Genomic DNA, 1153433 nt, shown 5'->3' on the forward strand with positions numbered 1-1153433 from the left:
CGTATTTCATAATGGATGTAAGTCAGAATTTTTTTTTCCCTGTGCATGGAGTACCAAAGTCTGTGCCTTGCACTTAACTCTCACACATGTGCCAACTAAATTCCAATACATGAACCCACTGCTCGTGCACCAATCGAAGCCTCACGCATGCGCACAGGAATCAATTTGGCTGTGCCCAGCTGATGGAACCCAGGGAGCTGACCAAAAAGTAAGTACGCACATTTTGGCTCTTACTTGCCTGTATCCTTGTTATAGTTTGTCAAATACAACATAAACTGCACACATTTTATATTTTTTAAGAGTACCTGTAATTCAGGAAACACTCTCAACAAAAGTAATGGGAAAGCAAAAAAAAAGCCCTGTTTCAAGATAATAGTTTCTTAAATAAAAACAAAATCTCATTTAAAAAAATATTCATAGGTTTAAATGAGTTATTCTGAAATTAATGTTGAAAACATATTCCTGATATTTATTGGGGGGCAAAAAACCATTAATGATATTATTTTCATTTCATTTGATATATTCTGAGTAAACAAGGTAGATACAACATACAACAGAGTAAAAATTCAATCCATTCCATAATAAATACTGTTCATGGTGATTGTTCCATCTCCATAATATTGGAAATGATGGCTCCCTGGATAAGATCAAAGCTTTCATCATTTTTTGTCATTTTCTTCCGATGGTTCTGGTTCCTGTTAAATGGTTTGTTTTTTTTCCAACATAATTCTGAAACATATATCTCTACATTGATTATGATAGATTAAATTTAACAAAAAATCAGATACCCACTTATTAATAAGAAATTCACTTCCCTATGTCAATCAAGATAAGGACCCCCACCCCCACCTAATTTAACTTTTATTTTAAGAATTGAAAAAAAAATGGTAGAATTGCCAGAACTATTGCAATGGCAGTGCTGGCAGTATTGTGGGCCCACAGAGAGCAGGGACCGAAGTCACCATGGACATCTGCGTGGTCTAACTGCCCAGTCTGTCTGCTGTTGGCTCAGTACAGCTCTGGTTTATTTTAAGATCCTGTGACGTGGTTCAGGCCCCAAGATGCGGGTGCATCAGCCATGAGGGGTTGCAGTCTCTGAGGAAGCCGTTGACTGGCATAGGGCACCAGAAAACTAGGAGACCACCCCCATTTGAGAGGGAGATGAGTGAGGGGCTCTGATACCGAGGAAAACACAAACGGCAGGCTGTTGGTGACTCGATGCGAGGAACTAACACTGGCTGCGAGCTACTGGCAATTCTGGTCAAGGAACTCACACCAGGTTGCAGACTGCTGGAGACTGGCTCTAAACAGGCTGAAGAGGTACCAGGTATTGTAACCGAGATGCGAGAGGGTGCTGAGGATGCTGGAGGCTTCCTGATCATGTGGGAGCTTTGGATCTGGAAATTGGGTGAATTTGTGTAATATCATATTTTTTGTTTTATTACATTTTAACAAAATACTCTTGAATCTTGAATTTCTCTCTCTCTCACTTGGAACCATCCCTAAGCTTCACTCTAGTTTTTGAGCTGTGCGTGACACTGGAGGACTAATTGTGAACTGTATGCTTGTGAAGGGTGGGGGCTATTTGTGACATGCACCCTGAAGAGACTATCATGTCTCATCCATTAAATTGTGTAAATAGTACTTAACTTGTTAATTGATGTGCCAAACCTGTACATTGGGAGAGGAATGGCAGGTACTGTTTGTTTTAGCTCTCAATACATGTATGGTTTAGTTAATCTGCATACTAGTGAGATCGGATTGCTTGTGGGAATCCAGAAACACAGGGCCAGTTTGTCTTTATGTGGGAGTACATCTTTTGCCACCTTCCCGAGGGGTACATACATAACTCCACAAGGTGCCATGATCCAATAGCCAGGGAATTACAGGGATACAGCTGAACTCAAGTATCTCTCTGTCACATTGACAATGTGCTGCTGCAGTGACTCTTGGATGCAGGCCCTAGATGTAGTGGTCACATCCCTCCAGCCACACGGATGCCTCATTAATCATGAGAAGATACAGATCGTCACTCTTTTGGGGATCTCCCTTGGACTGAATACCACTCATTTCCAGGAACAGGATGGTTTGGCTGGGGCACTCTATCTCCTCAGGGCTAATGAACTATCCCATGACCAGAGAATGTCCTGTTTGCACCTCTAACTATTGAACCCACTATCACTTCCTCTTTCCTTTTCCCCCTTCTGAGCCATAGGGCCAAGCTCAGTGCCAGAGACCCAGTCACTGTGGCTTTGTCCTAGTAGGTTGTGCCACCTCCCCCACCCCCCCCCCCACAACAGTATTCAAAGCAGTATACTTATTATTGATGGGATATCCACAGGGATACCCTGCACCACTTGCCTGGTTGCTTTTGCTTTCCCACTCCTGACAGTCACCAGGCTGCCTGGCCCCTGCAGCTTCAGTGATACTGCCTCCCTGTCACTCTTATCTATTGTTACCTCTTCTCTTGTCCCCTTGTACCTCTTCTTAAACAGTTCCACTCTCGCACACTCTAACTCCAACTCCCATTCATCGGGAAATAATCTTATCTGCACCATACTCACCTTCTTAAACTGTTCCGCTTTTGTGGATTGTCTCTCCAAATCCCGTTCACTGAATTTAACAATAATTCAAGACCCAATTTCAATTCAAGTAATTAAATAAAGCTGGAATAAAATATTACCTCAATTATGCTGTCTTTGAAATGACTGGATTGATGTTTAAGATTGACTGAATGAGAGCTTATTGTCTTGTACATAAATAAGTACAATGTACCAGGTGTACAAATGGATTTTTATTGTAAAACCTCTGTTATCCGACAGTGATTGGTAGATGCTGGACATGCAAATTTCTGTTTGCTTGAGATTCACTTGTTCAATGCCTAACACACCAGCATTTAGAATAAGTAGTGTAAAGGACAAAGGCAGTATAAACCAGAAAGTAATTTGAAAAGAGAATCAGCATTGTAGTTCTTAATTATGTAAAGTTCACTTTAATGATCTAATTCCTGTAATTTACAAAATTTAAATTTAAATTCGAAGCTCGTTCACTGATGCTGTAACAGCGTTGCACTGTCGTTATACTTAATAATATACTAACAAAGATATACTAATAAAGACTCTTACTAAGCAGGGATAAGGAGACGCTTTGGGAGAGTTGCCCCAGCGGGAAGTGGTATAGGCTGGCTCTTCATCCTGGGCGCCATCATGTTATTTAAACATAACTTTATTCAAACAGCGGCTGTAGGCAGGACATGACTAAGATGCTCAGCTTGCTGAACGTTTGCTCTCACCTTCACCAAGGTTTTGTCTGTTTCTTCGGAGAACATTTACTTTTAGAATTTTAAACTTTTATTTATTTTTTAAATTTTTTCTTATCATTTTAATTTAAAAAAAAATTATCTCTTCGATATTTTTTGGTGAATGCTTGGGGTTGCCAGTTACTTGAATTTTGGATAGCGGGGATTTTCCTGAATGTGTACTGAGACGCTGCCGCAAAACAATGAATTTTGTGACATGTTCATGACAATAAATTCTGATTCTGAATATTCTTAGTTAAAATTACATTTTACCATAGGACAGAAAAAGAGAAAATAAATAAAAATAAATATTCATAATTCTAGTTAGTGCAAAAATAAGTGATATACCAATATTGCGGACAGATCATTTGTTCCTGCAGTGGCTTTCCAACTCCTATAGATTTTGGACCAGGTTTCTATAACTTCTACATGAAGGTAACTGTGAGAAGAGATTGTGAACAGGCAGATGGCAATCTTTCGTGATGTTGGCTGCCGCCTTGAGTCAATATATCTTACGCAGATTTCTTCAAGGGATGGGAGATCAGTGCCCATGATGGATCTGTCTAGAAAAATCCACCTGAGGAGGAAATTTGCTGTCCTTACCTGGTCTGGATGATTAATGTGGTTAACAATCCAAAACAACCTTACAAATATTCATTTCCAGAGGAAATGAGGCATAGGTAAGACCTGGTGTAATGACTAACAAAACCCATTTATTTTGAAAGGATTAAAAATATGCCTGGCAACCTTTGAGAGAAGTGGTTCTCACTAAATGACTAAAATAAGGGATTTTTTTTTTCTCTCTTAGTGAAATGTGGAGTTGCTGAATTGTTGGTCTCTCCTTGTGATTTTCAACACCAACTGCCAGAAATTAGATTGCATCTGTGCTATAAAATTTCCAGAATAGAAAATGAATCTTACTCTCTCAAATCAGGAGAATCTCCTCTGCTGAGGTCTAGCTTTCATTAAAATTGTTCCTTATAGAAGCATGCAGGATGGAAATAGAGCCTTCAGCCCATCAAGTTCTTGTCAACCACCCAGTTAAGCTAACCCCATTTTATTCTTGACAGTCCTGACAACTCCCTCAAATCTTATCATTGGGTTTGCAAGTTGCCTTGACTTCATACACATTTAAAATTTTAAATTTAGACCTGCTGCACAATAACAGCTCCTTCTGTCCCACGATCCTGAGCCGCCCAATTATCCCCCTGTATGTTTTTTGAAGAACGGAAGGAAACCAGAGCACCCAAAGGAAACCCATGTAGACATGGATGTACAAACTTCTTACAGACGTTGCTGGATTTGAACCCTGTTCGCTGGCACTGTAGCAGCGTTGTGCTACACGCTGCCCATCATCCTTGTGGATACAATTATGGTGGATGAATGGATTATTGTGCCTTCAATACTATGTTAGTGCGTAGGCTGCATTACATGAACAATTGCATATGTCATCCTTCGCCCGATAAGCTTTATGAATTAAAAGGTGAAGAGCAACCACAGGAAATTACAACCAATGACTGGAAATGCTATGGGTGGAGATTTTATGTCAAGTAGACATTCCTCAATAGAATTTAGTGCCTCAGCTTAACTGATCAGCAGAATTTCCTCTGTACTTTAATGAAGACAGCCTTACAGAGCTATATTGTGCCATGCACATCACCTATCATTGGGCTGTAAATGACATTTCTGCTTGAGACTACAAAGTATGGGCATAAACATGTATGTCTTTTGCAGTTGTTTATGAGGCAAGCTCTGGGTATGCTTTCAAAATTTGTTGCCATTTTAATTTCTTTTCAATGTATGAGTGAACGGAAGGGAATCAACTGTAGGCTTCACCAGGAGTATAGGCTATTTTCAAGCTGCATCAGGTTAAGGCCCCAGATGATTTTTCACCTGAGATTTCATCCATTGCTTCAACATGCATGTTACCAACAATAAATAGGAGTTCCTCTGGTGCCTTGCACTATTCATGAGGTCTTTAACTAGAGCAACTCTTTAATCCATTTCTCTATCACTTAAAATTGAATGTTAGGGCAGCTGCCTGTGTAGAACAGGGATTGTGTGATCACAAGGGTAAGGACTGCTGTAATGAGCCAGATCACAATTATTGTGGAAAATGAATGAAAGTTTGACACAACCAGGCTGAGATGATAATTTTAATCTAAAGCAGAGGATGCCCTACCTGGATTGATCTGAAGGGATCCTTCAGTGTAGCTCTCCCTTAATATGTCATTGCATGCACCAATTTCCTTCTATGAATTTTTCATTTCTCACTGCATTTTTTTTTCATGCAGATCATAGAGCTTGTTATTATCCATTTTATGAAAATGATCAATTTTAGTTGGCATGAGGTAACATGCAGTTTGATACATTTTTCACAATCTTCAATGCCCCAGATACAATGTATCCAATGAAGTAATGCAGGGTACAAGGTGTCATCATACTCTTTAAGTTAGAAATCTGTCTGATGGTGTTGGTTGAGGAGTAAATGTTTGCCAGGAAACATAACTTGAGATAATTGTAAAGGCCCAAGAGGTCAGCTGGGATTTGGTTTTATATCTAATTCAATGGACAAAGCCCCCAACTTTCCCATTGTACTGCAAAAGAGTGTCAGTCTAAATTAGAGGCTCTGAAGGATAACTTGTCCCCAAGACATTTTCACTTAGAGACATAAGTGCTGCTAAGATAGATATATAGTGATATTTACCTATTGCTGGCTTTTGACCCAAATCAACAAGCACTTATCAAACAGAATAGAGACTACACTGTCTTTAAGGTTAACGTGATAGGTAGCAGGCTGACAAATAATGGATCTTCTTGCAAAACTGTAAACTTTACAAATGTGCATCGTGTTGTCAGGTACAGTTAGAGTTAATCTGTATTATTTATTTGTAGGCTGACATTACTGGAATTAATATTCTAAAAACTGCATATTCAGCAGTGTGAAAAAATGCTGTTAAATTTATTTTCTTTGTGTATGTATTTGGTTAGATATGTCCTACTCTACCAATTACTCAGTGACCCTACAGCTTCTGCCTGAGAACATTGTTCATTAGCCTTTCCTCATAGTAATTTATTTTGAAGATGACATATATAACCTTTAATCCATCCATTGTTAGCACTTCTTAAAGCAAAACCCTTTATTGTGAGGTTCTTGTGATCAACACCTGGAACAGTCTTTCTAATATTAATGCATGGCTTGATATGTGCTGGGATTGAGTAAAAGGTGTATTGGGATTGCATCTGATTGGTCATGAACAGTGACTTACCATATCAATAATTTTGAGATATCTCAGATTTTCATCAATAAACTGCTACCATCACAGAGTTCCTCCAGCTACACCCCCCCCCCCCCCCCCACCATGTATACTGGCTTCATCTTTGCCTGCAACAATATTGTTGTGCCCCTTCAGTTATACACAGTGATAATCATCTCTGAATTTCCATTTTTATCCATAAATATTTCATCTCATGGCAGCCAGTTGGTGCTGGATTTTTTTTTACATTATTCAAAAATTAAAATTTCAACAAATATGAAAGAAGAAAATCTTTTCCTTTAGTTTTTGAAATATATGGTGGTATCTGTCAATAAATGAGTACTGCTTTTTGATAACTTGATAGAACCCTGAACTTAAATTTTGTCTCAAGATACGGTATTACATTTGAAAACTAGTCCTGAAGAATCAGCCATGTGCATTAACCTCCATATTCAGGTAAGAACATATGTCGAAAGGCACCAACACTTAAACATTTCTTCAGCTCCATGATGTTGGTTAAAAACCTATAAAACCAGTGAAGCATTTTACAGCTTGATTGTAATCTTCTAACACAGACAGAGTCTCCTCAGGCACACAAAATAACTTGACACAGATACGTACAGCTGACACAGTGTGACACAGAATGGAGATACATTTATTCCTACACAGTCAAATAATAGTGGGCAAAATTTGATTCGGACTAATTTAATTTTCCATTGGTTCGCTGACTAAATTCAAGGATGCAATTTTATATAAAAAAAGAAACATATTTTGTCACATTTTTTGTGGAAGCATTGCGTGATTACAGTCTCAATTTACATTGATATTATAGGTCTGCGTGTTCCTATCCTGTAACATAATTTGAACTGCTCTTCCATGACGTTCACTGTTAACAATCTTATTGCAGATGAGAGGGAAGATTATATCATTATGGGAACATTTTTTTCTTTCTCAAGTGCTATTCGTTGCATATCACTTGACATTTATCCTGAGCTGAGTTGTCCATTATTTAAAACAGGGGGAATAATATCTATTCTTCCCCCCCCCCCCTTTTATTTGTCCACCACAAGCAAATAAAACAGGTGCTGAATCTTTATCATTTATTGCTGTTATTGCCAAACTGTGAAATTATCATTCAGAAAGCCTTATCTGAAAATGATGTGATTCTGTGGCCACACTAAGCTCTTCGATATCCTTTTTTATGCTTAAAAAATGGAGGTGTGCCTGAATGTATGAAAATGTAATGCAAATAAGCCTTCACCCCTGTGGTACTTGAACTGTTTTCTCTTTGATAACCCAATTATTGTCTCAAGAGCTGTGTCAATTGCTCAAGCGATCTCTTCTTGAACAAATCACTCCTGTAACCTCGAGCACTTTATATTTGATTCTGCCATTTTTTGACAGTTCAAAGCGATGAGAGCCATTCTCACAAGGATGGGGATTGATTTTGTGTTCTCGCTTATCATGCTAATTCCTCTAAAATCAGTCTTTTCAACCCCTGCGTGATTTCTGCTGTTTCCAAAGGCTGTGCTCTGCGCAGAATCAGATTTTCTCTGTTGTTACACCACTCTCAACTGCCCACTGCCTTAATGATTTCGCCTCGTGCAATCTCATTATAAAGTGCGCCCCTTTCTTTACCCACTGGTGTAACTAAAGCTATGAAGATGGCCACAAAAATGAATTAGTCAACTATAATAATATGAGAGTGAACTTGCTGATCAATATTTTTGAGGCCAATGGCACATGTTATCATTGATTACAATAGAAATGCTTTGAGCTGGAGTGAGGAAATTTATTTTCAATCACTTATTTCTAAAGGGATACATTGATACATTTTTGCAGTCTTTGAAATTTTACCAGCTTAAACCTGCTCATAAACTGATCAAAATATTTTACCCTTCCAGAAAAAAAAATAGATGGGTGAGAAGGAAGAACAAGATACTTATACCAATGAGAAACATTGATAAATCAAGAGGGGGCAATTCAGGACCCCAAATAATCCTTCAAAATGAAGCAACACTTCACCTGTGAATCTATCGGGGTGATTTATTGCCTCCAGTGCTCCTGATGTGTCCTCTTGTATGTCAGGAAGATGGTGTTCAGATTGGAAGACTGCTTCAATGAGCTCCTCAGCTCTACCCACATCTCCTAGAAGGATCTCCTAGTGACCAACCATTACAATTCCACATCTCATTACCACACAGACACGTCTGTCTATATTCTCATGTACTGCCAGTTTGAGGACATGTAAATTTGAAGATCAACACCTTATATTACGACTTGACAGTTTCCAACAAAATGCCATCAATATTGACCTTGAATACTCAGTAATCTTCCCTCTTTCTCAACCCCACCCCCTGCTTTCCCTCATCCCCCCACATCTCCTTTCATTTCTGTCTCTTTCCTCTTCCTTTCATTCACATCTTTCTGTCTTCCATTTCCTATCCTCTCCCCTTCTTTCTTCATATCAGAGAGTGGATTTCTCAGCCCTCTGCCCCTACCACTTCCTCGCTCCTTTCTTCCCCTCTCACCAGTATTCACCGATTACCTGTAAGCCTGTGCTCCTTCCCCATTTTGCTCCTCACCCATCTTCATATTTGGACATTTGCCCCATCTTCAGCATCCACATTGAAGGGCTCAGAGCTGAAACATCAACTACCTATGGCTTTCCATGGATGCTGCATGACCTGCTGAGTTCCTCCAGCAGTTTGTGTATTGATCCACTTTTCTAGCCTTTTCTGCAGTGATCGATGGAATTTGTTGTATCACCTCAATTTGTTATTTCACCTTCCTTCCGCTTACCCATAATTTTTTCACATTTTTTGTTGAATATAGAATCAATTGCTAATTATTTCTCAATCACTTCAGAGGAATAACATCACAGATGCCGGTCCTTGTTGTGCGAGTGCCATCATGCGTCAATAACATAATGTTTACTGACAGTTACTGTCAACATGCAAACTGTAAAAAAAAAAGGTAATAGGGAGAATCCTGGGAATTATAGACTGGTGAGTCTGAGATCAGTGGTGTGCAAATTAATGGCGAGAATTCTTAAGGATAGAATCTATGAGCATTTATAAAAGTACACTCTACTGAAGGATAGTCAGCATGGTTCTGTGAAGAGAAGATCATGCCTCATGAATCTAATGGAGGTTTTTGAGGAGGTAACAAAATAATTTGATGAGGGTAGGGTGGTAGATGTGTTCTACATGGATTTTAGCAATGCATTCATTTATCAAGGTCCCCAACAAGAGGCTCATCCAGAAAGTCATGAGCCATAGGATCATTATGACCCTCATTGGCCGTGTGGATTAAAAAATGACTTGTAGGAAGAAAGCAGAGAGTAGGAGTGGAAGGAAAGTATTCTGCCTGGAGGTCAGTGACAAGTGGAGTGCTTCAGTGATCAGTTCTGAGACCCCTGTTCTTTGTGATTTTATAAATGACCTGGATGAAGAGGTGAAAAGACAGGTCAGAAAGTTTGTGGATGACACAGAGGTTGGAAGAGTTGTGGATGGAGCTGAAGGTTGTCAAAGGTTAAAAAAGGATATGGACAGGATGCAGAGTTGGGTAGAAAAGTGGCAGATGGATTTCAATCAGATGGATAAGTGTGAGGTGATACATTATTCAAACTCCTGCTGTAGGTATGGCATGACCCGAATGCTCCTTTGTCTGAACGTTTGCTCCCAATAGGTCATGCATCATAATTTTAAACTTTTATTTAAAACTTCATGAATTCTTATTTATTTTTAAATTGTTCTATTTATTTATTTATTGCTAGTTGTTTGAGTTTCCTGGTGATTGAGTGATGGATAATGGGGATTTTACTGTCTATAATTTCATGAGAGGCTTCGATAGGGCGGACAGCCAACAACATTTTCGTGGGGTGACAATAGCAACGACCAGGGAATATCCGTTTAAGATGAGTGGAGGAAAATTTAGGGGAGACATCAGAAGTAAGTAAGATTGGTGAATGCATTGCCTGAGACGATGGTGGAGATTGATATAAATGGAGGGTATGAGTGTGACATAGGAAAAAAAGCAGTTCACTGCCAGAGCTGCTGTTGGTGCAGGCATGGTTAACCACTGCGTTAAATGTACTGCTCATTTTGTATGAGTCTTTCCTCTCATGTTAGTGACTCACCTTGCAATTTAGACTCATAAGGGATGGAATTTGTTGGGAACTGTCAGAAAATATGTAGATGTATGGACTTGAATTTCTTAGTCAAGAATGATCTGGGTTCTGAATCAATTTATGAAAAATACAAATATTTTTAAATATTTTAATTACTTGAATTGATTTGCATGTTGACAAAGTATTAGTGTTTTCCTATTCAAGATTAAAATATTTGTGTAATTTTATTAATAATTATATATAATTTTAATAATGTTAAATGCATTTAGAAATATTCAATTTTTTGACACATGGCTAAATTAGCAGGAGTGAATTGACTGGTGATTCAGGTCTTTCCAGAAGTTTCATGGGCAGGGTTTCAAGTTCAAGTTTATTATTAACTGACTGTATATATATAACCCCCTCCCCCTCCCCCCCCCCCCCACACACAATCATTTATATATGCAAATATTTTAGGATGATTAACTCAATTACAGAATACTATTCATCAACCTTGTAACCTGCAGAAAGAAACTACTTCCCAACCTGGCAGTCCTAAGTTTGATGCTCCTGTACTTCCTTCTTGATGGCAGTGAGTCAAAAATGCTTTGTGGTGGATGGAAAGGGTCCTCATAATTCTTTAAGCCTCATTTAAGCAACAGTCCCAGTAAATATCACCAGTTGAGAAAAGGAGAACCCAGTGATCTTCTCGGCCATTTTGATGATCCTCTATTGACTTTGTAGCTACCAGACCACGCAATAATGCAGCTAGATGGACACTATTAATTGTGGTCCTGGAAAATGTGGTCAAAATATGGACCTGTAGCTTTGCCCTCCTCTGCGTCCTCAGGAAGTGGAGGTGTGCTGCTGCTCATCCCTGACCAATAAGGAGGTGCTGAATGTCGGGAATAGTTGTAACGTTGACCATTTCACTCTATCTGCATTATTTACATTGGATGTATTGATGGGAATATTGTCGTCAGTGGTGAGTGGTTTTAAATTGAGATCACGATGCTTATTTGAAGTACAAAGGATGGAGCAAGAATAATCAAATGATTTGTTTAAGTAAACAAATAGTAACAATTACAACTACACAACAAAGTAAAATAGAGACAAATATGGCTACTTTTGTGCAAAATCATCAGGAATCATAATTAGGTCATCCTTTATATCCACACAAAGGAACTTTGTGCTTTCTACTCTCACAATTCTTATGTAATGGATTGTGGTTAACCTTCATCCTGAAGTCCAAAATCAGTCCTACACTATGTCTTCTTTTTCAAATGCACATGATGAGATTTGCAGGGCGAAAAGCTTGGAGCATTTGCACTTCATTGAAGGTTAAGTATACCCATTTAAGCTCTCCTCATCCCAATACTAGAGGAACTCAGCAGGTCTTGCAGCATCCATATGTGGTAAAGATATATAACTGGCATTTCAGTCCTGAGCCCTTCTTCGAGGTATATCTTTACCTCCTATAGATGCTGAGACCTGCTGCATTTCTCCAGTATTTCGGTGTTCTTACTACAATTACAGCATCTGCAGACTTTCGTGTTTCACTCCATTGTTTACTGGGCCCAAGTACAGTTGCATAGACAGTTAAAAGGATGACATTTGAAGTTGAACCAGTTGTATCCAAAAGCAATAAAGGGAAGATATTAGGAGTTGCATTCAGTCACATGTTCTCTCTCAAAGTATTATTGTTCTTTAAGCTTATAAATTTGACATCCTAAACTCAATCTGAATGTCCTGAATCCTAGAGATTAGATCATGGCTCCCAAACATTGCATTATATTTATGCTGATCATACTTCTTCTTTCTCAGGAAGAAGTCCAAATCCTCAGATCTGCTAACACTTATAAAAAAATGTTTTTGTTTTCAAGTCAAGGACATGAGGAATGGAATATAGTGTATACACTGTACTTGGTTTTATAAGTCTTTAATTCAGATGATCAAAAACACAAGTCACTCCAGGATGCACCAATGTGAATCTCTTTCAAAATTTTGGCTAGACAGTGACAGTGAAACTTTTGATATGAATGAACAGATATAATGTACAAATTAAAAAAAAAAGTTTTTGTAACAAAGTCAAGAAAATGACATGAGATGTCAGAAGTAACTGATTAAATTATGTTTTAGCTATGTTTGATCTCTGAGAGAGTTAATACACTAAGAACCATTGAAACACACACTTTATATGTGTTTCAGAGGATGTTTCCATAGTAACAATTTAAAGTTACCAAAATAATTCATAAATTATGGTCAATTATTGATTTTGTTTACAGCTTGCAAGTTTGGAATCTCAAGTCAACCACAGAAAACTGGCATCCAATGTAAACATGTGTTAGAAACAACTTCCTGATGACTGCACAAAAAGAGCCATAATTCATCTATACTTTACATTGTTGCATTGTTTTAATTGTTACCATTTGTTCACTTAAATAAATCAGTTGGTTACTCTTGTTCTATCTTTTTACAAATAAGCATTGTAATTTCCTTTTAAAACAATTTAGAACTAAAGTTTAATTAAATGAATTTATTACACAAAGGCAGTAGAAAAATTCAGTAGGTCACACAGCACCAATGGAAAAAAGGCAATCATTGTTTCGGGCCTGAGCTCTTCATCAGGAATCTCAACCCTAGCATCTGTAGATTTTCTTGTTTAACTTAAATGAGTTTGAACAGGTTTGCAGCTGTTGTGAGCCTAGCACCAAAACATTATTTGGTGTAAGGTTGCATAGCAGTGGTTCCCAACAGGTGGGCCATAGCGTATTTCCGTGTGGGCCATAGAGACTTCCCAACCCACTGAGGACAGGACGGGTCTGAGGTCATGTCTTGGTCCTCCGAGACGACCGAGACAATGCACTGAGGTCAGTGAGGTCATCTGGCTATCTCTCAATATAAGCGGCCTGGTGCTCAGCACCCAGTCACAATTCCTATTAGACTGCCTCACAAGACAGATTCAGGCTGATTCAGAAGTGTGTTTTTCCTGTCTTCTTACTGTGTGTTGATCTTCCCTTCAGTTAAGACTCAAGAGGCTCCTCTAAAATTGGATATAATTATTTTTGCAAAAATTTTCATCAAAGATTTACCCTGGATGGGATTGCGTGACTTTAGGATGTGTTACAAGTTTACTTGGCTATTCCGAGAAAATTAATAACCTTTAACATTCAAGGTAACATCCTGACACCATAGAAATAAATCAAACATAAACTAACTGTCCCTGTTAGTATGGTAATTATTCCAAACTCTTGTATGAGATCAATCTGTAAAAGTCATTGCTGTTCCCTGTGTGTTATGTTGGCAAGCTGTTGGTTCAAAAACCCTTCCATCTCCACTTCAGGATGTTTTTGATCAAGTTATCAAAATTGTGAACTATGTGAAAGGTGGGGCTTTGAACTCTCTGCTGTTCTAACAATTGTGCAAAGATATGGATTCAGAGCATCTGAACTTACTTTACTTCACTAAAGTGCCACAGAACCAAGGATGTGGAAACTGGTGAAGAAACTTCAGGAACAAGGGTCACATTAAAATGGCTTGACCTTTGATTTTGATTAGGAGTTTTCATGTTCAGTGCATGCTTGCAGTGTTTTTTGTTCCTTAAAATGTTAACTATACTACTTCAAATTAGATAAATATGTTTTTCTTACCGAGCATATTTGGACGAAAATATTGCTTAGTTATCGCCACTAGTGGGCCAAGAGATGTTAAGCTGGAAACCAGGTGGGCCTTAAATCGAAAAAGGTTGAGAACCACTGGTGTAGAGTATGGCATTCAGAACTGAGATAAGGAGAACCTGTGGATTCTACCACGGAAGGCAGTACCTGTATAAATAGAGCCAATTAATATATAAATATTATATACAAGCACTGGCATAAAAAGATGTCAAGGGTATGCTGAGAGACCAAGATTGTGATATTGAAGAAGGTGAAAATGACATACTCTGCTCATAATTTCTGTCTCTATGGCAGCAATCAGTAACAGAAACCACTCACAATGGCTGGTGCAGAGATTACTTGATGCATTGGTGCATGAAAAAATTGCATAGAAACATAAAATATCTCAAGGTAAAAGCAGGTGAATGTATTCAATTTTTTTGTTTTGCCAGTAATAGATCTGGTTCAAAGTGATCTTATAAAACTCACATTGAAAGTGTAGATTTTGTATTGATTAGGTGCTGTGGATGGATGTTTGAGTGATTAACATTAGTTCCAGTTATGGAGACATTTATATTATGTTTAATTTATGATAAAAATCTCTTGGTGCCTGCCACATTGACCACCGCCAGTGGGATGATAACGCCTCAAACCGTGCATCTTGGCGCCTCACAGTTTGGCGGGCAGCAACCTCCTTTGAAGAAGACCGCAGAGCCCACCTCGCTGACAAAAGGCAAAGGAGGAAAAACCCAACACCCAACCCCAACCCACCAATTTTCCCCTGCAGCCGCTGCAACCGTGTCTGCCTGTCCCGCATCGGACTTGTCAGCCACAAACGAGCCTGCAGCTGACGTGGACTTTTACCCCCTCCATAAATCTTCGTCCGCGAAGCCAAGCCAAAGAAGAATTTATGATGTACCACTACCTCAGTAACTTTATTACAAGTTATTGCGTGAACTCAGATTTTGATCTTAATATTTTGTAAGAAAAGGCACTGCGCCAATATATGCAGAAACTCGTCAAATTGTTGAAACAGTCATACAAAAATGGGAGAATTGACCTATGGCTTTGTTCTAATGTGATTTTCACAGATGGATGCATTAGGCAATTGTTGTATCTTAACAACTAAAAGGTATGTTTTGTCTTTTAGCCATCATATTTTCTTCAAGCCTTCTGAGTATTGATCAATCCATACACAGCTCTTACATAAAGGCCCATGAAAATGTCATCTCCAAAGATCATAACAGCAAAGCAAAATAATTCCCGCTCCAAACACTATGAATCCTGCTAGCTTCGAGGAGAACATTGAAGGACAATGTACATTCAACGACATAAATGATAAGTATTTAATATCAGAAAAAACGTCTATAGGAATAGTTTTCAATGTATTCCTCTTTCTTCTGCAATATCCTTCTGAGCCCCACAGCCCTCAGCTTCAATTTCTGAGGCTGACATGAACAGAACTTTCAGATGGATGAACCTTTCCAAATTCAGGCCAGAATGTGTACCTGGCTGTGTCCTTAAAACCTGTGTCAACCAACTAGTTGGAATATTTACAGACATCTTCATTCTCTTGCTAAACTGGTCAGAGGTCTCCATCTGCTTCAAAAGGACACCCATTGACCCAAAAGAACTGCAAGGTGACGTACCTCAAGAATTTTTGGTGGGTGGCACTGACAATTGTCGTGATGAAGTGTTTGGAGAGATTGATAATGGAATAAGTTCCTGTCTTAGGAAGGACCTGGACCTGCTTCAATTCACCTATTGTCATAGCAGGTTAATAGCAGATGCAATCTCACCAGCCCTCTACTCTACATTAAATCACCTAGACCATGGGAACATCAACGTAGGGTGTTATTCATTGAATACAGCTCAGTGTTCAACACCATGATACCAACAAAATGTATGACAAATCTAAGGGATCTGGAATTCTACTCAACCCTCTGCAACTGGATCCTTGCCAGCCTTAATCAGTGTGGTTTGGCAACATCATCTCTTCTTTGCTGGCCATCAACACAGGACACTCAAAGCTGCATATTTAGCCCCCTACTTCACTCCTTGTGCACTCATGATGGCAGAGCCAAGTTCAGCTGCAACAGGAAATACCTGTTCATTTGCAGCAAGTAAAAATTTTGGTGCAGATGTACTGTACATTGTACAATGTAATGACAATAAACTCATTATCATCCTTATAATATATTGATAGAATAAAATATAGGTCAGACAAAAATATTCTTTTAATGAATTCAGGAAATACTGACCATATTATTAATATTGATTTTAATACAAAATAGAAGTCAGATAATCAGTATAAGAAAGATCTGATTGGGATGCTTACAAGAAAAGTAATTTTAAAAAGAGCCACAATGGAGGAATGAGCAAGGACACGTTCAATTAATGGAATCCACTTGGAGCCACATAATTGTTAGGTTAATTGATTACTGTAAATTATCCCTCGTTTATGTGGCTGGTAGGAGAATCAAAGGGCATAAGTGGATAGGTGTGAAAGAATATTTACAGGAATTCTGTGAAGTGGATGGGATTGATCTCAGAGCTGGCCTTCTCAAAGGCTAAATGGTCCCTTTTTATGTTGCACAGAATCTTGAGAAACATCAGTATGAAATGCATCTCAAGTGTCTTTATTGATGTATATACAAATGACTACATTCTTTGAAATGGTTCCTACCACAGTTGTAATGACTTCTTAAATGTTTAAACAAATGAAGGAGATATCACAAACTCAGTTACAGTTGAGATGGGAAGGTCCTTTCAATTTCAGGGCAGGGAACATTAGCCCCATGGCAAATTTGGGCAAAAAGAAAGCAGTCACTAGTCAAAGTAAAGGTAAAGGTTCCATTATTGTCACGTAATACTACATTTAGAATGTAACATGCGTGAAATTCTTTAACTTTGTCGACAGTAATGAAGACAGGAGTCACCACTTTATTCAGTACCCTTTAAGGAAGTGAGGCTCCAACAAAGAACAAACGCGCGACTCCTGGTTTACAAAACCAGTGTTCTAACCACTGAGTTATCAGAGCCTATCAGAGTGGTAGCAGGAGTGGACATTGAGTCCAATGAGCGAGACAGAACAAATAAGTGGTAGCTGGAGTGGAAAAATAGTCCATTGCGAGAGGCAGAACAATGGCAAGATCTTGGATGGTGGACATTCTTAAAGGTGAAAATTCACCACCATTCAATGTGACCAATTAATTTTGAAACTCAGTGCTGTATTCCTATTGTTTCTGCATATCCTTTGGAGCTAAACACTGTAGAGTAATCAAAGGGCAATCTCACTCCTGACAATGATGAAGATAAGGTGAGATCCATTTTAATAGAAATAACCAAATTGGTTGGACACCTGAAATGTGAGACAGGATGGGTTCATCAGGAAAAAAAAATATCCCAAACTAAATCTTTCACTTGATCTTATTGCAATATCATCTGCTCACATTACCACCATCTTAAAGAAAATAAGACCATTGTACACATATGTAAACATAGGTCTCGTTGAGCTTTTAAGATGTTATTGGCTATCTTTGGAGTTGGTGTAGTCCATATGTTAATGCTTTGGCTCTTCATTGCTCCTGCTGTTAGTACTCTCACAGAGTGGGCTTAACATTGTTCCAGATGTGAAGCAACTCACACAGCATTATTAGAATTTAATTGGGGTAAACATGAGACCAGTGAGAATTTTTCTGTATTTGGATTACCCATAACACTTTGCCCTTTCCTCCATTTACATGAACTTGTGTGATCCTGGTTGGAATCCTCTCTTTGTCATATTACATGGTAGAGCCTGCTGGCTCTCACCTGGGTCATCTAGAGGGAATTCCAAGCTCATCTAAATAGGTGAGAGGTACAAAATGGAGTGGCTACTGTGTGAATGGACCAGACTCGAGGCTTTGGGCACAAGAGTGCAGGAGCTGAGATAAGAATAACCCACTCGAGGAACAAAGTGGGTTCAGCAAGAAGTCACAGGTAGGGCAGGGCTTTCTTGTTTCTTTTTTGCTGTTACATAGATAGCGGGAATGGTAGCCAGGACAGGGACAGGCTCCTCTTGCAGAAAGTCGATAGTCAGGGAAGGTAACAGTAACCCTGACAACTTCATCTACGAGAAGTGCGTCCAGCTGCAATACCTTACAAATTATGTCAGAGATTGGAGCTGGAGTTGGATAAATTCCAGATCATATGGGAGGCTGAGGGGATGATAGACACAAGTTACAGGGACTCAATCACAGCTAGGAGGCAGGAAGAAGGTAGCTGGGTGACAGTAAGGGGAGGAAAAGTAAACAAGCATTCAGTACAGGGTACCCCATGTGGCCGTGCCCCTCAATAACATGTATATCATTTTGTAATCTGTTGTGAGGATGACCTATCAGGGAGATGTCATAGCCATTAGGTCTCTTGCATGGAGTGTGGCCTTGTGACTAAAAGAGGAGGAGAACAAATGAGCTGTAGTGATAGGGGATTCCATATTTATGGAAACAGATAAATGGTTCTGTGGAAGAGATCAAGAATCCTGAAGATATGTCCCCTGTTTCCTCCCCCCCCTCCCCTCCCAGGTGCCAGGGTCCAGGATATCTCAGATGGAGTTCACGACATTCACACGAGGGATGATCAGCAGCTAGATGTGTGGTCCATGTAGGGATCAATGACATGGGTGATGAAGTCCTGCAAAGAGAGTTAAGGGGGTTTGGTGCAAAGTGATCTCAGGATTGCTAACCATGCATGTACCAGTGGGGTTACAAATAGGAGGGATAATGCGGCTTAACCTGTGGTTAAAGAAATGGTGCAGGAGGGAGGGCGTCAGATTTCTGGATCATTGGCCTCTGTTCCAGGGAAAGTGGGATGGTTTGCATCAGAACTGGAGAGGTCTATTATGCTTGCAGGTAAGCTTACTAGTACTGCTCTGGGAGGTTTAGAATACAGACAGTCCTGAGGTTACAAATGAGTTCCTTTACCTGGATCAGTCCATAAGCAAAATTACAAGTTGTTTGTAACCCAGACATTTGTAACCTGTGTCTGCCTGTAGTTTGGTAGGAGGATGGGAATCAGAATGAGAGGCAGATACAATATGTAATGGGTTTGTGAGGAAATGTAGTCAGTTGGAGGGTTTGAACTGTGTTTATTTCAATGCAAGAAGAATTAAGAATAAGGGAGCTGAACTTATACCATGGATCTGTAGATGGAATAACAATCTTGTGGCTGTTACAGACTTGGATGATGCAAGGACAGAATTAGTTGATGCAGGTACCAGGACTTAGATGTTTTTACAGAAGATGATGGGAGATAAAATAGGGTGGGGATTGGGGGTGAGTAGTAGCATTACTAATCGCAGCTGCAGAACGGAGGACATTGTGGAAGGATTGTCAACTGAGTCAGTGTGGGTGCAAGTCAGAAATAGGAAGGGAGCAATCACTGTATTGGGAAATAGCAGAGGCTCTGGCGGTAATTTTCCAAATGTCATTAGACATGGGGATAGTGCCGGAGGATTGGCACATTGCGCATGTGGTTCCGTTATTTAAAAAGGGTTCAAGGAGGAAGCCTGGCAACTATCGGCCTGTAAGTTTGACGTCTGTGGTAGGAAAATTAATGGAGAAAATTCTTAGAGATAGTACTTATAAACATCTGGATAGACAGGGTCTGATCAGGAGCACTCAACATGGATTTGTGGGAGGAAATCTGATTGAATTTTTTAAAGAGGTGACTAGGAATGTGGATGAGGGTAGCGCAGTGGATGTTGTATATATGGACTTCAGTAAGGCCTTCGATAGGTACCACATGGAAGGTTAGTTAAGAAGGTGCAGTCTTTAGGTATAAATTTTGAGATAGTCAAATGGATTGAACATTGGCTGAAAGGGAGAGGCCAGAGAGTGGTAGTGGATAATTATCTGTCAGGTTGGAGGCCGGTGACCAGTGGTGTGCCTCAAGGATCTGTATTGGGCCCATTGTTGTTCGTTATATACATTAATGATCGAGATGATGGGGTGGTAAATTGGATTAGTAAATATGCAGACGATACTAAGATAGGTGGAATAGTGGATAATGAAGAAGGTTTTCAAGGATTGCAGAGGGATTTGGGCTGCTTAGAAAAGTGGGCTGAAAAATGGCAGATGGAATTTAATGCTGATAAGTGTGAGGTGCTTCATTTTGGTAAGAAGAATCAGAACAGGACATACGTGGTAAATGGGAGAGCATTGATGAATACAGAAGAGCAGAAAGATTTAGGTACATCATTCCCTGAAGGTAGAAACTCATGTGAATAGGGTGGTGAAGAAGGCTTTTAGTATGCTGGCCTTTATCAATCATTGCATGGAATATAGGAGTTGGGAGGTGATGTTGAGACTGTATAAGACGTTGGTGCGGCCTAATTTGGAGTTCTGTGTGCAGTTCTGGTCACCTAATTATAGGAAGGATATAAACAGAGTGGAGAGAGTGCAGAGAAGGTTTACCAGAATGTTACCTGGGTTTAAGCATCTAGAGTATAGGGAGAGATTGGACAGATTAGGTCTTTATTCTTTGGAGCGTAGAAGGTTGAGAGGGGATTTGATAGAAGTATTTAAGATTATGAAAGGGATAGACAGAGTGGATGTGGATAGACTATTTCCGTTAAGAGGAGGAAAGTTTAAAACAAGAGGACATGAGTTAAGAATTAAGGGGCAGAGGTTTAGAGGTAACATGAGGGGGAACTTCTTTACTCAGAGAGTGGTAGCTTCCGGGAGAAATAGTGGCGGTGGAGTCAATTGTATTATTTAAGAAAAGGTTGGACAGGTATATGGATGAGAACAAGATGGAGGGTTATGGGCATTGTGCAGGGAGGTGGGACTAGAGTAGGGTGTTTGGTTCGGTGCAGACTAGAAGGGCCTAATGGCCTGTTTCCGTGCTGTAAATTGTTATGTTATGTTACGTTAGTCTATAGCCCCCAAATAGAGACTGAAGAGCAGATAAATGGGCAGATTTTGGAATGGTACAGAAATAACTGGGTGGTGGGAGATTTCAACTCCCCAAATATTGACTAGCACCTCTTTACTACAAGAGGGATAAATGGGGCAGAATTTGTCAGGCATGTCCAAGAAGGATCCCTCACACAGTATGTGGACAAGCTGAGTGGAGGAGAGGCCATAGTGAATCTAGTATTGGGTAACAAACCTGGTCAGGCTACAGATCTCTCAGTGGTAGAGGATTTTCGTGAAAGCGATCAAAACACCCTGTCCTTTAGAAATAGTTATGGACAAGGATAGGGTCAGACCAAATGGTGGTATTTCATTGTGGAAGGGCTAATTAGGATGAGATTAGGCAGAAAATAGGGAGAATAAACTTGGAATAAATGTTGTTGGGAACAGCACAGAGTAATGTGGAGGAGGTTTAGGGACTACTTTTGCAGGATTCTGTATAGGTTTGTTCTATGGAAACAGAGTAAAGGTAGAATAAGGGAACTGTGGTTGACAAAAGAGATAAAACAGCTAGTTAAGAGGAGGAGGGAAACATACAAAGGTTTTATGAAGCAAAATATAGGAAGCACTCAAGAGAATTATATAGTAACCAGGAAGGAACTTAAGAAAGGAGATCTAGAACATGGCATGAGAAGCCCTTGGCAAGTAGGATTATGGTAAACCCAAAAGAGTTTGATGCATGCATGAAGAACAGAAGGATAATGAGAGTGAAGGTCGGGCCACTTAATAATAAAGGAAGCAACATGTGCCTGGAGGCTGAGGAGCAGGTTGCAGAAACTCACTGGAGCGGTACTCTGGCACCTCATGGGGCCACTCCAGAACCTCATGGGCCCACTCAGGGGCTGCTCTGGGACCTCATGGCTCCAGGCACACCACACTCCCGAGTGCTATTCTGGACATAAAAGGTTTCTGTTTCTTCCATGAATGGTCATCCTCCTTTCTCATCCTACCGTTCACTCTCAATTATACAAGGCCAGGTCTTGTGAGACCTCCTTGTCACCATTTTTGGTAAGCACCAATACCTAAAAAATGAGCACTGCACCCCTGCCAAGGAGGTAGGGGAAGTCCTCAATGAATAGTTTGCTTCTGTGTTCACCAAGGAGAGGAAATTTGGTTAATGTGAGGTCAGCATAGAACAAGTTGCCTACTGGAAAACATAGAGTTTTCAGAAAAAGGAAATGCTGGATTTTCTTAAAATATTTTGATTAATAATGCGAACTAACAACATATACCCCATGTTACTACATGAAGCAATGGAAGAGATTGCTAGTGCTTTGGAAATGATCTTTGCATCCTCATTGGCCAAAGGAGAGGTACCAGAGGATTGGAGAAGGATAAATGTGGCCCTCTTGCTTAAAAAGGTTCATAGAATCCTGGAACTTACAGACTGGTGAGTCTTACATCAGCGGTGGGCATACTCTTGGAGAGGATTCATAAGGACAAGATTTATGAGCATTTAGAGTTGAGTTATAGTCTTCTTAGGGATAGTTATCATGGCTTTGGTTATGTCTCCCTAACCTAATTGATATTTTGAGGAAGTGACAAAAAGAAATTGATGAAGTTACAGTAGTAGATGTGGTCTATTTGGATTTTAATAAGGCATTTGACAAAGTCCCCCATAGTAAACTTATTCAGAAAGCCATGAGGCATGGGATCCATGGAAACTTGGCATGGTGGATTCAAAATTGGCTTGCCTGCAGAAAGCAGAGTGTTAGTAGTAGATGAAACATTTTCTGCTTCAAGGTCAGTGACCTGTGGAGTTCTGCAGGGATCTATTCTGGGATCCCTGTGCTTTGTAATTTTTATAAATGACCTGAATGAAGAAGTGGAGGGATGGTCAGTACATTTTCAGATGACATGAAGATTGAAGGTGTGGTAGATCATGAAGAAGTTGTAATGGGTTTGCAATAGGATATAGTCAGGATTCAGAATTGGGTGGAAATGTGGCAGATGGCGTTCAATCCAAATAAGTGTGAAATGAATTTTGAAAGGTGAGTCTTGAAGGCTTTGTGCATGGTTAATGGAAAGATTCATAACAATATGGAAGAACAGAGAGACCATGGAGTTCAAATCCATAGATCTCTCAAGGTTGCCACATTGGTTGAACAAGTAGTTAAGAAGGCATTCATGAATTGGGAGATTGAGTTGAAGAGTCATGAGGTAATGTTGCAGTTCTATAAAATGTTGGTTAGATCACACTTGTAATATTGTGTTCAGTTCTGGTTGCCTCATTACAGAAAGTTATATAAGGTATGGAGAGGGTGCGGAGGTGATTTACCATGATTTTGCCTGGATTAGATAACATGTCTTATGTGGCAAGGTTAACAGAGCTGGGGCTTTTCTCTTTTGAGTAAAGAAGAATGAGAGGTGGCTTATAGGAAGTCAACAAGATAATGAGAGGCATTGATAGGATAGACAGCCAGCATTTTTGACTTGGGGAGCGAGTAGAAAACTACAGAGGACATCAGTAGAAGGTGAAAAGGGCAAAGTTTACAGTTTTTTACACAGTAAGTAGCAGCTGCCTCGAATGCATTGTCAGGGTGGTGGTGGAGGCTAGAGCAACAAGGACAATTAAAAGGCTCAGACTGGCACACAGATGCAAGAAAGATAGAGGGTTATGAGTGTACAGTAGGGAAGCTTTAGTTGGTTGAGTAGGTTGGCACATCATCAGAGCCTATCAGGGATGGATTAAGGCCAACTGATGCCCTAAGCACAGCCCAACAATGGTTCCCCCTTGACCCTTCCATTGTCTAATTGACAAGACTTTAAGACTCAATAAGTACTGAATGTGAAATAATAAATTATAAGTTCAGTTTTATTCCATGCCAAACCCAACAACTCTATTAAATATGACCTGTATATCTATCTATCTATCTACATATATTTGCATCCATTTATGCATGACACAAAAAGGGGGCCCCACAATAATTGAAAAATAACATATATAGGTTGTCAAAGATTTTGCATGTCCTCTTCAGACCATAGGCCCTTTCAAGCTGCCATGTCAAATGGGGTTAACTGATCAATTAGCCCAGCTTGTGCCCCACTCATGCGGCAGCTTGAAAGGCTCCGACCTGGTCAGTGTGGTCCAAATCCAATTGGGTCCCTGACCTACCTCAGAGATAGTCAGGAAAACCAGTCAAACTTACCCAGGTCGCATCCACCGGTGGATTGAAAACAAAAATGGCCGACCCGGTTGTTCCGGGTATGTGCGTGCTTCACCAGGCTGCAGCTACTGAAATGCGCAGTGGTTACATCCTGCTGCTTCTCCAATGACTACAGCATTCGCCAGACAGCGATGGTCACAACTGTTGCTATACTGCAGCACCAGCAGAGTTGATTAGCCAGCATCTGAAGATCGTTCCTGTTCCCATTCACCATTTGGACTTCGATTTGTCACTTCCGGTAGTACTTCTGGTAAGTGCATGGCATGTCATTCAACATGTCATCAAGGGGGCGGGATCCCCCTTAAATCACCGTGTTGGTTTTACCCAGGTGCTGCATCTTAAAAGTGCCTAATGATCCTGGTAGATCACATTGATGTGGGGGGTGGGGGGGGGGTGTGGTGGGATGGAGACTTCAGTGATCCTTGCAAACCTCAGACATTTTCATATTGCTTTATATATATATATATAAAACCCCTCAAATGCTTCCTATAATTATAATGTGTTAATGGAAGTTTAAGTACAAGTATTATATTTGACCAAAAGTCTTTGCTCATTAGAACTTGTGTTTAAGGATATTTCAACAATGCACTCGAGACTAAAATATTTTGACTATTCCCCAGGTGCATAATTTAATTCAAATATAAGGTCTTATTTTTGTCAGACCAACACAGAAGCACATTAAGATTTTGTGGAGACTGAGAAGTCGCCCCAGAGTTGAATTAGCTAGCTGTGCGTAAAATTAACCCTCACAGAACAAAACAAAAACTCAATATTTTTACTAGTTCATTGTTTGAAAGATTAATAATCTAGGCACCAATTTAGATTCAAGTAATATTATAGAACAGGTTATCAATTTCAATGAAATCAATGCAAAAAAAAAGGTTACGATTGAAATTGGTCAATGTCACTTGTGCAAAAATGGGCTAATTACAATTGGCAGCCTGTTAGACCCAGCGGCTGACTTTCTGTTAATAAAATTGATTGTGGTGTAAAATAGGTTGCCAATTTTCCATCTGCCCACTATGCAAGGATGATATTGACCACTGATGCCTTTCAAATAGGTTATCAAATGCTTTTATAGCTGTAGAAATCCCAATTGTGTTTATGATCTGGCATGCAATTTTATTCTATTGCTATTGCAGGTAAGATCCTCACTGATCAAATGATCAAAGTAAACTTATCCTACTCAGTGTCTTTATAAATATATCTTTCTTCTTTGTTTTGAAGGATACACTGCTGTAGATAAATTTCTGTCCATTCAATTTAGAGTTAGAGTCAAATAATCATAGAACTATATAGTATGGAAGCATATTGCCAACCAAGTTGCCTGTTAGCGTTCATCTCATTTTCCTGCACTTAGCCCATACCCCTCTAAACTATGTACTGGTTTAAATGTCTTTTAAATGCTGTAATTGTAACCCTCTTTACTTTTTCCTCTGGTAGCTCTTTCCATGTGGGAACCAAACATTCATGTTACCCTTTACTTCTTTTAAAATTTTTCCCATTCATCTTCAGTTTATGACCTTTAGATTTAGACATCCCGACCTAGGAAGAAGACATAAGAAATATGCCCCTCATGATTTTATATTCCTCTATAAGTATACCCTCTGCATCATACACTCCAGGGAAAAATGTTTAGTCTCTTATAACTCATGAACCCCAGTCTTTGTCATTCTTTTCTCTATCCTTTCCAACTTAATGTCATCCTTCCTATAGTTTGATGACCAGAACTGCACGCAATATTTCAAGTGTGGTTTCACCAATGACAATTCCCCAAGTTTAATCTTCTCCATTACTGCCATGATGTCCTCCATTATATCCTCCAAGGCAAAGCATAACATCATTAATGGCTATGTATGATAAAATGCTTTGAGAGGTTGGTCATGTCCACCATTAAATTGTACCTAAATTGTATCCTTGACTTCCTCATTGGAAGAACACAGACAGTACGAATCGGTAACAACTTTTCCTCCTCACTGATGATCAACTCAGGCACACCTGAAGGATACATTAGCCACTGCTCTACTCTCTCTACACCCATGACTGTGTGGCTAGGCATAATTTCAAATATCATCTGTAAACTTGCCGATTACACCATGGTCAGTGGCAGAATTGCAGACAGCAATGAGGAAGCATACGGAGTGATATATATAAGCTAGCTGAATGGTATCACAACAACAAATTTGCTCTCAATGATTGCAAAACTATGAAACTGATTGTGGAAGGCAAAACCAGGAGAATCAATGCAGAAAGGAGAAACCAAGAGAACACAAACCAATACTCACTGACGGGTCAGCCATGGAAAGGATTAAGAACTTCAAATTGCTGCGTGTCAATATCTCAGAAGATCTATCCTGGGACCTTCATATCGATGCAATCATGAAGAAGTCTTCACAGCAGCAATATATTGTTAAGAGTTTGAGGTAATTTTTTTATGTCTTGAAAATTTCTACAGGTGTACCGCAGAGAGCATTCTGACATGTGGCCCAGGACAGATAAAGGCTACAGATTTGTGAACTTGGCTGGTGTCTTCATGGGCATTGTTCTTCTCTCCATTAAGGACATCTACAAAAGCTGGTGTCTCAAGTAAACAGCTTCTATCATCAAAGACCCTAACCACCCAGTCGATGCCCTCTTTTCACAATTACCATCAGGAAGAAAAACACCCTAAGGTACAGAAACTGCTTCCCCTCCGCCATCAGATTTCTGAATGGATAATGAATCCTGGACACATCTCCGCTTTTTCTTTTCTTTTGCACTATTTTTTTTTAAACAATTTTTGCACCTCTAATTCTGCCGCAAAACAATGAATTTCATGACGCATATTCAGGACAATAAATTCTGATTTTAAATGAAAAATGCAATCTCCTTCCCTATCACACCTTTAGGATCTATATGCCAGAACACTGAGCTGCCAAACCTGTTTTCTCCCCAACCATATTTTTCTGATAGCTATAATATTGCATGCTCAGAGTCCATCTGTCTTACAATTCAGACTTCTGCTAAAGTAACTTTTATCTTTTAATATACACATAAATGGTTAATGCTAGATTGAGATTTGACTTTTTTAAACAAAATTAAAAAGCTTTTAATGAAACAATTTAAATTATCTATGGTCATGGATTCATAGTCATTCAGCCTTGAGGAGGCCCCTCAAGAACTTGCCCATGCCAACCAAAATGTCCCACCTCACTCATCCTACTTCACAAGTTCACAAGTTAAAGGAGCAGAAGCAGGCCATTAGGTCCATCAAGTCTGTTCCGTGACTCTTCACTAAGTTGAACTATGCTCACAACTGGTTCTAATTTCCCACCTTTTCCCCATAGCCCTTACTAATGAGATACTCATCCATTTCCTGTTTAAATACTCCCAGTGATCTGGCCTCCACTGCTTTGTGCAGCAATGAGTTCCACAGATCTATGACCCTCTGACAAAAGAAGCTTTTCCTTCTCTCTGTTTAATAACTTCTAATTTTAAGACTATGACCCCTTGTCCTCGATTCACCCATCAAGGGAAACATCTTATCTGCATTCACTCTGTCAAAACCTTCCAATATTTGAAATGTTTCTATGAGATCCCCCCTCATTCTCCTATACCCCAACAAATACAACCCAAGAGCTGTCAAATGCTCCCATATGCCAGCCCCTGCATACTAGGAATTATCCTAGTAAATCTTCTCTGCACCCTCTCCAACAACATCACATATTTTCTAAGATAGGGGGCCCAAAACTGTACACAGTACTCTAAACGGGGTCTCACCAGTTCCCCATAGAGTCTCACTAATATCTCTCTACTCTTATACATTATACCTCTTGAAATGAATGCTAGCATAGCATTCACCTTCTTCACTACCCATCCCACCTGGGCATTAACTTTTAGATTACTCTGCACAAGGACGCCCAGGTCTCTCTGCACCTCTGAGGATTGAATTTTACCCCCGTCCAAATAGTTCTCTGCCTGTTTATTTCCACTGCCAAAATGTAGAACCGAACATTTCTTAACATTGTACTTCATCTGCAATATTTTTGCCCAGTCCTATATCCCTCTGCAATTTCTTCAACAGTTCCTGCTCCGCCACCTATCTTAGTGTCACAATTTGGCCACAAAACCATTCATTCCACAATCTAAATCGTTGATGTAAATTGTAAACAGCAGCGGCCCCAAGACTGACCCCTGCGGAACATCGCTTGTTATAGACAGCCATTCTGAACAGGATCCCTTAATTTTAACCCTTTGTTTCTGCCTCTCAGCCAATTTTCTATCCACTCTAATAGTATCCCTGTAATTCCATAGACCCTCATTTATCAGCCTAATGTGCGGCACCTTGTCGAAAGGCTTTTGAAAATCCAAATATATAACATCTACAGCCTTCCCTATCTCTATCCTACCTGAGATTTCTTCATAAACTCTAATAGGTTAGTCAGGCATGATCTACCCTTTAAAAAAACCATGTTGACTAGGACCATTCCTGTCATTCATTGCCAGGTATTTTTCATAACTACCTGCCTGTGTTTGGCTCATCCCTCTAAACCTACCCTATTTATGTATCTGACTCATTTTTTTCTTAAACATTGCAATAGCACTTGTCTCAATCACCTCCTCTGGTAGCCCATTTCATACATTTACCTCCCTCTGTGTAAAATATTATGTGAAGTGCTGTTGTAATCTTAAAAAAATGGTACTAATTAAAATGTAATCTCTAAACTGTGAGGCAAAACTTCAGTTTGGATAAAATAATTGATTGAAGGATGGAAAAATAACAGGTTGTGGCGGCGCACCACTCAGGGTGAACCGATCCTGCTTGTAAATCCACGTGGCAGGGCAGCCCTGGGTAGATGGAGCCATCGGGGATTTCTTCCTCAGTCAAAACTACCGCATGGCACGCACTCCAAGGCAATGTGGTGATGTCATTATGTACGTCCACCCTCTATCCTGAAAGGCCTGCAGGAGTTCATGGGGATCGTGAACTTTCACCATCGGTTTATCCCCAGGGCCGCTCGCAACATGCGCCCTTTGTTTGTGCTCATGGCCACCAAAAAAAAAACCCTGGCCTGGCCGGAAGAGACAGACAATGTGTTTGTGGCAACAAAGGAGGCCCTGGCCAGTGCAACGCTGCTGGTACATCCACGACTGGAGGCACACACGGCACTCTCCGTGGACACCTCAGTTACAGCAGTGGGGGGGTGGGGGAGGGATCCTGGAACAGTGGCTTCATGGACAATGGTGCCCACTGGCCTCTTTCAGCAAACAGCTGTGCCCACCAGAGCTCAAATACACCACCTTCGACCGGGAGCTTTTTGTACTGTACCTGGTCTTCCGCCACTTTTGCTACTTTCTGGAGGGCAGGCCATTCACAGTTTTCACGGATCACAACCCCCTCACCCAGGCATTGGCAATGGCCATGGATCCGTGGTCTGCCAGACAATAGCGCCACCTCTCGTGCGTGTCAGAGTTCACTACCGACATCAGGGACAGGGCCGGCAAGGACAATGTGGTGACGGACACACTCTCACGTCCAGCCATCAACACTTTTGCCCCGGCCTGGACTGCACTCAACTGGCTCAAGCCCAGAGAAATGATGCGGAGACACAAGCCCTGCGGACTGCCATCTCAGGCCTCGAACTCAAAGATGTCCAAGTGCCCAGCAGCCCGGACATGCTGTTCTGCGATGTTTCGACAGGTACGCCGCGTCCGGTAATCCTGTGAGAGTCTTCAGCATGATCCACGACCTCGCTCACCCGGTGGTGAAGATGGTCGTGGAGCAGTTCATATAGCACGGGTTAAGGAAAAAAGTGGTGGATCTGGCCAAGAACTCACTCAGGTGCCAGACCTCCAAAGTCCACCAACATATGCAGGCCCCCATCCAATACTTCGACTTGGCAGCTTGCAGTTTCCAGCACATCCACGTCAATGTCATTGGACCCTTGCCAGTATCCAGGGAGACACGTTACTTTTTCACGGTAGTGGACCATGCTACGAGATGGCCCAAGGCTATCCTGATCAAGGAAGCCTCTGCAGAGACTTGCGGCAGGGCTCTGGTCAGCCAGTAGATCGCCCAGTTCGGAGCCCTGACACACATAACCAGTGACGGGGCACATAGTTCATGTACGCCCTGTGGATGCAGATGGCGAAACTCCTGGGGGTCAAGCTCCACCACACTACAGCGTACCACCCGCAGTTCAACGGGCTGATGGAATGGTTCCACAGGCACCTGAAGGCGTCACTCATGGCCAGACTCACCGGCCCCGACTGGGTGGATGAACTACCCTGGGTCCTCCTCGGGATCAGGACTACACCCAAGAGCTTCGTAGGCGGAGATGGTATATGGCACACTGCTCTCCCTGCCTGGTGAGTTCTTTGGCCCTGAACCCGACACCGCAACCATGGACGCAAATTTGCTGGCAGACCTCTTCAGGAGACTAACCTCCCTGGCTCGCCCACCTCCATCCCGCCATGGCACCTGGCCAATCCGCCTCCTCAAGGAGCTCGACTCTGCCCAATTTGTTTTTGTGCAGAGGGGACCACAGGGGGCACTGTTGCAGTGCCCGTATGAGGGGCCATACAAGGTCTTGCACTGAACCTTCACCCTGGACGTTGGGGGGGGGGGGAGGGGAGGGAGGAACTTATCTGGACATCACAGCCAGTGCAGAAGGCCAGGCCCAAGCGGCAGGATGCATAGCCAGTTCTGGGGGGAGGGGGTTGTGTGGCAGTGCACTCGCTCAGGGTGAACCGGCGCACTTGTAATGCCACGTGGCAGGGCAGCCCTGGGAAAATGGCGCCGTCAGGGTTTACTTCCTCAGTCAAAACTCCCATGCAGCATGGGCCCCAGGAAACGTGGTGACATCATCACGTACATGGTGACCAAACCAATGCTGCCTTTAAAGGGGCTTGTGCCAGATTCAAATAAAACAGTCGTTAATGACCCTCAACGTGGTGGCTGTGCTTCTTACACTGCTCACACCGCCACAAGGTATTATTTAATGTTGAGATGGGGGAGATATGTTACAGGATGCTCCAGGTTATTGCATGGCCAAAATCAATATTTGGATAAAGAAACTAAATGGATATTAATCATATTTATAAATACCCCCAGCCTTTGTTGGGCAGAGAAATAGAAGACAGTCTATTTACAAACAAGGGAGACATTCAAATTCTCAAGAAGTCACAAGATTAATTCCCCATGTCAAACATGTGAAATTCAAGGAATGACCGGAGAGACTTTAATGCTTCAGTCCTGAAATTATGTGCCTTAGCCATGAATATAAAGAGTTATACTGTTTAGCATTATATTTTAATACAGAAAGTAAACAAAGCCTCATTTATTCAATTATGGGATGTGAGTTTTGAGGGCACTGATGTCATGAAATATGCTGGAGATAAAGACACAGAAATCACTTTTGGAATAGTTAGATGCAGAAGTTGGGGAAGTATAAAGTTGTGACGGATGGGTGGATGAATTAAAGTGGGGCAAATGGTCTTCCTCAATAATAAGGATCCAGTGAACACAAGGGTGGAAATACACTAGGGCAAGATTTCTGGAACATCCCAGAAAGTGTCTCAGAACAGAACATCAAGGTACTTCTAAACGTGGCTCCAGTCTCCCATTAAAACATAATCTGAATTAATTAGAAGCAATTTAATTTTGTAAAATGTACTGACGATACCCTGCACATTTTTTCATGAAACAATCTCCAGATGTGTCTTCCACTACTTGATCCTCGTGTCCACCATCATCATCATTTAAAATTATCTTTTCATGAGATCATCCTTTTATACAAAATCTGGTAGTGAACCCTTCAGTACCTTTTCCCAACTGACACCCCTGAATCTTAGATGAGGCATAATTTCTGGTCTATTTAGTTGTTGCAAACTTTGTCTCTTTTTTGCCTCTGATGGAACTATAAAAGATTCTAACATGTGACAGCAATAAGAATTCTAAATCCTTTGGAAAAAAAAAACAGCACCTATTCCACTTTGCTCTCTAATTGCTTTCTTAACTACATCAGATGCTTATTCCCTGAGTATTTTTTTGTGAACTAAGATGTGATTTTCATTCCACGTAGGAGAAAATTCAAAATTCGGGCCTTGGGGGTCCTCGTGCAGGATACCCTAAATTTTAGCCACCAGGTTGGATCGGCAGTAAAGAAAGCAAATGCAATGGTAGCATTCATTTCAAGAGGAATAGTGTATAAGAATAAGGAGGTGTTGATGAGGCTCGATGGAGCACTGGTGAGACCTTATTGAGAGTATTGTGTGCAGTTTTGGGCCCCTTATCTTAAAAGGGATGTACTGATATTAGAGAGAGTTCAGAGAAGATTTATGAGGATGATTCCTAGAAAGCAATGGCTAGCATATGAGGACCATTTTATCGGCGCTTGGACTATATTCATTGTAGTATAGAAGAATGAGAGGGGATCTCATAGAAACAATTTGAATGCTGAGAGGATTGAACAGAGTAGATATGAATAAGATTTTTTTCCTTGGTGGACAAAAGGGCTCAGTCTTTGAATGGAAGAGTATCCATTTAAAACAGAGATGAGGAGAAATTTCTTTAGCCAGAGGGTTGTGGATTTGTGGAATTCGGTGCCATATACAACTGTGGAGGCCTGATAATTGGATGAGTTTAAGGAGGAGATTGATAGATATCTAATTAGTCAGGGAATCGAGGGATATGGGGGAAAAGGCTGGAAATTGGAACTAGATTTGAGAATAGTTTGGCTCATGCTGGAGTTGCAGAGCAGACTCAATTGGCCGAATGGCCTACTTCTGTTCCTTTACCTTGTGATCTTGTGATGTACTTTCAGATTCCTCCATAATGTGGCCCACCTGGCTCCCTCATAGCTCAATAATTACCAAACACCTTTGACCACCTTCAAATTATTATTTTAATTATATGCTGTCCTCCTCTATGAAACTTCACTCACCTTAAAAGCTGTGTCTTATGTTTTTCATTGTCCTATCTTCACTAATCTACAGGATCCAGAGATGGAAGTTAAAATGCTGATTTTTGTAACGTTGGTTAATGCTTGATTTCATTTAAAACAACCAGGATGGGATAACTTGCATCAATCTTTGTTTAATATTCCATCTAAAACGGAGTACACTTAACTGCGTATTAGTCCCACCCTTGAATGGGACTATCTGTTTATTTCTTCTGGTCACATAGCATAATATTAGGCAAAGTTGAAAAACATATTTTAATTAGAAATCAGGTTTGACAAACTATTTGTTTTTAAGATTACTTACAAGATCATGGGTAACAAGTGGATGTGTACATTTGAAATGAAAGGTCTTTGATTTTATAACAAATAAATGGTTGTGCAACAAAGTTAGAGCATGAGATAAGGGATTGTGTGTTGAGGACCAGGAAACAAATGAGAAAGAGAATAAGAGTAAATTGTTCTGCTTTAGGTTGAGAATGTATGGTTTTTCAGGGTTCCCCATGGATTAATATTAAACCTCAGCAGTTCATTACATGATTCAGAAAAGAGATCCATGTGAAATATTTTCAACAGAAGAAGAAAAACAGTTAATGTTTCAAACCATAGATTCTTTGTTCTGATGAAGGGTCTTCTAACTGAAATGTTAACTCTATTTCTATTTCTGCGCATGCACTTTAATGTGGTGATCTTTCCAATATTTTCTGTCATATACAGGGCCAGTGCTAGGAATTCCGGGGCCCAATTATAAAATCGATATGATGGAAAATAAAATGATAGAAAAGGCCTCTATTCTAAAAAAAAGTCAAAATTGATGTTTTATATTTTGTGTAGTATTAGCCAAAAAGCATTAAATGCTTGATTTACTAAATATTGAAAGACAATATGAAAATTTTAATTTTTTAATACAAGTTAAGACAATTACAGACCAACTGTTTATGCAGGTCTTTTAGAAACAGACTTTTCTGGCTTTTTTATTTGCAAAATCTTTCAAAATAATTTCAAAGTCAATGGTTTTAGTAATGTCATTTTCTATCTTTCTTTGGCTTGGCTTCGCGGACGAAGATTTATGGAGGGGGTAAAAAGTCCACGTCAGCTGCAGGCTCGTTTGTGGCTGACAAGTCCGATGCGGGACAGGCAGACACGATTGCAGCGGTTGCAAGGGAAAATTGGTTGGTTGGGGTTGGGTGTTGGGTTTTTCCTCCTTTGCCTTTTGTCAGTGAGGTGGGCTCTGCGGTCTTCTTCAAAGGAGGTTGCTGCCCGCCTAACTGTGAGGCGCCAAGATGCACGGTTTGAGGCGTTATCAGCCCACTGGCGGTGGTCAATGTGGCAGGCACCAAGAGATTTCTTTAGGCAGTCCTTGTACCTTTTCTTTGGTGCACCTCTGTCACGGTGGCCAGTGGAGAGCTCGCCATATAACACGATCTTGGGAAGGCGATGGTCCTCCATTCTGGAGACGTGACCCATCCAGCGCAGCTGGATCTTCAGCAGCGTGGACTCGATGCTGTCGACCTCTGCCATCTCGAGTACTTCGACGTTAGGGGTGTAAGCGCTCCAATGGATGTTGAGGATGGAGCGGAGACAACGCTGGTGGAAGCGTTCTACGAGCCGTAGGTGGTGCCGGTAGAGGACCCATGATTCGGAGCCGAACAGGAGTGTGGGTATGACAACAGCTCTGTATACGCTTATCTTTGTGAGGTTTTTCAGTTGGTTGTTTTTCCAGACTCTTTTGTGTAGTCTTCCAAAGGCGCTATTTGCCTTGGCGAGTCTGTTGTCTATCTCATTGTCGATCCTTGCATCTGATGAAATGGTGCAGCCGAGATAGGTAAACTGGTTGACCGTTTTGAGTTTTGTGTGCCCGATGGAGATGTGGGGGGGCTGGTAGTCATGGTGGGGAGCTGGCTGATGGAGGACCTCAGTTTTCTTCAGGCTGACTTCCAGGCCAAACATTTTGGCAGTTTCCGCAAAGCAGGACGTCAAGCGCTGAAGAGCTGGCTCTGAATGGGCAACTAAAGCGGCATCATCTGCAAAGAGTAGTTCACGGACAAGTTTCTCTTGTGTCTTGGTGTGAGCTTGCAGGCGCCTCAGATTGAAGAGACTGCCATCCGTGCGGTACCGGATGTAAACAGCGTCTTCATTGTTGGGGTCTTTCATGGCTTGGTTCAGCATCATGCTGAAGAAGATTGAAAAGAGGGTTGGTGCGAGAACACAGCCTTGCTTCACGCCATTGTTAATGGAGAAGGGTTCAGAGAGCTCATTGCTGTATCTGACCCGACCTTGTTGGTTTTCGTGCAGTTGGATAATCATGTTGAGGAACTTTGGGGGACATCCGACACTGTGAGCAGGAAAGGGCTTTGGCAAATACTAGAGCGCATTTTCTAAACATCGCATCGCCAAATTGTTTAGTCTCTCTTGTGAAATTGTTGACCGTAAGTATGTTTTAATCAGTTTTAGTTTTGAAAAACTTCTTTCGCCCGATGCGGCTGTTACGGGCATTGTTAAATAAATCCTCAAAGCAATAAAAACATTAGGAAATGCTGTGAATCAATTGTTTACTACCTGGTATTCAAACAGAGCTTGAAGCCTAACGACACTGAAGCGAAGAAAAGTTTTCAGAGGTTCAAGTTCTTTGGCCAACAGGTAACAACCCACGTCTTTATTTGTTTCAGTAACTACCCCTCCATCAGTGCTCTGTTTTAATATGGTGTCAGTTAAAGCTGCTTCAAGGCCTGCAGTGTGTTTCCTTATTTCCGCCTTTTGTAAGCTCTGAAAGTTATTTAAAAATCCAAATAATTTTACATGGCTTTTAAGCTGCTAAAATCTAGACTCTAAAGATTGAATAGCTTTGCCTAGCACTAAGCTGAAGCACTGAACTCTGTATGCTTCTTTTGGATAATCTAAAGCTTGATCTTTTGCCTCACATGAAAACATTCTCTTCCTTCTATGTAGTTTATTTTCTTGAAATTGTCTAAACTCCAATGGTAATTCAACTGCTTCAGCCAATTCATTTGTGCCTATTCTTTTCTTTGGCTTGGCTTTGCGGACGAAGATTTATGGAGGGGTAAATGTCCACGTCAGCTGCAGGCTCGTTTGTGATTGACAAGTCCGAAGCGGGACAGGCAGACACGGTTGCAGCGGTTGCAGGGGAAAATTTGTTGGTAGGGGTTGGGTGTTGGGTTTTTCCTCCTTTGTCTTTTGTCAGTGAGGTGGGCTCTGCGGTCTTCTTCAAAGGAGGTTGCTGCCCGCCGAACTGTGAGGCGCCAAGATGCACGGTTTGAGGCGATATCAGCCCACTGGCGGTAGTCAATGTGGCAGGCACCAAGAGATTTCTTTAGGCAGTCCTTGTATTTCTTCTTTGGTGCACCTCTGACACGATGGCCAGTGGAGAGCTCGCCATATAACACGATCTTGGGAAGGCTATGGTCCTCCATTCTGGAGATGTGACCTACCCAGCGCAGTTGGATCTTCAATAGCGTGGATTCGATGCTGTCGGCCTCTGCCATCTCGAGTACTTCGATGTTAAGGATGAAGTCGCTCCAATGAATGTTGAGGATGGAGCGGAGACAACGCTGGTGGAAGCGTTCTAGGAGCCGTAGGTGATGCCGGTAGAGGACCCATGATTCGGAGCCGAACAGGAGTGTGGGTATGACAATGGCTCTGTATACGCTTATCTTTGTGAGGTTTTTCAGTTGATTGTTTTTCCAGACTCTTTTGTGTAGTCTTCCAAAGGTGCTATTTGCCTTGGCGAGTCTGTTGTCTATCTTGTTGTCGATCCTTGCATCTGATGAAATGGTGCAGCCGAGAAAGGTAAACTGGTTGACCGTTTTGAGTTTTGTGTGCCTGAAGGAGATGTGGGGGGGCTGGTAGTCAGGGTGGGGAGCTGGCTGATGGAGGACCTCAGTTTTCTTCAGGCTGACTTCTAGGCCAGACATTTTGGCACTTTCCGCAAAACAGGACGTCAAGCGCTGAAGTGCTGGCTCTGAATGGGCAACTAAAGTGGCATCGTCTGCAAAGAGTAGTTCATGGACAAGTTGCTCTTGTGTCTTGGTGTGAGCTTGCAGGCGCCTCAGATTGAAGAGACTGCCATCCGTGCGGTACCGGATGTAAACAGCGTCTTCATTGTTGAGGTCTGTCATGGCTTGGTTCAGCATCATGCTGAAGAAGATTGAAAAGAGGGTTGGTGCGAGAATGCAACCTTGCTTCACGCCATTGTTAATGGAGAAGGGTTCAGAGAGCTCATTGGTGTATCTGACCCGACCTTATTGGTTTTCGTGCAGTTGGATAACCATGTTGAGGAACTTTGGGGGGCATCCGAGGCACTCTAATATTTGCCAAAGCCCTTTCCTGCTCATGGTGTTGAAGGCTTTGGTGAGGTCAACAAAGGTGATGTAGAGTCCTTTGTTTTGTTCTCTGCACTTTTCTTGGAGCTGTCTGAGGTCTTTGCGCCTATTAGGACATCATTAAAACCGCCGTCTCTATAAATTCTTAGCCATGATAATAGTTTTTCAAATGACTCCATGCCTTCATCAATGTCCTTTGTTTCACCTTCTAGTTCCTTGCTTACATAGTTAACTTTAAAAAGTACTTCATGCCAAAATATCAAAGAAACTAAAAATTTGTAGTCTTTTAGCTGGTTTGCTAAAGATTCAGCTTCTGCTTTTACCTTGGGTTCATTTGTTATCTCTGATATTTTCACAAGTGCATCATATACTTCTCCAACCTGATAACGAACAGCTTTAACACTATCAATCCGACACTCCCACCTTGTGTTGCACAAGGGTTTCACTGATAACCCAGGTACATGTTGTTAAAAACTGCCCACCTCTTAGTTGATGCTGAGAACAATATGTAGATCCTTTGCAAGATCCAAAAAAATGTTATAACATCTGGACAACACTTGGCTACATCTCTGAGTAAAAGGTTATAATTGTGACATCCACAGGGTACAAAGAAAGCTCTTGAATTATCCTTCAACAGTCATGATTGTAATCCAGATGTGTGACCTTTCATGTTGCTACCGTTGTCATAGTCTTGGCCTCGGATATCTTTCACCTCTAAATTTAATTCCTTCAGTGTGTTTAATAATGTTTTATATAAATCTTCTCCTGTGCTACTTTCAACCTGCATAATGTTCATAAACACCTGAAGGAACCAAATTATCATTAGACACATACCTGATCGTTAGAGACATTTGCTCTTGGTGACTCATATCAGGTGTGCAGTCTAAAATTATGGCGTAGTACCTAGCTGCTTTTACATGTTTCAGTATCTCATTCAAAACAGCTGTAGCCATAATGTCTAGTAGTTCATACTGAGTATCTTTTCCTAAATAGTGATTATGAATTTCATGGGTTTTGACTTTTTGCAAATGTTCTTCAAGAACAGGGTCAAACTTTCCAAACAGCTGAACAAGACCTAAAAAGTTTCCATTGTGTACATTCTCATTACCAACTTTTTTCTCTGTTCCGCTAAATACTAGATTTCTCTCAGCAAGAAACTGCGCTATTGCTACTAGCCTTTTGATAACTTGCTGCCAGTGCTTTGCATGTTCATTGATGATTATTTCAAGTTCTTTGTCAATTGTCCGTCCACTACAAAGTCTTTGGTGTAACTCCCAGAAACTACATGTGGCTTCCAAATGGTTTTTAGAATTTTCATGCTCACACAACCTTGTATGAAGTTTAGACCAGTTGTTGAATCCACTTGTTGATAATGCACTGGTTGTGTTCATACTAAAAAGTTTACAATAAAACCTATAAATTTTATCAGCAGACAGAGCATATAATCCAAGGTCTTTAAAAACGCTCCCTATTTGGAAGTTTCTTCTTACAGTGAAACTTTGAAAAACACAATCCCTTTTCATTTTGAGGAAAGTTGTTCACTGGAATAGGAGGACCTTTCATTGTTAATAATCTCTTACATTTTGATTTATATATGTTGGCCAGTTGGCTGGGTCATCATAAATGTTAATTACAACTGTACTCATGGATGATCCATCATTGCGTGATGTTTGGGTTTGGTCTTTATCGGCTATAAGTAGACTTTCTGCTTTGGCACTGTCTTGGGGTGTACTGAGATCATCTTCAATTTGATTCAGAGCTGCGTCATCCTTTTCTAACTTGTTATCAATTTCATCATTGTATTAATCAACTGTAATTGCACTCAAGGCTGTATTGTCATTTTTTGAATTGTTTTTGTTTTCTTCATCCTCAATACATGGGCAGTTCAAAGATGGAGTGTCAAGGAATTTTATGATAGCACCTCTATGTTTTTCATTTTCAGCTACCTTAGCCTTGGCCAGTGCTCATTTCTGGTTGCCGCTTAAATACTTACGCCCTTTGTCTCTATCTCTGCTTGTGTTTGCCATGTAAAATGACATACAAATTTTAAGCTGCTAATTCTCTGGGCTATATTTTTAAGGTAAAATAAGTATATTTTAAAATGTTTAAACTTAATAATACACAAAAAAACTTGATGTTAGCAATTTGTTATAAAATTGAACTCAACATCCCTGATAACATGTCTACATTGTTCCAACAGTGGAACAATGTCATCATCATCGTTAGTACAACGTACAAAACCAATAGATTTGGAACAGGTGTAGCTTAGCTTGACCATGCTGAAATTGTCTGAATCTATTCAAGACAAGGATTTTCAGGTTTTCAGATATTATGAGAACAGAAACTAAGCCACATCCTATTGACTAGGGAAAACAGGAACAAGGGGCTGAAAGACCCATTCCTTCTTCTATGTTATGTTCTGGGTGCTTATCAAATCAAGTTTATTGTCATCAAGTATAATGCAACGAAACAACGTTCTCTGATCTTGGGTGCAAAACATACAGACACACAACTAGACATAACACACATACAAACTTACCGAACCTATACATCCTGTACCTAGCTCACACTTTATTTTCATGATGGAGTCCAGCTCTCATTGTTTTAATAGACAAAGGCATCTCCAATACTATAGGTTTTAAAGAACCATTGTCTCTGGAACTGGATAATTGTTTCCGGAACTAATCTGTTCTACATTATTTTCCTTCAGATAAATGGAAGTAGAAATATATGAGAATGCTTGAATTATAAGATTTAATAAAAGTTAGTTCTGAGTTGTGATTAATTATTACAGTCTTCAGATGCATAATGATCAATCTGTTTCCTCACCGAACTCGTGGGTTCCCACAAATTGCAGTTGGTAGTCAGCAGTGAAGTCACCAACTGCTCACAATCATCTCCTGAAAACAATTAGTGTCATTTATAAGTAAGTGGAAAATTTTCACTTTGAAGTTTTATTAAATTAATTAATTACATTGATGAGCTGCTTAATGAGTGTCTATTTATGGCCAGAAATAATTTGTTGGTCGGAACTTTCCATTTATCACTGTTCATGCTGAATTTATTGCAGTTTCTTACCCGTAAAGTATTATCTACTCTCTGTATCAATGGAGTATTCATCTAGAATATTGTTTCCAGAGCATTGTAGTGGAATGAAAGTACTTCAGCTTATATGTCCAGTAATTTGTAGGTATTGTAAATGAAAATAAGTTTCAGAAATTTTAACTAACCTTGTTGATAAGTTCAAAGCTTACAAGTGAGGATTTACACTTCAGCACAGACAAGTAATTATGTATCGTAGCCTGTGATTTATTTATTTTTGTCCATTAAGTTAAATTACTTTGTTCAGGCTTTGAACATATCTGATTATACACTCATGGGTTGTGTCAAGAGTGTGTAAGCAGCACATTTCATTTAATGATGATTGGGAAACAATCAATGGTTAATTCCATTTGACTAATGGTGCCCGAACTGCCTACATTTTGCTCATACCTTGATGAAGGGCTCAGAATCTTTATCTTTGCTTTATAAAGTACACTGTTTGACCTGCTAAGTTTCCCCAGATTTGTGTTTTTACTTTAACAGTCAGCAGACTTTCATGTTTTACATCTGATTCTCTGGAGCTTGTTTATTACCCAAGCTAGAAGTAAAACTGACCACTTGGATGCCTTCAATTTGCACCTGTGATTTTGACTTCAAAAAAAAGAATAAAGACAGGTAACATTGTCCATGTACCTCTACTCTGTCAGTTTGGCATGATCGCCAATATTCGGTCCCCTTCTTTAAATAGCAGCTGCTATTTTGTTTCTCAACCATTTTGTCTGATGTTTGTTTTCTTTCAGGTACTCAAGTTCTCATCAACCTTTGTTCTAGGTTCATTCCTGGCACTAGATTTGGTGGAAGGAGAAGAACACTAATGTGTGAATCAGATGACATAAAGGTACATGACAGTGCTGGTATTTGCATTGCTGTAGAAAGAAGCAATCAAACTTCATTTTGGCATGTGAGAATTTCTCTCATTTAATGTTCTCATTAAAGCCATGCATAAGTAGTTCTTTACTTCCACTACTGTTCTATATATCTAACTGCTATCCTAATGAGAACATTATGGAAACGTATGAATAAACTGCACGTAAATTCTAGTTTTCTTGGAGGATTTATCTACCCATTTGCTTTAATTGCACTTTGATCATCTTCCTACCTAAGTTGAGAAGGCATACTACAATATAATTTTCAACCACATGATATGTAGATGTGACATTTATTAATTTTCTACTGAACAGAGTGATCAAAAGACCTGGCAATAAGATGTTTCACCAATATATTGAAGGACTTTATTGGAATGACCAGTGTGTCATTGAAACATTGTTTCCAGAGGTCATGCTAAACCATGAACTATTGTGAGACAAAGGAGATAGCCATGTGATTCTGCATTCCCCTTGAGGAGCAGCAATTGCAGACAATATCCCCTGGCAGATTTTAGCCAATTGATTGGACAGCCATGTTTACCAAGCTCCATTTCTCTGACATCTGATGCCCTTAAGCATTAGTCTTCACTGGAAATGACAGATTGCACCTAATAACCATTTTACAATGGCATTTTCATTTGCAATCTAAAATTTTATAATTTGGACCTTACATTACATTTAATTCATGAACATACAAGTGACTGCAGATGCTAGAATCTGCAGCTAATAAAAAAAAATTGTTGGAGAATTTCGTGGCTCATTATGACACTAATATGCTGTATTGCCAGGGCCTGGCTCAAAACAGAACTTCTTATGCAATACATTCAATGAAAATTTCAATGAATATCTCTGAAATTAAATCACAATTTCCAGGCATACATGTTTCCCTCGGCCTTATCCAAGTAGCTGCTTAAAATAGAATGGTATTAGAATTGCCATGTTTATATCTGAATCAGTGACCTTCTATTCTTTCTGACCTATGAAGTTTCTATGTTGAATCCCACAGTTTGACATACGAAAGTGATTTTGTCAGGCTGTTGTCTTGTACACTTTGGCTGAAATCAAAACCCACAGGATTTAAAATGTACTAAGTTTCATAACGGTTTATACATTTGATATCATCCACAAAGATTGCTGTCATTTTATGTTGATTGCAATTCTGACTATGAGTTAAAGAAGATATTCTCAGAATCATTTTCCAAAGCACAGTTATCCAGCACATTTGCAATTTCAACAATGATGTATGGTCTTTGCAGTTCTGTCAAGATCAGTGGAGTTTTTTTTTTGAACTTCTGACAGCTTTAATTTTACAGCAGCCTATTTCTTAACATCTTTGGTTGGGTCACAGTCAATTAAAGTACAGCCTGGGCATTCATAGAGTACTCTTGTGAACTGCTTACATTAAAAAAAACTGTTATTGTAGTTCGTATTCCGATTGTAACCTCTGTGAACTCACTAATTACTTACTCCTTCCTGCCACTTTTTTGATAGCGTGCATGTTTTGATACATTTTAAGGACTGCAATTTTGACTGGCAGATGATCAATGCAAAGCTTGAGACTTTAAAAATTAAGGTAAGACAGTGCAATGAATTCAAAGGAACAGATTAACAAATTATAATGAAGTTAATAATGTCAATTCAAGGCAAAGAGTTGTCAAATCCACTTTAGATAATCAATGCCATCTCTCTGTCAGAATAGAGTATATTCATATTATTTAAGATCTGCTGAGACCCCTTTAAATAATCACTTTTTCTATTTAAAGCTAACAAGAAGATAATATTTATGGAGCTTCCAAGGAAGAACATATCCTGAATCCCAACCACCTTTCCTTTTGGTGAAATTTCAACAGCTTCCTGTACCTTGGTCAAATATTCAGTTATGACTTTTACATCAATGAGTAGATTTATTTTTCTGGTATCTGATTCAGTTTTTTTTTTGCTCTCCTTCTGTTCACATGTATTCAGAGTTATTTTCATATTTCCTTTCACACATTTTGACTCATTTTTTAACAGCCTCTCTGATCTCTGAAGTCATTCTGATTTTTAAGTTATGTACTCTTTTTACACTCTATTTTATCCTCTGTTATATTGGTCATTCATGGAGCTTTAAGATCCCTCTCCTTTTCCTGTACCTGAAACATTTCAACCTTAAAGTCCCCATTTATTCAATTATTGCTTTGTCTTTGTTGTTTTTTTTAAATAATCTGTTCTCATCACATTGAAAATGGGCTTCCTCATACACTGGCTCCATTTTGAACTGGGTTATATTCAGGCAAAGCCTGAGTATATTTTATTTGCTGTTTCCTAAATATTCTCCCACAGATATGTGCTCCACTTGGCCTGGCTATTTAAAAAAAACAACTTAAAGTTCAAGTTCAAGTCAAGTTTATTGTCATCTGATTGTACAAGTACAACCTGACGAAACAGTGTTCTCCCAACATGCAACCAGACATAACACACATACAAACAAACAATACATATGCAGCCAAGTATTTAATCTATACAAATAAATAAATAAACATTGTTTCATGAAAATGAGAATCTTGGATGGTCAGTACGAGCAGTTTCTTTGGTTGTTCAGTACTCTCACTGCCCGTGGGAAGAAGCTGTTTCTCAGCCTGGTGGTGCTGGCTCTGATACACCTGTATCTCTTCCCCGACGCAAGCAGTTGAAAGATGCTGTGGGCAGACTGGATTTTGCATGCCCTCCAGACAATGATCCCAGTAGATCACATCGATTGGTGGGGGGGTGGTGGTGTGCAAGGGTGACTCCAGTGATCCTCTGTGCCACTCTTACAGTCCTGTGTATTGACCTCTGATCCAATTCTCTACACTTGTCCAGGATGCTCTTGATAGAGCTCCAAAAGAAGGTTGACCTTCTTTTGTTTTGCCCAAAAAATAAATCATGAACTTGAGTGATTGGAAGAAGCAAACCTGCTGACAGGATTTTAGAAGTCTCTGGTAAGTATTTGGATTGCACAGGCAGAGAGAGCTATGGGCCAGGTGCTAGAAAGTGGGATGGACTCTAATACTCTATGATTTCTGCATATCTCTATAATTTTTCCAGCCAGTTTGCTCCTCAGTATTGTTTCCAGTACTTGACAGCCTATAAAATAGACCTTATGGTACAATCATACTTTATTATATCTTAACTCTAAATGGATTTATACAGAGACCTTTTGTGAACTGCCTGTAAAACTAAGTTGTTCACTGTATCTCTGTATACACAACAATAAACAATTCAACAAAACTCAATTTGATAGATTCTCTCCTTGATCGTTCTGGGACATCCTTCATCTCCAGCATAGCAATGTTTGTCATCATTGCTACCATTCTCCATCCCTCCTTCTCTTCTCTATCTTTCCTGAAGAGTTTGAATCCAGGAAGGAATAGAACACATTCCATTTTTAAGGCAGATCTCTGTTACTGCTATGCCGTGATACAATGACTCACTGTTCCTGTCATTTGCCAATCTTGTTTTAATATGATTCTCACCTTTATATGCATGCCCTGTAAGCCTGTCTTACACTTCTAAACTCTCTTAGTCTAGCCTGATTTTAAATTGTACTTTTTCTTGTTTTCATGTTATTTTCTCCCCCAAATCTCCTTGTACTTTTTTTTCCTCCCTTTTGTTTGGTTGTTTGGTATGTCTCGTTGTATGTCTATGTATTTTGCACCGTTGACTGGAGAACACTGTATCATTAGGTTGTACTTGTACAATTGGATGACAATAAACTTGACTTATTTTGATTTTTTTAAAAATTTTTCACACTATGAACCATATCAATCAAAATACATACAAACATTTCCCTCTTAAATATACACAGTGGCATTTTCTACTCTTTATTTCCTCCCTACCTTCCCTCCCCCCTTCCCACCCCTCCTCCAAACCCATTAAACGTTCAACATATACAATACAATAAAACCATTAAACAATGTCTTCACACAATGAAAATAAAGAAGAAAATTGTGTCATCTACATTTACAAACTGGATCAGGTCATTTAGTCTTCTTATTATTTTATAATTTTAGGGGGTGGAGGTCTGTGGTAGGCCCTCTCTGTTGTATTCCATGTACAGTTCCCAAATTTGTTCAAATAATGTGACTTTATTTTTTAAATTATATGTTATTTTTTTCCAATGGAATACATTTATTCATTTCCATGTACCAATGCTGTACTCTCAGGCTCTCTTCTGATTTCCAAGTTGACGTTATACATTTTTTTGCTACAGCTAAGGCTATCATAATAAATCTTTTATCCACTTCATCCAGTTTGAGGCCTAATTCTTTACTTATATTACTTAGAAGAAAGATCTCTGGATTTTTTCGTATGTTGCTTTTTGTGATTTTATTTAATACCTGATTTAGGTCTTCCCAAAACTTTTTCACTTTCTCACATGCCCAAATTGCATGTACTGTTATTCCTGTTTCCTTCTTACAGTGAAAACATCTATCTGATAATCTTGGATCCCATTTATTTAACTTTTGGGATGTGATATATAACCTGTGTAACCAATTATATTGTATCATGCGTAAGCTCATGTTTATTATATTCTTCATAGTTCCAGAGCATAACATGTCCCATATTTCATTTTTTATCTTTATGTTTAAATATTTTTTCCCACTTTTGTTTGGGTTTCTAGCTTATTTCATCATTTTCCTTCTCTTGCAGCTTGATGTACATGTTTGTTATAAATCTTTTTATTATCGTTGTTTCTGTAATCAGATATTCAAAGCTTCTTCCTTCTGGTAATCTCAGTCTGTTTCCCAATTTATCCTTTAAGTAGGCTTTCAGTTGATGTTATGCAAACATTATACCATGAGTTATTCCATATTTGTACTTGATTTGTTCAAATGTTAATAAATTATTTCCCAAAAAACTATTTTCTATTCTTTTAATTCCTTTTCTCTCCCATTCTCTAAAGTAAAGGTTATCTATTGTGAAAGGGATTAGTTGATTTTGTGTCAATAATAATTTTGGTAGTTGGTAATTTGTTTTTTTTTTCCTTTATACTTGAATCTTCTTCCATATGCTGAGTAAATGATGCAGTTCTGGTGAACTTTTATATTGCACCAGTTTTTCATCCCACTTATAAAGTATATGTTCTGGTACCTTCTCCCCTATTTTATCTAGCTCTATCTTAGTCCAATCTGGTTTCTCCCTTATCTGATGAAAATCTGATAGATACCTTTATTGTCCTGCTCTATAATAATTTTTAAAGTTTGGTAACTGCAAACCACCTTGTTTGTACCACTCTGCTAACTTATCTAACGCTATCCTCGGTTTCCCCCTGTTTCCATATGAATTTCCTTATTATTCTCTTTAGTTCATTGAAGAATTTCTCTGTTAAGGGAATTGGTAATGATTGAAATAGGTACTGTATCCTTGGGAAGACATTCATTTTAATAGAGTTTACCCTCCCTATCAATGTTAGTGGCAATACTTTCCAATGTTCTAAGTCATCCTGTAATTTCTTCATTAATGGCTGATAATTTAATTTGTATAGGTGGCCTAAATTATTACCTAATCTAATACCTAGGTATTGGATTGCTTGTGTTTGCCATTTAAATAGTGATTCTTTTTTAAATTCTGTGTAATCCGCATTATTCATTGGTATCACTTCACTTTTATTTGCGTTGATCTTATACTCCGATATTTCTCCATATTCCTTCAATTTCTTATGTAGTTCTATCATTGATATTTCTGGTTCTGTTAAGTATACTATGATGTCATCTGCAAATAAACTGATTTTATACTCCTCCTTTATTTTTATCCATTTAATTTTATTTTCTGTTCTTATCAGTTCTTCCAATGGTTCTATTGCTAAAGTGAACAGTGAGGGAGATAGTGGACATCCCTGCCTAGTTGACCTACTTAATTTAAATTGGTTCGATACATATCCATTTACTGTCACCTTCGCCAATGGTCCCTTATATAATGCTTTAATCCAGTTAATATATTTTTCAGGTAGGTTGAACCTCTGTAATACTTTGAATAAATAGTTCCATTCTACCCTGTCAAAGACTTTTTCTGCATCTAAAGCAACAGCCACTGTTGGTAGCTTATTTCCTTGAAATGCATGGATTAAATTAATGAACTTACAAACATTATCCACTGTTCATATTTTCTTAATAAATCCAGTTTGATCTTGTTTTACTATTTTTCGTACACAGTCGGCCAATCTGTTTGCTAATAGTTTTGCTATTATGTTATAATCTGAAGTAGAGATATTGGTCTATATGATGCTGGTGTTAGTGGATCCTTCCCTATCTTTGGTATTACTGTAATTATTGCTGTTTTACATGAATCTGGCAAGTTTTGTGTTTCTTCTATCTGGTTCATTACTTCCAGGAGACGAGGAATTAATAAGTCTTTAAATGTTTTCTAGAATTCTATTGGGAGTCCATTCTCTCCAGGTGTTTTATTGTTCTGCAGCTTTTTTAAAAATATATCCTGTATTTCCTCTATTTCAAATGGTTTTATCAACTTGTTTTGCTCCTCTTCTTGCAATTTTAGTAGTTCAATTTTAGCTAAAAACTCATCTATTTTGTCTTCTTTCCTCTCATTCCCAGTTTGGTATAATTGTTCATAGAATTGCTTAAAGTTTTCATTAATCTCTGTTGGGTTATATGTAATTTGTTTATACTTTTTACTTGATGCCAATACATTCCTTTTAGCTTGTTCTCTTTTAAGTTGCCAGACTAATATTTTGTGTGTTTTTTCACCTTGCTCGTAATACCTTTGCTTTATTTTCATTATGTTCTTCTTCACCTTATAAGTTTGTAATGTTTCATATTTTATTTTTTTGTCCGCCAATTCTCTTTTTATTGTTGTATCTTCCCATGTTGCTAGTTCTTTTTCTGTACTTACTATTTCCCTTTCCAACTGTTCTATTTCCCGATTGTAGTCCTTTTTAATCTTAGTTACATAACTTATTATCTGCCCTCTAATGAAGGCTTTCATTGCATCCCATAATATAAATGTGTCTTTCACTGATTCTGTATTTATTTCAAAGTACATTTTAATTTGGCGTTTAATAAATTCTCTAAATTCCTGTCTTTTAAGTAGCAAGGAGTTTAATCTCCATCTATATGTTCGTGGTGGGATGTCCTCCAGTTCTATTGCTAATAACAGGGGTGAATGATCAGATAACAATCTACCTTTATATTCCATTTTCCTAACTCTCCCTTGAATATAGGCCGACAACTCAAAAACAAATCAATCCTTGAGTATGTTTTATGTCTACTCAAATAATATGAGTATTCCTTCTCCCTTGGGTGCTGCCTCCTCCATATATCCATAAGTTTCATTTCCTGCATTGATTTAACCATAAATTTGGCACCTTATTCTTTTTGCTGGTCTTTTTTCCAGTTTTACCCAACTTTGGGTCCAAATTAAGGTTAAAATCCCTTCCTATCAATATATTCCGCCACATATCTAACAATCTTCAAAAAAAATCTTGCATAAACTTTTGATCCTCTTCATTAGGTGCATATATATTGATCAAATTGCAGAATTCTGAATATATCTGACACTTTATCGTTACATACTCCCTGCTGGATCTATTATTTCCTCCTCTATTTCGATTGGTACATTTTTATTGATTAATATAGCTACACCTCTGGTTTTGGAATTATATGATGCTGCTGTTACGTGCCCCACCCAGTCTCTCCTTAATTTATTATTTTCCACTTCAGTTAGATGCATTTCCTGCACATAAGCTCTATCTATTTTTTTTTTCTTTTTTCAGTAAATTTAATAGCCTCTTCCTTTTAATTTGGTTATGTATTCCATTAATATTTATAGTCATATAGTTCAACATAGCCATCTCATACTCCATTTACACCTCATTTCCGCTTCCTCACCACAACCTTCCCCCTTTTACCCATTTTCATCTCTCAGTTTTCACTTTTTGAACTCTATGTATGACAACACTTCTAAAACATACAATACTTCAACAACTCCCACATCTAAAATTCCCTTAACCCCAAGTGTCCCCCCCCACTCTCTGATTTGCCCCTTGTCCCTTGCTGGGCAACCACAACTTCCCTCTCCATTTGGATTGCGAACCTGCTCACAAGTGTCAACTGATTTCGCAGTGACTGTTATTCTTACCCACCCAACCTCCTCCAGAAAAGACTTTTATCTTCACATTTAACAAAGCTCACCCTCTTCTTTTTTCCCCTCCTTTTTTCTCCCCCTTACTTCCCTTTTCTTTCCCTTCTTTAATTCTTACTTATACATTATTTTTACATCTTTATATGTAGTTTGTTGTCATTCTTTGTTCTTGTTACATCTCTTCATCTCTTTTTCTGTCCTGCAGCCATTCTACAAAATCTCGTGCTTTCTCCGGATCTGAGAACTGTCTGTTTTGCTCCCACGGGATAAATATTTTAAGCACAGCTGGATATCTTAACATAAATTTATAGCCTTTTTTCCATAGGATCGATTTTGCTGTGTTAAACTCCTTCCTCTTCTTTAGGAGTTCAAAACTTATGTCTGGGTAAAAAAATATTTTTTGACCTTTGTACTCCAATGGTTTTTTGTCTTCTCTAATTTTATTCCTTGCCCTCTCCATTATATTTTCACTTGTCGTGTATCTCAGAAATTTACTAAAATAGATCTTGGTTTTTGTTGTGGCTGTGGTTTCGGGGCTAGTGTTCTGTGTGCTCTTTCTATTTCCAGTCCTTCCTGTATTTCTGGCATTCCCAGGACCTTTGGGATCCATTCTTTTATAAATTCTTTCATATTTTTGCCTTTCTCATCTTCCTTTAGGCCCACTATCTTTAAGCTGTTTCGCCTACTATAGTTTTCCATTATATCCATCTTCTGAGCTAACAACTCCTGTGACTCTTTAACTTTTTTGTCACTGTCTTCCAATTTTCTTCTTAAATCATTCACTTCCATTTCTACAGCCATTTCTCGTTCTTTCACATTTTCTTATCTTTTCCCTATTTCTATCATAGCCAGCTCTATTCTACTCACTTTTTCTTCTGTACTTTTCATTTCATTAAAATCTAATGTCAACCATTCTTTTAATGCTTTCATTTGTTCTTGAAAATTTTAAAAAATCTATATTCTGTCCATCTATTTTACCTTCTATTCCTCTGTGCAGAGCTTGGTCTTCTTCTTTTGTGTCTGCACCTGTGTTTATGTCTTCTACTTCTCTTCCTTGTATCTGAGTCTCTTCTGGCTTTCTTGTTGAGCTGCTTGCCTCAGTTTGCTGGGTGTTTTTTTGCATAGCTTCTTGTTGTTGATCCTCTTCTTCTGGGCTAGTTATCTGTTGGGCCTCCTGTTGCTGTTTTTCTTTCCTATCACTCCCTTTCCTGTCGCTTTCCCCCTTCTTCCAGCTGAGAGCCCTGCTGTCAGGCATCTCTCAGCTCGTCACGCTGTGTAAATTCACTCCTCAGCTGGGCCCCCTTCCGTCGGTGTTTTCTTGTTCCTTAGTGTGCGCAACTGCGCACACGCGAGGAGTTGCGTGTGCGCAGATGCACACTTTTGTTTGGCTCAGAGAGCCATTTTTGCAGTCCAGCAGTCAGGAGGTCGCGACTCTGTGGGGTTGCCACCAACTTCAGGGAGCGGGCTCCTCTCTCCACAGTGGTTCCCTGCCTCTTCATACAGGTAAGGGCTTTTCCTTTCTCTTCCAGTGTCTTTTCTTTTTTTCTCATTGTTTTTTCTTTTCCCTTCTTGGGTGCCATTTTCTTTCTTTTCTCCACACCTTTATTTTTTATTTGTTGTATTTTATGTTTCTTGAACTTTGTGTTTTCTTCACTTTATTTCTTCTTTTCTGGAGAGGGCTGGTATCCTCCTACTGGCCACTACTCCATCACATGACCCCTTTATTTGGATTTATCTTGTAGTAATTTACATCTAATATTATATTCATGCTAACAGCTGTGTGATCCATCTAGAACAAATGTTCAAAAATAGCATAGTTGTGTCACCAGCAGGCAAATGATTAACATATTCAAAGATACTCCTTCAATAGCTACTTGTCCCTGACATGAGAAACATTTAGTTTGTGTCCTCTGCGATGGTGGGGAGTAAAGTGGAATGCATGTATTGTTGGGTTGCCTGCTGATTATGTGAATCCATTCATATTTTTGAGGTGTCAGATTTTAGTGTAAACCACTTAAAACAAAGTTGTTCTTTAACAGCATTTCCTTATATCAATAAACATTTACCTTTTCTTTCTGCAAATTGTCAGTAAGGGTTGGGCAAGCACCAATGGCAAAAGTTAGAAGTGTATTTCAAAATGCTGATGTTAAATTGGTAGCATTGTGAAACTCTTCACTTTCTTTATCTCCTGTATTATCTGAAGTGAAATACTTTGATAATTTCAACCTTCTCTTTTACATGAACAAACTAGGGCATGATCACCTACTCTGCTATTGATGACCATTTTGTCTATTATGCAATTATGCAGATCAAGATTACTCCAATGCTTTGACATTTTTATTAGGAACTAATGGGCAGCATGGTTGACAAATCGGTTAGTGCAACGTCTTTATATCGCCAGCATTCGGAACTGGAGTTCAAATCCCATGCTGTCTGTAAGGAGTGTTTACATTCTCCCCGTGTCTGCATGAGTTTTTCTCGGGGGCTCTGGTCTCCTCTCAACATTTGGAATGTACTGGATCTTGTAAGTTAATTGGGCGGCTCAGAATCTGGGCCAAAGTAGCCTGTTACTGTGCTGTATGTCTAAATTTGCATGGTATCTCAAATACAAGCTGTTTCCAAGGTAATAGTCATCTTCAAATATCATAGTTATATTGAGTTCCTCGGAATGTTATTCTGTTTAGGTCAGTCATCTACTGCTAGAATTCTCAACCCATGTATTAACAAACAGAATTTGTTGTGTTAAAACAAGTGGAGATTGGTCAATGGAAATATTTTATTTCCCTTTATGAACCTTCTCGATGATAAACAAACACTCTATGTAGATTAAGGGATTCCAGAACCAAACTGAATATTTACTGTCAGTAAAAAGGGTTCATTTTGAACATAATTTATCTTTCAGTTCATTTTGTGTTAATTCCAGCTTGGTTTCAAAATTTCACAATCAACCAAGCAGCACTCTTTGACTGATTCAGAGACAAGATCATTAATTAGGTGGAATAGAATGGAAATAAATTCTGAAACAAAATAATTTGGAAGTTATAATGAACAAAATTGGCAGCACTTTGATGGTTGACTTTGCCAAAGAGCTTTCAAAGTTTCTGCAGAATGAATGGTGTAATTTTAAAGCAAATTTTATTAGAAGCAAAGCAAAATTTCACATTGTCAGTTCAGTTTTACCTGGATAGCAAATGCTAAAAATTCACTTCAATTTCTAGTGATGATACCAAGATTTAACATCAGGACATAATAAAAGAGGGACAGGTGTAAATCACAAAATAGTGTAGATATCGTGGTCGAAATAAAAACACAAAATGCTGGAGAAGCTCAGCAGGTCAAACAGTCTCCTTTTATGAAGGAAAGACAAAGATAATTAAGGTTTCAGGCTCGAGCTCTTCATCAAAGTATGGAAAAATTCCAGCAAGTATCCGAATAAAAGAGTAAGGGGGGAAGTGGATGGCAAGGCAGGAGATGATAGTCGGAGAATGGAGGGAGGGGACAGCAATAATGAGGAGAAGGAGGAATGGTAGGGTTATGTGGGTGAAAGAACTGGAAGGACAAGTAAAAGGAGGGAGGGGGAGAAAAGGCAAGCAACTTTAATGGAAAGCATTAATGTTCATGCCATGTGGCTGGAGGGTGTCCATATGGAAAATAAGGTGTTGATCTGCGGGTGATCAGGGTGTGACAGTACATAAGGTCATGGACAGACACGTGACTTGGAGTGTGACTTGAAATTGAAGTGGAGGTCGTTGTGGTTGCGAATGGAATGGAGGTGCTGAGCGAAGCGATCTCCCAGATTGTGACAGGTCTCTCTGATGTAGAGAATGCCACAAAGGGTGCACCGGATGCAGTAAGTAAGTCCTCTGGATGTACAAATGAAGTGTTGCTTCATGTGAAAGGTCTGTTTGGGGCCCCAGACTGTAGTGAGGGAGGAAGTGTGGATGCAAATGTGGCAACTCCTGCAGGTACAGGGGAAGGTGCCAGGGGTGCAATTGGTGGGGAGGGAGAGGAGGAGAGAGAAAAATTGTGTCTGGTGCGGGATGCTGTAGCAAGTGCTGGAAATTCTGGCAGATGAGGTGTTGGATGCAGAGGCTGGTGGGGTGCTAGGTGAGGATGAGGGGTATTCTATGTTTGTTGCTTCTGGGGGTAGAGGGGGCCAGGGCAGATGAGTAGGAAATGGAGAAAATTTGGGTAAGGACTGAGTTGTTAATAGTGGAGAGGAAGCCACATTTGTGGAAGGTGGCAGACATTTCAGAAGCTCTGGACTGGAAGATCTCATCTTGGGAACAGATGTGGCAGAGATGGAGACATTGAGAGAAGGGGATGGAATCCTTGCAGGAAGCAGGGTGTGAGGACGTGTAGTCCAGGTAGTTGAGGGAATTGGAGGGTTTGTAGTATATGTCAGTGGAAAGCTTATCTCCCAAGATGGAGACAAAGAGATCAAGGAAGGAGAGAGCGTTATCGAAGATGAACCAGGTGAGTTTGAGATTGGGGTGGAAGTTGGATGCGAAGTGGATATCGCAGGTGGATGAGGCAGCCCTGATGTAGTCATCTATATACCAGAGGAAGCATTGGGTTGTCTTGCCTGTGTGGGCTGGCAGCATGGATTGCTCCACAAAGCCTACAAACAGGGTACCCACAGCTTTTCCTTTGATTTGAAGGAAGTGGGCTCAGTTGAAAGAGAAGTTATTTAGCATGAGGATAAGTTCTGCCAGGTGGAAGAGGGTGGTGGTAAAGGGTGACTGGTCAGATCTTTGGACCAGGAAGAACCAAAGTGCACTCAGACCTTCTGTGTGGGGGATAGAGGTATAAAGGGATTGGAAAGCCATCGAGAAGATGAGGTGGTCCTGTTTGGGGAATCTGAAGTCATTGAAGAGATGGAGGCCATGTGAAGTGCCATGGCTGTAAGTGGGAAGGGATTTGATCAGGGAGAAAGGATAAAGTCAAGGTAGGATGGAACAGAAAAAAACAATGGGTCTACTCAGATGGTGCGGTTTGTGTATCTTGGGTATATCTTGAGTAGGAGGTGTAGGTGTGGGAGAGAATAAGGTTGGTAGCCATTGAGGAGAGGTGACCAGAGGAGATAAGGTTGGAGATAATTTTGGAGACAGTGGATTGATGGATGGTGGTGGGGTCCTGTGGAAGGGGTTGGTAGGAGGAGGTGTCTGAGAGCTGTCAACTAGCCTTCGCAAGATAGAGAGACAGGAGTAGGAGTAGGTCATGCAGCCACCCCACCACTCCTCCCATTCTGCTCTGTCATTCAGAGTGATCCTGCATGATCTGCCATGGTCTCTCCTCAGTTCTTCATAGACTCCAATTCCTTGGTCATTCAAAAATGTATCTACTTCCTACTTAAATATCCAAAATGATCAAATCTCCTCATTATGCTTGGGGAGAAAGTTCCAGAGAACCCCATCATATAATACAATCAAATTGTCTGTAATGTTTAAGATTGCAAATGATTAGTTTGACATGACTCCTTGTTACCATTCAATGATATTCTTAACTGTTTGAATAAAATATATGTAGATAATAACAAACAAAAGTGAATGATTGTGAAGTTCTATTATAGAATTGTAACTGGATAATACTGTTATTGTACGTGGTAATCACAGTTCATTTTATATCATATCATCTTCTCACTTTACTGATAAAATCATTAAGGCAATGTACTGCTGACTAAGCAGAGTACAGTGGTTATCTTCTACACTGTAAAAAGGAAATTGCCGTGCACCTGTGACTTCCTTCATTTCAAAAGAATTTATGCGATGCAGTAGGCAGTGGCAAAGTTGATAAGTATCTGAGGTTTTCAAGGCATCTCTTCCCAATAGCTGTTAATATAATATCATTATTGCTCAAGAATTCAACTGACTATATTGAAAATTATTAAGTTTCAGAGCAGTTCTGACTAGTTCTGAATTGTTTTATGTTACTCCAGAAATTTAGATTTTTCAAAACAATTTCAGCAAATCAGTGGAAAATATCGTTGGGAGCTCTCTTCCTACCTTGAAGAGCATCTACAACTCTCGGTGCAGGTAAAACTCAATAAACATTGTGAAGGATATCAGCCAGTGAAGTAGGATGGTCTGGGAGGACATGCTAATAACTTACACTACCTTATCGGCAACATCTTATGAGTTGGATGAAATTAATGAAGAGATGATATGGGAATAAAACACAAAAACAGGATGTCTTATTTATACCTGAATACGGGACTTGAGGCAGATTCATCTTCCCTATTACCAAGATCTGTTTTGTTAATCATTAACTTTGGGATCCCTTGTTAAGGGTCTTAAATTGAAGTGCAACATTGAGATTGAATTGCAAGAAATTTTTGTTTTGCCAAAAGCACAATTCAGAGAAAGACCACATTCATGTCCTTTTAGCCCATGTTTCAAGTGATGAAATGTTCTGAAGTTTTTCTACCAATTAAGATGTTGGTGTTGATTTTTGTCACTGTATCAAGTAGACAAATAAAGCATTTCCTTGATTGCTACAGTGGTCCATTCACCTCTCTATATTTATGAAAGAGTACTTGCTTTTTTTTGGAGGAAGCTGTTCCAGGGAAATGCATGCAGAATGAGGTAGTCATAGATTTCCCCATTGGTGCAATGCATTTACATTGTGTGATGTTGTTTTCAATTAAAATATTATGGTTTTCCATATTTATTACATTTGGTGTAGTTTGCAATCCAAAAGCTGTGAAGGTAATGTAACTGCTGGCTACTGAACATGGCAGTGTTGCAGCAAATTAGTTGTTGAAATCAATCACGTGGCCTTGGAGTAACATCCCTTTAAGAACCAACTTTGCGGTTGTGAAGTCGACAAGGAAGAGAGGCCATTCTTCTTTTCTGTTTGGCAATCTTGGAATTAACTGCATATACAATCCTGGCAGCAATTTTCAAAACATTCTTCACTCTTCCATCTGATTTTTACCAAATGCATTTTATTTTGGTCGGATAAATCTATCAAGGAAATTTCTTTAAGATGCTTTTAAATTGTCTGAGCTAAAGAGGGTTAAATTAAGTTTCAAACCATATAAAAATTATTCTGTACCTTTTACACGGTAGGCTGGTTAAAAGGATCAAATCAAACTAAAGAGTGTCATGTTAATAAGGTTTATCATATCACTATGAATCTTAAATCATGTTCAGCAATGCCTGTTTTAATTGCATTAAACTAACAATATGTTCTTTCCACTAATTAGGCCCTTTAGGAATGTCTACATTAAAGTATCTTTAATTTTCCTATGTACTGCTCATAAAAAAATCACAGATTCTCCCTATATACTCACATGATTCAACCAAAAGCTTTTGAAAATATGCAAAACTGTTTAGGAGTTATTAATTTATGAGATTTCAGTTCATATGAAGTCAGAGAAGATTAGTCTGTATCTACTGAGATTGCAAAGCTCTAAAGTGTCAGAATTGATGTGCCTTTTTGTCATTGTCAGGTGCTATAGCTTAGCTCCTGTGCGAGAGATTTTCAGAACACAAGCTGAAATAGATATTTGAGCAAAATACGAATAGAGCAACAGATTGGGGAGAGGTTTACAAGACTGCAGAACAATATTGTGTATTTCAAATATACAGTAGGTTCAAGTTATTTATAATGCTATCTGAACCTTGAGCTTGTGTTTCTTGATATAATTTCTTCATATTCAGCCTTGTTCTTTTTATATTTTAACATTTATATTTAATATATAAAAAGTTGAACAATATGATTATACAATGTGAAATACATTTAAAATATAGGAAAAAAGATTTTAAATATGAACATAATTCAAAAGACCAACACATATTGGTAAAAAGAATTTTTAAAAACCCAAAAGAAAAAAAAATAAAGAAAAGAAAGAAAATTTAAGTTAAAATTTCTTTCCAAATGAATTATAAAGTTCTTTTTTTTTTAAAAAGATATCCAATTATCTTTCCTTCTTTTCCCATTCTGTAAAAAAAATAAGTTGTGTTGTTCATGGTTGAGCAAAGCCATCCAATTTTTTAAAAAAAGGAAAAAAAACCCTGAACTAACTAAAAGAAGGAAAGAAAAAAGAACCCTGTAGCTCAAAAGCCCGACCACTAAGCAAAGTTAGGAAATGATACGTGCAAATCAAATGACATCAACCTGGAATTCGACAGCACAGCACCAAAGCACATTGACTACCCTAACTCTTTAGATTATGATAATAGTCTATAAATGGGCCCCACGTCTTTTGAAAGTTAATGTTTGAATATTTAATAGCATTTTTAATTTTGCTCTTGTTTTTTTAATATATATTGCCCTCATTTATATTTAATAGATGATGCAAACTCTCAAAGATACAGCAGTATTCAAAAAGGATTGAGATCCCAATGGACTGAGTGTTCATTGAAATCTTTAAGACATAAAAAAGCATAAGAAATTACACCAATGACCAGTGAAAGTGCAGTAGCAGAAAATACACGTACAGCTAGAAATATCCATGGAAAGAATTTAAAGAGCCTCTCAAGTCACCTTTATTTATCTTTCATACCATGCTGACGAGATAACATTTCTCCAGGACCACAGAGTATATTTACATAAATATAAGTTAGAATAGAAGTTAAACACATTTAGATATTAAAATATTAAGATGTATACAGTAACAGTCCTTGGTAGATTATCCACATATGTTCTGGGAATTCAGGATGGCTTGGGGGGAGAAACTGTTGGCCAATGTGGACGTAAGGGTCCAAGGGATATGGTACCCCCCCTACTAGATGGCAGAAGGGAGAACATGAGGGGTGTGAGATATCCTTCACAATGTTTATTGAGTTTTACCTGCACCGAGAGTTGTAGATGCTCTTCAAGGTAGGAAGAGAGCTCCCAACGATATTTTCCACTGATTTCATTATTCTCTGCAGATCCGAGGAGGTGCAGCTTCCAAACCAGGTGGTGATGCAGTTGCATAGAATACTCTCAATACATCCCCTGTAGAATGTAATGAGGATGGAGGGTGGGAGATGAACTTTCCTCAGCCTTCACAGGAAGTAGAGGTACTACTGGGCTTTCTTAGCTTTGGAGCTGGTTTTAAGAGACCAGGTGAGATTCTCCGCCAAATTCACTCCAAGAAACTTTATACTCTTGATGACCTCAACAGTAGAGCTGTCAATGTTCAGCGGAGCATGGTTCCCCCAGGTGACAAGAGATGACAACCATCTTTTTAAAAAAATATTCAGATACAGGTAGTTGGCTCTGCACCAGTCTGTTAGCGACTGAACCTCATCTCTGTATGCTGACTCCTCATTCTTACTAAGAAGGTCCACCATGGTTGTGTCATCAGAGAACATGATGATGTGATTTGAGCTGTATTTAGCTGCAGGATTAACAGAGTAAACAACAATGGACTAAGCATGCAACCCTGGGGGGCTCCTGTGCTCAGTGTGATGGTCTTGGAGGTGATGTTACTGATCCGGACTGCCTGAGGTCTCCCCAACAGGAAGTCAAGAATCCAATTGCAGAGGGAGGTGTTAAGGCCCAGCAGGCTCGACCTCCTTATCAGGTACTGAGGTATGGTTGTGTTGAATGCTGAACTGAAGTCAATAAACAGTATTTGAACAAACAAGTCTTTATTTTCCAGGTAGGTGAGGGATAGATGGAGGGTAATAGCAATGTCATCATCTATATAGCAGTTGGATCTGTATGCAAACTGTAGGGGGTCCAGTGACAGGGGTAGTAGGAGCTTGATGTGCCCCATGATGAGCCTCTTGAAGCACTTCATGACGATGGATGTGAGTGCCACAGGGCGATAGTCATTTAGGCAGGATACAGGTGATTTCTTTGGCCCAGGGACAATGGTGGCAGCTTTGAAGAGCATAGGGACTACAGTGCTTCTCAAGGAGATGTGAATGATGTCAGTGAGAATATCTGCTAGCTGAGTCACACTTCTCCCAAGCACTCTGATGGGAATGTTATCTAGTCCAACAGCTTTTCATGGGTTGACCTTGTCTAACTTTCTCTTCACATTGGCCACTCCAAGACACAGCACCTGATCATTTGGAGGAGAGGGGGTCTTCTTTGCCGCCACATCATTTTTTTTTTGCCTCAAAATGCATGTAGAAGTTATTCAGTGCATTTGGGAAGGAGGCACCACCAGCATAGAATGATGATGTAGTCTTGTGGTTGGTCATATCTTGGATACCCTTCTAGATGCGTCATGTGTACTTGCTGTCCACGAAGTGACTATGAACTTATTATATCAAAAATCTTGATTTTATACTGTTTGGACCTGAAACCCATGATTGTTTCTGCTTTGTCTTGTCATTTTGGCAGCATTCTGATAGATTTTGTTTTGTTCCAAATGAGCCTCAACTGGACTTTGGACAAAATGTGGAAGAGCCACAATTGAACAAAAATTTGCCCATCATATACTGGATGGGTGTAGAAGATAACTCACACCTTGAAGCAGGCCTGATGTTTGGTTTCGTGGTTTCAGCCATAACTGCCCATTATGTAGGCGTTGTCCTTCTGTAACTGAAGCTCCAAAGTAAGAGTGAGAATCAAGTTACTTTGGTAATAGAAGATCGAGATGAAGTTCTGTGTAGTGATTCATGGGTTCTGAAGACAGTGGAATCTGAATGTTATTAGAAGTTACATATTCAAACTATACTATTTTCAATATTTTTATGACCCACAACTATACTTATAAATAAAATCAACACAACATTATGTAACTGTACAGGGTACTGGCGAGCCTGCACCTAGAGCAGTGTGTGCAATTCTGGTTTCCTTAATTGAGAAAGGATATACTGGCTTTAGAGGTGAAAAGAAAAGACAATATTAAGGCAGAAAAGTTCAACTGGTAGCTGAGACTAGAAGTTAGGGTCAATATTCAGGGGAATAGATTGGTTGGTGTAACGGTTGGAGCAATGCTTTTACAGGACCAGTGATCAGGATCGGGTTTTGAATTCTGCACTATCTGTGAGGAGTTTGTAAGTTCTCCCTGTGTCTGTGTGGGTTTTCCCTGGGGGCTCAGGTTTCCTCCCACTGTTCAAAATGTACCGCGAATGTGGTTTAATTGGGTGTTGATTGGGTGACATGGACTCATGGGCCAAAATGGCCTGTTATTGTGCTGTATGTCTAAATTTTTTTTTAATGGATAGAGATGAGAAGAAAGTGCTTTTCCTAGAGAGACTGAATCATGGAATTCTAATTCCAAGGAAACGTTAGAGGCTGCCTTGTTAAATACATTTAAGGCATAGATAGATTTTTGGATTGAAGGGGAATTAAAGATTATGGGGAAAAGGCAGATAAGTGGATCTAATTCCATTGTCAGATCACCTCTGATCTTATTAATTGGTGGAAGAGACTTGACTGGCCAGATGGCCTAGACCGGCTCCTATTTTTGTGTTCTTATATAAGCATTTTCCTTTCTGAGGTACAAAAATATTTTTAATTGTGAAAGTAATTTATTTCTATTTTCTGTTTTGCACTAACTTGAGAGTTTTTCTATAAATGGAATATTTTGTATTAAATATGTCATTATTAACAATAAGTAAATCTGGAATCATATCAACACAAATTTTCCCCATGTGGATTTTGACTTTGTGGTATTATTCTTCATAATCTTTGCACAGTAATTTTCAATCTGAAGGTCTCCTCCCTGAAACATTTGTTCTCTGTTTTCTGGTTAGAGCAAAGGTATTTTATTTTGTTCTCCAAAGATGGGAAAGGAAATTCTGCCAGGTGTTCATTTCCTTGAATTGGTCAGTGAAAGATGTTCAAAGGGAAGTTGTGTGATTGTTATTTCTGCAACTGTATATCATGATAAGTTGTTTTACCTTGTTTGGAAAGGTGGAATTATGAAATAACTTCAAAACTAAACTGCAGAAATGACAGAGGAAATTGTCAAGCTTTAGATTAAACGTTTGCTGAGGTAATAAAAATAATAATTTAAGTACAAATGGGATGTTTTTTTTTGCAAAAAGTAACATTTTTGAAACAGGATATTACTATTTGTCACATTCATGTGGTTAACATAACAAGCTTGGAGGGAAACGTTAACTCTGCATCTTAGATTCCCTAAGGTTTTTACAGCTGGTTATATTTGGGTTTGTTTTGATTGATGTGGATTGTTACAGAAGCATTAAGTCATATAGCATGGAAACAGGCCCTTTGGCCAAACTTACCCACACTGACCAAAATGTCCCATCCACACTTAACCTGCTTGCCAGTACCTGGCCCATATCCTGCTAAACCTATCCATGTAACCATCTTCTCAGGCAGCCCATTTCATACACTTATCATTCTTTGTGTAAAATAGTTATACCTCAGGTTCCTGTCAAATTTCTCTTTCCCCCTCACATGAAACCTGTCTCCTGCTTATCCATTCCCCTACTTTGGGCAAAAAAAAACCTCTTCACGTTCACCCAAACCAATCCTCTCATGATGGTTGTTCTAATTTAGTTACATTGCACACGTGGAATATGAAGTAGAGGGACAAGAGAAATCAAAGGAGATTTTTGGTCATTTTTTCAGCAAGGAATTGATATGATTGCATTATATTTGACAAAAAGCAGAGGTAATGAATGTCCCATCATTTAGCTGAACTATAAATATAATATAAGTATATCCCAAAGCAGAAAAGAAGGGAATAAAACATCTTTCCCTTCAAAAGAATACAGAAGAAATGAAATCAAATTAGTTAACACATTGTGCAAGTAGCTTAAGCTTATTTAATTTTATTTTTTTAAATTTCAAAACAGATAACCTACTGAAAAAATGGCAAAGCATGTTCAGCAAAACCAGTTATGTGGCTGTACAATTTTGTTTTACAATTCAAGCATGCAAAATTGTTGTGGGAAAGTTCATGGATTTTCAGAAGCCAAAGTCAATTTTATTTACGATTATTACATAAAGTCAAAGATCACTTAAAACAAATAAAATATATTTTGGCCACTTAAGAACATATATTTTGGTGAAAAATCTCTGTTCCTATTGGGTGTTGATTCAATTTCAACAGTCACATATAGTATAATATTGAAGTCCAGAGTACACCAATCCTTCATTTACTTGGAACTCCTCTGTTTTGAATTGTACAATAAAAACTTATCAGAATACGAATGTTTTCTCCCACTAACTTGTTTGTACATTCAATGCTGAAAAGCAATTTAGAAATAGACCTGAAATTTCTTAAAATGCCGTCGTCGTGATTGTAGTAAGACCACAGGCATGCTGGAAGAACTCAGTAGGTCTTGCAGTGTCCATAGGAGATAAGCTCCATTCAGACCCAATATGTCGGTTATATATCTTTACCTCCTATGGACACTGCGAGATCTGCTGAGTTCCTGCAGCATTTCTGTGGTATTTCATTAACCCTGTGCTCACAGTTTCACAAATAAACAATACACTGAAAATGGTTTAACCATACATTTTGTTTATATAGCATAATAGCAGGACATTTTTTTTCTCTTCAACTTCTGATGCTTTTTTAAAAAAATCCAAGGTAAAGCAGTAATTTTAATCCAAGGTAAAGGCCGTAATTTCTGAACCTAAATAATGCTCTCTCCCTTCTGTATCCATTGATCACACTGGACAATGAAGACATTGCTTCCTGAACACTTTGGGGGTATTTTATGGATACATTGCTTCCTGAACACTTTGGGGGTATTTTATGGGTACATTGCTTCCTGAACACTTTGGGGGTATTTTATGGGTACATTGCTTCCTGAACACTTTGGGGGCATTTTATGGGTTTTGGGCTGCTGATCACAAAAATCACCTTAAGATTTTCCAAACATGTACCTTTTTTAAGACATTCCTTATTTTTGTAATTTCCTGTCATATTTTAAGTTTATTTCAAGCATACAAATCCATGAAGTGCCACATGTAATTGAAAATTAATTTTCTGAATTTGCACTTGGACTTCGTCCCTGCTGTTCTTGGTGCCAAATATGGTGACAAGTTTTATCAGAACATTGCAACCATGAAAAAGCAGTATCAGGGCAATTGGAATCCATCAATGCTGGCCAACTATTGTTGGACTCTGACAGGAAAGGCATCAGGCGCTGAGTACAAATGAAAGTAAGTGGCAAAATATTTTTAGATCAGATGAACTAACACAATGTCACAGCATTATTATTCAACTAAACATGCTAAATTCAATAAAAGTTAATTTATTTTCCACGTGATACAGAAAATCTGAAATTATCGTTGAGCTCAGCTTGAGCTTTATCAGTCTATCATAATTCCCTTTTTTTTTTCAGGAAGCAAACACTTTGAAAAAAAAGGTTGTCCACTATTATTATCAAGTCTACTTAATGACTTCTGTGCTCCTATTGCTTGGGTGACCAGAATTCAAAAATGGATCTAATTCAGGAAGATGGAGAGCAATGAGCTTAAAACTTGCTGATATTGCCACAACTTCCAAGATTTGTTTGATTTCTTTAATAGCATTTTCGTTACATGATTGGGAGGTAGTTCTGCTCTTTGGGTAATACAGGCTCAGAGAAATAATCTTATGTGCTTAATCATTAAGAATACAAAATAACACAACATTTTAGCAATATCTCAACACAGTCTCAATATATTCTCTCTATGAGGGAGGGAGCAAGCAGTTGAGGATTGTTCATTGAGATTATTTGTCAGTGACTACTGTGTGTCAACAGCTTGGAGACTTAAATAGAAGTCAACAACTGATGTTTGCTTTAATTTACTGTGTCCTGTAGAGGAAATGCCTAGCTCTACATTCAGTATCTCACTGTATCCAAAATGTAGATCAAATCTGTTTACGGCTGCCTCAAGCCGTAAGCTTATGGGAAACTTGGCCTTGACAGCTGTAAATTCCTGCCAGCAATGCCCTTTGATTTGTGCAAAGCTCATTGAGCTTTTTGTTAACTCAACCAATAATCAGTTGGAGGTGATTCTTGCATGAGAACTGGATGTTAAGGCAACACTTAGTTCACACCTACTGGAAGTGGTTTCTGATGAGAACATTGGCACGGGTTATACTTCAGATCTGCCTGGCTCACATCCCTGAGTCCACCAACCATGTGAGATCAGTGTTACCAGTTCAAAGCCAAATCGATAGGTAGGTAGAAGCTTCTCACCTCAGTGAGAGGATAAAGAAAGCCAGACATAAAGCTGAATAAAATAAACTGTCTGGCAGGAGACAAACTTCCTAATGGCTGAATGTGTGAGTCAATGGATGTGAAAAGGGAACCTGGCAAGGGCATAAAACAAAATAGCACTTAGAGAAATCCAATCTTTAAGAAAAAATTTGAAAACTTGTCAGGCTAGATCCATTGGTTAGTGTAAGGCTATGTACTCATAAATTATTGAATGAACCAGTGATAAAAGCTGAATTTTTATCTTTGGGTTAAAAATCTTGGATGATTAATGAGCAAGTAACTACAGTACATTAATTAGAAATGAGAAAATCAAATATGGACAATTTAGATCATCATTTCCACCCATTCTCTTATCAATCTCAGGAGTATATTGGATTCATAAAACCATGTTGTGACACAAGGTCTTTCAGTGCATCGTCCAGAATTTGCCATCTGCATCTTGTCTACCCTTGGAAGTGACCCAGCAAGCCATATAGTTCAAGGGAAAGTAAGTTTGCCAGTAAATACTGATTTGATCAACAGCATCCAAGTCCATATAAAGATTTGAAAACACACACTCTGTATTAGACCGTGGGCTTTGTTTTCATGAAGTTGTTCTCCTAAGGAAGTTGTGCAATGATTGTTTGATGTAATGCTCAGAAGGGTGGGGAAGTGGGAGAAACTAGAAGCAAGAGTTCAGAACCCGTAACCCAAGCAAAGGTGGAGAATTAGATGAGAGTCCAGAGAAAAATTAAAAAGCTGAGGCTTGAATTTTGGTGCCATGGTGGGAGGAGAATGTAGGGACAATTTCAGTCTTTCAACTTATTTTGTCCTTTTCACTATTCAATCAGAGCTTATCCATTTGAGAGTCCATCAAGTATGTATGCTATCATTATTCCTTACATTAAAATATATCAAGCTTAATTAATTGAACTAACCATTTTCCCACAGTTCTTCATGCTTTGCACATGAAGTGACGTCCCTTAACTTCTGAAATTTTACGATTGTGCTATGAAATATTCTCCAGACCATTCCTTTAAAAATATAATTTTAAAACATCCTTTGATTTACCATATTTTAATATTAAAATTGTTATATTTTTGTTGTATTCGATCATTGATTATATTAAAATACAATTCTGGGTTTGACAGCAACTTGGTTAACAAATATCAGTAGAATATTTTAGATTTTAGAAAAGTGAAGGCTCCTTTGTTGAATATGTTGTACTTAAAAAGGTCAAATTTATATGCCCTTCAATCAATAACTTAAAATAATAGTCTGGACCCAGGGAATATTTATCCATATGGATTCATATAAAATGAAACAGTGAGGGAGAAAACAAAAAAATGAGTAATGACAGAGGTGTAACTTTATGTAAACAACAGAACCACAACTTAACTAAATATTCACAAGTATCCAATCTTCTGAGATCATCATTAGCCAATGGAGGCAAGGCCTGCTCACATCATGCAGGGGTTGAAGATGTCAACGTGCTCAGAAAGTATCAGGTCGATGATTTGGTTCTGGTATATCATGTTCACTGCCATATTTGCTGTTTCCCTTTCAGGCCACATAAGAGTTGGTCCAAATACGATGCCTAAACTCTGAGATGACATCCGATTCACCAATGCTTTTGCTATTATCCTGGAATTTAAAGAAAGAAAGAAAAAGACATCAGTGATTGAACCATTGATTTGTTAGAACTGTGTTCCAATGATTGGTTGAAGATGGGCTCAAGAAAGTGAAACATTACAATTATAGAGGATAGAATCCTAGTCTTTTTGAAGCTCATATTAGGATTTTGATCAAGAACAACATGATTAAAACCAAAATAAATTCCTCTGCACGCTTCACGAATCACGAGGGCATCTCAAGAATATTCTTCAACCTCAGTCAAACACTATCTTTCTTAATCTCAGTTTAGTAAGAGTAGGTACTTGCAGGGTGAAATTTGTTCTCTAAACTTGCAATTTAGCAGTCAAAGAACTTACATTTCAGAGCAGAGTTTAACCTCATTACACATTAAACAGCTTAGAATAGAATATAAATTTCTCCTTTCTACCTTGCTTAGCAAATTCAACAATGTATGGACACGGAGAAGGCCCTTGAAAGACTGGAGTGGGAGTTCTTATTCAAAGTACTAGAGAGATTTGGATTGGGACAATCATTTATTAATTTGGTAAGGAGGCTCTATCCTAAACCCCGAGCTAAAATTATTACAAATGGGCAAATGTCTCCAGTGTTCATGTTGGGTAGATCCAGTAGGCAGGGCTGCCCACTGTCCCCAGTGTTGTTTATACTAGCTATTGAACTGCTGGCAGAGCCATCTGACAGGATTCAGTAAAAGTGGGCCAGGAGGAGCATAAAATAAATTTGTTAGCATATTTGACAGACCTGGGTGGTGGGGTGTGGAGTGTTATTGACCAGGCTGAGGACCACACTAGAAGATTATGGCAAGATCTCTGGGTATAAGTTAAATCTGGATAAGAGTAAATCATGCCTTTGACAAAAGGGGATTACAGACAATACCCACAAAGGAGCCCATTTAAAAGGCCTCGAGAAGATTAAATATTTGGGGATAAAATTATATAAGGATCTACGCAATTTATATAAATGCAATTATTTCCCTTTACTCTGGAAGATTTAGGAAAACCTTGGGAGATGGAGAACTCTGCCCATAACTTTGGTGGGCAGAGTTAATTGCATCAAAATGAAGGTGATGGCAAAACAACAAAATCTATTTCAGTCCTGGCCCATTTTGTTGTCCTAGGGCTTCTTTAAGATGCTCGGAGGTGTCAGAAAGTTCTTGTGGAATGGTAAAGTGGCTATAATTTCCATGGAAAAGTTGTCTTGGGATTTTAATTTAGGAAGTCTGACAACTGCCGGATTAAAAAAAATATATTATTGGGCGGCCCAGTCAAGGTTTATGGCCTCACTCTTTGAGAGAGGTGGTACCCCTTCGTCGGCACAAATGGAACTATACATGGTAGGAGAAAGGATAGCAGGAAAGCTTATATATAAATGGGACACTAAATTGATATCAAAGAAAATATAACCCTATATTAAAACACGCAATTCAGACGTGGCAAAAAAAAAATACAATATATCAGAATAAAGGTGTGAAAATCTCTTAAAGTGCCTTTGACCCAAAACAAATTAACACCCATGACTCTGGATAATAAGATCCTGGACACCAGGTATATTGAGGATTGTTATGAGCAAGGGCAGCTTATGTCATTTGAACAGCTAAAGAATAAATATGATTTGTCTAATAAAGCTTTCTTCTGTTATCTTCAACTAAGATCTTTCTTAAGGGATAAGTTGGGACCATCTATGGCCCTGCCTGTGTGAAGTGACATGGAAATTCTAATTTGAAAGGGGACTATGCATAAGTTCATCTCTATGATGTATCTCCTATTCCAAAGTGAGGGCACGAAGCTGCGCTTACACAGGTTGAGGGAAAGGTGGGAGATGGACTTGGGCACAATAATCCACAAGTGGTGCTGGACAGAACTGTGTCTGGACAACATGAGAGCAATTATTAATGCCATGTACAGATTGCTGCCATACAATTTCCTGCATCACTATACCTCACTCCACAAAATTGACATAAATATGAATCAGAAATTTTGTAAGTATGCTTTAAGTGTGGTGTGGAGAGTGGAACCTTTATCCATTCAACCTGGCCATGTACAAAATTATGATCCTTCTGGGAGGACCTTAGGGATATTTTGAAAAAAGTTAAAAGGGGATTTTCCACAGGATCGAGAATTATACCTCTGGGTAACATTATGGACATCACTTTTAAGCTGTCCAAATACTAAATTCAGTTTGTGAAGGTTGCCTTGTCGATAGCCAGGAATTGTATAATGGTCATATGGATGTCTGACTCCCAACTAAATATTACATGATGGAATATGGAAATACAGAGTTGTATTCCCCTGGAGAAAAATCACATACAATTTAAGGAGGAAATATGGCACATTTGTTAGGGTGTGGCAACCCTATCTTCAACACATTGATAAACAAACAAAATTATACCCTTTCTGAATAAAGGAAATCCAACAATCTGTGCCAGTAGTGAAATGAATGAGATCAATGAGGTGGGTTATGGCGCAGGTGATGTGCTTCTATACTTTGTTCCTTTTTTTTCATTTTAGCTTTTTTAAAAAAATTCTTAAGTTCCCTTAAGAGTTTGCGACTTTACAGATATTTGGTTCTATGTATTTGTTTAATTTATATCATCCTTTCTTTGTTGTATTAGGGTATAAGAGGGAGGGGAGAGGGATAGGGGTAAAATAGACTATGTTATTTACTATTGCTGAAAGAGATTGTGTTCTTTGTTTGGATTTATATGAGTCTCTGAAAATCAAAAATAAAATATTTTAAAAATGTATGGATAAATATAATTCATTTTGCAATCAGATGATATCCCAATATGAGTAAATATTGTTGGTCAAAAGTATAATTTACTGTATCAACTCATATGCTTAATTTCTTGAGACAGAATTACTGCCTATTAATAAGAAAAACAATTATTTGTTGACTTTAAAGAACCCAGTTGCAACATTAATCCTTAGATATATAGTTGTCTCCGAAAGAAGACTTTTCTTGTATGTTCCTTTTTGTAGTAGAAGCCAACTTCTTATAAACCTTTTCATTGTATGTTACATGCTTTGCAAAGTCCTGAAGCAATGCGAATATATGAAGTACATTTTTGTTATGTTCTTTTTAAGGCTTTTGTCAGAATTTAGAAAATGGCGGCTGATCCACTGTAACAGTAACACTGCCACTGGTGCAGACCCACGGGGAGTGAGGAGTGGAGATACAGTGCTCACGTGGGGTCCAACTGCCCAGTCAACTGGTGTCAGCTCCGCACAGGCTTTGAACAGTCCATTAAAGGAGCTGACAGTAGTTTAATTTAAAATCCCGTTACTGTGGAGTCTGAATCCAAGATGGTGGTGCATATGATTGGCAGAAGCCATGAGAGGTTTCAGACTCCAGGAGAGCACAGGGTACCAGAAAACAGAAAGACCATCCTGTATCTGAGAAGGAGAAGCAGAGGAGATGACCACGGCGGCAGACCAGTGAGGATACTCTGTGGCTGAAAGACTCACGTATGCGATGGGATGCTGGTGACTTGAGGTGAGAAAACCATGGAGGCTGTGGGTTGCTGGAGACTGCTTTCAGGAGGCTTGCATTAAGCTGCGGAATGCTGGAGATTGCCTCAAAACTGGCTGAAGGGGTACCAGGTATTGGAACCGGGATGCGAGGGTGTGCCAAAGACAATGTAGGTTTCCTGATTGTGTCGGAGGTTCGGATCTGGAGCTTGGGTTGCAAATGGTTTGGACTGGACACTGTGTGGCTGCAGAAGTGCTGAAGACTCTCAGTGACTCTGGGGGCTCTCTTTTGCTTCTGTTTCTTTGACTTTAAGAGGAACTTCAGGCAATTTCTGCCGATACAAAATCTGTCTGCCTCACACCAGGAAAAAGCAATTTCATGTAATATGACACTGTTTTACTACAATGACAAGAAATTGAATCTTGAATTTACATCCAAATCCCAGTTCAGGGAGAAAATTAACTAACTTCACCTGAGGATTGGACCCCACTTTACATTTTACTCTATTGTAAAATACTATGCCCAAGGCAGATAGTAGAGCTGTGGATCCAGTCAGGAAATTACTTTTGCAGATCAGCTGATGTCTCTCCATTCCATCTTTAATGTTTTCCTACCCTGTCCTAACCAGCAATATCTCCTGCAATCTATACTAGGATATAAAGACTTTTAACAATGTCCTAGACTTGAAATGGGTGTTATTCACAGACAGAATCTCTGCCTTTCAGCTTATTGAACTCTCGAGGGAGTTCTGTTCTTTTAAAATGGATCTTTTTCTCTCTCACTGGTGAAACATCAGCTGTCAACAGCATTTCTTATTCATAAACAGGATTTTTTTGCAAATTCACACTACTCCTTGGTGCATCATGTGGTGGCCTCCAATCTATGACAAAAAATTAGATGCAGGAATAAATTGACAAAATTGCTCTTTTGACTCAATGGATTATTTTCAGGCCAGTGACAATTTAATTCTTAAAGGCTATCATTTATTGTCCACCCTAAGTGCCCCCTGCACCAAAAAGTTTGCTAAGTCAGGAATTACATACACATGAATCCAGATAATTAGAGTGGGTAAGGATTCAAACTGCAATCATGTTTCTCGTGTAAGTAAATTCTTATGTTCCATATCTAGCACTGGATGTGAAAATTATAAGTCAACAGGTTGTACATTGTGGAAATGTTCTCAGGTGCGTCTATTTCAAAGCAAAGAGTATTGTAGCAAAGGCAGATGAGATTATGACATTGTGGCTATTAGTGAAACTTGGTTGCAGGAGGGGCAGGACTGGCAGCTGAATATTCTGGGCTTCCATTGCTTTAGACATGATAGAACGGAGGAATGAAAGGGAGAGGAGTGGTATTGCTTGTCAGGGAAAATATCACAGCTGTGCTCAAGCAGGACAAACCAGAGGGCTCGTGTACTGAGGCTAAATGGGTGGATCTGAGGATCAGAAAAGGTATGACCACTCTCATGAGGTTGTATTATATACTGCTTAATAGTCAACAAGAATTGGAGGAGCAAATCTGTAGAGAGATAGCAGACAGCTGCAGGAAACATACGATTGTAATAGTAGGAGATTTAACATTCTACGTATTGACTGGGACTCCTATACTCTAAAAGTGGTGGCTTGAAGTTTGTCAAGTGTGTTCAGGAAAGTTTTCTAAATGAATATATAGAGATACCATCTGGAGAGAGTGCAATACTGGATCACCTATTGGGGAATGAGACAAGACAGGTGGCAGAAGTGGGTCCAGTGACCCTGATGCCATTAGATTTGTTAATTATGGAGAAGGATAAGTCTGGGCCTCGGATTGAGATTCTAAATTTGAGAAAGGTCAATTTTGAGGAAATGAGTAAGTATCTAGAATGCGTGGATTGGGATAAATTGTGTTTGAGCAAGGATGTGCAACCTCAAAGGTGAAATTTTGAGAGTATGGAGTTTGTATATTTCTGTCAGGATCAAAGGCAAGGTTAGCAGGCAATAGGGAACCTTGGTTTTAGAGGGATATTGGGGATTTGGTTCAGAAGAAGAGAGAGGTGTATAGCTGGTATAGGCAACATAGAATATTTGAGGTACTTGGTGTATATAAAAAATGCAAGGAAACCCTCAAGAAAGAAATCAGGAAGGCTAAATGAAGACATGAGGTTGCTTTGGCAGATAATGTGAAGGAAAATCCTAAGGGTTTCTACAGGTATATTAAAGATAGTAATGAACTAATTGGTCCCCTTGAAGATCAGAGTGGTAGGCTTTGTATGGAGCCAAAAGAGATGGGGGAGATCTTAATATATTTTTCATCAGTATTCACTCAGGAAATGGGTGCAGAGTGGTGGGAAGTAAGGAAAACAAGCAGTGAGGTCATGGACCCTATACAGATTAAAGAGGAGGAAGTGCCTACTGCTTTAAAGCAAATAAGGATAGATAAATCCCCAGGGCTTGACAAGATATTCCCTTGGACCTGGAGAGAGGCTAGTGTGGAAATTGCAGAAGCTCTGGTAAAATTATTTAAAATGTCCTTAGCCACTGGTGTGGTGTCAGAGGATTGGAGGGTAGCTCACGTTGTTTTGTTATTTAAAATAAAACAGCTCCCTAAGTAACTGTGGAAATTATAGGCCAGTGAGCCTGACCTCAGTAGTAGCTAAATTATTGGAAGGTGTTCTAAGAGATTGGATATACAATTATTTGGATAGACAGAAACTGATTAGGAATAGGCCTTGTGCATGGTAGGTCGTGTTTAGCCAATCTTTTTGAACTTTTCAAGGTGGTTACCAGGGAAGTTGATGAAAGAAAGGCTTCAGATATTGACTAAATGGACTTTAATAAGGCCATTGACAAAGTCCTATGGGAGGTTAGTCAGGAAGGTTCAGACGCTAGGTATTCATGGTGAATAAGTAAGCTGGATTTGACAATGGCTGGATGGAAGAAGCCAAAGAGTAGAGATGGATGATTGCTTCTCAAATTGGAGGTGTGTGACTAGTGTGTGCCTCAGGGATAGGTGCTTGAACAATTGTTATTTGTCATTTATATCAATGATCTGAATGATAATTTGGTAAATTGGATCGGCATGTTTGCTGATGACACTAAGATTGGAGGCGTTGTGGACAGCAAATAATCTTTTCAAAGCTTGCAGAAGGATTTGGACCAGCTGGAAAAGTGGGCTGAAAAATAGCAGATGGAATTTAATACAGACAAGAGGAAGGTGTTGCATTTTGCAAGGACAAACTAAGAAAGGACACACACAGTAAATGGTAGAGCACTAAGGAGAAAAGAGGGATCTGGAAATACAGATACATACAAAAATTCCCTGAAAATGGCATCACAAAAAGAGCTTTTAGCATATTGGCCTTCATAAATCAAAGTATTGAGTATAGGAGTTAGGATGTTATGTTAAATTTGTATAAGACATTGATGAAGCCAAATTTGGAGTATTGGGTGCAGTTTTGGTCACCTAATTACGGGAAAGATATCAATAAGATAGAAAGAATGCAGAGAAGATTTACTCGGATCTTACAGGGAAGGGTTAAACAGGTTAGGACTTTATTCCCTGGTGTGTAAAAGAATGAGGATATATTTGGTGGAAATAATGAGGGGATAGACAAAGTGAATGTAGATAGTTTTTTTTTCCATTGAGGGTAAGTGAGATACAAACCAGAGAACATGGGTTAAGAGTGAAAGGGGAAAAGGTTAAGAGAATCATGAGGGGGTGTGTAGAACGAGCTGCCAAATGAAGTGGTAAACAAGGGCTCAAATTCAATATTTAAGACGAATTTGGACAGGTACATGGATGGTAAATGTATAGAGGGTATGGACAGGCTGCAGGTCAGTGAGACTTGGCAAAAAATAATGGTATGGCACAGATTAGAAGGGCCAAAGGTGCCTGTTTCTGTGCTGTTACGAGTCCAAAGGACCCCAAAACCCAGCAGCAATAGACATTCACAAAGAAAAGTGGTTTTGAAAACAAAAGTTAATTTTAATCAACTTTAAACAAGAAAACAGAATCAAACTTTAACTTATCTCTATACTTAACTAACCCAAATTAACCCCCTTCTAATTCTAAACGCATGTGTATGTAATGTGTGTGTAAATTAGAGTAAGGTTCTTTGGTTCACATTTCAATCTCACTTCTCCTTCTTCCAAGTTCTCTAGATGCAGGCAATTCTTATACTGTGCACAGAATTTAACATGTATAAAGTTCACCAGGCTTTGGTGCTGGAAAAGCAAATGTTTACCGCTCAGGAAGTTTCTTGTAAAGTTTGCAGAGAGAGATTTGTTGTTCCAGGATTTCCACAACTGAGGTATCACCATTATTCACCTCAATGTCTCACTGATGAAACTTGCCTCATTAGGGTTTTCCAGATGGTAACCTCTTTATTCAGGCTACCACAGAGCACCTTTCTGTTCCTCTTATTCCAAGAGAAACATCAGACAGATAGCACTTCCAGCCATTCACTGCTCTAGAACTTTCTGTTTCCAACCAGCTCTTCCTGGCTTGTTTCAGCGATGACTGTTCAGTCTCTTTTCAGTGTCACACATACTAGCTGAGAGAGCTTGTTAACTTCTCTCTCTCTCCAACTTCCAACTGCCAGGAAGCCTATATGACTCTTTCACTTGGAACACCCCCACCTTCTCCAGCAACCAAAATCCTCACAAAATTATAATCCATTACAGTATTGTAATGTTCTATGGTTCCATGGATGGTACCATTAAGATTCTGGACATTAATTTTATGATTAGGAGGTAACTGTACACCAGAACATGAGGAAGACACCAATATTTTAATATATGGTCAGGTAATATGAGGATTTTGGTAATCATAATGTATTTATTGTTATAGACATGTGGAATGTACCCACATTTCTGCTGTATCTAAACAGATGGACCAGCTACAATAGTCTATGTTAAATGATCCTGTTATGGAACATACAGTATGACATAAAACAGTGCAGCACACTACAGGCCCTTTGGCCCTCGATGTGCTGGCGTATGTAAACCTACTCAATAAACCCAACCTTGTGTTTCTCATGCTCTTAATTTTATTTTTCCTGCATCCATGTGCCTGTCTAAGAGTCTTTTACATGCCCTTACTGCAACAGCCTCCACAAACACCCCTGTCAATGCAGTTCCATTCTCTGTGTGGAAAACTTACCCCCGACAATTCTCTGAAACTTTAACCTCCTCTCTTTGCATAGGCATCCTTTCGTGTTTGCTACTATCACCCTGGTAAAAAAGGTGTGGCTGTTCACTGTATCTTTTCTTCTCATAACCTTGTAAACTTCTATTAAGTCACTTCTTATCCTCCTTTGCTCCAAAGAGAAAAGTCCTAGATCTACTAACGTTGCTTCAGAGAACACGTGCTCTAATTGAGGAAACATCCTGGTAAATTTCTTCTGAACCCTCTCCATTGTTTTTACATCCTTCTATAATGAGGCAACCAGAACTGAACACAATATTACAAGTGTCGTCCAAATGGAGTTTTATAGAGCTGCAATATTACCTCACGAATCCTGAACTCAATCCCCTGACTAATAAAGGCCAGCAACCCAAACGCCTTCTTATCTACCTGATCAGCCTACATGACAACATTGAAAGATCTATGGATTTGAACCAAAAGGTCCCTCTGTTCTTCCACACTTTTAAGAATCCTGACATTAACCATGAACTCTGCCTTCAGGTTTAATCTTCCAAAATGTATCATGTCACACTTATCTGGATTGAAATCTGTCTGCCACTTTTCCACCCAACAACCATGCATCTTGTCTATATCTTATTGTAACATGACAACTTTCTATACTATCTACCTTCATCTTTTCTGTTATCTGAAAACAGACTGACCCATCACACTACTTCTTCATCCAAGTCATTTCTAAAACTCACAAAGATCAGGAGTCCTAGAAAAGGCAGAATACATTCCATCTTGTACTATCTTTCTGCTTTCTGAAGGCAAGTCAATTTTGAATCCACACTGCCAAAGTTCAACGGATCCCATGCCTCATGACCTTGTCAAATACCTTACCAAAATCCATATACCCCACAACTACTGGTCTAATTTCATCAATTTCACTTGCTATTTTTTCAGCAAACACAATTGGGATTGTGAGGCATGACCTACCCCTCACAAAGCCATGCTGACTATCCCTAAGAAGACTATACTTCTCTAAATGCTCTTAAATCCTGTCCACCAAGGATCCTCTCCAAGAGTTTCCCCACCACTGACATATGAGTCACCTGTCTATAATTCCCAGGAAACCATATTTCCCATTCTTCAATCCTTTATCACCTTCCCGGTAGCCAGGGAAGATGCAAAGGTCACTGCCAATGTTCCAGCAATTTCTTCACTCGCTTACTGTGATAACCTGGGGTATATCCTAGAAATACTTCCTCTTTCTTAGCATAGTGTCCTCACATTGACCTTGGCACCACTCTGGTTTACCTTAATCTAACTTGCTAAGGCCTTTCAAGCCCCCTTCTAACTCTTTTAAGTCCTTTATTAAATTCCTTCCAGGCTACCATATAATTCTCATGAACCCTTACTGTCTTTTACTTCCTAAAACCTGTATGCTTCCTATTTTGGCATAGCAGTTAGTGCAACACCTTTACAACATCAGCAATTAGGACAGGGGTCTGAATCTCACGCTGTTTGTAAGGAGTTCTCCTTGTGCCTGCATGGGTTTTCCGCGGGGGGGGTCCGGTTTTCATCCACCATTTGAAACGTACTGGGGGTGTAGGTTAATTGGGTGTAAATTGGGAGGAATGGATTTGTGGCCTGAAATGGCCTGTTACCGTGCTACATGTCTAAATTAAAAAAAAAATGACTAGCTCTCTCACCTTTTTTTTAATCAATCATAGTTTCCTTATCTTACCATGTTTTCCCTGTCTCAATGAGATAAACCTATCCAGATCTCCATGAAAGAGGTCCCTAAACATCCTCCATATTATTTCTGTGTGTTTCCCTGAATACATTTGTTCTCAATTTACTCTCCACAGTTCCTGCCTAATCCCATCGTAATTAGCCCTTCTCCAATTAAACATTTTAGCATTTGGTCTACACTTTTCCCTGTCCACAGCTATGCTAAAGGACAGGAAGTTGTGGTCACTTTCAGCAACATTCTCTACCACCTGACTAGCTTCATTACTGTGGTGAATCTCTGCCAAGCTGCTTGTCTCCCCTCTGATGAGTCTTGCTGTACTAACATTGGCTGTGCATGAACTCTACTGTTAAGGACACTCCCCTTCGGTATAACTGTATATGTATCTATTGTCATTCATTATTGTACCATAAGTTTCTGCTAATAAAAGCCATGATTATTGTTCGACCACATTGTCTTTGTCTCCTTCATCAACTGGCCCTTCAATTTTATCAGCAGAAATGGATGCAGCACTCAAGCCAGAGCGGCTGATAATCGACCAGTTTGCCCCGAGGGTTTTCACCCACTGGATTGTTTGTTTCGATTACTACATGGCTCAAAACAACGTGGTAGATGAGGCGATACAGTGGGGCCACCTGAACTCTCTGCTGGGTGAGGTCCCTTTCGCCGCTACGCAAGGAGCTACCACTCTGGCTGTAGCCCGGGAACGTCTGACTGATTACTATGCAGTGCCACGGAATGTGGTGCTTGCTCGACACCAGTTGCTGACTAGACATCAGAAACCTGGGGAAAGTGATGCTGCCCATGCACTGACTCTCGACCCACTGGCAAATGAATGTGATTCAGGGCAATCAATGTGCAACAACACTACAATGCCTTGAAGCTGGATGCTTTAGTCAATGGGATTGACTCCAGTTACATCCGACAGAGGCTGCTGGAGACGGAGCCCTTAACCTACAACTGGGCAGTCACTCTAGCCAAAACACTGAGGAGTGAAATGCGGTCCAGCAAAATGCTAGAAATTGAAAAGGAAACATCCAGGAGAGCTGGAACACTGAAGGAAAGAAAAAGGCAAACTCCTGAAAAAATGCTACTTCTGTGATAAGAGCTGGCACCCCAGACAGAAGTGCTTGACTCGATTTGCTACCTGCAGCTATTGTGGGAAACTCGGCCACTTTGATAAAGCGTGTAAGGCGAAAAGTACTCCCACTGATAAGAAGAAGAAGAGAAGCACCAAGAAAATGCATCCTGGAGCTGCAGGAATGGAAGACAACTGTGAAAAGGGGAAATCTTCAGACGAGCAGGCTGAATCGACTTCAAGTGACGGCTATCCCCTGTGATAGCTCAATTGACTCCAAAGGTTGGTGGATGTTATGGACTGGGACGGTTGACTATGAAGGGGAGGTGAATGGTGAGACTCTTGATTGTTTAATAGACTCTGGGACTCCTGATAGCTACATCCACAAAAGAGTTGCCAGAGCCTTAAATTTGGGGAGATATCCAGCGAACCGAAAGATATCGATGGCTTGTAGTGAACTTAAAAGAAATGTACAGGACAAGTGTAAAGTTACTTTAAATTTGCAGGGACATTGTCTGGCTGATGTGTGGCTCTCTATTGTGCCAGAGCTCTGCGCCCCTGTGGTACTGGGATTAGATATTCAATCTCAAATGAACAGTGTAGTGTTAAATTTCGGTGGGCCACTACCCACACTTACCATCCCCCATGCTAGTTACTGCGGTCTGTCCTCATTAAAGATCAAAGCTACCTCCCTTTTCAGTGATTTATCCCCTGAGTGTCAGCTGATTGCCACTAAGAGCCGTTCTTACAGCAAGGAGGATCGTGAGTTTATCAAAGCTGAGACCCAGAGATTGTTTAAAGAGGGAGTAATTGAACCCAGTAAGAGTCCGTGGCGAGCCCAGGTGGTAGTTGTGAAAAATTACACTAAGAAATGACTGGCTATTGACTACAGCCAGACAATCAACCATTACACTAACCTGGATGCCTACCCCCTGCCATGCATCAATGAAATGATTAATCAGATAGTGCAATACAAAGTGTACTCTACTATCGACCTCAAAGCAGCTTACCACCAAATCCCCATTAAAAAAAAGGAACGACCCTATACAGCATTTGAGGCTGATGGGGGCGCTTATACCAGTTTAAAAGGGTACCTTTTGGAGTCACTAATGGTGTGAAAGTGTTTCAGAGGGAAATGAATAAGATTGTTAGGACGTACGAGTTACAGGGTACATTTCCCTATCTGGATAATGTCACTATCTGTGGGAAAACATAGGCTGAGCATGACAACAACTTAAAGAAATTTTTAGCAACAGCTAAAGAATTTAACCTTACATTTAACGAGGGCAAATGTCTGTTCAACGCAACAGAGCTACCCATTCTGGGCTACATTGTCCGCAAGGGTGAAATCCGCCCCGACCTGGAAAGAATGGCCCCCTTAAGAAGTTACCACCCCCAAACTCAGCAAAAGCCCTTAAAAGGTGTATGGGAATCTTTTCCTACTACTGCAAATGGGTTTGGGATTATGCCACGAAGGTACGGCCTCTATTTGACACTAAATCTTTTCCTCTCTCTTCAATAGCCTTGAAGGTTTTTGAGAGAATTAAAGCTGATATTGCCAAAGCTGCACTCTCGTCCATTGACGAGGATGTCCCATTCCAAGTGGAAACTGATGCCTTGGATTGTGCCTTGGCAGGAACCCTTAATCAAAAGGGCAGACCTGTGGCATTCTTCTCCCGCACATTACGCGGACCTGAACTTAAACATCCTGCCATTGAAAAAGAAGCCCAGGCTATTATTGAAGCTGTTCGCTACTGGAGACACTTTCTAGCCGGCAGAAAAATTACTCTTGTCACTGATCAGAAATCTGTAATCTACATGTTCAGAACTAAATACAAAAGTAAAATCAAGAATGATAAGGTGGCACGCTGGCGAATAGAACTCTCAACTTATAATTATGAGATCCAGTACAGACTGGGCAGGTTAAATGATCCCTCTGACGCATTGTCACGATCTGCTGCTGGTGCTCAGCTGGAGGGGCTAAAAGAGATCCATACCAGTCTGTGCCACCCAGGAGTCACAGGATTCTTCCACTACATAAGGGCTAATAACCTTCCTTACTCTCTGGAAGAAATCAGGAAACTGACTAAAAGCTGTCCTGTTTGCACAGAATGCAAACCACAATACTTCAAAGCTCCAGAGGCCACTCTCATTAAGCCAACCCAACTTTTTGAGAGGATTAGCTTTAATTTTAAAGGGCCGTTACCTTCCAACAACAAAAATGTATATTTCCTTACTGTAATTGACAAATATTCCAGGTTTCTCTTTGCAAAACCTTGCCCTGACGTCTCGTCAGCATCTGTCATTAAGTCACTTGACAGAATTTTCAGCATTTTTGGTTTTCCCAATTACATTCATACCGATAGAGGCTCAGCAGTCATGAGTGCTGAACTGCGGTGAGCCCTGCTACGAAAGGGGATTGACACCAGCCATACCATGAGCTACAACCCGCAGGGCAATGGGCAGGTTGAAAGGGCTAATGCTACAGTCTGGAAGACTGTTAATCTTGCTTTAAAAACACATGGTTACCCTGTTACCAGGTGGCAGGAGGTGCTGCCTGAGGCATTACATTCTATTCGGTCTTTATTGTATACTGCAACAAATCAAACACCTCATGAACGTATGTTTGCCTTTCCTAGGAAATCAAGAACTGTGATGGACTGGCCATCCTGTTTATCTGAGCCTGGAACCATGCTGCTGAAGAGCCATGCTCGGGCACGTAAAACAGACGCCCTAGTCCAACCAGTTCAGTTACTGCATACTAACCCCAACTATGCTCATGTTAAATTCCCAGATGGGAGTACTGACACTGTACCCCTAAGAGATTTAGCCTCGCCTGGTTTACCCCTTCCTCACATCCCTACTCAAAGTGAGCCTGAGAGGTTGGACTCAGCCCCCCTAGCCTGTGACCCCTAGTAAGCTTTCAGATGGCCATGCTGATGCTCCACTGCCTCATGCTGGTGATTCTGGAGTGGGTCCAGAAGCCAGTCCTTCCCACACTACAGACCCAGGACCTGTACCAGTTCCCAAGGTTGCAAAGGTGCCACCTGTTTTGAGATGAAGCACCAGAATTCGTAAACAACCTGGTAGGCTGACATATTCATATCTCAAGGCCATAGATGGTATCCATGCATTGCTTGCTTCAGTCTTTCCTAGCAGCTGTCCTTTTGATTTTAACCCTTCTTCTGCCGGGGGGAGTCGGTGGTGAATGTCAGCCAAGCTGCCTGTCTCCCCTCTGGCGAGCCTTGCTGTACTAACATTGGCTGTGCCTTCCCAAGATCGTGTTATATGGCAAGCTCTCCACTGGCCACCGTGACAGAGGTGCACCAAAGAAGAGGTACAAGGACTGCCTAAAGAAATCTCTTGGTGCCTGCCACATTGACCACCGCCAGTGGGCTGATATCACCTCAAATCGTGCATCTTGGTGCCTCACAGTTCGGCGGGCAGCAACCTCCTTTGAAGAAGACTGCAGAGCTCACCTTACTGACAAAAGACAAAGGAGGAAAAACCCAACACCCAACCCCAACCAACCAATTTTCCCTTGCAACCGCTGCAACCGTGTCTGCCTGTTCCGCATCGAATTTGTCAGCCACAAATGAGTCTGCAGCTGACACGGACATTTACCCCTCCATAAATCTTCGTCCATGAAGCCAAGCCAAAGATCTCTACTGTTAAGGACACTCCCCTTTGATATAACTGTATATGCATCTATTGTCTTTCATTATTGTACCATGAGTTTCTGCTAATAAAAGCCATGATTATTGTATGACCACATCGTTTTTGTCTACTTCATCAACTGGCACTTCAATTACCTAGTACTAGATCCAGTATGGCATCACCTCTAGTAGGCTTGTCTTCATACTGTGTCACAAATCCTTCTTGGACACACCTGACAAATTCTACCCTGTCTGTCCCTCTTGCAGAAATGAGGTGCCAGTCAATATTAGGGAAGTTGATGTCTACCATAGCAACAACACTGTTATTTCTGCACCATTCCAAAATATGTCTACTTATCTGTTAGTCAGTATCCTGAGGGCTATTTGGGGACCTACAGACTGCTCTATACAGCAGGGTTGGTGCCAGATGCCAGATGAGTGTTAGAGGGAGCGTTGCTTGTCAGGAAAAATATTACAGCGGTGCTGACGCAAGATATATTGGAGGGGACATCAAGGGAGGCTGTAAGGGTGGAATTAAAAAATGGAAAAGGAATAAGTTACATTTATAGGGGTGTATTATAGACCACCTAGTGAGGAGTGAGAAATAGAAGAGCAAATGTGTAAGAAAATAGCAGAGATTTGTAATAAGTACAGGGTTGTGTTAGTAGGGGATTTTAATTTTCCTACTATAGATTGGGAAACACATTCTGTGAAGGGGTTAGATGGATTAGAATTTGTAAAATGTGTGCAGGATAGCTTTTTGAAGCAATATGTTGAGGTACCCACTAGGGGCAGTGTTGGATCTACTGTTGGGGAATGAGATAGGGCAGGTGACTGAGGTGTATGTTGGGGAGCACTTCGGATCCAGCGTTCATGGTACCATTAGTTTCAATATAATTATGGAAAGGGATACGTCTGGTCCGATTATTAAGGTTTTTGAGTGTGGGAAAGCCAGATTTGATGAAATTAGAAAGTATTTGCAAGGAGTGATTTGGGCTGAATTTTTTTTATGGGAAGGAGGTAGAGGAAAATTGGAGGTCATTTAAAGGTGAGATTTTGAGGGTGCAGAATCTTTATGTTCCTGTTTGAATAAAAGGCAGGGCCAAAAGTTCGAGAGAGCCATGGGTTTCAAGGGAGATCATAAAGTTGGTTCGAGATAAAAGGGAGGCCTACATTAAATACAAGAAGCAAGGTATGGATGAGATGCTTGGAAAATACATAGATTGTAAAAAGAAGCTTAAGAAAGAAATTAGGATAGCAAAAAGAAGGTACGAAGTGGCTATAGAGAGCAGGGTGAAAGTAAATTCGAAGGGTTTTTACAAATATGTGAATAACAAAAGGAGAGTGAAGGATAAAATTGGATAATTAGAGAATCAGAGTGGACAAATGTATGTGGAGCTGAATGAGATGGGGGAGATATTAAATGAGTTCTTCTCGTTGGTATTCACTAGGGAAAAGAATATGGAATCGTGCAGGATATGTGAGGCAAAAGAGGTAATTATGTGATTAGGAAATAGGGGATATTGGAACTTTTGAGGCATATAAAGGTGGATAAATCTCTGGGTCCCAATGGGATTTTCCCCAGGACCTTGAGGGAAGTCAGGGAGGAAATAGCAGAGGCTCTGGCAATGATTTTTTCAACAGTCATTGGAGGGAGATATGGTGCCGCGGGATTGGGGTGTTGCAAATGTCACAAATGTCACAAATGTTTCCTCTGTTTAAAAAGTGCTCCAGGTGTAGGCCTAGGAATTATCAGCCAGTAAGTTTGACGCCAGTGGTTGGTAAACTAATGGAAAGTATTCTTAGAGATAATATGTGTAAGTACCTAGAAGTGCAGGGACTGATCAGGGACACGCAACATAGGTTTGAGAGGGGATGGTCAGGTTTGGCAAATCTTGTTGAATTTTTTGAGGAGGTGACTAGGAAAGTCAATGAGGGCAGAGCAGTAGATGTAGTCTATATGGATTTCAGTAAGGCCTTCGATAAGTTTCCACGTGGAAGGTTGGTAAGGAAGGTTCAGGCGCTAGGTATTAATGTTGAGATAGTCAGATGGGTTCAACAGTGGCTAGAAGATAGATGCCAGAGAGTCATGATGGATAACTGTCTGTTAGGATGGAGGCTGGTGACGAACGGTGTGCCTTAGGGATTAGTGTTGGGTCCCTTGTTGTTTGTCATTTACATTAATGATTTGGATGATGGAGTGGTAAATTGGGTTAGTAAATATGCGGACGATACAAAAATAGGGGGAGTTGTGGGTAGCGAAGATGATTTTTGGGGACTGCAGAAAGATTTCGAGTGCTTAGAAGAGTGGGTTGAAAAATGGAAGATGGAGTTTATATTGATAAGTGTGAAGTGCTTAATTTTGGGAAGAATAATCAAAACAGGACATATGCAGTGAAGGGGAGAGCATTGAGGAATGCAGAGGAACAGAGATATCTTGGAAATGTTTCACCATTCTTCTAAAGTAGATTCTCATGTAGATAGGGTGGTAAAGAAGGCTTTTGGTATGCTGCCCTTTATAATTCAAATCATAGAATATAGGAGTTGGGAAATGATGTTGAGACTATTTAAGGCATTGGTGAGGCCAAATTTAAAATACTGTGTGCAGTTCTGGCACCCAAATTATATGAAAGATATCAATAAGGTAGAAAGGGTGCAGAGAAGATTTACTAAAATGTTGCCTGGATTGCAGTATCTAGAATACAAAGAAAGATTGAGTTGACTGGGTCTTTATTCATTGGAGCATAGAAGGCTAAGCAGGGATTTGATAGAGGTATTTAAAATTATGAGGGGGCGAGACAGAGTAGAAATGTATAGGCGCTGCCCCTTGAGGGTAGGTGAGATTGGAACAAGGTCTCATAAGTTAAGGGTTAGGGAGCAAAAGTTTAGTAGTAAACTTTTTAACTCACAGATTGTGGCTGAGTGGAATGACCTTCCAGAAGAGGTGGTTGAAGCAGGGTCAATTTTGTAATTTAACTGACAAAAGGCAAAGGAGGAAAAACCCAACACCCAACCCCAACCAACCAATTTTCCCCTGCAGCCGCTGCAACCGTGTCTGCCTGTCCCGCATCGGACTTGTCAGCCACAAACGAGCCTGCAGCTGACGTGGACTTTTTACCCCCTCCATAAATCTTCGTCCGCGAAGCCAAGCCAAAGAAGAATATGGACAGGGAGCTGGTAGGTGGAACTAATGGAGTTCTCTTAAATCGGTGCGGCCAAGATGGCCTGTTTCCATACTGTAATTGTTATATGGTTATATATTAGGGTAACTGGGGGTGGGGGGGGGGTGCACAGTGAAGTTTGATGCACACTAATGATGCAGGCCTGGTGTGTTTGATGGTGAGCGATGGCCACAAGTGTATGGGAAGCACTACACCGCAGTTGAAGGGGTGGGGGGAGGGGGGGCAATGCCCGCAAATGTCTCCCTTTGGCACTGACCCTGTATTCAATACATTGATCGCTCCCTTTCTATTTCTGACTTCCATCCACACTGACTCAGTGGACAATCCCTCCATAATGTTCTCCTTTCTGCAGCTGTGAGAAATGCAACTCCCTCTCCCCTTTTTACTCCTCATCCTATTCCTTTTAAAGTATTGAAACCTGCATCAGCCACTCCAGTCTTTACGTCAGCCAAGTTTCTGTAATGGCACAACATTGTAAGTCCATATACTGATCAATACTCTAAGTTCATCTCTCTTATTCCTAATATTTCCATTCAAAACATATTTAAAACAAACCAATTGACTACATTTATGCTCCCTCCACTGCTTGTCCTTCTTCACAATCTCACTGTACATTGCATCAACCTTTCCACCATCGGCTTTATCCTTTGCCCTCTCATTGCCCTGTCATACAAATTTAAACCCCCAACCCCCCAGGAGCAGGACTACCAAATCTTCCTTCCATCAAGGATATTAGTCACCCTCCAATTCCAATGCAACTGTCCTGCTGGTACAGAAGAAATAATACGTTTAAAGAAAATATAGAAAAGTGAATATTTATAATTATAGGTAGTTCAATCAAAAGGTGAAATTTCAATTATGCATCCAGGTTTTATGTAATCACAGATTGGTTTACAGATGGTCCCTGATTTATGATAGTCTGATTTATGATTTTTTAATATTACGATGGTTGAATCTGTACTGTATTTTGAATTTTGGCTAGGCTGGGCTATGATGTTCAGTTTCTCCTCACAGCCCTGAATCAGTTCCCACTCTGATCCCACTGCACTGCCCCTCTCTCTCGACAGCTTGCTATCAGACCCTACACTGATCCCACTGCCCCACTCTCTCCTGACAGCCCTGTGTTGGTCCCCACACTGATTCCACTGCCCCATTGTCTCCTGACAAGCCCGTGTCAGTCCCCAGACTGATTTCACTGCTCTTTCTTGACACAATTTTTTTTTTGGACTTATGCTAGGAGTGCCGGAATGCAACCCCATTATAAATTGAAGACTACCTTTATTGTTAAAGAAGTAAGGGCTGGTTGAAATTTCAAAGTTTGAATTTATTGTTACAGTATATACATGACATCACATATATGCCTGCAATTCTGAGATTCGAGACATTGATAGCTGTTAGATAAAAACCATTTAACTTAGAGCTGCTGGACCAGACTTTTGTACCTTCTTCTTGAACGTAATAGCGAGAAGAAGTTGTGACCAGGGTTCCTTAATATAATTTATTTAATGAATTTACTGAGTCAGTCAAATAAACAGTCACATCATCTGCAAATAAACTAATTTTATGTTCGTTAGCTGCGATTTTTATACCCTTGATGTCCTGATCTGATCAAATAAGTTCAGCGAGTGGTTCAATCACTAATACAAACAATGCTGGTGACAACGGACAATCTTGCCGTGTTGATCTTGTCATTTTAATATAATCAGATCTACTACCATTGCTTTTGGATCTACATAAAGTGCTTTTACCCAATTTATAAAGGTTTATCCAAGACCAAATTTAGTCAAAGTTTTAAAAAGAAAATCTCACTCTCCCCTATCAAATGCTTTTTTCTGCATCAAGAGTCACTGCAACACTTAATCATCTTGGCGTTGCATTAGATGAATTAAGCTAATTAATCTAGTTATATTATCGGTTAATTTTCTTTTTTTAACAAATCCTGTTTGATCATTATTAATCAATTTCGGCAAAATGTTTTAACCACTGTTCTTATAGACAATATTCAGTATATGATGAGGCATTAATGGGTCTTTACGTTTTGTTGGATTCACTCTTATGATTGCTGTTTTAAAAGGGTTCCTTAATGTTGACTGCCTTCTTGAAGATGCTTTAAAGGATGGGAGGTTAGGGTCTGTGATGGAGCTGGATATATTTGCTGCTTTTTGTAGCCTTTTTCAATTCTGGGCATTCAAATGACCAAATCAGACCATGATACAAACAGTCAGTAAAATTTCTACAATACACAAGTAGAAGCTTCATAGAATATTTGATGACATTCTGAATCTTCTCAGATTCCTTGGAAAGTAGAGGTGTTGGTGTGCCTTCTCTACATTTTCCCCAATGTGCTGGCTCCAGGGCATGTGTGCCGAGATGTGAACTCTCAGGAACTCTGCAGGTATTAACCTCCTCCACAGCTGTCCCTTCAATAAACAGAGGTGCTCGCCCCTTCGGCCTCCCTTTCCCAAAATCCACAATGAACACCTTGGTCTTTTGATGTTTCAAGCTAAATTGTTATTCTGGTACCACCGAATCAGATTCTTGATGCCCATCGTATATTATAACTCATCATTTCCTATTATGCAGTTAATAATAGTGGTGTCTTCAGCAAATTTATAGATTGCATTGGAGCTGATCTTAGTTATGTAATCATGAGTACAGTGGGAATAGAGCAGGGGACTAAGCACACAATCACAAGATAAAGGATTAGAAGAAGGTCATTTGACGCATCAAGTCTGCTCCACAACTCCCCCCTGAGCTAAACTGTTCTCACGTCGAGTTCCAAATTCTGGCCTTTTTCCCATATCCCTTGATATATTCACCTGATCATTGAAGTCAATGAACAACAACGTGACACAAGTGTTCTTGGGATCCATTGGAGTGGATCGGCATCAAGGTGTTGCAGGTTGGCTCAAATTTAAACTTTCTCAATCTTTGGTGTTCCTTTTTAAATTATTTTCATAGCCTCTAATGGGAATCTTAATCCGATTCTTTATGATAATGCATTACTTTTTATTCCGACCGGCAGATTTTTTTTTCTATATTGCAATGCAACTTAGGAATGGTTTGGGATTTAGATTAGTTAATTATATAGGGTTTTTTCTCTTCCTTTTTTGTTTACTTTTTTCAATTTACCTATGAATACTACTGTGGCATAAGAAAAATATTTTATTTTTCTCTGACATTGTGTTTGTATGCTCTATTATAGTTTGCATTCGTTTTTTGCATCATTCATTTATGTATATATGTACTATTATATAAAATTCAATAAAGATGTTGAAAAAGAAAGGAATAGCAGGTTGAATTCGGTATTTAAAAAAAAACTTAATTTGAACCCACATTTGTCCCTGAGGTGACACTGCTAATATCCGAGCCAAGTGGTCAATTTTAAGTGTCATAAAGTACAGTATGTCTCCTGCAATCATGGAATTTATAAAGACACGTCTTTGGCAACTATCAACAATGGCTCAAACTCTCTTAAAATAAAATTTGCCTTAGGAAAATTGCTTTCTTCCTGAAGCAAACTCAGGCAGTGTTATAAGAGACTTAACACCTCAATCAGAAGTCCTTTGCAGGTTTTCTTCCTATAACATGCAGCTCTGAGAAAGTAACAATTATATTGGGTATTTGTGCCTCAATTGGCACTTGATTCTATTTTTGTCTTTCCTTAAAACTGAAATAATACAATAAATCTATTCCAAATAATGTTTACAGGCAATATAAAAGTAAATAAATAAAAATTCAACAATGTAACTGATCAGTCTGTCTATACATCACACTTCATCTAATGTCCGCATTTGAGAATGCTATCAGAAAGCATCACTATATGTTTTACCATATTAAAATTGCTGTATACATGCGAGTTGTTGTTGTATCAGGTAAATAGCTGTGCAGCAATCATGCTCTGTTTAGCATGGTGATAAGCTGCTCTGATCAGAGCAAATTCAGCTTAAGTTAATTTTAGTCAAAGAACCTGACAACGGCATTCTTTCTTTTATTGACTACTACATCTTCTGAATCTCAGGCTCTTTGTCAATTTCTTCAGAAACGGAGTCTTTTTCAGTGTGACAGAAACATCTCCATGTGAGCTGGAATTATGGGACAGACAGGGGAAAATAAAAGAAAATAGCTTCTCTAAGAATCTCTGCATTTGTGCACATCAAACAGGCTGAGGTTATTAGTCCTTATTATGCATATTAAGTAAGCCCATTAATTACAACACGAGGGAAATGTTCACTGCTAAGTGAATGCCTCCTGATGGGTAGTGATACTTGGAACTTTCAGATGTGGCCCCATCTGGCATTGTATGAACCAGCCTGAGCAAATGAAAGATCACAAAAACTGGCTAGACACTCCTTTATTTAAATGACTTCCCATTTTACAAAGCTGAGTCTGTAATATCAGAAAAAAACGTTGTTTGTTAAGTTGGATGTCCTTACACCTGACTTGGCTTTGTGTGTAAAAATGCTCTTGGGCACCAAAAGACAGTTAAAATAATGTTAATTAATGAGTGAACAATCTCAGGTTAGCTCCTGGTGGGTTTCAGTGTGTGGCACAAAGCTGCTGATATTTCAGTACTAATTGGCACTAAATTGGCAGCCTCTCTGAAAGAGGCCTCAAGGATGATTCATACAAATACCATATTAAAAAACATGGAAAGCAAGTTGGAAAGTCCCTGCAAATGGTCAAAGAACACCAAACTTATACAGCCTACCCTTCTGCATACTTTCTGCATTGAACCAGTATATTAATTATTTAGGTGGCACCTCTTCCTTCTGAATATGAGATTTGTGATTTAATCATGAAAGCCATTCAAGCTCCAGAATGGTAGAAACTACTTAAGATTATTGTTAGATATTAATTATTTTCATGATCAGAAGTAAAACACAAAAGTCAGTAGACACTGTGATTGAAGTAAAAACGCAATGCTGGAGAAACTCAGCAGGTTAATCCATGTATTTTATCTTCTTCTTTGGCTTGGCTTCGTGGACGAAGATTTATGGAGGGGGTAAATGTCCACGTCAGCTGCAGGCTCGTTTGTGGCTGACAAGTCCGATGTGGGACAGGCAGACACGGTTGCAGCGGTTGCAGGGGAAAATTGGTGGGTTGGGGTTGGGTGTTGGGTTTTTCCTCCTTTGCCTTTGGTCAGCAAAGATAAAGATACATAACCAACATTTTGAGCTTGAGCCCTTCATCAAGGTATGATCAACCTGCTTCTTTGTAGACATTTGCTGCCAGTTGCTTTGGTAAGATTAGATCAATGTAAACACTTCAGATGCATATACATGCTGCAGTGATTATTCTGGAACATGAAGGAATGCCAATGCCCAAAATAATTCCAGGCTCTCTCCATCAGTGCTCTTCCATAACTTGTTACATGTTGTTGGACAATGCACTATATTAGATTCTATTGTTGTATTATGTTGAGTGCAGACACAAAATATTTAAAAAAATACATTTTTCAATTCTCTTGCATTTTAATGAACAATAAACTTACCTTTTTCCCCCTATGGTTAACTGTATTTTGATTTCAACAGTTCTATGCAAAGAAATTAATTCCCAGTCAGTAATGTTAAATAATCCTTATACCGTAAAGTGTATTAAACTCTGTCTCTGAGGGAACTGAATTTTGAAGGTGCAGTACAAATTACAGTTGCAGCTACACAGCGCATTGAGCACCAATAGATAGAAGTGAATTAGGACTTCCTGCTGGCAATTGATGGAGTAGCAGCTTGTTATCGTTGCTCCTGACTCTTTTATAAGTCTTCCATTTACTAACGTCCTTATGCTAAAATAACCATATCAAAGCATATGCTTCTTGTTTCTTTATTCATTACTCTTTTAAAGATGACTACAAGAAGTGCTAAAGGTGGAAAGAGAGAAGAAACTCCCTGATCTATGGAGAATATCACTTGTTTGTTGGAACAACACAGAAAGTCTATCCTCCTAAAATTGATGATCTGTGATTTTTTTGAACATTTGTTTTCTTTTTTTGCCTGATTTGAGTTTATATTCCCTTGTGCTGGGAGGAGACTTTAATTGCTGGCTTGACCCTATCTTAGACTGCTTCTCCTTCAACCCAATTGTTCTGAACAAATCAGCCTTAATTATTCGTTTTATCAAATTAAAATGTGATATTTTAGATGTTTGGCTTTTTTTTGCATCCAAAGGACATGGAATATTGTTTTTTTTTTCCTCATGTCCCTCATATGTATTCATGGATTCATTATTTTTTTATTGATAGTTAAATAGTTCTATTAACTCAATGTTGTGAATACAAGATGATAAAAAATTCTGATCATGCTCACATGTTATTTTCATTACATTTTCCTGGTATACCTCAAATTAATAGATATCGGCATTTTAATTAAACCCTATTATCTGATAAAGACTGTTTGAAAATTTTAGAAGAGCAAACTATTTTTTTTTCTGTTGAAACTAACATTTCTGACAAATCTTCTGGTCTGATTTGCATACTGTAAATGTTAAGAAAAAGGCTAATAAGAAAAACAATAAATTAGCTGACAAATTAAAACAATTAGATTAATAATATTCTTTTGCTCCAAACCTTGATTTATATAAGAAGGGTGTTGATCGTAAATCTAAATTTGATCTTCTTTTGACATATCCAATCAAAAGTCAACTCTTAAAATGTAAGAGTTAATTTTATATACACAGAGACAAATCTGGAAAACTTTTGGCCAATTACTTAAAAGGGTTTGCTGCTAAATGAAAAATTAAAGAGATTCAAAAAGTATTGCTAATATCACTATTGACCATATGGAAATAAAATTCTATTTTATTATCATATATATGGAAGAATAAATGTTTTTTTTTAAATAAAACCCACCTTCAAAAATCTAAAAGAATTGGAGGTTTGGCTTTACCTAATTTCAGATAGATTTAGAAAATTTTAATTCTAAATTTTATACTTCTGAATTTCCTAATGACAGTAGTTTAATGAAGAGCTTTTTAGATCAGTCAGTTGATTATTCCTATGTCATATACAAAAAATAAAAAGCAGTTAGATGATCCTATATCAAGAGGAGTTAGCGAAGGTAATTTTTTTCAGTATAATCCATGAAAGCACCCGGCCCTGATGGATTTGCTGGGGAGCTTTTCAAGGCATTTTCTCATGAATTCCACCTCACTATACTCTGACCTTTCTTACTCTTTTAAATTTGGCAAATTTCTAATGTCATTTTATGACACTTCAATCTCTCTAATTACAAAATAGAACAAAGACCTGTGCCTCCTGTAGGCCAATTTCTTTATTAAATGTAGAAGATATTATTTTACCTAAAATTTTAGTCCACAAATTAGAGGATATTTCATTTCAGAAGACCAGACGGGTTTTACTAAAAATAGTTACTCACACTTTAATATCCATTGGTTTTTGAATATTATGTATTCACATTCCACTGCGGTCCAGAAATGTGTTATTTCTTTAGATGTAGAGAAAGCTTTTGACTGGTTTGAGTGGACATATTTGTTTGAGATCTTACAAATTATTTAACTTTGGATTTAGTTTCATCACATGGATTAAGCTTTTATATTTATCTCTGTCAGCATCTATTCTTACCAATTTTCAACAATCTAAACCTTTTAATCTTCATCATGGTACTAGACAAGGCTGTCGTCTTAGTCCTTTACTCTTTGATTTGGCTTTGGAGCCTTTAGCTATTGCATTTCAAAAATCTGAGTGCATTTCAGGAATCTGTAGAAAGGAGACTGTTCATAAAGTCTCTCTTTATGCAGACGATCTTCTGCTTTTCTTTTCCAACCCTGAAATATCTATTCCTCCATTGTTATACTTCCTTTCTCAATTTAGTCTATTTCAGCCTACAAATTAAATCTTCATAAAAGTGAGCTTTTTCCTTTAAATACCTTGGCATCTACTTATACTGATCTTCCTTTTAAATTTATAAGAAATCAATTCACTTAACTTGGCTTTATAATGACAAAAACTAAACATCTATTTAAAGAAAATTTTCTTATTTTACTAAAACTGATGAAGCAGTCATTATCAAAATTGTCACCATTTATTTGTCTTTAATTGGATGGATTAATTCTATTAACATGAATATTTTACCTAAATTTTATCTTTTTTATGCAATATCAACCTTAAGTATTTTTTTGATTCACTTGATTCTATTTTATTATCATATATATGTGGAAGAATAAATGTATTTTTTTTAAAATAAAACCCACCTTCAAAAATCTAAAAGAATTGGAGGTTTGGCTTTACCTAATTTCAGATTTTACTATTGGGCAGTTAACATACATAATATTATGTTTTGGATTGCCCAACAATGAAGTTAAAATTGGCAAGAATGTTTACCATTACTGCACTTCTTGGATATATACTACCTTTTTCTTTAATTAAGTTAAATAAATTCAGTATAGTAAAGATTCCATTATTGTCACATAATACTACATTACAATATAACATACATGAAATTCTTTAACTTTGGCTACTGTAAAGAAGACAAAGAACCACCATTTTGTCCCTCACAGAGGAACCCCCAGCGAGGAATGAACTCACGATCCCTGGTTTACAGGACTAGAGTTCTAACCACTGAGCTATCAGTTCTTCAGTGAGAATTTGGTTACAATTCAGATAATATTTTGGTTTAAGCGGTTTTTCTCTTTCCAGTCCTATTTTATACAATTATTCAATTTTCTAAAAATGATTTAACTTTTTATGACTAACGTAGAATAGGTATTACAACTTTTAAAGATTTATTTATTGACGATAGTCTTACTTCATTTGAACAATTGGCAAGCAAATTTGCTTTACCTAAATTTCATTTTTTTAAGGTTTTTTCAGATTAGAAAGTTTCCTCACTCTCATTTATCTGAGTCTGCCAATGCTCCAGATCTGAATATTATTTTGATAACATTTTTAAATTACAACCTTCACAGAATGTTTTAATATTTATTATTTATATGTTGATGAAATTGCATCAAGTTCCTTTAGATAAATTTTTTAAAAAAGCATGGGAACAGGGCTTACTTTTTTTTTAATATCTGAAGAGAGTTGGGATTTTATCCTTAAATTATGTGCTCACAGGTCCAAAGATAAACTTTCTTGTATCTACCCGAATACGAGTCCTCATTGTGACATCTGTCACAATGAGGATGCTACATTAATTCATATGTTTTGGTCTTGTTTGAGCCTTAGAAGATACTGGATGGAGATTTTTTAGATTTTATTAATAATTCTTGACTTAAACCTAGAGCCTAATCCTTTAGTTGCTCTTTTCGGCACTATTGGAGAGAATGGCATGATTAAATGCCAACTAAACATCAAATAATATCTTTTACTTAGGTGGAAAGATGCTGCTCTGCTCACTCAGTGGTTATGTGAAATTATTCCTTGGCCTAATTTAGAGAAAATCTGATGCTCTGTAACTGACATGAAAATTAATTCTCTAAATATGTGGGGACCATTTGTGAACTATTTTCCAAACTTCTAGAACAATAAACAATTAGGATGATATTTTAATGTTGTTTTCTCATTCTTTCATCTTCTGTAGCAGGGTAATAATATTTTCACCATACAACTCCAATCTAGGTAATGGGGATAGATATTATATATTATTATAAAATATTTCATATCATCCCTTCATTTAGTGCTTAGAAATGATTAGTGATATGGGTGGAGTGCTGATTATAATACCGTTGTATAAAATGTTGTGTTACTTTCTTTATTTATTATGCATATTCCATATACATCATGTGTTTAAATGTTTTATTATTATTATAAAATCAATAACAAAGATTGAAAAGGGAAAAGGAAAGGACTGAATTTTCTAGTAACTATTACCAGAGGCCAGAATCCATCGACACAGACATTTTGATGGACTGAGAGCACATCTTCCAAATGGTTTATGATTTGAATGGCTTAGAGAGTTTTATGCACAATATTTAAGTCAGTCATGTTAGCTCGTCAGTCTCTTTGAATGAAAAGAATGGGTTGGTCAAATATCTACATTGCCTGACTTTTTTATGCCCTGCTTGAATTATGAGAAGCTTTCATGCTGTTATCCTAGCAATGATCATGGGTTCATTTTCTGCTGGACTATTATCACTCTCGCATTTGAGGGACAGTGCATTGGAATAGGAAGAAATGGGTCAGGCCCTAAGTAAAACATTGACCAAGACGTATCCTTTTTTAAAAAAAAGAATCAATAAGATTATGCATTAGTTGAGGACATTGACACAAACATTTATAATAAAAAAAATAATAAAGAAAACACATTAGCTATTTCCAGTTATAAACAAGGCTTAAGTGGACCAGATGTGCTTTTTAAAGAATAGAATAACAAGCTGTTGTTAGCTGCACAAAATGTTCCATGTGGCATTTATTGGCAAATGATAATGAAAACAAGACTTCAGAACTCTGAAAACAATAAAACAAAACTTGAATCAAACACAAAGGATGAAGAATCTAAAGAATTGGTTTAGAAGGTGTTTCAGTAAGAGGAAAGGGGAGCCAGAGTTGAGCATGAAAATGTACTGCCTAAATGCTGAACACTTTATTACTTACCCCCTGAGGCAATATTGAGTCATGGTAGTGTTACTAGTTACAATCAGTCTTCAATGCATCGATATAGTGGTTAATGGACATTGTCACTGAGGAGAAAGTTTGTTTATTTGCACTACTGTATCTCCTTTCAATACTTAGATGTACCTTTCCTACATTTGTAAACCTGTGCTTTGCTGTTTTCTACAGAAGGGTAATTAATGCCAGGACAATCCTTCTCTCAATAAAACCAAGGATCTTATTGAGGAGGGCCCATGGACAATGCATTTGTCTTTATTCATGGAAAGGCAGTGGAAAGGTTTAGTACCGTATAAGTTCCTTGGAGTTTACACATTGGAGGATCTTGCCTGGGCCAGCACATTGAGGCAATTATGAAAAAGTAGACCAATGCCTCTATTTTCGAGGACATTTGAGGAAATTTGGCATATTGTTGAATATTGCAGGTGAACTGTGGAAAATATACCAACTGATTGCTTCATAGTTTTGTTCAGAAACTTGAGTGCCCAGGAATGCAGAGACTGTAGAAAATGGCAAATTCAGCCAAGTCCATCATGGGCACTGACCTTCTGTCCATTGTGTAGTGAACTGGGAATTCACAATGCTCCTTCCCCTGACTCCACCCCCTGCATATCCCAATATAAACCCTGGAGTCCATCAAAACCCCAGTTCAGTCCACAGACCATCTGTGCCATTCTTATTGAATAAAAGCATGTTGTACTCTCCCTGGTCTTGAGTGCTCTCTGCCGCGCTACAATTTTAGTCAATAAAAAATGGAATAGAAGCGCTGTTGAAGCCCGTGATGCTCTTCATTGACCCTCTGTCCCTAGAGTCCCTGGAAAAGTTCACATACTGACTGGAGTGCTTCCAAATATACCTGTTGGCCATGCAAGAGGTCTACTCAATGGATGAGCTCAAGAGGTTGGTGCTCCTCTCTCGTGTTGGACCTAAAGGATTCCCAATCATCAGGGACTGTACGACATATGCAGCGGCTGTTGAGAATGTGAAGGCCCACTACATGAGGCTGAAAAATGTCATCCTATTGAGGCATCAACTCTTGCAATGGAAGCAACGGTCTGGTGAGTCCATTGAGGACTTTGTCCTCATCCTACGAGCACTCGCGAAGAACTGTGGGTATGAGGATGGCACGGGCTGAGAATGGGAGGATGAGTAGATCTAGGATCCTCTGGTCACTGGGGTGTAGTTCAAATACATTCGGCAGTAGTAGCTGAAGAAAGGCATGGCGCTGCCGGACAATGTAATATTGGGCAAGTCGCTGGAGATGGCCCAACAAGGCAGCAGCACCCTTCATGGGGACCTGGACCCTGGAGTGACACCACACATTACATCGGTTCTGATGAGGGTGGCCTCAGGTGGTAAGGAATGCTTCTTCTGTGGTCAGCAACAACACCCAAGAACTTGATGTCCAGCTAAAGAATCCATCTGCTCTGCTTGTGGTAAGAAGGGCCACCGGCTGAAAGTCTGCAGGGTAAGGGGAAGTGCTGAGAGGTCCAACACATGCGTGGCCTCTGAAGGGTTAACTGAGGCGAGCCCGAAACCTAAACACCTAGCCTCATGGTGCCAGTATTGTATGCCATGGCCTTCCTTCAGGGCCTTATGGTGAGAACAGAGATGTGGGAAACCCCAGCGGCCATCCTGCCGCGTTTTGAAACTGGCTCCACCTTCATCCAACGAGGAGGGAGTACGGCCATATTGCTGCACCACATGGTCTCCACCATCTTGCTGGCATTTAAATTCTGTGCCATCTACAATGGTGGAATGGTGGCCCCCGTCATCTTGCCTGCACAAGGATCTGAATGGGGGGAATGACTCCAGCGAGGGGAACGACGGCATCTCTGGAGTCTTGGCAGCGATGGTGCTGGACCAGGATATACCACACCAACTGAACAATTCCACGACAATGGTGTGGGTTAACGGGCATAAACTGAAATGCTTAATTGACTCTGGCTGGACTGAGAGCTTCATAGATACAAAGACAGTCCAAAATCTCAATCTCAAAGTGTATCCCATTAATTATCATATTTATTTAGCATCCCATATGCAGTGTGTAAATATTCAAGAACATTGTATGGTTCATTTATCTTTACAGGAGGGGGAATTATGTAAGTTCAAACTGTATGTACTTAAGAATTTATGTGCTCCAGTTTTGATGGGTCTTGACTTCTTGTGTCTCTTTAAAAATATGACCCTGGAGTATTCTGGTCCTATCACTCCCATTACGGTTCGGAACAGAAGGTCTCAAAATTCTGATGCCATTTGCTGTCTCTCCACACTGATCCATCTCCACTGTTCCCCAATCTGAGCACCGATTGCAGACCAATTGCTACAAAAAGCAGACACTACAGTGCAGAGGGCCAGGCCTTCATCAAGGCTGAGACATGATTGCTTGATGAGAACATTATCGAGCACAGTACCAGCCCATGCAGAGCACAGGTGGTTGTTGTAAAAGGGGAAGAAAAGTCCAGGCTAAAAATTGTCTATAGCCAAATGATTAGTCAATTCACACTCCTGGACATATACCCCATTCCTCGCATTTCAGACATGGTGAATAAAATTGTGCAGTACAAGGTCTATTCGACCATTGACCTTAAAGCTGCTTACCACCAGTTGCCAATCCATTCAGAGGATCATCCCTACACTGCTTTTGAGGCTAATGGGAGTTCCAGAGGGTCCCATTTGGTATAACAAATGGGGTCTCAATCTTCCAGAGACAGATGGACCAAATGGTAGATGAATTTAATTTGAAGACCACCTTCCCATACCATTTGTGGCCACACTCTGGAGGACCATGATGCCAACCTCCAGAACTTTCTCCATGCAGCTAAAGCCCGGAACCTCACTTACAAAACCAGTAAGTGCGTGTTCAGGGCTAGCAGCCTAGCCATCTGTGTGGTGGAGAATGGCATTTTTGGTCCCGACCCCGACAGGATGCGCCCCCTGTTGGAACTCTCAATCTCAAGAACCATGAAAGCTTTGAGGAGGTGCCTGGGCTGCTTCTCATATTTTGCCGAATGGGTCCTTCAACATGCCAGCAAGTTCTATCCCCTCATAAAGACCACTCCTTTTCCACTGACAGCTGAAGCTCCAACAGGTTTCAACTACGCCAGAGACCACATTGTAAAGGCCACCATGCATGAGGTGGAAGAAAATGTACCTTTCCAGGTGGAAAGCTACGCTTCAGATGTAGCACTGGCTGCAACCTTTAATCAGGTGGGTTGACCTGTTGCATTTTTTTTCCAGAACCCTACAAGACCACAAGCTTTGGTATCCATCAGTGAAAAAAAGAGACACAAACCATTGTAGAGGCCATCAGGCATTGGAGGGTAGGAAATTCCTACCTGATGGGCAGGAAATTCATCCACCTTATGCACCAGTGATTGGTGGCTTTCATGTTCAACAACACAAAATGAGGCAAAATTAAAAATGACAAAATTACTAGGTGGAGGATTGTACTGTCCACCTCATCTACAAACTACGACATAGTCTACCGACCTGGTTCCCTTGATGAGCCTCCAGATGCCGTGTCCAGAGGAAGCTGTGCCTCTGCACACACTGGCCAGTTGCGGTCACTGCACAGTGAGCTCTGCTATCCAGGCATCACTTCCATGGCTCATTTTGTCAAGGCACGCAATTTACCCTACTCGATTGAGGATGTCAGGGAAATGACCATGTCATGCCAGACTGCACGGAGTGCAAGCCACACTTCTACCATCCCAGAAAGGCATACCTGATAAAGGTATCCAGGTCTATTATATTTGTTGTTCTAAAATATTTATACGGCTACAGCAAGTAAGAATGCATCTGTACATTATATTTATGTGCATGACAATAAATTCTCATCTCACCTTATGGAATAAAGAGTTCTGAAAGTAACTACAATTGCCTAATGCACTTTTCATTGCCACAGTAAATGGGAAGATATAGAATAAAAGGGAATATTTTATTCTATCAACACAAGTTATCTATTTGGCTGCCCCTCAGTAATCCAGCATCAACCTCCATTTATACTGTTGCTTATGAGAAAGATAATGAGAGGAAAGAAAGAGAATGTTAAAAAATAAGGGTACATACATTCACTCGAAGCTAATCATACTAATTTTATTATTTATTTTAACAAGAATACAACATCTCACCAATTCACAACATTCCTAAAAGCAACATGTTTAAAGACTTAACCTTATTGACCTCAACTGATATTTATTTGATATGGTTTGCAAACATGTTACATCTGTGGTGCAACTTGGGAGCTGACGATTTAATCTGATTCTGAGCTGTCATCACCTATTCATATTTTATCAAAAAATGTCTCAGTGAGAAAAAATACTAAATTTCTGTACAAACTTTGGAGTCAGGTCAGGAAAGAAATATGTGAAAATGTACCCTGATCCTGATGTGATGTAGCAGGAATTAGGTTGACAAGACAATGGGTCAAGTGAGGCAGGCGGAGGCCCCGGTCCGGGCAGAAAGTAGGAGGCGGCGGCCCCGGTCCGGGCACAGGGAAAGCAGCGGCGGCCCTGGCCCCAGTCCGGGCAGAGGGTAGGCGGCGGCGGCCCCGATCCGGGCAAGAGCTAAGGGGAGGTGGCAGCCCCGGCCTCGGTCGAGTGAGGCAGGCGGAGGCCCCGGTCCGGGCAGAAAGAAGGAGGCGGCAGCCCCAGTCCGGGCACAGAGAAAGCAGTGACGGCCCCGGCCCCGGTCCGGGCAGAGGGTAGGCAGCGGCGGCCCCGATCCGGGCAAGAGCTAAGGGGAGGCGGCGGCCCCGGCCTCGGTCGAGTGAAGCAGGCGGAGGCCCCGGTCCGGGCAGAAAGTAGGAGGCGGCGGCCCCAGTCCGGGCACAGGGAAAGCAATGGCGGCCTCGGCCCCAGTCCGGACAGTATGGTCTGACCTAGGAGGGGAGGCAGGCCCCTCCAGCCCGGGTAAGAAACCTGTATAGGAGAAGGCCACTCCAATATAACACCTACGACCCAAGGACCTCACTGCCATGTCCCAGCTTGCTTGGCCACGGCACACGAACCATGGGTGTAAAGGGTGGGGCCAGTACTGCGCGCACTGCACTCCACCTAAAAGCTCCTTTGCGCAGGCCCAAGGACAGGTCCACGTCCTCCCCCTCCACATCCTCCCCCTCCACGTCCTCCCCCTCCACGTCCTCCCCCTCCACGTCCTCCCCTCAAAAGATGCTCACAAACTCAAGCTAGCATGCTGGAACATCAGAACCATGCTAGACAAGGCTGACAGCCACCGACCTGAACGTCGGTCTGCCCTCATTGCACATGAACTCCTCAGACTTGACATCGACATAGCCGCTCTCAATGAAGTCCGCCTTGCAGATGTAGGCAGCCTCCAAGAATGCAGCGTGGGCTACACACTCTACTGGTCTGGCAAGCCTATGGATGAACGACGCCGATCTTGTGTAGGCTTCATGGTCAAGAACTCCATTGCCTCCAAACTCAAAAACCTCCTGACAGGCCACTCAGACCAGATCATGTCCATGCGACTCCCCCTTCAAAACAAGCGTCGCATCACCCTCATCAGTGTCTATGCTCCAACCCTCCAGGCGGAACCAGCAGAAAAGGACAAGTTCTACACTGACCTGCGCAACCTCATTCAACGCACCCCTACAGCCGACAAGGTTGTCATCCTTGGCGACTTCAACGCTCGCGTCGGCAAAGACTCAGAAACCTGGCCAGGAATCCTGGGCAAGCATGGTGTCGGCAAGTGTAACGACAATGGGCGCCTCCTGTTGGAGCTCTGCACAGAACAGCGGCTTGTCATTACAAACACCCTTTTTCAGCAGAGGGACAGCCTGAAGACTACCTGGATGCATCCCCGATCCAAACACTGGCACCTCCTGGACTACGTCCTGGTGCGAGAAATAGACAAACGAGATGTGCTCCACACCAGGGTCATGCCCAGCGCGGAATGCCACACTGACCACCGGCTGGTTCGCTGCATGCTCAACCTTCACTTCAAGGCAAAGCCCAGGAACAGTAAAGCCCCCAGAAAGAGGTTCAATGTTGGAAACCTGCAGTCAGACGAAGTGAGAGGAAACTTCCAGGCAAACCTCAAAGCCTTCTTCCAGTTTCTTTCCCCCATATCTATGATGAAAATTCCATTGGTAGCAACTGGGCTACTCTTTTCTAGTTTTAATTGGTCATGTCCATAAGCTGTAATTGTTGTGTGCAGGATCTTTGACTTTAAATTTATTGCTAAGTTCTCACCCAATCTCTGGACAGAAGAATTTTCTTGTGAAAGATATTGGCTTGTAGTTGAAAGTTGGTAGCCTGACTGAGTTTGATTTCCTCCTCGAAAAATAAATTATCAATCAGGCTGAATTTTTTTTTTTCATTGAGGTCATGCTATAGCCAGCATGAATAGTGATGCTGAGGTAATTCTACTGCCAAACTGGCTTAGTGAAAACAAGACTTAATCTCATCACTTGTATAAATGACTAGTTTATGGATTGAATATAATTATTGTTCACTCATTGTATTTTTTTTCTTTAGATAAAGGACCCTCTTCAGTTGAGAGATGAGTTAATGCAGTTTCATGCATCTTCTATACAATCTCAGTTTTTGGACTAAATTGACTTTGCTTCACCATAGACTGTTTCCTACAATAGTTCAATGACTGATATTGCATTGTCAATTACTACACTGAAATGTCCATCCCTCAACGTTGAGTAGGCAGTGTTGAGCAACCTTCTTAACTGTTGCAGTCCTTCATTGGAAAGGGATCTCATAGTGTTTTGGGGCAGAAAAAAAAATCAATTTTCTGAGAAAAAAAAATCTTCTTTTGATTGAACATATTATGCTAATCTCTGGTTCAATTATATGTAATCTTCAACACGTGTGGCTAATAACCTTAAAAAGAGGAAATTGCGACAGTAGAGAGGCAATGCTAACAACTTGGCTTTGCCACAGTATAACTTTGAAGGGTGTAGTAATGTATTGTTTGGCATCGTACAAAGAAATGGAATCCAACTGGATATTTGATAAATATTAAACAGCATGTTTTAATCACTAGCAGTCCTTTAGAGCTAAAACAGATAAATGAGAAATAAACTTACTGGTGCTTCAGTATCTATTTAAATAAAAATGTAACTGAAATAAAACTTGCACAAATCAATTGGATTACATTACTGGCATGCTTGTAACATTGGAATGAGACAGATATACAAGGCAGAAACAAAATAATTTGTCAAAGATAAAATATGTGGGGTGTTCTGTAATGAACTGTATATGAATTCCAAAAAATACATGTCAAATTAAACACAAACAGGATGTTGCTTCTTAAAAATTATGGCTTAATAGCACTAAGAAAAAAAAATCATCTTTACAGAGGAAGGCTTTGTACACCCATTAGTCTTTTGGCAACAGACAGAAAAGTAATATAAATTTAATAACATAAAAGAAGGAGAAAGGAAATGCCAAAGCTATTCCTTGTCAAGCACAACTGGAAAGAGCAGTGATCCATCAATTTAAGATTATTAGAGAGACAATCTGTAATCCTAGGCTAAAGATGATGGAACATACAAGCCCAGACTATGGTTCCCACTGTGTAATATTTTCCAAAGACCAGTTGAAAGAGTGTTGCAATTTCAAAGAAGCCATTACATATATGTCATGTGGTAACTTTTTTTTTTAGCAAATCAAAACCTTGCTACTAGATTAAAGGCTGCTTCTTTTAGATATACTTGATAATTTGGTGAGTTGGGTATGTTGCTTATATTAATGTACAGGTTAGACAAAAATGCAGAAGATTCCCACAAAATCCCATGACTGCAAGCTCTGTTTGAACATCACTCTATGCCCATCTTGTGTACCTTCTAATCTGTTGCAAAAGTCTTGCAATTATTTTTTTTTAAATTGAAGATCAAACAAGAACATATATTTATGTAATGGGTTTTGGCTAATTGGAGGAAATAGTGGGAATGTAAACATCTGCTTGCATTGTGTCCTGATATACTGTATAACCAACAATATATTTGTCAGGAAAAACAATTAAATAGATGTAATTGGTAGGTATTATATGTACAGTAAGGCAGAACAAGAAATAAATTATTGAATAGCAGATAATTTGGGTTTTTTTAATGACATTGGTTGGGAGATGTAAGTCTATTTAGGACTTGGAGATGATTCTTTCATATTGTTTTCATAAAGATACTTAATTTCTCAAAATTAAAATAGTAGATAATTCATCAATATACACTATTTCTAGTGCAGGTGAATGATAAAGAGTCAAAGGAAAATTTATGACTGTGTGAGAAAGCATAAAGTAAAAGGCTAGAGAGAAATGGATTTATTAGATTGGTAGAAGGCAACATGGACTGATGAGATGAATGGACCCTCTATGTGATGTGTTACATACAATATCCATGTCAGTCATGACTAAACATTTCATCCAGTTGATATCAACTTCCCAGGATGCTAGCACTCTGTAGTACAAACTTAAGATTGTGTGCTTAAGTTCTGGACAGAAATGACAGCATTTATAAAACTTCTTCTATACCTTTGGTATATACCAAAATACTCAATTGGTAGCTAAGTGGTTTGAAAGTTTAATTTGCATTGTGTTTTAGGAAATGCAAAAACCAATTTACAGACAGATCCCACAAAGAGTAAAGTGATAATAACCATGTAAACTTTGAAGACGTTGATTACAAGATAAATATTATCTTATGAAGAAGGGATAACTTCTCTGATTTTGACTGTAACAACGCCACGTGATTCGATTCCCTCATCGCACCATGAAATAATCAGTCTTTGTCATTTTCCAATGATTATAGAATGCTTACATAAAAAAAATGAAATATATCCTCCTCATTAAGACTCCCAGGATTTTATATTATCCAATTATGTTGCTGCTCTTTCTTCCAAACTTCAATGATACCAACCTAGCCTGCTCAAAGTTTTCTTATAAGAAACTTACTAATCTCAGGAAACAGTCCAGTAAATTTTCTCTAATCTACTTCCAAAACAGTTAAATAAGGAGACCAAATTCTGTGTACAATATTCCAACTGTGTCTCACTAATGATCCACATCACCCAGCACACACTCTGTTTTCACTGCTGTCATCAGGAATAAGGTATAGGTGTCACAAGACTTGCACCGCTAAGTTCAGGAACACCATCAGACTCCTTGACAACAAACTCAATCATGGACTCATTTAAGTACTCATACTTATGTACTTTATTGAGTTTTTAAAATTCTCTCTGTATTGCAGTCAGTTTGTTTTCATTTGTAATTTGTTTACAGTTCTTTATTTGTTTACATGTATACACTGTGTACAGTCTTTTTTTGCATTAACACAGGAAAAAAAGAAACTCAGGGCTCTATGTGAAGTCATGTATATACTCTGACAACAAATCTGAAATCTAGTTTTAACCCAAGCATTGAAACATTGTAAAACTCCCTTACACATGGGAATACTCATTCACTGTGAACCTCTTTTCTCCCCACTACTAACTTTGCATAATTGTTTCTACAAATTCTTTTTCGCCCATGGCCTTCAATTTTGCAAACAATCCTGCAATGTATTATTCCAAGAAAACCCTGATTTGTGAAAAAAATTCCACTTATATACTCATTGCATTGCCTCCATCCACTTTCTGTATTATCATAGTAAAAAAAAACAGTCAAGTTAATCTTACATGATTAGCAATTAACAAACCTGCACTCCCATTCTTTCATTAGTTTGTAATTTCTTGAGTGGTTCATCATTTCCCTCCAGAATATTGTTTCTATTCTCAGTTACATGTGCCATTGTACAACAAGCATAAGATTATAAGAAGTAGGAGCAGAAGTGGGCCATCTGGACCATTGAAGCTGCTTAACCACTGAATGAGATCATGGCTGATATGGCCATGGACTCAACTTTATTTATCCTCCTGTTCCCATAACCCTTAATTCTCTAATTTTTCAAAACTTTATCTCTCTGTGTCTTGAATACCTAATGCACCCGCAATCTAACATTTTATGATTCATGCACAAACACTTCCAGATCTCTTTGGACAATAGCATACTGCAACTTTTCACTACTTAAATAACAGTTTAATTGGCCATTTTTTTTTCTTTCCAACGTTGTTAACATAACACTTACAGACATTGTGAATAATTTATATTTCCAATGTAACCTCAACTATCTTCATCTCTAACTCAGCAGGTCAAAGAGTATCCATGGGTAGAAATGGTCAGTCAACACTTTGGGTTGGGATACTTTATTGAGACCCTTTATGCAAGATTCCAGCATCTTCAGTTTTTATATGTTTTCTAATCATCAACATGATACTTTCCACATAAATACATCTCTAATTTCTGGTATAATTTCTTGAAAAACCCAAAACCCTTACCAAATCTTGACATTCTTATTAAAATGAATTGTACACATTCAGAAATCAAGATCCAACCCCTGTTTTTAAATTTGTGCCAATAAGGCAAGTGTCCTATACATTGCTTTAACAGTCTGATCAATGTCTGCTGCCATGTGTAGCCTTTATTTTTGCATCAGATTGCTACAGTACTATCTAGAATCTACCTATGATGAGAAAAAAAAATGGAGGACTAAAATAGGTCTGTAAATCCTCAGATTTACCTTTTACATCTCTTAATTTCCCTCACGTTGATTGCTTCAGAAGCTTCTCAAGAGTATTCTTTAATCCACCTTCATGCCGACTATGAACAAATAATGCTAGCTTTTCACTTCTGTGGTCAGTTGTCAGAGTGGTTTAAAATATCTCATTGACTGTGATATAAAGATATGAGGGACACCTAAAGTCTTCAAGTTGATATTTGTCATCTTAACTGCATTTATGATGCAGCAGTAACTTTGTAAAACAGGAACAATTAATGCAATTCTCCAGTAATTCATGTAAGTAAATGTGCCAGGTATTGTATAGTGACATGTATCAAGATGTAATTTCATTTGGATTCTAAATCCATTCTGATGATAATTTCACTCAAGGCTGGGGTAATATTTAAAAATTTTAATTTTTTAAAAAATACTTCACCATGAACCATATTAATAAAAATATATACAAATATTCATCATTAAAATATAGTGACATTTTCATTTCCCCCACTTCCTCCCACCCTCCCCACCTCCTAAATTCCAGTGAGATTTTTTTTTTACAGATACTCCTCAACTTATGTCCATGTTCTGTTCTCGCCAAATGGTCGTATCTTGAAATGGATGTACATCAGAATTGCACTGAATCTGTGTTATAGTTTGTCAAATACAACATGGCAGCCACCAAGGCAAGCTCTTGTGAGAAGTTGGCTACCACTGCCGAACTCTCACAGGAGGCATTATTTTCCATAGCTAGACCCGATTTTTACCTGTAAACACATAATTTTTATTTAAAAAACCCACATAGGTGGTAAGTCAGGAAAAACCTGAACATTTACTCTGCATTATTATAAAACATTTGCCAGCTTGTTGATCTTAGCCATTCCAGTCATTGATTCCTGTTGTGACCATATTCCTACTTCATCTTAAGCATTTCCTGGCAAGCTGATGTTGACCTGAAGAGCTTGATGCTGTTAGTTCATCATTACCAACCATCCCCTCATCATTCAATGGAGATCAACTTCCCAGAATAACGGTGTAGCAGGAGATGAGGCACTCATTCTCTTTCTGAATGGAGGAAAACGATAATAGCACAATGCAATGTCTTCATGCTAAGTTTTCAGTCCCAGCACGTTTCCTTGCTGAATGATGAGATAAATGTTTGATATTTCATTACTCTATCCAGTTATTCACAAAACCATAGATTGTATGATTTTTGAAAAGTATACTTTTTGGAAACGCAATTTTCTATAAGCAATGAGTAACTGCCAATCAAGGGACAATCACAATGGTTATTTATTACTTTTAAAATTTCTAAAGAAACAGAAATTGAAGTGTTAAAAAGTCAATTTCTCCATCAGCAAAATGTAATAAGTGATAAAATGAGGCAGTTCTAATTTATTGAAAAAGAACTCACATAGAGTGCTGTTTTTCAATTGTATGACTAATTTATCGCAAATTAACAAATGCTACATCATAAGATCTCAGACTATCAGATATTTGATATAATAAATGGCGCATAATAGCTGAGAGTTACTTCTAACGCTTTGCAAAATTTATTCTTCAGTAATATCTGACAGTCCATCTTGGCTCCACACTGCCATTTTTATACAGACTTATTTCCTGTCTCCTCTTTCAATATTATTAAAATTTCCATTTGCCTTTTACATTTTGGAGTGTGCGCCTTGATGTCTATGTAACAGGGTTAATCCCAAATCAAGGTCTTAATTAACCTTAGATCTGAAAAAAAGATTAAGTTATTTAATGTAATGCTTGCAAAATTAAAATATTAGTTTAAGTAAAATAAACTGTATCATCTTTGACAGTAATTCTATTTAATCTCATAATAAAGCTTATAAAATATTGGAGTATAAGTAAACAAAACATACTAGTTATGAAAAAAAACAAGTTAAGAAATTTTCATAGTTTTGATTCTTGTTGAAAAAAAAATATATTTTAAATTAGTGAGTTATACTTTGCTGATTCAGATGGAACAAAATTAAAAGTTCCTAATTTCCTTAGAACCTGGGTGGAATAAAATGATCGAGAGAAATCAGACAACTGGACAAGACCCAGAAATCCCAGGTATCAGTTATAGTCCTTTTTCAGTCAAACCCTCGGGATCAATGATAGGATGAATGATGACTTAATTCCAATCCAATTTTGTATCATAGAATCATACAGTATGGAAACATGCCCTTCAGCCCAACTTGTCTGTGCCAACCAAGGTTCTTTCCCCTCATGGCCCCCAAAGTGACTGATAAGGCCAACTATTCATTTTATTCTACCTGAATCAACAAAATATAACATAACATGTTATATAAAATATTATGTTATGTTATAACATAAAATACAACATATAGGAATGACAGGCTCAACTTAAATGGAGCAAGAGGTAGCCAACAGGGTAGGCAGATGAATACATTGTGGCCAAGTTTGTGGATGATATGAAGATTTGTGGACAAATGGGTAATGGTGAGGAAACAGGGAGTCTGAAGCAGGGTTATTTTCTAAATGAGACAAAAATTCAGAAAGCAGAGGTTCAAAGAGATTTGATAAGTCCTGGTGCAGGATTCCCTAAACTTAACTTGCAGGTTGAGTCAGTAGTAAGAAGGACAAATGCAATGTTAGGATTCATTTTGGGATGTTTAGCATATAAAAAGCAAAGATATAATGCTAAGGCATTGGTCACATTTGGTGCGTCATGAGCAGTTTGCAAGGAATAATGTGTTGGTGCTGGAGAGGGTCTACAAGAGGTTTACAAAAAATGATCCCAGGGATGAGGAGCACTTGATGGCTCTGGGCCTGTACTCGATGAGGGGGTATCTCATTGAAACCACTTGAATATTAAAAGGATTGGAGAGAATGGAAGAGGAGACTGTGGGATGCTAGAGAGGAAATTACAGATGCTCTGGATGAGATTTGAGTTATCATTAAGTACAGATGATGTGTTGGAAGACTGGAGGGTGGGAAATGTTGTGCCTCTATTCAACAAGGCCTGCAGAGAAAGGCCTGGGTAATAGTTTAGTGAACTGAGCATCATTGGTTAGTAACTTATGAGACACTATTTTGAGGAAGAAGAAATACATGTTCAAGTGCTGATTATGAATAATAAGCATGGTTTTGTAAGAAGCGGGAAATGACTTACAAATCTGATTGAGTTTTTTGAAGATGTAACCAAGAAAGTTACAAGGGAGAGCTGTCGATTTTGTAAATATAGATTTCAGCGAAGTATATAAAAAGGTTCCTCTTTTACTATTTTCTTCTTTCCTCTTTTTTATATATTATTAGAGTTTTTTTTAAAAAGTTTATACTATTTAGAATATGAATTATGGATATGATTTACAATCTATGTTAGTGATATACAGAATACTTTATTTAGTTTATGTAACTATCCATATTATCTTATTGAATTATACCCTTTTTGTTTGTAAAAGTTCTTTATTAAAATCACTAAACATATTTCTTAAAAAAATGTTCCACATGGTAGACCGATCTGGAAAGTTAGATCACATGGGATTTGATGGCCGAATGGATGCCACTAAATCATCTGGTATTGTGGATTAGTGAAGACAGTTGCTAAAAATGAAATAGGATCTCAATTGATATGGGCATCTGGGCAGAGAAATGGTTGATGGAATTTAAGACAGTGAAATGTGAGGTGTTGCATTTTGGGAAATCAGACATGCATAGGACCCACACAGTGAATGAAAGGGATCTGGGGTGTTATAGAGCAGAGGAATATAAGACTACATATTGTATACATAGGACCTAGAAAATGGAATAGGGTGCTCAAAAATGCTTTTGGCATATTCGACATCAGTCAGAAAACAGAGGAGGCCATGTTGCAGTTGTATAAGATCTTGGTGAGGCCACATCTGATATATTGTCTTCAGTTTTGGTCACTGTGCTACAGGAAATATGTTCTCAAGCTCAAGAGGGCCTAAGTAAAATTTATGGGGATGTTGCCAGAACTGAGGAGGTTGAGCTATCGCAACAGGTTGAAAAGGTTAGGGCATTATTCCTTGGAGTGCAGGAGAATGAAGGCAGATGCCATAAAGGTGTATAAATCTGAGATGAATAGATAAGAAAAATTCACAAGAGTTATTGACAAAAGAAGGAGATTCATTAATGGGGGGGGGGGGAGGTTTATAGGAACCTGAAGGGTAACATTTTTTTTACACAGAGGATAGTGAATGTTTGAAACAAGTTGCCAGAGCAGGTAGTTGAGGCAGGTACAATTGCAATGTTTAAGAAACACTTGGATGAACACATGGATAGGATAGATTTAGAGGGACATGGGCTAAGCACAGGCAGCGGGACTCACGTCATGTGGGACATTTTGGTTGTCATGGGCAAGTTGAGCTGCAGCGTCTGTTTCCATGCTGTTATGACTGTGATTCCATGTTTATGACTCCATGTTTCCGGTAGTGGGAGAGCCTAGGATCAGAGGAAGAAGCCTCAGGCTGTCCCTTTTGAGCAGAGATGAGAAGAAATTTTTTTTTTCAGATTAAGGTTGATGAATCTATGGAATTTGTTGTAATAGATGGCTGTCGAAGCCATCATTGGGCATATTTATATTTGGGCATATTTAAGTTTATTGATTAGTAAGGGTGTCAAAGATTATGGGAAGAAGGCTGGAGAATGGGGTTGAGAGGAAAACATATTAACCATGATTTGAATTGGGGAGTAAAATATATGGGCCAAATGGCCTTAATGTGCTCTGATGTCCTATGTTCCTTCTGTTTTACACAAGTCTTCTGTATGGTTTTCAATTCCATTTGGGATGCTATTTCTCTATTTTAATGGGTCACATACTCGGAATTCCCAAGAGTCAGTTGGATATTGCATTTCTTCCATGGAGATGTTGAACACATTCTTGAATCTTTTCTTCTTTCCCTCTGGTAATCTCTTTCCATGAAGAGCTTAGAATGGAGACCCTGTTTTAGGAGTCTGGTGCAGTGAATGCAAATGATGTAGCTGACAGAACATAAGGCATGAGTTTCAGTGCAAGGGATGTTTGCCTAAGGGAAGTTACTGTTGCCGGTCCACTTATCTTACCAGTGAATTTGGAGAATTCTGTGGAAGCACTATTAGTGGTTTCAAAGAAGTGCCTTGAGGCATCTGTGATAGGAAGTCCAGGTCTCACTAGCACATAAAAGAGTAAGGATCATTGCTGTTGAATGTCTCTGTACTAACATGAGGTTGTAGACTCAAAATATTAACTTACCCCTTTTGGCATCAGCATGGTCTTTGTCAATTGAGAAAGGTGTGTCTCTGAAGATTAAGACTTCTAATTTATTATCTACCAGTCCTGTATGTTCATCAAAGTTTCTATGTAATCTTAAATGATTGTTTATTTATTCTTATTGCGGAGTATAAAGTTTGAATCAAGGAAGAATACATAATTAATTGACTACACTTTATTTTGTTGCTGTATTGATAGGTTGATTTTTTTTTCCCTGCCACATATAAATGCTTCATCTTTTTCTGATATATATTTTTCACCCTTCAATTTCATTCAGGACATAGAAGTTGCAATTGTGGTGATACACCACTAGCCTACTGCAGGGGGAAACCTGTGCACCTGCAGAAGAGCACTGGAGGTCAAGGCAACACCTGGCCAGCTGTCAATCAGCCGACCTGATTGGACCAAGCCCCACCCGGTCAGCTGCCTCCAGGATATAATCTAGATCCGGACCCTCGAGGTCAGTCTCAGTGCCAGCACAGCCTGTCTCACATCCAGGTCTGTGGATGTTTATGTGGAATAAAGCCTGTTGAACAGACTTTGTTTTGTGTCTGCTTTTCTACTCGATAGCGCATCATGCTAGCTACTGACTGTAAAACTGATCTCTGTCTCCCTCTTTTCTCTCTCTCTCTCTCTCTCTCTCTCTCTCTTTGAGAGAAGGCCTGTTTGACTCTCTCTGCTTGCAAAACCACATGATCCTCCTAGATTTCCTGGAACCAACACACCAATGGCATCGTGAAGAAAGCCTCTACTTTCTCAGGAGTTTGCGGAGGAGCTAGTGGAGTTGTTCAAGTGAACCGGTATGGACTTGAAGGGCCGACATGGCCTGTTTCCGTGCTGTAAACGGTTATATGGTTATATACATATACTCAATTGAATTTGCGAACAGAGAATTGATTATTTTCTCATATTCTACTAATTTTCAAACATCCTTCATTAGTAATGTGGTAAATTATAAAATAATGGTCCACCAATATTATACCATCATTAGCATCTTCTCTCAGATTCCAACACTGGCAACCTTTGTCTTCTTATCAGACACTCCACCCTGCATGACTATCTACGTCTGTCTGATCCCTTTGTTCTTCTTGCCTCTCTCTCCCTTTCTCTGGCATCTGCCACTATCCATCATTCCACATCTTCCTGGTTGACCTATCCCATATGGGGGCCCTTCCTCATTTCATGTAGCTGGTCCTCTTGTGTCAGTCCTGATGATATTTTGGATCGAAATATTGACCTTTTTTCTTCTTTCACTGATGCTTCTTGAATCTTTGAGTTTCTCCAGCATATTGTGTTTTGCTTCAGATTCCAGTATCTGCAGTCTTCTGTGAGTATCCAGTTCTGCTTTTTGCCAAGATCAAGTCGAGGTTTGTAAAACATTGCATAACCAACATAACAACAGCAAAGTTTACAGTCATGAACTTAAGCCAAAAATGAACAAACAATGAAACTAGCTGCCTATGTCCCATCTGTACTTTATTTTAAACACGTTCAAAAATTACATTTGTGGTCAATATCTTTTAACTTTGAGTGCTGTTCATATCAGCACACGATTTTATGCTCATTTATATAAAATAATGTGTACTGATAATATCAAAATCAGAACATTTTAAGCATGTGCTCTATTCAAATGTTTTCCTGTCAGTCTTACTTCATTTTGTGTTTTTATTTTTGTCCCTTCATTAGCATATGCAAAAGTGTGAATGCATTGAAAATGCAATGGAACCCTTCTTTATGTATTCATTTGCATTCATTTGCTTTTGAATTAATCACACCTTTTGCTTATCTTGATTATATTTGGTTTGCTTTGCCCTCTTTTTTGCATCATTCATCATTCTGTCTTCATTTTACAAAATGGTTGACAATTTCATTTAGTATTGCTGACAACATTTTACAAGCTTAGAACCTGCTGTCATCCATGAGGTGGTCTGCTGAACATGTAATGACAATATTTCACAGTTCTTGCCAGGTGGAAGTGCCAGTGTCAGTGTCTGCAAATCAATGCATCATATGTATTGCATTGTACATATGCTTACGATATAATTTGAACCTTGACGTCCTGTGTTTCCATACACTATGTTGAATTAGCTGGTCATAACTTCACATGGCATATTTGTGCTATTACTTCTGGCATCACAGACTCCTTTGGAAACTGAACTCTCTGCATGCACTGATTCTCTGCCAAAACCAGATGTGCTGTTGTCTGCTGGTAGCAGAAGGGACGGGGATATTGATGAAAAGGTAGAGAAAACCTCTGGCACAGCCTGACACTCATTGAACCCCAATAGGTCAATTTCCTACAAATATTTCCATTGGGAAATGGTTCGGTGGCACAATCAAAACTAAAGAATGAAAAATTAAGTAGCCAAAACAATCAGAAGAGATTTCAGAAAAGTTAAGTGTAGCTTCATTTTTCAGGTAGGAGTTCTATCCAGAGATGCACATGTGGTACTAATTCCACAGAGATCTGGTAGATGGAGCATTGCCAGATGTTCCTTTTGTTACAGCTCATAACCATTCCTAGAAACCTCAGGGACATCAAAATGTCTATTCTGTTTCCATCAGAATACTACTGATTTCAGAACAGATTATAGATGGGAACAGGTGCATGAAATTTTGCAAGCTAGTTTAAAATTTCAAGCAAAAATTACATACCCTGTATATTCTGTTTCGGCAATCTTAGGCATCGATTAAAAATGTATAACTCATGATGGGCCCTGTCCAATTAATTGGCAACACCCCCAGAAATATCACCATCTTTGAAGTTTTTATTTTGTAAGACTGCAAAGAACCTTTAAAATATATTCTACCAAAAGGTGTGTTTCAGATGCATTTTAAAATCTGCCTTGGAATTGCTATCAATTGTAGAGGGTCCTGATAGCTCAGTGGTTAGAGCACTGGTCTTGTAAACCAAGGGTAGCAAGCTCATCCCTCACTGGGGCCTCATTTCTGTGAGGGGGGCTGGACAAAGTGGTGACTCTTCTTCCTCCTTACAGTGGATAAAGTCAAATAATCTCATGCATATTACATTCTAAATGTAGTATACCTTTAACTCACATTCGCAACAAAGCAAGTGGTTGAATATTGTCGAACAATAAGATCCACAGACGCTGAGGTCAAGTGCAATACACAAATGTGCTGGAGAATCTCAGCAGGTCATACAACATCCATGGGAAATAAAAAGTAACTGATGTTCCTTGAAGGACCAAGGGTCATTGGTTACTTTTTACTTCCTGTGGATGCTGCAAGATTTGCTGCATTCTTCCAGTATATTTACATATTGCAGTGTCGTCCATTTCTAGGATTCATTTTTACTTTCCTTTAAATCACACATGTCAAACTCTGGCCCGCGGGCCAAATTTGGCCCGTGATATAATTATATTTGGCCCGCAAGGTCATTTCAAAAATGTACTAAAGGTGGCCCGCACTGCAGCGAGAGCCGATGCTGTTTTTTGGTAATGTCACCCCCACCATCCTCCCCCTTCATTGCACATCCTTCCCCATTGTAACATGAGAAATTGTAACACGAGAAGTCTGTCAATGTCATCAGCCGGCAAGCCAGTTGGAAGGCTCCCCGCACAACCAGTCACTTCTCCCACCTGTCAAGCGGTGCGGCGGATGGGCGAGTGCCTGTGATTTCCTGTCAGCGCGACGGGCATGGCAGGCTGTGCACGGCCCCCGGGCAGCGCGAGCCCCGCGCGACTGGCACCGGACGGCCCTTCCACAGCGCGAGCGCACTTCTCCCGGTCGCCACGGCCTTCAGCGCTTGCACACGCGCGGACCCCAGGGATGGCTGGTCGGCCCTGCACGTGAAGAGAGAGATGGTGGCTGTCCGCAAAGGCTGATTGGCAGCGCACTGGGCCTGAGTGGGTGGGTAAGCAGGGGTGTGCAGAGGGTGTAGGTGAGGAGTAATGGGCAGGGGAAGTTATGGTGGTGCGAGGGGCAGTTAGAGGGAGGGATGAGTAGAAGGAGGGGTGGATAGGGAAGAGGTAAAAGGGGAGGGGCAGGGCGAGTAGGGGAGGGGTGATTAGAGGGTGAGAGACAGGTAGAGGGAGGAACAGGTTGAGGGGAGAGGCAGTAGAGGGGCGTGTATAGGATGGGGTGGGTAGAGGCAGAGCGAGTGGAGTGAGGGGTGAGTAGAGGTTGGGTAAAGGACTGGTCAGGTAGAGGGATGGTGGGTCGAGGGTGAATAGAGGCCTAGAGCCTGAGGAGTGAGTAGGAAATGCTGAGTCCTGATGCAGGCCAAAATGGACACAGCCTGTGAATGCTGACTTCATCTCCACAGGGACCAAATAGGTTTCCCTCAGGTCAAGCAAAGGGTGAACTTGAGCTACCTACTCCTGACCTGTAACATTATCCTCCTAAAGTTATATCCTAAAGTTTAACATTACATATGTTGAAAGAAGAGAAAACATGCAGATGTTGTTGAAAATTTTCAATAAATATTTAGTTTGGCCCTCGATTTAGTCCAAGTTTTTAATTTTGGCCCTCCGTGAATTTGAGTTTGACACCCCTGCTTTAAATCATTCACTGTGGTGGATTTGGTATTTTTAAATATATATTATTAAAATTTTCTGTTTTCAATCATAAACAAACTAAACAATATTTTTAATGTATAGCAGTCCGTGAAACAAATTTTGACTATCAATAATCAAAGGTTTTTCTGAAGAAAGTTGGGGAAAATACCTACCCAATATTAGTGCTATTTTACACATGGGTCAATGATTGCAATTCAGGGTGTAAAATTTACACTGTTACACTGAAAGACTCACTAACATGTTGAAGACTCATGGCTAAGACACACTGTTCAACGTTTAAACAGATTAAAGATGACGACTCAATAATTCTCATACTAAGTTGTTAACAGCCTTAAATGAGAATTCACTGAGGATGCTGACACAAGCACAGTTATACAGATATAAAACAATTTTGTTTGGCATGAACAGTACGGTCATAAGTAATATTCAGTGTAACTTTGAACTTTAGAATGGGGTCTGAGGAAAATTTACTTCAGGGAAACTATGGCCCAAATCTGAAGCAAACTTCTCATTCTGACATTAAAATGTCAGTAATTTGATGCTTCAGGAGATGATTTTAACATCCCTTTTGCCTTGCCAAAGCAGGACATAAAACCATTTGCACTTGTGACATGAGTTTGAATCTGCTTCAATGCTGGGGAACAGGGGTGATTACTTGATTCAGAGAGGCCACGTGTCTAACTTGGCTGATCAGTGCACCATTTTGGACCCTAATGACATCTTAAGAGCCAACTGGACAGGAAGAACAAACGATGGACAAGTATACTGGTTGACTAGAAAGTGGGACACAGAAAACTAAGTGCAAAGCTTACCATTGTGAAATTTGTGTCAACTTGAGACTTGACCTTCATGGAAGGTTTAGCATCTCAATTTGATTCACCACTACATAAAAAAGGATCTGAATGGAAATTACATACGATGATCAATATGGACATGATTGGATGGAGGAACTGACTTTGTGCTGGATGACTCTGACTGAACTAACTTGTTGCCACCTATAAAACTAACCTCAACACCTCTGAAAACTGAAAAGTTGGCCACTATATTCACTGCTGGACATTTATGGAGTAGCCAACAGTGAGAATCATCTGCACGGCCACCAGTGAAATGTTAACTTCATGGCATGAAATCAAACAATTCTTCCCCCCCCCCCCACCAATCCAGTTACAGCCTTCGACTTTTACATTCTACTCCATTGAAATGATACCACAAATAGACCATCTAAGCATAATAAGTGGTGCCAAATTGTGCCCTTTAGCATCTTATGCACTCACAAGCCTCAATAATGAGATATTGCTCCCAGCTAATGCCAGCAAAAGCTGATATTTAAATGTTGTTATCATCTTTCAATTGGAATCACATGAAACAACTGGTAATTTTTGCATGTTGACTATATCACCGACTTGAGTTATGTAAACCTGAAATTTTGTTGACGTGATGAAAAATCCCTTGATTTTGGTGGATTATTACGAAGCAACAATATAGCAATGTGCCAAACCCTACCCTCATCTTGACTAAATGGTACACATGACATAACACAAAACCTTTGATGCTCTTCTGTGCTCTATCTGTGCACATTTGCTCTTTAAGTTTAGTCAGCAGAGCTTTAACTCTATCTTTAAATTGATCAGATTTAGAATACAATTATTTCACAACTCTTTCTAATCCAAAATCAAGAATTAAATGACTAGCAACACACTGGATAAATATAATTGGATATAGAACCTAACACATTAAGATATTAATAAGCAAGTTAAAAAGTCAAGAAGTTCAATATGAATCAACTTAATTTGGTCAAATTATCTTTATGGAACAAAAACAGGACTTGATGAAGATATAAAATGACTCCCTTTCTTAAACATAATATATCATCTTGTGAAAATTAATAACTACATTGTCCTCATCCACCTGCACATTTTCACCAGCTAGAAAGTCTGTGTACTTTCAACAAGAGCATTTTTTGTTACAGTAATTGAAAAGAAAGGATCTAGATATTAACATGGAAAATAAAGTTTTTCTGCATACAATATGGACAAGAATCAGTTTTAATGTGGTTATATATGGGCAATCAATTTATTAGTGCCAGTGTTTTTAGTTACAATGAGTTCCACTCATCTTTTTTTTATTTAATTAAAGTTTGCCTCAGAATCTGTCATCTGATGATCAAGTACCGCCCATTCTATTTGCTGAGGGAGTTCACCGCCATCAGCCTGTTAGCATCAGTGAGGGGCTGAGCACTGTGATGCCTTCCCGATAATTGAAGGGGACTTCAACCAGGCCAACCTGAACAAGTGTCTAATGAGCTACCACCAGCATGTTACCTGTGAGGCCAGAGGAGACAACACGCTTGACCACTGCTGCACCACCATGAAGAGCGCCTACTGCGCCATTCCACAATCGCACTTGGGCAAGTCTGATCACCTGGCCCTACTTATACTCCAGGTGCACAAGCAAAGACTGAAGTCAACAGCATCATCGGCGAAAATAGTGGAAGTATGGGCGAGTGACATGGTAGAGTGCTTGCAAGACTGTTTCAGATCTGTGGACTGCACCATATTCAAGGACTCAGACCTGAATGAATATGCAATGGCTGTCACTGATTTCATTAAGACCTGTGTGGATGAATGTGTGCCCACACTCACATACCAGGAGTTCCCCATCTGAAGCCATAGACGAATCAGAATATTTGCAACTTGCTGAGGATGAGATTGAGGGCATTTAAACCTGATGATCCAGATTTCTGCATAAAGTCCAGGTATAACCTGTGGAAGACTATGTCAGCAACAAAAAGGCAATTCCAAGGGAAACTAGAGACAAAATCAGATACTTGCCAGCTTTGGCAGAGATTTCAGGCCATTAGATCATATGAAGTGAGGACAAGCACCATAAAAGGCATGCTACCCAATGGACTGAACACCATTTATGCACACTTTGAGAAGGAGAATTCAAAGGTGCCAAGAACAATCCCTGCAGAGGCTGACAATCCTGTGATAAGCCTTCGAGGCTGACATTGGAAAATTATTCAAGAGGGTGAACCCTTGCAAGGAGTCAGGCCCTGATGGCATACCCAGCAAAGTACTGAAAATCTGTGCCAACCAACCGGTGAGTTCACGGACATTTTCAATCTCCTCCCCACTAATAATGAACACAGCTGCACCTCATGTTTAGCCAACTGCTCTACTCACTCTACACCCGTGACTGTGTGCCTAGGCACAATTCAAATGCCATCATATAGTTACAGGTGACCGTGAACTTTGCAAACAAGATGCAGCAATGTACTCTCCAGAAATAAATAAAGTTGTGACCTTGAACAACCCCAGCATCTTTTGCATTGAGACAAACAACTGTAAGTGTTTTTTTTAGGCAGTATATAATGTATTTTCATAATTGTTTTGTCAACTGCAATGCAATATGTCACTTAAGTTCAAAACTTATAATGATGGATTGTTTCATATATGGAAGATCCATAATGGAAGCTGAAAAGCTCAACCAGCATGCCTGATCATTTATGCTTCATTTATTAAGTATGATTCTAAATATTAGTTAAAAATAATTTTAAAATCTTATTGTAGTTTTCTTAAATCAATCTAACTATTGGTAATTGAAAATGAATTGAATTTTCTAATAATTTTGGAAATAACTTCTGCATATTGTATATTACCTGAATGTGCACTTGTTAGAGAAGTCTCTGATCTAAGCAAGAAAGGCATTTCAAATGCAGAGGAAAGCACCAAAGCCTTGTGAACTTTTTACAAATCAGTTAACCGGTGCGGACTCGAAAGGCCGACATGGCCTGTTTTCGCTCCATAAATGGTTATCTACAAATTTTCCAATGACACCATATTCATCAGCAGAATCAACAATGAGGAAGTGTACAGGTGGGAGATAGATCAGCTTGGTGAGTAGCTTCACAACAACAACCTTGAATGCAATGTTAGAAACACTAACAAGCTGATTATGGGCTTTAGTATTTAGAGGTGGTTTGGGAGGAATTGTTAGAGCAGCTTGCACACACACATTTTAAAGCACAGAATATTTGGAGGACTTTTGCAGAGAGCTTTTTGCAAGAGGCAACAAAGTATCAACAATTGCTTCCCTGGGAGAGCATGTGATCTTTGCAGGCAGAGGAGAACTGTTTTGATTTCAGAGAGAGAGGGTGTGAAACAGTGAGAGGAATCACAGAAATTATTTCCAGAAGGACAAAACTGGCCAACTTTGGAAGGTTGTGTGGTCAAAGAAGAAGACTTACGGTGTGAAAGGTTACCTGAAAGAAAGAGAACCCTGAAGGGGGCAAGTTTAATCAGCAAGACTGATTGAGGAGGAATCAGTTGCGGATATCCTGGAAAAGGAATCTCTCTCTGAAAACCAGCAAGAACCCTCCTGAGTGGTAACCATTTGCCTGTTAAGCACCAAAAACTGTGAACTTTGTTAATGCTAACTTCTGTGCACAGTTCAAGTATTGCCTGCAACCAGTGAGAATGGATTGTGATTCAAAGAACTTTTCTAATCTTAAATTTTTCTAATCTTAAATATTCATTACACACACCTGCACTTAGTATTAGAGGGGGGATTAAGTAGTTAGGTGAAGTAAGTAGGTTAAGTAATAAGTTAAAGTTTAATTCTGTTTTCTTGTTCAAATATAATTAAAACTACTTATGTTTAAGTAACCCTGTGTGGTAGTGCATATCTATTGCTGCTGGGTTTTGGAGTCCTCTGGACTCCATAACAGTGGGAAATCAGGAGAACACAAACCAATACTTATCAAGGGGTCAGCAGTAGAGAGGGTCAAGAACTTCAAATTCCTGGATGCCAACATCTCTGAAGATCTGTCCTTGGGCCACCATGCTGATGCAATCATGAAGAAAGCTCACCAGCAGCTGTAATTTGTGAGGTGTTTGAGGAGACTTGGTAATGCCTCCAAAAACGTTTGAAAATTTCTACAGATGTGTCATGGAGGGCCTTCTGCCTAGTTGCATCATTTATGTTATGAAGAGCCTCCAATATGCCAGCATTGGTCATTCACACTGGAATGACCAAAACCTGCAATTTTCCATATCAGTCTGCCTTTTTATGCAGCATATCAACATTCTGCAAACAAAATGGGCAGGATGTATAACTCAACAGTGACTGCCTCTAATGCCATGTATAACATGCCATATTTGACAGAATGTTAGTCCCACTTGTTTTTCCCAAAAAAATGGCTCAAATATATTCCCTTGGTTTTATATGCCAGGTTGAAATTAGGGTGATAATGATGAATAACACTGACAGTAACGCAGCTGGTCTCCACACTGGTCATTGTTGCATTGAGAAAGTGTCAGGTCTGTGAGAGACGAGCCTGGAAATACAGGTTTGCAATCAAACATTACTTTTATTAACACACAACAATTAATAGAAGATCATGGGGAAATTGTAGCGAAAGCTGAAGCACACACATGCACAATTAATTGAAAAGCATGGGAAAATTGTAGGGTGAATAAAGTATATACGTAAACAAGTTATGAAAGAGCATGAGAAAAACATACACAATCTAATAAGACATACATGTATATGTATAAAAGAGCCTCGGAAAAAATGCGCACAATTTAATAAAATATGTGCACAATTTATAAAAGAGCATGGGTAAATCTACTGCAAGTATTGATTGAAGGAAGTGGATTTCAAAATGTTTCTTTCCACTCACATACTACGTTAAGTAATTCCTTACTAATCACCGCTAGCTATTGTTGGGCACTGGTGGCAGGCTGTTGGTGGGGGAGCGGGATAGTGGGCTTTTGACTGTTCAAACTGAGGCCAAACCCACAGACCAATTGTTCACAATCTGGTAGACCTAGTGTCAATCTAGGATTAGGGTTGGGTTAGGTTTAGGGTTCAAGTTAGTTTGTCAATATTTGGGCAGCAGGATTATCACCACTCCTATGTTCACTGACCTCCTCAGAGGTTTTGTGTCAGTCTAAACTGCCACTTTTGGTTGGCCCATGCTTTTGTTACCCTGTGCCTGTTTCTCGCTCTTAGTGGGATTAGTGCCTTATTTCCTTTCTGGTACTTGTACATTTTGTTATGTCTTGGGTTAAGTTTATTGTCTACATAGTGGATGGCCTTATATTCACAGCTTAGGTTAAAGTTAGGTCTGGGATTTGGGATCTGGTTAGATGTTAGGATCAAGTTAGGGTTAAAGTTAGGGCTATAGTTGGGGTTAGGGTTAGGTGTGGGGTTTCAGGTCAGGGTTAGTGTTACTGTTGGGGTTAAGGATAGGACTCAGGTTAGGTTTAGGCTTAGTGGCCCACTGCAACAGAGAGCAGGCAGGTGACTGCTGGGATAGAAGGGGATAGCAGCCCATGGGAGAGAGCAGGCAGCGGACTGCTGGGACAGAGTGGGACAGTGGGGCACGGGAAAGAGCAGGCAGCGCTATGAAAATTATGGTACACAATATACTTAGAAAATGATGGTACACAATACACATTATGACCCGAGTATGTCCCGGAATGCCTGCAGTGCAGTTTTCACTGCAGGTGGTTTGGGAAATTTACTCAGGGCCTAGGTGAAGAAAAGACAGGACTGGAATGGAGTTCCCATTCTGGTTTTGTATTTTTTTTACACAGCACACGTTCTGGATAAAAAGGAAATAATATCTTGGAAGTAATTGGCTGTGTAAAAGGCCTAACTGTCTCATATGGAGGTGCCAATGCACAGGACAGGGAAAAAAATACTCAAAAGTTGTGAACTCAGTCAGCCTCATTTTGGGCACCAGTCATCACTCCATCAAGGACATCGACAAGAGGTGGTGTCTTAAAAAAAATGAGCCTCTGTCATTAAGGAACCCCACTACCTCGGCCATGCCCTCTTTACACTGCTACCATCAGGAAAAAGGAACAAGAGCCAGTAGACAAGCACTCAGCGGCACAAGGTCAGCTTCCTCCCCTCTTTCATCTGATTTCTGAATGGATCACAATCACTTCCTCACTTTTTCCTATTTCATTTATTTATTTTTGAAATGTAATTTATAGCAATATTTGCATTGTAATGCTGGCGCAAAACAAATAATTTTTTTTACGTCATCTGATTCTGAGAATTCCCAGCTAGGTGCCAGAGGCTGCAGACGTTTACTTTTTGACCTGCTCACCACTGTCAGAATAGGTTTCATCAAGAACACTTGGCTGCAGGCTTCATCACAGCGTTGGGATAACTATGGCCCAGTGAATTCCAGTGGTGAAATGAGGAAAAACTGAAGAGTATTTCATTTAATGTGCATTAAGAACCTTGGTAACAAAAAAAAATGTCAGTGAACAACAATGGGAAACTCTCTAATACCTGCAATCATTCCAGGCACAAAGAAAGATTGTTGGAGGTCAACAATCTCAGGCTACTTCATCCATGATTTGAAATGGGATTATGCGCTGGCGATTGAGAGAAGTTTACTTTATACTTTGTGAGGTGTTTGAGGAGATTCGGTATATCACAGAAGATTCTCGGAAAGTTCTACAAGTGTATTGTGGAGAGCATCCTGGCTGATTTCATCACTGTCTGGTACAGAGGTGCCAACATTCAGGCCAAGAAAAAAAAACTCCAGAGGGTTGCTAACTTAGCCAGCGACATCACTGGCACCAGTCTTCATCAAGGACATCTACAAGAGGCAGTGGCTTAAGAAAACAGCCTCTATCCTCCATCTAGGGCATGCCATCTTCATTCTGCTACCACAGAGAAAAAGGTACAGGACCCTAAAGTCAAGCCAAGTCGACCTTTATTTATCATTCACACCATGCTCACACAATAAAGATGAGATAGCATTTATCCAAAACCACAGTGCATATTTACATAAATATAAATTAGAATAGAAGTTAAACACATTACAATATTAAAATATTAAGATGTATACAGTTACAGTCCACAGAACCCTCTGCACAGATGTTCTGAGAGTCAGGAGTCTGATGCCTTGGGGGAAAAGGCTTTTGTCCAAACTGGACATAAGGACCTGAGTGCTGCAATACCTCTACCAGATGGTAGAAGGGAGGCCAGTTTACATGAGGGGTGTGTGGAGTCCTTCAAAATGTTTATTGCCTTTTGCCTTCATCGTGTGTTATAGGTATCTTTCATGGAAGGAAGATAGCTCCTAATGATCTGTTCTGCTGACTTCACTATCCTCTGCAAGGTCTTGCAGATGGAAGAGATACAGCTTCCAAACTAGGCGGTGATGCAATTGCACAAGATACTCTTAACACATCCTCTGTAGAATGTAGTCAGGATGGAGGGTGGGAGATGATCTTTCTTCAGCCTTCACAGGGAGTAGAGGTGTTGCTGGGCTTTTTGATGATGGAGCTTGAATTAAGGGACAAGCTGAGGTCCTCTGCCAAATGCACTCCAAGGAAATTGATACTCTTAATGACCTCAATGTTGGAGCCATCAATGTTCAGTGGATCATGGTTCCCCCCAGGCCCTCCTGTAGTTGACAACCATCTCTTGTTTTTTTTTTAATGTTCAAATACAGGTTGTTGGCTCTGCATCAGTCCGTTAGCAACTTCACCTCATCTCTGTTCGCTGACTCGACATTCTTACTGATCAGGCCGACCACAGTTTGAGCTGTGTTTAGCTGCACAGTTGTGGGTCAGCCGAGTGAACAGCAATGGACTCAGCACAGAGCCCTGGTGCGGGAGGGGGTCACCATGCTCAGTGTGATGGTCTTGGAGGTGCTGTTACTGATCCGGACTGCCTGAGGTGTCCCCGACAGGAAGTCGAGAGTCCAGTTGCAGGGTGAGGTGTTTAGACCCAGCAAGCTCAAGTTCCTTATCAGGTACTGTGGTACGATTGTGTTGAATGCTGAACTGGTCAATAAACAGCATTCAAACAACATCAGCTTCTTTCAAGATGCCATCAGATTCCTAAACAAACAACAAGCCAAAGACACTGCCTTATTTTGAGTTTTCATGCACTATTTTTATTATTGTTGTAAGATGGTTTATATGAATATTTGCATTGTGTTGCTACCGCAAGACGATGAATGTTGTGACTTGTTCACGAGAATAAATTCTGATTCTGATTTCCATTGGCAATCACTCAGCGAATGAAACACTCTATGGTTGTATCCACCATGGGCTGATTTATTTCTTCCCAAATGCACACAGCAATGCGCAGCTCCATCCGGAAATGTTACATACTTACCTTTGATACTTAGTGACATTACTATCAAGAATTCTCAACATCTGTGAGTCGCGGTGGATCTGATGCAAAGATCTGAGCAACGGTGTTGCCCTTTGTGATAAGTCACATGAATACCCAGGCTGCAAGAGTAGCTCCAAAGATGGGTATCTGGTCAGTGAGTCAAATGAACCACTGAGTTCACTTTGACTGACAGTTTTATCTGGTGGATGGACCATCTATATATGGTATATGTTTATGGATGGGTTTTCCAAATGGTTTTTGAGAACTAGAATGAAGCATACAAACTTTCTATCTGTACTTCAGGATACGTGATCATACTTCTTTGGACATTTATGAACAGAATAAATTGAACACATGATCCCATGTGGTTAAATCTCAATGATGTTTTGATGTATGGCCCACATCAAAAATTATGGAACAATCATGATTTTTACAAAATAAGAAATGAACTCTAATTGAAATAACACTTTCAAAGATGCACTAGAATGAGAGATATTGGTACTTTCATCAAGTTATTTTGGGAATCTGAGGAGTGATGGCATGGACATTATTTATTGTCAATTTATAATGGCCCTTGATAAAGGGATGGCCAGCCTCCTTGGAACACCGCAATCCTTTTCGTGAATATACTCAGGCAATACTTTTGGGAGAAAGTTTTAGGATTTAGACTCACCAATTATGAAATTATAGAAATACATTTCCAAGTTAGCATGGGAGGAGAATGTACAATTAATGTCATCCCCAGCCCATGAACTTTTTTGCCCTTTTTCAATGTAGTGATCACCGTTTTTGAAGTATTCTCAGAGAAAGCTCAGGAAGTAATCCAGTGGATTATTAAGATGATAAACTCTGCAGATTCTGTACACCACAGATAAAAAAAATTAGATGTTTAACTTAGTGGAAAGGATAATGAAAAAACAGCTGCTTTGTCTTGGATGGTGGCAAGTTCATTGGGTATTGGAGTTCCACTCATCTAAGCATGTGGAGAGTAATCCAGCACATTGTTGATTTGTTCTTTGTGGATGGCAGAAAAAAAAATGATGTATCAGCTAGTGGTTTTGGTGATTTTCTTTTCCTCTGCTCTTTGATGTCCCAAGGACTGGATGGTTCCACCATGGTGTTTAAAAGATAATTGGACTGCTCACCAATGCCAACTGCTTCTTACTGTATTTTCATTGTGAATTGAGTGCCTTGCCATCAGAGGCAGGAGAAGTGTCACAAACTATAACATAAGAGTTTGCTGCATGTGCTATTTTGAACATGTGGGTGGAAGTCCAGTGGTTAGTTGAATCATGCTGTTTATATGAGTCTGATCTGAATCATGTTGACTCCCACACAGATAAAGAACAGCAGTATAAAATTCTTACTTTGCAGGAAAAGCAGTGCAATCATATTTGCATTATCCACTTGAAGACTTTTGATGTGGACCAACTGTAAATTCTGCACAAGACTCAATTAGTAGCTGCATTCTACACAGCATCATATTTATCTGTCCATAGATGACATGTGAATCTAATGGATGCTCTTTACATTGAGATTTATTGGTGAATGAAGATAATACATTATGTCAGTGGTTCTCGACCTTTTTCTTTCCACTCATATACAACTTTAATATTCCCTATGCCATAGGTGCTCTATTAGTAAGGGATTGCTTAGGGTGGTATGTGGGTGGAAAGAAAAAGTTTGAAAACCACTGTTGTAATCGTACATAATTGACTTGTTATGTGCATGGTTTCATAACACCAAAGAAAATGGGCAAATGACAATTTTTCTCAAGCAAAATATTTCTGTAACATTTGGGTCTAGAGCAGTGATTCTCAACCTTCCCTTTCCACTCACATATCACCTTAAGCAATCCCTTACTAATCACAGAGCACCGATGGCAGAGGGAATATTTAAAGTGGTATGTGAGTGGAAAGAAAAAGGTTGAGAACCACTGCATTATATACTACTTTACATTTATGAAGAATTTCATTCTAATTAAGCTGAATTTATAATTTCCCAATCTAATTTTTGCACATTAAATATTTGTGATTTGAGTCCATTTTTTTTCTGAAAGCCCAACATTTCCCAATCTATCTTTTTAAAATTATTTTGCTTTTCTAGACCTGCCACTAAAGTGGATAGTTTTATATTTTACTTTTCATGCACCACCTGGCATCTTTTGACATCAGATTATATTGCTTTATAGACTCCCTTTATGCTCCTCCATAATCTTCCATAAATCTTCGTCCGTGAAGCCAAGCCAAAGAAAGAAAGAAGATGCTCCTCTCTGCTTACTCTATTCTCCCAAACCTCGAGCCTTGTATCATTGAAAAACTTAAATCTATTACACCAAGTTTCCTCAGCAATGAAATTAATATAGATTGCAAATTTCTGAGTTTGAAGCCCTGATGTTTGCATTTCCCATCTTGGAAATGTCCTATAATCTCCTATTTTCTATTCAATTATTCACCATTCTATGAGCTGAGCCTTGTATGGCAATCCATTGTGATATTTTATCAATGTTTTCTGAAAATCCAAATATTTTACATCCACCAGTTCTCCCTTATCACCAACAAACAAAACTCACAGGATAATGTTTCCATTTTTACAAAATATTGGTGCTTCTCTGTAATCATGTAATGATTTTATACATGCACCTCATGATAAATTTTGGTTCATATGTAAAATGTATTTGACAATAAACTCATAATCATTATTAAATTCCAACAGCCTTTCTCTTCCAGATATCAGATTGAGAGTATAATAACTTTTATCCTCTCTGATCTTTTGAAAAAGTGTTTTATTGGAAGGCTTCCAAACCAAGGTAGCCAGTCAAAGCTCTAGGAGATTCTGAAAGGTCAAAGGCAATGCCTCTACATTCAGGCAGTAAAAATGGTTCTGATGGAGAGTTATTATTGTTTTGTTGTCTGTAAAAGTTACTTATATTTTATTCACATTATGGTATTACTTTTTATGAAATTTTGCATCTACTTTCAATATCCTTTTTGTATTCAGAGGATATGACCACATAATGCTATATATTGAAGAAATCTAATTATCAGCTGGATTCTACACATCATAGTCTTGTAGTCCAATAAATATTAGGTCAAACACAGGACCTGAGGTAACAGCAAGTGTACACTTTTAGTCCGAATGAGATATTTTGGATGTCACATCTGACATTAAGTGTACCTAGCCAATTTGGCAGTAGCCAGGCACAAATGAGTCAGGATAAGGGGCCCCATCCCAAAACTTTGACTATTTCAATCCATGACTGCGACCTGTCCCCAGCGGCATATTGTTTCTTGAGACTTCAGCATATACAGTTTTTGTGTATCTCTTTTTGACAAGTGAGTCAAGACCAGATGCAAGTTGTTAAGAAGGTTAATTTGACATTCGGCTCTTGATTACACAGAATAAAGTTTATAATCAGAAACCAATTAAAATCTGCTTATGAATAATAATAATGATAAATGGTGCCACATTATTTTACATTTTCTGGTTAGCCCTTTGGTTCGAACTTATTCTGTGATTGAGGGGAGTCAGATTTACATTTCCAACCTCACTTCTGAAATGTAGTGAGAACAGACGGAGAATGACTTTTTTACTCTTCTATTATTATTTTAAATAGAAGAGAGAAATTGGTCTAATTTCTGAAAATTGGTCTAACTGAGTTAAAAAAACCATTAAATAAGTCAAATCAATCTGGTGGTTTTGATGCGATGTAATCAACAACAACTGTGCTTGATTGAGATGTATACTATATCTCAATTGTAATATGCATAGATTAACTTGCAATGGGACATTGTATGAGCAGATTGCCAGTGAGAGCCCATTTATTTTCAATGTCTTGATAAAAATAGTTGGTGCTCTTGAAAAAAAAACAGAGTTTGTTGTCAAGGTATATATAAAAACGTTGGGAATTTATGGAGTTTACCCTTGCAAAATTGAAGGAACAGCAATATCTGGCAAGTTAGAATTGTTTGCGACCTGAAGGCCAATTTGGAAGTGAGCATGTTCACATATACACAAGATCTCTTTTTATGTAGTACAAAGTTTTTACTGTAACCATGTGACAGTAATGCTGGAATGAGTGGATATGTATTCAAATGCATTGTGATGAAAAACTTGATAGCTGTCCCTGTGCAGACTGATAGAAAGTGTTCCATCATTGCTTAGATTGATTGAAGATAATGGAGCGCCTTAGCTGACTGAGTTAGCATTGCAGTACTCAGCATCTCTGTTGCTTTAGTAGCCTTGATAGGCAATTGATTAATTTGAGTTTCTAACTAAAGATAAATAAGAATTAACTATCAAAGAATGTAGTTACACTATCTATTGCTGGGAGTGATCATTGTCTTTTACAAAAATATTCACGAGATGATAAGGCCATGACACTTCCTCCTGAATTCTGTTGAAGACCCATCTAAATTATGTTTTTGCTATAATGAGATTGTAAATGATGCACAGGGACTTTAACACTAATGCTGCCCCATTAACTATGTTAACAATGTCCTCATTTGTTGATGGAGATTTATACTTGGAAAAATCTCGGGAACCAATATACCTTTCTTTATAAAAAAAAACATAATTGTCAGTCAAAAATGGCATGTAATATCTTATTGGAAATTAAAATTTGAAATGCAGGGCAATGAATTAAAAGAAAAGAATGAGATGATGATAAATTTATGCAGTCTGGTAGTTGGCACTAGCTGGAGTATCTTGTGTGGTCCAATGAACTGCCAATGTCATTCTTCATTAGGTGCCAAGAAAGGAGGCATTAATGGGTTGCATTGCAGCTTCATTTATTTTCGGCAGTTCTTAATTATACATCAGGGGTAGATTTACAAGTACATGCTGATGACACACACCCTCACCTGCTGGCAGCACAAATCAGAAACTGAGCAATTCACAGACCACCATTTTCCAACCAATGGTCGGAAAGTCATTCAGATTTTTTAATTTGCACTGCTCGTGGGCCAAGTTTCTCACTGGTGGCCTGGAGTTATAAAGTTACGCCTATTATTGACACATAGTGTTACAGGTCACGTAGCTGAGCAGAGCAAATAAAACTGACAATACTTAACATTTTGATAATTACTATGATTCAGAACACAAAAGCATTGTGGAAGTGTTGCTAGTCTTTCCTTTAGAGAGTGCAATTAAATTCAACTAGAAAGCAATCTAACAAGCTGTCAGCTTTGGCTCAATGGTAGCAGTTTTGCCTCTGAGTCATGAGGCTGTGTTTTAAGCCTCTACTCCAGAGAACTGAGCATGTAATACTGGCTGACAGTTTAGTGGAGTTAATGAGGAAGTGCTGCACCATCTTTCGGATTCATTTTTAAATCAAGACACTGTCTACCATCTCTCAATTGGATGAAAAAGTTCCCACGTTACAATTCAAATCAGAGCAAAAAGGCTATCCAGGGCATTATTTACCTCTCAACCAATATTACAAAGTAAACAGAATATTGGGTAATTGAACTTATAATCATTTGTGGGAACATCCTGTGTACAAAGTCAACTGCTATATTCTCCAAGGTACAAAATTCATTACAAAAAAAGATTGGTTGTGAAATGTTTTGGAACATTCAGAAGTTGTGAAAGATGTACAGTATTAACAACCACTCCTTGCTCTTTTATATTGAAATACAAACACAAGGAGTTTTGATTTCCCTTTCAATGTTTTCCAGTTGTGGAAGTGTTCTGACTGATTTGACAAAATTGAAACTGGTTTGAATGTCCAGTATCCTTATGATTTCACCTATTTTAATAGTAAGATGTAGTTTTTCAAAAACCCACCAATCCACAAAAGGAAGGCACTTTGACATGTATTAAAAACACAACTGTTACAATTAACATCAATGAACTCTGACCTGCTCTCGAGATCCTAGCAGAATAAATCACATTGTACAGACTAATTGATTCCATGCATCAGAAGCAATTGTAGGTGGAAACCAGAAAGCAGGATGTTTATTAATGAAGGTTCATTAATCAAGATTGACAATTGTTCAGAAAGACAAACATAGAAGCAATAATGTGATTCAAAATAGATATCAAGTATTACAGGGGCTAATACAAGTGAAAATAATGGACCAATCAAGGACACTTGAAATGGTGTGGAAGCCTACACAAACAGGCACAATCCAATATGTTAACAAGCAGTACTGAAGATTCTGTGAGTAATTCATTACTATCTAATTTGAACCATAATACAACAGGATATAGCAGTTGGTTACTTTGCTTTCTTGCCCTCAGGCACGTCTCATTAGGGTCATAAGTACACATCTATGTTGAAGGTCAGTAGATAGATTTGAGATCATTTTGACACAGGATTTTTTTTCCATAGAAGATCTCCTTCACCCTCTTCACTGCCTCCAGCATCTCCTGATGATCTGAATACTATGAACACTGAACAATGGACAATGCAAACTTGTAAGCACATATTTAGTGCTCAGTGAATATTTACTTAATATAGGTACATTTACAAAATCTACACAGGTGACAGGAACAACAAAGTTTTCGGATGTTACCTTTTGCCTCAAACAAATTAAATATCAGGGTTGTTCAGGGGCCATTCAATGACATTGTCTCATTTGCCACATCACATGAAATAAACTGGCATGGTCATATATATTTACACTGAAAAAGAATTAGTTCATTTTTAATTGTGCAATCTCTCAAATGGCTTTGATTATACTACAGTAACAAGGTTCTTCATTAATATTAATGCTAATATTGAAGATTTGAAACAATTCTTCATAAAACATTAAAATAATTAAAAGATTTCCATGAATGTAGGTTAAAATATTTCTATGAAGTGGAATGTTATTTGATAATTCTTGAAGTAAAATGAATGTCCCTGGAGTTCTTTCTAAATTCGGTCTTTCTCTTCTCATGAACATGAGAGTTGGTCCTATTTTGACCAGAAATAGGAAACAAACATTTCACATTTTTACAGATGCTTTTAATTTGGGAGTGGTTTTCAATACAATTTAGATCAGCAGTATCCATGCACACAATCCAGAGTCACATAATTTCATGCTTTTCCAGGATAAAGTTAAACCACATCATTAGGTATGGGTGTGACATCCACAATGCTGGAAGCACTCCCAAAAAAAAGTATCCCAGAGGCAGTTGGGGCAGACATCCGTCTGTCCTTATAAAGCCAAAGTTGTTATAAATATTTTCTGCTTTTAGATAGTCTACTTTTATCTTAAAGGTAATGTGAAACCAGAAGGTTGAGAGAAAATTAAACTCAACGATGACCAGTGCCAGAGCCAGTCAGCAGTAAAGATAATGGCTGAAATAGATAAACAATGATTATCAGCTGCTCTGTTGATTTGGAGCTTATGGTATTTTATGGTGAGTGGAGGTTTTAACTTTTCATTGATGTCATTGTATTTCATGTTCACTTATTTTGAGTTCATATTGGGTTCATTCCAATATTGCATTCTGCAATCAATTGCTTAATGCGTAAAGAAAACATTTAAATATGCCATGATTTTTTTCAGTCAGAACAATCAAATTATTAATGAAAAACATAACTGATATTACATTTTGAACTTGAAATGGTTCCATTACTTCATATTCATCAACTGATTTTTTTCTTGTATCTTCAGATTGTTTGCTACAACCAGAATGAAAGTTCCCTATAACCAATAGCATTGTCTGTTACAATAATATAAAGATTGTCTGTACTAGAACTCAATTTTTATTCTTCAGATAATCATGTGATTGGGGAAAAGTGAGTGATGACAATGGGGATGAGTGTCATCTGGTTACATCAGTAGATTTGTTGTCTTAAAATTCCAACAAGTCCAAGATTGAAACTTTCATGGATAGTGTCTCTGCTACAATAGAATAATTAGGAACCAAAGTTTGACATTGTCATGGTCAATTTTAGGAGATCTCTGATTAAGACCTTTTTTTAGTCATTTGTTTTCAAAATACGGGGAACATAACTCACAGAAAGTGGTAGATGACACAATCTTAAAAGAAAAGTAATGATGCCAAGCTAATAATTGGATATTGATGTAGCCCTGCAGTCAATGCGTCAGCTGCTCAGTTAACCAGATTTTCACCCAAAACAGGATGGATGATTTGGAAATGACATAAATCAAAATAAACAAATGGCTCTTTTGTACTGTGACTCCAAGATAACTAATTTAACTACATAGCTACTCAATAAGGAAGATTGGGGAACAGTGGAATATGCAACTTGAATCCAAACCAGGACTCTTGAAGATGGATGAAAATTGGCTTCATGAACATAATTTGCTCTTGTGCCTTCACAAATCATTTTCTAGTTGGAAGATCTATTCTAGGTCAATCAATTCAGCTCCTTGTTAAATTCCAGTAATTAAAAAAAAAGTTACAAGAGGGTAGAAGCTGATTCTGGCCATTAAAACTTGGGCTGCCCAATTACAAACTACCAATCCTGTACTTTTTTAGACGATGGTGGGAAACCAGAGCACTTGAAGAAAACCCATGCCAATCATGAACAAACTCCTTGTAGACAGCAGCAATTTCAAACCTGGGTTGCAGATGCTCAAAAGGTATTGTGCTTAATCGCTCCATTAACCTTGCTGCCCAAGTGGATCACTGTGCCTAATGGTGAGGTCATAGTGACCATGATGTTGGTGGAGTAAGGAAAGCAGAGGAAGAGTTTTTTTTTAAAAAAAAGCATACATTTAGAGGGTGGAGGGTGTATGGAATGAACTGTCAGAGGAAGTGTTAGAGGTGGGTCAAATCTCACTTAAAAAAATATTTTTATTGATTTTAATAAACAACTTATACAAACAAAAAAGATGCAATTCAATAAGATGGTATGGACAGTTACATAAACTATGTAAGATATTCTGTATATCATTAACAAACATAAATTGTAAATCATATCCATAATTCATATTCAAAATAGTATATACCTTTTTTACAAAAAACAACCTCCAATAATACAAAAAAAAGAAAATAGTAGAGGAGAAAAATCTCAAACCCCTTACCTAACCACATTGCCAGATGCTATATATGAATAGTATTAAAAGAAAATGAAGGTTAAAAAAATAATTTAAGGAATGTGGAAAAGATACAAGTCAGATAATTTAATTGCATTGGAGTAAAATTATAAAGTAAGATAGTGAGTCATGAATGATCCCCATAACTTCTGTAATCTTATATTTAAATTATTAATTGAATAACAAATCTTTTCCATACTCAAACATGACATGATTTCACCCAACCACTGATCATGAGTAGGTGAGGCAGCATCCTTCCATTTAAGTAAAATTGCACACCTCACCCAAAGAGAGGGAATAGAAACGGTGTGACTGAACCAAAAATAAAGAAGAATCATTCCCTCACATTGTGCCAGAGGCCCACCAAAGGATTCAGTGTCAAATCTATATTGAAAATTTTTTTTTATAAATCAAGGAAAACCTCTCTCCTGTATTAGTATTAAAATTCTAACTTTTAATAAACAATCAGACAGGTTCTCAGATAGAAAAGGTTTCATGGGATACATGTCAAATGCAAGAAAATGGGATTACTTAGCCAGTGTGAATGGAAAAAAGACCTGTTCTTGTGCTGTATAACTCAATAAATCAATGGAATGGATGCTCTTGGCTGCCACAGGGCTGTTAAGTTGAGTGTGTATCCTTGTTTTTTCAAACTAATGAATTCTTCAACAAAATGTCTATTTTATCTTTGGCCGCAATTAGAATTTTAAGGTGAAATTGTATGCAGTGTGCATACTCTGGAGATTAAAAAAAACATCCCAAACATTTCAGTTTACCTATTTGTGCTCCATCTTTAGAAAGGTTCCACTTACAGTTACTTAAATGGAGTGATATTTTGTTTTCAGGTTGTCTGATCATTTGACAACTTTGATGGGCCAAATTTTGTAATTGCAGTGATGTTGTCAGTATTCATTGTTATTGTAGATTCTGACACCAATACAAACTTCTGGAATACATAAATGTAGATTTAAAGATGGAAATCCCAAGGATGTTATAGTTTAATCTCTGCAATATTACTGATTTGCAACTCTTCACAGCACAACCTCCCAACAGCAATGCACTTCTAAGAAATTGTAGGTAACAACATGTATTTATTTATTTGTAAATATGAATACTTGTCCTGCATATGTATTGTTTGTCTATATGTGTATTATGTCTGTCTGTGTGTCTCCATGTTTTGCACCAAGGACCGGAAAGCCCTATTTTGTCAGGTTGTACTTATGCAATCAGATGATAATAAACTTGACTTGAGGTAAGCACAAACAGTTTTCACTGTAAAAATGATGCAATGCTATACATTTATACATGATGTAAGTGCCATCTCACAGGCTCTACACAAATCTCTGGAACACCTGGACAGCAAAGATGCATTCATTAGGATGCTCTTTATTGACTACAGTTCAGCATTTAACATCATCATCCCCTCAAAACTGATCAGCAAAGTCCAAGAGCTGGGACTCTACACTCCAGCAATTGGATCTTCGATTTCCTCACTTCCAGACCACAATCAGTGAGGGTTGTTAAGAATATCTCCTCCACAATCTCCATCAGTACCAGAGCATTCTTAGTCCCCTGCTCTACTTGCTTTATACCTATGACTGAATGGCTTGGTACAATAATAACGCCATCTATAAATTTACTGAAGATACCATGGTAGTGGGTTGTATAAAAAAAGGCCATGAGTCAGCATATAGGAGGGACTCTGGAAACTTGACTAAATGGTGCATCAACAACAATCTCACACTCAATGTCACAAAAACCAAGGAACTGATTGTTAACTTCAGGAAGGGAAAACTAGAGGTATATGATCCACTGATAATTGGGGGAATCAGAGGAGGAGAGGGTGAGCAAATTTAAATTCTTGGGAGTCACCATCTTAGAGGATTTTTCTTTGACCCAACACACTAATAGGAATATGAAGAAAGCACGTTAGCACTTCTACTTCCTCAGAAATTTGCGGAGGTCTGGTATGACACCGGAAACCCTGGAAATTTTCTACAGATGTCTGGTAGAATATGTGCTCCATCATGATCTGGTATGGGAACACCAATACCCCTGAGGGCAAAGACCTCCATAAGGTAGTGGACACAGCCCATAAAATCACAGGCAAAACTCTCCCCACTATCGAGAATATCCATAGGAAATACTGCTATTGCTGAGCTGCAACAATCATCAATGATTGACACTACCCAGCACACACACTCTATTCTTGCTTCTGCCATCAGGAAAGAGGAATAGGTGCCACAAGCCTCACACCACCAAATTTAGAAACAGCTGCTACCCCTCCAGTATCATATCATACTCCTCAACAAATAATTCAATCAGGGACTCATTTGAGGATGCTTACTTGTGCATTTTATTGATTTAAAAAAAAATTCTTTCTGTATTGCACAGTCAGTTTGTTTACATTTGTTATTTGTTTACAGTTCTTTATTTGTTTATATGAGTACGTTGGGGACAGTTTTATTTTGCACTACCATTAGTGGTAATTCTGTCTCGCCTGCAGGAAAAAGAATCTCAGGGTTGTATGTGATGTCATGTAGGTACTCTGATAATAAACCTGAAATTATATTTTTGTGCCATGTTAATCCATAATTAAAGCAGCAAACTATCTGGCACTAAATATCTGGCTTTATGCATCTGGTCTATAATTTTCCTGTAATATATATATATATATATATATATATATATTTTATTTTTTCTTTGGCTTGGCTTCGCGGACGAAGATTTATGGAGGGGGTAAAAGTCCACGTCAGCATCAGGCTCGTTTTTGGCTGACAAGTCCGATGCGGGACAGGCAGACACGGTTGCAGCGGCTGCAGGGGAAAATTGGTTGGTTGGGGTTGGGTGTTGGGTTTTTCCTCCTTTGCCTTTTGTCAGTGAGGTGGGCTCTGCGGTCTTCTTCAAAGGAGGTTGCTGCCCGCCAAACTGTGAGGCGCCAAGATGCACGGTTTGAGGCGATATCAGCCCACTGGCGGTGGTCAATGTGGCAGGCACCAAGAGATTTCTTTAGGCAGTCCTTGTACCTTTTCTTTGGTGCACCTCTGTCACGGTGGCCAGTGGAGAGCTCGCCATATAACACGATCTTGGGAAGGCGATGGTCCTCCATTCTGGAGACGTGACCCACCCAGCGCAGCTGGATCTTCAGCAGCGTGGACTCGATGCTGTCGACCTCTGCCATCTCGAGTACTTCGACGTTAGGGATGAAAGCGCTCCAATGGATGTTGAGGATGGAGCGGAGACAACGCTGGTGGAACCGTTCTAGGAGCCGTAGGTGATGCCGGTAGAGGACCCATGATTCGGAGCCGAACAGGAGTGTGGGTATGACAACAGTTCTGTATACGCTTATCTCTGTGAGGTTTTTCAGTTGGTTGTTTTTCCAGACTCATTTGTGTAGTCTTCCAAAGGCGCTATTTGCCTTGGCGAGTCTGTTGTCTATCTCATTGTCGATCCTTGCATCTGATGAAATGGTGCAGCCGAGATAGGTAACTGGTTGACCGTTTTGAGTTTTGTGTATATATATATATATAATATATAATGGATTTGAACGTCATTTTTTTTTCATTGTTTAAAATAAATATCACTAGAGTCTTCATCACCCCTCCTCCCCCACCATCGACATGATCTTCCGGGATCCTTGTCTGAAGACGGTGCACTAAATAATTGAGGACCCATTCCACCCTGCACATAGCATCTTTCAGCTTCTCCCATCTCAAAAGGCACAGAAGTATAAGAGCCAGCCTCACCAGGCTGAGGAAAAGTGTCTTCCCACAGGCAGTGAGAATGATGAATGATAAAGGGAACTGCTCACACTAAAAATCCCAAAGACTCTCATATTCACAAGACAACATTTAGTTATTGATTTGTATATATGAATACTCGGCCTACATGTCTGTCTGCATGTGTGTTATGGTTGGTTGTGTGATTGCTTGGTTTGCACCATCGAACAGTGAAAGTTACTTCATTGGGTTGTACTTGTGCAATCAGATGACCATAGAACACTACAGCACAGAAGACAAGGCATTCAGCCCTTCTAGTCTGTGCCAAAACATCATTCCGGTAGTTCTACTGACCTTCACCCATGCTGTAACCCTTTTCATCCATGTATCCAATTTATTCTTAAAATTTAAGAGTGAGCCCGCATTTACCACATCAGAGGGCAGCTCATTCCACACTCCTGACACCCTCTGAGTGAAGATTTTCCTCCTAATGTTCCCCTTAAAGCCATATCCTCTCCTCTCATATTTTTGTCTCCTAATTTAAGTGGAAAGAGCTTACTTGGATTTAATCTGGCTAAACCCCTCATAATTTTTAAAACCCTCCATCAAATCTTTCCTCATTCATCTACATTCGTAGGAAAAAAGTTTTAACCTGTTTAACCTTTCACTATAACTCAATTCTGAAGACCTGGCTACATCCTAGTAAATCTTCTCTGGACTTTTTCAATCTTACTGATATCCTTCCTGTAGTTTGGCAACCAGAACTAATTACAATACTCCAAATTGGGCCTCATCAATGTCTTATACAACCTCAGCATTGCATCCCAACTCCTGTACTCAATACTTTGATTTATGAAGGCCACAATGCTGAAAGCTTTCTTTACAACCCTGTCTACCTGTGACACCACTTTTAGAGAATTATGTATTTGTATTCCCAGATCCCTTTGTTTCTCTGCACTCCTCAGTGCCCTACCATTTACTGTGTATGTCCTACCTTAGTGTGTCCTTCCAAAATGCAACACCTCACACTTGTCTGCATTAATTTCCATCTGCCATTTTCTGGCCCATTTTTCCAGTTGGTCCAGATCTTTATGCAAGATTTGAAAGCCTTCCTCACTGTCCACAACACCTCCATTCTTAGTGTCATCAGTAAACATGCTGATCCAATTTCTAACGTTATCATCCAGATCATTGATATAGACAACAAGCAACAATTGTCCCAGCACCAATCCCTGAGATACTCCACTAATCACAACTGTCCAGCCCAAGAAACAATCATCTCTACCACTCTCTGGCTTCTCCCATTCAGCCAATTTTTAAATCCAGTTTACAACCACTTCATGTATACCTAGTGTCTGAACCTTCTGAATTAACCTTGCATGTGCGACCTTGTCAAAGGCCTTACTAAATTCCACAGCCTTTCTTTCATCTCCTTTCTTGGTAACCTCCACAAAAAAACTCTATACATTTTGTTAAACATGACCTACCATGCACAAAGCCCTCGGCTGTCCAAATATCCGATCTGTCAGAACACCCTACAATAATTTACCTCCTACTGATGCCAGGTTTACTGGCCTGTAATTACCTAATTTAATTTTGGAGCCTTTTTTAAATAAAGGGACAACACGAGCTACCCTTCAAACCTCCAGCACTTCACTCATAGCTAAGGACATTTTAAATATTTCTGCAATTTCTACACTGGTCTCCCTCAAAGTCCAAGGGAATATCATGTCAGGCCCGAGGTAATTTATCTACCTTTTTTCACTGTCAGGGAGCAAGCACCTCCTTCTTTTTAATCTCAATATGTTCCATGCCACTACTGCTTGTTTCCTTTCCTTCTCATGAGGCTCCACACATAGACAATCACTCAGATCTTCTAGGGAACCAATTTTGTCCCTTACTATCCTTTTATTCTTAACATACTTGTAAAATCGGTTCTGGTTAACCCTCACATTATCTGTCAAAGTAATCTCATAACCTCTTTTTTTTGCCTTCCTGATTTCCTTCTTAAGTATATTCTTACATTTTCTATACTCTTCTGGTACCTCATTTGCTCCTTGTTGCCTATACCTGCTATTCACCTCTCTCTTCTTCTTAACCAGATTGCCATAAACTTGACTTGATGCTATTTCACCATTTGTTTAGCAAAATTAAAAACTAAATAAAAAATGTAATTTTCCTTCCTGATTTCTGGACTGTTAGCATTATTTAATTTCAGTGGTTGCTTAGTCACATTGATGTCATAGTTTTTGGATGCCGAGGATCCTTTTGAACTAATCTCTGTCATCAACTAGTCTGTAGAAAGAGGAATTTCATGTCATGGAACTGGAAAAGTCACTGTGGAAAATTTCATTCAATATTAGCAATTGTATATCTTCCTTCATCAATGACTGCAAAATCCATTTGTTAAAAAAAAATTGGACCAATTCCCTCTTCATGGACTCATTTATACAAACTACTTTTGATGAGGAGTCTGTTAATTTTGGGCTTTAGCATCTCAGCCATCAACTAAAATAAAAAGACCAGTACCTATTACTATAAACATGCTGAATACTTGCACCTATCTGGATTTAGAATCTATCAAGTAGCACAAGTTGCTGGAGTTGAGTTTTCAGGAAACATTGAAATAATTTTACAGACTTTTCCTTTCCCCTGACTACTATTTCCTTATTTCTTAATGGTATTTCAACACGTTCACTTCCCTTATTCTCTTGACCTCGTTCTCCACTCCTCCCACCTGCCCCCACACTCCCCTCCCCCCACAAGAAGCTTGTTTTGAGGGTTTTACTGAGGAAATGAATCAATCCTCAGCTCCCTTGCTTCAGGCATGCAATGGTAATAGAGTTAATTCATTACACATGAAGGAGGGACTGAGTAATTCTACAAAAAAACTGAGCATTGTATGCTGGTTAGATGATAAAAAAAATGAGTGACAATTACGGTAATGTAAAAGAGCAGATGGGAAAGGTAAATGATGAGTTGTCTATTTTGATGTTTTGCATAGAAGATAGATCTAAATCTTTACCTATCTGGTATCTCAATTATAACCCTGAAGATCTCTAACATTGTTTTTCATATGCTAAAGGATTATGGAAGGAAATGGTTGTGAAAATGATGACGATGTTTAAATGCTTTTGACCTTCAAGACCATTTAACCTGTACTCTCCCCACCTACTGACCAATTGTGTCAAGCAGCTTATCTGAGAATAAATAATACAAGTCCTGATATTGCTAGGTACACTGCTTGATAAGATCAGCTTGATAGTTTTCCAGATTATCAGGAAATACTATTAAATGCATAACAAGTATATCTTTGGCTTGGCTTCGCGGACGAAGATTTATGGAGGGGGTAAAAAGTCCACGTCAGCTGCAGGCTCGTTTGTGGCTGACAAGTCCGATGCGGGACAGGCAGACACGATTGCAGCGGTTGCAAGGGAAAATTGGTTGGTTGGGGTTGGGTGTTGGGTTTTTCCTCCTTTGCCTTTTGTCAGTGAGGTGGGCTCTGCGGTCTTCTTCAAAGGAGGTTGCTGCCCGCCAAACTGTGAGGCGCCAAGATGCACGGTTTAAGGCGTTATCAGCCCACTGGCGGTGGTCAATGTGGCAGGCACCAAGAGATTTCTTTAGGCAGTCCTTGTACCTTTTCTTTGGTGCACCTCTGTCACGGTGGCCAGTGGAGAGCTCGCCATATAACACGATCTTGGGAAGGCGATGGTCCTCCATTCTGGAGACGTGACCCATCCAGCGCAGCTGGATCTTCAGCAGCGTGGACTCGATGCTGTCGACCTCTGCCATCTCGAGTACTTCGATGTTAGGGGTGTAAGCGCTCCAATGGATGTTGAGGATGGAGCGGAGACAACGCTGGTGGAAGCGTTCTAGGAGCTGTAGGTGGTGCCGGTAGAGGACCCATGATTCGGAGCCGAACAGGAGTGTGGGTATGACAACGGCTCTGTATACGCTTATCTTTGTGAGGTTTTTCAGTTGGTTGTTGCCGCTTTAGTTGCCCATTCAGAGCCAGCTCTTCAGCGCTTGACGTCCTGCTTTGCGGAAACTGCCAAAATGTTTGGCCTGGAAGTCAGCCTGAAGAAAACTGAGGTCCTCCATCAGCCAGCTCCCCACCATGACTACCAGCCCCCCCACATCTCCATCGGGCACACAAAACTCAAAACGGTCAACCAGTTTACCTATCTCGGCTGCACCATTTCATCAGATGCAAGGATCGACAATGAGATAGACAACAGACTCGCCAAGGCAAATAGCGCCTTTGGAAGACTACACAAAAGAACAAGTATATACACTATCTGCTAATGCATTTTTCAGTCAAGGCCCTATACAATTTCCATGCAGTTATTTGTTTTTTATATTATGGGGTAGTTTAGACAATCTCAAAATTTGTACTGCTCAGCATTTTTTAAATTTCGGTTTAATGTGTGTGAAAATAATCCATTCATTGGTTAACTTTTGATTGACCAAATTGTGCAAAGTATCATGGTTCATTTTAAGCTAATCAAATTAATTTTCATTTATTGATAAGTTCATATTTTATAAGTCTTAATCTATGAATAAAAAAAAATCAGTGCCTGCAAATTTTCTCATCTTAATTTTATGCTTAGAATGGTAATGACCAATGTAAATTTGAAATAATGGCAAGTTGACTCCTGTGGAAATGCAACAGTGGTAGGTTGGGAGAATATTTAGATAGAATTTATCAAAATAATATTAAACTAATATGAAAATAGGAATGCATTAATCCAAATTATCTATCTAAATTTGTCTGGACTATTCACATCGTCACTCTAAACTTACTTCATCTCACAGCTGTACTTGGTCTTTATTAGCTCCCCATGGGTGGGAAAGTAACATTTTGAGAATCCTGTGTTTATGTGCAGTAATGCCATCAGGTTTTTCCATTATAAGTTCCTGTGTTGGTTAAAAATGGAAATTGCCCTCTGTGCAATTTCACAGCTGATAGGAAGTATAGTTAGGTACATCTTTTCCAATCTATCAGGAAATCAGGTAAAGTGATAGATGCTGGGAATTTGAAATATTACCAGAGAATTGTGGAACTACTCAGAAACTGAAGCCATATCTATGAAGAAAGAAGCTAAGTAAGTGGAGTAGAACTTTCATTGCCCTGTCTAAACCTGCAGCAATCTGCTTCTTCCAACCTGGTCCTCAATGCATTTCATTGCTGGAAAACTTTCTCCCTGATTATTGGCTTTGGATTGTGGAGCACAGAGACACAGGGCCTGTCTCTGTCCAAGAAGAAGACTGCACTCATGGAATAACTTTTACATTCTGTTTACATAGGCCCCACAAACTGTTGAACTGCTGAATGAGTGCATTTTACAGACAAAAAGAAACATAATATTAGACAATTAAGATTTTGATTCCAGAAAACTTTTGAGTGTATTGTATGGATTTTGGGCAGCTGATGATAGAAATAGCCTTAACAATTTCCTAATGCATATTGTTTTTTTATATATAACCTATTTTTGTGATATCCTGTCATATTTTAAGTCTACTTCAAGCATACAAATTTGACGTGGAACATGTCATTGAAATATCATTTTCTGCATTCAAACATGTACTTCCCTGATGAACTTGGTGTAGTTAGTGGTGAACATGGTGAAAGGTTTCACCAGCATATTATGACCATGCAAAAGTAGTATCAGGGCAATTGGAATCCATCAATCCTGGCTGAATATTGTTGGATACTGACACAAGAGGCATCAGATACTGAGTGCAAATGAAAATCAGTGGAAAAACATTTTTAGGTCAGTTGAATTAACACTTTGTAAGCATCGTTATGCAATTAAGCCTACTAAATTCAATAAAAGTTCATGTAATGTTTCTCCACCTTCCAATGTGACAAAGAAAATCTGAAAATATCTTTATGTTCAACTTGAAGTTGTCTATTATAATCCCCAATTTATTTTCAAGAAGCAAATGTTTTGAAAAAATATATTGTCCAATGTAATTACTTAATTAATGTTAAAAATAGTCTCACTTTTTGTTAAGCCTTTAAACCTGGTGCACACTCAGCGGCTAGGTTTTCCTGTCTTTTTAAAAAAAAAAATATTTTCAGGATACAGACATCAAAATTGAGGCTGGTGCCCTTTCTTAAACTATTGCTCTCCTTTCAGAGAAGGCACTTCCAAACATCTAGATTGCACACAAAACAAGCCTTTTCACTGTAACTATAAAATCCGACCAACTTTAACTTGATATAAACCCAATGATTATGAAGGTAGAAGTTGCAAGTTTGGAAAATGATGTTGGAATAACCCAGGAGTGTAACTGTCATGTATTTTAGGAATGGTACAGAATGTAATGGTGGAATGCAGAGGGCAGCTGGTGAGATGGCAGTAAGTGGATAGCCTGTCTGGGATGGTGTAGATATTCTTGTTGGAGATGTGCTCATACAGGGAAATGGAGAAATTCATCATGCTCCTGACTTGTGTTTCATAGTGTCAAGAAAGTGAATCATTTACCACAGGATTCCTGGACTCTGACCTGTTCTTGTTGCCACCATATTTATGTGATTGGTTCAGATGAGCTTCTGGCCAGTGGTGACCACAGGTATTGATGGTAGAGTGATCAATGTTGGTAATGGTAATGCCAATAAATGTCAGGGATAGTGGTTATATTTTCCTTTTTGAGAAGGTCATTCCCCAGCCCTTTCCTGTAATAAATATTACATGTCATTGATTAGCCCATGTTTAGATATTGTTTGTGACTATGAATGCAGGCACGGGACTGCTTCATTTATTGAAGAATTGTGTATGGCAATTAACATTGTGTAATCATTAGTGAACATCTTCAATTGTGACTTTACAATGCAAGGAAAGTCATTTCTGAATATGGTTAGGCCAAAGGCACTGCATTTATGAATGCCTGCAGTGATATCCTGGTGTTGGAATGATTGACCTCTGTCTGACAACCAAACTCATCTTTCATTATGAGTTATGAGTCAACCACAGGAGATTTTTTCCTTTTATGTCCAAAGACCAAGGTGTTCTGATGGCACATGCAGTCAAATGCTTCCTTGATGTTAAGGATAATAACTCTCACTTCACCTCCATTATTCAGCTCTTTGGTTCAAGTTTTGAGCAAGGCTGTGATGATAGCCCTGCTGTTCTGGCAGGATTCAAATGGTATAAGTCAGTGGGCTATTGGAGAGTAAGATCTTCTTGACAACACTCTCCATGAATTGAGAAAACATTGGAAATCAATGAGTAACCCAGAGTGTAACACCATGTTCTTCATATACTGGAGGAACTCAGCAGGTCTTGCAGCATCCACAGGAGGTAAAGATATATAAGTGATGGTTCAGGCCTGAGCCCTTCAAGTGAAAAAAAAACATGTAAGCACCAGAATTAAGAGGCTGGGGAGAAGGAAAGAGTGGGGGAAAATCACAGGACAACAGTCTAAATGTGATAATTGGGCATGGATGGGAGGACAGGAGAGAACAGGTTGATCAGGGGAGGGGTTGAATGCAGAGGTGCAGGCAAGGATACAGAGGAAACAGGATAGAGAAAGAGCTAGTGGAAAGGAGAAACAGGGATCGATGAGGAGGAGAGAAAATTGAAACTGGAGAAATCGATATTAATGCCATCCGGTTAGAGGATACCCAGGCAGAATACCAGGTGCTGTTTCTCCAATTTGTAGTGCATAAGATCACAGACAGGCATATTGACATGGGAATGGAACAGGGAATTGAAATGAGTTGTTGCTAGAAAATTTCTGCAATTTCACTGGACAGAGCTGAGGTCCTATCCCAGTCTGTGCCCAGTCTCTCCGATGTAGAGGAGACCACAGCAGGAATTCTGGATGCAGTGGATGACTCCTGCAGATTCACAAGTGAAATGAAGCTTCATTTGGAAGGACCTTTTGGGGACGCCATGTTTGGGGAATCCAGCGGCAGCTTTTCCACAACTTGTTACAACACATTAAAATATAGGAAGACCCTATTCACTGTTGCAAGTATCTGGTTGGACGAATCAGCCCAGTATTACAGATTGATGATCAATCAGTAACAACATAAGAAATAGAAGCAAATGTAGGCAATTTGGCCATTCGAGCCTGTTCCGCCATTTAATGAGATCATGGGTGATAGGCTCCTCTCTACCTACTTGCCATTTTCTAATATCACTTAATTCTACCCTGTAAAAATCTATTCGACTGTGTCTTAAATATATTTATTGAGGTAGCCTCCCCTGCTTCAATGGACAGTGATTTCCACAGATTCAGCACCCCTGAGAAAAGCTGTTCTTCCTCATCTCCATCCTAAATCTACTACCTGGATCTCGAAGCAATATCTCCTAGTTCTAGTCTCCCCCACCAATGGTAACAACTTACCCACCTCTATCTTATCTATGCCTTTCATAATTTTTATACACTTCTATGATTCCCTCTCATTCTTCTAAATTTAAGTGATTAGAAACTGGTGTCTGATCTGCTGAATAATTTGAGTATTTTTTTGTTTTGATTTTAGACTTTATAACTTGAGAGAAAGTTATTTATATTTCAAATAAGGATAGATTGTACTTGTTCAAAATGAGGACTGAATCTTAATATAATCACAATAGTTTGATAATCCTTGATCTCTAATACTTCCCCATCTGAAAGGTAACCCTGTTCTTGACTCCTTTGGGATAATTTAAAGTTCAAATTTATCATCAATGTTCATCAATGACAAAACATACAACCTTTTGCCTGCAGGCCAGACTTATTTTCTAATTACTGTAATTTCACTCATAACACATAAAACGTGCATCTTGGCGCCTCACAGTTTGGCGGGCAGCAACCTCCTTTGAAGAAGACCGCAGAGCCCACCTCACTGACAAAAGGCAAAGGAGGAAAAACCCAACACCCAACCCCAACCCACCAATTTTCCCCTGCAACCGCTGCAATCGTGTCTGCCTGTCCCGCATCGGACTTGTCAGCCACAAACGAGCCTGCAGCTGACGTGGACTTTTTACCCCCTCCATAAATCTTCGTCCGCGAAGCCAAGCCAAAGAAAACATAAAACGTGCAGAAAAACATAAATTGTGTAACAAAAATTTATGTATAACCCACACACACACCCACCCACCCACCCACCCACCGTGCAGGTATGGTATTCTAAATTCTGACTGACAAAAGCAATTTTCTTTTAAATGGGACATTAGACAAAGCACATACCAGTATCTGCCACAGTTAACACCCAATCAACTTCCCCAAGCGGTGTAAATCACCCATTATATAGATGATATCCTGCTGTAAACACATGAACAAGCTTTGGAGAGGAATCAATTAAATAGACAGGATAGGCTTCAGTGTGAAACAGGATTTTAATTCTAATGTTGTCTCAAATCAGAGGCACGTGATATGTTAATCTCCTCCCTCAGGGATAGGTCTGAGCAGTTAACATTGATAAGGTGCAGTGCCCAAGCCAAAATGTCCTGTTTAAAGGAATTCAGTACAAAGAGATATTCCCAAAATCAAAATTTCCCACACCCACTATAAATTGCGCATGTTCTTTCAATGCCACTATTATATTCCCACGGCCGCTATAAATTGCTGGTTCAACTTTCCCACGTCTGCTATTCATTGTGCGCATTTTTTCAACATGTAAAAATATTCCTGTATAGCATGCACACGCATATAATGCACCAGGGGTTGCCTGGTTTGTAAAATGCGCATATAATGCACACATTATATGCGTAAAAATACAGTACTGATAACTATAAACTGTGAATGACATGGAAATTTGGTGTAAATCATAAAATAGTGAATTGGCAGTATAAATTTAAATTATGTCTTCATATCTAATACTATATCAATAACATTTGATCTAAACTTCATTTCACTTGCTTTTCTTCTGCCATTTTCATTTTCTCTGCTTTTTACCTTAGGATGTTTACATTATTGATGGCAGCAAAGTGAACATAAAGCATGTCAGGACAACAAACACTCGGGTTTAATTGACCACCACTCTAACTTGATATTCAGAAATATTTCTCATGATCTGCTGGTCCCATACGTCACCCTCAGAACACTCAGTCCAATTGCACCAATCCTGTTGCTGCTTCAGTTGACCTGCATTTATCTGGTATCTATGCCTCAAAAGAACATGTCAGAAATTTTACTTATCACTTTATCACATCTGCTGCCATCTCTGCAGATTCTAACAATTTCCTGCAGCTTCAAATACAATTCAGCTGGTTGCCATTTCTGTTCTAATCAGGTGTGGCTCATTTGGGCAGCCTGTTGTTTTTATCTAGCCCTGCTCATTTGTGTGATTTGAATGCTGTTCCAGGCAGATATTAGAATCCACAGTCTCCCCCAAATGGCTAATGAAACACCAACTCTCCTCAAAACCTATGTAACATACAAAAGATAACTATTTAGCAAAATTATTTGTAGATTTATTGAAGGAGTAGATCGAAGTTTAAGAATCAATTTGGCCCATACTTTCAACCAAGATAACCAAATAGCAAACAAGATGGAAGCAAGACCAAATGAGAAAAATGCCCAATGCTGGGTCATTCTACAAAGTAATGTTATGTCATATTATTGTAAGATGGTTGCTTTTCAAAGTTTTACTGATATGTTATCATTCTCATTTTTTACTTATTGGTTAATATAATTAATTTATGGCATAATTTCTTATCAAAATAGTGAAGTCGTCAGAAAGAAGAAAAAAAAACCTCAAATGAAACAAAAATGCTTTCCCTGTGAAAATTCACCACAACTGCTGAATGTTAATAAGATCCTGACAAGTTATTGCATTTGGAATGTATGTCTGAGATGTTAATGTAATAATGCATTTTTTTTTTGTGAACAGTTCCACTGGTCAATGCCATATGTTGAATCTACAACTATAACAGCACAGCTGAATCCAGATCTTCTCAGCAGTAACAATCAGCTAAGTATGGGATGGGCAATGTAAGGTTGCCAATTTGAAAATATGGGCTAATATTCCAGGTTTATAACTGTTGTAAATTATTGTTTTTCATAAGGAATGAAAATTGAAGAAATATCTTGCAGAAGCCTGGAAGATTTAGAGCTTCATCTTTCTTTTTGTGGAGTATTTTGACAACATTAATCTTGTTTTTGGCTGAATAAGACACAAAAATTGGACCTGCTCTATATCATCATATCTTGGAGCATAATACATTAAAACCCCATTGTATCCAGAATTCAGACAGCAGGCAAAAAAAAACTGAGGAAAATAAATACAAAAAAAAATAATAGGAAAAAAATATTTGTTTAAAATTGTAAAACTAAATGTTCTCTGAAGTAACTTTTGGTGAAAATGGGAGAAAACTGCTACTAGCAGTTGTTCTAATAAAGTGCAAAACAGCAATGGTGTCACCCAGGATGAAGAGCTAGTTGATGCTGCTCGCCATTGGTGTGACTCCCTTAAAATGTCTCCTTATCCCTGCTTAGTAAGAGTTGTTCCGATCAGAGACTTTATCAGTAAATTAGGTGGGAGGGGTTAATTATTTATCATGTCATTGTTGCTCTTTCAGGCAGCTCCATGGAGTGGAAAGAACCTGCAGATACAGTGAAGGTTATATGTTTTTAAAGAATGTGACTGAAAATAGAGTAAAATGTTTTATAGCTTATATATTAATGCAAGTGCAGTATAGTATTTTTATATTTTGTCTTTTAAACTGTTTATTCTTAATGCAGGTGTATTAGTTAGGCATTGTAAGTCTCAAACAACCTGAAAATATACTTATCTGGCATCTACCAATTCCTTAGGTCCCAGATACCAGGAGTTTTACTGTACAAAGATGCCACAGAGTCATATCTGTCAGGATGGAGGCTGGTGACAAGCAGTGTGCCTCAGGGATCGATGTAGGGTCCTTTGTTGTTTGTCATTTACATGAATGATTTGGATGATGGAGGGGTAAATTGGGTTAGTAAATAAGCAAATGATACAAAAATGGTGGAATTGTGGATAGTGAGGATGGTTTTCAGAGACTGCAGAAGGATTTGGATGGTTTAGAAGAGTGAGCTGAAAAATGGCAGATGAAGTTTAATAGCGATAAGTGTGAGGCGCTTCATTTTGGGAGGAATAATCAAAACAGGACATATGCAGGCAAGGGGAGAGGAACAGGGAATAATGGTTCATTGTTCTTTAAAAGTGGATTCTCATGTGGATAGAGTGGTAAAGAAGGCTTTTGGTATGCTGGCCTTTATAAATCAAAGCATAGAATATAGGAGCTGGGAGGTGATGTTGAGACTATTCAAGGCATTAGTGAGGCCAAATTTGGGATATTGTGTGCAGTTCTGTGCCCCAAATTATAGGAAGGATATCAATAAAGTAGAGAGGGTGCAGAGAAGATTTACTAAAATGTTTCCTGGATTGCAGTATCTAGAATACAAAGAAAGAATGAGTAGGTTGGGTTTTTATTCATTGGAGCGTAGAAGTTGAGGGGGGGGGGGTTTTGATAGATTTATATAAAATTATGAGGGGGCTAGATAGAGTAGATGTGAATAGGCTCTTCCCCAAGGGTAGGTAAGATTGAAATGAGAGATTATGAGGGTTAAGGGGCAAAAAGTTTAGAAGTAACATGAGAGGGAACTTTATCACTCAGAGAATGGTGGCTGAGTGGAATGACCCTCTGGAAGAAGTGGTTGAAGCAAGGTCAATTTTATCATTTAAGGAAAATGATGTGAGGGTTATGGGCAGAGTGCAGGTAAGTGGACTAGAGGATATCACTTAAATCGGAACCGACTAGAGGGGCTGAGATGGCCTGTTTCCGAACTGTAATTGTTATATATGGGTATAAGAAGAGCAGAAAAGGCCCTCTAGAATTCATGAGCAATTTTTATCCTGTTTATTTTACTCTGTGCACAGTGCTCTGGCCACACACCTTGCTTGTGGTTCAGACCTCTGCATCTATTGTAGAATCTAGATGAACAAGTGGGCTGGTTGCTGGACGATCAGGCTTTCTGCTCAGCAGATACTAGATATTGGAGTTTCACCAGGCCACCAAAAATAATTTATCTCCAATGCTTTTTGTGTGACTATGCCTCACCAAATTTGGTTATTGCCTTACAGTAGAGAGGTTCGATAATTTTCTCATGCTTTAAATGTGAAAGTTCCATATCAATGATTTATTTTCCTTTCTTGTAAGATACCATATACATATATTAAAAATTGTTGTCTGATTGCCTTTTTGTAAACTGGCAGCTGCATTAGTTTCAGGAACTGGAGTCCAGAATCCCTCTGGCAGCAGCAATATAATTCCACAGGAGTTATTAACCTCTCCCACAAAATGCATTTTGAAGGAATGCATTTAACATATTGCCAAATAATAAATATCAGCTGAAAACTTCCTCCTGTGGTTTTTATAAGTGATAAAATACCTTGATTTTACCCTTCTTGTAAATGGAATAAAATATTTAAGGAATCTTGCATGTTAAAATAAATAATAAATGAAGAAACATATTTTTGTGCTTACTTTTGTAAATGCTGAATGAGAACTCTCAAGGTATCGTGGTTGGGCTTGGGAAATTTCTTCACCAGTCTTGCAACAGACTGAACACGTTGACTGTAATTCTGATTTTCTGTTGGATGAAAATGACCACAGTGAGTACACTAGTTGAACATTATTATCTTTCCTCAGCTGGTTGGTTCCCTTTGACACATTTATTACATTTTGATACATTTGTGGCAGTGACAGCTGAGTAAAGAGGGAAGCTGAATACATTTTGAGTTCTTTTAACTAAACAATTGTCACTTAATACAAGAGTTTCATGATAGTAATGGAAGGCAGGCACGACCCAGATTGCCATCTGAGTTTTCTACAGTTCTGCTTCTGAATCTTCAAAATCAAAACAGGAAATCTTTTGTAATATATCAACATAAAAGAAAATTCTAAAATGAGGAAGTTTTGAGTTTATGGTCAGTAGATATAATTAATTTTAATTGGTTTATCAGATGCAAGATACAATAACGTGTTAACCTGTTAATCATAGCTCTGAAATTTAAAGAGTTGAAATTGTTCTCAAGTGTTATTGTACATTGACCTAACACACCAGCAACATGTTTTACTAATTTGAAGAGGCTAAATTGAATATTTTATGCTGGAATTAAAAAAAAATATAGATACAGCTGATCTAAATTGATCAGATAGTCCTGGAATTTCCTGGAATGTTTTTGCCATTATTAAGCTGCAAGAACATCGCAGCACATTTTTGTTTGATAGAGGACATTTGCATGGTTTATCCCTGCTTTACATTACAAGTAATGGAGTTTGGATCACAGAAACTGGTTGTTTGAACTCTCACATCCATACAGAACCTTTTGCTCTAATCTGATTTGCCCATGTTAGGTCCATTTGCTTCCATGTCTTGCTTATTTAAGACTGTACAACTATATCTTAAACTGTGATTTAATCTGATTCGACCACCTATGTTGGCAATGAGTTCCTGATAACAACCAATCTCTTCCCTTCTTCTCACATTAAACTCATGCCCTCTTGTTTTTGCTACCCTGACCATGGGGACAAAAATTTCACAACTCTTACAATTCTATATACTTCTATCAAGCTATTCTCAACATCTTTTCCTCCAGGAAAACAAATGCAGCCAATTGAATCTTGTCCCTTAACTAAGGTCCTACAATCTAGGCAATATCATGATGAATCTCTTCTGCATTCTCTTCAGCATAGCTACACTCTAGGCAGCACATTTAGTACCAGCAATCTGGGTTCAAAACCATAGGTGTCCTCCCACCCTCCAAAAAGAAGCAGGGTTAGAAGGTTAACCGGGTAGCATAAGTTTCAATGACCAGAATCAGCTTCTATTGTGTTGTAAATAAATAAATAAATTGTGAGTTTGAATTTTGATCTTGCAGCAAACAGAACCACAAAAAACTGCAGTCTGATGAGTGTTTTGCAAATTTGCAGCAAAATATCTCAATTTTTATTTTCTATTTCCATATTCCTCTTCCCTACATTATCTTCCTGTGTTATACTTTCAGGAGTCTATCGATTTTAAACCTCAAAGTGCATCTGTTCATCAGCATCCCTTCATGTCCTTTAATTTGTTGTACATATCCTTCCCCCATGTACTTTCCCAAAATGCATCACTTGCAGCTAACAAAGATTAAAACATTTCTTTCAGTGTCAAAGGGATTACCCACTTGCCTGTATAAAAGTCCATTCTTTCCTGAGTTCTCCCTTAATTCCTGATATGTTAATAGAATATCTTGGGATTCCCTTGAATCTCACTTGCCAAGATTATTTCATTTTGCCCTCCTAATTTCTTTCATAAATTCTTTCTCACTCACTCTGTGTTCCTCAAGAGCTTCCCACACTCTCAGTTTTCTGAATGTTTCCTTTACATTTTTCTTGATTAAACTTTTAATAAACTCCGTCTTCCAGGATTCCCCAATCTAATCATCTTTGCCTTTCACTCTAATCAGAACATGCTGACCCTGAACTCTTCTAAACCATTTAAGAAAAAGACAGTCCCATCAAAGTCCTTTCTATGCCACTGAAATGACCAAAAATTTCCTCTAAAATTTGCACTATTTGCAATTTTATGACTGCCAAATCCTTTACACTGATTTAGAAAATTTATCTCATCACCACAAAAATGACCATCTCAACCATGCTAGCAGGATTTACATAATTTATGGAATAATGCTGATTTTAAAACCAAATGGTTCAACGTAACTGCACCAGACATGACCTAGAGATGCTAGTGAAAAGTGAGTAATTGTTTAGCAGCAGTTTAACTATTCATTATATGTTTTAATAATTTGCATCATGGGATGGAAGGTCAAGTATCTTAGTGGGAAGATAATTCAAAGATAGATATATTTCATGCAGCATTGGTGAAAACATTAAAATATAAAGGTGAGATCAGAAATAGTAGATAATTTGTTTTTTTTTCCTTTCTATGTGAATCTTCTTCCATATGTTGAGTAAATGGTGCAGGACTGGTGAACTTCTATATTGCACCAGTTTTTCATTCCACTTATGAAGTATATGTTCTGATACCTTCTCCCGTATTTTATCTAGCTCTATCTTGGTCCAATCTGGTTTTTCCCTTGTTTGATAAAAATCTGATAGATACCTTAATTGTGCTGCTCTATAATAATTTTTAAAGTTTGGTAGCTGCAAACCACCTTGTTTGAACCACTCTGTTAATTTATCTAGTGCTATCCTCGGTTTCCCCCCTTTCCCTAAGAATTTCCTTATTATTCTCTTTAGTTCATTGAAGAATTTTACCAACTAACAAAATTATTATTGACGCAAAATCAACTAATCCCTTTCACAATAGATGACCTTTCCTTTAGAGAAAGGGAGAGAAAAGGAATTAAAAGAATAGAAAATTGTTTTTTGGGAAATAATTTATTAACATTTGAACAAATGAAGTACAAATATGGAATAATTTGTACAATGTTTGCAAACCACCAACTAAAAATCTACATAAAGGACAAATTGGGAAAGAGACTGAGATTACCAGAAGGAAGCAGCTTTGAATATGTGATTACAGAAACAACGATAATAAAAAGATTTATAACAAACATGTACATCAAGCTGCAAGAGAAGGAAAATGATGAAATAAGCTAGAAACACAAACAAAAGTGGGAAAAAGATTTAAACATAAAATAAAAAAATGAGATATGGGAAAAGTTATGCTCTGGAACTATGAAAAATATAATAAACACGAGGTTACGCATGATACAATAGAGTTGATTACACAGGCTATATATTATGCCCCAAAAGCTAAATAAATGGTACCCAACAGTATCAGATAGATGTTTTCGCTGTAGAAGGAAACGGGAACAACAGTACATGCAATTTGAGCATGTGAGAAAGTGAAAAAGTTTTGGGAAGATCTAAATCAGGTATTAAATAAAATCACAAAAAGCAACATACCAAAAAATCCAGAGATCGTTCTTCGAAGTAATATAAGAAGTAAAGAATTAGGCCTCAAACTGGATGAAGCGCAAAAAAAGATTTATTATGATAGCCTTAGCTGTAGCAAAAAAATGTATAATGTCAACTTGGAAATCAGAAGAGAGCCTGGGAGTACAGCAATGGTACATAGAAATGAATAAATGTATTCCATTGGAACAAATAACATAATTAAAAAAAATAGACACATTATTTGAACAAATTTGGGAACCGTACATGGAACACAACAGAGAGGGCCTACCACGGACCTCCACCCCCCTAAAATGATAAAATGAAAAAAAGACAAAATGACCTGATCCAGTGTGTAAATGTAGATGACACAATTTTCTTGTTTATTTTCATTGTGTGATGACATTGTTTATTGTATTGCATATGTTGAACATTTAATGGGTTTGGAGGGGGTAGTGGGAAGGAGGGAGGAAAGGTAGAGGGGGAAAAAAGAGGAGAAAATGCCACTGTGTATATTTAAGAGGGAAATGTTTGTATGTATATTGATTGATATGGTTCATAGTGTGAAAAAAATAGTAGATAATAGGGCTTAGTGGCTTTATAATAATAGGTGGCTAAAGAGATGGTTTAGGAGGAAGTGAGTCAGATTTTTGGAATCTGGCCTCCCAGGGAAGATGGGACTTGTACTGACAGGATGGTTTGCATCTGAACTGGGGAGGGAGGGGGTTTAATATCCTTGCAAGAATGTTTGTTCATGTTGCTCTACAGGGTTCAGACTAGAATTACAGGGGAGTGGGAACCAGAGCGTCAGAGCAGATAGTAGAATGAGGGGTATGGAAAGAGATATTGTGAAAGAGAAGATACAAGTAAAAAAAAAAGTTAGCATTGCAGACATAATGTTCTGAGTTCTGTCCTTTTAAACGCATCGAGCTTGGAATTCTGACATTGAGACCATTAGTGAGACTTAGTTGCAAGGAAGGCCAGGATTAGCTGCTCAACGTTCCAGGGTACCATTTATTTAGATTTGAGAGAGAGGGAGGGATGGAAGGGGGAAGGGTGACGTTGCTTGTCAGGGAAAATGGCACCATGGTGCTCAGATAAGACTAACTAGAGGGTGCATGTACTGAGGCTATATGGATGGAACTGAGGAATGAGAGAAGGATGACCATATTAATGGGATCATATTATAGAGCACTCAATAGTCAGTGCGAATTGGAGGAGCAAAGTTGTGAGAGATCACAGATAGTCACAAGAAACGAGATTAATCATTTTAGATGATTTTAACTTTCTACACATTGAATGGGACTCTCATACAGTAAAAGGGCTAGATCGATTAGAGGTTGTCAAATGTGATCAGGATATTTTCCTTAAAGAAACTTGATAGGCTGCAGATACTATGATTGTTTGAATTCTAAGACATTCTGATATTTCAGTGAAGAAGGGCTTAAGCCAGAAATGTTGCAATATATCTTTGTCTCCTATAGATGCTGAATAGACCAGCTGAGTTCCTCCAGCAAATTGATGTCTTTACTAGGATATTTTCCTTAATCAATATATGTCCCCACAAGAAATACTAGATCCCCTATTAGCGAATGAGCCAGGGAAGGTGATGAAAGTGCTTGTTAGGGAATACTTAGTATCCAGTGATCATACTGAAATTAGATTCAAAATAATCTTGGGAAGGTATAGATCTGGTCCTTTCATTGAGCTTCTAAATTGGAGAAGGCCAATTTTAATGGCATTAGAAAGTATTTGGAAAATGTGGATTGGAACAGGTCTTTGAGAGCATTAATTTATACAGGAATGTGCAAATTCAAAGGCAAGACTAACAGGTATAAGGAACTTTGGTTTTCAAGAGGCATTGGTTAAGAAGAAGAGAGGTGCACAGCAGGTATAGGCAGAAAAGAACAACGAGATACTTGAGGAGTATTAGCAATGCAAGAAAAACACTTAAGAAGGGTATCCGGAGAGATACAAGAGGCACAAGGTTGCTCTGGCAGACAAGGTGAAGGAAAGTCCTAAGTGTTTCCACAGACCTAATAAGAGCAAAGGATAGCAAGAGACAAAATTGGTTCTCTTGAAGATCAGAGTGGTCATCCATGCATGGAGCAAAAAAAAATTGTGGGAGGTCTTAAATAGATTTTACATCTGTTTTACTTGGGGAAAAAGGCACAAAGTCTATGGAAGTGAGTCAAAACAGCAGTGGGGTCATAGACTTTATACAGAACACAGAAGAGGAGGCTCTTGGTATCTTGAGACAAACATGATATTTTCTCAGACCTTGAGGGAAGCAAATACAGAAATTGTAGGAGCCTAGACAGAGGTATTTAAAACAACTTTAGGTGAGGTACTGGAGGATTGGAAGAAAGCTAATGCTGTTCTGTTGTGTACATAGAAGATAGAATATTATAGCACAGTATACATCCTTCAGCCCATGAAATTGTGCCAACCTACATAAACCAACTCAACATGAAAAATTCTAAGAATAATCTCAGAAATTCTAGGCCAGTGAGTCTAACATCAGCAGTGGGTAATTTGTTGGAAAATATCCTAATGGATCAGACATTCAAGTACTTGAATAAATGGCCTATGGAATTTAATGTAGACAAGTGTGAAGTGTTGCATGTTGGGAAGAGGAGCTACAGTGAGACTTACGAAACATTAATGAGCAAATGGGTAAAATTTGAAGTGAAGGGAATCAACTGAAAAAAAATCTAAATAGTGAAAAACTAGAAGCAGTGAATGCTGAAATAGAGGGTAATGGAAATGTGGAATAAACTGCATGGAGAAGTGATGGAGGTGGGTTTAATTTTAACATTTAAAATCTATTTAGACAGGGAAATGTCACAAAGGGGTCTTGCAAATTTCTACAGGAATAGCATTGTGACTGGTTTGATTACTGTCTGGTATGAGATCCCAATGGACAGGACAGGAAAAATCTACAGATGGTTGTAAATGCTGCCAGCACCATCATGGGCATCTCAGTTTTTTTTTCCATTAAGGACATCTATCTCAGAAAAGACCCTCACCACTCAGGCCAGGCACATTTCTCAATGTTATCCTCAGGAAAGAGGTACAGGACCTTGAAGACACACACTTTAACATTACAAAAAACAGCTTCTTCCCTTCTCCCCACCATCATCAGATTTCTGTACAAACAGCGAACCTAAGCACACTACAGCACTTTTTCCCTTTTTTTTTGCACTAATTATTGACTTTTTAAAAATGTTTATTTACGGGATTGTAAGTTATAGCAATTTTGCACCTGTAATGCACAATACTACTGTGGCAAAAGAACAAATGCTGTGACACATGTTCATGACAATAAACTGATTCTGACATGAGTAGTAAAAGTTTAGAGAATATACTCCAAATGCAAGCAGCTTGGACTAACTTATGTAGAAAAACTCGAGGGCACAGATAAGTTAGGATGAAGGGCTTGCTTCCATGCTGTAAATCTCCATGTCTTGATTGGCAAATAGTTAAATATTATGGATAGTTTAATGGAAAAGATGAGTAGAAAATAAATATTTGAGACAAACTGGATATAGCATTTATGCTACATCCAAGGAAAGTCCTCATACACTGGACAATGAAGATTTTGCTTCCTAAACACGTTTGGATATATATTTTATGGATTTTGGGCTGTTGACCATACTGTTTTTTAGATATAACCTATTTTTGTGATTTCCTGTCACATGTTAAGCCTACTTCAAGCATACAAAACCATGAAGTGCCACATGTCATTGAAAATTTATTTTCTTCATTCACTCTTGGACTTCTTTTCTGCTGATCTTGGTGGAGTCAATGATGAACATGGTGAAAGGTTTCACCAAGACAGTGCGACCATGGAAAAGTGATATCAGATCAACTGGAATCCATCAATTCTGGCCGACTATTATTGGATACTGACATGAGAGACATCAGATGCTGAGTACAAATGAAAATCAGCGACAAAACATTTTTAGGTCAGTTAAACTAATGCGATGTGTCAGCATCGTTATGTGATTAAACATGCTAAATTCAATAAAAATTCATTTAATGTTTCTCCAAATTCCTGTGTGATATAGAAAATCTGAAATTATCTTTATGTTCAGCTTCAACTTGTCTATGATCATCTCCAATTTTGTTTCAGGCAGCAAACCTTTTGGGGAAAAAAAATGGTTGTCCAGTGTTATCCTACATTTGGGCAATTGTTAGCAACTTTACACACCATACCAAGTAGAAGATGCAATATGGTTCTGAATAGAGTTCATGAAATATTTCCTGAAATGATTTAGAGACTCCAAGGGTTAAAGCACCAGGGAGAGATTGCACAAACTGGTGTTACCTTTAGCAGCAATGCTGAAGATTGTGTGGAAATTAGTACAGAGGATGAAAATGTACTTCATTTTTAGGAGGAAATTGCGAGAAGTTGAATTGAAATTGATGCTAAGCTTTCAGAAGTGAAGCATCTTGACAAAGCCAGGGAGGTAAAAATTTGGAATTCCCTTTGGTAAATTGAAATCTTTGGAATAGTTTAACTTTTTTTTTATTAGGGACACACAAAAAAAGTTTTAAATGGAGATAAATTACTGATTAACAATTGATGGTTGAACAAATGAGAGGTGCTAAATGGCCTACTTAGTTCCAATAATTGCAGTGACATTTTCAAAGCATGACTGCAATTTGGTTCATTCAACTATTTTTTTGTTACCAAGACCAATGTTATATTTAACCAAAAGCAAATAGTTTCAGGCAAAACGAAAAAAAAATCTCACAGCCCATGAAAAGGCAGATACGTTAGGATGTGCATAATTAATTGAATCCAGTTCAATTTTGCTCACCCTTTGTTTAAGGAGCTAATTATTTGATTTAAAAAAAAATGAAAAAGACAATATTTGCAAAAGAAATTATTAATTTAATTTTGCCAAGATAGTTTTTTCATCTGCCTTTTTTTTTCAACACATATTTGCTGACAGTGAAAGCTCTAGTTGACTCCCAAACTCTTGTAAGAAAACAAGAAACAGGATCAGGTATAAAACACCTGGCCTGTCAAGCCTGTTCTGCCATTTAATAGCTTATCTGGCTGTGGACTGAGCTCTACTTACCCTCCTAAACCTAATTCTATTAATGAGGTGGCCATTATTGTTTCTTGGGCAGATAATTCCTCAGATTTACTACTCTTTGGGAGAAGCAGGTCTTCATCATCTCTGCCTTTGCTCTCCCGATTTTTGAAACTATGTCCCTTTGTTCTGGTCTCAACTATCAATGGAAACAACCTCCCTGCTTCCATTCTATTGGTTGCTTTCTTAATTGTATTTATTTCTATAAGATTCTCTGAGTAACATATAAACCTTTGGTGAAGATGGGAGCAAATGTTCATCCAGTGGAGTGCCTTGGTCATAGCAGCTGTTTGAATAAAGATGTGTGAAACTGCAATGGCATCACCCAGGAAAAAGAGCTGGTTGATGGCATTCCCTGTTGGGATGACTCTCTTAAAATGTCCCCTATCCCTGCTTAGTAAGAGTTGACCCGATCAGAGGCTTTATCTGTAAACTTGGGAAGATGAGGTTAATTATCTATAATGTTATTGTTCTTGTTTCCGGAAGCTCTATGGAAGGGGAGGCAGATGCAGTAGATGGTTAAATATTTTCAAAGAATAAAGTAAAATGTTTTAAGGATTCATGCAATTGAAGTTTGTTCAGTGTAATCACAAAATAATATTTTTTGACTTTTTCTTAGTTATTGTATTATTTAGGCATTGTAAAAGTAAATTTCAAGCAACCGGAAAATGCATGCATCTGGCATTTACAAATCCTCATAGTTGCTGCACTTCACTTGCAGAAAACTAGTTTAAAATCTCATTTTGGTGCTGATACCTTCTGCCACAAGGTTCCAGCTTAGTTTTTAAGTTTCTTTAGGAAGCTAAAATGGAAATATACAGGAAATAAAGTGAATTTCTTTCATCTCCGAACCCACACATTAATTATTACAATTATCTTTGGCTCATTTCTATTGTGAAGGTTTAATTGGGATAATATTAACATAATCAACATAATGTTTCCTTCATAAACAGTCAATGTTTTTAGCCACTTGCATGATATCTCAAATGTGATATTTTTTGTGCATTTTGTACTCCTTTATTTCATAAATGGTGTCCATGTTTTGAATGAATTGAAGAACGTTTCTCTGACCTTTCCAAAGGACTACATGAAGTCAACAGTATACATCGGCAAGGAAGTCAGAGCTTAAACATAGGAGGGGTTGGAGGTAAGTGGGGAGAAAAGAAGAATTTATGCTTCATTTTGCAGTAAGTTCAGTTTATCCTGGCTGTCTATAATGCAGTTACCTGTTATGCACTGATATTTATCAAAATTATTAAACCACATAGATCATTCACAGAAAAGGTACTTTATCTTTATAAAAGATTCTATATTCTATCAGTATGAATTATAGTTTACAGCTAGGTAGAAAATTGTGCTTTCCAGATACCTTTTTTTGTTATAAATCACCCGGTCACAACCCTCTGTTCTTTCCCACAAACCTGCTGAGACTAGTTTTTCTGATACCATTTTCATGCTTCCTGGAAAACTTTTAACTACTTCAGCTAATAGTAAATAGACTATTATTTTTAAAGATGTTACCTCAGCAGCTCACCACTAAATATAATGAAGTGTTTGTTTTGGAGGGGAAGAATAATTTGGGCTTCCTATTCAATACTGACAAGAAGGAAACTTTCAGTGTAAAGATATATCCTTTCCTTCAACCACAATTCTTTTTTCCCCTTTTTTTAAAAAATAAACTCCTTTGAAGTCAGTAACAAATTAAGAAGAGCATCACATTTTAATTTATTGAATCTTAAATCTCAGTGATTTTTTTTTTTCTCTTGGGCTAGGTCAGTGACCAGGCTATCCATGTCAATCTAAGCACAAAACAAAGACATGAATAAAAGTGATAATGTAATATTAGCTGAAATACTCAGGTCATGAGAGTTTTTTTTTAAGGATAAAGAAGCTCTTTATCGACCACATTTTGGCATTTCATGCTATCATCCCCTCAAAACTGATCATCAAACTCCAAGACCTGGGACGCAACATACCAATGGTGTAATTAGATCATGGACTTCCTCACCTCCAGACCACAATCAGATAGCATTGGTAAAAGCATCTCCTCCACAATCTCCATCTGATTCCGAACACCACAGGGCTGTGCTCTTAGCCTCCCGCTCTACTTATTAGGACTGTCCAACAATAATACCATCTACAAATTTGCCGATAATACCACAGTAGTGGGGTTGTATTAAATAAAAGGCAATGAGTCAGCATGCAGGAGAGAGATTGAACACTTGGCTGAATGGTGCACCAACAACCTCCTTGCACCCAATGTCACATAAACAAGGAGCTGATAGTTGATTTCTGGGAGGGAAAGCCAGAGGTATACAATCCAGTGATCATTGGGGGATCAAAGGTAGAGAGGGTGAGCAAATTTAAGTTCTTAGGAGTCACTCTCTTGGAGGATCTTTCCAGGATCCAACACACTGATGATATCATGAAGAAAACATGTCAGAACCTTTACTTCCTCAGGAGTTTTTGGAGGTTTGGTGGAATTTATGCTGTCTGGCTGCATCACGGTCTGATATGGGGGCACCAATATCCCTGAGTATAAAGCCCTCTAAAAGGTAATGGACACAGCCCAGGACATCACAGGCAAAACCCTCCCCATTTTTGAGAACATCTACAGGGAAGGCTACCATCAGAGAACAGCAGCAATCATTCAGGAACAGCTGCTACACCTCTACCATCAGACTCCTCAACAACAAACTCAATCAGGGACTCATTTAAAGAGTGGATTCTTACTTGTGCACTTTATTGATTTTTGAAATTCTCTATTGCACAGTTTTTTGGCATCTGTTATGTTTACAGTTCTTAATTTGTTTACATGTATACGCTGTGTATAGTTTTTTGGATCACCAGTAAGTGGAAATTCTGCTTCGCCTGCAGAAGAAAAAGAATCTCAAGGTTATATGTACTCTGACAATAAATCTGAAATCTAATCTGAAATCTATAGTTTCTTCTAAAATATGCAGTACTTTCAAGGAAAATTCATAGCATCTTCCTAAAATGATCTAAACACCTTTCTACAACTTCTTTGCCTGCCATTATTACAGATCAGATGATGTTTTTGTGGCTTAATCCCAAAACCTGCACCTTTAAAGGAATCTTAAAAAAGACACCAGTGTATCCATTTAATTTTCTGTGGTGTGATGTTCTTTACCAAACCTGAGCGATTCTGTCGTCAGCAATCTACATCATTCCACTCATTGTGAGGTAACTAAATGGGACACAAGTTAAACCCAAAAATATAAAGGAATAAGGTTACTCAGTCTTACATGTTTGCTTTTAAGTAATCAACCTGTAAAACATAAACATGTTCTGACAACATTTTTTTGTGACTTCATGTTTCTTGGAGCAAGAAATTTCCCTTTCTCATTGGAATTATAGGAACTAATTATTTGTCTAATTACTCAAAAACTACATTTCAGCAATTGGTCTTTCAATTAACATATTGTATGTCCATTTATAACAGTTAGACTCTGTAATATTAATAAAATTAATAATCCCTGTTACATATCATCCCAATGTTGTTGTCAGCACGTTGAGTGCTCCAGGGCATTAAAATTGTATGTTCTTTAACTTATTAAGAGCAACAGCATTGTAATTTTAAAAGTTATATTGTGGCATCAAAATCGTTGGAATGCATCAATGCTCATCAATCCACATGGGTGTTGTTCTCCTTCATAGGAATTAAGACTTGTGTCCACCCAATCCAAAGCAGCATTCAAATGGTTGAATGGCATTCAGTGATTGAAATGGTAAACTGGAATATCCTGACATTGGATTTACTTGTACAGCATTGTGTTATGCTATTTGTTGTATATGGTAGAAAGAGCTTATATGGCTTGTATATGGCTTCTTTCACAAACCTCGTGATACTGAAAATTGCATTAGATCAATGAACTAGCTTGAAACACTCACAGCTTCACATTTTTGAATAATCGGGAATGATGAAGTTAAATTGCGCAAAACAAAGTTCTATGAACATCAATGTGAGAGAGATCAGGAAATCAATATTATGAGGATTTGGATGAGTGACCAATATTATTTCAGTTATACCATGGAATCTCAGAAGTGCTCTAACATTCCATCATTCCAGATAATCATCTGCATTCTTATTTTCTTTATTTTTTTCATATTTTACATTTCTCCTCATTTTTATCCTGTTACAGGCCAAGTTCTGATAAGCATAATTATGTTTCTCTCCCTTTCTATAAATGTTGCTTGACACATTGCATATTTGCAACATTTTCTGTTTTGTTTGATGAGAAGAAAGGAATTAGGTTTAACAAGTCTGGAAAAAAAAATCTTTTGCAATATTTCCTGGAATTGCATTGCACCATTAGCCTGGATGGTGTGAGTAAGTCCCTAGAGTGAGACTTGAACCTGTGGCCTCTTGACTCAGAGGCAAGAGAACGACTACTGAGCCAAGGTCAATACTTTAGTATAGTGTACATGCAGGATTGCACATGGTTTTGAGGGTGATTAATAACAATTACATTTTTAAAAATAATGATTTCACTTATGGAATGATCTGGTTAATTATAGCTCTCAGATCTGTTATTGCAGGCTCTAGGTTAAATGACTCATGAGGATACCATTGTTCACAGGATGAATGTGATGTTCATGTGCTTGTAATTGTGAATTAGTATTTGACAGGCATTACTCCAGACAATGTAAAGTCAAATGCAGTCAGCGCTGGTTTTTTGGCTTTTCATAGTGGCTTTAAATGAGATGATTCTGATAGCATATTTCTGCAGAATGTATTTTGCTTTTTCTGTTGATAAATTAGATGTCTTTATCCATCGCTCTTATGTGCAATTTGCACGTAAAATCCATTTTGTTCACATTTAATTGTGTTTATCATTTCTAGGTGAGTATTGACCAAGAGGAATTTGACTCAGGCACATCTAGATATAATTCATCCAAGATCATTAGATATTTATCCTGGATTAGACACTCATCCAAAGGTGTCATCTAGTTTGTGACGGAAATTTCTACACCTAGTGTGGGAAATTGACTGTCAAAGGTGCCTCCTGTAGCTTGTATCTTTATATATAGTAAGGAGCAAGCTAAGTCCAGCAAAGATAACATGTATTAAAGGATTTAAACAGGGAAGTCTGCAGATGCTGGGATTGTAATGCAATCAATACAAAAAAAAATGCTGCAGAAACTCAGCAGGTCACTTAAGAGCTACTGGGAGGAAAGGGTAACCAGTGTTTCAGGCTTGAGCCCTTTGTCTAAGAATAAGCAGGAGGAGGTGCACAGGCTAAACGGTAAGAGATCATAGGTAGATATAGGTGGGAGAGTATCTAAGAGAAAAAAATGTGACTCAATATCTCTTGATATTTTATTTGTTTTTCTGTGGTTCTCTATTCATGAGTTATCATTGACAATGATTGCAGCATCTCTATATTATACATCTCAGTGCCAGATGTTGCGATGAGTCCGCACGTTACAGCAGCTGTGTGGATTGCCACACTCTTCCCACTATTATTATCAACTCCCTGTACTATAGCCACCTTGGAGAGTGTTCTCAAGAGTCACTCATTTCTAGTAGTCAGTGCAGAAAAAAATCTCTCCATGTAATCGAGGGATGACAGAGACATAATGCATACTATTGGTCTAAAGGTATTATACTTAAATGCAAGGAGCATTAGAAACAAGGTGGATGGGGCGTGGCAAGATGGCGTAAGGAACAGATGTGCTTTCCAGTCCTCTCCTGACTCTGATTTATTGTTTTGTTTCTAAGTGCCCGTTAAAATTCTTTAAAAAGTTTAAAAATAGTAAGAGATGTTGGATTAATGCCTAATGGTACATTTGTTTTAAAAAAAAGTGAAAGAAAACACCAACAGATTGTTAAAAAATTACATTTCCCGAAATTATCTGAGCCTACCTGTTTACAAGAAGCCAGGACTCAGCGTGGAATGGATCCAGGAGAAGAAGTGCAGGATTCGGCATTGTACTGGTAGGGCTCTCTAAAGATGGCACTCGGCAGCCTTTAGAACAAAGGGCTGGCCGGGTGCGTATATTTCAAACAACAACCGCTGTGAGCGCTGTCACCGAGACTTTGACAGCTGAATCAGCTGGGGCGCCGCCAGCTGGAGAGTTAAAGAGCCAACCTCCGATTGATATAGCGGTGGCGCTGCGAAATGCACCACCAGTCATGACATTTTTCCCAGGTATGGATATAATGGAGGCTTTTGATGACAGATGGCTTAAGGATAAGGATAACCCTGACTATCAGCCTCCGGATATTGCTGAGGGGGCTGTGGCAGGAGTTTCTACATGGAGCCATACTGCAAGAAAGGCTGCTAAACCAAGGGAAGGGACAAAAGACCCTTCGGTTTCTCAGAAACAGCAGGATCCTACTATGTCTGAATCTACTTTTGCTGATATGATTGTTAAGAATCTTGAATTTAAGATATATTCTTCAATGAAACAGCTAGGTAACTCTATGACCACGTCTATTCTAAGCTTAATGAATTGGTGAATATCAATACTCAACAGATGGCTGACTATGGAGCATTTAAACTTCAAACCACTGAAAGACTTGATATGTGTGATCAAGGTTTAGTTGATGTACAAGACCAACTGCAAGATGTAAACAAAACAATTGAAACATTGGAGATTCAGAATAAAAATCTAGCAAAAAAAGTTGATTATTTGGAGAACCAATCTAGACGGAACAATGTAAAAATTGTTGGTTTGCCAGAAGATATAGAAGGGCCAGATCCAAGAAAATTCTTTACCGAATGGATTCCATGAGTGTTAGGGCAAGATAAGTTCCCTGAAGGTTTAATATTGGAACGTGCTCACAGAGCTTTAAGAAGGAAACTTTTTTCAGGACAAAATCCGAGACCTGTTCTGGTCCATTGTTTAAATTGTTGTGATAGAGAGACAATTTTACGTGTGGCTATTAGAAACGCTCAGCAAAATAGATCTCCTTTGATGGTCCAGAATAATCGTGTTTTTTTTAAAATCCGGATCTGAGTCAAGAAATTATGTTTCAACGACGTGAATTTAATTTTGTGAAAGAGTTGTTGTGGAAAAAAGGATACAAGGCAACTTTTAGGTACCCTGCGGTATTGAAGATTTTTCAGGATGGATATCAGCCAAAGTTTTTTGATAATCCTAAAGAAACTATGGACTTTGGTCAATCTTTACCGATCATGCAATTTCAAGAATGACGTAGTCCTCCTCGGTCTCCAAAGAAAGTGGAGATACAAGATGGGAATCAGATTCCAAGAAGAAATGGAAACAATGGTGGTCGAAGTGATAAAATTGATTTAAAAAAAACATCTTTTTTAAAATTTTTTTTGGAAGATCTTAGTCATTGATGATAGTTTAATATGAAATGGGAGTTGGCAGAGGGAACTGGGTGGGCACTATTTTCCAGAAGTCGTCAGCTATGTGTGAGTTATCTCACACCCAGTATTTTGTGGGAGTTACCGCATTGTGCGGTTTAAACAGGAAGATAGTAGTAACCTCCTGCCTGTTTTTTTTTCTTAATTTTTGGGTTAAGGAGTGAAGTTTTTTTATTACTTTTTTTAAAATAAATATTTTTTTTTCTTTTTTTTTGTTTTGATTGTAGTTTTAAGAGGGAATAAGAGGAAGGGTTTTATTTTTTGGGGGGGTTTCTTTTCTTTTTTTTCTTTCTTTTTTTTTCTTTTTTTTCTTGTGTTGAGTTGCTGTAAGGAATGTCTAAATTGAAGTTTGCTTCTTTTCATATCCAGGGTTTAAATAATCCCATTAAGCGTAAGAAAGTACTTGCTTACTTAAAAAAAATTAAAAGTTGATGTGGATTTTTTACAGGAAACTCATTTGAAACTCAAACGTGTATGGGTTGGACAAGTTTTTTTATTCTTCATTTAATTCAAAAGCAAAAGGAGTGGCAATTTTGGTGCACAAGAATTTACCATTTCAGTTACAAAATGAAGAGAAAAATGGTGGAAGATTATTAAAATTGAACTGTACAATTTTTAATGAAGCTTGGACTTTGCTTGATGTTTATGCTTCGAATGTTGAGGATACAGCTTTTGTTGTCGATATGTCTTTATTACTTGGATAATCAAATTCTAATGTGATGATTAGGGGAGATTTGAATGTGGTATTGGAGCCTTTATTGGACAAGTATCCAAATCGAAGATGGCAGTTCAAGTAACTAATATGATGTCAGATTTGAATTTAGTTGATATTTGGCGAAGATTTAATCCTACAGAGAAAGATTTTTCTTTTTATTCGTCACGACATAATTCTTTTTCTAGAATTGATTATTTTTTAATTTCAACACATTTGCAGGATAAGGTGACATCTGTGGATTATAAGGCAAGACTGGTTTCGGACCACTCATTATTATTATTAGAATATCAGAGTTCACAGGATGTTCAGAGAGCTCCAAGATGGAGATTCAACACTATGTTACTGCAAAAACCGGAATTTATTAGTTATTTAAAACAACAAATTGAGGTTTTTATTAGTAATAATTGTAATTCTGTTTCTAGTCATTCTGTTTTATGGGATGCAATGAAAGCTTTTTTACGAGGTCAAATTATTAGTCATGCTTCTAAAGTAAAGAAAGAGAGAATTGAAGAGATTGAAGATTTAGAGAAAAAGATAACTGTTATTGAAAAAGAATTTCAAAAAAATGCTACTGAAACGCAAAAGAATCAGTTAACTAATTTAAAATTTAAATATAATGAATTACAAACTTATCGGTTTGAATGTTTAATGAACCGAACTAAACATAAATTTTATGAATGGTGTGAGAAAGCTCATAAAGTTCTGTCATGGCAGTTAAAAAAGGAACAATTATCTAGAATTATACCAGTAATTAGAAAGAAATCGGGTATTACTTTTAGTCAAAAGGAAATTAATGAGGAAATTTGTAATTTTTATTAAAAATTATATACTTCGGAATGTAAAGATGTAACTGAAGATGCTATAGATACTTTTTTGAAAAATATTAAATTGCCACAATTGAATCAAGAAGATAGACAGGAGTTAGATAAATCCTTTACAGAAAAGGAAACAGAAACGGCGATAAGAGATATGCCAAATGGAAAGGCACCTGGTGAAGATGGGTTTTCTATAGAGTTTTATAAAACTTTTTACGCTGATATATTTCCTATTTAAAAGGATGTTTGACAACAAATTTATCACACTTTTCGATTACCCGAGTCTTGTTCCAATGCAATAATTACACTTATACCAAAAAAAGATAAAGATCCTTTACAGGTTTCTTCTTATAGACCAATATCGCTGTTAAATGTAGATTATAAAATTGTAGCAAAAGCTATGGCTAATCGATTAGCTCAATATTTGCCTAAAATAATACATTGTGATCAAACGGGATTTATAAAAAATAGATATGCATCAGATAATATTTTGCGTTTAATAACTTTGATAAATAAATCTAAATCTCAGATGAATTATCCAATTGTGGTTTCGCTGGATGCAGAAAAGGCTTTTGATAGAGTGGAATGGAAGTTTTTGTTTAAAGTACTTGAGAAATTTTGTTTTGGTTCTTCATTTATTGGATTTATAAAGGCTTTATATAATAGTCCGAAGGCCAGAATTGCTGTCAATGGGCAGATTTCAGAATCTTTTAATTTAACAAGGTCTACTCGACAAGGGTGCCCATTGTCACCTGCTTCATTTGCTATAGTTATTGAGCCTTTGGCACAATTAATACATCAAAATGAAAATGTTAAAGGCATGAGAGTTTTGAATGAGGAATATAAGATTAATCTATTTGCTGATGATGTTTTATTATATTTGGTGGATCCAGGTATTTCTTTACCAACAATTCAAGGATGTTTAGAAATTTATGGTCAATTATCTGATTATAAAGTAAATTGGACCAAAAGTGAAATTTTAACAATTTGTAAAAATGATTATTCAATGTATAAAAGTATTACAAATTTGAAGTTGACCACACGAATTAAATATTTAGGAATTAATGTTAATACGGAATTTCAAGATTTATATTCAATTAATTATCTTCCTTTAATGAAAAGGATTAAATTAGATTTGATTAGGTGGAAGGATTTGCCTTTGGGTTTATTAGGGAGGATTAATACTATAAAAATGAATATTTTTCCTCGAATACAATATTTGTTTCAATCAATTCCTTATTTTTTAAATAAAAGTTTTTTTAAGGATCTATATAAAGCAATTAGAGACTTTTTATGGAAGGGAAAATTTCCGAGGGTAGCGATGAGAAAGCTGATGTGGGATTTTCAATTTGGAGGTTTAAGATTACCGAATTTTCAACATTATTATGAAGCAGCTCAATTTAAATTTCTTAGTGCATTAATGAATATGGATGACCCGCCCAGTTGGGCAAATATAGAAATAGTGGTTATTTCAGAAAAAAATTCTCATGTGTTTTTGTTTCGATGGAATAAAAAATTATTACGAACTTATGATGTCCCAATATTGAAGCATTTATTAAATTTATGGACAAGTAAACTTAATAAATTGGGGCTCAAAAATAAATGGTCTGGACGATTGCCATTATATAACAATCAACTTGTTCCTTTTACAGTCTCCAATATCACTTTGAAACAGTGGGAAAGGAAGGGAATAAAAAAATTATCCGATTGTTTTTCTGAGGTATGTTTTTGTTCTTTTGATGAATTACAAAGGAAACTCTGTATTTGTGTATTATCAATTAAGATCTTTTGTAAAACAGATATGTGGTCGACATATGATTTTATTGCCTGATTCTAATTTTGAGGAATATGTACTTTCAATAGCACAAAAGGGATATATATCTGATTTGTATTGTATTTTACAAGAAATTGATAGTAAAAAAGATTGGGATAAGGATAAATTGAAATGGGAAAAAGATTTAGGTTTTATAATAGCTGAAGAAGCCTGGATGGAAATTTGTCAGAATAGTATTAGGAAATTGGTTAATGCTAGATTAGCGATGATTAATTACAATTTTATACATCAGTTATATTTAACACTGGAGAAACTAAAAAAGTTTGGTCTTAGTAAGTCAGATTGCTGTTTTCGTTGTGACCAGACGGCTAATACTTTTTCGCATACTATTTGGCTTTGTGATCGATTGCAACAGTTTTGGAAGGGTATTCAATCTATATTTAATAGTTTATATAATATTTGTCTTGTATTAGATCCTGGTATATTTTTATTAGAGAATATGCAATTATTAATTGATTTGGACCTACAAGATTATCAGATTTCTTTTATCTATTTAGCTTTAGCTGTGGCCAAGAAATGTCTAGCTCTTACTTGGAAAGATAGAAATATATTAACTTTAGATAGGTGGTATTTGGAGATGAAGTTCTGTTTGACGATGGAAAGGATATCTTTTTCAATTCAGGATAGGATGTCTTTTTATAGGTTGAAATGGACTCCGTTTGCTAAATATATGCATTTAAGTTTGATTTAAATATGTTTTTAAGTTTGATATTTTAGTATTGATAATTTTTTTAATGTTAGTATATTTATTTGTTATGTTTTATCTTTTTTTGTGTAAGGGTTTTTTTAATATAATATTGTTCATTTTATTAACTCTTCACTCTTTCACTCTTTATTTTGGGGGGGGGTTAGACTAACTTTAAGCTAGGTCATTAATGTTGTGTACTAATTTGGGGGAGGGTTTAGTTTATTTAGTCTGCCGATGTAGTATTGTAATTTTTATTATCTTATGTTTAATCTTTTTACTGTAACTTTCTATTTTATTCATGTTATAAAATCTTAAATAAAGTTTAAAAAAAAAAGAAACAAGGTGGATGATCTTGCAGTACAGTTATACATTGGAGGGTATGATGCTGTGGCCATTACTGAGTGGCTAAAGGATGGGTGTTATTGGGATCTGAACATCCAAGGATACACAGTGTATCGCAGGTAGGCAGAGGGGGTGGCATGGCCCTGCTGGTAAACAACAACATTAAATCAGTGGAAAGAAGGGGCATAGGATCAGAAGAGGTAGAATCTTTATGGGTTGAGATAAAAGGACCCTAATGGCAGTTATATAGAGGCCTCCAAACAGCAGCCAGGATGTCAACTACAAAGTAAAACAGAAAATACAGAAGGCATGTCAGAAGGACCACATTACAATAATCTTGGAGGATTTTAACATGAAAGTAGATTGGGAGATCCAGGTCTGTATGGAATCCCAGGAGGGAGAGTATGGGGAATGCCTACAGGATGGCTTTTTGGAACAGCTTGTTGATGAAGCCACCAGGATATCAGCTATTTTGGATTGGGTGCTATCAAATTAACTAGAGATGATTAGAGAGCTTAAGGTAAAGAGTCCCTTTGGAGGCAGTGATCAGAATATTAATGAATTCACTGTGAAATTTGAGAAGAAAAGGTTAAAGTCTGATGTGTCGATATTTCAGTTGCATGAGAGAGGATCTGGCCAAAATCGAATGGAAAAGTGCACAATTAGGGAAGACAGCAGATCAGCAATGGCTGGAGTTTCTGAAAAAATGAGGAAAGTGCAGGACAGGAACACATATCAAAACAAAAGAAAATTGTGAAATAAAAAAAATGAGACAATTATGGCTGACAAGTGAAGTTAAAGCCAAAATAAAAGCAAAAGAGTGGGTGGACAAGGAAGCAAAAAATTAGTGGGAAGACATTGGACTGGGAAACCTTTAAATACTTAGAGAAGGCAACTAAGAAGGTGATAAGAAAGGAAAAGAAAATTTATGAAACTAGGTTAGCAAGTAATATCAAGGAGGATTCTGAAAGGTTTTTTTAAGTATATAAAGAGCAAAAGAGAGATAAGTGTAGCCATAGGACCATTATAAAATGAGATGAGAGATTGCAATGGGAGACAAGGAGATGGCAGAGGAACTGAATGAATATTTTGGATCAGTCTTCATGGAAGAAGACATTAGTAGCTTACCTGACTCTCAAGGGTCACTGGGAAATGAAGTGAGTGCTGTCACGATCACAGGAGAGAAGGTACTTGGGAAGCTATATGGTCTAAGGCAGTGGTTCTCAACCTTTTTCTTTCCACTCACATACCTCTTTAAATAATCCCTATGGCATCAGTGCTCTGTGATTAGTAATGGATTGCTTAAGGTGGTATGTGGGTGGAAAGGGAAAGGTTGAGAATCACTGCTCTAAACCCAATTATTACTGAAATATTTTGCTAGAGAAAAATTGTCATTAGCCCATTTCTTTTGGAGTAATGAAACCATGCACATAATGAGTCAATTAAGTACGATTAAAACAAAGGTTTTCAAACTTTTTCTTTTCACCCACAAACCACCTTAAACAATCCCTTACTGATCACATAGCATCTATGGCATAGGGAATACTTAAAGTTGTATGTGAATGGAAAGAAAAAGGTTGAGACTACTGGTCTAAAGGTATAATGCATCCTAGAGTTGTGAAGGAATTTACTGCAGAGATTGTTGAGGCATTCGTATTGATCTTTCAGGAATCAATGGATTCCGCATGGACTGCAGAACTTTAAATGTCACTCTGCTGTTTAAGAGGGAAGGAGGCAGCAGAAAGGAAACTATATATCAATTAGTCTGATGTTGGTGATTGGGAAGATGTTGGAATCAATTGTGAAAGATGAGGTTACAGAGAACCCAGAGGAGCATCACAAGATAAGACCAAGTTAGTATGGTTTCCTTAAAGGAAAATCATGCCTGACAAACCTACTACAATTTTTTTGAGGAGTTAACAAACAGGGGAGGAGCTGTGGATGTTATGCATTTGGACTTTTAAAAGACCTTTGACAAGGTGTCACGTATAAAGCTGCTTTAACAAGTTGACAGCATGTGAAAATACAGGAACCATGGATAGAGCATTGGTTAATAGGCAGGAAACAGAGAGTGGGAATAACGGGATTCTATTCAGGTTGGTTGCCGGTTACTAGTGGTGTTCTGCAAGGGTCAGTGTTGGGGCCACCTCTTTTTATATTGTATGTAAATGATGTGGATAATGTGTCTAAATTTGCAGATGACACCAAATAGATGGTAGAGCTGGTGGTGCTGAGGACATGGAAAGGCTGTAAAGAGACAGATAGATTAGGGTAATGGGCAAAGAGATGACAGGTGAAATACTATGTTGTGAAGTGTACAGCCATACACTTTGGTGCAAGAAATAAATGAGAAGACTATTGTTTAGATGTGGAGAAAATTCAAAAATTGGAGGTGCAAAGTGATAGTCTAAAGGTTTATCTCCAGGTTGAGTCAGCAATGAAAAAAGCAAATGCAATGTTGGCTTTCATTTCTACACAAGAGCAGGGATGTAACGATGAGATTCTATAGGGCATTGGTAAGAACTCACTTGGGGTACTGTGTATAGTTTTGGGCACCTTATTTGAGAAAGGATGTGCTAGCATTCGAGAAGGTTCAGAGAAGATTTACTAGAATTATACCAGGAATGAAAGGGTTAGCATATGAGGAACAATTGCCAGCTCTGAGATAATGAATTCCAAGAACTTAAATTTTCTCACCCTCACCACCTCTAGTCCTCCAGTGATCACTGGATCACATGAGCAAGAACCTCATGGAGATATTTTGAATGCTGAAAGGCTTGGACAGAGTAGATGTGACCAAGTTGTTTCCCATAGTAGTGGAATCCAGAATAAGAGCCCACAATTTCAAGATAAAAGGGTGTCAATTCAAAACAGAAATGCAGAGAAATTTCTTCAGCAAGAGGGTTGTGAGTCTATGGAACTTGCTGCACAGGTGGCAGTGGAAGCAAGGTCATGGGGTATATGTAAGACAGAAATTGACAGGTAATTGATTAGTCAGGGCATCAAGGGTTACAGGGAGAAGGCAGGAGAGTGAGGTTAAGTGATAAGGAGAGCCCATGATTAACTGGCAGAGCTGACCTAATGAACCGATCGGCCTACATCTGCTCTTCTATCTTGTGATCTTGTGCAATCACCATCAAGAATCTAGCAGGTTATGTTTTACAATAAGATTAGCCTGCTGTAAACTGACACAGAACAGGTAAGATGGAAGAGAGAGCAGGTTATCTATGATGTAGAAAGAGGTCATTCAGCTATCAGGTCTAACAAAGCAATCCTATCAATCCCATTACTGCGACTTGCTCACAGCATTACTGTTGTGCAACTGTGTCACCCTTCATTCACTAGATTTTAAAATTTAACAAAAATATGAGAACAGCACAATAACAGCCTTTCTGGCTCATGAGCCCTGTGCCACCCTAATACCTCAATTAACCTACAACCCCTATATGTTTTGAAGAGTGGAAGGAAACCAAGATTGAAAACTTGGCTGAATGGTGCACCAACACCAACCATACACTCAATGTCACCAAACCAAGGGGCTAATTATTGACTTCAGGAAGGGAAAACCAGAGGCATGTGATCCAGTGATCACTGGAGGACTAGAGGTGGTGAGGGTGAGAAAATTTAAGTTCTTGGAATTCATTATCTCAGAGGATCTTTCCTGGACCTCAACACACTAATGGCATTGTGAAGAAAGCACGTCAGCACTTCTACTTCCTCAGGAGTTTGCAAAAGTTTAGTATGACATCAGAAACCCTGGCAAATTTCTACAGATGTGTGGTGGAAAGAATACTGGCCAGTTGCATCATGGTCTGTTACGGTGACACCAATATCTTTGGGAGTAAAGACCTCCAAAAGGTAGTGGACACAGCCCAGGACATTACAGGCAAAACCTTCCCCACCATTAAGAACATCTCTGGGGAACACTGCCATTGGAGAGCAGCAGCAATCATCAAAGATCCACATCACCCAACATGCTCTGTTCTCACTGCTATCTGTCCACCAGTAGGCTGCACAACAACAAATACAATCAGGGACTCATTTAAGGACTCTTGCTTGTGCACTTTGTTGAATTTTTAAAATTTTCTATATTGCACAGTTTGTTTACATCTTTTATTTGTTTACAGTTCTTTATTTGTTTACATATATATGCTGTGTACAGTTTCTTTTTGCACTACCTATAAGTGGTAATTCTGCCTCACCTGCTGGATAAAGAATCTCTGGGCTATATGTGATGTCATGCATGTACTCTGAGAAGAAATCTGAAACACACATAGACACAAGGAGAACAGGCACATTCATTACAGGCTGTGTCAGTTTTGAACCTGGGTCGCTGTCACTGGAATAACCACTTGTGTTCGTTTGTGAACTTTTAATCTCTTTGTAGCTCTAGACCATGTTTATGTAATGCTGCAAATCTGACCTCACAGTGACCTACATGAATTTAATTACCTCCCTGTTGTTTTAATCTTACCATGTTCTGTTCAGCCTTATCATAATCAGTACATGACATCATTGTCTGTAGAAAACAGATGGTAATATTAGAATTTATTAGGAATTAGTAAAGTATACATTGGCATTTTGATGTTTGAAGTACATGCAATAGAAATACATATTGGACATGGACATATTGGACATGGACACAAGAGGAGAGGAAGAATCAAATACAAACAAAAAGATTCAGAGATATTGGCCATAGAATTAAGCATGCAAACAAATCTGAGAAGCACATACAAAGGACATATTTTAAAAGTGTGCTTTCAGAATTAAACCCCACAAACTACCTCAATGAATTTTTTTGGAAAATTTTATTTAAAAGTTTCCCATACATGTAATAATATCTAATCACAAAATATAACAATCAAATTTTAATATCCATTACATGATGATATAATCCCCAACCACCCAACCCCTGCCTCACTAAACTAACCCCAAAAGAAAAAAATGTAATAGTACAAAAACATATGAAAAGAAAAGTTAGGGACTAGAATAGAAATATGGTTGCCACAAGCACCCCTTACCACACAAAATTAATCATTTATAGCTTACAATATTTCAAGGAAGTTAACAAATTTCAAGGCTCAAGGAAAAATGTCTATATATTAATTCCCTATTGTCTTAAGTACTGGTGCCAAATTTCCAAAAATACATCATATTTATTCCTCTTCTCCCTTGAGGGTAGGTGAGGGGTCATGAGTTAAGGGTTAGAGGCCAAAATTTTAGAAGTAAAATGAGAGGGTGCTTCTTCATTCAGAGTGTGGTGACTGAGTGGAATGACCTTCCAGAAGAGGTGGTTGCAGCAAGGACAATTTTGTCATTTAAGAAAACATTGGATAGATGCATGGATGTGAGGGGATTGGAGGGTTATGGGCAGGTAAGTGGGACTAGAGGAGATTACTTAAATCAGTACAGACTATAGGGGCAAAGATGGCCTGTTTCCATACTGTAATTGGAATACGGTTATATATTTGTGCATCCTAAAGTTCAATACCCAACAGGTATCTGATTTCCATGTCTCTGCTGTACATTTTCTTTCTACTGCTAAAACAATCTTTTTTTATTTTTTTCAGAAAATATACATAGTAACATTTTAAATATACAATATATTAAACTTTTTTCTCACAAACACGACAAACAAAAACAGTCCATTCTCTCCTCCCCTCATACATACAGATCCATTCACCATCAGAGCTTACATATATTTTAAATATATAGAGTAGAAATGGGGAAACTACATTTTTGTATGTATAATAGTTACTTTTATACCTTTTTTGTTCCTTTTTATTACTGTATCTGGGCCCCAATGTGCTCCAGGCATGGCTGAAAGTGTCATGTTTATTCTTTACGTTATATGTGAGTCTTTTCCATAGGTATACAGCTGTTCCTTTCCGCAGTCCATTGTGATATGAGGGGAATTGAAGTTCCAAGTGATTGTGATACATTTTTTTGCGACTGCCAGTTCTATTTTTATAAATGAGATTTGATATTCAGACAATTTATTGCTTATTTCCATGAAATTACCTAATATATATAGCTCTGGGTTACCCATCCAAACCATTTGTTCAGTTTCACTAATTTCATGTAGGGTCACTGTTGGTCCCTATTTTTCTCTTCAGAATGATCTAAGCTGGAGAAAATAGAAGGTCCCATTGGCCACTCCGTAATTGTGTTTTAATTGTTCAAAGGACATAAGGGTTCCTTCTGTGTAACGGTCCTTAATATATCTTATACTTTTGTCATACCATGAATTTAATATTATATTGCCTATGCTCATAGGCAGCAACACATTTTTACACAATGGTGTTTTTATTGATATCCCTACTTTTGTTTCCTATACATTTATTAATCACGTTCTAATCATAAGTATTAAAATGGGGCTATCCATCTTTTTCTTTCATGATTTAACACTCAATTTTTTTCTTTCCTCCCCTCTCCTCCATTGAGTACATTCCCATTTGAACCCAAGACAAAGGTGGGGGGAGGGGGGTTGTCTTCACTGAAGAAGGCTGCAAGAAATTTAACCTGTGAAGCTAGGTAATATTTTTCGAAGTCTGGAAGTCCAAATGCTCCCAGCCCGTCGTCCCACATCAATTTTTCCAAAGGAATTCTTGGTACCTTATTATTCCATAGCAACTATCTAATATGGTTGTTCACTAGCTTAAAAAAAGTTTTTAGGTAATGAAGTAGGCAGCGATTGAAGAGGTATTGCAGTCTTGGCATCACTTTCATTTTGATGCAGTTAACCCTTCCCACCAAAGTAATCGGTAAGCCTCTCCATTTCTGTAGGTCTCCTTCTATCTTCCCAAAAGGAGGAACATAATTTAGTTTGTACAGATTTTGCCTGTTATTGTCAGTTGCTATTTCAAGATATTTTATTCCATCCATCTTCTATTTAAATTTACTTCCTTTTTGGTATCATTCATATTCATAATTTGTTAATACCATTATCTCACTTTTATCCATATTTATTTTATAGCCTGATATTCTTCCATATTTTTCTAGTGTTACTTGTAATTTTTCCAAATATTTAGTCGGTTCTGATAGGTACAATCGCACATCCATGGCGAATAGACAGATTTTGCATTCTTCTTCCCTACTTTGAAGCCCTTTATATCTGGATCCCTTCTTATTATCTCTGCCAGCAGTTCAATTGGTAATTAAAAAAAAACACTGGGGACAGGGGACATCCCTGTCTGCTCACTGCTAAAGCAATTTTTTGTTAGATAGATAGTTTCCGTTTAATTCTTATCAAGAAGTTATTTCCATCTTTTTCTTTCATGATTTGACACTCCATTTTTATCTTTTCTCCCCTCTCCTCCATTGAGTACATTCCCATTTGAACCCAAGACAGAGGTGGTGGGGGGGGGGGGGGGGGTCAGACAATTTTGGCAGACAATATCATGAACCACAGTGGAATACTTTAACAGTTAATATTGCTTTCCATATTTGTATGAGATCACAGATAATGTTGACCAAGGCACCAGGAAAACATCCTTGACAGTCCTTTTGTTGAACTTTAGTTTCTTAATCCTTCCAATTTTAGTTCATGTGTTTGAAACTATTTTGCCTGTGGACTCGTAATTCCAACATTCTCTTGATCAGCTTTTCTACCATCAATAAACCTGAGCTCTTTTAGCTATAGCCTAACACATGCAGGTTCCTGTTGGCCATCATTCGGTCTTCATTGACCTTGAAGTACTTACTATGCAGTGATTACTTTGATTAAGAAGCTGGAGTTTATTTCAGGCACTTTTGAGGTCAAATATAAGGGGAATATACATTGTTAATGACAAGAGTCTTAAAAGCATCTTCAGACTATCTCATTTAACTCAACCTTCAAAGCATCACTGTCCAGAGAAATCTGTAGGTTGTGGTCGATAGATCATTGAAAGTGCCTACACAGTTGATAGGGATGTAAAGAAGACATATGATGTGCTTGCCTTCATTGGGCAGGGCATTGAGTTTTAAAGTAAGGAAGTCATTTTTCAGCTATACAGAACTTTGGTTAGGCTGTATCATGTGCAATTCTGGTCGCCCATTACAGAAAAGATGTGAAGGGTTTGAAAAGGGTACAGAAGTGATTAACCAGGATTGCACCTGGATGAGAGTGTATGAGCTTTGGGGGAGAGGTTGGACAAACTTGGGTTATTTTCTCTGAAGTGTTGGAGGTGGATGGGAAATCTGATAGGTTTATAAAATGATAAGAGGCATTGGTAGGGTAGACAATTGGTATCTTTTTTCCCCAGTCTAAAAAAAAACACATACTAGAGGACATTTGTTAAGGTGGGGGGGTGGGGAAGAGGAGGAGTGTGGTGGAAGTTTAAGGGAGAGGAGAAGGGCAAATATTTTACTCAGAGAGTAGTCACCACATAATAAGCTGTCAGGCGCATTGTGTGTGTGTGTGTGTGTGTGTGTGTGTGTGTGTGTGTGTGTGTGTGTGTGTGTGTGTGTGTGTGTGTGTGTGTGTGTGTGTGTGTGTGCGCAATTTAACTCGGGCATCACATTTGGTGCAGACATGGACTGAAGGGCCTGTTCCAGTGCTGTGTGCTGTTCTATGCTAAGATGTGTAGGAATGTCAGATTTAGAGGAGTTGATATACATTTGAACATTTGTAGAAAATGGATAGAATCAAATTCACAATGGGTTATTAAAAATAAAGCTAAAAAAAATTGTGCATAAAATCTGAAGTAAAAACCAAAAAATACTCAACAGGCCAGATAGCTTCAGTGAAGGGAGAAACAGAGATAACATTTCAGATCAATGACCTTTTATTAAAATTAGTTTTGATGGAAGGTAAATGGCCTGAAACAATAACTCTGTTTCAGTTGCATGAGAAGCTTCATATTTCTTGAATTGCCTTGACAGACAGAAAAAGAAAGCCATTGAATCTATGCCGGCTCTTACAGCAATTCTATCAATCTCATTCAATTACTTATTTTCCTGTAACCTCTTCTCTCTCACAAGCTTGTTAACACCATATTCACTTGAACTAAGGGCAATTTATAGTTACCAATTCTCCCAACAACCACCTTTGGTGGGTGGAAGGAAAACAGAGAACCTTGGTAAACTGATGCTGTCACAGAGAGAAGATTCAAAGGCCACCTAACACCCCCAAGGCCACAGTCAGACCTGGTCAGTAAGGCAGTTATACTTGTTACAGCTCTACAGTGGTGTACCCAATATTTATTCCACCTTCTGCTTTGCTTCTGTTACAGTACATATGATGCTTTAAAAAAAAAGTTTACATGGAAATTACAGAGCCAACTGTACTTTAAAAGAATGTCAATGGATATAAGTCATAGTGTTTGAGTCATATAGAACATACTCTTCTGTTCAACGTCCTTGCTGACCATTCTTGGCTTGTCCTGTTTGCTTTCACTTGGTTTGTATTCTTCCTAGCCTTCCTATTCATATATCAATCAAAATATTTTAATTGTATCTGCTTCTATAACTTCCTCTGACAGTTCATTCCAAACATGAACTACTCTCTGAGTGAAAAAGTTGCCCCTTAGGTCTTTCCTCTCCAGCCTTAAACCTATGACCTAGTTCTACATTCTTCTACCATGGAAAATAAACTGTACACACTTATCTCATCTTTGACCCTCTTGATTTAATAAACCACCACAAAAACAACCCTTGGTTGCTAGGCGATAACAGTTTGGAAAACCTGTCTCCTTAAGAGAAATTATTTTGTTGTTGGAATTTTATTTTTTGATGGAATTGAATATCAGCCAGGGCATATACCATATGGCTTATCTGTTAGTTACCAGCCAAGTAGAATTTCCTTTGCTCTGTCTTCCAGTAATCCACATAGATCAGATATATCCCCTGTGATGCTTCATTGGAGACTGGGCATATGTTTTTATCATTAAACTAATAGGAAGCACCCATCACTAGACTGGATGGCAACTTTATCACTAGATTGGCAGAGCTAGGATCATTTTAATGCTATAAATCATACACAAGGTTTATTATCAGATTGCCATAAATAAAACACAGCCTCGATCTTCCTTTACATGTGTGGTCTCTTTGCAATTCAATTCAGCAGTTGTATTGTCATTAAGCTCTGGAAGGAGTCATACCAAATTTATTTAAATAATATAAAGGAATTAAAATGGACTTGGTCTTTCTCATTGAGGGAGGGTTGATGACTGTGGCTTACTGATTACCCAAACTTAAAATTATGGATGCTTGTCACGGTTAATACAAGGATCCAGTGTACACATTTCCCTTCTGCTCTACAGGGGAAGCCCACAGATAAATCAGGAATCCTGGAAAAATAATCAGCCTCTTCTGCTGCCTCATGGGACAGTTAAGCCTTGGCACAGACATCACTGTGGCTAATCTAAATATGATTGGGATTTTATACTGTTATCAAACCATCACTTCTGAATCTCAGTGAGGCCCTTGCCTGGGTGATGGTTATTCACTGGATATATAAAATGTTCCCATTTAAATTGCCCAAGGAATGCTGGGAACAGAGTTCCACTGGATGATATGCTGGAGAAATAGACAAATGCTATTTTATTTATAAAATGACTAATGGATGTATTTTTTTAAACTTTATTTAAGATTTTATAACATGAATAAAATAGAAAGTTACAGTAAAAAGATTAAACGCAAGATAATAAAAATTACAGTACTACAACGGCAGACTAAATAAACTACCCCCCCAATAATTAGTACACAACATTAATGACCTAGCTTAAAATTAGTCTAACCCCCCCCAAGATAAAGAATGAAAGAGTGAAGAGTTAATAAAATGAACAATATTATATAAAAAAAGGCCCACTTACACAAAAAAACATAACAAATAAAGATACTAACATCAAAAAAAGTTATCAATACTAAAATATCAGACTTAAAAACATATTTAAATCAAACTTAAATGCATATATTTAGCAAACGGAGTCCACTTCAACCTATAAAAAGACATCCTGTCCTGAATTGAAAAAGATATCCTTTCCATAGTCAAACAGAACTTCATCTCCAAATACCACCTATCTAAAGTTAATATATTTCTATCTTTCCAAGTAAGAGCTATACATTTCTTGGCCACAGCTAAAGGAAATCTGATAATCCTGTAAGCCTAGATCAATTAATGATTGCATATTCCCTAATAAAAATATACCAGGATCTAATACAAGACAAATATTATATCAACTATTAAATATAGATTGAATACCCTTCCAAAACTGTTGCAATCGATCACAAAACCAGACAGTGTGCAAAAAAGTATTAGCCATCTGGTCACAGCGAAAACAGCAATCCGACTTACTAAGGCCAAACTTTTTTAGTTTCTCCGGTGTTAAATATAATTGATGTATAAAATTATAATTAATCATCGCTAATCTAGCAATAATGGATGTATTCTTGAACTAGTCTAATTAAAGCCAATTACATAGTGATTCTACTCATGATGTGGATTTCAGGCCAGTTTACATAATGTTTATTTCATAGCTTGAGAATTTCTAGTAAATTACCAGAGGCTCTGACCAATTGTGCCTTTCAGGTCAAAAAGTGCATGAAACTGATGAGGAAAGAACTAGTACCTCTGTCAACATCACACACATAAAGGCTGTAGTTAATGCATGGTGAATAGGCTTTATTTGATCGACGCCTTCCATGTGCACAACAAACACATTGAGAGCTTGCAATATTAGCAAGTCTCCACTTCTAATAAATCAAAGCATAGAATATAGTAGCTGAGAGGTGATGTTGAGACTGTTCAAGGCATTAGTGAAGATGAATTTGGAATATTGTGTGCATTTCTGGTCCTCAAATTATAGGAAGGATGTCAATAAGGTGGAGATGGTGCAGAAAAGATTTAATAAAATGTTGTCTGGATTGCAGTATCTAGAATACAAAGAAAGATTGAGTAGAATGAGACTTTATTCATTAAAGCATAGTAGGTGGAGGGGGGATTTGATAGAGGTATATAAAATTATGATAGACAGAGTAGATGTGAATAGGTTTTTTTCCCCCTTGAGGGTAGGTGAGATTGGAATGAGGGGTCATAAGTTAAAGGTTAGGGGGAAAATGTTTAGAAGTGACATGAGGGGAAACTTCATTCAGAGTGTGGTTGCTAAGTGGAATGACCTTCCGGAAGAGATGGTTGCAGCAGGGTCAATTTTGTCATTTAAAAGAAGGTTGGATGAGTGCATGGATGTGAGGGGGTTGGAGGGTTATGGACAGGGAGCGGGTAAGTGGAACTAGTGGAGTTCTCTTAAATCGGTGCGGACTATATGGGCTGAGATGGCCTGTTTCCGTACTGTAATTGTTATATGGTTATATAAGATTGGAACCTTATTATTAAGTGTGTTTTATTGCACATAGTGCTTGCTACCAAAATCAAAATGACAGTGGTCTCTCAATATTAGTCTTAATAGTACATAACAATTGTACATCACACAGAAGAGTATTTGTCTCCCAGGAAGATGGTCCAATAACTTAATTTTAACGGTCTCCCATTCCATCAAAATTTGATTAGTAATGCAGTGTCAAGTTGACTCCTGAATCAGAATCAGAATTTATTGTTATGAACATGCCACAAAATTGATTGTTTTGTGGCAGCATCACTGTGCAAATATTTATATAATCTACATTACAAAATAAATAAAAATAGAGGAAGAAAAAGAAAAGAGAGTAAGGTAGTATCCATGTTTCATTTTTCATTCAAAAATCTGATTGAAGGGGGAAAAAGCTATCCTTATGCCCATCTTCATGGTCCTGTACCTTTTTCCCTAAAAAGTAGAGTGAAGAGGGCATAGCCTTCATGGTGATGGGGGTCCTTAAGGATAGATTCTGCTTTTTTTAAAGACACAGCCTCTTGTAGATGTCCTTGAGGGAGTGAAGGCAAGATGGCGCTGGCTGAGTTAATAACCATTTGGAGATTTTTTTTGTGCTGATTATTGGAACTTTTTGTTTACTTTTTATCCCAACTTAAAATTATGGAGCATTGGCATCTCTATAACAGGCAATGATGCAAGTCTCAAGATAGCTCTGCTGAATTTCACCCATTTTCAATCATTTTGCACTAATATCTTGCACCTCACTGTCTGGTGGCTTTGTATCTGGATTAATTATCTATATTCTCACAGTACAATGGTAACATGTGACATGGTAAGCAAAAAGCCAAATACTTCATGAGAAAATCATCCTTCAATTATGTGCATGTACATATCTAAGACATTCAGGATTGGACAACAGTCTCTTTAACAATTGAAAAGTAGGTCTGCAATTTAAAGAAAAGTATGATTTTTAATTTGGATTTTATGGCATTTCCTTTGATCCATTTTCAAATCCAAAAGTCAAATGCTAACAACTGGAAGTAATAATAACTTGGTTTCTATCACTGAACACCATGGTTGCCAAGCTATTTTCCCACTTCTGAGGAATGATTCTCTGTACGATTGCAACATCCAAATTCCAGAGCAAAAATACTCAACAATGAATCTTAGAAAATGTTATCAAGGATCTGCATTCATCATATGGTTTTCTTCTTGTTGAAAGTTAAATTAATCTAGTCCTTTGGAAGGATGGTTAGTTACTCCAGATAGAATTAAGCAAGAGGCTCTCAGTTGACTATCACCTATTTTCTGCAAACAGATGGCAAACAAGTTAGCTCATTTCTTCAGTATCTTTAATAATCAGAAAATCATATTCTAAGTCATGTGTCAAAGACCTTTATTAGTGGTCAGAAAATTAGACAGCTAACAGGTCCCTCTGTGATGACCAAATAGAAATAGGAGGGGAATGGAGGAGGGGTGGGGTTCTGGCTGTTGACGGTGATGAGGAGAAATTAATCTTTCAAACAATCAATGATATCCTACTGGATGCCAATCAAAATGAAACTCAGGTTTTCATTGCACTGCCTCAAAAGGTTGAACCAAACCTTCTGCTTCATTACTACAGAGACAAAGGTCATTTCACGCCAGAGTGAAGATAAAGACACAATGTTATTCTGAAGACATTTGGTACTGAAAAGGCCTTATCTGACCATCATACTTTGCTAAATTGTCAACGTGAACTCAGTTTTGGAAGGCATTCTACTGGCTTATCAATGATGTCTAAGGTCATGCCAATAGGTCTTAGCATATAATTGATCATAAAAATATGAGCATAAGTGATAGACTGGAAAACAATAATGATCTCTTTATTAATAACTCCATATTTACAAATTACAAAATAAAATTCCTTGAATTTAGAAGTGAGATGTTTCCATCCAGGCATTAATATTAGTGCAAAATTATTATTCATTTTGGCACAGTTAGTGTAGTATTTAGCACAATGCTATTACAGTGCCAGTGACTCGGCTTCAAATCCGCCACCGTCTGTAAGGATTTTTACATTCTCCCTGTGACCACGTAGGTTTCCTCCGGCCACTCTGATTTTCTCCCACAATCTAAAAAATGTTCGGGGTTTGTTGGTTAATTGGTGTATTTGGATGACATAGGCTTGTGGGACACAATGGCCAGTTACCATGTTCTAACTCTACATTTTTTTTTAAATTAAAAACTGGATTGTTATATATGGTTGCTACAAGATAATTTCTCTCCCAAATTATAAAAGATGTATGGATATTACTATAGGTGAGAATTATCATTAAAACATTGAAATGTTGTGCAGTCAAGAGGAAAGAGAATGTGTCTGAAAAATAACATACTACCATTATCTTAAATAAAAAATATTTTACTAGATTATGGATACTAGATTATAGATCTATTAGATCTATTTATCTAATAGATAGTCTAAGCTCGAAAATAACAAACCAGAAACGTTAATATGAAGTGCACAATTTATTTCACAAACTATTGAGCTTGTCATAATCCCATTATTCACCATTTTGTGACTCATGACCTTACTGAGGACTGAAGGACATAGAAAATTTTGTCTGCTGGTCTGTTTTACCATATTTTCTGTTATGAGGAATCAATGATATTCTCAATCATACAATTGTTTAAAAACAATCAAGGCAGCACGATTAGTTCATTGTTCATCTTCTTAAGTTACACAAAAAAAAAATCAGTGATCTGTTCATAATGGTAGCGACTTTCTAATTGGTGGTTTTCAGTTTGATATCAGAAAAGGGCACACATACATACCAAAAAATCCAGAGATCTTTCTTCTAAGTAATATAAGAAGCAAAGAACTTGGCCTCGATTTGGATGAAGCACAGAAAAGATTTATTATGAAAGCCTTAGCTGTAGCAAAAAAATGTATAATGTCAACCTGGAAATCAGAAGATAGCCTGAGAATACAGCAATGGTACATAGAAATGAATAAATGTATTCCATTGGAAAAATAACATATAATTTAAGAAATAACATCACAGTATTCAAACAAATTTAGGAACAGTACATGGAACACAACAGAGAAGTCCTACCGCGGACCTCCACCATCTAAAATGACAGAATGAGAAAAAGACGAAATGAACTGACCCAGTGTGCTAAAGTAAATGACACAATTTTCTTGTTTATTTTCATTGTGTGATGACATTGTTTAATGGGTTTAATGTATCATATATGCTGAATGTTTAATGGGTGGGGAGGGGAGTGGGAAGGAGGGAGGGAAGGGAGGGGGAAAAAGGGGAGAAAATGACACTGGGTATATTCAAGAGCGAAATGTTTATTTGTATTTTGGTCATAGTGTGAAAAATAAAAAAAAATAAAAAAGAAAAGGGCACACATATAGAACATGATTCTTTCTCATTCCTGAGTATGTATTCTTTGTAAATTGTTAAATGAGTCTTTGGCTTGGCTTCGCGGACGAAGATTTATGGAGGGGGTAAAAAGTCCACGTCAGCTGCAGGCTCGTTTGTGGCTGACCAGTCCGATGCGGGACAGGCAGACACGATTGCAGCGGTTGCAAGGGAAAATTGGTTGGTTGGGGTTGGGTGTTGGGTTTTTCCTCCTTTGCCTTTTGTCAGTGAGGTAGGCTCTGCGGTCTTCTTCAAAGGAGGCTGCTGCCCGCCAAACTGTGAGGCGCCAAGATGCACGGTTTGAGGCGTTATCAGCCCACTGGCGGTGGTCAATGTGGCAGGCACCAAGAGATTTCTTTAGGCAGTCCTTGTACCTTTTCTTTGGTGCACCTCTGTCACGGTGGCCAGTGGAGAGCTCGCCATATAATACGATCTTGGGAAGGCGATGGTCCTCCATTCTGGAGACGTGACCCATCCAGCGCAGCTGGATCTTCAGCAGCGTGGACTCGATGCTGTCGACCTCTGCCATCTCGAGTACCTCGACGTTAGGGGTGTGAGCGCTCCAATGGATGTTGAGGATGGAGCGGAGACAACGCTGGTGGAAGCGTTCTAGGAGCCGTAGGTGGTGCCGGTAGAGGACCCATGATTCGGAGCCGAACAGGAGTGTGGGTATGACAACGGCTCTGTATACGCTTATCTTTGTGAGGTTTTTCAGTTGGTTGTTTTTCCAGTAACATGGGAGCCACAAATGCCAAAATAGGCACAAAGCATGTATGAAAAATAAAGAGTTATGGATGTGAGGCAAGGATTAGATTGTTGTAGAGTAGGTTTAAATTTGACAACATAACTTTGTGCACTGAAGGGCCTGTACAGTGCTGTAATGTTCTATGCTATCAAGACATTTTTAGATAATTTTTGACCAAATGTGGTAAGGAATGAAAACTTTGGTTTTTTTGGGTGCTGTATCTGACAGAGTTAATGTACGCAGTTTTTTTAATATACTAATGGCATATGGGGATGACTGGGATGTATATCCTTTAATATGCATTCCATATTGATGGTGAGTCAATTTCTTGACTTGTTAGCATCTTTATACATTCACAGCCCTGAGAGAAACAGAGTTGTAAGATTTTATATTGTCAATGATGGTCAAGGGAGCAAGGAAATTTAATTCTGGCAAGTGAGATGTTGAATTTTAGTTCATTAAACAGTAGGATTTTAATGGTGAATGCTATTACCCTTGCAATACAGATGAAAGTAGCATCTCAGGTGGCTGAAGGAAGTGCTTGGCATGCTTAGCTTCATTGGGCAGGGTATTGTAGTATGAAGTGTGAAGGGGCATGTGGTCTCTCCAACTGGAACCTGGTGGAAGTGTGGAGGGTCACGTGACCTCTCTGTCTGAAACCTGGTGGGAGTGTGGATTGTGGAGGGTCATGTTCTCCCTCATTCTCACCCTCTCCCCCTCCCTCTCCCTCTCCTGCTCCTTCAAACCATCCCATCCAAGATCCCAAGCTGTGGTCAATGCTGGAAATCAGGTTTATATGTATGTACTTGTTAGTTTGACTATTGCTGAGCTCCAGGCAGTAGGCAGTAATGGAGGGCCAAATGTGATGGGCCTGTCCTGAATCCCAAGCAGGGGCTACACTGGAGACTGGGTTTATATGAATGTATTTGTTTATTTGGTGTGTGGTATACATTGGCTGTGGGTGGCGGATGCTAAAGAAGTTAAAACATAATTTCTCACTCTACTGTGCCTGGGGTGGTGGGGGCTGAACACGTTAAACCCTTGTTTCTTACTATAACATGCCTGTGTGCTGTGTTTGTCAGTCCGCCAGTGCACGCCCTTCCTGTGAATTCCCCTGTATCAAAATAAAGACCACTGTTTGTTCATAACATGCGCCTAGCCTTTGAATCTATTCTGAACAAAACAGAATTTGAATACAAAAGTTGGGACCTTATGAAGGGCTGAGTCAGAGGGTATTCATTATCCAGAATAGGCTCCCAGTGGAAATTATAGAAGCAGGCAGAATTTTGGTATTCAAAATACACTTGGGCAGATTTAAAGATAAGAAAGGCTTCAAGAATATAGATCAAATGCAAGGAAATGGGACTAGCCCAGAATATCATCTTGGTTGGTTTGGACAAGTTGGGCTGAAGGGCTTGTTTGTGTCTGGATGATGTCATAATTGTAATCAGTTTTGCATTGGGGTGTATTCCCTCATGATTCTAACTTGTTAATGATGAAAAGGCTTTGAGTTGGAAGATAAAGCAGTGCTAAAGTTACATTTTAGGCCTTTTTTAGCCCTTTTTTCTTAACCTAAAAGAAGTTAAAGTCAAACTGACAAGTAAGTGAAGCTACAAAGAAACAGTGATGAACAATCTTCATATTACACACTTAAGAGTTTTCAGCATTGTGTGGAAAGTGAAATGTGATCAAATTATAATTGTGAATATTTCACGTGCTTTGTTGGGATGATGTCATTGAGCTATTTGTGGCACATATGCACAGGATTTCAAAACATCTTCAAAAACACAGAAGGCTATGCCTGTATTCCAGTATGTCAAAGGGAACTTACAATACTCACAGAATGTACTTGAAAATATACTGGAACAAAATAGACTCAGTTCCAATGGGAAAACTGAACAAACAGTAAATTTGTTTTTAAAGTATTGGTCTCACCCTGGTACTCGGTCCCAAACAGTACTGTGAGGCACTTTGCAATTCTGATGGCTCAGGATTTGTACCCACAACATGCACTGAGTTCAAAACCCTTACATGTGCTAAGATTATACTCCTGGCTTAATGCTTAAATCTGGATTGCAGAAGTTACTCTTTGGATTCATTTGAAGAAATAAACTCTGATGGGTGTCACTGCTGGGTACTGGCAGGAAGAATTTTGCTGCTATACTTAACCATCTGGATGCATGCTGTTGTATATTTTAAATTTAATGGCATCTACCTTTCAAGTATAAAGTTACTGACTTCCATGTGACCAAGATAATATTTGTATGTGTGCACAGAGTACACCAGGCCCACATTAACCTGAACCTAATGCCGAACCTTGGTAGATTATTCAGTAGCAGAACTCTTTTTGCCTTTTGAAGGGCACAACTACTTTTTTTCCACACACCCTGAGCTGGATTCGAACCCAGGTCTTAGTCAACTACGCCACCTAGCTAATTATTTTTATTTACTGCGACATGCCACAACAATAGCAAAAAAAACTAGTAGGAGGAAAGAATTTAAATATTAAATTATTCAAACAGAGTACTAAGGTATTTATAGGGTGCATTATTAATTGAATAACTGAATGCTGTGTCTAAAATTGAGACCATTGTCATGTTTTGTAAAATGATAGTCGTCAATTTGTTTCTTTGCCAGCATTTACTAAAGCTCTCTTGTCAGCTGTTTAATACAGAATCATTAGTAGAAGCCTGACAGAGGCCAACATCAGCACATCAAACTCTAGGTGCCAGTGTAATAACAGAATGACCGATAAAGTACAATTTTTCCATATTTGGTGTGGCCAATCATGTGATGCATAAAGTCTAAATGGCTTATTGAATGTTGTAGCACGGTTCCATCCCATTGGCTGCAGTAGGGGTGCATGCAGATGGATGACAGTGACAAGGGGGAGAAGTGCTTTTGCTTATCCGTGCGTTAAGATGCCATCCAGAGGCTCTGTGCTGCCGACACTTCATTAGAATGCCAAGATAATGGCAAACTACCACTCAGAGTGACACCCCATTTCCTGCTTACTGATCTCTCCCACCTCGGCAGATGTCAACAATCCCACACAGCCCTCGATGTTCAAACATTTTGACTTCAGATTCTACTGCCCTTCTGACTTGAAAAATGTTACAAAATTGCAGGCTGAGAGGAAATTGTTCCACATTTCCTGACAAATCGAGTTAAACGGACATTAAGCGACCCTTAAGAAAACAAATGGTTTTCTTTATCACAGGTGGATACTGATGGTTTAATGGGTTTGCGCTGATTGTATCATTGCTAATGGTTTGACAGGAAGTATTAGAATTTTTTATAAAAAAAAGTCTGGCAGTGCACGCCTTGCTAACACAGACCTGTCAAGCGCACTCTGTCCCTTTTGTGCAGGGAAGCAGATGTTTCTAAGTATACTATAGACTGGCATTAGATCGAGTGGCAGATGCCTGTGAGAGTGCCAGGTTTTTTAGATTTTATGAAATGAGCATGTGGTGTTCTGGGCAGGGACTCCTCTGTTCAAACTTTGCAGATTCTCAAAAGGCATTTTTATTTCCTGATTCAAATATCCAATTTTCATTGTAAACACTCTATTACACCTATGCATTCACCTAAGGTATTTATGGCAAGCATGGTTATGTGTCCACACACCCCTCCATTTCACTCATTATGACTTCAATCCACTCCCTTCCTGCCTTCGTTTCTAATCATTGCAACAGCCATGACATTTCTGTGAGGTTTGACAAGTTCCAGATGATTTTAAATAATACTTCATTTTGATTTGTTTTATAATCTGACAAGTTTTAGTTTAATGAAAGGAAAATGGCTTCATATTCTGAGTAACTATTACCAGAGCTTTGCTGAAATCTAGAAAGTTTAATTAAAATATTTAAATCATTTCAGAATATATTCCATCAATGTTTGTACTGGACCAAATTGCCAATCCAAACTAGGCCCATTTTTCTGCATAATGTTTTGTGTAAAAAAGGCAAATACTTGACACAAATCTTTATCAAAATATTATAGATTAATTGGGAGACATACCTTTATCACAATTGTTGCATTAATTAAACTAGAAAAAAAAATCTAACAGCATGCAATGAAATTGTGATGAAATGAAAACAGTATCAATGGCAGTTAGTGAATATTTTATTGACTAGTTTTCAGGATTTATTGACAATTCCCCATCATCATGTTGACTAAAGCAGTGATGAAACCATCACCTGCTGCCAAACCAAACAGTTCAGTGAACTAGTTGTTAAAATAACCAAACTGACAAAAATGACAGAAAATTTCCTGCTGCTGTCTTAAAGCAATTGGAGTGATTAATTGCAGCTAATAACATCCAGATTTCTGGTCAGCAACAATGCATCAGAATTTATCGTTGACCTAGAAAGAAAATGACTGACAAAGTGCTAAGGTGGTCGCGGAAAGCAGATTCCCTCCTTTCCAGCATAGCATCATGTCTGAGGTCATTAAACAGAGATGTTTGCTGATACCAACAGTGATGTAATCAAAATGGCTGAAAGGCTGATTTGATTTATAAAATCATACACAAAGGAAATCAGGAAGTAAAAAAAAACAATAATTTTGATAGCATATTAAGTGCGAAGCCAAGCCAAAGAAGAAAGAAGAAAATGAAATTAAGATTGTGCCACACAAGATGTCAACAGTTGCTAAAATATCATAGACCATAAAATTTAATACATTATCTTCAAAACTATTGTCTGGAAAATCACTCTTGGTCATTGGTGGTAAATGCATTATTTATGGTGTCAATGTTTTGTACGCTTTTCACTGAAATTATTTTAGGAGACAACCTTCCAATGTTACATCTTAGAATATTTAGCACTGCCATCTGAGATTAATTTTTAAACCACAGAATTTTCATATCTTATTTTGATAGAACATCACACTGATGCAAACCTTAGTTTTTGAAGGCCAAAGATGTTATTCTGCAGCATTTAAATCTCAACACACTATTAAAAATAGTCACACCCATTTTACTGATAGCACTGAGAATACTGTTTAAACAGATATGGCATGGTAACAGGTCATTTCAGCCCATCACATCCCTGGTACGTTTCAAATGGTGGGAGGAAGCCAGATCCACGAGGGAAAACCCATACAGACACGGAGAGAATATACAAATTCTTTACAGTGTGGGATTTGAACCCTAGTCCTGGTTGGTGCTATAAAGGTGTTGCGCTAACTGTTACGTCAGGTATAACTTGCAAATACTTGAAGGTCTTGTAAAATTTCTGACTTTGTGTTGATTGCTTCAAGGAAGACCATAACAAAAACAAAGTGATATGGGGAACAACATTTGGATTTCCATGTTTAACTATGTAGATGCCAGACATTGCTATCAAGTTAACAGTGTAATAATGAGGAATACTGATGGCTTTGCAGCTTTTACAAATACAAAATCCAGCCATCGTCGTGTCAACCACATTAAAAAGATTGCATCATTTCTGCAGATGCCTGGCTCTCAATTGTCAGCAGAACCAGGGAAATAGCAGTCTTTTTGCGTCAAATCAATTCTCATTTCATACAACATACAGTGAAATATAGACAACACTGTAATAAGCTGCTCAGCAGCTAAGAGTAATTCCTTAGTACAATATTAAGCCTCTTCTCAAAAGTAAATAAGTAATCCAATAAAAGCCTCTTTGATTTGAAGTTAACAGCCAAAATGTTTCGCATATTTTCTGAAATCCTATATAGTATGCTCTCTTACTGGAATTTAATCAGTTTGATAACTCTGTTCAAAACAAATATCATTTCAATAAATGCACATCATTACATCTTCATCTGAAACAATTCCTGCATTACTATTTTACTCTTTTAATTTTTACTCCCTTTTTCTAAGGTTTGTTCCCATACCAATTATGTTTGGAATCTATTGTTTTCTTTATTTCATTTGGCCCCCAGCATACATTTTTGGAGGTAAAGGCAAATTATTAAAAATAAATTGCCTAATGTTTTGAGCCACATGAGAATACAGACATGAAGTACCAACATGAATTTTCATCACATCTTTTAACACACAAAATCTCTGCCTCCAGACTTAAAGATACATCCATTGGTCGCATTGCATTTGATGATTAAACTGACCCAGTTTCACTAAAGGTATGAGTACATTCATTTTGTCTTTGTTTCAATTAACTGATTTTGAAATAATCTTGTGTTTACTCTGTTTTTGAGTGTATTTCATCATATTTACACAAGATCCGTCATTCTTTTCTCATCTGATCATCTTTCCCATATGCATGGTCATCTACAAATTACTGCTTAAATCACCTGACTTTTGTCTGCCATTTTGATCAAAGCATAACCCATTTAAAACAAGCGAGTAAGAATCTTGCATAAATAATATTTTGGAATGACATTACAATCAGATATATTTCCATGGTGTTTCAGTAACTCCCAGTTTCAACAAGAGCAATGAGGAAAGTTTTGGTTCTTGAAAATAAACTGCATAAAAGCTACAAAATGTCATGGTGTAAGTGTTGAATAGCTTGGAGGGATAAATTCAAGAGGGTTGTTGTTAGCATGCATTGACATCAAAGTTGAAGTGTGTCAGTTTTTTTTAACTGTCACTAGCTTGAATCAGCTTCAGTTGTCTCTACTCATCATATATGTATCAGAATTTTCTTATTATATTTAGACTTTTTGTAACAGCTGCCTAATATTCTGAGACTGAAAGGTTTTCAACAATGATTACATATTAAAGACCCTACAAGGTCAATGTATACACTTTGCATATTGTTTAATGGTTCATCATTATGAATTGAAGCATTATATATATCAGAAAGTTCATAACATAACATAACAATTACAGCACGGAAACAGGCCATTAGGCCCTTCTAGTCCGCACCGAACCAAACACCCCTTTCTAATCCCACCTCCCTGCACAATGCCCATAACCCTCCATCTTCTTCTCATCCATATACCTGTCCAACCTTTTCTTAAATAATACAATTGACTCCGCCGCCACTATTTCTCCCGGAAGATCATTCCACACAGCAACCACTCTCTGAGTAAAGAAGTTCCCCCTCATGTTCCCTCTAAACCTCTGCCCCTTAATTCTTAACTCATATCCTCTTGTTTTAAACTTTCCTCCTCTTAACGGAAATAGTCTATTCACATCCATTCTGTCTATCCCTTTCATAATCTTAAATACTTCTATCAAATCCCCTCTCAACCTTCTACGCTCCAAAGAATAAAGACCCAATCTGTCCAATCTCTCCCCATACTCCAGATGCTTAAACCCAGGCAACATTCTGGTAAACCTTCTCTGCACTCTCTCCACTCTGTTTATATCCTTCCTATAATTAGGCGACCAGAACTGCACACAGAACTCCAAATTAGGCCGCACCAACGTCTTATACAATCTCAACATCACCTCCCAACTCCTATATTCCATGCAATGATTGATAAAGGCCAGCATACTAAAAGCCTTCTTCACCACCCTATTCACGTGAGTTTCTACCTTCAGGGAGCGATGTACCGTCACTCCTAAATCTTTCTGCTCTTCTGTATTCCTCAATGCTCTCCCATTTACCACATATGTCCTATTCTGATTCTTCTTACCAAAATGAAGCACCTCACACTTATCAGCATTTAATTCCATCTGCCATTTTTCAGCCCACTTTTCTAAGCAGCCCAAATCCCTCTGCAATCCTTGAAAACCTTCTTCATTATCCACTATTCCACCTATCTTAGTATCGTCTGCATATTTACTAATCCAATTCACCACCCCATCATCTAGATCATTAATGTATATAACGAACAACAATGGGCCCAATACAGATCCTTGAGGCACACCACTGGTCACCGGCCTCCAACCTGACAGACAATTATCCACTACCACTCTCTGGCCTCTCCCTTTCAGCCAATGTTCAATCCATTTGACTATCTCAAAATTTATACCTAAAGACTGCACCTTCCTAACGAACCTTCCATGTGGTACCTTATCGAAGGCCTTACTGAAGTCCATATAGACAACATCCACTGCGCTACCCTCATCCACATTCCTAGTCACCTCTTCAAAAAATTCAATCAGATTGGTCAAACATGACCTTCCTCCCACAAATCCATGTTGAGTGCTCCTGATCAGACCCTGTCTATCCAGATGTTTATAAGTACTATCTCTAAGAATTTTCTCCATTAATTTACCTACCACAGACGTCAAACTTACAGGCCGATAGTTGCCAGGCTTCCTCCTTGAACCCTTTTTAAATAACGGAACCACATGCGCAATGCGCCAATCCTCCGGCACTATCCCCATATCTAATGACATTTGAAAAATTACCGCCAGAGCCTCTGCTATTTCCTCCTTCACTTCTCTCAATGTCCTGGGGAAGATCCCGTCTGGTCCCGGAGACTTATCCACCTTTATATTCTTCAAAAGCCTTAAAACTACACCTTTTGTAATCTCTATATTCCCCATATTTACCCAATTTGCTTTTTTTATCCCACATCTCCCAATATCCTTCTCCTTAGTGAATACCGAAGAAAAGAAACTGTTCAATATCTCCCCCATTTCTCTAGGTTCCACACACAGTTTTCCACTCTGATTTTCTAAGGGACCAATTTTGTCTCTAGCTTTCCTCTTACCATTAACATATTTGTAGAACTCTTTTGGATTAGTTTTCACCCTGCTTGCCATAGTTTTCTCGTACCTTCTTTTAGCTTTCCTAATTCCTCTCTTAAGATTCCTCTTACATTCAATGTAACTTTCAAACATCTCCTTAACTCCATGCTTCTTATATCTAATGTACGCCTCCCTTTTTCTTCGAACCAAGTTTTCAATATTCCTTGAAAACCACGGCTCTCTCAAACCTTTTGCCCCTCCTTTTAACCTAACAGGAACATAAAGCTTTTGCACTCTCAAAATCTGATCTTTAAAAGACTTCCATCTCTCTACTACATCCTGCCCATAAAACAAATTGTCCCAATGCACACCCTGCAAGTCCTTTCGCATCTCCTCAAATCTAGCTTTTCCCCAATCAAAAACCTCAATCCTTGGCCCTGATTTCTCTCTTTCCATAATGACATTGAAGCTGATGGCATTATGATCACTGGACCCGAAGTGCTCGCCAACACTAACCTCCGTCACTTGACCCATCCCATTTGCCAACAGTAGATCTAACACTGCTCCTTCTCTGGTCGGCACCTCTACATATTGTTGTAAAAAACTATCTTGCGCACATTTCACAAACTCTAACCCATCCATTCCTTTCACAGAATGTGTTTCCCAATCTATATGTGGAAAATTAAAATCTCCCATAATTACAACCCTGTGCTTATCACAAATATCTACTATCTCCCTACAGATTTGCTCCTCTAGGTCTCGGTCCCCTCCGGGTGGTCTATAATACACCCCTACAAGTGTAACCTCTCCTTTCCTACTCCTCAGTTCCACCCAAATAGCCTCCGTGGATGTGCCCTCTAATCTATCCTTCCTAGGCACTGCTGTAATATTTTCCCTGACAAGCAATGCAACCCCACCTCCTCTTGCCCCTCTGACTCTATCACACCTAAAACAACGAAACCCAGGGATATTCAGTTGCCAATCACATCCCTCCTGCAACCATGTCTCACTAATCGCTACCACATCATACTTCCAAGTATCAATCCACACCTTCAGCTCATCCACCTTTTTTACAATACTCCTGGCATTAAAATATATGAATTTCAGGGATTTCCCATTTTTTAATCCCTGTTTTCCCTCATTTTTAAGAACAACATTATTTACTTTTCCTGCCAATTGCCCTTCATCTTCTTCCAGAGCATTTCTCTTCTCTATCACCTGCCCATCCATATTCAAATACTTACTACAAACTTTCATTGTTTGCATTCTAACCTTCTCCTTACTGCTCTGTACTATTTTGTTCCCTCCCCCCAACCATTCTAGTTTAAAGGATCCTGAGTAGCCCTAGCAAATACCTCTGCCAGGATTCTGGTCCCCCTGGGATTTAAGTGTAACCCATCCTTACTGTACAGGTCACATCTCCCCCAAAAAAGGTCCCAGTTATCCAGAAACTTAAAACCCTGCCCCTTACTCCACCCCTTCAGCCACGTGTTAATCCTTCACCTCATTCTATTTCTATTCACACTGTCACATGGCACAGGGAGTAATCCAGAGATTACCCCCTTTGCGGTCCTTCTTTTTAACTCCCTACCTAACTGCATGTACTCACTTTTTAGGACCTCTTCTCTAATTCTCCCTATGTCATTGGTACCTACATGTACGGTATAGAATGATTATTCAAGAGATGAGAAAAAATGAGGTCTGCTGAAAAATATGTACCTTGGACAACACATATAAAAGCCAATAGCTGCATAATTTTAAAATATAAATGCAAGTCAATATCTTGAGATTTTCCCTCCCGCCCCATTAGATTCCTGTAAACACATTTCCAGTCTGTACACCCAGAAAACATTCAAATGAGACCCAAGTCATGTCTTGAAGAAAGAATAATAAGATATTTGGAGATAAACACTGAACATTCAGAGAAACAAGGTCAGATGACATAAATACTCCAAAAAGTCTAACTTTTAATTAATGACCATTTTCAAGAAAAATATCATCAAATTTGCCTCCCTGGTACCAGGATCCGGGATGTAACTTCTCGTGTCCAAGACATCCTAAGTAGGAAGGGAAATGAACCAGAGGTTGTGGTACATATTGATACCAATGACATAGGGAGGAAGAGTGAAGTGGTCCTAAAAAAAAAATGAATATAAAGAGTTAGGTAGGGAGCTAAAAAGGACCGCAAAGGGGGTAAACTCTGCATTACTTCTTGTGCCACGCGATAGTGAGGGCAAGAATAGGATCAGGTGAAGGATGAATGTGTGGCTGAAGGGGTGGTGTAAGGGGCAGGGATTGGAGTTGTTGGATCACTGGGATTTTTCTTGGGGGAGGTGGGACCTATACTGATTGGGCAAGTGGCATCTGAATCCCAGAGGGACCAGGATCCAGGCGGGGGCATTTGCTAGAGCTACTCAGGAGGCTTTAAACTCTGGTTGGGGGAAGGAGTCCATATAAAGGAAAACAGCAAAGAGAAGGTTTGTCTGCAAATAGAGAAGGCTTGTAGACAAAGTATGGGGGTAGATAGATAGGTGATTGAGAAGGAGAAGGATCAGTGCCATAATGGAGAGTGGATGATGGTAATAAATAATAATTATCCGTAAAGATGGGTACAAGCAGAGGGTAAGATGTGGGAAATCTCTGAAATGCATTTACTTTAATGCTGGGTGCGTTGTAAGGAAGGCTGAAGGTGTGGATAGACACTTGGCAGAATGATGTGGTGGCAATTAGTGAGACATGGTTGCAGGAGGGTCGTGACTGGCAGCTAAATATTCCGGGATTTTGCTGCTTAAGGTGTGATAGAATTGGAGGGGTGGGGGGGGGGGTGGTGGCATTGCTTGTCAGGAAAAATATTACAGTGGTTCTGATGTGAGATAGTTTGGAGGGGTCGTCAAAGATGGAATTAAAAAATGGAAAAGGAGGAGTTACAATTATAGGGGAGTATTATAGTCCACCTAGTGGGGAGTGAGAAATAGAGGATCAAATGTATAAGGAAAAAGCAGAGATTTGTAATAATAGTGGTATTAGTGGGAGATTTTAATGTTCCTAATGTAGATTAGGAAACACATTCTGTGATGGGGTTGGATGGCTCAGAATATATAAAATGAGTGCAGTATAGTTTTTTTCAGCAATACGTTGAGGTATCCACTAGAGAAGGGGCAGTGTTGGATCTACTGTTCTGGAATGAGTAGTGACTGAAGTGTGTGTTTGGGAACACTTCGGATCCAGTGATCATGGTACTATTAGTTTCAATATAATTATGGAAAGGGATAAGTCTGGTCCAAAGATTAATGTTTTTGTGTGGGGGTAAGTCAGATTTGAAGATATGAGAAGGCATTTGCAAGGAGTGGTTTGGGCTGATTGTTTTATGGGAAGGAGGTAGATTAGAATTGGAGTTCATTTAAAGGTGAGATTTTGAGGGTTCAGAATTTTTATGTTCCCGTAAGGAAAAAAAGCAGAGCCAAAATTTCAAGACAGCCATGGTTTTAAAAGGATATTAAAAAGTTGGTTCAAAATAAAAGGGAGGCCAACATTAAATATAAGAAATAATGTATGCTTGGAAAACACATGGATTGTAAAAAAAAAGAAAGAAATTAGGAAAACAAAAGGAAGGTACGAGGTGGATAAAGCGAACAGGGTGAAAGTAAATTCAAAGGGTTTTTACAAACATGTGAATAGCAAAAAGAGGGTGAAGGATAAATTTGGTCCATTAGAGAATCAGAATGGACAATGTGTGTGGAGTTGAATGAGATGGGGGAAATATTAAATGAGTTCTTCTCATCAGTATTTACTAGGGAAAAGAATATGGAATCGTGTAGGATAAGTGAGACAAAAGGGGTAATTATGGAAAACAGGGATTAGGAAAGAGGGGGTGTTGGAAATTTTGAGGCATATAAAGGTGAATAAATCTCTGGGTCCCGCTGGGATTTTCCCCAGGACCTTGAGGGAAGTCAGGGAGGAAATAGCAGAGGCTCTAGCAATGATTTTTCAACAGTCACTGGAGGGAGATATGGTGCCGCGGGATTGGCGTGTTGCAAATGCGGTTCCTCTGTTTAAAAAGGACTCCAGGTAATAGGCCCAGCAATTATTGGCCAGTAAGTTTGACATCAGTGGTTGGTAAACTAATGGAAAGTACTCTAGAGATAATATATAAGTATGTAGAAAGGCAGGGAGAGATCAGGGACACCCAACATAGGTTTGAGAGGTGATGGTCAGGTTTGACAAATCTTGTTGAATATTTTGAGGAGGTGACTAGGAAGATCGATGAAGGTAGAACAATAGATGTATTCTATATGGATTTCAGCAAGGCCTTCGATAAGTTTCCACATGGAAGGTTAGTAAGGAAGGTTTAGGCGCTAGGTATTAAATGGGTTCAACAGTGTCTAGAAGGTAGATGCCAGAGAGTCATGGTGGATAAGTGTCTGTTAGGGTGGAGGCCGGTGATGAGCAGTGTTCCTTAGGGATCGGTGTTGGGTCCCTTGTTGTTTGTCATTTACATTAAATGATGTGGATGATGGAGGGGTAAATTGGGTTAGTAAATATGTGGACTATATAAAAATACAGGGCGTTGTGGATAGTGAAGATGGTTTTCAGAGACTGCAGAAAGATTTGAACTGTTTAGAAGAGTGGGCTGAAAGATGGCAGATGGAGTTTAATAGCGATAAGTGTGAGGCTCTTCATTTTGGGAAGAATAATCCAAACAGGACATATTCAGTGAAGGGGATGGCATTGAGGAATGCAAAGGAACAGAGAGATCTTGGAATAACAGTTCATCATTCTTTGAAAGTGGAATCTCATGTGCATTGACTGGTAAAGATAACATTTGGTATGGTGGTCTTTATAAATCAAAGCATAGACTATAGAAGCTGGGAAGTGATGTTGAGACTATGGAAGGCATTGGTGAGACCGAATTTGGAATATTGTGTGCAGTTCTATTCCCCAAATTATAGGAAGGATATCAATAAGGTAGAGAGGGTGCAGAGAAAATTTACTAAAATGTTGTCTGGATTGCAGTATCTAGAATACAAAGAAAGAATGAGTACACTGGGTCTTTATTCATTGGAGCGTAGAAGGTTGAGGGGGGATTTGTTAGGGGTATTTAAAATTATGAGGGGGATAAATAGAGTATATGTGAATAGGCTCTTCCCCTTGAGAGTAGGTGAGATTGGAATGAGGGGTCATAAGTTAAGGATTAGGTGCAAAAGTTTAGATGTAACATGAAAGGGAGCTTCTTCACTCAGAGAGTGGTGGCTGAGTGGAATGACTTTCTGGAAGAGGTGGTTGCAGCAAGGTCAATTTTGTCATTTAAGAAAAAGTTGGATGTGCATGGATGTAAGGGGATTGCAGGGTTATGGGCAGGGAGCAGGTAAGAGGGACTAGAGGAGATCACTTAAATCAATACGGACTAGAGGGGTCGAGATGACCTGTTTTCATAATGTAATTGGAATATGGTTGTAAGTTCAAGTCTCCTTTATTGCCAGGTATGGAATACCTAAAGGGCACACCCACCAATAAGGGAAAAAGAAGCAAAAGAGAGTCATTTCAGAGACACCGAATGCCTATTGATTCATTAACTGCAGCCACACAGCCCCCTGTTCATTCCAGCGGTGAAGGCAAGCTCCAATATGATTAGGAAGCTGTCAGCACACCTGGTTCTCATGGGTCTCCAACAGCTTGCAGCCTAGTTCAAGTCCTTCGGCCCATGTCACTTGCTGTGGTAACCTCCATTTAAGGGTCATCTCCCAGGTTTCTGCTTTTGAACAGATGGAAGGAGGGAGGGGAGGATGTTCTCCTGTTCTGGTGCTCTGCATACTTATAATCCTTTGGTGTGCTGCCAACCATGGTACCCACCATCTTGGGCATGGACCTCAATGAATTTGGGAATTTAAAAAAGAAACATTGCTGACCCCTTCTACACACTGTTCAAAACCTGTATGGGGCCATCAGCATAACAGATGGGCAATGAGACACCATGGACTAGCACTGTTTTACACCAACTGGAGTACTGGCATTACAGCACCTCCCATATTTTTGAACCTCTACCATTGTCCGCAAAATAGCCACAATCACAAACGTGACCTCAGACTTCAGAAACAATTGATAAAAAAATTAAATAAATATTAATTGGTTGATGCAAAATAGCCACAATCACAAACGTGACCTCAGACTTCAGAAACAATTGATAAAAAAAAAATTAATTGGTTGATGCACCTGAATTTGCGATGCATTTTCAACTTTCCAACAAGATGTATCATTATGGTTTGGCTACTGTGCGTAACTGAATTTAAATATGTAATTGAATTAGATGATAAATGCACGAAGCACATTGACAGTTGTGGTTAGTTGTCAATAGGGTCCTCATAAACATTTTAAATTCCAGATGTCTTCTAGAGTTCCTTTAATGCATTACCCACCAAAGATTGGGACACATACCATCTCCTATCCCACAAAAGACCTGCTGAGAAATTAGCATAGCAGTTAGTCCAATGCTCTTACAGTGCCAGTGACCTGGGTTCTAATCCAGCACAGTCTGTAAGAAGTGTATACGTTCTCCCAGTGTCTATGTGGGTTTCCTCCAGGTGCTCCGGTTTCCTCCCACCCTTCAAAACTTTACAGGGATTGTTTGATAATTGGTGTATTTGAGAGGGGGTGGCACTAGTTCATAGGCCATAAGGGCCTGCTATCGTGCTGTACATCTAAATTTATAAATTTAAATTCTTCAAAGTACTAATGGAGCACTGGTGATTGACACAGAACTCAGAAACTCCACAGCTGGGGAGGAGAAAAAGACCTGTAGGTTGAAGTTTCAGTTGATAAACTGAAGGCTGGAAAATGCATGTGTGGCATTCAGGCTGAGACACTTAAAAAGATGAGAAGGAGGATGCCAATCAAAGTTGAATTAAATACAGAACAATCAGATGTCGTGCTGAGTTTCTGAGTGCTGGAGCATCAGGCTTTGGGCAGAAAGCAAGATACAATGGTGGCTCAAGCAGATACAGGATATCTCAGCAGCAAAGAAGTAAATCCTTGGTCCTTCATTACATTTATGGGGAGAATGAGAATGTCCGAAATTGAAAATAATATTCTGGATTGTAACTGTGCTTCTCGAAAGAAGGCACACACATGTAGTTTAGTCAGGTTAAGCTCTGAGTTTTATTAGGGCTCAGGCCCGACTTTTACATTTGTACTGTTCCCGTTGTGGCCCTCCCTTGGCTGATGTCACAACATGCATAACAAAAGTGGGTTTCCCCGCACGTGTGTACTTTCCTGCTTCACAATACCCTTCTTCACCGTGCTCTGTCCCTGTCTGTTGGCTGCACAGCAAGGCCAGTGCCATTTTGGGTTGCTAGCCTTTAAGCTGCCCCTGCACCAGCCAATTCACTTGTTGGGGCCAGTGCCGCTGCGTAGGCTGCTGGTCTTTGGTTGTGCTTACCGCCCAAAGCACCGGCTTGATCGAGGCAGGGGCGGGCCGCCACAGGATCCTGCTATTTAGACTGGTTACACACAGAAAACTAACCCCGCTTTGATTATAAGCTACCACTTTGAAATATTAATTTTGCTTCTCTCTCTGTTGATGTTGCCAGGCCTACTGTGCATCTTCAGAACTTATTTCAAATTTATCTTTACCTTCATTTAATCCATTGTGTTTTGACTCCTGGTGGCTGAAGCAATTTGACAAAAAAAAATTAAAAATGAAGTGAAAAGGAGCTTAATTCAAATTTAATTTTTGTTGGTCCTCTTAGCTGCAGAATAGCAAGTGAGATACTTACTAGCATCACTTTGCAAAAATACTTTTTTTAAATCTCAGTTCATGAGCTTAGAAAAGTCTGTTCTTTGCCATGAAAAACAGAGTAAAAATAGGAAGTACAATTTAAAATTTAATCATTTATATGAAAATAAAAGTGATACTACAGAAGTGAACAACTCCAGAAAGTGAAGGATGATTCGTTTTGCCTCAGGTGGATAGAATCTGACAGCAGTAACTTTATTTAATTGGACAATATTCAAATTAATTTTAAGGGTAACTGACCTTTCTATTTGCCTATGAGAAGGGGATGACCTTTAAATAGACAGAGGGTTGTAAATGCAGATTCAGGCGTGAGATTTCTGTTTTTCTGTGCCAGTGAAAATAAAATGTGATACTATTTCTCTTCATTTTTTTATTTACTACTTGTTTGGAATTAAGCAAAACAAGAGCTAATAAATTTAATAACTGAAGTTAATGAAAACTTTGTAGATGCTGTCTTATATTTAATGACAATCTTATGATATTTGTCTTGACAAGCTAACGGTGAAGTACCTAACCTTTCTTGAATGAGAATGAGAAAACCTAAACATGTATTCGAGAATTATGGTTCAAAATGAATCAAGTTCTGAAGAAAGAACAGAAAACTGCTTGATGGAAGCTCATCACCCAGAAGAAAGTCGAAGTTATAATGAGAGATAAATGATTCTGGTATTGAATGTAAAGTTACAATTAAATTATACCATAGTGACATTCCAGGGGATAAAACATGATAAAATATATATACATCTTTATTGCAGAAATATTGATTGAGAAAAGGACAATTTGAAAGCAATTTCAGTTTTAAATACTTACTAATTATTTGCCAATGTATTTGAAACCATTTTTGCTCCCAAAGTTGTTCAATGTTCATGACTTATTTTTTTTTCAGCATGGCACATTTTTGATGGATGTGCATTGGGCATTTGGGTACAAGATACAAGTGTGTTTGCAAAACACTCTGCTGAAGTTTTTTGCCTCAGACGTTACTTCAGACAATGCTGTTTTGTTTTGCAAACCAAATAATAAGGTTCAACATTATTGCTAAATTTGGATATTATTTCTAATTTCAAATCGATGTATGCCTTTAAATTAATGAAGAAGCATACCAACATACATATTGATGTGATATTAATTTACTTATATTATTGGATATTCTTTGAACAACAAGCAAAAACTTTGATGTCTAGCACATTCTGATCATTAACTTGATTTTCTGCATTATGAAAGTGCAAAAATATTTCATTGACCTTGAAGTTCTCTGACACCCTGGTGTCTTGAAGGGCACTGTTCAATGCAAAAAACAAAATCCTTTCTTCTTTTCTCCTCACAGGTAACTTTTCTGCTTGCTAACTTTTCATCATTTTGGTTTTCCTTTCAGTGTTGATTGCGCTCCCAAGGTAACATGAGAGAAACAGCTCAATTCTCAGAGTTCAGCAACTAATCACATTTAATGACTAATATTATGAAAAACTAGGCATGTGATGAAGGGTTAAAAAAAATACTGAGTTGAGTCATTGGCATTGCATAAAATGGCAAAAAAAAGTTTGGCAGATTCCTTTTGACTGCTTCTATTTCTCTCATTCTATGTTCTTAAACAAGAGCCGCAAATAGAAACTCTTGAGGCTTTCAGAGGAAGTGAGCAATCTTTGATTCAACTGGGAGTGGAGGAGATGAAGTTGACATTGAGTGGAAGGAAAATGAAACAATTCATGCAAGATCAGAGCATAGTATAGAAGGCATGCATGCAATTACACTCTTGCTTTGCAAATCTTGCAATTTACATCTTGAAAAATGTTAACAATTGTTAATACTTAAACAAATCCACCTAACTATTCAGAGTTATTCAGGCACTACCTCAAACAAAGTACAATTAAAATTGACAAAAATAGCAAAAAAAAAGGCAGCTTAATGTCGAATAATAACAGCTGATGATGACAGCTGTTCAGTTTGTCAATGAATTTGTTCAGCTTGCTGGCAGAATGTGCGAATCAGGGATGCAGTTCATAATAACGTATGTTTATATAGCAGGCATTTGATATTAAATGGAACCCTCAGAAAATGATAAGAAACATTGAAAGCCAGGAATAACTGGAAACTTCAAAGGATGTTTATGCACCTACCAACTTTAGTTCCCCATTTCCTCCAGCAGTGACAGCCGGGCTCGTCGCTGCCTGCTGCTAGATTAGGGTGCAGCTGTTGTGCCTACTGGCTGAATCCCACATGGGCATTAAGAGCTACTGTACTGGCAACACCTCCCATGAAGCACTTCTGTTGTGGTCTTTGCAAGTGAAATTTCATGTCAAAACCTGCAGCTTCCTACTGCAGGTCTTCTTCACTAACAAAGTGTAAACATAATCTATGCAAAATATTGGCTTTTTTTTTTAAAATGGAAGATGTATTCTAATTCACTTGTACTAATTTGTACACTACTGTTGCAGACATTGGATACCTTGCAATGATTGGATAATTCACTGGTGCTCAAAATCTAGAGTACATTTGTGAATTGGTTTAAGTTTGCTACTTTGAGTGTTATTGGACTTAATCTGCTCAGGTTTTGAAATTTAACATTGCATGCATTGTCAAGGAAAGTGCCATGGTTCAATATATTACACTCAAGCCACACCTTCTGCCAGATGATAATGATTGATACTTAAGATTCAACCCTTTTAATAGTAATAAAAATTGTGTACCAATAAGACATTTTCCTTGAAGAGAATTTGGTGAGAAATGCACATTTTGCTTTAATTTGAAAATCTATAAGAATCCATGTGATTGGTTTTGTTTTAAAGCCATAAAGAATAAATACATTATTTTTGCCTATTTATGCCCTGTTAAATTATGGAGGAAGCCAGCTACAAAATAAAATGTAAATGTAGATGAGTGTTGATATCATTATCCTTCTTCCACAATTTATTTTCTCCATGATATCTTTCGAATGTTGCAACCTCTTAATGATTTGCTCTAATAAATATATCCACAATGTCAAATTGGTGATAGGGTATTCAGGCATTTTAAGATTTCAGAAAAACTTGGTGTTTTGTCATTTAACTTCAATTTTACTTGTGGATTTGAATTCTTGAAATTTATAACATTTTGTGTTGATGTAACCAAATTGAAAGATGTATTGTTTCTTTCTCAGATGATAAATTGGCTTTCTAGACATATAGAGATAATAATATTGCAGATTTATCATTAAATCAAACAAAGATGTTTTTCTCCACTTCCTCAGATTTATTGATCAGCCAAAAACCACGAGGAAAACTTTTTAGTTTCCATATTTAACATGCAGGCATTAAACTAATTACTTTTCAAAGCAATCTTTTTGGCTTGATGTCCTTCCAAAATCAGAATGCGATTACAAGCACAGAGAGGCCATTTGGTCCAACAAGTCCTGCAGAACTGTTCGCAAACCTATATATTAAGAATATCCTGACTAGAAGAAGAAATGCATATCACAAGATCACAAAATAATAGGAGCAGAAATGGACCTACAGGTCCATTGAGTCTACTCTGTCATTCTAATCATGAGTGGATCCACCCTCCCACACAGCCCCACTCCCCAGCTTTCTCTCTGTAACCCTGGATGCCCGTAATAATTAAACACCTGTCAATCTCTGTCTCAAGTATACCCAACAACCTCTCTTCCATAGCCACCTTTGACAACAAGCTCCACAGACTCATGACCCTCTGGACTAAATAAATTTTTCCACATCTTGGTTTTAAATTGACACCCTTTCACCTGACATTATGTCCTCTTGTCCTAGAATCCACTACCATGAGAAAGGGTACCATATCCCCTACCACATACAAGGGGATTCTTTTTGCTTTATGCTTGAAGACAAAGGACTGCAGATGCTGGAATCTGGAGCAAAACCAAGATGCAGGAGGGACTCAACAGGTCAGGCAGCAGCTGTAAAGGCAAAAGGATGATCAATGTTTCATGTTGAGCTCCTGCATGTGGACCCTGCATACTTGCTTTAGATGTGTTTAATTAATTTAAAAAATATCAGCTGATTTATAATGAGAAATGATTTAAATTTAGTACAATTCAGGATTGGAGCTATGACCTGGTCCACATTGAGCAACTCTTGATGGCTGTTTATGTATTTTCTCAATATAATTATTAGAATTATTTGGAAGAGGAGAAACTGTTCAGTTGTGAATTTACATTCAGTACTAATAAGCCAATTGCAGAACTTTTCCCTTTAGAATAGGTTGAATCCAAATTGACAGGATGACATCAACCATCAGTAATGACATCACAAAAATCTATTGCCACAGGATCTTTAAAATTATATTTTGGCATCGCTGCAGTTTCAAATCTGAGCTATAAACACATTTTTCTGTAATATGGTACAGCTTTAAAGCAGATCCATTAATAAAATTGACTGAGTTTGATCAGACAGCAATTTCAACCTATTTTTCAACACATGGCTCATTCCAGTTCAGAGTGACATAAAACAACCCTACCCATCTACCCAAGAGGTTCGTATACTCTCCAGGCACATAGCCATGTTCTGCCCTCATAAACTTGTGTGTGCAGTGGGACTTGCTGAACATGCTCTAGGGCTGGATGACATCTCCCTTCAGTGTGCCAACATCAGTCCCTCAGCACTATGTAGACTACAGTGAGCTGACTAAAGACTGCATGCTGTGGATGATTTAATACACACAAACATCAAAGTGCTTTCCTTGGTAATTATATTTTTTTCTTACAAAGTTAGTGCCAGCCATTTTATGAACAATTAGACGAGCAAAAATTACTGGCATAGTTTAAAAAAAAACGTGGATAGGGGTGTGTTAAGCAGATACACTACTCCAAACTTTTATTTGACATTTTATTTGGCTTTGAAAAATGACCAGCATTAGATTATAACATAATTTGTCTTGTCTTTATTACTAGCACAAAGGACACCATTCATTAATTATTCTGCTGTTGCAGCTTAACACTGCTTGGAAAGGTCTCTCTTTGGACAGATGGCTGGAAAGATGTTATTTATATCAATCAGTTCAAAATGCTCAACAAGGATTACTGTATCTGTGACTGCAAGGATCTATTTTCTTTTACCTCATATACCCTATACCTCTTGCCCATTGCATGAAAGTTATGCTCAATAGAAGAATAAGCATTGATGACATGATATATAAAAAAAACAAGAATAGCTAAGCAGTTTTGATTTAAATTCTTTTTATTCCAATGTGAAAGCAAATACTTTAGGCACATTCTATTTACTGCAGCTATTTTTGGTTAGCCATTAAAATAATTCAGCACACTCAGTGAAAATATTAATTATGAACCTTTCTAAAATAATATTTTAATTATTATAACTTACCTAGTAAATAAGTTGCTGACTTCATTAACTATAAGGTATATTAAATTTATATAAAAAAAATAAATTTAGACTTACAGACCCTTTCGGTCCACAAACCCGTGCCTCCCAATTATACCCAATTGGCCTACAACCCCTGGTACCTTTTAGACCCTGACAAGAAATTTTACCTCAAGTAATTTAAAGATATCCTGAATGTTGACAAAGACAATAGTATTATTGTTTATGGCTACTGTTCACACCCAATAGTTATTGGTGTTCTATGGAAAAAATGCTTTGTTCTTTCAAAAATATTTTCTTGATTATAATATTTAAAATGTAATTTCACCTCCACCCACTATACTCTCCCTCCACCCTCTATCCCCTCTCCCCATACACTACTCCCTCCCTCCACCATCTCCAATATTTATGCAACTAAACTTTCATATCACTTGAAAACCTTCAGTCTACCATACTTTATATCATTTGTTGTATTTCATTGGAACAAAATGTAACTCAGAATATTAGAACCCTGAAAGGAATGGCAATGCAATTTTCTGTTAACAATATGTAATAAAGTTATTCATTTTCTTTCATGGAGTTGAACAGGAAAACCTTGCCATTAGGAACATCATTAATCCTCTAAGAGCAAATAACTCAAATTGAACAACTCCTCATTATCTTTCAAATAAAATATGTAGCCATGGAAATCCGAATAGGTGTAAGCTCTAGCAGTCTTTCTGTGGTACATGTGGAACAGTTTTATTCCAGTTCTTCCCTCATCTTTCCAGTACATTTATGACTTTATTGCTGCTACTGTCCACTTGTGCACACACTCAAATGTTTCATCAAATATGCTGCCAGTTTCCAACTCTCCTCCATCTCTGAATTTTCCTTTCTCAGCTTCTTTATCTCTTCAGGATATGTTGGCGAGCAGTATCTATTTCAAGCTCACAGACTGTCACAGCTATCATGGTTACATATATTCTGCTTCCTGCAAGAATTTCATTCTCCCAGGTTCTGTGTCTCAGTACTAGCGACAATATACAGTATTTCAAAATACATCTGAGATGCCTCCTTGTCCCCTTATTTATAGTTTTCCCTATCTACTACATATGCTCTGCTTTCCCCCACTTTTGTATTGACTCCCTCTTCAGCCCCCAGAGCAAGCAAATGATTTCCATTGTCCTCTACTTTTTTCCAAAAGGTTTCACATCTAAAGTGTCATCTGTCATTTCCATCACCTTTGATGTAATACCATTACCATCAGTATTGGCAGTCTCTATTCTTTGCTCAGTTTTTGAAGGGATTGTTCCCTCTGTACTTCCCTTGTTTACTACTTCATTATCACAGCACATCTAAAAACATAAAAAAACCCAGAAATCTATAGCACAGTACGTCTTTTGCCCCAGTGTGGTGCCAGCCTAATAACCTACTCTACCAACTGCCTAGAATTTCTCCACTGCAAACCACCTCCCCCATTTTTCTCAGTTCAATGTACCTATTTAATTGTCTCTTTAAAAAAATCCTATTGTCCCTGCCTCCACCACCATTGTTGGCAGCGTATTCCATGAATACACCACTCTCTAAATAAGAACGTACCTCTTTTATCTCATGTATTACTTCCAAGTATCTTAGAACTATGGCTCATCATGTTATCAACTTCATCCCTGGGAAATAACCTCTGGCCATCCACATGATCAATGTCTCTCCTCATCTTGTTCACCTCTATCAGGTCACCCCTCATCCTTTTTTTTCCCCAGAGAAAATACCAAAATCCCTCAACTTATTGTCATAAAGCATGCTCTCCAATCCAGAAAACACCTTTATAAATCTCCACTGCACCTTCTCTACAGCATCCACATCTTACCTGTAATGAGGTGACCAGAACTGAACACAATATTGCAAGTTGAGTTATAGAGCTGTAACATTACCTCATGGTTCTTGAACATGATCCCAGTTAATGAAGGCCAACACATCATATGCATTTTCAACAAAACTATCAACCTGTTCTCATAGTACTCACCCATGCAACACCCATGCAACATCCATTCATTTATGTCTGCCCTTCATTCAGTTCAGAGATCCAAATGCTCCTTCCAGATAAAACCAAGATTCACATGGTTTGTCAAGTTTAATATACTGTATTCTTTACTCATAATGTAGTTATACATTGCAGACTCCAAATACAGATTGGGTGGTCCTTGCAAGAAATCCATCCATAGACTTCTAGCTTTGCAATATTTCTGTTTAGCCAACTTCCACTATTACGACTATTTCAATGATTCACAGCTGAAGTTAGAGGAATAGGATTGCATCTCATCTTCTGACGAGGCATGTACAGCTCTAAGGACTTCCTACTGAATTGAAGATAACCAATTTGTAAAAGGACCGACTCACTCTGATGAAAGCTAATCAACCAGCGCCATTAACCCACTTTGCTCTCTCCACAGATGGTACCTAGCATGCTGAGGACTTCCAACATTTTCTTTTCCTCCAGATTTATAACTATAGCTGCTCTTTTTTAACCTCTATCCTCAAATTTCTTTTATCTTTTTTAATGTGCATCTTCTCCAAAGTGATCAACAACAATGTATAAACCTTCATCACCCTCTCTCAGCCAATATCATGCTTTGGTGTTTCTCAGTTTTATATGTTTTCCCAAAACACAGACATACCTTTTAACCTCTGCAACCTTCTCTTTCTCCACAGTTTAAACAGGTTTGATTTGTAACTTTTCCTGCTTCTTATGAAAGATCATTGACCTTACGTCTTAACTCTTTCTCTCTCCGCAGATCTTGCACAACTTATTACACATGTCCAGCATTTTCTGTTTTTATGGCAAATAACCTTGCAGGTTCCGATCAAGATTTTAGCCAACATCCTTTTCCTTTTAGTTGAGGGAAAATAAAGTCTTTGTGGATCCAAGTTGTAATTTATTAATCATAAAAGAGCCCTTGATGAGATATAGAAATGAGATACATTTTGCATTTCAAAGATTTAAGCTGACAACTTAGTTGCATGCAAATGAGGCTGAGATTTGTAAAAATATTTGAAAAGAAATTATTCTTGAATATACTTATGACAATAATGCAGCATGTAGATAAGTGTAACACACTGCACAAAAAGGCATTCATTTTTCCAAAGTGTTGAAATTAGCTTCATTCTGCTATTGTGAATCAATGTTCATCTACCAGAAAGCTGAATATGCAAGTGCAAAGACTGTGTAATAAATTTGTTAATTACATACTTAAGTAGTACATCTCTGTTGTTTTCCCAGTACGTTTTCAAAAATAAGGTTGTTAATACAACTTTTGATTATTTATATTTAACTCAATGTATTTTCAGTCATTTTTTTTTAGTTCAACACATTCAAGAGCTATTTGCTTGCAAAATCAGACATCCTACAAGACATATATTTTATGATTGTAGTCATCACATTCACATTTGTCGAATGCAAATAAGACCAATCTAAGTGCTTTTAAACTGCAATTTAAATGAAGTATGTGACCGACTCCATCAAAATCTGTTTAAGGCTGCCATGGTTGACATATCAGTGGGGTCAGAAACATGATCCCCAAAGGTCACCTCTCTAAATTGATTTACAACCTTTCAAGCTTTTCTTACTCGATGGCACTAATGTTTATAAAATGTATTTGGTAACTGTGGACAATTTTATGCCACTTTAAGAGGAAATTCTTTAATGCTATTTTACTTGTTATGTTCATTTTAGATCAAACACCATGTTCTTCACCAGTGGCAAACTTATTTACTTAAAATATGAATTTCAGCTTATGTGAACAGACAACAAATTGAAAACTACGTAAAACTGTTCTTGAACAGTACATGGATACATAAATCTAGATAATTGCCAGTTTTATGAAAGGCATGGATAATATATTGGTCATAGATTTTAAATGATTATTTCAATCAAATATATTGACAAAACATTAGTTGGTAGTTTTGGTCAAATATCTGAAGAACTACATACCTCACCTGTGCATTATACTGCCACAATAAACAGATTTTGCTCTGATATCACATTGTAATAATAATTAAAGAAAAACTGGGGGGAAAAAAAACAACAATACAGTCTTTGCTCAGCTGGTTGCCATGAAAATTCAACTTATTTACACATTTTCAAATTAACTGTTTTCTTCAGTCTCTTTTCCTTTTCAACAGCTTTTTTTTCCTCTCTCCTAGAATGGCACCTGGCTGGTGTATCAAATTCACAACTCTCCCTTCAATTAAAATGCTTCATGATCTTTATACTTAGAATTCGAAGTCAGAATCGTTAAGATTAGACAGTTTGAATTTTCATGCTGCTCATTGCATGTTTTAAAGATGAATAACATTTATTCACTCATTAGTTTTATGCAAACTAAGATGAACATGAAAGAAAAAATGTAATAAATTATGGATAGGTTGTTAAAAATCTCTCTATTCACGTTACAGTATTCCTGTTTAGAAATAGCATATTCACTTACTTTCAACAATTTTGCATGTCTAATGATCTTTTGAAAATCATTGCCAAAATAACAATTTTGTGTAATATTAATTGATTTGTGTGGTATTGTTTATAGGTACACAATTTCTTATGATGAAATAAATAGAGGATTAATTGGTACATTGTATATGGAACAATTGCATACGCCAAGGGTGGCATGGTGGGCGTGGCAATTAGCACAACACCTTGACAGCAGCAATGATTGGGATTGGTCCGGGGTTCAAATCCTCGTGTCCACATGGGTTTTCTCCCACTGTTCAAAATGTACCAGGGATGTAGGGTAATTGGATGTAAATTGGGTGGCACAGACTTATGGGCAGAAGTGGCCTGTTACTGTGCCATATGCCAAAATGAATTTGATTGATTTATTTTAAAAAAAAATGCAGTTATACAGTGATATGTCATGATGCTTAGAGGTCGTAATAACCTACAAGGATACAGGCAATGGGTCCACAAAACTATAAATTGATTTATGAACAGTTTAGTCATTTATCACACAATAGCACGGTGATCACTTTTACATATTTTTTTTCAATGAAACAGTCTTTGGAGTGCAATCCTAATGCTTGGAACTGCGCTGATCAACATGACTTTGCACTTCCAATTTCTTTGGAAGTTCAGATATGCCTCATTCCTGAATCTGTTTACTCTGAGTAAGAATATAGTTTGGGGGAAACAGGAAATGACAATTATAATACTTTTAAAAATGAATATATAAATGTGGATTTCTCATGAGCTTGTGGTGCAAACAGGTTTTTTTTTTGGTTACCATCATTAGTTTCAGCAAGAGCCATGATTAATGGATCAAACAATACAGAGATTGTGATTCAGTTATTTGACCCCAGTAGATAGAAGGAAAAATCATAATGAATGCAACTGCTGGAGCCATGTTTAAAATATCATCGTTTCTGATACAGTAGGTCTATGTCTAGGGGACATTCTAAATTGAATGTATTTCCAGTTATTCTAGCTAAAATATGATAAAAGTGAATGGTTCCATCTAAGTTCTGTTGTGTCATCATTATCAGTTGAATAACTGGCCTTTCATGAATCAGGTGACAGAATGGAATAATCAAATTCTCCAAGGATTTAATGTTTGATGTTTTAAATATTGTTTTCTCAACTTCCTTATCTCTTTTCGGTGTTGCATGTTGCACATGTTTGAAGAGCCAGGCCAGCAGAAGATGTCTGATTAACTGTTCAATGCATTAGGATACGACTTAGACATTGCATAAAGAAGGTGCTTTACAGCACATGGACGTTACTATTTTTTTATGGAAAGCATGATTGAGGACAATAAAATAGATATTGAAGTCTACATGATAGTCTGCAAAAATGAATTATGCTTCAGGTGAAAAGTATATAGGTAATAACAAATTTTATCAGAATAGCACAAACGCCATTCATCAGGGAACAGCTGTTTGCAATTTAAGTGGCATATTTTTATAAGTTAATATTCCTAATGGAGAGATAATGTGTTACACTTTCATTGAAATAAAGTAAATAGGAGGATACTGAATGAAAAAAAAACCCTAATACAAACACAGTCTACCACACTCATGATATTGCATTTTCTATAACTTGAAAAGCCCTGGACCTCTCCTTCCATGTTAAAATTTCACAATATTTTCACGTAAATCTCAGTAAATGTTTCTTGTGGGTGCAAAAGCACTTTGTGATAACTACTGGAGTAGAATTTCAATTTCATGAAAAACTTTGTTGCATTAAATGTAACTGCAGATTTTGGTAGAACCATAGAACATTACAGCATAGAAAGCAGGCCATTTGGCCCTTCTAGTCAGTGCTGAACTATTTTTTCTGCCTGTCCCACTGACCTTCACTCTGTCCATAGCCCTCCAAATCCTTATGGCATATCTGGACTTTAGTAAGGTGTTTGATAAAGTTCCACACAGAAGACTAGCATATAAACTTAAAGAGCATGGTATAGGAGGTACGGTATTAAGGTTGATAAAGAATTGGTTGAGGGACAGGAAGCAAAGAGTAGGAATAATTTTTTTTTCCAAAATGGCAGCCAGTGACTAGTGGGGTACTGCAGGGCTCAGTGCTGGGGCCATAGTTGTTTACGATATATATCAATGACTTAGATGTGGGAATAGATAGCAGTATCTTGAAATTTGTAGATGATACGAAGTTGGGTGACAGGGTTAGCTGTGTGGAGGATGTTAGGAGAGTGCAGGGTGATTTGGACAAGTTAGGCGAGTGGGCCAGGACATGGCAGATGCAATATAATGTGGATAAATGTGAGGTTATCTACTTTACAGGTAAGAACAGGAAAGAGGATTATTATCTATATGGTATCAGTTTAGGAAAAGGGGAGATGCAGCGAGACTTAGGTGTTGCTGTTCATCAATCAATGAAAGTGGGCATGCAAGTGCAGCAGACGGTGAGGAGGGCGAATGGTATGTTGGCATTCATACCGAGAGGATTTGAGTACAGGAGTGCAGAGATCCTGCTACAGCTGTACAGGGCCTTGGTGAGACCACACCTGGAGTACTGCATGTAGTTTTGGTCACCTTATCTGAGGAAGGACATCCTTGCCTTGGAGGGGGTGCAGAGAAGGTTCACTAGGCTGATACCAGGGATGGAGGGGCTTGTATATGAAGAAAGGTTGGATAGACTAGGCTTGTGTTCTCTGGAAACATAAAATTCTTAAGGGTTTAGACAGACTAGATGCAGGAAGGTTGTTTCCAGTGCTGGGAAAAACCAGAACCAGGGGCCATAGTTTAAGGATAAGTTTTTTAGGACTGAGATGAGGAAAAATTTCTTCTCTCAGAGAGTGGTAAATGTGTGGAATTCTTTGCCACAGGAAGTAGTTGAGGCCAGTTCCCTGTCGATATTTAAGTGTAGGTTAAATTTGGCCCTTGTGACCAAGGGGATTAGGGGGTATGGGGAGAAGTCAGGAACTGGATACTGATCAGCCATTATCATAATGAATGGCAGTGTAGGCTTGAAGGACCAAATGGCCTACACCTATTTTCTATGTTTCTGTTTTTATGTTTCTATCCATGTACCTATCCATTTTTTTCTTAAATCTTAAAATTGAGCTTGCATTCACCAATTTAGCAGGCAGCTCATTCCATGCTCACACTATTCTCTGTGTGAAGATGTTTCCCCCGTTGATCTCCCTAAAATTTTCCACTTTCACCTTAACCTATGTCTTCTGGATCTCACCTAACCTCAGTGGAAAAAGCCTAGTTGCATTTACTTTGTCTCTACTGCTCATAATTTTATACACCTTTACCAAATCTCCCCTCATTCTTCTACAGACCAGGGAATAATCTTGCCCTATCACTCAGTTCCTGAAGTCCCAGAAGCATTCCAGTAAATCTTCTGTGCACTTTTTCTATCTTATTGGTATCTTGCCTGTGGTTAAGTGATCAAAACTGCACACAATACTCCAAGTTTGGCCTCACCAAAGTCTTATACATCTTTAGCATAATATCCCAGCTCCTGCACTCAATACTTTGATTTATAAAGGCCAATATGCCAAAAGCTCTCTTTACAACCATAATCACCTGTGGTACCATTTTCAGGGAATTATGTACCTGTATTGCCAGATCCCTCTTTTGTACAACACTCTCAGTACTCTACCATTTACCCTGCACATCTTATCTTGCTTTGTCCTTCCAAAATGCCAACTTCACACTTGACTACATTAAATTCCATGTGCCATTTTTCAGCCCTTTTTTGCAGCTGGTCCAGATCTTTCTGCAAACCTTGAAAGCCTTCCTTGCTGTCAACAATGCCTCCAATCTTAGTGTTATCAGCAAACTTGCTGATCCAATTTACTACATTATAATCCAGATCATTGATAAAGATGAAAAACCATAATGCTCCCAGCACTGATCCTTAAGGCATACCAGTAGTCACGGGCCTCCAATCTGAGAAGCAATCATCCACTACCACTCTTTTGCTTCTCCTGTATAGCTAATGTCAAATCCAGTTTACTTCCTAACCATGAATACTGAGCATCTGAACCTTCCTGACTAAACTGCCATGTGGGCCATTGTCAAAGGCTTTTCTAAAGTCCACATTAACAACATTCAAAGCCTTTATTTCATTAACTTTCTTGTTAACCTCCTTGAAAAATTCAACAAGATTTGTGAAACGTGACCTACCATGCGAAAAGCCACGTTGACGATCCCTAATCAGTCCCTGGCTATCCATATACTTGTATATCCAATCTCTCGAACACCTTCCAATAACTAACCTACTACAGAAATCAGGCTCACCAGCCTATACTTTCCTGGGTTACTTTGGAAGCCCTTTAAAAAAAAAATCAAAAAAAATCAATGGAACAACATGAGTTACCCTCCAATCCTCCAACACCGCATTTTAAATATTCTGCCAGGGTCCCTGCAATTTTGATACTGCCTCCCTCATGGTCCAAGGGAATACCTCGTCAGGAACTGGGGATTTATCCATCCTTATTTTCTTTAACGCAGCAATCACCTCCTCCTCTTTAATCTGTATAGGTTCCATGACCTCACTACTCATTTTTCTTACTTTCTTAGACCTTGTGCCAGTTTCTTGAGTAAATACTGATACAAAAAAAAAGATCTCCCCCATCCCTTCTGGCTCCATACAGAGCTGACTGCTCTGATGTTACTTTCATTTTGCTCTCAATTTATCTGTAGGATTTTCTTTCACATTATCTGCCAAAGCAACCTCATGTCTTCTTTTAGACTTCCTTATTACCTTCTTTCCCACTTAATATTTTTTCTTGTACTTTTATACTCAAGTACCTCATTTGCTCCTTGTTGTCTATACCTGCTATGCACCTCTCTCTTCTTAAGCAGATCACCAATATCCCTTGAAAACCATCCCATTGAAAATGATTACTGTGTTTCATATGACGACGAAAACATTGTAAATCAGAATGAAATGAAAGGTATGGTATTACTCCAGCACTTCTAAAGTTCAGTGCTATAATTTGGAAACATCCTCAGCAATTAATAATCTCTGTGATTTCAACTTTTCCTTTCAGTGCTTTCCTCTCCCACTCTTCATAAACCCCTCTCTCCATATTCATGGTCAACTACTTGAGCATTATTTTTTTACTACATGTTTTAAACATTTGTTTACCTTTGTGTCCCCAAGCTCTAACAAAGCAGTCTGTAACTACCTCCTGCCACTCCTATGCTACGTTACTTTTACATTCCAACAGCAATTCTTATTGCCTCTGTTAATCATAATTGCATTAATAACAGAATATTGGAGAAACTCAGCTGGTGAAACAGTGTACTTTATGCAGGAAAAATAAAGATATATAACCAATGTTTTGGGCTTCATCAAGGTATGATAAAAAAGTTAGTAGTTGGCCAAACAAAATGGAGTTGGGGTGGGGAAAGGGCACGATCCCAATGGCAGGAGGTAATAGGTGGATAAGTGATTGAGGGCACACCAGCAAGCAGGGGAAGGAAGGATGGCTCTGTGAATGGAGATGGAAGGGTGTGAAGAGCTAGAGGAAGGAAGACAAAGGGAAGACAGAGAGTAGGTTCGTAGAAACCAGAATAGTCGCTGTTAATACCATCCTTTTTTTATTTTAAGGATAATTACATTCCCAGTTGACTAAACTTTAGTCTTCTTGATTGCCCTTAAAATGTAGAAAGCTTTATTTTTTGAACCACTCACTCCTTTGATTCCCAAATACCAAGATAAATTTTTCCTTTTTATTATCCCTGACACACCCTCCATCTGAGCTCATTTATAATAAGACCAGATGATATTCCCAAATTTTACTTTTCTATTCTCAAAAAATCTACTATTTAAGGTTAATTCTGGGAAGAACAGTAAACTCCAACAACCTTACTGTACAACAATTAGCTTCCTTAAAGCACCTTGTACTTTCCTCCTATTGCAAGTGCAAGGAAATCACCTCACACAAAGATTCATACTATTCAGTTTTCACTTTCTTTCTTTAGTGTTCATGAACAAATCTTCCTGCCTGTCCATTTTCAAGCACTCTTTCCCTTTCACCTAGCTTTTGAATCCCCATCTCTATTTGCTTCACAACTTTTCAATAAGACTCATTATCTACTGGAGGACTGAAGTTGTGTCTTTATTTAAAAAAAAAAGGCTGCAAAGAAAATTCAGGAAACTACAGACCTGTGAGCTTAACATTAAGGATTGGCAGGTTACTGGAGAGATGGGATCTACATATAGTTGTAAAGGAAGGCCTGATTTGGGATAGACAGCATAGAAATCATACCTCATGAATTTGATTAAATAATTTGTAGAGATGTCCAAGATGATCAATGATGGCAGAGTGGAAGACGTCTTCTTTGAATTTAGGAAGGCCTTTGACAAAGTCCTGCATAGTATGATGGTTCACAAGTTCAGATCTCATGGGATTCAGTGCTGGCAGGATAATTGACTTGTATCTTGAATGTCAGGGTTCAGAAAGGCATTGTAGAGCATAGCGACAGAGTACAGGTACATAATTCCATTGAAATGATGACACAGCAACACAAGGTGATGAAATACTTTCCTTCGTCAGTCAGGGCAATGAGAACATGAGCATTGGCAAGAGGTGCAGTTCTGGTCACCCAGTGATAGGAAAGATATCATTAAGCAGGAAAGTGTACAAAAAAGATTTATTTGAATGTTACCAAGACTGGTAAATTTGAATTACAAGGAGAAGCTAGATAGGCTGAAACTTTTCTCTCTGGAGTGTTGGAGGCTAATGATGGTGGGGGAAGGAGTGGGGTGGGGTGGGGAGGACCTTATAGAGGTTTATAAAATCTCGCATAGCATAGATACATTAAATAGCTATTTTCAGTCTTACCCCCCCCCCCCCCAAGGGTAGGGAAATCTAAAATTAGAGGGCATAGATGTATGAGAAGGGAAAGATTTAAAAGGGATCTGTTAGACTAGTGTCCAATTAGTAATCTGTAAATTGATTTTACTATTCACTTTTAAATGACACAGTTCCTACATTTAAGTAGGAACAAAAACATCTACAATACATCACTGTTCAAGTTAGTTAAATTTTCTGAAAGTGAAACACACTCAGTGGATTTAAAAATTGATTATGGTGTTTTCTCATTTTCATAATCTATATGCATACACAACCAAGGTAGATTTCTGGTCTCAATTTTTGACTAGTTAGATTGTAATCAAATTTAGACACAAGTTGTGTCTAAGTTCAGTCAATACAAATTATTTACCTTGTACCCAAAGTAATGTCAGTAAAAGTCCAAATATTTGTTATTAAAGCTTATGTTTATCGGATTGAAAATATTCTCGATAGCCGGTCAATTTTCTTGTCATTTCATGCTCCAAGGCTGTTGACCCATAATCCATCTCCCATTAGCCTCAGCTCATACAAAATCCAATACTTATATCACATGGCCATTATGGACAAAGTAGCTACATGGGCCTGTTTCTGCACAGGGCATTTCTATGATTTCACACGGTAGAAGAGCTGCTTGTAATCTCAACCCAATTCTTGTTGATCTGTATTGATGTCAGGTGCTTTCGTGCCTCAAATTTTATTTTGTTCTTGTGTTCAAATTCCTCCACAAGTTCAACTCAATCTGAATCCTTATCAAATGCTACAGTTTCAAAAGTTCTTATTTTAATTCTGCTGTAGCATAACTTCAGCTTTCTTGGTCTCCAATTTTAGAACATTCTTCTAAATCATTCTATGTTTCAAAGTTCACTTCCATTCCCAAGTCTGATTTAACATCTCTTCAGTTAATAAAGTTCAGTGTGATTGACATAATTTCTACCCAATCCTTTATATTTTAGCAATCAAAACTTATTTTGGTTTCTTCTGCCTTTTCCTTCAAACACTCCCAGCAGTGCTGTTCTTTTGAATGTTGATTGCTCTCCCTGATATGGTGAGACCACTAACACTAAGATGAGGCATGACAGACTCTCAAAAACAATCCTTACAGTCTTCTCTTTGATTTGGTATTTGGCCCACATTTTATTTTCTGTTTTGGTTCAATGCTTGCTTTCCTTCCTTATGCAAACTGTATGTTAAGTGCCTTGTGTTATTTTTCAACATGACCATGTCATATGTTAATGTTGCTGTTTAAGGTCACACTTGGAGAATTCTGAAGGCAAATAGTTATATTTTAATATCAACACCATAAATAGTCTCTGTGGACAAAAAAAAGTTGATAGGATTGAATATAACAAAGCTATGATGTAGCAGTTCCATAATAGTTTCCACCACACACAGGTTAGAAACTTGCCCACATCTGATTTGCTTTAACAAACTTTTGAAAATGTTACAACTACCATTCAGGACCTTCAAGGCATGATTGACAAATAAGTTATTTTACGCATGATCTGGAACAATCTGAACAAAGGATTGAAGCACCACTTTTAATTTTAAAATTTTCAGCTAATCTTTAGACACTTTCAAACATCCATTTCATTTTGGGAAATTTTCAGCATTTTGATGGCACATCTGCTATCTGATAAATGCTGATCTGGAATGGGGGTTGGGGGAGCGAGGACATTTTGGTGCTGGCATTTTTCCGCCAGCAGGTCAATTCATTGCTCTGGGGTGCTGCACTGTCTGAAAACTGCTTATCTCATTCCAGGACCAGCTCGGGTATGGAAGATGACGCCAATGCTGTTGCATCACACAACCTGCCTCTCCTGGTACAGGAATATCACCCTTCTGTGTGAAATTGCACCCTGTCCCAGAATTTTGCCAACTTTGCTTGGTTCGGTGGGAACAGCCAGGTCAAGCTTGAAGCTGGGATATTGCCGAGTCCTCCTCACGGCAATATTGTGTCATTTCTATGTGAAAATGTCTTTTGATTTTTCTAAATGCCCGTTCATTGATACTTTTGACAATATAAAATAGAAGAGTAGAGAAAACAATTTAAGTACTGCTTCCTCCTCTGCTTTGTGGTAGTCAGATCTGAACTAGCTGGAACAACAATGAATGGAATTAAACCAGATCTGTTACAAAATATTCTGGCTGTTTCCATCACAACTTCCAACAAGAACGAGCTGTGCTACTCCTTCTTAATTTCACTAGGTAAGGGTTAAGAAAATGAGCCTTGTCTTCCATAAGATACTGTTCCAGGTTTGCAGGTCAGAATTCACATGTTATAATTTATGGAAAAACAGATTCATTGATGAAAGCTTTGCTCCATGATGTTTCCTTTATGGGTATATCTTTTAGCAATGCTCATAAAAACTCAATTCATCAACATGAATTGTTGACTTTATTGCATGATGTCATTAACAACAAGCTCACAATAGGGTGAATTTGTCACATAGGCAGGTGGTTTGAGATCTCTCAGTGATACCGAATGATATAAATTCTAGTTTTTCTGTAAATTTATGCCAAGTTTCAGGCAGTAAACACAGCTGCCTTGATTCACTTCCAGAATAACAGCTTGGAAAGACATGGAGGAGTTCTCTAAATCCACCTGAGGACCCAGCCTATAAACAAAATAATGGCAACTCGCTGATGGCTAGATAATTTGGTGGACTAAGATACTGGTCAAAGACAGAGTTCTGCCCTTAGAAATAATTCATGGTTTGAAGCCAAGTACAGGATAAATGACAAAATATGTTTTTGCTCACAGTGATTGGTGACTGTAAATAAAATTCATTTTGGCAATTGAGGTACATCAACATAAAATACTGTCAGTTTTGCAATGCCAAATCAGCATTAAACATCTGGAGAATTTTAAAAAAAGTGGGACAAATTCTGCTTTTTATATATTCAAGCTCTAAATAATCCAGCATTGCCATCAAAAAAATGAATGGAAATACCCTTCTATCCAAGACACTCAATGTGATCATTTTGTAAAATAAAATGACAAAGCTACAGAGCTGCAGAAATACAATTTTAATTGATCAGTTAACATCCTTAATGGCTTGCCCCTCTATTGCAAGGGAAACAGCAACAATTATGAAATGAATCTTTGGGTCTAGCTTTCTGCATTGTTCTAAATGCTTTACTGTGTAAGCAGTTTTTTATCTTAAGGGCTTAACATTACTTGGAACTAAATTAAAACTGGTGCTCCCCTATTAATGATAGTCTGACATGATTTTTCAAAGTTACAATGGTTCAAATCCATTTTTTCAATTTTGAATTCCAATATGTTCCTGTACTTGCGATATGCAGTATGCTACTCTCTCGCGATGCTGAACAATGGCAGCATTGCACAAAAGTATCGTACAGCATACTCCCTTGCAATGCTGATTTCACCACACTCACAGAGTCTGTAGCGATCATGCAAATAAGTGAAATTGATGAACCTGTTGCTTTAGCATCCCCACCATCCAGCAATTAATTTTAGTTCAATGCTTCAAACATTCTTCATGCCCAGTGTGCTTTCAACTGAAAATGTTAATGTTTTTTTTTCCAGTGTGGAATTAAGGTATTCAAAATTTAATTATAAAAGATGGTAGGTGTGCTATTCTTTTTCGACTTATGGTATTTGAGACTTATGATGGGTTTGTCAGAATGTAACCCCATTGTAAGTTGAGGAGCACTAGTTTAGTTCTTTCATTGACCATCTTGACAGCTCTAAAAAAAGTTCAATGGCAAGCATGTTAAATAAGTATATTCTATACAAATTAATAGCTACTCTACATATCTGTTCCAAGGAAATACTAAATGGTGAAAGAAATAACTGCAGTGCATGGAAAATATAAGAAATGATTAAAATGCAGAGTTAACATTTGTTAAGCAACCGTACAAGGAAAACCAATTAAAATGTGGTATCCACAAACTGTGATACATTCATAAACTGTGAATTCAAAAGATAATTTTCACCTGGGTTGAAATACATTTACTTAATTAAAGAAAGTAAGTCAAATAAAATATCTCCATAAAGTTACTTCCATCAAGAGATTCTTTTGACTGCAGCAACAAATATATTATGCAATAGTTATTTAACCCTTCAAGGCTTATTTGAATACAATTGTCCAAAAGGTTTAATTTTGTGCTGCACCTTGCTTAACACCTTTGTATAAAGTTCCAATGTGCAACATTTTATCTGTGTATTGTAATCACAATATAAAGACAGCTATTACATAAAACAAGACAACCCAACATGTTGTACATTTATCAAAAGGGAATTGAAACCTTGGATTTTCCTTCTTTTTGACTCATTTATAAAAGGAAAATACTGCAATCGATGTTTTTAGTTGAGATTTCTCCAACACAGAATCATTTACTAAGTCCTTTTCATATGGAGTATATAGGAAATACACATCTATAGTAATCATGATAAATATAATGTCATTGGAAGATGCAAGCCTCTCTGAAACAGTGATGCACTGTCTCAAATTTTCTCTCGGGAACTATAGATGATACAATACTTGTTAAATATACACATTTAATGAACATGTTTCAATTTTATACAAGCTTAATTTTAAATGCAGAAAGATAAATTATGAATTGTTTCTTTAAAATGAAGAAATATTCTTATATTTGTATTGATAATAAATTCTTGTGTTTCCACATAATTGGCCCCAATAAAACATTTTTTTTATTTTAATGATACCAGACCATGTTTTAATATTCCATACATATGAATTATTTTATAGTTTTGTTTGTGAAAGATAATTATTTTGTATTATCCAATAATGGCAGTCTCAGGGCAATGACTTGCACAGAAAAGTGAATCTTCATGGCTCAACTTAAAATCAGAAGAAATCTTAACCAGTATGCCATAGGATTAAATGCATAATCAGGTAAATAAATCAAGTATGGCTATAGTGAAACACTAGTGTTGAATATTTTTTCCTAAATTTGGACATACAGCACGGTACAGGCCGTTTCAGCCCACGCCACCCAAATATACCCAATTGATCTGCAACTCCAGTATAGTTTTGAACATTGGGAGGAAACCAAAGCACCCAGAGGAAACCCATGCAGACATGGTGAGAATGTACAAACTCCTTACAGTGTGGGATTTGAACCCTGGTCCTAGTCATTGGTGCTGTTTCAACATTGTGCTAATTGCTATGGTAACCATACTCCCTCTTCCTGTTTATTTCCCATAGAAAAATAGAAAGAATGGAAATTGGAAAATCACAGGACCATATTTCCTGAAAAAAGAAACATCTAGCAGAAACAAAATGCCAGAATAGTTCATTGTAATTTTCATTTTTGATTTGAACAGAGTACACATCATTATGTTTTCAATACTTCATCTAATTTAGGTGTTGAAGTGGAACAGAATCATGCAGTTATTTCAATAATTCTACACACATTGACTACATCTTTCATGAAAATTGATGCAGCTTTTGATAAAGAACTTTGATTGCTATACTGGTTCAATGAAAGTTCTGCCTAGTCAGCCTACTATATTAGGAAGGTCATGTCACTCACATTCCAGATACCAGACTCCCAAAACAGAAAAGAAACCCTTACAGACTTTGCCAGATTTGAACACCGAATGCTGGCATTGTAACAATGCCGCGGTTAAAGAATTTTGAAAAATCTGGACCTGGTCTATTGTAAAATTGAAATAATTCTAGGGCTAGATTCTGATGAAATGCACTGGGAGGAATGGTAGATATACTAAACAGAGGCAGTTTCATTGCATAGACAATAGACAATAGGAGCTGGAGTAGGCCCTTCGGCCCATTGAGCCAGCACCGCCATTTTACAGATCATGACTGATCACTACTATCAGTACCCCTTTCCAGCCTTATCCCCATAACCCTCAACTCCTTTGCCCACTAGAGTCTTATCTAACTCTCTTTTGAACATAATCAGCGAATCTGCCTCTACCACCCTCTGTGGCAGAGCATTCCACAGATTCACACTTCTCTGGGTAAAAAAATGTTTTCTCATCTCCGTTCTAAAGGGCCTACCCTGTATTCTTAAACTATGCCCTCTAGTCCTCGTCTCCCCCATCATTGGGAACAAGTAATCAGACTTCACCTTGTCTATCCCCCTGATAATTTTGTATACATCAATCATGTCCCCCCTCATCCTTCTAAACTCCATCGGATACAAGTCCAGTTTTTCTAGCCTTTCAGCATATGTCAACCCCGCCATCCCTGGAACTAACCTTGTAAATCTGCGCTGCACACCCTCTATAGCTAGTATGTCCTTCCTCAAAATTTGAGACCAGAACTGGACGCAATACTCCAGGTGAGGTCTCACCAGGGCCCTGTACAACTGCAGAAGGGCGTCTCTGTTCCTATACTCCAATCCCCTCTTTATGAAAGCCATCATGCCATTTGCCTTCTTCACAGCTCTCTGAACCTGCATGTTAGCCTTCAGTGACCGGTGAACTAGTACACCCAGATCCATTTGCACCTCCCCCCCAACCTGTCCAAGACCCTCTGCATTTTCGTGACATCCTCCTCACACCCCACACCGCCACCCAGTTTACTGTCATCTGCAAATTTGCTCATGTTATTAATAATCCCCTCATCCAAATCATTTACATAAATTACAAACAACTGAAGACCCAATACCGATCCCTGCGGCACTCCACTCGTCACATCCTGACATCCTGAAAAAGACCCGCTTACTCCATTGCATAGTCTGGCAATGGCCAAGATATTTAACCAGGAGAGGGTAATTGACCAAACACAAAATTCCACTATTTAAGACAAAAATCTTCTTTCTTAGAAGCCACAATTGAACTGGCATCTTTGGATGAGAATGGTGGAAAGCAGTTTAATAGTTTGAGACTGCTTAGTGTGTAATTTGTATAATTATTTAGGATTCTTATTTCCACTATTGCAAAGAAGGATGAAAAGCGATTGATTCCAAATGACCAATGCCCGGGAAATTAATGAAATACAAAACAATTTCAGCCCAACACCAGGCAAAAAACAGCTTTCTTTGCCTATGTAAGATGTATGTATATTATGGCAGCAAATCCAGGAGCCAATTTTCTTTTATCAAATTCAAACCATACTGATACTGTTTCAGATGACAAATTTATTGTCAGAGAACATGGATTACATCACATACAACCCTGAGATTCATTTTTCTTTGGGCGAGGCAGAATTATAACTTATTTGTAGTGCAAAAAAAAACAACTGTACATAGCATAAACAAATACTGTAACAGATAATGAATGTAAACAAAATGACAGAGCTATGCAGAGAGAATTAAAAAAAAACAATAAAGTGCATAAGTAAGACTCCTCAAATGAGTCCCTGATAGGAGTCTAATGGTGGAGGCAGAGCAGCTGTTCCTGAACCTGGTGGTACAAGTCCTGTGGCATCTATACTTCTTTCGTGATGACAGCAGTCACACAATTTATGTTGGGTGATGTGGATCCTTGATGATTGCTGCTGTTCTCCAAACGGCATTGTTCCCTATAGATGTTCTGGATAGTGGGGAGGATTTTTCCTGTGATGTCCTGGGCCGTGTCTTCTACCTTTTGAAGAGCTTTACACTCAGAGGCATTGGTGTACCCATATCAGACTGTGAAGCAGCAGGTCAGCACACTTTCCCCCACACATCTCTAAAAATATGCCAGGGATTCTGGTGTCATACCAAACCTTTACAAACTCCTCAGGAAGTAGAGGCACTGACGTTTTTTCTTCACCATGCCATTAGTGTTTTAGGTCCAGGAAAGATCCCCAAGAACTTAAATTTGGTCACCCTTTCCACTGTTGATTCCCCAATGATCACTAGATTGAACACTTCCTGCTTTCCCTTCCTGAACTCAACAGTCAGTTACTTGGTTTTGGTGACATTGAGTGTGAGGTTGTTGGTGGTGCACCATTCAGCCAAGTTTTCAATATCCCTCTGTGCTGACTCATCACCTTTATACAAGAATTTGTATCATCGGTAAATTTGTAGATAGTATTTGAAATCTTTGAGATCAGGCCTTAATTCTATCTCTGCTGTCAATCAACAATACCTTGACAAAGGGCTCAGGCCCAAATCATTGATGACCCTTTCCTTCCTATGGATACTACCTGACCTGTTGAGTTTCTCCAGCACATTTGTGTATCACACTTGCCATACTACAATGCTGTTTAAACTTATCGAGGAAATGATCTTGTTGTTTCACTTGTTGTCTATGTTACTTGCAGCATATCAAAATGTCATACTTTAAGTGGAAGATACTTTACATAATTACTAAGAATTGATGAGTGAGGTGTCAGTGAGAGAATTGCATTCAGTTCTGAATTCTAGAAGGTTGGTTTTTGAGGGTCTGAAGAAGATTTACCAAATTAATACTAGCACGCATGAGGAAGCATTTGGTTTTGAAGGGCCAAGCAAGAAAGACTGAGAGGTTTAAGTGAACAGTTCTAACTTATGAGGGTTCAGTGGTATTATGAAACTTCTGGACCTCTACATGGAGGTGAAAACATTGATTCAACATCATTTGAGGTGAGAAGCAGTTGCAAGCTGTTAAAAAATGTTTTTTTTGACAATGGGTTATTGGGGATGGTGAAAGCAGTTTCAATGCTAACCTTCATAAAAGAATTTCATGAAGAGGACAGACGCAGGGATGTGAGGTCAGGACAGACGCAGGGATGTGAGGTCAGGACAGACGCAGGGATGTGAGGTCAGGACAGACGCAGGGATGTGAGGTCAGGACAGACGCAGGGATGTGAGGTCAGGACAGACGCAGGGATGTGAGGTCAGGACAGACGCAGGGATGTGAGGTCAGGACAGACGCAGGGATGTGAGGTCAGGTCTTGGAGAGGCAGTATTAATGTGTCAATGCAGATATTTAGGTATCAATGCAGATTCTTCGTTCAATGTACAATCCTGCTGGAAAACCTTAATAGGCCACACAGCATCCATAGGAAGCAAAGGGTAACCAATATTTTGGGTCTGGATCTTTCGTCATGTATGTGTCAGGAACCTTATTGCACTGGACCCCAGCATCTGCAGACATTCTAATTTAATCAGATTCTTTAAGACTTGGTTGATAAGATGTGATTTTTCTGTCATTTTATTGTTGTAAACTGAAAGTTGAATGATCTGAACACTGGACAGATATTAGGAATCTGACATTTTGTTTGGTCCCCTTTAAGATGAGTGCCTGCTTTGCCTTCAGAAACTCCACTACAAACTCCCATCAACTCTTGCCAATTCCAAGCTTGCTACTCCAGCTGACCTCCTGCCCCAACACAGAGATCTTCTACTCTACCTACTCTCATCTGCAGACTCCATACTGTAGCTGTCAAATGCACACCTGATCCTGATTACCAATCCACACATTATGACACTCCCGCCTCCAAGCCAACTAATCTGTTTGGAACATATTTCCTATTATTTAACCTATTCTGCTGCCAAACACTCTCAGACTTTACAATTCTCCTGATTAGTCTTATCCTTTGAAAAATCAATCCCAGCTAATGCTTTCAACTACTGCTCTTTATTTAAACATCTTATTTCTCACCAATCTCCAGAAGTTGACCATTGCCTCAATTGGTCTACCAATTAGCAGAATCAGAATTTATTGTCATGAAGTTTAGTGTTTTGTGACAGCATCATAGAGTAAACATTCATATTATAAACATTTTATGACATTATTATTAAAAAAAGTAATAAAATAATAGTACACAAAAGGCAGTGTCTATGGTTCATTGATTATTCAGGAATCTGATGGCAGCAGGGAAGAAGCTGTCCTTGTGCCATTGAGAGCTTGTCTTTAGGCTCCTGTACTTCTTCACAATGGTAGCAGTGTGATGAGGGCATGGCCTCGTGGGGGTCTTTGAGGATAGAGATTTTATTTTAAATATAAAGACATTGCCTCATGTAGATGTCCTCAATGGAATAAAGTGTGGTGCCTGTGATGTTGCAGGTCAAGTTAACAACCCTCTGAAGTTTATTCTTGTATTGAGAGTTGGTGCCTCCATACCAGGCAGCAATGCAACCAGCCAGAATGCTTTCCACGATACACCTGTAGAAGTTTACGAGAGTCTTCAGTGACAAACGCAACTGACTCAGACACCTCACAAAATATAGCCGTGCAAGCCTTCTTTGTGATTGCATCAATGTAAAGGCTCCACATCCTTGGAGATGTTAACAGCCAGAAATTGGAAGTTCTTGAGCCTCTCCACTACTGAGCCTTTTATGAGGACTGGGTCGTGTTCCCGACTTCCTCCTGAAGTCCACAAGCATATCCTTGGTTTTGCTAACATTGAGCACAAGGTTATTGTCGTTACACCATTCAATGAGCTCAAAACACCAATCTTCTTTCTCAACTTTGGCTTCTTTGCTCAACATTTCTGAAGGGTCTAATGTACCCGATTACCTGTGTACTCGGCATTGATTAAATACACAAAGAGTTTCTTTGATCACCTATCTTTAGTAACGCAGCATAAGGACTTGAATTAGTATCAACAGTAGGCCATTCAGCATTCAAACCAATTTATCCATTTAGAAAACTCATCACTGATGTAATCATCACCTCAGCTCTGTATTCTCATTTAACCAGAGTAATTTTTCGCTCACTTCCTTTTCACCTTTCCACCTCCATCCTATAAATATTTGCAGTTTCAAAGTCTCTTGAACTTTAAAAAAAAAGACATCCTTTATATTTGATTGAAATGGATGACCCATTCTTTTTAAATCAGAGATGCCTATTTCTAGACTCTCCCTCAAGGGAACATACTTTCCACATCCATCTTGTCATGACCACTGAGGATCTGGTATGTTTCAATCAAGCACCCCCTCCAAATCTTCTGAACTCCATAGGATAGATTCTTTATTTTTTTTTTTTTTTTCAAATGACAATCTATGCTTTTCAGTTATTAATCCAAAAAAACCTTCAATTAACTACTTCAAACACTTAAAATCCTTTCTTAAATTCGGAGACCAATACTTTACACAATACTTCTGTCTTAATTTCACCTGTGTCCTTTAACTGAAACAAATCCTCCTTATTTTTACATTCAAATCCCTCAGCCATAAACAAAAATGTTACATTGCAGACCAACAGCAATAGAAATTCACCAAGAGACTGTTATTGCTTTTCGTTTAAAACAACATATTAATAATTACTAATAATAGAACACATTCATTAAATTAACCCCAATTGTGTGTGTGTGTGTACAATTCTGGGAAATCATTCCCAAAGTTCAATCTTAAAAATACTGTGTTGAAATTCAAATTTTTAAACTGATGCCCAGAAGTAATCACAAAGGAGGTGGGAAAGACGGAGTGACTGGACTGCTGAAAACTCACAAATCCTTGTCAAGTTTCTTCTGAGCAATATCCTTTTGGATGAATGGTTGTCACAACTCCCCTTTTCCTTGCGTAGGAGAAATCAAATGAGTGAAATTCATGATGCTTCCAACGTCCTGGGATAGGTCAGGTGAAATGACCATTACTTTAGTTATGACACAATGCATCAATTCTTCTGCTTTCAAAACCGAGATACAGATCAAGCAAAGTGACCTTTCCTTTATTCATGGTGATTCAATAATTCCCCTGATAAGGAGAATCAGCCGAATTGTCCATTTCACCAAGAGCCATTCCACCACTGTGTTTATCAGATGGCTGCTGGTCAAATAATGAAATCCTGTTTCTTAAACTGTTCCACTCTCATGACTCTCTTACCACCTATTTTCCTGGATAAACAACCGTTTTTCCTTCTCTTCCTCCAGAGTTTATAGTCAGCACTTCATGGTGCCATCCATTCTCATCACAACTGTGAATGGCTGCAGCCTGTATTAACCCTTAAAGTGACAGTCACACTAAATGAAATGTGATTGTATAATAATATCTTTCTGTTAGCTTTCCAAATTAGCTTTTGTGGCTGCAGATGCATCTTTTGTGAATCATACTGATTTACTGGTGCATATCAGTGGTCTGCAATTTTTCAACATCAAGGAAGTCGGCTTCTTTTTTTAGTTTTCTGATTGAATTATTAATTTTAATTTTCTCACATTCAAACTTTAAAGTTCATACATGACATCCTGTGGACCAAGCAGAATTTCTACTCATCTGCAACTGTAAGCTGTACTCAAGAAAAATGTATACACAAGATAAAAATGTGAACAAAGAAAGAAATATAAGCAAACTCCATTCACTAATTCTTTGTTTTCACTATATTTTTTTGTAGTCTTTGTTTGTCCTCAATAGCTTCCTTATGCCTTCTTTCTCCTAGCTGTTCATTTGCTGCTGAATCTATGATCAAAACTTATGTGGGCTTGCTCAACAAATTCCAAGTATTCAATCTTTTAACTTTTAGCATAACATATATTTATCTTCAATATATAAATACAATATTCATAGTATTCAATAACTTGACTGACCAAAACAGAAAATAAAACATGCTTAGAGCTGTGACAAGTGTTGTTTTCCTTCACAAAGCTAACCAAGTGAAAACTTTAATAAATATTAAGCAATGTTCTACTACTTGATAACCCCCTTCCCCAGTCTGGGTCCATTGTTTCCATCTCTCCTTTACTTGCTCCCATTGTCAATTTTCTCTCAACCATTCACTCCCTGACTCCACCATGCTCTCCAGCCTTACCTGTCTCTCCACCTTGCTCATCTTTATTCATGCAATGCTCCATCATCTTTTCTCCTCTCCCTTGCCCTTTCCCACCCAGATTTCTGTTTACTATTTCCTCTTGCCACTTTGGTTGTGAGAAAGGGTCCTAACCTAAAATGTTAACTGACCACTTCACTTCATGGTATGCATTGCTGACTACCAAAGTCTTCAGGGGAACTTTGGAGCACAGGACTCCTTTGCTCTCATTTGAGAGTTGAGGTTGCTTCTCATCAGCAAAACACCCTGTACATCAGAGAAGTTGATGGAAAACCAAGGCATAGCAATTATGGATAGCAGAATCAGACCAGCCTAATCTGAGCTAATATTGGGGTCCTTTACTGAGGGCCAAATAAATTAACGTGCCTTATAAATTAAAAATAAAAAGGATACATTTATTCTATTTTGATTTGTGGAGTCTAAGACTCAATGACAATGACTTAACTTCAGCTCATTACAATTGTATATTTTATCTCTTTTCAAACCATGTGTTCAGACATAATTCTTTCAAAGAGCCGAAAGGAAAAATATTTGAATAAACAAAACAAAAATTGCCATTCTTGGTTTGAACAAGCAAGACAATTTGAACATGAGAATCTCACCGAGTAACTGAAAAACGAGAAGTGGTGAGTGTAATAATTAAATTGATATTTATCAGTATTCTGAAACTTCTCGAAGAAATCAGCTTATTGACGTCAGGATAAATTGGCTGCACGTTTACGTGGAACAGCTTGGAAACTTCAGTGTAAAAACAATACATAAAATACAATAGTTTACTAACAAAATAAACTGCTGTCATGAATATTAAAAAAAAAGCTCGGAATAAACAAAACTACATTTAGGACACTGATTTATGGGTTCCATTCTGTTTGGAAATTTTAAAAATATATATATTAACCTCATCCTGTTAAGTGGCAGAGTGCAGAATAGCAAATTGCTCCTTTAGTGCTCTGAGGGTTAAATTAAAATTGTATTGCACTTACTTATGGCGTCTACAAATTGATCAAAAAAGCCGAATGGAAAAAGTGGCTCAGGCAGCTCTCTGAAAAACATCTTTAGTGCTCCGGTGACAACGTGAATGTCCTCCCACTGGCTGTCATCCAAATTCAGCTTCTCTTCTGGGAAAACATGAAGAGAAATGGAACAACTGGTTTTAATGAAACAATTACAAGACACTAATTATTATGTTAATGTTTGCCTACTGTTATCAGCAACTGTTAACAGCCTCCTGCACCTAGAGGTTTAGAGCTGTGTACTATTCCACAGAAGTGCATATTCAGTTCAATACCATCTGCAGGAATGCAGTGTGCACTCTCTCTTTCTCACCCTCCTATACATGTACACACACATACAAACAAAAGGACATAAAGGCTCATGCTCATGACTGAAGATGTCAGATGCACTTATACCCATAATGCTTTTGCTGAAAAATTAACAGGGCAACTGAACATCATTCAGAGCTATTAGCATTCAAGGCTAAAAGGGGCTGTGAAGTGGTAGCAACTGCTGGCTGAGCTGAACTCATGGGACCGGCCTGCAGGCCTTGCAGAGCCAACATGAGACATATGCTAAACATGGCAATTGAAAATGAGCTATTACTTTACATGTGTCAACCCTGCCACGTACAAGGGAATTAAAGATAAGTCCCTGTCTTTGCTCAAATTCAGTGCTAGTTGGTAATGTATGGAGTTGCTTAATGATGGTTCCTTTCCAATAAAAACCCCCTGCTTCAGCAATATGTACTTAAATAATAATGGAACAGGTATGAAATTTTGTCCCAGCACTTAAATAACAAGATTGGTGTTAATGTAAAGGTTAATGTAAATGATTCCAAATACCTGCATGCAGGTTTTTATATCCAGGAAATAGAAAACACAGTATATAAATGTAAAGAAATTTCTGTCTGGCTGTATTTAAAATTGCCATTTAAAGTTGTTTCAAATGATACATATTGACACAAAATTGCATTATCCAGATTGTCTTGTGAGTTAAATCTCAAACAAAATAAATTGTGTTGAAGGTGAAAGTATGTCCAGAAATACAATGGCATAATGCAATATTTCTCCCATGATTTACAATTGAAGTTTTTTATCCCCCCCCCCCAGCATGAAACATAATGATTATTTGTAGGTTGTTTTGAGTCATTTGGAAAATTTGAGGGTGGCACTTGGTTGTGTGATTCACCTTCATGATGCTCACAGGACTTCTTTATGGGGGGGGGGGGGTGGTTAGAAAATAGCATAATTCCCTATGTAGTGTAGGGGAATGTACCACCTGCTTCCGAGCATGCTAGAGATTGGGTACTCCTGAAACAATATAGTCAAACTAGCATGGCACCAGACTAGAATGCTTGCCAGATTAGATAATCTTTGGGTAGCTGCCATTCCCTGCAATATACAACTCTTTCCCACCAACCATTGCAATCTCTGGTCAAGTAGTAGATTGACCAAGCAGTAGCCTGTCCCCCACCCATCCCTGCCCCAACCCCCACCCATCCCTGCCCCAACCCCCACCCATCCCTGCCCCAACCCTCACCCATCCCTGCCCCAACCCCCACCCATCGATGTGATCTCCCAGGATTGTTGTCTGAAGAGGGCACATAAAATCACTGAGGACCCCACTGGTTCTTGCTGCTGACAGATGATTGGTCCTCCAGGTGTAATCGATTGTTAGATCTGCTCACAGGCAATACTGATGCGTTATTGGTCTGAGCAGGTCACGTGATCGGGCCCTCTATCGAAAAGCCACACATGGAGCCTGTTTGTCCTTTTTTTTGTTGCTGCCTCAAGACCAGCACTGAAGTTCAGGCTGTAGGCCATGGAGGGCTGATTGCAATAGCCCATTCCAGATCCTGTGCTGTGGTTGATGCTGGAAATCAGGTTCATTTTACATACTTGTGAGTTGTAATTAATTCATTGTTGTGCTGTGCCTGTGGGTGGATGGGTATTGTGTGTTTAACCCTTGCATTCCTAATCAGGAGTTCAGAATATTTGGCAATGATTTACTTGCATTCATTGTGTAGTAATTTGTTTGCTATTCTGGTTGGTCTGTGTGTATGTGTATGCTCTATTGTGAATTCTTCTGTCTGTAAATAAAGCCCACTGTTCGTTGATAACATGTGTCCAGTCTTGATTCTCTCTGAACCTGTCAAACCTATTCTTGATCACAACATCTTGAAACTGTAAACTTTCAATAGCCCTAATTTGACAAGTTGAATGTTGATACTGGCCTAAATTCTTAATCTCCATAGCTTCCCTTCAAATAAATAGCAAAAACAAAAATGACATCTCAGTTAAATTATGCAAGACTTGAAACTCAGACTTGAAACACCAACTGCCTTTTGCTTTTCATGGATGCTGTATGAACAGCTGAGCTTCTCCAGCACCTTTATGTTTTGCCACGGACACTGGCATCTACAGATTTCTTGCTTATGTCTATATCCCGATCAACCCTTTCAATCAATTCTGGTCTGATTTGGACCACCTCTTTCACTGAATGCAAGACAAATTTCTTCTACTTCACACAACTTGTCCATTTCTTGACCATCCTTTAAACAATTCTGGTCAGTTCAACTTTCAGGAAGTCTAACCTCTTCTTTCCTTCACAAACATATGGCTAATTTCCCATTCCTTCTTCCATTTCCACCAGTGAGAATATAAGTTTAAAATGTTGACTGGAAGAGAGAAGATAGCTGCAATCTTTTCTTTCCATTTTCCAATTCCACAAGGTTTGAGCTGATAAGGCCCTCCTTATTTTGCAAGGTACTAAAAGGCTATTAACCATTGGATAAGAGTCACAACCCTGATTAACAAATCCCAAGAGAATTCTAAGAAGCGTGTACTTATATGGAGCAGTCGTTCAAAAGTTCTGGAAACCTAGGAGTTCAGACGGTTTTAATATATGACTTGTAAGCCATGAGGCTTACTCTCTTGGATTAGTCTAGCTACTTGTGGCAATGTTTCTTGCTGTAATGGAATTCTTAGGCTTTGAAAATTGATTAAAAGTTTTGTTTTGCAGCTGTATTCATTTGTTATCAAGCAATCTCCAGTTCACTTTAACACCATAGGATAGATACATTTGGGCCTGTAGTTGGCAACTCTCTGAGCCCGTGGAATTAAGCTGTTAGCTGAGGGACAATGAGTGATATGATCATTGGTTGTTGTTATTGCATGATAAAATAATAAAATGGTGCTGAGATTTCCAGGTGAAAAGACCAGATTTGTAATTTTCTTGGAGCAATCTTATTGGGTTACTGTATAATTTGCTGATACGACATCTGCTTTTTCTGTGGACCAAGGCTCAAGCATTCAATTGAAGCAGTAGGCCCTTTCAAACTGCCAGGCAAAATGGGGTTAACCAGGCAATTTGCCTGGTTAGTGCCCAGTTATGCGGCAGTTAGAAAGGGTCCAACTCAGTCAACATTATCAGAATCCATCTGGGTCCCTGACCTACTTCAGAGGTAGTCAGGAAACCCAGTTAAACTTGCCTAAGTTGCATCTACAGGTGATTTGAACAGGAAAATGGTCGACTGACATTCTGGTGATGTCAGTGCTGACGTGAATGGGTCACCAGGCAGACAGCTTTTGATCATCTGGCAGTACTGCCAGTGACACGTCATTGTGGGGGCTAGATCACTCTTAAATCGCCAGATTGGTGATTTAATGAGTCAATCTGCCTCCAACTTGAAAGATGCTTACAGAACCTTTGGCCCAGTAATTGCCCAAGGTCAAGGTGGACTAACCAGATACTGCAATTTAAAAAGGGCTAGTTATTTATTTGTACCCCTTCCAATTCAGAAAACTGTATTCAATACTCTCAAAGTGGTCTTTTCTGCAGCAAGAAAACCAATCTGCAGATGCTGGGGTCAAGTGAAATACACTAATGAGCTAGAGAAACTCAACAGTTCACACTGTATCCACAGGAAGTAAAAGGTAACCATTATTACACTTTATTCAGATGACTGTTGCATGACCTACTGAGTTTCTTCAGCACAACTGAGCTTTGCATATGAGTACCTGCTTTGCAAATCTCTCCCAGAGACATCCATTTCCTGTCACCTGAATTATACATCTCAATCTAACTTTTTTTTTGTCAACTCCAGTGAAGCTGGAGGAACTGCAATTCATCTTTTTGGGCACATCATGGTCTTCCAGACACAACTAATTCAACAATTTCAGGTAATTAGCCATTTCAGCCTTGTCTCTTACATTTCCAGCATTGAATTTGGTAAAGAGAGCACAAAAATATAGGGAGAATTTTGGCATGGATCCCATGAGCTGAGATAAATGTGAGATCAAGTTTTTCCACTGAGAAAATCAGATGACTTTGAATATAGATTATACATGAGACAAGTACAATTTCATTGTGTGCAGTTTAAGAAATGCACAAAGGCTTATGGAATTGTATTAAAAATTGTAAATAACAAATTTTATTTCTTCCAAATATACATTTGAATCAAGAATTTGTGTGCATTTATTTCCTTTTGAGGATATTAAATTGCACTGGGGCTGATATTTTGGGGGGAAAAAAGAACGTTATATGAATGAAAGATGTTCAATGTGTTTACATTTCCTGAAATATTGCACAAATACATCTTCATCGTATGCGTTATAAGAGCTGGAAAATATCAGTTTCTCTAATATAAAGGCATGAACATATTAATGGTATGCATTTGTTAATTATTTTTCTAAGGCCTCAACTGATAATTTTTAATTAGATTTTATTAATTATATTTTTCTTCAAAATACAACATATTAATTTTTTACAGTTTGAAAACGTGCTTGTTTATAAACCTGAATGTCTCCATTTTGGATCCTTATAAAATCTTAAGTGATATGTGTAGGTTTGAATCCAATTTGCACTCTCTAAATGTGCTACTATTTAAAAACATCAAAGTTCTTTTGTTAAATTTTGTAAGAAATTGTGAACATTATAGGTTACATTCCTTGGCATATACTAAAGTAAAATTCACCAAAATAAATATAGCATGCAGTGGTATTTTGTTGTCATATTGACATCCTATAAAGAACTAAGTTGGAAAACTGCTCTATTTGAATACATCCTTGTTTAAGTTTAGCTTTTAATCATTGAACTAAGCCATTCACACGCTGTCCTCATCCAGATCCCCATCTGTTTGATTGAAAACACTTCAGGAGTATCCCTTTATTACATTACATGGTTTTAATTTCAATTGACTATATCCTAGTGGGTCTGTTCAGAGCAGTCAATGCTAAACAATGACATCAAGAGCCTAAGGCCTAATGTGGCGTACATTCACTTTAAAGAACAGTGGTTTTCAGTTTGTTGAAGTCTGTCAACTACTTTGAGATGTTTATTCTCACCATGGTGTCACACCCCCTACATGTCGCTTTTGATACAAACTGTTTCATTTTCTCTTTGGTCAAATCAAATGTTACCCCTTAGTCCCATTACCCATTCACTTACCATACTGCCTTTTTTCCCCCAAATTAGTTGATCTCTTTCCGTAACACATGTTCCTTCTTGCTGTTTTTTAAAAAAAATCTTAAATGAGCTACATTTTAATTGTTATACTAGCTTTGTGATCCTGACATAGTAAATTCTATTTTGTCATTCTGTATTTTCCTTCTTATGAGGTTAATACTTTTGAACCATAAAGCTTTGCAATTTACTTTAAAACTAAGATTGGTGAAAAGATTGTCATTTGAAACATAATTGCTTTCACACTCCACATAAGTTTCTCAAATTAATCTTGTCACTGCCAGTGGATATTCTGACTCAATATGTGCACACTGATTGAAAAATATAGGTACAACATTTTTCGGAAGCTCCTCCTACTGTTGTTACATGCTAACATCTGCTATTTAATTTTAAAGTACGTCGTTTATGCCAACGAAAAAATAGGTTTAGAGTATGTAAACACAAGTCTTTAAACAAAGCACCATTGTATTAAAAACTGGTTTATCCCGGAGCAAAGCCATTTTGCACAGATTCCTGGGTTTCTGAGAGCCCTTAGAGAAAAGTAAAAGATTTTGGTGGGACCCTTATTCTGCCTTGCACATTTACTTCCCCATTTTAAAAAAAATCCCCAAATTACATCAACAGGAGGGCAATATGGAAGAAAAAAAATGCATCAGCAATGAGATTTTCAACTCGTATGAAAAATAATAGTTATTGTTAACTCAAAGACCTGAAAGTATGCTGTTTAAAGGGACAGCACTTCTTAAGCACACTGAGATGTGGCTTCCTTGGGCCTCAAATATTACCTTGATTATGGAGGTCAAGGTCACTCTTAACTTTCTAACTTCTGGATCATTCAAGATTTCAGTTGAGAATCTCTGCCATATCCCTTACACTTTGTTATTGACTGCTGTGTTAGGGAAGTTATCTGTACGCTGGGAGACTGTTTACTTTTCCCTCCCCCCACAGGAATTAGCAGAATGGACATGGTCATTTATCAACGTACTTCCTGAAAGTGCAAGGATCCAGAGACTGCCAGCCATCAGCAGAAGTATTTGGTTATAACCAAACAAAACAAAACAAAAAAAAAATGCCTTTTGTCAGCCATATTTTTCTGTCTCTCTCCATTTTCCACAGAACCTTTGCAACACATTTTCACCCCCCTCTCCCTTAATTGGAACATTTAGTTATTGAGTGGAAACACTCCCATGTTGTTAGAAGAGTACTGTTTTCATTGAGGTCTCTCTCTTCAATTTAGGAGCTGGCTCCAAAGATCACATCTGCAGAGCTACCTGCTAATGACAACGTGTAATGCATCATAGGGAATTCTACAATAAACCAGCAATGCCAGTTTTTGCATGATGTTACATAGGGTAAATGAGCAAAGCCATCTTGTGAGGCTTCTAATTGCAATTCTTCTTCTTTATGCGACTTTCTCAAACAGCATGAAATTGGTGCAAGATATTAGTTAAATATCCTAAAATATGCTTGAAGCAACTTCTAGCACCTAATCTTTATATGGATGCCTTGAGAAAGGATAATGTCTTCTTAATTACTAAGATTACTAACACTTTACAATACATTTTCTTTTACTGCACAGACTTTATGAAGATGAATTACTATCACTACAGATAAGATAGAAATTCACCCTGGATTAGTAAGGCTAAATCTACACCACCCCCAAAGTCTATTCCATTGAGTTCTGATTGATTATAGATTACAGCACACTGGTATGACCATAAACTGTGCTTAATGTTTCAGTACAAAGATGAATTTTTAGATGTCTGTCTTCAGAGGATTAATCATCTAATTAGCAAATTCACGTGAATAAAATAAATAATTTCACTTCTAAATTGTTGTTATCTTGGTTACACAATGACAAACAACATCATGAAGATTGCAAGTTATTATTCTGTGAAGATTTGATTAGTATTTCTTTAAAGTAGTTTACAAGACACATTGTCTGTTAATTGCTTCATACTTTTGATTATGTGGCACATTCATGGCAGAACCATATGTCCATTAAAATGAAGAAAGATAAAAACTGCAAATGCTGGAATTCTTGAGCAAACAATGAACTGCTGGAGGATCAGACAGCACCCAAGGTTGGAAATAGCACAGATGTTGCGTGGCCCACCAAGTTCCTCTGGTAGCTCATTGTTTGTTCATTCAGGTGACTGTGAAGTGAAGGTTCAGTCACCCCAGTGCCAGACTTAATTTTTTAATTTAGACAAATGGCATGATAACAGGCCCATGAACCTGTGCATCCTAAATACACCAATTAACCAACAAACCCTGTACATTTGTTTTTTTAATGGTGCGAGGAAATTGGAGCACCCAGAGGAAACTCAGACAAACATGGGAAGAATGTATAAACACCTTATAGACAGTGCCAGATTCAAACCCAGATCACTAGTACTGTAATAGCAGCACAGTAACCGCTATGGTCATTGTGCCATACTTACACTTTTGTTGTCAGCCCAATGAAACTCTACATTAATAACTACTAGAAATTTTCAAGCCCTCTTCGTGTACAGTAAACCCCCTGTTATCCAGAATTCAAGCAACTGGCAGCCTCAACAAATGGCCAAAAATCAAACAAACAAACAAAAAAAAATAGAGAAAAATAAATAGGTAAAAAATCACGCTTTGCCAATAGTTCACCCATCCACGCAACCTGCAACCTCAAGCAACTGGGACATTTTCTTGTCTGGCATCTACCAATCTCCCATAGGTGCTGGACACCAGGGATTTTACTGGTTCATATCTGGTTCATTTTTAGAGATCAACCAAAGATTTAACTGGACTCATCCAGCCATATTGCATGTCTCAGGAGTCAGATTTTTGTCAGGTAAACATGATCAGTGCAATAGCTGCAAAAAAATTAGACATGACTCCCACCAAATATCAGGTTGTCCACAGTCCAATTAATTTTATATTTACAACTCCCAAACCAATTGTTCTTAGCGAGGACATCATTGAAAAAGTTGTGCCTCGACTGTAGTATATACAGTCTGTGATTCCTCATGTAAAATCAGTTATCAAACACTATGTTACAGTTAAAAGAATAAGTCCCCAAAGTGAACAGCTTCCTTGAGTTAAATATTTTACAAAAGTTCCCTCTTTGTTTCATGTGTGCTGCTTCAGATCATTTCAAGTTTACTTCAACTTTAGGCAGATCAATTACCAAATGTTTTAGTTAACCCTCTCCAAGAGAAGGTGGTACAAGTTTAATATTCTTTGGTTCTTCCAAAATAAAAATAAAAATGTTAAGGAAACCTTTAACCAAAGTTTAAAATTAATAATGCTTTTGAATTAAAGTTAGGCCTTTCATCTGCTACAAAAAAAAAATATGATACCTCTATATTATGAGTAAAATCTTCAATTAATAATCCAGGTTTTTTGATGTGTTTGGTCTCAAAGATAAAACTTGGATTTGTAACATTTTTAAAAATAATCTTTCTTGACCTTCTACCTTATGCATCAAACATAAAAAGAAGTGCTTAGCTGTTTGCCCATTGATCACAATGACGACAGCCACTAAATAGATAAAGTATTTTATAGGTAGTTCTCAGAGTAAAGTATTTGTATCCTTTGGATAAATTTTGTCTCCCTTGTCAATATCCTTAAATTGCAACATCTGCTGAATAGTGTAGCATGTGCAGATTTTCACAGTAGTCATTTGTGGCTTAATATTTCCCAATGACGACAAGCATTTCCTAATATTTAATTCTTTATTGGTTTTACAAGGATAAATTCATTATGGAAACAAAGCAGACAATCAGATAGATAGATGGAGGCCATTCAGCAGCAAGTCATTATTCTATATTTTTAGTTGAGCTTTTCAATTAATCACACTCTCATTTGTTTTCCCGATAACTCTGTGCGGCTTCGTCCTGCAAATTCTGAGATTAACCCTTATGGTGAAATAGGTGCTAAGTAGTAAACATGAGGAGTAAGATGGGTACAATCCTGCTTCTTTAATTATGGATGATCACGATGATTTCTGAAATCTCACATCATGGTTTATTCTTTCATGTACCATTAATTTACACTGATCATTGTACCAATGCACAAGATAACTGGATGCAGCTCCTGGCACTGACAAACCAGAACAACTCTAATATTTTAATTTCAGCCGTTAAAAATATGGGAGTTTGCCACAGGCTTATTTAAAATTAGACTGACATACTTTTTAAGATACAAGATTCTGATCATCAAAATAAATATTGACTTGGGAGCTGGGTTCATTGTTTTATTAAAATATTTGTATCCGAGTTTGGAAACTTAAGATCAAGGGAACTGTGCAGAATATCAGAGTAGACCACCATAACCCTCCTCTCCTGCAACTTGCATGATTTTAAACAACATCAAACCTATTTTTGTTTACCAATAACTGTGTCTTTCTTCAGAGACTGATCTATAAATTGAGTTTTAACCATTATAGACAATAAGTATTTGCTTCTCACAGGCCTGTTAAAAATACATGATGCCTTTGCTCTTTTCCATTGTCCTTTGAATTTTTTTTTGTGCAACACCATTGACAATAGAAAGCACAGTAATCAAAAGAATAAAATAATCATTCTATTCAATATCAGGGAACCAGCAAATCAATTAGTAAGCGATTATAATCCTGACTATTTGAATACAGATTACAATAATGTTGGCATCTCGAGTTACTGTTGCTTTGTATAATTCATCATTTTTCATGATCAACAAAAAAGATGTCAAGCATAGGGCAAATTGCCCAATTCAGAATGATCCTGTAGCAACAGGTTTTTAAAAGAGGGATGTTACCATACTGATCACTGTGAAAAAAGTGTAGCTATCATTCAGTGACTAAATGGAAATCTAGCTCATGACCTACTGTATCTCAGCTTTCCAGTGCATTACCTCAAGCAGTAAATGAAATGAACAGACTTTTGTGCTATCAGATAGCAAAACAAGAATCTATTTTGCTGCATGGATAATGGAAATAGCACGACTTAGGCCTTTCATGTTAATTTAGCATTGCATGAAATTCAGCGCCACAGGTCTGAGGTCAAGCATCATTCATCATTAGCTAAAGTGGCATTTTCTCCACTTCATAAAGCAGCTGCTCAGAAGAAAAAGGTATTCTTTAACAGTACAAGGCAAGCAATACAATTCGTTCTCTATGAGGAATGAAGCACAAAAAAATAGGTGCCCCAGTGTTAGAATTCTAGTGTGTGTAAATTTGGTGATGTCAGCTGCCATAACCCAGAGAATCACAAGACCATTGCATTCCTCAGCTCATAAAATGAGTGGATAAGTCATATCCCTTCTGGTTGTAAATGAATTACTGCTTGACTGAAAGCAGGTTTTTGTGTTCCTTAATCATGATTTATGTTGGCCTGTTATCTTGTTTGTTGCAACTTTCCAGTACACCAACGATCAACAAGAGCACCACTTATTCACATGGTAACCTCAAGGCAACAGAGAAACTAAATCAGACAATTTCCCTGGAATAAATAGGGGGGAAAAAAAGTTTTGTCGAAGAAGTACTGCTGAGCTTACAAGTGGATGCTTCAGAGGCAAGTTTAACATTATTTTAAAGGAACAAATAGTTTGTTAAATGCATTGTACAAACAGACATGATCGAGGCATTTAAAAACTGGTGTGTGAATTGTGCGGTTAAAATGAAATTAGTGCCTATTTACTGCTTGGCACAATGTGATAACCTATGATGAAACATTTCTGAACCCATACATGAAAGAAAAAGGTGAATAATAGAATATACTGTGTTAAAATGAGAGTACCATTTTATGTCACCTCAACTTCACACAAAATGCCATATAATCTAGTTATTAATATCTTTTTAACCTTTTAGAAGTCCAACATTAATGCTTTATCAATTTCATAGCTACAAAATAGTTGGTTCTGATAAATGTGCAAACCTTTTGTCAAGAAATAATACTGTAATGCTGCTTTTATTCAAGGGTATAGCTAATGTGGTAAAGGGGAAACGTTAGCATTATTTTTTAAATTGAATTAACAACATAACCATGAAAAAGCATTTGTCATTCATTCAAAGGAAACGATAAGAAAGTACAAAATAAAATGAGGCTGAACTATGAGCACTGAAATTATGTGGTGCAACATTAACATCTTAACACACTTGTTATGTTCATTCACCATTGTTTTAAAAGAAGATACCACATAAATTATTCTTGATTTCATTATTTAAAATAGAGTAAAGAATAAACCATGCTTTGTAAATTAAACATTTGTGTAATGACATGATATAACATTAATTCCAGGGAAGGAATGTCATATAATGCATATTTGTTTCTGAAAAAGATTAATGAGCAATTTAACAAATTTTTATTAAATAGGCATTTCAAAAATGCAGTGGATTGTGGGGGATATATAATGGTTTGAAGGCCCAGGACATAGTGCAGGGTTTAACCTGGGGCTGAACATCACATGACTGTGTCAATAACAATGGCAATATTTTAACTGTGTGGAATTATTGTGCAGTTCTGATTTTTGTCACCAGTTCAGTAGAATAAAATTTATTGATCGAAAGGAGGGCACAAAAATATTTTTACCGGCCATACACTTGCTGCATTTGTTGAGTTATGAACTGGCATGCATGCCACACCATCTGTCTGTCTTTGACTAGTGAATTGAGCTTAATAATTCAGAAGGGATAATGGTGTACAACATCAACAACTTTCTCTTGTATCATACCATGAACATAACAAAGGCCAAGTACTTCAAGAGTGAAGCACCAGATAGAGAGAAAAACGATTGATGCTAAGGAACATAATGAAATATTTGGATAATTTCTCAGAGATGCACGGTCAAAGTAACAAGTTTTAAGGATAAAAAGAAAAGTTCAAACAAAACAAAAAGATATACAGAGGTAATTTTAGGGGATCCTGGCAAATAAAGACAATGATAGGTACTTACACTTGGAGAGGTTCTGGATCAGAGAATTGGAAAAATCATAGATTTTCTGGAAGGTTTTTACAGAAAAATAAAAAAATTAAACAAGAAAATCTACAGATGCTGGGGTTGAGGGCTGGAAAAATTTAGCAGCATCTAGAGGAAGTAAAATCAGAGGCGTCAGGTAACTCTGGCCTATGGGTGAATGGCGCCGGGGTAGGAACCAGAATGGAAGGTGTCCCTTTACCTTTTACTTCCCATGGATGCTGTGTGATGCGCGCTGAGTCTCTCCACCATATTTATGTATTGGTTAAAAAAAAAGATGTGAGACAGTGGAGGGATTTACCATCAGGAAAGAAGTAGAGGTGCCATAAGACTCACACCACCAGCTTCAGGAACAGCTGCTATCCCTCCATCATCAGACTCCTCAACAACAAACTTAACCAGGAACTAATTTAAGGACTCTTAATTGTGCACTTTACTGAAAAAAAGAATCTCAGTGTTACATGTGGTCATTTATATACTCTGACAATAAATCTGGAATCTGAAACTGAATTTTGAGCTATGCATGTCAGTAAGAGGAGAAGATAGGATGTGAGTCTAAGGATGTAGCAAGCCTTCAATTTTTCAAAGACTGAAAAAAAAAGAAGGGAATGCATTTGAGGTAAATTGAAATGTACGAGTGCTTCAGCAGAAATGGAATCAAGTGGTACTATAAAGGTGCGAAATTATGGTCTTTGCGTAATGATGAAGACACAAATACATTCTGAATAATTTGTGGAAAGGCAAGCCACCCAAGGACTAGTTGAGAAATTGGATGTTTTTCGAGCCTGTAATCCTATACCTTTCATAGTCACCTTTCAAATGTTATATTTGTACCTGCCTCCACCACCTTAATTGGTAGCTTCTTCCATAAGTATTATCACCCTTTACATGGAAAGACTTGCACCTCAGATTGCTTTTAAGTTGTTTTCCTCTTAACTTAACCTGTACTCTATTATTCTATAATCCCCTTCCCTGGGAAAATAATTGGCATCATCAAGGCTGGCACAGTTACTGTTGTGGTTAGCACAACATTATTGCAGGACCAGGAAGCTGGGTTCAAATTTGGCCCTGGATTTAGGGTTTTTGTGCATCTCCTCATGGTGTCGTGGGTTTCATCTGAGTGCTCCGGTTTCCTCCCACATCCCAAAGACATATCGGCTTAGTTGGTTAATTGGTATATGGGTATATTTGGGTGGCATGGGCTCAATGGGCTGGAAGGTAAAAAAAAAAATTCAATCTGTGGCCTACTTAACTTTACAAACTTCTACATGACCACCACTCAGCCTTTTAATTTCCAGTCTGAATAAATCCAATCTATCCTTGTAACTACAGCCCTCCATTCTAGACAACATCCTGATGAACATTTTCCACATTCTCTCTAGTTACAAAACCTTTTCAGCTGAGTGCTGATCAGAACTGTACACAGCATGCTAAGTATGGTCTAATCAATGTTCTGTGCAGCTGTAACATAACAGGTTTACTCTTCACTCATGCCACTCCAAGCATACCAAATGTATATTCACAACCCTATTCACCTGTCACTGCTTTGAAGGAACTATGGACTTCTACCCCAAGGTCTTTCTAATCATTAAAATTACTGGTCCCTGCCATTTATTCCATATTTCTGACCAGAATTTGACTTCCCAAAGTGCTTTAGTGGGTCAAATTCCATCTACCACAGCTCTATCCAAATTTCTTGCTGATGAATCTCTCACTGTATCCTTATATAACCTTTTCTCTCCACGACTTCACCAATTTCCATGTCATTTGAAACCTACTAATTATTTCACCTACACTCTCATCAAAGCCATTTATACACAGTATATTACAATCAGCTAAGGGTTCAGTATCAATCCCTGAGGTACATTATTTGTTAACAACTTTCAGTCTCAGAGAAACCTCTGTCTCTTGCCACCAAGCTAATTTTGGATCCTGTTTCCCAGCTTTACCCATCCTCTAATCTTTTGGTACCTCTCCCAAGAAGTGCAAAATCTCCATCAGAAACCCTGCCATTTCCTCTCTTGCTTCCCTTAACATCCTTGGATAGATCCTATTTGGCTCTTTGGATTTATTCACTGTTTTGCACGAAAAGTTCTGAAATGTCTTCCTTCTTGATGAAGACATGCTCTAAAATATCAGTGAACACTTCTCTAAATTCTCCAGCCTTTATATCCTCCCTGGTGAACACTGATGAGGAGTATTGGATCTTTCTCACATCTCTTACAGTCTCATCTCAGGCCTAAATTGCCCACCATTTATTCCCAGCATTTGTCTCTTGGTTCTCAACTCTCCAGGCTATGGAGATAGCCATGTTTCATTCATTTCAGATAATTTTCCTGAACTTTGTATGTCGCAATGAAATTGTATCTTACGATTTAACTTCCATTGAATGCAGGTCATCTTTACTCATTCTCATATCATTTCATCCCACGAATCAATCATAAGTATCTATGCTATGGTGTCATAAAGTAATCTTTCCTAATCATGAGACCAAACCAGCAGAATAAAAAAAAACTTTAGATGTGATGTCACCAGAGTCCTACACATTTTAATTTGGTCTCCTTCTTCTTGTATTCCAATTATGAATCTTGGGGATATACAGCAGCTCTGATGAAGTTTCATTGAACTGAATTACTAATTTTCTCTCTCTTCACAGACAATGCTTGACTTGCAAAGCATCCCCAGCAATTCCTGTTTCATTTTGAATTTCCATCATCCACAGTTCTTTATTTTCCTTCATCAATGTTTGTGGTACCTTAAGTGTCCAACTGCATGATCTTATTGAGCAGCATGTGCACAGAAACACAATCCCCAGCAGGAAAAAAAACGAATCTGATTTGTATGTGATATCATATATCTGACAATAAATCTGAAATCTGAATCCGAAAAAGATTCTCTTTTAAGTCAATCATCAAGTGACTTAGAACTATATCATAACCCCTCCATTGTTATCAATTTAAATCTCTGGTTCCTTTTATCTAATAGTACACTGTGAGGATCACCTTCACCAAAACAACAAATATACAAAAATATTATTTCTCATGGGAGATTAGAGATCGGCAATAAATATTTGCCTTTCCAGTGATACCCATATTCTGCATTTGAATTAAAAAATATCTCTCAACATCTATAAAGTTTTGCTAAAGCCAATTACATTTCCATTCATCCAAGCTGAACTTAACCCTAGATTTTCTAAATAGTGTCATACATGCATCAATGCCAAATCAGGTAAAGCTAGAGGATTACTTTTGATGTTAAAGTAACACGACTCCAGACAGAAAAGGCTACTCATTCCCTGTCACTCCTCCAGCATGCTTGGGTTCAAAGATAGATGGGAGGGAGGTAGGGGGGTGGGGTGGTTGGTTTTAATGTCTTTCAACCTGAGCATTAATTTTCCTTTCTTATACATAAAATTAAAAGGCCAAGCAAGCACCCTCAAACTCTCCTGCAGTCAACAAAGATACAAAGAAGGAAGGAAGGAAAGTCAAATCACAATACAGAAGGCATTAGTGCCAGAGCAGCAGGACATCTTCCTAATTTGACTTTCCCTACAGGTGGTACGCAGCTGCATCAGAGCAGGTTATTTCACTGCCGGTCACTTGTGCTGTAACAAAGTGTTGCCTGTGCTCGACAGAATATATTTAGTGATGCACAACGAGTTAGGACTATAATAAGAAAAGCATTTTTTGGCATTGCCTGAGGAGACTCCCTATGCTGGCTATGGACAGTAATGCTCTTGTTTCAGTGTCTGCCGACAGAGATAAAGGCTGACAGGAAATGCTGGTACACATGACCCATTGGAACCGTTATTTTTTACTTGCTCATGGCTGGCTGACAGACAATTCTTATCTCATTGAAAATGAATAAAGTAACTGAGGATCTGAAATTGAAGCAGCTTGCAGGAGCCACTGAAGTTAAAAAGAAACCTTTATTTAAAAAAATGCTTTTATTTTAGAGAAGCATCTTTCCAGGCAATGCAAGCTCATTGCTAAGATGAACATGAAGCCATCAAACATTGGATAAATTTCACATAATTCCACTGAATTAGATCAATCTGTTCAGAAGTAGAATTAAATTTGATGCAGTCTCCCTTGATCACAAGGTTTCCTCACTAGGTATATGCTCAAAGGTTTTGGGAGATTTGGTCTCTAATAAAGTAAAAGGCAATCGCTGCTCTAGTATTGTGCCCATTTAATAAACAGGCAACTAATATATTATTGCCTCTTCTTACTTTCACAAAATTCTGTTTACTGGAAGCTTCACAGCTAATTCCACAGTCCTGGAGAAATTTGTTAGAATGTTTTTTAATCTGAAGTTTTAATAAGGACTATAATAGAGAGGGCTACTATTTATAAATTTTGCTGATTAATCTCTCTGATGGGTTTAATTGAATCTTATCCAATTCCACTATTCACTTTAATAAGGAGATTTAGATAGTCCAACAGAAAATTACCAGTAAGAAAAACTTCTAATGTATTGGGCAGACGGGCATTCTCTGTCAAAACAAGAAACCACAGCCATGATAAGAGTCTTCAGACCTCTACATGCAATGCGAACAGCAGAGAAAGAAATTATCTATGGTGAAAAAGAATACAAGAAAATTTCCCATACTTTAATGACTAAAATAAAAATTATGTTCAGATTTAGCGGGCAATGTCCACAGACCTGAGAGTAAAAGATCATTAACAATACATCTTGCAGAGCATTGGGAAGATGTTGCACATTGAACCCTCAAATAATCAGATCTACAAATCTTAAAGTTGAATCTAGTTGGCAGAGGTGAAAGTTCAAAATTGTCACTTCCATGTTGCATGTGTTTTTACCAAATACAAACACCAGCCCGAGCCATTATAGTTCAGCATTCTCATAGGCCATGAAGTGGGAATCAAAATGTTGAAATCATACTTCAGCAATACCCAATGAAAACATGCCAATCTTAAATCAAGATCTGTCGAAGCATAATTTTGTTGATACATCATTAGCCTGGGGCAGACTGTCCACTGCAACCAGGATGATGGCAGTTATCTCCCTTGAGGTAGAATGGGTGACACTTGATCAAATTTGGAATTCTGTGTGCAGTTTTGGTCACCAAATTATAGGAAGGATAGAAACAAAATAGAGAGAGTGCAGAGAAGGTTCACAAGAATGTTGACAGGATGTCAAGGTTTGAGTTACAGAGAAAGGTTGGGCAGCCTGGGGTTTTTTTCTATGGAGCGTAGAAGATTGAGGGGGGATTTGATGGAGGTGTTCAAGATTTTAAAAGATAAGAGAGAGTCAACGTGGATAGACTTTTTCAATTAAGAGTGGGGGATATTCAAACCAGAGGCCATGGTTTGAGATTGAAGGGTGAAAATTATAAGGGTAACATGAGGGGAAATTTCTTCACGCAAAGGGTGGTTGGGATGTGGAATAAGCTTCCGGCGGAGGTGGTTGAAACAGGGACGTTATTTACATTTAAGGAAAGACTGAATAATTACATGGAGGGGAGAGGATTGGAGGGGTATGGACCAGGTGCTGGTCAGTGGGACTAGGAGGGTGGGGATTTGTTCCTGCATGGACTAGTAGGTCCAAATTGGCCTGTTCTGTGTTGTATATGGTTATATTCCCTTAAGAGAATGAGGAGAGAATTGATTTCCTAGATTTATTTTACACATCAGTACTTTTTTGATACATTGTAGAGTGGTTATCAAACACTGAAATAAGTTTCACTGACTTGAGGAGAACTTCATGCAGAGCCAGTTATTTATTTTCAGATAGTGGGTTAAATATTAACTTATTCTGAAACTATATGAGAATGGGTCATGTGGCAACAATATGTTTATAGAATGAGCTGCCTCTGAGGTATTTGAATGGATAGTGTTTCTTTACCTTGAATCAAAAAACAAATACATAATTTACTTTATAATTACCAATAAATGGAGACCACCTTTATGGCTTTTCAGTCCAATTTGATTTTCCATGTTATTGAGGCAGCATGGAAAGGTGTTTGATCAAATTTAGCCTAAAATTAAAACAAGGTCTTCCTAATCCCACCATCAAGTTAGCAAAACATCTAAGACACTTGTGTATTAATAAAAGAATTAACACTATGTAGCATAGGAAGGTCTGGGTAGATGATGAGTAACTTGGTCAACATGGAGATTTAGAGAGGATCATGAAGAAGGAATAGAGCCATCCAGACTTGAGAGTGTTGGGATCTCAAGACTTGAGCACCAAAATAACCAAGAACAGGAATAATGCCTAAAACATATGGAGTTCGAAGGTTAATTAGTGCATTCAGGTGGCATGAGCTTGGGGCCAGAGGACCTGTTACTGTGCTATATTTAAAAAAATTATATTTTAATAAATTATGTTTTTAAAAATTAAAATGGAGATTTGGAATTAAATATGGAAAGAAGAAGGTTCAAACCTTTGGCAGGTTTTAAAATAAGGGAGAAAATTTTAAAGAAGTAAAACATGAAAGTTTGCAGACACTGTGATCGAAATAAAAACACAATGCTGTAGAAACTTAGCAGATCAAACAGTGTACTTTAAATAGCAAAGATAAAAAATAAATTACCAATGTTTTGGGTTAAAGGCACTCATCAATGTATGAACAAAATGTTGGCAAAAATCAGAATTCGCTTAACTGAGAATCAATGTAGGTTTGTCTGCACTATGAAGAATGAGCGAGGCTTGCTTCTGATGTATTTTCTGCCTGTGATGCACTTGACTGCATGGTCAGAGAAATGCTTTAACCAAAATCTCTTGTAATGCTCAGGTGAATAATCTCAGCTTCTCTCAACTTTTGAAATTTCAACCAGTAGAGGAAAAAAAAATCAAACTGCTCGCTCTCTGTCATAGATCCTGCAAACAAACATCATTTGCTTTCAATAAATGCACTGAGCCACTAGACCAAATTTTCAGTTAACCATATGAATTTCTTCACAACCTGCTGGTGCTCTCCACTGACATTATCTATCAATTATATATCAGCTATGTTCAGCATCCCGTTGGTGACACATTTTAGATCTTGTAGAACATTTTTGTTCAAACTCCAAAGTAGTCTTTGAACATTTGCAGCTGTGATTTTTTTTTAAGTCTACTTCACATTCCCAAATGCAATCACCTCACTTGAAGAGATCCAACTAAACACCGAACAGAGCTCAGTTCAATCAACCTTCAATTCAATTTTAAAGATTATGCTGAATGGAAGAAAGTGGAATTAAATAATTATGGTTATGGTTTTGAAAGCTGTTGCAAATAATAAGAAGCTCTAACTTAGGTTTTCCAAGATGATGATATTCTGAAAGAATTTCAAAGTGTGGAAACATTTTAAAGACAATTGTAAAAACTATTTTAAACTATTGTAAAAAAAAGAATCATTCTGGTACAGTGGAAAAGGTGCTTTACAACATGAAATTTTATAAAACTGACCTGCTCATTTGGACATATGTTTGTTTTCTATCTCAAAGACTTAAATCTCAGCTTTAGAGCATGAAAAAATGAAAGCATGCTAAAAATCCACACATTGACATTACACAACTTGATTTTATCATCTGAAGATTTGGCTAAATACTGATGTGAATCATGAAATACTTTCTGTAACATAAAAATCTTTGAAATTTTTGAGAAAAAAATGTTCTATTTCTGGGAAAACTACAAATATGTATTATTTTCATGTTGTTTTGTGCAGACCTAACTTTCCAAATAGTTAAAGACTTTCTGACTATTGGTAGAAAAAGAATTCTTTTCCTCATCCATTACCATTCATAGAGATTGTAAGGCCTCTAAATTTATTAGTTTGGACTATTTTAAAACCTTTTTAAGAGATAGAAGGGCAGGTCATCATGTATAGAATGGGACTTGGTGAACAATGTTGCTCTAGAAAGGAAACAATGGTGGTAAAGATGAAAACATAAGGCGCACCAAAAAATTATGTTACCAAAGCTAAAGAAAGTGTCAAGTAGAAGCAGTTCTAAAGTCTTAGTGGACCTTCCATTCAAGAAATCACTGTGAATACCAAATGTTTTTCTTTACCAGGATAATAAAAAAAACTGCCACAATGGGGAAAAAATATTGAAATTGATTTTAAAATGTAATTAGTCGTTTTCAGATTTGCATTTACTACAGTAGGCTACCCATGGACCACAAACAGATCTGTCCGCTCTACTGAAACATCCCTTTGTATTTCTTGCACTCAATGTAACTGTGAATATATATTTATCTATCCTTTATATTTATCATCTGTTTCTGTACTGGGGTAATTTCATGTTTATTATTGTAGTTGGACTTTCTGTTCCTGTTTGGCTGCAGCAAATAAGAATTTTAGTGAATTTGTGTCAAGTGTATGACAATAAACATTATCATTATTACAATTTTACCAGACTTCTGCTTGAATTGTCTCCTTATTCTGATGCCATCTTATCTCATGCCCTGCCATCCTAGTCAACTCAAAAAACAATTCTGATAAATTACGTTTTGACAATAAATGAAAGGTTTGGATCTAATGTTGTCTTTCAAAGGGGAAGCCCCCACTTCTTGCCTTTTTGATCATTAAAAAAAAACGTAATTGTTTATCCATGATTATTCACATGCAAAGGGGAGTCACCCTTCATGTAAAGATGAAAAAATAAGTCTAATAACTAATCGTAACCATGAATCATACTCAATTTAATGGAAAAAAGAATAAAGGATGAAGAGAGCAGAGTAGAAGTGTGCAATGAAAGGCTCTGTCAAACTTATGAACCTTTGTGGTTTAGGTTTTACAATGTTAAGTAAAATTATTATATCTGTTGCTATTGAAGTAATATCTTTTATTAATATTTCAATGGATTTTTTTCATCATGATCATGGCAAAAGGTCCCCTGAGTAAGAAATGTTTTAGTTGTAATGGTAAGAGATATTTGCAAGTCCTTCAGTATAGGCAATGTGCTACCAACTAGATTATCAACTATTGGGCTGAAATGCTCTGGAGCATGTGTAATTATTTTCATTTGAAGTTACAATAACTTTCCAGAAGCTGGAAAAGAGGTTGCCAGCGATATTAAAGAAGCATTTGGATTTGGACTCCCACTGTTTGCGGCATTGACCCTCATCAAGGACCCTCACCACTCTGGACATTCCCTCTTTTCACTGCTACTGAAGTTTGGAGATGAATACCCAATGGCACAAAATCAGCTTCTTCCCCTCTGCCATCAGGTTTCCGAATGAACAATGAACCACAGACATGACCACATTTTTTTCTCTTCTTTTGTACTAATTGATTTAAAAAAAACCCATTATTTATAGCAATTTTTGCACTTCTAATACTGCTGCAAAACAACTAATTTCACGAGACTTGATCCATGACAATAAATTTTGATACTGATTCATTTGTTTGCACTACCTCGTTAGACTTGATGAATCCCAGGATCACATATTGTTCTGCAGAAGGTTGTTCTATCACCTCCATTTGATAATTACTTGGCTGTGGACATACTGGCAAGCAAATTCATCACTGATATTGGGACAAGAATTGTCCCAGTCCTTGTGACAATAACGTACAAGTACACTGATCCATTCTTTTTCCAAAAATGCAAATAACAATTTCATTGTACGAGACATGGACTCCCTGAAGGACGCAAATCACTTCTTCTTTTATTCATAATTTATATCTGCAATTCCAAGAATCATCTTTGCTCCCCTTATTCAACTTCTCAGTAAAATTGATAATTTTATTCCATTGTAGTGATTAGAACCCAAGATAGGACCTGGCCAATGAAAGCCATTCATCATTAGCTAGAGCACTGAAACTTCTCCACACTTTGCTGTGATTGAAGCCTGCCAGGGAAGAGTCTCAGCTAAAAACACCACAGATGCTCAGAATGAAAGATCAGCGGGATGTCTGCTACAAAAGAGATGCCATCAGTGTCCTTATTACTGGTGTTTTCAAAGTAAAACATTATAATATCCAATGCGTACTACTGTATTGGCAAAACTGTCATTGAAGTCAATAACTCATTACTATATTGTAAATTACATGAGTAATTGATCTGGCTGCTAGGGTCTCCCAAACATCTCATAAAGGCTCAGGGTCGGTGTCAACGGGTGGGGTGGGGCATTCATGGGGCCATGGCCACTGAAAAAAACAGTGGCCCCCGCGGTTATCTTAATGCCCCTTGATTAGGTTTGTTCTGATACGGACTCTGTAACATGCTTCAATATTGCATCATTATGAATTCACTCCTCTTTCAGACACTGACAAATAGTATGTTCACATCACACAACTTTTTAAAGTAGGAATCCATGATATTCAACATTATTTCTCTAGTGTATTTCTCTTAAAGAATCAGCTCACATGAGAGAAACAGTAAACACTCAAGATGGTATCTAACTGAACACACAATACGAATGTAACTCCTTTTATGATGTAACGTATGCATGCGCATTCCCATAACATTAGTCCCCCTCAAAAAAGTGCTTATTTGTAAATATAAAGTTTGAACTAAATCTGTTAACATATGTAGACACTACAGAGAACTTAAGCATGACTTCAACTAATAATTGAAACTAGAGATACCATGTAATCTAACTTTAAAATGCATTAACTGGTAATATAAAGTCTTTAAGTCATTGCACATTGTCTTTGAGATGTACTGGTGGGTGTCTTTCTCTCTTGGACCTTTTTGGGGATGAAGAACATCAAACAGGAGTTTGACCTTTTGACCTTTCTGAAGCAGATAACCTCCTCACTGGCTGGCACTACTGTCTATGTGCTTGGCCAGCATCTTGACCCTGTTCAACCATCAATGATAATGCCTCTGTAACCAGTACCAGGGCTATCCAAGGGGCAGCATAGTTGGGTTGTGCCAAAAGCAGAACGTCAGGTGGATTGTCTGAAATCAGAATGGAAATGTGGTCCTCGATTGCTCTTATCTGGTCAATATGTCATTTCCATATCTTGTCACCCACTAGAAACAAATATGAACATGGACTTAGTTTCTTGAGAAGCCTGCCTCTAATCCATTTTTTAAATTCTCCCTGTAATCTCTTACTAATACTTGTTCTCTGGCCTTTTGCTTTCTGGTATAGAATTTGTACCTCTTTGCTGAAAGCGTTAAATGTAATTGTCAAGTTATGCAGTTGTCCCTGGTTGATAGCTGTGGCTTCCACAGTCCAATTAATCTTCCCTTAAGTCTGTTCGGTCACAGGCAGAGGTAAACATGATAATGCATCAGCATGGATGACCATTCTGGACTGCCGGACAATGCTTTAGATCATAATCATACACCGCTAGTTCCATCATCCATCTTTGAATTCTTGCCTCCGCTAACACAGGAATGCCTTTCCTGGGGTCTAAGATCAAACTCACTAGTTTATTGTCTGTCACTAAGGTGAACTTCCTACAATGTAAGTATTGGTGGAATCTCTTGAGACTAAATATTATGACCAATCCTTCCTTCTCTAGTTATGCATAGTTTCATTCTCAGGCCATTAGAGAGTGGGAAGCATATGCAACTGGTTGTTCTTTTTTGGTAACTTGTGGTAATACTGGATCTAAACCAACATGTGAAGCATCAATAGCCAGGTCACTTCCTTGTCTGGGTTGTAGTAAATGAGAACATTATCCCTTGAAGTCAGCAGTTTCTTCAAGCTATTAAAAGCTTTGTTGGTTTCAGCATTCCAACACCATTTCTGGTTGAGTGGGTTGCAAAGATTTGACATGTTAGGGATGTGCTTTTGATAGTGGTTAACCAAACCTAAGGATGATTACAACTCAGTTCGGTTCGATGGGCAAGATGCACTCCGAATGGCTTCTGTGCCAGCTGTATCCATCCTGACTCCTTCACGGTTCATTGTAAATCTCAAATACATTACTGAGGGCACCTAAATAAACAGTCTTGATGCAGTCAGACTTTAGCATGCTCTAACATGGATATGACCTTTTCCAGGTTTGTAAGATGCTCCGCGTCATCATGATGATGTCATCGAGGTAACATCCTGTAGAGCTCATCGAAAGAATCAAAGACTTGTTGATCCAAACCAAGGCTTTTATTAGCAAAAGACAGGAGCTCTTCACAGGTGGCCGACCAGTCCGGAATGATCCCACCTGGCTAGGGACACAACCCTTTAAGGCCCAGACAGTAGGCGTGGCTAAGCTCTCAGCCAATCGCTGTAAGCACAGTCTAGATACTGTAACTATATACACTATATACATTGGTGATAGATCTGTACTATCACACATCCAACATGACAGCTTGAAATATCGCTGGAGCTGATGATATTCTAGACAGCATCCTGCTATAAGTGAACAATCCCTGGTGAGTGTTGATAGCAACATACTTCCTCGATTTGGGACCCAATTTGACATTTGATTCTCTTGTGATAAGTCTAATTTTGTGAACTTACTCCCACCATTCATAATTTAAAATAATTCCTCTGCTCTCAGAATTGGATGTCCAAGGACTTGCAGGGCTTGGTTAACTGTGACCTTATAATCACCACAAATTTGTATTTCTCCACTGGGTTTTCTGACCAGTACAATAAGTGCTGCCCAGTCACTGTACTGAAGTTTCTTGATTATTCCTTCACTTTCTAATCTGTTGAGTTCAGTCTCGATTCCCTTTTTGATAGCAAAAAAGTACTGCCTTTGGCTGAAAGAACTTAGGTTTTGCTTCTGGTTTCAATTCCAATTTGACTAGTTCTCCCAGATTTTTTTTCCCCATGTTCTTCCCAAACATTATCTGGTACTTTTGAAGCACCTGTTGCAGCTTTTATTTATTTATTTTTTAATTGTCAACAGTTTGTACATTCTTCACTGCACCATTTGCCTTCCAATCAATTTGGATGTGTACCAAGCAATCCCTTCCAAGCAAGTTGGGTCCTTTTGTATCTAAAATGTAGAGAGGTAATCCTTTCTTTGTCTGTCCACTTCACATTTCCTGAGCACTTTAACTTTCTCACCTGTAACCATTTTTAACACAATGTTGGACTGTTTCATTTCAAGTTTGGGCAGTAGCTTTTCGTTCAGATCTTTAGGCATTAATGATGTGGATGGGTTCATTGTTAATTTTATTATGAACAAGAAAGACTGTTGTAGAGAAACCAATAGGCTTTTATTCACTTGAGAACTTAGCATATCCTTACTGTTTGGTTATCCTGCACTGATTAACATGGGGTTGTGAAGCAGTCATCTTTTTATAGGATCCTGTGAGGAGTGCCACAGGTACAACCAGCCAATGGGTGTGCTTGATCAGGTAACTATACATAACAGTGGTTTACCAGAGATAGAAGTTCAAGAAATGTAACCTTGCTCAGGGAAATTAGAGATAGAGAATGGATGTTGACCTGTCAGTGATCCTCATGGCCTACGATCCCCAGTTGAGCATGTCCAATATGCTAACTAAGCTTCCATTTCTAAATGAGCAAATAGAATAGGATACATAATTAATGGGAATCAAGATGGAGCTCTCATGAAGTACTGGACCTCATAACAGTTGGAATATTGCCCTAGCATATGAATTTTGGCAGGATTAGAATTTATGCATAAACAAACTTGCCACATCCATGCCCCTTCTTCTGAAAGTGGATTGAGATTCATTAGATGTTGTGCTAAGCCCAAGTCTAGAGACTGTAAAAAAAGGCCTTTGCTCTCCAAAAATATATAATCTACAGTGTCTGAAGGCACTGCAGCACCAGGCAGTAAGGTTCACCCTTGCTTGATCTGGAACCAGTCACTGTCAGCATTAATTGTCAGAAAATCCATTCCAGAGATTTCCAGAACAAAAGAACAACCGAGTCTGTTGGAGCATTAAAAAAATAGTCAAAGAATGATTAAAAAATATAAAGTCAAAGATGTTTCATTACGCATTTCTATCTGTTACAAAAAAGCCTACAAATCCTTTCAATTCAGTTTCAAACATTAAATCCATCAGCAGACGTGCAGTAAAATAAATTTTCCAGATACATTCATAAACAAAAATCTTATTTCCATAATTCATACAGCTGGCTGACATTTATTGTCACATCAGGTGCAACGGGGACATTTCAAGAACATTAACATGTACAGCGTCATTTGTCAACAAAGCAACAATGTAAGCAAATCGTTCCGCACTCACACAGATTTACAGTGTGCGCTGCCAATTGCTAATTATGGTGTGTAGCTTATTTGCTGCAGCCTATTCTACTGAATTATGATAAAGATAGGATCCCAGTCTGCGGTAGGAGAATGATGCTCAACCTGAAAGCTAAACTGACACGAAGTCTAGCAAATACATTTGTCTGGTAACAAACGAAGGAGATGGCCTTAACAGAGAGTTGAATATCCAGAACTCCACATGTAACACTTTCTTTCTCCCCTCCTGGCACCTTTCATTTGGAAACAAATAGTATCCATCAGTTGTCACAGCTTTATTTTTGAAAGAGTAACTGCAAAACTATTAAAACTTCCACTGGGAGCAGGGAGAATAAACAAATGATAAAGTGATGGACTCAATTGCAGCTGTGCCATTATTGTAAAAATGGGAATTAGTTCTACAGCAGAATAACTATATCTTGCACAAAAGACCTACTCTGACAGTTAACATATGAACTCAGTTTTACTGATAACAAGATTATAGAAAACAATTATATTTATATGTTAATAAATGCCATTTTCACAGAGACAGTTTGGTAGCAGCAGCTTCATTTGTTTTTTCTGCCACGCTGGGTATGTTGTAAATTAGCATCCTTTGACTAATTTTGTTACCTTTATAAATGGCTATTCTATTCTCATTCACCCGAAGAAGCAATGAGCTTTAAAGCAATGAAAATAAAGCCCCAGAAGGGATGATGACTAGCCCATGATTTTCTGGGGAAACACTGGTCAGCTGTTGTGCATAGAACAAAATGTTCTATACTTCTATCCCTTTGCACTTCAATGCCAAAATATGGAAGTACGTTGTTTCAAGGTTCAAGGTTGTTTATATTGTCACATAATAATATATTAAAATATAATCTATACGATATACATCGTCACGAGCATTGCCTGGCACCTCTAACTATAAGAGAAAGATAAGCAAAAATAGGTTGGAGTTGTGATATAGACATGTCCTATCCTCCACTCTGCCTGAGACTTACTATTTTGTTCAGCAGTATTCTAAAATAACCTGAGCAAAGGGACCCCTATATTTCATTAGGGTTCTCTGCTCCCTGTCCAACATGCAATGCCCTCCATAAAATTTGGGACAAAGACACTTTTTTCATTTAATTGCCCCTGTGCTCCACAATTTTAAATGTGTAATCAAACAATTCTCTTGTGATTAAAGTGCACATTCCAGATTTTATTCAAAGTTATGTTTACATTTTGGTTTGACCGTGTAGAAATTACAGCACTTTTTATACATAGTTCCCTCAATTCAGGACACCATTATGTTTGGGACATTTGGTTTCACAGGTGTTTGTGATTACCTAAGCGTATTTACTTGCATCATAGGGGTGGGCGTAAGAGAGCTTGGATTGCTTCTACACTTCTGATCACCTTTGGAGTCTATAGTTGCCACTTCAACACAAGGACTAGAGTTTGCCATGAAAGTCAAAAAAAAAAACAATTAAGAGCTTTAAAAACAAGAATGAAACAGTAACATATATTGCCCAAACCTTAGGATGACCAAAATCAACAGCGTGGAGCATCATTAAGAAAAAAGAGCAAACTGGTGAGCTCTGTAATCGCAAAGGGACTGGTCTTCCAAGGAAGATCTCCACTGCTGATGACACAAAAATACTCATTGTAATGAAGAAAAAATGTGTGTCCAGCATTGTCAGAAACACTCTTCAGGAGATAGATGTGGATATGTAAATAACGACTGTCAGCAGAAGATTTTATAAACAGAAATACAGAGACTACACTGAAAGATGCAAACTATAGCAAAGATGGTTTGCTTTGGATGTTGGGCACTTCCTTTACGCCTCCACACTTTGCTCTTGCCATCACTCTGATACAGCTTTATCTTGGACATTTTCCAGAATTTTGCAGGCTCTTTTAAATACTTCTTGGTAAACTGTAATCTGGTTATCCTTTCCATGGCTAACTAGTGGCTCGCTCTTTCTTATAAAAAGTGCAGTAATTTTTATATCGTCAAACCAAAATGTATACCAATAACCTTGAATAAAATCTGGAATGTGCACTTTAATTACACGTGAATATTTGATAACACATTTAAAACTGTGGAGTACAGGGGCAAATAAATGAAAAAAAAATGTATTTCTCCCAAACATTATGAAGAACACTGAGAATGATGCATCTGTTATCAACTTGAAAAAGCTTGCTGATCATTCACCAAAAAGTTCAGTAAAGGTTATTCACTTGTTTTCTAAACTGTATTTCAATCAATTTAATTTGTTGGGCTTTGGAAGCGAATTTATCATTTACATTTTTTTTTCTCTTGTTGGCTTCTAAATATCTCTGAATAACAGAGAGTTGCATAAGCAGTGGAAAGGTCATTGAGTTGTCATTCTGTGACAAGAGTGCCCTGAGCAATACATTCAAATCCGAGTCATACTCATGGTTCATGACCCTCACAGAATGAATCTCGTGGCAGGGCCTTGAGATCATCAGGTCTCTGTGACTGCAAAATGTTAGTGCAACCCAAAATTAGCTTAGAGGTGTGGGAAGGGGGAAGTGGTGGGGGAGATCAGGAAGAGTGTGCTGGGATCAATGTGATTTGTCCCCAGAGATTCCAAGAAAGTTGTTTTCCTGGATATTTTAAGAAATTGAGATTAAAATGGATTTTTATTTTAAACTGAGTTGATTTCATTTTGTTGAATAATGATCTTTTGTTTGAAATTCTGCTTTCTAAGAGAAAATTGATTTGTAACAATTCCCAACTTACAACTTCCCTGACCTTTCTTGATGAATACATTCTGGAACACGTTAATGAAGTTAACTGAGTACATATATTGAAAAGCATATCTCAGAGAAATAACATATATGTCTATGAAGACGAATGCCCTAGCATGTCAGTTGATAACCTAGCGAAGCTTAGCTTGAAATACTCTTTCCCCAAAATGGCAAAGCATCAAAGGGGGGAGTAATAGTACAGCTGATCTCAGACAATTGGAGGTCATGGTGCACAGCCGGCAGCCCTGAGTTAATTTAATTTAATTTAATTTAGTCAAACAGCATGGTAACAGGCCATTTCAGCCCATGTTGCCCAATTACAACCAATTGACCTACAACCCTTGGTACATTTTGAACGGTGGGAGGAAACTGGGGCACCTAGAGGAAATCCACGCAGTCATGCGGTGAACATACAAACCCCTTACAGACAGTGCAGGATTCAAACTCCAGTCCTGATCACTACTACTGTAACTGCATGGCACCAACCGCTTTGCTAGCCATGCCAGTTATACCACCATATGCAACTGATACTAAGATTAGTGGCACGGTTCGACACAAATGTGATGGAGATCTTTGCCTTTGTACAGTTATGAGGAATAATACTATATTTCAGGTTGCTAATATAGCATTCATCATGTATGAGTCAAAATTACCTCTAATGGCTTCCAGAATAAGACGGCCATCTTGCTTCTTTTGTGTACAAAGTAAAGGTACATCTGATACAGCTACTTGTTAAACTCTGTGCCTTAGTAGTTGTCATGTGGATTTGTCACACTTTAATTTTTTTTTGCATTTGAAAGAGCAAGTTGTTCAAAGGAATTACTGTTGTTAAAAACTAAATAAATAAACTATACAATTATGTCAGGTAATGGAGGTTTCCTCTGGATGGAGGTCAGTGGGTTGCATTGCACTGGGTCTATCCACCGTTTGGACTCAAGGTGCATCACGTTCGCTTGCCCAGATTTATCTCTTCCAGATGCATTGTGCCAAAGGAGCTGACGCAGTGCACCTCCATGAGGTGGGCTCATGAGTTTGAGGCTGCAAGAGGTTGTCCTCAGGTCCTCCCTGGGTGCTTCCAAGTTATTTTTGAACTCTCTGATAGACGATAAACCTAGGTAATTGGATTTAATTCATTGAAACAAAAAAAAAATTAAAACATTAATTAAAACATCTTAAACACTTCTAATTGAGATGTTAAACCATTTCAGGTGAATAGATTCATTAAAATAATGGGTAGAGGAATTTCACACAATATGTTTATGTGCAAATATTATTCCAAAATCTGTAGTTGGATGTAAACTCTTCAAGTAATGTGACAGCACCTAGTCACCTTTCAATGTAACATTTGTGATAAATTTATTTCAAGTCAGTGGTTGGTTGATTTAGCAATTTTCATTCATTGGTGCAAATTAAGGATGTGAATTCATAGCAATTTGTTACTTTATTATTATACTAATCAAACGAACAAACATAATTTACAGAGCAGTAATATACAATTACCATCTCACCAGTTAGCTGCTGGAGAGGATTAACTCAATGACAGGCTGAAAACCCCTTCACTCAGGCTGCTTCCACTTTAAGTTATACCATAACATCTGCTTTCTAGTGGAGTTATATTATCACAAATACAGTGAATACTCCATAGTTCCTAAAGCAGTTTCACGCATAAATTCCTATATATCTATCAGATACGTGCAGGATGGCTTTCCTCCATCTTTTAAACTGATTTTTTAAAAAGATCTAACATTGTCCTGTATTCAAACCAAATATGAAAATTAAAAAAAAAAAATAGTAGATGTACAAAACTCAAGTGACATCTTTGGAAAGAAAAGCAGATAATTCCTCACAAGACCTGAAATGTTAATTCAGTTTCTCTTGCCATCAATGCTGTCTGACCTGCTGAACATTCTGGTACACTGTCTTGACCATGTTCCATTATTTTAAACCAAAACTAATTTTAAGTATGTGAGTATAACCAGAATTCCATAATTGTTCCTGAGAATTTATTGGTCAACCACCTTCCTAGACCACTACAACCCATCTGGTAAATGTTCTTCTACATTGTTGGACTGACAATGAAGAAAGAGTGATAAATTTCCAAGTCCAAGATAATGTTTGAGTTGGAAGTCATCTTTCATTTGGCATTATTTCCATGCATTTGCTGACCTTGTCTTTCTATGTAGTTTAGCTCATCTGATAGCCAATTGAGAATCATTGATTTTGACAAGAGATGATATTCATCCAATACAAACAGCTCAGTGACATTTCAAAAACTCCAGTGCACACACTTTAACAGCAACAGAGATGATTCATATTTTTATCTACAATTATAAGCAGACCTGCTGAAATTTCTGACTGAAAAGTCTGGAAAGTTAATTGAACAGTAACTAAATTAAAGGATTTCTTTCAGGTCTTTTCACCTCCATCTGGCACTCTTCATGTGGGAAATTGTATGAAATAGTCCATAGATTACAATGACACAAGCTCAAATGCTTTGCAGGTGAGACACATATTTGATTTACTATGAAACAAAACATCAGTTTCAATCTTCAGATTGCCCAGACTAACATTCAGGCTTGGAGCAATTCAGAAAGCAAAAGGTAAGATTATGTGAAACATTTTTAATGATTTCTGATCATGACTGTAATTTCCTCATGGTCATGAATGAAAAGTTCACACAGGCCACAAGGAAGAAGTTAGAAATCTGCTTCGATCATTGATGATGAGAGCAAAACTCATAAGGACTCGAGACAAGTCACCTTTATTTGTCGTTCATACCATGGTCCCACAGTAAAGGCGGGATAGCATTTCTCCAAGACTACGGAGCATATTTACATAAATATAGGATGGAATATAAATTCAACACATTTAAAATATTAAGACATATATTAACATTCCACCATACCCAATCCCCAAATGTTCTGGGAGTTCAGGGATCTGATGGCTTGGGGGGAAAAGCTCTTGCCTAATCTGGATGTCCAGGCCCAAGTACTACAGTACCTCCTACCAGATGGCAGAAGGGAGAACAGTTTACATGAGGGTGTCTGTGGATTCCTTCACAATGTTTATTGACTTTCATATGCATTGTCCTTCATGGTAGGAAGAGAGCCCCCAGTGATATCATCCATTGATTTCATTATCCTCTGCAGGGTCTTCCAGTCCAAGGAGGTGCAGCTTCCAAACTAGACAGTGATGCAGTTGCACAGGTGCTCTCAATACATCCTCTGTAGAATGTAGTGAGGATAGAGGGTGGGAAATGAACTTTCCTAAGCCTTCGCAGGAAGTAAAGGCACTGCTGGGCTTTATTGCTATGGAGCTTGTGTTAACGGTCTATGTGAAGTGCACTCAAAGAAACGATACCTTGACGACCTCAACAGTGGAGCCATTGGTGGTCAGCAGAGCATGGGGAGTGGGGGGGGGGGGAAATCAACAACCATCTTTGTTTTTGATGTTCAGGTACAGGTTGTTGGCTCTGCATCAGTCCATTAGCCAACTTGTATTTCATCCCTGTTCGCTGATTCATCATTTTTACTGATCAGGCCCACCACAGTTGTGTTGTCAGTGGACTTGATCATGTGGTTCGAGGTTTGTTGAGGAACACATTCGTAGCTCAGCAGAGTGAACAGCATACAGCCCTGGAGCATGCTCAATGTGATGGTCTTGGAGATGCTGTTACCAATCCGGACTGCCAATCCAATTGTAAAGGGAGGTGTTTAGACCCACCAGGCTCAACTTCCTTATCTGGTACTGTGGTATCAGATCCTAACAAGCAGATGCAGAACAAAACCTGGAAAATGCAGAAAATCAGGCAAGTGATCCAGAGAAACTGCAAAATTATATTGGGATGAACAAATAAAGACCAGGAGGCCAATGATGCCAAACAATGGAGTAGATGGAGGTGGAACATGAATGTAATTCAGAAAAATGGTCATGAATTACAGATGATGAAGTTCAGAAAAAGTTATGCATTCACTTATGCAGTTTTTGATATTAGCAGTTAACAAGAATGTCTGCAATGGCAGGGTCAAGTGCAATGCACAAAAGTGCAGGTGAAACTTGGAAGATTACTCATCATCCATAGGAAGTTATTAGGGTCAGGAAAAAAAAAATGTTTTGGTGTCTAAATACACAAAATATGCAAGATTTCCAACAAAAAAAAAAATCAGGACATACTATGCATGCGAGTTTGGATTTTCATTTTCACTGTTACGTATCAAAACAATTTGTTCCAAGTGAAACAGGCAATACAAACTGACAGTCTAACAACAGCTAAAGCAGAAATATAGTTAAAAATACACCAAAAATGTTGATAATAATTAAAATAAATAAAAAGTAAACTAAAGGAACTTGTATATGTTTTAAAAGTGAATTGAAATTCTCAATTGGTAACATGGAGGCAAAAGCTCTTTTCCTTGATTAGTTATGAGCCCATAAGGTATAAGTTGTGGAATTTGATTTCCATCACTATTATTTTCATTTGATTGTATGTTTAACAGGAAGTTCTTGAAAGATCAAATTGACAGAGGATCATGTTAAATTTTAAAGATGTGTTTCATATAAATTACTCTTATTATCAAAAAATCTTATTATCACTTCCAAGTTCCTCTCTGACTAATACACCTCCTAGATTGAAAAAAAAATTGCAAATTCTTCATGTCATTATGACAAATCCTGACCACTTGGGTTACAAGCTCAGTTTCACTTCATAAGCTACAGAAATTCCAAAAGATAACTGCAATATTCATTCATGAAACTAGAAACCTAGATCAAGCCAACCTCTAACTGCCTCACGAACAATTTGGCAATAAGTAATTAAATGAATACAGGTAGATAATACAGCAGTTATACATTCTTTAATCAATTTGGCAAATATTTTTAGGACACTGGTATCCTTTCTGTACTCCAAGACTTGGGCTCAGTACCCCACAGTGCAATTAGATCTTGCATTTCCTCATATCCAGACCAAAATCAGTGAGAATTGGTAAGAACATTTCCTCTACAGTCTCCATTAGTACCAGAGCACCACAGGGCTGCATTCTTAGCCCCCTGCTCTCCTTGCTATACCCCATGATTGTGTGGCTTGGTATGACAACAACACCATCTATAAATTCACTGACAATACCATGGTCATGGGTTGCATAAAAAGGGGTGATGAATAAGCATATAGGAGGGAGATTGAAAACTTGGCTGAATAGAGCACCAACAACAATCTCACACTCAATATCACCAAAACCAAGAAGTTGATTGTTGACTTCAGGAAGGGAAAACCAGAGGGCTATGATCATGGGGGAATCAGAGGTAAAAAGAGTGAGAAAATTTAAGTTCCTAGGAGTCATGATCTTGGATGATCCTTCCTAGACCCAACACACTAATGGCATCATGAAGAAAGCATGTTGATGCCTCTACTTCCTCAGGGGTTTGATATAACATCAGAATCCCTGGGAAATTTCTACAAATGGGTGGTGGAAAGTGTCTCGACTTGATGCATAAAGGTCTGAGAAAGTTAGTGGACGAATGCCAGGATATCACAGGCAAAATGCTCCCGACCATCAAGAACATCTACAGGGATCATTGCTGTCAGAGAGCAGCAGTAATCATCAAGGGTTTCACATCACCCAACACATGCCCTATTCTAGCTCCTACCATCAGGAAAGAGGTATGGTTGCCACAAGACTTGCACCAGCAGGTTCAGGAACAGCTACTATCTCTCCACCATCAGAATCCTCAACAACAAACTCAATCTTGGACTAATTTAAGGACTCTTATTTTGCACATTATTTATTTTTTTCTCTCTGCATTACACTGTTTGTTTACATTTCTTTATTTGTTTCTATGTGTATGTTGAGTACAGTTTTTTTTTGCACCACCGATAAGTGTTAACTCTCCATCAGCTGCAGGAAAAATAATGCTAGGATTGTACGTGATATCATGTATGTACTCTGGCAATATATCTGAACTTTGAACTCTTCTATTTCTACAAACATCCATTCTCCATCCCATGATACCATCTGAAGCAATTGTAGATGCTATAACATCTGCCCTTTTATCTCTTCCCTTCTAGGGACCTGAACACTCTTTGCAGATGAAGCAGTGATACTTCTTGATGGTTAGTGTTTTGCATTCTGTGCTTATGATCTAGATTCCTGTAAAATACAGAAACAAAATGTAAATTGAATGACCACTTTGTGGAAGACTTCTGGAAAGGAGCATAAATGTCAATGTGAACAAGTTCAAATCAATTGTCTAATTTTGCACTACTAAAAAGATGTCATCTTCTGTAATATGCTCAGCAGCAAAGAGTCACACCACAGAGATAAAATGGAGTATTAAATGCCTTTGAAAAGTCAACCTGAAGCACTTGAGAATATTCAAATCCCTCGTCAATACACTGATACAAGAGTTACATTCAACTGTGCACTCATTAAGTAATATTGTGATCAGTTCTGACCATCTCATTATAGGAAGTATGTGGAAGCTATGCAGAGAGCGTAAAGGAGACTTATCAGGAAGACGTCTGGATTGGAGAAAGTGGAGCAAAGAAGGATGCGAGGTGACTCAATAGAGGTCTTCAAGATTATGAGAGGCATAAATAGGTGGATAGCAAACTCCTTTTCTCTGGGACAAGAGTAGCAAACACCAGAGGATACCTGTTCAACGCAAGGACAGGATAGTTTATACATAGAGTAGTGGCCCCTTGGAATGCATTGTCAGAGGTGGTGGTGGAGGCTAGTACAAAAGGGGCTTTTAAAAGACTCTTAGCCAGGCGCATGGATACAAGAAAAATAGAGAATTATTGGTGTGAGGTAGGGAACGTTTAGTTTGCTGAGTTGGTTTATATTGGTTGGCATAACATTATGGGCTGAAGGCCCTGTACCGTACTGTAATGTTCTATGTTCTAATTATAGAATTACTTTAAAAACACAGCATGAAAACTTAAGCCTCAACTGCCTCAATTCCTCTACTCCCTTTCTTTACTTTTGACTTTCTTACTTAAAGGTAAGAGCTACCTGTGGCAACAAAACCTACATTTTTATTTTTCTCTGGGTTATTTCTGAATTCAGTATTTGATTTCTCTCTTCTCATTTATGCATTTAGTTGTGTAATCTTTTCCAAAAATGGAAGCACTCTTTCAACATCTACACTATTGAATTTCTTCATATTCAGAAGACCTATTTTGGGTCACTCCTCAATCTCCTCATCAAGAGAAAAATAATTTATACTTTTCTTTCAGATTGAAATTCTTGTTAAAGCATCCTTATATTAGGCTTCGTATACAGCATGCGCGAATCTGAGGGCCAGACACAAAACCTCATATTTTTCAGACATTTTTTTTTCATCTCATCACTGCCCATTTCTTTCCACTTAACCATTTTAATATTTGTTGGCATCCTTTTAATCACTCTGGCTGTTGGCCCTGCATTATATACAAGAGCTTGCATGGAGGAGAGAAATTATGCAAATCCCCAGTATTGGGGTAAATGATTATTTAAATGCAGTCATGAAAAACACTAGCAACACATTGTTTAATCCCAGTTTGGGCAGGAATGATAAATTTACAGGCTATTGCTGTGTAACAATGTTCAGCAGTGTGCAACCATGTGAATTTAAGTCAATTGGTTATGCCAATTGGTTTTAAAAACATGATTCATTTGGAGCTGAAATGAGGTGTAGTGACAGTATATGTACAACTGATTGCCAAATAAAATTCAGTAACTGAATAACTTTACATCTGAAATAAGAATTAATAGCTGTGGATATTATAAAGTCATTGACTAACCATCAATAGGAGTACATGAAAAATTGCCAATAAATTTAAATCACACCACAGAAAAATCATATAGATCAACTACTCAAGGATGATGAACAATGGAATGGGTTTTTCTGGAGTATGCTGGCAGTTGCACATGTGTTTCAAAACTGTTCAAATAATGAAACGATACCAACTGAGGTATTGAATTACTTGACACTATTTTCTCTGCTTAAGGGGATCCAAATATAAATTGGCAAGTGCCAATTAAACCAACAGTGATTTTTGTCATACTAGAACCTGTCCTAAAAACTTCAGTGGGTACTTTTGGACAGATCTTACCCATACACTTATCACGTGATCAGCATATGTCAAAGACTTAATTGTCTGATATCTGATAGTTTTTCAGGATCCTCCATTAATTGACTGTGGGTCATCATTCTGAAAATAGTCTTGTTGTATATATGTTACACAGAAAGACTTATTTAATGTAATTCATTCTGCATATTTATGTTTTCATTCCTAATCTCACATGGAACCAATTACTTAGTCCCTTAATTCTGCCAGAGGCCGTGGAAGATAGTTTCCTCCTCTTCCCTATACCCAATGACATGTCTTCCACCACTGAATAAAGACCACTGTTGATAAGCCAATAGCGACTACACACACCACTAAAAATTCAAAAGCCCTTGTCTTGAATATCTGTTTTGGAACTACTGGAATGGTAAGATTATTGAGCTTTTCTAACATAAAAGTGTTGATGTTAGTAAATGTAATGGTCCTGCTGGTTACGAGTGAAATATGCAGATGACTTATTTTTTTAAGTAAGAAATTCATTTAACGACCAAACCTATGACTATAACAGATATAATGGTAAAACAGTAGAGAACAACGTAACAAGTAATATATTATTTAGAATATCTGGATAACATTACAGAAATTGAGAATGCCTTCCCTTTATATCATCTACTTTGAGGGAGAATTTAGGAGTTAAAATTTCATGTGGTTTGAAAGAATATTCTGGTTAATTATAAGTAGGTGTCAACTTATCAAAACAATTAACTTAAATTAATGCTAATATTTAGAATTTTAGCTGAACAATTGAACATACTGGAATCTATAAATGATCTCATTTATTATTATTTAATTAATTCGTACTTCTCACATCTTTGCATTAATATTGGTGTAAAATATTCCACCAAAGGAAAATTAAAGAAATGAATTTTAGCCTACTACAGTCTTTAGTTTGAACGATGGTGTCATTATCAGTTAAATTAACAATACTTTTATATGTGTATTCACTTATCAGTGTAATTAAATCCCTGTTAAACACACCACATGGGTTGCAATAGTGCTTAAGAGACTTGTTGACTTTCTGTTACTCCCCCCCCAAAAAAAACAATTAATTGAGTTAAAATATTTTATTCAGTAAATTATTTAATCAATTTTAAATTGTTATTTAAATGAATAATTAAACATTGTGTAATTAACTTTTTGTAACAATGCAATTGGTTCCCACTTAATTAATCTACTATTTTCACAATAAATGAGATGAGATTTGATAGACTCATTTGCAACATCTTCATCTTGCTGCTTTGCTGTAATCATTTATTTGCAGTTTTGAAATTTAGTTTCAGTAGGACTATTCCAATGTCATCTACAAGTTTGCCAATTATACCACAGTTGTCGGCAGAATTAGAAATGGCAATGAGGAAGCGTACAGGAGGGGGACAGATCAGCTCAATGAATGGTGTAACAACAATAATCTTGCACTCAATATCAGCAAAACCGAAAAGATGATTGTGGACTTCAGGAGGAAGTCAGGGGAAAATTACCGAAGACTTGTCAAGAACTTCAAATTCCTGGGTGTTAACATCTCCTAGGATGTGTCCTGGAGCCTCTATGTTGGTGCAATTACAAAGAAGGCATGCCAATGGCAATATTTTGTGAGGTGTCTGGGACAATTCGGTATCCCACCAGAGACTCTTGTAAACTTCTACAGTGGAGAGCATACTGGCTGGTTGTATCACTGCCTGGTATGGAGGCACCAACTCTCAAGACAAGAATAAAATCCAAAAGGTTGTTAACTCGGCCTGCAACATCACAGGCACCAGACCACTCCATCCAGGACATCTACATGAGATGATGTCTTTAAAAAAGCAACCGCTATTCTCAAAGACCCCCACCACCCAGCCCTTGCCCTCTTCACTCTGCTACCATTGGGGAAAAAGATACAGGAGCCAAAAGACAAGCACTCAACAGCACAAGGGCAGCTTCTTCCCTGCTGCCATCGGATTCCTGAATAATCAATGAACCATAGAGATGGCCTTATTTTTTGTACACTATTAATTTTATTTTTTTAAAAGTAATGTTGTAAGATGGTTATAATATGAATGTTTACATTATGACGCTGCCACAAAACACTGAATTTCATGACAATAAATTCTGATTCTACTTCAATAATTTCTGAATTCCAATTGATCTAAATGAGGGAAAAAAGTGTATTTTTTTAAGTTAACTTTTTCTTGCACTGAAAATAACTTCTAATTTATTAAAACCAATTAAAGACATGCCACTTTCACTTCATGGCATACTAGAGCTGCTCTCAAAGATCTGTACATTTCTCACTCTGTGATCTGAACTTGCCTATTTCAGAAAAGGGAATGGCAATAATATTTATTTATTTGCTGTCCTTTTTTTTGAGGGGCATCAACTCAAACATCTGCCCATTTGATCTCTGAAAGTTTGTGTTTTGGTCTTGTGGTATAATAGTATCTGCATTCAAGTCATTCAATTATTTACTGGGGACATGAGGACATGTTTAATGGTGCTTCTTTATATGTAGCTGCTATTCACAACCGTTAATCACAAAATTAAGTTTCCATTTACATTTTGGGTGAATATGACTGAAAATTAAACTGAAATTTTATGCTTTTTAAAATTTCCTAGTTATTATTTTTGATTTAATTGGGTGTGATTAGAATTTAGTTATTCAAGTCATCTTGTCACTTTCATTTGTGAACTAATTAGTCACTGTATAGTATTAACTTGATTAGCTTGAACATTTACTTCCACATTCTACAATCAGTTGCTGTTAATGTTATCTTTGCATTAACCCATTAGTCATTTTTCTTTCCAATTCATCAGCATTGACATTTAAGTTTTCTGAGTAAGTTCAGTTTTCTATCAGTGACTGATTCAAAGACAGAACATTCTTACACATACAAGTCTTTGATGTGTTCTGAACCTCCTATCTCAGTGATATGGCAGATAGCAATAACTTCATGTAAATGCTGTTCCAGATTCATTTTGGCAAAATCAGCAATTGTAATTCATGCTTAGGTGCTATTGCTTAAAACCCAAGAACAATCATCAGCCTGTAATTCTATAATAAGTCTTCTGCCACACGATGGTTCACTCACTATTCAGAAGGTACAACGTGGAGAATTTTGATATTCATTCTCCAGCATATTTCTACCATTTTATTCAAAAGTTTGTACAGAACTTTGGTGGATATTGGTTAAAGGAAGTATTAATAATTTTTAGATCCATAGTAGCACTTCACACTTTTTCATGAGTAGATCGTTTCACTGATCTTTAATCTCTTTCGGACCAAGCAGGCAGAACTTCAATTTAAAGTTATGAAAATAAAATGCACAGTTGTAGGTGTGGAGAAGAAGGACATGCACACCCAAGCCTTGAAGTCAAGACTGGCTTATTGCACTGGCTGTCGTGTTTATATGGGCTCCAGGCGCTGACGTTGGGGCACTGCCTATTTTTTTGGAGCACTGGCCTGGTATTGGCCGGCATTCCCACATAGTTCATTGTCTTCCCAACGTGTGGGACGTTACCTGGGTCCAAAGCTGGTGTCACCCCCAGGCCCAAAGCTGGTGTCGCCCCCAGGTCCACACGGTCGCCACATTTGTTGGCCATTTTGTGAGCCGGTCCACATCTCTGTGCGTGGGCTGCTACATGACCACCCCCGCAGAACTGGAGATCAGGCTGTTGTCCACTGATTTGGGCAGTCTGCCCCTGTGTCGCAGTCCAGGTATGCCAGCTTCAGGCAGTCAATGGTAAATGTCTCCTCCTTACCACCGACATCGAGTACAAAAGTGGAGCCGTTGTCCCTATGGGGTCACTTGTAGATTCAACCTGTGTATGCCCTTAGCATGAACATGGATTGACAAGTTCCTGAGGATGTTATGTTTGGGCTGGCTGTTATGTTTTTAGGTTGTTGTGGGTGTCGAGGCCTGTGGGGGGGGGGCAGGACGCTTACCTTGGCACTAATGTTGACCAGGAAATGCCTGCCCAACAAGGAGTCCCAAATGTAAAGGAGGCTATTGCATCGGCCATCCACTGCAGCCATGAATGACGGTTGGCCAGTGCGTTTCTTGGAAAGTGGGCGGCATCGATGGGCCTTTGCATCCTGTCACTGATAGAAGCAGAACTGTCCCAGGGTATTAACCTGCCTCTCTGCTGGTCTTGGTTTTGGAGTCAGCTGTTTGTTGGGCTTGCTGATGTAGTCTAGGACAATACTGGTATCCCTGTTCACTCTCCAGGGCATGTCTACCTGGGTTGCAAACCTCCAGGGGTCACTGAAGTCTTCATCTGTGAGCAAGAGTCAGATATCCTTGGGTATCTGCAACAGAAAGATTTGTTCCAAGAGCAGACAAAGCTTGTGGCCCTCAGTCAAAGCGAGGATCTCACTCATTAGGGTCGACAGGGCCCTGACCCCAATCTGTCCATGAGCAGCAATTGGACAGTGTGTTCACACTAGGAGACCCCAAAAGTGCAGGTTAGCAGCACTTGGAGGGCCACATGTTTGCATTGTTCCAGAGGCTGCTGTAGGAAGTCTACGATCCTTGCCACTGTATCTTGATCGAGTGTGCCCATGATGTAGAAATAATGGCTGTTGACGGTGGCGATGTGTCAAAAGCCGGAACTGAGCCTCGGCCTGCTCAAACCACACATGGCTGTGACACTCAAAATATTGGGAAACTGAGTGAAACCACATAGAGAGTCGCCAGCTCTGCCTGGTCCGTCATCTTCAGGTCCTGTCGGGGTCACCAATGCAGCGCTTGCACTACATGGACTAGGAGAAGAACAACTCACATACCAAAACCTTGAAGTCGAGAGGTTTATTGCACTGGTTGTTGCGTTTAAATGGGCCCCAGTCACTGACATCAGGGTACAGTGTCATCGGAGCACCAGCTGAGATTGGCCACAGTTCACTGTTTTCCCTCACTGCGGGAGGTCACCTGGGACGACAGACGGTGTCACTTCCAGGTCTGCTCGATTGCCACATTCGTCGGCCATTTTGTGGGCTGGTCCATGTCTCCTTGTGTGGGCCGCTAAATTGTTTCATTTTTAACTTGAATTTTTACTTAAATTTCAGTGTGGGCATTTACATTGCACAGAAATCTGCAATCTTTCCTTGTCACAGCAAGATCACTTAACAATTCAAAAAAGTTCTACAAATTTATAAAGATGTAAGATGCAGGCCATTCCAATAACTATTTTGATGCAATGTAGTGTATTTATGATGGTAGATTATAAGTAAGTATTTGTCTTTATGCCTGGAATAAGAGAGATAATAATTTTTGGCTTCTTTGAAATTATTTAGTTTTGTTTTGGTCATGTTTTGTTGCTAACAGCAGCTGCTGCAGTGAACACAGACAAAAAGAATGTGGGAATTTATCCTTACCAAGGAGGATTGTAACATGACCACTCCAAGATTTTCAAGAAATTATTAAAACATTTAATTAACCCAAAACAATTGAGTTAATTTTACAATAACTCTTTCTGAGAGTAGGTTAGAGAATCCTTTGTTTTTGGAATGTCCAAATCCCAATGAGTTGTTTTGCCTTATTAGAGGCAGATAAAAATTTTGCACCTCAGAATATTGACATCTTAACCTCAAATTTTGCACATCAGAATATTGGTATCTGAACCTCAATTAAACGTGCTTTCTCCTAATTCCAACAGTTTCTCACTGATGTTGTAGGTTAGAAGATACACAGAAAAATTCTAGCAGAATTGTATTCATCTTTCTATAAAATGAAACAAAGTGCCATATAAATTACTACATTCAAAGTAAATAATAAATGGAATAAACAAAGATTCCATTTCAGACAATTTTATATCAGTTTAATTCTCCACTGGATTAATTCTGAAATTGTTTTTTTTAATTAAATTCATAAATATTTTCATGTAGTAAAATGCTCCCCTTAAAAATATCATATACATTTGATCTTGTACATTGTGGGCTGTTGACTACACAAAATGAAATTATTTTGAGTATGGTGTAATTCGACTTATGTAGTTCAGACAGTCATTAAAATATTAGCAAGGGAGAGAAAAATATAAATTATAAATATAAATTAAGTATATACCTTTCTTTAACCTGCCCAGCTGTCCAATTCCCAGCATGCCAGCATACACAATTTTTTTTTGTGACATACACTCTTGAGGACTGCAATTATGAGGTAATTCAACCCCATTGTTCCACACATGAAGTGTTTCTGTATTTCGGACTATGAAAACAGATGATGAAATAATTGACGCACCATGCTGCACATCAGGAAACATATTAGCATTCAAAGTAAACACTTTAAAAGGACATAATCGTTCCAGTATATATATTTTAAGAATTGGCTTGCCTGTCAGAGGTGAATTAGATAGTCTGGTTGGAACCAGTCACACATAAAGACAGTTTAAGATTATTTCCTTTGCTGTTGAAATATTACCTACTGATTAGTTTAACAAACAATGGGATTTGTAGTGTGTTCTGGAGATTGTCTTGCAAAGCTTCATGTAAACATAATTTGAAAGGTGCAGCATTCTCACATCCATTGAAGCTTTTAGAATGGATCTGTCAGAAAGGAAACATGCAATTCCATTTCAGTGGATGGCTGTGTCTGAAGATCTCTGGGACCGAGTCAGGAAAGGGACAGGATATCTGGCAAATGCAATGCAGCGGTAAACAAAGAGCAGTCTTTGAAGATTATTTGCCCTAGTGTATAATGAGGTGAAGAAGGTCATGGTTTCCCAATCCTCCTCTATCCTGGCTTCATTTGGGACATCTGTACAGGTAAGTGGAATGTATTTTGAGTTGTACCTACCATTATGCATGCATCCTTGACATTGCAACAAATCAGGGCACATATTTAATTTGGGAAATGGAAGGAAGTGAAGCCTTCAATAACAGTGGTTTTGTAGATCCCTGACACATAATGTGAGATTTACCTATCTGAAAATAGAACGCCTCTTGTCATTCACTCATTAAAACCATATCCTAGCCATTTGTTTCCATCTGTCACTAATGCATTTTGGATGTGTGATAAAATTCATATGAATTTGGCATGAAACTGAATGCAAGGAGAGAAAAATGGAATTCTAAGTAAGCATAACATAATAATTTAATGCCACTTTTCTCAGACAGTGTTGTATATTTACCGACATGACAATTTATGTTCACTCTTTGAGGAAAAAGAACTGAGTTTAATTTTAATTCCACAATTTTACAACATAATCCACACAGGCTTTTCAATCAGTTTGTTTCTATGAAGAGACAGTACACCCAGATTCCATCTGTTGAGGTGAATGTAAAAGGTTTTTCAGTCCTGATAATAATAATCCTTCAAGCAACAGATTAACAAAATTTATCTGATTTGTTGTTTGTGCAACCTTGCAGCAAACCAACTATTCGATGCAGTTGCCTGCAGATCAACATGCATACACTTCAAAAGTAATTATTTGGCAATGAAATGGGACATCCTGATGATTTGAAAGCCACTTGATGAATTAAGTTCCTTCACTATAGTCTATTCAAATTTAGTATGAATTAAAGGCCTATTTCATGCCATTTCACTCAGTGGGAAATTTGGGCTTTAATGAAAATTCAGAGCAAAGGCTAGATGCTTTTCAAACACACAATATGAAAACAATGTTCAGTATCAGCTGGAAGAGAGTGAGCAACAATGAAAAATGAAGGATGTTCTGTGAATTTAAAAAAAATAAAAGCAGCAGCAAAATGGAGAGACCACTTGTGTCCTCTGAATGAACATTCTCCAGAATATAGGAATGGGTCTTAATTTAAAAAAAAAGTGAATTAATTAAATATAACTGAAAGCATCCATACTCTTGATGTTTGAATATTATCACATGGCTTCAATTTTTGCAACACATCCCTTTTTAAAAATTTTACGTTTTTTTCCAACTAGTACCATACATTAATAAGAATGTTTGTAAGTGAGTCATTATGAGTGAAACATGAAAAAGTCAAGGAAAAGAATCTGCTCCATGTGCACTGCACAACTTGATCTAACCCTTTCAGTAAAGTGCTCTCGTGAGCAGGCCAAATTATTTTTATTGAGTTAAAAACATAAATGCAAGAGATATTCTTAATGAATTTAACCTGAATGTCTCCTATTTTGATTGGGAATATCTGTACCATAGCACCTTTTGTACAATGACATTGTGATGAAAATAATTCATCAATTAATTTCCATTTTCACACAAAATAGAGAAATCGGAGTTGAAAGATTTCATTTAAATGACAACTTAGAAAAGTTGGTTCTAAGACCAGCATCAGTAATGAGGCATTGTAAAACAAAATATGATTGGGTGGTTTGATGAAATGTAAAGTTTGAACTGTTTCTAGTGTCTGGACAGCTGGTAACCAAAACACACAGAATTGAGATAATTGGTAAAATAACAAAAGAGAAGATTTTTAAAAAATTATAGCTGTATTGTTATAATTTGAAAGCATGGAACATCGAAATTTAATAGCTTATTGTTAATTAGCACACTAACTCCCAATGTTATCTAGACCACACTCCTTGCACACTATCTCTTGTTAAGGAGATATAGGAGTATCAGAGCCAGCACCACTTGGCTGAGGTACAGTTTCTTCCCATGGGGAGTGAGAAAGCTGAATGACTAAAGGAACTGCTCACACTAACCATGTGATATTCTCATATTCATGAAACAATATTTATTTATTTGTATGTATGAATACTTGTCCTGCACAAGTACTGTTTATCTGAATGTGTGTTATGTCTGGTTGTGTGTCTGCATGTTTTGCACTGAAAACTGGAGAGCACTGTTTTGTCAAGATGTACTGGTGCAATAAGATGACAACAAACTTGTCTTGACTTGACCATTTGTCTCAGTTTTTCTATATAACTGTATCTGTTCCCGAGATGAGATTTTCCATTCCAGGTCATTTCAAATGTGCTAATTATTTTGGGAAATGTGGGCTTCCCCTCCCATATGGTTGATGGACCCTTCACCCACAACTCCCCTATTTCCCAATTTCTGCACTCACTCACCTCCACCTATTCAGAACAAAAATAGATTTCCATTAGTATCTCCACATCCAACTTTCTTTCTTTATAATTTCCACCAGCTACATCATGACCTCACCACCAACCATCCCCCCCTCTTCTACTTTCTATAGTGGCCATTCTCTCCATAGCTCCCTCATTCCTCCCCACCCATCCTTGATTGTACCTTGGCACTTTCCCCTAATTGCTTTTGGAAGTGGAATACCTATCCCCACATATTTTTTATTACCTCTATCCAGGGAGATGAAGAGACTGCTTTGACAAGTGCCAGAATTCAGTCCATAACAGCCATCTTAAGCTCATTATTTTAACTTTCCTCCTCATTCCTATACTGACTTGTCTGTCCTTGATCTTCCCCACTGCCAGTGTGAGGCCAAACACAAATTAGAGGAACAGCATCTCATACTGCCTCCATTAACATTGAATTCCCTAATTTCAGGTGACCCTCTTTTCACTCACCCAAGTCTTGTCACACATTTCCTTCTTTCCAACTACCCACTAAACCTCCCTTCCACTCATCATCATATCTCAAAATCTGCAGTTGTTTTCTGTTTCCACATCACCTGATAGCATTGGTCGCTATCTTCACCCTTCCCTCCCAAGAGTTTCCATCTGCCCATCAACCCCTGAACACCTGTATCTAAAAGTCCATAACACATAATAGCTGAAATAGGCTATTCAACTCATTGGGTCTGCCCACTATTAAATCAGCCCCACTCCTCAACCTTTAATGCATTGGCTAACTCTGCCTTAAATAATCCCAATGACTTGGCCTCCACAACCGCCTGTGGCAACAAATTCCAGTTTCACTACCCTCTGGCTAAATAAATTTCTCAGCATCTCTGTTGTGTGGATGCCCTTCAATCCTTACATTGTGTCCTCTTGTCCTATACTCTCCCAGCATGGGAACCAATCTTTCTAGATCTATTCTGTACATGCCTTTGAACATTTGAAATGTTTCAATGAGATCTCTCATTCTCCTAACTTCCAAAGAATAAATTCCAAGAGCCATCATCCTTCCTCATATGATAGCCCTTTTATTCCTGTAATCATCCTTGTGAACATCCTCCGAACACTAACATCAGTGCATTGTTTCTTAAATGTGGAGCTGAAAATTGCTCACAATACTTCATGATGTCTCACAAGTGCTTTATAAAACCTCAACATCACATCCCAACTCTGATTTTCTATTCCTCTTGAAATGAATGCCAGCATTGCATTTGCCACCAACTCAACCTGCAAGTTTACCTTCAGTGTGTAATGGATCTGGGTTAATATTAATCCTTAGTTTAATGTTAAAACTATATTTTGTCTAGATAACTTTAATAAGATAGTTGTGGGTGGTCAGGGAAACAAAGACAACACATTAGCATTTTAAACACACAATGTTCTTTGCAGCTGGTCGCTGGCTTCAGCATTAGCAAGTGTATTTGCATTTTAAACACCATTGACCAGAGAATCCGTTTGAAAGCAGAATGGCTGCAGATTGTAGTTGAAGAGAAGAGATGAAAGATTTTTTATGGTGGTGCTTGAAATAAATGGAATAAGAAGTATACAAGAAACCATTTTGTTAATAAATTCCAGACAGCCTGGAACCAGGAGAGAACCATTAAACAAAGTTAATGACTTTGATTCTATGAATAAGTGGGCAGTGATATTTTTAACAAACCAGTGTGAAAAGACATTATAAACTTCAAAGACAAAAATGATGTCACATACCATGTGATGAGAGATTTGACTGAAATATATTATTTAAATAGGAGACAAAGAGTTCAGTTTAAGGAAATTCACCATCTTGTTAAGATGCAGGTCTGAATAGCAGCTATATATCCTACCGAGTGGGAAAAAGCTGCTTATGTTACTCCTGAAATAGGGAAACATGGAGTAAGTGGCTTTGAAATACCCACTTCTGACTGTCTCTTTAAGATAAAGAGGGCATTTTCAACTTTTGGAACACAGATTCCAAAAACCTTCATACAAGAGAAGTAAACCGACTCTTAGCTAATTTAAGAAGAGTTTGTAAAATCACTCATATGAAGGAAAATATTTCTGAAGGACAACTCATCAAAAGAATTGTGAGTTTAAAGAGACCTGAAAATATGATGTTTAAAAATGATAAAAACAAAATAATTATTTCTGAACTGAAAATTTAAGACCATCAAGCAAGTCCAAAATTATGCTGAAGTTTTAAAATTTACTTTTCAGAGTTTGGGACCTTAACACACACACACACACACACACACACACACACACACACACACACACACACACACACACACACACACACACACACTTACATTCACACATTAGAGGTCTATTAGTCTGATATCAGTAGTTGGAAAGTTATTGGAGTCTATCCACAAGGATGAGGTTATGAAATAACTTGAGGTGCATGGCAGTGATAGGGCCAAGCCAGTATAGTTTCATGAAGGGAAGATCCTGCTTGACCAAGCTAATGGAAACTTTTGAGGAAATCTGAAGTAGGATGGACATGGATGTTGTGTATTTGGATTTTCTAAAGGCTTTCCATAAGGTGCCGCATAAGAGGCTTCTTATTAAGATTAGAGCCCATGGAATTACAGGAAAGATATTAGATTAGGTGGAGCACTAGCTGATAGGCAAAGCAAAGGGTAGGAATAAAGGCATCCTGTTCAGGTTGGTTGCCGGTTACTAGTGGCATTCTGCAGGGGTTGTTGTTGGTGCTTCTTCTTTTACAATGTATATTGATGATTTAGATTATGCAGTGAATAGTTTTGTTACACAGTTTGTAGATGACACAAAAATAGGTGATGGAGTAGGAAGTGTTGAAGAAGCCAAAAGGTTGCAGAGAGATTTGGACAGCTTAGGAGAGTGGGCAAAGAAATGGCAGATGAGATAAAATGTTGAGAAATGTATGGTTGTATATTTTGGAGGAGGAAATAAATGGGCAAATTATTATTTGGATAGGGATAAAATTTAGAATTCGGAAGTGCAAAAGGGATTTGGGGGTCCTCGTGCAGGATAACTCAAAGGTTAACCATCAGGTTGGATTGGCAGTAAAGAAAGTGAATGCTATGTTGGCATTTGTTTCAAGAGGAATAGAGTATAAGAGTAAAGAGGTGTTGATGAGGCTCTGTGGAGCACTGTTGAGACCTCAATTAGAGTAATGTGTGCAGTTTTGGGCTCCTTATCTTAGAAAGGATATAATAATTTTGGAGAGAATACAGAGAAGATTTACCAGGATGATTCCTGGAATGCAAGAGCTAACATATGAGGAACACTTATCAGCTCTTGCACTCTATTCATTGGAGAAAAGAAGAATGAGAGGGGATCACATAGAAACATTTCAAATGATGAAAGGATTGGAGAGAGCAGATATGAAAAAAAAAATGTTTCCCTTGCTGGGTGAATCGAGGACAAGAAGGCACAGTCTTAGAATTAGAAAGTATCCATTTTAAAACAGAGATGAGGAAGAATTACTTTAGCCAGAGGATCATGGATTTATGGAATTCATTGCCACATACAGCTATGGAGGGTGCATCATTGGGGTAGTTTAAGGGGGAGATGATAGGTAGATAATTTGTCAAGGTATCAAGGGATATGGTGAAAAGGCTGGAAGTTGGAACTAGATATGAGAACAGTTTAGCTCAGGGTGGATTTGTGGTGCAGAACCAATGGGCTGAATGGCCTACTTCTGTTCCTTTTTCTTGTGATCTTGTCATCTGGTGAAATGTCATGTTATTAAAGTTTAATGAAAACTATTATTTTGAATTTACCATTGTTTAGTGTATTTTGCTAACAATGTCTCTTTTGTCCCCACCAAAATTGATAGGGTTATTAGTTCATGACAAATATATCCTGCATAAGGACTCCCAAGTTCCTTTCCACTGGGGAATTTTCACTTTTCTCCCCCATTTAGAAAATGGTCTGCCCACTATTGTCTTCTATCAAAGTGCATGACTAAATACTTTTGAATACAGGTTGTCATTGACTTCCATCCTATGCGAGTTACTTCCACCCACATATACAACCAATTAAAAAAAATATATTAAAACTGCTTTATGAGTACATATATTGTATTAAAATTACTATATACAGTGGTCCCCTCTCCCAGCAGAAGTCCCGATATCACCGCTCCCCACGGAATTCCTAAAATTCCCGCTTCCGATGGCAGCCCGATGCCAGAGCCCAATGACTATTATATACTATAAATTAATATGGGGATTGGGGAGTATGTTTATTGAAAGTACTGTACTATACCTATGTTTAAATTCTTCATTAAAGAGTCATTTGTTAAAAATCTTAAATTTTTTTTATGGTGTTGCTCAATCGTGTGAGGTGGGCACACGGTCCCAATTATAGTTGTAAGTTGGTGACCATCTCTATTGTCTTCTCTGCCCATTCTTCTCATCTGTCTAAATCCATCTGCATCCACCTCTTTCCTCAAAACTATCTCTCACCCACTTCGCTTCATATTATTAGCAAACCTGGCCACAAAGCCATTCATTCAATCATCTAAATCCACCAATTAATTTCCAATTCTTCCTCACTCCTCCCCCTTACCTCATTACACTGATATCTCCCCTTTACATTCTCAGTTCTAATACAGGATCTGACCTCAAAATGTAGACAGCCATTCTCAACCTTTTTTTGGCTATGGCCCCCTTAGGACTCTGTTCAAAGTTTATGGCCCCCCTTCCCTGTGAAGCAGTCAAATTGTGTTGGTTTCGTCCACACTTATTTCCTACTGACTACATAATAAACACAGGAAAAAAATTATGATTTCAGTCTGTGCCCCCCCCTCCAAATGTGCTGTGGCCTCCATTGTGAATGGCTGATGCTGACCATCGCTTTGCCTTCAAAGATGCCGCCTGATCCATTGAGATCCTCCATAGACTCGTTTCTGCTTTAGATTCTTGCATCTGCTGTCTCTTGTGTCTCCTTTAATAGTTCATCCAGGAAAACAGCCATTGCAAACTTGATGGAGCAAACACCATTATTTTATGCATTTTGGTTCAATGAAATATTCCTAACCCCTTTGCAGGAAGAGTACAGAGAACTCATATTTATAACATTCACTGGTATTATTGAAAATAAACATACAAACCAAGGAAAGGTATTTTGGGCAAACAATTGAATGTTGACAGAAGATGGAGCATTATGGAGGTTCAGCAAAGGAGAAAGGAGACAAAAGGAATGACTCATGTTGGAATAGTTGGCATGCAGAAAACAGCCAGTAAGTACAACTAGTATGTGATGCACCATGATTTGTTTTAGTAATTCTCATGGAACCGACATATTCATGCAAGTGGAACTGCCCCTCCCCCACCCCATTCCCCATGGAAGCCAGATGGCTGAGTGTATACTGAATGATATTTTCTACAGGTTCAAAAAACAAAATACAACACTGAGTATCCATGGCAGTAGTCTAATTAATTTTAATGAAGAAATAGTGATACTTAAGTCAACTTTCTCACTGAAACCTCTCAAAAGAAAAAAAAGCAGGAGATGCGACAAAGCAATGATTTGCAATGAATTATACCATTGCCTTCCGCTGAAGGATAGTGGAGATGGATTCAAAAGTAACTCTCAACTTGAAAATGTAAAATAAATGCAGAGAACATTTTTGCAGGACTATGGGAAAGTACATAGATAATAGATCTTTGGATATAGTTGGATCTTTTTTTTTCCAAAAAAATGCAGCAAAAACTTGGAAACGTACAAAAGAATGCAGGTGCTAGAATCCAAAGTTAAACACAATCAGATGGAGGAACTCAGTGGAAAAAGTAGCATCAGTGGGAGAAAAAAAAAGTGGATGTCAAAACCCTTCATAAAGAGAAAAGTATAATGGCTGCAGGTTCAATTTTGGGCTGTTCTGTTTTGTTATTTCACACTTATATAAGCATGAATTTCACTTGGTTAATCAGAAGACCACATAGATTGAGCTAAAAAAAAGAAACATTTAAATTCCAAATGATGGCACACAAACTGATAGATGAAGCTGAATTATATTTAAAAATTAAGTCAGGAAGATCAGTGCTATTTTTTTCCTGATGCATTGACTACTTTGATTCTTTTTTTTTCTGTGCAAAGATGTTTATCTTTATTAACAGTGTCAGTTATCTTGCACCAGACATAATTATAGAAAAGATAGAATGACAAATCCTTACATTATAAATCAAGGCTTCTAAAATGCCTCTATTCTGCAGATCGAGCAGCAAAATTAAACAGAGTTATACTGTTTACAATCAAATGCACTTCACTTGGGAATAGTTTGTTGAATGAAATCGGGATATTTGATTTGGACTCAGGCTACTTGCTTCAAGAATTCTCAGAGGCTCAAATATATTGTTGGTGCATGTGCATGACATTTTCAACGTGAACAACTGAAGGATTTGAAAAATAAACAAAATATTCTGAAGATCACTTTGTTCACATAGTCTGAACAGCAATTGCTAGGAATCTACATTATGAAGTAGACAGCCAATGTTAAAAAGACTCAATCTGCACACAGTCCTTCGCCTCAACATTAATACAAAACTTATATTCCCAGGCAGTAATAAAATATTTTTTTAAAGTTTGAAACAATTTCAAGACAATTTATAATGATTAAATTCAACATATTCTTTGCAGCTGGAGAAATGTCAAATCCACAAGCTATTGCATTTCAATTTAGACAGGTTGATGAGAATAAAGTTGCACGTATACATTAGGCACCACTCACCATGGTCCACTACAAATCGTAATTTCTGTATCGTAGCCAGATTGCCGCTCACTCTGTAAATGCCATCAGCATCCAAACCTGACAAAACAAACATTAATCTGTGATTAAATTAAAATTGTACAATATTTTCCCTCCATGCTCCTTGAACTTATGGCCTTATTAAAGCAATTATGTCTGCCCAAACTTGGTAACTGTCAGTGCACATACATTTATGGCTGTTTGGTCATCTGTAAATGCATATCTCACAGTCTGTTTATACTAAATCAGTTTCATACTGTTAATTTTATCTTACTAAAGTCTTTGGGTTATAAAGAATAGGTCCATAATTAAGCACCACAATGATAAACTCAAACTTTATTTAAAGCAGGACCTTTTAAAATAAAAACTACATTAATAAAGATTCTTTCAGATTCCACATGTCACATGGATGGCACAGACTTCCAATATTCTTCTATCCCCAGATGCCCATGATGGTGGATGCTAGAACTTCAAGTTTCACTCAGAACCCTGAGGGTCCTGACCTAAACTATTGACTGACTGTTTCCTCCATGGATGCTACCTGAATCTGCTGAGTCCCTTAGCTTCTCTTTATTCACTCAGGATTCCAGCATTTGCAGTTTTTGTATCTTTTGCTGAATTTGCTCTCACTCTGTAAGTAGTAAAAATTCTAACTTAATTTTGTAGGTTTTTGTGGACATCTGAGTATATCAGATCTCTTTAGTCAAATCAAGTCGTTTTTTTTTGTTATCTGATTGTACAAGCGCAACCCAACAAAACAGCGCTCGTCAGTCCTCAGAGCAAAACATGCAGATACGTGACCAGAAGTTACACATACAGACAAATAATACATATGCAGGACAAACATTATATTTTTAAAAATAAATAAATAAACACACATTGTTTTGTATAAATGAGAGTCTTGGGTGGTTAGTATGAGCAGATCCTTTAATTTGGTTAAATAAGCTAAAAAAAAATAATGTTTTTTTATACCTTTTATAACATTATACACATATGCATCAGAATGTTATCTAGCAGCAACGTCTGCTGATGTTGTCAAACATGAAGAGAGAGCTAATTCATTGATCTGACTGTATGGTACAGCTAGCAGTTATGACTGAAAATAAAGTTCAAAGAAGAATTTTTTTCAATGCAAAATTCTAATTTTTCTAAAGACTTAGAAGAGATTTCCTGAAATTGAAACCAGAAAGTATGGAGTTTGGAAATAATCTGGGTGATTTTGTTGAACTGGAAATGGTCTGTAGTCATTCCCAAGCTTTTGTCTATACTGTAGTGGCTTTTCTCTTCTCAGCAGAAGTGTCTGTGGTTCTCCCTATTTCTAATAATCCATCTGAAATTACAGTCACAGCATGAAGATTGGAATGCCTGTTCCCACACCACCTTTAATGTACTCGATTATTGCATCTTAAATGTTTGAATCAATCTAACATTACTGACATTTGATCAAGGAATTTATAGAATAAACATTAAAATGAAAACTTGAAGTTCCCATTATCATTGATTAGATAAAGATCTATAATTTAGAATCATCCGATTCTTGTGGATTCAGTTGGAGTAATTAATTACAATCACAAAGCAGGTAATTGTTATCTCTTCATTGGCAATGCTCCAATGAAAAGAATCTGTTATGGGTCCAAACTACAGTCTATCTGATGAAATGTCACTCTAATCATTTTGTACAATGAAGCAGCAGATTGAAAGTACTCGTTTTAATGACAGATTGCTAACTTCATTTTATTCTGGAAAAAATGGTCCAATGTTTTGCACATGATTTTGTTTGGAACGAAGAGGTGGCAAAGAGCTTTCTTGATTGAAACAATTTGGTGTAGAGTCTTAGGTGTAAAAAAGCGTGGGGCCTAAGAGATGACTACACATGCATATCTTGGATCCAAGAATAGTATTTTCCAAGAAGATCTATTGCATAAGAATGTTGGAAAGTCCATTGATCCCAAGTAAGAGTATCAAATCCTGGTGCCAGCCAGCAGTAAAATTAAAAACATATATGCAAGCATCTGTATTAAATGCAAGGAATGAGCACTTTTGATTCCAGATATTTTTATCATTAACTTTGAAACCAGAAAGACACCAAAACATTTAATCAGTTGAAATAAGATCAAAGTACAACTTAATAAAGATGAATTCAAAGAGCAGTAATAATAATCAGACTTTATTTTACGAAACAGACTCATTTTTGGTTCTTTGTTTTGATTTTTGCTGTCCTCAGTTTCTGTTTCCTCAACACGCTGAGACTTTGAGTTCACAGGTCATTTTATTACTACTGTATATTCATTTCACAAATCATACTCAGGAAAGCATTAATTATTTAACACCTTGACTTTAGAATGTAGGTCTATGTTGATTAGTGAGTTAAATGAAGATCTTAAGTGACATAATTTTTTGATATTAGTGCATAAATCTGGAAATTGTGGGCAGCACATGCTGTAAAATTTTTTGAAGTGAAAATGTTGATTTCCTATCAGTGTGGTGAAAGGCAGTTTGTTCACTGCAACAAAAACATTTCTAAAATGTCTCAACAGCCAATTTCTCATTTGATGAATGCAGATTAATAGCCATCCAAAGACTTGCACTGTAGTTTGTGTGTATCCGGATATATCCGGACATAATCAAACCTGCTGCTGCTGAAGAGAGAGCAGATTGGATGCCTCTCCAAATAAGGAGGGAAAATGGGTGGGAATATTGGCAGAAAATTCATCCCTGGGCTGCTATATTATGTCTCCTTACTGCTAATACTGGATTAGTTATGTTTATTGCTAACAATGAATTCAACTTGCCTGCCCATTCAATTACACTAAGTTTGGGAGGATCCAAAGAATCAACTTAAACCAGTGGAAATCTTTGGCTTGGCTTTGCGGACGAAGATTTATGGAGGGGGTAAATGTCCACGTCAGCTGCAGGCTCGTTTGTTGCTGACAAGTCCAATGCGGGACAGGCAGACACGGTTGCAGCGGTTGCAGGGGAAAATTGGTTGGTTGGGGTTGGGTGTTGGGTTTTTCCTATACAATCATATCCACAAGTGTTTCACAAGCTTAATATGATATTAGAACATTTAAAAGTCACGAGAAATCTTTTGTTTCACTAAGTATGCCTCCTGTCTATAAGCTCCATGACAGAAATACTTTGCTGCTTGGAAAGATCTGTCAAACATATAGATAATGGCTTTTGGTTGCCACTGTGCATGTGAAGACTTTGGAAAGCATTCAGACAGTACATAATGATCATGTTTTCAATGTAGCCCTACTGTGTAAGACACATAAATAGTACACAGAGCACAGACAGCATAGGTACAGGCCTTTAGTCCATCATGTCTGTGCTGACCATTAACATAATTGAAACTGCACATCTGCCTGCATGATGTCTATGTTTCTCGATTCTATGACATTTTTATGTGCTTATCCAATTGCATCTCAAATGTTGCTATTCACGCTACTTTCACAATCTCTCCTGGCAGTGTGTTTCAAGCACATACTACACCTTGTGGAAAAAAATTGTCATAAATCTCTTTGAAGCAAGTTGTCATAATGGTCAACAGAGACAGGATTAACCCTATATCTGTGCTGTTTTCTGTGTACTACCAATATTTATGTGTTTTGCACACTATAATGTCCCTCAGCCATTGATGCTGCAGAGTATTCAATACAAAATTTTCCAAATTCTCCTTATAGGTAGTACTTTCCATTTTAGGGAATATCCTCATGAACCTCTTCTTCAACCTTTCCAAAATTGCCACATCCTTCCTTAGATGCCGTTACTGGAACTGTATATGTTCAATGAGGTAAAACAACATGACACCAAAGAAAGCTCCATCCCCTCACTCTCTCCCCCCCCCCCACCCCCCCATCCCAAGGAATAAGCATCAGCTGAGCTGAGGAAGATCCTATCCATGGTGAACCCACACAAAGCAGCAGCACTAGATAACATACCTCGCTGGGTGTTGAATCAGACCAGCTGATTGAGGTCCCAATGGACTTCTTCAATATCCCACTCCAGCACTTCACTTTTTCCCACAGGATTCAAGGCAGCCACCATTATCCTGGAGCCTAAGAGAGCGACAGTGACTAAATGACTACTGTCTGGTGGCACTGGCCTTCACAATCATGAAGTGCTTTGAGTGACTGGTAATCAAAGCACAGTTAGCAATGCCAGTTTACCTATCACCCAACTGATCTGTAGATGATGCAATAGCCCTGACCATTCAATCTGTTCTGAAACACTGAGAGAACGAGGGCTCATATGTCAGCTGTTATCCACTGACTTCAGCTCAGAATTCAACACAATCATACCTCAGAGACTGGTGGATAAACTACCCTTGATAGGACTCGGTACCTCTCTCTGCAACTGGATCCTGGACTTGTTGATTGATAGATCTCTGTCTGTCTGGGTTGGCAGCAAAAACTTAAGCCCAATCACACTGAGCGTTGGCGCACCTCAGGGCATGTGCTCAGCTCCTTACTGCTTACGCTGTTAACTCACGACAGTCCTGCCAAGTTCAGCTCCAACAGAATCAACAAGTTTGCAGATGACGCAATGGTTGTTGGCCTCATCAACAACAATGATGAGTCGGCTTACAGAGAGGAGGTTGATAGGCTTATGCAGTGGTGCAAGAGCAACAACTTGAGTGTCATCATGGCCAAGACAAATGAGATGATTGTGGACTTCAGGAGGATGAAGAACAACTCCCCACTATATATCAATGGCACCATCATAGAGAGGATGGGAAGCACAATGTTCCTTGGCATCCATTTAAAGGACAACCTATCCTGCGCCCACAACTCCTCATTAGTTAGGAAGGCTAACCCTCAACCTCCTTTGGAGGTTGAGGAGGACAAAATGACCAGCATCATCCTTACAGCGCTATACAAGAACAGAATATAGTGTCCTGGCTGGTTGCATTATAACATGGAATGGTAGCTGCAAAGCATTAGATTGGAGTTCAGTATGGAAGGATAGATAAACTTCTGAGAAGATCACTGAGGTGTTTCTTCGATGGACAATATCTACAGAGGGCTCGGAGAAACATCAAGGACCCTTACTCTCCAGTCTGCACTAACTTTGAGACACTACCTTCAAGGAAGAGGTGCAGAGCATATAAATCAGGACTGTCAGGCTGGGAAACAGCTTCTTCCACCAGGCTATGAGAATGTTGAACAATTCGAGAAAGCCATGAATTATATATATCGATTTTGGATCACTATGTGGAGAGATTGCACAAATTTGTGTTTTCTCTGGACTGTGGGAACAGGGACAACCTGATAGAGATGTATAAAATAATGAGACATTGATCAGGTGGATAGTGAGAATCTTTTCCCACAGGCACATGCCCTGAGGTGTGCCAATACTCAGTGTGATTGGGCTTGAGATTTTGCTGCTAACCCAGACAGACAGATATTCCCACAGAATCTTTTTAAACACTAGAGGACATGTGATTAAGGTGAGGGTAGAGGCAGTTTAAGGGAGATGTGCAAGGGAAACAGTTTACACAGAGAGTGGTACGTGCCTGGAATGGACTGTCAGGAATGGTGGTGGAAGCAGGTGCAACAGTAACATTTAAAAGGCTTATCAGATAGACACGGGAATATGAAAGGGTGATGGGATATCAAGTGCAAGCAATAGAGAATTTTAGTTTGATTTGGACATTTGTACAGATTTGTGGGACAATGGGCCTGCTCCTGTGCCGAACATGTACTTGTCCAAAAAAAATTTTGCCCGAGTCCAACACTTTATATTGAGGTATAGTACTGACCATGTAGTGCTTTTAGACATAATGTAGTCATTTCCATCAGTGTACAAATAGATACTCTTCTTTTATCACCAACAAAATGCTGCTTTTAAGCATTATTTCAAGTAAACTGATGATCAACTCTTTCCTTATGCAGTTCTTGTCATAATTTCTTTGGACAGGACTTTTTTTTAAATGATGAGGTTTATCCTATATGGAGTGCTATTTTTATCTACTCTATTTTTCAAATGAATGTTGGATAATGTTAGCATTAGCAGTTAGTGCCATGCTATTGCAGCCCCAGCATCCCTGGCTCGAATATGCCGCTGTCTGTAAGGAATTTGAGCATTCTCCCCGTTATCATGCGCACTTGTCTGGGTGCTCCAGTTTTCTCCCACATTCCAAAAGTGCACAAATTAGTAGGCTAATAGGTCACATGGGTGTAATTGGGTGGCACGGGCTCATGGACCAGAAGGGCCTGATAATGTGCTGCATCTCTAAGTCTCTGAAAAAAAAATCTATCAATCTGCTAATTAAGATTTCAACTGGTCAGGTATGACCTGAACACAGCTGTTCTTAAAATGATGGATAAATATTTAATATATTTTCAATGGTTTAATATTTACTTTTAAAAGGAAGCAACTAAAATGATTATTATCTTGAGCCTGCGTTTTTATTGAATACTATAACAGTGTGGAAAATTTAGCTGTGTTTTCTGGAAAATATACAGAACAAGGTTTGGGAGTTGCAGAACTTACATTTTTCACATAGTTCAATACTTTCTAAGAAGTTTTGACTTAGTCCCTGCACTATTGCTGTTACAGCAAATTACTTAAGGCAAGAAAGCAATAGAATCAGTGGAAGTGAAGACAGCAATGCATCTTTGCAAACAAGCAATGAATTTAAGATTGAAACTGATAGTTTGAAGATAAAAACAGGTCATTTGTTTAATTTCTCATTTGTTGAATTAGATTGGTTCGTACATCTGGGTTCCAGTATATTGAGTCTCATAATAGTTGTAGAAGCTGTGTGGTATGTCCGCATTTTGGACCCTTTTATAGGTAGTGCATGTAGCTCAGGTCTATGTGACTAATGACCCATGCAAATTAGAGAGAAGAGTGAAGTCTTTTCACATTGGATCAATCATTTTAAATCTTATGTGGATTCGATGTAATACTCATATGAAAAGAGCTCATGGTAACAGACACCATTGAATGAATCATCGTTACTTCACATTTAGAACTGTAAACTTTCCTTTTATAGTGGAATTGAATAGCATTCCATTATAGTAAATAAGCAAAGAGTAATGATCATTATGTGAAGGCTAAATTTATGGTTTTAGTTATCATAAGGCTAATCTAACTTGTGATGTATGAACCAATCTAATTCAACAATAAGAAATTCCTGGAATCAATTTGATATTCTCCCTATAATGTGTATTATTTCAGATTGGATCTTGCTGGTTTAGTCCATTCTCAAATGAAAACCAAAATTGCTGGAAGAACTCAGCCAGTCAACCAGCATTTAATCAAAGAGAAACCATTTAATATTATGGGTTGGAAAAGGTAAATCTGAGCAGGCAAAGACCATTGGAGCTGAGTCCAAGGCATATACTTGTTCTCACACAATCAGGTTCATTGTGTGGAGTTAATAGAGGAAGGTTAACTGTATGCCATGTTTAATCTCACAGTGACTTAAGTCAGATATTCCATCCCATAGCACATTAATTAACTCAAAGGTATTTAAAATAAAAGTTAAACTTCAAAGAATTTTAATATTTGAGAGTTTCAGACGTTTAATCGCCAATAGTGATAAGACAGAAAATTGTATGGGACCTGATAAATATTTCTCTTACCTTGAGTAGAAGATTAGAATTTTGTCTTTAGAAAAAAATTGCACAGCTGTCTATTTTAGACCACTGCAAAAGTTGCACTTCAATTGTCAATTTTAAAATATGCAGTTAGTATGTTCTTCAATGGTTTAATGTGACTGGTGCTTGCTCATACAATTTAAGAATGTTATCTTGCATACCAAGCAAAGTCCTTTAGAAACACCACATTTTCATGTGATGAAGAAATGCTTTTGAAAAATTATCTTCTAATTTTGTTGAGTTGAATCAAGGCTCTGCTAATTTGTAAAGTCATGGGCACTAATCTTGTTTGCAATATGTGAAATTGTTTTTAACATTTGAAATATAATTATCCATTTATTTTTTTAAGGCAGAAAATTAATCACACTTAAATTATTGTAGCTACTTAAGCCAACTGTTCTAAACCTTTTCCTATTTGTTATAGAGTTTTATATGTGTGCAATACAGTAATAGGACCTTTATCTCACATTATCAAATTGATCGTTTTTCCCATTTATACCAATCCCAGTTTCCTTACACTTTAGGTACCTGGCTAAATGCATCTTAAAACCAGTCATTGTATCAAACCTCCAAGAGTTTTTTTTTCTGGCAGCAAGTTCTAGATATCAGCTATTCTACAACCACTGAATAAGACTTCCCACTCAAATCCACTTTAAAACTCCTTCTTAACTTAAGCATATGTTCTTTTGTATTTGATATCCCTATTACAGTAAAAAAAAATCTGACTGTTTATCCTATATATGCCTCTTGTAATTTTATACACTTCTATCAGGTCACCTCTTGACCTCCTTTGTTCCAGAAATAAAACAAAACAAACCTATTCTATCTCATCTCTCCTTATAATTTATGTTCTACAATTCAGGCAACATCTTAGTGAATTTCCTCTCCACTCCATTGCAACTATATCTTTCCTAAGGTTTGGTGACCAGAATGGCAAATTGTACTTCAAAATTAGTGTGTCCACTATTTGCAAAATTACACCCAAACATCTCATCTTTTATATTCCATGCCCCAACATATGAGAACAAGGATGATTTATGCCAGGTGTAGGAAATTATGGAATCAGACCCCAAGGTTCAGCTGTTTATCAACATTCCTTAATGCCCTCTCATTTACTGCATATGTCCTACCTCTATTCAATTTCCAAAATTGCATAATTTCACCTGCCGATGCTCCACCCAATTTTCTACCTGATCGATGTCCTGCTGTAGCCATTGATAATCTGACAGTATCCACAACACCACAACCACTCAGGTCAACTGCACACTTATGAATCATACCTCCTACATTCAAATCCAAAACATTAACATATATATGACACAGAACAAGTTCCCCTATGATACACCACTGGTCACACACTTCCAATCAGAAAAGCAACATTCCAACTTTATCCTCTACCTCCTTTTGCAAAGCCAATTTGGGACCTACAAGTACTCATTTTCTGGCTACTCTCTTGTACTTAGATGGCCTAAACTTCATTTTATTGTGTTTCCTTTAGATAAAGCACTTCCTTTTGAGCACAAAATAGTTGCAATAGTCGTAATAAATTGAAGGTAATGCGTCAGAAATAGTAAAAAAAAATTACATAAGTAGCTAGACAGAATAGAAATTTTAATTTTGACCAGAGGAGCTACAACTCAATTCCACGTGTTTCCTTTGTGAATTATTTTCAAAATATCATTCACTTTAATGTTTTAAAATATTGAGCAACTATCTGAAATACAAAAATAAAGCATTGCACAGTTTAATTATCCAAGTTTTTATAAACTGTGGGAGACTAACATTTTTTTTTTCATCTGTAACAAGTATGAATTTTAAAGCATTTCCCAATGAAAATTTTCCACAAACATTTGCAAGTGTCAGAAGTTAAATATATTTTGTTTAATTGGTAACAGAGACCAAAATGATATAAAGAGTTTGCAATATATTTGTATCTCATGAGAGATTTTTAAGCACCATTCTGGATGTACATGGATCAGAAACACGATTCTAAATTCAAACTGAGTATGAGTTGAAGGATTATTCAGTTATGATCCTTTGTTTGTATTGTGTCCAGGATCAAGATGCAAGCTTGCTTTTGATATTTGAAGAGACATATATTGATCAGCTGAGTAGTCCTTTGTGACTGAAGCAAAATTAGGTTTGATGCTTGTGTCTTTTAACCCAGTAATTTTACAAAGTAGACTAGAAAAGTCTGAGAAAAGTCTATTGGGTAAAAATCTTGTACCTAGTGGGATTTGTAGTTAATGAGTGCACCCTGACTCTGGTCAGTAACTGAGACAAAACATAATATTGGTTTGAAGTGTTCCACTGTGTTGTTTGTCACAGCTTAACAGGACCAGCAATCGATAGGAGTAAAGAGTCCAGCTCTTGCATCGGGCACTTTTAGTAATGCAATCAATCACTCTAACCATTTAAATTTTAATTCCCCTTGAGGCCCTTAAACAATGCTACACACATGCATTCCTTTTACTCAGCAATGCCAAATTGGCAAACAAAAAAGCCTCACACTCATATTGCTTATTAGTCCAGGACATTCATGGTGGGAAAATGTTAGAAAGACTATTTTGCTTGTTTGAAAGGCTTCACAAGATGTTTACCTGTGTTTATATCATGACCAAAGAAAGGATAAAGGTAGATACTGATTCTCCAATATTGCCTTGAAGTTCAACTCAAATTATCTTGAGACAAAGAGAAAACTTAGCTTTTATGTACATTGAATTTGAGAGCTTGTTTTAGTAATGCTTGATAACCATTCACAAAAAGACGCCATTTGATAGGATGGAGCTGATGGAGGGAAATAATAATTTGAAATAAGGTGTTTGGAACACAATTCTAATAGGGTTGGTGATACTACATGGAGATCCAGTAGAATAAGTTATCATGTTTTCATTTTACTTCAACAATTTTGGTATTTAACACCCAGCACACCCATAATCTTCTTCAAAACTGCAAGATCCTTCAGTTAGTGCTTAGATATATCAATAATTCATTTTTAATTAAATATGACTGATTGGTTCAATTTCTGAACAACTAATTACATGATTTTAACCATTTAAACCATTGATGGTCAATCTCCATAAAGTTCAAATGACTTTAGACAATATAAAGTGAGGCTATTCTGTTTAAATCAGTGTGTTGGGGAATCTAACAACTTAATTTAATAAAAGATAGTAAATCAGTTTGTGTTTTTAACAAACATCTTAAATTAAATTTGTTTCTGAAAGGATCTGACAGTGAAGGAAAGATAACAGCTCTATAATATTGCAGAAAGTTTCTCAACTTGAGGAATTAAGTAAAAGAATGTTTCATTTCATTCCAATTAGGTTGTTGGATCTTTTGTGAAATGAATCAGAATATTCTAAGTGGAGATAATGTGATAAAACCTCCATATCATCCAAATGGATTTAGTGAGCCTATGTGGCATCCATCTGTGAAAGGGAATTAAGATATAAGAGCCATATAATCTCTGAACTCAACTGCAAACAGTGGAGGCCAAAAACACACAATCTTCCAAGATTTCTTTTTGATTACATATTTTCCAAAATATATAATTTTCTACTCTTTTGTGTTAAATTATGTTGATTAAATTTTTGTGAACGTCCTCCCAAAATGTTAAAATTTCCAAGATCTCCAATTTTCATCCCATCAACATAGACAGATTCAATTTATATCAATGCTTATTTGAAGACTCTGTTTGTAATAGTTGAGGCAGAGTCAATTCTTTCATTTAAGAGGAGGCTGGATATTTACATGGTTAAGAGGGGGTTGGAGGGTTATGGGCGGAGAATAGGCGGAAGGAGCTAGCGGAGTTGTTTGAGTAAACTGGCATGGACTTGTAGGGCCGAGATGGCCTGTTTCCATGCCATAAACTGTTATGTGGTTATGTGGTTAATGGATTAATTACAATATTATAAAACACTAAAAGAGATATGAAATGGGACAAAAATTTGTCACCGACTTCAATGGCATGACTTTGAGAATTGGAGTTCATATTTGTATACATTACTACATTGAAGGCTTATGCTTATGCACAGAATAGAAGTTGAATTTCTACCCAGTTTGCTTTTCCATTTATGGGTCATTATTCATCTGACTGATTTGATAATATGATCAATGAGTATACAGAATAAATTTGATTTATAATGAAAAAAATAGAGAAAATCTGTTTATTTGAATATTCATTATGTTTGTTGTGGAGAACTCATCATGACTTTTCCTGTTGCCACAGAGGCCTTAATATCAATTTCAAACAATAATAACCAATGTCAATATTTTTTGGTCCCTTATTTATGCTGCTGATGTTATTATGAAGACTGTCTCACTGAATTCACTGAACCAAATAATATGGAGGTTTAAAATCAACATATACAAACGAAGAGCCCTAATGATATTCCATATCTACATTTCTGAAATGGTGACTGAGACTTTGCTGAGCATTGTATGAATCAATATCCATTGAAAAGATAATTGACAACTACCTGGACTCATCAATTCTAATTCCTAACTGAACACTTACGATTCACAAAAATATTTTTAAATGTTTCATTGAGACCTATTATTATGATATATTCTATACAATACTGATGAATATTCTTTTAGCCATGTCCATATTCTTGATTAACCCACTATCTTGAAAATGATAAAATTCAACACAAAGTGGATAATTTGGGATCATGGTTTTTTTAAAAACTAATATGTCCTGACAGTGCTCTTCTTAGACCAGTATAAACATTGCTTGCTGCTTTAGTCCCATGTATCACATCCCCCAATCTCCTCCACTTCCAAGTCTGCGGCCATCAACAACCTGACCACACATCACAGCTATGAAAAAGAGAAACTGATATATTTAGCATTTTAACAAGGCCTCAACAATGCCAATCACTATCTGCAGGCCACATTTGAATGACATTGTTCAAACAGATGTGATGTCAAGCTAGACTCCAATTTGGTGATGTGCTGACAAGAAGAGTCATCGTTTTCTAACCCATTTCATACCAGAAAACATTGCAAGCTGAATCCTTCCCTTTAAATTGTCAGGAAATTTAAAGCTGTTAAAATTAATGTGACTGCAGCAGATGATGTCTTTAAAGATTCAATATTATTTTTTGTCATGTAATAAAACAAAAAATGTGTTATTACACAAGATTTCCTTCAATCTACCGTAAGGTAGATAAAGATTTGTTATCAGCAGAAATTGCCCAATGTCCTTTACAGGCAGAGAAAGAGAATCAAAAGAGAGTCCCCCCTAGAGTCACTGAATATCCATGGCTTTGCCTCGAATGATCCCACAGTCTCCACAGCCACACAGCCTTCAGTCCAAACCACCATTTATCTGAGCTCCAAATGCATAGATCTGACACAATCAGGAAGCCTCCAGCACCCTTGGCACCATCTCACATCTTGGTTCCAATATCTGGTACCCCTTCAGCCTGTCTTGATCCAGTCTCCAGCAGTTTGCAGCCGAGCATGAGTCCTTTGACCACAGTCGCAAGCAGCCCCCAACCTGCATGGGTTCCTTGCCTTCACTCACCAACAGCCAGCAGTCTCTTTGTTCTTCAGCCACAGAGCCACTCACTGGTCTGCTGCTGTGATCACTGCCCTGTAGGGTCAGCTTCTCCCCATTTTAAATGAATATATATGTATAATATTCTCAGTCATCCATTTTTGATTTAGGTGGCTTATGTAAATACGATCAATGTATTATTAAAATATGATAGAATTCTAAAGAAAACAATGGTCATCTCTGTTGGTTCCTTTAGCCCTTCACCCCTTTACCAGCAGACAGCGTCAATAAAAATCCTTTATTTTTGTTGATGAAATGTTGTCAACAAGTGATGATCCTCAAGGTTGGTCGTTTTGCAAGAGACAAGCAATACATTTGACAAAATACTATAAAAGTCATTATGGATAACTCTCTTTCTTACCTTTTAATAATGTGATGATTATAGAAATAAAGAAGATAAGTTTGTGAAGAAGATAATTGCTGATTTCTGTTAACCCCAAGTAAATATTCCTCAACTAGTTCTGTAACTTTTTTAAATTAATTCAATCCCACTTCAATTTTTTCTAGAATTTCCACATTTTTTTTAGAACTTGTTCTATTTTTGTCAAAATAGCTCATGTCAAACAAGACTAGATGACTCTCGAAAAGTGTCTACTTATCCCTGCCTAGTAAAAGTCACAATGGTTAAACTCTTTATCTGTAAACTTGATTTGTTACATATCTATAATGTTATTGTTCATCTTCTGGGTCTGGTCCATGGAGGGGGAGGAACCCGCATGTGCAGCGATTGTTATATGTTTTCAAAGAATGTGACAAAATAAAGCAAAAAGCTTTAGGGTTTATATATTTGTGCAAGTGAAGTTTTTTTGGAAAATTTTATTTAAAGGTTATTCAAAGCATAAAACATAAAAAAATTAACAACTACAAAAAAAACCCTTACCCCCCCCCCCCACTTCCCACCTAAACTATCCCATCCCACCTACCCACCTTGGAGATATAAAAAAAATTGGGTGTTTATTGGTTACTGCTTGGTATGCCAACTCTTTGCATCTCATTTATTTAACATCCAAAGCCATATATTCCAAATATAAACTCCACATCTTAACAAAAAAAAAATATTTTGCAAATTATGTTAACTTTTCCAAATACAAACATGATTGCAATTCATTTTGGCATCTTTGTATATTCAATTCCACATAATTTTTCCACATAATAGCTATACATTTTTTGCTATACCTAACCCTAATCGTATAAATGTTAATTGTGGTTTATCCATCCGCAACCCTGTCATTCTTCTTTCTTTGGCTTGGCTTCGCGGACGAAGATTTATGGAGGGGGTAAAAAGTCCACGTCAGCTGCAGGCTCGTTTGTGGCTGACAAGTCCGATGCGGGACAGGCAGACACGATTGCAGCGGTTGCAGGGGAAAATTGGTGGGTTGGGGTTGGGTGTTGGGTTTTTCCTCCTCTGCCTTTTGTCAGTGAGGTAGGCTCTGCGGTCTTCTTCAAAGGAGGTTGCTGCCCGCCAAACTGTGAGGCGCCAAGATGCACGGTTTGAGGCGATATCAGCCCACTGGCGGTGGTCAATGTGGCAGGCACCAAGAGATTTCTTTAGGCAGTCCTTGTACCTTTTCTTTGGTGCACCTCTGTCACGGTGGCCAGTGGAGAGCTCGCCATTTAACACGATCTTGGGAAGGCGATGGTCCTCCATTCTGGAGACGTGACCCATCCAGCGCAGCTGGATCTTCAGCAGCGTGGACTCGATGCTGTCGACCTCTGCCATCTCGAGTACTTCGACGTTAGGGATGTAAGCGCTCCAATGGATGTTGAGGATGGAGCGGAGACAACGCTGGTGGAAGCGTTCTAGGAGCCGTAGGTGGTGCCGGTAGAGGACCCATGATTCGGAGCCGAACAGGAGTGTGGGTATGACAACGGCTCTGTATACGCTTATCTTTGTGAGGTTTTTCAGTTGGTTGTTTTTCCAGACTCTTTTGTGTAGTCTTCCAAAGGCGCTATTTGCCTTGGCGAGTCTGTTGTCTATCTCATTGTCGATCCTTGCATCTGATGAAATGGTGCAGCCGAGATAGGTAAACTGGTTGACCGTTTTGAGTTTTGTGTGCCCGATGGAGATGTGGGGGGGCTGGTAATCATGGTGGGGAGCTGGCTGATGGAGGACCTCAGTTTTCTTCAGGCTGACTTCCAGGCCAAACATTTTGGCAGTTTCCGCAAAGCAGGACGTCAAGCGCTGAAGAGCTGGCTCTGAATGGGCAACTAAAGCGGCATCGTTACAGGCTTAGTTGCCTGTCATTAATGTATTCATATAACCCAATAAACACATCAACAGGTCCAGTTGAAAATCCATTCTAAATAAATCTCTTAAAAGCTTTATAACTTTTTCCCAAAAAGTTTTGACTTTTCTACATACCCAAACAGAATGCAAAAAAGTACCTGTCTGTTCCCCACATCTAGAACACAAATCTGATGAACTAAATCCATATTTCTTTAACTTTTCAGGAATTAAATACAAATGATGTAAAAAAATTATAATCAACCATACTGTATCTCTCATTAAGTAATTTGATAACACTAATCAACACTCATATTTGACCATTCTTCCCAAGGCAAAGAAATAGCCAAGTCTTTCTCCCATTTACCTTGCATTTTACATACATAAACCTTTTCCATCTTTTCTTGCAATAACATATACATTTCCAAAATAAACCCCTTCTTTCCTTTATCATCAATTAACATCTTAAACTTTGTTTGACCTGGTAACGCCAATTCTCGTCCAAAGTTTTCTGATAATAAATCTCGAACCTGATAATAATCAAAAAAAATTTAATGAAATACCAAACTTCTGTCAAATCTATTAATATAAACTTGCCTGCTTCAAAACAGTCCTCCACCAATTTTACATCTTTCTTTTCTCAATCTTTCATATAAGGATTATTTAAAGAAAAATTAATTATTTTATTCTGATATAATGGTGATTTAGCTGAAATTTTACATTTAGATCCTATAATCTGATCTCACTTATACCAAATATCCATTAAATGTCTCAATACTGGCAATTTATACTTTTCCAATAAAAAAGGATTCCATTTATAAATAAATTGGTGTATTTTATTTTCAAAAATCTGATCCAGTTCAATCTTTGCCCACATTGGCGGTTGGTCAATATCAAACAACCTAATAATAAATTTTAGTTGTGCCGCCTCATAATAATTTCGAAAGTATCGTAATTGAAGTCCACCTAATTCATATCTCCATGTTAAATTTTGCCTAGGGACTCTTGACAATTTACCTTTCCATAAAAACCAACAAATTACTTTATTTAATTCCTTAAAAAATATATTCGATACTGCACTTGGAATGGACTGAAAAAGATACTGTATATGAGGATATATTTTCATTTTAATGCAATTAACTTGTCCAATCAACATTAATGGCAAATCTTTCCATCTATGTAAATCAATTTTAATCTTAGTTAACAACAGTATATAATTTAAACTATATAATTTTTGATATTCTTTATCCAGTATGACTCCAAATATTTAATTTTATTAGACCATCTAAATTTATTGAATTGTCTCCAATCTGTATATTGATATTGATAATATCTAACTTTTGTCCCAATTGATTTTATAACCTGAAATCATCCCATATCGATTCAACAAAGTTTGTAACAGTTCAAAAGTATCCTTAGGATGAGATAAATATATCAACACATCATCTGCAAACAGATTAATTTTATACTCTTGTTCACCTATTGTAATTCCCTTAATATTAAAATCTTGTCTATCGCTTGACCCAAAGGTTCTATTACTAGAGCAAATAAAGCTGGTGATGTAGACAAATTAAATGCTGATGAAATCTGTCCATTTGTCATCACCCTAGCAGAAGGATTAGTATATAAATGGGGGCAGGGGCACGGTGAGATGGTGTAGAAACAAAGACGTGGGGATTCACCTCTCCCTGACTGGACTAATTAATTAATGCCCAAATTTTAAAGAATGTAAAAATTTTAAAAGTGTGTCGGATAGAAATTTAATAGTTGAAGTTACAAGAAATGAAGAAAGAGAAAGGCCAAAAGTCAAAAACGTTGATCTTTAAAGTGGTTGAATAAAGTGAAGAAACTGGGCCAACCACGCAGAAGCAGTACCAGGATCAATTTACCATGGATCCAAAGCCTTAGAGGATGTTTCCGGGGAAATCTGAAGAAAGGTTGACCTCTCCGAAGCAGGGATCAGCGCAAGATGGCGCTGACGCATTTGCCCTGGAATTGGGCCCAGGACGTCCGCAGGCACAACGTGGATTGCATGGCTGAGGGTGGTGAGGTGTGCGGGGCTGCATCTGGGCACAAGTGAAGGAGTGTGATTGGCAGCATGCTGGTGCATGAAACAATGTAAAAATAGTTGGACATCCAGAAGATATTGAAGGACCGGACCCCGAAATTTTTTCATAGATTCTAGAAATACTGGGGATTGAATAATTTTCAGATGGTTTAGAATTGGATAGAGCTCATCGAGCATTAAGAAGGAAACCTTTTTCTGGCGCAACCTCCAAGAGTGGTTTTAATTAGTGGTTAAGATGTCAGGATTGGGAGACGATTTTACGTCCTGTGGTACAGAAAGCTGGTAGAAAAGTTTTCTTTTATGCAGATCTAAGTCAGGAGGTTATACAGAGACATAAGGAGTTTAATCCGGCTAAGGCAGTGTTGTGGAAGAAGGGTTATAAATTTGCATTTAGATATCCAGCAGTTTTAAAAGTGTTTTATGGGCAATATCAATTTCAATTTTTTGAGAAAACTCAAGATGCACTAACTTTTGCTAATTCTTTGCCAGATTGTAAGCTGAATCATGATTTGTCAATGAAATCTCCAATGAATATAGTCAAGACTAAGAATGGGAATGGGAATGGGATGAAAATGTTGGAAAGGCACAACTGGTTGAAGTGGTGGAAGATACTCAAGCTTAATCTGGACAATAAGATGATTAACTGTATTTCTTTAGAAGGTCTGGTTGGGGGGGGGGGGGTAGATGACTGCTGAATTCAAAATCATCTGCTGCTGGTTGTATTGACCACATCTGGTCAAACGAGGGGGTACTGCTTTCCAATTTTTTTGGGGGGGTTTGTGTATTTTAAGTTTTGTTTTTGTGTATTGTTAAGTTTGTTTTATATTTATAGATTTAGTAAGGGGATATTTTTAAGGAGCTTTTAATTAGTGTAAAAGTTACCTGTATTGGGTGCCACTCTATATATGAATAACCTAAATTTTGTGGCATTTAACGTTAAAGGGCTTAATCATCCGATAAAACAGAAATGAATACTGGATTATATTAAAAAAATGAAGGTGGATATTATGTTTTTACAGGAAACTCGTTTGAATTCTTTTTATTCTAAAGCCAGAGGGGTAGCAATTTTGATACATTAAAAAAAGGGCATCCTTTATTTTGGATTATTTTTCTGTTAATGTTGGTAGTGTTGAAGGTTAATTGTAAAATATTTACAGAAACTTGGACTTTGATGAATGTTTATGCACCAAATGTTGATGATGTAGAATTTGTTACAGATGCATTTTTGAATTTAAATCAATCAAATGAGAATATTTTGGTAGCAGGGGATTTTAATTGTTGTTTGGATCCATTGTTGGATAAATCTCCAAAAACTGTGAAGAAAACTAAAATGGCTAAAAGAATAACTGAATTGACGAGAGATTTAAATTTGGTGGAAATATGGAGATGGTTGAATCCAATTGAAAAAGATTTTCCTTTTTACTCTGCTCGACATAATTTGTTTTCTAGGATTGATTTATTTTTGGTATCAGCACAACTGCAAGGTAGATTTGTTCATGCTGAGTACAAGAGTAGAATACTGTGTGATCATTCGTTACTGTTAGTTTCATGTGTTGGCTCTGAGGTGGTAGAAACTATTTATAATTCGAGATTCAATGAAATGTTGTTAAAAAACTGATTTTGTTAAGTATATAACAGATCAAATAGTTTTTCATGTACAAACAAATGAGGGCTCAGTACAGAGCGAATTTATTTTATGGGATGCTTTAAAGGCATACTTAAGGTGTCAGATCATTAGTTATACAGCAAGAGTGATAAAAGCAGTACTTGATAGAGAGTCAAAATTTGGAAAAAGAAATAGCAGTGTTGGAGAATAAATTTCAGAAGAATTCAACTGAGGATAATGAGGTACAATTATCTAAATTAAAAATTTGCTATAATATTTTGCAAACTTATAATTATGAAAGAATGATTCAGCGATCGACTCAACATTATTATGAATTAGGAGATAGAGCTCATAAGGTTTTAGCTTGGCAGTTGAAAACTGAGCAAGTATCTAGAACAATTAACACAATTAGGATAAAAATCAGAGATAACATATAAACCACAGGAAATTAATGAGGATTGTTTTACATTTTATCAAAATTTATATACATCTGAGAGTACTCAAGATATGGATCAGATTGAGTATTTTCTATCTAATTTAAATTTACAATTTTTAAATGAAATATATATTAGGGACTTAGATAGTCCATTTACTGGTTTGGAATTTAAATAAGTACTGCAATCTATGCCTTGTGGGAAATCTCCTGGAGAGGATGGATTTACAATGGAGTTTTATAAAGAATTTCATGATTTGTTATTTCCTGTATATACAGATGTGTTGAAACAAGCGATGGAAACAGGTTCCTTCCCAGAGTCTTCTTCATGGCATTAATAAAAATAGGGATCCATTAAAAGTGGCTTCATATAGGCAAATATCTTTATTAAATGTGGATTATAAGATTGTGGCAAAGGTATTAGCTAATAGATTGGCTAATTTCTTACCAAAATTAGTACATGTGGATTTATTAAAGATAGATATTAAGCTGATAATGTTACTAAATTGATTACAATAATTAATGCTTCAAGACTACAGATTAATAACCAATGATATTAGATTTAGATATGGAAAAAGCTTTTGATCATTGAGTGGAATTTTTTGTTTAAGGTGCTATAAAGATTTAAATTTGGACCACTTTTCATTATTTGGGTACAAGTGAAGTTTATTCAGTGTAAGTACAGTATATTTGCTATATAAAGTACACTGTTTGACTTGCTGAGTTTCTCCGACAATGTGTTTTTATTAAGAACAGTATAGTATTTTGTGTTTTAAACTGTTTATTCTTAATGCAGGTGTATTAGTTAGACATTGTAAGAGTAGGTCTCAAGCAACTGTAAAATACATTTATCTGGCATCTATTAATACCCATAAGTGCTGTATACCAGGTGTTTTACTGTATTGAGAATCTACAACACATTCAGACACTCTTTTAAAACTTTGTCTGCCAATTGAGTCAGCTTCTTAAACTGATGAGCATTCTTGAATTGCAGCTCTAATTTCCTCAAATTGAATACTTGGCTAAATGTTTTGGTTATTTTTTTACTTTGATTTTGGTTTATACTCTTGTTAGGGAGATTGAACAGGCCTATATTTGGTTTTGATATCAGAGTCTTTAACAAAGATTGAAACAAGGTATTTAAGCACCTTGCTTTGCAAGTGTCCACCCTTCAACACTATCATTTTGTTTTTATCGACACATTAATATTTTTAAACCAACTTTTTTTTTGCATTAAGAAATATTCATTAGATTTATTTTTGGGATAATTATTGTTCTGGGTACAGAAATCAAGCCTCCAAAGGATGAGATATCTGGATTCAGGAATCAGTTTCAAAATTCCAGGTCAGATTATCTGGATTATGATGAGATGATATTTAAAATTCACCTCCATGAGGTAGTGAACTTTTAAATTCTCCACTCATAAAAAGTTGTGGAGTCCAGCATGTCACAGGCAAAACTGTCCATTCATCGAGAAAATCTACATGGAATGCTGCTGTTGGAGAGCAGCAGCAATTATCAAAGATTCACACCACTCAGCACATGTTCTGTTCTCACTGTTGCCATCAGGAAAGAGATATAGGTACCACAAGAATTGTATGCCCAGGTTCAGGAACACTTGCTACCCCTCCATCATCAGACTCCTTCAACCACAAACTTAATTAGAAACCGCTTTACAGAGTCTTACTTTGCACATTATTTATTACTGATATTTTTTTTAACCAGTGTTGCACAGTCAGTTTGTTTAGAGTTCGCTTTTGTGTATGCATCTTTAATTGAGTACATTGTTTTGCATGACATTCTGTCTGGCCAAAATGAAAAAGAATCTCAGGCTTGTATATAATGCATGAACTCACTTTGAGTCTCACTTACTGAGTACTGTATCGTCAAGGCACTTGTTGAATCATTTCTCAGACAGTGCAGTCTGTAGAAAGAGCTGATGGAAAAAAGTGCTGGAGAATAACTGCAATGTTCAAAAATACATTTAGGCAGGTACATGGATAGAAAAGGCTGAAAGGGAAATGAGAAATACAGAGAACTGGGACATACAGAGAACTGGGACATACAGAGAACTAGGAAATATTTGATTTCTAATAATATTAATATTTCTAAGGTTCGAATCACAGTGGGTCAATTGGGTGCGACTTGGCAACTTGGGCTTGTGGGCCAAAATGTTTTGTTATCATGCAGTATGTCTAAAATTAAAATGTAAACAATAAAGCAGATGGACATAAAACTTGAATTTAGAATTAGCTAGTTAAGATGACCTTGATCTCTTATATCCTAATCTATATGTAATATCTAATCAACTACATGAACCCAGAAACAAAGCGTTGGTAGGAACTATTGCCGGTTGTTCCAAATTGGAACTTCAAATCTATCAATCTTTCTCTGTTTATACACAATAATTCAGGATCACTTCATTAACTTTTATTACATTTCCAGATTAGTTAGTTTCCTCCCATGCAGTCTCCCTTTGAAATCTGTCTACAAATAAGCATGAACACACAACTTTTCTTTTATTGAGCTAAGACTCCAATCCAGAAATTATTATTTGCCATATTAAGATGCAAGTGTGGACCAAGTTGGTTTTGTGTTTTATTTTATAGGAGTTTTATTTATTTTATAAGAAGCTGTTGAGGTTTTGCACATTTAAAAATGAATCTGTGACTCTGATCCTACATGAATTTATTTTTGCCAATTTGTTTGCAATTTCACAACACCTGATGGATTATTTTGCGCATAAAAAAATCTTTTTTTTTGCCAGAGTATAAACTTCAAAATTAATTTATTTTGTGAACGTGACTAACGTCAGCTGGAATGTGTAAAACTGTGTTGAAATCTGAAAGGAGAGGATAGGTCTTTGTGCAGGGAGGTAACCTTTAATGCCTGATATCCTGATAAAGAGGAGCCATTTATCCAGTGGAAGTTAAATTTTAAAACATTAGTCAATTCCTCACCACTACCCACACAACCATCCCTTCATCTATACCACAAATCCTGAATCTTGCTGAAAAACCTCATAAAATTGAAAGGAATTTCCCTGTGTTGTTGTAGATTTGAGCAATAAACCTTTTTCAAAGTAATTAATATTGTGTTAATTGGATTTTTTTTAAAAAAGAGACAAAAGCATTTAGTAAAACTAGGTTTGACATTTATAAGTACAGAGGAGATTTTACAATCTTTACTACCAGAGGCCATATTTGCCATATTAAGATGCAAGTGTGGACCAAGTTGGTTTTGTGTTTTATTTTATTTTATAGTTTATAACATTAACTTTTTAGGATAAGTTTAAGGCTCCATGATGCCAGAAAAATAAAACCTGACTCCCAACCGTATTAGAGATTCTGTGATGCTCTCTCCTTAGTTTCCTTATAGTTCTGAAGATCACAGTTACGGATCCAAAACTCCAATGCTTGAATGCCTGACTCTTTCTGAATAGGCCTAAAAAAATCATTGTTAAAAATAAAGTCAGCACATTCTGGGGTTGAGTGCACAACACAAATGTGCTTTGCAAAACTTTGGGTCTTAAACGTTGGTTACCCTTTACTTCCTGTCATTGCTGCATGACCAGCTGAGTTTCTCCAGCACATATTGTGAAGTCATAGGATTGACTCAAACCCAGCACATAAACAGACCCTTTGGTTTATTCAATCCACATTTATGCTGACCATCATGACTACCACTTTTCTCACTTATCTAGATCAGTTTCATGCCCCACAATGACCTGCTCATCCATGTACCTGTCCAGATTTCTTTTAAATGTTCCTGTTACTGACTTGGACACCTCCTCTGGCAGTTCAATCTGGATACTAACTACTCTCTGTATGGAAAACAAATGCTCTGCAGATCCCCTTTAAACCTCCCTTTCCTCACCAAACCCTGACTCCCTAATTGTAGACACACTTTCCATACATTGACTATCTACTCTAGCTATGCCTCTCATGACTTTATATACCTCTTCAGTTCCATCACTCAACATCATTTATTGCAGGGAAAATAGACCAAGTCAGTCTAATCTCTTCTGATAGCTCAAGCCTTCCAGTCCAGGCAACATTCTTGTGAATATTTTCTTCACCCTCTCCAGCGTAATTGTTTCCTTTCAATAGTGTGGTGACCAGATTCACCTGGAGCCACTTTACCAATATTTTGCATGATGGTTGAAAATTTCTTGTCATTCATTTCCCACCCTATCCCACAATCATAGATTCCCTTACTGATTAAATCCCTTTCTTTATTAGCTTTTCACTGTCCACTACTTTCTAGGGTAAAATTTCCAAATACTCCAAGTGTAGTATTCTTTCCTTATCTCATTCAGAATATAAATGACTCTTTAATTCAGAGATTGAACTTTGGGCATATATATTTTCTGAAATCAGGGTACAAAACAGTCCAGGGCACTTCACTAATATGGTGTGGTAAGATACCCTTACATTTATACTCCAATCTCTTGTTATAAAAGCCTATTAGCCTTCCTGATTACCTTCTGCAGGTGTACCAGCATTCTGTGTTTCATGTGCAAGGACCCCTAAATCCCCTGGGCTGCAGATTTCTGCAATAATTCAAAACTGAACACTTCATATTTTCTCATATTATATTCTTTCTGAAAACTTCTTTCCACTCACTTAACCTGTCAATTCTCTTACACTAGACAACAAAGATTTTTCTTCCTGGACACTTTTGGATGTATAATATAGATTTCAAACTGTTGATTATTAAAATCACCTTAAAATGTTTCTATCACATGCTATTTTTAGATATAACCTATTTTTTTGTGATTTTTCTGTTATGTTTTAAGTCTAATTTAAGCATCCAAAACCATAAAGTGCAAAATGTCATTGAAAATTTACTTTCTGCATTCACACTTGGACTTCTTCCCTGCTGATCTTGGTGCAGTCAGTGTCAAACATGGTGAAAAGTTTCACCAAGATATTGCAACCATGGAAAAGCAGTATCAGGTCAACTGGAATAAATCAGTGCTGGCTGACAATTGTTGAACACAAGAGGCATCCAATGCTGAGTACAAACAAAAATCAGTGGCAAAACAGTTTTAGGTCAGTTGAACTATTGTAATGTGTTCATATAACTATGCGATTAAACATGCTAAATTTAATAAAAGTTAATTTAATGTTTCTCTTTCCTACATGATCCAGCAAATCTGAAATTGTGTTCAGTTTTAAGTTGTTTATCATAATCCCTATTTTTTTTAAGGAAGCCAACTTTTGGAAGAAAATTGTTATCCAATGTTATTTGTATTCCATTCACAACTTAGATTCATTTTCTTATATTTCTTCTCAGCAGACCCCAACCAAATGGGATTAATATTGACTTCTCCGATTTATATTAACTCTAGTCTCTCTCTTTCCCTCATACCTGTTTCCCTTCATCCAGCTCCCTATCCCCTTCCTTTTCCAATCAGAGAGGTAACCTTTTTAGGCCTCTGCCATTCACTACCCAGTTTCTACCTTCCCACCTGTGAGTCTGTGGCCCTCCACTTACCCCACCCCTACCTTTTCATTCAGGCATGTGCCTGATTTTCAACATTATTAATAAAGGGATCAGGTCCAAAATATCAATTGACTTTTACTTCCTATGTGTGCTGAACACTTTTGTGTTCTTCATCTTTTCTGTTGTATCATCCACATATTTGGCCACATTACATACTCTTCCTTCCTCTAAATCATTAATATGTGGTCCCAGCACTGATCTCAGCTTTACAACCTGAAAATAATTCCTTTATCCTTTCTTACTGTTGCATAAGGCAATCTTCAATCCTCATTACTACCACCAACACAATGAGTTATCATCTTACAAAGTAATATTTTGAATAAGACATTGTTAATTGCCTTTTGAAAATGAATGCATTTCATCTACTGGCTCCCCTTAAACCTATCTAATATGTATCTCCTAAATGAATAATAAATGTTGCTAGTAACTTATCAACTGTGCTCTGATACTAGATTTCTTGTGGAATTACATAATTCATTTCCAATCAGAATGCTGATTGCTGACCTTGTGTCAGGTTAGACTGAGATCTGACACAGATTCTTCAGCCAGAAATGTTAGTTTTGTTTCTCTTCCCACAGATGTGGCCCGATCTGCTGAACATTTCTAGCATTTTCTGTTTCTGTTTTAGAACCAACGCAGGTTTGTTAACTCTATTCATTTGGAAGGGGATAAATTACTGTGAGATGGATAAGTTTCAGATAATTTACACCTGTTTCAATTGTTGAGTTAATTTAAATGTCTTACACATTATTTCAACATAAACTTTTAAATTATGCATATGTTTTAATAATAGGTTCAACATTTAATTGTTTTTGAAAATTTGTAGATGTCAAAGATGTTGACAGAAATTAAAAATCTTTGTTGCAGATACAGGTGTCAAAATTTTGCAGCATATTTTTGATAAGAATGGCTGGTAATGCATTTGAGTCTCTTAATGGGAAAGCCCTCACTGAGCAGATCAGAATCAGCTTTGTTCTGGCAATTAATGGTGTTGGTGGATGCACTTTCAAGTAAGTGTGATTTAGTGTCTATATGTTGTAAGTGTGAGAAGCTATGCACTCTCAGGAAATTCCAATGGTAAAAAAATGATTAAACTACTATGCCAGTGTAATTTGATCAGTTAATAATGGATACCATACTTAGTAATATTTAATTATGGCAGTAAATCCATGAAAATGCAGTCAATTGATTATTGTTCAAGGCATCTTTCTCACAATTAGCTCAAGCTTTAAAAGGATGTCCTGTTACAGGTTGGAGTGACTGTTTATAGAAACTATCAGAAAAAAATCATTCCTGCCTCTTTACAGCTGCTCATTCTTAGAAAGGTCTAAATAACTGGGAATGAATATTTGCAGCTGTGTTGCAATATTTTTTCTGGCATAATTCACTTAGAATCAGAATTTATTTTCATGAACATGTCATGAAATTTGTTGTTTTGTGGCAGTATCACAGTGCAAGCATTTATAGAAAACACCTTATAAATTAAATAAAAAATAGTGCATAAGAAAGAGAGTAAGGCAGAGTCTGTGGTTCATTGTTCATTCATGAATCACTTATAAATTAATGCCATTTTTAATTATTATTGTTTTTATTGCTTTTAGTTTTGCCAAAAGGAGTGTTTATAAAAAAACTTGTATCAAAAAATAAATGTATATCAGAATGTTAAATACCCATCTCATGTATGTGATGAATTCACCATTTTATCATATTTCATCATGTTTTCAGGAAAGGAAACAGACTTTCATGATGGAATGTGGGAAATTATTGTGAAACCATGTCCAACTCACAAATCTGGGCTGTAATTCCTTAGCGACATCTGAATGCTGAACTTTATATTTCAACTTAAGCTTTCTGTTAGATGATCATACTTAAAATCTTTCCCATCTATCATTGGCATTGGTAATTCACATCGGACAAGAGGAGCAAACCATTCAGTGATACACTTACAAATGCTTTTCAAATCACAAGAGATAAATTTCCTGTGAAAAACAGCAATTCTGTTCAGCAGAGGGAAGTTTTCCCACATGATAGCACTTCCTGTCATCTGTGCACCATGAGTTAACATCTATTTTTAGCACTTGTAGTTCTGCTTCCAGTTACCACAGTGAGTATTTCAGTGCCAAAAACAATCCAAATTTAACAATTTTATTGCAAGAATATTCATTCCAGTTGTATTGATCAAAAAGAGTGGAAATAGAAAAAGCTGGGATGGAGATTTTTTTTAAAATTTGTTTTTGTTGTAAAACCTCCTTCTTTGATTATGGGGTTTGGTCACCTGTCCCAATATATCCTTCAATGTTAGCTTTGAAGATAAATTTGAAGGTGGTGGCCAAGATAGGCATGAAACCTCAACTTTGAACTGTGTGGCTTGCTTGATTCTGAACCTATGAAACATCTTGGGACATTTTTTTGCTAAAGTTGCTTTATTAGTGGAAGTTATTATAAGCGACCACAACTAGCTTGAAGATCTCATATGGGTGCAATGTACAGAGAGCTTGCTTAATGGTATAACTTAGTTCAAAAGTTATTCCTCTAAAAGGAATGCTTCACCCAGTGGTACACCACATAACTCTTGAAGAGTTTTATGAGAGTTGATATCGAAAGAAGTTTTTATGTATTCTTTATTTTGGAAAAAAAATATTTACTAAGATGTTTCACAACTTTCACTTATTCTATAGGTTATTGTAAATGTTTTTTTCTTCTCAATGTTTTCAATCAAAGACATTTAGACAGGTATATGGATTGGAAAGGTTTAGAGGGATATAGGACAAATGCAAGCAAATAGGAAGAGCTCAGGTAGACAACTTTGTTGGCATAAATAAGTTGGACTGAAGGTCCTTATTCCATGTTGTATAACTCTATAACTGGCTGGAAAACAGGATCTGTAAGCTGGATAATGGTGAGAACGTGCAATAGAAGTTTTTGTCTTTATGGCCTTTGTACGTTGGCATGTGTCTATCTCACTTGAATTAGTTTACTTGCAGTCATTTCTGTCAAATATTCCTTTCTTTTAATTTGGCAATTGGTAATAATCCACCAATATCAGAATAATGCAGAATGATCCCATAATCACAATGCAAAATAATTGTGTCACTTTAACTGAAAAGGTTGAAGATACCCTAAAAGAAATGTTGATGAGATTTGAGTGGCCACTTAAAACCACTTGGATATTGTAATGCACACAGTTCTAACCATACTGCAGCCTTAAATGTTCATCAGAAGGCAGGGTCCTAGATCTGAAAAAATTAATACTTTCCACAGATTCAGATTGATTTGCTTCATGTTTTCAGCATTTTGTTTTTATTGCAGGTTCCCAGCAACTGCAATCTTAATTTTAATTTTAATTTTAATTTGGTTTTCTGCACAAAGGGGACAAAATGCTCATTGGCAATAGTTGAGAACTGTTCATGAAGATTCAGATTGAGCTTTATTTATTTGAGTGGAACCCAACAGTCATATTAATCATGAGTTAAATACTAAAGTCTGCAGACACAGTGATTGAATTAAAAACACATTGCTGGAGAAACTCAGCAGGTAAAACAGTGTACTTAATTGAGCAAAATTAAAGATGCTTGAGCCGTCCATCAAAGTAAACCATATTAATTATGCTCAGCTACTAGATGAAATTAACTGAATCAAGATCTATGGCTAGAGATTGCCCAAGTAAGTTGGTACCCTTCCAGAAAATTTTGACCCTCGGTTGGAAGCTACATTCATTTAGTCCCTTCTGAATCATCCACTATTCTCAACACCAGTCCCACCAATATGTCAATACACCAAGGCTTATTCTTTGGTGAGCTCTCCACTGGCCACTGAGACAGAGGTGCACCAAAGAAGAGGTACAAGGACTGCCTAAAGAAATCTCTTGGTGCCTGCCACATTGACCACTGCCAGTGGGTTGATATCGCCTCAAACAGTGCATCTTGGCGCCTCACAGTTCGGCGGGCAGCAACCTCCTTTGAAGAAGACCACAGAGCCCACCTCACTGACAAAAGACAAAGGAGGAAAAACCCAACACCCAACCCCAACCAACCCATTTTCCCTTGCAACCGCTGCAACCGTGTCTGCCTGTCCCGCATCGGACTTGTCAGCCACAAACGAGCCTGCAGCTGACGCGGACTTTTACCCCTCCATAAGTCTTCGTTCATGAAGCCAAGCCAAAGAAAGAAAGAAGATTCTTTGGTCTTCTCTGACAACTCCCATTGTATGATCCTTTGCTTATGCTATTTCAAGTGAGATAGACACATGTCACATGAAATCATTTTACTGGCTATCTGATTGGAAGTAGCTGATGGGTGTTAAATTGCCCTTCCCTTCAGCTGTTAAGGTCAGTTAGGTATATTGACCATTCAGCCTCTGATTTAAAAAAAAACAAAAGTGGTTGTCGACTTCAAGAGGGTCCTGGGGGACCATGCTCCACTGATCATTGATGGCTCCACCATTGAGGTCACCAAGAATACGAAGTGTCTTGGACTGCACTTGGGGGAGAACCTCACATGGTCCCTTAATACAAGCTCCAAAGCCAAGAAAGACCAGCAGTGCCTCAACTTTCCGTGAAGGCTGAGGAAAATTCATCTCCTACCCTCCATCCTTACTACGTTCTACAGAGGACATCCTGTGAAGCTGCATCACCACCTAGATTGAAAGCTGCACCTCAGACCGCAAGACCCTGCAATGGATAGTGAAATCAGTGGAAAATATTATTGGGAGCTCTCTTTCTGCCATGAAGGACATTTACAAACTTGATGCTGGTGAAAGACAATAAACATTGTGAAGGACTCCTCACACCCCTCAAATAAACTGTTCTTCCTTCTGCCATCTGGCAGGAGGTATTGCAGCACTCAGGCCCTTAAGTCCAGATTGGGCAACAGCTTCCCCCCCCAAGACATTAGACTCCTAAACTCCCAGAACATTCGGGAGTAGAGTTTATGGCCTTTAACTGTTTATGTCTTAATATTTTAACGTGTTTAACTTTTATACTCACTTATATTTTATGTAAATAATCTTCACGGACCTGGAGAAATGCTCTCGTCTTTACCATGCAAGCATGATATAAATGACAAATAAAGGTGATTTGACTTGATTTGGCTTGACTTGAATGCCTGATTTTCATCCTGAATTAAAACTGAGATTTTAAAATAATTGTTTGATTTAAAAAAAACTTCCTCAGAATAAATCTGAAAGCTATAATGCCATGTGAATGTTTTGTGTTTGATGCAGAATGACCCCATTTTATAAAATTTTATAATTTTATTTAAAAAAAAATATTATTTTATATATAATATATACATCATGGATAATAGATCACAGGAAACCACAAACCATGTATGTGCCACAACACTTTCTTTGTAATATAAATATATGCATTTATCCTTGAAAGAGTGGGAATAAATGAGCTGAAAAAAAATTCATCAGTTCTTGGAAAAACAGGTTAATGGACAGGAAATTGTGCGACACAAAATTCGGAACTGCTGATCCAAAAGCCACTTTACAAAACAGCAATGACTTGTACTTAAATGCAGAAAACATTCAAGAGTATCCATGGACAATTTGACTGCCCTCAGCTGATTAACAGCATGATATGCAGGTCACTGATCCAGAGAGATACCCATGCAAATTGTCTACCAGAGATGGAAATTACATCATGTATGTAAATACACATTGGGCTCCAGGGCATCAGCTAATCTCTCAATCTATTTCAGTATGAAATGAAAAAAAGCATGTTCAAGTTTGCCAATTGGTCTAAGGGAACATGCACTCTACGCAAAATATGATTTATTTATTTTTCCCAGCATTCTAACTCTGTTTGTTCAATGCAAAAGAATAAAATATACAAAATGAAACAAACAGAAGAGAATAATTGGAATCATCTGGGCTAATTGTGAAATTCAATTCATCGGTGACAAAAAATGTAATTGTTATAACTAATAAACATTTCCAAAGCCACAGGAGAAGTCAGGACCCAACGGTGATAATTAATGATCATCTTAGTGGTTTCTTAACTGTTTGGGACATGAATCAGTAGGAGAAGAATCAAAGTGAAAGTCATATGATGGAAAAGTGTTTGTTACAAAGGTCAGATCTTTGCCTGGCAAACTCTATGAAAAAGCCTGGGAAAATGCTGATCACACATACAGCCAACATGTTTAAAGCCAATAACCTCCCCATTTCTTTAAACACACATCTTAAAGTACCACTGGATACTGTCAAACAAAGACAGCAAAAGCACAACAGCTGCTGGGCAAATGGAGTTGGGAGATAGTACTTTGTCTATGATAGAATAATGGTTAACACAATGGAGTTTCCTGCCAAGGGCTAAATTAAAGATGGGTTGTTTTCTGAGTCCTGATGTGGCTTGCTTGGATCAATCACAAACATGAACTCTTCTGCATATCCTTATGACCAAAGCTCCTCAAAAGGAGGCATGAAAAATAATTAGGCGATTATTTACTGTTCAGTGAAATGTTCTATTTTTTCAAACATATGGAAATGGGTTGCTGATGTACAAACTATCACTACAGTTCTGGCTGTTAACTTACTTTGAGTGAAATGTACTTCCCAACAAAGTCAGCTGATGTTATTTCTTTGTCAACTTTAAGAACAAAAACATAACAGATATTGATGATGCTATTTTCAATACAAACCTGATGCAACAAGTATTTGTGTTTTCCTGTATTTTTCCCATTTTTTGGCTGGCTGATTGTAAATATTTTTAACTCATGGAGTATGGTTGTGTAAAATATAATAACTGAAGTTGAACAGTGACAATTTGACTTAACAAATTAAGTGAATGAGATACAGGCAGGAATTATCAATGTGAAAAAATGACAGAAATCATGTATTTCTTGGATACATTCTACATTATACTGTATTTTATTTCCAGCAGAACTCCACTTTCAATTGGTGTTGATATATTGTTTCAGGCATAGTCTCATGCTAAGGGGGTGGCTAATTAGGACTGAGATGAGAACTATTTCTTTACACAGATGGTTGTAAATCTTCAGAATTCTCTATCTTCCAGGGCTGTGGATGACTGAGTTACTGAATGCAATTCAGTTTGATATTGATTGTGATTTTGGACACAAAGGAAATCAGTAGATATGTTGATCAGGCAGAGATGGATGTGTTATAGAAACAGCCAGCTAGAAGGGTGTACAGCTCACCCTTAGTTTTACAGCTAATGATTTTGAAGTCTTGTGCGGTATGTGTATATCTAAATAAAGACACAGAAAAAAACAAACTACCCACTTAATTGCTTTTAAAAATGGAGCATACAATAGCAATAGTCCAATCAAGATCAATTATATTCATGCTTGGATCAAGATTTCAGTATGAAGAAAATAAGATTCCTGCAACTTCAAGACTGTATCTCATTGTTTCTTTTTATTTCCAAATATGTCTTCTGGAAAGGAAATGACACTTCACAATTCCATCTCTTATGGGCAAAATTCAAATCAAATCTAAAAAAAAAACAGGGGAGAAACCACTTTCTGACCTGTAAGTATGCATAGGAAGAATAAAGACTGTTTCACAGAATTATAAGAGACAGGTTTAAGATAAAGAAAATACAATAGAATTGGAGCTGCAGCAATCGGATTGTAATGTGTGTAATTTTTGTGTTATAAAATCATGACGGTTCAGACCAAACTTTAGCAACATAAAAGAAAGTTGCAGCTATGATTACCCATAATCACCGATACATATGAGAGCAGATTCCTTGTGCTGTTTCCAGAAAGAGTTAGATATTTGCATGTATGATTAATATTTAAGTAGATGGGATGTTCATCTGCATAGAGGGAAACAAGCTCCTTCAGGTGCTTATTGAAATGAGTTGTTTTGCGATAAAGTTACAATTACAGGTAAAGTGTGAAGCTATTTAATGTTTCTCTTTGGCTTGGCTTCGCAGACGAAGTTTTATGGAGGGGGTAAAAGTCCACGTCAGCTGCAGGCTCGTTTGTGGCTGACAAGTCCGATGCGGGACAGGCAGACACGGTTGCAGCGGCTGCAGGGGAAAATTGGTGGGTTGGGGTTGGGTGTTGGGTTTTTCCTCCTTTGCCTTTTGTCAGTGAGGTGGGCTCTGCGGTCTTCTTCAAAGGAGGTTGCTGCCCGCCGAACTGTGAGGTGCCAAGATGCACGGTTTGAGGCGATATCAGCCCACTGGCGGTGGTCAATGTGGCAGGCACCAAGAGATTTCTTTAGGCAGTCCTTGTACCTTTTCTTTGGTGCACCTCTGTCACGGTGGCCAGTGGAGAGCTCGCCATATAACACGATCTTGGGAAGGCGATGGACCTCCATTCTGGAGACGTGACCCACCCAGCGCAGCTGGATCTTCAGCAGCGTGGACTCGATGCTGTCGATCTCTGCCATCTCGAGTCCTTCGACGTTAGGGATGAAAGCGCTCCAATGGATGTTGAGGATGGAGCGGAGACAAATGTCATAAAAACAAACTGCTGGAGCAACTCAACAGGTCAGGCACCATATAATGAGGGAAATGGACCGTCAATGTTTCAGACTGAGAACCTCCATCAGGATTGAGAACAGAGAACAACAAAACCCAGTATAATGAGGAAAAGGGGATGGGTAATACAAGGGCCAGGAAGGGATAGGTGGACTGAGGAAGGGTTAAGGATGATGGGCAGATTGAGTCAGATTGGGAAGGGGAAGGAGTGGAATTCAGGGACTGAGCATGATGGGTGATCATTTGAAGTAGAAAAGGCAAATGATGCAATGTGGTTGATTGGATGGCAAGAGTGGAATGCGAATGTAGATATAGCAGCAGGTGGGTGACAAACAGGAACACAAAGACCACCAAATTATCAATGTATTTACATTCTACTCTGGCTAAGTAGTTAGGAATCCCATGTCTGATTCACCAGGCCCTGGGTCAAGTCCCACTTCAGAGACTTAAAGGTAGAAATAGAGCCTCAAGCTCCATCACAGTGTTGAGGGATGGTGTTAATGTTTGGATAGGTTTCTCAAATCATGATTTCAATTGCATCATTTAGAAATAGAACAGAGGAATTGTCATTAATGCATGAGCCAATATTTTTTAACACTAAAAAATGATTAAAATAAATTATTTGGTAATTCATTACTATTTACAGGAGTTTGTTGTGTGTAATTTGGCCTCATTTGTTGCTTTTCAAGAATATTTGATAAGATACGATTGGCTTAGTGCTGATTTGAAAGGGTCTGGAAGGACTCAATAAAAACACAAGACTTTCACAATTACTAATTTTATAAATTGTATCTTCTATTCTTTAACAGGTGCTCATATTTTACAACAATGATATGTTTTATTACATTTAATGTTGAAGTGCTTATTTTTGTGCTGGTGACATTACATTGTATCAGATAATCCCTCCCCAAGCATCTGCATTTTACGTAAGTCAGTCTTCTAATAACAAAAGCCAGTGAGGTACAATCTGGTTAAATGTTGTTTGGCTGTTTCCTCAGGCTGGAGTTGCAACTAGGGAACATGGGAAAGGTTCAGTCATTTGGATTGAGATATGAAGAAACCTATGTACTGAGAAGATTGCAAATCATTAAATCTACCTCAGTGAATGTTCAGTTCATGAAGTTGTTCAAGGCTGAGAGACATAGATTTTTGGGTAAGGGAATCTGAGGAAATAATGATCAGACAGGAAAGTGGACTTGAGACATAGGATTAGCATTGATCTTATTGAATACTGGAGCAAGCTTGAGGATGTACTTATACTTCTATTACTTAAATCTGATATCATTATATTTGCTTGTCTCCCTGTTCAGATGAGTGCTCCATATTCAAAATGTTAATTTTCCTCTTTTCAAGTGCTGCTGGTTGCATTGTAGGTTTGTAAAATTTACTGGTTTTTATTTCAAAGGACAGATTGAATTGGATGATACAAGGCAAACTATTTTTCCTTTCTCTATTCCATGTGTAAAGCAAATGAACTACAAACAGTGGCCAATGAAGTCATGCAATTCAATTAGTGTCCAATTTATTGCATTTATTATTTAACAATAATTAATCTGAAACATTTGTACTCTTACAAGAATAAAAGCAAATTAAGGTAGAAATGAGTGCTTTTGACCATTTAAAATGTAGCTGAGCCAGCGATCTGTGCTAAAGTGTGCAATTACCATTAATTGTTTCTACTTACATATAACATTCATTTTCAAGTGGCAAACTAAGCTAACTTATGCAATTAATTTTTTTGAAAATGTCATTTTATTTATTAATGTGCAGTTAATTAAAATTAGAGAAAGTCCCAGCAAATTACAATCTAATGTACATCCCATGTAGATTGGTAATGAATGGTAATATTGCTGTAATATTAATAAAATGGCAAGAGTAGGTCCCCACAGGTTTTTATGAAGATGTCTCCAACTCGAAAAGAAGTCTTGAATACTAGCTAACCCCATTTTTTTCCCAGCAACTACTCTCCATGTCTGAAACAAGCTAATTCACTACCTGTATTAGCTCATCACCTGACAATATATTTCTAGAAGGGGTTACCGAATAAAGGTGAGGAATGTGAATTTCCTCCTGATTCTTCAGTTTACAATGAAGAAGAATAAATCAATTAAAGAAAAAAAAATATAAACTATGATTCTTCAAAAATCCCACATTTGATTAGAATGAATTCTAACCCATACAGGTGTTGAAAAGATAATATAATACCATGGGAAATGGAGGCAGAACAAGGTCAAATTGTCTCAAGCACCCATCAATAATTCAATAAGGTATTTTACCTCCACCTAATTAAATTTACTTCTCCAAATTCTGTGATGATATTTTTATTTGTAAATCTATTGCTTTCTTCACAGCATTCTTAGGTAGATACTTGTAAAGTTTTGAGGCAATGTCTAACCCCCATATTCTGATTTTTAGCTCTAGACACACCAGCTGAGAGAACAACATCCCTGCTTTACATGACCAAGCCCAACAAGATCCTAATTACAGTCCTGCCAATAAAATACCTATCATATGGTAATCTCTGAAGCTTACCTATCTCTGCCTCAAGGAACATGCTGGTGCACAATAACCATTATAAACCCACAGACTCACATTGCTATGTTCCTCACATTCGGTCTCTTGTAAGTATTTCATTTAACTCCGTTAGTTCCTCCACTTCTGCCTAATCTGCTCAGATGATGAGTTTCCATTTTACCAGGAAATAAAATGGTAGTGTGGACAGGGAGTCATGCAGGGAAGTCCCTTCAGATTGCAAAAAGTGGAGGATTATGCCTTATGGCGGAATTTCATTGAAGGGGGCAGAAATTGTGAAATGTGATCCATTAGGTGCAAAGGTTGGTGGGGTGGAAGGAGAGACATGGAGAGTTTTATTCTAACAAACAGTGAGAAGGTGGAGGTGCTCAGCAGATTAAGCAGTTTTCATGGAAAGGAATGGACAGTAATCATTTTAGGCAGGGTCACTTTTGTCAGGATGCCTTGGCAAATAGTAGAATTACATCAGCAACTCTGACATCAACTTACTATAATTCTCTATTTGTTCCATCTTTCCCTCTCCAATTCTCTCTGCAACTTAAAATCCATTTTTTTTCCATATTCTCCATGTCCTGTTAGAGTGTTAACTCTATTTGCCATTCCACAGATGTTGTCTGATCTATTGAATGCGAAGAGCATTTTCTACTTTTATAACTAGAGTATAATATTGGTGACTACAGGACTAAGACAGCCCTAAATCATATACCATACAGCAGGAAAATAGACACTTCAGCCCATCGAAAATCCATGTTGACCATTGAATTCCTATCTGTACCAATCCCATTTACCAGTATGAATCCATAACCTTGGAGGCTATTGTGTCCACTAATTATTTGTTAAATGTTGCAAGTCTTTTTACCTCTCTTTATCTCCACCAACACTTCAGGTAATGTGTTCCAGATTCCAACATGTTTCTTGGTGAAAAATCTTCCTCTATCCCTTTAAAACCTCTGAACAGTGTATTGAAGCTGTAGGATTAACCATGATTATATTAAGGGGCTTTCTCCTGCTCCTTTTTTCGATGCATTTTATGTGATTCCCCTCTAAGTGTATACCTTCTAATTTAGGCATCTTATGACATTAGTAAACACTCAGGCTTGACACTGTCACCCCTTCAATTCTATTGCTAATGCTGGAACTAGCTTGTAATATTCCCAAAACTGAAGCAATCTTTCCCAATATTTATACTTTCTAGGATTCAACTGGCAGTGACTGGAGGTTCCACGATATGTTTAAAGGTTTCCAGTGTTTAATCCAACAAAAATAACCTGTAATCTTCCCTGTTCAGAACATCTTAAAATATTGCTCTTCTCAGACATTTCATGCTAATATTACAAGCCCACACTCCTCCCTCCAATTTCAGGGCAGCCCTAAAAAGTCAAGTTTTGGATAAGACCTCTTTGCATCACACCCATGTCCTTACAAACATTTTTTCACTACCCTGAAAAAATAGATAACTTGTGAAGGAGGACATGGAATGATATGGCTGATATTGTGGTTTTAATCATTAGACATTTCACCAAAAATAAGATTTCAATGCTTCTCTGATTAATGTCTATTGGCTACTTATGTCACTGGTCAAATAGAGCATTGTGTAAAATATTTATCAGTGATGGTACAACATAAAGAGAATTGCAAAGTAGATTAAGGTATCATAGAGTATTAAAATACAGAACTAGACATATCAATCATAATCTCTATGTTGGTTACCAATTACCCTTCAACAATAGTCCCTTTTTCAAGCACACATGGCCTTCTTCGCTGTGACATTTGTAGCGTGCTCATTACTGCAAAGTGTGGAAAGAATGACACACACCCAAGAAGTCCAAGTCGAAAACTGATTAATTGCACTGGCTGCTCTGCTTATATTTTCTCCCTGCTGCTGACAACAAGAGTGACGACACAGCAGCGCCAGCCTCAGATTGATCAGCATTTCCACTGTTGCTCATTGTTTCCCGCCATGCAGATTGTCACCTGGGATGAAGGTCGTTGGCTCCAGTGGATTCTGCACAGTTGCCACATTTGTCAGCCATTTTGTGTACCAGGTTGCATCCCAATTAGCAGGCCACGATTCCCATCGCCCCGCAGACCAGTAATTGGAGCACTGTTCACCACTTTCTATGGTCTATCTCTGCGTCACGGGGGCTGAGTGGAGACCAGTTGACTAATGTCCAGATGTGGTAGCTTGAGATGGTTGATAATGATAGTTCATTTCTTACCGCTGATATCCAGCACACATGTCAACCTGTTTTGTCAGATTACTTTGTATGGCCACTCGTATGGCCATTGCAGAGGTGTCCAGTGTGCCCTCTGAATGAACAAAAATGTACTCACTGGTCTCTAAATTTTTGGAGAGAGAGTTCTCAGCCTGGTTGTGCAGCAGAGGCCATGGAGGGGTTAGAGGTTCTCCTGGAAATATGCACCGCACCAAAAGAAACAGCCATTGGTGATACGGGGGGGAATTCTTGGCCACCACCAGGGACCTAGAGGACTGGTTGGACTCATTGACAAAGCTGAGGGAAAGACTAGGTACTCTAACCCCCTCCACAGTCTCCATGTGTCTGAACTTTGGACATCTGGCAGAGGGTGCAAGTCTTGGCTCACTGACTGACCTGTTTTCGGAGGCTGTGCCAGACAAACCTACTGGCCACCATTTTGACAGAAGTTCTGATGGCTAGGTGTGCCAAGTTGTGCACCACATTGAAGGTCTTTCATCTCCATGCTGCCAGCACAATGGGGCGGTGTTTGCTGGTAGAGACATCGCAGAGGAACTTCTGGTTATCAGGGCCAATGTTGACATGCTCCAGCCTGAGCCTGCTGGAAACTGCTGTCCTGTATGCCAGGATCTCAGGGTCTTCCTGCTTTGCCGTGGCTAGGGCTGAATAGTCTATTCCCTGGGACAAGACCTGGATGGACACAATCGCGGGCAGGGCGGTGCATTGGCCACCACACTGGTTTTACCTGCAAAGTGTTGAATGTCTATGGTGAATTCAGAAACACATGTGAGGTATCATTGCTGCCTGGCTGACCATGGGTCTGACACTTAATGGAAGGCAAAGGTTAATGGTTTATGGTCCGTGAAGACCCTGAATTGTCTGGCTTCCCAAAAATACTGTAAGTGCCTGACTTCCAAACAAAGGAGCTGCATTTATGTTCAAGAGGCTGGAGGTGCCTGCTAAAGAAGGCCAGAGGCTGCCATTGCCCTTCGATGAATTTCTCCAGTATGCCTCCTACCACTGTGCTGGAGGCATTTACCATGATAGAAGTTGGTGCTTCTGGCCTGCGGTGTACCAGAAGGGTAGCGTTGACCAGTGCATCCTTGTCTTTTTGGAATACCTCTGAGGCCTCATTGTCCCAGGTAATGTCTTTATCTTTCCCTGCCATGAGTGTGAAAAGGGGGGCGAATGATTTGGGCCACTGCAGGTATGAACTGGTGATAAAAATTAATCCAACAGGAAAATTCTTGCAATACCTTCATTATGTGGGGCTTGGCCAAGCGGCAAACAGCCTCTATCTTTTCAGGCAGGGGATTTGCTCTGTGCCTGTTGATTTGATGTCGCAAGAAGTCGATCATTTCCAGGCTGAACTGGCACTTAGCAGGGTTTATAATTAGTCCAAATTCCTGCAGTTGGGTGCACAGTTGCCTTAGATGGGCTGCGTGCTCTGTGTAATTGTGGGTGGCGATGAGAATATCATCCAAATGAACACGAGTGTGATATCCAGGCCCATCTGATCCATCTGTCTCTGGAAGGTCTGAGCTCCGAAGGGAATTCTCAGAAACTTGAAAAGTCCAAAAGGGATTATGATGGCAGTTTTTGGGATGTCATTAGGATGGACTGGGTTAGCCCCTGATGAGGTCGACCTTTAAAAAGCCCAAGCCCCTTGTAAATTAGCGCTAAAGTCTTGGCTATGGGGCACAGGATATCTGGCTGGTGTGACTGCCTCATTGATGTGGTGATAGTCACCACATAGCCTTCACCCTCCTGCTGCCTTTGGTACCATGTCCCAGTGGCTGTTGGAATGCCGCATTATCCCCAGCTCTTCCATTAAAAAAAAAACTCTTCTTTGGTGAGGGTGATCTTCTCGGGGAGAAGGCGATGCACCCTGGTGTTGAGCGGGGAGCCATCGGTGAGAATGTGGTGCCTTACCCTGTTCTTCGGTTCAGCAGAGGAAAACTGTGGCTCCACGATAGAAGGGAACTTGGCTAGGATCTGTGTAAATGCATTGCTAGACAAAGCAATGGAGTCGAGGTGGGGGGTAGATAGCTTGCCTTTTCCCAATCATCGCCCTTTAAAGTCCACCAGCAGGAAATGGGCTCACAAGATGTCTGCTCCCAGGAACAATTGTGCCACTGGCAGGAGGCTGTCACATTGGCCAACCACCACAGCCATTAACGATTGTTGTCCATGGTGTTTCCCTGAAACACGCATGATGGGCGGTATCAATGGGTCCCTGAACCCCATCGTTGGTGATAGTAACAGTACTGTTGGGTAGGGGGCTCCACTTGCCCCTCCGCTTCCTGTGGTCTTGTTGCCGGCAGTGTCCGGGGCCTTGTGACCTGCTACACTGAGGTGCCATTTTCTTTCTTCGCTCTCCAGAGTATGTCCACCCGGACTGCAACTTTCCTGGGGTCACTTTAGTTCTCATTGGCAAGCAAGAGTTGGATATCCTTGGGCACCTGCTCCAGGAAAATCTGCTCGAAGAACAGGCAAGGCCTGTGTCCCTCAGCAAGGGTGTGCATCTCACTCCTGAGGGTGGATGGGGCCCTATCCCCAGTCTGACCATATGCAACACTGAGGCAGCACCCTCATGCCATGAGATCCCAAAAGTGTGGATTAATAGCTCCTTGAGGTTATTGTATTTCCCTTGCTTCAGAGGCTGCCACAGGAAATTGATGACCCATGCTGCCATGTCCTGGTCGAGCGAGCTCACCACGTAGTAGTAACGTATGTCATCAGCGGTAATCTGCTGGAGGTGGAACTGGGCCTCAGCCTGTTTGAACCACATGTGTGGCTGTGACACCCAGAACATTGACAGCTTCAACAAAACCATGTGAAGAGCTACTTGGTCCATCATCTTCAGGTCCAACTGGTGGTTTGACCTGCTGCGGTCACCAACGCATGCTACCAAAAATTGTGGAAAGAAATACACATACCCAAGAAGTCGAAGACCGATTATTGCACTGGCTGTTCTGCTTATATTTTCTCACCACTGCTGACGATAGAAGTGATGTTGGATTGGTCAGCATTCCCACTGTGGCTTGTTGATTCTCTTTATGTGGGTTGTCACATGGGACAAAGTTCATTGGCCCCCGCAGGGTCTGCACGGTCGCTGTGTTCATTGGCCATCTTGTGTACTGGGTCACGTCACAGTTAACAGGCTGTACATATTTCAAGTGTTTGCCTAAATACTTAATACATTTATGAATTTGTAAGCAGTTTTGATCTAGTATTCATCCATCCTTTGCAAAATAATCCACCTCAACCCTCTTTAGCTAACAGCTCTGGTAAGGAGGAACGTTTCTTTCCATCTACTCTATCTAAACCCCTCATAATTTCCTATACCTCATAAATGCTACCCTCAACTTTCTGCACTCTAAGTAAAACACACCCAGCTTGGCCAAATTCTCCACGTGGCTGAAACATTCTATATTTGGCAAGATCCTGATAAATCACATCATTTTTATTGTTCAGTGACCAAAACTACAGAGAGAAGTCCAGCTGTGGCCTAACTAGTGTTTTACCCAATGGCACAAGATTTGCCCCCTTTCCTTTCATGTTATTTTTATCTGGACATTTTCATGGGAATATTCCAAATCACCCATTTCTTCCATTATGAAATATAAAGAGAGCACTGACAAGACAAATTAGAACACAAAATTGTTTTATTAACTGCCCTAGTTTAGAGAGAATGCTGTTGGAAGTAAAATAAGATGAACTTTTTACAACGAGAACTCTTTTAAATTCCAGTTCATTGACCCTTTTGGGAAAACATTAGGAAATGCTTTAAATGTCAAGTTTAATTTGGACCTTTCTGGGAGGATCAGTACATAGTATGAGTTCCAGAAAATGTAGGGTCATTTATAACACAGCATAAAGTGACCCAGATGATTCAATACTCACACTACAATTTTTTAATCTGAACTTTTAACTCATGGAAAAAGTAAATGATATAAACATGCATTTTAATTTTTTTCTTCAGATGATCAACAAAATGTTGATTTAAAAAAAAAAATCACCATTACATTGAATATCTCATGTAATTAATTCCAGGTGCAAAATTCCACTGGAGACAAAACTTATCCTACAGATAGTGAATATTTTAAAATCTTAACAATACAGTAAAAATGTTACAGATTGTAATTCACTTAGACCATAAATGATCTCACTTTCCTATGAAATGCTACTACAGGAAATCTAAATGGAAACTGGTTTAAATTAAAGATTATTAATGCTACAAAATTAAGCCAAAACCAAAATTCATATTTAATATTCATCTTTCTGGGGAAGATAGAGAGAGGGTGTGAGATTGGAACAAAAATAAATACTGATTGTTCTTTTCTGGATTCACAAAATAATCTGTTTGTTAAATGTTATAAATATGCCGAGTTCAGAATATCTGAGCTCAAAAGTAAAATTCATTTAATATTAAAGCAATTAGTGTGAAATTATTGAAGTGGCCATGTTTTGGGTCCATGTATGATAATTCTGAAAACAGTTTGAAAAACCTGTTTTTCTGAGGTTGTTTCTGTGATTCTTCAGTATAAGGGTATTAAAGGTTACGGAGAGAAGGCGGGGACGGGGTACTGAACTTTAAGATCAGCCATGATCTCGTTGAATGGCGGAGCAGGCTCGAAGGGCCGAATGACCTACTCCTGCTCCTATCTTCTATGTTTCTATTAAAGGTTACGGAGAGAAGGCGGGGACGGGGTACTGAACTTTAAGATCAGCCATGATCTCGTTGAATGGCGGAGCAGGCTCGAAGGGTCGAATGACCTACTCCTGCTCCTATCTTCTATGTTTCTATTAAAGGTTACGGAGAGAAGGCGGGGACGGGGTACTGAACTTTAAGATCAGCCATGATCTCGTTGAATGGCGGAGCAGGCTCGAAGGGTCGAATGACCTACTCCTGCTCCTATCTTCTATGTTTCTATTAAAGGTTACGGAGAGAAGGCGGGGACGGGGTACTGAACTTTAAGATCAGCCATGATCTCGTTGAATGGCGGAGCAGGCTCGAAGGGCCGAATGACCTACTCCTGCTCCTATCTTCTATGTTTCTATTAAAGGTTACGGAGAGAAGGCGGGGACGGGGTACTGAACTTTAAGATCAGCCATGATCTCGTTGAATGGCGGAGCAGGCTCGAAGGGTCGAATGACCTAATCCTGCTCCTATCTTCTATGTTTCTATTAAAGGTTACGGAGAGAAGGCGGGGACGGGGTACTGAACTTTAAGATCAGCCATGATCTCGTTGAATGGCGGAGCAGGCTCGAAGGGTCGAATGACCTACTCCTGCTCCTATCTTCTATGTTTCTATTAAAGGCTACGGAGAGAAGGCGGGGACGGGGTACTGAACTTTAAGATCAGCCATGATCTCGTTGAATGGCGGAGCAGGCTCGAAGGGCCGAATGACCTACTCCTGCTCCTATCTTCTATGTTTCTATTAAAGGCTACGGAGAGAAGGCGGGGACGGGGTACTGAACTTTAAGATCAGCCATGATCTCGTTGAATGGCGGAGCAGGCTCGAAGGGCCGAATGACCTACTCCTGCTCCTATCTTCTATGTTTCTATGATTCCTTACACTACAGCAAATTTGACCTTGTCTGTTCATTGAAAGTAAAAACAAAATTGGATATTTCCCTTCTCTACTTGAGCAGTGGTGATACAGATATTTGGAAACAGTATTCTACTCTTATCATTGTAAAAAAAAAACTTGCGAGGTTTACAACTTTATATAGGTTTATAAAAATAATATTTGTGCATCTTGGCGCCTCACAGTTCGGCGGGCAGCAATCTCCTTGGAAGAAGACCGTAGAGCCCACCTCACTATCAAAAGACAAAGGAGGAAAAACCCAACACCCAACCACAACCCACCAATTTTCGCTTGCAACCGCTGCAACCGTGTCTGCCTGTCCCGCATCGGACTTGTCAGCCACAAACGAGCCTGCAGCTGACGTGGACATTACCCCTCCATAAATCTTTGTCCGTCAAGCCAAGCCAAAGAAGAAGACGGAAGATTTGTTTAAGTCATTAAAGAAAACAAGCAAGTATAATTTGCCACTAAGAATGTGGATACCTTACTGCTTTATGAAATTTATCAGAATATTGATTGAACATGGTTGCTGCTTTTAACTTCTTTCATTTTTATTTTTTATTCTTTTCATTACAATGCCTCAGCATAAGAGAAGTATTCTTTGGTGAATGTCAATTCCAAATGCTTACTTAATTTCATAGGGCTGTTAGCAATGATCTAAAGTTAAACTCAACTTATTTCTAAGACCATTAAGAAACAAAGATACCTTTTTGGCTTTTTTGTAAATTCATCCTATTCAGATGTATTGTATTTAATGCCTTCCAAAGCAAACTTTGTGCATTGGTATGAGAAAAAAAAACCCTTTTGTCTCAATTTTTTTTAAAGCTTTTTCCCATGAAAATTATGTTTATCGGGTCAATTTCAATTTGCAGAAAAAAGATGCTTCCGCAGTAACAAATATTTTCCTGTTGAAGGATTGCAGTTAAAAACAAATGGCCTCTACATCCTGGTGCTGCAAAGGAAGTTTGAGAATGCATACATTTTTGAAATGGACCAAAAAACTCCATTCATAACTTCTGATTCATGCTCAAGTTTTTCCAGACTTGGTGAGAATACCAGATCCGTGACATTCTCATTATAATTTCATAAAGCCAGTGCAAGGAACTGAAAATGAAGCATTTGTAATTGCATACAGAGATGAGCCTTTTGAATTCTGACCCAAAAGTGTTTTGATAAATGCCCCACTGAGCTTTTGAGAGCCAGAGTAGAGTTAGTTCCAAAAAGTCACAATGGTCAAAGGGCCCTACACATGATTAAGAACTTGATATATTAAAGATATTTCCAGTCCTTACTGTGGCAAATGTTCTCCCTGAGCCACAAAAATTCATAGTGCAAATGGTAGTGCTTACAAAAGATGGTCAAGACCAGACAGAACATTAAAGCATAAATTCAAAGTATATTAAAGTATAAATTCACAGTAATAATAAAACCGAGAAATGCAAGAAATACTCAGCAGGTCAGATCACACTTTGGGGAAGACAATCAGAGGCACTGTTTCAGATAGAAGACTCTTCTTCACAAATGGGAAGGAGACAAAGAGAACATGTTATGATGCAATGTGATTGGGGGAGTGCAACATCTCTGAAACCAAGTGGACTGTGGGCATAAGCACCAAACAAATTTACCGGGTCAATGAATGAATGGGAGGATTTGCAAAATGGGAACATAGACCAAAGCATATAGGTGTGCAAAACTAAAAAAAAAACAGGAAGATGTTCCCCCAGGTCACTCTGGGCAGATTTTCCACTTTCTAAGGGAAAAAAAAAATAAGAAAAGGTCAAAGCAAACAAGATGAGGAAATGAGCCAAATTAAATATCAAGTTCAGAAGGATACACCATGCCTGGAAGGAATATCCTCAATTGGGCCATATTGTTACATTTATTGAGAGCTCAGACTGATGAGACAAAGAGGGAGTGGGATGGAGATTAAAGAGGTGAGGAATAGGATCGCTCCTGAGTACAGTACACAGATGGTATGCAAAGCAGTCACCCAATCTGGATTTGGTATATCCAGTGGAAAAGAGATCACATTGTGAATGCCAAATGCAATCTACAATAAATTGGTGTGCCAATGACCTGTGTTTAAAGCTGGGTCAGGTCAGATCAGATCATTCACACTATACCAAGAAAATCTGGTTCACTGCCACCTTTTACGTAGGAACCTGGCATCCTAGTGCAGAAGGAAGTGGGACTTGTAGCATTACAGCTTCAACATCCTGGGAAGGTGGGTAAGCCTTTTACACAGGAACTGATGTGAAATGCATCAGATCTGATACTACCTACCTCGGCAGGTAAGTACCGGGATAAAAATGGCACCCATGCCATGTTGGTCATGTTCACACAGGTAAGTGAAATGGTAAAAAAGGTGATTAAATACCAGCTTTCAGGGGCAGTGTGAAAGCACCTATGCCTTCATCTGGAAAGGTTATTTTAGTTCATGGATTGTGAGCAGGGAAGAGGTGAGTGAACAGACAAGTGTTGTTAAGCTTCCAATTGCAAGGGTAAGTGCCATATTGAAGGGGTGGGGGTGGGGGAGGAATCAGGGGAGGTGTAGTGGTGAGGAGGTGGATGTTGAGCAGGGAACCCGACACCAAGAAGTCTCATAGGGAATTCCCCCATCTAATGCAGAAGGAGGAAGAGTGAAAAGTGATGGAGATGTCTCTGGTGATGAAATCTCTTTGAAGGTGCTAAAAGCAAAGGCTAATGAGGTGGAATGCAAGAACAGGGGAACACTTGATCTTATTCTGCCTGCGAGGAGAGGAGGTGAACAGAGGAACAGGGAAACAGATGATCTATGGTCAAGAACTTTGTTAACAATGGTAAGTAGGAAGCCTCAGCTCTGGAAGAAGATGACATTTCAGTGGTGCCTGGACAAAAAATCTCATCATGGATAAAAATGTTTGTTGAATTACTCTCAAACGTATGTGTGCTAAATGCATAAGATTCTATGCCTGAGTTTACATATTATACTCCTGCTGAGTGTGGCACAATTCTAAGAGTATTACCCTGGTAAATATATCCTCAGATGTTCAAAAATATCACAGAAAACAGGCACTTCATCCTAAAACATCCATTCCCTCCATTGTCCTTGTAAATGTGTTCTGTAATGTGTCCTCTTAAAGATTAATTCAATTCTGATCTGTTTTAAAAAGTGCAAAGTCAAAATATATCCCTTAATTTTAGTCTTTACAATTCTTTACTAAACTGGTCCATTTCTCTATCTTTGAAAACTGTCTTAAATATGTCTTTTGAACCAAGTTTTGATTCTCTCCTTCGCTTTTGGATGGTGGCCTTTTTATTTTGTTTATTTTCATCCTTTACTTAGCCCCACAGTAAAATTAAGTGAGAAGATTTGTACATCAAGATAATGTACAAATTGCAAAGCCATTGTTATTTTGTTAACTAATGCCTCATGTTTATTTATGAAGCAGAGGACTGTAGATGAGCAAACCATCCACCTGGTATCACATCATCTGCAAGTGTCTGTATAATAAAATAAACGTGTTGTGCATTTCACAGCATCCACAATATCAAAAGGAAATAATCGATGAACTAACTGGTCTTCAGATTCTTAGCACACATTAAAAGTCTTCACAGCCAAGGAATTATTATTGAAGTGCTGTTATGAAAGTAAATGCAGTAGCAAGGTCCTTAAAAGATCAAATGAATCAAGTGACAATTTAATCTGCTTTTCGTCATGAATACAGGATATGAGAATGCACTGGTTTTGATGGATGGTGAGAACCTATCGAGGTGGTGGTGCTGCTTCTGCTGCTCTAAATGAAGTGCTGTCGCTGATACAGACTAAGAGGAGTGGAGATGCATCTTTCAGTGCTTCTTAATAGGATCCTACTGCCTGGCTGTTCCGCTCAATGGTCCCATGCAAGTTTAAACTACCTGTAGACCAGGGCCTGGTAGCAGTTAAGACCCACAGAGGTTAATGAGCAAAATGGCAGCACCTCCCGTGGGTAGCCAAGACTACGTGATGCAGGCTTCATAGAACCAGCAAATCAGCAGGAGAACACCCGTTGTGAGAAGGAAAAGTCTGCAAGAGCAGCAGACCAGTGTGGGAGCTTCAGGACTGAAGACCTCACATTAGGTCATGGGTTGTGGCAACAGGCTTCTGGGAAGCAAGTATGAGAACTGGGAATTGTGAAGGTGCCAATAGAAAGCAGAACCCCCTGGAGCTTCGAGGGTTCTGAACCAGTGGGTGAGGAAAGTGACTTCAATACCTCAAACCTGGGTTCACTGCTGGACCGGACAGTGCACCTACAGAGATTATGGGAGTGTAGGAGGTGGTGGCATCAGAGGAGGTGGCAGGATCATGGACACTTGTTTCTGAAAGGACTCTCTTTTGTTTATTTTTTGTCTTCATAGTGGTGCAAGATTAATGGTGTCTTTTTGTGTGCCTTTACTGGACACAATAGACAATAGACAATAGACAATAGGAGCTGGAGTAGGCCCTTCAGCCCGTCGAGCCAGCACCACCATTTTACAGATCATGGCTGATCACTACCATCAGTACCCCTTTCCAGCCTTATCCCCATAAAAACAAATTTTGTATATTTTGTGTGAATGACAATTAAAAAAATATTGATTTTTTAAAAATCAATTCCTTAGGATTGCTCTCATCCTCACAGTCTTGTTTTCATATCTCATTTGAAAGATTTCATATTGACAATGAAACATAGTGGGCCAATTTTAATTAGCACCAGGATTCTTGGTGCCACCAGCATTTACTGAAAGTCAGATGGTAAAAATAGCATTTACCTTTGACGATGTCATTAGAAAGCAACTCTGCACTTGAAATATAACTTCACTCCTTTCCATTGGATGTCTTAACTCTTTCTCCGCCTTCACAGTTGTTGCCCGATTTTTAAAAAAATCAATTTAGTTCACGTGTTAGTCTGCAAAGTGTTTTCAAATCATAGAGTGAAGCTGGTCTAACCCAAAAGTGCGTACTGACATATCATCAAACCGATAATGAAAAACTAAATTATATTGTTCACGTTTTATTTTTCACTCAGTCCCAAGCCTAGGCAGCATGGTTAGCCTAGCGGTTAGCACAAGGCAGTTACAGTGCCAGCTACTGGGACCAGGGTTTAAATCCCACACTCTCTGTAAGGAGTTTGTACATTCTCCTTGTCTACTTGGGGTTCATCCGGCTACTCTGGTTTTCTCCCGCCGTTCAAAATGTACCAGGGGTTGTAGGTCGATTGGGTGTAATTGGGTAGCATGGGCTTGTGGGTGAAAGGGCCTTTTTTATTTAATTTCCATGTGATATTTGGGATAAATTAAAGGACTGTAAGTCTCCTATGACCTATCATCTCTGATGTTTTTCTTGTTAATATGGATATTGTTCTGACTATACTGAATCTTCCAAATTGGTGTCTACTAGAACAGGAAAAGACACAAGGAGTAGATATGCGAGTGGGCCATAAAACTCTTCAGGCTTACCCCATTATTCCATGTCATGGTTAATGCTGCAGTTCAAGTTCTTTTTTCCTATCCGATCCCCATATATTCTGGTCCTTGGATGTTAGATCAATAGAGTAAATGCAAGCTAACTTTTTCCACTGAGGTTAGGTGAGATAAACGCTAGAGGACATGGGTTAAGGGTGAAAAGGGAAAGATTTAAAGGGAACATTAGGGGGATCTTCTTCATGCAGGGAGTGGCATGGTTAGCATAGAGGTAAGCACAATGCTCTGACGGTGCCAGTGACCAGTGTTTGAATCCAGCGCTGTTTGCAAGGTGTTTGTATGTACTCCCTGTGTCTTCATGGACTCCCTCCAGGTGCTCCAGTTTCTTCCCACCAGTTAAAATGAACCAGTGGTGTTGGTAAATTAGGTGTAATTGGGCAGCTTAGGCCTGTGTGCCTGTTACCATGCTGTATGTCTAAATTTAAAAAAAAATAGAGAGTGGTGGGAGTTTGGAACAAATTATCAGCTAAATTGGTACATTCAGGCTTATTTTTTACAATTAAGACAAATGTGAATAGATACATAGATGGAAGAAGTATAGAGGGATATAATCTGGGTGCAGGTCATTTGGACGAGGCAGAAATATATTTCAACAGACTAGAAGAGCTGAAGGGCTTTTTTTGTGCTGTTTGTTCTATTGTTCTAGTTTAAAATATATATTACATCTGAGTACTCTCTGCCTTCTGAAAGAACAGAATTACAAAAGAAAATTGTGAAGAAGTTTCAAAAGTTAATTATTGGTAGTTTTTCAAATTTGAAATTGGGCTTGGAGTTGTCTAGAGCTGAAACAGATTTATTTGAGGCACAGTAAAGTTTGGATAATTTGAGAGGGAAAATGGACCTAAAGGAGTTTCTGACCTTTATCTTTTATGAGCTCAATAAATAATTAGTAAGGGAATCATTTGGCTCTCTTAAACTCCCATGAATGGCTTCCTCACAACACTATCTACAGGTTTAATTCATGTAGAATCTTGTGTACCACTTTCAGATTGTAGTACACTATAGGATGAGTAGATAATGCAATACTGTTAATGTACACGATTCTTTGTAGTCAGCACATTTCCCTGAATGGTGATTCACAAAAAAAAATTGTCTATAAACAGTTTACAGCTACTTCCAAGGATATGTGCAAGAATAAATCTTCCATATCCTGGCTTTGCTATTCCTATCATCTAATGTGAATCTCTGATTCACCTCAGAAAATTATTATGCACGTAATATTTTATTTCCGTCTCATGAACTGATTCAGAAGCAGCGCTGAGCAGTGGTACTCACCGTGCCATTTGCTGACATAAAGTGATTGTGATGAAGTACAGTTGCCAGATTGAACCATTGGAAAATTATTAACAGAGCTTGGTTAAAACTTTTAATGAAATATTTTGAAGATATTGTTATTGACAAGTTAGAATTCACAGGCAGATGAGCAAAAGGATAGTGCCAGAAAAGCTAATGCCCATCTCCCAATCATCCAGCAGCCCAGTGGGATTTAGTGAGTTAAAGTGTTGTTGAACATTTAAATGGTGCCTGGTCTTTGTCTATTGTGGACAAATGTTTATACTTCATATAAACTGTCATCATATCATTGCTCGCTCCCTATCATTCACTTTGGAAAAGGTCCTGAATCTTAGTACAGCAAAAAGGATTTAAGTGACTAGAACAGATTGCGGAGAAATGAATCAAAGCTTCTCCTAAATAGTATTTTCTATATCACAAGTAACCTTATGCTTTATGTTTTTTTGATAGTGGTATCAATGACGATCCTGTTGAAAGTTGCAAACAAACATTCATAAATTGACACCCACCTCTTTTTTCGACAGCCTCAATGCAGATTTTCACAAATTTTGGAACTGTGGTTCCTTCACGCTTGCACAGTATATCTATGTGGCAGCCAAATACTTGATCTATGATATAATTACAAAAAAAAAACTTGAATTGATCAAGAGACAATAGCATTAATAATGAGGCTGAATCTTCGTTTCTGATTTTCTCACTATGTTGCTGCCTTCCCTTGCATTAGTTTTTCAATTGTCATTCTGAATGAGCTGAAATGCTACCACTAAATCAATAGATATTAATAAATATTTGAGCATGCAGTGCAATTACTGCCAATGTACTGAACAATGTAACTAAGTAGTAGCTGATTCCATGAAACTATTACTTCTTAGCTAGTTGGTGTCCTTTTCAATTTGTTTTTTCTTTCTATCATTATTATTGCTTCTTCAATTATGAAACCTCTTTCAAATGCTTGAACCTTTCAATAAGTTGCACATTATTAGTGAAAAATTAACAAATGATGTTAGTGGTGTTTCAAAAAAACATTAAGACAATAGATTCTTGCTTAATCTGCACTGATTTATATGGCGAGAAATTATACAACATGAAGTAAATTTAAATTATATTATTCTGAAAATATAAAACAATAATTCTAACCACAGCAACTATCAAGGATGAAGCTGTACTATCAAATACCAGAATAGTGAATGAACTTAAAAATACCAATCAAATAGTCTTGTGACTATGTCTGGAGAAGTTAAAGCTGAGAAGATTAATTTTAAAACCTGGGTTGAATTCACAGTAGGTGATGTAGGGTTTTAAAATAAACAAACCAGCCTGAGCTTCAGCAAATAATTACTATTTTCATTCATTTGATACTTAAATACATCGTTGATCATTATAAGCTGCAGATGCTAGAATTCTGAAATTAAAAAAAAGTATTGGAAAAACTTAGTGGTTCAGGCAATATCACCAAAAATATGTTACAAGATGGATGTGCCTCTGATCTGAAACTTAAACTTTGTTTCTCTTTCCACCGATGCTGTTTGACCTGCTGAGTGTTTCCCACATTTTTTATTTTAAAAAACGTTGCTATTTATCAAGATTTCAATTGCAATTAGGGCTCTTTTTCAAGCAAGCCATATCTAATCCCTAATTAACTTCTTGCTGTTGTTAACCCTCATGACTTGGAGCATTCTCTTTTTGCACGTACAATGCAAATCAGAATTATTGGTGTTAAATGTGAATTGATAACAGCACAACTAGGTGAGTGGGACATTCAGAACTGAAATGAACAAGGAAGCGGTTTGGAAATTTTATGTGTCTCACAATGTTTATGAGAGCTGGGTGATACTCCATGAACTCTCTTGTTTTCTTTCCAGTTTCTCCATACATACCATACACAATTCAGTGGGAAATCCATATGAGCTCAGCAGCATCTCATACACACTTGGAAGCTATTTCTGTGATTTCCATGCCTCCTTAAGGGTTCAATGAATAGTAAACATGCAGAAACTGGCCTGACTAGGAGATGCAAGGTCTGCTTCAGATGTCAAAAGAGACATCCCAGGGCAGGCCATGTGCATTTCTGTCTGTTGCAGCAAACTAGCTTCAAATAGGGCAACTATAGATTAAAATCTTACATCTTGTGGTGATCTCCCACTGGACACATCCAACTTGTCCTATCCCAAATGTGAGACTGATCCCATGCCTGAACCCTACTAGACCACAGCAAAACATCCAGCATCCAATCACAATTGCACAACTCCAAGCTCAAACGTCAATGATTTGATTCCCCACTCAGACTGAGGCTTATGCTGATCATGCACATGATGCCTCTCTTCTGCAAACCCTCCTAAATATTGTTTGTGAACCAGAGTGATAATCTGCTCATGCTCCTTCATCATGATGCAGCTCGTGGATTATCTATCAAATGTCAATTTTGTAGCATATGACCATTGGGCCTCATGTTAAATAGTTTTGTAGTGGCATGGCAGCAAACAAAATCATATACATTGCTCCACCCCAATCTATTTAGAGGGCATTGCTTTTCTAGGCATTTAGAGCTCCATACCCAATCACTTTGAAAAACTGTGAAAGAACAAAGATTGAGAAAAAAAAAGAAAGACAATGCTCCTTTGATGTGGTGGAAAATCTACTCCTCTAATACCATAGCCTCACAAACTTCACATTTCAAAAATGTAATTGACACTATACTGGGATGTCACTTCAATTAAATGAACAATGGAGTGAACCAAATTGGGATGTTAGTGTTGAATTTATTTCTACACTGCACCTAAAGTTGATATACCATTTTATATGAGATCATGGTGCATCTCATTTACATTATTACCACTTTTGGAATAAATTATTTCCCACATAGATTCACAGTTATACTCTATAGAACCAGGCACTGCCAAGCACAGTATTTAACTAAGTTCATCCTATTTACCAATACCCATATCCTCTTGAACCTTTCCTGTCCACGTAATTGTATAAATGTTCCAAATGTTGAAATTGTACCTGCCTCTACCACCTCCTCAGGTAGCTCATTCCATATTGAGATCACCCTCTGTCTGTAAAACTTAGCTCTTAGATCCCCCTGTCATCGTATATTTCCATTTTCTTGGGGAGCAACAGGATGTACATCAATAGGATTATATTGAGACTATTAAACCACATGGAGTGCATTAGAAACAATAGCTAAAGTGACCCAAGAAACTGTAAACTCATGTAACATAAAACCCTAATGTTGTGCATGGAAAGAAAAACTGCATGTAAGTGGGGCAGAAATTGAATTAGACAGCATTGTATATTCAACAGAGTAATTGTTTGAAATTTGATTTAGACTACTGAATACTTTATTATGAACATTTATAATCAATAAGTACATTGGACTTCCAACACAACACAATTAAAATAAACACTGGTCAAATATGTATTTAGTTTTAGTTCAATAGGAGCAGCACTCTGTAGTTACAAATTGTTTTCTCGTGATGGAATACATTACAATTTTCAGTCCATCTCATTGATCAGATCTTTCTCTGATCAGCAACCTCTGCAAGCTCACTGATTGCCTTTCTCAGTTTCGCCTGGAGTTGTTCTCTTGTAGCAGCCTTCCTCTTGGAATTTGTTCATTGAGTCCCAGTAAGAACAGGCCACCCCAGGTTTATTGCATTAGAGTTGCCATAAAAAATCTCACCCAGAACCATTCAGAAACTACATTTAGTGCATGTAGAAAATACTGGGGAGCAATAACAAACAAATGGATTTAAGTAGCTATCAACTCTTTTCATTAAAATGAGTTGTGTCACTAAATCAGTACTTGGATAACCTTAAAGTTCAAAGGGGTAGATTTCACAGCTTGATTTCTTGAAAATGTACAAACATTTCTGTTCACCTAATGGCATGAGTAAACTACCAGCCTTTAATAGGCACATCAGAATGTTTTGTTTTCAAAATACAGGTTATTCAAATTAATCCTGTATCAGTGTGGTGAGCTGCTTTAATTACTACACTGAAAACATACAACCAGCTATGGCCAGCAGAGTGGTGGTGTTTCGAATGGAAGTTAAACTGCCTGAGACTAGAGATTCTGATGGTATTCTTCTTGGACTGCAAAACACAGAGGAGATTTGATAGAGACATGATTTTCATGCTGGTTACAGGGAAATTTCTCCTACCAGTGCCCTAAATATTTGCCGTATTTACGGCACAGAAACTGATCATCTGACCCACTTTGTGTCAGCGCTTGTGCCCCACACAGGGTTCCTTCAACATTGATATATCTTATCCCTTCAGAACTCCTTTCTATTTCATTGCTCTGATAGAATTATCCAGTTACCATTTAAGATCATTCTACTATTGTTCTCAGCCAATCTTTAATTGTGTGTCATCACACTGTCACAGTAATCAAGGATCTCCTGGATCAACCCAACAGTACCCTTTCATGACTTTAAAGATCTGTTTTTAATTTTTTTTCCCACCATCTGACACATCTTCTCCTTCCTTCTATGCTTTTCACAGAACTACTCCCTTCAAAATTCCTTCATTTCTTTTCACGAATCACTCCCTCAGTAACTACACCTGTGACCATAAGAAATACTACACAGATGACATTAACATCTACGTCTGATTTTTGCTAAACATCTCTCCCAAGTCTCTCACTTTCCCTATCTCTCTGTTTTCTTTGGTCCAGATTCTCAACCCCTTCCCCGACCTCTCCTATCAGAGAGCTACCCCAATCATTTCTCAGCTTTTTTTTCTTACTCTTCCACCTGCATCCATCTATGACTTCTTAGCTATAAGCCTGTACTCCTGCCCTTGGCCCTTCCTCCCTCCTCCCCCACCTTTTTATTCAGGTGACTGCCTGCTTTTGCTTCTACCTTAATGAAGGGCCCAAGCCTGAAACATTAGTTACCCTTTAGTTCCTATGGATGCTGTGTGACCTGCTGAGTTTCTCCAGCACATTTATATATTAAACTGGACCCTAGCTTCTGCAGATTTTCTTGTTTAACCCTTTTTTTTTCTCACAATGTAATTATGATCATGATGGGTACATTTTAATGTACCTAAGCATTATCTCGTTTAATGCACCTCGTTTGTTTCATGCTCTTATTCTGTTAGTTTTTTTTCAGATTAGGTGTAGTGACTTCGATCAATAAAATAGTTACTTGGAGGCTAAGTGAGGCATTTGTCTGTGACATGTATCTGAATGAAGCCCAAATTAATTTTCTTAAACTGTCTTTATTAACACAAAAGGGCTAATGTCTGAAGTAACATTCAATATCAATAGCAAAAAAACTACTGTAGAAGAAACTAACGTTCTAACGAAATAACATTTAATCATAACATGTAATGTTCCATGTAACATTCCTGCAATGTTCTAAGGTCTGTGTAACGTTCATGTCATGTAATGGTCGACAGAAATTATCGACATCTAACTCACTCTCCTTGGATCACCCAACTGATGATGTATGCTAGTGAACATGATTTTCAATGCGTGCAAACTTCCCCGCATACTCATTGCAGAACGGTCTGGCCCTGGCTCCAAACACCCGCTGCCGGCACTGAGCCAAGCACACATGCATCAACCCAGTCCGTGGCACATGCACACTGGTGGATGTGCTGGCCCCGCTGAAGCCGCTGCCACCAGGGCTGAGCCAACCATGCATGTGCTGCCACGTTCCTTTGGGTCCATAAACGGTGCTGGCCTTTGTGCATGCGACCAATGGGAAGAGCCTGCCTATGGAATCTGGGACACCGCTGATGCCCGCGACCACAAGAAAAAAGTATTTGGCTCTTACGCCAGCCCCTAATTTTTATACTGAGATGTAATGTCTCTAATAATAATAACATAATGATACAATTAATTATAAATAACAATTAACAACATAACATTTGAGCATTATGCAGGTCTTTTTTCTTCATTTGTAATAAGGCCAGAGGTTATTAGCACATAGCTTTGAAAAGAATGATCTTTACAACCACTCTGCAGTCAGTGTAGTGGAGAAAGTAAAAAAAACCCACAAAAACAAAGTAGGTCAGTTTGTACTTATAAAAGTTCTTCCACCTTCTGTAGACTCCTTGTGTTAAAATGTTGCCCAGGAGACCTCTGATCTTCCTCAGACAGAATAGACACAGCTTTCCTTTCAAATTTAACATGAGGTAAGTCTACAGCATGTTGTTTGGCTTTCTTCCTTTTTTTAGCATTCTACTTCTCGTAGTAAGAATTTATACTTTTAGAAAGAGATTTTGAAGATTTATCTGATCCTTTGGATTTTAATAAGTCCCTTTAACCTTCCCAACAACAGATTTGCTCATCCTTGTCTTTATTTTCCATAGTTGATCATTTCTTTTTTTTCTTTGGCTTGGCTTCGCGGACGAAGATTTATGGAGGGGGTAAAAAGTCCACGTCAGCTGCAGGCTCGTTTGTGGCTGACCAGTCCGATGCGGGACAGGCAGACACGATTGCAGCGGTTGCAAGGGAAAATTGGTTGGTTGGGGTTGGGTGTTGGGTTTTTCCTCCTTTGCCTTTTGTCAGTGAGGTGGGCTCTGCGGTCTTCTTCAAAGGAGGCTGCTGCCCGCCAAACTGTGAGGCGCCAAGATGCACGGTTTGAGGCGTTATCAGCCCACTGGTGGTGGTCAATGTGGCAGGCACCAAGAGATTTCTTTAGGCAGTCCTTGTACCTTTTCTTTGGTGCACCTCTGTCACGGTGGCCAGTGGAGAGCTCGCCATATAATACGATCTTGGGAAGGCGATGGTCCTCCATTCTGGAGACGTGACCCATCCAGCGCAGCTGGATCTTCAGCAGCGTGGACTCGATGCTGTCGACCTCTGCCATCTCGAGTACCTCGACGTTAGGGGTGTGAGCGCTCCAATGGATGTTGAGGATGGAGCGGAGACAACGCTGGTGGAAGCGTTCTAGGAGCCGTAGGTGGTGCCGGTAGAGGACCCATGATTCGGAGCCGAACAGGAGTGTGGGTATGACAACGGCTCTGTATACGCTTATCTTTGTGAGGTTTTTCAGTTGGTTGTTTTTCCAGACTCTTTTGTGTAGTCTTCCAAAGGCGCTATTTGCCTTGGCGAGTCTGTTGTCTATCTCATTGTCGATCCTTGCATCTGATGAAATGGTGCAGCCGAGATAGGTAAACTGGTTGACCGTTTTGAGTTTTGTGTGCCCGATGGAGATGTGGGGGGGCTGGTAGTCATGGTGGGGAGCTGGCTGATGGAGGACCTCAGTTTTATTCAGGCTGACTTCCAGGCCAAACATTTTGGCAGTTTCCGCAAAGCAGGACGTCAAGCGCTGAAGAGCTGGCTCTGAATGGGCAACTAAAGCGGCATCATCTGCAAAGAGTAGTTCACGGACAAGTTTCTCTTGTGTCTTGGTGTGAGCTTGCAGGCGCCTCAGATTGAAGAGACTGCCATCCGTGCGGTACCGGATGTAAACAGCGTCTTCATTGTTGGGGTCTTTCATGGCTTGGTTCAGCATCATGCTGAAGAAGATTGAAAAGAGGGTTGGTGCGAGAACACAGCCTTGCTTCACGCCATTGTTAATGGAGAAGGGTTCAGAGAGCTCATTGCTGTATCTGACCCGACCTTGTTGGTTTTCGTGCAGTTGGATAATCATGTTGATCATAGATAAGATTCAAATGACATTAGTTCTTCAAACTCATCAACCGCCACAGCATTTGTAAAATCCTTCTGAAAAGAAGCAGACTGATTCCACTTATGGCTCCTTCAGATCTCTTTAACTAGAACTGCAGCTTTTTCAACCATTCTGGCTTTTATTGCTTTTTTCCTGCAATTCCACATCCAATTTTGCAACTTCCAATTCAGTCTCATTTTCAAACTATTTATTTTGAAGCCTTTTATTAGATTCTTTCTCTTCATTCAATTATTTTGATAGGAAAGTAATTCTCTCATCATCTTCTGAAAAGTTACCAACTTGATCTGGAGTTAAAGCAACATGTGATACATTGGTACTTCTGATTTCTGCCCTGCTGTAGTAACCTCGAAGTGTTTGAATTTCTCCATCTTCTTTGTCAAATTGCTGAAATGCAATGCTCTTTTTTTTCTGTGTCATTATTGGTTGGGCCTTCAAGTTAATTTCTTGATTGTTTTCTGTAGTCAACTGTCTTGTGTTATTAACTAATGACATGTTCTCTTTCAACATCTTGTTCTCCGAAGGCAGTTGCACCAGTTTTGCAATCATTTGTTTTAGTCCTGCTTCAGATTCTCAGGGGTATTCATCAGTAGTATTTGTAGTATTTTCTAATACTTCATTTCCATCTATTGTTGATGAAAACAATTCCTTCAATATTGATTTAGATGCCTTTGATTTATTTTCACATTGTTCTGTTTTCTTTTCTTCAGAAGTGAATTTCTTATTTACAGTCTTTTGCTGTTCTCATAACTCATCAAATTTCACAAATGGAATCCTGTTGACACTTGTTGCTAACTGTTCTTGAGCAATATCATTCTTTCTTTCTAATCAATGGTCCATTGATCATCCATCCAAGCACAGTTTTAATAGTGAAATGCCCATTTCCCACACTCGGTATTACTTCTATGCGTTCCAGAGCCTTTGTACATCCAAGCCAATTAGCATCTCCACCTCAGAGCTATTTTCTGGTATATAAACCTACCTCAAAAACGATTACTGATCCATAGTCCTCTGAGTGTATAAGTCTAGAAGATCACAAAAATTGTCACTGTGTATTCCAGCAACCTCTAACTCTGAAACCATATTAGTTTCATCTACCCTTCTTTGTCCCTGCATTTCTAATAGAATCTTTTTTTTTCCTTCAAGATTAAGTCTTTTCTTAAGCCCCACAGGGCAAATGACGCAGTGCTACCTGGGTCAAGAAATGTATGGGTACGTACCACTGCATTTCCATTCTTGGTCTTAACTTGTACAGGCACTATTGAGAGTTTGCAGTTATCCTTTCCAGCCTCAGTAAGACCAAGGCTGTAACACTGTTTTCTGCTGCTTCTTTTGTTTCTGTTTCCTCATTTTCCAGTTCTTTGTCCCTTTGGCGAATATGCAGTATTCTAGGATGGTTCAAATTGCATCTGTTACAACTAAGTTGCTTCTTGCAATTTTGATTGATGTGCTCTTTGCACATACAGTCCAAAGATACTCTGCTTTCCTTTAAGAAAGCGATCTTCTCATTATGTTCTTTCTTTTCCAATTGTGAACACATTTCCAAAGCATGTCCACCTTCACACAACAAACAGATATTCTCAGCAGGCAAAATCTCCTTTTCTTTAGCTACTTTATCTTTTCTTTATTTCCAATTGACACAGTAGTGGCAAAGGTACTCCTTTACAATTTCAGACTAGGCTGTGACTTGGACTTCTTTATGTCTTCGATCATTGTTGGGGTGTCTTTGATATTTCCAAATACTGGAACAGTTGTGATCCTCTTATGCATTCAAGGAACTCCACAATATCCTCAGTGGTAGCATCCTTTCTATTTTTGTCTGATGTTTACAAACTCCTGTTCTCCACAAATCCTTCAGCATTTAAGGCAATTTTCAAGTGATGATTAACATATTAGAAAGTTAATTAAGCTCACTCATGCAGTCAATATCTTCCATGGCATTACAACATCCTCTTAAAAAGAGGGTGTATGCATGTAAAGCTTTTGTATCCTCTGATTTTATTGATGACCGTGAAAGAACCTTATCCATTTAAGCCATTGAAATTTTATGCTCATTGCCAAAATGATCTTGTAGCAATGCCTTTGCTTTAGTGAATCCGCTTTCTAGATCCATATACAGGCAACTCCTCACAAGTTCCTTTGGCTGTCCTCCAGTGTAGTGTTCCAGGTAATAAAGACGACCTTTGGCATTTTTATTTTTACTTTCGATATTATGTTCAAAAGATTTAATGAATGCTTGATACAGAAGTGGATCTCTCAGATTAAAAAAAAACAAATCTCCTTCTTAGGTAACAAATACAGACCTTGTTGCTGTACCAATAAAGTGGCAATTTCATTTTGTTTTGCCATGATTGACAATAAATTGCTTTGTTCACCATGGCTTAAAGCCAGTACAGTAGTTGAAAATGTCACATGTCCTTGTTCACCCTGATTTTTATTTCCTGATGGAAGCAAATAAAATTGTAGCTGGATAGATTGAAGTCCTCCCACATCTCTGTCCGCTGGGTTTATTATTGGAGTTTGAGATTTGGCACCACTGTGCCATAACCTGGTTGTTCAAGTCCATTCACATCTCGTAACTGTGGCACTGGCTCAGCCTTGGTATTAAATATTTTCTTTTTCTGTTGTCCTTCCTCAAATTATGACCCCAAAATGTTAGATGCTTTAGATAATTTAACTGAGCACCAGATATCTCTGAGTTTTCTAGTATCTTTGACGAGGACTCATTAACAGCTATATTTTTTTCTCAGTTCCAGTTATTCCTTTTGCCTCCTTAGCTGCTCCCATTTCAGCTTCTCTTCTCTTCGCACATGCTCCTCTTTTCTTCATCTCATTCCTCGAAGGCATATTTATCCTTAAGTTTTTATTATTCTGCTTCAAGAGTGGCCATTTCAGCCTGAACTTTTACATGTGTGGATTTAGTACTTGAAACACTGGAACTTGCTCTAGAACTCCACTTGTTTCTCCTGCTACCAGTACTTAACACACTATCACCTGGTCATATATCATCCTCTTTTTCAGAGGTTGCCTTAATATCTGACTTCTTTTCAAATTCGAATCATACATCATCCTCTTCCCTGACATTTTGTGACATATCTTTATCCATTTCCATACCATTGAGTCTAGAATCTGCTGACGTCATCTGCAGTGGTTTTGTGGACTTTACTCTCATCAACCAAAGCTACCTCTTCTTCTTTAATTCTTCTTCAGTCTAGTGCTGAGAGCACTTTTGTCACCTTTTTCATCTAGCCCCTGTTGATGCAGTTCTTTCATAAAATCTTCCTTCTTCTAGGTTTTGATACATTGTGTATTAGCACAGATTCCTAAAGCAGCAGAGGATATTTTGCCTTTATTCATCTTGATGTCGACAGCACAAAAACACAAGCCAACAGTACTGTTATCAGTAAGTAAATCTCCACCGCAACATCCGTAATTTACATCACTAATTTACAAGAAATGGCTTTTCTAACATGTCAACAAAATCTTCTTCTAACATATTAGAAGTTTCAAACTCTTTTTCTGGCCACTACTCAGGCCAAAGGATATGGATTATAAACTGCAAAGCAACTCCACATTTCGAAGATGGCCACCACATTTCTTATTTGTTTAGCTTCCACTCTCCATGCTCACTCCTATATAACTGCATCACTGTCTGGTTCAGGAACTGTACCATCTCAGACACGTCCCTGCAGCGGATAGTAAAGACTGCTAAGGGGATTATTGGGGTCTCTCTCCCTGCCATGATGTACATTTATACCAGCTGTTGTTGGTGGAAAGCCATAAACATTGTGTAGGATTCCACACACCCCTCCCACAATCTGTTCTTCCTTCTGCCATCCGGGAAGAGGTACCAAAGTGTTTGGGCCATCATAACCAGATTACAAGACTGCTTTTTCCCCTAAGCTGTGAGGCTTCTGAATTCCATGGACACAGGGCTAGCATGTGTAACATGACATTTAATAAGTGACATGTTATTATGATATGTAATTAATAAACATGATTCTAAGGTAATTTACCTATGTAAATCACCAGCTCCATGGACTGTACACTGTAAGGTTTATATGCAACTTGACTTGAATTTCCCCTTACAGCAGTCTGAATGTTCCAAGAGAACATCCTTGTCAACTAAATCTAGTGATTTTAATCAATAAAATAGTTGCTTGGAGGCTAAGTGAGGTGTTTGTCTATGACGCATATCCGAATGAATCAGTAATGAAGCCCAAATGAATTTTCTGTAACAGTCTTTATTAACAAACAAAAAAGGGCCAACATCAGTAGTAACATTTAATATCAATAGCAAAATAAACTACTGTAGAAGAAAGTAACATTCTAATGAAATAGTGATTACCCATAACATGTAAAGTTCCTGTAATGTTCTAATGTCCGTGTGACATTCAAGTATCATAACAGTCGACAGAAATTATCGATGCATAACTATTGAACTGCCTTTTCAACATGCTTAAAAACTCCAGCACATGCTCATTGCAGAATGTACTGGCCCTGACTCCAACCACTCACTGCTGGTACCAATTCATAACATCCTTAGAATCATGTTTATCAACACAGTTCATGGCACATTCGCACTGATGGACATGCAGGCCCCGGCTGAAGCCCCCCGCCACTGAGGCTGAGCCAACCACTCATGCATTGCTATGCTCCTTTGGCACTGTAATCAGCACAAGCCTTCATGCATGAAGCCAATGGGCAGAGGCTTACCTATGGACTCCAGGACACCGCCGATGCCCATGGTCACAACAGGTAAGAAACAAGCCTTTGGCTCTTACATTAGGAATTTCACATTTAGCAAGCAATTTTTCCATTTAAGAACAATAACTTTTTTTTGTAACATGGATGACTCCATTTTCCACAATAGTATTTTATTTACTATTTTATCTTAGGAATTTTCACTCAACATGCAGTCAAAACAAATACTAATCAAAAAGAAAATACATCAATATCCAAAATAATACAAATATCTATCCACATGTTGATATTAAAGAAAGTGAGAAAAAGAGTCAACATGTGATTCAATTATTATAAAGAAAGAAAAATTTGAATACTACAAAAATACAAATTCATTGTCCATGTTGAACTAAATAGAGAGAAAAAAGAAAACAAGAGGAACCCTCCTATCCCCATGAAACAAGAAGAAAGAAGAAGAAAAAGTAAGAAAATTTAAAAAATAAGAAAAAGAAAAGATTGGCTTTACCTAAGATATACCCCACTCCCATCAAGGGACAAATAACCTGACTTATCTACGATCCTCAGTGCTGTGAGCTCTGAGGGGAAGAGACAGGAGAGGGAATAGCTATCTTAAGTATCAATTCCATATTCTTAAAAAATACATCACACCTGTTTCTGATGTTATAGGTGTTCTTCAGGGGAACACAATTATGTATTTTTATCTTCCAATGGCTAAACCAAGTTGGGAATCAGATTTCCAAGTAACCACTATGCATTTCCAGGCCACTGCTAAAGTAAGCTTAATGAATTTTAATTGAAATTTTGACAGGTTTATTTTAGGTTTCACGACTTCTAAATTCCCCAATAAAAAAAAAATTCTGGTGTTTGAGGGTATCGAATTCCAGTAATATTTTATTTCCCCAGGTGATTACCCAAATCTTCCCAGAAAGGCTTCACCTTAGGGGATGACCGTGTTGAATGCAAGAAAGTACCTATTTTTGAAAACCTTAGTTTGATATTTCCGATTTCAATTTATGTAACTTTTGTGGAATTTGGGAATAGTTGATGCAAGAAGTTATATTGCACCACCCGATACCTTACATTAATTGTGTTAATAACACTGTGCCGACATAAGTCAGACCGCCAAAATGGATCAATTTCTATACCCAAATCTGATTCCCACATTTGCCTGAAATAAAGAAAACTTTTTTGAAACTTTTTTTGTGCTAGGCCCAATTTGGACCTAATTTGTCCGTTAAATAAGATCTTAACTGAAGGTAGCAGAGAAAAAGATGCATTTAAAACTCCATGTTTATTCTTAATTTGCTCAAATATCATAACAATCCTCAATCCACTTGACCCCTCACTGGAACCAAGTGTCCAGGATTTTATTATCAATCGTAATGGAATTAGCATATTTTGAGCCAGGGGTGTTTTAGATGAAAGACGCCACTGGTCCCCAATTTGACCATTAATTTTTATTCTATATTGTAATGATATGCTTTAATAGTGGGCTTCCTTAAGGCAAGATAATAATTTAGAATTCCAATTATATACAAGGTTTCCCGTTATCATCTCACCAACCTTATACAACTCCAATTTTACCCAAGAAGACTCATCTCCTCCGTCAAAGAGGGAGGTGACAAACTTCAATTGGGTTGCCCAAAATATTTATGTTTAATTAATTTTCTTGCAATATCTACATGCTTACAGCAAAGCAGATATTATGATCGAGAAGAGTAGCTCTGATTTCTGAATGAGCAAACTTCAGAAATACCTCACTAATAACAAAACATAGCAGAGGCTGAAGAATTGCACTTCAACAAAATCTGAAAATTATGGGAAGGCTCAGTAGCTCAGGCAACAATAATAGAGAGAAAAAAAAGTTAATGCTTCCGGATGTAAACATTCCAACTCCTGCTGATTCTGATGATAGGTCATCAGTCTGAAATATTAACTCTACCTTTCTCTCTACAGAAAAAGCCAGATGCTGAATATTTCTTGAATTTTCACTCTTTATTTCAAAGTAGATTTTCTGATGTTAAAGAATGAGATGTTATGCTAATCCAACATTGTTTATGTCGATCATTAAGCAATTCTTTAAGAAGTCACGAGGTGTTACAGAGACACGACAAAAATAATTATCCTGGATTTTCAAATTAAGTTCTTTTATTAAATCCAGTGCCATAAACTTACAATCAATGATTAAAATTCTGGTGAGACTGTACATCTGCTTATGGAAACCGCTTCATTGAAATTTGTCATTTTAATTTACTTTTGAAGTACTTGATTCAAGACATCAGTTTAGGTGCCAATTCATAACATCCTTCTGTGTTTAATTTGCCTAATGTTAATTACACTATTTAGAAAGTTGGGCAAGAAAAACTTACAGTATTAAGTTTATCAACTTCTGATGAAACAGTAATAATTATAGAATTTGAAGACATTATTCTAAGTAGCATATGAAAACTATGAAATGGTCATATCTACAAATCAACCAGTGAATTCAACAATCGTGCTCGGTAAGAATCTAAATTTGAAGAAAGCAGATAGTTTCCAAATACTCAGCTATAAAGTTAACAACTTCTCATATTTGGAGTTATTCCTTCATATCTTTCTCAAGTACATTGTTTACTGCTCAAGAGTATTGAATAAAGCAATGTCATTGAGAAAGACAGCATGGAAACAAAAGCTTCAACCTCCTGAGTCTGCACAAACCACCAACTTACACTAAACACACATTAATTCAGTGACTTTATTCTTCCTACATTCTCAACATTTTTCCCCACATTTTACTGTTCACTAAATAACTGAGGGCAATTTACAATGGGAAATTAACTCACAGACCCGCATGTCTTTGGGATGTGGGAGAAAACCAGAGCATCCAGAGAAATCCCATATAGCCACAGGGAGAAAGTGAAAGCTCCAAATATGAAATCGGCTTGAAAGCTAGAAACATCATTTCTGGGGAATCTTTTTTTAAATTTTTCATACTATGAACCATAATGACCAAAATACACATAAACATTTCCCTCTTGAATATACTCAATGTCATTTTCTCCCCTTTTCCCCCCTCCCTTCTTCCCACCCCCCCTCCCACTAAACGTTCAACATATACGATACATTAAACAATGTCATCACACAATGAAAATAAACAAGAAAATTGTGTCATCTACTCTTACACACTGGGTCAGTTCATTTCGTCTTCTTATCATTCTGTCATTTTAGGTGGTGGAGGTCCGTGGTAGGACTTCTCTGTTGTGTTCCATGTACGGTACCGGGATTCTTGATCAGCTTTCTTTCCGATATACATTTCTGCTTCCTTAACATCTATATCGGTCATGACAACTGTACATTATCTCTCAACAATTAAAAAAAAAATCAATGCTGTTGAAGATGACTACACTTTCTTGCTGTAGCTTCCATTTGTTTATCAACAGTTTTAGAAAGAAAACTGTTAGAACTTCAGGTACACTTAGAAAAAGATTTAGCACATTTGATGAAATCTCGGTTTTGTAAGAGAAAATATAAACATTCAGAGCACTTCTGTAATGTTTCTGTCCTTAATTTTTTTTTAAGAAGGGCTGAATAATAACACAGAAATCACATTTTATTTTTGAATCCCCAGGACCACTTTTGGAGTAAAACACAAAAGTCTGCAGATGCTGTGACTGTAGTGAAAACACAAAGAAATGCTAGAGGAACTCAGCTGGTCTCACAGCATCCATAGGAGGCAAGATATATGACTCAAGCGTCCCCAAGTGACTCCTCATCATGAAAGGAAGACCAAAGTGCTCTGCCCCTGGCTTCAGACAGACCCAAAGTGTGCTGAGCCTTCAAATCTACTGAAATTTAAAATGATGGATGTGATACTCAGCTGAAGATTTGAAGAGAGACCTCATCTTTAATGAATTTGATGAAATTTGAATTTTAACTGTAATGATTCCATGGACAGCAAAAATATCAATAATTCCACTTTCAAGTTGGTGACCTGCAAATTTCAACACTTTCCCAATACCCGTTCTCAGTTTTTTCCTGGCTAATGAACGACTCCGCCTTGCGACCCACAATGGGCAGCCTATAGAGTAGCAGGTCTCTAAGCTGCACACCTTATTGAGTCTAATCTTACCCCAGATATTTTTGGGCACTTTGCACTTCAGGTTAATCTTCCTGAGATCTATTATTACCCATATCCTCCAAAACATGATTTAACTTGCCCTGATCCTCAATTAACTGCGCACAAGAAAGAAGGCAAGGTGTCTGCTTTGGGGACTTCAGTTGCTAGCCTCTTTTATGCCTTAACAGACCTCAGCTTGTCTTATATTTCAGCAAACAACACTCAGATTTGGGGTCTCATTTTGGGCGTTAGTGGTCATTGCAGAGAGTAAAGATTGATAATGTGAGGCATGTGAACCATTTATTCAAGACAGTATCTAGAACATGTTGAATTATTTTGCAAGCTGGAGAGCAGTTAGTTCCATGGCACATCCTCAACAGGGTGACAAAGTTACAAAACAACTATTTTTCTTCATGGCCCATTGTATCAGAAGGCAAATTTCTCTGGGTTCAAAGAATAGCGGGTCTGGACACAGGCTGAATGCAGAAATGATCTTTATTGAAATACACATAAGGGGGTCACAACAGGGATAATACATAAGTATTCTCAATCACACAATACAGTGCAACCAGTCACATTGGACTTAACACTACCAATGCCAGTAACTGCTTACACTCTCACATGCAGAGTACAACCCAGTCGCATCAGACTTAATGCTACTGATACTTTCAACTGTTTATATAGACTTATCACAACCAAGGGCTACAATATGCTACCGCACTTCTTTGTTTAATGTGGCCATGGTTCAAATTCTATCTGCAAATACAACAGTATATCACAGGCCCAATCCCCATGGAGTGTGCACCTTACCAGCGCCTCCTCCACCTTTTCCCACAGCAGGGTTCATCTCAGGGATGAAGAACAAATGAGGAAAAGGTACTGTACAGTTAGTACAGTAAGGTGGAGGGTCCAGCTCTTGCATTCACAGAGAGGCCATGACAACCTCCAAAATCCACCAGGTTCCAGACAGATAGGTTACATGACCCTCCGCAATCCACACTGCACCCATGTTTTATGTGCTGAAGGAATCTTCTTTTTTGGCTTGGCTTCGCAGACGAAGATTTATGGAGGGGGTAAAAGTCCACGTCAGCTGCAGGCTCGATTGTGGCTGACAAGTCCAATGCGGGACAGGCAGACACGGTTGCAGCGGTTGCAGGGGAAAATTGGTTGGTTGGGGTTGGGTGTTGGGTTTTTCCTCCTTTGTCTTTTGGCAGTGAGGTGGGCTCTGCGGTCTTCTTCAAAGGAGGTTGCTGCCCGCCGAACTGTGAGGCGCCAAGATGCACGGTTTGAGGCGATATCAGCCCACTGGCGGTGGTCAATGTGGCAGGCACCAAGAGATTTCTTTAGGTAGTCCTTGTACCTCTTCTTTGGTGCACCTCTGTCACGGTGGCCAGTGGAGAGCTCGCCATATAACACGATCTTGGGAAGGCGATGGTCCTCCATTCTGGAGACGTGACCCACCCAGCGCAGCTGGATCTTCAGCAGCGTGGACTCGATGCTGTCGGCCTCTGCCATCTCGAGTACTTCGACGTTAGGGATGAAGTCGCTCCAATGAATTTTGAGGATGGAGCGGAGACAACGCTGGTGGAAGTGTTCTAGGAGCCGTAGGTGATGCCGGTAGAGGACCCATGATTCGGAGCTGAACAGGTGTGTGGGTATGACAACGGCTCTGTATACGCTAATCTTTGTGAGGTTTTTCAGTTGGTCATTTTTCCAGACTCTTTTGTGTAGTCTTCCAAAGGCGCTAAATAATATGGTGCAATATTTGAAAAATAATGATGCTCAGTTTACAAAATTTCACAGTAGTGAAATCAACTAGGTTCATTCATTTTCAAAGGATGGGCTGGTGTAGATCTCAAAAATCAGAAATAATTCCTTTTGAATTTAAATAACTGAGCTGTCTATAAAACACACATTTAAATAAATAAACATTTATATTTGAAGTGAATGATTTGGCTCCCTCCTTTGGACAATTTTATTACAGATGATTTAATACAGCAAGTATGAAAAACTCAGCCTTCACGTAACTCTGAAGATTCGTTTAAATTTGTTTACGTACCGATACCCCACACTAATATTAAGGAAAAGTGCCTCTATATAAAAACCATACACTCTTGCGCTGCATCCAAAGATGAGTTAATCCTGTAATGTTGACGAGGTTTGCAGCTAGGTGCTTGAGGTTCTGCAAGTGATTCTGATTTCCATATTGTTCGCTAACTCCCAATTAAATATTGTACATCAAAAACCATTTTAACTTGAGAAGATGATAATCGCAAAAGAAAAATCTTGACTGCATAATATTTATACATCCATGAAAAGGAGGAAGTTCACTCTCCAAAAATTTGCTGCAACAATTCTGCCCTCCTTGTTCCTGAAAAACATTCTTCTATTCCTAGTATATACTGAGAGTTCCATCCTCAGTGGAAAAATAGGATCCTCTCACACCCTCAAAATGGACCCTTTTAGAGGAGCTGGTGCAAGTTAATTTTCATTTGCACTTCTGAGCTTGAGATGTTTCTATGAATGCATCAGTGTTGAACTTTAAATACTGTTGAATTAGTGTATTTAAAGTCTTAGGAATACTTTGTTAAGTTACCCTTTGCTCGATTTTGTTATATTTTGGACATGTCCTTGTAGCTAACTTTTCAAAGGTAGAATTCGAACCTGTTTATTTTGTACTGAATAAATCCAGTTTCTCAAGTTTATTGTTTGCAAGTCCCTGGATCTTCTATGAAATCTCTGCTTAAAGAGTGAGCAAAAAGAAAATTGTGCTATATTATTCAGTGACCGACTAATTGGTTTCCATATAGGTTTGTACTGATTGAAACTTCTCTTAGACTTGTTTTAAAAGAAAATGTTGAAACTATAAACAATAAAATTAAAAGAAACTTTCAGAATGATATACGATGCTGTAACACTCTGTCATATTGTATGAGGCAACAGCCTGCCCCATATTGATTCATTTAAGTAGTCAGATAGCCACCATTTCAAGCACCATGGACCATAACTAATATTTTCTGCTTTTTAAGAAGTGAATAAAGTTACTTCCTAACACTGTCATTGCCACAATTAATTTCACTAATGCAAAGTAATGTACCTTTAACAGAAAAAATCATTTTGTCAGCAATAATCTTGATATGATCAATCCTAATGTCAATGCAGTTCTTTTTTCTTCATTGCATTTACTTTATACCCACATAAAATTAGAAATTACATTAAGACATAATGTAATATTTGGTTACTGATGCTCAGAACATTGTGTTTTAATGAAAATTTCACATTCTCTGAGCAAAATTAAAGAGAATCTCCATTAAGCAGTCTTTGAGTTGAATCAGAATTAGAACAAGTGGGAGATGAACATGATGCTTTGTTGAATGTGAATCAGGATCATAATAAATATGTTAAGTAAGGAAGTTCTACCTTTTATGGAATTTTAAGGACCACTCTAATTGAGCAATAATAAATGTGATAATGGTATAGCATACTATAATGGTCATTATACATTTTAGCAAGCCATGGTTATTTTGGCAGGATATGAAGCTGATACCTCAAAATGACCTTGATTAGCTAAAATTAATCATTGCTCCACATTTCATCGACTGCTTTAATGATCCGAAAGTGAGGGGAAAAGTATTTGAAATTGATATGTCTATTCTGTTCTGATGTCCTTTGACTTTCCACTTGAACAATCTGTTTATGATAGCTTTCATGCACACAAATTTAAATAGTATCCCATCCTTAAAAAAAAAAATCAATAGCTTATTCACAAAAACAAAATTCTTTGGCATATATTCTGAATAATGTATTTATGTGTTCCAAAGCAATTATACTCATTTTATTTTCACACCACTGTGGAGAAAAAAATGGTTTTTTTTTAAGTGCAATCTTGATCTAGTTTTTCATTTTTAGCTAAACTGTGTGTCTACTTATCAGGTTCTTATTCTTAAGTCTCATTATATGCTGAAATATCAATAACTAACATGTTAACATGAAAATAATGTTTACAGTATTTTAATATCACTTAAAGCCAGTTTAATAGAGTTAATGGTGGTACCATTTTCTGTTTATATTTTAAAGTAATTGCAGTTTCCTGCCAGTATTTACATTGACATACTAATTAATCATAACTTATTTCAAGAAGTTCTGAACCATTGGACATTTGAACAATTGGCTTTAACACACATGGTCCCACAAACAGTTAATGAAATAAAAGACCAGTTAAAGTGGTGATGTGAAAGGATAAATGTAATTTAGAATTTAGGAACTTGAGACTTCAAATAGTTTCATGGGATTTTTATATACTCTTCAATGGAGAGACAAGGCTTCACTCTTTACATCACATCCAAAAGACAACAATTGTAACAATGTAATACTGATTCAGTAACAACAGAGGCGTCATGCTTGGTCATGTGTTCAAGTGGCATAAAGGCTTAGCTGCACAATCTCCCAACTTAGATATAAAATTAATGTTAATTTAGCCAAGCTAACATATTAAACATTAAGCAATTGTGTTGACTTGCAATCACAAGAGTAAATGAAAGACTTTGGGAAAGGACTTGAACATATTGTTCAAACTTTTTTCTGGATATGCGTCTTATTGCTATTTTAATAAATGTTTGGACAATTTCAATTATTCTGTTTAACTATTCATGCATGTCATGAGGGCACAATGCAGTAAATATTTGATACAACATCTCCATCCTTTTCACCAGGGCACCCTGCAGCTTTCTCAAACTCCAGGTAATCCTATATTTCTCCACTCCACTTCCCGTCCAATTACTTTTAATATTACCCTTTACTCCAGCTGCTCGGTACCATTTATTGCCTTCCTTGGAGCATAAAGAGACTTTTGGCATTCACCTGCATGCTATTGAAATGAAAGTTAATCTTGAATTGTAGATAACTTTTGCAGAATAATATGTATTTTTTAACTTTTTCATGAACTGTGGTAACCAGATGCAGGAATCTTGAGTGATCATTTTGCCTTATGTAATGGAGGGTAACTCAACAGCCAAGACAGTGGTGCTGGTATTTTGATTTATGATTTAAATTTGTAGTTCAAGAAGCTAACTGAAATAATATTAACTCATGGAATTTGTTTAAAATGGCACCAATATCCAAAATCATAACTGCTGATAGTTTGCGAGACAGAGGACAGCAATAAAGCATCAATGCGAAAATAGACATGTTGAAATACACAAGTATGTACATTTCAAAATGTGGAACTGACTATGATACCATATTCTACTTCTGTGGTATCATAACAGAACTGACTAGTTGGGCCTCAGCTTCTCAGTACTGAGGCAGTTGAAAATGGGTGCATAAAGTCACTGAATACGAGGACCATTGTTTTGGCTCAGAGACAGTGAACAGAGTGTCTGGTAAGCATCAGGGATGACTCAGTGCTCTCTATTGTCTGATCATAAGATGGTTAATCTACCTCTATATACATTATTGGCTACTGTTTGGGTGTATGTGAAATGTATGTAGGTAATTATTAATTTTGTCTGCAGTCAGAATGGGATGAACTGAAAAGCAGGTGTAATTTTGTTACTTTGTTCTGTGAAGAAGTTGTCTAAAACATAAATGCACACAATGACTGTCTCCTTATCACTGATGAACAGTAAGATTTGGATACGTATGACAGTCTTGAGTGATCGTTAAATCATTAAATTTCTATGAACAGACCAATCCATGTTTTTTTTAGGAAAAATCAGTAAAAAAGGGGAATGCAGACATACATTTCTCAGTGATTTGGCCTGATAAATATCTCCATTAAAAAAAAAATATATATTCCTAATGCCTGCAGTATTTTATTTTTAGATTATTGTTCAATTCAATGCTGTTTCTAAAATGTAAATTAAAATTTTAAATTAATATATGCACCACAGTAACAGGCTATTTCGGTCCACAAACCCATGCTGTGCAATTACCCCCATTTAACATACAATCCCCGGTACATTTCGAATGGTGGGAGGAAACTGGAGCTCCCAAAGGAAACACACAGACATGGGTGAGAACGTATCAACTCCTTGCATCAGTGCAGGATTTGAACCTTGGACCAAATCGATGTTGGTTTGACAGCGTTGTGCTAAATGCTTCACTAACCATGCCACCCCTCTCTTCCAGAATTGCTCTGCTCTTCTTTCCAATCTGTTTTGTCACTTTTATATTCATTGGTTTCTGTTTCCCTTCTTGAAAGGCATTGACTAAAAATTGTGGTGCCACAGGTAGATCCCATTCATAGGCAAATATCTTAGATGATTCACAACTAAAATGTCATCTTTCAGATTTCACATTAATCCATGATGAAATATATCTTCAAGGCATTCAAAGATTCTTGATCACTGTTCTTCTTGGATGCTGAATGTTCATCTCTCCATCCTCTGTACTGATTTATTTGTTCTCATGGCTGCTGTGTTCTGGATGCCCACTTTAATCTTTCCAGATCCAATATCAAGAATTGCAAATTTCAACTCTTGAATCGAATTTCACATTCCACTGGTCCTCACCTTTTTCCTTAGTTTTACCATGTTTCATTCTACCTTTGGTCATTCACCTCTCAGGTCTTGAGCCATCAGTCATTATCTGAGGACTTTGTTTCATTCTCTTGTATCCACAATACAAGTATCTGCCATCGTGAAGCTGAGCTTTTTACTTAACTCCCTTGTCTTTCAGACCATTTATTCAGCCATATCCTCCTTCTGATCTTTTGCCCCTTCAAGATTCTTTACATTACAATGTATAACATTCAAAATCTAATTTTCCCTATTATGGTTTCTCCTTCTGATCTTGCCAATTCTACTTATCCAAGAACTTAAGAACAGGAGTAGACCATCTGGCTTATTGAGCCTCCACCACTTTTCAATAAGATCATGGTTGATCTAGCCATGGATTCAGCTCCATTTATCTGCTTGTTCCCTATAAACCTTATATCCCCAATTACTTAAATATATATCTGTTCTTAAATACATTTAATGAGGCAACTTCCATTGCTTGATTCGGCTGAAAACTGCACAATTGCCCTACTCTCCAGGAGAAAAAGTTTACTCTCATCTCTGTCCTAAATCGACTCCCCTCAAATCTTAAGGCTAGGTCTCTTAATCCTGGTATCACCTGTCGGTTGAAACAACCCCCACCCACCCCAGTGCTTTCTTAAATATTCCTTCCGTAATTTTTTTCAATAAGATCTAATAATCCATTAATGATCAATATCTAAAATTGCCATCAAACCTGCCAACTTGGGTGATGCTGCTGTTCTGAAAACTGATCTTGACCTGGCAGTGCCCAAAGATCATATATTTGCCATCTATTCATGCCCCTCACTGAACAATGATTTCAACTACCATAAATTGAAGGAGCAAAACCTAATTTTCCATCTGGGCACTCTCCAACCAGATTGAATTAACATCAACTTCTCCAATTCTCCCTCTCTTCCCCATCCCTTTGTTTTATTTCCTCCAGCTCTCTACCCCATTCCCTCAACATTCACAGATCAATCCCCCTCCCCCATTTGCTGGTGTGCCCTCCTTTGCTTAGCTACTTATTATCTCCTACTTTTAGGACAGTGATTCTTCCCCCCTGCCCCCCCCACCATTTTGTTCAGCACCTAACTACATTTTGCTTATACCTTGATAAAGGGCTCAAGCCCGAAACTTTATTCATGTATCTTTATCTTTGCCATATAAAATACATTATTTGACCGGCTGAGTTTCTCTAGCATTGCATTTTTACAAGATAGATACTGATCTTGGTTCCCCTGAAGATCTTCCTTATAAATCACGAGACATTATTTGATTGATTGTGTTCATTACTCAAAATGTGGTCTTCTCTACTTTGGGTAAAAAGATACAGATTTGTGACAATTTGTCCTCTTCTGTTCCATCCTCTCTGAAAGCTTTAAACTTCCTCTTATCTTTCATTCCACATCTAATCTTGTACCTCTGTTTGTCTTCTTGCATTGATCGTACAAAGCTTGCATTGAAAACTTTTTGCATTCAAAATAATGAATTCCAGTGATTTCATATAATCAGTTGTTTCCACATTTTATCTCACATTTCTAGCTTGTTTCTATTCTCCCATTTACATCTTCTGTTACTTTACTGCTTCACTCCTTGCAGCCACCTGTCTCGATCAATCTCTCATAGTCTTCAACTCTTAATCCAAACATCAGCTCTCCTATCTGGTCTCTGCCACTCCTTTCTCCAAATTTTCCTTGCAACATAAAAATAATTTTATCTATTTTTCATTTTAGATAGAAATCATCAGCCTGAAATATTACGTTCATTTATAAACAGATGCTTCCTACCCTGCTGAGAATTTTCATTTCCATTTTTTTTCATATGTCCAAGCATCTGAACATTTTTCCTTTTGGATAAACTTGTCATTCATTCATTTTTTAAAAACTTAATTTCAAATAGCTTTTTAAATTATAAAATCAATATTCATTTTTTTAAATTCAGAAATAGAACATAGATTGTTACAACACAGTACAGGCCCTTCAGCCTAGAAGTTGTGCTGACCCTATATACATACCAAAAAAAACAGTCCCTTCCTCATAGCCCTCTATTTTTCTTTCATCCATGTGCCTGTCTAAGAGTTTTTTTTAAATGCCCCTATTGTTCCAAGCTCCACCACCACTACTGACACAATTTATGCAGCTACTCCCTTTAGTTTAAAAAAAAATCAACTTGAAAGTAGATTTGGAAGAAAAAAGCTTCCACACTCTAAAATTGATCTGCTAATGGGAGGATTCACAACTCAGTCCAAAACTATCTTCATGCAGCAGCTTCACAAACATTTTAAGCAGGTGTTGTTCATGGTAATCAGTGGTGTTAAAAATTCTCCAAATGTCCCAAATTTGGAGAGATTGAGTCTTTTGTTATCTCCACTGCTTTTAAGCACCAGTTTAAATTATTTTAAGCAGCACAAAGGGAAGGTTGAAATGGCCATTGCCACAGTTTTTAAATGTCCGTCAAACTCAGACGTTTCAAGACTGAGGTTATTGAACCAGCTGCGAAACCAACTGGTCATCGTCAACTTGGCTATCCCTCAAGGTCGAGGTTGATGCTGTTAATGGAAAGTTCGGAGTTGCTTGCCTTTATTGAAGCAGCATCAGCATCTGAAGGTAATGTTATATTCACATTAAAATCAGGCATTTTAAATATGATGATTTTTTGCAAGTTAATATTTGCTTCTAAATGATTGTTATTACAATGAGATTTATCTGATTTCATTTTCCCATATAAAGCTAGTTCAAAATCCCTTTTGAATGAAGCAAATTATATGGAAATGGATGATATCGCAAGGAACAGGAGAAAAAAGATCCACTGATACTTGAATCATTATTCAGCTTAATTGTTCAGCTCACAACTCAATTAAAAACCATTGTTATGAAGTGTTTGTTGATCATGTATAGAATAAATGTTGGTTTCAAGTGGCTAAATTAATATCAAGCTTCTGGCTCACACAGATCTTTGACCATACATTTCCACACGTAATACAATACAATGGTAATGGTAATGCACAAAAAGGATTATGAATTCGACAATAGTTTGAATCGTCTCTCTACTGTATCCCTTAATAACTTATTTAATTGAGACACTTCAATGAATACTATAACTTACAGGTTGAAGGAAGTATAACACTTGGACATATTTAAAGGAAGTTTTTAATTTTTTTTAAAAATAGACATACAGCATGGTAACAGGTCCTTATGGCCCACGAGCCCGTGCCGGCCAGTTAGAGCCAAGTGACTTGTAACGTTATATTTTGAACAGTGGGAGGATCACAGGAGCAGCCAGAGGAAACCACACAGACACAGGGAGAATGTACAAACTACTTACAGACAGCGCAGGATTTTAACCCAAGTTCTGACCACTGCTGCTGCAATAGCATTGTGTTAACCACTTTGCTAATCATGTCATTCCATTGTGTAGCCATCTTATTTTGCCCCCACTGTGCTTTATACCACTTGGCTTTGCAGCTGAACCATCGTTTCAAACAATTTGAAGTACTTTTGATTGTTTTCTTTGATCTTATTTAAGACAACAATCACATGGCATAGGAGATAGATTTTTCTTGTACTTTGAATTGGTGGTGAATGTTACCTTTAGCTATGTGTTAATTTAATTTTCTCTTTGCCACTTTGGGATGAATTGAAGCTGTGAAAGGCACTACATAAATGCCAGTTACTTGGAAGCATCAGTCAAGCAAGCCTGTATTGGCTCTAAATATGGGATGGCCTGTTCACAAGCTTATTAGTATCCAGCCTCACCAACATCAAACAGTTCTGTCAAAAATGATCAAACTTATTCCGCTTATTAGAGAGTCCTTTTTTGTGTCAGTCACTACCATTTTTTTACATTCACAAGATTATGACTTCTTTTCAACTGTGGCCAAGCTGCTCAGTCCCAAAAACAAGCACATTTCTGTTGAGATTTTTTTTTGCACTGGAATTGCTTCTAAATTAATGTGACTTTGAGTGCTGCTTGATCCATTCCTGTCATTATATCCTTGATGTGCTTCCAAATTGTTATTTACTTTAAATTCATGATGTAAATTCAGAGTGATTTCCGGTTCTCTTTATTCTGCTTTGAATAGTTGTGCCACAGAACTGCACATTTTATATGAATAATTATTGCTTGGAGCACCCATTGCATTTAAATTTAAATTTAAAATTTAAAATTTAAATTTAAACATTCAGCATGGTAACAGGCCATTTCAGCCCATGAGTCCATGTCGCCCAATTACACCCAATTAACCTACACCCCCAGTATGTTTCAAATGGTGGGAGGAAACTGGAACCCCCAGGGAAAACCCACGCAGACACGTAGAACGTACAAACTCCTTACGGACAACGTGGGGTTAGAACCCCAGTCCTGATCACTGGCACTGTAAAGGCGTTGTGCTAATTGCTATGCCAACCGTGCCACCCTGTGAGTGATTTCTGTGGTATTTTCATCTGGAAAGATCCCCTTGAGGACAGTTACGTGATGGTCAAGGTCATTGAGGCACATACCTATATGGCATCCCATTGAAATAACATTCAATAAAGCATGAATATTTTCAGCAAATTATGAAAGATAATTATTACTGTTGAATTGGTAAGACAGATGTTGACAAAACTCAAGAATCTTTTAGTTAAAGAAAATATGTCAAATATTAATGTCAGCATTAAAATAGTGTTTTCCTCAAATAAAACATAATAGATATTCAATACAATCAATTGCAAAAAGCAATTTGATTAAATTATAAAATGTTATTTCTTGAGGGAGAAAAAGATTATGAATCTTTTCAAACAACTTCCATTGAATAACTTAAATATTTGAATAAGTCAATGAACAGTAAATATGACTACAACATCAAAAAAGTAATAGAATTTCAACTCATCTTTATATTTCATTGTTCATAACAGAATAAATGAGCTATAATCAAAAAAAAGATGGAAACTGGACTAGAGGCATAAATGTGAGTGATTTATTTTATAATTAACCCCTTTGCAAACTGAATGGAACACTTCTGAACTTAATTGCTCAGCCCTTAGGAAAGATGCTTAGTTTTCAAATGTATTCATTCAAGAATTATTTTTTGTGCAATGGTATTTTAGATTGGGCAATTGTAATTTATTTTGTTACATTTATGGGAGCACATCAACAAGTATACATATCGAAATCAATGCAAACATGTTCTCTTTTCCTCATTAACTGGTAGAAATGATGCATGTATGCAGCAATATGATCACCTTGTTTCAGTAAGAACATTGCTGGTTGAATTCCAGGTCAAGGAATCCAACCTTTCACCAAAACATGCCAATAATCAAGTAGCTACCTCAGTTCAATGTAGTATTGTTTAATGTACACTGCTTGTTTACATGAATAAACATCCTGATCAATTCGCATCCACATTCTGCACCACTTCATTCTTCAATATTAGGACAGAGATAGAAACAAGCATGCTGCTCAGAAGGTAGGTGTGATTCAACCATTCAATTATAGAATGGTTAGAACACAGTATGATGCCTTTCAGCCCATCATATTTATTTGGTCTCTCTTCTGACCAAACTCTAGTTCCATCAACTTGTTCCTTCTCCATGGTCTTGCAAATATTTATTCACCATATATTGTCATAGCTACAAAATGGGCTAGTTCCATTTGTCTGCAATTGGTTCATTCCTTCTAAATTCTTCCTGTCTGTATATATGCCCAAATATGTTTTGAACATTGCATTGAGGTCCACTGCTATGGTTTGTTCTGACAGTTTGTTCCAGATATGAATTATCTTCTGAGTGAAAAACTTAACTTTCAGGCCCCTCTTAAATCCCACCACTTCCACCTTAAACCTGAGCCTTTTGGTTGCAGAATTGTCTACTCTGGGTGGGGGTGGGGGAAATATGAAGCATTTATGATTTTACTGTATATACCCATATCTGATAATATTTATCCATCTCCCATTGAAGGCCATCAGAGAAACAGTCTCCACCAGATTCACATGCTGAACAAAAAAAAATCTCACTATCCAGACCCCTCATCATTTTATATACTTTATCAAATATTCCCATCTCTAAAGCAAACAGACCTAACTAATTCATCCTTGTAATTGTAATTCCTCATCTTAGAACAATCCTCTTGAATGCCTTCAAATCTTCCTTACAATATAGCTACAAGAATTGAAAACGTTACTCCAGTTGCAGCCAGACTAGTGTTTTATAAGGTTCAATATGATTTCCCTGTTTTTATTCTCCATACCAGATAATATCTGGAACTATGGATGTCTAAGTTCAAGGTTCTGAACATTATCCTGCTTCTTTCAAAGATGTGCATGCTCACAACTAGATCCCTTTGATTCTGTACTCCATTATATTGCATCAACTTGATTTGTGACAATTATCAGAAGCTTTCTTTAAGTCCATGTGCACCATATTCACCACATTACCCTTATCAACTCTTTCTATTACCGCAGCCAAAAATTAATTCAAGTTCATGACACATAATTTGTCTTCAATAATCTGTGCTAGATTGATCAATCAGTTTTCTTCCAGATGTTTCTTAATTCTGTCCCAGATTAAGGTTGCTAAACACTCACCCACCACCAAGGTTAAACTGACTGGCCTATAGCTGGTCAGTCTTGCTCTTCTTTTTCTAAAAAAGCTCTGTTAGATCACAGTCAATGCCCACATATTTCCTCGAGTAATTTCTCTTATCCATCTGTTAATGATTATCTACTTATTTTATGTTAAGGCAATTTTTTAATACCTTTGTGTTAGCAATTTTAACACATCCAGAGTCTAAGCTATCTCTTCCTTTACTTTTCTTTTAAAAAATTTTTTTTGTTGATTTTAATAAAGAACTTATACAAACAAATAGGGTACAATTCAATATGAAATGGACATTTACACAAGCTAAATGAGATATACTGTATATCACTTACATAAATTGTAAATCATATCCATAATTCATATTCTAAATCGTATATACATTTTAGAAAAAAAATGATAATGCAAAAGTAAAGAAAGGAACAAAGAAAATAATAAAAGAGAAAAATCAATACCCTTAACTGCACTACCAGATATCATATATGATTGTGTATTATAAGAAAATCATAATAAAAAAATATATAATATAAAAAATGTGGAAAATATGCAAGTCAGCCAATTTACTTACATTGCAGTAAAATTATAAAGTAAGATATTGAGTCATAAATGACTCCCATAACTTCTGGAAACCTATATCTGAATGATTAATTGAATACACCCTTTCCATATTCAAATAGGACATGATGTCACACAACCACTGTTCATGGTGGGGAAGCATCCTTCCATTTCAGTAAAATTGCACACCTCATCAATCGAGAAGCAAAATAAATATTGCAACTCTGAGCAAAGAGTTGAAGAAGAATCATTCCCTCTCTTTGTACCAAACAGGCCCACCAAAGGATTTGGTGTTAAATCTACATTGAATTTTTTTTGGATAGAGTATGGAAAACCATTCTCCAGTGTTTTCCTAGATGAGGATAAGTCCAAAACATATGAATTAATGACACATTTCCACTCTTACACCCATCATGTTGTTACTTTTAAATTGGGAGCATCCTCTTATTTATCTTTAAGGCATGTCAAATACTCATTTGGTACCTTAACAGTGCTTTTGGCATAAATGTGACAGTTCCCCTTTACCATTCCTCACTTTGCTATTTGTATGGTGATATTTTGGATTCCAATTTATATTGGCAGCTTATCAACTCAAGTTTTTGTTTGTTCATCAACCCTTTAAGCCAATATCTGCCCATTTTGCATAACAACTCTTTCCTATTTTAATGACTTCCACTGCAGACAATAACAGAGGAGATTCTGAGAGAGTAAAACCAGAAATTGGGATCAATCACCAATCAGTTGTGAATAGTGATATTTGCCTGGATCCAAATTTATACCAGATGCCACCTTCCTGGTCTTACATTCAGAACAAGGAACAACAAAGACACCAACATCAGCCCTTGCAAGAGAAGCCACGCTTCACTTGTGAACCTGCAGAAGTTATCTACTGCTTCTGGTGCTCTTGTTGTGGTCTTCTATACATCAGAGAGACTGGATACAGACTGGGAAACTGCTTTATTGAATGAGGAAAGGTGTGGATGCAAATAGAGCACATCCTGCGCTTAAATCAGGGAAGATATGTCTTATGATGGGTTTATGTAATAAGTGGTAGTAAAGATGGAAGAGGATATGTTGGATGAGCAGACTTGTGAGTGGTATGGTATAGTAGGACAAGGGAAATCCTGTCCTTGTTGATTGTGGGGGCAGAGGGGGACAAGGCAAGTATGCAGTTAATGGAGGTTATGCAGGTGATGATTGAGTTGATAGAGTAGAAGCCAGGTGGTATGGAAGTTATCATCCTGTGACCATTGATAACTCTTGCTACCTTGGAAAAGCAGCCAACATATTAAAAGACTTAGCCCATCCTGGCCCCCTCTTCCCATCATGAAATAGATTTACAAATATGAAATAATGCACCACCAGACTCAAGGATAGCTTCCTTCCTGCTAAATATTAGGTGTATTTGTTACATTTGGTCACATAACAGACATTACATAGGTTTCAATATATCCAATATGCATCTATAAGAGCAGCTATTCTCAAGAGAAGCAATATAATCCTCCTCGGGGCCACAGCACATTTAAGGGGGGGGGGCATTGATTGAAATCCCAAATTGATGTTTATTTTAAGTAGTTGGTAGGAGATAAGTATGGAACAAACCAACTAAACATGACAGCCTCATAGAAAAGGGTATCCATAAACTTTGGACCATAGCCAAAAAAAAAGACTGAGAATGACTACATTAAAGCAACCTCCTCAAGGGATTATTTAAAAAAAAATGGAAGGATATTTTCTAGGTATGCTTGCTGGTATTCAGTTCTACATCAAAACAAGGAAGCTTATATTGTTTATTGCTTGTTCGATCAGGAAATACTTGCACCATTTGCCACAAGCAAGTGTGACTATGCATTGAAAGCCAATTGGTTGAGGAAGATGCTAAGGTTTGCCAATGCTACAAAATGTGGTCCATCAAATGTGCCATTCTTGATCATTTATGAAATTGTCTCTTGCTTGTGAAAATTCTAATCACTTTCTTAAAGCGCTTTGTTCACTGATATAACTTAAAACCATACAATATCAAAGCAAAAATAATAGTTTTTTGTGCCTTCATGTTACTGAGCCACTGCAATACTGGCAGTGCCATGTAATTAATGGGTTTACTGTTTTTAAGTTTTTGATTATGTGTTCTCGTTGACATTATTAAATACTATTTAATTGCAGAAATACTTTTCATGTCCAATTCTGGAAGCATTAGACAATGTACTTAATCCAATCTCACCTCAAATAATTGACTGCAGAATCTGACTAACAATCTGATTAGGTGTCAGAATTTTAAGATCAATATTAGTTGTCCGAAGGTTAGAATACTACAGCAAAGAAATCAAGCATACCAGGTAATGAAGAATTAAAAGAAAAATATTGTAATGACACCAAAAGTGTGTAAAATAAATAAAAAGTCAGAAATATGAATATTAACAATCAGTTTAAATTCGGAGACTGTATTGGACAGAATGTGGAAAGACAGGAAGAGAGCACTGGAGGGGGTTGGGAGGAGAGTTAAACAGAAAAGGAGTTGGTAAATAAGAGATGGCAAACAGTTGGTAGGTGTGATCTGAAATTGGAAAATTCAATGCTCATTCTGTTTTGTTTAAGGCTGTCCAAGTTTAATATGATGTGTTGTTCCTTGAGTTTATGTTTTCGCTCATCATGAAGATGGTTGAGGCCAAGGACTGACATGTGGGAATGGTGAGGGGAATTCAAATGGCTTAGAGTTCTAGCTTGGACCTCCAGACATATCGTGGGTGTTTGGTGAGACTGTCATCCAATCTAAGCTTGGTCTACCTATTGGTGGAGGACACACGTAGTGCATAGTATACAGTAGATTGCATTGGATGAGGTGCATGCAAGTATATGCATCATTTGTAAGATCTGTTCATAAACTTGGATGGAGGTGAGGGGGTAGAAACAAGGACTATTATTGCAATTTCTGCCATTACAGCTGAATGCCTAAAGGGGTGGAATGAATGGGGAGGGAAGAATGGACAAATGGGTCATGGAACAACTGGTCAGGCCTCCAGCACCAGATATGCCATTGGATTTTCAAGGGCCATCTGTAGTCTCTTCTGCCTCATGGAAAGTACTTTAGAGATAAAGGAATGCACAGAGACTTTAGCTGATGTCAGATCGGACATTAGCAAATGGAAATTTTAACCACATATGCCAAGAGGGCATTGATATGTAATTTTGCATGACTTGTGCTATAAACATGTCGCACACATGCATTTCATTACAATTTGGAATAGAAATATCACAAGTATTATTCAAAATATGTGGACTATTTTTGAATTTTATCCCTAATGTTTCACTGTCAGGTTCAACTTTGAGACAGTTTGGATGCAAAACCTTTACAATAACAATGTCTTGTTTTGGTTCTACTGTTCTTGGATGATGTTTCTTCCATATCATTTGAACGGGTAATTATCATAATGTTTGCAAAGCTCAAAATTATGATTATGAAATAGCTATGCCATATCAGCAGCGATTTTTAAAACCATGTATATAACTTGGGCTATATCAATGAAAGTTCACCTGTAAAGTCAAAAGTGACATATCAAAATCAATAGTTCATTCACTTTTCATGATTGGACATGATTCCTATCGTCATTTCTTTCTTTTCTCCTGCATTTGCTCTTGTGTGGATTAATCAGATGCCTGCTTTCACTTCCTTTTCTCGGATTCTCTAATGTTCTGAGCCCCATTGAATTATGAAACAAAATAATTCAGTGACTTGTTACAATCCAGATATAACATTGTTAAATCCTTCTGATTATTTTTTAATTTGTAATTAATGTATTTAAATGTAATAACATGTCTGTTAAACTGAGAATTTACAAATGAGTGATGCAATGGTTCTAGGACATTCACTTATTGTTTTCGGGTACATTAACCAATATCCAATTCCACACACACAGGTGAAAGCTAACACCTGACCTTTTACCTTTCCTTTTCAATGTCCAGGGCTCAGAAACATCTTGAGGTAGATCAGCAATTGACTTCTTCTGTTTCAGTGTACTGCTTTCAATGCTGACAATTGTGTCTCCTTCACTTTGGGTAACCAAATGAAAATTTCATGATTGTTTTATAGAACCTTTCCATTCTACATCCAAGGGTGATACTCAGTTCTCCATTCATTCCCACAGCCTTTGGTCTCCTACACTCTTTCAATGAAGATCGCCAACAACATTTTCTGTACAAATACGACACAGTCTTCCAGATATAACAATAAATTCAACAATTTCAGATAATTAGCCATTTCAGTCATGCATTTCATATTTTCAGCATTCGGATCTTTTCTCTTCCCTCTTCATTATTTCAGATGGTTTTCTTTCCCTCCTAAGTATACATCCCCAGCTATATCTTTTGTTGTTCACCAAACATTATCACCCTCTTTCAGCCAACTCTACAACTCAATTTCTCTCCTATTCATCCTTTTAAAAGATGTTCCACTTAGTTCTTTATGCTTGCTCTCTTTCTCTGCAAACTTATTATTCTTTTCCAACTTCTGATGAAAGCTTATCAATGCAAAATGCTATTTTTTTTTTGCTAAATAAAGATGCAGTGTAATTTGATAATTTATTTTACAAAATTCACCCTGAAATTTCAGAATGAAAACAAAATCACCAATTCAAATATTGCTCAAATGTTGAAAGTCTGAATTGAAAGTCTTGCTCCAAGTTGTCTAGTTTTTGGTTCATCTTCAAGAAGCTACAAAACTGTTGAATCTCTAACAAGATATCAGCAAACCATTATTCCTTATAACTCAGTGCAATATCAGTAAGTCAAGTGTAACATAGAATTTCCCAGAACTCTAATGCAAAGCTAAATTGCCATGGTTACCACCATCTTTAATTTTTTGCAACAGTGAATTTACCTCCATTTAAAGTATGACTAAGTACCATTCTAAGAAAAAAAAATGTCAAATGGTTCATGGTCTTTCAGCCAATCACAATTAAGAATCAATTATTAATATAATAATGTCATTCAGCTATAGCTATGATCAATTTAATATCCATTAAAACATTATATCCCATTAAAAAAACCCAAAAGTGAAAGCTCCTAAAGCAGAAGAAACTTGATTGAAAAGTTCTAGGGTAGCACTATGCTGATGAATCATTTAAACAACCACAGCTGTTTAATATTTTTATGGTATATTAATCATGAAACCTATATTATGGTCCAGCTTGGACTCTTAAAAAACCTGCATGATCATGGCATTTTTCTGCTGATGCAACACTTTTTCCAATTTATGTTATAAGAACAGCTGACGTTTTGCAACATAAATGCTCTAACCTTGTTAAATCACTTAACTAAGAAACTGGCAAAAAGAGAACAAAAATGGTGCCAAAAACATCTAAGCTTCCAGATATAAAAATGCAACAATAAAATTGCAAATTGATTAATAACCAGTTTTAATTGTTAACTGGCCTCATACAAAAGTGATAGCTTTGTCTTCTAACCCATTAGTTTTGGAGTGAATCATGGCTGTAGAAGCAATAAAAGATGCTTAAAATATTTTTGATTCACTTAGAAACATTAATAATTTGACATCAGAGACAATTGTTCCGTGGCATTTCTTTCATTTAGTTTGAATGCACCAATGTGTATTTTGTCAAAGAGGTGAGGACACGAATACATCTCCTTCTAAAGCACGCCTATCTAAAAATCCAAATTCAGCACACAATTTTGATCAAATCATTGTAAAGTGCAATGTGAAATTGCCTGAAAGTTATAAGCAGAAACACCCACAGGTTTGCATTTAAGCATTGATAAGTATACTTCTCCAGCAGCAATTTTATGAATAATTCACTCATGCAATGGAATGTTCTGGCTGTGATGAAAATCTCAGGTTTCAAAGGGATACATAGGTTGTCAGATGGAGTAATGGAAATTTGGTGGATGAGTTCCTTTCTTTTCACAGCAGTGAGAGATGCTGTTTTGCTCTCCCGTCTCCCCGCTTGCAAAAGATACTCTTCCAAGCCTGTTGACTCCTTCCAAATGACCAAACACAGTAATTATTTCTTAAATTAAGGCTTGGAAGTTATACTACCATGATGATGAATCCCAAAATGATCATGGCTCTAGGCAAAAGATTTCAATTGTAAAATCAACTTCCAAAATAATGTGGAAACTTTTATGGAGTTCTAGCAGACAAAATATTAATCAGCTATTTAACAAGCCTCATGCTGGATTCAACTCATCACCAAAATGGCATCTAAACGACCGTTTCCACATCAGACACCGTCTTGAGCATTGCTAAAGAACACAGATCTTTCAAAACATGCATTTATAAAATAAAAGTAACCATATAAAGCCTTTTGGCAAGGTAAGAATTGATGAGAGGTGTTATATAGTCTTATATCTTAATTGTGATTGAATCTGCACTCTTGCTTTTAATAACATATGGTTATGTTCAGCATCCTTTTGCTTATATAGTTACATTTCCTTATGGTGAATTGATTTCAGGCATTGACAGTTATCGATTTATGATTGACTGATAGAGTATGTATTTCAGATGAAAATAATCCAGATCCTTTTATTTCTCTCCTCAGAGACAAACCAAACCATTTACTGTTCCATTGAGCCACATGGCCAGCAACAAGGCATGCACTAACTTGAGCTTCAGCTATCTTTATGATTTAATGTTCATCCTCAACATTGACTATATCCAGTAATCCAAGGGACAAACAAATGACAATGTATGCCTATGTCAGATGTACCCCAAGTAAATTGACTGATAATTTCAACTTCATGCCTCATGGATTGTTTTGTATGGGTCAGAATCTATTTGTAAAATTTTCTTGATGCCATCACAAAATTGTACTATAAATATTCTTGTACACAGTCACACTTATAGCTCATTAACTTTAATTTTGATAAGTTTTTTTTAAATGGTCCCTGTTTTCTGCAGCACAACACGGTTATCTGATGCATTCAGATATGCATCATTATTTTAATATATTCCTGGACTCCAAGTCAAATATGTCAAATTGTTGATGAGGATTTCTCTCAAGGACCCCTGCACAAGTTCATTTTTAATGAATGTTGCTTAATGCTTTACAAGAGCATAATTACAGCATCAACATTCCCTGTATTGGCTCTGGGGTTCCATTATAAGATATATGCTGCATTTACAGAAATCACCTGTGCTAAATGGTTCATGCCTGCAATAAATTACTAATAGAACTAACAGCAGCAGGTTCTGGGATCACTCGATAATTTCCAATTAGGCTGGGGTCTATTCATAATGGTTAAAGAATTAGTTCATAATCAGCAGTATGACCATAATATCCATACATTGCAAAAATAGTTTAAGTTTGAATAAACAATGAAATATGAATGTTTTACCATTTTCTCATTGTAAATTATGACGATCCTATCCTGTAACAAAACATAAAACTCTGAAGTGAAATTGGCCACAACATATCAGAATTTGATTTTCTTCTCCATCTTTCCAATAATTTGAGGCTGATATCTAAAGTGTCATTTGCATAACAATAAATGATAATATTTCCATGGCATTGGTGTCATTTATATAGAACATTCTTAACCTAAAATCCAAATTTACATTTTGGTTGTGAACAAAGTAAACCTGCTGTGACTATTTTACACTCACATTTTAGATGTTATCAATGATTGAAAAATTATTGTTTAAAATATTATCAATAAAACGTTATAAAAAAAGATTAAAACAAGTTCAATTATACTTTTTTTGTGTGTGGACAAATCATGTAGCAAAAAACCAAAAGGTTGAGATTACATAGTGTTTTATTATTAAAACTAAACCTAATGCCCCAAGAGGAAAAAAAATCTACACCAAATGGACAAGAAAAAAAGAGATTTTATGCCATTTCTCTGTAAGGCAGAGTCAATAAAATGATATCTTCTGATAAAATGTATACATTCATAGAAAGTGATGCTATAAAATCTAAAGTGGGCTGTGAAAGAATTCAGATTTGCAGATAGATAATTATTTTGATTTTAACAATTATTTTTCTTGTCTTAAAATATACTACCTTATTCTTTGTGTATTCACTCAGCTTGATATTCATCTCTAATTGGTAAATTCAACCACACTATGCCTGTGCTTCTTATTGCCTTCCTGAACTTTAGTTTGATTGAATTCAATGAAACTGAATTTTGGAAGCAGAGTGCATTTAGCATTATTGACTAGGGTTAAGTTTCTAGGCAAATATGTCCATCTTCTCTTTTAACACGTATGACTGTACAAAGTTCCCAGTCAAGCTTATACATTTATTGATTCAACATGGACAGTGAATTCACATTTTTGTAGTATTATTGTAATTTTTCTTTCTTTATAATAATTGAATCACATGTTGACTCATTTTTCTCATCATCTTTAATATCGACCTGCAGATCAGTATTTGCATCATTTTGTTAATATTATGGATATTGAGGTTTTACTTTTTTATTATTCTTCATTTTAGCTGCATGTTGTTTGAAAATTCTCAAAATAAAATATTTAATAAAAAAAGGTTATGATGATTCTTGGTATTTTTGGTCAAAAAGTAACATGAAAGAAAAATAAAATTGAGCATAACATCAAATTTTGAAGTGAAAAGATTTTAAGACATGTCACCCCTTAAGTGTAATTATAAGAATACTAGGTCCTGGGAAGGAGGGAGGTGAATTACATTAATAGAAAGCAAAAAGTGAAGGGTGCTGCTTCCAACAAGGATTTTTATTTGTAAAAAAAAATTACAGAGACTTAAAATTAATTAACAAAGTCCCTTTTTTCTGAAATCTCACAACTTTGATTCAAGCTTCAGCAATAGTCAAGAATTCCAAAGATTCATCACACTCTGTGAGAAGCAATTTATGCACACCATGATTTTAAATGACTTGCTGTGATTGTGTAACTATCTCCCCTCATTCAAGACTAGCCCTCTTCATGAAAACATTTTGATATTCATCTTGTCAAGCCCATTTAAGATATTACATGTTTCAACCAGATAACTCCTCATTCATCTGGACTCCAAAAACTACAGGCCCAACCTGCTAAAGTGTTCTTGATAGGACAATCCTCTCATCCCAGGGATTATTCTGCTGTGTCTCATATGGACTGCCTCCATTATTACTATATTATTTGTAGGTAAGCAGACCAAAACTGGCCTCAACAACACTGTGCTATGTAATTAAACTTGCATATTTCTCAGCTCTAACTCCTTTATGATATACAACATTCAGGTATGAAGGAAATAAATTGTTTGCACTTGCATACATTTTTTAATGATGTCATGGCATCCTGATTAATTTACCATAATGAGTGTAGATTTGAAGTGTATCCACCATCATAATGCAGTAGTTAATTTGAACAGAGATGAGATGAATGCTTCCTTCTCCATTGTATGCAATAAACATTCATTTTGGCAAGCAATGTATGTTATGTTCCACCTCTCCAGTTTGATCCCATTGACTTCAATGGAACCACAGTTCAGAGGTGAAACACATATTTAGTATGAGAAATCAAACAGTAGAAGTCAAAAATTACAATGCCAGAACTCAAGACCACCCAAGAATCTGGACTTCTCAACAATTCTCAGCTGAAATACGGACCACCCAGAATCTAGACTTATAGACCACTCTTGCCTTTTGTGTGCATACGTGTGTGCATGCATGCATTGCAAATAAGCACCTCAGATGTACTGCATGAAATATCATAAAATCCAAAAATTTAAATGCACCCAATCCGTGAGCACTCCAAATCTTAGGACTTTCACTGTAGATGAATTTTTGTCTCAATACATTTTACAGCAAAATCTTATGTATCCAGAATTCAAGCAACCAGCAGCCTCAAGCAACTTGCAAAACAATTAGAGGAAAATAAATTAAAAAAAAGAATAAAATAATAGGTAAATGTACACAAGTTTAAAATTGTAAAAGTAAATGTTCTCTGAAGCAACACAAACATTTGGTGAAAATGGGAGCAAATATTCATCTAGCAGAGTGCCTTGGTCATGCTTTGCTCATAGCAGCTGTTTGAATAAAGTTGTATGGAACAGCAATGACGTCGGCCAGGATGAAGAGCTAGTTGATGCTGTTCGCCGTTGTGGTGACTTTCTTAAAGTGTCTCCTTATTCCTGCTTAGTAGGAGTCACCCCATTCAGAGGCTTTATCTGTAAACTTAGGGGAGGTGGGTTAATTATCTATAATGTTTTTGTCATCTTTTGCAAGGCTCCGTACCTGCAAATACAGCAATAGTTATATGTTTTCAAAGAATGTGAGTGAAAATTAAGTAAAATGTTTATGGTTTATAAATTCATGCAAGTGAAGTTTGTTCTGTGTCAGTATAGTATTTTTGTCTTTTGTCTTTTAAACTGTTTATTTTTAATGCAGGTGTATTAGTTAGGCATTTTAAGAACAAGTCTCAAGTAACCAGAAAATACACTTATCCGGGATCTACCAATCCCCATAGGTTCTGCATACCGGGGTAATAACATTTATGGAGTGATAAATAATGGCATAGATAATGAGCAAACTTCCTTGATTTTTTTCCAGTAGTGCCATTGGAGCTGTGGATATGGTAACTTAACAGCCCATTCAAAGAGTGGCACTTTGACTAGTTTGTACTTCAATACAGAATTGATGTGTCAGCATGGATGATATGTTTAAGTCTCCATTATTGAATTTTAACTAGTCACCTTCAACTCGATGCTGTGGATGCATTAATGAAGCTTGAATGAGAACGTAAAACTAAAAATGAGATGCTTTCCGTAATGGTCTAGGTGATCCATTTAGCAAGAGTGAAGCTGATAAGATGACAAATTTTACTAAATTTTCTTTGCAGCCTTTGTGACAGCAGTATCCCTTCTGACTGAGGAATCACCAGAGAACAGTTTCACTTTAAGTTGATCACTCAATGGCAACAGGCTATTAGATTAATGATATCAGAAACTGAAGCTCAGCCAGGCCCCTCACATTATTTTTTAACTTATTATATCAATTAGTGGTACAGTTCATTTTATGAGAGTGTAGCACTGTAATTTAGGCGATAAAACTCAAGATGAAGATTAAAGATTTTAAAGTTTTAGTAGGATTGGTTGTCATTTAAGTATATTGTTAGCTGATGGTTTCTCTTTCAAAATCTGCTCTGCAAAAAGGTGAATTGCAGACCTTCCATAAATTTGCCAGTGATCTCATAATGTGTACAAAGTGCAAAACTTCATCTATAATCCTTCAAATGTATAACTGCACAGTCGGGTTATTGAGATTTCATATTAGAAACTAATATATATTTTATTTGTTCTGATTGAATAGATAGACCAGATACATGTTAAACAATCTCAATGTGTTTTTATTTGAGAAATTGTAGTCCATAGTAATGGACTCCACTAAAGTGAAAATGGCAGAAAATAACTGTTTTTAAAAAATTCTAGATTATGCAAGAGTTATTGATATTCTTTGTCTTGTAGTTTTAGAGAATTCACTGGATTCCTTATTTTTCTTTTATGAATTTAGTCATTGCACATCTCCAACAAATTTTATAATGCAGTATATGCTAAGTTTTGATTATAAACAGCAAGGATACAGTAAAGAGATTCTCACAGTAAAGAGTATTTGCTGTGAGAGAAATTGTAAAGAATTATTCTTGTTTCCTTCAATAATGTGCAGAAATATATATTAAAAGTCTTGATGGAAAGGGAGAGATTGCAGATGGTGAAAGAGGAAAAGCCCACACAATCTCCACATGCCAAAGAAAATCACACTCACAAAATAATTCATTCAACATGGCCACATTACATATTAACATGTTATAACTTATATGACCAATTAGTGTTTCCAATTAATACACAATCTCAGTTTTATTAAATATTCCCTTATTTTACTGGAGGATAGAATGCTGTTTCAAGGCAATGGGTTTTTTTACTCTCCATTCGTACGAGCTTAATCTGTTTGTCTGCCCAGCTGTTATCAATTTAAACCCAATGAAACTCCCACACTGAGTCCATTTAAGCAGTCAATTGTAATATATCATGAAATGCACAGTTATTCCGAATTGGCTAAAAAAGTAAATTTCATACTTAAGAACTAACAGTAGGCTCCATCAACCTAGTAAATCATACATCAAGCAGAGGCAGTTAGTCAATATTTGAGTATGGAATATCAACAGGCATTTTAAGGAAATAATCCTCCAGCAGTTTATTTTGTGGCTGTTATTCATTAGGGGAGGATGAGATGATTGATATGCCTATAGCTTTAATACAAAACCATGGACCAAGTAAACTAAATCATCTCAGATTTTACGCTAATATATCTTACCGTGCAGAGATGCTATCTGACCTGTCACTAATAGCTGTACATAAATGTCACCTGACATCATTCACAAGCTACTGCAGGCCAGATTGGCAACAGATTGCTTTTACTGCAATGGTATTTATAACCAGATTTCTGAAGATGGAGTTCTCACATTGGTGGACCTACAGAGGCTCATATTTAAATCTATTGCCTATATTTGTACTTACGAAATAAAGCATTCAGATTATTTAAGGTTCAGAATCATAAGATATTTTGTTGTCTAACTTATTTGCATCAGTTCCACTTTTATATTAGTGTCAGATTGAAGAGATGATTGAGGCAGTTGATTTTGAATTCATAAAATTGACCTCAAAGTGTCAGGTATGTCATTTAGCTAAAAGTAATTTGAAAGAAATTTTTGAAAAAATACTAAAAAAAATTCTCACCTGTGTTGATTGTCAAAAATGGAGTCACATTTTATTCTTTAACATTGTCTCAATTTACTTAACGTGGTCTGAATATACTTTATTGCATTGTACTTTGACACACTGCATAAAATGATACAATATTAACAAATAAATCATTGCAGAAACACAGCTGGTGTTTATTTCAGGATTATGGCTGGTCTGAATACTGACTTCAGCAATTTTGGACTATACCTCATCAGCTACTTTTTTCTCTATTTTTAACACTTCATTGCATTCCATTTTAGATCTGTTCTCTCTCTTTATTTGCATCTTCCCAATTTATTGATCGTATATTACATAAACACTGTTCCTCACTATCAGAATAAAATGATGTTGATTTGGTTATAATACAAATTCTCTTTTAAGGTTCAATGCTTGGATTGTAGTTGATTACATCTATTAACCAACAGTCAATTGCATGGCTAAATTTTCATTTCCTTGTTTTGTTTCGGTATTTGAAAAGATTTGTGAACTTTTCAGTTTGCTGATTCTGATATTCTCTACTCCAAATCCAAATACATCCTTTGTTTTTGCATCTGTGAATCCTGGGTTGTTCCAAATATGTGTTTTGTTTCCATTTCAGGTACAAAAAAAAAATGCAATTCCTGCCATGTTAAAGCTCCATGGAAATGTTGCCATAGCTAATATGGAAAGCTAGAAAAATATGATCTATTGTCTTATAAATCATCTTGGAGAGATGAGAGTATCTGTTCCAAAAATCTTTCTTCATGTTTGGACCAAAATATAGGGACTGAATTGCATAGCATCAAAGGGAGATCATGCAACAAGGAAGAGATTCAAGGGACCTGGTATTCCTACCTCCAAATTTAAAATTTGTAAGATTTGGAAGTTAAAAACTGCAATTGGTATTTCTCCAAGAAGAGAAATCAAAGTGTTCCAGTGCAATATAGCAGGTCTAAAACTTTTTTAAAATTGTTAACTAAATTTTTGACCATAGATAGTAAAACCCAAAAGGCTGGATGGAAATTTGGAAATGAGATTTAATTGATATTTACATTTTGTCCTGTCTTTTGTATTTAACTGTTTATTCTCAATGTAGGCATATTAGTTAGGCATTGTAAGAGTGTGTTTCAGGCAAATGGAAAATTTGCATATCCGGCATCCATAGTCCCCAGGGGATTTTACTATTATATTGTTGATTTTGTTTATGTGTTAAAATTCTGGGCCTCATTTCTGTCAATAAATCTTATTAGGAAAGATTAGATTTTGGTTACTTGGCTGTAAGTGTTTATTTCTGATCTCCCAAAACCCCCATTGTTTAAAAGGTATTAAATGATTGTGGCACAACCCTTTCTGCTTGCCAAAACGATTCTAATGGTAACAAAATTATCCAGGGCAAAATACCTTGCTCAATTGCCAACTCAATTACCAGTATTCGTGTCCAGGTTTATAAACTGCACACGTGCAGTATTTGTTGCAAAAAATATCTTGATAGTGGTTTTACTTGTGGTAGTTTACAGAAGCCAACACTTTGGGGTGAAATTACATCAACTGGGAAACTGGAACACCTTAGCACAGTTGATATTTTTGTGGCATCATATCCTCATCGATTGATGTTATAAATTGCACTCTATTTCTGGTAGAAATTGGAGCTATTAGAGAGAAAATATGGCCTTCATTCTTCACTTATGGATAAAACAGGAATTAATTTCCTTGGGATCAGAAATGAGATGTCAGTTGAAAGATTTGTTCTGTGATGGAAATATTTTGGGAAGAGTATACATCGGTTTCCAATGGTCACAATTTTTGTAATGGATTAGTGTTGCACCTTTTGCAGATAATAATTCCTTCTATTAATTACTTCCAACCCATATTTCTCAGTCCTTCAATGCTTTTTCCTTTGCTGATGTGACAGCCTTTTTCTGCTCTTGTACTGTGGATGCCATGGGAGAGATCTTTATGCATGGATTGACCTCTCAATGTTCAGGCAGTCTCATTTTAGCAATTGATTCTATATATATGAACCACCACTGCACTGCTTTACCAATTTTGATCAAGTTCAAGGGCATTTAGCTTTTTTCATAGTCTTATGCACTGCACTCACTTGGTACACTAAAAATGTATTAATCTTCATTACCAGGCAATACTCATTTATTCAGTTTGTTATCAGTCAATTAATATCAAATTTTAAGATTCTTTATACCTTTGTACTTGGTTGCATGGATCGATTATCATCTTATGTACCAGTGTGGCTATGGCAAGTAAGAATTTTGGTGAATCTGTATGTGATATTAAACTTTCATACTCAAGCTCAAGAGATACTCATGAATAGAATTTCAACTCTGGTCTAAAAGTAGAAAGGATTGAGAGATAATTTACAGTGACATTCAGTTACAACCATTCCCCAAAGATGATGTCCAGTACAATGGTCATAACAGACATGAAGTCTTCAAAAGGAATAAAATCAATGAAGCAGTGTCTGGATATTGCATTAAGATCGTCTCTTTGCCTTCCTTTTGTGCCAGAGACACACAGCTACAATTAGAAAAGTGCTGCAGAAACACAAAAGCAGGTGCATAATTTCTGTGAAACAAATGCATAAACTTTAAAATAAACTTAAATTGTTTGTGGCTCACCCATTAGTGAAACATTCTTGTTAAATAAACATGTAATATCAGAGGTTGTGATACATCAAAATACTTTAGTCAGGGCCCATTTCACTGAGGAATCAAACACATTACCTTTAATCAAACCTTTCTCTTGTAAAGTTTTCAATGAAGGTCGTCTTGATATAAATTTTTTTAGTCTACTCTTAACTCTCTTCTTCTCAGAGGTGTCAGATGAGCTGTGGTTCAATCGTAGTACTAAGGGATGAAAGAATAAAATGGTTGTCACTTAACTGAAGCAATTCCTTGTAGAGATAGCTTTCATGTGCTATTACTTTGAAAAGTAAAATAAGTATTTAAGGATATTGAGAGTTTCTGGCATGCAATATAAAATTATTCTCATTTCCAAAGATCTTCCTCTATTGAAGAAAAAAAAAACACATTAATAGCAGAAACCCAGAAGGATTGATCCTATCTTTTAAAATAATTTAAGCTCTCCAATTATCTTCTGAAAGCTTTGAGTTTGCAAGGCTACAGTTCTGCTCGTACCAGCAGTTCTCAAGAAATACGCGCAAAATGTTACCCTCTGCTGGACACTAGGCACTAAAAGGACATTCTGGCCAATGGTGACTGCAACACAGCCAAACACACTTTCCCTCTGTCAGGAATAGAAACAAAATTATCTGCATTTCCTCAAAGTTGTTCTGAGTAATTACAAAGACAATTTTAGTTGGAAAGTTAAAGCAAACCCAACCTATCCTATGCCATCCTTCAGATGACCATAGTGGTCTGGTTTATCACCAACAAATCTGATGATAGAACAACATTTTGCAAAGAATCTGGTTCAACACCTCACTTAACTGGAAGAATTGACTGCCAATCGCATTGTGGGATCACCTATCCTCACAAACAAGACTTAAAATATGTGAAGTGTTCATAAATTAATATTGAACAGTATAACTTCACATTAGATAATTTTAAAACAGATGGTATCCCATTTTTCTTGGCCTCCATTAGCTATAATTAATGCTTTAGATCCTTTTTAAAATATCAAATGGAAAAATTCCAGTGAGGTATGCAAAATGCAGCATAGCTTGAAAGCTGAGATAAAACCCATAATAAATGGTGACTTGGCCTCAGCCAAATGAGAACAGCAGAATGTTATTGAAACAGGAAGGATACCTGTAACCAAAGAGCATTATGGAGCTTAAAAAATTTAAGTGAAGTCAACCATTTGCCATACTTTTCAGTCTTTTAATCAAAATAGTGTGCTCTTGCATGTTTTAAATCACGGAGAGAAAATATTCTGCTCTTTACATTATCTGCCATTAGATTGGCATTATGAATTACTCACATCATATAGAGTCATTAAGTCATACAGCACTTAAAAGACTTTTTGGCTCAACTCGCCCTTGCTAAGGGGTAGTGCTACTTGTACACATTCAGTCCATATCTTTCTAACCATTTCCTATCTGTATATCTGCCCAAATGTATTTTGAACATTGTAATTGTTCACTTCAATAGCTTCCTCTGACAGCTTACTCTGGATATAGATTACTCTCATGGCAAAAAATAGCTAATACAATGAAGATGTCAGATATAGAGGATCAGTAATATCGCACTCAGTCCTTCAAAGCTATTTCAACATTCAATTAGATTATGGAAGTAAAAATAAGCTGCAGATACTGGAAATCTGAAATGAAATCAGATGATACTGGACACACATAACAGGTCAGGTAAGTTATGTGAGAGGATAAACAAGTTAACATTTCTGGTTGAAATTTCTTCATCAGATTATGACTGATCTGCACCTCAATCCATTTACCTGTTTTTATTCCATATTAATGGATGCTCTGCCCTTCCAATAAAAAGAATAAATTGATCTCAGTTTTAATCCATCAGCCTCAGAACATGGAGGTCAAAGACACTGATCTTCAATATTGTTTTTAGCAAAAAGCAATCTGATTTAATTCCAGAGTGATTTAGGTTTGACTTTGAAATTGTATCCCATCATTTGAATTCACCTTCAAGAAGAAATATTTCCTTTTTGTCTATCACTTCAAATTATTTTGTCAGTTTAAACACTGCAGTTGGGTCACTGATTAAGTGCCTTCACTCAAAGGCATGCAAGTGAAATTCATACAATATACACATATAGGTTAAGCAATTTAACCCAGTATTTTACTGGTGCATCTGTCCCATTTCATCTCAAATGCTAAAATAGTTTTCCTGGGATATGATACTCAGAATAGGAAACACAATACCATATGGGATCTGATCAATGTTATTATATAACGGAGTAAAACTCTGTTGATAGACACACTCAAAACTTTGGCGGTTTCACAGAAGCAGACTTTCTGGAATATAGGATATTATTATATTAATACTCCAAAGGACTTTTTAATACACCAAAAACTGTAGAAGCATACAGTTTCCTGAAAAAAAACAATGTTTCAAAGGAACCAACAAAATTTCAAAGGAGCTGGAGCCCTTGTGAATTTAAATGATTATAGGATCTAGGGATAGTTGGTTGGGAAGGAAGTGTGGAACTAAGCCTTGATAAGTAGAACTGGCTCCTGCTGATGGAAGGGATCATGGGAAATGTGATTCTGCTAAGTGAAAGAGCTTTGGAATCAGCCCCTTGTGAATTGAATGCTGAACCATTGGGCTTTCCAAACAGTTAGATAGTGGAGTTTAACTGCATCTTGACAGAGTCTGTGATTCCAACATTGTCTTTATCAACTACCTGAAGACCCACACAACCAGAGTGCGAGAGAATGCCAGAGAAGATGATATAGGCTAATCCCTTCATTTTCCAACTCCCTTGAGACAAAGGCAGGCTTCATTACTTTGTATATTTCAACAAACTTTTAGTGCTCTGTGTACATATTCATTCATATTCACATTTAATTGTACATCATCTAAAATTTAGAACATAGAACCCTTTAGCCCATGATATTGTGCTAACTAATATAAACTAACTCCACCATAAATCTAACCCTTCCTGCCCTCACAACCCATAAACTTTTTTTTTTCTTAGATCCATATGCCTATCCAAGAGTGTTTTACATGTAAAAATACAAAGCTTGAAAAACTCAAACAGTAGTCTTTATATAACCAAAGGCAAAAATACATAACTGACATTTCAGGCTTGAGCCCTTTATCGAGGTCTTTTAAATGTCCCTAGTGTACTAGCATCTGCCATTACCAGGGACCAACTACTCTGTGTAAAAATTAAAAAATCTTCTCTCTGACATCTCCGTTAAGTCTTTCTGCACTCATCTTAAATGTGTGTCCTCGGATATTGGCCATTCATTGCCACCCTGGAAAAAGATGCTGCCTGTCCACTCTATTGAATAATCTTAAAATCTTTTTCATCTATATGAAGTTGTCTCTCATCCCATGTTGCTCCAAAGAGAAAAGCCCTTGCTTGCTCAAACATTCCTCATGTTCTCTAATTCAGGCAGCATCCTGGTAAATCTCTTCTCTAAAGTTTCATCATCCTTCCAATAATGAGGAGACCAGAAGTGAACACAATACTCTGTGTGGTCTAATCAAAGTTTTATGGAGCAGTAATATCACCTTGTGGCTCTTGAACTCAATGTCCAACTAATGAAGGCTAGTACACCATGCCTTCTTAACCACTTTACTGATTTTCACTACAACTTTGAGGGACTTGGACACAGAGATCACTGTGTTTCTTCACACTGGTATGAATCCTTCCATTAACCTTGTATTCCACCTTCAGGTTCGATATTTTAAAGTTTATCACTTCACACTTTTCTGATTGAACTCTATCTGCCACTTCTCAACCCAACTCTGCCCTGTCCAATTCATATTGTAACCTGTAAAAACCTTTTACACTATTCACTTCCAACTTTTATATCACTTGCAAACTTATTAATGTACCCCTCCAATTCAAGCAACTTAATATAATTTTATGAACACATTTTGAAATTTAAATCTTGTTTTCTTATTTTCATTGACAATTTATCTTAAACCAAATGGGTAGCACAGTTAGTATAATGGTTAGTATAGTTCTCTTACAGCACCAGCAAAAAGGACCGACCGGGGTTTGAATCCCATGCTGTCTGTAAGGAGTTTGTACATTCTTCCCATGTCTGCGTGGGTTTCCACCAGGGGTTTTGGTTTCCACCTATCATTCAAAACCTACCAGGGATTGTAGGTCACTTGTTGTGGGCTGAAAGGGCCTGTTACCATGCTTCATGTCTAAATTTGTATCTAGTTCATGATTTACCCCAAATCATCCAGGAATACAGCTTCAATACTTTATGTTTTACACATCTTGCCCTGATTTGATTGCTACTGTCATTGGTGCTTTGATTCATTCAAGTTTACATTAAGTACATACTTCTATCATTTCACTCTGACTCAGAATGATGAAATAATTTACCATCATTGTTAACACTGCAGAATTTCAGTCCAAATTGAAGGCAGACGCTTTAAAGTTTCTGTTTTAAGTAAGGAACCTGTTCATTTGAATGCCTACATTGAATGGAGATAATGCCAAAATGTTACTGTATTATTCACAGAATTCTATCAAGAATGAGCACATTTTTGAAATTATGATTTTTTTAAATTATGGAAGAATATTTAGATTAACTGGCAAATTATGTGTTTAATTTTGTGCAGCTTTTTTATTGTCAGGGAAGGCAATTTCAGATCATCTCATGTCTGTTTGCTTTTGGAAAGAATTGAATTAGCCTCTGTGTCTTGTCCTTTCCCTAAAGATTTTGAATATTATTTTTTTTCAAGTATTTATGTAATTATTCATGTTGGATATTTGTTGGATTATTGTTCTAAGAACACACCTTTGACCTCAAATGTTGTTGTTATTTTTCTCTCCACAAGATGTTAGATCTGCAAAGTATTTCCAGCATTTTCTGTCTTGTTACATATTCTCTTCAATAAACACGATCAACTTATGTTGACATTTATGATACTAATCTTTGTTTTTTTTTCAGGCAAACTATATTTCTTCAAATTTTTGGTGAATTTCTCCACAAATATTCAATGAATGTGAGCTATACACAATTTGTGGAATTATCAAAATGCTGTCCAAAGTGACCTCTGTGTCCAAGTCCCTCAAATTACCTGAAGTGGATGATGAACCTGTCATAAATTAATAGCTGTTGTATGAGTTAATTACTTTTCCTTGAACAAAAAAAATGATAGATCTGAGAGCCCCACTAATCATAGTTAGCTTTTGTCTAGACTATCTGATCCCAACAAAAAAATATTAAAAAAAAATATGATACTGTTCAATGCTGGTGATCTGAAATAACAGATGAAGAATTATGTTACATCTGATCATGTAATACTAAAGTTTGCAGACACTGAGAATGTAGGAAAAATCATATAGAAATGCTGGAGGATTTCAGCCAGCCTCACAGTGTTTATAGAGGGGAAAGAAATGATACTGACATTTCGGGCCTGAGCCCTTCTTCAAAGGAATTGTCAGTAATATATTATAACCTCCTATGGATGCTGTGAGATCGGCTGAATTCCTCCAGCATTTCTATGTTTTTATGTAATATAAAGTACCCAATTTTATATTCACTTGTTTGCTATCCTCTATCAGGATAAGCTTCCATCTCATGGATTAATTTAAAAAAAAAATCTAGTGGTGTGGCAGTCTAAAGGATACTTAATGAGTTGATTCAGATTATCTCAATTTTGCTTTCATGTGCTCCTCTTTTCTTTCAAGATGACAGTGATATTTTGGCAGATTTTTGTTATATGATGTGGTAATGGAGATGACAGATTTGGCTACATATCACAAATATTTTGTAGCAGCTGGAAATTGGGTAATACTCTCATCTGATTTTTCCCTATTTTTGAGATGATTGTGCAAAGAATCATGACGGGGTTTTCCAAAATCAGTGGCAGGAATGTTGATCTTACCATCCTGCTACAATAAACTGTGTAAAATGAAATGAAAAGTAGCCAAATAACACAGCTGCTGCCAGCACAAGTGAAGCCTTTCTACTTATATGTATGTTGTAAAGTGATTGCTGGATTATTTCCAAGCTCTGTTGCCCTTTTAACTGTACAGAATGTGACAAATTATAAATGCCAAAATTTGGCAATAAGCAAGTGTCCTGCAAAAGATGCATCTGTGGCACACACCTAGAGTAGTTGAAATAAGGATCAGTTTAAAACATACTTCAAACCCCTTTTATTTAATTAAAGGCATTAGGCATGAATGTATTATGGCTTTTAGAAATATTTTGGAATATATTGCACTGTGCCAATGTAGATATACTGTTATTTGACACAGAACTGGAATGGTTTTTGCCAGGTTTTCTGTTGAAATAATCAACACTTTACTCATATTGAATAGTGAATCATATGACTTCACTTCCTCTTATATCAGTGTGATGCCACATAATGGAGTTTCATTGCATCTCACTTTGCAAGCTGTTTTAAATGGCCATTTTTATGTTAGAAAATTATGAAGAGTATTACTTGGGCAGCAACATCTGCTTGGTTTTAACATTTTCATTTGAGTCATGGAGTCGAATCCAAGTTGTTTCTCTGAAGTTGGCAGAAAATCTAGGCTGACACTTGAAAAGAACACAACGATTGTACTGCTGGCAAATCATGGTATCTACAGATGCTAGGGTGCACTGCCGTACACAAAAGTGATGCAGAAACTCGGCAGGACATGCAGCATCCACAGTAAGTTAAAAAAAAAAGCAGTCAACATTTTGGGAGTGAGCCCTTTTTCAGGAGTGCCAAAAATCATCCAGGTACCACTTCATTTCCACACCCCATTGTCATACTAATGTCTGTCCATGGCCTCGTATGCTGACAAACTGAGGCCACCTCCAAATTGGAGGAACAACACCTTATAGTCTGTCTTGGCTTTCTCAATATGATGGCTTCATTATCAATCTCCAATTTCTGTTAACCCTCCTCCCCATCCTCTGTCTCTCTCATCCCTTTGACTCTCTTGCTTTAGCTCCTGGCCTCCTTCCTTCTCCTATTGGCGCTCTCCCCCCTCACTTCTCAGCATTCTTTTCTACCACCTGTTTGCCCGTGTTCTTCCCCCTTCCTCTCCCTCCCTTGCTTTTTATTCAGGCATCAGCCTAATTTTTCGTACTCCTGACAAAGGGATCAGCCCCAAAGCATCAACTGCCTACTTTCTATGGATGATACATGACATGCTGACTTTCTCCAGCAAAAGATTGCATTGCACTTTGGAGGTACTGACTTTTAAAAGAAACACCAAACTGAGAAAGATATAAAAGATATTACGGGGCCATTGAATTACAGGCCAACAATATATTCCTGAAACAACATCTCTAAAATAGATTATATGGTTATTTATCTTATTATTATCAGTCCTGCTGAAGGCAAATTAACTGTAGTCTTCCCCTAACTTAGAATAGTGACTCTATATATAAAGTATTTTATTGTTCAAGAAGTGCCACTTTATAAATCCATGTTCCTTTGATATGTATTAAAACACATTAATTAAATTATATTCTGGTAATCATGAAGTCAGGATAAGTATTGAATGATGATAAAGACATAGATATGCTGCTTTGCATATAACATAATTGAATAAAAATATATTGAATGTGCAATATAGTTGGATGGCTGAAATTTGGATATTTGGAAATTTGGATAACATTGCACAATTAATGGATATATTAAAAAAGGGACAGATTTCTAGGACAAAATTATAGTTGAAGACCAGTTTTTCAGATGTTGCTTAAATCTTCCATTTCTTGGAAAAAAATATTCTTTTTTATTTTCAAATTTATTATAATATAATTTATTATAATATAATTTGAATACTTGAAATACTTGTAATAGTGGTTTAGATGATACTATTACAGGGTTTGAATCTGGCGCTCTCCGTAAATAATTTATACATTCTCCCTGAATCTGCATGGGTTTTCCCCAGTTGCCCTGCTTTCCTCCCATCCTCCAAAATGGATGGGGGTGTAGGTTAATTTGGGTGTAATTGGGTAGCACAGATTTAAATGGCCGAAATCAGCTTATACAATGCTGTAAATAAAATTTAAAATATTCAGAATAACACTTCACATTAATGTTTTAATGCTTTAGATGGTTATGCAATTATATGCTATCCATCATTTGGTCAAAGGAACAAACAGATTCACACATACATATCCATATTTTTAAAGCAATAAGAACTGTTCTTAAAGGTGCATTATAATGAGCTTAGAATGCAAACACATATAGTTGTGACTAAAGTAGGAGGGTAATAAACAATGCAATAAAACATTTGATAAAGAAACAAACATTTACAATTGTTCATTTGCACAATAATTTCCTGAGCAATTACTTCCAAAATGTTAAAAAAAAGAGGATTTGGGAGAACTATGTATCAACCATCCCAACTAATGTGTACAGTGCCTATTGACAGCAGATGTCAGAGTAAAGTGGTATTGATTGCTGTTCTTCATGAATATGACAAAATCTATTAATCTGAACTGAAGAAATAATGCCTCAGGTTTCACGAAGTACAATGACTTGACTTGACAAACTCATTATACTGAGTGTTGTATTGCTCGAGGTTGAGGTCACTTTGTATACCCAGCAACAAAACAAAAAGTTCTCCATACAAGAATGACTAATGGTTAGATTCCAGCCTGAACAGGCTCCAATGGGATTTGGACAATGATAATTTATGACTGAAAAAAATAGGCTCCTTTGACACAATACTGAATTTTCAATGGCAGCATGGGGAAGATATACATGCTTTCGATCATTTTATACCCCAGAAATTTACGTTCTGCTGAACTACATGACACTGGTCTTTAAAAAAAATTCAAATAATCGCATCAAAAGTATCTCTCAAACTGGCAATACATGAGAGGTTGATGCCGATTTTCCCTGGAGTCAGTAATGCATGGTTTTTATTTGTGTGCCATGTTTGCCACATGTAATTTTTTTTCCTACTTCTCTGAAGTAAGCTCAAGCGAAATTGTTACCATTGACCAGCTCTGCCTCACATCATGCATTCATATTTTTAAAATGGGAGGTAGCTTTTGAATCTAGCTTGTAGATCGACATGTGTAGGTAGCAGCAATAACAGTTGGAGAAAGCATACTACTTCATCCAAACAAAGTCAGATGGGATTGATAGACAATAGAAAGATTCTGCTTGAAAAAACATCCAGGCTATTCTGAAAAGCAGACAGTATAAAGCCATGCTAGGAATAAATGAGCTATGATTTCCTGGTTTTAGGGCTGAATTAAGTCTCATCAGCTCAAAAATGTTCTAGGTTAGTGAAAAGACCAATAAACCCCTTCTGGAAACAAATCCACATTACTGAGGGGTATATTTGGTGCAAACACATGGCAACATACCACCTACATACTTTCCTCTATCTTGCAAAAGTGATCAAAATCGAAGACCGTAAAGGAAGCTGGATAGGTCCGGCAATGTCTCGTCGCTTCAAGAAGAATATGTTAAAGGTCATGAGCTTTGTTTGCTCAAGAATCCATGACTATCAGCAGTTCAGAATATGCAATGGTGAGCAGAAAGCTGTGATATTTGAGATATACCATGCAATGTACATAAAATAGTCATTGCCAAAATAGTTCAGAGTAACCTTTACCTTTACAGGTAGAAGAGTTCAAAGTGGGGTATATGACTGCAGAAAATGATCCATACTTGACATACTTCAACCTCAAGATGTTATTCCCTTAGATAGTTGAAATATAAGTTTGACTTGATAAATAAGCTTCAAGCTTAGTCCTTCAGTCACTTCTGGTCAGGAAAAAGGGCAGCAAGGGAGGGATTAACAAAGGAAATAAAGGAGAGTATAAAATTGAAGGCGCGGGTGTATAAAGCTGCAAAGAGCAGTGGGAAACTGGAAGATTGGGAAAACTTTAAGAGACAACAAGGGGTTACAAAGCGGGTAAAAAGAAATGGGAAAAAGGATTATGAAAGTAAATTGGCACAAAATATAAAAACAGAAAGCAAAAAATTTTATAAATATATAAAATGGAAGAGGGTGGCCAGAGTTAACACAGGACCCTTGGAGGATGAGAAAGGAAAACTGGTAGCAAAAAATGAGGAAATGGCCGAGGCATTAAACAAATATTTTGTGTCAGTCTTCATGGTGGAAGACATGTCCAGCATGCCCAAGTGCGGAGTTAAGGATGCAAATGTTGGGGAGGGCCTTGATAAAATAGTTGTGACAAAGGAAGTAGTGATGGAGAAACTAATGGGACTAAAGCCAGACAAATCACCTGGTCCTGATGATATGCATCCAAGGGTTCTGAAGGAAATGGCAGAAATTATAGTTGATGCATTGGTGGTCATATACCAAAATTCCTTGGATTCTGGGCAGGTCCCAGTAGACTGGAAGACAGCAAATGTCACGCGACTTTTTAAGAAGGGATGTAGGCAGAAGACTGGAAATTATCGGCCAATTAGCTTGACGTCTATGGTTGGAAAAATGCTTGAAGCCGTCATTAAAGATGAAATAGTGAAACTTTTGGAACGTAAGGGTTCAATCAGGCAGACTCAGCATGATTTTAGAAAGGGGAGATCTTGTTTGACAAACTTGTTAGGATTCTTTGAGGATATAATGGGTGTGGTGGATAGAGGGGTACAGGTTGATGTTGTATATTTGGATTTCCAGAAAGCGTCTGATAAGATGCCGCACAAGAGACTTATCAGTAAGTTACAGGAAAGTGGAGTCAGGGGAAGTATATTGGCCTGGATTGAAAATTGGTTATCTGACAGGAGGCAGAGAGTCAGGATAAATGGGAGTTTTACAGGTTGGAAGAGAGTGGTAAGTGGGGTGCCGCAGGGGTCAGTGTTAGGCCCACAACTGTTCATCATTTACATTGATGACTTGGAGGAGGGGACAAAATGTGGTGTAGCCAAGTTTGCGGATGACACCAAATTGATTGGAAGAGCAAATTGTAATGAGGATGTGGAAAGTCTGCAGAGGGATATAGTTAAGCTGGATGAGTGGGCAAAGGTCTGGCAGATGGAGTACAATGTTAGTAAGTGTGAGGTTATCCACTTTGGCAAGAAAAATAAAAGAGCTGAATATCATTTAAAGGGTGAAAAACTACAGCATGCTGTTGTGCAGAGGGACTTGGGAGTGCTTGTGCATGAATCGCAAAAAGTTAGGTTGCAGGTGCGAAAGGCAAATGGAATGTTGGCCTTCATCGCTAGAGGAATTGAATTCAGGAGTAGGGAGGTAATGTTGCAACTGTATAAGGTACTGGTGAGACCACACCTGGAGTACTGTGTCCAGTTCTGGTCTCCATATTTGAGGAAGGATATACTGGCTTTGGAGACAGTCCAGAGGAGGTTTACTAGGTTGATCCCTGGGATGAAGGGGTTGACTTATGATGAAAGATTAAATCATCTAGGATTGTATTCGCTCGAGTTCAGAAGAATGAGAAGAGATCTTATAGAAACATATAGGATTATGAAGGGTATGGATAGGATAGATGTAGGAAGGTTTTTTGAACTGGCCGGGGAAACTAAAATGAGAGGACAGAGTCTCAAGATTCGGGGGAGTAGATTTAGGACAGAGATGAAGAAAAATAGTTTTTCCCAGAGAGTAGCGAATGTTTGGAATTCTCTAACCAGGGAAGTGGTTGAGGCTGCCTCAGTAAACATATTTAAAATTCAGTTAGATAAATTTTTACATGATAGAGGAATTAGGGGATATGGGGAGAAGGCAGGTAGGTGGAGTTAGGTCATAAATTAGATCAGCCATGATCGTATTGAATGGTGGAGCAGGCTCAATGGGCCATTTTTGGCCTACTCCTGTTCCTACTTCCTATTTTCCTATTTTCCTATGTTCCCTCAACACGTGATCATTATCTTTACCCATTATCACTGTTGCATACTCTACGTATTCTATAGATAGGCTTGTTCACAATGAAAAAAAACACAGATCAAATGATGAATAATGTGACTTGAGCACAAAAAGTACTACATTTTATGATCAATTTTAAATAAGAAATTAATCAAGTAGCTCTTTAAAACATGAACAATGTGATTACATTTCAAGGGTTTTTTTTCCCCACGTGATAAAAATGTTTACAGTCGCACAAACTACATGGAGGATATTTTTTTCTCAGAACATCTTAATGAAAACCCCAATTTGATTCAAATTCTCATGAAGAAATCCTATGAAAATCTATAGAATAAACTGTTTGCTGACATCAAAAGCGTAGTTAAACTCATGGTTCATGACCCAATTTTGTCATTTTATTTTCACACAGAGATAATGGATGTGAAGAAATCCATCTATTTTCTTTAAATTTGAGAGGCTTGAAGAAAATGAATTTCATTTGATGTAAATTGCACTTACAAGTTATGTGGATTTCAATTAGAACATCTGTATTTGCTAAATTTTCAGATGAGCATTTGAAATTAACAACCAAATGCCACTCATATTACCTTCGTGTTCACTAGACTGAAAGGAGATTAATCAAACTGACAAGCAACATTATCTCTGTTTATTTGTGTAATCTGTCTAGACTAATCCATGATTATACACAAATGTCACTGAACAACAGGATATACCCTTAATATCTGCTTCTCCTCAGAGCTCATTCTTTATAACCAATGGAAAAAAATTTGGACAGGCTACAAGTCTGAAAACACTGCTATGGCTAAAATTAAGATGAGTGTGGTGGTACACAGTAGTTCAGGTGTGACCTCGCTGGACTGTACAGGTTGGTCCAACTCCATCCCTGTCATTCCTCCCCATGAGATCCCCTGATAAAGGCGGATATCCCTAGTCTACTCCCTCCTTACCAGCCTTGGACCTGGGCCAACAGCATGTAGAGACATGCCTGATGTTTCCAGATATTAAAACCTTTAACTACTAGCCTTGTGTCTGTTTGTGGTTATAGATTGAGCCACAATTTAATATCCAGAATTACTTGCCATGGACAAGGCAATCTGAGTGGAGAAGCTGGAGACTGACCCTAGGGAACCAGAGGCCTCCATCAAATTTGATATGTGGCTATATTGCTTAAAGGCCTACGTGAGGTGCCATGATATCATTGCAGATGGTGACAAGTATGATCTGCTCTTTTCATCAGTGGACCACCGAGTGTACCAAATAATAGAGGACTGCGAGAAGTACGACGATGCAATAGCCCTACTGCGACAGCAATATGGAGTCCCAATGAATGCCCTGTATGCCCACTACCTACTGGTCACCTGATGCCAGGGCCATGGTGAGTCTGCCGATGATTTTATAAGGGCCATGAGGGAGCTGGGGTGAGACTGTGGGTGCTGAAATGTGACTGCAGTGGGCTACGAAAAGGAGCTCATCTGCGATGGGTTAGTGGCTGACTTCCATTCCAACCACAGCCAGGAGCAACTCCTAGAGATGGGCAGTTCTGCAGCTGGGTCAATCACTGGAGACAGCCAGAAAAACATGGAGCCATGCAGCCACCAGGTGGGGAATATAGCCATTGCTATCTTGGGACTTGGGGACCCTAACTGCCACAGCCGAGCATGCAAGGTGCAACTTCTGTGGCCATGTCAAACACCCGGTGAAGTACTGCTTGGTCCGTAGCATTACCTGCTCAAATTGCCAGAGGAAGGGGGATTACACAAAGGCATGGCACTCTAAAGCCCCCTCCAGCAGTACCATGTGCAGACCGCATCTTGGGTCGACTCTCTTTCAGCGTCACTTCTGGTAGCCGAGAACAGAATGGCGGGAACAGGAGGATAACAACATGGGATGACGTCACATCCAGCTTCTCTTCTGGACTCAACCAAATGCGATCCATAAGGATGGCCATCTTTGGGATCTCCAGGGCAGTCATCTTTGGCAGCAGCCATCCCAAAACTACAGCAGCAGGGACTCCGACAATGAGTTGACTTTGGCCTCTGTCATGCTGGACCAGAGGTCCACACCAACAGGCGCGATCAATAATAGACATTGAAGTAAATAGCTGAACCAAAACTGCCTGTTTGACACGGGGATCACAGAGAGTTTTATGCACCTGGGCATGGTCCAACATTATTCCTCTGCAGTGTCCCCTGCAAAGTGCAAGGTAGCTCTAGCATTTAAACCCTACTCCGCAGAAATCCGCAGGTGTTGCCCCATGAACCTAACCTTTAGGGGCACAAGGTATAAAAACTGCTCGCGATGCCCCACTAGTCATACTGGCTAGCTTTTTGTCTGCTAGTTGTTATTGATTGAGCCACAATGAGATGTGCATATAAAATAATAATGTTTAACACAAGTCATATGTATACTCTTTATATAGCACCATAACTCATTAATTTGACTCTAAAGGTAAATAGTTTATGAGAGAAACAGAGTATACTGGAATTATTCTGCTGGTTGGCAGCATCTGCAGTGAGAGAGAAATAAGGTTAAATCATTGACCTTCTAACAGAACTGGATTTTTATAAATTCAGCAAGTTATTGATGTGAAATGTTAACTTTGCTTCTCTGGTCACAGATGCTGTCTGACTGTTGAGATATTTCTAGTCTTTAATTTCTATTTCCAATTTCAGGAACCTCCAGTTTTTCATTTTGATTTTCAATCAAAACTTAGTAGTTAATTTTTGTTTAGATTTTCACCTTTAGCTCTGACATCACCATCTGATTACAAAGTTTTAAATTAAAGCCCAAGTAACATTTAATAATTGTTTAGTATATATAAAACACACAGTGGCCATTTTCTGTACATTTAACAGGTCTTGAACTAATTATTACAAATTCATAATACTTAACTGTAAAAAGATGCATAGTTAAATCTTTTATCATATATTCCAACAGTGAATGGAATGAGGAGTAAAACATTTTAGAATCTCAGAAGGTATCAAATAATTTGTAGTAAATTTAAGAAAATACAGTGAGAAATTTACCTTTGCTAGATTCCAGAAATAGCAATGAGATCAAAGAACAGATGATGTTCTGATTGGGCTGTGAGAACTCTCTGGTTAACCTTTGAACAATGAGGGGTTTTTAATATTCATATTTAAATATATATTTGTAGATGTTGAACCCACAATTTTCTGCGTCTGAGGTGACATTACTATTTTTGAATGACACTGACCTACCAAAGATGCAACTGTAAATTAATCAGCATGTTGCAAAATTAATAATGTCACTGCAACACTGGTTTTACACCCAGTCTTGGTATTATTTTATAATGAAGTCAATGGAGAAGAATGTTAACTGTGCAACAATTGTATTCTATCTTATCCATACATGGTGAGAAATAAACTGAAATTTTGCATGTGTATGACAAGTAATAACTTCAAAAGTTACAAAGCTAAAAGTGTGAAGCATTACACATCTTCACATATGCCAACTACCATTTGTTGACAATAAGCAATCCATTTGGAAAGGTGCTTTAGATATGGTGAATAATGAATGCATGAGAGACTTAAGGGTTTAAAAAATAAATAAATAAATATATATATATATTTATATATATATATTTATATAGTATTGCAAACCATCAGTTCACAGACTTACCTGACACATTGTGGGCTAGCAGTGCTGGGCACCAAAGTACACCAAGTGGATCAGATGAAGCCCTACCTAAAGGGATGGGATGATAATGGCTCAAAGCTTTAACCTGCTGGTCCTGTGGACCAGCAGCTGTTCACTAACGAGCCATTAACAGGCAGAGAATAAAAGGTCTGTGTATGTCTGCAGTAAACCAATCTTAAATGGACTACCTTTGTATGTGTTTGTCTTTATTTAGTAGCATTTACCATAGTAGCCACTACAAGTTGGTGACCCTGAAGTTAAGATTCAAGAATTTGAATCATTATGGAAATGGAGGACATTTCAACAGCAGTAACATCTGCTGCTGCCGCCATGACAGTTAATGCAGTTGGGCTTCATTTGCCTCCTTTCTGGACACATCAGCCTTGAATTTGGTTTCTTTAAGCTGAAACCCAGTTTTGTCTTTGGGGCATAATGGTGGAAGACACAAAGTTTTGGCACGTTGTGAGTTCATTGGATGTGGCCACTGCATCGTGAGTAAGCAAATTAATTGCTCATCCTCCGGCAGAAGACCAGTACACCAGGTTCTGCCATTTTCTTCTTGACACATTGGAACTTACTAGGCATAAACGTGGCTGCATCTTTTGAACGTGGAAGGGCTAGGTGACAAGAATCCGTCAGACCTGATGAATGAGATGCTGGCATTGTCAGATGGTCATTCCCATTGTCTGCTTTTCGAAACCTTATTTCTGTCAAAACTTCCAGCTCACGTTACCATACCCATTGGTAACCTGGATTTCTGCCATCCCCATGACGTGGCTCAAGGGACTGACAGGCTCTATCATAGTCCTACACAGGAGTCTGCCCAAATATATCCAATTTTTGTAGCATAAGCATCTCCCACATCCTACCAGCCTCCTATTTCTGCAGTCTAATCCAAGAAAGAGGAACATGCTGATGCACATCGAGAAAGCCAGCTGCCAGTAGTGGCCTTGGCAGCTGGTGTACATACAGGCCTATTGTATCTTCAGGATGATGTGGGTAAGCACAAATTCCTTGTAGACACATGTGCTGAACTTAGTTTGCTCCTACCGATCTATTTTGAAAGGGCGCATTAAAAAAAGGCCACTTGACCCTGCGAGCAGCAAATGGAACTGCCATTCCAAGTTTCAGCACTAGACGAGTTGCATTCGGAATAGGTGAAACCACATTCCATTGGAATCGCTTTGATCGCTCAACCCATTTTGGGTGGGGATTTTTTATGTTCCAATGACTTATTGGTAAATGTAAAGCGCAGAAAATTAGTTTACACCACCACCTTTCCGACATATCCTCTGGTGTGCATAAAGGGGAAAGTTTCATAGCTTGGAGTACATACTTTACACAAGGATGCATATACTGCTCTACTCAACAAATTTACCCACATTCTCACCCCTAACTTCAATGCCTCAAGAACAACCCATGGTGTTTCTCATTACATAGACACATCAGGCCCACCAGTCCATGCCAGGGCTTGTTGTCTGGTGCCTGATAAATTGTGGTAAGCAAATGCAGAATTTAAAGCAATGGAAGAATTGAGCATCATCCGACACTCAAACAGCCCTTGGGCCTCACCTTTGCATATGGTACCCAAGAAGACAGGCAGATGGAGATCCTGCAGTGACTACTGTAGGCTTAGTGATGTCACTACACCTGACAGATACCCAATTTCACACATACTGGATTTCACCACCTATTTGCACCATTGCCTCATATTTTCAAAGATTGATTTAGTTAAGGGATATCATCAGATACCGATTCATGAAAAAGATATTCCCAAGACAGCAATTATTATGCCGTTTGGTCTTTTTGAATTCCTCAATGCCATTTGGCTTAAAGAATGCCACATAAACCTTTCAGCGGCTTATGGACACTCTAGGCAGAGATTTAGACTTTGTGTATATTTATTTGGACGACATCCTTGTAGCAAATCCAAATGAGCAAGATCACCACCTGCATTTGCTCTGCCTTTTCCAACAGCTCCAAGACTTTCATCTGACAATTAACCTTGATAAGTGTCAAATTGGCAAGTCAACCATAGAATTTTTAGGGCATAAAATTACAGCAGATGGCATATCTCCATTATCACGCAAGGTAGATGACATCTGAACATTCTCCAGACCAGTCACCATCAAAGTGCTACAGAAGTTTTTGGGAATGATAATTTTTTATCACAGATTTATTCCCAGGATTACTGACATCCTGCAACCCCTGTTTGACATTATCTCTGCTCCAAACAAAAACATTACCTGAACCGCAGAGGCAGAGGCTGCAATTATGTCCGCCAAAGAGGCATTAGCCAAAGCAGCAATGATTGCGCATCCAAATCTTGAAGCTGCTTTGACACTTAGTACATATGCCTCGGGAACAGCTGTAGGTGCAGTTCTGGAACAATACGTCAATGGCCTTTATCAGCCCCTTGCCTTCTTTAGTTGTCATCTAAGACCAGCAGAAATGAAGTACATCTCCTTTAATCGAGAACTATTAGCACTTTATTTGGCTATAAGGCACTTTCGTTATATCTTGGAAGGTTGATATTTCACCATATTCACAGACCCATTTTTGCCTTTAGCAAAGTCACAGATCCTTGGTCGGCAAGACAACAATGACATTTGTCCTACATTTTGGAGTTTACTACAGACATACGTCATATTTCGGGAAAGGACAATCTGGTCGCAGATGTGCTCTCTAGATCAAGTATGTGCCATATTCAAGATGGAGTCAACATTGCTGTACTGGCTGCGGCACATCTGCAGATCCGGATTTACAGGCATACAGTACAGCTATTACTGGACTCGACATTCAACAGGTGGCACCACAACAAGGTAGTCCAGAACTCCTTTGTGATGTATCATTGGGCTATCCTTGTCTCATTATCTTGGAGACAGTGTCTTTTTGATGACATTGACAATCTATCACACCATCCATCAGGATTTAAGTCAAAATAATGTCAAACAAGTACATGTGGCATGGGCTGTAAATAGACATCACACAATGGACATGAATGTATATATTCTGCCAATCTGCGAAAATTCAACACCACACCAAGGAACCCCTGCAGCCTTTTCCAACAATACGCAGAAGATTTGAGCATATGTACGTGGAACTGGTTGGACCATTACCAGTATCATAGGACATGAGGTATACTCTCATGGTAGTAGACCACTTCACACGCTGGCCAGAGGCCATTCCATTACCAGTCAGTGACACTGAGGCATGTGCTAGAGCATTCATCTTAAATTGGATTGCTAGATTTGGAGTGCCTACACATATAACTTCAGACCGTAGACCACAGTTCACTTCGGCATTATGGGCTTCCTTGTGTCATTTTTGTGGTACACAGTTGCACCACACTACTGCGTACCATCCACAGTCCAATGGCCAGGTGGAATTTTTCCATCGACAACTAAAATCTTCACTGAAGGCCCGACTCACCAGCCCCAAATGGGTCGATGAACTACCTTGGGTTCTACTAGGAGTACAAACAGCTCCAAAAGAAGATCTGTCTGGAGAATTTATGTATGGTACGGCCCTTATGGTTCCAGGAGATATTCACTTCACAAGCAATCCAAACATGGATGTCCTGCTACAACTCCGCAAGGGTATTGCTAACAGCAAACCATCCTTTACCAACTGGCATGGCAAACCTAGGCAACGTGCCCCAATCACTATTAAACACTGAATTTGTATTTGTACGAATACAGGTTTCGGGGCACCGTTACTAAAACCATACAAAGGACCATTTTGTGTGATTAAGAGAGATGGAGTGGTATATACATTAGACATTGGAGGGCATCTGTAGTTATTCAGTGTGGATAGACTTAAACCCGCCCATGTGGACCCCACTTCACCAGTTCAGTGCCCTCAACCTAGGCGACATGGACGTCTGCCTAAGTCAAGCGTATCTGGCATCTTAAGTTACGGTGACGATTCGGGTGGGGTGATGTAGTAGTTCACAGACTTAACTGACACATCGCAGGCTAGCAGTGCTGGGCACCAAAGTACAGTGAGTGGATCAAATGAAGCCCCTGCCTAAAGGGGTGGGGTGCTAATGGCTCATAGCTTTAAACTGCTGTTCCACAGGACCAGCAGCTGTTCACTAATGAGCCATTAACAGGCAGGGAATAAAAGGTCTGTGTATGTCTGCAATAAACCAGTCTTGAGTTGACTACCTTTGTGTGTGTTTGCCTTTATTTAGTAGCATCTACCACAGTAGCCGCTACAATATATATAAAACACTTAAGCATTGTTATTTATTATTTACTAATTCATATTCCTCAAATTGGCCCTTCCAAAAAAAGTACCATATTCAGGAGTTTTTCAAATTAATCTTAATATCCTACAAAAAAAGCAATGGGAAATACAAAATGATAATCCATCATTGAATGTGCAATAATGTGCTTCAACTGAGGAAAAATAGAAATGAAAATCCATGAGTCATAAATCAGTGCACTTTTTGCCTTGTGATGGTACTGAGAGAAGCTTGTAAAGATAGTACTCTCATGTCCTCTTGCCTGAGAAATAACAAACTAAACGTCATTGAAATCAGCTTATGATCAGAGTTAATAAAGAACATTTTGGACTATAGTGTTAGAGATCTCTTTATCATAACTAAATCATATCTGATATTGGTACATGTAGGCAGGACAGTTAGCGTAGTGGTTTGCTCAACACTATTACAGTGCCAGCAATTGGGAATGGAGTTTGAATCCCATGATGTCTGCAGAGAGCTTGTACATTTTCCCCATGTACCGAGGCTTGTAGCTCAAATGGGTGTAATTGGCGGCATTGGTTCATGGGTCAAAAGAACCTGTTACCATACTGTATGTCTAAATAATTTGTTTTAAATTCCACCATTTATTTTATTAATAACATTCATATTTATTTTCAAAAGGATTATTTGAAATGGAACTTTGTAATCTCATTAACTAACAATTGCAAATGAGTTTTGGTGTAAAACTTTCGCAATATGGTAAAAATGTTTAAAATACAGAAATGCATGATAATAGTGTCATAGTCCTGTTCAAAATACATTTAGACAGGTACATGGATAGGGAGGGTTGAGAGGGATATGAGCTAAATGCAGGCAAATAAGAACATAAGGAATAGTAGCAGGATTAGGCCATCTGGCCTGTAGTTCTGCCATTCAATAAAATCCTGCCTGATTTGACTATAGATTCAGCTCCATTTACCCACCTGTTGCATATAATTCTTAATTACCCTATTACTCAAAAGTCTAAGTATCTGTATCCAAAATATATTTAACGAAACAGTGTCAACTGCCTCATTGGGCGGAGAATTCCACAGATTTACTATTGTCTGGAAGAAGCAGTTCCTCCTCATCTCTAACCAAAATCAACTCCTCCAAAGTTTGAGGCTCTGTCCCCTATTCTAGTAGCACCTGTTTGTGCAAACAACTTCCCTGCCACGATTCATCAATACTTTTCTTAATTTTCAATGTTTCTTTAAGATCCCCACCACCCATCCTTCCTAAACTCCAATGAGTCTAATCCCAGGTTACTCAAACTTGCCTCAAAAGCTAATCCCCTCATTTCCCAGTATCAATTTGGTAAACCTCGTCTGCATCATCTCCAAAGCCAGTTTTCCATTTCTCAAGTATGGAGACCCTCATTGCATCCGCTGTGTTGTTAAATTCAGTGACAGCCCAACATTTCATTTTTCTTTCTGATTACTGTTTGGCAGCAGCAAGCTAACTTTTTTTGTTTTGGTGATTCACACACAAGTTCTCCTAAGTCTCTGCTCAACTGCATGCTACAGGTTTATCACTATTTAAATTCTTGTCTGATGCACAATTTTTTTTCTTCCAAATTGGATGACCTCAGATTTACATACATTGTACTACATCTGTCTGACCCTTGTTCACTCAATTAATCTCTCCACCTCATTGAGGCTTTCTGAGTCCCCTACATAATTTGCTTTTCCACTCATTTTAGTGTAATCAGCAAACTTAGAAAGGCTACATGATCCCATCCTGCAAACCATTTATGTATGTTGGAAATAGTTGTGGGTCCAGTCCTGATCCCTGTGACACACCAATTAACAGTGATTGTAAACCAGGAAACAGTGAGTTATAGCAAATCTCAGTCTTCTCTTGGTGAAGTAATCCTCTATCTAAACTAATATATTGCAATCTAACTTTATTCAAAATATTTTTTGTGCAGCATCTGACTAAACAACTTCTGGAAATCTAATTACACCTCATCCACCTGTTTTGTCAATCCACTGTAGGAGTAAGCCATCAGTCAGTATTCAATGAGATCATGGCTGATCTGATTATAGATTGGCTCCACTTACCCATCTGTTGCACATAATTCTTAATTACCCTATTACTCAAAAGTCTACCTATCTATGTCCTAAGTATATTTTATTAAGGTCACCTCTATTGCTTCAATGGGCAGTGAATTCCATAGATTCACCACCCTCTGGGAAAAGCAGTTCCTGTCATTTCCATCCTAAATCTACTACCTGAATCTTGAAAATATTTTCCCTCGTTCTAGTTTCCCCACCATTGGAAACAATTTACCTACCCTTAGAAATGACTTGTCTTCTACCAAATTTTTTGAACATTGGCATTACATTCACTATCTTCCAAACCATTGGGATTTGCAGTGAGTTCAGAAAAAATTGGTAAATCACCACAAATGCACCTGCTATAACATTCCCATCTCTTTTAATACTTTGGGATGCAAACCATCACCACTATGGAAGTTATCCACTTTTAGACCCACTAGTTTGTCCAGCTCTACTTCTTTAGTGACAGAGATTGAATTGAGGATCCACCACCCATGTCAATCTTTGACTTGTTTCCAAAGTCTTTCACAATGAGACCAGCTTTGGCAGACACTTTGGTCAGTATGAATAAGTTGGGCAAACTAGCCTGTTTCTGTGCTGTACAACTATAGGACTATGTGATAATATTGTTACATGTTTGCCTTGGCCAAACAAAAAAAAATCAAAATGTCATTGATTATGCTCATGCAATTATTGAATAATTTTGCAATTACATCCTGGAGAGATGCATGTCCTGACATATTTATAAAGAATGAGCTATGAATTCTGAAACAAAAACAGAAACAGAGCACTGAAAAGTTATATTTCCTGATAACACCAACCTCCACATGCAACATATAATGCTCTACCATTTCCGCCACCTGCTACATGATCCCACAAGTAGAAAAATCTTCCCTTGTCCTCCCCTCTCCGCTTTCCACAAGAACTGCTCCCTCTGTGACACCCTTATCCACTCCTCCCTTCTCACCAATCTCCCTCTGGCACTGTTCCCTGTGATCGCAGGAGATGCTCCACTTGTGTCCAGACCACCTCCCTCACCATCATTTGAAGCCCAAAACAGTTATTCCAAGTGAAGAAACACTTCAGATGAACCTACAGGATTCATATACTGCATTCAATACTGCATCAAAGAAGCTGGACACAGACTGGGAAATCACTTTGTGGAGCATCTCGGCTCTGTCTGCCGCAGTAGCAGGGCTCTCCCAGTAACAATCCATTTCAAGCACCCACCCCGTTCCCTTGCCGACATGTCTTTCCATGATCTCATACACTGCTAGAGTGAACTATCCACAAATTGGAGGAAAAACACTTCATATTCCATCCAGGCACTATCCAACATTAATTTCTCTGGTTTCTGTTATTTACAACCCCCCACCCCAACTTCATTATCTATCCCGATGTCTCCTTTACTCTTGCTCTTTCTTTTTAGATCTGAATCCTTTCCCCCAGCTCTGTATTCACAGAACTAAACCTTCCCCTTCCCAATCAATTCTCACCTTTCCTCTCTCCTGTCTTCCACTCCATATCCAATGAACACACTTTGTCTCTTGGTCTCTACTCCTCCCACTGCCCTTTTATTTAATTCCAGTGCCTGCCTACTTTTTACTCATACCTTGAACAAGGGCTCAGTCTTGAAATGTCAGTTATATATCGTTTCCTCCTGTGGACGGATGCTGTGAGACTTGCAAATTCCTCTAGCATGTTTTATGTTTTTTTACGATAATTACAGCACTTCCATGTTTCACGCTAGTCTGTATATATGTTGACTTGGGTCTATTGTGGTAAACTACTGTTGTGTATAATTGTCTGGTCACGCACACCTATTGGCCAATTGTACCTGTGGCCTCTCCCCACAGGCTCTTGTATCAAAGTGACTGTTCCACAACCCCTCCTCAGTACAGGACAGTTTAACATTATGGATATGCCATTGTTCTTAAGTGAATAAAAGCCTATTGGTTTCTCAACAACAGTCTTTTGAGTAACCGATGGTACATCAATTTTACTAATTTAAAGATTTTTTTTACAATGGAGCAGATCCTGAAGCCAGAAAAGCTGGAGATTGACCCTCGTCACCCAAGGCATCGACCAACTTTGACCTCTGACTGCGCTGTTTTGAAACACTTTTGCAGGTTTCCTCTACCATTGTGCAATCAAAGACTGATAAACTACAAGTGCTGCACTCCTGGGTCAGCACCCTGGTGTTTTCAATGATCAAGGACATTACATTGTACCAGGAAGCCATGGACATCCACAAAGGACAATATCTGCATAAGATCAATGTTGTCTATGCCAGAAACTTTTAAGTGACCTACACACAACAACCCAATGAGTCCAATGCTGAATACTTTTGGGTCCTGCAAGCCCTCAGCAGGGCCTATGAATACAAAGCTGTGTCCCTCGTGGAGTACATACAAGACCTGATTCGAGATGCCTACATTGCGGGGATCAGGCCGAACTATATTCGACAGAGACTCTTGGAGCAAGTGGAGATCACTCTGTGGAGAGCTGTCTAGCTGGCACGTTTGCTGGAGGGCTATTCAACTGACAACACAGCCACCTTGCGTTTGCCCTGGGCACTGTCATCTTGAGACGTGCCACCACCCTTTGCTCCACTAACAACTTGACCTTGGCAGTAGTTCTCCGCATTCAGCTTCAACCGCTTTCGTCTGGTTCTGTTGGTGATCCAATCACAGCTGCAGTTCTATGGGAGCACCCAAAGTCCTATATCTGCAGCCTGGGCAAGAATCAGAGAAAACGCTGCCCAGCAAAGTATTCAATCTACTCCAGCTGTGGAAAGAAGACCCACTATGCCAAAGTGTATGTCAAAACTTGGTCTGAGCAGCATTGCATGCAGATCATGGGGGCTGCCATCATCACCCAGGACCAGCGGCGCCATGTGTAATCTATGGGGTTACCATCTTTGGGAACCAGCAGCACTGCGTGCAAGCCATGGAGGCCACTGTCTTGGGCATCATCTTCGGGATCTGGCAGCGCCACGTGCAGGCCCTTGGGGGCCACTATCTTGGACACCACTGTCTTCCATAGCAGTGATGTGCAATGACCTAACACTGGCCTCCATCGAACTTGACCAGGACAGCCCACATCAACTCTCCATGTTGGTGATGGATATTCAGGGAAATGGCCACATGATGAGTTGCTTATTCGATAGCAGGAGCATAGAGAGCCTCATACACCTGGACACAATGCAGCATTTTCCCCTTACAGTATTGCAAGTGAACCAGAAGGTCTCCTTGACATCCAAGTTTCACACAGTGGACATCCAGGGCTTCAGCGTAGTGACTCAGTGGTGCGGTACTAAATATTTTAGACTGATGGTAATGTCACAGCTCTGTGCTGCTGTACTAATGCGACTGGATTTTCAAAGTCATCTTAAAAGTGTGATGATGGAGTTTGATGGGCCCCATCCATCACTCAGTGTATGTAACCAGCAATTTTAAAACCAACCACTGTGCGCCTCTCATACCCTGCAAACCCCTATCGTACACAGCCACAACCCAACTACTCACCATGCATGACCTGCGGGCTCTCCACACTTAAAATTACCACCCCCCCCCATCATTATTCACTAACCTCACTCCCAACTGTTAACCTGTCACCACTATAAGTAGGCAGTACAGCGCCTGTGACAGAGCCTTTATCTAGACAGAGCTTACTCAAGGAGGGGATTATTGAAGCCAGCATCAGCCCTTGGATAATGCAGTTAGTAGTACTACAGACAGGGAAAAGAATAGGATGGTCATCGACTGCAATCAGACAGATACATGTTATTGGATGCATACCTCCTCCTACGCATTGCCCACATGGGAAACAAATTGCCTAGTATCAGGTCTTTTCAACCATTGACCTGGTTGGCATATCACCAGCTCCTTATCCACCCAGAAGACTGCTGGTATATGGCATTTGAGGAAGATGGCCACCTCTACCACTTCCTGTGGGTCCCCTTTGGTCTCACAAATGGTATCTCAGTCTTCCAGTGGGACATGGACAGCATGGTGGATCAGTACGAGTGGCAGGCCACTTTCCTGTACCTCAATAACATCACTATCTGCGGCCATGACCTGCATAACCATGAGAACAATCTCCAGAAATTTCTCGAAAGAGTCAAGCTCCTTAATCTTATATAAAATAAGGCCAAGTGTGTGTTTTGCACATCTCATCTATCCATCCTTGGCTTTGTCATGGAGAATGGAATCATCAGCTGCAACTGGAGCTCCCTCTTCTACACAGCCTCAAGGCCCTGAAGAGATGCAGACAAGACTCGATCCCTTATTAAATCCTCACCCTTCCCCTGGTGGCAGAGGCTTGTGCAGCCTTAAGCTGCATTAAGCTAGATAACTCCAAGGCCACCCCATTTCAGGTGGAAAGTGATACATCAGACTTTGCCCTGGCAGTCAGTCACATTTTTTCATGTACCCTGCAGGGCCCCGAGATTTGACATTCCTTGGTTGAGAAAGAGACACAAGCCATTGTCGAGCACTGGCGCTATATCCTAGCTGGTGAGAGATTCACCCTGTTGACTTATCAGCGTGCTGTTAAGTTCATGTTTAACAATCAGCAGTGGGGTAAAATCAAAAATGACAAAATACTGAGGTAGAGGATTGAACTGTCCACCGACAATTATGATATTTAACTTGTGAATTGTTGAATGATTCTCTCTTAGAAAAATTTGATTCTTTCTCATCTGGGCTAATTTAAGTGACTTCATCAGAGATGGTGAAAGATTTGATGGAATTATCTTTGAACTTGGAGAAGAAAATATCAGTATGACAGCCTTGATAAAATATTGTTGGTATTGAGACAGATTCAAAAAACAGGTTTATGTGCAAAACCTGAAGTGAAGTAATTCAGTAAGATTGCAGAGGAGAGGATTACAAGTTAACAATGGATACTTATTTGAAACACCAGAAGCTTCCTTCTACTAGCTATTTTATTATAGTAACTCATTTATTTCAAGTGCAGTGAAAAGCAAATTGGCAAAGCAAGAGAATGCATTAAGAAAGTTATCAGCCACAAATACTCCAATTTTGAGTCATTCATTTGTCTACTGGGCTTATTAGCCTTAAAAAAAAGGATAAAGTATGATTATGCATATTCAGAGAATAAATACACAGTTGTATTGGCTGTGTAGCAGGCCGAGCAGGCGCTCAGCGGGGTAATGAGAACCGCCACCATCAGTGCAGTGCTCGGACCTACCCAAGGCTGGCATGTGAGCAGTACTGAATGCCGAGGGATGGCACGTTGATCAGCTGGGTCCCCTGCTGAAAGGCACTGGACGTTAACAAGTCTCATTTTAAACCTGCTGATCCTGTGGGCCAGCAGCTGTCCCTTAACAAGATCCCACCTTGTACTATGGAGCCTGGGACAGGCAAGGAATAAAAGCCACTTGTCTTCTTTGGCTTGGCTTCGCGGACGAAGATTTATGGAGGGGGTAAAAAGTCCACGTCAGCTGCAGGCTCGTTTGTGGCTGACAAGTCCGATGCGGGACAGGCAGACACGATTGCAGCGGTTGCAAGGGAAAATTGGTTGGTTGGGGTTGGGTGTTGGGTTTTTCCTCCTTTGCCTTTTGTCAGTGAGGTGGGCTCTGCGGTCTTCTTCAAAGGAGGTTGCTGCCCGCCAAACTGTGAGGCGCCAAGATGCACGGTTTGAGGCGTTATCAGCCCACTGGCGGTGGTCAATGTGGCAGGCACCAAGAGATTTCTTTAGGCAGTCCTTGTACCTTTTCTTTGGTGCACCTCTGTCACGGTGGCCAGTGGAGAGCTCGCCATATAACACGATCTTGGGAAGGCGATGGTCCTCCATTCTGGAGACGTGACCCATCCAGCGCAGCTGGATCTTCAGCAGCGTGGACTCGATGCTGTCGACCTCTGCCATCTTGAGTACTTCGACGTTAGGGGTGTAAGCGCTCCAATGGATGTTGAGGATGGAGCGGAGACAACGCTGGTGGAAGCGTTCTAGGAGCCGTAGGTGGTGCCGGTAGAGGACCCATGATTCGGAGCCGAACAGGAGTGTGGGTATGACAACGGCTCTGTATACGCTTATCTTTGTGAGGTTTTTCAGTTGGTTGTTTTTCCAGACTCTTTTGTGTAGTCTTCCAAAGGCGCTATTTGCCTTGGCGAGTCTGTTGTCTTGTAAAGCTTCAATAAACCAGTTTTTGGTTGACTAGCCTAGTGTGTCATTGCTTTTTTCTCAGTAGCTCTACTATAGTAGCTGCTACAATTGGTAACCCCGACTGTAAGATTCATCTGAAACTTGAATCTCCAGTCATAATGGACGCAGTTAAAGCCACAGCAGTAGCTGCCGCCACGGCTGCAGTTAATGCAGTGGGACTTTACTTGCTTCCTTTCTGGACCCAACAACCTTGGGTTTTGCTTCTTCAGGCTGAAACCCAGTTTCGGCTATGGGGTGTAATAGAGGAGGACACAAAATTCTGGCATGTCGTGGGTGCCTTAGATACCACCACTGCAGCTCGGGTAAGCAAATTCATTGCCAATCCCCCAGCAGAGAACCAATATACCAGGTTCTGCCAGTTTCTCCTGGATACACTGGAGTTGACGAGAATATGGAAGGTCTGGGTGATAGGAATCCATTGGATCTAATGATTGAAATACTGGCATTGGCAAATGGTCATTCTCATTGCCTATTTTTTGAAACCATATTCTGATTGAAGCTGCCATCCCATGTTGCCCTATCCATTGTTAACATGGATTTCAGCCATCCTCATTACATAGCGCGAGAGGTTGATCAGCTCTGTCATACTCTGACCCAGGAATCTGCTCAAATACAGCCTGTTTTGGCAGTAGATGCACCTCCTACACCCTACGAGCCACCTGTCTCCGCAGTACAGTGAAAAAAGGAGGAACTTGTCAATGTACGTCCAATATAGTGTTTTTATCATTGCCATTGGGGAGAAAATGCCCATAAATGTGTCAAACCATGCACCTATCACAAGAAAAAGGTGGGAAACGCCAAGAGCCAGCAACCAATAGTGGCTTCGGCAGCTGGTTCAAATATAGGCCTTTTATTTCTTCAAGATGACAAAGGTAAACTCAAATTTCTTGTGGATACTGGTGCTGAGGTCAGTTTACTCCCACCAACTTATTTTGAAAGGACACATAAGCAGCAATACCTGGCCCTTCGAGCAGCAAATGGAACTACCATTCCCAGCTTTGGAACGTGATGAATTACCATTGACGTAGGAGGAACCACATTCCATTGGAATTGCATCTTGGCTTCTGTCCCTCAGCCCATTCTGGGTGCCGACTTTCTCCGGTCCCATAACTTAGTAGTGGATGTGAAACAGAGGAAATTGGTTCATGCCACCACCTTTCAAACATACCCATTGGCATGCAGCAAAGGGAGAGTTTTCCAGCTTGGAGCTGGACAAGAATACCTATACTTCCCTGCTCAATGTGTTTCCTCACATTCTCACTCCCAATTTCAATGCCTCCAAAACAGCCCATGGTGTGTCTCATTACATAAACACTTCAGGACCACCAATTCATGCCAAAGCTCATCGTCTTGTCCCCAATAAACTGATACAGGTAAAAGCAGAATTATGGCAATAGAGAAATTGGGTATCATTCGATGCTCCAACAGTCCTTGGGGATTGCCATTACACATGGCACCAAAAAGAACAGGTGATGGAGACCCTGTGGTGATTACCGTAGACTTAATTATGTCACTAGATCTGACAGGTACCCAATTCCTCATATACAATATTTCATCGCCCATCTACATCATTGCCACTTATTCTCCAAGGTTGATCTGGTGAAGGGATATCATCAGATACCGATCCATGAGGACGACATTCCCAAAACAGCAATTATTACCCCATTCGGAACTTTTGAATTTCTTAGAATGCCATTTGGATTAAAGAACGCCACGCAAACTTTCTAGGCAGAATACTCTAGGCAGGGATTTAGACTTTGCATGCATTTACTTGGACAACATCCTTGTAGCAAGTTGAAATGAGCAAAATCACCGCCTGCATCTGCGCCGCCTTTTCCAATTGCTCCAAGACTTTGGACTAACAATCAACCCCAACAAATGTCAATTTGGCAGATCAACCATGGAGTTCTTAGGGCACAAAATTACAGCAGATGGTATATTCCTATTATCAAACAAGGTAGACGCCATCCGTAACTTTTCCAAACCTACCACTGTCAAAGGTCTACAGAAGTTTTTGGGAATGATAAACTTTTATCACAGGTTTATTCCTGGAGCTGCTGACATCCTGCAACCACTGTTTAACATCGTCTCCACCAAACACAAGAACATTATCTGGACCTCGGAGGCAGAGGTTGTGTTTATATCTGTCAAAGAAGCATTGGTCAAAGCAGCAATGCTTGCACATCCTAACCCTGAAGCTACTTTGATGCTTAGCACTGACGCCTCAGGTACAGCTGTGGGTGCAGTTCTTGAACAGTGCATCAATGACCATTATCAACCCCTTGCCTTCTTCAGTCGCCATTTAAGACCAGCAGAAGTAAAATATAGCACCTTTGATCAGGAACTGTTGGCATTATATCTAGCCACATGGCACTTCCTTTTTATCTTGGAAGGTCAACATTTCACTGCATTTACAGATCATAATCCACTCAGTTTTGCCTTTAGCAAAATGACAGATCCATGTCCTACATTTCAGAATTCACTATGGATGTACGCCACATTTCAGGAAAAGACAATCTAGTGGCAGATATGCTGTCTAGACCAAGTGTGTATCAGATTCAAGGTGAATTCAATATTGCTGAACTGGCTGCGGTGCAGGCCACGGATCCTGATATACAGGCATACAATACAGCTATTACTGGACTGGACATTCAGCAGGTTGCACTGCAGCATGGTGGACCAGAACTCCTTTGTGACATATCATAAGGCTATCCTAGACCATTGATCCCATTGTCATGGAGGGGATGTCTTTTTGATGACATTCACAGTTTGTCACATCCATCCGTAGTCCAATAGCCTGGTGGAGCGTTTCCACTGACAGCTTAAATCTGCACTTAAGGGCCGACTCACTGGCCCCATCTGGGTTGATGAGCTACCATGGGTTCTGCTGGGAGTACACACGGCTCCAAAAGAAGACTTGTCTGCATCATCTGCAGAGTTGATGTATGGTGCACACTGACAGTTCCAGGGGATGTTCATTTTGCAGCCAACTCTGACCTAGATGTCCTTCAACAACTCCGCAGTGGTATTGCTAACAGCAAACCAACTTCTACCAACTGGCAAGGCAACCCTAAACAACAAGTGCCCCCATCACTCCTGAACATTAACTTGGTATTCATTCATAGAAAGGTCCCAGGGGCACTGTTACAAAAACCATATGAAGGACCATTCCACATCTTTAAGAGAGACAGAGTCATGTATACCTTGGACATTGGGGGATATTCACAACTATTCAGCATTGACAGACTTAAGCTTGCCCACAAGCACCCAACTACACCCATTCAGAGCCCTCAGCCCATACAATGTGGGCGTCTGCCTAAGACATGTGTGTCTGGTGTTTCAATTTATGGTGACGATTCGGTGCGGGGGGGGTGGGGGGGGCTGATGTAGCGGCTGTGTAGCAGGCCAAGTGGATGCTCAGCGCTTTAATGCGAACCGCCACTGTCAGTGCAGTGCAGGACTTACCTAAGGGCTGGCATGTTAGCGGTACTGAGTGCCGAGGGACGGCATGTTGATCAGCTGGGTCCCCTGCTGAAAGGCACAGGACATTAACAAGTCTGAATTTAAACCTGCTGGTCCCGTAGATCAGCAGCTGTCCCTTAACAAGGTCCCACTTTATCCCGTGGAGCCCAGGACAGGCAGGGAATAAAAGCCACTTGTAAAGCTTCAATAAATCAGTCCTTTGATTTACCAGTCGAGTGTGTGATTACTTTTTTCTCAGTAGCTCTACCGTAGTAGCCACTACACAGTGGCTATTTTTTTCCAATTCCCAATGGGTTTCCACTTCTCAGGATACAACATATTTCCAAATAGTTAGATGAGGAAATATTTGCATTATAATATACATGCTGAATAGTGTACAATACAATACATGCAAATTCCAACCTTTTTAAATTCAATCTTATTCAAATATTGCCAATACCAAACCTATTGTGAATCCTAAAATCCTGATCAAATATATTTAACTGCAAATATAGGGGAAAATCAGAATTTGAATTTCCTTAAACATTATGGCAAATGGAATGGATTTGAATATTCAATGATGCAGTATACTTGCCTTAAACTGATAATAAGTCTTGTCAACATGCAAATTACATTATCTGTTGTATCCTGTCCACACCATGTAGTTTAATCCCTTGTGCTCTTAGGCCCTAGCCTTAAAAGTACTCTTGAGAATCTTCATGCATTAGTAAGACTGGCATCTAGTTAGTTCTCTGACTGTCTTGCAGGAATCATAGATCAACTAAATCATATTTTTATCTGAGACAACTGCCATTGCTGACAAAAATGTTGTTTGATGCCCAACCCTATTTGAAGTGGAGGTGGAGGGTCATCTTGATGTATCTCAGTAGCCCCTAAAGGTACTCCCAGAGTGGAGACATCCAAGGGTCATAAATTTCAATGCATTGCAATGGGGGACATATGAATCAAGGTGAGAAAATTGAGTCTCAGATCAAGCCCTCTCAGTTTCCAGCAATCAAGTTCCTGATTCAAATAAGAACACTCATTTGTTTCAACTATCTTACTCCAATGTGAAGTTAATTGGATATTAAATTACTATTATAATCTTTTCATTAATCACACCAGGAAAAATTTCACACGGGTATGCATATTGAATGTTTGGTTCAGTTATTAGTGCAGGAATTCTTATTTTTTAAGTAGGTGTTTCTCATGTTTGTTCTTGATAATGCACAAACAATCATAATTTTGTTCCCACAATTATGCTGGACTGCTCAGCACTCTAATTTAATACCAGAATTAATAAAACTTCAACTATGAGGCCTTTGCAAACCAATGGAGAATTAACTTGAACCAAATAGCTTGAAAGCAGAGGGGGAAAAAAGCTCTCATTAACAGAAATACTAACTAAATGTGTGAAGTACTGAAATAAATCCAGATCTCACAAACATGCATTAGTTCTTGAAAAACTGGACTTACCAACATCTTTTGTACCAAATATGGTAAGTCTCCCTAAAGGCTTTTGTTGTTTGCTCTCTCTCTCATGATTTTTGGCATCCAATGATTCAAGGTGAAGAATATGAAAATGTCTGGAGACAGATTGTTATGGGCCTATTTTTACATGGGCTCATGTGATTTTTTTCCCCCACAGTATATTTTATTTGTGCAATAAGAAGATATCTACAAAATGAAATGGTGCTAAAGGAAGCATGTTGAAATGTATTTCAGTAATAATGTCGACTGCAAATTATTCTGTTCAGTGGAATCCAGATGTCACGGCAAATGGTGAAACTGCCAATGTCCAGCAGAGTGGAGAACATACTGGCAAACATTTCACATTTGTCCGGAATTGAGACACATCAGTTCTTAAATTATAACCATAGTTCCAAGACCCAGAAGCTTCCAATGCAGTAAAAGCCAATTTATTGACATCCATAAAGTGTATGCTCACTCATACATGCACAATCACACACACATACATAATCACACATGCACACAGACATACAAAAGAAGAAGAAAGATGTGCTGGGTTTATTTGGAGGGTAGAAACTGCTGATGTTGGAGTATTCAAAACAATGAGCAGGAAAATCAGTAGAGTTAATGTGGAACAGCAGCAAAGCAAGAATGAAAATAGAGCCAGGTGGGTGAAGAAGAAGAAGGAACAAGGTGAATGCAAGAAATAGTATCCAGCTGAACAAGATAAAATCTATGAGGTTAAGAAATAGATATGTAACACAAATGTAAATTAGCAGAAAATCTCTGCACCTTGGATTTTGTAGGAATTAGGGTTGGCATTTTGGAGTCCACAAAGCTTAAGGAAAAGCTCTCCTGGAACTACAAAAGGAGAGTAATGTTAAGAAATAAATATAGACAATACTAGAAATGTGATCAGGTCAAAATGCCCCTAGAGCAAACAAAAGAGGTAATATTTCAGGTTCAATAACCTTTTCCAAGGGCAGTAGGAATACTGAACAACCAAAGCAACTGCTCACACTAATCATTCAAGACTCTCATATTCATTAATCAATATTTATATATTTATTTGTATACATGAATAATTATCCTGCATATGTATTTTTGTATGTATGCATGTTATGTCTGGTTGTGTGTCGGCGTGTTTTGCGCTGAGGACCAGAGAATGCTGTTTTGTCAGGCTATACTTGTACAATCAGTGAGAATATACGTGACTTTCTCAAATATCATTCATCTTACTAATTAACTCTATTTCTATCTTCTTAGATGCTGCTTAATTTTCAGAATTTCCTATTTTTATTGTGTATTGTATACCATTCATTTAAATGAAATTTGTTCAAAATTTTTTTACAAGAAATTATAGTCACCACACCTCTGAAGCATTTTATTGGCTGTGATGCATTTGAAGATGTCTGAATAAGGTGAAAAATACATTCCGCACGAACAATCTTTTTCTTCTAAAATTTTAGCATGACAAATTCTGAGTCAGGTTCGTATCAGAATTAAACCTTATAGTATGCTTGTGAATTTCCAAGAAGTTATTTGATGAGGAAACCTACTCACTAGGTTATATCAAAGTGAATTATTCTGCAAAATATTCAGATTGAGGTATTCATTCATTAGTAATCTGAAGGTGTGGAGCGTGGGGATTCCACATTGAGATTTCCCATGCAGTTGTACGCTAATTTAGATTACATCAACAGAACACCACTGAAGGAAGTAGGAACCCTCCTTGCTGACTCTCACACCCCACTTCAGAACATTGCTGGGAACTGCAGTGTGAAAATGTCACTCTTCTGACTCACAGTTTCAACAAGCAATGTACTGAATGATTAGTTTTATCCTTTCATAGTAAATGTGACAGAAGCCACATCAAAGCAAAATGAAATATAGGAGAATTCTAATTATAGAGAAAGATATCATCTATTGGCACATTTTTGATCTCACGTATTATGTGAGGAAACAAATTAATCACTTTCATTTTCAAACAATTTTTGCCTGATTCAACCTGTACCATATTTTTCTTGTTCCAAAATGGTGAAATCCTCCTGAGCCTTAATGTTATTTGATAATTTACATTGCCTGATAGTTTAAATGTACGACCAGTGGTACTTCACAACTGTCCCTGTGATAGGAAATTTAACACATTTTGCTCTCCCTTCGCAAATCCTGCATGTTAAGATTTTAACTGTCATGTGGCACTGAGGATAAATCTTGCGGTCTATACGGTTCATTTAGGCTACATTTTTTACCACCCGTTCAATTGCTACTTCCCAGATAGTTCATGCACAGATTTGTTTACTGATTCAACTCAAGGTATATATCATATTGAATCACTATCAGATTCTTTCAAAATCAGTTTACTCCTTCCACCATCATTAGTTGTTCTGATGTGAAACATCATTCTTGTGTTCCTGGAATTGACTCAAATGAAGGACTATTTTTTTTAATATAAATAGTCTTAATTTTACTACAGATATAAATCAATCATGCAAAAAAAATAGGAATCGTTTGTTAACACTACGAGCTGTGGGATTATCATTATTGAATTGCACTCACTGCCTTATATTTGGTTTATTTAACTTCAATGGAGAATTGGAAAATTATTGCAAATATTAGTAGTTACTCTCGTCCCTGTTTAGTTCTCCCCATTTTTTTTGTAGATGTAAAGAAGCTTATGATTCATGCGGAAATGTGCGCAAACCTAGAGGGTTGCAGGTGGAAGGTAGTGAAGATTCAGATTGTTGAGTAGGTTTGTACAGGGTGGCACAACATCATTGGCCCAAAGGGTCTGTACTGTGCAGTATTGTCCTAACATAGGTTTCCCGATCAATGATTGTTGGTAATATCATAAGTATGCTTCAGAATTGGTCTCATAGCAGAGCGACAAATACCTGCATTTATTCAAGAATTGCTCTGGAAAATCTGCTAACTGAAATTGCATTGATCACTAGTATTGCTTTAAAAACATTCATTTGATTGGAGGGAAAAGGTACAAAGGATGGTAGTAGGTTTCATGAAATTACTTTCTTATATCAGATTTACTTGTTTCGTTATTTTTAATTTTAAAAGATATTTATTTTGAACTTTTTAAATGGTGTGAAAAGTAAGTAATATTTGAATATTTCGAATGTTTGTGAAATATCATGTTCAAACTTTCAACCTGTAGAGCAAACAAAAGAGGTAATATTTCAGGTTCAATAACCTTTTCCAAGGGCAGTAAGAATACTGAACAACCAAAGCAACTGCTCACACTAATCATTCAAGACTCTCATATTCCATTAATCAATATTTATATATTTATTTGTATACATGAATATTTGCATTGTGTTCAGCTGTGTTAAAGCACACAAGCGGGTAACAATTATTTTGGACTGACCATGTGATCCTGTTTTCAAATGGAAGACTCTGCACTGGGCAGAAACACTTAGTGTCATACTTTAGACTTGAAGATTTTTTTTTGCATTTGCAATAATTTCACCCATTATGTAATAAGGGCTAGGAGGACCATTGAAAAAAAAATGACAATATTTCCCATTAGCTGGGCAAAGGATGCCCTGCAAGAACAAGAAATTGTTATTCATTGGTTTTCCCTCACAAGATACTGAGTTATTCCATTCTCACTGAATATTATTGAGGTATAGTTCTAAATGACAAGCATAGCTCCCTTAGGGAGAATATAAAATGTCTGATTTGAAGAGCATTTTGGTTATTTTGCTTAAATAATCATAGTTTAATCAAAGAGTTACAAGTAATACTTTCAATGCTCATGAATTTAATGTTTAAATTATGATTCCATGCAACACTATCATTGAAAACTTTTTCTAATTTTGTACCATTAAGGATGTCTATTGTTTAAAGATTAGATGTAATGTGAAAAAATGTTCTCAACCTGAATAATGCAGTGAGCTCATTAAATGAGTGACTAAGCCTGAGAAAGCAGGAGATTCTTGGATCATCCACAGCCTGTGGTGAGTTGACTGATCTCAGACAGCACAACCGTAGGGGACTAAAACATTTGGGAGAGGATAAAAAGACAAGCAAAGGCTCCAATTCCTGATTACAACCCTGGAATCTTCCTGTAAGTCACTGCACAAGTTTTGGTGGTGAAGGAAAGGAGCAGGTGTGAATCTCCAGCAACTGGACTATCTACTGGTACTTGGTTCAATATGCTACAAACAAATAGGAGAGGAAAAGAAGGATCAACAATGAACAATTTCGGAAAACAATTGAAAAAAACCTCGAACATAGTAAATGAATTAAAATATAAAACTATAAGAAAAGACAGAGCAGCTGAGAAAATATGACATTATAGTAGATAATAGATTATTACTGCATTTATCTATACAGAAGCAGCCAACTTGCTTCTTAATCAGCAGTAAATACAGAATTTCAAGTATTTTTGGTAGAAGTGAATTTTATTAATATCAGGAAGATATTGCAGAATCTAGCCATGTTTAAGTGAAGTGATTTCCTCATACATAACATAATGGTGGCACAGTTACCATAGCGGTTAGTGCAACATTGTTATGGCATCACTGACCTGGGTTTGAATCTGGTTCTGTACGTGAGGAGTTGTGCATTCTCCCCATATCTGCATGGGTATCCTCCAAGTGCTCCAGTTTCCCCCCACCCTTCAAAAATGTCTGGGGATTGTAGGTTAATTGGTGTATTTATTTGTCACAGGCTCATGGGGTGGAATGAGCTGTTATGATATCTCTAAATTTAAAATATAACATGGATAGTGCAGAATGAATTTTTTTTTTTAAAAGATTTCAAATAATCTTATTGAACAGTATACATCAGAATCATCCTGGTTAAGTCAATTGCCGTTGCCATGTGATGTGCTATATAACAGGCTAAATTACTGAGTGGATAGAACTTTTATTAAAAAAACTGATGAAAACCAGCAACAATTTTATTTGTATATTATATATGTAGTATGATAGTTTGTGAGAGAGAGAGAGAGAGAGAGAGAGAGAGAGAGAGAGAGAGAGAGAGTATACTCTAACATTAGAAAGCAATAAAGAGTAAATGAATCTTTTTGAAGAAAGCTTTTTTTGCACTTAAATACATTGGTGATCATAATATTAGACAGTGGAGGTTGGTGGCAATATTGCAATGGATCTTTCAGACTTTGGTTTCACAATTACTGCCAGTTAGCTGTAGCTTTTTTTTGCAGATACAGGGATGTCAAAGCATTGTTTATTCTGCATTATGCAGTCATGCTTGATATACTTGTCCATTAAAAACATATATTCAGGCATCTTTGCAAATTACCACAATACCATTTATATTGTACTTTTAGATTTAACTTGTAAATTTCAAGATATTACCAAACTTTGTCAATCTGCATTGTGACCATCACTAGATACCTGGGTACATAACCTTAATTTATACATGGTCTGGGAAGTAATCAGTTACAAAAAAAAAGAATATTTCTATCATATGCCTCAAGAAATATTCCAGAATAAACAACTAGATAAGGGTTGAAACACAAATGTTCTCAGACATAGTAAAAAACACAGAAGTTTTGATGGAACTCAGCATTTCACTTGGTCCATCTCTAGCAACACTCTGCTTTCTTGATCTGTCTCCATCTTGGCAGACAAGTTCTCAATAGAGGTGTTCTACAAACCCAGCAACTTCCACAACTACCTCAACAACATCTCTTCAGACTCTGACCCCTGTAAATATGCCATCCCTTTCTAACAATTTCTCAATCTCTGTCACATCTGCTCTCAGGACAACGTCTTTAACGCCAGATCATCTGAAATTACTTCCTTTATCAAAAGAAAAAGTGTAGCTTCCCCTCCATTACCATCAACTCGTACCTCACCTGCATACCTTCATTATCTGCACATCTGTCTTAGCCCCCTGTAGCCTCGTGCGCAATAAGGACAGGAATCCCCTTGTCCTCACCTATCATTCCACTAGCCTCCCCATCCAACATATCATCCTCAGGCATTTCCACCACTTACTTCATAATCCCACCAATAGACACCTTCCTCTCCTCTCCCATCACCACCTTTCATAGGGACCGGTCCTCTGTAACTCCTTCATCCACTTCACCCTTCCCACCAATTGCCCCTCTGTCATCTACCCCTGTAACCACACAAAGTCCTTCAATTGCACCCACACCTCCTCCCTTAACATCATTAAGGGCCCCAAATAGCCCCTCCAAGTGAAGCAAAATTTCACTTGTGAATCTTCAGCAATCTTCTGTTGTATTCAGTGCTCCCGTTGTGGTCTTTTGAAAATCGGAGAAAGACTGGACACAAACTTAGCTGAGCACTTTGCCTCTATCTGCCCCAATTATAGGTATCTCCCAGCAGCCACCCATTTCAATTCCATGCCCCATTTCCATGCCAATACATCTGTCCATGTTTAATGCACTGCCAGAGGGAGACCACACACAAACTGAAGGAACAACATCTGATATTCCATCCAAGCACCCACTAATAGGATGGCATTAATATTGATTTCTCCAGTTTGGTGAGCAACCCCCCCCCCTTCCTTTTAGCCCTATTTCTCCTTGTTATCTCTCTTTCATTTTCCCCTCTGCCCCATCTTGCAGTTCTGCATTCACAGAGCCATGCCTCCACCAATCAATTTGCACCTTTTCTTTCCTGTTCTCCTATCCATTCAATTATCACCTTTTGTCTGTTGGTTTTTACTCCTTCCCCCTGCACATTCTTCTCTTCCCAGGCTTTCACATGCCTGCCTGCTTTTTATTCATACCTTGGAGAATCACTCAGGCCTGAAATGTTTGCTTCTATTTTTAGCTCCCATGGATGCTGCAAGACCTGCTAAGTTCCTCCAGCATTTCTGTGTTTTAATTGGAGAAGGGTTGTTTTGATCTGATTTGGGTAGAAGAGCAGAAATTGTTAGTGGTAAATCAGTGACCATATTGGTGGCTTAACCCATTTTCTGTGTCACTGACTCAGGATGGCTGACAGCCATTCACATCACTTCCAACCGTATGTCTAATATGCTTAAGAGGCAAGCTTCCATTCCTTTGCCACTATTGTTAACATCAGTGCTTGGGTGATGATTATCCATGATGCTATTAAGAAAACTCTCTTGGTGACATTTAAGACATTGCTGAATATGGGGTCACCTATAGTCCAGAAAGGGTAAGGATGGCAAATTTCCTTCGCAAACAATATTAGTAAGCCAAATGGGTTTTATGACAATCTGGAAGATTCACAATCACCATACTAGCTTTATATTCCACATTTATTAAATTACTTCATTTAAATCTCCAGGTGAAATTTTAGATCAAAAGTAAATGCCTCTGGACAAAAGCCTAGTAAATTAATCACTGCTTCACCATATTCTCTCTTATACTCAATAAGATTTAAATTCTGTCTGCCCACCATAAGACCAATCTGCACCTTCTTGTTGCTTTGTTTTCCACACTTTGTGTATCAAACAGAAGACAGAAAAGTTAAATCTACATTCTCTTCATATAATAATAACTATCTGAATTTTTTTAAAAGGCAATATTTTTTTTAAAATCGATCTTGGATTGATTGGTATTATATAACACCTTAAGAAAAAACAAACAGAAGTATCTCATAATACTCAGCTTGACAACCAGGGTCTGCAGAAAAAGAAACAGCTTAAAAAACTTTCAGGTGAATGATCTCTCTCAAAACATTTCTTCTTCCATAAGTGCTGCCTTACCTATTGAATATTTATAACATGATTTGTTTTGATTTCCAATGTCGAGAATCTGCAGTATTTAATTTTTATTATTTTAATTACACAAAGCACAGTCACAAGCCCTTTTGGCCAATGAGCCTGTGCCACCCAACTACAGACAATTGTCCTCCAACCCCTGGTATGTTTTGAATGGTGGGTGGAAACTAGAGTGCCTGGAAGAAACTAATGCAGACATGGGGAGAACATACCGTCTCCCTACTGACAGTTTCAAAACCTGGTCACTAGCACTGTAACAACATTGCGGTGACCATGCCGCCCTATCTTGCATCAATTTTTCATTTGGGCACTACGGAGTCTGCCTTCCAATTATTCCATAATTTTATTTGATTATTTATTTTCCTTTCCCCCCCAAAACCACAATCTTATCATCCACAACATTTTCTGAGCAATGTTGCCACAATTGTTTCCCAGGGATGATTAAATATTTCTCATATATCATTATATTTTCTTCATTTCTACACCCTAACCTGTCTTGCTCCCGAGCCACATTTTGTGCCTCGTTTATTTTAATAACTGAGCTTCAGTAGCTCTTTCTCGTGCACATCTTCTTCTTGCCTTAGTCACCTTAATTGCCTGATTAGGTCCACGACTCCCATATATGAAGCTCGATTGCAATCAATATATTGAGAAATATATTATACATCCAATGTGCTTGTCTTGCCTCTGACGGGCTTTCATGTTAAACAGATTTTTTTGTGCAGTTTGTTCACAATATATAATAGCAGGCACAACATTATGATATGATAACTAAATGTGGAACATAAGAGAGGAAACCATATTTTACTAATGTAATAAAACATATTTAAACATGATTATGGTACATGATTATTTCAGAAGTTTCAGTGTAGTGTTTGTGGGAAGTTTAATTTTGTTTTCCATTGACAACCTCTCTTTCACATAGCACCCAACATTAGCATTCCATTCATCACCTTTAAAAGAAAAGGTTGAAGAGAAAGGAAAAAATTGTCATCTAATAGCTGAATAAAAGGCATTACATTCATCACTGCAAAACTTCTGTATATTACTTTGGCTGAACTGCTGATTAAAATCAATAATAATTTCAGTGACCTGAAGAAATAAGTTCAGTGACTTAAAGAAGTAAATTATGAGCCAAGCAGGCTTTTAATAAGGTTATAATAGATTCCTGGTGGACTTCTAGGCTACAGATCCATACAACAAACAACAATGCAACACTACAACTTCCTCAACAAAAAATTAACTTTTTTTAAAAGAGGAAGATGTACAATCCAGAAGTCTCAAAGGGTTCTTGACTATATTTTCAACTAACACCAAGTCAAATCAACAAGCATTTGTTAAAGTTTGCAGAGGCAAATATTGTTTTCCATAGGCCCATGCTCAGCCTTGTGAACTGCAAGAGTTCAGACCAATAAGATTCAGCAACTCATTGGTTCAAGATTCTTTCTTTCTTCCTTCCATCAAAGTACTACACAGTTGCATATGCAGACTTAAAAAATACCCAAGTTAATAACACAATGAACCGTCAATTAAGCCAGTTTAAAAATTTCCAGCTGGGTTTTAATTCTGATGCTGATAAAATAAAAAGTTCACTAGCACGCAATAAGCTAAAAATGAGGTGATCCTTGAGTCAATATTTTGAATCATGAAGCCAATCTATGCCTAACCTCCATGATGGTTAAGATTTAATAAACACCATATCTTTTAAAAGAGTGGCAGGAGCTCAAAGTTAAATTAACTCAACAACAATTTTTGAGAGCCAATGTGGAAATATCAAATTTTGTCTTGCTACTGGGAATTACTACTTTGGGAATGTTGCCAGACAAATCAACAGAATTTGGGTTTATTGGAAACTGCTGAAGTTTATGTGAAATACAGCATCATCCTTGCACAGATGTGCATAGCTGAAGGCTCTGGTGATAAATATTACAAGATTATTTTTAATAAACATTAAAGTTCAAAACAAGATTAGATTTAACAATCTGGGAAGCAAAATCAACAAATAATGTGTTAATTTCAGTTCATTTAACATTCTTCCTAAAAACATCAGCTTGGGATGGTTCTTTCTCATTTAACTCATCTTTGTAGACTTAATGATAGCTATCTACAGAAGGGAAAGGACAGTATTGAATATGGGATGTCCTGCACAAAAAATAACAGAATAGGGTGGTTGCGAATTTAGGAGGACTTGAGCCAATTTCCTATCTCTGCATAGTAAGAACATTTTGGGTATACATGTGGTCTTTCTCAGAAAGAAAAAAAAAGATCTAGCCTTTCACAGGTTGTTGCCCTGTGGCTTCCAGATATCATTAATTGAATCTTAGTAAGAGGATTGTGAGCTGGAGAGGTTTCTCAGTTCCAAACAAGCCATGTGACAATGAGGTACAATCAGGAAATTATACTGCAGCCAGAAGATAAGATTTAAGTGGATCACTGCTAACCTGACGCAGAAAACTTTGTAGAGACATGGAAGATTTTTAGAAGTCTTCCAAATTCAAATTCATCAGATATAGTAAATGGCTCAACTGAAATCAATCAACTAATCTTAGCCATAGATTTAGTTTTTCTTTTAATTTGCTACAAAATCCTTTCCTTGAAAGATCTGTCTCCATTCTGATTTTTTTTTCATAGAAATCCTCGTCTTATTTTGGACTTAAATTGTGAGGTTATCTGCTTAATATTTTTTTTTAAAGCATGGCAACATAACAATTAATTCCACTCAAGAAGTTGAACATAAAGAACTGACTTGCCAGTGAACCAATGTCCATGACTCACCTGTGAACAAGCATGGTGTTACTTCAAGAATTGCTAATATTACAATTCTAAATACCTAGACTGACCCAGCATGGGAAGTGACCTTGCACAATATATTGAAGTGCTGTGGATAGACCAGAACATGTTCTGTCCATGGAATATTAGGAACAAACTTTGACAACCAGCTCTGCCAAAAAAAAAATTCATGCTTGGCTGCTTCTCAAAGTTTCCCCATATTCACAAACATTCAAAAATTATTAAAGATCAATGATACAATCAAAACATTTGATAGGTTAAATTATTGGGAAATGTAAGTTAATTATTTGTTACACTTGTGCCAAGCAATTATTGCTCTTCATTGAATCAAATGGCCTTTCTATTATTGAACCCCATCTACTGAAAATGATTGTTTACAGATTCCACATCACTAGAGTTGTGGAATTACTGAAAGCTTATGTTTTGGCCCAGGTATCCATGGGGAGTCAAACATTGGAATGTTGTTGGCAAAATCCCAGTACAGCATAGTCAGAAAGTTTGGGAATTCCATATTTGCATTCTGATCTTTTGGACACTAATTTGGAAAAATGCCAGCAGTGCCCACAAACTCAAATGCGAGATGAATCAGCTGTTATGATATCATGGTGCCGGGCAATTCTGATGGTGACTCTGCTTTACAGCAGGCAAAAGTTAGTGTTGCATCATGTATGTCACATTTTTAATGTATTATAACATGACAACAAAAGGAACCTTGAACCTTCATATAACAAGTAAAATATTTCCTCTTTTTAGGCAAGTCCATCAGGCTTGAGAATGACAGTTCAATGGGTTCTGAGGTGGAACTTCAGACTCCTTCACAGATCGGGAAGACATTTTTTAAGATGATACAAAGCTTCCATCACATAAGTGTGGTCCATATGTGCTTTTGATGCAAGGCCTCAAGGTATTCATGACTATTTTACTACTCCATCTCATTCATGAGCAGTCCTGAGTTGAATGACCAAAGAATCTCTACACATTAACATTCTGAGGCTCTCATACTTATGAGACAATATTTATATGAATACTTGTCCAACCTATGTATTGTTAGTCTGTGTTATATAGTCAGGATAATGTGAACTATGCTGTAACCACATACAAATACACCCTTCTTACTGCAGTTACTGTAGTGCACCACTGTGGGGCGTATGTATATATGTAAATTTTTGAACAGTTTCCTGAGATGGTGGAAGGCATCAGTGAGTAAAGTCTCTTTTGTTATTTGAATCTTGCATCTCTAAGTTATTTAAGAAGCCTCCCAAGTAACACAGAGACATAACATGGTGGCAGCAGTATGAGAGAACAAGAATAAAGCCTGAAATACAAAGGGGAAGAAGAGAAAAAAACATGACTGAAAAAAATGACTGGAGCAACAGCAGTTCATCTATTGATGGACTGGGAGGTTGAAAACATTGTTGAATCATTTAAATAGTTTCAGCAGAAGTGCAATTTAGCATTCAAAAGCTATTTTAAAAATGTAACAGCAGAAGAGAAGGTCAGTTATATACTTCTCTGGACAGGGGAGCAAGGCCTTGACTTATTTAATAACTGGGAGCTTACAGAGGTGGAGAAAAATGATTCAGAGCAAATATTTTCCAAGTTTACTTCTCACCTTGAACCCAGGTCTAACCATAGAATTAAACGCTATGAAATTTCAAGCCAATTCAAGAGACTGATGAAACTAATGATAACTTCCTCACAAGAGTAAAAATTGTTGCTGCAAAATGCAGATTAAAGCATATACAGGAAAAAATTAGTTGATCAACTAATATGGGGGATTGCCCATCCCGAAGTGCAAAAGTCTCTTATAGGGAAGGATAGCTAGAAGCTGGGCAAAGCTATAGACACAGCCAGAGCCTTCAAAGCCACAAGCACACAAATGAAATCCCTATCTATGCAGACCCACCCACAGCAAAGAGAAGGAAGGGTTGATGCTATAAAGAACACAATCAGAAAAATGAAACCCCACCCCCCCCCCCCCAAGACCTGCAGGAAATGCGAACCAAATACAGTTCTGAATGTGGAGCCTTTGGCAAAGCAAATCATTGGACGAAGATGTGCAAGTCTTGTAGGAAGAAAACAATATGACCATTGTAGAAAAAAGACAAGAAGAAGATTCACCACATAAAGGAAACAACAATGAGAAAACAACACCCAAATACTGGACATAGAATCCATACACCTTCATGAGATATCGGGTGAGATGAAAGAAGGAAGTGAGTTGTATGCAAGGATCCAAATCCAGAGGACAATCCAGAAAAAAACCCTACAATATTTAACCAAAAGGTGAAGCTGGATACTGGATCACAAAGCAACGTCCTTCCACTTGGACTCTACCACCAGATGTTCACAGAGAACATAATAAAATGGTTTCCAAAAGATGGTGTAGAGCAAATAGCAAATATCACATTAATGGGCTATCGTGGACCCGTGATCAATGGCTGCCACAAGGGAAAGAACATTGTCTGTACATTCTACATGGTAGATTCAGACAGAACAGCAATTCTAGATCTGGATAGCTGCTGGGAGTTGCAATTGATCTCTGTCAATTATGAGATTCAGATGAAGAAAATATTCAAATGTATCTACAGAGACACTCCATTGGAGAACCAACCTCCGGTCACAAACAAGACTGAGCTCATGAGCATGTACCCAGAATGCTTTGATGGATTCAGTTGGATGCTTTGGATACTTTGAACATCACATCACCCTAGATCCAAACTGCAACCCAGTCATCCCTGCTCCAAGGAAAGTCCCACTAGAGATTAAGAAGAAGCTGGAGCAAGAACTAAAGGACATGAAAAGGATGCAGGTCATGGACAAAGTGACTGATTCAACTGACTGGGTAAATTCCTTAGAGGTCAAAAAAAAGCAAAATGGCCACTTGAGGATATATCTGGACCCTAAAGACTTAAATCAAGCAATAAAAAGGGGCCATTATCCAACATCGACACTAGAAGTCATCACAGCAGAACAAACAGGATCCAAAATCTTTAGCAAGCTAGATGCTAAGAATGGATACTGGAATGTGAAACTAGATGAGGAATCAAACTTACTAACAATGTTCAATACTCCATTTGGTCATTATGAGCTCCTGCTACTACCATTCAGACTAAAGGTGAGCCAGGACATGTTCCAACAGAAGATCGATGAGACCTACAGAGGGTGTAAATGTGTTGTTGGCATCACAGACGACATCCAGATTTTTGGCAGAGATGATAAAGCTTATGATCTTCAGCTACACACGGCCATGGAGAGAACAAGAGGAGCTGGAATAAATCTTAATTTATTATAAAAGAGAAGGAATGCCAATTCTTCAGAATGGTGTACACTCCTAATGGGGTAAAGCCAAGCCCAGAGAAGGTTAAAGCCATTGCAAAGATGGAGCACACAAAAGACAAAAAGCAACTCAGAAGTTTCCTTGGGTTGATCCAATACACAAGTTCCTTCCTACAAAATATGTAAGACTACACAGCAAACATCAGAGAGTTGATGAAGGAAGATGTGGAATTTCAGTGGTCATCATCACATCAGAGAAGTTTTGACCAGCTCAAAGAAATAATATGCAGAGAAATGGAGTTGAGATACTATGATAGAGTAAAAGCCCTCACTGTGCAAGTAGATACATTTAATAGAGGCCTTGATGCAGCATTGGTACAAGAAGGAAAACCAATAGCTTTTGCTTCAAAAGCCATTAATAACACCGGAGACCAGATAGCCAATATTGACAGAGAGCTGTTAGCAGTCGAATACAGATGCAAAAAGTATCACAAGTTTCTGGATGGAAGAAAGTTTATAGGGGAAAGTGATCATCACCACTGGAACACATCCAGAGAAAGGCATCTTCTAGACTGCAGAAATTACTTCTGTGACTACAATGCTACAACTTTGACTTAAAATACCTACCAGGCAAAGTGATGGTGCTTGCTGATATGTTGGCTTGACTTTCCCCAAATGGAAAATATGAATTGGAACACATGGGGATCAAGATATATCATCTCGTCAGTGTGACCAGTAATAAATTAATCCAGATCATAGAAGAAACCAGTAAGGATGATGTGTTGCATATGCTTTCACAACAAGTAATACAAGATGGCCAGAGAGGATAAAGCAGATACAGTCTTCAATATGTCACTATTGGACTATCAGAGATGACATATCATTGGAGAATGGTGTTCTGCTGGCTGGATCAAGACATTATACCTGAAACAATGCAGAAAGTGATTCTCCAGAAAATACATGAAGGTCACATGGGAATGGAAAAATGCAAACAACAGATCGAAGTCAGTTGTGCATTGGACTGGTAGATACAAAGACATTGAAAAGATTGAAAAGTACAGAAACGCACAACAAAGAGAGGAAATAATTTCCACAGAAGTTCTTGCCAGGCCATGGAACACAATGAGAACAGACTTGTTCACCGAGAATCAAGAGTGGTATTTAATAGTAACTTGTTACTATTCTAAGTTTCCATTTGTCAAAAGAGTGAAAGACCTGAGAGCATCAACTATCACCTCAGAAACGAGGGCGTTCTTTGCTGAACAAGGAAGACCCAAGAAAGTAATATGTGACAATGGAACACAGTTCACATCACATGAATTTAAAAAACTGGCTGCAGAGTATGAGTTTGTTATCACTACATAATCCCTACACTACCCCAAGGACATGAGTTCATCGAAAGACAAGTGCAAACTGTGAAACACACACTAGTTAAGTGTTGCAAAACAAAAGAAGACCCATCCCAAGCTCTTCTATCATTACAAGAAGCACCTTTAAGGGCTGACACAAAGTGCTCAGCAGAACTTCTAAATGGCAGGAGATATAAAACAACTTTGCCAAGAAAAAAGATCAAGAGGAAGTCAAAGGAAGACTGGCTGACATGCGAGAAGAAGAAAACAGGCACAAACATTGCCAGAACTCTTCAGAGGGCAGCATGTGCATATTCAAGAGCTGATGTTGAAAACATGGACCCCAGCAAAGGTCATCAGAGAAGCTGAGACACCAAGGTCATATATTGTCGAGACAGACTCTGACAATTAGCTGAAGAGGAACAGAATTCACATCCAGCCGGCACAAGATGTGATGAAGCAGAAAGCTTTAATACCAGCAAAGCCTGCAACACCAGTATTAAATGAAGAGACCACAACCATTAATATTGAAGCATCAAAACAGCAGTTGTCACATAAAACACAACAAGCTACATCACCTACATGTATACCAGCCACACAAAGCCCAACAGTCAAAGTCAAATCCACAAGAAGATGAAGCAACATACTGCCACCAGTGTGAGATCGATAAGAACTATTTAAAAATAGTTGTATAAATAAACTAGTTTACAAGTTCAGTTATTTCAAGTTGCACTGGAAAAAAAGTGATAAAGAACACTATTTTTTTCATTGAGAAGGAGAGATGTTATATAGTCAGGATATTGTGAACTATTTTGTAATGGTGTAAGAGTACACCCTTCTCACTGTAGTAACTGTAGTGCACTACTGTGGGGGGTATGTATATGTATATGTGAGTGTGTGTGAACATATATGTTTATGTGAGTGTGTGTGAATAGTTCCTGAGATGGTGGGAGGCATCAGTAAGTAAAGTCTCTTTTGTTATTTGAATCTTGCACCTCTAAGTTATTTAAGAAGCCTCCCAAGTATCACAGAGACATAACTGTCTATATATGTATTATGACTGGCTATGTGTCTGGGAGATTTGCACCGAGGACCAGAGAATGCTATTTCATCAGGTTGAACTTCTGAAATCAGTTGACAATAAACTTGACATGACTAGGCATTATACAGTTTCCTATGAGTTTGTAAGGATGTATTTCTTCAAGGAGGCTTTGGAGGAGTCATGTGATGGAGTAGTGGCCGGTAGGAGAATATCAGTCCTCTCCAGAAAATAAGGAAAATAGTGAGGAAAAAGCAAAGCCCCAGACACACAAATCACAACAAATAGAAAAATAAAGGTGTGGAAAAAATGGCACTTAAGAAAGAAAAGCAAAAAAACAACGGGAATAAAAGAAGAATGAAAGATGCTGGAAGAGAAAGCTGAAGGCCTTACCTGCACAAAAAAGCAGGGACCCACCGTGGAAAGAGGAGCCCACTCCCTGAGGTTAGTGGAGACCCTGCAGGGTCGCGACCCACTAAACGCAGGACTGCAAAATTGGCTCACGGAGCCAAACAGGGGTGTGCAACTGCACACAACAAGGACAACACCAACGGGAGGTGGGACCAGCTGTGGAGTGAAACTCCGCAGCATGAACAGCTGAGAGATAAAGAAAGCAACGGGAACGGGAGGGGTGAGAATGAAAAAATGAAACTAGAGACACAACAGATAACTAGCCCAGAAGAAGAGGATCAACATCAAGACACGATGGAAAAAAAATGCCCAACAAACTGAGACAAGCAGCTCAACAAGTAAGTCAGAAGAGACAGAGATACAAAGAAAAGAAAAAGAAGACACAAACCCAAGAGCAGACACAGAAGAAGAAGAACACCAAGCTCTGTACAGAGGAATAGGAGGTAAAATGAATGGACAGCCCATAGATAAAAAAAATTCAAGAACAAATGAAAGCATTAAAAGAATGGCTGACACTAGAATTTAGTGAAATGAAAAGAAAAATGAAAGGTACAGAAGAAAAAGTGAGTAGAATAGAGCTGGTCATAACAGATGTAGGGAAAAGATTAGAAAATGTGGAAGAATGTGTAATGGCAATAGAAATGGAAGTGAATGACTTAAAAAGAAAATTGGAAGAAAGTTAAAGAAACACAAGAGTTGTTAGATCAAAAGATGGATATAATGGAAAACTATAGTAGGCAAAACAATATAAAGATAGTGGGCCTTAAGGAAGATGAAGAAGGCAAAGATATGAAAGAATTTATAAAAGAATGGATCCAAAAAGTCCTGGGAATGTCAGAAATGCAGGAAGGAATGGAAATAGAAAGGGCACACAGAACATTAGCACCGAAACCACAGTCACCACAAAAACCAAGATCCATTTTAGTAAAATTTCTGAGATACACGACAAGAGAAAATATATTGGAGAAGGCAATGAATAAAATGAGAGAAGACAAAAAACCACTGGAATACAAAGGTAAAATATTTTTTTTTCTACCCAGACATAAGTTTTGAGCTCCTGAAGAAGAGGATGGAGTTTAATGCAGCAAAATCGATCCTATGGAAGAAAGGCTATAAATTAATGTTAAGATATCCAGTGGTGCTTAAAATAGTTTTCTCGGGGCCACAAAACAGACTGTTCTTGGATCCAGAGAAAGTATGAGAATTTGCAGAATGCCTACAAGACAGAAAGAGAGATGAAGAGATGTTACAAGAACAAAGAACGATGACAAAATACATATAAAGAAGTAAAAATAATGTATAAGTAAGAACGAAAGGAGGGAAGAAAAGGGAAGTAAGGGAGAAGGGGGAAAAAGAGGAGGGGTTAATAAATAAATAAATAAATAGATAAGAAAAAGAAAAAGCGAAGAAAAGAGGGGGAGCTTTGTTGTAATGTGAAGATAAAAGTTTTTTTTCTGGAGGGGGTTGGGTGGGAGAGAATGAGTCACTGTGAAAAAAACATATAGATGGAGATTAAACTCCATGCTACTTAAAAGACAGGATTTTAGAGAATTTATTGAGCGCCAAATTAAAATATACTTTGAAATAAATACGGAATCAGTGAAAGATAAATTTATATTATGGGATGCAATGAAAGCCTTCATCAGATGGCAGATAATAAGTTATGTAACTAAGATGAAGAAGGACTACAATTGGGAAATAGAACAGCTGGAAAGGGAAATAATAAGTACAGAAAAAGAACTAGCAACAAGGGAAGATACAACAAAAATAAGAGAATTGGCGGACAAAAAATTAAAATACAAAACACTACAAAATTATAAGGTGGAGAAGAACATAATGAAGATAAAGCAGAAGTATTATGAGCTAGGAGAAAAAATGTACAAAATACTAGTTTGGCAGCTTAAAACTGAACAAGCTAAAAGAACGGTATTGGCATCAAGGAAAAAGGAAAAACAAATTACATATAACCCAACGGAGATCAAACAAAACTTCAAGGAATTCTACAAGCAATTATACCGAACTGAGAATGAAGGGAAAGAAGACAAATTAGATGAGTTTCTAGCTAAAATTGAACTACCAAAATTGTAAGAAGAGGAGCAAAACAAATTGATAAAACCATTTGAAATAGAGGAAATACAGGATCACCAGCATCATATAGACCAATATCTCTACTCAACTCAGATTATAAGATAATAGCAAAACCTTTAGCAAACAGATTGGCTGACTGTGTACCAAAAATAGTAAAACTAGATCAAACTGGATTTATTAAGAAAAGACGAACAACGGACAATATCTGTAAGTTCATTAACTTAATCCATGCAGTACAAAGAAATAAGATGCCAACAGTGGCGGTTGTTTTAGATGCAGAGAAAGCCTTTGACAGGGTGGAATGGAATTATTTATTCAAAGTACTACAGAGGTTCAACCTACCAGAGAAATATATTAATTGGATTAAAGCATTATATAAGGGACCATTGGCGAAGGTGACAGTAAATGGATATATATCGAACCAATTTAAATTAAGCAGGTCAACTAGGCAGGGATGTCCACTATCTCCCTCACTGTTCGCTTTAGCTATAGAACCCTTGGCAGAACTGATAAGAACAGAAAATGAAATAAAAGGGATAAAAATAAAAGAGAAGGAATATAAAATCAGTCTATTTGCAGATGACATCATAGAATACTTAACAGAACAAGAATTACATAAGAAATTGAAGGAATATGGAGAAATATTGGGGTACAAGATTAACGCAAATAAAAGTGAAGCGATGCCAATGAATAATGCGGATTTCACAAAGTTTAAGAAATAATCACCATTTAAATGGCAAACATAAGCAATCCAATACCTAGGTATTAGACTAGATAATCATCTAGGCCATCTATACAAGTTAAATTAACAGCTATTAATGAAGAAATTACAAGATGACTTAGAACATTTGAAAGATTTACCACTAACACTGATAGGAAGGGTAAATTGCATTAAAATGAATATCTTCCCAAGGATACAATATCTTTTTCAATCATTACCAATTGCCTTAACAGAGAAATTCTTCAATTAGCTAAAGAAAATAATAAGAACATTCTTATGGAAAGAGGGAAAACCGAGGATAGCACAAGATAAATTGATAGAATGGTACAAACAGGGAGGCTTACAGCTATCAAACTTTAAGAATTATTATAGAGCAGTACAATTAAGATATCTATCATATTTTTATCAAACAAGGGAAAAACCAGATTGGACCAGGTTAGAGCTGGATAAAATAGGGGAGAAGGTACCAGAACATATACTTTATAAGTGGGATGAAAAACTGGTGCAATATAGAAGTTCACCAGTACTGCACCATCTGCTCAACATTTGGAAGAAGATTCACATAGAAAGGAAAAAAAAACAAATTACCAACTACCAAAGTTATTATTATTATTTTTTTTTTAAATTTTTTATTTTTCACACCATAAATCACATTAGCCATGATATACACTTTTTCTTTTTCACACATATACAGTGACTTTTTCTCCCCCCCCTCCCTCCTCCCAAGCCACCCCCCACCCCCCCCTCTCATCCATTTTAGGTATACAATCTAGGTTGCATTAAATCAGTCAGACAATGTTGTCATTCAACAAAAATACACCAGAAATTCTACAGAGTCCATTCTTTTCTTTCCTTCTCCTTCCATCAACTTAGGTAATGTTTGTCCCCGGTAGGTTTTCGCTATTGTATTTAATGTAAGGCTCCCATACTTGTTTGAATATTTCAATATTATTTCTTAGTTATTATTGATGCAAAATCAACTAATCCCTTTCACAATAGATAACCTTTCCTTTAGAGAATGGGAGAGAAAAGAGATCAAAAGAATAGAAAATTGTTTTTTTGGAAATAATTTATTATCTTTTGAACAAATGAAGTACAAATATGGTATAACTCATGGTACAATGTTTGCATACCACCAACTGAAAACCTACTTAAAGGACAAATTGGGAAGCAGGCTGAGGTTACCAGAAGGAAGCAGCTTTGAATATGTGATTACAGACACAATGATAATTAAAATATTTATAACAAACATGTACATCAAGCTGCAAGAGAAAGAGAATGATGAAATAAGCTGTAAACCCAAACAAAAGTGGGAACAAGATCTAAACATAAAGATAAAAAATGAAAAATGGGAAAAGCTATGCTCCGGAACTATGAGAAATACAATAAACACAGTTACGCACGATGCAATATAATTGGTTACACAGGCTATATATCACGCCCCAAAAGTTAAATAAATGGGACCCAACAGTATCAGATAGATGTTTTCGCTGTAAGAAGGAAACGGGAACAATTTGGGCATGTAAGAAAGTGGAAAAGTTTTGGGAAGATCTAAATCAGGTATTAAATAAAATCACAAAAAGCAACATACCAAAAAATCCAGAGATCTTTCTTCTAAGTAACATAAGAAGTAAATAATTAGGCCTCAAACTGGATGAAGCACAAAAAAGATTTATTATGATAGCCTTAGCTGTAGCAAAAAAATGTATAATGTCAACCTGGAAATCAGAAGAGAGCCTGAGAGTACAGCAATGGTACATAGAAATGAATATATGTATTCTATAGGAAAAAATAACATATAATTAAAAAAATAAAGTCACATTAGTTGAACAAATTTGGGAACCGTACATGGAACACAACAGAGAGGGCCTACCGTGGACCTCGACCCCCTAAAATGATAGAATGAGAAGAAGACTAAATGAACTGACCCAGTGTGTAAAAGTAGATGATACATTTTTCTTATTTATTTTCATTGTGTGATGACATTGTTTAATGGATTTATTGTAATGTATATGTTGAATGTTTATTGGGTAGGGAGGGGGTGGGAAGGAGGGAGGGAAGGGAAGGGGGAAAAAGGGGAGAAAATTTCACTGTGTCTATTCAAGAGGGAAATGTTTGTGTGTATTTTGGTTAATATGGTTCATAGTGTGAAAAATTTAAAATAAAATTTAAAAATGGAGGCTTTGAGTACATCTTGTATCACTTCCCATGATCATCTCTTCTGATGACAAATTTTGGAATAGATTGCATATTTCAGAGTCTAAAGCAGAGCATGCAAACAATGGGTCTGCTCAATATAATGTAGGTCTCAATGCTAGTGATGTTGGCTTGAGAAAAGACACTAACTTTGTTTTGCTTATCCTTCCAGTGAATGTGGAGGATTTTGTTGAAACAGCTACTCTGTTTATTTTTTCCTCGGGAAGATATTTTGAGATGCCTGTAATAGATAGTCCAGAACTCAGAAGTATACAGCCTAGTGGTATAATATCTATCTGTTAATTAGATTACATAAGGCACAGCTTCATTCTCTCTTCCATTCTCAAAATAGTGTGTGATTTTTTTTCAATCACTGTTCTACCTGGGGACATCTTGACATTAGAATAGGATGGGGACAAACAGATGAAAGCTTTTCTTGAGTGAGACATTTTTATGCGAAGAGAATTAGAAAATGAATGTTTCAACTGAAGTGAAAATAATTCAGCATTAATTGAAAGTTAAGGAAAATCCAGCAATTATTTTTATCTTTCATGTAATTAAGATAGTTCAGAGCACTGTACAGCTAATGATTTACTTTTAAAATCTTGACTCTGTTCCTTGATGAGCAATTTGAACATAGAAAGCCTCCACAAATACAGTTACCTCTTTCACCTGTATTCATAGAAAGCCATACTTCCCAAATCCAGCACAACCTCAAATGGTGGACTATAATTTTACATTAAGGCATCTTTTATTGACCTTATCTAATGAAGGATGAGCTGTAAGATACACTGGTAACTTGCTAAAACTCCTCTTCTGATCTTTCCAACCTGTGATCAACCCCGAGAAGTACAAGAGCAAAAGAAGAATCCATCACTTGCAAGTCCTACACATGTTGACATCATCTTGACTTGAAATATTCTTTATCATGAGAGGGCCAAAATCATACTCTTCCTTATGTAACAGTACAATAGAAGTGTTTTCAATGGAAGAACTGTAATGGTTCAAGGAGGCAGCTTACTATCACCTTCTCAAGGACAGTAAATGCTTGCCTTCCTGATGGTATCTGCATCCCAAGAATAATAATTCAACAAATATTTAGCATTCTAAATGCATAAATACACTAAACTTAAAATCATGTGTTTAATTTAAGATTATACAAAGTGAAACAGGTGAAAGCAGTGTACCACCTCTCAACCTTCCCACTTGTTTATCTCATTTGTGCAAGAATCTGCCATTCCAAATTAGAATCCACAAAACTATTATCCATCATCAGGAGGAACTACTGAAAATGAGGAGGATTCTACCAGTTGTACCATTACATCGGAGTATTCGTTAATATATTTTACTTGAGAATTTACTGGGAGCTGCTGGCATCTTAGAGCCAGTAAGGTGAATGTATGGAACAAGCCCAATTGTTGCATGCAGAATCCACATGAAGGATTACGTGAGATGACAATGAAGTCTGTGTTTGTACATTGATAAGGGAATTATTTATATGAAAATGATTAGGCTTTAAAAAAAAATCCTTGATTTCATCTTTAGGATTCTGAAGTTGCATCTTTGGATACTCTTGTATGTCTCCAGATGCAGGGTGATAAGGAAGTGCAGGGTATCTAAACTAATCTCTACATTTAAGGTATTACATTTCTGAAGAAGTTGAAGTTTAATTGCAGTCAAAAGATTGAGAATTTTTCTAAATTTAAATACTTACATTTGACACATTTTTAAAAGAAATTTGAAGAAAATACTTGTGGCTCTCATGTAGAATTATAAATTAATCAAGAAGCTTCTTTATTTTTAAGCAAGTTTAGATGGATTCAGCAGTATAGCTGCAATTTATTGGTACGTTGGACCAGCATAATAGATTGTAAACAATTGACATGCCTGATTAGTATTTGTTTTATTTATTTTTACTGCTGTTAAGTTTCCATTCTCTAATGATAATCTTATGTCATTTAAGATTAGACCAAGACCAAAGATGTATGGAACAAAAGTGAAGGTGACAGGATATTTAGGTACCGATATGCCAGTGCAAGGAGAATTAATGGTCAAAGTGAAATACAAGGACAAAGAGCACATGCTAGCATTTATCATGATACCAAAGGTTGTACAGGCCATTCTAGGTTTAACAGCCTGTGAGAAACTGAACCTGGTAAAAAAAAAAGAGTCCTCGTGGTGGAAAGTGAAGGAGGGACAGTCTATGATGAACCCATGAAAGAGTACAATGACCTATCTTAGGGTCTAGGCTGCCTTCCAGGAGAACACACAATCACAGTGGATAAATGTGTGCCATCGATAATACATCCAGGCAGAAAAATTCCATTTGCACTTCAAAAGCAACTAAAGGCAGAGTTGGACAGGATGGAAAGCCTGAATCTGATTCAGAAGATAGATGAGCCAAAGGAGTGGGTCAGTTCATTTGTTATTGTGGATAAAATGAATCTTTCTTTGGCTTGGCTTCGCGGACGAAGATTTATGGAGGGGGTAAAAAAGTCCACGTCAGCTGCAGGCTCGTTTGTGGCTGACCAGTCCGATGCGGGACAGGCAGACACGATTGCAGCGGTTGCAAGGGAAAATTGGTTGGTTGGGGTTGGGTGTTGGGTTTTTCCTCCTTTGCCTTTTGTCAGTGAGGTGGGCTCTGCGGTCTTCTTCAAAGGAGGCTGCTGCCCGCCAAACTGTGAGGCGCCAAGATGCACGGTTTGAGGCGTTATCAGCCCACTGGCGGTGGTCAATGTGGCAGGCACCAAGAGATTTCTTTAGGCAGTCCTTGTACCTTTTCTTTGGTGCACCTCTGTCACGGTGGCCAGTGGAGAGCTCGCCATATAATACGATCTTGGGAAGGCGATGGTCCTCCATTCTGGAGACGTGACCCATCCAGCGCAGCTGGATCTTCAGCAGCGTGGACTCGATGCTGTCGACCTCTGCCATCTCGAGTACCTCGACGTTAGGGGTGTGAGCGCTCCAATGGATGTTGAGGATGGAGCGGAGACAACGCTGGTGGAAGCGTTCTAGGAGCCGTAGGTGGTGCCGGTAGAGGACCCATGATTCGGAGCCGAACAGGAGTGTGGGTATGACAACGGCTCTGTATACGCTTATCTTTGTGAGGTTTTTCAGTTGGTTGTTTTTCCAGACTCTTTTGTGTAGTCTTCCAAAGGCGCTATTTGCCTTGGCGAGTCTGTTGTCTATCTCATTGTCGATCCTTGCATCTGATGAAATGGTGCAGCCGAGATAGGTAAACTGGTTGACCGTTTTGAGTTTTGTGTGCCCGATGGAGATGTGGGGGGGCTGGTAGTCATGGTGGGGAGCTGGCTGATGGAGGACCTCAGTTTTCTTCAGGCTGACTTCCAGGCCAAACATTTTGGCAGTTTCCGCAAAGCAGGACGTCAAGCGCTGAAGAGCTGGCTCTGAATGGGCAACTAAAGCGGCATCATCTGCAAAGAGTAGTTCACGGACAAGTTTCTCTTGTGTCTTGGTGTGAGCTTGCAGGCGCCTCAGATTGAAGAGACTGCCATCCGTGCGGTACCGGATGTAAACAGCGTCTTCATTGTTGGGGTCTTTCATGGCTTGGTTCAGCATCATGCTGAAGAAGATTGAAAAGAGGGTTGGTGCGAGAACACAGCCTTGCTTCACGCCATTGTTAATGGAGAAGGGTTCAGAGAGCTCATTGCTGTATCTGACCCGACCTTGTTGGTTTTCGTGCAGTTGGATAATCATGTTGAGGAACTTTGGGGGACATCCGATGCGCTCTAGTATTTGCCAAAGCCCTTTCCTGCTCACGGTGTCGAAGGCTTTGGTGAGGTCAACAAAGGTGATGTAGAGTCCTTTGTTTTGTTCTCTGCACTTTTCTTGGAGCTGTCTGAGGGCAAAGACCATGTCAGTGGTTCCTCTGTTTGCGCGAAAGCCGCACTGTGATTCTGGGAGAATATTCTCAGTGACACTAGGTATTATTCTATTTAGTAGAATCCTAGCGAAGATGAATAGAAAATGAATAGAACGCTTAGAATTTGCTTGGATCCAAGAGATCTAAACAGAGCAAAAAAGAGAGATCACTTTAAGCTTCCAACGTGTGAATAAATCATATCACAGTTTGCAAATGCAAAGTTCTTCAGCATTAGATGCATCATCAGGATTTTGGCAGTTAAAATTGGATGAAGCAAGTTCAAGACTGTACGTTCAATAGTCCATTTGGGAGATACAGATTTCTAAGGTTACATTCGGAATTGTCTCAGCTCCTGAAGTGAATCACAAAACTATCCATATGGTCTATGAGCACAGGATGGAGTTGATACCTCATTGGATGACATCATAGAATGGGGAACCACAAGAATGGAGCATGATGAGAGACTAAGGAAAGTGTTGGAAACAACAAGGAAAGCAAACCTGAAGCTGAATAGAGACAAATGCCAGCTTCGGGTGACAGAACTAACATTTGTAGGAGATATTATTGGCAGTGAGGGCATCAGACCAGATCCAAGAAAGGTGTCCACCATTGGGAACATGCCAAGGCCACAATGCAAAAAAGACATTTAGAGGTTTTATGGAATGGTCAAAATGGGTAAATTCATATCCAACCTCTCAGAAAAGATGACTCCATTGAGAAGTCTAACAGAAAAGAACATTGAATGGGAATGGAATCATGAGCATGAAAAGTCATGGAGTGAACTAAAGAAATTGCTCATAGCGGAACTACTTCTGAGGTTGAACCCAGCGAGACCCATCAAGATATCGTCAGACGCATCACATAGTGCGCTTGGTGCAGTTCTTCTGCAAAAATAGGATGACTGGCAACCCATTGCATATGCATTACACTAAATGACAGACACAGAGAAGTGATACGCTCAAATTGAAAAGGAGTTGCTCAGCATCACATATGCCTGTGAAAGATTTCATCAGTTTGTGTCGGGACAAGCAATCAGTGTAGAGACTGAACATAAGCACTCTTTTTACCAGGTTAAGTTTCTCACAGGTGGAACTATCAGTGGTTGAAGACACCATCTACAAAGGAAGTAAAATCCTTATCCCAAAGAGTCTGAGAAAAGTGATGCTAAAAAGAATCCATGGAGGACATCTCAGAAACGAAAAGTGTAATAAAAGAGAATGAGAGGTGATGTAGTGGCCAAGAATCAACAATGATATAACAAATGAAGTGTCATACTGTATAATATGGCAGGAATATCAAGCAAACAACCCTGCAGAACCATTAAAGCCACACCCAACACCATAAAATCTTACCAGAAGGAAGGCGCTGACCTATTCAAATGTCAAGGGAAGGACTATCTTGTAGTCATAGACCATTACTCCCTGTATCTATAGGTGTGCAGACTGAAAACCACCACTGCAGATGCTGTAATAACAGGTATGAAAGCCATATTCTTCAGACATGTCATGGCAAGCAAGGTCTTCACAGACAAAGGACCCCAGTTTTGCAATTTAAAGTTCTGACAGTTTGTCAAAGAGTAGGACTTTGTACACACCACATCCAATGGTCTAGTGGAAAAATTGGTACAGACAGTGGAAAGACTGATGAACAAGGCAAAAGACAGTGGAACAGACTTCTACAAGAGCATGCTTGTATACTGCACAATGCCTCTCGAGTGTGGTATGTCACCAGCACAATTCCTTATGGGACGTAGGCTAAGATCATACCTGCCCATTCAGGAGAACTGCCTAAAAACAAAAGAGGAGGAAAAGTGAGGAAGTTCAAAGAACAACAGAAAGAAAAGCAAGAGTATTACTTTGACAGAAGAACAAAAACCTACTGAAACCACACTGGTGACCAAGTAAGTTTAAAAGACAAAATAAGCATGGACTCAGAAGGAAACTGTCCTTAGTGAAGTCCAACCAAGATCATACACCATTCAGACAAATGAAGGTGCTGTTCTGCAAATAAATCATCGAGATGGAAAGGCAGATTCTGTTGAACAACCTGAATGCACATCTGAGAAGACATCATCTGAGGCAACAACTCAGATTCAAGGACAATCAATCAGGAAATCATTAAGACTCGCGAATCCTCCTAAGAGACCTACTGAACAAATTTAAGATTCCTGTTATAGAATGAATCTTATTCATTCTATCTTATTCTATCTATTCTATCTATCTTATTTTATCTATCTTATTCACTTTTCAAATTTTAGTGTTTATAAATGTGAACACACAAAACAAGTTTGAAAAAATGTTAACAATGTTGATAATAATGAAAATGTAAGTTCCTAATGTTAAAGTTAAAATTGCAGAGTTGCACAAAGAAAACTTGTTAGTTAAAATTAAGATGCTTTTGTTTTATGGGAGATAACAGAAATAAATTTATTAGTTTTTTTTTCCATTTTACTATGTATCAAATTGAATTTCTATGTTTAATTTTGGCTGTTTCTAAAAAAATGTTTGGCCATCACCTGGAAATCTGATTTAGTTTTAGGAATGCAAAGATGGCATACTGAAATGAAATTCTATATTCCTTTAGAAAAGATAATATATAATTTGAGGGATAAATATCATTTTTTTGTAGAAGTATGGAGCACATACCTAAAAATTCTTGAAGATTTAATCTCTCTATCCGTTCCAGTAGGTGTCTCGGTTTCCACAGCGAAATAGTTGAATGTTATGGTTTTTAAATGATGGTCTCCTTTCTTCTTTTTTCTTAGTGGGTCAAAGGGGCAGGAGGGTGGGTGCTAGTGGAGTGGATGAGGGAGGTTGTCAGGTTTTTTAATTCAATTATATATTTTCTGTATGAAAATGTTATAATTGATGTTATGATTTTAAAAATTTATATAAATAAAATAGTCAAAAAAACAGGGAGATGTTATGATAATGAACATGTTTGCATGGCAAGGCCTTGATTATAGCTACTGTTTGATTAGACTTGGCTGCCAGCAAGGGGCTGAGCAAGAGCAAGAGACTGCAGAATTAAGATCTGTAATGGAGGCTTGCAGTCTCATGGCATGCCTCGTGTGCCGTTTACAACAACTTTTAAGTAAAGAACCTTTTCCTTCATCCATTTGTTGTCTAGGAACTCACACATACGATTAGAAGACCAAACACTGTTTTACTCATTGAATTATTTCAGCAGATTGTTGTTCCAGATTCCATCATCTGCAGTCTCCTCGTACATAATTCTGTAACTCACCATAAATTAATGGAAAGACGAATGAAAATGTTAAAAAAAAATTATAATCATACATTTCACCTAGGTATAGATTTAGAATGATATGCAAATAGGAAATTCCTGTAATTTCTGGAAAATTTCATGATTATGTTTTTGAAGTTCTAAAAAGAAAATCAAATGAATTATATCTCCTTCATCACGCATCTTGTTTGCAACTGCAAACATTCTCTTTTCCTACCTGTGGGGCATTGATGGGCATCAATACACATGTTTAATTGAGCTATTTTACATCAGACATGATTCTCTGGACAGAGTGACATGATGGTGACATATCCTTTCCAGGTATGGATAATTTTTAGTTTCCTAGAAACTCACTTGCACTTTGAAATAATTTGTTTTTAAGTCTCTCTTGCCATCCATTCACTCTTCACAACCATGCTGGCCCAGATAGGGTTAACTAGTTAAGTCCACTGACAATGTCGTCATGTGCTACAAACTGTGAAAGAGAAGATGAAGGTCTTGATAGGCAAACATCTTAATGATAATGTAACTAAGATATTGTCTGCTGAGACAATGCTGGAATTGCCACAGAATCGGTGTTAGATAAGTAAGAAAACTTTCATACCAAATATTAATAGCCATGATGTTCAAAATAAAACATTGCTTTGGATATTAGCTGGGAACCAGATATATGCCTGCTAGGGAAGATGATGGGACCAATTACAAACCTGTATTTGGATAGACACAAGAACAGGGAGGAAATGGGTGAATACAGAGCACATGCAGGTAGATGGAATTAGTTTAAATTGGCATCATGATCAGCACAGACATCATGGGAATAAGGGTATGCTCTGGTGCTGTACTGATCTATGTTCAGTGTCTGAAAGATTCTATTGAATCGCACTGACAGAAATGTTTGCATGTCAACTATTATTGCTCAGCAATTTTTCTATGTTAAATAATAATGCTGAATATTTGAATTTAAAGCTGCAGGTCAATTCCTGCTGGTAAATATTAAATATATGAGTAAAATTTTGTTGGTCTTTCATAAAAAAGTTTAATTAAATATTTAAGAGCTATTCTTTCACTAAAGTTTGTTAAAACCCCGAGAAAGTTCAGCGCTAGGGTGATACTTTTAGGAGCAATAAAATGCTTTTCGTCTTTCACATCTTTTGTGCAAACAGTTACCCTGGGCATGGTCCAGGATTTGCTAATATGGTGCTCACCAATGATTTGCAATCTCATGTCAGATTCAGTGATCTGCAAAATGAAAGGTATTAATCCACGATTTAAATAGCTTTGTGTTTGGTAAACAGGATCAAACAAAATACTGAAAAAAAATATAATATTTGAAGTTTGAGTGAATAGGAAAACTTGCAAGAAAATGGTCTTGGCGAATTGAAGATAGTCAAAACGATTGAAAAGCTTTTGTCTCATCCTTCAATCATTCAGTTATCCTCAATGGGCTTCTCTCACACGTCCACTGAGCATGCTTAATTGGAATTATTATGAAAATATGCTTCCTCTATAGCAACAGCAACATGGGGATACTTGTATAATACACTAGGGTTTACGTCAGTGAAAAGCCTTTGCAAAACTTACTCCCTAAGCCAACACATGGTCAAGTTCCTCACAACTTAACTGTTGAAAATGCTCTGATTTGCTATATTGTGGTCAAGTACTACAAAACTCTTTCATGCTGCTGTGAGCAATACTTAGACAAATTCAAATGTTTCAACTTCCACTATCAGCTGCTGAACAATTATCAAGAATAAACTCCATAGTTCACAAAAATCAAAGAAGATAATGCTGTAAACACTCAACAGCTCAGGCAGCATCTGCAGAGAACAAAAATGCAGTCAACACTATGAAAAGTTATTAAGAAAAGTTAGGCATCAAAGGAATTAAACATCAAAGATACTAAATTTATTAATTCCTAAGAAATATCATTGACCTAAAATTTATAGCTCTGTTTTGTTCTCCAGTTGAGTATTTCCAGCTTCTTGTTTTTAGTTCAGATTTACAGCAACGTTGCATTTGTTTTTTTTTGTTTGAAAAGTTTCCAGAAGTTAGATATACATAAAAGCAGTAGGTTTGTCTGCAGGTTTCTTCTTGACTGTTAATTCAAACGAATGGAGATATCTGCATAAATATTCTTTGAACTATTTTGACGATCAAAAGACAACAGAAATGTTTGCTGATTTGTTTTCAGCAAAATAAAAACAAACAGTACAAATCTACAGGGGAAAAAAAGAAAAAAGAATAAAAAGACCAAGGTGTTTCAAAGCAAACAATCATTAAATGATGTGCAAATTATTCCAGCATTTAAACATGGCTTTCTCAGCATGATGAAAAGAGGATTAATCATCAAATATCAGTCTGATTTCAAATGCCAGGTTTCAATATAAGCTGACGGGATAAAAAAGCAACAACAAAGAGGGCAAGAACAGTACAGAGCACCACAGGGAGTACTTCTGATTTCGGCTCCAAAAGGATTTCTTTGATGGAACCTTTCTCAAAGTAAATATCAGTACCACATAACTGCATTCAGCAGCATTTACCAAATAGCCTACCTGTCTGCAATGTCTGATCCTCTGTGTATAAGAGGAAGCATTTTAAATTCCATGTGTAGCAAAGTGACATAAGGCTTAAGGATTAATTATGCAGCTGACAATTACAGGTTTTTCTTTCTTTTACGAGTCTCTTAAGATAGAGTTATTGAACCAAGTGCTCAATCCAGATATAACCATGAGGGGACTCACTTGAAAGCTTCATTATTCCTTTTTTGTTTGCCTTTTCTGGCAAAATTCCAATAGATCAAAATTGTATCATACAAACTTCTGATCTGAACGCTGTACCATAACTATATTTTCTTACTGCACTTACCGCTCAGCATTTTTAGCCATCTTTAAATTGTGGCAAGTGTGATTTGGAAATATTAAGTTTGAAGGTTTCTTTGCGGAAACAATAATACTGTAGATTTTATACAGAGCAATGTTTTAATTGAGTTATGAGTCATCGATTCAGATGCCATCACCACATCAGGCCAGAGCATTTGATATTTGAACAAAATGGTTAGAATTATCAATCAGTTGCTCAAAGAAATAAAACCTCCAAACCAAGCCTCTTTATGAACATTGATGTTTGAAGAAGAGATTTGCTCCAATTCCAACCAGTTTTCTGTATCCTGTTTTCTCTTAAATTATTTATATTCAGAGTTATGTTTTCTGAACATGAGTGCTGTCCCGTTCTGAGCTCATGTCCTAGTCTAAAATGATGAACAGCAATTTGAGATCATGACTCATGATTATTGGTCTGGAATTTTCTATCGAGTTTGAGGATTAGCATTCAAGTCCACAGAGCTGGTTTGAGGAACTCCTTGGTGGCTTTAAGCCTGGGGGGTAGAGTTGAAAACTCTGAGATAAGCCTGGGGGGTAGAGTTGAAAACTCTGAGACCTTACCTATTTACAAAATGTATTAATAATGATCTAGATGGAAGAATTTAAAGTTTGTAGATAATACTGGACTGAGTGGCAGTGGGAGCTGCAACAATGATTCCAAGAAGCTACAGGATTACTTCGATAGTCGGTAAATGCATCTCAGATACAATGTAACATGGATAAATCTGACAATAGCAGGAGGGCAGATTATTACTTGAATGTTGATAAATTAGGAAAGGGTGAGGTGCAACAAAACCTGGGTGTCATTGAAGGATAAAATGCAGTGCAAAAAAAAACAAATGGCATGTTGACCTTTATTGTGAGAGTTTTTCAATAGAGATTCAGGGAGATCTTACTGCAGTTGTATAGGGCCTTGATGGGGACTTACATTGAGTATTGTGTACATTCTTGGTCTCCAAGCCTGAGGAAGGACATTATTATTATTGAAAGAGTGTAAGGATGGCAGGATTTGTGTATAAAGAAAGATTGGATAGACTAGTGTTACTCTAATTGGAATTTAACAAAATAAACAATATTCTCTTAAAGACCTATAAAATTACGACAGGACTAAACAGATTAGATGCAGAAAGGATATTTCTGATATTGAGAAGTTCAGAACAAGGATATAGGTTTATGATGCTAGTTGCCTTGACCCCTTAAAATTTCCTTTCACCTTCAAAGGTTTTCTTTTCTGATTTGGAGAGGGTTCAGCTGAGGTGAGGAGCTTATTTTGGAAAATAGTAGGTCCAATAAAATATAGTATTGAATTTATTATCTCACATGTCTGTCCATGTGGAGAATGAGAGTAAATGATGCCTCACATATCACTTCCCTAAACTGTTATACCACTGTAGTTACTTAGATTATAAAACCTTGACTAATTCATCGTGAGCAAAGGAATAGCATTAAGCTTAAATGTTGGCTGCTTCTCATGTCCATCCTCAAACCCAAATCATACCTAAAACTAGGAACAGCGAAATAAACCATCTTGCTGGGAGAGCTCATTAATTCATTGTTTAATCGTGAAAATTATAGTCACTGCAAAATTGATTTTAAAAAGTGCTGATATCATTGTTCTTGTGTTAGATGAAATGGTCATTGACCCAAAATGTTAACCCCTTTTCTCTCTACCCTTAAAAGTGATGAAATCTACTCGACTGTAAATTGAGAGCTAGGAAGTGGGATTAGGCAAAACACTTTTTTTTTGTAGTGACATGGACATGATGAATAATAGACTGTATCAACATTAGTAACTTTAAATATTCAATAAGATGCTGCCTTTCTTACTGAGTATTTTTAAAATCATGCTTTTCCTTTTTTATTTCCAATTTTTCATGCCACAATATCTTTACCCTCAAAATTGCACTCCAATCTAATTTGGTCTAATTCCTAGAACATCCACCCCACCAACATTATGGAAGTAACTTCACCAGATAAACACACCAATTCTGGAATACCACCACTTTCTCATAGGCAATCAAGAATGGTCAATAAATTCAAGCCTTATCATTCATAGAAAGATTCATCAAGATTACCAAAAAACATTCTCATAATTATATACATCAAAATATTCCCCATTAAGAGTAAAAAAAAATACAGTAGTATAATTATGTGCCAACAAAACATTCTGACTTATTGTGAAATGGTAAGGTTAGATGATGATTCTTTTAATTCACCAATTTTCTACAAATTTACTTTCGTGTAATTCAGTGAAGGGGAAGTTTCCAGTTTTCATTATGACAGAGTCTTTTCAAGTGTTCCTAAGGGGGCATTACTTTATCAGTGTCAACAGTAAGTTCTTCAGTATACTTTGGCAACACTATAGCTGTGTTTTAAACATTGGCATATTTGCCATCCCTCATGTGAGCAACCTTATGTCACAGTATTTTTCGAAGAATCTGAAAATGTCAACATTTGATTAAAAAATGTAGACACATGAAAGTGGCAGCAAAAGGTAGGTAACTCTTCAAGATCATTCTTTCAAATATATCAGAGCCTGGACTGTATTGTAAAAAAAAAACCATTATGATATTTTATGTGTCTGTGCATAAGCTTGTGAAAAGCTCACTTGACATCCTGCCCTATCAGAGTGCAAGCTCCTCGTTTTCATTTCCTAAACCAAAAGGTGTGCTGAAATTGAGGCAATCGTAGTGATATTTATTGCTGCTCTTCCAAAATAATGGCTTTATTCAGAATATTCAAGATTCTCTTATTGTTATGTAAAAAAAACAGATACAATGTCACATGAAATTACATTGAGTCTGCTGTCAGCCGGACAAAGATTTTCCATCAGCAGAAATTGCTCAGCACCTCTTATATTCAGAGAAAGTGAAGCAAAGCAGAGTCCCTTCAGAGTTAATGAGCGTCCATGAATTCACCTCCAATACTTCTGCAGCCTCTGAAGCCGCATAGTTTTCAGTCCAAACTTTCAGCAACCAGAGCTGCAGATCCAAACCTCTAACATGATCAGGAAGCCTTCATGGCCCCTCTGGAGCCATTCCCACCCTTGGTAACCTCTCACATCCTGCTTCCAATACCTGGTACCCCTTCAGCCAGTCTCCTGCCAATTTCCAGTAGTCCACAACTTGGTGTGAATCATTTGACCACAAGTCACCAGCAGCCTGCAGCCTGCATGTGTTCCTCACCTCAAGTCACCAACAACCTGCTGCTTGTATGCTCTTCAGCTGCAGAGAGTCTCAGTGATCCTCCACCATTGTCTCTCTCCTGTAGAGTCTTCTCCTCTACTTGTCCTTCTCAAACTAGGGGTGGTCTCCCCATTTTCTGGTGCCCTGCACCAGTCTTCTGCTTCCTCAGAGTCTCCAACCCCTCGAGGCCACTGCTGAATATAGGCACTGTCATCTTAGGCCCAGAACCTGCTATCCCAGGATCTTATAATGAAGTACCATTGGGTCCTTTAACAGGTTGTTTAAAGCCTGTACAGAGCCATTGATATTTAGACTGGGTGGCAGGACATGTAGGGGAGTGCTGTGTTTCCACTACCTGTGGGTCCATACCAGCGGCAGTGCTACCATTGCAGCAGCCCCAGCAGTGCTGCCATTTTCTTTTGGGGAGTTGTACCGACTACTGGAACAGTATGAATAATAAAATTATCTTTGTATACTCACTGCAAATGCATTCAAAAATAACTTACACATCATGACTAGGAAATATAAAGTGGTCAAATCATACGAATAAATATATGTGTTATATAGTCAGGATAATGTGAACTATTTTGTAACCATGTAAGAATACACTCTTCTCACTTCAGTAATACCATGTTGCGTCTGTGTTACTGGGAGACTTCTTAAATAAATTAGAGATGCAAGATTCAAATAACAAAAGAAACTTTACTTACTGATGTCTTCCACCATCTCAGGAATCTGTTCACACACTCATATACATATGCATACACCCCACAATGAGGCACTACAGTTACTACAGTGAGAAAGGTGTATTCTTAGGTGGTTACAAAATAGTTCACATTATCCTGACTATATAACAAAGTGAAAATGCAAAAGGTTAATTCATAACCATGGATTATGTTAATTTGCATTCAACTGATGACAGTTGCTGATATAATAAAGAACAAACAATTACTTCAGTTTAACACAAAAGTGCAGGAGAAACTCAGTAGATCATATAGCATCCATAGGAAGTAAAGATATATAAAGAATAGTTCAGACCTGCTCCCTCCATCAAGGTATGAGCAAAAAACAGGCAGGCACCTGAATAAAAAGGTGGTGTGGTAGGGGTGTTGTTGGGAGGGGGGGGGAGCGAAGAAGGAAGAGAAGAAATGGCAAGGGGAGGAGCACAGACTAACAAGCAAGAGGTCATAGGTGGGAGGGCAGGAGAAATAAAGCTGAGAAGTGATATGAGGAAAGGATAAATCTCTGATTGGTGAGGGAAAGGGGTGGAGAGCTGGAGGAAAGGAAACAAGAGGGTTAAAGAAAGAGAGAGAAAAAGGGGAAGGGCCAAATGAAATCTGGAGAGATTGATGCTCATGTCATCTGGTTGGAGAATGCCTATTCTTTCAATTTGTGGGTGACCTCAGTTTGATATTGCATAAAGCCATGTCAGCATGGGAATGGTGTGTGGAATTGATATTGCAGAAGTCAGAGCCAAGATGATCAAATAAATAATCTCTTTGTCTGCAGATGACTGCAGCAGATTCACAAGTGAAGTTTTGTTTCACTTGGAGGGACAGTTTGGGGCCGCAAATGGCGATGACAGAAGAAGAATGGGCGCAAATGTAGCACTTCCTGTGGTCACAGGGATAGATGTCAAGGGAAATATTTCAAGATATATTATTCATATTATTTTACCTAATGAGAACCTTGCAGAGAGAAAAAAAAGTTCATTCAAATTTCTAATCGCTTTTCCGTATGGCACAATGAATCAAAGGCTAGGTGATGAAATGCCACCCGTCTGTAGTTCCCAAAAAATAAAAAATAGGTGGGAGTATATTCATTCAAGAATTGTGGAGAGCAAACTCAACTGTAGATATGTAGATTTTCCATAATGAGGAATATCCTCTCAGTATATTCCTATTTTCTTTTTGGATGGAATTGCTATTTAAAGTGATTGATAACAGTGCCAGAAAACATGGAATTATTTGTTTAGCCAGACATCGAAAGCACTGCAAGACCAAATAAAGTTTTATAGCTGAACTATAGATATATCTTCTTTGGCTTGGCTTCGCGGACGAAGATTTATGGAGGGGGTAAAAGTCCATGTCAGCTGCAGGCTCGATTGTGGCTGACAAGTCCGATGCGGGACAGGCAGACATGGTTGCAGCGGATGCAGGGGAAAATTGGTTGGTTGGGGTTGGGTGTTGGGTTTTTCCTCCTTTGTCTTTTGTCAGTGAGGTGGGCTCTGCGGTCTTCTTCAAAGGAGGTTGCTGCCCGCCGAACTGTGAGGCGCCAAGATGCACGGTTTGAGGCGATATCAGCCCACTGGCGGTGGTCAATGTGGCAGGCACCAAGAGATTTCTTTAGGCAGTCCTTGTACCTCTTCTTTTGTGCACCTCTGTCTTGGTGGCCAGTGGAGAGCTCGCCATATAACACGATCTTGGGAAGGCGATGGTCCTCCATTCTGGAGACGTGACCCACCCAGCGCAGCTGGATCTTCAGCAGCGTGGATTCGATGCTGTCGGCCTCTGCCATCTCGAGTACTTCGATGTTAGGGATGAAGTCGCTCCAATGAATTTTGAGGATGGAGCGGAGACAACGCTGGTGGAAGCGTTCTAGGAGCCGTAGGTGATGCCGGTAGAGGACCCATGATTCGGAGCCAAACAGGAGTGTGGGTATGACAACGGCTCTGTATACGCTAATCTTTGTGAGGTTTTTCAGTTGGTTGTTTTTCCAGACTCTTTTGTGTAGTCTTCCAAAGGCGCTATTTGCCTTGGAGAGTCTGTTGTCTATCTCATTGTCGATCCTTGCATCTGATGAAATGGTGCAGCCGAGATAGGTAAACTGGTTGACCGTTTTGAGTTTTGTGTGCCCGATGGAGATGTGGGGGGGCTGGTAGTCATGGTGGGGAGCTGGCTGATGGAGGACCTCAGTTTTCTTCAGGCTGACTTCCAGGCCAAACATTTTGGCAGTTTCCGCAAAACAGGACGTCAAGTGCTGAAGAGCTGGCTCTGAATGGGCAACTAAAGCGGCATCGTCTGCAAAGAGTAGTTCACGGACAAGTTTCTCTTGTGTCTTGGTGTGAGCTTGCAGGCGCCTCAGATTGAAGAGACTGCCATCCGTGCGGTACCGGATGTAAGCAGCGTCTTCATTGTTGAGGTCTTTCATGGCTTGGTTCAGCATCATGCCGAAGAAGATTGAAAAGAGGGTTGGTGCAAGGACACAGCCTTGCTTCATGCCATTGTTAATGGAGAAGGGTTCAGAGAGCTCATTGCTGTATCTGACCCGACCTTGTTGGTTTTCGTGCAGTTGGATAATCATAACTATAGATATATAGCATCTTCATAGCAATACTCTTTGGACTCCATTTACATGATTGCATCTAAATGTCACTCAGGTGTAGTTATGCTAATAGTTTTCAGTATTAACCTATCTGCTAAGATTTAGATAATGGGATGTGTGATCAAATCACATACTCAATGAGTTATTTAAAATAACATCATGTGTGGTTCCACTAATAATTTACAATATTAATATATCTGTTAAGATTTAGATAATGGGATCTATGATCAAATCACATACTTACTTATTTTGTTTGACACAACTTCACCTAAACAAAAAAAAAGGATGTCTTGTGATTTGCATTCATAAAATGCTAAGTACTGTAATAGGAATAAGCATTGACCTTGGCTGCAGATGTCTGCAATATCTTGGAAAGATAAAATGAGAATGAACATTGACAGTTTAGAAGTGTTTATTTGCTTACCCATAGTCCCAATGGACATTAAGGGAGATTAGCAATACTTTCAACTTGCACTGGTAAAGAATCACTTAATGTTATATTGCAGAACATAATAGAGGGAAAGGACTCTGCTGACAAGAAAGACATTTTTGTTTCAGATGACTAGTCCATTTCTTTTGATCATCTCAGGTGCTATTTTCAATTACCCAACTCGAGAAAAAAGAAATGGAGTGCCTTTGCCATATGTAATTCATGAGGAACTATTATTTATTGTGGTGTACTCTTCTTTTTGGTGAACAGTTTGAATTTGTTTGATTGGAGTGTTAAAAGAAAGAAGGTGAGAGGAGGAGGAAAGGGAGAGGAGGAGAAGGGGAAGGAGGGGAAGGGAGGAAATAGGTGAGGGAGAAGGGAGGAACATTTCAGGTTGATAACCTTTCATCAGCCGCAAGAGCAATGGTTATCGCAACACTATTACAGCCCCAAAGACTTGGCTTCCATTCTGATGGTGTCTGAAAGGAGTTTGTACATTTTCCTTATGACCCATGTGTATTTCCTCTTGTTGCTCTGGTTTCCTCCCACCCTCAAAAAATATGTATATTTTTAGGTTAATTGGTGTATTTGGGCAGCAAGAGGTCATGGGCCAAAGGGACTGATACTGTGTTGTAACTCAAAAAAAACCCAAGCTAGTTTGAAAGATAATCAAACTGATATATGGATATTTTCTCTCTCACTCTCCTTCTCTCTCTTCTTTTGGTGCACCATGATCTGCTGATTATTTCCAACACTCCATTCTGAGAATTTGTAAACAAGTCCTTGAAGTATTCATAGAAATATGCATCTATCGGATGCTTAAAAGAGTCTTAGGCATGGAAAGCTGAGTTACTTACTCAATGATTTTCTGTGCTCAGATTTTGGTTCTTTTGGATTAGGCTTGATGTCTCTCTCTCCTCTACATCTGTTTACTTCTTCACTGCTTGAACTTTTCCAGATACTGTATGTTGTATTTGAGATTCCTTTCTTTGACTGGAATGTCACAAAAAGATATTTGTAAGACAAAATAATTTGATGGAAATTTCTTTTCCACAATTTTGCATGTACGAATAGCTTATCTTTAACCAATTCAGGATAAAAAGAAAACACAATTATTGAAATGTAAAATGAATCAGGTTTGCTGCTTTCAACTTCTCATGTAGCAAGTTTTCATATTGTGGCAAATCACAGATAAAGTTGCCATTGAAAGTGATGCGTAAAAGCAAGAGATGGAAAAACCAGCATCCAAAATTAACCAGACTTGCTTTTCACTTGCTAGTTAGTTGGCAGAGGCTTATGAGTAGGTCATAAGCTTATCTTTTGAATGAGGAATGATGTGTGATGGACAGGAAAGAGAAAGAAAATGCTTTTTGAAATGTAACTGAGTGGACAATCCAGTGAACAGCAAAGCAACTGTGCGCTGATGATATTTATACTACCTTACCCTGAAGTATATTTCTCTTAATTATATAATAATGAAGACCAGTAAATGGATGATAGCATTTGGCTTTTCCTTTAGTTTCCCACCATCATTCAATTATGATAACAAAGGCAAATCCTTCAACTGAGGTGACAAGTGGTATCACCACAATTTCCCAGTCAGCCCACATAAAAGAGAAAACTTAAAAATTGTTTTGAGATATGGGAATTATTCGCAAATTTGTAGGAATTGGTTCTCCTGGAGAGATATTCACATATTGGTATTAGATTTTTCCTCAAACAGATTTGCAATTAATTGGGATGCTTCTTGAAGTGAAAAATTGCCAAGATTACAATTTTATAATGTGGGTGGTCTTTTCTTTTCACCCTGAACCTTGAAAAGAGAAGGTTAGTTCTCTTGTAAGAATGTTAATTTTCCTAAATTCTGTTACCTATATATGCGATGAAATGTGGTCACACGGTATATAGAATGGAGCCAATGGAATGATTTTGAGTATGATTGCATCAATTTTTATTGCAGACCTATTCCAAATAAAAATGTCCATGTAAAGGACAATAGTATATAACATTATTTGAAATTCACATCAGATTGACATAGTTTTAAAAAAATTGTGGTGCTCAAGCATCAGCCTATGTGCTTGTATTAAATACGAAAAAAAATCTCATTTGTAGATAGTTTGACATGAATGAAATTGAACTCAAGATTGTGATTATAATAGGGAAAAGTCAGTGTGCATTTAAATTTGTGGGCTACAAGTTAGTATATTTATCACAATCTGTTGCAAATGAACATTATGTCCTACTTGAGTCATTTCAGGTCTGTTTTAAATTTAAAAACATCATGCCAAGACATTTGATAGAAAATATGCAAAGAGGGAATAATAATGCCACAGGGAGCTATAATGAAAAGTAAAAAAAATATCCAAAGGGCTGATCAGAGCTTGAGAAGTTCAGAAAATATATGGGAAAGTATTTTTTTGGCAAAAAATCTTAAAATGTTTATTGTGCAACTTGTAGGACAGATTGAACAAATATAAAAAAAACCCTTTTATTTTCTTCCAAGATAGAGTTTGGAGTGTTATACATACCAGTCTGTCAATCACATGTCTAATGGCCTGGTACCAGTCATGTATACTGTCGTCATCAGAGTGGAGAAGAAATTCATTCCCTGAGATTGTTGTTAGCTGTGTCAATAAAAAAAACAGAGCACAGTGTGATTTAGTTTAATGGAATAAATATTGTAGGATACACAAATCCATCTAAACTGTCAACACTTAGTTCATTGTGTTCTCAAATCAGCATTACTCAACAGCAAGAAAGGAATTAAAGAAAACTGAGCTTGACCAAGGACCTGTTCACTCTCCTTCTCCTGATTGTCACATAATATAGCAATAATAGGAGACAAGTCAAAGTTTGACTTCCACTGCACTCTGTTACATTTATGGCAAACACATCTGCTGAAAACTGAAGGGAATACTTCATCAAACCAGATGTTTCAGTCCTCGGTCCAGGCCTTACAGAAAAGCTTTGAAACAGATTAAGGAACAAGGACAAAAAATACTTTGAAATTAATTAATTCTGATGAAATATTTCTACCTGAAATGTTATCATAATTTTTATCTCACTTGAATGGTGATGAGCCTGATGTGAATTTCCATCATTTATGACTTATTTAATTAAAAAAAAATATAGTAAGGGATGTTTACAAATGAAACAGATGGTGCAAACTAGCATATTTGAAGAATGGCCAGGTTAATTACAATTCATCTATGAAAATGAAAACCATATAACAGAAACAGACCTCCCTCAAGTATCTTTTGTGAGAACTAGAGAGGACTTCCAGCAGGAGTAGGAGAGCATGGTGGAGTAAATGAAGTGGTGTTCTCTAATGCTTGCTGCATATTCCATCAGTTATTTCCAAATTTGATGATCACCAGAAAAATGTCTGATTGTGACACATACTTAAAGGGGGATAGAAATACCTTTTGATCTCTCATGACCCACCCAAAGCAATTTTCAAAAACTGTTTGCTATTTTCAGTAGAATGCTCCATCTGACCCTCTGAGCTATAGAATACCAAATGTTCATAAATGTTTGGAAGAACAAATTCCATCTAATGAGAGTTATAGAATTCAACACCATGGAAACACACCCTTTGGCCTAACTTGTCTATGCTGACAATGGGAGAAATTTATGGTAGAACTTTATTTCAGAACAATTGGCCACAAATGAAAATATCTTCTACATGTTTGGACTACCAAGACCACTCAGAATCTTATATACAGTAAAACCCCTGTTATCCAGAATTCAAGCAATCAGCAGCTTTGAGAAATCAGCAAAAAAAGTGGAAAATAAATAGGTAAAATAATGGAAGTTTAAAATTTGCTTGGCTCGTCGTTTGTCAGCAATCAAGCAACACACAATCTCAAGCAACCAGAAAATTCACTTAACCAGCATCTACCAATCCCATAGGTGATCGATTCCAGGGATTTTACTTTATTTCAATAAGATAGAGTGACAGAGCTATACAGCATAGAAATAGTCTCTTCAGCCCAACTCATCACTGCCCATATCCCTTTAAACCTTTGTGATGCATGTACTTACCAAAAAGACTTTTAAACAGTGTAATTATACCTCTTTTTGCCACTTTCTCTGGCGTGTACCCTCAAACACTGCATAAAAAGTTTATCCCTCCAATTCCTATCAAATCTTCTCCTCTGAAATTAAATCTATGCTCTCTAGTTTTAGGCTATCCTCCTCCAGAGGAAAAAAAATATTGTGACTATTGACCTTATCTAAGATCCTGATAATTTCCTATAACTCTCTAAAGTCATCTCTCATCCTCCAAGGGTCCAGGGAAAATGCTCCTGCCTTCCACTCATTCCTTCTAACTCAGCCTTCCAGTCTCAGTAACATCCTTGTGAATCTTTTTCTGTATCCTTTCCAATTTTATAACATTTTCCTATTCCTAGGATATCAGAACTGTAGACAATGTACCAAGTGGTGTTTCAACAATCCCATGTACAGTTGTAGCATGACATCCAGGGTCCTGCACTCAATGCCTTAAATGAAGAGGGCAAGTATTCCAAACATCCTTCTTCATTGCTCTGTCTACCTGTGTCATTACTTTCAGGGAGCTATGTACTTGCGCCCCAAATATCTCGATTTCACATCACTCTCCAAAGCCCTGCCATTCACTGTGGAAATCCTGTCCAGGTTAGCATACTAAAATGTAATAATTCAAACAGTTTCCCATTTGAACTAGATTCTGTTATGTTCTCAGATAACTTTCTTCACAATCTTTTACATCATCAATTTACCAACTTGGAAAGACAAGGACTCATTAGAGAGTATGCTAATTATGTTCCTATCCAAATTGTAAATATTCCTGCAAATAACAATACATCCGGCACTGATCTTTGTGGTACATTTCTGGTTATGGACCTCTAATCTGAAAAACTAACTCTCTACCATCACCCTCTGACTTTTACACAAAGCCAATTTTGTATCTATTTAACTTGCTCATCCTGAATTCCATGTGATCTCACCTTCAAGACCAGCTACATTTAAAAAGGTCTTGCTGAAGTCTATGTGAACAACATCTACCTCGCCTGCCACACCCCCAGCCCCCACTCCGCTGCCCTCACCAATCTACTTGGTCACCTCTTCAAAAATTACTTGTGAGATGGGTTTTCCCACACACAAATCCATGCTGACTCTCTCTAATGAGTCTTTGTCCTTCCAAGAACAGACATATTCTACCTCTCAGAATCCCATCCAATAACTTTCCAGTCACCATTGTTAGGCCTGTCTTTCCTTGCAGCCCTTCTTAAATAAGGGCTCTCTAACCACCCTTCATGCATAATAAAGGCACAACACTGGCCACCCTCCAGTCTTCCAGGATATCGCTCTTGGCTAACTGTGTTAATAGTATCTCTGCTAGGGCCTCATTAATTTCTTCACCTGTTTCAAACAATGTCTGAGGAGACACTTGGCCATTGAGCAGAAAATTATCCACCTTGTAGTTTTTTTTGTGTTTCAAGACATTACCTAGCTTCTATGACCTTCTATGCAGTTAATCTACAAGAGAAATATTTATTTCAGACTTCACCAATCTCCAGTGGCTGCAAATACTGGCAACCACAATGATTCTTAATGTGATTTATTCTCACTGTATGGTTTTTTATTTTATTCCTAATATACTTATGGAATCTCTTAGCATTTTCATTGATCTTATTTGCAAAGCTATCCCATATCTTCTATTTGCTTTCTTGATTTCCCTCAACTGGACTCCTGCACTTATTATACTATTCAGGGGATTCACTTGATCCCAGCTGCCTATACACAACATTTGTAGTAGTGCCAGAGCTGCTCTAAGGACAGCATTGCTGCTTGTACAGACCTGGAGAGTAGAATACTGTGGTACTCTGAAGGGTTCAAATACCTGGTCCTAGTTCCGATGGCTACATACAGGTATTAAATGAACCTATGGTATTTTTATGTGAAAACTTGCAACTGCAGGATCTATGCTCGACAGCGATCAGTGGGCTAGGGCAGGACACCAAAAACAAAACACACCCCAATGAGGAGAAGCAGAGGAGATGACTCTACAGGATGATGATCATGGCAGCGGAACAGTGAAGAGCTGAATGGCTGAGCAACCCACATAGGCTGCAGGTGAATTGCCATTGGGGGACCTGCAAGGGCTTAGGCAGCTGGAGACTGGCTCATGGGAACAAGGTATTAGAACTAGGATTCTGGAGGGTGGTGAGTGCAAGAAGGCTTCCTGATTGTGTCAGAGGTTTGGAGATGAAGCTCAGGTTGCCGATTAATCAAACAGGAGGCTGTGCGGCTGCAGAGGCCGCAAGAGTGTTGCACGTGAATCTATGGCCCCTAGTGTCTCTGAAGAGACTCCCTTCTGCTTCTTTTTCCTTTATACTGTAAGGGGCACTGGGTGACACTAATGGCAACTCTTTGTCTGCCTTGTGGCAGGAAGATGGCAATTTTGTGTAATCTTACATTTACAGGTCTATTTCTTTACAATAAAGCCATCTGAAATAAGGAATCTTGAATCGAGAATCTTGAATTTGCTTCCTTTTCTTTCCTGACTAGAGCCACAATATCCCTCATTAACCAGTATTCCCTCATCCTGCCGGTTTCTCCCTCCACTCTAACAGGAATGCATTCTCCCTGAACATGCCCCATCTCATTTATCAAAGTCTCTGTGATGTTTATTTTATTGTTATAAATAAACTTGTTTGTTTTTAAACTATACTTTATTAGCTATAGAACTCATATCTTGAAACCAACCGAGAACTGCAACAAACCAGTCTATGACTCCCTCTAGTGATCGGGAGGATCTCTAGCACTCTATCATTCCTTGAGATATTTAATAACAACATGACACATTAATACAGTATTCATTTCAATTTAAAGTTCAACACAAACATAAACATAAACACATTAGCAGCACAAACTTTTTAAGTGTGCAGTGCTTTTTCTTTTAGAGATTCAGTCTGTCAGGTGCTTTGATGACTTGTGTGGATCTTTTTAACACAGTTGCTTGTGCCGGCTCTGCTGGTCCACTACTGTCTAGCATTGGTGGTGTTTCTTCTGTTGCTGTGCAGGCTGGATCTTCTACATTTGTCTGTTCCTGCAGTGTTGTTTATGTTTTCAGCAGGCTCTTTGGATTCCTTCTAAGTATTTGATCATCTTCTATTCTGACCTTGAAGGATCTTAGATTTTTGTTTATGTGTGTGGATAGACACTGTGGCTACATCTATGCCTTCGCTTTCACTGGCTTTTGCACTCACACCAAACATTTTTGCATGCTGCAGAGCTAATTCATGGTGACACATATCTTCACTCCTTCAGCTAAGAAAAGCTCTGTCTCTCACAGCAACCTTTCTCTCACTTTCTTATCAATAATCTTGAATACAATTTGATTACAGATTGTTGAATCAAGCAGTGATCAAAAATTGCATGTTCTTACTTTTAATTTCAAGTCCGTTAAAAAAAAATCAAAGCTCTCTCTCTCTCTACAGCTGGGTGCATGAGTAAAATGAGTACCTCTCAAATGTTTCATTTTTCTTTGGTGAATAGTGTTCATCAATCATCCTGATAATCTTATCGAATTTGCCCTTGTGTGCCTCAGTAAAAACAAATACATTGAAAAACTCTAGTGCTTGAGGTCCCGCCCTTGTAAGCAGCAGTGCAATCTTTCATGTATCAGGTTTGCTATCGAGTTCAATTACTTGCAAGTACAACATGAATCTTTGTTTGACAACCTCCACTCGTGGTCAAAATATCCAGTCCATTTACTCCATCAGGAGCCTTTACACTCTCCATATCTCTGCTGATTTTGACTGATACACACTCTGCACACTCCTGATGTTTATTCCACTCCTGGTACATGTGATGTTTCTTTTATCATAATAAAGAAACTTAGGGTCTTTTAAAACAATTATATTTTATTAGCTATAGAATTCATCAACCATCTTTGTTAACCATATAACCATATAACCACTTACAGCACAGAACAGGCCAGTTCGGCCCTATTAGTCCATGCCGTAGCAAATCCCCACCCTCCTAGTCCCACTGACCAGCACCCGGTCCATACCCCTCTAGTCCCCTCCTATCCATATAACGATCAAGTCTTTCCTTAAATGTAACCAATGATCCCGCCTCGACCACATCTGCCGGAAGCTCATTCCACATCCCCACCACCCTCTGCGTAAAGAAATTTCCCCTCATGTTCCCCTTATAATTTTCCCCCTTCAATCTTAAACCATGTCCTCTAGTTTGAATCTCCCCTTTTCTTAATTGAAAAAGCCTATCCACATTTACTCTGTCTGTCCCTTTTAAAATCTTAAACACCTCTATCAAGTCCCCTCTCAATCTTCTATGCTCCAGAGAAAAAAGCCCCAGTCTGCACAACCTTTCCCCGTAACTCAGACCCTGAAATCCTGTCAATATTCTCGTGAACCTTCTCTGCACTCTCTCTATTTTGGATGCAGGTTTCAAGGAATGGCTTAAAAAATGTTTTCAAATGTTTTCAAAGTTTCAAGAATCCTTTTATTTGAAATAATATTTCCTCCTTTGAACAATTATCAACCAAATTTAAACTTTTCAATAAGCACATTTTTTTTTCTTTTTCTTTTTTTTTGGTGACGGTGCCGGGACCTTCCTCAGCCGCGCAGTCCAGGGAAAGCGGGCGACCCGCAGCCCACCGGGCCGCAGCCAGGATCGGCCTGCACCAACGGGGTATTTGGGTGGAGCCGTGGCGTTGGTGCGAGGCCTGATGGCGCCGACAGGGCGAGACCGGAGGCCACGGGGTAACTGGCCGCGGGAGGGGGCGGGGGAGGAGATTGGAAAGTCTGGTTGGCGCATCAATAAGCACATTTTTAGATATTAACATGTTAGGTATTTTGTGCAGTCTAAGCTTGTGGATTTTCTGCAAATTCCTAATTCTAAGACCCTTAATTTGTTTTTTTTTTAAATATACAATTTTATTTTCTTGGTGGGTTAATAGCAAATAGTTATAATAATTTATTGGTCTTAAATTCAGTCCCAATGGCTGGGATCAAAAGAGATTGAGAAAGAGACTTGAATATAACATTTTCAGATGAATAAATACTCGTAGTAACAATACTCTTAGCTTGATTAATGATTCCATTTAGTGCAAGACATTATTTATTACAATTTAAGGTGGTTGTTGTGAATGAGGAAACATGTTTTGGAGGTCTCAAAGGCAAGGACTCTGAACACAGATTTGATGCGGAAGGATATTATTTACAGAAGGCATGTGTGGGAAATGGTAACTGATGAAGCACACACACAAAGTTTACAGCAGGTCAGAAAGAAATAGCAGACAATTAATAACGAATGTGGGTAAAATAGCATGGGAACAAAATACACACACACACACACACACACACACACACACACACACACACACACACACACACACACACACACACACACACACACACACACACACACACACACAATGAACTGGTACATATAATGATCAAGGAAAAATCACTACAATGCCCCACCATCCCTGAACTCAGTGCAGACATAGTTCTATGCTACAAGGGACACTAATTAAATGCTTCAAACCCTTTTAACAGTGCACATCTTACCAACAATTTCTCTAACACCCTTCCACATTTCTAGGTCTGGAGTGAAGAATGATGGTCGCAAGCTGACAAAGAGAAAGAACAAAGAACAAATGGCACCTTTATAGTGCTGGAGGTTCCAGCCCAGCTCATTAGCAGGTGCGAATAACTCAGTGCCATGAGGGTTAATTCAATTACAACAGCCAAGTATAGGTAACCTGGAGAGTCCAGTCCAGATAATTTACAGAGATCAACAGCAAGGTGTGCACTAATGGGTAGGCTGGAACCAAACCTTGATTGACAGCTGGTGTGTCCTCAGACTAGGTAGGGGGCAGTGCTGTCACATGATAGCCACAATTCTTCCCAATACAGTGGTGCATAGAACTTGTATGTTTAAACTTAAATTATCCAATTTCTATGCAGATATTGATCCTTTTTGTGAGAAATATAAAATTTTTGAAGCCTCTCTGATTCATATATTGTGGGAATGCCCAAATTTAGAGAGATTTTGGAAATAGATTTTTCAAAATCTATCAACAAGATTAACTTGGAAACCTGCCCATTAATTGCTCTGTTTGGTTTTTCTCATGACTCAGATGAACCTCTATCAACACCTCAGGAAAAAAGCCCACAATATGACTACATTGAGACCCAGACGAGCTTTGTAATTGAAATGGAAAGGAAATTCATCCCCTACTCATATGCATTTGCTATAAGATGCAATGTTCTATTTAAGTTTAGAGAAAATCAGAGATAATATTAAAGATAGAAAGTTTCTATTTATGAAATTATAGAGCCCATTCTTAGAATTAAAAAAAAAAATTGGAAGAATCTATAATTACTATATGTTCGGGTAATTCTTTGTCTGTTCTCCAGGGGTCACCAGTGATTCCACATCATTATTGATTTTTATTCTTCATTATAAAAAAAAGTAACTGATTAGAGGGATGGGATAGATTTGCTAAATTTGGTCCATTAGTTTTTATGTTTTTTTTAATCTTTATTATTTTAATATAACAGTCTAATAAATGGGTCTGACATGGTTGCATACATTATATTTATTACTAGATTGAGTTATTAAATGTAAGTGTAGTTATGCATATTTTCTTATTTACTCTTTTTCTCCCTTCTTTATGTATTTACTTGTATACAATTGAATAATTTATTATATTTTAAACTAAATAAAAATATATTTTTTAAAAAGAAAACAACTCACTCATGACCATGTGGAGGTATCCATCTTTAAACCAACCAAGAACTGCAATAAACTAATCTCTGACTCACTCTAGAGGTCAGGAGGATCTCTAGCATTCTCTCATTACAGCCTCCATTTGTCATTTTCCCTTTTTATTTGCCAATCACCTTTCCTAATCAATTTCAGTTCCTGTCAAATGTCATTTAAATTATTCTTGCCCCAGTTTAGGTCTTTACATTGGGAACCAGTCATATATTTTCCATAATCATTGTAAAACTAATAGAATTTTGGTCACTGGTCCCAAAATCCTGCCCCAGTGACATGCCCTGCTTCTTTTTCCTACAAGATATCAGTTGATGTTCCCTCTCTTGTAGGGTCATCTACAACAGCTTGAGAAAACTTTTCTGGCTACACTAAAAAGTTCTGTCACATCCAGGCCCTTGGCAGTATGGAAATCCAGACAATATTGAGAAGTTAAATCCACCTAACTATCACAACTCAAACAACCTGTGAATTTAGGACAAATCAACTCAACTTTTTCTGACCAGATGAGCTGCTCATCTCAGAAATCAGTGCAGTGACCATCATGAATTTCCTCTTTTTTTTTGCTCCTGCTATTTTGCACCATGATCTTTCTTTAATTTAAGAAACATTTTAGTACTGCTCACTTACATCAATTTTATTGAGGCCAGAACATTTTATACTATTCTAAAGAAATAAACCACTAAGTATTGAGGATTAAACTGTAAAATCCCAAATTATCCAAACAGTAATTTTCTTCTAATTTTGAAAATTAGGAAAAGCATTGGTAAAGAGGGACAATGGGTTAATAAAAATGAAAATAATGATATTCCTAGACTTTAAACTGTTTAGTATTTTACCTATCTGCTCTAATCATGAAGGATGCATATAAACTTCCCTTCAAGTTACTAATTAGATTTTTTTGGGAAAAATATCATAATTTGTCCTTTTTGTTGGGTTGGCATGGTAAATTTGGGAGTACACAGTTACATGCATTAAGCTTTTAATTACAGATGAGCTCTAGATGTATTAGATGTCTCTAATACAAGAACCAGTGAAGGTTAAATCAATATTTTAATTTAGACATACAGCAAAGTAACAAGTCCTTTAGGTTCACGAGCCTCTACCACACAAATACATCCAATTGATATAAACCCTTAGTACATTTTTGAAATGTGGAAGAAAACCAGAGCACTAGGAGGAAACTCATACAAACTCCTAACAGATAGCACTGGATATGAACCCCAGTAACTGGAGCTGTAAGTGCTTTGTGCTAATCACCACACTAACTCTGCCGCCCTGTTTAAGCTGAGGAGAGATTTTGTATTCAGAGGTTTAACACAGGGTGACAAAGAACTGTAAAGATCATCATGAAATAGTAGTCTGATAGATGAAAGGAATTGCAGACAAGGGACCAGATTTGTTTTGCGCAGCTCAAAGTTTTCATGGCTTTCCTGATCAGTCCTGTAGTATGGGGAAAAGATCAGATTCAAATTTAAGTATATAATTCAGTGGCGTATGGCCACTCTTTTGGTCAACTACTCTGTATTTTAGCATTATAAATGAATATTCACTTAAACCAAATTTTGCAATAGCATTTGATAACATGCCCACATAGTATGTCAAAGTCTTTATCTGCTACAAATATTTAGAGAAAAAAATGGGAATACAGCCATAGAAATATAAATCCAAGAAAGCTTGCATCGATTATACTGTAGTATTTTTAGTATTATAGTATTATAGTTTAATGAAACCTCATTAAACTGAATGAAAGTGAATACGATCATTCCCCAGGGGCTAGTGGAGAAGTTTGTCATCACTTGGATTCAATATGCCTCTCTTTAACTGGATTCTGAACTTCCTAACAGAAAGACCATAGTCTGTCTGTTTGAGCACCATCGTGCTGAGTTCTGGTGCACCTCAGGGCTGTGTGCTCAACTTGCCCTTATTCACGCTACTGACCCATGACTGTATTGCCAGATCCAGCTCCAAAAGTGTCATAATTTGCAGATGTCTTAACAGTAGTTGGTCTCATCAGCAACAATGATAAGTCACACTACAGAGAAGAGATGGAAAATCTTAGGAAATGGTGTGAAAGTAACAACCTGAGTCTATACGTGTACATGACAAGGGAGATGATTGTGGACTTCAGGAGGACAAGGAATGACTAACCTCCACTACACTCTATCAACAACTCTGTTGTAAAGAGAGTTGAAAGCAACAAGATCCTTGGAGTTGACTTAACTACTAACCTATCATGGACACTCAACATCTCCTCACTTTTCAGGAAGCTGCAACAGCAAATGCACTTCCTGAGAAGACTGAAGAGGATAAGGCTTCTGGCCCACCATTATGTCAACTTTCTATAGGAGCTCTATTGAGAGCGTCCTGGCCAGTTGCATCACAGTGTGGTAAGGTTGCTGCTGAGAAATGGATTGATCAATCCACAGGGCCATAAGAGTAGCAGAAAGGAGCAATAGAATCTCCCTCCCCCTCATTAATGTGATCTATCAGGATTGTTGTCTGAAGAGGGCTTGAAAAATCATTCTATCCTGCACACAGCATCTTTCAGCTGCTTTAATCAGGAAAGAGATCCAGGAGTATCAGAACCAGTACCACCAGGCTGAGGGACAGCTTCTTCCCATGGGCAGTAAGAATGCTGAATGACCAAAGGAACCACTCACACTAACCATCTGAGGTGCTTATATGAAATAATATTTATTTATTTGTTTGTATAGATTAATATTTGTCATGCATATGTATTGTTAGTCTGAATATGTGTTATGTCTGGTTATGTGTCTGTGTGATTTGCAACAGGGACAGGAAAACACTGTTTCGTCGGGTTGTACTTTTACCATCAGATGATAATAATCTTAACTCGACATGACTTGAATCACTGTAGGTTCTCAGATAATGACCAAGTTCTCAGGTGAGCTTTGACTGTAGGTGAATTTTAAGGAGGAACTAATATTTATTTCCAAAGAGATCAAAACATGATTTATTTTGAAGAGCAATTGCTGGATTGGGCCTATCAACTGGTAAACCACCAGTGCAATTTGAGAGTTGTACTTTCTCTTACTCTGCCCTTCCCAACTTATTTGCTGCATCGAAGAACACTCTATATATTCACCCATAAACCTCTGAAAAGGCAATTATTCGTCAGATCTTAGTTATTTTGGCATTTTGAAGGCAAGTATTCACCGCTCTGACTGATCAATTTATCTTTACCTGTCAAATGTAAGACAGTTAAATCTAGTGAAAGTCACCCTCCAGAGAAGGTTGAAGCAGTGATGGAAAGATACTCTCAAAGCCACCAATTTATTCTTCTACCAAGCATTTGCATTCGAAAGCTAATTTTTTATTATAATAAACAAAAGCATGAGAATGATGACTTGCAGTATTGTATCTTAAACTATTTCTATATCAGAGAATTATATCGTAGAATACAAGTTCACAAAACCTAATTCATATTTTCATAAAAATAGTGATGTACTCTGTTTGTCCCAAAATGTTCGTAATATGGTGTGCCACTTTTATTTGTAACATTACTGACAAAATTATTGCTGACCAAGAAGTATTATTTAAAAGATTTATAGGAGATCAAGTTGATTTATTTGTCAAGGGCAACGATGAATTACTTCTTTCTTGTCCGAACTATCTGGTAATAATGTAGACACTGCTGTTGGGGATATATCCGAATAGAAGTTAACGTTAAGAGCCAGCTATGTTTTTGTTGGTGCAAAGATAGGTGGGAAGGCAAGTAGTGAGGAGGATGAAGGGAGCTTTCAAAAAGCATACAGAAGGGTGAATTGAGTGGGAGAAATTTAGCAGATTTCATAATAATGTGGGAAAATGGTAATCTCTGCTGGTGTCAAGAATATAAAACAAAATATTGTTTAAAAGCAGAGAGCCTATAGAATATTGACATACTAATGTGTCAATGGGTCCTTGAACATGAAGTTGAGAAATTTAGCTTGCAGATAGAGCAATTAATTATTAAAATAAACTCAAGGCAAAGAACATATGAAGGCTGTGGGCTATTGGCGACTGGTGGATAGATTCACATCGAACTGTGGACTGCTGGAGACTGGCATACTACTGGTTGAAAGGGTACCAGGTATTGGATCTAGGATGAGAGATGGTGCTGAGGGTGTTGAAGGGTTCCTGATCATGTCGGAGGGTTGGTCTGGACTCTGTGTGGCTGCAGGACCGCTGGAGTTCATAGACATTCGGTAACAAAATAAATTGTGTAATATTGCACTGTCTTTATTACCTGACAATAAATTGAATCTTGAATCTTAAGTCTTAATATTGGCTTTTCATTTCTTAAAATGTTAAGTTTAACGACAGCACGGTACAACATCCTTTTGGGTCCTTGAAATCTGTGCAGCCCAATTAATGAACCTACCAAACCTGTATGATTTGGATGGTGGGAGGAAACAGGAATACCAAAAGAAAACCCATACAGGTCATGGGGATAATGTATAAACTCCTTAGACATTTCTGGATTTGAACCCAGGTCATATGGTGCTGTAATAGCATTGAGCTCACTGCTACGCTGTCTGAGCTGCCTAAAGAGACTTGAGTATAAAAGTAGAAAGGTCATTCTTCTGGGTGTGGATGATACTGCACCTGGAGCACTGCAGACTGCTTTGGTATCCTGAGTTAAGGTAGCACCCATTTACATGGGAAGCAGTTCAGAGATATTTCACTAGGTTGATTCCAAGGATATAAGGGTTTCTTTTGGAGATAGGGTTGATCAGATTGGGCCCATAGTTAGAGGAGTTCAGAAGAATGAATGTGATGTTAACAAAAGATTGGATTTGAGATATTTTACAGGATCAATCCTGAGAGGATATTTCCCATCATGAAGGAATCTTGATGTGGAGGCATTTGAAATTGGAAGGATTTCTTTTAGCAGTGTCATAAATTTTTAGAATTCTCTACTTTCGAGAGCTGTGAAGGTGGTTATTTGATAGACAATTATAAAATAGTTTAGTCTGGAAAAACAACCAACTGAAAAGCCTCACAAAGATTAGCGTATACAGAGCCGTTGTCATACCTACACTCCTGTTCGGCTCCAAATCATGGGTCCTCTACCGGCATCACCTATGGCTCCTAGAACGCTTCCACCAGCGTTGTCTCCGCTCCATCCTCAACATTCATTGGAGCGACTTCATCTCCAACATCGAAGTACTTGAGATGGCAGAGGCCGACAGCATCGAATCCACGCTGCTGAAGATCCAACTGCGCTGGGTAGGTCACGTCTCCAGAATGGAGGACCATCGCCTTCCCAAGATTGTGTTATATGGCGAGCTCTCCACTGGCCACCGAGACAGAGGTGCAGCAAAGAAGAGGTACAAGGACTGCCTAAAGAAATCTCTTGGTGCCTGCCACATTGACCACTGCCAGTGGGCTGATATCGCCTCAAACCGTGCATCTTTCCGCCTCACAGTTTGGCGGGCAGCAACCTCCTTTGAAGAAGACCACAGAGCCCACCTCACTGACAAAAGACAAAGGAGGAAAAACCCAACACCCAACCGCAACCAACCAATTTTCCCTTGCAACCGCTGCAACTGTGTCTGCCTGTCCCGCATCGGACTTGTCAGCCACAAACGAGCCTGCAGCTGACATGGACATTACCCCTCCATAAATCTTCATCCGTGAAGCCAAGCCAAAGAAAAGAAGAATAAAATAGTCATAGATTATAGAGAACAAGTAATAAACTCTGGAGGTAAAGGCCTAGATCTATTATGATTTTTGTGAATGGCAGAGAAGGCTCAAGAATCCATATGACCCACCTCAAATTCTCTTTCCTTTGCTCTTTTGTCATCTTCTGCTGCATGCATTAAACATGCAATACAACATATGCAAGTTAAATTCTTTCTGAACTTCATTTGAAATTACAGACTCAGATTTCAACCTACAAACATCACATTCTGCATTTAGTACATGCATCGATTGTCCAATTTCAATGTGAAATACTTCTCAGCAGACAATGAAAATGTATGTCTGCAAGTGATAGATATCGCATGACTTTGTTTATGGAGAGAAATGTAAATTATGTACACTTAATTGATAAATACTTACATTGAACAAAATATAATGGAAAATGAAACAAGTAAAAGTAAAATGATTTCAAAATAAAAATGTTCTTTCATGGTACTGCATGGTACCCAATAAAAAGAGCTGATCTTTGATTCCATCAATGATGCCCAAGCAAGTAGATTAAGGTGCAAAACTGGTGCAAAAACTCGTCGCTGACAAGATTAGAGAAGGAACATATTGCTGCATGATATACCCACTAGTCAAAAAAGTGCAGGCAAGCATAATAATTAAAAGGAAACACAACATTCTCAGCCAAAATGTAAAAATAAGTGCTGGAGTTATGCCTCTGTATATTTCCCTTGTAAACTATAATGCTGCACAGATTGTGAAGATTGACACTGAATCTGGTGCTATCATTCATTATTGCCATGTCACTCAGCTTCTTGGCTCACTCCAGCTCAATCTGTGACATGTTTGTGATTACCATACTCATTTAGTAACTATATGGCATATGGAACACAAATACTATTTAGCTGCTTCAGGTTGGGTCAGTCACTTCTCAAATACCACCAAATAGGAATAATTTAATGTCCACATTGCACATCCACAAGGCTCCAAACCAGCAAAAAAATCTTCAACTTATAACTATTTGCCATTTTCAGAGCACTTAAAATGCAGCCATTAATGAGTAGAAGAATAATCCCACAATTGAATATGAGTCACAGATTGTGTTTAAAGACTTGAAGCATAAGATGTATTTAAACAACGGGTAGTAGGTTTAATAAGCAATAAAAAACAAAACAAAAAATCAGAACCATTTTTTACACTAAATCATGGATGGGCTATAATTATCACTGATAATGTGAAAGTAGAGATAGCTGCAATTCCAATGTTGTTTTTTTTGGAAGACCAGTATGTTTTGATGACAGAAAAAAAATCTGGACACTTTCTAATCTCATCAATTAGATTGAAAAGTTGAAGAAGGTAGATTTGGTTCATGTCCCTTAAAATATACTTAAAATTTACCTTTATGCAATATCAATATATTTAAATAAAACTATCCTTGGGTTAGAATTTTGAATATAAGATTAATTGAGTATGAGAAAAATATGTGCGTACATTATCCCAATTCAAGATGTTTAAACTTGGTCCTTGGTCTCTTAAGTCTACAAGGTTGTGAGATGATCAGTGCAATACGACAAGAAGTTAGTCTAGCAAATTCAGAGAACCTCGAAGCATAATTCTAAACATGATTCTGAACCAGATAATGCTTGAATGGCACAAACCAGCTCCTGGTGATCTATAATACATGTGCAAATTACCCACTTTGCACTAATCACATTCCTATAACTTATTTTTTCTCTTTTAAAACCGATATAAAAACATTGGAAGGAACCAACAAATCACACACTTGAAATGTTGACTGACCATTTTTATCCATGTCTGACCTGCCAAGCTTCTTCCAATAATTCTATGTCCAAACACAACATATTCCCTAAAGCAGGAGTTTTTGGGTTCTGCATTTATGTGGAGACTCTGGTTATCTTGGTTTGACAGCATGCACTGGGGAAAATTATCTTGGACATTCAAACATGCAGAAGGCAGACAAACATCTTAGCTTATCAAAGTGTGACAATTGTGGAAAATTAGTAAATCTTTATTTGACCAGATAAATCAAGAAGCTTCTATCAGTGCAAGTGAAAGAGATCACCATTCCAATGTGTAAAACCAGTTTTTATTTTATTAACACAACAGATGTCACTCAGATGATCAGAAAGGCACACGATTATTTTAACAGATATTTTACTTTTCCCAGAACAAAAGGTCATCATAAATGAAACAAGCAGGCAGCATGAAAAGGAAAGAGATGTAGGGATACTTTATTTCCAAACTGGTGTTACATGTTTGTTGTCATACAAATAATCCTGCGGGATCATTACTCTCAGTTAAAAACAACAGCAAGAAAATTATAGGTAAGATCACAATAATTTCCTAGATTTTTCTACTAAACTCTTCATGATCTGCATCCATAGCACTTAAAGATCTAGATTTAGATTTACTTATTATCCATCATGTGTACTGAAATAATGTGATAAGCTTACTTCTGCATACCATTCAAAGGTTAGGAAAGTGCAAGCATGCTCCTGAGACATGGTGTAAAGAAAAGGAAAAAGAAGAATGAAAAGAAAGAATAAAAAGTCTTTTCAGTGACAATGAGTGATCAAAGATCACACTGCCTCTGCCAATATAGGGTATGCCTGCCACCACAACCTGTTCCCAAAAGGTGTCCAGCCATATAGGGCCTGTGGCCATTGAGCTCAATTGGTCCCAAGAGCCATCAGAAACCGACAATATACCTATTTAGCAGATATCCATTTTATTCATAAATTTCTTCACATTTCTATTGGACTTGTCACTTGTAAAAGTTATCATAACTTTTGTAACTTCATTTATTTGCAATTTGTGGATATTGCTTTCATTTCCCAGGACCAGATATTTAATACTCCATAACTGCACTTAGCTCTGAGTTCCTCTTTTTTTGCCTTTTCTCCTGTCTCTCTCTCTCTCTCTCTCTCTCTCTCCCCCCCACCCCTTCCTTCCCTTGTTCCCCCCCCCCCCCCCAACCCAATTCTCCCACTGTCTCTCAACTACTCATTGAAGAATATTTGGGAGACTCCTTGCCTTGTCCATATATCCTGCGTGATGCCAAATAAGGTACAGAATTGTGCAACAGCATGCTTCTGGTTTGATAAATTCCCTTCATGTTCAATAATTCACTGCTTATTTGAAAGTAGAGTTGACTGCAATTTCGATTTTTTTGAAGACCAGTGTATTTTCACCATCACAAAATATCTGGAAACTCTCTAATCTCATTAGATTACTAACATAGTCACATCAAAAAGTTGAACAGGGTATATTTGGTTTGTGTCCTTTAAAATATGCTTTGAAGTTATCTTTATGCAATATCAATATCTTTCAGTAAAATTATTCATGGGTTAGAATTTTGAATATAAGATGTGATAAATACAAACTAAAAACAGTTGAGCAGTACTTGACTTGTGAATTTCCAGGGGTGATCTCCTCTCCATTGGAGTGCCAGGGTGCAAACTGGGAAATTGCTTCACTGAGCACCTCAGCTCTGTCCGCCACAATAGAAGAAAATTAAATTCCCTGCCTCATCCCTTGCTGGCCATGTCTGTCCATGGTCTCACATTTCAAGTGTGTGGTTTGTTGGTTCCTTCCAAAAAAAAATTATGTTGGTTTTAAATGAGAAAAAAAAAGTTATAGAAATGTGATTAGTGCAAAGTGGATAATTTGCACATGTATTATAGATCACCAGGAGCTGGTTTGTTTTTCTGATGAGGAAGTCAAGGATCCAGTTGCAGAGTTGTTGCAGAGGCTTAGGTTCTGAAGCTTGCTGATTCATACTGAGGGCATGATGGTGTTGAAAGCTGAGCTGTAATCGATGAAAATCAGCCTGATGTTCTGTATATGTTGCAGTTGTTGAGGTGTTCCAGGGCTGAGTGGAGAGCCAGTGAGAATACAACTGTTGATTAATGATTGTGACAGTAGGCAAATTGTCATGAGTCCAGTCTTCAATTAGTTATGAGTTCATTCAGGCTATGACCAACCTCTCAAAGCATTTCATCATTGAAGAAGTGAGTGCTGCAGGACACTAGTCATTGAGGCAGCTGACCCTGCTCTTCTTGTGCAGCAGTATGATTGAGTACCATTTGAAGCAGGTGGGAAGCGTTGACTTCAGCAATGAAATTGAATAGTCCAGCTAATTAGTTGTCACAGATATTCAGTACTGTGCCAGGCATGACACCTTTTGAGGGTTCACCCTCTTGAAAGTTGTTCTGACATTGACCTCAGAGACAGATATCATAGGATCACCAGCTTCTCATTTTGGTTCATATCTGAACACTTGCACTTGATTAGTGAGGCTTAGGACAGTTTTTGCTGCTTCTAAAGTATACACGAGCTGAAAGAACCAAATTTTGCTTCAGCATTCATGTTCTCCTTTGAAAGAGGAAACAGTGGTCCATTTCTATGAATGTATAGGCAAAGAGTAAGGTCTCCTCACCAGTTTTTATGATTTGGTTTGTTATTTTTGAGATAATGTAAGATAGTTTAGACATAGAGTCATATAGCATTGAAACAGGTCTTTTGGTCTAACTTGTCCTCATTAACCAAAAATATCCCACCCATTCTCGTCCCACATCCCTATATTTTGCCATATCCTAACCATGCACAAGTCATTTTTTTTCTTAAATGTTGCAAAGGTACCTGCCTCAACCACCTTCTCTGGCTGTCCATTCAATGCAGTCACCATCGTCTGTGTAAAAATATTACCCCTCAGGTACTGTTAAATCTTTCCCCTCTCAACTTAAACTTATGTCTTCTGGTTATTGATTCCCCTATTCTGGACGATTTGTGGCATATTTTGTATATGTTAAACCTTCATGTCATCACCTCTCAAATTTTTTTTGAATCAAAGGAACCTGCAACTAATTTATGCAATCTGATGTCATAATTTAAGCTATTAAGCTTTGCATCATGCTGGTCAAGTGGTGTTGTACACTTACACATTTACCAGAATTTCTCAAGGTCCAGTGGACAAAGCTGAACAGAATTTTTTTTTAGACATACAGCGCATAATAAGCCCTTTCAGACCAGGTGTACGTGCCACCCAATTACACCCAATTGACCTACATTCCAATGGGTCTTTGAAGGGTCAGAGGAAACCAGAACACCCAGAGGAAACCCAGCAGATATGGGGAGGATGTACAAATGGCTTATAGACGATGCCGGATTCGAACTCCGGTCTCTGGCGCTGTAACAGCATTGCACTATGCTAACTAATCACTATAGTACCTGTGCTACCTCTGCAGTTATCAGAGTTTCAGCAGTTATCCCACAACAGATCAACGATAACATATTCAATTTTAAATTCAAAATCCACTTGAGATAAATATCAGCATTTCTCCAGCATTATTTTTTTGCTATTATTATTGCAGACAAACACCAGCTTTTGGCATTTTTTGTTAATTAAGATTTGAATATATTCGGCCCAACCAAATTCTTGTCTTTTTATTAGTAATCTTGGAATGTGTCTATTTCAGAATCAAGCTGGGCCATTTTCCTTATCCTCATACAGTATGGAATATACTCCTGCATCAAACTACCCTTCATTGTAGAATAGAAGCAATAGTTTTGGGTGAAATTTAACACAAAAGGCAAACAAAATCCTCACTGGAGCAGACTAACAGATCGGATTCACCAAAGACAGGGAGGGGACTCAAATGCAAAGGTTTGGGTGCAGCTGGGGAAGGGGGAGGTGGACATGCTTACAGGTTATAGGTGTTCTATCATAAAGATAATCACATGATTGCACCACCCATCACTGTCTAGGTAATGAATGTCAATTTTTACCATATCCAAAAAAGTGACTGAAGCAGGAGCACACACAATTGTACTGGAGAAACTCAGCAGGTCATGCAGGATGCTGAGTCACAGCAATAACTGTTGTCAAATTTGGTGTTTAAAACAAGTACATAGTTTCATCTTCATTAATTGTTGATGAACAAGAACTGCCAATTATTATTTATATCATTTTCTTTATTTTTTAAAACTCTAATCAATTTGACCTGCATTATTTCAAAAGCAATATTTTACCAGAACCAATTAAATACTCTTGATGTACAGAAGCCAGTATTCTTCTTCTTTGGCTTGGCTTCGCGGACGAAGATTTATGGAGGGGGTAAATGTCCACGTTAGCTGCAGGCTCGTTTGTGGCTGACAAGTCCGATGCGGGACAAGCAGACACGGTTGCAGCGGTTGCAGGGGAAAATTGGTTGGTTGGGGATACAGCTAGAATAAAGCATCAAGAGATGGTATTGTTGAAAGATTCGTGATGTCTAGGAAACATGGAAAACTCAAGGCTGTTAAGGCAGAGCCTGTTGCATTCATATGCTATGGCTGGGCGAGTTTCCATTTTAATGTTTTATCTAAAATAGGAAACTAGTTGTAGCCCGAAGTTCTCTCAGCGCAAGGCTCAATGTGAGAGGTGAATCAGGTGTTTGAAAGTGCAAACTGGAGAATCAGAAGAGAGACCCCAGAAATCCAAACTTCTTTCACCCTGCTTTTCCTCAGCAACAGAGACTCCTGGTGAATTGAAATGAGACAATTTGACAGAATTTATTCATGACACTAATATACCTAACTTTTGGCTGGAAGTTCGACTTCTGATACTTCTGAGCCATATGTTGGTTTGATTAGTGTGAGCAGCTGTGATGTTTTAAATATACTTTATAACAATAAAATGTATTTGTTGTCACTGCTCTATGAATTGATTACTAGACCCTTCACATCTTCGAGACAAATTCCTGTCATTAGCAAAATTCATGGGAACAGTCTCAAAATTGCAGCCATAGCAAATAACTCAGCATGGAATCATAGCCTGAGTCAGAGATGCTATATATTTGATTTAAGTAATGTAGACCTTTTATGCTTTTAACACTTATTGAACTGAATTTATTTTTTATTGTGCACCAAGATACAGTGAAAAACTTTGTTTTACTTGCTATCCAGGCAAACCAACCCATACTTAAGTACAACAGAGAGTGCAAAATAAACAAAAAGGGGATAATATAGTGAATATATAATCTTGAGTGGGTTATGCTCTTAATTTCTAGTTTGAAGATTTGTCGAAGGAAAAGAAAGTATTAAGCCTCAGAAGGATCTCCTCCTTAGCCTGGGATTATCACAGCACTTAGGGTAAAATAAGGGAGTTATATTATAATTTTTACTGATCCACACCTGCCTGATAGCAGAAGAGTCTGTATTAATTCAAGTAGAAATGTAATTACTAACACAGGGCACTTCAGGGATTGTGTCAGTTCAATTATGCCTGACATACAGTTCCCTTGCACGGCCGAGTTTCGGTAATTCTTCCCAGCCTGTTCCCCAAAGATAATTAAATGGAGAGTTTTGGAAATTGAACATAAATGAAAAAAAGAAAGACATGCAAGATGTTAAACATAACCTTAATTTACTGCAACAACTCAGTTTTTGAAAGAGAATGCTCGTAAAGACAGTTGTATCAAGTAATGCAATCATCATACTCTTCTAAGAGAATCAAAGTTCTAATCCATTTAATTTTCATATTTATTCCACTTATTTTTCCAGTTTTAATGTAAATGTAGATGATGTTACTACTGGGAGGAGTGAGGCAGGTTTAACATTTATTGCAGATAACACTTCCACTTCCTTACAATGTCAAGCTCAGTAATTCCTCCAGGACAGAGATCGTGAGATCAGGAACACTCTTTAAAATAACATCATTCAAAAAGAAATCAACAGAGAGTGAAAAATAAGCAATGTTGATCCATGATGGTTATTTGAAGTCTACAAGGCCATTCTGAAGGGAAGACTTATTGCCATATTCATTTTTTTTTAAAACAAGGAAGATATTTATCAATGTATTTGATTCACAGTGACAGGGAGAAAAGGGTTACAGCACCCAGAAAGGAAGCCAATAGCAATGGAACTGATATACAAAAAAAATTACACAAATGTACATGAGCTCAGACAAAGAAAAATTAAACAGATTCTCATGAGATTGGTAACACTGGAACAAACAAGAGTTAATGACATCGCTCAATGTGCTAAAACTGCATGGACTGAAAGCTCAGCAGCCCTGTTAAAAGAGCCAGGTGTTGGCTATGGTTTGAGATTCTACATGAGCAGGTCTGTCCCCAGCTGTTGCATGTTGGAAGGTTTACAACTTCTGATTCATTGCAATAGTATGTGTTTACAGAGCATATAACCCCTTATTTGCTGGTTGCACATATCAAATTCACAGATAAAAGGTCCAGATTCTCAGTTGTTGCACAACCATACATAATAATTTAATTTTCAGAATTTTGAAAGTGTTTTAAAAATAATTGCATGTGTAATGACAATTCTATGTCACTTATTTTTCTTTAACATGTTGTTTCATATTGATACGCATGCTACAAATATTTTGTGTCAACCATGTAAAGGCATTTTGAAGTTTACTCTTGAAAAAGTAGAAAGTTGTAACCGAAAGGCAAATGACATACCTATTGTAAGATACTCCATTTTAGGTTCATACACATCTTAAAAGCTCTTGATAAGCAGGGGCAAAGCATGTGATCAGATATTTTGTCTGGTTTCACTCTGTTATTTTTCTTACAGGACCATGTGGGGAGTCAATAGCACATTAAGCTCAGCAGAATTGAGAACCTCCTGAAATCTTAGATTACATTATTGACTTCAAATGCATTATTGTTATTTATTATACTTATGAGATTTGACTTGGAGCTTTGCTGAAAAGTTTTGGCTATGGAGGTGTTGACTGTCATGGCATATTCAATTCAAACATAAGGGGAGTTAGATATTTCCTGATTAAGTCAGAACCCGGCATTCCTTTTTTGATAGCCAACAAACATATCAAAACCCAAAAGGATTTTTGTCAGCAGAAAGCTTATGCTGCACTAAAACATAGCTGCAGGCTATGTGGCCACTTCATAAGTTAGATGAAGAACTGCAGAATAAGTACCATATGATCAACAAAGCTAGAATTTAAAAAAAAAACATCAGTAAAATAAAATCAGAAATGATTTTATTTCGGGGGAATGTAAATAGAAACAAAATAAGAAATGAACAATTGACATTGCTCATTCACTTTCTTCTGGATGATAGAATCGTGTGTTACATCACTATGGATAAGACAAGGCTCATAAGCACTAATGACTTCTGAAATACATCTCCAATGCATGGAGTTCAGTATGCAAGATAATGAGCAGTTTTGAGTCACAAATACAGTAAAACCCAAGTTATCTCCCCATCCACATACACATCCAACTTCTCCTTAAATGATAATATTGAGCCTGCCTTCACCACTTCGTCTGGAAGCTCATTCCACACACCCACTGCTCTCTGAGTAAAGAAGTCCCCCCTCAGGTTTCCTCTAAACATCTGCCCCTAACTCTCAGCTCACGTCCTCTTGTTTGTATCTCCCTTCTTAAAGGAAAATGCCTCTCCTTGTCAACTCTATTTATGCCCCTAATAATTTTAAATACCACAATCAAATCCCCTCTCAACCTTCTACACTCCAAAGAATAAAGACCTAACTTGGAACCATCAGCACATAAAACAGGCCATTTAACTCTTCTGGTCTGTGCCAACCAATAAAATTAGCTATCCCATTGACCTTCTCTCATTCCATAACTCTCCAGACCTCTCCTATCCATGTATTTATCCAATTTATTTTTAAAATTCAAGATTGAATCTGCATTCACTACATCAGATGGCAGATCATTCCACACTCCTACCACAATCTGAGTGAAAACCTTTCTCGTAATGCTCCCCTTATACCTTTCCCCCTTCAGCTCAAAACTATAACCTCTCGTATTTATCTCCCTCAATCTAAGTGGAAACATCCTACTCACATCTACTCTGTCTATACCCCTCATAATCTTATAAACCTCTATCAAGTCTCCTCTTATCTTTCTTTGTTCCAAGGAGTATAGTCCTTTCCCTATAACTTAGACTCTGTAACCCTGGCAACATTCTAGTAAATATTCTTTGCACTCTCTCCAAATTGTTGAGATCTTTCCTATACTTTTGTGAACAAAATTGTACACAATACTCCAAATTTGGCCTCACCAATGCCTTGTACAATTTTAACATAACATCCCAGCTCCTATACTCAATGGTCTGATTTATAAAGGCCAACGTACCAAAAGCTTTCTTCACCACCCTATCCATATGTGACTGTGGGGATTGGTAGATGCCAGAATGTTCCATTAGCTTGTGGTTGCTTGTTGCATAATCGGTGAACTAACGGCGAGGTGTGCCAATGTGAAACTTCTGTATTTTTTTACCTATTTATCTTCCGCAATTGTTTTGCCGGTTGCTTGAGGCTGCCAATTGTTGAATTAAAGATAACAGAGGTTTTATTGCACTAAGACCATAAAGGTCTGAGTTAATTATGTAGAAAGTCATTTTTTTTTGCACTGAACAATAAGGAGTTGAAAAAGGTAACAATTAAGTGGCGTGAAAATATATTATGGATTTTCATGCTTTTTATGATAGGCACATGTATCAGCACTGAGGTAAGAGTCATGAAAGTACACAAGGTAAAATGAGCATCAATTAAATTTACCATTATTGCTAAGTCTATTCTGAGGATTTCTACCTGCATGGAGTACAAGCATGGTATCATGGTAATTGTAGTTCTTAAAGTTTGCTTCACCTAACAGTGGTAGTAGGTTTTGATCATTGCTAATGTCAGTAAAATCTCTTTATTTTGATCCATTTTCTGAAAATTATTTTTTAAAAATAAGATGATTTTCTCAGCAGATTAATCACAAAATGCTGTAAAAGCATAATATTCAAAGCAAACTATCTGAGCTGAGTATTTTTTTTTAAACATTGATGAAGTGGTTATTTTCTTTGGCTTGGCTTCGCGGACGAAGATTTATGGAGGGGGTAAAAGTCCACGTCAGCTGCAGGCTCGTTTGTGGCTGACAAGTCCGATGCGGGACAAGCAGACACGGTTGCAGCGGCTGCAGGGGAAAATTGGTGGGTTGGGGTTGGGTGTTGGGTTTTTCCTCCTTTGCCTTTTGTCAGTGAGGTTAGAATCATGATAAATGGGTAACACAGAAGAAGGAAGCCATTTGACCCATCATGCCTTTGCTGTGTAAAAAGGAGCCAGCCAGGTAATTCCATCTCCAGCTCTGTCCATAATCCTGTAGATAACAGACATTCAAATAACCCTCATCCCCAAAGTAATGAGTGTTTCTACCTTGATTACATTCAAACATTTGTCTCCAAACTTTGCCACTCATTTGGTGGATTTCTTTCACTTCATCCCCATCTAATTTTTCTACCAATTAGTTGAGATGTATGACCTCTTCACCAGGTAATAGCTCTTCCTTGTTTATTTATGAAATATGTTTTACCTTTCTTCTCTCAATCATATGAAAAATGAAATATAACATCAGAGTCATAGGTTCTGCAAAAAGTGTAAATGTCAGTTTCATTGTTATTGAACCATTGGACATGCCAGTGAAGAAAATACACTGATCTAAATATCAACATAAATATATATTAAAGAATACAATGTCTTCAATAGAACAAATAGTACATTTAGAATTATCATTATGTACAATGGTTCCAATTGATATCAAGTAAAATCATGGAAAATTACGCTTTCAATCAAATTCAGACAAAATTAAAGACGACTCGGCATGGAAACATTTAATCTCCTTGGTGGTAAATCAAAAGCTGAAAATTTGCCCAGTTTGTGCATTGTCACAGATAAAAATCACTCAGCCTTGGCACAGGGCTTTCGGCACACTCTGTGGCAACATGTAATAGCCTTCTACAATAATCCCATTTTCCAGCAGTCAGTCCACAACACTCAGTGACATGGTGTTTCAAATGCTCAACTAAATGCTGAGATGTGTGATTACTTGCATCACCACTGACTCAGGTAGTGTGTTCCAAATGTCAAACACTCTCTGGGTGAAAGATTTTTAGAATCCTAGTTGCCCCTGCCAGCTATAATGACTATCTACATGTAGAGGGCGTCGAAAGAATCAAAGGCTTGTTGATCCGAACCAAGGCTTTTATTAACTAGAAGACTGAATCATATCACAAGTAGGTCGACCTAGTCTGTCTAGGAGCAACCCTTTAAGACCTGCCAGTAGGTGTGGCTACGCTCTCAGCCAATCACAATCATCCTACACTACAATCTGTACATAGACACATTGGTGATAGAATCTGTACTATTACACTACAATGATACAATTTCTTGCATTAGGCCCATGTCCCTTTACTCCTTTCCTATTGATGTACTTATGTGCATGTCTTTTAAATGGTGTAGCTCACTATTTTCAGATCCAGTTTGAAAATTCCTCTGGATTGACTCTTCCTTTTTGAACCAGTTGCTCACATGGCATCTTGTCAAAAGCATCTCAGAATTCCATGTAGAGTAGATCGACTGCATTACCTTTATCAATACACACAGTGACCACTTTGAAAAAAATCAATTAAATTAGTCAGACTGAGCTATGCCAACTATCGTTGACTAATCCCTGCCTCTCCAATTGGAGATAAATCTTGTCCATCAGAATGTTTTTTCCAGTAATTTCTCAATGACTGATGTTAAACTCATTAATATACATTTAACTAACCTATCCTTGCTTACCTTTATTGATTTTTAAAAAATAAACATCCAGCACAGTATCCTTAAAGGTAAGCATAAAATAATGCCAATAATGGTCATTGAACCATTATCAGCTGAATGCATTTTTAGGGTGATATTTATTCATGAGGATAACTGGCATAGATCATGGAAATAAATGTTGTTATCCTGCATGTAAATTGACAATGAAAGTCAAGTTATATTTGGACTAAAACTTTTCTACAAATGGCTTTTGATTCCTTTGGATAGTTTGTCAGGTGCAGGGAAAGGCTAACACTCTCCATTCAGGAACTGTGCATGCAAGAATCATTTCAAGATTTTGAAAATCCAACTTTTCCTAATTCAGAGGGAAATGTCCATATAAATACAGCAGAAAATCTGCAACCAAGATCTGGTGCCAATTATATTGTGATGAATGAATTTATTACAGAGTGAAAAAGCTAATTTTACCAGTTAATTTGGAGCAAAGAAGGACAACAGTACAGAGGATCCTTTAAATTTGGGTAAAGTTTTGTGGCAATTATATGATAATATAAATCAATAAAATATAAGTTTTGTGTTTCTCCAAACATGTTAACGTGAAGTTAGCACTCCTTTAAAATGGAGAAACTAAGCTATTAAATAATTGCTAGAAAACTCTCCAGGTTTGAAAATAGACCCAGTAACAATTAAATTACAGTAATATATTTGGAAAAAAAAATGTTTCTCTGATGTAAACCAAAAAAAAAGGAACACAAGATCCTTGATGGGAAAGGTCATTGCACACAGTACTGTCAGCATTTTTGTTACGCATGTGAAAAACATTCTCCAGCCCAGAGAAAAAAAAAATGTAGAGACAGCTGGTGCTCCCGTATCAATCAGCCAAATTATCCATTTATTTACCTGTAATACTATATGGCCAGCACCTGTAGCCCTTCCAGTGTCAGATGGCAGCTTAATGTGAAGAATGAAAGTGGGGAAGTGGTTCAAGACCTTATCTGTGTTTTCAATTTTTTGACACCTGTCATACTGAGGGCTTTGTCAGACACATTTGAATCCTCTCAGGAGAATTGAGCTTGCCAACCTGAGTGATGCCAGCCTGAGAAACAGAAAACAGTGCCAGAAGGTTGTTCTGCTTTTTATACCACATGCTTGCATTCAGAACAAGCAGAGTAAAAAATTTGTTTTTGTAATCTCCCAACCTACTTGGCATTCACTGCTTTGATTCAAAACTGCAGCCGAGCTCCCTGCAGTGCTTTGCATTATGTCTCAAAAACTTTCATAGAAATATTGCTTCAGGGCACAAAACTTCCATTTTAATTGATGAAATTATTTTTTTTTAAAACATATACTGAAGCTGCAGTTGAAATCAAAATAACAAACAAAGCCACACTTACTCCTGAATGTTATGTTTACTTACCCCAGAATGTGATTTTGGTCACGTAAAAGATAATTTTATTCGTTATCTTGAAAAAAAATTCAATTTCAGGATTCTTTTGCTGAACACCTCCTCACCGATACTGCACACACCACTGACCACCATACACTCGTCCCAATCACCACGGTCACATCCCACTCTACATACATTCAATATTATCATTCATTATAAATTGTTCTTTTAATGGATTTTGCTAAAAAAAAACATATTCTGAGGATATTACAATATGTTTCTCAATTTTTAAAGTTAGAGAGTTTATAAATTTCATTATGGAATCAAATTTTTTAATAAGTACAAACATATTTGGTAATACAAAACTATTAATTTTAGAGTTCCTGTGGCTTATTTAGTTGATGTTTACTTTACTATCAGTATAGAAATAAATTTTCATTTAAAATTTAATCCCATTTCACAGGGAAACAGGCATACTTCAAGCTATTTAATACCTTTTGATATATAGATTGAATTATTCAAACAAATCTGAATATTTGGCTACCCATAGTAAACTAAATATGAAACACATCTATTTTAAATACAATTTTACATATACAGTATATTGCATCCATTATATATACAGTATTTTAAACACAATTATATCTGCTGTTTATATTGACGTAAATAGAGGTTTTTTTAATTTGCTCTGTAATCGGTTGAATCTCATTGATACATAAGTTGACATAAGGGTGTTTAAGTAGGGATATGGATATAGTTTGACATTATTTATATCTATTCCAGATTACAACTTAAAATCAGTCCCATGATAAATTCATTGTTGATCTGCTTAAACAAGGTTTCAGGCCAACTGATGTCATTCGACAATTGATTTGAAAGAACAATATCCAAGTTAATGTCTGACCACAGGCCAGGATACATTGTTTGGGCACTGTAGTTATAATCCAAAAATTTTTACAGTGGACCATTTTTCCCAAACTTAACTGTATGCTGAAAACTGTTTAAAGCAATATTAGTATCCTTCAGAATGCAAATGTCATTTTAAAGTTTGAAATACATTCATCTTGTAATAAATATGGTTATAATTTTCTGGTGATGATATACTAATCAATTTAGCCTAATATAATTATAAAAAGAATGATAATAATATTGATAATTAGTAATAAATAATAAAAATAAAAATATACAATCAACAATTTATTTTGTTAAATATCTTTGGCTTGGCTTCGCGGACGAAGATTTATGGAGGGGGTAAAAAAGTCCACGTCAGCTGCAGGCTCGTTTGTGGCTGACCAGTCCGATGCGGGACAGGCAGACACGATTGCAGCGGTTGCAAGGGAAAATTGGTTGGTTGGGGTTGGGTGTTGGGTTTTTCCTCCTTTGCCTTTTGTCAGTGAGGTGGGCTCTGCGGTCTTCTTCAAAGGAGGCTGCTGCCCGCCAAACTGTGAGGCGCCAAGATGCACGGTTTGAGGCGTTATCAGCCCACTGGCGGTGGTCAATGTGGCAGGCACCAAGAGATTTCTTTAGGCAGTCCTTGTACCTTTTCTTTGGTGCACCTCTGTCACGGTGGCCAGTGGAGAGCTCGCCATATAATACGATCTTGGGAAGGCGATGGTCCTCCATTCTGGAGACGTGACCCATCCAGCGCAGCTGGATCTTCAGCAGCGTGGACTCGATGCTGTCGACCTCTGCCATCTCGAGTACAGCAAGGCTGTGTTCTCGCACCAACCCTCTTTTCAATCTTCTTCAGCATGATGCTGAACCAAGCCATGAAAGACCCCAACAATGAAGACGCTGTTTACATCCGGTACCGCACGGATGGCAGTCTCTTCAATCTGAGGCGCCTGCAAGCTCACACCAAGACACAAGAGAAACTTGTCCGTGAACTACTCTTTGCAGATGATGCCGCTTTAGTTGCCCATTCAGAGCCAGCTCTTCAGCGCTTGACGTCCTGCTTTGCGGAAACTGCCAAAATGTTTGGCCTGGAAGTCAGCCTGAAGAAAACTGAGGTCCTCCATCAGCCAGCTCCCCACCATGACTACCAGCCCCCCCACATCTCCATCGGGCACACAAAACTCAAAACGGTCAACCAGTTTACCTATCTCGGCTGCACCATTTCATCAGATGCAAGGATCGACAATGAGATAGACAACAGACTCGCCAAGGCAAATAGCGCCTTTGGAAGACTACACAAAAGAGTCTGGAAAAACAACCAACTGAAAAACCTCACAAAGATAAGCGTATACAGAGCCGTTGTCATACCCACACTCCTGTTCGGCTCCGAATCATGGGTCCTCTACCGGCACCACCTACGGCTCCTAGAACGCTTCCACCAGCGTTGTCTCCGCTCCATCCTCAACATCCATTGGAGCGCTCACACCCCTAACGTCGAGGTTGTTAAATATATACCTTTACTTAATGACTATCCCAAACACTTAAATCATCTTCATATTACAATCACAAGCAAATCTTTTCTGATAGGATGCAAAAAGCTGCTTTGCATTTAGTGAAAGAAACTATCCATTTCAAACAGTCTTGTTTTTAATAGTGGAGATTAACAATGTTATTATGGATCACACAACCTATAATGCAACGTAATTTAAACCATACATGGAAAATTCTTGTAACTTGCCGTGCCACATTTCCTTTGGCAATTTATCATCATTTCATATTCCTAATTTTTGTTTATTGTGCTTAGGTCAAGCAATCCTTTTTCCGTTGATATGATACACAGAGAGTTGCAAAAGTACATTATTTTCATATGCCCAAAAATTTTAGCCAGAAGATATGTAGATAGAAAACTATTAATGTAAATTGTGCAGAATAATTAGTTATGAAAACTCCTATGGCATTGCTCCTGGTAAATTTGCTGATAAAGAACTGAGTTTTCAAATAATGTAAGCAAACAGGTGCATTTATACATAATGCATAAATTTATGAAAACTCACACTTATCCCTAAAACTCTAATTAATCTGGTTTGTTGAGTATAATCACAATTTGGTACATTTTGAGTCATTTGGAGGCTAAATAATAGAAACATCTTTTTTATGTGTTTTAAATCTGTACAGTTTTGATTTATCTGTATTTATTACAGTATGATAACTGACATGCGAGCTTAAAAAATATTTTTTTTTTAAATTGCCAATGCTATTGATCATAAAAGTGGTTCAAGATACAGGGGCTATATTCAACAGACCTCAAAAATGAAAGTATGCAGTTGACTCATGTACCTATCTATTAGGAAACAGGTCTACAAATTTCTATTTGGGCTTTGAAACTGGCCGACATTCGATGAGTTGTTGCCAAAACTATGGTCAGCGTTGAGGCTAAACCCATAGACACTGCTACCAACATTTTAAGTTTATATTATAGCCAATATGACTGGGGATTAAGGTGTGCAAAAAAAATCTAAAAATCATCTTTGCATTCCAGCAAGCTGTGTTTCAATGAATGATCGATCATCTCTACTGCAGCTCTAGCCTAATGCAATACCAGTGGCTTCTTGATGTACAATCTGTGGACCTCATTCCCAGACCTTTCCCAATCAACCAGTGTTCTTATTGCTGCTGTACAGTTGACCAGCTTATTTTGCTCAGACTGTACAGCCCCTTTTTTAGGTTTAGAGCTATTCATCATTAACTTCCAAGGCCACTTGGAGCTTCTGCCACTGAAAGTTACCAGCCTCCTTGCACTTAGGACACTAGCACTGTGTATGGTCAATGGCATAGGAAAGACATGGAACATAGAATACAGAACAATACTGCACTAGAACAGGCCCTTCAGTCCATGATGTGTGTACAACCAGGATGCCAATTTAAACTGTACATGTTTATATTCTATCATTCTCCACCTGCCATTTGTCTGTCTAAGTGGATTTTAACTGTTGCTTTCATGTCTGCTTCCACTATTTTCCTTGACAGAGGTTTCCAGACATTATCACTTTCTGTGAAAAAAAAATTATTGCCTCCATAAATCTCCTCAAAACTCCTCCTCTCATCCTACAGCTATGCTCTCTCTTATTTGATATAAGTCATATCAGAACAATATACAAGTGGAATTCATTCACTTTTGTCTGTGCTGTGGCATTTTTTGATTCAATAATTTGATTTGGATGACTCATTATTTAGAAGTAGTTATTGTGGAACAGTCACAAACAGAGATTGTGATAGTGACAAGATGGAAGATAAGTGAGGGGATATGTATGGATGGGAACTCAGGCAGAAAAGACCGATATCTCTCTAGTCTTCCTGAATCTTATCCCCTTCATGGTTCTGCTTAGCTACTCAGAGTGCAGCTGATGACAAGGTCTATCTCTCCTCAATTGCAACAAGCTGCTATCAATTTTAGCAACCAAACAAGCAATACAGAACCATTCCAGAGTAGTGCAGCCAACCAAAGCAATATTTCAACTTATCAGTAAAAAGTCCTATTTCATTATGAAAGGTGGTATAAAATGTTATTGAGGATCAGGAAACCTGTAGTTGCTGGAAATCTAAAAGAAAAACTGAAATTACAGGAAATTTGTGAATGAGACAGCATCTGCAAAAGGAAAGACGTTAATGTTTCAATGCAAAGATCCTTAATGAGAGCTGGGGAGAGAATGATGGATTTGATGGTGATTTGCTATCAATATGTGGGTGAGATATATATCCTAGGATCCTGGAGTGGCATCATTGTTGGTTGTGCTTATGTATATTCTTTATGGCTCAAATACAGCTGGTAGAAGTGGATAAAACTGAAGGAAAACTGCAAAACTGTTGATCAGCTGCTTATGGTCACAGAGCATTTGAAAGATGAAGTTCATTCCATTCAGTGCAGGGAAATGTTAACATTCAACACTTGCATGCCGTCAATAATGGGCAACTTCAAATCCTTGATATTGCATCTGCTTTCTTTGACTGATATTCATTTGCAAGAAAGGGTAAAATATAGCCAAATCTCTGAAGGAGAGGAGCATGGATGTCACCACGATTACAAATTGTTAGCTGTTGCAAATGTTCCAGTTTCAGCTGAGAAGAAGCCACAGACAGAACCATTCATTGCCATAGTCACCATGATAGCCACTGCCAATGTGATTCTTTCCCTTCTTTAAATGGACTTTTGCGACTGGTGCTGATGTCTCTTACATTCCAGGTAGGACTTCTCCGGTTTTTAGCCACCATCCCACTTGACGTTTAATCTCTTTCTGGATTTCATCTCATCATTATCTGATACCTGACCAATAACTGTGGTCTTGACAGCAGATTTGAAGATGGAATCTGAATGGTATTTGGCGACGCAGTCATGTATGTCGAGGGAGTATATAACAGCATGATGCTGAACCAAGCCATGAAAGACCCCAACAATGAAGACGCTGTTTACATCCGGTACCGCACGGATGGCAGTCTCTTCAATCTGAGGCGCCTGCAAGCTCACACCAAGACACAAGAGAAACTTGTCCGTGAACTACTCTTTGCAGATGATGCCGCTTTAGTTGCCCATTCAGAGCCAGCTCTTCAGCGCTTGACGTCCTGCTTTGCGGAAACTGCCAAAATGTTTGGCCTGGAAGTCAGCCTGAAGAAAACTGAGGTCCTCCATCAGCCAGCTCCCCACCATGACTACCAGCCCCCCCACATCTCCATCGGGCACACAAAACTCAAAACGGTCAACCAGTTTACCTATCTCGGCTGCACCATTTCATCAGATGCAAGGATCGACAATGAGATAGACAACAGACTCGCCAAGGCAAATAGCGCCTTTGGAAGACTACACAAAAGAGTCTGGAAAAACAACCAACTGAAAAACCTCACAAAGATAAGCGTATACAGAGCCGTTGTCATACCCACACTCCTGTTTGGCTCCGAATCATGGGTCCTCTACCGGCACCACCTACGGCTCCTAGAACGCTTCCACCAGCGTTGTCTCCGCTCCATCCTCAACATCCATTGGAGTGCTTACACCCCTAATGTCGAAGTACTCGAGATGGCAGAGGTCGACAGCATCGAGTCCACGCTGCTGAAGATCCAGCTGCGCTGGATGGGTCACGTCTCCAGAATGGAGGACCATCGCCTTCCCAAGATCGTGTTATATGGCGAGCTCTCCACTGGCCACCGTGACAGAGGTGCACCAAAGAAAAGGTACAAGGACTGCCTAAAGAAATCTCTTGGTGCCTGCCACATTGACCACCGCCAGTGGGCTGATAACGCCTCAAACCGTGCATCTTGGCGCCTCACAGTTTGGCGGGCAGCAACCTCCTTTGAAGAAGACCGCAGAGCCCACCTCACTGACAAAAGGCAAAGGAGGAAAAACCCAACACCCAACCCCAACCAACAAATTTTCCCTTGCAACCGCTGCAATCGTGTCTGCCTGTCCCGCATCGGACTTGTCAGCCACAAACGAGCCTGCAGCTGACGTGGACTTTTTACCCCCTCCATAAATCTTCGTCCGCGAAGCCAAGCCAAAGAAAAAAAAAAGAATATAACAGAAGGCTGAGGAGCACCAGTGTTAAGTTCTATCATAGAGGAGGTGCAGTGACTCGTATTTACAAATTTGGTCTATGAGACAGGAAGTCAAGGATCTAGCATTGAGGAGGGGTGTACACACTGACTCTAGATCCCAAAATATGTGGATTAGTACGTTCAGGACTATGGTGTTAAAGGTAGATCTGTAGTCAACAAACAATAATCTGACAATTTTGTTTGGCATATATTATACCAAGAACGCGGCGCGGGCTACACACTCTACTGGTCTGGCAAGCCTTCGGATGAACGACGCCTATCTGGTGTAGGCTTCATGGTCAAGAGCTTCATTGCCTCCAAACTCGAAAACCTTCCGACAGGCCTCTCGGACCGTATCATGTCCATGCGACTCCCACTTCAAAACAAGCGTCACATCACCCTCATCAGTGTCTATGCTCCAACCCTCCAGGCGGAACCAGCAGAAAAGAACAAGTTCTACACCGACCTGCGCAACCTCATCCAACGTACCCCTACAGCCGACAAGGTTGTCATCCTGGGCGACTTCAACGCTCGTGTCGGCAAAGACTCAGAAACCTGGCCAGGAATCCTGGGCAAGCATGGCGTCGGCAAGTGCAACGACAATGGGCGCCTCCTGTTGGAGCTCTGCGCAGAACAGCGGCTTGTCATTACAAACACCCTTTTTCAGCAGAGGGACAGCCTTAAGACCACCTGGATGCATCCCCGATCCAAACACTGGCTCCTCCTGGACTACATCCTGGTGCGAGAAAGTGACAAACAAGATGTGCTCCACACCAGGGTCATGCCTAGCGCGGAATGCCACACTGACCACCGGCTGGTTCGCTGCAAGCTCAACCTTCACTTCAAGCCAAAGCCCAGGAACAATAAAGCCCCCAGAAAGAGGTTCAATGTTGGAAAACTGCAGTCAGAAGAAGCGAGAGGAAACTTCCAGGCAAACCTCAAAGCAAAGCTCGACGTTGCAACCCGCCTCACGGACCCGTCTCCTGAAACCCTCTGGGATCAGTTGAAGACTACCATACTGCAATCCACTGAAGAGGTACTGGGCTTCTCCTCCAGGAAAAACAAGGACTGGTTTGACGAAAACAGCCAGGAAATCCAGGAGCTGCTGGCAAAGAAGCGAGCTGCCCACCAGGCTCACCTTACAAAGCCGTCCTGTCCAGAGAAGAAACAAGCCTTCCGTCGCGCATGCAGCCATCTTCAGCGCAAACTCCGGGAGATCCAAAATGAGTGGTGGACTAGCCTCGCCAAACGAACACAGCTCAGCGCGGACATTGGCGACTTCAGGGGTTTCTACGAGGCTCTAAAGGCTGTGTACGGCCCCTCACCCCAAGTCCAAAGCCCGCTGCGCAGCTCAGACGGCAAAGTCCTCCTCAGCGACAAGATCTCCATCCTCAACCGATGGTCAGAACACTTCCAATCTCTTTTCAGTACCAACCGCTCAGTCCAAGATTCCGCCCTGCTCCAGCTCCCTCAACAGCCCCTAAGGCTAGAGCTGGATGAGGTTCCCACCCTGGATGAGACATATAAGGCAATCGAACAACTGAAAAGTGGCAAAGCAGCAGGTATGGATGGAATCCCCCCAGAAGTCTGGAAGGCTGGCGGCAAAACTCTGCATGCCAAACTGCATGAGTTTTTCAAGCTTTGTTGGGACCAAGGTAAACTGCCTCAGGATCTTCGTGATGCCACCATCATCACCCTGTACAAAAACAAAGGCGAGAAATCAGACTGCTCAAACTACAGGGGAATCACGTTGCTCTCCATTGCAGGCAAAATCTTCGCTAGGATTCTACTAAATAGAATAATACCTAGTGTCGCTGAGAATATTCTCCCAGAATCACAGTGCGGCTTTCGCGCAAACAGAGGAACCACTGACATGGTCTTTGCCCTCAGACAGCTCCAAGAAAAGTGCAGAGAACAAAACAAAGGACTCTACATCACCTTTGTTGACCTCACCAAAGCCTTCGACACCGTGAGCAGGAAAGGGCTTTGGCAAATACTAGAGCGCATCGGATGTCCCCCAAAGTTCCTCAACATGATTATCCAACTGCACGAAAACCAACAAGGTCGGGTCAGATACAGCAATGAGCTCTCTGAACCCTTCTCCATTAACAATGGCGTGAAGCAAGGCTGTGTTCTCGCACCAACCCTCTTTTCAATCTTCTTCAGCATGATGCTGAACCAAGCCATGAAAGACCCCAACAATGAAGACGCTGTTTACATCCGGTACCGCACGGATGGCAGTCTCTTCAATCTGAGGCGCCTGCAAGCTCACACCAAGACACAAGAGAAACTTGTCCGTGAACTACTCTTTGCAGACGATGCCGCTTTAGTTGCCCATTCAGAGCCAGCTCTTCAGCGCTTGACGTCCTGCTTTGCGGAAACTGCCAAAATGTTTGGCCTGGAAGTCAGCCTGAAGAAAACTGAGGTCCTCCATCAGCCAGCTCCCCACCATGACTACCAGCCCCCCCACATCTCCATCGGGCACACAAAACTCAAAACGGTCAACCAGTTTACCTATCTCGGCTGCACCATTTCATCAGATGCAAGGATCGACAATGAGATAGACAACAGACTCGCCAAGGCAAATAGCGCCTTTGGAAGACTACACAAAAGAGTCTGGAAAAACAACCAACTGAAAAACCTCACAAAGATAAGCGTATACAGAGCCGTTGTCATACCCACACTCCTGTTCGGCTCCGAATCATGGGTCCTCTACCGGCACCACCTACGGCTCCTAGAACGCTTCCACCAGCGTTGTCTCCGCTCCATCCTCAACATCCATTGGAGCGCTCACACCCCTAACGTCGAGGTACTCGAGATGGCAGAGGTCGACAGCATCGAGTCCACGCTGCTGAAGATCCAGCTGCGCTGGATGGGTCACGTCTCCAGAATGGAGGACCATCGCCTTCCCAAGATCGTATTATATGGCGAGCTCTCCACTGGCCACCGTGACAGAGGTGCACCAAAGAAAAGGTACAAGGACTGCCTAAAGAAATCTCTTGGTGCCTGCCACATTGACCACCGCCAGTGGGCTGATAACGCCTCAAACCGTGCATCTTGGCGCCTCACAGTTTGGCGGGCAGCAGCCTCCTTTGAAGAAGACCGCAGAGCCCACCTCACTGACAAAAGGCAAAGGAGGAAAAACCCAACACCCAACCCCAACCAACCAATTTTCCCTTGCAACCGCTGCAATCGTGTCTGCCTGTCCCGCATCGGACTGGTCAGCCACAAACGAGCCTGCAGCTGACGTGGACTTTTTACCCCCTCCATAAATCTTCGTCCGCGAAGCCAAGCCAAAGAAGAAAGATATTATACTTTATATTGAGAGTCCTTCAGTTTGAAGAAAACATGTTGTTGTGCATTTTATCTATGGACACATAGGTGACTCTAAAGTCCCAGTCTGGAAGTGAGTGTCTAGCATAATGGGGGCAATAACTATGGCTGTTGCTTTGTGACACCATTCACAGTTTTTCATCAGTTTTTGGCAGTGCCTGTCTTCAAAACTAATGTAGACTTCATAGCACAGGGCTCGCCAGCAGGTTTGTCAGCAGCCACAGCTTCTAATTTTCTTGGCTGGATATCACAATAGCATCGGTTTTCCTTCACAGTGCTTCATAGTGCTTGAGGTCTCCTTCTGGACTTCAGTTCATCATAAAGCAGCTGGCAAGGCCTATGGTGACTGTCCAATCTGCTGACGTGTTCCACCCACTTCATCTGAGGTCTGACGATCAGGGAATCAATACTGGTGGACTTTGCGCAGCCTTCAGGTTGGAGACACGGTCTTTCCAACAGATACCAAGGATGGAGCAGAGGACGAGGATGTGAAATTTCTCCAGTTGTTTGATGTGACATCAGTACAGAGTCCAGGTCTCACATCCGTATGAGAGAAAAGGGATGACTTTATCTCTGTAGACTTTCAGCTTTGTGGAGATGCGGACCTTGTGTTGATTGAACTCTCTGGTGTACAGCCTCCCCAGAGCCTGGCTGGCCTTGCTGATCCTGGAGTCAATTTCTTTATCTTGAGATGATGCTCCCCAAGTATTTGAAGCTGTTTACATTTGTCAGCTGAGTGTCATCATTAGTGATTTTTGGTTATATGATATTGGTATTTAGCATGGATTGATGAAGTACTTCAGTCTTGTTCAGGTTGATGGTCAGGCCAAAGAGCATAGTAGCATCTTAGAATTTGTTCAGTATTAACTGTAGGTTACTGTCTTTGTGCGGCAAAAACATTTGACATAATGTTTGACATAAAGAGAAGGCCATAACTGGAATATTTAGCCCAAAATAGAAGTCACTCTACATACTCTGCAGTGAATTACTGGCTTCTATCGTGTCCCAAAAATGCTCAGAAATTATTCACATTTTAACCTGATATTTTTCTCTGAAGCTTTTGAACTAGACACAATTTTTAAACTAATCGAATTTGCTTGAATACTCCATAACCACATACATTTATATTTATATTTCATTCTATGAATTATTTGTGCAGAATACAAGACTTATAACTACTGATTATTTGTATTCTGCTGTATTAGAAGGATTGAGTATACAACAGTAAAGTTTGGATAGATTCACTTCCTAGAGTGGTTAGAGCACTCAATCCAAAGTGATTACTAAGCTACCTTGTTGGCTGTCAAGACCATTTGCACTGCAGCAAGTATATTTTGAGTTTAACCATTGTTTCCATTTCAAAATAAAGCAAATGATCTTGTAAGAGAATTCACCAGAACAACATTATCCCATTGACAGCATTTTAACAGAAAATTAATGTAGCCATCTCAGGCATATGATTTATTCTCTATTATCTGCCCCTTTGGTGGAGCCATTCTTTCAATGTGAGCATTCATGTCATATTGATGGCACAAAAGGATTTCTGTGGTCCGATAAGACTCATCCCCAAGCAAGGAATCAAGAGGAGTCACAGAGACATACAAGATAGACGAGATCCTTTGCCCTAATTTAGCCAGGTTAGCATTCTGGCTAAATCCTTAGATTTGCATACTTTCTAGTGGTGACTTCATTAGCAAATAACCAAATTATTCAGATGAAATTACCTTTCACATAAGACAATGAGAACAGATTTTTTTTCTTCATCTGTTTGTATATTAAGTGTGGTGAGTCTTACCAGAATATATGAATTATTTTCAAAATGTATGTGGTTGAGATAGAAAATAGAGAGATATAAAACCCATGGTCTTCCGAGAGCAACCCAGTGAGGGGAAAGTTATAGCATTCTTAGTTTAATGTTTGCTCAAAGGTCAGAGAAATCCAGTTCAATTTAAGATTGTATAATCAGTGCAAGGAAGAGCAGTCTCTTAAAGTGGGAAATCAAAGTTATGGGAAAAATATAGAAAATACCCAAATGAATTATCTCTTTCAGATACAGTTTTTTTTAATTCAAGCCAACATGGTGTTCCACTTTTACCCTAGGTCTGAATTACAGAGTGTCATGCAAAATTTGACATGATCTAGAATAGATTAAAAAACCAATGAACATATTCCGTGAGTTTATCATCCACAAAATTTCAGAGCATGATTCACCTATTTTGGCATCAGGCACATACCAGAGGGGTAAAATTATTCACATAATTATCTCTGTCCATACTAATATAAATTGAAGCTCAATACTATAAACTGTAACTGTAATTGAACAATCTCAATAGAACAAGGAAGACATTGTGTACATTTGTTGTTTTACTTGTTATATAAAAAGATACTCCACTGACATTAGGAGACCTGACTATGTAGCTGGTTAACAAAATCTCAGTCACATTTTGAAGTCTACAGAGTGTGCTCATTGTAACAGTGAGTGCCTCCTCTTGTGCAGCAAGTAACAGAGGCAAGAATGTGGCCAGTAGCAAAATGCCTACTGTCAGAAATTCTTCATTTCATTCTCGAGTCTTGGCCAGGTTCAGGTTTTCCATGGTTGTCATCATTGAGATATGCTGGAAGACCTCTGACAGCTCATTCCATTGATGAAAAGTCACATGGATTCTCAATATTCTTGCCACAAGATCTTTCCAAGTAGCTGCACCATATCTCCACCCTGCCTCAATGTGATTTTCCCACTGTTTCAGAGAGGCAAACCAAGCATTGTATTCACAATGATTTCTAATCTTAATCCAATGAGGAATGGGTGCTACCTCAGACACTGAGATTTACCATTATTGTTGACTCAGCATGAATTAATACACTTATTTTCCTATAAGAGCTTTCAGGGAGTACTCAGACCTTTTCATTGATAGAAAATATTCTCACTCCCTTGCCATACAGTTTGCTGTGGATTACGGAATGAATTTTCTCATGATGAATACCACCACATTCTCAAGGAGAATTAGGTTCAAAAAATAAAGTATAGCCCAGCCAATGACACATAAAACCTGAAGCAATGAATAAAAAAATAATACTTTAGTCTATAAAGGCCTCTACACATGGTATTAAATCATTATGATGTATTCTTCTCATACTGTTGGATTGTGCATGAAGTATCATTCTTTTTAAATTTTTTTAAAATTTTTCACACTATGAATCATAATGACCAAAATACACATAAACATTTCCCTCTTGAATATACACAGTGTCATTTTCTCCCCTTTCCCCCTCTCCCATCCCTCCATCCTTCCCACCCCCCCCTTCCCACTCACTAAACATTCAACATATATGATACATTAAACCCATTAAACAATGTCATCACGCAATGAAAATAAACAAGAAAATTGTGTCATCTACTTTTACACACTGGGTCAGTTCATTTCATCTTCTTCTCATTCTGTCATTTTAGCTGGTGGAGGTCCGCAGTAGGACTTATCTGTTGTGTTCCATGTACGGTTCCCAAATTTGTTCGAATACTGTGATGTTATTTCTTAAATTATATGTAATTTTTTTCGAATGGAATACATTTATTCATTTCTATGTACCATTGCTGTATTCTCAGGCTTCCCAAGGATGGGAATTCACCTAACAGAGAAATTCTTCAAGGAGCTAAAGAAAATAATAAGGAAATTCTTATGGAAAGGGGAGAAACTGAGGATAGCGCTAGATAAATTAACAGAATGGTACAAAAAAAGGGGCTTACAGCTAACAAACTTTAAGAATTATTATAGAGCAGCACAATTAAGATATCTATCAGATTTTTATCAAACAAGGGAAAAACCAGATTGGACCAGATTAGAGCTAGATAAAATAGGGGAGAAGGTACCTGAACATATACTATATAAGTGGGATGAAAGGCTGGTGCAACATAGGAATTCACCAGTACTGCACCATCTGCTCAACATTTCAAAGAAGATTCACATAGAAAGGAAAAAAAACAAATAATCAACTACCAAAATTAGTATTGACGCAAAATCAACTAATCCCTTTCACAATAGATAACCTTTCCTTTAGAGAATGGGAGAGAAAAGGGATCAAAAGAATAGAAAATTGATTTTTGGGAAATAAATTATTATCTTTTGAACAAATGAAGTACAAATATGGTATAACTCATGGTACAATGTTTGCATATCACCAACTGAAAACCTACTTAAAGGACAAATTGGGAAGCAGGCTGAGGTTACCAGAAGGAAGCAGCTTTGAATATGTGATTACAGACACAATGATAATTAAAATATTTATAACAAACATGTACATCAAGCTGCAAGAGAAAGAGAATGATGAAATAAGCTGTAAACCCAAACAAAAGTGGGAAAAAAATCTAAATATAAAGATAAAGAATGAAACACGGGAAAAGCTATGCTCCGGAACTATAAGAAATACAATAAACATGAGGTTACGCATGATACAATATAATTGGTTACACAGGCTACACACCATGCCCCAAAAGTTAAATAAATGGGACCCAACAGTATCAGATAGATGTTTTTGCTGTAAGAAGGAAACGGGAACAACAGTACATGCAATTTGGGCATGTGAGAAAGTGGAAAAATGTTGGGAAGATCTTAATCAGGTATTAAATAAAATCACAAAAAGCAACATACCAAAAAAATCCAGAGATCTTTCTTCTAAGTAAGAAGTAAAGAACTTGGGCTCGATTTGGATGAAGCACAAAAAAAAAATTATTATGATAGCCTTAGCTTTAGCAAAAAAATGTATAATGTCAAGTATCATTCTTGAAGCAGACAATGTCAGCCATTTTATTTCAGTCTCTTCCTATGGTAGACTTGGGGAGTTTACTGACCCCTGGTGCACAGTTTCTCCATCCTGGTAGATTTCCTGTGAACAATGATTTCCATGTCCCTGTGAGTGAATATATCTCATGTCTTTCCCACAGCCTCTTACTCCACCTTGACAATGGAAGTGTGTGGTCGTAGTGTCTGGCTGCCAGGGAACAAAATATTTCACTGATCCAAACAATGAGCTGCTGGAGGAACTCAGCAGGTCTGGTAGCATCTCCGGGCAGGAGTGCTGAGTGAACATTACATGTCCGACACTTCATCAAGACCCAACCAAAACATTAACTGACCATTTCTGCCATGGATGCTGCCTGACCAATGAGTTCTTCCAGCAACTTATTGTTTACTCAAGATTCAAACATCTACATTTTTTTGTGTTTCTCTGCACTCTGACGTTGTGTAGTGATAGAGTTGTGTTAATTGATCAGGAATCATGCAGTTTCAGCTTGTACCTGAGTATAAATCCTAATGTTAAATGTCACCATGGTCAGTTGTGTGATGGTTTTTTGCAGTGAACTTGATTTGGGGGTTAACATTAAATGCAATCATATTTTAGTGCACCATAAAATAGGGGTAGATATAGAGTATATTTGCAAATATACTGACTCAGTAGAGCAGAAGAAGTTGTTATAATGTTTAAGTTGGTCAAGGCAAAAGTAATAAGTCATTTATTATGTGAGTGATGTTTGAAACTGGTCATTGGCATGTTCGGAAGTAAGTCAAGAAAGTTAAATATCTGAGTAGGATAATAAAGGCTTGACACATCTCTGCAACAGCTGTCATGGACTATTAACTTGACTCAACAGGAGAAGGGAAGTCCTACACATTATCACTGTACTTTTCCTATTGAAGAGATTTTTTTTCCTGTCATCCAAACTAGATGCAGATGCAACACATGCTCATAGCATTGTCTAAAATTAGAGCTAGTGGCAAATCTAAGTAGGTGTGATAATCTTCATACCCAAGAGTAATTTGAGTAAACTAGTGAATACAGTAGTTTTACAATGTTGATATTTTACTAGTTGATAACATCCAAGTTGAATGAAGATATTGAGCCAAATCCTTCCTCCCATTGTTTCCGCTGTTGGCCTAAGTTAGCAATTCTCTGATCTTTGAGCCACATGCCATGTGGGATTGAACTTCTTCCTCTTTCTCTCAGAGGCATTTTGAAGACAAATCTGGGTAATTTCTTTCACAGTCATAATACCATCATTTCTTCTTGAAATTTACCTTAGAACTGGGAAAAACACCAGACAGGCAGCAGCACATTGAGGGCAGGATGATATACCAGTGATTAAACTTCAAAAATCTGGTGCAACATCAGAAACAAAGCACATCATATGGTTTACAAGAGAAAAAAACAAACACTGAATTACAAATGAGCAAATCTGCATCTTAAATACTCCATTACTGTAGAACATAACTCTAAGGCTCACAAGGTCAAAGGTTCAGATGTTGGAACTACTTAGATGGTTAGATAACAGATAAAGGATATTTCAATCCAAATGTAAGCAGTCAATAAATCTAAGCTTGTTATAGGGGAGAAAATAATCTAGAATAGAGCAAATTAAGCCAAGAAAGACTCATTACTAATTATTTGCAAAATGAATTGTTCTGGTTAATTATTACAATCATCCAGGTATTGCATTTTGGAACAAGATTAACATTAAAATTACAAAACAGAAATGAATTATGCCCTACAGTCAGAAGGATTTAACCAACTGCATCTACTACAATTTATTTTTGCATGTTAGTTCACATAAAATTTAACTAAAACACAAAAACAAATGGTGTGCATTTGTTTAAATTGCAGAAGATAAAAAGTCAGAAACTCAAAGGAAGATTTTAGGATCAGGAATTGAAAGCTGGGTCTACACCTTGAAAACTAAGATAAATCTCTATGTAGACAATCAATTGAAGTAAAGATTGGTTGCTACCAAAACATCTTTTTACCAGCTACGAGAGAAGAATTTGCACAATGAAGTAAATTGCTATGGTCATAAGGGGCCTAGCTCCTTCAATGACTTCATAGTTAAGTTTTTTTGGCATAACTTTTGTTCATGTGTAAATTTGTTATGTTAATTCAAATCATATCTGCATCTTCCGAATTTAAAGCTAAACTACAACACAGTTTCAATATTTTTATCATATACTGTCCAAAGATGGATTGAACTTAGCTTGGGTATGATCCTGGTGCCCAAGAAAATGTTGAATTTTTTTCTCCAATTTCTGTTAGCCCCCCCTTCACCAAATGTTCCCATTTCCCTCATTCCCCCTATCCATCTTCATCCAGCTCCCCACCCCTTCCCTTCCTTCTTCTATTAGATAACTATTTTTCTTAGCTTGTCCACCATAACTTAGCCTCTTTTGCTTCTAGCTTCTCACTTGTATCCACCTATTACCTCCTATTTGTCAGCCTGTGTTTCTTGCCCTTCATGTCCTCCTTCCCCCTCAGCACCCCCCACCCCCCACACAACCTTTGTGCCTGATTTTCAGCACTCCTGAAGACGGGCTCAGGGCTGAATTGTCAACCACCTTTTACCACTGTGTGACCTGCTGAATTTCTACAGCACTTGTGTGTACTGAACTGTTTTGTGTATTTGTTTTGGTCCATCACATAGGTCTTGATTTGTAGATTGAGCAGGCCATTTTTACATGTTTTCTAGATTACTTTGGAAGCACAATCCTTCATCTTGTAGCACCATCCAATGTTCATTAGTGACAGTGGGTACTAGGTTCTCACACCCAGTAACATAAGTGTCATGTTTCCTTGGAGACCAGCCACATGTGTTAAATTAAAAAAAAATATATGTTTTATTTTAGTAAAGTAAAATTCAATGAATTCTAAGTTCAATGTGCACTGATCAATGCGTTACTACAAGTCTGAAATCAAAACTAATAAGGTCTTCACATAGATTCAAGCAAAACTGCCACAAAATGTTATATAATTTGATAGGATTATCCTATTTATTGATTATTTCATAGATTCTAATAAATTGATTAAATGAATAGCTTCAGACGGAAGGGATATGCTTTGTATTTGTTTTTCCTGACCATAGAAGGTACCAGTCTATAAATAATAGAAAGAATGGCACAGATAAGATGGGCCAAATGGCCTCTTTCTGAGTAATACATTTTCTATGATTCCACAATTACCCCATAAGCACTTAAAAGATTTGAGAAAATCATAGACATTGGACTGAATCAGACACTTTGCAACTCCAACATTTCAATTGTTGTCAGACTGACTATATGACCTAACTTTCTCTTGTCATTCTATTTAACTTTTTACAACTCTATAATACTGCCCATCCCTCCCTTTTTGTTCCTTTACTCTTGAAACTTGCATTTATTCTTTTTTCTGTGTAAACATCAATGCTCCTGTATCCAGCATCCCATTTTCAAGAAATACCATTGGATCACAACCCACACCAATTATCATGTTTTCACTCCTTTGCTCTTCAATCTACATTAGTTTCCTCTGTAAAAATAACAGGCTTAACATTTCTTTGACATGCCCAATCTGCTTCAAGATTTTCCCCCTTGCTATCACTGAAAACTTTACATGTCTAACAACCATCAAACAGCTCCACACTCCATTAAATCTGCCCTTAAACCCCACCCTCACATCTTCCCCAATCATTCCAACCACTTGGCCTCATATTAAGACTGCATTTGAGTGTGTATTTCTTTGTTTTTGTAAATCACTTCCAAAACATCTTACCCTTCTTTAAATTTTTAATAATCAATCAATTATTCAGTCTCCTAATAGCCACCTCTTTACCTCAAAGTCAAATTTTATAGTGTAGTAGTTTTCATCTCTTGAACAAGTCTTGTAATTCCAAAGAACATGGTTTAAATGTCATTCTAAAGATGGAAAAAGGGGAAAGGTTGGAAAGTATTTTATAATATGCTTCTGCTGTTTCCTTCCTTACTTTTGAAATAAACGTTCCTTCACAACCAAGTTAAAATCACTTACAGCAATTCAAAGCTATAAATGCAGAGCAATAAAACATTTAGCTATCAATAGGTTCCCAAAGATTACAAGTCAGCACTAAAGTGTATGAATGTTCTTGCGTACAAGATAGAAGAATAACATTTTGTGACTCACTAAATCTGACTATGTGTGTTTAATGTGTTTTATTTGTTAGCATATTCATAATTGAAAATATTTTATTAAGCTTTCAGAGAAGTCTTGCATGGTATATACAGTTGCCTGGAGGCACCTACCCGAAATCAAGTTTCCACAATTTCACAGAGAACATAAAAAAATCTTATTGGGTCTAATTGCCCACTTGTAGCCCTGCTGTAATGTATTTATTTACGATCTCTCATGGGAGGAGGAGTGAGCATGCCAACTCCATTCCTCCACCCAAACAGGTCAGATATGATCAGATGGAATGCTGAATCATTCATTTCACAACAAAGCAGAACATGGCACACATCCATTTCAGGTTTAGCTGCACTGAGATTGGGGAAGTAACCCACTCTGCAAAACACCTGTGATAATCAGACTCTTATTTTCAACGTCTGAATGCTGACTACATTTCTTAGCTTTAGGCCTTGTTTCTCAGCGAGGAAGTCAGGTTGAAATTAACAGATCTACCAAGCAAGTATATTTTAAAGAAAGGCTTGTGGACTGAGAGTTTACCCAATCCTACATCATAATTTTCCATTCCGCTCCATAATGACCCGAACCTCAATCATCTGTTCACCTTCATTATCATGCTTTGATTTCTCCCTCTTTCTTCAATTATGCATTTCATACTATACCCATTATTACTCATTAATTGCCAATGCTGCCTCAGCCATCCTGACTACTATTTTCCAGTTCACCTACTCAGCTGCTGACCACCCCCTTGACCTGGCCAATCACAGACAGGACTTGCAATTATGATGCCAGGCCAATGGAGTTGACAAAACTTTTGCTTTCTGGCCACTATTAAGTTTCCCAATCGATTCCCAATGTCCTCATACATTTTGGTGCCAGTGTACTTATGGACTATTTGCTGATCTGATCTGCATCAGCTGTCACCAGTCTCTGACGTCTCCCCATGGCTGTCACTGGTCCCTGACATCTCCTCACCACTCGCTCACTGCCACTCACCCCCACGCCTCATGCAATTTGCTCAGGGGGCCATGTTTATCAAACAAAGGCTCAGCATGGAGCCTGATCAAGCAAGTGATCGATCATCTGCTCCCCGCAACAGTGGGCCCTGCCCATTGCCCTAGCGACCACCTTCTCTCCCTCCCAACCTTGCATGCCCATGGGACATGACAGATCTGTCAATCAATTGACATTTGAATGGTGGAGGGTAAGCAGCCTGAGCCTCTGTGTGTGTGGCAGGCAGGAAGGGGTGATGCTGCTATTGCTTGTGTGCAAGGAGGCCGGTGTGTGAGCCACAGGCAAATATGAGTGCCTATCTGTCTCAATCCAAAACAGTGAAGAGCTCCAGTGAGTGGTGTACTGACAAATTTGGTTTGGCATCTCGGCCATGCAAGGCTGGAGGGTTTCCCTTGAGGTGAGTGAAGGCACACACATGCACACATTATCTACAAGGGGCCTTGCAGAGGAACCCATTTGCCAACTTAGCCTTAAATACACAAAAATAAAATAATATTCCTTGTTGAAACCAGGGGGCATCTTATATGCCCCTGGGCCTTATATGCCATCAAATACAGTACATAGTATTTACTTTCATGTTATAATAGAAGTTAATTGATCTCTGATTTAATCACCATGTAAGGATCACCAAACAGGTAAAAGATGTATATTAATAGCTGAAGGGCTTTACAAATCTACCATTTTACTATTATAGATACAGGGATTCAGAATTATCTGATACAGAGGTTAATACAAGGTTAATCCAGGTATGTATATTTTATGGAGTAACATTAACTTTGGAAACTACCTCACACAGCCTGCCACAGAAATTGGATTCTTTGAACATTTCGACCAATAAGTGAGATATGAAAAATCTCTAATCTTGGGGGAAAAGAAAACACACCTCTAATAAAAATACTTCAACATCTTTCTAACTACTGAGAAATAAAGTAAGCTTATTAACGCAACGATTATCCTTTGCAACTTTGCATTTATCTTCTTGAAATAAATGAATTTGACGTCATATACCGACTCAGTCTGCAAGTTAACCTTTCTGGAATCCTGCACGAGGACTCCCAAGTCTCCTTGAACCTCCAGTTTCTAAATTATTTTCCCAATTAGAAAATAGTTTAGGCCTTTATTTCTTCCACCAAAGTGCATGACCATACATTTCCCTATGTTTTGACACTTTGCCAATTTCCCCAACCCTTCCAAGTCCCTCTGGAGACTTCCCTCTTCCTCAACACTACCCACCACTCCACTTACCTATGTATCATCAACTAAATTGGCCACAAAACCATCACTTTCATCATCTAAGTCATTTATATGTCATGTAAAACATAGCTGAGTCAACACCAATCCTTGCAGAACACCACTAATCACTGGCAACCAGCCAGAAAAGGCTCACTTTTATTCCTACTCTTGGCCTTCTAACAGAGTCATCATTTTAGGTTGGAGGCCCTTCATTTGAGCATATTTTCACTAAAATGTATGGAGTTTGCATTTTTCCTCATGACCATATGTGTTTCCTCTGGGAGTTCTATTTTCCACCCCCACTCCAAAGGCATGCAGGTAGATAGAATAATTGTCGATTGTAAATTACCCAAATGTGGATATGAATGATGGAAGCTGAGTGGAGCAGACATGAATGTAGAGAGAATTACAAAGGGATCAGTGTAGGATTAGTGTCAAAGGGTGTTTAATGGCCACTGTGACCTTGGCCTTTTTTGTGCTGTTCAACTCGCTAACTCTCAATATTAAATCTTTTTGTGGGATGGTCTTGCACCCAAATTGCATTCATTTAGCTTGTATATCCTGACTCTCATCTTGAATTATTTGACATGGCATGGAGCTGGATGTCATTTAACATTTCCACAGTTTGACAATAACAGGGGACAGAATCTTGTCACAATTTGATATTGTCAAACTGTAATATGCACTTAGGCTCACGTGTCATAATATTTTTATAGTTGGGATTTTTAAGAAGATTGTAATGTACTTTCAACATTACAAAATAACAATTCGGAAGGATTAGATAGAGATTCAGAAAAGAGAAGACATTTCTGACGGAAAATATCTGTTAAAGTCTTAGAAGTATCATGAAATTGAAATCACTCATTCAGAATGAGTGACAAACAATGTCACCCGCTCCAGCTCAGTTGACCTCCTCCTACTACTTTCCTGCCATATTAGATTGCAGTCATTACTACCTATTTCAAAACATCATCTCTCTATCCATGAATGCAAGTATTATAATCAAGGGAATTTCTGGCATTAACCGTTATACTTGTATAACAATAAGATTTAATATTGAGAAAAAAGTTCCATTTGCTTGAGTCACTTCATTTTTTCTGTCATTTTTATAAACAATTCAGTTTATTCGATGTGACAACATTTTGGATTAACTCATTCATTATTTGGATGATTGCTTGCAACATCTGGAAAGTAAAATAATATAATAGCACTCCTCTCCTCCCCTCAGCTCGAGGAAAGGAGGCTCTTGCAACTTCTTCAGAAAAGCAATGCTCCTTTAAATAGAAACAGCTGGTGGATAAATTAAATGTTAGATCAGAACTGCACTCAACTGAGCTTTTTTCACCTGTGAGAACAGCCTGAATATATTTACATCTGTGCCACTTGTGATTTATAGCAATCCATGAACTCCACATTTTGACATGAACTTTGACAAGTCTTAGAAAGACTTGCAGGAAAGTAACTCATACCCCTGTGGTATCCATCACACAATGTTTGTAATCTCTCTCATTCTAAAGAGATAAATGCCAATTATATTCAGTTGAAAGGCTGAACGGTCAGTCACTCTTTTTTTTCTGAGAACAAAATTCTCACTGTGTGCAATGGTCTGACTTTGGCAAGTGTGCCAACAATGTTCTAACTTTTGAAACCGGTTTGTTATGCTTGGCTTGTCTGCACCTGTGGTTTTAAATCAGCAGAACTAAATCTCTCTATATTGCTCCTTTAGCCTCTGACCACAGTAAATATGCAACACAATACTGTAGACACTTGCAAGCCCAAAATTACAATTAATGTGGCTGAATCCAGCAAATCTCCATTCACTTTACAGCATATCCATTCATGATGCAACATGTTTTAAAGTTACATGTTCATGAATACAGGCAGATATATTTAAATCCAATGTTAATGCACTAACACTGAATATCACCATATACACTCTGGAAATTCTTGTAATAATTTTTCTTTTTTTGGTATTTTATTAAAGCTCCTGTACAATATCAGTGTTTTAATTTCATGTTAAGAGTTTGTTTCCTTTGTTTAGGTCTGAAGACAGATATCAGATATATTTATCAGGGTGGACATGCACAACCCTTTGTCATCCACCACAGTCCCATTGCTCCTACCATATCCACTAGTTTATTCAACTGTAAAATAAGTGACCATGAACTCATAGGTTATGCTATTAGTCAAAGAGTTATTGGAGTCTGTCTTGAAATATCTGAATTATGCTGCATGACATTCTCAGTAAATACCAGTTTCACAAATTCAACATCAGTTATCTCAGAAATTACGGAGTGAGAACAGGAACTAAATGCAAAGGAAAGAGGCTCCTTTTTTCCAAAAGACACAAGATTACTCATTACCCCTGTAACCAAAGATTTCATCAAACATAAATCTCAGCATGAATTGGGTAACATTAATTTTAGAAAGAGGTAATGAGATGCAGTAAGTGTCATTTCTTGTTTTATTCCATACTTAAGCTGAATTTTCTTGGAGGATGGGTATTGGGGGAGAAGGAGCATGCAGGAAATATGGGTGTATGATCAAATAACATTATTGCTGGGATCTATAATTGTTTGATTGCATTTTAAATTGCATTGCTTAATTTGCGGCAAGGTTACTCCCAAATTTAACTTTAAACTTCCATGCAACAATATTTAAAAGTGTGATCCTTGAACTATTTCATCAAAATAAAATAACCAACGCACTTTCTTTTAAGTCCACAGCTGTGAAAGAATAACTGACACTCAACAGTGAGTAAATTTCCTCCACCTAATGTCAAAGTTACAGGAGAAAAATGCCCTCATTGCCAAGTTGATTGCATGTTCTATTATGTATACACCAATTACACGTTTTGTGATCAGTGAAATGTGACTAATAATCAGTTAATGGATGAATAATACCATTTTGTACTTTTTGCAGTCCTGTCCTGGCCCCTTTTCAAATGCCACACAATGCAATAATAATAAATTGCTGTTAACATAGTTCCAGAAAATAATGTACTGTATGTTATCATTTTAAGGATTTGTGATATATCTGATGCAGATTGAGTGGGACTTTGCATTGCTCAGTAAAGATGAGGGCCAAATGTTTATCTGTACAACAGATGCTGCTTTTCAATGGCTTACAGGTGGACTAGAGATTATAAATGGAGCATTGACTAAATCAGTTCACCGAATCACAGACTAATCATGTCGGTCAGGTTTACATACACTTAGCAGATTTGAGAAAGGTTAACTATGCTGATTTAGCCCAAGAAAGTGGTTTTCAGACTGTAATCAGCAAGGAAATCTGCTGTTCTTTGCCTAAATCCTCTCCTCAGACTGGCGATTAGCAACTAAATTTCTGGTTTGATTAACGATACATTGAGTGTAAGCAGCTTTGAAGGGGAAAAAAAACACAAATCTGTACCTTTTTCTACCGTGTATTATATGTTAGATTTCTACCTCCTCCATGAACAGCTCAATAAGAAAATTAGAAAAATTGTGTCACAGCAGAGGGTAAAACCATGTTCCAGGCTGTTTTGGAGATCTTCATCTACTCAGTGATAATTAAATCTCAGAATCACAGGTGATGTCCTAGCACAGATTCTACCAGGAGATCCCAATGGACTTATAAAACAGTCCTCCCTCTGAGGCCTGTTAGTACGGTACGGATCAGGTGGTAATATAAAAGGACAGATGAGCTTTATCTGACAGATGGCAGAATGACCTGGAAAACCTGCCCCCTTTTCTGGGATCAGACTGCAGATGACAGGTATTATTTCATAAAATAAAGTTGAAAAGGAATCACTGGGGCCCTCACATTAATCCAAAACAGTAACCAGGCATGTGAATTAATTGTCAGGAATTATTTGCCTCTGCTTTTTTAAAGAGAACATACATTTATTTCCTTGCAAAGTTAATGCTCCTGCAGATATGGGGAATAAATTTAATTCTTCATTGGCATAAAATGTTGATAAAAGTAAACTTCAATGTTGTGATACGCCTTAAACAGAAGACACAATTCAAAAGGGTTACATTTTAACTCTAAATTTATTAATGACTATTAACAATATAACTTCTTAACCCTAGCCCCACTCTTAGTATCCTTTAACAAATATACAGATGTTATATCTTCATAAACAGTGTTTCTGTAAAAATAAACCCAGACCATTACCTAATATTAAAAAAGAGAGAAAAATCCCACCAAAAAAAACCAGGTCAGTCAGTCAAGTAAGTCAATCAGAAAATAAAGTCCACAGAATTCAATCTCAAAACACAATGTCCATATTCATTTCCCCCAACTGAACAACAAAAGGATGATGTTTTGAACGTTGGAGAGAGAAATGTCCGATGTTAAGTTGCTGTAAGCTTATGTATCCTTTTTCAAGGCCTCCTTAGATGACTTCCCTTGGTTCTCAAATTGTGTTTTTTTTTTAACCCTTCATCATCTTATGAGGCATGTGCCTTTCCCATAGCTCTCCTGGTTGGTCTCTGCCACTCCAACTGCTGCAGTTTTCCTGCTCCAACTGCCATTCTGAATCTTCCATTCTTTCTGTCTGCACAACTCAACCGAGCTGCACCACAAGTCACACAGAGTTCTCAGTAGAATTCCATCTTTTATGATGTCAGTCCACAGTCCAAAAGGTCATGGTCCATAACAGTTGAAATATTTAGGTTTTGGAATTTCTTGCTTAAAATCCATCTTAAATATTAGTTAACAAAAACATGTTAATTATTATTTTCATGGTACTAACTGCAGAGCTCAAGAAACATAGCTTACCAGAGAAGAGGCAACTACCAACTGTTTTTTTAATTATTTTAAACAACATAAGGGGGAGTGATGTCAGCACACTTCATAAAGGGTAGAGATGACAGCGCGCCTCACAAAGGGGAGTGAAGTTAGCATGTTGCAGAGTCACTGTCTCTCTGTCAACATGCCAGCAGGGCAGCAACATGCTCCATCAACCCATGTGGGTCTGCAAATGTGGGCTTCTCCTGGGCAAAGAATGGGAGCCCACACCATTCTGTGCCGGCTGCTCAGTGCAGCGATTCTGCCTATCCAGCTGTGTGGCCACTCGGTCTGCCATATCACACTCCCCCCCTGCCCCCCCCCCCCGAATTATTGCACAGCTGCAATGTCACAATTTTGGGTATTTTAGGAGAGCGTCCCTGGCGCTTGGGAGGTGGGCATGCAATGTTCAGCAATGTCCACGTGTGGAGGCTTCAATCTGTCTCATGTATTTAATTCTGGTTGACCACCAATGTCCAATATCACTGTAGATCCATTGTGCTGCAGCACTTTTTAAGGCTCCTCGTAAGGCTGCTGCAGGAGTGTAGTGTGGGATGGATGTTGAACCAAGACATAAAAAGTAGAGTCGAGAGCAGTAGAAATGTCTGTAAGCAGTGATCCATGACGAGTTGCTGGAACCAGAGGCTGGGAACTCTTCTTGTTTCTTAGTTCTTGTAATTCCTCTGTAACCAAGGATCTATCTTTGGCTGGAGAAGGAATGATGTCTGCTGGTACTAGGAGTGGAGCACCATAAACTAATTCTGCTGAAGAGGTCTCCAGATCATCCTTAGGTGCTGTTTTATTACCCAACAGCACCCACAGAAACTCATCTGCCCACTGAGGCCCGTTAAGTCTTGCCTGCGAGGCATGTTTCAGATGCCAGTGGGAATGTTACACTAGCCCATTAGCCTGTGGGTTGTACGCCGTAGTATGGTGTAATTGCATATTGCAAATTCTCGCCAGGTTTGCCCACCAAGGTTGTAGTAAACTGAGTTCTCCTGTCAGAGGTTAGTTGGACGAGTACTCTGAATTGAGCAACCCAGGTCGAGAGAAAAGTCCAAGCACACACTTCAGCCATGATGTCCATCAGTGGTGTCGCTTCCGGCCAGCAGGTAAAATAGTCAACCATTGTTAGTATATACTGTTGACCTCTGGACATAGGCAGAGAAGTGGTGTGGGCAGAGAAGTGTGTGCTTGGACTTTTCTCTTGACCTTGGTTGCTCGATTCAGAGTACTCTTAACACACACGGTGGTGGTTAAGTAGTGCTGATCTCCATAATGTGGAGAGTCTAAATGGAAATCTGGTGTAGGTAGTTCAGGAAACTCTGCTAATAAGTTTGCAAAATCATCGGTGGGAAGTGTTTGCACACATAGCAGTGTTGCCAGCCGGTGACCTGAAGAAAGTGGGCATGTGCGGAATGTATGGACCAAATGGTGCCCTTTCAGTCTACCAACAAATCATGTGACCTCAGGAAGTCAGCTCCCAAAATGTGCTGTCCTACCGCCGCTAGCATGAAAGCCCAGCAATAAGCTATGATGCCTAATACCAGTGTATCAACTTGGTACCATAACTGCTAATCATAGTGCCATTGGTGACATGCAAGTAGGCTTGAGGCACTCAAGATTCCTGCTTGTCAGAGGATGGTGTGAAGATACTGAGCTGAGCTCCAGTGTCGACTAGCAGTTTGCATCCCTTGCGCTGATCAGTGGCATATAACAGGCCAGTGTGGTCGCCAACCACTGAGGCCATCTGAGGTGGTTGGCATTGTCTTTTTCCTGTGAGTCAAACACGTAATTGCATGGTGGCACAGCGGCGCACATTCCTGCCCCACTTTCTGTGGTAGAAACACCACTCATTGTTCTCCGATGGCTTTTTCTTCCTCAGTTGCTTGTGGAGTGCTGTAGAACTGATGGCTGCATTGACTTAACTGTCCAAGGTGATCTGTTGAAACTTTGCCACGGGAGGCTGCGGTACCCTGTGAAGTCTGTCTGCCTCCCATGCCATTTCCCTTGGTTTGGAGAAGTCATCAGAAGAGAGCAGCAGGGCGATGTCATGAGGGAGCTTTTCCAAGAAGGTTGCCTCAAACATTAAGCAGTTGAAATGGCCATCTGCAAATGGAAGCATTTCATTCATCAGTTCTGACAGCCTTCTATCCCCCAAATCGTCAAAGTGGAGTAAGCATGTGCCTCTTTCCAGGTCAGACATGCTGAAAGTCGCAAGGATGTGTGCCTTAAAAGCAGTGTATTGATCCTCCTCCCTTCTCAGGTGGGTTGTTGATAAAATCATCTACCTTGGCAGCAGAATCTTCATCTAATGAGGTAACTACATGCCAAAATTTGGTGGCTTCATTTACTCTCTTCCTAATGTGGAATTGAGCCTCTGTCTGCTGGAACCATGGATGTAGTCTGTGAAGCCAGAAGGTGGGCAGTTTCACAGCCACCACATGCAGCAGAGTAGTGGCATCCATTCTTTAGGCTTTCTCACTATGCTTCACTTTTGGGACACAAAAGATATCGAGCACCCGTCGGGGTCACCCGTTTAGTGGTACTGACTGCAGAGAAACACAGCTTATTTTAAACAATCGTTCACCTCATAAAGGGGTGTGAAGATAGTGCACTGCAGTCATTGTCTCTCTGGCAACATGCCGGCAGGGAAGCAACGCACTGCATCAACCCATGCGGATCTGCAAATGAGGGCTTCTCGTGGGAAAAGAATGGAAGCCTGCACCATTCTGTGTTGGTCGCTCGCTGCAGCGATTCTGCCTGTCCAGCAGTGCGGCCATTCGGTCCACCACAATTATCAAAATTAATTCAGATTATTGTTGGACATACAAACAAGGACTGGATACTGGACAAGAAATTTTTACCATTATGCTCATGAGTTTCATATGCTATGCAGTAGTTAGGAAACTGAAAATCAATCAATTAGAAACAATGCACATCCTACCCACTTAGTCTTCAAGGGTAACAACTTGAAGGTCTCAAGCCTGAAATGTAATGAACTTTTAGCATTGCAGCTGTAATACTGTGCTCAGTCGGACACATTTCAGGAATAGTGTAGGAATTTAAATTTTCAAATACCGTGGCAACCTTTTTGAATTACTTTTATAATCTTTGATTAGTTACGAAGGTAGAAATGTTGACTAATGAGATATTTATTGGATAAGAATTCTGGCTTTCTTTTATTTTTTTGGCAAAATGGTGGTGGGTTCAGATTTTCTTTTTATAATAATAAAATAATTTTTAAAAAGTTGTTTCTCAAATTTACCCAATGATACAATTAAGAAAGATGCAATAGATTTCAAGCTTTCTCTGTACTTTTTAAAGTTAATTTTAAACCAAATCCCATAACTACTTTATGGGATACTACGATATCTTTTGAGCCCCAAAAGTGAAACATAGTGAGAAAGCCTGCAGAATGGATGCCACTACTCCGCTGCACGTGGTGGCTGTGAAACTGCCCACCTTCTGGCTTCACAGACCATGTCCATGATTCCAGCAGACAGAGGTTTCTGAAAGGAAATGTGCTGAACTGGAGCAAGTTCAAACTTATTTAGATTCTGACCCTTTTTTGGTCCCCTCCCCCTCCCCCTTGGAAATAAATGAAAAAAAAAATCTTGTGAACTATGAAGCATTTGAGGCATTAGATTGAGGATGTGTATGTGGCTACCCCACTAAAATCACAAAGCATTCAAAATGGAAGAACAAGTGAGCTCCCATCTTTTACCCATGAAACACTCTCCAATTGACGTCACCATAAAATTGGAATCAGCTTTTTATGAGTTTTAATCAAGATATGACATAACAATTCTTGCATGAATTTTCTAAAAACATTTGCATTGGACATCATGTAGAAATGAACACTGATCTCTGGTGGTCATAAGGATAGGCACCTACCTCAACACCATTTTCACGAGCTTTGCCCAATGTATAAGAACTTCCAGGCAACTAAATCTATTGCATCTTTCTTAATTGTATAATTGGGAAAATTTGAGAAACAACATTTTAAAAATTATTTTATTATTATATAAAAAAAATATGAACCCACCACCATTTTGCCAAAAAAAAGAAAGCCAGAATTCTTATCAGTAATAAATGTCTCATTAGTCAACATTTCTACCTTCATAACTAATCAAAGATTATAAAAGTAATTCAAAAAGTTCCCCACAGTATTTGAAAATTTAAATTCAGATCAGAAATTGAGTATCTAATCTTCTCTAAGTTTAAACATGACATGATGTCATGTAGCCATTGAGCGTGATTAGGCGGGGTAACATCCCTCCAGCTGAGCAACAACACGTGCCTAGCCATAAGCGAAATAAAATCTAATACTTATGGCTCAGATGTTGTTAAAGTTAGGTCACCCTCTCTAAAAATACCAAATAAAGTAGTTATGGGATTTGGTTTAAAATTAACTTTAAAAAGTACAGAAAAAGCTTGAAATACTTTGATCCAATATTTCTCAAGACTCTGGCATGTTCAAAACATATGAATTATTGCAGTATCTCCATTGTTGCATTTACCATAATGAGGAGATACATCCGCATGAAAACAAGATAGTTTGACTTTGGACAGGTGAGCCTATGAACTACTTTAAATTATAGGAGAGAGGGATGAACATAAGAAACATCTCAAATTTGGACTCTGTCCTCCATCTAATTTTTCCCCAATCAAACATGTAAAGAAAATTGTGTAGGTGCAAATACATTGGGGCCAATGCATTTTCCATGCTTGCCTCTTGAAATGGCAGCAATTTTAAATTCCTGCAAGGTATGTTGTTTTAAAGAGCATCTTTTACACCTGTCAATAGGAGATGACAGGATATCAACTTAATTTCTTATCCAAAGGACCAGGGCTGCATGACTCCCTCAGCAGTGAAGTGAATGGAATAGCAGCTTCGCATTTTTGCTTAAATCTCTGGGTTAAAACTTAGAGCTTCTGATTGCTAGTAACTGAGCCACTGATATCATGACCACTGTGTGTTGTTGTCTGTCAGGAACCTTGCTCTGCCATCAGTGCAATATCCACAGATGTTTTCTTATAGATTTTCTTTATCATTTGAAGTGAGTGGCTCAATACTTTGTTTTGTACCACAGCTGTTTTCATCCCATTGATGTATGATACTTCAGAATGGTGGTTCTGATATTTATCCCCTCTGACCGTGAACAGAATTAAGCTCACAATCTCTTGAACTATATATACTTTTGGGTGCCAGATATCATCTTCAGCCACAAGACCATCGAGTTACTAACATGACTGAATTTCATCATCTTTATTACAGTTAGAATGAGTGTTAACTTCACCTACATGGACAGCAGAATGCTGTACTCAATTTTACATCTAAACAAACTAAATACCACTCACTGAATATTTAATTCTTCTGTGAATCCAGACTCCCTCTTACGGTTTTGTGCTTTTCTTTCCTTTCACTTTAAGATCAGGAAATAATACCGGAAACATTTATGCAAAATAAATGTTTCCTTGTTTCAATTTTGTGTTCAGAATTGAAAAATGAGAAAGCATCTCACAGCACAAAATATGTGTCTACTGGACATGGATTTCTTTTTTCAGTCTAAATTGGAGGCTCAGTATTGTTTTGCAAGGAAGAGCACTTCATAACAGTGCAACAAATTTACAGAGTACAAAATAAAACCATCTTGAGTACTGATGTCAGAATTACAATACATACATTCAGTAGGAACATTCCCTTCTTTATGTCAGAACTGACATGAGTGAATGCAAACAATTTGATGGTTAATAAGTGTTTGGATGCATTAAAAAAATTGCATTCTAATCAACATTATTCATTCTGATTTCACAAAGCCATTTGCTGGATTATGGATGCAAGAGCATTGGCAGCTTTCTGTTCCTCATTCACATTGACTTGCTCAGTTCATGAATATGGCAACCATCACCAGGCTGTGTCTATGGTGATTTCAGAGAAAAGCATGGATGGTTGCATACAGTTTCATACCTTTGACCATTATAAACTGAAATCACTTTATCATCATTACCCAGGGAGATGAGAGTGATTGTAACATCCTTACTCTATGAATGACATTCAGTCAAATTCAAATACTTAAGGTTTTAAAGGGTATATTCCTTTTTTATGTAAACTGTTTGAATTAATAACACACATACCACTTAGAACTTTCACCATGGCCCATCTCACACTCCCCCTCCTCATGTCTCTCCCTCCCTTGCATCCTCCCTGACCCTCCACATCCTGATCCACTCATCCTCTTCTCCCAACACCCTCCCCCCCCCCACATATTGGCCAGCACTTTAACCCCATCTCTTCCGATCTTCCCCTGTCTGTCCTCAATCGAGGCCTCACCTTTTTCGCCCTTCACTCACATTTCAATGAGTTCCATGCACGCCATGATGCCAAACTTTTCTTCCATCAACTCCATGACCGTGTCTACTTCTTTAACAAGTAGCTCCACCCTCTGCAAAGGAACCCTTCTCCCTCCTTAAACATTCTTCATAGTCATGGACACCCCATTCCGGCCTTCTGCCTACTCTGGATCTTTATATTTACAAGTTCTGCTGAGATATCAGCCATTTCAACATCAACCCCCCCACCGCCGACTTATTCTAATCTCACCCATTCGGAACGTTCTGCCCTCCACTTTCTCTGCACCAATCTCAACTCCACTATCAAAGCTGCAGACAAGGATGGCACTGTTGTCTGGTGCACTGACCTCTATCTGGCCAAAACCAGATGACAACTCTCAGACACCACCTCCAACTTACCCTTTGAATAGGACCCCACCAAAAAAAACAATCCACTATCTCATGCACCATCTGTGAACTGATCACTTCCTGTAATTTCCCTTCCATGGTCCTCAATTGCTTTCCAAACCCACACAGCCTGGTTTTACCTATACTCTAGATTAACAAACCCAATCATCCCATTAGACCAATTGTATGTGTGCGCTCCTGCGCTATCAAACTGATAGTTACTTAACTTGATTCCATTTTGCTCCCTTTGGTCTAATCCTTCCCATCTACATCCGCAATACTTCACAATGCCCTCCATCACTTCAGCCACTTCCAGTCCCCAAATCGACAACCTCAAGTTCACTATGTGAACATCCATACACTATGCACTGCCATCCCCCATATCAAAGAACTCAAAGCCCTTCAATTCTTCCTCAACAACAGACTCAATCTGTCCTCCTCCACCCAACCTCCCTTGGCTGGCAGAACATGTCCTCGCCCTCAATAACTTCTCCTTTGACTCATATCATTTTTTTTTCCCAAATCAAGTGGGTTTATGACTACCAAAATCAAATTTTGTTTTACACTAAACAGTAGAAAAACCAGTGCAACTGAGAACAGAACATTTCCTTTTCTTGTCTCTCCCTTTCTGAAGGTTTCAACTGCTTGTACATGCTGTTCAGAATCATCCCAGGATGATTTTTCTCCTTCGATGCACCTGCCATATCTTGTACCTGGCTCACCATCAAGTCCACTTCTGGGGTCATAGAGCTGGCTTTTAGCTTCACCCTCAGATTTGAGGCCCAAATGCTGGTTCACTGGCAGCCCCAATCTGAGGCTAGATGTAATATTAAAGGGATGGAAAGTGATGATGATGAGGATGATAAGCCACATTGTTTTCCACTTCGAAGACTGCATCCACTGAAGTTAATAGAACCAAATTTCAAAAGCAGTGTACATCCTGTATTTACACTTCAATGCTGGAAATGCAGGGCATATTTCCGCACATTTGGATCCAAACTTAAATATTTATTGGTCCACGCAGATAAATGATTTGCCGCCCCAACCAGCTAATCTACCAGAGACGTAAAGTCAAAAGGTCCTTTATTTATTTAACAATTTCCTCTTCTGTTTTCTCAGTCATGGTCCAAAGCTATCTACTCCTATCCCATCACATTGATAAGGTAGGCTGTGAGTATTGGCAATTTATTCAACTACTTCAAAGTGCTGTAATAAAACAAACCTCACATTTATCTAGGAACTTTCTTGACTAATTCAGGACATACAAATGCACTTTAGAGGAATTGAAGCACATTTGAAGTGTAATCACTGCTGTTATATAGGAATGAGTATAATCCACTCCTTGCCCAATGCCTGCAGCAAAACAAAAAAAATCCACAGGGTATTGGTAGATAGCAATCAGAAAAGTTGATTTTCCCTCCCTAACCAAATGCCTTTAGTCCAAATATAGCAACTTTGCTATAGCACAATATATCCCTAAAGATATATTTTGGTTAAGGGTATTGTTGGGCCTTTCTACAACAGAACTGGAAAGATTAGTTTCTCTCTTGCAATTCATTTTTAATCGTTTTCTATTACTACAGCCTCAGATCAGATATTGCTGAGATCTTCTTCCTGACGTTAACAATATGCTTGATTTACACTATTGCTATGTTTATATATAACCTCATCACCAAATGCTTAATTGCAATTTTAAAAAGGGACAAGTAAGAAGGCATACACTGAGGCAATCAACTTCTAGTGACCCATCAGAACCAGCAAATGCTCAACATTTTTTTTCTGCAATGTGGATCTGTACTCCTCTTTTAGAAGCATACTTCAAGACACAATGTTTGTTGCTATCGGTGCTGAAGTAACAACAACAATATTTATATAAATTATGAATACATTAAAAAAACATGATCTGAGATCATTGATCAAGAAGTTGTTTTTTAAAAAAAATGGTCCTTTGATTTTAATGTTTCTAATTTGCATTTAAGGTAACATCAAACCAAGAAAAATGCAAAAAGAACTTTTGACAAGATGAGGCAACAAATTTTAAGGAGGGAATATGAATGGATTTCAAATGGAAAATTCATTGTCAAACAACTTTAATAATTTCTTCCTCCATTTTTAAACTATTTTGTTAATTTCTCTCTCCTTTTCTGAAGCTCTTCATTCCTTTCTCTCTCCATTTATAGAGCTATCTCCCCTCCATGTTTGTTGCTGTTCCCTCCGTCCCTTATCCACCTATTACCTCTTGTCTGTGGGCCTATTCTCCTCCCCCCCCCCCACCATTTAATTTAGGCACCTTCCTACATTTTGCTCATATATTGATGAAGGGCTCAGTTTCAAAATGTTGGTTATGCATCTTTATCTTTTCAATATAAAATACGCTGTTTGGCCTGCTGAGTTTCTGCAGCATTGTATTTTTATTTTTAAGATTTTCTTTTCCAAAGACATCATGAAGTAAACTCTTATATAAGAGACAGGAAGGTCAGAATATTATGGATTCAGATACTAGGATGCAAAGTTTATTGTAAAATAATCATTGAAAAAGAGGGCTAGAGATTATATAAATTGCTTTTCAAAAAGACCATCAAAAACATTGTATAGCTCAGACACCTATATATATATTCGACAACGGGGTCTGTGTCTCAAAGTCAGCATTTACTGTCCATCTCAAATTGTTTGTGAAAAAGTGATGGTGTATCACCTTCTTGATCAACCACAGTCCTTCTGGTGAAGGTATTGTTGATCTGTGGAGCTCAAGATCTTTGATCCAGTGATGAAGAAGATATGGAAAACACATTTACATTCAGAATAGCTTACAGTACTTGAGGGAAAGTTGTGCCATGCGCCTCTTGCATTTGCCATACTGGGGAGGGCCACAGGTTTAGATGTGTTCATGTACTAGACTTAGATTGTCACTACTTTGCATTTTGCAGACATGGTTTCAGATTTAATGTCAGGGTACATTCATAGCATCACATAAAACTCTGATATTCTTTTTTTTCCGATAAGTGAGGCAGAATTACTACTTATTGGTAGTGCCAAAAATAACTGTACACAATGTACAGAGGTAAATAAAAGAAATGTAAGCAAACTGACTATGCAATAAGGTAGAAAAAAAAATCAAAAAGTGCAAAAGTAAGAGTCCTTAAATGAGTCCCTAATTGAGTTTATTGTTGAGGAGTCTGATGGTGGAGGGGTAGCAGTTGTTCCTGAACCTGCTGCTGGGAATCTTATGACACCTATACCTCTTTCCTGATGGTAATGGCAAGATGATGTGCTGGATGATGTAGGTCTTTGGTTATTGATGCTGCTCTTCGACAGCAGTGTTCACTTTAGATGTTCTCGATAGTGGGGAGTGTTTTGCCTATGATGCCCTCCGTTATGTCTGCTGCTTTATTTTCAAGGGTATTGGTGTCGCAATACCAGACATGATGCCCCGGTCAGCACACTTTCCACCACACATCTGTCTAAATTTGTCAAGGTTTCCGATGTCATACCAAACCTTTACAAACTCCTGGTGTTTTGATCATGGAAGGTATAACTGTTATGGGTAACACATGGGATGCCAATTAAGCAGCCTACTTTGGGCCTACTCTGGGAACCCAAGATCATTTATTGATTGGCAAAGACATTGAAAAGTGCCCAGGTCAATATTTATCCCTCAGTAATTAAAGCACATTATTTGTTTGTTATTGCTTTACGACAGATTTAAATTGGCTGTTATTTTTTTCACATTATAATAATGTCTGTTCATTAAAACTCAATAACGTGTCCTTTAACATTCTGAAAGGGTATTGAATTATAGAACATAGAACATTACACCACAGTACAGTCCATTCATCCCATGATGTTGTACTGATCTATATAAACCATCTCCACAAACCAAATTTTCTCAAGCATCATACCCATGACCCACTATCTTTCTGGCATCCTTGTGCCTGTGCAAGTGTCCTTTAAATCTCCCTATTTTACCAGCCTCCACCATGACCCCTGGGAATTAATTCTAAGCACCAACTACTCTCTGTGTATAAACCTTACCCTTGATATCTCTCCTAAACTTTCCTTCCCTCACCTTTTACAGATGTCCTCTATTATTGCTAGTTTTGTCCTAGGGAAAAGGTTTTGGCTGTTCACCTTATCTCTGTCTCTCATAATCTTGTAGATCTCTATTCTTCTTTGCTCTTATTTAAATAGATGAGTGGAGACCTGATAAATATTTAGAAGATGATGAAGGGTATTACTCATGTGGATGGTCAAAGGCTTTTTTTCCCCAGGGTTGAAATCAATAACACATTGGGGCATAGTTTTAAGATGCTTGGGAGTAAGTACCATGGGGAAATGTAAGACTTAAGTTTTCACACCGAGAGCAATGGGTGCATGGAATGCATGGCCACCAATAGTAATGGAGGCAGGTACAACAGAATATTTTGAGAGACCATTAGATATGCACATGGAACTCAGAAAAATGGAGGGTTATGTAGTAGCAAATTTTTACTAAGTTGTTTGAGTATGTCATTACGTTGACAAAATAAAGTTTGCCAAAAGCCATATACTGTGTTGTAGATTTCTGTGTTATAAGTTCTACGAAATAAGTCCCAAAACTGCTCACAAATCAAATTTGGTTTGACCAGTACTTATAAAACCTCAGCATTACATCTTTGATTTATATTCTAATCCTCTTGAAATTAATACTAACATGGTATTTGACTCAACCTGCAAGTTAACCCCTTCAGATCTGTTTTCTGAATTTTCTTCCCATTTAGAAGAGTCTACTCTCTTATTCCTTCTGACAAATTGCTTGATCATACACTTCCCCATGCTCTATTACATTTGCCACTTCTTTGCCCATTTCTCCAACCAAGCACTCTTCCTGCCTCCTCAAAACTACCTGTCCTTCTATTTAGCTTCATAACATCCAAAAAATTGGCTACAAAGTCATCAATTCTTTCATCTAAATCATTTATACAGAGAGTGCAAAGTAGTGCACCCGGCACTGGCCAGTCATCATCGAGGGCTCAGTAGTGGAGAAGGTCAAGAACTTCAAATTTCTGGGTGTCAACATCTCCGAGGATCTTTCCTGGAGCCTTCTCGTTGATGCAATCACAAAGAAGGCTCACCAGCAGCTATACTTTGTAGGTGTCTGAGGCTGTTCGGTAAGATAGGTGTACCGTGCAGAGCATTCTGGCTGGTTGCATCACTGCCTGGTATGGAGGCACCAATTCTCAGGTTAAGAATAAACTCTAGAGGGCTGTTAACTCAGCCTGCAACATCACAGGCACCAGACTTCATTCCAGCAAGGACATCTACACGAGGCGGTGTCTTATAAAAACAGCATCTCTCCTCAAAAAACCCAACCACCCAGAACATGTCCTCTTCACTCTGCTACCATCAGGAAAAAAGATACAGGAACCTAAAATAGGGAGATGTGAAGGACTCAATGGCACAAGAACAACTTCTTCCCCAGTGCCATCAGATTCCTGAATAATCAATGAACCAAATCCACTGTCTTCCTTTTCATGCAGTATTATTGTTGTTATTTTAATGTTATATTTTTATAGTAATATCACAAGATGGTTATAATATGTTTGTTTACACTAAGATGCTGTTGCAAAACATCGAATTTCATGACTTGTTCATGACAATAAATTCTGATTCTGATTCTCTCTTGATTGTATGCCTAATGCCTAGTTTGCACAGCGGTTAACGGATCACTGTTACAACGCAGTGACCCGGGTTCCAATCTGACACTGTCTGTAAGGTGTTTAGGCATTCTCCTCATGACCTGTATGGGTTTTCCCCAGTTGCTCCTATTTCCTTCTAACTTCCAAAACATACGGGTGGTTAGGGCATTTGGATAAAATTGGGCAGCATGGCTGGAATAGGCTTCCTCCATGCTGTGTTGTGAAAATGAAAAAAAATCAAATTTAACCACCTTCTATAATCTAGAGACACCATTCACTGGAAGTGTCAGAAGCCAAAACAAAATGAGGTCTGACAAGTATATTTCACAGCCTATTAATACTTTAAAAACATAATTGTGTCTGATATAAACCTTACTAATTTCTAATAATTGCTGCATGTTCTTTCTCTCTCTCACAAAGTTGGCTGAGAAAACATATGACAGTGACATATTCTTCAGGCTTTGTCTCCTGGGATAAATCTGGTACTGTCAAGCTGCAAAGCACCACCAGGTATGGCTGCCACTAATTACACTGCATCAATTTATATTCAAATTTTTATGGGAACCAAGAGGTGTGCTTTAGGGCATCAGTGCGATGCTTTTTAACACTGCCATTGCTACTTGAAAAGAATTACTTATTGCTGTGAGGTTTGTAAAAATATATATAAAGATTTAAATCTCCAAGATGCAAGTTCACAAATCTTTCACCTCAGCTGATAACTTTTTTTTCACATTTGTACTTTCCAAATGCTCTCTATGTGCTGGTGATAACATAAAAGCCCAGATTGTGGTTGTGGGTGTGTGTGTGTGTGTGTGTGTGTGTGTGTGTGTGTGTGTGTGTGTGTGTGTGTGTGTGTGTGTGTGTGTGTGTGTGTGTGTGTGTGTGTGTGTGTGTGTGTGTGTGTGTGTGTGTGTGTGTGAGTGATTTTCCCCCACAAAGCTTGTGTTGGCTGAGCAGCCACTGAGGGATTTAGGATTTAGTGAGTAAGGTAAGTGTGACTACAAGCTTTGGCTCACCATCTGCTCCCCAGCAGAGCCTGGGCCAACCTGCATAGCCTGCAGCAAGGACCAGGGCGCCATTCTCCCTCAAACCTTTTCCAACCTGGCTCAGGCAGAAAATTGCAAACAACACTCCATCAATTTTCCTGTATGTCTGGGTGAGGGAACAATGATCAACTGACAAAATATAAAATAGAATACTCCTGATTAATTTGCAACAGTGCTTTATGTTAAAGTCATCTTCCCATATATCAATTATTCATAAACCAACTCTGTAATCCATTTTTGGATGGGACTGAGTGCAGTAGAATGTGTTACCATTTAATGCCGATGCAGTATTTAACTACTGTTTGGAAGAAATCAGGGCGAGAGATTAAAAGTAATAACTAAATATGGAAAACAGATTGCACTAAAAAAAATCTCTGAATGTCATGTTACTGTTGTGCTTTCCTGTTTGGAACTGCATTTCAGCCAGTTTAAATAAACAGAGGAATTGAGATGTAGGAAGGATTGCAAGGTTATAATCGAAGCAGAGTTCAGATGATGTCATATGATCTGAATGGAAAACTCAAATCACTCAAAACTGAAGCACTTATTTTCACACATTTTCTATGAGTCTGTGATTAAATTTTTTTAAAAATCAGATAGTGGTTTAATCAGTTTTCACCAGCTTCATTGTTGGCAACATCTCTCATAATTTCTTTCATTTTTGACAATAAAATAATATTCTGGCTTCATGTGTGGTTCTCTGAGAAACAACTCAGATCAAATGGATTAAATAAATGTTTAAAAAAAAACGAAGAGTGCGCTAAGTGTTTTTAATGAAGATTGTTAATAAATAAATACTTCTCCTCCCAACATGAATGTTCTTCTCTGCTCAACCCACAGTACCCTAAAGGCTCGGTGTTGTCTGTGGCCTCACTTTTTTTCAGTGTGGATAACAACATATGATAAGCCATTAAATGCCATGATCTTTACAATTTCAGATAAGCATGTTCTAAAGATAATCTGTGAATACATGTTCTTTACTTCAACTGCAAAAAGATTAAAGTAAAATCTAAGGCAAATAGATCCTTAGTGACTTCAGTGAAATTGATGACAATACGTCCACCAATGTTTCTATGGAAACCCTGGCAAAGAATCAAATGCGAGTTAAAGAGTTAAACTCATAACTGGGATTTATAACTTACTTTCTGGAAATGCTGTCAATGGAAAAAGAAAAGGTAACATTATCATTTTATTGAGTCCCAGTAAAATATTTTTTTTCTCATATGTAATTCTTCCAGACCTTCTATTTAGCTTAAAACCAGAGTACAGACTAAGCTTTCTTTACTTATTTTGTCTCTTTATTCATCTAAAGGATATTAATATCTTTGGCAATGACAACATTTACTGTCCATCTCTATTAACCTATGGTTTGAGGAGGAAGCTCACCATAACTTTGGTGAGCCTGCAGACACAAAAATAAAATCGTCCAGACTGAAAGAGAATACGTCATTTCCTTGCAGTAAAGCAACAGTGAGTCAGATAAAACAGTTTAGTGGTTCCATGGTTTTAGTTACTGAAACCGTATTTTGTTTTATATTCCAGGTATATATGATTACATGATTACTTGGTTTGAAAATTCTCTCATCATCATGTGGGAATTGAATGCATTTCCCCAGATTAGATTTTTGACTGCGAGTTCAATAACTTAATCAAAATGTCACTGCAGTCTTGACAATAGCAGGTAAAGTTAATTGAATAATCTCATTGTAAAATGCCAAATAAAATAATCCCATGACACCATTGTGCAGCTTCTTTTTAAAATGTAATACAACTTAATTCGCCAATAATTATTTAGCATAATTTTCTGAATTCGCAATAACTGCAGACTTGTAAATACCAAACCAATATTTCTAAAAAAATTAATTCAGAAAAAATTAAACACAGAAGAAACAAAATTTTATGGTTATTTGCCAAAAGCCCTAAGGGTTGGTGTAGTGGTTGGCATAGTGGTTAGTGCAACACCTTTATAGCGCTAGAGATTGGGTCCAGGGTTCATATCCCACGCTGTCTGTAAGGAGTTTGTACATTCTCCCCGTGCCTGCGTAGTTTTTGCCACGGGCTCCAGTCACCTCCCACTGTTCGAAATGTACTGGGGTGTAGGTAAATTGGGTGTAGGTTGGGCAGCGTGGACATCTGGGCCGAAGTGGCCTGTTACCATGCTATATGTCTAAATTTTTAAAAATATATATAAATTTTAAATTTAAAAATATGCTTTGGACCAGTTTCAATAATGATGTCTCCCTCATCTTGCTACTCACTAGCCTCTCTGCATAATATTTTACATGTTTGACAATCTGTTGTTCAGCCTAACATATAAAGAATGCTGCTTTTCGTAAAGTATTGAAGAGCTTCTGTCATCTCAATATGAGTTATTGCTTTTGGGAGAGGAGGGAGAAGGAAAAATATAAAATAAAAATCAAACTATTATATATTGCTAAGTGAATCACAAGGTAATAACCCTAACATAAAATCAACAGAATACTTTATATATTAATAAAGAAAGATGTCTTGGGGTGATTTACAATGCAATCTGAAGCTTTTGATTGGATTATTGCCTTATAATTTACTGAGTATCCTTTCATTCTATCTATAAAATGCAAAAGTGTTAAATCTATGATTCAGAATACATTTTATTTGCAGAGAAAAGATTTTGATAGTTAAAATGGATAGTCGCTAAAATAGACTCAAGACTGAATGAGTGATTAAACCAGACTGTGTAATGCAGGCATCTTGTCAACTTAGCAGAACGGAATGTTTTCTGCATCCCACTAATGAACACATGCTGTTGAAGTGCTCAGTGCATTAGCAAAGGCCTGAATGTGAATGGCAATCATGAGTCAAAGATAGCCTTGTAAAGGAGGGATGTTGTGCCTAAATCAGAGGCGGCCAACAGACAAATTGCCTGACCTGGGAAACAGTGAAGGACAGTAGAATATCTGAGAGAATGGGCATGAAAACCGGATAGCATGGCAGGGAAGAGAGGAAGGAGTGATGATGAATTTGTGGTAACTTCAAGATGACTCCACTCATGCAATTACAAGGGAGTGGGAAAAGAAAACAGAGGCAATCATCGCCCACAAGATTGCATACTGCAATAAATTCAGTGACCTTCAATGTGGCAAGGTAAATTAATTCATATTCAAAAGTCTTGACCCATTAACCTCAATCAATTAGAACTTGTACCTAACACTCATATGTTCCATTCCTCAATTTCCTTACCTAGAACTCCTGCCAGTCTTGTCCTCTCAATCCTAGATGGCACACTCTTCAGCTTTACAACTGAGAGCCAGATCACCCAAACAGGCTTGAAAATATTCATAGGCTCTCCTGTAAAATAAGTTGAGCCAAGACTTAAGGTGGCAGAAGCTAATTGAAGGGGAAATTTGTGCAACATGCTGGCTATTATTTGGCACAGTAATTGTTGGCAAGAGACAAGAATGAATCAGGTGTTAATGATGGGCATGGGAGATGGTGGAATCTGAAGCTAAGCACATTCTGGTAGAGGAAATTAATGGGAAAATAGCATCAATGGAAGAAAAGGACTGGTTGACATTTTAAGTGAAACCCCTTTCTCATGACTGGTTAAATATAATAGAGAAACCAGTGTAAAGATGAGAAAGAGGGAGCCCCACATGGCCACATAATGGCCAGAAGAAGGGGATTGGCAGATGGCAGGAAAAGGGAAAGAGAGGCAAGAGGTCAGATGGAGGAAGATGAGTTAGCTGGAAGAAAATGACAGTGAAGAGGAAAATTGCATGGTAACAGGCTCTTTTAGCTGTGCTTCCCAATTACACCCCAATTGTATGGTGTAAGTAAACCTGAGCACCCAGAGGAACCCCACAAAGACGCAAGGTGAATGTACAAACTCGTTACAGACGGCAGGGGATTCAAGTGCAGGTCCAGGTAATGGGCGCTATAACTACATTGTGCTAACTGCTATGCTTTCTGTGAGTAGGTAATTAAAAGACAATGGTTGATAGTGCTGGAATCTAATAAGAAGAGAAGGTGAGACAGGGAGCTTAGAGAAAGATGAGATTGAACTGTAGGGAGGGGCGGTGAGGGGTAGGGGTGGTTGCAGAGTAGAGAGTGGAAGAATCCAGTGTGGAGATTGAGGTGGAGCAGGATAGAACAAAAGAGGAGTGGCAAGGAGAATGGATGGAGTGTGTGGGAAATGTAATTAAAGAAAGGGGAAGAAGAGAGAAGGGACAGATTATCAGAAATTAAATAATTATATCTTCTTACCATTGGACTGTAGATTGCTGAGGCAGAATAGGAGGTGTTCTTCTCGTTTGTGTTAGCACAGTCAATTCTGTGTGGGAATGGGAATGGGAGTTGAAATGGCATGCAACTAAGAACTCAGGATGGCCATTGTGGTCAGAGTGTGGATTCTCTGGAAAATCATCCCAAATCTGCCTTTGGTTTCACTGATGTAGAGGAGGTTACATCAGGAGTACCAATACAATTGATAAGGTTATGGAGGTGCATGTGAATCTTTCCCTCATGTGGAAGGGCCGTTTAGGACCATGGATTTTGGTGAGTGGGGAGATTTGATGAGTGAAGGCCCTGATAGGTCAGTGGTTAGAGCACGGGTCTTGTCAACCAGGGTCGCAAGTTTGTTCCTCGCTGGGACCTCATTTCTGTGAGGGACAATTGGTGACTCTCTGTCTTCCTTACAGTAGACAAAGTTAAAGAATTTCATGTATACTATATTGTAAATGTAGTATTACGTGACAATATTGGAACCTTTACCTTTACATGTTTCACTTCCTACAGCTAAAGGGGAAAGCACCAGGCTAATAGAGAGAAGGGTGAAAAGGGATATGTGGAGAAGGGATTCATGGAGATAGAAATCCCTGCAGAAGGTAGAAAGGGTTAAGGAGGGGTAGATGTGTCTGGTGATGGTGTTGAGCTGGTGGAAATGACAGAGGATGATGTGCTGAATGCACCTAGTGGGGTGAAAGATAAGGACAACAGGAATCCTAACTCTGTTCTGCTTGGAGGGAGGGGATGTAAGAGTAGAAATCCAAGATATGGAGAAAATGCTGGAGATGGTTTTATTGGGCAGATGTTCTGGTATGAGCAGATGTGTGGAGGTGAATTAATTGGGAGAAATGGATGGGCTCCTTGCAGGACACTGGGTTGGATGAGGAGCAGTCAAGTCCATAGGGAGTGGGAGTCCATGGGTTTGTAGTGAATGCCAGTGTATAGTTTGACTCCTGGGATAGAAAGTGATCTAGAAATTGGAGAGAGGTAGCAAAAGCAGGCCGTGAAGTTCAGAGTAAGGTGTAGGTTCATAGCGGTTGAAAAAATTGACCAGTTCTAGACTCACCAAAGCCCACTTGGGGCTCCTGACCCACCCACCTCAACCTGTCTTTTTTACACTGGCTTCTCTAAAAGCAGTCTTCATAAAGAGATACCCCAATCACTCTTTTTCTCTCACATTGATGCTACTTGACCCATTGAGTTCCTCCAGCAGATTGTGGCTAGCATGTGGTAATGATGATTTCCTTAACCAGAAGTAAACAAACAGAGAAAAAGAACAGAGAGTAAGATATACAGTCAAATAATTATGAAAGAAAGGAAAAATACCCAGAAAAAATCTGGAATATTTCCACTGATCATTCTGCAATTATTGTGAGTCATTTATAATCCTTCCAGTGATATTCTAGTTTGTAAAGTCTCTATTTTTCAAAAATACTCTGCTTTCAACTCATTTTCCTAAGTACATAATGTACCCAAAGTTTGGCAACTTGAGGTAAGATAATAAATCACTGAGAAATTTGTCAAAATGTTGTGTAATGGGACCTGTGGATATTCACTTGAGACTAATATATTTCAAATTAGAATGTTGCTGTCAATAGATCTTTCATAGGAAATGTTGGACCTGAAACAGAATTCTGGAGGTGAACTAAAGTCATTGCTGGTCAACCAACCCATGTAGTTTCAAAGGGCTTTTTTAACTCATTAAATTATCAACAAGAATATCCAACCAATTTACCAACCTAAGATAAATTATAAATCTTTGACACAAAATTAATTCACTAGATACAATCTAAAATGTAAAGCATACAGGATGCTTTATCAAGTACAATTCCCCCGGCTGAAGGTTTATGTGGGTGTTTATTGTGAGAAAGTCGTAAACAATGCAAGTTATGTCAGAGGTTAGAGACTGCAGTACATCGCATAATGAGAGAATAATATATTTGTGTTTTTTGGAGTTGTGCGCAGGCAATAAATAGAATAGGCTCTGAGCACCTGCTATATTCATGACTACTACAGTCTTTCCATAAAATTCTCTGTTTTATGGCTAGCTGTTTGTTCTTAATTCCAAAGGGGCAGAATCATAGCAATTAATCAACATCTTGCTTTGCTCATAATTTTGCATCTCACAGTTAATTGTTGCACCGTATACACTATTGAAAACTCAAATAAATCATTGGAGAAGATTTTTCCTATTTCTTATTTTTTTAAATTAAATTAGTAATTACTTTATTTAAAAACCCATTTCTAATTAAGCTATCAGAGTGAACAAATTGTATTGTTACTAATTATATGAGCTATTTGTATACCACTGTGAGTTATATTTCCAGTAAACGTAAAATAAATATGCCCAGTGCTGACATTTTGTTTGATTAATAACATGAATGACTACAGAGATTGGATGTTGATCTTTGGACAAAAGGCATAGGAAGAAGCAGAAATATTCTACAACTCAAGCTTTTACGTATTTATAATGATGCAATCTTTCTATGAAAGGTAGCAAAAATTTTATGCTTGTAAAGAAAAAGGAAATAATTTTGAAATCATTTGCACTATAGTTTCACACTTGTGAAGCAGAAACAAAACTTGTCGTCTGTTAGCATAAAGTCCAAATTTCACTCAGTAGCATAGATTAGCAACAACATCTTGAAATCAAACCAATTTGTCCCTGATTGTTCCGCATATGATAGCAGATATAAAGCTAACTTCACATGTTCTTTAGTTTTAAAACCCAATTTCTGACAGAAATTTCAGGAGTCATTCACTTCAGCAGTTTTTTTTTGTTGAAATTTCAACACAGTTACATAATCAATCTATTTTTAACTAAAGAAATGGGATCAAAGGGTAGTGATTTGCAACTTTGCAATTCATTCACAATAAAAATTAAGATCACACTGAAAGGAGTGAAGTGCCCACAATTTTCCACTTCCTTGTTTAACTTATTTATCTTCAAAAAGCCTCCTTGCAATTCTTAACAAAAAAAAAATATTGGTGCTGTTGGGCTTCCATAAAGATTCAGGTTTTTGGGAACTGTTAAGTATACTTCACTGACCATTTGATCAGAATCAGAATCTGACTTAGAATTTATCAGAATTTATTGTCATGAACTGGTCATGAAATTCAGTGTTTTGCCCCACCGTCATGGTGCAAACATTCATATTATAACCATATTACAAAATAACTATTAAAAATTAATAATAGTGCATATTATGAATAATATGATTCATTGATTATTTGGGAATATGATGGCAGCTGGGAAAAAGCTGTCTTTGTGCCATTGAGTGCTTGTCTTTAGGCTCCTGTATCTTTTTCCTGATGATAGCAGAGTGAGAGTGCATGTCCTCAGTAGTAGGGGTCTTTGAGGATAGAGGCTGCTTCTTTTTAAGACATCATCTCATGTAGATATCCTCGAAGTCTGGTGCCTGTGATGTTGCAGGCTGAGCTAACAACCCTCTGGAATTTATTCTTGACCTGAGAGTTGGTGCCTCCATACCAGGCAGTGATGCAACCAGCCAGAATGCTCTGCAGAAGTTTACGAGAGTCTTCGTAATTGAGAGGGTGCCTTCCCCAGGAGATCCATTTGGTACCTCGCTCCATTTTGCATTGTCAAGATAGATTGAATTATTAACTCACAAGAATGGCTTGAGAGCTGTCATACTATCAAGAAGCTTCTCTCCATGAAAAGTGAATGTAAAGAATTCAACATTCTTAAAAAGGTTATAGGCCATGATAATAGTTTCTTGAAGCTAAGATACCCTAATCTTAACCTTTTCAGTGGAACATTAGTACTGTATGCATCTCATATTTTGTGCACAAAATTGCCTGAAGCTTTTTTTTAGGATAAATTCATTTGGTTTTCATTCCAACATTAAAATCTGCAGTTTCAGTTCCAGTTTCCTTTCTTTAGATTTTGCAATGGTTCTTGGAGATTTTGGGGAAGCAAATGTGATCCTACTATTTCTGATACTATTTAAGAGAAACCAGAGAGCTTCCAATGCAGTAGCCTACAATGAACAGTCAGGGAATATTTTGTGAATCCAATTCCATAGCTGTCACTTACAAAAATACAATTGATCCCTTTAAAAATAATCCATTGCTTTCAATTTGAAGTGGGAATTGAAGTTATTCAGTAAACCTCAAGATCCTAGAACTAATGTGATATTCTGCTTGTTATACTAGTTTTGTCAGAAACATTAATATTGTCCACGATGTTAGAAAAACTATGCTAATCTTCAAACACTTCAAAAGAAATCTATACTTCTATCTGAACAAATTGAACAATTCACCTGATGGATCCTCTGAAATGGTTAATTCCAGAGAAATATTAAATGACCAGTTGTGGATTAAGCTTGAACCTTGACCTTCAGACAGGGATAAACTGAGTCAAGCTTGCACACAAGTGCATACACCGTATTAGGCTGCTACCACTTGGTGCTTAACATCATTATATCAGCAAAGCTCCATCAGCCAGCTCCCCACCATGACTACCAGCCCCCCCACATCTCCATCGGGCACACAAAACTCAAAACGGTCAACCAGTTTACCTATCTCGGCTGCACCATTTCATCAGATGCAAGGATCGACAATGAGATAGACAACAGACTCGCCAAGGCAAATAGCGCCTTTGGAAGACTACACAAAAGAGTCTGGAAAATCAACCAACTGAAAAACCTCACAAAGATAAGCGTATACAGAGCCGTTGTCATACCCACACTCCTGTTCGGCTCCGAATCATGGGTCCTCTACCGGCACCACCTACGGCTCCTAGAACGCTTCCACCAGCGTTGTCTCCGCTCCATCCTCAACATCCATTGGAGCGCTTACACCCCTAACGTCGAAGTACTCGAGATGGCAGAGGTCGACAGCATCGAGTCCACGCTGCTGAAGATCCAGCTGCGCTGGATGGGTCACGTCTCCAGAATGGAGGACCATCGCCTTCCCAAGATCGTATTATATGGCGAGCTCTCCACTGGCCACCGTGACAGAGGTGCACCAAAGAAAAGGTACAAGGACTGCCTAAAGAAATCTCTTGGTGCCTGCCACATTGACCACCGCCAGTGGGCTGATAACGCCTCAAACCGTGCATCTTGGCGCCTCACAGTTTGGCGGGCAGCAACCTCCTTTGAAGAAGACCGCAGAGCCTACCTCACTGACAAAAGGCAAAGGAGGAAAAACCCAACACCCAACCCCAACCAACCAATTTTCCCCTGCAACCGCTGCAATCGTGTCTGCCTGTCCCGCATCGGACTTGTCAGCCACAAACGAGCCTGCAGCTGACGTGGACTTTTTACCCCCTCCATAAATCTTCGTCCGCGAAGCCAAGCCAAAGAGATCAGCAAAGCTAACAAGCAAATTCAAGGATCTGGGACTGTTCTTCCCTTTGCAACTGGATCCTCAACTTGCCCATTGGCAGACTCCAATTAGTGAGGATTGGGAACATCACTTTTACCTCACTGACCATCACAGGGGCACCTTAATGCTAGTCCACTGCACTCATCCTTCTGTACCCATAATTACATAGCTAAGTTAGGCTACAATGGAATCTAAAAATCTGATGACCCCCAAGTTTTTTTGTCAGTTAATAGCTAATAACAATTAAGAATAATAGGATATAGATCAAGAATCTGGTTGTGTGGTGCAAGAACAACAATCTTTACTCAATGTCAAGAATCTGGTTGTGTGGTGCAAGAACAACTCAATTCTTTACTCAATGTCAACAAAACCATGGAAATTATTGTGGACTTTAGGAAAGGGAAGGACATTGCATTTGTCTTCATTGGTGGAATGGCAGTGGAGAGGGTTCATACCTTCAGGTTCCTTGGAGTCTATATATCAGATGGCATCACCTAAAGCTAGCACACTGATATAATTATAAAGAAGGCAAACAAATGGACCTCCGTCTTAAGTCAGTCTGAGAAGATTCAGCATGTTGTTGAAAACTCCATCAAACTATGTATTGAGTAATGTTTACTGAATGATTGCCTCATGACCTGGTTTGGAAACTCAAATGTAGAGGAATTCAGAAGGAGGCAAAAAGTGGCATCCTAGCCAAGTTTAATATAGGGACATCTGTATGAAAACAGACTCAAGAAGCTAGTCAACATCATAAAGGCTCCCATCACCCTGGTCCCATCCCTTCTCACTGATACCTTTAGGCAGATATTACAGAAGCCAGAGGTCCAGCACCTCTTGATTCATGAACATTTTTTTTTCCAACTGTACCAGTCTATTCAACCTACCCAAACTAACATAACAATAAATTAATCTGGGACCATCAAAAGCTCAAACAACATTATTGAATCATCAATTATTTTTTTACAGTGAATATTTATTTATCTATTCCTTTGTGTTTATTATCTAGTTTTCAGACTCATGGTGCATTATAGTAATTTGATTTATGCTATATTGTTGGTGTAGTTACAGACCTGTGTGGCTACAGCAATAATAATTTTGGTGCATCTGTACATTGTGCATTGTACATCTAATAATAAAATTGTCTTATCTCACATTTTTCTTTAGTAATTCAAAACTAAAACTAACCATTTTATATATAGTTACCATGACTCCTCCATGCATATTCTATATAGAAAACGTATCCATTCACAGTTAAAAATGCAGGTTTGTTTAAATTTATACAACTTTAAATTAAGTAAGAATACAAACAGTTTAGAAACTAAACATTACTTTTTGATACCCTTTCTGATTTGCAGTTGTGAAGGGAAAACTATTGTAAAATGTACATGAGCACAGATCCAGGATTCCAGAAAAGATGAAAAATAAGTATTTAGCTATTTCAACCTTCTCTACCACTTACTGTACAACTTCAATAAACCAAAATATCTGCTCTCACAGATTCTAATGCCATAGGTATTTCAAGCATTGTTTCTAATGCACAAATACTCAATAACTTGTCACCCCAAAGACACAGGTCTTCACTTCAGCCCAAGTGGCCCACCGGACTGAGTCTCCATTGTGAACTCTCACTCTGTCTCTTACCCTTCTGACTTCCCCAGTACTCTTCTTCCTTCCCTGATTCTTCCTATCTTCCACCTCCTGATCTACCCCATTCTCCTCCCCCCAACAACTATTGATCCCCACTCCAACCTCTGCCTGTTATTTACCATTCCCTTCAACCTACCCTTCTCTCGGAGAAGGAATGCTCAGTAGAGGCCTTACCTTTGGCCCCTTCACCCACACTTCATCAAGTTCCAAGCACGATATACTGCCAAACTCTTCTACCGTTGGCTATGTCTCCGTGACTACTTCCACAACCAGGATTCTATACCCCCCTTCCCCCCACTCCCCACCACAAGATAATCGTTCTCCTTCCTTGAACCTTCTTTCTCCTTCTGGACACCTCGTTCCTGCCTTCTGCCTAATATAGATTTCCAACTGTCACCAAGACATTAATTTCAGCATTGCACTCATTCTTACGTCATCTTCTTGGATCATTTTGCCCTCCTCTTTCGCTCCACTCAAATCCTAAACACACCATCAAACTCAAAGATAAGAATGAAACTGTTGTAGTTTGGTGCACTGACCTCAACATGACTGCAGCCAGACAAAAACTCTCAGACACCTCCGCTTATTACCCCTTCAACAGAGCCCCACCAAAAATTATCAAACTGCCATTTCACACACTATCTCTGAATTCACCAATTCTGGTCATGACCTGTCCAATGGCCTCCAATCTCATGTTTCTTAACCCAAACTGCCTAGTTCTAACTCATACCCAAGATCCCCAAACCCAATTGACCCTGTAGACCTATTGTTTCTGGTTGGTCATTCCCCATCAAGCTCGTATCCACCTACCTTGATTTGATTTTGTATTCTAGTCTAGTTAATCCCACCTACATCCAGGATTTTTCATGTGTGCTCCATCACTTCAACCATGTCCAGTTCCCTGAATTCAACTACCTCATCTTCACTATACATATCCAATTGCTCTACACCACTCTCCTCCATACCAAAGGCCTCAAAGCCCTTCATATTTACCTCAACAACAGACCTAACCAGTTCCCCTTCCACCATCATCCTCTGGGTGGCAAAACCTGTTCTCACCCTCAATAACTCCTTCTTTCACTCATCCTATTTTCTCCAAATCAAAGAGGTAGCTGAGGGTACCTGCATGGGGCCCAGTTATGCCTTCCTTTTTGTTGGCTACATGAAGCAATACATGCTACAGACCTACACAGGCAAAGGTCCTAAACTCTTCCTCTACTTTATTGAGCACCTCAGGAATTTCCCAATGAGAAAACATTTCAATTCCCTACCCCATTCCCATGGTGACATGTCGATCAATGGTCTCATGCACTGCCAGAATGTGACCACATGCAAAGTGAAGGAAAAACACTTCTTTTTCCATTGACAACTGGATGGCATTAATATGAAATTCTCCAGTTTCCATTACCCTCCCCATCCCCTTATCCATATTTCTCCTTTTTTCTAGCTCTGTCTCTATCTCTTTCCCTCCCCCTTTTCCCTCTGTCCCCTTTCCATGCAGCACTGCAATCTCAGAGCCACACTCTTCCCTAATAATTTCTTACCTTTCCTCTCTTGTCCTCCCATCTAGGTCCTTTTGTTTGTTGGTCTGCTCTGCGTCCCCACACTTTCTTTTCTCATCCCAAATCTTTTACTTTACACACATGCCTGTTTTTTATTCATACCTTGAATAAGGGCTGAGGACTGCAATATTGGTTATATTTCTTTACCTCCAAGAAATGCTGTGAGACCTTCTGAGCTCCGACACGGTGTACAACACCTGTAGAGCACCAGTGATCGGGAGTGGGATTCAAATCCTATGCTGTCTTTAAGGAGTTTGTATGTTCTCCCCATGTCTGTATGAGTTTTCCCCAAGGGTTCTGGCTTTCCCCAGGGGCTCCGGGAGTATATGCTAATGCAGTGTGAATTAGGCGGAACAAATTCGTGGTTCTGAAATGGTCTGTTATTGTGCTGTATGTCTAAAATTTAATTTTTTAAAACATTTCTGGGTTTTTATTCCAATCACAGTGCTTGCAGACATTTCCGCATAGAAAGACATATCTATTTGTAAATCTACAAATTATGCGCCATATGTGTGACCTTGGTTACTTTATTCATCTTTTCTATAATTTACTTAGTGTTTTAATTTATAATAAAAGCTCAATGTACCATCAGCTACAATATTTAAGATCTTTTGAGAAAATTGTCATTCTTAATTAGCAGTTATCATTTGCATATGGATCGCTTTTATTTACAACAAAACTTTAGAAATCATCTCACACTTTAAGACCCAGCATTTCCCTAGCAACAGCTGTTCAAAATGCCGATAGCATTAGATTATGAGACATCATTACACCCCCTCTTTTGTGCACAGGTGCCAACTGAGAGCTTTATTTCTGTAACAATGCCATTTCTGATCTGTCTGACAAAGTGATAAAATCTTAATTTAAGAAGCATTGCAGTCGATGGTTTTACTTTGATATCTATCCATTTTATTTAAATGATAAAATTATCAATTCAGTTGAGTATTACACACAACATTTTATATTGCATGTCAATGTCATATTTTGGAAAAAAATACAACATCTTATAGTATACAGAGAGGCATTCCACAAACAGAAAATCCCAGTCAGAATGTCAGCCTCCTCTTGACTATTGAATAGTAATTAAGCTGAGTTCCTAAGAGACTTTTAAGAATCATAGCTTCACCTTAGCAGCAGAACATATTGTATATTGTATAGTGTAATATTTCATTCATATTAGAAGTAACATAAAGGCTTTCTATGTTACATTTACATAACAATTCTGTGTAAAAATAGTTGGGTTAAAATTTTAACTGAGTTCTTTAAATGCTATCCATCTATCCAACTGGAGACCAGATAAACAATAGAAATATAATGATCCACTATTTTCGTAGAGATTTTGATGCTCTCCAACCATGTTTATAATAGAGGGTCAATTGTATTCCCATTGAATATCATTTCCATTGTTTTGAGCTGAGATGTTTAAACAAGGAACTTCTTTCTCAAGCATAAAATGTAATTTTGTAATAGAGTAATGCATTGTACCCACTCCACTTAGTCCATTCTAGTGACTACAATGTGCAGAATTTCAGAGTTGGATACAAGCCACAGTCATCATTATATTGTTCATTTAGCACTTGCGACCAAGAATCAATTTGTATCCATTAGATTTTATCAGATCCATGCCATGATTCTAGTTTTATGTATGGAGGAGCCAGTTAATAATGTTTTGTTTCTGCTTCTTATCATGCAGTGAACATAGCCTTATTCAACCTTATTATGTCGATACGTTCCTTCCAGGAATCAAAATGTCACAGTTTATGAATGAAACAAGAGTAAAAAGGAAGAAAATGGTAATTATATACCATATAGGTAAAGCACTCATAAAGTATTTCAGTTCAAATAATATTAAGGAATCATTTTATTGAGATGGGATTTAATAAATAACATACAGTACATGCTAATGGGCTGCAACCAAGGTAGCAAGTGCTGCAAGAACACCAAATGGATACAGCTGAGGCCAAGTATCTTGCCTAGAAATGAGAGGAGGACTTTATATCTGATGGCATAAATGATTTCACAATTAAACTTATGCTCATCAAATGTGGGGTGACATGGTTGGCGTAGCAGTTAACACAACACCTTTACAAAACCATGTTGTCTGTAAGGAGTTTGTGTATTTTCCCCATGTCTCTGTGTGGGTTTTCCCTGGAGGCTCCAGTTTCCTCCCACGGTTCAAAAACATACCGGTGGTGTAGGTCAATTGGGTTTAAATTAGGCGGCACAGATTTGTGGGCTGACATGGCCTGTTACCGTGCTGTATGTCTAATTTTTTTTTAAATTTCATTGACTTCAGGACTTTAAACCCAAGAGAATTATATTTAGCAACAATTCTGAGGAGACACTATTTTTTTCAAGTTAGAGGAAGATTCAAAATAAAGCTGTTGCATTTTGCATTTATTTAATTAGAACATATTGTAATGCAAGGAACTACTGCAGTAATAAGAAAAGGTGCAAATATTTATTAAATTGGATGCTTTTGAATAATATTATAAAATATATGCCCTCAGTGGGATGAAAATTGAACTGCTTCTCTTTAAAATTAAGAGGGGCATAGATAGGATACATGGACAGAATCCTATTTCCCCAAGCTGGGAAGACTAGAACTGAAAGGACCTGCTATAAAATGTGAAGAAATTTAAAGTTTTTAAAAAAAAATTCACAGAGTGTACAGAGGATCCTGAATGAGATGCTAGAGTTGATAATGGAGGCAAATAAAATTTCCACATTGAAAAGGTATTTGAACAGGTAAGTTGATAGAAAGGGCAGAGAGAGAGAGAGAGAGAGAGAGAGAGAGAGAGAGAGAGAGAGAGAGAGAGAGAGAGAGAGAGAGGTCTCATGCAAGCATATGGGGTTAACATAAATAGGTGTTATGACTGGCATTTACAAAATGGGGTGAAAGGGGCCATTTCTGTACTAAACATGCTGTCTTTAATTCAATAATTTACCCTTTTCAATTAATTTATGGTGATGTGAGGGTAACACATTAATTTATAAGTGATCGTTAAAAAGATTCAATTTCCAAAATTAATCATGGAGTATATTTTGTCACTGTACCTTTTCAGGAAAGACATTCAATACTGCCCAAATTGCATGCATAATATTGTAGATCAGAAAAAAAGCCAACTGGTCCTTTGACCTTCCTCTATCATTTAATAAGATTATAGATGATTTAGTCTTGGTCTCAACACCACTTTCCCACTCTTTTCCCATACTCCTTTTTAATTCAAAACTTTATCACTCTCCTCATTGAACATACACAATGAAATGCCACCAGATCCCTGGAACAGAAAATTCCAGAGATTTACGATCCTTTGAGAGAATTTCTCCTCATCTCCATCTAGCATGGATCACCTTTCATGATGAAACCACATCCCTTTGTTCTAGATATTGCCACAAGAAATCCATCCAGTCCTGCTCCTCAGAATCTTAGATGATTTAATAAGATCACATTTCATTTTTGTACATTCCAGAATGCACAGATCCAACCAGTTCAAATTTTATTGCTCCCTTTATCTCAGGAACTAACCAAGGGTATGTTCTTGTTACTTCCTCTAGTGCAGGGATGTCCTTCTTTAAATATTGAAACCAATACCGCAGGTTGGGTCTCGGCAGACCCTTTAAATTTGCTTCGAAATGTCTTCACCTTGATACTCTAAGCTCTGTGAGAAAAGGTCAGCTTTCCATTAGTTTTTTTCTGAATACCTATTGTACCTCCATGTTTCATGTGCAGGGACTTTAAGACCTCTGTATGTCAACATTTTATCATCTCATTCACTTAAATTCTGAAGTGTAGAGCCTTATATTTTGTCACATAATGCTCAAACTTCTTACCTGTTCACTTAACAAATTGAATCTTTTTCTCCTCGCGATGCTCATTTTATCATCAGCACATTTGGCAAATAATAAACTCAAACCTACTTCCAAATCATTGCATAGATTATAAAATCACACAGCAACCCGCTCCAGTGGTACATCCTTTGAATGGATAGTTCCATGTCCACTGGGAATATGTTGTTTCTTCATATGGAAAAACACAAGACCATCTCTGTATTAGTCATCATTGCAATCATTTGTGTGGCTGGCCCTTCAAATCGTGCAGGTGTTGAGATTCTCTGAAAATGATCTTGTGGAGAAAGGTTTGCAGAAGTGCCATGGACCAAAGATGATGGTCAAGCATATCCACATGTCAGCATTGGACATACTCCCACATTTTCATTTTGTAAAATAATTTAAATTAATTATTTTTGAATCTGTTTGCATATTAATTTATTGATCTGCCACAGATTGTGTAATTAATATCCATAGCAAACCAACAGTGTGAAAAGCAGAGCTGGAAACTTTCATTGGTAACTGTCACCATCACAAATGATAGGAACACTCTCAGCAATATTGCTGGTTCATAAAGTGATATGAATAATTGCTGGTTAAGATGGAAATCTTTCCCTCTTTCCAAAGATCAGAGCACCTTGAACTTCTATTCAATCTGTTGTCACAAGTCTGCAACGACCTTATTTACTGAGAAAAGAACGCCCTTAGGATATTTACAAATTCAAAGCAATTCACAATCACAGCACTTGGAGGAGAAGTCGGCCAATTGGTCCATCGATTCTCCTCTGCCATTCTGTCATAAGATGCTCCATCCTCCCACTCTGCCCTTCTCCCCAGCATTATCCCATAACCCATGATGCTGTAACTCGTCAAATACCGAATAATCTCTCCCTTAAATACACCCAACCACAAGTTCCACAGACTCATGACCCTCCGGCTAAAGAAATGTCTTGGCACCTCTGTTTTAAATTGATGCTCTTTTTTTCTGAAGTTGTGCCCTCTTATCCTGGACTACACTACTATGGGGAACAACCTTGCAACATCTGCTCTGTCCAGGCTTTTCAGAATTCAAAATGTCTCTATGAGGTCCACCTCATCTTTCTGGCCACAATAAGTACAATCCAAGAACTCACAAACATTTCTCATATGCTAACCCGTTCATTCCTGGTATCATTCTAGAAAATCTCTCTGAAACCTCTTCAATGCGAGCACATCTTTTCTCAAATAGGGCACCCAGAACTGTACATAGTACTTCAAGTGAGGTCTCACCAATGTCCTATATATATACACCTCCAGAGAAAACCCATCCAAACACCAGGAAAACATACAAACTCCTTACAGACTGCGTGGAATTCAAACCTTAAATCTGATTACAGACCTCTAAAAGCATTGTGCTAACCACTGCACCAACCGTGCCACCCTATTTTTCTTCTGATTGTACAAGTACAACCCAAAGAAATAGTGGTGGCCTGACCTCAGAGTGCAAAACATTGTAAACACGCATGAAGACAAAATGCACATTCAGACAAACAATATATATAGACAGTAAGTAAATACATATATTTAAATAAATAAATATTATTGTTAAATAAATAGTAGAGTCATGGAGAGTTTGTATGAGAAGTTTATTTAATCATCAATGAAAAAAAAGTATGTGTGGTGATACACCACCAGCCTACTGCAGGGGGCAGCCTGTGTACCTGCAGAAGAGCACTGGAGGACAAGGCAACACCTAGCCAGCTTCAAAGTGGATGGGCACCTTTACCTGTTCCATTGAGTTCCGTTTGCAGTCATGAATGGGGTCTCTGTCTTCCAGAGGGAGATGGATTTCATGGTAGACCAGCACAAGCTAAAGGCAACTTTTCACCATCTCCGCCCATGACCAGCAGGACCACGATGCAAACCTAGAGAAATTTCTCCGGATGGCCGAAGAGCTAAATCTCATGCACAATAAAGAAAAGTGCATGTTCAACACCACCCGCCTCGCCATCCTGGTGTCATCGGCCCAGATCCAGAATGGATGCGCCCATTAATGAAGATTCCCCTCCCCCCATGCTAAAGGCCCTCCGCAGATGCCTTAGCCTATACTCCTTCTACTCACAGTGGGTCCCCCACTTCTCCGACAAGGTCCACCCACTGGCCTAGGCCACAACTTTTCTCTCCCACCTGAAGCGCAGGCAGCCTTCATACGCCACAGGCAGGATATCGCAGATGCCACAGTGCATGCCGTGGTTGAGGACCCCCCCTTCCAGGTAGAGAGCGATGCCTCCGATGTGGCCCACGCCACTACCATTAACCAGGAGGGGCACCCGGTCATCTTCTTCTCCAGGACCCTCCAAGGTTCCGAGCTAGGGCACTCTGCCATTGAAAAGGAGGCTCAGGCGATCTGGAAGTGGTTCACCATTGGCGCCACTACCTGGCCGACGGGAGGTTCACCCTCCTCATTGACCAGTGTTCTGTGGCATTTTTGGGCAAGATCAAGAATGATAAGATCTTGTGCTGGAGAGTCAAGCTGGCAACGTACAGCTACGACATCCACCATCATCTGGGAAAGTTTAATAACTCCCCCGACGCCCTCTCATGGACCTTCGCATTGCTCTACGATGACCAGCTGCAGGCACTGCACAAGTCCCTCTGCCACCCAGGCGTTTCCCACTTATACAAGTCCCGAAACCTCCCGTACACCATCAGGGATGTCAGGTCTGCGCGGAATGTAAACCCCACTTCTTCCTCCCACCCCAGGCTCATGTCATAAAGACCATTCGGCCTTTCGAGGGCCTCAGCATGCACTTCAAGGGCCCCCTGCCTTCCACAAATGAGAATGTCTATTTCCTCGCAGTCATAGAAGAGTACTCCCGCTTAACTTTTGCAATCCCATGCCCAGACACCTCCACGGCCACCGTGATCAGGGCACTGACACAGATCTTCACCATGTTTGGCTACACAGCATTCATCCACAGTGACCGGGGGTCTAGCTTCATGAATGAGGAGCTGTGCCAGTACCTGAAAGCAAGGGGCATTGCAACTAGTCTCACGACTAGTTACAATCCGAGAGGCACGAGAACAGTGTAATCTGGAAGGCAGTCTAAGTCTAAGGGGTGGTCCATAGGGTACTGGCAGGATGCCCTCCTCGAGGTGCTCCATGCCATTAGGTCTCTCATGTGCATGGCTACCAATGAGACCCCTCACAAATGCCTGTTTTCATTCCCCAGGAAATCGCCGATGGGAACATCACTCCCAGCATGGCTCGCGTCCCTGGGACCGGTGCTCCTGCAGAGACACATGTGGGCACACAAGGCCAAACCCCTGGCCGAGCAGGTGTTCCTCCTACACCAAAACCATAACTATGCCTAGGTTCAGCAGCAGCAGGGAGGACATCGTCTCAACCAGGGACCTGGCACCAGCAGGTGCACCCACCACAGCACAACAGCATTCTTCATGCTGGGACCATGCAAGCCTGACACATTTCCCCAACCCCGGACTGCTATGAGACACCAAAGACCTCTCCAGGCACCCAGGACTCACTCCAACCACTGGGGATGAACCCGCCTGCCCCCACCCATCCAATGCTTCACACACACGTCAACCTCGACCACCCCACTGCGCTGCACCACACCAACCATTCCGAATCCCACCCCCAGCTCCCGCTTACCCTCACTTACCTGTGACCAGGAGCCAATCCTGCGATGGTTGCAGAGACTCTGACAGCCACCAGACCGTCTAAACGTAAATAATGTATATAGGTTTTGGGGATCTGGTAGACCATGGACTGCAACCTCCCCTCCAGGACAATTTTAAAGAAGGGGTGAATGTTGTGATACACCACTAGTCTACTGCAGGCAGCAACCTGTGCACCTGCAGAAGAGCACTGGAGGACAAGGCAATACCTGGCAGGCTGTCAATCAACCATCCTGAATGGACCAAGCCCCACCCGGTCAGATGCCAATCACCCTCTGGGATATAAGCTAGATCCGGTCCTTCAAGGCCAGTCTCAGAGCTTGCTACAGCATTCTCACAGCCAGCTCTGTGGAAGTTTATGTTGAATAAAGCCTGTAGAACAGACTTTATGCTTTGTGTGTTTTCTTCTGTTCGATAGCGCACCACAGTATGCAGAACTTTCTCATGTGAGTCTGTGGATAATGTGCAGCATGCACTTATATTGTAGCCACTATAAGCCAAAGTTATATTGTTGTGAAGTACTTTTAAAATACCTATAAATGTAAAATACCAGAAATATAAAACGTAAATGCAAAATATTAATGTAACTATTTTACTTACAATAGACAAGTTATTTGGAATATATGGCTTTATTTTGTCAGGAGAAGTTGAGGTACAGGTATTTGTTGAAATCCATCATCCTAAAAGGTTACCATTGACCCTGAGTCCACAACACATAGAAGAATATTAGACTTATTTATGAGACATATGAGGGTTGGGTCTCTATAGATTTATTTTGCTTTTATAAGATACTGTCCATCTTACTCACTCATTTTTTTTTTGGGGTGTTGATAGGCATGCAGCCCCCCTTCCATTATTTTTACTTAATCAATGACAAACGCCTTTGGATTTCTTACTTTAATGATGGAGGGAAGAGGCATTAAACCTAATCTCTTTTTTTGTGGTTTTTAAGTGCAATTGCAAATGTGATTTTCTCCTCCATAATCTTGGGTCCAATTGCTCTTATTGAATTGAAATGTGGATTTCCAACCAGATATTACGATGTTAATATAACCATAGAATACTACAGCACAAAAACAGGCCATTCAGCTCTTCTGGTTTATGCCAAGCCATTATTCCTTGACCTTCATCCAGAACATATTCCTTCATTCCTCACCCATCCATGAAACAATCCAATTTTTTTTCTAAAATGTCAAATGTTTATTTATTATTCATTACAAAGGACACAAACTAATAAAGTGCAAGAAGAAAACATTTTAATATTTATGTTGAAAGCAACAAAAGCAAACAAAATGAATCGTATAAATAGTATTTCATAGTGTTCTTTTATGGACTGAACAGAGCAATATATTAATTTCATCTATAATTTGAAGTTCTTTCAACGTGTGAACTCAGAACTTGCCTGGAAACCAGCAATGAAGGAACCAACATGATTTTCATTTGGTTTGTACAATGTAGCTGTATCAAAAATATTACTGGTAAGAACTTCTAGAGATGATAAATAAAATTTAAAAAGTGTGCATTTTTCAAGCATGCTATATTCTACTCGAAAATTGCAGTTATTGTTGGTCATTGTTTCTTTCTGGAATTACTCTATGTGAAGCTTTAATTGATGCAAAAGTATTTAATCATCTATTTGAAGATATTAATTTACTAAAAATGCTGTCTGAAAAGAAGTTGTCCATTATGCCCATAAATATTTATCTTCAATTTTACTATTACATACAACTAGAAGTTAAAAGTGTGAAATTAAGCTGTTTAGTACTTGTATTTATTAAATCACATTCTTTTAATTGAGTTCAGCTAATTTGTTTTCTCTCCATACATACCGGTATATATTTTAATCACACATCAAAAGCATTTAATTTAGTAAATAATGGCTAACCTTGTTCAGTAATAATTACATTTAAGCACAATATATCATAGCATTATTTTAGTTTGGCAAAACATTTATAAGCCAACCTTAAAGTTTAAGTTTATTTCACATGTATTTATTTTCCTTTGGATTCCACTGTACCATCACTCACATTTTAGCATTTTAAGTTCTGGATATCCTCTGCTTTTTCATGATTATTTTAACAATTTAATTTAATAATTTTACAGTTTAATTTAGAAATACAGCACAGTAACTGGCCCTTCTGGCCTATGAGCCTGCACCTCCCAAATACGCCCACATGACCAATTAACTCTGTACATCTGAAAATGGTAGGAAACCAGAGCAGCAGGTAGAAACCCACACAGATACTGGGAGAACTGACAAAATCCTTACAGTCAGCACCAGGTTCTAACCCGAGTTGCTGGCACTGTAACATCGTTGTGCTTACCCCAACTGTAACTGTGTTGCCAAATATACAAAGTGAATGCTCACAGTCATTTTCCCATGGTAGACAATTTCAATTTAATTGGAGCTACCCCATGGTAATAGGCCCTTCTGGCCTGCAAGTCCGTGCCGGCTAAATACACCCACGTAACCAATCAAGATATCAACACTGCATGTTTTTGGAAGGTGGGAGGAAACCAGAACACCCAGAGGAAATCCATGCAGACATGGGGAGAACATATAGACAACGGCAGATTTGAAGTTGCATTGCTGGTGATGTAATAGCTTTGCACTAATCGCTAAGCTAAGACTGCCACCTCAATGTTCAATATTCCCTTAAATATTTTTTTGAAAATATCTATGTTTAATTCCTTTCTTTTAAATGTAATATTGGACCTCATAAGGTTTCAAACATGTTCCTAAATTCATTCCATATGTTTTAAAATGTAATTATTTTCTTTAATTGGCTACACACTGGAGAAAATATTTTTAAAAAATCAAAAATGTTAACTATTATCCTGTAAAATATACTTCTGAGTGATTCATCAACAAATGTGGATTATTGATAATCCACAATCATTTCATAATCATTTCATAAATTTCATCCTCCCAAAGATGCTTGCGAAATAAATTCAAACTAAAACAAAGATTAAAGATAAACATATGCTGACTTTGGATTCCAGCAATGTTATAAATTTACTTGCTGATGACAAATCAAACATATATTCGATTTTCATCCACCCAGTGTATAAAACATTTCACGTTTGCTCTGCAATCCTTCCTTATTTCCATTTTGCCCTGCATCTCTGCACGAAGTATCAATGAACAAAGAAACAACATTACCAATGTTCTCCAGCACACTCCTCTATGCCAACTGTTCTCTCAGAAACTATTAAAGGTCAAGTCTTGATGAATGTATGGCACCAAGGCACCTTGGTTCTCTAGAGAAGGATTTCCCAGGTGCAATATAAAGGTTATTAAATTACCTTGCAAGGCAATGCTGTCTCTACTAATGACAATAATTACAGGCTTTTAGAGACACCAGAATGTATTCCTGTTTTCAAATAAGATGATGTCTTGTTGCCTAATGACTTTCTCTGCATGAGTCATGCTGCCTCTCTATAAGGTCTGAACCAGAAAGACAAATGAGCAAAATGACACAGTTTAAAGGATTGGGATTCACAGAAATGAATATGTTTTAAATAAATGAATGTCTTAATACAACTATAAAGGTAGGTATGTGTTCAATTTTTTCAGTAACAAGGCATATCTTTTGATTTTCTATTTCTTTTAAATGTAATTAATACCTTTTTATACATACAGTATGATGACAGAATCTATGACAGTAGCTTCCATTTATGAAACAAAATATTCAAAGGTGATTTGGAGGAGGGTGACCAGACAATGTGGTAAAATGACAAGTGTATACATTAGGGCAATCTTGTTATTATGAAAGAATATCTTCAGGATGGAGAGGCAGAGAATTGACATGGTTTGGAGAGTGAATGCCACTATTTTGCCTTTGCAGCGAAACTTCAGATACTATTTGTACAGCGATCAAATTTGGGAATGGTTAAAGAGCATAAACTGGTGAAGAGATTCTTTCATTGTTTTGAGGGTTTTCGTCTTGGTGGAGATTACAGAAACGGAGAGCAAAGGAGGCTGACATTATTGTAAGATTTGAAAACAGTGGTAAGAATGTTCAAAGAAATCAAAATCATACCATAACTCATATATAATTTGAAGATTATTGAAACATTAACACAACATCAAAACATGAGCTAACCCTTATATTTTCACTTGATATTGTAAAGATGGTATACCTGATGAGTTTTTAATTTCTAACATAATCCATGAAGATTGTATAGACTATACATGTTAAGTGCAAAAGAGCTCCCACCAACTAAATGTTGCTTATTCAATAATTCTCCACAGATGGTTTCTGCTTCACATTGTTGCAGCTCGGAAAGCAGTTAAAGACATGACACAATCTTTAAAGGGGCAATCACTTTCAAACAATAACTATTGTTTTTTTTTTCCAGACTCTTTTGTAGAGTCTTCCAAAGGCGCTATTTGCCTTGGCGAGTCTGTTGTCTATCTCATTGTCGATCCTTGCATCTGATGAAATGGTGCAGCCGAGATAGGTAAACTGGTTGACCGTTTTGAGTTTTGTGTGCCCGATGGAGATGTGGGGGGGCTGGTAGTCATGGTGGGGAGTTGGCTGATGGAGGACCTCAGTTTTCTTCAGGCCGACTTCCAGGCCAAACATTTTGGCAGTTTCCGCAAAGCAGGACGTCAAGCGCTGAAGAGCTGGCTCTGAATGGGCAACTAAAGCGGCATCGTCTGCAAAGAGTAGTTCACGGACAAGTTTCTCTTGTGTCTTGGTGTGAGCTTGCAGGCGCCTCAGATTGAAGAGACTGCCATCCGTGCAGTACCGGATGTAAACAGCGTCTTCATTGTTGGGGTCTTTCATGGCTTGGTTCAGCATCATGTTGAAGAAGATTGAAAAGAGGGTTGGTGCGAGAACACAGCCTTGCTTCACGCCATTGTTAATGGAGAAGGGTTCAGAGAGCTCATTGCTGTATCTGACCCGACCTTGTTGGTTTTCGTGCAGTTGGATAATCATGTTGAGGAACTTTGGGGGACATCCGATGCGCTCTAGTATTTGCCAAAGCCCTTTCCTGCTCACGGTGCCTTTGACAACTATTGTTCACAACTAAATAAAATATACCAGATACATGACCTTCAGCCTAAGAGTGAGCAACTGATTAATTCTCAAATTTCAGCAAATTTTTGAAACAGCATGCCTAGCTTCTCTACCCAATTTATAAAGCATGTACACCATCAGAATTAAAGAAAACTATTCTGAAGTAGATGAGCATAAAATAAATCTTGCATTTATGAAATACCTTTCAAGTGCTCTAACATACCTCAGTGCTTTGCAATCAAAGCACTGTTTTAATATAAGAACACCACAGCCAATTTGGATCAAGTTAATGGTCACTGTCAGGAGTGAAATAAATGACCACATTATGCCTTTAAGGAACTAGTTACTCAAGAGCAGGCTATTAGGTGAAACTCACAGGTTTTTTTAAATTTCAACCTTAGAGTGTAGTGGGTATTCTGGATATAAATTTTCATCCAAAACACCAACTCCCACAATGCAGCACTCATTCAGCTTGCTGAAACTTGACTTGAGAACAATTATGATAACAACAATGGAAAATGTCAAATTGGATCATGATGTAATATTGCATTTACCTCACTCAGTAGCCCAAACATTGCTTTGCAATAAAAATAAAAACACAATGCTGGAGAAACTCAGTTGGTCAAACAGTATGTAAAGATAAAGATACATAACCAACGTTTCAGGCTTCAGCCCTTCATCATGGTATGGCTTGCCATATTGCTTTGCATTGTCTATTGGTGTCTGCAGGGTTCTTCAGAATCTAAGGGATTATGAATAAAGGGGGAGGAAAGGCAAGACAGAATTTATGAAAATGAGTAAATAAAGATGAATAACTGTGAGTTAAGAATGTTGAATGTTACATCATTTACAATGTAATCCTGTGAATGCCATATTGCATAAGATAAGAATTCCTGAACAAAAAAATTCATCACGTGATTATCAAACATTGCATTGGGCCGAGCTATTTTATGAATGTACATAATTAATTATACATTTTATCTGAATTTTGAATATAAATTTCAGAATTACAATATAAACAAAAAAATAGAGAGGACAGACAGCCATTTACAGGAAGTAATATCTGTAGATTTATATATTTCAAAAAAATTAAATTTAGACATGGGCCATTTTGGCCCATGAGTCCATGCCGTGCAATTACACCAAATTAACCTACAACCCCCCGTACATTTTGAATGGTGAGAGGAAGCCAGAGCCCCTGGGGAAAACCCACATAGACACGGGAAGAACGAACAAACTCCTTACAGACAGCACAAGATTTGAATCCTGGTCTTAATCACTAGTTCTATAACAATGCTGGATTAACCAACTATGCTAACTGAGCCACGCTAATAATGGATGAATGACAATTCTGGCAAGTTGATTTATGGTTTCTTGTCAGATAAAGAACTATTATAAGGAACACCAGAGTTGAAGTTTTATTTTACCAATTTTACATCTGTGCAGTTCTTTGTGACAGGGTTCCACATGAAAGATGCTAGACAAAACAACTTTGTCGGCAGTTGCCATAACTATTTAACAAGCATTTAGAAAGGTGGTACAGTTTTCCTATCAATGTAGATTTTCCTTTTATTGCATATAGCTATTCAATTACAAATTTTATTGCTTAGCACCTGTTTTGTATAAGAATACAGGATGATTAACATCTTGTATTCAAACACCCTTCAAATACCTACCACCATTGTGCATTTCTACTAATTCTCTGCTCAACCACAAGATGAGACAATTTCCAAAGAGGGAACATTTGCCTAGCGAGCCCCGTCTCACAGAGGCATCTTACAATAACACAGAGTACCAGTGACAGCAGCTGTGAAGGGTGCAGGCCAGATCATGCTATGGTGACAGTAGGGTAGCAATGGAGATGTAATAAGGGATCCGTAGAATGGTGAAGGAGAGAGGGGGCAGGAATACAAATAATTATTACTATCTTTTCCAACAGCTACTGCACCAGGATGCCAAAAATCTCAGGTGTATATCCTGCAATGATACTTGTAAAAATTCCCCAGAACTGGACCCGAGTATTCAGTTTGATTTCTGCCGCTGCATTATGAATTATCTAAAATTCCATTAGCCCACTGGCCACTTAGAACCATAGAACATTACAGCACTGAAAACAGACTATTCAGCCTTTCTAGCCTGTGTTTAATTATTATTCTGACTAATTCCCTGACCTGCACCCTGTCCACATCCCTCTATTCTGCTCCCATCCATGCACTTGTCCAAATTTTTCTTAAATGTGAAAATTGAATTTGCATTCATTACTTCAGCTGGCAGTTCATCTCACACTCCCACCAGTCACTATGTGAAGAAATCCCCCCTAATTTTCCCCGTAAACCTTCCCTTTCAACTTAACCCATGTTATTTGGGTCTTATGAAAGCAGCCTCTATCCTCAAAGACCTCTACCACCCAGGCCATGCCCTCTTCACATTGCTGCCATCGAGAAAATGGTGCAGGAACATAAAGATGAGCACTCAGCAGCAGAAGGACAGCTTCTTTTCCACAGCAATTAGATTCCTGAATGATCAATGAACCAAAGCCACTTGTTTATTTTGACTTTTTGTGGACTGTTTTTATTGATTGTTGTAAGAAGGTTCATATGAATGTTTGCACTGTGATGTGATGCTGTGGCAGAATAAATTTCATGGCTTGTTCATGACAATAAATTTTGATTCTTATTTCGATATATCCATCATAATTTTCCATACCTCTTTCAAATCTCCCTTCATTTTTCTACATTCCAGGGAATAAAGTCTAAACCTGTTTGTCCTTTCCTTGTAACTCAGTTCCTCAAGTTCTGGCAACATCCTAGTAAATCTTTTCTGCATTCTTTCAATGTTATTGATCTTTCCCATGGTGAGCTGACCAAAACTGCACAGATCTTAGACAACATCTCCATAACATCCCAACTCCTATACCCGATACTTTGATTTATGAAGCCAATTGTGCCAAAAGATCACTTTATGACCATCTCTACCTCTGATGCCACTTTCAGGGAATTAGTATCTGTATCTGTATTCCCACATTCCTCTTATACCACACTCCTCAGTTCCCTATTATTCAGTGTGTATATCCTACCTTGATTTGTCCTTCCAAAATGAAACACCTCACACTTGTCTGCATTAAATTTAATGATTCACAAGATTTTCATTCTCTGGCAATGTTTAACATTGAATTATCACATGCAACCAGAATCATAAGGAAAATCATACCATTGCAATGCAATGATGAAACAGGAAATATCTATTTACCATGAGTCTGCTGTGATAAATAGCCTCACAGTTAATAGATGACAATGAGAAAAGGATGCATCACCCTGAGTTTCCTGTATAATAAACATTTATCCACAAAACCACCATGAAATGATCAATGAACCAACGGGCAGCAAGAAAGAATCATAACATTCTAGGAAAAAAAAAGTCTTACATTACTAAAGCAATTTCTCAATTTAGAAGCGGGTATCTTCCTAGAAAACATTTTATTGAGTGAAACGTCTTAAATTGAAAAGGCTGAGTGGAATGCATTGTGGGTATGCCCATGGGAGAAGAATAGCACACTGTTCATTCTAAAAAAAAAGAAATTCTTAAATTGTAGATTCATATCCAAAATGTCAGTGGCATTATGAAAAAAAACTCTTAAATTGAACATTCATAAACCAAGAATGACCTACAATGTCTCTGATGTGCAGGAAGCCTGAAAAAAATTGCTTTCCAGGATTTCCAGAGTTGCTATGCTACGGTAGAAAACAGGACATACAAATTCAGAAAGTAGGATTATTATTTTCATGAAGGGATACATCTCATTTTGAATCTTGCAATCTGTCCAAAATTGGTGTTATCCTAAAGGCAAGAATTTGACTCCATAAATAAATTCTGATTTTGTTCTCATTGCCAAATCTTTCAACGAAGCCTTCATTTGATAGGCCAGGGTTAACATAAATAATTTAAAAACAACATATCTCTAGGTCTAACTTTCTGCAACAAATAGCAACAAGAGAAAGATAAAACCCCTATAATAGCAATTTTCATTTATAAATAGTATTTAAGATTGATTTTTTTTTCTTGTTCCTAAGAGGATTGGTTTGTGTCTTGCTGGTATCTTATTCCGTACAAGACAGAAGAGACGCATCTGTTCACTGTTTGAAATCCAATTGAAACAGATGCAGGGAAAGATTTTTTTTTAAATATGAGTGATTAAAAAAAGTTAAGTCTTTAAGCTGAATCCTCTGGGCATGGTTTTCTGTTTATTATCTATTATAGGTTCTGCTGGCTGTGTTTGCAATGAATAGATACAGACGATTACATGAATGTCACAAGTACTAATTTAACATTTTTATATGCCACATGCATAATTGTATGAAAACAATATTAGTTTATTTTAAAACAAAATCTTCAACCACAACATGAAATAATACTTTGCATTCAAAAAAAATTAACTGCTGTAAAAACCATAAAGTTATCATAATAAGAAAAATATGGATTATCCCATTAACTAAGCAATAATTTTTCCATTTTTAAAACTGTCTTTATTAAGCTTCCTCTTAATATTTGCATGTATGTGTTGACATAAATTTTAATCTTTTCAGAGCAAACAATTGTACTCATGGGCAGACAATTATGCAGAAATTGTTATAGTTCAAGGTGCATCAAATTCATGGGAACAACAGAAGAATTTAAGAGAATGGGAGCAGGACAGTCTGTTCACTGCCTCAAACCTATCCTGCCATTTAACATGGTTAGATCTGATCTTCCTCAGGCCTCATTTCTTTTGTGCCTGTTTCCCATAGCTGTCAACTCACTTTTCTTTCAGAATATATCTCCTTCTTCTTTATATACCCCCAATGATCTAGTCTACAAAACTCTCAAGGATAAAGAATTCACCATCCCCTGCAATAATAAACTTCAATGCACCTCTGCTATAAATTACCACCCTTTAATCTTGTAATGATGTCCCTTCCTTCAAGATGGGTGGCATGGTTAGCATAGCAGTTAGCACAATCCTGTCACATTGTCAACACAGATATTGAATCCAATGCTGTCTGTAAGGAGTTTGTATGTTTTCCTCGTGTCTGGATGGGTTTCCTCCAGATGATTTCATATCCTCCCACCCTTCAAAATATACTGGTGTGGTAGGTTAATTGGGTGTCATTGGGTGGAACAAGCTTGTGGCCGGGAAGGGCTTGTTACCATGCTGTATGTCTAAATCAGTGGTTGTTAAACTGCCCCCCTAAACTCACATTCCACCTTAAGCAATCCCTGAGCCATAAGTGCTTTGTGATTAGTAAGGGATTCTTAGGGAGGTATGTGAGTGGAAAGAAAATGGTTCAAAACCACTATTTTAATCATCCCAAATTGACTTGTTATGACCATGGTTTCATAACTCCAAAGGAAATGGGCCAATGACAATTTTTCTCAAGCAAAATATATCAATAACATTTGGGTCTAAAGCAGTGATTTTCAACCTTCCCTTCCCACTCACATACCACCTTAAGTAATCCCTTACTAATCGCATAACACTAATGACGTAGGGATTGCTTAACGTGGAATATGAGTCGAGGGGGTAAATTTGAAAACCATTAGTCTATTTTTTTTTTTAATTCATTCACTTGTGGAAACACCTTGACATTCAACTTATGGCCATCAGGATTCCATGTTTCAACAAGATTACCCCCAACTCATATTAATATACATTTAGATCTAATCCTTTTAGCCACTCTCATTCTTATAATCCTATGCCAAAATATCCTTTCTTGGAGGAGGGGACCAAAACTATGGCCTTAACATTACCCTGTATAATTAGAACAATGGAACCATATTAAATTACCACCCTTTAATCTTGTAATGATGTCCCTTCCTTCAAGATGGGTGGCATGGTTAGCATAGCAGTTAGCACAATCCTGTCACATTGCCAACACAGATATTGAATCCAGTGCTGTCTGTAAGGAGTTTGTATGTTTTCCTCATGTCTGGATGGGTTTCCTCCAGATGATTTCATATCCTCCCACCCTTCAAAATATACTGGTGTTGTAGGTTAATTGGGTGCCATTGGATGGAACAAGCTTGTGGCTGGGAAGGGCATAGGCCTCTTTGGCACTTCTTTCAATTATAACAATACTTCACTATTTCTTAATTTCATCCCTCTTGCAATAAAAGACTTTTGTCTACCAAATATCCTGTTGCCCCAGCCTACTTTTTTTTGTGGTTCATGCACATGAACATCAAAATCCCTTGATACTGTAATCATCCACAATATTTCTCTATTTAGATTTCTTCTACCATCACCTAACAGTTTCCCTCATTAAACTTAATTTGCCAGTTTAAGTACATTCAGTCAATTAAATATAATCCTGCTGCAAAAACCGGTTCCACGTATGCCCTTTTGTATCACTGGCAAGCCTGTATACCTTACACTCTCTGCTCTCCTTTAGGTCATGAATGTAAATTGTAAATAGGAGAGGGAAATTAATTGATCTTTGACCATTTCACATTATATCGATCCTGCCCAATAAAGACCTGTTCATTTCAACCCTGGCTTCAATTCAGTAATCCATGCTGACACACTTCTTCTAATACCTTAGCTCTGATCTTGTGTAGCATCCTTTTATCTGTCACATTGTTGAATGCATTAAGGAAATTCAAATTGACTATATCCACAGGTTTCCTTTATCAGCTCTCCATTTATCGCCATGTGGAATGCTAGAAAATATGTCAAACATTGTTTTATGTTTCATGAAACCCCGGTTATTGGGAAGTCAAGCAACTGGCAGCTGGCAAAAAATTCTCAGAAAATAAATAGGTAAAAAAATATAGTAGTTTAAAATTGGTGCACCTCACCATTTGTTCAACAGTCACACAACACACAATCTCAGGCAACCGGAAAATTCATTATCTGGCCTCTCTCAATCCCCATTGGTACTGGATACCAGGGTTTTTCCTGTACTAAGCTTCACTTAATCACCAGCTATTTAGAAGATAAAATATAGAACAGCACAACACAGGCCTTTCACCCCATATGCCTGCACAGAACATGACACTGAAATTACTCTAAAACTCGAGTCCTTGCATATGATACATACAGTATCCCTCTATTCCCTGCATAGTCATGTGCCTATCTTGAAGCCACTTTAATGGTATCACATCTGATTTCACCACTACTCTTGGCAACACATTCCAGGCATCAACTACTTGATGTGTAAAATCCTTGCCCTGCATATCTCTAATATGTGACAATTTTAACCTGAAAATAAAGATTTAGATAGACTACCCTGTCTATGCCTCTCATAGTTATATATTTCTATAGTGTCTGCCCTCAGCTTCCATCCCTCCACAGAAAGCAACCCAAATTTGTTTGACCTCCCTCCATACCTCATAATCTCTACTGTCGACAACATCTTGGTAAATCTCCTCTGCTCCCAAAACTCCCTATTGTTCCTGTACTATGGTGAGTGTTGGATGGCACAGTTGGCACACTGGTTAGAGAAGCCCTGTTACAGTGCCAGCAATCAGGACTGGGGTACAAATCATGTGTTGTTTGTAAGGAATCTATATGTTCTCCCTTTGCCTGTGTGGGTTTTCTCTGGGGCCTCCAGTTTCCTCCCACTGTTCAAAGCACACTGGGGGTTGTTGGTTAATTGGGTGGCACGGGCCTGTTCCTGTGCTGTATGTCTACATTAAAAATAAATAAATAAATAGATTGATAATTGTGCAGAATACTCCAAGTTGAGCCCAATAAAACTTTTATATCACTATAACTTGACTTTCCTAGTCTTTTACTCAGTCCCCAGAATAATGAAAGTGAGCACCCTATCTGATTGCAAGGCCTCTTTCAAAAAAACCCAGATCCCTTTGAGTTTATGCCTTGCCAATAACTGTTCACTATCCCCTTACATTTCTTCCTTAATATTAGACTGAATCAAGTGAAACAAAAAAGACTACAGACGGTGTAATTGTAGTTAATGCACATAAGTGGAGAAACTCAACAGAGTCCTGCAGTGTCCATAGGAGGCAAAGATATATACTCAATGTATGAGGCCTGAACCCCTCATCAAGATATGAGCAAAGAGCAGGCAACCTACTGAATAAAAAGACGAGGGGAATGATGGGGGTAAGGGCAGAGGGAGGAGCACAGGCCAAAAGCCAAGAGGCCATAGGTGGACATGGATAGGTGGACATGAGAGAAAAACTCAGAAATGATCTGGAGTACCTCTGTGAATGGTGAATGCAGAGCTGGAGAAAAGGAGATGGATGGATAGGAAAAGAGAGAGGAGAGAGAGCACAACAGGCAGACAAACAGAGCTAGAGGAAAGCAGAAAAAGGGATGAGGAAAAGAGGAGACGGGGCAGCTAATAAGAATTGGAGGTCGATGTGAATGCCATCTGGTTGGATGGTACCCAGATGGAATAGTGTTCCTCCAATTTGTAAAAAGTTTGGCATGGCAATTCCTCATCTATCACCCCACCAGTCTCCACATGCAACATAACATTCTCCTTAATTTCTGCTATCTACAACTTCCTCTCCCACATCTTCCCACATCTTCCTCTCCTCAACTCCCCATCTTCAATAGAGATTGCTGCCTCCATGACTCCCTCATCCACTCCTTCCCTCACACATATCACCCCTTTGGTTCTTACCCCTGTGACCACATAAAATGCTACACCTGCACACTTAGCTCTTCCTTCACCAAAAAGTCTGGCCAAGTTAAGCAGCACTGCACTTTTGAATCTGCAGGGATCATTTATTGCATCTGGTCTTCTCATTATGGCCTCTTCTACATTGGAGTGAGTGGATGTAGACTGGGAAATTGCTTCATTGAACACCTTCACTCTGTCTGTTGCAATAGTCGTGATCTCCCGGTGGTAACCATTTCAATTCCCCATTCCCATGCTGACATAACTGTCCATGATCTCATGCACAGTGAGACATCCCTCAAATTAGATGAATAATACCTCCATTTTCTGGTCACCCATCCAATCAGATAGCATTAACATCAACTTCTCCATCTCTCCCTTTCTCTATCCCAGCATCTCCTTTCCTCTATCTCTCTCTGTCTATTTGCCCCCCCTCTCTCACTTTCCACACCCCTCTGTCTCCTTTCCCTCACCTCTGCATTCACAGAGTGACTCCTTCCCCTGATCAATTCTCACCTTTCATCTCCTGTCCAGCTATGGACATTTGCCTGTGGATCTATGCTCTTTCCCCTGCCTTTTCTTCCCTCCACTCCCCACGTTTTTATTCAGGTGTTTGCATTCTTTTTAATAAAACCTTGAGAATAGCTTTGGCTTGAAATTTTGGTTATATATCTTTGTCTCCTGTGAATGCACAGGCCTTGTTGTTTCTCCAGCACTTTTGTATATTAAGGAGACCCAAATTGCTTAAAAGAACGATTCCACAGAAAGAGTCAAAATTAAGTTACAATGGGCCCAAAATAAAGGTAAAGTCAGCTTTTGGCTATAATTAAAAAGAATCCTTGCATTTGAAATCTGTGGTTAAGTCATTCAAACAAATATTTACATATTTGTACTATTCCTGACAGGAATTGTGTAAATGATATGGAATTAGCATGTAAGCATGGAAGATCATTTCTAAAATCGGGAGGTTGATGCAAAAGGAAACAGACTATTTTAGATCTACTAAGGGCCCTTGAGGAAACATAAATAAAAATTGGACACAACTTCATATAAAATTGGAAATTGGCTATGTTATTAAGGTTTAATTCCAAATAATGCAATCAATGAAGCCCAAAGTAAAAGAAAGTATGTTCCATCTGTGACCATGAAAAGAAGTTAAAGGTAATACAGAATTGGTTTCAGAGAAATGGCTTATAATTTTGCCCAAAAAAATGTCAGAATTCAGCAAAACAAGACAAACTTATTGATAAAGAATAGTAAAATCAAACTAATTAAAAAAGCTTGTAAATTATTCTGCAGATAAGTGAAAAGAACACTGTGAAAACAGACGAGAGAGCATCCACAGGTAGAAATAGTCAGTCAACGGTTAAAGTCTGAACCCTTTACCAAGACAAGGATTAAATAGGTAAAATTAAAATTAAGGGGAATAAGCTGGTGGATGGGGCTAGAAGTTCTTCATTAACTGAGCCTGGGGAAAAAGAGGTGAAGAGCAAAAAAAAATGCTGAGAAATTAAACAAATATTTTGTGCCTGTTTTGACAAAATAGGACACAATAAACCCCTTGAAAACTTTGAAAAATTTCAGGACTAGTGTGAATGTAGAACTCAAACAAATTATCAATGGTATAAAAAAAATGGAGAAAATAGTAAGACTGAAAAATTATAAATCCATATGATGAGATGACATATGCCCCAGGGCATTGGTTCTCAACCTTTTTCTTTTCCCTCACGTACCACTGTAAGTAATCCCTATGCCATAGGTGCTCTGTGATTGGTAAGGGATTGCTTAAGGTGGTATGTGGGTGAAAATATAAAAGTTTGAAAATCACTGTCTCGTTATGTGCACGGTTTCATAACTCTAAAGGAAATGGGCCAGTGACAATTTTTCTCAAGCAAAATATTTCAGTAACAATTGGGTCTAGAGAAGTAGTTCTCAACCTTCCTTTTCCACTCACATCCACCTTAAGCAATCCCTTACCAATCACAGAGCACTTAAAAATGTCGCTCACCCCTGCTCTAATCTCTATCTTTTTTTGATCAGCCCTTTTCTTGCTTGAAATTTTCCCACAATTACCATCAATTAAAAATCTTGCCAAATTTGGTCCTGATCACGACTCTCCCATCAACAATCTGATCATCCCTTCCTTCAGATAATTTCATAAATTCTTTCAAACACTTTTCTTCCTTCTGTCTTTCCCAGTGCCAAAAAAAATGATCTCCAGCCTCAACTTCCTCAAGAGCAATTTACTTTCTGCCTGCTACCTCTTCCCACCACCAGACTCCCAACCACAGCATTTATTCTCTTATCCCCATCCTCAGCCACACAAACAATCTCACTGAGAAATTTATCATTTCTACTTAGTCACAATTCCAGCCCATATTTTGGGCCTCGATGGAGCAAGTGGCTGATGAGATTCTGAACCCTTTCTTTCAAATATGCAGTCCCAACCTTATGACTCAAGATGTATCCAGTGGGCTAATAACTATAATGCACATTAGGACTTGTATCTTCAACCTTAATTGATTCACTCCAATTTCCAGGTAATTTAAATTTAAATTTAGACCTACGGCCTGGTAACTGGCCATTTTGGCCCATGAGTTCATTCCACCCAATTTTATACCCAACCTACAACCCCTGGTATGTTTCAAATGGTGGAAAGAAACTGGAGCCCCAGGGAAAATCTACACAGACACAGGGAAAATGTACAAACTCATTACTGACAGCACCGGATTTGAACTTGATCTTGATCGCTGGAGGCTGTAAAAGACTTGCACTAACCACTACCCTAACCATGCTGCCCCATTAAGATTGAGGATAATCCAGGATTGGTAGACAGTTTGGGTAAATAAGAGCAATGGCTGACAATAGGTTTTATTGTCTAAGTACATTTAGTGAGAAATGTCCAAATTGTCTCTGATATCATTTCAGCTCTATGTCCCTTAACTGAGTGACAATGACATCATACCAAGAAAAGCAGCCCGAGTGAGTCAGAAAATGGGTAGAAAGACTGGAGCATTGGGGAAAGGATTACATTTCATTTGCAGTGCACTCACAAATAAGAAAACAGATTAGCTGAGAGCAAGTACAGCAAGGTCTCATAAATGTGCTCCTGCAATAACATGTGACATTAATATTTAATTACAATTTCACTGCTGCAAAATCTTTGAAATTAATATTTTGCAGAATTAGCATTCAGAGCACAGAAACTAAGTCATTCTTGGTGCAACTGTGATTAACAATACCATTCACTTTCGATAATATATTAATATATTATACAAGATATAGTCTAATGCCTTCTAATTGGAAAGGTACCATCATTTTATTAAAAAGATAAAATACTCTAAATTTTTCGGTTTTGAATTTCAGTTACTATGTATTTCATCCATCAACCTTTTAGTGTTCTCTCACAGTTTCCCTCATATGTCTCATAACTCCCTTCTTCTTCTTTTAATAGCCATGGTTTAAGTGCAGTTCAGGCAAATTTATCAAACTTATGATGTTGTCACTGTTACAAGCTGAAGTAATTAACATGGGACAAAGGCTAAATGACACAGTTGTTTGAGACAGTGGAATGCTCATCATCTATGGAAATTTATTGGCTAATTCCAGAATTCAAATCTTATTTTCATTATCAATCTCTGTTTCATTTTAATAAATTGCTCAGAGCAATGGAAAATCTGCCATTGTGGTGATGAACTAACATTCTTATAGATAGCATTCTATAACCCAGAGGTGGCTTACCTGTCCAGTTTTAGGGATGTACATTTTTACAAAAGCTATGACATGCATTCAGTGCTCTGATTACCAGCCTGATTATGTGCAGAATTTTCGGCCATAGAACACTTGCATGATGCAGATGTCAGCATTCAATTTTGTTTCTCTCCATCCTGATTTGTATGGTGATGGAAGATAAAAACATGATAATGTGGGTGATCATCTTTCTCCCAGGAACCTACAGGTTTAGATGAGCAGTGAAAGATTTAAAGGGGACCTGAAAGACAAGTTTTTTTTCCCCCAAGGTAATTGGTAGGTTTATAGATTGAACTGCCACAGGAAATGGTAGAGGAGGACACAACTATTATATTTGTATAAGGATATGATGGGAAATGTTTAAATGAATATGGTACAAATGCAGGCAAATGGAACTAGCTCAGGAAGACTCCTCAACTGGCATGGCCAAGTTGGTCTGAAGGGCCTGTCTCTGTGCTGTATTAACTCTATGTCTCTGCACCATCTCCGCAAATGAAGACAATTACCCCATTTCAGTTGAAATTCTTTCAAAAGCATTTTTTTTTAGAAGCAATTCATTAATAATTTGGGAAAACAATGTAAATGAGCTGACTAGCTTTGGCAGATTGCAAAATTATATAAGCAGAAGGATAATATTGCAAAACCTGAATAATTATTTTAAATTCTCAGTAGCTAAATGATGCGGACCTGAAGTATCGAGGGATTTGTATAAATGGAAGAGGTAGATATAGTTGTTAATTAAGGCAAGCAATGGTTGAAAGGTCGACTAATAAAAAGTAGGACATATTGATAATTGATATATTCTCCTTGATTCCTACTGGGAATGTGAGAAAATCAGAGTGACATTTTAGATCTTACTACAATCTTTAAAAACCTGACATGATGTAACCTTCATTTACGGTATATGATTCTCTGAGGAAAAAATGGTCAAGCTTTAATAGAAAATGACAATATATGACAACTTTGTATCAAATTGAAATCCCACCTCTAATCTTAACCACTCAACATTACATTAATTGCCTTGCTCCTAATTTTCTTGCTGAAGATTGTTTAATACTGTTGCAAATTTTAATACCAAAATCAACATTGTCCTGTGCTTTATTTACAACTATTCTGGCTTCCTCGAAAACACAATGGTAAACATTTATTTTAGATAATATATCTAAATAATATATCTCCTCCCTCTTCCCCATTGACATGATCTACCCAGATCATTGTCTGAAGAGGGCACACAAAATCAATGGGGACCTCCTCCACTCTGCTCACAACATCTTTCAGTTGCTCCCGTTGGAAAAAGAATCAGCACCACCAGGCTGAGGAACAATGAGAATGCTAAGCAACCAAAAGAACAGATCACACTATCCACTCAAGCCTCTCATATTCATGAAACAATACTTATTTATTTGTATATATGCATATGCATTGTTTACCTGTATTCATGTTATGTCTGATTGTGTGTCTGTGTGTTTTGCACTGAGCACAGAAGAGCATTGGTTCATTGGGTTATACTTGTGCAATCAGATGACAATAAACTTGATTAGATTCATGAAAACTAATTATGGCATTGATTACATTCTGGAAACAGATTTTTTTTTAAAGTTTGAAGTCATTCATGGTTTTACAATTTGCATCCCTAGTGTCAGAGTTTCCCGGAAAGATTTTTTTTTGGAGAGTGTAAACCTTTCCAACCATAATGAAGAAGGCAGCATCTTGGGTTTTGCAGTGTATTTTCTTGGATTTTTGCAGCAGAATTCCCAGTATCGATTGTCATTGTACAATAGAACTGACAGCAACTTTTTGTGTGCATATGGGTGCAGCAAACCCTGAAGATACGGAATTTGCTAGTGATTCCTTTATCCTCTACAGGGAATGCTGCTTTTCAAACTTTGCCAACAATAGCTCCAGAAATTAATGTTCCAGAGAGAACTTTTGCTACTTTTAAGCTCTTCAATGTAAAATGTCATGAAATTGTTACCACCTGTATTTGTTGTTTAATGTAAACAGGTGTTGATAAGATATTCTAACTTGGTCTAAACAATCTGATGTCATATCTCTTTCAATTCCATTATATATATGCAGTTAGAAATATAATAGATCTTTCAGTAGCTCTTCAGCGCTTGACGTCCTGTTTTGCGAAAACTGCCAAAATGTTTGGCCTGGAAGTCAGCCTGAAGAAAACTGAGGTCCTCCATCAGCCAGCTCCCCACCATGACTACCAGCCCCCCCCCCCCACATCTCCATCGGGCACACAAAACTCAAAACAGTCAACCAGTTTACCTATCTCGGCTGCACCATTTCATCAGATGCAAGGATCGACAACGAGATAGACAACAGACTCGCCAAGGCAAATAGCGCCTTTGGAAGACTACACAAAAGAGTCTGGAAAAACAACCAACTGAAAAACCTCACAAAGATAAGCGTATACAGAGCCGTTGTCATACCCACACTCCTGTTCGGCTCCTAATCATGGGTCCTCTACCGGCATCACCTACGGCTCCTAGAACGCTTCCACCAGCATTGTCTCCGCTCCATCCTCAACATTAATTGGAGCGCTTTCATCCCTAACGTCGAAGTACTCGAGATGGCAGAGGTCAACAGCATCGAGTCCACGCTGCTGAAGATCCAGCTGCGCTGGGTGGGTCACGTCTCCAGAATGGAGGACCATCGCCTTCCCAAGATCGTGTTATATGGCGAGCTCTCCACTGGCCACTGTGACAGAGGTGCACCAAAGAAAAGGTACAAGGACTGCCTAAAGAAATCTCTTGGTGCCTGCCACATTGACCACCGCCAGTGGGCTGATATCGCCTCAAACTGTGCATCTTGGCGCCTCACAGTTTGGCGGGCAGCAACCTCCTTTGAAGAAGACCGCAGAGCCCACCTCACTGACAAAAGGCAAAGGAGGAAAAACCCAACACCCAACCCCATCCAACCAATTTTCCCCTGCAACCGCTGCAACCATGTCTGCCTGTCCCGCATCGGACTTGTCAGCCACAAACGAGCCTGCAGCTGACGTGGACATTTACCCCCTCCATAAATCTTCGTCCGCGAAGCCAAGCCATAGAAGAAAGAAGATATATATATATATTAAAGACCTGCATAATTCATCTCTGTCTTAACTGCATATGGATGTTCCAATGGCTATTTTACACTTTGCAAATTATTGAAGTGTACAAGAGGAAAAAAGCCTCTTTGGCCTATTGAATCTGTACTCATCATCAAATCCCCACTTACAATTATTCTATGCTAATCACATTTATCCTCCTCATATTCCCCTCAATTACCTCTGATTCTAACACTTATATATAGTGGTTAATTAATCTATCAATTCATATGTTTTGGGTTTAAAATAGGAAGTTCACTTGTAGCTTTACTCTCTTAAAGGATTCTAATGTGGATTGAATGCTTTTAAAACTAATATGAAAGGAATTCTGGTACTTCTGCACACAGACCATAAATGCCCTTGTAACTTTCCATTGACATCTTGCTGTTTGCATATTCTTGGTCCATCAGATTTATCGAGCCCTCAGATTTTGGCAATGAAATCAATGGCACAAGATGAGCCGTACAGCAAGAAACCAAACTATTGAATTGGGAATTAAATTTTAGCTACTTTTCAAAAACAGAAACCAAAATCTACCTTAAAAATAAGTGGTCTTTTTCATTGATTGTGTCAAATTTGGTACACATTTTTAAGATTACAATTATAAAAAAAATTATGTGGAACTAAGATAACGCCTTCCCAGTAAAGGATCCACAGTAATGTGAAAAATATTTTATTTTTACTATTGCAGAAACAAAATATCTTTGCACAACTACTCTAAATTAATGCAGGAGCCTTTAAAGTGTAAGGATTTGATATTATGTGGTACATCAATTGTGTAACATTATTTCTGTGAAATAATGACATTGATCTCCATTACATAATGCCAAAACTATTGTTTATTTTGGCAGGTAAGACAACCTTCAGATAAGACGGGACCCCATTTTCAGCCTGAATTTAATGATTTTAGCTCATATCAGGTGTATAAGGCGGCCCATCACTCTTCTGCTTGACGCCTCAGAGTGGCTGCAGTGAAAATGTTGGAGACTGCTGTCTGGGCCTTACACCAACAACCCAGACTTTGTTACAACACTCCAATTGCAAAGTCACAAATCTGTAATTAAGCAAGCAAGTGATTGCAACCACAGTGAAAAAAAACCCAAATTTTTTTGTTCTGGCCAGAAAGATGCCTAATGGAGCTGGGTCCAAGTCTTCAGCATCAGCTGTAACCAGAGTCAGTGATGGCAACTCCATTCTCAAGATCAGTTGTGGTGCTGTCCACATCAAAGTGTCACCTCGGGAGTGAGGACCTCGGGCTCTATAATTATTTTTGCAATTTGCAATTGTAAAATTTCTGGTTGGGTTATGGTGGGGAGGTGGTTGTGGACTGGCAACGACAGTTGGAAGATGTCAGGACCGGCAGCGGTGGTGAGAAGGTGATCAGGGACTGACAGTGGAAGGGAGGTGGTTGGGACCGGTCCACTTTTCTGGCAAGAATTTTATTTTTGTATCTGGCCTATAAGACGACCCCTTTTATGGGTGCCTCAAGGGCTCTCTTATACACCAAAATATATGGTAATTTTTTGAATTGGAAAAAGATGGATACAAAAGTGAAAATAAGTCTTTCTTTGTACTGAAGGAGCAGTGGCAACATTTCTACAGTGAACTTCTGAAATGTGACTTGTCTGCAATGAGTAGGCACTATTAACATTCAATTTCTGTGTGCTTGGAACTTTTTTAATGTTTCTTATTAAAAAGGCTTATTTTTTAAAAAAAAGCTTAATTCAACACTGTTACAAATAGATTAAATCAGTATAATGCAAAGGAAAGTTACTTAAATTTCTCTCATTTTGAAGTGTATATTAAAACACATTTCACAGCACAGTATAATGTTAACAGGGGTCAAGACAGAGGACTGGTGGATTGATGGAAAAACTGAGAGCAGAGTTTAAGAAGTTATTGCATAAATAATCAAAACACATGAAACATTTTAAGAAATGCCACTGGACTATCCCAATAGGATTTTGGCAGCTCAGTATATTCATTGCTGTGGAGTATCTGGAAACAATACCAGTAGGCCATATCTTGTGCATGGCAGACTTGTCTGGCCATCATGATATAGAAAGACAAGATTGGACTGGAGAATTTACAGAGTTTAATAAGGAAGTTGCATGGACTGGAACATTGTAGCCAAGAGAAATTAATAGATAATCTGGGGAATAGTTCATTTGGCAGACCCAGATGGGAAACTTAAAATTGGATCCAGGGGAGCAAACTAGGATAAATTTAGTCAAGGGTTTAATTACTGGGAACAGATATAAACTGATAGGTAGATGGATTAGAGGGGAGATGAGGAAAACAAAATTAATCCAATGGATGGTAGGGGTGTGGAAATCCTTGTGTCCAAGATAGAATCTTTTGATACATTTAGAAAATATTTGGGTACTCACTTGAAAAGTGGTGATGGTCAGATTAGGTTGAATAGTTTTTAAACTAGCTCAAGCACAACATGTCAAATAGTTTCATTCTGTGTAAATGTTCTATGGTTGCACACGTTTCTACAACTCCATGAATGTTTCATACAACTGTCAAAGTATATTGCCCAAATTTATGTCTTCATTAAGCTGGTGGTGAAACAGTAGTGTTGCAAGCTTAATCGGAGTGTAAATAGGAAACATCTATTTTTTTCTAGTCAGTCAGAATGCAACAGAGGATGAATGTAAAGCTCAGAACATGAATATGCACACAGATACAATTTATCAACCTCTAATACTTATCATAATACTTATGATGTATTTTTTTATCTTTATTTATTTGATAAATAAAATGCCAAAGCTATGCAGGATGCCATTTAATAATTTGTTGAGAGAAAAAAAATTAAAACACATCTGACACAAATGAAATGAAGTACAATTTGTTCTTTGATTTGGCTACAAATACTTCATAAGTTTGAGTTGACATCCCATAAGATTATTTTGTGAAGTTTTGTGGGAGAAGAAAAACAAGAGCCAAATTATATGAGGCATGTAGTAAATAACCTTATCCAACCCAGATGACCATGATAATGAATATAAATCAAGGAGTTCTATCATGGGTACATATTATTTCATGATAGAAGTGTCCACTTAAATGGGACCCATTGTTTGTAATGTTAGTGAAATTATTTATTCATTTAATTTAATAAATAAATTCTAGCAAACAAGTCGAGTTGTCTCAGATGATTACTGGGAGAAGAAAAGGATGGGGCTGATGTTCAAAGCAAGGTTATGATGCCTTTCAAATTAGATTCCAATGAGTATTAAATAATTTAAAAAATCTGTAATAAACATTTGATGGTAAGGAACAGCAAATCAGAGACAGTTATGCAAAAATTATAAGATGGAAAAGTTAATCAATGTTTGTATTTTTCACAAATTGATCTGTTGTTGATTTTCCAAGAAAATAGCTAACTGCTAATATTCCCAAAAGTTAACTTCAAATCTTGACATCATTTAAAGCCTTATTCTAATTAGTTAGTTGTTAATTTGCCTCTTAATGGCATAGTAAACTTCACGAACAGGAATAAAGATGTTCCTGTTCCCATTGACTGCATTTATATTCCTACCACAACATCACAACAGCTAATAGCAGGGTTATTAACATAACAAACGTAAATGTTCTATATAAATAATACTGTTTCAGGCAGACATCAGCTCAGCTGACAGCATTTAAGCACCATCTCAACATCTGTTTATGAACACTTTGCCTAATGATATCATCAGATATCATTAAGTGCTGTGTAGCTGCACAGAGGCAGGTGCAGCTGCCTTCCGATGCCTTAACTACCCATCACAGAGAAAGCTGCATCTAGATCTCAGACCCATCATTAGAACAATTTTCTTCCACAAGCCAGCCCTATGATTTAAATCTGTATATCACCTGTAATCTCAGTAGTTAAGCTAGATCTGATTCTATACATTATGCAAAGGCTCCATATTTACTGTCTGAATATTAAAAGAACATGTGTGCATCCAGCTGTAGGCATTTTTCAGACTATTAACAAATTACTCAACAAAGTAATATTCTTAAGTGTTGCTTTGTTTTTTTTCTCATTATACTGTTAAAAGGAGCTCAAATGACAGAAATTGTAGCTCAGTTAATCATAGTATATAATCATATTATTCATCAATTAACTCTTTCCTTACCTGAACTGATAACTTTAAAATCATAACTTAAGTTTGTGACAGGTAAGCAAATAATAATCATTATTACATTTTTAAATTATAGTAAAATAATCATTAGGAGCGTCTGGTTCTAATTGAGAGAAGTTAAAATAAAATAGTATTTGCTTGAATTCAAAAAGAGAAGATTTAAACATAGTGTCCAACTGCTAAAACCCAAGAAAAGAGCCTGTTCCGTTACTGACACAAGCACCGATAGATTTCAAAGTGGTGCAGTCATAAAGATGGTATATTTTTGCTCACCTGTAAAACAATTATTTTGAAAAGATTGTCAATTACTTTAGGAATGAATGGATGTCAATGGGACTGCAAACATTAAATCCACCTTGCTTCTTGCAAAGGGGTTAACAAAAATCTCTGGTAGTTATCTATTTACTTGAGCTTAAATTTGATGTGCCAAAGATGACAGGAATGTTATTGTTTTTCATTAAACCAGCATAGACTTCAGTGAAGATTTTTTTAGAAAGTTCACTTTGTATAGTATTTCTCTTCGGGAAGGAAAACTTCCATTCTCACCCAATCTGATTTATGTGTGAGTTCTGCCTGAAAGCACACAGCCAACCATTTTGATTTATCAAATATTATGTTAAAATGAGAAAGAATAGAGCAAACCACTCTCCACAATTTAGACCCATATAGAGAAACAGCAAAGCTTAACTCCGAAAACTCCTCCATCTTAAAATATGAGGCAATGACTTGATTAACATAGTTGGCCTGGAGATTGGTTCAACAACCCTGGAATGGAATCATACTTTTCAGCCAACTCCTGGACTCCTTTATCTTGATCCAGTATATGGGAAAGAAAAGCGATGTAGAATGAGGAGTGGCTCGGAAATCCTTGACATTTATTCAAGACCTTTTGTCCTTCTACTCAAAGAATCCACTTGCAATCATATCAGCAAAGAAATAGAAGATGTTCTGACAATACTTTCAAAAAGGACTTAGTCACAAGAACTTATTTATTGATGCCATTTTTTCTAGGTCAATGGTTCTCAACCTTTTTTATTTCACTCACACATCACCTTAAGTAATCCCTGACTAACCACAGAGCACCTATGGCATCCTATGCTGTAAGTGTTCTGTGGTTAGTCAGGGATTACTTAAGGTGGCATGTGAGTGTGAGTGGAAAAAACAAGGTTGAGAAACAGTTCTTGGTTCAATTCATTTGCAGACCAAACCCAAATATGAACAAAGGAGGTGGATTTCAGAAATGAAGTGAGTGTACTTTAATATCAAAATACTATAGTCTAACTCTGGTATAAAAGAACCCCATTATTTTTGATGACAAATAAAATTAAGTGTTGGTTGGAATTTGGAGGACCCAATAATTTTACCTCATTCTGTGCATCAGGGAAGTATCCTGTTGGCTTTAGTAATGATCTCCCCACATCATTACCAGCAGTGGGGATGTTCAATAATAATTGAATAGTATTCAGCCCCATTTGGAGAAGATGAACCAGTACATCCAAAATAAGAGATGAAGAGCTAGCCAACAATCAGACATGGGCTGATAACTGGCAAGTAAAATTCATAATGCAATGGTGCCAGCCAATGTTCTTCTCAAATTAGAGAGAATAGCATTACTTCTCTGAGATCCAATAGCATTAACTGTTAACAAATTCCCCACCATTAAAATTCTTGCATAATAATTGACTAGAAAATTAACAGAACACGCTGTTTAAATTCCACATCTCCAAGAATGGATCACTGACCAAGTATTCTGCTGTATGTTGCTCAACTCTCACTTTTAAGTATATTTTAAATGGCAGGACCCATTAAGAACATTGATGTGCTCCTTGACAGTGGCAACATAGCAGATATTATGGTAAAGAGGATGTACACAATGGATAGAAAAGGTGGACAGCCAACACCTTTATCCCGGGACAAGAGTATCGAATACCAGAGGATATCTGTATGAAATGAGAGGAAGGATATTTAGGGAAGATGTCAGAGGTAAGTGCTTTACACAGAGTAGTGCGTCTTGGAATGTATTGCCAGGGTGGCGGTAGAGTCTAGTACAACAGGGTCACTTAAAAGACTCCTAAAACAGAAACATGGATAATAGAAAAAATAGAGGGTAATGAAGTATGGAATATTTATGGAATGTTTCGTTTTTTGAGTTGGTTTATAGAGGTTGGCACAACATTGTAAGCCAAAGAGCCAGTACAGTGCTATATTCTATGTTCAATCACACTTGTCGTCATTGGTTGGAGCACTGAACATAAAAGTTGAGAAGTCATGACACAGCTATACAAAACTGTATTAGGCTACATTTGGAATATTGTGTACAGTTCTGATTGCTGCATTACATGATGGATGTGGAGGTTTTGGAAAGGATGCTGGTTAAATTAAGCAGGTTGTTGCCTGGATTGGAGAAGACTGACTACAAGGGGAGGTTGGACAAACTTGGATTATTTCTCTGGAGCACTGGAGACTGAGGGGGTGATCTGATGAGTGGCATTGATAGGGAAGATTTATTGAGCAGAAATTATAAATACTAGAGGCTATAGCTTTGAGGTGAGAGTTTAATAAACATTTATGAGGCAAGTATTTTTTACATAGAGAGTCATTGATGATTGGAATGGGCTGCCAAGGGAGGTGGTGGAAGTAGATTCAACAAAAATATTTAAGAAGTATTTAGGCACATTTAGACAGACACACAAACAGACATGGAATGGAAGGATATAGATCATGTGCAAATTTAAGTTCAAGGTCACGTTTATTTTCAGAAGTACCAAGATACAGTCATAAACTGTTTTCTGAGCATGCTAGCTCAGCATCTCATACAAACTACAGCAGATAAAATACAGAAGTGCAGAATTACAGAGAAAAATCAGTTGGCATTGAGCAAAAGCTGTATAATTTTACTATCTTGTGTATCTTTTGCATGGTGGGAGTTTGGTGAAGACTGTGGCCAGAATGGGATGAATCTTTTAAAGTATTGGCTAGCTTTCTAAGGCAGCACGCAGTAGAGATAGAGTCGATGGCAGGAAAGGTGGTTTGTGAGATGGACTGAGCTGCATTCACAAGACTCTGTAGTTTCTTCCAATCTTGAGCAGAACAGTTCCTGCACCACACAGTGATCACCCTGACAGTATACTTTCAATGGTGCATCAGTAGAATTTGTTAAGGAACATAGGGAAATGCCAAATTTCCTCAGGCTTCTGAGGAAATTGAGGCTCTGGTGCACTTTCTTAGCCATTGTGACACATCAGGAAAATTTGTTTATTCCTAGAACTTAAACCTTTGACTCATGAATGATCATGTAAACTGGGGAGTGAGCTCCACCCAATCTCTGTAAAAAATAATCAGCTCCTTCCTCTTGCTGACATTGGGAGTTTGTTCTCCTGTCACCCAGGCTCTATCTTTCCTCTATCTTCCTTTCCTACTCTGACTTGTTAGCTTTGCTCCCTGTGACAGTGGTCATGCATAAATTTTCAGATGGATTTGAAGTGGCTTATACACAAAGTATAGTAAGGGACTAAGTTCCCAGCTTTGAAACTCTTTAGTGTTGAAGGTGACCATAGAAGGGGTGATATCACCATTATGGCCAGTGGACTCAAAAGTCATGGATCTAACTGCAGCAGGAGATGCTGAGACCAGTGTCAGGATCATTGGGAAGAATTTATTTGACACGCCTGTGCTGAAGGTGGAGCTCTAGTCAATGAGTAGGTGTATGACACTGGTGTCATTGTTGTCTCAGTGTTTCAAGGTATTCCTAGGTCTAGGTCTACCATTTCCTAGGGAAATAGTATCTGCCATGGACCTGCTGCAGCACTATGTGAATTGGAGTGTGCTGAAGGTGTTTCGTAGGCTGGAGTTAATAGGAGCCATGATCAACTTCTTAAAGGGCTTCATGATGGTGGATGTCTGAGCCACTGGCCAGTAGACCTTTAGCCCCATCATTACATTCTTTTTCAACACTCGGATGATAGGGGCCTTCTTGAAACTGATGGGTGCTTCATCCTGTAGGAGAGATAGGTTAAAGATTTCTGTGAATAGCTGATCTTTGCAGGCATGGAAGACACATCCAAAAGCTCTTGACTAGGCTGGTCACTTTCTGCAGGTTTGTCTCAAGAAGGCCAATCTGATGTCTGCAGTAAAGATTATAGGATGGGTGTGCCACTGGCATGCTGGCATCCTGTTCAAAGTGAACGTACAATGCATTGAGATCATCTGGGATAGATGTGTTGTGATTTTCTATGCTACTCAGTTTCCCTTTATATCCGATGATGGCAAGCACCTCCTGTCTGACGTCTTCTTCAGTACTGTAGGCGGATGAGCTTATATCAGTGTAATGACAAGCACATACATGACAGTCCAAAGGGCCTGTTCTTGTCCTGAATTACTCTACATCCTATGCTAATAAAATTTGTTCATCATCTCAAACCTCTATTTTGCAAAAATGATTCAATGCTCTTCATTTGCTTGGGTGTCATCATCTCAGACAATAGTCAAGAGACACAACACAAACCTGAACAAATCCATCAGCTTCATTAACACCACATTCACCATTCTGAACATTCAGTCTCTGCACATCATGAAAGCAGTGCACTCCATCTCCAAAGTCCACTGGAATAATTAATAAGTGTTTATTTAATTTCATCTTACAAACTCATGATTTTACTCTCCACCAGGAAGAAATCACATTACACCTCTGAGGACAATTTGGACCCTGAAATATTTGACAACTCTTTCTTTGTTACTGGGTCATCATCACAGAATTCCTTAGTTAACTGAACTGTGATCACATCTTCAGCCCAAGGACTGCAGCAGCTCAAAGTAGTTTACCATCACATTCTCAAAGCTAGTTTACATTAAGTAACATTAATTCCTAACTTTAATAATACTGCCAATCCATCACGTGGATTAAAGACCATTAATTATTTGAAGATCCCACTTAAAAAAATAAGACGTGAATGCATAGGACATGTTACCCTAGCTGAAGAACCTACAACAAAGGCACAGTGCACAGTTCTTGTTGTGTTAAATTCTAAATATTGTTTTGTGTGATTCATGACAGGGAGCGAGAATTTCTGCTTGCATCTGAGGTACAAGTGCTACTGAGATATAAGATACTTGAGAAGATGATAAAATTGTGATGAACTGATAAATAGCCCATTTTACTTCATGTGTCAAGTGCAGAAGAAAGATGAGAAAAGGAGGCAGAACTGGTAAATAACAGCAAAAGAGGATTCAAATAATACTGAATAACATTGAGTGCAGCAGCTGAAACCACCTACGCACTGTTGGTGTGGAATCAATCAAAGGAAAATAGAAGATAAGCACTAGAGCCGTTTGGCAAATAATAGTGCAAAAAAATTGGAGGTGAATATAATTGACAAAAGAAACACAAACATAAATCTCTAATCTATTGGATTTTATTCTTAATTATATTATGTTATGGTTTATGTTTTCTACTATGTTATTGTGTAATTTTCTCAGCACAATTCACCCAAATAATTTTTGTAAAATGCACAAAAGATCATATGTTGCAAACTCTTGTTTAACCTGAATGGTGAGAAGCTTGAAAAACATACGAGGAATCTGAAGCAAAAACAGAAATGCTGTATGAACTTAACCAGTTAAGCAGCATCTGTGAAAGGAGAAACCAGCAGACTTTTTGATCCAAGATCCATTCCTTCTCAAAAGCTTAGCAGGATACCTATGCTGGTCTTGAAGCACTCTTCATGGATTTGAAGAGGGCAGAACTCTGTACTCAGATGGGACCAGAACACAAAATGCTAGAAGCAATCATGAGTTCAAGCAACAAGATCTAAACATAAAGATAAAAAATGAAAAAATGGGAAAAGCTATGCTCTGGAACTATGAGAAATACAATAAACATGAGGTTACGCATGATAGAATATAATTGGTTACACAGGCTATATATCATGCCCCAAAAGTTAAATAAATGGAACCCAACAGTATCAGATAGATGTTTTCGCTGTAAGAAGGAAACGGGAACAACAGTACATGCAATTTGGGCATGTAAGAAAGTGGAAAAGTTTTGGGAAGATCAAAATCAGGTATTAAATAAAATCACAAAAAGCAACATACCAAAAAATCCAGAGATCTTTATTCTAAGTAATATAAGGAGTAAAGAACAAGGCCTCAAATTGGAGAAAGCACAAAAAAAGATTTATTATGATAGCCTTAGCTGTAGCAAAAAAATGTATAATGTCAACCTGGAAATCAGAAGAGAGCCTGAGAGTACAGCAATGGTACATAGAAATGAATAAATGCATTCCATTGGAAAAAATAACATATAATTTAACAAATAAAGTCACAGTATTCGAACAAATTTGGGAACCGTACATGGAACACAACAGAGAGGGCCTACCACAGACCTCCACTCCTAAAATGATAGAATGAGAAGAAGACAAAATGAACTGACCCAGTGTGTAAAAGTAGATGACACAATTTTCTTGTTTATTTTCATTGTGCGATGACATTGTTTAATGGATTTATTGTATTGTATATGTTGAATGTTTAGTGGGTAGGGAGGGGGGTGGGAAGGAGGGAGGGAAAGGAGGGGGAAAAAGGGGAGAAAATTACACTGTGTATATTCAAGAGGGAAATGTTTGTGTGTATTTTGGTTAATATGGTTCATAGTGTGAAAAATTTAAAAAAAAATTAAAAAGCATCATTTGTGGAAAGGGTTAGAGTTAATGTTTTGAGAGCAAGGCCTTCATCATAACTCAGGCTGGGACTTCTGTTTCTGGGTTTGGTCTGGTACAAGCAGTGTAGGCTCAATCAAATCGAAGGATAGCCATCGCAAAATTGCTAGTAAAAAATTATATCCTTTTCATCTTCGTAATTATTTTGTTTTAGTGTATGTAAGTGTACTCTTAATGGGTCCAATATTAGTTATTTTTATAATGTTTCAAGAATCATAATTTGTAATCATGTTTGGTGCTTTTGAATATTAAAAGTGACAGTCTGTGAGCCTGAGAGAAGGACCTCCTGGAATCATGGTTAAGGTGTCCCCTATGAAATACACTCAAAGAGACCTTGTGCTACACTGGACTTCTCTGATTAACTGGTAACCATTCTTCTATCCCTGGGGCACATTGCAAGAAAGCACAAGTATGGAAAGTGCACAACTTAAATAGACTTGGATATTAAATAAATCAAAGAATGTGGAGATAGAACATAAGAAACATTAAAAAAAGAATTAGAAGGAGAATTTGACCAATCACCACTTTTTTCCTGCTTCTCCGATGGGAACATGGCATATATTTTATCTCAGTGCCACTTTCTTGCATTAATCCTGAATTCTTTAATATCTTTTCACATTCAAAATCCCTGGGCATTAAATGTTTTAAAGATTTATTTGTTGAGGATAGTCTCACTTCTTTTGAAAAACTTTAAGTTAAATATAGTCTACCGAATACTAATTTTTTTCGTTATCTATAGATTAGAGATTTTTTACGACCTCAATTACATATATTTCTTAAGAGAACTGATAAGAATTTAATTGATGCAATTTTTAATTTACAACCTTTCTATAATGGTCCAACATCTAACATTTATGATATGCTATCGGGAATAAGAGAGGGTCGCTCAGATAATATTTTTTTTTAAAAAGCTTTGGAACAGGACCAACAGTTTTTATTTTCTGAATAAACTTGGAAAGTAATTTTCATAATGGTTAATATCTCATCTTTATGTGCCTACCACTCTCTCCTACAATTTAAAGTTGTCCATAAGACTCATATGTCCAAAGTAAAACTATCTAATTTTTATGTGCATGTATCTCCTTGTTGTGATAAATGCAACAATGGAGATGTTTCACTAATTCACATGATCTGGACATGTCTTGTAAAATATTTGAACAAAGTATTTCAAACTTTCCCTGCATTTTTAAAAGTTTTAATTTTAAACCTAATCCCTTAAACATTTTATTTGGTATCGTTGGAGAGAATGGCATAACTTTAATGGCATCTGATCTGCATGTATTAGCTTTTATTTCTCTAATGGCTAGACAAGCAGTGTTGCTCAGATGGAGGGACGACACCCCACCTAATCATGCTCAATGGCTATGTGATGTCATGGTCACGTTTATACTAAGCGAAGATTAGATGCACAATTTTCGATTTGAATTGAACTTTTCAAACACTGTGGGGACCATTTTAAAATTATTTTCAAAATCTTTGATTTGATATAAAGGTAGAACTGTTTACTAATGTATCACTCTGATAAATATTTTATCTTCTTTAGCTTTTGGCCAAACAGCTTCTTTCTTTGTAGTGGGTTTAGATTTTTTTATATAATAAAATATTAATACAACATAATTTGTTTGATTAAAATATGGAATACCTTGGATGAAATGATATGACTTCATTGTAATGTATATTTTTAACTTTTAAGATATTTCCAAATGTACTCTGTATTTTTTATGTGAAATTTTTAAAAAATAACATTCAAAATCCTTGCAACCAATTGCTTGACCATACTCTGAAAATTAACATCAACAGCTTTCTTGGATGGAGAAAGATGATAGAAGGTATTCATGTTTTGAGGACAAGACTTTGCTTCTGAAGATCAATACTGCTGTGAACATTTGCATCTGCAATAGGTAGATTGGTGAGGGTGTGTTTAGGTAGATTTATTTCACTCACCAACTATTACGGACCCAGTCTAGAGGCTTTCCTTCAGAATGTCACCAGTTCAGTAAATGAAGAAGCAATTGAGCCACACTTGTTATTGCCTTATTTTGCATTATCATGAAAAAAGTAATTTCTTTATATTTATGCTAAAACATTTTTCATGATTTTATATTGTCATTGAAAGTGCCACATTTTGCAATGATAAAAGTAGGAGCACAAATGCATTTTATAGAAACCAAAAACATTGCTAACCTTCCAGATCATATGAAGTGTGATCACCTAATTGTATTATCACAGTCAAATGGGTTGAACATTTATTTGAGATTTTAGAAAAATCTGAGAATTTGCTTTTACCTGACCTATTTATCAAATAGAAGAAAGGAAATAAATACATTTCACAGAGAAACCATTAAACATAAAAAAAAGATTAATTAAAATCAGTAACAAAAGGTTAATTTTCCAGTTATAATTTGAAATGGTGAAAGTTCCAAATAGTTTTTTCTTTCCATCATGTTTTGGTTGCTCAATTAAAATATTATAATTCTCCTTGGATTTTGGACCAGTTTGGGAGCCAAATTTAATTGAAAGATTGAATTTATAGAAATTTCAAGTTATCCTAACTGCAAAGTGAAATTTTCAAGGTCAGTTTCATTATTTTAACAGATCTGTTCAATTTCCAAAAAAAAACACAATTGCTTGTGATCATGAGGGAAAACAACGTAGAAATCTGAGGGAAAATAGAAAATGTGACAGGTACTCAATAAACCAGGCAGCATCAATGGAGAAAAGAAATTTAACAGAGTATTTACAGCATTTTTCTCTTTTTACATTTATTTTCAGGCTCACAATAGCTTAAAATTTTGTTTTGTCAAAATATTTCAGAATTACCAAATATATGGAAAATAAACATTTATTCTGGAAATAATTCTTGATGTCAAACTGAGAATTAAATATAAATAAATTGTTTAAGCACATTTTGTTAATCATTGATAGACCCAAAATATTTTAATAGATAAAAATTGAATTTGATTGAAGACTAGATATAATGTGTTCAAATAATATAAATGTCCTGTCCAACTTGAAACATTTATTCCCATATTTGATTATATTTTATTCACTTACCAACAAGTACAATGACTCATAACTACCCCAAACCCAAAAAAGGACATGTCAGTGAAATATCACCAAAATTATCTTTGCGAAATTAAGACAATTGCATCATTAATGAACATGAAGACTGATCACATGGTTTGCAGTGTGTTGTGAAAGATGGTATAACACTATAGGATTTGCTTGACAAGTTCATTGTCAAACTCTAATGGGACTATGAAAAGAAAATAAGGGGCCATATAATGGTTGTTTGACATCAGTATTGATTGGTAATGAGAAGAAATAAATCTCAAACTGGAATATGGTCACATACCTTAATGTTCAAATCTATTAAAATATCTTAGAAGGTAATAGTATGGTCATGAAATGCCCACAATTCCAACATTATCCACATTCTGTGTATGAACTGCAAATGTATGCCACAAATTTTTAGTTTCACCATAGGATACATTGAAAAAAATCACAGTGTTTAAAAGTCTGCAAAACAAACAAACAAGAAATCATTTCCTTAGCCACAACATTTTGAAGCCAACTCAACTCTCCCTCAAATCCATTGGCAACAGAATATTCAATTGACATTCAATAACAAAGAAAATTTACTTGAATTTAGAATTTCTAAAGCAGAAAAATGAATATGTTGGTTTACAAGACAGCATGCATATTACGAAGAGAAATTTTTCATCCAATATTTGTTTTATCATCCTGAAATCTCAAGATAGCTGCCAGTAATGTTATAACCATTAAGACTAAGAACTTAACCAGAGTAAAATGAGGAAATAATTAAGGGTTAAAGCTTTCATGTTTGTTTCTCCCCAAACAGTAAAGGACTATCCTTTACAAATACTGCATAAAAGGAAAGAAACTTTGAAATCAAAAGATACTCCAGAGAGTTGGAAGTTATGGACCTGAGCCTTTTTAAAATTTTGTTAATTATCTTTAACTTCGTAAAAGCTGCAACTTATTTCTAAATTATTGAAAAGATATGATGATACCAAATTAAAACAGGTAAAGAGTCCAACAAACTAAATAATTTACATCAGAGAGAATATTATTCCAAAAAAATATTTTAACAATGAAGTGATCAAAAATATCAAGAGTGATAATGGCTGGTTATAATGGCATGCTTGAATAAAGAAATTTATTTTATCTTATTTCCAGAAAATACAAATCAAGAGAATGGTTAATCCTGGTATCAAATAGTATGATTTTGTTTCTTTTTCAGTAGCATTACACTAATAGTAAATTATTAACACAAAAAATATTTATTAAAGTTGAATTGTATTTTTCTTGCACAGGCTTGAGATTCAGTAATTTCTCTTTTCATCTGCCTTCTTTCGTTCAAATAACAGGTCAAAATTCTCTGTGGAAAAATGCTCATTACTTTACAGCCTCAGGCAATGTTTACTGCTCTAACATATCCATCTTCTTGTTTTTTTTTGTATCTATATTTCCAGAATCTTGTTCTTATAAATGCACCTAATGCTATAATGTAGCAGCAGTTTGTTCAAAGCACCACACTGATTTTTGCTAACAGCAGGCAATACACAAACTCTGATAAATTATTGAACTACGAGCCCTGCAGTAATATAGGCAGTTCTGTACCCTACGTTTGACATGGTTAGTACTGGCACGTTTTCTTTTCAGAAACAATAAAAGAACAGGAGCTCTATTTCCTCAATTCTTCCTCTTCAAATTCAACCTTTTATTCCTTGTTTCCAATGCAGAAAATAACTAGTGTAAAGTATCTGCTCACATTTAGTAGACAAATATTTAATAATAAATCAATCAAATCAATTCAATGATAAAAGTTACTTTAATTTTTCTTCAGTCATATTGAGATATATAATTTTCCATCTGTTTTATGACAATTAAGAGTAAAAATGTAAATTAAAAAAAAATCTAATTGTGTCTCTAGATTAAAAATTGCCGAAGTATTTCACAAAGATCATAGAACATCACAACATGGTACCTATATAAGCCTTGGCAATCAACCTATATAAGCCAATTCCATATCAATCATATCTCTTCCCACCCTCACAGCTCAGAATCCTCCATTTCTCTTACATCCACATGACTAAAAATCTTTTAAATGATCCAAATTTATCAGCCTTTACCACCACTTTTGTCATTGTATTTCAGACACACACAACTTTCTATAAAAATGACTATCTCTGACATCTCAAACTTTCCTTCACTCATCTTAAACAGATTGACCAGTGCCACCCTGGGGGAAAAAAAAAGTGCTGGGAGTCCACTCTATGGTTCATCTTATGAAAAATCTTATAGTACAAATCATTTGGTCCAGGTGACCTTTATGGGAACTTGTATGTACATCACCTCCTTCTTCCAACAAATCATCCCAACACTCTTCACAGGATTAATTTTTGATTTCACATGTAGATATTATGACAATTTGGTTAAAAACATATATTTTATCATGTTTAAAAAGAAGAGGGATAAAAGGGGAGACAAAGATATTTAGATATCCCATTAGTTCCCAAAATGAACTTACTCACTGTAATTTCATACATGTATTCCATCTGCCACTTCTTTCCCCATTTTGCCCATGTATCCAGGACCCTTTGCAGGCTTCCTACATTCTCCATCTATGTTCATGTCATCCACAAAGTAAGTTGCAAAGCCATCAATTCCATCATCTAAATAATTTATATAGAGCGTGAAAAGTAGTGAACCCAACACTGATCCTCGCAGATCACCCACCAATCATAAGCAGCCAGCCAGAAGTGTTCCCCTTTAGCTACAATCTTTGCCCTCTGCCAGTCAAACTTCTATCCACAGTAGTATCTTTCCAATAATACCACGGGCTCCTATCTTATTTAGCAACTCCAAGTGTAGCACCTTCTCAAGGTCCTTCTGAAAATCCAAGTCAACAACATCCATTGACTCTCACTTGCCTGTACTGCTTGCACTAACTTCCTCAAGGAATTACAACAGATTTGTCAGACAACACCTCCCCTGAGGGAAACTACGCTGACTTTGGCTTATTTTATTTTGTGCTTTCAAGTTCCTCAAAATCTCATCCTTAATAATGGACTCTAGAATCTTGCCAACCACTGAATCAAGCAAACTGGCCTACAAGTTCTTATCTTTTGCTTCTTTCTCTTCTTGAAGAGTTGAGGAATATTTACAATTTTTAGTTTTATGGAACCATTCCTGACTCCAGTGACTCCTGAAAGATAATGTTCACAATCTCTTCAGCTACCTCATTCAAAACCTTAGGGTGTAATTTGTCCTTTCAGGTGACATCCACCCTCAGCCCTTTCAATTTCTCAAGCACCTTTTCCTCTGTAATATTGACCGGACTCATTTTCTGCCCTCTGACTCATTCAAATTTCTGGCATGTCAGTGGTATCTTCCATAGTGAAAACCGATGTAAATTGCCTATTCGGATCATCTGCTGTTTCTTTGTTCAGCATTACTGCTTCTCTCATCATTTTCATGCAGTCCAATGCCCACTCTTGCCTCTCTTTTACTCTTTATATATCTGAAAAAAAAATTGAAGTCCTCTTTTATGTCATTGGCTAGCTTAGTTTCTTATTCTGTTTTGTTGCTTTCCATTGGATTTTAAAAGCAACCCAATCTTCCATCTTCCCACAATGTTTTCACATTCTATATGTCCTCTCTTTTGTTTTTATTCTGTCTTTGACTTCCGTTCTCAGCCACAGCCACCTCGCATTCCCTTTTGAATGCTTCTTTGAATGAAATGAAATTAAATCATTCCCTACCTTTGCTGTTCTACCATCTCCCCTGATAAAGTCCCTTTCTAATCACCTTTGGCCAGCTCCTCTTTCATGGCTCTATTGTTATCTTTAATCAACTGCTATACCAACACATCTGATTTTAGCTTCTCCCTCTCAAATGCAAAGTTAATTCTATTGTGTGTGATCACTGTCTCCAAATAGTTCTTTTACCTTTTGGTCCCTAAACAAATCTAGTCCATTTAATAACACCTAATCCAGAAATGCCTTCTCCGAATGGGCTCAACCACAAGCTGCTGTCAAAACATTCCACAAATTCCTTCTCACGATCCAGCAACAATTTGATTTTCCCAGTCTACCTGCATATTGAAGTCCCACATAACCACCATTGCCTTTCTTACTTTCCTTCTCTAACTCCTGCTGTAATTTGCACCCTACATACCTGCTGCTCTTTGGAAGCCTTTATCTAACTCCCATCAGGGTCTTATAATTATTGCAGTTTCTCCACTTTACACACAAGGATTCTACATCTCTGATCCTAGTTCCCTTTTTGCTAAGAATTTGATTACATTGGAGAGACTATATTTGGAACATTGTGTGCAGTTTTCATCTCTTTACATAAGCAAAGATATAAAAGATATAGTTGCCTCAGAGGGAGTGAAACAAAGGTTCACCAGATTGATTTCTGTTAAATGGCCCAGTGTAAACAAAGAGATTGGATTGACTAGAACTTTAATGGCCATAGTGTAGAAGAATAAGAGAGAGATCTTACTGAAACTTATAAGATTCTGACACAATTCTGAATGCAAGGAAAATGTTGCCTTGACTGGGAGCTCAGAAACAAGGGATCATAGTTTTTAAATTTAAATGTATATGTCTTTTCTTTGGCTTGGCTTCGCGGACGAAGATTTATGGAGGGGGTAAAAAGTCCACGTCAGCTGCAGGCTCGTTTGTGGCTGACAAGTCCGATGCGGGACAGGCAGACACGATTGCAGCGGTTGCAAGGGAAAATTGGTTGGTTGGGGTTGGGTGTTGGGTTTTTCCTCCTTTGCCTTTTGTCAGTGAGGTGGGCTCTGCGGTCTTCTTCAAAGGAGGTTGCTGCCCGCCAAACTGTGAGGCGCCAAGATGCACGGTTTGAGGCGTTATCAGCCCACTGGCGGTGGTCAATGTGGCAGGCACCAAGAGATTTCTTTAGGCAGTCCTTGTACCTTTTCTTTGGTGCACCTCTGTCACGGTGGCCAGTGGAGAGCTCGCCATATAATACGATCTTGGGAAGGCGATGGTCCTCCATTCTGGAGACGTGACCCATCCAGCGCAGCTGGATCTTCATAAGCGTGGACTCGATGCTGTCGACCTCTGCCATCTCGAGTACTTCGACGTTAGGGGTGTAAGCGCTCCAATGGATGTTGAGGATGGAGCGGAGACAACGCTGGTGGAAGCATTCTAGGAGCCGTAGGTGGTGCCGGTAGAGGACCCATGATTCGGAGCCGAACAGGAGTGTGGGTATGACAACGGCTCTGTATACGCTTATCTTTGTGAGGTTTTTCAGTTGGTTGTTTTTCCAGACTCTTTTGTGTAGTCTTCCAAAGGCGCTATTTGCCTTGGCGAGTCTGTTGTCTATCTCATTGTCGATCCTTGCATCTGTATATGTAACAGGATGGTAAAAGGCTCTTCAGCCTTTGAGCCCCATGCTGCTAAATTAACACCCAACTGACTTACAATCCTGTACTCTTTGAAAGGTGGGAGGAAACTGGAGCACCTGGAGGAAAACTATGAAGTTACAGGGAGAACATACAAACTCTTTAAAGACAGCATCGGATTCAAATCCCTATTGCTGGTGCCGTAACAGCATTGCACTAACTGCTATACTAACAGTGCCACCCAAGTTTTGATAAGGGGAAATATTTTTTTTTCATTCAGTGGTGAAGAACTTAAGAGACCTTGGTGTGTTAGTCCAAGGATCTGTGAATTTGGCAGTAGTTAGTTAAAAAGGCACATGGAATACTTGCAAAGTTCAATTCTTGCTTTATATCTCCCATAACCTAGGTTCAATCCTGATTTTAGTACTGTATGTGTGGAGTTTGCACATTCTCTCTGTGACTCTGTGAGTTTCCTGTAGGTACTCTGGTTTCCTCTGACCTCCAAGAAATGCTCATTGGCAACTGTAAAATGCCCTAAATGTTCACACAAGTAGTCCAATCTCACAGGAGGTGATGGGAATGTGAATATGTGTTGGATTTGTGTAAATAGATATTTGAAATTTTGAGTGGAATCAGTGTGACAAAGGGTCTGATTTTATTCAATGAGTTGGGGTATAGAATTTAAGAGTAGGTGGGTTATGGAACAAATAAAAACAAATGGTTAGACACACTTGGAATATTTTGGGCTATTCTAATTTGCAACATAAAGGAAGGTTGTGAATGCACTGGAGTGGGTGCTGATGAAAATCACCAAGATGTGTTAAAGAGTTTCTTTCTGTTCTGCATTTCTTTATGATTCAATCTTCTCTACCCATGAAATTTGTTAAAATACTAATCTAAATCATTAATATAGATTTCAAATAATGAGGCCTCTGTGTAAATATCTGTGGCAATCTATAAGTAAATGTTTGATAAGCTGAAAAGGATCCAATTATTTGAATTCTCTTTTTTTTAGTTAGCCAGTCCTAATATATTATCCCTGATGCTGTGTAACTTATGAAGTTACCTTTTATTGTGACCCCATTCTGACGTGGACATTTACCCCCCTCCGTAAATCTTCGTCCGCGAAGCCAAGCCAAAGGAAAGGTCTGAATGTCACTAGAAATTTAAATGCATCACTTCTACAAGTTCATCTACAAGTTTTCCTTTATTTAACCTTTTTACATCCTGAATGAAGTCTAATCAAATTATCAATAATCTTGTTGATATTTCTTGATTTAGTAAATGCACTGCTACTTTCTTAGAAGAGGAAACTATCAGGCTAACTGGCTGATTATTTCTTACTTTCTTGAATAGGTGTTTTACATTTTGAGTTTTCCACTCTCTTGGTTGATTACAATGGATTTTAGAAACTTAACAGAACGCTGGCTTTTAATTTCCTTGACATTTCATCCCTTATTTAATTTAGATTGTTGAGTTTATGTTGTTAATAATGATTTATTTTTGTACCTCTTTCAGCACCACCATTTCAGCAAAAAAAGAGGAATTGGACGGACACCCTCATGAGCCCAAATGAGCAGATCAACTGGAAGGCATCTCAAGTGTGAGTTCAATCTGCAAGGTGTACTCAATAACAATGCCTTAGTGGGATTACTACATCACCTTTGTCAGGCACCCTCATGACCATGTTTATTGTGGAATATTCTTAAAGACAGTTTACCTTCAGTTTACAAATGCAACAACTTTTTGTTTTCATCTTTCTATGGATTAGTGATCGCCACCTTATTCCCATGAATAATCATTCCTCCTGCTACTGCCCAGACCCAAAAAGAAAGAGGATACATCGGAACTCAAGTAACAGGAGAACAGAAATCCATTTCACTTCAAAACATGTTTTTCCAATCAGTAAGATTTTTAACTGTGTATCTGACACCAGAAAAAAAAAATGATGTGATTACAAAAAAAGTGCATGGAAGTGTGTTGTTCAATTTCATGAAGGGAGCAAAGAATGAAGGTATGAAAGTTAGTACAATCGACACTGGGTTAAATTGTGTTTTTCTTAATATATTCATAAAAATAATTTATTCATAAATATAATTTTTGGCCATTAATAGATTATTTTCATTCCTGTGGTCAAATTTTTTTTGCTTGTTTAGCTAATATATTTCACGCATCTAACAGAGTTTGTGGACATTGATACCTGAGCAATGTCTTTAACCACCAGAAGACATTAACAATTTATTTTTAGAGAGCTAGTCAAACCTATTTCAACTGAGCTTATTTCAGTGTTTTGTAATGTGTAGATCTCACTTCTGATCAGTAGCTTGTTTAAAGTGTACAGATTTATAAATAGAATCAAGTATTGTTGAACTTTCTTTACTTTGTAGCTGTGAATAGGCTCTTTCCCTTGAGGGTAGGAGAGATTGGAATGAGCGATCATAAGTTAAGGGTTAGGGGCAAAAGTTTACAAGTTACATAAGAGGAAGCTTCTTCACCCAGGGAGTGATGGCTGAGTGGAATGAGCTTCCGGAAGAGGTGGTTACAGCAGGGTCAATTTTGTCATTTAAGAGGAGGTTGGATGAGTACATGGATGTGAGGGGGTTGGAGGGTTATGGGCAGGGAGCAGGTAGGTGGAACCAGTGGAGTTTCACTTAAATTGGCGCGGACTAGAAGGGCTGATATGGCCTGTTTCCGTACTGTAATTGTTACATGGTTATATGGTTAAACTCAATGTAAGTAGAAAATTGCTTAGAGGAGGACCATACAAAAAGAACAGTATAGTATGTTCCAAAAGAATTCTGCTTTGTGTATTTGAAGTTCAATGGGAGAAGTAAGACCAAATAGTTTTCACAGACTGCTTCTTTCAGGATGAATGCACTTCCTCTTGGATCCTAGGCAGATGCAACAGATGTTTCCTTGGCAATCTCACATTGTAAAATTCTGGAGTCAAGTCAGGCATTAATTCCAGATTTGTACTGCAAGTTGTTGCTGAACACCATGGAGTCAACTCAAGATATTTGTGAAGAAACATGGTTAATGCAAGAAACACTCAACACATGAAAGCTCATTGACCTGAACATTTCAATCTCTTTCCTTCTTAACAAATACTGATTTTTATTATCAACTTTGTCTATATTTGAACTTTAGTTTTATATTAAACAGTTCAATATAAGAATCTTAGTGACAATAGGAATGGTGAAAGTAAAATAGCTTCAGTTAGGTAAACAAATCTATTTCTAAATCATTCTTGATCATTCCAACACAAAGGCATTATTACAGATATTGATATCATGGAGCAAGAAGATTTTTACCATTTGATCTAGTGTTCTTTATTGTCAAGATCCTAGTTCTAATTTAGCTCTAACTATTTATACTTCTTCAACAGCAATGGTTGCTATGATAAATTTTGGCTCCATTATAGAACATAAGTGGATTAACTCTTCCCTTTCAAATTTCCTTTTGAGTCTAATCCATTAATTTAATATTAAACAGCAACTTTCAGTTCCTTCAGGTGTGTAGGATACTTACTCACACCCTAAATCAAAAAGAAAATCTCATGCTTATATTTTTATTTTGCTTTTCACTCTTGAGTTGACTTTTCAGACATAGGCCTTGATCTTTGTTATACTGTTCACCTTGCAGTCCAGACAAAAACATATTTTTTTAAACACACAGCAGAGTAGCAGCCCCTTCTAGTTCCCGAGCCAGGCCACCTAAATATCCCAATTAATCTACAACCCCTGCATTCTGAAGACTGGGACGAAACTGGAGTGCCTGGAGGAAACCCATGCAGACATGGGAAGAAAATACAAACTCCTTACAGACAGTGCTTCCCTTCTCAATTTTTTCTAACCCTCTGCTAACCAAATTAATGTTTGCAACATATCAATATTCCAGATTTTGTTTACATCCTCTTGAATGTGAGCTAATTCTGCAATTAATCCACTTTCCTGGAGTTTTAGTGCATTTCCAACTTGCAGTGCAGCTCAAATGTCAATGAGTCACAATGAATCAAGCCAGCCCCATATCATAAAGATGAGTCTATTCTGGATGGATCTTGGAACCTTTCCCATCAGACACCACTGACACATACCCTTTCCCGCCATCTCTAGTCTTTTGTATCTCCTTCTTTATAGATTGCCTTAATTAGAAATCAGGTTCTGTATGTAGCTTTTGATAAAATTATAAATGACCCATGTTTACTCCATTTAATTTCCTCATTCCTGGAGCTCTTCTATATTTGTAATCATGTCCTCTTCCAGAATTCTTCTGGTAAAAGTCTCACAATTAATTTTAACCGTTCAGTGTTCTTCACCTGCACATTTTACTTCAGATTTGCAGTTGTTATTAACTAAATTCAGAACAGTTATTGATTGTTACTTGAAAAAAAATTATCAAAAATAAATATTATATTTAGTTTTTTTTCTCCGGATCGACTGCTCATATGCTGATAATGTTGTGATTCTGGGATCTTTCTCTAGGTCTATTTAATTGCTGTATTCTGCTGTTATGAGTCTAGTTTTTTAAAACTATTGCAATTCATTCTTTAAATGCATTAACTGAGCATCAAATATTTCATTTACGAACACATCTACTTTGCATTCTATTTAAATGTTTTGGACAGCCCTAGTTCCAGTTGCCTTAAACTGTTTTCTTACATTTTTAAACTTAATTTTACAATATTTCAACATTTAAAATTAGTAATTCAACATGAAAATAGCAATTGACATCAAAATTGTTATACATAAATGAAAAGTGCAGTATCACTTGAGCAGGCTTATGCAAAATCAATTTATCAATAAATGTGAATAAATGATGATGAACTATTACATGATAGCAATGATTTTACCATGATCCTTCTGCTTTTTATCCCTTTTAACAGCTATTTAAATTGCATTATTCAGAATCTATTTACTTATGTTACACTTGTAAATCAAGTTGATGTGTAAAGATCATTGGTTGACTAATCTTGAATTGGCTCGCTACAAAAGAAGTGGAAAGCCACAGGATTAATCTGAAATCAGTTTTATATACTGCATTTCCTATTTGCCACAAAAGAGTATTACAGAAAGGAGCATGTTTCTTTCTGCTGCACCCTGTTAATTTCATGTTCATCTGTAATCAGTATTGCCAGGTTCTGATAGCATGCATTGATGTTAGCAAGACAATCTCACAGACCTTGAAAGAGCATTTGCTGGCACTGAAGCATTTTTGCAAAATTATTTCAGGTGTGTCAACAAAAAATATGAAGTCTATATGTTAACTCATTAGCAATAAGGCAGATGAAACCCTGCTCTGCAATATTTTTAATACTGTTGTATATTTCCCCATCTTGGTATCCTTCCCTCTCATTCACTGGATCATAACTGAGAGATTAAATAGTGGTGTTTATGTAAGTTTGGAAACTCAGATTCATCAGGCTTTAACCATCAATAGCTGTAGAACCAAGAAGTAAGCAGATGAAGGTGTTTAAACATAAAATAATGAAGAGCTTAACTTGTGGTTTTGGTACCTTGTTCTAATTTCCTTTGTATAAATTCTGAAATGGAGGGCAGTCTGCACATTAAATACCAAATACTTGAGATGGCTTGTTTCTCTTGAAGCCTTTAAGGTTTAAATGGATTCCCATGACTAGTTTGACCAGGACTAGTTTGACAGAATAAAAAGAAGTGCAACTATGTGTTTTCATTTAATATCATTAACATAGCAGAACAGTCAGTCCATGGCGTATTGTGAATCCACATTTCTGCCTATGTGACTTTAAAGTGATAGTAGAATGTTTGACATAAAGATGAGTCAAAAAATCAGGTATCTTAACAGAAGAAATACGGACAAAAGGAAGAATAGTTTACAAAGGAAACTCCAGCTCTTAGTTCCTGCACAGCTGAAGGCATGCTAACTAGCAATGAAGCAAGTCCATTCGGGTGATCAAAGCTAGAAATAGATAATGCCATATGTTCTCACTTTTTGATAGATTATGTTTATTTCTTTGCAATTTTATTTTTTTTTTAAATTTAGACGTAACAGGCCCATCTGGCCCATGAGGCCTGCCCCCAAATACACCAATCAAATTACAATCTCTATACGTTTGATGATTATTTTTTTAGATGATATATATATTTTGTGTTTGTAATATAATAATACACATGCAAACATGAATTGGATTCATTGATGAACTCTCAAAATATACGGTATTTTTTGAATAAGGCCTGGGTTATCTGGTTGTCATCCAATTATTTGACATTCACATTTATGTATGTATCTATCTTTTTTTTTAATTTATTTAACTGTAACTATTTACAGTTATTGAAAAGTTGAAATTCTGACTGGCCTGCAGGAAAATAAAACCTCAGGGTTGTATGTGATGTCATATATGTTCTGTGATTATAATCAAACTTGAACTTGAACTTGCCCACATATATATTGAAGCAGCTATCATTTTACACGGCTGTCAATTCCTAAAATGCACCAAGATCTCAGTTTTTGGACAGCTGTTGAAGAAAGTGATAATGCATTTCAATTTTGCTCAACAAATTCACCTTTGGAATGTTATGTAGGACTAAATGTTAATATTGGTTATTGCACTCCTAAGTCCTGCTGCATAGACCCTGCAGGGTAGCCAAGTGAGTGGTGGCATCTTCTGGGTTATCAAGTGGTCATCATCCTTCCTCAGTGTTTCAGTGATAGACCCACAACACCTTCGGAGGGTTCAGCAGTGAATCCTGGTGTCCCGAGCTCACCCCCTAGATGCCATTCACTCTCTTGGGTGCCCAGGTGGAATCCTTTCTCTTCAACCAGAGCCACCAACTTCCCTTTTCAGCAGGTCTGGAGAGATCTTTGATGGCTTGTCGGTGTATCTTTCCTCGCAATCCCAACTCCTGGAGTAGCCTTGATGTCAATGTGGCTACAAATCTTCTACAGCTGACTTCAACTGGTTGGACCTTTGCCTTCCAGCCTCATTGCTGCACATCAGTTGCAAGCTCAGCGAAGCTCATTTTCTTGTGCTCATAGGCCTCCTCCACTGCATCCTCTTTGAGATGGAATGAGGCTGACCATATCTGATCTGGTCTGAGGTTAGTTTCCATGATTTCCAAGGGAAGCAGAGGCTCTGGCCTAAGTCTTCCGCCATCTTCCAATCATGTGCCCCAACTAGCTGCCTAGAATCTGATCTTGACATGGCAATTCCAGCTGATTAAGTAAGATTACTTTCTCTGTAAAAGCAGCACTAGCACTCTTCCAAAATTGATTTTTAAAAAAAAGTCTTGAATAATTGGAAGGATTCTTTTAGTCAAAAAGAACAATAAATTTGGAGTGGAATGGTTAGTGTAGTGGTTAGCGTAAAGCTATTACAATGCCAGCAATCGGTAGTGGGATTGGAATCCCGCACTATCTGTAAACTGTTCTCCCCATGTCTGCGTGTGTTTTCCCCACATGCTCCTATTTCCTCCCACCATTCAAAATGTACTGGGGGTTGTAATTGGGTGTAATTGGGTGGCACAGGGTTTTGGGCTGAAATGGCCAGTTACCATGCTGTAGGTCTAAATCTGTTTTTAAAAAATTAATAATGAAGTAAAAATATTCACTGAGTAATTCTGCAAAAAAACTAATTCCTACTGATCTTTCATCATTAATGATGTTGAACCAGTTCATAAAATATTACAAATATTTTCCTCAAACCCAGAAGTTCTTCAGAGATGATATTTAAAATAGCTTGTTTTTTTTTAAATGCAAATTGAAGCTTCTCATGGTGCTGGACATGTATTGCCATATTTGTGTGTTAAATACTTTGGTCATACCTTTTAAAAATTAAGTGTATCTATCTTTCTGTATTAATGTATTTCCCAGAAAAAAATCAACCAAATATAAACTAAAAATAAACTGCAGCACAACATTCTATTACCTTTGGTATTGTCAGCTGACCCTAATGGTTAAACTCTGTCTTATCACTTTTTAGCCAATCTGTTCGAAGTACAAAGGCTTTAAGAAGACAATCAGGTTACAATGTGTTTCATTCTATGAATAGACTACCTTCTAAGACATAAAAATATGTATAATGGGAATAAAAGTAAGATTGCTAAAGCATAACTTGTTTAACCATTGACTTTATCCTTGATTTTCTTGGTTCCTGCTCTCTTGGTTATCAGGGCACAATATAGGAGCATCCCATTTTACTCCTATTCTACATAATGCTCTTCCATTGAATTTCCAATGGTGAATTATCATACCGCCATTCCCGGTTGCAGTCTAAGAGCCCCTATTACAATTGCAACAATGCTCCTGTTTTACATTTACTTTTGACCTTTCCTATAGGTTCTACAAAAGCCTTATTCCACTTCACTTCTTTGAACTTTTAAAACAATTTAAAATGCTATGTGACAATATGAAAATTACACTAATATTCTGTAAAATTCTCATTCAGCCATTCTAATGACAAATGGTGATAGCATAAATAGAAATAGAATTAAAGAACAAGAGAACATTACAACACAGAAATTGGTACCTTTGACCCTTCTAGTCTGTGCCAAACCATTTTTCTGTCTAATCCCACTGACCTGCACCTAGTCCATAGCTCTCGATATCTCTCCCATTCATGTATCTATCTAAATTCTTCTTAAATGTTAAAATTGAGCCCGCATTCATCACTTTAGCTGGAAGCTTGTTCTACACTCCCACCACTCTCTGTGTGAAGAAGTTCACCCTTATATTCCTCATAAACCATTTTCCTTTCATTCTTAACCCATGTCATCTGGTTTGTATCTCACCTACCTTCAGTGGAAAAAGCCTACCTATATTTACTTTGAGTATGCACCTCATAATTTTAAATATCACTATCAAATTTTCCCTCATTCTTCTATGATCCAGGGAATAAAGACCTAACCTGTTCAACCTTTCCCTGTTATTCAGTTCCTAAAGTCCAGGCAACATCCTAGCAAATCTTTTCTGCACTCTTTCTATCTTATTGATATCTTTCCTGCAGTTAATGAGCAAAACTTCATTCAATACTCCAAATTTGGCCTTACCAATGTCTTACACAACTTTACAACTACAGCCCAACTCCTATACTGAAGTACATTGATTTGTGAAGGCAAATATGCCAAAAGCTCTCATTACAACCCTATCTTCCTGTGACACCACTTTCAGGGAATTATATATCTGTATTTCCAGATATTTCTGTTCTTCCACACTCCTCAGTGCTCTACTAATTACCCTGTATGTCCTTTCTTTGTGTTTCCTCCAAAATGCAAGATGTTACTCTTGTCTGCATTAGATTCCGTTATGCCATTTTCATCCCATTTTTCTAGTTGTTCCAGAGCCCTCCGCAAGCTATGAAAACTTTCGTTGCTGTCCACAAGGACTCCAATCTTAGTGTCCTTTGCAAACTTGCTGATCCAATTTACCACATTATCATCTAGATCATTGATATAAATGACAAACAACAATGGACCTAGCACTGATCCCTGTGGCACACCATTAGTCACAGGCCTCCAGTTTGAAAAGCAATCATCCACCACCAATCGCTGGATTCTCCCGTATAGCAAATTTCAAATTTAGTTTACTGCTTCACCATGAATAACTAGCATCTGAACCTTACTGACTAACCTCCCATGTTGGACCTTGTCAAGGGCCTTACTAAAGTCCATGTAGACAATATCCATCACCTTTCCTTCATCATCTTTCCTGGTAACCTCCTTGAAAAACTCTATAAGATTGGTTAAACATGACCTACCATGCACAAATCAAAGATAACTATCCCTAATAAGTTCCTGGTTACCCAAATACTTGTATATCTGATCTTTTGGAACACCTTTCAATTATTTACCATTGATCTCAGGCCAACTATCTTATAATTTCCAGGTTATTTTAGAGCCTTTTTTAAAGAACTGAATAGCCTGAGCCACCCTCCAATCCTCCAGGATCAGACCATGGCTCAGGATACTTTAAATATTTCTGCCAAAGCCCCTGCATTTATACAATAGCCTCACTCAAGGTCCAAGGGATATCTTGTCAGGCCCCATATTTTATCCACCCTTATTTTCTTTCAGATGTCAAATAACTCCTCCTCTTTAATCTGCATATGATCTATGACCTCTCTGCTTGTTTTCCATACTTCCATCAACTCTGTGCCAGTTTCCTGAGTGAATACATCTCTTTTGGCTGCATACAAAGCTGACCACTATGATCTTCAAGTAGACCAATTCTGTCCCTTACTATCCTTTTGCTTTTAATATACATGTAGAAACCCTTAGGATTTCCCCTCACATTGTCTGTCAAGCAACCACATGTCTTCTTAAAGCTTACTTGATTTCTTTCTTGAGATGTTTCTTGCATTTTTTATACTCCTCAAGTATCTCATTTACTTTGTGTTGCGTATACTTTCTATATGGCTCTTTCTTCTTCTGAACTGATCCCCAATATTTCTCCAAAACCAAGGTTCCCTGAGCCTACTATCTTGGTCTCTAATACTGACAGGAACATTCAAACTCAGTATTCTCAAAATTTCACTTTTAAATGTCTTCAACTAAACTCAGACATCCTTGCTCAAAGATAACTTATCCCAATCCACACATTCTAGATTCTTTCTCATTTCCTCAAAATTAGCCTTTCTCCAATTTTGAATCTCAACCCAAGGCTCAGACATATCTTTCTCCCTAATTAAGTTGAAACTAACAGAAATGACAAAGATTTTATATTCAGTCTGTGATGTAATATTTGTAGATGTATTTGGGAGATAAGTTGATAAAATTAGAGTAGGTTACATATATACACACATTTTAAAACACATCTTATTTGAAATACTGAAGAATTCATATTCAGTGACTTTACAGAAGCTATGGAGAATGCTATGCACATTTCACAAGTAGGTACTAATTGAAATTATGTCATGACATGAATGGACACAGGTCATCTGTGTTGAACATTTTTACAAGACATCTGACCTTTCTGCAAAGTGCTCACTCAAAGGTCACTCCTGGGTTCTTGTTTAACTAAAAAACAACAGATGGGAGCAGAAGACTAATTCCTATTGTTTGCTGGAGAAGGAAGGGGGTTTTTGCAAAAGAGAGAGAGAGAGAGAGAGAGAGAGAGAGAGAGAGAGAGAGAGAGAGAGAGAGAGAGAGAGAGAGAGAGAGAGAGAGAGAGAGAGGGAGAGAGAGAGAGAGAGAACAGTCACAGCTGAAACAAGCAGGAGAAGCTGGTTGGAACTGAAGCAAAAACTCCAGAGTGGCAGATGGCTGGAAGTGCTATCTGTCTGATGTTTCTCTTGGAATAAAAGGAACTCTGTGATAGCCTGAAAGAAAGAGGTTATCATCTGGAGAACCCTGATGGGGCAAGTTTCATCAGCAAGACAGCAAGATATTGAAGTGACTAACAATGATACCTCAGTTGTGGAAATCATGGAACAACAAATCTCTCTCTGAAAACCTACAAAAAACCTTCCTGAGTGGTAAATATTTACCTTTCGAGCATCAAAGGCTGTTGAACTTTATACATGTTAAAGTATGTGCACAGTATAAGAATTGCCTGAAACCAGTGAACTTGGAAGAATGAGAAGTGAGATTGAACTGTGAACCAAAGAACCTTTCTTAAATTTACTCACACATTACACCCACATGTGCTTAGAATTAGAAGGGGTTAAGTTGGGTTAGTTAAGTTAATAGAGATAAGTTAAAGTTTGATTCTGTTTTCATTTTTAAAGATAATTAAAAACAACTTTTGTTTAAGTTACCATTTGTCTTGGTGAATGACTATTGCTGCTGGGTTTTGGGGTCCTTTGGGCTTGTAACAAGTCCTAAAATGAGAATTTGTAATACACCATTCAAAAACTCATTTGATTTTCAGGTTTGTTTTTGATCCAAACTTATCAGCAGGTTATAGACATGAAACAATGATTTGCTATAGATGGCCTATTGATAAATCAGTCTTATTCTTGGGTTTGGCAGAGGACCATTGCGGTGTCAGAGCTAACCTTGAGGGTGAAAACAAAGACACTTCTGTAACTTGCATTTTGTTTAAGGCCAGGGTAGATCCTGAGGTGCATGAGAGCATTTTGTGGCTCCTTAGTTTATTTTTTAATTATAATTATATTGTCACAGAAAGGCCTAAATTTGCAGAGCATGCTTCCTCAGCTTGTTCTGCCACTAAGAAAATTAATGCTGAACCAGTGTCCAAGCCTAATTCCTAGAGTACTCAATATCCTTTGATCACTTATTCCAAATTTGTGTCAGTCACAAACTTGAATACTCCTTATGACTGAACATCTATGTTTGTTTTATACAAAGACAAATCCCAGTATTTTGCAGTTAAATAGCTCAATCCCAAATATGCGATCCTGATTCTCTAACTATTCTTCATTCCTCCCAATCCAAGCATCACTCTCTCTCCCCACCCAGAACTCTTTTTATTTTCTTTTAGAACCTGTCTCATTTCTTTGAGCATATCAGTTTCCTGATTACTGAACTAACATCTGGGGGCAAGGACCCTATGACATCAGATAACACTATCCCAACACTTTTGCCTATAAAAGCAACATTCTGATTGAAGTACTCTTCCCTCTGAATCAGATCACTTCCAAGGCTAGACAGCAAACTTTCCCTGTTTGATCAGATCCTTTCATTTGATCAGACACCATCCCATATTCCAATTAATAGTCATTTGGACCTTTGCTGCAAATCTTTCAAAACTCCTTCATCAATCTCTTTGGATATTTCTGAAAAAGGAAATATCAAAATTTACACAATTTGCTCTCACCAGATGAATACATTTAGCATAACTTCAATATTTGAATTGCAACCCTCAAGAAATAAAAACAAAAGCTTGGCTTGAATTTATCTATGGAAATTAAGCTATACCATAATGTTTGCAATTCAGTTTCAAGCTGTAATGGAGGATTTAGACCAGCTTATGCAAGAAGGGATGCAGTTGCATCAGAAGGCATAATCTAAATTCCACCATGAGGCCCAGGATGCATATTTAGTAGACACACCTGAATTCCACCATGGGGCCCAGGATGCAGTTGAATCAGAAGACATTATCTAAATTTACAATGAGGCCCAGAGATGCAGTTGTCTTTTGTTGGTCGCGGACTGTCAGGAGACCTTGAAGATAATTAAATCATTTGTTCAAAGAGATAAGATCTGAAGTAAACAACTTTTGGGTAATATAAGCCATGGTCTCACTGCTGAAGTTTGAGACTCTCCAAGAGGTGGCAACATCTCTCAGCAAGAAGAACTTCAAGATTCCAAACTGACGTCCTGGTCCGGGGAGGTGGAGAAGCTGCTACCAGCGCCCAGACAACCTACTACAAGTGTGCAGTCATCGCCTCGCTTTGGCAGTTGGGACCAGTCTAGGCATTGATAAGTATAATTGGGAAGGGCTTGCATATTGTAGTGTGAATTCAGCTTTAGATTTAGTAATAAAGACTTATATAAACTGAACTGCTCTCGGTGTGTGTGTCTATTTTCTTTTGGTAGCTTGAACACTGTGATCAATCTAAAACGAACAAAGTGAGAGGTACAAGTTTATCCAAGACACAAGCCCCTTTGCTCTTCTGCATATTTAACTAATCTATTAAGATCAGATACAAAATAAAATGGCTTCACAACCAGAGCAGAGGCTAATATTCCATTAAAGGCATTTGAACTCTAAAAACACTTTGTATAATTTCCTACACACATCAGGAGTGTGATGGAATACTATTTTCAGCTCAATCACATCCAAGAACTTTGAGATCATTTAGAGTAAAGCAGCCTTGTCTTGTGGATTTCACTCTGAACAATCACTTCTTTTACCTTTGGCTCAACAGGGTTGTTTGCAAGATACAATTCATTCATTTAGAAAGCCTTCAATCCCTCGACCAGCCAGAAGGGCAAGAGCAACGTGTGTGTGTGTGTGCGTGCGCGTGCGTGCGTGCGCGTGCGCGCGCGTGTGTGCGCGTGCGTTTGTTGAGGGGAGTGGGGGGAGACTGCTATATGTTTTTCACTTTTCTTTTCCTTTAATTGTCACTGTCAAGCTGAGCACTGATTCACCTCAGGGCTGTGTGCTTAGCCCCCTCCTGTTCAGGCTACTGACCCATGACTACTTCACAAGGTCAAACTCCAGCAGTGTCATCAAGTTTGCTGATGACACAATAGTAGTCGGCCTCATCAACAACAATGAGGAGTTGCACATCAGAGAAGAGGTGGAAAATAATGCGAAATGGTGTGAGAATAATAGCTTGACAGTAATAACAACGGACCTCGGTCCCCTAAGCGGCGGCAACAACGGACCTCAGCCTCCCCAGCAGCAGCAGCAACAAACCTCGGCCCCCCCCCCCCAGCAATGGTGGAAATGGACCTTACCACCCCCCCCTTCCCCTCCCCGGTGGCAACAGCGGACCTCGGTCTTCCCAGGCAGCGGAGGCAGTGGACATCGCCCCCCCCACCACCGGCGGTGGTAGCAGCAGCAGCGGAACTCGACTCCCGGGCAGGAGTGGGACCTCGGTGGGGAAGTGTCAGTGACATTTGGAGAAGAGGCGGCGCGAACTACTCAGGCTCGGGTCTACTCCAGGCCTAGTGCTGAGCCCAGCTGTTAATGTCTGTTCTCATCTCTTCCTCCTGGATTGCACTGAGCAGCTGTGCTTGCAGTCCAGGCCACTGGAGGGAGAGCATCTCAGAGCCGGGGAGCGGGACGGGGGCAGGAAGGAGTCGGACCAGGATTCGGTTATGGATGGAGTTCCCTCCTCCTGGGGTTGGATCTGTGGGTTCAAACCACCTGCTGTATTGCAGGTTTTGCCTCTTCAGACAAAGTCTAGGAGAAGGTAACTCTGACTTCAAATCCCTAGCCCAGCCGTCAGTTCCTGGAAAGGGCCCCAGCTATGGGCAAATAGCACATGTTAGTCTGGCAGCAGAGGCTGGCAGCTGTGACAGAGTGCGAGAAACAGTTTCCCTAGCGGTTGGCAGCAGCAAACTCAGTGGGCGAAGGATCCATAAGGTCAACAGGGAGTGAGCATGGTCTTGGAACAGATCACTGCAGGGCAATCCTGCGTCTCTCTGGCTGTCATGCCTTGTACTCCGCCAGGCCCAGTGGCGTAGGACCCAGAAGGAGGCGTTTGTCCTGGGCAAGCACTTGCCTCCATGTCCTTGCCCTGGCACATGGTACCTAAAGCTCAATGGAAAGCAGAACAAAAGTTCTGTGAGGACAGAAGGCACCGTGTTCATCTTTGCTTGCGAAGGGATGGGCTATGAGAGGGAGAGAGAGAGAATAACCTGGATCTCAATGTGGACAAGATGAAAGAGATGATTGTGGATATCAGGAGTACCAGGAAAAACCACCCTCCAGTACAAATCAACAACTTTGTATTAGAGAGAGTGGAGAGCACCAAGTTCCTTGGAATTCACTTAATTAGTGACATATCGTGGACACTCAACGTCTCCTCAGTTGTCCAGAAGGTGCAACAGCAACTGCACTTCCTGAGAAGACTGAAACAGGCAAGGCTAGCAGCCACAATTATGTCATCCTTATGTAAGAGCTCTATCGAGAGTATCCTGGCAAGGTGCATCACAGTGTGGTATGGTTGCTGCAGAGAAATTGATCAGAGCTCAATCTACAGGACTATGAGAGTGGCAGAGAGGATCACTGAAGTCTCCCTACCCCCGTCGACATGATCTACTGGGATTGTTGTCTGAAAAGGGCATGCAAAATCATTGAGGACCCCTTCCACCTTGCTCACAGCATCTTTCAGCTGCTCCCATTGCAGAAGAGATACAGGAGTATCAGAGCCACCACCACCAGGCTGAGGAGCATCTTCTTATCATAGACAGTCCGAATGCTTAATGATTAAAGAAGCTGTTTACACAAATCGTCCAAACTCTAATTTGAACAAAACAATATTTATTTATTTGTAAGATGAAATACTTATCCTGCGTATAAGTTATGTGTCTGTATGCCTGGTTGTGTGTCTGCAAGATTGGCATCGAAGACTGGGGAACACTGTTCTATCAGGTTGTATTTGTACAATCAGATGGCAATAAAATTGACTAGTCCCTTGTGATGCCTTGTTTTGTGGATTAAGTGGATGCAGATGACACAATTGTTCCACCATTAGAGAATAATATGTTTGATGGAGCTGGCCAATGGAAGGTTTGTACAATGGCCTTGAGATTCACAATACCATCCAAACTGCTCCACTTTCTGAGGGCATGGACCAGTACCCATATCACAAATCATCTTGGTTTGGAAGTACGTAATTGTTCTTTCATTGTCATGGCTGTAACATAATTCCTTATGTTGCAGCACTGCAAAAGCAACTTCACCATAAGGACTCTAGTGCTCTAAACGGTTGGCTAAACATCACCTCGTCAAGGGCAATTACCAATGGGTATTTAATCCCAACTTTATCTACAACAGCAAATATCATCCGAGAGCCTTTAAAAATCCAATCAGTACATGATCTCTTTATTTTTCTTACAAAAACATGTTGAAATTCATGACTATTAATTTTTTTTTGTGTTTAAATAATACATTCTGCACATTTCTCAATCCATAATCTCCACATTATTATTCTTTTAAATATTTTATGTTTTACAAGAAATGAGTTAAAATTCTATCTCAGCACTTTGAGTAATCTATAACATGAATAGTTACTTAATATTTAACTTTGTAAGATCATCAGTGAAAAGTAAAGCTTAGCTTTGTTTAATTAACTCCTTTTGTGACCAAGTAATGTTATGCATTATTTTATGGCAATATTTCATGTTTTAGTCATGTTTATTAATTTATTCATTGATATGCTTTAGTATCATATTCATCCTACCTCAAAAATGGGAACATTATGTAATTGTTTCACCCTTATCTTTGTGAATTTATGTTACAAAACACCTGAAAAATGTCATATCTTTCTCTCCATTTTAGACCATCTATTTTACTGATGTTCTCATTAGTCTTGTGGTATCTGGGCCATTTCTAAAGACTTTGCTGACACAGACTTTAATGATTTTAATTGATAAAGCAACTTGGCCTTACCAGCAAGCTCTTACGCATAAGAGAATCAAAGGATTGCAGCTGTAAACCATGATTGGAATAGACCAGAATTGTGCAAAGTTGTTAATCAAAAATAAAAAAATAGATACATCACAAACAGTTTTATTTTGTCCATTTCATATTGCAAACTAAATTTTTGTTTAAAAAAGTGATCATGAAATATCCGATTGCCTGCAAGAAGTACTTTTGTATTAAAGGTTCATTCCAATGAGATATTCAGTCTCCTTATTTGAAAAAAAATGCTTTCCCACAAGAATTTTTTTTGAAACTGAATTTCCCATGTCATAATTAGCTATCCGAGTAATGGAATGTTAATCCAAGCAGGTGGCTGGAAGTGTGAACAGGTGCTGATCGAGCAATGTAACTGCAGAAGCAAGTCCTGCTTTACTCTAACGTGCTGCAATTGAGCTCCTTTCTCAACCATTTACATTTGCTAACCTTGTGCTTTACTGATTAATGGGATCTTCATTTGCCAAAGAGCAGGGGAAGTCTGTCACCATTTAAACATCATCTTCTTCCACTGTTGACATTATCTGTATCAACAAATGCAAGAAGCTACAGTGACCTGTCATTCTAAAGCTGAACGATGCACATTCAGACTGTGAATTAAACATCTGAAACTTTGTTTTCCACAGCTGAATGGAAAGGAAAACACAAGAGCAAGGTACTGATTAAGATTCTGACACAGCTGAAACTGTCAGCCGTGGCTCTGCCCTTTCTAAACATTTCTGGAACAACTGCAGCTGCCTGTAAGAAGGAAGATTAACTCAGCGCTACACCACCCCTCTCCACCCTTCCACTCCCACCCCCTTTTCAGTCCAAGAGCAGTGTAAAGCTCACAATAATCAGCACGGATAGAACATCCATTCAGTCATGTCCAGAGCTCCAGGAAGAGCAGCTGCTGTGCCCAATCCTCCTGGGGTCTCCTGTTGAATCACTTGAACAAATATTAAAACATTCAGACAAGGACAGCCTTGTCGACAACATGTAGCACCCCTACGTGAATGTCTCACATGCGCAGGCCTGACTAGCTTGCCAAGGGGAACAATGGAGGAAAACAGGTGGTTATGAAAAATGTCTCCTGTCCTCAAGACCAGCTGCTATAAATGAAATTTGATCAAGGTATCCCTACAAATAGCTCTTCATCCCATGTGCCTAGTATACGAATGAGGCACTTAGTGTGTTGATTTGGACTGTGTATTGTGCATTAGGGCAACTGCTGTAAGATGACTGACATAATAGCAGCACTTAATGGTTCTGATATTTTTGAAATTCTACTTAACTTGTTTACTGTGAATACAAACGTCTCATTCAAACAGCAGAAAAATCGGTTTCCTGAGGCTTTAGCCTGGTACTGTCCCTCTGACATTACTATTATACCTCAGGTTTTCCCAAGCTACAAAAACACCAGAGTTGCCACACTAATGCAAGGAATGCGAGTGACATCCTTTGGCCATTGGATTTCCCCATTTCTGAATTATTTTGGATTTAGTATGAATCACAGCAGATTAGAATTTATGGGCCATATTGGCTCAATGGTGCTGAGTGATCACATCCACCAGTTGTTTTGCTGCAAATAAATGGCAGAAAATGAATGAATAAAACTAACTTTTACTTGGAATGGCTGGAATATTTGAACCTGGATGATGACAACTTTGTTTTCAGTGTATGTTTATTTTCAAAAAAAATACATGCTACTTTTATTCATATGGGAAAAAAAAACATGTAAATTCATTTAACGCTCTTCATCTAATCTCACATTGAAAATGCCAATATCTGCTGTTTTAATATCTTTAAGAAATTAAACTGTGCAAATATCATTAAAAACTTCATGCAGGAGAAACTCAGCCAGTCAAACAGCGTACTTTATATAGCAGAGATACAGATACATAATGAATGTTTCGGGCCTGAGCTCTTCATCAAGATATTAGACATTGTGCCATCGAATGATTCTGAACAGGAATTATATTTATGTTGGAAAGGACTCAGCTCAATACATCACGGGCAAAATTCTCCCCACAATCTGGGAAAAAAAATTACAGGTGCCACAGAACTCATACCAACAGATTTGGAATGGTTTGCTCCCACAACTATCAGTCTCCTGAACAATAGACTAATTCAGAGATTCATTATTTCTTTTTTTTATTTATTACTGTATATTTATACTTACATTTGCTTTTGCACTGTCGGTTTGTTTACAGTCCTTTCTTTAAGTGCAGTTACAGTTACTGCTAAAGAGATTACTAAGCCTGGCCCACAAAATATGCGATGTCATGTATGTACTCTGACAATAAATTTGATCTTTGATATAAAAGAACAAACATTATTAAATGTTCACATCAAAGAATGGTTGGAAGTAGGAATAAGATAATTTTTCTTTGATAATAAGATTATCCCATTTTGGTACTATATGAAGTTTTGTGGAAGAGCAATGGTCAGTTAGTGCAACGGTCTTACAGGGTCAACAATCAGGGTTCGAATCCTATGCTGTCTGTAAGGAGTTTTATCATTCTCCCTGTTTCTGTGTGGATTTCCTCTGGGTGGTCTGGTTTCCTCCCACCTTTAAAAATGTACGAGGGTTGTAGGTTAATTGGATGTAATTAGGTGGCATGGGCTCAAGGGCTGAAATGGCTTGTTACTGTGCTGTATGTATAAATTTAATTTAATATTCTGAAAACTGTGCTGACTCTTATGTTCTTCTTTTCATCTATTGGTTCTTACTAAGTTATTTTCCAATGTGTCTGAGATTGGTTGAATTATTGTCAATGGTGTACACAGACAACACACTATTCCATCACTCAATATGTTGCCGGCTCCAAGTGTCAGTGCATTTTGCAAACCTTTGAAACTACACCCTGGTATTACATAAGTTTGTGGAAAAGTACAGGAAAAAAATAAAAACATTTAGTCTATTATTTCTCTGCCAGGCCGTTCAAAGTGCAATTTAGTTTGCTTTTTGTTTTCCCTAGACCCTCGCCAAACATTCCATTTCAAGCATTTATCCAAAAAAATTTTTTTTGAAAGGTTCTGCTCAATATGTTTTCAGCCGTCTACAGCTCATTAAATGAATAATTTGAAAAGGAATAATTTCTTACACTGTGGTTGGAAGTTGGTCTAATACTCTGAACCAGGTCAAATGTGAACTCAGGCAACCACAAAAACTGCAGATGCTGGAATCTTGAGCAAACAATGAATGCTGCCTGACTCATTGAGTCTCTTCAATTTCTCACAGAAGGTGAACTTGGTTCCTTGAGGAAATCTTCACAGATTGGATTAATCAACCATTAGAGATGCCTTTCAATTTTTACTCACATTCAGCTGTTTCTTTAAATGGCAGTCCTACTGTACCACCAGTTTATCACGTGTAAAAAAGGATATTTTTTTGTGGAGCACTCTGAAATGCTGGGCTACACAAATGAATTTCTATTCCCTGTTGGTTGATAGCCCCTCAACACCATGTAACATTTCAAATATTAGATCACAAAGGATTATTTCCCACTTTGACTGGAGAATTGGCTGGAAATTTTCATGATTGTCTGGGTGATGCAATCCTGATGATATGTAGTAGACATAAAGAGGAGTCCAAGGGCTGATACCTCGCCTCCACAATGTAGGAGTCAGAACGTCAGACTCTACTTTTCTACCATCAAACTCCATATCTAACACATATCCCTGACACTTTCGCCAATTTCAATGTGATCCCACTACCTGTCACATCTTCCTTTCTCCGCTCATACCTGCTTCTGCAAGGACCAGTCTTTTCAAAACTCCCTGGTTTACTCTTCCCTCCACCCTGACACTTCCACCCTCTTTGGCACTTCCTGAAAAAATGTAAAGATTGCCCTTACATATTCCCCCTCACTTCCATCCACAAACTGACCTTCTAGGTGAGGAAGAGCTTTAAATATACAGCATCCAACTTATTCACTGTATTTAGTGTACTTGAAGTGCCCTCCTCTTCACAGGTGAGACCAAATTCACCTTTGGCAACTGCTTTGCCAAACACCTACATTCTGCCTGTGAGTCTAAGCTTGAACTCCCAGTAGTCAACCATTTCAATTCCCTTCACCTTTTCCATGACTGTAATCAGCCTCATCCATAAAGTGGTAACCATAAAGTTTAGACATACAGCACACTATTCTGGTACATGAGCCCAAATACCCTAATTAACCTCCAACCCATGTACATTTTGAATGGTGGGAGGAAACCAGAGCACCTAGAGGAAACTCATTCAGACACAGGGAGAACATACAAGCTCCTTAAAGACAGTGCCAGATTCGAAACCCAGTTTCTGGCACTGTACCATTATAGCATTATGTTAATCATACTGCCCACAACTTGAGTAACAAAACATCGTATTCTTCTGGGCACCTTAAACCCAACAGCATTAAAACCTCCACCTCTATCTAGTTCCACTATTTCCATTTATTCTTTAACTACACCTTTAGTACTTTTCTCTCTTTCCTTTCCCCCACCCTGCAATAGTCTCTACACCTCTCCCACCTGCTGTCCTATACTCTATCACCTCATATCCTCTCCATAGTTTCTTCCACCCCTTGATATAATTGATATTTCCCCTTCCAACTTTAGTCTATATAAAGGTACAGATCTGAAGCATTGACTAACCATTTTGGTCCATCAATGATGTCTGATGTGTTACTTTTCTCCAGCAGCTCATTGGTGATGGCATCAGGTTGAATTGTATTGGCAAAATCTGAATGTGATCTCTGCCACATCTACAGCACCATTTAGTTTGATCTTGTGATAAGTATTGCCTGAATCACACAATCACTCAGTAGTTGGACTTCCCTATCTACTATCATTTATGTAATTTTGAATGGAGTAAGAAATAATTTTTGCAGCATCTTTTATGCTAAAACATTTACCTAGGCAACATAAAATGAATTAATTTGAAATAGTGCAGATAAAGCCATTATGTGATGATGGATTATAACAAAGTTCTTTGCAACATTAACTATAAAGATATGTAAAAGAAGTGTGCTAAATTTATCCCTTAACAGTGTGGCACCTAAACACTTGGCTTGACAGTTTACCCCCTCCATTTCCAAAGATGCTACATGCTTAGCTATGAGTTCACTCTAAAGGTTTTCCAAAACTTTTCAATTTCATCTCCCAAACTTCTAGCTAACACGGAGAAGCACAAAGCAATAGGAAATCAGGAATGCCACATTTATAAGATGCCCCTGTGTCATATATGAAGTTAATCTTGAAAAATATTAAAATTCCTGAGACTTAGTCCTGGAGCTGCCAACTAAACAGTACTGCGAGTAAAAAAATACACAAAATGCTGGAGAAGCTCAGCAGGTCAAACAGTGAAGATACATAAATGACATTTCTGACTTGAGCCCTTCATCAAAGTAGGAGAAAATGCCAGCAAGCAGATGAATAAAAGAGTTGGCGGGAGGGGGAGTGCAAAGGCAAGTGGAGAATGGAGGGAAAGAACAGCAGCCATGAGGGGGAGGGGGAATGGCTGGTGAATAGAGGAACTGGAAAGACAGGATAAGGGGGAGAAGAAAGAAAAGGCAAGCAGGTTAGTGGAAGGCAATAAAGTCAATGTTAATGCCATCTGAGAGTGCCCAGACAGAAAATAATGTGTTGTTCCTCCAATCTGTGGGAGGTCAAGGTTGGATAGTACATAAGGCTATGGACAGACATGTGAGAGTGGGACTGTGACCCAGAATTGAAGTGGTGACCACTGGGAGATCTCTCTGGTTGCGAATGGAATGGATGCACTGGGTGAAGTGATCTTCCAGTCTGTGACCAGTCTCTCTGATGTAGAGAATGCCATAAAGGGTGCAATGGATGCAGTAAATAAGTTCTCTGGATTTACAAGTGTTGCTTCACTTGAAAAACCTGTTTGTGGCCCAGTACCATGGTAAGGGAGAAGGTGTGGGTGCACCTCCTGCAGGCATAGGGGGAGGTGCAAAGGGTGTGATGGTTGGGGAGGGACATGCATGAGAGTTGTGGCGGGAATGGTCCCTGTGGAAGGTCAAGAGGGGAAGAAAATTAAAAAATGTGTCCCATGGTGGTATCTTGTAGTAAATGCTGGAAATTCCAGTGGATGATGTGCTGGTTGTGAAGGTCATTGGGGTGGAAGGTGAGGATGAGAGAGATTCTATGTGTGCTGTGTCTAGGGGCAGAGAGGGACAGGCAGATGACTGGAAGATGGAGGATATGCAGGTGAGGGCTTAAATGATAGTTGCACAGGGGAAGCCACATTTGTAGAAAAAGGCAAATTTCCTTTCTCCACCTATCTTCTCCTGCGTTTGCCACAACTCTTCGGGCAGCCCCCACTCTTTTTGTTTGGATGCTTGCCAGCATTTTCTCATAGTTTGATGAAGGCCTCAAGCCTGAAACATTGGTAATGTATTTTTGTCTTTGTTACATAAAGGACCTGCTGACCTTCTTCAGCATTTTGTGTTTTTTTTTAACTTCAAATATGGACTCTACAGAATATGGTGTTTTACTTCAAACAAGACTGTGAGATTACCTTCAGCACTTGGACTACAGAAATTCCATGAAAGTGGTGACACAGATAGACTGAGTGGTGAAGAAGACATTTAGTATTCTTCCCTTCATTGAGTTCAGGAGCAATGATGCCATGTTACAACTATACAAGATACTGGTGAGAATTCATTGCACACAATTTTAAGAAATATATCATTCACCTTGAAAGAGTGCTTAAAAGACTCATCAGAATTTTGACAGGACTAACTGGTTTGAATTATCATGAGAGGCTATATGGAGCTTTTCTCCCTGGAGTATAAGAGGCTAAGAGGGGAACCTTAGGGAGATTTATAAAATCATAAGGAAGAATAGATACTTAAATAATCATAGTCTTTTTCGTAGGGTAGGGAAATCTAAAACTGCAGAGAATCAATTTGGAATGAGAGGGGTAAGATTTAACAAGTAATTGAGGGCACTTCCTTCACAAAGAGTGCAATGGGTAGAGTGAATGATTTGCCAAAGGAAGTGGTACAGAATCAGGGACGATTGTGACATTCAGACATTTAAACAGGAATATAGAGAGAAAACCACACTGACCCAGTTTGGTTGGCATGGACAAATTAGTCCAAATGATTTGTTTCTATGTTGTAAAACTATATGATGTGAAGGCTGCTCACAAGCATATTCTCAGGGGCAAATGCAAAAGGCAATAAGTGTGGCCATATTAATGACACCCACATTCTATCTATGAATAAATAAACAACACATAGATTTGATTTTGGAACAACAAGCTGACATGAAAAGTATTGTACATAAATTATGACTGCACAGAATAACCATGATATTATCCAAAATATGTGGTCAGAGCATCTGGAAATTTTAGAGAAAATTGCAATCAATATCAGTTAAGAGCCTTGACTGTGAAATATTAAATATATTATCAGATGGAACTGAGATTTCCACAATTTTTTTTTTTAAATGACCTTGACACCAGGTCTCCATTACTTTCATGTTTTAGGCTGTATTCCCAACAGTCAAGATAGAGTTGTCTTGGTAAGAGTTCCCAAATGCAGCTGCAAGGTGCTGCTGATGTCACCATATTATCAATTGTTCCACAGTTGAGGCATCATCCCCAATAATAATTCTCCCATTTTCTATATAATGAAGGAAGTGAAGAAATGATGGATAATAAAACTATTTTTAGGCACTTTAATACATTTTTACACATTTCATCACCTGCAGTAAGATGAAAAGTCTTCCTACAAATAGTTGCACTCCCACATATACTCAGAAACAATTAGTTATATTTCTTTGTTGTTGGATTCTAATAATTGAATTATATTGTTACCTAATAGAGAAATTAATGTTTCATACTGTAGATGATTCCCATTCTGCTCCTGATGAAGTCATTGAGATAGGAGGAGGCCAGTTGGCTCTCCTGGTGTACTGTGGAAAGCATTCTGTCTGGTTGCATCACTGTCTCGTATGGAGGTGCCAACACTCAGGACAGAAAAAAAAACTCCAGATGTTGTTAACTTGGCATTCGACATCACGGGCACCAGACCACTCCATCAAGAGGCAATGTCTTAAGAATGCAGACTCTATCCTCAAAGACCCTTACCACCCTGGCCATGCCCTCTTCACTCTGCTACCATCAGGAAAAAAGAACAGGAGCCTGAAGATGAGCACTCAGTGGCATAAAGCTAGCTTCTTCCCCTCTGTCATAAAATTCCCGAATGAACAATGAAATGCAGACACTACCTTACATGTATTTTTTTTCTTTATCTTGTACTATTTTATTTATTTTGAAATGTGGCTTATAGAAACATTTACACTGTGATGCTGTCACAAAACAACAAATTTCATGGCATTTTCATGGCAATGAATTCTGATTTTGATTCTAATTAGGTTTAATACAATTCCATCTGATCCATATCCATATTTATTTCCCTGTAACACATTCTCTCTCCTATGCCCATAAAATGCTAAACTCTACCATGATTGTTCAACTACAGCCAATAAAAGGGTAATTTGTTGTATACAATTTACCTATCAACCAGCACAGAGAACCTGGGAAAAATCAGTGGTAAGTGAGAGAATAGGGCAGACACCTCATAGATAACATCAGAGATCAGGATTCAGTGAGGATTACTGGAACTGTGAGGCATTCATAAAATAAAAAAAAAGTTAAAAATTGTGTCAGGTCAAACAGAATTCTTGTAGAGTGAAACAGAATTAATACTGTAGATTGATTATTTCCCACTAATTGATGAGAGATGAAAGATAGCAGCACAAACTCCTGCGTTGCTTATGCCCCATATGCATGAAAGCCATTATGGAGCCATAGAATGCCCAGGAAAACTGAATCTAAGGTTTACAAAGTCTGTGGTGGTCTTCAAGTACTTCTATATATGAATCCCATTTTCCAGCTTTTGCCATGTAGCCTTCCATACACTTTTTTAAGATATGCCAGGTGTCCTCCAGGACAACCAATGTCCTACAAGTGTTCTGGTTTTCTCCTACATTACAAAGATCTGGAGGCTGATTGGCCATCAGAAATTGCCCTCCTATGCAGATGAGTGGTAGAATTTAAAGGGAGTTTATGTAAATGAGGAGAGAATTTAAACAAAAAACAGGATTAATATTGAATTTGTGGTCAGTGGGGACTCAAGGGTCTATATCTGTCCTGTATCTCTCTATGATTCTGAAAATACATCTCAGATATAAAAGATGGAACTCAGTTATAATTTAACTTAGAGTAAATGAATTGTGTTGCTTGTTTTATCCTAACTGGACTAAATGGAGGCTATTCTAAATTTTCTAATGAGGTTACAATTCCCTCTTGCTCTTAATGAGTTATTAGTGATCTCAGCAACTGCCCTATGGAATCAAGGATACATACATAAAAATGGATCTCTTCTCCTCTTGCTTTATTGGCAAGTTATTTTTTTTCAGGAGTATCTAAAGAAAATATGCATCACAGGTGGCGTTCTCGTGGCATTGCTCCTACTAAGCATAAACTGTGCTCTTTCATTTTATTTGCAGCAAAAGTGTGAATTTCTTTCCACTGCAGCCAAGATGGAAATTTATTTAAGATGTGTCATCACATTGATTTTGTGGTAATCTATTGGAGATTATATAGAAAAATGTGCAGAACTAAGGTTAATGAAAGCTTAATTCAGGTGAGGTAAAGAAAGATTTTGAATGAGATTTCCATCCAAATGGTTGAAAGAACCAGCAAGATACTGTAAAATTCACAAAACCTGAACCTTAAATGTAGAGTTAAATGTGATGAGTATAAATTACTCTTCCCCATAATCATAGATAGGTGTGTGTGTATCAAGGTGCATTCATCATCTATCTTTATCCATTCATTTCCCATGAAAGAAGAAGGAAATATAACAGATTAACTGAAAGTAGTTATCCTAAGTCCTAAATAAGGGCAATATGCTAGAAATGATCAATTGCCCTCGCAACACATTAAACTGCGTTCACTATATACTATCAAAGCTAAGGCAAGCCATTACAGATGGTGAAAATCTGAAATAACAGAGGAAGTGTTGCAAAAACATAACATGGCATCAACAGAGAGAAAGCACATAGAAAATGTTTCAGGTTAATAACCTTTCATTTTAGAATTGGAGAACATGAGAAATTAACCAGATTTTACATTCTAATGAAAGTGGGGAAGAGTTAAAGAGAATAAAGGAAGGTCTTTGATGGCAGGGGGGGGGAGTGGGGTGTATCGTCGAGAGAGACCCAGGAGAGACAGAAATTACGATGGTGCCAGGTGAATGGTTTAAATGTTGCATGTCACAAAATTCATTAATACTAATAAATTAAGAAAAAAATGAATTATCTTCACATTTTTTTTTGTCAAGGTTAACAAACCCATTCCAATCAATGGGACTCCAAAGATGAGGAGCTGAATATAACGTGTTCCTCAGCTTTGCATAACAGGTCTCTCTCTGAACTCAGTTCTTAATCCTTATTATTAAACAAAAGCTTGGCAGCTTTAGATTATGTGAGACAAGAGTACACATCAACAGATTTGGTTCATTTAGGTTGAGAAACTGTAAAGTACAACATTATTGAAGGAATTTCCTTATATAGTAGCATTTTAAACACATAGATTTGCTGACAACATTGCAATTGTAATATTGAAAAGGAATTTATCGAGTAACATGGAAGATGAATGAAGAAAGTTAAAATTGACATTAGCTGAAAGAAGCAAAATTTGCATTATATGGGAGAAATTATTTATACAGCAATTGAACAGGATGATAAATTGTACATATTGGTGGTACATTATGGGAGGTGTGAAGTTGTTAAATAAATTGAAACTTCTTTTGTTCGTGGAAGATTAAAGATATTTTGGTAAAAATTAAGATAATAGTTTATGGAAACAAAGATAATGTGAATATTGGGAAAGAAAATGAATAAATGCAAACATACTAACAGCAAAGGTTCGTTAGTTGTTAAGTATATTAAAAGCAGTCAGGATGCAAAGTATCAAGAAGTGTACCAAGGTAGGTAACAACATCTATATTGAAGATACAAGAATGATGATCCCAACAATTTGAACATGTTTCAAGATAGGCAAAAATAACATACCTTTCCCAGTACTGTATGAGGAGCAACATAAAATGATTAATGAAGGGGGAACAGGGATTACTGGACAGATAATGTCAAGAGGTATGTCACAAGAAGGAACAGATGACTAAAGCAGCTATATTGGCTCAGGACTGACAACGATAGAGTGAATTATTGCAGACCCATTGATGTTGCTGAGTTGACAGGAATTTATTTCAGTAGTAGTAGATTTGAGCTAACCCCATTCCCCAAACAAACATGCAGGCACATATAGTAAATAAGTTCAATGAACCCAAACATATCATTGGAGTAGATTTATATGCACTTAACAAGCTGAATTGATGACATGGACTGAGGTAACCTGAAACAATACATGTGGGAATACAAAACATCTTTTGATATGTATAACTCCTAAAGCTTTTCTATCTTTCACTTACCAGCAACATGGCTTTTGGCTTGTAAAATTTCAAAAATAATTCTGAAATGTACTGCGCTGAAACTAAAAAGCACTCTTGCACAGTAAGAAATCAAGAAGCTCACAATATATATAGTTGGTAGCTAGACCCAAGGGAAGCTTTTCCAATTCTGTTTGTCATAGCTGAGATCCATCATGTCATGCAAGCCTAACTTACTACCATTCTGTTTTTGCATGCTCCAACTATTTTCTATTGAACTCTCCTGTCACAAGAAAACTGATAAAAATGCTCTTTTACGAATACAGCTAAGGCGTGCATTCACTTCTCATTCAAAGTCTCTGGAGCCTGAACATATTTTTAAAAACTGCATCTCCATCAGTGTGGAGGGTGATTGACCATTGGGCACTCCTGTCATCTGTGACAAGCTAAAAAATAATATTTAGTACAATATTGGGAAAACTGAAAGGATGTTTAGGCGCTGACTAAATATTTAGCTACTATGGATCAAATCAAATGAACAATGATTTTGATAGAAGGCAAAAAGGCAAGATATAGGCAGAATTAGCATCATAAATAGTAAAATACTTCACATGTTCTCGAAGTCTGACCGAGCATTAATGAAGTAAAATAATTCTAATAAAAACATAAGGAGCCTGTGTTATATTAACAACAATGAAATTTTTCTTTCAGAGTAGCTTTTGTTGCATCCTTCACCCCATTACATTCACACCTTCGTTCCTGGGACATTGAATATTGGCAATCATCATGTGTCTTACAGAAATCCATTCATAAATCAAAATTGAAGTCATCAATAAATTAAAACTTACTTAGAATTATTTGGAATACAGTGAGAATTTATAGAAAGGAAATGCTTTCACTGACTCAGTTTAAAGATCAGTTTTAAGATCAAACATTGAATCAGAACTTTATATATATTTTTAACTCAACTTTTATTTCCATAAGCAGACATATCATATGAGCATATCATCTAATGCTGGATTTCACATGGAGTTCAGCAGCAGAGTACAGAGTTGTTGTAGTTTCCCTACTAGATGTGTTGACGAATCTACCCATCGGTGCAGTAACATTGAGCCAATGGGGCGAGGATATTAATTGTGTAAATGGAAAGTCAGCGCAAATAGTATACCTTCACATTTTTCAACATTCAATAATTACATGACAAATATGATGGCATAGATTAGGTTAAAATTGGTTAAAAGAGAATAAAAAATGATGCCTTCGGAGAGTGAAGATTTTGAAATGAATGGATTGATTCTTCTAATTTTCCTCATTCAGAGATTTAATTTATGACTTTTTCAAAGTACTTGGAACTGACCAATCAGCTAATTCATTCTATTCATTCATTTTAGCTGGTATAGGATTCCATTGTTGGCAGGAATGCTTTTATGTTTTGAATTCTGTGAAGGTTGGCTCAATCAACTGGGCAATGGTAAGAAATACAGATCAACAAATTGGATGCTATTTACCCTGCAGACTCTCTGTTGGGAAATCATAAACCTGTTTTTTTGTAATTGTGTTCATAATTTTGATGCACATTGTGGAAAATAAAATCTTGCACAATGTACTCAGAATATTTTTCAATGATTTGACCTTCGGCTTAGTACCAACATATATATAAGGAAATGGGTTTTAGTTATGGAAAAGGGAGAGATGCTGACTAGGACAGCATTTGCTATTTCCTATTTTCTCAGAAGACAATGTTATAGAGCCACTTTATTAGTACAAACTAATCCTTCAGATGAAAATATTAGCAAGGATTTTGATCTAATGACTCGTGAGAGTAGCATGCATTTTGGAGAAGACTTTTGGGTAATGGTCTTCCCATGAATCTTTTGCCTTTGCCTTTCTTGGTGCTGATGTCATGGTTGTGGGTGTCACTATCAATCTTTGTGACTACAAACAAAAATAAAATTGCCATGGAGAACTTGTGGTAAATGGAATGAAGGTTCATGGATGAAACAGCAATCAAGCAGGTTGGATTGTACTGGGGCGTAGTCCAGTTTAGTTTAGTTTCTTGAGCTGTTTTGGAAATGAACTCATCCAGGAAAGTGCAAAATATTTCACAATAGTCCTGATATCTAATAGAATTATATTTTTTTATGAAACCTCATTAGCCATTTTAAGCTGCAGACTGAATTCTGATTTTTTTTTTCTTCTCAGTTAGCACAGTGAAGTGTATATTCAGTACTTGGACAATCTCCCATTGGTGAGATTGAGATCAAGTAAGTCTAGCCCTTGTTTTGGTCCATTTGCTACCTGCCGCCAGATAGCATTGGGGTTCTGCTTGTAGTGATAGAGTGCTTATGACACAATGAACCTCTAGAAGGAGTCAGAGATTAATTGGTTGCAGCTTGTGTTGGATACAAGATGGATCCCTGTACACAGTCTTGAATCTATAGCTAACAAAATAGAGTTGTTTTTTTTTAAAAATTCTTTATTACAATAAAAAGAAACATCACATGGTACCAGGAGTGAGAATCAGTCAATATCAACATAAAATATGGAAAGGGTAAATGGATGCTGTAAATTGGACTGAAAATGTTGATTATGAGTGGAGGTTGTTTAAACAAAGATTCATGCTGTACCTGCAAGCCATTGGACTCAATACTAAACCTGATGCATGGAAGGTTGCACTGCTAATTACTGTGGCAAGATCTCAAGGACGTGAGCTTTTCAATGCATTTGGTTTTGTTGAGGCAGAAGACCAGGGCAAGGTTGACAAGGTTATCGAGATGTTTGATGAACACTATTAACCAAATAAAAATGAAAAGTTCACAAGGTATATATTCTGCTTGTGCATGCAGCTGCAGGGAGAGAGCTTTGATATTTCTTCAACAAACATGAAATTAAAAGCAAGTACATTCAATTTTGGATCACTACAAGATTCAATTATCTGCAATCAAATTGTTTTCAGGATTATTGTTTTACTGTGAGAGATAAAGATTAGCTTAACTGGAACTATGAAGATTTGCCACACCAGTGAAATAGCTCTGCATCAGGCAAAATAGTTCAGAGCATAAATGAAGGCATAGTCATAGTCCGAGTGTGTCCACACACATTTAAAAAAATAGAGATCTAGGAAACAACAAAAAGATAGAAAGACATACAAGTGCATAAAATGTGGCACAAAACATACATCAAAACAATGTTCAGCCTATGGAAAAGTCTGTAATAAATGGAGAGGGTGGAATCACTACGCAAAGCAATGTTTTCCTAAGGGAATAACAACAGAAGTGAAACCATGCACACAGTACACACTAGAGAAGAAACTGCCTTCAGTGATGCAGTTTTCATTGGCATGTTAGTGCAGGAAGGTAATAAACCGACAGACACTGAACAGCCAAGCATGAGCATAGTTGAGCAAGACAAGTGGACTGTGTCATTATATACAAATAAAACAAATATTCCTTTCAAGCTGGACACAGGGGCAAAGATCAATTTAATCTGTGAGCATGACATTAGGACAATGAAGATAAAGCTATACATCCATACAAATCCTGTACAGCTCAAAGCCTACAATGGACAGAGCATCAACATGAATGGTACATGTAAACTTAAGGTGAAAGTTAAAGATAAAGAGTACCAGCTCAATATTACAGTAGTCCCAGATGGACATGAATCACTGCTTGATGACAAACCATGCAAAAACTGGAGCCAAGTTAAGAGAGTGTACCAAATAAACAGTGCCAATACACTGAACAGTGCAGAGGAACTACTGGATCAATTTCCAGACATCTTCATGGGGTTTGGAGTTCTAACATTCACCTATAATATACAATTAAAAGAGGATGCACAACTAGCAATGCATGCCCCAAAGCGGGGTCCAGCACCACTAAAAGGAAAGTTCAAGCAGGAACTCAACCGAATGGCATCACTAGGTGTCATAAGGAAGATGAGGAGCCCACAGAATGAGTGAATTCAATGGTGTGTCAAAAAGAAGAGTGGTGACCTATGCATGTGCATGGACCCAAAAGACTTGAATGGCAATATAAAGAGGGAACATTATCAGATTCCAACCAGGGATGAAATTACATGTGAGATGGGTGGTGCAAAGTTATTTTCACTAAATTGAATACATCTTATGGCTTTTGGCAAATATAACAATCGCACAATGCATAAAAAAGAACCCATGTAATAACTTACTTACCAGCAGAACCATGGCAGAAAGTTGGGACTGATCTATTGCATATGGAGAGAAATAATTACTTGCCAGTTGTTGGTTATCTATCGAACTATCAGGAGATTGTATTGCTTCTTGTATGATCAAATATATAACATAGATCTTTGAAGGACATGGAATTCCTCAAATTGTCTCAGTGACAATGGACCATGCTACAGCTGTAAAGAATTCCAGAACTTTGCAGAAGAGTATGATTTTCAACATGTGACTTCAAGTCTTCTGTATCCTCAGTCAAATGGTAAAGCAGAGAAAAGAATTCACATAGTTAAACAGTTGCTCAAGAAAGCACTAGTCAGTGGCTCAGATCCATATCTAGCTCTATTGGGCTACAGAGCTTCTCCAGTTGGCCATGGCATGTCACTCCCTGAGCTTCTGATGGGACATAGACAATGCACAACATTTTCCTACTCTGCAGACCAAAACAAGAATAGAGAAGTTGAAGATGTCGATTTTAAACAAAAGTGTATGCAATGAAGAGAGACAAAAGAAAACAATTACAATTCAACAAAAACTTAGGGCCACTGGCACATGACACAGTGAGACTCAGAGATTCCAACACTTGGGACAAAAAGGATACCATTCTGCAGAAAGTAAATCTATGATCCCACTCTGTCAGAACAGAGGATGGTCAAATACTGAGAAGGAATTGAAAGAGCCTGCTGAAAACACAAGAGACACTGTAGGAACAGACAAATGCTGAAGATCCAGCCTGCATGGAAACAGAGGAAACAACACCAGTACTAGACAGTAGTGGACCAGAAGAGTCAACACAAGCACTTGTGTTAAGAAGATCCATAAGTGTTATAAAAGCACCTGACAGACTGAATCTCTATTAGAAAAAAGGATCTGCACACTTACAAAGTTTGTGCTTCTGATGTTTGTGTTTACATTTGTGTTGAAATGTAAATTGAAATGAGTACTATATTAATGTATCATGTTGTTATATTAAACATCTCAAGAAGAGGGGATATAGTGATAGATAGCAAGTGAAACTCCTGACCACTAGAGGGAGTCAGAGACGAGTTGGTTGAAGCTTGTGTTGGATTCAAAATGGAATCCTCCACACTCTTATAACTAATAAAGTATAGTTGTTTTAAAAGAACACAAAAACGAAACATCACACTGTTGTTGGCCAATTTGATCAATGGTGATTCGGCTGAGCACGTCGTAGTGGTGGGCATTGTTTATGACCTTCTACTTTTTTTTACAGATTGTAGATGTGTAAAGAAATTTGTATTGCAAACCATTGTCATTTATTAATTCTTATTATTAATTGACCTTTCCTCCAATTTTTCATTGGTTTATTTGAACACGTTGACAAGATTTAAGTTACGCAGCTTTTATAATCCAATTAAAATGAAATTAAATAATTTACAATTGTTATAGTTTGATGTAACTGCTTTCAGTTGCCATGGTTTTAAGTTCTGTAATTCTGTTCCTAAAGATCCCTGTCTTCCCCATTTTTAGATTTTTCCTAAAATCTTGATGATCTTATATTGCCTTATCTGGCTCAATTTCTACTTTATATTTGATAATGTTCCCATGATGTGACCTGAGGCTATTACATTATGTTGAAAGTTCTGTGTTAGTGCAGGATGCTACTGTTTTATTTTAAAATCTATCACAAAGTTGGCAAGTCATTACAAAGGTTTTTTACCAGGAAAAATGTATAATGTTATGCAATGGCAGAATCCAGGCTGATTCCTTTGATTCTGTTAAATAAGAAAATCTGCAGATGCTATGATTGTGGTTTACTCAAAAATCCTAGAGAAATTCAACAAAGATATATACATAACCAATGTATGAATACCTTGATAATGGGCTTAGGCACGAAATCTTAGTTATGTATCTTTACCTTTGTGCATAAAGAAAGATCCATGACTTGGTGAATTTCTCCAGCACTCCTTTAATTTTGTGTAGGATGGAGTATTGATAAACTACAAAATATCCCTAATGAAAAGGAAAAGAAAAGCTGCTATTTCAACTTATTTCATTAGAGAGTATTTATAGCAGTACTTTAACTTGACAGGAATGTGGCAGGTATCTGAACATAAATAACTGCACTTGGCCAAACAATGGACTTCATTTACTATCAAAGTTGAAATTCCAAAGCTACCAATGGGCCTTTGTCTAAAAAAAATAAAAAAACTCTCCAGATTATTTAGATTTCCTACCATGCTTGAATTAAGTCCATTACAAAGATTTTTAGAAAAGGTATTGATGAGTAGTCTATGAATGTGCTCGTCTTTTCTTCTTTCTTCCTGTGGTTTTTCCCCTTGAATTTCATTGGTATGTGATGTGGCAGTTCTTAAGTTAATGAAATATTCAGATGTGCCTTGAACTGCAGTCTCAGTCTCATCATGAACATGATTAATCATTTTTGAGAGTTAGGTGGGCAGCTCAATGCAAGTACTTACACTTCAGACTGAGATTTCAGATTTTTTGTCAGAGTACATGCATGACATCATATACAACCCTGAGCGTTTTTTTCCTGTGGGCGAGGCCAAATCAGTACAAAAAACTGTACACGTCATATTTGTGTAAACAAATAAAGAAATGTGAACAGTTAACAAATGTAGAAAAATAAAACAAGTCAATAAAATGCATAAGTCATTAAATGAGTCCTTGATTGAGTTTGTTGTTGAGAAATTTGGTTAGGAGAAAAAGGGAGGTGTACAAGAGGTATAAAGAGCAAAGAGCTGAGAATTTGAAGGAGGACTACAAAGAGTGTAGAAGGAATCTTAAGAAAGAAATTAGAAAGGCCATAAAAAGGCATGAAGAGGCTTTGGCAGACAGAGTAAAAATAAATCCAAAGGGTTTCTATAGGTACATTAAAAGTAAAAGATTAATGAGGGATAAAATTGGACCCCTTGTAGATAGCGAGGGTAGGCTGAGTGAGAAGTCAGAGGAAATGGGGGAAATTTTGAATTATTTCTTTGCCTTGGTATTCACTAGGGAAAAAATATTGAACAAGTTGAAGTAAAAAAAAAATAGTGGGGAGGTCATGAAGCATATAAGGATAACCGAGGAGGTAGTGATGGCTGTGTTGAAAAAGATAAAGGTGGATAAATCTCCGGGACCGGACAAAATATTCCCAAGGACACTCAGGGAGGCTTTTGGACAGATAGTGGGGCCATTAACAGAGATATTTAGGATGTCACTGGCCACGGGGGTAGTGCCAAAGGATTGGAGGGTTGCCCATGTGGTTCCACTGTTTAAGAAATAGTCCAAATGTAAACCTGGGAATTATAGGCCCGTGCGTCTGATGTATGTGGTGGGCAAGTTGATGGAAAGTGTACTGAGGGATGGTATTTACAAATATTTGGAGGTACAGGGATTGATAGGGGGTAATCAGCATTGTTTTGTCAGGGGTAGATCATGCTTGACAAACCTGATTGAGTTTTTCGAGGGGGTTACAAAAAAGGTTGATGAAGGGAAAGCTGTTGATGTTGTCTATTTAGACTTTAGTAAAGCTTTTGACAAAGTTCCCCACAGGAGGTTAGGAAAAAAGGTGGAGGCATTAGGTATAAATAAGGAGGTAGTGCAATGGATTCAGCAATGGTTGGATAGGAGGAGTCAGAGAGTAGTGGTAAAAAATTGTTTGTCCAATTGGAGGCCGGTGACTAGTGGAGTTCCTCAGGGATCGGTCCTGGGTCCACTATTGTTTGTTATATATATTAACGATCTGGAAGTAGGGGTGGAGAATTGGATAAGCAAGTTTGCGGATGATACAAAGATTGGTGGTGTTGTGGACAGTGAGGAAGATTACTGTAGATTAATAGGTGATTTAGGAAGGCTGGAGGTGTGGGCTGAGAAATGGCTGATGGAATTTAATACAGATAAGTGTGAGGTGTTACATTTTGTAAAGGCAAATCTAAATAGGTCATATGCATTAAATGGTAGGCTATTGAGATGTGCAAAGCAACAAAGGGATTTAGGAGTGATGGTAAATAGTACCCTCAAGGCTGATACTCAGGTAGATGGTGTAGTGAAGAAGGCATTTGGAATGTTGGCCTTCATAAATCGAAGTATTGAATTCAAGAGTAGGGAGGTTATGTTGAAATTGTACAAGGCATTGGTGAGGCCAAATTTGGAGTACTTTGTACAGTTTTTATCACCAAATTATAGGAAAGATATAAACAAAATAGAGAGAGTGCAGACAAGGTTCATGAGAATGTTGACAGGATTTCAAGGTTTGAGTTACAGGGAAAGGTTGTGCAGACTAGGGCTTTTTTCTCTGGAGCGTAGAAGATTGAGGGGGGACTTGATAGAGGTGTTTAAGATTTTAAAAGTGACAGAGTAAATGTGGATAGGCTTTTTCAATTAAGAGTGGGGGAGATTCAAACTAGAGGGCATGTTTAAGATTGAAGGGGGAAAATTATAAGGGGAACATGAGGGGAAATTTCTTTATGCAAAGGGTGATAGGGATGTGGAATGAGCTTCCGGAAGATGTGGTTGAGGAGGGATCATTGGTTACATTTAAGGATAGACTGGATAGTTACATGGAGAGGAGAGGACTGGGGGGGGGGGGGGTGTATGGACCAGGTGCTGGTCAGTGGGACTAGGAGGGTGGGGATTTGTTATTGCATGGACTAGTAGGGCTGAATTGGCCTGTTCTGTGCTATAAGTGGTTATATATGGTTATATGGTAAGTCTGATGGTGGTGGGGTAGCAGCTATTGTGCGAGTCTTGTAGAATCTACCCCTCTTTCATGATGGCAGCAGCAAGAACAGAGCATGTGCAGGTTGGTGTGAATCCTTGATAATTGCTGCTACTTTCTGCCAGCAGTGTTCCTTGTCGATGTTTTTGATAGTGGAGAGGGTTTTGCCTATGGTGTCTTGGATTGTGTCCACTAAGCTTTGGAGTATTGGTGTCCATACCAGACTATGATGCAGCCGGTCAGCACACTTTCCTCCACACATCTGTAGAAATTTGGCAGCTTCTTGTGCCCTACCAAAACTCTGCAAACTCTTGAAGAAGTAGAGGCACTGACGTGCATTCTTCACAATGCCATTAGTGTGTTGGGTCCAAGAAAGATCCTCTGAGATAGTGATACCAAGAACTTAAATTTGCTCACCCTCTCTACCTCTGATCCCCCAATGATCTCTTCCTGAAGTCAACAATCAGCTCCTTAATTTTGGTGACATTGAGTGCAAGGTTGTTGTTGGTGCAATATCAGCCAAGTTTTCAATCTCCTTTCTCTATGCTGACTCATCACCTTTCTTTACACAACTTAATATCTTAATCTTCAATCTTAAAACATTGTTAAATTCTCATTTGTATATTGAGACTTTCTTTATTGCTAATGTCTATGTTATGCAGTAGTATTGCTTGTATTCTCCACCTTCATATGCTGGATATTGTTCACGTTGTGAATGGATTAATTTGGTTTCTATATCTAAAATCCAGGAACTATATTCTCCTAAAAATTATGAAAAATACTGCATTTTCCTTTTTATTAAAAAAAATGAGCCTTTGATAGTATTTTTAATAAGCTTCAGTGTGGCTATGTGGGATATCGCTTTTGTTTGTTCACATTCGTTGAAACTTTAACAGCAAAAGCCCCTGAGACAGTACTAATTGGATCCACATGCTAATATCACTTATGGTCAGATAGGTAAATGGTGCACATGGAGTTGGCTAAGCATGGAAATGCAAACTCCTTATTTACAATGATTACCATTTTAAAACTAAGAATTGGAATAAAATCTATTTTTAAAAGTTACGACAGGATATTTAATATGCTGCTCGATGCATTTTGCTTATCCTAATTTCTGTTTACTGAAAATATACCAAATGATGTACCATTAAAACGAAGTAGTTTGTTACACAATATTTTATATATTTTTTAAATAGTTTAAATAGTCTAGCAGTTAATGGAATGTTGTTACAGCACCAGTTACTCGATTAGAATCTGGCATTGTCTATAAGAAGTGTACACATTCTCCCCGTGTCTTTGTGGGATTCCTCTGGGTGCTTCAGTTTTCGCCCAGCCTTCAAAATGTACTGGACTGTAAGTCAATTGGACGTAATCGGGTGGCATGGGCTCATGAGCCTAAAGGGCCTGTTACCATGCTGTATGTCTGTATGTATGTTTTGCATGAATACCTAATAATGTCATGTTACTTAAAACTGATAGATACAGGGTATTTAAGATTTCTTTTTCTGATTAAGCCTAAGTACTTGCACTGAGCTACCCACCTGACTCTCAAAAGTGATTCATGAAGGAGGCTGAGATGAGAGTTTCTCATAAAACCAGGAACTCCCATATCCGTGCCACCAATGAAATAGGAAAGGAGAAGCCATAAGAAAGAAAAGGCCATTACAATCCTGACTTCCTTATCATTTTTTTAAATCTCTCTCTGGGAAAGGCAAGATTTGTGCAGCTGGCTTTAACTTCTGTTGACCAGATCATTGCATTGATTGTTCCCACAGATTTTTTTTTAAATATTCACCTCAAAGAACTCAAGTGAGTAAAGCTGTACTCCCCTCTGACAGCTTTAGTATTACATACTAAACAAGTCAAGTCATATTTACAAATGATGAGAATTATAATCTTGGTCTGTTGCCAGAGTTCATGAACAGCACTTATTGCATATTCTGTGAAGCATGGAAAAATTGTATTAATCCAACAGCATTTTTTTTTTCTGGTCTTACTGGTCTATTACTGATTTTTCTGTTTTTTTTTTAACGCTTTCCCATTCAGCAAACCATTATTTAATGTTCGTTTGCCTGCTCCTGATAGGTTTTATACAATGGAGGGGCAGTGAGGATATCAATTGTCTCCCAGCACCAGAGATGCAAGCTTAATCCTATCCTCACATGGCTTTTCTGAGGTTTAGGGTTGACACATCCTACCCAACACCACATGGATTTCCTTTGTGTGCCCCATTTGTTCCTGTGTACCAAAGACGCGAGGGCGCAAGTTAATTGGCCATAATAAGATTTCCCCCGATGTCTAGGTGAGTGGTATAATCTGTACTTCCTGATAAGATTGAAGAAGGCAAGTAATGACCACCATTACTTCAACCTTCAACAGGAGCTCTAGCAAGAGTGTCCTAGGTGGATGTATCACAGTGTGGTATGGTTGCTGCAGACAAATGGTTTTGGAGGTCAATCCACAGGACAATAAGAGTGGCAGAGAGGATCGCCAGAGTCTCCCTCCCCCTGCATCAGCACGATTGACAGGGATTGTTGTCTAAAGCAGATGCACAAAATCATTGAGGATGCATTCCATCCCGAACACAGAATCTTTCAGCTGCTCCCATTTGGAAAGAGATACAAGAGCACAACCAGACTGAAGAACAGGTTCTTCCCAAGAGTGAGAATGCTGATCACACTTTTGACACTCTCATATTCACAAACCAATATTTATTATTTGTATAGATAAATACTTGTGCTATATATGTGCCGTGTGTCTGCATGTGTGTTATGTTTGGATGTGTGTCTGCGTGTTTTGCTCTTTTTGAAATCAGATGACAATAAACTTTACTCAACTTGATGACGATTATAAATACCGGCTTCTCACTCAGTAAAAAGCATAGGTTGTTTTCCTCTTTTTCTCATTAAAAGGAAGGAAAGTCCAGAACCCAGCACATTGCCGCATGCATATTGCAGCCCGCAGCTAAATATTATGTCCCACTCTGTTATAAGCTCAAGTTTCAATTCAAGAAATAGCTTCACAATCTCAGGTGAGACTGCCAAGTTGTAGTGTTAAAGGTGAGATGTTAAACCTACATCAGATATTAGTCATCTCCCAAAAAAAGAGGTTAATCACCATCCCTGGCTTTCAAAGTAGCACTATGAATATTGTGGGTGTCTTTCCCTGGAAAATGGCTACTACATAATATCGGTACAACTACAGTAGGAAATTTAAATCCAGTGATTAGACCCTTGACGACCAAATTTTAATTGTCCAACTTCAATATTCTTCAGTCTCCAGCATGAACTGACATTTTATTTCATAATATTAAGCTGGGAAATAGAAATTTATTTTAAAGTTTCTTGTAAGAATGGAAACTATAAATGAAAGTAAAACCAATAATAAGGAAGCATGTATAACATATAGATTGACATGCATTATGAACAGATTGCAAGGCTGAACATTGAAGTTGAAGATTTCAGACTTATTATCAAAGTACATACATGACATCACATGCAACTCTGATATTATTTTTCCTGCGGGGAAAGTAGGGGAGAGAAGTTTGATTACATTTAAACCTACATGTGAATGGCTGAGCAAGTGTAAAGATGCCTGAGGGAAACCAGGTTGAGATATTAGTTGTGTAGGGCAGTGGTTTTGAAATAATTTTCTTTCTACTCACATACAACCTTAAGTAATCCCTATCCCATAAATGTTCTGTGATTAATAGAAAAAAGTTTGAAAAGCGCTATTTTAATTGTACCTAATTGATGCATTATGTGCACAGTTTCATAAATCCAAAGGAAATGGGCCAATGACAATATTTCTCAATCAGAATATTTTAGTAAACATTGGGTCTACAGCAGGGGTGCAGCACCATGGGAGCCTCACCAGAGAAGTACTCTGGCACCTCATCGGGCTGCTTCAGGGCTGCTCCAGCACCTCATGAGCCCGCTCAATGCAGCTGAATGAAGGATCAATAGTCATCTTCATTACCCATAATCCCCCAGGCAATTGGAACTGCTTTGCCGGTGCCAGCTCTTAGAAAACGCAAATGCATGTCGATGTAGGGCCACCTTCGGCATGGCCCTCTACCCTACTGCAACCCCCTCCCCACTGCTGCAACACCTCCCGCTCTTGCTGAATGCTATTTTCTATTCTGGTGATATCTTCCATGAGTAGTCATCCTACTTTGTTGTCCTATGGTGCGCTGTCAATTATACAATGGCAAACACAACATGGTAGCCACCTAAGACCTCCTTGTCTCCATTTTTGGTGAGCTCTAGCACCTAAAAAATATTACACTGCACCCCTGGTCCAGAACAATGCTTTTCAATTTTTTCCCCCCATTCATCTTATGTAATCCCTTACTAACCATAGGGATTACTTAAGGTGATAAGTGAGGGGAAAAAAAAAGTTTGTAAACCATTGGTGTAGGGCCATGATTAAAAAATTAAGACCAGACATTGCAAGAAACCCAGGGAAAATGGCAGACAAAACAGGAGGAAAGTGGCCTGAAATGGGGTAAAAAAGAGCATTGGGTTCAAATGAAAAAAAAAACACCAATCATGCTCTCTTTAGAATATAGATAAACATTTCAGATGCTATGAGCATTAGTGTCATTCTTGAAATGGAGCTCCAAAGCTCAAATATATACACTAGAAGTAATATATGAGATAGAATTTCATTCACTACTCCAATGAACTTTGGCAGAGTTAAAAATTCAGGCCAATCAGAAGTAGAGCAATATTCATCATATTTCCAGGTGCCTTACTACTTGCCAAGAAATTAATAAAAACACTCTCCGCAGTACTTTGGATCTTTCTCGGACATTATTTTCCAAAGTTCATCAAAAGATATTAAACGTGGTGACGTATAAAGTTTTCTGGAGATATTCAATCTCACAGGTATGAAAAAATAACATTTATTTGATGTTTATTTTTATTGTAATAAAGAAATGGGTTCTTATAAAACAATTAAAGTACATAAGACTGTGTAGAGGGATCCATCATGAAACCAACTGAAACTGCAAGAAATTAGTCTCCAACTCTCTCCAGTGGTCAGGAAGATTACTAGAACTCTCTCATTACATCCTCTTTCCCTGAGATGTTAAATCTAAAAATGTGGCACTCCAATACAGTATTCTTTAAATATAAATGCAACACAAACATAAACACAACTTCAGAACACTTTTTAAATGTGCAATTTCTTTTCTTTTAGAGATTCAGTCTGTCGGGTGATTTGATAACACATGTTGATGATTCTGTTGGTTCTGCTGCTCCTCTACTGTCTAGCACTGGTCATGCTTCCTCTCTTGCTGTGTTAGCTGGTTCATTTGGATTTGTCTGTTCCTGTAGCATCTCCTGCTTTTGCTCTCGAGTGGTGAAACTCTGTAACTCAATAGAGCTAGATACGGATCTGAGCCACTGTAGTGCTTTCTTGAGCAACTATGTAAACTCTTTTCTCTGCTTTACCGTTTGACTGTGAACGCAGAGGACTTAAAGTCACATGTTTGAAAAAGAATCAGATCAGCCAAATGTTATGCCATGATTCTGCTGGTACATCAGTTATGATCTTGCATTCCTTTGCCTGCTTTGCATGATGTTTCAAACAGGTCTTTCAGCTGGAATCCATCCTGTCAATGTCAGCATTTATCCTTAGCCAATAAACAGCAGTTCTGGCTCTCCTCTTGCATTTTTCCATTCCAAGGTGCCCCTCATGAATCCTTTTCAGCATCTCTTGTCACAATGATTGAAGAATGATAATTCTGCTCTGTCTGAGTAGTAGCCCATTGACAACATTCAGCTGAGCTCTGATGTTATTGTATGGCTGACATTCACCTCTAAGCCATCCTTCATTCAGATTTTCTACCACCTTCTGTTGAGCTGTGCCCTTTCCAGTTTCAGATGTGATCTGCTTGGATTTCATGTCAGATACCGGAAGTAATTCAATAATCAAATTCACATGGAGATTCACATCTGTCTCTGTGGAACTCTCAACGTGTGCTTCACTTTGTGTCATTGCCATGGGTAACACATCAGCTAACACAATAAGTTTCCTTGGTATGTATAAGCTCTTGACTAGGCTTAAGTTTACACCTGCTTTGTCACCTAGCAGTGATTCATGTCCATCTGGGATTACTGTGAACTTGAGGTTGGTGTTCTTTATCTTTACTTTCACCTTAAGTTTACATGTACCTTTCATGTTGATGCTCTGTCCATTGTAGGCTTTGAACTGTAAAGGATTTGCATGGATATATGGTTTTATCTTCATTGCCTTTGTGTCATGTTCACAGATCAAATTGACCTTTGCCGTGTCTAGCTTGAGAGGAATAATTGTTCAGTTTGTACATAATTACACAGACCATTGTCTTTCTTGTCTCTCTTCATGCTTAACTGTTCAGTGTCTGTTGGTTTATAATCTTCCTGCACTACCATGCCAACAAAAAGTGTATAATGGAGGGAAGTTTCTTATATAGTGTGCACACTTTCACTTCTGTTTTAATTCCTTTTGAAAAAAAATATTGCTTTGCATAGTGATTCTACAATCTTTTGCATAGGCTGGGACATTGTTTTGGTGCATGCTGAATGCCCAAACATTTGTAATTGAATATTTCTCCATCTTTCTGTTTTTTCCTATATGTTGTTTTTCTGTTTATGTCTGTTGACATACACTGTGTAATGGCTATGCCTTCATTTTCACTGACTTTTGCACTCTCACTGAAATTTTTCACATGCTGCCGAGCTAATTCACTTGCATGGCATATCTTCACAGCTCCAGCTCTGCCTCTCGCAGCAACCTCTCTCTCATTTTATTATCAATAATCCCAAACACAGTTTGATCACAGATCATTGAATCTTGCAGCGATCCAAAATTACGTTCTTGCTTATCATTTCAAGTCTGTTAAAAAAGTACCAAACCACTTCCCCTGCAACTGAAACATGTACCTTTTAAATGTTTCATTTTTATTTGCTGAACAGTGTTCATCAAACATCTTGATAACCTTGTCAAACATTACTTCTGTATTGGCAAAAACATATGTGTTGAAAACCTGTAGGGCTTGATGTCCCACCTCAGTAAAAACCTGTGAAATCTTTAATGCTTCAGGTTTTTGTTATCGAGTTCAGAGATTTGCAGGTACAGGATAAATCTTTGTTTAAAGATCGACATTTCCAGTCCAATTTACAGAATCACAATCCTTTACACTTTCTACCTCTCTGCTGCTATCAACTGATTCTTATTCCTGATACAATATGATTTTTATTTTTAATAAAGAAACTTTTTTTAAACAACTAGAATTTAATCACTAAAGTATACAAGACCATGTGGAGGCCTCCATCTTGAATCCACCAAAGCTGCAATAAACTAGTCTCTGACTCCATCTAGTGGCCAGGAGGATCAGTAGCACTCTATCATTACAATTTACATATCCAACAATCAGATTTTACAATCCCAGTTTCCTGACATTGAAATATATCCATTACCCTGGCTGAGATTTGGGATCACTGATTTTCCTCTTTTTTTTTCATCTTTGTCATGATCTCCCCCAATCTGCTGCCATCTGGCCATCATCCCCTCTTTGGCTTCACAAATGTTATTTGATGTGCTGACTTCTTTTAGTGCTTTTAAAAAATCATGCTATAGATTTAATTTAATAGAGTTGAGAGTGAGGCTGATTCAAAGCTCCATTTATTTCAATAAATTTGTATTTTCAGTCTCATACTCTGAATATTTAGTCAAATTCTCAAAATCTTGTGACAAAGCTGTTTGAAAGGGAATAAATTTTACAAATTGTAAATCCATACTAAATTCAAGACAGTTAATATCTAACAGGAAGACCAATCTGGACATGTGCACATTTATATGTATTTTCCCGAGCAATGGTTGTGAAGATTTTTTTTTACTCTTGCTCTTCCTTTTTATATGATCTTGTAATGTACACACATATTCTCAGTGGTGTCAACTAACCTCTACTCAGAAATGACCACTGCCTGTTAGGAAGTCTCTGAACAGTAGCTGTCTTTCAAATTTTGCAAAGGTGTAATTATATCTCCATTTTATGTGAACACAGAGTATCAAATTGCAAGTATCCTCAATAAAATGATGATAATAGTTCATTCTTTAAAATCACCATTATAACTGATATTCCTTAAGCACACATGTGGAGTTTGGAAAAAAGTGGGGTTTTTTTAAGTCTAATTAATCAGTGTAACTATACCTGCAGGTATCTATTACAAGGCTCTGCAGAAAGGTTGAGTTATATGGTTATTACCGATAACTGCTGACCAGTCCCATTGGCTTTTTGCTGAGCTGCACTGAAACCACCACAGATACAATATTTCTAACAGCTTTAGTGTTGCTTTTCAAAAATCAATGTGATTGAACAAAGTCTACTTGCAGGAGTCACTGATGCATTATACATAGGGGGCTTGTGTTTCATGGCACGTGTTAAGTCGTGTTATAAAAACATATTTAAAGTTCTCAGATCAATAATAAAATACTGACAAGTACAGCATTTTTGGAATATTTTGCAAACATAAAAATAAATAATGTGCAGTGAACTCTTGTTTCATTATTAGCTCTTGACCTTAAACTGGTGCTACACTTGTATTAGCAGGAGTTGGTTATACAGATTCAGTGTTTGGATGAAAACAAAATAGAACTGAACACTGCACTAATTCCAATACCTGTAATTCTCTGATGAACTAAATTGAAATAACCTGTCAGGTAATTGTTTCTGAAATAGTGACTGATATTGGAAAATCATTCACATAATATCTTCTTTCAGACCAACCAAGTTTCCTTTCTGTACCAAGTACAACAAAAAAAATTAAATCTTTTCTATTCCTTTTACAATGGAATGATTGATGCATTGTTGTACACACAGAGGGACACAGTAAAAACCCTGGTATCTGAATTCAAGCAACTGGCAGTGTCAAGTAACCGGCAAGATATTGATGAAAATAAATTTTAAAAATTAAAATAAATTAGTATAAAATGATAGGTAAAAATAATTGTATTCATAATCGAAAAATTAAAACTTCTCTGAAGTAACACAACACTTCCGTGAAGATGGGAGCAAATATACAGCCAGCAGTCTGCCTTGGTTGGGCTTTGCATGCAGCTGCTATTTGAATAAAGTTGTGTGAAACAGCAATGGTGTTGCCCAGGATGAAGAGCTGGTTAATGCTGCTCACTTTTGGGGTGACTCTCTTAAAGTGTCTCCTTATCCCTGCTTAGTAAGAGTTTCCCCGATCAGAGACTTTATCTGTAAATGTTTGGAGAAGTGGGATGAATTATCTATAATGCTATCGTTCATGTTTCGGACAGCTCTGTCGAGGGGGAGAAGTTTGCAGATGCAGTGAAGGTTAAATGTTTTCCAAGAATGTGATTGAAAATAAAATAAAGAGCTTTAAGTTTCATATATTCATTCAAGTAAAGTTTGTTCATTGTAAATTCATTATAGTTTATTTTTTGTCTTTTGTCTTTTAAACTGATTATTCTTAATACAGGTGTATTTATTAGGCATTGTAAATCTCAAGCAACCAGAAAATACACTTATCCATCATCTACCAATCCCCATAGGTACCAGATATCAGGGTTTCAATGAATATAAGAATGAATTAATTTGGAATATCTATGACATTCACCAATGACTAATGGCATTCACTAAGAAAATATAATTTTACTTCAAAATTTACCTCAAACCTGATTTTATACTCATTGCTATTCTTTCAACATGCATTTTAATCTACTTTATATATCCTTGATCACAACCATTCACAGTGAGGATATTCCAATCATATTGGACAAAAAGCCTAAGATTACTACCTTGCTTATAGAGACCATAGATTTCTTGTTGTTAGTGATGGGTCAGATTTGAACAAGTTTTTGATGAGAAATTCATCCTCAGTCAGTTATTTTGAATGTTCTTTGTAGCCATGGCACGTCTCATGTTGTGTTCTGACTCCAACACCCATACACTGAATGATTGTCAGAAGCAGATTTTGTACATAATGCTATCAAAAGGTAATGAACTTCTCTGCAAATGAAGAATATAAATATGGTTAAACATGAAACATACATAAGGGATCTTTGAAGAATGGCTTCCAGTAGGCACTGATTGCTCCCTAGTAAGCTTTTTTTATAGGTTTGCCATTGCCTTTGGCTCTGAGGGTAGAGTGACTAGGGCACCCTGCAGGACAGTGACCAGAGCAGCAGACCAGCAAGGGGCTCGGGAGCTGAGGGACCCACTCAGGCTGCAGGTGACTCGCAAGGGCTGCAGCTGCTGGAGACTGGATCATGGGAACAAGATATCCGAGTTGAGATTCGAGGGGGTGCTGAGGGCAAGAAAGGTCTCCAAAGTGCCTCATGCGGCTTCTTAATTGTGTCAGAAGTTTGGATGTGGAGCTTGGGTTGCCGATGGATCAAGCAGGATTCTTTGTTGCTGCAGAGGCTGTGGGAATGCTGGAGGTGAATCCACGAAAACTCAATGATTCTGAAGGGGCTCGCTCTTACTGTAAGGGACCCCTGGTAACACTAATAATGACTCTTCTATGGTAGGCAGAAGGCAAATCTGTGTAATATTATATGTATTATTTCACGATAATAAAGGAATCTTGAATCTTGAATTTCAGCCATAGGTGGTGAAGACCCACTGCATGTCATGACTATCAGTGGGTTTCTGGGCATCCTGTGCTCTTTCCATCCACCATTTATTCATCAGGCAATAAGGTTTCTTCTGGACTTCGATCTTCAAATAACTATAGAACTATTTTTTTCCTTTAGATGTGGTGGAGTTTTGTCCAGAAGTACCTTGAGTTTATGGTTAGTTAATTAATCAATATCCTCATGTTTGGTTCAAACCTGTCTTGGTTTTTCTTTGCAGAAAACCTTTGTTTCTCCACAGGTGTGAATAATTCAAAGACTGTTCATGTGCTGCAGACACTGAATAGTCTGCTGGCTGGGAGTTGATATGTTGTTTACAAAGTCCTAAGTGTAAATGGTTGGCTCATTTGGACAGACACCTCTTGCATTCTCAGCACTATTGTCCCAAACCAGGCATGCTTTTCTGTACTCTGTCATGGGAAAAGATCACCAGATGAAAAAAGGAAATTGTTCAAGTATTTTCTTGATGCTTCCTTGCTAAAATTGAGCATTTCTACTGATTCCTGATTCCTTTATTTAAAATTTAAATTTAGATATACCACATGGCAACAGGGCCTTGATGACCAATTACACCCAATTGACCTACACCTCCAGTAGGTTTTGAATGGTAGGTGGAAGCTGGAAATCATGAGTAAACCCACTCAGAAAAGGGGAGAACATACAAACTCCTTACAGACAGCACCATTTTCAAACCCTGGTCGCTGTCACTGTAAATGCATTGTGTTAACTTCTACGCTAACCATACTGCCTCATCAGAGACGGCTCAAGTCAGGGAAGGGAATTTCAAACCTACAAACCTTGAGACCATGCATCAGGTGTTTATAGCAACTGAACATAAACAGCAAAGCAAATTCACCACTTCCCAAACTACTCTCCTACCCATGTCAGAGGTACAGGCTGTCTTATCTGTGCCAGAGCTTGTGGGTCCTACATTGGCCTTATCTGTTATCTCATAGAGCAAGAGCAGAAGAAAATACTCCTTGATTTTGATGGACTACCGAACAAGAAATAGTAAAATGACAAGATAATTTGGCATATATTTAGATTTGAGTGTGAAGTTGATGAAAGTTAATCAGACTCTAGTATTCTCTAAATATTCTTCTTATCAGTTGCATTTTCTTCTCATTACAGAGATTATCAATATAATTTAAAGCACTGTGGATGTTTTTTTTAATGGTGGGCACATGCAGCCCAACATCTAAATAAGTTTTAAGAGAGTATTAATACATGAGGTATAACATAAAAAAGCTTGGATAGATATTATTTTTTTTAATTAGACATGCAGAACCGCAATAGGCCAATTCAGCCCTATGAATCTCTACACCCCGGTACATTTTTGATTATTCAAGGTTGATTCATAAGAACACATATTAAAAAAATATATAATTTGTTGCACCTAAAGATCATTTATCATCTTACTATTGTTTCTTTTCAAATTAATCCCAGAAACCAGAGGGCACACAAGAAAACATTTTTTCCCTTTGTGTTGAGTTGTAATCTGGATTAAACTGCTTTAAATAGTGGAGGTAGAAAATTCAAAGTATTTTGAAGTAATTTGTATAAATGTGATGAAGTATATGAAAAAAAATGAACATTCGTCTGCAGAAAAAATGTCGGAGGGTGGGATTCATTCGATGGTCCTATTAAAGATCTGATATGAATATTGTTACATGAATAATATGAATAAAGTTGCATTTTGCAAATATTCTACAGTTTTGAATAAACATAATTATCTGGAGAGCACTAGTTCAATAAAACAATGAGATTCTCTGCTTAACAGGAGGGTGCTGATGTGGTAATATGGAGTGAATAATCAACTACTGCAAATCTTGATTTAGGTTCTCGAAACATCAACAATTTCTCTGGCTTTACGGATGCTGCCTGACTTGCAGAGTTCCTCTAGCATATTGTGTTTTTACAGCTTCATATCTATCATGATATAATAATGAAAAAGTTTTGATTCTAAACATTGGCAGTGCAGTGGTACAGAATGAAAATTTCCATTTCTTTTTTTTTTACATTCTCTTCACAGAAATAGCTTTATTGGCCAAAAGATAGCTATAATTAGATACTCCAACAAATATTTTCTTTGGGGAGTCAGCCCACAATTACCACACAAATGTTTCTACATATAGAAGGATCAGTGCAATAAAATGTCTTTTTACTGAATTTTCCCATCACTAAAAGGCTGCTGGCCATATTTTCTTTGCCATGACAAAGAAATGATGAATCAATCTTTCTCATTACTTTGTGGTGCATTTTGACAAAAAAAGGCCATCTATGGGTCTGCTTACACCCCCAGTTTCCTTCTAATTTATTTCCTATCATTTAAACAGAAAAGAAATCCTCTCATTTTCCATCTAGTGCCAGATAAAACAACAGGCGCACACACAAAAATATGCATCCGTTGACCCTTTCTCTCCAAACTCCCTCCTACAACTTGGCTGAGCCATCAAAGCTGTGAGCTATGATTTTTTTTTGTCTGTAGAATGCAATAGCTAATAAGCCAGCAGTGGTATCAGCTTTGATATTTCTCACACAATCTCCATATTGACCTTTTCATGCTCCCATTTTGATCCTGCTGGTGTCTGCTCCAGAGGTGGCTTTGCAGTTTTAAGTTTTGTTTCTTCTTCATACCTAGTTTCAGTTGAGATGGGAGTTTTTGGCACTGACAAAATCACTAATTTTTACTTTGCTTTACATAAAATGTCATGGTATTTGTTTTGGAGAAACATAAAACTGGCATTAAAAAAAATTGCTGAAATAAAATTGCGCTCCATTGAAAAATTATTGTGGTCAAATAAGTTGATCACATGCAAGCTACTAGCTGCTTATACAAAGTAGTGGGAAACAATTAGTGCTTGCAGATCGGCACTTGAAAATCAATGCTTTTTCAAGAATTTTTTTTTTTTAATTGGCAAGAGGGTAAAAAGCTTAAAGAAACCACAATAAGTTTCACATTTTGGATACACTTTCAGTTAAATGTTTGCTCACAGTTCAAGAAATGTGGCTGGATTCCATCGATGAACCATATTCCATTTTCTCAATGCGTGAGAAAGTCACCTTTAACCCATTTAAAAGTTCAAAAATTACACCACAAGCTGGGTTATGATTCATGATTTTATTTTGTCCTTCACGTTCTAATATGGATCTTACAATTTCTTAGATTTCCACTGTTAATGGTTTCCTACCCAGAAATTACATACTAATGAGTCTCTTAACACATTTTTGCCTGTTTTTCTTTAAAAAACAACACGGAACATTGCATGAGGGGTGCTTCCAAACACTGCTGTCTGGTGCAATTTGTGTAATAAGACAAAAAATGATATTTCACTTTCATTCATTTTCAACTATATGAATCAGAGGAACAAATACTTGGCAACTGTACCAGAGACAGGATAGAAAACTAACATTTTATTAGGATTCCTGGATTATTATTGCATTGGATTGATCTTAGCTCCCAAAGGCATGGAAGTCTTCTAGTATCAAAGTCTATGAAAAATTATAACCTATGGAATAGTCAACTGGATGATTAATTCTATTCTTGCACAAGATCCAAACATGGAAATAAAAAGAATTACTTCTAGCATAAGAAAACTGGTTCCCAGTTACAAAATCACCAAGTAAAATCATCAAAGTTCAGCTCTGTAACCTCACAATTGATGACACAGCTGAGATTTAAAGTCAGTACAGATCAGATTTCAGAGTCTTTTTTTCTTTTCACACTGGCAACCCACAAAATAAGCGAGCAAGCGTCCCATGTTGCAGTTCTGGGTGAGCTGTTCAACACTGGACCATGAATTCCCTGGTTCATGTGGATATCATGGATCTATGGTGAAGGGGGGGACATCCATTGGCGTCATCCTGAGTGACATATTATGTACTTGCAAGGCAGTGAAATTGTAATGGGAATAAAGTACATACACACACAATATATAAAAGACCATGAAAAAAAAAACACACACAATTTAATAAGACATATGTGCACAATGTATAAAAGACTGTGGGAAAATATATTGCATTGAGCTTCAGAGTGTTCAAACTTAGGACGAACTGACTGAGCAGCTTGTCATTATTCCCTAAACAATAGAGCAAAACAGTTATTTACATAGCATTAGGTACTATAAGTAATCTTAAGATGATTTAAAGCACAGGTACATGTTGATAGCTCCACTGCCCATCCTGTGAAATATAACTGCACTGATATTAAAACTACCAGAGTGTCACATGCACGCAGACACTAATGATACCCGGTTGAGTGATTTGGCTGGCATGCAGTAGCCGAGTCAACTTGGCCAGCCTCAATTACAACCCCCTCTCAAGTATCAGAGCCTGGTTGATTTTTGCTTCCCCCACGCCCCCCCCCCCCCCACCCTGCTCAGTTGGGAGCGTTTATACTACCAGGTGACCTCCTAAATACCCATTAAATTGTTCAGTTCAACCCAAGTTATTTGGCAGTGTGAAAGGGGATAATCATTATGATTCAATCCAGTTTTACTCATAAAGGAAAGTTAACCTCTTTGAAACCTCCCTACCCATTACATTATAAGGGTTAACATTGACCTTTGAACCATAAATGGCGGATTGTGCCAGTGAATTTTTATGAATTGTGGCAGGCCAAGTAGAGCTGGCAAACTTTCCTTCACCATCCATAGTCGTCGACCCCACAACTCCACCTCATCACACCATGTATCTGATTGACAATTGTCATTAAGTACCTGGAGTCCGTGTAATTTTCATGTCTGTTTCCTGCTGCCTTGCTCATTGTGTTGTTATTATTGATAATGCATTTGGGCAGGAATTTTGTCTGGTACATTTAAGCACTACTATTATTTAAACTAGCCTCACCCTCACATTAAATAGTTGGGGCTGGTGATGTCCCAATTAAAGGCAATTCTTCTGCTTCTGTAATTTTTATGAATATACTGAGGTAGAAAATAGTAATGAGTTGACATTTCAATCACAAAAAGAAACAGGAATAAGGGAACAAAGATTTGTCAATTCCAATACGAGAACAATGCATAACTACAAAAGTTGATATTGTTATTGTTTCTAGTAATAGCAGAGACTTCTTCAAAATTGGTATAAATCATGTTTCAGCCATATTCTGGTATTATATTTTTATAATAATTATTGGAATAGAAATATTAGTAGACACATTCTATCCCCCTAATATTAAAGTTCCACTTTAAAAAAAATAGGCTTATAAAACTCATATTTGATTAAACTGCATTCCTAATTATAAAAAGTTAACTAAGAAATATGAATGGCATTTCTAAAACTGCCAACTGTGCATGTAATGTATAATCTAATTTGATTTTTTTCTCAGAAATGGAGATATAGGAAATATTTATAGCTATAGACAGGAACAGATGAATGTGACACATGAAGTCCCTTTGATAGTTAATGGACTTTTAGTATAAATGACATGCTTATATATTGCAGTCATTTTAGGAATCCTGCAGAATATTTCTAGTGAATTCTGATACATGGACATTTAAGGGACAATGTTTCCATGATCATGAGGCAAGTAGAGCAAAGATAAATACAAGTTCTCTGTCTTTGGTTAACCATTGTTTCATGAAATGGTCCAAGCTATCTTTGGGTTTGGCCATTTCTCAAGCTCTGCCTAGCAGAGTAAGAAAGAGTATCCAATTGCATGTCAGTGACTTGGAATAGTGGTCAATGCAGATGCTGTCAAAATCTAGTGTTTCTGAGCCAGTAACAAGAGCAAGAAGACTTCTAGTCAAACTCTCTCCTGGACTCCAATGAAGCAAAAATACAAATTTGCAGGTCCATTGTTTGTACTTCATGTTTATAGGATGTAATGGAGAGCTTTAGGCCTGTGGGCTCTGACAAATGATCAAGAGAGAGAGGACAGAGAAGAGAACATTCCATTCATGGGAATTTTTATAGGTTGTTGAATCTTACCTGAAACAGGTAAACAATTCCAATTATCTTCTTCTTAGTCTTTGATGTGAGGTACGTTGGCTGGATCTGCACAGGTAATGATTGTGTTGTGTGATTGATCTTAGTTCAAGTGATTGAGTTTGTAAGCATGTAACAAGAGCTCTTATTTTCACAAACTCTAGATTCTTGATTCAGAAAAATGAGAGGGGATCTTTCCAGTATGAAATTATGAAATGGTAAATAAGATGGAAGCAAGAAAGTTGTTTCCACTGGTAAGTAAGAATAGAACTAAGCAACAGAGCCTCATGATTTGGGGGAGTAGATTTAGCATGAAATTAGGAAGAACTGCTTTTTCCAGAGATTAATGAATCTGGAATTTTCTACCCAAGGAACCAGTGTAGGCTACCCAATTCAATATATTTTAGACATAGTTTAAGAGATTTTTTGAATAGGGAAATTGCAGGTAGGTAGAACTGAGTTCATAGCCAGATCAGCTATGATCTTATTGAATGGTGGACCAGGCTTGATGGGCCAGATGGTTTATTCCTACATCTTTTTCTTATGTTGACATGAATCTCCAGAAAATTTGGCCTGAACCTTTGACTAAAGTCAACCCAGGATCCACCAATTCTATTTAGTTTGTTTATCTATTGTTTGTATGGCCAAAGCTGAAGGGAATCCGAATAACTTCTGATATCACAGCAAAATGTTAGTTTTCTTCCATGAACTTTACTTGTAAATTGCCACCAATAACAGAGCTTATAAGTTGGCATTATCATCTGAGCAGAAAATGATGAGGCAAAGATGAAATATATTTTTGGTTTTGAATTTGAATGGTTTATTTTCAACTCATGGCTGTTTTGCATGCTATACCAGAAAGTGTTACAATAAAACAAAATTAAGTTATGGTACATGTTGATAGTCAATAAGAAGATATTGTTTTGTCAGCACAAAGGTAATAAGAAAGGGATCTGCATTTCAGATAACTGCCAAAGAAACCAGTGGAGAGATGAAAAGTATTTTAAAAACACAGCAAATCTTAGCATTTCAAATGCATTTGAAATGGTGGGGGCACAACAATTTTGTTAACAATGGATATATAATTGAAAAAGAACAAATGCTTGGCTTTGGGAAATAGGGTAAATTGAAGATATGTTTTGAAAAAAACTGGCACATGCATGAATGGCATAGTTTTGTGCAGTCCTTCCTTTGGCTTTGCTTCGCGGACGAAGATTTATGGAGGGGGTAAAAAGTCCACGTCAGCTGCAGGCTCGTTTGTGGTTGACAAGTCCGATGCGGGACAGGCAGACACGATTGCAGCGGTTGCAAGGGAAAATTGGTTGGTTGGGGTTGGGTGTTGGGTTTTTCCTCCTTTGCCTTTTGTCAGTGAGGTGGGCTCTGCGGTCTTCTTCAAAGGAGGCTGCTGCCCGCCAAACTGTGAGGCGCCAAGATGCACGGTTTGAGGCGTTATCAGCCCACTGGCGGTGGTCAATGTGGCAGGCACCAAGAGATTTCTTTAGGCAGTCCTTGTACCTTTTCTTTGGTGCACCTCTGTCACGGTGGCCAGTGGAGAGCTCGCCATATAATATGATCTTGGGAAGGCGATGGTCCTCCATTCTGGAGACGTGACCCATCCAGCGCAGCTGGATCTTCAGCAGCGTGGACTCGATGCTGTCGACCTCTGCCATCTCGAGTACCTCGAGGTTAGGGATGTAAGCGCTCCAATGGATGTTGAGGATGGAGCGGAGACAACGCTGGTGGAAGCGTTCTAGGAGCCGTAGGTGGTGCCGGTAGAGGACCCATGATTCGGAGCCGAACAGGAGTGTGGGTATGACAACGGCTCTGTATACGCTTATCTTTGTGAGGTTTTTCAGTTGGTTGTTTTTCCAGACTCTTTTGTGTAGTCTTCCAAAGGCGCTATTTGCCTTGGTGAGTCTGTTGTCTATCTCATTGTCGATCCTTGCATCTGATGAAATGGTGCAGCCGAGATAGGTAAACTGGTTGACCGTTTTGAGTTTTGTGTGCCCGATGGAGATGTGGGGGGGCTGGTAGTCATGGTGGGGAGCTGGCTGATGGAGGACCTCAGTTTTCTTCAGGCCGACTTCCAGGCCAAACATTTTGGCAGTTTCCGCAAAGCAGGACGTCAAGCGCTGAAGAGCTGGCTCTGAATGGGCAACTAAAGCGGCATCGTCTGCAAAGAGTAGTTCACGGACAAGTTTCTCGTGTCTTGGTGTGAGCTTGCAGGCGCCTCAGATTGAAGAGACTGCCATCCGTGCGGTACCGGATGTAAACAGCGTCTTCATTGTTGGGGTCTTTCATTGCTTGGTTCAGCATCATGCTGAAGAAGATTGAAAAGAGGGTTGGTGCGAGAACACAGCCTTGCTTCACGCCATTGTTAATGGAGAAGGGTTCAGAGAGCTCATTGCTGTATCTGACCCGACCTTGTTGGTTTTCGTGCAGTTGGATAATCATGTTGAGGAACTTTGGGGGACATCCGATGCGCTCTAGTATTTGCCAATTACATGATTCAACATAATATTGTAAGAAAGGAAATAGATTTTTAATAGATCCACAGCTTTGGATTTTGTACTTTTCATTTTGTTTCTTTTACTCATTATTTCTATTTACAGGCAAAAAGTTAAACTCAAATGCATAGTTCTTTAATTGATTCAAGAAAGTCAAATTTAATTTAGAAATAGAAATTTAGTGGCCAGCGAGTTGAACAAAAGTTGCAGTTGAACACTAGGTGGCAGCAGATTTGATCCTAAGAAGTACAAACCTGACTTTTTACTTCAAAATATTATTTTTGAGAGGTGCAATAAAGAGGCTGTATTCATATTTCCATGTTTCAATTTTGGACCTGCTTGCCAAACTTGATCTGAAAAGTTTTCTATTAGGCTGGTGAACTGCAGGTTCAATAAACAAAAACATAAGCCCACAGTAGTAATGCTTCTCAGGACTTTTAATTGCAAATTAATCTGAATGACAAACACGAGGATTGAATTGGATTGAATTAACTTTTCTGTATGAAAATTATGATCATTCAGATTAGGCACAAAAGAAAACTGTGATCTGGTCAAGTTATTCCAAAAGCAAACCCATCACTCAGCAGCAAATGCATCCCCACACCAATACCAGCCTTTACAACCTGTTAAAATCACTCAAACTCTGTCCACGTGCATTTAAAAGATAAAATATTTTTTTTTCCCTCCACTCCCTTTCCAATAATGGCAAGCATGATTTTCTCATTTTAATTTTCTTCAGTTGGAAAAAATGAAAATGACAGAAACTGTTGCCAAGGTACAGTTATGTTTATATTCTTTGGCATAGATTATACCAAATGAATTTTCCGTCAACATCTGCTATGCTGAGAAAAAAAACAGGGATACAATTTTTATAAAATAGAACACATAATTTGAAATAAGATGAATTGAATTAGTGTTTTATTTTATATATAGTTTGGAGCTAAATATCCAGAATCATCAATAAAATAATTGACAAATCAATAGAATTAACTCTTAACATATTTATTGGTCTGAGCTCAGTGAATCAGTGATTTTACCTTGACGTATTTTCAGAATAGGAAGTGCAGAAATGGCAAGTCATTATTTCTGGCTGAAATCATTAACCCTCGGCTCCAAGGTGGTATGTTAAATTATTTTCAGATAACCAGCCATTTCTGAATTGAACAGACTTGATGTACAATCTTGAGTTTCAGCATGTTCTTTTATTTTTTTTTTTCTGTTTTGGTTTCTCTCTTGAACTAGCCATTCTTTATTATTTATCAGGTGGAACAAATAATATTGTCATCCCAGCCTTTTTTCCAGCCCCATCTATTTCCTGCACTGTTTTTGTACATTTTCCTATACCCTGCAATATTTGACTATTTTATTCCTACTCTCTATTCTACTGTTTTATTTATTTGCCTCTTTATTTATGTTATTATTACCCTACTTTTTATGAGGAGAACTGCATTCACAGCACTAAAATAAAAACTTTTTACTGCACTTTGGTACCTGTGACAATTAAAGTTCAAGTTTGGGAGAACACCCCCACACCCCGTCTCTCCCTTTCCCCCCCCCCACCAACCCCTGCCACCCCCCCCCCACTGGTTGAGAAGGAGAAGCAGAGGAGATGACCCAAAGAATGGTCATCATGGTGATGGACCAGCGAGGGGCTCTGCGGCTGAAGGTTACACACAGGTGGGAAGCTGTTGGAGACTTTTAATTTAAATTAAGACATATGCGAGGTTACAGGCCCTTCCCACTACAAGCCCAGCCTGCCCATTACACCCACTTGACCTACAAAACTCATACATTTAGAAGGGTGTGAGAAAACCGGAGTGCTCTGAGGAAACCCATGAAAACATGGGGTAAACATACAAACTCTTTACCGACAGTGCCGGATTCAAACCCTGGTCGCTAGCACTGTGACAGCATCACACTTACCACTGGGCTAACCGTGCAGCTCCCTACAATAGAAAGTTGACGGAATGGTGGCTGGTAACCTTCCAAGAAAGTTCAGTCACTGTTGCACCTTCCTGACAAGCAACAAAATGTTATGTGTCCAGGATGGGTCACTCTTAAATGGATCATTCATCATCCTCCAGTCAATTTGGATGTTTTTGCTTAAGATGGTGTATTTTCTACGTCTCCTATTATCTGCAAATGATAGACTAGGACTCCTAACCATACCAGTGTATGGGAATGAATGTGGCCCATTGGATCAGGAGCTTTATGCCTAGCTTGAGGTCTTGATCTCTAAACATTCTTTTCCACAACTGGCCAAAGGCTATGCAGAAACACAAAAGGCATAATTAATTTATCATCAAGGTCTATCTTCATTGAAGGGTAACTTCTGAAGTAAACCATTCTTTTCAGAGTTTTAATTTTTAATTTAGAGATACAGCACAGTCAGGCCCTTCCAGCTAACGAGTCTATGCTACCAAAATATACCAATTTACCTAGAAATCCCATATGTTTTTGAAGGGTAGGAGGAAACCAGAGCACTAGGATGAAAGCCACATGGATGCAGGCAGAACATACGAACAGCATTGGATTAAAACCTAGGTTGCTAGTGCTGTAATAACATTGTGCTAATCTCTGCACTAACCATACCATCTTGTTATGAACCTTTGTTGAACAATGTTGTGCTATAGGTAAAGGTTGACAGAGGATAAATTGCCACTCAAGTCCACAGCTTACAAGACCAGGTTGAGAATCCATAATTAGTAACTCATTTCCTGATACTTATCCTCAATAAGCATTTTCAAGTCATAAGACAGGAATGTGATGAAATACTCATCACTTACCCGATTGAATACAGCTTCAATCTCAGTCAGAAATCAAAATTCTATTTGAGGTGCATCATTGTCAAAATGCATTTCAGTTACTCGCTCGAACTATTCAGACAGTAACCTTTGCCACCAAAAAGGACAAGGGCAATTGCCACATGGGAACCATCTTGTTTCTTCATCACCATTCTCTCATCATAGCAAAATCTAAAATACCAATAGAATATCACACTAAGATGACCTTCACCATGCTCACCATGGGTAATGGGCAATTTCACCAGGCTCACCATGCTCACCAGGCTCACCATGGATAATGGGCAATTTCACCAGGATCACCATGCTCACCATGGGTAATGGGCAATTTCACCAGGCTCACCATGGGTAATGGGCAATTTCACCAGGCTCACCATGGGTAATGGGTAATTTGGGCAGAGCAAAAATCAGTGCTTGGCAATGGCCAGATTCTGAAAATAATAGATGATATTTTTTAAAAAGCTGGTAGAGTTCACCCAAAATATCATGAGTTGTGCAAAAGTCTAAAGTGTTTAGATGATTTATCAAAACTGCTCACATTTCCTATCAAGGACAAGCTCATTACATCAAGTACAAATTTCGCTAATTCCATCCGTTGACCAGAAGAATGTAAGTTCCTTTCCAAATATGATTAAAAAAATAACAATAAACCCTATCACAATTATCTTCATTTTCCTGCATTAAAAAAATAAAATCCTAGGTATGAACTATTAAAACTTATTTTTGCAGTATGTTTTCTTTATAATAATCATTATATTTGTTAGTCATTTGAAATTATTTAAGTTAAAAACATTTCTTGCTTTGAAAATCATCAAAAGTAAAATACTGAAGACTTTGGGAATTGGAAATAAAGCAATTTTAGAAAAAAACTGAACTATTATTGAGAATCTGCAAAGACAAAAAAAAGTTGCATCTAAATTTTAAATTTTTAAATAAATTAATCAGGCCAGTTATCTTTCCTCAAAACTGAAATACCTCTTCCAGTTTTGATCAAGACATTGAGATGGAGTATCATTTACATTTCTACACCATCGATATGCAACATTTTGGTGTCAACACATTGTTGCTCTTCAACTGCGAGATCAATGCCAGATTAGTAACATGAAGTAATTATGGAACTAAACAAAAGGGCTTTAAAATAATTAGCAATATTTATGTAAGATAAACACAACTAAAGAAAATACAATTTATCCTCCTTCCTGGGGAGCATCACAGAACTGAAACCTTTGCTTAGTGATTCAGAGCTCAAAAATGCTCCATTTTGGATTGAAGTTGCAACACTAATGTCAGTTCATATCTCTGGAAGGAGACTTTCAAGACAGATGTAACAGAATACGAGGAAGGAATGAAAGCCATTTCAGCTAAATTGGGAGCAATATAAAAGTAAACCTTCATGTTTGTAACTTTCTTCAACATAATTAGAGAGATGAGTTATTCAAAATTAAAAACAAGATGTACAAACAGAAATTTTAAAGTGGAAATATAGGCTATTGAATTTCTATCAGTTAAAAGGAATATCTAGAAGTCTGTTCATGTCTTCCATATTTATCAGTAATCAATTTTGTCCTCACTCATGAAATAACTGCTTTCTATGATTTTTCTTAGAAATTGTTCATTCATTTCACCTTTTTTTGTGTCTGAAGAATCAAATGATGTTTATATAAATTAGATCAATACTAAATAAATCATTTTGTTGTTGGGAAGTTTGCTTCAGTCATTTTTTTTTATTCTTTGAATTTTGCCAAAAAGCTAACTTAAAATTGTTACCAACTGTAAATTGAGATTGAGTTTAGACAGAAAATTCTATTCAAGTCAATTGTGTTCACAATGATGATTCATTTCAATACTTTATCTTATTTTCCTATCAAGTTAGAATAGAGAAGGCATAAATGAAAATAGCTGCATCATTTTCCAGAAACACTGGTGTAAGTTCAAGGGAAAATATAAGGAAGGAAGTGATCATTATTAATCAGTTTCAGACAATATTCGGTTGAATTTAAACATGCAAAACTAATTTAAGTTCATACATTTGGTATTTCTGGCATGGTTCAATCTAAGATACACAGATGATTATTATTTTTTAAATCACCTAATAATTTTTACATCAAGTCTAAAGCAGGAATTAGGGCTGTCATTTCCTGGAAACTTCTGCAACTAACATCTGAATGTCACGATGAGCTAAACCTTTTTAATTTGAATAGTATAGAAAAATCTTCCTTAATTTCTTGAACAATAGACAAGTGATTGGCAGGAACTATTCTCTCAGGAAAAAAAAAAACAATTCTCTCAGGTTAGCAATTCAGAGATTCAAGAATTCCTCTATCTCCCTTTCATCTACCACATGAACCTTGCTTTGTTGCACATGGTTCCTACAGCAATGGGCATAATCGTTGCTTTTGTGGCACATATAGCATGTTTTACCATATGTTTGAATGATTTTGTAGGTGTTGTGCACTGCATTGAAGAAATGGCTTTCAATTGTCCCTTTCATTTTTGTTTGCTGGCCATGCTTCTCTTTACACTTTGGCGCACTTTTTGTTAAACGGTTTATGTCTGTTCTTGTTCACTGCATGTGGCAGCTAGTTTCACTGAACAGCTCTTTTGCCTGTGCTTTTACAGTTCTGTAGCCTTACAGGGTGCTATGGCTTTTTCCAGGTCTAGACTTTGCTCTTTTAGCAGTCTTTCCCTTAGACTATTATCTGGAATACCACACACAAGTCTGTCTTTTATTACTGAGTTGGTCAGTTCACATGTTTTGCTTTTGTTTCTCATTTCAGTCACATATTGATCAATACTTTCTTCCGTTTTCTGTATACATGTGAAAAATATGTGCCTCTCAAACAACACATTATGTTTAGGTATGCAGTATGCCTCAAACTGTTTCATTATTTTTTCCAGTTTCACTTTGTCTCCTTCAGCAGCAAATGTGAAGTTATTATATATCTCCAAGGCTTTATCACCCACAACATGTAAGAAAACTGATGTTTTCACTTTATCACTTTTCTCATCAGCACCAACTGCCACTAAATACAATCCAAAATGCTGTTTAAATCTGTTCCATTTTTCAGCTTCATTACCTGTCAGCTGAAGTTTCACTGGTGGATGTAATCCTTCCATTTTTCTCTTTGTTATATTCTCTTAACTAATCAGTTGCTAAATTTAGATTTTACCTTTTAAAGTATTTCCTTTTAATTTCCTTAATCCCACTTCTGACACCTTGTTTCATCTTATATTCCTATGTGTGAGTTCTTAGACAACACATGAATGAAGGAAAAGGTTATTTACTTTAAAGTTGTTGCAAAAAGCACCATGAAGCATGCGATGAGGCTGCAAGCCTCCATTACAGATCTTCCATACTGTGTCAGACCCCTGCTGGCAGCCAAGTCTAGTCAAACAGGAACTATAAAATCATGGCCTTGGTAGTAGCCATGCAAACATGATCACTATCATCAGAATGAGTTTCAGCATTTGATTATGACAAAGGAGAAAATAATTTTACAACAGGAAGAAGCCATTGATTGACACCTAACTGGAATGCCACCCCTCTGTCCCCCACCCCTCTACCATGAAACTTTGAGTGTACGAACATGATTGTGCCAAACTATTGAAATAATATAAATCAACCAAGGAGCAAACCTTATGGACTTTGAGCCCACAACATAGGCAGCAGTAAAAGCTAGATTCAGTGTGCCACTCATGGACCCTGCTTCTTACATTTACCTTGACCTGATGCAGAGCGGTAACAGAACTAAAAAGCCACATGCAGAAAAGTAAATTGCAAATATGCTCTGGAAGAATGTGACTAAAGTTCAATCTTGGAACGTCCAAGCCACAAAGCCGAGGTTGAAGTTTCATCTTGTGAAATCTACCAAAACTTTAAAGTATACCTTAGTAAAATATAAGAACATAAACCAATTGGTGCAAGAGTAGGCTACCTAGACCTGCAAGCCGGCCATGCCATTTAATACAGTCATGGCTGGTCTCATCCAATGTTCAATCATTTCTCTCTTTCAGATCCTTGTAGCTCTCAACCCCCAATTCTTTGAAAATGTATTTGCCTTCATTTTATATACTAATGAATGAGCTTCCAATGTTCCCTAGCACAGACAATTCCAGGATTCACTAGACTCTTCTAGAAGAAATGGCTCGGTAATTCAATATTACAAGACCATTCCTCATCTTGAAGCTACATTGCTTTATTTAAGGCTCATCCACTGGGAAACATATTGACATTGCTCCTGCCATGTCCCATCATCCTGTACATTTGTAAAAATAAACACTTTCCTTTCATGAGCTCAGTCCCCTTGCAATAAAGGCAACGTGGCATTTGACCTCTTAACTACTTGCGAACTAATTGTGATTAATGCATATTTAGATACCTTTTGTATTTCCCTCATTGGTAGTCTCTTTCTATTTAGATACAGTCATAAACATTTTTTTAAAAAAAGGAACTCTTCCGAAAGTGAAAGACCCCACACTTCTTTACACTAAACTGCATTTTGCCAGTTTTTTTTTGCTCTCAATCTATTTCTACATCAGATATTTAGACTTTTAAAGGCAATTTAAAATAATATTAAATTAACAAAAAAAATCAAAATACCTCTGATTAAGATGCATTAAAATACTGACATTATTAAAAATGTAAAAATGAAATAATTTTAAAACATCTTTTTCCTCCTAATATCCAAGCCAGGTATCCACCTTGAAGTGAATGGAAATATATTCTCTAGGTGGCTAATGCATAGAATTCTAGCAGAACTTGGCTCCAGCAACAGAGTGAAAGATGTGCTGGTACCTGTCACTCACTATGTTCTAGATTAACAGTAGATCCATGGAAGTCTGGAAATTACTTGCCTTATGAATAGCTGAATTTCAATGGTTCTCTTTCAGAAATGCCATTTGCAGTCAGAATGATTTGAATGAACCCCCAGGTATTTATCAAAAGATTATGAGACATCCCAGAGCAATGAAAGGAACCAAATTATTTCAAACATACGCTTTAAAATGGAAAGGATAAACTAGAAACAAGTGGAAGAAGGATGTTGGCTATTCACATTAGGTATAAATTGTGATAATAAATAAACAAACATAAAAGCTTAAAGGTTCAAATAAGTTATGTGGATATAAAAGGCAAATGTTTGGAGAGTATGAACATGTTATATGTTATCATTTGTGACAATTACTATCTTGGTGGACATGCATTTCTTCATTGTTCACTGTTTCAAATTTGAGGGAAAATAAAGATATTGGGGTTAGATTTGTCCTTGCAGGCAAAAATGTATTCAAAACATACTTCATTTCTGCTTCCCACATTTATTTAATTGAATTTGATGGACCCAAAGTTTGGAAATGCTAATTAGTGCCACTCTAACACATGGAATTGAGGATAAATTTCTCTCATTATCCTGACAAAAAGTCTTCGACCTGAAACATCAAATCTGTTTTTCTACTTACTGATGCTGCCCGAGCTGTTGAGTTTTTTCCATTTTTTTCATTATTCTTAGTTGGCTTCAAATCTAATTGTCAGAGATGCTAGCTGACATGTTAACTTAGTATACACGGTTTTACGAATACTTGTTTTACGCAAATTTGTTTTTACAAAGAAACCTGTGTTTGCTTTTACGAAAGGATTTTAGCTTTTATGAAAAAGTGGCCAGTGGAGCTGTCAGTGTGCGGCCGGTGAGGCTGTCACAGGGCGGCTGGTGGGACTGTCAGTGTATGGCTGGAGGGACATATGCAAGGCAACCGGTGGGGCTGTCAGCGTGTGGCCAGCAGCGCTGACAAAACTCACTGTCTTCCTGATTCTGGTAAGTGAAACTACACTGTGCATACATTATTTCTACTTCATATAGGCTGTGTATGTATCCTATAATTCCTGCTTTTACTATATGTTAGTGTTATTATGCATGATTTGGCGGGTTATTTTTTGGGATCTGGGAATGCTCAAAATTTTCCCATGGAAATCAATGGTAACTGTTTGTTTTTGTTTAAGGCCATTTTGGTTTACAAAAGGTTCCATTGGAAAGCTCCAGTTTCATAAAATGGGGTACACCTGTACTTTGGGAACCCATCTTTGACAATATTGTACGGTCAAAAGTTCCCCATGAGATGAGCTCATAAATTAATTATTTCTTCCCTCATTCCTTTGATCAAATGTTCAAGAGATAGTAATAATATTTACACAACTTTCTTAAAAGTCAGCACTGAAGTTAAAAAAGTGAGTTATTGGAAGCTTTCTTTGCACTTTCAGATAAACCAGAGCTCAGACAAATGTAGACTGTAAAGGTAAAGAGTATTATGCAATTCAAAATTACTGTATATACTTGTGTAAAAGTTGAGACTCTCTAAAAGTCAACCCCAGCTATTTTTGCCTCGGTTACCCACCCACTGGAGCTACCAACACCTCGAATGACACAGGTACTTACCACAGTCAAAAGTAGCATCTATGTGATAGGTGACCCCATAAATTTAACATTAAAAAATGGTGTTCAAAGTTAAACTTTTACTTAAGTATATATGGTAATTTATTATTTGATTTTGTGATACTGAACTGCCATTTTAAGACTGTTAGTTATAAACTCTGTTTGAGAAGACATTACATCAAAAGAGATTATTAAAACAGTAGCTTCAAAATTATTTATGCAGATTAAAACTTTAATTTAGTTTGGATGCTCCAAAATTAAAGTAAAACTGAAACTTTGACTGGTCTTTTTATTTTAACAAGATGACCACCAAATAATTCTGGTGAGAATCTTATTGAAATGCAATTGCATTATTACAATGGGCTCAGTGCAAATGAAGTAAGAAAAATTGCAATGATTTACAACACAATACTGACAGTCTGCTTTGCATCAAAATAATTGTAAAAAATGGCAGAGATCTCATTGGTTAAGAGAGTGATCAAGGTGAAATCTGGGATACGAGAACTGTAATCTGTAGGTTTATGAATCTATTGATGGAGATTGAGGCTAAAATGGGATTAGGTGGGATGAGGCTCTTTTATGACCTAGATGAATACAATGGGCTGAATGGCCATTTATGCTAGAAACATTGGATGATTTTATCCAATCAATATGATTGTCAATATAGTGTTTACAAATGACCTTGGTCCATTCATGGTCATTGCTTTGTTTGTAATGTAGATGTAAATTAGGGCATGTGTTTGAAGGAAAAATTGCATGGAAATGAAATTGGAAGAGATGCAAACAGCAGCAGAATGGTTTTTTTTAATTAGCCTTGAAAAAGATTGGCAATGATAATATTTGCCAAAGCTGAAGGGGGTGTCAGAAGAAGCAAAGAAGTGACAGAGAAAAAGAAATCTGCAAACGTGGATCTACAGGCGAGTGATGGTGCTGTTCAGCACTTAAGGTAACTGAAATAAAAGTGATGATGTAGGATGTAGAAGGGAGGAAAGTGGCAGAATTTATCATCCATCAGCACCAACCTAATGGATCAGAATTATAGAAATAATGAATAAAGAAGAAACAGGCTTGAAATGATGCCAGTCCTAGATAGTTGAAACTCTACATCTGTCTCTATTATGATTGAAGATTATTTGTGGCAATGGTCCTTCAAAGATTGCTCTCTGCTGAATACAACCTTGTGTATCTGTATCATTATTATTTCAGTAGAACTAATCAGGTTATTCTGCCCAGTGATCAGTGTGGCATATGTCTTTTCATTATGTAATATTGAAAGCAAAACATTCTGAAGTTGCTGCTAAAAAAGACATCAAGCATTACAGTTGAGGAAGCATCCACATATCTGTGCCATTCAATCTGTTGTGTAGCCCCCTTTGGAAATGGGAAGCTAGGTCTGTCAAGGCAAAGTATTTGTAGCTTCTTACTGTAGATGTGTGTGATTAGTGGGTGAGGCCTCTGCTTTGTCTCGCCTAACATGACTATTATTTGTAGCTCATCCTTCATTAATTACAACAGTTATTGTAAGATTTGTTCTGAATAACTTACTCTGTCTAACATCAGCTGTTAGTAAAAGAAGACAGGCTTACCACAAATGCACAAACCCAGGTGAAAAATAGAAAATCAGAGGAAATGAAACAGAAAAAAAATGATACAGAATTAATCATTTTGATCAGAGTTTCATTCTGCATTCTTTAAACAACGTTCATAGCTTCATCAAACAAACTCACATTCTTGAAAGAAGTTGAGTGGTGAAAATGATAACAACAAATGATGCCACCAAAATATTTTTTTTAACCAATTTTTTCAGGTTAGCTAAAATAGAAAATAGATTTTGCTTGACAGAGGAAAAGGGTGTTTGAAAGTTAAGATGGCCTACCTGGCAGAAAATTCCTGGACTTTGCTTTCCTATTGTTCATTCTGAGACATGGAGTACCTTTAGAAAATATCTCAAGGCTTAGGAGAGTGACCATCACAAAATTCTACAAACCCATGGAAGGATAAGTACACCAATAACATCTTTCAGGCCAACAACTCCTGCTTTCTGACCCTAATTAGTTTTGATGGGCAAGCCCACGTCATCCCAACAGCAGGCTTCTAATGCAGGTAGTGTGATTGAAGCTCTCTTAAACAATACTTGTCCATTGTGATTATTAATATTATTTATCATTCCAAGCTGCAATGTTGACCAGGTTTTGTTTCATGCAGCCAGAGACTTTCTTTCTTGAGCAAATGGATTTGAATTCACTCTCTTTCATGTTGTTGCTGCCTGCCACTAATTTCCAAGTTAAGTCTTGTCCTTTGTTCAGGCATAGAGGATAATTTAGCTCCTCTAAATAAGTTTAAATAAACCGGAGGTTACTCCGCAGCTTGATTGTCTGAGGAATCAAAAGTGAGAAACATTTAAAGGTTCTAAAAAATACCATATTTTTTTTTAACAGGAATAGGAATGTTCTTGTAGGTTTTAAATATGTTATCAACAAAGCTCCCCAAATTTTTGAATCCTAGATCATACAACATAAAATAAGGATCAGCTGATGATTGAATCAACCAGTACAGCATCAATCATGCTTTACAATTCTTCAAGACTTTCTGCTTTGTAGGATTAACACTGAGGAGGGCTGAGTACAAGTACAGCATAATCTTAATTTCTGTAGCTCTATTTTGAATTGTACCTTCAGCCAAATGTACAGAAAAGAAAACTTGATGGCTTTTGGAGAGGCATCTCAAACCTATGCACATGGATGCCTGTCATCAAAATGATGAAAGAAAGGGTTAGATCACTATTCAGCTGTTTATCATTATGTCTCTGGGTTCATGGCAACATTATACACTGAGAAATTTCAGGATTTATTTCTCACCATATTTTCATTAGATCCTCAATTCAAACAAATTGTGCTTCATACATCAATTTTTCATCTTATTATTTTTTTTATCATGGTATCAGTGCACAAGAATCTTTCAATAAATTGGAAGCTTTCAAGAAAATGCAGAATACTCAGTTAACATTAACATTACTGCAGAATAACACATCCATTTATTCCTTTTTAAACATTATAATCAAATTTTAATCACATTTAAAGGTATAATATTATTTAATGGGTATAATATTTAATGCACTAGATCTGTAAATATATTTTAATTTTTGTTTTAGAAAAATGACTGAGCATTTCTTTAATTTCACTTGTATTCCCATCAAATCTTTTAATCCTCTAGAGAAGCAATATTCCTGTCATAAAATATATTCATTTTTTTTTTACAGATTGTTTTAATTTATTCCAAGAAAACCATGTGGAATTCCTCTGTATTTCTTAAAATCTACCACTGGAAAATCATTTGTGCTCTTGTCTTATAAGATTAATAGAGGTTTAATGGACAAATCTTGGCAGGTACATGGCTTTATTCATTAATCAGTTCCCCAAAATACATAGCTGCAGTGAACACATACATTATAAAAGTTTGGTGAGGGATGATCTATATATGATGAACAAATCAGTGGGCTAAATTACATGTTTTTCTGCTGCAAGTGGCATGTGTTTCTTTGTATGAAACAATAAACCCATAAAAATGCCACATTAGTTAAAAGTTACCAACAATTTATGCTGAACTCTTTAATAACTGCATTTGAAGAGTACCCTTATTTTTCAAGGCATCTCGTTCATTTGGAGTGACAACTTTGCAGAGAACATTCCTAAACTAGTTATAATGTAAGAAGTGGAAATGAGATTTTTGCTTATTTATGTGCATCAGGGTGTATCAGTGAATCAAGAAAAATATGATTGCAAATGTTCGTCGCCATAAATTCAGTTTGATTGTTGAGGGTTGTGATAGTCTTTCCAAAAGAGCCATCATCTTATGTATTGCATTGTAGCCCTGTAAATAACCATTGTTTAAGACTTCACTGGCAGCCAGTTGCAATGTTTCTGCAATAATACTGAATGATAAGCAGAATCACAGTTTATTTATTGTTGTTCATGTTTAATCTTGTTAAACTGCTTTTCACATTGAGACTTAATGAGATTTTTGAAATTACACTAACTGAACTACTTAGCATTTCTAATTGATCTTGCTGGAACAATAATATATCACATTATACTGGTAAATTCAGAAGCTATCTAAAATTATCATCAAAGATAACAACTTTGTTCTTCAAAGGCATTTGTGTAAACATAGACTGGAAGAGTTGTGCAGTTCTATAATCTTTCTCAAAAATCTAAAATAAAACAGTCAGTTAGATGGACAACTTAGATGATTGCTGATAAATGTTAGCATTCTATTTATGGATTGATCAACTCATTTTAGTTTTGCATGAAGTTACTTGCACCTTTACACAGATTTTGAAATTGAGAAAAATGACCAGCCAACTTCTCTATAATAGATGCAGTAAAATTGAAGGATTATCATCCTAGGGCAAAAAAAAAATTCTGGGCTATTTCAGAGAGAACAGTTTATCCACAAGCCTCTGAGGTATTAATTCCTTGAATGCCGAGCTGAAATCAATGAACAACAGACTGAGATAAAATTCTTGAGGTGAATCAGGAGAGAGTTAGAGGGTCAAGTCTATAGCATCATCTGTGGAGTAGTTTGGATGGGAGGCAAACTGGAACAAGTCCAATGTTACTGGAAAGGGTGATTTGATGGATTCCGTTATCAGTCACTCAAGACACTTTATGATCTTCAAGGTCCTTAAACAACTCCCACATGTCAATTGGGAATTTGCCTGATAGAGTTTATTCCAACAGCTTCTGTCTAATCATCCTACAAATATGTTTACTGCCAATGTAGTACTTTTATACAAGGCCCAAACTTATTCTTGTCCCTAACTGTCTGAAAACTTAATGAAGATGATCACTGTTTCCAAAACATTACCCCATGGAAATTCTGGTTACTTGGCAGAGCTCATTTGCAGATATAAGTATGACCTCTTTCCTTGTTGACAGTCTACATGCTGCTTCAATAAACTATGCACTTATCAAATCTTGCTCCATCTAAACCTCTACAACAAAGAATGTCCCAGTAAAGATTGGGGAAATTAAAGCATCCCAATAATGACAAAGCTGATGCACTTGCAACTCTCCATTATCTGTCTAGATATATGCTCCTCCACCAACTGGTGGCATTGGGAGGCCTTTTGTGTAGCCCTATTAGAATAATTTCAGTTTTCCTATTTCAGATCTCTATCCACATTATCTATCTAGATATATGCTCCTCCACCAACTGGTGGTACTGGAAGGCCTTTCGTGTAGCCCTATTAGAATAATTTCGGTTTTCCTATTTCAGATCTCTATCCACATTATCTGTCTAGATATATGCTCCTCCACCAACTGGTGGTACTGGGAGGCCTATAGTGTAGCCCTATTAGAATAATTTCAGTTTTCCTTTTTCAGATCTCTATTTACATTGCCTCAGTAGTTGAGATCAGCATTCAGTCCTGCAGAGTGCAGCTGTGACAGTCTTTCTGATTAGCAATGCAACATCTCCACTGCTTTTACCTCTTCCTCTATCACATCTAAAACAACAAAACAAAACCCAGGAACAATGAGCTGCCAATCCCATCTCTCATAGTCATATCTTCGTAATGGCTACAAAATCATAATTCCAAGTACTGATCCAGGCACTAAGTTCATCTGCCTTACCCTCCATCTTCCTTGTATTAAAATGAACACATATGAGTCCATCAGTCTTGCTGTGAACATTCACTTTTTCCTTCCAGTTCTTTCATTCAGATTTGCTTACCCGAGTATCTGGCATACACTCACCTCCTATGATTGTTGCCCTGCTGCTCAGATTCCCACCCCCCGCCAATCTAGTTTCAATCTTCCAGCAGAGCACAATGGTCCAAATATCTCAATCTCTCCCCCCTACACAAGTTCTATAGGTACACATTACTTTGCACTATGTGATAGTATAGATTCTATCACCAATGTGTATATGTACATATGTACAGATGGTAGTGTAGGATGACTGTGATTGGCTGAGAGTGTAGCCACACCTTCTGGCAGGTCTTAAAGGATTGCTCCTAGCCAGTCCAGGTCATTCTGGACTGGTTGACCTACTTGTGATATGATCCAGTCTTTTAGTTAATAAAAGCCTTGGTTTGGATCAACAAGTCTTTGGTTCTTTCGACGTGCACTACACACTATTTTTCTGTTTCTTGCCTCACTAGCATGCAACATGAGTACTAATCCTGAAATTACAACCATGGGCATCCTTTATAACATGCTACCTCAGTCGCTGAACTCATTATATTTCAAAATAGTGTAAGAATATTGTTTTCAAAAAAACTTCCTTTGAAGGATATGCCGATGATACAAAAATCCATTCTGTAATACTGCCAGGTACTGAAATGTGAATCTATTGCCCCATCTCTTTTCACTCGGAATGAGGTGTGATCATAGATTTAAGAAAATAGATGTCCTTGAGCAAAATAGCACATAATTTTAAAGTGCAGCCTAACACAACAATGTTATTGAAAAACATTTTGTAAGTGATAGGCTTTCACAGCCTTTATTTTGTTTCAAGCCATCAACGACAGCATAATCATGATGTGCTGTATCAGCTCATATGAAAAAAAAACATTGTAATTAAGGAAATGCAGCACATTTAAAATTTCAAATCAGGTTTAACTACCAGCCATCACTCTGGTTCAAATATATAAAAGAAAAGGAAATTCAAAATATTAGAAACAAGGATCCAAACACATGCACAGAGGAATGCACACATACTAAACCATATTGATACATGCATATATATATATTATATATATAGGCATGCATACAGAAGCCTCACAAATGCAGAGTGGCACACAAAACCGTAGCAACAAACAGATCCATACATGAAAACAGACAGAATGATGTATGAGAAATGCATGTCAACCAAGGCACTTTTCCTGAAGCACTTAACCTCCTGCTGTTGATTGACATTATTGTCCACCTTTAATATGGTTTAATTTAGTCATTACATACACTGTTATGTTGATGACACTTTGGATTATTTAGGCTTATAGCATAATCCTTTCCAATCCTCATCGCCTCAAGTTTCAAACCAAATAACAAGCACTGAACTACCATCTCACACTAAAAACATTTTAAGCATGCCATTTCACCATCAAATCAATGGTATTCGAGGGGGTAAATAAGATCTGTCTCTTCCAAAGTTTATTCCACCTGTTTCAATATAAAATAAGTATTGACAGCCAAACTTGTAGATAATTATTTTGTGCAATCTTGGAATGTGTGTTTGCTTATCCATAGGTAATAGTGTAAATAAACAGTATGGTCACTAACAGGCAAGATCTTGTTAAGTATTCTAATAAATCAGTTGTATTGTTTTATAAGACATAGAGTGGCTAATAAAATGTAAACATCTAAAAATAATGAAGTACAAAGTGGTTTTATAAAAGTGCTGCTTGTCAATATGATTCACATCAAATTGAGGAGAAAATAATGTTTCGCGTTTACCTACCTTGAATTTCCCAGATTTCTGAAAGATATATGAACAGATAGCTGGAAATATATTGGAAAGAAATCTGAACATGAAGCAATTTAACTAATTTCCCCAATATAAATGTGTTTCTGAATGGAAGATGGTGAATGAAGAGCCACATACACAGAATTCCTGTTTCAAAACTTATCAAATATTTCAGGTAATTAACCAACCCATATCCTTGGGAGTACCAGTGGTTAGTGTGTAGCTTAATGGCTGGTACACAATGGAAACCTTTAATGTTTGTTCTCTCCAGACATTATTGGAAATGAGACATTAGTGAGTAATTTACCAATATCACAGAGCATTTTCAACCCTATTCTGTTGGCACTATTAAATGAATTTTCATACTTTGCAGTTTTTTATTAGCAAAAGTAACATCAAATTAAGTCACTCATTGATTATTAACAGCTTCTTATATATTGGTAGAAATTACAAAATGAAATGCCAAGAGAAGAATGAAGTATTTGTGGCTCATCTGTGGAATGCTCAGGATCTAGTCCTTTATGAGGAGACATGTTAACATATACCCTATGCTACATATCCACAACTAAGCACACCAGGATTGATTGTTGGCACTGGGCTAAAGCAAAATGTGGTGACTCCTATAGACTGTTCAATGAGCAGAGAAGTACATCTTTGAACAAGTTTCAAACAAGAATATTGTGGGCAGGGGGACAGTGGAGAGGCAAGAACATCAGTCCATGTGGTTTCTGTGACATGAGAACACTGCAGCTTTTATTAACCACAGGAAAACAATTTTAGCACTTCATATTCTTCCTTTAAGCTGCCATTTGATTTTGTCACATATTCAGGTCATTAGGTTGTGAAATTATGACAGGGGTGGGGAAAGTTGGAAACCCCATGATCATTCATTCACAAAATTTTAGCCAAACAAACTTCAATCATTAAATGCTAACAAAAACTCAAGTAGTTATTTGGAAGTTGGTATGAAATGAAATTTGGTTTGACATATTTTTAGAGACAAAAACAGAAAATTTTAGAACTTAACTAAGCTGCAGTGTCAAACAGCTTGCATACACAAGTATTAAAAAGTTGAGATAATTATAAATTTAATTAAGCTCAAAGAGAAATGTCCTACCTGAAGCACATTCTTTCTGCTGGATTTGTCTTTCGCCCAATCAATCTGAGCTCCACATAGATCCGCATTTTCGGGCTTACAGCCTATTTTCTACATAAAGGGACGAGAGTTGGTGAAATTGAACAAAAACTGCCAACTCACAATCTCAATATTCTAGTGAGGGCACATGTTTCAAAAAATGGGAGGATTAACTAAAAGGGATAAAAAATGAATTTGACAAGTTAAAAGGAAATTGAAGTCCAGTATTTAATTGAACACTCCAGGATATCTGACATCAAGAATCAAATTTGGAGATGGTAATTTTTTTTGTATCTGCCTCAACTAGGATTTAAAAAAAAACTTATTGTTAGCAAAATTATTCATGCATCACAATTAAAAACATATTATTTTAATATTACTCTGGTGCACTCTTTAAGATTAAAAATGTAATTGCAGGGGATTTGAATATATTATTGACCATTATAATCTAGCATCAACAATAAAGACTTTAAAGCCAGTTCAGGACTATCGGGCACATGAACTTTTCCCCTGTGATTGTTAACTTAAAATAAGAAAGAGCACCCTCTACTGCCTCTCTCTGTTGCTTCATTTTCAACACCATTTTTCTTTGCAACCTCTCTAAGTGTGATTAGTAGTCATCTGCAGGTAGTTTGGTGTCCAGTAGGTCTGTCATTATGTGTAGGAATATGCCAGTTGATTTCATACAGGGCCAGATTGCTGATAGTGAAAGGGCATTTTGTTTAAAATTATATCATTCAGTTACCATGTGTTGTTTCAATGTAACATTTCACCATGGCTGTGAAACTTAGATCAGCCATTCTCAGGTCTTTTTTTGGCTATGACCCTCCTAGGACTCTGCTCAAAGTTTATGGGCCTCTTTCCTTGTGAAGCAGTCAAATTTTGGTTTCTTCTGTACTTCTCTCCTACAGACTATGTTTAAAAAATGTTATGTGAGATAAAAAGAAAACAAATGTTTTACTTAAATGTACTGTGGCTCCGTTGGATGGTGGGTTGGTGGGGGGTGGGGGGGGGGTGGTGGGTATGGTAGGACCCAGGTTAAGAATGGCTGATGTAGATAATAAAGTATTGCAGGAAACAAACATGATGTTTCAAAAAATTCTCAATTTGCTACAGTGCACATAATTCGAGTGAATTCACGAGACATCAAATCAGATCAGTAATGTTTACTCAAAATCATTAAAAGCAATGATTTAGACACAAAACAAGAGTACCTAGCATTGCAAGGTATATCAGCATATTATTCAGTGTGTTGTGGATGAATAACTAAAAAAGGCAGAACCACTATAGCAAGCACTGTTTAGAATTTGAACTGAATCTTTGCATAAGGATAACAGAAGTATACAATGAAGGGAGGAAAGTGTTTCCACACGCATGAACTGAAAGTTTATTGCCTTTATCATTTCAGTGGAGAAATGATACTTAAAGGGTTAAAATTATGAAACAGATTCATAATTAAAGGACTTTATAAATATATTTTCTTTGTTCATAGCCCAAAAACAGACTAATGGCAGTCAGCCATGGGCCTGAGGTCTTTGCCAAATGCATCCTGTGTGCTAACTCCCCAACCAATTTCTGTGGATGGCGGACTCAGGAGTTCCAAAAAATCTCACACTGAACATGGAAAGCATGGCTCAATTATAATTTACCACAGTTTGGATGTGTACCATATGAGCACACTCGTGAAGTGCCTTTTATTTTGTGTCATGCGTTTCAAGTCCTCTAGCACCATCGTCTGACTTCTATCATACATACAAGTCATCCAAAAACAGAGATCATTAAGTCTGCACCTTCCTTCAATTGTTGATTTTCGGAATCAGTTCAATATTTAGTCATTTCACTGTGCCTGTAATCTTTCATAATCAAGCTCAAGTCCTACTGTAAAGCAAGGTTTTCACAGTAGAATACATTAAAACAGATTCTTAGAGAGCATGCAATCCACACCAATCATCAATCAGCCACTTCAACTAATCTGACATTAATTCCATGTTTTATTCCCCCTACATTCTCATAAACTCCCTCCATATTCTACCAGTCACTTACATGTCCTTTAAGCATCTAGGTGAGGCACTGGCTCAAGAGGGCTACCAATATCATAAATATCCCCCAACATCTTGGTCACAATCTCTTCTTGCTCTTCCTTTCAGGCAGAAGTTACAGACATCCAAATCCAGTGCCTTCAGATTCAAGAATGTATTTTATCCAACAACTATCAGACTTTTATCCTCCCTGCATTACTCTAAACCTAACCATAAATTATGCCAGGACTACCAAAAGACCTGCCTGCACTACTGAAACATAACTTTCTTTTCCTTTCACTAACAATTCTTTGATATTTATTTTATCTTTTTCTGGCTTTGCATTTGTGGTGATTTAATGTATTCTATTGTAGTTGTTGTGTCTTATGTGCTTGTTTGTCTGCACCATGTAAGAATTTTGGTACGTCTGTACAAAGTACTTAGGTCTAAGAATTTTGGTACATCTGTACATTGTACTTAGGTATAATACTGAAAACTGAATGAGAGATAATTTACAGTAGACAATTAACTTACAATCCTGTAGGTCAGAATGTGTGAAAAAAAATCTACATTCTCAAAAGGAGAACATGCAAACACCACATAAGCAAGAACTCATATTTAAGATTAAACCCAAGTCTCCGGAGCTGCGAGTCAACAGATCGATTAGGTATCCCTTTGTGTCACCCACAGACTTTGTTTATAACTTCTGCAAAGGAATATACATCCCCAGAGCTAAAAAAAAATTGTGATATAATCTGTGAATTTATCATTGAGTAAAATGAGCTTTGCTCTACATTTTTCTTTAGCTATCTAATTTTAGAGAAGTTTTATTCACCTGCAGCCCAAAACCTAAGGAAAGCACAAATGCAAATATAATTATTTTCTTAAGGACTGTTTAAATTATACTATTTCAGGAGAATGCATGGCCACAACAGAACCAGCAGTTGCTGCTAGCATTTTAAAAGTTCTTCATAAAATGTAGATTATGTTTCTTTCTCCACAGAGGCTTCTTAACCTGTAGGATATTTCAAGCATTTTACTTTCTTAAAATGGAAAATAAAGTGTTAGGATGCCCCAAGGGTGAAAAAAAACACTGAAGTATGACAGTGAAAATCCATTCTCATTTGCTTCATGCCACTTTGTTTCCCATTATTGGATTTTATTTTTGCGAGCATTTCCTTCTTTAATGAATGACATTATCAAAGCCAGAGATTCTAAAATTTGAACAATGACCAAGTTTTGAAATTAATAATAATGTGCAAGTCTCAGGGAGAGAGTAGAAAATTAGTGTTTGAACTGAATACTCTATTATTACTATATTTTTGATCTGTTTAATAGTAAAATGACTGATAAAGTTACATCAAAAGACACTTTATACCAAATAGAGGTGAATACCTTTGATAATAAAATTCATACACAGTGAGAACAAAATATTGGCTAAACAAATGAAAAAAAAATTGTTGTCTCACTTTATGATCATGTAATGATCGCTGGCAACACAATTTAAAACAAATAATTTCTTTGATGCAGATTTCTACAACATATACAAATGAAACTAATCCCAGGTAGAAATAGGATGACATTCTCATATACAATTTTCTTCAATCTTCCTGTCATTTATGTAGAAGGATTTGAAAGTGTCAGTTTATTCCTTAGTCACTGCAGGAATAATGTGGAAGCAAATCCAATATTTAAGAAAATTAGGAATATCCAACATAAATGTCAATCATATTTATTGAAAAAATGTAAAGATTGATATAAAATATATTCGCTTATATTAACATATGGTATTATTTGTGGAAAAACTCATCTTCCTTGATCCATATAAAATCCAAACTATATTGTTTCATTAATAAAGTAAATATTGCTCAACACAAATAATCACATTACAAAAACAAAATCAGATTAAGTGGTCATTATCACATTGTGTTTCTGAGAGTTTGAAAAGTCCAATTGAAGAGAGGTCATAAATTTCTTCAAATCAATAATTAATTCTATACTGTCTACAAAGCTTTAAAACCATCTCTTAAGCTGCAAATGTAAAGATAGTGACCATCATTGTGAGTTAACAATTTTTGAAGCAAAACACAACATGCTGAACTGCTTTGTTTAAAACTCCAAGGTATGAACAATGGTGTTTATTAGACTGTATGAAATTTATAGATGGTGTACCCAAGTTCATGTCGACATAGAGCATAATACATAGGAATCAGAGTGAAATCAATAGATAGTATTGATAAAGCATTTTAGAGAAACCATTCAGAAGGACCAATAATCTTCTAATGTGAATGTTTCAACTTTCTGTTTGGCTAACCCCAGAATTCTAGGTTTCAAAGAAACTGATAAATAATTTTGAAATTTGTATTATCATCCATTTTCACAGCAAATGAGCCTCAAAGAAAAAAAAATATCTGTTTATATTGATGTTTCAAATTAACATTTGGAGAAGTGCCCGGGCCCTGGGATGAGTACCACGGTTGGAATAAATTGGAGAAGTGACAATTCTGGATTTAATTGGGAAATGAAAATCAGATGAAGATTACAATCTGAAAAATGGCCTCATACATTTTGTTCTTCTCTTCCATTTTACTTTGTATTGCCTATGGTTGCACCCCTCCACTTCACCTTGTTATTAAATTTCTCGCCAACAATGCAGTTCAATATTTGTGCGTAGCTGCAGTCATAATGATAGGGCAAGTTACTGCCAATGCCATCATTGCAGCATGAAAATAGCAATGAGTTCAGGATTTCTATGCATTTTTATTTTCACTCCAACATTTAGAACTTTCTGTTTCGGTGGATCATGAGAACTTTTCAGATTTCATATTATTTTCATTCTATGAAGAGTAAGAACACTTTACAAATCATTGTTGTATACAAAATGTTTGTCCCCATCTTTTATAATAGTTAAATTTAAAACAATCATAGAAAATACACTCATCATACAAAATATTGATTGTCTGAATAAATATCTAGATGTACATGAAAAAGAAGCAAAGACGCCATTTCCAAAGTAACATCTTGACAATTGAACCATTATATTGGTTGCTAAAATAATATCAAATAACTGAAAACAAATGAAGTGGGCTGACATCAAATATTGACATTATTGTGCTATAAGGTAGGGTTAAAACACCTATGTAAATGCATAGGTTTAATATCATTCAATCTTTTGGACATTGTAAACAAGTTCCAGATAATTACCAGACAGATATCATATATTCTGTCTATGGATTCACTAGTTTACTGATTGGTAAATTTGTTTATCAGTCTTTTTATTGCTTGTGGTATTTGAGTAGAACTCCCTCAATGTATGTAAACTAAAGCATCTGTAATGGAGTTAGAGCCATTAAATGCAGTGCTGAGGCTCTTTTAACTGTGTTTTAGTAAACACTAGAACAGCCTAAGTGATTGTATAAATTCCACTTATCACATAAATTAAGGTTTACTGTCTAATTTGTTTATATGCCTCTGTTATAGCTTTCTCCTTGCTGTCACTGAAGCTTCGACTGATTAGTAAAATTATACTCAGTGCAAGGTAAACTTCATTTGAATTCATAATCTGATTCTATGTTCTGACATATCTAACTGGAAATAATGCTTTACATAAGTGTTCTGGTGCACTGTTGCAGTTAGTTTTAATTTATATCATTTGCTTTTGACAATGTTTTAGTGATGATGACTTTTTGTTGACCCTGAGAGCTCCTGTTAACTTTTATCAAAATAAGATGCACTTTTCGTTTCACATTATCTGAATTTTCTCGTCTTACATTTGACCGGAGGCATGATGGCAATGCAGCAGTAAAAGTATTGGTTTCATAATCTCAATGTTGTACATTTTGATTTCTGTGGTTGCTCAATAAGCAAATCTGCCAGCTTTTCCACCCAATAAACTATAAAATCTGCTCAGGATTATTGCTTTGATTGTACATCAACTCTGAGATGCATAACTGAAAACCTACTTAAAGAACAAGTTGGGAAGCAGGCTGAGGTGACCAGAAGGAAGCAGCTTTGAATATGTGATTACAGACACAATGATAATTAAAAGATTTATAACAAACATGTACATCAAGCTGTGAGAGAAAGAGAACGATGAAATAAGCTGTAAATTCAAACAAAAGTGGGAACAAGATCTAAACATAAAGATAAAAAATAAAAAATGTGAAAAGCTATGCTCTGGAACTATGAGAAATACAATAAACACGAGGTTATGCATGATACAATATAATTGGTTACACAGGCTATATATCACGCCCCAAAAGTTAAATAAATGGGACCCAACAGTATCAGATAGATGTTTTCGCTGTAAGAAGGAAACAGGAACAACAGTACATGCAATTTGGGCATGTGAGAAAGTGGAAAAGTTTTGGGAAGATCTAAATCAGGTATTAAATAAAATCTCAAAAAGCAACATACCAAAAAATCCAGAGATCTTTCTTCTAAGTAACATAAGAAGTAAAGAATTAGGCCTCAAACTGGATGAAGCACAAAAAAGATTTATTATGATAGCCTTAGCTGTAGCAAAAAAATGTATAATGTGAACCTGGAAATCAGAAGAGAGCCTGAGAGTACAGCAGTGGTACATAGAAATGAATAAATGTATTCCATTGGAAAAAATAACATATAATTAAAAAAAATAAAGTCACAGTATTCGAACAAATTTGGGAACCATACATGAAACACAACAGAGAGGGCCTACCGCAGACTTCCACTCCCTAAAATGATAGAATGAGAAGAAGACGAAATGAACTGACCCAGTGTGTAAAAGTAGATGACACAATTTTCTTGTTTATTTTTATTGTGTGATGACATTGTTTAATGGGTTTATTGTATTGTATATGTTGAACGTTTAGTGGGTAGGGAGGGGGGTGGGAAGGAGGGAGGGGGAAAAAGGGGAGAAAATGACACTGTATATTCTAGAGGGAAATGTTTGTGTGTATTTTGGTTAATGTGGTTCATAGTGTGAAAATTTTTTTTTAAATTAAATATCTCTGAGATGCATGCCTGAGATCACATGCATATTCTCAATGTTCAAAATTAGTTTATTGTCATAAATATGTACAAGGTTCAGATTCACCAACGTAATTACAAAAAAATACAACAAAAAATGAAATAATAAGCATCACATTTTTAGTTGCAGTCAGTGCAAGAAAAAAAACCTCGTGCAAACAGATCTTTAAGTTGTTCTGGGATGGTTTATGGTTACAGTATGGGAGGTTCAAGAACCTGATAGTTGTTAGATAAAAATTGCTTTGGAACTGGAGTTGTTGGACTTTAGGCTTCTATACCTTGCTTACACAAAAAAATCTTTTTGAATTTTTCAGTTTTGTTTCACACATGGAAAACACAATTTTGTTATTCATTTGAATAAAAATATCTGACATTAAGTCTTATTCATAGCAAAATGAGTTGCGGTAAGGAATTTAGCAATGCATTTATGAGCATCTATTGGAAGGTCTGGAAGTTAGACATTCAAATATTTCTGATTGTTTATTTATCATCTAATTGTCCCATTACAACTTGATGAAACAACATTCTCAGGCATAACACACATATGGACAAAAGTTACTTAAAAACAATGTATGTAAATATATTAAAATACATATTATTAAGAAATAGTAGAGTCATAGAGAGTTGTTATAGTAGACATTCAGCAGCCTCCCTGCCCATGGGAAGAAGCTGTTCCTCAGCCTGGTGGATCTGGTTCTAATACTTCTGTATTGTTTTTCCTGACAGGAGTACCTGGAAGATTCTGCATGCCAGGTGGTAGGGTCCTCACATATTTTGTGAGTCATTTTTCAACAATGCCCCTTGTAAATCACATATGGGGGGGGGGGTGGTATATAAAATAATTTATAAATACGTCATACAGGAATGACAAATGTTAAGGAAAGGAGCCACTAATTTATGTTGAATGACAAAAGATTTGTTAGCCTTACACAATTACCATTAATATAAATGGAAAGGAGCCACTGCCATATGCAGTCTGATAAGAGATCTGTTAGCCTTATAGATAGACAATTACCATTCACATTGATATATTTTATATTAAATATTAATATGGCTTTTAAAGAAATAGATTGTGGGGGGTGGGTTTAGTGTAGGTCACTTCACAAACAGACATTATCATTTCACAAAAGACATCACATTTGAAATGCAAGAGGTATGCATAAGCAGACTTTATGTCCACAGTGAATTTACAGAAATCTTGAAGAATGCTTATGGAGACGTCACAAGTAAGTGTTAATTGGACTGATGTGGAATAAATGGATAATTGTCTTTAAAGCAATAGATGGCCAGTGTCAGCAATCTGTCTGGTTGCAGTTTGCTGTTCTAAGAGGGGTCATGTGGTTTTGCAAGCAGGGAGAGAAAAAAATCGTGATTCTTTGGAGAGAGAGAGAGAGAGAAGTCAGTTCTGCAGTAGCTTGTGGAGGCTGCAACATGGCATGCTGACAGGCTTGTTGAAAACCCTATTGTGAAAACAGATTGTGAGCTCTGAGTTCAGCCTGTTGAAAACCCTTGTAGTCTTTACAAGAGGAAGTGGCTGGCTAGAGTATTTCTCCTGAAATAAGGGAAACAAGAGGAACTCTGTGGTGACCTGCAAGAAGAGGTTATCATTTGGAAATCCCCTGATGAAGAAAGTTTCTTTGGCAAGACACTGAAGTGGCAGATCAAAGGTAAACAGTTTGTGTGTGTGTCCAACCAGCAACAAATCTCTCTCTGAAACCAATGAGAACCTTCCTGAGAGGTAACCAGTTACATTTAAACATCAGAGCCTGATGAACATTCATAAATGTTAAATTCTGTGCACAGTATAAGAATTGCCTGATACTAGTGAACTTGGAGGAGTGAGAAGTGAGATTTGACTGTGAATCAAAGAACTTTCCTGAACATATACACATTACATTCACATGTGCTTAGAATTAGAAGGGGGTTGTTAGGATAAATTAAAAGCAGTAAGTTAAAGTTTGATCTTGTTTTTATGTTTAAAGAAAATTGAAAGCTACATCTGTTTAAGTAACCATTGGTCTTGGTGAATTTCTATTGCTGCTAGATTTTGGGGTCCTCTGGACACGTAACAATATAAACAAATGCAGAAATATCACACAGGAATGTCAAATGCTAAGAAAAACATCCTTTGCTTTTTGTGTGTTAATGATTTGATTTACCCTACAGATAAATAATTGGCAATGGCTAATGAGAATGTAACCAAAGTTACACAGAAACAAACCCTCGAGATGTTACCTTAAATAAGAACCAAATCATAAACAGGATTAACTGTTAACAAGATTAAATGTTTGATGTCAGTAATTCACATTCCTAAGAAAAAAAAACAATTAAGATGGATGTTAATAAGAAACAGGAACAATCAACTTCAAAACAACCTGTTTAACAACTTGTGAAAAATATACCAGCAAAAATAACCATATAAGGTGTGCCAAAATTTTGTGCACTTGTCCACTTCGAGACTTAGATTGTTATTCTTGCACCTTTTCATGAGATTTTCAACCTCTTCTCTATATTTCAACCCATCAATGTTGCTGATGAGACCAATTACTTTTGTGCCATCTGCAAACTTCATGTCTCTGTTGGAGCTGGATTTGGCATTCTAATCATGGGTCAGTAGCATTAACAGGAGTGGGCTGGACATATAGCTCCCCACTTGGCCATTCTTAGCATGATGACGCTTGACGTTCTGCTGCCAATCCAGACAGACAGGGGTCTTTACACTAGCAAGTCCAGAATCCAGTTAAGGGAGGGTTGTTGAGTCCCAGCCAGCACAGCTTCTCCAAATGTCTCTGGAGTATAATTGTTTTATATGCTGAGCTTAAGTCAATGAACAGCAGCCTGCCTTATGAGCTGCAGTTCTCCAGGTAGATCAAGATGAATGGGAGAGACTATAGCATTGTCAGTAGAACAGTTCCTTCTGTAGTTAAATTGAAATGGCTCCAGTGTCTCTGGGAAGTATACTTTGTTACATTTCATCACCAGATGCTCAAAGCATTTCATAATGGTGGAAGTCAGTGCTACTGGGTGGTAATCATTGAGGCCTTTTATTGTCACCCACTTTGGTGCCAGGATGATCATTATTATTATGATTAAATTCATCTGAGATTATAAAAGGAGCTCTCATGATCATTGTCCCATGATAATTATGGTGGAAAAAGGAAAAAGAGGAGCAGTTAATTTATGAGATAGCATGATATGTTCTTCCAGTCAATAATGGAGCTGTTCTATCTCTGATATTCACTGAATTCAAGCCTCAATTTGTCAGAAACACAGCTCATGTTATCCATTCCTCCTGAGGGTCTCAAGGAAGTTGTGCCAGGTTTCATTCGAATTAACTGTTTTAATGTTTGCAATGTGGACGCTCCTTCATTGTTGCAAGTAATTTTGCAGGGCAGCATGGTGGGTGTAGTGGTTAATGTAATGCCTTTACAGCTGTAAAGGATTGGGACTCGAGCTGGGTTCGAATTTCACGCTGTCACTAAGGAGTTTGTACATTCTCTCCGTGTCTGTGTGGGTTTTCACCAGGAGCTCCAGTTACCTCCCATCATTCAAAAATATAATGAGGATTCAGGCTAATGGGGGTAAATTGGAAGTACGGACTCAAGGGCTAAAATGACCTGTTACTGTGGTTTATGTCTGTATGTCTAAATAGATGTGAAGGTTTTACTGGCTGGAAAAAGTGAGCAACTATTTTCTTGGAAAATTCCTCTACAGAGGAGAAAGGTGATACTTGTTCAAATGAGAATATATTTAAGTACCAAAGACAATGCAAATTTTTTTTAAAAAATCCAAATTATTTTCTCCGCCATCATAAAAAATTGTTAAACTTCCATTGAAATTCACTGTATTTTTTCACTAATTATTTTTAAAAAATGAATTGTGGTGAAATAGCTTGTATCTGGTAAAATCAATTCATTTCTCATGAACCTCAAAGTAATATAAACAATGAAGAAAATGTAAACTCGTTAGTTCAGCCTAAATCTAATTTTTCTCTTTTAAGTCTGTGAAGTAAAATGGTCAGGGAGTTAGCCTGATCATAAACACGGCCCTGTGCTCAAAGTGAAAGAAATAGAATGGTGAAACTTTGCTCATTACTCCCTTTTATATTCAATTAAAGAATTCAAATAGAGAATCTGCTCCTATCATTTACTCTCAAAATCCCAACTTAAAAAAAAATCCATGCATTATTACTCCAAGTGATCTACTCCTCCAATTCTTCCTTGCATAAAAGTTGAAGTCATCCGAACATTGCAGTCATGTTAGAACACACAGACACAATGCATTCCATTCAAGTGCTGACAAAAATGGCTCCCTGATAAGACAAATGTCAATTCCTTCATAACGTTTTCAATGATCTTTAATGTTGTTCAGTCCAAGGATCATCTGAACTATCTCCCCTGCTCCAAAGCCAGTCTCCCAAGCTTCTCCAATTTTTCAAGACTCAAAATCTAAGATACTTTTTTGTCATGCAATAAAACAAAATATGTTATATTACACATTTCCTTTAGTCTGCTGTAAGGCATTCAAAAAATCACAATTAGTATTGCCCGGAGGTCCTTACAGTAAGAGAAAGAGAAGCAAAAGAAATTCCCTTCAGGGACACAGAATGTCCATGGATTCATCTCCAGCACTCTCGCAGACTCTGCAACCACACAGACCTCTGTTTTTAACCATTTGCAACTTAAGCTCTGGATTCACTCACAAAGCCTTTAATGCTTGAGGCCTTTCGGGACCCCTTCTTGCCGTCAACACCCTCTCTAAGCCCAGTTCTGATACCAGGATCTCATTAATCAGTCTTCAGCCACATATATGTGTTCTTCAGCCTCTGAGCCCCTCTCTGGTATGTTGCCATGGTTACTGTCCTGCAGTGTCATCTCTTATCCTTCTCCTTCCCAATGAGTGGATATTCTCCCCATTTCTCGTGTCCTGCGCATATCCACTGCTCCCCCAGAGTCTGCAACCCCTCATTGCTGCTGCCAAGCACAGGAGCCACCATTTTAGACACTGACTCGAGGTTACAGAATGGTAAATAAAAACACCTTCAGCTCCTTTAAAAGGCCATTTAAAGCCTGTATGGAGTTGTTTTGATTAGAAAAGAGCAGTTAGATCCTGTGGAGGAACACTGAGTCTCCACTCCCTGCTCTCCTCAGGTCCGCATCAATGGAAGTGCTGCCATTATGCAGCTCTGGCTATGCTGCCATACCTTAAACATGCTCTCTCTCCCTTTCTCTCTCTCTCTCTCTCTCTCTCTCTCTCTCCCTCTCTCTCTCTCACCCCCCTTCCTTCTCCCTCTCCCTTGCAAGTTAAGTGATATGCACAAACATTTCTTACTTTGATAGGAAAAGTAAAATAATCTTTTGATTCAAAGAAATTACATTTCAAATTATTTCTAGAATTTAGAAATGTTTAAACATCTGCATAGATGAATTGTAATCATTTAACATTAGTACAGTAAGGTGATAAAGAGCACAAACTTAAGAAGTGTCTTCCAAAATAATTTGGTCAAAAAATTACCTGGATCACTATGCACTGTAATTCTTATAAAGAAAAAAAACCTTATTTCAGGGAGAATATGTCTTGGAGGCAGGAAGTAAAGATATAGTACTGTTAAACCTCTGTTATCCAGCACATTTGGGGATTGGTAGATGTCGAAAAAGTGTATTTCCAGTTGCTTGAGACCTACTCTTATAATACCTAACTAAAACACCTACATTAAGAATAAACAGTTTAAAAGGCAAAACTATACTTACGCTGAGAAAGACAATACTGTACTTACGCCATACAAACTTCACTTGCATGCATATATAAACCTTAAATCATTTTACTTTATTTTCAATCACATTCTTTGCAAAAAAATTAACTGTTGCTGTGCTCCTCCATGGAGCCACCCAAAAGACGAACAGTAACATTATAGATAATTAAACCCCCCTCCCGTCCCTGAGGTGACTCTTACTAAACAGGGATAAGGAGACACTAAGAGAATCCCCCCCAATAGCAAGTGGCATCAATCCGCTCTTCATCCTGGTTTCACAAAACTTTATCCAAACAGCTACTATGAGCAAACACAACCAAGGCAATCCGCTGGCTGAATATTTGCTCCCATCTTCACCAAAGGTTTTGTTTCAGAGAACATTAACTTTTGCAATTTTAAACTTATTTATTTTCATATATTATTTTATTCTAATTCATTTTAATTATTTAAAGTTATTTCCTCATTTTTTTTGCTGGTTGCTTGAGGCTGCTATTTGCTTGAATTCCAGATACCGGGGTTTTACTGTATGTTGATTGTTAGGGAGAGGTGGATGACCTCTGAAACTAGTAAAGCAAGCCATATTCTCTGGAGGTTAGAAGAATGAGAGGTTATCTCCTTGAACCAAATAAGATCCAAATGAGACACAAGATACTTGAATCTGGAGCAAAAAAAATGTCTGCTAGGGGAATTCAATGCAACGAGCAGCATCAATGTGAGAAAATGACATGTTAATGTTTCATGTCAGAACTCTTCACGTTTGAGCATTCAGAGAGGAGATAGCCAGTATAATGAGGACAGGGTGGGAGTGGTTGGAAAAGGACCATTAGGGGATTGCTGAATCAAGTGGTAAAGGATGACAGACCTTGAAGGGTCTGTCCTTGGAGGGTGAAAGATGGAATTGGGAGACAGAAGCAGTTTATTGGCACTTTCAGGTTCAGCCATTTGTTACCATGTTAAGGAAACATTATATTGTAAGTTAAAACACAATGTTAGAGAAACTTAGCAGGTCAAACAATGTACTTTATTTAGCAAAGATAACCAATGTTTCAGGCTTGAACCCTTCATCAAAGTGTGGACAAAATGTACGCTGGCACCTGAACAAAAAGAAGGAGGGGGAGGGGCAAGGAAGGAGCACCATCCCACAGGCAGCAGATAGTATGTGGAGAAGAGAGGGAGGGCACAACAGCAAACAAAGGGAGGCATGGGTCTGTGAATGAAGAGGGAAGGGGTGGAGAACTGGAGTTAATAAAACAGAGGGACAGAAGGGAGACATTTTATCAAGCAGAGGATTCTGAAGGTTTGGGATGCTACTGCAGAGGATTGCAGATATTCCGTCATCTGAGTATATTTAAGGCAGAGTTTAGTAGAGGCATGGGGGGGGGGGGGGTGAGGGAAGTTGACGAGTAAAGCTATGTTGAAGTAAAGGTTCATATCTGACATATTGAGTGGTAGAGCGCACAAGACCCATTGTAGCTGACAAGCTGCTTTTCTTCCCATGTGAAGCATCTGGATTATTTTACCAGACTTGATGCAAACATATTCTTATGTACATTTCAAAAGGATTTAAATATTCCAAAAAAATCACCAAGGAAATTAGGATAATATAAAAATTACAGTAGCTAGTTCAGTACAGTGTTTTAAAAGTGAATTGGTGTAATGATTTAATTATTTCAAATTGTTATAAGCACAAATAGAAAACAGAACATTCTTTCCAAAAATGTTTATTTTCCCCAAGTTATTTAATTAATACTGTTATGGAAGGAATTTTTGAATTCTTCGGAAAGTGGAGATGTGACAGAGCCATATTTGTTGTTCATTTCTCATTGTGTTTGTTCTGAGTTTCAGCCATATTGGAGGCTTGGAATCACATACAGATCAAAGTGGGTGAGGTAGGCATGTTCAAATCCCTCAAGGACATAAATGAGCCAGTTGGGTTTTTTATAATAAACTCATATTTTCTTGATTTCTACAGCTGATACTGGCATTTCAAATCTATGTTTATTTAATTATTATAATTGAAATTTATATTATGTTTTAAAGATTTATTTATCAAAAGTCTCATTTCTTTTTAACAACTGTCAGTTAAATATAGATTACAAAATATTCATTTTTTCTTTGTTATTTACAGATTTGAGATTTTTTTTGTGATCTCAATTACATACATTTCCTATGAGCACTGTTAAGAATTTAATAGATGTAATTTTTAATTTACAACCTTTTTATAACAATTCAATATCTAACATTTATGGCCTGTTGTTGGGAATAAAAGAGACTCCTTTAGATTTTTTTTAAGCCTGGGAACAGGACCTACAGCTGAAGAAACTCTGAAGTAGCCCATAGACCTTATATGTCCAAAGTCTAATTATCTTGTTTTTATGCAGATGTATCTCCTTGTAGTAATAGATCCAGCAATGGAGATGTTTCATTAGTTCATATGTTCTGGACATGCCAGAGCCTTGAGAAATACTGGAATGAAATATTTCAATGTTTTTTTCTCTTCTTTTTAAAATTAATTTTAAGCCTAAACCTTTAAGCACCTTGTTTGGTATTGTTGGAGAGAGTGGCATAGCTCTAACAGCATCTGATTTGTGTGATTTAACTTTTACTTTTCTTGTGGCTGGGGGCAGTGTTGCTCAGATGGAAGGACATTACTCATGGTTACATGATGTCATGTCATGTTTAAATTTAGAGAAGATTAGATGCTCAATTTCCGATTTGAATTCAAATTTTCAAACACGGTGGGGACCTTTTATGAATTATTTTCAAAATTTTTGATTTAATATAAATGCAGAAGTGTTGGTAAATAAGGTAATTTTTATTACTTTGATTAGGATTTATTTTTTCCTCCTTTCCATACAGCTTAATTTTTAGTAGTGGCTTTAGATTGTTTTAAAAATAAAATAATTAAATATTACTGTAATATAATTTGTTTAATTGAGAATACAGGGTACCTTGGATGAACTGGTATAATCTAAGTGTAATGTACTTTTTTTTTATACATTTAATATGTATTCTTACATTCTTTGTATTTTTCAATATGGAACATCAATTTCAATAAAAAATATTAAAAATGGAAAAGAATTGAAATTTCCCATCTGCCATACCAGAATCAAAATTCTTTTCTCCAGATCTTTGACCATTCTGCAACTATAAACTATTAAATAATCTATTTGCAGACCAAGTGTGCTATGTCATGGAGGAATTTGCATTTTAATATGTAAAAAAGTTCGCACAAACTCACAAATGATAACTTCGCCTCAGAAAAACAATGCAACTTCAAGAGCAAATTACATCTCGACTGAGTTAAACCCAAAGTAGGAACTCTACCCTATTGCCTCCATGTAATTTATTTTGCTGAAGAGTTTAATTCTTGACACCTCAGATTTAATAATTGTAAATAAGGCCAAATTAGAGAATTAATTAGATATTCATCATCCACAAGTGTACAAAATGTATTAACTACTGGGTATATTTTCTCATGTACAGCAGAAAGTTTAAAAGGCCAAAATATTTGCATAATTATGGATATTTTTGGTTATTAATTATATTGTTCAAAGTTATAAAATGAATGAATTTTATGAAATATAAATTAGACAAAAACAATTTCCCAATTTTACAAGTAACTGTGAACTTACTAAATTCAAGTAATGTGTTGCATTCATATAACTTTTTAATATTTCCTCATATTATCAACATAGTTGGAGAAGAAAAGTACTTTTCACCCATTAAAGCTATTTGCATCAGTGTTCAGTTCCTGTCTTGTTCAGCATTTCAGTTCCTTTGATGGATATCTTGGTCATTTGTCAGAACTAATCTGAGACTCACATGCTACAAGCTGCCAAAATGTCTGGATGACCATCACAGTGTTGGATTTTAGTCATTTGCTACATCAAAAGAGCTTATTCATTTTGACTCCTGCACAGAGTGCACCTTCCCAGCCACACATCACTTCAATAAGGTCTGGCAGATTCCTCCCATCCCTGAGAGAATTAATCGATGGGCTATTGTCAAAAGCATCTCTCTTGACCCGCACTATGTCGCTATCCAAGCCCTGGACCTAATCACACATGGAGGTGTGTGACCGTCTTTTCCTGGAGCATCCTTTGGCTGCAAGGTAACAACTGCTGCCATACAATACGATTCCTTGATATTTTGTTTACCGCTCACATCTGTCACAGTTAGTTATTAATGCTGACTTCATGAGGAAGATTATCAGTGCCCTTTTGTCTTTCCCAAGGCTTGCTTTTATTCAGCATTGCAGTTACATGTGTCCTACCTATGAACTGACTAGGCAGGAAGCTTGAGACACTTAGCTACAGATCAAAGCCTTAATGATGAGTGCAAGTCTCACTATAACAAGATGTCACAATATATATCTTAGTAGTGCTTACCAAACTGGCTAAAGTTTGTTGTTTGCTTTCTTTGTAGAATTCAATTTTGTCTCCCTCAAGGCAAGCCCAAGAGCTGGTCCAGTTTTTTCTGAAAAAAAAAAATTTTGATGCCATCAGACCAAATGTCTCAGCAGTATCGATCAGTAATAATCATTAATATCCTATGAATTTGACAATTAATAATTAATCACACAAGAACGTAATCTTCAGAACTAAAAGCATTTCATTCTTTCATTTAATTTCCATTCCTCTCACCATACCCAGAATAGCAGTGACTGCCACAATCTTGATGCTCTTGATATCTGATGTTCCATTGAAGTTTGGGTTTGTTTTCAGATTGCTGATATTCAAAAGAAGTGTATAATTGTGAGAGCAAGTGTAAGCATTCAACTCATTCTTATGATCCTTGTCATTCTGTACCAATTTCCAGAAAGTACCTCAGCGATGCAAGCTTACAACAATTTGTCGCTACGTATCTGTTTTAATGATAGTAATCCTATCAAACATTAGTGATCTGGAAGAAGGGACAGAGTGTTGTTGCTAATGCTACTAAAATGTCTGATAAAGCAAATGGTACAAAGGATATGAACAGTCTACAGAAGTTAAGTGAGTAGGGAAGTGTCTAGCAGATGGAGTACAATGTTGGTATATTTGAGGTTATCCACTTTAGAAGAAATAATAGAAGATCAAATTATTATTTAAATACCAAGAGATTGCAGCATGCTGCCATGCAGAAGGACTTGAGAGTGTTTGTGCATGAATCACAAAAGGTTGGTTTGCCATTGCAGCAGGCTAAGAAGAAAGCAAATGGAATGTCGGCCTTTATTGCTAGAGGGTTTCAATTTAGGGGCATGGAGGTTATGCTGAAACTGTATAAGGTAATGGTGAGGCCACATATGGAGTACTGCATGCAGTTCTGGTCCTGCTTGAGGAAGGATGTAATGGCTTTGGAAGTGATGAAGAGAAAGTTCACCAGGTTGGTTACAGTGATGAAGGAATTAGTCTATGATGAGAGATTGAGTCATCTGGGACTGTACATGCTGGAATTTAGAAGAATAAGAGGAGATCTTTATGGAAACATATACAATTGTGAAAGGCAGGATAAGATAGAGGGAGGTTTCTGTTGGTGCAGGAGTCGAGAACTAGGGGATATAGCCTCAAGATTCAGGGTCATAGATTTAGGATGGAGATGAGAAGGATCTGCTTTTCCAAGAGGGTGGTGAATCTATGGTATTTGCTGCCCATGAAGCAGTGGAGGCTACCTCAGTAAATATATTTGACAAGGTTGGAACTGAGTAGAGGAATTAAGGGATATGGGGAAAAGGCAGATAGCTGGAGATGTGCCTACCACGACATCAGCCATGATCTCATTGAAAGGCGGAGCAGGCTTGATGGGCTGGATGGCCTACTCCTGCTCCCATTTCTGATTTTCTTATAGAACAGAAACACACCATTAATTTTTTCTTCACATTTTCCTTCTTTATTATTTGTGCATATATATATTTCACCTGAAATGTCTGTCATTACTACCACCAAAGTGCCTATTAACTTTATTGTAACCCATACAGATATAACATAAAATGTTACAATTGAAAAATAGGTTTGAACTCATTTTCCCCTTTCCATTCCTGAGTTCTGAGTCAGGTGGGGTTCAAGTTCCACTTGCCTTGATTACCTTCCAGTACTTTTGCAAGATTGCCATTCTTCATGACAAAGCACAGGCAATGAGCCTTGGCAGGCTATTTGATTGTGATGTCATCTTAGGCAAGCTGATCCTGTATTCAACTTATGTTTGTACATGAGGACAATCAAAAAACCCTTGCTTGATTATGATTGAGTTAGAATGGTTGTCATCCATTGCCTAAGGACAATGAGACTCTTAGTGTCTTTGATTGAATTGAAGCAACTCAACCTTGACAGGAGATCAAGTGGGCAAACTTCCAAGCTGGCATTGCTCAGTTTGAAACTTTGTCGTGCATCTCCTAACAGAGCCAAATATAGTGAAGCATTATCCTCAATATTCTAATTTTGCTTCTTTTTAAATACAGATTATTTTCAACATGAAATTATAAATGCGATGCAATTACAGAGTAATTCCAACACTATTAGAATCTGGCGCTGTCTGTCAGGAGTTTGTACGTTCTCCCAATGTCTGCGCGGGTTTCCTCTGGATGCTCTGGTTTCCTCCCACTGTTCAAAATATTCCAGAGGTCTAGGTCAATTGGTGTTAATTGGGCAGCATGGACTCATGGGCCAAAAGGGCCTGTTACCATGCTATATGTCTAATTTTTTTTCCAATTATGTTTTCTTATTAACATTAGGAGTTAAGGGGGGGGGGGGGCGTGGCAAGATGGCGTAAGGATCAGACATGCCTTCCAGTCCTCTCCTGACTCTATCTTATTGTTTTGTCTAGAAATGCCCGTTAAAATTCTTTAAAAGTTTAAATAACTTCAGAGCTGTTAATTTAACTTATGATGGTACAATTGGTGGAAAAGAGCAAAAAAAAAACGACAACAGATCATCAAAAATCTACATTTTCCAAAAGTTCAAGTTTTGGAGCCTACTTACAGGAAAGACACCGGGACTCAGCGTGAAATGGATTCCAGGAGAGAGGTACAGTGTTCGGATGTAGAGCTCTATGTTACATCGGTAGAGCCCCCTAAAGAGGGTGCCAAACAGCCTTCAGAACAAAGAGTTACTCAAAGGCATTTGTCAACTGTAGAGATGGCACTGCAAACTGCATCTCTTGAGATACAAGAGCCTATACAACTTGATGTACTGGGAGAATTTAATACATTATGGACTGGGGAAAACCCCGGCCAGCGTCCTCCAGTCATTGCTGGAGAGGTTATGGCTGGGGTTTCCACATGCAGTCATACTACAAGGAAGGCAACCAGAATGAAGGAAGGAATAGAAGATCCTTTGGAGAAGAAGCAGGAATCTGTTGAGCCAAAATCTCTTCCAATTGAAAAGATTTTTGTGAATCTTGAATCTAAATAATCTTATACAATGCAGGGATTATTCAAGATTATGACTGAACTTGGTACTAGGTACATTCTCAACAGATGGCTGAGTTTGGAGCTTTTAAGTTTGAAGTGAGAGATAAATTTAATTCGTGTGAAGAAGATATAGACGAAATACGGGATCAAGTTTTTGATGTGACCAAAATGGTCGAAGACTTACAAACTCAAAATAAAAATTTGGTGAAAAAGATTGATTATTTGGAAAACCAATCCAGACGGAACAATATAAAGATTATTGGTTTACTGGAAGGTATGGAGGGACCAGACCCAAGAAATTTTTTTACTGAATGGATTCCGCAGGTGTTGGGTCAAGAACATTTCCCAGAAGGTATAATACTGGAACGTGCTCACAGAGCCTTGCGTAGAAGACCTATTTCAGGTCAAAGTCCAAGACCTGTTTTGGTTTGTTGCTTGAATTATTATGACAGAGAAATAATTTTATGAGTGGCTATTAGAAATGCACAACAGAGAAAATCACCCTTGATGATTCAAAATAATCGAGTTTTCTTCTATGCGGATTTGAGTCAAGAAGTTATGTTCCAACGACGGGAATTCAATCCTGCTAAAGAGTTGTTGTGGAAGAAAGGTTTCAAGGCAACCTTTAGATATCCAGCTGTTTAGAAGGTTTTTCAAGATGGTTGCCAACCAAAGTTCTTTGATTCTCCAAAGGAAGCTATAGCATTTGCTCAAGAGCTGCCAATTACTCAGTTTCAACAGAGACATAGTCCGCCGCGATCTCTAAGGAGACAAGAGATGGAAGAAAAGAGCCGTGCTCCAAGAAGGAATGGTGACTTGGCAGTTGGAGCTGATTAAAAGAAGAGTTGTCCTTTTTTTTTCTAATGTTTTTTTTTTAAAAAGGGATATTAAATAATGATGGTGTTAGTTTAAGATGAAGTGAGATTTGGGGGAGAGAACTGGATAGGCACTATTTCCTGAAAGTCATCTGCTACGTGTGAGTTATCTCACACCCATTTTTTTTTGGGAGTTACCGCATTGCGCAGTTTAGACGGGAGGAGGTATTTTTAACCTCCTACCTGTTTTTTTTTTCCTTTTTTTTTGTATTATTAGATTAAAGAGTGAAGGGGTTTTTTTTGTTTAAATATAAAACAAAAGCATAAGAAAGTATTTGATTGTTTAAAAAACTAAAAATTTCTGTGGTTTTTTTTGTAAAGTTTATTCAGTAGATAAGGAATATCTGAAATTTAAATGTGAATGGGATGGATAAGTTTTTTTTATATTTTTTCTTTAACTTTAAGGTGAAAGGAGTGGTAATTCTGGTGTATATTATTTTGCTATTTTAGTTATAGAACGAAGGGAATAATGGTGAAAGTTATAAATTGAATTGTACAATTCTTAATGAGGCTTGAATTTTGTTTGTGGTTTATGCTCCATTTGTTGAAGATATAGATTTCATTGTAGATGTGTTTTTATTATTTGGATATCTGAATTTTAACGTAATGATTGGGGATATTTAAATGTGGTATTGGAGCTTTTATTGGATAACTATTCAAGAGTAAAAGGGAAAAATGGTGGAAGAGTACTAAAATTGAATTGTACAATGCTTAATGAGGTTTGAATTTTGTTTTAAGATGGTGGTTTATGTGACTAATATGATGATAGATGTGAAGTTAGTTGATATTTGGTGAAGGTTTATCTCTATAGAGAAAGTTTTTTTTTCATCTTTTTTTCATGCTACAATTTTTTTTAAGAATTGATTATTGTTTAAGAATTTTTGATAGATAATGTTACTAACTTTACTAATTTTTTATATTAAGTTTGAGTTAAATATATGTTTCATCTTAACTCCGTTTGTTAAATATATGCATTTAAGTTTGATTTAAATATGTTTTTTAAGTCTGATATCTTAGTATTAATTACTTTTCTTTTTGTTAGTATTTTAATCAGTTATGTTTTTTTTTGTAAGTGGGTTTTTTTTCTCACATATATTATTATTAATTCTTCACTCTTTATTTTGGGGGGGAAAGGGGGGTTGGACTAATTTGAGTTGGGTTATTAATGTGTAATAATTATTGGGGAGGGTATAGTTTATTTAGATTACTGATATTGTATTGTAATTTTATTATTTTATTCTTATTTTTTTTAAAATGTAATCCTATGTTATTCATGTTATAAAATCTTAAATAAAGTTAAAAAAAAACACATTAGGAGTTATATAAACGTGCCACTACTGAGTCAGAATCAGAATTTATTGTCATGAACATGTCATGAAATTTGTTGTTCTGTGAGAACATTGCACTTTTCACATCAGGTTTAGGCACAATACAAAACATATCCATGACATATTACTAGACTAGAAAAAGGAGATTGCTCCAATTGGAGCAAGAGTATAAATGTAAATATACTCATTAAATCGGATACAAGCAGCATAAATGTGTCCAATGCAGCAAGAGGATAAATATCATGTCTTAAAAATTAATCACTTATGAATTAAAAACATTTAAATGATTTTATATTTCCTACGTAAATAACAAAGTGTCAAAAAATGAAGCATAGCCTTCTGATAAATATTTCAATGCTTGACAAAATTTATGAAATATCTTGAGGATCACACAAATTAGCAAGGCATAAATGACTGCAGACCAATTACTGGTTAATGGGATTAGAAGATATGGTTACTTTATGGTAGGCTTGATCAGAATGCATTCCATGAATTTTCTGTTAAAAACAATACATATAACTTCAAACACTAATTTACCATTGATGGAGAGTCCTCTGTTTTGATTTACTCTGCACAGTTTTGACAAAGATGGAATGTGAAAGAGGGCCATTTCTAAATCAGCATGAGACAAATAACCCAATATAGGATCAGTTGACCTTTTACCCTCTTAATACAGATTCCTAACATTGACATTTCTTAAAGAAAAAGGATTCTGCACTGAGAATTTAATATACCAATTTGTGTTGTGTGCTGTTAAAGCAGTTTAGACTCTTAAGATGTGCATTTAAAGCATGCAATAACGATGCTTGTTAGCTCCAGAAAATTGTTTTGGTGGAGACAGCAAAACTAGAGGGTGTTCCTTGAACTTAATAGGAACAACTTGAGTTGCTAATGCTTCAGTTCCCTTGCTTCTTGAGAAATAATTTCCTTGGTGACCTCTGTGACCTGAGTGTAATTTTAAGAGTACATTAATGTCAATCCCCATTATCATATCCTGTAGAGAAGGGACTTGAATGACAAAGTGAACCATTTAGTTAACTGTCTATTTGCAGCTTTTCTGTGTGACATTTCTTTGAGTATCCACCAGATGGTAGCAAAATCATCATTCTGAAATCAGAAATAACAATGCTGGTTCTATTCTTTCTAAAAAAATGTTTATATTTGAATAGTGTCTATATAATTAATAATATCAGATGGAGTATTTCTCCAGGACTTCCTATTATATGATGGTCACAAAATAGATTTATGGACAAAGATGTTTAGAATCAAAACATGCCTCTGATGTGAGAAAGGCAGAATTTATTATATTTCCTTTTTTTCCCCTTAGATGCTCTGGTTCACACCTAATCCAGTGGTTTTGAAACTGCCACCTAATCTCCCATTCCACCATAACAAATCCTTATGCCATAAATTCTCTGTGATTAGAAAGAGATTGCTTAAGGTGGTATGTGAGGGGGAAGAAAAAGTTTGAAAACCACTCTTTTAATCATACCTAATTGACTCATTATATGCATGACCTCATAACACCAAAGGAAATTGTCCAATGACAATTTTTTCTCAAGCAAAATATTTCAGTGACAATTGAATCTTGAGCAGAGGTTCTCAACCTTCCCTATCCTCTCACAAACCACCTGAAGCAATCCCTTACCAATCACCGAGCACTTATGGCATAGGGATTGCTTCAGGTGGAATGTGATGGGGGGGGGGGGGGGGTGGTGCAGTTTGAAAACCACTGAACTAATCCATTCTTAAACTGCTAGCTAGATCAAAATAAACATTAATGAAAGTGAAAGATAGACAGTAGGAGATGAAAGGCTGTCAGTCTGGTCTTTTTTCTATTTTAAAGGCACTATTTCAGATGACTTCACAATAGCTTCTGACAGAAATCACCAGCCTTGATAGTCATTTAAGGCATGCTGATAAATTGGTAATGTCTGAAGTTTTGCTGACTAGTACAATGGTTTGGTTGTGTGGAAATTAGCTATGTCCAGGAATGAAATTGAACTATGTTTTTGTAAAGTTGAAAATTAGCATTAAAGAATGCAACATCTTTTATTTATTTATAGCTAATTTATTTATATATTAACTGAGCAGATTTTAAAAAAATGTTTAGTTGAATTTAAATTTACCGTGTAAGGACACAATATAATTTTACCCAATTATGGAAGTTTATTTTCTGCTTCTATAGTGATATTCATTGAATCTTTACAATGTATTATTTTGCTTTATTTAAATTGAAATCCAGTGATTATTACATTATTTATATTGAAACATACAGTGTGGAAATTTTATTAAACATATGCTATTCTATACTTAAAATTAATTTGTACTTTTATAAACACTACAATGATGTATCATTGCTTAATCACTGAAATTAATCAATCAAGATAACATGAAACTAATCTCAGCAGAATGGATTCACAACACTTCACAAAAGTTCAATAGTTAAGAAAGTACAGTTAGGAGCAAGAATATCTGATATTTTTCAGCAACTCACTTTTGATTGAAATCAAACAGAATACTGCCAACATAACATTCAAAGTACAAAACAAGACTGTGGAAGTTAGTGCAAGTGCAGGTGACACCATTTAACATTATCAGCCTTCTTAATATCTGCTTTATTCTTCCAGTGTGTTTTTGATTTAAGGTTTTGGAAATACTGAAGCAATATAATATATAGCTTGTGCCTAATTGTGTTGTAATTTTTTACTGACTGGGTTATTATCAGTCAATAAACTGAAAAAAAAAACTAGATCACAGCTGATTAAATAGATTTGTCAGTCATAACATTTACAGGTAAAACAATCAAAGAAAGTTATGTTTAAAAATGAAATTCACACATATGTATAGCATAAATACTCTGAAGATACATAACTAAACTGCACATTGTCGTTCAAGGTTTCAGATCTAGTGATAAATAATATAATCCTGGATGACATTAGCTACAGTTCAAATTTCTGGTAAATTAAAGGAGCAGATTCCAGTGGCAGTAACCATTTGTATTTTGAAATCTGTTGAAAGCAATGCAAATGTCATGGATGAATCAATATTATATATTTAAAAAAATACATGACCTAAATCAAACAACAGGTTAAAAAATGCTGAACATATTTACAAGTTTTTATTTTGTCTTGATAGAGAAAAGTAATAAGATCCATAGTTTTAATATTCTGAAAGAGAATAATGTAATGGGAAAAATAACAGTGAATCTTGATTTCAAATCATGGAGAGAATATGTCACACCTGCTTGTTCATGACTTAACTAACAGACAGCTATTGGATTTGTATGCAGAGCTCCATGAGATTAATCTGATGCTATAAGTCAATACTCATTTTAACAGCCCGAAACGTTTGAAAGCATACAATATTTTCAATTATGTTGCGAGGTAAACAAACTTACTTCCTTCTGCAAACCAATTACAAGCCCAGAATTTTTTTTTTACTTAAACACACACACACACATTGCAATGATTTCTAAATAATTGACATTCATCTTTTATCCTATTGGCTTCATGATCTCACACACTCTACATATATCTTTATTTAAATAAATAAATAATTTGAAAGAAAAAATATATAAAGATATGTGTAGAGTGTGTGACAGATTATGTTGTGTTTATATTGTATATAGATACGTTTTTGGGAGATAAATTGGAGCAGGCTTCTAATGTAGGTCACATACAAACACATTAAAACAAATCTTATTTAAAATACTGGAGCTCTGCTCATGCTAGACAGACCAGCTCCAAGAGCCTTTGTAAAAGTTTTGGAGAGTGACCGGGAGACTTCACTAATGGATTGTTGTTTACAAAAAGGCAACAGATGAAATAACTAATTGAAGCCGCAAGCTGTCTGGAGTGAAACTTGCTCTTCTAAGAAGGTCATGTGGTTTTGCAAGCAGAGAGAGAAAAAGAAACAGGCTTTTGTTCTCAGAGAGAGAGAGAGAGAGAGAGAGAGAGAGGATTCAGTTCTGCAGTGCTATAGTCACCAGCAACAGCCGGGACTGGAACAGGACAAGCTGAAAAGCTTGTAGATCAACCCCATTTGGAAGATGGGTTGTGAGTACATAGTTCAGCCTGGTCAAACCCCTTGTGGTTCATGCAAGAGGAGAGGACTGGCATTTGAAATAAGATGAACAAAAAGGAACTCTGGTGACCTGAAAGAAAGGTTATCATCTGGAAAACCCTGATGGGGCAAGTTTCTTCAGCCATCCCTGACGTGGCTGGTTACAAGGAATCAGTTGTGTATGTCCAGCAAACAACAAATCTCTGTCTGAAAACTGACAAGGACCTTCCTGAGCAGTAACCATTTACCTTTCAAGCACCAAAGCCTGGTGAACTTCATAAGTGTTAAATTCTGTGCACAGCGTAAGAATTGCCTGCAACCAGTAAACTTAGAGGAATGAGAAGTGAGATTGGACTGCGAATCAAAGAACTTTTCTGAACTACATACGCGTGTGCTTAGAATTAGAAGAGGGTTACGTTAGGTTAGTTAATAGTAATAAATTAAAATTTGATCCTGTTTTCGTGTTTAAAGATAATTAAAAGCAACTTTTGTTTAAGTAACCATTTGTCTTGGTGAATACCTTTTGCTGCTGGGTTTTGGGGTCGTCTGGACTCATAATAATAGACGCACATGCACTCTGTATATGTACACCACGTCTCAGGTCCAATATCACATTCAGCTGTATGCCTCTTTACTGTGTGTAGCTTTACCTCTGCCTGTACTTAGTATTTAACAATGGAACCAATAGTTCTTAAAGGGTCATTTGAGATTGCTGACAAAATGGACACAGTTGTTTTCTTAATTATGCTTCTGATAAACTATTATTAGGCGGCATGGTTAATTGTAGTGGAAGGGCGGCATGGTAAAGTGTAGTGTTAAGACAACGCTGTTGCAGCAGCAGCAACCTGGGCTTGAACTTAGCTCTGTCTATGAGGAGTTTGTAGATTCTCCCCATCTATGTGGATTCCTCCAGGTGCTCTGGTTTTCTCCCACATTCTAAAGATGTACGGTATTATTACGTTAATTCGTCACATTGGTGCACTTGGGCAGTGCAGACTTGTGGGCTAGAATAGCCTGTCACTGTGGCAGGAGCTTAATTGCTTTTACTGTTTCTTGAAAATAACACCAATCAGAGCAAATTCCACTTTGCCTCAACCTTTGCTACCCATCTATTTTTAGTGCTTTTGAATGGATCCAGAGTTTGTTAGGCTTCAAACAGTGAAGTTGATTATTAGGTTTTGCATGAGAAATGAATTGTGTGCATTGTGTGTACCATGGCCTGGAGAAATGCTATTTCATCTAGTTGTACATGTACAGTCTGTGATAGTACAGGTCTATCACCAATGTACATAGTGTATATAGTTACTGTATCTAGACTGTGCTTACAGCGATTGGCTGAGAGCTAAGCCACTCCTATTGTCTGGGCCTTAAAGGGTTGTGTCCCTAGCCAGGTCGGATCATTCCAGACTGGTCGGCCACCTGTGAAGAGCTCCGGTCTTTTGATAATAAAAGCCTTGGTTTGGATCAACAAGTCTTTGGTTCTTTCGACGAGCTCTACACAGTCAGGGTGTGAGCGCTCCAATGGATGTTGAGGATGGAGCGGAGACAACGCTGGTGGAAGCGTTCTAGGAGCCGTAGGTGGTGCCGGTAGAGGACCCATGATTCGGAGCCGAACAGGAGTGTGGGTATGACAACGGCGAGGTACTCGAGATGGCAGAGGTCGACAGCATCGAGTCCACGCTGCTGAAGATCCAGCTGCGCTGGATGGGTCACGTCTCCAGAATGGAGGACCATCGCCTTCCCAAGATCGTATTATATGGCGAGCTCTCCACTGGCCACCGTGACAGAGGTGCACCAAAGAAAAGGTACAAGGACTGCCTAAAGAAATCTCTTGGTGCCTGCCACATTGACCACCGCCAGTGGGCTGATAACGCCTCAAACCGTGCATCTTGGCGCCTCACAGTTTGGCGGGCAGCAGCCTCCTTTGAAGAAGACCGCAGAGCCCACCTCACTGACAAAAGGCAAAGGAGGAAAAACCCAACACCCAACCCCAACCAACCAATTTTCCCTTGCAACCGCTGCAATCGTGTCTGCCTGTCCCGCATCGGACTGGTCAGCCACAAACGAGCCTGCAGCTGACGTGGACTTTTTACCCCCTCCATAAATCTTCGTCCGCGAAGCCAAGCCAAAGAAAGAAGACACAGTCAGAAGAATTTTTTTAACTTTAAATTGAAATAGATGGGAGATCTTTTCCCCCCTTCCAAGGTTTTTGGATAAACGTGATTAATCAGAGATGGAGGGATATGGATCATGTGCAAGCAGAAGATTTTCACTTAATTTGGCATCATGGTCAGCATAGACATTGCAGACCAAAGACTCTATTCCTGTGCTACACTGCTCTATGTTCTGTGTTCAAATTCCATAATTGAAAATATGCCTTTTGCTTCAGCTAGGTTAATGTGATATGGAAAAGATCACTTGGAAAAATTAACAATATGCCTAGATGAAATCACATTGAGGGATGAGCTCATGGAAGAGGGTTTCAATAAGATGCAAGGTTTTTAAAAATGCAGTTTGGGGCATATTTGTGCAAATCATCTATAAATAATTATGAGATGGCCTTGCTGAGTAGGACAGATAAAGAAACCTATGATACGGGGTAATGATACATAAATCAATAAGGGTAGTGATGTAGGTTAAAGTCTGTCAAAAAGCAAAATAAAAACAGTGGGGCTCATTTAGAGTGTGATTGAACTATTTTGTAGTGAAGCTATAGAAATATCAACTGAAATGATTTTAAGACACACGGACAGCGAATAGATTAGATCAAGAAAATATTCCTCTCTTGAGGTAAAAAGGAGGCCATAAGTGTATGATACTAATAAATTCAAAGAAGAACTCAGAATAAACTGTCTGAACTAGCCAACTTTTAGAATGTGAGACTCATAATCACAAAGGTAGAGGTGTATAATGTCTGTGTATTTCCATTAATGCTGGATATGAACATGACATTGATCCATAATACAAAATATTATTGGGTTGCATGGAAGACAAATAAAGAATGATAAACATAATTAGAATAGATACCTTGATGAAAGTCTCAAGCCTGAAATATTGGTTACATTCCTTTGCTAGCTAAATAATGCTACTCAACTTTCTGTGTTTCTCCAGCACATTTTTGTGTTGAACTACAATCACAACATCTACAAACTTACTCGTTTAACTAGAACTGATTTGTTATTTTCAGGTTGCAGTATTATTGCTAAAATAGAAATCGTAGAATACAGAAAATACATGACACATAGGAGCACTTCAATTTATTATTTCATTATCTCTATGCCTGCCAAATAAGAGCTCCCCAACTTAATCTCACTATCCAGCATGAAGACATTTTTATTGAAGATGCCCAGGGTTCAATGCTAAGACTACAGCTATATACAATCTAACATTACATCCACCTTCATGTTCAATTGCTTAATCTCTCCCCCACCCCCAACCCCCCCACCCAGTAAGTTGCATCAGAATAGTTACTTATACAGCTTGGGAGTTGTTTTAATTGAAGTGTAAAATGCTGAGATATCTTTCCACAATAGGAGAGTCTGGGAAATTTAAAACCAAGCAGCAATACTTGAGGTAGTGATTGTGTTTTTAGGAGTATTGAATTTTTGGAATTTTCTTCAGTAACAGGTTGTAGATACTCAGTCATTGAGTATATCCAGGGTTGTCATCATTAGAAATCTGATACCTCAACACTTCAATATCAGCAGATCTGTATGAAGTAAATTTCTCAAGGATCCACTCTGCCTTATTTTAGAGGAAGAACTATCTAAACCCAAAATATACTTGTTTTCTGGACTTTGATTTTAACAAATGCAATGCAAATAATCAGGAAGAACATGAAGACTTCAAACACTAGATCATTAGGTTTCCTATGAATTGTATCAGGTGACCTGTCACAATTCTGAATCTCTCTTTGGGCTCTGATTAGCTAAAATAAGTAGAATATGCATGTTGATGAACCAAGAATCCAATTTCTAGACCGTATTTTTCTGATCGCCATTCATACATTTACAGCAACAGAAGTACGAAATGTAGCCAGCATTTAAAAATAATCCAGTGCTCAAATTTCAAATCTTTCTCTTCCAGAATTATTTGACTTAATTTGTTCAATTTCAACATTAATTAACAAAAATCTTTTAGACATACAGTACAGTAACAGGACCTTCCACCCACAAGCACATGCTACCCAATTACACTTAATTGACCTAAAACACCCATGTGCTTTGAAGGGTGAGAGGAAATTGGAGCACCTGGAAGAAACCCATGCAGACACAGGGGGAACATACCAATTTCTTACAGACAGCACCAGATGCGAACCTGGGTCGTTGGCACTGTAACAGCATTGGGCTTACTGCTATGCTAACTGTGACGCCCTATGATTAAAACTAGTGAAGGACAATGCTTTGATCACTGTGTTATTTGTGTTTGCTTCTTGCTGAAAGGATCAAAACAATAAAAGTTAAGGACCAGTATCATAAACTCATGATAGAAATATTTATCTCTGAAAGTCTGCATTAATGGAGATGAGAATCAAATACTGTTCAATAGCAAAACTGAAGATACAGTGATTTCAGAAAGCTCAGACACTTTGTTGAATGGTACTCATTAGTCCAATCTACCACAGCTGAAAGAACAAAATGCCCATTCATGCAGTGTCAGTGATTTCCAACTGTGCCACTTGCTCATTTAAAAATAATTATCATTTGCTCTGAACATTGACAGGACAAAAAGCAAGTTTATATTGTACGGATTCACAGACTTTTCCATTCCGAATTTAAAGAGACACTCGAAGCAGGGTTAACATATTTACCAAAGCACTGAAATGATCAAAGCATTAATGAATGTTATTGAGGGAAAAAGAATAGGTTTCAAACTTCCAAGAAAAGAAAAATAAAGTCAATAAATATATTATTAAAATCAACTTTCTCATAAAGGCTTAACATCTCTTATTTATAATAATTTATTTGATTTAAGAATAGCCTCATTAGTTAAAATCAAGAATGACTGGAAGCAGGATTTCAATCTTTCATTCTCTAATAAGGCCTGTGAGTTCATTTGTAATTTGATTAACACTACCTCCCTTTGTGCACTGTTTGTTGCAATTTAAAGTGGTCCATAGAGTACATAAGTCTAAAGTTAAATTGTTTCATTTTATTCAGATATAAATCCTCTATGTGCCAAATGTAAAATTAGAGATGCCTCTTTGATTCACATGTTTTGGACTTGCCATAGCTTAGAAAAAAATTGGAAAATGTTTTTCAAACATTATTGGTGATTCTCAAGTTCAAATTAGAAAATTGCCCTGACATTGCTCTATTTGGAATATTTCAAGATGATGATGTATTACTGACTTCAACTCAAAATCAAATTTTATCTTTTATTTCTTTTTTTTAGAATATTTTATTTTTTGATTTTCAAAGACTCATATAGATTCTTTTAACACCAATGCATAACATACAGAGTCCGTTTTTCCCCTCCCCTCCAAGCCCCAATACAACCAGCCACATAAATAATAAATACAAAAAACGCATACATGAGGTCAATAACACTTGACCTTAATTTTACTTCATTAATGGCCAGATGATGCAATTTTGATTAAATGGAAAGAAAATACTTCACCTACACACACACACACACACACACACACACACACACACACACACACACACACACACACACACACACACACACACACAAGTGATATTATGTCTTGTTTAAGTTTAGAAAAAAAAATAGATATACCATTAAAGATTCAAATAGTCACTTCCAAAAGACATGGGGCCCATTTATGGACTATTATCGTAACATAAAGAATTAGGGTTTTTTCTGAAACTTTGGTGCTGTGATGTCCATTTCCAAGTTGTTGTCACTTGATTCCTCTATTTCAACTTTTAACCTTACTGACATTGTAGAGATGCAACAGCAGCTACATGGAGTTGAAAGAATGAGACAAGCACTCAGTTGGTTTGTTTGATCTAACTTCCCGCACTGCACCTTATAAGTCTGCCTGTAAGTCTCTGCCTGCACACCAGAGGTGACATCAGGCCACTGATCCATGCCCATGTGGACCTGACTGGTGGAAAGGATGCTCCAGGCAGCAACATCTTGACATGGCCGTTCTGCTGTCGTGGTCATAACATGCAAAACCAGTTCACCTGCCATCATTGATGTGTTCTGCCATGCAACACCCTCCCTCCCCAGAACTGTTGCTAGCATGGTGTGGCCCCCAAGTCCACTGTTGGTTTGGCTTTGGGGGGCCTGCCCTGGTATTTGGCCAGCTGCAGAATGACTGGCTGGCTGAAGATGATGTGTGCAGGATTCAGGCGGTCAGCCATGAACAGTTCTTCTCTGCCCCCAATGTCCAGTGTGAAAGTCTTACCCGTTCTTTTGAGGACTTAGAAGGGGGCCTCATAGGGCCTTTGAAGTGTGGTCAGGATGGCCTCTGTGTCGGACAAATACAAAGTCGTATTTCAGCAATTCTGGGGGCATGGAAGTGGGTTGGAGCCCATGGTGTGAGAAGGGAGGTGGTGCCAGGGAGGCCAATCTGTCTCTCAATTTTTGTAGTACTGTCCCTCCATCCACATCTAAGCCCTTGATGGCACCATACACCAACTCTGCCGAGGAATCCTGCATATCCTCCTTGGCTGCAGTTGGGTCCATTCAGGTAGGCCATGAGTGCCAACTTCAGGTGCTAGTGGAAGTGTTCAACCAGGCTGTCCAGGTGCATAAGCCTGGCTGATCTCTGGCATCAGGAGAGGCCATAGGTGCTGATGAGTAGTGCCTTTAATGTGGCATATTTACATTCCTCTGGTGAGTTTTGCATGAGGTTGTCCATCCTGGCCACGGTTTCTTGGTCCAAGGTGCTGATGAAATAGTAGTACTTGATGGAGTCTGAGGTAATTTGTTTTATCTGGAATTGTGCTTCAGCTTTCCCGAACCAAATGTGTGAGAAAAGCATCCAGAAAGTCTGAAGTTTGAGGGTGACTGCTCTGACTGCTGCAACATCCATGATGTTAAGTCCAGAGTCATCTGGACCTGTTAGGGTCACCAAATATGGCAGCAGCTACATGGAGTTGAAAGAACATGACCAATGCTCGCATTCCAAATGTTTATTCTAACTTTCTGTTCTGTGCCTTATAAGGCCATCCATAAGTCCTTCCCGCATGCTGGAGGTGATGTCATGACGCAGCTCCGTCCATATGTGGACCCGACCCGATGCTCCCAGCGGCGCCAACTTGTCATGGCTGCTCTGCTGCCATGGCCGTAACATGTGGAGCCAGTTCGCCTGCCATCATCAATGTGCACTGCCACAGGGTTTTTAAATGTTATATTGCTTTTTTTATCCTTCTGTTTTTTTTTTGTGTTGTTAAATTCTATTTCTTTAATATGATTGTATTATGAATTTGTTTATCATGAGGGAAGTTTTTTGCATTAATGCTCTTAACCACTGTTCTCTTTGATCTCAACATCTTTGAGTTCTATCACCCATTGGCCCTCTTCCATACTTACCCCAAAAAATGCTTGAATTTTGCAGGAAAGAGTCAACAAAATTTATATTACAGAAAATAATATACCTAGCTGCAAACTGGACAAAGCATTAGAGATCAAAACTCTCTTCATTCTGCAAAAGTAAACTCTAATTTGATATTTTGTGACTATGGAATTGGAAGGTTCTCAGGCAGTATTTTAGAATGATGTTTTCACATGTATTAACAAATTAAAATAGGGTATGGTAATTGCAGTACAACTCCATGCATTTTCAGAAAAGTTACTGAATTAAATTTGCCTCATTATGGTTCTAATTCACATCAGATGTGAAATCATTGCTTCAAATATTATTCACCTCAAGCAATGATTTGTGATCATAAAACCTTTATGCAGTATATAAGGAACAAATTATTCTCTTCCCACATGGGAATTTGCTAAATTAATAACATGAAGATTTGCAATATGTCACAGACAAATTTGTATTCTGCATAAAACAATTCACAACCTGATCTACTTTCATAAGGGCAATTGATCATTTTACAGGGATTAATTCTAAATCAAAAACCTTTTTATCCATTGGAATCAATTCTGTGCAACATGCAGGTTGATTAAAATAAAGTAAAAAACAAATTCTTAGAGATGCAATTTGCTCAATGTTGCTGCGATTTGCTTCCTGGTAATAGTTCCTTCAGTTTACTATTGTAAACCACCCAAGGATATTAAGTTGTTCAATTTGCAATGATCATCACCAGAAACATAACTAACACTGTAGCCTATTACAGACCATTTATGTTTCATAATGAACGTCTAACTTAGTCAATCTGTAAAAGAAAGAGAGTAATCTGCCTTGAGCATTTTTAATGATCAAATTGCATTGCTTGCAATTCTTTGCAGAAAATAAGACAACAAAATACTAATGAAATGCTTATGAAAATAAATTCTGATAATAATTCATATTTATAGATATGCAATTCAGTAACACCAGGAATGGATACAAAATTACCTGCTCTTTTTAACTTCATACCTGATGTTGCTTTCCTTTAAAGCTGACAGACTTTTGCATTCCCTGCTGAACAATTTCATCTAATATTTGGATGATTTTGGGATATGTGCCTGTAAATTTTCTAGGATGATTGAAGAATGTTGTAAAGATGCAGAAACCACTGGAAAATTAACAGCGAGTTTCCTGCCATGTCTCTAAAACTACAGAGATTTTCAGTAGAATTTATACCATCATTCCTCGTGATATAAAGGCACCAGCTTGAGGCAAAGTACATCAGAAATAAATAAATAAATAAATAGTTTTAGGGAGAGGGCATATGGTCCCTCAAACTCATACAATTATTGATGACCCTTTCCATCTAGTGCACCATATCTTTGACCCACTATTATCAAGAAAGAGGTACTGGAGCATCAAAATCAGGTTGGGAAATAGCTTTCTCACGCAAGCTGTGGTATTGATGAACAGTGTCCTGCAACCGAACAAATCATTCCAAAATATTGATGTGTATTCATTTTAAGTTGTACCCTTTTGTGCATGTGTCATCATTATCTATTGTGCATTGTATGTGTATGTATGTGCACCGTGGCCAGTATAAATGCTATCTTGTCTGCTTCTGTATGTACTGATGATAATAAATTTCAACTTGAACTTGAAAAATGAGATGAAGAAGAATTATGTCTCGCAGAGATTCCCGAATCTTTAGAGTTGTGTAATCTAGAGAGCTGTAGAGACTGAGATGTTCCACATATTCAAAGCTGAGAAGCAGTCAACGGTTGTAGGGAACAGTCAGGAAAAAGGAGTCCAGACAAGATCAGACCAGTCTCAACCTTATCAAATGGCTGAGAAGACTATAGTGGTCACAGATTTAGTTCTGATCCTATTTCCTGTTATTAAAAAGCAACAAAATAAAACATTGAAAGGCGAAAGGTTGAAGTCACAAATAAGGATCTGTGTTTAAAAAATGCTTCAAGAAGTTAAAATTTGGCCCGACAGAAATATAGCTTTTAAACTTCCTAAACAGCTGCAGATTGGCCGCTCCATCCTCTTCCGCCTAGATATAATGCTCAAATGTAGTTACTCCACTGAAAGCATCATTTAATGACTCCTTCTCACCTTTTGTTCAAAATTAATTGTAAACTTGTGTAATGATTATCAATATAGACCAGACCACATTTAGAAAAATTAATTCAATCCACATTAGTCCTGATAAATGCATACTGTCTTGATAAAGGTTGCAGATCAAAAATGTTGTCAGATCATTTCTAATAATAAATGCTGTCTGACCAGATGAGTTCCTCCAGCTCAAGATTCCATCATTTGCATCTTTGGTGCTTCTCCAGTCCACACAGGTACTTTTAGAACCATAGAACACCACAGCACAGAAACAGGCCCTCCAGCCCATCTCTTCTGTGAAGATTATCCAACCTCGTCCCATCAACCTGCATTGGACAATAGCTCTCTATATCCTTTCCTTCTAACCTTCTTTTTAATGTTGAAAACGAACGAGCATCCACCACTTCATCTGGTAGCTCGTCCACCTTCCAAGAGAAGTTCTCCAAATGTTCTCCTTAACATTTAACCTTTTACCCTTAACTTATGTCCTCTAGTCTTACCCAACCTCAGTGGAAAAAAAACCTGCTTGCATTTACCCTATCTATAATCTTCATAATTTTGTTTACCTCCATCAAATATCCCCTAACTCTCTTTGACTCCAGGGAATAAAGTCAGAATCTATTCAATTTTTCACTATAACTTAGCTCTTCAAGTCCTAGAACTATCCCTATAAACATTCTCTGCATTCCCTCAATCTTACTGACATAATTCATGAAGTTAGGTGACCAAAGCTACACACAATACTCTAAATTTGGCCTCACCAATGTCTTATAAATTTTCAACATCCACTTCCTATAATTGTGGTGAGCTGAGGTAGCAGCAAGCAAGCTTAAAACTCAAAAGACTGTACAACAGGCTTTATTCCAGTAGAAGTCTGAACACAAGTTCAAGCCTAGGTGCCTCCCCGTGTGACTAGCTCAGGAGGAGCCGGTTCAGTTTATATTCATGTCGGCTGATTGACAGCCGACCAGGTGGAGTCAGCCCCTTAGGTGTTCTTCTTGCAGGTACAGAGATTTCTCCCTGCATATCACCACATTACTCAATACTTCAATTTATGAAAGCCAATGTGCCAAAAAGCTCTCTTCCTGTAATGTCATTTTCAAGGAATTATATATGTGTATTCCTATATGCCTCCATTCTGTCACACTCCGCAGTTCCCTATAATTTACCCTGCAGATCTTACCCAGTTTTATCCTCCCCAATAAGCAACAAACATCCACATTAAATTCCATCCATAATTTTGCAGTCCATTTTTCCAGCTGGTCCAGAGTCTGCTTGAAGCTTTGCAAGCCTTCCTTGTTGTCCACTTAACCACCAATCTTAGTGTGTTCTGCAAATTTGCTGATCCAATTTATCAATTTATCATTCAGATCATTGATGTAGATGATAAACAACAATGGACCCTGAACTGCTTTGAGGCACACCATTAGTCACAGGCCTCCAGTCAGAGAAGCAATCATCTGCTACCACACTCCCTGCCTATTTGGAATATTGTGGATTATGGGTCCATCCTGCCTGAAATGTATTTGTAAGTCACATCACCTGTCAATGAAAGTTGGACTCCGGCCACCCATTAATATATACTTTGCTGTTGGCTTGTTTAAATTACCTAGGGACATTATAGGCTAGGTACCTAGATCAGAACTGTGAAAAACATCAATGCATAGCACATTCTTTCACTCTGCTTGTGGCCCAAACTCAAGGCATCACTCCACACCAGGTTGCTAATGTGGACATCACTGGAAGTATCACAGCTAAGGTGTACATTAAAGCTGAGCTATAGAACTGAGATAGATCAGTGTTTCCAGAGAGCCACACCCCTGTTGGTACAGTGAAATGGGAGTATGTGTGAAAGTCCCTGTCTGTAGTGTATGTACACATGTGTGAGCATGTAGGCAGCCACTGGTATTGGGAGTCCAATCTAGAACTGATGTAAATTTCTATATAGTTGTGCAATAATATAGTAATTGGGTATCATTTGATGTTCTCCCATGTTTGTCTCTTGTGTTTTCATTTAAGTTACCTGTGATTGTAACACTTGTGTCCAGACTCATCCCCAACCAACCAACCAATTTTCCCCTGCAGCCGCTGAAACCGTGTCTGCCTGTCCCGCATCGGACTTGTCAGCCACAAACGAGCCTGCAGCTGACGTGGACTTTTTACCCCCTCCATAAATCTTCGTCCGCGAAGCCAAGCCAAAGAAAAGATACTCTTCCAAACACAATAAACCCAATGTCTAATACAATTTACTAACTCACCCTGAATACCAAGTGAGTGAACCTCTTGACCAACCACAAGTGTGGGACTTGGTAAAATGGCTTAATAAATTCCATGTAATCAACATTCACTGCTTTTCCTTCCTCATTGTTCTTGGTAACTGCCAAGAAAAAATCCTCTATAAGTTTGGTAGATATGACCTACTGCATACTAAGCCATTTTTATTATCCTTAATTAGACCCTGTCTATCCAACTACTTGTATATGTGGTCTCTTAAAATACCTTACAATAACCTACCATTAATGTCATTCTCAACAACCAACGATTTCCTAGATTATTCTTAATGTCTTTCTTAAACAACTAAGAAAATTAGCTGCCTTCCAATCCTTTGGCACCTCATCCATGGCTGAAGATTTTTTAAATACTCTCCCAGGGTCCCTGCATTTTCTTCTCTGGTCTGTATCAAGGTCTGAGGGAATATTTTGTCGGGCCATGTGGATTATCCATCACCTACTTGCTTCAAAACAATAAGCACCTCCTCTTCCATAATCAAGATGTGATCCATGACCTAACTGCTGTTTTGCCTCTTTTGTAATAACACTGAATTGTCCAGTTTACACACAATTAAAGAATATACTCATTTGTTTCTTTCCGCACAAAAATGGATTTGAGTTTCTGTATTCTCTTCAGATGTAACACAGCATTCTTTAACTCCCCATACAGCAGTCAAACCCTATGACCTTCTTTTTGGGTCATTGCCACATGGGTGATCCTAACACTCTCACTTTCCTCCTCCTGCATCCAAGATCCATGCCCTATGCATGTGCAATATTACTCCTGCATGTTGCTTTGGTTATGTCATCAGTGGCAGCTGACACCTGCTCCTGATGCAGATACGTACATGACCACAACAATTTCTATAAGCTATGTCCAACTCTTGTGGAAATACAGATGCTAAAAATCCATTTAAGGTCTCCTCCATCCCTTTTGGCTCCATGCATAAATGACCACTCTGATCTTGTTACTTGCAGTTCTTTTGCTCTTAATATATCTATAGAAGCCCTTAGGATTTTCCTTCACCTTGTCTGCCAAAGCAACCTTATGCCTTCTTTTAGCCTCCTCATTTTCATTCTTAAATGTTTTCTTTCAATTCTTTCCTTCTCACAGAGGAACTTGATTTTTAAGATATTGAGGCATCAGTTAAGAAGATAAAAGTATGTACAAGAAGCTGGGAATAAACAAAGTTCCCCTCAACCTGTAAGTCTTGCCTTCAATTCAGACAGAATCATACACACTGCACTCCCAAAAAGTCTCCTTCGTAGACCTCCTCTCACCAAGCACACCTTTGCCAGAAAACAGCTGGTTCCAATCTACACGACCGATTCATTGTTATTACATCAAAATTGGCCTTCCTCAATTCAAAATTGCAACCTGTGGACCTTCTGTATAATTATTATGAAACTAATTTTGGAACAACTGAACTCAATGATACTACATTTGAAAAGATTTAAGGAAATAATGACACCTGAGGGATTACTTTCTGTCTTCTTTTGCAGTTAACAAATATTACCACCATTTATTTTAGCAGTTATTCCTTGCTGATCCTCCTGACTATAGCCTAAACTTTCCTGCTACAGTGTGACAGGAACTACAAATGAGCATTTGTCTGTAATTTTTAATATTTTGTCCAATCCAAAATTACTTCCTTGGTCTTGTATCCAATATTCTAAACATAAACATAAAACCTTTCTGTAAAGAAGAAATTATCTGACATCTTCCATTTATTCCTTTCCTTTGTGTCCAACATCCATTCTCTGCTAACAACACAATAGAGTGTTATGGAAACATATAAAACTGCAGATGCTGTAATCTGGGTGAAAAGAAAACAAATTGCTGGAGGAAAGCAGTGAGTCAGGCAGCATCTATAGATGGGTAGGTTGATGATTCAGGTTGAGACTCTTCATTGGTCCTGAACTGTTGACCCGCCTTCAATCTCCACAGACGCTGCTGGACTCACTGAGTTTCTCCAATACTTTTTTTTTGCTCCAGAGTCATGTTAACATCCACTCACTCTTCCCCGTAGCACACAACCCACCCCAAATTCTGTCTCAGTCTTCGACTTATTCTGAATACTAGTACACTAGAGCTTCAACATTTTCTTTCAGAGTTTTCCAATCCACCGCCGAAGCAGGAACAACAAACTTCAATATCTTTCCTCTTCCCCCAGATCATTTAAACACAGTGAAAAGGGATATCTGCGACATGCTCTTGAGCAACTATTAGCTTCAAAATAGCAATTCAAACAAAATCCACCCAGCTCTAACTATTCTCCAACAAGGTGATTATGGTAAATATACTTAAATTCATCTAGCTAGACTTTTGTATTCATTGTTTACAAATCGTGTATTGGAATAGATTATTCTTCCTTTCAATGGGGCAATGCTGTTACAGTGATAGTGACCGGGAGTGGGATTCAAATCCTGTGCTATCTTTAAGGAGTTTGTGCATTCTCATATCTGCGTGTGTTTCATTTGGGTGCTCTCGTTTCCTCACATCATTTAAAATGTACTGAGGGTCAAAGGTCAGTTGGGTGTAATTGGGAGACACGGTCTCAAGGGCAGAAAGGGCTAGTTTCTGTTTTAAATATGCAAATATTTTAAAGAAGTTATTAAAAATGAACGATGCAACATACACTACATTTATTTAAAATGAATAAAAATCAGGTCTGTTCCATGAATCTGAGTATTTGACCCAAATAAATTACTACCTATTAAGACAAATATCAAGACTACTTGTGATTTTTGAGCATATCCCTCTTCTGAAACGCCTTCTCAAAATTCAGATATGAAGCATTTAATAGCCTCCCTTGCCCAGTGCATTTAATGGGTCCTTTAATTAATTTGGTTAATTTAAACATGGGATGCCTTTTGGAATTACAGGTCAACTGTACGAGTTGAGTATCAGTTATAGCAGTGATGAATAAATTCTCAAATTGTGCCTGCTGTGTCCAGAATTTTAAAAAAAATATAGTCACAGGAGCTGGACCGACAGCAGGGTAAAAGTAATAGAAAAATATGATGCAAATCTGAAACAAATGCAGAAAATACTAGAAATAATCAGCAACTAAAGGATCATTTGTGAAAAGAGAAATGATTTGCACTTAGGGTGATGATCTATTATGCTGGACAACAAAGGTCTTGCCTCCTAAACACTTGTAGTTGTATTTTATGGATTTTGGGCCACTGAGCATGAAAATCACTTTAAAATGATCCTATCACATACTGTTTTTTTAGATATAACCTATATTTGTAATTTCCTATCATATATTAAGTCTACTAGTACATTGCCCAGAAAGCAAGATGGTTTGATCAGTCCAAGCACGCCTGGGTATGCACGCAGTGCAGAGGCTATGCAAATGTTGTCTTAGGCCTGGACATGCTTAGTCAGGACAGATGTAGACAGGCTTTAAATGCAGCACACATCTACAGATGCTGTCCATTACATTGATGTAGATTGAATGCATGTTGATGGACATGTTCTTCAGGCAATAGCATAGTGAGTACAGGCAATCGCATAGTGAGTATACTAAATAATAGCATTTATTGACTTCAGGAATCAATAGAGCAGGAATGTCTTGTCATTGTCAGAACAGCTGTGATACATTCTGTTAAATTTGTGGTGAGTATATACTTAAAACTCAAAGGCACAGCATGAGCCTATGAGCAGTCACCTCACATTTGTAGTACAACATGTGAAATCAACCTGAGAGCATGGCTCAGAGATACATTATGTGATTAATTCAATAACAGTTAATTTAATGTTTCTCCAACTTCCTACATGATACAGAAAATCTGAAATTATCTTTGTGTGTAGCATTAATTGTCCATCATAATCCTTAATTTTAATTCAGGAAGCAAACCTTTTAAAAATGAAATGTTGAGTGGTCATTGATAAGAAACATTATCTCTCTGCACAGACACTGCCTAGCATGCTAGATTTTTCCAGCATTTAATTTTTTTTATAGGTTAAAACAAATTAGTTTACTTTCATTGTCTTAAGAAGTATTCTTAGCCTCTTCAGAAAATTTCACATTTCCAAAGAGCTTGAGCAGCACTGTTGGCGTAATGATTTCCACAATGCCTTTACAGCACCATCGATTAAGAATAAGGTTCGAATCCCATACTGTCTGTAAGGAGTTTGTACATACACCCCATGTCTGCATGGGTTTTCCCCATGAGCTCTGGTTTCTTCCCACCATTTAAAATGTACCGGGGTGTAAATTAATTGGGTGCAAATTGGACAGCACTGGCTCGTGGGCTAAAAATGGCCTGTTAAGTCTAAATTTATTTTTTTTTTAATTACATTTAAATTTTGAGGGAATTATGATTGCAATTGATAAAATCATAGAACTGTTTGAACAGATGCTGGACATAAGGAGCATATTCATCTTATAAAGCCCATTTGGATAGCTAAGAAAACCATTTAGTTAATCCCAATCTCCAGTATTTTTCCAATAGCACTGCACTATTTCTCCCTCAACTACGCACCTACAGTAAAAGTCTGAAATTCAGATCATATGAGAATCTGGACTTTTTGAAAATTCTGACTTTTGTGTGCATTGCAGAAGTGCCACAGATGTACTGCCCAAGAATCCAGAAAATCACTGAGCAATATGGATTTTAGGACTTTTAAAGGCATCAATTAAATCTGCTGCTCCATCCTTGCAGATCACACACTGAATGTATTCTCTTTGATATCATCCAAGGCTCTTTTGGAAATATTATGGAGAGGTTTGCACAAAGACTTCTGCTTAAGAACTTACTTCAGAAAGTGCACTGGGATTTAATTTACAACTTTCAGCGTAGGTTGTGTAGTATTAGGTTCTTCAGAAATAAGTGCACCTCACCCGTCCACCCTAATAACAGGCAACGTCTGGGCAGAGATTTAGAATAAATGGCAGAGACAGGAGTTAATTTATAGGATAGAACTGTAATTTTTAATTATAGAGTAATTAATATATATAATTAATTATAGAGCAATTATATATATAATTATAATAATTCTTTATAAGTATTACTGCTATCTCCTTTCATATGACAACATCTTCACTGATGAAAAAATAAATTATTTTCCTCTCTGTAATTCATCCAGGACTTAATCTTGGCTGCCTTTTATATGACCCGAATTCTTCCAAGCAGACCACTTTACATGCCACACCTATTTTGCCTGACATAACTTTGCTGTTTGTAAATGATGTTTTGCCAGTCCCCTGCTGAAAGAACTGAGTTCCTAAAGTAAATATAGAGTGAGCCATAATTCCAAACACACTGATAAATATTTCTATTCCATCCAAAATTGCTTGTAATTCTTCATCTGCATTGTTCTCTTCTCTTACACTTGGCAATATTCTTGAATTTCTTTTCAATTTAAATTTGTCTGCATTGCAAATTATGCAGGTCTCAATGTCACTTTCAGTGACAGTGTCGATTTCAAGGGTCCCAACCACAAATAGGGATGCCTTATTCTTGACGGTGGTGGACGAATTCTCCAGGATCCCCTTTGCAATGCTTGGCCCGGATATGACTTCGGCTATGATCATCAAGGCCTTGAACAGTATCTTCACTCTGTTCAGGGACCTCGTTCATGAGTGAGGAGCTGCAACGGTACTTCTTGGCCAGAGGCATAGCCACCAGCAGGACCACCAGCTATCTTTTCTTTGTATCTTTGGCTTGGCTTCGCGGACGAAGATTTATGGAGGGGGTAAAAAGTCCACGTCAGCTGCAGGCTCGTTTGTGGCTGACAAGTCCGATGTGGGACAGGCAGACACGGTTGCAGCGGTTGCAGGGGAAAATTGGTTGGTTGGGGTTGGGTGTTGGGTTTTTCCTCCTTTGCCTTTTGTCAGTGAGGTGGGCTCTGCGGTCTTCTTCAAAGGAGGTTGCTGCCTGCCAAACTGTGAGGCGCTAAGATGCACGGTTTGAGGCGTTATCAGCCCACTGGCGGTGGTCAATGTGGCAGGCACCAAGAGATTTCTTTAGGCAGTCCTTGTACCTTTTCTTTGGTGCACCTCTGTCACGGTGGCCAGTGGAGAGCTCGCCATATAACATGATCTTGGGAAGGCGATGGTCCTCCATTCTGGAGATGTGACCCATCCAGCGCAGCTGGATCTTCAGCAGCTGACGATGCTGTCGACCTCTGCCATCTCGAGTACTTCGACGTTAGGGATGAAAGCGCTCCAATGGATGTTGAGGATGGAGCGGAGACAACGCTGGTGGAAGCGTTCTAGGAGCCGTAGGTGGTGCCGGTAGAGGACCCATGATTCGGAGCCGAACTATAACCCCAGAGGTAATGGTCAGGTGGAAAGGGAGAACGGCACCATCTGGAAGGTGACACTCCTGGCCTTCAGATCTAAACATTTGCCAGTATCCCACTGGCAGGATGTCTTGCCCAAAGCCCTCCACGCCATCTGGTCCTTACTATGCACCGCTACTAACACTACCCCGCATGAACGCCTCTTTGCTTATCCTAAGAGATCAGCGAATGGTTCCTCCATCCCTCCCTGGCTGACCACCCCAGGGCCGGTTCTGCTTTGGAAGCACGTCAGGGGCCATAAGATGGACCCACTGGTTGAAGTAGTGCACCTCATACATGCAAACATCGTGCCTCAGAGACAGAAAACCATTAATCGATAACTTTAATAAATTAAATAATATCTTTAATTGTTTGCGTCAGCTCAGAGATGAATTTTTATTATATGTGTAAGGACTGAGAAGATTAAATTATAGAATGTTGTAATATTACTTTTTTTAGTTGTTATACATCATAGAACAGACTTGCATATGGGCAAAGTCAGTGGTTCTCATCCTTTTTTATTCCACTCATATATCACATTAAGAAATCCCTTACCTATGGCATAGGATAGTATGTGAGTGAAAAGAAAATATTGAAAACCATGGGAGTAGATTATCTGGGGAGAAATGAGATTGAACTGGAAAGACAGAAGAAGATTTGTGAATAAAATACCCTGGTAGATATTCTGAGCATGCTGGTGAATGCAAAACCTCTTGAAACCAGCAGAAATAATTTCAGGGAAGCACTTTAAATAGCACAATTTTAAGATGATGGCCCAATGCCTTACTAAAGAGAAATGGAAAGATTCATGCAATCATGATTTAAAAAGCCATCAATTGTGAACCAAATGTTTAAAAAATGAAATAAATCATAACATTCAGAAAGAAAGTTTGAATGTCAAATGCAGTGCTTTAAGAAATGATATTTTGATCAGGTTTACTAAAGCAAATATCAAATTTAAAATTATAAATCTTCCCTATTATATTAGGTTCCAGTTTTTGAGGGAGCCTCAAAAATAAAGAATGTAAGAAGCTCAAAACCTGTAAATAATGAAAGAAGTGATGATTAGGTATTAAACATTTGGTGGCTATTTGTTCAAAAGAAGCAAGATATTGCTCAAATAAAAAATCTAGGAAAGATTGCATACCTAAATTTGACCATTGGTGGTAACCAATATCTTGATCAGAAGGTGAAAAAGAAGGAATTACTTAAAATGGGACAAATTAATACAAAATCTATGGCACCCGAATGTTTCCTGAATTGAAACCAAATTCTCAATGTATGTCTGACAACAACATTTTCAGTTAATTTGGAAGCCAAAAAGGGTAACGGTCCTCCAAGCATTGAAGGAAGAGAATATATTTTAGTAGATTTAATTTCTAATTTAATACATCTTAAAGGAACTAGATGTTCCTAATGATGGATCAAAAAAAATATATACAATTGTCTGCCAGTAATAAAACCTAAGTTGGGTAATGCCAAGCCTCCATTTAAAAAAAAAATATTTTGAAAATATATTAAGACAGGGGCACTTATTTTCCATATAAAAGAAAAGATGAGAGAGTCAAATGAATCAAAAAAAAGGATTTGTGAACAAAAACAGGTACAGCTTGAAAAATACATAAAAATTTAGATAGGATATTCATATTGATAATCTTGATGAGTCCAATTAATGTCATTGAAAGAGGACATCATTGTGACAAGGACCTCTTGACATGATTATTAAGTTAAGAAAGTTCTCTTTAAACAAATTATTAAATTTCTTCCTCATGGTAATGTAGATAGTTAAAATGATCTTTAACTATTTTAAAAAGGAAGAGTGGCGTCTAAAGAGCAGGAAGGCTTCAAAGTGAACTTCTCACTTTTCTGCAAATTTAATTTACAACTTGAAAAGTGACCAAATTGATAAAGAAGTTATAAAATAGATGGAATTGATTGGTAAAGATTCTATATATAAAGCAAAGGATTGTCTGTATAAAGAGACACCTTATGGACAGTTCAAGCCCTAAAGATTCTTGAGATATCAGCCAATTGTCAAGAGGCCACCACATGCAGTTCTAAACCCAAATTAAATAATAGTGGGCTTAAAGGGAAACTATGGCTGGTTTCACAATACCACATAAAATGTTAAGATGTAATTGAATTAGTAAAAATTGAAGCTGTAAGAGATAAATATATCAATTTAATCCAGTTGATAAATTGGAGACCAAAATTAAATTTTTCTAACACATTAAGTAAGTATTCCCATTCCATTCTATCAAAAGCTTTGTCAGAGTCTAAATACATTGTGAATACATTCACAAGACAAAACTGTAGTGGAGTAAAGAATATCTAATAACTGATGGATATTAAAGAGTGAAGAATGTCCCTTAATAAATCCAGTTATAACATAACATAAAACATAACAATTACAGCACGGAAACAGGCCATTAGGCCCTTCTAGTCTGCACCGAACCAAACACCCCTTTCTAGTCCCACCTCCCTGCACAATTCCCATAACCCTCCATCTTCTTCTCATCCATATACCTGTCCAACCTTTTCTTAAATAATACAATTGACTCCGCCGCCACTATTTCTCCCGGAAGATCATTCCACACAGCTACCACTCTCTGAGTAAAGAAGTTCCCCCTCATGTTACCTCTAAACCTCTGCCCCTTAATTCTTAACTCATGTCCTCTTGTTTTAAACTTTCCTCCTCTTAACGGAAATAGTAAATAGTAAATATATCCTCAGAGATAATAAAAGTCATAATATTTTCTAACCTAGAGTCTAAAATCTTGGACAGTATCTTAGTGTCAATATTTAGAAGGGAAATTTGTCTGCAGGAGGAACAGTCTAATGGGTCCTTATTCTTTTCACAATAAGAGAGATTGAAGCTTCATTAAAAAAAAAGGTTTCTGACAACTTCCCACTGACTAAAGATTGAGTAAAGAACAAATCCAAATGAGGTATCATAAATAGGAGAATGTTTTATAAAATTCCACTGGGAAGCCATCGACACCTGAGACTTTACTGGACTGCAAAATGTTAATAGCAGCAGTAATCTCCTACTCAAGAAATAGGCTGCTCCAGCTTTATTTTACTCTCTGAAGAAACTGTAAGAATAGTCAGCCTATCCAGAAAATTCAGCATAGAAGTTTGGACTGGGATCAAATCAGAACTGAACAACTGAGAGTAAAACTGAGAGAAAGTATCATTTATTTTAGCATAATCATTAGTAACCTTACCATCATCTCAACAAATCTCAGTAATAAGCCATTTAGCTGTACAATTTTTTAATTTGGCCATCTAAAAGTTTTCCAGCCTTTTCTCTCTGTGCATAAAACTTAGATTTACTCATTAAAAGTAAGGCCTGTTTAGGGTATGTAAGATGCAAGTCATGTTTAGTTTTAAGTTCAATCGTTCTTTTAAAAAGCTCAGGTTTCAGAGTTAAGGCATGTAGTTGGTCAATACATTTCAGCAGATGACCCAAATCATCTCTTTCAGAATTAACCTTCTTTTTAATGTTAGCCATAAATATAATGATATGACTTTTAATAAAATCTTTTTTTTAAATCCCAGATTATGAAAACAGAACCTCCAAAGAGGAGTTTTTACTAAAAGCGTTATGAACCATTTTCAAGATATAGGGATTGTTCCCTGGATAGAATTTTTAAAAAGTTTGGGAACAAGATTTTCAACAGTTTATATCTGAAATTATGTGGGAATCTATTTGAAGTGAGTGCATTCATCCTCTCTTTGTACTGGATACTCACTAATACAATTTTTAAGGTGGTATATCAAGCCCATTATTCCAAAGTCCAATTGGCTAAATGCTATTGTAATCTTTCTTCTAAATGTGATAAATGTATAAATGTAACATACATTCTGGTTATGTCCTTCTATTCAATTTTGGGAAGGGGAATTTCATACCTTATCTAGTTATTTTTTAATTTATTTAAAATTTTTGACCATACATGCAGTCAATTACAAAATGAAAAATATAAATACAAAAATAAACCCAGTATTTGCTCCATGATGGTTATACCCCAAATTTCTAATCCTCACCCACCCAAGTAAGACCCCAAAGAAAAGAAAAAGATAGATTTGGAAAGAAAAGCAAGAAAAAGGTAAAGAAAATGATAAGAAAGAAAAAAAAAAGCAAGATGGACTGCTGAAAAGCTGCAGACTCCCTGGATCATAAATTAATATTCAATATATTTTCTTTGGAGAAGATCAATGCACGTTTTGAGCATTAGGATTAACATAATTGAAGATTTACACAAGAGATTTGGAAATATGGATGCCAAACTTGTAAAAATGTTACACATTTCTTAAATTGCAGGTAATTGTCTCAAGGGAATTGCAACTATGGATTTCTCGATTCCAATGTGCCATTCCTAGATGTGAATCAGATTTCCATGCAACTGCTATACAACTTATAGCTACTGCCAATGCAATTTTAACATATTCTGTTTGATATTGGGATGGTTTTAGTTTAGGTCTTATCCCTATAATATTATCCAGTAAAAATAATTCTGGGTTTTGTTGAAATTTGATCTGATCTAGGAAATTTCCAAGATCAACCCAAAAATGCCTTACTTTAGAAATAATCAAATTGAATGTAAAAAAAAAGTTCCTATCTCCTCACCACATCTAATACATTGGTCTGATAGAAATTAAATCCATACCTATGGTGTGAGATATAATTGATGCAAAAAATTATATTGTACTAATATATATCTTACATTGATGGTATTAGTCATTGTTATGGAGTCCAGAGGACCCCAAAAACCAGCAGCAAGAGATATGCACCACAACACAGGGTTACTTAAACAAAAGTAATTTTTAATTATAATTGAACAAGAAAACAGAATTAAACTTTAACTTACTACTTACCCAACTTACTTAACCTACCTAATCCTTTTAATCCCCCACTAATACTAAGCACACATGTGTGAAACGTATATTTAAGATTAGAATAGTTTTTTTGGATCACAGTCCAATCTCACTGGTTGCAGGCAATTTTTGGACTGTGCACAGAAGTCAGCATTAACAAAGTTCACCAGTCTTTGGTGCTTAACAGGCAAATGATTACCACTCAGGTTTCCAGAGAGAGATTTCTTTTCCAGGACATCCACAACTGATTCCTTCTCATCAGTTTTGCTGATGAAACTTGCCACCTTCAGATTCTCCAGATGATCCTCTTTCTTTCAGGTCACCTTTCAGACCACCAGTCTTCTTCTTTGACCAGGCAGCCTTCCAAAGTTTGGCAGCTTGTCCCTCTGGAATGGATTTCTGTGACTCCTTCGCCCTCTGTTTCACACCCTCCCTCTCTGAGAGCAAAACTCTTCTGCCTCTGCCTGAAAAAATCACGTGCTCTCCCAGGCAAGCTGTATTCTGCAATTTTGTTGCTCTTTCTACAAAAAGCACTCTGTAAAAGTCCTGCAAATATTTTGTGTTTTAAAATGTGTGTGTGCAAGTTGCTCCAGCAATTCCTCCCAAACCACATCAGAATACTGTCACAGTCATACTATCCCACATTCATTCAGCTCAGGTTTGCTCATCGATTCTTACATTTAAGACTGATTACCATCTGTTTGGATTTATGAACCCTCTCTTTGAGTGTTCCAATATGAAGTAAAAGATACATTGCTGAAGCAAATTTCTTTGTACTTTCCTTTTGAATCAGTCTGGACTCATTACAATTTGGTAAAAATATTATTGGTCTCAATTTATCACTTAAATATGCTTTTATTTGAAAATATCAGAAGATTGTGTTGTTAGGAATTCTGTACTTGTTTTTTTTTAAATTGTTCAAATGACATCAATTGTCCCCACTCATAACAATCTTCAATATATCTGATTCCTTGATGAGACCAGATTTCAAAAATTTGGTTACCCATTGTACAAGGTACAAACCTGTGATGAGTGAGAGGGGTTTTGAAAGATAAACCTCCCCTTGTTCCAGTATCACTATTAATTTTATATCAGATATTAATTAAGTGTTTTAACAAACAGGGTTCTCTCTCACCAGTTATTAATTTCACATCCCATTTATATATAAAATCCTTTGCTATTCTCTCTTTTATTTTATCCAATTCTTATTTTTCACTCATGCAGGTTTCTCTCCTTCCTCAAAAAGGAAGGTAAGAAATCTCATCTGAGCCTCTCAATAATAGTTTTTAAAATTAGGGAGTCATAAATCTCCCATCTTATATTTCCAGGTTAGCTTTTCTTGATTTGTTGATTCCTCTATTTGTGGGGGTGTTAGATCAGGCATCTGAAAAACATACTCTCCTTGAATCTTTTTCTATGACAATTATTACTGTGATACCAAAAAAAATAGAGATATGGTGAAACTGTCATGTTATAGACCTATTTAATTATTTTATTCCGATTATAAGATTATTCCCAACACTTTGGCAAATAGATTGGCACAAGTTTTGCATAAATTGATTAATATGGACCATACAGGCTTTGAGAAAAAGAGAGAATTGGCTGATAATGTAAGCACGTTGATTAGTATAATTCATTTGGCTCAAAAGAGAGGTGATATGAGTGTTGCTGTGGCATTAAATGCAGAAAAAAAAACATTTGATAGACTGAAATGGAATTTTCTATTTAAGGTACTGGAAAGACTTGGATTCGGCCAATAGTTTTATAAATTGGATTAAGGTATTCTACAATAAACCAAAAGCCAAAGTGGTTACTAATAGACAAATTTCCACATCATTCCAGTTATCAAGATCTTGTAGACAAAGATGTCTGTATCTCCAACTTTATTTATTATAGCTACAGAACCTCTTCCAGAAGCAATACGTTGAGATCAAGAGATTAAGAGATTTAGGTTTAACCAGGAGGAATACAAAATTAATTTATTTGCTAATGATGTATTGATATATTTGACAGAGCCAGTAACTTTGTTACAGAAATTGTACTCAAAATTGGAAGAATATGGAAAAAAATTGGGTTATAAAATAAATAGGGATAGGAGTGAAATTATGCCTCTTACAGGAGGAGATTATACTCAGTGTTAGAGATATCCCATTTAAATGGTTAACAAATGGGATAAAATATTTATGAATATGTACAGATAATATTTTTTTTATTATATAATTTGTATTTACCATTACTTAAAAAGATTGAAGATCTAAGCAGATGAACAGCCTTATCTTTAACACTAGTGGGAAGAGATGATTGTATTAAAATGAATATATTTGATACCATTATCTCAGAGATTTTTTCAGGTGTTAAATAAATACATCAGAAAATTTATTTGGAATGGTAAGATGTTGTGGGTCACCATTGAAAAACAAATCTGGAAACATGAGTTGACTTTAGTTCTTAATATTACCTTGAGTCCAAACGCTTCTTTAAAAAAAAATCATTAATGGACTGTTTATGTTTAGCCAGTAGCCTCTGAAAGGAATGGATTGACAATTAATATTTTTTTAAAGATTTTTTCTTTTAAATGTAACATAGAATTTAATACCATTTTTAATTATTATATGTGATTTAATACTTTGCTTTATTATCATGTATCAATGCAGCATTTACTTGATGAAACCAATACAAATATTGAAAAGAGAGAGAAATATTTTTTTGAATATTCACATGTTGTAAAAACATACTTATCTTGCTTGATAGATTTTACACTCCAGCACCCTCTTTTACAGTCTAACTTATACTTAGTACTACATACTTAATTTACACCAAAGGGAAACTAGACCAAGAAGTAAATCAGCTATTTTATAAATATTTGCACTGGAAGAAGAGGAATTGGGTCCCTGCCTCAGAAAATTGCTGACACCAATTCATTAGATCAGTGGTTCTCAATCATTTTTCCTCACTCACATAGCAATTTAAGTAATCCCTTATTAACCACAGGACACTTATGGCATAGGTGTTCTGTGGTTAGTAAGGGATTACTTAAAGTGGTAGGTAATAATCACTGCATTAGATATATTGCAAAGAGATCAAAAGGGAATGGAAAGTATGCATGAATTTGCATGACTGTAATGAATGCTACTGCAAGCTTAAAGGACTGAATGCTTTATCCTGCTCTGTTTTTCTATGTTTCTTTGTTTTAAATTGTTATATTCTGCTATGTATAGATTTAATCCTTAATTCCCCCATTATTATTGCACAACATTTTAAAGAAGCGGGAAACTGAAAACTTAGTGAGATGGTGTGCTTTCTGATTTACTTATTATTCATTCATTAACATGCACACAGTATAGATTGTATAGAACAATATCCTCCAGGAAATTATTAGAGTGGTTCAAGTTATGTTTCCTTCTGAGTTTCAATCTTACTATTTCACAGAGTCCATATCTCCATTATACAAGAAGGATTTGGCGTAAGCCTATTAAGTCAATTGAATTGCACTATCACCACCTGTCAATACACCTCAAATATTAAGGAAGGATGTAGTATGAACCTATTAAGTTTCTCTATGCCAACCTGTCTTCCTATTCTATAAAAGCCAAGTGATGCAAAATTTCTTCTTGCAGGTAATCTCAGTTAGGGTTCATACTGATTGCAATATAAATTTGATTTTCCAATGCTTTTAAATTTAATGTTAGTCTTATTATGCACATCTTCTTGTCATTTTGAAAAGTGCAGCATGCATCAAAGTGAAACTGTGATCTCTATTCTTGGGCAGTGGAAGTGACATGAGGTTATACCAAAATTACACTGCTTGTGTCAATAGCAGTGTACAAAAGTGCTGGAGGAACTCAACAGATCACACAACATCCACAGGAAGTAAAATTTAGTCAGAGTTTCTGGCCTGAGTCCTTTGTCAGGAATGTGTGTTTATCTGTTTACCTCCTGTGTAACAGACCATTTCAGTCCATGAGCACATGCTGCCCAATTATATACAATTGACTTTTACCCCCAGCACACTTTGAGCAACTGGAGGAAACTTATACAGACACAGCAAGAACGTACAAACTAATGTCATCATGAAAAAAAGCACATCAGCACCTTTACTTCCTCAGGAGTTTGCAGAGGTTTGGTATGACATAGGAAACCTTGGCAAATTTCTACAGATGTTTAGTGGAAAGTGTGCTGACCAGTTGCATCATGGTCTGGTGTGGGGATACTAATACCCTTGAGCATAAAGCCCTGCAAAAGGTAGTGGACACAGCCCAGGGCATCACAGGCAAAACACTCTACAGCAAGAACACCTACAGGGTGTGCTGCTGTCAGAGAGCAGTGGTAATTATCAAGGATCCGCATTGCCCATGTTACAAGCCGAAAGAACCCCAAAATCCAGCAGCAATAGATATTCACCATGACAAATGGTTACTTATACAAAAGTTGTTTTTAATTATCTTTAAGCATGAATACAGAATCAAACTTTAACTTATCTCTATTAACTTAACTAACCCAACTTAACCCCCTTCTAATTCTAAGCGCACATGTATGTAATGTGCATGCAAATTTAAGAAAAGTTCTTTGGTTCACAGTTCAATCTCACTTCTCATTCTTCCAAGTTCACTGGTTACACCCAATTCTTATACTGTGCACAGAATTTAACATGTATGAAGTTCAGCAGGCTTTGGTGCTCAAAAGGTAAATTTTACCACTCAGGAAGGTTCTTTGTAGGTTTGCAGAGAGCGATTTGTTGTTCCACGATTTCCACAACTGAGGTACCATCATCAGTCACCTCAATGTCTGCTGATGAAACTTGCCCCATCAGGGTTCTCCAGATGATAAACTCTTTCTTTCAGGCTACCACAGAGTACCTTTCTGTTCCTTTTATTCCAAGAGAAACATCAGAGAGATAGCACTTCCAGCCATCCACCACTCTGGAGTTTCTGTTTGTTTCAGATGTGACTCTTCAGTCTCTCTCTCTCTCTCTTTCAAAATCCCCTCCTACTTCAGCAAACAATAGGAGTTAGTCTTCTGCTCCCATCTGTTGTTTTTAGGTAAACAAGAACCCAGGAGTGAACTTTGAGTGAGCATTTTGCAGCAAGGACAGAAGTCTTGTAAAAATGTGCAACACAGAAGACCTGTCATCAGTCCATTCATTTCTTGACATCATTTCAATTAGCACCTACTTGTGAAATGTGTATAGCATTTTCCATAGTTTCTTTAAAGTCACTGAATATGAATTCTTCAATATTTCAAATAAGATCTGTTTTTAAATGTGTGTATGTATGTAGCCTCCTCTAATTTTACCAATTTATTTCCCAAATACATTTACAAATATTACATCACACCCAGAACATGCTCTGTTCTCACTGCTACCATCAAGAAAGAGGTATAGGTGCTACCCCTCCACCATCAGACTCCTCAACAACAAACTCAATCAGGGATTTATTTAAGGACTAACTTTTGCACTTCATTGATTTTTTTTTAAATTTCTCTCTGCATTGCATAGTTTGTTAATTTTTTTAAATGTTTATTTGTGTACGTTGAGTACAGTATTTTTTTGCACTGCCTCGCCCAAAGGAACAAAGTATCTGAGAGTTGTATGTGATGTCATGTATGTACTCTGACAAGAAATCAGAAATGAAAATCCTCACAGGTGGCACAAGATTCGAACCTCAGTCATTGGGCTGTAAGAGTGTTGCACTACCTGCTACGGTAATAATGCTGCCCTTGTAAGCAGTGGCATTCCTCTGTGAATAAAGATAAAATGAAACTTTTTGCAAATAGATGTCAGAACACTTGTGCCTAAGCAGCAGTATGAAGACAACCCCATTTTGGGGAACTCCTATTCCTCTTTGATTCACATCATGCTAAAACAAAACATATTGGTTTTGTTGCACCTGCAATATACAACAGCTACACAACTCCAACAGAGCCTCCCTGAAGGGATTCTGAAACATGTTTTAGATCTCTTATTAGCCTATGCATAGATTTAAGATCTGTCTTGGGCTCATTTACCTGACAAATGGTTCAGTCCAATACTACACTGGCCACTGTCTAGATGTTATTATGGCACATGCCATTGTTCAGAATTAACTCCCATTGAGCCCATTTTGAGTTCATAGCATGAAGCAAAACAATCTAGTTTTAACTCTAAAGCTGCATTAAGGTAAAACACACAGCTATTTGTCCATAGAAGTCATTATAATTCCATTCAAATTCATCAGAGACAAACTGGGCATTGGATTGCTGTTTTGAATTCAATGTAACAAATTTGTGATGGGCCAGAGATTCTTCACATTGGACATTCATGCTATTTATGATGTGGGTAATATCCTCCATTAAAATTGAAAGAAAACAAAATAAAGTTGAAAAAAAGTTGATGTAAAATAGACAAGACTTAGCAAGTCAAGTCACCTTTATTTGTCATTCATACCATGCTCTCACAGTAAAGACAAGATAGTATTTGTCCAGGACCATGGAGCATATTTACATAAATATAATTTAGAATAGAAGTTCACCACATTTAAAATATACATTCACAGTCTACGGCATCCAATCCACAAATGTTCTGGGAGTTCAGGGAATCTGAAGGCTTGGGGGGAAAAGCTCTTGCCCAATCTGGAAGTAAAGGCCCGAGTGCTACAGTACCTCCATCCAGAAGGCAGAAGGGAGTATAGTTTACTTGAGGGTGTGTGTGGAGTCCTTCACAATATTTATTGCCTGCATCAAGTGTTGGAGATCATGCTGAGAAGAGTGGCCCCAGTGATTTTTCCACTAATTTCACTATGCCCTGCAGGGTTTTGTGGTCCGATGAGGTACAACTTCTAAACCAAGTGGTGATCCAGTTGCACAGGATACTCTTGATACATCCTCTGTGAAATGTATTGAGGATGGAGAGTGGGAGATGAATTTTCCTCAACCTTCGCATGATGTGGAGGCCCTGCTGGGCTTTCTTGTCTATAGAGCTTGTGTTAAGTGACCATGTGAGGTTCTCCACCAAGTGCACTCCAAGGAACTTGATACTTTTCATGACCTCAGTGATAGAACCATCAATTCTCGTGGTTCTCCTGGGCCCTCCTAAAGTTGACAAACATCTCTTTTGTTCTTTTGACATTCCGATACAGGTTGCTGGCTGTGCACCAGTCCATTAGCGACTGCACCTCATCTCTGTATGCTGATTTGTCATTCTTATGATCAGGCCACCACAGTTGTATAGTCAGCGAACTTGGTGATATGGTTCAAGTTGTGTTTAGCTGCACATTCGTGGGTCAGGAGAGTGAACAGTAATGAACTCAGCACACAGCCATGGAGACCCCCCGTGCTCAATGCTTTGGTCTTGGGGATGCTGTTACCAAACTGGACTGCCTGCCCCAACAGGAAGTCAAGAATCCAATTGCAGAGGGAGGTGTTTAGACCCAACAGGCTCAACTTCCTTATCAGGTACTGTGGTATGATTGTGTTGAATGCTGAAATGAAGTCAATAAACAGCATTTTATTTTCCAGGTGGTTGAGGGCTAGATGAAGGGCAGTAGCAATAGTATTGTCCATAGAGCAGTTGGGTCTGTATGCGAACTCTATGGGGTCTAATGATGGGCACAGCAGGAGCTTGATGTACCTCATGACATGCCTCTCGAAGAACTTCATGATGATGGGCTTGAATGCGAAAGAGAGTAATTATTGATGCAGGACACAGCTGACTTCTTTGGTACAGGGACAATGTTGGCAACTGAAGCACGTTGGGACCTTTGTGCTTCTCAGGGAGGTGTTAAAGATGTTGGTGGGAACATCCCCCAGCTGAGCTGCACATCCCCTGAGTACTCTGTTGGGAATGTTATCCAGTCAAGCAACTTCCCACTCATTTTTCATGTCGGTCACTTCAAGACACAGTACCCGGTCATTAGGAGGAGAGGTGGTCTTCTTCGCAGCAATGCCATTTTTCACCTCAAAGCATGTGAAGAAGTTGTTCAGTGCATCTGGGAGGGAGGCATCACCAGCAGATGATGTAGTCCTGTGGTTGGTGGTGTTTTGGATTCCCTTCCACATGCATCACGTGCCTAAAGATTTTCATGATTTACTTTTAACAAAACTGGTGGCAGACATTAGTGTGGATGCCTACTAGTGCACAACAAGGAGTGAAGCAATAATAAGTTATTTGACCCCTCACACCTACTCTGCTATTTAATAAGACCCTGATAAATTGATTACCTCAATGCCACAATTTTGCAAATAATCCCTATCAACGGATTCCCACAATATCTAAAAATCCATTGATTTTTAAAAAATCTTACATGTAATTAGTGATTGTGTATCAAGTACGAAATTCCAAATGTTTAATACATTTTTTTTTCACCTCTGTCAAATTGGTCAGCCCCTTATTTTAAATCTGTGAACCCATTGGATGAGCTGCCATAGTGGAGGAAACATAATTCTTACAAATGTCAAGCCAGTGATATTTTGATAGGTTTCCATGACATCACCCCTCATTCTTCTCGAATAGAGTACTGTCTGCTTCATCCTGCCACATACATCAAACCTGTTTGGAGGAACTAATCTGATGAACCTTTCCTGAACTCCTTCTATCTTCCCAAAAATAAGATTGAGAAGTAACAGGTTTAAGGTGAGTGCAAAGAAATGTAAAGGAGATCTGAGGAGTTAATTTCTCACACAGATGAATATCCAAAACAGGCTGTCAGAGGAGATGCTGGAGGCAGGTAAAATTACATTTAAACAGCTGTTTGTATAGTAAAGGAGAAGAGGATATGGACCTAATGCAGGAAAATGGGATTCACATAGATTGGTGTCATGATCAGCATAGGTCAGGTGGGACAAAGTGATTCATTTCAATGCTGCATATTTCTATGCTTGTGCAATTCTAGGCAATGGAAGCAGGATCTAAAAACAATATTCCAGATGCTCCCTCATATAATTGAAGCCTTTTCATCAATGGTTTTCAAACTGACCCCCTAAACTCACATTCCACCTTAAGCAATCCCTATGCCATAAGTGATCTGTGATTGATAAGGGATTGCTTAAGGTGATATGTGAGTGGGAAGGGAAGGTTGAAAACCACTGCTCTAGACCCAATTTGTTACTGAAATATTTTGCTTGAGAAAAAATGTAATTGGCCCATTTCCTTTGGAAACTGTGCACATAACGAGTCAAATAGGTATGATTAAAACAGTGGTTTCCAAACTTTTTCTTTCCACCTTAAGCAATCCCTTAGTAATCACAGAGCACTTATGGCATAGATTGCTTAATGTGGAATGTGAATTTGGGAGGCAGTTTGAAAACCACTGCCTTATATAAATGAAGCCAGTCATCTACCACTTTCATTCAAATCTTCTGACAATAAAATCCACTATGACCACCTGACAGAGATCCGAATGGACATCAACATCTGTTGCATCAGTTCACTGTCCCAGTATGATTCAGAACAGCCATATTCATTCCCATGCCCAAAAAAGCAAGAAGAACTGGATTAAATGACTACCACTCAGTGGCATTGACCTCTACCATCATGAAATGCTTTAAGGGACTGATAATAGAATGCATCAAATCTCACTTTCCAGTGACATTGGACCCATTTTAATTTGCCTACTGTCCATACTGGTCCACAGATAATGTTATAGCCTTAATCCTCTGCTCTGTCCTGACCTACTTAGAGAACAATGCCTCATCCTCCAGGCTATTGTTCATTAACTTCAACTTGGCATTCAATACAATCATACCTTAAAGAGTGGTGGATAAACTATCCTCACTGGAGCTCAATATCCCTCTCTGCAACTAGATCCTAGACTTTTTGACCAAAAACCACTGTCAATCCAGAATGATAGCAGTGTCAAGTCCCATCATCCTGAGCAGTAGCACACCTCAACCTGTTCAGTGTTCTCAGCCTGTTCCTGTTCACGCTGCTCACTCATGACTGTATTTTCAGATTTAGTTCAACCACAATCATCGTTTGTGGATGATACCACAGTTGTTGGTTTTATCAACAACAGTGATGAATTGGCTTGCAGAGAGGAGGTTGGAAGGCTTGTAAAATGGTATGAGAACAACAAACTGGATAAGACAAAGGAGATGACTGTGGACTTCAGGAGGAAGTCTCCATTACACATCAATGGCTCCATTGTGGAGAGAGAGGAGACCAAAATTTTCCTTGGGGTGCATACAGAGGTTGACCTATCCTGGACTTACAACAACTCCTCATTAGCCAGGAAGATGAAGCAGTGCCTACACTTCCTAAAGAGGTAGAGGAGAGCGAGGCTACCAGCCATCCTCTTGACAACATTTTACAGAACCACAATTGAGAGCATCCTGTCTGGGTGCATCATATGTGGAATGGTGCCTGCATAGCATCGGATCAAAAGTCAGTACAGAGGATCACCAAAATAGGGCAGATGATCTTTAGGCTCTCTCTTTCCTCTATTGATGATATTTATCAGGAGTATTGCACAAGTAGGGCTTAAAGAATTATGGAAGGCACTATCCATCCAGCACACAGTGTCTTTAACCCACTACCATCAAGGAGATGGTACAGGAGCAAAAAAAAAATTAGAATTGCCTGTCTGGGAAATAGCTTCTTTCCCCAGGCTGTGAGATTGTAATTGAGTAAATCATTCCAAAATAATTATATATATTAACTTTAATGTATATCTTTATGTTTGTCTACTGTATTCAGGAGAAACACCGTTTTGTCAGGTTGTATATGTACAACCAGATTACAGTAGACTTGAACGATACTGTTTGTCTTTCCTTGATCTTCTGCATATTAGTTTTCAGTGCTTCATGTACTAGGACAGCTGGTTCCCTCTAATCTTCAACACATCACAACTCCTGCATTTCTATTTCTCTTTGAATGAGCTGAACTACACAATTTTCCACTTTATATTCCTTCTACCATATCTTTGCTCATTTGCTTAAACTCATCCTTGAGACTTTCTGCATCTGCCACAACCAAAACTGTCTCCTGTCCCAGCCTTGTATTATCGGTACATTGGAATACACTACACTTAATCCAACCAGTTTTCAAGAATGTGAACCGATGACTTCTTGCCATCAGACCCTGCAGCATGCCAACCTGGCCATTAAACAATTTTAAACATGTGCCAATATGTAACCATTCACATCATGCATTGTAATTTTGTTGAATGATCACATATGATATTTCATCAAGAGCTTCTGAAAGTTCAAATAGATCAGCAAATGGTTTGTTTTTATCCAATCTGCTTGTTGCAAATTCATAAAGCTCCAAAGATTTGTCAGACATAATTTTTAAGAAATCAGTTTACTCTGCCTAAGTCCTGTTACAATCCTCACACAAAATCTCCTCACTTGTCAGGAAGGTGCAAGAGTGACTGCACTTCCTGAGAAGACTGAGGCAGCCAAGGCTACTAGTCATCATACTGTTAACTTTCTACAGAGCTCTATCGAGAGTGTTCTGTGTGGCTGCATCACAGTGTGGTATGGTTGCTGTAGAGTATTGGACCAGAGGTCAATCTACAGGTATATAAGAATGACAGAGAGAATCACTGAGGTCTCCCCCCACTCTCCTCCCCATTGACATTATCTACTGGGATCACTGTCTGAAGAGGGGTCACAAAATCATTGAGAACCCTGCCATCCCACATACAGCATCTTCTAGCTACTCCTGTCAGGAAAGAGATAAAAAAGTATCAGAGCCAGAACCACCAGTTTCTTCCCACAGTCACTGAGATTGCTGAATGACTGATGAACTGATCATACAATCCCTCCAATACTCTACTATTTATAAAACAGTATTAATTTATTCTTATCTATGTATGTTCTGCAATGTCTGCATATACGTTTATATATGTGTTTTTACATGAAGGACCGAAGAAAGCTGTTTCATCCAGTTGTACTTATAAATTTGCATGATAATAAACAAATTATAATTGATCCCAAAATTTTCACTAGTTAGACTTAAGTCTAAACATACCTAATTTTTTTGCCTCCTTCTGTTATCTTTGCTTTGTTCAGGAAGCCATCTTTCTTCAATGGCTGGAAATTAACAAAGTTGGATATGGATGAAAATGGGTCACATTATCAATAAATGATCATTAAAATACAAGATGGAAAGAATGATTGATTTAACATGGTATGCTAATTCCAATATATTTCTACATTTAGTGCTGGAAACAAAATTTATATCACTAGTATTGAAGTTAATGAAAATGACTGCAAACTGGTTGTAATTCTAGCATCAATAACCCTGGCAATATTGGAAAAGTATGGTGTTCCATTGCCATCAACACCTCATAGGTGAGACATCAAACCAATATTTCATCCATGACCTTGAGTAGATATAAATAATCCTCTAATTCTTTCTAATACCAGAATTTTTTTTTTCTTGATGCATGTGCCAACATGTTTTCTTTGACAAACATCACTGAAACAATCTGCTCAACATCATGTTGCTCTTTGAGTACTTAAATTATCTGCTCTGATTCTTCTGTTGAATGCACAATTGCATTTTTGTTGGCCACAATTCCATTTAGGATTTCCTGAATTAGTGAATGGAGTTGAATGAATTGAAATGAAGTACTGTTAGAAATTGTATGATTAGTAAAATTCTGCAGCATTTTCTTTAAATCAATACAGCAATACATTATTGTGTGTAATTTTACTGCATTGATGCATATATTTGGTGAATGTTTGAATCAAATAAGCCATTCATGGTTAATATAGTTGCTTTCAATTATGTACATCACTTCAGGCAAAATAAGATGGAACTGGAAGTACCCTACCAGCATCTGTACCCTTGGGTACCTAGAACATAATATTAGCATGCCGCAGCTTACTAGTTTTGGCATCCTGTTGTTTGCTGCATTTCACCAGAGCAGTATACTCAAGCAAATGTAAAGAATGAAGCAGTCATCAGAAGACAGGACATAAAATGTCAGTTAGAGGGCAGCAGTGTGGGTTGAGGCATTGGGAAATCACTAATTGAACACGTGAAGGAAGAGACTCCAATCTTGTCAACTACGGTTAGCATCTCTTTTTTTTAAAGTAATCATCTCCACAAAGTCAACTTTGTGTCACTATCTGTATCCTTTATGGGATCAACCAGTCAAAAACAACCCCTGGAGAGCATGATTACATTTACCTATGAAAGGCGATTTCCCACTGTAATCAAATTGACAATGGGGCCTTGTCACTTGCAATGTGCTGGTAGTTTATTGAGGTCAACGGCTTTTCACGACCAAGCCCCAAGTAGAAGAAACTGATGCTTGAACAATGTTGACAACATTATTAGTGTGTATTATACTCTACTTACTTTCAGACCTGGGAAACATATCCCTCTCCAGTAAACTGCACTTACATATGCCAGCACAAGTTACAGTCTTTCAACTATATTTTTTAATGAGTACCAACTTCTTGTTTTCCCATATGCGAAAGAAAAAAAGGTTCAAAGACATACAAGGTAACTTTCTCCTGTATAGAATACTTACAGACTGATCCACCATTCCAGTAATGTTTGATAGGTTGTGCTGTGAATGATTTCGCCTATGGTGGGATATCTGTAAGGTGAAACCAAAAAGTAGCATCTTCAATGTAGGGATATGATTGCCAATATTTATATCTCTATATCTTAATTATGCATTTAAGACAACTCAAATTCAAAGAAGACAAAGTAAAATTTATTTCATAAGTTAGTGCTAATGTTGTAATATATTCATCAAAATTTAAATAAATATCATTTATACATTTGATAATAATCAATGTAATAAGATTGTGAAGAGATGGCTCAAGCGAATACCTTGGGGTGTGCAATTCAAATTCGCATGGGTATACAATTATTAAATAAATACGAAGGGCAACTTCAAAATCATAAACCGAATAACCTCATCTTATTGAGAGTGGACCATTTTTAAATAAATTCACCTGGATATTGTGCGTCTGAGGATGAAATCCCACCTGAGAGCCATGTGTAGAATTGTGACAGGCTTAAATAGAGTGGTCAATCAGAGGCTTTTCCCGTGGTGGATATGTCAAATATGAGCATGCATAGGTTGAAGGTGAGATTGGAATAATTGAAAGGAAATTTGTGACGCAACTTTTTAAAAAAAATATACAAAATGTGATAGGCTCTTTGAATGCAATGTTGGGGGAGGTGATTGAAATAATATGATAGCAATGACTAGGGCCATTCAGACAGGCCCATGAACAGGCAGGAAATAGACAGGTATAGACCACATGTAGACAAATGTGACTAGGGAAGTTGACAAGATAGTTGGTGGGTTGAAGAACATGCAGCTGTGCTGTGCTGTACTGATTTAAGTGCTGTGTTCTCTTAACACATTTTATCCTTCAATGTGTGCGTATACCAGGTTTCTAAAATTAAATTAGATGTACTGTGCTATATTAAATAATCAGAATTAATATTCAAATATATATATTTATAAATATGTTGTTCATTTTTTGGAAGAAAAATAAAACTCATATTGAACATAAAGTAAAGCTGGAAGTAGATTGGAATCATAATGTTCAGGAAACTAATACATAAAATGAAAAGTAATAATTTTTAACAAAACTATTGCAGGTTTTATAGGCAATGGGAACGACATTTGAGATATTAATTTAACTTTGATTGAAATATGGTAGAAAGAACCAATGAGTAAACTCATAACTAAGATTTGTGAGCATCAACATAATTGTCCATTTCTGGTATAACTCCAGTAATGCTATTAAAGATCAGAATCAGAATTTATTGTCATGAATATATTTTGAAATTCATTATTTTGTGGCAAAATTACAGTTGAAACATCCTTATAAAGTTACATTTAAAAATAAATAATTTAATGCAAAAGAAAGAGAAGATGAGGTGGTGTCTGTGGTTCATTGTCCACAGAAATCTGATGGAAGAGGGAAGAAGCTGTCCTTATGCCGCTGAGTGTTTGCTTTAGGCTCCTGTGCCTCCTTCCTGATGGTAGCTGTGTGAGGAGGGCATGGCCTGGATGGTGACGGTCCTTGAGGATAGAGACTGAATTCTTAAGCCACCTCCTTTTGTAAATGTCCTCGATGGAGTGGAAACTGATGCCTGTGATGGCATTGGCCAAGTTCACAATTCTGTAATTGTTTTCTTGCCTGTGCATTGACATCTCCATACCATTCATTGATGCAACTAGTCAGAATGCTCTCCATGGTACTCCTGTAGAAATAAGCAAGAGTCTTTGATGATACACCAAATCTCTTCATGAAGTATAGCTACTTGTGAGCCTTCTTCATGATTGCATCAACATGGAGGTCCCAGGAGAGATCCTCAGAGATGTGGAAATTCAGGATCTTGAAGCTCTTAACCATTTTTCGCTGATGAGCCCTCGATGGCAACTGGTTTATGTCTTGAAATCCACAATCGCCTCTTAGGTTTTACTGATGTTGAGTGCAAGATTGTTGTGACATCACTCAACTAGCTCCTTCCTTCATGCTACCTCACTGCTGTCTGTGATCCTGACAAAAATCGTAGAGTCATCAGCAAATTTGTAGATGGCATTTGAATGGTGCCTAGCCACATAGACTTGGGTGTGGAGCAAGTAGAGCACTAGGCTATCCATGCATCTTTGAAGTGCACCTCTGTTGATCATCAGTGAGAAGTTGTTTCCGATTTATACTGACTGTGGACTTTCAATGAGGAATTCAAGAATCCAGTTGCAGAGGGGGATAGAGAGGCCCAGGCTTTGAAGCTTGTTGACCAGCTCTGATGGTATGATGGTGTTAAAGCTGAGCTGCAGTCAATGAAGTGTAGCCTGATGTTACATCTTATGTGGAGTGAATGTAATGGTAGGAAAATTGAAATGGGTCCAGATCTTTACTTTACTGTAAATTAACTCTGGCTATGACCAATATCTCAAAGCATTTCATCACAGACTGCTGCTGGATGATAGTCATTGAGGCAGCTCATCCTGCTCTTCTTACACTCAGAGCCTGATGCCTTGAGAGGGTTCACCCTCTTGAAGGATTTTCTAATGTTGGCATCAGAGACAGATATCACAGGGTCATCAGCTTCTGCAGGGATTCTCGTAGCCCTTCTTGATTTCTCCTTCTCAAAATGAGCATAAAAGTTGTTCAGCTCATTGGATAGTGAAGTATTACAGCGATTTACAATGTTCCGCCTCACCTTGTAGGTTACACGGCCGTCGTCAATGGGGGGCATCTGGGGCCATTACAATGAGTCACTGTGCTCCCCCACCTGCAGCAGTAGCGTCACTAGTCTCCACAAATTATCTCCAATCCCTGTCATAGGTAACAAGTACCTGATACTCTGTCTCTAGCTTCCATCGGACGCCTCTTTGCTGCTGTGATGGTCTTCGGCGGATCACCCCTGGATTTCCTGTAGAGATCTGGATCAACTGCTTTAACTGCCATCAATCTTGCCCTCATCAGGCTGTAACTCTTTTTATTCATCCATGGTTTCTAGTTGAGATAGTCCCAGTGTATACTCATGGGAACATACTACTCCACACAGATTTGATGCAGTTGGTGACAGCCATGGCATATTCATTCAATTTTAAGGCTGGGTCCTTGAATATGGTCCAGTTCACCAATTCAAAGCTGTCTATAAGATGTTCCTCTGTATTCTTCATGGTAGTGTAGCAGTGGTCAAGTGTTTTGGCTCCTCTGGTTTTGCAGGTAACATGTTGGTGATAGTTCATTAGAGATTTCTTCTGGTTGGCCTGGTTCAATTTAATTTACATGAAACATTTCCAAACATTTTGGTGATTTAAAATTATATTTTACTATAATATAATTTTATATGTGGTGAAGCAATAAAAACAGTTTACAATCAATGGGGGAGCATAGAATTAGGAAAATTAGAGATATTGAGATTGATCAAGGAAGGACACATATCTAGGATAGTCAGGTACATAGATAGGAAATATTGTGCTACATGGGCTAAACACAGTCAAATGGAATTAGCTTAGTATGGATGAATTTGAATGGAAGGACTGTTTCTGTGCTGTATAACTCTATAACTTAAATGCTTAAGAACAGAAATATGCCAGGAATATCTATGAATGAAACCGATCTGGATTCTTTCAAAGATCCTTCTCTCTAATTGAATGTAGTCAGTGCCTGTCTATACTTTCCTTCACTTCGTGAATACAAAATATGGATGAAATGATGGAGTGAGCTTGGAATAATCCATAAATTGAGAGTTACCATGTGATTGACCTCTGTAAAGTGCTAGAGCGTTTATAAAAGTTATATCAAGGTTGAGCCTGAAAAAAATAATTGACAAGACAGAGTCCAGGCATAATTTGGTGTATTTTAAGACTTCATTCTTCAAGTCTTTTCATTTCTATAGTTCTATTCCTGTAGCCCTTGAACTTCTCTGAGCCACCAACAATACTCTTTTACTCTTGTAATGGAAGTTACTACTGAGGCACTCATTAATTGCACTGTTCAATAGCTAAAATCTGCAACAAGCATTCCTAATGATTTGAGTGCATTCTGCAAACATGGTGAATGTTTATACAGCTGTTTTTAGTTTGGAAATTACCTTCCGAGATTGCTTGATGATAGCCATGATGTCTCTTTGAATAATAAGAATGCATCAGGCTCCAATTTATTTTGAGAGGGGCAGAAGCAGATTTTGTATGATAGTTGCTAACATTGGATGCACATCTAACATCAAGTGTCATGGAACTTAATTGGAGGATTCCAGTCTAAATTTTCACTTGGGTGCAATTTCACTAGGAAGTGATAGCTAAAGCAATTGACTTCAGGTAAAAAGAAAACAAGCCAATTTCCAGGTAAAAGTTTTTCTTTATATATTTCTCTGGTTAACAAAACCTTTCCTCTCCAACCTAATTTTCGGAATATTATTCAGCCATAATACTTCAGCTGTAGTTTGTTATGTGACATGGCTTTCTCCCCCAAGTGTTTTCTTATTTCTATTCTTCTTCTGTATTTTCAGCAAGACAGCTTCCAAAAGAAATAGTGTAGTTTCTGGCAGCTGCTCCTTCAGGGGATTCCAAAAGTGTCAGTTTAAATTTTATAGATACTAAACCTTTTTTGCTGAAGTGCCACTTCACTGTCTAAGTACCATATTCACTACATAATTTGCAGAGATAAATATAAAATATGTTATCTACTGTGCTTTGATGCATGTTACTGCATACTACAAATTTGTCTTTCCATTAACTCTTATCAGTTTACATTGTGCATCAAACTCTTGCCATTAGAGATTTTTTTCTGGATTATCTCATCTCTCATCTTTTTTTGATGCTGCCTCCCTCTCAGTCAAGAAATTAAGCTAATTTTGGAATGAATCTTAGTCTGATTTAATTTTCATTTTAATTTAGACATATAGCATGGTCACAGGCCCCTCTGGCCCATGAGCCCATGCTGCCCAAATACCCCAATTAACCTACAATCCCCATATAGAACAGAGAAATATACCCTCATTTTTTTCAGTTCCTAAAGCCTATCTAATAGTCCCTTAAGAGATCCTATTGTTGCTACCTCCACCGCTGTTGCCGGCAACGCATTCTATGCACTCAAAACTCTCAGTGTGAATAAAAAATACATCCCCTGTACTTAATCCCATCCTTATAACTATGCCCCTTTGTGTTAGCCATTTCAGCCTTGGGATAAAGCCTTTGGCTATCTACATGATCAATGCCTCTCATCATCTTGTGTACTTCTATCAGGTGATCCCCCATTCTCCATCACTAAGGAGAAAAGACTAAGTTCATTTAACCTATCCTCAGAAGGCATGTTCCCTAAATCAGGAAACATCCTTGTAAATCTCCTTTGTGAAGAAATGCTTTGAGAGGTTGGTCATGGCCAGAATTATCATCTGCCTAAATAAAAGAACGAACCCACTACAATTTGCCTACCAGCAGACACAATATCACTGGCTCTCCACTCTGCCTGTACCACTCAGACAAAAGCAACCCACACATTCAGCCACTACCCAATGACTACAGCTCAACCATCAACACCAATGTTGACTAACTGGTCAACAAGCTCCAAACCCAGGGTCCCTGCACCCCACTCTGGAACTGGATCTTTGGCTTCCTCATCAGAAGATCACAGTCAACATGAATTGGAAACACCATCTCCTCCTCAGTGACAATCAACACAGGTGCACCTTAAGGATGCATGCCCATCCCACTGCTCCACTCACTGTGTGGCTGGGTTCAACCAAAATGCCATTCACAAATCAGCCAATGACACATCTTCATGACCATAAATTCTAATTCTGATTATGTCATGAAATGCCAACGTGTAGGTTGAACTGGACAATATAGCAGGTCCTTAGTGGGTAATCTGGTGGAATGAAAGGTCCCAACTGGTGTGTGAATAGTCTGCTCAATTTAATGGGTACCACTAGTGATATTAGTGCCTGCGTGCTTGCAGTTATATTTCACAGCATGGCTGGCAGCCATGCTCTCACATCCCTGCTGACTGCACTGTTATATTTCACAGTATGGCTAGCCGCGCTGTGAAATATAAATGTGCATTCAGCTGGGCTGAAAGAGTGTGGCCAGCGGTAGTGTCAGAGAGTGGTCGGTCGTGCTGTGAAATATAACTATACAGGCGGCGGGGCTGTCAGAGTGCTATACGTAATATGCCACTCATGACATCGCAGCTGGAAGCGGCACCCCTCTTAAAATCCTGGGTTCCTGATGAACCAGGTAAATCATACTACAGTGGGAAAGGCTCCATAGAGGCAAGGAGAAAACATACAGGAGGGAAAATGTTTTGAAGGACAGGAGGAAATCAGTCCCCTCGTGGGAAATCCAAGCAGACACAGGCAGAATGTCCAAACTCCTTACAGACTATGGTGTTGTAATAGGATTGCGCTAATTGCTATGTTAACCATGCCACATGTTGCTTGTCAACTGGTTTCTTCTCTCCCTCATCCAATGCTCCACTGTAACATAAAGCCACTTTTATAATCTCAAAACAACTGTGGCCTGTTTAAACCATATACTTTAGAATTTGAATTATAGTTCTTTAGATAATTTCTGGGTCAAGGTCTAATGTGTTTCACTTTGCATCACCATTGATTGTTGCATTGTTGAAACACTTTTTTCTTATATCTGTAACTATGAATATTTATTTATCTATTGATCCTTTAGATTTATCTTTTTTTTCTTTTAGTTCTGGGGTAATTTAATATATACTATTTTAGATGAACATTGAACTTCTGTGCAAGACAATAAACTTGTAATAATTATCATTAAATATTCAAATACATACAGGCCAAGATTTTTTTATTTTAATTTTAATTTAGAAATACAGCATGGCAACAGGCTTTTCTGGCCCAGAAGCCCATGCTGGCCAAAATACGACCCATATGCCCATTTAAACTCATAAGTCTTTAAAACATGAGAGAAAAATAAAGCATTCAGAGAAAACTCATGCAAACTAAAGAGAATGTTCAAACACCTTACAGACAGCAATGGATTTGAACCCAGGACGTTGGCACTACTAACTGTTACATGAACCCTGCCATCTATTTTCCTGTTGCACCAATGGCAAATCTATTTGACATTCACTGTCAGAACAGGATAAAAATGACAGAAACTTTGGGAGTTTTATGCATTCATAGCTTAATGTGGAATTCCCAAAATGGCTGTTAGTGATTGCTGTTAATGCAGAGTTCATAGCCTTCTTACTGTAGGCAATAGAACTCAGCTGAATTGATGCAAATTTAAAATATTCTTGAAATATGTTTGCTATCCTTTATTGCATAGTCTAAGTGAGTTTTTAGTGGCATTTCATGACATAATCAGAATTAGAATTTATGGTCATGAACAAGTCATGAAGTTCAGTGTTTTGCGGCGGCATCATGGTGCAAATATATATTATAATCATCTTACAACACTATGATTTAAAAAAATAAAATAATAATGAATGAAAAGTAAGGCAGTGTCTTTGGTTCATTGATTATTCAGGAATCTGAAGGCAGCGGGGAAGAAGCTGTCTTTGAGCCATTGAGTGCTCGTCTTTAGGCTCCTGAACCTTACCCCCCCCCCCCCATAGTAGCAGAGTGATGAGGGCATGGCCTGGGTGGTAGAGGTCTTTGAAGATAGAGGCTGCTTTTAAGATACCCCCTCTTGTAGATGTCTCAATGGAGTGAAATCTGTGCCTGTGATGTTGCAGGCCAAGTTAACAACCCTCTGGAGTTTATTCTTGTCATGAGAGTTGGCACCTCTATACCAGACAGTGATGCAACCAGCCAGAATGCTCTCCACATTTCACATGTAGAAGTTTACAAGAGAGATGACATACCGTATCTCCTCAGACACTTCACAAAGTATAGCAACTGGCAAGCCTTCTTTGTAATTGCATTAAAATGGAGGATCCAGGACAGACCCTCGGAGATGATGACACCTATGAACTTGAAGTTCTTGACCCTCTCCACTACTGACTGGGTCATGTTTCCCTGACTTTCTCCTGAAATCCACAATCATCTCCTTGGTTTTGCTCACGTTGAGCACAAGGTTGTTGTCATTACACAATTCAACGAGCTGATCTATCTCCCTCCTGTACGCTTTCTCATTGCTATTTGCAATTCTGCTGATAACTGTGGCGTTATCAGCAAACTTGTAGATGGCATTGGAATTGTGCCTGGCCACATAGTCATGGGTGTATAATAAGTAGAGCTGTGGGCTGAGCACACAACCTTGTGGTGCACAAGTATTGATAATCAATTTGAGGAGAAGATGTTGTTTCCAATTCATACTGACTGTGGTCTTCCAATAAGAAAGTCAAGGATCCAGTTGCAGTTTGGGGTACAAAGGCCTAGAGTTTGTAGCTTCTTGACCAGCACTGAAGGAATAATGGTATTGAAGGCCAAGCTGTAGTCGATGAAGTGCAGCCATATGTATGAATTTCTGTTTTCGAGGTGAACCAGAGCTGAGTGGAGAGGCAGCGATATTGCATCTGCTGTGGCATACTTGTGACAATAGACAGATTGCAGTGGGTCCAGATCTTTGCTTAGGTACATCTTCATTCTGGTCATGACCAGCATCTCAAAGCATTTCATCACAGTAGAAGTTAGTGCTACTGTGTAGGCGTCATTGAAGCAGCTCATGCTACTCTTCTTGGGTACCAGGATGGTTGATGCCCTTTTGAAGCAGGTGGGAACCTCTGACTGCAGCAATGAGAGGTTGAAAATGTCCATGAACAATCTGGCTAGTTACATCTCAATTTATTTTCCATTTTGTCAGAAATATATTTCAAAGGATATATTTGTACAATATGTATCAATCTGCCAAAGAAGACAGGTATGCAATCCATCAGTCTCTCTTTCCTAAAGTCCACATTAAGGTCCTTTGTCTTGCTGATGTTGAGACCAAAGTTGTTGTTCCGACATCATGCAATCAGATTCTCATTCTCCATCCTATAATCTGATGCACTATTACCTGTTATTCAGCCAACAATCATGACCAAATTTACAGATTATATTGGAGCTAAACTCAGCTATGAAATTGTGGGCACAAAGGGAATAAAGCAATGATTAAACAAAAGCCTTGGTGCTGATAGTCAATGTGAAGGAAGTGAAGTTGCAGATCCACACTGATTGAGTCTGCTGAGGTATGATGGTTTTGCCATATTTAAGTGGAACAAACAACTTTGAATCATATTGTTGCTTTTATTTCTAGCTCCTTTAAAGTAGAATGTTTGATGTGGGTTGATTTCTATAATCGGTTATCAATTTCATTTTAATTTTAGTGAATAATGGGTCAGCAAATGGACAGACAATGTTGAATCCTGCATCAGAATTTGAGATTTAGATACACTGCAGAATCATGTACTTTCAGGGCTCTGTTCTTGTTTTGGATATGTTTGTGATGCACCAACATTTCATTGAAAGGAGATTATAAATTATTTCAATAAATCAATAGAGACTGTTTCACTAGAACACAAGAACAGTATAAAGTATTTTCACTCCTCAAACTTATGGCATTCTATAAGATCATGAATGATTTATGATATAATTCTATCCATCTGTTTTTTTTTTGCTGAATATCTGCAAATAACTTTTATTAAAAAGGCTAACAAATAGCCTGCCATCAACAGCCATTAATGGAAGAGTATTTCAAGCACCAACTCCTTGCTCTTTCCTGCAGATGCCTTTTGCTTTTGAATTTATTACTTGTTATAGCAGAAATATTAACTTCTATTCACTTCTTTCAACAACACCATTCATTGCATGTTTAACCTTGCCATGTTCATAGTAGCTGTTACATTTGCTTATTCAACAATAATAACAGTACATCATTTGTAATTATTTTTTAAGTGCTTTGAGACATCCCACAGTCACAATTAGAATTGAAATGATTTTTTTTTTCCCAAGCTCACATTCTTTTATCTTTCAACATTTTTCAAAATGTATAACAAGCCAATAAGTAATAAATATGAAGTCAGGTATGATTGAACTGAGCAAAATTAATCACCATAAAGGCTTGTTTCTTGTCAAGATCAAGTGACCCATATTTGATTGTGAATGACTGACAGGTTAAAGTGTATGTTTTTTTTTTATGTTCTACATTTCAAGCTCTGGTAAATGCCAAAGCATTTGGGTTCAAACCATGGCTAAATGATCACCAAAAAGAAAAAAATATATATATCAAAACATTTATCTGAGTGCAGCACATAAAAGAGAAATAACAATAATCAATAAAGTGAAATTAGAGGAAAGCAAAATATTCTTAAAAAATGAAGATTGTGCCAAGTATATTCTTGGAACAACTTAGAACTTCCAAGTTTGATGTATTTAATGCTGCTCCTTCACTTAAACATTGTTTTAGTAGCATGTCTCTTATTCAAACAACTTCTGCTTTATGAAACCAAGAAGTCATCCAGAACTGGTCAGTTTTAAAAAAAAGGCATTCAAACTATCTCATTAAATAATAGTCTTCATATTTCCCAGTTTAAAAACAAACAACTGAGAAGACATTGCATGTACTCACATTCTCACAACAGGAGATTTAAAGTTGTATAAATTGTGGTTTTTGTCCTTTCAAGATAATCATATATCTAATATAAATTCTTTAATTTACTTTGCAATCTTTCATTAAAAAAAACAATATTTTTTAAGAACTGTGAAATTTCACTTTCTGACAGTTTAGCTATATTTGAAATGACCATTTCTACCACACATATACACAGAAGACTTAAATAAAAGTGTAATGACAAGGGTTTATTACTGCAATGACAATTTCTTTCTGTAATGGTGACATGTAGGGGGGGTTTACTACATAAAACACGGATCAGTGGCATTTCCTTACATCGATGGCAGGTTCAAGGTCAGAATCCAGCCATTTTCAGTTCATCTTCCCTAATCCATGAAGTGAAATGACAAGGTAATGCTAGCTAGGGTCAGCTACATTATATGAACTGTTACATAAAATGAGTAAGTGGAAATCAATCCAGCTGACAAATTGCTTCAAGATAATCAGAACTCACTCTATGTTGCTGTTATATCCCTGACCAAAAAAATACCATATCAGTGATGTTATCTCTATTTATTAACAAACAACTCTTGAATGCAAAAGAATAATTCAGTATTTAATTAATCCTCTGCTTCTGTGGTAAAACAATGCATGAATTGGCAGACATTCTAAGCTCTCACAGGTCATTGAGCATTCTAGTTAATTACTCCACGAATAACCTACTTTTCCACCCTCTGGAAACAGTTTTATAATGGCAGTCTTGGTCTGACAAATGTGTCATCTACATAATTAGCTAGGAAGCAACACATAAAACATTAAGCACGCTTTGTGTCGTTAACTATCAAAACATTTCATTTGTTGTCAATAATTCATCACTGGTAGGCTCTGAAGGGGTTTTAAATATGTAAATAAGTCCAGATGCTAACAAGGTCACACATATCATTTGAAAGAGAGAACCAGATTGAACAATTCAGTCTGACAATCCTATGTTAATCTTTTCTTCAACTGAAAAAACGATGGCTGATGACGATCAATTCTTCTGTTCTATTGATTCTTAAATGAAGTTTGACAGAATTCATTGGTAGTTCATTGAGAAGACATCACTATTTGCAAAGGTAAAATAAATTGCTGACCAGAATACAAGCACTTATCTCCCTGAGAGGTGCCAAATTTTATCAAACTGAACACTCAATGTCATTTAAGAGGAACACCAAGATCTGGAGCTGGAGAATCTGAACAAAACTAAAACTCCTAACATGTTCACAAAGAACATCACAACCCATGTCAGATAAACTGCAAAGGCAATTCTGAAGAATGTTTTGCTTTCCTTCATCAAATGGGAATTGGTTGCAAATGTAATTTTCCACTGTATTTGAGGTTTTTGATGTAGAATAGTATTTAAAAACTTCAGCAATCCCCATAAAGGAGACTGTAAAGATTCTGGTAATAATTTGGACTGAACAAATCGGTCACATAATGACGAACAAAATGAATCAAGCTCTTCAGTTACGTTTAGGCTTTGAAACCAATGTCTGAGATTCTCCAGTTCTTACATGGCTGCTTGCTAAAATTGGAGAAAACATGATCTCTAAAGAGAGAAAAAATAATGTACTCTTTATCTAGTCATGCAGTTGTGTAGCAGCACAGAAACAAGCCCTTTGGCCCAACTTATTCACAACATGAAAGAAGCTGATTCCGGCACTAATGATAAGTGGTAATGTTGCCTCACCTGCAGGAAAAAGAATCTCATGGTTGTATGTGATGTCATGTATGTATCCTGATAATAAATCAGAATTTTGAACTTTGAGACCCGTGTCACCCAATTACACCTACCAGCTCCTATGTTTTTGGAGGGTGGGAAACTGGAGCAGTTGGGAAACCAGAGCAGTTCAGGGAAAACCAGAGCAGTTCAGGGAAAATCCATGAAGGTCAGAGGGAGAACAGACAAATTCCTTAGCAGGGGTGAGGTGCTGCCGGACTTCACCGGAGTGCTGCTCCAGCATCTCATGGGGAGCTCCAGCATCTCCTTGTCACCAGTTCTAGTGAGCTCTGGCACCTAAAAAATTACCACTGCACCCCTTCTCTTTTGAGACAGAGCCGGTTTCAAACTGGTGCTGAAATTGCATTGTGCTGACCACTTTGCTAAACTTCTGGAAGTTCTTTCCTTTGAAATTTTCCCTTCTCACTTAAACCTATGCCTTCTAGTTTTAGTAAAAACACAATGTTGGAGAAACACAGCAGGTCAACAAAGCATATTTCACATAGCAAGGATGAAGACACATGACCAAAATTTCGGCCCTGAGGCCTTCATCAAAGTATGAGCAAAATGTAGGCTGACACCTAAACAAAATGGTGGGGTTAGGGGGTGGCAGTGGGAGGAGCACAGGCTCATTAGCAGGATATACTAATGAGTATGGGAGAGTGGACATGAGAGAAAACAAGTGGAGGGGAATAACTCAGTGCAGAGGGAAGGGGGGTGGTGAACTAGAGGAAAGGAGAGAAAGGAAGAAAATGAGAAAAGGGAGTGATCCAGCAGAAACTGGAGGTTGGAGAGTGCCCAGACAAAATATTAGGTGTTGCTCCTCCAGTTTACAGGTGGCTTTGGTTTGATTATACATGAGGCCATGGACAGATGTTTCAATGTGGGAATGGGGTGCGGAAATGAAATTGTTATCCACTAGAAGATCCCTATCATTAATAAAGACAGAACAAAGGTGCTCAGTGAAGGGATATCCCAATCTCATCCAGTCTCTCCAATGTTGAGAAGGTCAAAACAGGAGCACTGGTCGCAATAGTTGACTCCCACTGATTCACAAGTGAAGTGTTGCTTCACTTGGAAGGACAGTTTCGGACCCTGAATGGTAGTGAGGAAGGAGTTGTGGGAACAAGTTGTGGGAAGGGATGAGGGGACAAGGGAGTTGTGAAGGGAGCAGTCTCTATGGAAGGTGAAAAGAGGAGGAGAGGGAATGATGTGCCTTGTGGTGAGATTACATTGCAGGTGACAGAAATAGCAGAGGATAATGTGTTGGATACAAAGGCTGCTGGGGTGGTAGGTGAGGACAAAGGGAATCCTGCTTTAGTTGCAGCTAGGGGTAAAGGTGGCCAGGGCAGATATGCAGGAAAAGGAGGAGATGCGGGTAAGGACTGAATTGATGTGAATGGAGGGGAAGCCATGGTTTTTGTAAAAAGAGGACAAGTAATTCCTTCTAGTTTTAGGCTCCACAACCCATGATGAAGATAATGACTATCTGTTAGCAATTTCTCTCATAATTTTATAAATCTCTATCAGATCATCCCTCAGCAATATTCCAGTAAGAATAAAAAAATCTACTGAAGGAACACAATGAGTAAAGCAGCATCTTTGAAGGCAAAGGGATGTTGACATATCGTGTCAAGAACCTGCAGGAGAAATGTCAACCATGGCTTTGCATCCAGAGATGCTGCTACAGTTCCTCTAGTTTGCTTCTTGCTCCAGATTCCACCAATTGTAGTCTTTTGTGTGCAAAAGGCCGAAATACTGGAAAAACTCAGCTGATCTCGCAGCATCCTTCAGAAGTAAAGCTATATTACTAACCTTCCTCAAGGAATGAGTGAAAAAATCTCAGCATCTGTATTAAAGGCTGGGGAAAGTAAGGGGGAACTTTTCGTTCTTGATAACAGACCAAAGCAGTCCCCACCACCATCATTCTCTGGCCGTCACAACTTGACCTCTCCCTCAATAACTTCTTTGACTCATCCCATTTTCTCCAAGTCAAAGGGATGTTCATAGGTACCTACATTGACCCTGGCTATGCTTGTCTTTTTGTTGGGTACATGAAGCAATCCATGCTACAAGTCTACATAGCCAAGTCCACCCAACTCGTTCTCCATTACATTGATGACTATTTTGTTGCTGCCTTATGTATCCATGATGAGTTTGTCAACTTTATCCACTTTGTTGTTAACTTCTACTCTCACCACATATTCACTTGGTCCATCTCAAGCAACACTCTCCCTTTCTTCAATCTCTCAGTCTCAATTTCAGGTTTATTGTCAGAGGACATACATGACATCACATACAACCCTGAGATTCCTTTTTCCTGTGGGTGTGGCAGAATGACCATTAATTGGTAATGCAAAAAATAAACTGTACAAAGTGTAAACTTGTAAACAGATAACAAATGTAAACAAACTGACTCTGCAATACAGAGAAAGCAGAAGAAAATCAATAAAGTGCACAAGAGTCCTGAAGTGAATTTCCGATTGAGTTTGTCATTGAGGGGTCTGATTGTAGTGGGGTCCTATCTGTTCTTGAACCTGGTGGTGTAAGCCTTGTGGCACCTATACCTCTTTTCTGATAGCAGCAGTGAGAACAGAGGATGTGCTGAATGATGTCGGTCTTTGATAAATGTTGTTGCCCTCCGAAGGCAGCGTTCCTTGTAGATGTACTCAATAGTAGGGAGAGTTTTGCCTGTGATGTCTTGGGCTGTGTGCACTACCTTTTGGAGGACTTTACACTCAGGGGTATTGGTGTTCCCATAGCAGGACTGTGATTCCCCGCTTTTCCCACTTTCCACCACACCTCTCTAGAAATTTGCCAGGGTTTCTGGTGTCATACCAAACTTTCGCAAATGCCTGAGGAAGTAGAGGCACTGACATATGTTTTTCACAATGCCATTGTGCCCAGGAAAGTTCTTCCAAGATAATGCTTCCCAAAAACCTAAATTTGTTCACCTTCTCCACTTCTGATCCCCCAATAATCATTGGATTGTATACCTCTGGCTTTCCTTTCCTGAAATCAACAATCAGTTCCTTAGTTTTAGTGAGATTAAATGCAAGGTTGTTGTTTGTGCACCATTCAGCCTAGTTTTCAATCTCCATCCTGTGTGCTGACTCAACCCCATCCTTTATACAACCCACCACCATGGTATTGTTGGCAAATTTGTAGATGATGTCATTGTCTTACCCAGATACACCATCATAGGTATAAATTGAGTAGAGCAGGGGACTAAGAACACAGCCCTGTGGTGCTCCGGTACTGATGAAGATTGTGGAGGACAAGTTCTTAGCAATCTTCACTGATGGTGGTCTGGAGGTGAGAGGTGAGGGAATCCACAATCCAATTATACAGTGGGGTTGTTAACTCCCAGGTCTTAGAATTTGCTGATCAGTTTTGAGGGGATGATGGTGTTAAATGCCAAACAAGAGTCTATAAAGAGCATCCTCATGTATGCATCTTTGCTGTCCAGGTGTTCCAGGGATTTTTGAAGAGTCAGCGAGATGGCATCTGCTGAAGACTTGTTTCTAAGATAGATGACTTGGAATGGATGTGTGTCACTGCTCAGACAGGAGCTAATATGTTTTATCACCAGCCTTTCAAAACACTTCATCACTGTTGATGTAAGTGTTACTGGATGATAGTCATTAAGGCAGGTTACTGCTCTCTTCTTGGCCATTGGTTTGATTGATTCCTGTTTGAAACAGATGTGTACTACGCCCTGCTGGAGATATTTACAAACCCACTAACTCCCACAGCTACCTTGACTACACCTTTTCATTTCCTGTCCTCTGTAAGATTTCCATTTCTTTCCCTCAATTCTTCCATCTTCATCGCATCTGTTCCCAGGACAGGGTCATCCATGCTGGATCATTAGAGATGTCCTCTTTCTTCAAATAATGTGACTCCCCTCTAACACGATAAACTCAGCCTTCACCTGCATATACTCCACTATGCCCACATCTGCCTTAGCCCCCTCTACCCAAACGTGCAACAAGGACGGGATTCCTCTTTTCCTCACCAATCACCCCACCAGCATCTATTGTATTATCCTTCACCATTTCCACCACCTGCTAAATGATCCCACCACTAGATATATTCCCCTCCCCACCTTCTGCAGGAACTGGTCTCTCTGTGACACCTTCATCCATTCCTCCCTCCACAACAATCATCCATGCCCCCTATCCCTGTAACTGTAGGAGATGCTCCACTTGTGCCCACACTTCTTCCCACATCACCAATAAAAGCCCCAAACATGACTTCCAAGTGAAGCAACTCTTCAATTGTGAATCTACCGGTGTCATATACTGTGTCTAGTGCTTCTTTTGTGGTCTCCTCTACATCAGAGAGACTGGAAATTTGCTTCATTGAGCATGCCAGGGCAGTCAACTATAATAGCATGGATCTCTCCATGGATATTCATTTCATTTCCCTGCCCCATTCTCTTGCAGACTGAGACCATCTGCTTATTGGAGGTCAAATACCTCATCTTCCATCTGGGCACCCTCCAACAGGATGGAATGAACACCAACTTCTCTGATTTCTGTTAGAAAACACCCCACCCATCTTCTTCCCCAACTCCTTTCCTCTAGCTCTGTCTCAGTCTTCCTTTTCCCTCTGTGGATAATATCAATTCTCATCTTTACTCTTATCCAAATAGCACCATTTATCTGTTAGTCAATACTCTTTCCCCTACTATTATTTTTTTCCTTTCTTTCACCAGCATTTAATTCAGATGCCTGCCTTTTTAACCCATATTTTGAGGAAGGGGTCAGGCCTGAATCTTAAATAATATCTTTACCTCCTATGAACGCTAGAGTTCCTCCAGCATTTTCTGCATTTTGACGACATTCACAGTGTTTTCTGAGTTGTTTCACTGCAGTCTTTTGTGTGTCCAGTTAGAATAAGCCTATCAATCTCTCCTTTTCAATAAAGCCCTCCATTCCAATAAACATCCATGTGAACCCTTCTGAATGCTTTCTAATCTTTCCTGTCACTTGGGAAAAAATCCAACTTTTATCTCTAAAATTATGTTAAAATGCACTGTCTAAACAAAATCTACCTACATTATATTCTATTTAGATAGGTGGAAAGACAGCCAACAAAATTATTCAAAATGGAAAATGGTATACAACATAGAGGAACATGGAGAAAACAAACAATCACTAGAAACTAAAAGTACAATAATTGAAAAGTTAAAAGGACTCATCTTGACCAACCAATGCATAGATTATATGTAGTAATTCATTTCCAAACAATATAAACCTAGAATTGCACAAGTGTGCTGGAGAATCTCAGCACTAGTGGATATGGGTGGGAGGGCTCAAAAGAAAAAAAAGAAGTGATAGGGGAGGGAATAGCTCTGTAAATGGAGAGGGGGAAGGGGTGGAGAGCTGGAAGAAAGGAGACAGAGGAATGGGAAAGTGGGGAAATGGGGAGAGTTAAGCAGAATCTGGAGAAGTCAATGTTAATGCCATCCAGTTGGAGAGTGCCTAGTCGGAATATTAGGTGTTGCTCCTCTGATTTAAAGGTGGCCTTGGTTTGTCAGTGCATGAGGCTATGGACCAACATGCTGTAGTGTGAATGGGGTGTGGATTTGAAATGGATGGCCGCTGGGTGATCCCAGCCATTGCTGTGAACAGAGCGAAGCTACTCAGTGAATCCATCTCCCAGTCTGCATCCAGTGTCTCTGATGTTGTGAAGACAACAATGCGAGCAGCAGATGCCATATTTGGCCCCTAAAGATTCACAAATGAACTCTTGCAACTGGAGGGTCTGTGCCTAAGATGACAGCACCTATGCTCAGCAGCAGACCAGAGGAGTTTGCAGACTCCAAAGCAGCAGCAGAGAAAGAGAAGCAGAAAAAACTCTCCTACAGTATGGTGGCCACAGCAGCAGACCAGAGGAGTTTGGGTCTCCTTGAAAATGAGGTTGACTGAGAAGTTTTCCATTTTATCATTTTTAGGAATAGCACTTCCTTTTTATTTAGCTAAAGTTAACAGAATGATATATAACCCTATTGTAAAACATTCCTTACATATCTGATTTCAATTCAAAATTGTTTTTTTATTTAAAAGATTTTACCTTATCAAGTTTTCTATCATCTAATTATGTATTTTCTCCTTCTTTATATGATTTGACATTTGTCAATTGGTACGATAATGGTATTCAGTGTTTTCAAGACTTGTGGTTGATAATTGTCTCATGATCTTTGAACAGTTATCAGCGAAGTTTAATTTACCAAATTCATATTTTTCTAAGACACTTGCAGATCAGAATTTTTTTTTTAAACAGATTCAGTTACCAAATTTTCCCTTTATATATGACATGCTTTTAAATTCTGTCAGGTTTCCTTCAATAAGATTACAATAGCTTGGGAGGATGATTTACAGTTTTCTATCTCAGACAAAGAAGCACTATGTGCTCTCTTGTTCAGTTCAAGATTGTACATCAGACTTAAAGTCAAATTATCACATATATTTCCTGATCTAAATCCCCAATATGACAGATATAATGATAGGGAAGAAACCTTGATGCATGTGTTCTGGTCTCGTCAAGCTCTTGAACCTTATTGGAGGGAGATTTTTCATGTTGTGTCCATAATATTACATGTCAATCTTGAACATAATCCTTTAATGGCTTTGTTTGGAGTGTTAGAGGATATTAATTAGCTATTTTCTTCATCTGATCATCAAGTCATACTATTTACAACTCTTATGGCATGAAGAGCTATGATTCTTAGATGGAAAGATCCTGTTCCACCCATTAGTACTTAGTGATTATGTCAAATCTTAATTTAAAAAGGATCAGATGTACTGCGTTGTATGTTAAAACTAATTTTCATAAAATTTGGAGTACTTTCATGGATTTTTTTCATGGTCATTAAATCCGTGTCTTGATCATTGAATGTATTTATTTATGTATATGGTTTTTCCTTCAGTTAGTAATGTTTTATAGATTCAGAAGAAGTATACTACCTTTAATTTTATGTCAAAACATCCCAGGTTTTCTCAGAAGAGGGTTAGAGTTCTTTTCTTTGTTTCATTTTTTGTCAATTTGACAACATTGTATGGAGAAGGATATATCACTATTGCTTTATTTTTGGAAATGTACTTATATTCTTCATATTTGGTAACCTTGTGGTCTTTAAACAATGTGTGTTTGTTCTACAAAACTAAAATAAAAAATTTGAAAGAGTGGGGCTCAGAGGCTGAAGGACACTGCAGGATGGTGACCATGGCAGCAGACCAGTGAGGGGATTAGCAGCTGAGGGACCCACACAGGCTGTGGGTGACTTATGGTTGGGGGACTCGCACAGGCTGTGGGCTGCTGAAGATTGGCACGTGGGAACTAAGTATCAGAACTGAGATTCAAGTGGGGAAGAAGGACTCCCAAAGGACCTCAGGCACTGAAGGCTTCCTGATCATGTCAGAGGTTTGGATCTGGAGCTTAGACTGACAATGAATTGAACAGCTTAGAGGTTTCAGGAGTGCTGGAAGCAAATCCCTGGATGCTCAGTGACTCTAAAGGGATTATCTTTAGCTTCTTTATCTCTCAAACTGCATAGGCTGCAGGGCAACACTAATGGTTTTAAAGAAGGAGGAAATACATAATTAGATGATAGAAAATGATAAGGTAAAACCTTACATAAAGCAGAAGGCAATTTAGTGTAATATTACATATCCTGAACAATCACATGACAATAAATGAATCTTGAATCTTTATGTTAAAGATAATAAGATTTAAAAAAAACATGAGTTTTTCTTAATATCTTAAAAATAAAAGGGTAGCTAAGGAGAGAAAATAGTTCCCCATAAGGATCAATGTAGTAAACTATATTTGGAGCCATGGAATTGGGAGAGGTCCTAAATGAATATTTCTCATCCATAGTTTAAATGGAGAAAGACATGAAAGAATGTTTGGAAATGAACTGTGATATCCTGGAGCATATCATTAAGAAGAAGAATATTTTGGAGTCTTTGAAATGTATAAAAGTGAATAAATCCCTGGGCCTAATCAGATATAATCTAAGATATTATTGGAATCAAAGGGCTTTGACAGAGATATTTATATCTTTGTTAGCCACAAGTGAAGGGTGAGACTACATTTTTATTGTGTGCTGTACTGATTATCACATTACAGGTGCTATGGCTCTATGTTGATATTAATATTTAAGTTAAGGTTAAGGTTTAGTTATATTTATAAAAATATTTGTAAAGTAAATTATAGAGTTAAAATATTGTATGTGTATTCTTAGTAAGTTAATTGTGGGCTGGTACAGGGTCATACACAGGTCACAACACATTTAGAGAGAACCATTGTACTCAAAGAAAAGAGTCCATTCTTGGGGACACAGCATCTTTGAAAGACAGAGCTAATTGATCTGAGGTGGTTCTTAATTATTCAAGAACAATGGAGTTCTTGCTTTATTTAAAAACACAAGTATCTAAATTCTTAATATGAACTGCTGAGGAAGCCATCTGTTTTTAAACAAAGCCACTTAAGCCTCTTGAACAGAGATGTGGTTAGAGATTGTTATAGATATGGAGTGGTTTTGAAAAAGGAACAAAATTTTGGTAGAAATAAAACTGATAGTCATGTTTTTTCCAAGAATTTGGACTGACTGTAACTCTCACACGATTTTGGGAAATATATTATCAAGGTCAGACATTTTTGGATCAGTTCAGTTTGGAGAAGTCAAAACTCTGTGGCAGGATTGAATTACAGTAACCAGAATATGTGCTGTTGTGTGTTACTCTTGAGAAAACACAGGTGAACACAGAATAAGTGGCTTTGAAATAAGTGGGGCCCTTTGGAAAAGAGAACATAATTCTACTGGCTCCATTTTTGTATGGCCACTTCATTTAACCCTTGCCTGGGTTTGTGAATTCATCATAGAAGAATATAGCCAGGTTCGTTGTCTCTGTGAAAAGAGGGCAGATTTTTTGAGTGGAAAACAGATCCCAAAATCTTCATTTAAAGGAAGATGTGATCCTGGAAAGACAAGAATTGCATTTTCCTTTTTACAGAAGGAACATTGGTGGCACAAAAGATGGTCACTTCTATTTAAAGAATATCTTTCAAGACATCTTATCAAAATAATTGTGAGTAAAGAAACCTGAAGATATGATAATTAAAAGAGCTTTATAATTATTTCTGAACTGAGAATTTAAGACCTTCACCCAATACTAAAAATGATGATGTTTTAAAAATTGACTTTTCAGAGTGGGATTTTAATTACACACACACACACACACACACACACACACACACACACACACACACACACACACACACACACTCTTTACATTTGTGTACAGTGGGGTTAAATTTAGATTTAAGTAAGAAAATATATGTAAATAATAGCTTAGTTTTTTTTAAAAAACTATTATTTTGAATTTATCATTGTCTGGTGAATTTTCCTTTGCTGTTCTTTTGTCAGTTCTAACAAAGTCCCTTTAGTCCCAAACAAAAAAAAAACACAATTAAAAGGGTTGTTAGTTTGTAACACAGGATTGATGTGAGAACTTAAGTTACAAGGAAAGACTGGATAGACTGTGTCTGTTTTACCTGTAACAACTGAAGCTGACAAGTGTTATCAGATAGATAAAAATATGAGGTACAGGTTTAGGTTCTAGGATAAATATCCAGAACCTAAATTTCAAGGGATAGATTTTGCTACTCACGCCCTTTTTCTAGAGGATATCTGTGCAAAGTGAAGGGAGGAAAGTTTAGGGAAGACATCAGGGGTAAATTCTTTTACAGTGAAAGTTGTGGGTGCCTGGCATGGATTCCCAGAGGTGGTAGTGGAGGCTGGAACAATAGGAGCATTTAAGATATTCTTAGATATGCACATGGATGAAAGAAAAACAGGGTTATGAGGTAGGGTAGGGAGGGTTTAGTTTTTTATTATGTATATATGGGTCTGCACAACATCATGAGCCAAAGGGCCTATATTCTGCCTTAATGTTCTATGAGAGAAAGGTTTAAAGAGCACCTGAGGCTTAAATGTTTCACACAAAAAGTACAGACACATTGTTGCATGAAAATGGTAGACAGTGTTGTAATGTGAGGCTGGGAGGGGTTTACTTCCTGTTTACATTATTTCCTGTGTGCTTTGTATATAGCTTGGAGGGCATGCTGTGTGTAGGAGAAACAACAGAGGAAGAAGACAAGCCATTTTGTTACTATATGATTTTGATGTTCCAGATAAAGTTATTCTTTTGAGCTTTAAGTTGTCAAGTGGTTCTTTTTCAAAGTATAAGTTACAACAGATAAAGAATCCATTTAGCATGTATACCATCATGTCCACATTATCTCAATTGGGAGATATAAAATTCAATATTTCGCAATGCATTTAAATTACTAAACTTTATCATTTGGTTCTTCTCTAACTATGCTTCGCTGTTTCCCTTATTCGCTCTCAAAGATGCCTGATGCAGTTAACAGATTGAACTATAATAAAGGTATTGTATTAATGAAACAATGTGTGGGGCCAGCTATTATAAATTCTTCAACAGTCTCCTGAAATGTCTTGGGATTTGTGTGGGTTTCCTCTGAGTGGTCTAGTTTCCTCCCTGATCCTTAAATGATTAATTGGTGATTTTAAGTGAGCAGGTGAATAGTAAAATCCAGGGTGAATTGATAAAAATGTTAGGAAAATAGAAAATGGGATTTAAGTAAATTGGTGCTGTGGAAATGGGGTACCAAAATGTCTATTATGCCTGTGGCATAAAATATAGTTGAAAAATTCACATGTAAAATTCACTCACATTCTTTGGAAAAATGAAAGGATCTCATAGGCTCTCATTGAAAATTGAAAGGGCTAGAGAAGTTGTTTCCAGTAATGGGAAAGTCTCAGACCAGAGGGCACAACCACCCAATGAAAGGATGTCACTTTATAACAGAGGTGAAGAGAAATTTATTCAGCCAGTAGATAGTGAATCAGTGGAATTGGTTGCTACAGATGGTTTTGAAGGCTGTTATTAATAATTAGTCAAATCATAAGGTTATGGAGAATAGGGTTGAAGCGAAAAATACATCAGTAATAATTTGCATGGCAGAGCAGACTCAATGGGCTGAATGGCCTAATGCTACTCCTAAGTCTTATGGTCACAGCAGAGAAATCATATTTTCTATAATCACACATCTTGCAGATTCTGAAGGGAATAACCAGCATTTCCTCATTTTAATGCAATCAAATCTAAAATGTTCACATACACAGCCACCAAATGAATTTTAATTTTGCTGAAATTTCCTAGCTTTTACTCTTTCTGAAATATAATAATGAATGTTGGTCTACTATCTTTTCATCTGCAGAATTTGTAATAGTGTAATTTGCTTCATTAAAAAAAAATCTCAGTTCCCCTGTTTTTTAAAATCTATAATCAGCTTGTGAATGCAAAATCAGTAAGTCCTGTGATTATTTCAAATGCCAATTCCACAGTAACCTTATATTTATTGTACTCTTTTCTTCGGAAAATGTTCAGAAGGTTCATAGATCATTAAAGTTATGACTAACTGATTTTAGTTTGTTTTGTATTGTTGAGATTGTGGCAGTACGCATCACTGAAAGCAGGCGAATCAGCTCCATGTGTTACGGTCGCGACAGCAGAGCAACTGCATCAAGATGGTGCCACTGAGTCGGGTCCGCATGTGCGTGGGGAAAAGTTGTGATGTCATTTCCAGCCGAGGGCAGGACTTAACTACAGCCTTATAAGGCTCAGCATGAGAAGTTTCCATAAACAATTGGAGTGCAAACGAGCCCACTGACACTGCTGGTCTCGTTCTTCTCACATTGGTGACTCTGATGGGACCAGATGCCTCTGGACTCAACAGTATGGACACTGCAGCTGTTGGTGCAGTTGCCCTCAAACTCCAAACTTTCTGGCCACTTCGTCCAGACACTTGGTTTGGACAGGCAGAGGCACAGTTCCAGATAAAGCAAATTACTTCAGACTCCAGCAAGTACTACCATGTCATCAGCTTCCTGAAGCAAGAAACTCCTGGCAGAGTGGACGACCTCATACAGAACCCACTGGAGGAAGGTAAATACTCAGCATTGAAGGGACTGCTCATCAGCACCTATGAGCTCTCCAAACGCTAGAGAGCAGCCAGGCTCATGCACCTGGACAGCCTATGGAACAGAATGCCATCTGCCCTCATGGATGAAATGATCACACTGGCAGAAGGCCACAAGCCCTGCCTCATGTCTGAACAGGCATTCTTAGAACAGATGCCCGATGACATCCAGCTGCTGCTAGTGGATCCAGATTTCAGTGACCCCTACAGTCACAGCGAAGGGGGATATCCTCTGGCACACCAAAATGGAGAACGAATCCACCATGAATCAGATGACATGCCCCCAGACAGCAGTAGCCCAAAACGCAAACAAGCAGGGATCAGCCACACCTCATAAACCAGCTGATGATCAAAGGTGCGATGGCGTTTCTACCATCAACGTTGAGGAGCAGAAGCCCATAAATTGAAGCAGCCCTGCGCATTTCCAGGTAATGCCCAGACCAGCTGCCGCTAATGCCTTAGGCGACTGGCCACACAAACATCCTAATACATGTAACAGACAAGATCACAGGACACCGGTTCCTCGATGACATGGGGGCAGAGCTCAGCGTCATTCCACCAAAGCCACTAGAGACCCGAACACGGCCATGTGGGCCCACTCTGCGGGCAGTCAACAACACCACCATAAAGACCTTCGGCACGCGCCTTCATGTTGAGACCTTTTGCTGGGATTTCGCACTGGCCATAGTGGTGAAACCATTCTTGATGCAGACTTCCTCTGAGCTCACAGCCTGCTCGTGGACCTCAAAGCTAAATGTTTGGTGCACACCCAGAGATTCCAGACAATCCAACTCGCTGCCACCAACTCCCAAAACCAGCAAATTGCCACAGTCACCACCCGACAAGTACAGCCGCATTTTGATTGAACTTCCATCTATCCTCAAGCCCCAGTTCACATGCAAGATGCTGAGACATGATGTGTAGCATCACATCTTAATAAAGGGCCCTCCCTCCCTCTCCATGTGAAGGCCAGACACCTTCTCCCAGACAAGCTGCACCAAGGAGTTCAAATGTATGGATGAGCTGGGAATCGTCCACAGGTCTGACAGCCCATGGGTTTCCACTCTACACATGGATCCCAAGGTCACAGCGGGCTGGCGACCTTGCAGGGACTACAGGCACCTCAACTACCAAAGAACGCTACCCAATCCCCCATATACAGGATTTCATGGCCAACCTAGATGGTGCGACCGTTTTCACCAAAATCGACTTGGTACGAGGCTTACCACCAAATCCCTATCCACCCAGACGACATCAGGAAGATGGCCATTATCATTTCTTTTGGACTCTTTGAGTTCCTGTGCATGCCCTTCGGACTTAAAAACAGCGCAGTTCTTCCAGCACCTCATGGACGCAGAGGGAAGAGAACTGCACTTTGCTTTCATCTACCTGGACATCATCTTCATTGTCAGCAAGAACCTCCAGGAACACACTACCCACCTACGCAAACTCTACTTCAACCTGGCTGACTTTGACCCAGCAAAGTATCAGTTCAGCCAAGAGGTGATTGATTTCTTAGGCCACAGGATCACCAGAGATGAAGCGACACCATTGCCAGAAAAGGTGGAGGCAGTTCACAAGACCCAACCTGCTCAAGGGCCTTCAGGAATTCATTGATATGGTCAATTTTTACAGTCTCTTTATACCTGTTGCAGCATGATCAGAAGGACTTGGCCTGGAGCAAGGAGACAGCCTTGGCTTTAGAAAGGACCAAGGAGGCCCTAGCCCATGGCACATTGCTGGTCCACTCTAGAACAGACGTTCCCACCTCACTGACAGTTGATACATTGGCCACAGCAATAGGCAGCGCTCTCGAACAGCTGGTCAGTGAATATTGGAGGCCACTGGCCTTCTTCAGCCGTGATTTGTGTCTCCCCACCCCGAGTTAAAATACAGGGTTTTTTTTACCAGGAACTCCTAGCCCTATACCTCGTGGTCAGGAACTTTCACGACTTCCTTGAGGGCAGGCCTTTCACCATGTTTACTAACCACAAACCCCTCACCTTTTCAAAGGTTTCCGACCCCTGGTTGGCATGCCAGCAACACCACTTGGCATACGTCACAGAATTCACCACCAACATTCAACACCTCTCTGGCAAGGAGAATGTCATCACTGATGCGCTCTCAGGGCCGGATATTCAGTCATTGGCACTGGGCCTAGACTATCCTGAGCTTACATGGTGCAAGAAGACGATGTGGAGACCCAGGCTTTTTGCACAACCATCACCAGCCTCCATTACAAAGACATCCCCCTTTCAGACAGCGGCCACATCCTGCTCTGTGATGTGTCCACAGGTCAGCCCCAACCAGTCATTCCAGGCCAATAGAGATAATGGGTTTTCTACTCCATTCACGACCTCTCGCACTCGTCCATCAAAAGCACATCATGCATGATAACTGCACGGTTTGTATGGCATGGCTTATGAAAACAGATCACAGAGTGGGCCCACACTTACACACATTGCCAGGCTTCCTAAGTCCGCAGACACAAGAAAATTCCCATCCAGCAGTAGGAACCACTCAGCCAACAATTTGATGACATCCATGTTGATATCGTCGGTCCCCTGTCCATTTCATGGGAAGCCCAGTATCTCCTCATAGTGGTCAGAGATGACCAAAAGCCATCCCCCTCAAAGACATGTCCACAGACTCCTGCGCCAGGACAATGCTCACACAATGGATATCCCAGTTCAGGACACTGAGCCATATCCCTACGGACTAGGGGGGCACAATTTACCTTGGTCTTGTGGACACAGCTTGCCTCCCTCCTCAGCATGAAACTCAATCACACCACAGCCTACCACCTACAGTCCAACGGCCTGGTAGAATGTTTCCACTGCCATCTAAAGTCAGCTCTCAAGGCTCTCAACTGGGTGGACGAGCTCCCATGAGTGGTGCTTAGCATCTGGACAGTACCCAAGGAGGACCTCCAGGCTGAGTTGGTATACGGAGCCACTTTGACCCTCCCTAGAGGATTCCTCCCCGCCACCAAGGGCACAGACACAGAAGGCCAGCACTGTAAAAACTGAGGAACAGGTTGGGCTCCCTCACACCACAGCCACCCTTACACCACGGACACCACCCCACCTTGATGCCCACAGATTTAAAGACAACTATGTATTTGTTCACTGAGGTGCACACTGCATCCCTCCCCCCCAGCAACCCTATGAAGGCCCCAACATTAGACATTGGGAGCAGAGAAGAACTGTTCACATCCAATTGCCTGAAGCTTGCGAATCTTGACCTCAGCCAGCCGGTTGCCCTACAGCCAGCCAAGGACCAACACAAGACTCGGGGGCACTATACACTATCACCGGTTCTTTGTGGTGGGGGGGTGGTGTTGTGTGGCGGTGCACATCACTGATGGCAGGCGAACCAGCTCGGCGTGTTACAGTTGCGGCAGCGAAGCAGCTGGGGTTGTCTTTTCCCCCAGCTGGCTCGGGTCCGCATGCGTGTGGGGCAACATCATGACGTTGTTTCCGGGATGAGTGTGGGACTTAGTCGTAGCCTTATAAGGCATAGCATGGGAAGTTGCAATAAACAAACTGGAGTGCAAATGAGCCCACCGACTACTGGTCTCATTCTTCTCAACTCCATTTAGCTGCCGCTACAATATTACAAAAGAAAATCTCAGCAGAATTATGGGATGTATCAAGTACCTATTCAAATTCAGACAATGCATTTCGAGGTCCTCCATGGATTATAATGGCTCAGAGCCTTGCATCTTTTTGCTGAGGCAACACATTGGACAATGATGTGTTGTGGGGACTATATGTGTATGACTTGATCAGCTTAAAAATATCATAACTTCTACATATTATAAATCAAATGCCTACCTCTTGGGGTTACAGGTCTGCTGAAAAATAAACTAGTAAAACATTGAATCTTGGAGCTCACCTTTGCTTTTCATGATTCAATACCGATGATGGCTTTTGTCTGGATAAGTCAGCGATGCTCAACCATATATCCTCTGCTCAAGATATTTTAATTTTCTACATGAGTGAAACATCTTACGCGCTGGCAGTGTTTATAAAATGCATTGATGGAGATCCTACAAAGCCACTCCAGATTGCACACTTGAAGTCAGTATCACTTATGATCATTGTACAGTTACAATGTGCACACAGAAGACAAATTACTCTCAATGCAAGCTGCATTGCCAGCTCCAGCTTTGCGAAGGTACGTATGAAATAATGAGACTAAATTTATTTCCTACTGCTGTGGTAACTTGTGCAATTTAACAGTAGAATGTGCATGTAGTCCTATGATCAGAATCCAAATTCAAATGATATGAATATTTCTATTCTGGAATGATTTCCCCATTACTTTTTTGGACACTGGAGGCTTCTTATTCATACATTGTTAATGGAGGTAGATAACTTTTTATTAAAGCCACTCTAAAGATGATCCAAAAAATTATAAGTGCTATTAGAGTGCCAGCGACCGGAACCGAAGTTCTGATCCACTGCAGTCTGTAATGAGTTTGTACTTTCTTCCCGTGTCTGTGTGGGTTTCCTCCAGATGCTCCAGTTTCCTCCCACCATTCAAAAACGTACTGACGGTGTAGGTCAATTGGGTGTATTTGGGCTTGTGGGTCGAAAGGGTTGTTACTGAGCTGTATGTCTAAATATTAATGGATGGGATAAAAGTGGCCTGAAATGTGTTGTAATGATAATATTGGTTACATGGGAGTTGGACCACTGTGCTCCATAATAATTCAGCAGTGATTTTACTTCATATTTTGATTGAAATATAGCTTGTAGGACAATAGATGAGAAGCATTGAGACTCATGTTATGAATTAAGTAACTTAAAAAATGAATCAGTTATTTTCTTTTTATTTACATCTAACAACAAATTATCAAAAAATTATAGATTTGAATAACAACTAAATAAATACTGCCACAATGCAAAAGGAGATAACAGTTCTTCATTTCAACACAACAAGGGGCTGATGGGTTGGTGCTGTGGCTTTCAAGGTTTCTGTTTTTTGCTGGAGTTGATGCCATTAAACAATTTCAAAATAAACAGCTACTTTGAGAAGTCATTTCATCGTGTTTTGAGGATTATGCCTACATTTTAATTTATAGGCTCAGTTCAATGAAGACATATAAGTAACATTAATTCTTAAATCTTCAAATTTCAGCTTTCGCATTGATCAGCTGATGAAAATCATGTGGAATCTAGACAGCAATTATATTCAAGACAATTTAGCATTGCATCGTGCACAATTCCCTGAAGTGGTTTTGTCATACACTCACCTCCTCTGTGACCAGCTTGGTTTCCAATTTGACAAGACTGTAATTTTAATATTTTCATTCTTGTTTTCAAATCCCTCTTTAACATCTGTGTCTTGTGTTATGTCAGCTGTTAATAATCATTGCTGCTTTAAGATGGTACTACAAAAAGAATTGTTTCAAGTAGCTGTATCTTGCAACAATGTTTGGTCAAAAAACTTGTGTAAAGTCTGAAAGAACTCAGTAGAAATCTTGGATCAGCTTTTTCTAATGTATTTTATTCATAATCATTAGCTCACTTGCCAGATATCCTTCAGTATAATAAAGAAAGATTAAGAAAATTACTTCCACACACATGAAGTTCAACCTAGAGTCTGCAACCTTTCCTATTTAACTTCACTTTCTCTGTAACTGTTCCCAGTCCTGCAACTAACCAGGCTTCCTGTTCCCCTTGAATTCTACCTTCATGTACATTCTGTCCACTTTCTAAACTCAAAACTGTGGAATTCCATTTCTCAGTGAAACACAAAAGTCTGCAAATGCTGTGATTGTAGTAAAAATACAGAAATGCTGGAGGAGCTCAGCAGGTCTCACAACATCCATATGAGTTAAAGGTATATAACCGATGTTTTGAGCCTGAGCCCTTCTTTAAGGTCTCAGGCCTGAAATATCAGTTATATTCTTTACCTCCTATGGACACTGTAAGGCCTGCTGTGCTCTTCCAGCATTTCTGTGTTTTTACTTTAATTCATTTTTTAAACCTTTTTGCCACTGTTGCACCCACTTCTCTTTTATAATTCTTCCTAAAATGTCCCTCCTTGACCAAGGTTATTTATCCTAATTATTCCTTGTACAGTAAGTACTTGACAGGTCCTGTGAAATATCTTGATATGTTTTATAGTAAAGACCAAACATCCGGATGCCAGAATCTGAACTTTTCAAAAACTCTAAAACTTATTAAATCTGGCAGGCTTTTGCAGGTGTGCGTGCATGTGTAAGCACCACAGATGCACAGGGGTATCAAGTGTTGAGTTATTTTTCTTTAAAATTATTTCTCTTGAAAAATGAAGCATGCTGTACTTGTTAATGAATAAACTATCAAAATTTACCCATTCATCTCTTCGTTATGCTTCCTCAAATTTGAATTTTAAAAGTACTGCCTGAGAATCCATAAAATCCAAAAATCCAGACCAACACTATCCCCAGGCAGTCAGGACTTTTGGACTTCCACTGTATTACATTAGAGAAATTCTGCAAACATGAGTTGTTTGCATCTCTCTGGTGAACTCTGCATCTAAAGAACTAACTGTACTTAGGTTGGTCATAAATGCAGCAACTATTTTTTTCACCAAGATGACATCAGCTCTATTTAATGTCTTGCTCATATTATTCCACTTCTGATAATACAGAAATCCTCTCGTGGTGTGCCGCCCTATCAGTCTGAATTGTGTGAGCAAGTCAAGGGAATGGTACTTGAACCCACTATCTTACAACCCAAATCCATTGCAGATTTTTCCACTTCTGTGGGTGTCATTTAGTTTCTGAATAGCATCTTCCCCCTGAAATATTACCAAAATTATGTGTAGTGACGTAGAGATTAAAAAGTATTTCTCACAACATACAGCAGCTTAATCTTTTGAATGGCCCTGAAGGATATCTTCATAGATTAAGAAATCTTAAACCTCTGAAAATTCCAGGGGAAATTAGATAAAATCTTTCAGGAAGTATTATTGTTGCCATAAATTCAAATTGGAAACACAATGAACAAAGACATTTCTAGCCATGCCAAACCATAAATCCCAATTCTTTCAAGTTGGCCAGAAATAAAGAATGTAAGCAGTAGGTACATGCTTCTAGCTGACAACAGCAGTATACAAATTCATCAGTTCCAATACTTTGAAATGTTCTAAGGGGATTTGCAGTTATCTGGTATTCAAGAAGTGAATGCATTCTTATGAAGAATTTCAGTCTCCTTCTAAACTGAAGGGTAGCAGAGTTAGCCTAGTGGATATTGAATCGTTATTACAACATTAGTGACCTGGTTCGAATCCTGCACTGTCTGTAAGGAGTTTGTATGTTCTCCCCATGTCTGCATTTGTTTCCTTCAACCCTTCAAAATGTACAGGGATGGGGGTGGTGGGGGGAGGGTGGTGGTGGCTTGCAGGTTAATTGAGTGCATATGAGCAGCACAGGCTCATGGGCCAGATGGGCCTGTTACTATGCTGTATGTCTAAATTTAAATTTTAAAATGTCTTGACAATAGTGGTCCTTCAAAAGGATAGGTACAAGGTACTGATAGGACACATGCTGGCCTCTATTTATGTTCTTGTCTGCCATAATGAGAAGCAATGGTTTTGCAGCTGGTTTACTCATTAAATACATTTCCTATTCTACAGGAGAATGGCAAGTACCTTATCTTTACAGAATGTCCCTTCAAGCTCCTTCAAAGCCCTCATTATGAAATTCATTTTAGAGACAAAGGCTAGGAAGCTAACAGCCAAATCGTAGCTTGTTGAAGAATAACACAGTGACATTTGTGCAGCAGACAACTATTCTACCACAATGCATTGTCAGGTTTCCAGTAAAGAAATGCTGTAGGCAGACCTGACCAGGCAGATCAGCAGCTCTCCTGGGAGTTGAATAAAATTGTTACTAAAGTTTTTTTTTTAATCAGCAGTTTCTACACAAACAGTTTTGGAACAACAAGACATTCATCCATGTCTACATTTTCAAACGAGCAAATTTATCACAAACACCTTTCAATTGCTATGTTCCTGCCTATGTCCACATCTGTGGCCACATATCATAGATTGTAAAGAGAGCGACATGCTTTGTCTGTATTTATGCCAAGGCTGAATGGATGGATGATTGATGTAATAAATTAAATATAATGCTGTATAAGCTGAAATAAAAAGTTTTGAAGAGACCTGGATGAAAACTTACAGTTAAATATTAATGCTGCATGGAAGGCTTAAACAAAAATGGCAAGAATGTGGAAACAGATTTTCAAAGAGAGGAGCTGAGGAGGGCATAGATGTTGTTATGCTTGTTCTTTCAAGAAGAACAACTTTACATGGGATTCACACTTATCCGACTTTATTTTCCTTGTGCTGTTTCAACCGACTTCCGATGGTTTCAACTGACTGCATTTCTGTCCAACATCACTTCCTCCTCCCTCCCACCCAAACTGCACACTTTGCATGCTGAGAAATGAAGTTCATATTTACATGTATAATAACACACCTTTCCCCTTTAAAAAAAAACAAACACGATACTATGTCTACATAACAAAAGTATCTACATTCCGTGGCCAGTCTCTTTCCACTCAGCAGCTTTCAATCAGTCTCTGAGGTCCTTTTTGGTCTGGTATCTGTTTTAATTGGTGTATTGCTTGCATTTGCAGCATTAGACAATGTCTTTCTGTGGACTCAGAACCATATGTTGCTTTTCTTCTCATACTGAACACTTTTGTGTACTGACAAGTGATGGGTCACAACTATCAGTTGGAGCTTGTGGTCGTAGATCCACATAGTTCCTTCTTAGAAACCCCCAAGTAGTGGCAAAGGACTCGAATTCACTGCTATTCATTCCTTATCATGAAGAGACTCTTCAAGTTGTTTTCTTAAGAGTTCAGAATCTTGTATCAATATATTTGTATCCTCTAATGCAGTCATTCTTTATTTTAGATGCAGCTAAAGTCACTCATTAGACTGTCAACAAAATGTCGACTGTTTCTGGCAGTCGCATATTGTGTTCTTTGTTAGAGAAGCTGAGTCTCTAAATGTCTCAAACATTTTTCTCTGCTGCTAGGCCACTCTTCATTCTTTGTCAGAGCTGCAATTCACTGGGCAAGTTCAGCTTCTACTTCTTGTAATATTTCTGCTTGCTTCATTTTTTTGCTGTATTTCTATTCAGCAAGTTCCAGACATTCCTGCAACTGTCTATGTTTGTCTTCTAGCTGGTGTAAGAAGGAATTCTTATTTGCCAACTCATTTTCCAGTTTGTCATTCATGTCATGTAATGAGGTTGATTCTCTCTGTACATTAAGGTATTGATTCTCCAATGTAGTTCTCCTTTCTCCAATGAGTGCTGTGTGCTTATCTTTGGTCTGTGAAGCCACGATGAAAACTCTTTTCAGCAGTTGAAGCTCTTCATATACTCTCAGACCTAATATTGGCTGTATTCTCCTTTGTACAATCAGTAGCAATGACTTTAGATTGAAGGTCACCAACCAGGCCCCTTTTACTAGAATGTTCCATCCAGCATAGCCTGTCACTTTTCACAGGATAAATCTTGCTCTTTATGGTGAAGGTCTTGCAATAGTCCGTAGTTAACAGATTAAATAGAATTACTGTCTCATTCAGTAACTGGAACGATCCTTTCCGTTTTGCCTTCAGAAGTCTGTAGTGAATTCACAAAGAATTCCTCCATTTCTTAATCCACTGTGAGCACCTTTCTCTTGGTATCCGCAGCTTTGTAGCACTTTGCAAAATGATTCTTCTTCCCACATTTATATCAGGACTTTCCATAGGCAGTACACATTTCCGCACCTGCTGCCTTTGCTGTTTGAGTTTACCACTTTGCTTTGTTGTTGCTTTGGGAAACTCCTGGTGCTTTGCTTATCTGTTTTCATCACATGTACTGTTGTGTCTATCTTGTGCAGCTCCTTAGCTTGTGCAGCCTCTGTTGCCCTATGCATATTCACAGCCTTTTCCAGAGACAATTTTTTTTCATGCATTAGTCTTTCTCTAAGTCCATAATCTAGGATTCTGAAAACTATACTGTCTTTAACAAGTGAATTTTTCCAAATTCACAAAACTTACTCACTGTGTGAAGCTCGCCTAAGTATTGATCAAAGCTCATACATTATTTCTGGTCTCAGTAGAAAAACTTGAATCTCTCATAAGTGATGTTTTTACTTGGATCAAAATAATTCTCAAATCTTGTCATCAGAGTGTTCAATGTGAAAGGTGCCTCATCAGTTTGAAAATTTATAGATGTCCAAGGCATCTTCACCCATCCATCACATGCAGAAATATAGATGCATTCCATTTTCCATTGGTCTCTTTTGTTCCACTAGCCTCTAAATTAGTGGTTCTCAACCTTTTTAAGTATTCCCTATGCCTTTGGTGCTCTGTGATTAGTAAGGGATTGCTTAAGGAGGTATGTGAGTGGGAAGGTTGAGAATCGCTACTCTAGACCCAATTGTTAATTAAATATTTTGCTTGAGAAAAATCGTAATTGGCCCATTTTCTTTGGAGTTATGAGTGATTAGAAAGGGATTGTTTAAGGTGGTATGTGGGTGGAAAGAAAAAGGTTGAAAACCACTGTTTTAATAATACCTAATTGACTCATTATGTGCACGGTTTCATAACTCCAAAGAAAATGGGCCAATTACAATTTTTCTCAAGCAAAATATTTAATTAACAATTGGGTCTAGAGCAATGATTCTCAACCTTCCCTTCCCACTCACATACCTCCTTAAGCAATCCCTTACTAATCACAGAGCACCGAAGGCATACGGATTACTTAAAGTGGTATGTGAGTGGAAAGAAAAAAGGTTGAAATCCACTGTGGTAGATAAATGTTAAATTGCTGTTTGAAGCATTTCCAATGATTGAATAGATTACTGGTAAACTGCATTGGTGTGGGAGGGCTTAACTTATTCATACTTATGAACTATTTTCTTCTCTTACTCACTCAGGCACTTCTGACATAATTTTATGCTTGTTCTTTCAAGAACAACTTTACGAGGATTTAACACTTAACCGACTTTATTTTCCTTGTGCTTCTTCAATGACTTCAAATGAGTTCAACATCATTTCTGGTTTTCTCCCAACTGCATGCACTGCATGCTGGGAAATATAGTTTTTATTTAAATTATTAATAACACAGATGTTTATGGCAAGTAAGTCTGAAAATAAGGACTGGAAAGAAAGAGTTAATGAACTCAATGAGACTTATGGGTTAAAGTGTGTTTATTTTAATGCAGGAATTATTATGGATGAGGCAGATGAACCTAGAGCCTGGATTTTGGAATTATGATGATGTGGGCATTTCAGAGACAGCTGCAAAAGGGACAGGACTGGCAACTCAATGTTCTTGGGTTTTAATTATTTAGATAGAGCAGAGAGAGTCATAAAAGAGGGGTTTCATATCCACTGAGGCAATATGGGTAGAGATCAAAAATAAAAAAGGAACAATCACTTTGACTGAGTACATATATACTATAAGCCTCCACATGGCAACTGAAAGAACAGATACCAGACAAATTTAAGAATGATATAAAAGCAACAGCGTTTTTCTTGGTTCTTGATCCTCCAAAATATTCTGTATTGTATTTAAACTGGAGGTGTCATTGACTGGATTTTCCTTAGTGCTAGAGGCTTAGATGGAGCATAGTTTATTAGCTGCATCCAGGAGGGTTTGTAGAATGAGAGAAGGGACCTTACAAACACATTGAGAAATTGGCCTGGATAGTGGAAAAGTGTTTTGGGGACAGAGATCACAGTTCTTTAAGCTTTAAGATAGTATTCAATAAGATTATTTCTAGATTTCCTGGAAAAGTAATAAATTAAGGGAGTGCAAATTATGACAAGACAGGAGCAAGAAGGGAGCTGCTTGTAACCTCCTTCCTATTCCTTATATAGTTGCTTGTAGGCTAAGTTAGGGGTTTATCATTATTTAACATTAACTACAAACATTCAAAACGTTACGCAGGACTTTTTTCTTCATCTTCATCTTTACCTGCAGTCTGAGTAGTGGACAAAGTACAAAATATAAAATTCAGCAAAATAAAGTCAGTTTGTACTTATTACTGGTTCTTCATCTTTCTATGGAATCCTTGAGTTACAAATATTTACCAATAAACCTCAGCTTTCTGCTTAAAGTTAACATGAGGTACGTCTTCAGCATGTTGTTTGGATTTCTTTCATTTTCCAGAATTCTGCTTGCTCTAAGGATATGAACCCTTGCAACCAGATTTTCTCATCTTATTCTTTCCTTTTCACAGTTTGTGCATAGATTGTTATGGGGGGACTAGTGGAGTTGTTCGAGTGAACTGACACAGACTCGAAGGGCTGATATGGCCTATTTCCACGCTGTAAATTGTTATATGGTTATAGGGTAAGATTCAAAAGACATTAGTACTTCAAATTCATCAACAGCCACAGCATTTGTAGAATCCTCTATAAAGAAGTACATTGATTCCACTAATGGCTTCTACAGATTTCTGTAACTAGATCTGTAGCCTTTTCATGCACTCTGGCTTGTATTGTCTTTTCCTGCAATTCCAGATACAATTTTACAACTTCCAATTCAGTCTTATTTTCTGATAGATAATTTTGAAGCCATTTATTAGTCTCTCTCTCTCTCTCCCTCTCTCCCTCTCCCTCTCTCTCTCTCTCTCTCTGTCTCTCTCTCTGTCTCTGTCTCTCTCTCTCTCTCTCTCTCTCTCTCTCTCTCTCTCTCTCTCTCTCTCTCTCTCTCTCTCTCTCTCTCTGTATTCAATTCTTTCAATAAGAAAGTAACTCTCTCATTATTTTCTGAGAAGTTACTAACTTTATCTGGAGCTAAAAGATAATGTGATACATTAGTACTTCTACTTTCAGCCCTGCTATAGAATTTCTTCATCCTGTTTGATACATTTCTGGATTGCAAATTCTCTTTCTTTCTGCATCATTATTAGTTGGGCCATTAGGTTATATTCTTGATTGTTTTCTATAGTCAGCTGTCTTGTGTTATTAACCAAAGACTTGTTCTCTTTCAAAAGATTATTCTCATCCTCCAACATTTTGCATCTTGGTCATTAACTGCATTAATTTCTTCAGCGGTCACTCCTTTTTTCAGTTCTCTAGCACTGCAAACTCTATCCATTCATGTCAACCACTATCTGGACCTTTCCCTTGGTCACTTTTGAAACCAAAGACTCATTCTAATCCTTTCAAAAAACAGTTTTGTTTCCAATTTCAATGTCACAGATCTCATGACTATCCAATATTTCCAAGTCTTTTCTCAACATTTTGTTCTCTGAAGGCAGTTGTACCAAATTGTCAGTCACATGCTCCTTCATTCCATCAGCACACTCTGTGTTCACCAGTTTTTCAGCATGCTGTGAGATTTCTTCAATGACCTTGTCTTTTGTGACCTCTGTGGTACAGAAGCTACTATTTGTGATTATCCAGAATTTCCAAGTCCTCTTTCAACATTTTGTTCTCCATAGGCAGTTGCATCATATGTTCCTTTATCCTTCAGCACAATTTTTTTTGTATTCACCAGTTTTGCCGCATGTTGCATTGTAACCTCTGGGCTTCAGAAGCTTCTTTCAGATTTGTTTTCAGTCTTTTGTTTTAGTCCAGCCTCAGATTCAATTACATCAGCAGTATTTGTGACATCTTCTAATACTTCATTTTCACCTATTATTATTGAAAATAATTCCTTTTATATTGGTTTAGATACCTCTGATTTGTTTTCGCAGTGATCTGTTTCATTTCTTAAGAAGTGAATTTCTTGTTTAGTGTATTTTGCTGTTCCCATAACTCATCCTGTCTCACAACTGAAATTCTGTCAAGATCTCTGAACAAGGGGGTTATTATTGGTGTTCGAGCCCCAGCAACCCCATGATGAGAGAGGATTTGTCCATGCCTTGTGATCATGGTACAAAAGGTTCTATTGGCGTGGCAATTAAAGAAAGAACAGATTTCGAGGACTATTAATGCTGTTAGACTGAATTCTCTTATTACTTTAAACCTCGTGAGATTAATGATGAATTTTATTCATTTTATAAAAAGTTATAAACATCTGAAGGAAAACAAGAAACTGGATCGATTAATCTTTTTTTTAATCACAGTTGAATTTACCGATATTAGAGGATGCAGATATACAGGAGTTAGAAGAACTATTTACTGATTCGGAAATTAAAATGGTTATGCTGGAAATGCCGAACGATAAATCACCTGGTGATGATGGATTTTTGGTTGAATTTTATAAATTTTTTTATGATGATTTATCTACAGTGTTTGGGGATGTATTACGTCAAGTTGGAGAACATTATAAATTACCTGAGTCTTGTTCTAGTGCTTTAATTACAGTAATTCCTAAAAAAGATAGAGATCCTTTGAAAGTATCTTCATATAGACCAATTTCGTTGTTAAATGTAGATTATAAAATAATAGCTAAAATATTAGCGAATAGATTGGTTAACTTTTTACCCAAGTTGATTCATATTGATCAAACCGGTTTTATAAATGCTTCAGATAACATTGTGCGCATGATTAATTTGATTAATAAATTTCGACAATCTTCAGATCATCTGATGGTGATATCCTTAGATGCAGAAAAAGCATTTGATAGAGTTGAATGGAATTTTTTGTTTAAAGTTTTGGAGAAATTTAAGTTTGGTCCTTCTTTTATTGGTTGGATTAGAGCTTTATATAGTAAACTGGTAGCTAAAGTACCGACAAATGGTTTGATTTCAGAATGTTTTAAGTTAACTCAATCAACTCATCAAGGTTGTCCTTTATCACCAGCTTTGTTTGCACAAGTGAATGAACCTTTAGCACAGCTGATAAGACAAAATACAAGGTATGAAAGTTGTAGATGAGGAGTATAAAATTAATTTATTTTCTGATGATGTATTGGTGTATCTAATAAACCCAGCTCAGTCACTTTTGCATTTGAAGGAATGTTTAATACAATATGGATGTCTTTCTGGATATAAAGTTAATTGGGATAAAAGTGAAATATTACCGGTAAGTGAAGGAGATTATTCAGTTTATAAGAATATTATTAATTTGAAGTGGACTGATCAAATTAAATATTTGGGTATAATTTTGAATGTTAATTATCAATCTTTATATAAATTAAATTATGCTCCGTTAATGAAAAAAATTAAAACTGAAGAATTACCTATTAATTTAATGGGTAGGATAAATACAATTAAGATGAATATCTTTCCACGTATGCAATATTTGTTTCAATCTATTCCGTATTTACTTGATAATTTTTTTTTCGAGATTTGAATAAAATGGTTAGGGAGTTTTTATGGAGGGGTAAATTTTTGAGAGTAGCTTTGAATGAATTGACTTGGAAATATGAGTTAGGGGGATTACGTTTACTACATTTTCAAAATTATTATGAAGCAGCTCAACTTAAATTTATTAGTTCATTAATGAATTTGGTATGGTCTCCTAGTTGGGCTAAAATTGAGATGGCAAGTATTTCTGAATTTGAAATACATCAATTTTTGTTTAGATGGAATATAAATTTTTTTACAACAATATAATGTGCCTATACAAAAACATTTAATGAAGTTATGGATAAAGAAACATAAAATGACAGGCTCTAGGGGTAAATTATCAGCTTGGACTCCATTGTATAAAAATCAACTTATTTCTTTTTCAATACATAATCAAAGTTTATTGCATTGGAGATTTAAAGGTGTGAAAAATTTGGGAGTTGTTTTAAAGAGGGTAAGTTTTTATCTTTTAATCAGATGAGGGAAGGTTTTGGTATTGATAAGAACTCTTTATTTCTTTATTATCAAATTTGATCTTTGGTTAAATGTATGTTTGGTAGAGATATGATTTTACCTAAAATGACTAAATTTGAGACTTTTGTTATGAAGGTACCAGAGAAAGGTTATATTTCATCAATGTATCAAATATTACAGGATGGTAGGATAAAAAGGGTTGGGATAGAGCTAAAATTAAATGGGAAGCGGATATTGGTTTTATTTTTTCTGAAGATGATTGGTTAGATATCTGTTATGATAGTGTAACTAGATTGATAAATGCACATTATGCAATGATTAATTACAATTTTTTGCATCAAATATATTTGACACCAGAAAATTTAAAAAAAATATGGTTTTCATGAATCAGATTTCTGTTTTAGATGTGGTGATACGGTTGGAACTTTTTTTTCATGCTGTTTCATTATGTATACATATAAAATCTTTTTGGAAGAAAATTCAATTGTTTTTAGAATACCTGTATAAGATTTAAATAGTTTTAGATCCAACAGTATATTTATTGCGTAGTTTGCAACCTTTGAAAGGTTTGGAATTAGATAAGTTTCAGCTTGCTTTTGTATATTTAGCTTTATCCGTAGCAAAAAAATGTATTGCTAGTACATGGAAAGATACAAATATGATTTATATTAATAGATGGCATAATGAGATGAAATATTGTTTACAAATGGAAAAAATTACATATGTTTTGTGTGATAATTATATTTTTTTATTAATAAGTGGCTGTTATACTCAGAATATTTACATTTCAATTTATATTGATTAGATTTTAATATGTATATTTAACTTTTTATTTAATATTCTTCCTTTTTTTTATTTTTATGGCTCTCCTTAGGAGAGTTGGCTGAAGGGGGGGTTCTTTTCTTTTCTTTTTTTTCTTTTTTCTCTATATATATAGAAAAAAAATTCATGTTTATGTTTAATTGCTGCATATGTCATATATTATTTGTTTTTTGAACGAATAAATAAAGTTTTTAAAAAAATGGTACAAAAGGTTCTGTGTTAGCATTAAATGCTCTCATTTCATTTGATGATTTCTTACCATCTGACCTCTTAGATAGGTCGCTTCGAACAACAGCTCTTTTTAAGCTTGCGATTATCTTCACTTCACACTTTTCATCAACACGTTTTGATTTCAGATCCAATTGTTCCCTTTCTTTCCTTAGCTCCAATTGCTGCTTTCTTAACTGCTTCTCCTTTTCCTTGTCACGGTTTTGGCTGCTCCTCCTGTTCCCTTCACTGCTTTATTTGCTGCATCATTAATTGCTCCTCTAAGGCATATTTCTTATCAAGTCCATCCTTTTTGTGCTTAAAGAGCAGCCAACTCAGCCTTAGCTTTTAATAATAGAGTCAAAACAATTGAAACACAGGAAGCCTCATAGCCCACTTCGGTACTTCCTTTGCTTCTCCTGCTCCCTGGTTCAAGAAATGCATTTGGAAGTTCTGTTGCATTCCTGTTCTTGGCCTTAGTTTGCACAGGCATTTTTGAGCATTTGGCATTATTCTTACTAGCCCCAGTAAGATCACTCATCTGAACCAAGTCCAGTTTTCTCCTGGACTTACTTCTGGTACGTTGGTTGTTTCCCGAAATTTTGATTCCTTTTCCAATTTGAATCATACGATTTTTTTTTCCCTTTTGTCCTCTTCGCCAACATTTTGTGAAACATTTTCTTGCCATTTCTGTACCACTGACCCTAGAATCAGCTAACATCATCCACAGTACTTTCGCACAGTCTTTACTCTCATCAACCAAAGCTGCCCCTTTTTCTTTTTCAATTACCAGCTTCAGTCTAGTGACGTGAATATCTTTGTCACCTGATGTACCTAGCCTTTATTGCTTCAGTCCTACTCTAAATTTTGCACTCCTCATGCCTTCAATAAGTTACTCTTCACCAGCAACACTGGTGACAGCTGTGACCATTTTGCTCATCTTATTTCACCGACTGTCGAACTCGAGCACCAAGCATGCACAACTTGAGCCAATTGAACAGTCCCCTATGAATTAGCAGCAGAAACTCCAATTCCAAACTTTGTTCTAAACTTGCCACAAATACGCAGGATCCCACAGACATAAGCCTATCGTTTCTGATGGCTGTAATGTGCTGTTGTTAATAAGCGAGTTTTCATCACAGCTTCTGTCTATAATATTAATTTTCAAGAAATGGTTTTACCAACATGTGGACAAAATCCTCTTAACATATTAGGAGTTCCTAATTCTTTTTCTAGCCACTACGCAAGCCTATGGGTGTAGATTGTAAACTGCGAAATGTGGTGATACAACCACTGAACTGTCTGTGACTTCTTGTACCTGAGTGTGTTCCTGCCTGTCTACTGCAGGGGCAACCTGGGAGGCTGGCTTCACCTACTCCCTGCCAATCATGGGCCCCATATAAAGGCTCATGCTGGCCCTTGGTAGGATAAGAGCACATGGAGCCAGAAGGGGTATTGAACCTTGTGTGAAACTTTTAAGCTAATTAAAGCCTATAGTACAGCCTTAGTGATTTGAGTTTGTTTGCTCGCACTACAGCACATCACACAATGCAACCACACATTTCAAAGATGGCTGTTGCATTGCCTTCAATACAATTGAATTTCTTATTACAGCATGTTAAGTCTCTGTGTTCCTTGGAAGGCTGCTTAAATAAATTAGAGATGCAATATTCAAATAACAGAAGAGATTTTAGTTACTCATGTCTTCCACCATCTCGGGAAACTGTTCACACACACTCACTACAACAGTGAGAAGGGTGTATTCTTACATGGTTACAAAATACTTCACATTATCCTGACTATATAACACAGCAGTCCAAATGTTTTATTTCAAGAAATGGTTTTACCAACTTTTCAACCAAATCTTCTTACAAATAAGAAGTTTTGAATTCCGTTTCTGGCCACTATTCAGGCCAATGGTGCAAAGAAACTCCACATTTCTAAGATGGCCGCCATATTTCCTTCAATAAAATTCTATCCCCTTTTAAAGCAGTCCAAATTTTTTTTCAAGAAATGGTGTTACCAACGTATCTATATTATATCCTGCTATAAGATTAGAAGTTTTGAATCTGTCTCTGGTTGATACTGAGGACAAATAAATGTGGATTACAAACTATCCCAAGCTTGAGTGATTTCCAAGATGACCACCATTTCATTTTCTATCTTCTATCCTTCTTGTTTCTGATCACTTAATTTCTTTAGACTTAGTACAACAATTTCTTTTGAATTAATTTCTTTTGTTTTATTACAACAGTTTCTGTTGAATTAATGCAGTGACTTCCTATTGCTTATATATTGTTTGTAGGCTAACTTAGGGTTTTGTCTGTGGCATGTTTCTTGCATAAATTAGTAACAAAGTTCTGTTGAATTTTCTCACACAATCTTTCTTTTCCTTTGGCTTGGCTTCGCGGACGAAGATTTATGGAGGGGGTAAATGTCCACGTCAGCTGCAGGCTCGTTTGTGGCTGACAAGTCCGATGCGGGACAGGCAGACACGGTTGCAGCGGTTGCAGGGGAAAATTGGTTGGTTGGGGTTGGGTGTTGGGTTTTTCCTCCTTTGCCTTTTGTCAGTGAGGTGGGCTTTGCGGTCTTCTTCAAAGGAGGTTGCTGCCCGCCGAACTGTGAGGCGCCAAGTTGCACAGTTTGAGGCGATATCAGCCCACTGGCGGTGGTCAATGTGGCAGGCACCAAGAAATTTCTTTAAGCAGTCCTTGTACCTTTTCTTTGGTGCACCTCTGTCACGGTGGCCAGTGGAGACTCGCCATATAACACGATCTTGGGAAGGCGATGGTCCTCCATTCTGGAGACGTGACCCACCCAGCGCAGCTGGATCTTCAGCAGCGTGGACTCGATGCTGTCGGCCTCTGCCATCTCGAGTACTTCGACGTTAGGGATGAAAGCGCTCCAGTGAATGTTGAGGATGGAGCAGAGACAACGCTGGTGGAAGCGTTCTAGGAGCCGTAGGTGATGCCGGTAGAGGACCCATGATTCGGAGCCGAACAGGAGTGTGGGTATGACAACGGCTCTGTATACGCTTATCTTTGTGAGGTTTTTCAGTTGGTTGTTTTTCCAGACTCTTTTGTGTAGTCTTCCAAAGGCGCTATTTGCCTTGGCGAGTCTGTTGTCTATCTCGTTGTCGATCCTTGCATCTGATGAAATGGTGCAGCCGAGATAGGTAAACTGGTTGACCGTTTTGAGTTTTGTGTGCCTGATGGAGATGTGGGGGGGCTGGTAGTCATGGTGGGGAGCTGGCTGATGGAGGACCTCAGTTTTCTTCAGGCTGACTTCCAGGCCAAACATTTTGGCAGTTTAAAAAAAAATAGAAACATAGAAAATAGGTGTAGGAGTAGGCCATTTGGCCCTTCAAGCCTACACTGCCATTCATTTTGATCATGGCTAATCATCCACTCAGTACCCTGTTCCAGCTCTCTCTCCATACCCCCTGATCCCTCTAGTCACAAGTACTAAATCTAACTTTCTCTTAAATATAGCTATGGAACTGGCCTCAATCACTTCCTGTGGCAGAGAATTCCATAAATTCACCACCCTCTGAGTGAAAAAAATCTTCCTCATCTCAGTCCTAAAAGACTTCCTCTTTATCCTTCAACTGTGACCCCTGGTTCTAGACTTGCTCAACATTGGGAACAATCTTCCTGCATCTAGCCTGTCAAATCCCTTAAGAATTTTGAACGTTTCTATTAAATCTCCTCTTAATCGTCTAAACTCAGCGAGAACAAGCCCAGTCGTTCTAGCCTTTCTTCATATGCAAGTCCCGCCATCCCTGGTATCAATCTGGTAAACCTTTTCTGCACTCTCTCCATGGCAATGATGTCCTTCCTCAGATAAGGAGACCAGAACTGAACACAATACTCCAGGTGAGGTCTCACCAAGGCCCTATACAACTACATCAATACCTCTCTGCTCCTGAACTCGAATCCTCTTGATATGAACGCCAACATACCATTCGCCTTTTTTTCTGCTTCCTGCACCTGCTTGCCCACTTTTAATGACTGATGCACAGCGACACCCAGGTCTCTTTGCATCTCCCATTTTTCTAATTGGATACCATTAAGATAGTACTCAGCCCTCCCATTCTTTCCTCCAAAGTGGACAACCACACACTTATCCACATTATAATGCATCTGCCATGCATTTGCCCACTCACCCAACCTGTCCAAGTCACCCTGCACACTCTTAACAGCCTCTACACGGCTCACAATCCCACCCAGCTTCGTGTCGTCTGGAAACTTGGAAATGCTGTTCTCTATTTCCTCATCTAAATCATTAATATATATCGTAAATAACTGGGGTCCGAGCACTGAGCCTTGTGGTACCCCACTAGTAACTGACTGCCATTCCGAAAAGTACCCATTTATTCCTACTCTTTGCTTCCTATCTGTCAGCCAGTTCTCTATCCACCTCAATACCATATCCCCTATACCGTGTGCCTTAAGTTTGTATAGTAATCTCCTGTGTGGGACCTTATCAAAAGCCTTCTGAAAATCCAGGTAAACCACATCTACTAGTTCTCCCCTATCCACTCTACTAGTTACATCCTCAAAAAATTCAATAAGATTAGTCAGACATGATTTTCCCTTCATAAAACCATATTGGCTCTGACCAATGAATTCACCACTTTCCAGATGTGCCGCAATCACATCTTTAATAACTGACTCTTTTTCCCCACTACCGATGTCAAGCTAACCAGTCTATAATTCCATAATTTCTCTTTCCCTCCCTTTTTAAAGAGTGGAGTTACATTAGCCAACCTCCAGTCCTCAGGAACTACTCCAAAATCTAAAGAGTTTTGAAAAATTATCAACAATGCATCCACTATTTCATGGGCTAATTCCTTTAGCACTCTGGGATGCAGACCATCTGGCCCTGGGGACTTGTCTGCCTTTAATCCCTTCAATTTATCCAACACAACCTCATAACTTACACTTATTTTCCCCAGTCCTTCCGTCACATTAACCCCATGGTCCCCTATTATTTCCTGAAGATTATTCATATTTTCCCTAGTGAAGACTGAACTAAAGTAATTTAATTGGTCTGTCATGTCCTTGTTCCCCATGACCAATTCACCTGTTTCTGACTGCAAGGGACCCACAATTGTCTTTACTAGTCTCTTTCTCTTTACATATCTATAAAAACTTTTGCAGTCATTTTGTATGTTCCCTGCCAACTTTCTCTCATAATCTCTTTTACCTTTCCTGATTAATCCCTTTTTCTTCCTCTGTAGAACTCTGAATTTCTCCCAATCCTCTGGTATTCTGTCTTTCCTGGCTAGTCTATACCCTTCCTCTTTAGACTTGATACTCTCCCTGATTTCTCTTGTTATCCAAGGATGTACTACCCTCCTTGAGTTATTCTTTTTCCAAACCGGGATGAACAAACGCTGTATTTCATCTAAGTGATCTTTAAATGCTTGCCATTGCTTTTCTACAGTTAATCCTTTAAGTAACATTTGCCAATCTAACTTAATCAATTCGTGTCTCATACCCTCAAAGTCACCCTTCTTTAAGTTCAGAACCTGAGTTACAGAATTAACCCTGTCACTTTCTATCCTAACATAAAATTCCACCATATTGTGGTCACTCTTGCCTAAAGGGCTTTGCGCAACAAGATTGTTAACTAACCCTTCCTCATTACCTAGAACCCAGTCTAGAATGGCCTGTTCCCTCATTGGTTCTTCAACATATTGGGTTAGAAAATTATCCCGTATACCTTCTAAGAAATCATCCTCATCAGTACCCTTACCAATTTGATTCATCCAGTCTATATGGAGATTAAAGACACCCATTATGAACGCATTTCCAATTTCCTGTATAATGCCATCCCCAACCTCTCTACTACTGTTAGATAGTCTATATACAACTCCCACTAAAGTCTTCTGCCCCCTTGCATTTTGCAGCTCTACCCACATTGATTCCACATCATTCAAGCTAACATCCTTCCTTTCAATTGCTTTTAACTCCTCTCTAACCGACAATGCTACCCCACCTCCTTTTCCTTTCTGTCTGTCCCTCCTGAATATTGAAAATGCATGAATGTTAAACTCCCAGCCTTGGTCCCCTTGAAGCCATGTCGCTGTGATCCCAACTATATCATAGTCATTAACAGCTATCTGCACATTCAAATCATCCACCTTATTACGAATACTCCTTGCATTAAGACACAAGGCCTTCAAGCTTGTTTTTACCACAGCCTTAACCCTATCTCCATTATGCTGTAAAGTGGCCCTTTTATGTTTTTGCCCTGAGGTTACCTGCCTGCCTCTTTTGCTTTTCACCCTCCTATCTCCGACTTCTTCCTTCATGCTAAACCCCTCCGTCTCTCTACTCCTGATCCCATCCCCCTGCCACATTAGTTTAAACCTTCCTCAACAGCACTACCAAACCCTCTCCCGAGGGCATTGATCCTGGCCCTGCCCAGATGGAGACGGTCCTGATTGAACTGATACCATCTGCCCCAGAACCGATTCCAATGCCCCAAGAATCTGAACCCTTCCCTCCTACACCACTATTCAAGTCACATATTCATTCTATCTATCCTGCAATTCCTACCCTGACTAGCTCATGGCACTGGAAATAATCCAGAGATTATTACCCTAGAGGTCCTACTCCTTAACTTCCTTTCCTACTCCTTAACTTCCTTCCTAAATTCTGCTTGTAGGACCTCATCCCACTTTTTTCCTGTCGTTGGTACCAACATGGACCACGACAGTTGGCTGTTCACCCTCCCCATTGTAAGGTAAAACATCATGAGATGGGAATGTGTAAGGAGTTACCCTGCCCTGTACAGGGCTGTAACAAGATGTAAATGCATCCTTGTACTTACAAGATAAGAGAGACATTGATGGATTGAGAGGCAGGAAGCTAGCAGGGAAAGGATAGCAACAGTTTTAGTCATTGGACAAGTAATGATATGATGATGTTCTAAGCATGTATCCAAGGGTATAAAAAAATCACCATTTTGCTGATAACGGCAGAATGCATTCTCCGACTAACCTGGTTGGTCGCAAGTGTTACAATCCGGTAATAAAGAACAAAGAACCCTGATTTCGACTCAGCCTGGTGTTTGTCTCACTCATTCATGAACAAAGCAGACCTAACACCATCCAGAATGCCCTGCAGATGCTCCGTGATATCGCTGACCCTTGCACCCGGGAGGCAAATACAATTATGACATTTAAAAAAAAACATTTGGACACCACTAACAGGGAAACAGACCAAGCATGTAAATGGGTCGAGCTTGAATGGGCAATGTGATAAATATAGTTTGTATAGATCTGTGGCTGTTTCATTCTTTCCCATTGTTCCATGAGCTTCAATTCTTTAAAAAGTTGAAAGATTTTATTTACATGACAACATAACTGTTTGGGCCTTGCATTTCAACAAATTTAAATCAGCACATTAGCATAATGTTTGACTCAACCATAAATGTGCCTCAAGTGAATAATGCTACTGCCATTCAAGCAGGACAGACCGCAAAAGCAGAACAACTGGCTTAGGTGCACAAAAGTTTCTTTGATTTGGTTTGATTTACAGGGAAAAAAAAACTATGGTAAATACTTTCTAATTATTATTTAGCTGAGATGAAGGTAAAAATGCAAACAGAAAAAAATATGAAGTGGATTGATCAAAATTATTAATCAAGTGCTTTACAATATCCTATTTCTTCACGTTGCTAAAAGATGATTAAACTGCTGATAAACTATTGCAATGATGTAAGACTCCAGGAAAATCTTAGCTATGAATTTACATCTGTTGATTGCCTTTTATTGCTGTAAGATGTACTAATACAGAAAATGTAATGTTTTACAAAATGTTCTTTTGCCTGCCATAAGGCAATCATGGAATCACTACTATTATTGCCCAGTGCCCCTTAGAGTAAGGGAAAGAGAAGGAAAGTAGACTCCATTCAGAGACACCAAGTGCCCCTAGCTTCGTCTCCTGCAACTCCTACAGCCTCTGCAGCTGCATAGACCCCTGTTCAATACATTGTAAACCTGGACTATCAATAAACCACAGTCAGACAGAGAGTCATGATAAATAGATGGCACAGCTTGCATGTTGCTGCCTTGGTTCCAAAGCAGGTACTGAGGGAGGGGTTTGGGTGTAACAGCCTTTATGGGATTATCTGGGGGGAGGAGTCACAGTTCAGGAGGCGGGCCAGTCCATACATCTAATTAGACACACACACACACACACACACACACACACACACACACACACACACACACACACACACACACACACACACACACACACACACACACACACACACACACACACACACACACACACACACACACACACACACACAGTGGTAGCACCACAAAACCCAAGCTCCAGATCCAAACCTCAATATTATCAGGAAGTCTTCCACACCCAAGGCCCTTTGAGAGCCTTCTAGCCCTCAGCACACTCTTGAGTCTTGGCTTTGGTTCCAAATGAGCCAATCTCTATCAGCCAGAAGCCAGTGTGGGTCCTTCAGCTGCAAGTTGGCAGCAGCCTGCAGCCCATGTGGTGGGTCTATCACTGCTGAGACCCTTGCTGTTCTGACTGACGTGGTTACCATTCCATGGAATCATCTCATGCTTTTCCTTTTCAGGGGTGGGGTGGGTTCTCCCCATTTCTGGAGCCTTGTTCCTGTCCTATACTCCCCTGGAAGTCAGCTACCCTTCACAACCACTTCACTGTCATGTTGGGCATTGTCATGTTGGGCACAGACCCTGAGGTTGCTGGATTTTGATTAAATACCCCATCATTTAACAGTCTGTCTAAACCCTGTACAGGTCCATCAAGATTAGGACTAGGCATTTGGACCCTGGGGAGCAATGCTCTCCACTCCCCTCTCTACCTGGTTTGCACCAGCAGCAGCGATGCCATTGCAGCAGCTCTGACAGTACCACCATTTTGTTTGTAACACGTTTTCAATAAGTGACCTTGACAAAGAACTCAGGCTCAAAACATTGGTTATGAATCTTTGCCAAAAAGAACGCTGTCTGAGCTGCTCAGTTAGTTCAGCATTTTAAACTACAATCAGAGTATCTGTGGAGTTTCTTGTTTAACTGCAATAAGTGATTTTGTTTTGTTAATTGTGATTGTGTGCAAGAACTCTATTAATCTTTGTGGGATAATTATAGTTGGTACTATACATGAGCAAAAAGAAACCTCAATCTTTCTCTCACTGATATTTATTTGTCTACACAGTAAAACAAAATAAATCCATGATTCAATCCAAGGAGATTTTACCATCTTGTGTAGATTTTCAATTTTGTAGAATGTGTCATGGGATTTCTTTCTCTGTTCTTTTGGTCTTGCTGAGAGGAAAAAAAGTGTATTTCTACAATGCATTAAATGACTAGGAATTGATCACATTCTGAATGAGACTACAGTTTAATGTGGTAAAAACCACAATATGAAATCTTCATCAGAACTACAACATAAATGTTAACAAATGACAAAAAAAAACACAAGCTAACACATTTGCAATTCCGATCATTCATCTTTGAACTCGTATTAATTTGAAGTATGACCCTAACCCTAATGGGATTTCAAATAAAAACACAATTGTCATAAAAATGAAGAACCGACAATCAGAAAAAATGGTTTGATGAATGATATCCTGTCAAAAATGAAAGATGCTTACCTTGTCATATTTAGCAGCTGGATGCAGAAATGCTCATTAGTTTTAAGAGGGTTAATATATTTAGCTGTTGCATATTGATATCCCAATTATGTCTAATTGTATAAAAGCCATCACTCAAGGTAATAGTGCATAAACATATGAAAGTTATTAAGTATATCCCAACATGTAATAAAGTAAGTGTTAATTGGTAGCTGAGTTCTTTAGGGTATTGAGGTGAATAATCTGGCGAGAGATGGATCACTAGAATTTTTTGCACTTAATTCCATTTGCAGGCACATGCTGTGCAGCTTTCATGCTTGTCAAAACCATCTACAGTCTAATACCTTTTGCCATATGCGTTCTATAAAGGCATAAAAACATCATTAGAAAACAAAGTAAATTTTTTATCATACTCTATTCCCAATTAAAAGTTACAAAGAGACATGACTCTGTGAGAAATCAGTGTGCTATAATATGACAACTGATATAAATTGCTGCAGGAAGATGCCTGCTTTTGGCTTTCACTTATTGATATTCAAGGTCAAATTCAGCAAAGAGGCTAAAAATCTGTAGCAAACCTCCATGTTTCAAATGAAAAATACCATTGCTATTCAAAATTATATTTTAGCTTTTGCACATTCTTTGCTTAGTGATGCAATGTTAAGTTATAGTTGCATTCAATTTTGCAAGGATATTGTTTGGCACCATATAAAGATTAATAATTTCCTCAGCAATTTAATCTTTCCAAAATATGTACCTGTAGAAATTTTATATGAAATACCAGCATGCTAATCAATGATTCCTTCTTGTGTCTCCAACAGTCTGCTTCTGGCCTCTTACTTTCTTTTGACCATTCAATTCCCAATTATCTTATTTAATTTTCACCCCCTCACCTACATTTAACCTCATCTCTCTAAGCACACAGCTCTCTATTCATTCTGCACAGAGTTTCCAATGCACCTCCTCCAACTTCTCTATTGCATTCAGTGCTCCCATTGCATCTTCCTCTATACCAACGAGACCAATTGAAGACCAGATGACCACTTTGCCAAGCAGCTGGATTTATCTGCAATAGCCATCTTCTCTTTCCACTGACTTGTCTTATCTTTGGCTTCCTCTGCTTGGATAAGGCCATATGAAAACCTGAAGTATGGTGCCTTTTTTTCTGCCTTGGTCATTTTCCAATCCACATCCCCTTTATTCTTTTCTCCCTTCCTCTGATCCTCCCAGGTTCTCTCACAGCCATTTCTTTCCAGCATGCCTTCAAGATGTTGAAGGTGAGGAACTCAGACACACAAGAATGGAATAAAATCGCTGCAAGAGTAAACTACCAGACCATCTTGACATTCAAAATGGTTACAGTTAATCTATGCTTGACTCAGACCTCTTCTGTATCAATTCCACATGCCCATTAATTCCTCAATCTTTCAAATATTTATTTATCTCCATGTTAAATACATCAAATTATCTGGCTTCCACCTCCCCAATGGGCAGAGAATCCTAGAGGTTCACCCTCTTCATGTGAAGACATTTCTATACAGCTTAAATTTTAAATTAACACCCATTATTTTGTAATTATTTTTCCTTGTTCATGAAGACAATAGTGAAAACATCTCAACATCAACTCTGTGAAACCTCCTTCTGATCTGATATGTTTGAACAGCATCATCCCTCATTCTTCCATAGTCCATGGGAAATTATAGGAAATTCCATTGTGAGGACAAGAAATACTGTAAACCTGATAAAGATACCTAGATGGTGTGTTGCCTCCCTGGTGCCAGGGTATGGGATGTCTCAAATTGGGTCCTGAACATTCTGAGCAAAGAGGGCAAACAGTCAGAAGTCTTGGTACATGTTGGTACCAATGAATAACATAGATAAGTCAGGAGGTCCTGAAGAGTCAATAAAGGGAATAAGGGAGGAATCTGAGAAGTAAAACTTCCAGGATGATAATCTCAGGATTATTGTCTGTACCATGTGCTAGTGGGGGCAAAGATTATGAGATCTGGCAGATAAATATGTGGCTTCTGATTCTTGGATCATTTGGATCTCTTTTGGGGAAGGCACAAGCCATACAAAAAGGATGTGTTACACCTGAATCCAAAGGGGAAAAATATCCTGGCAGGCAGGTTTAATATAGCAGTTTGGAGGAGGGGTGGTGGTTAAACTCATTTGGCAAGGGGATGAGAAGTAGAGTGCTAGGGCTGAAGAAGGGGAAAACAGCAGTAAAGTGAAGATAGTGTTCAACAAGGATGATGGGCAAGTGAAAAGCAAAATAATAGCCGGAGGGATGAAAGAGACACAGTACAGCATCAGAAACAATGGAGATAATTTTGCTGTCATCTGCAGGTTGGAGGGTACGATGCTGTAGTAATTACTGAGTTGTTGCTAAAGGGTGCAAGTCATTGGGTGATGAATGTCCAAGGATACACGGTGTATCAGTAGGAAGTATCAGGGAGGTAGAGGGATAGTGTGGCTCTGGTGGTAATAAAAAAAAATTGGATAGAAAGGACATAGGATCAGAAGAACTAGAGTCCTTATGGGTTGAGTTAAGGAACAGTAAAGGTAAAAGGACAGTAATGGCAGTTATATATAGGCACTCAAAATGCTTCTGGGATGTTGATTACAATATACAACTGGAAATAGTTAAGGCATGTCAGAAGGACAACATTATGATAATTATGAGGGATTTTAACATGAAAGTAGATCGGGAAAATCAGGTCAGTATGAGTCCTCAGGAGAGATAGTTTGTGGAATATCTATAGGGTGACTTTTTCAAGCAGGTTGTTGATGAACCCATGAGTGGATCAGTTGTTCTGGATTGGATGCTGTGTAATGAACCAGAGATGATTAGAGAGTTAAAAGTAAAGGACCCCTTAAGAGGTAGTAATTACAGTATGATTGAATTCACTTTGAAATTTGAAAAGGAGAGACTAGACTCTGATGTGTCAATATTTCAGTGGAGTAAATGAAATTATCATAGCATGATAGAGGAACTGGCCAAAGTTGCTTGGAAAAATACAATAATGGGGAGGACAGCTATCACTGGACTTTACGCATAAAGCAAGGAAAGTACAGGACAGGCACGTACCAAAAATGAAGAAAATTGTAAATGGAAAAAATGAGACAATTGTGGCTGAGGAGGGAAGTTAAAGCAAAAGTAAAAGCAAAAGTGGGGGCGTGCAAGGAAGCAAATTTAAATGGGAAGATAAAGGACTGGGAAACATTTAAGGACTTGGAGAAGACAATTAAGAAGGTGATTAGGAAGAAAAAGATGAATTATAAAAGGAGGTTAGCAAGTAATATCAAATAAGATACTAAAAGCTTATTAAATAGTAACAGAGTAACCAAAGTAGATATAGGATTAATAGAAAATAATACTGGATAAATTGTAATTGGAGTCAAATAGATGGAAGATGAACTGAATGAATATTTTGGATCAGTCTTCACTTTGGAAGACTTTAGTAGCACATCAGATTCCCATGGTTCTCTAAGAGAAGTCAAGATCATGAGAGAGAAGACGCTTGGGAAGCTAAATGGTCCAAGGTTGGATAAGTCTCCTGGACCAGATGGAATGCACCCTCAAGTTCTGAAAGAGGTAGTTGTAGTGATTGTGGAGACATTGGTAATAATCTTCCAGGAGTCTGGCATAGTTCCAGTGGACTGGAGGATGATGAATATCACTCTGCTCTTTAAGAAGGGAGCAAGGGAGCAGAAAGGAAGTTATAGACTTATTAGCCTAATGTCAGTGGTTGGGAAGCTGTTAGAGTTAATGGTCAGTGATGAGATTATGGAATACCTGGAGGTCCATGAAAAGATGGGCCCAAGTCAGCATGATTTCCTTAAAGAAAAATCATGTTTGACAAACCTATTGTAATTTTTTTTTAAAAGACATCACAAGTCAGATAGACAGGGAAAATGCAGTGGATGTTATGTATTGGGTCTTTCAGAAGGCTTTCGACAAAATGACATAAACCTATTAAACAAGATGAGAGCCCATGGAATTACAGGAAAGATATTTGCATGTTTAGGGCATTAGCTGGTTGGTAGGAAACAGAGTAGGAATAAAAGGATCCTATTCTGTTGGCTACTGGTTACCTGTGGTGTTCCACAGTGTTTCTATTTATGTTGCACATAAATAATTTAGATTATGGAATAGATGGCTTTGTGTCTAAATTTGCAGATGAGACAAAATAAGTGTAGAGGAGGTGGTGCTGAGGATACCGAAGACTGCAGAGAGATCTGAATAGATTAAGAGAATGGGGAAGGAGGTGGCAGATGAAATATAATGTTTGAAAGTGTATTGTCATGCACTTTGGTAGAAGAAATAGATGGGCAGACTAATATTTGGATGGATAGAAAATTCAAAATTCCGATGTGCAAAGGGATTTGGGAGTGAATTCTCATGCAGGATATCCTAAAGGTCGGCTTCCAGATTGAGTCAGTGGTGAAGAAGGCAAATGTAATGTTGCCATTCATTTCTAGATGCATAGCATACAAAACAGGGATGCAATGCTAAGACCCTATAAAGTACTGGTGAGACTGTACAGTTTTGGGCACCTTATTTTTAAAAAAAATTCATGCTGGCATTCAAGAAGGTTCAGAGAAGATTTACTAGAATGATAGCATGACTGAAAGGGCTGGCATATGAGGAATGTTTGTTTGCTTTTAGTCTGCACTTGTTGCAGTACAGAAGCATGAGGGGGACCTCAAAGGCATTTTGAATGCTGAAAGGGCTGGACAGAGTAAATTGGGAAAGGATGTTTCCGATAGTAGAGAATTCAAGGATAAGAGGGCATAAATTTAAAACAGAGATGCAGAACTTTTGTTTAGTCAGAGAGTTGTGAGTCTGTGGAACTTTCTGGATGCACTTAAGGCAGAGACTGACAGGTATTTGATTAGTCAGGCCATCAAGGGTTGTGAAGAAAAGGCTGGGGAGTGGGACTAAGTGGGTGGCTGGATCAGCTCATGATTTGAATGGTGGAGCAGACTCATAGGCCAATGGACCTACTTCTGCCCCTATATCTTGTGATCTTGTGAATACTGGCCTAAACTGTCCAGCCTCTCTTGATGGAACAACCCTCTAATCCCAGGCATTACCCTGGTGAATTTCCTTTGGACTGTTTCCAAATCTACTGCATCCTTTTTTAGGTAATGTGACTAAAATCATGCATAATATTTCAATATTTGTGGCCTCGATAGCATTTGTACAGGTGTAGCAAAACCTCTATCCTGTTAAATCCAACCCCTTGGAATAAAAGTCAAGATGCCATTTCTTAACTATCTATTGGAATGTAATTTATGCACAAGAGTTCTTGGATCCTCTGAACTTCAGTCACCTCTCTGCATTGAGACAATGTATAACACCAACCATTAGCTCAATTTTATTGAGCATCCTTGATGCCTTGATATATTTCCCTCTATAATTCACATCTATGTTTGGAGGGTGATTATGATGAGTTCTTGAACTCTATGCCAGAGATGAACAGTCTGGAACGGAACAAACATTCTGTTTTTAAGCTGTATGCTTCTTTGACTATAATTTTAGAAGTGTTCAGTTGAAATCAAAACTTTAGCTTCATGTGATTTCAGTTGATGAACATTGGGATTTAATGGTACAGACACAAAATTGCATGAACCTATGAAGGCTCAATGTTTCTTTTATTGTCACATAAAAATATAACATATATGATATACTACAATTGTGTCTTCTGTAAGGCAAACCGAGTCATCAGTGCTCCTAACAATGAGAAAAAGAAGCAAAAGAGAGTCTCTACAGAGTCATTGAGAGTCTGTGGACTCATCTCCAGTGCTCCTGTTCAAATCAGTGGCAACCCAAGTTCCAGACCCAAATCTCTGAAATGATCAGGAACACAGGTTGCCACTGGTTTAAACAGGAATCTGTATATGTTGGAATACATAACAATTGGATCTATAACATACTAGAGCCACTGTAACTGATATAAGAGTGAGAGTTGAAGACAAAAGTACAAGTTTTAGCTTGCATTTGCTATGCTTAAGTTATGGTGCTTGCTGGAGCCTCATTTGTTTCTTTGCTGAGCCCTATTTAAACACATGCATCCTAGGCAGCAAGTGAGTCTCTCGTAAGAAAGTTTAATTGTCCTTGGATTTGATTATGTCATTTAAATTCCAATCAAATTTTCATAGCTGGCACTTTTCCCATACAAGGTCCACACTCTGCTTGAGTTATCTACATTTTGCTTCATTGATCTCTCCTAGATGCATTTAACACATTCTGTGCCATCTAAGGCTCTTTTGCTGAGGATGCCTTTGCCAATCTTGGGGAAATTAAAGTCTTCCACTACTACAACACTATTTTGCAACTTTCCATCATCAATTTACTCATCCATTTCTTCACCACCTGGTGGTTATTACAAGGTCTAAACTACAGCCATATCGGAGTGATTGTAATTGTTTTAATTCTGATCTCTATCCATACTGTCTCACTTGTTAAGCCAGCCATAACATCCTCTCTGAGTGCAGCGCTGACACTTTCCCTTGTTAGGAATGCTCCATATCTATACCTCTTTCTCTATCCTGTCTAAAACAATGAATCCCAGGAACTTTGAGCTGCCAATCCTACGCCTCTTGTTGACATGTCTCTTGAATGACAACAGCATCATAATTCTAAGTACTGTTCCAGAGTCCATTCAAATTTTTATATTTTACTCACAATAAAATTAATTTATTTTTCATGTATATTTAATCTGTGTCCTAAACCCTTCAACCACTTGAATTAACCATCTTTGATTCACACTCTCTCTTATTCTTTTAGAATTTGAAATATTTTCATTCCATCTTCTAATAAACAATGGACAATGAAGATTTTGCTTCCTGAACACTTTTGGATGTATTTTTATGGATTTTAATTCGCTAATCACCTTAAAATATTCCTGTCATGTGCACTTTTTCAGATATAATCTATTTTTTTCTGATTTCCTGTCATATTTTATGTCTATTAGTATATTGTCGCCCAAGCAAGTTGCTTTCATTAGTTCAAGCATGTTTGAGCATGCATTCAGTGCAGGTGCTATACAAATGTTGTCTTCGGCCTGAGAATGCTGAGTCAGGATGAATTTAGGCAGGATATAAAAGCAGTTCACATCTACAGAAGCTGTGCATTACATTGATATAGTTTGAAAACATGTCGATGTACATGTTCTTCAGGCAATCAAATACTGATTGCTATTAATAATTGAATTTATTGTCTTCGGTAAGAGTCAATACAGAAAAAAAAATGTCTCATAAATATCACAACAGCTGCAAATCATTCTGTTACATTTGTGGTGAGCATAAGATTTAGGCTTAAAAATGTAGCATGACTGAGCTTATTAACAAAGGCTATGACTCTACTTTGGTTGTAAAATTGGTGACCTTTGTCTGCTGATTTGTTGGCAAGTTTGTGATTGGTGCAGAGATAGTAGAGGGAAGAGGGCTCTGATGGGGTGAGATTTGAATGTGAGGGGAGTGGTCTTCTTTTGACTATCCATCCTGCAGGAGGATGATGGTTCCTTTCAGTCAGTTTGTGGGGTTTGATCTGTCCATCCTGGAGTGGCTGTACAGGCTGGTCCTTGACAAAGCACTGCTGGCCACATACTTGGAAAGTGACGCCTGGAGGGGCAACGGGAGCAGAAGCTCTGTTGTGACGCTTCCTGTGCCTTTCCTCCATTGAACTGGTTCTCAGCAGTGTCCACACCTTTTCTGATGGTGTCCCTCCACTGTGGAAGATCTTGAGCCAGATCCTCCCATGCAGATGGGGCAATATCAGCATTCTTGAGGCTCATGTGCAGAACATCCTTGTACCATAGTCACTGGTCTCCTTTTGGATATTGCTGGACAGTTGGCCATACAATTTGTCCTTGAGCAGTCTTCTGTCAGGCATTCTGACATCATGTCCTGCCTTGTGCATTTGGGTTGACATCACCAAGGTTGAAACTGCTGGCATTCCGGCTCAAGAAAGGATCTTGATATTGGAGACCTTGTTTTGCCAGGTGAGAATGTGGGTGACACTGCTACAGTTGGTCAAGCTGACGTAACTGACTCTGATAGGGGCACCATTTTTTACATCCATATAGTAAGACTGATATGACAACAGCACTTGGTGGCCAACCTGATGTTCAGTGACCAAACCAAATCTTTTACCTGACCAAATGTAAAGCAGGCCTTTCTGGTTCTTGACTCAATCTTTACATCTAGAGAAGTTGAGGATGTTATTGTGCTGCCCCAGGTAGCAAAACGTGTTGGCAGCATTGAGACAAGTGTCATCAATGAGGACACTCATTGTTCTTCATAGTTTGAGCCAGGGGCTGGTTGGTTTAAAACATTCATCTTTTTCAGGCTGATTGAAAGGGAGAATGTGCCAGGATTGTCACATTCAAATCTCAGGGAGAATTGAATGCAAGGGGAGAGGTAGAGATGAGATGGTTGATGTCTTGGTGGCAGTTGGAAATATAAAGATTCAGAGCACGCAGAAGACCAGAACAAGTTGACCAGGAGGAGGAAGAAGGTTTAAGATGGAAGAAGTGTGGGGGGTGGAGGAACCTGGTTATTGAAGTGTGCAAGGAGATGGAGCCTACAGAAGAAGTGTTCAGCTTCATGGCTTGCACAGAACATATTAAAGCGTGGATGAAGGGGACAAAGGTGAGGCCTCTACTGAGGACAGAAGGTTCCATCTACAAGAAGGCAAGGACATAGTGGATGGTAAAGACCAGGCAGGTGTTGGAGTGGGGCCAGGTTTGTGGAGAGTCTCAGGGGAGAAGGATGGGGTGGATCAGAAGGTGGAAGTTCAAAGACATCCAAGGGAAGAAGGGGAGGAATAGTGAAGTCAGAATGGGAAGGGTGAATGTGAAAGGGGACAGAATGTGAGTTCACAATGAGGGCTCGTTCCTGTTGGTCACTGGGGCCAGGGCAAGAGCTCTCAGTGGAGAGTTTTGGATTTTGTTCAACTGTGCACACGATTTTACAATTTTGTGTTAAATACATATACTTCTGCATGAGGATTCATCAGTATAATGCTATTTTTATAATTTTGCATGAACGTGAGTTTATATCTTATGCTATTTATGTTGAGAATGATTGTATTAGGTTGTGAAGGTGGAAATAGTTCCTAAAATGAAAACGTTTTTTCAAGTGTTGTTTAACATACTGACACTGCTTTTAATTCAATCAGACAGTGAAAAATATCTGCAGTTTATCTTTTAATGCCTGAGTTATTGTGCATCAGATTAGAAGAAACAAATCTGTTGCTGGAAGCAACACTATATTGACTGACTCAGATGCAGCAAGCCCATCATGTTTAATGTCAGAATGAGATCACAAATATCATCTTCCCCAAATCTGTTACAATACAAATGATCTCCTCCAATAATGCTTACATCTATCCATAAACTAGTGCACTGGTCGTTTCCACATGAAATCAACTTGTTTATATGAAAACTTTGCTGTTTGAATAATCCATAATGGATTATGACTGGAGTGTGAGCTTTATTTACCATATATTGAGCAGGAATCTAAGTATTGCTCAATAAATAGTAATGCAAGAAAAAACATTTTATTTCAATACAGAACTTTACAGAAAACTCTTTTTTTTAATCTATTCTACCAACTTGCTTTTTTTTTCATTGACATTTCATGTCCAAACCAAAAGCTGCAAAAATTATTAAATTCTTCTGTTGCAAAATGTCAGCTTTGTTCTTGGAGTAGATATGAATTATAATTTCTCATTGTGGGATTTATTTTTCTTAAATTTTATAAATAGCTTATTCTAATTCTAATTATCAACTGCAAGCAAACATTAATGAAGCTTGTGTTCACATTCTAGCTGAGAGCTTTAGTTTTAGAAATGCTTTGCTTCTGTTCTGTAACTCAGCTAGTTCTAGTTCAGAGAGAGAAAAAACAACTCCTCAGAGAATGGGAGAGCAGTAATATTCACAAATACAACAGTACAGAAAAAGAATGAACTAGTGGGGTGCTGAAGTTACTCAACCCAACTTCAGATCATCTAGAAAATAAAATGATACTGAAAGAAACCGTCAAACTATTCTCTTAATTCATTGTTAACCCTTCTTCTTTGTGATTAGTTCTGATAGGTGATTATTTATTTAGGATGGAAATCTACATGATTCTTCAAAAGTAAACTTTTTCTAACAAATCACATTTCAATTACTTTTGGATTAGATGCCATGAGGCAGGACACAGCACTTCTCCCCGAACACAAGATCCCCCACTGGTATTCAATATGGTACAAGCTACTTAACTAATGATGCTTCTCAACTAAAGATGTTGTGCTACATGACTAAAAACTTTCACAATTTATCTGAAGTTGCAAGATGTGGGGAGGGGGGAATGGGGAGTAAATTTTTGCCCACGTGAAAACTTACATTTTGATTTTTATCAGCAAAAACAATGCTTTTCAAAGCACAATGTTAGAACATCAACATGCTCATATCGAATGACACAGCAGGAGGAATGATCAGATGACCTGTCTCTATTAGAAAAAAAACAAAATGCAGATGCTGAGATCATGAGTGAATAAAGAAGCTGGAAGAACTCAATGGGTCAGACAGGATCCATGAGTAGAAATAGTCAGATAACCTTTCAAGTCTGGATCCTTATTGAGTCCTGAAACATTGACCAACTATTTCTCCCAAGGGGTGCTGCCTAACCTGTTGAGACCTTTCACTTTCCATTTGTTCACCCCTACCTATTAATATTTTCTCTTTCTATTTCCATGTTTATAATTATATTTTTAAGAAAATTCACCCAATAGCACAGAATGCAAGTATTTTTGAATACTCAGAAACTATTCAGAAATTATAATTGATTATTGAATGTATTTAATATTTTTCCTACAATAATGAATCAAAAATATCCTGTTAATAGAAATAATTATCATAGTTTATAGCAATAAGAAGCAAGTCAATTTTTTTACATTGCTTTTGCAAAGGTCTTACTAAAGGTGAGGCATGATTTTCCAACCAAAGTTTCTGCATGAGATCATGAAAGTTATGGCTACTAGAGTAAAATCCCGGGTATCTGGAATTCAAGCAATTGGCATCCTCAAGTAACTGGCTAAAAAAATTTGAGGAAAATAAATTTTAAAAATTAAAATAAATGAGAAAAGATAATCAGTTAAAAAATATACAAATTGTAAAAGTAAATGTTTTGTGAAGTTACACAAAACCTTTGGTGCACAGTTATCAAAGTGGTTAGTGCAACATGTTTATAGCACCAATGAGCGGGGTTTGAATCCTGCACTGTCTTTAAGGAGTTTGTATGTTCTCCCCTGTTGCATGGGTTTTCAATGGAGGCTCCGGTTTCCTCCCACTGTTTGAAACGCACGAAGGGTGTAACTTAATTGGGTGTAAATGGGGTGGCACTGACTCATGGACTGAAATGACCTGTTAACATGCTGTATGACTAAATTTAAAATTTAAGATTGGAACAAATATTCAGCTAGCGGAGTGCATTGATCGTGCATTACTCATAGCAGCTGTTTGAATGAAGTTATGTGAAAAGAGCAATGGCGTTACCCAGAATGAAGAGCTGGTTGATGCCACTTGGCATTAGTCTCCTTATCCTTGCTTAATAAGAATTGACCAGGTCAGAAATTTTATCTGTAAACTTCGTGGAGGGGGGTGTTAATCATCTATAATGTTATTGTTCATCTCTCAAGAGGTTCATTGAGGGGGAGGAACCTGCAGATGCAGCGAAGGTTAAATATTTTTGAAGCACGTGACTGCAAATAATGTAAAATGCTTCAACGTTTATATATTCATGCGTGAAGGTTGTTCAGTGTAAGGACAGTATCATTTAAAAAAAACTTTTTATTAAGGTGTATTAGGCATTGTGAAAGTAAGTCTCAAGCAAATGGAAAATACACTTATCCAACATCTACCAATCCCTATAGGTGTCGGATATCAGGAGTTTTACTGTATTTGCATTTCTTACATAAAAGCAAACAGTTCTGCTTTCACTGTTCAAACAAAAAAAAAGCAGTCAATCAGATTTCCTCAACCAAAGGAAACATTTGGGAGAATTAACTATTTAATCTGCTTAATGTCAGCAGTGAAACATTGATATAATTAAGTTTTCAATTGTATTAAAATTTAGCCAGACTTTAAACTCCACTGGCCTTTGAGTTCCACCAACTCATCTTCTTTCAAAATTAGAGCTCTTCATCTCTTTTTAACCAATTTTTCTTCTTTTTAAGGTAGTCATGCGATCAAAGTTGATATGTTTTCTTCCCTTGTTTTGAGAGCTCTGAGGTGGTTATTGAGGCCAAGGTGAATGTCACAACCACTTCCATATATTGGCAGGAGGTGCATGATGTGACAGGCTAATTGATACATTGTGAAATTGTTATTCCTTCTGCTGATTCCATAAGGGGTTCTGTAGTCTCCCAAAGTGTGGCTTTAATGTTCCTAATCCCCTTTCTCTGAGCTGTCATGGGTCAGTGATTCCCTGGAGTCAGTGGCCTTGTTGCATTTATTCAATTTAAATTTAGACATACAGCACAGTAACAGGCCCCTTCTATCCACGACCCTGTGCCACCCAAGTACACCCGATTGACCTACATCCTCCCCCACCCCCATAAGTTTTGAAGTGTGGAATGTACCAACTCCTTGAAGACATCACTGGATTCAAACACTGGTACCAATTGCTGGTGCTGTAACAGCATTGCGCTAACTCCTACGCCAATTGTGATGCCCTTTGTAGAGGTTCCCTTTTCTTCTTGTTAATTCCTTTCCATGGAAGAGCTTAATTGACTGCTTGAAGGGTTTGATGCTGGGTATGCAAATAACCTATATTGTTCCATGTGAGTATGACTAGAGCCTCAGTATCAAGATGTTGCCTTGGAAGAGGACAGAGACTTTGGGGTATTTAACTTTCCAGTGACTTAGTCAGACTTTGCATAAACTAGGTTTGTGGTATCTTTCCAGTGCCTGTTGTAAATAGTCCATATATTGGGGTATAGGCATCATTGTGAAGTGGACCATCAATTTTGTGCCAAGCCTCAACTCTTGATCCAAAAATATTATTTTTTCTCAATTGAGAGTAGACTGTGCTGACATATTGCATATGATGGTGAATATCGTACTGATGCCTTCCTTTATTTATAGCTGGGCCTAAGAAGTCAGAATTGGTCCTTCCATTCCTTGATTTCAGTCTGAGCATTTATTAAGCAGGACAATGTGTAATGCGTGTCGAAAGAACCAAAGACTTGTTGATCCAAACCAAGGCTTTTATTAATTAAAAGACTGGAGCATATCGCAAGTAGGTCAACCAGTCCAGAATGACCTGGTCTGGCTAGGAGCAATCCTTTAAGACCTGCCAGTAAGTGTGGCTACACTCTCAGCCAATCACAGTCATCCTACACTACCATCTGTACATATACACATTGGTGATAGAATCTGTACTATCACACAGTGTGATTGTATGTGACCTCAGAGACCATTGGATACTCTAGACCGAGTACTCCTCTGCATCACTAAGCTGAGAATTTGTGCAGTCTTTAAATTATCGATGTTCCTTCAGTCCTGGCTTTTTGCATTTCTTCAGTTTTAATTCATCTCCCAATGATAGCTTTATCTGTTTGTCTATCTGTCTGTCTATCTACAAATAGAAGTTAACCAAAAACAGTACAGCACAGAAGGCTCTTCAGCCCATGATAATGTGCTGATGACAATTGTAAATTCAACTAATCCCATCTGCCTGTACATGATCCATATTCAGCCATTCTCTACATACTCATATGGCCTACCTTATTGCATCTTAAATGTCGCTGATATGCCTGTTTCCACCTGCCAGCACATTCCAGGCACTCTGTATTAACATTTTGCCTCTCACATATTCTTCCTTTCATTTTAAATCTAGTATTTGAGATTTCTACCTTAGGAAAAATACTCTATTTGTGGCTCTTATAATTTTATATGTTTCTTCCTAATCATTCTTCCATCTTCTTCATTATGAAGAAAATAGTCCAAGTACATTCAAGCTGCCCTTGTATCTCACACCCTTAAATCTAGGCAACATAGTGGTGAATTTCATCTGCACCCTATACGTGGTCTTCACATCCTTCTTTAATGTGGCAACCAGAACCGCTCACAATTCTCCAAATGTGATTCAATCCAAATTTTATCCAGCTGCAATATGACTGGTCAATATTTATATTTGATGCTCTCATGGATGAGGGCATGCATGTCATATGTACACTTTCTTTAGTGCATGGTGTGGTAAATTTAAGAGCTGTGGAGACAACCCAAGATCTGTCTGCACACCAATGCTCCTAAGGGTCCTGCCATTGACTGTATACTCTCCCTTTACATTGAATATCCCAAGTGCAACACACCTCACTTGTCCATATTAAACACCATCTGCCATTTACAAGCCCATATCACCAACTGATCTGTATACTCCAAAATTCATTGACTATTTTTTTCCATTGTTCACAACATCAATTATAATCTCATCTGTAAACTTATCAATCAACTCATTTACATTTTCATTTAATTAATTTATTACAAGTAATGGAGGTCCCAGAACTGATCCCTGCAGAATACTACTGGTCACTAACCTTAATCTGTGAAACATATATTGATAACTACCCTCTGTGTTCTATGCTTGAGCTAATAACACTAGAAAATGAATATTTTGCTTCCTGAACACTTTGGGTTTATTTTATGAATTTTGGGTGCCTGTTCATGAAAATCAACTTGAAACTTATCAATTGCACCATTTATTTTAGCTAGAAACCTGTTTTCATGATTTTCAGTCATATTTTATCCTGCTTTAAGCTACAAGACCATGAAATGCAACATTTCATTGAAAATTAATTTTCTGCATTCACACTTGTACGTCTTCCCTGCTGACCTTGGTGCCGTCAGTGATGAACTTGGTGAAAGGTTACACCAGGGTATTGCAACCATGGAAAAAGTGGTATCAGGGCAAATGGATTCCATCATGGTTGGTTGACTATTGGACACTGACATGAGAGGCATCATATCTTAATGAAGGGCTCAAGCCCAAATTGTCAGTTATGTATTTTAACCTTTGCTACTGTTTGACCTGCTGAGCTTCTCCAGCATTTTGTGTTTTTATTTCAACCACGAGGACTACAGATTTTTGCAATTTACTTGTGAGAGGCATTAGCCACTGAATACAAATGAAAATCAGCGGAAAAACATTTGTAGGTCATTGAACTAATGCAATGTGTCAGCATCATTATGCAATTAAACATACAGTACTAAATTCAATAAAAGTTAATTTAATGTTTCTCCAAATTCCTAGGTGATGCAGCAAATTGGAAATTATATTTGTATTCAGCTTGATGTAATCCCAATTTTTTTTTTCGAGAAGCAAGCCTTTCGAAAAAAATGTCCAGTGTTATGAACCCAATCTAGCAAATTAGCTTGGATCTATGTGACTGCATATTCTTGACCAGCCAACTATGAGAGATCGTGTCAAACGCCTTACAAAAGGCCATGGAGAAACCATCACTGCCTGTCCTCATCAACAATCATTGTTACCTCCTCCAGTGCAGGGAGGGGATTGGGGATCCAATGGATGGGTGAGGGGGTGACTAGCAGATGTAGTAAGTGATGAAGGGGAAATAAAATAATTAATAGGGAGGAATTTGAAAAAAAAAGGTTGTGTGCGCATGTGTATGTGCATGTATGTGTGAGAGGAGGTATAAGTGAGTAGATTGTGAGGAAAGAGGAAGAAGAGACAGGGAGTAGGTTACCTGAAATTGGGGAATTCAATGACCATGATGTTGGGTTGATGACTATCCAGGCAGAATACTAGGTGCTGTTCTACTAGTTTGCATTTTGCCTCTCAAATCTGTGATCAGACAGGTCATGTGTAGGATTGGGAAAAGGAAATGAAGTAGTCAACAGCTTGGTTTTTTTTATAAACAGGAATCACTCTCTCTGTAACCACTTGGGTCTCTCATCCCTTCCAACTCCCCTCCTTCTCAGATACTTTCTGTGCATGCAGAGAAGTTCTTATGCCTGTTCCTACATCTCTTCCCTCACCTCTATCAAGTGACCTGAACAACCATTCCATGTGAGATGGAGATTCACTAACCTTATCGAGTACAATGAATGCAACAGGTGACTAGGAATGCTGATGAGGGTAGAGCAGTGGATGTTGTCTATATGGACTTCAGTAAGGCCTTCGATAAGGTTCTGCATGGGAGGTTAGTTAGGAAGGCTAAGTCCTTGGGTATTAATTCGGAGATAGTCAAATGGATTCAACAGTGGTTGGAAGGAAGGTGCCAGAGAGTAGTAGTAGATAATTGTTTGTCAGGATGGGGGCCGGTGAGAAGCCATGTACCTTAGGGTTCGGTATTGGGACCATTGCTGTTTGTCATATATATTAATGATCTGGAGGATGGGGCAGTAAATTGGACTAGTAAATATGGAGATGACAATAAAATAGGGAGAATTGTGGATGATGAAGTGGGTTTTCAAAGATTGCAGAGGGATTTAAACTGCTTCGAGGAGAGGGAAGAAAGATGGCAGATGAAGTTTAATGCTGATAAGTGTGAGGTGCTTCATTTTGGAAAGAATAATCAAAGTAAGACATATGTGGTAAGTGGGAGGGTATTGAAGAATGCAGTGGAGCAGAGAGATCTAGGAATAATGGTGCATTGTTCCCTGAAGGTAGGACCACATGTGGATAGGGTGGTGAAGAAAGCCTTTAGTATGCTTGCCTATATAAATCAGTGCATAGAATATAGGAGTTGGGAAATAATGATGAAACTGTACAAGGCATTGGTGAGCCCAAATTTAAAGTACTGTGTGCAGTTCTGGTCACCGATTTATAGGAAGGATATTAACAAGATAGAGAGAGTGCAGAGAAGATTTACAAAAATGTTGCTTGGGTTTCATCATTTGGAATACAAGGAGAGATTGAGCAAATTAGGTGTTTATTCTTTGGAACATAGAAGGCTAAGAGGGGATTTGATAGAGGTGTTTAAGATAATGAGAGGGATAGATAGAGTTGATGTGGAAAGGCTTTTCCCATTGAGAGTAGGAGAAATGGATACAAGAGGTCATGGGTTGAGAGTTGACGGGCAAAGGTTTAGGAGTAACTTGAGAGGGAACTTCTTCACTCAGAAAGTGGTTACTGTGTGGAATGGGCTTCCGGGAAAGGTGGTGGAGGCAGGGTCAATTTTGTCATTTAAGAAAGAGTTGGATAAGTATATGGATGGGAGGGGGATGGAGGGATATGGGCAGAGTGCTGGTAAGTGGGATTAGTGGAGGGTACTTGGATCAGGGCAGACTAAAAGGGCCAAATTGGCCTATTTCCATTCTGTAATTGTTATATGGTTATATTCTTTTTCTTTCTTTGGCTTGGCTTCGCGGACGAAGATTTATGGAGGGGGTAAAAAAGTCCACGTCAGCTGCAGGCTCGTTTGTGGCTGACCAGTCCGATGCGGGACAGGCAGACACGATTGCAGCGGTTGCAATGGAAAATTGGTTGGTTGGGGTTGGGTGTTGGGTTTTTCCTCCTTTGCCTTTTGTCAGTGAGGTGGGCTCTGCGGTCTTCTTCAAAGGAGGCTGCTGCCCGCCAAACTGTGAGGCGCCAAGATGCACGGTTTGAGGCGTTATCAGCCCACTGGCGGTGGTCAATGTGGCAGGCACCAAGAGATTTCTTTAGGCAGTCCTTGTACCTTTTCTTTGGTGCACCTCTGTCACGGTGGCCAGTGGAGAGCTCGCCATATAATACGATCTTGGGAAGGCGATGGTCCTCCATTCTGGAGATGTGACCTACCAGCGCAGTTGGATCTTCAGCAGCGTGGATTCGATACTGTCGGCCTCTGCCATCTCGAGAACTTCGATGTTGGTGATGAAGTCACTCCAATGGATGTTGAGGATGGAGCGGAGACAACGCTGGTGGAAGCGTTCTAGGAGCCGTAGGTGATGCCGGTAGAGGACCCATGATTCGGAGCCGAACAGGAGTGTGGGTATGACAACGGCTCTGTATATGCTTATCTTTGTGAGGTTTTTCAGTTGGTTGTTTTTCCAGACTCTTTTGTGTAGTCTTCCAAAGGCGCTATTTGCCTTGGCGAGTCTGTTGTCTATCTCATTGTCGATCCTTGCATTTCATGGTTATATGGTTATATGTTATATGGTTACATCAGGTAACCAACTAATGATGGGCTAGAACTCATCAATTACATATAAGATATTATTGATCAGTTAATAGGTTGAAAGCACAGTTTGGTCAAATATTGATTGAATAGATGTAAAAAGATGAAAGGCTTACTGTTAAATTTGTTTCTGGTATTAATACAAAAACAATAAGTGAATACGTTTTGCCCAGCTTTTCCTTATCTAGGTTACAAAGCTGCAAATTTTCGGATCCATTCATCAGACATTTTTCTTGCTTACAAAGGTGAGCATGAGTGTGAGTGCGAGAAACTGAGCATTTCCACCATTTTGTAATCTATACATTGGTTGTTGCTGGTTCTGAATGTCGTCATGAAACCATCCATAAAAATAGTAAATATATAATTAACATCTTATATATGTATCAGGCATTTTCTAAGGAATATTTATTGAAAAGCTGATTCCCTTATTTAAAAACAAACAAAAAAAAAGAACCATCAGATAAACCCCAAAGCTCTGTAGGAATTTACTAATCATTTGAATGTAATATTCTTGTGTGCAAGTTTACAGATAACATTACAGTCATCATCCCTGAACCTTCACATCAATGTTTGGGAAGAAATGCAGTGATGTAGCAGAAAAAAAAACCTCTCATATTCACTGAACAGACTTCAACGTCTTAAATAAATCTTGAGAAAAATATTTTACGGAATCTGCAATAAGGTACTTTTGTTATTTCATTGTTGGTCATGGCTAATAAGAGAAGTTTTCTGACGTAGTTTCGGAACTTAAGAGGATGACCATTCATTTAAATTTATGATTGACTTGTACTTCAATGTAATTTAAAAAAATAACTAAATAAATTTTAGTAGCATTCTGAAAATGTTAAATTCTAAAGTACATATAGAACAATTATTTTTACAGCTCAATGTAAAATGACCATGTCTACTCACCGGTAATTTAAGTGGGTCGGAGTCATTCAAGACCATTGACTTTGTTTGGCTAAGGCGGTCACTGTTAGCTCCACTCTTCACTCTCCACTGAACAGCAGCAGGGCTGAAATGGGGTGATGGAAGATGTTCAGCAGTGGATGTTGTCTGGGTATTTGTACTTGAATGAGTTGTGGGTCCATCCTGTGGAAAATTACAAAACAACTCATTATTAAAAGCTGCATTTAATCAATTGTAAAGATTAATCATTAAGATCATTAATTAATCAAGGCATGAGATATCAACTTGTGTATTGCACTTTTAATTCTGCAGGTAATAATTTTAAAGTTTTCCCAATACATCAAAATTTAATTAGTTAAATAAACTGAAAATTAATGTTGAAGATTTTTGATCTCAGAATTTCTGTTCATATTTTAATATATGTCAAATTATATCAATGATAAGAATGTAGGATCATGAAAAAAAGAACTACCATGCCAAGCCTAATCCATCGATAAATATAGGTCATAGAACACTATACTTAAGCACAGTGCAGGTCCTTTGGCCTTCGATGCTGTGTCAACCCACACATTTCTTCTAAAAACATGTACTAAACCCTCCCTACCCCGTAACCCTATATATTTTTTCTTTTATCCATGTGGCTGTCGAGGAGTTTGTTTTTTTTTTAAATGCTTTTAATGTTTCAGCCTCCACCACCATCCCTGGCAAGGCATTTCAGGCACCCACAACTCTATATAAAAAAAAACTTACTCCTGATGTCTTTCCTAAACTTCCCTCCCTTAACTTTGTACATAAGTCCTCTGGTGTTTGCTGCTCCTTCCCTGGGAAACAGGAGTTGGATGTCCACCCTATCTCTGGCACTCAATCTTGTAGACCTTAAGGTGGTGTGTGGGTGGGAAAAAAATTTTCCTAATCCAATAAAAAATTTGGATTAGGAGAATGGGCAGAGAAGTGGTCAATGACATATAATGTCAGAAGGTGTCATCATGCACTTTAGTAGAAAAAAAGCAGATTATATTTTTAAATGGGGAGACAATTGAAAATACTCAGATGCAAAGGGACCAGGGAGTCCTTGTGCAGGGAAATGTGCATGTTGAGCTGGTGGTGAAGAAGAAAAATGCAATACTGACATTTATTTTGAAAGGAAGGGGATATAAGAGCAAGGATGTGATGTTAAGAGTGAATAAGTTTCACACAGAAACCCCTAAGGAGGATTATAGTATGGCCTTACTGAATTTGAGATTTTACTATTGGGAAGTTAATATTCACATTTATTATTTTTTTGGATTTATTATTTTGATAAATTTGATTGCCCACACTGGATAGATTTGGAATTGAAATCTGTCTTTACTTATTCCTTAGCTTGATTGTTAAGGAACAGCATTACCTTTTAGACTATCTAAGATCAATAAGTATATTTCCAATCCAATTATTAAATATTCATTACATATTTGGTTTCAATTTCCAAGGTTTTTGGACTAAAGATATTAATTATTTTTTACACCATCTACTCTTGACAGAATTTTCCTTATTTGGAAGCTTAAAGGAATTATTTCTTTTGTAGATTTGTTCGCTGATGGTGGTTTGATGTCTTTTGAACAACTTTCTACTAAATATAATTCATCATGCACAAGTATTTTTTTTAGATAGTTTCAGATTAGAAATTTCCTGAATACAGTAATGTCTAATTATCTACCATTATAACCACCACCAGACTTACTTGACACTTTGTTCTGGTTAAACCCCTTTCAGAAGGGTTTAATTGGTACTATTATACTCTTATATGTACGAGCCCAGAAGACCCCAAAATCCAGCAGCAATAGATATTCACCAAGACAAATGGTTACTTAAACAAAAGTTACTATTAATTATCTTTAAACATGAAAACAGGATCAAACACTAACTTATTATTAACTTACCTAATGTAAATTAACCCCCTTTTAATTCGAAGTGCACGTGTATGCAATTTGTGTCAAAGTTCAGAAACGTTCTTTAATTCACAGTCCAATCTCACTTCTCATCCCTCCAAGTTCACTGATGGCAGGCAATTCTTAAAGTGTGCACAGAATTTAACTTTTATGAAGTTCACCTGGCTTTTGTGCTTGAAAGGTAAATGGTTACCTCTCAGGAAGTTTCTTGTCCGTTTTCAGAGAGAGATTTGTTGTTCCTGGACACAAACTGATCCCTTTTAATTAGCCACGTCAGTGTCTTGCCGAAGAAACTTGCCCCATCAGGGTTTTCCAGATGATAACTTCTTTCTTTCAGGTCACAACAGAATTCCTTTTTTTGCCCCATATTTCAAGTGAAACATAAGGCAGAAAGTCCTCTCCTCTTGTATGGACCATAAGGGGTTTGACCAGACTGAACTAAGCCCTCACAACCCATCAGCAAAATGGGTTTTCCACAAGCTTTCCAGCTTGTCGTGTTTCAATCCCAGCTGCTGCTGAACGGTAAAACGTCAGAACTGAATACTCTCTCTCGCTCTGAGAAAAGCCCGTTTGACTCACTCTGCTTGCAAAACCACATGATCCACTTAGAACAGCAAGCAGCACTCCAGACAGCCTGCAGCTCCGAACTACTCCTCTGATCTCTCATCTGTTGCTTTTCAAAACAACAATCCATTAGTGAAGTCTCTTGGGCACTCCTGTGCCCTGCTGCGCTGGCTCTTTGCTACAGTGATTGGCCTGCTACACCACCCACCACCCCCCCAACTAAGAACAGCAATCTCTTTAGGTGAGATTGGGGAGATTGCCTTTGGGTGGGCACCCCCTGTGCCATAGAGTAGGGGCAGGGAAAGGCTCTGAACTGTCCAAATGGGCTTTCTTGAGGTGGTTGACAGTAAACATGTCATGCCTACCTCCAAAGTTTAGAGTATAAATAAACCCCCTCCCTTCTCAGTACCTTAAAAGGCCCTTGGTAAGGGCACTGTGGCAGGGGGGAGGGGGGGACTGAGTTTGCCTCTTTTACAAAGACAAAGTCTGCAACTTTGAGCTCTTGCAGAATGTGGCTGGTTGGCATTCCATAGGTGGTGGTAGGATGTGGACGTGTGTAGGCGATGGTTCCTCAGCTGCTATAGGGCATCCAGGGCATTTGGTGGTGGTTCCGTGGAGCCAAAATGGACGTTGTCTGGGATGGAGAGCGGTACGTCATAGACTATTTCTGCTGATGCGATAGGGAGGCCCAGCAGGACCCATGAGTGTTCATTCATCCATTTGGGCTCATGCAGCTGTGATGTGAGGGCTGCTTTTAGAATGCGGTGAAAGTGCTGTACCAGCCCATTGGATTGGGGGTGGTATACGGTTGTGTGGTGCAGCTGGCTGCCTCAGAATTTGGCCATGGCTGTCCAGAGGGAAGAGGTAAACTGGACTCCCCGGTCCGAATTTGTGGGATGGGACACCAAAATGGGAAAACCTCTGAGAGGTAAAGGCCCTCGCACAGGTCTCCGAGTCGCAGGGTAGTATGGAAACTGCATCTGCCCAGCATGTAGAACAGTCAACCATGGTGAAAAGGTACCTCATCCCCTGGCTGATGGGAAGGGACCCTACAATGTCCTGTTGTTGGAAAATGTTGTACTGGGCTGATGGTCTTTGGCTTGCAAGCATTGTACATAGGTTTTTGTCCAAAGTGAAACTTCACACTGAAGCCCATGCCATACGTACCTGTCTGAAATGAGGTGGACTGTTACTGGATGGAAGGATGAGAGAGTCCATGCATTTGATTAAATACCTGCTGTCTCCAGGTCACAGGCAGAATTGGCCTGGGGTGGCATGTAGACATATTGCACAGGAATGAGGCCTCTTGGGTCTTTGTGAACTCCTCAATTTGTAGACTGGTGATGGCGGTTCAGTATGCCTGTGTCGGCATCTTCACCCTGGACCCTGGCATGCTAAGCTGCGTCGATGTAACCTATCACTTAAGATCGTTGGCCTGGACAGGGCTTCAGCTACCATGTTGGATTTTCCTGCTGCAAGGCAGATGTCCGTTGTATATTTGGAGGTATATGGTTATTGTCTTGTAGACCAGGGGTTTGAGACTTTGCTCAGCACCTGTATCAGCGGCTTTTGGTTCACGTAGGCTGTGAAAACTCGGCCTTCAAGGATGTACCAGAAATGGTATATGGCCAGGAACATTGCCAGCAGTTCACGATCAAAAGTGCTATACTTCAGCTTGTGTGGTCAGAGGTGTTTTCTGAAGAAAGCAAGGGGCTACAATTAGTGATCCACCCACTGTTTTAGCACTGCGCCCACTGCCCAGTCTGAGACATCTATCATTAACGACAGGGCTAAGCGTGGTTCCAGGTGTGCCAGGAATGTGGCTTTGGAAAGTGCTGTTTTGGCCTCCTCGAAAGCTTGGTGTGCCTCCGCAGACCAGCTGGGTTCCTTGTTACCTGCTTTAATGAGGTCAAAGAGAGGTCGTATGCTGGCTGCTGCTCCTGGGAGGAAGTGATGATAGAAATTCACCATCCCAAGGAATTCCTGCAGGCTTTTGAGGGTTTGGGGCCTGGGAAAGTTCCAACTGACCTCGACCTTGTCAGGAAAAGGTGTTGCTACTTCGCTGGAGATGGCCAAAGAAGTTGATGGTGGAAAAACTGAACTGGCACTTGAACAGGTTGATGTTTAGACTGAAATTCTGCAGATGGGAAAACAGGAATTTTAAATGTTCTTTGTGGGTCCAACATCAGGGCTGGCAATGAGGTTGTTGTCCAGGTAGATGAAAATCCCTTCCAGGTCCCTTGCCTCTACGTCCATGATGCGCTATAATATTTAGGCCGCATTTTTCAGCCCGACTGGTATTCTCAAGAACTCAAAGAGGCCAAACAGGGTGATTATGGCCATCTTCTGGATATCGTCCTGCTGCACTGAGATCTAATGATAGCCCTTCACCAGATCGACTTTGGAAAATATCTGGGGACCTTGAACTCATGCGACAAAGTCTTGTATGTGCGGGATGGGTTATCTGTTTGATATCGTTGCATCATTGAGCTTGCTGTAGTCACCACAGGGGCACCAGCTGTCAGAGCTCTTTGGGACCGTGTGTAGCTGTGAAGCTCATGGGCTGTTGGAATCACGGATGATCTCAATTCCTCAATTTTGGTAAACTTGGCCTTGGCTTGGAGGACCTTATCTTGGGGGAGTTTATCTTGGAGAAGCTTATCTAGTCATCGCGCCCGCACGTACATGGGTAGTTCAGTGGTCTCAATGTGGTGTTGTATGCCATGTTCTGATTCTGTTTTTGTAGATGTTTGGGGCCAGTAAAGTGGGAAGTCGGCAAACAATGCGGTGTACTCGCTTTTTTCGAGAGCATGGACTCCCAAAGGCCAGAAAGTGTGTTGGCGCAGTGAGAGGGTGAAAACCTGGAAGGTGGAGGCATTAACCAGCCAGCATTGGTTGAGGTTGACTCGGAGTTCACTTGCCCAGAGGAATTCCGCTCCTTGGAGAGCATCGCCTACTGAGGCAATGATACAGTCCCACCTGAAAACAGCATTCCCAGTGTGAATGGTCACGCAACGTGTTGCATAGGTGGGGATTGTTGAACCATTGGCTGCCTGTATGGGTAGGTCTCTAGCATTGTTCTTCCACTCTCTGCCGATAATGGGAAGGATGTGGACTTAATCAGGGGTGGGCCTTATAGGCATAGTTGGGCACCCATTGTGCATAGTAGGAAAACAGCCCCAGGCACCTCTTCAGTGCCTTCAGGGTTTTTGGGACTGGGAGCTCCATGAGAGGACACATGCAGTCAGGGTCTGGGGCAATGACATCATGTGCCACGCTGCATCCAAGGAGGGCCAAGCTATCTGTATTAAACACACACTTGTCCTTATTGTACATCAAGTTGAGGGACTTGGCCGAACGCAAGAACTTGGCAAGATTTGTGTGGTGGTCCTGCTGGCTGTGGCCACAGATGGTGACATTTTTGAGCTATGGGCACATTACCATTAGCTTGTGCTCCTCCACCATCCAGTCCATCCAGAGACACCATTAGTAACACCAAAAGGCACCCGCAGTAAGTGGAATAATTTTCCGTCGGCCTCAAATCCCATGAAGATTCTATTGCTCGGACGAATGGGGAGCTGGTGGTAAGCCGACTTGAGGTCAATGGTTGAAAAACTCTGTATTGTGCGACCTTATTAACCAAGTCGGCTATCCGGGGTAGCGGGTACGCATCCAACTGGGTGAAGCGCTTGATGGTTTGACTATAGTCAATTAGCATCTGGGGCTTGCCCGCCCCTCTCACCACAAGGACCTGCACCCTCCAGGGATGCTATGGGCTATGATCCCCTCTGCCAGGAGTCGCTGAACCTCAGCCCGGATGAACTGCATATCCTCTGTACTAAAACGCCTACTCTTGGTGGTGATTGGTCTGCAGTCCGGGGTGAAGTAGGCGAATAATGACAGAAGGGCCATCCATAAGATGATGAGACCACAGGTTGGTGCCAGAAACTGGGTGAGACCTGGTTGGGGGTGGGAGTGTAAGAGCTGGGGATTGTGGATGGTCAATGGTGTTTGGGGGCCTCCAAACGCCATTGTCATACTCCTGAACTGACACGAAGTCGATGCCCAGGAGGATCGGCACATAGAGCTGGGGCATAATCAACAATACAAAATTATTGTAACACTCCCACCCCCCACCATTAGAGATGCTACACAATACCCCCCGATGCAAGTCTGTTGGTCTTTCGCTGCAATGATACCAGTCATCGGCCTGACAGGAAGGGAGAGTCTGTGGATCACATTGGTGTGTACAAAACTTTCAGTACTGCCACTATCGAAAAGGCAGTTCGTCTTATGCCCATTCTCCTCGATCTGCATCATTGAGTTCGAGATCGGGTGAGGGCTGGCTTGGTTCAGCGTTAACAATGTCAGGACAGGCACCTCTCTGTTGTCGTCGGTGGGGAGGCCTGCACAAGATGGCAACCTCCATATTGACCATGCTGCCCTCATTGGAAAAGGAGGAAGTGGAGTCGTGGCAGGCGATAGTGATGTCATCGGAGTGGTAGGCCGTGGAGTACAGGTTGGGAGCGGTAGCAGATAAGATGGCCCCACCCCCTCACCGCGCACACGGTCGACACCTGAAGTTCCTCTGGTACGCATGCCACGCTGCTCCTGGACAGGGGTCTGGACCTGCAGACTTTCTGATAATGGCCCTTCTGCCTGCAGCCCGAGCATGTGCCTCCTCTCGCGGGGCAGAGACGTCTTGCATGCCTGGCCTGCCTGCAGAAATTGCATCTCAATGATGCAGATGTGTTATTGCAGCTGCGGTCAGGTCGGTAACGCCAGATGCTGAGTCCCAGGACAGCAGCCCTCATGGCGAAACGTATGTGGGAGGCCTGCTTCTGCCTACGATCGACACCATGTGGCACTGGGCCGAGTCTAGAGTCCTGATCAGATTGATCGCCTTTTTTAGCGGGAGTTGATCCTCCTCGAGGTCATTGTCAGATATAATCCGACCTAAATTCTGACACACAGGCATCTCGGATCAGATCTTCCATGCACTGGGTCATCGATATCAAGGCCATGGGGTTCCCCAAACAGTCTTTTCCCAGTGTGATCAAGGAACGGACAAACTTTTCAGTGGACTAATCAGGCTGTTGTTTTCAGGACGCCAGCAGGTAATGGGAGTAGACCTCATTCACCTTCGGCTTGTACAGCGCCCGCAGCCATTGCCTCGACGTAGGTCGCGCTACCTTGGATGCCAGGAAATCCCTCTGGCCGACTCATGCCTGAAGGATCTTCAACTTCTTTTAGTCAGAATTAACTACTTCAGCAGTGGCGTCGAGGGAATTAATGAAGCAGTTTACTCACAGTTCGAAGAGTACTGATGCACCCTGGACTTGAGGGTCAACCTCTAGCCATTCAGGGCACAGAAACTTCTCCATTACTGGAGACCTTCAAATTCTTGTATAATATATTGTTGGGGGCTACCAATTGCCCCAATAATCACGAGGATAAAGACTGAGGGGAGCGATAGGCTTTATTATACAAGGGACTGCTGGCCCGGGTTAAGGCTAGGGAAAATGAGGAGAGGGAGAGGGGACTCGACTTTTATGGCCTGGGTCACATGGGAGGAGACCAGAAAGGAGTCAAGGAGAGGATGTCATCAGGATGCCAGGCCAGCCTGTACACACAACCATATCACTACACATCCCAATCTTAAACTCGACTGTTCGTACTCTGACAACACTCTCCCTTCCTGCATCCCTCCGTCTCCATCTTGGGAGACAAGCTTTCCACTGATATATACTGCAAACCCTCCAACTCACAACAACCTGAACTACACTTCCTCACTCCCTGCCCCCTGCTATCCCTTTCTCACAATTTCTCTGTCTCTGCTACATCTGTTCCCAAGGTGAGATCTTCCAGTCCAGAGCTTGTGAAATGTCTACTTTTTTCCACAAACATGGCTTCCCCTCCACCACTAATAACTCAGCCCTCACCCACATCTCCTCTATTCATGCTCATCAGTCTGGGCCCCCTCTGCCCCCAGACACAACCAACTTGGTATCCCCCTCATCCTCAGTTACCACCCCAGCAGCCTCTGCATCCAACACATCATCCGCCAGAATTTCCAGCACTTACTGCAGGATCTCACTACCGGACACATTTTTTTTCCTCTCCTTCTCTCTTGGCCTTCCACAAGACCGCTCCCTCCGTAATTCCCTCGTGTACTCAAGCCCGATTATGTATTATACATTGGTTATGTATTTTAAAAAAATATTTATTTATAGTTTTGCATACAGTGCAATATAATATAGAATCATACCCAAACAATACTTATAATTATGAAAATAGAATAAAAAATAAATGGTTGTACTGTACATAAAGGTGAGAAGAGAGAAAAAAATGTAAAAGAAAAAATACAGATATGTGCAAAGCTACTGTAATAACTACTCCCCCACCCTCCTAAAAGGAAAGACAGGATATTAATAAAATAGAATTAAACCAACATGATAAGGTTCAACCATTAAGATTAAAAAAAAGAAAAGTGGTGATGGGGTGTAGAAGTGAAAACATGAGAGATCCAAACCCATAATATCTAAATATGGTCTCCATATTTTTAAGTATGTATTATACCCATTTCTAAGGGAATACAATTTTGCATCTCCCTCTTCCAACAATCAATTTTAAGATGAGATTCAGATTTCTATGTAATTTCCATACATCTCCTGGCCACGGCCAATGTGACTTTAAAAAAAAACTTAATTGATATTTTGACAACTTCAATTGGGGTTCCAAAACATATACATTTCACAAAAGAAAAGGCTCAGGTGTTAATAGTAAATATATTTTTATGATTTGTTCCAAAAACTTGCCCACATCTTTCCAAAACAATGTCACCTTAGTACATGACCAGGTAGAATGTATAAATGTATCAATTTCTGTGCCACATCTGAAACATAAATTTGGAAAATTATGTATCTTTGTCTTTGCTGCAGAGAGGACATTGTTTGACCTGCTGACTTTCTCCAGCATTTTGTGTTTTCACTAAGTTTATTTTATGTATTTATAATTGGATAATCTGATATGAATTTGTTCTAAATTTGTGCTTACAAATGATTAATTGGACCAGGTAATGCTGAAGGCTGAAATATTGAGTTAAAATTTCAATTGATTTATTAATTTATTTGATGTTTTAATAGTCCAAAATTTAATTAATCTTGAATGGAATCCCACTGACAAATTTTTGTCAAAGGGGTTAGAAATTGAGCAATGTAACTTGTGAATTTAACTAATATTTTCCGTGAATGACAAGCTTCATGAAATGTGTTTTATTAAAATTTAATTAACAAATACTTACTGAATTAATAGATCTCCTGCTGAAGGTCATGGACAGAGAAATTCAACTGCATAATTTTTGCTTGTTAAAATAGAGATAGAAATCTCTGATTTTTTTATCAAAAGTTCTTTAAAATAGTTGCATCATCTGCTACTAAAGAGTAGTTATGAGTTCACTCATGCCACACCATTCTGTTTCATATGCACTCAGTGTTAAGGGTCAATTTTACTGTCTGTGTAGCACTGTTCCTCACAGCATTGATCTCATAGAAAATAATAGATAGGGTACCTCTATGTTGATCAGATGAGAAATGAGTAATGAGTAAAGGAAAGCCATCTATGTCCTAAATTTAAACCTTTTTGGTTAGAAATGGGTAAATTATTTGAATATTGGGAATTATTTTCCCAAAGGTTCCAATGTTGTTTTTATTGAGTGATATTAAGAATATTGAACCTAAGTTGAATTTGAATATTGTGAGAGATTATATTATATTTTATATATATATGTTTTTGAAGGAGATAGATTGTGGGGGATAGAGTAGAACACAAATAAACAAACACTTCATAAAACAGATCTCATTTAAAATGTCAGAGCTTTGCTCAAGCCTGACAGTCCAGGCTCCGAGTGCCTTTGCAAAAACTTTGAAGAATGCCTATAGAGACTTCACAAGTAGATGTTAAATAGACATGCTGTGGAGTGATGGATTATTGTTTTGAAAGCAACCAATGAAAGAGAGAGAGAGAGAGAGAGAGAGAGAGAGAGAGAGAGAGAGAGAGAGAGAGAGAGAGAGAGAGAGAGAGAGAGGAGACCAAACAGGCAGTGAGAGTGAGCGTGAGAATGGAGACCAAACAGGCAGAGAGAGAGAGAGAGAGAGAGAGAGAGAGAGAGAGAGAGAGAGAGAGTTCTGAATTCAACCTGTTGAAAACCCTTGTAGTCCATAAAGAAGGAAATGGCTGGCTAGAGTGTTTCACCTGAAATAAGGGGAAAAAAGGAACTCTGTTGTGACCTGCAGAAGAAGTGGTTATCATATGGAAAACCCTGATGGGAAAAGTGTCTTTGGCAAGACACTGAAGTGAATGATGGAAGTAAATCAGTTTATATGTGTCCAACAAGCAATAAATCTCTCTCTGAAACTGACAAGAACCTTCCTGAGTGGTAACCATTTAAGTACCAGAGCTTGGTGAAAATTCATAAATGTTAAATTCTGTGCACAGTATAAGAATTGCCTGATACCAGTGAACTTGGAGGAATGAGAAGTGAGATTGGATTGTGAATCAAAGAACTTTTCTGGACATGTGCACTTAGAATTAGACAGGGGTTAAATTAGGCTAAATTAATAGCAATAAGTTAAAGTTTGATCCAGTTTTTATGTTTAAAGACAATTAAAAACAACTTTCATTTGAATAACTATTTGTCTTGGTGAATTTCTATTGCTGTTGGGTTTTGGGGTCCTCTGGGATTTGGGTGTAGAAAGATGACATGCTGAAGTCTGGAGTTGTACAGGCAGGCTGGAGAATCCAGTCCAGATAATTTTCAGATAATTGCAGCTAACAGCAAGGTTTGCACTAATGGATGGGGCGGAACCAAACCTTGATTGGCAGCTGCTGTGTCCTCTGACTAGGTAGGGGGAAGTGCTGTCACATGACAGCCACAACTCTTCCCAATAGAGCCTCACTCACAGTTCACATTCCCAAGTCTCAAGGAAATATATACGTGTGTGTCAACTACAAGTATGTGAATAAGGTCATCGAGGATGATGCCTACAAGCTGCCCAGTGTGCAAGATTTGTTCACAAAACTCTCACAAGATGGTACTACATTGAAAGTGTATTCAGTCATTGACCTAGCTGGTGCGTTTAACCAATTCCTCATACTCAACACTCACAAAGGCTTGCTTGCACCCAAATACTTATGATTTGGAGTGAAAACTGCGCTAGTCTTGGACGTCTATCAGTTACCATGGACACCTTCCAACTGCTAAAGTCACTGCATGACAAAGTAGAGGCAATCAAAAATGTCTGAAGACCAGAGAATATTTCTGAATTGAAATCTTTCCTCAGTATGATAAACTACAATGGGAAATTCATTCCGATTCTGAGCTTAAAACTCCACCTGCTTTATGTGCTGCTGCAACACTCCGCGGGATGGAAATGGAGTACAAAATACAACAAAGCCTTTGAGTATGCAAAAACATGTCAGCCAGTAACCATGTTCTAGTCCTTTTCAATCCATTGAAACTATTAGTTTTGAGTATGAAAGCAAGTCCCTATGGACTAGGGGCTGTCTAAGTCACAAACTGGATGACAGCTCAGAAAAGTCAATTGCAAATGCATCAAGAATGCTGAGTGCTTCTGAAAAAAGCTATGTCCAAACAGATAAGGAAGGCATGGCGATTGTGTTTGGCATGCGGAAGTTTCACCTCTACCTTTATGGTAGAAACTTCACTCTTATTACAGACCATAATCAGGAAATCCCCCTCTGGCTGCTGCTCGCATGCAGAGATGGGCTTTGCTGCTCTCTGCCTATCGATATCAGACTGAATATCGATCTTGGTCTTGCAATGCAAATACAGAGCTATTGAGTAGGTTACCCCTGACTACTGCTATTCCTCGTCACGATGAGGTGTACGCACACCAAACTACTGTAGATTGGGTACCCGTAATTTTGCAGCAAATTGCAGATCGAACGAGAAAAGATCAGGTGCTTGCAAAGGTGTATGAATACACCCTGTTGGGATGGGCAACCATACTTTACATGTTGACACAAGCTGTCCTTGGAAGATGGATGCATTCTATGGCATAGATGAGTTGTTATCCCTCATGTGCAAAGCCAGCATCTACTGAATGAATTATATGAACGTCATCCTGGCATGAGCTGAATGAAGGCTCTTACACGATCATTCATTTGGTATCGACCAGGATATCCAAGACAGTGCACACTCATTCTATGTGTGCTGAAGCCCATAACACACCTAAATATGGGTAAGTTCCATTGCTACTTTAGCCTTGGGCCACAGATCCATGGCAGAGAATTCACATTGATTTTGCTGAAGTCAAAGGTCAGCAATTTCTACTAGTAGTAGAAATTGGCTGGAAGTAGTTCCGATGTGTAGCACTACATCAGCTGCTACCATCACTGAGTTGCGATCTCTATTTGCCTGTTTTGGATTGCCCTTACACGTAGTAAGTGATAATGGCCTGCAGTTTACCTTTGAGGAATTTGCATCATTCCTCAACGATATGGCATCAAACACACCTTTTGCCCTTCATACCACCCAGCCAGCAATGGTTTATCTGAAAGGCATGTTCAGACTTTCAAGCAGCTGCTTGAAAAATCTGATAAGAAGCTACCCATCTAACATAAGGTAGCAAATGCATTATTTCATTACAGAAATACACCGCACGCAACCACCAGAAAAACTCCAGTGGAGTTAGTCCTCAAGCATGCTCTGTAAAGTCAACTTTCTTTAGTTAAGCCCAGCCTCAAAGAGAAAGCAGTGGATAAACAAATTGCAACCATAGATCAAAGAGACGGGGCACAACTCAAAATGCGATCATTTGATTTTTATCAATCAGTTGGAGTCAGAAACATGAGGGGAGGGGAGAAAATATGGCTACCAGGGACTATAGTATCGATAAAGGTGCCATCCACATATTTAGCTAGAGTGCCAGGAAAAGTAGAAGAGTTGTTCATGCAGATCACCTGATTCCAGGAGTAATAAATCTATAGATGAGCCACCTGAACTGTTCACACTTGTTGATTTAGATAATGATGAAATCGCAACACACAGTTCATATTAAACATTAAACTCGTAATTCTGATCTTAGTGACCAATCACTCCCAGCTAAAATCAACAAAGAAATTCTACTCGTAGTTACACGATTAGGCCGAGTCATTCAACTTCCAAAGCATTATGAACCTTAAGCGTATGGTATTGGGTAAGTCTGTGTAATGATCGGCCTATGTATGTTCTGTTATATCATAATTCCAGATTTAAAGTAAGGTCTGAAATGATCCAGTATACTCACTCATAAAATAAAAATGTAATGTAATAAGCAATAATACTTCATCATTGAGTAATTGATTTGGAATTGAAACAGCAGAAACTAAATATTTGATATTGTTAAAAGGATAAGGTACAATATCTAATGTGTGCACTGTACCAATCTGATCACATGTTTTCTTGTAGACACATGACTTAAGAGTTATAGAAGTCATGATCTAGAAGGGAGGAATGTAATGACCTATAAGTCAGCATCTATGCTGATTCTAAGTACCTTGTGACTGCAACATTGCTAAGTCATTAACCTCATTGGTTTATGTTAATGATCTGTCAATGTTTATCTATTGTATAATTAGTACCCAAGGAATGTCCACTATAATCCTATATGGTAAAAATGTAAGCTCTGTACAGCTATGACTGATGCACCTTGGAATGTGATTTGACGATCACTTAGTCCATGTGTTATGTGAATTTTAGATCTTACTCTATCAAGTTGTGTGCCTTGCTTCTGTTCTTTTAACTGTGCAAGTGAACTACTGGAACTTCAAATTATCCTCATAGTTTCTCCAGTACAAAAAAGTTTTCTGAATCAATATATAGAGGTACCAACTTGAAAGTGCAATTCTGGATCACCTATATTACAGGCAGGTGACAAAAGTGTGTGGAGGGAAACACTTTGGTTCTTATGATCATAATGTTAGTAGGTTCAAGATAATGATGGTTAAGGATTGAACTGGTCCTCAGGTTGAGATTCTAAATTATATGGTTATATGGTTATATGGATATAGAAAGCATGGATTAGGATTGTTCAGTAAGTGGAAGGGCTTCAAAGGTGAAGTTTTCAGAGTACAAAGTTTGAATGTTTCTGACAGCATTAAACGCAAAACATAAAGAATCTTGGTTTTTGAGGACTATTGGGGATCTGGTTAGAAGAAGAGAGAGGTATGTAGCTGGTGTAGGCAACAAGGAGAAAATGAGGTACTTGAGTATAAAATTGCAAATAAAACCTCAAGAAATAATCAAAAATGATAATTGAAGACATGAGGTTGCTTTACCAGATAAGGTGAGGGAAAATCCCTATATATAATATATAGGAATATTAAGAGAAAAAGGATAGTAAGGGATAACATTGGTCCTCTTGTAGATCAGAGTAGTTGATTATGTATGGAGACTGAAGAGATGGGGGAGACTTTAAATGAGTTATTTGCTTCTATAACTTCATGAAACTGGCACAGAGTCTATGGAAGTGAGACAAACAAGCAGTAAGGTAATGGAACCGGTAGAGATTAAAGAGAAGAATATGCTTGCTACCTTAAGACAAATAAGGATGGACAAATCCCCAGGGCCTGACAAGGTATTCACTCACACATTGAGAGAGCTAGTGTAGAAATTGCAAGGGTCCTGGCAGATATATTTAGCATGTCCTTAGCCACGGGTCAGGTGCCAGTGAATTGCAGGGTAGCTCATGTTGTTCTGAGACTTGAGGAACTGAGTTACAGGGAAAGGTTACATAAGTTAGGACTTTATTCCCTGGAGTGTAGAATAATGAGGGGATATTTGATAATGATATGCAAAATTATGGTAGGTATGATGATGATTCACTTTATTGTCATTTTCTAGTAAAACTAGCTAATGAAACACACACACACACACACACAATCTATGTTTACAGTTACAAAAGCTGCTAACAATATAGTACTATACAGTTAGATACCAGGGTTTAGACATGGTACAGTAGGTCAGGTTGCAACAGGATGTTAAAGTGTCTGCCATTCAGATGGGAAGATTGCTTCCCCGAAACTCTGAGGCCACTGCGGATTACACGCACTGCCATCCCATCAGGTTCAATGACTCCCATGGACCAGATGTTATAAAGTTCAGAGGCATTAGGGAGAGTATACACCATGCAGTCATAGTTCATGGTGTTTTCTGAACTCCAGCACCAGCTGCCATGAGGCCCAGAACAAAGCAACCTCCAGGCCTCTATAGTCGCCACAAGGCCCAGGGTAGAGTGTCTCCAAGTCCTTCAATTCTGGCATGGCTCAACAGCTTCTAGTTGCACCCAAATGCATCACTGGCTCTGTTACTCCACTTTCAATACTCATCCTTCAATACCAGGAACCCAGCAATGATCTAAAGAAGTGTGAAAACCATCGGACCACCATGACACAAGTTGAACTTCATCAAACTAAGAGATGAGTATGGCTCCATCATCTATGTTTCATTTGCAGCAACTGTAGCTGAGAAAAGATGCAGCAGACCTGGTCCATGTCACCATCTTAATCTTAATGGAGAGAGTGTAAATGCAAATAGGCTTTTCCCACTAAGGTTATGTGAGATAAAAACTAAATAACATGGATTAAGGATGAAAGGGCAGAAGTTTAAAGGGAACACTATGGGGAACTTGGGAGTGGTGAGAGTGTGGAAAAAGCTGCCTGCTGAATTTTTGGATGCAGGCTCAATTTTCATATTTAAGAAAAATTTAGACAGGTATTTTAGACAGGATTATTGAGGGATATGGTCTGGGTGCAGGTCAGTGGGATAAAGTAGAATAATAGTTTGGCACAGATGAGAAGGCCAAAGGGCCTATTTCTATGCTGTAGTGTTCTATGGTTCCAAATTTTCATCATAATGGACCTATCCAGTTATCAGTCTGGCAAGTAGACTACAAGAAGATGAAATATCTGTCATAAATGCTTTGAGAGTCATTATCAATGATAACATTATCCAATGATACCAGTATGCATCTGGTGCCAATTACATTGGAACATAACTAGGAAAATAATGCAGTTATATTACGTACCTCAATACAATTACCACAATATGATTACCACCTAATCACTCCCAAACAAAATTTTTTTTTGACAATCTTATCCCAGAATTTAACCCAGAGACAAACAAAATTATATTTTGCACACCACACACCCCTTGCTAATTGAGAAGAAAAAGGGGTCTGCATTTTTATATTCAGAAGTTATGATGAACTAATGATGTTTGCAGCAATTGTGAAACTTAAAGGATAATGTTTTAAAGCCTCGATCTCTTGCATTTCAATGGCAAGCTCTTTGACTTTGGAACCACACATTTTTAGTCTCCACAGATCTAAAAAGCACTATTAATGTATCAGTCCGATTAATGTATTCAAAACCCATGATGTACAAGAACACTTACATAGCAACCATTTATATGGGAAAATATAACATCGCAAAGCACAACTGTCGAGCATTTATTGGCAGAGCTCAGTGCATTATAAAGCACAATTTGCGCTACGATGCTACTGCAAAACACCAAATTTCATCACTTGTTCGTGACAATAAACTGATTCAGATTCTGATAATTTTAAACCTAGTTTTAATGTAAAATTGTAAAACCATGTTGATGAGGTCTTCGCAATTGATGCAAGAAAATAGGTAGTAGTGCAAATTTACCGCAGTATATAGGGAAGTACCGTTAGTGTAGTAGGACAGCGCCAGTGATTGAGACTGGGTTTCGAATCCTGCACTGTCTTTAAGGAGTTTGTATGTTCTCCCCGTGTCTGTGTGGGTTTCCTCCAGGTGCTACTGTTTCCTCTCACCATTTGAAGTGTGCTGGGGGTTGTAGGTTAATTGGTAGCAATTGGGCAAAATGGGTTCCTGGGGCAAGATGGCCTGTTACCATGCTGTATGTCTAAATTATAAAAATTATAAATTAAATTATATAAAAAGTGTGTGAAAGATTTGTTTGTCCAAGAAATCAGCTGAACACTAATAAAGAAAGAGATGTATTTTCAAACATTTAGGATGCTCTGTTCAATAAGAGAGTGAACTAAATTGGTACAATTAGTTCCATAAAAGCCACATTTCCACTGGCATCTCAGTTAATTGATCATGCACTGTCCTGGGATAGGAAGCCATTTGTGCTGTTTCCACCGGGCCACCGTTAACTGGGACAGTGACTGCTTTTCCATTGAACACACTCATTCCTGGGGATCAGAGTGTTCCACCTTCAACTGTAAACAGCTGTCTTTTTTCCACTGCTTTAATCGGCATGCCAGCATCAGCTGATGCTGGGGACATGCATAAGGGTAGATGCTGTCAATCCCTGACATGAAATAATGTCATTTGATGCTGGGTGCTGACTGTTTTCTTTTTCCACTGGACCTTGTCCCAGTTAATCCCCCGTTAATTCCTGGGACAATATGCTATGGACTTGTTTCATGCAATGAGTCAACATGATCATGGTAGAGGAATAGATCATAGTTAACAAGCTGTTTGCAAGGATAAAGGAGAAGATGAATACATTTCAATGCACAGGCTGCATATTTTAGATTAAATCACAGGTCAAAAGTTGAACTTTTGTACTAGTAGCAACCACAAATACCTATACACTGTGACAGGACTCGAATTTAATAATTTTCAGAAGCTGTACATTTTGCTACTGGCAGCAACTGTCAAAAGAAAATATATATTTTTCCACCAATGAAACTAATCAGAATTAAAGACTGACAACCAGGAGAGTTTCTTTTTACTGTAAGATGCAGATTGTTTAATCAAAATGTTTTGCTTATGGCTGGATTAATCGTGAGCAAAACTGCAAAGTCTCTGCATTTTAGTGGTGTGTGACATCATATCTGACCTCTCCAATCATTCAGTCAATGATAAACATAAGCTAATTTTGTATAATCTTCTTAGGAATCCATTTTTTTCATGTCAAGTCAAGTCAGGTTTAATTGTCATTTGATTGTAAAGTGCAATCCAATGAAACAGGGTTCTCCGGTCCTCATGCAAACTCACAACTAGACATAACATACAGAAAAGACAAACATTACATATGCAGTATTTAATCCATACAAATAATTAATAAATATTGTTTCATGAATATGAGAGCCTTGGATGGTGAGTACGAGCAGTTCCTCCCCAACAGGACCAGCTGAAAGATGGTATGTGCAGGGTGGAAAGGGTCCTCAATGATTATCTTGATAGATCATGTTGATGAGAGTAGGGAGACTCCAGTGATCCGCTCTGCCACTCTTTTATGTCCTGTGGATTGACCTCCGATCCATTTCTCTTCCGCACAGTGTGATGCAGTTGGCAAGAATGCTCTCAATACAGCTCCTATAGAAGGTTGACATACTGGTGGCTGGTAGCCTTGCCTGTTTCAGTCTTCTCAGGAAATGCAGTATTATTGCACTTTCCTGATAAGTGAAGAGATGTTGAGTATCCATGAAAGGTCAGTAGTTATGTGATCTCCAAGGAACTTGGTGCTCTCCACTCTCTCAACAACAGAGTTGTTGATGTATAGTGGAGGGTGATCATTCCTGATCCTCCTAAAGTCAAAGATCATCTCCTTCAACTTGTCCACACTGGGGCTCTCAAATCAAATCATGCAATTTTTCACCACTTCTCTGTAGTGCGACTCATCGTTGATGCTGACGACACCAACTACTGTTACTTGGAGGAGAAGGGATAAATTCTTGCATAATAGTTGAAAATATTATTTCTTAAAATATTTGGGAGCATGTCGAGCAAACATTTCCTTCAACGTGAATGAATTAAATATGGCAAAAATTAAAGTTCTCATTAACACCATCACTAAATAAGCTCCTCCAGTAATCATGTTACTTATCCTTTGACCCTTGACTAAATGGAATGCATATGCGGAAAAAAAATGTAACGGTAAATTTACAACACTGGACAAAATTAATCTGTGAATGTTTTTGCACTTTATTTCGAACCCAAAAAAAAGCTGCCTTGAAATTCAAATTTCCATACTGTTGAAATATTTTGTACTGTTGTTGAGTGATTTGTCCTGTTGTTAGCTTTATGAGACCCACAAAAGACTATCTTGTCATATGTCATTTAATTGAAATTGCTCAACATTGCCAACTTACGTGTCAACTTATATCCCAAAATATTAGAGCTGAGCATGGATCTATTGGCATGGGTGATTAAAAAAGGATACCAAAAAACAATGGTGGTTTTCCAATTAATACTGCAGCTGGTAATCTTAGAGCACATGAAGTTTAAGAGACAATGCCCCGTTGAATAAAAGAAGAATGGGAAGTATAGTTCAGGTCAAATATTTGGTTTGAGTTGAGAGCTAGGGATTTTAAATGGGTAGGTCGATTGTTAGAAGAGAACAGAAAGTGCATGAGTTGCTTTAGCTAGCAAAAAGAAAATCAGATGTTTCTGCAGTTCCAGAAAGAGTTCCCAGGCATATTTAGTCTGGTGCTAGATTTAACATTATGACTGAATAGTATATATTGTGTACAGTTTTCTTTTTGGACTACGAGTAAGTGGGATTTCTGCCTCAGCAGGAGAAAAAAAGAATCTTAGGGTTGTATGTGATGTCAAGTATGCATTATGACAATAAATCTGAAATCTGAATAGTTGCAGAAAATTTAGGAGTACTCTCTGTGCCACAATGCAGTCAATATCTTTGGCTTGGCTTCGCGGACGAAGATTTATGGAGGGGGTCAAAAGTCCACATCAGCTGCAGGCTCGTTTGTGGCTGACAAGTCCGATGCGGGACAGGCAGACACGATTGCAGCGGTTGCAAGGGAAAATTGGTTGGTTGGGGTTTGGTGTTGGGTTTTTCCTCCTTTGCCTTTTGTCAGTGAGGTGGGCTCTGCGGTCTTCTTCAAAGGAGGTTGCTGCCCGCCAAACTGTGAGGCGCCAAGATGCACGGTTTGAGGCGTTATCAGCCCACTGGCGGTGGTCAATGTGGCAGGCACCAAGAGATTTCTTTAGGCAGTCCTTGTACCTTTTCTTTGGTGCACCTCTGTCACGGTGGCCAGTGGAGAGCTCGCCATATAACAAGATCTTGGGAAGGCGATGGTCCTCCATTCTGGAGACGTGACCCATCCAGCGCAGCTGGATCTTCAGCAGCGTGGACTCGATGCTGTCGACCTCTGCCATCTCGAGTACTTCGACGTTAGGGGTGTAAGCGCTCCAATGGATGTTGAGGATGGAGCGGAGACAACGCTGGTGGAAGCGTTCTAGGAGCCGTAGGTGGTGCCGGTAGAGGACCAATGATTCGGAGCCGAACAGGAGTGTGGGTATGACAACGGCTCTGTATACGCTTATCTTTGTGAGGTTTTTCAGTTGGTTGTTTTTCCAGACTCTTTTGTGTAGTCTTCCAAAGGCGCTATTTGCCTTGGGGAGTCTGTTGTCTATCTCATTGTCGATCCTTGCATCTGATGAAATGGTGCAGCCGAGATAGGTAAACTGGTTGACCGTTTTGAGTTTTGTGTGCCCGATGGAGATGTGGGGGGGCTGGTAGTCATGGTGGGGAGCTGGCTGATGGAGGACCTCAGTTTTCTTCAGGCTGACTTCCAGGCCAAACATTTTGGCAGTTTCCGCAAAGCAGGACGTCAAGCGCTGAAGAGCTGGCTCTGAATGGGCAACTAAAGCGGCATCGTCTGCAAAGAGTAGTTCACGGACAAGTTTCTCTTGTGTCTTGGTGTGAGCTTGCAGGCGCCTCAGATTGAAGAGACTGCCATCCGTGCGGTACCGGATGTAAACAGCGTCTTCATTGTTGGGGTCTTTCATGGCTTGGTTCAGCATCATGCTGAAGAAGATTGAAAAGAGGGTTGGTGCGAGAACACAGCCTTGCTTCACGCCATTGTTAATGGAGAAGGGTTCAGAGAGCTCATTGCTGTATCTGACCCGACCTTGTTGGTTTTCGTGCAGTTGGATAATCATGTTGAGGAACTTTGGGGGACATCCGATGCGCTCTAGTATTTGCCAAAGCCCTTTCCTGCTCACGGTGTCGAAGGCTTTGGTGAGGTCAACAAAGGTGATGTAGAGTCCTTTGTTTTGTTCTCTGCACTTTTCTTGGAGCTGTCTGAGGGCAAAGACCATGTCAGTGGTTCCTCTGTTTGCGCGAAAGCCGCACTAAATAGAATAATACCTAGTGTCGCCGAGAATATTCTCCCAGAATCACAGCAGTCAATATAGACATGGTGGAAAAGTACAGATAGTTGCACGGCTAAAGAAATGGGGAGGGATGGAGAATCTTTAAACTCCTGAGACATCGGGACAGGTTCAGAAGGACAGATAGATTACACTTCAATACAGCTGGAAACAATGATCATGTAAATATCAGTTGGATCACTATAAATATTTATCATATATCTTATCTATTTATTTTTATTTTTCTCTTAATTGTATTCAATGAGTTTACTATTATAGTATTTTCTTTACAAATATCAGGATAGATCCTCAGAGATATTGAAGTTCTAACCCAATGGTTCTCAACCTTTTTCTTTCCACTCTCATACCACTTTAAGTATTCTCCTATGCCATAGGTGCTCTGTGAATAGTAAGATATTGCTTAAGTTGGTATGTGGGTGGAAAGGAAGTTTGAAAACCATTATTTTAATCAAACCTAATTGACTTGTCAAGTGCAAGGTTTCATAACTCCAAAGGAAGTATGTCAATGACAATTTTTCTCAAGCAAAATATTATAATAACTATTGGGTCTAGAGCAGTGATTCTCAACCTTCTCTTTCCACCCACATAGCACCTTAAGCAATCCCTTACTAATCACAGAGCATAGATGGCATAGGGATTACTTAAAGTGGTATGTGAGTAGAAAGGAAAAGGTTGAGAACCACTGGACAAGATTGTTGTGGAATAGGTTTAATTAGGTCAGCATAGCACTATGGGCCAAAGGGCTTGGGCTGTCCTTTAAAGTTCTATATTCACGAACATCACACCTCATTCACTTACCAGCCATTTACATCAGGGACAACTTATAGTAGCCAATTAAAATATCGATCAGCGTGCCTTTGCGATAATGGGAAGAAGACTGAGAAACCCACACAGTCAGATGGAGAATATAGAGAATCCACTCAAATAGCAGTGGAGGTCAGGATTGAACCTGAGTCATTGGAACTGGGTCACACATCCCTATCTACGTCCATCCCACATCCCCATCTACGTCCTGTCCCACATCTTCGTCTATGCCCAACCAACATCCCCATCTACATCTCTCCCAATTGCCCATCTACGTCCTGACCCACATCACCATCTACATCCATCCCATGTCTCCATCTATGTCTGTCCCATATCCCTATCTATATCCTCTTCTCATCTCTGTCTTCATTCATGCCAGAGTCCCATCTACACCCCATCCTACTGCCACATCTATGTCCTTCACTGCACCATCTACACTCCTGTCATAAAAAACTGTTCCATAGCCAATTTTACATCCAGTTCCACAACACTGTATACACTCATGTGTCACTACACTCTGCCTTCATGGACACATGCTTCACAAGTATTAAAATAGCTGGAGAAGCATTTGGGTCAGCTTGAGATTGTAAATTGAGATTTTCTTTTACTTTTTCCCCATAAATCTCAATCTGTTTAACAGGGCAAACTATTGCCTGTTTTTTTCAAGGTGATAAATAGTTTTCCAAAGGAACCGCTGGTTTTTATTTACAGTTGCAAGGAACAATTGAGAGTTACACCTGCATACATTTAGCACAAAATGATGGCATTGAAATGCCAGATGTTTGAAAAAGGCAACACACCACCCATGCTGTGTGTGGAGATATTTATGTTACCTGAAACGCTTGCCTTCCCTTTGCTTCCACAGATGCTGCTTGATCCAAGGATTTCTTCCAACATTTCATATCTTTATTGCGAGTTACATGTGTCTTGTATCTAATTACCACTTCTGAGCATTAATCTCATACATTGGTGAAGGGCTCAACCCCGAAATGTTGGTCATGTATTCTTATCTTTGCTACATAAAATACACTGTTTGACCAGCTGAGTTTCTCCAGCACTATGCCCTTTCCAGAATCCGAATCCAGTTTATTGTCATGACCATGTGTCACACAAAATTTGTTGTTTTGTGCCAGCACTAAGTATTGTGGATTACAGGTGCAAAATTGCAATAAATTATGGTTTTGTAAATACAATATTTAAGAATAAATTCTGATGATCACATGAGGCTCCTCCACTTTCTCTTGGAGTGAAACCAGTGTCTTGGTCAACACCCACCCCCCAATGTACAACACCAAGGGAAACATGAAGTCATCATCACTGAGGGACCCTGCTGGTTGCAACTTGTTTCTCATTCCTCTACATTACAAAATAAGTAGAAAAGTACTGCACAATTTATCCTTCTATCTGATCTTTCCATTGCATTTTATTTCTCTGGCTACCTTCAATAATCTATCATTTAGATAGATTTACCAACCATGGGGATCCTGCTCTCACCCTGTGTCCTTTCCATTCAACCCCACCCATCTCTGCAACTTGAAATTTCTCTCTTTACAATTGAGTCACACAGTTGATGGCATAGAATCAGGGCTTTTGACCCATCTCCACTGATTCTATTTACCTGCACTATGTTTTCCATGCTTTGCCTATTCATGGGTCTATGTAAATGTCTTTTTAAATATGGCAACTCCACCACCTTCTCAGACCCTGATTTCCAGATATCAACCACACTCCATGTTAAAAAAAACACTCCTTTCAATTCCCAGTAAAATTCCTTCCTCTCTTGCCATCTTGCTTTTGATGACCTACCCGTGAGGAAAGATTTTGACCAACTTCCCATTGTTTGCTTTGGACTAATGTTCAACAGATCATTTCTCCTCCTTCTCTCCAGTGAAAACAAATCCAACTTATTGAATAACATAATTTATAGGTTTGCGTACCAATATACAATGGAAACCTTTGTTTTGTTGTGCTATCCAGGCAAGTCAATTGATATTTATGCAAATAGATAGTGCAATAATAAAACAAAAGTGCAGGGTATAGTTCTCCATAGGCAAAGTATCAGACATAGAGATAAGTACAGTTATCTCTATGTGCAGGAATTAAATCTTTTGAGAGAATGATCTTTTGAAAGATCCATTCAAGAATCTGTTCAAAGCCAAATAGAAATTATTCTTGATTCTCTCTCACAATTAAAGTCCTTCAAGTCAGAATTCCCTCTGTATTCTCACCAGCAAAACAGCATCCTTCCACATTTTGCAGAGGTGTTGTTGACCTGGAAATGTAATCATGATTATTTTTCCACAGATGCTGCCTGACCAGCTGAGCATATTTTTATTTTAGATTTCCAGTACCTGCTGCTAATATTTATTAAGACCTCATTAATCTTGATACACCTTGGGCCAATTTGAAAATTGTGCACAAAGTTCTACAATCTGGACAAAATGATTATGTTGTATTGTTGCTGGGGTATCTTGCACTTCTGCAGGGAGCTCTGATATTATTGAAAAACACACACAGAAATACTGGAGGAACTCAGCTAGTCTTGCAGTGTCCATAGAAGGTGAAGAAGGGCTCAGGCCCAAAACTTTGGTAATATATCTTTACCTCCTATTGCCACTCTGAGCTAGGGTGAGTTCCTCCAGCAATTCTGAATGTTTTTACTATAATCACAATGTCTGGAGACTTTCATGTTTCCCTCAGCTCTGATATTGTGCCTGACAGTAGGCAAGTGCACTGAAGTTAAATCTTGGGAAGATCATTTTTACTGCAGAAGCAAATTAGCACGTGTTTAAGCACAAGAAGTCTTAGGAAAATAAATCTTATTGGCAGCAAGGTGGTAAGTAGCCTCCCTGTCAGATTAAACATGTCCAGAGGGAGACATTAAATTTATTTTTAACATCTCCAAGAGGCCTCACACCGTGAAAACCAGAAAACTGAACCAATTACTTGATCCATCATTTAAATCCCTTTGTAGATCTTCTGCTAAATTTGCCAGCATTTTGGATCCATTTGCTCTTGGAATTGACATTTTCTTTTAATTTGCTGTACAGATGTCCGACAGGAGATGGCGATGCAGGACAACACCAAGAAACTAATTGCTTAACCCTTAATGAACACCAGAGGGAGCAGTGGACTACAAAATAAAGCAATTTCTTGAATATTTGCAGATGATTTATTCAGTGCTTCTGAAACGTCCGTTCAGGCAATTTCCAACCGCATATGTGTCTATTGTCCCAATAGGTTATAACAGAGTTCAGAAATCTCGATCAGAGATCAGGAATGTAGCAGAAATAACCAGTTGAAGTGAACATAACAGCTTCCCACATACAACACGTGTATTTCATGTCTCTTGTATACAAACGATTGCTCTGCCAGGTGTATTCTTTGGCTTGGCTTCGCGGATGAAGATTTATGGAGGGGGTAAATGTCCACGTCAGCTGCAGGCTCGTTTGTGGCTGACAAGTCCGATGCGGGACAGGCAGACACGGTTGCAGCAGTTTCAGGGGAAAATTGGTTGGTTGGGGTTGGATGTTGGGTTTTTCCTCCTTTGTCTTTTGTCAGTGAGGTGGGCTCTGCGGTCTTCTTCAAAGGAGGTTGCTGCCCGCCAAACTGTGAAGCGCCAAGATGCACAGTTTGAGGCGATATCAGCCCACTGGCGGTGGTCAATGTGGCAGGCACCAAGAGATTTCTTTAGGCAGTCCTTGTACATTTTCTTTGGTGCACCTCTGTCACGATGGCCAGTGGAGAGCTCGCCATATAACATGATCTTGGGAAGGCGATGGTCCTCCATTCTGGAGACGTGACCCACCCAGCGCAGCTGGATCTTCAGCAGCGTGGACTCGATGCTGTCGACCTCTGCCATCTCGAGTACTTCGACGTTAGGGATGAAAGCGCTCCAATGAATGTTGAGGATGGAGCGGAGACAACGCTGGTGGAAGCGTTCTAGGAGCCATAGGTGATGCCGGTAGAGGACCCATGATTCGGAGCTGAACAGGAGTGTGGGTATGACAACGGCTGTGTATACGCTTATCTTTGTGAGGTTTTTCAGTTGGTTGTCTTTCCAGACTCTTTTGTGTAGTCTTCCAAAGGCGCTATTTGCCTTGGCGAGTCTGTTGTCTATCTCGTTGTATAATTAACCAGGTGTATAACAGGACACCAAGACACAAGAGAAACTTGTCCGTGAACTACTCTTTGCAGACGATGCCGCTTTAGTTGCCCATTCAGAGCCAGCTCTTCAGCGCTTGACGTCCTGCTTTGCGGAAACTGCCAAAATGTTTGGCCTGGAAGTCAGCCTGAAGAAAACTGAGGTCCTCCATCAGCCAGCACCCCACCATGATTACCAGCACCCCCCACATCTCCATCGGGCACACAAAACTCAAAACGGTCAACCAGTTTACCTATCTCGGCTGCACCATTTCATCAGATGCAAGGATCGACAATGCATAAATCGCCATGCTTTTGACTTACACTGCATTAAGCACCCTCACATGTTTAGTTGCGACATCATTCTGTGCTGACAGTTTTCCATGTATGCTTGAACTTCTCAACTCCCACATGGCTGACAATAAAGACAAGCAAGGAGAATTGGTCTCTGACATGCAAGGAGAATTTCTGTTCAAATCTCTCCCACTTGGATTTCTTTTGTGGCCATGATTTCAGTGGAGTATCATCAGGAAGTTGCAGACATTGCACAAAAACATCTCAATTAAAATTTCTGCACACCATCAGCTGGCATGTAAATGCAACCATGAACTTTGAAATATATTGATGGGAAAGGAACATGTGTCGATGATCAGGATTCCCTTGAATCCCGAGACCAAAGAGATTCTGATGAATTCAACAGCATAATGTTTGACTCTATTGACCTGGATTCTATGTTAAAAAAAAACTTTGATCAAGTTAAGCCGAATGGATTGTAGAACAGAAAGCACTTTGAAGCTCTTATTTAACACACTATCAATATAACAACTTTCGACAAAAAAATTGCCAGCCCTTTGTCTGTAATTTTTTCCCCCTTTGAACCGTAGACTGAAATAAATGTGTTCATGATACAAGATTTAGATTTTTTTTAACAACAGCAGACTGAAATTGTTTTAGAGTATTTTCAGTCCCTATTTCCTTTGATCAATGCCCTCTGATGGCCAATTTACCATTCAACAAAAATTTCCTTTCTCTGCTTTTTTTTTCCCTCAGTAAACTCTTTGAAGACTGAGTTATGCACAAATGCATCTTGGGAAACCTCCACTTAAGAATTATTTTAAAGCTTTCATTTTAAATATGCTAAGTATGATTGTATGTTCTATATTTGTCATGGAAGATCTAATATTATATAATTCATAAGGAAGTGTATTTGCTAACCAAGAAATGATGTGTTTCACAGCCCAACTTGCCCATGCCAACCAAAGTGTCCCACCCAGACTGGTCCCACCTGCCTGTGTTTTACCCATATTACTCTAAACTCCATTTTTCTTCCCAATTTTTTTCTTAAATGTTGCAAAAGTGTCTATCTCAATTACTTCCTTCAGCAGCTCGTTCCAAGCACTCACCATCCTCTACATAAAAACTTAGTCCTTGTGTTCTGATTAAATTTCTCCCACTTAACCTTAAACCTATGTCTTCAGCTTATCAATACCCTTAGGCTGGGCAGAAGACTCTCTGCATTCACATGCATGCTGTTATGAAGTTGAATCCGGGAGTGCTTGTACATGAATTACAAGGGGTTGGTTTGCAGGTGCAACAGGTTCAATCAAGAAGCTAAATGGAATGTTGACCTTCATTGCTACCAGGATTGAATTTCAGAGCCTGGTAAGTGAGCAGAAAAATAAGTTGAATAGGTATTTCTTGGGGTTAGTAACTGTGACTTGCATAAGGATTGAGTGTTTGATTGGAGTGTGTGTAATGAGGCTTTGCAAACAAAGTTATATGAAAAAGCTACTGTGGACAGTAAAAAGCAAACAAGTATGAGTATCAAATTTAAAAATTAAAATGACAAAATATCTTTAAGAGATGAGAAACTGGGAAATATTTGGATTTAATACCAAGAATTGTCTTACCTGAGTTATTGCTGATTAACATGCAAGTCCAACAAGCGATTATAGTACATATCGAAAGATGTATTATTATAATTATTTTAGATCTTGGAATGACCACCTGCATAACTTTGCTTTCCTTACTGTAGAAAGTATATGCTTGAGATAGTGGGAATGGAACAAATGCTCACTTGATTGGTATTAAAATGAGAGACAAGGACAATATTCCCAAGTGTTTAGAATAGGTGAATAATTGCTTCTTATTTTAACCTTTTCTCATAAATTGTTTTCAGTAAAGAGGAATTTGCATTAAATAAAATATTAGAACTATAGAACCATACAGCTCAGAAACTGGCCAATTCAGCCCTTCAAGTCTGTGATGAACAATTTTTTTTGCCTACTCCCACTGACCTGCTCCCAGTCCTTAGCCTTCCATACTTCTCCCATCCATGTACTTGTCCAAATTCTTTATAAATGTTAAAATTGAACTCACATTCACAAGCTCAGTGGGCAGCTCATTCCACACTTCTACCATTCCCTGTGTGAAAAGATCCCCCTCATGTTCCCCCTAAACTTGTCCCCTTTCATTCTTAACCCATGTCCTCTGGTTTGTATCTCACCTACACTCAGTGGAAAAAAAAAGCTTAACTACATTTACTCTGTCTACTCTCCTCATAATATTAAATACCTCTATCAAATCTCCCCTCATTCTTCTATGCTCCAGGGAATAAAGTCCTAACTTGTTTTACTTTTCCCTGTAACTCAGTTCCTGAAGTCTGGCCAATGTCCTAGTAAATCTTCACTGCACTCTTTCTGTCTAATTCATATCCTTTCTGTAATTAGGTGACCAAAACTGCACAAATACTGCAAATTTGGCCTCACCCAATGTCATATATAACTTTATCATAGCATCCCAAATCCTATACTCAATACTTTGATGTATGAAGGTCAATATGCCAAAAGATCCCTTTACAACCCTATCCACCTGTGATGCCACTTTCAGGGAATTATGTATCTGTATTCTTAGATCCCTCTGTTCTACCTCACTCCTCAGTGCCCTACAATTTACCGTGCATGTCCTTTCTTGGTTTGTCCTTCCAAAATGTAACACCACACACTTGTCTGCTTTAAATTGCATCTGCCATTTTTCAGCCTACTTTTACAACTGAGTTGCAGGGAAACATTAAACAGGTTTGAACTTTATTCCCTGAACCATAGAAGAATGAGAGGAGATTTGATGGAGGTATTTAAAATTATGAGAGGGATAGACAGAGTAAATGTAGGTAGGCTTCTTCCACTGAGAGTAGGTGAGATACAAACCAGAGGAAATGTGTAAAGGGTGAAAAAAAAATTAGGGGGAACAAGAAGGGGGGACTTATTCACACAGAATGTGGTGGGAGTTTGGAACAAGCTGTCTGCTGAACTGGTGAATGCAGGGTCAATTTTATCATGTAAGATGAATTTGGACAGATAGAAGAATGGGAAAGATATGGAGAGATAGCAGGAATAGGATGTGAAGTCTCATGATCAACCATCATCATATTGAATTGTGGTGCATGGCCCACTGCTGCACACATTTTCTATGATCGTGATTCAATTTTTAAGGCAGAATAAATCTTTGAATTAGAAATGGTAAGTGATTCATTGTATTTATTACAAAAACCCAATAAAAATTATTGAAAAAGAAAAAAAATGCAAAATGAGGTGAGGATGGGTGACTGGAACAGGAGCACAAATATAACATATGTTGGCTTCTGTAGTTTGTTGATTTCATTTGACTTATCAGCATGGAGGCATTTCCTGCAACTGTGTGTTGTATTACTATATACAGTAATATCTTACACTGCATCAAAGTTGTCCAAAAGTGCCTTACAATGTAATTACCTCTGTTTAATCTTACACTGCATCAAAGTTGTCCAAAAGTGCCTTACAATGTAATTACCTCCGTTTAATCTACATCTACAATGAACATCAATATTTTGATTTTTTATTCATCTTATCAATTACCTTACTATTTTCTGATTGATGTGCCTGTATCCCCGAATTCATGCACTTCTCAGTCTTTTAGATATTTATTTTCAAATGATTATAATACCCCACAAATATTTACCATCAATTTCATCTGTCCATTAAGTCACCTGTTCATGTTCATCAATGTCTTCCTCTATTTTACCAGAGAGCATCTCTACAGTTATTCCATTCCTAGTCCTCCTTATTTACTTCACTTCAAACCAACTGTATGTATTTCTTGATTCACAAAGATGTGTACCAAAAATTAAGAACATTGTATTCATAATGTGAAGCATTTTAATCTTACCTCACAATATTAATTTGTTTTCTACTTTGTTCGTATTACTATTTGGTATGCTCTTCATTTGCTGTACTAATCACTTATCATGCAACAATTACAATATCTTAAGGTGTTATTGTTTAAAGAAAACAGCCAGCCAGATCCAGATCAAATTAGTTTTAATGTGGCGGGGGGCATGATCACGCTGGGTGGCTGAGCAGACGTGCTTCTCCGAGCTTTCTGGGAAAATACTCTAAAAGATGACCAAAAAATGGATTTTATAGAAATTTTTGACTGCGAAAGTGTGGATATATCTTCTGAAGAAAACTACTAAAGGATAACTGGAAGATCACATGAAAAAAAATCTGCAGTGGTAAAAGCTCCGGCTTTGCGAGTCATTTTGACGGACAATACGGGTGGAGATGCCTTCTCCTCCCAACAAACAGTGAACCTGGAAACTTTGTGCAAGAATTTGGATATCTGGGACAATGATCCACAAATGTGGAGATTGCCATAAAAGACCTTACCACTTCAGAGACTTAACTGAAAGAATTGACAGCGCCAAGAGAGATCTTGGTAAACATTATAAGCAAATTGAGCAATTAAATAAACAAACCAAACAATGGGTCACAGATAAGCAGCTTCTTCTAGATAAAGTGGATCACATGGAGAACTTCAGTTGAAAGGACAATGTGCAATAAGTTGGCCTGAGAGAAGGTGCAGAAGGCAGAGATGCCATGAAATTCTTTGAGACTTGGATCCCTCAGGTCCTTTGCACTGCGGAACTCGGCGAGCAAGTGATTATTGAACATGCTCATCCAACACTGGGATCGAGGATGATGGGTGAACCCCATCCTCACCCTGTTTTGATTAGATTGTTAAGCTTCAAGGACAGAGAGACAATCCTGAGAGCTGCTTAAGAGGATACATCGAACTCTCGTTCTCCCATAAAATGGGATAATGCAGAGATTATGTTCTTCCAAGACTTCAACAATGTGGTAATTCAGAAAAGAAGTGAATTTGATGTAATCAAGAGGCAACTCTGTGAAAATAACTTTAAATACACAATGTTATACCCAGCAACATTGAGACTGGAATACTCTGAAGGTAATAGAAGATACTTTAAATCGAAGGAGGAGGTGGAAGAGTTTATTCAACAGTTATGAAGAACAAGAAAGTCAACTGTGAAAAGACTGGTGTAAATAGTATATTTAAGGACATCATTTTTTTGTTTGAAGGTCATCTTAATTTTATTATGAAATGTCAAAGTCTGTTTCTCAGGGGTCTCAGAGAGGGGAAAAAGGTAATGAAGGTACAGCATGGTACCTTAAGCATGGCTTAAGGGGGCTAAATGGCATAAACAGGGGAGTATTGTTTTCAAGATGGCATTATAGAATGGGGTTCTCCTTCTTCTATATCCCTGGAGGCTTTCACAGGCTTTTTTTTTAACAAGCCTCAGGGACTTCATGCCTATGTCACCGCTGGATCGGAGGTTGCATGATACTTAGCATGGGGGTACAGATCACAAAACTGTTTACATATTTATTTATTTGCACAGAATTTTTAATATGCTGCTAAGGATAAGTCATTGAAGTTTACAAGTTTTAATGTAAATGGTTAGAACAAATTGGTCAAAAAGAGAATACTTGCATATTTAAAAAAAGATAAAATCTGATGTGATATTTCTATAAGAAAAAGTGGAACATGATAAACAGGTGGTTGTGGGGGAGGCAGCTCTTTTCTTAATAATTTAATTCAAAAACAGTGGGAGTGGCAATCTTAATTAATAAAAAAATGTTTTGATTGCCTTGGAAAGTATTTCAATGGACCAAGCATGTAGAGATATAAAGATAAATGGTAAACTTTACTCAGAATCTTGGACACTAATGAATATTTATGCCCTGAATTATGATGATGAAGTCTTTATGAAGGATGTATTTTTAAAAGCAGCATAGGGAAGGAAAAATATATTGATTGGTGGAGACTTTCATTTTTGTCTGGATCCAATCCTTGATAAAATGGCAAAAACAGTAACAAGAGCTAAAGCAGCCAAGTTAACTCTTTCAGATATGAACGATTTAAATTTGATGGATGTGTGGAGACAGTCCAACCCTAAGGAGAGAGACTATTAATTTTATTGAAAAAAATATGACTCACATACTAGAATAGATTTATTTTTTTTTATTATCATCAAGTCTGAAAGACTGAGTAGTAAAAACAAAATATTTGCCTTGGCTGTACTTGGATAATTCACTGCTAGTCTTTGTAACACAAATATTGGAGATTACTGAAATATCAGATGTTACTGAAAAGGAAGGTTTTTAAACAATTTATAAGACATCAGATCGATTTTTTTCTGTGAAACTAACTCGGGTTCCACTGATAATAGATTTTTTTAAAAATATGGAACACATTAAAGACATGCTTGAGAGGACAATTTTTTTCATGCACAAAAAAGATTAAAAGAGAATTTAATTCAGAAGTAAATAAACTGGTGACAGAAATAGGGAAATGGGGAAAAAAATGAATATCAGAGAAAGGGAGTCCAGGATAAATATAGAACAATGTAAAATAAGAAAATCCAATACAATTCTTTACAAACATAGAGTAGAAAAGACAATATTAAACTCAAAACAGAAATATTAAGAATTAGGAAAAAGGGCACATAAAGTACTATCATGGCAAGTGAAGGCTGAAGAATCAAAAGAGCCATAAATGCTATACAGAAGGAAAATAATACAATTAGATATAATCAAAAGGAGATAAATAAAACATTTCAACAATATTATATAAAAAAATATAAATATGACTCGCCAGGACATGAGGTTGAAATAAAGAAATTTCTGGATGGAGTGGAATTCCCGAAGATAGATGATGAGAACAGGCAAGAATTATATTTATATTTTACTAAGGAAGACATTGGGAAAAAAAAAACACTCAGAACTCTTCAGGCTAATAAAGCTCCAGGAGAGAATGGATTTCCAGTTGAGTTTTATAAAGAATTTAAAGAACAGTTATTACCTATGTTTATGGATATAATAGAGTGAGTAGTGAAAACTCAGACATTACTGGTCTCCTTCACAAGAGCAATAATCACTGTGTTGCCAAACAAAGAATAGAGATCCTGTGAAAACCTCATCTTATTGACTGATATCTCTTTTAAATGTAGATTATAAAATAATAGCGAATGCACTGGCAAATAAACTGGTACAGTATTTACCCAAATTAATACATACAGATCAAATAGGATTTGTTAAGGGGTGATTAGCATCAAATAACCTGGTGTGATTATTTAACATAATACATTTAGCTCAATTATGGAAGGACCCAAATATAATACTATCTTTGGATGCAGAAAGGGTATTCGATAGACTCGAATGGCCTTTCTTGTTTAAAACACGGATAAAATAAGGATTTATAAACTGGATTAGGGCATTATACCAAATCCACAGGCAAAAATAATAACTAATAATTAGATATCAGGAATATTTCCTTTGAGTTGATCGAGTAGATAGGGATTCCCCCTTTCTCTCTGGCAATATTCATTAAGGCAATAGAACTTTTAGCAGAAATGATTAGGGGTGATTCTGAAATCAAATGCTTCAAGGTTGGGCAAATTCAGCACAAGATTAGTCTATTTGCTGATGATGTACTGATGTATATGTCTGAACCCAAAGGGTCCCTAGAAAAATTACAGGAAATTTTAATAAAATATGAGAGTATATCAGGATATAAAATAAACATGGAAATAAAGTGAAATTTTACCAACAACAAATCAGGACTATGAGCACTTTAAAGTGAATAGTATGCTCAAATGGAAAAGTTAAGGGATTAAATACTTGGGAATCATGCTTGATAAATAATTTGAATAATTTATTCAATTTGAATTATTCTCCTCTGCTGGCAAAAAATAGAAAATTATTTGCAGAAATGGAAAGACCTGTCCTTGACATTAATAGGAAGGGTAATTGTGTTAAAATGAAGATTATGCCAAAGATTCAATATTTGTTCCAGTCAATACCAATGTATTTTCCAAATAAGATTTTCAAAATAATAAATGGCTTGCTTAGGCAATTTTTATGGAATAACAAAATACCGAGAATAGCACTGGATAAATTTACATGGAGGACTGAGGCTTCCAGATTTTAAGAAATATTATCTGGCTTCACCAAAATGACTTACCAAAATGGGTACATATGGCATCACATGAGATAAATGAAGTATTACCCAAAGATTGTATCTATAGATGGAACCAGAAATTAATCAAGAAAAAAGACATCTAAGCCTATGTTGATTAATTTGATTTAAAATATGGCAAGATATTAATGATAATAAAGGAAGGAACATTGGAATTTATTTCAGTTCTCTATTATATAATAATCTGATGTTTGCCCATGATAATGGGGAATAAGATTTTAAATATATGGTCTCAAAAAGGGCATCTACCACACATCAGTCATCCTCATCTCAGTGCTGAAAAAAATGTTTAAACATGACTCCAAACAAAAGATTAATAGCCAACCAGAGGAATATTAATTAAGACACCCACATAAATTTAAGGGTGAATTGTGTTTCTGTAGTTTCCTGCATTATTTATGAAAAATGTAATAAAAGGACTCAATTTAGTTTGTTGAGTAGGTTTAAATAGGCGGACACAGAATCGTGTGCCAAAGGGCCTGTACTGTGCTGTAATGTTCTATGTTCTAAAGAATAGCAGTGAATCCATTTTTGTACTGGAGGAAAATGAATAGTTTCAGTCAGTTTGCTCGAAGAATAATGTAAAAACTTTAGAAAGAATCTGGAAAAGATTGATTCCTGGGTTGAAGGATTATGGTTAATGAGAGAAGATGGGAGAGAAAGCCGGGGGAGATCAGATAGAAATACAAGAAATAGACAGCAGCGTGAACTGAGAGAGTAGTGGACTGCTGCACTTGTCAGGGAAGATGTGCAAAATAAAGGGAAGAGAATGTTTTTCTTTAAAGCAGAGCATGAAGTTGGAAATATGTCATCTGGAAATACCAATTGGAGACAGATTTCATTATGGCCTTCAGAAAGCTGTTGAATAAATGTATGGTGAGAACAGATTTACAGAGCTGAGGAAGAGGCTGTGGGTATAGCTAATCACTTGGTCTGGTTAAGATCTGGTCAGGTTGCAATGCACCGAATAAAGCTTCGATGTGGCATTCAATCTTTGAATGATTCCATGATTAAGCATAACCTCACTTAATATATTTTTTCTTCACTGTTCACAGGTTGCAACATTATTAACAAAATTAACATTTCATGTCTTTGCAAAGGTGCTGTGAATTGATAAGCTCAGCCCTTTATTTTAAAGGTCAAATACAGCAACAAGTTACATTTCAGCCAAATGGGTTAAAATGCCAGATTTCCTTGTCTAAAGAATATTAATTAGCATTTAGTTGCAGTTCAGGAGAACTATTGCTATAACTATCTTTTTATCCTTGCTTTATTTAAATTCAACTTCCTTCGCTAATGTGCTGGGAATTGAAATGCTATCTTCAGATCAATAATCTAACTGTCTGGATTAATAGTGCAATCGCATAATCATTGGGTTACCATGTTCTCAATTCTTTGCCCTTTGAAATAATGACCAATATTCTATTAACCTTTTTGATTATGTTTTATATATATCTGCTGGCTTTTAATGATTCATGTGCATAGATTTTAAATCTCTACTCCTCAACAGTCTGACTTATATCTCTCTCTGATTCAATGTAGATGACCTTACACTTTCCAATATTGACCTCCATTTATGAAATCTTTATCCACTCACTTAATCTAACTTTGTGCCAATACAATGTCCAACACTCAATTACACAACCTAATATCTTGACTATTGTACTGTGATCTGCAGGTTCCTTAATATCCTCAAGTAGGTAACTAACAAATATGGTGAAAGGTTAATGCCCTACAGCAAAACTCTTGGGCATGTGTCAAATCCTGCCACCCTGAATAACTGAGTATTATACTATTATAGAGATGACTTATTTTTTTAATAGGTGAAAAAAAAATTATTATTGTACAAATACCCTTCAAAATATACATTAAATTATTATCATGGCAAATAGTTTAGATTGAGAAACTCAAAAAATATAAAGTTATTTTTGGGCCCTAGACCATCAATTAGTTTAACTTCATGAATTCTGGTTTATCCTCCAATTTCATATCAACATTGCTCAAAATCAATTATTAACTTTCAATACATTTGATATGTTCAGTAATGAATAATTCATTTGTGGCAAGATTATTGAACTTTGTATTGCAAACTCCCATAGTTCAGGAACTCTAATGAATGAATAAGGATGACACCATGTTGATAAAGAGATTGATGGGATTCCTGTGTAAACCACAGACTCAATGACCTCCTTCTATGTCATCTGACAATAACATGCAAACATCAGTTTCATTTGAAAATTTATCCATTTACCTTCATGTTTTGCATTCCCAGAAAAAAGACTGTATGGTTTCCAAACCTTTACTTTGGTGGCTGTGTTGAAGTAGTATTTGTGATCTGTGCTTTGTTTCAAGTGAACTTCCCAAGACCCCAGTAACTGTATGGGTGGTGCTAGAATTTGATGGTTTCAGTCTCACTTGTTTTGTTTCTTCACTGGGAAATAAATTGGTCTTTTGGTTGTTCAGCAGGCTTCGGATGACCAGATCTATATATAAGACAGATGGATAATACTGTTCAGATGACTTGACCAAACCAATACAGAGTAGGCTCATGGCTTCTTGCTTATTAAATTATTAATGCATTCAGTTCAATTTATCATCCAGACAATACTATTGATTACTTAATTTACGTATAACACAAGTGATGATTAATGTTCACACTTTGGCTTCATATATCGAAGATTAGCTCTAAACAATACAGTGAATGATTTCCACTGATCTAACATTGTTGTGTTTCTGTGGTCTTATCCCCAAACTATTGGAGCTGAAGAAAGATGTTGGAATTGAATGTTTCTCTTCAAATGTTGGAAATGCAGTAGTGATTCAAACTAAAATGCTCCTACCATGAGCAAGAGCTCATCAGTTTCAGCGATGTCGGCCTTGAAATTAACATTTTCGTATACTTTATGTTAGTAGATCAGCATTTTAATGTTTCATCTAAAAAGCAACAAATCCAATTTTCTTTCAATTATTCATATATTAGGATGTAATTAATGACAAAGAAAACATTTGTTTCACGTCATTAATTTCTCTTCAGAAGGTGGGGATGAGATTCTTCTTGAACTGCTCTGATAGCTCAGTGGTTAGAGCACTGGCGTTGTAAACCAGGGGTCACAAGTTTGTTCCTCACTGGGGCCTCTTTTCTGTGAAGGGTGCTGGATACCTTACAGTGGACAAAATTTAAAAAATAAATCATGTATGTTACATGGGAAAATTTAACCCTCTGGTGAATATACTGTCATTATGTACACAATGTATGTGGTGGTGTAGTGGGCCGGGCCAGGTCACTCCACACACCCTACTGAACAGCCAGCATGGCAGGACACAAGGGCTATCCCCCCCCCCCCACCATGCACAAGTTCCAGGCTGCAACAGTGCGTTGGCAGCAGAACGGCCAGGCCTCACAGCAGCATTACAACATCACTCCCGTGAGCCTATCGCCTCCCCTAAAACGGAACGTGCATGGTTTGAATAAATGGCAATTACTAGTTTACTTGCTTGGTGTGGACAACATTTATTTCAGCAGCTCTGCCTTTACAGTGGTGATCCCAAACAGATTCTAACATATTTAGAACCCACAACAAGCAGCTTAACACACAGGGCCTAGCTGATCGCAACCCCTCAGAACTAGTGTAGGAGCTAGTGGGCCTTGCAGATGGACACATAAAGTGTATCTTGTTTGAGGCCTTGTTCATTTCCAAGTTGCTGGTCCACGTTGCCACCGCCATCTCCAACAGGAATTTCGCTGACCACACATCATGGAGAGAGAAGCAGACCGGCTATTCCACACTCCTCAACCCAACTTCATCCACCTGCTGCCAATTTGTGCAGTGGGAGAAACAGCATAAACCTTGGCCATCGCAGCAGCCCAGTCACAATGCAGTGACAAAACAGCAGGATACTGCTACTACCACCGTTGGTGAGGCTGCAATGCCCAGTGGTGCACACCGCCCTGCATCTTTTCAGGCAGCAAACACAGTCCAATGCAGGGAAACAAGCAAGCCGGCCACCATTAGTGGTCTTAGCAGTTGACACCAGGGCCTGCTTTTCCCTTGCAACCAGAAGGCCCAGCGGGAATTCCTAATAGACACAGTTACAGAAATCAGCCTAGTTCAACTCATATTCTTTGAGTGGAAGAACAATGCCAAAGGCTTACCCCTACAGGCTGCCAACAGTTCAAACATTCCTACCTGTGGGACATGTTGCATGACCATTCACACCAGGAATGCTGTTTTCAGGTGGGACTGTACTGTTGCCTCAGTAGGTGAGGCTCTCCTAGGAGCAGATTTCCTCTGGGCGAACAAACTCCTGGTCATCCTAAACCGATGCCGGCAGGTTAATTCCACCACCTTCCAGGTTTTCCTTCTCACACTGCGTCAATGCATTTTCTGTACTTTGGGAGACCAGCTCTTGAACAAAGTGAGTACACTGCACTGCTTGCTGACTTCCCCACTCTAGTGGCCGCCAACATCCACAATTCAGAGCCAGCACATGGTGTGTAGCACTACATTGAGACCACTGGACCACCCGTGTACATGTGAGGATGGAGACTGCCCCAAGATAAGCTCCTCCAAGCCAAGACCAAGTTTGGAATGATGGAGGAATTGGGGTCATCCACCATTTCAACAGCCCATGTGCTTCACCATTACATATGGTCCCAAAGAACTCAGGCAGCTGGCGCCCATGCAGAGACTACTGTAGGCTCAATGACACAACACTACTGGACAAATACCCCATCATGCACATACAGGTGCACAACTCCAAGGTGCCCAGATTTTTTCCAAAGTTGATCTGGTGAAGGGCTACCACCAAATCCCAGTGCACCAGGATGACATCTGGAAGATGGTCATAATCACCCCTTTGGTCTCTTTGAGTTCCTGAGAATGCCATTCAGGCTGAAAAACGTGGCCCAAACATTCCCAACATGGACGTAGTGGCAAGAGGGGATTTTTGTGTTCCTGGATGTCATCCTCATTGCCAGCCCAGATGCCAGGACCCACAAAGAACATTTAAAACACCTATTTGACTAGCTGCACTTTCGGGCTAACCATCAATCCATCCAAATGCCAGTTGTATGTCCACCATCGACTTCCTTGGGCACCGCATCTCCAGCAAAGGAGCAACACCTTTGCCTGACAAAGGTGAGACAGTTGGAACTTTCCCAGGCCCAAAACCCTCAAAAGCCTGCAGGAATTCTTTGGGATTGGGAATTTATATCCTCGCTCCTCCCAGGAGCAGCAGCCACCATGTGGCCTCTCTTCAACCTTATTAAGGCAGGTAACAAAGAGCCCAGCTGGTCTGCGGAGGCACTCCAAGGATTTGAGGAGACCAAAACAACACTTTCCAAAGCCACATTCCTGGCACATCTGGATCCAGGGTTATCCCTGTCATTAACAACAGATGCCTCAGACTGGGCAGTGGGCTTAGTACTGCAACAGTGGGTGGATCACCAGTGGTGGCCACTCGCTTTTTTAAGCAAACACCTCTGACCTCCCGAGCTGAAGTACAGCGCTTTTGATCGTGAGCTGCTGACAATGTTCCTGGCCATACACCATTTCTGGTACATTCTCGAAAGCCGAGTGTTCATGGCCTTCATGGACCACAAGCTGCTGGTGCAGGGACTGGGCAAATTCTCAGACCCCTGGTTGACAAGCCAACAATGGTACCTGTTGTAGATCTCCAAATATACAACGGACATCCGCCTTATAGCAAGAAAATCCAACATGGTAGATGATGCATTGTTCAGGCTAATGATCTCCGAGGTGATGGGGTGGCATTGACACATTTCAGCTCACCAGGGACCAGGCTGAAGATGCCAACATATAGGCATACCACATCACCATCAGCATCCTATAAATTGAAGAGTTTGCACCAGACCCAAGAGGCCCAACACTCCTGTGTAATATGTCTAGAGGCCACCCCAGGCGAATCCTGCCCATGACCTGGAGATGGCAGGTATTCAATCAAGTGCATGGACTTTCTCATCCTTCTATCTGGTCAATTGTTCACTTTATTTCAGTCAGGTTTGTATGGCCTCAGCTTTGGCACGAAGTTTCACTTTGGGCAAAAACCCGTGTTCGATGCCTGCAAGCCAAAATCCATCGGCACTCTAAATGCTCAATGCAATGTTTCCGCCCGCAGTGGACAGATTCGACCATGTGCATGTGGACATTGTAGGGCCTCCTCCCATCAGCCAGGGGATGAGGTACCTTTTCACCTTAGTCAACTGCTCTACACGTTGGTCAGAGACAGTGGCCATGCTGGCCTGTGACACAGAGACCTGTACAAGAGCCTTTACCTCAGTAAATCGCCCATTTTGGTGTCCCTTCCCACATAACTTAAGACTGGGGAACGCAGTTTACCTCTTCCCTCTGGGCGACCATGGCCAAATACTGCAGCAGCCAGCTACAACATACAACCACCTACTACCCCAAATCGAATGGGCTGGTAGAGTGCTTTCATTGCCATCTAAAAGCAGCCCTCATATCATGGCTACATGGGCCCAATTGGATGGATGAACTCCCATGGGTCCTGCTGGGCATCCACACAGCATCTAAAGAGGGCCTCCCAACTTCACTGGCAGAAATGGGCTATGGCTCACCGCTCTCCATCCCAAACAACGTCCATTTTGGCTCCTCGGAACTACCACCGAATGCCCTGGGTGTCCTTCAGTGGCTGAGGAACCACACTGTCTAACCATGCCCACATCCTACCACCATCCACAGGACGCCAACCAGTCACATCCCACAAGAACTCAAAGCCATTGACTTTGTCTTTGTAAGATGGGCAAACCAGGAACCCCCCCCTCCCCTTCAGTGCCCTTATGAAGGGCCTTTCAAGGTACTGAGAAGGGGGCTTGTATATACATTAGACATTGGAGGTAGGTATGACATATTTACAGTCGACCGCCTCAAGAAAACTCACTTGGAATGTTCAGAGCCTTTCCTTACCCCTACACTACAACGCCGGGGGTGTCCACCTAAAGACAATCTCCCAAACCTCATCCAAAGAGACTGTGATTCTCGGGGGTGGGGGAGCTGGTGTAGCAGGCTGTGTCAACCCCGCACATGATGGGCCGAATTGCCGTAGTTAACAGCCAGCGTAGCAGGGCACAGAGTCTTTCACCCCACAACGTAGAAGTTCCAGGCTGCAAGAGTGCGTTGCTAGGGGTACGGCCAGGCCTCTTAGCAGCATTATGACATCACTCCCATGAGCCTGTTGCCTCCCCAAAAAGGAATGTGCATGGCTTAAATAAAGAGCAGTTAATGGTTTACTTGCTTGGTGTGGACAGTATTTACTTCAGCAGCTCTGCCTTTAGCAGTGCCACAGTAGCATGTATAATTGAAGTACAAGGCTGATAATTGTCATCTTCCAATCCATCAAGGGTCAAAGTAATTTGAGCGCATATCTTAATCTTCAAAAGTGCAATGTTAGGAATGAATGTGCAGATATGCGTAGTCAATGAGTTTAAAGAAAATAAATTTCCCTGAGAGTGAAATGAAGTCATCACCTAACACACAGAGTTTAGGGTTTTTTAAAATCCCCCCCCCACATCCAAGTAGGAAAAAAAAGAAACTTGTCTTTTCAAATATAATTAGGAAGTCTTCTTTTTTTTTCAATTAAGTAATAAAAAAAGAAAATTATCATATTATGGTCTCATAGCCTTTTTGCAGCATTTTTCTCCCAACATGGGAGGGATATTGTGAGATATTTCTTTACAGCAAATTGTATAAATGATAAAAATAAACTCATCTCTCCTGACTAGTATATGGTAGTAGATATTACAAGTCATTTAGTGAGAGAACTTTGAAAAACTCACCTAATTAAATTAAAAAAAAAATTGGTGGATTTATCTGTTGCTCATATGATGGTGAGAGAAGGGACCGACACGATTGACAGAAAGGATATCAACTCGGAAGATGCGGAATCTATATGGGTAGAACTGAAGAATAGCAAGGGGCGGAAAACGTTAGTGGGGGTGGTATATAGGCCTCCAAATAGTAGTGTAGAGGTGAGGGAAGGCATTAAAAGAGAAATTAGAAAAGCGTGCAATAAGGGAACAGCTGTCATCATGGGAGACTTTAATTTGCATGTAGATTGGACTAGCCAAATTAGTAAAAATACTGAGGAGGAGGAATTCCTTGAATGTTTACGGGACGGTTATCTAGATCAATATGTCGAGGAACCAACTCGGGAGCAGGCCATTTTAGATTGGGTATTATGCAATGATAAGGGGATAATCAACAATCTTGTTGTACGAGGCCCTTTGGGTAGGAGTGATCACAATATGATCGAATTCTCACTTGACATGGAGAGTGATGAAATTAAAACCGAGACTAAGGTCCTGAATTTAAATAAAGGGAATTATGATGGTATGAGACGGGAGTTGAGTAAGATTGATTGGGTGGTGTTTATGGGGGAGTTGACTGTGGATAGACAATGGAAAGCATTCACAGATCTAATGGAGAAATTGCAAAAATCGTTTATACCGGTTTGGCATAAAAATAAACCAAAAAAGGTAACTCAACCGTGGACAACAAGGGAAATTAGAGACAGCATTAGGTCCAAAGAGAGAGCATATCAATTGGCCAAAAAAAGTACCACAATCGAAGACTGGGAGCAGTTCAAGATGCACCAAAGGAGGACAAAGGGATTAATCAAGAGAGCAAAAATAAATTACGAAAGTAAGCTTGCGGCAAATATAAAAACTGACTGCAAAAGCTTTTATAAATATGTCAAGAGGAAAAGATTGGTGAAATCCAGAGTAGGTCCCTTGCACTCGGAATCAAGGGAATATATAATGGGGAATAAGGAAGTGGCAGACCAATTAAATTCTTACTTTAGTTCTGTTTTTACAAGAGAGGATACAAATAACCTCCCAAGGCTGTTGGGAAACATAGAGACTAATGCAAGGGAGGAACTGAAAGAAATCAGTATCTCAAAGGACATGGTCTTGGGGAAATTGATGGGATTGAAGGCAGATAAATCCCAAGGGCCTGATAATCTACATCCTAGGGTACTTAAGGAAGTGGCCATTCAGATAGCAGATGCTTTAAGAATTATTTTCCAGAATTCGATAGACTCAGGATCAGTACCCATGGATTGGAGGGTAGTTAATGTTACCCCACTATTTAAAAAGGGGGGTAGAGAAAAAGTGGGGAATTATAGGCCGGTGAGCCTTACATCAGTAGTGGGCAAAATGATGGAATCCATTATTAAGGATGTAATAGCGGAGCATATGACTAGCGGAGATGGGATCGGACGGAGTCAACATGGATTTACAAAAGGTAAATCGTGCTTGACAAATCTATTGGAATTCTTTGAGATGGTGACAGGTAAAATAGATGGGGGAGAGCCAGTGGATGTGGTGTACCTGGACTTCCAAAAGGCCTTTGATAAGGTCCCGCATAAACGACTGGCTTCCAAAATCAAGGCTCATGGGATTGAGGGCAAAGTATTGATGTGGATTGAGAACTGGCTGGCAGGTAGAAGACAGAGAGTTGGGATAAATGGCTCATTTTCTGAATGGCAGGCGGTGACCAGTGGGGTGCCACAGGGATCTGTACTGGGACCCCAGCTGTTCACAATTTACATTAATGATCTGGATGAGGGGATTGGATGTAATATCTCCAAATTTGCAGATGACACTAAGCTCGGAGGGGTTGTGTGCACGGAAGAGGGGGTCAGGAAGCTCCAGTGTGATTTGGATAAATTGAGGGACTGGGCAGATACATGGCAAATGCACGATAATGTGGATAAATGTGAGGTTATCCACTTTGGTAATACAAACCGGAGGGCAGATTACTATTTGAATGGCAATAGATTAAGAGATGGGGAAGTGCAGAGAGACCTAGGGGTACTTGTACACCAGTCTCTGAAGGCGAGCATGCAGGTACAGCAGGCGGTTAAAAAGGCAAATGGTATGTTGGCCTTCATATCAAGAGGGTTTGAGTATAGGAACAAAGATACCTTACTGCAGCTGTACAGGGCCTTGGTGGGACCCCACCTGGAGTATTGTGTGCAGTTTTGGTCACCTTATGTAAGGAAGGATGTTTTTGCAATGGAGGGAGTGCAGAGGCGATTCACCAGGCTGATACCTGGAATAGCAGGAATGACTTATGAGGAAAGATTGCGCAAATTGGGATTGTACTCGCTGGAGTTTAGAAGATTGAGAGGGGATCTCATAGAGACATATAAAATTCTGGCAGGACTTGACAGAATGGATGCAGATGGGATGTTTCCAATGATGGGAAAATCCAGAACCCGGGGCCATGGTTTGAGGATAATAGGCAAACCATTTAGGACCGAGATGAGGAGGAATTTCTTTACCCAGAGGGTGATGAATCTGTGGAATTCATTGCCACAGAGGGCAGTAGAGGCAGGTTCATTAAATATATTTAAGAGGGAATTAGATCTATTTCTTCAGTATAAAGGTATTAAAGGTTACCAAGAGAAGGCGGGGACGGGGTACTGAACTTTAAGATCAGCCATGATCTCGTTGAATGGCGGAGCGGGCTCGAAAGGTCGAATGACATACTCCTGCTCCTATCTTCTATGTTTCTATGTTTCTATAACCACATGCTTGGGTGATCAAGACACAATGCACAATATTCTGAGGCAAACACAGCTGTGGAAGGAAAGGAAACATCTTCAAATTATTAGGCAATAAAGTACCATGTATGCGGTTTAAAATACACCTTGCTAAAGCTTCCAGGAATGCAGAAAGTAAATAAAAAAAAAACAAAATGAAAACAATTACAAGGAAAGAAATACACTAAACATTACCAAAGTTACCACCATTTCAATCATAATAAAAGGAAGTAAGTCAAATCTGAAATACAAAGAAAGTAAAAGTTTATTCCAAAATGCTGATGCCAGAGGACTCTGAATTTCAAATGTACATATCTGGTTTAACTTTCTCTTGAAGTTGAAAACTGAGTGCATATGGGGTAAAAAATATTACTGGCTAAATATCAGCCACATGCCTGCTGTGGACTTGCTACATGAGGATGTGGGCTGCAGAATTTGTTATGAAAAATTGATAGCAGCGTAAGATCATTGGCTGAGAAATGAATGCAGTGATGACCTAAGACTGGCATTAAAAAAAAATAATGTATATGTTTGCAATGATTGCAGTAATTGGAATTTCTTTCTGCTGATTTCATTGAGTTCAGTTGCAATAATATTCCTTAATACTATATTCACTGTTTCTTCTAAAATCTAGCTCCCTTATATTGCAACATTATCCCAGTGTTGCACCTATCAATAAATCTCTCTGTTTCCACCCCATATCTCTGGAGATGGTGTCGTCTCAACCAGACAGCACCAAAATCGACTTCCGTTCAGCCTAAAATGAGGCTGTTGAAATATCAATCAAAATTTGTTAAACTCACTTTAGCAGTAGCCAGGAAATGCATAGCCATTACTTGGAAACCTGAATAGAAATTCCCAACTGAGTCTGACGTATTGGAAGTCTGAAATGCATTGTTGTGCTCCCCTGGAGATTATTTACAACCTCAGAAATGTTTACAATATGTTTTTAAGAATATGGAACCCATATTTCAGATATATGAGTGGTTAACCCTTGATGATTCCCCCTTCCAGTCTCCAATACCATTTTCTTTACTATCTCTAGTGATGTCTATGTCAAGTCATTTATCCCTTAAGGGAGGAAGTAAGCCCTGAATGAATCATGTAATGTTTCATTTGTATGTAATTAATGCTTTTGGAAAACATTATTTGGTCACATCATATGGGTTAATTACCATTTCATGGTAGTGCAAAATAATTTGTGCACTGCGTATACACATAGACAAATGAACAATTGCCCAATGTGGATCTTTATTTATGTTTGTGGTAAACAAAACTGTAACCCCCTCTATGGTTTTGTTTCCATACAATCTTTCATTTCTTGGATTGATCATAATCTCATGCAGTGTTATCACCAATTTTTTAAATAGGAACATAGGAACATAGGAAGTAGGAACAGGAGAAGGCCAAAAATGGCCCATCGAGCCTGCTCCACCATTCAATACGATCATGGCTGATCTAATTTATGACCTAACTCCATCTACCTGCCTTCTCCCCCATATCCCATAATTCCTCTATCATGTAAAAATTTATCTAACCGAATTTTAAATATGTTAATATTTAAATATGTAGATATTATGCAGAACTTTCACAGTCTGAAACAAATGATATTTATTTATCTACAGTAAACAGGACAATAAATGAAAATAACTGCCAAGCACTGAAAGTGGATGTTTTTTTAGCATGTGTCTGTAGAAAACTAAAGCTCAAAGACTGACTGTGGGACAAACTGAACCAAATTCCAATTATTCATTAAACACCTTCCAAGTTATATATTTTTTGCATTGGTTTCATTATCATCCACTCTGAAACTCAATGCATCATTAACATACCCTAATTCATGATGTTTGTGTGACTGTTTTTCACACATATTGGAATGAGTTGAAGAAAACATTTTTGCATGACAATATGATGGCATTAAGTCAGGAAGGAAGAAAGGAAAATATATTTTGAAAGGAAACAAACAAATTATATCAAAAAGGATACCAATTTTTTAAAAAGTATATTAAGAGTTTTTTAAAAAAGGTGTGAGTAGATACAGCACCAATAGAAAATGATGCTGCAACATTTATAATGGGAGACAAGGAGATGGCAGAGGAACTGAATGAGAATTTTGAATTAGTCTCCACTGTGGAAAACATTAGAAGAACATTTGACTTTGAAGGGTATCAGTGAAGAGAGATAAGTGCAATCATGATCACCAGAGAGCAGAGGCTTAGGAAGCTGAATGGTTGAAGGCTATACAAGACTCGCTGACCAAATGGAATGCACCCTTGGGTTCCGAAAGAAGTGGCTATAGGGATTGTGAAGACATTAACAATGATGTTCCAAAAACAATATATTTTGACATGATTCCAGAGATCTGGAAAATTGCAAGGGTTACTCCGATATCTAAAAAGGGAGGGAAGCAGCAGAATGGGAATTATAGACCTGTTAGCCTAACATTGCTGGTTGGGAAGTTTTTGAAGTCAATTGTCAAGGATAAGATTACAGAATACCTGGAGGTGCATGACAAGATAGGCCAAAGTCAGCATGGTTCCTAAGGGAATATCTTGTCTGACATATCTACTGCAATTTTTTTGATAGTCATAAGAAAGTCAGACAAAAGAGATGCACGGAATATTGTATATTTATATTTTCAAAAGGCCTTTGACAAGATGCTGTACATGAAGCTGCTTAATAAGATGAGAGCCTATGGAATTATAGGAAAGATACCACCATGTGTATAGCATTGGCTGATCAGCAGAAAACAGAGTAGGAATACAGGCATCCTACTTTAATTGACCATCAGTTAACAAATAGTTAACAGTGATGGGGCAATCTTTTTTATTTTGTATGTTTCTGATTTGGATTGTGAAATAACTGGCTTTGTGGCAAAGGATAGGTGAAGGGGCAGGAAGTGTTGAGGAAATGGAGAAGCTACAGAGAGTCAGATAGATTAGTGGAAAGGAGAAGGAGCGGCAAATGAAATGCAATGTTGGAAAATATCTGGTCATGCAACTTGGTAGATGGGGAGATAATTCAAAATTTGGAAGAGCATAGGGATTTGGGTGTGTGCTGCCATTGGAAAATTCACAAGAATGATTCATGGAATGAAGGGATGAGCATATAAGAAATATTTGATGGCTCTTGGACTGTACTCCAGTTCAGTGTAAGGGGGGACTTCATGAAGCGAAGCATGGTTCATTGGGCAGCATGGTTAGTATAGAGGTCAATGTAATGCTGTTACAAAACCAGTAATCGAGGTCGGTGTTTGAATCCCTTGCTATCTGCAAGGAATTTGTATGTTCTGCCTGTGTCGGCATGGGTTTTCCCAAAGGGTTCCTGTTTCCTCCCATCCTACAAAAAACATACTGGGAATTGTAGGTTAATTGGATGTAATTGGGCAGCACAGCCTTGTGGATCAAAATGGCCTACTACCATGCTATATTGTCTAAATTTAAATTAAAAAAATTAAATTTAAGTATTTCAAATGAAGAAAGGCCTGGATATAGTAGATGTGGCTAAGTTGTTTCCCATAGTAGGGGAGTCTAGGACATGAGGCCACAGCTTCAGAATTGAAGGATGCTCATTTAAAACAGAGATGTGGAGGCATATCTTTAGCTAGTGTAGTGAACTAGGATTCACTGGTAGTGTGTTTTGCTGATGGCTGGCCCCACCTTTGAGCTCTGCACCCATTTGCTCACTTATAATCCTGGATTCCTGCCTAAACCCAGAACCTTTCTGAAGACTACTGTGAGACCCTACCATTAGTTATCAGCTAATAAAAGCGTTTGTTCTCCCTCCAGTTGTGAGAGCTTCTATTCATGCTACAATTTAGCTTATTCCCTAATGATGGAAACACTACTCAAGCCTGGTATGCTATTGATAGACCCTCTGTCCCCCACATGGCTGAGGTGTTCACATATAGGCTAGACTGCTTCCAAGTATATCTGAACGCAACCAGAGACGTCTTGCACACCGATGAATTCAGGAGGTCCGCACTTGTTTCAAAGGTAAGAACAAATGAGAATGCAGTCATCAGGGACTGCTCTACATATGGCACACCTATCGAGGCATTGAAGGCTAGGAACCTGAAGTCGCAGAACAAGGTCCTAGTGAGGCACCGACTCGTTCTACATCACCAGTGGCCAGGGCTACCCCAGGCATCTCCTCAAAGCCTTTGTGGTCCTGGGGATGGGGAGCTCTATCAGGGGGCACATCCTATCGGGATCAGGGTCACTGATGCCATTCTCCACCACGTAGCCAAGGATAGCTAGCTGTTTAGTCCTGAACAGGCACTTGTCAGAGTTATAAGTGAGATTCAGAGCTTTCGCTGTGTGGAGAAAACTTGGGAGGTTGGTGGGATGGTCTTCCAAGGTATGGCGACAGATGGCACCATCTTCATCAGAGGAAGAAGGAGGGTGGCCATCTTTCAATGAGGCGGACACCATCTTATCCACGCTGGGCAACCCAGGAAGGTGGGGGCAAATCAAATGAGGAGCATGGAGTCTCCGGGGACCTAGCCTTGATAGTCTTAGGTCAGGACAGACCTCAGCAACTCAACAACTCCATAGTAACTGTGAAGGCACCCCATCCCCCGGACCACAAAGGCTTTGAGATGCCTGGGGCTTTTCTCATATTACATCCAGTTGATCCCTCAATACACTGATAAGGTTTGCCCAATCTAAAAAAGCCACTAATTTCCCCCTATCGGCTGAAGCCCAAGTGGCTTTTAACTATCTCCAGAACTACCTGGCAAAAGCCGCCATGAACGTGATGGATGAGAATGTAACTTTCCAAGTGGAAAGCAACACTTTGGACATAGCCCTGGCTGCTATCCTCAACTAGCTTGGCAGGTTGGTTGCATTTTTTTTCTCTGACATTTCAAGGCCATGAGCCCCAGAACCCATCTGTGGAAAAGAAGGCTCAAGCCATTGTAGGAGTCGTAAGGCACTGAAAACAATACCTCGCTAGTAGAAGATTTATACTCCTCACTGACCAGTGCTTGGTTGCATTCATCTTCAATAATGTCAACAGGGGTAAAATCAAGAACGACAAGATTACTAGGTGGAGGATCGAGTTCTCCAGCTACAATTGTGACATTGCCCATTGGTCAGGAGCCCTTAATTACCCTCCAGATGCCTTATCCAGAGGAAGCTGTGCCTCTGCACACAGCGACCAATGAGGTCTCTGCATAATGAGCTCTGCCATCCAGGGGTCACCTGCATATCTTATTTTGTAAAGATGTGTAATCTTCCCTACTCCATGGAGGACATCAGAGAAATGACCAGGTCTTGGCAGGTCTGTTCAGAGGGCAAGCCGCAATTCTACCGCCCCGCAAAGGCGCACCTTATCAAATAATCCAGGCCCTTCGAATGGCTCAGTGTCGATTTTAAGGGACCTCTCCCCTCCATGAACGTGATCACCTTCTTCTCTCAATCATTGACGAGTATTCCTACTTCCCATTCACCATTCCATGTCCAGACACGTCCACTTTGTCAGTCATAAAGGCCCTAGGCTCCATTTTTGCCTTTTTGGATATCCCAGCTATATTCATAGTGATTGGGGCTCAGCCTTTATGAGTGATGAGCTATGTCAGTACTTTTTTTTTATAAACTTTATTTAAAATTTTATGACATGAATAAAATAAAAATTACATTTAATGAAATAATAAAAAATAAGATAATAAAAATTAGAATACTACATCATTAAACTACACAAATTAACCCCCCCCCAATAATTATAACACAACATTAATCGTCTAATTTAAAATTAGTCCAACCCTCCCCCCCCAAAATAAAGAGTGAAGAATTAATTAACAATGTTGTAAATAAAATAGAAAAAACGCCACTCACAAAAAAAGGATAAAACTTAACAATAAAAAAAAATTACTAACAACAAAAAAAAATCAATACTAAAATAATACCCTTAAACATATATTTAAATCAAACATAATACATGTATTTAACAAATGAAATCTACTTTAAAACTAAGTTCAAATATTAAAATCATATATCAACCACATATCTGTTATACAAAAAATCATAATTAGTAATACATAAATACAGAATTTCTATTAATACCAAGTTTTCTTTATGATTCATCGAGAGAACAAAAACATCCCTTAGAAAAACAATCAGATAAACTTTTTATTCCCTTCCCCTCCCCTTATATATAAAAAAAGAAAAAAAAGTTCAAACTCTTATAAAATTCTCCATATTCTTCATTTATATCATCTTCAAAATTCTCTATCGAAATTAACTTAATTTTATTAAACTCTTCTCCCTCAATGTATTTGTACTTGATTTTCTTCTTTTTCTTCTTATCACCTTTCCCCTCATCTTCCTCTTCATCTAATTCAACATCCTCAATTTTTGACTTATTATCTTCTGTGACACCATCCTCTTAAAAAAGAGAGAAAAAAGAGAAACACCCCCCAAAAAAAAGAGAAAAAAAGGAGAGAAAATAAAAACCTCCTAATTCCCTCTCAATTACAATCAGAAAACAAAAAGAGTTAAAAAAATATTTATTTTAAAAAATAATTAAAAAAAACCTTCACTTCTTAACCCAAAAATTAAAAAGAAAAAAAAACAGGTCGGAGGTCACGACTACCTCCTCCTGTTTAAACTGCCTAAAGTGGTAACTCCCCCAAAATATTGGGTGTGAGATAACTCACAGGTAGCTGATGACTTCTGGAAACTAGTGCCCACCCAGTTCCCTCTCCCAACTCCCATTTCATTAAACTATCATCATTATTTAAACTATTTAAACTCTTCTCAAAAAAAAGATAAAAGATTTATTTTTTTAAATCAACGTTACCACTTCGGTCACCATTGCTTCCATTTCTTTTAAAAATCTGGATCCCACCTTACATCTCTTCTCTCTTTGGAAACCTTAAAGGACTACATTGTTCCTGAAACTGCATGATTGGTAGAGACTGAGCAAAGTCCATAACCTCTTTAGGATTGTCAAAGAACTTTGGCTGATTTCCATCCTGAAAAATCTTCAGTACCGCAGAATACCTGAATGTTGCCTTATGTCTTTTTTTCCACAACCGTTCTTTCACAGAATTAAATTCGCATCGTTGAAACATAATTTCTTGACTCAAATCTTGATAGAAGAAAACAGGATTATTCTGAACCATCAAAGGAGATCTATTTTTCTGGGCATTTCTAATAGCCGTACGTAAAATTGTCTCTCTGTCACAATAGTTTAAACAACGGATCAGAACAGGTCTTGGATTCTGTCCTGAAAAAGATTTTCTTCTTAAAACTCTATGAGCACGTTCCAGTATTAAACCTTCAGGGAATTTATCCTGTCCTAACACTCATGGAATCCATTCAGTAAAAATTTTTCTTGGATCTGGTTCTTCTATGCCTTCTGGCAAACCAACAATTTTCACGTTGTTCCATCTAGATTGATTCTCCAAATAATCAACCTTTTTTGCTAAATTTTTATTTTGGATCTGCAAAGTTTCAATTATTCTATTTTCATCTTGCAGTTGATCTTGTACATCAACTAAACCTTGATCACACATTTCAAATCTTTCAATATGTTTCAAGCTTAAAAGCTCCATTAATGGCTTCCACCATCACATTAATCTTGGAAATAAACGGGTTCACAAAATTAGCTAAGTGACTCAATACAGAATACATCTTATCTTCAAGATCCTTAACAAACATTTCAACAGAAGTAGATTCAGGCATAATGGGGTCTTGCTGTTCCTTAGAGACCACGGGATCTTCTGTCTCTTCCCTTAATTTAGTATCTTTTCTAGCAGTTTGACTTCGTATAAAAATCCCTCTCAAAGTCTCCCCAGCAATGCCAGGAGACTGAAGATCAGGATTATCTTTAAACCAAATCTCTTTAATCATCTTCACTGAATCGATGTCTGGAAAAACCGTTGTAATTGAAGATGCATTTTGCAGCGCCACCACTGTAGCAGTCGAATGACAGCTCTTTAACTCTCCAGCTGGTGGCGCCCCAGCTGATTCAACTGTCAAAGTCTCAGTAACAGCACTCACAGTGGCCGTTGTGTGAAGTACTGGCATCCGGCCAGCCCTTTGTTCTGAAAGCTGCTGAATGCAACCTTCAGAGAGCCTTACCGGTATAAAACGGAGTTTCAATGCCGAATTCTGTACGTCTTCTTCTGGATCCATTCTATACTGAGTCCTGGCTTCTTGTAAACAAGCAGGCCCAGACAATTTCGGAAAATGTAGTTTTTTAACAGTCTGTTGATGTTTTCTTTAACCTTCTTTTTTGCATATAAACCACTAGGCACTGATCCAGCACCTCTTATTATTTATAAACTTTTAAAGAACTTTAACGGGCACTTAAAGACAAAACAATAAATCAGAGTCAGGAGTGGTCTGGAAGGCACGCCATCTTGCCACGCCCCCAGCTACGTCATTACTTGATGGCGAGGGGCATCGCATCTAGCAGGACTGCTGCCTACAATCCTGGGGGAATGGGCAGGTTGAAAAGGCAAACGCTACGGTTTGGAAGGCTGTCAAACTGGCTCTGAAGTCAAAAGGCCTTCCAGACTCAAGCTGGAAGGAAGTCCTCCCTATGGCACTCCATTCCATCTGGTCACTACTATGTACTGCGACCAATGCTACCCCTCACAGGCTTCTATTTATTGTTCAGAGAAGTTTGGCATTGGGAACTCACCACTCCTGGTCCAGTCCTTCTCAGGAAGCATATGAGGAGAAGCAAGACCGACCCCCTGGTGGAAAGGGTGAAACTGCTCCACGCCAATTCTACATATGCCTATGTAGAATACCCGGATGGCAGTGAGGATATCGTCTCCATCAGGGAGCTGGCACCCACCGGAACAGAAGGTCCATTGCCTCATGTGCCCTGCGAGCCATGGAGCTCATTCTCACCACCCTAGTCAGGGCCTCAGGGGATTCGCTTCAGGAGGAAAGTGCACCCCCTTCCACCATTAAGCTGGAGACCCAGCCCACCTCTCCTCCCTTACAAGGGGACCAGGAGACCCAAGGAGTTCACAGCCCCCTGGTGCAAAGGTGCTCCACCAGGATCTCCAGATGACTGGACCACTTAAATCTGTAAATTTGATAATAACTGTATATTTTTCAACCATTTTTTTCTGAATCCATGTTCTCTCTCTTCATTCACAGACCCTAACTTCTACAGGAAGGGGTGAATGCAGTGAACTGAGGTAGGGTGTTGTGCTGATGGCTGGCTCTGCCTCCTGGTTCTTCCCCCATCTGCTCATTTATAACCGTGGTTTCCCGCCTAAACCCAGAACCGTTCTGAAGACTACTGTGAGACCCTACCCTTAGTTATAAGCTAATAAAAGCATTAATACTCCCTCCAGTCATGAGAGCTTTTTTTCATGTTACAGTCACAGAATGGTGAACCTCTGGAATTTGTGACCATGGGTGGCAGTGGAGGCCAAGTTTTTGGCTGTATTTAATGCAGAGATTGATGTTACTGAAGAGTCAGGGTTTCTAAGATTATGAAGGGATAGTAGGAGAGTAGGGCTGAGTGTGAGAATGGATCAGCTCAAGATGGAATGGTTAAAGTTTGCATTTCTATGCTTATCCAGAAATGACAGTTATGAGAAAAGCACCACTGATTTTGTTTTTAATTAACTACTGAATTTCCTAGATTTAAAATTAGGAAAAACCCTGTGTGCATGTGAACTGAGCAGCCCTGCTTCTTCCAGACAGGCTGAATCTCCAAATCAACTCATTATTCAAATCCATCATCCAAAGCCATTTCCTAAAATTGAAACTCACAGAAGACAGATCCCTTGTACAAATCCAAGGTTTCAATTGTGTAACAGCAATGTGCCACAAACTTTTCACCACCCCAGTCTTAACTGATTTCTGGCTGACAATTCAAAAGCACACCAAAATGTACATTGTTCTGAACAGGTTACAAAGGTATTAATGGCCCAAAGATTCTTCCCAAAACTGGTTGAACAGCACCACAGCAGATTTACAAAATCCATAATGCCTTTTAACATAGAAGCACTAACTGACTTGCCCGGGTCGAGTCAATGACCTGTTAACAAGCAACCCATTCATAAATGATTGAACCATACAACCTGTCAGTCATGATATTAGTTATCAATGGCCAAAGGGCGCACACAGCAACACTGAAGGTGCCAGTTAAGTTTCAATGTAATATTGTCGCAACCTAAAGTTTCTCTCCCCATTGTTAAAACCGATGGCTTAAGATTTGAGACAAATCATTTGCATGTTAAAATTAAAGACTAAAACGCAGGCATACAGAATGTGGATGTTTATTAGAAGTAATCTTTCCAGATTTCTGCCAATTTCCTATGCAAGAAATTATATCTTTTAATTATGACATATATGTAAATAATTGATTGATGTCAGCCATTTTCCTATCTTTAGAAAGGAGATATGCAAAATGTAAAACATATGCTTGTAACAATAAGTTCAAAGAGCTGTCTATCAGATTTGTATGCAAGAATATACCTTAAATACTGCAATGTTTCACTTGAACCTTCAAATAAGGTTCTGATATTACCTAAGGGTGACTTGGTCTACCTGACCTTAATACCACTCATTCCCATGGGCGAATATAGTAATAAAGGTTTTTGTATTGCTCTATGGCTCTTGAACTTGACAGTAGGGTCAAACTATCACAATGGTGGAGTGGTTTGATGGGCTGAATGGCCTATTTCTTCTCCTATGTCTATTACTCTAGGTTCATAACTGTGTAGCCCCTTGCTGCATCTGTTGACATCATTGCCTGCAGTTTTGGGGCCATACATGAAGATAAATAATTTGGAATAATAATCTCCATCAGTAATTCCACTTACTTTTTACACATTTCCTTCTGTAGCAATCTACAAATGATTACTAGATACAAAATTGGCATTAAATATCCAATAATAAACAGTTTGATGTGTCTGTTTGGGTGACAGAGACAAGTCTCAATACATTTCAATATGTGGATAAATATTTAAATCATGAAGGTGTAGAAGGCTGTTGAGTAACTAACTCAGTGGTTCTCAACCTTTTTCATTCCCCTCATCTACCACTTTAAGTAATCCCCAAGCCATCAGTGTTCTGTGATTAGTAAGGGATTGCTTAAGGTGGTATGTGAGTGGGAAGGGTAGGTTGAGAATCACTGCTCTGGTCCCGATTGTTACTCAAATATTTTGCTTGAGAAAAATTGGCATTTGTCCATTTCATTTGGAGTTATGAAAATGTGGACATAACGAGTCAATTAGTTTCAATTAAATCAGTGGTTTTGAATTTTTTAAATGCCCACCCACATACTACCTCAAACAATCCTTTACTGCGCACCTATGGCATAGGGAATACTTAAAGTGGTATGTGAGTGGGGAGAAAAAAATATTGAAAACCACTGAACTAACTGGTAAAAGGTTAGTGTAGTTTTTGCATGGAATGAAGGGCCAAAGAACCTGTTTCTGTGCTCTGTAATTCTTCTGTTTCAAGTTAAAACCATTGTAACATCATGACCTCTAAAACATTATTCTGGCACCACTTCAGAGATCAGAACTTTGAGTGTTAATTGGCATTATGTTAAGTGTTAAGTTCCTCAACATGGTTATCCAACTGCACGAAAACCAACAAGGTTGGGTCAGGTACAGCAATGAGCTCTCTGAACCCTTCTCCATTGACAATGGCGTGAAGCAAGGCTGCGTCCTCGCATCAACCCTCTTTACTATCTTCTTCAGCATGATGCTGAAACAAGCCATGAAAGACCTCAACAATGAAGACGCTGTTTACATCCGGTACCACACGGATGGCAGTCACTTCAATCTGAGGTGCCTGCAAACTCACACCAAGACACAAGAGCAACTTGTCCGTGAACTACTCTTTGCTGACGATGCCGCTTTAGTTGCCCATTCAGAGCCAGCTCTTCAGCGCTTCATGTCCTGTTTTACGGAAACTGCCAAAATGTTTGGCCTGGAAGTCAGCCTGAAGAAAACAGGTCCTCCGTCAGCCAGCTCCCCACCATGACTACCAGCCCCCCCACATCTCCATCGGGCACACAAAACTCAAAACGGTCAACCAGTTTACCTATCTCGGCTGCACCATTTCATCAGATGCAAGGATCGACAACGAGATAGACAACAGACTCGCCAAGGCAAATAGCGTCTTTGGAAGACTACACAAAAGAGTCTGGAAAAACAACCAACTGAAAAACCTCACAAAGATTAGCGTATACAGAGCCGTTGTCATACCCACACTCCTGTTCGGCTCCGAATCATGGGTCCTTTACCGGCATCACCTACGGCTCCTAGAACGATTCCACCAGCGTTGTCTCCGCTTCATCCTCAACATTCATTGGAGCGACTTCATCTCCAACATCGAAGTACTCGAGATGGCAGAGGCCGACAGCATCGAATCCATGCTGCTGAAGATCCAACTGCGCTGGGTAGGTCACGTCTCCAGAATGGAGGACCATCGCCTTCCCAAGATCGTATTATATGGTGAACTCTCCACTGGCCACCGTGATAGAGGTGCACCAAAGAAGAGGTACAAGGACTGCCTAAAGAAATCTCTTGGTGCCTGCCACATTGACCACCGCCAGTGGGCTGATATCGCCTCAAACCGTGCATCTTGGCGCCTCACAGTTCGGCAGGCAGCAACCTCCTTTGAAGAAGACCGCAGAACCCACCTCACTGACAAAAGACAAAGGAGGAAAAACCCAACACCCAACCCCAACCAACCAATTTTCCCTTGCAACCGCTGCAACCGTGTCTGCCTGTCCCACATCGGACTTGTCAGCCACAAACGAGCCTGCAGCTGACGTGGACATTACCCCTCCATAAATCTTCGTGCACGAAGCCAAGCCAAAGAAAGAAAGAAGAAGTGTTATGGAGTGACATTACTAGTAAGCTAAAACATGCTTTCATGGTCAGAAAAACTGACTAAAGTAGACAGAGTTTTCACCTGATTTATGATAATGGTAGGGATAAAGACCATGAAAATCAGACAATAGCACCAATTTCATTTGTCAAGCTGCTGAGGAGCTACTTCATCATTTCTGAGAACGACAAAATCGATAGAGATGCTTTAATGTAGGATATCTTTTGATCAAAAGTTACTGGCATTCATAAAATCATGAGAATCATTGATAGGTTAGACATTTAGAATCTTTTTTTTTCCCCAGGGTAAAAAATATCTCATAAATGCATTTAAAAGTTGGGAGACTATAGTTTAAAAGGAATGTGTGGGATGAGTTTCATTTATACAGAAGGTTTCTTCAAGTGGATTCTAAAAGCGCAGCGCTGGCCACCTGAAGGGCCAGGTGCACTGGGATGCGCATCTGTGTGCACTCCAATTCCTGTCCCTTGGGCTGTCAAGTTAGGATGGCTGGCACGTGGGATGTCCCCAGACTGATCGCTCTACCCCCTGGCGGGGGAGAAGGGGGCTGGCCGAAACAATGCCGGTACCCAACTCGTGCGCCAGTAACAAGCTTAGCGTCAGCATGCTTGAGCCTTGGCGGAGGAAAGCAAGGACGCAGATGCAGTATCCCTGAGTTCCCATGTTGCTAGTTCAGCATGTTCTTTGGGGAAAAGAGGGTGATTTTTCCACAGTGCAGATCCTCAGTGGATCGAATGTTACATTTTCTGACTAAAATTAGAACAACTAAATCATTATAAAATCTGGTGATATTCTTAATGTCCGATGGTTTATTATGGTTGGCTGTCTGAGGGATGGTGGTCCATACTTATTAAAGGATATGTTCTGTAGTGGAATCATGTGTTGCTGTCTCCCAATCAATCACCAGTTATTTACAATAATACAGTATAATTTGGTTCTCAGTTCCAAACAATACCCACACTTAATTAACTTAAAATATAAATGAAATGTTGAATGCTTTTTTGTAAGTACAGAGCTAGATTAAAGAAGGTCATGGCATAATGAGAGGGGCTGGTGTGTTCCTGAGGGTAAAGGACACAAAGACATCATTCAGACCCAGGTGCCTGGGAACTGACAGCTCCCTTTATGGGATCAAGTGACTGCGAGATAAAACACAACATTTAAATAATAGCACTTGGGATTTAGAGTGATTAAAAGCAATTTGATGTCAGAACTGGCATATTGCAGCTGAAATAGGACATCACGAACTGCTCTCCTACACTTGCAGGTTGGTCTCATGTCTTCTCTTAAATGGGTGATTATTCGGGTGTTGAAGGACACATTTTGTGGCCATCTTTTAGAAGTGGAATTTTATGGCATGTGCCGAGATAACATTGATGATAACGGTAATGGTGATCTCACGCCTGTTCCATCACTGAGTAAGATCATAGCTGAACTTTTATCCCAAATCTCCTGACTCACTTCACATACGTGAATATATGTACTGGTCTTTATGACTTACAGTGGTGATGTCAGTCCTAGTGCCACTGTTGGTCCCAGTGTCAGAACTAATTCCAGTGCCAATGCCAGTATTAGTGCCAGCATTAAGGCAAGGTTTGGTGCCCCATTGCTGAGACCAGACCTAATCCGATGTCCATCCTAGTTTAGTGCTAGTACCTGTGCCCGAACCTGTCCACTTCTACTGCTGTTTGTTAGTGCCAGTACTGTGCCAGAACTTCAGCAATGCTAGCACTAGTCTGACTCCAGTGCCATATTCCCCCGCCGGCCACCGTATTCCCCCATCAGCCACCCAACCCCATACTCCCCTCGCCGGCCACCCCAGTCCCACTGTCCCCGCGCCTTACAGCCCAGCCAGCTGCCCCTGCCTTGACGTCCTGCGCCGGGGAAAGGGGCAGCTGGGAGAGGTGCTGTCAGGCAGCTGCATTCAGATGGCTGAGGAGGCCACTGTGCTGTGGCGATTATCTCTCCCTAAGGAGGGTTACAAAGTTTGCCTCGCAGACGCCTCTTGCGCATTCATGTGGCCTCCCAACCCCCGCATATTGCCAAAATATGCGGCTTTACAAGCAGGGCAATTGACCACCTGAAAGTGCGTAGAGATGATTAGGTGTCTGGAATGAGGTAGTAGTGGAAGCAGATACAAAAGTAACATTTAAGAGGCTTCTACTTGAGCAGGTAAATAAGCACAGAATAGAGGGATAGGTATCATGTATATGCCTCAAAGCTTTTGTATAAATTGGACATTAGGTCATGTGGGTCAAAGGCTCTGTTCCTGTGCTGTACTGTTCTATTCTCGTTGTTCTTTTGCAAAGCTGCTCTCAGCTTTTTCCAGCATAGAAAGATTTTGTTCCTGCATTGTAGTCTCACACAAATCATGTGGAGACAAGTGATTCAGAACCCCACAGTAGTATTGCTGCGGGAGAAACATTCCATATTATTGTTATAAGCAAGAAATAAACTCTTCCAAAAATCATCTCCAACTTTACATACAGATGCCTCTCAAGCACGATTTATAATTCAAGATTCCAGTCAAATTAATTGACAAGATGAGAGTTGTGAGAATGAAAATCTTCGTAGCTGCTTTATAAGCATTACTCAACCTCAGAATCAGAATCAGAATTTATTGCCATGAACAAGTCTTGAAATTTGGTGTTTTATAGCAGTATCAGAGTGCAAACGGTACCGGATGTAAACAGCATCTTCATTGTTGGGGTCTTTCATGGCTTGGTTCAGCTCACGTCTCCAGAATGGAGGACCATCGCCTTCCCAAGATCGTGTTATATGGCGAGCTCTCCACTGGCCACCGTGACAGAGGTGCACCAAAGAAAAGGTACAAGGACTGCCTAAAGAAATCTCTTGGGGGAGGAGGAGTCACGTGATGGAGTAGTGGCCGGACGGTGAACTCCAGCCCTCTCCAGAAAAGTCGGGAAAAACAAGAGAAAATACAAAGGCACAGAAATACAAGTTAAAGAAAAGTGAGTATAAAGGTGGAAAGAAGATGGAGACAAAAGGAGAAAAATCAAAATCAACGGAAAGAAGAGAGGAAGAGAAGACAACGGAGGAAAAAGGTGAAGGCCTTACCTGTCCGAAGAGGCCCGCTGTGGAGAGAGGGCCCCACTACCTCAGGTCGGTAGAAAAAGAACTACAACAATGGCTCACAGAGCCGAGTAAAAGTGCGCAACCGCGCATGCGCGACTCCTCGCGCATGCGCGATGCGCATGCAAAAAAACACACCGACGGGAGGGGGGACCAGCTGGGGAGTTGATCTCCACAGCCGGCAACGACAGCTGCAGAACACCTGCAGCAAGAAGAGACCACAGAAGACAATGGAAACAAGAAAGAAGAGGAGGAAAGGGCAACAAAGAAACAACAGATGGTCAACCCAGAGGAAGAAGAAGAGGAAGAATACAGTAAAATAGATAAAGGGAAAGGCAAGGTAAAGGATATACTTGCTCTTGTTAGAGGATACATGGAGTCATTTAAAGAATGGCAAACACAGGAATTCAATGATTTAAGAAGAAGAATAAACAACACAGAAAAGAAAATAAATAAAATGGATGTGACCTTAACAGAAATGGGGAAAAAAATGGACAAGATGGAAGAACGGGCAATAGCAACAGAAATGGAGGTAGAAGACTTAAAAAAGAAATTGGAGGAATCTAATAAAAAAACTAAAGAGACACAAGAATTACTAGCCCAAAAAATAGATATAATGGAAAATTATAACAGAAGAAATAACATAAAGATAGTGGGCCTTAAGGAAGATGAAGAAGGCAAGAATATGAGGGAGTTTATAAAAGAATGGATCCCTAAGGCCCTAGGATGTCCAGAACTACAGCAAGAAATGGAAATAGAAAGGGCACATAGAGCATTGGCCCCTAAACCACAACCACAACAAAAACCAAGATCTATTGTAGTAAAATTCCTAAGATATACTACAAGAGAAAAGGTACTGGAGAAGACAATGGAAAAAGTAAGAGAGGGCAACAAACCACTGGAGTATAAAGGGCAAAAAATCTTCATTTATCCAGATATAAGCTTTGAACTCCTAAAGAAGAGAAAAGAGTTCAATACAGCAAAAGCGAGTTTATGGAAGAAAGGATATAAATTTACACTGAAGCATCCTGCGGTATTGAAAATATTTTTTTGGTTACACAGACTATACATTACACCGCAAAAGTTAAATAAATGGGACCCAACAGTATCTGATAGATGTTTTCGATGTAAAAAAGAAAGGGGAACAACAATTCATGCAATCTGGACATGTGAGAGAGTAGAAAAATTTTGGGATGATCTCAATCAGATATTAAATAAAATAACAGAAAACAATATACCAAAGAATCCAGAGATCTTTCTCCTAAGTAACATAAAAAATAAAGAATTTGGAATTGACTTGGAAGATGCACAAAAAAGATTTGTCAAGATAGCCCTAGCCGTAGCAAAAAAATGTATTATGTCAACCTGGAAATTGGAAGATAATTTGAAAATACAACAATGATATATAGAAATGAATAAATGTATTCCATTAGAAAAAATAACATATAGTTTAAGAAATAATATTGAAATATTCGAACAAGTATGGGAGCCTTACATTAAATACAATAGCGAAAACCTACCGGGAACAAACATTACCTAAGTTGATGGAAGGAGAAGAAAAGAAAAGAATGGACTCAGTAGAATTTCTGGTGTATTTTTGTTGAATGACAACATTGTCTAACTGAATTAATGCAACCTAGATTGTATACCTAAAATGGATGAGAGGGGGGGGTGGGGGGGTGGCTTGGGAGGAGGGAGGGGGGAGGGAGAAAAAGTCACTGTAAATGTGTGGAAAAGAAAAAGTGTATATCATGGCTATTGTGATTTATGGTGTGAAAAATAAAAAATTTAAAAAATAAAAAAAATCTCTTGGTGCCTGCCACATTGACCACTGCCAGTGGGCTGATAACGCCTCAAACCGTGCATCTTGGCGCCTCACAGTTTGGCGGGCAGCAACCTCCTTTGAAGAAGACCGCAGAGCCCACCTCACTGACAAAAGGCAAAGGAGGAAAAACCCAACACCCAACCCCAACCAACCAATTTTCCCCTGCAACCGCTGCAACCGTGTCTGCCTGTCCCGCATCGGACTTGTCAGCCACAAACGAGCCTGCAGCTGACGTGGACTTTTTACCCCCTCCATAAATCTTCGTCCGCGAAGCCAAGCCAAAAGAAGAGAGTGCAAACATATATATTTTAGCCATCTTACAACATTACTAAAAAAAAATAATAATAAGAATTGTGCATGAAAAGAAAGGCATTGTCTTTGGATCATTGATTATTCAGGAATCTGATAGCAGCAGGGAAGAAGCTGTCCTTGTGCTGGTGAGTGCTCGTCTTTAGGCTCCTGTACTTTTTCCCTGATGGTAGCAGAGTGAAGAGGGCGTGGCCTGGATGATGGGGGTCTTTTGGATAGAGACTGCTTTTTTAAGACACTGCCTTATGTAGATGTCCTCGATGGAGTGAAGTCTGATGCCTGTGATGTGTAGGCCAAGTTAAGACCCTCTGGAATTTTTTTTCTTGTCCTGAGAATTGGCACCTCCATACCAGGGAGTGATGCAACCAGCCAAAATGCTCTCCACAGTACATCTGTAGAAGTTTCCAAGAATCTTTGGTGACATACCAAATCTCCTCAGACACCTCACAAAGCATAACCATTGGCGAACCTTCTTTGTGATTGCATTAATATGGAGGCTCCAGGACAGATCCTCGGAGATGATGACACCTAGAAATTTGAAGTTCTTGACCCTCTCCACTATTGAGCCCTCAATGAGGCCTGGGTCATGTTTCCTTGACTTCCTCCTAAAGTCCACAATCATCTTCTTGGTTTATTTGATGTTGAGCTCAAAATTGTTGTTGCTACACCATTACAATGAGCTGATTTATCTCCCTCCTGTACCTTTCCTCATTGCTGGTTGTGATCCTGCCGACAACTGTGTGTAATTGGCAAACTTGTAGATGGCACTGGAATTGTGCCTGGTCACACAGACATGGGTGTATAACGCGTAGAGCAGTGGGCTAAGCGTGCATCCTTGGGGTGCACCTGTGTTGATGATCAGTGAGGAGGAGACATTGTTTCCATTTTGTACTGATAGTGGTCTTCCAATGACAAAGTCAAGGATCCATTTGTAGAGTGGGGTACCTGAGGCTTAGAGTTTGTAGATTTTTGACCAGCACTGAGGGAATAATGGTATTATAGTCCATGAAAAGCAGAATTATGTATGAATTGCTTTTTTCAAGATGATCCAGAGCTGAGTGGAGACCCAGTGACATTGCATCTGCTGTGGAGCAATTGCGCCAATAGGTGAATTGCAGTGGGTCCAGATCTTTACATAAGTATGTGTTAATTCTGTTCATGACCAGCCTCTCAAAGCATTTCATCACAGTAGAAGTTAATGCTACTGGGTGGTAGTTGTTGAGGCAGCCCATGCTACTCTTCTTGTTTACCAGGATGATTGATGCCCTTTTGAAGCGGATGGGAACCTCTGACTGCCACAATGACTAATTGGTTGGCACAGATTTTCAGTACCATGCCAGGTATGCCATCAGCACCTAATGCCTTGTGAGAGTTCATCCTCTGGAATGTTCTGACATTGCCCGCGGAGACAGATATCACATCGTCCTCAGCCTTTTCAGGTATTTTAGTAGGCATTGTTTGGTGTTCAGCTCATCAGGTTGTGAAGCATCACAGCCATCTATAGTGTTTGCCCTTGCTTTGCAGGCTGTAATGGCCTGCACTCCCTGACATAGCTGGCATGTATCCATCTCTGTCTCAAGCTTCCTCTGCAATTGCCATTTTGCTTCAGAGATGGTCTTTTGTAGGCCATACTTGGATTCTTGTAAAGATCTCAATCCCCAGCCTTAAACACCCTTGTTCTTGCCTTCATCAGGTTGCAGATTCTCTGATTCATCCAGGTTTCTGGTTGGGGAACACCCGGTATTTCCACATGCGCACACACTTATCCACACATGTTGATGAAGTCAGTGACTCCTGTTGCACATTCATTCAAGTCTATGGATGAGTTCTTGAAAATGTTCCAGTCCAATGATTCAAAGCAGTCCTGCAGATGTTTCTCTGCTTCCCTTGACCATACTTTCACTGTTTTCACCACTGGTGCTATGGTCTTCAGTCTCTGCTTGTATGCTGGGAGTAGAAATACAGCCAGGTGATTGGAGGAAGAACAATTAAGAATTACTTTGTAATATTACATTCTTCCCTCCTTAAAAAAAACCCACCAGCAGTATCAATCAACACTTTATGAGAATACTCCCATTCATATTGATTAAGAAGTTTTAGGACACGACCAGATCACCTTAGTTCCTGTGGAGCTACTGTTTCATTATCCTCCGCACTATAGCATGTCATATCTTCCTCCTCTTCCAGTATTAGTACCACCAGATTTATTTTATCTTGTTCTACAATAGGAGATGTGGGGATTGCCTCGGCTTCTGGACAAGGTACCTAGTTACGGACAGCCAAAGAAGATTCTCGTCCATCTGGGTACCTGAAGTTGGATTACTTTCAAGGAGTTCAACTTGATCTACAAGTGGTTCATTCTTGTTACTCGTCACAAGCCTTCTTAGTAGTATGGATCCAGGGGTCATTAGCTAGAAGGGCAGTGAATTTCCATGGGATGATTGGCGTTGGAATACAAAAAAAATGTTCATGGGATGTAGCATTTGTTGCTGTACACTACAGCGATCTTTGGGAGTGTATTACTTCAGGAAGCTCCAGTTCCCAATGCTCTAAGGGCCAAACAGACTGCCTTCCATATGATACCATTGAAACTCTCTACATGTCCATTCCTGATTGGGTGGTATGAAAAATTTAGATTTTTATATAACTTGTGGCAACCCCTTCCTGGAAGGGATAATCTTTCAATCCTTAGACATAAAAGTGGTGCCTAGATCAGAGCATATGTAATTTGGCATTCTACTTAGGCCAAATAGCAGATCTAGACATCTGACCACTGTTGTAGTATGCATATTGGGACATAGAAAGGCAAAGGGGAAACATGTGTTTTCATCAACTACTGCAAATAGGGATGGATTGCATGAAGCTGTAGGCAAGGGTCCCTTGAAATCAATACTAAGCCATTCCATTGGTTTTGCTTTTGACAAAAGTCCCTCCTGGTGAACGGTAGAACTGAGGCTTTAGTTCAGCACAGACCCTGCATGAAGCACACATCTTCTTAACATCTTCTGTAGAAAAGGGGAGATATTTTTGCTCTAACAAAATGCAGCAGCCAAGTTCATTTTGGAAGAAAAAGTCCGTTGTGAATGTCAGCGAGTGTGCAGGTAGTAAAGGCTGAGCAAGTGGACGCCTGACTAAATGCATCGGGGTTCATATTCTCTTTCATAGAAGGGTACTTTATTGTGTAACTAAATGCTGAAAGTTCCAGCCTTTGCATTCTTTTTCTTTGTACGTTTTTTACTGTCAAACATAAAGGTCACTGAACGCTGATCAGTTACCAAGCTAGAGTGGTGCCATGGCAGGTAATGGCTCCATTTGTGCATTGCCTTAAAGATGGCAGTTGCTTTTTTCTCGACAATGTGGTAGTGTAATTCACTTTTTTGTAGCATCTTTGACATGAATGCAACAGGCCGTCCTCCTTGGTTAAGGACAGCAGAAATTACAACATCAGATGCTTCACACACTACCTCCAAGGGTAAGTTTCATCCACCGAATGCAGGGTGGCTTCCTCCAACTTTCTCTTTAACAGGTTAAAGATGTTCAGGGCCTTTTCCTCCATTGGAAACTTCTCTGTATTTACCATCGGTTGAATCTTGTTAGAAAACCCATGAATCCATTTGGTATAATAAGCAAACATCAAACATCTCAAGTACACTTTTTAAGAATCTAAATTTTTCTGGTGCAGGAGACTCTTGTAGTGGATGAAGTCTCTCACGATCTGGCTTAATGATATCATTCACTACACGGTATCCGAGGACATTAATGCAATTCACAGACTCCACAGTCTTGGAATCAGTGTTCGGTGCCTCTGACTGAAGGTCTTCAGGCATTTCTTTAAATTTTGATCATGTGTCTCTTGTGTATGTCCAGTAATAGTGATATTATCAAGGTAAGGAAAGGCACTTTGCAGTTTTTCTTCTCTAACTAACTTCTCCTTTGCTCGCTGGAAGGTGGCTACCCCATTTGTGACTCCAAATGGAATCCTACAAAATTGGTATAGACATCCATTGGCTTCAAAAGCCGTATACTCCTTATCTGACTTCTTCAGTGACATTTAATGATAGGCACTTTTTAGGTCAAAGGTATAGAACACACTATGTTTTGTAAGTTTGTTCACCCATTTTGTCAATTCTTGGCAAGGGGTAAGCATCCAATTTTGTGTTTTAGTTGATTGTCTGTGAATAATCCACAAACATTTGCTTCAATTATCAGTGGGTAGGATCCTTCACCACTGCCACTTGGCCTCGCCATGGTGATATGTACATCTCAACTATGCCTTCTGAAAGTAATTGGTGAATTTCCTCTGCAATGAAGTCCTGATCCCCTTTGCTAAAGCATCTTGATTTGGCGGCAATTGATTTACATCTTGGTGATGTTTGGAAAAAGGGATGGCTCTTCTATTTTTGCTGCTGTTAATGCACAGTAATGATCACCACCATTCACAGTCCTCTGCACTCAAATTTCACACTCAGATGCTGACATTGGAAATCCTGGCCAAGTATTAAGCCAAAACATAGATTCCTCAATATACCAAATCATGTGGCAGCGTATGCCTGGCTATTAAGACTAGGAGTTAGGTTAAACAACAACATAGTGGAACTAGTTTGGAACTAGTGTTTAAAGTTTTCTGAGCCTTAGTAATGTCTTTACTAGATGGGTGAGTCTTTAGTTCTAGTTCACACGTGACTTTCTCGCTAATGTAACCATCAGTGGGGCTTGAATCCAACAGAGCACTTACCCTTTTACCATTTGCAGTCACAAAGGTTGCAGCTTGAGAGAATCCTTGTGACACATTAATAAGTGTAGCCAGTACATGAGGATTGTCCATTGTTGCCACTGAGCTTGTTGAAGCCTTGGATTTGCACACACAGCCATAATGTTCCTTCTTAGAACATTTATAATAAATAGCCTCGTGTGCTGGATACTTATTCTGCGAATGGTAAGATAACCACGAAAGAAACATTTCATTTCGTATTATAAGTGGCTGCCACAACTGGTTTCTCAAGAACAACTAGAAGGTTATCAGGCAGCCCTGCTAAAGAATCCTTCTCATATACCTGCAGTACCTATGATGGTTCTGGGTTCACTACAGCAGCTGTATGGGCCGCTGGGGTAGTGTATGTATCATTATTGTATTGAGCTCCGTCTAATGCAATAACTTGGTTATAAGCAGTCTGTGCTTTGTTTTCTAAGAGTCGCTGGTGTATTGGAGGTGAGACAATGCCAGTGGTAAATGTGTCCCATGTTGCCTCGTTTTACACTGCTCCGCACTATTCTCTTGAATTTTTCCAATTCCCTGAAGAAATCATTTAATGATTCTCCTGGCTTTTGCCACCTGGTAGCCAGTAAATGTCTGGGAAAAACTTCATTGGGAGTATTCATGTATAAACTGTCCAACTTTTCACATCCTTCCATTTATTTGAAAACATTGCAACTCACACAGCCTAATAGTGTTGTGTACTTGTTCAACATCTTGTCCCCATCGTCGAAGTTCATGAAAATCGTACGCCAGCGGTGTTGCCACTCCTTGGCAGCTTTGGTGAGCTGCGGTTGATGTCTAAGTATTTGGACGTGCACGCAGTTGAGTAAATTGTTGTGAGAATTAAAAAAAACTTGTTGGCTGCTTTCCAAGCTTTACTCAACTTAATTGTACAGTTACAGCTACAATTTAAAGAAAGGCATGAGGCAGAGCTAGAAGCTGATTGGAGGAAGAAGAACAATTAAGAATAACTTTGTAATAATACAATTGAGTTTTGTCACTGGCTTCCATTGGAAGAAAGAAATTTAAATGATGAAAGAAAAATAGAGGGTTATGGGGTAGGGAAGACTTTTTTTGAATAGGCTTATATAGGCGACACAACATCATGGGCTGAAGGGCCTGTATTGTGCTGTAATGTCCAATGTTCTCCATTTGATTAATTGGAGACAAATGCAAGAAAGGTGGTGAACATGCAATTGAAAGTGTGCTGTTTAAATAGCAAGGTAAAATATATGTTTTGAGACTTTAGTTTTCCTTGAACTGACTTGGCTGAATTAGTCCTAAAACTATAAATACAGTCAAACCCATGGTATCCAGCATCTACAGAGATTAGTAGATGCTGGATAAATGAGTTCTGTGGTTGATTGAGACTTACAATGCCTAACTAACACACCTACATACTGAATAAAGAGTTAGAAAGACAAATAATATTCCAAAATGTAAAGTAATTTTTAAAAATATCAGCATTGTAGTTCTTAATTATGTAAAGTTCACTTTAATCAGGTATTTCCCATAACTTACAGCATTTAAATTTAAAATCAAACACCAGTTGCAGGCACTGTTACAGCATTGCATTAACTACTACACTAACTGTGCAGCCATTATAATTAAACCCTTCTAACCCAAGTTTACAGATAAAGCCTTACCAATATAGAACATTACAGCACAAAAACAGGATATTATTCTACCTAGTTCCACTGACCTGCACCCTGACCATAGCCCTCCATACCCCTCCTATCTGTGCATCTGTCCATATTCTTCTTAAATGTTAAAATGGGGCCCTCACTCACCACTACCCGCTCGCAGCTAGTTCCACACTTCCACCACTCTCTGTGTGAAAAATGTTTCCCCTCATGTTCCTTTCTCACTCTTAACCCACGTCCTATGGTTTGTATCTCACCTACCCTCAGTGGAAAAAAAAAACTATTAACATTTACTCTGTCTAGATGTCACATAAGTTTAAATACATCTATCAATTCTCCCCTCAATCTTCTGTGCTCCAAAGAATTAAAGTCCTAACCTGATTAATCTTTAGTTCTTGAAATCTGGGCAACATCCCAGACAATCTTCTCTGCACTCTTTAAATCTTATTAATATGTTTCCTGTACTTAGGTGAGCAAAACTGCACTGAACACTTCAAATTTGGTCTCACTAATATCTTATACAACTTCACCATAACATCACAACTCCTAAACTCAGAATATTTATGAAAGCTAATATGCCAAAAGCTCTCTTTACCATCCTATCTACCTGTTACACGACTTTTCGGGACTGATGTATCTGTATTCCCAGATCCCTCTGTTCTACTGCACTGCTCAGTGTCTTGGTTTGTCCTTTCAAAATGCAACAACTTGTCTGTATTAAATTCCTTCTGCCATTTTTCAGCCCACTTTTCTAGCTGGTCCAGTTTCCTCCGCAAACTTTGAAAACAACACCTCCAAACTTTATGGCATCTGTACATTTGCTGATCCAAATGACCACATCATCATGCAGATTATTGATATAGATGACAAACAAAAATAGTCCCAGCATCAATCCCTGAGGCACCCCACTAGCCACAAGCCTCCAATCTGAGAAGCAATCATGAACGACCTCTCTCTGGCTTCTCCCCAAGTCACAAATGTTGAATCCAGTTGACTACCCCCCCCAATGAAAATCTACTGTATGAACTAACCTTCCATGTGAGACCTTGTCAAAGGCCTTACTGAAGCCAACATCCTCAGCCTTTCCTTCATCAACTTTCCTGGTAACCTCATCAAAAAACCTATAGGATTGGTTAAACATGACCTACCATGCACAAAGCCAAGTTGACTATCCCTAATCAATCTCTGGCAATTCAAATACTTGGATATTGGATCTCAAAGAACTCTTTCAAATAACTTACCTACTACTGGCATCAAGTTCACCGGTCTATAATTATCAGGGTTACTTCTGAATATTTTTTTAAGCAACAGAACACGAGCTACCCTCCAGTCCTCCAGCACCACAACTGGCTAAGGACATTTTAAATATTTCTGCCAGAGCCTCTGCAATTTCTACACTAGACTCCCTCAAAATCCAAGGGAATATCTCTGGGAATATATCCACTCTTATTTTCTTTAAGACAGCAAGTACCTCTTACTCTTTAATCTGTATTGGTTCCATAAACATACTGCTTTGTTTTCTTTACTTGCTTAGATCTTGTGCCAGTGGTCAGAAGAATCCTTTATCCCAGTGTCATCAAGGAGAGTAAATATTAATGCAAAAAAGCCATTTAATCTGCCTCATCTCTACTGGTTCTATACTAAGCCAACTAGTCTTATCTTCAAGGAGACCAATTTTGTCCCTCACTATCCTTTTGCTCTTAATATACCTAAAGAAATGCTTAAGATTTTCCTTCAGACTGACTGCCAACACAATCTGATTGACTTCTTTCAGGCTTCCTGATTTCTTTCTTGCATTTTGTATACTCCTCAGTTACCTCATTTGCTCAATTTTGCTTATAACTGTTATACACCCTCCCTACACATGTCATTAGTCACTATAATCGACCATGAGGTTGCTCACTCTCCCTCTTGAGAATGCCGTGAATTTGATCTGAGATATCTCAGACCCTGGAACCAGGGAGACAAGATATCATCCTGGATTATCGATCACTTCCATTGAACCTCTTATCTATTCCCCCTAACTTTGATATCCCCTTTCAATGCAGCTCACCTCTTCTCCTCCATTCCTTTCTCAGCCACAAGGCCAGACTCCATGTCAGAGACCTGACTGCCACAGCTTGTGCCAGTAGGTTCCAATCCCACAACCCAACAGTGTCCAAAATGGTATACTTATTATCAAAGGGCAGGCCCACAATATATTTACCATATATTTCGGCATATTTGAGTCGTGAAACTCAGAAAAAATCCTTCCAAAAAATGGGGGTCAACTTTTATGCCGGATACACTTTTGAGATCTTAAATTCAGCTCAAAATCCAATCCACGCCAGTACCCATGAAAAAAATGATTCAGCAAAACAAGTCGACCCATGAACAGCAGATTTGGCGTATAAGTCAACCTTTGAAAACCCCAAAAAAACCCCAACTGTGACAGATTTTCATTGCGATTTTTATTGAATCACAATTAGCACCCTTCAAATTGTTATCATTGTCTGAAAACAACAACACATTTAGAACCCTTCAAAATCACTCTCGCTATCATTATCTGAAACAAAGATGGCAGGAAACACATCCATACTCTCTCTGTTTAAACAGTCATTATATGGGTCCCAGTCTGTATCTGATGAAGTGGTTTCAGCTTTGTCGTCAGTGTCCCATAACAAATCATCTCCCATGCCATCAGTTACATGAAAGATACAGCACTTTTAAAATTATTTTATCACAGCCTCTACTTTAACTTTGTCCCATGCCTTGAGCATCAAGTAATGCAACCTATGAAGTTACGCAGCACACATTGCCCCGCCTTTTGTAAACAACTTTTCTGCATCCTCACGCACATGGTCTTTGAATGGCTTGTTCAAGCAGACATCGAGAGTTTACAATATTGACATCAAACCACATGGGATAACCCCTATGTAAGAATTGCATATTATTAATCTACTTTTAGTGTTCTTAGTTAAGTGGCTTTGAAACATATCCCAGACCAGCAAACTCTGTTCTTTGCGGAAACCACCTGGCTGCATGTTCCACATATTTCCTAACTACAGTTTTACACCATTTCCATCCATCCATACGTTTTCATGAAAATATACAAAAATTCTGCAGAGAATTTTATTTTCAGTTTAATTTTGCCTTTGAAGATTACTATGGGTCTTAACTTTGTTCTGTCGGCCATGCACGATAACATCACAGTAAACCTGGTCCTTTCATGGCCTGTACTTCTGGTTTGCATAGTTTTAACACCAATCCATTCCACTGTCCAACTGACATGATTGCCTATCATGTCAAAATTCATGGGGATTTTGTCCATGTTTCTGATATTTGCCAATGCAAACTTGTGTTTCTGCCAGTTGTGGATAGTAAACTGGTGAAAATTTACAATTTTATGATCGCATTCTTTTGCTAGTTTCTGTGCAATTTTTGTTTTTTGGCACATTACCAGATATTTTCTGTTCATGGAATGGTTGCACCAGCCTAATGTAGCCTCAAAATCATCACTGAGGTCTGGGTGCGACTTTGCCCACCGCAGTGCAAATGTTCTTATTTTATTTTGGGGGCCTCTATTCACATTACGATTCTGAAACATGATTTTTCAACTCCGGCCAATGAGTGATTCCTTTTCTCAATGAACATTGCCTTTTTGGTATTTTTCTTAAAGTCTCTTTTTTCTTCCTCCATTTTCTTACCAACATCGCATATACATATTTTGTTTTTCCCTGCAGCAGCTCAATTGTTGGTTTACTTGACCATTTCCATCACCTTCAACTTAAAACTCGCTTCATACTTTTGTCGCAAGTTGCTTTGTGTCGATGGAACCTTCATGATTGCAAATGCCTCCAGCCATTGCCCAGCAGATCAATCTGTATGATCTTTGGTGGTCGACGTATACACCGGTCAACAGCCCATCTTAGGCATCGTGATCTTCGGGGGACAACTTATATGCCAGTCAATGGGGCACCTCAGGCATCCATAAAATTGGGGTTGACTTATACGCCAAAATATACATTCATAACATACTAATAAAGACAATTACTAAAGAAGGATAAGGAGACTCTTTAAGAGAGACACCCCAATGCTGAATGATATTATCCATCTCTTCATCCTGGACTGTGCCATTTAACTCAAACACATCTTTATTCAAACTGCTGCTACGAGCAAAGCACAACTAAGGCACTTCGTTGGCTGAATATTTGTTCCCCTCTTCAGCCAAGTTTAATGTGTTACTTCAGTGAGCATTTACTTTTACAATTTATGACCTTTATTTAATCCTGTCTATTTATCTATCTATTTATTTATTTCCTACTTTTTCTTTGGCTGGTTGCTTGAGGTTACAGTTGCTTGAATTCCAGATAACAGGGGTTTTACTGCAGTAAACTGTGACATATACTTATATTTGAAAGCATTTCCTCACATTCCCATCGATACAAACTATTTATTTCATCTGCATTTTTAAAACATGCCTTATTCAAAGTTACCATTATGAATAAATTTCTTGATCAGGCTGTCTTACATCCATGTTAATTGTATTTAATAATTAAAATCAATTTCTGAGAGAACAGTCTTAAAACCCTGATATAATAACAAATATTCTATATATTATGATTTAAAAATCTTTAATGTTAATGTCATCTGGAAATTGAGAAAATATTTTTCTGCTTTATATTTTACCTTTTTTTGTCCATACTGCAGTCAATGGTGTGCTGTCATATTCTTAATTCTAAAATTGTTGTCTTATAGTCCTCTGGTGACAAAAAATAATTTTAAACTCTATTTTTCATTTGACCTGAATTCAGCTATCAGAATCGAGGACTCTTTGTGGATTGAGGGAACAATGATGAACTTGAGAATGCAATCAAAATATACACCAGTGCATTATGGAAAGGATGTTTCAGTCAAGGATATTGTCATCTGATGAGACTCTGACAATGTATACTGGTTCCTTTAGGAAAATATGTGAAAGCTGTGTGTGTGTCACCTTGGTTATATTCTTTCCTCAAATGATTCTAGGATCAGTAGATCAGCTACAGTATGTAGGAGATGGGTAGTCTTGCCCTCAATGTTACCAAGACCTAGGAGCTTATAGTGGTCAAGGGTTTGTTCAGCTGTCTGCATTGAGGAGATGGAGATGGAGAGAGACAGAACCTTCATGTTTCTGGGAGTCCACATCTCGGTAGTAGTCAATACTGGTGCCAAGTAATGGATAAGCTGCTGAAGGTACCAAACATAGCTAGGTCGGTCCATCACAGGCTTTGACCTCCCATCCATTGCAAACATCTATTGCCTCAAGAATGCAGCTAGTATCATAAAGGACTCCTGTCACCCTGGCCACCACCTCTTCTCACTGCTACCTTCAGGCAGGAGGTACAGAAGCCTGAAAACAAGTACCTCTAGGTTCAAGAAGAGTTTCTTTCCAACAGCTATTAGATTCTTGGACCTCTTCTGCACTATTGCAAGTTACTTTTTTGTACCATGATTATATCATTGTCTAATTAAAGCATTTATTGACACCTTCAAGTTAATTATATTAGTTCACTCTCATTGCTTCTTATTAATAAGTACAGTTCGATTATCTAAAATCCTCGTTTATCCAAATGTTTTTTGGACCCGCAAGTGACATCTATTCACCTCTGAAGAATTTCAAATATATGGGGATATCCAAAATAATCAGAAATCCTCAGTTAACAATTTTTTTTGGAGCCAAAGTGACCTCACAGGTTGAAAAGAAAATTGAACTGCCAATAAATTAGAACGATGATTGTCCTAGTTTCAGGTAACTCCCTCCCCTCTCTCTCTTTATTTATTCTTTACATTCCCCTATTGACTTTTCTCTCCAACTTGCCCTTTCAAACTGTGTGCCACTGTCTCTCAGCTGCAAGTGGTCAGAAGAATCCTTTGTCCCAGTGTCATCAAGGAGAGCAGCCTCTGGGGAAAAGAGTGGGATCTCAGGCTCCCGGGAAGAAGAGGGACCTCAGTGGGGAGGTGTCAGTGATCATTGGCGGTGGTTGAGAAAGGGAGTGGGCACAGGCGAAGACTGGGTCTGTATCAGGCTCCATCTCAAGAACCAGGAGACGAAACCGCAACAACCCCAGCCAGAATAAGTCCACAGGGAGACAGGAACCCACTAACTCGGCACTGAGTGTTCCACCAGCCCAGGAATCCTCCCTGGGGATTGGCGGCAGAGATGGGGACATGTTGGGGATTGGCAGCGGCAGTTGGGAGATCTCAGTGATCATTGTTTATGATGGGGATTAGCAGCAGCCAGAGATTTTTTTGGTGAGAATTAAACATTATTTAAATGCTTTAATAGCCTTCCCTTGTTGTTTGTTGTGGTTTGTGATTTGTTGTTGCTACTGGGCTGTTTTTAAAAAAAAGTGATCAGTTTCCGAAAAATTCAGTCATCTGAAATAGGACCGGTCACAACATTTTGGATAATCGGAGTTGTACTCTACCTATTCAGCTGCAGCAAGTAAGAATTTCAGGCATACATGCATTGTACAATATGTATGACAATAAACTCATTATCATGCTTGAATTTGTGTTTACAGAGACAAGCTAACTCATGGTAGCATACAAGGGTGGTCCTTGAATTCTTATTGCAAGACCAATGTTTTACATAGTTGGCTCTGTTACATCACTTTGCTCTCAAAAAGTAAAAGTTCATAGTGACACCCTGAAATGCTTCCCATATTTGACGAGTCACATCTCAGCGAAGGCAGAAGTGTACAATAAAATTCACCGTTGCTTTCAATAAATCAGCAGTTTTTAGTCAAATGAGAGAAAAAAGAGTATTAGAAGATCAAGATTCAGATTTGCTCAATACTTATTGTCAACCAGACCATCTTATTTGCATTAAGACCTGTACTATGCACAACACATATCAAGGTAGTAGAAAAATACCACCCACACAATCTCAACAAAACCCTTTACATTAATTGGAAGGCTGTGAATCAAGGCAGCATCCTCTCCTGGGTCAACATCGCCAGTATTGAGTCTTCAGTCACTATGTTGCCACATTGCATGCATTTCCAACACTTGACCCCAATCCATGCCCAACACTTGACCCCCAATGCATGCTCACCACTAGCCTTCCAAAGCATGCCTGACACCAGACACCAATGCAGACCCAATACCAGACCCCTAATGCCTGGCCAACAACAAACTCCCAATACATGCCCACCACTGGTCTCCCAAGGCATACTCAACACCAGACACCATTGCATACTCAATACCAGACCCTTAATGCCTGCCCAACAACAAACTCCCAATGCATGCCCATCACACATGATCAATGTTCAAAGTTTTTAAATCAGAAAATCCAGATCCTTTGGAATTTTCTGAGGGTTTCAAAGGAATATGAGCGAGTCAAGGAAAATATTCATGAACTATTCCAAACCTTTTTGAAGAAATACAGCATCCCCACAGATACCGAGATAGCTCTGGCCCTTGAAAGTTAAAAGAAGGGAAAGAATATTTGGGGTGGCATTGCAAATATCAAGACCATGCATCAACAACACACCAAAGCCTGTGTAAATGACAAAAAAAAAGATTACACAGCTTTATAAACTATCCATCTGCCTGATCCATCGGGTATTTCTTGCAGCACTTATGGAAGTATCTGTGGCTCGTATGCTGACTTCATTCACTATCACTGAAGCCTCAAAGCCAGAATGGAAGGGACTCATTGATCTTGAAGGACTGCCTCAGAGAAAAAATATATTTTTCTCAAAATGAATGCTATTGACTAATTCTGTTTTGTTGAAATAGCTGTGTTTCTCCAAATGTTTTTAGTTTATCTTCCAATATTCCTACTGCACTTTTAAGTCCTGCTACTTGACCTGCTAAAAGTAATAGTTATCTCATAACCTTAAGTAAGGATCTAAATTCCTTCTGGCAACTGCTCCGAAAGTTTGAATAATTTTATATTAATTTGTTTTTCAAGAGAGAAATTCAGGATTGTGTTTCTGGTACATGCAGGAGTGCTGATGACAAATGTATAGACCCTTGTGATGCTTCAGTAGGGATATCTGTGCCTTGTGGCAGCTATGACAGGACTGATTTTATTTTGAGTAATCCGTTTATTGCAATTAAAGCAAAGCAGTGCTAACAGTTGTGAGGCAATTGTTTCCTTCTGAATGATTATCCAAATCCAGCTCATTGGCCAACTGAACTACCTTTATCAAAGTCCCTCCTCGTTCCTAAAGTAGAAACTTAATCAATGTTCCTGAATATACAGTAAATTGGACGGGAGTTCCAAAATAAAAATAGTGCTAGCTAGGTCTGACCAAGAATTCATAGGGCAAAAATAAATTCTTCTAACCTTCCATCCACAGTGCAAAATCACCTTTTAATAAATTATTAATCTAAACTTAATCATAAGTAATTTAGTAATGTTCAGCACTTGTGATGTGTAAAACAGAGTCAACATTTCAGGTAAATTACCTTTCAAAATTCTGTCCACAGATACTACTGAGCACTATCAGATTTGTCAAGTTTAATTTTAGGTTTTCAGCATCAATAGTACTTAGCTTTTGAATTATCAGGAAGGTGGAGAGGAGGTGATATGATGTGAGAGAAACAACCTGAATCTCAATGTGGATAAGATGAAGGAGATGATTGTGGACTTAAAGAGAACCAGGAAGAACTACTCTCCACTACACATAAGCAATTTTGTAGTGGAGAGAGTGGAGAGCATCAGATTTCTTGGAGTTCACTTAACTAGTAACTTATCGTGGGCACACAACGTATCCTCATGTGTCAGGAAGGTGCAACAGCGACTGCACTTCCTGAGATGACTGAAGCAGGCAAGGCTAGCAGACATCATGTCAACCTTCTGCAGGAGCTCTGTGAGAGCAAACTGGCCAGCTGGATCACAGGGCCGTATGGTTGCTGCAGAGAAATGGATCGGAGGTCAATCCATAGGATCATAAGAGTGTCAGATAAGATCACCAGATTCTCCCTCCCACACCCCCGACTCCCACCTTCCATCAATGTGATATATTGGGATCATTGTCTGAAGAGTGCACACAACATAATTGAAGACCCCTCCACCTTCCACACACCATCTTTCGGCTAATCCTGTCAGGAGAGAGATACAGGAATATCAGAGACAGCAGTGGTAGGTTGAGGAACAACTTTTCACAGGAACTTCTCATACTAAACATCCAAGACTCTCACATTCATGAAACAATATTTATTGATTTATGTATCTTCTTGTCCTGTCTATTTAGTGTTTGTCTGCATGTGTATTATTTTGTGTGTCAGTGTGTTTTGCACTGAGGACCAGAGAACTGTGGTTTGTCCAATTGTACTTGTGCAATCAGATGACAACAGGCTGACAACTTGTCCTGAGATGTTCAGAATAATACTGATTATGGCAAGTTGCTTTAAAAATTGAGAGGCAGACTATTGATTACCAGTATTTAATACAACGGTGTTTATGCAAATATGTCAATTTCCTTTTATATGGTATATATCCATTATTTTTTTTTTCCCCTGTAGTTTTCTTCACATCAGTCTTGTCTTTCAAGCAAACTGTAGAACAGAATAGGCTTCTGCACATCAGCTTCTACACAGTAGCTAATTGTTTTATATCTGACCCCACCAAAAAGCAACATGTCTAAAAATGTCAACATTTGTTTTCATTTGAGAAAAGTTGTCTTGAATTAATATTGCACTGAATCAAAATGAAACTCTTATAGACTCGTCCAAACTGAGGAAACAGAGTATAAATGACAGCTCTGAAATAACACATGACATTCCATTGCTTTCATATCTTCACCAAATAAACAAGTAAAACTCAATTTGTTACAAAAATAACTGGGAAAGAATTTAGCTTTATCCCCTTAGGGGATGATTTGAAATCTACGCTAGTTTGCTAAAATTCATATTTCAAATTTCTGCATAACAATTTTTTATATACTTATATATGCAAATTTCACAAGAGCCAAAGGAATCACACATCAAAAATGTTTCTTTTCCTTGGATTATGACTTATTCATTGATGTGTTAAGGAATGATATTCTGGTGTAGCTTTATTAAATACAAAATTAGTTCAATCACAAAGTAATGATTCTGGGAAAGAGGATGTATATTTATTTGGAAAGACAAGGACTAAATAGGGAGAGTCAGCATGGCTTTGTGCGCAGAAATTTTTATCTTATAAACTTGATTGTAGAAATTGCAGGAACTCTGGCAGAAATATATAAAATGTCCTTAGCCGAGGTGTAGTACCAGAGGTTTGGAGGGTAGCTCATGTTGTTCCATTGTCAGTGGTAGTTAAGTTATTGGAAGGTGTTCTAAGAAATTAGATAGACAATTATTTGGATAGCCAAGGACTGATTAGGGATAGATAACATAGCTTTGTGCGTAGTAGGTCATGTTCAACCAATCTTATTGAGTTTTTCAAGGAGGTTACCAGGAAAGACTATGAAGGAAAGGTTGTGGATGTTATCTACATGAACTTTAGTTAGGCCTTTGACAAGGTTCTGCATGGGAAGTTATTCAGGAAGGTTCAGACACTAGGTATTCATGATGAAGTAGTAAATTGGATTCAACAATGACTGGACAGGAGAAACCAAAGAGTAGTGGTGGATGATTGCTTCTCAGACTGAAGGCCTGTGACTAATAGTCTGCCAAAGGAAACAGTCCTGGGACCATTGTTTTTTGTCATCTATATCAATGATCTGAATGATAATGTGTTAAATTGGATCAGCAAGTTACATTGGGAGACTTGAGCAGAAGTATTCTACTTCGACTGGGATGAATCTATTACTTTGAGAAGATTAAACTCATTTGTTTCCTTTTCCTTCTAACTTTGATCAGTTTCAGGAACAATGTAAGTAGTGACTATGATTAACCATAGACATCTTATGCTTTGGATAAAAATCTTTATAAAGTTTCAACATAACATTTGTTTTTTGCTCTCAATATCTCTTTTGGCTAAATGCTAATCATTGAAAAAAACTCAGATTAATTAATCTCTCATTTGTTGCAAACTGAACCATGGATTAAAGGGATATAACTTTCAAACTTCAACTTTTGACCAATATTTATTTCACCACAGGATTGCTCTGTTGCGAACTGGAGCTGATATATGTTTAGAAATAAGTACCACTGTACAGTCAATACTCAAATTGAACTCAGACTATCCTGGAAACTGGTGTGAACTCATCCTTTGATAACATTACCCAAAGAAAAAGAGAATTGACTTGTGAGTTGCAGCTTAAGATAGATAACAATGTGAATGGAAGTCCAAAAGTTGGGTTCCAATCAATGCACAAAATAGCACTACACTGAATAGGACAGCATTTATGCTGATTCATTATTTTATTACCCATTTGATTACAGGATTACATTTCTCACAGTAAAAACAGCAATTTAATTTCCACTATTGTAAAATCTTAAATACCTTCTTCTGTCATATGAAATTAACACAGATATTCTTTATAATCTTATAAATGTTTATAATCCCCCTTACAATTCAGCATCAAATCCAAATGGTAAAAACAAACGAAGAAAGCAAACAAGGATTTAGTTTTAATTATTTTCTATTTGTCAGTCATTTGACAAGTAACATTTGTGTCAATCTATGACCACACTCATCAAGAGAATATTCAGTTATATCTCTCAATTTTCAAAAGCAATGCTTTTGGTGAATTCCCAGTCAGCAATATTCTGAGCTAATTATTTAACTTTGAAGATTAACCATCTGTCATTACTACAGTAGGACTAAAGCTAAATATCCTGGTTCATCTCCAGATTCCTCATTCCTTTTTTCATCATGTAGACAATTGTCGGATGTATGATGGAATACTCTAGCACCTAAGAAGCCCAACATCATCTAAGCTTAAGTTCTATGTGTTGAACATAATCTATAACTTCAAACATTCCTGTTCTGGCACCTTGTGCTAAAGTATGTATCACCCACAAAATCCACACCTACAGCTTACAAAGGCTTCCTGGACAGGACCACCCAAGCCCTAAAGTCAACTTCTCAGAGGCAGTCATTGGTGATTTGCACAAGTTACCCTCCAAATTATCCATTAGAAAACATCAGTACTTAATTCATGTTACAGGCATCATATGTAATAGTGGGAGCATTTTCGCCCATGGCAATGTTTAAATATTTGTTTCACCATCCTTTTTTGAAAGGTAATAAGTGATGGGAGATGGCAGCTCATCTCAAGAATAAATAAGCAATGGTATATCCCTGCACTCTTTCATAACCTCCAGTAGATCTCTATCTCCTGTGTCTGCTTTCTTATTCATATTTCCTTTCTCTAATTCTGATATAATCATTGCCCTTTTTCTGACTGCATTATAAACTGTTCTTATCACTTCTCAGAACCTGTATATTTCCAGTATTTTTAGTTATTGCAATGTAAGTTTTGTTCTTGCATGAAATGTCTTAATTGTAATAAGCATGGATTTCTTTGTTCCTGATTAGATGCTCTCAAGTTCCCCATGACACACTCAATTTATTTAAATACAAATTTTCGTAGTTATTTTCTATGGACCCAAATACATCAGAAAGGCACTCAGTTTGCTTATTTGATTCACGAAGCAGTCATTAGAAACATATCTTTTCTATGCTGCATGCCCAAGTACGTTCTATAAGATAAAATGAAATTAATGTGTTTTGTCCGTCAATTTTTTAAAAAGTGAAAAAGATAAGCAATTTACATTCAGAAATAATTGTATATTGTTCTACTACACTCTTTGCTCTTGAAAGTGTTGATACCATGTTTGGTTTTACATCTACTGAAGTTATCCCCACCTCACCCCACCCCCCCCAACATAAAATGTGGCATGGCCAGAGGTGCTGTAATGGCAGCACTGCCACTGGTGCAGCCCTAGGCAAGCAGGGAGCAGAGACACAGCATTGCTCTCAAGGGTTTAACCTCCTGGACAGGGGGAGGAGCACAGGCGAATGGAGTGGTAATTAGACATGGAAAGGAGGATAGGAGAGGAAGGGTGAGAACTGGTCGGTGCTGGGTTGGCTCTGTGAAAACAGAGCAGCAGGAAAGGGGACATATGGAAAGATAGAGAATGCTAGAGGAAAAGAGAAACATGAATAGCAGAAGGGTCATGGTGAACAACCTGTTGTCAATGTTAATGCCTTCAGGTTGGATGGTGCTCAGGCAGAATATGAGGTGCTGTTCCTCCAATTTGTGGGTGGTCTCAGATTGGCAGTGCATGAGACCATTGACAGACAAGTTGGCATGGGAATGGGGCATGGAATTGAAATGGTTTTCCACTGAGAGATCCCTGCTATTGCAACAGATAGAGCTAAGGTCCTGAAAGAAGCAATCTCTCAGTCTGCAGCCAGTCTCTTCAATGTAGCAGAACCAATAAGAGGATCACCAGATAACCCCGGCAGATTCACAAGTGATGTGTTCAGTTTATGTTGTTTATCCCACTTATATATCCTAAAAGACAAATGACAAAATATTTAAGTTAAAATATTGATTTTTTTTTGCTTCAGGCAGATATTTAAAAGTGAAGTGGCTATAAACTGTATTTTTTTGTATTTGCAAAAAAAAAGTGAAACTGTTGAATAGAATGTAAAATTATTATGGGAGTTTTGTAAGTAATATTTACAGAGAAATGTCATTGTAGACAACATGGTGAATTTGTGCAGGATACCTTTTTCAATGAGTTCTGCTTTTAGCTGATAGCACCACCACTGCATGCATCAACAAAAATTCAATGTTACAGTGATTAGCAAGACTTAAAGGACGATTACATCTTTCAATGAAGGGATAGATTTTTTTTTGCAAGAGATAACAGGAAATTTATTGGAAATTCAGAGGAGCAATACTTTAAGAGCTGGAAGTATAAAACCAATTGTAAATTAAAATCCAGAAAATGAGTTGAAAGCTCAGCTGGAGAAATGATAAAAGAACATCAGCAGGGAAGACAGGTGAGCCTCAGAGCTCCTGCTAAACTGGGGATTAGAACAAATACAGGCAGAGGTCTATGTCAAGATTTGTGTGGCAAGTTACGAATACAGTGTATGAAAGCATATTCCATATCACACAAGTGATTTTAATATTCAACTATCACTTCCTCCGGACTCCAAAACTATATTCATCCACTGCTTAAGTCACTACATCTCCATCAATCATGATTAATTTAAACATAGCACCAACACTTGATGGAACTAAAATCAAACTGATGAAGGAACACAAAAGAGAAAGCAATACGCATGACTCAAAAACGAGAGTCAAGTTTTTGGGTCAAGAACCTGCTTCAGGACATTTTATGGTTAACCTCAAATTCAGTCTAAAATCCTTGAATCACAATAACTGACTCCAGACACTAACTAACACATTTATCTTTTCCACAGGAGTATATTGGTCTGAAGGTGACTGCTGCATGAATTGGAAGAAAACAAGCATGATTTGAATGTCATTAGAGTCAAGTTCAAGTTCATTGTCAAAGTACGTATGAGATCAATACATGTCTGATATTCTTTATCTGCTGGATAAACTGAATTTCTATTCATCGGTATTGTAAACTCTACTAAAAAAAAACACGTAGACAAAAGAGAGAAATGTAAAAAAAAACTGACTGTGCAAAGACAGAAAAAATATTCAGGAATAAAAATGTATAAAGTAAGAGTGCTTAATGAGTCTCTGAGTATGTTGTTGAGGAGTTTGATGGTGGAGGGGGCAGTGGCTGTTCCTGAACCTTGTGAGTCGAGCCTCTTATGGAAGCAGCAAGAACAAAGCATGTTGTGGGTGGTGTGGTGCCTTGATGGTTGCTGGTAGAATTCTCAATGATGAGAGTTTTGCTTGTGATGTACTGGGCTGTGTCCACTTCCTTTTGTAGAGCTTTCCACTCAGATGTATTGATGCTCCCATACCAGGCCGTGATGCATACGGTCAGCACACTTTCTACTACACATCTGTAGACATTTTCCAAGGTGTCTGATGTCATACCAGACCTCCGATAATTCTTGCAGAAGTAGAGGTGCTGAAATGCTTTCTTCATAATGAGATTAGTATGCTAGGTCCTGGAAAGGTCCTTTGAAATAGTAAGCATTTTCCAATTGGGGCTGCTTGGGACCTGTGTATCCTACAGGCCCCTGCAGCCCCTTACACACTAGACCCTAATTGCCTGGTCAGTGGAGGCCCCGCAGGAAATCTCCTGTATTGACCTCCAAAAGGTAAAGGAATCAGGGTTGGTGAGGCGCTGTTGAGGCCAGGGAGAGCGTGGAGTTGGAACGCTGTCGGGGTTGGGGGAGGAACATGGAGTTGGGGCTGGGGAGAATGCTGTTGGGGTCAGGGGAGAATGCCATAAGGCCAGTGGGTGAATACATTTGGGCTGGCAGGGAACAGAGTTGGCTGTTAGGGGAGCGGAATGGGCCAGAGGAGACCGGCATGGGCTGTCAGAGATGAGGAGTGGGCCTGTGGGGAACAAAGTGGATGGGCAGGGAGCAAAAATGGGTCAGGAGCAATGGCCATCCTTCTTACCCATAATCCCATACACTGCTGAAACTGCTCTGGCTTTCCAGCAGTGTGGGGTTTATGGGTAAGGAAGATGGCCATTGCACACAATGCTGACATCATTTTCTACCTGAGAAGCCATCAATCATTTACAAATTGACCACCAGCAGCTACATGGTGTGTGTACATAGGTAGATAATCCACCTCCAAGGTGGTTTGCCAACCCGTGCAGTTTTAAAAAAAATACTACCCACCAATTGACCTGTGCACAAGTAGATAACCTGCAAAAGTGGCAAGTTAAACTCCTGTTACAATCCAATTTGTAATCCCATGAATATAAATTTGCTAACTCTCTTCACCTCTGATTACACCATTGAGCTTAGGACTGTAGACCTCTGGTTTTACCTTCATGAAGTCCATAATTACTTCCTTGGTTTTTGTGACATTGAGCGAATCATTCAGCCAAATTTTCAATCTCCCTCTAATTTGATGACTCATCTCTTTTTATACAACTCACTCTCATGGTATCGCCTGTGAATTTGTATATGGTGTTGTTGCACTGAGCCACAAGTCATAGGTCTAAAGCAATGGTTTTCAACCTTTCTATTTCAACTCACATACCACTTGAAATAATCCCTATGCCATCGGTGCTCTGTGATTAGTAAGGGATTGCTTAAGGTGGTATGTGAGGGTTCAGAATCACTGCTCTAGACCCAATTGTCACTGAAATATTTTGCTTGAGAAAAATTGTCATTGGCCCATTTCCTTTGGAGTTATGAAACCATGGACATAACAAGTCAATGAGGTACGATTAAAACAGTGGTTTTCAAACTTTTTCTTTCCACCCAAATACCACCTCAAGCAATCCCTTACTAATCACAGAGCACTATGGGATAGGGAATGGTTAAAGTGGTATGTGATTGAAAAGAACAAAATTTAAGAACTACTGATGTAAAGCAAGAAGAGAAGGGGACCACAGCCCGATGGTGTCAAAACATCAAAATGGGTCTTTATATCAAGTTCTTATTTAATTGTTTCCAATTTGAATTGACTGAAGCCATATACTAAATATAATTTACAAAATAGAGAAAGACATATTTAAACAGTGCTTTTCACAATTGCAATTTGTCCCACAGGATTTTGTAGTAATTAAACATGTTAGGGAATATTGTCAAATTGTATGGAGGCAACATGTAGCTAATTTGCGAGGAGCAAATTTTCGATTAGCTGTTGTTCCCCCAATCTGTGGGTGGTCAAGGTGGGGTAGTGTAAAAGGCCATGGTCCGACATGTGAGCTAGAGAGTTGCCCAGATGAAAAATGAGGTGTTATTCTTCCATGACCACTTCACCTGTACCACCAAAGAACACTTCACTTGTACCTCCAAATAACTCATTTACTGCATCCAGTGCACCCTTTGTGGCTTTCTCTACATGGGAGACTTCAACCAGCACCTCCTCTCTGTCCGCAACAAAAGCGACCTCCCCAAAGCCAACCATTTCAATTCTGAGTCTCACTCTCAAGCTCACATGGCCTTTCACACCACCTCATTTTTCATCTGGGCACCCTCCATCCCCAGGGCATGAACATTGAGTTTGCTGCCTTCCACTAATAAGCTAGTTTTTTTCCTCCCTCCCCCCCCCACCTTAACTAGTTAGTTAACTAGCAAGTACTATGTAAAGTACTTGCCTTATATATCTCTCATAAACTTACTCTTCCTCACTTTAAACACGTCCTCTAATGTGTGACACTTTTGAAACAGAAATATTTCCCTTTATTAACCATTGAGCCCAGACCACAGCAACCTGGACCTTGATGATGACACGGTCAAAAGCCAAACTTTCTCAGCTCAAGCATTTTGAGTTCTTCCTCTAAAGCCATCAGTCAACCCTGCAAATGAAGCCCAGCAGCCTCCTTTCATATGAATTTCTGTTCTCATAAACCACCTTGCAGAAACAAAAGAGCCAAAGGAAGCAAGAAAAGGAATGTACATGGGCATTTGATATATTTCTATTCATTGAGTAACATTACATTATGAAATTGGTTTGGAATATACATTTTCTTTTGTTGATGGTGCTGAATATTTTTGTCAGCCAGCAGATAATCTTTGATTTATTGCAGTGATACAAATATATCTGGTGTAGACAGCCAGTTTGCATAATGAAGGCACTGTGTATATTGGCAGGGTGACAGGCACACACCTGCTTCACACATTGCCAACTCAACATTGAAGCAATAAATTCTTGTTTGGTTCAGGAAAATAGGAGATTTGACAAGAGATGAAAGAAAGGTAATGCATATTCAGCCAATGGCATCTTGGTGGAAGCCTGTAAAATATGTAAATATTTACATTCGCTCCATTTCCGCTTGCAAAAATGAATTCAGCTTGAAAGGAGCACGATACATGAAGGCCTCTTGACAGCCTTGGCTCAGGTCTTTCTAATTTTAGGATGTTTACTGATACAGTTCATAGTTGAGTCAAGAACTTCTCAAGCATAGGTCTTCAATATAGTTGCAGTGAGAAAATTGCTCTCCAGGCAATCCCATCCTGCTGGTAAGACCCTTTCTCCTCTTCCTCCTCCTTCTTGAAAGAATCTAATAAAGTCTTTCCTCATCCTCCTAATCATTCTCGATAGCCTACCAGGCTATTCATGTCTGACAGCAGCAGATTTCAGCACAAAATATCAACCAAGCACTTCAGCATCAGTTAGATAATTCCCAATGGATTACTGAAAATTTACAGCTGCAAGAAAGCACCAACAAATTGTACAATTACCCAAGGAGCCAGAAGAAATGATCCAACAGCTAATGGAATTTTTTTGATCTCCAAGTGACTTGGATATGGCACAAGCCTTCATGCTAGAGCAAATGTGTTCAATGATAAGAGGTTTCAAGAAGGCAATAGGGTGGAACATAACATTAAATAATAGCATTGCCTGTGCTATATCTGTAATGAAAGCTGATTGGTGCTTGTTCAATCAGATCTCCATAATAACATGGATTATTACACATATTGAAGTTACCACATCCACAGATCTTCTCAGAATCTTTATGTATGTATCTACAATCTTGCATCCAATAAAAAATAAACACTGCAGGACACAATTCTCCATGTCAATTCGCGGCAAAACAAAAATGGGGAAACAAAAGCTCAAGGTCTAGTTTGCAGAAATTATTTGATTCCATGAAACAAATGAAGCAGAACTTATTTCTGAGAAATTATTTTCAGAATAAGAATGGTATGCAGAATTGGGTTTCTGCAATTTCCAGCTGCAAGACATTTCAACAACTTCTAATTTAAGAAGTGTGTGGTTTTTAATCTTGTAATTTGCACATTGAAAATAGAATTACATTGCAGTACAGCAACAACAGGCCATTATTAAACTGCACACAAAATATATATTCAAGAATCTGCAGCCCTCAAATCTAATCAAGTGATCAATAATATGTGTCATTAATCAAGTGTCAAACAATTTCATTAAGGTCACCATCTCAGATGGAAGATGACCTTTTCTGTGACTCCTCATTAGCTTCTCCAAATCTGGATCATGATTTGAGTCAGAACACAGCTAGAGAATGGTAGAGCATGTGGATGTTATTCAACTTTCCTTGAGAGAATTTCTCCATTTGTACATTTCTTATATTTTAATGGAATGAAAATATGCAAGTTCTAGAAAGGATAAGTTATCTACTCTACCTAATTCCACTTTGGTGAAGACAAAAATAATCCCTACACCAATGGTTTTCAACCTTTTTCTTTCCACTCACACGCCACTTTAAGTAATCATTATGCCATCAGTTCTCTGTGATTAGTAAGGGATTGCTTAAGGTGGTATGTGAGTGGGAAGGGAAGATTGAGAATTACTGCTCTAGACCCAATTGTTACTGAAATATTTTGCTTGAGAAAAATTGTTATTGGCCCATTTCCTTCAGAGTTATGAAACTGTGCACAGAACAAGTCAATTAGGTACGATTAAAACAGTGATTTTCAAACTTTTTCTTTCCATCCACTTACCACCTTAAGCAATCCTTTACTAATCACAGAACACCTATAGCATAGGGAATACTTAAAGTAGTTTGGGATTGGAAAGAAAAAGGTTGAGAACCACTTGTCTACACTATTCCTCTAACTTAATAAAAACCTTTTTTTATTCCTTGAGGTATATGTATTTCAGTTTCAGGCTCTCCACTTTAACACACAGTGTTGGGTTTCATCTTTTATGCTCCCTTAAAGAGTTTGAGGTATTGCACCACCCATTCCTCCACTTGTATATATAGTTTCACTAAGCAGAAACAGAATTTAACTGAATTCTTATACACATATCAATTAAACATCTGTGCTAATAAAGGGGCCAGGAGTTGTAAATCTCTGATATAAAAGGTCACTGGCCTGAAATGTTAGCCTTATTTTTCTTCTTTTTTTCAGCAGATGGTGCTTCACTGCAGAATTTTTCAAACATTTTCTGGTTTTTCATAATGTCAGATTTTCTGCAGTACTCTGCTCTAATCTCAACCATTTGCTAGTTTATTGACATTGCCCTAATATTACTTCTATATAAATACCTTTCTCCCTCTTGTGCTCTCTTCCCTACAACTTTCCACCCACCCAACACACACTTCATCTCCACATTTTGTAAGGGAACATGATTGCACAATATTTTTAAATTAAAATTAAAGCGTGAAACAAGATCTGATAACCAAGATATATTTCTCATGTCATGAAAATTGCTGAAAAGGTGCAAATTTGTCAATCAACAATTATAAAGTGTTAATTCTCTTGGAACATTGTCAATTATATATATCTATATATATCTATATATATATCTATATATATAGATATATATATTATTTTCCACTCTTTTTCCTTGCTTGCTTTATCTTTCTCTTTCTCAATTCATCATCCTAATCTGTTTTTTTTTCATGCCACAGTTCCTATTTTGTTTGGTTGAGGTTTTGGTTCCAGATAGTCTATTGACTTGTAAAGCTGTCATTAACTCACACTTCAAACAAGTTAAGAATTAAAATGGGTTGCAAGTTGAAAGGTGCCAAAAATTTTAGGAAGACATGGCCTGGACCTTGAATTGCTTCCAAATAATAGTAGAAATGGAAAATCATAAAATTCTGAAACAAAAATATTAAATTTTGTTCACACTAACCAGTTCAAATAATGCCTTGCACATTCAAACATGAAAATACAAAGGTGCTGTCAGCATTACTTTGCTCTTTCAAAAGTTGTATGAAAATCAGCATTCAGTTAAATGAAACAGTGTAAAACCATTGTACTTATATGGTAGAAAAACATCAATGTTACCAGAATGAGTTATGGAATGAACCACATTTTCTGTTTCTATTTCAGATTTCTCACATCTATTGTATTGTATTTTTGGAAAATTTAGAAGGTTAAGGATTGCTTGCACCAATGTTAAAATATGTAGAAAACATCACTAAAAAATAATTACTGCTCAATTGCCTCAATTAAGTTTTATTCCTTTGGATATCAATCCAAGATCTGTAAATATAAAGAAGCTTATAGTAGTGGAAGTTTTAAATAAATACTTTGCTTCAGTGTTCACCAGAGAGTGGAAACTTAGTCAATGTAAGGTCAGTAATGGGCAACCTTATGTACTGGAGCATATTAACATTAAGAAAGAGGAATTGCTGGAACTTTTTAAAAACATTAGGATTGATAAGTACCCAAAGCTGAATGAGATAAACTCCAGGATGATACGGGAAGTGAAGGAAGAGATTGCTGGAGCTTTTTCTAATCATCTTTACATCCTCCCTGGCAATGGGGTGGAGAGGGTGAAGTGGGGGTGGCAAATTAAAGACCTTGAGCCTGAAATGTTGGTTATGTATATTTATCTTTGCTATTACAAAGATATTACCTGCTTAGTTTCTCTAGCATTGTGTTTTTTCTTCAATCATGGTATCTGCAGACTTTTGTATTTACTTATAGTTAATAAGCAGTTTAATGTGCTTTTACAATTATTTTCAATTATTAAAATTTCAGTTACAATTAGATTATGAGCCAACATTTCTTATAAGTACATTTTCCTTTGCATTAATTAAAATTATTAATTTACCATTCCAAACGATATTCAATATGAAGTATTATTTGTTTAAATGGCTGTCTGGTTGTTTTGCTACTGGAAATTATAATTTGTTTAATTATCAAATAATTATACTCAATTGTAGTATACTCATCTCTAGTCTCCTGCATTAAGTGTACGTAATGTGGTCTCTTTTACACTAGAAAAAACTAAATATGGATTGTGTGATTATTTTACAGTACATGTCCATCTATTCCACATTAATTTGTCATGCCGTACCCACTCTGAACTTATTGTCTGTGGCTTCCTGTACTGTTACAACAGCCTAATGTAAATTTAAGCAACATAACCTCATCTCCTAATTGGGTAATTTGCAGTCTTCATGACTCAATGTGAGCTCTCCAACTTTAGGTATTCATTTTTTTCTGTCTGTTTCGAAACTGGTCATTTCTGCGTGTCATCATTTTATTTTTTTTCTTTGCATAGTCTCGTTTGCTTTGCTTATCCCAAAATCTTGTAAGTTGCAGAATTTTACATCAGGAAAGCATGTTAATCTGATTTCAACTGCCCCATTAGCAATTTGGTTTCACCCTATCAGAGATATTGTCTTTTATCCCTCCTATACACTCCCTCACCTTCTCTGCAACCTAAAACTAAATTGTTTTTTTTTTGACAAAGGATTCAAACCCAAAATGTTACTTACCCTTTACTTACAAGAAATGCTGTGTGACCTGCTGAGTTTTTGCATGACAATCCCAGTGTCTGATGACATGTTCTGTTTAACTCCTTGTTTGTACTTTTTTCCCCCCTGTTTTAGTGAAGGGTCTCAGACTCAAATCATTAACTGTACTGCTATGATTTTTATTTCCTGAACTAATATTTTTTGAAAAATTTATTTTTCATTTGCATCATAAAACAATATAATGTAATAAAGACGATACAAAATTACGTCTTATTCCCATCTTATTCCCATCCCTCTCCCCAAAAGAAAAAGGGAAAAAAGAAAAAAAAGCTATATTTATTTATCATTCACTATTCATATAGTCCTAACATATTATTCTATCCCGTACATATTAATTGGGAGGAGTGGGTGTTACGGACAATGTGGATGGTCTCTTACTGATGAAATCCATATATGGTTTCCAAATTATATAAAAATTCTCAGGTTGATTCCTTAAATTATAAGTAATCATTTCCAATGGTATACAATTTTGAATTTCCCTCTGCTATCTATCCAAACATAAAATTTTATGACTTCCATGTTATTCCCATACATTTCCGTGCCACCGCTATTGATACACTCAAAAATATTTGTTGATATTTGTCTAACTACAGTTTAGTATCATTATCATATAAATCACCAAGCAAAATTATTGTGATCTTTTGATATCTGTATCTTCATAATTTGTTCAATAATATATTCAAGTCTTCCCAAAATTTTCCCACTTTTTCACAAGATTAAACTGCATGTAATAAAGTTCCTGTTTCTTTGTTACATCTGAAATATTTGTCAAACAATTTGAATTAAGTCCATGTAATTTATACGGAGTATAGTATAATTAGTGTAAAAATTATTTTGAACCATTTGATATCTAACATTAATTGTATTAATTACACTCTCCTGGCACAATCTTGACCAGGCCACATCATGAATTTGTATATTTAAATTTTTTTCCATTTTTTAAAAACTTGTATAATTCTTTTTTCTGCATTGTGTCTTGTAATTGTATACACATATTAGTAATAAGTATCTCAATAAATGTATGATTTATTGATTACTCAAATGGGCTCTGTTCAGAAAGTCTAAAATTCATGCCTAATTTCTTTTTTAAACATGATTTAAGGTGATAGAATAAAAAAAAGTGTTATTTGGTATATTGTATTTTTCTTTCATTTGTTCAAAAGTCAAGAAAAAAAGAACCTAAGAAACAATATTTTATCCTCTTTATCCAATCAGCTTTTGAATTTGTAATAAACATTTGTATAATCTGAACTGCTCTCGGTGTGTGTGTCTATTTTCTTTCGGTAGCTCAAACACTGTGACCAATCTAAAATGAACAAAATGAGAGGTATAAGTTTACCCAAGACAGGGTAGAAGTTCACTCTTATGTAAATTTAATTTATAACCTGAGAATTGACTGAATCTATCAAATAAAATTAATATATTTGGTATAGAAATTTCAAGATTTGAAATAAAAAAACAGTAAATCATCAATATAAAGTGATAGTTTATAATCAATTCCTCCTCTAATTATGCCATTAAATTCTCCACTCAGTCGAAGAGCAACAGCTAATGGCTCCAATGCTATATCAAAAAGTAAAGGACTCAATGGGCAACCCTGCCATGTTTCCCTGTTAAAATTAATCATATCTGATTGCTATAAATTAGATGGGATTAATTTAATAATTTAATCCACTTAATAAAATCTGGGCAAAATTAAATTTGCCTAGTGCAGCAAATAGGTACTCCCATTCCCAAACACATTTTTTGGCATCTAATCAAAGAACACATTCTATCAATGGAGTGGAAGGAAACTATAGAATATTCAACAATCAATGTATATTATAATAAGAATAACAATTTTTAATAAAACCACTTTGGTCAGAGTCTATAACAAACAGTATTTTTTTATTCTCTAATATATGTGCTAAAACCTTGATAGAATCCTCATATAAATGTTAAGTAATGATGTTAAGTACATTCTGTTGGCTCTTTCCCTTTTTTTAAAATAAGAGAGATATAAGCCTCGTTAAATGATAAAGATACCTTCTCTTCTTTAAATGAGTCAGTTAATACTAAATTTAAGTGGGGAACAAGCTGTTTGGAGAAGGATTTACAAAATTCTTCAGGAAATCCTTCTGGTCCTAGAGATTTACCTGACTGTAATGATGGGTTTTATCTAAACTTGTATATTTCCTTTGAGAAAGTAAAGGTTAATTCAACCGACCCAGAAATTTTGACAATGGAACATAATCATCCTTTAATTCAGTAGTATAAAGGTTAGAGTAAAATTCTCTAAAGGCCTTGTTTTTATTGAAATAATCTGTTGTCATATTATCATTGCTCATGCAAATCTCATTTATTTGTTTTTTTTTAAGCAGAAATTCCTTTTAATTGTCCAGCTAGTAACATTAGATTTTTCCCCATGGCTATAAAAAAAGCTTAAATTTGTTTACTTTAAATTAAAATTTAACAGGTGTATCGCAGTGTGTTGATTGCTATGTCACTGGTTTCCATATCACTTTAACAAACTCTGCTCTATTCTTTCTGTACAATATATTTCCAAAGTACAATAATTTTGATCTTGGTTCAAAACAACAGCCAGATGTAAAATGGGTACAGATATATTAATCTGTAACACAACTTACGCAGTGAAGATGATATCAATAATTTCCGAGGCAATTATTAGTTCACAACTTTTGTTTTTCAGCTCCTGGTTTTGAGCTGACATTTCTACTACAGATGAGAAAATGTCATTCTTTAGGCCACTTTGATTTTAACTCTCCAGTTCTTTTATTTAATTCAGATCTTTACACAAGTCAGTGGAAAAAAAAAACATTCTTGTTTACTATGGCTAATGGTTCTTTTCAGAACTGATGTTATTCTGGCAAAGAATCAGTTAAGTCATTGATTTATAGTAATTTATGACACAAAATGAGACCATTTGGTCCACAATATTTGTCAGGTTAAAAAAAAATTCCACTTTCTAGAACAAGGTCTATCATCTTTTCTTCTCACAGGGTGACAAATAAATATCCAAACATTATTTAAATATCACGAGAGTTTGGTCAGTGGGTTCAGAATTCAACTATACTGATTTTTTAAATTACTCTCCTTTCACTAATTAATTTAAATCTCTGCCAATCTGCTGAAATAGGTCTGTCTGATTTATTCCACCATGATCTTATCATAATTTTATATACCTCAATTAAGCTTCCCTTCAGCTTTTTTTTTCCTGCAAAGTTTTCAACCACAAACTATCCAATCTATTTTCACAGCTATAATTTTCCAATCCTGGAAACAAACTCATAAATCTCCTCCACTGCAAAAATATATTGCCGGCAATATGACGACAAGAAATGTGAGCAGTACTAAAAATATGTGGATAATATTAACATTACATCCTTACTCTTACAATCTATGTCTTAGCTAAAAACCAAAAGGATCATTATTGATTATTGATTATCTTATTAACATAACCTGCTACTTTTAAGTATCATTAGCTACAAACTCCTTAGTTTCTCTTTCTCCACACTCTGAGATTCTTCCCATTTTTGTCTATTCCTTGCTTTGTTGCATCTTACCAAAAGCATTTGATCAGTTCCCTCATGCCTCATAGCTTCAGCAACCTAGGTTAAATTCTGACCTGTGCTCATTCTCCTTGCTCCTGTTACCTCCAACATCCAACATATGTGCTGGTTGGCAGATTAATATAGAATTTCTTTCTGCATTGCAACTTTCCTAATTGAACAATAGACAATTTAAGACAACTGTGAGCCATGGTTTGGCCACCCCTGAACTATAGCCTCATATGATATGACTTTCAGAAGCATTTTTTCTCCCTCAACATTTAATCAAAAACTTTTGAACAGTATTAAATCTTAACTTAATTTCTCCTGCTGTAAATGAACAAATCTCAAATTCCCTTGCACCTCAGTGTAACTTGATACCATTTGAAATTCCCTGAACTTTCCTTAGCTGTGAAAATCTTTGAAGACTGCAGAGCATACAACTTTACACAATCCTCCTGTATCAAAGTATTCAGAGAATTAAAGATGTAATTTGTTCCTTGATATTCCATTTTATTTATTTAGCTGGAGTTTCAAAAGTGTTCTCTTTGTTACGAGTCCAAAGGACCCCAAAACCCAGCAGCAATAGTCAATCATCAAGACAAATAGTTACTTAAACAAAAGTTGTTTTTAATTATCTTTAAACATGAAAACAGAATCAAACTTTAACTTATCTCTATACTTATCTAACCCACATTAACCCCCTTCTAATTCTAAGCGCACGTGTATGTAATGTGTGTGTAAATTTAAGAAAAATTCTTTGGTTCACAGTTCAATCTCACTTCTCCTTCTTCTAAGTTCTCTGGATGTAGTCAATTCTTATACTGTGCACAGAATTTAACATGTATAAAGTTCACCAGGTTTTGGTGCTTGTAAGGTAAATGTTTACCACTCAGGAAGATTCTTGTAGGGTTTGCAGAGAGAGATATTTGTTGTTCCAGGATTTCCACAATTAGTCACCTCAAGGTCTTGCTGATTAAACTTGCCTCATTAGGGTTCTCCAGATGAGAACCTCTTTATTTCAGGCTAACACAGAGTTCCTTTCTGTTCCTTTTATTCCAAGTGAAACATCAGACAGATAGCACTTCCAGCCATTCACTGCTCTGGAACTTTCTGTTTCCAACCAACTTTTCCTGGCTTGCACTGTTCAGATGCTTTCAGTGTCACACACACTGGCTGAGAGAGATTGTTGAGATTGGTCTTCTCTCTCTCTCTCTCTCTCTCTCTTTTTCTCTCTCCAACTGCCAGAAAGAAGCCATGTGACTCTGACTCTCTCACTTGCAAAAAACCCCACCTTCTTCAGCAAACCACGGGAGCTCTCCTCTCTTGGTCAAGCTGTTGTTTTAGATAAACAAAACCCAGCAGTGATCTTTCTGTGAGCACCCTATAGGTACTTGCAATCAGCCAGTTAGTTGCCTCCAAAACAATGGCTATTCATTTCATGATGTCAAGTGGCACCTACTTGTGAAATGTGCATAAATTCTCCATTGATCATGCAATGTTACTGAATATGAATTCTTCAGTCTTTCAAATAAGATCTGTTTTAAAATGTGTGTATGTATGTAACCCACTAATCTTACCAAATTCCTCCCAATATTTATCCATTACATCTTCTTTTCTCTGCACCTTCATCAATTCATTCTCCAAAAGTGCATCAGTGTAAACCAATCAGCCTCTCGGTCTATACACATCTTTTAAAGATTGTACCATTTTATTGAGAATACAGTAAAACCAATTATCTGGAATACAGGCAACTGGCAGCCTCAAGCCACCGGCAAAAAAACAAGGAAAATAAATAGGTAAAAAATATGGAAATTTAAAATTGGCATGCTTTGCCATTAGTTCTCCAATCCACACAACCTCAAGTAACTAGAAAATTAACTTATCCAACATCTACCAGTCCCCTTAGATACTGGACACCAGAGATTTATTTTCTGTATATTCCTTTATACTTCTTCCAAAAACACATCAATTCTCAATTCTCCATATTAGTTTTCATCTGCTTGATCTGATGATCCTATCACTTGATATTTGCCTTTATTTTTACTACTTCTACCATCACCTGAATTTCCAAATGTCTCATCCAAAATTTGTCAATATGCCTGGAATGCATAGATGTGGATCATTAATGTGAAAAGGATCATTGTGAAGTCTTAAAATACACAATCTCATAAAAGTAGTATTGTGCTAGCCCAGTTACTTGGAAGATCAAAGAATGTGTACTTCCTATTTGAAGTATGATGTTAAACATCCTTCACTAAAAGTGGGAAGAAGACAGACATGAAACTCAATGTTCAAAATATTTTGCCCCATTAATTAGATTTAATTTTGTGAAAGCACAATAAAAACCACAATAAATCTGCAGTAATTTGAACCTTGAGCAATTTACTTCAGTACAACTCAAATGTATTGATTAAAGATTTGTCATTTTCAACCAGTATTTGCAATTAACATTGTGGCAAGAGCACAGCATTTTTGTTTGTACCAACATTTTTCCATATAGAAGACAACTCAGCTAGAGTGTCTCAGCACAAAGGGATAAACCAGAATAAAACTAAAGTTGAAAAGTCACTCCATGTAAAATTCTGACATGTGTTTGGTTTAGTCAATTCAATTTGGAGAGATAATTGACTCAGTGAGGATATTAAAAGTAAAAAAAATACAGAAAAAAATTGTTAATTCTTGTTCAAAAGACATTCTGAAAGAAAAAGTTCTTTAACTAGTTTTGTCTCAAAACACTTTGCCAAGAGGGTGAAATAAAACTGTTTTAAATTATAGTCTATTGATGCTACAAAACCAATTTTCAAGGTTCAGCTTCATTTATTGTCATGTAATAACACAGAAATTTAATATTACCTAAAATAGTCTATAGTCTACATAAGGCAGACAAAGATTTGCCATTAGCAATGCCTAGCACCCCTTACAGTCAGAGAAAGAGAAGCAACAGAGAATCCCTTCCGAAACACTGAGTGTCTGTGGCCGTACAGAATATTTTCACTTATTTGTAGGATAAAACAGCAAAACATTAATGATAATCACCATAAATTAAAGTGAAATGCTTTATAAATAGCTTATTGCACTGAAAAAGAGGATAGTTATTATAGGTTCAGTCTTTGGGTTCTTTATATACCACGGTCAATGAAGGAAAATACAACATGACTAGTTATTTCATAGGCTATCAGAAGCTAGTATTGCAAGCCTCAAATACAATTGCAGCACAAGGACAAGTCAATCTCATGAATCAATCCTGAACAAGGTTGAAGTTTCAAAACTGAACTTACTCATCAACTTTGATAAAGTTGATATTGATGACACAGCGGAGAAAAGGAGGAATTTGAAACTAACAAAATCACCAAAAGGTTGGAAAAGAACATACAAAGAGAGACTGGAGGTGCAAGTTCAAGGTGGAAACTGACCATGCCTTAACAATGGCAATTAATAATGTGTAGCAATTGCTGACATTATCTGATATCCTTTTTCACAAAAAAAAATGAACAAGAAAGAAAAATAGAAATATGCTATTGCAATAAGGCAATACACAATTAGACATCCATATGGTACAACTCAGGATCAGTACTATTTACCCACAGTGAATGCTGCCTACCATCATCACATCTGCCTTGGGGAGCAGCCAAGCTGATTGTAGAATGATACTTTTACTGTATACCTTTACTGTATACTTCTTATTATTTTTACTATTTTATTGTGTTTAGCTTCTATTCTAACTTATATTCTTATATTTATAGAAATATGCTCCATGGTCCTGGAGAAAAGTTGTCTTGTCTTTACCTTGCGAGCATGGTATGAATGGTAAATAAAGGTGATGACTTGAGGAGTAGAATAGGCTTCAGGCACAAAATTATCAGGTCTTCCCTAAACACATTTAAAAATTAACTTTGGTGCTCCGTTGTCCATCTCCAAGTTGGTGTCACATGATTTATGTAGGTCAACTTTCAACCTTGTCTCGAGGATGAGTTTTGATATTTTTTTCATTTTTTTCTTTGTTTTTTTGTTGTTAAATTTTACTTTAATGTCATTATTGTGCTTTGGATTTCCTTATCATGAGAATTATTCCAAAATATTTCTTTTGCATCTTGTAGCACATTGTTTAATTGTTTTACTGTTTATTGGTTATAATGTAAAATATCAACATAAATATTTTTAAAAAGAAAAAATAAACAGGGTTAATTATATTTTTAAATTACATATTAAAATGCCTCACAGAAATTAATCTAAACCTTTTTTTTAATTTTCACCCCAAACGTTCCTCAAAGCATATAAGCCTTTTCAACTTACTGTCAGAAAAATACTCCAGCAAAAAAAACTTGGATCAGCAGTGAAAACTTGGTTCATCTTGACTTCGAAAGCACACAGCCAGTTGACAGAATTTTATCAAGCAAAGCAACATGGTTAAAATGGGTGCACTTTACATTTGTGTTCACAAGTGGATTGCAGATGGGATCTAAAAGCAATACCTGTATTGAAAGGGAGTCATAAGTAGGCCTGAAGTGATATGGGAAGTAGTTATTTAAATGTGTCTACAGACTTTTGTGGTTCACTGTAGTTGATTACAGGTTGCATATCAAATATTGTAATGGTGTATGTAAAATATGTCTAAATTATGGTTGTCCAAGCCAACCAAAATATTAAGTGCTTAGATTCTCTTCCATCCCACATGCAAACCCAATCTCTGTTTTATAATTAGCATTCAATTTTATTTTAAATAAAACTGTCACAGTCTTCATTTTGTGCCCAGCCATTTGATCACTTCCTTTAGATCAGATCGCATACAGAAAATTTCACTTGAAACCGAGTCATGCAACATACAATCTCGAGGTTTAAATAGTGAAAGGTTTTAAATATCTTTCTTACAAATGCAGATTTATTCACAAGAACCTGTTATAAAGCATGAATATACTACCTCTGCACCAAAACATCAAGTAACTGAAGATCACCAATAAGATTAAATGAACTAATTAAATCTAGTCATTGCTGGATTATACTCACGTGTTCTTTCTCAGAGCTCAGCTTGCTTCTGTCTATTCAAACTGCCATTAAGCTGCAACAGTTTTGTGCATTCTTCAACAAATGAAGGAATCCACCAATGGTCACATGTATGACTGTAATAATCTACGCAGCTAATCTTGGTGGCTGTACGTTGGGATGTCAGCGAAAGAGTCTACAGACAGGCTGCAAAGTTAAACCACATCCTGTTGGTTGAGTTAATTTTTCTAACAAAGTAGAATATCCGCTAAGAACATTAACACTTTAGCTCAACATTTCTTGAAATGGAACATCACATTTACAAATTTTAAAACATGGACCTTTTTTTGAGTGTATGACATTTTTTAAAATCCCTGATTAGCATGGAGGTTCATTAATTAAAGAAATGTTTAAATATTGATGTGCATTTTATTTTTTCATGAGGGGCACCTCTGGAAACTTCTCCTTTTTGTCTGGTCATATTTATCAAACACATGAAAATAGTTTGTAAGCAATAGAAAGATCCAAGTCATTAAGTAAACTGCCTTCATTTTAACAAAGCAACACCTATCTGTATAAATGCTAATTTTACATTTTATTGCAGAAACAGGTTCCTTCAGCTAATAATTTTGCCTCAAAGAGTTAGTTCTAAATTTATTTTATGGAACATAATTAAATGGAGCAAAGTTTCTTTATAACATCTCAAAACAGCAGAAATGAAAAAAAAAGCATTTACCAACATTCAGCAGAAGATTTCCAGATGAGTTAAATTGCCACATGGCAAAGAGTCATGCTCTCCATTAAAAAGTCAGAAGATGTCAAAAACATTCATGAGGTTAGTCAATGACCAAGGAAAAATAAATCAGGATTCATCTGTGGATGAACATTCTTTCAAAAAGAAGATAATGCAATCAAGAAGGAAATCATGTATACAAGCATAAACACATGATATTAACATGGGATAATAGGAACACAGAGTAAAATGATAAGAATTTACAGTGTGCCTTTCCACATGTACATAATTTTTTTCTTTTCCATTTGTTCTGAATTTTTTTTCTGACAGTCATGCATTAATTTGTATGAGATTTTTAAAAGTGGGCTTGTAGGGTTAGGGTTAGGGTTAGGGTTAGGTTAAAAACAACAATACTGAATATTTTAGTATTTATTGGTTTCTACCAAAATGCTCAGTGACTTATTGAGAGACACCAATAGGTTTAAAAATCAAATTTTCAACTTTCATTATTTACTTTTATCAATACTATGGAACTCTTTGTTCACTTGGAAGCTCAGCTTGCCGGCATTGCACAAATGTAAATGCTTTTTTACTGTATTTTGGTACGTCAATAAAATTTAAATAAAATTTTCCTTTAGTAATATATTTTCACATTTTATGTATTTATTTACAGCACAGTAAAACCTAATTCTGGTCATTTAAACCCATGCTACCCAATTAGACCCAAATTAACCCACAATGCAGTTTGTTTTTGGAGGAAATTAGAGCACCCTGAGGAAACACACACAGACATGGGGAAAATTTACAAATTCCTTACAGAGAATACCGAGCTCGAACCCGGGTCACTGGCAACTGTAATAGTTTTGCAATAACTGCTTACACAAACCATCCCACCCAATGATTGGCAAAATATATTTTAAATTTATCAGCTAGGTGATTCAAAATATGAATATAGAGAAAAATTCCTAAGAGAAATCATTTAAACATTATGCAAACTTAGATTAATCCAGGTAGTTTATACTGAAATAACTTATGAGAGGTTCAAAATATGTTGAGGGTTGTAAGTCAATTGGGTATAATTGGGTGGCATGGACTTGTGAGCTGAAATGGCCTGTTACAGTGCTGTATGTCTAAATTTAATATTTAAATTTTAAAAAATATTTTTCAACTTCTAAATCTTTGGCTCAATGAAGCAAGTTTGAAACCTAATCAATTTTCTGAAGATATTTGCAATGGTTTGATTCACCTCCCTATTATTGAGTTGTTGATGACAGAATTTTTTTTACAGAATGCCATGTAATTTTTAAAAACAATTTTTATTTATTTTTTTTTAACTTTATTTATTTGAAAAATTATTAATCATACAAAATGCAGTTCACAACAAGATTTATTCTTTATATATATAAAATATATTAAGAATAAAAATGAACATTTAAAAAAGAATCCCCAGCCCCCCTCCTACCTCTTCAGCCAGCTCTCTTAAGGAGAGCCAAAAAAAAAGAAAGAAAAACTAATAAAATAAAATAAATCAAGGTACATCTAAATGCATATATTGCAAATATAATGACCACTTATTAACAAAAAAAGAAAAATCATCATGAAGAACATATCTAATTTTTTCCATAACAATACAAGCTTTCATTTCATTATGCCATCGCATTAGATTAATTACTGTATTATCTTTCCATGTACTTGCTATACATTTTTGAACTACGGACAATGCTAAATATACAAAAGCAATTTGGAATTTATCTAATCCCAATACCTTTAAAGGAATCACATAACCCAATAAAAAAATGGATGGATCTAATGGTAACAAACTTATACAATTTTTCAAAAATTAAATTAATTTCTTCCCAAAATGGTTGTTCACATGTACAGGACCAAACAACATGTAAAAAAGTTCCAACAGATTTTCCACATCTAAAACAGGAATCTGAATTACTAAAGCCATATTTTTTTCAATTTCTCAGGAGTTAAATATAACTGATGCAAAAAATTATAATTAACCATTCCATATCGTACATTCATCAATCTAGTAACACTATCATAACACATATCTATCCAGTAGTCTTCAGAAAAAAACAGAAGTTAAGTAATTTTCCCACTTAAGCTTAGATTTCTCCCATTTCGACTCATCCATATTATCTTGTAATACTTGATACATATCAGAAATATAGCCCCTTTTAGGCATAGAAGAAATCAAAGACTCGAATTGCGACATTACAGGTAAAATCATCTCTCTACCATACATATTTTTTACCAACGACCAAGGTCGATAGTGAACAAATTATGAATTTTCAGCAATATCAAAACTCTCTTTCAATTGAGTAAAAGAAAGAAATTGACCTTCTGCAAAACAATCTTGCAATATTTTTATACCGTTAAAGTCCCAATTCTTTAAATGACTATTAAATAATGAAAAAGGAATAAGTTGTTTATTATATAATGGCGTTAAAATAGATAATTTACCTTTTGATCCTATAATCTTATTTATTTTGTCCATAACATCAATAAATGTTTTAATATCAGCACATTATACTCCCGTAATAAATTTATATTCCACCAAAATATAAATTGATGTACTGTAGTTTCAGAAACATATGACATCTCAACTTTAGCCCAATGTGGAGGCCAATCCAAATCCATCAAACCAATAATAAATTTGAGTTGGGCTGCTTCATAATAGCCTGAAAGTGAGGTAATTGCAATCTACCTAATGTGTACTTCCAAGTAAGTTTATTTAATGCTACCATTGGTAATTTATCTTTCCATAAAAAATCCCTAGAAACTTTATTTAAATCCTGGAAAAAAATTCCTTGTAAGAAAATATAGTATTGATTGAAATAGATATTGGATACATGGAAAAATATTCATTTTAATACAATTAACCCGGCCAATTAAAGTTAATGGAAGATTTTTCCACTTAATTAAGTCTGCTTTTATCTTTTTCAACAATGGAACATAATTTAATTTATATAAAGACTGATAGTTAGGAAGGTGCAGTCTTTAGGTATAAATTTTAAGATAGTCAAATGGATTGAACATTGGCTGAAAGGGAGAGGCCAGAGAGTGGTAGTGGAAAATTGTCTGTCAGGTTGGAGGCCGGTGACCAGTGGTGTGCCTCAAGGATCTGTATTGGGCCCATTGTTGTTCGTTATATACATTAATGATCTAGATGATGGGGTGGTGAATTGGATTAGTAAATATGCAGACGATACTAAGATAGGTGGAATAGTGGATAATGAAGAAGGTTTTCAAGGATTGCAGAGGGATTTGGGCTGCTTAGAAAAGTGGGCTGAAAAATGGCAGATGGAATTTAATGCTGATAAGTGTGAGGTGCTTCACTTTGGTAAGAAGAATCAGAATAGGACATACGTGGTAAATGGGAGAGCATTGACGAATACAGAAGAGCAGAAAGATTTAGGAGTAATGGTACATCATTCCCTGAAGGTAGAAACTCATGTGAATAGGGTGGTGAAGAAGGCTTTTAGTATGCTGGCCTTTATCAATCATTGCATGGAATATAGGAGTTGGGAGGTGATGTTGAGATTGTATAAGACGTTGGTGCGGCCTAATTTGGAGTTCTGTGTGCAGTTCTGGTCACCTAATTATAGGAAGGATATAAACAGAGTGGAGAGAGTGCAGAGAAGGTTTACCAGAATGTTGCCTGGGTTTAAGCATCTGGAGTATGGGGAGAGATTGGACAGATTGGGTCTTTATTCTTTGGAGCGTAGAAGGTTGAGAGGGGATTTGATAGAAGTATTTAAGATTATGAAAGGGATAGACAGAATGGATGTGGATAGACTATTTCAGTTAAGAGGAGGAAAGATTAAAACAAGAGGACATGAGTTAAGAATTAAGGGGCAGAGGTTTAGAGGTAACATGAGGGGGAACTTCTTTACTCAGAGAGTGGTAGCCCGTGTGGAATGATCTTCCGGGAGAAATAGTGGCGGCGGAGTCAATTGTATTATTTAAGAAAAGGTTGGACAGGTATATGGATGAGAAGAAGATGGAGGGTTATGGGCATTGTGCAGGGAGGTGGGACTAGAAAGGGGTGTTTGGTTTGGTGCGGACTAGAAGGGCCTAATGGCCTGTTTCCGTGCTGTAATTGTTATGTTATGTTATATCAGTATTCACAATTATCCCTAAATATTTAATTTCATCAACCATTTCAAATTAACAACATTTTTATAAAATGAATAATCTCCTTCACTTACCTAAATTCACTTTTATCTCAATTAACTTTATATCTGGATAATGATCCATACTGTAATATAAATTCCTGTAAATACGGCAAAGATTGTTCTGGATTTGTTAAACAAATCAAAACATCATCTGCAAATAAATTAATCTTATACTCTTCATCCAAAGCTCTCATCCCTTGTATCCGTTCATTTTGCTGTATTAATTGAGCTAACAGTTCAATTACCAATGCAAACAGGGCTGGTGACAATGGACAACCTTGTCAAGTAGAACATGTCAATTTAAACAACGACAAGACCTGTCCATTTGTCATCACCCTAGCAGTCGGGTTTGTATATAAAGCTTTAACCTAGCCAATAAAAAGGGGCCAAATTTAAACTTTTCCAAAATCTTAAATCAAAAATTCCATTTGACCCTATCAAAAGCTTTTTTGGTTGGGTTGCTGTCGATATGCATTGATCAAACTAATTAATTGAAGAATATTATCTGAAGCATGTCTATTTTTAATAAATCCTGTTTGATCTACATGTATAAATTTAGGTAAATATTTAGCAAGTCAATTTGTTAACAATTTAGCTATTATTTTATAATCCACATTCAATAAGGAAATAGGTTTATACAGAGACACCTTTAACAGATCTCTATCCTTCTTTTGAATTACAGTAATTAAAGCACTAGAACAAGATTCGGGTAACTCATAATGTTCAGTAACTTGTTGAAATACCTCCCCAAACACCAAGGATAAAACTTCATAAAAAAACTTTATAAAATTTCACCGAAAACCCATCATCACCTGGTGACTTACCATTAGGTATTTCCAACATAGCTGCCTTAATCTCTAGGTCTGTAAATGGATCTTCCAAATCTATAATATCCTCTTCTTCTAATGGTGATAACATTCATGTAGATAAAAAAGAATCAATAGATCCATTATCCTGTCTCCCCTCAGAAATATATATTTTTTCATAAAATGAATAAAACTGTTCATTGATTTCCTGAGGTTTATAGGTAACTGTTGAATTCTTTTTAACTGCTTTAATGACCCGTGAAGTCTGTTCCTTCTTTAACTGCCATGCAAGTACTTTATGAACCTTCTCACCCATTCATAATATCATTGCTTAGTTCAATTAAGTAAACATTCAAATTGATAAGTCTGTAATGTATTATATCACAGTTTCAATCTAGTCGAAGCTATTTTCTGATCTTCAGTTACTCCCTTCTGAAATTCTTTCTCCAGTTCATCAATCTGCTTTTCTAATTTAAGACTTTCACCCATATACCCTTTCTTAACTTAAGTAGCATAACTAATTATTTGTCCTCTTAAATAAGCCTTTAATGCATCCCATTAACAAAATGACTTTTAACTGAATTAGCATTTTCAGTTAGGAAAAAAATCAATCTGTTTCTTAACAAAAGTAATAAACTCAGGTATTTTCAACAACATTGTATTAAACCTCCATCTATAGGATGAACGTACTATCTCTGCAATTTCATAAGAAAAAAAATGAAGGATGATTTGATATAACTCTACTCTTGTAGTCTGGCTGCAATACCTTTCTTTGTAAATGTGCCGATTTAAAAAAAAACATCTATTCTAGAAAAGGAATCATGTCGGGAAGAATGAAAAGAGAAATCTTTCTCTGTAGGGTTAATCCTTCTCCAAATATCTACCAGATTTAAGTCTTTCATTAAAGCCCCAATTTGTATCGCTATCTTTGATTTTCTAATACATTTTGGGGATTTATCCATCAATGGATCCAAAACACAGTTAAAGTCTACCCCAACTAAAATATTTTCATTAGCTTGACTCAGTAACAAAAAAACATCTGAAATAAATCATTCAGCATCTACATTAGGTGCATAGATATTAAGTAAGGTCCAAAGTTCATTAAAATTTTTACACTTCAATTTTAAAACCCTCCCAGCATGCCCCTCTATAGTCTGTAAAATCGCTACATCTTTTGCCTTAGAATTAAATGAAGAAAAAAAAAACATGACCAACCCAATCTCTTTTCATTTTCAAATGTTCTTTCTCAGTCAAATGTGTTTCTTATAAAAAAACAATATCAATTTTCATTTTCTTGATACAAGTTAAAACTCGCTTTCACTTAATTGGATTATTTAATCCCTGAATATTAAATTTGCAAATTTCAAACTAGACATTTTAATAAAATAACAATATAATCACTTAATACAAAAAGTCACTCTCCTACTGATAAAAAAATCTACTCTCCCTCCCCAATATTTAAAAAAAGTTGATATAGAAAGGAATACAATTAATTCCCCCTAAAAAAATCAAAAGAAAAAAAAATACCACCCAAAGGTAGTAATTTCCTAAAAAAACTGGGTGTGGTACACCCCAGTGGTGGCAGATGACTATCAAAGATATCAGTGACATCCACCTCCCCCCAGCCAGAAATACAATATATATATAATAATGTAATTCAACGTCATAAAGATATTTAGCCCTGGGACTCCAGTCCCAAAGATTGGTTCGAATCTTCAACATCACTAGGACTGTGTGTCAAAGCCTCCTTCTTCCCATCTTTCCCATTCTTTCCATTTCCATTGGACATTCTTTTAGGTGACGATGGCGAGATTATTCCCTGACCACGTAAATACAGTAATGAGTTAGCAAAAACCAATGCATCGTGATTATTCTCAAAAAATTGAGATTGATAATTGCCATAAAAGACCTTCAACACTGCAGGGTATCGAAAAGTAAATTTATATCCTTTCCGCTACAGCCCATCTTTAGCCGAATTGAATTCGTGTCAACGTCTGATAATTTATTGACTCAAATCAGCATAAAAGAAAACTCTATTATTCTGAATCATCATTTGAGCTTGACTTTGTCTTGCCTTTTGTACCACCTAACACAAAACTATTTCTCTATCCTGATAATTCAGGCACCAAATTAAAACTGCTTGTGGTGGTTGACCCGGTAACAGTTTCCTCCTTAACACTTTATGTGCCCTTTCCAATACCAAACCTCCCGGCAAGAACTCTTTACCCCACATCTCAGGAATCTAATCCTTAAATTTTTTTTTATTGGATCCGCACCTTCAATACGTTCCGGAAGGCCCACAATTTTTACATTATTTCTCCGGCTTTGATTTTCTAATGAATCAATATTTTTCAATAATTCTCTCTTCTGAATTCCCCACTCCAAAAACAATTCTTCCACTTTCTCTATTTTATCTTTATTACATTCAACTTGCTCTTTACATTCAGAGAAAGCTGTCTCAAGCTTTTTAAAATTTTCCTGTACTACATCTACTGAACTAAGGCATTTATTTACATCTCTCTTGAGCATAGATAGATCTTCAGACATTGTAGATTGCATTTGGGTCATTTGTTGAATCATGGTATCCATATAGTAAGCAATCCCTTCCAGCACAGTAAAAATAGAGTTCAGTCTGGGTTCCAGTGCCACATCTTGAGACCCACCTTCTACAAGCTCCTCCTCCAGATGTTCCTGTGAACTAGCTATGAAAGGTAAGTCCTCTTCTTGTTCCATCATTGTCAGACCTTTTCCTGTGCGGTTGTGGGTCTGGACAACTGACGACGGCACCCCGACCACATCGGGGTGCTGCCGCTCGGGCCACCCCTCACCCCCCACAGCCCACACATGTTCCAATAAATTGCGGATCCTGGGAGCACCGCGCATACCCGGCAGAACCAGGGGCAGCCTCCAGTGCCTTTCTGCACACCCCAGCTCCCCCAATGGCAGCGCAGGCCCAAGGGTTCTTTGCTCCACTGAATCACCAGTGCGCCTGACATCGCAAATGCACGGGTCAATGTCCTTCAATTTCTTCAACAAGCCAGTGGCATTTTGCTGAGACAAGACCGGTGCCGGTGTAATGTTTAACCTGGCTGGAGATCTCTGTGACTTTTGAGTTCCAGATGGCAGCTCCGTGGTTCCAGCTGGACAAGTAGGCCTCAGTTCTTCAGCACTTTTAAAAAGTAGTTTTTTTCTGTAGTTGAGTCTTAGGTTTTTTAATATTAACCACCATTATAGACAACTGATATACTTAGAAACAGAAATAATATGTTTATATACTTAGATTAAAATTAAAAAACGGGTGTTTAAAAAAACTGGCTGGGGAGGATTAAGACCGCAAGTCTACCCTCTACGCCATCTTGCCATGCCCCCCATTTTTAATTCTTTATAATTTAAATTTTAAATTTAGACCTACAGAACAATAACAGCCCATTTCAGCCCACAAACACCTGCCATCCAATTACCACTGATAATTCTACAACTATGGTGTGTTTCAAATGATGGGAGGAAACTGGAGGCCCTTGGGGAAAATTACGCATATACGGGGAGAATGTACCAACTCCTTAGAGATAGCGTAAGATTTGATCCCCAGTCTTGATCACTGGTGCTGTAACAGTGTTGTGCTAACTGCTATATGCCAACTGTGCTACCTGCTATTCCAAACCAATGTTCAGCAATTTTTTTCCCTGTGTTCCAGAGAGCTATGTGGTGCTCCATGAGGTGCAGCTGAAGATACAATTTAAAAGCACATAGCCAGTTGTCAGAAGATCCTAATCTAATTTAAGCAGAACAATTTGATCTGGTATCCAACCAAAAGATTTTCAGGCCATCTTAAATGACATGCACACCTCTTTACAAAGATAATCCAATTTAATCAATTTGTAACTCGAGGTTGCACAGGAGGATTAATAAACAGTACACTGGACCTGTTTTCTTCCTTGAAGGCCAATGAAGATCATGTTTTAATTACATTGTCAGAGGAATGCTATTCCGAGGTTTTTGCATTTTCTTTCCAACAGTTGATTATAATGTAATGATAATGTAGCAAATTGGGTAAATAACAACACTATGCTCATTACACCCGCAAGAAGATGTTTTGTTTTGCATGTTGTTTATTAAAAGCTTTCTAATCATTGCTCAGAAATAAATCTCACGGGAGTATTGGAATATGCATGAATCCTACTATAATTAATGATAATGTCTCTGAAAGGCTGGCTTAACATCTACCTTGAGTACTTCTGGTAAACGTTTGAGTACATTTTATGATGGTGACGTCTCCAGAATGGAGGACCATCGCCTTCCCAAGATCGTGTTATATGGCGAGCTCTCCACTGGCCACCGTGACAGAGGTGCACCAAAGAAAAGGTACAAGGACTGCCTAAAGAAATCTCTTGGTGCCTGCCACATTGACCACCGCCAGTGGGCTGATATCGCCTCAAACCGTGCATCTTGGCGCCTCACAGTTCGGCGGGCGAAAAGGCAAAAGGCAAAGGAGGAAAAACCCAACACCCAACCCCAACCAACCAATTTTCCCCTGCAACCGCTGCAACCGTGTCTGCCTGTCCCGCATCGGACTTGTCAGCCACAAATGAGCCTGCAGCTGACGTGGACATTTACCCCCTCCATAAATCTTCGTCCGCGAAGCCAAGCCAAAGATTCCCTTCAAATGAGAAGTGTTATTTATTCTGATTTAAATATTTCAAGGATTGAGTTCTTTGGTTTTGAGATTTAATTACGAGGAAAACAGACAAGCTGCTTTCTTTTTCCTACTTTCGTAATGCAGAGTTAGAATTTATCACAATTTAGATGTCACATTTATCTGCAAAGCATTGTTCTTGTCAAACTGCCAATCAGATTTTTTTATTGAAGTTTAAATAAGCTTGAGTTACACCGTTGACAGTCCTAAAAAATTGAGAAGAAAATTTGCAACACTGGGAACCAAAATGTCATTGTTTAATTACAGAGATAATCACACAGAAATATGAGCCTGCTTCTGTGATGTTCTGACCAGCTTGTAAGTATGCATCGACATTTCCTACATTACCTGTTTGCCTATAAAGGTCAGGGGAAAAGAAAAAGAAAATATAAAAAATGCCGGCACTGCCGGAGCTGCTGTCATGGCACCACTGCCACTGGTGCAGACCCGCAGAGAGCAGGGACATAGCACTCCTGTGAGATCCAACCGGCCATTCTGATTGCCGTCAGCTTCGTAGAGGTTTTGAATGGCTCGTTAAAGGAGCTAATAGTAGTCTGCGTGTAAGATGGCAGCACCTATGATCGGCAACAGCCACGAGGGGTTGCAGACTCTGGAAAAGCGGAGGATTGCACAGTGGAGCATAAAATCCCACCCTCCTTCTGTTGTGTGTGGAGGAAACGTGGGCTCCCTGCCTGTCTGGAATGTGTGAACTGCAGGTGTCACATGTCCTCCCTGTCTGAAACTTATTTGGAAGTCACATCACCTGTCAATCAAGGTTGGACTTCAGATGCCCATTAGTGTACACCTTGCAGTTGGCTAACTTAAATTGCTAAGGGTCATTATTGGCAAGATGAGCACTGTATGTAACACCAATGCAGAACACATTCTTTCTCTCTGGTCCAAGCCCTGGTCATCGATCCATGCCAGGTCACTACTGTGGTCAATCGCTGGTAAAATGTGCACCACACTAAAGCTGAGCTGTAGTATTGGAAATAAATCAGTGTTTTTTCAAACTTTCTCTTTCCACTCACATACCACTTTAAGCCATTCCAATGTCATAGGTGCTCTGTGATTAGTAAGGGATTAATTAAAGTTGTATGTGAGCAGAGAAAAAAAAGGTTGAGAACCACTACTCTAGACCCAATTGTTACTGAAATATTTTGCTTGAGAAAAATTGTCATGGATCCATTTCATTTAGAGTTATGAAACTGTGTGCATAATGAGTCAATTAGATACAATTAAAATGGTAGTTTTCAAACATTTTCTTTCCACTCACATACTACCTTAAGCAATCCCTTACTAATCACAGAGCACCTTTGGCATAGGGATTACTTAAGGCAGTATGTGAGTGGAAAGAAAATGTTTGAAAACAACTGCAATGTATCAATACTTACAGAGAGCTGCATTCTCTTTGGTACAGGTGTGTGTAAGAGTCCCTGTTTGTAATGTGTGTACTCAAATGTTTGAGCATGTCGAGTATAGAATAACTATTGTTCAGAGTCCATCCTCGGTCTGAGGTGAATGCCTATACTGTCACAGAAGTGAAATAATAATTGAGTACAGTTTAATTTTCTCCCATTTGTCTCCTGTGTGTTAATTAAATTTATGTGTAATTGTAATGCTTGTGTCCAGACTCATCTCTGTGAACCCACTAAAGCTTATACTCTTCCAAACCTGACACCACCTGAGAAGGAGAAGCAGATGAGATGACCCACAGGATGGTGACCACAGCAGTGGACCAGTGAGGGGTTCTGCGGCTGAAAGACCCACACAGGAGGCAAGCTGTTGTTGACTAAAGACGAGGAACCCATGCAGGCTGCGGGCTGCTGGAGACTGGTCAAGGGACTCGCTCCAGGCTGCAGACTGCTGGAGACTGGCTCAAAACTGGCTGAAGGGAGTACCAGGTATCAGAAACAGAATGCCAAAGGGTGCCGAGGGTGATGGAGGGTTCCAAATTGTATCGGAGGTTCAGATTTGAAACTCAGGTTGCCGTTTGTTTGGACTGGACTGTGTGTGGCTGCCAAGGCTTCGGGAGTGCTGAAGGCAAATCCATGGATACTTGGTGACTTTGGAGGCATTGGGGGGGTATCTTTCTTTTGCTTTTCTTTCTTTGACTGTAAGAGGCACTTCAGGCAATTTTGCCAATCGTAAATCGGTCTGCCTTACAGCAGACAAAAGCATTTTCATGTATTATGAGCCTTTTTATTACATGACTGTAAAGCACATCGAAAGAACCAAAAACTTGTTGATCCAAACCAAAGCTTTTATTAACTAAAAGACTGGAGCATATCACAAGTAGGTCGACCAGTCCAGAATGACCTGGTCTGGCTTGGTGCAATCCTTTAAGACCTGCCAGTAGGTGTGGCTACACTCTCAGCCAATCACAGTCATCCTACACTACCATCTGTACATATGTACACATTGGTGATAGAATCTGTACTATCACATTCACCCCTTCTTTGAGAACCGATCACAGGGTGAATGGAGGTTAGGGGCTGTACCAGTCAGGGGGTCTGACCATCCAGCATGACCGCCGTGATTGGGGTTGCCGGAGTCATGTCACCAGCAGGCCTGTAGGGTGCGGCCACTGCTTCGCTCAATTCCCCAACGCCATTGTCGACAATTGGCTGAGCTGGTGGGATGTTGCTGGTCCCTATGTTCAAGCACATGACCTGGGGGAGAAGGAATAGGGGGAGGTTGGGTTAAAGGCACTGCTGCGTCTGATCCGGCTTGGGCTAGGTCCCTTACTGAGACTGTGTCCTCCCGTCTGTCTGGGTATTCAACGTAGACATAATATGGGTTCGCATGGAGTAGAGTCACTCGTCAACCAAGGGGTCATTCTTAGAGTACCAGGTGTGGCATCGTAAAAGGACTGGACCGGGAACCATGAGCCATGCCGGTATGGTCATACCCGACTCAGATTTCCTCGGGAAAGAGAACATCCTTTCATGGGGGGTGGCATTGGTCGCAGTGTATAGGAGGGAGCGGATGGAGTGTAGGGCACTAGTGAGCACATCCTGCCAGCGAGAGGTGGAGAGTTCTTTGGACCGGAGGGCAAGCGTAATCGCTTTCCAGATGGTGGCATTATTTCTTTCAACTTGCCCATTACCATGTGGGTTATAGCTGGTGGTCCTGCTTGAAGCAATACCACACTCCAGAAGGTAGTGCTGCAGCTCTACTTCATAAACTAGGACCCCCTGTCACTGTGGATGTAATTTGGGTATCCGAAGATGGCGAAGATGCTATATAGGGCCTCTATATAGCAATCATGTCCGAGCAGGGCACAGTGAACGGGAAGTGGAAGTACTCGTCAATGGCCGTAAGGATGTAGGTGTTACGGTTGGTCGACGGTAGGGGCCCCTTGAAGTCGACGCTGAGACGCTCAAAGGGGCGGGTGGCTCTCTGGACGGAAGAAGTGGGGCTTGCATTCAGTGCACACTGGGCAAGCTCGGGTCATGGAGCAAATCTCCTTGACCGTGTAGGGCAGGTTGCGAGATTTGACAAAGTGTGCGAACCTAGTGACCCCTGGATGACAGAGCTCCTTGTGGAGTTTCTGTAGCCTGTCCAGTTACATGTTGGCGCAAGTCCCCTTGGATAGCGCATCTGGCGGGTCATTGAGTTTACCTGGCTGATACAGTATGTCATAATTAAAGGTGGAGAGCTCGATTTTCCACCTGGCAATTTTGTCATTCTTGATCTTACCTCGCTGGGTATTGCTAAACATGAAGGAGACTGCGCGTTGGTTGGTCAGCAGCGTAAAACGCCTGCCAGTGAGGTAGTGTCTCCAATGACACACTGCCTCGACTATGGCCTGGGCCTCCTTCTCGACAGAGGAGTGTCGGCTTTCAGGACCCTGGAGGGTTCTGGAGAAGAAGGCTACTGGCCGGCCAGCCTGGTTCAAAGTGGCAGCCAGTGCAAAATCAAACGCATCGCTTTCGACTTGGAACAGAACAGACTCGTCGATGGCATGCAGCGTTGCAGCAGCGATGTCCAATTTGATGCGGTCGAAGGCTGCTATGGCTTCAGTTGACAGGGGGAAGGAGGTGGTCTTGATGAGTGGCCGTGCATTGTCGGCATAGTGTGGAACCCATTGGGCATAGTAAGAGAAAATACCCAGGCAGCATTTGAGTGCCTTCTGGGTGTGGGGGGGGGGGGGAAGTCCATAAGGGGACACAGGCAGTCAGGGTCTGACATGACCACCCTGTTCTCCACCACACAGCCCAGAATTGTGAGCCGAGTGGTCCAGAAGACAAACTTGTTGAAATTGTAGGTCAAGTGCAGCCTAGATGCAATCTGAAAAAAATTCTCAAGGTTGGCATCATGATCCTCCATTGTCCAGATACGGGAAAGTAGCAGTCAGCCTGTTCTGGTCCACCATCCAGTCCATTTCCCGCTGGAAGACCGTGACGCCATTTGTGACCCCAAAGGGTACCCTGAGGAATTGATACAGCCGCCCATTCACTTCGAAGGCCGTGAAAGGTCGGTCTTCTCGGTAAATCGGGAGCTGATGATAGGCTGAATGTAAGTCAATGGTAGAAAATACATGGTATTGGGTGATTTGATTCACCACATCCGTGATCCGTGAAAGGGGGTAAGCATACAGGAGCATGAAGTGGTTGATTGTCTGGCTGTAGTCAACCACCATCCGCGGCTTCTCCCCGTTTGTAACAACTACTACCTGGGGCCTCCATGGACTCGAGCTAGGTTCGATAATGCCCTCATCCAGCAGTCTGCGCACCTCATTTGTGATAAATATCCTGTGTTCAGATCTATATTGCTGGCTTTTGGTGGCCACAGGCTTCCAGCCAGGGGTGAGGTTTGCGAAAAGTGCTGGCGGAGCAACTCGGAAGGTAGAGAGACTACAGGTGAGGCCCCGGGGCGCGGGGACAGGTGGCTCGGGTTGCTGCTGGCAGGAGCTTCCCGGGGCGGAGTGGTTACAAACAGAGAGCGGAGCGTGAGGCCCCCCAAAGTGCATGGAAATTGGCAATGAAAATCCAGTCCCAGCAGAGCAGGGGCGCACAATTGAGGAAAGACTAATAATTTGCTCTCTGAACGTGATGCCTTGGACTTTCAGGATCACCACGCAGTACCCCTTTACACCAGTCGAGAGCAATCTGGTCACCAATGAAATTCTCTGTGTAGTTGGGAGAATAGCTAGTCCGCAATGGTGGGCCAGTACTGGGCGAATAAACCTGTCAGTTGACCCAGAGTCAAATAAGCAAGTGGTATAGTGTCCATGCATTTTAATCAGTTCCATTTCTTTTGTGAGGGGCTGGGGGAAGTCCTGGTCAAAGGTTATTGATGCAGAGACTTGTAATGTAGACAGTGGAGACCTGCGTGATGACATCATGCAACGTGTACGTGATGACATCACGCAAACAGTGGGGTCTGAAAAAACAGTATCGGGGAGGTGGTGTTGCTGCCTGAAGCCAAAGGTAAGTGTTGGGGGTCGCTGCTTCCCATCGGTGGTGGGGCAGACAGCAGGGGGGTGGCCAGCAGTGGCGGGTCCCTAGACGACAGCATCAGGACCCTGGTCGGCACCGTAGGTGGGTACTGGGTCGGCAGCATCGGCGTGTCCCCAGTCAGCAGCGGCAGCGGGTCCCCGGTCAGCAGTGGTGGCGGGTCCCCGGTCAGCAGCGATGGGTCTCTTGTCTGCAGCGACGGGTCCCTGGTCAGCGGTGGCTGCGGGTGTTGAGGTCGGGGCTTGGGCCTGGTCGGACGTTAGGGTGAACATCATTGCGGCGAGGGTGGGTTGTACCTTGCGTGCTAGATGTCTGCCCCGTGACGTCAGGCACTGCCTCGCGGTGGAGTCCGCGGTCACATTGGACGAGAGCTCTGAGGAAGAACTGTTTGAAATGGAGAGTGACGATTTGGCTTCACACAAGGCACTATGCTTGACGGTGGCCATTTTGGAGCAACAGACTGCAGCAAAGTGGCCATTTTTAAGGCATTTCTGGCACCTGGCTTTTCTCGCCGGGCACTGGGACCTGCTGTGCTTGTTCCTCACAGAAATAACACTTTGGGGTTGCATCGGGCAGCAAAGCGGCAATAGTAGGGTAGAGGGAGGGCATCCTACTTACATTCAAGTGTGGGGTCCAGCCCCGAGAGTACATGTCCATACTTAGATTTCACCCTCCATCGTCTCTGCAATCCAGATCACGTCCTCTAGGTTTTCCCCCTCGTGCTCTAGCAGGCACTGCCTCACCTCATTCGATCGAACCCCGGCCACATAAACATCCCAAATGAGATCGTCTGTGGCCTCCGCAGCAGTTCTGTCTGTGCAGGCACAGTCCCTGCCCATTGCCCTTATTCCCTGAATATAAACTTTACAAAACTCACCGGGCTGTTGCATCCTTGTTGTAAGTTTGTACCAAGCATAAACCCTGTACACTGGTCGCTCGTAGAGCCCTTTCAGCACCTTCATGGCTGCAGCATAAGTGGTCATGTCCTGGACACTCTGGTAGACACTCGGGGACACCATAGTCATCAATATTAATAGTCGATGGTTGTCCTCTATCACGGCAGGATCAGAGAGCTGTAAGTATGTTTTGAAGCACCTCCCCCAGTGCTTAAAGTCATTCGAGGCTGTAGCTGACTGTGGGTCGATGTCAAGGCATTCCAGCCGTAGCATATGCTCCATCCCTTCAAAATTTATTTTTAGTTAATAAAATTGTAATGCAAGTCGAAAGAACCAAAGACTTGTTGATCCAAACCAAGGCTTTTATTAACTAAAAGACTGGAGCATATCATAAGTAGGTCGACCAGTCCAGAATGACCTGATCTGGCTAGGAGCAATCCTTTAAGACCTGCCAGTAGGTGTGGCTATGCTCTCAGCCAAATACAGTCATTCTACACTACCATCTGTACATATACACATTGGTGATAGAATCTGAACTATCACAGGGTCAATAAATGGAATCTTGACTATGAGGGATACAAAAGCCACTGTTGATAGAGTAAACAGTGAATGAGCTTTCATCTTCCCTGTGACTCAGATCCCCTTTCTTCTGTTGCCTTAACAAGATTTTGCAGAGCATGGGTTCGTCCAAGGCAAACCCATTACATTTGCTTGGCTATACATTCAAATGATTTGAAGAAATTACAATTGCAAGGCAAGCTACCAGAACTCAACAGGAAAATTCCATTTTCACGCCATTAGCTTGAAGTCTGCCCATGAGGAATAAGTGTGGCCACCTCCTGGTTCAGGAGATCAAATGTAGATTGGGTGTCATACAAGGACTGTAAGATGGCTCTGGGACAGTGCTTGGTGAAGTTTATATGAATATGGCAGGGAGGGGTGGGGGAAGAAATCTCATTGAAAGCCATCAAATACTGAAAAGAATGGATAGATTGGAGGTGGAGAAGTTATTTCCAATGGTGGAAGAGTCTGCGACAGAGGGAAAAACCTCAGAATGCAAAACAGAGATAAAGAGGGCGATGAATCTATGGAATTTGTTGCTGTGGATGGCTGAGGAGGCCAGGCCACTGTGTATATCTATAGCAGATATTTCTTGATTAGGAAGACATTCAATGATTTCAGGGAGAATCCAACAGAATAGGGTTATAAAGCAAAGTTTATCATCCATGATGAAGTAAATGGGCTGAATTGCTATATTCCACTCCTTTGTCTTAGGGTGATTGCTTTATAGAACACTTATGTATTTATGGGTCTAAGCTTGAGCTTCTTGAAGCCAACTTCTTCAATTCCCCCAAACATTCCTACTTTGATAAAGAATGCAAGCATAAACTTTGGGAACAGCTCGTCATATTCCTCCTGGACAGTTCAAAACTTAATGATATGAACATAGATTGTTCCACAGAGGGCCTTTTTATGGTGCAACCCCACATTAAGTTGGAGATGATATATCGAGAGAGGAGGGAGGAGACAACAGCAATGAGGGAGAGGTGGAGCTGGTCAATGAGACTCTGTAAAGGTCTTTATAAAGTGAGCTGACCTGAGACATTGATTGACCATTTCTACCCATAGATGTCTGGTCTCCTGCGTTTCTTCAGAAATTCTTTGTTCAATAAATAATGTGACATGAGAGAAAATAAAACAGTAAAGGCCCTGGAACCTAGGTCCACTGATTCCTGAAAGGAATAGAACAGGTATTATATAAGACATTTTGGCTCTATTAAGCAAAGCACTAAATACAAGAGCAGGTCCCAGAACTGTAATAAATATTGTTTAGCCTACCACTGAGTAATTATATATAAGTCAAGCCATTATATTACTGGCAAAAAAAAAGAATGCCATTGGGTGTATCGAGGCAAATTATGTTGTTAGAACTGAAACATGTTATTCACAGGGCAAGATGATTTTTAGGACATAAAATATTGATGAGTGATGTAATTGGGGTATATAAGATTATGTTAATTTTGCACAGGATGAAAAGGGAGTCCTACTTCCTTTCATGGAGAGTTAAAAAGGTGGGTAAATGGCTCAGGCAACCTAATAGCTGTTAGAACTGTTTCCTCCACTTCAGCAACTATAATTAAATTCTGACCTGTGTTCCTGCTTCTTTCTGGATCATAAATATGCAACAATTGGTTGGTTAATTGGCAAATGACAAAATTACCCCTGCTATAGAAGATTGTGATAAATTTAAAAGTTTTTGATAGGAATGGGAGGCAGTTTTGTTCAGTCCAAGCTTTCTATTTTCCTTGAATCTCAAATATAAATATTCTTGATTTTTTTTTTAACAGTTTGTTCATGGTGGATTAATATCATGTATTTATAATCCCAGGCTCAATGCTGGGATTAAGAATAATTGGGAACATGATTTGAATATTACATTTTCAGATGAAGATTGGTACTCTACTCTAAGCTTGATTAATTATTCCTCATTTGGTGCAAAGTATTGTTTATTACAATTTAAGTTGGTACCTAGAATAAATTTGTTCAAACTCAAATTATCTCATTTTTATACAGATATTGATCCACTATGTGAGAAGAGTAACATTTTTGAAGCTTCACTGATTTGTGTGTTTTGTGAGTGCCCCAATTTAGAAAGATTTTTGGAAAGCATTTTCTAAACTTTATCAATGATTTTTAAGATCGAAATAGAACCATGTCTCTTAGTTGCTTTGGTTGGTTATTCTTGTGAACCGGATGTGAAAAATATATGTTACAGTTTTACATGCATAAGCAATGGTAAACTGAGTGCTTGCAAGATGAATGAAAAGTAATTAATATCTGTACATTTACTGCAAATAGGAAATTAGGTGCTGGAAGCTACTGTATAAAGGATACTTTGGAATGAGGTAGAAGAGGGAGTAGACATGGATCATATTCTGTTTAATATTCACTCTATTAAAAATGATCCAAGGATTTAACAGGAGAAGGGAACCCTTGGAAGTTACTAGATGGCAGCTAGTATTCTTGGAATGACACATTGTTAGCAGAAGAAAACCAAGAGGAAAACATTTCAAATTCAAGACCGATCAACAAATGCTCTCACTCTGAGTTTTAACAATGCAAGTTTGAAGTAAAAGTTTGCATCTCTCCTAAAGGTGTAGCTACCAAAATTAGCAGATTAGAGTTATATTTGGGTGATTTACAACAAATGTTCCATCTGATTCAGAAGTTATCCAATCTAGTGGGGAGGGTGGTGGGGGGTGGCGGCAGTGACAAAGGAGCGAATGGGGAGGGAACCGTGTTGGAGCAGTGAGTGGGGGTGACCACATCAGAATGGCGAGCAGTGGGGGGACTGCATTGAAGATGTGAGGGTGGGGTTGGAACCACATCAGAGCAGCAATCAAGGGGAAGGTGCTACTTTTTTAAAAATTAATGCAATAATAAAAAAGAAAGAAAATTCTGATTTTATATTTAGGAGTAGATATTGCTTTTTTTTACAGACGCTTGTTTAATTGAAAAAGAACACCTATAATTAAAAATAGATTGAGTAAATCAAGTAGTTTTTTTCTTCATTTAATTTGAAAGCAAGGGGAGTGGTGATTTTATTGCAGAAAAAATTAACATTTAAAGTACAAAATGTATTTACAGACCCAGCAGATAGATATATAATGGTAAATTGTCAAATATTTTCAGAGGAATGGACTTTGTTAAATATATGTCCACAGACATAGATGATGAAAAAATTATACAAGATACTTTTTTGAATATGGCAGACGTTTATGAAAATATTTTAGTAGGAGGTGATTTTAAATTTTGTTTGGATCCTATAATAGATAGATCATCAAGAACAATGGTTAAATCTAAGGCAGCTAAAGCCATGTTATAATTAATGAAGGATTTAAATGTAATTGATACATGGAGAAGGAAACATCCGAGAGATGGAGATTATTCTTTTTATTCTAATAGATTTGGTACTTACTCTAAAATTTAATTTTTTTAAACTTTCGGCTGAAAATCAGTCAAGAATTTTGAACATTGATTATAAACAAGTGTAATATCTGATCATACTCCATTGTTGATAGAATTGAAATTTACAGAAAAACAGCAGTCTGTACAGGTGGAGGTAAAAAAAATTACAAAGGGAAGATTTTTATGCTTTAATAAGACAATATATTGAATTATTTTGTGGTACAAATTTACATTCAATAGAAGTTTATTATTTGGGATGTATTAAAAGCTTTTTTGTGAGGACAGGTTATAAATTTTACTTCAAAAATTAAAAAGGGCTATATGAAAGATAGATAAATTAGCAAAATAAATAACAGTATTGGAAAAAGATATTCAAAATCACCATTAGAAGATAAAAATAGATGTTTAATTAATAAGAAATTACAATATAATACAATGTCAACTTATAGAACAGACAAAATGATATTAAGATCTAAATAGAAATATTATAAATAGGAGAAAGATCTCAAAATTTTAGCTTGGCAATTAAAAGCAAAACAGACTTCGAGAATGATTAATGTAATACAACAAGATAATAATAAAGAAAAAAATTAAACCATAAGAAATAAATGAAACTTTTAGGGAATTTTATGAAAGAAATTATATACATCAGAATCATTACAATGTGAAACTATTATAGATAATTATATGTCACAAATAACATTGCCTAGATTTATAATATTTTCAAAAGATAATCCTTTTTTAAAATATTTGGAATATTAAAGGAATTTCTAAAATAGGGGATTGTTATGAAAATGGTAGATTGATGTCATTCGATCAGTTAAAAGTTAAATATGATATTCCACATAATACACTTTTTTGTTATTTTCAATTAATAGCTCATTTAAGAGAGAAATTATGATCAGATATGGCCTTAAAAGATCCTACAAACTTTGAACAGCTAGTTGGTGATGGAATGGCTAAAAAAATTATTTCAATAGCATATATGATGTTATAAGAGGAAAATAAAACACCTAAATTAGGTTTATTTAAGTCAAGAGAAAGGTGGGAACAAGATTTAAAAATATCAAGAGATCAACAAATTTGGCAATATTTATGTAAATTAATGTAAGATATAGATTACTTCATTATAATTTTTTACATCAGTTTTATATTACAACTCAGAAATTGAATAAATGGAAATTGAATATATCGGAACAATGTTTTAGATGTGGAGAAGATATTGGAACTTTTATCCATTCTACATAATCTTGTTCGAAAGTTAAACCTTTATGGACTTCAGTTAGTAAGTTTTTAGCACAGGTTACAGGTGTTGTTTTTTGATTGAATCCTGAATTTTGTTGATGGAAAATTTTGAAAATATAACTACTAAATTAACATTATCAGATTTTCAATGATTTTTTTTAATTAGCTTTGGAGATAGCAATGAACATTGCTTGGAAATCAGATGTTTCATTGACATTAGGAAGATGGTGTACAGAGGTTCAAAGCTATATTTAATTTTTAAAAATGCATACAATTTGAGGAGTAAATATTCTATAATTTTTTTCAAATTTGTAGCCCATATGCTCGAACATTGGGTTTGAAATTATAAATAACTTCTTTGTATCCTCCAGACTGGAGAAGTTTTACCTTAGAAATAAATAACATTTTTCAGGCGAATTTTTTTTGGATCTTTGAGCATCTTCTGAAGCAATCCAATTTAATATATGTTTATTATATATTTAGTAATTTAGATTTTTTTTTAGTAAGGGTAGTAGGGGTTGGGGGTTGGGAGGGAGGGATTAGTTGGGGCTAGATTTTTTTTTTCTCTTTGTAGATTTTTTTATTTTTCTTTTATATAAATCATCATGTATTTAATTGTTTGAAATAATGTGATATATGATTTTAATTAATTATAATGTATGGGTTGACTTTAAATAAAATATTCAAACAAAAGGTGCTACTTTTGAATTTAAATTATACTGAACCACACTTGAACCAGATGTCAACGCCATTCTACGTCCCGTCAGCTTTCGGTTCGTAAATATAGATTGTTCTAAATCAGACTGCTTGTACTTTATTATTTGCAAATGATAAACATTTAATTAACCAATTAAATAAGTATGAAATGGGAGTTTTGAAAACATCGATACCTAGTCTTGAAATGCAACAAGATTTATGTAACATGCAGCGAACAAGATCTTGCCACAGTTGTGTTATGCTGCAAGAATGTAGTGATTAGCAAAAGTGACAAGGAGCCACACTTTTCTCTCCTTGGGAATGTAAGGAAAATTCTCATGGACAATTTATTCATCTTCAGGTGTTTTCTGGAGATTCCAGCTGTTAATTTATGAAAACTAATAAACACAGATCAGAGATTCACTTCAAATAAAAATCAAATTATGAAAAGCACATGTGAAAAATTATGACCTTGGAGGACAATTAAAAAAAAACATTTCACTTCAAGCATCAGTGACCTTGAGGGTTTGGAACATTGTGACAACAATGTAAAGCAAGCAAGTTACATTTGTGCAGTAACTTCTTTGGAATCTGATTTCTCCTCGTCATGTCACAGGAGATTTTGTATCTTTGGAGTTTAGTTGCTGTTCTCATGTGCAGGGCCACAACAAAAATACAGAATATTTGTTTATATATGGGTTGTGAGTGGAATTTTACAAGCTTTGCAAAGATAATAGAAGGCTCCCTCTGTGAACTGCTACAAATCCGGCAAAAGGCTTGAGCACAACTTCAATTCAGAAATTGTGCAGAGATTATAAAGGAATAGCACAGTTACATCTACTACCTGGCATTGATAGGGACCTGTGTTTAGTTTTGACTTCAGTTGCTTGGCCCATTTACACAGCCACTTGGTTCTGGAATATTTATGGCTTTATTATGCTACACCTTCTGTGTAAAAGGCATGGACATGGAATTGGGGGATCGTTCCATTCCTGGCTTTTTTTTTCCAGCAGCAGAGGTAGTAAAAGCGGCGAAACACCCATCTGTGTAAAAGTTCAATCCAGGATGAGGTTGGGTAAGGAATATGATGCTATGATGACACATAATATGTGTGACCTATCAGCAGGAAATTTGAAAATTTTAAAGCAGCAGGCAGAAGTCGGAATCTAACGGGTACGATGTTTGCAAATTTGGAGATAAAGAGATCAGTGAGTTCCTTACCCTTCAAGCATAGGACAAAATTAGACGACATATTAGGGGAACGGTAAAGGATGGCCCAATATAGGAAAGGCTGGCAAAATACCTTAGAGTCTGCTGCTTTGCTTGGGACAAGGCACAGTTGAGAACCAAGTTAAAAAAAGCCTGCAAAAAGTATCATCAGGTGAACAACCATAATGGCACGAGTGGCAGAGAGAATTTTGATCTGTGCTATTCCATTTTGGGTACAAGTCACTCTGCAAGCCCAGTTGCTCTTCAGAGCAATATGGTCGATCCCTCTTCCCCTGAGACCATTCCCCTGAAACCCTCCTCCAGCAGCAGTTCTGATGCTGGGGTCCCTAGTGGCATGGACACAGATGCCAGCAATAAAAAAATATAGTGAACCTGATTAACCAGGTTATAAACAGAAGGAACATAAGAGACATAATTGCCTCATGGATAGTCTGGTGACTATGTGCTTATGCATCTTGATAAGCGACTTGATCAGACTCCTCAGGGAGATAAGGTGCCTCAGTGATCCACTCTGGCAAGAAGTGTTCCTTGTTGATGTCACATATATTGTGTAGAACACAACAGGCAATAGTACAAAAGTGTTACCTCCAGGCACCTCCAGCGAGCTTTGAGTCATCCAAAAGCATTTTCTATCACCATCCTTGTTGAGCTCAAACAGTAGTTAAAGCTTCGCTGATGTTATTCAAGGATGTGGTGGTTAGTGAACTCCTTCATCAGCTACTTCCTGAGGAGTAAGATAGGTCTCCGATTAGATGTATGGGGATTTCCATTTGGTTAATAGTTTGGGATTTCTGTTGGCAGAGCATTGTAGAGGTATAAGTACATAATGCAATCTCTAAAATCACAAAGAATCAGTTCACTAATATTTTCTAGTGGCCTTTACAATAACAATATTAAACCTGACCCTTGGACTTGTCATAAGTTTCATTTGAATTAGACTCAGTCAGGCATTCCATCAGTTTGAATATATATATATATACATACACACACACATGTATATTTCACTGTCATTGTATATTATATGGTTACATGTGACAAATAAACACAATTGATTGATCCACACATACATTACTGTACAGTGGAATATATAAACAGTGGAGTATATAAAGAGGTTCACAGTTTGATCTTTTTGATCTTTCTGTAGATGAGCAAGCTGGCTAAAACTCGAGCATTATGCATACAACTAGGCCATCCCACATACACATCTGTGAAGCTGCAACAACAAACATTCTGTGTTTAGATTGACATATGAAACACGAATTGAAAAAGACAAATCGTTGTAACTCATGCTGTGTCTTTACCACGAATTGTGGTCTTGAAGAAAAATGGAATGCCACCCTTTTTGATTGTAGCAGGCTAGTGCATCCTCATAGGGGGTGGGGGGGGTTGCTCTGATGGGAATATATATTCCATTAATGGCAACAGCACACATTAGATACACCTGTTCTGCAAATCGGTCCATTGTCTCCTTGCAATTAACTGGGATTCACTGGTACTGTCTTGAGCTGATGGTTGGCCCCGCCATCATCTGCTCACATATAACCTTGGTTCCCTGCCTAAACCCAGAACCCTGATGAAGACCACTGTGAAACCCTACCCATAGTTATAAACTAATAAAAGCATTTGTTCTCCCTCCAGTTGTGAGAGTTTTTATTCACACTACAATTTTATTAGCTTATTCCCTAAATGATGGAAGCCCTACTCAACCCTGCTATGCTGTTGATAGACCCTCTGTCCCCCGACATGGCTGAGGAGTTTACGTCCTGGCTAGACTGTTCCAGGCCTACCTGAACGCAAACAGAGATGTCTTCCACACTGATTAACTCAGGATGTCCACACTCATTTCAAGGGTAGGAACAAAAGGGTATGCAGTCACCAGGGACTGCTCTACATATGAAGCTGCCATCGAAGCATTGAAGGCTAGGTACCTGAAGTCACAAAATGAGGTCCTAGCGAGGCATCAACTCACTCTATATCGCCAACAGCCAGGAGAGAACATCAATGACTACCTGCTGGATCTGTGGACACTTGCCAAGAAATGTAGGTATGATGCGGCTACGGAGAACATTTATGAGGAAGAACAGATCCGGGACACTCTAGTTGCTCGAGGTACATGAGGCAGCGACTGCTCGAGTCAGGTGACGAGGACCTGGCTCGACACGTTGAACTGGCCAAGCTCAAGAACGATGACCTCGAAGCCAGCGAGCTCACTCACCAAGTTGACCCCTTCCAAGGGCCGGCTGCTCCCACTACTCCAGCCCTAATGGCTGCCGCTTCCTGTGCTAGGGAATGCTTTATCTGTGGCAAGAGCCAGCATCCCCAATCTCATTGCCTGGCTAAAATGTCAGTGTGGCAAGAAAGGGCATTGGGTGAGGATTTTCCACATGATGGGAGGCCCAGGGAAGTCTGCAGCCTGCACTGCTCCTGGAACTGATTCCAGCCCCAAGCCATCTGCCAGATTTCACCCGAACCCACTTGCAGCGCTACACACTGACGGGGAGTTGCAGTGAGGAAATGGGATGGAAAGGCTCGGCGGCCATCTTTCCATGACTCAAAGTCAAACTCGGTCCCATCATCATCGAGGAGGAAGGAGGGCGGCCTTCTTGCCGCACCACAAAGTTAATGCCATCTTACCCACACAGGGCAACCTAGGATGGTGGAGGCCACTTGAGTGAGGAGCATGGAGTCTCTGGGGACATAGCCTCAATGGTCCTAGATCAGGACAGACCTCACCAGCTCAGCAATTCCATAGTGATTGTGAAAGTGAACAGACATTCCACTAAATGTCTAATCAACACATGCTCTACTGATAGTTTCAAAGACTCACGGACTGTGCAAAAATACAATCTAAAGATGTATCCTTCCATTAACCACATATTCTTTGCATCTCATTCACATTCTACACTTGTTCAACAACATTGTATAGTACATCTATCGTTTGAAGCAGAGGAATTCTGTAAATTTCACTTGTATATACTTGATGATTGTGTGCTCCAGTGTTGTTGGGTCTGGACTTGTTGTGTCACTTTAAAAGCATAACCTTGGAGTATTATGGTCCCCTTCCCCCCACCCCCCCACCCGCCACCATAATGGTTCAGAATGGAGAGCCCCTAAAATCAGAACCACATGCAGCCTCTCCACAATGAATATCGACCCCACCCCCCCTCATCTCTTCCTGAATCTGTCCTAGGACTATAAACCTATTGCTACCAAGAGCAGGAGATAGAACCCAACAGACAGAGATTCTATAAAGTCTAAGACACAATGTCTGCTCAACGAAGGTATCATCGAACCTGGCACCAGCCCATTGAGAACGCAAGTGGTAGAGGTAAAAGGGGAAAAGAAGTCCAGGCTAGTAATTCACAATAGCCAAACTATTAACTGATAAACACTCCTGGATACATGTCCCCTCCCTCAAATTCGGACTTTGTGAATGATATTGCGCAGTATCGTGTCTATTCGATCATCAACCTGAAAGCTGCCTATCACCAGCTGCTAATCCATTCCAAGGAGTGTCCATAACCGGCATTTGAGGCTAACAGACATCTCTATCAATTCTGGAGGGTCCCTTTAAGAATTACTAACAGTGTTTCTATCTTCCAGATGGACAGAATGTTGGATGATCATTGGTTGAAGGTTACCTGCCCCTACCTCAATAATGTCACCATCTGTGGCCACATCTGTGACCATGACGCCAACCCGCAGAGTTTTCTCTATGCGGTGGAAGTCCTGACCCTCACTTTGTAAATCTGACAAATGCATGTTCAGGACTAAACGGCTGGCTATCTTTGGCTACCTGGTGGGGAACGGCATAATTGACCCCAATCCCGATAGGATGTTCCCTCTGTTAGAGCTCGCCATCCCCAGGATCACAAAGACTGAGGATATGCCTGGGGTTTTCCTCATATTACGTCAGGTGGATCCCTCAATACGCTGATAAGGTTCACCCTCTCTTAAAAGCCTCTAATTTTCCCCTCTCGGCTGAAGCCCAAACAGCTTTTAACTACATCCAGAACCACGTTGCGAAAGCCGCCATGAATGCAGCAGATGAGAAGGTGCCTTTCCAAGTGGAAAGTGATGCTTCAGAAGTAGCCTGGCTGCTACCCTCAACCAAGTGGGCATGCTGGTTGCATTATTTTTCTCGGACGTTACAAGGCCATGAGTTCCGGAACCCCTCTGTGGAAAAGAAGGCTCTAGCCATTGTAGAAGCCATGAGGTACTAGAGACACTAACTAGCTGGTATGAAATTTACGCTCCTCACTGACCAGTGCTCAGTCACATTCATGTTTAATAATGTCAAGAGGGGCAAAATCTAAAATGACAAGATTGCTAGGTGGAGGATCGAGCTCTCCACCTACAATTGTGACATTGCCTATCAACCAGGAGCTCTTAATGAGCCTCCAGATGCCTTATCCAGAGGAAGCTGTGCCTCTGCAGATGCAGTCTCTGCATAATGAGCTCTGCCATCCAGGGGCCACCCACATGGTTCATTTTTTAAATGTGCACAATCTGCCCTACTCCATGAAAGACATCAGGGAAATGACCAGATCTTGCCAGGTCTGCGCGGAGTGCAAGCCACACTTCTACTGCCCCGCAAAGGCGCACCTGATCAAGTCATCAGGCCCTTCGAACGGCTCAGTGTCGATTTTAAGGGACCTCTCCCCTCCACAAATGGGAACCCCTTCTTCCTCTCTATCATTGATGAGAATTCCAACTTCCCATTCGCCATTCCAATTCCAGACACGTCCACTTTGTCATTCATAAAAGCCCTAGACTCCATTTTTGCCCTGTTTGGGTATCCCAGGTATATTCATAGTGACTGGGGATCAGCCTTTATGAGTGATGAGCTATGTTAGTACCTACTGGCAAGGGGCACCACGTCCAGCAGGACTACTAGCTACAACCCCCAGGGGAATGGAAAAGTTGAAAAGGCAAATGCCATGGTCTTGAAGGTGTCAAACTGGCCCTGGTCAAAAGGCCTTCCAGACTCACGCTGGCAGGAAGTCCTCCCTGTGGCACTCCATTCCATCTAGTTGCTACTGTGTGACATGAGCAACGCTACTCTTCACAAGCTCCTATTCAATTTCGAAAGGTCAGCATCGGGAACTGCACTCCCAGCCTGGCTCTCTACTTCTGGTTGAGTCCTTCTGAGGAAGCATGTGAAGAGAAGCAAGACTGACCCCCTGGTGGAAAGGATGAAAGTGCTCCACGCCAATCCCACATATGCCTATGTTGAGTACCTAGATGGCAGGGAGGAGGCCATCTTCATCCGGGACCTGGCACCTGCCGGAACAGAGAGTCCATTGCCTCAAGTGCCCTGTGAGCCACAGAGTTAATTCTCGCCACCCCCAGTCAGGGCTTCAGGAAATCCGGTTCAGGAGGAAAGTGCATCCCCCTCCACCTTTGAGCTGCGACCCAGCATGCCCCTCCTCCCTCACAAGGGGCACTAAGGTATTCCACCAGGATCTCCAGACCCCCAGACTACTTAAATCTGTAATTTTGTAAATAAGTGTAAATCTTTCAACCTTTTTTCTGAACCCATGTTCTCTGTCTTCATTCGCAGTCCCTAAATTCTACAGGAAGAGTTGAATGCTGTGAACTGTGATTCACTGGTAGTGGGTTGTGATGGCTGGCCCTGCATCCCAGCTCCGCCCCCATCTGCTCACATATAACCCTGGTTTCCTGCCTAAATTCAAAACCCTTCCGATGACGACTATGAAACCCTACCCATAGTTATAAATTGTTTTTTCTCCCTGGGTCAACATTTATCCAGATGTTTTATTATTGTTAGCTCCAGTAAATTGAAATAAACCTCTTACAATCAGTAAACATCCCAATATTCAAAGTTGCAATAGATAGAAAAATGAAGAAGTTAAAATATATTTAGATTTGTGACACTACCCTAAGGAGCTACTGCAGCAATATCCTAGGCCTCAAATGATTGGCCTCAAACCCCGATCATCTTTGAGTAGTGAAGTGGTTCGCAAAACACTCTTACTGTGCTGACAACCAGAGTTCAAATCTGGTACTTTCTGTAAGGAGTTTGTGCATTCTCCCAGTGTCTGCGTCAGTTTCTTCCAAGTGCTCAGCTTCCTCCCACGTTCCAAAGATGTAGGGAGTTAATAGGTTAATTAACATCTTGGGTGTACTTGAGTATTATGGCCTCATGGGCTGGAAAGGCCTGTTACCATGCTGTACCTCTAAATTAAAAACAAAAATAATAATAAATAAATTAAAATAGGACTCCAGCCAGTGGAGTGATTCCCTGTTTTGCATTATTTTAAATTTTACTATTCGCCTTGATGCCACACACAATCAAACGCTGCTTTGATGTCATTACTGTAACAAGTGGAGTTTAGCTCACTTCCACATCTGCTTAAAGTATTTGCAGATGCCTTGTGCTTTATATTTAATTCTTGCCTCCACCTTCACAGATTTTTTTTTAATCTAGCTTTCCCTTATGAACAGTGACACTCTCTATCGAATAATTGACAACTGAAAATCATTCCACAATTTCCCTCTAGTTTACACAATTTAGCATGAGACATGCTCATCAAAAAAGAGGCAGGCATTTTGTTTGTTTTTGAGAGGACTCCAGCAATATGGCAGCTTATGAAAGTGAACTGGCAATATGGTGGCGACAACAAGTGCTGACAAAATTTGCTGCTGTTGAAGGCAACGGAGGATAATAACCAAGAGGGTAACACTTTTATCCCTCCTCCAAAGAAATGTGTAAAAATACAATTAGAGTATTAAATATGAATCAGATCTGTATTGGGGGGGGGGGGTGGGGGAGGGGAAAGAAATATCAACAGCCCTGCCACAGCTAATGGAGTCAATGGACTCTGCGTGATAATCTAGAGTCAGTGTTCTACAGCTCAGATACAGGTCTTTCAACCAAACTTGTCCACACTGACCAAGCTGATCACATTTTTCTGTCTTCATCTCGTATCTTTTTGAGTCTTTTCTATCCAAATGCAGGTCGATGTTTTTGTAACATTACAATTGTTCCACTTGTACCACTCCTCTATGTGTGAAGAAGGTGCCTCCCAGGCCCCTTTAAAATCTTTCTCCTCTCACCTTAAATCTATGCCCTCTAGATTTAGATTTCCTATGTTGGGGAAAAAGACAATGATTATCTGTTCCACTCATGATTTTATAATCTTCAACAAGGCCCTTTCTGCATTTCAGATAGAAATTCAGTCTCTTATAATTTAAGCAGACTAATCTCTGTAACATTGTTCAGATTATTTTCTGCACCTTTTCTTGTATAAATGGTATTGTTCCTCTCGCTGGGTGAGCAGAACTACCCACAATACTCCAAGTGTCATCTCACCAACATCTAGAACAGGTGTAACAAGATATCTCTGCTCCAATACCCTGCACCTGATAGATAAGGCATACATGCCAGACATATTTTTCACCAACCTGTCTTCAATACTTTGATGGAACAATATATCCTCAAGTTTCTTTGGGCTTGAACATTCCCCAAGGTTCTACCATTCACTGTGGTAATCCTGCTCTGGGTTAACCTGCCAAAGTGCAATATCTCTCACTTGCTTATGTAACTCACATTTCTTGGCCATCTAGATCCTATTGCAATCTTTGAAAACCTTTCTCACTGTCCACTATACCACCAATTTTAGTGTCATTTGCAAACTTAGTAACCATTCAATGTATACATAGTACTCTTTCTGCCCATGACTCTGTGCCACCCAATTACACCTGATTGACCTACACCCCCAGTACATTTTGAACAGTGGGAGGAAAGCAAAGACCCCAGGGGAAAGCCCACACAGACACGGGGAGAAAGTACAAACTCCTTATAGTAGTGTGGAATTCAACCTCTGGTTTCTGGTGCTGTAAAACTGTTGTGCTAACCACTACCCTAACCAAGCCACCTTTTACACTAACCATGCCGCATAACTGTCATCCAAATCATTAATAAAGACATCGAATTTCATGACTTGTTCATGACAATAAATTCTGATTCTGATTCTGAATAAACAATCTAGACAGAAAACAAATGTTTTAAAGAATCAAATAAACAGAAAGCTCGGCAGCTTCTCCCAAATATTAGTGGGACTTTTCTTCAGGAAAAAAAAAGGGTTAAATATTGCATACATAAAATCCCTATCTCATTGCTTGATTAAACTGTGTGTAGAAGACATACAACATTCTTCCCTTTCAGTTAAGGCACTGAGTTGAAAAGTTGAACGTCATGATACAGCTGCACAAGACCATTAGTTTTAAATAAATTAACCAATTCTGCTTTCCATAAATATAGCTTTGTTTGAGTTTCTAAATTTAAAATGAAAGAGTAGCTCACTTTAAACTCTGAATTTTGGTTTTATTTTACAATTACTGTTTTTCACTGAAACATCATTTGGTTTCGAGAGTCTCCTCTCAGTCACTACCAATGGGTAACTGCTCAACCTCTTACTGCAGTGCAGAGGTTCCACGGCTCTATTTTCAGTCCACAGAAAGAAACAGGCTTTATATGATGCCAACAGACAGCAAATCAATCAAAAATGAAAATTCATTTTCTGGCAAACTGATGTGAATAGTGGCAGAAATAAAAGGAGCTGAAGGGAGAAAAATTAAGTCCTTACCAAACGAAGGATCCTTTTTTGCTTTGTGAAGGTCCAAAGGTTCACCAGATTAATTTCAGTGTGAAAAGCCTTTTAGAAAAGTGCAAGTCAGACCATGTATCCCAAAATGAAACTCTAGACAATCTAAATGAAGCAAGCATCATGCACCAGATAGATATCGACCCTTTTCCCAACCACATGCTGACCTTCAAGTACCCATCTATATTAAACTCATTTAGCAACAATTGGTCTATAGACTTCTCTGATTTGAAGTCTCACATCTTCACTTGGAAACTGCTCACCTCACCGAGATCTATATCTAGACACCAGACACTACAAATTCTCCTGGCAAAACATAGGGAGTGAGCTCGCCAATTACCCTGCACAGTCCTCCCTCAGGTCATGAGCCAATGCTCCACAATGAAGAAATAGTGAAAGTGAGAAAGCACAGAGTGTACACTGGAAGAGGGTCCATTCACCATTGATCCAGCTGGCTGACCTTTGGAGGAATTAAATCTCAATTGTCTGATATTCTTCAGCAACTGTAGCAAAAAAATGTATTATGTCAACCTGGAAATTAGAAGATAGCCTGAGAATACAGCAATGGTACATAGAAATGAAAGTTTTCAAAGTGATAGAAGGTGTACAAGGTGACCCAGATGCAAGAGGGCAGGGATTGGATGAATGAGGACAAAATGGAGTTGAGGTATGATGTTATCAGTTCAGTGGGGCAGGAATAAATGGAGACAATTGGGCTTCTGAGGCAGTTGGCTTTGTGGATCTTGGGTAGAAGTTAGAATTGGGTGGTGCAGGATTGGAAAGCAATGAGATTGATGAAGGGAGATTACCAGAAGTGATGAGGTCAGTGATGGTGTGGGAGACATTGATCTAATGTATTTTTGGTGGAGTCCTGTTCAAGGGGCAAGCAAAAGGTAGTGTCTGAGAGTTAGAGAAGGTAGAGATCAACGTGCCAAACTGCAACAGCATCACCCTTGTCTTAAAATTTGATGGTAAGGTTAGGATTTGTGTGGAGAGAATATAGGCATTGTTTTTCAGGGACAAAATTAGATAAGGTAAGTGGAGTGGTTTTGATGGACCAAGTGAATTTAAGGTCAAAACATCAACTACATTTTGCTTTCTATGGATGCCATATGATCTGCTGAGTTTCTCTGGAACTTTTATATAAGGCACTCGACAGTTGCACTTTTGCTTTTCACATTATACAGGTTGGAATGAACCATTCATACTGCTCACTGAAGACCCTTTCTCACTGAAATAGGTAAAATATGACAAATGTAAACTTAGAACAATGCTTATTTCAGGCCATTGAAAAGTGGGCTGACCAAAAAGAAATGTTATCTCCATATACACTTTCTAATACTCTCATCATCAATTTTGTAAACAAAAACCATCCCAACTTGTATCACAATTTTAGATCTAGCTCTTTGTCATGTCTTGCAATACACATTTACACCCACTCCACTGGAAAGCCCAGAACTCGATCCACAGCAATAGCAATTTAAAAAATATATACTGAAATCAGCTTGTCCGACAGGTAGCCAGGACTTTGATTTTTCTCTCTTTCTCTCTCCACGGGATTTCTGCCTGATTGAACGTCCTGACTGCACACACATTGAACAACTGTGCACAGCAGGATTACTAAACACAGGATCTTTGATGAGTCACATTTTTACTCCAAAAAGCATCAAATGCATCCAATAATTTGACCATTTTTCTTTCCTACCAGCAGGAAATTGTATTCAATCAAGAGAGAGATAATGGCAATTGATTAATGCCTCTATTGACATGGGGATAATAATTATTATTCGTTTCCAGAAATTGTAGGTGACTGATAAAATTTAAAATAAATTGGCATGCTTACAAACCTCAAAAATGTAAAATATAAAAAAAATCCAAGCTAGCTGGTGATGAATAACAATTATGTCATTGAATAATAAAATCATAATTCTGAGAAAACAATACCTAGCTGGTAGAGTTGATTCTCTCAGAATATGACTGATCCTTTGATGCTGTTTCATGGTTAGTCATCTTTGCCAATTGTGATTGAATGCTGGTTCTTTGTGAGATTGTCCTCTAAATATCCAGCAGATGGCTCTCTCAGACAATTAAATTTCACAAAACACACTTGTAGAAATCATATTGAGCATATTTTAAAGATTTTCTCATTTTATTTTCAATGTGTTAAGTATCATATGACCAAATATGAAATCATGAAAATAAACACCACCAATGTTGGAGACTAGAAATAAAACAAAAAAAAAAAACACACTGCTGGAAACATTCAGTCAGATACGACAGCATTCATGGAAAGAAAAAACTACACATCAGGTTGAGGAACATTTGGTCGAGCCAAGGAAGAGACAGTTTTGTTTCAAGTGGTTCCATAATTTAAAAAAAAAATCTATTGGCATAAGTTCCCTATATTGATACAATTTACAAATGTCTGCACTTCCTGAGAAGACTGAAGAGGGTAAGGCTACTGACCACCATTATGTCAACCTTCTATAGGAACTCTATCGACAGCGTCCTGGCCAGTTGCATCAGTGTGGTACAGATGCTGCTGAGAAATGGATCAGAGGTCAATCCACCAGAGTGGCAGAGAGGATCACTGGAGTCTCTCTCCACCCTGTCAATGGATTCTACCAGGATTGTTTTCTGAAGAGAACATGCAAAAATCATTGAGGACCCCTTTCACTGTGCACACAGTATCTTTCAGCTGCTCCCATCGGGAAAGAGATTTAGGAATATCAGAGCCAATATCAGCAGGCTGAGGAATAACCTCTTCCCACGGGCAGTGAGAATGCTCAACGACCAAATGGAACTACTCACACTAACTATCTGAGACATATTTATGAAACAAAATTTATTTATGTATTTATTTGTACATATAAATACTTGTCCTGCATATATATTGTTTGTTTGTATGTGTGTTATGACTGGTTGTGTGTCTGTGTGTTTTGCACCGAAGATCTGAGAACGTTGTTTCATCAGGTTTTACTTGTGGAATTAGATGACAATAAACCTGATTTGAAATTCCCTTATCTTCATTAATTCATAATTTGTAGCATACTACTTCAGCTGCTCTGATCATAAACTTAACAATGCTCAATATTCATACTGCAACAGGAATTTTGCCCATAGGGGATTTGCAAAAAGTTGCTTTTCCACTGTATATGTTATGCCATTGTCCTTTCATTGATAATTACTCTCTTATTGACTATGGCCAGTTCATCATCAACACTACAAAATATTTTATTTGATAGTGTAATATTTCTGATTTCCTTCTTGGATTGTCATTCTATTGACAATTACAAATAAAGCACCATATTTTTATCATTGGAATTCATTCTTCATCTTTTGCTTTTGATAAACAGTAGCCCCTGTCACACTTGCCAGTGATCCCAGGCATCCAATGCCAATCGGCCTTTAAAGTGGCAAGTGTGAAAGCAAAATCTGCTCAACGCTGGCATTGGATGACATCATCTCACGCCGGGGATTGCTGACCTCAACCCCTAGTACAATCCCCAGCATCTGTAGACACCAGCGTTGAGATCAGGTAAGTGTGAAATGGGCAATTGCATTGGAGGCACTTCCTATTAAAAGTAGAACAGACCGAATGCTGAAGATAAACCCTTCCAAGTGTGAAAGCTTTCAGTGTCCCATTTAGGAGTGGTCTAGTATAAAAGGCCAAAGCCCCATTCATTTCTCAGGAAACTGAATGGCTGATTTACTGGGATGCAAGTGTGAAAGGGGCTAGTGATGTGTTGTATGAGATAGTCACTCAGTTTATTGGAGGGTTTGAGCTAACTTTCATCTTAGATCCTGTTTATCAAAGCTTTATTTTAGGGATTATCTGGAGCAGATTAATTTTAGCTTTGAATTTTAAATGAGGGTTTGTCATTTTTAAAACTACATAGGTGCAAAAAGTAAAAAAAAAATTCAGATGAAAATTATGTTAGAATTTTGAACCTTGTTTGGGACTGTAGGAAAAGGATTGAGTGCGAGAGGTGGAGAGAACAGTTCCAAAGCAGTTAAAAAGCAGCATGAACACTATGCGCTCTTTTGAATCTCACCAGGGACTATGGGAACAGAACTAAGTGAGAGAGGTGGAGTGAGTGGTTTCAAAGCAGTTGTAAAGCAACTGGAGTAGCAAGTACTATTTTTAATCTCTCCATTGGCCAATTAGTTAAAGCCAATAAAAAGATGGAAAGCTCAAGTGGAGCGACCAGTGTTTCTGTAGCCTAGTGTCGAAGTAGTTTCAGGTTTGGCTTAAGAGTCTTCATACAGCAGAGGTTAAGGATGTGCTTCTTACAGGTAAGGTAGGGTCAGATAAAATCTTTGCATATTCACAAAGGATAGGTAAGGGAGATGGCAGATAGAGCAGTGGAAATCTGGGCAGACCACAATTGTCCTTGGCAACTATACCTGCAAAAGGTGCATCCACCTGGAGCTTTTACAGAGTTAGGGAACTGGAGCTGGATGAACTCTGGATCATTTGAGAGGCAGAAGGGGCAATAGACAGGAGGTAAAGAGAGACTCTCATACCCAAAAGGCAAGAGGCAGGTAGTTACATGGCTATTAGGAGAGAGAAGTCAGGGCAAAACATCCCTGTGACCATTCCCCTCAACAGTGAGTATATTTGGATACTATGGAAGGGGACAATCTACCAGGGCAGGCCATCGTGGTCAGGTCTCTGGCACAGAGTCTGGTCCTTTAGCTAAGAAGAGAAAGGGGAGAAGAGGAGCGTGATAGTGATTGGGAACTCATTAGTCAGGCAAACAGATAGGAGGTTCTTGAATGAAATTGAGTCTCCTGAATGGTATGCTGCCTCCCAGATGCCAGGGTCAGAGATATCTCTAATGGAATCTACAACATTCTGAAGCAGGAGGGTGAGCAGCCAGATATCATAGTCCATATTTTTGGTACCAATAACAAAGGTAGGAGTAGGGATGAGGTGCTGAAGAGGGAAAAACAGGAGTTAGGAATGAAGCTGAAAAGAAGGACCTCATGGGTAATAATCTTGGGATTGCTGCCTGTGCCATGCGCCAGTGAGAGTAGGAGTAGGAATTTGGGACAGATGAATGAGTGGCTGAAGAATTGATGCAGAGGGCAGGGGGTTCAGATTTGTGGATCATTGGGATCACTTCTGGGGAAATTTTGACAGGTACAACAAAAAAAGGCTGACCTAAACTGGAGAGAGACTAATATCCTGGTAGGCAGGTATGCTAGACCTGTTGGGGAGAATTTAAACAAATTTTTAATGGGGTGGGAACCAGAATGCGAGTGCAGAGAATAGGGTAAATTGTGGAAAGAATGGTGCAATGTTTTGATATGTGAAAAAGGAAAGACAGGGAGGAAGCATAAATGTAGTCAGTTGGATGGTTCAAAAAATGTCTATTTTATTGCAAGGATTATTAGGATTAAAGGAGATGAACAGAATTATGATGATATGGCCATCACAGAGACCTGGATGGCAGAAAGTCAGGATTGGCTGATGCAGCTACCAGGGTTTAGATGCTTTAAAAGGAATAGCATGGGAGGTAAGAGAGGGAATATGTAGCATTACCAGTCAGGGATAGAATCATGGCTGTTGAAAGGAAGGATGCTGTAGTATAGTGGGAGTGGCTACAGAGTCAGTATGGGTGAAATTCAGAAATACTAAGGGAGCAATTACTGTGCTTGGGGTAATCTATAGGCACCTATAGGGCCCCAAAATCCCCTTGAGACACTGAGGAACAAATTTGTTGGCAGATTTTGGAATGGTGCAGAAATTATAGCATTGTTATGGGAAACTTTACCTTCCCAATTTGTGATTTTTTTTTGTAAATCACCTTCCTAGATGAAGAAGAGGAAGGATGGGTCAGTAAGTTTGTGGATGATAAAAAGGTTGGAGCAGTTGTGGATAGTGCTGAGGGCTCTTGAAGTTTGCAAAAGGATATAAACAGAATACAGAGTTGGACAGAAAAGTGGTAGTTGGAGTACAATCTGGATAAGTGTGAAGTAAATCATTTTGGACAGTCAAACCTGAAGGCTGAGAACAGGGTTAATGGTCAGAGATGCTTAATAGTGTGCAAGAACAGAAGGATGTTGGGATCCAAATCTCGTCATCTCTCAAGATGACTGCGCAGGTTGACAGGATAGTTAAGAAGGCCCATGGGATACTGGTAACGGGGTTTAGAAGTTTTAAAACGAATGGGTGGGGGATTGATTTTAGGAGTTGTGAGGTCATGGTACAACTCTCCATATCTGGTGAGACCACATTTGGAATATTGTGTTCAGTTCTAGTTACCTTATTATAGAAAAGATGTGGAAGCTATGAAGAAGGTGCAGAGGAGTGTTACCAGGATGTTGCCTGGATTGGAGCACATGTTGGATGAGGCAAAGATAGCAGAGCTAGGACTTTTCTCTCTGGAGTGAAGAAGGATGAGGGGTGACTTAGGAGGTCTACAAGATTCTGAGAGGCATAGAAAGGGTAGGCAATGTAGTGATACGACCACTAGCCTACTGCGGGGGGGGGGGGGGATTTCTGTATATGCAGGAAGACTACCTAAGGTGCTGACTCTATCTGGGCATTTGCCAATCAGCCAACCTGTAAACCTGTATATAAACCTGAATTTTCCCTTCCTGAGCCAATGACATTGGGTGCCACCGAGGCATGAACTGGAATAAAGGCTGATACTGGAATAAATTCCACAATTTATTCCAGTAAAAATTTAAAGAGAGAACATGGAGAAGTTTCTGATGATTCGGAGCCTAGAGATCGACCCCTAACACCCGAATACCCAGACACTCTTTGGGATCTGGAAGTACATGATTGACGCGATCATCCTAACAAAGGATGAGGTGATCAACAACAATCAGAAATGGCTCATGGCGCTCTGCACCAAGCTGAGACCATGAGATTTCCAAGCCATCAAGGACTACATGGACTACAAACCTGCAATGGGAAGGTAACAAAATGCCTGTTCGGTAGCGGTAGTTCTGAGAGCTTTGTGCAGCCGAACTTGATCCGGACACTAAAACTCAAAATCTATCCCATAAACTTTTCCATCGCCTTTGCAGTTCAGGATCACTCCATCACGGCCCTCGGGTGCTGTTCATTAACATACCAAGGGTTCAGGTTCCTGGTCATGCCCCAGCTCTGTGTCCCAGTCATCTTAGGTCTGGACTACCAGTGCCACCTCCAAAACCTCACCCTTGCCTTCAGCGGCCCCCTCCCTCCACTCACACGCCACAGCACACAGCCCAGAGACTGCCCAAGTCCAACTACAGCCTCTCCACACTACAGGTAACCCCTCCTGCCCTCTTCAACTACCTTGTGTCAGATTGCAAGACCATAGCTGGTAAGAGCAGGAGCTATCGTGCGGCTGAAAGCGACTTCATTAAGGCAGAAATGAGGCGGCTTCTGGCGGAAGGTATCAGAAAGTCCAGCATCAGACCTTGGAGAGCAAAATCCTAGTGGTAAAAGGGGGTAGCAAACCAAGGATGGTCATCAATTATAGCCAGACCATAAATCGATATATCCAACTGGATGCCTACCCCCACCATAAATAGCCGACATGGTCAATGAGATAGCCCGCTATAATGTCTTCTTGACAATTGACCTAAAGTCAGCCTACCACCAGCTCCCTATCCACATCTGGGATAAACCACCTTTGAGGCAGACGGGCATCTCTACCAGTTCTGCCAGGTCCCATTTGGGGTCACTAACAGAGTCTCTGTTTTTCAGTGGGAGGTGGACGCAAGGTAGACCAGCACAACCTAAGAGCAATCTTCCTGTACTTGGACAATGTCACCATCTGCGGCCACAACCAGCAGGATTACGATGACATAGATTTCACTGGAGGGCCGAGGACCTGAACCTCACTTACAACAAAGAGAAGTGAGTGTTCAGCACCACACACCTCGCCATCCTAGGGTGCATTGTGGAACATGGTGTCATTGTTCCTGACCCAGAATGCATGAGTCCACTAATGGAATTGCCCCTCCCCCACATGCGCAAGGCCCTTCACAGGTGTCTTGGACTTTTCTCTTATTATTCCCAGTGGGTTCCCCGTTTCTTTGTCAAGGTCCGCCCACTGGTCCAAGCCACCACCTTTCTCCTCCCCACCCTGAGGTGCAAGCAACTTTCGCTCACATCAGGCAGGACATCGCCGATGCCACAATGCATGCCGTGGATGATGACACCCCATTCCAGGTGGAGTGCGATGCCTCTAATTTTGCCCTCGCAGCCACCCTCAACCAAAGGGGCTGACACATGGCCTTCTTCTCCAGGACCCTCCACGGTTCTGAGTTCGGGCACTCCGCCATTGAAATGGATACCCAGGCAATCATTGAAGCAGTCTGTCACTGGCACCACCACCTGGCAAGCAGGAGGATCACCCTCCTCACCAACCAACGCACAATATCTTTCATGTTCAGCATCACCCATAAGGGCAAGATCAAGAACAATTATATATTGTGCAGGAGAGTCAAGCTATGACATTCAGTACAGAACGGGGAAGTTCAACAATTCCCCTGATGCTCTGTCCCGTACCTGCGGCACCACTGTGAAGTTCTACCAACTGCAAGCACTTTGTCACCTGGGCATCACACACCTGTACCATTTCATCAAGTCCCAGAAGTCCAGACCATGTCTAAGTCATGCAGCGTCTGTGTGGAATGAAAACCGTGCTTTTTCTACCCGCCACAGGCTCATGTCATCAAGGAAACTTGGCCCTTTGAATGGCTTAGCATCGAATTCAAGGGCCCCCTGCCTTACAAGAACAAGAACATTGACTTCCTCACAGTCTTAGATGAATACTCCCGGTTTCCCTTTGCCATCCTTGCCCACAGGTTATTAGGGTACTCCACAGCCACTGTTATTAGGGTACTGACGCAGATCTTCACAATGTTCAGATACTCGATATTTAACCACAGTGATCAGGGGTCCGGCTTCATTTGTGAGGAACTGCGCCAGTACCCTGTAGCACGAGGAATCGCGACTAGTTGCACGACTAGCTACAATCCGAGGGGCAATGGGCAGGTGAAGCACAAAAATGGGGTAATGTGGAAGGCAGTCCTCCTAGCCCTGAAATCCAAAGGCTGGTCTGTTGACTAACGGCAAGAGGCTCTCCCCAAGGCACTCCATGCCATTAGGTCACTCTTGTGCATGGCCACTAATCAGACCCCTCACAAGCACTTTTTCTCATTCCCCAGGAATTTGGCATCTGAAGTACAGAGCAAACCAAATATCCCCAGCAAAGCTCTACTTGCTAGGAGCCTTTAAAATCAACATGTCTTTGTCCGCTGCATCCATGGTAACATCGAGATAATTAATCCTCATATCAATTGCTTTTTAAACAAGGGCAGCTCATTAATCATATTGTAAGCAGAGTATTTATTTCTGACTATATGCTAATGGTGAGCCAAGCAATAATGGAATAGTATGGCAAAGCAAATTTTTAGTTGAGTATTATTATTGATAAAAAGTAGAAAAATTGACATAACAATTAGTTACTTGCCAAAATTTCCACAGAATGATTTCATGCTGTCAGTAATATGTGAAATCTCATTCACATATCATGATCCAATTACACCATGTTAAAAACAGATAAAAGTCTGTGCTTTCTATCAGTACAAGATTCAAATCCAAAGCTTTTAACACTGCTTATTACAAAATCACCACTTGCCAGCAACTGTAGGAGCTCCAGTTGTATATTTGGCTAGAGTTGGCAAGTTGATCTTGAAGTGGGAGAGTGAAGTGTGTGCCTGAAGAGTTACATGGGGTCATTTATGAACTGGAGTAATTATTTTCTCAAAGCAAAAATAACAGTTCTGAAAATAATTCATTCAAGTTATAATTCCCCCACACGTCAAGTGATGAATTTCAGGTGCTCGTATTACCAGCGAGGAAAATAGCAACACTTGATGTATAAATGCTCCTACTGATTGTTTGCAAGATTCTTCAACTTTTCCAAAATGTTCACAATGAATAGAAAAATAAAAGAGTATTGACTTTTTTTCAAAAATAACATTTGTGAGAATAAAAGCTTCAAGTCCCATTAATTGTTATAGAATGCCCATGGGCATGCTGGCTTTCAATTACAATATTTTGCAATCAAGTATTTTCTTGCCCCAAAGTGCATTCTGATGAAAAGGAAGCAAACCAAAATTCTTACCATTCTTTCTACAGATGCATATTGAATATTAGCAGCATATCACATTTTTACTTCAAAATCTGTTTCTGTGGCTGTGCTCAAGGGTTTTTTGAGTCCTCAATAATTACTTGTCCATTTCCTTAAGAGCATGAGACATGGGAGCAGAAATAGGCTTGTCAACTCCGCCATTTAATCATAAGCTGAACAGCCCCACAGCCTGACTTTCTCCCCATAACCTTTGATATCCTCGCTAATCTAGAACCGATCAATCTGTCTTAAATACACCTGGCCTCCACAATCAAATTCCACAGGTTTACTAACATCTGCTGAAGAATTTCCTACACATTCCTTTTCTAAGTGGATGCCCTTCAATCCTAAAGTTGTGCACTCTAATCCTAGACTCTCCCACCATGGGAAACAACCTTTCTTTATCTACTCTGTCCATACCTTTCACTATGTGAAATGCTTAAATAAGATTTCCCCTCATTCACCGAAACTCATACCAAAGGCTGTCAAATGCTCCTCTTATGATAACAGATTCATCCCCAGAATCATCCTGGTGAACCTCCTTTGAACCCTCTCCATTGTCAGCACATCCTTTCTTCAATGAGGAGCCTAAAACCTCTCACGTTACTCCAAGTGAGGTTTCAACATTGCCTTCTAAAGCCTTAACATCACATCCCTGCTCTTATATTCTATTACTCTTGAAATGAATGCCAGCATTGCATTTGTCTTCTTCACCACCTTCTCAACATGCACCACCTTTACCTTCAGGCTACCCTGCATGAGAACTCCCAGGTCCCTTTCGATCTGGGTATTTTTAACTTTCTCCCCATTTAAAATAAATAGCCTGCCTGTTTATTTTTTCAACCAAAGTGCATGACTATACTCTTTCTGACATTGTATTTCATTTGTCACCTCACTGCCATTTTCCCTAATCTGTCTCAGTCCTCTGTAGCCATAGTGTTCCCTCTACACAACCTGCTCCTCCACCTACCTTTGTATCATCCGCAAACTTGGCCAAAAGCTATTCATTCTGTAATCTAAATAATTATTATACAACAAAAAAAGAAGCGACTTCAACACTGATCACTGTGGCACACCACTAGTAACTGGCAGTCAATCAAAATGTGATCCTTATATTCCAACCCTTTGGTTCCTGCCAATCAGCCACGTTAATATGTTTCCTGTTAAACAGTGTACTCTTATCTTATTAAGTTGCCTCATAGATTAGTTAGCCTCACTGACATCAGACTAACTAACCTACGATTTCCTTTCTGTTGCCTCCCTCCCATCTTGAATAGTAGTCTGACATATCTCATTTTACAGTTTCATGCCAGAATTGATTGATTCTACAAAGATCATTACCGATGTCTCCACAATCTGTACCCTACGTCTTTAAAGATCCAAGGGTGCAATCCTTGGGTGAGACCTCTCCACCCTTAGACTATTCAGCTTTCTGAGAACCTTCTCCCTTGAAATAGTAACTCAATCACTTCTGTTCTCTGATGTCGTTCAACATCTGGCACACTGCAAGTGTCTTCCATGGTGAACACTGATGCCAAATACTCATTTACTTCCTCTGCCATGTCCTTGTCTCCCATTATTATTTTTTTGGTGTCATTTTATAGTGGTCCTATATCTAACCTCACTTCTCTTTTCTTCTTTGTATAAATGAAGCTTTTCTTGTATCCTCTTTGATATTATTTGCAAGCCTACTTTCATACTTCGTCTCCCTCCACCTTATGAGTTTTTCAGTTACCTTCTGTAAGGTTTTTAAAACTTTCCATCCTCCATCTTCCCACTAATTTTGGCTTCCTTGCATTCCTCTTTTGGTTTCATGTTGACTTTGAATTCCCTGGTCAGCCACAGTTGTAACATTTTTTTTTCCATTCAAGTACTTTGCCTTTTTGATAGGTAGATCACAAAATTCTGCAGACACTGTGGTTGAAGTAAAAACACAAAATGCTGGAGAAGTTTGGCAGGTCAAACAATGTCCTTTATGTTGCAAAGGACATAACCAACATTTCGGGCTTGAGCCTTTCATCAATGTATGAGAAAATGCCAGCAAGCATCCAAACAAAATTCCAAACAAAAAACATATTTATCCTGTACCTGCCTCATTTCTTGCAGAAACCTCATCCTTTGCTGCTAAGCTATCTTCGCTACTGGATCCTCCTTCCAAACTACCTTAGCCAGTTCCTCTCTCATGCCATGTACCACTCTCCACATCCAGTTTTATTTTCTCCTTGTTAAACCTCAAATTGAACTCAGTCATTTCTCTATCACTGCCCCCTGATTGTTCCTTTAATCTCTGTAAACACTTCAGGTGCATGAAACAACATCTAATCCAGTACAGCCAATCCCCTCATGGGCTCAAGAATAAACTGGTCTAAAAAGCAATCTTGTAGGCTTTCTACAAAATCTCTCTTGAGATTCAGTTCCAGCCTAGTTTTCCTAATCTGCTTAAATGTTCAAATCCCACATGGCTCCTTAATATTGCCTTTCTGACACACCTTTTCTATCTGCTGTTGCAATTTTTTAACCACATTGCACCTAATGTTTGCAGGTCTGTATATAATAGCCAACATGGTCTTTTTACTCTTGCCATTTATAACTCAACCCACAATATTTTACATCTTTTGATCTTATGTCACCTCTTCCTAATGATTTAATGTTGTTCCTTACTAGTAGAGCCAAACCACACCCTCTGCTTACCTGCCTATCCTTTTGATATACTGTGTATCCTTGGACATTCAGCTCCAAATGACATCTATCCTTTAGGCATGACTCAGTGATAGCTACAACATCATAACTGCCTATGTGTAGCTCCACTACAAGGTCATTCACTTTATTTCTTAGGCTTCATGTATTTAAATACAAAATTGTTAGTCCTTTATTTGTTACATTAGACTCCATGTCCCTGATGCATTGCCACATATCCTCATGGCAGCAACTTTGCCCAATTTCCCTGTCCTTGCACACAATCTGCCTTCCAGTTGTCCCTATGTACACTAACTGCTTCTTCACTTTGTTTCCAATCCCTCTGCGTTTAACCCCTCCCCCCTCCCCCCCCAAGCTCCCTGCCAGGATATTGGTTGTCCTCGAGTTCAGATCCATCTTGTCCCATTGTACATCATTTCTTGAACAGATAAAGTTTAAGGATACTTTTGGAACAAATACTTTTTTTTCCAGCAGATGTCAAATCAAAAGTAATTTTCATAAGCACCCTGCAAACCAGGATACTTCCAACTACTTACTCTTTAGGCAGATCCTGCTTCTTTCATTCTCTGCACTACACTGTTCTGTTGTTCCATTTTTGATTTTTTTAACCCATCTAATTCCAACAACCTAGACAAAAAGTATGGTCAAAGCGTGATCTATGAAAGAAACCTATGTTGTGTAGCTCATAAGAGTCAGCCCAAGAAGCAGCAAGGTAGAACCTTGAATAAGGGAAGGAACTTCCAACTAGCTAAAAAAAACCTCAGCCTCCCAAGAAGGGTCAGAACTAAACTATTTATTTTGAAGCAGATATAAAAGTGTTGTTAAGACAGTATATAATGCCAATATACACACAGCAACAAGCAAAGCTCTTTCTGTTCCAGCAATTCAGGATATCAGAGCAACTCAATCCTAGTTTTATTAACTTCTGCATGAGAAAAAGGAGTTCAGTGGAATATGTATGATTGGATTGATAAATCATTCCTACATTTAAACCAGCCTAATAAGTGGGAAATTTAATTTCCTGAAAATACAAGTTATCATTGTCAAGTTGATCTAATTGGATTTCAGGGAAAAAAAATTCAAACAGCTACAACTCGCAGAGAAAATACCTTTTCCATCATTCAGATAACAAAAATTATGACTACTTGCTTGGCTTTCATCATCCCTGTTCTATTAAAATAAATGGTTCATGGAAAAGTATGAAATATTTCCTAATCCAAAGAAACAGGAAGGTAAAGGGTTAGAGAAATTCAGCACAGGGGATGGTGCAATTATTGGCAATGTTTTAACATTAAGAAATGTCCATTTCTTCAATGACCTTCTCACTATCAAAAGAGATTTGTCTTTGACTGCAATGTTTATTTGCTTCACAATTCACCAGGCAATGAGTTGCTTCACTTTCACCCAATGTTCAGTGAACATCCCCCATTCTGACTTGCAGATGGATGGAAGGATATTGATGATGCAGGTGAAAAATCATTGAGTTTAGAACCAGTTGTGATGTCCAGATGATTGGTCTTCAGCAAACAACTTCTTTTGTGCAAGGTACTGGGCAAAACAAAACTACAAAAACAGGGACCCTACTCTGAATTCCAACATGGAAGGAAGAGTCTAGCCGGAAAAAGAGTGTTTCAAGGCTACCATAATCAGGCTCATCTGAGAAGGCACCTTGTACATCAAGGCTCTGTTAGAATCTCCAAATCTCTCATAGGTGAAAGGAAGTTATTTTCCAATTCATGAAAAATGGGCAACTTTTCCATGAGAGATCAATAATTTTTTCCCCCCTTTGTCTCCTCAATAAGAACTGGAGAGAAATTGCCAAATATGGCAAGGTGAACATTTTTCCCCATTATGTTCAATTGGGTGCAAGACACGTGGACCATTTGGGATACATTTTGGGAAGCATCTCAGATGAACCAATTCTCTTTCGAGTGCCACAAGCACATTTTGCAATATGCGTTTTGTGTAACACTTGCCACATTTGATTGCTCCGTTCACACAAGAACAGTAAATCTTATATGATTGATGATTTAAAGTTAAAGCTATGGAGCAATACAAGGAAACAAGCCTTTTTGCATAATTGAACCAATCTAAATTTACTGCATTTGGCCTAAATTCCTTTATTACCTTCCCAATTCATATATGTCCAAATATATTTTAAATAACACAACTGTACCCACCATTACCACATCTTCTGGCAACTCATTCTATGTACACACCACTCAATGTGTGGAAAAAGTTGAAAAGTTGCTCTTTTCATCACTTTTAAATCTTTCTTTCTGTATATTAAACTCAAGCCATCTAGTTTTACACTTTCCCACCAAGGGGATAAGATCAATTATTTTGCTTATCTCTGCCCTCGCAATTTTGTGAAAATTTAAAGTCACTCATCAGCCTTTTATGTTTCAGAAAGTGAACCAATCATCCATCCAATCTCTCCTTACAACTCAAGCCTTCTAGTTCAGGTAATAGTCTTGTGATTTTTTTTTGTACCCTTTCATGTTTAATTATCTATTTCCTAAAGCAAATTAACCAGAACTATATGCAATATTCCACATGTGACCTGACCAATGTTTTGTCCAACAATAACATGACTCCCACTCAATGCTCTAACTGATGAAGGTGCAAGACTATGATCATAAGATATAGGAGCAGAAGTAGGCCATTCAGCCTGTTGAGTCTGCTCTGCCATTACATCATGAGTTGATCCATTCTCTCTCCCACACCACTCCCCTGCCTTCATCTCTTAATCTTTGAGGCTCTGGCTTTTCAGATACTTATCAATCCATGCCTTAACTACACACAATGTCCTAGCCTTCGCAGCCACCCAAGGCAGAAAATTCCAGAGATTCACCACTCTCTGGCTAAATAAATTCTTTTGCATCTATTTTAACTGGGTGTCTTTCAACCCTGAAGTTGTGTCTTCTTGTCCTTGACTCACCTAACGTACATGCATTTTTTTTTGCCACATCTACTCTATCCAGGCCTTTCAAAATTCAAAATGCTTCCATGAGATTCCCTGCTCATTCTTCTGAATTCCAAGGAGTTTAGGCCAAGGCCCCATCAAATGCTCCTCCTATTCTAATTCCTTCATTCCAGGAATCATTCTTGTACATCTTCTCTGAATCTTCTCCAATGCCAGCATATTCTTTCCTAAAAAGAGGAGTCTAAAACTATACCCTGTATTCCAAGTGAGCTTCACCAGTGCCTTAAAAAGCCTGTTCCACACTGTTCACCTGGATAAGAATGCCAATATTGCATTTGCTGCCTTCACCACCAACTCAACCTGCACGAGGTCTCCCAAGTCCTTTTGGACATCTGAATTTTGAATTTTCTCCCCATCCAATTAATAGTCTGCCCTTTTATTCCTTCTGCCAATGTTTATGACTGTACACACAGTCATGACAACATTGTATTTCATTTGACTCTTATTTGCCCATTCTCCTTATCTATCCAAGTTTCTCTGCTTCCTCTCCATCTCCTTATCATGACCTTCCCCTCCACCTATCTTGTGTTCCAAATACTTTCTTCACCACCCTATTTGTGTCACTATTTTTAGTCAACTATATACCTGCACCCCCTCGGACTCAACAGTCCCCAGAGCCTTACAATTTACTGCTTTGACTTACCAAAGTGCAATACTTCACATTTAGCCACATTAAGTACTGTCTGCCAGTCATCTGCCCATCAGCTCAGTTTGTCAAAGTCTAATCATATAACCTTCATCATTGTCTGAACCACCAATTTTACGTCTCCAAACTTACTAACCATGCTATCTGCATGCTTAAAGTAATCCAGGTTAAACCATCACTGCTCCTTCACTGCTGGATCTAAATCCTGGAACTGCCATGGGAGTACTTTCAGCAAATATTAAGAAGGTGATGAATACAACTTTCTTAATATTCTGAATGCCTGCAGCAAGTTAAGAAAAGCTTGAACAACCTAATTTGGCAAACAAGGATAAACATTGACTGCGATTGGAATTGGCACATAGCTTGGTTAAATGAACTCTCTTAACTTGACTTGAAGAAAAATACGATAGAACCCATTGCGGTCTCTTGGGATTCTATGTGGCAGCTACACAGTCCACTGATATTTGGAGATTAATTTGGACTGATTATCCAAATCTTTAATCATAAAGACAAGTGGCAATTCAACCACACTGTTGAAGTAAACCAATTATGGGGATGACATTTGTTTTTAATTCCATCATTGTTGGATTCAATAGGAAGAACATATTCATATGAACTTAGATATATTAAAGTGTTGTTTACTCATGTGCAATTGTAATGACAAAATTGATGTTCTCAGCTGGTATTACTGGATGACATTTGTTCCCACACCAATGTTTTGTCTAAGATAATTAGCAGAGATGGAGAGGTAATACACCCAAGTTTTACAAGCATGATAGATCAAGTTATGCTGCATGCAACTGATGCAATTCTTCCATATCAGAAATAAATCCTACATTTCTTTGTTGACTGGCAAAAATCAACGTGCATAATTTCACCTCTTTTCTCAAATGATTTAGCTTGTGAGATTCCAAGTTGTTTCAGTAATTCCCACCTTATCCTTTAGATTAACTAATTAGATAACCACACATAAAAGAACTGATATTTAGCATTGCAAAGCTTAACCTAACTGGGAAATAAGACTAATTGGGAAAGAGTGAAGGTGCTGAACCATGCAAGGATTCTGAAACTATGTAATTAAAGATTCTACACTTCGAAATACAGGCACCTAACCTTTTATCCAGAATTCTGAAAATCAGCAACTTTCAAAAACTGGTACTTTTTTGATGAATGACATCTGCTCATCAAAGATGGAGTTTGGCTCCAAACATGGTCAGACGTGACTCTAGCTCAAATCCCATGTATCCCGTCGCATTCTGTGTCAATAATTTGCGGTATCATCACCTAACAAGTGGCCCTTCATGGCACGCGCCGTTGCTAATTAGTGCAATTATAACTTTATAAGAGCAACTCCTTGTTGGGCACCATCACTGATTAGAGCAATCATTAATTTATAAGAGCCCCTCCCTGTTGAGCATCATTGTCACCTGCCTTCCCAGTTGACACTTACAGTTGGAAGCCTCTTTGAGGCCAATGAACATGGCAAAGAGAGTGCAGAGTCCCCTATGGGTAGCAGTGAGATGCAGAAAAGGAAGCGTCTTTCATATCGATGGCGCAGAAGGTGGTTATTGTGAAAGCCTAATAATGGAGTTGCTGTGCATCGTCTAGTGGAAGATTATGGTGTGGGATCATCCACCATATATGATTTGAGGAAACAGAAATAACATTTGTTGAAGTTTTATAGTGAGAGTGATAACCATAGACTGATGAATGAAAGGAAAACTTTCCATAGGGCAAAAAATGTAGATATTGACTGAATGCATATTGAGTGGGTGTGACAATGGAGAATTGAACACATGCCACTGGGTGGTCTGCTTGTAATGAAACAAGCTAGGAAATTCCACAAAGAACTGAACCTTGAGCAGGAGTGTGAAGATTCACATAGTTACCTGCAAAAATTTAAGAAGAGTCATGGTGTAAATTATCTTAAAATCTGGGGTGAAAATGCTCATGCAGATTATGGTGCAGCTGAACGTCACTTAGATGAATTTGCAAAAATTATACATTATCAACTTCTCCCTAATGTTACATCATTAATACAGCCTAACGACCAAGGAATTTTATGCTTAATGAAGAACAACTACAAAGATTTTTTTGCCGGACTGTGCAAACAATGCAGTCAACAAAGGCATGCACATCCTTCAGAGCAGTGGTTCCCAATCTTTTTTCCCCAGTCACATACCACTTTAAGTATTCCCTATGGATTAGTGATCTGTGATTAGTAAGGAATTGTTTAAGATGGTATGTAAGTGAGAAGAGAAGGCTGAGAATCACTGCTGCAGGCCCAATTGTTATTGAAAATATTTTGCTTGAGAAAAATTGTCATTGACCCATTTCCTTAGGAGATATGAAACAGTGAACATAACAAATCAATTCTTCTTCTTTGGCTTGGCTTCGTGGACAAAGATTTATGGAGTGGTAATGTCCACGTCAGCTGCAGGCTCGTTTGTGGCTGACAAGTCCGATGCGGGACAGGCAGACACGGTTGCAGCGGTTGCAAAAGAAAATTGGTTGGTTGGGGTTGGGTGTTGGGTTTTTCCTCCTTTGTCTTTTGTCAGTGAGGTGGGCTCTGCAGTCTTCTTCAAAGGAGGTTGCTGCCCACCAAACTGTAAGGCGCCAAGATGCACGGTTTGAGGCGATATCAGCCCACTGGCGGTGGTCAATGTGGCAGGCACCAAGAGATTTCTTTAGGCAGTCCTTGTACCTCTTCTAAGGTGCACCTCTGTCACAGTGGCCAGTGGAGAGCTCACCATATAACATGATCTTGGGAAGGCGATGGTCCTCCATTCTGGAGATGTGACCTACCCAACGCAGTTGGATCTTCAGTAGTGTGGATTCGATGCTGTCGGCCTCTGCCATCTCGAGTACTTCGATATTGGAGATGAAGTCGCTCCAATGAATGTTGAGGATGGAGCGGAGACAACGCTGGTGGAAGCGTTCTAGGAGCCGCATGTGAGGACCCATGATTCGGAGCCGAACAGGAGTGTGGGTATGACAACGGCTCTGTATACGCTAATCTTTGTGAGGTTTTTCAGTTGGTTGTTTTTCCAGACACTTTTGTGTAGTCTTCCAAAGGCGCTATTTGCTTTGGCGAGTCTGTTGTCTATCTCGTTGTCAATCCTTGCATCCGATGAAATGATGCAACCGAGATAGGTAAACTGGTTGACCGTTTTGAGTTTTGAGTGCTCGATGGAGATGTGGGGGGGGGGCTGGTAGGTACGATTAAAAAGTGGTTTTCAACCTTTTTTTTTCCACCCAAATATCAGCTTAAGCAATCCTTTACTAATCACAGAGCACCTATGGTATAAGAAATACTTAAAATGGTATGTGAGTGGAAAGAAAAAGGTTGAGAACCACTGCTTTAGAGTGAAAATTTTCTTGAACAGGTATCAAAGCACTTTAGAAAGAGACCTTACTAGTAAAGAAAAATATATACTCTTGCCTCTTGTAAGCATAATTAGAATGGTGTTAAGGATCCATTTGTTTTTTCAATACGAGCTTTACTTTTCATTCTGTTTAACTTTAAAATGATCAGCTTTTTGTCCAACTGGACATAAAGTTTACGAGTATTATTATATCACTTTTATTCCAAGGTTTTATGTTTGGTAATTTCATCAAAACTTGTCAATCCATGTCTCAATGGTGTATCAAAAATCATCCAATTTTTTTTTTCAATTTTAATAGTTTAAAATTTTAAATGTTATACTTTATTTAAATTTTAAATTTTAAAATATTAAATTCACTTGCAGACAGATTTGATCACTTGATGATGCTATAGCCTTGTCCCTCCACTCCATCCTGATCCAACTGAAGAAGGACACCTCATATGCCAGGCTGCTGTTCATTGTATTAAACACTGAGATGAATTCAATCATACTCCAGAGGCTGGTGGAGAAGTTTCCTCACTGTGAGTCGACATCTTTCTGTGTAACTGGATTCTGGACTTCCTGATCAAGAGACTACAGTTTTCTTGATTGGCAAAAGAACATCAAACACCATCAGGCTGAGCACTGGCACACCTCAGGGCTGTGTGCTTATCACGTGCCTATTTATGTTAATGACCCACAAAGGCAACACCTGATCCATCTCCAACAGAGTCATCATGTTTGCCAATGACACAACAGCTTTTGGCCTCATCAGCGACAGCGAGGAGTTGCAATACGGAGAAGAGGCAGAAAATCTCATGAAATGGTGCCAGAATAACAACCTGAGTCTCAATGTGACAAGATTAAGGAGATGGTTGTAGAATTCTGGAGGACCAGAGATGACTACCCTCCAGCAGTAGAGAGATTGAAGAGCGCAACATTGCTTCAATTCTGATTCTTTAGGCACCAAGGTGCTAGTTATTTACCTTGGACAGAAGGAAATTTGGATCAGCAAAATGCTACTTTCTAAGATGTGTATTTCAAGCAACTAAAGGATACCTGGAGATAAGAGACTGCCAATGCTGGAATCTGGAGTGAAAAAGAGTTGGAGGAAATTAACGGGCCAAGCAGCACTTGAAAGAGGAAAGGAATGCCAACATTTTGTGTCCTGATGCAGCAACTCAGTATGAAGCTTCAACAATTATTATGCCTGCAACAAATGCTACTCAACCTAGTTCTTCTAACAGCTGGATTATTTTTTTTACTCCAAAACACTAGGAATTGCTGTCTTGGAGGTTCCTTCATACACCTGGGACATTTTCATTCTCTTCACCGGTTCAACTTGTTTATTTTTACCATACATGTCCAGTTCTTACATGCACCATCAAAAAATTGTAGCTCCTCTGCTACTTTCCAGAAGTTAGACCCAACTAGTTCCCATCTACTACCACTCTGTTTTACATGATAGAACTTCTCTTGTCCTGAAATCTTCTCTTTTGATTTTTCTTACTTTCAAGAAATCAAAAGGTGAAGTCATATGAAATCACATGGACCCCCACTTATGTCTGCCTGATTTTTAGTTATGTGGATCCGTCCTCATTCCAAATCTACTCCAGCACCACTTCCCAAAATTGAGAAATGCAGTATTGCTGCCTCGTGGACTTCTGCAGAACATACCAATTTTATCAGCCTTGCTATTGACTTCCACCCCACCTTCAAATTCGCTTGGACTATCAAGAACAGCTCTTCAGATGTCATGTACAATTGTGCAAGATGTTGGCAGACCATACTTGGAGTAATATGTGCAGTTTTATTGCCTGGAAATTGGAAATATGTCATTTAGCTGAAGAGGGTGAAAGAATAATGCACAAGGATATTACTTTGTGGAGGATATTACCTTGTAGAGCTGGAAAACATGAGTAACAAAAGAGAGCCTGGTTAGGCTCGGTCACTTTTCCTCCCTGGAGTGCAAGGGGATAAGGGATGAGTTTAATAAAGGCATACAAAATCATGAATCCAAAGCAAAGCATGGTCACTGTCTTTACATGGTGGGAGAGCACAAATCTATTAGATTGAAGGTGAGGGGGGAAAGATAAAAAAACAGATTTGAGGAGCATCTTTTTCCCCCACATAGAGGTTTTGGAGGTAATTAAAAATACTTAAAAGACATTTGGTCATGTATATGGATACAAAAAGTTCAGTGGGATATGGGCTGAATGCATACAAATGGGACTATTTCAGTTAGGGGACATGGCCAGCATGGATTACTTGGGCTAAAATTTCTATATTATACAACTTTTTGGCTCAATTCTCATACATTTTCTGGATCTCCACATCTCATAAGACAAAATTTACTGATATTTACTACAAACCTATTTGCCACAGCTATCTAGTCTACACCTCCTCCCATCTGGCAATCTCCTTCTCTCAGCTGCCATCACATTGCATCTGTTCAAGATGAGGCTTTTGATTCTAGGATATCTGAAATCTCCATTTTCGGGTAATCTGGATTCCCCACTGCTTTCATTGGTGGAGCCCTCATCCTTCATTTTGTACTCACCCGATAGATAACATCCTTTCTTCTAAGTTCTTAAGCATCTAATCAGATATTTAAAACACAGCATGAACAGAAGTAAGGGTCACTAAAAGCACAAAGATTCTGAGCTACAGAATCATTTCAGATTTGAACAGATGACACCAAGTTTACATTACAAATTGAAATATCTGGGTTATTAATCATGATCATTCTTTATGGATATGCATCTTCATTTTTCTATCTTGAATTAATTCCCCACAAAAGAGCTTCTGTGTAAAAGAATTCATTAAAAAACACTGGACAATGAAGATTTTTATTCCTGAACACTTTTGGGAGTATTTTATGAAAATCATCTTAAATTTTTCCTATCATGTTCAGTTTTATTTTTAAGATATAAAGCATACAAAGCATATAAACATAAAAAGCATGAAGTGCCACATGTCTTTGAAAATTCATTTTCTGCATTTGTGCTTGAACTTCTTCCCTGCTGATCTTGGTGCAGTCAGTGATGAACATGATGAAAGGTTTCACCAGGACATCAGGAAAAGTGACATCAGGGCAACTAGAATCCATAAATGCTGACCGACGATTGTTGGACACTGATATGAGAGGCATCAGATGCTGAGTAAAAATGCAAATCAGTGACAAAACATTTTTATAGGTCAGTTGAACTAATACAATATGTCAGATCATTATGTAACTAAACATGCCAACTTCAACAAACTTTAATGTAATGGTTCTCCAACTTCTTACATGATAGAACAAATCTGAAATTACCTTTGTGTTCAGCTTGAAGTTGTCTATTATAATCTTTTTTCAGGGAGTAAATGTTTTGAAAACATTTATTGTCCTTTGAAATTATCAGAAATAACTATTATATTGTGTGCCCTGCTTTAAGATCAGAGTATGTGTACTAACCATGTAGGGTCTGATCTTGTATGAAGATGTAAAATAAGAACTTACAACTGCCAAGAAAAGCTTGTATTTCAATCACACTATTTTACATTTATATTGTAATTTCAACACAGGATGGGTAAACAGAATTTATCACTCTGCTAAATCTGAAATTTGACAGAATGACTGATTGGTCAATGTAATGTTTTCTCAAAACGCAGGAAGATGAGCGGTTGAATAGGATGTACAATTAATTACAGATACAATGCATTACAGGTTCCTGCCATTAAAACATCGCCAAGTGAGGTCATTAATTGCATAACAACAGTATCAGCCCTTTCTGAGCAATTAGAGCAGAAATTTGCAAACTATAACAGCAGTCTTGGTTGAAATAAGAAATAAATGCACATTGGTTGCTTTTTGCCAACCTTCACCCACCCAAATTTTTTTAAAAAGCGACAATCTACTGTCAAAAATATATGACTGGACAATCTTGGAAATTCAGGCGGGTCAGGTCAGTTAAGTACATAATGTACAACAACCAAAACAAATGCTTTTTACCAGGTTTAGCAGCTCAGATAGCCATTTAAATTGCATCTTAGGTGGGGACTCCGCTAGCATAATGAAATGCCATTGTGACCTGGTTGGCAAGAAACAAAGCAGGAATAAACTACTGATGCTACTCTGCCATTCAATAGCATTCCTGGCAAATTTTTATCCCAATACCTCTTTGACCAGAAAGTGTTTTCAAATATTTTCAGTGATCTGGCCTCAACAACGTTGTCCAGTAGATAATTCTACAGACTAACCTAGAGAAGAAATTCCTCCAAAATTTAATTAAGTATTTCACCTGGTTTTTTTTTTCTGAGACTAGGGCCTTTTGTTCCACATGCAAAACTGAAGCCAACCCTCAAGGCCACTAAAAAATGTAGGAATTGCTGACAATTATGTCAGTTGCCTATAATTATTAAGACTTATTATTCATACCATCCAGTTTATTTCCTCCATGTAATTGCCACTCTCAATTGATTTTTGGAGGATAGGAGGAAACCTGAACATCTATGGAGAAAACTCACACAGATTAAAGGGAAAGCATATACACTCCTTGCAGAGTGTGTCAGATTCAAACTTGGATCACTGGCTGTGTAACGCCATTGCACTAACCATACTACACTGCATTTCTCCAGATTTGACTATTTACCCATTCAGAGCCAGCTCTTCAGCGCTTGACGTCCTGCTTTGCGGAAACTGCCAAAATGTTTGGCCTGGAAGTCAGCCTGAAGAAAACTGAGGTCCTCCATCAGCCAGCTCCCCACCATGACTACCAGCCCCCCCACATCTCCATCGGGCACACAAAACTCAAAACAGTCAACCAGTTTACCTATCTCGGCTGCACCATTTCATCAGATGCAAGGATCGACAATGAGATAGACAACAGACTCGCCAAGGCAAATAGCGCCTTTGGAAGACTACACAAAAGAGTCTGGAAAAACAACCAACTGAAAAACCTCACAAAGATAAGCGTATACAGAGCCGTTGTCATACCCACACTCCTGTTCGGCTCCGAATCATGGGTCCTCTACCGGCACCACCTACGGCTCCTAGAACGCTTCCACCAGTGTTGTCTCCGCTCCATCCTCAACATCCATTGGAGCGCTTACACCCCTAACGTCGAAGTACTCGAGATGGCAGAGGTCGACAGCATCGAGTCCACGCTGCTGAAGATCCAGCTGCGCTGGATGGGTCACGTCTCCAGAATGGAGGACCATCGCCTTCCCAAGATCGTGTTATATGGCGAGCTCTCCACTGGCCACCGTGACAGAGGTGCACCAAAGAAAAGGTACAAGGACTGCCTAAAGAAATCTCTTGGTGCCTGCCACATTGACCACCGCCAGTGGGCTGATAACGCCTCAAACCGTGCATCTTGGCGCCTCACAGTTTGGCGGGCAGCAACCTCCTTTGAAGAAGACCGCAGAGCCCACCTCACTGACAAAAGGCAAAGGAGGAAAAACCCAACACCCAACCCCAACCAACCAATTTTCCCTTGCAACCGCTGCAATCGTGTCTGCCTGTCCCGCATCGGACTTGTCAGCCACAAACGAGCCTGCAGCTGACGTGGACTTTTTACCCCCTCCATAAATCTTCGTCCGCGAAGCCAAGCCAAAGAAAAAAGGACAAGGGAGTAACTTATAGTGACTAATCAACCTCCTAATCAACATGTCTTTGGGATGTGGAGAAAACCTTAGCTCCTTAGGAGGAAATCCATGCAATCACAGGAAGAACCAAAGGCTCTGACTGAACTCAGTATAATGTATATTAAAGCGGCAGTTCAACTAATTGTGTTACCCAGCTGATCTGATTTAAGATGATCCTTCAGTTGTGAGTGACATCTAATCAGACAATCTCAGCTCTTGTAAGTCAGATCATGAGGGATTATTCCTGAAGCATCCTGATGGCTTTTGGAAGCTTCCAAACAAACAAATGCACAATTATATGTATATTAAAAAAAACCCAATTACAAATGTCTTAAAATGTGAGTGAATAATTAAAAGCACCTACAGTGTCAGTGACACCTTTCAAATGAATGAGCTTAAAGCTGAAGGCCAAATCGAGCGAAACCCAAAAGTCTCTAGATGCTGTGATGGTAGTAAAAACTACAGTCCCTTCTTCTTCCCTGTCATATTTTTCCTAGCTCCCTCTCTCTCTCTCTCTTTCTTTTCCCTCTTCTTCCTTTCACAGAGCCAAAATTAATTCTCACCTCTCATCTTATCAGATCCAATTAACAACTTTTGCTGTTCTGGACTCCTCCAGTTCTTTGCTTCTACCTTGAACAAGCACTCAGGCCTGAAATGTCGGTAATGCCAGCTGAGTTCCTCCAGCATTTTTGTGTGTTTTAATACAAATGACTGTAGCAATAACTGGTGATGAGCAACAGGCAAACTGAAGGAGGAAATCATTAGATCAAGCAGCATCCAGGGAAAGTAATAGTCTGTCAACATTTTAGGCTGAAAACCCTTCATCGAGAATACCAAGAACCTGATGGACACCTGGATAACTGAGAAGGGAGGAATATCAACTGGAAGGTTATAGGCAGTTTCTTCCATTACTCTGTGTATTGCTCCAGTTTTACAGCATCTGTAGCCTTTTTGTTGAATGAGACATGCATCAAGTTAGAATATGGGCAGCAAAGTATGTATAACTCAGGGTTATGGAAGTAAACATAGGAAGCAGGATAGCTGGGTGTAAGAAAGAGTAGCTAAACCATTCAGTCTCTTCAGCCTGCTCTGACACATAGACAACTCATGGGTTCTTTATCATATCAACACTATTTTCACACCACTCCCCCCCCCAACCCTTTATCCATTTTATTAGATTCCAATATAAATGAATTGTTCTTATCAGCTGGGAATCCACAGCCATTTGATGCAGAAACAATCACAGATTCACAAAGTTTAACATTTTGTCAACTGCATAAATGATTGTCAATGAGGCAAGAAAGTTGAGGAAAGATCTTCCACATTATGAGAGTCCTACAGCATATGCCTTTGTCCCAAACATTCCTGGGTCCAAATTCTGGGCCAAGTTTCAAAGGAAAAATGAGCTTGAATCAGGTAATGAATGGATAACCCTGGAACCCTATATTAAGTGAAGATAGAGTCAGGTTTTGGCCAAGTTTCTGATGTGCTCACTGTATTAATGGCTTGTTCACAGATGTTCTGAATTGAGATGGGAAAACGAAGAACAGAATCAGTACTGGAAGAGGTGATTGGGCATGAAAGAATTTGTTAAGTTTCATTTTAACTTGGAGAGTTGGGCTAGGGGTTGGTGTAAAGGACAGTTGAAGCACAAAACACAGAAAAATGGTAGACGTGAGAAGTCAAAGCTGATAGATTGGTGAATGGCAAATAAAGGCAGAGAGGAAATACATTAAAGGATGTGTGGCAACAAAAGACCAGGGCTAAGGAGTGAAAATAATAAAAGGAAGGCAAAGGGAAATGAATGGCTTGGAGAAGCATGTGTCCAATAAAGACATGGATGAACACAGCCATACTCTGCCTATGGATGAAAATTTGAGGTCAATGGGAATAGTGTGAAAGGACACCTGATAGTAGTCATTGACTGTTTTATTTTCCCCAAGGCTTGTGATTCCAATGATGCCAATAAATTCATTTCTGTTCAGAGATGTTTTCCTCCTGCTGAGATGAAGCATTAGCAGAATATTTTTCTGGGCAAGTTAAAATGGCAATTATAAATCTGTACTCAACATCTGGTCCAGCAAAGTTAAGGTCCCAATGCATCTGTATGAATTCTCAATCCAATCCTTAATAAGATTGATTCAATAGGTCAGCAGACAAATATGTTGACTAAATATGTTTTCCATTTATTTCTGTCTTATAATAAATGGATTTTGAGCAACTTATCTTCAACTCACAATGGGATTCATACCAGAAAATTATAATTTAATTCAGATCACAAATGGAGTACAGTGTATTTAAAAAAAAATGAAAAATTTGAATTGATACAGCATAGGGCGTTTTTTAGAGATTTGAGTTGAGTGGTTGTTTTGCTTAATAGAGACAACTTATAAGGGAGTGTGGGAACCGATCGTAATGGGAAACAAATTGGAAAGAACATTAGAGAGTATGCAAGTATTAATTTACACAGGCGATGTAGTCATTCACACCCTATAAGCAGGGGACCTCCTGGTCCCTAGAATAAGGGGAGGTGAATCTGATAACACAGTAACCATAGTGGTAGTCGCACATCTTCGGACTGCTGATCAGTTGAGAGCAGCGGCTCTACTGCCAGTATTGATCTAAGAAATTGAGCTGCGGCAGTACCACAGCTCAGCTTCAGTGCAGTGTGCACCTTTCCACAACCCTTCCAAGCAATGTCTACAACAGCGACCTGACATGGAGTGGTGACTGGAGCTAGCACCACAAAGCAAAGAGAGCAAGTATCCTTTGTGCTAGTCATAAAGGCAGGGTTTTAGCCAATAAGGATGCTGAGTGATTTGAACCAGCCAATGACAAGGTCTACACTGACCCAGTGGTCTGAGCCTAATCTGAACTGGCATTCTACCTGCAGTTTGTAACATTGTCGGTAACTTTGAGTGGGAACAAAGAGTACACCATGTACTGACAGGTGGTGTGACTTCCGAACGAGTTTCAAGAGGGGAGGACATGTGACCTCCAGCAATATGCAGGGAGCCTCCCCCACACAAAACAATGGTGTCATTGGAATTGAGTGTACTCAGCTGTTCTAGGTTTCTAATCATATTTTAAATATGTTAGATTTAGACAGCAGTTTGAAAAATGTGGATAAATGGTCAGTTTACAGCACTGATTTTCCTCAATTAATGAACAATAATTTATAGCTGCCAAAATGTGGTATGAACTTTGAAGTACTTGAACAGAAAAGACTTTCAAAATGTGTGAAAGACTCATTTTAAATTTAACCTTGGGTGAAAATCAAATAAGAATGGATGTCTCTAAAAGTTTTACCAAGTCTTACACATCTGATCAATTATTTTAAAGTGCAGATAATTTTACTCAAACCTCTGCCCTTTAATCTTTGAACATTAGCAGACATAGTCTCTTTAAGTGCACAGATAATAATGATGCAGAGAAATGACATTAGACCATTATATAAATGTTGCTGGAAACAATATATTATACAGCATTAACATTTACACCATCCTCCCGTGATGAGTTGGAAATGCACAAGAGGAGAGGCTATTCTGTCAGAGGTATGAAACATGGACCAAATTTGCTAGACATGCACAAACTGTTAAACTAAAGATGCAAGGAAAGAAATGCATTTTGTTCTTCATTGCAAACTGGATGCAATACTTGCCTCCTAACGTTCATTTCCATTGGCGGGGGTGGAGTGTGTGTGCAATTGAGTGAGCTGTAAGGTTACATGCATTTTACAGGCAGAACAATGCCTTGCAAAGTTCTGAGGGCAGGTGCAAACGGAAGGTTCTGGGCTTTAGCAACATGTGCAAGCACACCCCATAAATGGAAACATTTGCAGGGAGTTGGAGCCATGTGTTTTTTGTGTTGTAAAGCCTGGAAATTGCAACATTTGTAAACTGGAATTAAAAATAAACAGTGCCTGGAACATCAGGAGGGGAAAGGCAGAAAATGAGAGAGAAGGAGTCAGCAAGAGGCAGTCTGAGAAAAGGCTGGACAGAAGAGGAGCCTGCTGAAAAAGCTTCCTTTTTTTCAAGACTAGACAGAGTTCTGATATGCTAGCCTGAGTGTACTCTCTGTGGAAATCAAGAGTGGTGGTTAGTATTCCTGGTGTGGCGAAGAGAAGAACTCTGTGAGAAGAACCTGGAAAGAAGGCAAGTTTCTTCTGGAAGACATTCCTGTTTGGGGTGTCCAACAAGCAAGCAACAACCATCTCTCTCTGTAACCCTCCACAACTTTCTAAATAAAGCACTGAAGTTTGCCTGAATGTAATGACAATTCCGTGCACAGGTTTGAAGATTACTGGAAACTGTAGCCTTGAAAACGTGGACAGTGGAAGACTGGCCAGTAATAAAGACTTTCTTGTAAACACATTACACACACGTGCTTTGATTAGTTTGGGGGGAGGATAAATAATTTAGTGTTGATAAGTTAAGTGTTCATCTTGTTGTTCTACGTACTCAGAGAATTAAAATAATTTTGTTTAAGGAACCATTGCTTTGGTGTATTTCTATTGCTGCTGGTGTATGGGGTTTACTGAACTCGTAACTGTGTGTGTGTGTGTGTGTGTGTGTGTGTGGTGTGTGTGTGTTGTTACCAGCAGCAATAGATATGCACCACAACAAAGGATTACTTAAACAAAAGGTTAATTAAACAAAAGTCATTTTTAATTATAATTGAACAAGAAAACAGAATTAAACTTTAAGTTATGACTTAACCTACTTACTTACTTAACCTACCTAACCTATTTAATCCCCCCCTCTAATACTAAGCGCAGGTGTGTGTAATGTATATTTAAGTTTAGAAAAGTTCTTTGGATCACAGTCCAATCTCATTGGATGCAGGCAATTCTTGTACTGTGCACAGAAGTTAGCATTAACCAAGTTCACCAAGCTTTGGTGTTTAACAGGCAAATGGTGACCACTCAGGAGGGTTCTTGCTGGTTTTTAGAGAGAGATTCCTTTTCCAGGACATCTGCAACTGATTCCTTCTCAATCAGTCTTGCTAACGAAACTTGCCTCCTTCACCTTCAGGGTTTTCCAGAGTATTCTTTTCTTTCAGGTGACCTTTCACAACCACCAGTCTTCTCCTTCAACCAGGCAGCCTTCCAAAGTTTGCCAGTTTTGTCCCTTCTGTGACTCCTTCTCTCTGAGAGAAAGAGAGAGAGTGAGAGAAAGAAGATGGCTTTAAATAAAGGATGGTTAATTTATGGCTTATAGATGTTATTGTACCTGTGGGCTTGTGGTTGTTTGTCTATGCAGCAACAATGACTGTGTTAAAACTAACATTTTACAAAGTTGATAAGGTTCAAGATATTGGCATGAAAAATCACAAGAGGATGACCTTTTTTTTGCAGGTTAGGAACAATAAAAACACCAATCAGGAAAAGCATCTATTGGAACAAGGGGTGAACAATAGTTAAACTATAACATAGTTTAAATGTGGAGGTAAGAGACCATGATTGAGAGACCATGATGTTTTCAACATTTCCTTTTTATAATAACCCAAAGCGATCAGTTTAACAATAGTTAGACTGGATACGTGCAGACTAAGTTTGCCTGAATGCAACTGGTCATTTTTGTTATATATTCTAATTATTGATGATTCAACCTGGCATGGGTTTTCTCAATGCAGACATAAAGGTTTTTCTGTTTTGCGTTTGGCATCTGAACTTCAAAAAAGTGAGTTTATTAAAGCATCACATCCGTCCTATCACATTGGGAAGTCTAATAGCTTTTACTGAGGAAATGGCCTGTTAGCAATCTCATCCAATAATTACTGAGTGAGTTGTTCAAAGTGCTCACCATAAAAAATCCAGAATATACGTGGTTTTTGATCACCTTTCAATAATTCCATTGGGTAGTCAGATATGAGTGGGAGAGGAAAAAACATATATTCTTGCACACAGCTTGGACTTATCAAATATAAATATACTCTTGACACAGCAGAAGGTAGTTTAATTGCCAGCCATTCTGAAGAATCTCTTGACAAATAATGTCAGAGGTCAAGATGTCAATCAACCTCTTTAGAGAGGACACAAGAAAAGAAAATCCCAAATAAAAGCAAAGTAAAATGTAATAATAATTTGCAGACTTTATGTGAACATAGACAGACATGTAAAATGTATGGCATAAAATGCGTTGCTGGAGGAATTCAGCAGGACTAAGCATTCAGCTTGTAGAGCCCCTGTGTTGATGGACATCGAGGAGGAAGTGTTGCCAATCTGCAGTGACAGTGGTCCTCCAATGAGGAAGTCAAGGTTCCAGTTTCAAAATAGGGAACAGAATCCTAGAACCGCAAGTCTGCTGATTGGTTTAGTTGATATAATGCTGTTAAATGTCATGCTGAAGTCAACAGCATTATATAAGTATAAGAGACCCATTGCATAGTGGAGAACCAGTAAGATGGTTTCTGATGTTGACCTATGGTCGAAGTATGCAAATTGAAGTGTGTTTAGGCAGAAGTTGATATGTATCATTATCCTCTTAAAGCACTTCTTCATCATGGACATAAACGCCAATGGCTAGTCGACAAAAAAAAACTTTTGTTTTCTCTTTGTGTATTCCTTCTTGTCGTGCCTTATGATTTTCATTTCTTTTTCATCTTATTCCATACAGTGTGGTCTCAATGGACTTAATCATTTGGCATAGATCTCAAAATTTTCCTTTACTTTCATCGTCCTCTTTATCTCCTTTGTTCAGTGAGCTCTGACTTTCCCTGTTGCCTAAAAGCCTGAGCCTAAAAGAATTGCTCTTTAAAAGTCATGCACAGCTCCATTACAGCTCTAAGTACCAATATTTGATTAAACTGCTCTAACTAAGCTCCTCCTTGTGCCATTGATGTTCACCTTCAATGGGTCGTCATAGATGAATGAGTGAGGAAAAAAATCTTTGATTCAAATTCATCAGTTTAGAATTTTCTTCCCTCTTTTTCATTATAAACTAAACTAATCAGTGTCCTTCCACTGATGCATGGCTCACTTGACACCTCATGATTTAAAGATAGTGGATGGACAATACGACATTCAGAATGAATAGATACATAAATTGACAATCACAGAACTAGTTTAGAAGTCTATTTAAAAAAAAAACACAGGGATGCTTGCATTTATTAACAGAGGAATAACCAATAAAAAGAATGGAGATTATTCAAAATGTGTATGGTGGTTGAACCTTAGATTGATTATTGAGTTTAATCCAGGAATAAAATTTTGATAATATCATAATATAAAGCAATAGAGATTTACCTGAATAGGACAGAAAAAAAAATGACCATTATCTGGAATTCAAGCAACCAGCAGCCACAAGCAACTGGCAAGAAAATTGTAGAAAATAAATAGGTAAAAAATACAAAAAAAGTAAAAGTGTTCCCCCGCCCCCCCGCACACACAGTGATCGGTTTGGCAATCATGTCACAGGAAAATTCACTTAGCCAACATCTACCAATCCCCATAGGTGCCAGATAGCAGGGGTTTACTGTTTAGGAAGGAGAGAATTCCATTACATGGAACTTTGATAAACAAGAAATGTGATAAATGAAGAATAATAAGTAGGTTTAATAGGTAAGTAGAAGTTGGTATAAGCCATAGTCAATAGGCTAAAATAGAGATCTGGATGTAGAGTCTTGACCAAAGCTATTGACTGCCCTCTGACTGACCTGATGAGTTCAAGCCACAGTCTACTTTTGCTTCCAGAGCTGAAAGTTGGCTTCAAAGAAATTAACAAAGGTCTTCTTTGAACAGTATTTCTTTGATGGAATTTCAACATAGTGAGGTCTACTATAAGAAACTGGCCCAAATCTGTGGCAGGATATTCTAACAAAGCAGGGGCCAGTTAAAAAAAAATCACAACTTGATTCCATGACTGCAATCGTGTAGAAATCTTTGTGGGTTTCAAGGAAACCACAAATATTTGAGAGGCACCACACTTTTCTGTCACATTAAATAACCTGAACCAGCATTTTCACTGTATAATTTTGCTGTTTCATCAGTTCAGTCTTTTGGAAGTTTGAAAAATGCATGTAGGTGATTGGAATAACCAGACAATCTCATTTTTACATCCTCATCTTTGATCCTTCATCTCCAATAATATCAGATATTGCACCAAATTGGTGGCTTTGTCTGCAAGAAACATAGACCCCATTTACTGGAGTTGTCAACATTAAATGCAGGTTTAACATGGTTGAAAATGAACCTATCATTATATTACTGTTAATCAAATATTCTTACTTTTTCAACATTGAACCCATTGTATCTGGAACAGAATTCCTCGACAAAAAATATATTCTTGAGGTAAGTGAAGGTACCCAGCTAGTGAGTTTTACTTTGATAAGTCACAAAATGTGAAATCTACTTAGTGGTGCAAATCCACTGGACAAGAAGAGAAGACTGTCATTTACTTATAAACAGGTAATTTTCCACTTCCATTATGTAATTCAACACCAGCTTCCCTGTATTATACTTTAATTGATATAAGTTGAATCCTCACAGGCAGGGGATTGATTTGCAATCTAATGGGATTATATCACAACACTTAAAATTTGCATCAATAAGAGTATGATTAATTTCATATCTGTATGAAATAGTTGATGTCAGCTGTAATTCTGATTTAATTCCTGTCTCTAATTCCTTACAAGTGTTACAGATCCTAAATAATCAATAAACTGCAATAATCTCTAAATGGTGCTGTGACATCATTCCAGCCTCTCCATTGTGTATCTTGATGTGTAATTAACTCAATTTGACAGGCGAGTATCAAACTGTACAATAGTGTCTTCTTATTGTTCATTACAATTTGGTAATCAAAAAGTGACAGCAAGTATAAGATTACGATGAGAGGCTTTGTTGTGTAGCAGACATTCTGTCGCATTGGAGAACTCCATGATAATAACTGAAACATTTTATGTGGAAGTAGGCATAATGCTAACCTCAGTGGTTTGATGGTGGAAAGCAAAATTAATTTATCCTCCTGTGGGAACAATAAATAGATTGGGATCCATTGAAAAGAAATAGAATGTAGAAGGATATGACAATAATTGTAAGTAGTATTAAAGTAGACAACTTGTCTTTATTGAGTTAAACTAATAATTTAAGACAGCTCCAGGTAATGTATTTCTTATAACTATTTTATCTTTAAAAAGGGAGAAATACAAAATTAAGTATACTCAAACATCTTGTCATACATTGCGCTGAGGATTAAAGTGTCAGAAATGTCTGTCTCCAAGTACTTAAGATCACACAAGAATTACTGAAATAGTTGAGATATGACATTTGCTTAAACCTAGCATAAAATCAGACACCAGATTTGCAAAAATATATTGGTAGCCAGATGGTATGTGCTGAAATCTAACACATGTCTTTGGCTTCAGGTAGTAATGTCACCATGTTAGAAGCTTGCTGAGCCACCTAATAATGTTCAATACAGAAATGAAAACCAAGGCCCAAATCGCCATGCTACTGGATGGCAAGGTGTTAAGCCTAATCTTCATCCCCATCCTCAATCCATATGGGATTGGCTGCAATCTATAGGAAAAACATGTTGATCTTCAAGGAATCAAATAACACATCATCTTAGTGATTTTTCTTTTTCTGACTTTAACATTTTCTCATGGCAAAAGAGGAAGCCATTTGTCCTTACGAGTCTATAATGGGTCTGAGATCATTACCTTCACCTGCATTTCTTACTTATTTTTCTGTAACATATTTTCTCTCATGTATCTGTCAATTCTCCACTGATTCTTGTGTCATTGGCCTCCATTAGTTGTAATTAACAGTTGCGAATTAACCTAACAACACATTTTGGGATGTAACAGAAAAATTGAAAATCCAGGGAAAACACATATGGTCACAGAGAGAATGTGCAAACTTCACACAGACAACACCCAATGACAGAATCCAACCTGGATTACTGGAGGCAGGCAGCAGCAGCATTTACTGTTGCACCACTGCCATCCAAAACATGCAGCCTCCCTCCTTCCAAACACACTTAGTACTTGATGTTACAGCAGGTAAATGAAGGGAATATTATTTTTTTAGCTGTATCGGTTAAATCTTAAATACAGAGAGAAAATGAGAGAGAGAGAGAAACAGACAAAGAGAGGGAGAGAGAGAGAGAAACAGGCAATCAGAGAAAGAGGGAGAGAGAGAAACAGAAACAGGCAGACAGAGAAAGAGAGGGAGAGAGAGAGAGAAACAGATAGAGAAAGAGGGAGAGAGAGAGAAACAGGCAATCAGAGAAAGAGGGAGAGAGAGAAACAGAAACAGGCAGACAGAGAGGGGGAGAGAGAGAGAGAAACAGATAGAGAAAGAGGGAGAGAGAGAGAGAAACAGGCAATCAGAGAAAGAGGGAGAGAGAGAGAGAGAAACAGGCAATCAGAGAAAGAGAGAGAGAGAAACAGAAACAGGCAGACAGAGAAAGAGAGGGGGAGAGAGAGAGAGAGAGTTGACATTTCAGGTCAATGACTTACCTTCAGAACTTAAAATATTAATTCTTCCAATATACTATCTGACATGCTCACTGTTTCCACCATTTTCATTAGTTTTTTTATTGTTATGTTGACTGCTAATATTCATATTATACCTCCAATAATGATGACTGGTTTATTAAAATATGTTTTAAACATTAATCATTTGTCTGAGCACTAAAATATTTTAATGTTATACACAAAAATACTGTAGAAACTCTGTAGCAGCTTTTTATGGAAGGAAGTGTAGCCAAGTCTATTCTCACACTAATATCTACCTATGACCACTTTCTTACATGTTAGCTTTTGCTCCGCCCCCACCCCTTCCTCCCTTCTATCCTCTTCAACACCCCCTCCCACCATTTTATTCAGGTGTCTCTCTCTATCCTTTTACTCATATTTTGAGGAAGGGCTCAGGCCCAAAACTTTGACTACCCTTTACATGGAAACTTGGCCTGTTGAGTTTCTCCTGCACTTTTGTGTATTGCATTTAACCTAGCATCTGCAGATTTTCTTGTTTAAATTCTTTTTAATTTTTTTTCTTCTCTGTTGCCACTTCTCAACAAATCATTTACACATTTTGTTATTTAATTGAAGATCTGAAGTGGCTTTCAAATTCAGAATATTGATAGTTATATATTTTCTAGAAATATTCTTCTGAGGACACATGATTGAAAACCATGAGTACCATTTCCCCTTGCTACAATCTTAAGCATCTGAAATTAATGCAATATAGTCATCTTATATGCCTTGAAATGAGATTTCACTATATTTTAGGCATTACCTTTCACAGCAATTAAGTACAAAACCAAAATCGGTTGCACCAAACAAAAGTCACAATGGACAGCCGCAGAATGTCTTACATCCTTATGAAGCTTTAAACTGGAACCTGTGTGGTTCTTGATAAGATTAACTAAATTGATCTCTTAAAGGCATCTTTACATTATACTTGGATACAGAAAAGATTCATGAGACCAGTTGGCTTAAATTATAAGGAGAATCTGGATAGGCTGGGATATACTTCAAAACTCATCCTACCCTGACCACCTGCTCTACACCCTCTGCCATCAGGAAGAAAATTCACGAATGTTAAATCACACATCACAAGATTCAAGGGCAATTTCCTTTTAACCATTATCCAGCACTTGAAAGAACCTCACAATAGTAACATTATGTTACATTTGCTCTGGACTAACTGATCTCTTTGTAAGTCTGCCCTTTTGTACGGTATCTAACTTGCTTTGCACTGTATTGGATATCTAGCTTGTCTACCTTATCACTAACAAATTTTATCGCTACACATTGTTATGGTACATGTGACATTAAATTTGTACTTTTCTCATTGGAGTGTACGAGACTAAAGGGGTGACCTAATAGTGGATGATGAGGGGCTGGCTTGGCTTGGCTTCGCGGACGAAGATTTATGGAGGGGGTAAAAGTCCACATCAGCTGCAGGCTCGTTTGTGGCTGACAAGTCCGATGCGGGACAGGCAGACACGGTTGCAGCGGCTGCAGGGGAAAATTGGTTGGTTGGGGTTGGGTGTTGGGTTTTTCCTCCTTTGCCTTTTGTCAGTGAGGTGGGCTCTGCGGTCTTCTTCAAAGGAGGTTGCTGCCCGCCAAACTGTGAGGCGCCAAGATGCACGGTTTGAGGCGATATCAGCCCACTGGCGGTGGTCAATGTGGCAGGCACCAAGAGATTTCTTTAGGCAGTCTTTGTACCTTTTCTTTGGTGCACCTCTGTCACGGTGGCCAGTGGAGAGCTCGCCATATAACACGATCTTGGGAAGGCGATGGTCCTCCATTCTGGAGACGTGACCCATACAGCGCAGCTGGATCTTCAGCAGCGTGGACTCGATGCTGTCGACCTCTGCCATCTCGAGTACTTCAACGTTAGGGATGAAAGCGCTCCAATGGATGTTGAGGATGGAGCGGAGACAACGCTGGTGGAAGCGTTCTAGGAGCCGTAGGTGATGCCGGTAGAGGACCCATGATTCGGAGCTGAACAGGAGTGTGGGTATGACAATGGCTCTGTATATGCTTATCTTTGTGAGGTTTTTCAGTTGGTTGTTTTTCCAGACTCTTTTGTGTAGTCTTCCAAAGGCGCTATTTGCCTTGGCGAGTCTGTTGTCTATCTCATTGTCGATCCTTGCATCTGATGAAATGGTGCAGCCGAGATAGGTAAACTGGTTGACCGTTTTGAGTTTTGTGTGCCCGATGGAGATGTGGGGGGGCTGGTAGTCATGGTGGGGAGCTGGCTGATGGAGGACCTCAGTTTTCTTCAGGCTGACTTCCAGGCCAAACATTTTGGCAGTTTCCGCAAAGCAGGACGTCAAGCGCTGAAGAGCTGGCTCTGAATGGGCAACTAAAGCGGCATCGTCTGCAAAGATGAGGGGCATAGATAAGGTAAATAGGCATGGCCTTTTTCCCAGGATGGGGAAATTAAATGAAGCCAGAGATTTAAGGGGAAAGGGGAAAGAGTTAAAAGGGATCTGAGAGGTATTTTTTCATCAAAAGGTGGTAGGCATATGAAATGAGCTGCTAGATGAAGTGGTAGCAGCAGGTGAAAAGATATTTAGACAGGGACATGGATAGAAAAGATTTTAAATGGATATTGGTTGGTATGAAGGAAATAGGTTTAATGGTCAAGCTGGACTGAAGAGTTCATTTTTGTTCTGTAGAACTCTATGACAATGAAAGTGGTTGGAAACTATTAGGGATCATTTCTCCGGAACATGATTGTTTTTGCAGAAAAAATATTGATAACATCCAATTGTATGAATAGAGTGAAAGATTTTTCTATAACGACTGACTCAATAGTTCTGTCCCAGCATGTACCTCAAATGATTGATTGATACATGATAAAATAAACCTCACATATAGTTCTTTGAGGATTTCTTATCGCTGAATGAGTGTGGGATTCATTGATTTGAAATGTTAGCTCCTCAGTTCATCTTGCTATCAACTCCAGGCAATATGTTGAGATGAGTATTACTTTCAGCTGCATTGGATAGAATCTAATTTGTCACTCTACAAGGGGATCAAGACTTTGACAAATGTTTAAACTGTAAAGTAAATAATCTATGAAAAATATACATTCCACAGAAATCATAGCTGATTAGCAAGAAACTAAAAATGTTTCTTAGACTCAGCAGGTCAACTATTATATGGAGAGAGAGAGAAAGAGAGATATTGTTAATGCTACAGGTTCATAATCTATCATCAGAATTTTATCAGCATCTTTTCAGTGTTGGGTATATTATTATGTGTTAAGTTACTGAAATGGCAGCAAAGGTCTTGAACCATTGATCCTATGAAATGGGTTTGAATCTCACCATAACTTCTAAGTTATTTAAGTATATAATTGAATAAAAATGTGAAAATATGGATTAAATATTAAAAAAACCCATAGTTTCGATCCCAGCCAGGAAACTACAAGATTCTGGCCCACAATAATGACTGTTATAAAAGCAGATTGTTTTTTTTTAAATCACTAATTCACTGATTTCATTATTGATTTATCCATTGATCAGTACAGATGGACTTGTATAAGGAATGTCATATATATTGTATTAATTTTACATTTTTTTTATAATCTAGACATACAGCATTGTAACAGTTCCAGTTTCCTCCCACATTCCAAAGACATATGGGGTTAGTAGGTTAATTGGTCACTTGGGTGTATTTGGGCAGAGCAGGAACTTGGGCTGGACAGGCCTGTTACCATGCTGTATCTCTGAATTGAAGTGATCCAATCCTGTTTTCTTTATCATTTATTATTTTAAGTTTAAACTGCCTTGAGCTGGAGATGTTGTTTTCAACAGTTAGGTGAAATCCAGATATCAACATTTAAATTTAAATTTAGACATAGAGCTGTGGTGAATCTATGTTGAGCTGTCAGTCTCTTGCTGTCACTTAGTCTGGTTTATTACATTGGATGTGTATTATCTCTACCACTAAAGATACTCCCCTTGTGTATGCACCCATCGTCTTCATTATTGTACCACTAGTTTCTGCTAATAAAAGCTAATAACTACACAGCCTTTGTTTTCTTCATTAACTGGCACTTCAATTTTATTAGCAGAAATGGATGCAGCACTCAAGCCAGAGCAGCTGATAATCGACCAGTCTGCCCCGGGGGCTAGAGAAATCTTCAACCACTGGATTGCTTGTTTTGGTTACTACGTGGCTCGTAACAATGTAGTCGATGAGGCAATACAGTGGTGCCACCTGAATTCTCTACTGGATGAGATCCCTTTTGCTGTAACGCGAGGAGCTACGACTCTGGCTATAGCCTGGGAACAACTGACCGCTTACTATGTGGTGCCACAGAATGTGGTACTTGCTTGACACCAGTTGCTGACTAGATGCCAGAAACCCGGGGAAAGTGATGCTGCCTATGCACAGGCCCTCGACTCACTGGCAAACTAATGTGATGTCGGGGCAGTCAATGTGGAACAACATCGCAATGCTTTGAAGCTGGATACTTTTGTCAACGGAATCGACTCCAGTTATATCCATCAGAGGCTACTAGAGACAGAGCCCCTGACCTATGGCCGGGCAGTCACACGAGCCAAAACACTGAGAAGTGCCAGACAGTCCAGTGAAATGCTGGAAACTGAAAAGTGCTGGAAAAAGGGGTGAAATGCTACTAGCAAATGCTACTTCTGTGATAAGAGCTGGCACCCCAGACAGAAGTACCTGGCTCGATTCGCTACCTGCAGCTACTGTGGGAAGCATAGCCACTTCACTAAAGCATGTAGTGCAAAGAATACTCCCATCGATAAGAAGAAGAGAAGCACCAAGAAAATTCATCCTGGAGCTGCTGCAATGGAAGACAACAATGAAAGGGGGGAATCTTCAGATGAGCCGGCTGAACCAACTTCAAGTGATGGCGAGGTGAGATCAACACAAAGTTCCCCTATGATAGCTCAATTGACTGTAAAGCTTGGGGGTTATTATGGACTGGAATGGTCGACTATGAAGTGGGAGGTGAATGGTGAGACAGTTGATTGCTTAATAGACTCTGGCAGTACTGACAGCTCAACATAGATTTACCACAGTCTTCCCCTGATAGAAGTAGGGTTAAAATAAAAAGAACAGCTGCAAGAGTAATATTCAAGCAGGCAAGCAATCGACTGCGAGCATAATACAACAATAAAATAAATGGTATTGAGAATTAACTGACATAGCCAAAACAAGGCTAGTAACTAGCAGAGCAATCAGAATATAATGAGATGTTTATGAATACTGGAGTCTCTCAGGTTATTTAGAATGTGAGTACATGATCATGCTTTCTCCCCATTCAGCTAATAATCAATATTATTGATGTTCAGCTGCAAGTTCTCTCTGAGGCTTTCCTCGTCCTCCTGTTTCTGCATCATGCAGCAAATGATAATGAAGTTGTTGGACTTGTCCAGTATATAATGCAAGGTGTGCTCTTCTACCTATTTTATTGGCTTTCAGCTGCTCTGAGTAAAGTGTTAACAAATCTGGCAGCCAAGGTAATTGTTGTCCTCATTGGCAGCTGTTGAGGTTGTCTGAAAATGCAGACTTGTTCAGGATAAAACAATTATGTACTCTGGGAGGATCAAGAAAATCTCCTCATGATCATCCAGCAATTACAGTAAAACCCCTGGCATCTAGCAACTGTGCGGATTGGTGGATACCAGATAAGCAAGTTTTCCGGTTGCTTGAGACTCACTCTGACAATGCCAAATTTGCACTTACAGTAATACTTATCAGTTTAAAAAATAAAAAAAAATACTATACAGTACTTACACTGAACAAACTTCACTTGCATGAATAAACCTAAAAACATTTTATTTGTTTACAAACATGTTCTTTGAAAGCATTTAACCATCACTACATCTCCAGGTTCCCCCTGCTCCATGGAACTGCCTTAAAGATGAACAATAACATTATAGATAATTAACCCCCATCTCCCCCAAGTTTACAGATAAAGCCTCTGACTCGGGTGACTCTTACTAAGCAGGGATAAGGAGAAACTTTAATAGAGTCATCCCAACAGTGGGCGGCATCAACCAGCACTTCATCCTGGGTGATACCATTGCTGTTTCTCAAAACTTTTTTAAAACATCTGCAATGAGCAAAGCACAAGCAAGGCACCCTTCTGGCTGAATATTTGCTCCCATCTTCACCAAAGTTTTATGTGTCACATCAGAGAACATTTATTTTTACAACTTTAATCTTTTATTATTTATTTATTTATTTTTGTTTATTTAATTTAATTTATTTATACATCTTGATTGAATTTTGTTTTTGCCTTTTGCTTGTGGATGCCGGATGCTTGAATTTTGGATAACAGGAGTTTTATTGTACTGATTTAGGGAGTGGAAACACTGGAGCTATGTGGTAGTAGCACTGCCTTTCACCACTCTGTAATTCGATGTCAAACATTCTATATGAATGGAAAAAACTAAGTATTAGGGGTGCTGATCCTGAGGATTCTTGCTATCTTATGATAGATGAATATTTATAGTTATATATACAAGTAGAAATGTGCAAATACACTGTCATTCTTATTTGCAGCAGCCATTAGATATGTAAGATACACAAACATTAATACACTGTAGTATAGATCAGAAACCAGACAAGTTGATGTTAATGCCATCCTGTTGGAGGTCCCCAGATGGAATATGAGATGTTGAACTGCATTGGGAGCTCCTGTTGTGGTCTGGTCTGCATTAGAGAGACTAGATACAGTCTGGGAGAGCTTTGTTGAGCAGCAGGTCTGTTTGTCGCAATAGCAGTGATCACCCAATGACAACCCATTTCAATTCCCTGCCCCATTCCCAAGCAAACATGTCTGTCCATGATCTCATACACTGACAGACTGAGACTACTCACAAATTGGAGGAGAAACACCTAATACTCCATCTGAGCACCTTCCAATCAGATGGCATTGACATCGACCTCTGGTTTTCATTAGCCTCCACTCCCCCTTCCTCATCCCCATTTGTCCTTTCCTCTAGCTCTCTCTCTCTCTCTCTCTCTCTCTCTCTCTCTCTCTCTCTCTCTTCCTTCCCTTTTCTGCCTGTTGCCTTTCCTCCAGGTCTGCATTCAAATATCCACCTCCTCGCCCAATCAAGTCTCACCTTTCACTCCTTTCCTCTTAACTATATCCAACTATCACCCTTTGTCTATTGGTCTGTACCCCCCCTCCCCGCTCTTTCTTTACTTCTCCCCAGCCTTTTAATTCAGGTGCCTGCCACCTTGATGAAGGGCTCAGGCCCGAAACGTCAGTTATATATTTTTACCTCCTATGGACTCTGAGTGACCTGCAGCATTATTGCATTTTTACTACAATCATAACATTTGCAACCTTTTGTGTTTCCCTCCGTTTGGAATGATTGCATGGCTAGAATTTTGAAGAAAATCTTCACAGATGCCTCCTGATTTGTTGAGCATTTCCAGCATGCTTTATCTGATATTTAGAAGCACTTAAGGCACTTTGAGGCAAGGAACATTTAAGACCATATTTATTTTTCTAAGTCATCTTAGAAAGTTATTTTACTAAATTTAATTTGGACATTCAACACAGAATTAGGCCCTTCCAGCCCATAACCATGTGCTGCCCCTAATAATACCAAATCAACCTACAGTTCACATACATTTTGGAGGGTGGGTGGAAATCAGAGCGTCCGGAGGAAACACACGCAGACACGGGAGGAACAGAGAGTGCCGGATTCAAACCCAGGTCGCTGACACTGTAACGGTATTGCACTAAGACTATTGGATCCTTTAACAAGCCGTTTGAAGCCTAAACAGATCTGTTGGGACGAGGACTGGGCAGTTGAATCCTTCAGAGCCGCACTGTGTCTCCACTTTCTGCTTTTCCAGGTCTGCATCAGTGGCAGTGCTGCCATTACAGAAACTCCAGCAGGACTGCTTTTTAAAAAAATAATATTTAATAAACCATTCATGAACAAGAAGAATTGTTCATTTTTATTTGTTATTATTTTCTCTACCTTGCCTTGAAAGATGTTGCCAGTCCTCTTTACCCAGCCCAAACAGAGTGTAATCAGGCTATTTGACTATATATTTACTGCTAAGCCTCAGTATATCTTAATATCCACCTTCAGCCATGTAGGAATTTTAACAAAACAGCAGCCATGTCCTTGCACAAACAAAATTTGAAGTTTGACATGAAGTGATTCTTCCTTGAATGGTTCCACATCAAAGATTTTTCAAGGGTCCCATCTTATGGGCCCTCTACTTCCAAATGGTTACTTAACATTCATTAAATAGTTCACCTCCTTTCTGGCAGTTTTGACACCAACCAAGAAGCAAGAAAGTGGACCCAACTAGGGGGGCATGGTGGGAGGGGAGTGTAGGGTAGGGTTTAATTGGTTTTGTGCTGTACTTACAATATATCAAGTACAAAAGTTCAATTCCATTCCTGCCAATGCAACCTCACCTTCCACAACTGTTGACAGTCTCCTCATTTCTTGTCTCATGTTGTCAATCAGAAGGGAAATGAGCAGCCATCAGTAAACAGAGGGAACACCTGATAAACTTGCAAATAGGAAACATTTTTTAACTATAAAGCTTTGTTAATGGAATTGAAATCAAAACTATACTAGTTTATTTGATTGCTACCCTGCTATTAAATATTGATTTCTTTATACTTTGATGGTTTTAATTTTGGCTTTACTTAAAGCTTTGTGTCAAATACAATGTCGCAAAGAGGTGCCACAAACTATTAAAATATAGAGAAATATGAAATATTTTGCCATTCGCGGTGTCACAGAAAATCTTAAGAAATAAATTAGAAAAGCTAAAAGAAGGTACGAGGTAGTTAGAGCAAGCAGGGTGAAAATAAATCTAAAGGGTTTCTACAAATATGTTAATAGTAAAAGGAGAGTGAGGGTTAAAGTTGGTCCGTTAGAGAATCAGAGCAGACAACTGTGAGTGGAGCCAAAAGAGATGGGGAAGATCTTGAACAATTTATTTTCTTCAGTATTCACTAAGGAGAAGAGTGTAATTATGGTGACTATAGTGATCAAGAGAGAGGAAATACTGGAGCTTTTGAAGCATATAAAGGTGGATGTCTCTAGATCTGATGGAATTTTCCCCAGGACATTGAGAGAAGTTGGTGATGAAATAGCAGAGACTCTGACAGTGATTTTTCAAATGTCATCAGAGATGGGTTTAGTGCTGAAGGATCAGCATATTGCATATGTGGTTCAGTTGTTTTAAAAGGGTTTGAGGAGCAAGCCTAGCAATTATCGGCTTGTAAATTTAACATCGGTGGTACGTAAATTAATGGAAAGTGTTCTTAGAGATAGTATATATAAGCATCTGGACAGACAGGGTCTGATCAGGAACAATCAACATGGATTCTTGCAGGGAAGGTCATGTTTGACCAATCTTGTTGAATTTTTTGAAGAGGTGACTCGGAATGTTGATGAGGGTAGAGCAGTGGACGCTGTCTATATGGACTTCAGTAAGACCTTCAATAAGGTTCTGCATGGAACATTAGTTAGGAAGGTTCAGTCATTAGGTATTAATTCTGAGATAGTCAAATGGATTCAACAGTGGCTGGAAGGGTGATTTCAGAGAGTTGTAGTGGATAACAGTTTATCAGGTTGGAGGCCGATGACAAGCGGTGTGCCTCAGGGATCTGTATTTGGTCCATTGTTGTTTGTCATATACATTAATGATCTGGATGCTGGGATGGTAAAATGTACAAATGATACTAAAATAAGTGGACTTGTGGATAAGGAGGAAGATTTTCAAAGATTGCGGAGGGATTTGGATTGCTTAGAGGACTGGGCTGAAAGATGGCAGATGGAGTTTAATGCTGATAAGTGTGAAGTGTTTCATTTTGGTAGGAATAATCAAAACAGCACATATGCAGTAAATGGGAGGACATTGAGGAATGCAGTGGAGCAGAAAGATCTAGATAGAATGATGCATCATCCCCTGAAGGTGGAATCTTACGTGGATAGGGTGGTGAAGAAGGTTTTTAGTAGGCTGGCCTTTACAAATCAATGCATAGAATACAGGTGAGGCCAAATTTAGAGTACTGTGTGTAGTTCTGGCCATCAAATTATAGGAAGGATATCAACAAGTTAGAAAGAGTGCAGAGAAGATTTACAAAAATGTTACCTGAGTTTCAGTATCTAGATCACAAAGAAAGATTGAATAAATTAGGGATTTGATAGAGGCATTTAAGATTATGAGAGGAATAGAGTTGATGTGGATAGACTTTTTCCATTGAGAGTAGGAGAGATTGAAGCATGAGGGGTAAAAAGCTTAAAAGTAACATGAGGGAGAACTTCTTTTCTCAGTGAGTGGTGGCTATATGAAATGAGCTTCTGGGAGAAGTAGTGGCGGCAGGTTCAATTTTGTTATTTAAGGAAAAATTGGATAGGTATATGGATGGGAGGGGAATGGAGGATCATGGGCAGGGTATAAGTAAGTGGGACTAGAGGAGAGTATTTAGTTTGGCTAGAAGAGCCAAAATGGCCTAGTTGTGTGCGGTAATTGTTATATAGTTAACATTCAGTTCTTTGAGTCTGCAGTGATCATCCACCACCCATTTATACCAGTTCTATTTTAATTCCATTTGTATTCTATCCACATTCTTATCAACTCTTCCCAGATTCTGTTACCCAATATACTCCGGGAAATTTATAGTGGCCAAATAACTTCTAACCCACACATCTTTAGAATGTGGGAGAAAAAACGAAATACTGGCAGTAACCCTCCGTCACAAAAAAAACAAATTCTTTACTGGCTGAGGTATTTGCATTCAGCAACCAAAAACACATCAATCACAAAAAGTTACAAGATAAGATGTATTTTTATGAGTTGAAGTGGACCCCATTTATTGATTATACACAATTTAAATAAGTTTGAATTAATCATTTTTTTTTCTTTAAAAAAACTTTTTTTATTATATATTTTTTCTATATATATGTTTTCTTTTTTTTTCTTTCTTTTTTTAGTTTTTTTATTATTAGTTGTTTTTTTTCATTTAAGTTCTTTTTGTTTTTGTTTTTTCATATATATTCTTATATAATAAAAATTTTTTGGATTAATAATTAATATATTTTTTGTATTTTTTATATATATCAATCTTTTTTTAAGATATATATATATACATTTTATTATGCTAATAGTATTAATTCTTCACTCTTTATCGTGGGGGTTGGGAGGGGGGGTTTAGGGGTTAAAATAGTTTTTTTCTAGTCTTAGTTTTTAGTTGTCAGGGGGAGATGCCGAGATTGGTACTGTATTAACTATGTTACTTTGTACTTGTATTAATTTATTTTGTAAATTACTTACTTTCTTCATATGTTAAAATTAATAAATAAAGTTTCGAAAAAAAATCACAAAAAGTTACCAATACACTTAAAATTGTCATTAAAGGACATAGAGGAAAAGCAAGGAAATGGGACATAGATGACTTCAAAGTGGAGCTCTCAGATAAAGTGTATTAGATGATATCTCTCTTTAAACTTACAAATTATTGACATAAAATACAGTATCAATTTTGAATGTTTTCTAGCTCTAAAACACTGAAGTTAAATTGAACAATCCAGTGTTCTGTAACAGATACTGTTTTAAGGGTTCTATATCTAATAAAATAGATGACCTTGTTTAAAGCGACAGATTGAAAGATATGACATTGTGGCCATCACTGAGACATGGCTTAATGATCGATGTGATTGAGAGCTGAATGTTCAAGGGTACACAGTGTATAGGAAAGATAGGCAGGTAGGTAGAGGGAGTGGTGTGGTCCTGATAGTGAGCAATGATATTAAATCATTAGAAAGAAGAGACTTCAAGTCAGAAATGGTAGAATCCTTATGGGTTGCTAAGAAATGGCAAGGGTGAAAGGTCCCTATTGGCAGTTACATAGAGGCCCCCAAACAGCAGCCAGGAAGTGGACTACGAGCTACATGTGAAGACAGAAAAAAGCATGTTAGAAGGAGAATGTTAAAATAATTTTGGGGGATTTTAACATGAAAGAGGTTTGGGAAAGTCAGGAAGATAGTGGACCTCAGGAGAGAGAGTTTGTAGAATGCATACGGGATGACTTTTTGAAGCAGCCCACCAAGGGATCAGCACTTTTGGATTGGGTGATGTGTAATGAAACCTGAGGTGATTAGGGAATTAAAAGTAATGAAACCCTGAGGAAGTAGTGATCATAATATGATTGAGTTCAGTTTCAAATTTCTAAAGGAAAAACTGATATCAGATGTATCAATATTTTAGTGGAACAAAGGAAATTACAGTGGTATGAGAGAGGAAGTGGCCCAAGTTGACTGGAAAAGTAAAGTAGATGGCAGCAAAGAATTGGATGATATTTCTACAAGAAATAAAGTGCAGGATAGATATATTACAAGAAAAAGGAAAATTATGAATGGAAAAATGGCACAAATGTGGGCAACAAGAGATGTTAAAGGTAAAATAAAAGCAAAAGAGAGGGCATACAAGGAAGCAAAAATTAGTGGAAAAACAGAGGACTGGGGAACTTTTAAAAACACAGAAAAAGACAAAGAAAGTGATTAGGAAAGAAGAGTTATGAAAGGAAGTTGGCAAATAACATAAAAGGATACCATGAGGTTTTTTTTTAAATCTATAAAGTGTATAAGAGAGACATGGGTAAATATAGGACTGATTGAAAATGATGTTAGAGAAATTATAATGGGTAACAAAGAGATGGCAAAGCAATTAAATGAATATTTTGTGTCAGTCTTCACTGAGGAAGATAATAGCAATGTACCTGATAGTCAAAGGTCTCAGGGAATAGAATTGGGTACAGTCAGGATTATTAGAGAGATAGTGCCGAGTAAGCTGAATGGATTAAAGGTAGATAAGTCTCCTGGACTGAATGAGATGCACCCATGGGTTATAAAGAAGGTGGCTTTGGAGATTGTGTCAGCATTGGAATTGATTTTCCAGAAATCAATAGACTCTGGCATGGTTCCAGAGGATTGCAAGGTTGCAAATGTAGTTTTGCTGTTAAAGAAAGGAGGGATGCAATAAAAAGGAAATTATAGGCCTATTAGTCTGTCCTTGGCAGTTGGAAAGGTATTGGAATTGATCCTCAACGATGAGGCTATGAAATGCCTCAAGATCCATGACATGATAGCTCCAAGCTAGCATGGTTTCATGAAGGGAAAATTCTGCCTGACCAACCTAATGAAATTTCTTGAGGAAATCTGAAGTAGGATGGACAAGGAAGAGGGTGTGGATATTGATATATGTGGATTTTCAAAAGGCCTTCAATAAGGTGCTGCATAAGAGGTTGCTTAATAAGATGAGAGCCCATGGAATTAAAGTAAATATATCGGGTTGAGCATTGGCCGATAGGCAGAAAGCAAAGGGTGGAAATAAAGGGATCCTGTTCTGGTTGGTTGCCTGTTACTAGTGGTGTTCCACAGGGGTTTGTGTTGGAGCCGCTTCTCTTCACAATGTATATTGTTAAGTTAGATTACTGAGTAAATGGTTTTGTCGAAAAGTTTGCAGATGACACCAAGATAGGTGGTGGAGTAGGAAGTGTTGAAGAAACCAAAGTTGCAGAGAGACTTGGACAGCTTAGGAGAGTGGGCAAAGAAATGGCAGGATGAGATACAATATTGAGAAGTGCACAGTTGTACATTATGGAAGACAAAATAATCAGGCAGATTTTTATTTGGATGGAGATAAAATTCAAAATTTAGAAATGGAAAGGGACTTGGGGTCCTTGTGCAGGATAACCTAAAGGTTAAACACCAGGTTGGATCGACAGTAAAGAAAGCAAATTCTATGTTGGCATTTGTTTCAAGGGGAATAGTGTATAAGAGTAAAGAGGTGTTGAAGAGACTCTATGGGACCGGTGAGACCTCATTTAGAGTACTGCATACAGTTTTAGGCCCCTTAACTTAGAAATGATGCAATAATATTGGAGAGAGTACAGAGAAGATTTACAAGGATGATTCCTGGAATACAAGTGTAACATATGAGTAACGCTTATCGGCGGTTGCACTTTATTCATTGGTGTAGAGAAGAATGAGAGGGGATCTCATAGAAACATTTTGAATGCTGACAGGATTGGACAGAGCAGATGTGAATAAGATGTTTCCCTTGGTGGGTGAATGGAGGACAAGAAGGCACAGTCTTAGAATTAGAAAGTACCCATTTAAACCAGAGATGAGGAGAAATTTCTTTAGGCTCGTGGATTTTTGGAACTCATTTTGGGACTCAGGCCCAATCTTTGGGGGAGGTTAATGGGGAGATTTATAGGTATCTAATTAGTCAGAGAATCAAGGGATATGGGGAAAAGCCTGGAGCTTGGAACTAGATGTAAGAACAGTTTAGCTCAGTGTGGATTTGTGGAGCAAACTCGATAGGCCAAATGGCCTACTTCTGTTCCTTTTTCTTGTGATTTTATATGCATCTTTTATGGTCATGTACCTGAATCAGACTCTCGGTCAAACACAAACCAAATCATATGAGAATCAGCAAATAACCTTCAAATATAATATTGAGAAAGTTTTCAGATTTATTGGTGAGTCATACTTCAGTGAGCTTTTAAGTTAATTTTTGGTCAGTTTTTGGCTGTAAATTTGCAGAGAATTTGTCTTTTTGTTTTCTCTTCTTGACCTGCTGATCATGTAAACATCGTTTTGCTTCCCCTGGGGCTCCAAAATCTGGGGCAAGATGAGCAACAAAGGAGGTAGAAAAGATCTGTCTCTGCTGTAAACAGGGTAAAAGAAGTATGGCCCAAGAGGCACTAAATGACTCAGAATGGGACTTGGCAAAGGTTACATTTGGTTGATCTCTAGAGCTTATCATTTGGTTCACAAAATGAGGGAAAAAAAATCTTTTGTTAAATATAAAACAAATGTCATTTGGGCACAGAATAAAATATTACCACTATTTTCAGGAAGCTCCAGTGTGACCATTACACTTCAGAAGCTTTAACCCAAGAACTTATTGAAAATCATTTTCTTCTTTAATGCTGCATTTTTTTTTAATATGAGCATTTGACCCTTTATTTTTCCATTCAACTACAAGCTGAACTTCAATCAATTTTGGATAAACATAAGCAGCAGTTGGATTACAATTTATGAAGGTCATAACTTACCTAGTCACCGTCACAGTTCTACAAACAAGTAAAGATCTTCATCACAAAAGTAACCTATTTCAGCTGTGAGGGACAGAGCTGTCATTTTACATGATTGTAAGCTAATTCCCAGGAGCCTGAGTTGGATGATTGATCCAGGCTTATAATGGAAGGTGATATTTTCTCCCTATAATTCAGCATTACATTTTACATGCATGTAGCTCTTTAAGGAAATTATATGTTAATAAATTAATCTATAATATTTTACTCCCTCTAATCAGGAGAATGTGAAAATATCAAGTTCCAGGAAAGTTGCTGAGGTATTAGTAACAATATATGCATGATGTAAATTTGTATATGGTTGTCCTCGGTCAGGATATTGTGACACTGCCTTAAAGATTTGTGTGCCTAGTTCTTGGTTAAAATGTTAGTACCTCCATTCAGTGAAGATGCAAGGTTATATCTGCCCACTGGTGTTACAGAAATGGATTCCATTGTAGCCATTGAAAATGGAGGGGTGGCTGATGAATGCAAAATAAGGACACACACAGTTGCAAGTAAATCAGAACTCCTTTACTCGAGTTACGTGTGTATTCTTTTAAAACATTGAAACATGACGTCCCATGCTGGTTTGCTAAACTTCTAGGAGTTGTTGTCGACCTATAGCACCACTACATCATGCTATTAGTTGAAGAGGAATGAGAACTGCATTTCAAAGGTTTTGAAATGGTTATAAAGCACATGGTGCACACATAGATTATGAAATATGCTGCCAAAATGCAAAACCTTTCTAAAAATTCACCAAAGAATAAATGCTGAGAATAAAAATTCAGGCTAGGAAATTAAGTCAATTAAAATCTCCAGACAGTGGAGCTAAACCTAAAAATCTTCGCAGTACTTCAGGACTTAAATGAGTGAGATTAATTTAAAGAATTAGTTGTTCAAACAAGAAGGTAAGTGAGGTAATAAAAGCAAAAAGTTAATAGGAGCAAATAAATATTATTCAGTGCAATGAACAGCAATAGTTAGGCCAGAAGATGAAAATTCAGAATAAAGAACGTTGGTAAAATATAGAGGAAAATCTGCAGAATCCAATTCTCACAAATATGAAAATGCAAATATCTCTCCACATATTCTGAACAAAAATTATTTACAAAGTAAAACTAAATGAGTAGAGATTTATTTCTTTTTTAAAAATCTATTTTCCTTAATTAATTGAGCTCTTTTAAAGATTGAGGGTAATGGGAAATGAACACCAGTGACTGAACTATTAAGGAGCTCTTGAAATAATTGATTTTACTGAAGTAATTAGATGAATCTCTTCCAATCATAATGGAAAAAAAAACCTTTTCATCTTGGTTAGTAGTAAACCAAGCCTCTAATGCTCATGTACTTGGATGTAATTAGACTAAAACATGAAATAGATCCTCATCATGGCACAAGTGAAATGTTATGTTTATCCCAATTCATATGTTAATTATATAAGACTAAGAACAGGCAAAAATCAGATGAGAAATTCTTCCCTTGAAAAGCAAAAGTAAATAATGAAATATGGGTAAGTGACCATGTTGCATTTCATGTTTAATGGAGAGGCACAGTGGTCAGTGAGTCTCTGATGAAAAACCAAGATTATGAGAGGCATAGATAGGGTGAACAGCCAGCACCTGTTTCCCAGGGCAGGGTCAACAAACATCAGAGTACATATGTACAAAATAAAGGAAAGAAAGTTTAGGGGAGACATATCTCCCCTCATCCTCTAAGCTCTAAAGTAAAAATTTCTGTCTCTGCTAAACTTGCCTCATAAGACTTGTTTCCCAATCCATACAACATCCTAGTAAATCTCCTCTGCATCCTCTCCATAGCTTCCACATACTTCCTATGATGAAGTGACCAGAACCGAACAAAGAGTTGTAACATGACTTCTACTCCTGAATTCAATCCCCCTATTAATGAATCCCAGCATCCCATAGGCCTTCTCAATTATCCTATCAACCTGTGTGGTGTCATTAATGGATATATGGATTTGCTCCCCAGGACCCCTCTATGCATCCACACACTTAAGTAATCAACCATTAACCCTGTACTCAGCCTATTTGCCCTTCCAAAATGTATCATCTCAAACTTATCTGGATTGAAATCTATCTGCCACTTGTCTACCAAACTCTGCCTGTCAACATCCTCAAGTAGCTTTGACAATCTTCAGCTCCATCCACAACTCCTCCAACCTTTGAGTGATCTGCAAACCTACTGACCCATCCATCCTTCCACCTCTTTATCCAGGTCATTTATAAAAATCACAAAGATAAATGGTCCCAGAACAGATCACTGAAAAAACTCCAGTAGTCACTGGCCTTCAGGCAAAATACTTTCCTTCCACTACTACTCTCTGCTTTCTTCCAACAAGCCAATTAAAAAAAAAAAATCCATACAGACAGAGTTCCACTGATCCTATGCCTCATGACTTTCTGGATGAGTCTCTCATGGGGGACCTTGTCAAATGCCTTGCTAAAATCCATATAGACCACATCTACTATCCTACCCTCATCAATTTCTTTAGTTATCTCCTCAAAAAATTCAGACTCATGAGGCATGACCTTCCCTTCACAAAGCCATGCGACTATCCTTGAGTAGACTGTAATTCTCCAAATGCTCATAGATTCTATACTTAATAATCCTCTCCATTAGCTACTGCACCCATTATCTCTTCTCTCCCTTCCCACAGCAACCCCGGGGACTTATCAATCTTGATGTTTTTAAGAAGATCCAATACTTCTGTTTCCTTAATCTTCACATTGACCAGCACATAGGCCTATTCAATTTCTACCTTACCATGATCAATGTCCTTTTCTCTTGTGAACACTGACACAAAATATTCATTTACGACCTCCCCAGCCTCCACTGCCTCCAGGTACATGTTGCCTTCCTTATCCTTTAGTGTCCCCACCTTCATTCTCATCATCCTTCTCTTCTTCAAATACACATAGAACACCTTGGGGTTCTCCTAAATCCTACATACCAAGGTCTTCTCATGCCCCCTTCAAGCTCTCCTGTTCTTTCTTAAGCTCCTTCCTGGCTACTATATACTTCTCATGAGTCTTTCCTATTTCTTACTTCCTATATCTGATGTATGCTTCTTTCTTTCACTTGACTAGTTGCCTGATCTGTTTCCTCAGCCACGGCTTCCTTTTCCGTGTTCCAGTGTGTCCCTATATTGAACCCTTCACAAGTGGTCCTTAAATTCCTCCACATTACTTCTGTGCTTTCACCCTTAAATATTTGTTTCCAATTTACTCTCGCTAGTTCCTGTCTTATCCCTTCATAATTAGCCCTTCCCCACTCAAGCACTTTCCCAGTTTGATGATTTATATCCTTTTTCAATTGTTTTGTTGAAGCTAAGGGAGTCTCACCAAAATGCTCCCCCATTGGTGAAGTTTGTTCCCCAGAACCAAATCTAGTACGGCCTCGCCTCTTATCAGCCAGTCCACTTTCTGTGTAAAGAATCATTCTTGAACACACCTGGCAAATTCAGCCCCATTTATCTCTCTTGCAGTCAGTAGATGCCAGTCAATATTAGGGAAGTTGAAATCACCTGTAACTACTGTTGGGCACTACCAGTTGCCCCAATAATCACAGAGTCAAAGATTGAGGGGAACGATGGGCTTTATTACACACAGGACTTGCTGGCCAGGGTCCAAGCTCGTGAAGTGCAGGGAAGGAAGAGGTGACTTGACCTTTATGGCCTGGGTTACAGGGAGGAGTCCAAGGAGGAGCCTTGGAGAGGATGTTATCAAGCGGGCGGGCCAGCCGTGCCTGTACTGGCCAGTACATACAATAAATCATATCATTACAACTACAACCCTGTATTTCCCACACCATTGCAAAATCTGTCATGAGGGCTACTTGGAGCTATAGACTATTGCCAGCATAGTGATAGTATAGTCCTCACCCTCAATAATCTCTCATTGGGCTCATCCCACTTTCTACAGGTTAACGGGGTAGCTCAGAGGACCCACATGGGCCCCAGCTATATCTACATTTTCATTGGCTACATGGAGCAACCCATGCTTTAACCTTTCACAGGCAAAGCCCCTCAACTCTTCCTCTACTATATCAATGACGACTTTGGTGCTGCCTTATGTACCCTTGATGAGCTTGTTGACTTAATCCACTTTCCTTCTAACTTCCATCCCAACCTCAAATTCACTTGGTCCATCTCTAGCACACTTTCCCTTCCCTTGATCTCTCTGTCTCCATCTCAGGAGAAAAACTCTCAACAGACATCATCTATAAATCCACCAACTCCCACAGCTACCTCAATTATACCTCTTCCCACCCTGTCCCCTGTAAAGATTCCATTCTATTCTCTCAATTCCTCCATCTCTGTTGCATCTGCACCCAGGATGAGGACTTCCATGCCAGATCATCAGAGATGTCCTTTTTCTTCAAACAACATGGCTTTCCCTCTACCACCATCAACTCGGCACTAACCTGAATATCCTCCATTACCTACATATCTCCCCTCCGTCCCCACACAAGTCAAGGCCAGGATTCCCCTTGTCCTCATCTACCACTCCACCAGCCTCCACTTCTAACACATCCTCTCCCGCCATTTCCATCACCTACTTTGTTATCCTACCATTAGACACATATTTCCCTCTCTTCCCCTCCCTTCCTTCTGCAGAGACCGCTCTCTCCATGACTGCCTTGTTCACTCCTCCCTCCCCATCTATAATCCCCTTGGAACCTACTCCTGTGACTGCAAGAGATGTTCCACTTGTGCCCACACCTCCTCCCTCAGCACCATTCGGGGCCACACACAATCCTTCCAAGTGAATCTACAGGGGTCATCAACTGCATCCTGAGCTCCCCCTGTGGTCTCCTCTACATCGGAGAGGCTAGACGCAGACTGGGAGATTGCTTTGTTGAGCACCTCAGCACTGTCAGCTGCAATAGCATGGATTTCCCAGTGGCCACTCATTATGTTTGTCCATCGTCTTATGCCTGCCAGACCGAGACTGTCCATAAATTGGAGGAACAACATCTCATCTTTTGACTAGGCACTCTCCAACTGAATGCCATTAATATTGACTTCTTTGGCTTTCATTAACCTCCCACCCCAACCCCCTTCTTCCCTTGTCATCTCTTTTTTTCCCTGTATCCTTTTGCATAGACCTGATAAATTCTCATGTAATCCCTTATCATATTCAATGAACACCTTTTATTGGTTTGGATTTCTCCCCCATTGTTTAAATTCTGAGATTTTCTGATATATCCTGCTTTTGCGTTTTCTGATTTTTCCTTGATGAAGAGTTCAGCCCTGAAATGTCAGCAATATATCTTTGTCTCCTATAGATGATGAAAAGATTGGCTGAGTTCCTCCACCATTTTGGTGCGTTTACTACAATCACAGCATCTGTAGACTACCATGTTTCAGTAAATCTCATTGCCTTTCTGGATGTTCTTCTTTTTCATTTTAGTCAGAGGTAGAAAATAATGTTCTTCAGTTCAGGGTATTACTTTTTTCTAAGATGTTAGCAATGTCCATGAAATATTTATTCCATCATTTTGGAAATTCGTCAATAACATAGCTGTGACTCCCATTCACTGGTGAAGATGGCAATCAATGCTACTCCCTCTTGGTCTTTGAATTACCTGAGTATTCCAAGGCTTTGCATCGATCTTGACAGTTATAAGGTCATCAGTGCAATGGGGCATGTTGAAAGAAGGCCTTCGTCTTCCATCTGAAGTAGTTAAGGATGACATGGAGCCCAACCTCGGAATGTGCATGAATAGAAGCATCATGCGTGGGCTGCAATTCGATAATTGAGATTGGAGCGACCTTGGCTGTAGTGTGGAAGCAACAAAGGTTTGTTGAAAAATTTCCAAATGACCTTCAGATTAACATTGTTGGATTTGAGATGTAATACAGCAATGAGATCATGGCTTGCACATAATTATTTGGCAAAAGTGGAATGGCATTAAATTTTTGAAAACCAGAAGATTTAAGAAAGATTATATGGAATTGCTCTAGGGTAAAGTTGTCAAATGTTTTTGTAAGATCTATTTGGCAAATGTGTTGTGCATTTGAGGCATACAGGGATTTCAACTTATTTTTCAGTAATGGATGAACTTTTCAATTGTTTGCAAGTTTGGGACAGCATTAAGTTTGTTCTGAATAGTTTGCTGTAGCATGGGATTAAGGACAGTCATTAGTCTTGGTTGAGAAGATTTTTTTTTAATTGTTTCTCTCTGACATGGATAAGCTTTCCTCTATTCCTAACTTTAATTGGGGTGAGCCCATGGATCTTTGTGCTTTGAGTGATCCTGACACAGTGTGCTGGTGCACATAATTGCAGTGGCAAACCGGCCCCGTTTGTCATGCACAGTCAGTGGGGCAGCCTCGGCAAAGACGACATCGCAGGTCCTTCTTTTCAGGTACAGAGCAGAAGTACACGTACATACTTATGTCAGCATGACATGAGTTCCAGGACCTGAAGGGCAGGCTTTGGACAGTGTTAAAAGCTGCAGCACAAACTTCAAATAAATCAGTTGTGCTTAACGAGCTCACAGCCTGCTGTCTCAGTTCTTTTCGCTGCACTCCGCTCACACACAATCCACTACAACGGCTAAAAAAATCCATAAAAGTTTTTGTTATTGGTTGCACAAGAAGCTCAATAGAGTTTCCAGTGCAACAATTTCTTGCAATAATGGTGATTTTGCTTCTGGATTTTAAATGTAACATGGTAACAAGCCCTTTCAGCCCATGAGCCCATGCCGCCTAATTACATCTAATTGACTTACAATCCCGAAATATTTTCTATTTCAAGAGTCAGAGGAAAGTGGAGCACTCAGATATAGGCAGACATGAAGAGAACATTACAACTCCTTACAGACACCACCATATTCAAACTCCTTACAGACACCACCATATTCAAACCCTGGTCGCTGCTGCATGTTACAGCATTGTACTAACTGCTACACTAACCATGCCACCTCTAAGGCATGGGCCTGGTATCCTGGGCATTATCATCAAACCAGTTCTGCTGTTCTCCATTAGTGAAGTTGTATGTTTCCTTGTCGATGGTGATTATGCTAGACCTCATGACAGATTAAGTGCAACCTCACTCTACAGTTCCTGGTGATGAGAATCATCACATTGTCATTGAGGTGCTCACTGAACAGAACTTTGCTGGATCATTGAATCCTTCAGCAATGAGTTTCCCATTGCAGTGTTTCTGCACATTATTGAAAAGTGAATCATGAAAATCTGAAGGCACTGTAGTTGAAGTAATAAAACACAACATGCTGAGCTGCTCCAGGTCAAACAGTATCCTTTTATATAGCAATGGTAGAAATACTTTACTAAAGTTTTGTGCTTCATCAAGGTTTGAGGGAATGCCAGCAGGTGGCTGAATTAAAGGGTAGGGGAGGAGGGGAGATGGCAAAGGCAGGAAATGATAGGTGGATGAGGGGAGGGAGGGGACAGCAACAATGAGGGGGAGGTGGGATCACTGTGGTTAATGGGAGAACTGGAAAGACAGGAAAGGGGAGGGGAAAGAAAAGATGAGCAAGTTTAGCTGAAAGCAGAGAAATCAATGTTAACGCCATTTAGCTGGAGTGTGCCCAGACAGAATATAAGGTGTTGTTCCTCCAATATGCAGGTGGCCAGGGTGGGATGTGCAAAAGGCCATGGACAGACATGTGAGTCCAGTAATGTGACTCAGAATTGAAGTGGTTGGCTATTGGAAAGTTGCTGTGGTTGTGGATAGAGAGAAGGTGCTCAGTGAAGTGATCTCCCAATCTGCAAGTTGTCCTATCGAATGCTATGCCTGGTCTTTCTGACATACTGCTATGAAATAGTTACTTCATTAAATTTATGCTATCTATATTTGTGTTTGCTTATTCGCAGAATAAACTGCCATGAAATTGTTCAGCGGGAGGATGTGTTGTGAATGCTGAATGCCTATTTACAGGAATGCAAGAGAATAGAAGTAGGTCAGCAGGACCTTCAAGCTTACCCTGTAACTTAACATGACCATGGTGGCCTTATCTCTTCTTCTGTGTCATTTCTCCACACCCTTCCAATGCTTCATGCCCAAATTGGATTTTTTTAAAGGATTCTACTGCATTATTTGCAATTGGTCATGTGGCATCTTGGGGATATTAGCAAGGTGAAGATTGATGCAAAAATTACAATACAATATACCTGCCATTTTTTAAAATTTGCTGTTATTAATGCAGAAGTCTGGTTTTATAGAGGCCTTCATTTATCTTTGTTGTCCTCTTTGTGTTTATGTATCCATGGAAACAGTTACTGTTTGATTTTATACTATATACAGGTTTGTTCTCAAAATTAGTTTTCTCCCTGCAGCTGAATCTGAAGAACTTCCAGGTCCTCTCCTCTGCCATTAACACTTGCAATTTTGTGTACATTTTTCAATTTAATGTTATCCTTCACCACCTTTATTAACAACATTATGTGTCTTTCTTGTGGAATCCCTCTTCTTAATTGAGATAAACCTTTGCTGAACATTATATGCCAGTTTATTCAACTGTTCATCTTGTGATCCATCTCATGGTTGCGTTATCCTGTCCATCTTTCACAGTTTCTCTGTTATTCCATTCTAATCACCTCTTTAAATTGAAGATTCTTCCTGTGAATCTATGATTTTCGTCTTCAAACTGCAGTTTGAATACTATCACATTATGGTTATAATCCCCAAGAGGATCCTTAACCGCAAAATCCTTCTCTAATCTTTCCTCATTACACAAGACCAAATTGAAACCAGCCCATTCTCAGGAAGGTGTCACAATGTAATGCTCAAAAAAATCATTCTTGATGTATTTCACAGATTCTTCTTCCACAAAACTCTTGTTAACTCATCCAATCAATATGCAGATGAAAATCTCCCATGATTATTTCAGTTCTCTTCAAACATGCTCCTGACATTTCTCCATTTATGTTCTGACCTCTTGAGACATTTTGGGGATTAATGGACTGCTTCTGCACATTTCTTCCTTCCCAGTTAATCAAGGCAAGTCTGGTCATACTCAAGGATTGAGGGTGAGCTGGCCAATTGGAGACCGATTTGGCTTGATGATAGCAAACTGAGTTTGGTAATGGAGGGTTGTAGTGGAGGCCAGTAGTGTGCTGCAGGGATCAGTACTGGATTGGCTATAGTTTGCTATAGAGTAGATGTGGCAAGGATGTTTCCCACAGTAGGAGATTCCAGGACAAGAGGGTGCTACTTTAGGATAAAAAGGGGGCCAATTTAAAACATAGATGCAGAAAAACGTCTTTAGTCGAAGGGTCATGTGTCTATGGAAATTGTTGCCACAGGCAACAATATATAGCTGACATTTCAGGGCTGAATTCTGTCGCAGGCAGAATTAACAAACCTCTGCAGCTTATTCTTGTCCTGAGTGTTGGCGCCTCCATACCAGGTAGTGGTGCATCCAGTCAGAATGCTCTCTATAGTATATCTGTAGAAGTTTACAAGAGTTTTTGGTGACATACCGAACATCCTCAGACACCTCACAAAGCATAGCTGCTGGTGAGCCTTCTTTGTGATGGCATCAACGTGGAGGCTCCAGGACAGATTCTGGAAGATGTTGACACCCAGGGATTTGAAGTACTTGACCCTGTCCATTAGTGAGTCCTCGATAAGGACTGGATCATATTCCCCTGACTTCCTCCTGAAGTCCACAATCATCTTTTAGTTTTTCCTGAGGTTAAGTGCAAGGTTGTTGCAGTGACACCATTCAATGAGCTGATCGATCTCCCTCCTGAATGCTTCCTCGTTGCCGTTTATGATTCTGCCAACAACTGTAGTGTCGTTGGCAAACTTGTGGATGGCATTGGAACCCTTTCTAGGATTAGTCTGGTTGCTCTAACATACCTTCCACAATTCTGGATTGGCCTCCCAACATTCTGTCAGCCAGAGCTGGTCAGTTGAAGAGAGGTGCATGTTTAAGTTTCATTGTGCACTGGGCATTTTTTTATAAGACTTGAGCTTCAAAATGCCAGTAAATGGTTAAAATTTACTGTACAGTGTTGAAATAACACCATTAAATATGAAAGCATATATTCTCTGCATTAAGGCCGTCTCAAATCGCATCATAGTAATGAGAGAAGATCCTTTTAACATTATGGCTCTTATGTGAATGCCAGCAAGAGCATTCTTTCTAAAGGTCACTATCTAGACAATGCAAAATATTGTGACATTTCAAACTTCCTTTGCTGGCATGGCAGACAGCAGCATTAGCACAGCACCACATTGCTGTGTATAGAATAGTGAAGAGAAGTCCTCTCTATCAATTATAAAAGCAGGTACTGAATTACACCACAATATTACATTCAAATACAGTAAAATCCTCATTATCCAGAATTAAATCAACCAGAAACTAAAACGCCCAGCAAAAAAAAAATCAAGGAAATAAATAAGAAAATAAATTTCAACTAAATAAGACTAGGCAGTTGGTCCCTGCGGCGGGGTGTTGAGACTTTATTGGTCACATGCAGGTTTGCCCCACTGAACTAGCGATGCCCCTCAATGCACGCACATTATTTCACTGGCTCCACTTAGATGGAGGTGAGTCAAGTTGTCAGCATGAGGAAGGTGTACCAAAGGCCTGACCGGAGCACTTGCGTGGAGGTAAGTCGGGTTGTACCAAGGGTCTGACTGGGACACTAGGATGAAGGGCCAGTTGATGCCACTCGCTGCTGGGGCAACTGCCTCAAAGTGTCTCTCCTTCCTTGTCAAGAGGAGTCTTTATTTTTATTAGTATTAGGTATATTAGTAAGGTTTTATCTGTAAACTTGGGAAGAGGGTTAATTGTGACATGGTTAGCATAGCGCCTAGTGCAACACTGCTACAGTGTTAGTGAATGGGGTTTAAATTTAACATTTGTAAGTTACAGCAATTACTTGATAATGATTTCTTTTCAAATTACTTTACACTTTGCACTCTCTTTTGTCTTTTAAATAATGCATCCTTACTGCAGGTGTATTAGTTAGGCATTGTAAGAGTGAGTCTCAGTCAACCAGAAAATTTGCATATCCGACATCCACAATCCTCACAGGTGCTGCATAATGAAGATTTTACTGTAAATTATTAGTGCTGACACTAGTGCTGTCCGTGAACTACTCTTTGCAGATGTTGGCGCTTTAGTTGCCCATTCAGAGCCAGCTCTTCAGCGCTTGACGTCCTGTTTTGCGGAAACTGCCAAAATGTTTGGCCTGGAAGTCAGCCTGAAGAAAACTGAGGTCCTACATCAGCCAGCTCCCCACCATGACTACCAGCCCCCCAACATCTCCATCGGGCACACAAAACTCAAAACGGTCAACCAGTTTACCTATCTCGGCTGCACCATTTCATCGGATGCAAGGATCGACAACAAAATAGACAACAGACTCGCCAAGGCAAATAGCGCCTTTGGAAAAGAGTCTGGAAAAACAACCAACTGAAAAACCTCACAAAGATTAGCGTATACAGAGCCGTTGTCATACCCACACTCCTGTTCGGCTCCGAATCATGGGTCCTCTACCGGCATCACCTACGGCTCCTAGAACGCTTCCACCAGCATTGTCTCCGCTCCATCCTCAACATTCATTGGAGCGACTTCATCCCTAACATCGAAGTACTCGAGATGGCAGAGATGACAGCATCAAATCCACGCTGCTGAAGATCCAACTGCGCTGGGTAGGTCACGTCTCCAGAATGGAGGACCATCGCCTTCCCAAGATCGTGTTATATGGTGAGTTCTCCACTGTCCACCGTGACAGAGGTGCACCAAAGAAGAGGTACAAGGACTGCCTAAAGAAATCTCTTGGTGCCTGCCACATTGACCACTGCCAGTGGGCAGATATCGCCTCAAACCGTGCATCTTGGCGCCTCACAGTTTGGCGGGCAGCAACTTCTTTTGAAGAAGACCGCAGAGCCCACCTCACTGACATAAGACAAAGGAGGTAAAACCCAACACCCAACCCCAACCAACCAATTTTCGCTTGCAACCGCTGCAACCGTGTCTGCCTGTCCTGCATCGGACTTATCAGCCACAAACGAGCCTGCAGCTGACGTGGACATTACCCCTCCATAAACCTTCGTCCGCGAAGCCAAGCCAAAAAGAAAGAAAGATTAGTGCTGACAATTTATTCATTGTTTCAAATTGTAATCTCAACTCTAACTTGCAAATACAAGTCTGAATTAATCATAATTGTAAATACTTTCACTTTAGGGATATGAGGTGTGGGATATTAAAGAAACAATAGTTAATCTTTTTGAAATTTACAAGAATAGATTTAGTGAAATCAGGTTAAACATCTTAATACTCTCTTTTAACATGGAAGCACCATGCACCAAGGCACCAATACACTGACCACAAGTACCAATGCACTGAGGTACAGAGAATTTTGATTCATCATTCCTAGAAGCTTCAGGTCATGCAGTGTTTCTATGGGATGAATTTAACCATATAACCCGTGTACAGCACGGAAACAACCCATGTCGGCCCTTCAAGTCCGTACCGGTTCACTTGAACAAATCCACTAACTCCTCCTCAAATTCTTGAGGTAGTAGAGGCTTTCTTAATGATGCCATTGGTGTGTTGGTTCCAGGACATATTAAACAAAATTCTGAATTCAATATAAAAGATAAGCTGAAATTAAACACGTTTATATAAATAGACAGCATGATTGGTGTAGCAGATAACACAACACCTTTACAGTTTGAATGAAAGAAAATGCTTAACCAACCAAGAAAACCAAAATAAAAATCAAAATGTGAAAATATTTACACCAATCAAGGAACATGTTTTCTCCGCAGAAATTGCTGGGGACCTGTTACAGTCAGAACAAGAGAAGCAAAAGAGAGCACCCCAGAATCACCGAGTGTCTGCAGATTCACCTCTAGGGCTTCTGCAGCCTCCACAGCCACACAGTTAATTTAAAGTTAAGTTAATATTATGATCATCTAATAATAGTATTTTTGAGAGGTAATGGGGATTTCTTTTGAAATTAAGGGATCCTGTTCAAGTGATGTTCTGCAGGGGTCGGACTTGGGGTCGCTGCTTTTATATAAATGATTTGGATTGTGGAATAAATGGTTTTGCGGCCAAATTTGCAGATGGCACCAAGATAGATGGCAGAGCAGCAAGTGTTGAAGAAAATTGCAGAGAGATATAGACAGATTGGGAAACTGGGCAAAAATATGGCAGATGAAGTACAATGTTGAGAAGTGTTTGATTCTACATTTTGGCAGTGGAAATAGACAGGCAGAGTATTATTTGGATGGGGAGAAATTTCAATTCTCAGAAGTGCAAAGAGACCTGGGCATCCTCATGCAAGGAAATATAAAAGTTAATGCCCAGGTGGGTTTGTAGTGAAGAAGGTGAATGCTTATGCTAGCCTTCATTTCAAGAGATATAGTGTATAAGAGTAGGGAGGTATTAATGAGACTCTATAGGGCACTAGTGAGACCGCATTTGGAGTACTATGTGCAGTTTTGGGTCCCGTATCTTAGAAAGAATGTGATGTTGCTGCAAAGGGTGCAGAAGAGATTTACTAGGATAATTCCTGGTATGCAAGGATTAGCGTATGAGGAGCATTTGGCAGCAATTGGGTTGTATTCATTGGAGTATAAGAGAATGAGGGGGGACCTTAGAGACATTTTGAATATTGAAAGATATTGACAGAGTGAATGGGGATAAGATGTTTCCATTGATGGGTGAATTGAGGGAGGCCAAGGGGTCATAGTATTAAAATTGGAAGTTATCAAATTAAAACAGAGAGAAGGAAAAGCTTCTTTAAGCAGAGAGTCATAGATCTGTGGAACTTACTGCCACACAAAGTAGTGGAGGCCAAATCACTGGGAGTATTTAAACAGGAAATGGATAAGTAAGGGTATCAAGGGCTGTGTGGAAAAGGCTGGAAATTGGAACTAGGTATGAGGGTAGTTTAGCCTAGTGCAGAGTCAAGTGGCCTGCTTCTGTTCCTTTATCTTGTGATCTTGTGAAGTTACTGAGGAATTTGCACAGTAATGGAAATCCCAGCATAAATTGGGATGATGTTAAACTGTTCCAGAAAGTATTAAATCTGGCTGGAGTTGCTGCCCAAAGTTTACAGTCACATAATTCTTATGTAGTTCCGGATGAAGGATCAATCTCACTGGCCTGAAACATCTAATACTTGAGTGGTATGGGTAGGTCACGTCTCCAGAATGGAGGACCATCGCCTTCCCAAGATCGTGTTATATGGCGAGCTCTCCACTGGCCACCGTGACAGAGGTGCACCAAAGAAAAGGTACAAGGACTGCCTAAAGAAATCTCTTGGTGCCTGCCACATTGACCACCGCCAGTGGGCTGATATCGCCTCAAACCGTGCATCTTGGCGCCTCACAGTTCGGCGGACAGCAACTTCCTTTGAAGAAGACCACAGAGCCCACCTCACTGACAAAAGACAAAGGAGGAAAAACCCAACACCCAACCCCAACCAACCAATTTTCCCCTGCAACCGCTGCAACCGTGTCTGCCTGTCCCGCATCGGACTTGTCAGCCACAAACGAGCCTGCAACTGATGTGGACATTTACCCCCTCCATAAATCTTCGTCCGCGAAGCCAAGCCAAAGAAGAGAAGATGTAATCAGCAGTTAAAATGCCTTTGTACTTACAGTGTGAAACATGTGTCCGCAAAATATGCATGAAAGCTTTGGCAACAAACAAAGCCCCACCCATCGCTTTCCCAACTCTAAATACTGTGGGTTATTGTAAAAGGTTTCTTTTCTCATATTTCTGACAAATTTTAAAAAGTATGAAAACTGAGTTATATCTTTGATAAAGTATTGTAACTGCACTGATTCACCACAGCTTACAAACAAATAAAAACAATCCACTCACTTGTTTCCTTCAGCTCACCATGAAGTCAACTTTCTTTTATTAATCACGAGACACAACATTGGATTCTTCAACTCCCCAAACAACACTCATCTAAACTTCGCTGACCTTCTCATTGGATCACTGCCACACAGGTAACCCTCACACTCTCACTCTCCTCCTCCTGCATCTGAGATTTATCACCTGTTTACTGATGCTAGTTCACAGTTCGGCGGGCAGCAACCTCCTTTGAAGACCGCAGAGCCCACCTCACTGACAAAAGACAAAGGAGGAAAAACCCAACACCCAACCCCAACCAACCAATTTTCCCTTGCAACCGCTGCAACCGTGTCTGCCTGTCCCGCATCGGACTTGTCAGCCACAAACGAACCTGCAGCTGACGTGGACATTACCCCTCCATTAATCTTCGTCCACGAAGCCAAGCCAAAGAAAAGAAAGAAAGAAACTGATGCTGAATACACATGCGCATGCACACTATTAACCCCATGTGTCGCATCACTTACATCACCAGCGGCGGCCGGCACCACTCCCAACGAAGGAAAGTGAACAACTGCAACAGTATAAAATATAATAGAAATATTATTTTGCAATAAAATTATTCTAATAAGACTCAATTTTCCCTCCATTTCCTCAAATGAAGCTTGACACTCTCCTTTAAAATCAATCAAGCTGATCACCCTATCAGTAAGTGTAGATTCCATGCTGGACTCCAAAAGTAGCCTGCAAATCTCTAACTTGTATATTTGATAACATATATGTAGAAGTTCAAGAACTTTTGCCATAAAAAATAACTAAATGCCTATAGTTCAATGCAAAACAGTGGAAAATAGCTGGCCTCTTATGTTTAGAGTGTCAACCTTATCAGAAATTACCGAACTGTAAGACAGAGAACAAAATTCATCATAGACACTTGTGAAATTACACAGAGTGTCTTTGTTAATATATGACCAAAATCTGTACAAGAACTGCATAATGAAATCTAGTAGTGGAACAACTTTTGGAAATGGCTTTTTGATTTCATGACTCAAGGTGGCTTTTGCTTTGCACTGACAATATTTTGAAAAATTGCCAATAATTGCCAATATTTTCTCTTTCAATTCCCTTCTAGCATTCCTGGTAATATGATCACTCCAGCTTTCCCTCCTTGATTTAATTTCTAAAGCAATTAAGTAGATTTAATGTTACCAGGCTCAGCAAATAAATAAATCTACCATATTCTAACATAGACTAAAACTACTGTATCTGTAAGTCGTATTGAACAGCAAGTCCTCATTTAATTGCAGTCACCCGAGAGTTCTTAATGTCAAAGTGGCCATTTGTCATCAAGTGAAAACCATTTAAGTGTAGGTACCAAATGGATTAACTTTACATTGTACTCTAAAAAATTTACTATGAGTAACTACAGGATGTGAAGCTGACTATTCTTCCAATACTATATCTATTGTTGTATTGCCAATATTATGCAAACTGCTCTTATCAGAAATTGCAATTATCAATGCTCCTAATCCCCTTGAAGTTTCTCACCTTAATTATGAGGAAATCTCTGACCTCCAGAGCTACTTCACGATGCCATGATTGAAACTGAAAATCAACTTGCGTGTAATTTAATGTGTTTGATTTAATGTGCTCATTCCAAATTTTTTTTAAAATCAATTCTCCCTCATAATTAGTTTTGAGACTTGTTTAGTATTCTTGCATTCAATTGTGAATTAAACAAGAAAGTAATAGGCAATTTGAGTCATGACTCAGTATGGAAACAGGCCCTTTGGCCCATTTTGTCCCTGCAAAACATGTTACCTACCTAAGCTAGTTTCATTTGCCAGTATTTGGGCAATATCCTTCCAAACCATTCTTATCAATCTACCTGCCCAAATATCTTTCAAAAGTTACAATTGTGCCACCCTCCACCACTTTGTTTGGCTGCTGGTTCCACATACACCAGATCTCCAATGTGAATACAGTTGCCCTTCACTTGATTTTAAATCAAAGTCCTGAGTTTTAGATACTTCCACCCTGGGGGGAAAAATACTGTGACTATCTGCATTAGATATGCCCCTTTGTTAATTTATATACCTCTGTATGGTCACATGCTGTTCAAAATATTTACTCTTCAAGAATCAGTTATAAATTAGTCAGAGTATTTAATATTTTATGCTCAACATGGACATTATTTACATTTTTTTCTCTCCTTATTTCTCTGGCAGTTTTCTTGTAATTCTGATTGGAAAGAAATGATTCAAGATAACATTTGGTTTTATACCCATGATGCTTTTAAGTTCTTCTGGGCATCCTTTGATTTTGTCAATGCACATTCTTATTTGAATTCTGGTCATCCCTTCTCTCAAGCAAATACTGAGGGTTTAGATGTTGAAGTGGGTTATATTCGCAATGGGATTGTGTGGCCAAAATATCTGCCTCAATGGAGTCTAACGTTATAGCCATGGTAATTCAGCCATGAAAATCTATCACAGGCATTCTCAATAGGGGCCTGGTGGCTCCATGGGGAGGCCTCATCACATTTAAGTAAAAGCCTTGTTTTATTTCACCTCAGGTAACATAGTTTTTTTTAAATGTATTCAGTAGGAGAGAAGTATGGAAGAAACCAAAACTTGACTATTTCACAGGAAAGGGGCCCCAAAACTTTTAGCAGAGTCCTAAGTGGGGCAGAGCTGAATAAAATATTGAGAATGGCTGATCTGCCTGACATTCTTGATTTTTATTTGTGTAGGCAGTTCATGGGGGCAGATTAAATCAGATGGTTTCAGATTCATTAATATATCTAAAATGCCATCTGAGTTCTTTGGCTGCACACTCATGTCCAGCTTCTGTAAAATATATAAAATTAATGGATTGGAAATGATTTTCTGGACCATTGTGAACATTTTTCCTTTTGAACTTCCTAATCCATATTCTAACCCAGGGTTTTGCAAACTTTTGTTTTCTCTACTCACATACCACGTTAAGTAATCCCTATTGCATAAGTGCTCTGTGATTAGTAATGGATTACTTAAGGTGGTATGCTGTAATGGAGGATTAAAACCATGTACCCAGATGCTTTTTGCTTATGTGGAACTGACGACACTGGGTCCATACGCAGGTCACCTTACTTTCAGAACTAGCAGATGTAATTAAACTCAGCCATGGGGACTTATCTGAAGATACACTTTGAAATGGAATTCCACTGTGAGGCCCAGGGAAAGCAGTTGTCAAATGCAACACTCTGAAATTGACGAATTGGTCACAACCTGTCTTGCTCGAGAAGTTTTAATAAGTCTTTGTATCTACGAGATAAACCAGGAAATTATAACATCCTGGTTCCATAATAATTAATCTTCTAAATTGTAGAATGTAATGTTCAGTTTTGATTTTGACTGACAAATATTAGAAGGAGTAGGCGCATGATTAATTGTTTTTGGGGTATATAAGCCTGTGGTCCTGCTGCTGAAGTTTAGATTCTCCGAGGGGTGGGAACACCCCTTGTCAAGAAGGAAGAACAGCCAGAGTCCAAGCAACGTCCCGGTCGGGGGAGGTGGAGAAGCTGCTACCAGCGCCCTGACAACCTACTACAAGTGTGCAGTCGTTGCCTCGCTTCGGCAGTTGGGACCAGTCCAAGCGTTGATAAGTATAGTTGGGAAGGGCTTGCATATTGTAGTGTGAAATCAGCTTTTGAATTAGTAATAAACATTTGTATAAACTGAACTGCTCTCGGTGTGTGTGTCTATTTTCTTTCGGTAGCTCAAACACTGTGACCAATCTAAAATGAACAAAATGAGAGGTATAAGTTTACCCAAGACAATTGGCGCTGCGAGCAGGGTTGGTCTCAAGATGTTTCGCCGAAAGAAAGAGGTGAGCCCTGAGCAGTTCTTGATTCCTGGATGGACTTCCAAAGACGATGGGTTTGGCATGTTGGCCAATACCCTGTCTTTGTTGGGACCACCCATTAGTTGGGATGAGAAGTTAGACTCATCAAGTGCACCTCTGGGAGAGCGGGTTGCCACTCTCCTTCGAGAAAGTAAATTTCCTGATAAAAAGGGAATGCTGACGAATGGTTTTTGGTTGCTGGCCACAGCATTACGCCACTCCGTTCAGCGTGAAGCAGAATTAATTCAAAGAGAAGTAGAATCTCAGTGCAAAAGAAAGCAATTAGAGGAGGAGCTAGAAGTCCTGCGACAATGCTGTTCCATGATGAGCGAGATTGTTCGTACCAGTCAGGACAGAGCCAAAGAATGGGAAGATAAGCATGTCCAAATGATTTGCCATAATATTAAACTCCGGCAGCAGCTCTGTGCAGATAAGGAAAGGCATGGAGTAGAACCCGATCCATATCGTATTCATGCCATGATAAGGAATGGTGACGATCCTGATGTAATTGAGGATTGGGATGGGAATATCTGGAATGACAATGGTAATAATGCAGATACTCCTCAGCATGTGTCTAACATACTACCCTCTCCATCTGCTGTTCATGCCCGCCCTATAAGGCAGCAGATTTCCCAAACAGACAGAAGGGGGGATGATGTAAGGGTAGAGATGGAAGGGATAGATACCCCGGTTTCCCATGTGGACCCAGGGGAAAATACCCAAACCCCTGCTTATGCTCTATGGCCTACTCCCTCTGTTGGATGGCCTCCACCTCCTCCCCTAGACTGGGTGGAGGACCCTGTGAGCCAAAGTGGGAACAGGGGGCGGAAGGAGTCAATGATCCGTGATTTCTCTGTAAAAGAACTGGCTGCCATTGGAGATCGATTTAGGCAAAAAGCAGGGGAACATCATCCCCAGCTGCTGAGTCCTCCTGGCCCAGCTGTGCTTTCTGCTCCCACTGCTGCTTCTATCGAGCTGGCTTCTCCTGCTCCAGTTACTCATGATGAGGTAAAACAATGGGTTAAACAGGCTCTTAAAGATAACAATAGCATGTGGTCCTGGAAGCCCCCGAACCCTTCTGAAGCCTGAAGATGTGGGCAGGATTCCCATGTCTACTCCATCGAGACACGGCGCACAAATGGGGATCCGCGGCCCTACATACCGTTAACAATCCACTGGGGTGGGGGTAATGATCGCCAATACTTGGCTTTGGTCGACACCGGTGCAGAGCACTCGGTGATTCCTGGTAATCCCGACCTCTGGACTAGACCGGCCTTTCAAATAGAGGGGTTGGGAGGAGCGGTCACCCTGGCAAAGGAAATAAAAGTCTGTGCCATGGTGGGTGATAGCCCTTCCCCTGTCTGGTTACATGCCCTGGTGGCTGCTACTGACGAGTGTATCCTGGGTATTAATATGTTGGCCGGTATGGCCCTTAATACTAGCCAAGGGGGATTTGAATTTGGAATTCGAACTATTACAAAAAAACTAGTAGTGGGTCAGGTTAAGTGGGATCCTGTGATGGTGCCAGCCCCCATGAAACCAGTGTGCATTCCACAATATCGTCTCCCTGGGGGGCAGGAAGAGATTACTGCCACCATCGATGCTCTGCAAGAAGAAGGGGTAGTGAGGCCCGCAACGTCGCCCTTTAATAGCCCTGTTTGGCCGGTCCAGAAGCCAGATGGCTCCTGGAGAATGACAGTTGATTATCGTTTTTTGAACAAACATGCCCCACCACTTGCTTCAGCAGTTCCGGACATTGTCACCCTTATTGAAAACATTGCTACTGGGAACTCAGGAACATGGTATGCTGTCATTGATCTCTCTAACGCCTTCTTCAGTATTCTTATAGCTGAGGATTCACAGGATCAGTTCGCCTTTACCTGGAAGGGGCGCCAGTATACCTTCATCCACCTTCCAGTATCGCCTTCCCTCTCAATTCACCATTATATTGATGATGTGGCCTCCTGGAGCCTCTGGCAGAAACAAGAGGGTCGCCGAGTCCCACTGGGATTCTGGTCACGTACCATGCCCGAGGCTGCCACTCGTTATTCTGTTTTTGAACAACAGTTACTAGCCTGTTACTGGGCCCTGCTAGAGACTGAAAGAATGACAGGTGATGCAGATGTTCAATTGCGACCTGCACTTCCTATAATGAATTGGGTCCTGGCTAATGATGCTAATCTAAAGATCGGGCGGGCTCAGCAGTCTTCTATTGTTAAATGGAAGTGGTATATTCAGAGTCATGCGACCAGAGGGCCTGAAGGGGTGGGCCGCATACACGAACAAGTGGCTTACCATCCCAGGTCAGGAACTCACTTATCGGAGGAGGGGGATGGTGGCTCCAGTCAGTATGCTGAGTTGAAGGCAGTCACTTTACCACTAGATCCCCATGATCACCCTCTTCGCCTGTTTACTGATTCCTGGGCTTTGGCTAATGGACTTGTGGTATGGATGCCTGATTTGCAAAAGAACAACTGGATGATACATGACCGCCCAGTATGGGGCAAAGAGTTGTGGCAGCTGTTGTGGGATGCTTCCCACCATCGTGAGATAACCGTTTATCACGTTGATGCCCATACCAATATGGCGACTAACATGGCTCAACATAATGCAGTAGCAGATCAAAAATAAAAAAATTAAAAAAAAAAAAATAAAAAAAAAATGCAGTAGCAGATCAGCTTGCCACTATCAGCTGTGCTGATACCGTCCCCCTGGCTCGATGGGCACATGAACAGAGTGGTCATTTGGGGGAGAAGGGATCAGCTATGTGGTCCCGTACACATGCTTTATCCGTCCATCAGGATGATGTCCGCATGGTCGTACGTACATGCCCAGAATGTCAGCTTGTGAAGTTCCATACCATTCCACCTGGTCCACATGGCCGAATAAAATGGGGTGCTCACTCAGCTGCGGTCTGGCAAATTGATTACATAGGCCCCATGCTAGACTGTATGGGTAAATATTATATCCTAGTAATGGTTGACACCTTTTCGGGCCTGGTTTTTACTTTTCCCACCAAGACGGCTGACCAAGCTAGCACTATCCAAGGACTAAACCATTTGATTTATCGTTATGATGTTCCAGAGGAGATTCACTCTGATAATGGCTCGCACTTCTCCAGGAAAGCAATCTGTGATTGGGCAAATGACAACGGTATTTTATGGGTCCACCATATTCCTTATTACCCGCAGGCTGCCGGGTTAGTTGAACAAATGAACGGCTTACTGAAGGAACAAATTCATTTGTTAACATCACTGGGGACCCAGAAGGGATGGTGCCATGTGCTGCAGCAGGCAGTCGACAATTTGAATCATCGCCCTTTAAAAGGAGGTACACCTTTCCACCGACTTCTTCACGCTTCTGAACTACAGCCTATTCCAGAGGAAAAACAGTCATTGCCCCCCATCCCCGAACTAGAGAATGTTGGACAAAAGGTATGGGTGGCACCACCAGGTAGTGGCCCTCCTGTAAAAGGGGAAATAGTGACACCCACCTCGGTGGGTAGCTATTGAGGGACAGGATGATTTAGTCTGTTTAAACACTGAACGCTTATGGTATCGTGAGTGACATGTGTCAGGCTTCTTTGTTCCAGGTTCTCCATTTTACACTCCTGGTGATCTGGCTTAACAGCTGCTTTGATGCCAGCAATTGGATTTGTAATGTCGAGGACGTTCCAAGGGAGTTACCCGTGGGAAACACGGTCCGATGCATTACACCAAGGAAGTCCTCGGTCACCAGCCTCAAGTGCAGCTTATATAAATATGTTATTGTTCAGCATGTTTCAAAATCTGTTCGTGAGCTCCAGTACCTGGGTATTGTGGCCAACAAGGATAATTTGAGCCTTGGTTGGAATCCTTTCTCATGGCTAACTGCTACATTTGGGGGGGTGGGCCACACTATCCTCCGTTGGTTGCTCGCGTCATTGCTTATCTTTGTAATTGTTGTTTTGATTTCTCTTTTTTCGCTCGCTCTGTACTCAAATACTGGTTAGGCCTCGCAAATGACAGATTGTGACCAAGGGGTGGGATGTAATGGAGGATTAAAACCATGTACCCAGATGCTTTTTGCTTATGTGGAACTGACGACACTGGGTCCATACGCAGGTCACCTTACTTTCAGAACTAGCAGATGTAATTAAACTCAGCCATGGGGACTTATCTGAAGATACACTTTGAAATGGAATTCCACTGTGAGGCCCAGGGAAAGCAGTTGTCAAATGCAACACTCTGAAATTGACGAATTGGTCACAACCTGTCTTGCTCGAGAAGTTTTAATAAGTCTTTGTATCTACGAGATAAACCAGGAAATTATAACATCCTGGTTCCATAATAATTAATCTTCTAAATTGTAGAATGTAATGTTCAGTTTTGATTTTGACTGACAAATATTAGAAGGAGTAGGCGCATGATTAATTGTTTTTGGGGTATATAAGCCTGTGGTCCTGCTGCTGAAGTTTAGATTCTCCGAGGGGTGGGAACACCCCTTGTCAAGAAGGAAGAACAGCCAGAGTCCAAGCAACGTCCCGGTCGGGGGAGGTGGAGAAGCTGCTACCAGCGCCCTGACAACCTACTACAAGTGTGCAGTCGTTGCCTCGCTTCGGCAGTTGGGACCAGTCCAAGCGTTGATAAGTATAGTTGGGAAGGGCTTGCATATTGTAGTGTGAAATCAGCTTTTGAATTAGTAATAAACATTTGTATAAACTGAACTGCTCTCGGTGTGTGTGTCTATTTTCTTTCGGTAGCTCAAACACTGTGACCAATCTAAAATGAACAAAATGAGAGGTATAAGTTTACCCAAGACATATGCAAATAGAATGAAAAATGTTTGCAAAACATTGTTTTAATCATACCTAATGGACTTGTTATGTGGATGGTTTCTTAACTCCAAAGAAAATGGACCAATGACAATTTTTATCAAGCAAAACATTTCAGTAACAATTAGGCCTACAGCAGAGGTTTCAACCTTTTTTTTCTCCACCCACATACCATTTTAAGTAATCCCTTACTAATCACAGAACCCCTATGGCATAGGAATTACTTAAAGTGGTATGTGAGTGGAAAGAAAAAGTTTGGGAAATCTTGCTCTAACCCAAAGGTTAAGCCAGAGAAAAATTTCCATTGTTTCTCCTCATTTGGAATCTTACAGCAATTTTTGATGAGCAAGCATGTCAATTAAAAACAGAACAGTATTGCCACCTTTGTAATCTACTACACAGCAATATCATTCTTTCATCTCTCACAGTCCATAACACTCAATTTTTTTCTTACATCCATGTGCCTATCCAAGAGTCTTTCAAATATTCTTATTTTACCAGGCTCCACCACCACCCCCCAGTAATGCATTCCAGGCACCCACCATTCTTCATGTAAAATTTCCTCCTTTGACATCTCTCTGAACTTTTTTTCCATTCACCTAAAACCCATGTCCTCCATTATTGGTCATTGCCATCTGGGTAAAAGGTGCTGGCTGTCAATCTTATTGATGCTTCTCATAATCTTATAAACATTAAAAAATATTTTATTTATAATTTACGAATATATCGATGTTAATGTTGACAATATCAATATCAATTACAATTTACAATTATCAGTTCTATACAAGATTTTCTGTAGAGTTCAAGCTTTTTCTGTCCACTTCCCTTGCCCCTTAAATTCTCCACATTTAACTTAACCACCACAGTTACATACAACATTCTGTTCTGTTTTTAATTGCCATGCAAGAACTTTATGTGATTGTTCACCTAATTCATAATACCTTTGCTTAGTTCTAATTATTGCTTTCTCTGTTCAATAATTGTGCCATGTATTATATTGAAGTTTGTTTTTTATTAATCAAATGTCTTCATTTTATCTTCAGACTCCTCTTCTGATCTTTTTCTAAAATTGTAATTTTTTTTTCCAATTTATCTAACTTTCATATATTCCTAGTACAACTTATAATTTGTTGTGTTAAACATGCTTTCAATGCATCCAACATTGTACACTTATCACTTAAAGAGTTCAAATTTGTTTTGGAAAATATTTGAATATGTTCTTTGAAAAATCACAGAAAATAGTTCTTTTTAACAAAGATCTATTCAATTTCCGTCTATTTACTGATTTCTCTTTATCAAGCAGTACTATTATCATTAATAAAGGGGAATGAACAGACAAAATTCTTGCTTGATATTCCACTTCCAAAATTCTATCCTGATTCTGTGCTGAAATCAAGAATAAATCAATTCTAGAATAAGAAACATGCCTATTTGAATAAAAAGAATATTCTGTTTCTTTAGGATGTATTCTCCTCCATACGTCTATTAAATTTAAATCCCTCATTAAAACTAACATCACTTTAGTTTTTGTCTCTCCTCTAGTTGATTTATCTAATAGTGGATCTAAACAAAAATTAAAATCTCCTCCAACTAATATACTTTCACACATTTCTGCTAAGTTAAGAAAAGTTTCTTGAATAAATCTCTCATCATCCACAAAGTGTCCAAAATTCCAAACATATTTGACAATTAAATATCTCCCTGCTGGATCAATCACAACCTTATGAATTTTAATTGGTATCTTTTTTAATAATCAAAATTGCCACTTCTCTTGGCTTCAAGTTAAATGAAGAAGCAACTACATTTCTAATCTAATTCCTTTTCAATTTTAAACGCTCTTTTTCAGTTAAATGAATTTCCTGAGAAAAGCCAGATCTACTCCTATTTTCTTAATACATAATACTCTCTTCCTTTTAACCGTCCTGTTTATCCTATTAATATTAATATTTACAAATTTCAATGTATTACTCATCTTAATTAACCATTTTCAATCTCTTCCATCCTACTCGCTTCACCCCACCCTCCAAATCTCCTCTCAACAATTCCATTACCCATTGTCCATTGTGTCATTGTGCATCTCTTCTGGCAATCCAAAAAAAAGTAACAAGTGTATGTTTCAACATTCGTAACTATATATCAACAATAAAAGACCTTCCCCACCCCCAATCTAGGGTTGATTAAATTATATGCAATACTGCCTCCCTCTATTTTACAGGTAGTGACCAAGGTCACAATTACACACAACTCCACCCCCAACCCTCCGATACAATTACCATATGATCTTTAAACAATAAACATAATAAGAAGTTTGGGAAAAAATCCCCAAATTAGAATAATCATTCTTTTAGATTATTCTATATAAAATAAAAATTATTACAACCTTATAACTCTTCATTCTATCTGTGTCTGCAATTCTGGAAGTTGTTTTACATAATCTGCTTCCATAGAATTTATTTTTTCCACTAGGCAGGGATATTTTCAAAGTTGCAGGATATTGCCGTACAAATTTATAAAAACCTGTTTTTGCCATGTTAAATTCTCTTCTTCTTTGCAGCAAATCTTCACTTAAATCAGGCTAAAACAAGACTTTATCTCCTTGATATACAAGAGTGGCTTTCCTGTCTTTACCCCTTGCATCGCAAGTCTCAAAATCTTTTCTCTATCCTGGTATTGAAGAAGTTTAATCAACATTGAATGCAGTCTCTGACCTGAAGGTGATTTCCTTCTGAGAGCTCTATGAGCTCTTTCAATCTCAATAACATCTTGAAAAATTTCTTCTCCCAAAACTTTAGCAATCCACTTTTGAAAAAATGTAATAGCATCTTCTTGCGCTAGTCCTTCTTTAGGCCCACTATTTAATGTTATTTCTCCTGTTGAAATTTTCCAACACATCTTCTTTTTGTTGAAGCTTTGGAGTCTCTACATCCAAAGCAGTAGTATTATCTTCCACTCGTGTAATTCTATCATCACATTGTAGCATATCTTGCTGCATCCTCTTTATCTTCTCATCCATTTTTTTTCTTAAATTTATCCACTACATCTTTAACTTTAAAATCCTTCCTTATTACAATCTGCAGTGAAGTGGAATTCACTGGTTGTGTCTTGCGCTGATGGCTGGCCCCACCTCCTGGCTCAGCCTCCATCTGTTCACATATAACCCTGGTTTCCTGCCTAAACTTAGAACCCTTCTGAAGACTGCTGTGAAACCCTACCCATAGTTAAAGCTAATAAAAACATTTGTTCTCCCTCCAGTCGTGAGAGCTTTTATTCATGCTACACAGTCAATAATGCAATATTTCTTATATCGCCCGATTTATTTTTACTACTTAAAGGCCTTCCTTCTTTGCTCTTCAGATAATTGTATTTCTTCTTCCTTGTCACTTGTAGATTTTTCTGAGCCCCACTTGATCTCAGACATTATTACAGAAGGCCCCGGTTTACTGCACATGCGCAATCTAATTCTAGGTTCTTTCCCAGTTCTTTCTGTGATGCCATAACCCTGTTGCTTCAGGCAGGCACCAGCAGACGTTTCCACTTTCAGATCATTCATCACAGGATCCACCAGAGTTCTAGTCCGCTGCCTCAAATTCATTGTAGGCCCTCCAATCTGCTCTTCTCGTTGGGCTTGAGGTAAGTCTGCATCATTTTTATCCTTATTTTCACTTTTTGGAGATATGTTATAAAATTTTGCTTCCGTGCTTAAAAACACTCAGAATTTTTCACCCTAAATTTTACATTTTAAACACTTTTTTAACTAATAAACCAGGTGAGTCGGGTTTTCACATACTAACACCATATCATCACATAATATTCCCCACCTCCCCCTGCCTGGGAAGCTTTTACAAATAGGTACTCCCCAGCTTGCAACCTATGTGACATGTCCATCTTCGCATTTGACCAAATTTTTTATTTTAAATATAAGAAAAAAATATAAAATTTACATGGTTCATGTTGTATTTGACAAATTATAACAGAGATACAGGGCAGGTAAGAGCCAACATGTGCATACTGACCTTGTTAGTCGGCATCCTGGGATCCTTAGGCTGGGTGCGGTCATCTTGATACCTGTGCACATGTGCGAGTCTTTGGTTGGTGGATGTACGGTAGGTTCCTATATTGGAGTTTGGTTGGCCCATGCGCGAGAGTTAAGGCCACAAATTCCATATCATCAGGGTGCTTAAAACTCGTGCATGGACCAACCAACTCCAATATGCCAATCCACTGTGCATGCACCAACCAAAGACTCACACATGTGCACAGGAATCAAGATGGCCTCACCCAGCGTAAGATATACTTTAAATGGACAGGGGGGAGGTAGGGAGGGTGGGATGGGAGGAGGGAGGGGGGAGAGAAAATGGCACTGTATATATTTTAAAAGGAAAAAGTATGTATCATGGTTAATGTGGTTTATGGTGTGAAAAAAAAAAAAAAACAATGTAAATATGAACCAGAATGTGGAAAGATTCACTAAGATTGATCAACAGATTCAGGAAGATTTAAGTTGTTATTGTCAAATCCACACGTGACTAAAAGTCCAACTTCCATCCATTTCAAGATATGGCTAATTCTTCATTCCCAATTATGGATAAAAGTCGGGGATTACCCGTATAGTACGTTTTGGTCATCAATGCATCTACATTTATCTAATTTCTTGAAAACAAGTTGTTGATAATCCAATGAGTCAAACCTTTGAATATTATCTTCACTTTTCATAACATCAGCCATTTGCACTTACACTATATAGCACAATTAACATTAAAACTTAATCACTGAGCCAAAGTAGGAGATATCAAATGAAATTACTAAAATTTTAGTCAAGGAATCAAGTTTGAAAAAAAGATTCTTAATTGTCAAGATCAGCTATGGAATGGTGGGGCAAGCATAAATGAGCAGATAGCTAGTCCTACTCCTATTTCCTGATGTGTAAGAGAGAATAATAGAAAGGCAGGGAGAGAGAGAGAGGGAGAGAGAGAGAGAGAGAGAGAGAGAGAGAGAGAGAAGGAAAAAGACAGAGAGAGAAAGAGAAAGTTAATAAAGTTCTCTGAGTTTTAGATCCATGGAGATGAAGGTATAGAAAGCACAAGTGTGGAAAGAGGGTTTGGAGTTGTATAAATTCGAGTTCAAGTTTGTTATTATCCAATTGTTTACGTATGATTGAAGGAAACAACATTCTTCGGTCCTCAGTGCAAAAACATACAAACGTACATACAGAAAAATGACTCATATTCAGCACATATACACATATATAAAAATAAAAAAAAATATTGTTAAATATATAGTGGAGGATTGGAGGGTTTGCATGAGCAGTTCATCAGTCATTCAGCAACCTCAGTGCCCATGGGAAGTAATTGTTTCCCAGCCTAGTATTTCTGGTTCTGATTTTTCTGTATCTCTTTCCTGACAGGAGTAGCTGGAAGATGCTGTGTGCAGGGTGATAGGGGTAACTAATGATTTTTCAGTCAATGATCCCAATAGATCATGTCAATAGGGAAGAAGGAGACCCCAGTGATCCTCTCTGCCACTCTTATTGTCCTCTGGATTGACATCTGATCCAATGCTCTACAGCAACTCTACCACACTGTGATGCAGCTGGCCAGGGCACTCTCAATAGACATCCTGTAAAAAGATAACAGACTGATGGCTGTCTCAAGAAGCACAGTTACTGTTGTGCCCTCCTGATAAGTGTGGAGATGTGTGTCCAGGATAAGTCACTTCTTAAGTGGACTCCAAAGAGTTTGGTGCTCTCTACTCACTCTAATACCGATCTAATGCCCTCACTGGTCCTCCTGGTCCTTAATCATCTCCTTTGTTTTGTCCATGTTGAGACACAGGTTGATATTCTGGAATAATTTCAGAAGATTTTCCACCTCTCTCGGGTGATTCATCATTGTTACTGATGAGGCCAACTACTGTCAAGTCATCTGCAAACTTGATGACTCTGTTGGAGCTAGTTCCTGCAGATTGCAGTTGTAGGTCAGTAGTGTGAACAGGAGTGGGCTGAGCACACAGCCCTGAGGTGCACCAGAGCTCATCATGATGGGGCTTGACTCTCTGCTACCAACTCGGACAAACAGTAGTCTTTCTTCTAGGAAATCCAGAATATAGTTGCAGAGAGGGATGTTGAGTCCCATTGAGAACAGCTTCCCCACGAGCATCTGGGAAATGTTCATATTAAAAGCCAAGGTGAAATTGATGAACAGCAGCCTGATCTATGAAATGTCATTCTCCAATTGAGTCAGGACAGAGTGAAAGGACAAGGCTCTAGTATCATCAGTGGAATGATTTCTTCTATAGGCAACTTGATATGAAGTGTCTCTGGGAGGTGCGCTTTGATGTGTTCCAGCATCAGACACTCAATGCATTTTATAAAGGTCAAAGTCAGTGTCACAGGATGATAGTCTTTGAGATCTGTTACTGTTGCGCTCTCTGGTACTGGGATGATGGTGGCTGCTTTGAAACCCACTGGGACAATGGAGTGCTGCAGTGATGTGTTGAAGATACCTTTAAGGACCTCCGTCAGTTGGTCTATGCAGTCCTTCAGTATCTGACTAGGTACGTTGTCTGGTCATGCTACTTGTGTCAGCTCACCGTACATAATGTTCTCACCTCCAATGCAGCTATGCAGGGGGCCCATTCATCAGGGATACATGGAAGTTCTTGGGAGTCAGTTTGTTCTTCTCATCAAACCATGCTTAGGAGTTGTTGAGTCGGTTCAGAAGGGAGGTGTCATTGTGTTTGACTCGCAAATTTATAACAGACCACAATTTTGATCCCTTTCCACATTTGCCTGATACCATCATTGTTGCACAACTGTCTATGGATCTTCTATGCATACTAACATTTTGCTTTCTGCATTGCATGGGAGAGTACTGCCCTGGCTGATCTTAGAGTCATCTTATCTCCTGTCCTGAAGACAACATCACAAATACTAAGAAGTACCCAGACATCTGCCTCTAACCAGGGTTTCTGGTTAGCCCTGGTTCTGAAGCATTTGATCTCAGTGACATCATCAGCACACTCTCTGATGGAGTCCGTAACTGAGCTCGTATACTCCTCGATGTTTACATGACGGTTGTAGGTGGCTGCCTTCCTGAAACAGCTCCCTTCTGTGGTCTCAAAGTAGTCCTTTAGCACTGAGTCCCACCTCACCACCCCCACTCCTGATCTCCCTGTGAAATGCCTTTGTTCATTTTGCCAGTGGTCAGTAAGTGGGGGTTAGCAGGGTGGATTTGTGATCCAAGTATCCAAGGTCGGGGCAAGGAGCAGCCTTGTTGACACCAGTGACTTTGGTGTACACCCAATCCAGGTGTCGAAGTTGACATGCTGTTGACTCCAGGATTGTAGTACTGCATCTTTTGAGCATTGAAAGACAACAAAATTTTGTTCTGATATGTAGGAATGAACCGTTTAATTTGAACAAGATCATTTGAGCTTCTGAGGCAGTACTAGACTCTAGCATAGATCAAAATAAAACAGGATTGATGAATGAGTGGAATTGGATTGATAGAACAAGTTGGCTTTTGTCTGAGTTCAAGTTACACATGGAGAAGGAATGGAAAATACACACAATTAGCTGTTGCAAAACATCAGATCAGAAGGGCCACTGATAGGAGGAAGATGAAGCTGTACAAACAAGATTCTTCTTTGACTGCTGCCACTTCAAGGCCATTCCATTCTGATCGTCTTTCACATTGAAACTCTAAAAGCATTTGTTCTACCAGAAATGGAAACGACATATTCTTCTGAAAGTAACTGATTAATAAACCCATGATATCCACTCATTATGTTACAAAGATTAATTTCACAAGTGGCTGAACACAAAGGCTGAAGTTTCTTTATGAATATTTTTTTCTGCTCATTTTTTTCCCTTCCTCCTTAGGATATTGGACTGGTATTAAGCAGGGTATAAAAATAGAAATGCAAGTAAGCCATTGATCTCTTCTGCGTTTCAAGAACAGCATAGCTGATCATTCAGCGCCATTATTCTGTATTAACCCCATTTTACTTTATTCTTTTCAAATTCAAAACCACCATTCTCAATAATCTGGTGTCCACAATTCTCCTGGACAGAGAATTCCAGTAATTTGTTGTCTTCTGAAAGACTAAATCCCTTAAATCTCAGTTTTAAATGACAACCCCTCCATGTCGTGCTGTTCCCACATTTGATACACTTATGCTCATGGAAAAAAATTTCAACATCTACGCTGTCATTCCCCTTTAAGACCTGATGTGTTCCAATATGACCAGCTGTTTTCTTTTAAAGTTCAGGAATGCTGATCCAACTTATTTGGACACTTGTGACACTTTAGACACTTGTAGACACTCTCATTTGCAGAGTTAGTTTCTGTTGGATTTCTCCACTGCTACTACATATTTTTTTTTAAAAAAGAAAAATAACTATGCCTCACTAACTTACTGTACATATACACCCAATTAACCCACACCCTTGGTATGTTTTGAACAGTAGGAGGAAACCAGAGCACCCAGAGGAAACCCACATAGACATGGGGAGGATGTATAAACTCCTTACAGACAGTACGGGATTTAAACCTTGGTCTCTGGCAGTGTAAAAATGATGCACTAACCGCTAAGCTAACTGTGCTTCCCTATATACTTAACAATAACATTGCTTCCCTTTTTCTAAACTCCATCCCCTTGCAACAAAAAGCTATTTATCTTCCTGATTACTTACTGCATCTGGGGACACACAAGAGACTGCAGATCCTGGAATCTAGAGCAAAACAAACAGGAGTGGATCAAGCAGCCTCGGTGAGAGAAAATGTATGGGCAGAATTTCAGTTCAGAACCCTTGATTAATACTGAGAATGCAAATAGCCGGTATAATGAGGACAGGGCCCAAGTCAGAGGCTGGGGAACAAGGGAGGGATAAAAAAAAAATCATGAACTTATGTAGGAGCAGATCATTGGCATGTGCTAGACAAAGACAGGGTGAAATACAGGTGGAAGGTGGAGGAAGGTTGGTCAGACAAGGTGAAGTAGGAGACAGCTGCAATGGGGTGGTAAATAGAGAGGCAAGGCTACCTGCATTAGAATCTGATGATGAGAAAGTGATAATGGGAACTGTTAGGGCAGAGACGAAGAACAAATCAGACCAGACAGAGCCAACGGTGGAGATGTGGGGAGTGGGAAGAAAATACAGTTGGTGAAATGTGGTTGGTGGGGGGGGGGGGTTGGGTGAGAATGAGTGGGGGGGGAAGTTTGGTGAGGCTGTTCTTAAAAAGGGGGAAAATAAAGGGGAAGGGAGAAATTTAAGTGGATCAGAAAAAAGGGAAAGGGACCACTTTACCTGAAATTGGAAAATTCAATGCTCATACTGTTGACTGCCCAGGTGGAAAACTTGCCACATCTAACTGCTAAGACTTTGTGATCAATGCACAAGAAAAAGCAAGATCCTTCTATACAATCATTTGCCATTCCTCTCAATTCAAAGAATAGTATTACTTTTGGTTTTGCTGACTGAAATACATGAAATACTTTCCCACATTAAACTCCATTTGCCAATTTTTCACACACTACCTATAAATATTCTCTCATTTCAGCTTCAAAGGATACTTCTGTGTTTGCATCATGTACTTTTCACAGACTTTGAACACTCAAAGGATTTCTTTGGTCTCTGCAAGGATTTATGTAGTTTGATATCATTGAACATGCATATTATATGTATGGAGGAACCAGGACAGATTTGTGCAAGATCACAACCAATGCACCAAAGGCATTCTTTGACAACAAAGAAGGTTATCTAAGATTATAACAGGATTTAGATATACTGGGAAAGTAGATTAAGAAATGGGAGATGAAATTTAAAATATTGAACATTTATAAGTCTTTAGACAGGTACACAGAAAGGAAAAAAATCAGCAGGGATATGGGCCAAAGTCAGGCAAATGGGATTAGTTTGGTAAGCATGGACAATTTTTTTATTTTATTTTAAGTTTAGACATGTAACATGGTAACAGGCCCTTCCAGCCCATAAACCTATGATGCCAATTACCCCAATTAACCTACAACCCCTGTATGTTTTCAAGGGTGGAAGGAAATAAGAGCACTTGGAGGAAGTCCATGTAGACATGGGGAGAACGTATAAATTCCTTACATATATCGCCGGATTAGAACCCAATTGTGTTGTGCTAAAAGGCTATGCTAACCATGCCACCTCTATTGGGCTTGAGCCTGTTTCCATGCATGTTTATGACTCAATAACTCACTTATGTTTATTGATCAGATCTAAAATAAAATTCCTTCATGTAGAAGAAAAAAAAACATGCTCTGAAAAAGAATTTCGCAGGCATAGAATCATTAAGACAAAGAATAGCTAAGTATTGATATTCTTTTTTTTTTTCCCAGTCAAATGGTCTGAACATATATAATGTATAGCAGCAATTGGTCAAGGTTTCTTTAATACAACCTATCGACGCTGCAAATCTCTACCATTTAGGTAAATGAGGGCAACAGATGAGGCTAAAACTACTACCTGGAAGTTCCCCACCAAGTCTCATATCTTTTCTGCCAGAAGTATATCACATCAAATATCAATGATTTGGATTAACATAACTAATTGGTCAAGGTTTCTTTAATACAACCTATCAATGCTGCAAATCTCTACCATTTAGGTAAATGAGGGCAACAGATGAGGCTAAAACTACTACCTGGAAGTTCCCCACCAAGTCTCATATCTTTTCTGCCAGAAGTATATCACATCAAATATCAATGATTTGGATTAACATAACTAATTGCTTTGTTGCCAAGTTTGTGGATGATACAAAGATAGGAGGAGGGGCAGGCAGATTTGAGCAAGCACCGAGTCTCCAGAAGGATTTAGACAGGTTAGGAGATTGTGCAAGGAAATGGAAGATGGAATACATTGTAGAGTTGTATATGATCATGCACTTAGGTGGAAGGAATAAAGGTCTAGATTGTTTTCTAAATGGGTAACGAGTTCAGAAATCAGAGTTGCAGAGGTACTTGGGAGTCCTCATCCAGGATTCCCTCAAGGTTAACTTGCAGGTAAGGAAGGCAAGTGTAATATAAAAACAAAAATGTAATATTGAGGCTTTATAAGGCTTTGATTGGTTAGACTGGACTTGGAGTATTGTGAGCAGCTTTGGACTTTTCCCCAAGGAAAAAGATACAGAGGAGGTTCACTCAAATGATTACTGGAATAAAAGTATTATCATATGTGGAGTGTTTGATTGGTCTGGGTTTGTATTCCCTGGAGTTTCATTGAAATCTCATTGAACATGTCAACCACCAACTGGATAGACCCAATATAGATAGAATTTTCCAATGGTGGGGGAGTCTAGAACCAGAGGACACAGCTTCAGAACACAAAAGTGTCCCTTTAGAACAGAGATGTGAAGGAATTTCTCTACCCTGATGGTGGCAAATCTATGGAATTTGTTGTCATGGATGACTATGAAGGCCAAGTCATGAGGTATATTTAAGATAGAGGGAGACAAGTTATTGATTAGGAAGTAAATCAAGGGGTTATGGGAAGAAGGCAGGAGAATAGTGTTGAAAGGGATATTAAATCTGCTGTGGTGGAATGACAGGATGAACTTGATAGACTGAATCGTCTAATTTCACACCTATCTCTTGAAAAAAAGCACTTTATGGTGTTATGGATACTTTCCATATTAAACAACTCAGAAACATAGTCACAATTTTTTTCAATCTCTTTTCATTTTAAATTGTTTCTTTTCACAATGTTGTGCTCACATTGGAGGAAATAGGTTGGAGCAGTTATAAAATCTGACATTAGCAGACAACTGAATTCACATCAGCAGAGAAAAGCTCATTAAGCTTTGGCTTCATCTATGCATTTTCTTGCCACGTTACAGCTGTTCCAAGAAAAAGGTTCACAACAATAAATAAATAACTTGAAGCATGAAAAATATTAAAGCATTTTTGTGTATTTGCTGTTAAAAGAGCATTGATTTCTGATTTTCACTTTGAAATAATTATATAATATTTAGAAATAAAATGATTCAATGATCAGCAGAATCCAGTTCAACCTTCACCAATGACGAATACATGAGCTCAGTCAGAAGAATGAAAATTATTGATAATCAATTCAAAATGTTGGCTTCTCTTTTTAAAAAAGTACTTGCAGAGTATGGCAAAGTAGTCTTAATAAATTGATAGTGGCACAAAATGATAAATACTGTGATCTTTGTCCCAGCATTTACAGAATAGGTACTTTGTCTCAGCGTGATGTAATGGCCAAACTAATCCAGGAAAAATGCACGTTTTATCACATTATGCTAGTGTAGAGATCAGAAGCATGCATCGAGTAAAAATAATTCTAAGATTAAATAATATAACTGCTGGTATGACACTTACTTATCATTCAAATTAATATTACCACAGGTGTCAAAGCAAATATTAATGTTATTCAGTATTTTTTATTTGAAAAAATGAGGTTTGTCACAGTCACCAAATTGTTGGTGCATGAAGAGAGGTGACTTCAAGCTGCTGCAGTATTCTTTTTCAAGACACTGGACTGTAGACATCAAAACGTACTTGCAACCCTGCAACCATACTTTCATTATAAACAGGTGTGGCAAGCAAACTACATTTTCTCATCAGCTAGAACTTTATATTTTAAATTTAATATTTTTTTATTTAAAAAACATAGACACATGTGTAACAGTAACAAGCCCTTCTGGCCTCTGTGCCCGTACGTCTAATTACACCCAATTGACCTACAACCCCAGTATGCTTTGAAAGTGAGAAGAAACTGAAACACCCAGAGAAAATCCACGCAGACACAAGGAGAAGAGTCAAACTCCATATAGATAATGCTGGATTTGAACCCAGTTGCTGATACTATAACAGCATTGCACTGACCAATACTCTAACTGTACTGCCCTGGAATTTTCTGGGATGTTCACAAATGTGAAGGCTTTAGAAATAAATGTTTGTGATACATGAGCATCACTAGAAAGGCCAGCAATGCAGAATTAAGTTTTGCTCCAACCTAATCTGTACATACATTGTCAACACCACTCTTGTTGGATGACTTATGGGTAATGATGAGATAGAATGGAGGATTAAGATCGAGAATTGAAATGGGTGATATCAGTACAACAAGAAGTATGTTGTGGACTTTAACAATGGGAGGTTGAGGGATCATGCATTTATCTTTATTGACAGGATAATAGTGGAGAGGGTTAGTACCTTCAAGTTTCTGGGAGTCCATGTATCAGAGGACCAAAACAAAAGCAAGAACATCAAGGCAACTGTGAAGGAGGCACACCAATGCCTTTACTTTCCAGGATGTCAGTGGATATTTGGCACGTCATTCAATAATCTATCAAACTTCTGCAAGTGTAAGTGGAAAGTAATCTGGCTGGTTGTATTATAGCCTGCTTTTGAAACTCGGGTGTTGTAATGTGAGCTGTTTTGAAAGTGAGCCTGATTCCGGAGTAAAGGAGGGGATTTACTTCCCGTCTTCTTTTAATTCTGTTGTTGCCTTGTACATAGCTTTGAGACCATGCCGTGTATTCCAGAGGAAAAACAACAGAGGAAGAAAACAAGCCTTTATAGTTTTGCTGTCCAAGATAAAGCTGTTCTTTTGAACTTGAAGTTGTCCAGTTATCCTTTTTCAAAATAGAAATTATCACATTTTTTTGGCAACAAGGTCAACTGGTTTTGTGGAAGTGTCGACCTGTTTCAAGCTGGAGCTGTGTATTCAGATGGCTAAGTTTGGGATTTTCGATGAATCCTTGGAAGGAAATGAGGATTGGCTGGAGTATAAGGAAAGGTTGGAACACTTTTTCTGTGCTATTGGAATTACTGAGGAGGATGAGAAATGCTCTATTCTCCTGAGTGTGTGCGAGGCAAAAATTACAAGATGATAAGGAACTTAGCCACACCATGGATACCAGGGGAAATTCCATTTGACGAACTGGTCAAGGTCGTGGCAAACTACCATAATCTGAAACCTTCTGTGATAGTCAAATGGTTTAAGTTTCACAGCCTTTCCAGGAAGCCAACACAGCCTGTGGCCAATTTTGTGGCTGAGGTTCGGCTGCTATCGGACCATTGTGATTTCGAAGCAGTATTGGATGATATGCTTTGTGGTAGATTGGTGTACGGCATTAATAATGATGCTGCGTGTTGGGGGAAACCCCACCACTGACTTTTAAGAAAGCCCTAGAGATTGCCCAAGGCATGGAAATGGCTGCAAATAATGCCAAGCAAATCCAGAAAGGATAGACAGTGTACCAAGTCAGAAGGGAGACTGGCATATGAGAAAAGTGGATGGAATGTTTTCAGTGTGGAGGGTTGCACTATTCAAATGAGTGCACATTCAAAGACAATGTCTGCTATGGCTGTGGTAAAAAGGGACATTTAGCTCAGAAGTGCAGGAGTTCAAAGGCTAAGGTTAAGCCTAGGCAGGGGAAAGCTCAAATGGTTCCACCAGCCACACACTACCTAGAAGAAGTAAATGAAGAAACAACATGTGCTTACAATAAGTTTGGAGTGGAAACAGATGAGGAACCACCTGAACCATATTCTGCCACAGTCAATGTCAGAAGAAAGGATATTAAGTGAGGAGTCCTGCAGGAAGACATGGGGGTCCAACCTGCCTCACATCAGAATATCAAACCTCAAAATCAGGACCTATACTGGGCAGCCCATACCTCATTTAGGATATTTTAGCCAGAAGCCAGGCTGGTGATAGCTAAGGATAGCTGGCCCAGTCAATCGGGTCACAATTGGCTTCACAAAATCCAGCTCAACTGGCATGAAATTAAATATGCACACACAGCGGAGAACTTTCTGCAGCAGTACAGTGACAATTTCAGGGATGAGCTGGGCACATTGAAGGGCATGACAGTGATACTCAATGTTGACCCTGAGACCACACTATGGTTTTTTTGAAGCCCAGGGTGGTGCCATACACCATGAAAAACAAGGTCAAGGAGGAGCTGAAATGTTTACAGCGGTTGAGCAGCATTGAGTCCGTCCAGTTTTCAAAGTGGGCAGCTCCCACTGTTCCAGTTTGAAGCCAAACAAGATAGTGAGGATATGTGGGGACTATAAGCTGACAGTGATTCAGGTCTCTAAGCTGGAGAAGTAACCATTGCCACAGGTGGATGACCTATTTAAGACCCTGTCGGGGGATAAGCTATTCTTAAATGCTTACCAACAGCTGTTGCTTGATGAGGATTTAAAGGAGTATGTCACAATTAATACACATAAGGGATTATTTAAATACAATTACCTGGTGTTTGGAGTGGTGTACAGCCTCGCCATTTCCTGAAAAACAATGGACACCTTGCTGCAAGGGATTCTGTACGCTCAGAAGTATCTGGATTATATTTTGATTATGGGGCCCATGGAAGTGAAGCATCTGGCTAACTAGGAACAAGTGTTGAAGAGGCTCTCATATGCAGGGCTGCAATTAAAATGCAGCAAATGTGTGTTCCTAGCACTGATTGTGACCTACCTGGTACACAAGATCACAGGTGAGGAGCTCTGCCTGATGGAGGACAAAGTGAGAGCTATCAAGGAGGCCCAAACCCTAAATGTGTCATAGAACTTGGATCATTTTTGGACCTGGTAAATTATAATGGCAAGTTTCTTCTTTATCTCTCAAGGATTTTGGCCCCACTGTACAAGCTGTTGCACAATAGCACCAAGTGCAGTGGAGTGAAGAGCAGGAGGGAGCTTTCAAGCACATGAAAGGACTCCTCCACTCAGTGAAGTTGCTGGTTGACTATGATCCAGATAAGGAGGTCACCCTTTCAGGTGACGCTTTACCCTATGGAGTATGGGCAGTTCTCTCACATGTAATGGAGGACCATTCAAAGAAGCCTATTGGTCTTGCTTCACGTACCATGACAGCTGTTGAGAAGGGATATTCAGCTAGTCAAAGAAGGTCTGGCCAGAATTCTTGCAGTTAAACGTTTTCATCAGTACCTTTATGGACATGGATTCACTATTTATACGGATCATAAACCAGCTGTTCAGTGAAACTAGATTCATCCCACCACTAGCCTCAGCTAGGATACAACATGGGCTCTCATATTGTCACATTGTGTACATAGCAGGTAGGGATAATGCAAACGCCAATCTGCTGAGTCATTTATCTTTACCTGAGACCCATATGTGGTTCCAGAAACAGTATTTTCATTGGAAAGGCTGTCATAGATACTTGTAAAGGTGACTCAGATAAAGCAGTGGACACAAAGGGACCCAGTCCTCTCTCAAGTCAAGATTTTCTTTTACAAGGATGGTCTAGTATTATGGATGGAGAGGATCTGACTGTCCCTGGTCTAGGCTACATTTGGACTTTGCTAGCCCTTTTATGGGGCAGATGTTTTAGTAATGGTGGTTGCACGTTCCAAATGGATAGAAGCTCACATCATGGGGAACATTGCAGCCCATTCAACCATAGACAAACTTAGGCAAGTGTTTGCATACCAGGCGGTTCCTTGACATTCTGATTACTAATAATGGCAACATTTACCAGTGAACTGTTCAGTAAGTTCATGCAGCAGATTTGCATTCATCACATTCGGATGTCCCCTTTCCACCCATCCTCAAATAGTTTGGCTGAACAAGCTGTTAAGATAGTGAATGAAGGCCTGAAGAGGATGATAGGGGACTCTCTTAGCACCAGGCTTTCATGTTTCTTGAAATGCCAGAGTACACTGCAGACTACAACTGCACGGACTCCAGAGGAGATGCTGATGGGGCGTAGGCCCAAGTCAAGATTGGACCTGCTACAACTGTACATGAAGGCAAGAGTTGAGAGAAAGCAGGAAAACCAGAAGGAGGGACATGATCAACATGCATGAGAAAGACAGATAAATCCAATTGACAATGTCTATGTGAGAAACAATCAGAAATGGCTGCCCGGGGTTATTCTTAAGCAGAGTGGGCCCATCTCCTATGTTGTTAAGCTGACTGATGGATGTGTTTTCTGCAGGTATCAGGACCATGTGCTCTTGCATCAAGAAACATACTCAGAGGTGGACCATTCGATGGAGTTTCCAATGGTGAGACAGACTACTGTGGAAGGGTGCTCCCCAGTGACTTTGCCAGAGAGAGAGAGAGAGAGAGAGAGAGAGAGAGAGAGAGAGAGAGATACATTGGCAGAGGGGTCTGGTCCCATGAAGAGGATGGACATTCCCACACAGACACACAAACCCCTCTAATCCTACAAACACCAGATCCGCCCAAAACACCTTCATCAGCTGTGACTGCTGAGCCATTGGGGTAGTGCATAGATCACAGGGCACTTGCAAACCTTCTGACAGAATGGATCTTTGATAGGACACTTTTTTAGTAGACTGAATGTGGAATTTGGTACATTTTTCCAGATGTTTTTGTGTTGTTAAGTTGTTGCTGAGATGTTATAGGTTTTAGGAGTACTCAAGCTAATGATGCCATCATTCTTTTATATTTAGGGCATGTTGGATTTTAAGGGGGGAGAAGTGTTTTAATATGAGCTGTTTTGAAAGTGAGGCTGGTTCCAGTATAAGGGAGGGGTTTTACTTCCTGTCTTCTTTTACTTCTGCTGTGCCTTGTACATTGCTTCGAGTCCATGCTGTGTGTTGCAGAGGAAAAACAACAGGGGAACAAAATGAGCCAGATAAAGCTGTTCTTTTGAGCTTGAAGTTGTCGAGTGGTCCTTTTCTCAAAGTACACATTAACACACCCAGGAATGCAGAAGGTTGCTTAAAGTGACAAAGCCATCACAAGCCCTGACCTTCCATTCACTGAATATGAGATGTTGTCCAAAGAAAGCAGCCAAAATCATAAAGGATCCTCAGCCCCCAGGTCACAATTCCTTCTTTGTACCACCTTGAAGCAGAAGGTACAGAATCTTAAAGTCCAGCATCTCAAGTCAAGAACAGATTTTTCTCCCAATACCTATCAGGTTATTAAACCTCCCTGTGCTACCCTAATGATAAACTACCCTGCGAACACAAAATAGTCTGCCTGCACGATTGAAGTATCACTTTGTTTCATACAATGTCACTGTAAATTAATCTAGCCTTTTATACTTATTATCTCTTTCTCTGTCTTGGCATACTGTGGAAGTTTAATTTATACTAATGTAGTTGATATATCTTACCTTCCTGTGTGTTCACAACAAGTAAGAATGTTGGTGCACCTACACATTGTGCTTATGTATTCAACAAGATACACTCATCTCATCATCTGTTATGTGCAGCTTATCTTGAATTGCCTTTGAGAAAATAGTGGTCTGCTATTTTTTTTAATGTCTGTAATCCTCCGAGTGAATGTCCAGTCAGAGTGTTGTAGAGTCTGAATCATAGGTGACATATTACAGAACTGGGTCAGCAAGCCCACCAACTCCATTCTGGGCATCAAGCATCCATTAGGACATCGTTTTGCAATAGTACAAAACATTGATTAGACAACGCTATATCAACTCTATAAAACTGGTTAGACTTCACTTGAAAATTGTGTTCAGTTCCACAGGAAGGATGTGGAAGCTTTAGAGAGGATGCAGAGGAGATTTACTTGGATGCTGCCTGGATGGAAGAACATGTCTTATGAGGCAAAGTTAGGGCTTTTCTCTTTGGAAGGTGACTTAATTTACAAGATTATGAGACGTATAGACAGAGTGGACAGTCAACCTGGTTTTCCTGGGATGACAGTAGCAAATACTGGAGGACATCTGCTTAAAGTGAGGGGATGAAAGAACACCAGAGTCATTAGATGTATTTTTTTTTAGCACAGTATCTGGAATACATTGCCAGGAGTGATGGTGGAGGTTGGAAGGATAGGGACATTTAAAAAAAAATAAACGACTACTAGATTGGGACATGGATGCAAGAAAATTTGAGGGTAATGGGTGTGAGGCAGGGTATGTTTAGATTGCTGAGTAGGTTTATATAGGTCAGCACATTATCACAGCTGAAGAGCCTGTAGTATGCTGTAAAGTTGTACACATAGCAGTTCTAGCCACCATACTACCATAATGACGTGTGACAGATTATATTATATTTTATATTGTATATAGATACATATTTGAAGGAGATAGTGTTGGTCACAAACAAACATAAACACTTCATAAAACAGATTTCATTTAAAATGCAAGGGCTTTGTTGAATGTGAGGAGACTTATTTGCTTATTTATTTTAAATAAAACAAGGAGCCTTATTTGCTAAAGAATTTCAAAAGCATGTATGAATGGATTATTGTTTTAAAAGCAACAGATGAACGGACTCAGAAGGTTGGGTCTGGTGCTGCAATCTGTCTGGTTGCAGTTTGCTGTTCTAAGAAGGTCATGTGGTTTTGCAAGCAGAGAGAGAGAGAGAGAGAGCACAAGCAGGCTTTTTCTGAGAGAGAGAGAGTGTGAGAGAGAGAGAGAGAGAACTGGTTTCTGCAGTCATGGCAAGCTGACAGCTTTTTGAAACCCCATTTTGAAGTTGGGTTGTGAGGTCTGAGTTCAGCCTGTTGAAAAGCTTTGTGGTCCATACAAGAGGAAATGCTGGCTAGAGTGTTTCACCTGAAATAAGGGAAACAAGAGGAATTCTGTGCTGACCTGAAAAATAAGAGGTTATCATTTGGAAAACCCTGATGGGGCAAGACACTGAAGAGGCTGATCGAATGGAATCAGTTTGTATGTGTCCAATGAGCAACATATCTCTCTCTGAAACTGAAAAGAACCTTCCTGAGTGGTAACCATTCAAGTACCAGAGATTGGTCAAAATTCATAAATTTTAAATTCAGTGCACAGTATAAGAATTGCCTGATACCAGTGAACGTGGAGGAGTGAGAAGTGAGAATGGACTGTGAATCAAATAACTTTTCTGAACTTATACACATCACATATATGTGCTCTTAGAATTAGAAGGGGATTAAGTTAGGTTAAGTTAAGTTAATAGTAATAAGTTACGGTTTGATCCTTTTTTTATGTTTAAAAGAAAATTAAAAACTACTTTTGTTAAAGTAACCATTTGTCTTGGTGAGCTTCTATTGCTGCTGGGTTTTGGGGTCCTCTGGGCCTGTAACACAAGGTTGCAACAGATTAATTGCCAAATAGATTCATCAGGATGTTGCCTGGGAGGGAGGGCTATGGTAATTGGTTAATATGCATTTACCCATGGTTTGGCTCCCCAGTGGAAAAGCATAATGTCACACAAGGAACTCTTACCCTGCAGGGCTTCATCATTTTGAATCTGAACTTATATTTCACTCTGCTTGTTTCATCTATGTTTGAAGCTTTCCCTTCATATTTTCTTGACTTTCAAGGAGAATTTGACTCCATCAAGTTGAAGCCGTCTCACAGCAGTGACTGCAGGCAACAATTCACTCTCAGTAAGTACCAAGAGATGTTTGCAATATGATATTTGATGTGCCTCTCATGGCTTTTATCTATTCAGGTTTTATTATTAGGGTGGCATATTTAGTGTAGTGGTTAGCACAATACTGTTACAGTGTCAGCGATCTGGACCGGATTTTGAATCCTGCACTGACTTTAAGGAGTTCTCCCTGTGTCTGGATGGATTTTCCCTGGGGGTTCTGGTTGTCTACCACAATTTGAAATGTATTGGGGGTTGTAGGTTAATTAGGTGTAATTGGGCAGCACGGGCTCATGGGCCGAAATCTCAGCTAGCCATTAAAAACAACAACTCCAGCTCAAGGAAATTTAAACTTACTCGCAATAATAATAATGATAATTTAAAAAAAAACAGTTCTGGATCATTTTAATTCAGAGATTCAGCATGATAACACGCCCTTTCAGCCCGAAGTGCCTGCTCTGCCCAAATACACCCATGTGACCAATTACCCTACTAACCACATATGTGTTTGAAACATGGGAGGAAAATTGAACACAAGGAGGAAACCCACATAGTCACAAAGAGAACTTGCTAACGCCTCATAGACAGTGGCAGATTCGAACCCAAGTCGCTGGTGCTGTAATAACATTGTCCTAACTGCTACTGCCCTTAATTATTAATATAAAGATATTTAGATATCTTGATGCCTGCCTTGACACAATGAGCCACAATAACATATTCAACATACTGTGTGGGCTCATGAAGAGAGATGTAAGTCTGAATCACCAAAGCCTCTCATTTGGTACCTAAAGGTATTTATAGTTCTAGCAGACTTATTTGGGAATGAGCTAGAAATTTTGTATTTTGGTTAAAGGTTTTAAATTTAGGCAATTATAGTTCCCAGGTCCAAGAGGATATAACTTCCTTTGCATGGATATTGATGGAAGAAAAGCAGAAAAGACCAGAGATTATCCTATATACAAGGAGCAATGGATCTGGGGATTTTCAAAATAACGGGTTGTTATTGAAATCAACTATCTGACGAGGCACAGTTCTATTCACAGACCCCACGCTCGGACCATGCTGGCAAAGGAGATGGAAGTCATGGTTGCCCCTCTGGTTTCTTGTCACCCAAGGTAACAGTAACAACATATATATGTCATCTGCCCTAGTTTGCAGTGTTCTGCTGGTTCACATTGTCAGAGCTTCAACCAGCTGCCATCTGGGAAATGCAATGACACCGGAGGCAGTTCCACATCACATGAAAACACAGCATGTGATAATTATATGTTAGACTTTTCAGCGAGGACCTGATGATATGTTTTTACTGTGAGTAGATTCTATTTTTTGATCAGCATCTTTCAAAACACTAACTGAGGCAATTGTTCTCAACATTTATTTTATTGTTTGCTTGTGTTCGTTTTGTATAAATTAGTTGCAGTTCTTCCTACATTGAAACAGTAAAAGCCCTTCAAAATACTTCACTGACTTTTAAGTGCCTTTTCACATGGAATTTATTATTTAAATGCAAATATATTTCTCTATAAAATCACAGTTAAAGTTTGTGTGAAATGTACAATCATTCAGTTCAATGGGCCAAAGCAACTCATAGCACCCTTCGTTTGATTTTGCAAATTACAGCCTTATTTTTTTGCAATTTCACTAATGTCATATTGCTGATAATTGGCATCCAATCAGAATAAGTGAGTCTCTGTGTTATGATAAGGCAATGATGATGTAAAAGCAATGCTTTGTCTAAAAGATAATGGGTTAGAAGAAGCCCATTCAGGAAACATCTCTCTGATGGCAAAGCCAAAGCTGTGGTTTGCTTTTTGACAAAGATGTCAGTTCTTCAAATGTCTCAATTTTTTCCTGATATTCAGAAAACTTTCAAAAATCAATTAAAACAATTAAAGTATTTAAATGTTACTTTATTTCTTTCAAAATTAAATCACTGAAAAACCATTCTTAAAAAATCAACATCATGAAACTAACTTTAATGTTTATTGATGATATTTGGCATGGCTATTCAGTAGGAATATTTGAGTGAGAAAGTTATCAGATAATTACTGTCTTCACTGAGAAGGAGTTGTAGCATGAATAAAAGCTCTCACGACTGGAGGGAGAACAAACACTTAAAACTAAGGGTAGGGTCTTACAGTGGTCTTCAGAAGGGTTCTGGGTTTAGGCGGGAAATGAGGGTTATATGTCAGCAGATGGGAGTTGAGCAGGGAGGCAGGGCCAGCCATCAGCACAACACTCTCCCAGCGAATCCCAGTTTACTGCAGGAGCCTAAATGTTTAGTCTTGACATTTAATGGCATTATGATTACTGTTCACTATTGCTTATGCTCGTCCAGTCACTTGACCAGTCATGTAAATGCTGTGGTTATAACAGTAGGTAAGCAGGTGCAATGATGCACATTTTAGATGATGGGGGGAATTGAAAAATGTTCAGGGTAAGTTTGTTTTTAATACTGTGTGTAGTAGGTGCTTGGAATGGGTTTCCAGAGGTAGTGGTGAAATCAGGTCCAATAGTAACATTTATGAGGCTACTAATCAGTCACATGGATATTCAGAAAACAGGGGGATATGAATCATATATAGGTTATAGATATTTGTATCACATTTGGTGCAGACATCGTGGGCCCAAAGGCCTGTCCCTGTGCTGTATTTTCAATGATTCTTTTTGTATCTCATGCATCATTCTGATTGGGAAATATTTCTCAGTTTCTTCAGCATTATTTGAAATAATTCCAAGAACTCCATTCTCATCAACATTCTGGGAGAATCTCCATCAGAAGGACTGTAGCAGTTCACCGGAAGGACTCATTGCGACCTCCTCAAGGGAAATTAGTGATGGACCATAAGTGTTAACTTAAACAACAATACCAGACTCCAAAATACAAGAATAAATTAAAGTGGGGAAAAAAAGCCTAATTTCTTCTTCTCTTGCAATCCTCTCCTTTCAACTAAATAGGCTCATTGATCTGTTTGGGCCCAAACTGTTCCATGTTCAACGAGTAGGTTCTCCAACTAAAATAGCTGCAGATTTGTGCTCCACCAAATACTTTGAAAGGTGGCCAGAAAATTATTAGCTGTGCTCTTCTTAAATGTTGGGACTTCCTGATCTGTGTGTGGGTCCCAACATTCCTGACACCAAAGGTTGGGGTAAAAACAATTCAATGGAAATCATCTGACTATTTAGTATGGAACTGCTGGTATTTTCAAACCAACTCTAGCCTGATGTTTCTCCATATTTTGGAGAAATCATTGCTCATGACTGAATTGAGCTGCACCATATTTTTCAGCTTCTATATTACAAATAAGAACCAACACTTTCTTCCAGTATTATAATTAAATCACTGAAGTCAAAAGTTTATCTTCAATAATCTTATCTGCATCAAGGAAACTTTGCCTGTCATTTTTTTTTTGCAAATGTCTGAAATTTTATTATTCACCAATTTAAATGTACTTTGATCCTATTAACCTGCCTTGCTTTAACATTCTACTAAAGCAATGCCTGAACAGATTTGCCCTTCAAATACATGGAGATTCGATTTCTTTCTTATCTTAGAGGATAGATTGATGCAGATAAGTATAATGCAGCTAAAGGTCTTTAACTTTTCTTTTCTCATGCAAAATCTGTTTTTAATTGTTCTGCAAAGGCCACAAAGTTTAATTGTTGCTTCAAAATGCAAAATTTAGAACATCTTTCTCTCTGACTTCAAATCAGGGCTAGATTAATGTAGTAGAAAAAGTAGCATATGCTAAGGGCCCCACATTTTAAAGGGTCCATGTTTATGTACTACAAATTATGAACTTAAACATTTTCATTTTTATCTTTGTGCAGTGGCTATGAGATATCACACTAATTATCTGTGTTAATAACCTTTAATAAAGGTGATAATAGAGTTATTAACACAGTCTATAGGTGTGTTGCATCTCATAGTTGCTGCAGGCTGCACAATGGTTGCAAAATAAAATATGAAAGCATAAAGGGATGGTAACGAAAATTATTATTACCTTTCATCAAGGATGTAACATGCCACTTGAAGAGGGGCACCACTGTCCTCACTTTGCCTGACCACCTCTCTCCTAGCCCCGACCGTCATTCGTGTGCCACCCCTCATCTAACTCCATATGTAGCAGTAGAGGTGCAGTGCTGTTGGAGTTTACCAGCATCTGATCAGGCTGTTTCGAGGCCGCCCCAGCAGTTGCAAAGACGGCTTAATGCGGGATCAATGGCCATCTTGTTACCCTTAATTCCCCATCCAGCAGGAACTGCTATGCCAGAAAAGGATTACGGCTAACAAAGATAGCCATTTTGCCCACATTGAGCCAGCCGCCACTGCCGTAAGTAAGTTTTGTTTTAACAGGGCATGGAGTGGGGGTGGGTGGGGAGGGGAGGTGAGCAATTTCAGTATAAGTGTAATTTCAGTGTAAGTGCTTCCCCTTTAAAATTTATGCTTAAAGCCCTGCAATACCTTAATCTTAAAAAAGATTTCAAAATATTATTCCATAACAGGATTCCAATACCTGCAATCAAGATCTGCAAAGACACCAAATTCCTATTTGAATAAATATGTTAACAGCATAGATTTCAAAACTAACCTTACAATGTTGCTTACTATATTTTCCACTATCAATTATTTACAAAAAGGATAGAGGAAATAGGATTTCTTTAAAAATATGAAATCAGTCATCAAAAGGTACAAATGCAAATCACAGTAAAAGTCCAAAAAATGTGGATTGCTCAGGGATTGGATCAGTCCAGATTTTTGGATTTTCTGTTTTCTCAGCCAGCACTTTTAAAATTCAAATTTAAGGAAAAATAAAGAAGAAATGAACAGGTTAATTTTGATAGTTTATTCATTAGCAAATTCAGCATGCTTCATTTATCAAAATGAGAAGTTTTAAAGAAAAATAAAGTCAATAGTTGGCAAAAATGTGAACATTTTTTTTTCACTACAAAAATAAGAGAGTGTAATGACTGAAATTATATTATAAAATGAACATGTTGTCAAAAGAGGACTTAGGAATAAATATTGGCAGTGATTAAAAGAAGTATAAATATTTTGGTCACATATTCATTTTAACCGAATTAATATGACAAATCATAGTCAATGAGAGTGATGACCATCTTTTAAGAATTGAATTGGTTTGGTTGACTAAAAATGCAAAGCTTTCTTTAAAAATATATATATTTAAATTCTTAGTTATAATAATGCCTTAGTATTTAAATTGTTCATTCACTATTTTTAACAGATATTTAGAATAAAGTTCTGGTGCATCCTTAAGTGGTAATAATTTGGTCTTATGAAGATTGATCTTATAACCACCATATCTGCTAAAATGAGAAAGCAATGACAGTATATTCGGTATGAGGGTTGAATACAATCAAAATCGGCATTTTTTTCACTCTAAGCTTTATAACATTTCCTATTCTTCCCGACCCAAATTTTATCAATGAACTATTTGAGTTACAATTTACTCATAGAGGCATGATATCTGCTTTATATTATTAACTATTGAATCTGAAATTAATTTCTTTAAGTGGAATAAAAACTGAATAGGAGAATGATCTGAATATCTCTCAGAGGAAGAATGGACTTCAATTTTGGGTCTGATTTATGATTCATCATTGTGCACTATTCACTTCAAAGTACCACATCATATACATTTCTCCAAAGTCAAACTAGCTCAAATTTATTCCGATATTTGTTCACTTTGTGACAAATGTAAAATATTGGATGTCTCTTTGTTAAATATGTTTTGGACTTGTCCTAATTTGCAAAAATCTTAGACCAACATTTTTAGAACACTTTCAATCATATTTAGGATCATTTTAGGCCCAGTAATTGCACTATTTGTTTTTCTAAAGATGTAAATGTTATTTTATCTTCTCATCAAAGACAGGTGATAGCATTTTACACTTTATTAGCAAGAAGAGGAATTCTGTTAAAATGGAAAGATGAGTTTCCATCTATACATAATCAATGGCTATTAGATATTATGTCCTTTTTAAATCTGGAGAAAATTAGGAATAATGTGACAAAAATCAAGATTTCTTTTGATAAGACTTGAGGCCCATTTATTGTTCATTCGATAATTTGACTCATTAGGTGCATTGATGAATGTCACTGGATCCCCTGAGGCTGCTTGCTCAGATGTACACGACATTCAATATGAATTTTAACCTTGATTGCTGTTGGTTTGAATTTTTTTTTTCTTTTTTTCTATTATTCTTTAGCTATTATTGCTATTAGATAATAGCTTATCTCATAATATTATATGTATTACCATTTAAGAAAAAAATAAAATAAAAATGAATATATTAAAAGAAAAATATATGGTATACAAATTAATTTATTTGTGATAAGATTACCTGTATGTGGCCGTTGTGCATCTGTGGTGCTTACGCATGCACGCACACACACAAAAGCCTGATAAATGTTAAATGTTTTAAATTCATGGTTCACAGGTGGTCTGGATTTCTGGCATCCAGATTTTTAGACTTTTAGTGTATTGAAATGTAAATGAATACATTGGAAAGGAAACCTAAAAGCATATTTTTTTTTTAAATGTAAGAATTGATCCTCTGTGCAAAGCTGCTTTTATGGAGCTGATATAAGTCAACTAATTTTACCCCATATATTTAAATTAATGAATGTATTTGTCACAACACAATCTATAAGTGTGATCGTACAGATTCTATCACCAATGTGTATATCTACATATGTACAGATGGTAGTGTAGGATGACTGTGATTGGCTGAGAGTGTAGCCACACCTACTGGCAGGACTTGAAGGATTGCTCCTAGCCAGATCAGGTCATTCTGGACTGGTCGACCTACTTGTGATATGCTCCAGTCTTTTAATTAATAAAAGCTTTGGTTTGGATCAACAAGTCTTTGGTACTTTTGACGCGCACTACAATAAGTTCACTGATGACACTGCTGTTGTTGGCTGAAAAACAGGTCATGGTGATTTAAAATATTGGAAGGAGATCGAGAATCTTGTTCTCAACATCAGCAAGACTAAGGAACTTATTGTGGACTTTAGAAAGGTGAGGACTAGTGGCCACTCTCCTGTCTTCCTTGTCAAGATGGTGGTGAAGGGGGTTAGTACCTTTATGTTTCTGTGAGTACATAATAAAAGGTCCTCTTTTGAGGTCATTACAGAGGCACACCAACACCTCTTCTTTCTACGAAATCAGAGGAGATTTAACACCTTGATGAACACTCTATCGAACTTCTTCAAGTATATTGTGGAAACTAATTACATCACTGACTGGTTTAGAATTGCAAATATCCAGAAATGTAGAGGCTGCTCAAAGTGATAAACCTAGCCAAGTCTACCATGGGCATCAACATCCTATCCAATGAAGATATTTATATGAAATACTTTATCAATAAGGCAGCCAACATCATGAAGGAATCCTGTATTCCTGGTCACCATCATTTCTTGCTGCTGCCTTCAGATGGAATTAAAGAAGTATGAAATCTGGTACCTTGATTGCATGAACAGTATTTTTCCAACATCTATCAGACTTTTGAACCTCACCACACTAGCTGAATCATAAACTACTCCAAAACCACTAAAAGATATGTCCGCACTATTGAAATATTGTTTTGTTTTCTTGCATTAACTATAATATCTAGTTATACCTCCTTTTATGATGGGTGCTTGGTATACATTGCCTGGGATAGTGGTGGAAGCTGGTATGGAAGGGACATTTAAAAGACTCATAGGTAGGCACATGGATATAAGAACAAATATCAGGTTATGGATGAGAGGTAGGGAAGGGTTTGATTGGTGCATCTGTACATATCGTTCTTATGTAATGAAAATAAACTTGCATCATGATCACCATCAAACAAACAAGATTTAGCTATCATTATTTGTCCATTTGGTTAATATTAAAAAGCAAAACTTTCCCTCAGGTTGTTGTTTCCTGCAACAGCTTTCCTTAGATTAAGTAAAACTGATATTAGATAGAGCCTCACAGTTTGGCGGGCAGCAACCTCCTTTGAAGAAGACCGCAGAGCCCACCTCACTGACAAAAGACAAAGGAGGTAAAACCCAACACCCAACCCCAACCAACCAATTTTCCCTTGCAACCACTGCAACCGTGTCTGCCTGCCCCGCATCGGACTTGTCAGCCACAAACGAGCCTGCAGCTGACGTGGACATTACCCCTCCATAAATCTTCGTCCGCGAAGCCAAGCCAAAGAAAGAAGAACTTCTGATTACTCTTTAGAAAAAAATAAAAACCTGCAGATCATGGAAATCTGAAACAGGAACAGAGAATTCTGGAAACACTCATCTTATCAAGCCACTTCATAAGAGCATAAAGAAATGGAGCAGAATTGGTGATTCCACCCTTCAAAATGACCATGACTGATCTGCTCTTGGCCTAATCCTTTCCACTCTGTATTGAAGTCAATGTATTAGACCAAGATATTTGAAATGAAACATTACCCAATTATCCTTTTGAGTTATTCTATAACTTCAGTGGTTGACTTTGGCTTTTAATGTAAGGAAGTTTAAAATCTGACTGAAACATTGCCTTCATAATCCTTCATCTCCCTTCACATTCATTAATTAGATAAGTATGTTTTGATATACAATATCCAACATTGAATGCCTTATCTTCAGAAATGTATCACTGCTCCAAAGAGTAAGAGTTTAACACTTTGTGCCACTGACTTTGCCACATGCTGTCTGATCATTGATTTGTCTTCCCAAAGTACTCAAAAATAATTTGAGGTGGCTCACATTCATATTGATATGGACAGAAATCACATTGCTTCCAAAGTCCTGCATATAGTCTGTCTCCTTAACTTCATTCATTATCCTCAATTGCACTCTATTAATCAGTTTAATTCATATTGACTGAGCAATTCCAGTTAAAAAATTGATGAAGGTGCAACTCAATAGTGAAATGAGAATAATTTATTCAAGTGAAGGTTAAGGACTCGCCACCTAAATCATTATTTACATGAAAATGAAAGTGGGTTTTAATTAATTTTAATCTTAATATAATTCATCAATAAACCTTAATAATATCTCATCTAAATTAAAGAGGAATAGTATTTTAAAAGTCATCAGTTTTAAGATTTCGACAAGAAAAAGTCTTCAAATCGAACAGTGAGATGTAACGAGTGTTATAACAAGCCATAGCTTTGTCACACAAGTTGCCTTTTACTTTTACAGCTTAACGTTTGCATGCAGTCTTCTCCACTTGCACGTTATAAGCTGGAATTTTCACGTGTAAAACAAAAGTGGAATGTCTTGAAAAAGACAGAATTTTCAATGAGCAGAGAAATGGTAATCTAATGTGATCGATTGGTTGTCCTTATCCAGCCTTATTCAGTATTCTCTTTGTTGGACATAGTTTGTAGAAATGGTTTTTCAATACACATCACACATTATATTTCTTCATCAGTGGAACATTTCATTTTCAGATTTTATATTGTTCCATGCAAAATGTGCACAATTTAAGCCCTAACTGTACTTATCCTTTTTAGACTTTTGTTTCAAGTTTCATCCCCTGTTCTACATTTTGGATATTTTTCATAGCTCTGAACATCTTCATACAGCCTTGCAAAGTCAGGTCCATCTTATATGGCAACGCTTCCCTTCTGCTGCAACTCCCATATTCTACAAACAATCTGATCTTTGAAGAGCATTGTAGCAAATCTGCAAAACTCCAGTCATTTGGTTCTGCTCAGGAAGATTCAAAGATTCTCCATGATCTTGCAAGACAAGGTCTGTGAATGGTCAATCATTTTATTTTTAACTGGGTAATGCACTGTAACATCTTATTGATATGGCATAATTCTCTCCACTTATGGCCGATGAAATATATCAACTTTCCTTTCATTGGTCTGAATAGCCTCAAAATGTATCATGTAATTTCATCCCAATTGGCTCCATTTGTTTGACAAGTTACTTTCCTGGAAATTATGCAGCTCAGGTGCCTCAATTTGTTTCAAGGTATTATATCACAGACCAGGAATTTATAAGCTAGTGAGTCTTATATCACTGGAATGAAATTTTGGAAAAAATATTTTAAGGTATAGGATTGACACATATCTGGAAAAGGGTAGAAGTATTTGGTATAGTCAGCAGGGCTTTTTTGCAAGAAGATTTAAGTCTTACAAGCTTGATTGAGTATTTTGAGATGAGGGTAGGGCAATTGACCTTGTCTGCATGAAATTTAGTAATATGTGCCACTCACCATTGGTATGACTCTCTTAAAAAGTCATCTTATCACTGCTTAAGAGTTTTTATCTTTTTTGGTATATTATTAAGTATATTAGTAGGGCTTTATCTGAAAACTTGGGGGAGGAGGGGTTAATTTTGATGTTTTTGTTTGTCTTTCGGGTGACTCTGTGAAGGGGACGAACTTGCAGATGGAGCAACAATTAAAGGTTTTCAAAGAATGTGACTGAAAGTAAAGTAAAATTTGTTGAGTGTAATTATAGTTTTATTTTAAATTTTAACTGTTTATTCTTAAGGCAGGTGTATTAGTTAGACATTGTAAGAGTGAGTCTCAAATAATTGGAAAACTCACTTATCCAGCATCTACCAATCCCTGTAGGTGCCAGATACCAGGGGTTTTTACTGTAAATATAACTTTTTTTTAGTCTGGATTCACTAGGGTCAATTTGCTATAAAAGGGCCATCTCATTCTTTAAAAAAATGAAGCCTAATGTGACCATCGGATTGGCAAGAATAATCGTTGCCACGAAACGAGTAAAACATAACATGAAGATAATGATGAGTTCATTGTCATACAAATGAGTACAATGTACATGAGCACTGAAATCTTTGCTTGCTGCAGCAACACAGATACATAAAATACATGTACAAACAATAAATATTAAACGATCATAAGAGAAAATATAATAGGATAGCTAAATATTGTCACTTGCAGTTGGTAAAATGTGACATTACAATAGTGAAGACAGACCTTCAATGAATTGCGTGATAGTTAGGTCAAAATGGGGAAGTTAATGAACCTGATAACCATTGGGAGAACAAAACTGCTCGAACCTGGAGGTGCTGACTGATTGTGACATCCTCTTGCTTTTTGGCTACAGAAGGCTTAAATTGAATTTAATGTGGAAAAATGTGAAATTTTCCATCTTGACAGTGAAAATAAAATAAACATTATTTATCTAAATCGTGAGAGGTTGCAGAACTTCGAGATGCAAAGTGATTTAAGTGACCTGGCATATAATTCACAAGATACAGTACAGCCGGTAATCAGGAAAGCTGATGGATTCTTATTGTTTACAAGAGAAAATGAATACAAAAGTAGGGAAGTTATGCTTCTGTCATTTAAAGCATAACTGTCATTGTGTTGGTGACAACACAAGTGAAGAACTGTTTACAATATTGATCTCCCTATTTCAGAAAGAACATCAATGCATTGAAAGTATCTCCTAGAGTGCTTCCTGGACTAATAGCTAGAATGGGCAGCTGGTGGGAGAGAATCATGTTGGTGGACATGCTCCCTTACATCTCCACTGACCTAGGTTCAATCCTGACTTTTGCTGCTATCTATATGGAAATTGCACTTTCTCCCAAGGATTGTGTTTCCTCCAGATGGTCAGGATTTGTCCCACAGGTTTGTAGATTAATTGCCCATTGTAAAGGGACATTGATGTTTAGGTAATTGGAGGATATGAAATTTATGGCAACATGGGAAGCATAAAATGGGTTAATGTGGTAATGATATGCGAGTTTATTGTCATATACAAAAATACAATGTATACATGCACCATATTCTTACTTGTTGTAGTCAAACACAAATTGCAATGGTATAAACAAAATTAAAATAGGCCAAGAGAGAAAATGAGATTAGAAAAAATATAGAATGTAAACATAACAACACAGTACAGGCCATTCATCCCACAATGTTTTGTAATGCTACTCCACAACAATTTATTTTTCCATATCTCACACCCATAATCATCTATTTTTCTCACATTCTTGTGGCTATATAAGAGTCTTTTTGATGTTCCTATTGTACCAGCCTCAAAGCATTCCAGGCAGCCACCATTCTTTGTGTTAAAAAAAATTACCTCTGTCATCTCCCCTAAATTTCCCTCATTCACGTTAAACTTATGTCCTCTTGTATTTTCTATTGTCATCCTGGGGAAAAGATTATGGCTATCCACCCTATCTAATCCCCTCATAATTTTATATATTGTAGTGATACACAAATATGGCATGACGAACCGGCCCCGTTTGTTACGTGCAGTCAGTGGGGCATTCATGACAAAGATGGCAAGGCACATCCATCTCTTCCACTCTAGAATTGAAGTTGGCATGCACGCTTGTGTCAGAATGATGCAAGCAGCGGTTTGTACACGCGGCCTGACTGCCAGCCTAATAAGTGAACGCGCGAAGTTTGAATAAACATTCTGTTGTGATACTCGAGATAACAGCATGCATCTCCATTCTGTACAACTGATCTCTTGCAATGCACTACGATATGTCCATTAAATAATCTTTCATCGCTCCAAAGCCTTGCTAATGCCCTGCTTGAGCTCCTTCCTGCAATCTTCTCTCCTTCAGGCAACTGCCTGTTTGTAACTTCTTAAACTTTACATAGGTCTTCTTTTTTCTTGTTGACTAAGTTCGTGACTTTTATTGTCATTTGAGTTTTCTTACCTTGACACTTTTATCCTTCCTCACTTTGGAATATGCTGGTCCTGCACTCTAGTTAATCAGTCCTTACGAAATTTCCACATGTTATTTGTAGGCTTTCCTTATACCAGGAGCTCTCAATAAACTGCAATAGCTCCTCTTAAATAATATCATAATTTTTCCTCCCCCAATTTAGTACTTTTCTACAAGGCCCAAACGTATCCTTGTCAATGACAATCATGAATGTTAAGGAAGAGTGATCATTATTCCTAAAATGCTAACCTACTGAAACTCCAATCTCCTGGCCAAACTCATTTCCCAATATAAGATGTAGAATTCTCCCTTCTTGAAGAGACTATCTATGTGCTGCTTCAAGAAACACTCTTGGACACATTGAAAGAAATCTGTCTCATCTCATCATCTGTCTCTCAGGTCATTCCAGTCAATATTGGGGAATATTAAAGTTTCCCCACTACGACACACCTGTTGTTTTTGCAACTTTCCATAATCTGTTTACATATCTGTTTCCTCACCTTTTGGTGGCTATTGGAAGGCCTAAACTGTAGCCTTATCAGAGTGATTGCACCTATTTTATTTTTGATCTCCATCAATATTCCAAGTAGTTGAGAGCAGCTGCGACTTGCATTGATAAACAATGCCATGATACTATCTCCTTTACCTCCTTCTCTGTCCTGCTATTTGAAAGAAAAATACTGGAATGGGACCATTCAGTGCAGCCATTTTGGCAAGAACAATTTGGCACGGCCTGTTTGGCACTTTGGTGCAGACCCATTTTGGCGTAGACCCATTTCAGCACAGAACTAATAAATGGATAGTTTCCAGTAGTTATTACACCTATTAAAATGCTGTCAACAGTTTTGACAAAATGTGGAAAGGAAAAGCTCTCATATATATATATATATATATATATGTTTTTGATAAATATGCTGCTGATAAGATAACAAAGTTTTGGAGATGTGAGAGGAAGGACATTTGCAAAGCTCAAATTCACGTTAGAAAAGGTGAACTAGTGAAACAAATTAATGAACATTCGCATGCAACTTTGGCATTGAAGGTGGAAAGAGATACCATCATTTCAAAGATAAAAGTACGAGCTGATGAAACTGTTGAGGGAACTGCACAAGTGATAAATGAGGGCCCAGAAAATTTGTCTGAAGCTTGCCAAGGAACGATGCCTAACAACAGAGTGCTGAAGAAAATGGTCCGTAGGACAAGGAAAGAAATTGCTGCTTACACAGTAAATCCAAGAAATTTAGAAGAACTTGAAATTCCAGATAGCTTTAAAACATATTTTGTTGATGAATATAATGAAGAATAATTTTTACTAGCCGACAGCGATACCACCACCTGCCGAATTCTTATATTTGGAAGACAAAGAAATGCTGAGTTTCCGAAACAATCAAAAAAGTTATATGTTGATGCAACATTCAAAATTTCCCCACCTCTTTTTTCACAAGTTTATGTTATTTTAGGGGAAATACATTAAGGTGTGTTCCCACTGTTGATTGCTTTACTCCCAAATAAGTTACAAACATCCCATGATAAATTATTTGAAATAATTCTGGAAATATAGCCTGAATGCCGCCCTGACATTATCAACTGTAATTTTGAACTTGAATTTCAAAAGTTAACAGCAGCATTTTTCTTCTGTGGAAATCAGGGGATGTTTTTTTTTCACCTGGCTCAAAATATGAGAAAACATCTTGTCAGTTTGAGACACTTGAGTAGGTATAACATTGACTCGGAGTTTTCTTTGAGAGCTAAAATGATCATCGGTCTTGCATTTATTCTAGTTAAAAACATTGATGAAGCTATTGAACATTTAGCTGATGCACTTCCAGATGAACTGCAACTGCTGCTGGACTGGTTCAAGGATATCTATGTAAGTAGAAGATTATGCAGAGGAAATGGTAGGTGTCCACTGCTTTTTTCAGTTGGAATGTGGAATTTATATGAATGAGGACAGAACAAACAATCATGCAGAAGCTGCTCACAGGAGATTACAATGTGAACTTGGAGTAGAACATCCAGTTATTTGGAAATTTATTGACAGTTTACAAAAAGTTCAGAGAGGAAGGGACATCTACTATGAGCATCTCATAGCAGGGCACGATATTCCATTGAAATTAAAGAAATTCAGGGAAGACGCTCAAATACAAACACTCAATAAGAAATTATGTTTAAGTATTTAAGAGGGATAGCCCATAATTTTAAATAAATATCATATTTTAGATTTTTCATAATTAACTTATTACTAACATTTTTACTAAAGAGAATAAACATTTTTTATAGTTCCATGTAAACATAATAAAGTATTATCAATTCCCATCTTGCTTTCATTAATGCTTTTAACTAAGCCTGAATATGAGCTGTGCCAAAATAGTTCTGTGCCTAAATGGGTCTGCGGCAAATTGGGCTGCGCCAAACAGGCTACACCAAATCGCTCGCACCAAAATGACTGCGCCAAAAGGTTCAAAATCCAAAAAAAAGACTATTCTTGAACCTGGAGGTGCTGGATTTTAAGCTTCTTTACCTTCTACCTGAAGGTATCAGTGAGAAGAGAGTGTGACTAGGGGGAAGGCCATCCTTTAAGAATATTGGCTGCCTTCTCGAGGCAATGTCTCACATAGATATCTTCAGTGGCCGGGAGATTTGTATCCATAATAAATTTGGCTAAGTTTGCTAATCTCAGCAGTCTTACATGCTCATGGACACTCAAGTTTCCAAACCAGACTCTGATGCAACCATTCAGCTTACTTTCTGTAGTACACATGTAGAAACTTGATAGAGTTTTCAACAACATTCTACATTTCCTTAGTGGCATTGTGCCTTCTTCATGGTTGCTTTGATGTACTGGTTCCAGGAAAGATCCTCTTGCATGTAAACTCCAAGGAACTTGAAGGTACCCTCTCCTATGCCCTTGAGCTCCTCTTCCTGAAGTCCTCAATAAACTTCTTGGTGATGTTGAGAACTAAATCATTGTTCTGGCACCACATAATGAGATTCTCCATCTCCAACCAATATTCAGTTCATCCTTACCTATTATTTGGCCAACAACAGTCATGTCATTTTGTGATCCAGGTAATCTAACATTAAGTGGAGTTTCAGCAAGATGGGGCATCCACTGTTTGACAGTAAAAAAAAAATAGAAGAAATGGATCCAGATCCTTTGTGAGATTGGAATCGAGTTGCTCCATAACTAGTCTTTCAAAGCATTTCATTATACGGAAGATTAACTCTGAGACAAGTCATCTTACTCTGTTTCGGCACCAGTTTGATGGATGGCCTTTTGAAGTAGTTGGACACCATAGCAGTGAAAGGTTGAAAATATCCATAAGATCTCCAGCCAGTTGATCTTTGCAAGTTTTAATGATGTGACCAGGTACACAATCTTGGCCAGGTTTTTTGTGAGAATTCATTTCTGGGAGCGCAAAAACTCAGGGAGTTGTGGGGGTGTTTGGTTGCATCATTGTTTCCCATTCTGAAACAAGCGTAGAAGTTGCAAATGATGTCAGTTGCATGGACTTGGTGGGTCTAAGGGCTGTTTAACTGTCTGCTTCTGCAATCTTTTGCCTGCAGCAAGAATATGCAATCAAATATTGACCAAATTATTTGCTGTAAGTTATTATGGCATTGTAAACTAAAAAAAGGAATTCCTGGTGTTTGGTTAAATGATTGTGTCACTATAGTAATCTGCGACTGCATAAGTACAACGATGACTGTGGTATATCTAAAGCCTGGTTCTCAAAGGGGTATCTGTAAGTGCTTTATGAGGGGAATAGGACTTAGACTCTTGGTAAACTGAAAAGTAAATTTGTGCCATCAGTGCATTTTGGGTGTGCTGATCATCAGACCACAAACATCTTCATCGGACAAGCAGGATAGAATATGACGTTGTTTAAAAAAATGAATGTTACGGTAATCAAATTATCTTGAATGTAAATGTGAATTATACATATGCAGAAAGAGAGAGGGGGGAGCAGACGCAGTTAGGAGTTAAACTGTGGTAAGGGAGACCCTGTAAGAATTGAAAGCAGAGGACAGCACGATGAGTTCTATGTGAAGTCATCTAGAGTTTGAGAATAAGGAATATTTAGCATCAATAGGGTAGCCTTCAAAGAAATTGTAGACATGATTGACTTAGTGTAGGACAAAAGAGACCATCACACAGAACATAAGGAAAGCTGGATTGGTGAGTCTTTTTAGACAGCCCTGCTCCACCTCTGACTCTACCTACCTTGGCAGATTAAAGCCAGTTAAGTTCAGACCCTCCATCCTGTCTTTGATGTGTTTACACAGCTCGGTGAAGTGTTTGAAATGCAGATAATACCCAGCTTTAATTGTTCGTGGAATGGGGGTAAGTAATGTATGTATGTTCCAAATATTTAGAAACATCTAAGATGTATAATATAAATTATCCATGAAGCAATCTGAAAAGCTAAGTGTTAAATATATTTTAAAAACTGATATTCTTCAGCAATCTAAATCATTCACATTCTTGATTTAAAAATACAAATTAACTCATTCAGAGATCATTTAGTTTACTTATTCCATTTGCAGACACCATTCTTCATTCAAATAAAAGGACTTGCTTTTTCAGCACCAGCTTTAACTTTCTGCAAGTTCCTCGGTGCCACAACTGCAGTTAGTTTGTGCTTCATCGAATATCTCAGCAATTGCAGTTCATTGTTCCATGTTCTGAGGTTTATATCAGGTGTTGTATTTATACCAGTGGATTTCCCAAACATTTACAGACATTTAGGTGAAAGTCTTAGAAAAGGGTGTTTTCATGATTTTTTTTTCACTTCACTCTCTTGAATTCCTGTCCAAGTTTCCTGCCCCTCCCCAGCTCTTCATTATCTCTCATTGCTTTAATTTCTGCACCTTCTCCCTTTTGTCCTTGATGTGTCATCTTTTACTTTGCTCTCTTTCTATTCCTTGTTCCTTTTCCACTCTAAATTAGTTAAATGTTTACCCTAGAGTTAGATATAAGTGGCCATGACAATATAACTGTTCCCTTTACTTTTCAATCACTCTTTGGTATACTATGTTCTAGTCATCCTTAAACTTTAAACACCTTCTAACTCCATTTCCCTGGACTTCCACGATTGTCTGTTTCACTTTTCCATTGATTTTAATCTTGTTGAACCTTCTGCAATCCCTGTCTTTCCAGCCTCTGGTCTAGCTCATTTTATTCTACATTTCTCCTTCTGTATCTTGTCCAAAAATCTTTCCTCAAGGAAGGAAATCCATCTGGCCTATTTCAATTCACTTCACGTGCGCTAATAACTAGACTAATAAGGTAGTCAATTACAAGGTACTCTCCACAATATTATAAAGAGGATTTAGGGAGGGACAATGAACACTGATCTTGCTAGCAATGTCTAGCTGCCCCCAAAAATAAACATTCTTGTTGCCTATCTCTCCACTACTTCAACAATTTTCCACTCTCTAACCCTCTTCTTGAGGTTGTGTTTAGTATTTTTTTCTCAGAACAGAAAGAGTAATATTATTTATCAATAATATTTTACATGTTATATATTTTTTAATAATAGGATATGTCATTCCAAATACATCAGAGAATGCATGCATTTTAAAATAGTATTCCTTTTAATGCATCTCTTACAAAATAAATTGAGTCAATTATCTTCTAATATCCTGCCCTACTCCCAGTGGAAAAGCAGCTGGTCTCTGCTCATTTCTTCACCAGAGCACAGTGCTGTAATCAGAAGCTCATTAGTGTCAGGGACTGAACTGGCACCCCAGCACTTCATCATATCACGTATTTTTGTTCCACTGTATAGATACACCCATAAAGAGGTTACATTTCCCCCATTTTTTAATATCAATTAATTAATCAAATCTGAAGGAAAGCACAGTCATAACCAGCAAACTTTTGTGCAGATTAATCTACATGTGAAGAAAATTCAATATTAAGTCACTGAACTCTGAGATAAGATATTGCAAATCAATTTCATCAAAAAGGTTTTATTTTAGTCATTAAAATGGTGCAAGTTAAGCAACCGTGAAAAAAAGCATGATGCTTAAAGATAAAAATAATGAACTGTTACATCATGTTTATTCATTATGGTTACTGAGTGAAACAGTATGGAAGTGGAAACCTCAATGCACATCCCCTATCGATGTTGAATGTTGAGTTGGTTGTCATTTTTCATTTTTCAAGATGAAAATAATTGCATCATCCAAGTGAAAGGAAAATCAATCCTAAAGTGTTCTGATGGAATGTATGCACAGCAATGACATTTACAAAGCCATGTATTTTCCCAGTCAATATTGCATTTTGGTTGTCTTTTCAAAATTTCCTGAGAAGATGTGTGAGTTTGGAGAAAGTTTACGAGCCCAGAGGATGCCAAAATCCAGCAGCAATAGAAATTCACCAAGACAGTGGTTACATAAACAAAAGTTATTTTTAATTTTCTTTAAACATAAATACATGATCAAACTTTAACTTATTACTATTAACAACCCCTTTCTAATTCTAAGTGCATGTGTATGTAATGTGTATATGTTCAGGTATGTTCTCTGTTTCACAGTCCAATCATTCACTTTTCACTTCCAAGTTTACCTATATCAGGCAAACCTTATACTGTTCACAGAATTCAACATTTCTGAATCTTCACCAAGCTCTGGTGTTTAAATTTAAATGGTTACCACTCAGGAAGTTTCTTGTTGGTTTCAGAGAGGTATTCGTTGCTCAATTGACACACACACAAACTGATTTCCTCCAATCCGTCACTTCACTGTCTTCCCAAAGAAACTTGCCCCATCATGGATTTTCCAAATGATAACCTCTTCTTCCAGATCACCACAGAGTTCCTCTTGTTTCCCTTATTTCAGGAGAAACACTCTAGCCAGCCACTTCCTCTTGTAAAGATTACAAGGGTTTTTCAACAGGCTGAACTCAGAACTCACAACCCTTCTTCAAAATGGGGTCTTAGCTTGCCATTTTCCATTTTGTAGCCTCAACTGCTAATGCAGAACTGACTTCTCTCTCTCTCTCTCTCTCTCTCTCTCTCTCTCTCTCTCTCTCTCTCTCTCTCTCTCTCTCTCTCTCTCTCTCTCTCTCTCTCTCTCTCTCTCTCTCTTTCTCTCAGAGAAGAATCCTGTTTGGTTTTTCCTCTCTCTGCTTGTAAAAATCAAATACCTCTCCTAAGGTTCCAAGCCCAATCTTTGAAAGATCTTAGCAGCACAAGCCCAGACTCTGTTCCAATTTGCACCTCCTTTTGAAGTTCTTTCCAAAGCAGTTCTATTGTCTCTGCAAAATCACTTGGAGACCCAAAGTCTAGCTTCAGCAAAGCTCTTGCATTTTAAATGAGATGTATTTTGCAAAGTGTTACTCTTGTTGTGAAATGACCTACATTAAACCCCCCACAATCTATCTCTTTTAAGAACATATTTATCCATAACCATAATAATATAATTATTATGCATTCAAAATAGACATGTTGCACAGCAAAAAATTAAAATAAACTTTTGATCTAAAATACCCATCATATGTAAACCATATTGAATTTTGGGCAGGAAATATTCAAATGATGAATGTGTTCTATTTATAGGAGTTGCTGCACCCATTTGTACCAATGGGGAAAAAAAATGCTTTGATGGATTCATGACCTACCCTCATCGTAGTACATGTGCAAAGGGATTAGATCAGGGCCATTGCCATTGAATACCATTAGGTGTCAACAAATTGGTCACCTTTCATTAAGGCTGGTGAAACTTCAAGAAATATATATCAGTTGTTTATTGATGTGTAACAATTCATGATGAATTATTTTCACAAGTTAAAGCAGATGTTCATTAGACTTAACACAGCTGTGTTCAATTTTTTCACTTTGTTTCAATTCCAGTCTGCTGGAAGCATTTTTACCTGGATAGCTTCTGCTTACAAATGCAAAGTGATTGACGGAGCTGTTGAATGTTGGATCCCTGGTTTAGATTTATGATAGATGATGATAAATATGCCGTATGTTGTGTCATGAGAAGACAAATGATATAAAATCCCTACAGCATTCTCATATCCACCAATGATGTTCTATTGAAACATTATATCTTTGCAAACTTTGGTAGTAAAAATCATACAATGTTTATTAAAAACTAAATAAATGGTAATACATCAATCTAAAATGAAACATAGTGACTGATTACTAATGTATATTTCTTAAATCTTGTAATATTTGGTTAACAAAAATATTTGCTCTTTATATCGTTGGGTGTATTTGTTCAGACAGATTATATTCATTGAATGAATTAAAATACAATTTTTTTATATCATGGCTGAGTATATCATGGCATTTTTATTTGAATCTATTGCAGAATTTTAAGATATTTGTATTTTTTTAATGTAACATTTGCTTTCATGTAGAGCTTAATTAGTTATGCATGTTAGCGTAACAGTATTATGTTACGAAAAGCCCTGCAGCTAAAATGTAAATTGGTAAAATGGAAAAAATTGTTTTGCTTTATTTGTAATCCACCAAATCTTCTGATATCCCCAGTAACAGACAAAAGGCAAAGTGCATTACAGTCAATTAAATAGTTTTAAATGTAGCCATGATGCAAAAGTGAAATCTACAATGAAACAAGCTTGAATAAAAAGCAATATGATTGTGACCACAATTTTCATTTATAATTATGTTAATAGATCAAATATTGCTTCAGATTTAAGTTTATTTTCACATTATACCCATAACATTGAGAAGTGTATTTCTGTGAACAGTCTAATTGTAACATAGCTGTATAAAGTAAAACAAGAGAACAATTAGACAGGGTTTAATTATGATGAAAAAAAAAATCTAGTTGTATCAGCAAGGGCAGCTTAGGATGACCGTTGAGCTCGATGACCGCAAGAAATAGCTTGTCTTTTAACCTGTTGGTGCATGATTTCACACTGTTGAATCTTCTCTCCATTGTGAGTGGTGATGCACCCTCATCATGTTGACTGCCATTTCTAGGCAGTGGGGAGATATGGACAGGGTCCATGGAGGGGAGAGAAATTTGTGTGATATTCTGACCTGCATCCACTCCTTTCAGCAGCTTCTCAAATCACATTATGATACATCCAACAATATGCTTTCAATGGTGTACCTGGAGTTGTTGTTAAAGGATATAGGAAATACGTCAAACTTCCTTGCATTGAAGTCGAGGTGTTGATGTGCTTCTTTGAGTTTAGTATCAACATGCATGGTCCACACCAATTTATTGTATTATCTGGTATAAAACAACTATGTTGTGTATTTTATTTTCAATTTTGTGTGTTGAATAAAGAGATAGCAGAAGAACTAAATCAATATTTTACGTCAGTCTTCACTGTGAAAGACATTAGTAATATCCTCAACAGACAGAGGCTTCAGGGAATAGAGATGGATACAGTTAAGATTACTAGAAAAATTGTGCTAGGCAAACTGAATGGATTAAAGATTGATAAATCTTCTGGACCAGATGATGTGCACCCATGGGTTCAGAAAGAGGTGGCTTTGGAGATTGTGGACCCATTGGTGATGATCTTGCAAAAGTCAATAGACTCTGGCAAGATTCCAGGTGATTGGAAGGTGGCAAATGTAGTTCTGCTGTTTAAGAAAGGTGGGATACAGAAAAAAAGGAAACTATAGTCTTATTAGTCTGACATCAGTGGTTCGGAAGATATTAGAGTTGATCCTCAAGGATGAGATTATAAAAATCCTGGAGATGAATGACAGGATAGGTCCAAGTCAGCATAGTTTTTAAAGGGTAGATCCTGCCTGACCAACCTATTAGAGTTTTTTTTAAGAAATCTCAACTAGGATGGACAAAGGGGAGGCTGTGGATGTTGAATATTCAGATTTTCAAAAGGCTTTTGCTAAGGTTCTGCATGTTAGGCTGCTAAATAAGGTGAGGGCCCATGGAATGACAGGGACAATATTAGACTGGATAGAAAATTGGCTGATAGACAGGAAGCAAAGGGTTAAAATTAAGGGATCCCATTCAGGATGGCTGCCTGTAACAAGCGGTGTTCCGCAGGGGTCAGTCTTGGGGCCGCTGCTGTTTACAATTTATATTAATGATTTGTATTATGGAGTGAATGGTTTTGTGGCCATATTTGCAGATGACACCTAGATAGATGGCGAAACAGGAAGTGTTGAAGAAACCATAAAGATACAGAAGGATAGAGACAGACTGTGCAAAAATATGGCAATGTATGGTCCTACATTTTGGCCGTGGAAAAAAACAGGCAGAGTACTATTTGGATGGGAAAAAAATTCAAACCACAGAAGTGCAAAGGGGCCTGGTGGGACTGGTAGTGAAGAAAGAGAATGCAATGTGGGTATTCATTTCAAGAGGAATAGTGTATAAGAGTAAAGAGGTGTTGATGAGGCTCAATGGGGCACTGGTGAGACTTTATTAGGAGTACTGTGTGCAGTTTTAGGCCTCCTATCTTAGAAAGGATGTGATGTTGTTGGAGACAGTGCAGAATGATTCCTGCAATGCAAGGACTAACGTATGAGGAACATTTGGCAACTCTTGAATTATATTCATTGGAGTATAGAAGAATGAGAGGGGATCTCATCGAGACATTTTGAATTTTGAAAGGTTTTAACAGAATGGATGGAGATAAGATATTTCCCTTGGTGGGTGAATCAAGGCAAGAGGGCACAGTCTTTAAATTAGAAGTTATCCATTTAAAACAGAGATGAGGAAGAACTTGTTTAGTCAGAGGGTCATGGATCTGTGGAACTCACTGACGCATACAGCGGTGGTGACCAGATCTTTGGGAGAATTTATACAGGAAATAGATAAGTATCTAATTAGTAAGGGTATTAAGGGAGATGGGGAAAAGGTTGGAAATTGGAAGTAACTGTGAGCATAGTTCAGCTTAGTGTAGAATCACGGAACAGACTCGATTGGCCTAGCGGCCTCCCTCGGTTCCTTTATCTTGTGATATTGTGTGATCTTGTGAAAATTAATGCTTCGTGTGAATTATATTGGAATATTATTTAGTGCTTGATACTCTCATAAAACCTTCAAGCCAAACTCTTGGAAGATACCACTTTACTCCAAAGAAATGATGACCTAAGTAAAGACTAAATATAATTCAATGCATGCAGTTATAATTTTAAAATTATTTAAAAATTAAGGACAGTTGGAAAAAGCAGCATATTATTTGGTAATTTATGATACAGATCATTTTGGGTCAATCACTAATTAAATCTCAATTCATTTGAAAAGTAATGCTTTCATCAGTTCTTCATCACAGAAAGAATTTGTTTACCATTCTAAGTAGCATTAGGAAACATAATCTATAAATGCTTCTTTGTGAAGTTGACATATTAAAAGTATGAGTGAGCGTTTTATGAATAATGATTAAGGTGACTGCCTTTGAACAAAGCATGAGAGGCCTTGCACATTACAGAGATAACTTTAAATTGACAAATTTATTATCTGAGACATAAAGCTGAAAGCAGGCAAACAAGGTAATTGTTTAATTTCAATAAACAAGAAGTGGCATGCCGAGAAGAGAAGCAAGCTAGAAGTTTATTTGTGATTTTTATCAATTAATTAATAATAAGTACCATGAAGTTTCTATCTATATTCATAGAATTACAGAAATTTCTTATGATGTGGTCCTTTAAAATGATTTATTTCCACCACAAATTCATGGTTTCCAAGATGACTGAGAAGCCAACAAGGGACTCACAGTCCCTGACTGGCCTGACAAGATGAGTGGGTGAGTGGTCTGGGAAATGCTATGATCCTCTCCCTGCTTATATGGGATTTTTGTGAGCATCTAAATGATTAGACTCAAATTCTGCATCACTCTTTTTTCACTTATTTTGGCCATCACAGGCCAAGGACTCTCAAAAAGTAATGAGGGTATTGTTTTTCTTCAAATAAACTTCAAAAACATCTCATATATTTTCCTTTCATTTGGCTCAGAAGGTTGCATATCCCTGCATGTTATGACTCTTCAAATTCTCGCCAAGATAGGTTTGAACGCAAGGAGGATTGCTATTACATTATCCCTTCAGACATTGCTTTCCAGAGCCCTACCATGTTAATTTAAAAAAAAATTATTTTACATTTGGAGGTACAACACAGTAACAACCCCACCTGGCCCATGAGCCAGCAATGCCCAAATACACCCAGGTGACCGATTAACCTATTAACGCGATACATCTTTGAGAAATGGATGGAAATTGAAGCACCCAGAGGAAATCCAGGCAAACACAGCAAGAGTGCACAAACTCTTTATAGATTTTCTCAGATTTGAACCCGGATTGCTGTGTTGTAATAGCAGTATGCTGGCCACTACAATGTGTTCAAAACCTGATTAGAGAACATGTTGAATAAAAGGGGTCAGTTCATGGCAAACTGATTAAAATTAAATGGTGCAAAATTTATTATGCATCGGAAAACCAGACTAGAGTTATGGATCCTCAGCTTTTGGTATCTACTTAGTTATTAATTATCTATCTGTTGCGGCTTTCGCGCAAACAGAGGAACTACTGACATGGTCTTTGCCCTCAGACAACTCCAAGAAAAATGCAGAGAACAAAACAAAGGACTCTACATCACCTTTGTTGACCTCACCAAAGCCTTCGACACCGTGAGCAGGAAAGGGCTTTGGCAAATACTAGAGCGCATCGGATGTCCCCCAAAGTTCCTCAACATGATTATCCAACTGCACGAAAACCAACAAGGTCGGGTCAGATACAGCAATGAGCTCTCTGAACCCTTCTCCATTAACAATGGCGTGAAGCAAGGCTGTGTTCTTGCACCAACCCTCTTTTCAATCTTCTTCAGCATGATGCTGAACCAAGCCATGAAAGACCCCAACAATGAAGACGCTGTTTACATCCGGTACCGCACGGATGGCAGTCTCTTCAATCTGAGGCGCCTGCAAGCTCACACCAAGACACAAGAGAAACTTGTCCGTGAACTACTCTTTGCAGACGATGCCGCTTTAGTTGCCCATTCAGAGCCAGCTCTTCAGCGCTTGACGTCCTGCTTTGCGGAAACTGCCAAAATGTTTGGCCTGGAAGTCAGCCTGAAGAAAACTGAGGTCCTCCATCAGCCAGCTCCCCACCATGATTACCAGCCCCCCCACATCTCCATCGGGCACACAAAACTCAAAACGGTCAACCAGTTTACCTATCTCGGCTGCACCATTTCATCAGATGCAAGGATCGACAATGAGATAGACAACAGACTCGCCAAGGCAAATAGCGCCTTTGGAAGACTACACAAAAGAGTCTGGAAAAACAACCAACTGAAAAACCTCACAAAGATAAGCGTATACAGAGCCGTTGTCATACCCACACTCCTGTTCGGCTCCGAATCATGGGTCCTCTACCGGCACCACCTACGGCTCCTAGAACGCTTCCACCAGCGTTGTCTCCGCTCCATCCTCAACATCCATTGGAGCGCTTACATCCCTAACGTCGAAGTACTCGAGATGGCAGAGGTCGACAGCATCGAGTCCACGCTGCTGAAGATCCAGCTGCGCTGGATGGGTCACGTCTCCAGAATGGAGGACCATCGCCTTCCCAAGATCCTGTTATATGGCGAGCTCTCCACTGGCCACCGTGACAGAGGTGCACCAAAGAAAAGGTACAAGGACTGCCTAAAGAAATCTCTTGGTGCCTGCCACATTGACCACCGCCAGTGGGCTGATATCGCCTCAAACCGTGCATCTTGGCGCCTCACAGTTTGGCGGGCAGCAACCTCCTTTGAAGAAGACCGCAGAGCCTACCTCACTGACAAAAGGCAGAGGAGGAAAAACCCAACACCCAACCCCAACCCACCAATTTTCCCCTGCAACCGCTGCAATCGTGTCTGCCTGTCCCGCATCGGACTTGTCAGCCACAAACGAGCCTGCAGCTGACGTGGACTTTTTACCCCCTCCATAAATCTTCGTCCGCGAAGAAGATCTGTTGCCCAAAACTAATTTCTCAATTGTTTGATGCCAAAAAAATATCAACTATATTTGCTTTCAGGTTTTCCTCACGTTCTACAATTTTATGATCAAAAGTGTGTTTTGATTTATTTGAATTTATTTTCTTTTGAACAAATACAAATTATTTTCTATACAACCTTAAGAGATCGAACACTTGCCCTTTTACTTTGTCCTTCTCTGCTATCAAGGGCCCTCCATTCTATGTCTGTGCAAGGTAGCAAGTTACTTTGTTCTTGTGTCAATGTATGCAATGCATTCCCAGCTCAGAATAGGTCCAATCTGCCCATTGCAATCTACAGTTCAATTCCGAGTCACACTTCCATGCTCACATATCTGTCCATGGCTTTGTATGCTATCCTACCCTGGCCACTCATAGATTGGAAGAACAACACCTTATGTTCCATCTTGGCACCCTCCAGCCGGATGACATTAACATTGACTTTACTGCCTTCTTCTAAATCTGCTTGCCTTTTCTTTCACCTCCCCCTTTTCCTGTCTTTCCATTTCTCCTACCCACCCAGTCATCCCTCCTCCACCTCATTGCTGCTATCCCTTCCCTCCTTTCTCCATCTATCATCTCCTATCTTTGCCACCCACCCCCTGTTCCCCAGTCTTTTGTTCAGATGCTTGCCAGCATTTTCTCATACCTTGATGAAGAGCTCAAGCCTGAAATGTCACCTGCGTATCTATACCTTTGCTACATAAAGGACACGGTTTGATCTGCTGAGCTTCTCCAGCATTGTGTGTTTTTTTACTTCAACCACGGTATCTATAGAATTTTGTGATTTACTTTGCGCAATCTACAGAATAGGTGTCTGTTTAACAGAATCCCTACATTTGGTTCACAACTCTTAATTTGCCTACTGCCCAAAAATCCATTGAAATGTATCTTAAATATTTTTAACAAGGCAGACTCTTTTGACTTAGGGCACAGAAATCCACAGATTTATTACTCTCTGGGAGAAGCACTTGCTTCCTCATCTTAGGAACCAAGCTGTTGAGCCTCCTCTGACCACCTACAAAGCCAATATATTCTTTCTCAAGTAAGGTAACAAGAACTGGTCACAATACTCCAGGTGCAACCTAACCAGCATCGTGCTCCTTGGTCTTGTACAACATCTTGCAGCAATCTTGCACTATTGAAATACTGTAATCTGATCTATGCATTTTACTTCAAAAGTGGATGACCTCACATTCACCAAAGATGTCCATCTGACAGACCCTTGCCCACTCACTTAATCCATCTATGTTTCTCTGCAGATACTGGCTCCACTGCACAACACTCAATTTAGTGTCAGCGGCAAACTTAGACATTTAGATGTGTGTGTGTGTGTGTGTGTGTGTGTGTGTGTGTGTGTGTGTGTGTGTGTGTGTGTGTGTGTGTGTGTGTGTGTGTGTGTGTGTGTGTGTGTGTGTGTGCATGTGTGTGTGTGTGTGCATAAATTTAGATTGAGAGAAAGGGAGAGACAGAGAGAGAAAGAAAGAGGGAGGGAGAGAGAGAGAGAGAGAGAGCGAGAGAGAGAGAGAGAGAGAGAGAGAGAGATCATTAATGTATGTTGTGAACTGTTGCAAGCCCTGCATGACCCCCTGTGGTACTGATTACCAAAGGGAGAAAAAAACATTTATCCACACTCTTGTGATTTATTGGTTAGGCATTCCTCTATCCATGCTAGTAAATTGCCCTCAACTCCATATTTCCATATCTTATGGATAAGTATTTTATACAGCACCTTATTGAACACTGAGGTACACAACAATCACTAAGCTTGTAATAACCTCAAAAAACCACCTGCAGTGACACTGAGCAGTGATCTTATAAACATATCTAAAATCTTAGATGACATTGATAAGACAAGTCAATTCAAATGAAGTCAAGTCAAGTCTAGTTTATTATAATCTGATTGTACAATTACACCGACAAAAAAAGCATTCTCCGGTCCTCAGTGCAAAACATGCAGACACAAAACCAGAAATAGCACACAAACAAAGAATTCATATGCAGGACAAGTATTTTATCTATAAAAAATAAATTAATTAATATTGTATTGTACAAATGAAAGTCTTGAATGGTTAGTGTGAGCAGTTTGTTTGGTCGTTCACTATTCTCACTGCTTGTGGGAAGAAGCTGTTTCTCAGTTTGGTGGAGCTGGCTCTGATACTTCTGTATCTCTTCCCCGAATGGTGCAGCTGAAAGATACTGTGTGCAGGGTGGAAGGGGTCCTCAATAATTTTGCACGGCCTATTCAGATAACAATCCTGGTAGATCACGTTGACGGGAGAGGAGGTGAAGGAGGGAGACTCCAGTGATCCTCTCTGCCACTTTCATGGTCTTGTGGATTGACCTCTGATCCATTTCCCTCCAGCAACCATACCACACTGTGATGTAGCTGGCCAGGATGCACTCAGAGCTCCTATAAAAGGTTGACACGTTGGTGGCTGGGAGCCTTGCTTCAGTCTTCTCAGGAAGTGCAGTCAATGTTGTGACATCCTGACAAGTGAAGAGATGTTGTCTGACTATGAGAGGTCACTAGTTAGGTGAACTCTGAGGAATTTGGTGTTCTCCATTCTCTCTACTAACAAATTGTTGATATGTACTGGAGGGTAGTCATTCCTGGTCCGTCTGAAGTCCACAGTCATCTCCTTTGTCTTGTCCATATTGAGACTCAGGTTGTTACTCTTGTACCATTTCACCAGATTTTCCACCTCTTCTCTGATGGCCACACTTTTTTTTCCCTTGGACAGAGTCGAGACCTTAAAAGACATTGGTTTAAGGAAAGCAGGGGAAGATTTTAAAGGCAGCTGAGAAGCATTTTACCCCCACACAGAGGGAAGAGTACACATAGAACTAACTGCCAGAGAAAATTGCAGAGGGAAATAATTTACCATGTTTAAAAGATATTTGGACAAGGGTTTAGAAGGACAGAAACCAAACATGACAAATCTGACTAACCTCCAAAAGTAGCTTGGTTAGCATCATCGTGGCCCATCCTTTTGTAGGCGAAGATGAACATAGACTTGTAGCTCTCTGGCCTCACGGAACTTTTTGTAGTTGTTGGCACATTGTGATGTGCCACTGCGAATCACGGAACGCCATGCAGTGCGATTTTTTGCGAGGCCCTCCCAGTCAGTATGGTTGAGATGGAATGACTGGAGATCACACTTGATTACGTCTTTGTAGCGAAGACGAGGGCAGCCAACAGGGCAGGGAGCATCTTGTAGCCATCTTGGAGAACATCTTTGTGCAATCAGACATCCTCCATATGGACAATGTGGCCAGTCAACCATAGGCAGTGAGCGCAGATGATTGAGTAGAGGTCCATACTTCCAGTCTTCTCAAGGACTTGGACGTTTGTGACTCTGTCTCACCATAAGTAGCCTAGGTTGGATCTGAGGCAGCGGAAATGGAATGTATTAAGGCGGTGTTCTTGCTTTCTGTATGTACCCAAGATTCACAGCCATAGAGAAGAGTACTCAGCATGCAGGGCTCATAGGCTCAGATCTTCAACTTGGAAGAGAGGTGGCAGTTATCCCACACGTGGGCACAGAGGCGTCCGAAGGTAATGGATGCTTTTCCCAGGTGTGTGTCCACTTCTGTGATGACTGAGTTCACTGTTGTCATGGTGGAGCCCAAGTAGCAGAATTTCTTGACGTTGGTGAGCACTGACACATTGATGGTAATTGACGAAGTGTCGTGGGTTTGTTGGCTAAAGACAACCGTCTTGCCCAGGCTGATTTTTAGACCAAATTCAGTGCAGGCAGATGCAAATACATCACACAACACTTTCAGCTCTGGCTGGGAGTGAGCCATGAAGGCAGCATCATCTGCATAGAGCAGTTCTCGAATCATAACTTTTCTGATTTTGGTCTTGGCCTGGATCTGTGACAGATTAAAAAGTTTTCTGGAGCTCCTTGTGTGCAGGGAAAGGCACGGCGCAGAAGAGCAAAGAAGATAAGTAAGGCCAAAATGCCTGTATTTGACATCATGACTTTAAACTGATTGTTCAACTAATCTGTGGATAATATATCCCCAAAGAAAACACATATGGAACCTGAAAAATATGAGAACAAACTTTCCTGAAGGAAATAGGAGTTTAATTCAGATGTTAGAATATTAAAGTCAAATGTACTTACCACAGATTTGATTCCTTTACTTTAACTTACAGTAAATGACATTAGAAATTGACATGGAGACTCCAATATAATTCCTCCTTATATATTTTTTTACAGTATTGTTATTTTAAATACTTTTTTCTAATAAAACAACAGATATGCAAGACTATAGATGTGAGAAAAATTAACAAATACAAAAGAGTGGAAGTATTAACCAGACAAGTCAGCATTTGAGGCACAAGGAACAGAGTAAGCAATTCCATTTTGATGACCTTTTGATTCCAGAATAGTTTCTTTCTAACACATATCAGGCTCTTGAACCTCCCTTGTTATACGAAGCAGGGACTGCACTGATACCACATAAGGTTTGTGTCCACAATTTCTAAGTTACTGTTTTTGCACCCCAAGTATCATAAATATTTGTTAGCTTTCTTCTATTATTGCCTTTTTAAAATTCAATTAAGTAAACTATGCAATTGTTTGTTTAGTTGTTTTTGTAGATTCTTTTAACAAAATATCTGTTAAAAGCTCCATAAAAAAAGAATTTTGGTGCATCTGCACATTTTACAATATATATGACAATAAACTCAATACCTTATCATCTCTCATTCTACAACACTTGAGCTTATGGTTCATGCTCCCTATTCAACAAGTTTATGCCGCCTGGTCCACATGGAGAATGACACCTCATATGCCGGCCTTCTGTTCATTGACCAGCTCGGTGTTTAATATGATCAATCTCCAGAGGAAGGCGGAGAAGCTGTCCTCATTGGGACTCAACACTGCTGTCTGTAATTGTATCCTGAACTTCCTACCAGAAAGACTATAGTCAGTCCGGATCGGTAGCAGAATATCGAGCACTGTCACACTGAGCATTGGCACACCTCAGGGCTGTGAGTTCAGCCTGATTCTGTTCATACTATTGACCTACAATTGCATGGCCAGATCCAGTTCCAACAGTGTCATTAAGTTTACAGATAACACAAGAGTCATTGGCCTCATCAGAAACAACGATGAGTTGCACTGCAGAGGAGAGGTGGAAGATCTCATGAAATGATGCGTGAGTAACAACCTGAGTCTCAAGGTGGACAAGACGAAAGAGATGTTGTGTACTTCAAGAGGACCAGGAACAACCACTTTCCACTACACATCAACAACTCTGTGTTATAGCGAGTGGAGAGAACCAAGTTCCTCGGAGTTCACTTAGCTAGTGACCTATCGTGGACACTCAACATCTCCTCACTTGTCAGGAAGGCACAACAGTGACTGCACTACAGGAGCTCTATTGAGAACTTCCTGGCCAGCTGCATCACAATGTAGTACATTTGCGGCAGAGAAATGGATTAAAGGTAAATCCATAGGACTGTAAGAGTGGCAGAGAGAATCACTGGGGTCTCCCTTTCCTCATTGACATGATCTACCAAGATCGTTGTCTGAAGAGGGCGCACAAAATTCATGAGGACCCCTTCCACCCTGCACAGAGCATCTTTCAGCTGTTCCAGTTGGGAAAGAGATACAGGAGTATCAGAGACAGGAGATGTCATGGGATGTCGTGAAGGAACACCAAATATCCTGCCGACCTCTGAGGGATTTATTATATAAGTATATATTAAGAAAAGTTAAAATCATAATAAACAACTCTGAAATGTTTAATGTTAAGAAAAAAAATGATGTCTCTGAAAAGAGAAAAAGTTTTAAAAACCACACTGAAAGAAAGAAGAGAAGACGGAAGGGAGAGAAAAATTGGGCCTACCTTTTCCTTGAAGCAGGCCGCTGAAATCTGCCTTGGAGCCGCTGGAGACAGCCCTGGTGAATGAGTGCCTTCTGGAGCTATCCCTGTAGTTCTCCACAGAGATGGCGTATTGGGGAGAACTACAACTACATCATGCATGCACCCTGTAGAAGAAATAAAGTCTGAAAAAATATCTCCACAGCCACTCCAGCATCTTAGCTGCTGAACAGGAGGGTGAAGGTTCTAACGTGGAGGAGGATTCTAACAAATCTGCAACTGAAGGAGAAGAGACAAGTACAGAATAAGAAGGATTTAAAGGCAAATAAAAGAATTTTAATAAGAGAATGGATAAAAATGTTTATAATTTTTTTTAATGAATTTAATGTTTTTGGATTGCAAATGATGAAACCTGGGACCAGATCAATTTGTGGGAATTCTCCCTGGATAGGAGTGATTGATAGAGATTTTTAAAAAGTGTATAGATAAAAACACTGAATAAAGCAGATAAGATTTTGAGTTTTAACATTAATGGGATTGACAGGACCATAAAAAGAAATAGATGTTATCTTATATTAAGAAATTAAGAGTAGATATTGCTCTTCTACAAGAGACTCATTTAACTGAGAATGAACATTTGAAATTGAAAAGAGATTGGGTAGGTCAGATAATCTTCTCTACATTCAACTCCAAAGCCAGGGGAGTGGCAATTTTATTCAAGAAAAATTTACCAGTTAAAATTCAAAGTGTGACTACAGACCCAACAGGAAAGTATGTGATGATAAATTGCCAAATATTTTCTGAGAACTGGACTCTATTAAATCTTTATTCACCTAATACAGATGATCAAAAATTTATACAAGCTACTTTCTAAATTTAGTAATAATTAATGCAATACAACAGAATAATAAGGAAGTGTTACATAAACCACAAAATAAATTAATGATGTATTTAAGGAATTTTATGAAGATCTATATACATCTGAATCATTACATGAAGAGGAGGCTATAGATGGATACTTGTGATAATTGTTATTATCATACTTAATGCAAGAAGGTAAGGATGGTATGGATAATCCTTTACTGAACAAGATGCACTTAATATTTTACAAAACAATAAATCTTCAGAGAGAATGGGTTCCAAGTAGAATTTTATAAAGAATTTAAATATTTATTGATTCCATTATTTATGAAAGTAGTAGAACAATCTTTTGAACAACATTGTTTTCCAGATACTTTTTCTATGGCCATTATTACAGTCATACCTAAAAAAGATAGAGTTCCATTAAAACCAGCTTCATATAGACATGTATCTTTATTGAATGTTGATTATAAAATAAGAGAAAAAGTATTAGTGCATAGAATTAATGAGTATCTTCCTGAATTAATAGACATGGATCAGACAAGTTTTCTCAAAAATAGACAAACTCCAGATAACATTGTAAGGTTATTAAGTATAATCCATTTCACTCAGAAGAGGATTTAAGTGTTATAGTAGATTTAGATACAGAAAAGCCTTTGATAAGTTAGAATGGGGTTTTCTGTTTAAGGTTCTAAATAAATTCAGTTTTGGTGTAAATTTTATAAATTGGATTAAGGCACTATATAGAAATCCAACAGCTAAAATAATAACAAATGGACAGATTTATCAGACTTTTAATTTAACTAGATCTAGTAGACAGGGATGTCCTTTATCATCAGCTTTGTTTGCTCCATCTATAGAACACCTCGCACAAAAGGTTTGAGGTGATTGCCAGTTAAAAGGATTTGAGATAAATCAGATTGAACATAAAATTACTATATTTGCTGATGATGTTGTAGTTTATTTAGCTCAACTGCAATTATTATTGCCAAGACTTTATAGTCAGTTGTTAGAAATTGGGAAAATTTCAGGGTATAAAATAAATTGGGATAAAAGTGAAGTAATGAAATTGGTTAAAGGAGATTATTCACAAGGTCGACAAGAAGTTCAATTTCAATGAACAGATAAGACTAAATATTTAGGTATATGTATTGACAATAATTTTAAAATTTAATATAAATTAAACTGCATTCCAATATTTAAAAAGATAGATGAGGATTGAAATTTACCTATTGAGAGAGTTAACTGTATTAAAATGAATATTTTTCCAATAATTCAATATTTATTTCAAAGTTACCTCAAAAATATTTCAAGATTTAAATAAGCAAGTTACAAAATTTATTTGGAAATGGAAAATGGCAAGAAAGCCATTAGAAAAGTTAACATGGAAATATGAACAAGGGAGCTGAGAACTTCCAAATTTAAAAAAAAATTATAAGGCAGCACAATTATGATTTTTGGTTTCTATGTTTAATAAAACTAAATCATCCTGGGTAGACATTGAATTAAATAAGATATGAGAAATTATATCAGAATAATTTATTTATAAATGGGAATCAAAATCTATAAAAGAGGCCCCAATTTTAAAATATTTGCTTAGTGTTTGGAATAAAGTTAAATTAGAAATTGATGGAAATCTTCTTTCATTGCAAACACCATTAATGAATCCTTTTTGTTTTCAAAAGATAACAAAAAATATGGAATATTAAAGGAATTTCAAAACTATGATAATGATTGATTGATATCTTTTGATCAATTAATAATTAAATACAATATTCCTCTTAATGCACTATTTTATTAATTGCAGTTGAGATCTTATTTGAGAGAGAAATTAGGATCAGAAAATTATAGTTGATGGAATGACTAAAAAAATTATTTCAATTACATATATTTTGTTACAAGCACAAGTAGCTAAGGTAGGTTTGTTTAATTCAAAAGAAAGGTGGAAACAAGATTAAATATGATAATAGATCAGCAGGATTGGCAAAATTTATGTAAAGGAGTTATGTCTAATACTATTAATGTAAGATATAGATTACTTCACTGTAATGTTTTACATCAATTGTATATCACACCTCAGAAATTGAATAGATGGAGATCAAATTTATCAAATCAATGTTTTAGAGGTGGAACTGAAATTGGAACATTTTTTCATTCTATGTGGTCTTGTTTTAAGGTTAATCCTTTTTGGATTCCTGTTAGTAAATTTTTGCAATGAGTGATTTTTCCATTAAATCCTGAATTTTTGTTGTTAGGAAATTTTGAAAGTGTTACTCCTAGATTATTGTTGTCAGATTCTCAATTAAAATTTGTTAAGTTAGCTTTAGTAATAACAAGGAAATGTATCGATGTAACAAGGAAATCCGATGTTTCATTAACATTAGATAGATGGCATGCTGAGATTCACAGTTATATTCCTTTGTAAATAAAATCACTTACAATTTGAGGGGTAAATATTTTTTATTCCTGCAAATTCAGAGCCCGTATGCTAGAACTACGATGCTAAAATTATAATTAACTTTTTTTTAAAATTCTCCTGTCCACTGAAGTTTTCCCTGAATGAATAATAATTTTATGTTATTTGGGTTACTTGAGTGTCATTTGATGCAATCCAAATTGATTATTATGTAGTTATGATATTATGTATTTTAGTTATGGTATTAGATTAGGTTTGGTGGGGGGGAGGTTGGAGGATTAGGAGGGCTTTTTAGTTACTAGCTATTAGTTTTAGTTTTTAAGATTTTAATATTTTTTTAATATATATCTTCAGCATATATTTGTTAATATTGTATTATGGTCTTACTTATTTTGATCTTATATATGTTGATTAAATAAAATATTAAAAAAAGGAGTTTCAGAGTCAGAACCACCAGGCTGAGGAACTGCATCTTCCCACAGGCAGTGAGAATTCTGAACGACAAAAGGTACTGTTCACACTTACCATCCGAGACTCCTATTTGTACAGAACAATATTAATTAATTTATTTTTATAGATAAAATACTTGTCCTGCATATGTATTATTTCTCTGTATGCGTGTTATTTCTGGTGTTGTGTCTGCATGTTTTGCTCCACAAATTGGAGAAAGCTGTTTCGTTGGGTTGTACTTGTACAATCAGATGTTGATGAACTTGACTTGACTATGTCGAGCCAAAACAGCTCCTTGCCATTTAAACTAATAAGGAACATGGAGAACAACAAAAGGGAGTTGAATTCAATGAAGTTGTGTTCTGTTAGAAGTATAATATTTGCTTCACCTCACTGCTTTCACTTGCTAAGCTTGTGTGTGAAAGAAAATAAATCTTCAGACAACAAACAATATTTCATGCCATGGACTTCACAACTCAAAATGGGTGTATATTTTTCTGAGTCACAAAAAGGACTGAGTTTCATTTTAATTTAAAAGAGACACTTCACAACTCCCATATCCAGGTAGTTTACTTTAGCATTTTCTCTGTTAAGAATAGCTAGAAAGAAACAAGTCATTTGGAAGCTTTTGAAATAGAGTGCCACCTCCCTAAATTGACTACTGAAAAGATTCATGTCACCTCATTGAAGGAGAGCCCTTCAGAATCTTTACATAATTCTAAGTGAGTGATCTAACTACAATACCCATTCCTGCCAATGTCACAGTTAACTGTAATTTGCAATTGTGAAATTAACAAATACATCTGCTGCTGGTCTTTTAAATAACCAATCAATTACCTGATAATTCTCAGGTTTTAGGTTAAGGAAGATGAATGTTTGTACCTTAACTATGAATCCCTGAATTTTCAATTAAACATCTTTAAAAAAATAAAGCAGCCATTAAAACATTATTTTGGATATGCAGATGTACAATTAAATAATGAAAAATGGATTCCCTCATTAGATAATCTTATGCTTTTCATACAAAGAGTAGATTCAATTTTGAAATATTGTCAGGATCTACAAGCAGGATGACAAAAAAATCATGAGCATGGTATATAGCACACACACACACACACACACACACACACACACACACACACACACACACACACACACACACACACACACACACACACACACACACACACACACACACACACACACACACACACACACACAAAATTCCTGAGTAGTTTCTTGTTTTAAGTTAATTAATCATAATTTCACAGATTTTCTTTCAATCCATGGCCTGAAGATAGCAGATATCCATCCTATATCCTCAAAAACAAATCTTTGCTTGCAAGTCTCATACCAGGATTTCAAATATTCTTTAGCATTTATAAAGATTAGGTAAAGCAGAGGTGGAAATTAGAGCAGCTTTAGAAGAAGAGAACAATCTCCCAGAGCTTAATGTCTGCCTAACAGAGAGAGACAGAGCTTTATAATGCCACTTTAAAAAATCCACTTTAAAAAATTGTTTCCCTGGAAACCACACTGACAAATGTTGAGAAATGGAATGACCTTGAAAATTCCCAATGGTGAAATAACTTGCAAATAATCAGGCTGCCACACACAGTATAGGACACGAGAAAATCAGGCCATGTTTCCAGATTTGCCTGAATCTTACCCTGTATAAACTGATTAAGCTACATAATCTTGCAAGGCTGTATACTGTAAAAATGAACATGAAAGAAAACTTTTTAATTCATTGATAATTTGGACAAAGATGTTCTTATGCTGAGTTTAAAAAAAAAGTCGCTATCACATCCTCCAAAAAAATGTTCACTGATAAATCATAGCAGCGCCAAGCAAAATTTGACCAATGTCAGAGAAAAGTACAATTCACTGGAAGAACATGAGTAGCTTATTAAACTCAGCATGTCTGAAGATCAAAGCCAGCTGGAAAGTTAATATATTTGTTGTCAAAGTGAAGTAGAATCAGTTCAAATTAAGATCTGATGGATGTTTAGATAAAGGTTTCTAAGAAAGCAATTACATGATAGATGTTGAGTTCCTCTGGCAAAAGAGTCTCTAAGTAAGAAGCATAATCTCAAAGTTAAGGCCAATCAATGAGGATTTAGGAGAGAAGATTTTTTTTTTTAATTTCACTTGAAGTGTCATGAATTTTTACAATTCTTCACCTGAGAGAACTGTGAACATTTGGTTATTGAGTGTTTTTGTAGGTGAGATATAGTTTCAACATTGGGGCATTAAGGAATGTGAGGAATGGCAAGAAATCTCAAAATAGGACAGAAAGAGGAGTAGGAATGTGTTTCACAGTCCCTTATGTCAGTCGACAATACATTCTTCTAGCTGTATTGAGGAGTGACATAAGGGGTCACTAGACATGTTCCTACTTCTATTTCCTACATTCTTATGCATGATTACTCATTGCCAGAAGCCAATAAATCTCATGAAACCATTGTTAAAATAGTACTTGTTTTAACCCAATTCAACAAGTATGAATAGTTTAAGTTGCAGATTTTTTTTTCTCATTTCAGCTTTATTGTCAGAGTACATACAACCCTGAGATTCTTTTTTCAAGTGGGTGAGGCAGAATTACTGCTGCTGGGAATGCAAAAAAACCCTCAATGTACACTTGTAAACAATTAAAAAATCAACTAAGTACAAAAGTATGTCCTTAAATGAGTCCCTAATTGAGTTTGTTGTTGAGGACACCAATGGTGGGGGGGGGTAACAGCTGCCCCTAAACCTGATGGTGGGAATATTGTGGCACCTATGCCTTTTTCTTGATAGTAGCAGCGAGAACAGCATGTGTTGGGTGATGTGGATCCTTGATTATTGCTGTTGCTTTCCAACAGTAGTGTTCCCTGTAGATGTTCTCGATGGTGAGGAAGGTTTTGCCTTTGAAGTCCTGGGCTGTGTCCTTTACCTTTTGCAAAGCTTTATGCTCAGGATATTGGTATCCCCATACAGGTATCTAGCAATCTAGATTGTGATGCTCTTGGCAACATTTGAGCAGGCAAAATGTAATCTAGTAGGAAAATGACGGACTGTGAGCATAATTCAGACACAAAATCCACAGACTATATGACAAGTTTTAATCAGCTTCAACTTGTACACACTAAGTCCCTGTAGCCTCCTGGCTCCATGTGCTCCGATGACTCTCAAAGGAGCCGGTTTGAGTCTTGATAAGAGGCAGTGATTGACAGCGGGCAGGTGGGAGCAGCCTCCCAGGTTGACTACCTGCAGGTACAGTGGTTGTCCCTTGCAGTAGGCCAGTAGGAGTGCGGCCAGTGTAGTGGTTGTATCACCACACCGGCCATGATTCCCAATGAACAAAGAAAGATGGATGAACAAGGATGGTTAGGGTTAGAAATAGGCTGCAGAGATCTCAATGACATAAAATTTACTGAGGATGGAACAGTGGAAAGTCCACTAATATGATGGAATAATTACATCTGGAATTAATAGGCATTGAGGACATAAAATATTTACTCTCCGTCCATTCAGGACAACTGTAGCAGACAAAATTCAATATGCACATCTTAACAATTGAAATAAATTCAAGCCAGACATTTTTGTTTGATGGAATGGGATCAAACAGACATAAATAGGGAATGCTGAAGAAATGACATGCAAATCTAACCATGTTCAGACATCCTGAGCTATCTATTTGTTTTGTGAATTTGATCTTACAATGTCAGTAAATGATCATTTCTGAGCCTATTAATCTCTAGAATCTTTGAGGAATTGTTTAGTCTCATAACAAGTGTGAATGTGGGTCTTCTTATGGCAGATTTTTGTAGAGAGATGCACCTGATGTACCAATGTATCTCCTTCCTCATTGTTAATCAATGTGCTTTAGATGGGATTGTACCTTTAAAAGAAATGTCATTTCTGTGAACCATTATTGCAACAGTAGCAATTTTCATTTATTGACACGTGAAAAGCTTCTGTTGAACCCTAGATGATTTATTGCACAATGGCAATTTAGCATGTGAGTAGAAAATTACATCATTTATCTGCAAGTATTGTTGAGAATACTTGTAAATCATTGCATGTACCAGGAGTTAGATCTTTGCATTAACTGATACATGGCTTTGAGCATCAGTGGAGTCAATCCATTTTAGGCAAAATGAAACTGAATATTGCAGTATAAACTTCACATTTATTGCTGAGATACCTTCAATGTATTAATTCAAATGGGAAAAGGTAAAATGTAATATCTTCTTTGACCTTTGAAAGATCAAGGTTCTTTAATGTGCAAACTACACAAGAATTGTTATAAGCAAGCTCTGTAAATAATTAGATTGATGGCACATATTTCTTAGAGTAAATTATAATTTAAAAAGTTTGCACCAAATTCTACTAATTGACAGCTTATAATTACTTATAAAGATATAGCACCAATCTTTTGCACATATGGAAACCAAATTTTCAAAAATTGATCATATTTGTTCTTTAAATTATATGTGATCTTTTCCAAAGGTATACAACTTCGCATTTCACCATGCCATTTATCTAATACCAAATCCGTATCCAATTTCCAGGAAATGGCTATACATTTCCTGGCAACTGTTAGCATGATCTTTAAAAATTATTTTTGAAAACAATTTAATTTTATATCTAGACTAATCCTTGATATATCTCCCAAAAGAAACAACATAGGGTTTCTCAGGAGTTTAACATCTATTACCTGTTGAAGAAAATCTATTAAATTAGTCCAAAAAAGATTCAGTTTGGGGCAAGTCCATGTCGAATGTAAGAAGGTGACTGTGTCCTATTTACATCGAAAACACTTAAATCTGAAATATCTAACTTCAATCTATTAAGCTTTTCTGGTGTAATATATAATTGATGTATGAAATTGTATTGTACTATTTATATCTAATATTTATTATATTTTTCATACTATCATAACATATGTGTATCCAATTTCTATCATTTATATCTATACCTGTCCATTTCCCACATTTGTTTAGATTTATGGAAATCTTTCTTCTTTACTCCCCTCAAAATAATAAATACATAACTGATATACACTTTTTTATATTTGGATTTGAGATTATTGTTTCTATTTCATCATCTTCTAACAGTAAATAAGATGCAGTTAATCTTTCTCATAGATAAGCCTTTAAATGATAATATCCAAAAATTGTATGATTTTGTATTCCATATTTAGCTTTCAGTTGGTCAAATATCATTAAATATCTGACTTAACAACAGTCATTAATAAATTTTATTCAATTTTTGACCAGTTACTAAAATTTATGTCATTCAACATAAATGGGATCAATTCATATTGCACCAGTGGCATCCTCCCCAATCTATACTCCTTAACTCCCATCAACATATGTACCTTATACCACATTCTGACCAAATGTTTAAATATTGGTGTTCCTGTTTGTCCAGTTAATAATACCTCATTCTATTTATACAGAAATTCTTTACATTCTTTTTCATGTATTTTATTCATTTCAATATTAACCCAAGCCACATTTTCTCCTTCCTCAAAAAAAAGAAGAAAGAAATCATACTTGGGCTGCTTTATAATAATTCTCAAAATTTGGAAGTTGTAGACCTCTTGATTCAAATCTCCAAGTTAATTTTTCTAATGAAATCCTTGACATCTTGTGTTTCTACATGAATTTCCTTATAATTTTATTGAAATCCTTAAAAAACTTTTTTAGGAATATCAATGGGTAAAGATTGAAATAAATATTGCACCTGTGGAAAAATATTCATTTTGATACAATTTACTTGGCCATTAATGTAATTGGTAAATCAACCCTTTTTTTTTAATCCTCCTCAATTTTCTTAAACAATAGTCCACAATTAATTTTAAAATGATTCTCTAACTGGTTATCAACTCTAATTCCAAAATATTTGAGGCAACATTCAGGACATTTAAATTTCATATTTTGCCTACATTGTATATAGTTACCAAAAGTCAAGAGCATGATTTCACTTTTATTCCAATTAACTTTATATCCTGAGACTGCTTCGCATTGTTCTAATTGCATATGTAATTTATCTAACAAATTTTCCAGATGTCAATTAAATAATTGCATAATCTGCAAATAAACTAATGTTATGTTTTTTAGTAAGTCTGTTGTAATTAATTCAGCTAACGGTTCAATTTCTAATACAGAAAGAGCAGGAGATAATGGACAACCTGGTCTTGTTGATCTTGTTAATTCAATATAATCAGACATTAGACAATTTGTCATTCCTCTTGCTTTTGGTTCAATATATAATGTTTATTAATCTAATTTATAAATGTTTGTGCTAAAACAAATTTAGCAAGTGTCTTAAAAAGGAAGTCCCATTCTACTCTAGTCATAGTAACTAGTGGCCTTTTCTGCATCTAAAGCCACTCCTACATTAAAATTTTCTTCCTTTTGAGCTAGATGAATTAAACTAATCAATCTAGTTACACTGCCTGCCAATTTTATTTTTTTAATAAATCCTGTGTGGTCCTTGTTAATTAGTTTCAGTTAAAAAAATTCCACCCTATTTGCCAATAATTTACCCACAACCTTGTAATCTACAATAAATAAAGAAATAAAGAATAAGACAATGGCATTAATAGGTCTTTTTTGGAATTAACATTATAATTATATTTGCTGTCTTAAAAAAATCAGGTAAATTTCCAGTTTCTTCCAATTGTATTAAAACATTCATAAATAAAGGAATTAGCACATCTTTAAATTCTTTATAAAATTCTGATGTAAATCCACCTTCACTGGGGGATTTATTATTTTGTAAAGAAGCTATAACTCTTCCAACCTCTTCAAATGAAAAGGAGGTTCCTAATATTTTTTGTTCTTCTATACTTAATTTAGGCAAATTTACTTGGGTTAAAGATTGATCAATTTTATTATCCTCCTGTGTAGACTCTGATTTATATAATTTTGTATAAAATTGCTTAAAACAATTATTTATATCCTGGGGTTTATAGGATATGTGATCTGCCTCATCTCTCATTGCACTAATAACTTTTGATTCTTGTTCTGTTTTCAATTACCATGCTAAAACTTTGTGCTTGTTCCCCCAATGCATAATATCTCTATTTTGTTCTCATAATCATTTTTTTCCTGTTCTATAAGATTGTAATATGTTATACTATAACTTTTTTATTCAAAATAATTCATTTTTTCTACTGATGACTGCATTTGTAATTCCTTTTCTAGATTTGATATTTCTGCCTCTAAATTATTAATTTGAGACATATACTCCTTTCTAATTTTAGAAGAAAAACTTATTATCTGTCCACAGTTATATGCCTTCATTGCATCTTTAGAACAAATTTATTATCCATTGAATCAAAATTAATGTTGTTACAGAATTCTGTGTTGTGTATTGTCCTATGTGTTGTGTGCTTTTATGTTAAAAAAATGACAGTTTGCCTTAGAGAGCCAAGGTGAAGGTCGACTGCTGAGAGAGTGGGGGACGGACTGAGCATGTGGAGAAAATGATCTAAAAATTTCTGGACTTGGATGATAAACCACCACTGGGTGGTGCTGTGGAGTGGAGAAGGCCCAGAGCATGAGTCATGGTCTGCAGGACAGTTGAGAAGGTTGGGATTTCAAAAAGGATCAACATTCCGAAGGCAGTCAGAAGGATCCGGACCAAGCCAGTTGTTCCTCTCTCTGCAAGTAACACAAGACAACTTCAAATTTTGTGCTCTCTCTCTCCCTCTCAAAGATCTTTTGGCTTCAGTTTACCAAACAAGCTGGATTTTGTTTATGATATTTGCTTCGGTTGAGATCGAAGTTTTGTGTGTCTTGTGTGTTTTGTCTTTGTTTTGTGTCTAAATTTTTCTGTGGGCTGTTTGGAAATATAACTTAGGCTTTAATTACATATGTTGTATTTAGGCTGGGGAATTTATTAGTTTTACACTGTTATAGAAATTTGCATAGTAACTAGTGGGCATTGTTATAAAAGGGGGGATTTTTGAATTAAAATTTGAAGGTGAATTTTTGTTAATAAAGTAATTTGTTCATCTTTACCCCTGTGTGATATGCCTTCTTTGTGATTGCTGGTTTGATATTTTAACATAATTTGGTGTTTTGTCCGCGATCAAACCAATTTGGAAGCTTTAGGAGTGATTGACTTGTGCTTAGTTATCAGTCATCTGAGTTTGACTCAACCTCCAGCTTGAAATTAAAAATAAATGGTGAGTGTATAAATCACCAGCAGAAAAACCAGCAACTATGAATATTGACCAGTTCATAGCGAACCCACAGTGGTTAATTTAAAAATGGCTAAAAAGTCAGAACTGAAGGTTATAGTTGTTGGCAAGTTAAAACTTCTTACAGTAAGAACTGGGTTAAAAAAAAATGGAAATTGCCCGGAAGATTGTTAAGCACTATGTAGGAAAGGGGGTATTGAAGAAGCTGCATTAGAACAGTTTCCAAAGGAGAAAACTTCAGAGGAAGTTGGCTTTGAGAAAACTAGAATTAGAGGAAAAAAGAGAGGCAGAAAGGAAAGCCAAACGGGAAGCAGTAAGGCAGGCAAACAGGGAAGAGAGAGAGAGAAAGAACAGAAGCATGAGCTAGTATTAGCTAAATTAAAGCTGACCCTAACCCAAGGAGAGGGAGAAGCCCAAAACCCACGTGCTGGTCAGAAGGAGAGGTTTCTGGTCAGTAGAGAAATGAGGTTAGTTCCTCCATTTGAGGAAGCTGAAATAGACCAGTATTTCCACCATTTTGAGAAAGTAGCTATAAATTTAAAATGGCCACCAGACCAGTGGTCACTCCTACTTCAAAGTGTTCTTAAAGGGAAAGTCCAACAGGTATATTCATGTCTCACTGTACAACAAGCAGCTGATTACGAATTTGTAGAGCAGGCTATACTTCAATCTTATGAACTAATCCCAGAGGCTTATAGACAAAAGTTCAGGAATTTAAAAAAGGCAGGAACCCTATCTTACCTGGATTTTGCTTATAGGAAGGTTGTGTGTTTTGATCGGCGGTGTGCCACAATGAAAGTAGAAAATAACTTTGATTTATTGAGGGTAATCATTCTGCTTGAGGAGATTAAAAATTGTGTTCCTGATGATATTCAAGTGTACTTGGCAGAGAAAAATATAAAAACTTGGCAAGAATTGGCTAAATTCGCAGAGCAATATGCTTTAACCCACAAGCCTAAATGGACTCCAGGGAAATCCTTTCAAAGGAATACTGCTGATAATCCAAGTCGAGTGGAAAGAAAATCTAGAAGTGAGGTTAAAGGAAGAGAGGAAGAGAAATGGATGAAGGAAAATTTTTCAAGTGTTATTTGCCATTATTGTAAGAAGCCAGGGCGCATAATAGCAAATTGTCCAGTACTGAAAAGGAAGAAAGAGAGAAGTACCAGCTGCCTGTGTTCAGAGTGAAAAAGTCAGGGCTATTTTTAAACCATTCATGACTGAAGGTTTCATTTTGGTTAAAGAAGGATCCAATCAAGTGCCAGTTAAAATCCTGCGGGATACTGGAGTAGCCCAATCACTTGTATTAAGCAACGTTTTGAATTTTGGTGAGGAGACCGTTACTGGAGATGTGAAGGTATTGGTGGTGAAGCAGAACCTATACATTTGCATAGAATAGTGATGAAATCAGACTTAGTTAATGGCCCGGTTATGATTGGGATAAGATCAAGTCTGCTGGTGGATGGAGTTTCTCTTTTGTTAGGAAATTATTTAGCAGAGGGTAAAGTCATACCTGCGGTGAAACTCACAAATAAGCCATTGGTTTATGAGTCCGAAAAGGATTTGGAAATCTACCCTGCGTATAAACTTACTAGAGCCATGTCTAGAAAAAAGGTAGAGGTAGAGAAAGTCTTTGATGATCCTATAGTGGAGGCAAGCATTGAGGACATACATAAGAATCCAACTTTTCTGTTGTCAAGAGAAGAATTAATAGCCAGACAAAAGCATGATCCTGATCTTGCTGGGATAAGAGATAAGATTCTGTCTAACCAGGAAATTGAAACTGTGCCAGTAGGTTATTTTGTTCAAGATGGAATATTGATGAGAAAGTGAAGACCACAAGTGATACCTGCCAGTGAAAACTGGGCAGTAATAAGGCAAGTTGTTATTCCCAAAACTTACAGGAATGAAATATTAAAGTTGGCTCATAGTACACCTTTAGGAGGTAATCTTGGAGTGAAGAAGACGGTAGAAAAGATAAGGAAATAGTTTTATTGGCCAAAATTAAGAAAGGATGTTGTGAACTTTTGTAGAACCTGTCAAACTTGTCAACTGGTGGGCAAGCCTAATCAAGGACCACCAGGGGCACCATTACAACCCATCCCTGCTTTCGAGGAGCCCTTCTCAAAAGTGATAGTGGATTATGTTGGCCCATTTCCAAAAACCAAAGCAGGAAATGAATATTTGTTAACACTTAAGTGCACAGCTTCAAGGTTTCCAGAGGCTATTCCCCTGAGAAACATTAAAGCAAAGACAATTGTTATGGCTATGCTAAAGTTTTTAACAGTGTTTGGCCTACCAATGGAAATTCAATTGGACGAAGGGAGTAATTTTATGTCTGGAATATTTCAACAGGTGGTGTATGAATTGGGAGCCCATCAAATTGTGTCGTCTGCCTATCATCCTGAATGAAAGTCAAGGGGCCTTGGAAAGGTTCCATTTAACTGTGAAAAATATGATGACGGCTTATTGTGTGCAAAATAATAAGGATTGGGATGAAGGAATCCATTTGTTATTGCTTGCTGTTAGAGAGGCAACTCAGGAGTCTCTTGGCTTTAGTCCATTTGAGTTGGTGTTTGGTCATGAAGTCAGGGGTCCATTACTATTGTTGAAGGAACAGTGGATACATAATGATATACAATCAAATCTGTTGGATTATGTTTTCAAATTTAAAAACAGATTACATCAGGCTTGCGAGATGGCAAGGAAAATTTTAAAAACTGCTCAGGGAAAAATTAAAATACGGTATGATCAAAAAGCAAAAATTAGGGACATTAAACCTGGCAACAAAGTATTGGTTTTGTTTCCAATGCAGTCAAACCCTTTGAGAGCTCAGTTTTCAGGACCATTTCAGGTGAAATAAAAAATGAACCAGGTCACCTATGTCACTGAGATGCCTAATCATCGATGAGAGACACAGGTCTGTCACGTGACCATGCTTAAACCTTACTTTGAGAAAATGACTGAGGACGAGACTAGGATTCCAACCAAGGTACTAGTTATAAAGGAATGTAAGGAGGAGGTAAGTTTCATGGAAGGTCATGGAGCACAGAAAGTGATAAGCCCCAGGCTGGAAAATTCTATAGTTTTGCAAAACTTAGACACCAAGTTAATGCATTTGACTAAATCAGAAAGGGAAGAAATTAAGACATTACTAATGAAATTTAAGGATATATTCCCAGATGTTCCAAGAAGAACTATTGTGGCTTGTCATGATGTGGAGGTCAGTGATTCTAAGCCTATTAATCAGCATCCATACTGAGTTAATCAGGAAAAGAACAGATTGTTGGATCAAGAGGTGGATTATATGCTGAAAAATGACATCATCTGAAAATCAAGTTCAAATTGAAGTTCACCCTGTGTTCTGGTGCCTAAGCCAGATGGCTCAATTAGGTTTTGTACAGATTATCGAAAGGTAAACATGGTGACAAAGACTGATGCATTCCCTATTCCCAGAATAGATGATTGTATAGATAAGGTGGGGAAGGCTAAGTTCCTTACAAAGATTGATCTCTTAAAAGGATAGTGGTGTGTTCCTTTGACAGAGAAAGGCAGGGAGATTTCTGCATTTGTTACACCTTTGGGATTGTGTGAGTATAATGTTATGCGTTTTGGGATGAAAAATGCAGCTGGCGCATTTCAGAGAATGATTAATGCAGTAATTCATGGTTTAAAGCACACAGGAGCCTATATTGATGATTTAGTAATTAGTATAGAAACATGGGAAGAACATATGCTTGAATTAGAGCAGTTAATTCAGAGACTGGTGGAAGCACATCTCACAGTGAATTTGCACAAGAGTGAGTTTGGACATGCCACTGTAATTTATCTGGGTTATGTGGTAGGAAATGGTCAGGTGGCATCATTTGGAGTGAATGTATTGGCTATCACTGTGTTCCCTATCCCTGGTAATAAGAGAGCTCTTCAGAAATTTATAGGTATGATTGGCTACTATCATAGGTTTTGTAAAAACTTTCCACAAATTGCACTCCCATTAACAGAACTACTTGGAAAGAAAGAAAAATGTATCTGGTCAGATGCATGCCAGGAAGTGCTTCTGAAGTTAAAGGCCATGTTATGCCATCAGCCTGTACTTTTGTCCCTTAACTTTGTAAAGCCATTCTCTTTAGCTGTGGACGCCAGTGATGAAGTGGTTGGTGCTGTACTCTTACAGAAGAAGGATGATGATGGAGTAGAACATCCTATTTCATACTTATTCAAAAAAGTTTAATGACCATCAACAAGATTATTCAACCATTGAGAAGGAGTTATTAGCACTTATTTTAGCATTGCAACATTTTGATGCAAAAACCATTAATAATACATACTGATTATACTACATTAGTTTTTCTGTCTAAAATGAAAAATAAGAACAGGTGGTTATTGAATTGGAGCTTGATCTGAGTATGATCTGATCATTACACACATAAAGGTGATGAATAATGTATGAGCAGATTGTTTGTCAAGTTGTTAATCTGGGTAGATATGAATCTAATAACATACTTATTGTTAAAAAAAGGAGTGTTTATTTAATTTATGTAATACTTCCATTAATTGTTAAAAATTTGTTCTTATGGACCAATTTGTTTTTAGCAGGGGATGAGTTACAGAGTTTTGTGTTGTGTATTAACCTATGTGTGGTGTGGTTTTATGTTAAAAAGTGACAATTTGCCTTTAAGAGTGAAAGTGAAGGTGGACTGCTGAGAGAGTGGGAGACGGACTGAGCATGTGCTAAAATGAACTAAAAATTTCTGGACTTGATGATAAACCACCACTGAGTGGTGCTGTGGAGTGGAAGAAGGCCCAAAGCATGAGTCATGGTCTGCAGGACAGTTTAGAATGTTGGGATTTCAAAAAGGATCAACATTCCGAAGGCACCCAGAAGGATCCGGACCAAGCCAGTTGTTCCTTTCTCTGCAAGCAACACAAGACAACTTCGAATTTTGTGCTCTCTCTCTCTCTCAAAGATCTTTTGGCTTCATTTTACCAAAAAAACTGAATTTTGTTTATGATCTTTGCTTCGGTTGAGATCAAAGTTTTGTGAGTCTTGTGTGTTTTTTCTTTGTTTTGTGTCTAAGTTTTTCTGTGGGCTGTTTGGAAATATAACTTAGACTTTAATTTCATATGTTGTATTTTGGCTGGGGAATTTATTAGTTTTACACTGTCATAGAAATTTGCATAGTAACTAGTGGGCATTGTTCTAAACTGGGGGATTTTTGAATTAAAGTTTGAAGTTGAATTTTTGTTAATAAAGTAATTGTTCATCTTTACCCCTGTGTGATATGCCTTCTTTGTGATTGCTGGTTTGATCTTGTAACAATGTCCAAGAATTGTTTTATCTGATTCCTGATAAACTGACAAATATGTCTTTTTCAACAACATGCTATTAAACCTCCATCAAAAACTTGTATCCTGCTTGTCTTCTAAATATAATACTAAGAATAAAGGAGACTGATCTGATATAAGCCTTGCCTTATATTGAACCTGTTGTACCCTACCTTGAAGTCTTGCTGATAATAAATACATATAAATTCTAGAATATGAATTATGACTATTCGAATAAAATGAATCACCCCTTTCTCTAAGATATATCCTTCAAATATCAACCAAATTCATGTCTTGCATTAGTGACAGTTATTTTTACTACCTTAGATTTCAATACACTCTTTGTAGATCTATCCAATAAATGGTCAAGACAAAAATTAAAATCTCCATCCACTAAAATATTATCACTAGCTTCCCCCATAATTTCTTTTAAAAAGGTTTCTTATATAAATTTACCATCACCCATGTTTGGTGCATAAGTATTCATTTATGTCTAATGCTGAGAAAAGATTTGACAATTTATTAATAAAAACCAACCAAATGGATCTAAATCTATAATTTGTATTTTTATTGGAATATTTTTATTTATCAAAATTGCTACTCCTCTAGCTCTTGTATTAAAATGCCATTCCAATCCAATCTCTTTTTAATTTTTGTTGCTCCTTTTCAATTAAATGTTTCTTGTAGAAAAACAATATCTACTTTCATTTTTTTTTTAAATATGTCAAAATTCTCTTTTCTTTAGAGGGTTTTCAAGCCTATTTACATTAAAACATGAATTTTAAACCTTTACTCATTACTGTTTTAAGAATTTATAGCAGTATCACTGCAGTATTTCCATTTCATACAAATTCTTCACACAGCTCTGCTTAAAATGCATTAAATTTGAATTAGAGTGAGGTTGTCCAAATTTATTTTGTTTCACCCTCTTCACGACCATTAAAAAGATAATTTTAATCTGTTCTGAACTGGACTGAAATGAAGCACAAACAAATAGCATTCTTAGTCACTGTACTAAACAGTAATAGGCAGCTGCAATTATTTGATTCTTTTATTTACTTCAAAATGCATGACTTTGTAGACCAAATTACCACATTAACCTTTGCAAATAAGTGAAAAAAAAGAACTGCCGATGCTGGAAATCTGAAACAAAATAATATATAATGGAAATTAAACCATAGAATGAAAAAAGGCCATTTGTCCCTTCTAGTCTGTGGCAATCATCATTTTGCTAGTCCAACTAACCTGCTCCCATTCCATATCCCTCCAGACTGCTCCAATCCATTTATCTATCCAATTTATTCTTAAAACACAAGATCGAGTCTGAATTTTCCACATCAGACTCCCATCACTTTCTGAGTGAAGAACTTCCCCCTAATATTCCCCTATACCTTTCACCTTTCAGATTAAAACTTTGATCTCTTGTATTTATCTCCCCCAATCTATGTGGAAAAAAGCCTACTTGCATCCACTCTGTCTATACCTTTCATGCTCTTGTAAACCACTATCAAATCTTCCCTCAATCTTCTTCACTCCAAGGAATAAACTACTAACCTGTTTAATCTTTCCCTTTAACTCAATTCCTGAAGACCCAGCAACCCCCTAGTAAATCTTTTCTGCACCCTTTCAATCTTATTGACATCCTTCCTGTAGTTATGGCACACAATATTCCAAATTTGGCCTCACCAAAAATGCCTTAAAATGCTAAAATACTCTGCAAGCCAGGCAACCTGTGGAGACAAAAGTAATGTTAATGCATCTGGTTTGGAATTTTACTCCAATTGATTGACATCAAACCAGTGGAGGAAGGTGGGTCATTGATATGGCATGTAAACCTATGTTTCTCTGTACAGAGGTTGCCTGCTTCTCTGAGCATGTCCACCACTTTCTTCTTTTATTATTGTTCATCACAAGGCTAAAAAGATATATATGACATTAAAATAGTTTCTCTCTAATATCTATTAAGAATCCATTTAAACTGAGGTAGAGGGAACACAATAAAAAGAAAACTTAATTACATTTTATTGAATTGTTCCCACCTTCAGAATATTATCCTTTTCTTAGTTTTCAATAGAAAATGAGTAGGATAAACATCAAGTAGCAATGATCATGAGAATTAAAAACTAAATGATTTATATTTCATGATTATATATTAAAAGTAGTTGGAAGTTTTTTTAAAATTTTCCATTAATTTATAAAATACAATGGGTTTATTAAAGAAAAAATGAAGATATCCTTTTGATAATAAAATGCCATCTCACTATGGTTTGACATCTCTTTGATACAAAATATTTCTATTCTTGCAAGGTCCTCCAAGTTACAATTAAATCAGCAATTTTATTTTGCATTTCCTGCATTAGATAAACCTTTATTTAAATTATGAGATCAATAGTTTAAGTTTATTTGTCACATAATATCTTGTACAGTAAGGAGCATTCTTCTGAGAACAAACTAACAGGTCATCTTGAATATTTATGCAACCCACAAGGACACAATTTACAGAATATAGGATTGCAATCAAAAGAAGAAAGAGTTAGAACCAAACTGGGGTAGTATGATAGCTCTGATCTGGGGTTTATTCATCTGACTGGACATATATCGCCTCCAACCGTGCATCTAGGCACCTCACAGTTCGGCAGGCTGCAACCTCCTTTGAAGAAGACCGCAGAGCCCACCTCACTGACAAAAGACAAAGGGGGAAAAACCCAACACCCAACCCCAACCAACCAATTTTCCCTTGCAACCGCTGCAATCGTGCCTGCCTGTCCCGCATCAGACTTGTCAGTCACGAACGAGCCTGCAGCAGACGTGGACATACCCCTCCATAAATCTTCGTCCACAAAGCCAAGCCAAAGAAGGACATACAAAACAAGATGAAACAGTGTTTCTCTGGAAGGCAGAGAAACATGCAATCCAATACACAGCACATACTAATCACAGATAAACATAAAATATAATAAAATAAATATATATATTTCACAATAATTTTCTCATTTCATTTACAAGAGACCCAAGGTTACAGGATGGCATTCATCAATCTCAGAACTTGTAAGAAGAAGCTTTTTCCCAGCCTGGAAGCCCTGATTTTGATGTTTCTGTACCTCCTTTCTGATGGTAGTTGGTAGGGATTCTCAATAATTTTTGAAACCTATTTAAGTAACTCTCCCAGTGAATGTCATCAATCGAGAAAGGGAAGACCCCTATGATCTCAGCAGTTTTGATGATCCTCTGTACAATTTTGACTTCTTGTCTGATGTTTTGCAGCTACCATTCCACACAGTGATGCAGCCAGACAGGACACTCTCAACTGCGCTCCTGAAAGATGCTATCAAAATGAGGTTGGCAGTCTTGTCCTCCTCAATCACCTTAGGAAGTGCAGATACTGCTGTGCCTTCCTAAACAATGAGAAAGTGTTGTGAGAGCATGATATGTCATCCATTATACGCATAGGAAGAAATTTTGTGCTCTCCTTTCTCGCCACGATAGAAACATTGATCCTTGTGACGAATGTTCAACATTCATCCTCCAAAAGTCCACAATTATCTCCTTCATCTTGTCCACATTGAGACTTAGGTTACTGTTCTCCTCACACCTTTGACAAACATACCATCCTCCTCTCCACAAGATGACTCATCATTGTTACTGATGAGAGCCACAACTGTTGTATCCTCCGCAAACATGGTGATTCTGTTTGAACTGAATCTGGCAGTGCAGTCATGAGTCCGCAATGTGAACAGTAATGGACCTGTTGGTGCATGCTTTCACACTCTTAAGCCTTTTATTTTTCTTGGTTGACTATCTGAATTATATGATGGTGGTGTGTTCACATCAGGCTCAGTGCCTGACAGGAATTTGTAAAATAATATTGAAGAACTTGCTTGTATTCTGTGAGTTTGTCAGATTTAACAGTATGTATTACAGCTACAGTAGACAGATGCTTTTGGAAGTTTATCAGTGATGCAGGTTTGATTCATTCACAGCGATGGATCAGACACCGTGGACTTGCATTTGACACACCCTTAACGGAAGGGTTCAGCATTGGTGATGAGATCATAAATAAAGACAGAGAAAGTAGACAGGCCTGTGTGCCAGGCAATGGCTAAAACTGCTCAGGCCAGCACAACTAAGAATGTTTCTTGTTAATGCTCGGTGTCTGGTGAACAAAATGGATGAGTTGAAGACCTGGGTCCTCACGCAGGAAAAGGCTCACAAACTGAAATGTAATGGCTTTTATGGAGACATGGCTCAATCATAGGATATCGAATAATGTTGTGGAATTGGAAGGTCAAATGTTTTTCAGGGCTGACAGAATAGTGACTGCGACAGGAAAATGTAAGGGAGGTGGGTTGTGAATCTATGTAAATCAATTATGGTCCATTAACTCTAACATTGATGACACTTACTGCTCTGCAGATCTGGAATACCTGATTACCTTTTACCTACCAAGAGAATTTACTTGTACCATCACTGGAACCTCTGGATGAAAATGCTAAAGCAATCATAAAGTTCTTTGTGCTGCTATTGGCAAGTTGCAAACATTACATCCAGATGGTACCTTTATTGTGCTTGGAGACCTTAATCACTTTAATTTATGCTCTGTGCTTCCATTTCATCTAAATGTGACATGTAATACGAGAGGGAATAAAACACTGGATCAGGTTTACACCAATGTGAATGACGTGTACAGAACCACTACCCTCCCTCCATCTTTCACTGTTTATGATTACCAAGTGCAGTCCCATCATCAAACAGGTTAAACCCATAATTAAGACTGTTAAGATCTGGCTGGAGGGTGCTGACTATGTTTTGTAGCAACATTTTCAAAATAGAGACTTAAGTATGTTGGCCACTTGCGCCACAGTAGATTCTCAGATCGATATTGATATATACACCAGCTTTCTTATTGAGTATATAAATAGGTGCGTGGATGGAGTAACATCACAGAAGAAAATTAAAATATTTGAAAACCATAAACCGTGGATGAACAGTGAGGTTCACTGTTTGATCAAAGTTAGAGATTCAGTTTTTCAAATTTGGAGATCAGGTGTTATATGGATTAGCCAGGACCAACTTAAAGAGGGCAATCTCTCAGGCTAAATATATATACAAACTGATCATCGAAGAACACTCTGTATCCTTGGATTCATGGCAAATGTGGCAAGGAATACAGATTATCACAAATTATAAATCATCCAGTATAATGCCTGCTTTTTGTTGCAACCCCCTAAAATTCTCTGAGGAAGCTAATTATTTTTTTATCCTAGCTTTGATCAAGAGAATAAGGAAGTACCTTTCAAGGTGGATCTTTTAACCAAATGAATTACCTCTCTTGATTTCCATTACAAATGTATGGGCTATGTATGGGTGAATGTATAGAAGGCAACTGGACTGGATGGCATACCTGCGCAGATCGGTTGGCTGAGGTCTTTACAGACATTTTCAATCTGTCCCTGGCCATAGTCGTTCTTCCAACAAGCTTTAAAACTGCTACTGCCATGACTTTAAATGAATACCATGCAATTGCACTTACTTCCATCATCACAAAGTTTTTTGAGAGGTTGGTTGTATCTTACTTGAAATCTTGTTTGCCTGCCACTATGGATCAGCATTAATTCATCTATCATACTAACAGATCAACAGAGGATGCTCTTTCAACAGTCCTATACTCTGACTCATCATGATGGCCCTAACTCTTATATGAAATGCTATTAATCGATAAAAGTTCTGCTTTCAACACTGTTGCATTATTAAAGCTGATAACCCAACTTCGTTTGTATGGTATCAGCCCTTCCCTTTCTATCTGGATTCTGGATTCTGGATTTCCTTACTAACAGATCTCAATCTGTTAGGTTGGGCAATATTTTTTCCACCATTCTCACCTTGAATACCTGGATACCCTAGGGTTGTGTGCTGAGCCTGCTTCTGTATTCCATCTTTACCTCTGACTGCTTTCCTATGTAAAATACAAACTTAATGATGAAGTTCACAAATGACATCACAGTGGTAGGCCTGATTACAGGGGATGATGAAACGACCTGTAGGGATGAGGTTCAGCACCTAGCCTTGTGGTGTGCTGAGAACAATCTATTATTCAATGCCCAAAAGACTAAGGAGATCATTGTGGATTTTAGACGTACATGAAGCCACACTCACATCCTGATTTACGTCAATGGAATGGTGGTGGAATGCTTACAGAGTTTTCAATTTCTGGGGGTCCATATCTCTGCTGACCTCACTTGGTCCTTGAAATCATCATTTCTTTAAATTAATTTTTTGATTCATTCCAGTAAAGATAAGTGAATAAAACATGAATCAAATATCCATAGTCAATGATACAATAAAAATACTTTTATATTTTTCTCCCCATTCCCTCTCTCATCCAAAAGTAACAAAAGGAAAGAAAAGAAAGAAACACCTACCATTTAATATACCATAATATTAGCAGATACAATCATTAATTGTTATTAAAAATTACTAATTAAGAGGAGTGGATAAGATAGAAGAGGCAGAGAGAAAATTATCCATAAAATCCATATATGGTTTCCAAATACTATAAAAATTTTCAACTCGATTTCTTAAACTATACATAATTTTCTTGAAAGGTATACAATTTCACATCTCATTATACCATCTACTTAATAGCATTTCTCGATCACATTTCCATGATATTGCTATACATTTCTTTGCAGTTGCTTTTGAAATACTTACATTTTTTTTTTCTTGGTATTTGTCCAATTTCAATTTTATATCCTTTTCATAAATATCTCCAAGTAAAAATATTCTTGGATCCTTTGGTACCTTTATCTTCATAATTTTCCCTAATAATAAACTCAGTTCATTCCAAAGCCTTTCCACTTTTTGACAAGACCACACTGAATGCAAAAAAGTCCCTATTTCTTTCACACATCAAAAACACTTATTTGAATAGTCCATTTAATGTATGTGGAGTATAATACAATTGATGAAGAAAATTATATTGAACCATTTGATAGCTAACATTTACTGTATTCATAACACTTTCATAACATAATTTTGACCAAATCTCCTCCTGAATTTGTATATTTAAATCTTTCTCCCATCAGGTTTTTGATTTATATAAATCTTTTTTCTTTACCATCTCTTGTTATTTTGTATACATATTAGTAATTGATTTCTTAACAACAAATGTATCTGTTATTATATCTTCAAATTGACTTTGTTTATGGAGTCTCAAATCTGCTCCCAAACTTTTTTTTAATTGATAATATGCAAAAAAATGTAATATTATATATTTTGTATTTATCTTTTAATTGATCAAAAGTTAAGAAAAAAATCGTAAGAAACAATCTTTTATTCTTTGTATATCTTTACTGTACCAATTACCAAATAAAGAATTATTCAAAGTAAAAGGGCAAAGTTGATTTGTTTTAACAATATTTTTGGTAATTGATAATTTTTAATTCCTCTCTCAATATGAATTCTATTCCATATGTTTAAAGTATGTTTCAATACGGAAAAATCTATAGTTGCTTTAAATGACTCACTATTCCATTTATTCAAAATTAACTCTGGCATTGTTTCACCAATTTTATTCATTTCTATTTGAATCCAAGCTGGATTTTCATCCCATTCATAACAGGACAAAAACCTCAATTGAGCTGCTTTAAAATAATTCTTAAAATTTCCACATAATTTTTTCTAAACCATTTCTTGACATATTTCCTTTCCAAAAAAATTGATATATTAATTTATTAAAGATTTGAAAGAAAAATTCTGGTTCTTGAATGGGGAAATCATCAATTCTAATCAAAAAGATACACAATGTCTTTATTTTTTGAGATGCATGAAGAAGATACATCTCTGCCCATGAATATTGTTGGATTTCTATAGATGTACAATTGAGAGTGTACTGACATACAGTATTTCAGTATGGTACGGGAATTGTACTGTACAAGATTGCAAGACACTCCAGCAGATAATGAAAACTGCCCAATGGATTGTTGGAATGCTATTGCCTACCATCAAATCTATCTATAGGGGATGATATTTGGACAGGGCGAGAAACATTACCAAAGATGCAACACACCTAACCTATTGAGAAAAGCCCTGGGAAGCATTGTGTTGTGACATGTCATAAGTATGGCTGCCACACCTCAACAAATGTGTCATCTCTCTCTCTTAAGTTATAAGGGGGATTTTAATTCTTGTCTGGATCTTGTTTTGGATAAATTAACAAGAGTAGTGGCTAGATCAAGGATGGCTAGAGCATCCTTAGTTTCAATGAGAGAGCTGAATTTAATAGACACCTGGAGGAAATTACATCAGCAGCAAAGAGACTATCCCTTTTACTCAAGTAGGCATGATTCATACTCCAGGATAGATATATTTTTATTATCAGTGCATTTACACAATAGAATTATAGAAATTGAGTATAAAGGTGAGAGTCCTGTCAGACCATTCACATCTATTATTATTAATTGTTATGCCTGACATGGTATAGATGGTGTTTCAATCTGTTGTTGAGAAGATATTAATTTTGTGTCTTTATTAAAAGACCTATTGGAATTTTCTGTGGAGTTAACTGCCATTCCACTTCCAAAAAATTTACTAAATGGGACACTTTAAAAGATTTTTTAATGAGTCAAATAATTAATTATACATCAAGAATTTAAAAAAATATATGAGGGAAGTAGACAAATTGGAGCAAGAGATAGATCATTTGGAGAAAGACTTTCAGTTGAGGAGCTCAAAACCAAAATGAAGAGTACTTATTAATAAAAAGCTCGAGTATAATACATTGCAAACTTATAAGATAAAGAAACCAATAAGAGAACAAAATGAGCTGGGGAAAGAGCTCACAAAGTCCTATCCTAACTGAAAACAGAGTAGGTCTATCAAATGATAAATGCAATTGAAATATGAGCCAATAGCCTGAAGAGATATTAATAAAATAAATGATTATTTGTCACAATTGGTTTTCTAAATTTGGATTTGGTTGAGCAGATGGAACTAAAGTAATCTTTTACTTAATTGGAGATAGAGGAAGCATTAACTTTATTGTATTTTAATAGGTCTACCAGTGAGGATGGTTTTCCACCAGAATTTTATAAAGAATTTAAGGATTTATTTATGCATCTTTTAATGGAGTTAGTGAATCAAGTGATTGGATCACATACCTTGTTGGATTCTTTCTCAACAGAATTAGTAACAGTAATTCCCAAAAGATAGGGATCCATTGAAACTATCTTCATATAGGTTGATTTACTTGTTGAATAGGGACTATAAAATACTAGCCAAAGCTTTGGTAAACAGATTGGTGAAAGTTTTGCCAAAATAGATAAATAAGGATCAAAGATGATTTGTTAAAAAAAGGCAATCAGAGAACAATGTAATGTGATTGCTTAGTATCATTTTTTTGGCCCAGAAAAGAGGTGCCTTGGATGCAGAAATGGCCTTTGATAAATTGGAGTGGGACTTTATTTTTATTTAAATTACAGGAGAAATTTGGATTAGGTCAAAATTTTATAAACTGAATTTGAGCTCTCTACAATGAACCTAAGGCCAGAGTTGTGATGAATGGTCAAATATCTCCAACATTCCCACAGTCCAGATCTAGCAGACAAGGATGGTCATGATCTCCAGCTCTTTTTATATTGGCTGTCAAAACTTTGGTGGAAAATATTTGACAGGATCCAAATATTAAGGGGTTCAATATTGACCAAAATGAACATAAGATTACTCTGTATGTGGATGATGTATTAATATATCTGACAGAACCAGAAAATTCTTTGAAAAGTTTGCATTTAAAGATGGAAGATTATGGGAGGCTTGTTGGGTATAAAATAAATTGGGATAAGAATGAGATTATGCCATTATGCCATTAGATGGAGATTATACAAATTGTCAAAGAAATACCCAATTTAGGGATCAAGTATTTGGGTATCAAAATGGACAATGACTTGAAAAAATTGTATAAAATAAATTACCTCCTCTTGCTTAAAAAAAAATTGAGGAAGATTTAAATAAAGTGTTAACTCTTCCAATAACATGGATTAGAAGGGTTAACTGTATTAAAATGAATATATTTCCACATACCTCTTTCAGACTCTTCCAATACCATTACAACAGAAGTTTTTTTTCAAAGTTCAAAACACAATTGGCATGAAATCTAAAATGAAACTGTCCAAGTATCAATTGGGATGCATTGGCAGTGCCCAGGAAATGTATTGTAGTTACTTGGATGTCTGATATAGCCTGATAGAATGCAGAAATGCATTGTTATGGGATGTATTATATTTTATATTATATATATGAATATGTCTTTAAATATGTGTTTAAAAGAACTAGATTGTGGGGGTTTAGTGTGCATGTCACTTCACAAATAGACAGTAACGCTTCACAAAACATATCTCATTTAAAACATAAGAGCTCTGCTGAAAGAGAGACTTCATTCCATAGTGACATTACAGAAACTTTAAAGAATACCCAAGGGGATTTCACAAGTAGATGTTAATTGGACTGATGCTGTGGAGTAAATGGACTATTGTATTTAAAGCAACAGATGCCCAGGCAGAAACTGATTCTGCTGCCAGCAATCTGCCTAGTTGCAGTTTGCTATTCTGAGAGAGGTCATGTGGTTTTGCAAGCAGAGAGAGAGAGAGAAAAAAAACAGGCTTTCTCTAAGAGAGAGAGAGAGAGAGAGAGAGAACTGAGTTCTGCAGTGACTTTTGGAAGCTGTAACATGACAAGTTGGAAGCTGGTTGAAAACCCCATTTTGAAGACGAGTTGTGAGTTGTGAGTTCAACCTGTTGAAATACCCTTGTAGTCCTTACAAGAGGAAATGGCTGGCACGATTGTTTGTCCTGAAATAAGGGAAACAAGAGGAACTCTGTGGTGACTTGAAGAAAAGGTTATCATTTGGAAAACCCATGATGGGGCAAGTTTCCTCAGCAAGACACTGAAGTACTGATCAGAGGAAATCAGTTTGTATGCATCCAATGAGCAACAAATATCACTCCCTGAAACCAACAAGAACCTTCCTGAGCAGTAACCAACTACCTTTCAGCACTTGAGCCTGGTGAATATTCATAAATGTTAAATTCTTTGCACAGTATATGAATTACCTGATACCAGTGAACTTGGAGTGAGAAGTGAGATTGGACTGTGAATCAAAGAACTTTCCTTAACATATTCACATTACATACATGTGTGCTTAGAATTAGAAGGGGGTTAAGTTAGGTTAAGTTAATAGTAATAAATTAAAGTTTATCCTGTTTTTATGTTTAAAAAAGAAAAGACTTTTTTTTAAAGTAACCATTTGTCTTAGTGAATTTCTATTGCTGATGGATTTGGGGTCCTCTGGACTCATAACAGCATAGTTGTGTTCCCCTGGAGAAAATTATTTAAAACTTAAGGAAGTATAATGTGTTTTTGCAGATATGGCAGCCATATTTGTGGAATGCAGTGTTGATTATTTAGGGACATCTATTCTGTTCCTGATTCTTTCCCCGACTAGAAATCTAGTAAGAAAAGGAATTAGATCCAATCAACTGGATATCAGACCTTGACAGTTCCTTCTCTCTTCTTTTCTTTCTTGCTTTTATTTAATCTATCTTCTCTTTTGTTCTTTTCTCTACTTTGGTGCTTTGTTTGGGAGTAAAGGGAAGGGGACTGTTTGAATACATGGACAACTTGTACCTTTGATCATTTTTTTCTTTCATTTCAATGTATGTATTTATGTAATTGTTTCTTGATGCAAAAATGAAAATAAAATATTCCAAAAAGCGTTACAGATATAAAGGAGCTGATTGTTTTGTAACTAAAACAAGTGCGAATTATATATTTGCTTTCAGAGATCCCAGCCACTTTAATTGGCTTACTGCAGACTTGAACATAGTCATAAGCACATATTAACATAAATTTTATTACATTTTCACCATGCAAAATACAATAAAAATATATGATGTTCAGTCCATTCTTCTGTATGGGTCATATTAGTTACTCCCAGCAGAGGGAGCATGGAGCCATTGCAAAAACAAAAATTGGTGTGATCAAATATGGAGCCATAGTATATCTGTCCAAGCTGAAAGCTTCAAAATTGCTTTGCAATTTATGAATAAAATGGTGGTTTAAAGATTAATCTGTTTATTTGGAATGAATCCAACACTATTACTGGAATTATTGATCATTGTTGAAAATTCATCAAGAAAATGAAAAACATAAGTGGACAGGTAGATAAATTACAAGAAAATGATTTCGAATAGTTCATATCTGTTAATACAAGAAGCATAAAATCTGAAATGCTTAATTCCAATCCAAATAAAATATGTTTGACCTTCACAAGCTAGTAAAATGGGCAAGTCAGGTATAATTATTTGAAAAGAATATTGTATTGCTTCAGGCTTAGATGAGAAAGATTAGTAAAGTGATGCACTCAATAATGAAATATACCAAGAAATTCTAGCTCCCATTTAACCATTTGAGAATGACAAGGAACAATTCATGAAAAACTGCACTCAAGAAGGTGTAGATGATTTGACCTTTCATTAATTACCTGAACTTGGTCCTTTGTTGCCATTACACTTTCCTTCTTGTTTCCATAAACTATGACCAAATGTCTGTGTCAAATATAATTATTAACTCAGCTTTCACAGCATTCTGGAACAGTGGATTTCAAAAATTTATGAAGAAATTCTTCCTCCTCATCATATTAATTTTATTGATATATTCCCCAAAAAAGTAAATATACTCCCAGACCATCCTATCAATCATCTCCAAATCTTGGACCATTAAGGCCACACCTTATTCTTTTAAACTTTAGAAAACTGAAACTCAAGATCAAGGCTAAGTCACAAGATGCACTCACTACTAAATGCCAAACACATGGTGTACAAGTCAGGTGACTAGCTATATCCAAGAAATCCACGTGCAAGTCAATCAGAAATGCCAAGAGGCAATACTGAACTGGACTCAAGTCCCGAGTGAACCTCATAGACACCAGGCACATGTGGTAGGACATGTAGGCTATCATAGGTGACAAAACTGGGCAGAATAGGAAACAACTCATCTTTCCTAGATGAGTTTAATGCATTCCACACTAGCTTTGAATAGGAGGGCAGCACACTAGTGGAACATAAATGCTTGACTCACCCACAGTCACTACCACAGATGTCAGATTGGCCTTCCAGACAGTAAACCCATGAAAAGCGACTGGTCCATATGGAGTACCCAGACCAACTAGTGAGTGGATTTATGGACAACCTTGTTCTCCAACAGGCTGAAGTACCTACCTGCTCCTAGAAAGACATTATCATACTAAAGAAGAATGCAGTGGTGGACCTAAATTACTACCAGCCAGCGGATCTGACATCCACCATCATGAAGTGTTCATATTAATTTCAGCCTACTAGCCACTCCTGACCATTTGCATATCCTTGAAACAGCCCGATAGCCAATGCCCTACACTCAGATCTGGAACATCCCTGGACAACAAAGACACCTATGTCAGACTACGATTTCTTGACTACATCTCCATTTTCAACACAATAGTACCAAACAAACTCATTCCCAAACTACATGGCCTTGTCCTCAGCATCCCTCTCTGCAATTTATTCCATGGCTTTCTATCTTACAGTGAAGATGGGTGACAGCGCCTCATCCGTGATCATCCTCAACACCAGGTACCAAAAGGCTGTGTCTTCAGCCCGCTACCTATGTACACCCATGACTGTGTGGCCAAACACCATTTCAACTATGTTGGTTATAACACTACTGTCTTAGGCAGAATCTCAAACAATGAGGATTTGGAGTACAAAAGGGAGATAAAGGGGCAGTTTTTTGGTGCAGAGACCATAATGCTTCAAAACCATACAGCTGGTCATAGACTCCCAAAAGACAGACAAAAAGTTCACTTCCCAGTCCGCATCAATGGTGTTGAGGTCTCCTCACACTAAGGCAATGAGCAAGAAATTGCATCAGCAGCTTAACTTCCTCAGAATTGAGAATATTTGATTCTTCACTGGCAGCACTTCCCATCTTCCACAGGTGCACCATGGAAAGCATCCTATGAGAGTAAATCATTGCTTGGTATGGGAACTGCTCTGCTGAAGACTGCAAGTGAAGGGTTGTAAATGTGTCTCAGGCCATTACACATACACTCCTTCTCTTCCAACAACTCCATCTAAAACTCCCACTGCCTTGGAAAAGCTGCAACTTATTGTGAAGACACACTTCATCACAACCATATCCTATCCACCTCTTTCTATCAGGAAGAAGATTCACGAGGACAAATTCATGCACCACCAAGTTCAAGGATAGTTTCTTTCCTGCAACTATCAACCTCCTGAATAAACCTCTGAATAGTAAAATTATGATGCCTTTGATACATTTCAATGCATCTCTCTCTTTACTGCCTATGAGATGTCTAACTACTCTACTCACAAAATTACCTCAATCACTACATTTGGCAATAAAGTTGAACTTGAAACTTCAACAGCTTCATCACAGGAATGAATATCATATCTCTCCTCAAATAAAGAGATCAAAATTGTTGATATATTCCTGGTCTAGTCTGATCAAAGCTCAGTGCAGTTGCAGTAAAATGTATATACTCAATCATTTTGAAACAAATATCACTCTCCAGTTGGTCATCCTTACATTCTGTGCTCACGTACAAAAACAATTGGATACATCTGTAGTTTCCTTCCATAAAGGAAGAGTCTAGTTTTTGATTCATCCTTCCAAAATGGATATGCTCACCATGTTTTACATGATCTGCCAAAGTATAATTCCTTTGCAAATTTGTAGTGTCCTCATTTCAGCTTTTTCACACATCTTTCAAATCTCTAACTTAGTTACAATACAGGATGCTGATTCCTCTGGCAGGCCACGAGACCCAGTCAGTGAAGATGGCAGCACATCTGAAGCTGCAGTAGCGGCAGGGCTGCCATTAGTGCAGACCTGTGGGGAATGAGGGAGCAGAGATGCAGCACTCCCGCAGGGTCCAGCCACCTAGTCAACTACCAGCAGCTCTGCGTGAGCTTTGAAATCGATGTTGAGGGAGCCGATGGGGGTTTCAGTTGAAATCCCATAACCATGGGTCTGTACCCAAGATGGCAGCACCTATTAATCAGTAGCAGCCATGAAAGGCTGCAGACTATGGGGAAATGGAGGCCTCGAGCAAGGCATCAGAGGATTGGAAGATCACATGCCCCCCCCCCACCCCAGTCTGAGAGGGAGAAGCAGAGGAGACAACCTGCGGGAACAATGACTATGGTGGCGAACCAGTAAGAGGGCTCTGCAGCTGAGAGACCAGTGCATGCAGTGGGATGCTGGCGACTGCTTTCAGGAGATTCACGTCAGGCTGTGGACTGCTGGAGACTGGTTCAAACTGGCTGGAGGGGTACCAGATTTTGGAACCGGGATGCAAGGAGGAGCCAAGGGTGCTGGAGGGTCCCTGGCCATGACAGAGGTTTGGATCTGGAACTTGCATTGCCAATTTGGACAAGATTCTGTGTGGCTGTGGGGGCTGTGGAAGCACTGGAGGCGAATCTACAGACACTCGGTGACTCGGGGGGGGGAGGGGGTTCTCTTTTGCTTCCCTCTCTCTGACTGTGTCCATATGTATGTAAGACTGTAAGAGGTGTTTAGGCAATTCCTGCCGGTGGCGAATATTTCTGCCTTTTAGCAGGCAAAAAGAATATGACAGTTTTATTATTATTACAATAAATTGAATCTTGAATCTTGAACTAGTACCCAATATCTATGCTCTAGCAGTGTTAACTTTTTACACCAGCCAACCCAACCCACCTTCACACCTTGCTGAACACCACAAACTCAAAGATAACCAAAATAACCCATATTTGGTAATAGCATAGAAACAAAAATGCTGGGCTCTCTGGAAAGTGGCAGGAAAGGGAAAGAAGTTTGTTCTCGTAAAAGAGTTCTTTCTATGCTATCACAACACAAATCGCATTGATGTTCTTATTGTACAAATATCTAAACAAATTATCCAAGATTTATGAGAGAGACATACACTTAAGGCAATTCTGTTTTCACTGGAGTTAATCCTTAAAAGGTCAGATAAGGTTGTGATACAATAATTGCAACAATTAATGACTAGTAGGAAGACATTTGACTAAACAGATATTTAGAAGTGTAAAAAAAGACATCAGATACAAACAATTTACAATTTAAATAAGATTACCGAAAGCAAGAGAAGAAACCGAAGAAAATATGAGGCAAGAAATTCCCAAGCTAACACCAATATATCTGTTTTGTAAAAGATTAGGAGTTTGGAATTGAGGGAACAATTTCAGGCAGTTTTATGCAAACAAAGAAAAGCAAGTGTGGTATTTCAAACGAAATGTTGAAAAGATTATTAAAAAAAAAACAAATGGATGAATTGAAAATAGTATTCCTTTGTTAAAGCAACATTAACATGGGACTGTGTCTCAGTCAATAATTTGTATCTGGTAGATTGAAAAATGGAAAAGGACAATGTAATGCTCTACAATACAGGAAATGATGCTTTGTGTGTGATTAAAAAAAAACTGAATGCTTCTCAAAACAAAACATATACACAATGGTTGTACAATGCAATTCCATTCAATTATAATTTGATTAGGTTTTGATGAGCCAAACTTCCTTCTTCAATGCCATATCAATTATAAAATGATTCTTTGGCTTGGCTTCGCGGATGAAGATTAATGGAGGGGTAATGTCCACGTCAGCTGCAGGCTTGTTTGTGGCTGACAAGTCCGATGCGGGACAGGCAGACACAGTTTCAGTGGTTGCAAGGGAAAATTGTTTGGTTGGGGTTGGGTGTTGGGTGTTTCCTCCTTTGTCTTTTGTCAGTGAGGTGGGCTCTGCGGTCTTCTTCAAAGGAGGTTGCTGCCCGCCGAACTGTGAGGCGCCTTTAGGCAGTCCTTGTACCTCTTCTTTGGTGCACCTCTGTCTCGGTGGCCAGTGGAGAGCTCACCATATAACACTATCTTGGGAAGGCGATGGTCCTCCATTCTGGAGACGTGACCTACCCAGCGCAGTTGGATTCGATGCTGTCGGCCTCTGCCATCTCAAGTACTTCGATGTTGGTGATGAAGTCGCTCCAATGAATGTTGAGGGTGGAGTGGAGACAACACTGGTGGAAGCGTTCTAGGAGCCGTAGGTGATGCCGGTAGAGGACCCATGATTCAGAGCCAAACAGGAGTGTGGGTATGACAACGGCTTTGTATACGCTAATCTTTGTGAGGTTTTTCAGTTGGTTGTTTTTCCAGATCCTTTTGTGTAGTCTTCCAAAGGCGCTATTTGCCTTAGCAAGTCTGTTGTCTATCTCGTTGTCGATCCTTGCATCCAATGAAATGGTGCAGCCGAGATAAGTAAACTGTTTGACCGTTTTAAGTTTTGTGTGCCCGATGGAGATGTGGGGGGGCTGGTAGTCATGGTGGGGAGCTGGCTGATGGAAGACCTCAGTTTTTTTCAGGCTGACTTCCAGGCCAAACATTTTGGCAGTTTCCGCAAAACAGGACGTCAAGCGCTGAAGAGCTGGCTCTGAATGGGCAACTAAAGTGGCATCGTCTGCAAAAATAAAATGATTAAAAGACATGTTAACATTAATTTGAGATTTATAAGTCTCATGAATATCCCAAGTTTTTCTCCTATATTCTTTTGAACGTCGAGGGAAAGAAAAAGTTCATAATGATATGAGAGTGGTGTTCCAGATATATTTTTCAAAACATAACAGTCCCTGATTAAGTAATTCAATAATTACATGGGACAGGTATGATCTGGGCCTGATGTCCCGCTCACCCAGGGAAAGTGATGCATAATACATCGACACTTCTTTCTCAGTGTAGTGATCACTACGTGGGCGCTGTCTGGCTTGCCAGGCAAGAGGTCACTCCAAATGGCCTCCGCTACATTACTGCATCCATGGCAACACCTTCTCATTGGTGTCCCCCACTTTCAATGAGTTTGCTATGTCATGGGATGATGGAGAGTCTGGCAATGTAACTGGATGTGTAGGCTAGGCTCATTAGCCTTGGTTGGCAACCAGCCTAAGAGAAGAGAAACCCAGCCAGAAGGGGCTTGTTAGCCTTGTTAGGCCAGCTTTCTAGGCTGTGGCAGATAAACCCTGGTTGAAAAGTGTGGGGCCAGTCCTGCGCACACTGCTACTATGAGCTCCCATTTTAGTGAAATGGGATTATCACTGTAAGAGATAGTATTGACAGAAAGGACTGAATGGTCACAATTAACTTTTAACATTTCACACAAGTACAATACAAGTCACAGCCCAGCGATAATTTGATACATTGGAAGAACTGAGGGAAGGGTTGTCACAGTCTGTTCTAGAATTTGATACATTTGCAAAGACATTGTGATTTTGCAAAGGGAGACTATTCTGACGGCTGGAGAGAAATCAGCTTCAAGAAGCAATTCTTGTAGCCAGTCATTTACGTGGAATTCAGCGTAAAGCCTGTGCTGTCGATGACTGGGGCTTTTAGTGAACTGACCTGTGGCTGGAGGATCTTTTGGGAAGCAAAGCACTTCATTTTGATTGTGACTAAAGTGAAGGTCACTTGTAGAGACCATTTCATTTTGAGTATGACTAGTAGTGAAGCTCACTTGGAGAGACCTGTGCCAGGGTCTTGGAAGCTTTGTGTAGGCTGTCCATTTGAATCTCACCTACAAAAGGACCAGGAGTGTTATGACCACAGCTCGAGTGGAAGGACTTTTTTTGAAAGGCATCGCAAGAAGAATTAGTAAATGTAGCAGCCACAACTCCAGTCTTCCCATCAGTTCAACTTTAATTCTGGGCATTACATTTTAAAGGCCAATGCTTCAACACTGAATTTGAAAGATTGAACTTTGAAGCAACTTTCTAGATTTTGGCCTGGACTGTGATGTCATGGGTATAACACACACACACACACACACACACACACACACACACACACACCCACCCACACACACACCCACACACACTCCTGTGCATAGCTGGGGATAGATTTAACATTAAGGATAGTTTAAGTGTTAAGACTATAGAAATATTAGTGGTTTAAAATTAAATGCTGTCTGGTTCATTGTCTATTGCTGCTCGTGATGTGTGGTTTGTAACACATGCCCATATTTACGATCCTTCCTAAATCTTCATCCGCGAAGTCAAGCCGTGAATTCCATAAATCGTATTAGTTTGAAAACTTTAGATAATGAGACAATGAAAAAGGTAGAGACTGATAATTTGGAGCTAAAGGGCAAAGTAAAAGCCTTTAAATCTTTAACTGCATTATGCTTAGATAGCAGGCACTCCATTATTCTCAAAACTGTGGAAAAAGACATAGTTGAGGAGAATGGTTACTTCACATGTAAATTATAGGACTAATATAAGAAAGAAGTGAAAGAATAAGCTCTTCATTCCCATCATACTTGCTCCAACCTCTAATAAGGCTATCTTTTGACTATGTACAATTTTTTTCCAGTAACCCCTTATATATTAATTGCCTTAACTTTTAAAAAAAAGTTTTTAATTTCTTTCTTAAACAAGTGCAAAGATTGAGTCACCATGACCCTTTTGGGTGTTGAATACCAAAGATTCACCTCCATCTGAATTTATTTTCACTTATTCTTGTTTTGAATGACGGACCATTTTGTGTTTGTAATACATGATTCTAAACACATCAGAGGAAATATCATCCTTGCATCTCGGCAGTTAAACCCCATCAGAATTTGCTATGCATCAATCAGATCTCTACATATTCCTCTAAATCAAGAGAGTATAGATCCAATTGACTTGACCTGTCCTGAGATGAACAGCCCTCCCATCCAAGAATTAATTCGGTCATCTCCTTTTAGCTTTTATGCACTCATAACATTGAAAATTGAAATGAAGACAAAAGATTGAATCCAACTAGCAGCGCTGTGAAATTTGAATTCAAGTGCTTCAATAATATTTAGCAATGAAAATAATATTAACATCTATTATGTTAATTGTGGGCGATTGAAAAGTGAGACTGGGTATCTTTCTGAACTGGGGATTAGTTGAGACTTTAAGATTAACAAAGTGAAGGGTCTGCCAAGTTAAACAAGAACATCTGCTAATGCCGGGGTTTAGTCCAATACTCAAAATTGCTGGAGAAGCATCATCCAAAGGAAATAAAAGGTATTCCAAGTGAAGGGCTCAGGGACAAAACATTGATTGCCTTTTCCTTCCTATGGATATTGTGTGACCTGATGAGTTTCTTTGGCAATTTTGTGTATTGTTCAAGGTTCTTTAGGTTGTCCAGTGGAGCTGCAGGGAATCTGGTTAACGAGGGCTTGTGCTAACATTTGATTGATAAAATTCTTCTACAAAACTTTATGAAGAATAATTTGAAAAGAATTGATAAATGTGAATGATCATATCAACTATAGAATGTCTTTAAAAAAAAAGAACAACTCCTAATAAGGAGTGTGTTTAAATAGTTGAAACTGCTAGAATACAAAAAAATATAATCACAAGTTACAATGATTAAAATTGAAACTGCTTATAAGATGGAAGTAAACTGCTTAAGGACAACTATATGCTACAGCTGGACTTTGGTTTAACTGACTAATGTGTTTAAGAGTTTTTTTTTCCTTTGGCTTGGCTTCGCAGACGAAGATTTATGGAGGGGTAAATGTCCACGTCAGCTGCAGGCTCGTTGGTGGCTGACAAGTCCGATGCGGGACAGGCAGACACGGTTGCAGCGGTTGCAGGGGGAAATTGGTGGGTTGGGGTTGGGTGTTGGGTTTTTCCTCCTTTGTCTTTTGTCAGTGAGATGGGCTCTGCGGTCTTCTTCAAAGGAGGTTGCTGCCCGCCAAACTGTGAGGCGCCAAGATGCACGGTTGGAGGGGATATCAGTCCACTGGCGGTGGTCAATGTGGCAGGCACCAAGAGATTTCTTTAGGCAATGTTATAAAAACCTTGGATGCTTTGAGTGGGTGCTCAGGACACACATAGTGTAGGCAATATCCTGTGTGATCCATCCTGCCACTCCTATCTCGATGTAAGTTGTTTAAAACACTTTTGTGACTAATTTGTGAGGGTTTAAAAGTGCAAACTTTTACACTTGTTAGCAACAGCCGAAGACAATTCAAAAGGGTTAAATTTTAACTCCTTATTTATTGATATTAACAATATAATGTCCTAACACAATTAACTTTGCTATAAGTATCTATAGCAAATATATAGATATCATGTATTTATAAACAGTGTATATGTGAAAAAACCCAGACAATCGCAGTCTGTGCTCAATTTTCAAAAAGGAAAAATACGTAAGAAAAACCCAGGTCACTCAGTCATGTAAGTCAGTCCAAAAAACACAGTCCATAGAATTCAATCTCAAAGTTCAATGCCCAAGATCAGTTATTTAACTGATTATAAAGGACATTGTATTGAATGTTTGGGGAGGGAAATGTCTGATGTTATGCTGCAGTAAACTTATGAATACTCACTTGTGAGGCATATGCATTTTACACAGCTCTCCAGCTGCCCTCTGTTGTTACCTTAACTGCTGCTCCAACTGCCACTCTCTGCTTCACAGCTGGATCTCCCTTTGATCTCAAAAGTTCCAAGCAATTATCGTCAGCACTCAGCTGTACCACAAGTTGCACAGAGTTCTTAGTAGAAATCCATTGTTTATAATGTCCACAGACCAAGAGAAATCAGTTTATGATCCATAACACCTCCCACTCACAAACAAAATTAAGTCTGTAAGCACAATATTTTTTTATAAATAATCAAGGTGTCACAATATAAAACAAAATATTATGTTTATCTACATGCACACACAGTAACTAATTTCATTTACAAAGTTTAGCATCGAGAAAGACAATCAACAATCACATTTTCCTTTCCCTTATTGTGTGTTATCAAGAAATCAAACTCTAATTTAACAAGTGTATATTTGTATTCTTAATTTTACACAAAAAAATGGAATGAATTATGATCAAGATACATCATAAGTGGTTTTTGAATTGTACAAATGTAGACATTAAAATATTGTAGACAGCACAAGAGCTAACAACTCTTGTTTTTGGTGGAATAATTCTTCTGATGATCATTAAATTTCTTAGAGAAGTAGGATACAGGATGGTCTATATCATCATAATTCTTCTTCTGTAACAGCATTGTAGCCACAGCTTCATTACTGGCATCCACAGCCCATGACCTTCTCTGAAACTTGTTTTATTTGTCTCCTCATTATCCTGGTCAATAACCATCACCTCTGGTAAAAGTTTAGTCTCTCTACGAGGCACCTGCTCAAAATATGGCTTAATCATTTTTATATGACAGACCCAAGTTTCTCACCTGCGATTAACATAGGCGACCTTGTTAATTTTAGACTTAACTTCATTTAGTCCTGAAAACCTCCCCTAAGAGGATTTGAATGTGTAGGAAACAGTACCAACACTTTGTCACCAGGTTTAAAATTTCTCAGCTTTGCCTTGCGATCATACCAAAGCTTCATCTTCTGTTGGGTGCCCTTTAAATTCTCCTTTACCATTTCAGAAGCTTTATGTAAACAATCCTTAAATTTAAGCACATAATCCAACAAATTTAAATGCACATCATTATAAACCCACTGATCCTTTAATAACATTAAAGGATCTCTCACGTCATGTCCAACTTGAATGGACTAAAACCAAGTGACTCTTGGACAGGTTCCCTCACTGCAAATAAAAGCAAATGAACCCCTTCTTCACAATCCTTCTTGTTCTCAAAACAGTAAGTTCTCATCATGTTTTTCAGGATTGAATGGAACCTCTCCAAGGCCTCTTGACTCTCTGGATGATATGCAGAAGTTACAGTCTGCTTAATTCTCAATTCATAAACCACTTGTTGAGATAAACCTGATATACAATTCCACCCTTCATCTGACTGAATTTTTCTAGGCAGGCCAACCAAGGTGAAAATCTTTAACAAACCATTCACAATTGCCTTTGCTTTAATTCTTTTCAGAGGAATGGCCTCCAGAAACCTTGTGGCTCCACACATAATTTTCAGCAAATACTGATTCCCAGCTTTGGTTTGGGTAATGGGGCAACACTGTCCTTTTCTTATAGCCACGGTGGGGTTCAAAAATTCCCTCTTTGCCAAGATGGTATTCAACAAGTCCCCTTTGACCACGATGGGATTCAACACATCCCCTTTGACCACATTGGGATTCAACAAGTACTCTTTGGCCACAATGGGATTCAACAAACTTGAACCCCTCACTATGACCAAGAATTTAATCTCAGCACTCTTCTGTTCTCCTGTCATTTTCCACTCTTATCTTTTCCAGCTAATGTAGCCTAATTTTCTCATCTGCTTGTACTTTTAATATCTTCAATCCCATTTCTAATCTTTTATATTTCTCATCTGCTTCTATTTCTAATTTCTTCTATACCATTTCTAATCTTAATAACTCCAACTGTATTTGTTCAGAATTTTTACTCTTGGAAAACTCCTAATGCTTCTTCTTCAAACTTTCCTGCTTCTATTTTGTAATTTTCCTCCAACTCTCCACTTCTTTCATTTGTGGTTCTACTGAAGCAATTGTTAACTTGTTGGCAATAGTCACCAACACGTCCTTTTTAGCCTTTTTTCAAATTCTCAAGAAAGGATAATGCCAAAAATCCCTCTATATCCATTGGTTTCTTGTTGATTACATGCACACACAAACTAGCCTTTAGTTATTTTTAGCAAAGGAATTTCCTAGACCAGACTGGAATTCCATCAATCACCAAGCTTCAGCTTGATTTAGATTCAGATGATTGTTCGCTAATTAATCGACCTCTGAGCTCTCAAATTTGTTTGTATCCTGGATGACCCCTTATATCTCAAACCAGCAACAACAGAAAATACAATTCAAAAGGGTTAAATTTTAACTCTATATTTATTCATGACTATTAACAATATAAAGTCTTCACACAATTAACACCACTATAAGAATGTATAGCAAATATAGTGATATCATATATTTATAAACAATGTGTATGTGAAAAATCCAGACCTTTACAGACTGTGCTCAATATTCAAGAATGAAAATTCCCCCATAAAACCAAGACATTCAGTCAAATAAGTCAGTCCAAAAAACACATTCCACAGAATTCAATCTCAAAGTTCAATGCACAAGTTCAGTTCTTTAACTGATAATAAAGGACATCATATTGAACGTTGGAGAGAGAAATTAATCCTCATTTATAAGGCATATGCATTTCACACAGCTCTCCAGATGCCTTCTGCCACTCGAACCAACACTCCAACTGCTGTTCCAACTGCTCCAGCTGTCACTCTCAGCTTCATAGATGGATTCTCCCTTTGTTCTCAAAAGTTCCAAGCAATTTTTGAGTCAGCACTCAGCTGTACTACAGGTTGCACAGAGTTCTTAGCAGAAATCCATCCTTTATAATGACAGCCCACAGTCCAAAGGTCAGTCCATGGTCCATTACACACTTTAAACAATACATTTCTCTGTTATATCTGTCTCTCCATCGGTGCTGATACAGAGGAAGGGGAGGAGGGGGGCCGTCATGGTGCTCACATTCTTGTACTGTAATTATATTTGCATTTCACAAAGGGGACTTCTTCTGCAAAGTTTAAATTAAGTACACTTTCTAAAAATCTAACATAATTTATCACACATTAACAGACAGACAGTTGCAAATTTACACACCAGCTTATACCAGAATAAATCAATTTCAATATAAAACATCTTTTTCTTTTGAAGAATGGAAGATATGAAATGTGGTGATGTTCAGTCAATAGCATTATGATGAATGGTTTCTGTATAAATCTTCAAAAAGGTAAGTTAATGGAAAATCATTCAATCTATTGAAATCAGAATATCAAATCTTCTGGTGACTTTTTTCTCTCTTAAAGGCCGTGTAAGCTTCTGGTACTTGAGAAGAATGTCTCAACCTTGATTCATAAATGCATCAGTATTGGATATCTAACTCTATTAGAATAATACTTTTGACAGAAGGATGTCTTTCTTTCTGAAGTTTCTCTACTTAAATGAATATTGTTTGTTGGTTCCCCGGTTCTATTCACTGTTGCAAGGAATGCCCAACTGACTACTGCTAAGGCAAGAGCTTAGCTGAGGAATAAAGGAAGATTTTACAAATACATAATTGAAGAAAATGATGAGATATATAAGGAGAGTAGCCATGGATTCAGATGTGCAGAGGGACCTGAGAATCCTCATGCAAGATTCCTTGAAGGTTAATTTGCAGATGGAGTCGATGGTAAGGAAGGCAAATGCATTGCCAGCTTTCATTTCAAGATGGATAAAATAAAAAAGGAGATACGTAATGTTGAGGCTTTACAAGATATTGGAGTACATGTGCAGTTTGAGCTCCTTATCAAAGGAAAGATGTGTTGCCATTATAGGTTCACTGGAATGATCCCTGGTAAGAAAAGGTCATCATACAAAGATGGCTCTGGGACTATACTTGTTGCAGTTAAAAAGAATGAGGGAAGATCTCGTTGAAACCAATCCAATACTGAAAATCATGGATAGAGTGGATGTAAAAAGGATATTTCCCATGATGGGAAAACATGGGACCAGGACACACAGGTTCAGAATACAAAAAAAAATGTCCTTTCGGAACAGAAATGAGGAGTAATTTCTTTATCCAGAGGGTGATGTATCAATAGAATCACTGCAAACAGATGTGGAGGCCAAGTCATTGGGTATATTTAAAGCACAGGTAAGTTCTTGATTAGGTAGAGAATCCAGGGTCACAGGGAGAAGGCAGGAAATGGAGTTTAAAAGGATAGTAAATCAGCCATGATGGAATGGCAGGTCAGACTAGAACATTACTGCACAGTACAGACCCTTCAATCATGATGTTGTCCTGATCTATGTAAACCTACTCCGCAACAATCTAATCCTTCTCTACATCACACCCTTAACACTTTATTTTTTTCTTAAATCTATGTGCTTTTCAAAGAGTCTTTTTAAATGTGCCTCTTAATTCAGACTCCACGATCACCCTCAGCAGTGTGCTTCAGATACCCATTACTGTCTGTTCAATAAAAAGCTACCTCTGACATTGCCCCTAAACTTTAATCCACTCACATTAAACAGAATTTCTATAGTATTAGCTATTGGCATCCTAGTAGAAAAATGCTGTTTGCCCACCCAATCTATGGCCCTCATAATCTTATACACCTCAATTTAGTCACCTCACCTCTCAATGGGTCAAATATCCTCATTCCACTCCTGAATCTTCTGAATTTGGACTTGAAATAGTTCTTCATGGAAATCCAAGACCATATCCTTCAAATCAGGTCTCTTGTACATTTTTGTTTCTTATATCATGAGCGCTGACTTAAAGTCAGTGCCAAAATCGTTCCCAAATCCCTGAGCTCTTAATTTCTTGAATAAAAATATTTGTTAAAACCTGCCACTTTGACCAATATTTGTATAATCTACTCTAATATCAATTGACTTTCATTAAGGTCAGTGTCTTTTTGTTAATATGCCTGTTTACTTGCATATCCCAAATATATCCAGTATTGGTATTATTGTCAAAATAATTATCAATATACACTTACGTACAATAAATTTGGTCTAGTTAAATTTAAAGCAGAATTATTACGTTCAAAATAATTGAACAGATCTACTGCAAAGTGGTCTGACATTTTGGCATGCCATCAGGCATTCCCACAGAGTGATATAAGCACATAGGTTCTCACACACTGGGTTCCCATTAAGAGTTCAGTCATCTGATGGCATTTTTTTTAAAGGTCAATCAATATGTCCCACAAGTTTCAAAAACTTTAACTTGAACAATTGTAAATTTTTGATGACCATTCTACCATTAAGGGCACAGCATGAAAGAAACTCAGTGCAAAATGAAAATAACTGAAATAGTATGGTTTCCTGCCATACACAAAGCCTGCAACTAATTATCCGTGGTAGAATAACTTTAAAAATATTCAAAAGTCAATATTTAAATATTTACTGTATGAAAATTAGATCAAACTGCTCAAACACATTTTCAAACTAGACTAACCCCTCTTCAAAAACTACCCACTCCAATATGAGTTAAAGAATACTTACACCAATTTTAAATGATTAATAATGGAGCTATAATACTTTTGCTGTGAGATTAAATTAGTTTCCATACATCCATAAATAATCATGTTAAAAGGACTTTTCAAGTTCCCGAACAGGATAAACTTGTGTCATCAGAATAACCCAGACTTTAGAGAGAAGTCAAGAAACTAACAGGAAATCAGCAGAAATGTAGAAATTCAATAATTTTACTGGCACTGAAATCCTGAAGTAGTGTCAGACTGCAAAAGAAGACAGCAAGCTGCACTTTAAAATGTGAGATTTTTTTAAAAAATGCAGTGATGGACTGGCAATTTGGATCATTGCTCAAAGTTCATGGCATAAACTCACCAAAAATATTCAGACAGGGAGATATTCCCTCATTGGTTTTAATGGAAAGAAGCAACAGTGAGAGGTGCACATAAGGGTTTTTGTTAATCCAGAAAATTTCATTGGTTTAAACCTGCTCTTAAAACTTTCATAGAAATTATTTTGTAGCCATTTTTGTGATTCTTGTTCATTAAGCTTTTGAGCTCCTTTTAATGTTGCCAAATTTTTAATTGATACGGTCAAAGGTGAATTAAACTAACCACACCTGAGCTCAATCATCCTAGTTTGGGGCAGTATTCTCCACAGGAATACTTATCATGGCCAAGATTGAAGGTATAATGCACGACAAACACCTTTCAACTCAAAATATTCATGAAGGTCTTTCCTCCTCAAGCGTTGCCACACACAGAATAGTAGAAATACAAGCACAGCAAATATTATGACATTAGATATTGCAATAACCTACCAATAGTTATGATGTAAACTAGTACATAATTTGAAGAAATGTATGCCCCCAAAACACAAAATTACACCATACTAATATAATTTCTAGCCCAAGAATATTATTAAAAGATACAGTCCTTAGGGAGTTAAATAGAATTAATATAGCTGGGTAAAAATGTTGATATGTGGTAGGACAAAGGGCCACTTTCTGTGTTGTATGACTCCAAGATTTACAGATCTGGCTTTGTCAAGGACAATGTTGATTTTTCATTCTCCAATTGAACTACAAGTTGTTATGAACCAATAAACATTTATTAGTATTAACAAAGGAACAGTAATGGAAAATTCACCAGTCAATGGTAAATTCAAAATAATAGTTATTATTAAACTGTTAATAACATGACATTTCTCACTTATCTCTAAACTTAACTCTAAATTTAACCCAACTATGTACAAATGTAAATGTATGTGTGTATTAAAGTCCAAAACCATTAAAGTTTAAGCTTGATTCTGAAAAAAGTCCATTTTAAATTCCGGTTTTAAACATCTTGCTGGCTTCAGGATCCTTTTAAATTGCAGTTCAGAAGCAATTATGAAGCACTTACAAACAATATATTTTTAGATCTCTTTAAACTCACGTCTTTTGATGAGCTGTCTTTCAGAGAGATATTCTTCAAACAGGAGTTACCATATTCTGGGCATAAATGAGGTTGCCTCTCTTACATCAGAAGTGATCTTACATTTTTAAAAGCCACTGATATTATGCATCTCCTGTGATAAGGAGAATACAAGTCCTGTCTTTCCAGGAGGTCAAGTCTTCGCAGTCTTCTTCTGAGTCAAAATGTCTCTGCCTTCAGTATATAGCTTTCTGATATAATGTGATGTGACATCACCACAGTTTTAGTTTTATTTCTGCAAAACCTATTGCCTTTTCCAAAACCACTCCATATCCATAACAAACTCTGACTTCATCTCTCTTCCAAGAGGTTTAAGTAGTTTAGTTCCAGAAAGTCTAATGATCACAAGCCAACCCTGGTTTTGTTTAAAACAGATAGCCTCCTTCAGCAGTTCTTATTAAGTACTCAAATATTTCAGGTTTTAATAAAGCAAACACTCAATTGTTCCTGAATCAATTAAAATCTATTAGCCAATGTAATTCTCGATGCTGTGTCTCCACAAAGGAATACTCTTTTCTGAGTTCAATCGTGTATCTGTAACTGTGCTGGCCTGTGTGTGGCCCTGTACTAGCCCACAACTAACTTCTATATATGCTGCCTTAATTTTAAAATCTATTCAAAATAATTTTCCAAATCTTTAAAAATCCCAATCCCTTATTTTAAATTATGACTTTTTTAAAAATGATCTGCAGGATTACAAGGAATGGGACACTCATGTCGAGCAAAGATCCCACAAAGAATATTTTTCAAATTTTTCTTTGTGTAAACTGGAAAAAAAGTTAGTATATGCCATGTTATTCTATATTACAAATGAGAGATTGGAAGGACACAGACTGGCAAAGAGCAGGCAAATCAATGTGGAGCATTTTACAGCAATTGAGAAAAGCACAGGAGCTACTAATTTTCAGTATGTTCTTTGTGCTTCTAATCAAATATATATTTTTGTTTCATGAGGGTAAAATTGTCTACTCTGAAAACTGCCAAATCCATTTCCATGACTTGGTAATAAAATCACAGGAGTTGGCTTTTAATGACAGACAGATTTTTATTGTTTAAATACTTGGATCTGTGATTGCATTTCTGCTGTGTCAAATATTCATGCTGTGGTTGACTGAAGAGTTAAATAACCTACATTTATATTCTTTTATTTAAAATTGGACCTATTCTGCAGAATTAATAGCACCGAGGGAGATGGAAGTAGAATTAATGTTTCAGCCTGATGACTTTTCATCAGGATATTTAAATTTCCTTGTTATCATGACATAACATTCTATGTCAGTAAATCTTTGTATAAACAAATATGGCAAACAATCTGTGAACACCAAGACCCCACAAAATTACTAATGAATAAGGAACTATTTTATACTTCATGTAGCAGCTTGGGTAGGGAGCTGAAATTTACATGAAAAACAGAGAGATTCCATTTAAAATGTACAAAGGCTAAAGATCAGGAAATTTTATAGAAGTTCATTACTTCTTTTGACACTGGTGCTGCTTCAGGTATGGATTCACCATTAAAAACGTATGTGGTGCTCTAGTTCTAAGGCTGCAAATCTTAGAAATTTAAAAATGCTGCATTGCAAACTGAAGAAAGTTATTAAGTCCAGTGGAGTTTTGGATGACATTAATTTTATAGAGAGTATATGATGAAAGAGCTCTCGGGATAGAATTAAGATTGACAAAGAAAAGGAAATTCAATATTTCAACTGCTCACCATCTGGGACTGGAAATTTTCATTTCCCTTCTGTGGTGTCATGAGAATTCCAGCTGATTGTTAAGAATAGACTAAATGCCAACACCATAATTCATTGGGTTCCAGGTGTTATTGGTGAATATTACAGTTTACTTGTTTCTGGAAATGATATAAATAATAATCAGCATGAACTGAAAAAAAAAAGAATGACCCAAATTATGCATTATTTGCAGTGTCTGACAAGTTGTCTTTTAAAATAAAAACATGGGCTCAGATTATTTTCATGTAATAAAGTGTAAGCTAGAGCTACACCGGAACTTCATTTACAGACGATAGACAGGACAGAAATTAATAGAGTTTAATGGGGTTGATGGAAAGGTGGTGTTGAATCAAACTACTGGTCACAATCTTTTTGAATGGCAAGACAAGCAAAATAGACTGAGTGGCCAAATTCTATTTATATGTCCTATTTTCTTGTGCTTCTGTTGCACATTGACAGCCATCCAGAAATATTTTGGCCAGCATCTGGCTTTGTTAACATTGCTTACTTAATAGTGCCTTCTTTTGATTTTTTTTTTTAAATCAACAATTTTACCAACATTATTATGTGCTTAATAGTACAAATCTTTTGCCCAACTCCAATGCTTGCCTGGGACTTACCTGTCAAATTTAATTGAAGATTAAAGGCAGAGTGTTGGTGTAGTTTAGGTTCTGCCATCTGCATCTGTACTCCTGTGGATTCCTTATGAAGTCCAAAGGAGCAGTAGTGTTGAAGGTTCCTCAATTATGAATTTAAATACTGTTTAGGTGTATTTAAGGATTCATGCCTCCACTAGCCTTGCATGGATAAATCTCATCATGAGTATTGTTATGACCTAGACCAGCAACCATAGAAATTCACCTAGACAATGGCATTTTCATAAATAATCATTTTTATTATTAACTATTGATAACATAATACTTCTTTAAACTTTAACTTTAAACTTAACCCAAGTGTGTGTGTGTGTGTGTGTGTGTGTGTGTGTGTGTGCGTGCGTGCGTGTGGTCCCAAACCATTAACAGTTCAGGCATGATTTTGAAAAGTCAATTTTTAAAGTTCAGTCTTAGAAATCTTTTGTGTGGAAACTCAAAATCTTTACTGTTGTTCAAAAATGATTATAAAGTAATTTGAGACAAAGTCACAAATTCTTGTAGAGTTGTTTTCAGATAAATGTTTCCTGAAGCAAATGATATTCCAAAAATTTCCCTCTCTTTCATCGAGGTTATGGAACTTGTGCTTTACATGATGATTTCATAAATTAAGCAAGAAATAAATGATGACCATTTAAAATGGACACAGCAGAACAGCTCTCTCTTGACAAAGATACAGTTGAAATGGCCCTTTCTTAACTAGCCACTGATTTTGTTTACCTTCCATGACAAGGAGAACATAATAGCTGACCTTCTCCTTAGAAGGTCACTGCATTTCTGACTTCAGTTGCAGACTGGTTCATTCTTAAAACATGCTTTCTTGTAAGGTCCCAATCACATGACATGATATCACCATTAGTTTTGTTTGAAGTTCACCTCTTCCAAATGTTTACAAGCAAATGCCTCTGATTTGTCTACACAGCCAACAACAAGATGGATTTTTTTGTGTAACAGGAGCCTTTGTGAGCAAACATCCATTGTCTTCAATAGATAATAAATCACTTTGATTTTATGACTTTGACTTGAGACATTTTTTCTCCATAAGACCTTTCTTATCAATTAACACATGTGTGATGTATCTTTGTGTGTATTTTTCCCCAGTTTCCAAGGCCACAAAATAACTTTACTAAAAATATATTTATAAACTAGAGGTTAATAATAATGTGATTCTGTAACAGTACTAATTAAGGTGGATGTCAAAGCACCCTGAACTCTGAGACTCTTATTAATTGAGTGTCATCTAGTCATCTGTTAATTGGCAAAAGTCATTCTGAGGCCATCAAATCACTTTTTTACAGCTATGTTTCTATTTAAGTAATTAGTTCTGGACCAGAGAAACAGAAATGACAGAAACAATTAGGCAGAAGCCAGTTCACCTGCCATGGCACAAGTGATGGGAACATCTTTAAGTTCTCTTGGTTGACACAGATAGAGACCAACAGATGCTAATACCTGGATTAAAGTGGTTTTATTTTTATTTTTATTACTGTGAACCATATTAACCAAAATACACAAATTTTCCTCTTGAATATACACAATGTCATTTTCTCCCCTTTTCCCCCCTCCCTTCCTTCCCATCCCCCTCCAAACCCATTAAACGTTCAACATATACAATAAACCCATTAAACAATGTCATCACACAATGAAAATAAACAAGAAAATCGTGTCATCTACTGTTACACACTGGGTCAGTTCATTTCGTCTTCTTCTCATTCTATTATTTTTGGAGGGTGGAGGTCCACGGTAGGCCCTTTCTGTTGTGTTCCATGTACGGTCCCAAATTTGTTCAAATAATGTGACTTGATTTTTTAAATTATGTTATTTTTTCCAATGGAATACATTTATTCATTTCTATGTACCAATGCTGTACTCTCAGGGTCTCTTCTGATTTCCAGGTTGACATTATACATATTTTTGCTACAGCTAAGGCTATCATAATAAATCTTTTTGCGCTTCATCCAGTTTGAGGCCGAATTCTTTACTTCTTATATTACTTAGAAGAAAGATCTCTGGATTTTTTGGTATGTTGCTTTTTGTGATTTTATTTAATACCTGATTTAGATCTTCCCAAAACTTTTTCACTTTCTTACATGCCCAAATTGCATGTACTGTTGTTCCTGTTTCTTACAGTGAAAAAAAATCTATTTGATAATGTTGGACCCCATTTATTTAACTTTTGGGGTGTGATATATAGCCTGTGTAACCAATTATATTGTATTATGTGTAACCTCATATTTTTTATATTCTCATAGTTCCAGAGCATAACTTTTCCCATACTTAATTTTTTAGCTTTATGTTTAGATCTTGTTCCCACTTTTGTTTGGGTTTATAGCTTATTTCATCATTTTCTTTCTCTTGCAGCTTGATGTACATGTTTGTTATAAATCTTTTCATTGTCATTGTGTCTGTAATCACATTTTCAAAGCTGCTTCCTTCTGGTAACCTCAGCCTGCTTCCCAATTTGTCCTTCAAGTAGGTTTTCAGTTGGTGGTATGCAAACATTGTACCATGAGTTATTCCATATTTGTACTTCATTTGTTCAAATGATAATAAATTATTTCCCAAAAGCAATTTTCTATTCTTTTAATCCCTTTTCTCTCCCATTCTCTAAAGGAAAGATTATCTATTGTGAAAGGGATTAGTTGATTTTGCATCAATAATAATTTTGGTAGTTGGTAATTTGTTTCTTTCCTTTCTATGTGAATCTTCTTCCAAATGTTGAGCAGATAGTGCAGAACTGGTGAACTATATTGCACCAGTTTTTCATCCCACTTATAAAGTACATGTCTGGTACCTTCTCCCCTATTTTATCTAGATCTATCCTGGTCCAATCTGGTTTTACCCTTGTTTGATAAAAATCTAATAGTTATATTAATTGAGCTTCTCTATAATAATTCTTAAAGTTTGGTACCACCTTGTTTGTACCATTCTGTAAATTTACCTAGTGATATCCTTGGTTCCCCCCCCCCCCCCCTTTCCATAAGAATTTTCTTATTATTTTCTTTAGCTCATTGAAGAATTTCTCTGTTTAGGGAATTGGTAACAATTGAAATAGTTATTATATCCTTGGGAATATATCCATTTTAATGCAATTTACCCTTCCTATCAGTGTTAGTGGTAAATCTTTCCAATGTTCTAAGTCATCTTGTAATTTCTTAATTAATGGCTGATAATTTAATTTGTATAGATGGCCTAGATTATTATCTAGTCTAAGACCCAGGTATCGGATTGCTTGTGTTTGCCATTTAAATGGTGATTCTTTTTTAAAGTTTGTGAAATCCGCATTATTCATTGGAATCACTTCACTTTTATTTGAGTTGATCTTGTACCCCGATATTTCTCCTTATTCCTTCAATTTCTTATGTAATTATTTTATTGATAGTTCTGGTTCTGTTAAGAGTCTGGAAAAACAACCAACTGAAAAACCTCACAAAGATAAGCGTATACAGAGCCGTTGTCATACCCACACTCCTGTTCGGCTCCGAATCATGGGTCCTCTACCGGCACCACCTACGGCTCCTAGAACGCTTCCACCAGCGTTGTCTCCGCTCCATCCTCAACATCCATTGGAGCGCTCACACCCCTAACGTCGAGGTACTCGAGATGGCAGAGGTCGACAGCATCGAGTCCACGCTGCTGAAGATCCAGCTGCGCTGGATGGGTCACGTCTCCAGAATGGAGGACCATCGCCTTCCCAAGATCGTATTATATGGCGAGCTCTCCACTGGCCACCGTGACAGAGGTGCACCAAAGAAAAGGTACAAGGACTGCCTAAAGAAATCTCTTGGTGCCTGCCACATTGACCACCGCCAGTGGGCTGATAACGCCTCAAACCGTGCATCTTGGCGCCTCACAGTTTGGCGGGCAGCAGCCTCCTTTGAAGAAGACCGCAGAGCCCACCTCACTGACAAAAGGCAAAGGAGGAAAAACCCAACACCCAACCCCAACCAACCAATTTTCCCTTGCAACCGCTGCAATCGTGTCTGCCTGTCCCGCATCGGACTGGTCAGCCACAAACGAGCCTGCAGCTGACGTGGACTTTTTACCCCCTCCATAAATCTTCGTCCGCGAAGCCAAGCCAAAGAAGTATACTATGACATCATCTGCAAATAGATTGATTTTATATTCCTTCTCTTTTATTTTATCACTTTTATTTTGTTTTCTGTTCTTATCAGTTCTGCCAATTATTCTATTGCTAAAGATAACAGTGAGGGAGATAGTGGACATCCCTGCCTAGTTACCCTGCTTAATTTAAATTGGTTCAAAAAAAAATATATATATACACCTTCACCATTTGACCCTTATATAATGTTTTAATCCAATTAATATTTCTCTGGTAGGCTGAACCCGTGTAATACTTTAAATAAATAATTCCATTCTACTCTGACAAAGGCTTTCTTTGTGTCTAAAGCAACAGCCACTGTTGGTGTCTTGTTTCCTTATACTGCATGAATTAAGTTAATGAAATTACAAACATTGTCCTTTGTTCGTCTTTTCTTAATAAATCCAGTTTGATCTAGTTTTACTATTTTTGGTACAGAGTCGTCCAATCTGTTTGCTAATAGTTTTGCTATTATCTTATAATCTGAGTTAAGTAGAGATATTGGTCTATACGATGCTGGTGTTAATGGATCTTTCCCCATCTTTGGTATTACTGTAATTATTGGTGTTCTCCATGAATCTGACAAGTTTTGTGTTTCTTCTATCTGGTTCATTACTTTCAGGAGACGAGGAATTAGTAACTCTTTAAATGTTTTATAGAATTCTATTGGGAGTCTGTCTTCCCTAGGCGTTTTATTGTTCCAAAACTTTTTTAATATATCTTGTATTTCCTCTATTTCAAATGATTTTATCAATTTGTTTTGCTCCTCTTCTTGCAATTTCGGTAGTTCAATTTTAGCTAGAAACTCATCTATTTTGTCTTCTTTTGCTTCATTCTCAGTTTGGTATAATTACTCGTAGAATTCCTTAAAGTTGATCTCTCTTGGGTTTTATGTAATTTGTTTGTCCTTTTTCCTTGATGCCAATACCGTTCTTTTTGCTTGTTCTGTTTTAAGCTGCCAAGCCAGTATTTTGTGCATTTTTTCTCCTAGTTCATAATACTTCTGCTTTATTTTCATTATGATCTTCTCCACATTATACGTTTGTAGTGTTTCACATTTTTTTTTTGTCCACCAATTCTCTTCTTTTTGTTGTAAATTCCCTTGTTGCAAGTTCTTTTTCTGTACTTACTATTTCCTTTTCCAGCAGTTCTATTTCCTGATTGTAGTCCTTTTTCATCTTAGTTACATAACTTATTATCTGCCTGCTGATGAAGGCTTTCATTGCATCCCATAATATAAATTTGTCTTTCACTGATTCTGTATTTAGTTCAAAGTACATTTTAATTTGGTGCTCAATGAATTCTCTAAAATCCTGTCTTTTAAGTAGCATGGAGTTTAATCTCCATCTATATGTTCTTGGTGGGATGACCTCCAGTTCTATTGCTAATAACAGGGGTGAGTGATCAGATAACAATCTAGCTTTATATTCTGTTTTCCTAACTTTCCCTTGGATATGGGCTGACAACAGGAACAGGTCAATCCTCGAGTACGTTTTATGTCTACTCGAATAATATGACTATTCCTTCTCCTTTGAGTGCTGTCTCCTCCATAAATGCAAAAGTTGCATTTCCTGCATTGATTTAACCATAAATTTGGCTACTTTGTTCTTCCTGCTAGTCTTTTGTCCAATTTTATCCATCTTTGAATCCAAATTAAGGTTAAAGTCCCCTCCTATCAATATATTCCCCTGCATATCTACAATCTTCAAAAAAATCTTGCATAATCTTTTGATCCTCTTCATTAGGTGCATATACATTGACCAAATTCCAGAGTTCTGAATATATCTGACATTTTAACATTACATATCTCCCTGCTGGATCTATTATTTCCTCCTCTATTTTGATTGGTACATTTTTATTAATTAATTTAGCTGCACCTCTGGCTTTTGCATTATATGATGCTGCTGTTACGTGCCCTACCCAGTCTCTCCTTAATTTATTATGTTCCACTTCAGTTAGATGCGTTTCCTGCACGAATGCTATGTCTATTTTTTTCTTTTTTTTCAGTAAATTTAATAGCCTCTTCTTTTAGATTTGGTTATGTATTCCATTAATATATATAGTAATATAGTTCAACATGGCCATTTCATACTTTGTTTACATCCCATTTCCGCTTCCTCACCACCACCTTTTCCCTTTTCCCCATTTCCATTTCTCAGTTTTCATTTTTTGAACACATTGTATGGCAACACTTCTAAAACATCAAATATTTCAACCATTCCCTCATCTAAAAATCTAAAATTCTGTTAACTCCAAGTGTCTCCCCCCCCCCCACTCTCAGTATTGCCCCTTGTCCCTTGCCGGGCAACTACAATTCCCCTCTCCATTCAGACTGCGAACCCGCTCGCAATTGTCAACTGATTTCGCAATGACTGTTATTCTCTCCCACCCAACCCCCTCCAGAAGACTTTTATCTTCACATTTAACAAAGCAACCCCTCTTCTCTTTTTCTTTATTTTTAACCCCTCCTCTTTTCCCCTTCTCTCTTACTTCCCTTTTCTTCCCTCCTTTAGTTATTACTTATACATTTTTTTACCTCTATATGTAGTTTGTCGTCTTTCTTTGTTCTTGTTATATCTCTTCATCTCTCATTCTGTCTTGCAGGCATTCTGCAAATTCTCGTGCTTTCTCCAGATCCGAGAACAGTCTGTTTTGCTCCCCCGGGATAACTATTTTAAGCACCGCTGAATATCTTAACAAAAATTTATAGCCTTTCTTCCATAGGATCGATTTTGCTGCATTAAACTCCTTCCTCTTCTTTAGGAGCTCAAAACTTGTGTCTGGGTAGAAAAAAAAAATTTAACCTTTGTATTCCAGTGGTTTTTTGTCTTCTCTAATTTTATTCATTGCCTTCTGCAATATATTTTCTCTTGTCGTGTATCTCAGAAATTTTACTTAAACAGATCTTGGTTTTTGTTGTGACTGTTGTTTTGGGGCTAATGTTCTGTGTGCCCTTTCTATTTCCATTCCTTCCTGCATTTCTGGCATTCCCAGGACTTTTGGGATCCATTATTTTATAAATTCTTTCATATCTTTGCCTTCTTCATCTTTCTTAAGGCCCACTATCTTTATATTGTTTTACCTACTGTAGTTTTCCATTATATCCATCTTCTGAGCTAATAACTCCTGTGTTTCTTTAACTTTTTTGTCACTTCCAATTTTCTTTTTAAGTCGTTCACTTCCATTTCTACCACCATTACACATTCTTCCACATTTTCTAATCCTTTCCCTACATCTGTTATGACCAGCTCTATTCCACTCACTTTTTCTCCTGTACTTTTCATTTTTCTTTTCATTTCACTAAATTCTTGTGTCAACCATTCTTTTAAAGCTTTCATTTGTTCTTGAATTTTTTTTTATCTATGTACTGTCCATTCATTTTACCTCCTATTCCTCTGTGCAGGGCTTGGTGTTCCTTTTCTTCTTCTTCTGTGTCTGCTCTTAGGTTTGTGTCTTTTATTTCTCTTCCTTGTATCTGTGTCTCTTCTGACTTTCTTGTTGAGCTGCTTGTCTCAGTTTGTTGGGTATTTTTTTCCATGGTGTCTTGATGTTAGTCCTCTTCTTCTGGGCTGGTTATCTGTTGTGTCTCTTGCTTCTTTTTTTCTTTCTCACCCCTCCCAGTCCCGTTGCTTTCTTTATCTTCCAGCTGGGAGCCCTGATGTTGGGCCTCTCTCAGCTGTTTATGCTGTGGAGTTTCACTCCACAGCTGGTTCCCCCTCCCGTCAGTTTTCTCCTTGTCGTGCACTTCGCCCATACGTGATTCCTCATGCATGTGCAGTTGTGCACCCCTGTTTGGCTCTGTGAGCCATTTTTGCAGTCCCGCGGTCGGTGGGTCACAACCCTGCGGGGTCGGTGGGTCACAACCCTGCGGGGTCGGTGGGTCACCAACCTTGGGAGCAGGCTCCTCTTTCCACTGCGAGTCCCTGATTTTCGTGCAGATAAGTAAGGCCTTCACCTTTCTCTTCCACCATCTTTCCTTCTTCTTTTCTTCCCGTTGTTTTTGACTTTTTTTTCTTAGGTGCCATTTTCTCCACACCTTTATTTTTTATTTATTGTGATTTGTGTGTCTGGGGCTTTGCTTTTTCTTCACTTTTTGCCTTCTTTTCTGGCAAGGGCTGATATTCTCCTACTGGCCACAACTCCATCACGTGACTCCTCCTGGGTTAAAGTTGTTTTCATGTGATCTTGTATTTATCTTTCTGGTTTTGGCATGGTCAAGTTCCAAGTAATTCTTTCAGAAGATGATTTTATTGGAGTAAACTTCTTTACTTCTTCCTTGCAAATTGCATTTTTTAGAGGATTGTTTCTTTGATGACCCTAACATTAATGTTGAGCAGAAAGGTCAGTTAATATATTTTTCCCAGCTTCATCATTCACGGTTGGTCTTTTACTCCAATTCCACTTCACTGAAGTAAACATACATCCTCTGATTACTATAACATATCAGAATCTATTAATTTTAAATTCATTCAACAGGAAAATACCCATTTTACTCATTGAGCCACCTTGGACGTGCCATTGAATGTTTTAATTTAATCACACATCAGGCTTTTGGCTATTAGAACTTGTTCCTGCTTTCTTGCTGAATTCCATATGGTAATGTATTACCAAGAGACAAATTGTTGACAGCTAGTTGTCCATTTCCATGAATGCATACTCTAACCAAAGACAGCAACGCTGACAATTCTGACATTATTATAACCATATAACAATTACAGCATGGAAACAGGCCATTTTGGCCCTTCTTGTCTGCACCGAGCTAAGCACTCTGCCCCAGTCCCACCTACCAGCACTCTGCCCCAGTCCCACCTACCAGCACTCTGCCCCAGTCCCACCTACCAGCACTCTGCCCCAGTCCCACCTACCAGCACTCTGCCCCAGTCCCACCTACCAGCACTCTGCCCCAGTCCCACCTACCAGCACTCTGCCCCAGTCCCACCTACCAGCACTCTGCCCCAGTCCCACCTACCAGCACTCTGCCCCAGTCCCACCTACCAGCACTCTGCCCCAGTCCCACCTACCAGCACTCTGCCCCAGTCCCACCTACCAGCACTCTGCCCCAGTCCCACCTACCAGCACTCTGCCCCAGTCCCACCTACCAGCACTCTGCCCCAGTCCCACCTACCAGCACTCTGCCCCAGTCCCACCTACCAGCACTCTGCCCCAGTCCCACCTACCAGCACTCTGCCCCAGTCCCACCTACCAGCACTCTGCCCCAGTCCCACCTACCAGCACTCTGCCCCAGTCCCACCTACCAGCACTCTGCCCCAGTCCCACCTACCAGCACTCTGCCCCAGTCCCACCTACCAGCACTCTGCCCCAGTCCCACCTACCAGCACTCTGCCCCAGTCCCACCTACCAGCACTCTGCCCCAGTCCCACCTACCAGCACTCTGCCCCAGTCCCACCTACCAGCACTCTGCCCCAGTCCCACCTACCAGCACTCTGCCCCAGTCCCACCTACCAGCACTCTGCCCCAGTCCCACCTACCAGCACTCTGCCCCAGTCCCACCTACCAGCACTCTGCCCCAGTCCCACCTACCAGCACTCTGCCCCAGTCCCACCTACCAGCACTCTGCCCCAGTCCCACCTACCAGCACTCTGCCCCAGTCCCACCTACCAGCACTCTGCCCCAGTCCCACCTACCAGCACTCTGCCCCAGTCCCACCTACCAGCACTCTGCCCCAGTCCCACCTACCAGCACTCTGCCCCAGTCCCACCTACCAGCACTCTGCCCCAGTCCCACCTACCAGCACTCTGCCCCAGTCCCACCTACCAGCACTCTGCCCCAGTCCCACCTACCAGCACTCTGCCCCAGTCCCACCTACCAGCACTCTGCCCCAGTCCCACCTACCAGCACTCTGCCCCAGTCCCACCTACCAGCACTCTGCCCCAGTCCCACCTACCAGCACTCTGCCCCAGTCCCACCTACCAGCACTCTGCCCCAGTCCCACCTACCAGCACTCTGCCCCAGTCCCACCTACCAGCACTCTGCCCCAGTCCCACCTACCAGCACTCTGCCCCAGTCCCACCTACCAGCACTCTGCCCCAGTCCCACCTACCAGCACTCTGCCCCAGTCCCACCTACCAGCACTCTGCCCCAGTCCCACCTACCAGCACTCTGCCCCAGTCCCACCTACCAGCACTCTGCCCCAGTCCCACCTACCAGCACTCTGCCCCAGTCCCACCTACCAGCACTCTGCCCCAGTCCCACCTACCAGCACTCTGCCCCAGTCCCACCTACCAGCACTCTGCCCCAGTCCCACCTACCAGCACTCTGCCCCAGTCCCACCTACCAGCACTCTGCCCCAGTCCCACCTACCAGCACTCTGCCCCAGTCCCACCTACCAGCACTCTGCCCCAGTCCCACCTACCAGCACTCTGCCCCAGTCCCACCTACCAGCACTCTGCCCCAGTCCCACCTACCAGCACTCTGCCCCAGTCCCACCTACCAGCACTCTGCCCCAGTCCCACCTACCAGCACTCTGCCCCAGTCCCACCTACCAGCACTCTGCCCCAGTCCCACCTACCAGCACTCTGCCCCAGTCCCACCTACCAGCACTCTGCCCCAGTCCCACCTACCAGCACTCTGCCCCAGTCCCACCTACCAGCACTCTGCCCCAGTCCCACCTACCAGCACTCTGCCCCAGTCCCACCTACCAGCACTCTGCCCCAGTCCCACCTACCAGCACTCTGCCCCAGTCCCACCTACCAGCACTCTGCCCCAGTCCCACCTACCAGCACTCTGCCCCAGTCCCACCTACCAGCACTCTGCCCCAGTCCCACCTACCAGCACTCTGCCCCAGTCCCACCTACCAGCACTCTGCCCCAGTCCCACCTACCAGCACTCTGCCCCAGTCCCACCTACCAGCACTCTGCCCCAGTCCCACCTACCAGCACTCTGCCCCAGTCCCACCTACCAGCACTCTGCCCCAGTCCCACCTACCAGCACTCTGCCCCAGTCCCACCTACCAGCACTCTGCCCCAGTCCCACCTACCAGCACTCTGCCCCAGTCCCACCTACCAGCACTCTGCCCCAGTCCCACCTACCAGCACTCTGCCCCAGTCCCACCTACCAGCACTCTGCCCCAGTCCCACCTACCAGCACTCTGCCCCAGTCCCACCTACCAGCACTCTGCCCCAGTCCCACCTACCAGCACTCTGCCCCAGTCCCACCTACCAGCACTCTGCCCCAGTCCCACCTACCAGCACTCTGCCCCAGTCCCACCTACCAGCACTCTGCCCCAGTCCCACCTACCAGCACTCTGCCCCAGTCCCACCTACCAGCACTCTGCCCCAGTCCCACCTACCAGCACTCTGCCCCAGTCCCACCTACCAGCACTCTGCCCCAGTCCCACCTACCAGCACTCTGCCCCAGTCCCACCTACCAGCACTCTGCCCCAGTCCCACCTACCAGCACTCTGCCCCAGTCCCACCTACCAGCACTCTGCCCCAGTCCCACCTACCAGCACTCTGCCCCAGTCCCACCTACCAGCACTCTGCCCCAGTCCCACCTACCAGCACTCTGCCCCAGTCCCACCTACCAGCACTCTGCCCCAGTCCCACCTACCAGCACTCTGCCCCAGTCCCACCTACCAGCACTCTGCCCCAGTCCCACCTACCAGCACTCTGCCCCAGTCCCACCTACCAGCACTCTGCCCCAGTCCCACCTACCAGCACTCTGCCCCAGTCCCACCTACCAGCACTCTGCCCATAACTGTCCACTCCATTCCCATCCATATACCTAACCAATTTTCCTTAAATGACAAAATTTATCCTGCTGCCACTACTTTTCCCGAAAGCTCATTCCACAAAGCCACCACTCTCTGAGTAAAGAAGTTCCCCCTCATGTTACTTTTAAATGTTTGCTCCTTAACTCATGACCTCTTGTTTCAATCTATGCTACACTCAGTGGAGAAAACCTGATCCACATCAACTCTATCTATCCCTCTCATAATCTTAAATACCTCTATCAAATCCCCTCTCAATCTTCTACACTCCAAAGAATAAAGACCTAATTTGCTCAATCTTTCTTTCTAATCTAGATTCTGAAACCCAGGCATAATGGCAGTTGTGGGCAATAGGCTCACTTGAGACTAAAGGTTCAAGTTCCCCTCTGGCATCCTTAAACCTAAAAATCCATGCTGCCAAATTAGTACAGTGAGATTATGACCACTACACTGTTTGAGGTCTGGCTTGGAAGGTATACAAGCCATTCAAGCCTTTTCCATGTGGAACTGTCAACATTTACTCGCTTGAGTGTTAGGAAGTCTGACATTCACTATTTGGGAATGTTAAAAAAAAAGCACAAATTTCTGGTCTGTCCAACCAAGCATTCTGCTGACAGCTCTCTGAAACTGGACTTCTGATAGAACCAAAAGAATGAGTGTCAAATTCTGTGATTTCCCAGCCAGTTTAATCTGGTATGGAAGAGTGAATTCTTTCACTTTGAGGGAGAAAAATAACTATAATTTCTCTTCAGTTAATTTATTGATTATACTTGCAGTTCAAAAGATTCTAAATCTTGTCTAGCAAAAAAAAAGAAGTATGTTTATGTCAGGTGTCAAAACTCTTTCAGTTATCGACAGGCAGACCGTGCTCTGGCCAGCTAGTGTGCTGGCTTTGCATCAACAAGGATCTGCCTCACAGACGCTGGCTATTTGGATCAGGATATATTCTGGGAACAAACTGAAGGTGGAAAAAGCATGTTTTTACTTATTTTTTCAGCATTTGATTTGGATGGATAATTTGCATGTGGCAAAAGCAATAATGACAGAAGTGAAACATCCAATTATATTAGCTAAATAATTTCATATTTCTGAATTGATTGTTTAATATATATGCATAAAGAAACAGGTCATGGTGGTTGTAATCATGTGTTGTCAGAATTATGCCAGAAATATTGGATATTTTGTGCTTCATCGTTGATCAAAAGAATTATATCAAAATGTATTAATTGTTGATGTGCAAATGCTAAACCTGGACAACAACAAATGGCGGATTTGCAAAAAGACAGAGTTTCACCTGATGAACCTGTATTTACATACATTGGAGTTGATTATTTTCGTCCTTTGCAAGTAAAATGAGGAAGAAGTGTTGAAAAAATGATATGGAGCTATTTTTCCTTGTTTGACTACGAGAGCAATACATATTGAAGTAACATCATCACTTGGTACAGAGTCTTTTATCAATGTTCTTTGATGTTTTATCACCAGATGTGTTCAAGAAAAAAGAATTATGTTCTGATAATGAGTCTAATTTTACAGGAGCTCAATTAGAGTTATGAAAAGCAATTCAAAATTGGAATCAACATCAAATTCATTATACCTTACTTCAAAAGGAAATTAATTGGATATTTCACCCACCCACAGGATCACATCGTAGAGGTGTGTGGGAAAGAATGATTAGATAAATCGAGAAAATCCTTAATTCCATTTTGAATAGCTATTTTAAATTGTTGTCCAATAACAAAAATTTCTGTAGATTCATACAACATTGAGGTGCTTACACCAAATCATCTCTTACTTTTTAAATATAAACCTATAATACCTCCGGGTCCATTTCAGTAAAAAAAATATTCATTTAAAATTCATATGGAGACAAGTGCAGTTTATTGTGGATTTACTTTAGAAAAGATGGATTAAAGAGTATCTTTCATTATTACAAGAAAGACAAAAATGGTCAAAAGCTAAACGTTGTTTTGTATGTGGAAACTTGTAATTATCGTGGATGATTCTACATGAAGAAATTCTTGGTTGTTGGGGAAAATAGTGGATACAGTTCCAGACAAGAAAGGTTTCATTCGTCAAATACGGATTAAAACCAAGACTGGTTACTTAAATCAACCTATTACTAAAATCTGTCTTTTACAAGAAGCAGAAAGTTTTTTTTTCATTTCTAATCTTATACTTAACATATTTACTTTTTGATCTGTAATAGTAGTTATGATATATTAGTCATTAATGTCTATTATAATAATTAAGGGCTGGAATGTAAAGTTAACACCTTGTGTTTTTGAGTTGTAGTTAATTTTATGACTATCCATTTAAGAAATATGATTGTTTGCAGTGTTACCATAGTTACTATATCACATGTCATAGTATCCAGGTGTACGGTGTAAGGTAAAACATCATGAGATGGGAATGTGTAGGGAGTTACCCTGTACAGGGCAGTAACAAGAAGGGGAGGTGTCCTTGTACTCCTGTTAGGTAAAACATCATGAGATGGGAATGTACAGGGCTGTAACAAGATGTGAATGCATCCTTGTACTTACAAGATAAGAGAGACATTGATGGATTGAGAGGCAGGAAGCTAGCAGGGAAAGGATAGCAACAGTTTTAGTCATTGGACAAGTAATGATATGATGATGTTCTAAGCACATATCCAAGGGTATAAAAAATCACCATTTTGCTGATAACGGCAGAATGCATTCTCCGACTAACATGTTTAGTCGCAAGTGTTACAATCCGGTAATAAAGAACAAAGAACCCTGATTTCGACTCAGCCTGGTGTTTGTCTCACTCATTCATGAACAAAGCAGACCTAACAATTTGGTGACCCCGACGTGATGGGTGAGTGAACACTGGACGACGGTTTCTGTTTTTTCTGACAATCATCTCAGCCGGCTGATAAAAAGGTCCAGAGAAGCCTGTTTTAACAAAATTCTCTTTTTTTTTTAAATCTTTATGATTGTCAGTAAGAACTGGAGATCGGACAAATTAGACGACCACAATTGAAGGTCGCATGCCAGGATTGTAACACGTAAGTGATTACAGACAAGATAAAAGTCCTTAAGGTGTTTGAATGACATTTATTAAGTGCTTCGCAAGAAACTACTAGAGTTTAAAAGTCTTTATTGTGTCGTTGCAAAGTCCAATAGAGTGAGAAGGTGGTCTATAAACAATTGAGGACCTGAGTTTTCTGCCCTAAACTGGTTATTAAGAGGAGAAATCTCCCACGTGAAGGTTGGGCTTTGAAAGAAAACAAAGGTTCAGGCTTATTGGCCTCAATTGTATCTGAGAGACTGACTTATAAATGTCCGGTAGGTATGATAATGTCTGTACACTTGAGAAGTTAAGAATTTATTTCCCCAATTCGCCGTGGTGGAATACCACAGCAGACACTAGAGACCTTGAGACAACAAAAAAAGTACTCAGGGACGCCTGCCTGGTGAACAAGAACGACGACAGAAGGCTGCGACAGCTGTGTCCGGATCAGGTAGGAGATATTAATGAAAAAGTTGACAAACTCCTAAGAGACACCCAGTTTATTCGAAATACTTTTGATAAGTTAAATGAGGGTATTCCCAACATCACCAAGGAGATAAAGTTACGTAAATTCATAGATTGGTACAGGGAAACAGGACAAAAGTATAGCCCAAATATTTGGTTTTCTAGTTGTAATTTAACTTTCAGACCCCTTTGGGAAAACAGAGAGTGGAAAACGAGCAATCAGAGTATACAGGACAGTCTGAAGTCAATTGGAGGACAAGACTTAGACTGTTCCTTTAAAAGATATTAGTCATCCAGCTTGCAAGGAGACATTTTTAAAAGCAATTTTCGTTGACATAGATCCCCTAAACGGACAAAAACCTAAATTAAAACAGGCATTAGAAAGCGGTCCCGCAGCTATGGCTGTACAGTTGCCTGCTAAGACTTTTGACCAAGTTATTAAGGAAATTAATCAGGAATTAGAGGAGCGAAATACCAGTAATGCGGCATTGGAAAAACAAAAAATGCTCCGAAAATGTGTAGACCGCTGGAGGAAGAGGGGTTGGTTACGCGGGGGCACTGAGATGTTCCTGACAGGTGAGGGAAACAAAATTTTAAAACGTAGAGTCTTAGACAAGCTGGAAGAAACAAAACACAGAAGGGAAAGGAAAAGTGCCTGTTTCCAGTTTCCAGCCACGAAGTGTCCGGGTTTGCTCTCTCCCTCCCTCCTTTCACCCTCCCCCCTCTCTCTTCTCTCCCTCTCTCTCTCTTCTCCCCCCCCCTCCTCTCTCACCCACTCCCCCTCCCAATCCCAATCTGTGGCGGTGCTGCCCTGAAATCCCCAGGTTGGGCAGGGCAGAGAAATACAATTTGGTTTTAATTTTGTGCCCACAATTCCAGCTCCGCATCAAATGGGATCCTGTTTTATCCTCTCTCCCTCCCTCTTTCCCGCACCCCCACCATTGCGGGATCAGGGCAGACATTGTGGGCTGACGTGTAGCTCACTCGAGGTGGGAGGGAAGGAAGGAGTGATAGTTCCCAGTGGTGGGAGACCCAATCTGATCCAGACCAGTGATCACAGGATGAGAACCTTTTAAAACCTTTGAAACGAAAGTGTTAATCTGAAGACTTTTCTCCCAGTGGGGCCAGTGCAAAGCATTTTCTCTCTCTCTCTCTTGTGCTCTGTGTATCTGCCTCTCTATCTCTTTCTCTCGCTATGCTCTCTCTCTCTCTCTCTCTCTCTCTCATAGTCTCTGGATGTATGTGATGTCATGTATGTACTCTGACAATAAATCATTTATAAGTGAGTCTTATACAATTAAACAAAACGGGACACAGAAAACAAAATCTTTAATCGCGAGTCAGCAAAAAAGAGGGTGAGAGACAAGGAGATGCAGTACCGCGATGTCCTAGCTATATTCGAAGAATTTGGTCTCCCTGATAACCCACCTATTATGGCCCCTGTAGAAATAGCTTGTAGACCCCCGCCCTATGCATATGTGGAGTCACAAGGTGCCCCTGGCACCCCAGATGGGATCCTGGAGTCACGTCCCTTATATCCAGATATTGAGACACTGGGGTGTGACAAGAACCTCGGGAATAGGGACACATCAGACGAGGTACAGGCCCCTTTAATAAAAATAGAAGGGGGAGTAATAGATGTAGAGACCCCTCTGGAGTCCAAGAAAATAGAAAAGGAGTTAGAGATACAGAAATGGAACATGAAAAAGGTTCAGGATAACATTAAAAACTTAAACAGAGATATTAATGTGCTGGGGCAGATCAGTGAGGATCAAAAAGAATTAATGGTAGGTGTATTGAAGGAAGTGGAAAAGATAACTACAACACTGTCAGGAGAAATTAAAGCTGAAGGAATGGTAATAGGAGTAAAGGACGAAAAGTGTAGTACAGATGAGGAAACGAGATACGATCCACCATGGGAGGAAAGTAAAAGGAAAAGACTCGGGAGGGAGAAAAATAGACATGCCTACCTGGACATAGTTAGGACAAAAGAGAAAGATGTGAAACAACTAAACTATGGCCGAAAAGATTATCTTAGAGATGAACGTGACCAATATACCTTTGACCCTGAGACATTGGAAGCTGATAGGGACAGTGACAGTGACGAAGAAGAGTCAGAACAAGGTGGGATAAATAAATGCATGCCAAGAGTAAAGAAGGAGCAGAAATCCCCAAAATTGAGATATCAATGCCCATTACTGATCACGGGACGGGGAACTCAAAAATATTTACCCTGGTCACGAATGGACTTAGAGAGTTTAATGAAAAAACTACCTCCGTTGAGTAATGGGGCTAGTCCATGGATTTCTTGTTTTGAGCGAGAAACCTGCCAAGAACAATTAGCACTCGCAGATGTCAGAACTATCATGATAAGATTAAAGGCAGAAGGGGCCCTGAAGCAAATAGAGAGAATTGTAAGAAGCAGTAAATTGGGGGATGAAATAGAATTTAACCCACTTCGGAATAAATTTTGGGAAGCACTTAGAGAAACATTTCCTACACCCTATAGTTTGGATGCCTTGGTAACCCTTCAACTAAAGGAAGGAGAGACTGCACACGAGTATTTCACTCGAGCATGGGACTTATGGGAAACAGGGACTGGAGAAAGACCCGACCACAGCCCCTTAGGAAGGGCTCACTTTCGTAATGGGATAATAAACGGACTACCTGCTACGGTTCAAGCAAAATTAAGGGACATTGTGGGAGTAGAGACAATGTCAGAGGATTTGTGGAAAAGACACCTGACACATGCAATCAAACGACATCGTCAATCAGAGCATGCTAAGTCAGAAAGTGCATCCCAGAAGGAGGTGGACAAAACAACCGATAAATTGGTGAGAGCCATAGAACATATAGGGGTTAAATTAGCGGCCCAACAGATAGTCCCACAGGTCATGGGGCCAGTGATAAATCCGGGACCCCAAGTAAGAAATGGTTGGGAAAGACAGCTAGGTACAATGTATAGAGGGGAACATGCAGTATGCTGGTACTGCCAAAATCCTGGACACTACCAGCGGAACTGTCCGGAGGCTGGGAGAGCAAAGGGAAAAAGATTACCCTCTATTAGAGGCTATCGGGGAAGAGGAGGAAACTTAAGAGGACAAGCAAGGGGTAGGGGTGGACACATTGATGGGCCCCAGAGAATCGGGGGGTGGCAGAGTGATCAACAAGTCCAGGCACCTCAGTGTAATGACTATATTGAGGAAGGTGCTGAATTTGATTATTGACGGTGCCCAGGAGAATCAAAAATCACGCCTCCCTGGGAGCCACCAAAAATTTGGGGGACGGTAAATGGAGAAAAAATTGAATTTATGGTTGACACAGGGGCAGCAGTTACGACAGTGATTAAAAAACCCCCAGGGAGCACATTTTCGGGCAAAACATTATCTACAATAGGATTCTCCGGGATAAGGGAAACACAGCCCTATACAGATAACATCGACATGACATTTGGACGACAAAGGGTTAAAACACCTGTCCTGGTTGTGCCAAGTTGCCCCATTAATTTATTAGCAAGGGACATTCTTACCAAACTAGGAATAACCATACAATGTTCTGAGAAGGGCCTTCGGTTAACATACCCAGGGGATACAATAAGAAGGGGAGGACAGTTTATAGTAATGACCCCATCTAACGCTTCAGAAGACTCTGTGGAGGTTAGTATTTTCTGGAGTCGGCTACTGTATGATGAACCAGGCCCAGGGCTGATTAAACAGTTTTTTGAGTGGAGGGCCAGTATTCCTCGGTATGGGGATTACCATTATCCACTAGATCCTATGCATGTTACATTAAACTACACCATCCACCCGGACCAGGAATATGAGGAGAGGTGGGACTCTCTAAAAGAAGGGAAGACAGAAACGATACATTGTCCATTTATCTTTGTAGGTAAGGAGGGAATAGCTGCTATGGTTGTCATGACAGAAGAACAAATGGAGTGGTTCTGCTTAGGAGTAGAAAGTGTGCCTCATGTGACCTTGGGTATTGCCAAAGATCATTACGCTCGACAGCTGGGTCCGATGGTAAAGGAAGCGATAGGGTGTGAATACAGGCAGACAGAAATCCCGGGATATTCCACCTCGGAGGGAGGAAAATTTGTCAGACTGAATATTGAAGCATGGGACCAGGTAGTGAATGAGAAAGTAGAAAGAGACCGAGCCATAGAAGGAGAAAATATTGATCACAGAGACTCAGACAAATATCTTTCTAATCTGAGTCCACATATATGGACAACGGGGCTCTATGATGTGGGAGTAATAAAAGGAGAGGTATTTCTAGAATTGGCCAACCCCGGGCAGAAACCAATATGGAGAAAACAATACCGCTTGTCGCCCAGTCAGGAGGAGGGTATTAAAGGAACGATAGAAGGGTTAATGGAGTCAGGGGTTTTAAGGGCGGCACCTGACAGTATGTGGAACACGCCCATCATGCCTGTTCCCAAACAGGGTAGAAAAGACTGGAGGATGGTACACGATCTCCGGGAGATTAACTTGGCTACCAAGACCATCGGGAGACCAGTCCCAGACCCATATGTAGCACTTAGGGCTCTGAGTCCGGAGCACGAATACTATACTGTCATTGATCTGGCAAATGCATTCTTCTGCTTGAATTTAGCTGAGGAATGGCAAGACTGGTTAACTTTCACTTACCAAGCACATCGGTACACATACACTAGATTACCTCAGGGTTATAAGGACAGTCCAGGACTGTTCAATCAGGCCCTTAGCGAAATCCTAATGAAATTAAAGCTCCCGGAAGATGTTACACTGATTCAGTATGTAGACGACTTACTATTAGCAGGGAAAACGCCACATGGGTGCCTGACAGGGCAGCCAAACAGGTTACTGGTTATCATGAACATATACAGGGGATGATTTTGAGGTCCCATAGCAAAAAAAATGAATCTGAAACTAAGGAGACTTGTAGCAGATTGAATGACTACACAGATGAGTTTTGTGGAGGAAGAGTGCTGTACAACTGGCTCCCCGCTAACTGGGATGGTCGGTGTGCTCTAGTAACCCTTAATGCGCCAGTGCTGATTGTCAAAAGGCAGGAGGGAGACGAGGATTCCCTAGAATTGCGCCACACAGAGAGTTGGCTGTGGAGAAAAAGGAGGAGTGTTGGACTCTTGGGGCCGGGAGGAAGGAACCCTGATGGGGTATGGATTGATGCCATTGGCCAAGCCCGGAATATTCCGGACGAATTTAAATTAGCCGATGAGATTGCAGCTGGGTTTGAAAGCTTTCTTGTTTTTAGTGCAATTTTTCCCATCACTGTAAATAAGAATGTTAATAGGATCAACCTTATTCACTATAATGTCCAGCGCCTTGCAAATTTGACCAGGGACGTTGTTGAGGCAATACATCAACAACTGTCAGAAACTTCCCTTATGACACTTCAGAATAGGATAGCGATTGATATGGTCCTGGCAGAGAAAGGTGGAGTGTGTGCTATGTTTGGAGATCTATGCTGCACTTCTATCTCTAATAACACAGGGCCAGATGGATCACTCACTAAGGGGTTAACGAAACTTAGGGCATTGGCGAAAGAATTAAAAGCCCAGTCTGGAGTCTCCAATCCTGTTTTATCCTGGTTACAGGGAGTGTTTGGGAGATGGAGCACATTGTTAGGACAACTTTTGCTGGGTTTGTTCATTTCTGTATCAATTTTTATCACTTGTGGCTGTTGTTGTATTCCATGCATTCGAACGCTGGTCACGAGGACCATAGAGAGAGCCTTTGCTGACCGTGGTGAACTGCCTCCGAAATATCAAGCTGTGCAGGCTGTGGAGCAAGACTATCTCACATTACAGGAGGCGGAGAAAGTTGCTGAGATCGATCTGGAGTCTGAAGGGGAATGTGATGGGAAGGAGGGATTGTGAATTAGATTGTTACACATATAATTTTAACCTTGCTTGTAACCTAAATATTATAACCTTGATTGTAGAACAAATATTATAACATTGATTGTAACACAAACATTATTAATCAGATTGTAGAACAAGTATTATGAATTAGATTGTAGACCATATGTTAACTTGGGAATTTACTAATGTACGGGGGGTTAGCTAGTTTTTTGCTTGGGGGCAAATGGGATGAAACTTGTAAACGGGCAATGGGATCGGGGTGACGGATGGGGGGTGTACGCAAAGGAGGGTTGGGGGAGCCCTCGCCCACCAGCCGAACTGCCCTGTGAACAGAACCCGTATAGAGCTTGGCAATAATAGGCGAACTAATGTAACGCGGTGGTAGCATAGTCAGGGCGAGATTGTCCTCTAAAGAGGACAAAGGAGGGATTGTAAGGTAAAACATCATGAGATGGGAATGTGTAGGGAGTTACCCTGTACAGGGCAGTAACAAGAAGGGGAGGTGTCCTTGTACTCCTGTTAGGTAAAACATCATGAGATGGGAATGTACAGGGCTGTAACAAGATGTGAATGCATCCTTGTACTTACAAGATAAGAGAGACATTGATGGATTGAGAGGCAGGAAGCTAGCAGGGAAAGGATAGCAACAGTTTTAGTCATTGGACAAGTAATGATATGATGATGTTCTAAGCACATATCCAAGGGTATAAAAAATCACCATTTTGCTGATAACGGCAGAATGCATTCTCCGACTAACATGTTTAGTCGCAAGTGTTACAATCCGGTAATAAAGAACAAAGAACCCTGATTTCGACTCAGCCTGGTGTTTGTCTCACTCATTCATGAACAAAGCAGACCTAACAACGGAGAGCTTGCTTTCATTTTTCAAAGAATTCTGATACTTTTCTTTGAATTCATCTTATTTTGTTTACTTCTTTTATATCTGTTTAAAGTTGAATATCATTATAATTGTACAGTATGCTTTGTTTACTCATCATTATGAAAATCTCAATGTGAAGTTATGCAAAAGTTTATACGTTATATCAACCAATTAAAGCTATTTACAGCTGCAACTACAAAGTTTGATTTATTGAATTAATAAGATAGTAATTCAGAATATTGTTGCTTACATTTCTTTGAAGATGACACATTTTGAAATTGGGAAAAACTAGGACTTGGAAAGTGCCGTCTAGAGACACCCTTTAGTATGTGATACTTTTGCCCTGGGATAAAAAGGTTCTGGTTTTCTTCCCAACCTCTGCCTCTCATAATTTTATATGCTGCTGGTGCAGATCTAGCGAGAATGGGGAGCTGACATTTTTATGTAAAATCCAACAACTGCAGGGACTGTGTTCAAGATGCCAATGCCTGTGCTGGCAGCAGTCTTGAGGGGAGCACAGACCAGCAAAGGGCACCAGAAAAGAAGAGAAACACCCCTCATTTTTGAGAAGCATAGGAGACGACCCTGCAGAACAGTGACCTCAGCAGCGGACCAAAAAGAGGCTCAGCAGCTGAAGGACCCACACAGTCAGTGAACTGGTGGAGAGTGGCTCAATAGAACCCTGCATTGGAACCAGGATTTAAGAGGATGCTGAGGGCAAGAAGGGCTCCAGTAGGGCCTTGACTGCTGAAAGCTTTCTGATTTTGTCAGAGGTTTGGACCTGGAGCTCAGGTTGCCAACAGATAGAACAGGGGTCTGTGCACCTGCAGAGGGTGTGAGAGTGCTAAAACAAATCTACTGACACTTAATGAAGTTACTCTCCTTTAACTCTCTTTTACTGCAAGGAGCGACAGGCAATACTAATGGCGACTCTTAGTCTGCCTCATGGAAGATTAAAGGAAATTGTGTATAATATTATATTTTCTGTTTTATTACATGATAATAAAATAAACTATCAGCTGTTACACTCCAGGGAAAACAAACCAGGTATATCTGGCCTATCCACATAAATTATATATTCTAATTGGAGTGGATGTCCAGCCAATCACTTCTGTATTCTTTCCAATGTCTTCACATCCTTGAAGTAATGGAGATTACACAGAATTCTCTAAGTGTGGCCAAACCAAACTTTTCCAGATCATAATCAAGGTCCGAAATAAAGTCAGTAAGTTATTTCTTGTGCTAATTTATACTAATATCTCATCAGTGCTTAGAAGCTTGATTCTAACATTATGATTGTGACTCACTTTGAAGATGCAGCTTATTCTCCTTTTTTGAAGTTTCTTGATGTTAAATCCCCCCATTTGACTTTTGCCTCCTCTTTTAATCTCATGTTATCTCATTCTCAGTGCAATGATCTGGCACTTAAAGAGCTGAACAATCAATAGTCTTGATGTCCTCCATCCAGATGTCCTGTTCCTTCATTGCTGTGTTACCCATTCATAATTTCAGCAACAAATGGACCAAAATGCTCTGAGCTGAGTATAAATTATAATTCTAAGTCAAGACAGATGTTCAACTGCATTAGAAATCTGAAGTATGATCTTTACCTAAAATATCACCCATGCATTTGCCTCCACAGGTTCTGCTTGACACTGAGTTATTTAAGCAGTTTTTTTTTTTGGCCTCAGATTCCAGCAACTGAAGGTGTTGTACCTCCCATGCAGTTAAAAAAAAATTGGTTCATTAATTTTGTTCCTTCAAAATATCAACATCATTTGCCTAGCTTCAAACTGATGGCATACATTCTTATTGTTAGGCAGGGATAACCACAGTAAATCAACCAATGGAGAGAAATAACTAAGAAAGATTAAAGGCACTCAAATTACTGTTTACTTATGACCAAGTATCAGGGAAGCAACAAAGAACAAGCGAGAATCAAACAAGAATGATGGTTGCCTGAGTTCCCATAGGAAATTGTATCTTTGGAAGCAGGACGGATCAATAGGTTTCTGTATAGAGCACAATAGAATGCCTTTCCAGCCCAAGAAACCCATGCCATCAAATGACACACAATTCACCTACTAATATCCGCAAACATTTTGGAACACCCAGGGAAAACCCATGCTGGTTGTGAACACTGCTGTGTAAAAAATTCAGACACAAAGACCACAGACTGCACAACAGGCTTTAATCAGCTTAAAGTTGCACACACCAGATCTCTGTACTCTCCTGGCTCCACGTGCCCAACAGCTCCCAAAAGGGCCAGCTCGAGTCTTTATACAGGCCTGGTGATTGACAGCAAGAAGATGGGGCCAGCTTTGAGATGTGGTGAAAAAGTTTCATTTGCTTGTCATTCAATGCTAGCAAAGAGTTCCCATGCTCCACCACTATTTTATTTAAATGAATATTAGGGAATTTAGTAAGGCTTTTGACAAGGTCCCACATGGGAGTTTAGTCAGGAAGGTTCAGATGTTAGGTATTCGTGGTGAAGTAGTGAACTGAATTCAAAATTAGCTACATGGGAGAAACCAGAGTCTTCTCAGACTGAAGGCCTTTGACGAGTGGTGTGCCTCAGGGATCAGTGCTGGGATCATTGTTTGTCATCTATATTAATGATCTGGATGATAATGTGATAAATTGGATCTGCAAGTTTGCAGATGACACAAAGAATGGAGGCGTTGTGGACATTTAATTCTCTTCATCTTCCTGTTAATTCTACTTCTACCATTCCCAGATCATAACAAAAAAAAAACTGCTGGATTCATTCAGCAGTTCAAGCAGTATCAGAGGGAGGATATGGAATTGTTGACATGTTGTATTGAACCCCTGTGATAGTACAGATCTATCACCAATGTACATAGTGTATATAGTTACTGTATCTAGACTGTGCTTACAGCGATTGGCTGAGAGCTAAGCCACACCTATTGTTTGGGCCTTAAAGGGTTGTGTCCCTAGCCAGGTCGGATCATTCCGGACTGGTCGGCCACCTGTGAAGAGCTCCGGTCTTTTGCTAATAGAAGCCTTGGTTTGGATCAACAAGTCTTTGATTCTTTCAACGAGCTCTACAATTTTATTAGCAAAAAGAATTTTTTTTGAAAGGGATGGAGCGTTTAACTCGGCCAGAAAAACTTGATATCGACCCACAGTCAGCTACAGCCTTCAAAGCCTTTAAGTTCTGGCTGCTGAACTTTGAAAACTTCCTGAGATTCATTCAGGTAGAGGAGGATAACCAGCGTCTAACAGCATTGCTGTCTATGGTGTCCTTGAGAGTCTACGAGAACATCCAGGATGAGACCACTTACACCGCAGCCATAAAGGTACTGAAGGAACTGTATGATCAACCGGTGAACAGAGTTCATGCCCGGCTCATGCTTGCGTCGAGGAAGCAACAGCCCGGCGAGTCCAGCAGGGCATATTTACAAGTTTTAAAGGCATTGGGCAAGGACTGTAACTGTGTGGACAAAACTGCTGCCGAGATCACTAGCGACCTCGTCCGGGATGCCTATGTGGCCGGGCTCCGGTCGAACGAAGTGAGGCTGCGTTTGCTCGAGCAAGGGGTAGAAAAACTAGAGGACGTGGCCCGGATTGCAATCACAATGGAGGATGCAGCCTTAAAGTCCACCGAGCTCTCTAGGGACTGGACCCCTCGTTCTGATGTGAGTAGAGTGCCCTTCTACCCTACCCCTGACGGCCTGTCGGCTGCTGCTACCCTGCCCCGTGCGAACCCGAAATGTTATTTCTGCGGGAGGGACAAGCACAGCAGATCCCAGTGCCCAGCAAGAAAAGCCAGGTGCCAGAAGTGCCTTAAAAAGGGCCACTTTGCTGCAGTCTGTAGGTCTAAAATGGCCGCCAGCAAACACAGTGCCTCGTGTGAAGCTCAACCGCCACTATCCCATTCAAACTCTTCTTCCCCAGAGCTCTCGTCCAATGAGAGCGAGGGCTCCCCTGCACGGCAACGCCTGACGTCACGGAGACGCCGAACCCGGAAGGGGCAACCCACCGTCGCAACCATGGTGATGGCCTGCCTCTCGCCCCCGTGCGGAACACTTGACACTACCGCCGCTGCTGCCGCCGCCACAGCCACCCCCGGGGCCGACGCTACCGCCGCTGCTGCCGCCGCCACGGACGCCCCCGGGGCCGACGCTACCGCCGCTGCTGCCGCCGCCACAGCCACCCCCGGGGCCGACGCTACCGCCGCTGCTGCCGCCGCCGCCACGGACACCCCCGGGGCCGACGCTACCGCCGCTGCTGCCGCCGCCACGGACACCCCCGGGGCCGACGCTACCGCCGCTGCTGCCGCCGCCACAGACACCCCCGGGGCCGACGCTACCGCCGCCGCAGCCACCCCCGCGGCCAACCAGGTGCTCACCCTAGCGTCCATCGCTGACGACCGCCAGGGCCCGACCGCCGATCGCGAGCAACTACAAACCCCACTACTTACCATTCACCCGCCACAACAGCACTTCCGGGAGGTTCTCCAACCTGCTCCTCGAGCGTTGACTACGTCATCCCGTTGCGTGACGTCATCCCGTTGCGTGACGTCATCGCGCAAAACTCGCCTGTCAACTGCTTCAATAACATTAAACCAGCAATGCTCTCATCCCCTCACCAGAGCAATGGAACTGATTAAAGTGCATGGACACTACACCAATTGCTTATTTGACTCTGGGTCAACTGACAGTTTTATCCAGCCAGATCTGGCCCTCCGTTGGGGACTTGACATTATCCCCACTACCCAGAGGATCTCATTAGCGACGAGGTCGCACTCGACTGGGATAAAGGGGTATTGCATCGCCACGCTGGAAGTACAGGGCGTGACGGTCACCCACTTTAAATTATTCGTCCTTCCCCAATTGTGCGCCCCAGTGTTGCTGGGATTAGACTTCCAGTGTCAGTTCCAAACGGTGTCCCTACACTTTGGGGGACCGCACGCCCCCCTCTCGGTCTGCCATCGCCCCACTCCCGAAGCACCCGAGCAACCCGCCCCCGTGCCCCGGGGCCAATCCTGCGGCCTTTCCACACTCCGGATTGCCCCGCCAGCACTCTTCGCAAACCTCACCCCTGGCTGGAAGCCTGTGGCCACCAAAAGTCGGCAATATAGTTACGAAAACAGGCAATTCATTAGGAGTGAGGTGCATAGATTGCTGGATGAGGGCATCATCGAACCCAGTTCAAGCCCCTGGAGAGCCCAGGTGGTGGTTGTCAAGAATGGGGAAAAACTATGGATGGTGGTCGACTATGGCCAGACCATTAACCGCTTCACACTCCTGGATGCGTACCCCCTGCCACGCATCACGGATGTGGTGAACCAGATCGCCCAGTACCGCATTTTCTCCACTATTGACCTACGTTCGGCCTACCACCAGCTCCCGATCCGCTTCGAGGACCGACCATTCACGGCCTTTGAAGCGAATGGACGGCTATATCAATTTCTCAGGGTACCATTCGGGGTCACAAATGGTGTCGCGGTCTTCCAGCGGGAAATGGACAGGATGGTGGACCAGAACGGGCTAACCGCTACCTTCCCGTATCTGGACAATATCACCATCTGCGGCCACGACATGCAGGACCATGACGTCAACCTAGACAAATTTCTTCAAACTGCCCGTCAGCTAAACCTGACTTACAATTTGGACAAGTGTGTTTTCCGGACCACACGACTCGCTATTCTAGGTTGTGTGGTGGAAAACGGGATAGTCATGCCAGATCCTGACCGCATGCGTCCCTTAATGGACTTAACCCCCCCACATACCCAGAAAGCTCTCAAACGCTGCCTGGGCCTTTTCTCGTATTACGCCCAATGGGTTCCAAACTACGCCGACAAGGCACGTCCTCTTATCAAGACCACCTCTTTTCCCCTCTCGACCGAAGCCACAGCGGCTTTCGATCGAATCAAATCTGACATCGCTGCTGCGACGCTGCACGCGATCGATGAGTCTGTCCCGTTTCAAGTCGAGAGCGATGCATCCGACTTCGCCCTGGCAGCCACCTTGAACCAGGCCGGTCGGCCTGTAGCCTTCATCTCCAGAACCCTCCAGGGTCCGGAGAGTAGACACTCCTCGATCGAGAAGGAGGCCCAGGCCATAGTTGAAGCGGTACGTCGTTGGAGACATTACCTCGCTGGGAGGCGCTTTACACTGTTGACTGATCAACGCGCGGTCTCCTTCATGTTCAGCAACACCCAGCGTGGTAAGATAAAAAACGACAAAATCGCCAGATGGAGAATCGAACTCTCCACCTTTAACTATGACATCCTGTACCGGCCTGGTAAGCTCAACGACCCGCCTGACGCGCTCTCCAGGGGGACGTGCGCCAGCATACAGATGGACAGACTACGGAAACTCCATGAGGCGCTCTGTCATCCAGGGGTCACTAGGTTTGCTCACTTTGTCAAGGCGCGCAACTTACCCTACACAGTTGAGGAGATCCGCTCCATGACCCGAGCCTGTTCGGTGTGCGCCGAATGCAAGCCCCACTTCTTCCGTCCAGATAACTCCCACGTCATCAAAGCCACCCGCCCCTTCGAGCGTCTTAGCGTAGACTTTAAGGGACCCCTACCGTCGACCAACCGTAATACCTACATCCTTACGGCCATCGACGAATACTCCCGCTTCCCATTCGCTGTGGCCTGCCCAGACACCACTGCCACCTCAGTGATACAGGCCCTTCACAGTATTTTCACCATCTTCGGGTACCCCAATTCCATCCACAGTGATAGGGGGTCCTCATTCATGAGTGCAGAGCTGCAACAGTACCTTCTGGAGTGTGGTATTGCTTCAAGCAGGACCACGAGCTATAACCCACGCGGTAATGGCCAGGTCGAGAGGGAGAATGCCACCATATGGAGAGCGGTTACACTGGCTCTCCGGTCTAAAGGTCTCCCCACCTCTCACTGGCAGGAGGTTCTCACTAGTGCCTTACACTCCATCCGCTCCCTCCTATGTACTTCAACAAATGCCACCCCCCACGAAAGGATGTTCCTTTTCCCGAGGAAACCCGAATCGGGAACCACTGTACCGGCATGGCTCACCGTCCCTGGCCCCGTCCTTTTGCGACGCCACATCCGGCACTCAAAGAACGACCCCTTGGTCGACCGAGTGACTCTACTCCACGCGAACCCACATTACACATACGTGGAGTTCCCAGACGGGTGGGAGGACACTGTTTCGGTGCGGGACCTAGCTCAGGACGCGGTAGACCCAGCAAACCCCCCAACTCCTTATGCTCCAGGCCCCGTGCCGCAACAGAAGGACCAACAGCACCCCAATGACTCGGGCCACCCTGCCGACAAAACGACTGGGGAATTGAGCGACGGAGCAGTCGCACCCGATGAGCCCGCTGGCGACACCACTCCAGTGACCCCAATCCCGGCACCACGGCGGTCACGCCGGATGGTCAGACCCCCTGACCGCTACAGTCCTTGACCTACCCCTTCCTTTTCATTCTCTCCCTCGTTTTTGTTTTTTTTTCCCAGGGTCAATTCTCCAAGAAGGGGTGAATGTGATAGTACAGATCTATCACCAATGTACATAGTGTATATAGTTACTGTATCTAGACTGTGCTTACAGCGATTGGCTGAGAGCTAAGCCACACCTATTGTTTGGGCCTTAAAGGGTTGTGTCCCTAGCCAGGTCGGATCATTCCGGACTGGTCGGCCACCTGTGAAGAGCTCCGGTCTTTTGCTAATAAAAGCCTTGGTTTGGATCAACAAGTCTTTGATTCTTTCAATGAGCTCTACAACCCCTTCATTGACTGATCATAAAGACAGAAGACAGACAGTATAAAGTGGGAGGGGCGAGCAGGAGCCAGTATCGCTTTGGTGAATCAATGATGGATGAAAGATGATGAGCAGATGTGAAAATTGAGGAGTCAAGTTAGGAGACAGTGATTAGTATGTGAGAGAAGGGGGGAGGGAGAGAGAGAGAGAGAGAGAGAGAGAGAGAGAGAGGGGGGAGAGACACACAAAGAGATGGGTGGAAGAGAGAGAGAGAGAAAGGGATAGATGGAACAAGATGAGCCACCCAGGACAGGGGGAAGGTGGAGAAAACTGATGGAGAGTGAAAATTGTTCCTTAGCTGACGAGAAAGATTTCTGCCATGACTGTAATTTATCTACTTCAGTTCTGCTTACTGCTGACGTCATAATACAGAAAGAAAACAAAGGATTTATTTTCAATACATTAAATATGCATCCATCAGAAAAGGTTAGATTGGAATCTCCTGGAAAAAAAATTGTTTTGACAAAAAATTATGGAGCCACACATTAGATTTCTGTTCCTTATGCTTCATAAAATCTACTTCATCAGTGAATTGAAGCTATACTTTGATAGCACACAAAACAAGGCAATCCAAAGTTCTTTGCCTTTTAATATTCCAAAGAAATATACATTACTTGTAAAATATTAATTTTGCCATTTAAGATTGTGCATTCTGGACAATAATTATCCAATCAAAAAAAAACAATATCTATGCCAGTTTAAAAATAATGTTGTAAGATAATTTATTCATCCTTTTCTGCCCTTGGAGCTGACCTATTTTGATATGAGGAAAAGTCCCTCCTCCAGTGTTTGATGACAGCAAAGTCCTTGTTATTGTCTTTCAATGGAAGAAATTTGGAATTCTTATTTGGTGCCTATATGTGACTCTAAACCAGAGGTTTTCAAACTGTCCCCCTAATCTCACATTCAAACTCAAGTAATCCCTATGCCATAAGTGTTCTGAGATTAGTAAGGGATTGCTTAAGGTGGTATGTGAGTGGGAATGGCAGGATGAGATCTTTTGCTCTATTTTGACCCAATTGTTACTGAAATATTTTTTGCTTGAGAAAAATTGTCATTGGCCCATTTCCTTTGAAGATATGAAACCATACACATAACAATTAAATCTGGTTTTCCAAACATTTTCTTTCCACTCACATACTATTTTAAGCAATTCCTTACTAATCACAGAGCGCTTTGACTGATAGTTCATGGCAGTGTGTTTGGTAAGGTTTTAGATAATCTGTAATGACTTCAGATTCGGGCCACCCATTAAGGGTGAAGTATAGGATCTTACTTAATGTTGCCTCTTTTCAGGTTTCCTTTGTGATCAACTGGGCTGTAATGGGCAGTTGTTGAAGTTGTTCTTGGTTGATGGCAGCTGCCTCTGCTCTCCATTTAATAATTTCTTCTCGTTGTTCTGTCTCAGGTAGCACCATCTGCATGACTGTTGAGTGTTCCTGGTTTATGTTTTATATCATAGTTATATCCCACTAGTAGCATGGCCCATCTTTGAATACTGGCCACAGGAGGGCCGGAGGGCAGATTACTATTTGAATGGCAATAGATTGGGAGATGGGGACATGCAGAGAGACCTAGGGGTTCTTGTGCACCAGTCACTGAAGGCGAGCATGCAGGTACAGCAGACGGTTAAAAAGGCAAATGGTATGTTGGCCTTCATATCAAGAGGGTTTGAGTATAGGAATAAGGATACCTTACTGCATCTGTACAGAGCCTTGGTGAGACCACACCTGGAGTATTGTGTGCAGTTTTAGTTGCCTAATCTGAGGAAGGATGTTCTTGCAATGGAGGGAGTGCAAAGGTGATTCACCAGGCTGATACCTGGAATGGCAGGAATAACTTGTGAGGAAAGATTGCGCAATTTGGGATTGTACTCACTGGAGTTTAGAAGATTGAGAGGGGATCTCATAGAGACATATAAAATTCTGGCAGGACTGGACAGAATGGATGCAGAAGGGATGTTTCCAATGGTGGGGGCCATGGTTCGAGAATAATAAGCAAACCATTTAGAAGTAAGATGAAGAGGAATTTCTTGACCCAGAGGGTGGTGAATCTGTGGAATTCATTGCCACAGAGAGCAGTAGAGGCAGGTTCATTGAATATATTTAAGAGGGAATTAGATATATTTCTTCAGTATAAGAGAATTAGGGGTTACGGAGGTACTGAACTTTAAGATCAGCCATGATGTCATTGAATGGCAGAGCAGGCTCGAAGGGCCAAATGACCTACTCCTGCTCCTATCTTCTATGTTTCTATGGTATACCTTTGTGGCCCCAGGATTAAACTAAAAGGCTTGTTGTCTGTGATCAGGGTGAATTTTCTTCCATAAAGATATTGATGGAATTTTTTTTCACCATAATTTATTGCCAATCTTTTTTCTAATTGGGCATAATTGCATTCGCTTGTGGTTAATGTTTACAAAAGCATACGCTACTGATTGCTCACCTTTTGCTGTGATTTGGGATAGTACCACTCCTAGTCCCACTGGTGAAGCATCCACAGCTAGTCTAACTTCTTTACGAGGGTCATAGTGGATCAGCACTATGGATCAGGGTCATAGTGATATCATCGAGGTAACAAACACCCAACTGAGAGTCCATGTAGTTAATTTGTCCATTATTGCTTTAAAAATCACAGGCGCTGCTGAAATTCCGTAAGGCAGGTGTGTATAATAGGTGAATAGGCCCAGATGGGGATTGATTGTCACATATTCCCTTGATTTTTGTTGTCCAATTCTACCTGTTGATAAGTTTGTGACAAGTCTAGTTTTGTGAATTTTTGCCTTCCATTTAGTGCTTGGAATAATTCTTCTGCCTTGGGAGTTCAGGTATTTTGAGTGATGATTTCGTAATTGCCACAAATGCAAATTTCACCATTTGCTTTTCATATGGACATGATGAGCGCTGCCCAATTGCTGTAGTGTATTGGTTCTAATATGTCTTCACATTTTAGTCTGTTTAATTCAGCCTCAATTTTTCCTTTCATAGCAAATGGGACTGTACTAGCTTTGAAGAATTTTGGTTCTGCATTATCTTTTAATTGCAGTTTGGTTTGAACACCTTTGATTTTCTCCAGTTCTTGTTGGAAAACCACTGCGTGGTTGTCGAGGATTTGATCGAGTTCTGGCTGGGAGGTGTCCATGTGGTTCATATTTAGTATTGAACTGATTTCCAACCAATCTAGGGAAATGTGTTGTAGTCAGTTTCTTCCAAAAAATGCTGGTCCCTGGGTATGTACGAAGTAGAGAGAGTGTTTTTGGTTGCTGTTGTTTGTATTGTACTTGGACCGTACATTTTCCAAACACTTTGATTCTGTCTCCTGTAACAGATCCTAGATTTATTTCATTGTTTGTACCGGAAGGCATGGTAGCAAATGTTCCTTTATATGTAAAGGTATTAGGGACACCTCTGCCTCAGTGTCTAACTCCATCTTCAGGGGGCGTCCATTTAATTTTTAGCTGTATATATTGCCGTGTTTCCTCCATTTATTCCTCAAATGTGCAATATCTCAGAAGCTTGAAGGTCAGCCGATGGGCTGTTATCATCATAAATGCTTGGTTGCCTCTCTCTTTCTCTACAATTGTTTCGACTTTAGCTGTGTTTATTTGCAGGCCACCTGCACTTTAGAAGTGAACATTTAGCTTTGATATGTCCTGCTGTTTTGCAATGGTTGCATTTAGAATTTTTAAAGAAACAGTTTTCTGATCAGTGGTTGTATTTCCCACAACGGAAGCATTATTGACAGGAAGACTTCCCGACCCGTAGGTCTGGTTGACCCACAGCCAAGATTTTATCTGCCATTTCAGAGCTGCAGGCAGTTCTGTATGCAATCTGTAACATAACATCTTGATCCATTCCTCATAACTTTTGCCTTGCTTGTCAATTTTTTTTCTCCACCCCCATCACTAATCTGTCTTACAGTGCCCGATATAGAAACTGCTTGAAATGACAGTGCTCTGCCAGTTTGCACAACAATGTCAGGTATTCACTTACTGTTTCTCCTATTCCTTGTCACCTTTCATAGAATTGTTGCTTTTCTTCCATAACTGGTGGTTTGGGACTTAAATGGTTCCTTAGAGCTGTGCATAATTCATTGAATGTCTTCATCCCTGGATCCTCCAGGATCAGCAAGGCCTTAAGGAGTTTGAATGTTTTGCTGCCCATTATACTGAGGAAGGTGGCACATTTACCATTTACTGGACCTTCCACAATATTGTGGGCTACACAGTAGTGGTTAAACCATTCTAATTATCCCAACTTTCTTCCACTTTGTTGAATTCCCTGAACTTTCCCTCTGCCATTTTGATGCATTTTCACCTTGATCTTTTGGTGGAAATTTGTTGGGGTTGTTAGGTACTTGTTTTCTATCTTTCTTCCTCACAGTTGGTGCAAGGTGTATATGTAGGGTTTATTTTGTTCCTCATTGCCACTGTTATGTAAGCATTCACACAATTAAGACTCAAATGTGATGCTTTCTCACCCTTTATTTCTATTAGACTAATATGGCGACTGATACATATATATACACGCACATACATACATAGTGTGTGTGGGGGGGGGGAAAGACTGACATCATGACATGGGTGACATGTCCAGCAGAGGGCAGACGTAAACCCAACATATGACGCAAGGATTGTTTAAGGTGGAAATGTGAGTTTAGGTGGAAGATTGAAAACCACTGCTCTCGACCTACCAATATGATTTGAAATTGTCCAGTGTGCCTTTCAGTTGAAGAACAATTAGTGATGAGTTTTCCCAGTGATACTCAGAAATTAATAAATGACAAAATAAATATAAAACTTCCTGTGCCTGAAGTACTTGGATACAAGCTAAATCTCTGAGCCACCGGGAACATACTGAAAAAATATTGTACCAAGAACCCTGTAGTTTAATGTATTTGGCTATGATCGGGAAATACCTTCCATTTTCTTAATCTATTGTTTTACTGTTGCCTGTTGCTTTTTTTTTGCAACTTGGTGATTAAGACATTTACAAGAAGAGGAAGGAAAGAAAGAGAAAGGAATATTTTTGATAAAGACGGGGACAATTTGGTCCACTGAATCCATCTTTTGCACTTCAAAAGCCACAGTCTGTCAGGCTGCAGATCAAGGTTCATTTCCAGGTACTTGTTATCCTCAAAGGAATTGCTTTTGTACTAGAACTCTACTTCATGATAGCATACAACTCATTGACTAAGTCTGGGCAATGTTGTAGCCAACCAGGCAACAGATTCTAATAGTGCCATGAATTCACCTGGATATTTTGATTGCCTGTTTCCTGACAGACTCCCAGGAAAAAAATAATGGAACACAGATTCATTGACCTCTTATCCATCAATTAAAAAACATTGACATTGGTTTTCAAAAATGGGAATTGCTATCCCCATGTTCAAAATAAGGGTTAAAAAATAGGGTCTTGGTTATGGGATTAATATGGAAATTGTTCAATTGATGTAAACAGCTCAAAATACATCTATTCTCCAATTTTTCCTCTTATTGCAATTTTGTTCTCCATGACATACCATCTTAGCTTCTGAATTTACAATACAGGTATTTGTGTTATTAAAGGTGATAGGCCCCTCAGCCCACTGACCATCAAATACCCATACTATTTACTATCACTAATACTATTTTAATTCATTTTATTTTCCCCACATTTTATGGCCAACAAACTTCAGATATTTCTTCTGGCCCTTTTTTTTTTATAATTACCTTGTTTGTTTTATAAATTTTATTTACAGCACTCTATTAGCTAATCCCTGCCATTTAAATAGGTACTGACAAAGAGACCCATATTGGACAGTCTTCACGATTAAAATAATATCATCAAAACATAAGATTTTGTATATTGAATGCCCAATAATAGAATCTAAAATTTGGTAAGGCTAAACCTCCATATTTTTTTCATTTCATCTATTCATTTATTTATTTGTTTGACATCTGATTATTTATTTATTTATTCATTCAAAGTTTTTGTAAATGGACTTTATTTAGGCAAGGATGTTTATTCTTCGATATGCAGGTGACTAACCTTTTATCTGGAATTCTAAAAACCTGAACTTTTTTCAGTTGATGACATCTGCTCATCAAAGATGGAGTTTGGCACCAAACATGGCTCAACTCCTGTGTATTCCATCACATTACTGTATAAGCACCTCCAAATCTCCTACACTGATGCCTGTCCAGTGTTGCAGAATTTTGTCAGGCCGGCGGCAGCTCAATGGCTGTCACCATTACCCATAAACCCCCACCAGCACAGGGGACTTGAGAAGAGGGCTATTCTTGGAGTAGGGGAGCGTCTTGCGTGAGAGAGGGCGCGCGCAATGGCAGCACAACTCATTCAGGTGAAGGGAAGGAAAAAAAATTGCAGTATAACTTGGGTAGGCGGGGGGTATACAGAGATGGTAGCACAACTTTGGTGGGTCAGGGGGAGAGATGGCAGCATGACTCTGGGGGTGGGAGGTGGATGAGGCCATGCGATTCAGGCAGGCTTAAAGGGATGGAAATCAAAATGATTCTGAAATCTAGAAGATTCCAAATAAGGGTAGGTGTCCAGTCCCAATGATCCCAGATAAAAGATTAGGCACCTGTGTAGGAAGACAAGATTGAGTCAAGGAAATTAGAAAAAAAGACAGGAAGAGCTGGAAACAATATATACATTTATGTAATATATCAATTTTAAGAGCTGGTTCAACCAACCAACAATAAAAAGGGGCAACCAGTTTTATAATGTCCCTCCCATGTGTATGATTAAAGTGAGAAAAATTTATTTGAATATGTTTTATAGTTTTTAGTAATTGTTACAAATAGGTAAATTGATTTCATACAATTAAAAGGTTAGTATTTACCAGTGACAAATTATTCAAAGGAAAAGTTCACTCTTAAGTAGGTTCAACATGAAACCTGACAATTGAATAAAATGAGAAATTAAAACAAGCATAGAAGGCAATGAAGTCTCAAGATTAGAAATAAGAAGCAATAAACCATCAACATAAAGTAAAACTTAGTGGGCTGTGCCCTTACTTAAAATACCAGAAATAGCTAAAGATTCTAAAGCCAGATCATAAAGCAATGGACTAAAAGGGCATCCTCATCTGGTTTCACACTGAAGCTTAAATGGTTTAAAATTCTGAAAATTAAGAACACAGGTAGAAGGGGATATATATATAGAAATTTAATCCATTGTCCTATTTGGTTTTCTTTGGAATCTAATTATGTTAGAAAATTTTCTTATTTCCTTTTTGGATCCTCACTTCCTACATCTTAAAATAAATTAACTAATAATCCAGTGATAAAACATACTTTGAAGATCTGGACACAATTTAGAAAACATTTTGGTTTAATGAGATTTTCTCTATTTAGTCTTTTTTTTCTAATTATTTCTTTAAACCTTGCAGTAATGCAACTTTGAAAGAATGCTATAAATTAGGCATTAAGTGTTTAAAGATTCAATTGTCTGTGGAGTCTAGCTTTTTTTCAACAACTTTCAGTTAAATATAGATTAACAAACAAAATATAGATTTTTTTGTTTATCTACAAATCAGAGATTTCTTGTGTTCTCAGTTACATACTCCACATTAAACTAACAGCAATAGTAATAAACATAAATAAACAGTATTCTCCAAAACAATATTTTTTAACTATTAATAGCATTTCTCACTTAGTTCTTGTAGCAAAGTACAAAATGCTAAGCTACTTACAGACATCAGTGTACACTAGGAAGCCAATATACACATTATGAAGTCCAGTACAAGACTCCAGGCTTGCATGTTGGGCTTATATACATCACTGCTTCTGTCACATGGATGTGATGTCATCAGTGATGTTATCAGCCTAGATAAAAACCTGTGTTGGCTGCTGATCACTTCCCTGCATTTTCCACAACACATCCATCATTTTGGGACCTGGTTCACTTGCTGGGAAGTGAGTCACTGCATTCTAAACTTACCTCCACTACATGTAAATGTTTATATTTGCATGTGAAAGCCCATATCATTACAGTTTAAGCTTTAATTGAGAGATTATTTTAAAGTTCATTCTCAGAAAGCTTATGTGTTGAAACTCAGTCTTTACTACTATTCAAAAGCAATTATGGATTAAGTGTAAAGCATCAGATTTCTTTAAATTGTTGTCCAAAAGCAATAATGAAGTATTTTAAAACATCAAGTCATTAGACCAGTTTAATACTCAACTATCTTTTATAGAGTTATTTTCAGATCACAATGTTTTTACATATGAACAAATTTTATCTCTTTTGCATGGAGATTTTCTAATCTGTGTTCCTGTGGCCCTTCTTTTTCCCCCCAAGAGAGAGTGGTGGCTTTTTTTCTTCTGTGATGATTCATAAACCCAGACAAGGGCTACATGATGGCCATATGAAAATTGACTCAATAAAATAATCTTTTCAAAGAGACAGCAAAGTAGCTAAATTCTTTAAAACCACTTTTCCAGTGTTTCTCCTTTTTTATAAAGAGAACATAAGTAGCCTATTGTTACTGAATTTCCATCCTGTTTTACTTACTGGATGGCCAAGCCCCTACTTCAATCCTGTGTTACTGACAGGAAGGCCAGGCATCTTTCAAAATTCCTCTGGGTCAGCAATATGATTCTCTCAAAAGAATCTTCAGTCATGTGACATGATCTCACCCCTGATTGTTCATTACTCCAAAAGCTTGAATCATGGCAGATGGCCCTTTGAATTTACTTCACATCTATATGCTAAAAGCATCTCTTCCAGAAGTTTGAATGGATCTGACTTTCAAATGTCTGTTAATCATCCAGCAGAATCTCTGTGCATGTAAACAAATGTTTCTGAGCAAACCCATTGTTTTCAGTTCTCAAGGAAAACAGTTATAAAACTTTTATGACTGTAGTTTTGAATTAGCAGTTTTTTAAGCAAACAGGCTTCCAGCAGAAAAATGACTAACAGTTGTTTCATCTCTCAAAATGGTTTCTGTGTGTAATTATGCCCCTGAATCCATCCTGCACTTTACTGAGATGTATAATATATTTTAACTTTAAATTAAATCATCACAGAAATTATAAGAATTTAATTGATGTAATTTTTAATTTGACCTTTTTATAATGGTTCAATATGTAACATTTTATGATATTTTGTTGGGAATGAGAATTTTTACCCAAAAAAAGCCTGTTAACAGGAATTAGCTTTTAATTTCTGAAGAAACTTGGAATGTTATTTTCAAATTGGTTAATACCTCACCTTTATTTGCCCACTACTCTCTCCTACAATGTAAAATAGTCAATAGGCCTCTTGTCCAAAGTCAAACTATCTTGTTTTTATGCAGATGCTTTTCCTCATTGTGGTAAATGCAACAATGGAGATGCATCATTAATTCATGTGTTTTGGACTTGTCAGAGTCTTGAGAAATACTGGAACAAAGTATTTCAAACATTCTCGGTACTTTTTAAAGTTAATTTTAAACCTAATACCTAACTGCCTTATTTGTTCTTGTTGGAAAGAATGACTTTAACAGCATCCGAATTGCATGTATTAGCTTTTATTTCTCTTATGGCTAGACAGGTGGGGTTGCTCAGATGGAGGGATGTTGCTCTTCCTACTCATGTTCAATGGATATGTGACCTCATGTTTAAATTTAGAGAAGATTAGATGCTCAATTTCTGATATGAATTCAAATTTTCAAACACTGTGGGAACCCTACTTGAATTACTTTCATAATCTCTGATTTGAAATGGAAGTAGAAATGTTGACAAATAAGGTAATTTTTTAATCTGAAAAGAATAACTTTTTTTTGCCAAACAGCTTTTTTGGTAGTGGGTTTAGATCTTTTTTTAATAATAAAATATTAACACAATGTAATATGTTTGCGAATGTGGATACCTTGGATAAAATTATTTAAGAGGAATGTAACTTTTTTACTTTTAACTTGTATCCTTATGCACTCTGTATTTTTAATGTGGAATTTCAATGTTAATAAAAATATTTTTTAAAATGCTTACATGCCTTTAAAAAAATTGGTGCTGCTCAATTATACCCATTTCATCTACAGCCACTTATTTGAAATTGGAGAACCCGGTGAAAACATGCGCAATTATGAGGAGAATGTATAAACTCTGATTTGAACCTGGGTTGCTGCTCCTGTGATAGCAGCAAGATAACCACTGTGCTGTGAAGGCCACCCTAAATATTCTGCAAACACACATGCCTTTGTGTTATGGAAGGAAAGCTGAGTACTGAAAAGAGACCCTCATGAAGTCAGGAAGAATACAGGAGGTCAGGACTGAAACGTGCATTGCTGGATCTGATATCCTGCTGCTCGAACAACAGGACCCTGTGCTGGGGTTTTCAAAAAGAGACATTGATTATGATAGTCAAATTCTAAAGAAATTAGACTGTAAGTGGACATGTCTTTTTTGAGATACTAGGAGGGTTAAGTATAGGGTTACATACTCCTAATGGGGAAGCCTTCCTTGGAGGTTATATCAATTTGCTCATGACAGAGCATCATCTGGAGGTTGTACCCGTTTGGAGGTTGTACCCGTTTGGAGGTTGTACCCGTTTGGAGGTTGTACCCGTTTGGAGGTTGTACCCGTTTGCTCATGACAGAGCATTATCTGTTATGTATTGGATTTCTGGTCATTCAGCAGCAATAATGATTTTAAATTTTCAGACAAGGATATTGATTGTTTCTCAATCATCCAGAACTAAACAAAATCTTAGCTAAATTCCCAAGAGCTGATGTTTCCAAACAAATTAAAGATCTGTCCTGTATCTCTCTCTCTTTGGCTTGGCTTCGCGGACGAAGATTTATGGAGGGGGTAAAAAGTCCACGTCAGCTGCAGGCTCGTTTGTGGCTGACCAGTCCGATGTGGGACAGGCAGACACGATTGCAGCGGTTGCAAGGGAAAATTGGTTGGTTGGGGTTGGGTGTTGGGTTTTTCCTCCTTTGCCTTTTGTCAGTGAGGTGGGCTCTGCGGTCTTCTTCAAAGGAGGCTGCTGCCCGCCAAACTGTGAGGCGCCAAGATGCACGGTTTGAGGCGTTATCAGCCCACTGGCTGAGTGTCCTGTATAAGCAAGTTTCAAATGTACAAATGTTTGTATTGCAGTATAACAAGGGAAACTACCATATATACACTTGTAGTTGTCAAATTTTGTGGACCAATTTTTAGTGGAAAATTTGAGAGGTCGACAATTACATGCATGCTACTTTCGACCACCATACCTGCATCTTGAGGTTTAGGGAGCTCAGATGGGAGGGCAGGCAGCCAAGGCCTAGGCAAGAACCAATGGCTGGGACATTGAGCCTGGATGACCAGGTGGGTGTCCTGCCAAGCCAATGAACCCATATTGGGAGCTCACATGGGCAGGGTGTCAAGGTGAGGATCTGTGGTCCAGGTGTTGGGAGCTTGGGTGGTGTGCAACCAAGGTGAGGGTCCATGGTAAATGCATCTAGAGCTTGGATGGGTGGTGTTACATACCAGATAGCAGCAATAAAATTTAGCCCAAATGGTGTTATATACTTTCAGTTAATAATAATAATTATATAATGCCTATTCTAATTTAACTTATCTGAACCTAACTAAATTTATATACAATTATCCAACTTTAACTACCTTCAAATATATTGGTGTTGAATACCTTAAGCCACTACAACTCAAGGCTTAATTATCAGAAGCCAGCTCAAAGTTCAGTTTCAGAAATTCAGTGATGGTACATGGATTTGAAATTGATGCAACACGTAGGCTTTAAGATGCTTGAGATGCTCAGGCCTTGTAATGGTGAGATATGCAGGCTTTAAGATGGGTGAGATGGGTAAGATGGGTAAGATGGCAGAGGTCGACAGCATCGAGTCCACGCTGCTGAAGATCCAGCTGCGCTGGATGGGTCACGTCTCCAGAATGGAGGACCATCGCCTTCCCAAGATCGTATTATATGGCGAGCTCTCCACTGGCCACCGTGACAGAGGTGCACCAAAGAAAAGGTACAAGGACTGCCTAAAGAAATCTCTTGGTGCCTGCCACATTGACCACCGCCAGTGGGCTGATAACGCCTCAAACCGTGCATCTTGGCGCCTCACAGTTTGGCGGGCAGCAGCCTCCTTTGAAGAAGACCGCAGAGCCCACCTCACTGACAAAAGGCAAAGGAGGAAAAACCCAACACCTAACCCCAACCAACCAATTTTCCCTTGCAACCGCTGCAATCGTGTCTGCCTGTCCCGCATCGGACTGGTCAGCCACAAACGAGCCTGCAGCTGACGTGGACTTTTTACCCCCTCCATAAATCTTCGTCCGCGAAGCCAAGCCAAAGAAAAAAGATGGGTGAAGCACACAGGCCTTAAGTTAAAGTTAGCAGTTCCTCAAGTGGGTGAAAAAGACCCAGGATGACAGAACGTTGATTACTCATGAAACCCTTGTTGAGATGTTTCAGAGAAATGTCCTTTTAAGATGAGTGCCACCTTCTACAATTAGAACCCTTTTCATAGGTCTGTCAAAGTAGAGTGCAGTATTTCTTCTGCCAATGGACCCTTTTCCTGAGTCATTCCAAGTAGAGTGCAATATTTCTTCTGCCAATAGAACCCTTTTCATGGGTCAGTCAAAGTAGTCTCTCATCCCTCTATACTAACTGGAGGAACCTTGACAGGTTGTTTATAACCACACAATGAGGCCAAGTGATCTCTCAATCCCACAAAGGAGGTTGAAGAGCTTGTTACTCTTATGCTGTTTCCTTAAAATGGCCGCCTCAGCAAAATGTGCACTGACTTTTCAATAAGATGGTCACATGGTCTCTGCCTCAGGGCTTCTCCCCTTCAATCAGAAAATGTATCGTGTTAAGAACATGTTGTCTTTGAAGCCCACAGCCCTTTTAACAAGCAGATTCTAAAACCTTCAAGGCTTGTTTAAATCTGCTCTCTTAAAGGGACAGTCCCACAACTCACAAAGCTGAAATTAAAGCAAATCATCTTCAATCCCAAAGGACTGCTTATGAAGATATAAGGAGACCAATAACCTGTAGTCTGATGTGGTTTAGAAGCTACACTCATGAACTTAAGAAAATCTCTATACATTTATATTTAATACAATGAGAAAAGAAAATGTCATGTCAGATCTACCAATTGTTTATATCTCCTGTAACTATCTCTGAATCATTAATGGGACACTCAGATAATCTGTATCTCAGAACTCAATGATCTCTCACCATTTAGATTTCATTATTTTTTTTAGATAGCAATCATCAAGGATCCATACCACTAACACTTTTCTTACTGTTGCCATCAGGAATGAGGTATAGGTGCCACGAGACACAAAACACCAGGTTCAGGAACAGCTGCTACCACTCACCCTCAACAACAATCTCAAGCAGGAAAGGGGCTAATTTCAGGGGCTTATTTTTTCTCTGTATTGCAGTCAGTTATTTTTACATTTCTTTATTTGATTACATTGGGAACATTGAGTCAGTTTTTTTTTGCACAGCCAATGAATGGTATTTCTACCTCACCTGCAGGGGAAAAAAAGAATCTCTGGATTGTATGTGATCTCATCTATGTACTTTGACAATAAATCTGAAATCTGAGAATTCTGAAGACCATCTCTCGATTCAAGAAGTTTCTTTCCAAAGATTATTAAGCTCTTGAGCCTCCCACTAGTTACACTAGGTATGTTCTGCTCTGACACCACAAGGACTGTCTGCATTATTGTAATAATTTTTTTGTACAATGGTAATTGAATATTTATTGCATATCTTTTGTATTTATTACTTAATTCATTTAATGTATACTATTGTAATTTGTTGTTTTCTTTACAAAGTACCTGTTCAGCTGCATCAAGTAACAGTTTTGGTGCATTTCTAGATCGGTACAATGCATTTGACCACAATCACGTTATCAGATGTGTATAAGATCAAGATTGTTCCCATGCGATGAGGTTCTGGAGAACTGCCAGAACTGGGACATTGATAGTATGCAGATCTTGGGTGTGAAGTAACATGGAATTTAACCCAGAAAATTGTGAAGTAGTTAATTTAGTACTTCAAAATCAGAGGCAGGATGCAATGTTAATGAGAGGACATTGAGTAGGGTGCAACAATGAAGTGATCTTGGGGACCATGTCCATAAGACATTCAAAGCTGATTCAGAGGTTAACAATGTTGTTAAGAAGGCTAATGTTTACTTTCATTAACTGTGGGATCGAGTTTGAGAGCTGTGAAGTTAATGTCAAGTCAAGTTTATTGTCATCCAACTCATTGAATAAGGCCAATTTCATTGTTGAATATAGATTATAAAATTAGAGCAAAGGCATTGGTCAACAGGTTGGCTCAATGTTTACTGAGATTAATAAATTCAGACCAAGCAGGATTTGTAAAAAAAAAATATTTTTTTTTAAATTGTATAGTGGACACATTGGAAGTATGCTTCCCAACTAAATATTCCACAATGGAATATGGAAATGCAGAGTTGTATTCCCCTAGAGAAAATCATGTACAATTTAAGGCAGAAATATGATACATACATTAGGATATGGCAACCCTATCTGCAACCTACTGATACACAAAAGAAACGTTTTGATCCAGCCCAGTAGTGGGATGATTGAGATGAATGAAGTGGGTCATAATGCAGATGATGTGCTCTTGTATTTTGTTTCTTTAATTTTGTGTTACTTTGGGATTTACTTAAGTTCTTTTAAGTGTCTATGATTTTATTGATAATTTGTCTTTTGTGTTTGTACAATTTATATAATCTTCTTGTGGTATTAGGCTATGGGAGAGAGGAGAGTGGGGCAGTGGGGGGAAAAACAGACTTTGTTTCATACTATTTTTGAGAGAGATGTATTGTTTGGATTGGTGAGTCTTTGAAAATCAAAAATAAAATATTCAAAAAAAGTTTGTCATCTAATTGAGCAAGGTCATCATGATGCAACCGTCTTCTCTGGTCCTCAGTGCAAAACACACAGATATACAACCAGACCTAACACACATACAAACAACAAATTTCATCTATACAAATAAATAAATGTTATCTCATGAATATGAGAGCCTCAGATGGTGAGTGTGAACAGTTCCTTTGGTTGTTAAGCATTCTCACTGCCTGTGTTGCAGTTATTTAAAGACCTTAATTAGATCCCCCCTTGGAATCTTGTGTTCAGCTCTGGTCATCTCATTACAGGAAATATGTGGATACTATCAACCAGAAGACATAGGATCAGAAATAAGCTATTCAGCTTATCAAGTCAGCCCTGCCATTTAATCCATTTTCACACTGAACCCTGCTGCTTGCCCTTCTTCCTATAACCCATGATGCCCTGGCTAATCAAGAACCTATCAAACCCTGCTTTAAATACATCCAATAACCTGGCCTCCACAACTACAGTTAGCAACAAATTCAACAGATTTACCATCCTCCGGCTGAAGAAATTCCTCCACATCTCTGTACCAAGTGGAAGGTGCAGAGGAGATTTCTAAGGATTCTACCTGGATTGGAGAGCATGCCTTATGAGGATAGGCTGAGTGAACTTTGTATTTTCTTCTTGGAGTGCCAGTGAATGAAATGTGACCTGTTAGAGGTGTATAAGATGTCGAGAGTCATTGATTGTTTGGATGGATAGGGACTTTTTCCCCCAAGGCTGAAATAGCTAACATGAGGGGCTATATATTAAGGTGTTTGAGAGTAAGCACAGGGAGATGAAAGTTGTTCAAGAGAGTGTTGGGTGCATAGAATGCAATGCTGGTGGAGACAATAATAATAGGATATTTTAAGAGACATTTAGATATGTGTGTGGAACTGATTAAAAAAAAAAATGATGGAGGGTTGTGTGGTAAGGAAATTCTAGGCAGTTTTTAGAGTAGGTAATGAGGTTGGCACAACACTGGACATGTATTGTGCTGCAGATTTCTATGTTCCACATTCAAGGACCAGTGGACAATGATATAACATTTTGGGTGATGGATGAAAGGGAATCTGATGGAAAAAATATTTTGAGAATGGTGATGGTGTGGAACACACTCTCCGTCTCTTTTTACATCACAGAAGCAGAACCAAAACCAATGTTTTCAGGAAAGAGTTGAATAGGCAACTCTTCTGTGAAAGAAGCAGAGCAGGGGAGTGTGACTTACACAATTATTTTATTTGGAGCCTACATCGAGACGATGGTGAAAAGTCTCCTGGGTCCTGATCATATTGCATAGCCATTCTTCAGTTATCTGTGAAATCAAATGTGGCTCATTTATTAACTCGTTTTGCTGAGGTAATAATGTGAAATTTTAAGTCTCATCTCTGATACTTGGACACAAAAATCCATAGCTTATCAGTTCAGTATGGATGAACTGCTACTTTAAAATGTCCTTTTTTTTGCAGATGAAACATCAAAGTTCAGTCTCCAAAGTGGATTTAAAAGATTTCAATTATTTTGAAGAACAGGGGAGATTGTTTGCACAGGCCAAAATGTATCTCTTAACCCAGATTTATGTTCAATATCATAACACTTCATAAGTATTTCTTAACTGCTAGAGCTTTGCGAATTCTGAGGTTTTTATTTACGTGCAATATAAGTGTGAGAATAAATTTTCTATTCTTTCTTCACTGAAAGCTATCAACTGTTCACTAGTCAAACACCTGAGACAGGTTTTTGTTGTATCTCTGCTTAGAATCACAAGAAGAGGTAAAGGCACATTGAAGTTAGGATTTCTAGAAACATAGAAGGGAAATGGTTGGAATGTTTGTGGTATTTGGTGTGCTTCAATTATTTATTTTTATTGTATAATTTTAATTTTTACATTGTGGCAAAACCTCTATAATTGTCAGTGCCAGGGAGAGAAGGGGAGAGGTTGTTAGATTTAGGCTTTTCACAAAAGAGAAAAGGTAGGGGTGGGATAATGTTATTGGTATCATACTTGGGAAAATTTGTTACAAAGAAGCTAAGCCAAAACCTATTGTCAAAGCAATGTCTTATATTACCTATGTTCTTACTCTTCTTCTCCTCATCCTCCTCTAACTGGTTAAGGACAAAGTGGCCACAAGGACCACAAGATCTACAGGATTTTGGGGTAAAAGGATGGTAGAGTGGAAATAGAGTTTATAAAAAAAAGAATGATGTTGAGCTACAGTGAGACAGAAGCACATGTTCAGGTGCAGAAAGAAAGGAAAAGGGGGGAAGATGTCAAAAAAGTGAGAATAAATTCTAGATTTAATTTGTTACTGAATAATAAGTTGTTAAAATGACAGAAGGACAATTTGGAGAATATAAAGAAATGTAAAACTGGTATGAATATGTGGATTAGGTTTGATATGTACTATATGGGGAACGTGGCAAGATGGCGTAGAGTCTAGATGTGTAATCTCGACCTCCCTGGCCGGACTTTTAAGTACCCATTTTTTAACCCTTTGTTTTCAAATTTAAACTTCTTAAATTTTAGTTTAAAGTATTAAGGAACTATTATGGCCATTAATGGTAAAAAGATTAAACCTCAAGTGCAGAAGAAGTTACATTTTCGAAGTGTTGAAGATTTGGGGCCTAAACAACTTTTTACAGCCTCAGGTTTAATTTCTTCAGTGCCTAAACTACAAAGACTGCCTGTGGGAGCTGAAAAAAAATGTCTACTACTCACCAAGTGAAGGATAGCACTGGAATTACTTGTTCTCTGGAGGAAGGTGTGTGTTCCCAAGAAGTGGATCCCAATTCTGGCAGCCTGCCGATTTGAATGGAGGGAGCACACAGGAAGACAACTCCATTGTCTGAAAGGCTTCAGGCACCACTCCAACCTGGAGATTTTGAACTTCTCTGTGATTTTCTGGAAAAACAAGAAGCTGTGGAGCAGGCCTGACGTCGACCCCCTGAGGAAGTCGGGGTGCCTTCGCTGGGAGTCCAGACACGCAGTAAAACCGTTAAAATGCCTTTTGTTGAGTTGCAGCAGGAGCTGCAGTTACCTGGTTCTGCCACTACATCAGAGAAAGCAGGGCTGAGCTTTTCTGAGCTACAATGTAAGCAGTTAAATTATGTCATCCAGCCTATAATGAATGAGCTGGCTCAAAGGTTAAGTTCAGAATTGAATACAGTTAAAGCATGTGTAGAATAATCTTGTGAAGATTTTTTAAAAATTCAATCTGATTTTTTGGAATGTCAACAACAAGTGGCTTCTAATACAGAAAAAGTGTTGAAGGTTGAAAAATCCGTTATAGAATTGCGAGAACATGAGAAGGAGTTAGAGAGAAAAATAGACTATTTGGAGAATCAAAGTAGAAGGAATAATGTGAAAATTGTTGGTTTGCCAGAAGGCATGGAAGGACAAGATCCTCTTCATTTTTTTTAAAGACTGGATCCCACAAGTACTAGAGCAAGAATTTTTTTTTCTGAAGGCTTGGTATTGGAAAGAGCTCATAGAACTTTAAGTAGATCACCTTTACCTGGTCAGCCACTGAGACCTGTAATAATTCAATTTTTGAATTATTTGGATAAAGAAGCAATACTTCGACTGGCAGTGCAAAATGTGAGAAAACGACAAACTCCATTATTGATTCAGAATAGCAGTTTTTTTCTATCAGGTACGGTATACCAAGAAATGAGTCAAGAGGTTATTCAACGTTGACGTTGATTTAATCCAGTTAATGAAATTTTGTGGCGTAAAGGTTATAAGTCTACTTTTCGCTATCCGGCAGTGTTGAAGGTGTTTCATGGAGACTATCAATCTTGGTTTTTTGAGGATGATCATGAAGCAATGATTTTTGCTGATTCATTGCCAGATACAAGAGGAAAAAGGCGTAGTCCACCATTGTCTCCTAAAGAAAAATCTGGTTGTTCTGGAAACAGAAGAAATGGCAGAAATGGGAAAAACGGGAATGGAGAGTCCAACTTATTTTGAAATGGGATCTCCGAGTTTGGAACCTCTTGGATGAATAGAAGAATCTTCTTATTCTTGCTTTTTACATTATTATGATATTTTCAGATTTTTTTTTGTTCTGCTGGGGAGGAAGAGATTTGTTCTAGGATCTATTAGTCATCAGGTACCGGTGGGTGATCCATACCCAAATTTTTTAGGATTACTACCTTTTGGTAGTTTTTTTTGGGGGGTTGTTTTTTATTTTTTTTTATTTTCATTTTATCTAGCTTTTAATTTGATTTTTTTTCTCCTATTGGAGGGCCTATATATGATGATTTGAGTTTTCATATAAAGATATTATTGGTATTTAGTAATATTAGTAGATATGTTAAAGTTGAGGTTTGCTACTTTTAATGTTCGAGGTTTAAACAGTTCAATTAAGCATAAAGATGAGGGACAGCTATGGTATTGATACAAACTCTTTGTTTCTTTATTTTTAAATTTGATCTTTGGTAAAATGTGTGTTTGGTAGCGATATGATTTTACCTGAAATGACTAAATTTGAGACTTTTCTTATGAAAGTACAAGAGAATGTTTATATTTCATTTATCTACTAAAATTTATAGGACGGTATGGATAAAAATGGTTGGGATAAATCCAAAGGTAAATGGGAAGTGGATATTGGTTTTATTTTTTCTGAAGATGATTGATTAGATATTTGTTATGATAGTGTAATTAGACTGATAAATGTACACTATGCAATGATTAATTATAGTTTTTTATATTAATTATACTTAACACCTGAAAAACTAAAAAAGTATGGTTTTCGTGAATTAGATTTGTGTTTTAGATGTGGTAATTCTGTTGGAATTTTTTTCATGCTGTCTGGTTATGTGTATAAATATATATATATATTTTTTTTGGAGGAAAATTCAATTGTTTTTAGAATATCTGTATAAGATTAAAATACCTTTAGATCTGATAGTATCTTTATTGGGCAGTTTGCAATCTCTGAAAGCTTTAGGATTAGATAAATTTCAACTTGCTTTTGTTTATTTAGCTTTATCTGTAGCGAAAAATGTATTGTTAGTACATGGAAAGATACAAATATGATTGATATTAATAGATGGCATAATGAGATGACATTTAATAATGGAAAAAATTACATATGTTTCGCGTGATAACTATAGCTTTTTTATTAGTAAATCATTGTTATATTCAGAATATTTACATTTTGATTTACATTGATTAGATTTTAATATGTATGTTTAATTTTTCCTTATTTTTTTTTCCTTTCTTTATGACTCTCCTTAGGAGAGCTGGCTGAAGGGGGGGAGGGGGGATTTTTTTTCTTTTTTTCTATAAAGTATAACATTCATGTTTCTGGTTCATTGTTGTATATGTTATTTACTATCTGTATTTTGAATGAATAAATAAAGTTAAAAAAAAGATATGTACTATATTGCCGATGATGTGAAAGATGTATAAACCTGTAAGAGAAAACACTCACTGTTTTTAAGTGAGGTTGGGAGCAGAACATACAGCCTGATCAAGACCCTATTAGCATCAGCAAAACCAAATACCAAATCTTAGGTGACCTAATTGGAGAGCTTTTGTCCCCAAAACCAGTGATGATCACAGAAAGATACAAATTCTACACCTGAAAGCAAAAGACAGATAAAACAGTGAGCCAATATTTTTCTGATTGTGTAAGTTGTCAGAGACATGTAGTTTTGTAAATCTTTTAGATGAATCCCTGAGACACATGTTGGTAATCTGCTTGGCTAATGCAACCACCATACTCAACGACGATTGTCGAGCAGGAAAAGTTTGGACATTTAAGTCTGCTTATGAGATAGCATTGAGTTTCAAAATGGCCAATCGTAACATTAATATTATACAAGGGGAGCATGTGGTGAAGAGAATGGACCAATGAGAAGGCTCACTGTGGTAGAAATAACCAATGCTTGATAACTGTTTTCACAAAAGGGACAAGTTCTATTTATGTGACAAGAAGGGATACAAGTCAAAGTGTCCAAGACAGAAAGAAAATGGAGAAAGAGGGTCACTAAGGGGGGGAGAGGGGGGAAGGGAGCAGAAATTGAAGTATAAAAAAAACAATCTTCCAAAATAAAATAACCTGTGGGGAAATGACAAAAGTTGCAGCGGTGAGCCAATGTACCAGAGTGAATCCAAGGATGACAGCATTGGCAGTAACATACATCTGAAGTGTAATTAATTGCAGGTCAAAATTTTTTGTTTGTATTAAAGTTAACAATGAACCAGTTCAGATGGAACTCTACAGAGGGGCTGTGTCATTCATGTCGAAAGATCTGAAAAACAAACTAATGTCCAAGCTTAAAATAAAACAGTTGAACATAGTGTTAAAGATAGTTACCGGAGAGAAAGCCAAAGTGCTAGAGAAAGGTAAAGTAGACATTGAGTATAAGGGAGGGACTACAAGGATGTCCCCATTACATTGTAGATATAAATGCACCTGCCTTGTTTGCAAGGGATTGGTTGTTGCAGGTCGAAATGTAATGGAAGGAAATTGTTGCGATGAAGAATGTACAAACTGAGGGCAAAAAGAAATCAAACCTGAAGCAAGTGCTTCAGAAGTATCGAACAGTTTTTTTTGAGAAGGACCTGGTAAAAATTCAAGAAGTCCAGGTAAAATTACAATTGGAACTGGAAAGCAAACCTCAGTTCTTTAAGCAAAGGACAGAACATTTTGCGATTTATATATTTTTTTAAAAATTGAATTGTGACAGAACTCATCAGATTAGAAAATGAAGGAATATTCAAGAAACTTCAGTACAGTGACTGGGCAGCTCCTATTGTGCCAGTCAGAAAACTCATTGGTGAAATTTACATTTGTGGGGACTCTAAGGTCACAATTAACCAAGCGCTGCAAGTTACTGGACATCCCAATCTGAGAGTGAAGGAATTATTTCAAGTTCTGAATGGTGGAAAAAAAATGTTCACGAAATTGGACTTATCACAAGCATATCAACAAGTCAATTTGGATGCCGAATCTAGGAAATATGTGTCTATCAACTCTCACCTGGAATTGTTCACTTACACCAGGATATCATCAGCTCCAGTGTTATTTCAAGTTGTCATGATAAACTATTGCAAGGATTAAATGTTGAATGTTACCTAGATGACATCATCATAATGCGTCGGAATGATGCAGAGCACCTAAAAACATGGAAAAAGACCAAGCAAGGTTAGAGCAGAGCTAAATGGCGTAGTCCAGAACGTCTCTGATACTGGCATGAGTGGCTAGTGCACTGAGACTCCTAAAGATCTGCCCTGGGCTCATGAGTTGTCAAACTTACTGTTTAAATTGAATGCTTGTAAATGTCTCAATAAAATTTACCTCTATTTTAAAATAATTTAAATTAACTTAATTAGACCAAATAAAAGGCTTTGGCTAACTTTCTCCTCTCTATTTTTCCTTTTTAATTCAAAGGCCCCATTGAAGTGGCTTCAGGTTAATATGATTCAGTGGATGAATCTCCCAGGCTGAGAGCTACAAAATCTGCAGAAGGAAACATTTGCCTATTGGACTCAAAGAAGTGTGCACCAGTTTATCACAAGGGGTGATATCACTAATGACACAGCAAATGATTTCCATGCTCCTTAGCAAACTCTCTGGAAATTTGACTTCCGACACTTCTTCGAAATTATCATGAAATTCAGAAATGAGATCCTGGCATTAAGCTTGCTGCAAAGTCTTTAGTAATAGTGGTTCACTTGTGAATAATATTCAGAGTATGAAACAAAATAACCAATTTTTACTAATATTATTTCCCTTTAGAAAAGCCAACAGTGCTAAAATCATATTCCTTGTTGAGCAGATCCACTGCAACCCGTGCTTTACATTTCACTCTTTGTCTTCTTTCAACAACATCTAATGCACCTGCAGCATAATGACATAGGCAATAGAGACAATGTAACCAGTTAACAAGTCAAGATGGAGGGAGAAAGGAAGATCTTATATTTCAAGACGCAGGCTTTAGAGAGGCATTCACTTCTCCTAAACCTCTCTGAGGAATAATTTTTAAATCTAAACATATTACATCCACTGATGCAATACTCAAATGTACTGAAGAAACCCAACAGGTCGCACAGCATCACTAGAAATTAAAGGCTAACTAACTTTTTCTCCTTTATTGACTGGAAGGAAATTGTTGCGATGAAGAATGTACAAACTGAGGGCAAAAAGAAATAGCCTCAAAGAACAATAGTACATTAAGAAAGTTCTTCAATGGAATTATTTTTCCAAATGTCCTATTATTAATTCCTCACTAACCATTTGCCAATGGCGGTAATTAAATTAATTGGACTGTACTTCTCAGCATT

General features: G+C 38.4%; 1 protein-coding gene and 6 long non-coding RNA genes across 28 annotated transcripts; 3 read left to right on the forward strand and 4 right to left on the reverse strand.

Annotated features, from left to right (window-relative positions):
- Nucleotides 1–66223: 66223 nt before the first annotated feature.
- On the reverse strand, nt 66224–892540 carry arhgap15 (Rho GTPase activating protein 15). Of its 22 annotated transcripts, none has more exons than XM_069935033.1 (19): nt 892437–892540; nt 828839–829070; nt 791582–791761; nt 721801–721869; nt 720288–720349; nt 676030–676117; nt 658841–658930; nt 657718–657735; nt 457367–457462; nt 455696–455831; nt 454653–454676; nt 414848–414913; nt 383509–383631; nt 338500–338598; nt 287387–287464; nt 239805–239864; nt 234344–234478; nt 151014–151119; nt 66224–66516 (listed from the first exon to the last, which is right to left on the reverse strand). In XM_069935033.1, exons 2-19 carry the CDS (start codon nt 828851–828853, stop codon nt 66333–66335), a joined length of 1629 nt encoding a protein of 542 aa, XP_069791134.1. In that variant the 5' UTR covers nt 828854–829070; nt 892437–892540; the 3' UTR covers nt 66224–66332. The 22 variants fall into 22 exon arrangements, 21 of the variants coding, with proteins under 21 accessions (XP_069791134.1, XP_069791133.1, XP_069791132.1 ...); XM_069935032.1 differs by lacking the exon at nt 892437–892540 and adding an exon at nt 833535–833748; XM_069935031.1 differs by lacking the exon at nt 892437–892540 and adding an exon at nt 833509–833748.
- Nucleotides 189213–223978, forward strand: LOC138761984 (uncharacterized). Its single transcript, XR_011356684.1, has 4 exons — nt 189213–189335; nt 193780–193843; nt 207861–207994; nt 222492–223978. It is a non-coding gene; the product is annotated as an uncharacterized lncRNA (long non-coding RNA).
- On the reverse strand, nt 269352–278249 carry LOC138761981 (uncharacterized). Its single transcript, XR_011356681.1, has 2 exons — nt 277729–278249; nt 269352–269732 (listed from the first exon to the last, which is right to left on the reverse strand). It is a non-coding gene; the product is annotated as an uncharacterized lncRNA (long non-coding RNA).
- Nucleotides 277896–323372, forward strand: LOC138761982 (uncharacterized). The gene is made up of 3 exons (XR_011356682.1): nt 277896–278426; nt 323057–323141; nt 323290–323372. It is a non-coding gene; the product is annotated as an uncharacterized lncRNA (long non-coding RNA).
- Nucleotides 500984–511329, reverse strand: LOC138761983 (uncharacterized). The gene is made up of 3 exons (XR_011356683.1): nt 511046–511329; nt 503708–503790; nt 500984–501232 (listed from the first exon to the last, which is right to left on the reverse strand). It is a non-coding gene; the product is annotated as an uncharacterized lncRNA (long non-coding RNA).
- A 60754-nt stretch (nt 892541–953294) lies between the features above and the next one.
- Nucleotides 953295–1019859, forward strand: LOC138760134 (uncharacterized). The gene is made up of 3 exons (XR_011355454.1): nt 953295–953559; nt 955783–955873; nt 1019795–1019859. It is a non-coding gene; the product is annotated as an uncharacterized lncRNA (long non-coding RNA).
- Nucleotides 1019860–1146355: 126496 nt separating this feature from the next.
- On the reverse strand, nt 1146356–1152257 carry LOC138760135 (uncharacterized). The gene is made up of 3 exons (XR_011355455.1): nt 1152130–1152257; nt 1147857–1148039; nt 1146356–1146452 (listed from the first exon to the last, which is right to left on the reverse strand). It is a non-coding gene; the product is annotated as an uncharacterized lncRNA (long non-coding RNA).
- Nucleotides 1152258–1153433: the final 1176 nt, after the last annotated feature.

Source organism: Narcine bancroftii, chromosome 4, assembly GCF_036971445.1.
Source record: "Narcine bancroftii isolate sNarBan1 chromosome 4, sNarBan1.hap1, whole genome shotgun sequence".
Classification (NCBI taxonomy): domain Eukaryota; kingdom Metazoa; phylum Chordata; class Chondrichthyes; order Torpediniformes; family Narcinidae; genus Narcine; species Narcine bancroftii.

Excerpts from the sequence above, each read along its gene's own strand:
- arhgap15 (XM_069935033.1), bottom strand. Across the intron at positions 455,832-457,366 it reads GACATGTGATTGACAGACTG|TCAAAGAAAGGAATCTCAAA; the intron begins GTATGTATAACA and ends GTGACATTCCAG. Across the intron at positions 287,465-338,499 it reads TGAGGCTGTCGAAAAAAGAG|GTTTGGATGCTGATGGCATT; the intron begins GTGGGTGTCAAT and ends TTGTTTTGTCAG.